Consider the following 900,892-nt stretch of genomic DNA (forward strand, 5'->3'; position numbering starts at 1 on the left):
TGACGTTTTTATCACGTATAGTAGATGAAATTCAAATTACTCTTGTGCAGAACACTCAACACCTACAGATAGTTTGAGTGGAAAAGAACAATACAGTTTAAGACTCCATTTTCTGCATCTCAGTTTAAAAAATTTCTGTCCATTTTGACTGTTGACAAAACTGTATACTTATGCTTTTATGTTTAATATATTACTGTATGACAACCATATTGTATAAACTTCGAATAGGCAATAAAATTCTGTAAAATACTGAAGTTTTGTTTGTCTTAATTGTAAGTTGCATGGATGAATTCCTCATCAGTAAGTTAATAATCAGGTATGTTATAAAAGTTTGAGAAAAAATAAAATAATGAACCGGCCTTGTATTTATTTTATGTTCTTTACTGTACATCTTGAATAAATTATGATCATCAATTTGTAGAGACTTGTAAAGAACACTTCATAGACATTATCCATTTGGAGCCATAATAATACAGATCACACATCATTTTATCTTCAGAAAAGCAATATCCATTTTCTTGTGTCATACAGTGGCATATTTACAGTTGCAGACAGCGGCATAAAATATTTTGACACATCTTGAAACCTTAAAACCTGCAATTGTCACATTTACACTGTTTTTTTTTAACTGATTTGTTTTTCTCCATATTTCAGATTTTCCTTCTTGTGGCTTAACACGTGTATCACAACTTGAAAAAAGTGAGGGGTGCTCTTTTCTGTGGGTTTTTTTGTGCGGCTTACTCTTTTAATATATCAGTTTAAACACAAAAATAATTGGAAATGATAAACCACTGCCTCTTTACAAGCCTGCAACAAAGGGATGTTTTCTTTTTTTTTTTTTTGCCTGTGCTGGCCTCATCCGCTGAAAAAGGGATGAGGAAATGTTTCAGCTTTCTGCAAGGCTGACTCCCTGATGCTAGTAGTAAAACACATTAAATTATTAAAACACAATTGTGCAGCGATGGATCATTAAGGCAAGAGGGGGACTGTAGAGTATATGTAAATAGAAAATGATTTTCTGGAAACCCCATCACATGTAAGTGGGCAATTGATCGGTGCACTTCAAGCACACATGACCCGATGATTTGTTCTGGTGCCCTGAAGAATCTGTTGGCAGAATGTGGTCAGTCATTATCTGGGTGCTGGCGGGGGCTGGACGGGCTCTTTGCAATTACTTACTTATAACAGCTAAATCCCAGGTCAGTCTGGCAGCCTGAAGGAAGTGCTGTTAAGATCTCACATGATGGCTTTTGCGCCAGGCCAGCAGCTGAAATCTGGACATCACTCACACCCCCTCACGGCTGATATAAATTCTAACGTTAAAGAGGAAAATCTATTCATACAGCACTTCGTGGTGAAACATAATAAATCCTTTATGGTCCTGTGGGGACTGTGGTTCTCTTGTCTCTGGGGACATTTAGAAATGAATTTGTAACTTCATCTGTACTCCAAGCGCTTTATCCCATTCAGGGGCACAGTGGGAGCCTTTGCAGGGCAGACACAGACACTCACCGCAGTAAATTAGTCAGCTTTTTTGTTTTTTGCTTTGTGAAACTGCAAACCAAGGAAATACATATGTGGATGCCAAAAGATTTTTTTTTTTTAATTTCAACACTTTTGTGGAAGAAATGCTCCATTTATTTGAAAAATTGTGCATGGGTGCCAATACGCGTGACCCCGGATGTACCAGGAATTGGACCCAGTGCACTCACACTGCCAGGCTCTCACACTAACCACTGCACCACTATGTTGCTCAGTTTGTAGCTTTTCAAAGTATTTTTTTTTCTTTTAGTGATGAAACCATTTAACTTGACCCATGCTGCTCCCTACACTCATAAGATTCAGAAGATTGACACTGCTGGACCCCAGACCAAATTTGTGATGCACACAATGTACAGATCCCTGTACACACAATTACAAGAATGACCTCCTGCCATGCATATTAAAACGGAATCCAAATACAGGTAGCCGCTGTCCATTTCAAACTAAATTTAAAACGGCCGATGCTACTGTATGTGTTTCATTCCAAGCAATGTGGCATGTACTGGCCCTTCAAATGAACCCATTGTGATCAGAGTTTCTCATTTCCAGTTGGGAAAACACAAACCCTCCAAAGTAACTCTAGCAGACTGGAAATAACCACAGCACCTGTCACTTTGTCTACGATCAGTGGAGGTGCATGTGAAATGCCCTGAAAAGAATAGAAATGCTGATGTGCAATACTGGATTTTTTTATAAATAGCATAACAGTATTTATAATTGTTGGATTTCCTTGAATGCCAACAGGGCAGTTAGCATTGCTAACTCACAGATCTAGGCTGGTTCCTGTTCCAGCCTGGTGCACTTTCTGTGTGGAGTGTGCGTGTTCTCACAATGTACATAAAGGTTTTGTCCAGGTCATCTGGTCTCACGGCATCATCCAGGCTGGGTTACTGTTCCTCTCTAAATTGTTTCACAAATTGTTCTGAACAATTGCATTGTGCATGAACAGTACTTACTCTGTGATGGACTGTGTCCTGTCCAGAGTGTAGCCCTACCTTGTCCCCTCTGCTTCTCAGGTAGGCACCAGCTTGCTATAAACCTTACAGAAATACACAGTTTTCCAGAAATGCTTATTTTAATAATTGGTGCTACTTTTTTCTCCTTTGTTCTTTCATTGTAACCAGTTCTTGAGATAGATACGTCAGCTACATCAGCAGAAAATCAAACTTTAATGAAAATATTTCGGGGCATATAGGCAAATGTTCTCTCATAGCCTCGTAGTGTGCACTACGGAGAACAAAGGATGATAGTCAAGCTGTGGGGATAATTTAAAACCAAATTGAATGCCATCTGTGCAGAACTAAGAGATGAAGGTGCAACATTTTCCACAAGATTAAAGACCAGCAGCATTCTTAGATGTGATTTTTTTATTTTTAAATTGATGTATTTAAATGGCCGGCTGAAAACTTTGCATTACAGGCGGCAGAAATTTAATTTGGAGTCTAATGAATTTCAATTTTTTTACTGCTTATATCGTACACTGTTCCTTATTGAAGTTATTGATAGATGTAGACCCGCATCAAAATCGATGATCATTGGAATTGTGAATGAACCCTTTCATTGTAATGGATGTATGGTGGTTTCCTTTTTATTTCAAAAGCAGCAAATAGACCATTATTGGATCACCACCTACAGTAGCTACAAAAAAACAAAACAACGGTGAGAAGACAAAGTATTAGTTCATAGTTAATGGTCTTTCAAATGTAGTATTTTTTATTTTAGTTGTCTGTATTAGTACACTGAAAATCAAAATGATATATTCTTTATTTTTTATTTTAATGGGAGAAGTACTGTAGCTTATGGCAATGTAGAGAACGGTAAATATAACTTGAGTAAAAAAAATATATATCTTTGCTGAGCAGAATGATTTGTCCATACCCCTAAACTGCAATTTAAGCTGGTCTGTATTAAGCAGTAATAGAGCACAGGTCATAAAAGTAATGGACAAAAGAATCATTTAACTGGAAAGCATGCTAAAATGCATGCTCTAGGTAGTGCACTATTGACATTTTAAGCAAAGCATTAGTTGATTTTTGTAATTTTCAATTTGCTGCCAGATTTGTATTAAACTGAACAATGATGGAGAAATAAAATACCTTGAAACCGTGGCAGGGCTCAACCATTAAGAAAGGAGATTTCAAATAGGAAGAAAAAAAAATCAATCATCGATTAATGAGACAATGGTCATCTTTCACCACACGCCTGCTGTGCTCTTTTGTTAAAGGGCTAACTATGTGATGTTTGGCTCGGGAAAACAATTGCTGGGAGATCTCCTTTATGTTATGAATGCTGCATCTATTTTAGTATGAAAATTATGCTATGAACATTCTAGGCAAAACAAATGCCCATTATGTCCATTTCATTCATTCTAATCCTCATAGACCTCTTTATCTACCTCAACAGGATCATCGTTTTGGAACATAAAATGCGCAGGGAGATGGTTTCTTTAATAGGACTGAACAAGTAAACAAACAAAAGAAGGAATATGTTTACAGTTAATGAAAGGGCTCTTTTGTGGAGGGAATCCCAGTCAAAGCCTGCAAACATGAAAAAGCAAAGTTCAAAATCTGGTGTTTACAGGGCGTGAAAATGTTTATAAATGGAATATTTAATATAAATAGTTCCGATTTAGACCTTCAATCATTTAAGGAATTAGGGATTAAAATCCACATTAAAATCCTCAGTGAAATGAAATCTTTTATTATCATTGAACTCTTGAAAATTAAATATATATATTCTTTAAAAATATAATGTATTTTTATTCTTTGTTTGTATTTTAAAAGCCAAATATTCAAGTGGCCTTGAACACAATTTCACCTGTTACACCCCTACCAAAAACTGCTACCAAAAATTACTAGCATAGATGAAAGCTTCAATTTAAAATAAATATGTTTTTCATTATTTTTATGTTAAAAAGCTTTATGTTTAAAGCTGATCTATTTTTTATTGGAATGTACCCACCTTGGATTTAAAACAACTAGCTAGATTGAGCACAATTCTCCGCCTAGGGGACACAATAAAATATTTATTTGTTCAAAGTTAATTTGTGCTCAGTAAGGGTAATTATACAATCAATATGTACTGTAAGGTGCCATGAATAAATACTTTCAATTGCCATTCAGGGAGTAAATAGGAAATTATATGTACAGATCTTAATTGGGATTATTATAAAGAAATAGACTAGGCTTTTTATTCACTGGATGTCTAATACAATTATGTTATAGAAATTTAAAAAAATTACCACTGCCTAAAAAGTGCAGCACAGAAAGCAAGAGAGATGTACTGTAAGTGTTTTGGGTTGTATTGTAGGACCCAAAGTGTTGTGAATCATTCAGCTGAACACCTGTTGCTTTGAATCTGTTAATTACTCTTCTCTCCCTGATTGAGCACCTGTGCAGGCTGAGCTTTTAGAGTTCAGAAGTTCATGCTGTTCAGCTCAGTTTGTCTTGGGTATCAGCACATCAACTCTTACCTCACTGGCAGTGATTAACCATGTGTGGCCTTCAGAGAAACTCTTGTTTACAGAAGGAAGCTGCTATTTGGATGGAAAGACAGGAAAAAGGAAGTTTGACTTTTTGAAAATGACAGAAAGGGTAAGTAACTACTGTATATGTTGCCATGTTTTTTTTCAGTTAATTTAAAATTAATAATAATAATAATAGTTATTATTACAGAGTAATACACATTTAATGATGCAGCAGAATTAAGAGATTTCACGATGGCTTTAAGCTGCAAATGTCTTCACTGCCACGTACAGTGACCTTAAGCAGAGGTCAGAGTGTCCTAGCCGTGGTCTTTGTGAAGTACAGTAATAAGACTACCAATTAGGCTTTTTGCATTGTTTTCTTCTACACATTTTCAGTCAAAGTAATATATTAATATTTGTAGGTAAATGCAACTGGAAAGCCCTGTTTTAAATTATAATGGGCAAATAACTGCGTAATGCCACCATCACAAAATGTATTGTTTTCAATGCCTTAAAGGGATAAGCTGTCTTCGTTTTAAAGGGATTTGTTTTCTCAGTGCAAGAACCCGGGAAAGGTTTTTACGCTGCTGTTTTTGAAGATACTCTAGCATCTTAAAAAAAAAGGTTTTGGGCATGGCATGATTCTGAGCCGAACATTTCATGTGCAAAACTGGCTATAAGAGGATTTAAGTGAAAGTTACATTTTGATTGCTATTTAAATTACATATATACACATACAGTACCTACAGTATATACAGTATACTGTATGTGTGGAATATTACACAGAGATAAACTGCACCAATAGAATATTTGCTTTTGCTTTGGTAAACTGCCAAAAGCACGTCCATCATATCCATTGACATGACTAAACATTGGAAGTGAAGCAAAACTGCCTGGGTATATCCAGTAGCTTTGCCTTCTGAGGATATGTCTCTCCTCAAGCTGAGTGACTGCCTGTTAACCTTACATGCAGTACAGTAGCCAACCAATAGGACTGAAAGAGTCCCTGGGGAGCTGGTTCCCATGTCTCTTGGAGGATATGTTTGGTCTTCTTTCCCAGTCAGTAAATGTCTTTCCTGAAATGTTTTCTTCTTAACTGCATTTTAAGTGTGGCTTCCAATGGAATTTTAAACTCCTGCCCTCATCCCTGCAGCTTTTCTCACTTGATGAATTCAAATGGGAGCTTGCTAAAACTGAAACCTGAAGGACGAAGGTACCCAACAGCTGGGATATTATGAGAGATTTGCATAATATGTGCGTCTCCAGTCATTTTCCACCTGATCATCAACTTGTACTGATTAGCTACAAGCCCTAGATGCTGGAAAAGGTGAAACGCTGCCTCTGTGCCAGCCAAGTCTCTTACAAACTGCTGAGCACCAGTGGGCCATATCATTGCCGAATATCTAGATTACACATCTCCGCCTGTATGCAGCCCCAGATTCCAACTGGAATCTAAGGATCTAAAGGGAGCAATTGCAATAGAAGTGCTTCTTCTGTGTGCTGCCGAAGAACATTACCTTAAGCGTAATCGCTGAAATGCATGAACCTGTTGCCACTTAGCGGGCTCTGTGAGAGTCGGGAGTCATATTGATTTTGCTGTAGGGCTGCGTTCCGAAGTCACAGCGCTCTTGTCACCCGCGTCGGCACATCTCTTCGCCTCGGACAGCCCACAAAGGGGAGGGCTCCGAATTGAGGTGTGTGCAGGCAAGTGGAAGAGAAAACCTGACTAACGTGACGGTACAATGCCACGAGTTTCCTACAGACGGAGGAACAATTCTCAACAGAGAAGCGCATGAGAACGTCAGTGGTCGAGCAGACGGTCATTCAAAATGGATTTTGGAAGGGGTCTTCTAAACTCCACTGTGCATGGAGAGTTGATTCCATTTACTTTGTGAACTTAGGCGCTCTTTAACCTTCAAGACTACTGTACTGTACCTTAAAAATCCAGCTGCGGAGTCAGTCAAGTCACTCAAATGAGGCTGTATAGACGCAGAGTAAGGGTGCAGTTCTAAGGCCTGGGCATCATTGGTTTGGGCCTGGTTAATGTCTCCGATTCCCAGGTGTGTACTAGCTGGCCAGGGTCACTCTGACGTTAAGTGAAAATGGCACCTTCTGTCACTTGTCTGGCATCTGTGGGCTGACAGTGATTCAACGAGGGACGTGCCGCTCCTCTAATCAGTCCTAACATCCCTCTAAGACAAAGAGGCACTTGAATTGTGTAAAAAATGAGTTGCTTGAACAGATGGGTATTTCAGCGGGGTTTGTCTGCGGGTCTGCATTCCCAAAGTTGGATTCATTTGTAAAAAAAAAAGAATGTCCTACCTTAGCAGTTTCAATTTCAATTTGTACAGCTCTTATACGCCTTGACCTATTTAATTAGTTTTAATTATTTGACAAGAAATTTTTCTGTTCTTCTTCCATCCAGGCCTGACAATGCTGTGTAGCTAATGTACCTCAAATCAAGTGCGTAGCTTATATCTTCAGTAAATGACTTGCCAAAAAAAATGTTCATTTGATTCCAGTTAAGCCCTCAATTAACTTGTCTAATTACAGGCTCAATTTGGGAAGAAACACACAACTTCTCCTGCAGCTGGGCTGATACCCTTGCTTACTGTACGTGTCTTAACAGCAATGAGCTTCTTTCTGGCTCAATTATAAATTTTCCCTTCTTAATCGTTCTGAGATAAAAACAATTCAAATCCCAGATTTTGAGTAAAAGTGAACAGTATAATAGTCCATCCTTTAAACATTTTACTCATTGCAAGCACTTATTTAAAAGTAACATTTTCATAACATTTTGCACCTAGAAAGAAATGCATACAATTGAAACTTTTTTTCAAGGATGAATCCATCTGTGCCATGAACATTTCATTTTATACACGTCTCTGCCTTTGATGAAAGCCAGAGAACAGTCACACAATATATGTTTTAGAGTTCTGTACTTCTTTTCTTTGTTCTTTGTTTTCTTGTGTCACCAGCGGGTGTATTTCTGCAGTGGTGATAGTCCTTTACGTGGAAAAGGTAAGACAGAGCAGTTTTGGTCTGTGATTCAGAAAGCTTAGGGTGTAAAATCTAGGAGCTACAGTATATTATGAAAGAACATATCCTTAAAGCAACATATATTTATTGTTAAAAGGTATAGGAGTTTAAAAATTTTAATATTAGAATCCAATTGAGAGAAATTAGAGTAATTTCCCTTAACTTTAAGTATATAGCATGAAGTAATCTAGTGAAATGGCCTGTCCATGATATAATTTCTATAAATGTCTGAATAATGCATGAATGCACTTTTCACAAAGTGTACAGTATGTGCAACCAGTTGGCAAAGGCTTTTGTTAAAATTTTAATTCACGCTGGAACTTGGAAAGTCAGAGGTCCAATAATAAGAGCATGTGGTGAACAACCAGATTGTCCAGACATTTGTTGCAAGATGCAAGTGAATATTTATACCTGGGTCTTAAATTACAAGAGCTTTAACATGACCAGGTGTAGCTTCTATTCAATGGTTCAAAATTGGACCTCTGTCCTACAGAGTGAAGAAATTGAATGGGAGCTCTTCAGCACAGTGGTCTATATTTGTCATTGGAATTTGAGCAAATACAGTATGCTGATGTCATTAACATTTAACTAAATTTCAATACTTTTTCTTTCTCATCAAGCTTGCATTTCTTATATACTGTACTGGTTCATGTCAAATTTAGGATGTGTACCTTTCTGCAGATTTTGATTTATTCATTGTATAAGTTATTGAAAATATTTTGTTGTTCTGTATGTGGTGCGTTTGAATATTTAAATGTGTCTTTACATTTTCATTTGGTATTCTTCAGATTTTTTTTATGTTTGTGCAAATAAAAATAATCTGAAAATAACTTCTGTATAGATTGTCATTTGAATCCAATGACCAGAATGCCTCGCATTAAATAACGTCTGTGTAATAAGAAAGTCAGTAGCATTTAAAAAAGTTCATTAAACTTTATTACACTGCACAGTTACAACCATCTCTTACTCATTCTCAAATAGAAAAGATACAACTATGCCATAACATGCACAAAATTAAGTTAGTATGTTCATTTTTGGCATTTGCCAAGAAGAGTCATGAAACATTTACAATTTATTTAAATACTCTACACAGCCTTACCAGAACAAAATACTGTATGAAATATTGTATATATTTTTTTTATGTATATAATACATTTGTAATGCATGTATCATCGAGAATGAATGTAGTCTGTTCTGAAACAAGGCATTTCTTAAGGAGAATGATATGTTATCTTTTATAGAGTCTTCTGGACAAACACCCTTTCATCAAAGTACTTTAACAGGGCACAAATGGACACCCACACAGTTGTCATTTAGATAAGAGCAGCTTTTGTTGAGTTGTGACCAACATCATGTCAGAGCTATAGGCAAAAGGACAAGACAGAATTCCGCGAGAGTGATGGAGAGTAATACTGTATGTGTGATTTACGTGCTGTAGATGATGGGGGTTTTACTTCATTCTCTGTTATAACCCAAAAGAATTAACCAATGTCAGTTCAAGAGACCTGTTTTTTTACAGAAACCATACATAACGGTGGACATTGTTATTTACAGCTTTGATAAAATTATGACTTTTTGGAACCATTTCTCATACCTGAATGGTCTGAGACAAAAGCAAAGTTTATGGAGACATTATTCACATTGGTGTGTGAACAAAACAGGATGATGGAACTCCACAATATATTTCTTGGTTTGAGGACCAAACCATACATATACTGGAACTTTTCCAAAACAAGAAATCGAGCCTTCATAATAGATTTAGAATTCACAACATGACAAAGATACATAATTTTCATACAAAACTTAGTATTCTATCTTAATGCTTATAAGTTTTACCATTGTTGTTGGCTTACTCTAGTATACATTGGCTCATTACATTGTCTTTCTGTACTACTTCATTTTAAATAAACACATGAAATTAAGGCACACTTAGCTTTGCTAGCATGATAAAGAATGTTGTATAATTTTTATAACATGGCTCCGTTGTTCATTACTGAAACTCTTGATCTAGTTCTCAATACTAAATACATAATAGAACTGATGGAATAACTATAAAAATGTTTCTGAAAAGCAAATGTACAAACTGTATTACATGCAGATTACACATCACAGATGTGTTGTCTAAATCAGTTAGATGAGCCTGTCAGTTGCAATGCAACCTAAAGGATTAATTTCAACTTTGCACATACAGTTTTTATTCTTTATGCCCAATAATAGTTAATCATGCTCCGCAACAAAAGAAACAGTCATAACTCACAACGCTGGTCTGGTTGTAGGTGAACTGGGGCCAGCAAGGAGCGAACTTCGTACTGTATCTTTGCAGTCTGGCCATTAGGACTTGTTGTATATTAAAATAAATCTGTTTTTCTCACATGCTACTGTAGATGTCTTTTCAGAACAGCAACGTATTAGTGCTGCTTGGGTTTGGGGGGAATGGGTATGTAAGGCTAGTGCCTGTATTAAAAACTCATATACTTTACAGTACTATATTAGGTAGCAGTTTTTATGTTTCTGAAAACAAATCTACATACCATGTTTTTGAGAACCATTCTGCAATATAATAACATTACACACCAAGAGTGGTGAGTCTAACTGCATAAGTTGATCTAGCAAATTCAGGAAGTCAAAAGGTCCTGCTTTGTATTGTAAACACTCTCCCTCACTATTCCATGGGTACTCATGCACCGCAATGCACAGAAACCTAACCAACCCCCTTGCTTCCAGGTTGGAATGAGTGGTAAGCAAAATGTTTGAGAGGTATTATTCTCTGTAGCATGCTAGTAAAGTCAAGCATTCCTTTAAGGGACTTTCAACCACAAGAGTCTAAGCAAAAAAATGTGGCTTCAGTAGCCAAATTCACAAATGTAGAATTTTATGACTTGATTCAAGTTGGCTGTGCAAGTACAGTATGAGAAGGTCTTGTCTGCTAGCATCGATAGGGATTGATGTTATAGCTGCTGTGGTCAGTGACATCTTACAGCAAGTGTAATCAAATATTGGATCTTCCGTGTCCTATACAGAATTTACTGTATGTAACCATGTCTTTAATTCTTTAACATCCAAATTAATTCAATCTTTAAAACATGTTGTATCAAAGATTTACACTAGAGTGGATAGGAAGATCTATTGTTTGACTAATGCTGACATACTGTACAGCATATGCTGTTGGTATATTATGACAATTACATGTAATGAAATGTTTTGTATATTGTATTTCAGAAAAGCAAGTTTTTTTAAATGGTGTTTTTATCACCCAAGGCCTTACCAAAACAGAGTCGACAACTGCTAACTTTGGGCCAATAGCTCTTGACACTTTTGAAGCATTAGCTTTTCCTGCTCAATGGAGTAGGATCTTTTCAGACGCATCCTTGGCCCAGTTGCCCTGTGCATTAGTCTTTGCTACAGTTGCCAGTGCTTACGGAGGGCAATGCACTCCCAAGATATGAAGCCTAATTCCAGTCTTCACGCTCCATAAAACGGCCTTGTCTCTTCTTTTGTGTTTGTTTGAGTGCTGCTCATGGCCATTATCAGTGCTTTCTGGAAGGAACCCAAATTCATCAGAAAGGTGTTGATTTTTATTCTAGTAAGGCTTTGTAAGGGTGATCATCTGTACCAGTGAATGATTTTGATTAATTTTATATAAATAAGAATATTAAAGGTGCAGTCTCTCATTATATGTACAGAATGGCAGCAGATACCATAGAATTATTCCAAAGAGAGCTTACTGTCGAGCAACAGATGTCCCCATTACAGTAGCGTTTGGCTGTGTGGCACTGGCGTCAGTTGTGAAACTGGGAGGTGGTGAAGTTTTGTGTGTCATGAGATAACCCCCCCGGACACAGTTCAAGCTGAGCTCAGTGACTGCTCGTTAAAGGAGACTTGTGGACTAAAATGCTAATGGCAGAAACTGCTGAAATTAAATACAAAGACACTGCACCTTCATCTTAATTTTCCATTTACTGTATATACAAAATATTAACACACAAGAAGCTACCATTAGACTTTACATTACATTCCAGACATTTTTTTTGTAATTTATTTCCATTTTTCGTTCTTACAATATTATTCAGACTATTAAGAGTGAGCACCCTAACAGAATACAATAAGTACCCACTTAATTTGCAGTTACTGTAGGAATGGAATTGTGGGTCTGAAGGGCAAACACTGACCAATACTTATTTTTTGCCTTTATATGAATAAAAAACACTTAAAACCACATATTATATCCATGTAGTACTGCCCATGTCAAAGCACTTTCTTAATGTGATCTGCTGTACATTACAGTTAAACTTTGTGCTCACACTAAAACAAATTACCAGCACAAGCACAACCATTTCTGCCACATTCTGCGTTCATTCCCTATTCGGCTTTCTAATTTTTTTTTTCCGATTTTCTTTTCACCAGCTTCCAAATTATGATCATATATTACCTCGATTAAAAGAAAATAAGATCAAGAGCCTAGAAGCAAACCACAGCCTTGCAAGCTAGGTAACACCTTGCTGTGACCTCTGTAACTCTCACTTACTGTATCTTCTGCTTCAACCTGTATTCGATAAGAGAAGAGCAGCCTTTGTCTTGAACACCTCTGTCAGCAAGTAAACTTAGCAGAGCTGACAAATGACTTTAGACAAAAGCAGTTTAAAATAACTTCTCCCATGATAACACTTTTAAATTATGGATGGATACATTATGTAGTGGATTATTATTTTTGTATATTGTTGCATTTAATTCTGAATGGTATTTGACACTGCTATTCATTTTAGAACAGTTTTTTAATGAATTGTCACAAGTTATGCATGGAATTGTTAGGTATTGATATCAGGATCATGTTAATGTTTTGCTACATACAACTGTCAAAGAAAACATTTCAAATGATGAAAATGAAGCAGATTTCATTATATGTAAGGTGTTTTTGTTGCTTATTTTATTAGGCTTTTGTGTGTTTTGATACAGTTGGTGTACAAGTTTCAGATGGGTAAAACAGATGTTTCTGCTCTAGTACTCACCCTTTTTATTATTTAAATTTGGATTATATTTACTTTATTTTACAGAGAGAAAACAGGACAGGACACATTGCTGATCTGAATAAAACTGCAATATTAAGCAAAACCATTTGACAAAATAATGAACATGAGGCTCAAGATTTGTTTCGTTTTGCTTTTCTGTTTTCCTTAAAAAATTAGATTGGAGAGCCACACATTCTATAGTTATGCCTAAAGTCAGTAACCCCTCCCACCACCCCTCAAAAAAATAAAAGAAACACTGAACCAAAACACTGCCAATTTTACTGTGGGGCTGAATACTAAAAAAATTGCAAAACATCTCTTTTTGGTGGGTTTCCACTGCTCGTTTGGAACTAAAAGTCTGTCGTACTGTAATGCTGAAGAGGCTGGATGCTGTCACTGCTGCATCAAAACTTGAGAAAGTACTGCAAAATGATAGTCAAGAGTAGGCTGAGCAAGTTGTGTGGAGAAAGTGCTGCGCTGTTCACATCATGAACTGCTCCTGGTCCTGCAGGTGTTGAAGAAAAAGAAAAGCAATTAACCTCTGAGCTATGAAATGAGAGGAGAACACAGACCACATAAATCTGCTGTATGCTGCACAATCTGTACAGCGCTCCATTTCAGCTCCCATTTCTTATTCCTTCATCTCATTCTTACTTCATTGGTGGTTGTGTAACCTCCTTCCCTTTCCCCACACCCAAATTAATTGTTATTCCTATTTCAGCCAAGAAATGCAGTGGTTTTTACCAGGAAACCTGGCAGTCAGCTCCCATCCACATCAAAGAATTAGTCAAGTGTTCGGATCTGATCACCATGCGTTTTGATCCTGTCTGAGGTCAACATTTTGAGCGTTTCTATCGCGGCCCTGAAAACTCTCTGGAACTGGCAATCTTCATGATCTCTCACCCTCTGCACACCCACATTGTGCTGTCCAAACCTGTTGGTATGTTTGTTCATTTATCTGCTGTACTTTGCCAGTTGCTCCCATCTTGTTCAGACCCGTTCTCTGGTATATTTAAAACCCGCCAGTGCTTTTCCTCCTCAACATTATGATGTCTCTTGAAAAGCTAGGTGAGAAATCCTTTGTTCACTCTCTTCTTGTTGTGCTTCTCATTGATCAGTCTGCTGTTACAATCCCTCTCTCTCAACACTGAGCTTTCCAGTGTAAAAGTTTACTTCTCAAAACCAACTTTTTCTCCCCCCACCCCCCCCCAAAACAAGAGGCACGGTCAGTGACAGTTTGAAGAATGGTCTTTAAGTGGGCAGAGCAAGGCCGTCTTCTTTCAGCTGGTCACTCCGGGGTATTGTAATTGTAACCGTCAGGTGACTCCTTCGCAAATGCCTTTCTGAGGTGCAAGGTTTTATAACCTCATTTTAGGAAAAAAAAAGTACTGTCTGGGCAATTATCCACAAAAAAGGAGCCTGTGTCACGATATTGTTTGCAGGAATGAATGCGCAGGGTTTTTGATTGACTATTTTAATCACAAGCAGTTAAGTCTGTCAGGCTTTTTCAAGGGTTCATTTTTATACTGAACGGCACCTTGACATGGCTGTGCCACAGTAAACGCTTCAGAATTCTCTGCTATTGTTTCCTTTTGAAGGCAAATTTGGGTCCAAATTGCATTCATTAGTTGCTAAGTTACTGCGTGTCACAAAATCAGTTATTTTATCCCCTTTAGTTGTTTTTTTCATGAGACACGACATGCGATGAATCATTTTACCCCTCGTGTTTAAAATTATTTGTTTAGTTTGCGTTGGTTTTGTCTTTCTGCTGTGGGCAGGACCGAGTTGTGGAGCTTAAGTTGGTGCTGCTCAGTTGTCCTCCTTTTAAAAGGGACTGCCGCTGTGGGCTTGATAACCTAAAACCTGTATTTCAGCCACGCAGGAGACCCTTTCAGAACTCTTACATTAAAAGGGGACTTTGCGTTCCAGTCAAAAATTGTTTCAGGGCGCTACCCTGCGGCCTCAGTGCGCAGATCCTGTACAGTGGTGATAATGACATTCTGGACCTCCTGCCGGTTTCCTTCTTTGAAGGGAACTGCATCTATTCCAACACACTACTCAAGGAAGACATTTCTGCCAGCCAATTAGAATGGAGTTCAGCGCTGAGTCACTGTCGAATACACGCCTTTCGTTAGCCAAATACCGCTCCCTGGGTGAAGGCCAGGCCCACGTGCTTGTCAACTGGGGGGGATTTTCAACTCAAACTTTTCATTTTTCTCCAGTTCTTAAATCCATGTTCAGAGTTGAAGATAAAAAGTGAATGTAAAAAGTGATTGATAGCGTTCTGTATGTGGGAAGAGCAGCTCCTTTCAGAGACCACAACTGATATCGGAGCTGCAACTGTAAGGGTTCCCCCCGGCACCAGTGAGCTCGACTATGACACAAGCCTGGGTCTTCAACCGTGGGAGAATTCGGTTCTACTCTGGCTCCAAGAGGGTGACATTACTATCTCTAACAGGCCTAAGTACCAACAAGCCCTGTAACATCTGTCCTGTTCTAAAATACATGTATAAGTTGTGTACAGTACAATACCCTTACCATACAAAATGATGCTTGCATTTGTGATTCCCATCATGTTCATTGCCACGCAGGTGTAGTTTCCGTAGTCTTCTTCAGACACATTGAAGAAAATTAGCATGGATTGCCTGCCCTTGTTCTCAATTTTAACCCCGTTCAGTCCGTTGGAGAGCCTGGAATAACGACACACCGTTGTAACGCCAAGGCAGTTCAGAACCAGCACCTTTTCAACACAGTAGGTTTCGGCAGGCGTGTGGTCCATTCCGGTCATCACGGCAAAACCCAGACAGAGATGGTTTATAGAATGAGGGGGGAGTGGCGTCAGTGTGCAAGAGCAGAGGTTAATTCCACACTGAAAAGCAGGTAGACAGTGTATGATGCTTTGGCAACTTTCTCTGGCACGTGGAGGTGAACGGGGCAGACTGAACAGGTGGGAAAACACAGGGAGAGATGAGAATGGGAGGGGATGGGGACAGGTGAAAATAAGAGGATAGAGATGGGAGTCCCGGAGGCAAATTCAAAAATTCCATTTCTTTATTCCCCTCATCACCTGCACCCTCAGGCCTTCTTATTGCTTTTTCTTCCTTCGACTGGAATTTGAAATTGAAGAACGTTCCACTGGTAAAACATTGTTTTGCTTACTTTTCGTTGCTGCTGTATATTAACCTCTGCCTGTCCGAACTGAAACAGCATTCATGTCAGACGCCGGGGGCATGTTGGAAAAGACAATGTATGAAAATACTAAACATGTATACTTGGAATTTCTTCACTGAGGATAAAAACAACTAGGGAATGAATAATTAAAAACAGTATGTGGAAGTGATGGTTGGTCTCAGTGCTTTACATTTTTTGGATTATTTAAATTAAATCTAATTATGTGTGATGACTGGAATTGATTAAATGTTGAGTATGCCCTGAAGTAAACCTTTTTAAATGTGTGAACATCTGTGGTGTATTTTATACTCTTTGCATTTCAAGAACTTAACAAGTTAAGTGTGATATCTGGTGCATGGTTTGTGTTCAGTGTTAATTTCCTTATTTTTGTTGGTCTTCATACTTCATCACAGCTTATTTTTGCAGTGTTATGTGTGAATTTTTGTTTTGCACCTGAAGGTGTTTTGACACACTTGTGGAAAATTAATTGGGTAATCTATTGTCTAATTGAGCTACTTTGGACATATGAAGATGCTCATGGGGAAAAAGCGGAAATATTTTTTATGGAAATATACACCTGTATTCTTTTTCTAATTGCAGTGCAGTACAAGAAGAAAATTCTTGTGCTTCTAACGTGTGAAAATGTAATTGGAATGGCTGTTTGCTCATGCTTTTTATATGGAAAGGGCAATTTTTCAAATTGGATTTTGGATGTTTCCTACAATTTAATGTTATCGATTGTCAAGCCTAGAATGAAATCTAACTTTTATTATTTTCCTTGATAATTGCAGTGCTATTCATAGTGTACTGTACTTTTAAAGTTTATGTGATGGTTTCATTTCAGAATATTTAAAATAACATTACTTAGTTTTTATGCGTAACACTTTTTTTAGCTGATGGATACAATTCAAATGCTAATACCTGTACCTGTAAATGGCCGCTTTCTGCCTTCCAAGACTTATAAACTGTCCTCACAATAAGATCCACTCTACTCTTTCTTTAAGAGGCAATGCTTGAATTTTCTTTTCACTGTTTGTGCAGCTTTACTGTAAATAGGATAGCGATTGATTTGCTGAATAAAATACATAAAGACATTTAGGGATATTTTTTACAGTCACAATATGGTGCAGAGATTACTGTATGCTGATTTGACAAATGTGCAAATGTGCAAATCAGGCTATACTTCTCTATGACTCTGTACTTGCCTTCGGTCTTCTTTATACCATTCAAAATCAGCCACAGGGACAGCTGAAGCTTCACACTCAAGAACCCCTTTCTGACCCAGAGGGGCTCCTCTGCTTCTGGCATGAAAAATGTAAGGTGGATCTGTAAGACATGTCCAATTCACATAACACACGGTGATGATGATGCTGGTGATAACTACTGCTACTACTGCAGGCAGTGTTACTGCTAGTGCTACTAGTGACCAATAATTACAGTACCCATGCTAAAGATAAATGAGAATAAGATTGAAGCCTTTAGCAACTACTGTACCAGTTAGTTTTGATTATATATTGTACACCTCCAACTTGGAACTGCTGGCTGTGTGCCCTTTACTCTTCTAAGTTCCCTGCTTCAAGTTCTGTAACCACGCACAGGCGAGAATGGGAACGGGGTGCAAGTCCCTCAACAAGAGCAAAGCAACCCTGCAACGTGCCTGGGAAGCCTTGGGGTTCACTGCATCGCTGGGTACTGAGATACCCCTAGCTGGCCAATACCCCCCCCCCCCCAGGCAGTGATTAGCCAATTGTTGTGGCTTGCTGATTCCTGGTTATAGCCACTAGTAACGTCATGCAGGTTCGATCCTAACGTTCAACCTAGCGTTGATCCAGCGCCTTGGATCCTAGTGTTCAACCTTTACCGGTTCAGCCACTCAGAAGCTGAAAGTTGGATTTAACTCCGTAATCATGGGTCATGCTTCATTTATAAGGAGCCTCATGTCAGTCAGCCTAAGACCTTCATGTACAGTAAGCTACACACTTTGCTAGACTAAGATTTTATTATTGGTACTACAGATATTTCCAAAAGAGACCGCAGGAAAGTTAGAATGTTCTTAAGCCCAGTTCCAATACTGTCCTTAACACCACCTTCTACCTTCAGACGTGCAGTAAAAGACAAACCTCATGGTACTTACAATGTGTAACTGTTACTGTATATTGGAACTGTAATTGTAAATGAGTATGACAGTTGTAGCATCACATCACCTACTGTATATGCAGGTTTTATTCAGGTGGCATAAGGCCACATTTCAATCAATTTTTAACCGAAACGTGGTCTGGATAACTGGGTTGATTATTGGAGTCTGCCAACCTATTTATTCATTGTGTACAGAAATCAGTTCACACAGGCATGCCAGGAATAATATTTGTTTTATGCTGGATGCAGGGGGATGACATAGGCAAAGTGATTATATAAACAAAGGTACTTGTTTTTAAATGAAAATATGCTACTATACTACTATGCAATTCACTAGTAAGGACTTGGTTATCATTTTGGATATCAAATTACAAAAAGAGATCGCTGCTCTAGAATCAGTCAAAAGACAATTGACTAGATGCATCCCCAGGCTCAAAGGAATGCCCTACACTGACAGACTAAATGAAGTGAGTCTTCTTTAGGTCTTAAACAGGGAAAACCTTTGAGTGGACCTGATTCACATACAGGATTTGTAATCCACAAAGGCGCTGATCAAGTCAACCTGATGGATTCTTTAGACACAACAGTGAAACATGAACCAGTAGCTGCAAATGGAAACAAATTTAGTTTAATTTAAATCTAAGACCAAGAAGCACTTCTTTACAGCCGTTTAAAGGCTGTGGATGTATGGAATACACTACTTTGTCAAAGCCAGTACCCTCACAGCTGGATAATATCCTCAGATCACTTATACTGTATTTGCATGTTATCTAATGTACCTTAATTGTTGTGTGTACAGGATAAAGTATGAATCAAGGCTTACTAAATATCTATCAAAATGCAAAAAACACTTGCTGGAGAGATTTTATTTAACTTACAGTTTACTGTCACGCGTACTGTCCTGATGTCTGGAGCTGAAACATCATTGGACGAGCTGCATTCGTATACACCAGATTGGTCTTTGGAAATTTCCGTGATCTCCAGGTATTCTCCCTCATTGACAAATCTCTGGCCTGGAACAAAAAAAGAGGAAAAGATCATTCGTGCAGAATCATAAACCTCCTCTCATCTTCCTTCAACGAAGAAACGAAGGATTTTACAGATGAATGGCTGGATAAGGTGCTCTGAACTCTGGTGTAAAACTATATTGGAATAAAATTTGAAAAGTCATAGAAAATAGATTAAAATAGGCACACTCAAAATCCCAGTCTTTTTATGAAAAAGTTAACCGCATCTCTGTTAAGGATTCCTTTCTCCTTACATATCCTTACATGGTTTGAAGACCATGGTAACTTTTGCAATAATGAGTCTAATAATGGAAAGCAGAAAGGAACGTTTGAGAGATTTTTAGGTTAAATCAATATTGTGAAAAACGCTCTGACATAAGTTGTAGAAACTAGTTGAAGTTCCTAGTAAATGAAAAGGCATTGTACTCCATTTGCCAACAAAAAGTGATGTTGATTGAACATTTGTGTATCACTAAACGAAGCATTGCCATAGCAACTCCTTCTTTCCATTGGCTTTTAATGAGGTGGAGGAATACGAACTGAGACAGGCTATAAAAATGAAACAGTGCCCAAGAAATACTAATCCCCTACCTTCAGGCAAAGGGAATATTAAAATTCAACACAACACGTCATAAAGCTCCTTAAACCTCCTAAACCGACAATAAAGCTGCTTTTTCTTGCTAACCAATGTCATATCTGACCCAGACGGAGTGACGCCTCACTGATGGGACCTTCTAAGTCTGATGAGCAACAGGGAGTTGCTTGAAGGTGCATTTTTTCGTCCCGAGATGACCGACCAGTGTGTGCCAGTTAATGCAAACTCTCCATTATTTTAATCGAGGATCGTCGAACAGCCTGGGTCATCACGCTCTAACACGCTATCATTATAGTTCTCAAACCGAGTGGTCCTCTCATTGCAGAGCTTGAATTTAAAGAGACGCACAAGATCTGAAACCTGAACTTGAAGAACAAAAAAAAAAAATATTGGAATTTGAAATCTCAACGGGCTGAATCTTAGTGAATTTATTAAGATGTTTACCAAAAACTTTGCACCAGTTGAAAAAAAGGACACATATGCTGTTGAGTATATTACTATTCTGGAAAACAATATTTTTAATGAGTTAGAATCTATAGATTCTGGAAGCTTTGGGAATTTGATACAAAATTGAAACACTGACTTTTTTTGCTGTTTTATTTTTTTCATCTTTCACATTGGGAAATGTTACACGGTAGGTATTCAAATGCCAAAAACCATAGAGAAGGACATGATCTTCTATGCCCAAGATGAACTTATTTGTGAAGCATGAAAAAACAAATGCACGTGAAAAAGTAATCTGCTAACTAAAGAGCAAACACTACTGAAGTGAAAGGTTCCCTATGATATAAAATAAACTAAAATCTATGCATTCTCATGTACTGTACCTGTGTATTTCATCTTAATTATATCTATATAGTATAAAATGCAATAGTTGTTACTTTGTTCTTTTTAAAATTTAATTGAGGGATGCACAGGTTGGATCCTGGATTTATTTGGATTGGGGAGTGTTTTTTTTATGGGTGCTATGGTTCCCTGCCACCTTTCAAAGACATGCTAGTTAGTTCTCTTAATTAAATGGTGATATAAATTGTCTTTGTCCTGCAGCAGACTGCCTTACAGTGTACTTTTGCGATAGGTCATGGGTCACAACAACTCTTACCACAAATATATGGCTTTATAATATTGTATGGAGCTCCTTGAATATTGTGATTATCGGTATGACAATTTCATCAGTTCACATTTTTAGTGGTTAATCATCTTTTGAAGATGCTTAGAGCAGAAAAAATTGGTCAGGTTAGTTCACACATTTCAAAAGAGGGCACCTTTATACTGTAGATCTTTCTCGGCTATCTAAGGTGAGAACTGCAAACTTTTACAGCCCCTGTATTCATACCTTTTAAATGTAAATGGCTGACATGTGTTTCTAATGGCAAACTGATAGAATATTGAACTGCTGTATATTTTCAAATCTTAATTCAAGAACATTGACAATTAGAGACTCCAGAAAACAAAGTGCTGTGACAGCGCAGCAGCCAAGATGTTGTTGGCCAGCGCCTGTTAAAATATATTCTTTAACAACTGCATCATGTACAAACATTGCTGAAAAGCATGATCAAAATGCATTGCAATCTATACATACTGTTCAGTATGGTGCACTTGAGTGCACTAGTATGGTTTTGATATACCGTATGATCTCTACTTCCAGGAAAGGCATTAATCGGCAGGCATTCAAACTGAAGTGTAACTTTAGAAAAAGACAGGGAAATGACAGCCGTAGCCATCCCTTAGACACAAAATTAACCTGTTGTATGTCTGTCCCTGTAAATGTAACTCATTGCAGCTGAAAAAAAATTTACTGTAGTTCAGTGCAAGATTATTGTCAATTGCATGAATAAATGAGCTGCATCTGGGAGCCTGTTATGGATTGATCTATCACACATTACTATTTCCTTTGCTAAAAGCACCCAATATTTATCATTCAAAGTAATGAATTCATTACTAGGCAGCTTTGCATTTACTGTAATAGCTCATAGAAATTCAGTATATAGGTTTCTCTAACTTTTATCTGTTCTTTTTAGGACCTACCCTACTTATTTGACAGCTCTTTTTTTTTCTGTGGTGCATGTTACACGTGCATTACCATTGGATGTGAATTCCTTATCTGTAATTTTAAATGCCTGGCCCCATTTCTCAATGCTTTTTAATGATAAATCAAAGACTCTGAATACTGTACTTCCCTTTTTATTCCCTCCTGAACTAATCCTAGCTTGGGGTCTTTTAAATTGGGTTGCAGAATATAGTATTCATCAAAAAATCAAAATCCTGCCAAGTTTGTGCATTTTGGAGCAAGACTTTCACGAACATAGAGGTTGACAACTCTGCTGCGGAACGTGGCAATGTCCAGGAGATAGTCTGTGATTGCGACTTGGCAATAGCTGAAGAGCTGCAGCACAAATGTTAATTTGCTCTAGTTAAGTAATTAGTTATATTAGACATAAGCCTTTGCCTGACAGCTGTACTATGGGTTTTAAACATGACCACATAAGGGTATCGTTATGTTGGGGGGAAAAAATAATAACTTTTGTTCATTGTTAATGCTGTAAATTGTCAGCTAAAAGCATCTGTAGTTATGTTACTTTTTTTATATTATTATAGTCGTGTTATGGATATTAGAACTTTAACTGACATTCATGGGAGTAAACTTCTAAAGCAGGAGTGCAGTCTTCAGGGTTTCCAGTTCTCTAACCTGAGTCCTAACCAAACTAAAATCATTGTTTGCTTAGCTGGACATGTCTAAGCTTGGTCTTCAGAAGCTTGAGATTTAACAAGACCCTTAAAACCTGCTGACCAGTGGCCCTTGAGGACTTAATTCTACCACAGGGCTATCCAATTTATGACTACCATAGGTCACTCTGGCCAAAGGCTGGCCAGTTCTGATCTAGCTCCACGTGGGCCTCCAGCCCTGTCCTGAAAAGTCATAGGACCTTGTGTTTTTCATTTCTGTTCCAGGACTCAATTATTTTACCTAATCAACATCATGCTTTTGATAATAGACATATCTTTGATATTGATTTCTAGCCATTGACAAAATATACTAATAACACTTGAAAGAGCAAGGCTCTGCAGGATCAGGGCTGGAGACTCGGTGTCACCTTGATGTTATTTAACAGATGTTCAGGAGCAGTTAAATTCTGATTTCACTCTTTCTCTTCCATATACCATATAAATAGTCATTGGCTGCCCACAGTTCTGCAGCCATCTTTTCTAGGCCTTCTCCTTCCAACCCAAATGCACTCTTGCAGCTGCCTCCCTGGTTCATTCCTTGTGGGTGAAGGGGGGGGGGGTGTTGACAACAGTAATCTTTGGTCAGAAATGTCATGTTTTTCAGCCAGACAAGTTAACAAGATGGTGGTCCAGCAGCTTAGAACCTATACCTACAGTATATACCTACAGTATATGTACAAAAAAGCATTCCTCAAGGCAACCCCTTTCACAGCTCCTTTTAAACACCAGGGTAAGCCTGGGGGCCAAGAGCAACATTTCCAGTGAAACAAAGTCATACTGTAGATGCTTCTATGGGGCGACTGAAAGACTGAAAAACATGGCTGGCATTGGATTTGTGTGTGGCAAGGATTAAGCCGAGAGAGCCTGTTAAGGAGACTAAAAAAACATATACTGTAAAAAGTGTGCAGACTGTTGATTACCAGCAAGCAGATGGACCCACTGTATAAGAGAAGACCTTGGCAAAAGCAAATGCAGTGCACACACGCCTTGGATGTTATGAAATGAATGAGGCCATTTTGGCCTACTTCATAGGCACATTATGCCAAGACATTTCTCTGGCTGCCAGTCGACTTTCTTTCCCTTGACCTTAATAGCCAAATTAAAACAAAAAAAATGCGAAGAGCAGATCAAAATATCTCATAGTTTTAACTAGCCAATCAAAGTTTTAGATAACATGATTTGTTTAAATCTAGCGGAACTTGGAGAAAGATGTGCATCTTTCATTTGACTTCCTACAACCTCAGATATTGACTTCCTATGGTCCGTGTTTCAGAATTTATTTCGGATGAGTGGATTCTGTTCAAATTGCTTATGCTTTAAGCCTCTAACAAAATGATGAGGCATTATTAACACCCTCTCTTTGAGCTCCGTCTTTTGCTTCCATGACTTGAATTTCAACCGAGTAGCTGGAATGAAATCTGACAACAATAGCTGGGAAAAGGGAATCTGCAATTTTACATGTAAAAAAATAGGGATTGGACTATGAATCCACTTGAGGGATTAATGTAATGGTGAGTGACAAATGAAGATCAACTGATAAGATGCTAGTACGTCTGTGATCCAGGTGTCTTGGGTTTGAGCTGGGGTTATGTCACTAGGTACACCTGTCCAGAATATCCAAAGTAGCAACTGCCTGAGCACTGACATAATAAGGTGGAAATTAGTCAGCAGGGGGTCTATGGGATCCTAGCGACACCACAAACCTTGTGACTTCCTTAGTGCCTTCAGATACAGAACCCTGTCAGCGAGAACCCAGCGGATTGGAAAGGTCTGTCGACACTTCTTTATTCTTATCTTTAAAGTGGCAACACTTGAAAATGCACAACTGCCAATTCTAAGTCTTAATAATAAAATAACTAACAAAAGTCACTTTTATAGATTTAACTGGTCTTTGTAAAGGCAGGGGGGGAAGTTCAATTGAAAGGGGTTTAGATGTATGAACAGAAGTGGGGTTAATGAAACATTATAAATGGGAGAGAATATAAGACTGAGATTAAGCCCACGAGTTAGAGTCTTATTTCTTCATCTGTGAATGATCACTCTGTTTCTGCAACATAACAGAGCTTTATCACAAGACGTATACCTGAATTACATGTGTAAATCTTACATTAAAATGGTATAAGGTATACAGAAAACCAATACAATGCTCCTTTATATTTGATGTGTTTTAATCAACATTAGGCTGCTGTTATAAAGCACTGAAATTGCTTAGCCTAACACTCATTTTAGTGTCGCACACCATGCCTAATCTCAGTGGTCGTGCAGAGTATGAATTATTAAACAGAATGACCTTGGATTCTCATCTGCTCTTTTTTTTGTATTTGAAAAATGAAAATGTTTTCATTCTTAAAGATGGATTACCACTGGTAAACAGTGAAAAAAAATTTAAATCCAGTTTTCTCCTCAAGTATTTTGTTTTATGTAGTTTGCATATTTTATAAAGGTTTAAAAATGTAATTCATTATTGTAATTCATGTCATACTGTAAAGAATTTTTTCCTTGGAAAAGTGCATTTTAAGCACTTACTTGGAGGAGGCTGATAAAAACGAATTTCATTTTGTTCATTTTTTTATTTGGTTTGCTATAGAAGAAATCTCTGGATATATTTAATAATAGCATACATATTTGTAGTAGTACATATTCTTTCATTTATAGGTTTTGGTTGAAATCTGAGGCTCTTTTGTAAGTGCTTGTGAGCTTTGTGTGTAATGCTGAACAAATTTACAGAAACCTTTATTTGGATAGTACATATTTCCTGAACAAAAATGTCTTTACTCAGAGGTATTTATCAATCCACTGTATATTTCAGTATTGCACAAAATGCTTCATTATAGTACACTTGCTATTTAATGGTATATGGTATGTTTTACCTTGCAAAACATTTGTTTTTACTTGTTAAAGTTTGTTTTTACATAATGTTGTACAAACTGTGTGAATAATATTCACACCATGAAAAAGCTTGACAGGCTATTGGGAGAAATGCAGAAGTACAGGTACATTTTCATGACATGCATAAACTTGTAAGTTGTGACAACTAAAAGACTAAAATGCGCTTTGAGAAGCCACCTTTAAAGGCGCTATATAAAATAAAGTTTATTATTATTATAAAATGCTTGATGTTGTATTTCTATTTTTTTCTTGTTTACACTCGTAGCATTTTCACTGTGTGAATTTTCAAATCTCAATGTAATGACTGATTTTTTTTTTTACTTTATTTTCCCCAAAAGACTTGATTACCTTTTTCAGATAGTCTTCCTGGAAGCACTCCAATCACAAATCTGAAGCTTACAGTTCAATATTACCACACATGCATTAATCACATGGCTGTTGAGATCACATTTTAGGTATTCCAGTATATGAGTGTCAGCAGTTTTGAATTGTTTAATACATTTGTAACAGAAAAGTCCTTCTACACATACCACACTTATGTGGTGAAGCATTTTACAATGTAACACTAGCATTTATATAAAGTGTTCTCACACAAACTGCTCCTACTCACAAACACACACACAAACACGTGCATCAATTCCAGTAATTTCTCTGAAGACCTGGGATGGAATAACACATTCGGTGAGAGATTTCCAATTTCTAATCAGTGGAAATGTCAAATGCAGGAACAACACTGTTTCATTAGCATTATCTCATTAGACTTACAAACGGTAGGTTCCTAGCTTTTGTCTGTTGCTGTCAAATGATTAATTTTAAAGGTTATGTGATGGAAATGCAGCAGCCTCTATCTTTTTGTTAATGCGAAGTTTAACTAGTAAAAAGTGTCATCCATTAAGAAATGCAAGCTTTCATTAAGCATATTTAATGGTGTAATTGGAGGTGAAATCATTGTTTGTTAAACTGGCTAGAGCATTGAAATCACACATCATTATTTCACTGTGCATTAGCTAGACAATCATATACAATTGCTGGTTACTAATATTGTAAGTTGCACAGACCTCTAAAGTGTTTTTTGTTGTTTTTCGATACAAAGCAAAAATTATACAGATAAATATTATTATTTTTCTTTAAATGACTAATTAGTACAATACTTGTTAATTAACCATATGCACATGAAAGCTACTTGAAAGAAGCATGTTAATGCTGTATCTCTGTATACATACAGTTTTAAGCTACAAATTTGATTCCTTTAAAGTTGCATCAGTGTATGACTAGAAAAATGTTAAACTCAACTGTCATCAAACCTACGTAGTATAAAAAACACCACTAAATATTTTTACTCAGTGTTGCACTTTTCATATTGTTTCAGAAAAGGACAGTTTTGCAGTGTGAATGTCTGAAGTATATACCATACGTTCACATAATGTAATGGTACTGTATAGCACCATTCAGATCAAATGAACAGATGGTTATCTATAAAATAGGTACAAAGCTCATTAATATTGAGAGTATTTGGCAAGTATGTGTGGCAATAATACTTTGTTGTAAAGGCAGGAATGTTTTCACCTGTTGTTTCACAACATTAGCAAACCTTGTTTGGTGCCTGTTCCTGGCCCTCAGTTTTCCCAAGAAAGTGTCAGTACACTTGTATACCGTGATTTCACAGGGGTTGGTTAAGAACAAACCACTCTCTTGCCACATTCTCAGCAGGGTTCAAGCATGGTGACTAGCCAGGTCAAAGCAGAATCATTCTGCTCTGAAACGTTTTCTAATCCTTCATTTTTCTTCAGCCAGTACTACAGGGCATAGGTGTAAAAGGTACCCAGATTTGTCTTTTCAGCCTTTCAGATCACCACTATTTCACGCCACAAAAGACAACACAGCACGTGTTGTCACTTGACAAGTCTGAAAATGCATAAGCTGGCTGCAGGCACATTCACATACCACTGTAATCTCAGAGATGTCAAAAACTCATTGGGTGAGGGGGGATATGACAGATCCAAGGGTGGTAGATTGATCTCTGCTACATTGCAGGTGATGACTGTGTGGAGTGAACAATAGCTTAATTCTTGCAGATTTTTCATTGTACACACTATAGATAATGCACAATAGTGCTCATGACTGCACATTTCTAGCCTTCTTAAGCCTAGTATTTACATGTTTATTGTATGACTGCCCTGTCCTCTTCAAATCCCCACAGATCTGTCTTTGTGTCAAATACTTCTCTCTTTCTACATGTCTATATCTATATACATTCTATTTTCATGCATTTAATCTAATCTGTAACACAATGAAAAGTTGTAAAGACATTTCCTAGGTAATTGCTTTTGCTGCGGTTAAGTTCTTAAAGGAAAAAACAATCCTTTTCCAAAGAGATAAGGGCAGGGAAGTGTTGAGATAGCAGAGGAATGATTGTGTGCTGTGTTTGGCAGTATGGGAAGCAGGTGGACTGGTAGGGCTGTCTTCCGAGAGATATTCCCCAAAGTAGGATTGCTCACTCAGCAGCTCCAGTAAGGGATTGTACCTCTGCACATAGGGTGATAACTCACTATGTCACCAAAATAAATGGACTGGAACAAATTCAGCCTAACAATTACACAGAACATTCGGCATCAGCATACAGCTGAAGCATTAAAAAAGACAAGAGACTTGCATGAAAAAATCCAGAATTTTCAATGTTCTGCATTATGTATGCATGCGTTTTCTCAATGTTAAGAAAACCTCGAGATGTACAGTAAGTGTCCTTTGTTTTGTAGTGGTTATAATTGCAGCAGCTGACTGAACTTCTGGAGCTAAAAGGCCTCATTGAGTCTCGTTGGCAACAGTTTATATTTCTTAGGATTCTTACAAAGAAAACTATTGAATTGGGCTTCCCTACATTATATTTTGTGACCATCTGCTTATGCACTGGAGTTAACTTGAGACCCCTATGCTGCTTCTGTACATTATGTGACATGAATCATGCTTGAACCCTGATCTTCACACTAGCTATCCAACTCCTGGACTAAAACTGAAAACGAGACTGTGTCAAGTGTAAATGCACTGTAAAAAAATCAAAACCTGCCCAGGCAATATACTGTATATTTCAGTTATGTCTCTGTCATGTGCGATGTGCACAAGATTGTTCTAACAGCAATGCAAAACTGAACCTGGTTAATACTGGGATGGAAAACCTCAGAGGAAATCAGGTTGCCATCGATTGTGCTTGTACGCGCTCTTCCCTCTGGGCCACAATTTCCAAGCGGATGCTCCTATATGGAGATCGGGAAAACTATGCTTTGGCTGAGAGGTTAATGAGAAGTCCCGAGCATTTGCTATATACAGTAATGGTCCATTAAATCCCACAGCACTGCTTATGAGAGAAGGGGTTTTAAATCCCAGTATCCCAGCAAAGTTCAGGTTTAGGCTTCTGCGATCCAGCCTAACTAAATTTCTCCCTGATCTCAACTGGCTGAGTAAATTCTCATATCATCACATGACCTGCTGGTGCACAATAAGTGCAGCACTTCAGTACGTACTGTCAAGAGGTTTTGAATCTAGTATGAGAAAGGCGATGCAAATGTAAGAAAACGATGTAATTATTAATGTCACAATGTCATAATGGGATGTACTAAACATTTCCATGGTTGCTAAGATATTTGCTTGCTAAATGAGATTAAAAATGAAAATCTGCTCAAGAGGAACATTTTCCACATGCATTTTTGTCTCTTGTCAATTTTACACCTCTAAACACAACCTCTTACATTTAGAAAAGCGGGAGCACTTTTTGCAGAGCACAATTTTCAAAGCCAGCCTGCGTCTGTATTAAAAAGCTGCGTGTCACTTGTTAGTCCCACAAATCCCTGTGCTGCACACTTCAGGCGGCAGCTTTTCAGATTTGTCTTTTTAAGTGTAGAGAAGAGAAGTGACTGGTGAACTGGGAAACACACAGCCGGCACAGGGGTTTTACTTATTATGTCATAATTTGTCAAATATTAGTGTCAGAAGAAACAAATGGACTCTGAGGCTTAGAAACATAAATAGGGAGCAGTATTAATGTGAAATTATTTGGCAACTTCTACTGTACATTTCCCAGTTATGAGCACTGAAGGGCTTTTTTTTCCTTACGTATTCAAATAGTTAGTGAAGACCTAGAGCTGAAGTATACTGCACATCAAAGGAAACTTTGATCGCTCTAGTTATGCATGTATGTTTTTAAAAAAGTAAAGTATTCAAGTTTTGGATATTTATTAACTGTGTTTGGCATCGATTTGATTTAATGCAGCTCTGTGCAAAATGAGCATCACACACTGACAGCTTGCTTTCCTTCCAGCAGTTAGCACAAAAATGAGAAGCCTGTGGCTTTAACAGCAGAACTCGTTGATCAGCTATGTTGATAAATGTTATTCCACATAAAGGCATGGATTTACCCACTGTAGGTCTGTTCAACAAAATGTCAATAGTAAAAATGATCACGATTTTCAGGAAGATTAAATTTGTGAATTACTGTTTCTTTAGCTACAGATGTTTCTTTAGTCGCATCTCTTGTACCAAGACCTTGGTAATGGATGGTAAACAATTCAGTCGGACTCTGAGACTCAGAAACCGTGTGCAAGAAAAAATAGAAATCAGAACTGCTTAATGGAAGTTGAACTGATCTATGCCTTTATTTTGTTTAAAAAAAGTTCCCTTTGCTTCATGAAATAGGACTTTCACAGTTCCTCTGAGGTATCTCCCAGATATTTGACCTGGGAACTCGAACTTGAACTTTATTGCCATATGTGACCGGTACACATGCTGGTACAATGGAATTCTTACTTACAGAAAGTCTCTCGATTGTTAAAACAAGTGTAAAAACACAAAGTGCAGACAGTGCATCAAGACAGTATACAAGTAAACAGTTTGAATGCAAACAATGCAGACGTGTAAACAATGACAGGAGATGTGCAATAAATAAATAAGAAATCATAATGAGTTAGAGGGTGTAGGTGTGGTCCGAGGGGCATGGCTAAATGTGTTCACCAATCGCACTGCTTGTGGGTAGAAGCTATTGAAGAATTTAGTGGTAAGTGTCCGTATGCTCTTGTACTGTATCTCTTGCCTGAGGGCAGTGGGGTGGAGAGCTCATGCTCGGGGTGGTGACTGTCCTCTGTGATGGCCAGAATTCTACCACAGCAGCGGTCCTCATAGAGCTGTTTAATCTCGGTGAGACCACAGCCGATGATCTTCTGGGCCATATTGACCATTCTCTGCAGTGCCTCTCTCTCTCGAGGTGTTGCCATACCTCACGGTGATCCCGTTGGTGAGGATGCTCCCGATGGTGCAGCGGTAGAAGTTCACCAACACAGGTGCTGGCATCCCCCATCGCTTGAGACACCTCTAGAAGTAAAGGCGCTGCTGAGACTTCTTCATGATAGAGTCAGTGTGCACAGTCCAGGTTAGATCTTTAGAGATGTGAACTCCCAAAGATCTAAAGCTGGTGACTGTTTCCACTTCTTTTCCATCAATACTGAGTGGGCTGGGAGTGTTTGGCCTGTGTCTCTGAAAGTCCACTATAGCATCCTTGATAGCATACTGTGAAAGCATTCTTTCCCTACTCCCAACAGCAGATTCTGATTTGGAATTGATCTTTAAGAATTTAGATTTTTAGGTTTGTATTTACTGTACATTAATATTTATTCACTTCTATATGTATGAAGGCCATCCTTTATCCAGTTACTGTATATGAAAAACCACATGTTGCTTTTGCTTGCTGAAAAAAAAAAATAGTAGTTTCATTTAACTTCTCTAATAAACTGGATTTTAGCTCAAGTTCATCACTCTTTTCAGGAACTCAGTTTAAAGCACCTATGAGTTATCTGTACATTTGAGATGAATGCATGTTTTTTTTGTTAAGAGACCACGCAGATTTTCATGGTAAACAAGTGGATCATTTTTCAATAATTTCTGCAAAACCGAGGAACAAAACAAAATAAGATAATGTCCAAATTCATTTATGCATGAATGTATTTTTTATAAAGGTAAAAACAAGCAAGGTAAAACAACCCAGTTTCATTAAAAAAAACCAAGGATTCTCGTTTTAGTGCAAGCGAACCGAAAGCTGGAGCATTAACTTGGTGTATATTACATTTTCGCTTTCCTCTAGGGAAACAACTCATATTTTAAAAAAAACTAACAAACAAAACAAAACAATTAAGCAGGAGCTATTTATTTTTTCAGCATGAGTTGAGGTGTTTTTGTCCCTAAAAGTTGAATAAAAGGAAAATGAAAGGTTTAAATGAAAAAATAAGGCTTCTTTTTCCTACTTATTGAACTTTGAGGTTGAAGGCACGTGGGATCCCTACACGTGCGCATTTGAAAATTTCTACAAACGTCGAGTTTTCTGCGACTGGAAAGTCAAACGTTTTATGCAGCGTTAACTTTGCTTTATCTCAGCGAGCCACCATTTCTAGTGAAGTACTGTACAGTATAGCGGAGCAGCAGACGTGAGTTTTTTTTTTAAAAGGAACATTTCAGTAATTAAAAATAATGACCCTGCTGAGAACAGGATACTGTAACACGCTACTTTAAAATTGTTTTCAAACATCTTTATGCAAACGTTGTTATTTAAAAAAAAATAATAAGGATGTCGATAGTCACAGTACGCTATTCTGAAACATTGTAGAACATGTTTTTCCGCTAAATTCTAAAATACGGTGTTCAAAATTCAACAATGTTTCCAGACAACGGTCTGTCGGACAACAGGCACTGCAAGGTTTTGTACTGAAATAATGTTGCAGATGTTTCTAGACTTTTTTATGTACAAGGAGATTCTATTTAACTATTAACCAAACCTGACTGACTTGTACAATATTTACAGCTCTCCGTTTGTATTTTTTAAACCAAGCTCCCGTATTCTGGTATGGGGCTGTACTGAACACAAAAGTGGCCCTTTTTTATTTTAAAGATAACATATTCAAAAACTTATTAAAAATAGCGTTAAATAAGAGACAATGGATGTTTGTTAGTCTAGGGCTGGAGAAAATAAGTTTCTTCGGTGTGCAGATATTAAGTTGGCCACCCTACTAGTGAGTTGTGGACACCCAATTGTATCTTCTCTTCTGTGTGCTCATGCACACTTTACATAAAATCCCTTGAGAAGTTTTCAGAGGCTGACAAAATGTGTTTTTTTTTTTTCATGAAGCTCATTTACCAATTTAGGAAATAAGTAGGCTGGTATTTCTTCATGCTTTAACTACTGTATATTTTTTTCCCCCAGTTTTAAATCAACCCCCTCTACAGACATGAAAGTCAGTGTTTCTATCAACTCACTGCCCTAACACACTGAAGACAACCTAGTGCATGTTACTCAGTCTGTACACTTGTTTATAGCAGTGGTTTTGTTCCCACTTGAGGTAATCTGTTTACAACAGTGAGGGAATGATCATTTCATTAGAAGGGTGAATGTGTAAATAACTATTTTCTGAGATTTGAGGAAAGGAAGTACTGTAAGCTTTAGGAGAACATATCCAGTATCTGACTGGTTATACTACAAATAATACTATTAAAACATGCATTGCCAATTGGAGGTTGAAACTCAGAAGGATGAGACATCTATTTAAAATGTTTTACTTGTCCTCTGACAGAACAGAAAGGAAGCAGTCTTCTTCGTATATGCTACTTCTAACAAGTGATAAATAATTAGTCGACCTTTTGAAAAGTGAAAAGAAATCCATAGGTTTTGCATACACATTTGCTGATCTGTTATTTTCAATATCTGGGTATTGTGTAAATAATCACTTGAACAAGGACGATTTATCACCTCCAGATTAAAGGCTACAGTAACAGACATTTAAATGTAATGCACTTTATCTATAAAGTCTTTACTTACGCTTTTCCAACATAATGAGGCCAGGAGATGGAGAAACATTGAATCGTTAAATGCGGATTTTAATAAATTATGAGAAAAGATCCATGGTTTAATGCATAATAAAGTAATTATAGTGTTGCTATACAGGCCATGGATTTAATCTTAGATTATACACTTGCTTAACATTTACTGTAAATATTTTTTTCTGTATCTTTAAAAATGTACCTAGATTTAGCAATAGACTGTTGAGATCTTAAGTCACGGTATGTGATGTTAAAAGTTGTACTTTTATTGAACAAGAATGTTCATCTGTTATGAGACAAACTACTGTACGTATCAGCATTGCTCAGTAGACTACTTGTACAATATGACTCTATGGTCACATTGTACCCTCTGTTGTCATTTTACTCATCAAGATTAAGCAACTGAAGGGCATTTTGGGGACTTCAGTGCTTGAAAACATCACTGCATGGGTATTCATTTTCTTTGAAACTTTAAAAAGATATTTTGGAAATGGGAGACAAAACATTTTGATTATATCAATGACAACACGACGATCCACACATTTTTTTTTGTGTTTTAATTAAACTTCTGAATTCTGAACAGCACATTGTTAATTAGTCAGTAGATTTAATTATGTAGAGAACTTTTTGTCTTAAATTAGAAACATGGTGTCTGCCAATCTATGGGAGAATGGCCATGACCAGCAACGTACAGCAGTTTAATTGAATGCAAATAGAAAAAAAGAACAATATAAAAGTTCTACATTACTTTATATTGAGCTCATCACAAGGTTTATGAAACAACTAGCAAACAAATCAAAAAGGATTTACAGTGTTGGCACTGTAACTAAGATGACTTGATCCTGTTGTTTCTGGGGAATGTTTGTGCAGATATTTTTAAATGCAATTTCCCTGTAGAATCTTGTCATCTTCCTTGTTTAATTAGGCTGTTGTTGAGTCTTGACTTAATTATAAAATTCTATTATTAGCAATAGGGTGTATATTACCTAAATACTAAGAATTTTCACTTGAATATCCAAAATGTGAATATTCTAAAGGAGTGATAAATCCTGAAAATGTTTGGAAGTGCCCTTCTCTAGAACTATTTGCAGACTGAAATCAATTGAGAGACCAGTACAAACGACACTATACCAGCATGCCCTGGATTTTGCCTGGAAGTGCTGCGAACTTTAAAAAATATTTATCTTCCTCTCCTCTTCCTTTTTTCTGCTTCTTACAGGACCAAGCAGCAGGTCTGTTAGAACCATAGGATGGTATATTTCAGTCGAAATACATGCTCGAATGCCTAATTCTTACAGTTAAAGAAATACTTTTTTTAATGAAAATCTAAGCATGCTGTTGTCATGCTTGCCCCCGCTGCAAAACTATAGAGCAAGTTGGCATTGCTATAGCAGCCAGCCACACCTCCTCTCACCTGTCAGCTAGTGCCAGTTACCATAGATATGTAATCAGACAGGAGACTTGTACCTGGGATCAATTTCCACCAACACCTGGCTCAGGTAGTTCAGGTTATTTAAGGTCCAGTGTGACTGTGCTCTGCGCTCTGGTTTAGTGTTGGCTTGGAGCCTCTCAAGTGTTTTTGTCTCTAGTTCCTGTGTTCCCGACCCCGTGCTTGTGTTGGATTGCTGTCTGCGCTTCGTTCTTGACTATGCTTTTCGGACTCCCTCAGGCCTTGCTACTGTATTTACTGCTGGCTACGATTTTGCTTTGTTTCCTTATGTTTGCCTGCTTGTTTACCTTGCTGGCCTCCTTGGTGCTCTGCCTCTTTCCTTGCCAGCTACTACATTTATCTCTTCAACAGCAGACCGCTGTTCCACCACAGGCAGGGGTTACAACAACTATATTACAGTATGCTTTGCTTGTATCTGTTTCTTCTCTTGCATGTTCAAAGAACTCTGTTGTTAAGCTAGTTAAGTAACATTTCTTCAGATTTAACTATCCCTGTTGCCATCCTGGTGATTCTCTAGTTTAATCTTGAAATACAATTTCTACAATTTAACATGTAATAATTCAGTTCATACTTATCCTCAAGGGGGAAGTTACATCACAGTCCTATACAACAATAAAACAAGGAAGACAAACATTGCCAACAGAGAAGACTGTACAATAGTATTTCAAGAGATAAGAGTTACTTTACATTGTTTGAAAGAGATATTGCAGTGGGGAAGAAAGATTTCCTGAGTCTTGCCTTTTCCCTGGGTACACAGAGGTGTCTTCCAGATGGGAGGAGTGGAAATTCTCAATGGAGGGAGTATACTCCATAACGCTCTTGACTTGACAACCCTTTTATTGTAGAAGATTTGTATGTTGATTTGATTTGCCACAATTGTTTCGCCAAGTATTTTCTGAACCTATTACAATTAATGGTACTGATGTTGCTGAGCCAGCCAGTACTGTATGTTGACACAGTATGTTAAAGACTTATTAAGTATGTTAATAAATGACTTACAAATCATCAAGGAACAGAAATTAGACTTAAGGAGATTTAAGTGCTTCTAGGAAAGTCATTTTTGCTCCATTTATGCTTAAATTATTTGATATAGGAAAAATCCAGCACAGTACATAAATATGTAGTTGTACTGCATAAAACACTAAATGTTATTGCATTGAATTTGCCTTGTGCTTTAGTACAAAAGGTGTTTTTTTAAGCTGATTTATTGCTTTGAAGATAAGTCAGGAATTTAAAACTTAAAGACATATTTTCTGAGGTGACTTTTATAGTGTCCTTGATATGAGCCCTTTAAAAGGAAATGAAGATTATCATTTCTTTATAATTGGTAAAATCAAGATTTCCTTCTTTTACAATGAATCACGATGACATACTGTAGAAATGGGGGGATAAAACAGGCATCAATTAAAACTTGTTTTTTAAAGCATGCAGTAATTAAATCATAAGGGGGGCAATTATTTAATGGAACAGCATGGGTCTGTGCTGTATGTCTCTTTAACGGCAAAGCTGATCCATCCAGCTACAATCTATTGATCTTTCAATATTCAATTACTGATACTCTTCTTTTAACATTGTTGTGAACTGATTTTTAAATGTTCTGTCTTGAAAGGAAAGCATAACTATAAAGGAAATATTCAAATACCCCCTGTAACAAGAGCTCCATTTAAATGCAAATTAGTGAAGAAAGAAAGTGTTTTAGCAAATTTTCTATATCAGTACAGCAAATGTCTACATTAATCCTCTAGCTGGGTGATTTGTGTTACTCTGATAAACTAGTGAAGTATATGAAACCCTCACGTTCTTTGATGTCTAAGACTAATTTGTACCTCGACTTAATAGCTTTCAGCATACTAAAATTGCACATCCATCAACGCAGCAAAATAAAAGAATCCTACAGCACAGCACTGTAATATTTACAACATAAACAGGAAAAATAAAGAAATGGAAAACTAGGTTCAGACAGGTGTCTTCATTCTTTTAGGTTATTACTACTGGAGAGACACTGATGGAACTGTGGAGACGTTTGTATGAAGATGTGGAATAGGATAAATAAACAGAAATATAAGACTCAGGCAATCACACTCCACAGTCCCTATAACAACCTAATAATCCTGGTGTCATTATACGGCTGTCTATCCATGGTTAGATCTCTTGGAAGGGTGATTGGAATGGAAGGAAAAATGACTGGAAGAATGTGAGGAGAGAAATACGTTAATAATAGTGCTATTTCCTTGCTGCAGGCCATCTGAGATAAGGTGCAGCTGGTACATTAGGCAGATTAGGATCTACACGACCAGAAACAGCAGTTTTCATTGTATCACAGAGGTGAGGGGCAGGTGTGTATCAATCATAGTTTTTTAGACATGGCAGAAAACAGGAAAAAAGCATTTTTTTTGTTTTCTTGTCTGTTGGTTTCTTTGGATTATTTGCCCATTTGGAAGGGCCAGGTACTTTACGTCTGAGAGAAGATCATTCTTTTACACTTCATTGAACTTCATAGCAGTCTTTCTCTTCTTTTAATATATTTCTTCAGCTTCTGTTTGGGTATCGTTACCTTGCTCATTAACACTTCCATATAGACTGTAAAAATCCACTCTTAGCGAAGAGAATGGCGGACCAGCATGATAAGTACCTTAAAACTCTTCCTGAAATTAAGCAGGAATCTGCTTATAATGATTTTAATGAGGTTCCTGATAATGCGACTATTTCATTTCAAATATTACATTGACCTTTACCATTAGCATTAAGACGCTTTAAATTTAAAAAATAAAAAAAGGAATAAAACACTTATGATCCTTATGATAATGACTTTTTAATTAGTATCATATAACTGAAAGATCATACAAGTCAATTAGATTTTGGAATCCTGTTCGAAAGATATTGTAGGTGTGTTGTAGCTTTTTCCAGTAGTTTAAAATGAGAATAATATTTCTTAATCTTGTAAAATAACTTGAAGGAAACTTCCCTGGTTTCAAAATTGAATGAAACATGATGTTTTGATTTTATTCAGTGTTTGTGCAGTTTTCTCATAATGGCAGGATTTTATTAAACGTTTGTTACAGTATTTGATCTTACAAAATGCATTTTGACAAGCAAGTCTTTTCAATACAATTAAAAAAAAATTATAATTTTCTATTTCATGTGTTTTGTGTTTGATGACTTGCACAGCATTGTTTTTCTAAAGCTTTTTTTTCCTTAAGCTGTTTTTGTTTTGGTTCAGGTGATCATATGTCCTAAAACAAAACTTGTAGTTATAATACAAAGAGATAAATTAGTATAATGTGGAAAAAGCAGGTGTTCAGGTGTGTTTTAGAGATGTAGTTGTTTTATCATATTTGTTTTAAAAATATTTGCTTAACATTGAATAAGGATGGGTGAAAAGACAAGATAAAATGAAATTTTACTTTGTTCTTGCACTCAGTATAATTCCCCCACATAAAACAAAATCATTTGAGTGGTTATCAGTTATGCATCCTGTGCACATCAACAACATATCAGTTATTACCTAGGCAACCTTAGAGTATGAAATCAATCTACAGTCGTCGTGTGATTTCCGTGTATTATATCCGGGTGAGTGGAAGTTCACAGCTCTTGGTTTCCTTGGAAACTGAGCGCATTCCCATGAGGATCCACATTCCACCCGGGGCTACTCGGACTCGCTTAGGCCGGGTTTCCCAGCCCTCTTTGACGAACAACCGGGTGCTCAGCCCAGCGATAGAAACCCTGTTTTGCCACTGATCCAATCCGGTGCTTTGTCATGGAGTACTTCAAAGACCACAGTAGCGCGCTTAACACTACTGACCTGCGTCACCAAAATATACTCTGTCTGAATCCGGCCCAAAAGACTCCAAGTCTATCCTGAACCTGATTCTCCTGTCAGTAACTGGTGTCCTGCCCAGCACTGGACTAGTAGCTATAAATCTCTCTGCCTCACTCCTCCCCCTTTAACTCATGCTGTTCATGATAGGCCTGAAGGCTGCGCTCGCTTTCCATCCAGTCCTGATCCCTTCCTCAGTCTCCATCACTCTCCGTCCTGCCTCGGCCATCTTCGCCAACCTCCGCACAACACCGAGCCTCACCGAGCTCTTGCACTTGGGTTCCCAGCCTGAACCTGGGATGCAGCTGTCTCTCTCAGCAAGCCACCTCATAACACAATGAGTGTGTTTCTTATAGCAATGCAGTGGAGTATTTATTTTCAGTTTCTTCATTAACAATGCACATACAGTATTATCCACATTGTTCCTGGAGGGCCTTCTGTGTGGCATTTGTATGTTCTCCCTGTGTCTGTTTGGAGTTTCACAGGGGGCTCCGAGTTCCTCTCACAGCCTAAAGACAAGTCTATAAGGACTTGTGTCTCTTCTAAAAATATCTAATTTTATAAAACATCAGAGCAAGTGAAGCCTTCACAAGGGAAGATATTTTATGACATTTATGAGACTTCTTGGGAGAAAAAAAAAGCAAACCTCCTCCTGCTTTCTTTGGCTTAAAATGCATTTTTGCAAAGTTAGTTTGTGAAAATTGGATGCATCCGGAGGACAATTTGTCTCATTGTTAGTCAATTTAACCTTTTAAAATTTGGCCTTTTTGCAGCAGCCAAGGTCATTTCCATTCACTGCTCTTTCCTCAGCACTGACCTGTAGAAGCTATAGCACTTGGTTGCTATGGAAATGCCACTAAATGTAGGTAAATGAGATAGAGGGGGCGAAGGGAACCACTAGAACGAGGTACTTGCAGGTTTCTACAGAGGAGATATGGGTACTGTTTTGATTGTCAGAACTTGTAGAACTCCATCCCTGTCCTTGTGATGTGGATAAAAAAGTCTATCTGACAAGTCAAATTATTTTCACTATGCTGTTTGCCATGTGCTGTAAAATCGTGAGTGGCAGGTTCTATTCTCCCTGAGCTTGCTAGCCATCTATCCTTCAGACACCTGAATATGAGAAATAATTTTGCTTCCTTTTGTGCTTTTGCGCTGCCTGGAGCAGTCTTGATTCCAGGGTGCTCCACCACTCTAACCACAGAATAGTGACTAATAAGATGAACTGTGACAGCCGATTCACATTATCAGTTGAGAATGCCTTGCAATACGTAGATGTCTAATAGGAATGTCACCTGTCATTTGCTGTAGGCACACATGTTGTTGGTAGTTGTTGTTAGAATTACAACTATAAAACATTCACCCATTTTCTAACTGCTTTATCTAATACAGGGATTGCATACAGGATTATACAGGAGATTAACCCAGCAAGCAACATGCACTAGGTAAGATAAACCCTGGGTGGGCCACTAGTCCACTGCAGGGCACACACAGACAAATACACTCACACTAGGGTCAGTTTTCCCAAAAGCCAGTTAACCAGAATGTCACTGGACTGTGGGAGGAAATCCACCCTTAACTCATAGAACATACAAACTCCACACAAATATCACCCCAGGAATAGAATCCAGAGCCCTACTTTGTAGGAAAATATGTTTAAATGAATGCAGGTCCATGTAAACAATGAAGTGCTTTCCTTGTAAAATAGATTGTACTTCTGGCTGGTGTGAAAGTACCATCTGTCTTAAACTGGGAAGAATTAGGGTCCATTTGGTAGCTGTAAGTAATAAGCACCTGATCTTCAATACTGTATGTTCTACCGGTAAATTGTTGGCTCATCCAATGTGGGTTACTTTAGATGTACTGTACCATGTTAGACAAATACTGTATATCCACATTGTACTGTACCTTGCCAATGGCAAATAGTACATACAGTACCTATTGCTTAGATAGGTTTTCTTTTTTTTGCTTTGACATGTACCATGAAAAATAAATTGCATTCCATTGCTAATGAGTTATAGCAAGTAATAATCTGATTTTGAAATAGACCATTGATCATTATTAATGATCATCAACACCTTTCATTTCAATATCCCGTCACAAGCACCCTGAAATGTCCTTTTCAGTTGCTTTTCTGAGTTTGATGACACCATTCTTGTGTGTTAATTAAAGCCCTTTAGAGCCACTATCCAAAACACTGCAGATAAAAGTATCCTTACTTATGGGAAAAAAATCAAGAGCAGAGCAAACTGCGCTGAAATGTTTTGTATTTGTTGAATATGAATTGCTTTTTAGAAAAGTGTTTTTTTTCCCTCAGCTCAGAAGTTACAGGTTCATATCTACCTGTCTATAACAAACATAAGAGCATAAAACAATTCCATAGAAGAGGGGCCCATTTGTTATTGGCTACAATGTGATGAACAATTAGTTTATCTCCAGTTCTATACGGCACACTGGGCCAGAATTCCTCCCAGGCGATGTGAGAGACATAACCACTGTTACAGGAAACATTTAGTTGAAGTTACTGCTGCTAAAGGTAGTGCCTCAGGCACTAAATCACTTACTTTATCACATAGTGATATTACATGCTGTTTTTTTAACAAATAATGGCAAAGTCGAATTTTGTTAAATTAGCTTTTTATATATATACTGTCAAGGTTAGGGTAGGTGACTTACTGAGGACTAGGTCAAGGTCAGATATGTCTAAACATGTTAAACCATAAAATCTTAAGGGGTGCACTTTTTTCACCACACTGTTAATTGTTCAAGGATCTCATCCAGATACTGTATTTCCTTAAAGAAGTTTCAGTACTGACTTCAATATCATACGATCTCGTTTTAAAGGAGATAAGCTTCAAAGCACAATTCATTTCATATTTAGATGACACACATAATGTAATAACAAGGTCAGCCCTGACCTTAGTTTATCCTGGGATTTACATCTAAAAAGATAGCTAAACCCGAATTAGGTGGTATTGAGATCTGAGTAATGAGCTCTTGTGGTAGAACCCTGAACTGAAAAAACTAATTTCCTTAGGGAGCTAACATGGAGTGAACAACCAGGCCTAATGATGGGAGAGAAGGCCTTATAATTACAGCGTTGAGGTGCTCGGCGTCTGTTCTGGAGGCTCACCTTATGAGGACCGCTAATATTCATGTGCCAGGTAAGGACGTGGAAACTGCACGATAACATGATAAATGAATTCCCATTAAGTGATGTAAAGTGGGGAAATAAGTTTACATAATATAATCCATGTCTTTATTTCACCTTGGGTATTCAAGGGACTGATTAACTACCAGCAGAGGCAACAAGGAAGGCTAAAGGTGTATTGTTTTACACTGGTGTGTTGACTTCTTCTTATGTCAGTGTAGTCTGATTGTTAAAGATGTGATCTCCCAAAGGTCTAACGGACTATAGAAACTGTCTTATTGGAGTTAACCTTTGAGATTTAAGGTCTGTGTTCCATATTGTGTAAATGGCTTTCATTATACAAGTATAGGCCTTCAGGGTAAAGCACTTTTTTTTTGGAAAGAAGAGACTGTGTTCTGTAACCTCTATAAGAGACAAAGGAACTGGATGTGAAGGTTATGAGAAAAAATGTGATACCCTCTAATATTCAGCATATGGAGAAGGACAGTATTACATAACTTTCAAGCCAGTGCTCATGAGCCATAAAGCTGTATCTCCCCAGAGATATTGTGCATCTTCTGAAGAGCCTTAGGACAACAAAAAAATAACTGTAATTTGCAAGGGTTGTGAAGGAAAAAAGTACAGTGACATAAATAGCCAGTAAATGCACTTTTTATCTACTTAGCCATACATAAAAAAGCAATCTCATGTGATGGGAATATGTGACTTAAATATACATGAAGAAATGCACGGAAAAAAATACAGGATATAAAAAAAGGCATCTGCTGAGAAAATTGTAATGTGCTAAACAGAGATTAAACTCCTGATTGTCCAGTGCCATTCCTGGAGGGCCTGGTGGGCCTGCAGGTTTTCTGAATCTCTTTAAAGAGACTGGCAAATGGAAAAAAAAGGAAATTGTTAAATCGGTCAAATTAATCAAATAATTAGCTCATTTACACTGTGAAAACCTAAACTGGACTAGAAACATGCAGGCATACTCTCCCTCCAGGACCAGGATTGGACATCCTGATGTACGGTAGGTTTTCTATGTTTATCTGAGCATTCTAGAGTCATTTTACTGTTTGGTTTCATTTACAAGGTTTTACACTTTTCAAAATGCCATTAGAATACCAAAACTTAGTTTAGTGGAAAATCGAACAATGTTACCGAAGTAACAAGAAAAAAAATCAACTTGGCAGCTTTTATTGATCTATTCGTCAGTAACAGTAGATCCACATCTTTGGGGCAGTTTTAGTATACTGTAACTAGCCAGTGTTTTCTTAATAAATTAAGGTTTCATAGGCCCATTTTAATTACCTTTTACACATTTGTTAATTGTTTGTAGCATTTAATTAGTTGTGCTTTCCTGGATATACTGTAATTGACCCACTTTTTATTCCTCTCAGTAGAGTATTGATACAGTACAGTACATTACAACCCCAATATAGTATACTGAATTATACAGTAGAAGCTTCACTCAACTGGCCTAAAAAAACAATTGTAAGTGCCCTAGAAAAAATAAAACCATACATACATACACAAGCATTTTATGCCATGTTACCTATGTGATCAGATCCTGCATTTTTAATGTTGTGCATGTGTTTGTACTTACAATTTATTGTGCCTTGATCTTATTCTTCATGTTCTGTCTCCTTTTGTTTTGTAAGCCATCGTTGAAGGGACCATACACAATGCTTGCTTCAGCATTTGTTCAAACTTAATTGTAGTTTTTATGATTAATTCACTTATGGTTCACAAGGGGCTAGCTTTCAGGCAATTAAATTATTCAGTGTAGAATAAGAGGAATCTCACAACAGACACTTCAAGAGAAACTGTGAACCCAAGAGTACTGCCCAGACCAGACTGTTTTGCATGAAAAATTCTTAAGTATGGAAGGTTTATTTCACTGATCAATTTATGTCTTTTTTTTGTGTGATTTTTGTTACTCTTAATAAAAGGTTGCCATAACAGGTGGTGTCTAAGTAAATACCACTTCAATAGAGGAGGACAACAGCCTTTAAAGGTTTAATAAAACTACCCTCTAATGAGAGAGCTGGTTGTCACTGAACTTCCTTAGGCAAACGTTACTTAAAAAGTACAGCTGTGCCTTTTATCCTCTATTGCTTTTAACCCCTTTAACACTTGTTACGTTAGGTGACCTTCAGACGAAAGTGCTGACCTGTGCACCTGTGGGCACATTGAGGAAATAGATTGTGAAATGTAAAGTAGAACATTCAGAATATTAAAGACTTTACATTCCACTTGGCAGGGACATTTTTTATTTTTTTGATTTTTATCTGCTGAAGCGTATCAGTCCTGACAGGGACATAAAAATATATAATGGCTGTCTTCACCTGTGACCCTTGTGGCCTACTGGGATTAGATTGTGCAAAAGTCGTCGGGTCTCCAGAGAATTACCTGTGCCACATGTAGAAAAAACGAAAGAATATTGACGTGGACTTTAGAAGATTAATCCAAAATGGCAATGGTGAGCATGGCTGAGTGTGAAATCCTATTGTTTGATGGCGGAGAGTTTCACAGCTATGTTTTAAATAGGGTTTTGAATGCCAATATAAAGTTCAAACAAAAAAAGGAAGTTATGCGCTTTTGTGCAGTAAAGGACAGAACATATCAGAGGTGCAGCTGGAATTCACAGCAAGGATCAAAATCAGAGTAATCTGAGTAAGTGTTTGTAAATTGTAGATTTATAACAGTTGCACAAGGCTTACGGTTAGCTTCAAAATTCTTATGTAGTTTTCCTGATCACTGCGTTCCCTGTGAATACTTCCTGAAGTGAACAGTATGATCAGGGCTTCTGATATTTGGGCTTTACTGATAAACTCACTGTATTAATAAATATTGTACTTCTGACTACACTGTGTAGGCCCATTTGAATGAAGGACAAATAAAATGTAAATATTGTATATTTAATTGTATTTATGTTTTATGTCTTATACCATCTGCTAATGAAGCTGAGAGAAATACACTTCAAAACTAAAAAAAAAGTGTATTACCTGTAATAAAAATATTCTTGACTCACTTATTATTACAGGTTAATATGAAAGAGAAAACATGGAAGATCTGAGACTTGAATAAACTTGAATAAAAATAAATACACAAAGCAATGTGTTTAAATATAAAAGTAGAAAAAGAGAAGATCTACAATTAGTGCAAAAAAACATAATGCTGATTATATTTTGTCACTTTTTTTTTACCTATAAACATATACAAGAATGTTGTGTTTGCAAAACACTATCACCATGTCAGAAACCGAGCACGTTTTAACAAGAAACAGAACATTTATATACTAGAAATATTATTTTACTGGTGTTATTGTATTATATACAATAACTTGAAACAAAAAATATGCTGATTTTATACAGAAAACTGAGGAGCATCTTTTCGTTAACATATGACTGAATGTCATTAGGAATTTGTAAATTGTTTAGTTACAGGTGCCAAAGTTATTATCAGTAAAAAGACATTTTTTGCAAGCGTCCTGACATTACATTGAACATGACATGACTCTAAGCTGATTAATATTTGTCATCAGCACATCAACAGGGATCTGCTGCTTAAGTCTCAGGTTAGTACAGCATATTGCCACCATTAGGGGCAATGGCTGTTATACATCTGTGACACATGGCTTTGCATGGGGTTGCAGATGCTGTCTCATGGGATTCTATCCTGTTTTTTTTTTATCGTGCCTGGATGTGCGCGTGAGTCATAGATGGCAAAACACAATCATTCCAGAAGTTTTCAGAGGGCTCAAGTCTGGTAAACGGAGCATCCAAGGCATAAAAGTCACATTCCCGTCTCACATGAAAGCTGATGATGTTGGTGTTATTAGGTTGTTTGTTGCCCTGCTGGAATCCTGCCATACACTTAGGGGGGTATGATGTCACAAAATGGGAAAGCAAAGTACCCGTGATCTCTGTAATGATTTTGATCTTCACAAAACTTGGATTCACTCATTGCCATAGAAGACTCGGGTCCGAATGTACTGTATCTGAGCTGACTTACTATAGTCTAGCCTCTGCCATTCTGACGGCATAAAGGCCTTTTGATAAGCAGATGTTGAACAAGCAGACTAGATTTCCTCTCTTCACATTCAGTAGTTTCAGTCACGTCAACACCTGTACTCTATCAATTCTCTCGCTAATGAGGTGATTTACTCAGTCATTCAAGTGTGTCGCAGTTATTAATGATCAGTTAATCACAATGATGCCAAAATATTTAATCAATATCAATATATACTTTGAGTGCTCCAATGCATGCATGCATAAGGTGATAGGATTTAAAGAAGAGCTTGTTCACAGCCTGGACTCCCATTATGGTCTTGTGGTAATGAAATTCATTTGATCCCAGACTGCAGTCCCCTCTTCTGTCTTTAGGGGCTCATTACAATTCAGTAATTTTTGGTTGAACAGCTTTATTTCCCTCTGATCACCTTGTAGCACTTTCATTTATCAAGCCATTATTCATAGCATTTTAAAACATTCTGGGAAAAACTCTCTTTAAATGTTTTGAATGCTTTTTCGCTGCACCCGAAAACTTCATTTATTTGCTGGACTGATTTACAAAATCATTTTTGTATTAAACATAACTTCAGTGTACTGTAGATCATACTGTACTGTATGTACCCCTTCTTCATTTATGCATTAGGCTATAAAATATACTAACCATCAGAATGTTTTGTATAAAATACAGTAACTTATTTCCATGAATATTTCCACTCTTTGATCTGTAATGTACAGAGTTAGACCATAATGTCTTCTTGTGCTGATATATTTTCCCTGAGCTGTTTTCTCTATTATTCTGCTCTTCTTTTAGAAGTGCAACACTCATGAAAATATACAGTACAATATAACAGCAACTCTATAGACCAAACCAGTTACAGACGTCACGGGTACTTTGCTTTCCTGTTCTGTGACATCATACCATCTCACTACACACTACACAAAAGACAATAGATTTCACATCTTCGTTCATTTCTTTTGTGTTACGCATCTCTTTTGGTGGGGTTGGGTGGTGCAAAAGCAGTCATTATAATGGACACTGTTGTGTAAATGACATGAACATGGAACAATGTGCTAATTGTTTACTATTGTACTCCACGTTTGGCTTGACGCCCTAAGGACACAAGTGAATTTCTTCTATATTGAGTATTTTATTTTTTGCCATAGAAGACGTGCTATGGAAGACTTTTGACACTCATTAAGTTATATATTCTGTGGATTTTTGCATTGTGGAGTTATTTTAATTGATTCTGGCAACACTGGTTTACTTTTAATTATGAATTATCATATAATTAAAGCTGTCTCCATATGTTTTTCCGACAAATTCAAGGTGTACAAAACATTTTAGTGTTTTTTACAGTTTTATACTATAAACATTAGTTAAGAGTTCTTTGTTTGCACAGATGGTCTCCTGTAATTTGAAATAAGTTAAAGAAAAGCAATGTTTAATATTAGACTATACAACTGGGTTTAGAATTATATCAGTTTTGAGTTGTACTGTACTTTAAGTACAGACCCAAAGGGCAAAATGCATATCTACTGTATTCTGAGTTGTTGAATTAAAAAAGATCTCAAACTAAAGATTAGTTTGCCTGATTATTTATCAATACTTGCAATTTTTGAGCTGTGCTGCTCATACCAAATTGTAAAGAATCCACTTAGTATTGAGAAAGAACAAGAGCTGATCACAGCTAGCATCAGATTGTGAAAAGATTAAGCTAGGCTTGAGTGGGAAGTTGGATCATTATGTTGGATCATTATGTTAGATGGTAAGGAAAAGTACAAATTCCAACTTGAAATGTAAAAAGAAAAAATGCAAAGTTTCAGCCGAAGATGTTTGGAAATTATGTCTACGTGTTCCTTCAGCAAAATGACACTATTTCATATGTATGCTTACTCTGCAAAGATTATTGTTAGTAGAATAAGCTGGAAGTCACAAGTCTTGTATACTGTATAGTGCCATCTAGATGTACAAAACAGTGTGTCAAAATGCATGCTGTCAGGTGATTGACTGCAGTTCTGATAAGTCAGAAGGAATCTTAGTATAATGTGCTTGCTGTACCTAGAAATCGATTTAAAGCCAAGAAAGAGTCAAATGCTTCAAGCAACCTTAAAGTTGAGTGCTAAGAATAATGCAGTGCAAAAGAAAAAAAAAGTCTAGATAAAAGATAGTGACATGCATGGAAGAGTGAGGAAACAAACAGACAACAAGGTGCTGGACACATTAAACACAAGTTGAATAGATCACTGCCATGGACATTAAAATGTTGACAAGTCGGGGGACAAAAGGGGGGATCTGTGGAACAGCTGTGGAGCATCACCAAAGGAGTACTGTCGTGGTGTTGGCGGCCTCCACTCCTAAAGGCGAAACTGAAGAGTGAAAAGGACTAGGGGTGACAGAAACAATCTGACAAAATCACAGCGCATATAGACTGTATATGTACTCCGTCTGTGTTCTCAAAGACGGTTTTCCGAACTCGTTCATCAGAAAGACCACCGAAACTAAAATTATTCTGCAGTTAGGATCACACATTCTCCCTTCCCTTAACGACAGATTACTGTTCTTTTAAATTTTCTCCATTCATTGGAAGTTTCATTTCACACCTCTCTGCACCCATTCTGACTTCACACCTCTTGATTGGCCTCTCTTCCTGTCCCCTGCTCCCGCCTCTCACTCCTTCTCCCTCCCAACCTTTGTTCTCCCGCTACTTTACCTTTGCCTACTGCCCTGTCTCTCTCACACCTGAAGAAGGCTCCACGGCCGAAACGTTGTGTTCTCTTTCTTCTTTTTTTCAGCATGGAATAAACCTATTACTATGTACGTACATACTGTGTATACTGTATATATATGAAAACTACATATATAATTCAAAAGGGAATATTTATCTCTGCCAGATGTGAAATATCCCTTTGTTTCCAGAATTCTAGAGTTCTGAGCAGTGTACAGTAGTAAGTACAGTAATTGCAAAAGGCACTTACAGAACTGGGAGCCAGAGATGTGAAAGCATGGCAACTACTTCCATAAGGCACAAATACCCTTTGTCTAATGAGCTGTAGATCAAGCTCAAGCTACAAAACTAGAAACTCAAAAGTAGTTAGTCTCCACACAAAATAAAATTGAGAACACGCAAGTAATTCACAAACTCACAGTCTAGTCTGCACAGGGAAGCAAGCTGTAGCAGCTTAGTTGCTTAATTCTCTTCGTCATATAAACCAGGGCTTCCCAATCGAAGTCCTCATAAAAGCAGGATCTGCTAGTTTTTATTCCTACTGAGACATTGATTTTTGTTAATTGATCCCTGATTAATTTAACTTGCTAAATATACATGTACAGTATTTTTTTAGCTCTGGCAGTTTAAAAATATTCAGATCCCATAAGTTATCAATCAAGAAAACACTTTTAGTGCAGAAGGCTTTACAAGGACAGGAGTTGACTGTAAAAACAGAATAATAGAATCCTGACACACTTGGAATATTGATTCTGTCTTTCTTATATTCTGAATACAGTATGTAAATATGGGTACTTCTATCTTACAGTATAAGCATAGTATATATACTGGGGTAATGTACAGTATGCATCTATTTAAAATTAAATGAAAATATAGAGTACAGTATACATCAAAGAATATTATCCTTCCACTACTGCATACTTGGCTCACTTTCACTGATTTAAAACTACTTTGATCTGCTTGTGTATGGATATTGGTGTTATTCAATGTAATCATTCCTGAGATTCATTATAGCACATAATAGCACAAACAATTAATACGTATGCTAAAGACAAGTGAGGGCCGTTTGGCTAATCTTGCGTGTTTGGTTTGTCTTGATAAGTAAAATCCATCGCGCCAGAGAATGGGCGAGTAAAAACATTTAAAAATAGCTGGCTGGTCACAGGTTCTACAGTATCTAAAATACCATTAAAATGTTTTCCCATTGTTATGATTGGGCAGATAGGGAGGAGATGCTAGAGGAGTTTGCTGCCGGCTGATATGCAAACATTTGACACTCCTTAGGTTGAAAATGCCCAAAGGTCCCCATCTGACATTTACAGAAAAAGAATTGGCACTCATGAATAGTAATTGTAGGAAAAAAAAACATCCAAGTAAAATATTGAATAGATTTTTGTACAGGTATGCTGGATGCAAAGAGCAGAAATCACTCCTGTAAACTGTATGTCTGAGGTACTGCAGCATATTCTAAAATGATAAATATCATGATCTCACATTGGCCTTTTATAACCAGAAAATGATTGATTATTATTTGTAGCATTACGTGCAAAATTACAGGGCGGGGAGGCTGTTTTTGTTTCAAGATTCTATTTTAAGTTGGAAAAATGAATATGAGTTATTGTATTTGGAAAGCTGATACCTGAAATCCTGAAATAATCTTATCAGCAATGCAAGGCCTATGGCCCTGATAATACACTGACCGTGATGACGAATAATGGAAAAATCTTTTTATGTTTTCTGCTAGACAATCCAGCCCGGATACATTAGTTTCCTTATCACTCAGTTTGTAAGAGCTTAGTTCTAGCTAATTTAGTTTAGAAAGAAATCTGCAGTAATACATAATGGTGGACCTTTTGAGCTACTTGTACTGTATGTGTGGTTTTAGATCGTACAGTAGGTGACAGGTGGGCTGCACTTAAAAAATGGGTAGGATTTCTTGTTTTGTTGCTCATTACTTTGAGTGTGATTTAGCAATACAGAAATGAATGAGTTTGGCATTTTGAGAGAACAAAGAGAATAAATGGGGTTTTGACATTAGAACACAATTACTAAACTGTACTTACCATTAACTGCATTTGTCTACAAAGAGTGTCATCCACCCTTCAGAATTATAGATTGCACCGCTAACAGGCATATTTTCTTTAGAGAAAAGAATATTCTTGAACCCAAGCGGACATCATCAACATCAAGAGATTAATGGTTTTATTGGCTGTTGAGTGGCTATCTGAGCAGCTTGTTGAAATGAGGTCGGAGCAAAGCTGTGTTGTTTTGCACTACAGTGTCTAAATGCCCCAGACTCATCTGAACTCTGATAAGTAACAAGTCACCATGGTTACCTCATTCAGCAAACTTATCATCACCAAGAGTCCTCAGCCCTTTTCTCTCTTTCCTGAACTGTAAAAGCACTGCTGAAAATAAATCAGTTAATATACTGTATATCTTCATTAGAGCAGCCTAAGTGAAGGTATCTAGAGTATAATTACAGAGTGTCTTTGATTACTGTCTGCCAATCAATTATTCTAATTTTGTCCTACTCCCCGAAGGGGCCAAAGAGTGATTATAATTTTACAAGGATGTCTATCTGGAGACATTGTCTAGGGGTTATGTCTGCAAGACAGAAAAACACACAAGGTGATGCTGCTGAATTGCAGTGACCTGTGAGAGGGGCATATCCAGGGTTTTTTTTTCTTTGCAGTGATGTATGAAAAGTGGCTGAATCAAAACTGTTGCATTGCCACAATTTGTCTATCTACAGTATCAATGCATTTATCAGCATCGTTGCTTCGGCAGCGTTCAGCCAGCCCCCTAGGGTACAAAGGCGGCTTGTCTAGGTGTCTGCTCACTGGGGTGGTGCCTCACTCACAGACCCACTGATAGCCCATGACTGTGGGCTGGGAACTGCCTCACCTGCACCCAGTGCATGGCTGTGATTGACAGGCGGGTTTCCACGGCTTGGGTTTGGTTGACGAATTGGCAGCTGGCTCCCAGGGGTGTGGAATTAATGGATTTGTGTCGCAGGGATCCCTGCGGTCAGCCTGTGCCAAGCTCAAGTAAGCTGAGCAGAGTATTACTGTGTTTCTACAGCATATTGACAGGGCGCAGAAAGTTTACACTTGTATAGCGCATTTCTGGACACTCCATTCAAACCATTATGCATTCCCAATATACAGTACAGTACATGGAATGCATAATGTTTTGTTTTGTTTTTTACTTCAGCTTTTAGTTAGCATTCTGCATGTCAAACCACCCATCAGATACATTGATATACTGTAATTCCAGTCAAAACAATAAGGTCACAGAATGTACTGTGGGAATACATAGCTCTTGTCCTTTCATGTTTTTAGTACTGTGTAGAATGAGTTTCCACCCAGTATTGTTTGGGGTATTTACTTAGTGTAGACAGCCCCTTTGGGATGAGACAAGTGTGCTTTTGATCAAGCGCCTTTTTTAAGCGCTGTTGTTATGAATAATGGAAGCCAATAATTGCTACAACTGACTGACTTTTAAAGTACAAAATCACTATCTGGCAAATACTTATCCAATTGAATTTTAAACTAAAAGATCTATTTAAAACTAAAGGGTATATGTATTTATAATAGGCCTGGTTGCTTGTTCGCATAAACATTTTTTGTAGAATACAGAATGCCTTCAGTGCAGTTAAAAGAAAAGAAAATGTGAAGAATAAATTGGACAGTAATCTGTCTTCATTTCTGTCATATATAAGTGATATCAGAGAAATGTTCTAGGGCTGCAACCTTGTGCTAGAGCTTCATTTTAGAAAATTATTAGTTGTGGGATCAGATAAGTCTCAGTCCTGGCAGTCGCACTGTAGTTTGTATGAATTCACGTCGATATCCGAGGGGATATTTTTAACTCTGAGGGCACTGGAGTTTCTCATCAATTGCCAATAAAGACCAACTACCTAAACAGGGCTCACTGAATAAATGTATTTTCCATCAAATGCAGTTTGAGCACTCTGGGTTAGAAAGATCATTCTTCATTCAGCGATATTGCATAAATCCTGTCAATGGATTATCAACTAAGGAATAAACCATATTTTTTATAGAGCACATCTGCTTCTTTACCATTTTTTTTTCAGTGCTGAGAAAATAATTTACTGTAGATTACATACCCACTTGCACATATACTGTAAGGTGAACCAGTAAACTTCAGACATGTTTATATGTATTTTGAACCTTCATAGTTACTATCCAACAGGTTTCATGGAGCCTTACTGTAAATGCCAGAGAGCTTAGCACTTTTCAATATTTGTTTCCCATTCAGAAAACATGTAATTTAGAAAATTGATAATAAGATAAGGTCAAGTGCTCTAGTTACACGTGTGCCCTGAAAAAGGTATTTTTCCTTTTCCCATATGATATGTGGGCAGTTGTTCATTTTTATTGATGTCTAGTCTTCTGTTTCTCCAATTTGAACACAGGAATTGTGGATCTGTAGAATAATGTCATTAATGTTAGAAAGCCACACATAGACACTGGGAAGATTTTCTGCAAACTTTTCCATTTAGTTCCTAGACTGAGCAGCGTTTTTTTTCTTCTTTAAAAACAATGGTGTTATGCCTCAGCTTCCCCACCTGGCATATCTGTCTCTGCCTTTGTAGCCCAGCAATGTACTAAACATGGAAGCAGCAAGTTGCTTGGGATGCACATCAGCAGGACTGTACTGTACTCTTTAACTTTTTTATTGCATCTGCTGCTTGTTCTGCATTTCCAGTGATATTGAGAGGGGATATTTTGGAACAAGGAACCTAATTTCTTAATTCCACTATATATAATGTGCAAAAATAACCCAGGTTTGCGGAGTTCAAAACTGGTGTAGTGTCCTTTGCTGTACACTCCACTTCTAAATAATAGGAACAGACCTACTGTACCTGTCAGCCACAGCCACTGGCAATGTAAATGCAGTAGGAGTCACGTGGAAATGCAAGGAGAATGCTTCCAATAGTGCATCTGAAGAACACAGTAAACCAGGACTGATTTATATCTTAATATGAAAACCTTGTGATCTGAATGACTTTGAAAGAGCTGTCATAGTAGTGGCATGACTTCCAGGATCACAAAAATAAAGACTCTGGACGTTTCATGGGAGACAGAAGGCACTGTCTCTTAGGTGTAGGCAGCATGGCTACAAACACAAGCAATGTTAGCCAACAGGGAAGCATGTGGTTGGAAGGTGCTGTTGCACAAGAGGGAGTATACTGGTTTAGCAAGTGTGAAGGAATAATCTGCCGTTTGAAAATTGGTTTAGAATTAGAGGTGGGTCTGGTCGAACTACTGTATATCCCAATTATATAACCAAGTACAGGAAACTCTGATAATTAGGGGCTGTACATAATTCTGCCAGCTAAAATTCTGCACACTGTCATATTTATATTTTGCCATGTGAAAAAAATATATAAATCAAATACTATACAGTGCGTTAGAATGAGGTTATTCCTTAGCAGTTCAACCAGAGCCATTGCCCGTCTTGAACTGAGCTAGAATACAAACACTAGAGTTCTCAGGCTAGTTGCGTACTGAAATGTCAGTCATTTTTAAAAAATGCTCCCTTTTGAGCAGGAACTTGGGAAAGACCCACCTTAAGGTAACAAATGACCTTGAATTGAAAAATTACCCCAGGCTGAACTTTAGGTGCTTGAGGTGTTAAAGGCTCTAGAGATCGTGACAGTATTTCTAAACATCATTCATCTGTTTGCCAAGATGACATTTTTGTGTCAGTTTGTTGTATTTTAAAACTGCTCCAGTGACCAGAGGGAGTACCTGGAAGCCAAAACTGCTTCTCTTATGATTCCCACAGCAAAGTTAATATTTGAGGACCTGAAAGGCTGTGTTTTGAGTTATTTTAAACACTTGACACCTGCCTTATGACTAGCAATTTAAAAAAATGAATTTGCTGCTCTTGAATTCTTTTTTTTGTTAAATGAGGTATTAAACATGATGGTAGAATCTAATTTTTCAAGGGTGATTTTCCTGATTTCCTTCTGCCAAGTCAAAGTTCAAACATTTTTTATACACAAATCTCCTGAATGTATTTCGGAGATTTCTTAAATTGGATAAATTCCTAGAAATCCCTGGTTTCATGTTTTTACTGTAACATAACTATATTTCAAAACTCATGCAATGATCAGTGGGAGGTCATTGAATAATTTAATAACGGTAAAGGTCTTAAAACTGTTGTTGGTTCTTTCCAATTTGTCACAAGATAGTGAGGAAATATTCATAGCATAGCTGTATACAGTAAATATTTTAGGTATTATTAATTCCATCCTGAGTGATGAAAACAGATGATGATAATGATTTACCTTACTGCAACTGAGCCACTTTTTAAATCATAGAGGTAGCTTGATCCTTTTAGTAGAATTCTGCTTGGGGAAATGTCAGTAAGTGTGAAAAAGCCCAAATGGAAACACATGTCACACTCTTAAGAGCAGGTAACTGAGAGATAAGGAGAGAATTATCAGCGTTGGGAATATGTGTTCTATTCAGTCTTCATCAGGGCTGCAGCTGGTTCAATAAAATGGAGAAAAGAGCGATTGTGTGTGAAACAAATAAGCAGGGATTAATAATGAAGGATTTAGGGAGAGGGAATACAGATCAGCCAAGACAGAACTGCTCTGGTGGAAAAAGTCTTATTGACATCAGTAGATTTTATTAACTGGATTTCAGCAGCGAACTGCGGTGAAGAGGGTGCAGGTTGTTCATATAATAAATCCTGTCCTTCCGGTTTTAAACTGGGTTTAAATGCAATATTTCTAAGGGATTTAGGAGATGAAAATTCCAAGGCCAGGCAATATTGAAAAAAGTAAGATGAATATTTGCCATACAAAAACGTTTTCTGTATTGTTTCAGGGAAATGGAATGAGCTAAACAGTCCTTGGAGTTTTTCTTTCTTTTTCTCATATGCCTAATTTACTGTATGTAAACTGCACTTAAAGTGCCTGAAAAAAGAATAGTGAACAAACAATGACCATGCAGCTGCAGTTTATGCACTAGGCCAAAAGACACAGGCCAGAGTTATGATTCAAGACAGAAGACTGCTCAATGGGAGGTGTGTTGCTTCCCCTCAGGCAATTTGACACCTAAACAAATGGTTTTTGTTTCACAGCTAGCATTTTAATTTTTTTGTTCAGTAATGAGTAAATTGACCTAAACTGGCAATTGGAGTTGTGGGACTACAATAACCTTTATCCAGCAGTAGTTATACTGTTGCATTAGAGCTGATTGATTCTCCTCCTTAGCACTCATCAGTTTTACAACAGTGCAATTACATGGTTCAGTTTCACTCTACAGTGCTGGCAAAATGAACCTCTGTAATAACTAACGTACGAGCCAGGCCGTCCTTGACTAAGCGAAAACCAGAGTGAGAATCCAAGTAGTTATTTTCCTTGCTAATTCTAAAGGGCAGTGCGAGATTAGACCGGCTCTATCTACACATTTTAAGCTTTCAGACAATTTGTCAGTTCGTTTATATTTTACTCTTACCAGATTGCAGTCCTTAATCCACTTTTAAACCCTAGTCTCATAAAATATAATATCCTGTGTTTCTTTCAGTTGTTTGGTAATTTTAACTCGGAATGAACATACTCTTGATTTGGAAAGTGGTCACAGTATCTTTTTACAAAATTTTAGAATGGATTAGATTCTTCTTCACACTGTTTTGTATTTTACAAAGTGCCACTGAATTCCACAAAACTAAGATTGTGTAAGAGTGCCATTCTATGATTTCATGCCCATGCTGATGAAGAATCTTTAATTTATTTTTTGCCATTTAAGATCTGCACTCTGGTGAGAGTAGCTGAAAGCTACCTTTGATGAGGATTTTGGATTTATTGTATCTGTCTTGTGTTTCAGGGCGACTATACCAAGCGTTACGTTATAAAAGTAAATTCTCCAACATACACATCTATAACGTACCCCTCTAAAACCGAGGAAAAGAAACTAAGATATAAAAGCACTTGAAAGACACGGAAGCACGTGCCAGTCTGTTTGGGAGCACCGAGAAGGTCAGGATAAAATAGTCGAAGTGCTAAGTCTAAAGTAATTAATCTGACAGCAAGTGTTAACACAGTCCCCACAGTCAGTACGGTGTCAATTAAAATGACTTGCCCTCTCTACAGTGTTCTTGTAAATGCAAAGAATAGTTGGCCTGAATTTAAGCAGCAATGCACACTAGAATGCTGATGCTTTAAAATCAGGATATTAATTGCAGTTAATAAAAGTGTTTATTAGAAAGGAAAAATTGCTTTTAAACGTAGTCAGGACAAGAATTCTGAGAAATATTAAATGAAAATAAGTATCTTTAGCAGATAAGGCCTTCACACTTTGTCAAAGTGTAGGAGTATAACAGTCTTGGTGTGAATGTAGGTTCAGTGATTTTTTTAATTTTAAATCAAGATTTTGTTCCGGGTTTTGATGAGGGGGTTATTAATGATAACATTAATTAGGGAATGAATGAAGTCCGTATCAATATGAAGGAAGGAAGAAAAAGAAAATCTTCACATGCAGAAGTTTGCATTTTTGTCACTAAAAAGTTGATGAAATCATTACAAAAGCTTGACAAAGCCCTTTACCTAGAACTTGTCTGTGGGCTGTGCGATTAAACTGTGTGCATGCTATTGATTTTGATCTTACCAGTTTAAAAATACAGCAAGTGTCCTGGGTTTTCTATTTGGAATTGTCAGTTTTTTTTTCTTTATTTTATCTCCCTCCAATATGAAATGTGCATCAGCTTGGAGGGCTTGTAGCAGTAACTTCATCTGCACATGCACAGGACTGTGTGCTATACTGTATGTTATTTTCTGATGTGTGCTTGTCGAGTGAGCTACAGTACAAACTGTTGGAATCATTAGCAGCAGTCACAGCACCTCTCTCTCAAGTCTCCTGATTTTAATGTGTTCTAAGTCGTTTTTGCTCTCTCATACAGTACATGCATGTAATGATGTTTGTAAATGGAACTGGGATTACATGGGGTTTTGTATTTTTTTTTAGTGGGGATAAAAATAGCTTTTCATCATTCCTTAATCTCTAAATTATGTCACCTGTCACACTAAATGCAATCTTTTCTGAATAAAGGAGGAAGAGGGTCCTCCCCTACATACATATCCTGAAAAAGACAGTCCCAAAATAGGACATTTTATCTGCTTTCTTGAATTCAGTACCTTCTCTGAACGATTCTCAGACATTTTTGGTACCAGTTCAGACTCTTATTTCAGAGCTTTTTTTTACAGAAAAGGTTTTTTTTGTAGCTGCAAAAACTGTTACAGTCCCAAGTAGGTACTGTAAGTGTGGATAATGCTAGCAAAGTGACAGAACTGTTTTCTGAACAGTACTTGAAACCAAGCCATTCCAACCTTTTCACATTTATGAGCTGTGGCAAATGGAAATGTTCCTTGACGGGTAAATTGTTATTCTAATGTTATTGCTGTATTTGAGAATGGATTTTACTGGTATTTTATATGCGCTTAATTAAACACATCGTATTTTTAGAGTTTAAAGAAAAACAACACCAGAACCAGAAGTTCAAGTGGGTACTGTAGCTCTGTCAGCATGCGTAGGCTGCAAAGGAACAAGTAAAGGTTGAAAAGAGATGGAACGTTTTGGCTGTGGAGCCTTCTTCAGGTGAGACACAGAAATAACACCTGAAGAAGGCATCACAGTCGAAATGCGGTCTCTGTTCTTTTCAGTATGGAATAAACCTTTACTTGTTCCTTTGCACCAGAAAATAAATCTGTGAATCCGAAATATCTGCGTTATCATTGAAATGTTTTCACATGGAAAAATACTTTACTTTTATTTTACTTTTTCACGTGTAAAAATACTTTAATATACACAGATCTACTAATGTGAAGTATTGTACATTGCTATTATTAGTTGAAAAGAAGTGCCATTTCTTAGACACTTATTCCACTTCTTATAGTTTCCAATTTGCGATATAAAATGTATGATTTTAGGTGCTGTCCTTTTTTGATTAACTTGCAGTTATTCATCCATTATCAGAAAATGGCTTTTTTGGAAATATTGCAGAATCCTATTGCAGACGCATAGAACAAATGGCAAGACTACTGTATGCCCTGGTGGGCATCAAAAAGCAAAGACGTATAAGAAAATGGGGGCGATTGAGAGGCACCAGTGAACCCAGACAGCATGTCTTTGGAAACACAAGGTCCACAGGCAATAGGCCATGCAAATGCAGAGAGAACATGCACATAGAAGACATTTGAAATAATCTCTGATTATATGACTAGTGCATAATCGGCCCAGGGCTCACAGAGCATTGCTAACTACCACACTATTAGTCATCTTACTTCAAAGTGCCTCCTGTTGCTAAAGGTCGTGTAAATTACAGTTATAGGATTTAAGAATTAGAAGAATAATGGAACATTTAACTTTTTTTTATAAAATGAGTACCTGTACCTTGTCTTTCATGAAGCATGGGGACTTTAAATTGTTAGAATATGTATGAAGTGAGCCCAATCCCAAAAGCTGCAAGTTAAAAAATATACAGAAATCCTTTGCACTCGTGACAACTTATTCCACAGCTCACTTGGATGTGTCACAAAGACCCAAGGCCAGAGCTGATCGATAGCAGCAGGGGCAAATGCAACAATTCTCCTCCTATCATGCGTATATCTATTCAATTCATATCTGCAGTCAGAAATTCATTTAGTTCTGCATTGGTTGAGGCTTTTTGCTGTACTGATGTGCAAAATTCTGGAGATACAGTAGAAATGTACACCCTCTCTGAGACAGAGGGAAACTGTGCACCAAAATGGCATTACATTTGTATTATACAACTCTTTGGACATTTCTTTCACATCCCATTCATATTCTATTTGATACTATTTTGCTTTGCTCTCAGATGTAGTTATTTACACAAGACCAGATGGAGCAACTTATTTAGATTAAATCTTCTGAGACTGTGCTCTCACAGAGCCACAGGTGCAGTGCTTAAATTGTCCAACTACAATTCACAGAAATCTTGGATGAAATAGTTTGATACATTGATTTTGTTGTGCCACTCCTGTTTCTTGTAATAATGATTCTGTAAATGACAGACAATCTCTGTTGTATAAAACCCGAATAATACACTATGAAAATGAGTTTTTTAAAGGCTTGTTTTTGTAATGTCTTGAAAATAGACATGACATTCCCTTATAAAGATTCATAGGGATTTTATGTTGTAACATCTTTGTAAGGGAATAGCAGTCAAATGGGATCAAGAAAAAATTAACTTTCTATGTGAATGAATTGATTGTAATTTTCTGAAAAAAACAAACTTCAATACTACTATTCAAACTGCAGGAAATTGGGTTTATGTTCCAAAAACTTTTGGATTGTACAGTCCATTAAACAAGTAAGTAAATGTACAGACAACTGTCTTTGTTATCATAGATAGATATCCACTGGGGGACTTCACTTTGTTTTTAAGTCCTCTAAGAATTATGGCTAAGTGATCACATAAGGAACCTGGAAGATCTCTTTTTGTCAGACCATTCTATGAGTTAGTTGCATTATAGATTTATTGTGCATTAAATCTCTTTATTAGCTAATCATATACACCAAGAATACTTGTCAACTGAATATGGTTGATGTCACAAGGATAAGGTATACTGTATTTTGTTTTAATTCTTCCAGTTAATACAGTATATGAGGTGATACATAATTATTTGTCTTCAACGGTTAAGATTTCTTTGAGTTATCATTGCTTATTTTTTCATAAAAAACCTAAACTTTTGACTTAATCGGTTTATTGTACATACAAAAGGCAACTAATTCTGATGGAGCTGTGAGGGGATAAACTCTATGACAGTATCATTGTAGTACTGTAAATTGTACGTTTTACTTGGTTGTTGATAAAATGCGTGTACTGTACATGTACTATAATAAATAGTTATAAGATACAGGGATACATATGTGCAGTTCTCTGTGTGCATAAACATACACAGGTATATCTCAATGCTTAGCTGGAACATGAAAGTCAAAAAGACATCATGTTGTGTAGGGATGGAGCACCATGCTCCATTGCTATTCAGCTTTCCAAGCTGGGCTGACTTATCTAGTCATTTGTGACAGCACAAACAATCTTTTCATTGATGACTCCTTTTTTGTACCAGACAGTTGTACAGCCCTTCAAACTTGATGGAATAACCCAGACATTGAAGATAGAAGTTAGGTGGCACTTCTGACAGCAAAATAACAAAGAAGGAATATATTTTCCTGAAAGTTTATGGACATTTTCTCTCTGCTTGGAAAATGCATTGTGACAATTCAGGCAGAAAAATGAAAGAAATAAAGAATATTTATATAACTATATGTAAATTATATTTGTGATCCTTCCATGTTGTACAGAAAATTCCTAGTTTAGATTTCTCAGAATAAACATGAATGCAGGTATTGAGGTTTTATTTTGTAGAGGGGATTCACGTATAGCAAAACAAAGAAAGCAGGTTTGCAACCTACGTGTTTTTTTGTAAATTAGTCCTAGCTATTAAATAGCATAAGATTGGCTTGATGATATTCTTTGCAGACATTTTTGATTCTTTACTGAGCGCTGTAAATAAAGCCTTTGTATTTTTTTTTAAAAAAAAACATGATTTAGGCATACAGTATCTTTTTTTCTCTTAGTTGTGAAAAAATCATATTTTGAGATTTTCTTTTAGGACGTGGTAAGATTCCTACTAGATATTCAGTAACATTTTATAATAACTTGAAATCCCACCACAGGTGCAGAGGTGAAGCTCGAAATGAAAAGTACTGTCAAACAAGTCAGCAGGAAAGTGATTAGAACCAATTAATAAATCCCTTGCATTTTGTATAGTGTTTTTTATCCCAATGGATCTCTAAGTGCTTTCCAGAGAGAAGGTTAATGTATCATTCACCACTGATACACTGCACCTACTGTACCTGGGTGACATGTGACAGCTATTCTGCAGCAGCAATCCCACTACTCAAGAGGTCAGGTGGAGAAGTGAGAAATTCACCAGATGCATTAAGGGGGAGCTGTAGGGATGCCAACTTGTACAAGTGCAGTTTAGCCAGGACACTGCGGTAAACACCAGAACTCCTACTAATACCACTAGATCCTTGATGATCAAGCAGTCGAAATGTCTTTCCTGAACAAACCTGCAAGCTGTTTCAAGAAAACCCAGACAGAACAAATAATTAATTGGTCTGGACTTCGATAAGGATGTAAAAACAGTAGACCAAATTGTATTATTTTCTAAAGTCTAAATATCTATTTTCTTCTGTGTAAAGAAAATGTTCTCGCCGGCACTTCTGTACTGTGTATAATTTCCTTGAAAGTCAAATGTCCTACCACTATCCAGGTTCAGTCTTATCTGGCATCTAAAGCATGACAGGATTAAAAGCTGTGCCAGCACAGGGATTGGTGATCATTTTTGTCTTTAATTAGTGTGAAATGCCAATCATCCCAACTGTAGACCTTAATTAAGATTTTAATCTTGGAATTATTTTAATGCGTTTTTCAACCCCAGAACGAATGAGCCCCTGCTCAGCAAGGTTTTTGAACCCGGCAACAAACTGTATGTGGTTTATGCACAATCGCAACGTGCCTTCCCATTCAATCCGTGTTAAATCGCTTCTTTCGATGTACAAAATTTAACCTTATTCGGTGTTACCTTTTCATACTGTATGTCATCAGCTGCCTCGTTGGCAGTTCTGTCACCTTTGGAAGGGCAGACACTGACACCTGCCAGAGTAGCCACATAAACTGGCCTTGATTTAGTAGGGATGCAGGGAATTGAATTCCATGGCAGGATGCTGACAACAAGTACTACAGTACTTCACATCTCAGAAAGCTCTGACAGCTGTAACAGCCAACCCTGGAGAACACATCTGAAATGAAAGGAAATGCTATCACGTAGTTTATTAATTATATAGTTTACTGCTTATCTTAATTGCCGTGGTAAACAAGGTTTGTCAAGGTAGTGCATGATACAGTATGCACCAAGTTAAGACCTCCAGGATTTCAAGGGCTGTCGTTCAGTTCAGTGATGACAAATTCCTAATATCCTGTTCCATTTGGTGTCTACATTTTCATCGACTGCCTGCTTATACTTTGACTATTTCATTGATATTTGAGAAAATGAATCCACCAATTCCAATTCCAGTATTACATTTTGATGATATATTTTATCATGGTGTGTTAGCTATTAGTTATTGTGATGTGTCACTGCTGGAGAGAGTGAAGCAGCCGCATGTTTTTATAAAATGAACCCAAGAGCAGGTAGGGAAAACAGACAGGCAAAACTCTGCACTGGTCAACTTTAAACATTATGTATCCCAGCATTTTCTCCGTCGTGGTTTCTACCGAAATTATTGAATTTCCTTTAGTTTGCCTGTAGATCCTTCTATTTTGATATAATCTGGGAACTTCACTAGATTACAGACCTTGATGTGTACTAACACATCACTCATGAATTTAAGGGAAAATAAAAACCAGATGGAACTGTAAAATGTTTAAAAACCTAGAGCATCCACCCATCTGTTTCTGAACTGCTTTATACAGTTTAGGGCCGTGGGGGAGCCAGAGTCTGTCCCAGCAAGCTAGAGGTACAAGGCAGGGTTCACCCGTAACGGGACACCAGGCCATTGCGAAGCACACAGACACAGACACATTCACACCAGGGCCAGTTTATCCAGGGGTCTTTTACCGTACCGACATGTCTTTGGATTGTAGGAAACTGGAGCACCCAGAGGAAACCAACACGTGCAATGGGAGAACATGCGAACTGCACCCCTGGTCTGGAATTGAACCAGGGGAGAACATGCGAACTGCACCCCTGGTCTGGAATTGAACCAGGGGAGAACATGCGAACTGCACCCCTGGTCTGGAATTGAACCCGGGGAGAACATGCGAACTGCACCCCTGGTCTGGAATTGAACCAGGGGAGAACATGCGAACTGCACCTCTGATCTGGAATTGAACCAGGGGAGAACATGCGAACTGCACCTCTGATCTGGAATTGAACCCGGGGCTCCAGCACTGTGAGACAGGCAATGCTAACCACTGTGCTGCCACATTATAGGATAACATAATTCAATTCATATCAAGTAACAGAAAAGCAAATTAATGGAACATATAGTGAGACACTACCACTCGTTGTCTTTTATTATTCTCTCAAACATATCACTTGCATCTTCCCCAGGCTAAATTTGTTGTCTTGTTAAGACAGACACTATTCTCCTTGTTAGCATCATTATATTCTGACTCTGTACAACAGTAAGTTGTGAATTGTATGCTCTATTGTGAAAGGCAGTATTGATCCAAACAAAAGATTTGTCAGGTTTCTGCAGCACACATTGTACTTTGTAACATCTGGGTCACCCTTTTACATTAGTGGGGTTAGTATTCACTCCTCGTGGGAGATGAAGGTTGAAATCTGCTGTCGGAATGTATACTCAGTGTTTCATTATTAAGGTGAACACTGCTTTGTCACCTCCTGTGAAAAGGCTGACTTGTAAATCTGAAGTCTGAATGCCGAAAATCAGATTTCACATCTTTCAATGCAACTCTATATTAACGTTTATAAAAATGCTCTTAGATATACACAGCGCTAAATCTATTGAAAAGACAAATCTAAAGCTATTTTTCCAAAAAATATTATTTTGTGGAGTGGAGAAAATATTGAAACGGAGTATGGAAATGGAGATGAAAAATACTTTTGCAGGTGTCATTCCATAAAAACCTAAAAATAAGTGAGACTTATCCATGACAAATGGATACATTCAATGTCATGCTTATCAAATCACTGGGCGACCACACATGTTCTGTGGATGGGGGCACTGTCATCCTGGCAGACACCCCTCCTGACAGGAAAGAAATGCTGCAAAATGGGGTGAAGATGATCACACAGTCCTGTTAAGTAGTGATTAGAAATGACCCCTTCCCTTGTAAGGAGATGAGTGCACTCAAACCATGCCAGGATAACGTGTCCCACAACATTTTGGAATCACCAGAACCCTTTGCTGTTGGAGCCAAGAACTCTGGGCTGGAGCTTCTTTAGATTTGTGTGCACTTGACCATGTTATTGACAAGCAGACAATAATGATTTCATCTGATCACTTCACAGTTCTATGCCTGTGCTTTTTGGTCTTGGCACATGGGCATTGACAGGTGTTTGTAAGCTGCAACCCAACTACAGTATACCATGGTACATGTGATTAAACTTGAACCCCAGGTTGAAATTTGCAGTCAGTCAGTTTGCTGTTGCTGTTTGTCTTGCGCTTTGAATTAATGCACCATCCTGGAGTGTGCACTGCTGCCCTTGCAACTTTTGTTCTTTCCCTCAGAGGTCTGTGCTGACATCACCTTGGACACCCAAGCTCTTGAAGCATCACATCAACAAGTTGAGCTACTGTATTGTGATCACTGAAGCTCCTGCTATACAGCATATGACCCAAAAATCTCCTCACTGAGTCAGGGAAGTCTCCTCTTGAAGCCATGATAGCCAGAATTACAGGAAGCGAGGCCAACACATATTTTTATGCATGACCCGAACAAAGCTGTGATGTTATTTGCTTAATTAATCGCACTGTAAAGGAAAGAATGCAAACATTCTGACTAGACTAACCTTAATTTAGGTTAAATAATTTAGGTCACACCCTAAGAAGGCACCTCAGCCGAAACATTGTGTTTTCTTTCTTCTCTTTTCAGCATGGCTTCAAACATTTACTTGTTCCTTTGTAACCTTAATTTTTACACTTAAGATTTTGGCAAATACTTAACTATTAATATTTCTCGGAAGGCAATTACCCTTTTGGTTTAATATGCTTATTTTGTTTAGATCTGCATGTACAATATACCGTATGAGATGATTTGTTCCTCTGTACTAATAAGTACGGCAAGACATAGTGCTAAATCAGCTATAGGCCATGGGAAAGATGGTTGATTAACTTTGCAAATCTCAGCTCATTTTATTCTCCATTTAACTCTTTTAATACAAGCAGTGTATTAAATGCTGAATGTAAAAATATGTGGCAGAAGTAAGTGAAAACAACTGCCTTGCATTTAATCAAATGTAATGCCAGATTTATTTGTCCAGGGGGTTTGTTTAATCTAACTAAATACATAGCTGTAATCAAATTTTGGGTATGGATTTGCAAAAAACAGGTGGATCACATTTTTTTAATTAATCTGTGCCTTATACTGCTTGACATTTGCTTTCATTTGGGCTAAATGCATAAGGTCGAATTAGCACAGAACAAGATTGCTTAACTAGTGACTAAATTTCATAAATTATTTTATAAAAATGTATTTTTTCTTAATTACAGGGTACATGAATATGAATGAGTACACTAAAAATAAATCACAGGTGTTATATTGTGGCATTCAGATTCTACCATTTGGCATTTTCTGTTTCAAAACAACTCAATCTTCCATCCACTCCTTATGAGACTTATTCCTCATAAGGGTCATTGCAGAAACTTCTGTTATTTCTGGCTGTTATTCTTTCATAGTTCTCGTAGCCAGTGGTGTCATTTTGTGGAAAATTCATGCCCTTAGCTTTTGGTAAGAAGGAACTTGCAGTTCAGAATGTAAAAATAACGTTTCTGTGCTTTACATCTTGAGAAGATCAAACAAAATTTTCTATTTTTTTTAAATTAAAAGTTTTTTAAAATGTCTCAAAGGAGAAAAAAATGGCTGACAAAGACAGATTTGCGTAATGCAGGGTGATTTAAAAAAACGCTACTGGCAAAACGCAAACCCTGTCATCAAACTTCAGAAGGAAGAAATTTGTTTAACAAAGACCCAAAGCAAGTATCATCACGTACTATTGCATTGGAGATTAAAATAATAGGTCAGTCTTCCCTAAATGTAAAACAGTCAACTATTTGCTGTAGGGTGATTCTGCAAATAGCACAGAAATATTTGGGTGTGGAGTGGTTATCTAATATCTCTAGAATATACTGTATTCTGATGTTTACCTGTTTAGATACTGTAAGAGTAGACTTTGAAGATACTATACTGTGGGGCACATTCTGACCCTGAAATTATTTAAATTAAACATCTGAATACAATATGATTTCACTTCCCTAAATTATTGTGACTGAGGTTTAATTTATGTATATTTTATTATTTTAATTTTAATTTCCAGTCTGAATTATGAAAAACAAATCAAATTTTATTCTGATATATGCATGGGCTGATCTTCCGGATTTGGTATTAAAGCCCAAATTAAACAGATGAAATGTTAATAAAATAGAATTTCTCAAGACATTTTGCTCTCAGGTCATGTGGTCAATTTGGAGGTCTGTCTCTATTAAAGAGATCAGTTTTCAGTAAATCTTCCGAACAGTACATACATGAAATCAAATACTGTGTGCAATACAATATTTCTTAGATTTGACTCCTTCAAAAAAGGATTAACTTGGAAATATATTTGTATGTATTGAGGCAAACAAATGATATTTTTACTAACCTTTTAACTAATGAAACTGCTTGTAAGGAGAATCTCTTAAACCATCAGGGGCAGATCCAACTGTGAATATTAATTTTGATTTGCATAAGAAATTTGAACTCCATGTGTAACTTGAGAAACCTAGCATGATTCCTGGAGATTCCTAGCGGTATGTTCCAAGACAGTTAAACAATTAGTGTGGCTTCTTTTTTAATATATAGCAAATGTCCACAAGATGTGAAATAGGAGGGCGAACTCTGCAAAGAAATGATTAATGTACAAGTATTGACCTTTGGGGTTAATCTCCTCTGTGTATAAGTCTATGACTATGGGGGTTATTCATAAAATTTACTGTTTTCAGTTTAGATTTTTCTGGTTGTACAGTAAGTAAGGTTTACTGGCACAGTCATTGCATTTTCATCATGAAAGGCAATACAATCAAAACACACAATTTCCACTCAACTGCATGAACTAAAAGTGATTCATAAAAAATCAATGATGGTAAACAGCTTTTATAGACATGGAAAATACCTCATACAGCTTATTTATGGAAAATGTTTAATGCTTTATTCCATTTTCATGTGATTAATGTGTCAGTGTCTGACATGATGATTTTATCTATGTTGTTTCAATGTTAATTTAAGGTATATAGACTTACTGTATGTGCTACTGTGTCAGTAAAATATGGTAGAGAAAACAGAGCAGTTTTCACGTCTGATTGTAATGTTGGCACAAATCACTTTGAATGAGGTAGTTAAGGTTGTTTTCAGGAGAAGGGGAATTTACTACATCTTTCATCTATTTTTCCTCTCCTGTACCTTTAAATACAGATTTAGTCTCCATGAATTGAGATGAAGTCTTCCCCGCAACAGGCAAAATAACTGTAAATCTTCTACAGGAGCTGCAGGACGAGAGAATTAAAAAAAAATAAAACCTTGTGGAACTGGGCAGTTCTTGTACTTGTAGATCCATCATGCACTTCCTTGCTAATGGATCATTACAGAGAGAGAGGAATTGCATTGTGGGATAAGGCATTTGCCTATATTTTATAAAATAATTAACAATTTGGTTACTTTTAATGACTGTGTTTGTCATTGCATCTATTCATCTATCAATGATTTAGATATTACTGCCTTTTCCATTTTATTCATTTTGTAATATTGACAACTGATTGTATTAGAGTGCTGTGTTTGTTTACCTCTCAATAGGTATAATGCAATTTTGTTTTCTAAAGAGGATTACCTATCTTTCTGGTATTTTACCTGCCTTGTTGCCTTTAGGCTCCTTTTCGGTGGCAGTGGTTTTTTTTTTTTACCTTCATGGGACTGAAAGGCATCCAGATCCTGAATAGCCATGTTTCGGTGTACTTCTTAACAGATGTTAAGACCATTAAAACCTAATGGTATAGATTTTGGCTTCTGCTCTGACTGGTTGGTTCTTCTTTACCCAAAGGGTGTCTGGAACAAGTTACCAACCCAGGTCACCAAAGCTAATACCTTTGCTTCTTTCAAGAAATGGCAGAAAGAGATCCTGGGAACAATTAGCATTCAGAAACCAATATGTTTCTAGTGGCCGCATATAGTTTTTAACCTTCCTCATGTTCTAATTTGAAATGCAGGATTTTTAGAGAATATTCTCATGTCTTTTTTCACAACATAAAACAACACATTTAAGTCTATGGTTCAAAACTAAAGTCATAATTCAAGAGATCAAAACAATATTGTAATTGTAAAGCACCCCTGTCTCTGTATTATGAAACAATAATGATCAGGGTGCAGCACTGCATTATATAATGTGCTTATTTGTGATTTTATCACACTTTTGTACCTGTGTATCCTGTAAACAGAATGTAAAAATTATTGTAATTTTGTATATGTCCTTACAGTGAAGGAGGATAATTATAGATCCTTGGTATCAAAACCGTTTCACTCACATTTTTCAAATCATGTGAATCCCTAGTTATCATCAGAACATTGATTGTGAAAGTTAGTGTAGGTTTTTCTCTTTTATAGATGTTTCAGCTAATTTGTCTTTCCCACAAGCTCCTTTCTTACAATAAAGTAGAGATTTTTTTCTCCTTTCTGTCACATTAATTTAAATTCCCCATGTCATTACCACATTATGCATTACCTTCAGCTCCATTGTCAGATTTGGACATTTTCATTTTGCACACTAACTTTTATTGGTGGCTTGACACTTGCCAGGTATATTCTGTCATTTTTAACATGCCAGTATGACATGACCATTATTTATCCTGACGATAGTTTTATGAGCGAGGTTAAAAAGTCCACGTCATATTTTAAAAGCTCAATTTGAGCCCTTATATGGCATTGTTTGAGAGAGTTATAGAAACATTAAAGATTTTTTTTAAATTAGTTCAGCACTGGCATGTATTCATTCCAACTGAAGTAACACCTTTGTTTGTACACAAATTAAACAGTTCGCAGTTCGAAAAGCTATTCGCTTTTTCTATGTGCACCTTGCATTAAGCAGCACATGAATTTCAGGACCATGGACAGCAATCAAAAGAAAATCAAATTCTCCAACAGTAGTCTTTATAGCAAAACAGGGCTCTATTTCAACACGTCAGCACAGAACTGCAGTGAAGCCGACATCTGCTGCTTTTATAGGCCAATGCCGCTTGATTAGGTAACTGCCTGCACCAAATTTGCACATGGCAAAGCCTGTTGACCCATTACAATTCTGCAGCATGCTTAATAGACTGCCTTGCTCACTCACATGACAAACCCATGAGCCCCCACTGAAAGATAAAGACATGTAGAACTTAACAATGAGGAATCAATCTCTGGTATTCACCACGTGATCCTCATCTGAGCCTGTTACATCCTTTTTCATGTGCATTTGTATTATTTCTCCTTTGCTTTGGTGCTATACTGGTGATTGGCTGACTTGTAATTAAAGTGTGTGAAATTATTGAGAGATTTAATGGTCCTTTGTTTTTATACTCTGCGTTTCAGTTGAATGATAAATCTGTCATTTTACATGCGACTGTGCAGTTTTCCTTAGTTGCATTAAGCAGGGTGACCCACATCGCTTGGGAAAAAAAACATTAGGGCTTCTTATTTAGTGGTTTCTCTTTCTTGACTTAGTTGTCTAGATATTGACAGAATGAGGGCATTTTCCTTCGATATGATAAAATTCTGCAATTGCAGCAGAGGGTAAAGAAAAAAGCTTATAAATAATTTTACAGTATACTGTAATAAATTTGGAATATAAGCATTTTATACAGTATATGAAGGTGTTTCAGTAATAAGCAATTTAGTACTGTGCTACCATTGCTTCATGAATTTAAAAGACACACCATGAATTTGGTACAAGGATGCAAGCTTTGGGTCTTTAAATGGGAATTTCACCAACTGTTAGACTTTGGGATCACTGGTAAATCCGTGACTTCAGAGACTGTTGAAATTGATGGATTTGGAAAACACTTGAGGTAGGTGGTAGGTGGTAGTGGTTCAAAGGGCGGTTTGTTCACAATGTCAGTTTTGTAGCATCAGTTGTTAATCAATCTTGACATTACAACTACTAGCTTGGCAGAGATGAGAACCGTGCACCCCTTTCCTCTGAAATATGGATTGTCTGAGCCATCTGACGTTTTTTCAGATAGAGTGGAGTTAGTACTGAGGAGTGATGCAGCTCTCCCTGACTGCCTTGAAAGCTCAGAGCCATTCAACGTGTCTTGGGGATTGTTGTTGTGATCTGAGTAAGAATCTTTACTGATTGAGCCATTAACTGTACTTTATAAATGTATCTCCTACTGTATATGTTTTTTTTTTTTAATTTGAGTGTTCTTTTTGATAAATATGAGTTTATTATTTTGCATCAAATACACAGTTTAGTTGAACAAAGTCAATATTGTGACTGTTTCTGATGAAAAGATAATACTTAAATAATTCATTAAGATTAATAGGTCTTACTCTCCTGTGATTTAGATTTGTGGTCTGTACCAAATAAAACAGGTATGCAATACCTATGCAGGGTACAAGAACACAAATTGAAAGATTCTACAGTACTGTACTTCCTCCAGCTCCTTCTGTTTATAACCTTGATGGTAAGCCCATATCAAAAGGCATCTTGTGTTGTTACATAAAATAATTCACAGAAATGAATCAATTTCTTTAATTTACTAAGGCCAATATACACAGATGGAACAAAACAAAACAAAAATCCTTGATTTATTTTCTCTACACTCTCCATGATGCCTGTTTTTAAGATGGGCTGGGAGGTTGCACAGATACAATATACTGTATAGACACATACACATACAGTCCTTGACAGTACACAGACAAATGTAATCTCAGAAGTCGTAAAATGTCAGTCTTGGGAAAAGTGGAAATCTCTTTCTCTTCACCTGAACAATTTAAATCGATTTCAATATGGTCACAGTCCATGAGCTGTCTTGGGGTTTCAAAGCATTGATTTGCCAACATGCAGACTCAGGTTCATTTTCTGTGACTGGAATCAAAGGCATCTTATTAGAATTGGATCTACCAAGCCTGAAGGTCAAAGGGAAGTAGATGCTATGCACTTACTCTGACACTAGGCTAAAAAAGCCTATCCTTTTTTTTATTAAAGTTGTTTCTTTCTGGTATTAATTTCTTGGGCTACTGCTTCTTTGTGTAGTTGTTTTTCAGCTCTATAAAATACAAATTTTAAGCAATTGAGAGTTCAGAGAACCTAATTGCAGGTCCTTCCATCAGACTTTATTATTACACTGCTGAGGATGTGGATCAGCTTTATAATAAATTCTAGTTACTTTGTTTTATGTCATTTGAGCAGAGGTTGCCCTAGCAATGACATTTCCCAGGTTTAGACTTCCAGGAATCCAGTAATCCTGTCATAAAGGTTGTTTAAATTGTAAGCCTTTCTCAAACTTATTTCCTGCTTCAGTGTGTTTAACCTTGGAACTCTTTTGTTGTTTGGTATCGTATTCTGTAAAACTGAAAATATTTGCTGGCCAAAAAAAAGGAAATTTAGAAGCTTTGGGAAATTGGCTTGTCTTGCAAAAAATCATCTTCCCCACGTTTTTCCATGATTCTATCAAAAAGGTCAGCTGTTTACAGATGCAATAGAATGTTGTCACCAAAAATCTCTTCTGAAACATCTGTCTAGATTGACAGTTTATGAATAATGATGATAATTATAATTACCATAAGTAATATTTATTCAATTCCTAATAATTACAACCTACCATGTCTTGTTTTGATTTCATCATTTTCCCATTGGCAGCGGGCTGTCAAATCTTATTTTCTTTATTTTTTCTCGTTATTTATAGGGTACTCCCTTTGGAAATCAGCATTGTTTTACTTGTGAGGTTTAATAATGTGCTGCCACATGCAGTGTCCCCAGAAGTAGCAATTAGGTAGCATATGGTGAAGAGACTTCTAACTTTCAAACAAGCTGAGCTAGAAAGTTCCATTTTCCTCCTGTTAATTCGACTTTTTTGCCTGCTGGTTTCCAGAGATATTTGCATACCAAAATCTCATTATTACTCATCGACCTCACAGTATTTGACATTCTTGACACTTCCAATATCAGCTGGGTTTGACGTTTTAGATGCCTTTATTGCCCGTCACTCTTGCCAACCAGATGCGTTTGTACAGACAGGCATTGGCAGGGCTTCTCGATTGCATGTGGCGTCTGCTGTCGACATGATAAATGCCAGGAAAAGTGATGCATATTTAGTCAGGGAAAGTACTACAGTTGCAGTGCATGACTGAAATGCCTAAGCTTACTTTTTTAAGCACCAGGTAATAGGTTAAGGCACAGCCCACACACAAGTAAATTGCATGTGGTGTGAATCATTGATATTGTTTTAAAATTGATTGGGACAATGAAGGTGTAATTAACTAATGAATGTTTTAAATTTTCCAGGGTTAACGTTTAAGTATGATATTTCAGATTAAAGTACTGTGATCATTAATGTGACATGGTTGTCTTGCCCTGCTTTATCGGCAGAGGTTTCGACTGGTTGAACAAAAAGATATCTTCAAATATTAAGTGTTTTTTTTTTCTCTGTGGCCAGCTTTAAGTAAAATTCTAAGATGTTCACCACTGTAGACTTTCCATCTGACTGTCATTTCAGTGGGAAATGACATTGCTCTTCAGTTTCTATGCTGCATGTAATATCTGTGACACTCTGCATTGTCAGTAAATATCTGGAAGTACGTCTATATTAATATTTATTTCTGCAAACTTGAGGCTGGCATTGTTCATCAAAGCATACACTACAGTGTATTCATATTCCTTTTGATTACTTTCACTAAACTCTGTGTAATTTGTTAATGAGCAAGTTCTCAGAAACTTTACGAGTTACTGCATATAAGTTTTGCAAACTATTTCTATGGGGTTAAAAGAGTGATAAAAAGAGTGATAAAAACAAATATGCATTTAATGAATTTTTATAGTATATCACAAGTATACACAGCAGTCTAATCTTTTATAATATAAGCTTTCAGTTCCTTCCTTTCCATTTCTTATAAATAGCATTCCTATAGTTCATTCTCTAATACATTGAACTCTTACACAATAAACAGTAAAGAGAGCATGCTGTGTAAATCTATACACTATATTTCTTTGTGCATTTCTTTATTTCTATTGTATTGTAAATATATCTTTATATTTTACTTCATTTTTACTGAGGCCAAATATTGCAGAACCTTGCCATACTCTTTGGTTGTTGATCTAGAAATCTCCAAATTGTACTCAAGTACTGAAAATATGACTGGAAATATATTTTTGTGGTATTTTGCACAGTCTAATTTTGGAAAGTATTACAGAAATTAGGTCCATTATTATGTCAACATCTACTTTTAGAGCTGGAAGAGTAAATCCAGGGACAGTTAATTAGAACCCCAAGTTAAAGATATGTGTTTGACTCAAGGGAATACATGATGCAGAAGAAATTTGACAATGCATATTAATGTTCAGTGCTTCAGATCTCATACAGTCTGGTTCACACTAAACAAATTGATTGTACTGTCACTCTAGTGCAAGGATCTGAAGTTACTTCAAGCCTTAATGTCATCATTTAATCTGAAAACTTTCTGGATGGCCTTGCAGCCTCATTAATTTAGACAGATGACCTTTCCAAAATCAATGGGTAATCAATGGGTGGTTTGCCCAATCAAATGGTGCACTCTGATTAGTACCTGTCCTGCATGGAGTATAAAATGCATTTTTATTATTGTCAGTGTGTAAGCTGCCTAATTATCTGTTAACTATAGATCTGGGAGCCTAGCCTAATTTCTGTTTTTCTTGATACTTTAATGGGGTGTACTGTACATAACATACTGTACATTAATCCAATACATGGTACATAAACATTAATTATTTTAGCAGCATTTTACAAAGAGGGTGGAGCGTATATTTACATATGGAGTATCCCCCGAATTCTGTAATGCACTGCTGTGCCTCAATAACACAAAAGAAATGTGTTTTTTTTCCACGAAGGCCAATAAAACTGTTCAATAAACTGCTCTGTTCAGAAATAATAGTGCTTATACAGTAGTTCATTCAAAGCCGCAGTTTAGACTTAAAAACATATGAAAATGAGAGATTTTTACATGCAAGGACATCAGAAATTTTAATGAAGGTACTAACAACATTGTTGATTCTACAACTGGATAGAGTTTCAAAGGGGGTAGGGATGGGGTTTTGCTACAGGTCCACCATTTCTATGTACAGGGCTGTACAGTAGTTGCTCAGCTTAATTTTTTTTTGTGCCTTCTATGTACTTGATACAGTAACAAGGTATTGCAATTTATATCCCGGCAAACCTAAGAATGTCTCTTTAAAAAACAATTATTGCTATAAGCTAAAAAAAAAGAACAAGTTACTTACAAAATTTTCTGGGCATATTTTGCCAGAGTTCTTTTGGATACCTGGTGTTAATCTGCCAAGTAGGACAGTAGTCTTCATGATATAGAAATTTCATCAAGAAATAATTAATTTACTGTCTCGGAGCAGGTCGTCTTTGAGCTTCTGTTCTAAAAACTTTCCACTTTTAAGATAAACAGTGATGGGCCAAGCCTAACATTTTACTGAGCCTGTGGAAGAATTTGCAGGCACTATCAGCAAAACATCAGTGAGTACAGTAAGTGGATAACCTCTTTGGCTTCACCAATAAGCCCATTTATCCAGCTAATGCATCAACATCTGCTGTGCTCACTAAGTTGGTAGAATACCTCTCACATCTTTGTATCAAAAACCACAGGAACCTACTGTGTAACTTCATGGTGCAACATCACTGCCGCTGGTGCTTCTCAGCTCTTGGCTCTAAATAGCAGTGCACTAGCCTCCTCAGCTTTGCCGAAAAGGCTCTTCAGAGTTCTTAGAAAATAGTTCTGCCCTAAATTCTATGAAGGACACTGCTTGGGAGACACTGGCGTTTATCAGACACAAGGGGATATAGGTTTTGTGACATGAGAGTATTGTGTACTGCATACTGCATATTTAGCCAAGAAAGTTTAAGGCACTAAATTTCCAGTGTAGAATAATGTTGAAATAATGGGTGTCAGTGTCTGCATATATGTACAGTATCATGTCAATTTATACAAAGGCAAACAAAGGCAAAATGTCTTTAAGTAATTTGTAATTTGTAATTAAGATATAAAAAGTGTTCACAAAGTATAACTTGTTCATTTTATATGGCTTATATGGTTGTTCAGGGATCATCTCCGGTTTGCCACTGAAAGAAAGAAAAGTTCTTAATCTGTACTTGAGTGCTGTTGAATGTACTTGTAGTTCTACTTGAGTACATGGATTATAACAGTACTCATAACTGTGCTTGTACTCACCTTTCATTGGCATTCTTGTACTTGCAATTGAGTACATTTACTTGCACATGGTTCCAGGTCTGGTAACTAATAATATATTCTCAGTTCTGATTCCATATTCTCAGGCATTGCACCAAAATGCAAGGCTGAGTGAAGTACTACTGCTGCAGCATAGAGCTTTAAAATGTTCTGACATCATTATTTAATAGTAATAGTTTGTTAATAAATGGTAAATTTTAAATTTCTACCTTCCCAGTGGATATACATCCACAGGAAGTACAGTAGTATTCCTTTAATTGGTGACGTTTTCAACTTGCTCTCATGGTGATACTGTGAAACACAATCTCCAGTCTGATACAGTAGTTCCTAAAGCTTCAGTTGTACTTCCAAAGGATGTTTATTTATTAATAGAACACTATGAATACATCTGGAGATTAAAATCTTTTGTTTTTAGTTTCTGCTGCTTCGACATAATTGATATGCCATCTAAAGTAGCAAGGACAATTAAGAAATGGAATGCAGGTACAGTAGGACAAAGTAAGGCTCATATAATCAAATGAAATCATACTGTATTCTTGGTATTCCTGCAAGCAGCTATAGGCTTCTGTTTTAGGCTGTCATTGGAAACATGAACAAAGAAATACTGTATTTTTGGACCACAGACCAGATGGAGCGCCACAGTGTATAATCGTATTCTCACAGCACTTGGAAGGTACCCAATGGTGAATTACAATATGTACACATTACTGGATTAAGGAAACTCCTAGTAAACCTACCCCCAGTGGATAAAACAGGATCTGTCATTATGTACACCCTAGGGATTTTTGTTCAGTAGGTGGAGGTATCATGTTTAGTGACATTAATATTCTTACTCATCCTCTTCTGTTCTGCAAACAGGAGGTGTCACTAGATTATAGGACACATCTTTAACTTGGCAAAGATGCAAAGAGCACACACAAGACAGTAGATTTTTCTCAAGGACTTCAGTACAGATTTAATGCTGCATGTAGCATCTGCATAAATTGGAAATAAGGCTCTCGGTCTGTTTTGTGTGACCTTAGAATTTCAAGCTTGGAAGTGACACTACTGCATAGAAAACAGGGTATTCTCTTTTTACCCAAGGCTGAAAAAATTGGTCGTTACAGGGAAAATATTTTTTATGCTTCAAGCTTCTGATTGCAAATCTTTGCCATTCTATCACCATGGAGAAAATATTTTTTTTAAAGAAATGTTAAATGTACTGTGCAATTTGTTGACTCTTTGACTACCAGATGTAATGTTTTTTAGTTGTATAATATCAATTATTGATCTGTAACATAGTAATGTAATAATACTTTCATTAAGAATTGAAAATTCCCGCTAGCATAATGTGTTCATACTTCTTAATGTGATGTGTGAATTGCATTAAGAAAGGATAACTTGATAAAACCATCAAGATTGATTCTTCTTTAAAGAGAGTAATTTAATTTTTAAAGACAAGAAAATTGTGCAGAAGTTGCTGCACATTTGATTGTTTTTCTCCTACATGGCAGAAACTATTATTTTTAAATGATCACAGTTGCACTTGCTTACAGATTGCCACTAATGAAGAAAAGGTATTTAATTTGGCATGGATCTTTTTATCATTAATCCACTGTTTCATTTTAAGTCAGATAATGCAAACGATTAAATTTAATATATACAGTACATAGTACATTATGTTGCTTGAGTTAATAGAATTCAGCTACCAACATGAATACATAAAAAAACTATTCATTATATTTTTCTGACATTTACATTTAACCATCATTGTGACATACTTGATTGCCCAAGACTGTATGTGTTACCAGCATAACCCAATTGTTTTCTCATTACATAACGGGGATATAAAACCAAAGGCTGCAGCATCATTGCAGTTATGGATTAGAAGAGACATGCATTGATAAATTGGCTACTATTAAAGATTCTTTTTGAGCTTCACTCAAAGCAATAACATCAGATGGCAGTAGCAAGTTGCAGGGAAGAACCACACTAAGTACTGACATGTTGGGCCTTCGCTTAGACTCCTATTTAAAGCATCTTTAATGTTTGCCAAGCAGAAACCTCAAGTGAACTAATCATGTCAAAAGAAATAATGCTTCTGTCCAGCACCCCCCACCAAAGCAAACAGATGCAGACAGCAGATCTCCCTATATTTTTATTATTAATGATCACAGTTCAAGTTTAATTAGCTGAGTTCTCCATGATTTATGATCACCTCCTTAGAGCTCACTTGGCAATACATTCACACCTGTCCCCAGTTAAAGAATTACATGGAAATATGGGTTTGACTTTGCTGGACATCTTTCATAAGTCAAAACGTGTTTGAACCCATTTCTTTCTGGCACCTACATTTTATTGTGAACTGATCATCCCAAACCAAGAAACAAGCAGTAAGTGGACAGTTGAGAGTAAGGAGTAACTGTAACTATACTATTCTAAGAATTATGTTCTTAACAATGAAGGCATATTTTTAACCTAAAATCTAAAATAGTGCTTGTATGAATGTTATATTACTCAAGGGAGAGTAAGAAAAAGACACTTGATGTACAATATAAAGAAATAGCTTTTAATGTATAGACAGTACATGAACTGTACGTCAGACTGTTGGGAAACAATATATTTGGGTCACTTTTTGTTTGTGTAGTTATTTGATAAAACCCTTTTTCTCTTACCTGAATAATCATAACCTGTTCGTTACGTAGCTTTCATGCAATTGCATTTCAAAATGCTTCATGGGTTTAAAAGAATCAATTATAAAAATATACACATAAAGACAAGCTAAATAATAAAAAAATAACTTTAAATGTTTTTTTGAGTTATAAATGTCCTAACAGTGTCACCATCCCTTATGTCCTTGGGAAGATCATTCCACAATCTAGGCTGAAAGCACTAGAACGCTTTTAAGTCACATGAAGTAGCAAGTCTGCATGAATATTACAAATATAGTTTTGTGCTAGACCTAGCCAGAGCTACTGCAGGATGCTGATACTGATGTAACACTGGGACAGGCCGGCCTAACAAGGGACTGCAATTACAGCAGACTGACAATCAGAGGCTGTCAAAGTGCTTCTAATTTCTGTAAATAGCCTCACCGGGTGTCAGTTATTTAATTATTAGATTTCTGGTGATTGGTAGAAATATTAGGGTTTATTAGGTATAGTTTAAAAAGGTGCTAGCTTTTATTAACAGTCAAGAAGAGGCTGCTGTAAGCCTTGAAATGAACCCTCCAAGGTCTGCAATGAGGCCACCAGAAGTCTATTTCAACTCTCATCATGAGCTTTTCGTATCTAAGAAGGGCAGGGTCTGTCAAACATGTTAATGAGATTTTGTTCTGAAGTTCAGGCTTTCGAAATCTGAATGACTTCATCTTATTAAAAGAATGTTCAAAACACCAGTGGTACAAAACAGTTAGCTTGGCCAGATAGGTTTTCAGCATGCAATCAGTGGGAGAACTAGGGAAAAAGATATACAATCTGTGTTGAAAGTTAAGTGCAGCAGGAAGTAACCAGAAACTCAATTAAGGTGAATGGCTGTCTTATTGTGAAGTGGGGAAAAAAAGAGAAGGGAAATCATTACAGAAGCCACCTGCAGGTATTCCTTCTGGAGAAATGTTCAGAGACGTTCAGAACGATGCCACAGATGTGACACTGAATTAGACATTGCATATCTTTCTTTAATTCCTCAGTGAACTCTATTCTCTCTTTGATCTAGACACTTTGAATTAGAAGACTCATTGTTACACAAAGCATTTGTGTCGAATGGAATGGTATAGAGATGAAAAGGTGGTGGTAGAGTACACTATAAAAGGAATTTTTTTAGATGTAGTTCTTTAGATGTGCCAAAGTTATTGCCTTTTTGGATGGAAAGATGCAATAAATGTAAGCTTTCGGCACACATTAAATAAATGGTACGAATTGTGGCTGTTTTCAGAAGAGCATATGTGAGTCTTTAATTGAGGTATCAGTGTTATTTTGTCTGCTCAGAGTTTAAAACTCTCCAGCTGATTTACTTCAGGTGGCTGTGTAAAAGAGGAAAACTAAAGCCTTACCTGAAACCTGTATACCTGGAAGGTTGAGTGATAGAAATGAAATAGGTATTTGTAGTGGCTAGGTCTGTTTTCCAGCATTTACAGTTTTGGTGCAGAAGCATGAGGGTCTATGGTACATGCCTTTCCTCCTTCGTATTAAAAGAAGATGTACTTGGCATTCCCAAGTCATTCTCAGCTCATTGCAGCTTATTATTTCTTTCAAGACAAGAGTTTCGAAAGTACTGGGAAAAGAGCTTCAGTTGTTGTGCAAATGAAATGTACAGTACCTCTTCTTTGCAACTACCAGTATGTTGTAGCGATTGCTTTTAAACTTGAGTAAAAAAATAAGCTTTTATAATGTTCATTTTTAATTACTGCTGCGTTTCTATTCACTGGCTGATCTTTGTAAATTTTGCAACAATTTCTGATACTTGCTCATGACTTGACATGGGATCTAAAGTCTTAGAGGTCCACTATGTATTTAAAGATTTCCTGGGCAAGAAAAAGAGGCACTTTCATGTAACTAGTTCAAAACAAGGGGACAAAATTGTTAATCCTGTGTGATTTTCTAATAATAAGACTTTACATAGCATTCACGCTGTTATCAATCCTAACAAAGACGTCTGTAAGAGATTGAAAGAGCTAAAGATAATGTACGTGTCTCCATTACCTGTGCAAATATAGCCAAATACAATCGGGTTGTTCACCCTCTTGAAATGGGTAAAAGAAAATCTTAACTTCAGAGTGCCTGATATTAGGAAATCAGATCATGTTTATGTATCTGAAAATCTGGAGATTTCTGTATTAATTTTTCCATTGCCCATCCATACAACAGCACATGCATAAATTGAGCTGTAGCCACATGGGTACAGTACATTCCCTTCAGCATTGTTCTCACAGCAAGATGGGTAAAAGCAGAGGTCACTGCTGAAATATCAGGGACATCTATCCTGTTATAAAGAACTATTTGATTGGCTTGTGGTCTTAGATAGAATTTTCTGTGGGACCTGCTTTGTTATTCTGCTGCCCTGATCATCTGCATTCCATTTTTAATACAGCCAATTAGCATGAAGGTGAAACATTGGGTTCCATTGGGTTTAATTAATATCATTTGACCTAAACTGTGAAACTGTAACTCTGTGCCTTTTCCTGTTCTTGACTATATATTACTGATATCAAACGTACAGTATGTAAATAGTGTAAAAGAAAAAAAAACATCTGAAAAATGTATAGTTCTTAAAACTTTTAAGGTAGAAAGCTTTTTTTACACAACTAGATTTATTTATTCCTCAAGCGATATGTTAATATAAACCTTCTTATACAGTAGGCATGAATAAACTCTATATTCCTTCTAACACACCTTCCAGTAATTCTCATATCATTTCTAGTCAAGGCTGATGGGTATTTTTCTTATTGTTAATCGATCATCTTAATCCTCTTAAAACTTTCCATGAACGATATCAACACCGCCCGAGCGTTACAATCTTGTTTTCTATTTTCTAAAGATAGGTGCAGCTATTTCAGTCTTGTTAAAGCAATATAGCAGCTGCATTTCAGACAAAAAGACCTAGAAAACCAGACCAAAAATCATGAATATCCCATTGACATTGCTCAGAAAGAAAGATATACAGTAGAGCATTTAAACAAGGTTAATTATTATACAAGCACCTCTCTTTTAAGATTCTCATATACAGCTTATTATATTTATATACCATACTGTATATATACTGTATATATTCATAAAAGTATATCTACATGAAAATAAATGAGTATGCATTACACTTGGAAGAATTCACAAATATAATTCTTGTTGCGTAGCAAATATCCACCTTAAAATACTAGTGGTACTTTTTAATACATTGTGATACTAAATTACCATTTTTTAAATGCAGCATGAGCTACATTTTTGCAAATGATGATTGAAAGTGTAGAACATTTGATCCATTTACAAAAATACTGTAATACACATCTAAAAAACAGACATTTTTTCAACAACTTACTGTATACAAGATGGGATGTTATTTTGCACATCTGATTATATTATATGTAATTCCTTTCCAAATTATTGCAAAAGAAAACTACAACAGGTTTTGCTCGAAGACTTGCTTTGCTCGATCATTTATCATATAATTTGTCTTATAGCAAAGTGGGCTGGATACTGATGCAAGTAAGACATGTTTTATTTTTTTCTTCATAGTTTTTGCTGACATTTAAATTAATTCAGAATGGTGGGGGCTTTCAAGTTATGATTCTAAAAAATTAACTTTAGAAAATGTGAATGCATCATTTGCATTCAATAAAATGAGACATTAGGAGAGGGGGGCAAAGATTTCACAAGGCATTGTACACACAGCATCAACTATATGTATAGTATATATAAGGATATAAGGATATGTGATAGCTGTAGGTTATATATTACGGAAAGGTGTTATGGTACAAAGTGTGAAAAAAATGTATGATAACCCTTGAAGATTTTATGAGGTACTGTAGAAGGTGCATCATTTCTGAAGGAGTACAAATAGCTTTCAAGGAAAATCTCAAAGGTGTGAAAGATCAATGATCTTTCTCAAGAAGACATTAACATTTTCACAACAAATGCAAATCCGGGAACAGCTGAAAACAATATTGTAACCTGTATAGGTCCATCTTGAGGAACACAGAAAACTACAGCTTGATGTGCTCAGGGGAGAGCTATAATTTAGCATATTTAAAAGGTCATTGGCAAAGATTCTGAAGTAAAAGTAATTATAAAAATATTGTAAATATACATGTTATATAAAACTTTTACTCGCATGGCAAAGATATTAAAGTCATATGACAGGTTTTCACCATAAGAATTCTTAGAGGTATTTCTTCTTATAGTTTTTCCAATTAGTTGTATGGCAATTTGGATTTTAGCAATCATGTTTACTTTATTGTTTTACTTGATAATTTTACTGTATTTCACTTTATTACAATATTCTGGGGTGAAAAGCCTTAAAACAACTGATTAAAAAATATTATGAAACGTTTTTTTTGTAACTATATCCTGGAGGGGAAACACTGAAGTGGGGATCTTTCCATTTTTACAACTTGTGTTTAATTAGTCAATTAGTTCCGATTCTCATTATTTTTTTCCTGCACTTAAATAAATAGGGAAAAAGAGCAAATTGGAGTAGAAGCCGACTTCTAGACTTAATTTACATAATATAATTAAAACATTGCTGGAACCCCAGCTCCCCACTGTGTTGAACTTTGCAGAAGCTGTTGAAAACTTGGGCCAGATACAGAGAAAACAGGGCCAATAGTTATAATTTATAAAGAAAGCAAGGATAAAACTAGACAATGTCATAATCTTTTATCCTGTGATCTGAGGATCCTATTCCCTATATCACTTGACAGATTCCCTAGGATTTTACAGGGTTTAATTATTTAAGTATATTAGTCATGCAGTTATTTCTGTGATGCTGATGTTTTGAAAATTAAAACAGACCAGCATCATAATGTGCAGTCAGACATTTTCTCAACAACAGAGTTGGGGTGGGGGGGATTCCTTCCTTTTTGCTGCTTATCCCACCCATGTCTTGAAAATTCATGCATGATCATGTGAAGTTGCAGTAGTATACAGTATATAGTATATATACAGTATAAAACCCCCTAGAAATCTCCAAATTCATTTAACATTACAACATTATCATTTTCATCTGTCTTAATTAGAAATCTAATTTGTGTCCATTTGTCCTAAAAAAACTGCTCTACAGTACCTCAAGAGCCTTTGTGAAATAAGAATGCTTCTGCATTCCAGTGAAAGGTTCATACTTTTCCTCTTAAAGGAATATTTGAATCTTATTAATCTTTTATTGCCTTTTTTGGGGGGGAGGGGGTTGGGGGGTAGTGCTGTTTTGTAGTATTATTTTGGACAGTGTGCTTTTGTCTCATTTAATATTGATTTAATTCATTGATTTAGTATTGATTTAATTGATTGACCACAAATGCTATGAAGCAGCTTTGTTTTTGCTGACATAAATATCTCAGCAAACACCTCATGCCATACAGTACATGTCTCTAAATAGTCTGATTGCAGCTCATCACTTGAACTGCCACCCTAAGCTTTCCCATTGTCTGCCCCGAACAAAGTGCTGCAAGATTGTCCGGCACATTATTATGGTGGTTGAATTCGCTGAAATTGGCCTCAGACTTATTGAAGGGAATTTGCTGCCTTTTTTAGAGGGGGGAAGCAAATAGCAGCAGTTTATAACTGGCATGAAACCATAGACACAAACCACAGAGTGATTACCTGTGTTGAAAACTCTTGTGTTCTCTTCCAAAGCCTAAGAAGTGAAGGATCCTTTTAACTAGGTGCCTGCAGTGCAGAAGTGTGCCACTCACAGTACAATGGGTAATTGTCCTTTTGTATTCAAAGCATTGTAATGTTATCTAAACTAGTGTAATGGGAGCACATCTACAGTACGATCTAAACTACTTTAATATCGTTAGTATTTATAAACACAAATGATCTCAAATGACTACTATGCATGTATACCATTGTCATCAAATATTAACATTAAATTTAATATTTAATTTTTGAACTGACAAATACCTTAAGAATTTAAGAATTTACTCGTCAGTTTCTCATGGTACCTCGGCTAATTATTAATTTCATTTTCCAGGTCAGGTAATTTTTTAGTGTTTTTCCCGCATCCTGCATAATAAATCATTTATTGTTTTTGTTAAGTACAATTACTGTACTTCCGCTAAATATCAGCCAGCGTGAATTTGCAAATTAAAATATATTTTCTTTGATAAGAGGAAGAGTGGTGGAGGAATAGGTGTAGCTAACCACTCCTTTTCCGATATGGATGTGTGCATTAGATCACTACTCTGCTGGAACGTCCATTTTTAGCCAGGCTTACTTTTCTTGGCAGAAAGAACCCAGCATCTCTTTCTGAGCTACACATTGGAGTTCATGTCTACCAATTTCCATAAATGCAAATCAACCCCAAAATAGTGTTTTCTCCACGTGAGCTCCATGTACTTTACACCCCCAACCCCCCCCCCAAAAAACACACAGATGATTTTCATTTCATGTGATCAAAAGGCATTATTTCAGTTGCTGTTCAGATGTCAGGTGGGTTAGAGATTCTCGTTTCTGCGATTCCCCCTCAGAAGAAGATTCTTCCTCAGAATCCGGTTACGAATACCACATTCATGCAGGCGACTTTGCATAGCAGTTTTTGACACTCCATATCGTGAAGTGTGTTGGAGATCTCCAGCTGCTGCCTTTTGATTTATGACCACACCACTTATTTCACAGCCTGAGGTGACATGATGCACTTCTTCTTCCTAGCAGGGTGATGGCTATTCCAGCAGCCTTAAATGTCTTAATAATGGACGGTGGATGGTGGAACATTCAGGGTTCTGTGGGTTTTTTTTATACCCATCTGCCACCACATGGAAGTCAACGTCCATTTGCACGCAGTCGTCAGAGAGCTCTCTGACCTCAGCCATGTTGATCCATGCTGCTGCTGCTGAACGTCTTTTCTTTGTATTCCCCGTGGGAGACAGGAAACCTCTGGGGGCACCTACTGTTTTTATTGCACTCCCGTAGAGCAGAATGTGACTCTACATTTGTTTTCCATATTATAGTTTTATTTAATTGAAATGAATCCTTGGGATTGGACAAAATGTGACCTTTTGTTTTCTGGAATTCAGTTATTTGACACATATGGCTTTGCCCCATGTGATGCTACTGTATTGTGATTACTTTATAACATTCAATTTTGTAAGTTAGATGAGTTATTCAATCATGCTACTGTATATGTTGGTTGATTTATTTTAGCTTTTTCATCAGAGATTTGGATAAATCTGGAGCACTGTATGTAGGCAATCATTTCCTTATTCCTATGAATGCATGCATTCTGTCAGGCTTTAGTTTAACATGTATCTTTAAATAAACTTTGATAAGATGGGTATTGAGACCAAATGGTCATTGAGGACTTAAAGGTTCACCTCAAACCGAAGGATAATGGAAAAGGAGATTCATGATTGTACAAAAAGATATGAGATTGTATTTAATCAAGCTCAAACTAAAATTGATTGCATGCACAAATTAAATAAGTGTAGATTCCCAGCATAAACGATTCTTACAAATTGAAAATGTTTCATCTCTTACTGTACACCTGAAATGGAAAATGTCAAGATTAATGTCTTGAACTGTAATTTATTTCATACCATGCACAGTTTTGGCTGTGTCCTGTCACATTACATCATCACACGGCCAGGCCTCTTCTATGAGAAGGCTTGCATTAATAACTGCTCTTTTCTGGCGGCCTGATATTACGGACTCATTACCCACTGACACTACATGGTGATTAATTGTCAAGATGTCACAGTCTATTTGAAGTCACAGTGTTATTTTACTTTAACCAAGGAAAACCTGAAAGTTTTTGGTAATGAAGAATAAAGGATATAATTAAATGTCATGTCATAATCAGCCGTGTACATATAAAGAAAAACTCCTGTAATTAACTGAACAAATGATGTAATATGTGATCCAGCTCTACCTTAAAATAATTCATCTTAAACACTTGCCTTTGACAACGATATGTTTGCTTTGACATGGATATTGTTTGCCTTTGTTTAAAACATTGTTAGTCCAGGTGGAAAGTGAAGAGATATTTAGAAAATGTCACAGTAGAAAGAGTCATAATGCATAACAGTAGCTGAGAGAGGTTTTTGTGAGACTCAAAGCTGCCTCCTCTGTGTTAGTGCTTTTCATTAAGGTTCACGCATAAATGTCAAGCGAGATAACACACTCACTCTAAGGCCAGCAGTATTTAACAGACAATGAAAACCCAGCTAGAGCCCACCTATTGTTTGTTTTCTCAGAAGTGCTTCTACCACTAAATGTTTGTGATTTCCATCCCTTGCTTCAAGTGAAAGGTTTGTGGTGCTGGGGCAATGTCCACATACCGTATCATGCTTGTAATTGTGACCACTGAATTATATCTGTCCCATTCCAAGTGCCTTTGATGAGCATAGCAACTCATTATTTGCACCTGCTTCACAATAGGTACAGAATGTTACAGAAACAGACTGCAGCTTCATAAGCAAACACATAAGATCTTTATACTGAAACTTATTATTACTCCTTTATAATTTACCCTGCTCTTTTTTGTTTTTATATTTAGTCTTGAAAGTACTTTTAAATGTTCCTTTACATATTCATGGATTTCTGTTTTTAATTATATTATGCTTGTTCTACATTAAAAAAAACAACACTGGTTTTCTACACTGAAACAATGATACAGTAAAGACAACAAAAATTGCTGGTTTATTATGAGTTGTTAAAACATTTATTTCTATAACAAATGAAAAGGGCAAATGTAGAATTTGTTGAATGACTCCGTAGCATTCCTACCTATGTGAGCATGTAAACTCACATTTAAAGACTAATAATAAAATGCTAATAATAAAGGACCTCTTTTCCAGCAGGGAATGACTCATACTGAAACTGAATATCAGTTCAAATTGGCTTGCAGAGAGTTTATTAGTAAGCTCTGTGTATAAACCATAGCTGTGCTGGACATTTGATATGACTGATGCTTAGGTATTTAAAAATCAAAATCTGGTGCTTGAACCTCAATTTAGATACTGTTCATAAGCTCCAGTATCTGAAATATACTATACCATATCTCCAGTTTTTCTGTAAGGTCTTTGAGGCCAGTCATCAAGCTACAACCTTTGTCACCTAAAGTCTTAATTTCAACAATCTGATGTTAATTCCTTAATTGTTCTCCTTAATTGCAAAGATATTATGTTGAACTTTTTTTCCCTCCGTTGAATCACAGTATACTGTAGGTTTCCATAAAAAACATGACAAATTATTTTAACAAACCAACACATGTTACAACCATGTATAAACCATAATTATGACAATGATATTTAAGAATTAGCATTATTACTGTACAGTATATAGTAACCCAAAAAGACTTCCAAAGCTCCCCAACACTTCTTTCTAGGAAGCCCTGTCTAAACAATCACCTGAGCAGTGTATCCTGAACACCTGTAACATTTTTAGCCATCTCTTAAATGATCTGTATTTTTTTCACCTCTGTTAAAGACCAGAGAAAAGACACACATGTCCTACCTCTCATTGAAAGATGTTTCCACATGACTGTCGGCTCCGGCCTTCCAATTGCAAGACACATGAGAGTGATGGTGCTACCTTCATTCACTGTGATGTCACTGGAAATGTTTACAATCTTCGGGGGCACTACAGGACAACAGAAAGAAACACGTGTGTTATTCCCATGGACAGAACAAAGTGATTTATTGACTATTCATGATCCATTCTTTAAGAGGGAAACATTTTGTCAAGCTTCCAGTGTTTGAACTCTGCAGATGAAAGGGTAATTTATCTATCATAAAGTCTTTGGGGAAAACATGCAAAATGTATTACACTATTTGCATTCCATACTGTGGAACCTGCAACATTTCTCTAAAGCCTTCCAGCTCCTTGGCTATAGCATTAAATTTGGCAACTTTGCTAATAATAAATAAATTGTTGCCATGGTCATTTGGGATCAAATGCAGATCGTGCTTCTCAGGGAATTACTGCCAAGTTGGAAAAGCAGCTCCCACCTTTCAAAGACCAGTTTTATTATTTCTAATTTCTGAACAGCAATATTGTACTGTACTATAGATCACATTTTTCTAAACCGCAAAAAGGGAACTCAGTCCATGTTGTTTTCCAGACACAGGAATTGAGAACTTAGAGATGTTCTTTGAAAGGATAAAGCCAAAGTGGAGGACATTAAATTAAGAAGAATTACTGGACAAAGATGCAAAATATACATATTTGAATTTAAGGTATAGCAGTGAAATTAGAACTATCCAGATTTGATCCGTTGTGCTTATTGTTTGATTCTGGGGTAACAAACTTGCATTATTAAATATAAATACTACTGAGTGTGACAGTCTGAAGGATTTTGAGTGACCTGAAAACCATGTATTTCTGTACTTCTGAACTGACTTTGATAAAGTTTAATATGTCCTGCAGCTGCTCCTTGCTGTCGGATGTCCTTGAGCTCCATATGACAATGTTGAACTTTTAAGTTACATAAAAATGACATTAGTTACATATACAGCAGTGTACTGTATATGACAAATTGTAATTTAAAGGGCTATCTGTGTAAAGTGAAATTCTACTTTTCCCGTCTTTTTTCTCAGTTATGTTACAGAAATTGTGGCTTGAAGTGGTCATTTAGAAAGATGACTGAAAAAGAGGTAGATTTAAACTGCCTACTCATCATGCAACTTTAAGTTTTGGTTATTTATACATACAGTGCAGCAATTAAATATCAGATGTCATACTGTATGTGGTGTGAACAAGCAATAGTTGCAATTCAAATTATAAATACAATAGTTACAGCTCTGCAAAGTACAGTTAAGATTAAATGGAGTAAGTGCTCTTATTAACATTATGTTTTCTTTTTTTAGTATCCTGTGGGGTATCTTTTATATTTCTTTTGGTGAATTATATGAATAATGGCACATTATGAAATGCCTTTCTTTGCCATATTTTAGAAAGTAATGAGAATTTTTGCAAACCCCGAGTAACATTTAACTCTTAACGCATATGATTTATCTTTGCAAAAGCCAAATTAAATGAGCGGGGCTGAAAGGGATCTATTGACTTTATTATTCACAGGAAAGTTAAGTGGTTCTGTGACATTGACCATTTCTTTTATGCTGGCAGCTCCTGTTGAAAAGACCATTGTGTTGATTCGGAAAAATTGAAAAAAGTCAGAGCCTGCGGAATGAGTTTTACCAGACAGCAGTTGCCTGCCTTCTTGAAATCAGAAATCAATACAGGATAGATGAACAGGGAGACTGGCAGGCCTGTGTTATTAAACACCACATCCCTGTCTTGGGCAGCTCATATAAAGACACATTTATGTTTGCAGTGTGTTTTGCAAGTGTTTGTATAAGACGTGACAAATCAACATTTCCAACACCCCAAGTGTAACAACTTATAGTTGTTTCTGTGTCTCTAGGTCTGAGACATTTTAAGCTTTCCAAATGCATAAAATAAATGGGCTTTTTTGCAATTCATTCTGCTGAGGCTGTTACTATCTGAAGGTATGTTGTAATGAGGAAGTCATTCCAAGAGCTGTTTTTCTGGTTGCTAAGTAATTTTGAGTCTCTTCCTTAAGGAGAGAGGTGACTGTGAGGGATCTACACTACCCGAGGTGCCTTTCATTAAAACAAAGCAAAGGACTGGAATTGTGAGGTGGGGGGTGGGGGGGTAGCTGTTAAAGGGAAAGAGAAGGAAAGCTTACTTCTGTGATATAGAAAGGCCCTATCTATGTGTGCATGTAAATCTGAAAGCTAAGAACATCCTGCTGTGATTTGTATATTCAAGTGGTACTGTATTTCTTTATTGGATCGTCTGCCATTAGTTGCCACCTGTTGACACCAGTAGATCACAGCTGGTGACATCTGATACTCTAAATGCTAAATTATTGAGAAAAATGAATATTATAACATTCTTCAAAAAGAGAAAAATAAGCAGGTTCTTTGGCTAGTTAAACATAGGCTCTCTGAAATAAAATCTTTGATTTTCATTTTATCAACAGTACATTGAGTTAGCTGCCACTGAATTTGGTCATCCATCTGTTTGACAGTTTTTCATTTTAATAATGTAGCATTACAGATTATTGTGCAGAAAATAAACAAGGACAAGGTGACCTTTTATTAATAGGGGCTAACTAAAGTGTGCCTTGTTTTAAGTCATTTTAAAAAGCCTATTTCATTATATGAGTGGCAGTCGAATGAACAGCACGCAATATGGGAAGCATCCATTGACAAGTTAGGCTGTTCTGTAATTCTCTATACCAACCTACGGTATCTGAATGTAAACCTTGTCTGCCAAATGCTGCCCAGTAGTTTGTTAAATTGATACAAATAAAAGTAAATGTTTCTATGCCAGTGGGAGATGTGCTGCAAATAAGAAGCACAAGGAACATGGGATGAAGGAAGTGATCTGGATTAAAGCATGCGTTGATTTGCATTTTTACTGCGTAACAAATCCTGATATCTAGCAAACAAAAAAAAAACAGTAGATGACAATTGTTTAATAAAGATGTTGATAGATTGGAGGTGATGGATGCCATATTGTTTATTTCCTGGAACACAGAAGAAATCCCAGGATCGAGTGGCTGTGCAAAGGGAATAGAGTTGTTTCCCCAATCCTGGTCCTCGAGGAGTTCTGTGTCTTCTGTGTTTTGTTCCAGCTGAGCTCTTAATTAAAATTACTGAACCCTAAATTTAAAATCCTGCTTGAATTTAAACATTTTCAGCACTGAGGTCTCATTTACAGAAATAATCTCTTACAGTATGTGTATTATTTCTGAGGACTGTAGTAAACAGACCTCTATTCCTACTTGTTTTTAAAATACAATAGCTTTCATGTACAGTAGCTTTATAATCCATTATCTTCATTTAATTGCAATCTATTGTGTTGCATATACTGTACACAGGAGGGAATGTCACTTTAACGTTTAATCAGCTTATACTATAGGAACTCTTAGTGCACAGGACACTAATACAGGATCAGTGATCATTCCAAACCCTCTCCTATAATGTACGATTGACTAGTTCAATTGAAAAAGTTTACAAATCAAAGGATTTAGAGGGAAATAACACGAGACGAACAGGGTGGAAATCTTGGACAAGGACTGTGAAACTCGAACATTTTTTGTCTTGAACATGCTGAGCTAAGGGACATGACAACGTGGCTATTTGAAGCAGTCAAATCCTCTCGTGTGAAATGAAGCCACGAACGCATCTGCAGTGCTCAGTTCAAATAACCTTTACAGGCACATTGAAGGTGTTTGTTAAGCAGTAGTGTGCAATGAACTCAAATTCTTCAGTTTTGGACCAACATATAAAAGAGTTCAGTAGCCTGAAGGCCTGTGATGGAGAGCTGGATGAACTCCTCTTCAGTCAGTCTAATGGGGCCAGTGAAGCAACATAGGTTGAAATTCAATCTATGAAGTGGACAAAAATAGAGATTTTAATGGGAGGTTATGTCTGCCCCAGAGGGAAAATATAATTTAATACACATTCCGTTGTCCTTATTCTATGGTTTTGTACTTTCTTTTAACCAAAAAAAAAATCAGCCTTCACTGGAGGACAACAAAATGTTTCTTGCTTGTGTGTTCCTATTATTTTGACGGCCTTTTCCCATTATTTTAATGGTCATTTGTGCATCCTTTACTGCAACTACACTTCAGAGGAAAGAGACATTGTACATTAACGATTCTCCTTACAATATGCTTATTTTAGTAGTTGTAAAAGACGTGCTTCCAGCTATCTGCTTTGTACAATACTGTAAATCTCTTGGAGCGGTAGGCTATTAACAATCTGGGGAAATGACTAATTGAGGATATGTGGAAAAATGCACAGAAAAAAAAATATCTTTTTTCAGAGTATTCATGAATTCTATTTCGACTGTGGATTGCTAGAGTGCAAGACTTTTGCATGATTTTATGATGTTGTTTTCCCAATTAAAAACAAATAAGTATCAAAACATTACATACCAAAAAATATAATTAAAATTAAATAGCTTCTCAAATTCTCAAATTGTTAAATGTCTACATGAAACAAACGAACACAAGACAGACAAGTTTGTTTGGTATTTGTTTGTTCATTTTGCATTTACTGTAGAGATAATTTAAACTTGCCCATGAAACTTTTTTTTTATATTTTAAAATAACTGAAATTAAATTATAGTACTGGTTTATAGTAAACAATACCATAAATAAAAAAAATATTTTATAAATGCTAAGATGATCTTTTTAACATTTTGTATGCACTGTGGTAACATTTTTAAAATGTCAAATCTAATAAAAATGATATGATTCAAGGAAAGCCCAAAGCTGGTTGCTAAAATGATAACATGATAGACGTTGTCTGCTACAAGGAGGATAAGCTGTAGCGATTTAAAAAATTCAAACAGTAAAGAGATCAGATGAAATAAAAGCTGTCCTTGCCACCACTCTTACATAAAAAGATTGCCATTAAAGCAATTTGGATTGGATGTCACTATCAATGATGGAGACATTATGTCTCCCAAAACCAAATCTGTCTTTGTTGTTAAATGGCACTGTGATGGATGAAGTAGTTGCTGAAAAAAAATGAATTCACACTATTCACATGAGTTATTCAACATTACTTTCATGCAAATGTGTTTTACATGAAGTTGATGGTCAGCAGCACATCATGGACACTATTGGTAAAAGATGTCAACACCCAGGATATGGTTGATAGTTTAGCCAAGTAGAGTAGCTTTGTGTATTGCTTTCAAATAATGATTAAGCAGGATTAGGGGGTTAGATTTAGGTTAATTAAATTGTTTGATTGTAAAGTAAAAAAAAAATACTTCTGTGGCTAAAAACATATGCTGATGCAGGGAGCTCTTCACAACTGAACAGGCAAGTCTAAGTAAACATGAACCTCAGCATATGCAGCTTGTGTGTAATGGTATGTTTTAAAAAAATCCAGCTTGGTAATAATCAGCCCGCTTTGTGTGGTTATTTTATAGTACAGTACCGTATGTGCACATCTAGGATTGATGATTTGATTAGTGTTTACAAAACTAATCTTTTAAGACCCAAAACAATATTAAAAAAAGAAGAAAGGTCAGCCAACAACAGGAATCCATTTGGTCCATCTTGCTAGTTTAGTAGTTTAGTCCTGTAGCTACAGTACAGTAAGTGAATCTGAAATATGTCTAAGTCACTTCTTAAAGGTGGCCAGTTTGGGCATCAACCTCATGGCTGGGATGCCCGTTCCAGATTATCCCCCTTTGTATGAAGAAATGGGTTCTGTTTTATGTACAAAATTAATTTCCTTTATGTTTCCTTTATGGTTTTTTTAACCAAGGGTTAAAAAAGTCCCATAATCTGCACCTATAGAAACAGAATACAAAATTGTATATTCTTGGTAATAACCTGTACTCTAGACTGAAGAGATTTACAGTAGCACCCTCAACTTGTCCATAGACAACACTCCTCTTAGAACAGCAATATTTTTTGTTGCTCTGCTTAAAATTATTAAGATTTTTTTCTCTGGCATGATGACCAAGACTGGGCACAATATTTTAAGTCTAGTGTATTGTAGAGGTTGAGCGTAACTTTACTGGATTGGATTATACACTTTTTGCTTCATGTCCAAGACTTCTGTTTGAATTTTTTTTATTTCTTCCCCATATTTTCCTGATGAAGACAGAGAATTATCATGATAATTGTCTGTCTGTGTCAGTGTGTCTCATGGAGAGCAAGTTGGGGCATGCGGAAAGACAAATTCCTAATACAAGAAATTGTATATGGCCAATAAAGTGATCTTATCTTAAATATAATTATTCAGATCCTTTTTGTGAATGACTTCCTGGAACTCATATGAAATCTTATGAAAAACTCATAAGATGTGTACTGTACAGTACTGTATAATGTATGTTCCTACTAGGAGTGTGGATCATATTGCTCATCATTTTCCAAATGCCTTCATAAATCTCTAATGACTTTGTCTTTTGGTAATTCTCCTGTCACTATTTCTGTGCTAGCCACTCCCTGTGGTACACCATCACATCAGCCTAGTTAGAGGTTAAGGCACTATAAATAGCATGCTGTTTCCTTTTTGTTACCCCGTTTTCGATCCATGCTACCTTGGATTTCCATGGCTTTGAATTTGATAATCAACCCTACTGTATATGAGGGACCTTATCGTATGAGGGACCTTATAAGCTTTCTGGAAATCTAATTACATCATATGCTTTAGTGTCACCTAATGTTCTTGTTGCTTGCTCAAAGAATGCTAGCAAGTTAAACATGATTTTTCGTGTCACCTTGCCCTTGTTTTTCTACGTTTTCTTCTAATTGAGCTCTAATTACATTAGCTAGTAATTCAGGTAGCTTAACCAGTTATCAGTACTTGTACTGTTTGTACAGGTTGATTGGTCTTTTCAATTAAAATAAAACAATCGCAAATGTTCAGTCTTGGCTTTTATTGTTACAGTGCTGTTCAAAATATCAAATTGTACAGTAGTTGTATAACAAAGATGAATGTAAATAAACAATACTATATTAAATGGCATTAATTATAGCTTATTATCGTAGCATCCAGGTTGTTGTCCATCTCCCATTCAATCTTCTGATAGTTTCAAAGCCATATCATTGACATTATTTCCAAGTCCAAAGCTTTTCATGGGAGTAATATTTTTTCATCAGTTTCTGAAATAGTTAAAAAATTTGTTAAATACAGTGTCTGATAACGTCCACTAAAACTCGTAACAGCTTTCTTCCAGATGTACAGTACCTATACTAACAGTAAATGGGAGTTTGCTGTTCCTCCTTCATAATAATCTTAATGCCTATTTAAAATTCTGCAGACTTCCTGCTAATCTTTCTTCAAGAAGCAAAATTAGATAGAAGGTTGTGAACATAAATGCTTCACACCATTAGAGTGTGGAGATTTGATGCAAGTAAATGAAAATCGAAGCCCAAAAGGCATGTCCCTACAAATCCTGGTAAATCATCACATGGGCTCTGAGACCATGTTCAGTTTGCAGTACTCGTTTTAAATACATTTCAAATATTTTCAAGCACAGTATAATACAAATGTAAACAAAGCTGCAAGTTTCTCAAAAACCTTGTGTGAAATTAGCATTTGTTTCCTCTCCCAAACAAATTGACTAGACACTCTCAACACTAACTCCCTTGTAAATCACATTTATGTTTCTCAATGTTGTCAATTGATGATGAGTGCAAAACATTTTACTTTTGTACATGCATACAGCTCTGAAAATATCCATTCTCAAATTTCTTTGTATTCCAGCATTCTTTAGAGTAACTGGGTTAACTGCTAGCCTGACCTCTACAATGATCCGTCACTAAAGGTGGAGGGGAAAAAAGATGCCAAACACCAGAATATCATAGCTAAAAATACTTAAATTATTTATCGCTTTCAGACCATTGATTTTCACTTACCTTGATCATAAATCTTCAGAGGCGTGGTAGACCACCATGGCTTTGAGATTCTCAGGGACAGTAGTGGGTCAAGGAAAGCTCACAGAGGATGATATGATTATGAAACAAGAGCCTCGGAATAAAGAGCTATTGAATGCCGGACTTTACTTTTAGGTAAATAAGTAAAGTGCTGTGGCAGGTATTTAGTTCTAAATTCCACAAGATGCCGTGAAGAAAAAAAAAGGAATTCAAAGATGAAAGGAACACCAACTGGCTCTTTCCACTTATGGAGGGGGAGAAAGACTCTTCCACACTTCCTCTCCCCAGCAACCTCAGCGGAGTTTCAGAAAAGAGCGTTTGCATAGACAGCATTGAAAATCATATAAATCAATCATAAAGTTGTGTGTCCGTTCCACTCCCTTCTAACGTATTAGTGCTTATATTTCGACATTTAAACTCAATGAGCCTTTTTAACACACGTGAGGTGTCATGCCAACCTGTCTTGATTAATTTGTAGCTGACAGAATTGGATTTATGATGTCCAGTACATGTGTGCGGTTTTGACAATTCTGAGTGACCGGTTTCATCTGCCCACATCAAAAGGGGCTGTGTAGACTGTGTTATTTAATTCATAAGAGCCATACTGGGTTACTTAAGTCATACAGTATCACACGAGTCCCGATGTGCAGAAGCCGGCTTTGGCTTTGTATTTCTCCCAGCTTCTTCATGAAACTGTCAGAACAAATCTAAGTACATCAAAAGGTTTCCAGACATGGTATACTCCAGCTCAGCCCGCTGTGCAACTTCAGTAGTGAAGCCACAACAGCTTTTAACAGTTGCATTTCTTACAGTACCTTCGATTTTTTTTTTCATTTCAGTGGAATGTGGAGTACAGTACCTAATTTTGTACAGTGGCGAGAATTCTAATTTTACTCTTCTTGTCGGCAAAGTGATGCATAATAATACAATTCATAGCTTTTAAAGACTAATTCACAAATTGCATACTTGTAAGATTCTGCCCTGTACCAGCCGCTTGCCTTCTGACTCTTACCAATGGATCAGATCTGCCTGGATGAGATCAGAAAGCTAAGCCAGTTTAAAAGACAGCAGTGAAACCATCAATCATTAATGTCCCCTGAAACCCAACATGTGCAGACATACTAATGTATTCCTGGTTCCTACATCAGACATGAATGATGAAGGAAATTTTGAGAGCAAAGGCAAAAACAGGCTGCAGGGAGCAATCCGGGAGGGCAGTTAAATCACTCAACCACTTTATGCTACTGCTGTGGAGAACCGAAAAAAAAAACAGCTTTTATTACATTCTAAAAAGAGAACGTCCTTTCTCTTTATATAGGTATTGTATACACTCCACACAGACACTTTGTGTAGATAATGTAACATATGGAGTAGGGTACAAGGTATCTTTTCAAAATGTTTATTTATTCTTGCTTTAGTAACAAGGAAGAGTTTACACTAATCAGGTCTTTAGCACTTCAGCATAGAAAAATCTAATAATAATCATTCTGTAATCAGTTATGTTTCTGTTGTTTTCAAGAGATAAGCTACCACATTTATGTAATGTAATGTTTCCATCGTGCAACTTCCAGTGCATTTTTATATAGATTCTTACATTTTAGATCTACAGGTACATCTCCTACCTTACAATCAGTAAGGGTTATTATAGGAAATGGATATATGGATACATTTATGCAGATACAACATTTAAATCAAATCGAGCTGCATGATTAATGAGACAAAATGCTCACAAATGATAACATTCACTTAAGCCCCTTTGCTTATTATTCATATGCAGGAATTTAAATCAGGGTTGCTTATCTGGTAATAGTTTGATCACCTTAGCTTTTCCAACATTACAGTACTGTAATGTATGACTTTGAAAGTGTGAAATTTCAAGATGTTTTATAATAGACTATAGAAGAGTAGAGAAGCATCTTTCCTGGAGCAAGAACATTGGCTTCTGAGACATACCTTGGGTCAGGAAACTTACAGAAACCTTTCAAAAACTGGAATGTTCCTATTACTGGCATATTATTATACACTGTGTTACTGTTACAAAGTAAAGCAATGAAAGGAATGTTAAGCCATTGTTTTTACTAGCAGGCATCTGCTTTTCTGAGGATTGAAAGTTCAATTTTGAAAACTTTGGTAGATCCTGCATAGGTTATGGAAGGAATATGAGAAGACCAGAAGGAAAGAAAAGTCACTCACATTATTCCTGCTTACTTTCTGCAAAGAGGTGCATACTTCAAAATATTGAATATTTATAATTAATAATAAAGTACACACTTATAAAATATGCAACTTTAATTATTCACACACTTTAGGAGACTACTGCCTACTCACAACTAGAGCAGTATTGTATGGAAAGAAATCAGTTTGTGTTTAGTGAACAACAAAGGAAGAATTACATCTTTATCATAAACCAGCAGTCTAAATTAATTATACTTAGATTCAAGTATCTGGGAACACCTGATTATGATCTTATGAACCTTACCAATCTGATTTGTTCTGTAATGAGCTCTTATTACACCATCAACTATTTTCAGCCATTGCAAGTTTCCATGAGCTTGGTTACTGCCCTTCCTAACCTCAAGAGCAAGTGCAAACGTTTCACTGGAAAAAAAGTGCTGTATTACCCACCATTTTCATATATGTGAGAAAATACTCAGTAGATGAATATGAAATCAAGCGTTGTAAACTAATACTGACATAGCTCATTCAGTACTTTTAGATTTCTGATATCAGAGTTTCGCTGACAGAATTTGTTTTGTATTGTAATTACGTCTGAGGTCAAGTTATAAGGTTCCTCCCATCTGTCACATAAAATCAGTGCTATAAACTTGTCAGTTGATGGGACTGTGCTTTTCATTACAGGGGCGATTTCTGATCCAGAATTGACTTTTGAATCTCTTCTGCAGAATATTGTAAATATACTTTTTTCCTGATTTAGATATTTACCCAGGCTGCATCCAATGCTGTCAGCATTTATGGTGTAAAAACTGATCATACATACATTTTCAAGGATTAAGGATTAAATTATTTTAATACCTTATTTGTGGGGGTCTCTAAAACTGTGTTTAAATCACCTTTTGAATTTTAAAATCTTTACAAATTATAGATGGCATCTGTCCAATTTGTTCACGTGTTTACTCTCTTCTGTGTGGCCTTAGCTCAGTTGAGTCTGGTTTACTACAGTGCTGTGTGTGTACGCTCTATTCATACTGTATATACTCTGTGGATGACCAGGCCTTTTGTGGCTGTAGCCCAGAGCTCTGGAACCCCTTTCCAAAAGACATCAAGAACGCAGCCTCGTTTAGTATTTTTAGATCAAATCTGAAAATCTGTTCCATTGGGCTTTTGTGATTGTTTTATTTCATGTGCTTGCTTTGTTGCATTGCATTTCTGTAATTTTTTATTACATTTTCATCGATACAGTGTGCGCTTTTGTATGTGCAGTACAAAGCTTTGGCAAGGCTTTTTACTTTTAAGAGGAAATTATTATTACTGCTGCTGTGAAAAATGGGATTGTGATGCAGAGCCCCGGCTAGGTGGACTTGTGGGAGGCAATGACAATTGGATTGCCGCTAGCACCAACAATGCTGCAGCAAAAAAAAAATGTAAACAGTATTCACTGATGGTCTACTTTCGCTTGAATGATTGGAATATTGGGTTTTCACATGGGTGTTAATTAGTGAAAAAGTACAGACAGCTAGAGTAGCCAGGTGACTACTCCTGAGTGTAAGGTGTGTCTTTGTGTCACAGTGATGGTGAGCTGGGGACTGATTAGTAGACAATGGTCAAATGGACATGATGGGTAGTAGCAGACACATCACTAGTAAAAATGGTTAATTCCCTTCCATAGTGTATGGGTATATATCAGAGTAACATCTTAGTTGCCATGACCTGCAGTGAAGATTTTCTCTGTGTTTTTAGAGCTCCAAGGGAGGGGGGTTCCTGTGTTTTCTGTAACTTAAATGTGTTTGATCCTGCACAAGCCAGGGATCTGCTTTTCACATTTTATTACATTTTGTGTCTGAATATTTCATAGGCACAGGTCCCCAGTTGCGTCCTGAAATGGGAACTCACAGTTATACAATGTCGAATGCTAAACTTAACTATTTTGAACGTGAGACATAATAATGGGGAAAAAAGGTTTTGGAAACAAACACATTTGGAAATAACAAGAAGACATTTCTCTGATCCTTTGAGATTCTGTTTAAAACAAATCTAAACCAGAAGTTCCCCTGGTTGTCAACATGTTTGTTTGAACTTGTGTGGTATAAACTCTTCCTCCCTGTCTGGTATAGAACTTGCCATCTTAAAATTCTTCTCAAGGTCAGGAGGCTTACATCACCCACCACCACAGAATCATTATACCGGCTTCTATGGCTTTCTTAGATGTATGGTATCATATTTCATTGTCTTGTACCAGTACTGAATGCTGTTCATCTTCAGTCTCATATGGTCACTGCCAGACTCCCAGCTAGGCATCGTACTTTTCAAGATTAACTCAAGCCTTGGAACTTGAGTGTGTTCATTATGCTGGTTTAGTGGACATTGCATTGATACCATTTGACCTTGGCTTTAATTAAAAGTCCCAAACCATTTGGCTTGAGACTCAGCTGTCACAACTGGTCAATTATATTGGTGATAATGCCCAATGTTTAATTATGCGCTTATTGCCTTTATGATCTTAATAAACACCTTGGGAAGACTTAAGTTTTGCAAGATACACTGTATATCTAAGTGAGGCATTTTGTTTGTCAGTTTGTAGTCTATTCACAGCTGCCACACAATTAAAAACCTAGTGCAGCTGCAGCTGTCTGTGAATTAGAAATGCTTAACCTTGACCTTAATCAAAGTATCATTGTTTTGGCCAGACTCCCCAGATTACAGATAAGGTCACTGATCCAAGTTTTCTGCAAAGAAATATTCCAGTCATTGTGTTGGTGTGAACTTTGAAATTTTGAATGATTATGATAGAAGTATCCTTTTTTATTATATACTGCAACACGCAAGAACTGTGTGAAAATGCAGACTCTGTACATCCGTTCTTCCATTCTGTTTCTATTCTTGGATAAAAGTGATGTAGTAACTGGGGGTCTTGATGGCATCTTAGTCAAGCCATTTGCACTGTATATATTGAAGGGAATACCTGTTTTAATGCAGTGCCGAAACTCGGAAAAGTATCTGAACACTAAAGAGTAAAGGCCTAGACTGGTAAAGTGATTTGGGAAGTGGAAAAATGCTAGTTATCAAGATTTACATGTGTAAAAGTCAAGCTGAATCTATGAACCAGACATTGTATGACTTCTAGCCTTGATCCTGTTACTAGTCGAATGAGAATACAATTCCCCAAGTGGTGGCGCTCAGATGGTAGAGCACTGATGAGAGTAGAGCTCTATTAATTGGTCAGAGCTCACTAGGTGAAACATTAACTCCTGTAGTAACCACTGCAGGCTTGCATTTATGTCAGTGAAGGTGGCAGTACTTCACCAATCTGCACTAGCCCCACTGTAAGCTACTTTGGGGCTTGTGGTACAGTACGTTTGAAGATTAATGAGTGAATGGGTAGATCTGTCACAGGAGCTTGTCTGAAGTTTTGTTCTCCCTGTGCGGTAAAGGCGTGCTTGCTCCATGCTGAGATGTAAAGAAACAATGGGTGATTATATAATTACATAATTGGGTTGATACATAAAAAATAATTTGCAATTCTAATTTTAAAAAAAAAATCCATACACCTTGGGAAGCAGAGGCAAAATCAGAAGAACGTTGCAGCAGGAGATCAAATTCTACTCAATAGAAAGCATAGATACAGTAAAGAGCGACATAACCTTGTTGTTGAGTCTGAAAAAGTCAGAAGAGTTAGGAAAACTTTTGCTTTTAAGGAAGCTCCAATGCTCTGGAGTGCTGGTGAATGTCAGGGAATGTCGAACTGTTCCGCAGAGACTGTGGCTACACCCCTAGGGCTTAGATTTAACCAGCCTTCCACACTGATGTATCATTATATCTTTACATATACTGTATATGGATTTATTGGTTGCATTTATTATAATTGCTTGACTGTTGCCTCCAGGGGGAAGAAGGTAAATAAGCTGTTTGTATGAAACATGCTGATAGTACAGAATATTCATTTGAATAGTATTTTTTCCTTCCCACTCCTCTAACACTATTTCACATTAAGAAGACAGTTGCATCACCTTCAAGGCCCTAGTGCATACTGAGCCAGTTTCAGCTTTTCACTGGCAGAAAAAAAAACACTACAAACAAAAGACTTGTATGTATTCTTTTAGCTAATTTCCTTCTTTTTATCATTCTCTGAGATCCACCCAACTTCTAATTGCTTTATCCAATACACTGTTGTGGGAGATTTAGAGCCTGTCCCAGCGAGCACTAGGCGCAAGACTAGGTTCACACCAGACAGGAAGCCAGTCTAACATGGGGGGCACACTGAGACACAAACACAAAACATGCACACGCTCACATCAGGGCCATTTCTTTCCCAGAAGCCAATAAAAGTACCAGTCTGTCTTTGGAGTGGGGGAGGAAGCACTGGGGGAGCACCAGGAGAAAACGCATGCAAACCCAGGCAGAACCGACAAGCTCCACACAGACAGCACCCCAGGTCCAGAATTGAACCCAGGGACCCAGCGCTGCTTGGCAGCAATATTAACTTCTGCTCCACTGTGCTGCCCCATTCGAGATCTATGTGAGACAGACTTAGATGCTTCATATTCATGGTCGTATCTTCATATTACCCCCCCCCACATCTTAGCTTCTGTTAGAAACCTTGTTTTTTCCTTTGAGAAATGCAGAGAGTTTGGATGCAAGCAGGCATCTTCTTTCTGGAAACTTGGGAAGCTTTCAAACTGTATCGATGATGCATTTGAACAAGATACATTATCTTTGACTTCCTCCTGACATGTTCTCCTTCAAAGCTTTATTATTATCCTCAGCAGGATTCATCTTTCCAAGGAGAGCAGAAGGTAAAGCAAGTGTAAACTGAACTCTGTTATTGCCAGAGAAGGTTTGATATTTTTATTAGCTTCCTTTTGAGCTTAGAGTGGTGCTTTTCCTTTTGTTGTTTGAAAATGTCACTAATAGAAAAAAAATCCTAAAGAAAAGGAATGTATGTTGTGAAAAGGGAGTGCTTACAAGGCTGTTGCAGTTTAATAGAGAGAGGAGTATGATTTACCAGAGCAAGGACAATTTGGTGAAAACAAGCTGTGAGCACATATGTTTCTTTGATGGTTGGGGAGTGTTCTTTTTTATTTCACTGTCTCTTTCTTTACTTAGAGGGACACCATTTGTATCTGAAGTTGTAATTTGTCATCTGTTAAACTTACTGTACCCTGTACTCTCATCTGTTTTGATCTTTTTATCACAAATATAGACAATGGGTTTCTCTCCTTGAGAAGAAAATAGTCTGCCGTGTTGCTGTTTACATAATATTACTATTATTAATACTACTACTAAGAATCATTTAAAAATATCAGAAAAATTAAAATGCTGTTGACAGAAGTAAAATAAAGGATGTTTAGATTCCCTAGCCACTGTCTTTATATTTATGAAAGTCCTCTGTGTCTTTTAACATCTCTTTATATTTTTCCCTGCTTCTGAATAAGACACCACTTGGTTTCTTTAGAGAATCTCACATAATCTCTTCCAAAATATTAGACTAACCTACTGTAAATGTACCATGCAAATGAATAACTTTATTCACTTATTGAATTTCATACTTGCATGCTTTCTTTTTTGACATTTTTTTTCCTGTGGAGTCTTGATTTTCCAGTTTTGTTTCAGACAGTCTAAAGACGGAGCTTAGCGAGGATGACTTGTGTACGCCTCTTCTGAGATTTCATAACAAATTTAACACGGATAAAAAAATCCATTGGTGATTGAATTTTGCATAACTTAAGAAGGCGTTTTTATATTAAAATATTTGATAATGCAATCAGGGAGAAAGGTAAAGATTATGACTCACTTTCTTCAAAGTGCTTTTCAATTAAATCTGCTGTGATTATCGTTTGTGTGATGTGACTTGGGGCTATTGTGTGTGTTAGATGGTTTACCTCGGATCTTTTCACCATGCATTAATTACAGTTTAGATTATCTGAATTGTATAGAACTCGTTCCAAGGGGATTACAGATCTTTGATCAAGCCATACAGCAACTGCTCTAAGAATGAAGGAAGCCAGGCACATTTGCTCACATGTGCTGGCACATGTTTTGGTGGGCATTCTTCTTCCTGCTGGTAAGTTCTTTAGGGTGTCCTGTGTTTGTGCTACTGATACTTACTGTGTCAGTAGCTTGCAACGTTGAATCTCATAGAAATAAAACAACTCCCTGCTCTATTCTTTAACAAATGCCCTACCCTTTTATAACTCGGAAGAAGTTCCAGATGTCCAGTAGATTAAGAACTGTTGTCATTGGAAACAAAAACTTGGCCTAAACTATGCATGAACACATTGCCAATATTAATGAAATGTAAGATACCAAATCAAAATACTATCTCAGTGTATCACCAAGGAGAACTTCTGATCTCCTCCCTGACAGACAGTACAGAACACTTACAGTATCTGGATGTACTCCTCCAGAAACAACTTCATAGTACCTCTACGCACAGCTAATGATTATAACTCAATTTCTTCCAAGATCTACTTCAATACTTAAAGGTATTTCAAATAAGCTGCACCCTATATCAATATACTGTACGCTGAAGGTGAGTCACATCCTGAGGAAATTTAACAGGGACAAAGTTGATTAAATCACAATACCTCAGGAATAAGTAACAGTACAATAAAATAAGTCCCTACTCGCCAGAAGTCCACATCAGGAAGGACTATAGTACCTACTAAATTTTCATGTAATCTTTACCTTTCACCTTTTAGGTTGTGTGAGTGCAATTGTAATGTGATGTTCAGTTCTGCCTACAAAAGAAGAAAAAAATACACTAATCAAGTGGCTTCTAACACATTCTATTTTTTTTCTGCACTCCTGCTCCTATTTCTGTACCGTTAATGCTGAATATTTCAAATGCCTCATTACTCGAACTGGGAAACAGGGGAGGAACTGTTTCATAATCTTGTAATAAGTCCCGCTGCTTGTTACTTAGGCAATTGAAAAGGGATGAATTTTTTGGACAAGTCTTGTCTGAAAAACACAGACACACATCATTACACATGAAGAATCAAAACAAGACTAATCCAAAATTCCATTTACAATAGTTTATTATGAAATTGAATTACCCCAGTTTCCCTTCACCGTGCAGTGTTCTGTATTATTTAGGTCTAATGAAGAACATCAGAGTGGCAGCATCAGGCAGCCTGAATCACAGGATCCTTCGACAGAAAATGGTGCCAAGATCAGCTTCAAGAACCACAGAGAATCCGGCTTACTGCCACAATCCTCGAGAGTGGTTGCTAGCATTAATTGCAGCTCTCAACAATGTAGTCTAAATGGATTATCCCCTGCTTTGCGTACTGAACATGTTTACAGGTGCCCGGGACTATGTTAACTATAATTTGTTCAAGAAAACAAATGCTGACATATGTGCACAATGACAAAGCATATGCAAGAAACCACTTAGTTCAATGTTCACAATCTGATTCTATTGTGATTTTAGTTTACTAAATTCCTGCAGTGTATTTTAGCCATAAGTGGTAACATAAAATCAATGTACTGTACAGTACTTCCATTTCCTTGTACAGTAGATGTGCATTTCTGCGTCACACACAGAAAAGGGATATTTGGTTTTACCACGTTGGAGGTGGCTGAAGTCTTGAGTCATAATTGTTACAGTACATGTACTGTATTGCCTCATGATTAATGCTGCTTAGTGCTTGCGTGTGATTTGCAGTCTTAACTTGACTGAGCTTTCTGACCTCATTTTGGAATGTGTGTTGGGTAGTATGCAATTTTAGAAGTCTTGCTTGTCCATCTGAAGACATCTACAGTACATACCTTTACACTGCACAGAATTCATGAAGTGCATCTCCAATTTAAGTAACACTTGTATATCTCTGGGCAACATTTCTGCTAATGTCCTCATTCTAATCCATTAACAATGCTCATTAATACTGTTCGAATTCAGACCATTAAGGACATTGTGCTTCTCCACAATAATAACCTCTCAGAAAAGGGAATGATCATGGAAAAAAATACCACTATCTTTTAAGAAAACGCTGATTGGTATTATGTGATGGGATAATAAAGAACATAAAGAACAATATATTTCACATACAGATACAAAGTAGTTTATGCAGATGTGAAATTGTTTGAATACCTACAAATGTACAGTATTCACACTACTTTACAAACTATGTAAGAAAGGGAACGTGTAGTATAATTTGGCAATATAATTCTCTGTGTATACATGTATATGGTTTGATTGCTAGATGTGCACTGTGTAGTCATACACTGTATAGTGTAAACATAGCACCTTTTTGTTATTACATATTAGTGGAGTTGGCATAGCATTTTTGGTAGTTGAAACTTCCTGCTGCAGACCCTGCAGTTGTAGCCCGAAAAAGGTACTGTGCTTTAACCTGATAACCTGATATGGTACAAATGGAGATCAGTGTTGCTTGGGTGTAATCCTTGCAATGGATTGGCGTCCAGTCTGGGGTGGAGAGACGGAGTCTATGCTCTCGTCTCTTCCTCGTCTATTTCACGCTACAGAAACCAAGATAAGCCTGGGCCTGATGAGCACATGTGGCTCAGATATTGAAATGACCTATGTATTTGTGCTTTAAAAAAATCACTACGTTTTCTCTGCAGGAATTTTTCTTTGATTAAACTTAAGTGTGTAAGTGTTGCTGTTCAAGTAAGAGCTGCTATCAAATCATTTTAGAATTGTGTTTGGTAAACTTAATTAAAGAGGTGGAGTGCTCCTTGTAGTTAGCTGTACACAGGGGTTTCACAATAAACAAAACTGCTTCCAACATTGAAACAGTAGTGGGTTATCTTATTATCTGCTTGCTGAACAGTTTAGTTGCATTGACTAAATTGTAATACTGTATCTATGGAAAGTTGTATGATTTGAGAAACTGACGGAATGACAGTCAGCCATCTCCATCAATTTTTCATAATCAGTTTGAGGGGACTGCAACATAATATTTGTGCCAAACTCGAAGTAATTGAGTGCATTGAAAAAGCAGAGTCCACATCTGGTAATTTGTTTAGGGATTAAGTGTCTGAAACTAAACAACACATGGTGGAATGCACAGGAAAGGCATCAAATGTGTTGTCCATTTTGATTTATGCAAACACATTTTAGAATTGTCCTGATGGTCAGCAGTCTCTAAATCTCCAGACATTTATGTCTTTCATTCTAATATAAATTCATGTGATCCCAGGATTCACATTTACTTTTTCAGCTACCCTTTTAAAATGTCACTGACTCTTGGGAATGAATCATCAGAGAATTATGTTATTAACACGTTAATTGCTCGTGATAGTATGCATAACATACAAATTTCTTTTTGAGAGATAGCCACAGTTTGTTACATGTAAAATACAATTTTCTTACAACAAAATAAAGACGAAGATATGACATCCTTACTGTAATTGTATTGCTATCGACTTCACCTTCATATTGTACAGCTGTACACAGTGCAGTATCTTACAAAAAGCAAAATTCCTTTGCATTTGAAATTTCAAAAGGTTTTGAAAGCCAAGGAATCAAAAACACAAAACAAACACCACCATTTCACATATAAATATATTAAGCCTTTGAAAAATGATGTGACCAATATTCCAACATTCCCTTTAAAAATCACACAGCTTCCCCTAAATACTCAAGAATGTGTGGTCCTTGTACACAACTGAGATGTGTTGTGAAATATATGTTCAAGGTGCAATTTAGAAAAATATCTATACTGTATCTGTGTATCTCAGTTCAGGTTTTGTAGATCTGTGATTTGAATTCATGTAAATGCTGGGAAAAGTTGTAGTTAAGATGAACAAGTACTATTAGAGTTGTATTTCAATTTACAGTTTAGACTGCAAGAGACATGGCAGCAGTTCTTTGGAAACCTTTTTCCTACTGGATGCACTGTAACTAAAGACCCATATGTTGAGTATTGATGATGTTTTCTGTGGTATGTACTGTATAAAGCTTTCTGTAAATTCCAGGGCAGTGTGACCATTTTGAAGCTTTTTTCTCTGTGGTCATATTATACAGGAATTTGTAGAGTCCTAGCCATTAATCCATCAATAATGTCCAACTCGTAGAAACCAAAATCTTGCAAAAAGCATCAGCGGTCCATGTAAAGAAAAAAAACACCAGTTCTATATCCATTTGTAAGGTGGTATTGTCTCCTATGTCATATAGAATTTTGAACCGTGGGCATTTTGTTTTGGTCAAAATAAATGGGCTGCAGGGGTATCGATATATAAACTCCACTCCCATTTTATATTTTTTGTGACATACAGTGTAGCAGTTACAGTATATTCTTGACCGGACTACTGCGTTTTCTTGACTGCTCTTGCAGTAAAAAAGTTCAAGATGTTCCCACATTAGCTCTTTCAAGAGATGCTCTGCACTGCATTGTCTTCCTAGACAATCCTTGAATTAGAATTCATAAAAAAAAACTTTTTGACTGTTTTTAACTCCATTGTACTTGTTGAACAAACATAAAAAAATGTATCTAGTAAGAGATTGTTTAAATGTATTCCTAAAACAACTAAATTTCTAAATAATTCAAAATGGGAAAAAATATAAACTTGACTGCTTAGATTTACAGAGACAGATGCAGTAGAATCTGAAATATTTATCCACATGCGAGATTAAAATATTTTTTTCCCTATGCACTCATGCATATTTGTTCAAACCTGAATTATCCAGCAATACATGCAGAATCTATTCTCTACGATTTTTGCAATTTTATGGTATTCATTTATTTTTGTTTTTTTTATAAGTTAAAGTGTTTCAATCTTTACAAAAAGGGCATTGCCTCCTTTAGATAGATAATGCAAATGGAGTGCTTTAAACTACAAACAATAAACTTTTTTTCACTTGGGAACTAGAACACTATATTAAAAAAAAGCTGTGCAAACTCGAGGAAATTCACTTTACAATACTCTAGGGAGACTAATGTAATACTGTTTGTACAACATTTTCTGATAATGCAACAAATGCTGTAATAACACTTCAAGAGAAATTGTGCATGTTGAGATTTGTACAGTTGAATACTGAGAGCCCATTAATGAGAAATAGTTTTTTTTACTTTGGGAGAAAAAAAAACTATTTTTTTCTCAACTTGTATTTGGAAGGCTACAAACCAATGTTATAATTACTGTATAATCACATTTCCATGTACTAAATACAGTTCCAAGAGCCCTTGAAAAGAGCTACTGTAACTGTTTAGCTTGATACTATGAAATTTAGATCATCCTGCTATACAGCTTTACATTATCTACAATATTTATAAAGTCACCACAGCGACTGGAATGGTAAAGATCCAGTCACTAAATAGTTGAGTAAGTATCAATTGAGTGGGACAGATTTTTTTTCTCACTTCATATTTTTACAAAAATATATTAAAATGTATTAACTGAAATGGTATTAGAAAGGAAAAAAATAAAAACAGTGCACATTTATTTCATAGCTGGTGTAATGAATGAAAGGTTAAACAAAATCTTCCTCCTAATCATTGTTTCTCGATGATCAATAAAGAGAATATCATGGACAGCTGTGATAGCCCACCATTGGCACCTAATGAAACCTTTTGAGTAGTTGAGGTTGCGGACAATTTGGTTGTTCCACCCAAACATTGCTGTTGGACGAGATGAGAGCACATTTTTCATCCCCTTTCCTAGAGATGAACAAGTTCCCCTAAAGGAGCTGTTTAACACATTGATGCTGCTTTATGTGAGGATGTTAACTTTCAATTGAAAGTTTTCATTTCTCATTTCAGTGAGGTTTATGAAAAATGGCTATCTGTTTGGTTGGGGGAAAAAGTAACCTTCACAGTACATCGCTTTCCATGGTGCATCTGACTCCCAGAAGATCTGGAATCTGCACCGTCTTGCAAGAGTATCCAGTGATGTGCATTCTGTGCTATTAAACCTGTTACCATGGAGCTAATGACCCTTCTCCTAACTGCAGCCCAATGTTATTAAACAGGCAGTGATGAAATGGGTTTGTTATATCCTATTGAACACAACACTGGCAGTGGCTACTTAATGGATAATGAGTTTGGTTTTGTATATTTTCCAATACATGATTAAACGGGTTTTTCCTCCAGAATGTTAAGTGTCTCCAAAGAGGACTATGAATTTATACATTTGTAAATGAGTTTGAAATGTGGCACAATATTTATGAACCAAAAACTCACTGCTTATTGCCTTAAAATACCCACAATGTCTTTGGGGTGTCACATTATTCACACGATGAATGTATTATTGAAGAGCTATTAAGTTAAATCTTTATCTTTCCGATACTTCCTATCCTAACCTGGATTGCAAACAGAACATAAAGCTCACTTACTGTATTCCATGATGAACACTTTCTGTATCATACACAATCTAATATTTCTTTTAAAAAAAGCAATTCAGCAAAAAATGTTCATGGAGCAAAAAATCATATCGCAGGGTTTTTCAGCTTTCTCTGGAAGTTTCTTATGGTGTGCTTCTGTTTCATGACTTTCAGCTGAGCATTCACTTATATGGTGGACCCAAAGCTGAAGTTTATATACTGTATCACACTAGTTCTTTTATAGAACTTTCACTTCTTATACAGTTGGGGTTTGGAGGGGGTGGGGGGGTGGAAAAAGCCTAGAAGGCCTGTTTTTTCATTCACAGATTAGACAAAATATTTATTCAGTCATAATCAGGATAGCTGGCTATGATGTTAAGTCACTGTTCTTTTCTGTATTTGAAGTAATTAAAATTTCAAACAGCACACCATAGGAGCCTAACTGAAAGCCATGTAGCATCTAATTGTCTTTAGATATCATACCCCACTGTTTTGCAAGAAGCGACTTTCTTCACCTTTGTCTGTGTGACAAAGCCATTGGCGAAAACCTGCAGTCTTTGTGACTGACTATGAGGCACTCCAGCATCGTATCCAAAATGTGGAAGGTTCCATCCCATTTAACTTTAAGGGTGATATTGTTTTCCAGGAAGGTGTTTGAAATCCAAAGATGTTCAACACACAACAACGCAGAGTACTGTGCAGTTAGAACAGCGCACTACATATACTATGAAATAAATTTAAAGATAAAAAAAGAGAAGATAATTTTGTAATATTGTTCCTGAGCCGTGGTAGCTCAGACGGCAAGGATGTCTAGCTCCTGACTGGAAGGTCCCGGGTTCAATCCCAGGTAGAGGCAAGCAATATACAGTAGCGTGCTCTAATTCCTTCCAGGCGGCTCCCAGGTCCACTCAGCCTGGTTTCCAAGTGAGTGCCAGGTTAATCCTTCCGGGGGTAAGAGGCCAGCTGGAGTGTGATGCTGACCACATCACCTCCACCTCCAGTGTCGGATGGTTGAGAAAATGGTGGCCCTTGCCCCCCATTCCCCCATGGGCCTTGATGGCCTGAAAAGGGGACCTAACCTACTGCACCTACCTAAAGTTGATTGTGTGTAGTGTGTAGATTCTGTTTGTTTTTTTTCTGTATTCACTAGTTTAATTTTTTTTATCTTTCCTTATAAAAGATAGCAATAAGGGAACATCTGGCAATATATGAAACCACCCACTATCTGACATTATCTGTAAATTATCTGTTATATTCTGCTATTTTGTCACTTTTTCATCTTGCTGAATTTGAAAGGTTTGCAGCAGTTATGATAACTTTTTAAAATACTTTTTAAGATCATGTAGTTCTTTAACCTACCCCTGTTCTTTTGGGAACTTTTGGGAAAATTATTGCAAAATGTATGTGTATTTTGTGGTTACGTGAGGTAATGAAGAGATAATACCATATAAAGTACTGTATAGGCCGTTACAATGTATACTAAATAGTACAGAGGTTAAGCAGTAATTTATTAATATTTCAGGTTCATGTAAAAATGAACCTGCTGATAGTGATTATTATGGTTGTTGTCTTTTGTACAGGCGACAAATTGACTTTTCCATCTTTCAGGGATCCTTCCATACGCTGTGCTGTGAAGAATTTCTTGCCTTTTGTGAACCACATGTTGAATTTTGCAGCAACAAAACCAATCAGGTGTAAGAGCCAGTTTATTAGCACATCATTTACACCATAAAGCCACACAGACCATGGCCTCTGCCGTTTCCCTGTTCCAGACGTAAAATTGATAATCTCCTCAAAGATTCATTCATTCTTCGGAAACACCGTGGCTAGCATGTGGCTGGAGTTATTATTTAGACAGGGGTGACAGGGAAATAATTGCTTTTGCCTTGATTTAATTACACGTTTTGTGGCAAGGACTATGGAAAGGTTTCTGTTGGATGAAATTATGTAGGTTGTCAGAAACGGTTTCTGCACTCATACTTTTTGTCACTCTTGACTGTGTGCCACCTGTTTCTTAGTGGTTCAATTAATTATTGGGCTGCCCTCTTGTGGTTATTTGGATTGTGTGTGTCATCCACAGTTTAAATGCAGTTGCTACCGCATACAATAACTTGACATCCCCCTTTAATTAAAACATATTTCGGAGTTCATAGCGTACAGAAAAATGCTTGCATGCTTTTTTTGTTATACATGCACAGTAAAATATGGTACTCTACTAGATCACTCAGGCACAGTATTATTCTTTAAAATATTGTTGCTTTAACAAAAGTGTATATTTTTTCCCTACAACTGCAAAATGAAATATATTGCTAAAAACAGATTTTGCAATCTCGAAACCAGTACAGGGTCCTATACTATACAGTACATGATGCTGGTTGACGGGATTCTCTTATTAAAGACCTCAGCTAATATAATTATAGAAATACTGTACAGTAGTTCCTTAAACCTTGGGCATTTTTTCTCTTCTTTTTGCCTAATAAAACCATTTGCCTTCATTTTTTTATTTTTCAGCCTATTGCATTCCTAAAAGAAGCATCTTTTTACCACCATTATCTGTTTATCTTTTGTATTAACTTTGTTAAAATCATTTATTCATTCCAATCTGCAATGCTTGGACAACAATTAATGACAACAAAAATATTTGTGTAATTAAATATCAATAATTGTAGCCTGTTAAACCTTTTTTTTTAAAAAAAAATCTTTCACTATCGCATTGCAAAAATCTATTAAATCTACTTTAAGTCTAAGCTTGGAAGTACAGCAGGTGTGGAGCAGAATAAAGAAAACAACTGTGAAATTTGTAAAACAATACAGTGTATGCTATAAACAGTATACAGTATACTATACATCCTGGTTGACCTGCTTTTCGTGTTATATTAGCTCAGATCTTTAGTTTTAGAAATACAGCAGTTACTTAAACCTTGGCCATATTTTCACTTCTTTTTTCTTAATATAACTGTTTGCCTTCATTTTTTTATTTTTCAAGCCTGTAACATTCCTGAAAGAAACATCTTTTTGCCACTCACAAAAATAACCGTTATCTGTTCATCTTTTGCATTAACTTTGTTAAAATCATTTTATTTATTCCAGGCTGCAATGCTTGGAAGTATAGCAGGCATGGAGCAGAATGCTGGTTTCAGGTTTCTGTCTGGGCTCCAGGTTGTATAATGCCTCTCAAATTACTAAAGATCGATCTCAGAGATTGATATTCAAGAGGATAAAGTTTGAATGGGGAGCTTATGGGAAGATATTGCCTCTCAGTTGACATCATTCTCTCCCAAAATAGATGCAAGCGTTGTGTCTCCTTATTGCATAGATCAACCTTTGTAGAGAGGGTGGCAAGAATAGAAATATACAGTATAGAGATCTATTTATTTTTATTCTGCACAGCGAATATTTTGCTCTGAATTATATACAGGAGACTTTTGATTTAAGAATGAATACATTTTATCAGTCAATAACAAATGTGACTTTTTACATATCACTAAAAATATATTCTCGTTTATTTTGTCCTGTGACACACAAATTTCATATTTAGTTCTACGAAGGGTTAAGTGTATTAGTATTAGTGTATATGTGGGAGAGGCTGGCAACGAAAACAGAGAACCAAAACATTAAGCCATTGTGGTGCACAAAAGGCATTGCTGTAAATTCAACAACACCTGCTTTGAATGCACAACAAGTTTTTTTTTAATTCACTTCAGGACTAAAGTAACAAAATAATTTCAAGCTCACCACTCCATTTGTTGTATAAATAGCTTGAGTTAAATGACCTGATCCTGCACGGTTGTAATGTACAGTATGTGTGGGCAAGAGCAATGTGTTAAAGCCTTTTGTTAAAGGTGTTTTCATTTTTCTACACAAGATGAAATATTCAGGCCTGGGAGATGGAGGGCGTGCAGGGAATGGCTGGTGATTGTACTGTAGTTTTGTAGATTTGCCCCCTCCTTTAGCTCTGGGTCAGATCGACTTTCACTGACAGAAAAGCAGCCTGCGTTTCCTTCAATTGCACTCTGCGACTCTACCTCTGGGAATGCAGTTCCATGTACTAGAAGCTACAGTCTCTATATCTGACAATAATGAGGCACAGATGAGCGGAGTAATGTTTCACAGGACCATGTAAATTGCTTCATATAATAAAGCCAGAAACAAGATGTAACATTTTTTTCCCCCTTTTTTGGCCTCAACAGCTTATTGGTTACATAGAACTCACAGTATCACAGTCTTATGTCACTGGCAGAAACATTGCCAATAAATTGCAAAGTCCAAAAACAAAGCCTACCTAGTTACTAATAATCCCATTAATGATGCAATTAATTATGAGTTTACAGCAAAGCGTAAGGTCCTCGTTTAATAATTGTTATCATCAGTATTTTCTTGAAATTCCACAAGCTAATTAACAGAAATCTAATCCAATTATTTCATATTTCTGTAATTGATGTCATGAAACAACAACAGAAAGAAAGAAAAAAACTAACAAAAGGATAATGAGCAACAAAGTGTTGATATTATTTAACTGTGGACTTATTAATCAGGCTTTACAACAAGGGTGAGGTTTGTCAATATTTTCCAAGCAAATTCAATGCTTTGATCATGATGACATGGAGAAGTCATGAAAAAATCTTAATATTTGCTGTCTAATATGCAGCAGGTTTTATCTTTATTTTTTATTTCAGGTTTTCAAGCTGCATCATGTCTTGCTTTTAAAAACAAAATTTGCCCTTAAATTTGAAATTCAATTTGAAGATTGAAGTACTGTATACAATATATTTATAGAATTGATAGTGAGCTGAATGTATTCTGACCCCATAGTAAATGTCTCATCCCTTATTTGTGACAGCCTCCTTAGGCATTTCATGGAACAAACTGAGAATACCACTAACTTATTCATTCAATGTGTAGCATTACCCAAGGCACCGATAGAGAAACATCTGTAATATACCGTACAGTAACTTACGGAAGGTGGCTTATTCCATTTGTTGTGTTAGATAGCATAAACATACCGTAACTGACAACTTAAAGAGTAGATTTAATATATTTTTGCAATGCAATGGTGAATGATTTTGAAAAAAAGGTTTAACAGGCTACAATTATTGGTATTTAATTGGTAACTATTTTTGTTGTCATTAATGGTTTGCCTGTTTACTCATGGCTGCAAAAGGAAAATAAAGGGAAAAGTGTAATTGCTATTGGAAAATAAATGCAAAAGGAATTGATTTCATTGTAAATGATAACCAAAGTCTCCCTATTGACAGCTGATTTAGCGAGGCCTTATCCTGAATGAATGCCAAGGCTTTTTTCAGCTCAGCATGTTTCCAGATCAATAACTATCAACGATTTGAAATTAAACCGAGATTAAATCCCAATTTTAGCACTCAGTGTCACGTTTGGAGAGTTTCTCACTTAATTAGATTACTCTAACCAAAGAGCATTAGGATTGTTCCATTATCTTTATCTACCTCAGAGTAACACTGAAAGTCACCCAGAAAAGTAATGCCCAGCTTGGTTGTGTTGCTCCATCTGAAAGTAGCTGGAAAATATTTTGAAACTTTAAGTACAAACTCCATAGCTAGAAAAGTTTAGGTATTCAGGTCCATACCATTAAAAAAGCAAGATTTTGTTGCATTAATAATCATTTGTTGTGGAGTGTCCTGAGCCAAACAATATCTGATTTACTGTTTATTGTCACCACAAGAATTCACTATCTTTCATATGGCTTATGGCTGTACATAATGCCAGTTGAAAAAACATTACCTGACTAGTTTACACCGATCGAACATTTTTGTTCTTCCTGTTTTTCCCCCCTTATTTATTTTCCACTGATCTTTAGTCTCTGTGATTTAATAAATTAGACAATCAAGTTCAATTAATGTACTGCATATACTGTATGCAAGCACCCAACCCTAGGTCTAACACAACTGAGATTTTCAGTGCTAGTGGTAGAAGTACTAGTGAATTACAAATAATAATGGAACAGAAACTGATTTTCTAAGACCTCAAGTGTTTAACTCGCTATGTGTTGTACGGTGAGTTAAAATGTGGGGCCATACTTGGATAAGTATGAAACATACTGGAGGGGCCCTGTAAGAAGAAGAACGGCCCGGGTGCGACTGCATGAGCTCAACCACTTGCAGGTCCGCTATTAGTCTATAAATATTTTCCTGCCCTTCCTCTACGTGTCTTTCCTTCTGATGACGGATCCGTAACGTGTACGTTAAGATTGCATGTTGTGTAGCTTAGCTCTTTGGTTCACTCGCGCTATCTGATTTGTGGCGAAAGCCTTGAGGTTCCTTCTGTGCAGGCATGGAGCTCATCACACACAGCAAAATATGTGGCCTGTACTGAATACTGAAGCGAGAGTCACGCCATGACGAGATCAAATCATCCCTTAGGACCCCTAAGCCTGCTAACACTAAGACAATGCACAAACGCATTAGTGAATATGCAGTAGTACCTTGTACGATTAGGTGGACTCTTGATGCCTTGGGTTTGTTGTTGGTCAGAATGGTGCACACGTAAGGCCCCTCGTCATACACGTCCACGTCTTTGATTTTGATGCTGTACTCGGTCAAGGTGTTGTTCAGCAGAACCACGCGGGGGTCTGTGGACCACTTGTCCACTCCTGCAAACAGTATCGTGGAGCGGTTCAGCCAAGCCACCCTTGTCACTCTGTTGTCCAGGGTACACCTGCAAGGAAAAAGGAAGGGACATGCTTGACGATGGGACAGGGGATCGTTGCTTAGTAAGCGCTGCACAGCAGTGGTTGTTGCCTTATTTAAACGACACATTTAGGGAAAACCGTTGGAGAGCTCTTGACTCGGTACCACATGGCAAACGAAAAGCGGTATTGTGGTACCAGGCGCAAGGTTCAGCACTGCCTGTCACAGTCAGCTCGTGGCATCTGGGTCATAGATCTCAGATCATAGATCTCATAGATCTCAGCCTGTGCTCGTCTGCCAGTCATTAGGCCCGTTCGAGAGCTCTTTCTTGTTGCCTCACTGTTTTGCCCTTCTGTGGGAATAAGGTCCTGCTCTGTAAGGCACATGTACAGGGGAGTGACAGGGCACATGCTGGTAAGAGTCTCTTTATTATTTGTGTTTATTTGAATGGCAGAAAAATAAGATTTGCTGGATTAAACGAATTACAGTTACTGTTGATTATTGTCCCATTTCTTGTATTTAACTGCCATTTACCATACAAGCTGTGGATTGTAACTAGATGCTTGAACTTTTTCACATCTGGCCTCGGGCTCCTTTCTCCAAGTACTGTATTTGTTTTAAGAAAGCCAGCCTCAGTTGTGTCAAACCAGCACCGCCACCGTTGCTCAGAGTGAAATATTCCTCCTAGTGACAACCCGGGTCTTGCTGACTCTTTTCAGATAAGAGCAATGCATACAATTCTTAAATTAAACAGTGGATGAATGCACTATGGTTGCCCCTAAAAACAATTTCTTCTTGAAAAGCAAAATAAAAAAGCCAGGACAACATCATTGCAATCAATCAAACCTGAAAATTCCACACAGACATCAGAACTTTAAAAAGCATGTATACCGTGATGGGAACAGTGGAGATCTCTTCCAAGTTTCTCGGGAGAGAATTTTCTAATAAACTAGTAGTGATTGATATTCTAGGCAGAACATGGATACTGACCCTGCGTCTTGCCTTCATTCGATCATGCTTCAATAAAAAAAATTATAATACAGTCAAATGTTATTACTGCAGCCTCTGTACAAATATCTGGGGCACAGAAGGCTATATATTGTATAATGCAAAATGAGATAAAATATCTAAGAATAGTTGGAAGTTTGAAAATGGTGCATTACAGTTTCATTCAATTCTCCTCTGTTTTTGTATGCGATGGAAAGAGGGTATTAACAATGCTCAAATGACTTTCAAATGTAATTCTTTAAAATTGTGCCTCAAAAGCCTCAAGGAGTATTATTTTTTTGGTTCCAAAATTATTAACTGTAAGTACAGGTCATTAAGTGTAGGCGTATATATATATAAAATAATATGACGTGTCTTGCCACTTTTATCACATAAAACTGCCACAGGAGATGGAGATCACATAAAACTGCCACAGGAGATGGAGCAACATTTGCATTCCCATTCGTTTTCTAGGCAGGAGTAGTTGTTGCTTGAGGATGACACATGTAGTGCTGGGGGAATGACCTCTGCTCTACCAAAACAAACACCACCACTCCCTTTCCTTTTGGCTTTCAGCCTTCCTGCTTACTGTTGTGGCCCACAGGACAGAGTATGATGTATAATACTAATGCTTTGCCTCCGCGGACCTCTCCCTTCAGAGCCTACCTGTTGAAATAATGCAAACAAGGCACTGCATGATAAGTTCATTGGTTGCAAGACAGGGCTCAGTGCTGGGGAATAATGGCAAGTCAATCAGACTCCTGTTTTAGTGTATATTCCTTCAGCTGAAGGGGAGAGGAAGCAATTAACATTCCTTCACAGTCTCCTGTCACAAGAAGAGATATTTTACTAAAGCATGGTCTGTCGGTGGAGACGGATATATAATTTTTATTCTCTGTGCGTGTGTAATACCTTTTGGGTGCCTTGTTAATGTGCGCTAAGTAATTTGCCTGGGTACTTAACTGCTCTCGCAATTAGGCTTACTTCACTTCTTACTGTTTTATTCTGATGCAAGTTACAAAGTCTAACTCTAATATCTGTTGCCCATGCTTTGAAGTTGTGTTCCCAAATTGAAATGGCAGGTATCTACCACACAAAGAATTTAATAAAATAAAAAAGCAGTGCTCTTCATTCCCTGTTTGAGCCTTGTTCATTATCCCTGCAGCGTACTGTATATAACTGTCTTTTTGCCCTTCCTCCGCTTATAAATTAAAATTCTTCCTTGATGGCTTCTGCTGAAGGTCCTCAGTGTTAATAGAAGACTTAGTTTTGTTCCCACAATTCTCTACACATAAAAAAAAATCCTGTAGTTCCCTTTATTTAAATGTAGAAATGAAAATCAGTTGTATGTAGAGGTTTTCAGGAGCAAGGCTGGTTTGAAGTACCATTCAAAGTATGCAGTATATTTCTGTTGTTTTTAATGGCCTGCAGAATTGGCTTCTGAAGCACATTCTTGAAGTAGTTTTCTCCAGGAAATTTTCAAACCACAAGTTCCAAAGCTGAACTCTTTGACCTGTCTGCACTATTGAAAGGTTAGCAATGCTGGAATTTAGCATGTTTGCATACACACAAACACTTAAGGTTTAACCGAAAATATTCCAAATTACAGAACATTTTGCACAGTATGGTATTATCGTGTGCAGTAAACATAATTCTCTTGCGCACAACATGCTATTATTGTTTTTTGTTAATAGACATCTGCTTGTGAAATTAGTTTTTTATTCTAAAGTACATACAGATATAAATCTACACATACAAATTCAGATTTACCAAGTCAAACAAAAAAAAAATCCTCTTTTTCAGCTCTGTGCTGCAAGGCAGAAGACAAAACACAGATACTGTTTTAATCACTGGAGGGCACTTGACAAGCACATTGCATGGTGAAAAGTAAAAGGCCAAAGCACCAAATAAAACACCAGGGAGGACTGAAAAGACATATAGCACAATGATCAAAACCATGACCCTCTCTGACACTAGAAATAAATGGTTATGATTTCTGCTGCCTGTTCTAGAGTGTCCACACAGCTGACAAAGGAGCTGCTCTGCCCATTTTCCTCTGAGGTTATGGTTTGGCAGAAAAGGGAAAGTGGAGGGTGTTTTTCCCTGGTAGGTGCCACTTAAAGACAGCAGGGTTCCCAGTGTAAACAGCTGAAGTCTGCTGAAGCCTCCTCACCATTATCACTAAAGGTACCAGAAAAGATCAAATGGATCTGTTCCCCAACTGCTGACTTATCTAAAAAAAATTTGCATTGCTGAGATATACTTTAATTAACGGCATCAGAACTGAAAGGGAGAAAGGAAATAATCTTTTCAGCTGATTAGCAAATCTTGCGTTTCAAGTATGTTGCTTTTTTGTACAGTGATATTAAATATTTAGAGGCTGAGTTCCTTATAAAAGTTTAAAAATGAACCCTTAAAAAAAGAAAGGCAAAAGCAACCTTGAAACTAGATTTATTGATGTGTAGTCATTGTTACATAACTGTAGGTGTTTAGTTGTTGAAAACAATTTTACTGCAAGATGCCATTATTTGGTGTCACAGCTTGAAGTCTGATTCTTGGTGTCTGTATGTTTAATAAATTGAATTCCCACTGCTCTAGATCTTCTGACTAAGACAGCAGCTCATTATTTGGTTTGGTCACAATAATCGCCTTGATTGTAATTTAGGAGAAAGAGAAGAATGCTTAAGGTACAGTTCACTTGTACTATTAAAGGTGATTAAGTGTTTTCAGATGACTTGCAAAAATCTTCTCCGAAAACGTAAGCCTTAGGAACACATACAAATATTTTCTTACATTTATATAACACTTTTCATCAAATTTATTCTCCAGAATACCTGTTTCAGATAAACTGTAATATTCAATGAGGCATTAACACAAGTTCTATAAAATGGAAATGCTGAAATGCTTCAAAACTGACTCACAGACCTAGATGGTTTATGTTGATACAAATAGAGGATTCTTTGGTTGGAAATCTTACTGCATTTGTAGTTTTACTGAGCGCTTGCCACTGGAGTGCTCCTCTTTCCTCTTTTCCAGATCCTTTAGTATCATGAGAACATCAGAAAGTTTAAAAGAGGAGGAGGGGACCTTTCAGTTCATCTGCCTTGTCCGCTTGTTTCATTGTTCCACGGCAGCAGTGAATTGTACTTGACATTTCAGGGAAATTAGTGGAGGAGCTGAGTCTGCTGCATAGCACCAGCATTGGCAGAATAATCCTCCAAGCTCCTCACACCTTGAAACGCTGACAATTTATTTATTAGATAAGCTACATGTTTATCTCCTGTAGATCCACACCTGCTTGTGATTTTCTCCAGATATACATGCAGGATAACTCATGGAGCTGAGTGGTTGGATTCCATGCCTGCAGCCATCTTGCACACAAGGTGTGTAAGGAAAGCGAACTGCATTATTTTATAAGCCCTCCGAAATGCCAACACATGCTGTACATGTAAACATAGGGCAAGACAGGATGCGGTCACTGCAACTCAAATTCTAGGTGGAAAGGGACGTTTGTATCATAGGCATAGGACACATCTCTTATTAACCATTATTTCCTCTTTCACCCTGAATATTTTAGTTTATATGAACCCATCTGGCCCCTTCTGGTGTTATTGCTTTTGACTGTGGCACCTTCAATCAAGAGGAGTTTGACATCCAGGTACAAGTGTTAAGGTGTCCTGGGAACAGAATAGGAATTGTTACAGATAGTGCAGCCCCAGCTGTTCTGTTTTGCCAAATCTATACTGGCTGTCTATACACTGAACAGAAAGGGTTTCAAAGATTTAATAGAAATTTTAAATGGAAAAATTATATAGCAGAAAAAAAAATCTATTTAGGCATGGGGGAACAGTGTATAAATCCAATCTGGCTGTCTGTGAAATTCAAATAATTACTATATTTATTCCTCAAATGACTGAATTCTGACCTTTCAGAAAAAAAAATGTTGTTTCATTCAGCAACAAAATCTGTTTCTGGTGCTCTGGGGTCCTATTAATGTAGCTTCCATCTACATTTACTCTATGGGTTCTTCACTGGCTCTAGCTATTAATGGTACTGTCAGACTGCTACTGTGCATACCAGTTTAATGGCAACAACATCAGCCACCTTTGTCGGGGAGCATTAATTTGAAAAATAAGTGTCTTGCCCATGCATTCCTTATCACCTTGACACAGACAGCAATCCAATTTATTTCAAATCAGTATCCACTCTATATTTTAAATAGTAATGAAATTATTAATATTGCTAATAGCAGGAACAGTTGGCCATTTTAACAGGAGAAGGAAAAAAATCTGCATAAACATTATTCTATCTTTTCAGGTCTGATATCAAAAAGCCTTCCCATATTTAATTAAAATCTCATTTATATCATAACATTTATAATTCCTCCTCCTATTAATTAAATAAAGGGTGCTATTTCTGAAGCTGTTATCTGTAGCCTCACCACAACTTAAGTATACTTTATCAAGTACTGTAAATGGCTGTTTGTCAATTCTCAGGCTAACAGCCATTTTATTTAGCTATCAAATGTTCTTCATTTTGGTTTTTAATACTTAAATTGTACTAAATACATTAAATACATGAGCTTTGTTTTAATACTTAAAGCCAATTTGATGTGAAGAATGTGACATTAAGTCAAGAACATATCAATTAAAAACTACTGATATACTGATATATCTCCTTTTTTACAAATATGAATCTTAAGTGTGCATATTTCAGTGCACGTGCTAATTGAAGAACTAAATGAGAAATTTCCCAATCATAAATATTTAAGACAACCTTAGTGACTTACAGGATGCACAATAGGATGTAGAGTGATTACGTGCTGTATCACAAGGAAATAAAAAAGCTTTTAATTTAACAGAAATGATCTAAGGTTATTACATTTCACATTCTTTTGTATGTTCCTTTGTAGACCTGTTGCGTTTACAAGTTGTTTCTTCAGATCTCAGCTCACAGCAATGACTCTTGTATTTAAAGGGGAAAATGAAGATGGGCAGGCATAGAGTATTCCTGTGATCCCCTTACGTTTTGAGCCATGCACACCCTGCAAGCACCACTGTCTCTTACGGGCGAGTTAATGCTGACTGGAACAGACATCACTGCCCTCCTACATGTCCCCAGGAACTTGCAGGAGTCTCTGTTCTGCTGAGAGCTTTGAGGTCATCTAATCCTACTGTAGCAGTGTTGCTAGCGAACCTGCTTTACCGTGTCCTTGAAAAATCCTGGTGAGAGCCAGCTACTGACAAGATCCAGCCTCAGAATCACAAATTCAGGAAGCTAGAGCTTCACCTGCTTTTCAGGTGAATTGCCTTCACTAGTCAGTGAAACTGTACCTACCTACAGTAGAGAAGTATGAAGGCAGTAAGTATATGACTCAACACCCAATACAAAACAAATGACACTATCTTCTAGCCTGAACTTGTGAACCAGGGTCTGACACAGGGTTCAGATTTGTTTTGCAAAAGTTGTATGATTTTACCATGTCTAAGGGTGTACATTTTAATCTCACAGGACTCTTCATTTATACAGTAATTCATTGGTCTCCAGCTTCTGAACATCTGAATATACCTGATAAACCGTTTCTGTTACAGAATTGGAAGGAATTAGTACTGTACTGTATACAGCAAAAGCCCATCTGCTTTTAATAATCTCCCCTTCTATGCAACAGTAGACAAGCCAAAAATAATCTGGGGCCAGCAATGTGGTGTAGTAGTTACAGTAGCATTCCTGCCTCGTAGTTCTGGGGCCCTGGGTTCAATTCCTGGGGTGCCATCTGTGTGGAGTTTATATGCTTACCCTCAGTTTGCATGGGTTCTCTGGTTTCCTCCCTGAGTCCAAGCCATACTGGTAGTTTAGTTGGTTTCTGGACCAATTATCCCTGGTGCCAGTGTGAGGTGAGTGTGTGTGTCTCTGTGTGCCCAGTGATGGACTTTTATTCTGTCCACCTTGTATCCTGCCTCGCGCCTGTGGCTTGCCAGGATAGGCTCTGGCTCTTCTAAAAACCCTGTATTGGATAAGGCAGCTAGAGAATGGATGGAAAATAGCATTTGGTGGTAAGCAGCTACTAAATGTTTCTAAAATCAACTGAAGCTTTTCCTCAACCTTTCTTTGCTTTGAGCTACCCTTGGGTCTGGAGATGCGGTGAGCTTTAAGAGAGTTATTGTCTTGATAGCCTAGAAGGTGAGAGAGCTGTTGAACATACTGTCAGCATGTAAGAAGCAGAACCTAATTCCCCAAATCTCCAATTGCCTCAATATGCTAAACCTAAGCTTCAGTCTGAGCCTCCTGAAACATATAACACATTTCATTGCCAATTAAGAAGCTCAGTGAGTGTACAGTCCCTGCACTTGACTAACATTCATTCAGTAATTTTTATATCCAGGTAATAAAAAATCTCAAGATTGATAAAGACTGCACAATAACTGTAAATGATACATCTTACTTTCAGGCTGAAAACTGTCAAAATCTATAATGTACTAGTCAGTCAAAAGATGAACACGATTTATTTTTGGTTATAAAAAGCATACGCATACACAAATAAATGAACTATTTATTTTTCATAAGTTTTGTTTAAAATCTATTGGTTCAGTTTAGTCTTCTAGTTAAAGATGTCATCCAGAAGACAGGGTGTGTTAACAGCACATCCAGATTGTGTCAATATCATCACTTAATAAAGTTGTGGATTTCTTTCTGACATATGCAATATGCATTCATAATTCATTCAGGATTAAGCTGAAACCTTCACCTGAAAGTTATCCCTCTCATCATTTTCTTTGTGTCAGATGCCTAACTTAAGTTCTTACCCTGTTCTTTTTATAGATATTGCAGTAATATTTTGAATGAATTGCGACATTAAGAGAAACTGGGGGATTTATGAAAAATCAGCCTACCACATAATGTAAATATATTTACCTTGTTAAACTCACATCTAGAAAATCTTGGCCTGTCTTGTAAAAAAACAGATGAACAGTAAATAAGTAGACATGATTACTTCTATTTCCAGAATATTTTGCTGAAATATTTATTTTGTGCTTATAATTTAATGTTTAGTTTTTATTCTCAACAAACAGTATGCTGCTTGTCACATTTTTAGTTTTAAAATAAGTTGATGATTTGTTAATAGAATACAAAAGTAATCTCAGCTACATCTACTGTATTTAGGTTAAAGTATAAATATATGAGTACGTTATTTTTATTCTGACATAGGCAGATGTACAGGTATGTTGTCTATATTTTTGAGTTACATATTTTGCACAGGAGCATGCTTAACTTTATTTTCCTCTATCATCTTATGATCAGTCTTCCTTCAAAGCCACACTGCTCAAAGTTATTTCTCCACATTTAGTTTTGGATTCTAACAGCTTTTGGTCTTTGGCAAGTATCATGAAGTTAGCTTTTTTTTTATACAGAAAACCTGTTAGGATGATTACATTTCTAATTTCCTGTTACTAGTCACTACCAGTGTTTTTTGTAATTGATCATGTTCATTTGATTAGAGATTTAATTTGCTGAAGTCACATATAAGTACAAGAAATTGCATAATCTGATCATCATAAGCGTGTGATTATTAGTATTATTATTATTTAATTTTAGGGCAGATATAATAAAAGTAATTAACCTCTCAAAGAGTGACAGAACAAATAATTGCCCTTGTTTTGTAAATGTGGCTGAAAATGGTGGCTGTTCAATTAACCTTTATGGAAACAGTGGAAACTTCCAGCCCATTATACTCTCCAATTTCATGCCTTTCTGCATGGATTTTAATTGAATTTACCCATCATTTCCAATTGCAACTGGCATACTGTTTCTTTTGTGCCCCTGTGTTAGAAATGCTAAGAAGCTCTGCTACCATGCAGCCTCCTTTCATTCTCTGCCAAGACAGGCAGCAACAAATTAAAAGTCAAAATCAAAATTAAGCAAATTTAACACCTTGCTACCTATCCTTTTATACGGGTCTCCATATTTACATTTTATGACAGTTACCGTGTTAATGGAGAAAGCTATTAATTCTGTTTCTGATTAAAAGTAGTGTCATTTGGATGACAAAGATATTCTGCAGTGTCTCCTAAAATAACAGTACATACAGTAGTTATCTTAGCTACTGTATTTTACTGCTGTATGCCAAGCAGTAAGTACTCAAAGAATTATTTTTTCTACTGTGCTTTCTTTCTTTTTGCTTTTATCAGTAACTAAGCATTCCAGATTGCATCTTTGCCTTTTACCTCAACTACTGAAACTGTCTTGCACTAGTCACTCTGTTGCTTTAACATCTAATCTGGTCCACAGAAAGCAGTGCGCCTTTATCAGATAGGAAGGAACAGTTCTGTAAGATGTAGATCTTATTTTGTAAGTGGAGCTTCCAAGCTTTTCTGACTTATTATCTGAGTTTCAGTGCCTTTTTTATTTTTAAACTGCTAAATTCCAGTTGTACATTATAGACAACAGATGTAAAGAAAACAACATATTTGTTTGATAGTAGAGACGGATTAATGACCTTTCCCACACTGCACATGAATGTATATTTTCCAAAGTACAGGTTAGGCAATCAGGAGAATTTGAGTTTTTCGGCACACAGACTAATGTAGCATGTACAGTGATGATTTAATGAAAGTATTAGACAAAAAATAATTAAGTTCAATTAAAGTGCAGTTAGGGTAATTATTTAATTCAGAATCAAAGGTTTGCCTTTAGCAGTGTTTGAGCAGTTTGTTGTGGGTCTCATGTTTCATAATGCATTCCTGACGGGAGTAAGTAAGTATAGTCTACCATACCAGTATTCTACTATTTATCAAATTACAGATATTTGTTTTTCTTCAAGATGGCTTTGAAACTTGTGGTTTCTACAACTCAATATCTGCCCTTTTGCTGGGTTTTGAGATGGGGGGTAATGCCATGTTTAGGCTGGCAAACATTCATGGTAACTCTGAAGCAGGAGCTTTTGCTATACAATGAACAATATACTGGTTTTGGAAAAGATTGGCCAGTAACACTAAGATTATGTAGGGCACTTGCATTGGCACTGCTTTCTTTATTCTTTACATCCTGTCCCCTGTCCTGGACAAATGCTCTACCTCAGAATTAGCATTGATTAATTCAAAGCCAATTTTACAATAACAGCTCTGTAGCATTTATTTTAAAAACCTAGCACAAGTAAACCAATGCATAAACGGATTATTTTTCAATGGGATCATTGGTCAAAGAATAAACACACCTGGAGCCTGTAAGCAATGCAGTGTTGTATGTATGTTTCTGCTTTATATACAGTATGTATCAGCAACCTTCCCTTCAAAGACCAAAAGAGCTGCCAAAGGTATATGTGTGGTATATGACAAGATATTTAAACATTAAAAGACTAAAGATTAAAAATGAACAGTTACCGATTTACTTTTTTTTTTTTTGACTGTCAATTAAATTGTGACAAAAGGCTTCTTCTGTCTCTGCCCATTTGGCAGTTAAGAGTCTTGATGCAATGCCAGTGTTTATTGAGGATGGCATCTGAAGCAGGGGTGTAAAATGTTCCTCAGGGCAGCTCCTTTTGAATAGAAAAGGTGGTTACCAGTCAGAAGAAGCTGCCTAAAGCTGCCGATTTAAAAATGCCTCCACCTCCACACAGCCACCCCTGGATTTCCTAAAAATAGACCTGACAAAAAGCAAAGTACAGTAAAATGCAAAACACAAGAAAGAAATGTTTTTTTACTTTCTTTTGTGCCCCAGATAGTTTATACTGTACCATCAATAAAGATTGTAACACTAAATTAATTTCAGAGGATGGTTACTACTAATCACAGGGGGAATTAATTAGTTTGGTATTCAGCAACATTTGCAACATTTAATGTTTTGCATTTACAAACACACTTGGGGAAAGTGACCTATATTTTAAGAGTAATTATTTTCCTGCCCAGCATTCAACAGCACTACAAACATAAAACAAATCAGTCAAGAGTGTCAGCCCTGTCAACAGCTAGCCACAGACCTACAGCCCTACGTTTTTAAGGACAAAACTTAGATGATTGCAGTTGTTTTTAAAAGCAGAGCATGATCACAAAATGTTTATTCGTTTCAGAGGATGGGAATGTAACCTGCTTGCACTGCCCCTTCAATGTCTCTTTTTCTGAGAAGTAATCTTCAGTTCAAAAGCAAAGGAAGTCCATAAAAAAGCTGTCATTTGTAAACTAATTTTACTGTTAGAAGATGCAAGTAGATTCTAAAACAGGACATACTGGACTTCAGCATAAAGAAATAGGCCCTGTAAGTTGAACTCCTTACATTTGCACTTTAGAAAACCGGAGCAATCAGAGTGCTTCTCAAGGATCTTAAGAATGGAACTAAAGTTAAAGCTTGAAAGAGTTGTGAACAGAGTTGTGAATATTATCTATCAGTATGAAAAACAGACTTGAATTAAAAAAGACTTCTTTAAAAAACAGAAATATATCTTGAATTTTGACAGATATTACTTTAATACGAACTGTACCATACAAAACATGGAGACCATCGCAAAACAATGCATTTTTCTTTTGGTGCAGGAAGAGTGGATAAAAGCTAGTGTAATGCAGTAAAAGTGTATTCATTAAGAATAGAATAAACAAGATCAACCCAGGTCCACTACCTACCCTTCAAGGCATTTTCCTGTACTTTAATTTGAAAAATAAATAAATTAATGAATCAGGTAAATGTAATAAATGCAAAGATAATGTTTCAGGTTCAGGAATCACTTGATAGCTTTCACAACCTGCCATAACAGTTGCACAAAGTACAATTGTATATATTTATACTGTTATATATGGGTCTCTCAAAAAAGACTGAAACAAAATATTTTAAGCATCTAGGCAGCAAGGAGAGCATTTCAAAGCATATGCAGCTCTGAATATGACAGAGGTAGATACAGTACAAATATCAAGTGGTGGTCTTTAGCTTGAAGTAGCTAAAACATAAAGATGGGTATTTTGAAGCAGATCCTTATGACAGCTATAGTGTTAAAGTATTAAAGTGCTCTGGACATGGAACAAAACAAACCAACACATCAATTTTCACCACGTCAAGAAAACAGAAAACCATTATGGTTCTTTCTGAAAATCCTTGGAGCACTTTGTACAATATATAAAAAAAAGATCTTTTGTATTAATGTTGCAGCTATATAACTATGGAAGCCTAAGAATTTACCTTTGCTACAACAGAAAGAGAAATCTCCCGAGATAATAGGACTATTGACTTTTCCTCTACAGATGTTTCAGTCAGCATTTAAACTTGAAATACTATTCACTCAGAGCATGAGATCTATAATCCTTTCATGAACATCATCAAATAATTGATTGTCATGGTCATGCCAGACTGAACTACTAATTTTGTTTTCTAAAATAGATTCCAGCAGTGTGAAAATTAAGAGAACTCTAATGCTAATTGTGGAGTGGTGATTAGTCCCGCTGACTAGCAGCTCCAGGGTTTCGGGTTCAGTTCTGGGCTGAGGAGCCTTCTGTCAGGAATTTGCACCCTCTTTCCATGTTCCCATGGGTTTTCTTCAGGCATCCGAGTCTCTCCTGCTTCCCACCGCCACACGGGTGAGATTTGATTGGCTACTTGCCATTGTTCTCCCAGTCAGCTACTGGAGGCCATTCCAGATCTCCAGTAGCTGACAGTAGCTGACCAGACATGGCTTGAGCTGCTCCATGCTGGCCCCACATTGCTGATGTGAGAGATGCAAGTGAATTGTGCAGGTTGGGGGTATTAATCATATCTACATAGAACGGTAAATAAAATCCGACAATGTGGAGAGCAACAGCTCTGTGTCTCCCGTCAGAATGTCGTAACGATCTTACAAAAAAAACTGTTTGCTTGCTGACCCCAAAGCCTACTTGTTTTCATTAGTGTCTGTGTATTGACCATACTTAGAACTGGCAAAGCCATTTTCTCTGTCACATTATATATACCTGTAGATATTAAATCTATTCGGGTCTCCACCTTTTCGAGGGATAAGTAAAGACTTTGAATGTTTTTTCCGTGCTTTACTGTAGATCACAAAGGAGCTAATGATTGAACACAGATTATAAAGGGGTTACTTAGATTTCTGGATTCTTCTTTCACCGATGCAATCCTGTTCTTTTCTCTTCTGAGCTATTTTGAAAAGAAGGCAAATTTTCTGACTGGAATAAGTTTTACTATTTCTAAATTTCTAAAGGCAAGGGTCTCCTGAGAAACAATCTTTGACCAAACATAAACAAACCAAGCTGTCTTTTGCACTGTTTGCCAACAAACTGTACAACAAAAAAAAGATGAACAAATTTACATTTTAGCCCAGGATGTGTCTGGATTACAATAAATTATCTTTTAAATAAGCGGGCTTCCATCAGATTTATCGATTTACCTGTGAGTGTACGATTAATCTTTTGTGTTGTGTAAGCTTTCAGGGGGAATTGCCTAGACTTCTAAAAGCAGGAAAAAAATGCAATCCTGGGACAGGTGTGCTGTATTCTCTCTCTACACAGCACTCGTTTTGCGAAAGCTCCCAAACCTGCCTTTGTTTTAAAGCGACACTTCACAACACAATAACTTCTTTTATTGTGTCATACTTAGAAATGAAATGGCAGTCACCTGTGGAAAATGTTGAGAGGATCTCCGTTACCAAATAATAGCACCTGTTCCATTCAGAGAACATCCATCCATTTTCAATAACCACTTAATCTGGCCACACAGCAGGATAATCTCCATCACAGGGCATACCGCACATTCAGAGTTAAATTTAAAAATGTTGGTTGTCCTAGACAGTGGGAGGATACGGGAGTATCCATGTGGAGATAACAAATGCAACCCAGGTGAACACGGGAACTTCCCGCAGAAGGAGTCCTGTACGGGAACTGAAGCCGATAAAACAAAAGCTATGAAGCAGCAGCAGAAACAGCCACATTAACCTACTGCTTGTTAGGAGAACATGAGTATGTTTCCTTTGTTTGTGCATTGTAGCTCAGACTAGATTTTTGCATACTGTACATACAATAAGAGCAGCAAGACCTTACCCCTTACCGAGACCTAAACTCCCCCGTTCTACAGTATAAGAAAAGGTCTGGGTGTAAGTAATTGAAAAAAAAAAACATTATCAGCTGTTATTCCTTTGAATTTCCACACATGGGTGCTCTTGCAGAAAAATAAATATAAGCACACAACATTATAATATATATTGTTATTATTTTGTAAGAAGAAAAGCGGTATACAGATTTGGGGTAAGTTTGGCCCCTATTGGTATTTTTTCCATTTCTGCAAGAAATGAAGAAGATATTGAAATTTGTGCAGTATTTTGAAAAGAAAAAGGGAACAGTTTGTTTCAGGTCTGGTATACTATTTGAGTTTTTTAATTCTGAGGACTATCTTTACCCACAGTACTAAAATTTGAACCAATTCATCTTTATATTTTTTGCAGAAAGCATGAATTTATTTGTCAGTTTCGGGATGTCAGCAGTTGTAAAACACAAAGCTTTCAATGAGGTTTAATTTACACACTTGCTTAATGACTGTCTGATGATTATTAGTGCAACTGTGGAAATGTATTGATAGGGATTTATTTAACCAGAAATATTATTGACTGCAGTTACTGTCTCTCAGCAGCAGTCCAGAGTCACTCAGTATTGTCATTTCTATTAAGAATTTCTATAAAGGACATGACAGGAAGATAAAAAAAATCCTTCTGTTAATCAAATGCAGAAAGCTCAATAGCCTCCCGTGTTTGTGAGTGTCTGTGTTTGTGTTTGTCAGCCCTGTGATGGACTTGTGTCCTGCCCAGGATATTTGGCAGAAGAGGCTTTGGCTTGCCTGTGACACTGAATTGGATGAAGCAGTTAGAAAATGGATGGAAGGAAAAATAAATGTGGTGATCTAGGGCCGGATTTTGGTGTTCGTAGGCCCTAGGCACTTTCACTCCAAAATGTGCAAAAAGAGGGGTAAACTCCAATTGAATGTCGATTGACATGATGTACTTTAAACTGTTCTGATGCTAAACCATGTGATTGATGGAGCGAGTCCAGCTTCTTGTTTCTAAAACAGCGGCTAGATAGCAGATGATTATTGATTTGGAGCACCTAGAGTCGATCACAAGCATGTTGTTTCAGCTCGTTTTTCATTCGTCACTAGTGTTTCCCTCCTTTGTTGGCCCTAAAAATTTTGTAAGCCCTAGGCACTGTGCCTACAGTGTCTAATGGGAAATCCGGCACTGGGAGAATCTATTAAATAGAATATAGAAATGATAGCCTCTGCTAAACAATGTTATATACAATAAATATTCTGTATGGAACAATTAACTTTCAGATTCAGTCATGTTTTTTTTTAAAGAGTACATTCATACAGCGCTGCAGTGAGAATATGAGAATATGTAAAAACTAATATTATGTAATTTGGCTCATTTCACAGATCTGTTTTCTGAAACACTCTGAGAGAGTCCACATCCATAGCAAGATATGGTTCTTTGTTCCATTCAATCCTCAGCCCAGTCCATATTCATTTCTGTGCTAGAAGTAATCATTTGCGATAACTTCATCAACCCCCTTTCAAGTTTTGGAATGCCGTCTTGTGTTTCTCCTTAACAAGACTTGAAATGAAAATGTTTTGGAATATGCACTTTGCCTCATGAAACCAAGATTTAATTATTCTCTGTATATAGCATACGGCATGCGGTGCTGGCTCAGGTGGCACGAGATTAGTACAAATGCCACACATTTCATGGGTCCTGGGCTCAAATGCAGGGAGTTCAGGTTGCAGCTAACCTTACCAGCAAGAAGCAGCTTTCTGGCTAGCTTGATTTATTGTGTTTCCTTTTGTAGAAAGAAGCAGAAGGAAAACATGCAAAAATCGAAAAAGCATAAAGTAAAGTGGCTTTATAATTCAAATCATTGGAATGTCTTTGGAAATACGATTTTAAAAAGTCTCAGGTTGAACACCGCCTAAAATAGAAAAAGAAATAATTGCGTCTCTGTTGCAGCTTTCACACAATGAAAAAATTAAGAGATCGAGTACTGTTTTAAAATCTGGCATTAAGTTTAAATAAGTCTACTGAAGAAGCTTTACAACTTCAAGTGAAGTAAAGAGACATCTGTGAACTTTTAATGCAGTATGAAACAAATGCGTTGTCTAGTTGCCTTCTGGGTCATGAAACACACAAAACAGCATAAAATACATCACCTTCTACTGTTTCCTTTTTAAAAAAACAACATTTCCTGTCATCCATAGCCAATATAGATTAGCAAAGACTGCCAGAAGGTGAGATAATGCATGTTGCCAAAATGCCTGTAATGATAAACAACATGCCTCAGTTCTCCAGCATGAAACGGCAATCTCAGTGTTTTGCCAAATTTGAAGCTGATGCAAATGGACGCTTGGCTGGTTGTCTTGTACTGTGCCACTCTGTTAAGCCTCTTGTGCTGATACAAATATAATGCTCCCTGTCAGTTTAATTGTTTGCAGGGAGAGATCCATCACTATGTGTGATCAGTGATTATTCATTTTACATCAGCGCAAGGCTGAATTATTTCTGACCTAAGTACTGTTTATTTTTTTAGGTTATGAAGGAAAGCCGTGTTTAATCGTGGGCTAAGTAGCACAATTCAATTCTTAGCCAAACACTACAACTAGTACAGTAGGTTATCCATTTTTATACTGTAACATTTTTAAATACATACTGTATTTTGACATCATTTACTTACTGTGGTTTAATGTTTGGGGCAAATTTATTTTTTTATTCAATCTGTTCAGCTGAGTACAGTAAAGATCGCCTCTTGAAGCAATTGTAGACAACAGGTCCTCCTAGTTTGATTCTTACTGTATATCTGTTTTGAGAAACGACTGTGATTTCTAACATGAACGGTATCGGCCTCTGCATAGTCTCCCCCATATTCTTGACCTAGATATTGAAAAAATATAATCTATATTTATACCAGATATTTTTTGCTCTTAAGGATAGTTTTAAACTTTGCTTATTGCTCAATGACCTTGAAATACCAGTAGTACAAAAACTTAACATTAAGTGCATCGCAATTTTTTTAATAGACTCTTTAGTTTAGATTTTATATTTTAACAACAGCAAGGTTCTTATTAGAGGGGTTAATAACAATCATACTTTCTCTCATGAAAGGATGGTGATTATTGCAGTATCATTGATATTTTCTTTGTTTTTTAGGGAAAAACAGTCTGTCTCTTAAAAACTTTCCCTTTCAAAAATTTCAGTATATGTTTAATAGCTCATAAATCATTCCATTCATAATTTGTTAGCTCTCTGCTTCCTCAGCAAGTGTGACAGGACTGAACTGCAATATGTGATCATCATAAGCTACAAGAAATGACAAAAATCTTATTCTCGACACAAAACAGTCTTTTCAACAAAGGAAGTGGCAGGGCTCTAATTACCAGTTCCACATTCATGCTTCTAAACGAAGCAGGAAAGTAAATGAACTGTTGTAGGATCTGTAAAGTATGTACAGCAGAACTTTCAGCTGGATAATTGTCTCTTATGGTGTAATGTTATCCTAAACCGGCTGGTCATGTATGTCAGATAATTACAGTACGTGCTTCTGACTCATTTATGTGTAATTTCTCAAACTGAAACAGATATACAGGTAGCAAAGATGCTTAGTACTGTAGCTCATTTGTTGCCATATTTAAACTTCTATTTTTAGATAGAAGTCTTTTCTATCAAATCATGCAGAATATAATAAGATATTAAAAAGGTGGGCTAGATTTTATTTAAATGAACTTCAAGAAGGCCATACATATCATAAATTATTGAAATACTGTAAACATAGCACTATTGATTTTGTAGCATTTTGCATTTTTGGTGTTTATTTTTAATACAAAAATACTTCTCAGTCATTGTCATTTAAAAAAAGCATTGCCCTCCAAGTATGGGTTGTTTTAAGCATTATTAATAATTTTGTCCAATAGAAGTTTGAGAGGAGGACAAATTCTAATTACTTCAGTTGCTCTCCTATGTATAGTAAATACTCTTTAGCAGCCCACAGCTCTATGCACTTCTAGCACCACAACCTGCACCCCAGCTTCATTGTTGCTGCTGCCTCCCTGGCTCATTCTTCATAGGTGAGAGGGGGGCTGTGACATTTCTTATCTTTGGCTAGGGCTGTCATTTCCTCAGCCAGGATAGTTAACGCCAAAGTATTGAGTATTATAGTCATCGTTTTGTGTCATTATTATTAGATTTGGAGTGAGCTACCAAAACCATTTTTAGAATACCCTAGTTGAGATATTTGTACACTACCTACTGCAAATCACCCGAAATCTCTGTTTTGTTGAAAACAGTATTGTTTCATTTTTGACACTTTGTTCAACAACTGGTGGAAACAAAACAGTAACTATGCATACCACTCCTCATTACACAAACGCTTGATATACTGTATATATTGATTTGTGCTAACATGAAGGATGTATTTTAATACCTCTGTTTTTTGGCTGTACAAAGCCATTTTTACTACGATGAAGTTGCCTTCTTCATAGCTGCTTCCCATGTGATCTTTTTCCAACAGCACATCGGCAAGACATGTTACTAGAACTTCAGGTGACTATGACTCTAAATTTTTAACTGATGTAAAGCATCGAATTGAACTGGCTTGAATCCAGACCAGTGGCTCTGACCACAGTTGCAAAACAAACGGACTTGGAAGGCGAGGTCAGGCTCACATATCTGAAATGTCTACCCAACAAGGTGTATATAAGGATGTTATTCTATGATATCTTCAGCAAAACCCAGGTTGAAGAGGTGGTGAACATGGACCTGCCTACTGTCCCTTAAAAGCATGTGGTGTGATATACAGTACCTGCTCTTGCCCAAGGGGAATCACAAACCTTTCACATTTCCCAGAGATCAAAGATGCCCGCCCTTCAAAAATTAAGGCAACTCCCAGTTCCTTCTCTTTGGAGAAAAAACATTTCCATGCCATCAAAGACTCCCCAGGGTCTTTGAGCCACAAATCTTTCTTACAACTCCTCCTCCTACTACTGCTAAACCTACTGCTACTCATACTGCTACTGCTAATAATTTGTAGATCACAGAGTTACCATTGATCTCCTTCCTCATTATTGTTTCAAGAAATCAATGAAAACTTTTAATCAACCAGGGAATAGGTCCTTGGTTTCGGAAAAAAAAATTGAAAACGGACATTAGTTTGCTAGAACGGTCAAGAGAGTGAAATAATGGAATAACAGCTGACTTTTTTTGAGCTGGGTTTGCAGTAAACTACGGTGTCCCATTATACTGACAAGCGAGAACGAAATCCTTTTGAAAAACTACTAAGAAGAAAGCAGCTGTGAAACCTGAATGTTTAAGTGTGATGACTGCGAAATGTGAGGGTGGCTTCTTCTTGTGACCAAACGACTTCAAGTTGAAAGCCTTGTTTTCTGAAGAATTCCAGAAGGAGAGCTAAATTACAGTTTTGCCAATGAAACTACATTTGGGGTGAGAACTGGTGAGACATAAGTGATTCCCCATGTGGATATGTGCTTTAATTTGTAAACTGAAAACATCATATATCAGGGATGGCTATTAAGGCAGCTTTCCATACTGTCAGGTACTCAATAAAGCAGTTAAGACAAATGCCTTGCTCATTGCTCTGTAGCCTATAGCATTCTTTTGCAGTCATGGAATGTGTTTGAAGGCTTGGGAACACTCTTAGCCTTTTATTGAGATGTATGTTTACAGTACAAATAATGTGGATTATAATGCAGTCTTTTAAACAGGTGTTATGAATTTAAAATTTGTTTCAGTAAGAAGCAAAGTCTGACTTACCCGTTTTTTTCAAGCCTATGTAAATGTTCATTAATTTTCACAAGATAGCAAATATCACAGAGAGAAAGAAAACAGTAGCAAAACTTTATATGACACTTCATTGCCTGATAAATGTAGTGGCAGCAGATCTCTGACTATTTCTATTATTAGCCTAAAGATATCCAATTTAATTGAATGCAGGGAAGATATGCAGGATTCCTATTCTTTTAGAAATCTGAAAGAAAAAGCTTCACTATCTGGAGAAACATATATTGATTTACTAATTTAAATGGTTTGAGAACCCCATGTATCTTACAAGCTTTGATATAATCCATCATGGCTTCTAGTGTTAATGGAAGGATGTGACAAATGCCTTCAGCAAACAGAAGAAAATTCATAACCTATTTGAAGCAGATAACATAAGGCAATACACTCTTCCCTAAGTTTAGTCTACAGACTTTGAAGGCAGTGTCTGGTAGAATGTGCAGGTATTTCGGGAAATTCCCAGAAGCAAATTGTTTGGGATTGCGCTTTGAATTGATGTTTGAAAATGAGGGGTGAAACACAGTCTGTATGATGGAATAACAAGATCATTACTCCCCTGTGTACAAATTAGCAAGTGTTCTCTTTGCTTTGGCTAGTAGAGCAAGGCCATTTGGCTGAATTTATTTATTATATATTTCTTTAGAAGGGGTTTCTTCTGGATGGAAAATAAATGGGCCACATCTAGGAGCAATACGTTATTCAGTGCTTATTCAAGGATATTTTAAATCCCATGGTAATCAAATACAAATGCACACATACTGGATTGCATTTAAACTTCCACTTGTGTAATCTTAGAACTCTATTCATTTATGCATTTATCAGAAATCCTCTTATTCCTGGTAAATGTCATCATAAAATATTGGAGTTTATGCTAGATTTGAAAGGCACAAGGAGCAACTGCAGCTTGGACATGTTGCCAGTCACTCACTGGCACCTAGCTAGCATGTTTTTGATAGCAGCAGTGCTACTTCTGTGTTGCCTGTTGTCATCAGAACTCACAAACTAAGGGAGGCTAGGCTTGGTCAGAGATGTGAGACCTCCATGAAAAACTCGATACTAGAAACAGACTGGTGCAAGTGGTGTTGGTGAGTCAATAGATGGCATTCTTTCCCCTGGAACAGTAACTCCAAAAAAAGCTATTGTCAGTGAAAATCACAGATAACTTCCGTAACACAGAGGTGCAGGTATTGAAGTTCACAGTTTGTAGAATAATGAGATAGAAGAATCACAAAGGTTATAAGTATAAGTATAAAGAACCAAAAAGACTGATTAGAATTTGCTTGGAACTAGCTGGAAGAGCATGGAGAGTTGTGGTACAATGTTTTATGGACTGATGAGACCAAGGTAAAACTTTACTGAAGTGAAAGGTTAAATTGTGAATAAAAAGGAACTGCAGGTGATTCTTGGGCTTCACTCGTCAGTGAAACATGGTAAAGGTAATGCTATTACCTTGGCAAGCATGGCCACCTCTGGATCTAGGTCATTTGTTGTTACTGATGATATAACTGATGACGAATTTCATAGAACCAGTTTGTATGTGTATTTATGAGGCAGCGCTTCACCATGCAACGTGACAGTGACCCAAACCATACAGCCAGTACAACAAAGGCATTGATCAAGAGAAAAAGAGTGGAAAATCATACACTAGCAAAGTCAGTCTCCTGATTCAAACCCACTGAGCCTTTTACTTTCTGAAGAAAAAATTGAAGTCAGAACACCTCAAGCACAGGCAAGAACACAAAGTGGCAGCAGCAAAGGCCTGGCAAAGTGTTTCAGATTATTCCATAAATCTCTGGTGAGCTCAATGGGGCACAGACTTCAAGCGGTTATTGCCCTTAAAGGGATATGCAGCCAAATACTTTCACACTCTGAAATTTGTTTATAGTGTCTCTGCACTTTTGGTGACTTAAAATCAGGTTGAATATTATGTTTTTGTAATATGATCAAGTGTGCTTATTAATATTAAATGACATGTCCAGTAATGTACAGTGCTTGATTGCATAGCTATACTAAGTTTTGACTGTGCTGTTCCAAACTTGTTGGGGAGTACTGACACTGGGGTAACTAAATACCCCAGGTATATAGTTCTAGTTATATACAGTAGTTGGTGTCTATTTTTAAAAAAAAACTGAATTTATTTTTAATAAAATAAGACACCAAATCGTCAAATCTTCTCAATTTTTAATTTTATTTTAAGAAATGGCCCAAAGCTGATACAATAAATTCACCAAGTAAAGGTTTTAAGACTCTGTTGGACATTAACAGGATGGTGATCACAGCAAAAACTATGCTTAATAGTACCACACACATATTTGAGCTTTTTTATTTAAGAAATGTGTACTTGTGAGACTAGTCTTTTGAGAGTCTGATATGAAGGAGTACTGTACAGTAGCTTTACTAGTGAGACTCTGCTGTTGTTCTTATTCAGTATATCAATACACAGATCGTTTGCAATCCACTTATGATAATTAGCCCTAACAAGCTACCCTGCACCCTTGTTGGCATTACTGTAACTCAAAGAAGCCGATTAGTGAGATGCCTGGGTACTGGCAACTGGTAAGCAAACAAGCTAGACGCACTGAAAGGCTAAAGGTTACAGATATGAGAAGGCCATTCTTATGTATTCTTATGTTCTTATGCATTGTATGAATTAATCATTGGATTAACCAGTGTAAACAGTTTCAGCTCTATAGATGATATGGAAACTCTTGGAAAATATTCTGCAGTCTGAGAAAGCAGGACTTCTTAAGCATTCCGGTCATAGCTATGAAAAAGGGCCTTACTCCAAATCTGAAAATACTGTATCACTCCTTTCAGTCATTTTTTAGCTTTTTTATCCTTTCAGCATTGACTGTACATTTGCCAGTCATGCCAAAATAATTAACCTCCTATGCCAGATTTATAAATGGCCTTAAACTTAAAATTGATTTTTCTTACACTTAAGGAAAGCTGCCAATAAAGTTATAATGATCAATTCAGAAAAACACATCCTTTCCAGTTTTATGAAATGACTAACAATACAGTATGGTCTGAGACACTTTGTATTAATTGAATAGGAACCAATATAATAAATGTGCTGTTTTGCAGCACAACAGTAGAATTGTTTGAGCTAACTAGAGTTGGGAAATTAGTTTTGCAGCATCACCACAATTCTTTTTAAATCTATTTCTTTGTTTAAAAATGCTTGTGCAATACAGTTCACAGTGGTATGGGATCTCCTTCCTTCTGGCAACCTTGACACTTTTAAAATTAGCAGTTAAAACCCAGAAATAAAACAAAGAACATGCCATGAGTGCTTGGGAGAGGTGAAACTTGGAATGAAAATAATTAAATGTAATTTGTCTTAGTCCAAAAGACTTTGCTTGCTAAATAAAAGAATCTGTGCATAACTTTTGTGATTTTAGAAATGTTGCTCAGAAGTATTTGGCCCCCAAATCCTCTTCTCGTACTTGTGCTACATATCACGTAGTAACTGGGAAATTTCACATCTCTGCATTCTGAATTCTTTGAGCCTTAAGCTTGAATAAATACTGTATCTTAAAAAATGAACATCTAAACATATCTGCTTTCGCTATCTGTGAACAATATCTGTAAGATTCCATATGACTCGCTTCTTGGTTTATTCCTTCAATTACTCTTTTCATCTATTAATTTTCTAAAATTCAAAGAAATCAACTAATGCATTCTGATCAACTGCACTGGATACAAACAAAACTCACCATGGTAATGATTCAGAATCCCATATTACATGCGCTGTGTGCTTTTCAATTTGTTACATCAGCTGCACTGCGATACTGTATTTTCAGATCCTTGTGACATCCTTGTGTTTAAGAAAGACAAAAAAAAAACTGAGCACAGTTTCCAACATACTTAGACTTAGACATACTCCTTTGAAAAGAAAAAGGATAAGGCAGTCAGTTACAAAAAAGCAAAGTAAAAATCTTTTCTCGGTTCAAGGTACAGGAACTTTGTGTTGGTAATTGGGTACGCATGCCTTGGCTGCCCACATAATAAAATAACGCAGATTCTAACTTGTGGGAATAGTTATAAATCAAATGCATTTTCCAATCCATGGAAAAGATTTTTCTGTTTCTGCAGGCATTGCTGTTTTAGGGAACAGTGCACTTCCCTATTGCCTGACTGTTCTGAGGGGCACACCAATCAGAACAAATGCTTTCCTGTGGAAAACACAGTTAAGCACAATATACTGGACTGTAGCTCCTCACCTGCTGCTCATTGCTGAGTATTTTCTCACCTTCCACCATATACAGTACTGTAGCTCTGCACTTAGGGCTGCCTGCTAACTGTACATTACAGAAAATTATGCTGGTGATGATTTTTCTTATAATGAAAAGACTAAATTGGGCTGAATATTTATACTGACATGAGGATATTATACTGTAGCCTTTATAGTTTGTAAGCAATTGTAATGAAAGCCACAATTAATAACAATGTCTGCTTCACAGTAAAATCAACCCTCAATGTGATCTGCTTGGATCATTTACCCGGTAATTATTATTCCTCCTTGCAGTGCGTTTAGTACGGCATGGAGTTGAAAACAGTCTTTGGAATTTCTTGAAAAGGGGCTGAAGAAAGGGAAAAAAATTGAGTGGCAGAAATAATTTGATAAGAGCATATATTCATTGAACCAAAAGAGAGAGGAAATGAAGCTGAAAATTTTGAACCACTGTTAGAAGTGGAGATTGACAGAGGACTCCAGAAATTGGCACTGGTTTGAGTGGAGTAGTTTGTACTCCCAGCAGGAGATATTCAGTAAAGTTAAGGCCACATTAATGTCAGACAGAGCATTAGATTGTTCTTCACTCATCTGATGCACTTTTCTTCCCCCTGGTATTTAAAAAAGGCCTATAGAAAGATCTTCTCCCATTGAAACACTTCAGTAAGGTATAGTATGCAATATTTTGAGGAAAAAAAGTAGAAAAATGACCCAAGAGAAACATGTTGAGAATACAGTGGTCTGAGAAATGATAAGAGTATCCAATTGTAACTTGGATTTTCTTTCCTAACATAATAATGGAAGTGTTACCACCTTCTAGCCTGATCTTGTCATACTGTATGTCTGAAGCTAAGCAGTGTTTTGCCAGAACAGTACTATTCGGTACTATAATACTGAATATCACACAGTAATTCCTCCAGAGAGACCAGGCTGCCGCTGCTGTGGCTAAACCAGTAGGCGGCGCTCATCCCTCTAGACCAGAATTTTCCCACATTGCCCAAGTATAGCAATTAGGAACATTATGCTATGTCAAGTATGAGATGTTTGTCCGAGGTTTTTACTGTTTTGTTAATGAAGACATTTATTGTGTAAAAGTAGGGTTGTTGATCTCTTGCTTTAAATGGATGACCAGTGTGGGGAATGCCTACCCTGAAGCAGTGAATTCCACTATGGTGGTTTTATTTTTATTTTGTCCTTAAAGATCCCCCTTAATTTCATTGGTGGAGTAATTTCTCATTTATCTACCTGAACTGCTTTGTATATAAAGTGCTTTGGAATGCTTTGGTGTGAGTATCGCTGATAATTATTGTTATTGCTAATAATAATATAGACTTAATACTCACTAGACCGAGACAAGACATCCTCACAAGACAGAGACCTTCACTTCACTTCACTTCACTGCAAGCATAGTGAGAACGAACATACTTGAGTGTGGTGGTGAAGGATGTGCTTATTACTGTGGCAAAGATTAAATTACATTATGAGTAGGTCCTCTCCTTTTTCATTTTCACTCTTAAACCAAAAGACCTGCAGTATGACCTGACACTTCCATGATATCTATCAGCTGAGTAAACTACATGACCTAGCTCCTGATCAAGTCTTCAGAACTATTCAGTAGAACTGTTAAATATTTCAGAATAATATCTCATTATGCTGCCGATCTATTTGACCTTCACAGCATTAAACAGGTGCCACTGTTGCCATTTTGTTTTTTGCTGATTGTTCAAAAACGTGAAATTATTAATAGTTAAAAGCTTTTGTTTACAGTTTTGCACCGGCAGCCGTTTACTGGTAGGAAATATTAATTAGATGTCAAATGTAAAAAGAAATAGCAGTAAAAGCTTTGATTAAATAACACAGCACAAAAAATTGAAAATAAATGTATTAGACAAATTAAAAACAGCCATGTACTGTAGGCTGAACTAAATTAGTTCAGTGGAAGAGTATTTAAATTTGGTACATATGGTCAATGTTTTCGTGAGTCTATAGATGAAAAAGTAAAAAGATGCTGCTTTGCATCTTTGCTATGGCAGCACTATGCTTTGTTTGTGAGTATCTCTAGGGCAGAAGAGCTGTGCTTTTCAGGAATAAGAGCTGGAAGATAAGTATAAGTGGCATAATGTAGTCAAGGAGACTTTTTCTAAGAGAGGAATGTTTAACCTTCATGTCATTAAGTTATTTATTGCTAATCTGCCTGTTATACAGCTTTTTACAAGTGCATGACATGCACTATGTTTCCCAACTGTCATAGATGTATTTCTATAATTCATTGTTAATATACTGTAATTGCTCCCAAATTGTATTTTTAATTATTTATACTTACATAATTGAGAGTCATAAGTCATATACAGTACTGTACGGAAGTAAGCTTATTACAGTTTTGTTCATTTTTTTAAGATTGGAAGCTAAAGGAAAGGCTTTCATTGCAGCTCTGGTCCTTTTTTTATAGAAGCCATAGCTCAAAAGCTATGAGTACAGAGGATTCAAGGAAACTGTGTAGTTTCAGCAGCATTGGTGGGTGTGACACATACTGAATCTGTAATGCTTTGCAGGCTTTACTTCAGGTGTCAGCCTGGAAGGGGATAAGATGAAACATTCTTAAAGGTTGGCAAAATCTGTAAAATTTCAGGAGAATCCCAGTTCTCTTGGCAGAGTTACAGCAATCACGCCTACAGAGTGATCGGGCATGTAAGGCATTAAATAAAAGTACTAAAACCAGTCTATAACCCTGTAAGATTTCTTCCTGTGAAGCTCCTTAAGTGCCAAAGCTTTTAGAAATTCAGCTCTGTTTTTTTTTACATTCATGTAACCTTTAATATTCAATTCACCATGACTGATTGACAGTTTGACTGCATCACTGAGAAAACAAGCTCATGCCAGAAAGAACTGACATTTTTTTTTTAAATCACCTTTTCACCAAGGTAGTTGAAGGCATTTACAGGAGAGCGGTGGCGAGTTTTCTAATATGGTAAAATAAAACAGATTTTGGAGGACTGTCATTTATCTAATCTTTTGAGCTCCAACTCTACTATTACCATGACAGAGTGGAACGTACAAGAAACTGCTGTTTTCTTTCTCTTGAACTCCACACTGAGATGTTTGGGGAAATTCTTACTGCCGGCTGTTTTCTTTTCTACTTTGTACAACCTGTACGAGCTACCTCTCATCTCCACACATTCAATCCGTCACTCAAATTTCTAATGCAAGGTACAGAGGTGCAGCCCTAGAAGATATTATCTCATGGTGATCATAGTTAACAGTGAAAATGTGATCAACTGATATTTGTACCAATTAGTGGAGAGTGTTTGTGTATGTACAGTAGGTACAGTATGTGCATAGTCATATTTAAAAAAAAAACACAAAAAACAACAAGCTGCAGAATGTAAGCTTTGTGCAGTGGTCAACGTTGGCTTTTGTTTCACCTCACAGCCTCAGTCGTTTTGTCCCCTTGCACATCCAAATCCCTACTTTTTATAATTTTTATTAAAAAAGTTCTGATGTAAGAAAAAAATTCAGCGTACCTGCCTTATGCCCACAGTCTGGAGACTGACTGCGGCAACCCTAGGCATTGGCCTGCGCTATCAGTGTGCAGCAGACATTGACAGTGTTCTTGTGTTCTTTTCCAGGACATTAATATTCTACATGGCAGTAACAAGGACATACAGTAGGAATTGCAGAGCAGGCGTCTCGCTATAAAGGTTATGTTGTGCAATAATTGTAGTCCACCATGCATTTTTTTTCCCCTTAAATTAACTGAAGTCTGTGGCGCTGTAACCTGCTGGCTACATTTTCTAGTCACAGTCTCACACAGTGTTTGACTCCCAATCAATTTTCTAGATGAAAGAAAGCTACTATGGCCAAACACAAAAAATAATGTTTTACAAAATTAATATTTTTTTTGATAACCATACTAATTATTGCATGTCGCATGCTTGACAATTCCAAATTAACCTCTTTTTGTAAGAGTCAGTCTATCTGTCCATCTAAAAACACTTCCTCTGTTTGATGTAAACATTTCATCTGGAGATGCAGTAATATTCTTTTGAATAAATCATCTGGAAATAAAGTTTATTGTGCTTCCCAACTTACAAACTTATTAGACGTACAGTAAAGATCAGAATAATTGCCCAGCATTTCTTTTACTAGGTTTCTATTGGACCACTGTTGTTAGTGTAGAAAAAATAAATGAAATGGTTAGTCTATTTCAAATAACTGACCTTTAATTAGCCTAATTATAGCAATTACCTGTTTGACTACGTCTCATGATCATTCTGCACAAGAAGATAAGTATAATTTCAGTTTAAACAGCCAGCTGGCATTACTCAGCACTAATGCATATTTATTAAATCACAGTTGCTTTCACATATTGTAGACCATTTTTTGTGAGCATCCTGCCTAAGATTGTACTTTTTTGTTTCAACAGTAAAACTTTTGCAACAAACTATGAATACAAATTTTAAAAATCCCAACAATGAATAATTAATGAAATGAAAAGCGTAATTAACAGCAAATATGTGCACAGATGGATCTCCTGCTGTTTGAATCAGTGTGAGTAACTCTATAAACATGCAGATCTCCATCTTCCACAATTAGTCATTCCCATTGTTCAGGCTAGACTTTGCCGGTGAGCTCCAACATCACTGATCATGGTTGTCAGTGATACTGTAGCTCATTATTCATTGTGTCCCTTTTGGATGGAGATAATCTTAAAACTGTAAAGATCTGAGAAAAGTAATTATTTTCTATTTAGAGGTTGTTATTGTTTTTCGAATCAGATTTTATAGAACTAGAAACTAGATAAATAGCCCACTGTTTGCTGCACATTTTCTGAACTTGCTAGAGTTCGGCAAGGTTGTAAAAAGCTGATTGAAGTCCCTATGGGATGAACCTTTCTTAGTCAACACTATCACCATAGAAATATCCCCACCATCTACAGAAGAGACAAGTGTGACAGTTGCATTTCCAATGGTATAGTACAGTATGCATTAATAACTAAGTTGGCAAGTCAAGGTAACAAGAACAGTGAGCCTTTCAAGTTGTAGAATTCAGCTGAAGGCACTGGTATCACAGCTCCCCTCAGTAAGATTCCCTTTTAATGTATATCTGTATATAATGTATGTATGTATTGTGTACACATTTGCAACAGGGTGCCTGAATTATACATGTAGTTGCTGCCTCAAGCCTTAATGCATCAAAAACACAAGGGGCTTGAATGCAAGCAGCATTTTGGTGATTTTAAATCCAAGTCTCTGTGGGTCTTATTTTAGATAAATTTGATTTTTTACCCCACTTTTTTTTACACAGCAGGGAACTTAAACAATACAGATGGCAGCTTGGAACATAAGATATGATTCTTCTAGGTGAGTTTTGCTATTAGCAGGTGATTTTTGACAGTTGTTTTCCTATGAACTTTAATACCCTCCATGCCTCTTTATTGAGGCAGTCTGTTTTAGAAAATACTATGTGTGTAATGTTTGTTTAAATGTTTGCATTCTCACCCCACCATGTGCAGAACTCTTGGAGTATTGCAGTGCTTCAGTAACTGTCTTGTTATTTGCAGAGTACCCCATTTTTCTTTTTCATAAATTCCACATAACTTTTATGTGTGTTGCATAAATAATGAAAACTTATTTAAATTCCCAAATCATTCAAAATACATTAAACATCCAAGATTCCCCCTTTCTCATTTGTATTTAGGTTCCACAGCTGCAGTTGTGCACCACCTGCAGTACCAGGGTACAAGTAATTATTATCAGGAGTGTATTCTACTGTCTTTTTAGAAGGCATTCTTGTTTTTTTATGAGTTACTGTGAGAAAAATCCCAAAGGAACACAAGCAAATGACCATAATTGAGACTTACTCAATTTATGCATTAAACAATTTCAAAGATAACTTCTTGCAAACATTTCTATAAAGCCTTCTGAATTCTGATTAGGGTAAACTGGCACTTTACCTTTGCCACTTTCCCATGATGTGCAGTGATATCGTACTGCAGTATGTACAGTACAATAGTTGATGCATTTTTACAATGAGTTGCTATGGCTTGTATTATGGTTTACGATATACTGTACCTTCACCTGAGTATATACTAATCTGAGTATATATTTCTTCCCAGTGTCACCAAATGACCCAATGTGTTGAACCCCTTACAAAATCTCTAATCGAAACTGGTATCATTTAATGTAGGTTGAAATGGAGACAGTCAGCTCTCAAAGTGAAGGTTTCAAAGTCTCGATCCAGTACAAGTGCTTTGCCTCCTCACACTGATCACTTGTCTCATTTCAATGTAATCATTAGAATGAAACTAATTTTCCTAGATTGTACACAGTATCCCTGTTTACTAACGCAATCAGCAGGGCTTTGTTTAAACTGAGTGATTCGTCTGTTTGTGATTCTCTGCATGGTGAAGATGACATTTAGCCTTCCTTATAATTTAAGAGCAGTATGTACATCACTAAGCTCATCTGTGAGCCAGATCAATAGGTCACTGCACTTTGATTGACCAAAACCCCATGAAAAAATGTCAACTCCTAAGTGTTGAGGTGAGGGTTAAAGAGCAGAAAAGGATACATACTGAATGCAATTTTTAACTAATAAATATGGAATGCATAATGTTAAAGATAATTGAATGAATTATACAGTATAGCTAAAAACACATGATTATTATTATCTGGTAAGATGTCAGAATCAGTCAGTTGTCTGTTTAGTACTAGCACTGATTCTCTGTAATCTGCGTGAACAAAATGTAGTCAAATATAAAATTCCAATATTGAAAATGTTCACATTCATGTACTGTATTCACCAGCTTTTACTTCTGTATATTTATGCAAAAAAGAAAGTGATATTACTTACGTCTGCACATACTTGTGTTTACAACTGTCCATATTTTTGTTGTTCTACATGTTGAAGAGAAAGATGACATGAGCAGATCAAAGTCTAAGGTGATACATTAAATACTCGGTCCATTAAATTGGGAACCAAACATATGATCTTATTTAACATACATTATGTTTAAAACAACACTTACATTTAAATTTAGGTAAGAAAATAAAACAATATAAAAATCAAAACAATTAAAACTATGTTTAGCATACTTGTGAAGAAGTAAGAATATATTCAGAAGCAGCTTATTCATAAGAATACCTATTCGATTACGGCAGTTTCTCTTGCACATTACACCCAGTAAATGGTGACTGTGGCAACTCACCATGCATTTTTAAGCTTAAAAGGTGCAATTTCATTGAACTAAAGTGTTAACGAAAGTGAGTGACGTAAATTAAATTTCAGAGATTCAAAATTTCACAAAAAAGTCGCAAAAATCTCATTCACAGAACACTCATTTATCATGTTGCTCTGAAGGAGAACTGTTGTTTATTTAGTTTTAGACTATGAATATATATATTAATTAAAGGCCTTTTAAGGCACCAAATGGTTTTTACTTAGTTGCATTGGACTAAAATATATGAGTCAGTGATGTTTTACTAAAGCACTGTTCTTTTCTTTATCGGAATTTGGTTGCACAGAAGTTTAGCAGTAGGTAGTCTTATTGTGTACGTTACAGTTATGTGTCGGGCTTTTGTATGATGATCTCTTAAAGAATGTTTTGTGAGAGAGAAGTGGATCTCATAGGTCTGGGCTTTAAAAAGAAATGAAAGGGGATGTATAGTCTGACCAAATCGGGTCCATACAGTATTTTATTTCTTAGCACTTAGTACCTTTCTATACTGCACAGAGTACGATGTGGTTTTTCTGCCTAGTTAACTATTGAAAGCTTTTGTGACAGGGGAAACTTACTGCATTTCCTGGCAGCACTCTAATTACTAGAGTGCTGTTTGCCTAATTGGCAGTCTGACCTGCTCAAAATGTCCTTCCTTTAATATAATTTTCTGACGCGACTACTCTTTTGTTTTGTAATAACTAACTTCAAGACTGTTAGAGAATGATGGTGGCTAGGCAGGTCAGCTCTACTGTTGTCTACTGTTGGTGTGTAACCCTTACTTACACACAGAAAAGTTAAAAAAAAGTCAATACTGTATACTTTTACTTAAATGAAAGCTCCTTTACTTGTCTATGGCTCCAGACTTCCATGGATTTACAGTCTATTCAAAGCAGACCATAATTTTTATACACCTACTAATGTAAATCTTTGTGTCTTTGACATCAGCTTTCATGCATATCAATGGTCTAGCTCTCAAAACAAACAGAACTACAGGCCAGAGTTTCAACAGCACAGAGAATATATGTAAACGCAGACAAGTAAGGTACAGTAGATACAGTATTTTAACAAGAACAGAATAATGCAACATTTACGTTTGTTACATTGTCACACTCTCATTTAAATAAATAAGGGGCAACAGAGACGCTGAAACTGTAAGTAACCTCTCACTGTTATTTTACAGTCACTAATAACAGTCATGATAATGTTTGAGTTTTTAATTTAGTTTATGAAAATATTGAAAAGCTCTTCTTGTCCCTATGTAGTATAGCAGGTAAGTATTAATTTGAATCACTGTATATACCTGCAAATACATAATTTGCACAACTTTGTTGAAACACACTGAGGCAATTAAAGCACTCCAATTTACTCCTTTTAGTATTCTTTTATTTGCAGTTAAGTGATACCATACCTTATACTGTATATATATATAGTTCACAATGGTAAAAACAAATTGCATACAAATTCTACAGTATGTCTAAATTACAGGACAACAATGTATTTCTTTATTACAATAACGTATGTAGAATATGTTTTGCATGTTTGATAAATACTGTCTAGAAAGGTTATAAAACATTAAACATGATTAAGATCATAAGATAAGATCACTTTATTGGCCATATAATGTATCATGTAAAACAACTATTCTTTATGCACTTTGACATCAATCGGAACTAGACTTGACAGTTATGATTTGGAAAAATTCCAATATGGTGATCAACAAAATAATGGTATCCTCTGATCCACTGAAGTTAGGATATGTGGGGGGCCCACAGGGAGGCCTTTGTCCAGAAGTGCACATATACACTGTGTATACTGTACTTACTGTATACTTCTGATCTTTTTAGATGTGTACTTACATTAGTGTTGTTTAAGTGCCCTTGAATGAATTTGAGACCATGGTTTTACTTTTTTCCATGGAAAAAATAATCTGTTTGCCAAAGGATTTGAGTAATACCAGTTATAGTTAATCTTCTTGTTGTACCACTGCAGCGATTGCCTTATATTTTGAACATAAACAGGCGGTCTGTTTCTTTCTGAGGTATATACTGTATACAAATGACTCTCTTTTTTCATTTATTTTAGTACACTGAAGGATTCACAATAGGGCTTTCCATCTAAACATTTATAACAGTAAGCATTTGATATTTTGTACTATTACAGCTTTGACACAGGTCAATACTTCACTGCTCCAATATAAAGGATCTCATTTTTTTACCGCAATACCCATAAAATTGGAGGCCACTTCATATATCTTAAAAGTAATAACATCCTCAAGTGTTTATTTATTTATTCTCCTGTTACCACAGTAACTAGCTTTGCACTTCATACACGGACCAGATAACATTCTTCACAGTGATGCTGAATTGGCATATCAGGCTTTGATGGTGGGAACAGGTACTGTGAGTTACATCTATAGACTGATTTCTTTTGAGAGTGCCAATGAAAATTTTCTGTTTTTCCACTACTACAGCAGCACCTATGCTGAACTAAAGCAGGGGCTTTTTTAAATACAAGAAAACATTTCAGTTTCTGCATTCAGTTTTTATTGATTTTCATAAAATGATGAAGTATGAGTGAACTGAAAGGTAATTTTACTTCAACTCTATTTGGCACATCTTTCTGCACTTTATACTCTGAGATTCTGAGTTCATAGTGTGAAGTAACAGACAGCAAATGTCATACCTTTTTATTTTTTAATACAAATGTAAGATATTATACCCATTTATAGACTGGTGTTGAATGTCACCTGTCCTCCACTAACAGCTTGTTTTGTTCAGCTACTACAGTATAATATTTCAGTAATCTCGTTTCAACAAAGGCAATAATAGGCACAAAACTGCAAAATTTTGGGGATATGGCTCCCCTTGTTGTAGATTGTCAAACAGTATAAGGGGGTTACAAGGCAACAGTAAAGAGTGCTAGTACAGTATGTCAGATTTATTCAGTGAATACTGAAGGCTTTGTACTTTTTTAGAAATGCGGTTGTCTTTTACTGTGTTCAAGGATTGTAACATGATAATTTTGTTAACAAGCAAAATTTGACCTCAAATGTAACGTAAAGAGGGCACAATTGTAAATAGAAATTTCTTATAGCATCATCATCTGTATGCACATACAGTATGCAGCTTTATAAAGTAGGGAAAAGCAAGGTCAGGTTTAATGGTGTTAACTCTTCTAAGTTCATAATTACACATACTCTGATAAAACCCAGCCACACATAGGAGCCCAGATGGAATTTGAGTTAAATTCATTCTAGGAATTACTATGAGAGTGAGTCACTTCAGTAGCTTCAAGAGGCTGAAAATCTCAAATTTAGAGAAATAAAAACAAGAAAAAAAAAGTGAAATATTTTATTAAGCATTTTCTTTATTGAAGTACCCACCTTGCAAAAAGGATCTAACAGCTATACCCTGGTTTCTTTTTCCTGAGCTCACTGCATGGGGAGATTTTGTTTACTCAGTTTTGGTCACTGTGGTTGGCAGCTGTTTTTGCTGTGTGTTTTCCTGTTGGCACCTTGGTGTTTAAGATAAAAAAAAATCAATGTTTTTCTTCAAAAAGTTTCAATAACTTAGCCTTTATTGGAGACCGATAATTATAAAGGTATAATAATAAAAGTAAAAGTAACAAAAACATAAGCCTGAAAGATGTTATTTACCCTCACTAATAATAGTGACTTTTTTGACAGCAGTCTTGTCGATGTTTTCTAGAATATTGTGGGAAATACGATTTTCAATGACGTAAAGAAGCACGTTCAGATATTTTATTTTTTTGATAATGGTTGCTTATTAATTGCAATTTTCAACAAGGATGAATATGATACAAAGAATCAATTGATGATTTTTAATGAACAACTGGATAATTATTTATTTTCAATATACAGTACTGTACATTGAATTATAAAAATCCTTTTTATCCAATTTATATGAATTTTAATCTTAATCTTTACACTTTTGATCTTAATCTTTTCACCTTATTTTTTCACCATAAAAAGAACAATCAGAATTCTGTAGTCCTGACAATAGAATTAAATCAAAACACAGTAAACACAGACATGCAGATGTTCTTTGCAACAGAGAAGTAGGTGCTCTTTTAATTTTGTGACTCTAATTTCTTAAATTTGGCCATCAGTCACAGATACATGCAGTGTATGAGATAATAATTTGGCTGTAATAGGGCTCTTAATGCTGAAAAATTTAATTCATTTGAATATTTAATTTCACCCTTGGGCTATTTTGAAGACCATCAGAATACTTCAGAAGTTGTTAACTTTGCCTGCTTCAAGAAGTAGAAAGCAAGAAAACTCCTGGGTTTCACAATTATACTACATCTCCTTCCCAAATTAAGTACCCCCTGCTGTTAACTGCATTATTGGTCTATGTTTTACCAGATATGAATCCATTGTCTCATTAAAATCATGAAAGCAGAGGTGTGCACTTCTGCATGCTCATTACAGAGCTCTTGAAACACTACAGCTGCAGATATCTTTCTTATAACTGCATTTCTTTAAGGGATTTTAAAATTTCCTTTATCCCCAGGAGGTTACTCCATTTTTTAGCGTGCTTGATAGAAAACATTTAGTGTTGTCTACATGGTGTAGCTTGAATAATTAAAAAAAAACGTGTTTCGGGACAGTTTGGACAAACATTCTTTGTCAACTGCTGCAAAAGAAATAAATTAAGTAATAGAATGGTTGTTCAAATGTCAGCACTTAATGTGATCTTGTCAGATTTCTTTAGGTCTTTACACGTACATATTGAAAGGAGCAGTTTTGGTACCTGAAAAAAATGCAACCAGCCATACATTGTAGAAGGCAAAAGACAATTAAGTCACCTCTCTGTAAAATGGCTATGAAAATTTTAAATTAATACAACAGCATTTCCAGTTGCCTGACACTTCAGTAGAGAAAATCACACTGCTGAAGACAGCACCATCTGGGGAATGAATAAGTGTTATGGAGCACATGCCTCTAGCAAATAATACAAGAAATTATTTTCGTACTGGGAACTTTGGAACTGCTTTAAATGATCCTTTTATTCTGATATCATAACAACATCATACAGAGAAGTTCTGAAGTTTACTGTTCTGTGGTTACATTTCATTTTTTTTTTCATGTCTGAGGGAGATGTCTGTCCACGAAGGTCCTGAAACAAATAGTTTAACTTTTTTGTACAACAACTTTTTTGTTGTGATTTCTCTGTGATCTGCAGTTCAACCTGAACTGAAAATATTGAGATAAATGTACTGGCAGTTACAGCAGAATCTGTTAAAATCATATTCAATTGGGCAATGAGGCCTTTTTTAACACATCATCTACAGTATGTGATTGAACTGTATATTTTACCACAGAATAATTCCCTCAGTTGAACTGAAAACTGGCATTCAAGTGGAGAAAGCCAGAGACCTCGGTGGACATATACAGTACAATACAAATACTTTTTGCTTTGTCAAGGTGATGAGAAGGTATTTGGGCGAAAAACAAACTTGTGCTGTTCTAAACAGTGATTGGCATCACAATCTACAGTAGGTGAATAACACCTTTTTTTCCTGCAATCTCATATATAGAGCTATAGCACAGCCTCAATTCATCTTTAAAACTGTTAAAAACATGTATAAGCATACGGTATTTGTAATGCAAAAGACATGGGGTTTCACTACAAATACAGAACCAAACCAATTTAGACTTTTCTCCTCACTTTTCTTTCTTATGAACAGGACCCCAAGCAGGGTTGACATGTTACAGTACCTTTTTTTGAAAATTGTACTAAAAGTACTTCGGTTTGGACAATTATTTTGTAGTCAGTATGTTGTTTTTTTTAATTACAGGCTTACAGTACATCTGTAAATCTACACAACCTACACAATAATTACATCTGCAGCTATTTTAGGATGTCATTTTTATTCTGTTTTCTACAACCATCAGAACAGATAACCTTCATTGTATATAGTTATGTCCATGATTCACAAACATTTAAATGAGAATCATTGTTTTCATCTTTCAATATCGACTATCAGCACAATAGCCATACTTGTATATATATATAGTCCTGTTTGTAGCAGAATATACAGTAGCTTAATAATGTTACATGTATGTAGATACATTAGTCCATATCAATTTAATCTGAGAAAAGAACAAAAGTGAAAGTAATGATAATAAGCAACAGGGTTCCAGGTAGCACTAAAATCTGTTCTCTGGATGTCAACAGAAAAAACAATTGTCTATAAACTCAAAAATAATAAAATGATGTGACAGGATTGAACAGACATGTTATCAGGAAAAGAACATAGCATTAAGTATGTTTCAAAGCTGTGGTTAACATTTCAGTTTGACTACAAGGTTTTATCTCTTACTATTAAAACAATGTTTTGAGTGCGGTGAAATTATGGCCTGTTAAATATCATTCATGTTAGCATTCTTCACTTTGACAGTTAATAACAAATGGCCTTTCATTTCAAATGCTGCTTTAAAAAATGTTAGCTTTTTTTCGCACACAAGTCATAAGAATATAAAAGAAATTTGAGACTAGCTTGCATTTTGAATATTAAGTAAGATGCACAAACCCTTCAATTTTATTACTTACAAATCATCTGTATCATTTTGTGCACATCATAAGTACTCATACCATTTTAGATGATTTTTTTCAACAAGTGTGGTTGTACAGATTCCACCCACTATGTAACACTCTGTTCTGAGTGGCTCCTCCAGTAAACATGCTTATTTTCAATGCTTGAACCCTGCAATCCGGACAATTCAAAAGTGGGTTGGGCTTTTTTTTTCTCAAGGGTTACACACAAGACATTGACTGCCCCTGGGGCTGGGTGGACTTGAGTACGCTAATGTGCCCTCAGTGTTCGGTGTGACATCAATCTCCGTATTTGGCGGGACACTTACCAGCATGAGCAAGATCTCTTTTGCTTCCAGTGCTTTAACAGGGTGTGAAAAATGAGTAACAGGTTTTCTGAGAAAATAAGATTAGCTGCCATTTTTGTGTGAAGGGCAATTGCATTATTTTTTTGTTTTCTAATGATGGTGAAAATGCCAGCAAACTCTTAAAATCCGAATATATCTTCAGGTCGTCTTGGAAGGCATTTTCAGAAGATAATACTGTATTCTGTAATGTCTGTTCATACCAGACTAGTTTAAAAAATGAATATTATTTATCTAATATGACCTTAATATGACATTATACCTCCTTGAGTAATTCTTGTTTTTTTTTGTCATATTCTCAAAGATCCATTATCTTTTTAGAAGTACTTGATGGATTTGTTTTCTTGTTATTATTAAATTAGTACGCTTTGTGCATTACTGTGAGCTAATCAACTGTAAAAGCTCAAAGCTTTTGATGCTGCCCACTTTAAATGGACAAATTTGTTGTTGCATTTATTTACAAAGACTGTCACTGTCAAGTCACTGTGTGACTCTCTGTAGGAAGAGAAATGTTGTGTTGTGGTGTTCACACTGTACAGATTTGGTACTTGGAAAGCATGCTTTAGTCAAAAAGCTCAGATCTCTAGTCCAACTGCTTCTGCAATGCGTTTTCTGTGGGTTAGACGTTGGTGCAGTCTTTAACAACACCTCTCAAGAGGTGAGACATTCATTATTTAAGAAACCTATTGAACTTTTTGGTCTGGTGGGGAAGTTTCTGATACAAATGCCTCATTTGCTCTGTACAATGAGCTAATATACTTTTAAGGTCTGTGCAATGAATGTACCTGTATGTGGCATCTACAAATTCACTGGTGAGCTCTGAGTCCAAGTTCATGGACTGGTAATTTTTTTATTATTACTAGATTTGTTTTAATTTAGAGAATGTTATCGTAAGCAGAGACTACTGTATATGCTGTATTCATATGTCATATAAGATATATGAAATATGTGTATATATATTCTCTGTAGGACTGTCTTTGGACCTTAAGTGGATAAGGTTTGAAAGGCTCACTTCCAAACAGTATTTTCTGTCCACCTTTTTTGTTTCCCTTTTAATTACTACTGTTCTTTAAGAGCTCAAATTGCATATTATTTGCATTATGCATTTTAATTACCTCCCTGAATTCACATTTTACAATGTGTGGCTGCTGTTACCTTCCCCATCTCAAGTGCCTTATATTTTTTATTTTCCTTGAGAACTGTGCACACAATTAACATGCAAAATAGATGGATTCTTGCCAATGGATATTACTGTTGACTGTTTTGGAATTAAATCCATTAAATTTCTTCTTAAAATGGCAAAGTGGTGCTTGCTTTTTGAGCTGCATTCTACATGATATGATTTCAATCGAAAAGTTTCAGCTTTCATTGTCTGGAACAAATGTGAACACATTGTAAACTCGAGTAGTGTAAGAATTCTGAATGCTTATATTAAGGCAAATACATTGAAGCAGAATAGCTTGATTTGTGAATAGCAGTGGAAGAGATTCTTGATATTTGCTTTGCGTGGTATATTTTAGAAATATAACAACAGGAGATTTCAGAATACTAGCCATGTACTGTAACAACATGGTTCAGACAACTGAGATGATGGTCAGAATGGAAGGTTTTGGGTGTTTTTCTGTAACTGCAGTGATAAAAAACTCAGAAGTGGTGGAGGTACACCTGAAAATTACAGTACCTGTACTTTAAAACCTCTGTTCAGTGAGGACTTTATACATGTTACACCCATTCCTCTTGCTGAAGGAGAAGTACAGCTTTTAGACAGCAGGACATAAAGGGGGGATCAATTGCTTTGTCATGGTAAAAAGTACTTTAAATACCATGTCAACCGCAGGCAGAGTGGCACTTAACTGTTACAGATTTCAATGCTAAAGATCCTGTTTGCCTAAGCTAAGCTCACGGTACTCCCCAGCCTAACAGCTGTATCAGTGAACAAATACAAGTATCAAAATAAGATATCTAACCTCTTACGAGCACAAATCTATTTTACATACAGTAGATCTATGTGTGTTAACTAACAAAACTAACTAACAAATCAGATATGCATCGTTATTATTTGACATTATTAACTCTGTAATTAGATTTTGATGGTTTACACTATGAAATACATTTACTGTACTCTACGTACAAAACATACAGTATGACCAACATTGTAAATGCATTAAGCAATTATTACTCTAGCAAATTATAATACTTTTAAGTTTAGATGTGTACACACGCAGTTGTACATAATCCTATTCCTGAACCAATAATTGCAATATAAATAAACTTTTTCACAACGTGAGTTTATATTTGAATCATGTGTACTGTATGTTAAATAATAATTATGTAATACAGTTACAGAATCCACCCATCTGACAGCCTCATCCTATTCAGGGTTGAGGGCAAACCCAAGCCTCTCTAACCCTAGGTTAAGGTTATTGCTACAGGCAGTACCCTAGAAGGCAAAGGGCACAAGGCAGGATACATGGGACGCCAGTCCATCACAAGGCACACACAGGCACCGTCACACATACACTCACTCCAGAAGCCAATTAACCTACCAGTATGTTTTTGCACTGTGGGAGGAAACCCAAGCAAACACTGAGAGAGCAATCCAAACTCCACGCAGACAACACCCCAGGTCCGGAACTGAACCCAGGGGCCCAGCACTGCTAACCACCATGCCACCCTCAGGTACAACACATGTGATTTAACGGTAAAGTAAATACACATATGTTGAAGTGTCTACAGAATCTCATTGCAGAGCAGCTGGTGCTCCAATGGTAGCAATGATCAATAGTGTGAAGTGGGGTTCTGTATAACTGGGGTATTATATTGTAAAGCTGGCAATGGGTGCTTTGTCATTCTGTCCCATAATGATAAGGTGGAGGCTGGGGATTGTTAACATGTTGTAGTAATATCCCTTCAAATGTGTCCAGGATTAACTCGCATCTTAACACTAGGAGGTCCCTGAGAGAGGTTCACTCTGCAGAAATGGGATTCCTCTCTGTCTGCATTTCATTCCCTGCTTTATGACAATTTAATGGGTTTGAATGAATTTGAGTTACTGCGATTTGTAACTGAGACTTCCAAAGCAAGCTGTCAAAATAGCTCAATATAAACCTTTCAGTGCTGACCCCTGTCACTGAAATTTGCAGAGCATTTGCATTGCACATTAGAGTTTATAAGACACCCCACTCTTCCGAACTGCTTTGTTTCATTTACCACCTCAGTGATGGGAGATGGTCCTCAAACAATTTACAAATAACATACTATAAGTTTTGTTTCAAAAGAATGACCTCAGGTCAAAGATGCTTGCTTCATAAGTCATTATCAAGTGCTTTTAATGGTAAAGCGACCAGACAAGTAAGACAGGACACCTTGAGCTCTTTTTTTGACTTTAGAGTTTTGCTTATTGAGATACAGTATCTTGGACTTTGTATGACCTTTTTTTAGGAATGCATGCTTTAATAACAATACATTAAAAAATCTGTTTGATTAAATGAGGATCTTTTTCTTGTTTTTCTGCTCTACTTTAAGATGTGGCTTTGGTTTTTATTTGCATTGCTACAGCAAGTAGACATATGACGTTTACTTTAAAATCTAATACTTTCACTATCCAGGCTTAGTGGACTGAACAAGGAATTATATGGAGGTCTCTGTCACAGTGCGGCCTATAAATTAATAGTGAAGTCTCTAAATCCCTTAGAACCAGATTTGCATACAGTACTATGACTTGGATTCAAGTTTGAACCTTTGGGGCATGTAGCAATAACCTTAACCTAAGAGTATCGTGCTTTGGGGTGCAGAAGTGTAATTAAATCTTTTAAAAGGAGATTGTTCATCAGTATTGTACCTAAATCTACTGTATGTCCCGAGGCCTCTTAACTATGAGGTTTTATCTGGAAATAATCCAACTCTTGCAAATTGCAGGTTAAAAAGGGGTTATATTTAATGAGGAATGGATTTTTTAAAAAGATGTAAAATATCTCTCTTTTTTTGTAAGATCAGACATTTACTGTAGATGAGAGTGATTTTGAGGTTTTTTTTTAAATTTCTAAATTTTCAGATAATTATTTAACTCTAATAAATCTGTTCAAAATGATATTGCTGTGTTAGATGGCAGGGGAATATGACGTCTACCTGGGACTACATTACTCCATTAAAACTATAGAAGTAATAGCACAGCCCAATAAAATAGAGGTTAACATTGAATGACATTGATGAGATTGTATTGATTGGCTCAGAAGATTAGAATAGGAAGTCACCCGTTGACAAGCAGAGTTTGCAGTTCTGTGGCTCACAGTACTGCACTAGAGATTATTCCCACAGGCAAGGGATAAAATAAGTCAATTCAGCCTGTAGACAATTCCTGTCATGTTCTGTAATGGGGTTAGGAATCCATTTGAGTATCGGTGGGATCAGGCCATGATACAAATGCAAAATCAGAGAGAACTGCAATTAGACAGCTGGGGGAATAAAAAGCAACCAGTGTTCTAAAAGAGTAATGTGAAAAACATGTCCCGTTACAGCCCAGATTTAATTTCAGCTGCAATTGTAGTTACACTCTGATATTCATATACTGTACAGCAATGGAGATATTTATAAATATATAAAGCAGTTTAATGCATGTTCAGCAATCATGCAACCAGAAGTTCAATATTATAAAAACTGTGCATGCTTCTCTACTACTGTGCAAAGGGTTATTTGTGTCTTTTTAATGTTAACTTATACAGCGATTGGCTTCATAATCCATGCTTTACAATTACAGACTGCATTCTTTTAGATTAATGCAAAATGTACCCAATATGCACTGTAACTGCCAACAATACAGAACCTTGTGCTAGAGAAAAGTTGACATGTTGAAAGATCCACAGAGCTTCATGGGGGAGACCTCTAATTCTTACTACTGTCATCAGTCGCAAAGAGCTGCTGTTTTCTGGTTCATGGAGAGTACCATGGGGCAGGAATGGTAGGGATGGGATTAGACAACTAGGGATTCTACAGCTTTCTAGCAAAGAGTGACCCATGGAGTGGAGTCTGATCCTCCTCCTCTTTCCTCAGGGAGTTCCAGATACATTCGGCAAGTATGGATAATTCTCCACACGGAGAATACAAAAGGGCTGTTTTTTCTAATGACAGTGCACAACGTCTGTACTGGGACATCAAAGTCCAAACTACTTGTTTTGCTTAACATTCAGAAAATTACTTAAAAGTGAATGTGTCCCAATACTTGTGGCCAGGGCAGGAGGGACTGATAGTATTTTGATAGCCTTTTTAAGAGCCTACCTCAGAACAAACACCTGTCCAACAAGAGAAGCCTGCCATCTGTCCCAAGCAGCTGTGCTTTGTTTTGATTCCTGACCCCCTGCTTCCATTCTCAATCAAGTTCCCAGATCCTCCTTGGCTTGTAACCCCTCCATGTTTAAATGCTTTGTGGTAGTGTACTCTGTGACCCTTTGGCCCTTGGCTTTGACCCTGCTAGTTTCTATGACACTGACTTGGAAATCCCTAGTGCCCCTTGCTACCGTGATCCCCTGGACCTGACCTTTACTGCACTCACCTCCTGGACTCCCCTTTATGCCTTGGATGAGTTTCATTTGGTTTTCTCTGGCTTTCATCTCCTGCCTTCCCGACCACGGACACTAAAACGGCGTTCCCTGCTGACTACTCCACCTGTCCACCTGAGGGCTGAGAGCACCCCTGCCTGCACACAGCCCCACTGTCCTATCAGCGCACCACCTGGAGCCCCCCTGGGACTCATCTGCCCTCCGTCCAGTCCGTGGGTTCATCATAGATCTACTGCTAGTCCCACCAGGCAACGAGGCGTTAGACTTTTCATCCTGTAGTGGACGCTTGACTTCTTTTGCTCTCCATGCCCTTCTCTGCCCTCTTTTTTTGCTTTTTATTGGAATCTTTTTTTTAAATCGTAAACAACACACAAAATAAATAAAAAAACAATAAGAAATTAACAAATAAGAAAAGGCTAGAGCAGATGACGCTCTGTATGAGTCCAGAGCTGAGCAAAATTAGAGTCAATTTGAAAAGGGTTTATGACAAACAGTACCCTTCCAACTATTGTGTCCCTGCATCCATCATGCTGTTCTCTTCAGCGCTGTCACTGCTCTTACCTGTCAAGTTTCAGGGTGGAAGCTTTCTCCTTAATATAAATGACGGCAGCTAAAATCAAGAAACACACAGAGTGCACTGCAACAAAGCATTTAATATTTATTCACATGTGTATCCTTTGAGAAACGTTTACAGTCTTTCCCCACTTCATCTGAGAATTACAGTATATGTAGCTTTCGAAAATGCGTTTAATACGTAATGTGCTGGAAGAGATAACACTCCCATTACTTTAATAAACTTGAGAAAAGCTCTGATTCTGAAAAGGCATGGGTTAGAGGAAGAACTCCTCTTACCATATATTTTGTTTTGTATGTGGCTATTGTCTTTTCTGTTTTTTTTTTAGAAATAGGTATTTACTTATTTTTTCTTGAGCAAAAACAAATTACACTTTCAGGCAAAGCAAGGAACTTACAAACCATACAATTTTCATCCCCACTGAAAACATATTGCATTAAGTGATAAGTACTGTAGTGACAGAAGCTTTTAAATTACTTTGTTTCCTGAATTTGCAATGATGCAAAAGTGCTTCTTATTGATAATTGGAAAACTGTTTAAAATGGCATTATTTTTATTCATGAGTGCAATAGGACTGGATCTGCTGTAGTAGTTTAAGTAATTTAAAAACATTCCTCTTTCGCTGTGTGTTGGCTATACTAAAACTGGAAATCTAAATGGTAAGGTGTTTTCAGTTCTCTTAACAATATGAAAAAAAACTTCCTTCAAATCTGAAAACAAATATTTTTTGTATAAGTTATGTATACATGTCTTTATTTTGAATAAGGTTTTCAAGAATTGACTCTCTTCATCCCTGGCTTGTCAGTTCCTCTGTCTGTGGAGTCTGGCGTTCTCATTATTTCATCTGCGTTTGGCACAGGCGCAGCAAGAGTTTGCTGTTTTCAACCCGCCGCCGATAATGTATTCTTGATGAGCATGACGGAGGCGGTGAAAGTGCCAGAACTGGCAGAGGAAAGGAATGAAAAAACATTTTCATGGTGAGTGGATGGCATGCAGATCAGCTGATAGAATTCTGATAGCACTTCAGATCACTCATATGCCAGTGTTTTTTCTGAGTGATATTATCATCCTATTTTTTATTCCATGGTAGTTTATTTTCACACCCAAAGCTTTTGCAGAATTCTATTTTATTTGTATTCTTTATCTTCCTATGATATTTTGTACATTGGAACACTGTATTCATCTGAACATTTCGAACCTAGAAGGGATTTGGGGTTTCCCAGTAGTTCCTTATGAACGAAAATTAATGTTGCCTAATAAAGCAGATGTTTTATTTGGACCATTTTTGTTTTCACTGCTCTATTTGTGAACTTTTTTTTTTGAAGAGACAAGCAGGAACTGCAGGTAGTATGTTATATAATCAAAGTGTAATTTTGTTGTAATGAGTGTGACTAAAATAAATTTAGTGATTACCCAGCTATTCTGCCTTGTAAAAATATTCAAACTCTTCCTATGGTGTCCTATTTTGTGGAATTACAAAATGATGAATACACTTTTTTATAAATATTTTACTTTAGACCAAATATGAATGATCAAACCAAAAAATTCTAAGGATGAGTTACAGTGAATGTCAGTCAAAAGTCAAGAGAAAAAAATTAAATATATCGATAGCATACTGTATGTATTCTGACCCATGTACTATTCGGTAGATGCTAACCAACTTACTCCTGCTTTGTGCAATTTCTGTCCATTCTTCATCACAGATTTGCTCAAGTTTTCTCAATTTTCTTGGGGATCACTTAAGACCACAGTTTTCAAGTCTTTCTAAAGATTCTCAATACGATTCAAGTCAATATTTTGACTGGGCCACTCAAGGACATTTATTTTCTTATTTTTAAGACAATTCAGTGCAGGTTTGGCCTTGTGCTTTGGGCCATTCTCCTGCCAAGGTGAATTTCCGTCCCAGTTTTAGGTCTTTAACAGACAGAAGTAGGTTTTCCTCTAAGATTTATATGTACTTTGCTCCATCCATTTTCACCTCAGTCTTGACAAGCTTCTTGTTCCCTGTTGATGTTTAGCTGCCCCATCATATAATGTTACCATGGCCATATTTTACAGCATGGATGGTGTTGACTGAGTGGTGTGCTATTTTCAGTAGGCATTTTGCATTCATACTAAAGTGTTTCTACTGTGTGACTTGTGAACAGATTTTGCCAACATGTTTGCTTAAATGCTTCGTAGCAAACACCATGCAAGATTTAAGGTGTTTTTTTTCACCAGTAATTGCTTCCTTTTTGCCATTCTGCCATGCAGACTGGCTTTGATTCCTGGACATTTTCTCCTGTCTCAGCCATTGAACTCTAGCTTTTTCAGAGTCACTGTTGACATCACAGTGGTAATTGTGTGCACCTAAATTCATTTATGTTTGCCATAGCAAGGGGTTTGAATACTTCTACAATAATGACTTTTCCATTTTTCTCTCGTATTTTTTTTCTGTTACTTTAGTTTGAATGTAATAGGTTGTTTTATATAACAAATAATGTCAAGTTTTACAGCAGCAACATCTGAAAAACGTGATTCTTCAAATACTTTTGTAGTGTTGCACATTACAGTATGTAACAATGCAAATTAAATTTTACTGTGAATCACTTTATCCTCAAACAAGGAGAACCTCAGGTAACTTGTCCTAAAATGTTGAGAACACTAAAGATCTAAAAAGGCCTCATTTATCCATAATCTGCAGCTCAAGTCTAATTGAAAAGTAATCTGCATCAGCACAGCACATGCATCTGGAAATTTTATTGTCTATCAGTAAGATTTACAGTGGACTTTTGAATGATTTTACTCACGTACTGTATAAGACACCGAATGATCTAGTTCTAGATTAGTTAAGGATTTATTTTATAAGAATAGTCCAGCATTTAATCTGAGATCTGATGAGTCAGGCCTTCTTATTCTGCTCAGGATCAGGCTCCATTCATTGGGTGATGGAGCCTTTTTTGTGTGCAGAATCACGTCTGTGGAACTTATTGCCCAAACCCATTAGAGACTTTGCGACTGTCGACTTCAAGACCTATCTTTTCACTAAAGCTTTTAATGTATAATTTATTTTTGCTCTTGGTTTCACTAAGTCAATTTACGGTGCTTTTTTTCTCTTGCCATTTTCTTTTTCTTTCTGTTGCGTTTTATATGTGTGCTGTCATACAGTCTTTAAGTTTCTTGAAATTCTCCCATAAATAAAATTGTATTATTATTACAGCTTCTACTATTGAATACTTTACATACAGTATGTATTAATGGTGCATTTAAAGACTCTTCTGCATTAGAAACACTGACGATTTTATATGAAATCAAAAGTGATAATATTTCAAGAGTGATGCACAGCAATTCAATATTATTGGAGAATTAAATTGCATTATTTCATTAGTGAACTCACACAGTTTAAATTAAAATGTAATTACTGGCTTCCAAAAAGCAGGTTGGTTACAAATTGAATAGGGTGTTGGTTTACAAAATTATTTAATGAGCGTGACTCTACACTGAAGTGTGACATCCCATCCTTATTAGAGAGCATAATTAAAAAAAAAAACATTTTGTTTCATACTATGCTAGCATTTGCACTTACACCTCTTTTGTCTGATGTAAAAGCAAAGGGAATCAGATATATATTCGTCCTGATTCTCAAAGATATTCCGAGAGAGAAAATGTTGTATTTAATTGAAAAATGAACTCCTTTAAATTTTACTTCACTAATATTTTTTCAGTTAAATGAAAATAGATTATCTGCTCATCAAAGGCATTCTGAAGACATCTCTACCATTGCTGGGGTACATCTTGTTTTTCCTCCTTCAGATTAAAAGTGGAAATTATCTTCTCTTTTGCCACTTTGACTGTCTGCTGCCATGCTTTCATGAAACAGATATTAAGCATCTGACTCTAAGAATAGTGGGGTTTACGCAGTTTCTTGATCAGACAAAAACATTTTAGGGGCATTTCTATTGAGTTAGACCTTACGAATGCAGCTGTGCAGTAATACTTATTGTTGGGCCTAAGAAAAGAATAACTCTTAATAATAATAATTTTATTTTATATAGTGTCTTTAAAAGTAGCATCTCAGTGTGCTTTACATAAAGTAATGCCAAAACCAAAAATAAATACACAAGATATGCATAATGAAAATACACCGTGAGAGGAGACAGTAGATGGTGTATTGCCACTTCAAGGCAGTTAATTGAACTAGTGTAGGTGCTATTGGTTTGACATGGGTATTAACATGATGCATTTGCTACCTTATGGGTGTCCTAAGACAATGTGCCAGAATGAGAACATTAACATGAAGTTAGGGTGTTAATAAATAATAATCTGAAAACCAGATTGCTGTATGTTTGGACTATGTTGCTTTTCCCCCGTGGAGAAGTACTCCTGGGAGAAAGACAAATCCTCCCAAAATGAAGCCCTGTTCCTTTGCAAGTCCACACAGCAGAAAGAAAGGAAAGCCCTTGCAGCCTCCTCCAAGCTAGTTTCGTGCTGTCAAAGACGCTGCTTCATTTCCATTCCTTTGCCTGACTGCTCTGACTTTCAACCAAAGCAGACTGTTTCAACAAAGATTTCCTACTCTGACAAATGTTTTCTTAGCTCTGTGCTGTCTGGACACTGTTTCCTCAGAGAACATTAAACAAATATGCAATTTACATTGCTCAGCATAATAAAATACAATGCTAACATCAGTTTGTAGCCTTTTTACTTACAAGAATAATAGCCTAGTTTAACACTATCAGTTTACAGCCCAAAATTATCTTATCGGATCGATTCACATTTAATCAGACATTTGTTTGCAAGTAAGTGAAACAAATAGGATTGATCATTAGGTACTGTATAAAGTACATTACAGGCTTTACCAAAAATATTTTTGGGGGATTGAAACACTGATTTTTTTATATTAGAATATTCTTTTTTTTTTAGTGGGAAAACACCTGTGATTTACAGTTCACATTTGATGGTCTATCAGAATTAAAACTCTTTTTACTACTGTGGTCTTTGAATCTTTGTACAGACCATGTTATAAGTCCATTACATTTCCTAAAACATTAATATTTATATAAAAAATACAGTGCTCAGTGTCAGGTTTTTCTGTTGTGATTAAGGACCTTTTGAATGGCCATGAAGGCTTCACCTGCAGCTTCTCCCTCGAAGTCCTTCAGGCAGTGTGTGCACTTTGACACAAATATTCCTCTCATCCCTTCCTCTTATTTCCCTTCATCCTTGATTGCTTCTTCTACCAACTGTAATCATTGAGCCCCTCCAATAAGCAGAATTAAATCAGTTGTTGTTGTTTTTTCATTTTACATGACTAGGTGGATTGCATGGTTAACCTAATGTGGTTTCACATGAAATAACACAGAAAGCCGTCATTCATCCAAATCACAATATACTCAGTAAATACAGTACAGTACTGCAGATCCTTATTTGTGCCCCTCTCTTCCAACATCAGGCTCTTTGAGGTTCATTCTCAAGATGACATTTTTTTTTGTTCTGCTAAATTTATTTTTGCAAGTGTTTTGATTTTCTAAAAGCTAAATCTGCAAATGAAATAATGATAATAAACCAAATTATGGCTCCTTGTAATGCTCTTTTTTCAACAGATTTTCACTAAGGTGAGACCAATGAGCAAAATTATTATACTGTCACCGTTCTGACACTGAAAAGCTATGCTTTCCCTGAATAGCCCTGTCAGTTTCTTCCCTCATCATGCTGTTTGTGCTGGGATTAGATACGAAAGGCCAAATGCTACATGACAAGTAATATGTCATATTTCCTTCCCTCACCAGGGAATGGGAAAAAAATAAAAGACAGTTGTCAAAGAAGGGAGTTTATTAAAAGGCATACAAAAGACAGATGGGAAAGCTATTTTCCTGATGAGGTAAGAGAAACATAAAAAAGTGTTGAAACAATAATACCTCACCATTTTGTCCTCAATCCTATCCCCTGTTTAATACTCAGATGGCATGTGCCATTTTGATTTAGCATGTCTTGTCATAATGATATCATGTAACTGGTTGAGAAGCATACTGTATGTCAATAATATGCGTTAAGAGCAACACAAGCACACATACAGTGTGAGGTCCAGAGTGCCCTCTGAAAAGAGGAAACAGGAGGAAAAAACACCTTCACAGTGAGGGTATGCCTTAAATCAGCATGAAACAAATTTTCTCCCATGTGTCCTCAAATTAAGCTAAGTTCCTTTGCACGTGTTGCAGTTTTAACAGAATCAAGCAGTTATCCGATAAAGCAAATATTTAATAGTGAAAAATTGAATTATATGTCATTTTAAGTAGACCATCTATGGTTTACTTTTCTTTGTTAACAAATTAAGAAAATTAACATGCCCTTTGTTTACTGGATCATTTTACACATAATTAATTTACAGATTTTTTACGAGATCTGCGTTTCATAGGGTGGCTGTGTTTTTGCCTTCATGGTGCACTTTTGCATGTATCTTTTAACTCCTGTTCAGTGTAAAATTGTGACTATAAAGCTGAATATGGTGGTGCTTTGGTGAATTTGGCCTTCCATGCATTTGTATGCTTTGGTCATGAATTACTGAGTTGACTTGTCCCAAGTGTCATGGCTCATGCCTCTTCAAGGGAGCAGGTCAGACAAAGACTCTTTTTCTTAATATGCAGTGTGTACCGTACAGCATAGCGAACATAGCGATGATGGTGATATGGTAGCATAGTTCTGAGTTCCATTGAGAGCTGGGAGAGCTGTCTGTGTGGACTATGCACGTTCTTCCAGAGTATGACGTTTTGCCCGGTCCTCTGGATTCCTCAAACACTAGTCGGATCTACGTTGCCGTTCTGCCGGCGTAGTGTTTGAACTGTGAGGCTGTTCAGAAATATGAGCAACAAGCTTGAATGGTTAAATGGCATCTCATCTGCAGCTGTTAAAGACTGTAATGGTCGTGTGTTATGCTTCTACATGGCTTGGTGGGTATTTCATTTTGACTGTGTATTTTTTCCAAGAAACTTAATATCACTTTATTGAATATAGATTCCCTAGACAGCAAATGCCATTTCCTAGACTCCAGTTCTTCCACTGAACCCATAGGTTTTTATGATGGATGAAGCACTGTCTTGGTACTCAATGATTTATTGTGAGAACTCCAGTATAATTACAAATAAGTTTAAACTAGACTTTACAAAGCAGAAAATGAAAACAGTTTACCACATATACAAATATACAGTATCTAGATACAGTCTAGTACAGTATCTTGTAACTTGCAATTTCAGTCAACAGAGACTGTAAGATTACTGTACTTACTGTACCTTTTTATTTTATGCATTAACAGTAATTTAGACAGTAACTTTAAACCAGACTATTTGTATAATTTTATGAGGGACTTTAGTAATAAATTAATACCCTGAGATGTAAAAAAAAACATTTTCTGTGAGGAGATTTAGTTAAAAAGCAATTCTCAGTCAAGAGAAAGATAACCTTGACAGGTTATTTCCTACAGGTGGAAATGCCCCCTGTCTACTCTTTACTGTTAAGTAGCAAAAACCCTTTTATACATGCTCCACTTTTATGATGTTTCACTGTGTGCTCTTGACTGTGCTTTTGCTTTTAATGTGATTCCCAAAGTAACTTGGATTAACCCTTTTTGGAGGTTTTGTCTTAAACTGACTGCAAGTCTGATGAATGCATTTTTTTTTTCAAATACAGCATTAAATAGTTGGAAAACATTAACTACTGGCACTGCAGTAAATAAATACCCAGACCTGCACAAGATAAAAATTAAGGTAGTAAGCCTGAAGAAAGAAAAGGCTTAAATTCACTATAATAAACTGGGCTGCCTCAAGTGCAGACTTCTCATTTCCTTGTGGTCATGTTTTAATCATTGCTAATTACGAATCGCTGTTATGTCCTGAAAGTGCTCTGTTTTCAAAAGGGATTGATTGCCAAAAAATAAAAACCCCAACTTGATCAACTTGATATATAGTATCTATCTACTATCAGCTTTATTTACAGTATATCTGGAATATAAATGGATCACATACATATGGCATATAGATTCAGAGACAAAAGAATCTCTGTAAATTCCATCTCTTTGATAACCAGCTTCGATACAACATTCTTAGAAGTATTTAAATCAGCAACCTCAAGATAAGATTATTGAAATGCAGTTGTACTAGAATGAGGCTGGAAGCACAGAATGTATGACTTGTGTTTCTTCTGTGATTGTTATTGTTAATATTAACATCAATATTTATTATTTATCCACCCCCCCAGTGCAATAAGGACCTTGCAGCAGCTAAAGAGACAAGTGCACAATAATTGCTACCTCCACATACTGTACCTTAAATCACCTTTCACCCCAGCACTCAAGGACATCGGATCTGGCCACATTTTCTGTAGTACCATATGGTACAAAATCGATAACAAATAGTCCCTCTCCAAATGGTCAAAAGCCTTCTCAGTATCTAAAAGAAGAGCACAAGGTAACAATATGTACAGTAGAAGATGGCATGTTACCACCCTGCCAGACAGCTCTTGGCAAGCCTTGTTTGATCAGGATAAATTAACCGACTAACACTTGTTTTACATTAGACATTGTTAATGAGATGGGGTGACACCTGGAGGAAACCATGTGATATTTGTGCCTTTTTTATAATAAGGCCAAGATGGCAATGTTGCCATCTCTAAGAAATGAATGTTGCTCAGCAGCCATCTGCAACCATGTAAATGTAGATTCCTTTCTCTAGTTTCTCATATCCTGTAACACCACCTTCAGCTCGGAGACTTTTTAATTATCTTCTGTACATGAGTACTAGTTTATGCTAGCTGTCGGGAATATACAGTAACTTGTAGTCTTTCTTATATTGGGTACAACAATAGCATGGGAAATAAATTCAAAAGTGCCTCTTGCCCTGAAAAATTCCCAATTTTATCACCGTTCCATGACAAAAAAGTTACTATTTTTACCCAGCCTGGTTCACTTTCTGTATTTGGGTTTTATTTTTTAACCGTTTTTAAATTGGGAACGTTTGCTCCCGTATGCTCTTAGTCAAACACCCCAGGAAGCCATAACTCTATCTGAGCTGCAGTCTTCTAACTGGAAGAAGGAAGGAAAAAAAAATTCTAAATCTCAGATCCTTAATCTGCTGCATGTGGGCATACGCTTCTGTATCTCTCAATCCTCGAATGTGTACATGCGCAAGCAAGCCCATCCGAAAATATTCCTTTGAGATTCCATTTGATTTTTAAAGGACATCCAGCAAGGAAGCAGAGTGGATGGCAAATGATACTTAAAACATAATCAACAATGCACTACTTGCAATCCCAAAGCTTTCAGGTGTAAAGTAGCTTTTGAAAGCTCACACTGCGAGGCTGATTTCAATAAAGCTGTCTTCCCAGGGAGTATATATCCTCGATTAACATTCCTTCCCCTGAATATTGCTATGTGAAATTGTGTGGTATATGGTATTCTAAGTTGTTATCGTCTGAAGAGAACTTTGTAACAACAGGATGCTCATACACCCACCAATCTTCGTATGTGTTAAATTTGTCTCCTTCAGCTGCAAAGCTTTTAACATCCTTGTTAAACCACAACACATTAAGAGTGACACCTCACAAGGAGTTAGATAACAGTGAAGCGGATATGAAGTGTTCTGCATTCTTAAGTCGAGAAATTGTCTTGCATTCACTTGACACTTTAGTTACTTCCTGAAACCCCATGCACAAAGCCAAGAGAGTCTGCACAATGATATGTTCAAGTAGTAGATCAGAATAACAAACACAAGCTGCTCGTATGTTTTGTAAAACATATAAAAATGAACACATTGGATTTCTGTTTGAATTTTTTTAAATTAGCTTTCTGATTGTACTTTTGTATCAGCAAAAAAGTAATCAACCTTCGACGTCTTGTTTTGCCTTCCCCTGCTTTCTAACTATCTTGCTGCATCTGGGCACTTTGGAAATTGAAGTAGTCAGAGTCACGAAGCAGAACTCATTTTACCTTAATTATAGGCCATGCCATTTTCACAGCGACAAAACAACAGCTATTTTCTGTGCCCCATGGGCTGTCCAGCCAACATATTGAAGACAGTGTTGTACTCCGAACCTGAAATTCTCCAGACACTGAACTCCAACTATCTGGTAATAGCTTATCATTGCGCAATAATAATTTTTGAACATCTACCCCCAGTTCACTATCAATCCAGTCAGGAGACCCAGCTGAAGTAGCTGTTGAAAGATTGGATTAGAATTTGAGTCCATTGTTTACCCAGTCAGTCCCTCTTGTCCAAGACAATGACATTTTTTTCTGTAAAAGTCAGATGTAAAAAGACAGTTTGACAGCATGTATTGTCAGTGCCATAATTGTGACAGCACGTTCCATCCATCTCTCACTAGTATTATCATTATTATGCATCTTGATTTTTTTACTGAGCCTTTAAAAAAAACTCCCACATACTGTGCCACGTATACATTTATATACAGTACAGTGTATTTATACCAACATATACAGTCATATCATTTTTACTTTAAATGCAAGACAGCTAACCCAAGTGAGATGTTTAGTAAAATACTACCATTGGTTCATGTAGAAAGTTGGAAACATTTCCTGTGAGACTCAGAGCTAATCTTGGACACAATATTTTTACAATAGAAATCATTCCCTTGTCATCATTGTTGTTGAACCCTGTTTTATGCAGATAAAAGGAACTCCTGTTTTAAAACAGAATTTGGCCGCATTTTAAGCCTATAGTGCCAAATGGACTGCAGTTTTTACCTTACTCTGCCTGTGAAATACAGTAGATATTTCCCTAAAATAGTGTTAATCCAGTGGTAAAATTTCCAGTTGTACTGCCTTCTAAGTGTCTTTGGGGAAGACTTCTTGGATGGACTCCTGGCTCGGAGCTGATTGGATTAACTTCGTTCTCTGTTTTTACAAAACATTACGAATTAATTTAAAGTGTTCCATTTAGCTAAAAAGAAATCCCAGTTATGTCCCTCTTTCCCAGAGAGCTTTGTGATTAATGATCAATTTATTTAGTTTCTCTACAAAGTTTATTAGCACACATTGGAAGTTAAAAATAATTGCCATATTTAAAAGCCTTATTTATGTAATAGAATCAATGTAATACAGTATGCACCAGCATCCAAATGTAAAAACTGAAGGTCCTTTGGGCTAAGAAAGGACATATACAGTATATTGACTAAACTGACAAAATAATATAAGAATCCCATTTAAATATATATATATACTGTATATACAATATTACTTTGCATGTTGTAGTTGCACACATACAGTACATGAAAAGTAACTTCTGTTCAACAGGCTGACAATATTGAGTCCAAATATTTTAAATAACCCTACTGAAGGGAATTGTTTTTCTGTTACATTTTTTTTAATTCCCGATATCATTTTAAACACATAATTATTCATTACTCACATCTGCCTTACCACTGAAACTGAAAAATGTCTTGTTAACTTTGTCATCCAATGTCTGAACTACAGTATTAAGTATGATCCTATAGGACTTACTGAATTCCCCATCTGCTGCAATAACTTAATTAACACAAGAAGTGGGCAAGAATATGTTTCCTTGGCAGTAAAATATGATGTTCATTTAAATTAAAGTGTTTTCTACATTTTTTGGGGGGTGATAAAGCCATTACGTAGCAGCTAGGGGCTAATGTTTACACTAGTAGAATTATAAATGGAAATGAATGAGATTTACTTGCTTATTTTTTGTTTTAATAAATTGTCAAATATGACTTAAGAAATAAAAAAGATTCATCAGTGAATGGATTACAATTAGACATTTGGATCAATGGAAATGTTATCTGGGGTATTTTAATTGCAATATTTCAATAATCAGGATTCTACAGTCTGCTGTAATTACTGATGGGACTTTTTGCCGTATTAAGACCAAAAAATGTTTTAATGGATATTTGAACCGCACGTTCTTTATAATAGTTCTCATTGCTGGTATACCATTTAAAAGGTATAGGAATGTCTCTCAGCCATGTAAAAACACCAAAAGGAAGGAACATATTAAAATGAGCAAAGAAAATGGTACTGTAAGAGCTTCTGTCTTCATTAGAGTTGACAACATATTTTGCACTAAAGAGATGCTGTCCAGACTGCCACCAAAACTGTTTGAGGAAACTCAACGTCATACAGGCAGATGTTACAATGCTTGAAAAAGATGGTTTCCTGTGTTCCAAAATACGTATCTGAATAAAGGTGTTTAAAACCATTCCCTGTATCAGGGGACTTAAAACATCTGCAGAACTCTCAGGTGAGATAAGTCTGCCTCGTTAGATTAAGCAGTTAAAAAATGGATTTAAGGTTTAAGGGACTGTTTTATGATAGGGGTGCCTGTCACCAGCAGGGGTTGGCAAACATGATCTCTCTCCCGCACAAGCATGATGGTACCTTTAATAAAGCCTTGCACTTGTTTCTGCTACTCTTGCATACGAAATGTTTAAGACCTACTGTATATAATTTCTTCCTCTAACATGTAGAAGCAACCATAATTAAAAGGGGAGAAGTCATGAAAACTCCTAATACACTTTGACATCTCAGACATAGGCATTTTAATAATAAAATAACACGTTTACAGATAGAGCATTGCTGAAGTGTTTAGATCACTTGTTTGTATTCTTCCGATGTCATTTGATTATTACATTGTGTTTAATTGTTGTCCTTCTTGTTTGTGTATGTTGTAACATATAACAGAGGTAACTGGATTGCATCTCATGCTTTTTGATTATTAAAAATATTAAAATATTGTATTGGGACTTTTTTCCCACAAAAACATGAATGTGTATAGTACAGTAAATGTAGAAAACAGATGCATTTTTTTACAAAATCTCTAAATTTAACTGATTCTCTCATTTCCATTTCCAAATTCCTGCAACCACTTTTTTATGGACTCCTTTTAGGCAAATACATCAAAAAAGTATATCCTCTACAACAGGCACAATACACACATACTGTACATCACCAAAACATTGTTTAAGTAGAACAGACATTTTTTTTCAGAACCTGCAAGTTTGAGTTCTTAGAAAGTTCATAGGTAAGAATGGAAGAAATCAGGATATCGGAACACAAACGATCAACAGGCAAGAAGGAATGACTATTCATTAAGAGCAATCCACTTAGGACACAAGCTGGAAAGTGTATTGATTTTTCTGGTTGTCTACAGGCAAAGAAGATGCTGGCATGGGGAAGGTGACACTCAAAACAGTTCTGAAGATGTAAGCAGTTTCCTGCTAAAGTGCTTTATAAAAAAAAACAATAGATTTCTATACAAAATTCTATATCCATGACACTTTGACATTTTATAATAGAGTCCATTGAACATTCATTGGCTCCTAGTACGCAACATTTTAATTATGTTACACCACAGCATTTCAATTAAATCATTAGAAAACAATGTACTGTACAAGGGTGGCATGGTGGCACAGTGGTTATCATTGCTGGCCCTCAGTATTGGGGCCCTGGGTTCAATTCAAGTCATGGGGTACTATCTGCGTGTTGTTTGTACGTTCCCCCCGTGTTCGCATGGGTTTCCTTTTGGTGCTCCGATTTCCTCCTTAGGTCCAAAAGCATACTGGTACTGTAGGTTAATTGTCTTCTGGGGAAATTGACACTGGTGCAAGTGTGTGCCTCTCTGTTTGTGTCTGTGTGTGCCCTGCAATGGACTGGAGTCCTGCTCAGGGCGTATCCTGCCTTGTGCCTGTTGCTTGCCAGGATAGACTCCGGCTTTCCCACGATCCTCAATTGGAAGGAGTGGTTAGAATGGGTGGATAAGTACAGCGGAATAGGAACTGAGGTACTGTTATCCATTTTGAAAAATTGTTTTCAACAGTTTCTATACCCACTCTACCTGTTACCCATTTTTCGGTTATTGAAGAAAACTAAAAGCCTTCCCTCTTTAAGTATGAGACTGGAGTCACAAAAAGTTTAATATTTCTAGAGCAATAAAAGTGATTTGTTTGTCTTCTGAAAGAGGATTTTTAAGAGCCCTGTGTAATCAGAAAGGCTTTTATTATGCATCTTTCATCTGCACGATCCCAAGACTTAGTCGATTGCAATTAAACATAATTTTACAATTTAATTGCAGTACCGTGCATCCTTTCAAATAACTTCAGCTGCTGCAAGGTGCAAGATATTAATTAAATCTTCAAAACACATTTGAAATGTTCTACTTCCCTAAACTTTGAATAAGTTATCCGTGTCTTTCCTGACAATAAGGCTTTCTGTATGTTTCTATTCGTTTACTCCTGTGACCCTATTTCCCTGAAAGAGTCTCAGAGGCAGAGAGCTGGGCATATACTGTATACCGATGCAAATGATAGGTCTGTTAGGGGTGTCCATGCCCGTTATTTAGACGATATAGGGCTAACTCTACTTTCACTTACTCTTTTGTTTCTAAATCCACAATTGGCACAGCCAAGTAACCCAGAGACCTTTGTGGCGATCTGTCTGTTTCAGAAGCGGCTACTCCTCTTTCTGAAAATGAGTGTGTAACCAGCAGCAGTGCTGTACGCTGGGTGCCACACAAAGGCAAAGGCAAAACGCCTGCATCTGCAGTGGCCAGTCATGAAGCAGGATTGTGGGTTGAGGCAGCAGCTGCCATGTATCTCCACAACCAGAGGAGACCAAGCAGCGTGGAGGTGCTGGAGTAAAAGAGAGCACAGGGGCAGCCGAGGGCATGTGGGATGGGGGTAACTCTGCTCTGCCACAGCTGGGATTTGATCCGGGTCGCTCTGGGGTTCAAAGCACACATAGTGCCATTCCATAGACAGTGGCAAACTCTGCTACCAGAAAAGAAGTCTTCTTCTGTGGAAGAAGACTTCTACGCTATGCTTGTATGTCACAATAATAGGCTCACACGCAAAAAAAAACTGTTGAGCATACAGTAGATATTTGTATCCATTGTATCCATTACTCCTGGTGCTTATTCATAGAACTATAACAAGATAGTTAAGCACTTTTACTGTCCGTTTTGACTGTCCCTTAGTATCATATTGCTATACAAATGATCCTCTAATTAATGTGTCCATTATTGTGCATGTAATAGAAGTACTTGGTTTGTCAGTGGGTATTACCCTTGTCTCAAGAGACTGTTGGAAGAGGTGTGTTAATGGCCTACAAATAACTTCTCTTGTTTCCTTAAGTACAATTGGTAGTTACTGTATTTCATGTTATACTTATTCTAATTCATCCTGTGAAGTGTTCTAGAGATTATATTGTAAAATAGGGGAAAATGCTAGCCAAATTATTTTATTAAAAGCATATTTCCAGTGAACCCTCATCTCTAGAAGTTATGATAAAGTCACAATAATTATGTTGATCAGTGATTTTCTATGAGGTTTTGCACCAGCCTCTTCTGAAATAATGTGTAGCCATTGTCAAATCATAGTTTAATGACTTGTAATCGTACAGAAAATAAGATGTTTGGTACTTATCGTACCCTTACTTAGGCACAACGTAAAGAAACACAAAACAAAACAGCAATGCTTTGCATCCGAGACAGAACATCAATGGTCTTGTTCCTGAGCGTTCACTCACAGCATGACCTTGGGGCCTTGCTGTTTCCATCAGTGAGTTGTCACCGTCAAAGTTATCAAGAGGTTCAGATGGATAAGACAACATCTGCATGCTTAGATTGATTGTGGTAACCTCTGCCAAAGAGTAAGGTGTGCGTGGGGGGGTGTTTGTGTCAAAACTTCTTTCATTACAACTTAAGCCCTTATTAGATCAAATGCCAAAAGTCATTAAATGCCAGCTGAATGCAATTGCAAGGCAGCAGTTTTATGTGTGGGGAAATATGTTAAACTACTGGAGCCGGTCAATAATAATTATGCATACCAATTTTGGTATGCTGTTGTCTTACTGAAAGAGTACAAACATAATTTGATATTCCCACACTTTAAAAGAAGTGCCTTGGGCACTCATACTGGAATAAATAACTTGTAATTAGCATTTAATATTGCAGATTACTGATTAATAAGGCACGCAGATATATAACCAATATTTTTTAATTCTGTGAAAGCAGCAACTAATTCCTTAATAGATGCAATGAATTTATTATACTGTATCAGCATTCTGCTTACATTTTTTCCATTTTGCTATAGCTAATGATCTATGTAGTGTTTAGAGCTGACAGCTGCATAATTACCTTCTATGCTGAAATTATGAGATCTCAGAAGTTAAAGAGGGTCTGGCTTGTTCAGTGCTGGGATAGGAGGCCAAGTTACTGCTTTTAGTGGACCAGTAGGTGGCACTATAACCTCCAGACCAGAATTACTAAAACCAGTTGATACAATGAGACATTAAACCAGGGTCCTGATTTCTGAGTCATTAAAGATCCCATGGTACTGCCTGTAAAGTGTAAGCTGAATGTAAGGTTAGGTGTATTAAACTTGGTGTCCTAGTCAAATTTCACTCTGGACTTTCAGTACCCAAAGTTACCCTTTCTCAAATAATTCAATTTGACAAAACAGCTGGGTACTGTGCTTGTGTGATGCTAAGTGCTGTGGGATCCATTGAGGCTGGAAACCAATACATAAATACATTATTGATTAGTATATTTGTTGCTATTAGGTGTGGCGCTTTAGTATGTACACATTTTTAGAATTTAGAATTAAAATTAAATGAATTTAGGAATTAAATCTTTGCTTAGTCAGTATGATTTTACATTCATAAAGAAATGATAGCTAGTTCTAAAATGTGTTAATTTAACTCTGTGCTTGCAAGTGCAGCTTGAATAAGCTCAGCATAATAGCTCCTGTAACTCTTAGACATAAAACAGGAACAGTACAGTAAATTAAAGATGTTAAGAGTTATCCTTCAGTAGCATGTAAGTAGGCAGGGGAACTAAGTGCACCCCTTTCTCTTTGAATTACTTTGAACCAAGTACCATTTATTGATAGAATAAAATACTGTATTTATCTCAAAGAAAAGAAAATCTATTACAGATTGCAAGCTCCCTTTTTTCTTCTTTTCTGAGACCTTTGGGTTGACAAGTAACATCTTTCATCAAGATTAAAAGGCACCTTTAGGAGAATTTGGCTCAGGTCCAGATTAAACATAGCACCTACAGGTACAGTAGATGCAAATTAACAACCCTTTACTGGTTGTCAAATTGCCACTGGGTAGACACAAGTACCCCATAGTAAACGGAAAACAATATGAAGAAGTGTTTTTTTTTGTAATTTCTGTGTTACCATTTCTATGTGTGAAATGGTTCATTTTAAATTTGGTTACGATCTGTACCGTACATGTTGAGGAAGAGAGACAGACACCTATTGTGTGGAACATTTTCAGAGGATGTGACATTTCTGAGTGACTGGATGAGAAAGAATAAGCTGTGTCAAAAATATTATGGTATTACTGAATGTACTTTTTATGGTCATTTTTACAGCATGTTGGGCCTAAATAAACTGTACGATCAAGAGCTTCTCTCTCCTAAACTCAATATTTATGATAACTTAGAAGGATGTTGTGAGGTATAGAACCTGTTTGAAAATCCTTGTGTTCAGAACACAGCAGAAGATACATTTTTTTATTCCTTTTTGATCCCTGGAAAAACCTTTAAAATTCTGATGCTCTGTGTCTTCTAGCATATCTACACTTCATATGTGCTCCTTTTACATACAGTAAATCCTCATAGCATTTGTGTTGATAGTAAGCTCCTTTAGGTCGTTTGCCAAGACTGATTGTTCAACTGTAATATAATGGGTCGCCATACGTTTCAGGATATTTTTTTAAAAGGGGGTTTTAATTGAACTTTACCAATGAACACCAAATCCCAGGAAAACTAGATACATTGTTCTGAGATGCATGGAAATCATCACATTGAATTTGTACTGTCGGAACATAAACAGTTAAAATAGCATTTAGTAAAGGCTGACTAATTACACAAAATGCTTTTTAGATTTGATTTGAAAGTAATTCTTCTCTTGCTTCAACAATTATATTTTAATGAAGGACAAAACACATATTCTAAACATGAAGATTTTACAATCAGAAAAGGACTAATGTGGCTGGAATGCATCACAATATTTGCCAACTTTAAATGTTTCAAAATCTACCTAAATGCTCTGTCAGAGCAACTTGCCTTTTTTGTTAATTTTCTTCTCTTAGAGTTGAAGAACATTTCCACTTCTGAACACCTGTGACTATTTGACTGATTTGAAAGTGATGATGCTTAGAATTCCTCTTTTTGTGCCATAGAGGCAGTCTGTAGTGTAATTGTTTTTAAAGTGGGAAAAAGTTTTTTTTCAGCTTTTATTTTTTCCTAATATGGTGTCAGATGATAACAGATGATCAGTCAGATGATGACTGCTCAGAAGCATTTATAGGGCAGATAATACTGCAGTTAACATTGTGTTATTGATCTGTTTATGTATGATATTATTTATTAATTTGTTTATCCTTGTAGTTTGCAACAGACACACTGTTTTGGGGCCTGTTCAAACTGGATTTTTTTAGACTCAGTATGGTTACTTTGGAGATTAGAATGAACATCATAGATTTTCAAACAAATTGACCAAACTCAGAGAACTGAGGGTACTTTATAAACTTGAATATAAACAAAATCAATGTAAACAGCAAATTATGATGATGATAACTCCAGAAAAAAAATTGTGATATTACTGCAAATTCATTATGCAACAATATCCAAAGGAACTAAGTAGAGAAAGGAGAAGGAAACATTTTTAGAAATATAGTCATACAATAAAATGCAGATGATGCTTGAAAAAAACTCAGAAGCTCAGAACAGCTCAGAAGATAAAAAGACAGATTACAATAAGATGTTAACAATACATTGTCAAAGTAAATACAAAAAAAACATGCTAAGAAAAACAAAATTAAAACTGTATCTGAAGATACTTCCAATACATGAACACATAATGTGATTTGTGCAAAAATTGTGTATAATCTTCAGGACTCAAATGAACTTCATTATCAACTTGATTGTTGCAGTGTGAACACAATCAAAATACCAGAGTCCCTTAATAATAGGGAAGAATACTGAGAAGATGGCATTCAGTCCATTTCCAAAATAACTCATTACAGAAAGCTAAATCGAGCCCATGAATTTAACTTGGTTGAGCTTATGTGAAATGAACCCAGTGTGAATATTTCATTTGATCCCAATGCCTTTGTGTCTTGAGTGATTTTGTAGTAGAATAGAATTATTTTAAAAATGGAAAGAAACGTGCTGTACTGTATGGGGATTATCACATTTCCCATAAAGGTATTGACTGATGTACCCAGGTAATGACAACATGCTACAAAATTTAAAAAATTAACCTTATTTATGCAAAGAAGAAAATTGATTTGATTTACAATTTCTTCAACAAGACGTTTCATAGGTATAAAAATGATGAGGTATTCATGCCTTATTGAAATTCAGTTTCTAAAGTTATGGTAGACAAGCACTGTCTTTGAAGAAGTATCACTCTTTTGAAACAGAATACAGAACATCAGGAAAGGCTCATTCGAATTAAGATATGGAATGGTTGAGAGAAATTCTGTATTGAATAACAAGAGAAATCCATTTAAATTCCACAACATCATCAATATTTTCATTAGTGTTACATTTCAAAACATAAATGATACAGATTAGTAAACTTGTACTGTTACTGTTTGCTTTCCTGTTTAATTAAGTGTAATGAAGAATATCACAAAAATATGCATAAAATAAATATAAAACTTCACATTTAAAATTCAAATTAGGTTACATATTGTACCAAATATTAACTCTACGGAGGTTTGTTGTAATTACATACATTTACATCTCTTTCGAATCAGTTACATTATGAATGTCTCCTTCTCTGTACTACATCGCTTACTTTTATGTGGCTGTTTAAATGCCTTTTTCCTGTTTTTTTTTTCCTTATTCAAAGGGAGCATGCAGATCTGTGAAAGTAGGACACAGCTGCAATGCTACAAAGCAAAAACAATCTTTATTACAGATTGTAAAAAGAAATGTGCCGGCACACGGACAAAAATGTTGCTTCCCTCAACTGTATTTCCATTAACACGCTGTTCTTGAAAATCAGTTTCATTAGTGAGAACATGGCATTGAAAATTCGACAAATTGCTTGAAAAGGCAGAAATGCAGAAACTTTCTAAACCATGTTTCATTTTTATAAAATGGATATGAATTGAGTCAAATTGACAGAATTAGTGATGTATGTGAATCAAGGAAGAGTAAGGATTTGTTCCCCATCTGTAGTACAGCTAATGTGTAAATCTTCTATGGATTGTCTCTGACTATACTCTGAAGCTTAAATATTTAAATACTGGCAACAGCTTTATTGCATTCTTGCTTCAATTCCATTGCAATTCTCTGTGCTTGTCATGACTAGCTGATCTGCCCTGTGATCCACAGAGGCAAACCTGAAGGTCATTTGAAAAGCTCTAAGCTGTATATTATATTTATTTATTGCGTTGCATGATACATCATCTCAATGCATTTTACAATAAAAAAACAATATAACAAAAAGAGGCACACATTAATATAATAAATTAAACAGAAACTGGAGTATAAAAGTGAGTTTTAGAAAGGATATAAAAGTGGAGACTAACTCACAAGATCTAATATAGGCAGATATAAATATTACACTACATATTGATATAAATATGATTATTTTCCTGCCCTGGAGCAACAGAACTGAAAACATCATTGCCCCAATGTTTTGGGCCTCATTTGGGGAACTGAATCAAGGCCAGAGTCCAAACAATGCAAATAACATCTAGGTGCATAGGGAGCTAACTGTTCACTGATGTAGCCAGAACAGGAGAAAAAAAGTAAAAGAAAAAAAAACAACGAGAAGAGTCTATTTTGTTGCTAGTAGCTAATTGATCCAAGGACCTCATCCAGTTGTTTACTGAAAGAAGCCAGGGCATGAACTGAAAAAAATAGCTGAGTAGCTTGTTCCACACTCCCACAACCCTTTGTGTCAAAATCCCTTCTCCCCCATACATAGTTCTCAGTTTTACTTGCACATCCATTTACAGTACTTTCCACTTGTGGTCTTTTTGTTCTTGGTTCACAGCTCTTTCTAAAGAATGCTGTTGAGTTATCTTTCTCAGTGCCTCCAGTGGATTTTAAATATTCAAGTTCCCTCATAGTATTCTCTGCTCGAAATTAAAAAGGTTTAGTTATTTTATCCTCTCCATCCAGAACATTCCTTTAAGCCCAGAAATATGTTTATTTATTCTTCTCTGGACTGACTCCAGGGCAGCTACTGAATATATATATATTTGTAATGTGGTGATTGAACACATTATTGCATAACAAAACATCCCTTGATTTAGATTATATGTTTTTAACTGTATATCCTAACATTGTTTTATTGTTTTTATTGATTCACCACACTGTGGGAAGCAAATAGCTTCTCTAAGTTCATTGTTTCCCACTGTGCATCTACAGTTTTGTTTTGTACCTGCATATGTGATACTTTGCATTTGTCTGTATTAAATGTCACCTGCCAGGTGTTTTAAATTCTAAATCTAAATGTCTGTGTATTTTCTTCTCTGCTTGTGCACTTTGCTAAGCCTTCTATTTTGGTCTTATCTACAGGTTTCACTAGTTTATTAACTAGTCCAGATTCATTGACATACAGTAAATGACAAGTGGTTCAGTACAGATCCCTGTGCTATGCCACTAATGACATCACTCCAGTAGGAATATTGCCAGCTTAACCCCTTAAAGGTGAGCAGCACTATTCTGAATTTTTTAATGAATCTTCAGGAAGACAATGAATATTTAAAATGTTTTAAAAGCAATCTGACATTTCTGTGTTCCTGAGTAGTTTAGAAGAAGGCTGAGGTACAATTTTAAATGTTCAGATTGATTAGTGGTACACAATCATATCAGTTTCTCTAGTTTATGTAAAGGATTAATATGTTCAAAAACAAAATTAATGAGAGAATGTTTATATGTTTTGTCTTTGCAGGAGAAGACACATATAAGCTAATAACGTATAGGGAGAAAGGTGACAGAAAATCATACAGTACTGTATATCAGAGAATAATTTTCTTAACATTAAGAAAATGTCTTTGTTAGCAGACCTGTAGATAGTTTAACTTATTGATGATTAAGATAGTGGTCATGCACTTAGATTAAGTAATGTTGCAACTTGTAAAACAATGTTGTTTTTGTAATTGCAGAAGAACAATTTTGAACAATTTAACAAATCTGTGTTTAGTGCAAAAAGGAGTACAGGTCTACTCTGAATGTTTGATGACCAATTTATACAAGTATTGATTTTTAAAGCTTAATGTAGTGTTCAATAAACTCAACAATATTCTGCTCACTTTATTAACATTTTGCACCCTTTTTCATCTTACTGATGTGCATATCAAACCTTTTGGGATCGACCAGAATAAATTGCGCTCTTTGAAGTATTGACCACTTCTGTGTTAGATATGAATGCCTGAGGCAGCACACATTGGCATCTACTGTACCAGAAAGAACAAAAGCTGTATGTAGGCAGGGTTCTTTAATAACACAAGCTCATCAGTGCAGTAACATTTTTGCATGTTTGGTCTTATGTTTAAACTACCCACAGTAGCTTCAAACAACTATCTGTATCTCAGTGGTTTCCACTGAGTATTGCTACATTAGCAGTGCTAGTCAAACAGCTCGCAGTGACAGTATAGGATATTGTCTTTTTCATTAAGAGTAGAGGCAAATGATTAGAATTGATTTAATACGTCCAAGAATACCTTGTCAAATATCATTGAATCTAACTCAGAAGAACACAATAGCTCAGTCTTCAAGCTTTATGAATCCCTGACACTGCCCCAGGGAGCCCTTTTGTGATGATGACTTGCAGTGTAAACGACGCCCATAGCACACATTTATCCTGTGATCCCCTTCATTTTCTGGTTCACGGGGAATGTTAAGATGCTAAATTGCTCTTTATTTGCACTGTTTCTAATTTCTTTTGAGTGATAAAATCTTCAAAGTCTTTATGAGTTGGGATTTGGTCGCATGTGATTTACTGCTGGCTTAAAACACCCAGGTCTCGTCCACAGGAGAAAAATAATAATGAATATTATTAATTGGTAACAATAATTGTGAACATTTATCACTTTGCGTCAAGATATGATTGATAGTTGCAATTCAAAGTAGAGTCAAATGCTTAACTGAGTCATCTTTTTTTTCTTTAAACACTAACATTCTGATTATTGGCCTCATATTAAAGAGAAAACAAATTAATTTCTATAGTTCTTAATAGAATGAATAGCTCATTGAGGTGCATGTTGTCTGAAGGGATATTAGTTTTAATTGTTGTTCTATTCAGCCATGTATGGAGGGCCAAATGGTGTCTTCCCCTGTTTGAAGTATTTAAATGATGGGAAAAAATTCCAAACTTTATTATTCCAGTCCATCTGCACTTCATTATTTCAACAGGATATTATCAATTACCTTTCCTCAAGAAAGCTAGAGCACTGTGCTGAATAATTCACTATTCGTTGAAATAATTCATTCCTGTGAATATAACTCCATTTCAAAGACTGGTCGTTTTTCGTAAATCATTGGTATGATTTGTTGGACAAAAGATCTGGAACCCACCTATCTTATTTCCTTCTTACAAGTACATTTGATAGGTTCTGTGTAGCATCTTAGTCGTCTAACATTCTTGTGGTTTGTATGTGAATATCAATACACATTTACTTCAGTTTTGTGTTAGTGATAATACCACTTAAAAATACTCTTCTGTAGAATGGAAATGAGACTACACTGGAACACAAATTTTCCACTGAGGAGGCAGTGGGAGGTGAGAGGTTAAGACTGAAGAGATCACCCAGGCGATAAGGAGCAGTGTTTGAGAAAGATTAGAGACTGGCTCTCCTGGAAGTGAACCATCTCTATCGATTGGCTAGCTTAGTACTGGCAGATGCCATGCTCAACAGAATAAGAGTTCTTCCTTTACTCTGAAAGAGGAAGACTATTTGTCTAGTGGACTAAGTCTAATGACAGTAAAAGGCGCCTGACTTACACAACTCTTGCCAATTTTGCCTCTGTAATGTTTTCTTCCATACATTAACTGTGATGGCTACAATCATTGGGGAAAACGCTCCTTCATTACCTGTTACAAAGTTGCCAGAATTTGTATTGCCCTTTCGTTAGGCAATTACATATGTTATGAATAAGGCATGCCTTTGAAATAGAAGTCCTTAATGGCACCCAACTACTATGATTATCTGTACAGCAGACATCTTGAGCTGAAGTAATTGCTATTAGTCCAATGATTTGCTCTGTTTTCTTTCACCTATTATTTTGAGTGTCGTGTTTTTCATTCTAATTTACACGCTTCACTTATAATGATTCCTGCAAGCACCCTTGCACTTCTTGGGTCTAAACACAAAAATCCAGGTGTGTGATCATAATTTCATCCCTGCTATTCAGTAGCAGCACAGTGAGAGTATGTGTATGGCTTATATGTCCATTTATTTAAAACCTAATAAGTATCTTCTCCCCCAAAGAAAATGAATGGCTTGCTTTCCTGCCTTATTACTACATTAATTTATTGTACTGAGAGCTTGTTTAATATGTTCCTTTTAATTTGCTTCTGTTGTAATGATAATAATGGTATCCCTAGTCTAATGTCTGGCATTTGCAACACATACTGTACGTGAGAGATAGGTTTCTATATCAGAGATGAAGTGAGGGAACTAAAACTGTACTTCTGAAAACCACACAGTCCCACCGATGGAACAATATGTGCTAAAAAATAGAATGTCTCAGAGGATTAAACATGTACTTGGGAAACAGCTAAGCTAAGGCAAATTCACCGGTCTGAGAATAGCAAAGCTGAACAAAATTGCTTTGAGAAACAGGGATTGAGTGAACTTACATAATGCTGCTACCTTATTCAATCTAAAATGTTCAGTGATCAAAGGCACTCATGTTGGGGTTTTTTTCTGAGCATGGAAATAATTTAATGCATGGTGAAATTTTAACTGCATATTTCAATTTTAAATGAGATTATTTTGGGTTGTGTATTGCATTGCAAATTACCAGTAACTATTCTTCTTCTTCTTCTTCTTCTTCTTCTTATTATTATTATTATTATTATTATTATTATTATTATTATTATTATTATTATTATTATTATTGAAAGAAATTGTGCTAGTAATGTTACTGATAATTAGGCACAGAATCACAGTAGTAGTGATTGTGTACACTGTGTACTTTATGATCAGAGCATAACCCAGTAGTAAAAACTTTTAATTGCCTTTTGTTAATTAAAACTTTGAAAGAAGCACCATGCAGTATGTCCAGCATCATGTATTTCTTTAAAATGTATGTAGGCCAGTATGCATACTGTTTATATAGTATATGCATTAATCCTGCAATGCATATTGGGATGATGGATGTCCGTCGTGTCCGACGATGACGGTTGTACTTTGTGCAGTTCATCAGTTTAGAAGGTGAGCTGCACGAAGACACCTGTGCAGGAGAGCTTTTGGAAGTGAGAAAGCCGTTGCAGTGGGACAGTCCCACACTCTCAACCTCAGGAGCCTGGGTCCAGCGGTACGAGAAGTCATCACGACTGTACTTCCTTGGTTGCAGTGGATGGCCGTGTTCCACATTCCACCATGTTCCTTTCTGTGCCTTATCATGCCCTTGGCTTTCCACAGAGCGTTGCAACAGTATAGTGTCCCCATCACTATACTGGGGCATTAGGACCCACACAGACCACAGGGTGACCTGCTGGCCCCACTAACACCTCTTCCAGCAGCAACCTTTTCCAGAGAGTCTCTCATCCAGGTACTGACCAGGCTCACACCTGCTTAGCTGCAGTGGGTTACCAGTTGTGAGCTGCAGGGTGATATGGCTGCTGGCCATATTGCGATACTAAGTAAATAAACAATTATATGTTGTTACCTACACTGTTTTGTAAGTTTTGAGAAATTTAAGCATCATTTCTAACATTAAGTTGAGTTCATAACTGAAATTCAAGAGCAACACCTCATTCTTGTCCAAATATAAATGCTAGTTAGGAACATTTCTTTCTCCTTTTTGATTGCTTTGCAACACTTCCATCTGGCTATTTTTAAACTCTTACAGTAGCTCCTTGGCTGATTCCAACAAGCTTTAGGGTTTCATCAGCCACACACACATAGACAGGTACTCATAATTAATCAAGCTAAAGATACTGTTTATCTGAAATTTCTCACCATCTAAGCCAATTAGACTCTCTGTAGATTTAAATCAAAATAAGAATAGAAATCAAACCCCCTCAGGAACCTTTTTTACTAGTAGGGGTTCTCTATATAAATATATAAAAAATAATAACATTGTATGTGGTCATTTCTGAATATTCATACTGTATATTACTAAAGTCATTTATGCTAAGCTTCAATATTCCAGGCTGTTACCAGCCACAGTAATTTGACGTTGCAGAACAGAAGAATGTAATCTCTAGTAACACCTTCACTAATATCTTTGTTTGAAATGAGAGGGAAATATGAATATCTAAAGATGGTGTACGTAAGTTATCATTCAGGGTGACATGGGATCTTTCTGATGTGTCACCTTAGACATGTGCTGACTTCCATTATTTTCAAAGGGATAATGACAATAAAGGGGCTAGTTGCTCCTGCTCAATCCTTAGATCTCCTAAGTGCAACCTAATGAACATGTTTCATGAAGATCAAACACTTTAACTAAATGTTTGATACAGAATCACAGATGAATAGTACAGCAATAACTCTATGTAACAAAAATGGGACTTACTCTAGTATAACACCTGATACTTTTTTAAGGTGAATGGTAATAAGCACTTCTTAAAACTGTGACTCTCGGTATTTCATAGTGACAAATGTATGAGTACTCACTGACACAAACATCATTTTAACGTATAAAGGAATCCTTTTAGAATTTATTACTTCCCTTTTGATTTCCAAATAATACAGTTTACACAATTGTTTATGTTTTAGTTCTGGATCTTAAATACTTTGTGATAATGCTTCCATCCTTACTAAGCTAATTAAATTCAAAGTTTCTGAAGGAAGTATGTTTTTCATTAAAATAGGTACAGATTATTATTGGTATTTTTGCTCCTGACAGCCAGATGAGCCAGATGAGCAGAGTACATTTGGAAATGTAGAGAATTAGTAAAAAATATCCTTGCAATGATGATGACTAATTTAAATGAATGTGTGCCAGAGAATAAATCATGCATAAATACAACCCTGTATAATAGATGTTGGCAATTCATATGTAATTAGCAACAAGGCAGCTCATTATCTATCACATTTATAATAAATAAAGTAAGCAGACACTGAATAGATATTTCTAAACTTTTACCAACAGTTCATCACAATTGGTAGCACTTGATTTAGATCCTTAAGTCTTTCTGTCTTGAAAGCACCCTTTTGTTTGCAAATGAATTGCACACTAAGAAATGAACATGCTGTACTGTATATCTGCAACATTTGCATTAGGTCAGCTTCTCAAACATGCTGTACAAATCTGTACAGTAAGTGTAACATTCTCCGTATCAGCCCTCAGAATAATTGTATTAGAACACAGTGCAATTAAATAAGCATGCCAAGTTGCAGTTTTTATCCTGAAAACATTTAATATTTGAGAATAGGAATGCCCAGCTCACATTGTGTTTTTTGTATTTAAAACATGAAGAAGTAATGCAACAATAAATATTGTCTGTGAAGCTTTCCTTAAGTGTGTGATACATAAGCAAATACTGCATGTAGGGAAACAAGCATGATATGACACAGCTCCCCACAAAACAATTATTTCTGTCTTCAAAAACACCACCATTAATTGTAAATAAACACACCGAGATAAAAATAAGATGATCTCCTTTTGATCATAAACCTGTCACTGAATAATAAATTACTGGAGGTGGCAGGTGAGAACATTTCTCGATTAGGAACTGTAAAAATGAGAACCAGGACATTCTCTTCAGCAAGAATCCTTGCTGCTTCCTTTCTGTATGTCTGTAGAAATGCCCTTCAGCGCTTATCCGGGGACAGTAACAACCTTCTCCCGTCAAGGCCAGGATGAGGAGAAACATAACTTTTCTTTACAGCTTCATGCTCTTTTTTTATTAGATAATGCTACTCAGGTGTGGGCCTGCATAATAAAGTTTATTTTCTGTAGATAACAATGCAACAGTCTGCTAACGTGAACCTCTGATAGTAACCCTCTTCATCTGTGACTGAAGTGTAATTAAACTGTAAATTGAAAAATGCTTTCACTCTTGTCCCCAAGACCTGCTAATGCGCATGAGTGTTCAAACTCAAAAACATCCCACATGGATTGCCTTTTTTCGGGCACCACTGCAAAATGATGAAGCTAGGCGATTATAGCTTAATCAAAGCATCACGAGAGAAACAAATACATAATGGAATTAAAATCAAGTGCATAACATTTTTTAATGAATTTCTGAAGCCGGTACTGCATGTCAATCTAAGTGTTCAGTCAATGCCTAATTAATTTGTTTACATATTTAATCTGACATGGCAGTTAACATACTGTATGAAGGATAGACAAAATAAATATTCTATAATGTTCAATATTGTTCTTTAACCATATTCTATCTCACAGTATTACGCTTAATTGTTTTAGAGACATGACTGATACTGCTTCTCATAGATTTTAATGGTATTTATATCATGTTTGCATTTTTTGATAAATTAAAAGGAAATATTAATTAATATAGAGTTGTACTGTATTTTACAAAAACACTTAATTTATAATGAAATATCTTTAGGATCTATACAGTAGATCTTTGCAGAATTGGTCCAGACTTCAAATACATGGGATAGCATTTGTCCAGCTTTCATTACCCACTATAAATATAATTATATGTAATTTTTTTCTGTAAGCAATGTTTCTATCAGCATTCAATGATGCTTTTAGGAAAGGGTAAGCCTAATCCCAGTAAAATGACCTGTCCTAAAATGCCTATTTTTAAGTCAAAGCTTGATACATTTGAGAGGGAGAGAAACTGCTCTTTAATGAAGGAAGTGCATAGCTGCTACCGTGACCTTTGTTTGCTGGGGTCCATGATTACTAATTCACAGACCCCACTGCATTCAAGCGTGGTGAGCGGCAGCGGAGGACAGGGATATTTCCCTTCCTAATTGTGGCTGATATTTGCTCCGGCACCAGGAGCTCTAACAGTTGAGAAGACATATGTTTCAAAAGAAGCCCCCTCGCGATTATCTCTCTTTGCAGGCTCTATGCCTGCCTTACCCAACCGGATAGCTGTCATCCCCCAGCTCTGTGGCACAGCGGAATAAATAGGTCACACAGAGACTTCAAAAGGCAGTCAAGTTATTTTTTGTGTGTATACTGTACAGTATAAAATATAAAGACACACAAGCATATAAGGTAGATCTTTGCATCATATACAGTCCTGTACCAACAGTAGTAAAATGGAAATAGCTTATTTTATATTTATATTACTGTACAATGTATGATGGCTGGATAAAAACTTGTAAAATATAAATATATTTGAATAAGAGACCAGACAGGCAAAACCCTTAGTTCATAAAAATACTAGTTGCAATTCAGTCCAATAAAGAGAATTTTACTGCTGATCAATACAGTCCTTTAAACTCTGTTTTTGACCATAACATTATATTTTCCTATACTACATATTTACTTTGATAAAAGTCCCGTTAGGGTATGATTCCAAGTGAAGAAAAAAATGGTTTGTTCTGGAACATGGGCTCAATGCGAGGACTAAACAGCACTGTAATATGCATTCGTTTTATAGGTACGTCTGACTTATCCTCCGCCTAATTTGATATATGAACGTTTCACCACAGATCTATTCAACAAGGCTCAGTATCTGTCCCTCACCTGCTGTACTTAAGGTGTTGGGAAGTTCAGTAACTACTTTCTGTTTTGCAATATTTTAAGAGATCTGATTTAAATCACATTAAAGCATTGTAATGTACTGTACCAAAATTCCACTTTCATAAACCAACTCCCTGTTCTTTATGGATTTTGTAGTTGTTTCCTAAAGTACTGTGTACACTGAGAGCAACAAATTAAGTCATGTACCTAAAAATCCAATATCACCCTAAATCATAGGATATGCATGTATAAGAGGTGGTGTAGGGAACTGTAGTTCACGCAGTTTGGGAGAGGGGTAGGGAAAAGGGCAAGGAGTTAGACTAGAGTAGAGATGCTGCAGCCAGCCCAAGAGCTCCCCGAGAGCTAGAGGAGTGAGAGATGTGCAGGAGGGATGTGATCACTTAGATAACTGTCGTACCTGTGCTGAAAGAACAGGACGTTTTCATAATAGACTCACAAAACACAAGGGACTAACTGTACTGGATAAATTGAAGAGAGTTGCTTTAGAGCTGATCCAGATGAGTCTATTTTGAACCCATGAAAGTATATGTTAGTATATGTAGAGTATATACAGTACATGATGGCACAGTTATTAAAAGCAAAAGAGTACTATTCCTAGAAGAATGTCTTGGGAGGTTGGTAGAAACAGCATCCAATTGTATCAGAGTTTAGCTGTAGGAATATTTTAGATTTTTCAGTCATTGTGGAAGTGAGACTAAATGGGGGCAAATGAAATTAAAGTCTGTACAATTAATAGACAATCAGATATATTATTTAGACATTGAAGTTTTATCTGCATTGTTTGATTTCATAAACAAATAAAATAGTTCTAGCAGTTTTTACTTCATCTCACTATCCCGAGACACAGTCTGATCATCCTCAGGTTCTAATTTTGCTACTGTTGACTTAAGACGAGAGCTCGTTAGTTTCTAATTTACTTATTACATTCTTGACAGGATCGCACTAGAGGAAGCACTGTCAAGGTTTCCCAATAGGTCTCTCCATATGGCTGTATTTTTTTTCTCTCCTTCACACTCGGAAATAAAATTAATTTTAATCACAATTTGCACCCACCAGTAGATGACTGGAATTGTGTGGTTTGAAAGCAAATTGATTATAAAAGGTTCTCCGCATGACATGAAAATTATACATTTTTATTATTGTAACTCTTATTATTGTTGTAGTAGAAGCAATCATAGATGTACAGTAGGTGCAGCAATATAATCAGCAGCACCACCTGTAATAGCAGAATTAGTAATGGTAGGTTACGTTTTATCCAGTTGTCTGCTACAACCAGCCTTGGGTAATATGTAGTGTAAGTGACATTTTCACATACTGTAGCCATACTGTTTCTGTGAATAAGTCTTTCAAACTTGACAGAAACGATCTACAAAATATGTCCTGAAAAAACATCCAAAGTACCGTACAGTATGTATTTTCAGTTAGACATCCTCTTGTCTTTAAATTAAATAGATACTAGAATTAAAACCGCAAAGCAATTCTGGATGACAGTGTCATAAACATGATTATGTAACTACAGTATATAAGAATGTTTCTGTTAAACATGCAGTGTCGTGTATAAAGGAAGGAAGAGAGAAAAACTTTGCAGTGTTCTTTCTGAATATCAGATAACACTATAGACAGATGAGACACTTTGTCGAACATTCTGGCTTCCTTTTTTCTTGTTTTCATTACCTGTCACCTATACAGCTCTCCATTTAGATGGATGAGACTTATCTACTGTTCATCAAAGTTGTGTCTGGAGCAGACTTTAAAATTTATATATACAGGGCTGCAAATCAATATGGGGAACAGGAAGACAGACACAGTCAAACCTGATGGGAACATGATGTGACTGTTAAGTTTTTTTTTGTTGTTGTTATTTATTTGAAATAGGAGCATCTGGTATACTGCACATACATCCCTTGTGGAAACAGAGTGAAAACAAAGACAATAAACAAGAAAACAAACTAGACTAATTAATTAACCAACTGCATTTATATTATGCTTTTCATCCCAAATGATTCCAAAGTGATTTACATATAGGAGGGGGTTCACTTTATCCACCCACCAGGGTGGTGAATGCAGCCCCACAGCAACGCAGACCAGGTACAGTAGAAAAGTAAGACATCACTTCACATTTGAGTTAAGGGGGGTCTTTAGTTATGCCAGATTATTCAGAGTGAAATGTAGCTATCTCTATTATGAGACCTGGGATTCATAATGACCACATAGTCAGGATGCTGGTTTAACTCTTCCAAAGGACATCACCTCCTGAAGCATGTGTCCCCCTGTCACTCTCGCTGTCCTACGGCATTAGTTTGTAAATGGTGGCCTAATTTTCATTTTAAATGAAAATCTCAAGTCCACGTCAAGAGAAAATCAGGCAGTGAGCTTCATTCCCATCTGTTGCATAACCAGTCCGATGAATGGCTGTTTGTTGTTCTACCTGTGTGATAAATTGTTCTGACATGCAGAACGACCAGCCTGTTATATTTCAATAGGAGAATGATAGCACACCAGACAACTGCAGGGACAGTACCTTAAAATACCTGTCTGATGCTATACACATCCAAGTGGACTCCATCTCCACTTCCTTCCATCGACTTTTAGATGTGTCACATTCGCTTTGTCAAGAAACATGAATGGAAAAGTTTAAAAAAGAAATTTTTACTTTTGTTCTGTAATGAAACAGTGAAGGTTTGTTTTAACAAGACAATGTTGAGGTTAATACTATTCCAAAGAAACTGTGATTAAATACACATCTGGTTTAGAAGACTTGTTAATACAATATGATGGGATTATTGGAGAATTTTGTAAAGCTCCCATGTATATTAAAGAAATTTATCAGTGCTATAACGATGGAAATAATGATTTTTATTATTTTCTGCCTGACACTTCTCACAGCTGAAACAAAATATTGAAATTAATAAGATTTTGTCTTCTTACCAGGCTTGTTCTATTCAGGTTTATTAAAAAATACAGCGGGAGCAAATTATTTCTACATTTTGAAAAGAAAGGGGAAAGTTTTTTTAATTAAAACAAAATCAATGAAACCCTTTTTCTGAAATCTGAATTTATGAAAAATCAAGAACAAAATACTAGGTGAGCAATGCAGTTAAATTAAAAAAAAAAACAATTGTGAGCTACAGAGGTTTCCAAGATATAACGGTAATGTTTGTCTGATACAGGCCTGAATCAAGACTTCTGTCTGCCCACCAACCAGAAACTGCCAAACTAACTTAGTCTCTGGAGTTTACTGTTGTAAGCATGATGAATCAGACACACAGAAAGTCACTTTCAAGTGACAGATTAAGAATGTGCCTTTTCTAGTAGGTGGACTGAAGCTTTGGTTTGTTCTTCATACTGAAATCAAATTCGGTAATGGATATTACAGTGAGATACTTTTTTAAAAATTGCTTTTTAAATAACATAATACAAAAATAGCAGCAGAAAAAGTCAAAACAGACCCATGCTACGAAACCCAAGTTGTACATAACAGGAGTGAAGCTTTTAAAGGCCATATTTTTTACACACTTAGTGGTACAGAACAAAATTCACTATTGACTTTGGGATTATCTCCCCACAATTGCTGATGATATCTTTAAGGGTCAGATGTGTATCTTTCTAAGAAACCTTTGAGGCCTCCCTTCCAGAAAGGAAAATGACCTTTCTTTGTTGGACAGAACTACACGGCGAAGCCCTTAATTAGGATGCTCGTGTTATCTTGCAATAATCTTCATTTTTGAGCAGGATTATGGTTTCAGGTTGTGTGTATTGAATCTGAAAACACACAAGTGAGCCCCATCCTCCTTATCCCTGGTGTAGTTTGGCAGGCAGAAAAAAAGAGCAATTTCACATTTTTACAAGCAGCGTTCTTTAAATAGCCAACTGAAAGTGATGTGGACTCAAGAGAATTTGATTGTTCGGGAACACCAATTTCCTCATTTAATATACTGCTGCCCCTCGGGATTGCATATTTCCTTCTCGATTGTTACAAGTAAAATCTCTGAGCTCCACAAGCAAGAACAGAAAGATAAAGCCAGTGTGAAACATGACATTTATTTAAAAATGTACTTTATTTTTTTTTGTTTCTGTAGTCATGCAACAGTTTTAGAAGTGTCACAACCCTCTGCACTTTCCCTTGTACAATATATACATGTATGTCCATTTAAATGCCTACCCTTGAAGTGTGTTTTCATGCAAAATAAATATGAATGGTAGTAAAGTTTTGTCTTAAAATCACTAACACTACTAGAATAAGATGTATGAGCTTGGCAAAATCCATCTTCTTTCCATGTTTTCTATTCCTGATCTATATATGTTTCACAAGCTTTTCTTGTATTATATCATCTGTTCCTCCTGAGAACTGGATGGGTTTGGCTACCTCTGAAGCCAGTTTTGGATGAATCTAGGGATATTATCTTGACACTTTCTGTACTGTATGTGGTTTATTTTCAGCTGGAGTAAAATAAGCACGTTTTGTTATAGTTTTAAAACCAAAAAAATGACTTGGACATCTAGATTGCCAACCTCTCAGATTTCTCTCTGAGGAGTTATTGAAGGTAAGTGAGGGTCATCTTAAGCTCTGAGCTCACTTGCTTAACAATAAACCCATTGTGAAACTCAGGGAGGTATTTGTGAAGAATATGATTGAGTAAGTAGGCTTAATCACACTTTCATTCAGAGAGGCACAGGAATTACATACCCTTCTCAAAACAGTGTTGACCCTCAACCTAGAGAAGAATAGATTCACATCCAGGTTAGGTTCTGTGCTGCAGGGTGACTGCACTTGTAACACAGCTGACTTGATTATTCATTTAACTGCTATCAATGACAATTCAGTCTTTGATTTATTTACAACATGTTTCAGACGTACTTCTGTCATTGGCTTAATTAAGAATTCATGTTGTTTAGGTTCTTAATGTACCAATATCTCTTTTAAGGTTCACCATTTTCTACTGGGAATAAAATGTCACTATAGATCCCTTGTGTTGGACAAAGTTGTGTATTTCAAAAGAATACTTAATTTGCTGTACATTGAAATGCTCCAGAACTTCTGCAGTTGAATGTCTGCAGCATATACAGTGTACTGTATTTGCCTATAGCTTAGATGTAAAAAATGCTTTGTTTCTGAGTTTCTGTACGTACAGTAGCAGTTGTTGATGGTAGAAGATCACACTTATGGAAAAGCTTTGATCATTTTTCAAAATGACATGGAGGGCTTAGGGTAGCCACTTAAGTGTATATTATCCTGGCTCTACACAGAAAAGACCTTGAGTTGTACTATGTGTAGTCTATCTTTCTGTGTCGTTTGCTATTCAGAACAGAGACCCCAAATATAAACCATATTTTATTGCTGGTCTGTGTGTAGCTTGCCTTTTTTTCTTTTTTTCTTTGAATTAGAGCTGGTCCAGAAGTATTCATTTTTACATGGGAATAATGTATTCTGACTGACATACAGTGCTTTAGAGATTCTGATTTTTCTGAAGCTGAAAATGTTTTGAATTGTCCAGAAAAAAATAGGGCTGTTGTTTTTAAATCTAAATGTCAAGTGAAGTGAGATACTAAAGGATTTTTCTGCATCATGTCTAATCATGTTAGATTCCTTGGCAAGTTTAATACACTGCAGCAGGTGTGTTCTGCAGTTTGTTTTCTGATAAAAACTAACCTTTTTGTCAGAAAATGTTTTTAGGAATTACAAAAACAAGCAAGGAGCATGAAGTGTCTTTCAGTTTAATAATATTATCTGGATGAGTCTGCTTTTAAGCTTATTAAAATTACCAGACAGAACATATTTGCCCATTAAAGTAGAAGAGGGAAAAAAATGTAGTACTAATACTGTTTTATGTTTCTGTGGCATTTAAGAATGAACAAAAAAGGTTGATTACATTTAGGATCACACCTGAAGTGCTTTCTAAACATTTTCATAAGCAATGTGCTTTTTGTGGCTTCTTTATTATTTTTACTGGAAGTTTACTGCAAAACACTCAAGATAGGGATATCCATCCATTCACTGACGATTTAAACAACTGTGCGTTGAGCGTTTTTCTTTTGCATCGCACATTTAAATTGAGAAGGGCACAAAGGGCGTATCGCTTAAAAACACATTTCAGCATTTTTGTGCAGCTAAGGAAAAAAAGGGCTGAACTATTACTGTGGTGTCCCTCTCACTGATGGCTTGAGATCAACAGACACAGCAGTGGGCTTTGTGTGGTATTGATTGCCATGGTTACCTGCTTCACTGTGGTTTCACACCACTGATGCCCCTGTGTCGAAACACCCCCCCCCACCACCACCACCAAAAAGACTTTTGTTTCTGTGGTGCTCCAAGAAAAACAGCTCACTTCTGTTGCCCTATCTGCGTAGTTGCAGTTCATGTACTGGGGGAATGTCAAACAAAAGAAGTGCAAGGAGCGGCCGTGGCTTGGAAATGCTGAAAGGCCAGTCATGCACAACTGTCTTTGTTGTTGTTATTTTTTTTTTCAATCATTCAGAAAAAAAAAATTAATTATTCCAAGAATAAAGTTCATAAAATATTTCCATGTATGGGGAGCAAGATAAGAATTACCATGCATTTAATTAATATTAAATATATTTCATTCCCTTTTCAGCCCATATTTAACCCATATAACTCATATTTAACCAATTTTTAATTTATTTCATTTCCTTTTTAACCCATATTTATTAGAAACAAAAGCTCAGTCTTTCTCCTTAATGTTTTTTTTTCTTTGTTTTCAAATTTTACGAGCTTCATACTCTCATGTCTTAGAGAGTTCCCACCAGCTTGGCCTAGCCATGAGTGTGAGGCATTGGGAACTCCTGCCCTCAGTATGACTACAGGTGAGCTGTGACTGGGAAGGCAGGAATGTACATGAAGCAGGCTAGAAAATATCAGCCTTGGGGGTGGTTCTTGTTACCTCTGTTGATTTTAAGGCGGGTGTGTGGTTGAAGAGATTGTCCACTCTCTCAAATGCGGGTTGAGATCATACCTGAAGCATGCCAAATGTTCATTCACTGCCGCTCATATTGAAAACACCCATGCAGTAACAGGAGTGAGTTATTAGTTTATGAAATTACATGTACCCTCTCTCAGTAGCACAAATTACAAAATTAGACTGGTCTGGTTTATCAGAATTTTGTCTTTTCACTTATCAGCATGTATTAGCTGTTTGTACAGTACCTACTGTAGCTGCGATCAGTTCATTTTAAGTTGTACTGAGCTGTTTAAAAAATTGTCAGTCAGTGGCGTAATTTTCAAAATGCATTTAGCCAGTATGATTTACCAATTATTTGGATCATATTACCTCACATGTCTCAAGCCTCATTTCAGACAAAAAACAAATAAAAAAACAATAAGGCACCTCTATTTCATTAATGGTTAGATTGAAATAGCCAGATTCAAATTTACCCTGTAGTGGTAGTCTGAGGTTAATTTCATGTTTTAATGTGAAGGGGATCAGAAAATGATGATGCTGGGTTTCTCCGGCTTTGGGAATTTATTCTGAGAAGACAAATGCACAGATCAATATGGATGAAAGTTTAATGAATGAATTAATAATGCAAAGAGATTAATCAACTTGATAAATGCAGAAAGGAATTATTTACTTAACAAATGCTGTTTTCAAAACAATTGATTTTTCTATGGAAAATCCATCATGGAATGACTAAATGCTCCTAAATACAGTTAAAATCATTCATTATTAACACAACATTTGGACTCATTAACGTCAGATATAAAAGTAAATGAATGTAGCATAATGTAACATATTTGTGCAACAATTTTAATTTTTCATAAATACTCTGGATTCCAGCATCCTGAAGCCATAAGGACTACTGTACTGTATATATATATGAAAAATTTGTATGATTACAAAATAGATATTTTAAAATACTGCCCCAATTATGGGAAGATTGTCATCTGAAACCACTCTGAATGCAATGTACTGCAATTTTGTATTGTATTTTTGAAGTAGAAGAAGAGGACTGATTGCTCTCTATGAAGCACTAAAATCTCGCCTTTACATTGGTGCCAGTACTTGCTGTGTGCAGGGCAGAAAATGAAGAGATCCTCAACAGCATCTGTTTCTCTGTATGCAAGCTTTGTCTTCATATAAATGACCATTTGTTAATGGTCCAGCGACGTTCGCTAATTTGAGTATGCATCCCATCCAATTACTCCAAGCCCCAAATATGTTAATAATACAACTGTTACCACAAGCTCAATTAGTACTTAACTCATCTGATGGCTGTTATCCAAGTGTTTTTTTTTCTCTTCACATTCTTAGCATGTCCTGCTCTGTCTCCTTTGCCATTACTGTCACTTCTAACGTGCAGAGCAGCACTTATCAGTTAGATCTGTCCTGCACCCCAGCACAGTGGGCAGGACTCTTACTCTTCCCTGACTGCTTCTTTAGTTCAGTTCTGCTGTGCAATGGATGGCTGTAGCACGTCTGGAATCAGTCATAGTTTGTAGTTTGACCTCTGGGAAGGGGTGTATCACCTTTCTAGAAGATAGCTATAAATTTTAATATAGAGTCAGAGGGTCATTGTCAAGATTGTATGTTTATTGCTGTCTAATAATTCTCAATGCCACAGAAGGGACACCGGCTTCTTTATGAACTAGCAAAGTATGAATTTTAACGACATGCTTTCATATTTTATCCTTACTCCTGTTCGTCACAAGACTGAGCGCTGCAAAATATTCTGGATTTGTGTTTATGACTTATCTTTCAATTCATAAAATTGGAAAGAAGTATGAATAATTTCCATTTTACTAGTGCCAGAACTGTAGCGGCATGGTTAGGCGCCATTGCTCATGTTCAGACTCTGTTTAGTTAGCCTCAGTTTTCTTTTTGTCCTGCCCCATTTCTGTGTGTCTTTTTGTGTGTGTGTGTTGTTGTTTTGTTTCTCATTTACTGAAGCATGCGAAACGCTTAAGAATGGATGGGTATTTTTATAATAAACTGTACATCTGTCACAAATACTGTACTTCCCCTGCTACAGTATGTAAAATAGGAGGATCACCAACAAAATTAAGACACACTGTCAATAAAGACACCGTGTACCTGTGTAGTGTTGTTTACACAAGCTTTCAAGAAGGTACTCTGCAGTAACATATCTGAACATACTGTATGTAGCAGATAAACACAATAAGATGTAAAAGTATCCATAAAGAGAGCTATCTATTTATTGACCTCTACCATAGTAGTGATTGTTAAGGATTGGTTAAATCCTTCAGAAACACAGTACAAATATTCCTAAAGAATTCTACAGATGTTTCTAATGCTGACTATTTAGTCATCAGCATTCTCACTTTACTCTGTCTAGATCTAAACCTATCGATGGCGGCACCGAGGGGTTTTGGCTAGGACTCCGGACTTACAGCTTGAGGTCAAGTCCTTAGTCCTTAGTTGACCTTAGCTCAAGTCCTTGAGCAAGGTCCTTCCCTCAGACTGCCTCTGTCGAAAACTCTGCCGTGCGTAGCCCGCTTTGGATAAAAACATCAGTGCGACAAATCAATAACAACACGGAGGCGGCATTCTCTGTGATGTATGTTTCTCAATCTGTGTGTGAAATGTCTCCTTCAGTGTGGCGCTAATTAATAAGTGAGCACAAAGGACAAGGCTTGACTGAATTTAAAGATGACATCCATCTCATTTTCTGTCACCGCGATGGAATCATTAGTGCTTTACCTCGGCGTAGCAGGTGTTGAATACACAAGATTTAACTCTGTGGCCCCGGCTGATGCTCGAGCCCGTGACGAGGCGGCTGCTCCTACTGCACCAGACAGCTAACTAATGCAGGTTATCATCTCACCTGCAGTGGGTGGGTACTGAGGTGAAGTCCACCTTGCGTGACTAATATTAATAATAATAATAATAATAATAATAATAATTATAATAATAATAATAATAATAATAATAATAATTGCTTACACTTATATAGCGGTTTTCTGGACACTCCACTCAAAGCGCTTACAGGGAATGGGAACTCCCCTCCACCACCACCAATGTGCAGCATCCACCATATTAATGCTTTATATTTAGAAACAGAGGTGCATGTGTTATTAATAATGATCTTTTTTTATTGCAGCTTTAGGGACACCATCCCACATTGCCTATAAGGTTTGGATTAGAAATTGTTCATATTGGATGGGGCTTCTGTTCCCTGTATTGGCCAGGGAGGTTAGAAGATGGATGGATGGAGGGATGTTAATAGACCAGTAACCAAGCTGCGGTTTCAGAAGTTCTTGAAGTGCCTGACAATAAAAAAAGGCTTGCTTGCGGTGCTGTGCAGTAATGTTTATGCAGTGTTCACAGGAGGCTGACATTTTCTAGGAATCGTGAGAAGAAATAATATAAAAATAGGTTCAGTCCAAAGTCCAAGGTGCACAGTTTTTGAGAATGAGATGGTATTGATTAGACTGGGAAACAGGGTGACATTAGAATTGAATTGGAGACCCTCTGTGTGGAATTATTAACTCCCCATGGAATTGGGGGTTATAAAACATATTAAGGATGCATTTCTTTTTTATAAACAAAACTTTTACGTAAGATTTGTGTACATTTCTTGAAAAGGGTCAAATGCAAGGCATTTTAGCGTTACCCCCCTGCCTTCTCCTGCTCCGGGTCTTCCCCGTCCCTGGCCCAGCGGGCATTCCTAAGTTTCTAGAACACTCGCAGAATTTATAGAACGGTCTCGGAAGCCTGGAGAATCCGAAACGCTGTTCAAAACCCACAAGTAGTGAATTCGGTTTGCCTTATGGTAAAAATCTGGTATAGGAGAGCTTTCTGCCATGGTTTTCTTTATCTGTGGACAGTTAAGTTTTGTATCCCCTCTGAAGGAGCATAGGGTTTTAATATAAAAATATCACCACTAAAAATAAATAAGAGGAAATGCGATAAGATGTTAATCCATCCATTTTCTAATGGCTTTATCCAATGCAGGGGAACCGGACCCTACAGTATATCGGCAAGCAAAGGGCACAAGGCAGGATACACCCTGGATGGGATGCCAGTCCATCGCAGTGCGCACACACAGACAAAAACACACACACTCACACCGGGGCCAAGCTTCCCAGAAACCCATTAGCCTGCATGCAGAGAACATACAAGCTCCACACACATAATACAGCCCCGTCCGGAACTGAACTACAGGGCCCCAGTGCTGCTAGGCAGTAAATAATGCGCCACCAGGCCCCCCATGATGGTGATATTAATAATAATTAATATTGGAAAGACTGGCACAAACAGCAGGGAAAGGAATGACAGATGGGAATAATAATTACATTAAGTGGCTTATTTTTAGACTTGTGTCTTCATTTTCAGAAAGCCTCCAAACCCAAAAGCAGAAGCCAAGGGCTTCCTATCAAAACCACTGAGCACCATTCGTTCCAACGTACTGTCAGTATAGAAACATGATCATCAAGGAAAACGGTCTTTCTCCACTGAAATAATTTGCCATACTGCAATTTATCATCCTTACGCAATGATCACTCTTTGACTAAATATGATGCTGCCCTCACACAGGCATATGCTTTGCAGGGGAAGAAGTGAAGCATGCAGATTGCAGTGACTTAACAAGCCGAAAACCGTTACTGTTAATACCACAATACTGTCTTCGCACTAGCTAACTTTGAGCCACTCGAGCACAAAACAGCGGTCAATTTTTATATTCTGAACAAATATGAATGAATTCTATTCTAAAAATGAATGCTATTATATGTCGGATACAATTTCAAGCCTTATCAGCGGCATTGCCGTTTTAGAGGTCTTAAGTTCTTTTAATGTTTCACTCCCATTTCATGACATAACATTATTGTACTGTACATGCCATATTTATATTGCTTTTTATAGCACATTACATTACGCAGTTTACTCCTTTAATTGAGCCAAAACATCATGGGGACAAAATGTGCAAATATTGTGCTGTGCATCTCACAGCTCTATATTTAGAATCATGTATTTAAAAAGAAAATTCATACATATTGGCTCACAAGAGACCTACATATTACCAGGTCTTGATTGGTTCCTTTTTTAACAAAAAAAAACAGCTGTTATCATTTTAAAACGTGGACAATAAACATGTCTCATCCAAGCACCTTCCAACATTGATTTGAGACCTAGAAAAAAACGTAAAAGCTGATAGACATACTCCAAATTGGCTGCTTCTTCAAAGGTCAGAATCACAGATGCTCATTTGTCAAACATCAGCAGTTTGTGGTCCCAACATTAGTTCACCTAATGGCCATTTCAGTCCTTGAGTGCCAGAGTTCCTCCTCATTGCATTCCATTCATTTCCTTTCTTGATTAAATACATTGTATAAGGCATAAAAGCATGAACTTGACAAAGTCTTACATAGACGTGTTTTGGATCTGAGAGAATGGTTGCGTTGTGGAATAATTTTCAAAGGGAAAGGCTCATTCCAAATAGATAAAGAACAGAAGTGGGGTTGAAATAAATGCCCTCCAATTCTTACGTAGGGAAATGGGGCGAAAATATTTTCACTTTAACCTTCTTGCTTTCCCAAGTAGAACAAGTGGCTTTTGGCTTAACTAAAATCTGCAGCAGTTCATTACACCTGACAGCCTTTTCATCTGGGAACACATGGCAGAAATGGCATATATACAGGTGTATTCTCTTCTGTTGCAATGCGGCTCTGTACAGCCTCTTTACAGTGCTAAATTAGTCTTCTGTGCCTCCTCTTCATCAGCCATGTACTGCACTAGTCATGTACAATCAGCGGCACCACGGATTGCACAAGCCCTTCAGGGGCATTTGCTTGGAGGAACCAGTAGTGTTCCATTTGTATGAAGTGGAATTTGTGAAGGCACTTTCCCTCTGTTTCACGAGCCAGCTTCATACACTTGAAGCAACACTGCCGATCTGACACTCTCAAGAGACCGCCGATTGTAAACGCTTGCTTGGCAGATGCTTCGATATCCAAAACCACAAATTAGTGACGTTTCAAAAGAAGAAGAGCCCCAAATGTGACAGTTCTGGCTCACCACATCAGCACTCAGAAAATAGCTCTGTGTCACAATGATTGCCAAGCACAACAAAGTACTGTCATACAAAATAAGAGACCTAACATCAACTGTGCGAGCAAAATGTCAAAGTGGGAGCTCAGAACATGGATTTCAGAACAAGTTCTTTTGGAGTGGCAACTACAAGCAAAGAACAAAAGACCAGGCAGTCAGGCAGTTACAAAGAAAATGTGGTATTTGGCCAGAATCTTTAAACAGGAAAGAAAATAAAAGTGAACTACATGCCAATAAAACTTTGGATGACAGATGAATCTACGATTTTTCGTATTTTCTTTTAATAGCAGGTCTTGTAAAGTAGACAGGTAATCGATGTACCAAAAAATGCCATTGAAGGTTGTGAACAAAAAACTTTGACAAGGGAAGACTAAAATCAAGTTACCTATTGTTTTTGTAAGAATCACTTATTTTGAAACAAACTGAAAATGTGTTTTTTTGGTCATATTAAGGCTATAGACCAATACAATCTGTCACATTTCAAAACGTTCACTTTAATAAGCCTTAGCACTAAAACCCTGTTAGTCTGTTAGTCACAGCACTTCTGACAAAGCTATATTTTTAACAGTAGTTTAAATCTTGCCTCAGCTATTACATTGCGTAGAAAGAGAAACTAAATAGAAACATGAAACATGGAGTTTGTTTTCAGTACGGTGTGAATTCAGAGCCATTCTTTAAATCTACCTGATTTTCCGTGAAGTTATTCAAAATTAAGAAATACAAAAAGATTTCTGTAGAAATGTATACATTGTATATTCCATAACTTCCAGTACTGTCCAGTGAAATGCACATTCTTCGCAATACCAGTTTTCTTTTCATCACAAGACCTTTTTTGTGCTTTTACTGGCAAACACATGCCACACGAGGAGCCTCCCGAATGAAAATAAATTGCCACACACAGCAGCTGGTGTTGATCGATTTCATTTTCAGTTTTGCAAAGCCACTCACACCCCGGGTTTGAGCCGCTGTTTAAATATGCTGCAGGTTTTTACTTTCTGGTTTAATGTGAACAAAGCAGCCACTTCCCTGTCATACTGTATCTGTTAAGGAGAAAAACAAACACAAAGTCTATTGAAAGTGCTTTTCTATGGCAGGGAAATGAGCACATTCTGCTTTTGGTATATTTTGATTTAAACTATGAGAGTAAATGAGGACAATCATTAAAGAATTATTTAATTCCTGCATCTTCATTATTTCCTCCACAACTACAGTTTGTGCAACACACAGTTGAAACTAGGCTTCAGAATCAAAATACCATTTTTAGTCAACAAATATTTTTTTATTAATGATGTCATACAGTACTGCCCCTCTATTGATGTTACGTTTATTAGGTTATTCATGGAAAGTCAGGAAAAGTGATTGTTGTGTAACATGAACAAAAGATAAATCTTAACAAATGAGTGAAATCTTGAATAGTCTGATTAAGACGTTGTATGAAATTGCAAATGCAATTAGTAAAAAAAAGTAAAAATAAAGTAGTACTTTGGTCATTAAAATGATACCTGTAGATCTTTAATTTCACAAGGAACAGCATTGTGACCAGTGAAATTTTAATTTAAGTTCATGGTGACCAACACCCCCAGAGCACATCATGAAGAAATAATGTCTGTGGCTGCCCCCACTTTCCTTATCCGGATATTTCCTATTTACCACTGCAGAACAAGCTGATGCCACAATATTTAGTTCACCTTAATTAACTACAAGATAATGTGCTTGAAGTAGGAATCTAATAATAGGTATTACTGCGCTTGGATAGTCAGGTTGTCAAGCATGGTACTAAATTAATCAATCACAACGAGAGAATCTGCACTCGAAAAACACAAAGTTTTGTACAGGTTTAGAAGTGCAACTATGGAAATTAAAATAAGGCAAATCAATTATGTTTATGGAGCCACAATGGTCAGTTATTTGTCTAATGTGGTTGGAAAACCTTCCCAGATAATTGAGTTCCGTTGTCATTTTCATCCATATTAATGAGGTACAAGTGTTAATCTCCTGCTGTGAGAGAATTGGACTGATTCCCTCACATTTCTTGGTTTTCTATCAAGAAATCTGGCAGAAATAATTTACTGAGACAACACATCAATATTCATGTAGTGGTGCCAGTCTTCAGTGCGCTGTGCACTCTTCAATTACATTTATTACAGAATGCAAATCAGCAGAGAAAGTGCTTGTAGTGCCTTTGACTGTCATGCCATGATGTCCTCCTTAGTAAACTCTCACCTCCCACTTATGCTCCTCTTATGCATTTTCAATTGTAGCAGGCATTCCACTCTTTTGTTAAAATGACACATGCTTCTTCATTTATGTTTCAGTCAAAAATGTTACTTCATGTGCCATTCTTCCTGATTTCCTTAATTGAAAGTAAAAGAATGACTTATCTTTGAAAACAGGGATGAACTTTAGCTGTGCCATCAAATACATAACGAGCCTATTTATTGTTAAAATGTATTTTTTTTAATTCTTTCAATTACAGTCATGTTTATGACACAGGTGTGCTTTCAAAATGGCTTTTTGTTAACAACAATGAGCTAAAAACACATAAAATACTTGAATTGGCAATTAAATTGCCCTACTTTAGCTGTAATTAATTAGGGGGATGGTCCTTGGAGGATTTCACCAATAAAAAATATGTCACTAGATAGATGTAAAAATGATAACAGCTGTCCTTTTGCTCAAACATAAAACTGGAGACACGGAGATACAGTATTGTAGCTAAACTTCAAGTAAAGAAAGTGGTGTGGCTGGCATGCTGGCACACACAGACACACTCATTTCACTCCTTTTGCTTCTATCTGCACTTTTGTAATGCATAAAATCAATTACAAATTCTGAAGATTAGGAAGAACACACAAAAGAGCATAGCATAATTAATGATGTATAGTTCATCAACAGTTCTGAAAGAAGGAGCAGCCACATGCTGTTTTTATAGTACAGAGCCTTTAATTTTATTCTGTCTAGATTAGTAAATAGCGCTGTCATGCAGTCTACACCATCCAAAACTACCTTTTAGTTTTGAAATGTTAAAACTTAAAAGTTAAGAACCCAGCCAAGGAGGTGGAAAAGCCATTCACACTAATTAATAAGTTCACTTTAATGTGAACTTATTCACATGTGTTTCCTTTGAAACTGAAACTGAGCAAAACAGAACTGTTTCTGCCTTTTCTGGTTTCTGTTTCTGGTTTGTCCATTTACAGGTCTACTACTTGGCATTCAAGAAATAGAACATACAGTAGATGATCATTGTCAGTATTTAAATGTGTTTCTTTCTGTTGTAGCTTAAAACCTTTCTGTGTAATACTGACATGTCATTATGAAAAAAAAGAATACATGGACGAATGCTTCAGATGTCCAGTAGAATGTAGGTGTAGGTCTGTGTAGATGCTTGAAACAGCTTTTGAAATCTGGACCCAGCAAAAGCAACGCCTTTTGCGTGCAAGGTATTATTATACATGTGGTGCCTTTGGTACTCAGGAAGGATGTACTGCTGTAACAGTCCACCTGGGAGTCCATCAGGGATTGGAAACATGTGCATGGACAGCTGTTCTCAAATGCTTTTCTATTGCAGCGTCAATAAAACCTATAGATCTGTCAGTAAATAACATCTGCCATGTTTTGAGAGGAAAATAAAAATGAGAAAACACAGACAGCACATGGTTAGTTTAGTAAAATTGCATTTTTCTAACTATTTTATGCAGAAAAGACTTTAACCAGTAGTTAATACTGTATATACTGTACATATTTGAATAACAGTTAATAGTTAATAAAAGCTCTTATTATCTCCAGATTTGCTGCTTTAGCTACAGTATAAACTGTGTGTCAGTCTGCCCTATACAGGAGAGTTAGCACATTTTTGGCAAAAGGTATTAACAGCATGTTGAGATGGCTTCTGGGACTTTTTGTTTAATACTATGTATTTGTAGAGGAAGCCTCTTATTCTTGTACTGTACAGTATGTGGTCTGGGTCCGGTGTGATTTTGAATTCCTGTTCAAGACTGCAGATAAGCAATAAAGGGAATTGGCAAGCTGAAACAGACAAAGCTCGTACTGTACAGAAAACAGGCTTGTCTACCTGCGGCCTGGGACAGTGCTCCCATTTAGATCATCAGGCTCTGGATGGGCCCATCTGCTGAGCCCTAAGCAGACATGAGAACAGTGACGGGCAGGCTCTAAATATTTTGTAAATGGAATAACTGGTTGGCAAGCCTCATTTAAACAGCATTAACATTTTGAGGAAATATATGCTACTCTAAGTTAATGTTCACAAAGGGAGAGGAGTTGATCGTCCTGCTTTATAAAATACAAATTAACAGATGCCTGGCAGTATGCTGGAAGGAGATATCAAGGGCACTCAGGTTAAGAGCTTCCTCTGAAATAACGGTGAACTTCACGGGACTCTGGGGACCTCCGGAGGCAATACATCTTATTTGACGGGTCTAACAATGTAACATATTGTTGTAGGACATTGGGTTGTAGTGTTATTTGCATGTTTATGATATGCTTTATCCTAACGGGCTGAAAAACACAATCTTACAGGAAATGCTCCTTGGGGGAAAATTGTGAGAAACTCAGAGTGTTGTTCTCAACTCCAACCACTTTTTTTGCAAGGATTTTTCATGCCATATTATTGTAGCCTTTCTGATCACTACACTTCGTACTTTTGTTAATCTGTATTGAGCGTTAGTCTGGAGTAAGGGAACTTTATGTCTGAAACAGCGTGTTAATGCTTAATCCTCTCTTATCAGGGTATAATCAGCACAGAGCATCAATGGACTTTCTGTTATCTTTTCTGATTCTTTTTGACATTGCAATTAGTGTAACGTTTTAACACACTCCTGAAACACATTTCTTGCCCACTGTGTATTGATATTTTGAATCTGGTGACATATTTGGGTTTCATAAGTGCATTGCAGTCAATGTGCTGATTTGAGATACTGATCGATCCAACCATTACCAGAAAATAATTAATTCCTGGCCTATTATGAGCCTATTATATAAGCTCATGGCTCAAAGCAGGATTACACAGTAGAATTGATGTCAATTTATCACAGGACATATATATATATAAGTGCGATTTTAGAAAAAAAAACCCTACAAGCATATCTTTTAGAGATGAGAGGAAACTGAAAAAAAAACCCTCACTGAAACAGGGAGAACTTGCAAACTCCAGAAAGAACACATCTGCAACTCAACCCAGCTCACAAGCAATGAGGCAGAAGTACAGTATTAGTCACCATGCTACTGTGCTGCTCTACTTGTGAAATGTCACAGCAGTAAAGGGAAGGTCAGCTTTCAAGTTAAACACAAATAAAAGGCACAGATTTTAAAAGTCAGTAGCTCTACAACTCTGGATTGTTGTTTTTTGTCAATTTAGCCAGCAAGTTACGACATAAGAAACACATATATAGTTATAGCTACTAGTAACAATACCCATCCATTATCATTAAGTGAATATCTATTTTCTAAAACCCAAAGAGTCACAATAAATAGGAGTCACATAACTCACAATAAATAAACTGCTCATAGCTGAAACCTGGAATGAAAAGGCACAGATGATTGTGTTATTTGTTAACCTTGTATGACAGGCCAGCATTTGATATTGTTAGAGAAATGACCTTGATTGCTCTCTTAAGAGGGCAGAAGCTAATGTATTTGCAGTATATCATCAGTAAACATATAAACAGTAAAGAGCATGCTGTGCATTTCAACATTTTGGGTACCATCCTAAACTAAGCGCAAGCAAAAAAGGATAAGAGGAATGATACTCTCAAATGTATAAAATAAGGTATATAAACTGCTGCATGCGGTGAAAATGAATGAAACACAAAAACATACATACAGTATCACATGCATTTGGTGATAAAAGATAAAAATAAAATTAGGAAATAACTTTAGTAACACACATCCCTCTATAAGTTAGCCTCAATTTCATATAACATGTTTTTTTTCACAAAGCATCACTTATCAGAAATGGCTGTGAAAATAAAAACTTTTGTGATCCTGAAACATTAGGAGGAAAAGTCAGTCAAACCCTTTTTTTAAGAGGTCCATGATGGTCAGAATCTAAAATCACAGATTGAAGAAAAAGTTGTTGTAACACCTCACTGATCTGAAGCTTTAAATAGCAATTCAAAAGTACAGTAACTACAATTTGGCCATTTTTCTTTTTACATTTTAAATATATTACTCTTTTTATGATCAACTGATGTACTGTAATTATTCTGTTAAATTATTTCTAAAAAAGAGAAATAATAATAATGAACAAATCACAGTAGAGCCCTTTTGCTTGTGTCTCTCTAACAGGATGTTGTGTGCACATCCATACTGTATACAGTACTGTATATACTGAATGCTTGTACCGCCCTTCAAGAGAATAAAATACAGTTTAAATGTTTATTTTCAAGACAGTCAGAGTGCAACTTCAATGGTAAATGGTAGCAAAATGGGGATGAGAAATCGGCTGCTACTGTACTGTATTATACGGTAAAAGGCCAAGCTATGTAAGATGTTACTTAACCTATATATTATTTATAGAGGAACAAAACTCCTATAGGATTTAAAGTCTAAAGAGTCTGGGATCCCTATATCTGCCAATTTATACGTAGAAAGTCCCTGCAGACTGCCTTCATCTGTGACACAGTTTCAGAGACTACATTGGCAACTGCTTTAAAAGCTGTTTAGAACTTCAAAAGACTCTTTTCTGAAATTGGGATACGTGGGCTACAAGCAACATTCTGGAAACACAATACAATAAAAGGGGGCCCTTTGTATTAACAATATGACTCAGGGAATAAAAGTGTTTTGTAGCCTAAATTATTAGCTAATTCTGATAAGGAATTTTATATCACCTCTTAAAAACAAAAAAGGAACTTAATGATTAATGGCTGTTTATTATTAGAAACACAAAAACAAACATGACCCAGAAAATTTAGGATCCTGGACTAGATAATACTTATAACACACATGAATCCTGCACTTTAGAAGTATAAAAATGAATCTGTATTATTAAATTGATGATTTATTTTCACTCTCCCCCATAGTTCTTAGGGAGAAGAATATATAAAGAAGAATATATAAAAGTAATTTATAGCATCTCAATGTTTGTATGCTTCTACGACTTACATGAATTCTGTTGCACAGGCTGGGTGGAGGAGTCTATTTTTGCTTTTTCTTTGCTTCTGTTTCATAAGAATATTATGTGCGAGCTAACTGTGCTAGAGCAAAATAGGGGATTCCATCAGTTCTAAAGTATAGAAGTATATTAAATTATAATGATGAAACATCTATCAGAGTTGAGCGATGTTTTGACCTGTGCTGGTGTAACTCTAATGTAGGTCTCCAGTTCAGATCCTCTCTTTTAGAGCTTAGAAGCCAGATTTTATTTCCATTTTTGTGTCAAACCTGGCAATCAGCTTGGAAAAGGAATTTCAATTACAAAAAGACCAAGGAGTATTGAGAAAATGTACAGCACGATGCGCAACACGTCAACAGCTATTACGCGAAACCACAGATACAGTACATGCAGTATGTGGCACTGTTCACTTCCTACTGTATACAACTGGGATATGTTGGTGAGAAAAATGGAATTTTCTGTTCCTGTTCTTCTTATACCATATTCAAAAGCCAGGATAATACTGTACATATACTTTACAGCTCCTGCTTTCCCAATGCCAGAACTGAAATCCCAGAAATGGCACACAGACCTCTGGTCATTGTGAAAACCCAATTTGACATTATAATCCTTTAAACCTCCCAAGTGAATCAAGCACTACAGAGACATCCCTGCAGAGCATATACACAATAGTTGTAATATTCTTGAGAATGAGTGAACCCAGGAATTCAGCCACTCCAAAGCCTTCCGCACTGCAGTCATAAGCTCTTCACAGAGCTAGAGTAATATGTCTATGTTAAGGGACTTGAACACGGGGATCCAGAATATGAGAAGAAAGCTTGAGGATTAGGAAAGATTTATGTGGCAACAGGAGCAATTCCCTTTATTGACAGAAGATTTGAGCTGTCTAATTTTTGAAATGATGAAGATCTGGGGCAGAACCAAAAATAAAGCATAAAAGACTTACAAAATCATTATACCCCCCCCCCCCTTCATGAACTTCCTTTTTCCTTTTTGTGCACCACTGCTTCTCCTCTTCCTTGTCCAACAAACAAGAATGACACTCACAAGAAATGGAATTCAACGGATGGATTTGCACACCTTAAGTAATGCAATTTCCTTTCTGTGGGTAAGCTTGCATTTTATCTCCAGCTTCTAATGAAGAGCTTATCAGGCTTCAAAGTGCATTTAGGGGCCTTGTCAGAATGTTTAGTTTCCTGCCTCCCTTACATTCCAAAGAAAGCTAATATTTTCACCACAGTTCATGCCCCGAGTGGCATGTAAGAAGAACATGAGTCTAGGATCCCATCATTTTCTTCCATTGTGGTTTAGTAAAGGGGATTTATATATGTATACATTCTTTTAAATCTCATTCACAGAATTGTGTGGCTCAATAAAACAGCTACAGGTATGTACAGTATGTGTACACCTTATTCCCTTAAAAAAATAATTATACTCTATCACAAAACAGGCAATAATGCAGCTCTAGTTAGAGTTAAGATAATTAAAATAAAATCACTGATGGTGGTCTTTAGAAAAAAAAAAAGATTAACCTGGATGCTGAGCAGCAGTAGTTAAGCCTCCATGCCACTGCACTACTTCAATCTAATAGGCTTTTAAGCAGTTCCTGCTCTCAACCAGTGTATTCAGCATGTTCCTCACTGCTGGCAGACCTGGAGACCAAAAGATTCCTCAGCTGGTCCAAAATTTTAGCATGCCTCAACAAGTCATTTCCTGCTTAGCGGCAGACGTCGAAATCAGATTCTTGTGTATAGACATACTGTACCGTACCTGTGCAGTATAGCGAAGAGCCACATTGCATCCAGAATTGTATCATGGGACATGGTAAGCCCACTGCACGAAACACATTTGAGTTCACACGTCCCTGGGCCCTGCAGCTGTACAAAACTGGGGTGAGGTAACTCGTTTCCTGGCACACAGTTAGTTAACGGCCTGGCTGCGCAGTCAGCTGAAGAAATAGACTTCATTTGCTCTCCGAGGGGGAAGTCATGAAGATCACATTCAGGTTCTCGCTTCTCAATGACCTTCTTCTTATGCTTAACAGGCTCTTTCACTCACCACTGAGGCTCATTTTTGCTCCGTGATGATGGGGAACAGCGAAGGAGGCTACACAGCACTGTTCTACATGCTGAACACTTTCCCTCTTCTCTGTTCTGGAATGACAAAATAGCCTTTTATGCTATCTCCCTCTTTCTGCATCTGAGGGGAAAAAAGCATGTCTTTTATTCATGGCACAAGCATTTTGAGGCTCAGAAGAGAAGGAACAAGAGACACCGTGCTGACAGAACAGAGAAAGGAAAGTTGAAGCACTAACTTCACAATACGTGAATGCCGAGTGCTACTGGAGAAAATGAAAGGTTCTTATAGTCCCTGGAAGGCCTCCCACATTTATTCATGTTGTCTAAAGAAAGAACCTTTCATTTACATTACTGCAAACTCACTTTTTTCGTTGTGAGCTGAATCTCAGGAGAGAATAAATACGAATACAGCACACTCAAAGGAAAAGCAAAAAAAAAATGATCTGAGCCAGATCTGGAAAAATAGTGCTTATAAAATCTTGAGAAATATTTTTTAAAACATACACAGCATGCCAATTAGTACATATTTAGGACAAGAGTACTTGGTACTGCACATATCTGAGAAGTAATGCCTGGTGTAGCCAGGGAACTGTTTAAGCAGCAGATCATTAAAAATATCCTGTCTTGAGGGTTTTTCCTTATTTAACTGCCTTGACTGTTTGTGTTTAAATCAAAGAATCATGCTAATTCAATTGTTTTAAACTCATCCATTCCAGCAGTGAACCGCAGGCAGAAAAACACAGGAGCTTGAGTTAAAACCCTCGGCTGGAACTGGATTAATCAAAACACTTTCAATGTTTAATCGCTGAGTGAGCCTTAGGGGAGGGAGAAACTGTGTCTTGCAGGAAATGGTACGTTAGAAGTTCTCCCACCAGCCAAAAGGAAATCTCTCTCTTGTGCTTCAGGATCTCCTACTTTAGGCCAGCTTCTCGAATGTCAACAAGCAGAGATGATGGCCCTTTAGCAGGTCAGAAATTTCCAGTCGCTTTCAGCTAATAGAGGCATAGTCGACTGACAGGGAATGGCCTCCACTCTAAATCCTCTCTTTCTTTCTTTACAACTTCTTTTTGCCCTTTGCTTTCACATGTTCAGATCCAAACTAGAGTTATGGAAAAGAGTCCGCTATAGGCCTTAGTCCCACAGATGTGATGTAATTTCAATATCCTTCATCTTCAAGTCAACAGTGACACATACTAAATGATTTTAGGGACAATATACCATATCGTGATAAGTAAATAGAGAGCTGACATGAGCTGGCATGTCTTGGATGATATGTTTTGGGGATGGAAATATTTGAAGATAAAACCGAGAACAAGTGGAATGATTGACTACTGCTGGGATTTTTATTTCTGTGTTCAATGGATGTGTAATAGCATTGAATCTTATTTTTGGTAAGGTCAGGGTCCAGCGTGAAGCTTTTCATTTGTCATCCCAAGGCAACGTTCCAACGTAGAATTCCATGCCTCCTGTTCCCTTTTCTGTTGCCTGATTTCTTATTCAAGAACTAAAAAACAAACTCAGCAATTCAGTGTTGTTTTGAGGTACTGTATACTCTATTAGTGAACACAAAAAGTCCATACTGTGTCATATTTAATAAAAAAGAGCAAACACTATGCATTAGATTGGAAGTTTTATAATGGCCAGTGGGGACTGTTTAAATATAACAGGCATCCTAATTTCGAGTTGCAAATTAACTTTCAAAAGACAAATTATACTGGTTAGTACAGTGCCATTTTCAAAACAGCTACTCAGTTTTTTTTGCTGATTTCATCCACTGCATAAGCTGTTTGTATCAAATGAGCTGACTAGCAGGGCCATGCAAAACCTGAATTTTTGGCTCCGACTACATAAGCTTAATTCTCCTGTCAGTGATTAAGACTGATACACCTCATTAAAGAAAAGCCTCTCTATTTTACAACAGCAAGCCCTTAGTTCATTTACTTTGTTGCCCACTGGTAGATCAGCATGTTTGTCTTACTTTTATGGTGTTGTACATCATGGTTTTTGTCGTGGAAAAGGAGTCACCATCATTCTTTCTCAGTTAAGAGAAATCAGTCAGTTTTTGCATTGAATCTGCATTCTGGACTAAACCACTGGAATACTGCACATTTCCTAGAGTGGTTTTGGGTTTATTTATTTTACTACACAACAAGACAGAAAAATAACTGCCACATCTAGAAATTCCTATCTATATGTTGCACCACCTGCCAGATTGGATAATGTGATATGATTGTTCTAGAAAAAAGTTGCTGAAACGTTGTTTAGAGTCAAAACATGTATAACAGATACAAAAAATTCAATATTCATGTGTAATGGACAGTCTAGAAGGCTGGTGTTACTGTAGATGTCATGGTGCTATAAATTGTAAATATGATATATTTTATAGAACATATTGTATACAGTAAGTAGGGGAGCACAGTGGTTGAAATTGCTTTGCAATTGAGTTCAATTCTCAATTTGCATTGAGCTCAGTTCTTCTCATGTTCATGTCGTTTTCCTTCTGGTGCTCTGGTTTCTTCCCACAGTCCAAAAACATACTGGCTTCTGGGAAAACTGGCCCTGGTGTGAGTGAGTGTCTGTGTCTGGCGTCCCTTCCATGGTGTACCCTGCCTTGAACCGGATAAAGAGGTTGGAAAATGTATGGATGGATTTGTACATGTACCCATTTCATTGCAGTATATATATATAAACTGTACTATATAGTACTGTATGACACTTGATAAAATGTCAGAGTCAGCTCTACAGGAATTGAGGCGAGATATTCTTGTGTACAGTATATCTTCTCTATGTATATTGGCTTCAGAAATCATTTGTACATACTGTATGCTTCACACAATATTTGCAAATTATTATTTTTGTCTATATATAATATATCTATTTCTGGCTACCACAAATGACAAAAGCTGATACGAGAGACTGATTAACAATTTCAGGAAATGTCTAGTTGAAGACATTGCTATTGAAGGAGGTACCACCATTTACTGAATAGTTATTCACATGAGGATATTTACTGTTAGATCATTTTGTTAATTAAATTTATCTTGCATCTTTGTGTTGTGCTTTTAAATGGGCATAATCTTTAATTATTGTATTTGCATTTAAGCATTTAATCTTCCTCTTTATAAACTCTTTATAAAAATCTTCCTTTTATAAACACTTTCATGTAAATCTAATTATATTTTAGGCCCAACATATACAAGAATGTGGACCATCCCAGGGAGATCAACTGCATTATAATATGAACTGAAGGCGTAGTTTTTCAAATTATATTAAAATTTTAATTACATCAAAATAATTTATGAAGGCACTGTAGAAGTTCGCTATGATCAATTTATGTATCAAAATAAATGGTGAAATGTTTGTATCTTTTTTTTAATTAGCAAGTTAATCTTTGGCTTTTCATTAAGTAATTAAACCAGATGAGTTGCTAATTATCATCTCAACATATCTAGAGATATTACCTTCTCCAAAAGGTCAGATACGAGGTGAATTTTAAATCAGAGCAAGGCTGTAGCATGCATGTGTAATTGCTGAAAAATTATTCATGTATTTACTTTTGGTAAATAGATTGCCACAATATGAAACTGGAAGAAGTCAAAGTAAAGAAATATCTATTAGCAGAGTAGCCTACCAATGTATTTGTACCCTGCTGAAATATGAACAGAACATTATATACCTGTAGCTGAATGAGTTACAGATTGGATATTGTGTCTCATTTAAAAAAGTCTAATAATATTAAACTGTAATCATAATAGCACATTAATAGTCATAATAGTCACATTTGTCATATAAATATTTTTTAATTCCATATTTTTTCACATCTAGGCATTCCTTTAAATGAAAATCAACAAAACTCAAATAAAAATGTACAGTAACATTCTGTTTTACAGTATATAAATGTCTCTGAAGGTTTCTGTTTAGCTGTGGTATGAAAGCAGGTGACACACAGAAGACATTCAGAAGTAGCACGCATCATCTTGATTGAGGTCAAAGAGCTCTTTACAGACTGTAGAGAAATGGTCAGTGACCTCCACAAATCGGGGAATGTCTATGAAAGAAAGAAAAAAAATTGAATCTGCCACTTTCCCCTGTAGTGTCCATTATTAAGACATAAGGCTAGTAGTATAGTGGCTTTTCTGCTAGGGAAAGGACTCAAGAGTATCATGCAACCTCAGGCTGTGAAACTAGTAGTTTCGGAGGCGATTGTAAAAAAGGCGAAATTTGGAGATATGCAATTCGCACTGTGGCATTTACAGCCTGGTTGCAAGGTAGAAGCCTCTATCCAAATCACTTTTCAACTGAACATTTCTGATTCTAACTCAAGATGGCAGCTCACTAAAGGGTCTGCAATGGTCTTAGAACATTTCTACATGGTAGAAATTATGATTTTATTTATGATAAATATAGCTTTGCTCTGTGCAACAGAATATGACTATAATATTTTTATAATTCTTTTAATTTATCCAATATTAGGTCTGTTAAATTATTCATTATCCAAACTGTAAATTTCTCTCTTATTTCATGTCTGTTGTTACTTTTTCACCAAGGGTTGAATACATTTGGAAGGCATTTAATATGGAGTAAAAAGGTGTTACCTGTATCCACAAAATAAATGTAGGATTGTGGGGAAGGTATTTTAGTTGTGTATTTCTATCATCATGGTTGGAATAGCCAGCCAGGTACTACAGTATGATTATTTATGAGTTCCTCATTAAGCAAGGTTCCTAACTGAGTTGACACTAAATACTTTTTTTGGAACAAGTTGCTTTTTTTGGAACAATTGGTCTTCTTAGACCAATTAAGTGGCAGTGTTGCTTATTTTGTAGAAGGCTCAGCACTGTTGTCTGGATTTTATTTTAGTTATTTATTTACCAAATTGCAAAGTCCACGGGCCAAGTGATAGCTCCAGTACTGGGCCAGCTGTGTTGAGGGAGAGCTGTCCGCCCTAGAGGCTGTGTATTGGGAGTTTGTTTGCTCCAAACCACAGGAATAAAGAGGGCTTGCACTGATTCCCCATCTACATGGTCCCTGACCGGTCCTAAAGCAATTCAGAGCGGATCACTCTTTTCAAAGCCGGAGGTCTGTGGGGTTGGGGGTTGTGATGAGGTGCTTGTTTGTCAAGCCCAGTGTTTCCCTTGTGATTCTTGAGCCAATCCCATGACCTCGTGCAGTGGCAGGTGAGGAGCGTTTTATGGGTGATCATGAGTCGTGCGGACGTGCGGAGGAGTGATGTTTGCTAGGACAGGGAGCCAGGGGTGTGGCGTGGAGCCTACGATTCCAGTGATCATGTGCTTGGTGAGCATCCAGCTTCATTTTGTCAGTATGCGAAGATCTCAACCAGACAGGAACACTGTATATTTGTGAAAAAATTCTGTATGAAATTTCTAAAAATGTATTTTGAGAAAGAGGGTGCCAGGGCTGAGGTCTGGAGGGCGGCCGAGTCCCACTTTGTACCACCTGGTTTGGACATCTGATGGTTTCCTTGATTTGTTTGGGAAAAATCAGTGTCCTGGAAAGGCAGCGTCCTGTCGAGGCTCACTCACTAGCTAGATTCATCTCACAATCCTACTCTGTTGCACCGCTAATTTGAAAGACGACGCTAACCACCTTCAGCTCGGTTCCCTCCCAGTCTGCTTTCCTTCCATCCACGCCCCTGACACCCAGACCGTTATATCCGTTCAAATCCGTGCATGTTTAACTCACAGATGTCGAGATCCTACCGTACCGTAACAAACTGACAACAAAAACTGAAAAGTAAAAGTAACCATTGCTAAAAAAGGGTACGACTGTCTTTGGGTAAGCAACAGAACATGGCAAGCCATGACATGCCCTAAGCCATTATTCGGGAGTGTTCAATTTAAGAGATTCACAGTTATGAAGTGTCATTTTTGTTTTCAGTTTAGTGTAGAGTGAGGCCGTGCACCCTCACACTTTCTGCTGCCTCTCCAGATCTCATATTTAACCACATGATGAAAATGGCCACTGTTATCTTCACTGGAGAGACATTTACTCTCTGTGTGGTAGATTTGCTGTGACACAAACTGTTCCCCCTAATAGCATAATTATACAGCTTTTATTTATTTATACTTTTATCAGGCATCTCTAACAGTGTGAGCAAGAGCAGCATCTGGATTATCAGTAGCACTCTGTTTTGTATATTCTGCCTGGTGGTGCATTATTGGAAATTAAAGTAGCTTTATCTGGTCTCTCAGTAATTATGTTAGGTTGTTTTGATGGAAGAATAGCCTCTTCTGAAACTCAGACAAACTGAGATTTGACTTTTAGGAAATGTCCTGAGCAATGTCTAAATGAGACTCACTTCTAAGAAAATTAAATTACTCTTTAAATAAAAAAGGTCTTGAGGATTATATCATAAACCAAAAGTGGGTAATGCAATTACTGAGATACAATACAGTATAAATAATATATTTTCAGTAGGCTCATAAATAAGTAGATGACTCTAAATACTTTTTCTGGCTATAAACATACTTGTAATATTCAATACTCTATTTTTTTAAAGTATCCTCATTTTCCACTATGTCAGAATGAAATTAACATCTTTGTTATTAACCTTTTCTGCCCTTTTCTATTTTTTGTGTTAGAGACTAAAGTCCCCAGAGTTTGTGTACAGAATGGAGGGTCACATTGTCACTAAACAAGGGCCAACTCCTACTCAGTGATGTAGTCTTGAGCTCCTTGTCTTATATTGTAATCCAACAGTTTCAGTAGGCACTGAGAAGCACATTCAGACAGGATAGAATTCAGAATTAAAACGGAAAGGTGGAAAAAATTATTACCTCTTACCAGAGCAAAACACAGGAGCACTATGAAAAGCAATAAAACATCTCTCAAAGAGACTCTGCCACTATGATGTGTTCTCCTACAAAAAGCAATATTTGGGTTTTTCTTTCTTGCTTTAAATTTCCTGTTGTCATAGAAAGTAAATTTGTACTTGGTTATTTATAGCTCAAGGACACTGCTTAGGTTAAATAAAAATTGTTGATTGAGGGACAGTGTTACTCAGGTGTGTGAGTCATAAAGGCTGCCTTGGAGAGATGAGGTTGGATACTGCATATTTCTAATAGAAAGAAAGGTGAGATTGTGAGGCACGTTTTTTTTTTAAATCAATACCTGTCTGGCTGGTAGCCAGGTGTAGTGTAGCAATGTCAATTACAACATACTACAGCTATATTTCTAAGTTCAATATTGATAGTGTCTCATAGATATAATCATAATTTCTAACAGCAGTATAAATTTATCTGATGTGTGCTGATTCATATTATAAGAAGACACTGTATTTTAATTTTGTGGGTTTACTAGAATTAAGACTGTGTGAAAAAATATTGTTGCAGGTACTAACTGGCTTGTCTCTGTCACTAGCAGTGGGTGTCTGTTAGAAAGATACCCACTGCCTGGAAGATAATAACAATAAATGAAATACTCCCAGATAGTCTGCCAGTGGACTTGAATTTTACTGTGAGGTGCATATGATAAACATGAAATTATTATTAAAACATTATAAGATTATTTCAATAAACAAGTATGTTCTTAAATTTTTCTACTATAAACAAATTCATTTTTCACTCAAACTAGATTATATTAGATTATAAAAGACTGTATTGAGATGTATTAAATAGAAATCCATAGCAATTATTTTGCTTGTTTTTTTTCCTTTCAAATACTTGTGTAAATGCTATCACTCAAAGACCAAGTGAAATATAAATTATGTGATCAGAAATTTAATCAGAAATGAAAGCAAGCTTTGGTCCCATTTCTTCTTCAGTGGAGACTAGTAAAGGCAAAGAAGGTTCCAGATGGTCAGTTACTGAAGTAGTATTCTGCATCGCAAAATACGTGTCAGTGATTCAGTATGCTGATAGAACTCGCCACGCTATCAGGGCTTATGGCTTTTGGATGAGATGATAAAATGAAACATCCGCAAGGTATAATGTTAAGAGCCCACGACACGGCTGAAGTCACGAGAAAATTGAAAACAAATGATAAAATATTGCCTTTCAAAGTACATCCCATTTTACTCTCCCTAGGGATCTGGCTATGTTTGCTCTGTGTCCTAATGCTGCCTGAGTTTTGTTGTCTGAGCTGAGGACGTGTCCCACAGGACTCTTGGGTACCGGTTGCACAGCCCTTTCCTTTTTTCACTGGAGGCTAACAAAAGTTCCAAGAAATGCGAAAGAGATAGAAACGGGTTTTGATGTCACGACCGTGTTGTGTAGCAAATGAAATACATGCCTCTAAAAGATCGAATGCAGAATAGACAGTTCAAAGGCAGAAAGAGAGAGAGGGGGAAAAATGTGAGGGTATGAGCAGCGAGCGGAATAAAAGAATGAGAATGCTGTCTGCACTGGATGTGAATGCCAAGTTGTATAGTGTGAGAACCGTTAGTACTGAGACACAGTGAAATCATCAGTAGGGAGCAGCAGAGGAGGAGGCACTTTGCTGATACTGTAAATAGTGGCAGAGTCTGTTGATGAGCCAGAGAATGGAGGGAAAAGTGCAGCATGACACCCAGACAGCCCCACTGGAGTAGTGAATGCTGAATGCACTTAGCTGGGGCGAAGGAGCAGGGAGAGCATTTGATGGCGAATATTAAAAATTAATGACGCTATCCGAGTGATTTACGACAACATGCAAAAGCCGAACCCTAATGTATCTAAGATGGATGCCAGTGTGAAGCAGTTCTGTGTGACAGATGTGCACCGAGGCTCTGATAGCGGGGCTGTCTGAGAGAAGTAAAAGAAAAGAAATGAATGATCAGTTTTTTTTAGTGCAATTCCAGCAAATCTGAAACAAGAAATACCTGACACGGGGGGTGTTTGACTCAGATGAAATTGCTTTCATGAGTGAAGTTTACATCTCCCAGATGGAGAACATAAATTTTACAGCTGTTGTCTATGTAAGCAATTCAAATTTGCCTTCCTATTTGCGAGAATGGAATGGGACACGAAAATTATTTACCTTTCCAGTCCTGAAGAGAGAGAGAGAACCTTCTGATTTGTTTTTTTTCTCCCTTTAGGGAAACAACCTGTGCCAATCTCAAAACTAGTATAACTAGTTTTAAAACTAGTTTTAAAATCCTTTGTATGCTAATAACCCACAGAATGTCTGTACAAACAGTATACAGGTTATTTGCTTGTTGAGCATGAGCTCCTGCACTATAACAATGACATTTCAGCTAAGGGTTGAGTATTTGTCTGTGCCTGCTCCTGCCAATGCAGCAGAACAAAGATTATTCAATTTAACAACGATTATTTTCATTTATCTAACTGAATAATGGTGGCCATAATCAGTGAGCCATCTGCCATTACCTTGGTGGTAACAGGAGAACAGGCCAAACTGGATATATCCAGGCATTTAATACCCCCCAATTTATAATTCTCATCAATCTGTTCTGTTAAAGGGATCATTTTAACAAACATCAGCTGCCGCGGTGCATCAAGGTTTATAGGATTCCGAGGTCATTTTCCAACATTGAACACATACAAAGTAATTGACCAACCACTCCATTAGATTGTATCGGTGCAGTTCATCTGAGGTTTATTGCCTCTTCAGCTCTAACATAGTGCTCGGCTCTATACAGTGTTACAGAATGAAATAACTCCATAAGGAAAATGGCTGTTGGTTTCAAAGAGGCTTAAAACATGAATGTATTTCCCCACCAGTGCCTTATATAGAAATATAATAAAATGTGTTAGCCCTTTAAAGTGTGTACTGCCTGATGTGCCGTTTCAGCAACCAAAATCCCTGACAGATAAAGCAACAAAGATGTGCTGACTAAAATATGTAGCCAGTATAGGCTTTGTATATTCAGTATATTGCTTTGAATTAAATCAGAATATTAAAAAAAGAGCAACATTCTCGTATTCTGGAGCACAAAGAAAAGAAAAAAAAAGCTTTTTCCGTGCTGTGTCACTGAGAAATTAATTAATCACAGTGTGGTGCCGATGTCCTCTGCACTCCAAATAGTGTCTTACAATAACCATTGCAGTTACTACTTTTTTCCCATTGCTTGATTCCTAAATTTGACACCCTCCACCCCCAACCCCCCCCCCCCCCCAGGGCTAAAGATCTCTATGCAAATTTAGGTGGATGGAAGTTATTTTGACAGAAAAACGCAACGCTCTAGCACAGCAGTTAATCTAGAGGAGTTTGGGGTGGCTAGAGAGCTTTCAAAAGAGCCTTCCATGAGATTACATAGATTTACCATTTTACACTGGAGTAAACGGCCTGAAGCAGCAGCTGAGTTCCTAAAAAAGGCTTTTACGGTGTGAAGCCTAGACCTTATTATCAAAGCCCATCACTTCAGTTAGTACAGTTTGTAAAGTCATTATGGTCTTAACTAAACAACAATACCACAAACCTCTTTTAACTGTTCAATCAGGTAGTTTTACAGTTTTTTTCTCAGCTGCAAATGTGGAAGAAAGCAGTTTTTAGAGTTCAACAGAAACACCCTACACAGAAACGCGTATTAGGTGGCGTCAATATGAGCGAAGAGAAATTCAATTTTTGTGAATGGCACACTCGACGGCACACTCTGCTGACAAGTTCGTTGCAGCTGTTTTACATGCAAACAAAATGTATACTGTAGATACACAAAGGAAGATGGTAACAAAAAGGAATATTCTTCATATATTTTTTCTACTGCTGCACTGTACTTTATTAATCCACTAAATCTACACTTACATAGAAAGAAACAGACCCTTACATTTGATTTATTACATAGTAATGAATTTATCCATTATACAAATTCATTAATATATACATCATATCAAGAGTTTTCTGGGAGTCTTAAAACTCATTTAAACACATACAGTAAATAAGTGCTAGAACAAAAGATTTATTGAAATGTTTTTAAATACTCATTGCCTTGCACAGCTGCTCTTGCTGTAAAAACATAACTGCATTCCTTGGTGCCATAAACTGCTTTTTATTTCTATAATTTATTCATGACTGACATTCTGTCCACCTGACACTGTCCATAAAGGTGAAATGTATTTCTGTATGTTGGGGTGGTGGGATTGCTGTTAACAAAATGTTTACTGCGACACAATCCACTGGCATGACTTTGATGATTTTGAATTCTAGTATGAATTCCCTTCCCAATCTTTTCTGTTAATGATTCAGTTCCTGTCAGTGTAAGATAATGTACATTTTTCACATACCATCGCTCAATTTTAAATTAAACTGTACATGTTTAACTAAGCTGTCTGTCCTAATGTTTTGTTTATCTTTTTAATGGCAGTCCCATGTTGTCAGGAGGTATTTCGTAAGTAGTCAGCCTTAGTGTTTCCCATTTGCATTGCTTATGTTTTTACTACCTTCATGCAAAACCCCGCTTTTCTCTACGTTAAACATCATCTGCCTGGTGTTTTTTATAAATGTGATCTATTGCTTCTACAATGTTCCTGTTTTAGTATTCTCTGCAAATTTGGTATCATATGCTAATTTGACTTTTAGAGTTTATTAACTTTACCACAGTTTAGATCATTAATATAAATTAAGAAGAGCAGTGGTCCCAATACAGAACCTTGTGGTTGTGCACTAATTACATCATGCCCATATGAGGGTTCACACCATTCACTGCATTATCTGTTGTTTTTATTTCATTAGTCATTTCTTGGTCCAAACACACATTTCCCTGAATTCTTGCTGCTCGTGTTCTGAGAATTAATCTACTGGGGAAAACTTTATCAAAAACATTCTGAAAATATGCCAGTTCATAAGCTCCTTAAAAGTTAACTTTTTCTCTCTGAAGGAGCCTTCTTATTACATTTCAAAATGTAATAAGAACTGTGCTGTGACATTTCCATTCATTCATCTTTCTAACTGCTTAATCCAGTACAGGGTTGCTGAAGCCTATCCTGGCAAGCAGTGGGCACAAGGGGGATACATCCTGGACAGGACCCCAGTCCATCCCAGGGCAGACACACAGACACCAACACACACACACTCACGCCAGAGACAGTTTTGCCAGAAGCCAAATAATCTACTAGTACGTCTAACGGATAACGCGTCTGACTTCGAATCAGAAGATTCTAAGTTCGAATCCTGGCTAGCTTGTGTGGAAAAAACGTCTCCATTCTTGTACCCTTAAGGTACACTGCTCAAGAAAAGAATGAGGTCTTGGCATCTCAATCAGAATTTGAATCTCAATTTATTTTCAAATAAAAAATGAATCCATGTCTTTGAACTATGCGAGGAAAGCAGAGCACCCAGAGGAAACCCACACAAACACCTGAGAACATACAAACTCCACACAGAGAGCACCCCAGGAATTGAACCCTGGATCCCAACTCTGCGAGAAAGCAATGCTCACCACTGCACCACCATGCCACCTACTGAATCCCTCAAAGGACAAAGGACCTCTATAAACAATCATGGTTACCATATCAGTTCATGATAAAAATCAAAAGACCCCTAAACAAACAAGACATCCTGTTTCATAACTGTAGCTCTATTTTTGCATTTTTGATTAAAAAAGGACAAGGCAAATGTCTGAACTACCCATTTGCCCATCCTCCAATTCAGCAATTAGCTTGACAACATAACACAAGTAAGCAAAACATGGTGTTGTGGGTGAAGATTCAAAGCCATTATACAAAGACTGACCATGCATTCCTTTTGAACTTCTCGTCTCATGCTAGCAGGCTCTCTAAAGACCTGAGAAGAAGTGAGGAGGCTGTACTAGGGATGATTAATAAGGTACCGTCCATGACAAAGCTTGACACACTGAAAATCTCTCGAGCTCATTCGCATAAACACTTTTACAGTATGTACAAGATACAGATGTGCCCTTCACCTGCAAATGCGCTTCTTCAAGGTCACTAAGTGCTGTTTCTCTTGGTTTTGCTTTACAAGCCTGTTCTTATTTAAAATGCACAGTAAATGTCTTTGAAGCTCAGACTGACTGCATGTATCACAAGAGCCTTGATTGTGATTGTAATCTTCTTAATAAGCACAGATAAACACCATCAGGGTTTTTCTGTTTTCCCCCCTTACACTGCTTGTGTAACTGTACATTCAGCAAACAGTAAATTCAGCTTTTCCTCCTTTGGGATGGAAAGCTGAATATACCTTTACATTTCCTCAGTATTTTCAGCAGCCTACATGCTTAAGAGGGAATAATATTACCCCCTTCATCAGCATAGTTTCTTTGGCTAACCAGGCGTTGAGTTTCGTTCTTGAGGATGCTGTAAAGGAAGAGAATACTCCCTGTACTCCGAGAATGTCAGCATAATGTATTGAATTACTCCTTGGTGACTTCACTCAAGCAGGCAGCGTTTCTTTATTCCATTAGCAATGTACTGAAATAACACATCCTCAGTCTTGAGTGATACCCTCGCGATCAACTAGAGACTAGGTTAAGCAGAATGGTTTAGGCATTTTAAGTTAAAAGTGCAACCTACTGTACAGTAATTTATTTACTCATTACCTTCTGTTTTCCATGCTGGATATTGAGAAAATTAAACCTGTGACGTGGAGAGGAATACATTTTTGTTGGTTCTTATTATTCCCAGCATGGACCTTTATCTTCTTTGTGAATTTTAAAAAGTACATACATGCAGCTTTGGTAGAACACATTAAAAAAATGCAGTGCAGGTTAGATTTTTTCAAAAAGTACATTTTAAAAATATGTTAATGTTATCGATATGCATCTTATTAAGAACTAAGTTGAAGTTGCTGTATATTGGAGCTCATAAATAATATTTTAAAAGGTTTTGAATTAGTACATAGGCCTAGGAAACTATAATAAACTCACACACATACAAGTTAATGTGTACGTAAAAACAGAGCTCTAATACAGCATTAACATAAAACAAAGCAGAGCAGACACATCAGTATATGTTAGTCTGTCTGCACATATGCCTCTGCAGAAGACAGACATTTAAAGAAATGCATACTGTACAGTAGTGTGGGAAAGTTGAAAATATCACAGTCTATGAGGTTCGTTTTCATTCCAGCTGAACATCTTCTGCAGCTGCTGTGATAACTGGCTTGATTGTGCTACGGTCCATTTTTTTTTTCAAGCAATCAGAAGGTTCAAATCCAGCATTCTGCATGCTTACCCTTTTATTAACATTCCAGTGCCCTTACCTATCCTCAGAGCATCCACTTAATGACTTGCTAAAATTATCAGACAAAATTCAACCTTTTCTACGGTCTATTTTCCAGCCCTGCTTTCCATTCAGTAAAAACTCAGGGACAGGGATGCTGAACTTAACTTTCGTCATAGAACTGAAATGTTCTAAGAGTGTTGTTTCGGATTATATGCCCTCATTTTGCACGAACTATTGCTATATGTAATGATCCCTAGTTATTAATTATGTTGTGCTATTTATTGACCTCCTGCCGTATCTTATTTGGAAAAGTTGTGACATGTCTGCAGAAACATTTTGAACTGGTTTCTCAGACTCTGATTAGCCCTCGTCCTGGATATAAGTCCAAGATTAATGCCAGGCTGTAAGAGTACCACATTCCTCTTAAGCTCCTGATTATATTAGGAAATGGCCAACTTTGTGTGCTGGTGTGAATCACACTGTGAGGACGCCTTGGTTAGGTGAATGAGATAAGGGAATGTGTTCTGGAAATGTCATGGGCAAGATCACTACACCGCTAGTCATTACTTCTGGGTCCATCTATCAGTTCACAATAGACTCCATGAGTGCTAGCGGTTTTATCAAGCTTTGACATGACCCAGACTTGATGAAGAACCTATAAGGAGCAGGTGGGAAACACGTGATGGACTGGTTATATACTGTACAACACCTACAAGTGCTGCCACAGGCTGACCCATAAACCTGATCACAGTCATCAGATGATGAGGAGCTGCATCGTGATGTCTGATTAAGCAGAGCTTCACCTGGTCTCACAACTGTAGACTGAACATCTTCTCTGAACATCTTCTCTGATGGCTCGCACTTGCCTGTGGCAATCTTTACTACAAGGTATTACTCTGACAATTTCTGTGACTCCTGATCTTTCTGCTGTTAAAACAACACCAACATCAGTATAACCTCTGAGTCACTGAGCACGACAATACTAATCCCTCAAGGAAAAGTTATTTTGATTTCAGTCTGTGATTAGCATCATGCAACTACAGTATTGCACCACGTAATTTTTAACGAATCGCAGGTGACATGCACAGTACCTTGCTATTGGCATTTGCTTTGCTATTTGAATGAGTGAACATCTCCATGATCAACATGCATCATCTCAGTCAGTCTGTCCTGGAGTTTGTATGTTCTCCCTGTGTTCACGTGGGTTTTCACTGGGTACTCTGGTTTCCAAAGACACACCGCTAGGCTAACTGACTTCTGGGAAAACCTGCCTTGTGCCCATTGTTTGCCGGGACAGACTCCAGCTTCCCCAAAACCCTTTATTGGATAAAGTAGTAGAATATGGATGTCACCACTGTACAGGAGAAAGTATGAAGTTCAAAGCATGTACTGTAATACCAAAAATGCAATTTTAATAAGGAGGGATGACAACAGCCAAGTTCAGTCAGCCTCAGCTGTCAGTAATTCGTAATCACTCCTGCCATCATTTCCTCACTTAAAACATCATCAATACCAAACCTATTCCCCTTCTCTCCCTCGCATACTCCTGCAGCCCTCCTCCCCCTCTGCAGCTGCCCCTGGGTCTCTCCTCACTCTGCAGGGTCCCAGCCGGGAGATCAGCCCCCAGCCAGGCGGGTTAAGGCCAATTTTACTGGGACTAAAACACTCCACAAACCTTTCTTGGATATTGTTATTCTTAATGAATCATATACCGTATAGTCTTTCTTAAAGAAAAAAAATATTATTTTTTTTTTGCTCAAAGTATAGCTTTTTAACTGTTGTGTAAACCTGCATGACTTAAAATGGAATTGGTTTGCCATTGTGTGGCTCAGAAATGTTGCATTGTCTGTCATATTCTCATAATGCATTAAGAGTGCCATTTATCAAAGTTGATCAGCTTGTCCCTAAAGACTACATATACAGTAATTATCAGGGATGTTGTGCATACATAGGCAGCTCAGACATGATCAGTTTGGTAAACCTTCATTGTCATGTGGCACCTGATGAGATAACTATGGAAAATCAAAGTCATTGAGACGTTACTGGTGTAGTCCACTGTGAAATGTGCCTTTTATCTCTTCAGTTGGAATTGCATCTGTATTTTCAGGCTGCCAGCTCATGTCTGACTGTTCAGAGTTTGCTCGAGCAAAAACTGCCGTCAGCACAAAACGGCCTGGTCATTCACACACATGCTGTAAAAAAACCTGTCTGGTTTTATGAAAATTCATTTGAACATACAGTACCTGCAGCATCACTTTAGCACAAATACATGAGTATTAAATATTAATGTATTGCATGTAAATTATATGATAATGCATTTATCGATCTGTGGTGTTTTGAATATTATATTCCAAAGTTTCATTTTAACATTTAATGCTAAAGGCAAGGTTAAGACTCAGTGAATGATGGCTCCTGTACGTATGTTATTTGAAGCAAAAAACTGAATTAACTGTGTTGGAAAAAGAAATATTGATTAACTACAATTTAGTAGGTAAAATAGGGCTCATTGTAATAGCAGTTAGAAGAGAATCTGTTCTGCGTTATCAAAGTATTCCTTGCAGAAGCAACTTAGAACTAAACCTGATTGTCTGCAAAAACAAACTAAATTTTGTAGCATTAGAGTATTCTGTGGTGTATAAAGAACTAAATTATATACTGTATCATAGACATAAAATCACTTTATGTCTGGTAGGTGGCAGGCAACCTTGTCTTGTTATTTGTTAGCTGGGTATCAGAAACTTCATGATCCATTGATTAAGCCAGCAGGTCTATTTCTCGGTTCTAAGGGAAATGCAATTAACCACTAGATTTAAGCTTTGTAAATAATGATCTTTTGATCTATCATTTTGTACTTCTTAAGGCCTGTACAGGAAATTGCCTCGGTGGCATTTGTTGAATGTTACAAAGCTCTTTTTAACCATTTAATTGAATCATTTAACGATACATATTTGCTTTTTGAACTGTTGTACATATATTGTTTTAAATAGTAAGTGTAATATGCAGCCCTCAAAGTCAGTGAATATCATGTATCCAAAGAGATATCTCCAAGCCCCTGTGTATGGAACCTATGAGTAACTATACTGTATTTATACTGTACATTTTTGTGTTCTTTAGCACAATATAAAATAACCTTTTTAAAGATCTATATTTACATATACCAGCTTTGTCTTAAAATGTATTAACATTCACAAATTATCGACCCCCCCTCCCCCGTATATTAATAGTAAGAAATGCCTTTTGTATTTTAATAAAGACTTCAATCATAATTAATTAATAGGCAGATTAATCCAGGACAAGACATAATCCTTATATAGTATTGTGTGTGTGTGTGTGCAATCTTAAACTCCCAAGGCAAAAGGCATTAATCCCTGCTGTAACAATAGTACGATTAAAATATTGCTTGGCTACATATACAGCAGCACCCACTGGTGTCTATGGTAAGCATGCAAGCCTGGTCCTCAACAAAACGAGCAGCCTACGGGCATCTGTTGGTTTACTGGTAGTACTGGTATAAAGGCTCATTCTTTCTACCAAATAGAATATCCATAAGAAAACTGGCTTCCATTCTCTTTCAGGGAAAAAGGTTTGCATGAAGAGCCTTTTGATGACACAGATTGCTGAAAGACTACACCTCCCCAAAGAGAAAACAACAAATTCCCTAATTCATCCATGTCACCCATCCATCCAACCTTTCCCCTGAATGTATGTCATATTATAATTTACAATTGTGCTTCAACCTTTATCCATAATAAGACAGAAATCTGAATGTGGTTTTATGATAAAAGACATGGTACTATATATCATCACAAAGGTTGATAAACACAGTTAGCAAGTTTAGTGATCCCACCTGATGTTTTAGAGCAGATGAAAAACATAGTGAAAAAAATATATTATTGCTTTTTACTTCATTACTTTCAGAGAAAAAGCATTAGCATTAATGCGATCTCCTCTGAAAAACTGCAAGTGATCTCAGACAGATAAACCCTCATAACCCTGACATTACACAATTGTGGTAGGTTCCGCGCTTGTTTCTCATAAAATAAATATTTCAGCAGTGGAATGTGATAGCTAAAATTATCCACTCTTTTTTCTCCTGATTGTGGCTTTAGGGCTCTCTCATTTGTAGCACAACCTGTTCTTATCAAGTGATTAGGATGAGTGGTACAAGGACAAAGAAGAACATCTAGGGGACACAAGTTGAAAGGAGAATTGTAAATTGTAAAAGAAACAAATGGTAGTAATAGGAATCGATTCTCTCTTGTGGTTTGTTTTAACACTTTTATTTGGAACAACTACAAAAGGCCACTGAAACAACATATGCATTGCAATAGACTTCAAATGAGTTTTTAGTTAGGTTGTAGAAAAAAAGAAGAGAAAAATAGTAGCAGATGCATAATTTTTGTGTCTGTCCACGGTCTGAAGAGTCCTCTTTGGTGGTGCTCAGAAGATGCCAAATGTAGCACCATGCTGATACAAAGCTCAGCCTGCTGTTCACAGCTTTCTTAGAAGTAGGGACTGAGCTTTTCCAATTCAAAACAAGTAAAAGAGTATTCATTTTAAAGCAAAAGCATTACTTTAATGGATGATACCCCTTTCCACCATCATTTGAGTGGAATATGATTAATTTGTTGGTATTTTTTTAAATATTAAAATGCAGCATATTTCCTGTTCTTTTTTAAATGTTGCATTATGAAAATAGGAGTTGCAAAGGAATATTTTACACCAAATGAATTCCGACATTACAAATATGAATGGTAAACAGCTGATAATATACAGTATGTTAAATTAATATTATACAATTAAATTACCTATACTGTATATAGTACAATAATACTTCAATGTCTGATGTCTCAGAAATTTCGTCTTGCGTCAAAGCAACTGTTTTACACACAGAGACATTTACAAAACATACAAACAGTACAAGTAAATATTTAATTAAAAATAAATCTAACTTTATATTACAGACATCAACCCATACATACTGTATTAATTTCATACCAATCCTCCTGGTTGAAGGCATGAGTTGATGTTCTTCATGCAGAACATGCGAGGGATCAGAGCAGATACTAACAGCCAGTCTCAACATAGTCTTAATGTAATCAGCTGTGTACCTTTCATATTTTAATGTCAGAATTCATTTTGTGTTATGAAATATTCCTTTGCTTTGAAACTGCTATTTTCATAATGTAACATTTAAAAAAGCTCAGGAGATACTGTAAAAAAGCTGCGAAAGAAATTTGATATCAAAATGAACAATTTAGTCATCATAAAATACACATACAAAACTGCTAAACAGCTCATGACCTCTTTCAAACAGAATTCTTTTTAGGTGTCCTTTACTGTAAGCCTGACTTGATTTTCTCTGGCGTTTTCTAATAGTAGTTTGAGGGAAACAGAATCCCAAGTTAGCATGGCAAAGGCCACAGGCTTACTGAACTGAACTGTCCTAGGCTGAAGCTGGACCTTGACTGAAAGATGAATGAGTCTAGTTGTGTTTTTTATGGCTAGATGATTTCAGCTAGAAGAGCTGAAACACATTTGTTATTGTGTGGTAGCAACACTAGTTTGTGCATAAAATGGAATTCCATCCCATTTCAGTGCCTTTTTGGCTTGTTTATCCTACAGCCAAACTGTTATTTTTTTCATTTTTCTTTTTGCATTTTATTTTCATTTTACACACAAGACAATATAGAAACGCCAACTGTTTCTCTTCCATCTCGGTTCACATCGACAAATCCTGTCGAAGAGCAGAATAAGGAGGGCCGGACAGGCTCCACTGACCTGCCTGACCAGTCTCCTGACATGCTGCGAGCTCCTCAGAGTATGATAGAAGACTTGGCATTGATTGTAGCAGCAGAGCATCTCTTAGCCTTCAGGGACCTGACAAGTGGCAGGACCTGCCACTGGCCAAAAAGCCAAGAGAGGTGACTTATCCTAGACCCTCCACTGTCATTTGATAGTTTTGTACTGCCATCTGGGGAATCCTGGTTGCAGACAGGTAGTGTCATGAACAAGGCTGAAACTTGCCGCATGTCTTTCTGAGCTTTGAACCAGGCAAGAACCCTTACCCTTATGTCTTACCAGGCTTAAAGAGTAAATAAACACATGCATACAGAAATAATACAAATTCAGCTTAACTTCCATATTGAAAGCTACATTAAAGCCAGTTAGTCTTTGCATTTGTGTGCAGTAGAAGTAACCCTTTGCATCCCAAAGGATATGCACATATACTGTAGGAGAGGACTCACTTAATCAACCAATGAAGTACAGCTCCCAAATGGATGATGTGAGGCAGCCATTCTGCAACAGCACCTCTGTTACATGCAGACCAGTTTAAAATGAGCTGGGTATTTAGGTAAGCCAGACGGAGGAAGCCCAAAGACACTACAGTTAACACTTCTACTAGTAGGATCTTGGTAGATTTTGATCAAGTAGTCAGGACCTTGATTTAACATCTCATGAGAAATTACAGTAGGTGACTCCTTTAGCACCCTGTCCCCTGTCACTGTACTGGGGCATCGGTTTGGAAATTCTGGACTAGAGACTAGTCCACCCACACTTCCTTTTGCAGGAACATGAAATGAAAGATGTCACCATGTCAATAACAAACTGTTTTGAAATGGATCTTTTACCTTGTGTTACCTTGAGAATTAATCTGCATAACAGTAAGCTTAATAGTTCATTTATATTAGAGGAGACATCAAGGATATCAAGGATTTTATTCACAGTTTATTTGCTTTTCAGTAGTACTCTCATAACTGACAGAGTCACTAATAGATCATAGAATTGTCAGTTACATCAGCTCAAAGGTTAGGTTGTGCTTCTTTTTGTCTGCATGACTTGAAAGCCAACAGGAACAGCATTAACCGTGCAATACAAATGTCTTTAAGTACCCATTTTACCAACCTCCTGTGTAAAGAATGCATGTGAAAAAATGAATAATTCACATCATGATGGCCCATGGTTCTTCATTACCAACTGTTCCATCTGGCCAAAATACATATCACCACATGTGCCTTCATGTCAACAATGCAGTGGGAAGAGACAACAACCTCTAAAGTCATTAACACTGTGGAAGAAAAAGCGCACAGAAAAATGGCCATTATCACACCTTTGCAATGCATCTGAGACTTACTGATTTTTTAACAAAATAATTAAAATAATCTCTGTACTTTACATTCTCCTACGAGCTTTATGTGTAATTTATCAAATAGTAAAATCAAATGTTACATATTTGTTATTTAATTCTTTCCTTGCATTTATTACAACAGGGATTATGAATAGCTAGAGGGGAAAAAAAGTTCATTCACAATTTGCTCCTTATGCTGAGTTTTTTTTGTATATGATCATCGATTGGGCAGCATGACGGTATGGTCATTACTGCTACTGTTTCACAGTTTTGGAGTCCTGGGTTTGATTCCAGACTGGAATGCCTTGCTGTGTAGCATTAGCATGCTTTTCATGTCCTCATATCCAGGTGCTCTGGTTTCTTCCCAGTTTTTAAAAAAATCAAGTCTAGGTTAATTAGTGTCTCAAATTTGTGTGTGTGTGCTCCCTTCAATGAACTACTGCACCATTCAGAGTGCAGTCCTGCCTCTGTGCTTATGGGATAGGCTCTGGGCAGTCACTCCCCTTACAAGGAACAACCAGATGTGTGATAATGAATGGTTCATCCAAGATAATAAATTAAACAACTTCTGTTGCTCCAGCTGAAATCCTAAATATTATTTCAAGCTTAGGCGCAGAAATCTTGAACCGATCAACTCAATTAGATTAGTTTTGTGTTGTCACTAAGTGAATGAAGATAGTCATTTTTGACAGGCAGTGATTTTTAAAACTACAGATATTTTACAACCGGCATAAAAAAGGGGGACTAATTCTATTGGATTCAGTTTAGTTGGACATGCTGGGCTGGTAGCCTGATCTAATTTGATTTGTGCATTTAATAATGCATGTGGAGAATCTTTTTATATTAAGCAATGTTTATGCTTTATTAAGTATATACTCCCTGTGTAAATCACCATCAAATCTCTCACAAGATTTATGAAAACATTCAGCCTTTATTTTAATAGACATTTGTGGATCCAGTACAGTGTATGTGATGTGAACACACACTAAAAAGAACCATGAACAAAATTAATAAATCGCTTAAAAATGATCCAAGATGGGCCACGGGGTTTTGCCAGTCAGGAATTAAAGGCTGTGATATTTCTGATGTGATATGTGACTGGACTCATGTTAAATAATAAACTGTATATAATAAAGTTAAAAAAAACTACAACACAGTCTTCTTATAGAACTTAGTCACTTCTAACTTTCATAATTATAATAACAATAATGATAATGCAAAATTCGGGTCTAATGGATTTAATTAAATATTTTTGTAAGAATGCAAGAAGTCACAGCATACTGTAAGTCTGTGTAGTTTTTAAATACGTTTATTATGAAGGCCCTCTGGAGAGCAAAACAGGGAAAAAATCTGTTTTCTCAAAGCTTAGCTGAAAAAAAAAACATACAGATAGCTTTGCTTTTTATATGCCTACTATGTGTAGTCCTATTCACTTTAAATAAAGACTTCTTTGCTACTAAACCACAGAACAGGAGGTATGCTTTTAAACATGCAGGAAAATTAGTCTCTTCATAGATATAAAAAACATAGGAAATGTGAAAAAACACAGAACAAAGAATCATGTTAGGTTTTCAAAATGAAACATGGTACACTGTCCACATGGTAATATTTAGTATGAGATTTGGCCTGCATTAACACTTCCCAACTGTCAATGGTGATACATACTGTAGACCTAGTTTCTGTATGGATAGACTGCTGTGGGATGGTCCTTCACTCTTCCTCTCTTGCTGCAGCTACAGCCAATGGGAAAGGGTTGCCCGGTTATGGTTGTTCCTTATTTATTGCATTTAAAGAGATCCTTGGAGTCTTATGGGCCTTCTTCTAGGTTGTAATCTTTCTTATGTTCATATGAAAGTCAATGCTCCTGGATTTCAAGACCAGGAATTGTTGGATCAAGAGCTATTTCATTGTATTTCTGAGCAGTAAGGCCGTTTTCAATATGCACCACAGGCATTTGTGTATTAAAAGAGTTTCCTCCCCATTTCATTCACATCCATTGCCCCACAAGCAGGGCTAGAATAACACAACAGCCTTTATGTTGCTTACCACAACATTTGTACACATTGTCCTCTCTCAGGAGTGTCAAGAACAAAAAGCCGTTCACTGGTGAATAAGACTCTCCAGCTCCACCTCACTTCTTCCTTGGGTCATGGCAGACAGCAATTTCATCTCTTCATTGACATTAGTTTACCCCAGCACAGCCTCCAAGCGTACGGATTTTCATGCAGATGGAAAGCATCATTCTTCTGCTTTGTGGTTATTTTTTTTAGCAATTTCTTGTGCTGAAGCCACTGCATTCTGGACAGTTTTATGCAGATGGATCACACAAATGTGATAGTAATGTGCTGGTGTGATAACCCTTTGACTTCCAGGATGTTGCCTGTCCATCACAGGTGTTTTCCTGTTTTCACTGGACTAGTTTACTAAATTCCTGGACAACGTTTCTCACAGACACAGCAGACTACCTTATGCCATGCCAATTGCACCCAGAAAATCTGTGTTATTTAAGAAGTGCATTATTATATCTTTCACTGTTCTTGGATTAATTGTATTAATTAAAATACAATATGTTGGATAGCTATTTAAATAGATTAATATATACTATATCAACTAATTTTAGCCATATTAACTCAAGTCAAATGCCAAACACTGAGAACCTCCCATTTTTATGAAATCACATAACTTAAGTGCAGTATTGTCTGCCAACTGTTTAAAATGCAAATTACATTATTTGTGCAGTCAGCCATTTTTGTAAAAGGTAAGACGGCTGTGTTTTCTTTTTGTATCACCATACATTAACTTCTTTCCATTTAAATTAAAGCGCAGTGCACCGGCCATTTGCCATGCAATGGGAAAGGCAGTTGAGTAAGGGGTAATATAAAATTGGCAGTATGGCATGCTTTGTAATTACAGTGCAAAACTAAGATTAGCCAGTGAAGAATGACAGCTCTTATGGTTCATTAGAGCTTAGTGGAAATATACACTTGTAATACAACATTAGCATTAGCAAGTTGGGCATTTGTTTGTATTTCATCTGCTGTCAAGTGAATGCTATCTGTGATGTAATCAAACACTGTGGCAGCCCTTTAGCCACTGAGTACATATTTATTCATGTCATCATTACCATATGTTACAGTGATGTTAAAGCATGTGGAACGTGAGGTTAAACCTGCTATATAACAGTTACGGAGTGAACACAGCATCATTAAAAATGCATTAATTCTAAGCGATATACATAACACTGGAAGAATTACATCAAGGGAGATTTACATTTTAAAGTTGGGCTGTTTTGTTTTGTAGTCAACAGGAGAGCCATGTGGACCTCTTCCTGTGCCAGGGCATCATTGAGGTTCTCCTAAGGGATTACATGTTTCATCCGCTCAAGCTAGATACTGTATCTACCATGTAAGAATCAACTTACCCCCTTGAGTTCTGAGTTTCTGAAGAGAAAGCTGTGATCATATAAGCCACATACAGTAAATACCACACAGATATTCTTTCTACTATTGTGAAACAAAATGTTTATGCTTTTCCTTTTACAACAAGCAGGCAGGTATGGTAAATGGCAGGTCAAAAGCTCAAAACATTCATACCCGTTTAGTTTCTGATGGATATTGGAAATGAATGCAAATGAATATGAGTTGGTGGCTGTACAAGAACACTTTGAAGGTCGATATTTTAGGTTGACAAGCGCTTCAGTTTACAAGTAGGAAATGATCATTTGTATAAGCTGTGCTTTATTGGTAATAATGTATGTATGAAGGGCTAGTTGAAACAAATTTATTATTTTGGTTATTACCACAGAGCCAATTAATGCTAATTCAGTTTTCACTAATGTGCAACGTAACACAGGTGGAATTTTTCTTTATGCATTAATAAACTGGTCTTTTAGAACTATTAATGTGCTATACAGAAATGTCCCGTGACGGTCATTTCTTGTGAAAACTGCATGATTTGTCATTGAAAGAGTAACTTCTAGTATTAATAGAAAATTGCCTCAGTAAGTCTTTATTAAAAAGAAAGTTTGTAGCATATATAGAACGCTGAACTGCCACTGATTCTGTGTGGATTATCTCCATTGTGAATTGGTTTTAATGTGACCTTCACACACTGCTTATTTTGAGAAGTACAGTAATGTTAATTTTATGAACATTATGATGAAATATGTGATTCTGAGTGTAATTATTCAAATGAAAGAAGAGCTGATAAAAATAAAAGGAAACCAATAAAACATTTAAGGGTGTGCTCTAACACATGTCCTGATCTCAATATTATGTTATGCCTGTTGTAATGATTGCAGACAAACTATTACACAGAAGGTTTGTACTGCCAGTGATCATTCATACGCTAAGCCTTGGTTACTGATATATGTCTTCTGTATGGGTATGTGTGTGTGTATACCCCATCATAACTTTGTATCATCCTTGTAAAGGTTGCAGCCAGCTAGATGTTATCCCAAAACCACATGGTATAAGGCAGTACAATGCCCTGATAAAGATGCCAGTCCACCACACGAATGATTGAAGCACCCTTTAACCTGACCAGTGTGTCTTTGGAAGGTGAGAGGAAACCAAAGCTCCCTTTTAACCCCCCCCCCCAAAAAAAAAAAAACCATGAAGGAATAATGCAATCTCACACTAGTCCAGGAGCCAGCAGTCATATCACCCTGGAAGACCACTGAAGCTCAGTAGGTGTTAACCTGGTCACTACCTGGATGAGACACCTCCTGGGAAGACTATGTTGCCGCTTGAAGAGATGTTAGTGGGGTCAGTAGGGGGTGCTCACCCTGCGGTCTAGTTCCCCAGTATAGTGACAGGGACACCATACTATAAAACAAGCACCTTCCTTTGGATGAGATGTAAAACCAAAGTCCTGACTCTCTGTGGTCATTAAATATCCCAGGGCATATAATGAGAAGAGTAAGAATGTTACCCAGGCATCCTGGCCAAATTTCCCACTGGCCTTTACCAATCATGGCCTCCTAATAATCCCCATCTATGAACTGGCTTCATCTCTCAGCTCTCCTTCCCACTGAAAGCTGGTGTGTGGGGAGAGTCCAGGTGCACTATGGCTGCTGTCGCATCATCCAGGTGGGGCTACACACTGGTGGTGGTGGAGGGGATCCCTATTACCTGTAAAGTGCTTTAAGTGGAGTATCAAGAAAAGCCCTATATACGTGTAAGCAATTATTATTATAATCTAAACTAAGAGCTATGAGGCAGCAGCGCTATCTCTAGAGTAATAAAACACATTGTTACATATTTTACTGTACCACCACAGTGTTATGTACACAGTGACCACAGATGAAACACAGGCAGAAGTCAGATTAAGAAACAGGCTTCATCTGGCTAATTATTGATACATCTGTAAAATGATCCCAAAAAAACAATCTGGAGTAGAAGCCATTGTGTAAGATATTCTGATTTGGCATACTGTAGCGTTCAATATCCTTGAAAGCAGAGGATCATGTAAATTATGCTGCTACTCGTGGCTTCATAGTATGTAGTATACTAGGCCCCAGGAGCAGGTCATTTCATCAAATGATTGCTTTCCTTATGCTTACCAAAGTCCTTGAGGAAACACTTTAAAGTTCATAAGAAAACCTATTTCAGATATTGTACGTACACAACTGGTACTAAAATATTAATGGAAATATGTGAGGAAAAGTATAAAAATAAGTTTGAGCTTCAAATTTCATTCCATTTATACACTATAAGTTGCAATGATTTTTTTTTTTACCCTGTCAATGGAGAAACAGTGATGGCTGTCTCCAGTTAACAACCACTGTACCTCTGCTGTGATGTTGTGGAACAGGCTGGATTTCAAGTCTATTTCTGACTAGGATTCTCTGTTAATAGCTTCAATAATTGGAACTCATTATATCTGATTTCTGTATGAAGCTGCCAATCATAACATATTTAAACCCATCTTTAGAATTAAAAACTTTCTTAAGGAGAAAGCAATGTAAGTGGATATTTTCAGTGACTCAGTGCTACCCTTGTTTGGTTAAAAAAAACATAAGGTTAATGTATAATAACTAACGATACATTTGTATTGTGCTGTACTATACTGTATACTGCACTGTTTTCAGTTGCATGGGTTTAGGACCAGATGGGACTGAAGTTTTTCACCTTTAAAAGCTGAAATCAGTGTTTTTTTTTCTTTTCTGAAGATTAATTGCTCATCATTCTTTTCAACTCTACCTGTCCAAAAATGGAAATTACCCTCTGTTACTGGTGCTTCAATTTCCCATTCCAATAGAGTTCACTGTTGAACAGGGGATTAATATAATAATTCAATTCATCTCTGGGAATTAAGTCAGACAAAATGTGTATAGTATATTGATACAGCTTCTTAGCAAGGGAGCCCCATTGTGTCAAACACAATCCAGAAACAATGTAAACAAGATCAGCTGAGAAATGGAAAAGCCAAAAAAACATGAATTCTTCAAAATGAAACACTAATGTAATGGACTAATGTGTGCTTACCTAATGGCTAGTACTCAACCCATAATATCCTTGTAAATCTGTCATACTGTGGCACTTTATAGCCACACGCAAAAAGCATCCACAAATTATTCACCAGTGGACATAACAGGATTTTAAGCACTTCACACATGCTAGCTTGCCATCTTTTATTACCATCACAAATTAATGTGCATGTGGCTGCAATGAGGGTATGATTATTTTAATTGTTTTTGCTGTGTCGCTTTTTGAATCCTTCCGTAGGTGTATCTTTCTGTACACTCAGGCTGTTGCATTGATGTTGTGAATACGTGTCACTTTCACAGTCCAGTATAACCTTTTTTTTACATGTAGTTGTTTCTTTGTAAGTCCTGAAGTGAATTGAGTTCTTTTCAAAAGGTTTGGAACAACTGTGATTTAAAAAAGCTGTGTAAAGGAATCACCTCTAAGTAGGCCTGATATTTTAGATATGGTTACTTCAGGTCTGATATACTATGTTTGTCTAAACTAAAATAAAGCATACGGTAGAGTTATGTCACAAAAACTGATTCATTACTGATAATTCCTCTAAAATCTTACACACCTGCCCTTCTTAGACACTCGCCAATCCAGCAGCCCTGAAACAAGCTCCAGGTTGGGTTATAATATCTGAGAAATATTGAATCATAATACAAATACCAAATACATATAACATTTTTGAGAATTCAGGCATTGATATGCCCTCTATTGGTTAAATCTCATTATTGCAAAGGCTATTTATTGATTATATTTCCACAGGTCTAAGCGCAGGATGCATGCTCTCTTGGGTGTTTGTGATCCTACAGGCACTGAGTCTGGTTACAAAACATATGACAATAAATATATATATATATCTATTCTAGTGCTCAGTTATTAAGAAACTACCATCTAAAAACATTACTTAAATGAAATGAGGGATCCAAAAATACAAAAAAACAAAAACTACTCACCTTTTTCATTCGACCAAAGATAATTCCCCTCCCCCCCTTTCCCCCCACCTGGATACAACACGATTCCCCTCACAGAATCACTGATTTGTCTTCTATTATGTAGATTTGTAGATGGCTGACACCGATGGAGACAGGAGTAGAGATTTAAGCTCGACCTCACAGCAAGTGCAGGACAGGGTGCCTGTTAACCATGTGGGTCTATCTACGAGGCTAAAGATCATAACCAAAAGATTCTGAAAAACAAATGAAGTCCTCGGCCACAGCACCCTAGCTTCTTCTGCTCTTAAACCTGAATAATAATCAACATCTGGATTCTTACGTGACATTCTTTATACAGTAATTCCTATGTGAAAGCCAGCTTTACAGCTCTTATCATAAAATGACAAATTAATTCCTAAACTTTAAATGTATTATAACAGGGTATTTTCTAATTGAAGCAGACAGCAGAATCATGAAGGAGTTTTACCCTGAATGGTTCTGTATTGCTTGACAAACCTTTGGAAAGAACTGTGGTGTTCACTTCAGCCGCCTCAACACACATCTTACTGCTATCACAGCACACATCTGCTGCTACAGTATTTATAATTCTAGGTTTCATTTAAATACGTCTAACTTTGAAAATCAAGTAATTAAATTCAGGCTACTTCTCCCATAAAACAAACATTTTATTTTTGAAAGCAAGTCCCATTGGATCGGATTAGACTGGATTGCAAGTGCTTTGTCGATCAATTGGTCCCAGGCTGTAAAATGGCAATTGTTTAGAACTGAATGGCAAGTTTTGGGAACGTCTTAGGACTCTTTCACTGGCTATGAAAAATACAAGAAATAAACAAGTAAAAAAAAGGGAGAAAAGGTAAAAAGCCACTAGGGGCACTCTGAATTCTGTTTCTTGTTGTGTCACTCCAATGCTTGGTATACAGGAGGTGCAGCTAAACAGCTGTCTTGGCAGACATTTTTAGTTTCTGTAATGCTATGTCACATACATGCTTCCCCAGACAGAAAAACTAAGGTGTGAGCAATGACCCATCATCCCACAGCCACTGCCCATAAAGCAGCCCAATCAACTAGTGATCATTTTTGTATATCAAAAGTGTAATACAAAATAATCACCTAGCATCCAGTTCTGGTACTGTATTTATTAACTGTTTATAAATTCACTTATGACCATAGAAGATATACACCTTCCTCTATATATAACAGTGGAGTGGCTGCATTACTGATTGCCTTGACTTAGTGTTAAGAGTGGTGGAGCCCTAGATTATTGTACCTTATAACCTTCTCTAAAAGCAATCGAATAGCAGTTCTATTGAAAGTGACTCTAATGCACCACTATACATAGTTCAGAACAAAACTGTCAAGAGAAAATTACAGAAGTCCATCCCCTACACATTAGCATATCTGACTAATGAAAAGGCTGTGTACTGCCTTCTAAGCAAATGTACAGTATTGGTAGGATATTTGTTACATACAGAAATGATAATTTGAGTCATGCAAAAGACACTATGCTGTCTGCCATATACTGTACAGTAAAACAGAGTGTCATGTTTAGGTCTTAATATGGAGCGGGATTCGAGGTGCATCAAGGAACACTGCTTTATTGGGTAATTTAACTGATTCTGTTTTAACAAACACATCATTAATAAAGAAGATAGTCATTATCATCACGAATACTGCACACATTACAATTGCTGGGGCAGGATCTCCAAGACTGCTGCTTATTGGTGCCTCTATGGTATAAATGCAGTATTTCCCCTCAGCAGCGAGTGCGACCAGCATGTACAGTACCAGGAGGTGCAGCCACAGGCTCCTCTTTATTTCTCTAAAAAAGGACCCTGCTGTGGCTGGTGCCAGGCTCTTGGCAAAACCAGGCTGGGATGTGACATAAGATCCACTTTCCCACTGTTGCACAAAAGGCTGAATAAAGCCTCTGTCAAACCCTCTATTATTTAGGTCTGGCAATACCATGTAGATTCAAACAGCAAAAGGATTTGCATTCATACTTGTAGGGTATGTTTCCTGATAATACAGCATGTGAAGGCAGTGTAGTAGAGAAATATACAGTACATCTTCCAAACGGGAATTTAAAAAAATCACCAACTCAGAAGACACTAGTTGCGTGATACCCATCGTAGAAAATCCTACAGTATCCAAAAAGAAAACTGTTATCATCATATTACTCGTAGAACATTGACCAGGCATGCTTGAACTTCTCAAAACTTTGCTTACTTCCATCTCAACAGTGCCCAATTTAAAACCGACTCCGGCCAAGCGCACTCCACCCAACCTGCATGCAACATCACCATTTTGCCCATTCTCGTCACGGGCTACCATGATTCGAATCCAGAAACAAACGCTGTGAATGCTCACACAATAAAGCGTGCATACGCGTGCAGTATGCTAGACGTAAAATCTGGATTTGTTTAAATAACAAAACAGCTTGACTTCAGTACAACAGCCACATCAAAGAATTGCATGGGTCTTTTATTTCCATAAAAAAACAGTTATTAATATTTATAGCACCTCCCACACGTGTTTCATACACGGTTAAGAATCCTTTGCTTAAGCAAATGGCACGTCTTCTTAATTCTTTAGTACAGGAACTCACTAAACCGTTTGTGCATTTAACAAGAGCGGAAAGCCAGCAGCTCATGCAGCGGCACAACCAATATTTCTGTGCTGTCGCGACACCAGACCAAAACGCACACCTGGAACCTGTTAAGTGCCTCACAACATTGTCACGCGCATAACTGCGCAGCCACACAATGACAGTAACATCTAGTGGTCAAATGTGAGATCTCCAAGAAGGAAGCGATATGCAATTAAAACAAATAATAATTCAATCATATTATCAAGAACCCTACCTTAGGATCGCATTATCCCCTTGTCTAACGGTGACGTTGTCCATCGGTTTGGAAAAAGACGATTCTCCGCTCCGGGCAGGCACTCCTGCAGGTACAAGAAATAGCAGTCTTAGCGCTATCACGACCAGGCATTTCCAGGATACCACAAAATAGCCACAAATACCCATCTTCAGCCACAGTTCAGCTCCCAGTTCACGCAAGGCAGACTCTTAATTGAACCTGGAATACTCCTTTTGCAGGTGAGTTTAAAGTTTATTCGAAACTTTCGGTATTTTAACTCCTGCAATAGCTGTAGCTGTGGTTCCCCTTTCTGTTGAGAGTTTTAAGACACCGCAGAAGTGCGAGGAGAAACGGAACTCCAGTTGCAGGCTTCTGGAATTCACAAGAGCGCTGTTCAGCGGCGATCAAACGGGATGCCGAGTTTTTTAAAAAAAGGAAACAGAAATCTGTGTTAGGGGTATTTGCACAATGATAAGGTGAGATCGTCTCTTCTGCCCGGCAAATCTTTTTTGTAATAGCCCCAGGAGAAATCGCCCAACACGCAGGGTAAGTCTTCTTGCACAGACTCGAAAAAGCGCATCAAATCGGTGGATCAAACAAACCAAAAAAAATCAAAGCAATCAGTAAACCAGAAGAGTCATGGAAATAAGTTGAAACGTAAATCCAGGTTGATTTTTATTTATTTATTGTTTCTAGTTATGTTTATAAATCCAAAGGAGGACCTGCAGCTCTATCACAGATTGGAAGAGTGCGTAAGAGGAGGCAAAGATGCTGTAAAATGGGTATCCTTCTCTCGTGTGCAGAGTGGCAGACTGCAGTGCTCTCTCTCTCTCTCAGGTTGTAAGACTGACCGACTCGTCTCAGCATCCCAGCTGTTCCCCTTGCTCTAAACATCTCTGAAATGCAGGCTAAGATGGTCGTCATGGCAGCAATTGACTAATATACTGTATGAGCGCACCGCATCGATACGCGGTGTTCCCAAACTTCTTTTTTTTTTCTTTTACACAAACGATTCCCATAGCATTTTTATTATCCCGATGTATTGAGGTCATGAGTTTTCTCCTACGTTTATAGTATTTGTACATTTGTTTTTAACATATTTCTTGTTTGAACTTGTTTTGGATGTGTTGATCCCCCCCACCGACACACACTGTAAGTTTGCATAACAGAAGATGTGAACTAAGGGTTTGTCTACAAGTGATAAATAGAGCTGTAAAAGGGATTTAAGGTAAGTCGAAACAGCAGTTTATGGAGTGATTAGTGAGTTATTTTATAGCCAGGGAAGGCACTTATTTATTATGTTGTAATAGTTTTCCTTCTGGCTCATAGAAAAGGAAGATTGAGGCTGCTGTGCTTAATCCATGAAGGATGCAGTTGCATTACATGCACACAAGTAAATATGCAGCCAGTAATAAGATGTTGTTTAGCACAGGTATAATGGTGAGCATTTAATTTGATCTTGTGCTTGGCAACATTTTAAAGGACTTTTTTATATCTATTTGCAGCAAATCTGATGGAATAGATGGAAAGTCACCTTCTAGTATTTAAAGGGAAAGTAAAATAAACTTTGTTAAAGAAAACGTTAAATGTGCTGCTGAAAAAGAACATTTACAAAAGAAAATTGTATCCCCATAAACTCTCCTTACACAAACTTCACATTTTATCTAACATTAATTTGTCTCAGCGTGAAAAAGATAAAGCATTGGGTAGGTCCATTTCACCTGATGGCTGTGCAGATTAAACAGCATTACCAGTACTGGTCTTGCCTTAGCCAGATTGTGTTTCAAATGAAGGGTTCGTGTAATGAAAGCTAATCAGGCCTGAAACAAGTTAAAATTTTTGTAAATAAAAGAACAAAATGGCAGAATACTACAGTATGCTGCTAATAGAATACTAATACGATACTATACACAATACTTTACTATACTGTACACGACTTGTTTAGACTTTGAAGTTATGGAACAGCTACTGCACGTTATAAATATTTCATGTATTATATAAATTTAATGTGGAAACTGGACGGTTGGTTGTGAACTAAGATGTTCAGATACCAGCATTCTTTGTTGTGCTGGTACTGTAGTAGAGTTCTAACAGTTAGGATCTTCTCTTTGGTAAAGTTTTTTTTTGCTTTTGTAATTATGAAAAAGCTCATTGCTCACGCAAATATCGTATGTACTGTTCTATACTATTTGCTAACTGCAGGCAAAATCCTTGGGGTCTCTTATTTGACTTGTTCTCAAACTTGTGTGGCTGTCTGTTACTGACTGCAGTGTAGAGAACATACAAATTAGTGCTGCCACTTTGTAAGTTATGTAAGCCTTTTCATGTTTCGGTGTGCTTATTAGTGTCATATAAGATAATCCAATTTGAAAAATGAAATGCCACTTCCTGCAAAGTGCGTAGCACGTGGAAAAGTTTTTTTTTTGTTCAGTCTTCATGTGATTTCTATTACTTTGAGATGTTGGTTAGTCTTAATTGGTCATCTTTTTGCTGTAGGAAGAGCAAAGATTCATATCTAATTTTTTTCAATTTTCATATTAAAGCTTCAAGATTTTTTTTCATTCCCTGTGCCTTTCTGTTAATCAAAGTAAATATTTGAAATGAGAGTCTGCGGTGTGCAAAAATGTCCATAAGTTCAGTGAATCACTTATTCACTCTTACAGTACCTGGTGGTGAGATGTATGTACAGTATGTTTTGTCAGCAATGTAACGAACATGCAGATACAATCATATCAGATATCTGTGTAAATTAATAAAATAACATGAACTGTGTTTTTAGAAGAGATGTAGAATTATTCCACTGAGTTGCTGATACAGGGCGTTTGGAGGAAAGTTACAGTAGGTAGAGAGTTTGACATAAAAGTTCATTATCTGGTCTTGATTTCAATTATTCATTCCTGGTGACAGTACAGTATGTGATGCTGCGATTAGTCTCAATCTTATTACTTAACATTCTTGCAAGGCTGAATCAAATTACACTTTACTGTTTTACAGATTTATTACATTTTGATGTTTATACAAATATTCCACCTTTTTTACTGTTCATTCTGCTCTTTATCTGAACTGGTGAATTGTTTTATCATTATTTGTTGTTTTATTTGGATAATAAACATGTGTGCAAAGCCTATGATATTCCAGAAAAGAGATATCTGGATATGTACAGTACAGTATTTCTCCTAATTAACAATTTGTCATAATTATTGAATTGATTATTATTTGTCATAGATGACAACCTGAAACCAGTTTTTGCAATATAATATAGACATTTTACTGAAATAGTGGTAAAAGCTGTATCCAACTGAACAACTTAGAATAACATAAAATTTAGAATTTGAAAGTTACTGTTTTATCCATCTGTTGTTATTTAATGACTAAGTAATGTATAAATGTCTTTCAGTGCCTGGATAAATCTCTAAAGCTGTTCTTGGAGTAGCAGAAAAACTGTTTGTATTGTGGCACAGCTGAATTCATCATTAGGCAGTGCACATAAACTATGTTTTCCTAATGCTGTGACTGAAAAATGTGTATGCGCTACTTTTTGGAAAGGAAGCCAATGTGAGAAACTAGCCTTGAGTTGGTGGCCAAGTATTTGTGGTGGATCGTGCTGCTACCTCACCTCACCTACCTCACTGTATGTGTAGGAACCCAGCTCCCATGTCCTGGGATAGATTCCAGCCTGGGTGAGATTTGCATGTTTTCCCAATGTCTCTCTGTAGGCCTTCTCTGGAAGTTCCTGCTTTATACTACCTCCCAGAGATATACTGGCTGGGTAACATGGAGTCTCTGAATTGTCCCTGTTCGCTTGTATGTGTGGAAGCACCTTGACGAACTGAGGTCTCAACCAGTGTGTAGTTCTGTCCTGCACCCTGTGCTGGCGTGTTTACATAACCATTAAAAGGGATAAACCACTTTCCAATTCTGGATAGATTGTGTCAGCCCAAACCACTCTATACTAATAATGGGTCCACTGTTACAAAATGCCCTTGAGATGTGTAGAAGGTAGTTATTATTTGTGAAAAGTAGTGCATATTTTTACATTTTTAATTGATATTGATATACTGTACAATAAAGTAAATGAGGGAAATAGTGTAAATTGGAAAAAAGGCTATGTAGTTCATTGCTAGTTTTAATGAGTAAAGAACTGTTTGTATAATATTATGCATGCAATGTAATAGCTTGCTTGGTACAGTAATTGAGCCATTTACACATATGCCTTTCATAATTTGGTAATCACACCACATTGACAACACCTGGGATTTTCAGTTTATTGGTGGAGTATGACTTGAATGTTTAAATGACGAGCGAAAAAAGGCATGGTCTCTCTTTGGGGTTGTGCGGAAAGATAGCTGGCTACACATGGTTCCCTTTCATGTTCAAGATCTGCCACCAGCCAAGGGAACATCAGCTGAATCTTTGTGCCGACACCAGTAAAGAACGCGATGCTCCATCCCCATCGCCCACTCTGCGGAGACATAGTACTACATGGCTCCAAGTTCTCCTCTTGCATCGATGTGCTTATCGTTCTGGGAACCGGAGTTACAGGTTTAGCATAATAACCTCTTTGATGTCTGCAATTAGATGTCAAGTTATGGGACAGTGTGACATCACCATCACATGGTTGGCCCAACAGGATATGTAAGCATTAGACAACTATTATTCAGGCTTTCCAGACTTTCACTAGGAAGGCTAGACATGGAGCTATAGTGGGAAGGCATGTAGCCGACCATGTGGCACACAAGCTCACCGACCCTTAATCGAGAACCAAAGAGGACAAGAATGGACTCCGAGACTCTCAATTCAGACCCGATGAAGTCCTCCATGAGGGGCTGAAGGAGCTGTTCCCAAGCTGGCAGACCTCTTGATTAAATGATACCCTGGCAGGCACACTGTACGCATAGAAGGAACTGCAGTGCTGTCAAGTGTAGAGCCTGAGACCCACATCAGTCATTAAGGGGCCAAGTCTCTTCAATAACTGCTGCAGGACAAATATGCAGGTATGTTTGCAGAAATGAACCCGAGGGGAAAAAAAAAGTTTTTTTGAAAAGACATTGTGATGCATTTATTCGGGTAAGAAAGTGTGATTGTACAGCCCCCCCCCACAGAAGAAGGAATCCCCACAAATTCTGTAGGGTGAAACAAACACAGTGAGACTTGCTACATCTCTGCCTTATACTGCATAGAAATAAGAGCCTTAAGCTATTAAAGACGTTTGCTTTTGAAAGAGACACAGAGATTGTGGATCAATATCGGAGAAGTGACAGAAAGGAGGAAGAGAGAGCCTTGTGGATATTGTACCTCTCCTCAGGCAGGGGTGAAGAAGCTTCTTGTTTTTTTAGTAACATGATATAAAGAAAGGCGTCCCCACCTGAGTGACAGAGTTCCATTGCTCTTTTCTTTCAGGCATAGGTTTCGATGTGTAACCTGACATTATTGTAGTAGTGTTGTGCTCAAACATCAACATTTGTTAGGACAAAACTCCTGAGCAACAGTGAGGGATGTAATCTACGAATGATATCAAAAGGACTTAAGAAGCCAAATTGTGCAAGAGTGATGACCAGCTGCTCAGAACAGGTGACTAACCAAAGACAGTTCTGAATCATAAAGAGAAACTGTAGTTTGTCCCTGGAGTCCTAAGTACTGTAAATCTCTGAAAGCTCACTTCTACTGTACTGTATGTAATGGTAATTATTAATGCAGTATTAAAGTAATTCTAAATGTTCCTCTCAGTTTCATCTTCCAATCTTCTCCAAAGTTATTCATATCTTATTATCATATCTTATCTTATCATATTCACATGAAAAATTTGTTCTTTGCCACAAGTCGTTCTCAACGCATGATGATCCAATTCATTCATACCCCGGAAATGAGTGTTTTGTGAATTGGAACATGTCTCTGTCCATGACTACCTCTCCATGAAAAGACTTTCCATCTGCTCCAGGCTGCGTAGTCTGCTCTTATCTGCTTTTGGCAGCTTATGAGCCTAAATGTTGTACTACAGTCTACTGCTGTCACCAGTTTTGTATCTAAAATATCCTGCAGCCCCAATTGGAAGATGCGCCTGGAAAAATCTATGTCTTCCCAGTCTGCTTGATTGCTGATGGGAAACCTTGCTGCCCACCCCAGTGATTGCAGACTAAAACTCTACCAGAGAGCAGCATCTCCATAGTCACCTGAGGTCAAGAGCTGAGCTCCTAACCTTTGGAGCTGAAACAATGGAGAGGGCTAAGCTTTTCACCTTCCCCGCCGGTCTTCCCTGTGCTAATCGCAACAGAGCCAGCCAGCTCCTCAGAGGATGCCTTCCAGGAAGTGTTTAAACCTTAACCCTTCTATTGCAACCAGGAGACAGAACTTAACCTTCTTCCAGGAGGACTGGCTCTCCAGAGACTGGTGCTCTGTCTGTGTGATCTTCACGTGTCTTTCTCTCCTACATGTGAAGGCGAGAGGATTTTTACAAGAAAGTGTGTTGTGCTCACACTGAAATGTATGTTGGCTGCTACTGCAGAATTTGTACTGAGTGTTAAAATGGTACTTCAATCTCTCTTTGAGGTGAAGCCATGCACTTATTTGTGCACACGTTTTTCCAGCTCATTACACTGAAAATGTCAATGTCCTCATCTTTACGGAAAACAGCAGTCACAAAAGCCTGACAATTAAAATCTAGATGTAGCACTGTTTGTTATAGACTAGATCATATTTATGTTCTGCTCTCAAAGCAGAGTGTGTAGTGTAAAGTACTGTATGTAACCTACTACTAAACAGTCACAGAAAAAATTATCTTTATGCAAACTGACTCAGTAAGGTTTTTGTTGCATCTTCTGGACCATCGAGTACTTACAGTATGCCCAACTAGCCAGAAATCAGGTTTGGTTTCTTTGTAATATATTGCTGTACCTTAAAGCTGAGTCATTATATGTGAAGAACTAAATCCTAAGAACTGTGAATTTACAGACATTTTGTTCATGTCTTAAGATACTTAAGTAGCTTGGACCAAAGGACCAAAGAATTGTTGCATTTGCATACAGTAACAGGTCTTCCAAAAGGAACTGTGAACCCCTTTACATACTGAAAGGAACCCATTTCATCCACCCATTAAGTGCAGAACCCACTGTCTGACAAGAGGCGGCCACTATGTGCCTGCAGCCCCATTACGTGGCAGGAGAGATAGAAAATATAGAAATGTCTTCGCCAATTGAATTAAGGTGGAAAGCAAGGCTAGTAGGACTATGCAGATCCAGAGTGGTTTGTAGCTAGGACATGGGGGTTAACACTCCTGGTCTTACAAACAGTGTCAAGGGGTCTTTCATGACCAAGTATTCAAGTCCTTGGCTTCACATGTCAGATAGTGTTGCCTGCCACAATACTGGGGCGTTGGGTAACAGATTCTGGTCCAGAGGAAAGAGTGCCACCTCCTGGCCTACCAACATGTACAGTACTCTGGCTTACATTATTTATCTTTCACTGCTGCAGTACTGAATGAAAGTAGAATTAGACAGACATGAATTGATCATTATTCTGCATTTTTACATATAGTTTACAAACTATAGTACATTAACAGCCTTTTCTGGAATTATGAAGATGGTAAAGAAAAAGTAAAAAAAGGAGCTACAGTATGTGTGATGGTGTTTTTCAGGGTGAAATGCTCAGTAGATATTATAAGATAACATTCAATTTTTTTTATTTATTTTTACATGTTAAAAATAAGATACATTATTGGCAAAACTATAGTTTATAGTGAAAATAGATAAAGAATTTGATGGTATGACTAAATATATTTGTCCAAGTTAAGCTCTTTTGCTTATGATGATGTCTTTAGGGTGTTAGGGAATAGCTGTTAGCTTATTCATACTGTCAAGTATTAAGTAATGAAAGTACAATAGCTTGACAAATAGTTTTCAGGGTTATTTAATGAGATTTTTGTTTGACAGAGTAGCTCCTGACTTACTGATTCATTAAGTTTCTGTATGTTGTGATTTTCTCTAGATTGGCAGCCCATGAGAGCTTCTGAACTGTGTACTTAAACCTTTTTAAAAAACAAAGAGTGCACAGGCATGGAAGAATCACCTCTCCCACAATGGTTAGGTGCATTTTAAAACCGCAGTTTTGCTTGACATTGAAGTTAACTGAATTTTCCCAATTTAAATGACAAACCTCTCAGAATTCACTGATTCATTCAATTCGTAAATTTATTCACAAGGTGTGCTCTTTAGGACAGTGAAAAAATTCAACTTGGGTACACTGTGTGGCTACTGAAAACTGCAGCATCCAAATGCAGGGCGTTACATATTTAAAATGAGTCACTGTCATGTGAGCTTTCTCAGGTGTTTTCCCTACTGTTGGTTCAGCAAAATCTGTACCGCTTGTTCATGAATACTGACCACCAAAAGAAAAGTATCAGATTTAACATGATTTATAGGTAATACTTTGCGCTGATTAAAGTTTTTCATCAGAATGGCTGATCAATGAGGTTCTGCTGTGAAAGTGTCTAGCAGCATGTGTCACCACCACTGTAATCAATAAAAGGTGTATATCTATGACAAACGCATCTCGCCAGGTTACAGATGCAGCCTTGTGGGATTCTGTTGCATTTTTCTCCCTTGCCCAGATAAGCATGTGCCTGAGCATTGGTCTCTGAGCCCCAGCTCATCCGACAAATGTTCACTGGGGCTTGAGTCTGGCAAGTGAGATATCCATGCCGTGACTGTCACTCTCCCATCTGGCAAGAGAGCCTTTGGTGCACAGGCAGCAGGAGGATGCGAGTTGCCCTGCTGGAATGTTGTCATGCTGGGATGAGCCCGCAGGAAGAGCGGCTAGTGAGGTGCCAGGCATGGGGCTGTGCAGCCCAGTTGCCCTTAATCAGTACAAATGGAGGTACAGTACAGTACCGTGTGGCATGACTAGACCAGGGTGCAGCCCTGCTCCTGCAGGGCAGCTCTGTCTGCAGGTGTCCAGGTCGATGAGCTTTATTGAGCACTAGGCAGGCCCCCGTGTGCCCATCTGGCCTGCAGATGCTACTGCCTTCTCACTGCTGTACTGCCAGTTTGCGGGTTGTGGCGACCTGCTGCAAAGAGAAGGACACGTCTCGTGGACTCCCAGATCGTGATCAATCACAGGCAAACAGACTGTGATTGGCTGTAACGTTGTGCCAGCTTGGAAACTGCTGGCTGCAAAAAGCCAAGATCAGAGGCAGCTGTGCACAGACAAACTCCTATATACCAGTGGCAAAAAGGCATTGTTGTCTTGCTAAATGGAATAGATCAGTTCCTTTTTTGTGATTTCCTCTCTTATTTCCACAAGGCTGGGCATTCAACAGATTAAAACATCTCATCACCTGTGCCTAATGAGGTGATTCATTGCTTATACAGCAGTCACTCAAGATTGTATTGCGGTCAGTCCTGAATAGCTGCTTAATTAATAGGATGTCAAAAATATACAAATTAAAATCTTTAAATTTATTTGATATTTAAATACAATTAATGTTCCAAGTCCATACACTTATTTTTAATGCATAAAGTATATACCTAAATAGAACAATCTAATCTAATAAATCTGTTGAGGATTAATGTATAGTACATGTACAGTATAGATATACTGTAGTACATTACTGGAAATAATCATGAAACCAAAAGAAGAAGTGGTTTATAAATTCCATTATGCATTATAGATACCTTGTTAAATGTTATCTAATACTGTATTATATTGATGTGCTTCACTGCCATTATAATGCCATCCTTCAGAATGTGCTTCACCAGCTCAAGGCTTGCACAGCTACAGGCGATAACAGCACATATGGCGAACGCAACTGCTTTGAAACATTCCAGCGGTATCACTTCGTATACTCGCGGCGCTGTGGCACTTTCTAATGGGCTGCCTGACACGACGATAGAATATCAGCTTGGGCAACATCTAATTTTCATCCGAAAGCTATTAATGTAGAAAGTGTAATTTGCATGATGCGCCCACCTTTTCAGTTTCTGTAAATTCTTTCCAATTCTGTGCATATGTATTTAACAAGTTACTAAGGCCGTCAATTTTGTTTTTTTTATAAGAAAGTGACAGAGGTTTTGGCTGCACTGCTAGTTGTACATGGTTTACGCATTGGGCTACTTTTATCATATGTCAACCGGAGAACTTGTCCTTTGATATTCTACTTATATTTGCTGGCAGCCATACAGTATCACCCTGCAACTCACAGCTGGCAACCCACTGAAGCTAAGCAGGTGTGAGCCTGGTCAGTACCTGGATGAGAGACCTCCTGGAAAAAACTAAGGTTGCTGCTGGAAGAGGTGTTAGTGGGGCCAGTAGGTCACCCTGTGGTCTGTGTGGCTTCTAATACTCCAGTATAGTGATGGGGACACATCCTTCGGATGAGAAGTCCTTACTCGCTTTCGTCATTAAAAATCCCAGGACATTTCTCGAAAAGAGTAGGGGTGTTATCCCGGCATCCTAGCCAAATTTCCACTGGCCTTTACCAATCTTGGCCTCCTAATAATCCCCAAATCTGAACTGGCTTCATCACTCTGCTCTCCTCCCCACTGATAGCTGGTGTGTGGTGAGCATTCTGGCGCACTATGGCTGCCGTCGCATCATCCAGGTGGGGCTGTAGGGGATCCCCATTACCTGTAAAGCGCTTTGAGTGGAATGTCCAGAAAAGCGCTATATAAGTGTAAGCAATTATTATTATTATTATTATTATGATTATTATTATTATTATTCATCAGGGCTTATTAGTTCTAAGATCACTGTGTAGAGTGTCCAACAGTCTGTGTTTATTTGGACACAGTGTTTAATGAAATTATCTTAGACTTAGCATCATTAGTGAGAATTATGATGATGAACAAGAGCAGAAAAATTGGTCTAAGATAAGACTTAATTAAAAAAATAGCTATCTGCGTGTGATACAACCTGAGCTTTCTATACGCCATGCTAATTCACTTTTTTAATTAAAATCTTCTTGAAGCTGACCGAAGCTTACATAAAGATGTCTGCTTAATTAAAGAAGTGAAGGGAAGGTCTTACAGCTTTGAGCTATCATCCAAAAAAAACTAATGTTTTTGTATTTCTTTTTTAGCTTAAAAAATAATATATATATATAATAGTACTGAATGCTTGGGTCATGTAAACCTCTGGAGAAAACATGGTAATGCCACCTGAATTAATGATGCTTCAAGGTAATTTATTTTTTAATTACAGCAGGGGCAGATTTTTAGAATCAGCTGGGAAAATGGAGGAATTTACAGGTATAACCTCAGGTTCAGGTCCTTGAAATTCTCAGGTAAACATGATAAGAATGTAATCCACAGAGCCTGTAATCTTTATCACCCCCCCCCCCCCAACCTTCATTCCTTTGAATTGTTTGCTATTCAGAGGGGACATGTTTAAAGCCATAACATTGTTTACCACCACTGTGAGAAGTGGCATTTTCTTTCACGGATGGTAATGTGCTCTATGAAATGATAAATTAGCAATGCACCGTTCTGCAGACCTGTCAATGTACACGCTTGACTGCCCAACATTGTACGACAAACAAACACCCTCCCCAGCGCCGTCCACCCACCGTCTGAAACACATTCATCCTTCAGTATTTTCTAAACACTGCCTTGGAAGCAAGCGGCTTTCTTTGTTGTGAAGAAATACATATCTTTTATGGTAATTTATGATTGGGAGAAAATGTTAATTTCAAGAGTGGCATGCCAAGGTTTTGTGCTAAATATACTTGTAGCCTGTTGGCATTTAAATTCTTTCAAGCGTAAGTGTTCAATGCTGAATAGCTTTCACGTGTTACCGCTTAGAGCTCAGTACATTGAGACGGTAATTTGTTCATGGGGAAAAGAAGACATGAAAAGCTTGTTTTTAAACAAAGCCAAATGAAGACGTACAGCACCTCGCATCAGATACAAAGTTATCTTAAAAGTAATCTTCAGTCAACAGGTTGTTACAGTGATGTAGTGATTGATTTTTCAATTACATGTAGTCAAAGTACGGGACATTGTAAAACTGTAACAGCTACTGTATTACAGCACACAGCAGTTAGAAAATGGATGGATAGACATATCATCCAACAGTGGTAGATGTAACTTTGGAATATTGCATTTACTATCCTCTACAGTTCGGATTTGCTTCTCTTTCTCTTGGCAGCAGCACCCAGCAACAAAATCTGCCATCATAGTGCAAAAACATCCTCGTAGCTGCGATGAGCAAGCTCTGTGATTATTCACTTCGTGCTCTGACATGCCCTATGATCATGTCATTTTCTAACTAGACCTAAGGGACAACAAGAATTTTATTAAGGATAAGGTACTGATATATATATATAAAATGTTAAATATTTCATATTGAAGTGCACTATTGGAATGAAGAGAAAAGGCAGTGATTCTAAGTGAATAATTTTGCTGCTTCTGGATTACATATCAAGTGACACATAGATCTAATTTATTACTTCAGATTTCCACAGGAAAAAAACAACAATAATTGCAACAAAAGCCTGATGCATTACTTATTTCAAGAAAGGGACTGCAGCACTCCATTACTCAATTTTTGCAACAACCATGCTACATGCACAGAGCTGCATATCATCTGACGAACACAAAAGCACTTTAAGAAATAGTGGATACATAGTGTAGTCACTTTAAAGTGAAAGTCTACAGACCAAGGTCATTAAAACCTGACACTTATCAGGAGACAACAGAACCATCTGGTAATCCATTCATAAAGAGGAAAGATGACATGTGAGACTCGCCGAAAAGAGGCATTTATGAGATAGAAACAAGTATAGGGAAAGAGCAGGACCTTTACATGAAAGAAATAAAAATAAAGTCAATTATTTATATTACCAGAGGGTGAAAATCTTGTGATAGTGCAGCACAGCTGAATGGTAAAGTCAAAGAGATGGCTGCGCTGCAGGGGGACAGTTCAGATAATACTATAAAAATAGGGTAACGGTAGTAAATACAGGGTATCCTTTTCTTATTGCAGACAAATATTAACTTTGGCAATAGTGTAAAGAGCAAATGTGATACTACAGCATGATCTGTATGCATGTAAGGACATTGTAAAATGCACAACAAAGAGCCCTGCAGCATTTTATGATGTATAGGTGGACAAAGATGATATACTATACGTATTGTTTTTGCTACAGTGATCAGTCTTATAGCAGCAGGTAATCTCAGGAAAGTGTGAAAGTGTACTGCAAGCTCAGTTGGAGATCATTTTCAGTGTCTGCTTTGAGATATTTTTTCAGTCACAGGCTGCTGGGTTTGTTATATAACACACAGAGGCAAAAGCTACAACCCACAAATTTATAGCTTTCACTGTTATGTTATTTCGGGTCCTCACATTTGTTACTTTTTGATTCCATCAAAACCGAGATAGAGAAATGATTTCCTGCTGCAAAGTCACAGGCTCTCCAATTGTCTTCCTCTGGCACAGTCCCCACCAGTTAAAAAACAGTAAATCATCCTCGTCCTGGCCTTCCTGCAACAAAGCAGGCAGCAGTCTGAGGAAAATGAAATGGGAGTCGCATCACTCGTGATGATCACCGTGTAGCCAAGCGCTGTTGTATGTGTGACACGGGGTTTGCTCAATTTTATCCGCCAGCACTTCAGTCGACTTTGCACAGAATAAGGTTAAATGCATGCTACCCATCATTATCACTGTGCTAGGACAATGAGCTCGCCTGAAAACAAGTGGAATCATAAACCTTGAAGTACTTAATAGAAGGATGGGTTCTTTGATTCGCTTTGGAATGGATGATCTTTCTTGAATTCAGGCAGACTTAATCTCATTGCCCGGCCTAGGCGAAGAGTGATGGCTCAGTGTTTACAAGCCCGACGAGCACTTTACAAAACCCTAAGGCCGCTATCCCTCCCGAATAGCTTATCTGAAGACACTCCATAGTGGCGAATATGCGATGTTTCATTTTCTTAACTTCAGTTAAGTGTGTCCTGTTTTCATTTCATTGAACTAGAAAGAGTAAAAATTGCTTAAGATAAAGGAAGACCTATAAATTGGAACATTCAAACGAAATAGTCGTTGATTGTTTATTGTTTTGTAGAACTGCTTAGTTAATTCAAGTTTTAAAATCGGTGGAACCTTAAGCAACATTTTGTGCATGGCTTAAAAGAACAGTGTTAGGGTATACAATTTTATTTTTCTCATCATCTGCTGTGACTTTTTGCTTCTGGCATTAACTTCTTTCTTTATTTTGATCTGAAACAGCTTTTTTACACATCATACGAACAGACCTGCACATTTGAAAATACTGAAACGGGTATATGCAGTTAATCTGCAGAGCACTACTTCTCATTTTACATCAAAACCACCCTTGTCGAAATTGTCAAAAAGCAAAAGGAAAGAAACATGCATTATACACGTCATGAAATGAAAGCTGAAAAGCCCATAAATAAATAAAACCTACCGGGATCATGGCACCATTACTGTCTTTCATTTATACTTGAGAATTATCTAGAGTGCTGCTGCATTTGTAAAAACTACAAAGGCAAGTCTTTCCTTTATTTAAAATGACACTTAAAGGCTGCATCTGATCTGTCTATCTATGCAAACTACCACAATACTGAGAGCATGCAGAAAAAGAAAGAGGATAACACATCTAACTGGCACCATCTTTAACTTAGTCTGTCAGCCAGTGAATTCAATTCTTCTAATGAAGCTGCAGTTCTGGCAATAGAAAAGAATGTATTTCACAACAGAAGGTTCTGAGAGATGGATTAGAGCATATAGAATATGCATCTTATATCATTAGATATTCGACAGGAAAGATAATTGGGATGCTGATCATAAATAGGAGACGGTTAAGCCCATGGTATATATCAGGGCGGTTATAGTTTTTGCTGCTGAGCAGTTCTGAGTGATTATACTCTGCGCATGTAGAAATGACTCTTAGGCAACCTGTTGATAGAATTGCCAATGACTCCAAAGGAAGAAGAGTAGAAAAAAAAAACTGCAGCAGGATCTTGGTATGCAGATCTGGTACTTTAAAAGAACTTCATGTGACAATGCAATTAAAATAGCATTTAGGTAATTATCTGTGAAATAGCACTCTAATAAATTAAAAAATGGACTCTAATGAAACTCTTAAGTGCCAGGTTGTACAAGAGTATCTGATTGTGTTCAAGTGCAGTGAGTAATATACCCTTATTTACAACAGTAAGTTGGATTTAGTCTGTGCGATTTTGAGAAGCATCTGCAATCTAGTCATTAAGAATAATACTCTCTTGCAAGAGTACTCTGGCAGTGACCTTTAAATTACCCCAGTCAAGCAGCTCTGGAGAGATTATCTTGATACGTACAGTATTAACACATGAACATGTTCATGTCATACTAAATATACGTTTTCTAACTATGTAGAACAAGATGCACATTTAGGGCAGCAAGGTGGCACAGTGGTCAGCATCGCTGCTTTGCAGCATTGATGCCCTGAGTTCATTTCCACAGCAGGGGTGCCGTCTGTGTGGGTTTTGTATGTTTTTGCCATGTTCATCTGGGTGAACTCCATTTCCTCTGCTTTCCTTCCACAGTCCAAAGACCTACTGCTAGCTTAATTGGCTTCGGAAAAACTGGCCCTGGTGTGAGTGTGTGCATGTCCTGCTTGTACAGTATGTCTGTGTGTGCTCTGCAGTGGACTGGCCTTGTGTCCCTTGCTTGCCGGGGTAGACTGTGGCTTCCCTGCGACCCTGAATTGGAAGAAGCAGTTAGAAAACAGATGGGTGGATGGATGTTTTTACTTCAAGCATCTTATTTAAAGAGTGTTTCCAATCTGACCTAAATTTCAGGGTTTGAACAGCCATGTGTGTTATACAAGACAGGCACATTAAGGAAACACTCACGGAAAAATCATGCCCAAGCTTCACTCAGCCAATTAATACATCGTGCCGAGGTAATTTCTCAAGTGCAGTCTGTGTTGAGAGAAAAATTCTATGATTAATCAATGATTTCTGAGGGCAACCCTTGGATGATTGAGCCCTACTTTCAAATGTTTGATGGGAATCACAAGATAAATATGTATTTGTCATTCTCCTGAGAGTTGCAGTATCTCCTGACAACTACTTGTTTGGAAGTGTGATCAAAAAATATTCAAATGGGACAGATACCTTGAGACATGAAAAAACAGCTTTGTACGTCTTATTCAAACCCCCCTTGTTGAGAGGACTTGTGTAGCTTATAAAGATGTACTGTAACATTTTATTGACATCTTAGTTTTAAAACATTTTTTTAAAAGCAACTCTCATGCATAATACACTTACAATCATGAAATTTTTAGTAAATCTAACATTAGTGTTGCAATAGCAGCTGGTTGCTGGGCTTGTTTCATAATTAATGACTCTCTTTGAATGACATTCAGCGCCCTCCAGATTTACTCATACCCCTGATGAAATAAGAACACAAAACATTGTGTAACAGAATGAGTTACAGATTGCATAATGTATCCTGACTTGAACAATTCTAAAAATCCTATACTGCAATCGTGGCAGCATTGGACGGCGCACAGTCATTTCTCATAAATAATTATTTGAACTCCAACACGTATGAGGAACACACATTCACAGTCCTCCCTGGGCAGGGAGTACATTAACAGAGGAGCCTTGCGTACTGTGCTGTGGGGCTTTGACAGGGTGTTGCTGCCATATTCCTGTCCTACAGTACCTCAGTCGGCTTCTTGCTCATGTCTTCTCCCATACCTCAGCCTGCACTCCCTATTCATCACCTCGTTTCTTTGCCTCCTGTCTCAAGTCATGCATTTAGATACACCTTTGGCTAATGATGTTCTGCACAGGATAGGACCCTATTATAAAACAGCCGTGTTAACTTAGCCTCGTGACCCGTCTGTATTAGACTCCTCTAAAATCCCATCTCGAGAGCTGGTACAGCATATTAAACTCGAATTATTTTCGACACGGTTTTGGAAAAATGTGGACTTTTTTGGAGGAGAGGGGTGGGGTGGCAGCTCAGATTAGATTGAATCCTGTGGCCAGAACTGTGGAAGCCTATCTAAACATTAGGTATTAGGAGATGGAATGGGGTGTGCTTGTTCAACTTTCCTTTATCATTTAAACTGTTGGTGACTTTGACTTAATTTAAAGTTATATTGCTCTTCGGTTAGAACAGTGATGAGTAATCATCTCTTACTCCTCAAACTTAATTTTTATTAATATTGTCTCTAGTTTTGTCACTTTTGATTAATTCATCATAATATCACCAGGCTTATGAGCTATATTATTATATTATTATGATTGCCCTTCTCTCCAATGAACGTTCTTGATCGTCACAGCTGGGTTAAGCCAACTTTTTCCACTGTGACAATTCTTTGAATAACATTTAAACCTTTGTACAACACCCATGATTAATCTTATGCTTGGATGAGCAGTCAATGAGCTGTCTGTGAACTTTCAACCAAAAATAAAAAATATACATTTAGAATGCAGGGCAGAATAATCTTGACATAGTTTAAGGTCTGAAGGAATAAAACTATAACTTGGTTTTAAAAGATTATAGTACTGTAAATTGCATTGACCATTCTTAACGAACTTGTATTTGTTATCATTATTAATGATGTAAGAATTGCACAACTTACAGAACATTGTTTATGACTATAGTGTACTTCCATGGTTGTAACTGATTATAACCTTTTTCTTACCAAACAGTAAATCCCTCTATTTGACTTGCGGCTGAATCAGTTTAGCAACAGAGGTCTTTCTGTACTTGAACTATTCCATCTTTAATAAAAAAGATTTTAAAATTAAGTGCCTTCAAGAAAGTAACCAATGCTTAGGACACAAAAGGGGGCATGCTGTACCTATGATCCCCATATGAAGAAATAGCAATGTCTATCATCCAGGTGGGTGCAGCACATTGGTGATGGTGGAGGGGAACATGTACCTGTAAAACACTTTGATTGGAGAGTCCAGAAAAGTGTTATAGAAGTGTAAGGAATTATTATATGATGGAAACGTAGTAGTATAAAAGCAACACATACAATGTAAAAGAACTTTACTTCGGAACAGACTAGTGTTTTACCAAGCATGGTTTCATATTACCAAAGAAAGTGGCTTTTCTTTGAGACTCTTATTTTTTCTTTTTGTTTTTATACCCAAATAGTATAAGCCCACTTTTTTCTCTCTTGAATTGTCTTCCTCATTTACACCTGAGTAATACTGTAACTGTATAAATGTACAATAAGATGTGATTTCTTAAAATGAAAATGTTTTTGTGCTAATTGTTTTCCATTCATGAGTTTTTACTTTTTCATCCTTTTTGCATAACAATTATTCATAAATGGATGTCTGCCTGTGCTTTTTGAAGTGTTTAAAAAAGTCCTGGCCATTGTTTTCCCAAAGAAGCAGACAGATGTGATTAAAGCAAAGATGAAAGAAGTTTTAAAATAGATGTATCCACACAATCCAAACACTAATTTTACCCTTTGCATTCTACTTAACATTCTATTAATGCAATGATGAAAATGCACCAAGCTGTAAAGGTATCGCAAGTTCAGACCTGGGTGATGTTGCCACTGACATCGATCAGGATTCCCCAAGGAGCAGCACAACTGGGGGTAGGGTTGCAATTAGTTGTCCAAGGCTCAACTTGGCTGCCAGAAAAACTACAAACCCTACAGTACAAATTCCCTGACAAAAGCAGACTTGCAGTACCCTAAAGTGAGGGATGTTCCTCTCCTTAGATAGGAGCTGAACTCCCTTTACATCTTTTCGGGCAGAGCTTGTAGCTTTTCAAAAGATGAATAACTCGGTTGGTGTGCAGGTTGCAGGAGCCTGTCAGTGCTTCCTCATGCTCCTCGTGGGGGTGTGGGGTTGTCGGTGTGGGATGAAGTCTAAAGACATAAGAGGCAGTTCCCAATTGGGAGGGTATATAATAGAAAATATATTGTTGATGCTATAGATCTCTGACATATTTAGTGCAATGCTGCATTTATTCTGTCCTTTCATGGTTTCACCTCCTGATAGAAGCGTTTTAAGAGAGCAGGAAGTCTTTCTGGAGGGCACCATTGCATATCAGCATTAAAAGAAAAATATCGCAAAGGAAAAGGCCAGTAGTGCAACTTCGGAAGAAAAATGGCAGGAGCCTGCTTCATTTGTCTTATCAGTTGGATTGTTTCGAAGGCCTATTACCTACACATCACCTTCAGAAATGACTGCAGCTTCTGTTACCCTTTCTGATAAGCAATCATACTTCAAGCTAATCGACTTTCTCCGGCTTCATTATCTTTGCTTAAACAAAGTAATCAGTTCAGGTATCATTTTGATTAATTGTTACTTATCATAACTTTTTTATCATCATTTTTTACGAATCCAGCTTAGACGTTTTGCTACATACTGTACTATATACAGTAGTATTATTAGACTTAAGAGATTTCATTTCTTTTTAAACCTAGCCGTTCATTTTTTATTTTAGTAGATGCCTGAAGGTTTGAGGTGCAGCGAATGAGAAGCATTGGTGTGTTTCATCGTATATGAAGGGCTGATTAAAGAGCACAGGCTCTTGGGGGTTTCGGAGTGCAGCAGGAGATTTATAGGAAGGCAAGTGGAAGCCTGGATGCAGGGTGTGACCTGGTGGGGTGGGGATAATCAGAAAGCTAAGACGGGTCGCTGCGTCTCAGCTGCCTGGTTCCTTCACTGTGCAGGGCCCCTGCTGCACTGTGTTGTCTTCTGCAGCTGGGTTGGTCTTTCCAGTGTTGGCTGGTTGGTTCTGTATGTGAAGTGCTAAAAGCAGGGGGTCTGTGTGCCAACATCTCCCCTGACACATTAGGGGTCTTCTTTGTGCTGTCATGTGGGATCGGTGAAGTGTAGGATTATACATCGTTGAAAATGTTCCAAATAGGGGCAAAAAGAGGGAATAAAAACATGTTGGCTTATTCATTTATTAGATGGGACAGAGTTTGAAATGTTCTTAAAGTTTTGCCATTAATGTTAATGCTTTCCTTTATACTAATATTTCTTTATATTATTTTCAAAGAAGTGTTTCAAATGCTGTCCCCTATTCAAATGCTTTCAAATGCTGAATTGATGTTCAAGTCACAGTACCTTTAAAAAATGTTTACACCCTTCTCATTTTGTGAAATTAAAGAAATGATGCACGTTTTTCTTAATAATCTACTTCCTTTAAACTTTAAATTTGTTTTATTCAGCAATTTGTGGCTCTAGTCTTTACTGATTCTGTACACAGTCTTTCCACAGAATCCCGATAGGATTCATGTCAGGATTTTGACTGAGCTCAACAAGGACACTCGCTTTCTTGTTCTTAAACCACTCCAGTATACCTTCTATACTCTGCATCATGGTCATGCTGAAATGTGAGTTTGTGTGCCAGTTTTAGGTCTGAATCAGGTTTTCATCTAAGACTTGCCAGTACTATACTCCATCTATGTTTACATTGATCTACAAAAGCTTTCCCGTCCCTGCTGATGAGAAGCACAACTAAAACCTTGCGTGACAGTAGGAATAGTGTTGACTTGTGCTTCATTTTTTCATTTAGGTAAAAAAAAGTTACCATAGAAACATTTAACACATTTGCAGTTTTGCTTATCCGATGTGAGACCTCAGATGTTTTCTTTTTCCATTTCATACACGCCTGCTTAGTAGTAACCAGGATACAATTGACCCTTCCCAGTGACTCCCATCTCCCTCGCTCACCTCTGTAACTCTTTCATCAAAATCACCAGTGGCCTATCAATGCCATCATTAACCAGCTTCCACCTGGCTGCTCAGTTTGGAGAGACAGCCAGAACTAGGCAGTGTCTGAGTGTCCTTCACTTCTTTCTCATGAATTTTGTCATAGTCACAAAGAAAATGAGAAATGTTTTTATGCTTGATCTTTCTCTTAATCAGAACCTTTATACAACTTCTCTCAGTTGTTTTGAAAGCACTTTTTCTTTATGGTTGAGTTTGTGCTTGTAATTCACTACCTGACTAAGGGACCTTCAGTGATAGGTGTATTTATTTGGAAATCATGTAAACCGTGTGAGGTAATTTTGTGCACCTAAATTATCTTAGCTTTGCAACAGGAAAATGTATAAATACATGTGCAATCATGACTTTTCCTTTTTTTCATTCATATTAATTATCTGTTTACTTCTTTTTGTTTTTTTGCTTTGAATGTTTTGAGGAGGTTGTGAATAATACATTAATTGCTACTTCAGAGTGTCATGAATACAAGTTTTAAAGCAACAAAATGTGAAAACCATGCAGGGATGTGATGCTTTTTTTTACAGTAACATTTATATTCACCCAAATTATAACCAATTTCTAGAAAAGAAACCTTATAAAAATCTGCCGTTAGGAGGGAAAAATTGCATTTTAACTTTTAAATGTTAAATTATATGTATGAAGATATTGCTGCTAGCATCATTAAAGTGATTTGTTAAACTGCGCCAAGAGATAACATAAGATTTATTGAAATGGTGATAAGACTCAGACCCTCTCTTGAGCAGCACCATCTGGCATAAACTTCTAATCAAGATGATAAAATGAATTGCTCCAGAAGTTAGCACGTTTTTGCTTTCTGGAAATAGCAGTTAGTATTTTGTTTTTTAAGGTGCAAAATAATTATGTTAAAGCATTCTTCAAGTGCTGGTATTTCCTTAATGACAGTCATTTTTTTACTATAGCATTTATTCTTATTAGAATTACAGTCATAAATTGAATATTAATTAATATTGTATGCCCCTTTCTGTATTTAAACTCCTTTTGAATTTTACTCTTGGAAAAAAAAAATTAAATTGTTGCACTAGAGACCTCAAACAGACTGAATTGAAAGCGAATCTGGTGACAGTACCTTCTTGAGTCAAGTGCTGTGCCTTTTAGGAAAACAGTGGCTTTGTGCCACTGATATGAGCAACACCCCAGGTAGACTTGCCAGCGGTGCAGGCTCTTCAGTCGCAAGTGAAGGGGCTTTGTGTTCACAGCCCTGATGGCTGTCTGTGGAGTGTGGAGCCGACAAGCAGAATGGTATGCTACAAGAGATCAATTGATCGGGAGATGACGCTCTGGGCACGGGTGCAAGATCACTGTCAAACCCAGCGGGGATTCCCCAGACTTCTAGTGATGCTTGTTGAATTGACGGCGTGGTGCTGCACCGAGCAGAACCCTCGACCTCGCTTGATGCCTTCCCCCCTGAGTCTCTCTGGATGTGAAAACGTTGCGGCAGAACAACGGGTGTCGTCATTCAACTCGCAGTAACAACGGCTTTCCTGCCCGGTGAGAGTGTAACGAGATGGGTTATGTAGCTGAGCTGGGATGATTTGTGGCGTCTAGGGCCCAGATACCAGTGAAAAGGCACATGCTCACTGCAAGAGGAATAGGCCAGAATCCCACAAAACCCCATAACAGTGGGCACAAACACTGCTGCCCTTTATCTTTTACAGTACCATGTCTGTTGAGAGCCGGTGTTAATCAGGATAATGAGTTTACTTGCCTAGCTCATGTCTTTTCAGTAAAATGTCAGTGCTCCTTGTATTAAAAAGATTGTCATTTGCCTGATGATAATCTTGCGTGTTTGTTGTAGCTGTAAGGGATCAGTTACTGTGAACAGGGGTGTCTCACAGAAATATCAGATGTGGTACAGTGAGTATTATAAGGTATATAAAATGTGTCTCGTGTGTAGATGCAATGGGTTTTTTACCAGCCAATATCTTACTTAAACCATTAAATGTATACGTTGCGCTGTGCATCCCTGGTTGGTGTAGATGATTATCAGGTTTGAAGTCAGGGTGAAGCATCAAGAGTATGGGCTCATGAACCTTTCCCCTAGAAATACATTTGATAATGGCACAAATCCTGTTAAGTGCATATTGTCACACATTATACATGCATAACAGTTACCAATAAATATAGTAGTCATTTTTAAGAGAACTGAAAAGAGCAAAACTAACATACAAAAATGGCAATCTTAATAACTTTGATAGTCAAATGATGCACCAAAGATCACAACTCATCAGGGATTTTGATGATGATGACGACACACTGACACTTTTTGCTGTGAGTAGGTGATGTTCTGTACCGTATGTTTCCTTTCTTCCATCTCTCCACAGTAACGGCTCATTCTCATCTGGGCTCAGCTGCTCTTTTCTCTGGATGTGACAGTGTTTCCCTAACATTGCTATAGATCGCAAATGACACCACGTTGTCAGCAGTTTTTCCTCTCTCTTTCATAACTGTTGAATGCTCGAAATCAGTGGTAAATGGTTTTGTAAAAGGGCATTTTTAATAGCACATGGTCTTGTTCAGACTCACGCTTCTGGGACAGGCCCCTTCCTCCTGTGCTAACCAAGCAACATCGGGTGTTGCCCTTGCTCATGCAACCAGGTTGCCAAAACCAGTCAAAACTGGGCCCTGTATTATATCAAGCGCCAGTTAGAGCTGAGGTTGGGTTTTTTCCTTTTTTTAACATCTCATTCTTGGACCGACTGAATGATTTGAAAATCCTCGCTTGAGTTTTACAATGTAGGCCTGGGGCACTAGTTAAAATTTAAAATGTTTTCTGCGTGGTGACATCGGAAGGAATTCCCTCCTTTGCATCATTCTTAAACGAGCCACCATGTTCGCCATACTTGCCGTACTTTTAAGCGAACGGCGGTGTCCCGATTGAGAAGCAGCTGGTCTTCTCGATTGAGAAGGAGACAGTCTGCGTCCCCTCTGTGGCCGAACTGTCACAGTGAAAGTGTCCACCGGGTATGGTGATCTACAGTATGAAACCTTGGGCCAACTCTCTACTGTAAGCCGAGACCCTTAAAGGTGAAAGGTGTTCAGAGGGTAAAACAACCCCGTGTCTATCGTCAGAGCTTCTGGAAGTCTTGGGACCTTGGCTACGCGGAGAACATTCAAAATGTTTGTAAGTGCCGCCACCTTTACACTGTTTACAGTGCTGAGCGCTGCCGTGAGTATGCTAGTACGTACTGCATGTGCGAAGAGAACGTGTTATTAGTGTCAGCTCAGAGAAAATGCGGACAAAGAGTGGAAAATGACTGCGTCAGAGCAGGCTGGAAAGCGTAGTCAAGGTGACAGAGTCTAAAAACATCCCTAATAGAAAAATTCTGGACTGATAAACAACGCTTTTATTTGAGGGGAAGAAACTGATGAAAACTATTCTCATTATTTGCTCAGAGTGAAATGAAACTTGGAAGAGTGAAATGCACACGGCCAGAGTCCATATTTTTAATTGTCGTGTTTAGTTTGCATGAATTTGTTTATTTTAAATTGTGGTTGTTACTGTACTGTACTGTATGTGCGCGTCGACTGCTGTTGTGCCAAGCGGCCAGCAGGTGGCGCGAGCGAGGCTGCTCTTCGCCCGAGCACGCCGGCGTCAGTTTAAAAAGCAGATATAACGGCTGAAAGGTCGCAGTGCGATGAAATGCAGCAGCTGAAATGATAAAATTAGTAAATTTACAGGTAAGCTATCCGTCTAAATGTCAAATATATTGTGGAAATATATTAGATTTACTTTGGTAAGGTTTCTTTTTTTGTTGTTTATTTATTTACTTAATTTAATTCTCTCTTTTAATTATAAACCAAAATAGGATATTTAGAAAAAACAAAGGTGAACAGAAAAATAACAAACAAAAGGGAGGATATAAAACAAACAAAGTTGAGGATATACAAAAGAAACAAAGAGGCAGTAATGGATAAACTTGTTTGAATTTGGAGTTTTTTACAAATTCTCATTTTTTGCTCATTATGAGGAAATAATGAGAATAGTTTTCATCAGTTTAAAATGTAAATAAAATGGCAAATGTCGCATTGCAGTGAAATACAACGCATTTAATTACTATTATCTTTTTAAATTTCCAGAAACCTAAATAAATGTGTTGTGCCTGCCTGGACAGGTCTGTTCATTCCTGGTGCAATTATTAATATTAAAACTCTGAAACTCCTTCACCGCGTCGTGGTGTCGGACACTGTGCTGTTATTATGTTCCACTGGACACCAGTAAAAAAAAAGACTCCTGTAGGGAGTCTTAACCCCGTGAGTAGTTTTGTCATGCTTTTCTATTAGAGCAGCACGGCACAGGGGTGGGAGCTGTGTCAGCAGGCGTGGGCTGCAGAGGAGCAAGTACAGGTTTATTCCAGCTGGAAAGAGAAGAAAAGAAACATGTGGAAGAAGGTGTGAAACCCGAAGGAGGCTCCACAGCTGAAACGCTGTGTTTCTTTTCTTCTCTTTTCAGCAGGGAATTAACCTGTACTTGCTCCTTCGCCGTGATAAGCTTTGCTGCCTCACAGCGCTGGGGCTCTTGGAGCAATTCCTGGGGGGCTGTCTGTATGGAGTTTGCATGTTCTCACCAGGTTCATGTGGGTTTTCTGCAAAGGCATACCAGTAGGTTAACTGGTCCTGGTTGGAGTGCATGTCTGTATTTGTGTCTGTGCGTGCCTGCCCTGCGATAGATGGGCGTCCTGTCCAGAGCGTGCCCTGCCTTGCACCCATTGCTTGCCAGGATAGGCTCCGGCACCACCTCAATCGGAAGAAGCTTCTAGAAAACAGATGGATGGATTTCTGTCAGAAAAAGGTTTTTAAATCTGATTAAATCTTAAATTTCAAATCTATATCAATGGTTAGGTTTCATGGTTTAACCTCAAATTTATCACAAGCTTGACGCTTTCCAATAAATGTTTACTGCAGGTATTTTCCTGTTTATTAACTTTAAATTGCTTTGCTCCTTACAATTTATCTAAGTAAATATGGGGGATTAAGGTCTTTTGTTTCTTGGCAGGGTCAAGTCATTGTTAAGGAACAAGGCCCTTATACTGTAGTCACATTTTTGAAAGTTCAAATTCACATTAGTAAACATGTTGTAACAACTAGCTGATTTGATATTTTTCATTCTGAGATAATATTTTACAGTAATTGAGTAATGCTTGAAGAGTTGTAATTATTTTTCATTACTTCTATAGACATAAAAATCATACCCCATGATGAAGTTTTTTAATAACCAAATGAATCTGTGAAAAAATACATGCATCGTATACATACACATTTCTGCTTAATATATACAGTATATAGTGTTTATATACCTTTATAAATATTCATGAATAAAACAAAAGGAATGTCAGACATTTTAATTTTTAAATTTGTATGAAGATGGCAATTTGAACATTTTGGGATGTGTTTGTTTAAGCAACTATAAGTTTTCAGTGATTGTTTCCTTTTGAATGGATTATAAACTTGGTCATATTGTGTTTTAGAAAAACAGGGAGGAGATAATCTGTATAAAACCTATCAGAAACTGTGACTAGATAAAGATTAAATGGTTTCCCTAGGTCTTAAGTGATTGTTAATTGCTCATTGACTGACACAAAGTAAGATTCAAGCAAACACCTAGAAAAATCTCCATGGGCTTTCATATGAGCCTAAGCAAATGCTTATTCAGAACATCCTGATTTCTCCCATACAGTATGCTATTGCTCAAAGAGTTATTGCTCAATAGTTTCAACATACAGTATCACACTGAACTCACAAAAAAGCCAGTGGTTTGAAGGCATGCTTGATGCTAAACACTTCCGATCGCTCCGATATAACACTGTCAGCCTAAACTGTCAGGCTTTCAATGTTTTGAAAAGGAAACGGGGTGTTCAGCCCCTGACCTCAATTCCATTCACAAACAGTGAATTACCAAGATACTTAACCCTGCCAGCTGCCAAATATTTACATGCTTCTTACCATAATAGTCTCTGAAGTAAGGAGTGCTTTGGATCTGCTTCTAGGAGAGCTCATATCTTCTGAGATATCAGCCATGTTTAAGCCCAAGGATCAAGGTTTTAGAGCAGTATACTGATTTAAAGTGGGATTAATTCTTCAAAGAATTTTGCTTTTCCTCAAAAATTAGGAAACTGTAGGTGATAGACAAGCACAGACTCCAAAGAGAAAGATTTATGATCCAAATGTCCCCCATGAGAAAATAAAAACACATAATTCCTTTCCTTTTTCCATATTAGTCAAACAACTATATAGATAGATTAATGTAAATGTACAACATGTTATTGTTTTAGATCCAAAACTGACTCCTTTACACATCATTGCTGTACCCCTATAAGGGTTTTTGTGTTTCAGTTTTTTTTTGCTTATGGGTCTAAACAAGGTTTTCAAAAGAGAGCAAGCATATTTCACTACTGTTACATTAGAATCGTAATGACTTTTATTACATAAATCGTTAACTTTTGAAGTTTTCTTTTCAACATCATCATTGTTTCACAGACAGATAGGGCTGCATGCAAAGCATGGATTTTAAATAACTTGTGAAGAGAACAGCTTTTGAATAACCAAAGAATTTACCTAATAGTGTGAAAAACTCAAACCTTTTGGGTGCTATTGCTTTTCTGTTAATTACTCTAGAGTAAAATGATCTGAGAAGTGTTTAACTGCAACACTAGGCTGCACTGTGTGTACACTATAGAAAAACACTAAAGCTAAAGCCAAAAAGGACAAAAAACGTAATCAGGTATTCTGGCAAGTCTAATTAAATAGCAGAAGGTGAGGAAGTGAGATGAAAAGGTGAAAAACTGCCCAGTAACAGTTTACCTGAGATTGCTCATGATTACATTTGCCTAATCAAGCTTTTGAACCTGTAGTTCAGTTAGGTTCAATATAATCACCTATCACACGTAAAAAAATGTTTCAGAAAGCACCTTAACATTGGTATAATTAAGAGAATCTCAAGCTTGTTGTGGAGTCATTGAGATCTCTTAAATTGTAATTACCACATGGTGAGCCTATGGGGTAAAAGTCATGAGCAATTTTGGTTGTTTTGTCTTTTCTCCATTTTAATTGGTGTTATGTTGGAAAAATTATATATACAGTATACAGCTATGTAATGAGTATTATGTTCTGAGCATCTAAAAAAGTTTCCACTCTATTCATGCATGTATGTTTTAGAATGAAAATGTTTTAATCAAAATTATTTGATTAATTGTTCGTGACTGAATGTGATATCCTACACTCATAAAGAACAGAACGTTTTCAGTCTTGAACAGAATACACAAAATCCTCACAGGAACTGTGAAAGTCAATCCAGTGGACCTGTTCAGAATCTACAGTAAAAGACAAACCAGAGGACGAAAGGGGAAACTACATGGATTAACAATTAAAACTGAGAACAGGGAGCACTTCTTTGCGAAAGGGTTGTGGGAGAATTGAACAAGGTGCACCGTGTTGTCAAAGCCCACACCCTGGCTTGTTTCAGAAAAGCATCTGCATGAGATCTTTGGGTCAAAGAGATTATTCAGTGCACCTTGCTCAATTGATTGCTCATTGATCTAAAGATTTTGTCCTGGCATTTCTTGGTTGAATCCCAGGAAATCGGTTCCAACTGCATGGCACAGCAGCTTGCTCCAGACCCCATCAAATCTTTCCATTAATAAATGCTTCTGGCTTTCAGTCTTAAATACACTCTACCTTAGTTTCTAGTTACCTTAGGTTCTAGTTTCACTTTCAGTGGATTGACTTCATCCACACCATTCAGAATTTTAAATACCTCCATAAAGTTGCATTATAATCACCTCTTCTCAAGATTACACTTGAGCAAGATCATATTCTAGGAGCCCCTGACGATTGTTCCCTGTCTACGTCTACGTTTATACGTCTACGTTACTGATTTGATAATGAGTTCCTTTACTGGCATTATCTTTGTGACCTTGATACTTTGCCTTGGTTTTAGTATGAATTCTAGATATTGTAGTGAGCATAGCCTCAGGATCTTCGTGCAGAGGAAGCGATTATTAGATTAAAATACTGTCAGGGCTTTCTGAAATTTATAGTAGTGTCTCTCTGTCCTTGCAGTTTTTGACAGTACTAAAGACCTTTCGTGACCATGAGATATACTCATGAAACACATCCAACAGTTTCTCTCAAATGCATGACCTCATCTGTGGGATTCAAATAATTTGAGGATTTCAGTGCTACAGATATGTCTTTCAAGCTGTATAGGAGGCTACCTTTGCCCTGGCAGAAAGAGAAAATAACAGATTTTTTAATTCGGTCAATTAGTTCTGTGTTGCACGGTTTTTCCTCTTTTCAGGGATTAGCCTCCTTTAAACAACACTAATGAGATAATGTTAACAATGATACCTCTCAGCATGAATATATTAATGAAGACCATCAGACTTGTGGATAAGTACCTATTTTGTTCTGTTTTTTTTCTCACTTTTCTATGTTTTAATTTATTTAGATAAGGTGTATGCTTACAAAGAATCCTATGACTAATTGCTTGGTTTATATCATTAAAAATATGATCAGTCAAAACTAACCTACAAACTCTATCGTGTCCACATAGGGCTGTGCTTTATAATCATATCTAATCACTGCATGTTTATTAGTAAGGTAGCTCTTTTTACATTTTCTTTTATCACACTAAGATGCCAAGACACTCTTAATAGATGAAAATGTTCGTGGTTATAGGCATCATTTGCCTGTGCAAGGTGAAATAAACTGATTTGACACTCTTGTACCAGGTGGCTGTCACTGATTTTAGAAATATAAAAAGCCAACGACATATTTGGCAAGTGCAAGCAGTTTAGGTTAGATAAGTGAAAGAAAATTATGTTTTAACCTAGCAATGGGTTAATAGTTATGAAAAGTTACCAAATGTCATTATAGTAGGAAGGTCTCCTGAAATATTACAGTCTAGACTATTCTGAAATCTCCGTTTTCACTGAACATACAGTATATACTGTATAGGGAATATACACAGAAATACGATATTGGTTTATTTTTCTGGCATCTACTCATTTTCAAAAATTAGTGTTATAGTTACTGTATATGTCTCCTTAATCGGAATTCCACCGATTCCAAGATTTTGAAGGCCTCATTAGACTAGTTTAATCTTTTGTCTTGTAGTAGCTCTTTGGAGATTGTCACTTGGTTATGAATCCGTCCCTTCTTGTGAGTAAGATGCTACTGATGAGCTGTGGATTTCTTGCAAAGAAGTGTTTCTTTTTTGTGGCCAGTCCAATCTCTGGGTTTTCTGCATGAAAGAGCACTGTATTCCAGACAGGTAGGATTTACTCTCACCACTCTCATTCTCGGGCCGTGTGAGCTGGACCCAGGAGCTCCTCAGGCAAATGAGATTTCGGCAAGGTTTGAATTTACTCATGCTGCTGACAGATTTACAGAATTGTGCCGGAAATAATACTGCAGGAAGGCACACAGACCTATCATTTCAAAGATAATAAACCTAGCTAGTAAAGGCCATTTATATGTTATTGTCAATAAGCTTAAAGAACGTTAGCAGAGATTCATTACTGGCATACTATATGTCTTTAGTTTTTTTGCCTGAATTTTGAACATTGCTTCTTGTGTAAAGATTTCATTTTTAATTTTGATTACACTTATTGAGAATAATAATGTTCCTAATAGACTTGTGATGTGGTCCAGTACAAAAGAGACTGGTGTCCTTGTTTCTACAGTATATCTAATAATTTTCAGTTAAGAATATAAATAGTAATATAAATTTAATATGAACATGTTAAAAATAATATTTACAGTATTTCTGAGCATATCTCATCATTTTAAACTTTGAACAAAAAGCGTAGTAATAGACTGTTTATTTAACCTAATTACAATATTTGACTTCTACAACATATTTTGCATTGCACAGATGAATCATTGTCATATTTGTTAGATCAAGGCTCCCTTTTGAAGATAATGTGACATTGAGGAGCTTTTGTGAATGAATGAAATGAAAGACTGAATAAACTTAGATGTCTGCCAAAAGAAGACATAAAAGCTCTGCACAAAAAGTAATATGCTTCATTTATAAAAGCTTAATTCTAATTTAGTTTATTAGCACATTATATAACTGGATTACTTTGAATATTCAACAGTCTTAGATAGCAGTGCAAAAGTTAAGTATTGAAAGAACTAGAATAAAGGAGTTTGCTGTCTTCTTGAATAAATTAGTGTCTTTAGTAGGATTTTTTAAAAGACTAGTATATTTGTTTTACATTTTTTATTTTTAAATGAATCCACCAAAACACAGTCCAATGGAATTGTAACAGTATCTTCTAAAAGCCACAACACTCTATAAATTCACCATGATGGGTTGAAAAAACTGTCAAATTTAATTTCCATTTTGTTATGAACTTTTTGTTATGCAGTATTTTTTGTACTGTATGTTTTCATAGGAAACCAAAGGGTATTCATCAAATAAAAACAGGCAATACATACTGATAGCTGGGTGACAGATAGGGAGAGAAATGAGTAAAACACCCAGCATGAGTCTACACCTTTATCAAATTATTAAAAAGCAAAGGCCTTACAGTGATAACCATTCTACTTTAACATAAAATATCATTCTATTTAAACACAAAGGTGAATGTTTTGTTTTCTTTGAAATCAGATTTACAGAGTTTATATTTTTAATTACTTTACAAATGTTAAGAACAGAGTGTCTGCAACTGGGTAATAAAGTTTAGTTTCTTTCTTTCATAACATTATCACACTAATATTACCATAATTTGAGCTTTAAGGGAGAAAAAAAAATCTACCTAGTTTTTCAGCCTGTGAATTCATGGATAATCCTTTAAATCTTTTGGGGACATGTAAATTGGTCAGGGAATGTGAATGAAAATGAATAAGATCCCACAAAACTGTGTTCAGCAAATTCCATAGAATATCTGGAGGGTAATGTCTCAAAATAAGTCTGTGCACCACATGAAATAACCTGTTAATCTTTTGAATACATTTACAGCTTTAAGTGCATTATTATATTCCAGAATCAAGCAATGAAACTGTAGCTCCCTAACTCTAATTTAACTTTCAATTCTAAAAGCTGTAAGCTACAACATAGTATATAAATATTAATAGATTTGCATGTTAGTGAATTCTCTGTAATTCCAAAGAACACTAAAATGCAAAAAAAAAATACTGTCTGTAGGTACTCATTCTTAAAAATAACATTCTTACTCATCTGTACCATACTCGAAGAAAAGATTTGTTGTTTTGAGTATATTTATTTTTTTAAAGGATGGTGTGAATTATTGCAGTATCTGTACAAAAGAGACAGTATCCTTATGATAGAGTGTTATTTTACAGGGCTAATAGGGTGCAAACAGCATACTGTACTGTACATCGATTCTTCAACAATATTCACTATTTTTTCTTTTTCTATGTTTTAAGAACATCGGTTGTGGGAGGCCCAAGCAGTAAACCCAGGACTTTCAAGATAAGGACAGCCATCACCTATCACCCTGAAGAACCTTTGCACCACCAACAGGAAAAATACCTTTCATGAGCTGGTGTAGCATGAATTACTACTTTATTGCAAATTAAATTATAAAAGTGGATCTTGTTTGACAAAGGTGTAGCCATCTGAGCACTTACTTTCCCAGTCAATATGAAAAGAAGAGTTTGAGCAGCTGCTGCAGACTGAACTTTCACTTGCTTGAAAATCACAAAAATTAGAAAAGTCTTTATTGTGCATTTGTTAGAAAATCTGTTCTTTGCATTTTAGTATGCTGTGGCACTATAGAATGCATTTAATTAAAAAACTGGCTAATATGATGACAAAAGGCAAAGAAAATCAGCTTATTGTAGGTATCAGCATACAAGTAATAATATATCTCATGGTTCTTGGTAACCTACGTCTAAGGCTAAATTTATTTGAATGCTACCTGGACTGAGTACAACCTCTCTGCTTTCCTTGGAAAATATCTTTCTGTTTCCTTGTAATAATCAATGGATGTCCTGCACAAACACAAACCCTTTGAGGCTACTTCAAGTTCTCCACAACACACTGGTACTGTGGATCCTCATTAAATACAGACTGGAGACTGATGTGTTTTTTATCATTTCCACGTATTGTTCCCTGTCAGCTTGGATTCTGGCTTAGGTATTTCAAAATAGAAATGACTTTGTCTCCTACATTGGCCATAATCTTATTCCTGGAAATAGCAGTAGTGAGCGCCAGTGAATGGTCTCATGATTATGGGTCCTGGACTGTTCAGACAACATCCTGCCGTTTGAAAGCCACGCTTTGGTAGTAGCTGCAAGTCTACACCGAGGTAGAAATAGACTCCACACTTCAAAAAGGAGCAGTCTGTCAGAGGCAACAAGTAGAAGGTTTAACAACCCCAAAACACCAAGAGGAAGGTAAGTTCCATCTCTTTCTTTTTCAATGGAATTGGAAAAGCATCAGTCAACTTCCTCAATAATGCCAAGGTTTTTCTCAGTATTATACAGTACATGCATTTCTGGTCTCTCCCAAACACTGCTTACATTTTATTCTTATACTTTAGATTATTAATCAAAATATGGCTTATAAGTCAGTTTTTCCTTTTTTACTTCCTGATTTGTGTGCCAATAACAGTTCCTGTTTTCACTCTTCTAACATTTATATGCCTTCCAAATGTTGCAATATCGACTATAACCTTTTTACAACATCATATTTGTTTTATTGTTCTAAAATGATTATTGCAAACCAAGTATTAAATAATGAATGGTGCTTTGCATGTAATTCTGTAAAACAGCCATATCTTTGGCATTAATGTAGCAATACATGTGCATAATATGCAATCCTTCACATACTCTACAACTGGAACATTTGTTTGTTGCATTTTATGCAGCGTGGTAAATTATTAGTTCAATATAAAACATGAACATTCATCAATTCAACAAATAGTTTTCAAAAATATATTAGAAATGTATTAATGTAGGCAATACAACTTTCCATCTGGGAAATGTCTTTATAGAACTTTTGACAGAGTCAATCTTAAATTTAATTTCTTGCTATGAGATAAAATAGTTTTTGTTTTATAACCAAGGATATTAACTAAACACTGGAAAATGCTTTTCATGTAAACTGATAGTGAATCAGAAATACCTCATGTCTACCTTTTACATTTTATTGGTTGATATTTTACCAAGGGGGCCTTTTACCAGCCTAAGTGAGAAATCAAAGTCAAAATTTGACACGTTCATACCTTAGGTCAAAGAGAACTGGAAGAAAGAAGTCTGTCTCTTTTGTTTTTTGTTTCTGGTTGACTTCAGGAATACATTCTCCTTCCTGCTGTGTTTGTTTGAAAAATGAATGAGCCTGTGTCAGTGTTGTAATTCCAAAGAGTCAACATTGTAAAGCAAAGCAAGGTATTTTGGAGGTTTTTTACACATTCAGCTCAGCTTTGAGCAGAGAGCAGGGAAATGTAAATGTTTTGGGATTTTAGATTGTTGTAAAACTGTGTTACTTAATAAGAAATGCATTATACATTTAAACAAAACTTTTCAATTGCATGTGATGTGTTTTTAACCTTATGGGAAAAACAATACACTGCATGAGATTTATTGAGACATCAAAGAATTTAATGTTTTTCTGTGCTAAAATGCCCATGCACATTGTTTCATTTAAACATTTGGATTACTATGACTTTTCATCACTTTGATGGGATATTGAAATGCACCACTTAAGGAATTCCTCTTCTTCATATGAAAGTTACCATATCTTGGCATGTTTCAGAAACCATTGTTTTATCAATGTCAGTCATGCCAGTTGTTGAGGATGTGGTCAATTATGTTAAGGTTTTAGGAAATAAATTTAGTTTAGATGTCTACAGGTTTCCAAAGTTTGAAATTAGCTGCTTTGGTGATGGTGATGTCTTTTTATACTGTAAAGATCGATAGTATAACATTATATCCTTTCAATAATATACTGTAGATACTATAGTGGTGGTTTTGCTTTTATTGCTTCTACAGTAAAAGTGCTTTCCACTAATGAAACCATTACAGTTATATGAATACAGTACAATGTTAAGATATATATAAAAAAAACATTTATAGCACGATGTTTCTATATTGCATTGGTCTGTGAAAATTGCAGACATCTCAACTTTTTATATTTAAATGTACACATGAATTGAACTCCCAGCTTCAATGCAGGTGTTGGACTATAATCAAATTTTGCTTTTTTAAACTGTTGTGTTTTTTATCCAGACTTCAGGTTACCTTCATCTGGAGGCTTATTTATGGTACTTTACTTTACACCTCAATTGTAAAATATGACAATACACACAAAAGATATACAGCAGCTTTTGTGAAAATAACTTTTTTCAAAACGTTTTTTTTTTTGCCAAATCCAATATTGAACAGCTTTGAGCTGCCTTAAGAATTTTCTATGCTCTATCAAGTGAGCAATTGACCTAGATGCGGTAAATCTTGAAAAGTGAATTAAACTTTAAGAGCAAAGAAGTGAAAAATATGTACTCCTCAAGAAGCATAGCAGATATTAGCTCATTTAGGATATGGAAGACCTATTGGGATGCAGATCTGATTGTGTCTGCACTTGCAGACCAGTATTTTGTGCTTGAGTGGACTGCATATGTAATATGAGGTATTGAGGTAATACGTTACCACAATTTTTAAAATCAGTGTTTTTCTTGTAAGTGGTTTTGAAGTTCGGGCAACCTGAAAACCGTTAAGTGGATTGGTGAAATGAGATTTGCTCATTTCAGTCTGCCTGTGGCTTTGAATATTTGAAAGAAACACAACAGGTTGAGATGAAAATCTCACTTGACCATACGGACATTTATCTTGCAAATGTCATGGAGGCAGTTTTATCCAATTTAAACATCTCATTCTTGAACAGAATTATGATTTGTTGAAGAAAGCACTGTGGCCAGAGGACTTAGAGTACATAGCGTTTGTTAACTTCTTTCCAGCTGAAACTTCTAAAATAAATACAGTACAGTACGTGCTATAAAATTTAAGAAACAGTCTTTCTTCTTCAAATTGAAATGTAGCTGGGGGTAGGAGACAAGATACTATTAAAATATAAATTCATGCTGATTTCTTTCTGAATAGTTGTAACAATTATTTTGTGAACATTACATGTCTTATGAATCTCCCCTTCATGTGCTCTTACATACAGTATATACAATACCCTGTATTCACTCACCTGATGAAATAAAAACATTTAACATCAAGTAACAGAGAGCTTTACAGACTGGATAATGTAATTTGCTTGAATTTAATTTTAAAAATGATATATAGTACAGTAATCTTAAATTAATACCAATTTAGTTGGTATGTTTTAATTACTCCTCTGGCAGGGATTCCACTCTAGTGTGCTATGCGGCTCTGGCAATTCGGAGGGGATGTTCAGTATGTGATTAGTCTGCATGTACTGTAGAATGCTCTAGGTCCTTCAGATTCTTTGGTTTTCATAAGTGAATTTCAGTCTTGAGTTAGAATCGCCAGTGTTCAATGGGCTTGAAGTCTGGAAATTGAAATGGCCAGTCGAGATAATTTATTTTCTGTGCAGTTAACCATTCCTTTGTCAGCTCTGATGTATACTTTGACTGGAATGCCCACTTCCTGACAGCGTGACCACTATGTGAGTAGCCTTAAATGTCTTAATAATGGACATAACAGCAGAAAATGATCAGTGATATGAATAAATCTGGACAGTAGTGTAAACAATTGTAATATTATTACACTAATATTGTAATAAATAGTGTAAAAAATGGCATTTTGGTCATTAAAGTATGGGTGTTAGTCTGGGTTAAATGTTGTCAAATTGGCAATGTGATTTATTGCAGGTGTGATCTTTCCAAAACATTGTTTCAGAAGAATTATCAAGTATACTAACAGATTGTTGCACTCAGGAGAATTTGTAAAAGTATTTTATTTGAAAATTTGAGGAAAAGGTATCAACAGATATAAATTATTAAATAGAATTTAATTTACAAATACTTGGCACTTAAATAACTAAATAGTAACATAGACTAACTACATGGATAATTTCATTTAATAAGTGCACTCTGGAAAAAATGTTTGAAAATACTCATGCTAACTAGATTTGAAAATTCATTCTTTGTGGTAATTAGGTTCTTATTTACTCCCCAAAAGATTAGAACAATCTGTAAAATGCCAATAAAAAGCTAACCTGCTGTTTATTTTAAGTGGCAAAATCATCAATCTCCTCTAAATAATTCAGACTAAATCAGCCTTAATTGATTACAGCCAAGAATAAAACAACACCCCATACTGTGACAAAGTACACTCAGAGTGACACTTATTTAGTCTTTTTAAAATGGGAAATGTAATATTTCAAAACAGAATAAATAAAATCAGAGACAATGCTGGTCATATTTCAAGTAAATTTTAAGTATTACGTTTAGATTTAGTAGTTTGGACAGTCGGTTTCATTTAGTACCCACATTGTTGTCGTTCTGAACTGCAAAGTAACTCCCATTCAGCCCACCGGACACAATTATAAGACATCAGTAATCACAAATGCCAAATCAAAGAGCAACATTCGCAATAATAACTAAAGTGTCCTGTGTATAAATGTCAGTCCATATTGACAGCTCCTTGTAAAAGTTTTATGGTAATCTATAGTTTTAATGGACAAGAAAGAAAAAGATCAGAATCTATTAATCTGTTGTGATTTAGGTTAAAATAACTTTTGCCAGGATTGAGTTATAAAAAACACCTAAGCAAAGAACTGCTTACTCATTCTCTGTGATTATAAAATAATAAATCCCAAAATCGAGTGCTGACCTAGAGTAGGTACCATGAAAGAATCATGTGTATGGTTTTGTCATTTTTTTATATGTTTCAGATTAAAACATTATATAATGTGAACAGTTTGATTTATGAGGTAGGTTTCTCTGCTTCCTTCCATTTCCTTTCATCCTGTAAAGTGTCACGGGGGAGCTGGAGCCTAGCCCGGTGAGCAATGGGTGCAAGGCGGGATACACCCTGGACAGGACGCCATCATGGGGCACACACAAACCCAAACACACACACTTTTCCAAGAAGCCAGTTAACCTACCAGGATGTCTTTGGATATTTGGAGGAAACTGTAGAGAGTTAAATCTATGCTATCTCTCACAGGTTTTCTTGGTCATACTGTAGCAGTTCAGTTTTATTTTGCAGATTCGTGCTGCAATTACATGAGATCACACCTCTGAAAGATGCTTCAGTAATGCAAATACCTGAGTAACAAGTGTACGCAGTGGAATGGCTGTGGTTTTCAGTACCTCTTACTCAGCAGCTGTTGGTTGTCTGTGTGTACTACAGCTAATAAATTGGAGCAAATTGTCACCTTCTCAGCCTGTTTGGGTCTTTTGGCAATGTCTATCCTTTAAATTACTGTATATTTGTATCAGAAGTTACTGTAAATATTAGACTCCTGTGGGTTTGACCTGTGGTAAAGTTCACAGGTGAGAACAGTGTACCATACTGCTTGTACGTAGTGAGGGACTCTGCTGTTAAGTGTCTAGGCTCTAAGCATTGCCTGGTCACTGCGTTCTGGTGGTGGCCTTCCATCACCAGCTCTAATGATCATGAATCCGATCATGTCTTCTTCTGGAAGCCTGTGTCCTCCACCGCCTATAGAAAGAAAACAAGTTGCCATGTTGCCAGGCAGCTCAGGCCTTTTAACAATGCGGATCGCTACTTTGTCTTGAGGTTCAGATAAACTAAAGACAGGAGCCACTACTGGGGTTTGACATTCTGCCTCTACTCTTCCAGTATTACAGTGATGCTAGTTGGATCTCCTGTATTACATAAGTTTTATACACTTTTCAATCTACGCGTCCCTTTCATTTTAAATTGAACTTCAGGTGATGCTTGAGATACAATTCAGTTCTTGACACTCCAAACTGTACTTTGTGATCTAAGCTTTAATGAGGTTCATTTGAGTACAGATTGGAGTGATATAGGAATTTCTAACTAACCTCTCCACCTGATCTGCTGTGTAGTGGGGCCACATGTCACCTGGGTGGGTTCTGAACTTCAGGGGTAGAGAGAGAGAGAATCTATTCCTCAATCTGCGAATCACTTAATTTGTATTTCGTGTTTATTTTAATGTAATAAATGCTTTGTTTTGTTTTTTGTTTTTACTAAATATATTGCTGCTTGGTCTACAGTATATCCAGTGGTATTCAGATGTTCTCTTCAAGTGTCATTTGTTTATAATCTAAGGTTACAGATTCATTCTGGAATATGCTTTTGCAGATCTTTGGCCTGGGGTTTTCAAGGCTTGCTTAAATTTCCTGTTTTTTACAGAATATTTTTGTAATTTCTCAAATTGCACATTTGCTTTACCTCTAAATATTTAAAGTTGCAGTAACTCTAGCTATAACAAATTGTTCCTCTCCTTTCTGACTGAATAAATTGGCTCTGTGTAACTCTATAACTTGACTTTTGAGCTGTGTGTTCTATTTATGTCTTGCCCATAGTGAAAGCCATTCATTTTCAATTTGTATGACAATAGCTGCTTGATGTTGATGATTACTCACCATTAGATTTCATTTTATATATAAAAATTATTCTGCATACTGTATATTTTACTTTGATTCATGTTCTTCACAATTAAAAAGAAATTATATCTGTCCACCTGTATACTGTATATTATATACAAATTACGACATCTGAGACAGTGATAAGATTGTTTGATTTGACAGCCAGGGTATGATCCCATTAATCCCATTTTTCAAGAAATACCTTCATTATAAAAATCATAATCACTGGCCAATTTAAAGAACTTCCTACTTTGTTTGGTACTGTCAAGCAGATTTCATATCTGCAGTTTGAATGACAGCAACTGTATTCTCTGCCTTGGAACTATAAGATTCAGTACCTGGCTTATGCTATGCTCCACTGATAGAGATCTGACCTCAGGAGAAGTGTACTTGATTGAGCTGCAAACATCACTTTATACACCGCTGCACCTGGTGTTATTCTAGTATCCCCTGTACAAAACCACAGGCTTGTCTATTTCATTATTTATACTGCATGCTGTGTCAAAAACAGAATGCTAGCTGATATAATATTTAACCAGTTTTTTATTCTTCTGCTTGGATAATGTTCAAATACCTAATTGAGTTGCTATTAATATCTGAAACATAAAAATCGATTATTTCAGTCTAAAAAAATGCAATCTTTGCTTTTCATCCTTGCTAGCCAGATCCAATAACATAATATCATTAAATTGCTTAATTTCCTGAAGAAAAAGATGCCAGTTTCAGGGTTAATCTAATACTTCCAGGGAAACGCTATAACATACCAAATCACAGAAAGGAGATTTTGAAATGATGTTCTTAATCTGATTGAAAATTGAAAGTGACTAACCATTATGCAATTTCACTGCTGTTGAATTCTACTTATGGTTATGTCACTGTCCACTGCTTTTCTTGTTTACATTATTGCCTGTTTTTGTTGGATAAGGACAAGTAAAATGCCTGTGTCCCATAAAGCTACAATAAATAAACTGGAGAGCATTTTCTGCCCTGGGAAGGCACCTAATATTTCTGTAGAGAGAGTCATGCCATGAAACCAAGACTCCTGCTGAGTGCAGCCCGCTGGAAAACTGGCAAGCTTCCATACCATTACTTTAGCTAAGTACTGTAGCACAGCAAGCTGGTGTACAGTAATTTTTTCTGGCAGATTTGGGATTGGCATATGATAAAACAATTACAATGCATGTGTGAAATGTATGTTTAAAGGTCTATATGCATATTCGACTTTTTATTCATACCAAACCAAATACAGTTGCAAGTTTAAATTATTGTATCGGTAATACAGTATATTATACAATTTACTTCCAGGTATTTTACCTGCATTACTTTTTTCAAAATGTTTATGTGGCATTTAGCATTTGTATGCCCTTACAGAAAGACCTTATTTTATGGAAGTGAGATATGAACCGTTTATGTGAGTTGTGCCTGGTAGCTGAGTTGACCTCTAGTCTGAATTTGGATTAGACCCTCTCAGTCCTCTGCACAATCCAAGTGATTCTTTTTTCATTAATAAGCCTTTTGATAATTATGAATGTATGAGTCTTGTAGACTCTGCACTTTGACAATAGGATTCTTTGAGCTGATCTAGTCTCTACCTTGTTAAAGGCACCAAGGTCTCAGTCTTACGAATACTATTAGAGAGGGCTTCTAGCATAACGTCCTCTGCAGTTCAAATAAAACAGTTTTTTGCTTAAAAAATGTAACAAGTTTTTTTTTGTTCTGCAATTTATGAATACTTTTTTATTTTAGTTTCTTTTTACATAGTGTTTATATTTTCATATTGTATTTGCTTTTTAAACTAAAAAAAACTTTTGGAAAAATCTGTTTTGCAGGATCAAATGACTGAATAATATTTTACTTTATCATAATACAATCACATTAACCGTTCATGCACATGTTACATATTAACGGTTTCTTCCATATCGATTCCACAAGCCACTGTCACCATGGATCTCAGATATGGATAAAAACTGTCAGAAGGTAAGTAGAAAGACTTTTTAAAAAGAAAATCTGACAATCATCATTAAGTTGTTATTGAGAAGTGATTGTTCATACATTTGAAGGCATTGCTCCTTTTTCATTTACAAAGAAGCTGAGTTTTCAAAAGTTTTTTGAAAATATTATGATATACCACCAAAATTCACATCCAGTTAGATTTTAAGCAATGTGAAATGAGAATTGTTTTACAGTACATACAGTACAGTTGACGTGAATATGTAGAAACAGTTTAGTTGCTGTTTAGTTTTTACTGATGTTGTTCTGGTGACACGTCAGTGATTTTACAAAATTTTGATTTGACACAGAATGACCACTCCCATTTTTCAGGTTCCAGGTGCCAAATCTTTGCATTAGTTCAAAAAGGTATATTGGCAAAGTGAGTTAATAAAATCATACTATGGTATATGCAGTACATTTATACGGCAACAGGCATCTTCTGACCACAATACTTATCATCAAGACAAAAGAAGCAAGTGCTGCTACAGCTGGACTGGAATGACGGTTGTATAGTTAGATATGACTGACATACATTCAGAACACAGCCGTACTGTGAAGAAAATCAGTGGAGTGTGCAGAGTATTGACAGGTGCATGTGTGCTCAGCATATGGGTGATTTTTTTATTTTTATTTGCAACTGAGGGGAAAAACTCTTGTTCAGTGTACAGCTGTCATTTTATATGGTTTGGGAGTAATTAAGATAATTTTTACATTTTAAGTATCTGATATTGTATGTAAAATTTCATCTTTTCTTGTTTTGCTATTATATAGTACCATCCATTAATATTTAGAAAAATAATTTAGCGTTTTTGGTTATCCAATGTAATGTAGGTAATTGATAAGAGACTTTATCTTTCATAACAATCCAGATCTCATAATAGCTTTATTGTAAAAAATGAAGGTCAGTATTTGTGTGTTTTTGGATAGTGACCAGTGCAGGGGACTATTATAATACCGCTGTATTCACATTCTGTACTTTTCCCAGGCATCTAAAAACCCTCTGCGTCCTTGTCACAAATCATTTCTCATGTTCCATGGCATACTGGCTCTCTGCAGTTTGTTTTATTAAAAAATAACACTTATTTATTTTTAAAAAGTAATTACTGAAAATTACTGTAATTAAAACCAACATGAAGCATTACTGAAATTAAAACAATTGCAAAGATAATACATACTGTATTGCTAATACATTTTTTTCTAGTCCTTTCTGCTACTGTATATGACCCAATTGATTATGATAACATATCAAATTATTTGTGTGAGGCAGTAAAATATAAAAATATATATATTAAACATATTAAATAAAAAAAATAAAATTAGTGCTTTGAAACTTTCTTACTGTACATGCCCACACTACAAACTTGGCCGTTTCCAGGAAAACATCAGAGCAGTGAGCATCAAAGATCTCTGCAAGCCAACGGTTCACAATTTTACCTCTCCCAGCCATGATTACACTGACCTTTCCATCTGCATCCTTTTACAGGAATTCCAGGAATCCTATTCCAGAAAGACATCAGAAACCAAGATTTTTCTGAAACCTGGATCACGCCTTCCACCAATTTTCAATGACAGATTAATTTCTTTTTAGAACCTCTCCATGCATTTTAAGATTTCAGCTTTTCATACATCTCATCAAGATTTCCATTTGTTTGGGCACTTTCTCACCTGCTGTGCTCATTATCACATGCTCTGTCCTTTGTTCTCCTTTGCACTATACATCATGTCCCGCACACCTTTTCTCTCTCCCTCATACCTGAAGAAAGCTCTAAAGCTTGAGCCTTGTGCTTTTTCTTTCTACTTTTCAGCATGAAATTAACCTATACATGTTCCTCCACACTGCATGATAATATATATCCATAACCTAATGGTCTATGTGTACAAAATAGTTTGAACTGGGCAACCTAAATAATACAGAAAACCTTAGTGACCTGATGCAGCTCCTGCATGCCTGCCCTCGGCAGGGATATTTGTTTCTGTTGTTTATAAATATCTACAGTCACTCACACCAACTCCCACAGACAACCTGAGATTAATATGCGCCCTAACCCTGAAACGATTGAACTAGAGATGATGACAAATGTCACACAGTAAAGGACACACAGTCCTCTAATCCTTCACTGTCACAAAGTTTTCCTGGAGCAGCAGTAGCATCCAAAATTGCACATGTAAGAAATATCCTTGGTGTGTACAAGATCAAGATTTGCATTCAATCACTTACAGTACTTTTCTTCTCTTTCGTGGCTTTTTTACAGCACAGCAGTAAAACCTCTTTCTAAATGTCACCAAAGGGACTGGTAAAATGTGACCTTTAAAGACATGTGGCCTTTTCATCTACATTCCCATAAATTAAAACATCCACCCTAGTCCCAGGGTCTGAGATAAAAACACTGGACAGTCTGACACAGAGAAAAAACAGAGTTTGTACCACTGAAAAAAGGAACTTCAGGTTCTTCTGAATTAAAATGTAATATGCTAATCGTAATACAACTTTAGCCACTTCAGTATTTGCTTTTATTTATATAGCTGTTCCACTCTAGGACTACATTTCTATGTATAAATAAGCACTATTAACAACAGTTGCAAGCTCCCAGTCTTGCTTTGAGCCCTATTCTTTTGGCAAAGACATCAGATTGCCATGATACTCAAGATGAACAGCTGTTTTCTGATAAAGAATAGATGATACTATATATTAAAAAGTGACAAAGCTGTGAATAAAACATAGTTTTCTAAAATGCCCAGATGACCTGTATAATAAATACAGACTGACATACTCAAACAGAGCATCTATAAAGTAAATGAGTTACTATTTGTTCATTTTAATTTCTATTTTATTTGTTTTTGAAAAAGTTTCATAATTCAGACATTTAATCAGTAATAGTTTAGTTGTTATCCCCTGTGTCAACCCTGGCCAAAATCCAGATAAAATAATTTCTGGCACTTCTAAATCCCCAATGAGGTCAAATCTTAAAGCATCCATTTACCTGTATTTTCCAATTGTTTCTTCCAGTTCAGGGTGGTGGTGAAGCCAGAACCTAACTCAGCATGCAACGGACACAATGCAGGATACACCCTGAATGGGATGCTAGTCCATCACAGGGCAGACCTACAAACACATAAACTCATACCAAGGCCAGTTTTACTAGAATCTAACTAACCTACAGTACTACAGTAGGTGCTTTGGTTTCCTCCCACAGTCCTTAGACTTGAACATAGGGAGAATTACTATCTTAAAACATCTTTGCACATATTGTCCATTTAATATTTTTATTACTTTTTTAATAACTTATATTTGTTTTGCAAGTGGATTTATCATCTCTATGAGAAGAACTCAGAGTAAGCTATTAAGACTGTCTAAAGATTTTGAAAGCTTTGGAAAACAATAAATGAATGTCTAATGTATAGGCTTGACATAGACTTCTAGCTAGAATATTTCTGTCTTAGGAAATCTTGTATATTTATTTTCCCTGATGTTTCTTTAATAAATCCATGGTCGACAGTTTAGTCACGCAGTGCAAATAATCAAGCAAAATACACAGTGCTGCTTAGTCAAAGTCTTTAAGGAGCTTGTTTGTTAAGCTCCATCAAAAACTAAGATTCGTTAATCAAATTAAACAGGCGTACACATTGCTGTTTATTGGCGAGAGTGTCGACATCCTGTGCGTTGGGGGTTTATGGTAGAAGTAGAACAGCTTAGTTGTAAGACATGTTCTAATCAATTTAACAGCAATACCTTGGTATCATTTCATTATGGATTTTATGCAGCTGCTCCTCCTTTATTTTTAAAGCCTTACAAAGGATATGGTTGAACAGCTGCACAACATTTTGAACTGTGAAGATTACCCAATTTATTTGCCTAGTTAGTTAAAAACCTTACTTCTGGGTCAGCAGTTCGTGATTTGTTACCAAGGACTCCCTTTTTATGTTCCAGCCTGACAATTTATGATATGCCGTGTGTATTTTGTTGGTCCATGGAATTCCCATGGGGTTAAACATATGAGAGTTTTGATGGAATCAGATGGCCTGTCATTCCACATCTAGGTAATTAATTTCTCCGGGCCTTCTGCTGCTTGGTGTTTACTGTTTTTCATTTTCTTTCCTATAAGGTGCTAATGATTTTTTTTAGTTGGATGAAGGCCAGGATTTGTACAATGCACAACATGCCATTGATTTTAAACCTTCTGTTTCCCTTTTCATATTTATAGTATGCTTGACTTTTAGCTATGGAATGATTTCAGATGCTGCAAAGAATATAATCATCGCACCATTGCCATACAGGTTTAAATTCCCTTATTTAAGTCTCCGGGGTGACTGTGTTAGGATTTACTTTTTTTGGTTCAGCAGGGGGTGGGCTTGCATATTTCTTGCTTTCTGGAGAAGAGGAGATTGTGTATTTTTTCTTTTTCCAGGGGCGAAGGTCTAGGAATTGTCCCCCTCACTTCCACACCATAATTGATCTGCCCTTAAGTACCCTTGAAAGATAGGCCTGGTGCTATTTAACCATTTGTACACTGCAAGGCAAGAAGAAAAAGTAAGCCTAAATATTCAAGATGAGATGCTCTATTCAACTATAATTAAGCTTTAAGCCTAAAATAAAATCAATATTTTATTGTGCATGTCAAGATATAAAAGACGATGTCTTAATGTAATTAAATTCCAAAGTAAACATTTCATCTCCTATTATCAACTTTATATAATCTAACAATATTTTGTGAGTAGTGTTACTACTCCTCTACACGTTGTGTATTAACGCCACCAAATATATGTACATCATAATGTCAAAGTTAACATTCCTTGCTTTCTTCATAAATTCAATGACTGAAAATGTGATAACATAAAAAACCTAAAAGATTAACCTCTTGAATTAACTAATACAGTTTTAGGAAACTTGCTCCATCAAGGATGATAAATATTGAAGAAAACGGTCTTCTTATAAAACTATTTCAGATTTAAAAAAAATAAAATGTATTAATATTAGAAAATACAGTACCATAATTCAGGAGGAGATTAGCAGCAGTGTTTTGTACCTCATGTAATGATTTTAAAATTCAAGTCTTTAATGAATCATAATATTAGCTCCAATATTTTTAATTACTGTTTTTACTTCAAATCGAGTCTAATAGCTCCATGTACAAACCTTTGGCTTTTTGACACTTGTTTTTCCTGAAAGCAGAATGTGCTGATTATAAAAGATTGCTGTAAGCACTTTGATGTCATTGTGTTTCTGAAGTTTTAAGCAACCTACAGTTAGCTTCAAACTCTTTTTCAAAGTCCCTGTACATGCATGCTCATAATCTGGGAATTATTGATGCCTTTCCTATAATTTCTTATGCTTTGAAGGAAATCACATCAATTCACTTCACTCCCCACTGACCCTTGATGGAAGGAGTGGTTGTAGTGTCTGTAAGGATCTCTCCTGGCTTATACCCGTCAGATTTAACTCCTGATTAGTGACTAACCAAGCAGGGAAGGACCTGGAATTATAGGGCCATTGCTTCCCTCATTATCAATCACTCAGCGCATCAGGAAGTAGAGAGGCACACTGCTGGGCCCAATACCGATTCTGAAAATTAAGTTGTTCATATGAGACAGCAAAAAGTGCTCTAGAGGTAGACAGGCAGACTGATTTGAGCCAGGCCCTCAGTGATTACGGTGCTTTCATAACCCACTACATAGCCTACTTTCCTCTGGGCTACCACTGCCCTGTTCCATTAGTAAAGTTGGTTACCTGGCTAAAATAGCACAAAAATTGGTCAGCATTTGATATAGTGACCTTAAACATTACTTAAGTAATGAGTGGAAAAAGGGGGGTCAAAATAAAATGGTGGTCTAGTTTCTGGGGGCAGAATGCTACAATACAATAGAAACCTAGAAAACTGCAATAGTGAAATACTGGTTAATGGAGATCTGAGATTAGTGATCACTTGTAACCTCTGCTTGAGGGTCTGATAAGACTATCATTGCCTGTGATAACATGCATTTCTTGAATCACCCAACACTCTGTTTTTCTTTATTTTCTTCGATAATGAAATTAGAAGGGCCTTATTACTATATTTCAAAATGGCTTTTTGAGATTCCAAATACGCCCACTAGATACAGCTTTGCTGAGACTAATGGTGATTCAGTCACTGAAGAAAGGGAATGCATAGGTTTTTCTGTGTCAGTTTCTTTCTTCACCACTTTCTTACAATGTTATGCCATGAAGAACTCCACATATACTGCAATTCATTTTTTAATCTTTACACTTTGGTTCTTGCTAGTTTCTGAGAACATATTGCTTTCCTCCATGTTTTGTATTATTACACATTGGTTTAGCTCTAAAATAATTCTGCTTGCATTGTATTGCCCTGTGTTAATTGCCCATGTGAGTAATTGAATGTCTTAAAAAAATCATTTCGTTATGCAAATGTTCTTTTTCATATATTTGGCAAATATAGTGCTTTTGTTTAGAAAATGCTACTTATTTTCAACACCTGCAATGAAAAGCTCTGTCAGGAGAAAACACAGAACCTATTGCAGTTTCAATAATAATATAAAAAAGTTTAACTTAAATACATTATGATATACTTTGAAATAACCGTTTTTGTGTTTTTGTGTTCTTTAACAGGTAACTTTATTTTATTTATTTTATGTGTATTATTTACAGTAGTGGGAAATGAGTAATACAGATTTCCAAAGATGAAGTCCTGTTGGTTGTTTATATTCACCTTATTTCAACTGTCAATTAATTTCTAAAAGAATGAACTGGCATAGGAAGAATTATTATAAATGATGTTTACACTGCACAGATAGGAAAATCAATGTTCAAAATACACCCAAAAGATTTCAAATTATCTGTGCTGTGAAAAATGTCTGATTTAATCTCACTTGGTGCCTTTTTCTTGAGACAAATTCTTTATGATTTATGTGGCTTTAAGCTCTTATCACATTTTGCAATTACTGTCCTCCAAAGCATTACTGCCTAATAGTAGGTTGGTCCCTCTCCAGCAGTGATTGTAGCTCCAACACACAGCACCGCCATCAGTCCCAGTAGCTGATGTCCAAAGATGTCTATGAAGATATACTGTAGGACCACTTAATGGTTCCTACAAGAACTCTGCCACATATCCCTTTGGTTCGGTCACTTCTTTTGGCCTAGATTGTTTCCTGATTTTTAATTCATTTACCAGGAAACTATTGTGGCTGTCTGAATTGAGACATTAGTCAGGTCTGCTGTTATCTGCAGCGGTGCATCAGAGACATGTGCAATGTCAATCATGCTTCTTTTGAGGTGACTTACATCAGCTTCCTTTCCCATGGTGCAAAGCAAAGGAAAAGGCTTGGCACGTTTCTGCTTCTGCTGTGTTCTAAGGAGTTATGGGATATGTTTGGCGATTCACATATAGAATATGTAATTCCTGTGGAACCTAGCATTCTCTAACTAACTCTGTGTTTGAGCAGTCTGCATGTTTAAATATTGTCAATGATAGGCCACAACCTGGGATACCATGAGTCACAGCACCTTGCCAAGACTAATGGGGAAGTCCAAGTGTGATGATCTGGACAGGAGTGAAACCTGACTGCACAGCACTACATTATTCAGCACAAAGTAGGGGATCTGGGGCTCATGCAAGAATAGCTTCAAGCTACATGAAAATAAGATGGATGCCGTAATGGCATAAGTCCTATTAAACGTTGTGGGATGTGATAGACTGTGGCATTCAGGACACCAGAGGAAAGCAAATACTCTGCTTGTCTTATGGCTATATAAAAAGAAACAGACAGAATACCACAGGGCAGCATCTACAACCTGTGCAAAGCATGTGTCAGAAATACAGCAGTGTCCACAGCATGCTATTTTCTGTGAATTTTTGCAGATCTGTTAATCAGCCCTATTGAAGATAAATGAACAGGTTATCAGCATATTGAATTTAACTGTATCCATCCATTTTCTAACTGCTTCATTCGGCTCAGGGTCATGGGAGAGCCAGGGGAGATACACAGGCACTCACGCCCACTAGTTTTCCCAGAAGCCAGTTAACCTACCAGCATGTCTTTGGACTATGGGAGGAAACTTGAGCACCCTTGGGAAACCTACAGGAACATTGGGAAAACAGGCAAACTCCACATAGAAAGCACCCCAGTCCTGGAATTGAACCCAGGGCCCCAGCACTGTGATGTAGCAATGCTAACCACTGCACCATCATGCCTAATTTACTTTCTCATATCTGTTAAAATTTGGCTGCTATAAGATTGTGTGATTTTCCTGACAAATTTGTGAATGACTTGCAATTCTTAATTACTTGATGCTCAGCATATGCAACATGTACATTGTTTATATGCTTACTGTTAGACACTAGCATTATACATTGCAAATATGGTCTGTTTTCACGTTGTGTTTTTGTAATTCTTAAATTCTGCACAAAACTAAGCAGTTTCAGTACTCACTCAAGGACAGTGTTCCATCTTTTCTAATAACAGCATCTAATCTGTATTGCAGACTAATTACAAGATCATAATGAGAAAATGTGATTACAGGCTTATTCTGTATTGATAGTGGGCAAAGATAATGAGTAGAAAAACATACAAACAAACCTTCCAGGGTTTCTGTGGCAACTCCACAGCCCCTCAGAGAAACTTTGAATACATTAATCCCCTCTTCTGTCACTATGAATACTTCTCCAGGATGTGGAATTCTAGTAGTTTATCTGCAAATGCTTTCGCGTCGCAACATTAGATCAACAATGCCTCAAGGCATAAAAGCTGACTGTGACTTTTTTTAATCCGATCATCATATTTGTCTCATAGTCAAATAATCTAGTAACCACTGAGATTTCTACAGCCTTTAATTTATGCTTTATTAGGTTTTGAAATGGTTTTTGTGCACTAGGGAAATCTTAATTTTTTCATATGAGAAATGAAAGGAAATAGACACAAGCTGATCTCACTTTATGCCACTGGTAAACCGAAGCCTTTTACGGGATTTATACACTAGAGAGCTGTATATAATTTTAAATGTTTTGCTGTGGTAGGTAGAGGTTTTCTGGCACTGACTGAACAAAAATATATGAAAATGTGCTTTACCACTTCATACTGCATGTATTAATCGAAAACATTACAAGTCACTTTCTATTTAATTGATTTCTTAGATGTTTAGTCTTAACATACAGTATCTTTAAAGAAATCAGTACTTAGTAGAAACAAAATTATTCAATCCTTTATCTAAAATTTTCTTGTGCAACTGTTAGTTTGAGTGTGCAAATATTGCCAGTGATAACGTAAAGGATGCACTTCATTACGAATGTTATGTGGCTATTGGTGAACATGTGATAGTGGTTAGGGCTCTGGACTCATAACTAGGAGGTTGGGAAGGTTAAAGCCCAGGTGGCTCACTGGTGTTTTATCCTTGAGCAGTGTCCTTCATTCAGATTGCTCCTTTGAAATACAAGTTCAGGTTTTTGAATACTGCAGTGGAATGGTGCCTTGTCCAGGGTGTACCCCGCTTTGCGCCTGTTGCTAGCTGGGATAGGCTCTGGCTCCCCTGCCACCCTGAATTGGAGGAAGCAGTTGGAAAATGGATGGGTTAATTGAGCATGGAGGTTCATGCTGTGGATACCCTCCTAGCCAGACGTGAACCCCACTAAACACAGTGTGCATGATACAGTATCTAGGGCTCAGAGACTGGTGAATATGCAAATGCTTGTCCAGGTCTACAAGACATAAGGGTCTATTACAGGATCTGGATCTTGTTCAAAGCATGTGTCACAAATGTAAAGGTTATATTGCTTCAATGGTGGCTGCACACTCTGCTGTTTGATCTTTTTTAACACATCGAAACAGTCAATTGTATGTTAACAATTATTCAGATATCTTTAAAATAATATATTATATATAATCCTAATTTCTAATCTGTTGTAATAAGGATTTAAACAAAACTGGAACTGCTCAATATCACTTTTCTACATTTTTAGCATTTAAAGAAGATAATCACTTTGCAATTGGTCCTGAATGCAATGACTTGAGGCATTGTTGCAGAAAAAGTCATTTTCTGTCTGGAAAATCTCATGAGGGACCTATAGGAAAGGAATATCCAGATACACGACTAATCATTGCATTGTAAACAGTTGCTTTAACTTCTTCAGTTAAAGATGAAGAGGAGTGTTTTTTCTCATCTTTTTGACTAAGCACATACTTTATTCTACAACACTTGGGTCAACCACCACATTTTCATACTGTACTGTATTATGAAATGGAAATATAAAGCTTCGACACTTTGCCCTTTTTTTGTTAGCTATTTGTATTGATTGTGACCAACCTTATAATCTGCTTACCAGAAGACATTCACATACTACAGCTATTAATACCCAGAGCAGTTTTAAATGCAAATTTCCCATTGCAACACTCAAGTTTTGGCAATAATTTCAGTGATTCATTTTGTGTGAAGTCTGAATTGCACTCTCCTTAGATTGGAACATAAAAATATTTATAACGGAATTTCATTTGCCTAAAAGTATTGTATACTATACACTACTCTTTGGTATGCTCTCTGTTCTGGCAATGTAAAATTTGACAATGAAAATTAATGAAGTTTTTAATGAAAATCGTTGAGTGAACTTACTGTAAAACTTTAAAAGGGAATGAAAAGAACATAGATTATTGCCCAAACTGGAGTTCTGTACTTATATTAGGTCATTGCAGAATAACAGCATGCATGAACACCTCACCATAATATCACAGAAGCAGTCTCTTGCAAGTCGCTAAAGCAGGGGTGTCCTACAGTAGTCCTGGAAAGCACCTGTATAGGTAATTTTATAAGTCACCTGTTTTTGCAGATTGACAACACTTGAAGATATAAAGTAAGGTGAATATGTAGGTTTTTGTCACATTTATCTCTAAATTACTGCTTAACTGAACACAATTAAATTGTTCTAAATCTTTACAGATGACCAGTGAAACCTACTGGACTGGGCATCTCCAACCAAAGTTGGAGGTCACCATACTAGAGTGTGGCAGGATTCCAAGAACACAAAGATTAACATGTACATGTAAATATCCTACTCTTGCTTGGATCCTCCTTTCTTGATTGTTAAATACTGTTTTGTTAGGATTGTCTAGCTGGTAGGTTTGCTATATCAGCCATATCTGTACACATTGCCAACTCATTCATAGCTCTAAAGGACTGAGTTCATATCTCATATCTCTCCTCACTTAATAAGCTACAGTGAGGAATGAATTTTGATATTGACAGTGTATTAAAGAGATGCTTTAGAGAATACAAGTAGTGTGCAATGATCAAATCTTCTGAACTGCATTTTAGGATAGATTATTTTTTTGCACTGTACCCTTTAGTAAATTTAATAACATTAAAGTTCACAACTCAGTTTTGCTGAATAATGAACCATTTCTTCACCAGCTGGATTCTGTTACTTGCTGTTTAATATACAGTAGGTACTTGGACATTTTAATTGATTTATGTAGAAAACAGTCTCTGGTAGTTGTTGTGGAAGGATAATAAAGTAGCTTGTGCTTATACAGGATTTGATGATGACAGGAAGTTATGACTGCAAAACAATGCAATGTATGTGAAGTTGAACTAACCACATTAAATATTATACTGTATTCAATACTAATACGGTCCATACAGATTGCTAAAAAGCAGTCTATTTGTAAGTCATAATCTTTTGGTTAGTTACAATAGGATTGTTGTATGAGGCAAAACAAAACACTTTGTTTAAAACTAAGGTACTTGGTAAATAATATGTAAGGCTTTTTTAGTATTTACTGGAGACTCCTTGTGAATAGAGACATTAAAATAGGTCATAATGAAACTAGAATTTATTGCAGCTTACGAGTGCTTGCAATGGGACTGTCTTAGTCAATAGTATACATGGTGTTAATGGTGTAAGCACACCAGGACAAGTAGCAGGGTTTGGTGACATTGTGTCCTGTGGGTTTCCTCTTTGTGATCTGGCTTACTGTAAGGCTTTGACTTTCACCTTAAAGCTATAGGAATAGGAGTCTGTGGCAAAGCAGCTGAATTTTCAACTGAATTTTCAGTCCCTCTTTTTATCTTTCAAATTGTCTCTTGGGCTGTTTAAAATCAAGTTAGTTTCTACATTACCTACATATGCATACTGTAGCTGCAATTCTTTTTTTCTGTAGGGGTCTTTATATAGTTCTGAAGGTGTGGGGTACCCACTCATAATTTTTTCACTACCCCTTGGGGAAACAGCTTAGTTTTCTTAGAAAGCTCAGTATGAAAGACAACCTTAGTGAATTTATTTTATTGCACATATTGTATGTAGGTAAGAACTAGGGCCTGTGAGTCTTCACTGAAGTTGATGCCTATTATCGTGACTATTCATTATAGAGACCAGCTCACTATAATTAAGAGTTTAGATATTTAATATGTGTAGATGTTGACTGAATAGGAGTATACCTATATCATTAGGACTAATATTAAATGCATCTTGTTTTGCTTTTGACATGAAAACTATTCTTAACGTGTGGATGGCTGAAGCCCAACCTGTACATTGAAAATTTCTTCCCACACATCCAATGAATAAATAAATATTCAAACTCTTTAACTATCTACACATCTTCCACATTTCTATTTAAAAGAAAAAAATAGCTGTTTCTAAATTTTATCATACAAATAGATGCTTGGAGAAAGAGAATGTTTTTCATGCATTTTGATGTATATAGGTGTGGCATGCAGTTCTGAATTAGTTCTGGGACTGCATTAGCTCACTTAGTTCATTCATATCCACTACCACAGTCACCTATCATGTCTCAAGTGTCAGTGAGCCCTGGGGACTATCTTATTTCTAGCCAGTTGATCACAGGGAAATGCCAGAACCCAAGGAAAGCAATAAAGAGTCATGTAATGGACTCTTTAATTAGGGCTTCCACACACTGTGAATGTTTTGATTAAAGATATCTTTCCTTTACAGAAACAACAGCACTTATATTCTAGCTTCACAAAATTTGGCATCATTGGTGGAGTATAAAATATTATTCAATACTAGAGATATCATAGTTTGTTTTGTAACATTGGTAGGTGCTAATTGGTACTAGAATCTAATCCTTAAAGAAGAAAAATATTCCTGAAAGACTCGTGTCCCCTTTAAACCTTATAGCTTTTTATGGACTCCCACAACCCTTTGTGTAAAAAGTGTTTACTGTTCTTAGTTTTAAACACACTTCTACTGTAGGTTTATGTTTTCCCTGTTGATACTGAAGATGTAAAGTGGATTGTCTTTGTCAATACCTTTGAAGATTTTGAATATTTGAAATATCTTCTTTCTCGAAGTGAAAGAAATTGAACAAGTTTTAATGAATTTAGCTTCAGTTAAAAAAAGTCTTAATTTAGCCTGTTAGCATAGAGCATTCATTTATGCCCATGAATGTACTATATCTTGATACTTTGGACTGTAATATGGTAGATCTATCTACAGTAAGAGATGTGAATGATGTGTCAACATAAAGACTTAAGTCTTTTGCATAAAGCTCTGTGTTTCCTATATTATATTTGTATTGTTTATTTTTGCTACCTGTATGTACTTTTTTTCCTTTTTTTTTGCTGCTTTTACACTGTTTGCTGAGCCTCTTATTTTGGTGCCATCTGTGAACTTCTCAAGTTTACTGACTATACCAGAATCTACATCATTTTAACAGTATATACTGTATTAGGAAGAGCAGCTGACCAGATACACGCCCCAACGTTGTCTGATGTGTCTTTCTTCATTTTTTTCAGATCATAGACTATGCATGTCTTCAGAAGAAATCTACTAATTTCTCACTAAATAAAGGCCTTAATTTGATTGTGAATTTAATCAACTGTACGGTTGCCACATGTGCTAGATGAAATGCAGTGGTGCTCAAACTGTTGAATAACCTTAAAGCATAGGCAAGAGATCTGAATAGTAATGCCTGTAATTCCATTAGGGAGTTGGAGTCAAGGTGTGCTTTATTGGTTAATTAGTTTCCCTGTATGATGTGAGAAAGTAACTGCACACAGACTAATGTAGGCAGGCACCGAAGAACAACGGAGACAATGCAAGTAACAGATGTTACTGAAGCAAGCTATTGCACCCATTTTATTATTTTAGAAACCATTTACATTCAGAGAGAATACAGTAAATGTATAATACTGTATGTCATATACATCCTCGTAGCGTAAACGGTTATTAAGTAGTAAAATGTTTTTTTTGTGTTTGTAAAAATGAATAATGTTTTGTTTTTCAAGGTTTGCATTCTTCAAAAGTGTAGAAGAATATTACTATACCTTTAGTATAAACTATAGTATTTTAATAAGTGTGCATTTAATTTTATTAAATTACATTTCTTTAAATATCTGAAATGTTAAAATATCTTTTGATCGAACTAAAATGTTTTCATATGTAATCCATATGAAAGTGACATTACTTTGAGAGACATCCTTAAAGTTTTACCGTTTTAGAATTTAACCCCTTTCAAACTAGGTGATCTCTGCTCTTATTGAGATTGACTGGGAATTATACATAAGCATTAACTACCCCCCTACCACCACCTCCACACACAAATGTATAATTTATTGAAAGATGCTAAAATATTTATCTGGCTTATTGTAAAATATATTTTTAACCATCATATTATACTTTGTGTTTGAATTCTCCCTCAAAGATTGATTACGAGTAGAAATAGAATCAATTTACTTTGTGCTTTCCTAGAAGAGAGGCACCAATGAGACTGATTAAAAATGAAATAAAAAATAGTGAAGGAGAAAAGTAAATGATGGCTCTGAATTCAAATAAACGGTCTGTGACAAAGGAATATACATATGCTTCATTAGGTATACTCTTTCTTGTATGTATCTCAGCCAATGTGACTTATTCTAGCTGCCTTAAAAGCTTGGTCCATATGCTGTTTTCTTGCTTTTTAATCAACTGTAATTATGGTCAACCCTTGTCAGGCTTTATGTTTGTCGTCTGTAGAGCCAGAAGAAAGCCATTCAAAATGAATTAGGAAAAGCAATTGAAAGTGGTGTGTTTATCAGTTAACCATCCTAGCACATCATTGGTGGTCTTTGGGGTTGAATGGCAATGTTGTTACTTGACAACTGGCTTTGCAGCCCTTTTTGGCAGAAAATTGAGGAAAAGACAATTTCATGCAGAAGAATTTTAAAATGAATATAAAACATTCTTCAAACTGCTGCGAGAATAATTTTAATATATCTGGGTCAGGATGCGACAAGAAAATCAATGTTTAATTTAACCTTGAAAACTGAGGGGGGAAATACAGAAGAATGTTCCTCTTTCACTCTCTCTCTTCTTCAATTTAAGCTTCATGCTTGAAGAGAAGCATTAGTCATGGAGTTCCCTGTCATGCTGACTTGTCAAATTAGCCCTCATTGAAGTTAATTGGGTATCGTTCTAGCCAACAGTAATTATTATTCATTTGTTTTATTGCTGTGATTTTTAGAGGCTGCTCAAGATGTATGGCATCATTTTCCCTTACAGAGATATAAAATGAATCTGAAAGCTGCCTGTACTACTGTATAGGTAGCTTCTATAGACTAAGAATATCTTTAGAGCATACACAAATAATAGGTTAAATCAGGTGTCCTTTCAATCATTCTGATTCTGACATAATATACTAAGGGGGGGGAGGCATATGACTGTTCAATCCAGTTCTTTTGTATCTCTTACTTTTCTTTCCGTTTCTTTTAGAGTAGAGTGTTTCTTTTAGAGTAGAGTGAAAGGGGAAAGTGTTTTTTTCCTCTAGCACAATTGAAACAAATCAACATAACGCTGTTACAGTTTTGCCCATCTATTTTTTTTTAATTCACTCAAACACTTGGCTTTTGGTTTTCTAAATTTCCATCTGGTGGCACTTACCAGTATAATATCCCTCTGTTTGCTTTCTTCAACTGTAAAGGACAAGATGCAGGATGCTAAAGATTGTCCTGTGCTACCAAAGTAGATGTTTCCATAGTGCTTTCCTGACATAATGGTTGGGGACAGTCTCAGATAAGCAGCTGTCATTCGGAATGTTTCTGTCTAGTGACAGGTTGCAAGATCCAGGGAAAATGGGAGCTGATGTTCTTATTATTAAACGAGGGAAAACTGATCTTCTTCCCTTATCAGTGATTAAGCACAGAAATACAACTACCTTTAAAAATATTCAGTTGGTTGGCTCTGGGGATTGATTGAAAAAACTCCAAAGTACCTACAGTTCTGTAAATGAGAAAGTAAATTCTAGTATTTTTAATAGAAAGAGAACTAGGTGTTAAATTTATAAATTAATCCTGTTGTGTGAAGAAAAATATTTGCAAACTAAATGTATTTTGATTGTTTTTTTATTTTCCTACATGATTTTCTTTGTTACTTTGTATTTCAGGACTTGCAAAGCAGACAATTCCAAAGGCAGTAGTGCATACATGTTCTCTGCTAAAAGGAAAGAAATTGTCTATCTTATTTTGTAAGGATGGCGTTGATACTATCTGTGTATAGATATGAAATATCATACTGATTGCCTTACCATAATTCAAACAATACATCGGTAGCTAATAATGAAGATTGAGAAATTATCAGCACCATTGCATGATCTTTGACAGTTTGAATATCATTTTATTGAGTTTTGTGTAGACAAAATATTTTCCTTTGGACAGCAGGCATAAATAATCCTTCAGAATAAAACAATAGTTTTGCAATTAATAATAAATAATAAACATGTCATTTGTTCTTTTACCCAAATTCTTGTCATTTAATCTAAAATAAACTTTTTTTCAGACAGCTGTGTTTAAGGAACATTTTCAAAAGAAAATAAAAGATTTAATTATATCTTTACATAAAGAAACCTTGCCCGGAAACTAAACAGATAAGAGCTCAAAATCTTTATAGAATGTAAGTAACCTGGTTTAAATTACTTTCTGTCTGAAATCTGTTAGAACAACTGCACAAACATCAAGTCATATAAAGCTACATTATTCCATGATTACTTGATATCATATAAAGGTGCCCTGGAAAACAGCTGAAATGAAACACTTTCTAAACATTTAGCTTTTGGATTTTTTTTAAGTTTGCATTTAGAATTTACCATATAACATTCCAGGGATTTTATAAGATAAGGAATCTGTTTTTTTTTTCTTCAACAGTGTAGAGACAATGTAGTGTTTTTTTACAGTGAAAGTATTATAAATGATATAGTTAAAGCCAGGTAAAGTTTAAAAAAATGCCTGGAATACAAATCATCAGTTTTGTGTCCCTAGGAATAAGGAGAAAAGGTTCTTGGCTAATAGTACAGTAGCTGTGATTTTAATGTGCATAAAAATTAATGGGTTCTATTCTAATGTAAATGCAAATTGCTTGTATAAATATTTTATGGAACATCTCTGTACAAACCTGTAGTATCTTACTGAATCCCACTAAAATAAGAGAATATCTTGAAAGAAGAAGTAAACTAGGATATAATACATGTTAAATTGTAAACCTGGGAGAAGTTTCCTTTTCAGGCATAATAGAACCAATCAAATTAAAGTAAATGTTAAGGGTAACTTTTTTTACTGCAATCATTATTATTGATAGTGTCAATAGCAATATTAAGCATGTTTTATCAAGAAATATGCACATTGCTGCCACATGAAACTGTAAATTAAGATATTTCTGTTTCTTCTTCACATACAGTATATTAAGTCAAAGTAAGCAGAGACTGAAGTTAGTTCATTGTTATTAAGGCTCATCAGTGTGGCACAGCTTTACTTAAGCTTAATATGTACAAAGTCTCTCCATGTGGTCACAGATCATATTCACATGTACCATAAGTCATCATTCATTCAACTTGTGCACGCCAGAAGGTGTTTCTTGTAAAATTCATACAAACCCCATTTCATTGCCAAAGTACTGTACCTCTATGCCAGCCCTAATGTAATATAAGAGCATAATAATGTTTACAAATGTGAAGAGACCTCTGAGTCTATCTACTGTAGCTCATTTTGGTGTCTAGTAGGGAAATGAGCTCAGGGTCTCATCCAGCCACTTCTTTGAAGAAGCCAGGGTTCTGCTTTTGACTGGATAGCTTGTGCCAGACTCCAACAACACCTTGTACAGTATAAAAACATCTTCCCAGTCTTTCTTGTAAATGCACTTCCATGTTTTCACTTTTTTTCTAAGGTTTGTGCTTCACAACAGATTCCAAGGCTGATTAATGGGTTGATTTTTTAAATACTCAAATCAACTTCCCTACAGTAGTGTCTTGTTGCTTAGGACTAAAAAGATTCAGTTCTTTTAGCTTATCAAAGTAGGACATTACTTTAAGAGTGTGAATGTATGGTATCAGGAACAGAGCAGCTATATCTTTTTTGTTGCCGTGTTGACAAAACTTTTACACAGTTTTTAAATAAAAAATAAATAGTTTTGTCCTAATACATTGTATAATTTTAAAATTGCATACTTTGATTTAAAATGCAATTTTAATTTTAACTGTTTTATAATGGTCCATCGTTTTACTGTTTCTTTCTAATATCTACAAGATAACAATTATGTCACTTTTTTCCTAGATAGCCTCTAGAAGCTCACTGTTTTACATATTGTATCCATAGTATGGTTTTGCTACCCATTTTCCTTAGAATGCATGTTTCTACATTAAATGTCATACACCGTTTCTGATTCCATTATATGGTACTTCATTATAATTAATACGATATCTAAATAAGGGTCTGTCTGTGGCAGCTTATTTTGACCTAATATATGCAAAGCAGATTTAAAAGTATTTTTAGACTGTACTGCTTTCTAGATCCGTGAAACAGAGTTAATTAGTAGTCAAATATTCCATGATTCATAGTAACTTTTGATTACTGTTAAAAACTCTATAACCCTGAAAGTTGCTCATTATTATACATACATACATATATATATATATGTCCTTTATATAATCCCTCCACACAAATATCACAGTTATTAAAGCTTGTTTAAGGAGGTTTAGTTTTGCACAAATGTACAGTAATCAAACACACATTTCAGAATCAGTTTGACATTTTTTAACGTAAGAATATCTGGCCCTGACGATAAGACATCAACACTCTGTGAGTTAAAGTTTGGAATCAAAAATTGAGGTAGTGGAAAGATTTAATGAACGTTTGCTGGTACCAACATGCTGTGTACTAAAAACAAGAAGAGCAAAATTCACATATTTTATGTCTTCCTGCATTACATGGGGATATTGTATTAGTAGTATGAAAAAACAGTGTCTGTTTGCTAGTTTTGAAACTTGATACACAATGTTCTCTATAAACATATATCCAGTATTATACAAGTCCTAACAAGTATACTTTCTTTAATGCTGCTGACAAGGGCCTTATTTGCATCCATATTTCTTTTTTTGCAAGAACTGCAGCTGCTGTCTGCCAAGCAGTGCAGTGCTGTTATTAGTCATCTCCTCTTTTCTGCTGTTCCACAATTATTTCCTACTTCTCAGCCTTTATGTTGGGTCTGTACAGTTCTACCACTTTGCTGTTCCAGTAGATGAGATATGTTTACTTCATTTTACATTAAATTACACATATGCACAAAATTAAAATAGATTTTTATAATTATGTCTACAAAACTGTTAGATCTGAAAAGTCAATAAAATGCCTACTCGTGCAGTGATTATAAATCTGCAAATAAGCAAGGTGGTACAGTATTTTTCCTTAAGTACTTGAACTTATGGCTCTTAAAACTCTTGTGTCAGGATATCATCTTGCTTTTCCTTGGTCCACTGTTTACTCAGGTATAGCTGAACTTGGGGATGTACTTAGTTGTAGCTTGAAATGTAGCTAAATACTGTACATCACATGAGTATGACCACTGAAGCTTTGAGTTTTCATTACATCTACACTTGCAGTTGCTTTTGACACATCCCAAGGTGTTCTCGGATAGATGTTTTTAACTTTCTCTGTTGGACTTTGGTGAACTCTTCAGCATTTACAGTACCCTTGACTAAGTGTGGGCAACTTCATCCTCAGCTAGGAATGCGTACCCACATGTTTAAAAAGATGTAAAAAGAAAGCAATGATTGTGTAAAACAACATTATGTGTTGTATACAGTATGCACAGTACATGAGACAGCTGTAATCAATTGCCAGTGTTGAATAGAATGATTTTTTTCGCTGTTGTATCACTGTTATTGCAATTTAGTTTTTTGACAAACTACAGAGCAGATAAGAGCCAGATTTAGCTACATCTGAAAAAATGTAATGGGAACATTTGCATTTGTTTTCAATTACACGTTGGACTGTCCAGCAAAGATATACCTGAAACCTGGACTTAATTTGTGTTTCCTATCTAATGATTTATTTTATTTTCGATTAGTTTATTAGATTTTCAGAGAAAACAAAGGAATATTATGATACCTCCTACACTAACAAACAAATGTGAACAATCATCATGGTATAGCAGGCTTGCTACCTAAACTAACTGTATAACTAACATAAATATAAAATGAAGAAGAAAGGAAACCAGAAGTGTGAAAGAGAAATCCAAAGAGAAAAGAGAAAATAAAAAGGACTGAAAGGAAAGAAGAGAGAAGCCTTGCAAATATCTGAATTGAACAATATTTTTTTTTATTTCAATATTGCAAAAGTACAATAAATTTGTCTTTGAGCTGTTCGCCATCCTGTGAGATATACTGTAACTGTTTTACTCTAAGTCATTGGATCTTCTAGCTTGCTATAATTATATACACATCCCTGGTTCACAGCCCTAGTTCAAATGAACAGTCTTATGTAATGTATATGGTTTTGTTGACTGTATCCCTGCAGATATTTGAAAAAGAAATGACTTGGTACACAGAACAGGACTACGATACTTATTCAGAGTCTGTCTGTTTCAATCAGTGTCCTATGGGAAATAAAATACACAATACTATAATGTAATCTCTCTAATAAATTTTCTCTATTTGAACTGAATTTAACAAGCTGATACGATACAACACCAAATTATATTTTAATAAACCGTTATCTTTTTTTTTCTTCACAGCAGATATTTCTTTTGCAGAGTATGCTGTCTGGTTTTACATATTAGCCACTTAATTTCATTAATAAATGTATCATATGCCTTTAGTAATTCACTGATTTTGAATATGTTAAAGATCTGTTGTTGTCCAGCATATATCATATATCTAATACCATATTGTATTATATTGAAATATACTATGGGACAGTAAGACAGTGTGAAAAGTGTGTTCTCTTCAGCTGTCTTACTTTCACAGCAGAGGGTTTTGTAAAAAGTCTAAAATTGTCTATGCTAGTAGAAAGACACTGTCACAAAAACTTCCCTCCACCTTCCCCAGTTATCATTGCATTCTTTGTATCTTAAAGCTTTCGAATTATTTGTATAGATTTCAGAATGACTGCATTATTCTCAATGTTTTCCAATGTATGAGGCATATGAGTAGTGTAAGAGAATTATGATTTCCAATGTGTTCATACATTTATTTTTGGAGTATAAAGATGATATAGAAGAAGAGTCACATTGTAGAATGAAAATGCAATTTTAAGGATTTTGTGCTTTGTATGTGATATATATTATACATGTATGTTTATATTAGAAATGAATAGTGTTAGAGTCTACAGTGCATCGTCTCTGGTATTGTTCAGTTCATTTTAAGCGATTTTATATTCAGATTGCAAATTACTAGTTTAATCCCATCACAGAACACAATCTCCACTATTTCCTACAGAAAAATAGGGACATCAGACTTTAATAGTTTGTAGTACATTTGATTTCAAAGTGGTTTCTTTGGCTAGTCAGTTCCTGATGGAAATTCTTGTCAATTTGGTGAAAAATTGCTCTGAGGTATTGCTGGGATTGAAGCAAGGTTGAAGTGGTATTGTAAATTTTGTCAGGTTTCTGAGGGTTGGAGTCTCTTCTTTTCTCATCAAAGTGTCCCTGTTCTATAACCGTAAGTCAAAAACAAGCACTTTGTTTTAGATTCCCTGGGCCTACTCTCTCACATAAAATTAAGCATTGGTCTTGGATGGAGAAGAATTGACTTGCCTTTGGTTAGAGGATAAAGTTGTTTTAAAATCTTAGGAGACAGACTATAACAATCTCTAACTTTCAACATTATGAAACTGCAGTATTAATGATGTTTCTTTGGGCAAATTCCTTTCCAGATATATTATCTGCACCATTTATCTGTCTGTGCATTTATCTACCTTTTGTATTTTAAATATATGATATATTTTTCAGTTTCTGTACCCGTTTTGCAGTATACTGTAGTTGGCCTTTTATTGTAATATTTTTACCTATTCTTGTCTTTTATGAGATGAGAACTGTTCCCTTATTGTTCAGAATTTAAAAATGTACATAATTTATATAATCTGCATATCATATGGAAATTAAAATGTTTTTTTTTACATTACTTAAATGGACAGGAGCATTACTGTATTGTAGCCTGATCTCATTAGCTCACAAAAGCCAAGCCTGCTCAACGCTAGGATGGGAGACCTCCAAAGAAATCTAGGTTGCAGTTGTAACCAGTGTTGTAGGAAGGGTAGGTGGTGCTCTTCCATCTATATCAGAGTTGTCAAGAACAGTGTGTCAGTATGGTAACTGGCATCAGATGAGACATTAGACATTACTGTATGTATTGACTACTTATTCCTTGTCATTTTTCGAAAGAGTACAGGTGTTAAACTTAGAGTCCTGGCTAAATTCCACTTTAGACTTGTATAGTCTCCTAAATGTCTCCCTTAATGCAGTCAGTGAAGCAATTTCTTTTTCCTGATGATCTGTTGTATAGAGAAGCATTATCCAGAGGTGGATCCTTTTAACTGACAATCTCTATATAAACTTATATACAGTAAATTCAAATTTTTTAAAATAAACTACTTATCCAGCTCATACTAACATGTGATTAAACTGAGCTAAACTGAGTGTTTTAATTTCACTGATCTAGTTTACGAGTTCAGCATAAATTATACAATGAAGCCCCTACAAAATAAACCCACAATTTTCTAACTTTCAATCACAACTCGATGACACATAGCCCAATATGAGAAATGTATGGCATGGGTCTCTTAGAAAAGATCAGAACACGAGCTGAAAGTATACAGAAATACTAAGACACAGTCTAGTTTGGGCTGTTACAGAATTTAAGACTGCATTGTGAATTACCATAGCTTCTAAATGGTGATTTAGGAATAAGGAAGATGTGCAGTGTGTGTAATTCTGCATTCAAGAGAGTTTTTTTTCCACTAATTCTTCGAAGCTTGTGTAATCAATCTCCAGAGTACTGCTTGATTAGATGTAAAATGGCTCACATTTTTAATTGGGTTTTAGTCATTCAGATTTCAAATATGCTTTTTTGTGTTATTCATAAAATGTAACTAGCTAAAATGTTTTCTTCTCCTGTATTTCAATTTTTTTTAATTGCTGAACAGCTGGAAAATAAAAAAAATATTTTTAACTTACACATCTGCTCTCAAACAGAAAGTAGGTAAGAACCTACAGTACTGTACATTTAAAAGTATATTTCAACGGTAAAATTGTTCTAGAAGCTTTTTACGATATAATTATATTTGCATATTTTATTTAAAAGATATGCTGTACATTGCCTTCTAAAAACTGAATCATACAAATTGTATTTCAGAAGGCAAATATGTTAGCAGTTCAGAGTCAAAACCCTGGAGTGCATTTAGCTGCTGAATGCCACAATATTCAGAGACTCCTTCTGAAGACTGAAAGACAGAGTTTTGCTAAACATTTTGCTAATGTCATGTAGCAACACCACGGTAAAACCAGCAGTATTTTGAAACACTTGAACAACAGGACTGTGTTATAAAGGAATATTTCAGTTCTAAAAACAAACAATAAACATACATGAAACTTGTTGTCATACAGAGAGTAAATTACTTCCTGCCCTTCAGAGGTACTTTTTCAGTGGTTTCCTAGCAACAATAAATATCTTGGGTCTTAAAACACAAGCAAAGCATAAAATACAATAATAAATATCTTAAAACAAAAGCATAAAATATGTACTGTAGATGCCATATTACATTAAAGAAGCATTTAATTGGTAAATATTAAGGTATTATACTTAAATGTGTTCAAATTTCAAGACAATACAAACATAGAGCCATGTACAGTTTTTTTTCTATGGTAGAAACAATCATATGATCCAGTATTGTCTCAGGTTTTTTAGTGGGTAAAAGTATGCATCATCTATAATTCTTTATTAAAAACATGGTATGTTTTAATAATAATCATATGATGTGGTTAATCATGTGGTTATCCTGTAGCTTTTCCAAAAGCTGTTGTGCTTAATACAGTACCATAATTATATACAAACAAGTATAATCTTGCTGTGCAAATAATATCACTTGATAGTTGTGATAATGATTATCCCCATACAGATTTAGATGACAAAACTTTAGAATTTAACTTTATTGCCCAGTATTGATTAAAACAACACAGTAATGGTCCCTGTTATCACAAAATATCAAAAGCTGTTTGTAATAAAATCATTACAGTTCAGAGAACTGACTAGTCTAGTTGATTACTATGCATTAGTAGTTTAACTGTACTTCTAATTCTTTTTTATACAGTATGTTATGTTCAGTCTTATAAAACTGCAATTTATCAACAGCACCATTTGTTGTCACGTTATGGCCTTCACACACTGAACTCCCACACAGGAAATAGAACATGGTGAAACACATTTTTTCATGTGACTTTCGTGTAATAAAAGTACTGTAGTGTTTTCTGTACAGAAATGAGCAAATTTAAAAAATCGTTGGATCATGTTTTTCTATGTCGGGGACAACATCTGTTGTATATACCGATTCACATTTCACATTACACATTACACAGAGTAAGATAGCGTCCTTTAAATAACATAAACACACTGAAGACTGAGGAAGATGTAATTCAACACAGCATGATGTGTAATTTAAAATGTCTGAGTAACCACAAACTCTGTTCTGTCTGTAAGTCAGGCAAGAGGACCATTGTAGTGCTGTAAGTGCTGCAAGTATTTGTTCCATTAATTTAAATGTAGTGTTACTTTCCATAAAAACTTTGAGTGAGTTACAAATAGTATACTGCACAACACTGAACTCTAGACAGGGAATTATTATTATTATTATTATTAATAAAAATCTTCATGAGGGATAGAATGTTATTAGAGGCATGTTAAAATATAAAGTTGTTTAGTTTCCGAAACATTTTAAAATGCACTGTTTACTTTTTTTTAATGTGACCTCCTGGAGCCTAGTACAGCTTATGGCCTATTGATCATAGGAGATAATAGACCCAGAATATATGACATTTTTAACTGTTTTCTATTTTAGTTCTCTGCCCCACAAACTTCATAGCATTGTTAAAAAGCCTCTTACTAATAATGCAGAGCTTGTGAATTCTTTGAGAAAATTGTAATGCACACATACAGTACAGTACAACAAAATGTAACAGTACTGTATATTGCCAGAGTACACTTCAAATAGTATTTCATTTCACAGCTAATTCTGACTCTCATAATGGAAACCATGCGAAGCTTGGGATGCAAATCTTCCAGGGATAGAAAACAACCACCATTCTCCTAGAAAATTAGTAAATGTCTCTACTAACTGTTTAAATAAATAACTGTACTGAGATAAGTGTATTCCATTCAGAGAGCTGTTAAAATAAAGCCATCCATTTGAAAGCTCTTGGAACCAAGAAGAGCCTGAGCAAAGCACAGGTCTTAAGAATGCTACCGTAGGTGTGAATGAAGAAAAAAATCAGCTATGCTAATGACAACATTGTGAAATAAAACAGTTGCTGGTCTTTTGGTTTAATGTATAAAAAAAGGTTTTTATTGCATAAGACATTGGGGGCTATAAAACAGCAGCATTTTTGTAATTGCCCACCTTAATATCTTGTCTATTCCATTAGCAGTAAAACAAATATAGCAGCAGAGTGCCGTTTCTTAAATTTACATTTTTGGACATACTCCAGAACGATCGGGTACTTACTTTCACACACTAAGGATTCATTAGCAATACCAAATTAAAATTCAATGTACTCATTGCCTCCTATTAAAAAAGGCCACCGGGAAATTGGCTACCCTGCAAAAAAATCTAAGTTAGGTCCAGACCCTGTGTTTGCTACTTGATCTCTTGGATTATTGTGATAGCGTATATAGATTTTTTTAACACTTTGACACCAGGCAAGTTCAGCACAACTTTAAAACAGGTCAGCCAGGCATTGCGTTTTCTGTTCAGCAATTCAAATAATGCATGTTTTTTTGTCACAAAGTTTACGATACAAATACCATTACAAAGTTTGAAAATGTCTTACTATTGAATGCTAAATGTAAAATAAGGAGTGAAGCACTGAGAAATAGCAAGGTAATGAGAATGTGCATTGTTAGGGGAAAATAAAAGCTAATATGCATACTGTATATGTTGGTGGGAAACTCTAATAAAATATCAATGTGTAATTATAGTTTGACTCTAATCCTTTTTAATTTCCCAAATCCCCGTTCAGGGTTTTCTGAATGTTAGTACAAGATTGAGAATGTTTGCCATTGAGGGTTCATTGCTGGCCTTTGCTTTTAATGCCTCAAGTAAATTTTAGCAGAACAGAGTGCACAAGCAAAGATGTATATATTATTATTTTCAAAGGGCTACTGAGCATTATATAATGAACCTATAAATAATAAGTAGTTCAGGTGAGTAGCTGCGTCAGCAGGCTTAGGCTGCAAAGAAATAAGTAATAGGTTTGTTCCGTGCTGAAAAGGGTGTAACCCTTACACCTGATGACGGCTCCACAGCCGAAACGTTGTGTTTCCTTTCTTCTCTTTTCAGCCTGGAATGCATGAAAGTGATTACGTGTTCATATAAATAATATAGCAGTAGCAACTCCATTGTCTTACAGATACATAAGGTATTAATTATTAACTAACAGGTTTTAATACGTTTTTAATATGTTTAATATGTTTTCTCATTATCTGATACTCAATTTATAATTATTGAAAAATAAAGTTCAGATGGGCTTTTTCTGGAGTGATTTCACACAGAGGAAACTGCAGAGCAGCAATACAACACTCCTTTCTAATGCTGCTAAAATTATTTCCTAAGTAATAATATGGTATTATTGTAATGCTGTATGCCTACATTAAAGGTAAATATTTTAGATCCTGTGTATTTGAATGGATTGTTGTTTTATTTGGAGGGGCAAATGCTGCACATTGCTCCCTAGATGGAATCATCTGAGTAGATGTAAATGAACATGAAGAATGCACACTTTCTAGGTGTATATTAATGTCTCTTTTGGACTCAAACTCAAAAATGCATTTGCATTAACTGCTTTATAGTTAATGCATTATACTGTAAATGTATGTGGATGTCTCTGTGTTGGTAAGTTGCCTACATTGTTGGTGACTCCAGTATATTTTTAAATGTGGTCCAATATATTTTGTGCAGTGCCGAAAGTATTCTGGGTGTCGAGTGCTCTGTAATTGAATCTATGGCCAAATTTGGGATCCGCATTTACATACAAGATTGAAGGAAATTTGGCAAGCAATTTCTTCATGATTGTGATTTAGAAAAATCAGCTACAGTAACATTTAAAGTTATTTTTAATAGTAATTTGTTGTATTGTATTTCACTGTAAAGTGTATGTGCAAAAATGTTTGATGGGAGTTTAATTAGTTTAATGTTTCTGTAATTTGCTACAGTATATATGCAAACAACATAGACCATTGTTTCCTACAACCTACGGTATAAGCATCAAAAGATTCTTATCAACGACAGTGACTTGACCTTCCCATTATGGCGCTGCCATTGAGCAGATGAAAAGCGTTTGAAGGCAATGCTCATGACTTCTGCTTGTTGCAAAAATGTAAATAGCAAATGTGTCACTATCTTGGGTGCATGCATGTGCGTAATTAATCTTTTTTAAAATGTATTATTAAGACCCAAACACTTCTATGTTTTATTGAGAGGTTTCATTTCCAAATTAAATGGCAGAATAAGAGGATTCACGCAATGTGGTTTGAGACATTACAGCTGATGTTAGTCGTAGCATTACATCGATTTGGTATATCCTTAAATTCTATTGAGGATTGTAATTAGGCTAATTATTTTTTCTCTCCACAAGTTAATTAGATTGACAGCCAGAGACCTCGTTAAGAAATAATTGGACATCCCAAATACCATTTTCAGTAAAAGAGCTCATTGCTCTTAATGGAACTGAGGCAATTAACCTTATTAAATTAGATTATTTTTTTTACTGTGTATTACCTTATTTTGTTTCTTATCATATAATAGCAAATTAATATTAAAGTAGGAAATAACACATCATAGTTTACTTTAGTAAAAATGAAAGTGAAAAAAACCCACATGCAGTTTGGGCCGTTGAATGTAATTGCTGAAAATTCATTTAGAGCATCTCAATGCTCATAGTAGCAGAGATGGTTAATGCACATTTGTGGGATTTATGCTGCTTCTTAAAATAGTATGCTTTGCAGAATGTGGAATCCAGCAGAGATGACGTGGAATGACACAGTCTAACCGTTCAGATTATTATGAGAGGCAAAAAAGCTTGTTTTTGAAATTGTAATTTTTGGGAGTTCTGATTCAAAGTGCTTAATATAAATTTCAAATTAACTATGCTGTAGAATGTGGATTAAAAAGGATATCTTTTCTGTTACGTAAGCAGACTAGATAAAGTCATTGCATGATCTTCACTTAACCAGTAGAGCGTGACCTGAGACCTCAGTGCTGTTTTGTGGCTGAAGCATGTAATGTGGCATGCTAGCTCATATAGTCCATGGTGTCATTTTTGTCTGCTAAGTTGTGTATTCTAGTGGTGTTTTCACACGCATGCATTTTATAAACATACCCAGATTTTTTCTTCTTAATCGTCAGGTGTAATTTATTTGTGAATTAAAGCATGACATTGCTGACATTGACATCCCCTCTTTGGTAAGCAGAAGAGTCTTCCGCCTTCCAAAGACAGCCGCGTCCAGCCCTCATCTTCTTGCACCACACATGTGCACAATCAAGAACTAATTAAGTGGTCATCATTCCTTAATTTGCTTGTTTCTGACTTTAAATTAGTCTCAATTGGGAGGGATCTGCATTACACCACCACGCTCAAGCATTCAGTAATGTTTTTGGAAGAGCAGTTGCTTTGCTCTATCCTAGTGCCCAAATCAAAAAGAAAAATCATATTTAAAAGGCTTCTGCAGTTATTCATATTGTATTGTGCATTAAGAAATCAGTTCATAGCTGAAACAACTAAAATATAAAGGTCAGTGCGGTGAACCTCAAGGGTGAATTTTACATTACACAAACTCTATCTTCCTTTGTAGCCTTTTGCAACACTGCATGTAATTTTATTAATACTGTACTTCAGAGGGTTTCATAAAGCGATTTCTCAGTGTTTGTATTTCAGAAGGACACTAAGTGATTGTGCCATTAGCCACCATTTTCACTTGGTCACAAATCGAATGCCCACTGTTAATTTCCAGCACTTGATGGCTGTGATCATACCCCCTTACCCAGCTCCCGTAACACAATGAAACTTTCCCTGTGATAATTGGACCTGGCTCCCTGACTGCAGCAGTAATCAGGCTGGAGTTGAAGTCTGGCATACTGCAGTGTAATTCAGACTGCAGACATGCTGAGTAAAACCTGCAAGACATCACTGTTTCTTTTTTTTTATCTGAAGAAATGACTCAAGTCTTACATATGACATAGAACTGTTACAAAAGTTTTATGCAGTTATTGTTACAGTATAACAATAGTTATCCATAACTTCCCGTACCAATCTCTTAACATTTTTTTCCTGCTATGCAGTGATTCATTACTGATTAGTAGAGTGCTCTGAATTTTATAATTCATTCAATTTCATTTTTTGATCTACATAGTTTGAGTGATTTGGTTGATATTGTCATCTGTTCTCCAAGAAAACATCTTTAGCAAAATGTAACTTTTTTAACTTAAAAGTTTTCCAGGTTAATATTTGCAAACCAGATCCAAGGATTTAATCCAGAATTATAACCCTCTTAATATTTTAATCTCCATTTGAATTGTTTAAGGAGCATTGAAAAGTCACCAAAATGTGACTGAAAAATGTGGGTGAAAGTGTTGAACATACTATAGAAAGAAAAACTTTAATATCAGGTGAGAAAAAACACAGCAGTAGAAAAGTTCTCTAAATGTGTGTTTTGGTCATACACTTTTTATACAGTAGACAATGGAGAAAACAAGAGGAATTTTAATGGGAATAAAATGAAAATGCCTTCATGCTACTGATGTTTATAAGCTTTATATAAAATGTATGTGAGGGAGGACTGAAAAGATACTACAGTATATCATATTATACAAATAGCCATTCACAAATGTCTCTGCAGGGACCAGACTTGCAGAATTGTGCTGGAGAGGACAGCAACACTAATTACTCAGTGTAAAGCTTGAGAGCCATCTTATCTTTAAAGAAACATTGCCTACCAGTGCTGTTAAAGGAACATCAGCCCTTTGACTTGGTTTCTATGTCCCTGTAGGCTTTCTGGTATGTATAAGCCACTGTGTCATGTCTAACAGTCTATTATATTTTAAGCAACTATTTTAAGGAAGTCTGATGTGTACAATATTTGTTTCACGAGGAATGGCAAGCCAGAGGAGATTTTTTTGTAGTATTTTTTTCCAGGGATTTTAATTACAAACATACAGTGCTAATATATGCAAGACTACAGTATATGTTAATACTATATAATAATACTATGCTATAATATACTGTATGCAAGATAGGCACAATTTTAAAAAGAGGCATAACGAGTTTAGAGTTCCACAAAATATATTCATGAGACAAAATGCCTATACTGTAGGTAACTATAGATGGACTTCTTATGAATCAGGTAACAGAGGAAATTTGGTCCAAAACAAAAATCTAACATGGAAGAGACCTAACTGTCCAATTCTAAAACAAATTTAAAACCATAATACTCATAGGAAACCTCTGATTTCTATTATGGATGGTTAAACATTTCTGTGTTCAAAGGTTTCAACCTAAATGGAAGGAATTACTATGGTTTTTATTGCTAATTTGACATCTAAATTGCTAAGGTTTCTCATCTCTGAAGTTGTCCTTTTCGATTATTAATAATCTTTAGAATGTTACTTGCAGTAACTAAACTACTTGATGTTTGTGTGTAGGCTATGCTTTATACACCACTTCTGCTCCTCCAATGCACATTAATGAAAAATAACTTTTTATGAAAAGTGTTTTCACTCTTAGATTTGAAAAAAAGTTGTTAATGCTATTTATGCTCTGATGTGTTTTTTAGTTCCCAACAATATTATGTAATGCTAATGGTATTTTGTTAATCTGGTTTATGTATTCATTGTTATGTACATTGTACCTATGTATACTGTACCTAATATACTGTATGCCTTGGATAAAGGTAGCCATACAGTTTTAACAAGGATGGGGATTAAATTGATCTTTAATGCTTAATGCTATATTTTAATCTTGTTGACACAGATTTTGCCTTGTTTTGATCACAAACCAAAGCTTTGGATGTCTCCTTGCAGACATGTAAGTGTGTCCACGGACACTGCAATAGGCTTCATGCATCAGAATGCATCTGTACTGTACCTCTCCTTGTACTAGAGGAAAATATTTTTTTTTCTGGTTGAGGGGTTAAACCGAGAGGACCTATCCTGAGATTGGCAGAGCAGCATTACAGACGTGTAGTAATAGCATGTTCAGAACAATGACGTAAACTGCAGTTTGATATGATTTGCATTTAATTTTGGGTTTTGGATTGAAATTTCCCTTTTTAGGTCTGTTATCAAGATCCATGAACCTATTGATCATTCCGAGATGAAAATATTGCCCTGACCAAAGCAGTTAACACTCTGCACTGCAGAGCTGTGTTGCATTCTCCTTGAGGAGTCAATTTAATGCAATCAAATCCATCACTCACAGATTAACATTCTCATTTGGTGTCTAAGGTGGTCCCACATTGCTGATTAAATTGGCCCGAGCAACAGAACTGGAAATACAGTATATAGTATTTCAGGGCAGTGGATGGATACAGCAGGAACCTCAGAATCTTTCCAGCTGTAAACTGAGGATTCCCTTTGACATAATATTCTCCATCTCCATCTAACTTTGAATTCGTCATTGAAAATAAACAGGATTACACTTTCTTTTCCCCTGCTTCCTAAAAGAGAAACTCTTGTATTCTAGACCAGTCTTAAAAAACATTTTTAAACATTTAAAGCATGTGACTGTTTTTATCAGTTATGTTAATGAACACAAAATACCTAATAAGAACATAGAGAGATAGTTCAGCAAACAAATATTGACACAGTGGGAGAAACCCATAACAAATAAATAAACTCACTTTGTATGCATTATAAAAATACCGTTTGTCCCTGTACAATCTATTTTTACAGTTTCAAAATGACATGATTCAGTTTTATCATTTTACTCCTTAGCTTAATATCGGTCAATATGGCTTTAAGTGCTAGACACCATTTCATTCTTCTCAGACAACTACCCTTTAGACCACTGTATAGCACCTTAATGGAGTTAACGATTTACAGGTGTTGGTCCACCCACACAGTGCCTCTTTTATTAGTGACAGCTGGCTGCTTTTGTCCTCTGGAGAGCTGGGGTGACAGTGTTTTAACCTCAGACACAAAGCTCAGTTAACAGCTCTACGTTAATATGACGCTGCTTAGCTTCAGTGGCGAGCACTGAGGGAATACAATTCCAAGGGCTGCAGACCAGAACAGGGTCTCTTGGGTGAACTTGTTGCTTGAAAGGAATAAAAAGTAAAATATCTACAAATAATCACCTGAAAGAAAATCAACACTGTACTTGCATAAAGCCAAAAGGACAATGAGAGTCAGAATGGAAATTCCTGAACACGCCATACATCAACAATATTCAACTTCATAGTTATTATTTGTAGAAGCAATGTTAGTAGCCCGAGCCAAATTTTTTATTAGTAAGCCAATGATCAATTCATATTAGGCTGTTATTCTATACTCTTTCCTGTGATATTCAAAATTAATGTTTGTTTAAATGGTGTTTTTTTATGTATTTTCTTCAAAATAACATGTACGTTTATATATTATTTTCAATGTTCTTATTGGTGTAAAAATAGCTTCTGCTTTTTACCATATCTTAAATTTCTGATTGGCAGAAAAATACATAATGCGTTCTTGGCTGAAAATGTGTTCACCAGTGAATTACAGCTTATTTTTTGTTAACTAAAATAAATGTTACACTAGGTTTCACAATATTATTATTAATTGAACCAACATGTTTTTTTCCTTTCACCAGCCTTCAGAATAGCTCTTGATCACAGTCCAGTGCACTAAACACAGATACTGTGGTCGTGCACTCAAAGATGGACACCTGGGACTGGTTTAAACAGCTTAAAGGTGATACAAAGTTGTGAATTGATGTGGGCAACAGGAGGGAAGTAGATCTCGCCAGAGACCTTGTGATATCTTCAGCCAACTATCTCTATCATTCCACTTTCTTATAAGATTATAGAGTAGATTTTTTACAAGATGTCAGGATATAACGAGGATATAAAAGTGATGCACCATGAGCTGAATAACGTATTGCTCAATATGCAGCAGTTTCATTGAGAATTTGTAAAGGAACACAAATCGTAATATATTGGATGAATAAATTGGATTAGAGGACTCATTTTATAAATAAATATCTTTATTTGTGTGCTACCTAGCTGTATAATTGGCCAAGTTTTATGACCTAAAAAGTAAACCTTGGAACAGTCCAGTTTCTTTAGGTTTATCCCATTAATAATTGTACTGTATATGCTGCTGCTTGTAAGCCAAAGGTAGGTGTTTCACAGATGAAGACATTTACTGTACAAATGTACAAATGTATATAGAGGGATTTTGTTTAATATGGGAACAATGCTAAGTAATTAGTGTTTAGGACCAGGTTCAGATGCTGTCTGTGTTGTGGGCAAAAATTGGCTTGATTTTGTAGACTCCTACAGAAGTATAAAGACTGCATAGACTTGCAAAAGAAAAGGCTACAATCCAATAAAATAAATATAATTTTAGAGTTAGCAGTGACTTCTTGTTAGTATTCACACACTAAAAACTGTGCCCACTTACAGGTTATTGCGCTAAAACAAAATTGTTCACTAGGTACTGTATGTATATTATCGGAAAACTGTTTCAGATGTACAGTATGAGGGTCGTAGGGCAGTGCAGGGAGAACAGAGCACATAGCTTTTTCCTGGACATGACAGCAGTCCATGGCAGTGTTTCAGTTATGTGCTGTACTGTAGGTGAACCTGCTGCAAGCAACCTGTTGTCACACAAGCAGAAATGGGGACTTTACACTTTCCTAATGAAATGTTGTCATGTCAGGATGAACCAGCAGGAGGAGTGGTGAGTGAGGTCCCAAGATTAAATCTATGTACCCTATGCGGTCAGGTTGCTATCAGTCACTGTAAGAACATTTCTGTAATAGCTAGACAGTCCTGTTCAGACCATCCCATCAAGCAGTCAATAATGCACAGTACAATACTGTAATTAATTGCTGTGTATCTGTGTCATTCTCTTCCTGATGCCTGTTAGGGTCTCTGCAGAGAAACTTAAGTCTTGACTAAAGGGGATAGTGCTCTGCACTGAGAACGATTGTCCCGACTTAATCTAGCTTCCAACATGGCATGAAGGCATTGTCCTTTTGACATATTGGCTCCTTTCTTGATTTTCACGAGTCTTGACTTTCAACAGGTGCTTCATGACCTGTGCCCTATTAACTCCCTTAATGAAGACATTATTTTGTGCTTATACAAAAAAGTAACTAGGGTGTATCATGGTCAGTCATAAATGATCAATTAATAAAATGAAACCAAAACCATTTAATCAATATCCCAAATCCCTATACTTAATTTCTATGAAAGTATTGAGCGATAGTTTCTTTTGTTTCTCAGTATATAACAATTAAATGAAGCAAAGCTTGAACAAACCATGCTTTGTTGACATATTTTAAATGTCAGTAGAATAGAGCGTTTTATCTTTCTGTGATCCACACATAAAATCAAACCTGCTGGTTGTTTGTGACAGTTTATTGGGCTAAGACCTAAATGTATTAGGACAGTAACTGAATTTTACAAGAAACAGAAATATTGAGTCCAACAACATAAAAAAAAACTTTGAAAGAAGATTTTCTGTTACATTAGATTTGGGGAAATTGGAAATCATTTGACATACTCTTGAAGTTCACAGACTTTCATCATAGGTTTAATACTAAATAGGAAGAATTATTTTGGTGCGTTTGTGATGTGAGTGCTAAATTAGTCATGGCTAAGAACATTGCAGGGATTGTGCATTTAAAGAACAAGGAATGGTAAACATATCAGCTAGTTGCTGTTGGTCTGCTGACATTTATTGAAGTGTATTTTGTTTCTGTTTGGTAAATCTGTGCTCACCAATTTTGCAGTGTCTGTTCTTTGCATACACCTAATTACAATTCTTTCCTAAAACATAGTTTTTATGCATAAACACCATCTTACAGTAGTTATCTTCTGTGTTTGTGCTGTGCTTGTTTGATCATATACAATCACGACACAGAATATATCATATCAAGAGTTATTGGTAATACCTCTATTTCCTACAGGGATCTTTGAGATTAGAATATTAAAAACTTTGTGAATGTATCTTACAGTAAATATGTAGTGTTCTGTACATAAAATTGTTACCCCGAGTTCAAGTGGGAATCACATCATCATAATAATTGTGCTACTCAGTTGTAAACTGACTGTACTTGAGGAGACTTGAGTCATTTTCTCTTTTCTAGCTTGTTTCCAATACAGAAACCAATTAACCTACTGTACCAGATTATCTTTGACTATGGAAGGAAACTAGAGCACCTTGAGGAAACCCACAAGGACACAAAGAGAACATACAAACTCCACACAGGTAGCACTCCATGCCTGGAATGAAGCCACGGCCCCAGTACTGCAAGACCACTGTGCCATCATGCTGTCCCACTTTTAGTCCTCTTCTTGTTGTTATCTTTTCTAGCTGTATGTCATCTACTGGCCCTGCTACAATCTAAGACTGAAATCATTAATCTGGTTTCATAGCATAGCATCCTAGGGCTCTCTCTCAGACAGCTGGCTAAGTCAAATGTTGTGTTCTTTAGCATGATTAGAAATTTGGTTTAACCATCCCTGGAGTCACAGAGTAATGACCTGTCTCTCGGTCTTCCTTAAAGTTTAACAACGACATACAGTATTAGCCAGTAATGAATGTGCACTTGCTGTACTGTATTAGACCACCTGCTCTAAACTTATTCAAAAAAGGTATAAAATATACAGTTCCAAGTAGGTAACAGTACAAGAAATAAAAGATCAAACTAGCAAAAAATTTAAAATTAAAAATTGAACCATTTAAATTAATGGTGCAGTTACATTCCAGCTGGTTACACAGGCCTGTTAGAATCTTTAAAAGCTGGCAGCCCTTAAAAAACATTTAGTTCACCGTTACGACTGAAATTCTGTACCGTTTTAGCATTGCACTAGTGTTGTCTGGTGGTTATTTACCAGTATGAAAAAAGTTGAAAACTTCATCATCTAATTACAGATTTGGATTTTAGTGTAGGGGTGTCAAACTGCATTTGCTATGGATGGAGTAACTTTTAAATGTACATCAGGCAGGTAGTACGTAAATCATCAAAATACAAGGCACCACCATAACATATTGTGGTATTATTCATTTGTAGTTTTTTTTTTGTTTTTGGTGTTTATGTTATGGTGTTTTTAGCATTTCTCTAATCCGTTGAAAATAGTATTTTCAACACATGTCATTCTACAAGGGTCAGAACTAAATGCACAACTACATGGAACCAACTCTTAAACACATTTTATTTAGTGAACTGCTGTCCTAAATTAAATGGATTGATTAACTAACATAAACATTTTATTAGGTTCTAATTTGACAATTCAGTATTTAAAGTACATAAACTGAGTAATTTTTCTAGACTTCAGGTGTGGTACGTTTTTATATATGAAGTAATGGGAATTTAATTATCTTCATACTGTACAAAATTTCACATTACAAACTGTTTTGAAGAAGAAATCCAGCCAGCCAGAAAGCCAGCAGCCATATCACCCTGCAACTCACAACTGGCAACCCACTGAAGTTAAGCAGGTGTGAGCCTGGTCAGTACCTGGATGGGAGACCTCCTGGGAAAACTAAGGTTGCTGCTGGAAGAGGTGTTAGTGGGGCCAGCAGGGGGCGCTCACCCTGTGGTCCACATGGGTCCTAATGCCCCAGTATAGTGATGGGGACACTATACTGTAAACAGGTGCCGTCCTTCGGATGGGACGTAAAACCGAGGTCCTGACTCTCTGTGGTCATTTAAAATCCCAGGGCGTTTCTAGAAAAGAGTATGAGTGTAACCCTGGCGTCCTGGCCAAATTTCCCATTGGCCCTTACCAATCATGGCCTCCTAATAATCCCCATGTATGAATTGGCTTCATTACTCTGCTCTCCTCCCCACTAATAGCTGATGTGTGGAGAGCATTCTGGCGCACTATGGCTGCCGTCGCATCATCCAGGTGGATGCTGCACATTGGTGGTGGTGGAGGGGAGTTCCTGTAAAGAGTGGAGTGTCCAGAAAAGCGCTATATAAGTGTAAGCAATTATTATTATTATTATTATTATTAAATCACATTTGTAAACTGAGAGAGAGGTGTGTATTTGAGATACTGCTGGTACAGGACTGAAATGCCACTTACACAGACTCTGGGGATTAGTGATCAGCTTCACTTGCAATCTGTGTTCAAGACTCACAAAACTAACACAGAGCTTGTGATTAATGAGAGGCAGTTGGCCTTTGCGATAGACCCTACCCTTAGCAGGGCAGTCCCAAGGGTCTGCATGCACAAAAACACAAAAGCTGACAGAAGTGAAATTCAGGTGCCTGCATTGTTTACCTTTTCAGGCCAAACAGAAAGTTAGCATCAAAAAGCCCCAACCACCATCATCAACGTGCACCGTCTTTACAAACTAAACAAAAACTTATTTTAATAACTTAATTAACTTCATCCCTACTTTGGCTATTTACAAAGATCAGAGGCCATGTAGTGGCCTCTAGTGGTGTCAGTGGCAATTACATCTCCTTCTTCAGTCTTGCTTTGGAATTATTAGAGCTTTAGTATTTTAAGTGGAAAACAGAACCAGCAAAAGATTAAAGGGATGTGTAACAGAAATAAACATGGAAAATGTCAGTAAATATCAGTAAAATAAAAAAGCAATAAATTAACTTTGGAAAGTACTGATATGTCTTGCTCATTTAAATATCTGAAGTATCTTTTTGTCAATTATTTGTTATGGTCAGACGCCTTTGTGCATGCATTAAATTCCTTTTAGGAAAATACAGTATCCCAACAATACAAAAACTGGCAATTGTGAGATGACATGTAGCTGACATGGATAAAGATCCATCATAGCATAATCAAATGCAGAAAATGCCTGTCACTATTGACAGATTTAAAGCAATATGAAGTAGCAATTGAAAGGCCAAAATGTCAGTCATATTACATGAAAAATAGGTAGAGCTGACTGGAAATATAATTTCAAAATCTTGCTTAGCAGCTTTTTAATTGATAAACTTTACCATCTAACATCCATTCTCTGGAACACAAAATTCTAGAACATATTTTACCTTAGAGAAATGTGGAACCTCAGTTTTCCACTGACCCTTTTGAGTAATGGCTTTCAAGAGTAAACAGCCCAAACATCTTTTGTCATAACCTCAAAATCTTTTGATTGCTTTTAAATATAGAGTACATCTCAAATGTTCTTTAAAGGAATATTATTTGTATAATTCCTTTGAGTGGAATACAACACCACTAATTCTCTGCTATGACTGTTTCCTCACCAAGCATAAATACAGTATTGATTGCTCAGCTAAGCTGTATTTTTCTGTCCCTTCACACTAGGCTGACAGTGGACAACAATCTTACCCACATGCAAAATCTCTAATCCCAGCCTTAGAAAAGATAGTGAATTAGCCACATGTGTGGGAAAAGAAAGAGGATCCCAAATTATAGAGCTTCCTAATGTGCTTATATATTTGGTTACAATACTACTGTATATTCAAAACATGTGGGTGCTTAAATCTCCATAAGGCCTCCATTTATACAGTGTGTGCAGAGTCTCATTCACAAACTGAGTCTGTGAAGTGCTGTCATACTCAGGAGCACTTCCCATTGCACGTTTTGACCAGTGTTTTATTTTTGTGAACCTTTTAAAATTATGAAATTGGTGGATGGCTTGCTTTGTTTTAAGGTGTGTTGCATGTAATGTCATAAACTATTTAGAATTTGCCCCAAAAATAAGACATAATATGAAGCGTCATAGCTAACAACTAAACATGGCAGTTTGTGTCCACTGCAAACACTATGAAATTTTGAACAAGCAGCATTGGACTAATACAGATAATACAAATGGTTCCATTCAGAGCAGCCTAGGTACTGTTTGGTAACTGCAGCAGGTATTATAGTACTTACTGTATAGCAACCTTTAAAGTCCTATAGATATAAACAGCTCTTACCATCTAAAAAAGAGGCAGGTAACACCTGAATATTAAATGAATAATGTACAGTTTTGAGTTAAATGGGAAATTAATATAATTATATCCAGCATGCTGTCAAAAATTGCCCAGCAAAATACCTGTTGAGCCTGTGAGAGGTTATGCATAAATCAATCCAATTTTCACATTTTCATCCCTGCTTTCAAAGGCAGGGACAGAGCTGCTGAGTGGGCAAAACGCTAATTGTATTCTTCATAAAGAAGCAGATTTTGCATCCCTAATGTATTTTGTTGTGTTTGTTTGCATTATATATCAATACAAACTATGGAATACTAGAATTTATGTTCTTTAAATAATCAATTTTTCAGTGCTTTTGCTAGAGAAGATTCAGGATTGAGAAAAAATATTGGTTTGCAGGGTAGTGAGTTGTTTTATTTGTGGTAATTATTTCAGGGGAAAAAATGTAAAAAAAATATGAATCTTTACTAAAGTAGACTGAGGAAAATGAGTAAAAATGCAGGTTTGTTTTTCAAATTTTTATTAATTCTGTTAATGTTTCATATACTAAGGTAACATTAACAGAGTGTTAATAATCTGGTAGGAACCTTTTTATTAATTTAATGTTTAATAATAAAGTCAATGTTTCATCAAAATCATTATTAGATAAACTTGAGTTAATGATTTATACACTTATAAAGTGTTGAAATCCTAAAGTAAAATATAACTAAAATCAGACTACAACTTGGTAGGTTCAAAATATCTGTCTATATTACTGAAAATATTAAAGAGAAATCAGCAAAAGTCACTAATAAAAAGCTTATTGAAATTTACTAAGTGAGGGGTGTTACAGACAGAATAAATTGCGTATTGCTTTCAATACTCATTTGTTTCATTTTTAATTAGTCCGAGTATAGATTTGGAGATTCATCTCTGTGTACTTTAGGTATGTGTCACACTCATGTTTTCTGTTTATTACTCTAGTACATATTCCTTGTTGTTAAAATGTAGTGTTATCTTAAAGGTCAATCACTTATTTTAAGGTCCTTGGACCTTTAATGTAAGTAATATGGTCTTTTCTGTGATTGTTCCTGCCCTAAATCCCAAAACAACAACTTGGTCAATAACCAATTATTATTACAGCTCCATGCCTCACTAACTCTAAATTGAGCGCCTGCAGCTTTTTACCTGATCTTAACAAACAGGAATAGTAAAATATCAGTAGAATCTGAGGGGTACATAGATTTGATTTGTTACAGTATGTTTTGAAGCTAATAGCATTTTATTAATTGAACATACAAATAATAAAGTGTGTATAATTAAAAATGTTCCCTGGAATAGCCATTTAGATAAACTGGTGCCCTTTATGCTTTGCTGAGGGTTTTGTGTCATGTCATGCTAAAGTCTCTCAGTTTTGTAGGTACATGGCTACAAAGAAACAGCAGAGGTGATCACACCATTCATCTTATTCAGAATATGTCTGGAAAGCCTACAAGCTCTTTTGGTTGTAGAAATGAAGTGTTAACATGGGAATTTAAGAATGCCTTTAACAATATTTTGACAACCTTAATTTGATTTCTGATATCCATGGCAGCCATGCATCTGCCTCTAGGAAACCCTGTACTCTTATAATGTCAACTTTTTCTATTTGCAAATTGATCTTTACTGCTTTTATTGTTTATGTTTGTGCTGATTCAGCTTGTTTCAGTACAAGAACAATACATTTAATGTTTCATAACTGGCATTGTAATATTAACACTCATGTAAAACAGAAGCATCTGCCATCATTTCAGGCTTGACTAGATTTCCGTAAAAGGGTAGTTGTTTCGGATATCATCTATTTTTCTCGGAAGATCATTAAGTCCACTTGTCAACCGTAAAAATCAAAACCACCAGTCTGTCATAACATTTAAGAGCTAGCAATATGAAGCTTTGACATTGTTTTATAACAAAACTGCTAGTGTCAATGGGGATAAATGGAACTATTTACGCTAATGCTCAGATGGTCAGGATCCAAGTGTTTTGTGTGTCTTTTTAAAGCATAAGCATCACTAAGAAAGATTAAAGAGTGTCTTGAAGGGAAGAAAAAAGACCAGTAATATGTCTAACTCTGTAGTAAATCTGAAATTAAACCATTATTTTTGCGTATCTAGTAAAATATCTAGGGTTAAGGAATATTGTCTTTTGTAGATGCTGTAATTTTGTTCAGGTGTTATTTCTTCTAATATGTTATTTTCATTTTCCCCTACTAAATCATTACAAGAAGAAAGTTTTTTGCATACTTGACAACGTCTTCTCACTAAATCTTGCATCTTTGCATAACAGCCTGAAATCTATAAGCAAGCGATACTTAAGATTGAATTTGAATTAGACACAACCAAGCCTTTCTGCTCTTAGAAAAAAAATGAATGTACTGTAGTTTTGTTGTTGTTGTTGCATACACCTTGGCAGAATAAAATAAAGCATTATGCACTTTAAGTCCACTATGCACTTTATCCATCATCTAATATTCACATTAGTTTAAATGTGTGGTGGAGGTATATTTTTATCTCCCAATTTGCTCCCCTGTTACAGTTTACTCACCTAATATCTGAGAATACTCTGAAACACAGATACTTTTTAATGGGTAAAACATATCACGCTTACATCAACATTCAAGAGAGGTGTCCTGTGTTTTATGTATGACACAGGCCCTCATTTTACTCTGCCAAGCTTCTGCGTGATGGAAATTTATAGCTTTTTGCTTGAGTATTTTTTCCTTCAAAGCAATATCTTTAAACTTTGCTGTGAAAGGAGATTTTTAACAAAAAATGCTTTCATGCATTTTGTTGTTGTCTCCAGTCCTTGATCTTTACAGACAACCAGCATTATATTGCTGTGTTTTTGGTTGTTTTCTTTTTTAAATGTCACTTTGATGCATTGAACTTTTTTCTTACTTTTTCAAGAATATCTTACAGATGTGATCTTTCAATGTTTTCTGAAGGATATCTGTCAGATGCAGCACAATCAGTGAAAGCTAGTACTGTCGCAGCTGTTTTCAGATGATGAACTGTCAAATGAGATGGAACAGGAGAGATTTTTTTTTCAGGGAGGCACAGATGGGACCGATTTGATACTGAACTTTTTCCTATCTTGTGTGCACCTCTGATGCAATGTGGACTTTGTGTTAGCTCAGATCTTTTACTTCTGCATGAAATGCAATGATCTGTAAGGAGCTAAATTTAAATATTTTTGACACCAGTGCCATTCTGCTGAACATGCCAGACAATCTAATTAAAGATAAAACATTGCAGATATTTTGGAGATAATAAGGTTCAGTAGTAGTCTAGAAAAAAAAAGATGATTTTGGCTTCAGATTATGTTAAATAATATGTGAAATAATGAAATAAATGTTCCATATATTTTGTAAAGAATTTGTTTTCACGTGTATCAGTGTTAAAATCTTATATACACTTATTCTTTTGTTCAGTGATATTAGCTGACTGATTGTGTTTTAGCAAGTGATACATTTAGCAAGTGATAAACATTGTTCTGTTTAATCAGATTTGTATTCAATTAATCTTTACTCTTTCTGTATTTTGAACTGCAGTTTCATTATCTCTGTTTAAACGGTTTTTAACTGTTTTGTTTTGTTTTTAAGGGTTTGATTCCGACAGTCAGCACATGCTGTTGCTGTATGATGAGAGCTTATTGGATTTTTTTCTTTTACCAATGTGTCTAAGATGTAGAACATTACAATCTCATTTTAAAACCATGCTGTGCTTTGTTCATTCATGTAAGCTTTCCTCAATGCATCTACACGAGGACCTTGTGACCAACAAAAATATATTGATTTCAATTTGGTCTCACTATAAACATCTATTGATCTTTTAAAGGTAATTAATTGAGCTGATTTAACCCTTGGAAATATTTGCCAGTCAAATCAATATCAATTGCAACTGACCACAAAAAATAAAATATTTCAATAATTAATTTACACAGGCCTGTTTCAGAACAATCAGTGTAATAGACACAAAAAACAGTATTTTTGTTGTCTGTTGTCTGTCCATCAAATGTAGCTGTCTATATTTGTCCTTAGTTTTCATGGAGAATTGTACTTATGTTACTGTTGGAAAAGGAATTGCTGGAGAAATGTGGAAGCTATTGCTTTTTGTGCAAATATTGTTTTCATTAAATTATTTTTTACTTTATTTTTAGACGTAGGTATAATTCTAGCATCTAATGACAAAGACAAAGACTTGTCAGAAGTTGTCAGTTTTGTATTCTATATTTAACTTTTTTATTTGCTAAAGTCAACTTGTGTTCATATCTTTCATACAATGAAATAGTGTGCTTTTGTGATGGGTTTTGGAGTGTACTATGAGCATTTTTAAAATTTAATTTGGGCATCTGTGAAACAGATACCACATAATGAGAAAATTAGGCCCACCTAATACTGGTAAACAAAAACAAATTAATGATACAGCAATCATTTTGCAGATTTTCTTCATGGTCTGACAACTTCAGCAAAGAGTATAGTAAAGGAATCAGGTTATTCAATATGTGGAATACATATTTCTGGATACATAAAATGTTTGAACTTCAGAGACTCAGCTAGGCATTCACTCATAAATTCCCCAAACCAGAATAAACAGAGCAAGAAATCCTGCTAGCAGCACAAGATCTATACAGACCTAAAGTAAAACAGAGCTCAGACTACTTCAGACATTCCTTTTTTTAATGATATTTTAAAAATGCAGATTGAAGATTTCAGATGAGGTGCAACTGATGAGTGAATTTGGAAATGAATTCAGGCAGCCTCATCCTAGTCCCCAGCATATAGTGGTATCCTTAACCAAAGAGAGTTGAGGCTTGTTGATGAGATTGAAGGCTCTTTCATTCCAGAGCACACAACCAGAATGTATTTCTCACATCTGTGATCAATCAGGCAAAACAGGGTAATGGGTGAACTTCATCTCGTACTGGAAAAAAAAGATTAATAATACAGAATCTCTTATTTTTTGCACCTAGTTTCAATCTTAGTCTTTGGCCAAAGATGTGATTGTTCTGTAAAATTATGAACCTGAATTTTGAATGTTCTTAGACTTCCACATGAGCTGGTAGATGATGCAATCTGTAGTATCTTATCTTGTACTGTATGTACTGTAGGTGCATGGCTTTCGTGTGAGTTTACTGCCAGGGGTTGATATCACTTCCATTGGTAGTTACACCAGAGTAACAGTGTGGGCCTGGAACTTGGAAGGAAATGTTGAGGTAGTTTTTTATTCTCTTCTTTTTAATAGGAGGTTTAAGTTGTTTGATTTTTTTCCCTCTGCTTGGTAGTGAAATGGAGACCTTGATTGTGTAATTTGACTAGACCCAAGAACCAGAAATGTCAGACAGTATTATGGTCATAAATAACCATCTTATTTATGTTTTGTTGTATTTTATTTAATTGGCTTTCAAATTTAATCAGAAACAAAATAAATCTCTTTAAATGTCAGTGTTGTACACTCCCGTGTAATTTATTGAAAGAAGTTCTTGGAAAGGAAATCTTTTCTGGAATTAATATCTCAGGTTGTTCATTGAATACACATCAATTAACTCAAGGGAGAATTGGTTGAGAAGCATCTAAAGTACCTTTTGGAGTGTCTGTGAAACTTGCTGTATTTTCTTTTAGAGGTCTGGTTAAGTGTTTTAAAGCAGTGTTCTTTATACATTAAAGCTCATCAGAAACAAGGCCTTCATTCTGTTTAATGGAAAATTGATTGGTCTTTAAGATCAAAGACTTGAGTGACCTTCCATTGTTTGTTATTGAAGAACAGTACAGCCTCTGTGTCTCGATAAAGAAGAAGGCACTTGCATCACATGATCAATAGAAAATCCAGCGCTTTTCTTTTCTTTCAGTTCTGTTGTTGTGGGTTTGTTTAGCTGAGCTGTGACTGCAACATGTCAAACAATTACTGTATGCTTCAGTGTTGGTTTGTTTTTTAAAAAATTGACAAAGAAATGATAATATACACATGTGACAAACATGTATACCTTAGCTATTTATTTTAAAATGGGGCCTTGACAATGGGGGGCATGACTTGTTTATTGGTGCCTATTACCTGTATCTGTCTATGTTTTCATTTTCGTTCACTTGTTATTTATCTTCCAGCAATGACTGTAAACCGCTCCAGAATATATACACCTATGCTATGAGTTACAGAGGGACATCTCTAATAACAGGAATCCACACACATGTCTTTTGCAAGTGTGTTTAAAGGCAGTTAAAGCCCAATTCCCTTTTGTCATGCAGGCTTTTAATATGAACCCTTGCACAAGATTTAATGTGAAATTTTGCAAGAACTTTCACTTACAGTTTAAGAAAAGACATTGATTTGTTTTCGGTGGGATTTAGAGCAGTCTTTCTTTTATTGATCAGGTAGAGAAAATGAAGAAATGTTAATGATCCTGATAAGACACTTCTCACATTGGAGAGCTAGTTCAACAAAACTGATTGATGTGTGGTAACCTTGTGCTCATTGGGGAGGTTGGGGGGAGTTTAGGGGCTTAGTTCAAGTCTTTAGTGAAACAAATTTCCATGAGAAATGTCAGTCCATTTCATGCAGTAAAGAAATAACATGACATTAGATCATCTGTTAATGTTTTCTTGTCTGAAACCACCACCAAAAAAGCTTTAGTACTATGATACATATGTTAATCAAGAATGCCAAGGGAAAACAGTGACATCTCATGAGAAGACATATCAATTTGACACATGTCGAAATTTGCTATTGAACTATTTTTCAGTATCTTGACATTTTTATAGATCATAGAAAAGTAATATTACACATTGCTATTTGCTTACAAAGTAGAGACTACATTAATGTCATGAAATCTCTACCTGAAGTATATTGTCTGCTTTTATTTAATATATTTATTCTTCATTTTTAAATCAATATTTAGATCTGGTGTTTATCAGATACCATTTAATTCATTGAAGGATATATAATACTAAATTCACATACAGTACACAAGCATTTGTCAGTTCACCACAATGAGACTCGGATAATAGAATGTAATCTGTAAAAATATAATAAGATCTAATTGACAACTTGAAATGTTAATATCTAAAAGAACTCCTTAACACTTTTTTTCTTGAGATCAAACTCTTACTCTGTAATCTGACTCTCACAAAACAGTTGCTTACCTTTATCTGAACCTGGTCATTTCAGTCCCTCTTTGTAGTTCTTGTCTGTCTTTTTTTACTTATCTTTGCTCTCTGAGATTCTCTGGGTGATTCAGTTGTTCTCTAGCTTAGATATATCCCTTTGCAAATGGGAAACTTTGTTACGCTCGTTAATTTAAATTAATTCTGATCCAACTGCTCAGTGTTCTAGAACCCTTTAAAGGGAAATGCAAATATTAACTAATATAGCTAGATTCCATTGCTAAACAAACATATCATTATAGCTCACCTGATTTGATACATATTGTCTTGTATGTTCACCCCTATCCGTGAGAAATAAAATGCTCACATTACCTGAACAGATCTAGCAAGAACAATAATCCATAATCCATTCATTTTCAGTCTGCTTTTCCTGATGAAGATTGCAATAAAAAATGATAATTGAAACTGGCAAAACAATTCCAAGAGTGAGCAAGTCCATAATTCTATATTGTTTTCAAATTGAGTCTGAAGATCAGTCTCTTACAGCCAGTGGCTTACTTGCAACCGGTATTGGTAACTGCACTGTCATGAAATTAAAAGTGACAGGTTGACCAGTTGCCCATGAATTAGGCGACTTCTCGCTTACAAGTTAGGCATGGCTTGACTGCCTGGGGCTCAACATCTGGTGCTTATATTAATATGTTCCAGCACAATGTGGCAGCATTTTCCAGTTTTATTGTCAGAAGAAGAGTAAAAGGAGTAACATTAAAAATCCTCCCATCCCCAATCTGCTGTGTATTATTTGAAGGCATTCAGTTGACTTTGTTCTAGGAGATGGCTAATATCGGTTTAAAGAAATGTTGCCGACAGTAATCCTTTAACTACATTAGTGTGGCTTTATTGAATGGGACCATAGTATAATTTATTCTTCTCTATAACCTTGAAGTGTTCTAAATTTTATTTTCATCTGTGTATTTGAGGGTCAGAAGCTAGAATACAACTTTGTCTGAACAATTATAATTTGGCAGGAGCGACTGCTGGCTGTTTCAGGTGTAGTGTCAATACCCGTCACTCAGCCAATATTTTACACAGCCGTGTTGCAAGTAAGATAGGTTTGGCTGGGTCTTTACTGCAATGTGCCTTTGCCAAATTGAACTCCCTCTGGGCAGTTTGAAGATGAGAGAGAAAACATTGCTTGGCATGGAAATTTCATAATAACCCTCTGAGGTTTAAAACCATAATAGTAAACTATTTTTTTCCTTGTTGTACATGGTTAATGTTTTTCCTGTGCTTTGTTTTCAACATACAATATGTCACATGAAAAATATAAAAAAATATGAATGAAAAAATATAGTATTTAGTCTCTGATTGAAAAAATATAGGTATTTCTGAAGCTCTGGAGGTGTTTCATTAAAACTGCTTTGGACATTCCTAATCAAAATGAAATACTTTTGAACTCTTTTTTGCTGATAATGATTTCATATACAGGTAGAACCTTTGAGAAACTTTATTAGAATCTTTGTATTCTCCTAGTTATTCAATTTAAAATTAAATTATTTTACAAATTAAAGAATCTGAGAGATCACAAGTTAAGTGATAAAATAGTTTAGAGTAAAGTTAACCAATTACTGTAGTGGAACATAAACATACCATTGCTCATGCTTAAAAGGGCAGAATATGTTGCTACATCAATACCAACAGACAACGGATTAAAAAAATATATATTTTACTTCTTACCAAACTGTTTCCATATCGTTTATATTAATTTAACACTATCACAGATGTACTATACAATTTCAAGATCTAACATAAGCCAATTTGAACAGCAATTTAGTCTAATCTTTAGTCTAAAAGCATTTATAAATGGCAAGGGTAGGGGTAGTTCCATGTCTTCCATCAGTAGTCGAGCCACATTTCTGGCAGCTGTTGTTATGAACCCTAAATGTTCACTATGGTAGCTAGCACTATCTCGTTATCTGCACAAAGGATGGAGGATTCTTCTCTGTTATATGCTTCAACCACACTCATCAGTTGGCTGATAGGGCATACTGAAAGTGATTCTGTGAAGTGTTTTAGGGAGCAGCCTATCAATGCAGCAGATAACATCATTGTCTCAGATGAAGCTATATTTCATTTCGACATAGTCGGGAAGATGGTTTATTTGGTTGAGGAAAAAAAGTGAATGAAGAACACACACAGTTTGATCTTTGTGTCATTGTCTAATTTGGTATCCACAGCAGTTATTAGGACTTATGGCTGCTGTTTAAGTTACTAAAGTACATCATATGTTTGTACCACTAATGTTCTTTTACTGTGAAAAGGCTTATGGCTTTCTGCATGCTGAACTCCACACATTGGTATTCTCCTCTCTTATCCCATACATATCCTTTGTGCACAGTATGTTTCAAAGAAAATTCATAAATAAAACTAAATCCTTTTTCTTCATTTTAGCACTCACCTTATTTTTTGCTCTTTTACTGTACCTTCTATTATTTATTTTTCTTTTAAATCACATGGAATTATAGTATATCCTTACAACCTACTGTACATAAACCCAGACTAAGAATCTGCAGTGAGATCTCACATTATTTAATTATGCAATGTTACATTTTTAATCAAAATTCACTGGGATGAATGCATTAATACATTATTGATACAATATGGATGTCATTATTGACCTGAATAAAAGACTCATGCTAATTAAACTGTGAGTCTCAGGTTATTGTATTATGATTATCTTTCTATTTTGTCCCTCTTGAAATGGTACAGACATTTCAGTAATGCCTATGGATGGAATTGTACCATTCAGATTGTCACCACCACATGTTTTTGTTGTACTGCTCTTTTGGGGTGAAGCAATAAAGAAGCGGGGAAAATGTGTCCAATTAAATCAGTGTTTTTTAAGTAAAACATTAGCTGGAGAAAAAGGATGTGCCACAAGAATGTGTCTGTAGAAGTGACAGCTTTAACAAGATAAATTACACTCCTATTTTCTTGATATGTAATTCTGGAGTTTTCTTCTGCAGCCTTGATGATTTCTATAATACCACTGAGTCAGAGCACAGTACACAAACTCTTTGAGAGTCGTTTTTTTCTCCCTTAGGAGCACATGCACCCTTTTAGCAGTTTGTATTTCTTCATTGTAGAACTACAAAACCTTCTGTCGTCTTTGCTTTTAATTATAATTTATGTAACAACCTATGATGGAAATTGAAATTTTGGCAACACGCTTCGGATTGCACTTTCTGTTTACCAAATATGTCACTGTATTGCCTTTTTCCCTGCTCTTTATTGGTTAAATACTGTGTAAAATTTTTACCTCTGAGCTATCTCAGACCTTTAACATCTTAATACCTCAACAGTACATCCCTTGCTCTAGGCAAAGTTTTGACATTTAACATCTTTTCTTACTTCTACCTGCAGTTAACAAGGAGTTGTAACAAACAAAACAATCAAACAAAACAATTTATTCTAATTCAAAGCAATAAAACAGAATAAAGTTGTCTTCTTCTCATTTTGTCAAAACCATCATCAAAACATGTCTTACTTTCTCTTAAATCTTTTAAATTAAATGTGTGAATGGTTGGATATGAAAATCACTCTAATGAAGCATAAGAAAATGTGCTTATAATTATGTAATCAGGGGACTGGTCCATCTCTTAAACCTGGTTCCACTTTTAGTTGCTTATTTTGTACTCAGAAAGAGGAAGCTCCTGAAATGCTGTGTGCTTTACATTGTATTCAGGAGTGAACAACAAATATGAATGATTGTGTGCAACCTGTGTATGACTTTTTATGGAGAAGCTGGCACCTAGCCTTTATTAGAGGACTGCGAAAGACCTTCCCCATGCCATCAGTGTCTAAAACATGACATTTCAGTGGTGAGGGAAATAAAGGAATAAGGAAAGCGGGTGGGGAAAGCCGCCAAGTCAAGTTTACTGTGACGTGTCCTCATTTCCTTTGAAAGACACAAACACTTCCTCAAGGCTGTGCATTGAGTCTGATCTGGGCTGTGTGTCACTTCTTAAGCCATGCGGAACAGCCTTGCCTGCTCAGTGGGTGATTGCACTTCTCTGCCTCCCTTTCCTTCCAGCTGAAGGAGCAGGCGCAGGCCTTGTCATGCAAAATTAATCTGCAAGTGGACTGGAGACAGGCTCTGAAGATGACAATGGTTTTTCAAAAAATATTCAATGCCAGATTGATACCAGGATCATGAAGGATCTTCAGTTCTAGATTGTGTCAATTACATTTTCTCCACAAATGTTAGAAAAAATAAAAAACTAGACATGCAAGTTTGTTTGCTTTGAATTCAGTTTTCCTATACTTTGTGATACATTACAATTATTCAACATTTGAATATTATTTACTTACAGTATTTCTATTTTTCTGATTCTGTATTTTTACAGGTACTTACATGACTGATCAGATAAACACACACAGACTCCACATGAATTACTCTCCTTATCCGAGTCATCATTTTTATTGTGAAAACTGCACTGCACATTGCTTCTGGTACTTTACAAGAACTATATATAGTAAGAGATTTTTTGCTTGCTCAGCTGCCTAAGCATCCAAGAAGTATCTCCTTACAGTTGAAATGACTCAATTCTAGTAATCTATGCCATGTTCACTTTCTTGTGTAGAAATCCATTGGTGATATTCGTCACAAAAGAGCAAATCAGGTTTTTAATAGGTTTTGCTGGCTTAACAGCTCAATTTTTTTCCATTGCAAAACATTACAAATCTGAAAAGTAATTTTTGTGTTTTGCAAGCAGACCTTTCATCTAAAATATTTGGATTTGTGTGATATGATTCATGGACAGTGACAAGAAACTTCACATTTCAACAATTAAACAATTGTATTGCTTTCAGGTTGTAAGACAGTCAGTAGATTTATAAAGTAACATGATTAACTTGTACTGTATTTACCTTTAAACTGCAGTTTTACACTCCTTTAATGGTTCAACATCAAAGTTAATTGGATTGTTATGTATATTGTAACATCAGTTTAAACACTGGAATCGAATAGTTTTCTCTTATACTGTACTGTATATGTTGTGGTTTTGTGTGTGAATATATAAACATAAGAAGAAGACATTTGGCCAGCCCACCCTATTTGTTTGCTAGAAAGTGAATCAAAGGTCACTGAGCTGTTTTTTCAAGGATACTAGGATATCATCATATATGATGCATGTAAAAGCTTTTGAGGTCCATTCAGATGAAACGCACCATACAGTATACTGTAAATGTACTCACATTAAAAAGATTTTACAACATGGATCAAGGATGTTAGGAATGCTAAAACGAGTTACAGTATGATCTGAAATGTATATTTTTAGAAGTATTTTATGTTTCATTTGTATTATTATCTTTTTGGAACAAAATGGGTAGATACACATGCAAATGCATTTTTATTTACATAGTTTTTTTCCCTCAAATACCAATCATACATTAAAGTTTATAAATATGTTTTTTTTAATTCAATACAACTGTAACTTTTGCTTTGAATACAATGTCCTATGTGATGCCATAGTCATCCTAATCTGATAAAAGACTGAAAAAAAGAAAATACTTGAATGAGAGGGGAAATGGTGTCTTTATATGGAGGGACAAACCAGAAAGAAACCTAATTACTTGTTCGTCTTCCACACTTGAATCCAGTTCATCCTTTCAAGGCCCTATTAATCTTTTCAGAAAGCACTGCTATATCTGTATTAATAGGTTTTTTAACTTTATTTTCCCCCTGAAAGAACTGAAGGAATGAATATCTGCACTGCTTTTTGAAGTTCGAGATAGTATCTATAGAAATTTCCTTTTCTATTCCCCACTGGTAGAGAATTGCATTCAGGTCCACTAATCCAGACTAATGATAAAATGGTCCGTCTAAACAAGTATGGATGTCACACAAAAATGCACAAATGGACCTGAATGCACAGTATTGATACATATTGGGTTGACTGGCTATAATGGAATTTGACATCAAATAATAGTTTATATGTGATTTTGAAGTTGATATTTTTTTGTATGTGGTGTGTAAGGAATTAGAAATGTGAAATTTACAGTATTTTTGTTGAAATAATGATGAAAAGCTTCATAAGTAGATGTGAAAATAGATGTGATTTAATTTGAGTCTCCATTTTATTTTTAATATCCAGTGTTATGAAAACTATAAGTGATATGTGTTCAAGTTCTTAGCAGCCATGGATGTAATTGATTGTGTTATTGTTATTGTTATTGTTATTGTTATTGTTATTGTTATTGTGGGTACATGTATCCTAAGATTAATTCTAATAGCTGATATTGTTTTATTTATTTGGTACTTTTCATAATTACAATGGATTATGTGGATATAATATGTCTTGGTAAGACAAAGGATATAATAATAATAAACTTTATTTTATATAGTGCCTTTAAAGGTTGAAAATACTCAATGAGAGGAGACAGTAGATGGGGGTACTGAATACAATAGGAGCAGAGGGTCAAACAACAGAATCAATTAAGTAAAGGACCTTCTAAAGAAAAAGGTTTTGTCTAGATTTGAAGGAGTTGAAGGAAGGTGACTCTTAGGGAGAGAGTTCCGCTTTGGGGCATAACAGGAGAAGACTGTCACCCATAGAATGTAGACGGGCTCGGGGAACAGACAGGAGACCAGAATTGGAAGAGCGAAGGCTGCAAGGTGGGTTGCAGGACAGTAGTAGCTCTGATAGGTACTGAGGTGCCAAGCCATGCAGAGCCTTGTAGGTGAGCATGAGGATTTTGAAGTTGAAACAAAACCTGACAGGAAGTCAGTGCAAGGACTCCAGGGTAGGAGTAATGTGATCACTTGCACTAGACCTGGTCTGGATTCTGGCTGCTGAATTGTGGACATACTAAAGTTCGTTCAATGTGGATTTAGAAACCCCAGCAAGTATAGCTTTACAGTAGTCAATTCGGGAAAAGAAAAATTTGTTGATCTGCTTTTCAGCAACAGTGAGTGATAACATAGGATGTAGTCTGGCGATATTTCTGAGGTGAAAGAATGAAAATGTGTTGCACATGTCAGTTGAACATTAAGCCTGTATCAATTATCACCCCAAGTTTTTCAGTTTAGACAAAAGTACAATACCATCCACAGATAGGATTATAGCACTGGCTTTACAAAGTTGATGGGGAATGCCAATAAGCATGACTTCAGTCTTGTAACAGTTAAGATGAACGAAATTTTGAGTCATCCATGTTTTTATGTCGGTAGTGCCATTAGAGAAAATAGAGACAGCCACATTAGTTTGGTATGGATATAGATTTGAGTATCATCAGCATAAAAGTGATAGTTGATTCCATGTAAAAGCTGAAAAACAGGGGGCCCAGTATCGAGACCTGAGGAACACCAGACTTACAGAGTCCAATTTTAGACCTAAATCTGACAAGAGAGACAATGTGACAGCAATCAATTTAAGAGCTGTGTCAGAAACCTCAAACACAGTCTCAAGATGAGAAAGTAAGATTTCATGGTTAAGAGTTTCAAAAGCAGCACTGAGGTCAAGACGAATGTGGATAAAGAGGGAACCAGAAGCTACAGTATTAGAAGTTAGTGACTTTGATCAGCGCAGTTTCTGTGCTGTGAAGTTGTCAGAAGCCAGATTGGAGGGGTTCGAAAAGATTATTTGCAATGAGGTGATTATTTAACTGAATTGTATCAGCACATTCTAGAATTTTTGCAAGAGAGGGAGTAAATTGGAGATGGGGTGATTTTTTAAAAATATTCCAGAGCTACTGTTTGTTTGGCTTTTTTGGCACAGGGCTAATGGCAGCAGTTTTGAGGACCGTTGGTACAATGACAGTGCTCAAGGATTCATTTAATATATTGATATAATATATTGAGAGAAGTGAAACAGGACTGAAATAAAGTGGTGGAAATGGGATCTAATAGGCAGGTGGTGAATTTCATATTCACTGATGATGTTTACTGATGGATGTCAAGAAGAGAGAAGTTGGAGAGAAGGGATCCAGTAAATGTGCCCAAGCAGGGAGGAGGTGTGGAAATGATGTGCGTTGGGGAGAGAATGTGATGCCGGATGCTTGGAGCTAAAGAAATCTAAAAATATGTTGCAAAGTTGCGATGAGGCAGGTAATGTGGTGGGGCTTTAGCAGTCTGTTGATGGTGGAGAAAACGTGTCCAGGGTTGTTATGGTTATTTTCAACGATGTGGATCTAGCAGAGTCTATCACATCCTTATATTCAGACAAGTAATCTTTCCAAGCCTGATAATGTACATTTAGGCCAGAAAGACACCACCTACGTTCACGTTTCTAGGAGACTGCCTTCAGAGTTCGTAGATGGTCGGTGTACCAGGGGCAGAGCGAGAAAAAGAGATGGCTCGAGTTTTTAGAGGAGCGAAGGTGTCTGGGGGTAGATAAAGGAGCGCTATTAACAAATGTATTTTGCCCTCTAGAGGATCAGAGGTAGAGAAACAAGATAAGGAGGACAGAAGTGAATTTGTGAACCTACAGTAGGCTGATCAACTGATGGCCTGTTAGAAACAGGTAATTCCAGATTGAAGAGATTAGCTAAGTGGTCAGAGAGGCCTATTCTGAGGGAAAAGAAGTGAGAAACAAAAGAGTCATTTGCAGTGATTAAATCAAGGGTGTCCTTTGTTATGTATTGAGCTAAGAACAAACTGGGTTAGATCGAAGCATCCCAACAGAGCTAGAAAATCCTTAGCTAAATTGGAAGACTGTGAGTCAATATGTATATTAAAGTCGAAAGGAAACGCAACATTTCAGCTGTGGAGCCTTCTTCAGGTTTGAAGATAATTACTATTACTTGTTGCTTAGCAGCCTACTGTATGCATGCTGACGCAGCTGCCCACCTGTATATTAAAGTCACCAAGAATAAAGATGCTCTTAATCCAAGGCATAAATATTAAAGTAAACCGGCAAATTCACCTAAAAAAGGCTTCAGTAGGTTTGGATGGTCTGTAGACTGTGGCATTGATGGTAGAATGTGGAACGGAGACATGTAAAACAAGACAGTCAAAAGAAGAGAGAAGAGGTATAGTAATAGGACTTTAACTGTAAAGGGGATTATAAATAACAATAATGTCCCCACCTTTGCCTGAGTGATGAGGGAGGTCAGACAACCCGTACTCTGGAGGTACTGTACTAGCTAGTTGAATAGGAGACCATCATTTTGTCTGTGCCAGGTTTTGGTTAAGCACAGAAAGTCACATATAACATATATACTGTATAGTATACATATAACATTTATACTATATAGTATACATATAACATATATACTGTAGGCTTTCGACATCTATGTACTGTAGGTTTAATAGCTGTATATGTGGAAACTGTGTAAATCCAAGACATATGAAGATTGCACAGATTCTCAAAACAGTATAAAACACTCCAGCTATTTGCTAAAAAGTTGGCAGTATTGTCTGTGCATTTTGTTTGGTAAAAAACTGACATTTTATCTAGTTTGTAAATCTGGCTATTTGCAATACTTTCATGACAGTGAGCAATTTGAACAATGAAATCATGTTTGTAATAAAATGGCACTAGAGTAGCAGCATCACAACAGGATAATTTTATGCTTTCGATATGTGTGGCATGTGTTTCGGAAACACTAAGTGGCACAGTTTCTGAGCAAATGAAATATAAGATCATGCAGAGTAATACTTAGACAATGGATTAAAGATGTAACATTTCATTTATTTAAATTGTTTCTACACCAAAAAATAGTAGTTGAAGCCATTAATATTGTCTGGCAAAAATGAGAATATATTAAAGAATGTATTGTGTGAAGGAGTAAAGCACACTCAGACTGTGTTTTCTGTGTTATTGTTTTTTTTTAGGTTCAGTATATGTGTGAAATAATTGAGCTCTGAATTGCACAAAACACAACCTACAATAATATGGAGTAACTCTGCTAGCGACCGCAGAATACAACAATCTATTTGATTTATCCAAACAAATGTGACAGCTGGAGCAGTGCACACTAAACTCATTCTTCCAGCCATCAAATGGCTGCTAGATGTCCACTGCTGAAATATCTGACATCTCCTGACTTTCCCTTCACCCTCAGCCAGAAACAGATGTCTAGGATGGCAATAATGCACGCTGACTTACATTCAGAACTAATGACTTCTTATTCTTTAAATAATATTACCGGACAAACAACATTTCTGTGACGTCCCTGCTTTTATGACAAAATGTTTTCAGTGATATTTATGCAATTGCAGTAGATCGGTATTTGGATCAAAATAAAGAATACATTTGAAAAGGGGGGCAGTTGGAAACGCAGACATCAGTATGTTGATGTTCTCAGTTTGTACAGTTTATCTGTTACCACAAACTTTGGGTCTATTTCCAGGTCTTTAACCACAAGAACATGACATCATGTTAATTGATAGGAAGCTGAAGGTCAAGAGGAAAATAACCCAGATGATATCGAGCTCCAGTAGGAAGCAGATGCTACCTACTTTGATCCCAGTCTGCAGACACAGAGCTCCAAAAGATCAAACATCATTAAAGATGGGCCAAGCCCTGCGAATTGCATGTTGTTTTTGGAACATCAATAAATAAATAATGTCACAAACTGTCCACTGCTGCGGAAATGTATTTTATATTTTTTATAGAAAAAGGAAAATAATACTTTTGTTTACTGCAGTCTCCATTAGAATGAAAGTAAAATACTAAAAATGACTAATTTATTTCACTCAATAGTTCAGTTTTTGTAAAAAAGCAATTCTAGAACTAAAGAAAAATGGTTAGGATGAACTGTATATAATTCCCTAGAAAATATTGTTTTGAAAGAAACATAGTGTATCAATCTTTAATCTTTTAAAAATTTTTATTCAGTAGCTATACTGACAATCCACTCTTCTGATGTGTGTTGAAGCAACCCAGTGCTTATATTGTTTGTTTACCTAACTGATGCCTGTCATATGTGATCCTTATCAGTGATAGGCTGTTACAAAGGTCATGAGCAACAACTGTACACGTTTCCAGATTTAGATTTAACATTGGAATATGAGGACCAGCATTAGGACAAAATAACTATTGGTTGTAACAGCATCAGGAATTTCAGAGTTTGCTGATACAGTATTGGTTCTAACTTTGTAAAATGCTGAAAAAATATATGCAGAGGATTTGTAGATTGCTATCACTTTGTATCTGTACGCATTGCCCATCATTTTGCCTTCATTGTGCTTTTGTCAGTGTTGGTCAGCAAGGAGACATGATTCATCAGCAGCTCACCGGCTTGGAAAGACAGAATCCGAAACACATCCTGCACCTGATGTTCATTTTCAGTTAGGAAAAGCTTCACTTTGCTGAAATGACACATCTCCTGCTCAGCAGTAAGCTTCTTTTAGGTTTATGGCCTAAACCACTTGCTCCAGAGTCAGAAACATGGATGTGTGTAGCAAATAATCATGTTATTCTTTGATCGTAGTGACATTCAGGACTTTTTTTGGTACTTATCAAACCTTTCTATTCTAGTAAAGACAAGCTTGTGTCAGGGTTCAAGGAAAAAACATTTTTTTTTGCTTAATTGCTTGACAATAAGCCAGTATAGCAAGAAAGTTGACATGGCAGCCTTTCTGTAGCCCTTCTGTATGTACAAGTGTGAGTCCTGTTACAAGTGTGCACTCCCAATCTACCAAGTCCAAAATCATGTATTGCCTGGCACATTCCAGGCCCTTGGAGTGAAGTCCAGGAGGAAGAATTTTTTTGTGATGCATTATTCCAGTTTGGCCCTCTACAAAAAGAGTACCACAATGCAAACACGTTCATTTCTCTGGAAACAGTCTCACAGATGTCTGCCAAGCACCAAACTAATAAGATGTAAACAGTTATACATAAGAAGTGGGTCTAGATTGACACTGATGTAACTCACCAGAGAGAGGAAAGGATTTGATATATTACCTCATAACATTTTTAGTTGTTAAGTATTTACTCTGGATATCATAATCTAATTACATACTATAGCTATGAGCACCTTTAATGTTTCTGAACAAGAGATAGAATTATAATGGCATTGTTAAAAATGCCATAAATGTTTATGAATAACTTGTGATTGTTTAGCTTTTTTATCTACCTCAACTAATCTCCAGTACGGAACCTATGGATATAAATTTGTCTCTGTATTAACTTCCCTTGAAAATCCTGTGCTCTAAACGTGAGTCCCTGTAACACAAAGGTCAGGCACAGTGGGTGCCAGCTTCCATAGTTTTTATTTACTAGCAAAGCAGGGATATTACTCATTGAGACAGCAGCTCGCCTTTTACTGAGCCCAGGAGTAAGAGGCACATTCAGAATTATCACACGAGAATTTCACATTGATAAAGTTAAATAATCTACTATAATGCATTAAAAAAATGCATGTATACCAAGACCAGCTATGAGAACCCTATACTGTGTTGCATCACAATGGAGAAATTCCATTACCAGATAAGCAATACATACTGTAGTTGTTATTTCACTTGTTGTCGCATTAATTAAATGATTAATAGTTTTAGGATAAATAATTGTTCCAGGCCATTTGCAGACATACATACCCAGCTAATAATAATAATAATAATAATAATAATAATAATAATAATAATAATAATAATAATAATAATAATTGTATAATGTTTAGATTATATAATAATAGTTCTCTATAATACTTCTTAGTACATTATGCATGAGCAGGCTTTAATGACAGTGATCAGTGATTTAATTAATGTTTTTGACCATATACAGAGATGACGATGATGATGAGAATGGGAGACCTTTCTTTACAAAAAGTGTTTTGGGGGTATGGAGCAAGCTACTCAGCTAGCCCAGTTTGTTGAAGGAGCAATACCCTAGTTTAGATCCTTAGATGAAGTTGCTAATTACAATTAGTGTTTTTTTGTGAATTTGTGAAACAGTCTATAATAATAATAATATTTTCTGAACTATGTTTATTTATTAAGTCTAAAAATCTAAAAGAGCTAGCATAAATGTAGGTACTGTAGCATACTGTACATTCATTAATAGTCTTCATGCAGCACTTTAACAGTATCAAACTGTTCTGCGTATAAAGGCTTATACTTGGTGGGTGGAAAACCTTGAATAAATTCCTTTATGAAATAACCCTTTTTATAAAAAAGGCTGCTTTGAAATACAAGAGTAGAACAGGTAGAGATCCTTGAAATTAAACAAATAAAATTAATTAATTTATATTTCTTAAAATGGATGCCATTGTGTTCTGATTCCTATAGCTCCTCTACACTAATAGAAAAATTGATTTTTCATGCATATGGAATCTGTAGGTATTGGCATGTTTGCTCATTGCCTTAGGGAATATTCATGTTTCTTAGGATATTGGAAGTGCATCATTTTACTTTACAATTAAAAGTCAAATTTAACATTTAAAGTGCAAATAAAATTAGAAGAAACCGTAAATGTGACCTCTTTCATTTTTTGTACTGTGTGTTGGTATTGAATGTTAGTGTTTTTTATGACCGAAAAATTATTTGCAGACCTTCATATCTAGTATAGATTTCTAACCACAAATAAGCTATTTAAAATTTAAATAAGGAAGATCATTTTGTATGGAAAATACTGTTTGTTGCTACTTTATCTTTTGGATCTAAGATATTAATTTGTTTGCTCTTGCTATCTCATGATTATATTTAAAATTATGCAATACCTTTTTTCAATGTGCTACAGTATGTGTTAATGTGCTGTATAGTGACAAAATTAGATTACAGTTAAGAAATTGCATCTTTACCATTTGCCTTTTGTATTTTATCGTGTAGCTCTTTTGTTTCCATCATCAGCTTCCCTACCTTCTAACTCACTTTAATCAAAAGACAGAATGACTGTTACTGTGTTGGAATTTGTCTATTTCATTGTGTCGCTGTTACACATTTAAAATGTACTTAGATAATTAAAAAACATACCTTATGGTAACATTTGTATCGACTGAAGCAGCATCCCTTTAGCTGAAACACAACTTTAAAAAAGTAAATAAACTATAAAAGTGCCAAAGAATCTGAGAAAGGTTCTACCAATTAACGAGCGACACAGAGAGCAAGTGTTTTCAGAGCCATTGATTTGTTAGTCAAGGCAAAAGAGCTGTGATGTTCTTGCTGTTGTCTCTGCCTCAACAGGGGGTCTTTGCTGGCAACAATGAGAAACTGGAGTCTCTACCGAACACTTGCGGAGTAAAGGTGAAGATAATTGTTTGAGTGTGAAGATCGTCTCAGCACACAATTGTTAATGATACTGTCTGTATCCAACTTGTCATCCTTTCTCATTAGGTTAACTGCAGAAAACTTTGTGTTATGCAAAACAATTCCTAGGCAAAGGTGATTGACATCTGAATCATTAGTGGCAAATTAACTAATATTAATTGTAGGTGAGGGGTGATCTATTTCATGTTACCTGCTTCTTTTCATTATGTATGGAAATTGCAGATTTCTACTTGTTTTTGATCCCTAAACAAATTCTAAACAATCTATCATGTTTCATGAAATTTCAGCTGAGTTTTTTTCTACTTGATTCCTGTGAAAGATTCTGTGTACTGTATAAGGAGGGGGCCCTGTGCAGATTCTCACACTTGAAGAAGGCTCCACAGCCAAAGGGCTGTGTCTGTTTTCTTTTCCTTTCAGCGTGGAACAAACCTTTATCTGTTCCAATGTGAAAGTACTACCACCTTCAATTATAGCCCCTGTTCCAAAACACACGCTAGGAAACGTAGCAAAAAAAACTCTTCTTTTGTGTGACAACACTGATTTAAAAAGCAGATGTTACGTTAATCCATGTACTGTATTCAACACATTCTGAAAATTTGTAATTTTGTAACCACTTTGGCATTTCGTTATGGCAAATGATATGTGTATTCCTGAAATATAGAGTGAGATAAACAAACTGATAATAGTTAAATAATTTTAGATTGAGCTGTCCAATTTTCATACAGTATTTTGTCTTAATCTTTAGTTAAGGACTTTTTCACTTAGAATGTAATAGCCTCCTTGCCGGCACCTATTGTAAAGCCAATAGTGAGGGATGATTAATGTTGTATTCTATTGATTTATATGATATCCAGCATGTCAATGCAGTTGCATAGCTCATATTTTTCTTTTGTTAGTTTCAGTGATGGCACCTATCCATTACACGGCGTGCAGAGCTGTGACATGTCTTTTGTTTGGAAGGGGCTGGCATTTGAACAGGTGTACTCCACGAATGAATAACAAGATGACACTAGGAAAATGAAAAGCTGACAAACGTGAATGCAGTCCAGAAGACCAGAAGACACTTTCTTAAAAACCTGACAACCTAGTATAGATGAGACACAGACAGGAGGTAACCAGAGGAACACAGAAACACCTCATTTTCATTTGCACTGGTTGTCATAAGGTGGATGTTTAAATATGGGACATTTCTGGCAGCTGACATTTTAGATATGCCATAAAATATGGTAAGCTGTGTTTGAAAGCTAAGAAATATAAGGTATGATTTCATAAAATGCCTTTCTCAAAAAACAGAAGAAAAACGTTAAATGTCTAGAGCTGCAATGAGATATTCTTGCTTTTTTAGAAGAACATTATTCTCCCCAAAAGCAATATTATGTTTAAACACATGAAAAGTTAAACCATGGACAGAGTTGGACATTTTTTTAATCATTCAAAAATTGTAACATTGTCATAGAAACGCAGGTTTTTAAAACATGAACCACCAGTAATGTAAATACATCTGTAGTATAATTTCCCAGGTTGTTAAAACTGACTCCAGCAGTAACAATATCTGCAGTAACAACAAAGGTGTACTTTATGATCTGTTAATCCAAATGTCTGTATTTGTTCCATAATGCACATTACTGTTTCTGAAGTACCAGGTTCAAACAACATCAGATTGCATGAGAAGATAATTACTGTAGCTGAGTTCTGGACATCACCTGTAGAATCATTTCATCGTGAGCCATCACTGTTATTTGGGCCATTGCACAGAGAAAACCATAAGACTATAGCTGAAGATTTACAGATTTACAGAAATAAGATGAATAATGAAGAAAAGCAAAGAGGAAAATTCATTAATTTGAACAGAAAGTGGAATTTGTGTAAACATTGGCATAGGTCGCTGCTTATTGTATGAATAAGCTTGTGAACTTTGGATTTACCTCTAGTATTTGTATTTGTTATATGTGCCATTTGAGAAACGTTCTGTGTATTGTAATGTGCTAAATCAGGAAAATTGTACAATCCTTTTTGTAGGAGCTGACATTTTATGGAACAAACATACTGTATGTAGATTCGTTATGCTGTTTAATCGTGAATAGGGATGATCAGCGGTGGTCTTAATGTGAAAGTCACAGGTTAGTAGTGAGGTTAGTAGTGAGTTTGGATTCCAGTAGAAGCAATACAAAAAATGACTTCTGCAACTCATTCATTACACCAAGTCGCAGATGCTGTCTTGTGGGATTTCATCCCATTCTTGTTGTCGAGGCTTGACAAGTTCTTGTCTGTAAAGTGGCCATTAAGTCTTAGACGCTGTACATCATCCCAAGTCAGATTTTCAATGGGGTTCAAGCCAGGTGAGTAGGGCATCCATATTGTAACTGTCAAATTCTCATTTCACAAGAAAGCCATTGTTACACAAGCAGGATAAGGAAATGGATGCCCTACAGGAAGAGAGGCAAGTCAGGCCATGATCAACATACAGACGTATATTCAAATTGCTATCAATAACTACAAGAGGAGTTCCATTACCAGCTGGATACTGCTGGCCTGAACATCACGCTTGGACCTCTCTATTGATTAGTTGGTTGTATATAACAGTTACAGTGTCTCATCCTATGTATCTGAGTCTTACTCGCAGATTTACTGTACAGTACATGATGTTGCTACACACAACATTAAATCTTAGCCTAAATGTGGTAATTTGCGTTACCAAAATATACACTAAGAATTGTATAGGTATTAGATTGGTTTAAATATAGATTGATAGGATTTCTGATCAAGTTTAGCAACCATGTCAGCTAACATTAACAGGGCAGGTGATTTCAAATATGAACACATCTCCAGAAATATCTGGTTGCAGATAGGTTGGTAATACATATGCTTCTGGTGTTGCTTTCATATTCAATATTGCATGAACATGTCCCTCAGGCTTTTTCTTGAACAAGTCCATGAATGCAATTTGAAGTCAGTTTAGACCTGAAGCTATCTTAATCTTTTTCTAGCAAAATATGTATCACCCTTGCCTATAGAAATTCGAAATTGTGCATTTCTTTTAGATGTATTGAGATAACTGCATCAAAGATTAACTATAAATCAGCATAATAAAATATTAACTCCTTTACATCTGTTTTATCTCCAAAGCAAAAATACAACAGACAGTTTAATTGTAAAGTGTATTCTTAATCACCAAGTGTGTTTTATAATTAATATTAAGAACTGTTTGCTTGTGAATGGCTCATGATATGTGGTATTGGATGAACAGTCAACTTCTGTCCTTTATTAATTTCTTACTTACAATTCAATTTATCTCCTAAACTGTAATGAAAAACTTTGAAGTGGAATAATGTTTTTTTCTCAATACACACAGAATGAGATATTCTGCTTCCATCAAAATAGTGATTAATTTGTGCATTTACTTCTGGCTTTCATTCCCCTAAGTTTAAATAGAACCTGTCCCTCAGTGCCCTTCATACCACCATGACTTCCAACCTCCAGCTAATTTCAACATGCCCCGGGTGACTTCAATTTCCTCACTCTAATCCGGCCAGCCTCTGGGTGGCCTGTGCATGCCTGACTTAATTCTAACATTCTCTTGTCTCCACGACTTGCCCATGCAGGCTTTTTGCTCTGTATTCCCAATGCAGCCTAGCAATAGATTTCAATTTGCCAACATCCTGTTGTTTTAGGCAGGATTAGTTTTCATTCCAGATACCTAATTAGCTTTACAGTTGCTTGGTCATCAACCACTGTAAAATCACTGCATTTAACACCACCCCCCCCCCCCCCCCCCCCACACACACACACGCCACCATTACCTCTTTTTTTATTTATCCTGAGAGGGAACACATTTTAAGGAAAGAATTGCTTTGACCTCATGCTTCTGGACCTGTTAATGGATTTTTTTTGTAAAAATAAATGGTTATCTTGTCTTCTTTGCTTTTATGTGAAGGAAGGCAGAGGAAGTTCCTAACATTTCTTAACATGTTTTGCTAAGTGAAACTGACTGCTTAAGTGAGCACAGATCAAGTATTACTTTAAATTTCCAAACACACACACACTCTTACAGTCATGGTTGGCAAAGGTTACGGTGTTCAAGTCAGGATTAAGACATGCTCTGAGAGAACACTGTCATGGTACCCCTTGGTATCATCGCCGACTCGCCCGATGCTTGTGGCTCTGGAATTTGATTTGTACCAATGCTCAATAATGCGTTTATGCTGTCTGCTGCAAGATACAGTCCTGAGTGCCAGAGCAGAAGCCTCTTACTGAATATGATTTGCTGCTCTAGTATTTTGTGACAATTGTTGTTGTTGGGTGGCATGGTGACATTGCAGTTAGCATTGCTGCTTTACAGCACCAGATTCCTGAGTCTAATTCTGGATTAAAGCTTTTGCCTGTGTGGAATCTGTATGTTGTTTTCACATGAGACTCTTTTAGTTTCTTCTCATCTCCAAAACATCAAGCTGGCCAAATTTGATTCATTATTTCAATATTATCCCTTTCTATGTTGCCTTGCGATGGACTGGCTTCCTGTGCAGGTGTGTGCACTCAGTCCATCCTTGAGCTTTGTGTTTCAAGATGGGCTTTACCAGAATTACCTTCAGTCCTCACCAGATAAGTGCCTTAACTATATTGAATGGAGATATTTCTGTTGCAGTATTGGTGTACCAAGAGTACAGTACCACATTTTTGAAACACAGGTAGCCATTTAATCTCAAGCAAAAACTAAATAATATCAGCCTGGCTTTCCCTGTTACTTTTGCCTCATAGACACAAAGGGAAAATTATTATTATTATTATTATTATTATTATTATTATTATTATTATTATTATTATTATCTGTTGCAAGACCATCCTTTTATTTCATTCAGTACTGCTTTAGATTTTCTCAGAAGGCTTATCAAAGTTAAAAACAATATTTGATGACAGAACAACACTTTTTATAAAACACCTCCACTAAAGCCCAAGCAGCATCCTTCTCTGATATCAAAACCTTCTTGAATTGGCTTTGACTAAAGATTGGAAGTACATTATAGTTTTCATTTTCATCTTCAATGAATGAAAATTTTACCACTTTGAATCAAATATATTTAGTGGTTGTTTGCTTTTCTTGACGTTAGTATGGTATATGCCTGTTCAACATGCAAGTGTGCTTTAAAACCAAATAGATATCACTGCACTTGAATTATGTTTAATTTTTCTGTTATTTGCAGATGTTATTGTAACTTATCTTTCACAGAATAAAACCTGCAACTCAAAATCCATTTTTTGGCACATTATGCCTTGAAAAGGCAATGTCAAATTATAAGCAAATTATATACAGTATTGCTGGAATCACAGGTGCAGATATTATCTCCTGTTGATCTCCCCAGTAGTTTTTAAAAGTACGCAATGCCAAGTTCAAAAGCTGAAGAGAAATTGTGTTTTGAAGTGTGTTTGGTGTTTGGTGAGTATTGCATTATGTATAAGATATTAATAAAATATAACATTCATTTTGTGCTTGTAGATTTGAGCTTTTGCGCAGCATATCCACCATTTCCAAGGAAGATAAATATCTTAACACCTCTTTTAAAAAAAATAGGTCACTGCAGCTTGATCAAAGTATATATAGTGCTTCTCCGCCCCCCAGTGGATTGTTTGTGTACTACAAAACCTTTTATTATTTTAATTTTGTAATAAAAAAACATTGCATTATATCAGAGATATAGATTATGTAAGTATACATACCTGCCCTTAGGGCTTATGAAATCTCCTGTTATTTGTACTGTTGTTTTTCTGTTTCCTTTTTTTCTAGTAAAAGCAGACATTTAATAATAATAATAATAATAATAATAATAATAATAATGATGGTGATGATGATGATGATGACAGACATTGCCAGGATTAAAAATCTCGTTCACAATCAGACATGAAGAATAGGTATTGTGTCTTGTTCATGAGTGATTACAAACTGTGGTACTGAATTTTTGCTACCTGTCTTTGCTTCTGAAATTCCTGGAACACATAGCTCCCCTGTAGTTTTCTGCTAAGAACTTAATACAAGAAAAAAACTGTAATCCCAGTGAAGAAAAAATGGTATATTCATGAAAGTGAGCATTAAAACATTTAGTCTTTATAATATAGGGTAGTATAATTAACATTAGGCAGGTCATGACAACTTTGATTATGATTCATACTTTCCTATGGGGAGTAAGTAAAATTAATGTAAAATATTTATGGAAAGAATGTTTGTTCATAATTAATGAGCTAAATCTATTAAGTAACATCTGTTCTGGTTATGGGGTATGTTTATTAACCAGTAGATACCCACAAAATTGCATCTGTTGAACACACAGAACAGCTTGCCAAGTGCTCTAATTCTTGAATAGATACATGAAGGTATTCAAAAAGAAGAAAATGTGGAGAAAAAGAATGGAGCTGATTAGAATCGGGCATTAGACTCCGTCCACAAGCTTTGAAGTCCTTACCATAAACTGTCTTCCTTTTTTCAGTCAAAAAATCTATTGTTCTATCACTTGAAGTCCAATTAATCACTGAAAACACATCACGAAAAGTAATGAACTCAACAGTTCTGCGCTAGTCTGAGCACGTACTGTAGCCTGCATGCTATTTGGTGTATTTTCTGATTGCAGTCAAAAGAAAATGATAGTATTTATCTGCTGTGCCATTTTTCAATAATAAACCACATTGATCAAATCTTGTTATGCTAGGTATCCTATGGTGTTTTTCAAAGGTAGCTGGTACTCAGCGAGCTTGTGGCATATAAATTAATTCTACCTACTGGTGTGATAGGTGGAAGCTCTGAGTATTGTCACAGATCTTATTAGGATTAAGCTGTTTAAACAAGCACTTATGGAAACTAAGCTGAAGTACTAAATATGTGATCATTATAGCTTTGTCAGAAATGTATGACACAAATAATATGAAATAATAATAATATATGAAACTCTAAATGACAACCATTTCTAACATTATTAATAGAGACGTGTTGTCTCAGCTGTCCAACTAGTCCAAAATGTCACTGAGATACTGGGAAAACAGTATATGTATATTAGAATTTAACCTATTTTTGGATTTTTGTTTATTCATTCTGTGTGTGAATAGTGAAGGGTACAGACCTAAGACAACTTTAAGCCATTTGTCTCATTGCTATCTATGTGATATGAAGGTAACTTACTTAACAAGTCCTCCAGTTTCAAAAGGAAGCAGCTACATTCAGACAAAAAAAGAGTATACCCAAAGGATCATTCATTTCTGGGAGAACTGAAGCTTGTAAAATATATTTCTTGTGTCCTCGCTTTTTACTGGCTCAACTATCAGTACCCTTGTTGCTGTCATTCAGTTTATGCATAAAAATGAAAGTATTTCTGTTTTTGGCTCTGCTATAGCCATTGCAATGCAGGTCTCATCTAAAGGATGTGCTTTATCATTCACTGGTGAAGAGGAATTGAGCCGGTTCTGAAATGAGCCATTGTTTGGGACAATTGAAGAGCTCTAACCTGTCATTACTAGTAGATGAAAGTGGATTTAAATGATAGGTGTAAGGATCATGTGTATTTCCTTTCCACACGAGCTAGAGAATAATCAAGCACTTCGTAATGGAAAAAGTAGCTTCGCTCTATGATTTACACGGCTTCGGCCTGCGGTGAGCTTAATCAGGTCAGAGCTGCAGGTGTTCACTTGTTCTTTTTGGTTCAGGAGAATCTAATGTGTGGTCAAAAGCTGTTTATGCTTATTTGATTTTTTAAAGTATGTAGTTCTGTATAGTCAAATCTGCAGTTTGTGTAGGTTCCATTTCAAAATTTAGTTTGTAAACCTCCTAATTATGCATGAAAGAAGACAGGTGCTATTACATATCAATACAAGTCATACTGTACATGAAAGCTACAACAGTATACTATATTATCTTAAGAAGATATTCGTTTTTCCTTTGGGGTACAGTTTGCTTACAGCAGTTGCTGAAATAACTGTTAGTGCTTATTTAAATCTTGGTTTTACACTTTCTTGTGATTCACATGGGATGCTGTATGTTTCATTTTTCATTCTGTTAGCATAGTGGGAGATACATACAGTCTCATCAAATTTAAATTGTACTGTGTTGCATATTCTTTTTGTATTAGAGGTCTGTTGTCTGTTCTTGCTGCTGGTTTAAGTAACATTAATTGAATGAGTTTTAAAATCATTTTAATAATTAAAATTATTGAATAATTCTGTAAAAGTTTGCATACAGGTTTTCTTCACTCCCCATATTTCTGAACATGGTCAAATGCAATACATGACTGGACACTGATCCATTTTCTTACTAAAAGGCACTGTAGCTGCTGAAACATACTGGAACATAACACAGGATAGTGATGATGATGCTTCCCTCTGGTAAAGAATTTGTAAAACCCCTTCAACGATGGACATTCTCCATTAGAATATAATGGGCCTCATTTTCCCTGTGGGCAGAGTGTGAGCATATTGTTCATCTAATTCATCAACTATAGTCTGGGCAGTTTGCCCATAGTTAGTTTGCCAACAGGGAAAATAAGGACCCTTGTCTATTGAATTGAAATCTTTGGCTGTGTTATCCCAGAAGATTTATGTGACATTAAACAAACTCAATGTGTTGTATTCACATGAAGAAAGAACAGGTGTAAACTGTGCATGGTCTTAAAAGTTTCACGTATTTGGTCCTGAGATTCTAAGGCTTGTTCCAAAAGCTGCAAAAAAAAATAATTTAGACAAACGTTCCCAGTTGGCAAATTTTACATCAAATATGTTTGATATGATGTGGGCAGTTTTCCCAAAGAGAAAGTAAGGACTTTTATCTATTATAGATCTTCACATAAAGTGGTTATGTATGGAAAGCCCTTTGGTTGTACTGTGTACATTGCAAGGCTTACATGTTGTCATTTAAGCTATCTAGCTACTACTAGAAATTGACATTCACATAGACTGCTGAAAGTACGCTTGTGCTGATTCAAAATTAATATTATGTTAATATTAATATGTGTATGGTCCTTCATTCATTGATTTTTAAACTATACACCTGTTATAGCCACAAGACCCCTGCTCACCTGACTCATTTTTTTGGCCAAATATTAGTTTTAAATCTAATTACAGTCTGTTGCAAAATGCAGTATGTAATAGTTTATTTGGAACAGAATCTCTTGCCCCTAAACTATCAGGTATATATTTTCATCTTTGCACTCTGAGGGTTTTTTCCCTTATTTTTGTGTCATATCCATGACTCACACCCATGATGAGTTTTTCTCACACAGCATGGCTTCATTTACTGCCACAGCTGGATTGCCTGAAGGCTATTTGAAAGCTAATGAGATTGCAGTTTCCTAATTTACTCTTCATTTATGTTTTAAGAAATATTGCACTATCATCTTTTTGGGGGTGTGGAATTAAGGGGTTTATATTCATCTCATGTCTTTTTGATCTTCTAATTATACCAAGTGCTCAGGACAGATGAATTTATAATTGCTGTGAGTGATTAAAAATATTATTTTTTTCTGCTCTAGCAGAGTATTATGAAGACTACATCAATATATTTGATTATTCCCAGAATCTCACACATTCTCATCTGCAGAAAACGTTCTCAATAGAAGGAAGCAGTGATAACCATCACTATTTTTGTCAGGACAGAAGAGGTACTGTAGGACTAACAACCCTAGTTTATTTTTTATGAAGCTTCTGCTACACTGAAGATGCTACTGTATATAGAAAAAACAACAACTGTAAAAATAATACATATATAATTACTCATTGTACCTTAATATGACTAATGTGATTAGCTACAGTAGTATATTCATTTCAAAGAAGCTTTTCCCTGTTGAATGTACAGTACAGTATTTAGTTAATCACTGCTTTCCTTCCTTTCCTTTAAGAGGTATTAATATGCTACTGTGGTTCCAAAATCTTTCTTCCATAATAAATGTTAGAGTTTAGTGGTATTAGTGTTGAGTCAGTCACCCTCTCTGTTCTGCTTGCTCTGTTAAACTTAGTTGCTGCATCAGGGCCGCAGCAGAGCTGTGCTTGGATGTGGCAAGTCCCCCTGGTGGCTTAATTATGCACATGCAGTGATGGTAATATGGCAGTTCATTATGTGATGATCGTTTGGGCTCGCTGTTAGTACAGTGCCATTTCTCTTTGTGAAGGGCTCCAAGGATACCCCAAGCTTTGTGGTTTCTTTCTAGTTTCCCTTAATGTTTACACCTTTCTTTCACAAAGTCAACCCAGTGGACTTCATCAGTCAGGCAGGAACAGTGAAACATGAATCAGAGGGCACAAGGGGAAACTACATTGAAGTGCATGTAAAACTTATTCATCCAGGTTTTACATGTTGGCTAAATAATAGTAAACTCATTTATTTTTAAAGTTTAAATACTTTACATACATAAGTAACAGGCTCTTTTTTCAATCTGCCATCAAAAACAACTAAATAGTATAAAATGTAAAATAAAGAATAAAAAGCTCCTTCTCCTGAAGCAAGGCAAGACTGATGGGAGTAGTGATTAGGGCAGTAAATTAACAAAACTATTGTGTGCTCAAATCTCAGGTGAGACACAGCTGTTTCTACAATTGAACAGGGTTTTTCAAATCCCTCCAGTAAAATGCCAAGTTGTTTAAATGGATATAAATGTAAATCATTTTTGATAAATTATTGATACAGTATATTAGTGATTAATTGAAAACTTCAAGTGTTTCTAATGCATTACCCCTCTGAGAAGCATAATGATTACTGATGCATTTGTGGTGTTTGAAAGGAGTGTGACTCGTTGAATGTAAGAACACTTTTCTTTGCATGACTTCGAGCCTCTAGTACTAACAAGTTCACATAATTTTAAAGTACAGAAATAATATTGAGTTCTGTGATAGAGAAACAGACAGATTTTTTCTTTGAGCCTTATTAGAAATCTTGTTATTTCTTCCTGGCAAAGTCTTTAAAAAGAACACAAGCTTTCTTGGAATGGTACATGGTATACTGTATACTGTAGAAAAGAACATTGAAGCAGTTCGATCTGAAAGTTTACTCTGGAATGACAATTTACAGTTTCACTTCATCATAGACAACCTGCATGATGCAGAGGACACACATTGGTCACATCCAGTAGAATGATGCAAATGTTGCAAGATACTCTATATATACACCATACACAAACACATATAACATATTTTTATATCCATCCAAATTGCTTCATTTGACTGTAGATTGAAAATGTTGCTGGAAAATATTTGTGGAGTGCAAAAATTACCTTTACAAACAAAACCTTAGAAAGTCATTCCATATGTTACGGTAACTTCATCTCACAAACTGCAAGGTAATCTGTTTGATTTCTCTTTTATCATAGTTCTAAAAGCAGCCACAGTAAAAGAATACATTGCAGTGGTACATAAGAAGCATGTTAGTTTTAAAAGCTGCACTGTGCTGCACTGTAAGAATCCTGTCTGTCGGGCGTCATTTTGTGTAGATAATAGCTCTGCTGCAGACAGTAAATGGAGTTTGTTACTATGGGTGACAGTGCTAGGTGACCTTATCAAATGGTGATAAAAAGAAAATTGGAAACAGAAATCAAAACATGAACATCGACACAGAGCTTCAGCTGCATCACTTTATGAAAAGGAAACTGTAAGACAGTCCCTACAAAGTAAATATGTACTGTTTATATCCATAGACTTTTTACTAGTATAATTGCTTTGAGTTTCTATTGCTGATACTTGGTGTGCAATCAAATAAGCAAATGAAGAGAAGGAAGAAGGGAAGAAATAATTGTTAAATAAAGGCCTGTAGAGATAATCTCAGGACTCTGCTTCTATTAATTCTCTTAATTACCATAAAAATAAAAAAGAAACATTTTGACAAGTGACCCAGCTTTAATGTGAGCTGCAGTGATAAATAAAAAGATAAGTACTTAAGGAAAATGCATTGCATGTGTCTTCAATGACGTTTCATCATAGAGATTCAGTCGAGGGTAAACACTAGAGGGCAGTGTTTAAGCACCTAATTTTCATTTAAAGTCAATCAACAACTGATGACTGTTTTGTCCTAATTTGAATATTCTTCAGCAAAATGTTAATTTAAATGATTGCACTTCATTTTATACAAAAAGCCATCAATTTGTATTGTGAATTTCTTAATTTCCTACAAAATAACGTTTTTTTCTGTAAAAATAAAATGTTGTCTTATTTAAATAAAATGTTTGCAGTGATTTTCTCTCATTTGCTTGTTAGAACACATACTGTTACATATTTTAGATTATTTCTGTGCTGTGTTTTTTGGGCAGGGATTTCAGGTTTTAACATGCGTACAAATAATATCAATCTGCAGTACATTGGCTTAGACCGTGGTAGACTGATATTTCCTTGAATGTTAGTTGACTTGCAGTTGAGATTTTAACAAAAATGTAGGAATGAGAGCAACTAAGGTCTCCCTTATCATTGCTGCTATAACTCATACTTTTCCATAATGCACTTTCGTAAAAGCTATAAATACCATAGTAAGTCTCTTTTGCTTGCATTCATCTTACTGCATCCCTCCTTCACCCCAACTCTATCTTTGCAGTTACCCCTAGGTTACCTTCTCTCTTTTTATGGGGGTCCTAACTTCCTCGTCAAAGGGTCGGGGGGTTTGCCCTCAGCCAAACAGGTAAAGTTAATGATCCGTATGCCTATCTCCTCAATACACATCCCTTAATTCATTTTGTTTTTGGCTGATGTAATTCCTTGTGAACTGTTTCTTAATCTAATTTAATTAAGAATTGTCTGTGTTTTCTATGGAGGGTGCCAATACATTGATCTGCAACTACAGTATATACTGTATATAGCTGCTTATCTGTCTCTCATAGTCTAGCAGTTTAAACTGATCAAAGGTCACACACCGTCATAACTCAGACAACTATGAAAAAAAAATAGACTGTAAATGAAATAAGAAGACATTCTGGACTGAGACAAAATTCCATTCTACTCGGGGAAAAAAGTATTTGTCTTATTACTCATCTTTACTCATGCCTGGGACTGTTCTTTTCAGACACTGACCTGTTTTTCAATCAAATAGAGCTTTATAAAATTAAACCAGTGTCAAAGGCCATCTGTTTCAAAACATCTCTACTCCATATGAAGTGTTCTTTTGCTCCATCTCTAATGTAATGCTGGATCATGCACTTTAAATTAAAAACAATTCCATGTGATTCTTGTGTCTGTGATTGAAAAGAAAACTGCTTTGTAAGAGACAGGATTGATAGATATCCTGTCTCTATGTAGGGGAAGATGTGTAACCCTCAAGAGCTCAAGTGGAGTGAAGATAGATGGCTTGATATATCAGCGGTTTTATTATGTTTTTATTATTTTTAACCATCATACTGTAATATTGTTTTGTAAATGATATCACTAAAGGACTGAAGCATGAGTCTTATGAACAATACAAAACCACTTAAATCAATCAAGATTAGAAAAAGCTTTCTATTATACTGATACCACTCAAGATTAATATTCAAACTAAACATGAGATAAAGTAAATTTAATATATTCTGCAGGTTTTGACTGTAGCATCGTTTGTGTAGACGTTTCTGACAGAATAGTTCAGAAGTCATATGAGATGTGGGTCAAATGATACAGTATATTAAAGTACCTCTACAAAAGTGATCAATACTTGGTGTGTCCACCACTAGTTGAAACACAGACATACAAAAGTGTTGGTGTAAACTGACTGTACACATAGACTACAGAGTTGTTCTTCCATTTGGTCTGTAAAACAATTGTCAGGCCAGTGATGTCATTGGCATATCAACTGATATCTGGGCATCTGCTGGCACTGACATGTACATTTACAGTACCCACAGTCTGTTCACAGACTGGTTTAGTAAAGAACATGGGAGGCTTTGATGTAGACACCTTTTTTGGGCAAGCCTTACTATGTAGAAACGTTTGAGGAATATTTTGACTTGGTATTGATGAAATAACAAAAGGGGCACAAGTCTCATAATGCTGTGCGGTGAGATTTCTTGGAGTTACTATTAAATTCCCCATCCACTTGCACACAGTTACCCTGGCTCATTAAACTGATCTTGTTCCCTTTCTTAAGACTCAGTGAACCTTACTTGCATTTCTCTTGGATATACTGTACATGCTCTGCTATCTGCAAATCAAAGTCAATACCAGGATTTATCACAAATATAATTCTCCAATATTTACATTATATCTATGTTGATATACAAACTGAAATAATGAAAATCATGATTCTGATAATCATTGGCTAGTGATGTAATTGTGTGTATACAGTAGGTGCCCAACTGAGTTGGCAGCTACAGTCGCTGATGTATGGAAACAATTACTCTCGTGGTCCCTATAAATCTGACTGTGCTGCTGTTGGGTGCAAATCACTAGATCTGGCTTCATCTGAGTTTTTTTCTGTTAGTTGGATGATCTGCTGAGGTCTTATAATGGTGGATAGGCAGACTGAGAATGTGTCATGTTGCTGCCTACAACATTCCAAAAGGGTGCTCCCAATGGCAGTTGCAGAAAAGCTAAAGTAGAAAACACGTATGCCCTTATAGGCTCATTCACATCACCTTTGCATTCACAATCTTACAAATACTAAAATCATTTCTAGCCATGAGACAATGAGAAGAGCAAAACATGAATTTTCTCTCTTAATTTATCTAACATATGGAATTGCAAAATGTCATTCTGCAACCAGGTTGTTTTGTAAGTACAGTATAGCATAAATACTACTAGAGGTGAAAATACTGTATGTTGCATTTCTAAAGTGTTTCAGTACAATAAAAAGACAATTGTATAAACATATTTCTCTAAAATAAGATTCAATTTTTATTGTCTAAACAGCATTGTCTATCCTGTTCAAGTATTAATTTTCCTTATATCTTAATACAGTATGTGGAAATTGTGATTCAACTGCTTTGCTGACTGACCAAAAATGTTATTTATGTCATTTTCAATTAGCCCATCAACATCTTTAGTAGTAGGTCTGACATGTAACAGATACGTCTAGAAAAATTCATGGTAGGTGATTAACACTTTCGTACTTATAATGATAATGCAGATTAGTGATGTCCACAACATTATCCTCTTATTAATATAACACCAAGCAGGCAAGTATATTGTATTATATGAAACCTCTGTAGCTCATACAGTTAAATTAAACATTTTCTGTAGATATGTGGTGTTCTGTGAGGCATATGATGTGTCATATCTAGTTGTCTAAAAGGAGTCTTATTACTTATTAAATGTTAATTCTAAGTGAATTGCATGTATTTTGAAATGTGTATAAAACAGAAAATTGAGATGGTCGAAAAGTAAAAAGAAGTGAATGCTCAATCATCATGATATAATTAGTGGAGTACAACAGAGATCTGCATTGGGACTTTTTAACTCAGTTAGAATCTAGAACCAAATAGAAATCAATTCCATGCTGAACACTAGAAAGCAGAAAAATAAAGAGTGATGGGAGTCTGGAACAAGGTATTCATCCATGTTGACAAAGCTGATATCCTGAATTCTTTCAGGATACTGCTGGATGAGACCTTACATCAATTAACTACAGTAGTTACGTCTAAATGAGTTTGATGAGGCAAAGAATCTCCTGTAGTTTTGAAACTTTTTGAACCTGTGCTCATTTCAAAATGCAGAACTATAAATGATAGCTAAATTATCTTAACTGCATTTTTCAGCAGAAATTATTGAGTAAAAATTTACTTTATATGTGGATTGTGTTTTGTATAAATTTGGCCCAAGGTCTGTTGGGAACATTTTCCTCAAAGGGAAGAGGCAAACGATTTTTCGCAGATTCAATTTATTTTATGCAGTTCAGAACCAAGGAATGTAACCTGGCTACAACAACTTCACATGTGAATTGCATATTATGAACTATTCTTTAATTTCTCAAAAGCTGCCTTTTAAAGTGCATCTCCTTGATGCAAATCAATACCATTTCCTACCTAGCAAAGCATGTCATACCTCAAATAACTTGCACCAGGTTGGGACCAATAATGTATATATAATTGCGAGCCTCCTTAGAGTATTTTTCAAGAGTTGGTAAAGTTTTCACAGAAAAGATACTTTAATAATTGCAGGAGCAAAGGAATCTTTCAGTTCACTTGGTGTTGATGTGTTGGCTTTAGCTGCTGTAGTTCCCTACAGGAATGAAAAGAAAGTGCCTTTTCCAAAACAGCTGCTGCTATAGAGCTTCATTGTTCTCAGAGATCCCAAGAACTCAATCTTCACTTGCAATCATTGGCTTTTGTCATGAGGCAGCAGCCCAGGAGAATAGAAATAAAAAATACAGCAGGTTTGGGAATGGAATACACAAAGATGTCGAAAGAAAAAGAACGCTAATCAAAGGGACCGAGCCTTGAGAAAGATACAAGCTTTCCCTATAATAGAAATGTTTTATTTTTTTTCCAGTCATTGAGCACGACCCTTCTTTCTTTCAAAGCAAACTATATTTATAATCAGGGTAGGACATTCACAGTAAAATGCTCCAGAAGATACATTGATGGATGGATGGATTCATTTTTTTTTTTTACTGGTCTCATATTCCTATGAAACTTCTTATATTTTGATATGTAACTGAGATACAACTGGCTTCTTATATGTTTGATCAAAATACCAATCACATACATGTACCTCATGGTTTACCATTGCATTAATATATTTCTATCAGGCTGTGAACCACTTCTTCTTAAAAGAACTAAAAATCTTAACAGATCTTAACAGTGTTTCTTCTGGGTTACCTGTTGTATGTGGACAGTACAGTATATTTGTAAAATATAACCTTTTTCTAAGCTTAGACCTTGTGTACACACTAAACGATCAAATTAATTAGCACTCACTCTTGATTCTATCAAGAGTTTTTTCTATCAAAAAGAAAAAATAACAACATTGAAAGTACACTCTACAGTAGGTGTTGATTAGTGCCATTTAACATTGATATTTCTGGAACAATTTCCAATGTTTTTAGTAATGTACATGCTTGTCTTCACTCTTTTGGGTAATTACATTTTAGTGCCTAATCCAGGAAAGGGCAGCTAAATTGTCAAAATTCTAGTGTCCTAGTTGTTTTTAAAATAATGAAAACAAACCCACATGCTCAATTAAAACGAGACCTGGAAAACAAACCCAGCTACTTTCTTGACAGATATTTCTTTGTGATTTTTTTTATGAAGGAGATGGGAAGAACCTATTTATTTAACTGTATTTAACAAGGTTATTCATCTTTACTGTGACCTTGCTGAATAGTTATTGTTATTCAGTAGTGATTATGCACAGGGATGTTTTAACATTTTTTAAATTAATTCAAACTTGCGGAATGATGGAGTTCACACTAAAGTGATCCATAATAATAATGTTGATACGTAAATTATAAACATTTTACTGTTGAAGATTGTTGTTTGTCAGAAATGATTACAACTTCCAAATGAAAGTTGGTTGGCAGTTTTTTTTATAGAAATAAAAAAGATATGGAGTAAAGCAGTTCATACATATAGCTCTGCCAATGTCCAGACATTGTCCCTGTCTATTGGTTGCTACTACAGAACAGTAGTAGAAAGTATAAAAGCTGTGTAACTACTGTTGTGTAGCCATGTAATTTCTTTACAAAATACACTAAGAATAAACCAGCTAATCTGTTTACAAAATAACCTGAGGCATTTTTGCAGTCATCTGAAAAATGTATTTTTGGCTTAATAAAATGGAAAATGGATGATGCAGTACTAAATGAGATGCCTTCACTCGACAATTTACAAATGCATTGATCACCAATGTTACATTAAGTGCTACTCAGTAGTGCACATTAACTGTGTTTGGAAGCTTCAATTGTTTTAAGCAGAGCAAATGACTCAGAAGAGCAAATTTTCTTAATTTGATAATTTGATTCCACAGGTTTAATGTAATTCTATAGATTTTATATAATGTTCCATTATATCCCCTTGTCCTCTGTTTCCTGTAATATTTATGATTTAATTGTTTTTAGAGTATGCCTTCAAATTTCGCATTACATAAAACCACTTTTGCAAAATGTCACAAATATGAGCAGCAAATGGCTGAAAACATTGCTGTAACTCCATATACTTTTCAATAATCTATCCATAATCATAAATATCTAATTATAGTTTCCACAGTTACATGAAAAAAATTAGTCATTTTGTCAGATATACTTCAATGTTTCACAGTATGTAAGAATAATAATTTGAAACGTTTTTCAGACAATCACTGTGAATCAGGACCCCTACTCTGCTCATAATAACTTTTTAAATCTTTAGGTTTTAATTAAAAATCCACATGCACTGTTAGGATATGATGTGTAAAACAAATTTTGTCTGGTGAGTCAGCAAAGAGAAATGATGAATCATTACTAGAAAACACAAGACAAATAATAAAGCTGTATGCATATCTAACAGATAAGCCAATCTTTATCTGTTTCAGTACGCTCAGTCCCCAAACAGAGATCGGTATTCTAAATGTAAGCAAACTGCAGGAACACAATTTTGATCTAAGTGGTTTCTTAATGTTTTTAAATAGCAGACTTCAACTCTTTAAAGTAGCAAAAAACATTAAGTAAACTACTTCTCTGCAAACATAAAGCAAACATTGACAGACATTTATGAAATTTAAAGACAATCAAGTACCAGTGTAGTTTAGAATAAATGAAAATATTCATAAGAGAGTTAAATAACCTTGATTCCCGTATTGGTTTAAATAAAGAAGATCATGACAGCATTTTTAAAAAAATAATAAAGTATAATAAAGTTTTTAAATACATTTGGATGCAGACCAATGGGAGACAATGACAACCTTGGTTCTTACTTACAATGAAGTACAATATCCAAAAAAGAAGAAAAAACTGTGAAACTGAGACATAAATGTAATTGAGCAAAATATATACAAGCATGCCAATGTCTGTTACATGCAGAGAAATACTCCTACATTGAGGACTGTTCACAACCAGCTGAATATTTTTACGATTTCATCTTACAGAGACAGCTGAATTACTTTGATGGGTTTTCTGAACATTATTGTGCTCTGTGTGCATCTATAGTACATGGACTCTTTCAGAGCACTCTTGAGAGGCAATAAGAAATATATAGTATTGTATTCAGTCTGACCTAAACCTTTCTGAGGTTATTCACATCATGTCATTGAATTAGATGCCTTTTCAGTTTACAATTAAAAAGACATGTATTACCCCATCTGGAAGCAGAGGCCATTGTTGACTGAATAAAACACCTCCTCCACTTCAGAGAGAATTAAATGAAAATAACCACTGTTTAAAAGGCCGGTAATAGTCTTTCTCTTACCTGCAAAGACAGAGAAAGGAACAGAAATTACACTTGAAGAATCAGTAATCATTGAATCACAAACCAAACCTGGATTGATCTTCCTGTTGTAATGTTGTCATCCTCCTATCCACCCAAATGTAAACAGGACATAATGATGCCAAGCATCAGTCTGAAAAAGGTGTGAGATAAGTTTACATTTAAAAATCAGAAGGAATTTATTGTGAAAGCTTTTAATGGAGTCGCAGGATTCAGTAAACTGTTTTTCGAAAGATACCTGTATCTGACACTTTTATTGACATAACGACACATACATCATGAAGGATCTTTTACTATGGTTGTGTTTTAAGTATGTCAAGAAGATTTTGTAGCAGAAATGGGGAATAAAGCTTTATGTGAAGACATCTAAAACAAACTTGTATGTTATTGAATAATTTAGGTCACCAAGGGTAAGATTTCCAATTGTTTAGTATTTGTCCACAGTTTTAGTATGTAATAATATAATAATCAACATTCTTTCAGGTATGGGGCTTATGAATAGTTTACACTTGGTCTTACTTTCAAGCTTTTTTGTATTCCTGCATCTTTTTCAAGTTAAAAAATAGGGTACACGCTTTAAAACACAGTGATACATTTTATGCTGTAACCTACTTTAGTGATACAAAACAGTCAAAATAGTAATAATTGACATGTATGGCAGCATTCATCTTTATATGCAGTATACAGTATGTGCATTCCACATATGCACTATTAGATAGAGTGTGGGGCATAACAGTAGGTGGTGGATATCTGTTTAACAGCTATCTAGACCATGTAGTGAAAGGGTTGATATTAATTAAATTAATACAATTATTATAATAATATAATTCAATTTAAATTATTGCCTTGCAATACTCTAGCTTTAAATATGTATTCTTATGTTTATTCGCATGTAAATTCTTCAGTGAACCACTAACAGACTTTGAGGTTTGTCGAACAGACAATTAGGGGAACTGCATAAGACATACCATGAAAATCTGCAGCCATTTCTAACAATATAGGTTATGATATATATACTGTACAGGTCCCAGCAGGTGTCAGCATTAGTCAAGGAAAAAAAACCTCCTGCGCTTATAGCTTTACAGACACTTTCAGTCAGTGAAGAAAAACGTAAAACTATTATTTATCTTTAAAACAGCCAATAAGGATCAAGACTATTTGTGTATAAAATGTCCTTAAAAGATATGATTCCTCTTCATTATGCAATAAATGTTTTGATTCTTTTCAGCTGTTTGAAAGACATTTAACAGAAAAGAACTTCCAATGTGTTGTTTATTGGAACTCTGCTTCTCAGTTCTATTTCACTATCCTTAATAAATTCAAATGTACTGTCTTGTAATTCTAAATAACCTTTTAAGAGGCCATGAATGCAATCACAGCTCTGTCAGCTACTATTCATTGACTCTGTTTGTCTTCTGTAGAGGAATGTAGAGGAGATGAAGTAGTGGGCATAGCTAAATATAAAAAATACCTTATCATTCAATAAATGATGACAGACAAAATCCTGAGGGCAAGGGCTAGGTAGTCTTGGCCTTTCAGATAATCACCTTCTTCCTGCTTAGATGGGAGGTGAGATTGGTTCTTGATTCTTATTAGATTGCAACAAAGCTGACAACAAGCACAACATTTTATTTTTTTTTGTCACTAATTAGGAATGTTGACTATGATAATTAAGTAACATAATAATGGGGAAATACTCGTATTTCCCATAAGCACTTAAAAACAAAAAATGTGAAAAGTCAGTAATCCTGCAGTGGCCTTTTGGACATTATTATATCCAGATTTGAAGGTTGACACAGTGTCAATAAAGATTGCACATTCTAATGAGTACCAGCAGGACATGATTCAACATCACACTATTAGAAAATTTGAAAGATAGAGAGGTGTGGGAATTGCAACCTCTTGATAGTTCAGCACTTTCTTTTATATGAAAAATTACTATATGAGTATTTTAACATCCTAAACTTGAGATAAATTTAGATAAATGTGTGCTGTAAATAGACAGATGTCACTCATTTGTTGTTGTAGCTGTCAGCTGCTTTCACATAGCTTTCATCAGTTTCCCTACAGGATTAATAAAGTATTATCTATCTATAGCCTAATTGATGTTATCATAGTTGATATGATTATTAATCATAATTCAGTCGTGCTTTGTGACAATGTGGTGTATCACAAAATACCAAGTTTATTATTACTATTATGAAAGCCAAATCCTGATTAATGATATTAAGATGTTGCGTGAAGATAGATGTATCAGACACAAATAAATCCTATCTGTTTCCACATGATCATGAGCATGTTTCCTTTAAGACAAAGCTATGACAATGCCTGCACATTGGAGTAATGAGAAAGTGAACATTGGTCTCCTGGGTTATGCTGTGCAGGTAGCTACTATCAGCCTTTGGAGAATGGCTGAATCATGTTGGGATATGTAGAAAAGTGAAAACCCCTTTGGAATGTACAGTATATGTTGTGATATTCAATTTGAATTATGTTGGAGTTGTATGTACTATAGAGTTCACAATATTTTGATTGATAAACATAAAAAACACTGCATTCTGGAAAAATAAATGTGAACCAACAAATACTAAGAACCCCAAAAGGATTATTCTGTTTCCATAAAAGTGTCACTCTTAAAGGCAACTGGTCAACACCTCTCTGACTTGTATAAAGTATCTTGATGTGTCTTGAGCTCATTGAACTCACTCCAAATGGCTTTTTGCAAGCTTGCTTGATGTAAAGGAATCACCATTTATAGTAAATATGATAAAATAGGGAAAGTACTTGTGTGTAATACCCCTGAGTCATTATAAACACTGTACTGGATAAATCATCTACCCTTCCAAATTTACTGAACATCTGCAGTTTTAAAAGCATCCAAATCTTAAAAACGTAAAACAGAGACAAATGTTAAATTTATATTCATAGATGTTGTATATTTTGACTGCTTTGTATGGGGATATTAGCTTAAAATAAAACATTAAATGTATTTTACATTCTTAATACAATTGGGTGATTAAATCTGTTTTTGTAAGGCAAATAGAATGATGACAAATTTAAGACTAATACAAAGAAGAAAGATCTCCAATTACAAAATAAGAAAAAAGGTCTTTAATAGAAATGAAAGTGATTCTTATATTTATTAAATAGCAAAGGATTCAAGAAATGTTGGAATCTTACTAGAAAAGGAACGTCTAAAGCAAAAGCACCAATAAAACACTGATTTTATGATGTCTGTGTAATCCAAAAGTCCTTAAAATAAATATTGATTATTTGGAAACATAAGCACCATAAAGTAAGCCTTTATTATAAGCTATTAAGTGTAGACCTTTAAAAGGTATTATTAAGGGTAGGAATGTTAGCACAGACTGTTCACAAATTGGTTGAGTAGACCTGTGTGAGAAGAAAAGTTTGAATCTTTCTATTCCTAACACCCCAACACCCTAACAATTCAGGGCACATTTAAGATGGACTAGGGAAGGTATTTACTGGGACTTGAATGATAGGGCACCAGTCCTATATGGTAAGCCAAATTAATTTATTTTGCCATAGTCCTCTCCACTAAGGAAACCTTACTGTAACTTTATTATATTGACAGATGAGACATAGTGAACACTGGTTTCTGCATTGTGTTGGAGCCTGTGGTAGATGTAAAACAGAATCAGTCACAGCATGAGCCGGAGTCATTGTAGTGGGCTTTGTAGCTTTGAGAAAGGCATATATTACTGATGGTAGATGTTTTGATGAGATCATCCATCCTACAGCAAGGTCTTAAACCAGTACAGTTACACATACGCTGTCTTGATTGATGATAACCTCCACCTACATCAAGCAGAGATTAACACTCATTGTCTCAAACTGAGACAGTAGACGACATTCCCCTCACCTGAACTCTGCTGAGCGCTCTTGGTGAAGTGCAAGGGGCTACAGCAGCCTGATCAGTGCTGTCTGTTCAATTCTTTAAAAAAATCAGGCAGCCCATCAATTACATTCATTATTCACTACTGACTGATGCTGTATTTGTATTGTATTGTGATTAGTGGGATGTACATAGATCACATTTTGATTGTCTTGTGGAGGTCTCTTATTGAAGTGAGCTTTTACAGAACATACGTTTTGCTGATTAGGACTGAGTTTTCCTTTGTTGTTTCTGTTGAATCTAATTGTCTTTGTAATTTTGCAAATGTATTATGTTTCTCATACAAAACTGAGATAATTAATGTTTTGTGAACATTGTTTTTTATGCAGAGATTTTCTAATCTGTAACTAGCATAACCAACCTTTCAATTAAAACTTCACAGAATGACAATACAAAATGCAGAGTATTTCTGAACTCAGAAAGTAGTCTGTTTTTAAAGAAGCCAGGACTTTCCAAGTGTGAATGTTATATTTTGGGCTTTTGGGGTATCACCCACAAACCAAACATTTCTTGCAGTAACCTTGGTTCTTGACATTCGAAAAGACAAATAAGGCAAAACCAGTGTTACCAACATTATAGGTATCATCCTGTTTCTTTAATGCTTTTCTTCTTAAAGTATGGTACAGTATAATTACAGATACTATAAACCAAAATAAGCTGCTGATGGTTATAAAGAGGTGGTGTTTACTTCAGGTGTTCTTACTATCAGAGTGTATTGGCTACCATTGTACATCATGTTAGTTTTGTCTCATGATTTGAAGTGCTTACAGAGATAAAAAAGCAAGGGGAAATTGCATGAACATAGGTCACTTGATGGGTTGGCACAACTGTGATCCTGCATCTTCAAGGTGCCAAAATACTGAGCAGACCCCCCAGCAAACAAAAACATCAAAAGCCTTGTATTCAAGAGATGAAACTTGACAGCTCCAGAGTTGGCCCCTGTGAAAGGAATTTTATTAGAGGGTTTTAAATGTACTCAATAAATGTGTCTGCGGCCCTTGGCAGCTAAACTTGATTGTGGAAAAGGAGCCAGCTAATTAATTTATGGAAAAGTAAATTAATGTAATTACCATCTAGGGACAAGAGTGATATATTATGAGACCATCATTAGAACAGTGTGCATGAAAGTTCTAGTATCTAGCAGTCAATTAAGACATTACTATCTCTGCCTGCAGGTATGAGAGCATGGCTGTATTTATTATACATGAAAGGAGTAAATCGGTGTTTCATTCTTTGTCAAGCGATGTGTCTCAAGTTTGCTTGCCATTAAGAGAATATCCAGCTATTCCACCTTGATAAGCGATGGGAGTTTCTGACAATATTGTTCAAGTTAAAAAATAGATTTGTTCTTTACTGTTGTGTTACTTTTGAAAAGCATGTTTAATGGTGTATATTATAAGGAAAGAGTAAGTGAGATCTGTGATTCATCAAAATATTATTCCCCGTGATTCCTTATACCATATTGTATTTGTTAGTTTCATTTTGAATTTCATTATAGGACATTGTAGGAAATTGCTAATTATTTTTATTTTAAAAATCATCCAAGGAAGAATTGAACAACAGAAGAAGTCCTTAACATCACTTTGATGTATGACAGTACCACATTTAAACAAATAAATTATTCAGTTATCTTAATTTAATTAATTCAGTAATTTATGGACCATTTTAATTTATTAAGAGATTTATTCAAAATGACTTGTGGCTATAATACCAATTACTACTTATTTTTTTAAAATAGGTTTAAATGAAGACAAACTGAGAAGTATCTCCCCATGCATTAGATGTTTATACAGTATTTTACAAAGCTATTCACCCCTTGCACAGCTTGCACATTTTGTTGCTTTAAAGCTTGCAATCATAACACCTTGAAGTCACAATTAATATTACTCCTAATCCTTGCATTCAAAGCAAAAAACAAATACAAAGATGGAAATAGATAATTAATCCATTCACCCTTTCCAGGGTTAATCACTTTATCCAATACAGGGTGGCTGAAACCTATCCCAGCAAGCAACGGGTGCAAATCGGGGTACACCCTGGAAAGGACGCCAGTCCAGCGCAGGGCACACACACATAGACACACACAAATGCCAGCTAATTAACAGTCCAGTATGTTTTAAATTAAGCATTAGACAGAAAAAGTTCTCCATAATAAATTTTTGACACTAACTCAAACCTTGTTACAGTTGAAAAATCAGCTTTGCTTTCAGATTATTTTGCTGTCATTGGGAGGAATTCTATGACAGGTGGCAACCTGCGGCATGCCATTCTGCACCACCTGTGGTGAAATATAACACAAAAACAGTTCCTTTAGGCCTAAGTAAAAATATGTTATTAGATAAATCATTTTTTACAATTCTGTGTAGGCAATAAAATTCTTTTAGACTGGCTCCTAAAAACTCCTATGTAAAGACGGCGAACACAGGAACAAGATATTTAACACTGCTGGGAAGATACTTAATGATTCCATTGAACAGGGTTTCAGTAATTGAGCTCCAATTAACTCTGTCCATCTGGTGCACTCTAAAAAAAGAGAGAAAAAAGCTGCTGCCACCTGCCTCTGAAAGCTAAGGAAAATCTGTAATGCACAAAGGTCAGACATTTAGACTTCAATTTTAAATGTAGGAAAACACAATTAGAAGTGCTCTCAAGTAGCTTGTCATTCTAAATGCAAACAGCACACACATTAAAGCAATCTTTAACCCACACTGCTATAATCTGATTTTTTTTTTCATTTTAACTAGAGTGAAAGTAATCTTGGGGAGGAAATAGCACAATTTTGATAAGATGCAGTGATTCACCTTGAGAAATTCCACACCCACTAGAATACGTTCTCCTCATTTTAAAGTTTCTTGAGACTATAATTAATCAAATATGGATGTCTACTTTGATTGTGGAGATGGTTTGACCCAATACAGACAGACATATATTACAGATTGTCTTCTACAGAGGAGGCTGATAATGAAGCCTCTTATCTGGATATAATGTGAGGTTACGGATTTTGCCTTTGACACATCCTTGAGAAAAGAAGACAAGTGTCAGTTAAAATAACAGTGATATTACACAATATCAATGTGAACAGTTTTCCATTTGCATTAATTTGTTTGCCTTATTTTATTTTACAGTACATCAACATGCTAAACGAGTCTATATTATTCCCTGCATCTTCACAGCAAAGCTTTACTTAGGGAGCAGAGCAGTGAAGTTCAAAGGCAAAAAACAAGATAAAGATTGAAGTCAATTTGAGTTTTCAAACACTGGTAAGTAATGGAATACAGAGCTGTATTATTCTGTGAAACAAGAATCATGTGTTTGTCAGGCACAATGTACAGTACTTGGCAACACAATCTGGAGAAATGACCTTGCTGTTGCAGACAGGTCCTTTGTAGTGTATTTTTCTTCTATGTATTTTAAAGCTCTGATATATAGCTGTAGTGGTGTTGGATTTACACTTTACGTGAGATGTAATGTACTTTGATTAAGTCCAAAGTCATCCCACCTACCAGTTTTGCACAGAAATCTAGTATAGGAAAAAAAATGCAACGGTTTATAGCTGCCAATAGCACTTTTAAAACTTAGATGTTAAAACCTTAATAATAAGACCAGATGTGGGGGTTAATTTATGATTATGGCAAGAAATACTACAATAATAAAAATTGACTTTCCCTGTTGTGAAATTATATGTAACTGTGATACTGCAGGTCTGTTTCACAAAATACTACGATTTTGGTTTGGGGACAAAAAATGAGAAAAAATAATTTTATTACACTTGCTTGCTTGGGCACTTTTGCACATTTTCTAGACCATTAGAGAGGACATTAGAGCTTAAGACTTATTAAAATAACTAAAGCAATGAGAAGTCATTGTTTCATGCTTAAATGTTTCCAGTGAGATTTAGAAGGAATTCCTAATTTAAGGACTAACATTATCTTTTCAGATAGGATCACATTACATTTAATTACAGATAATAATCCACCATGAAATTAGTGCTCATTTCTGACGTGAACAATACAGTACAGTGAAAAGATAATGTATCTAGTGAAATAATTTTAGAGCTTCATGAAGTCAATATTTTTTAAAGGGCATGCTGTTTGATGTTTATTTTTTAGTTTAATACATTAAACTCAAAATAATTTTGGATATATTTCAGTAATGATGTGTTTAATAACTCGTCATACATATCATGTGCGTCTGTAGAAATTTCACAGTGTATTGATTTACAAACCACTGTCCCTGGAAGTGTGCCAATTCTTCTCTGCTTTCTTAGAATTGTACTGTAGCCTAAATCTTGATTGATTCTAGATATCTGGTTTCACAGACACAGAAATTTAGTGTTCACAGATGCTGCAATGTGCTTGATGTAGCAGAATACATCAGTGCTTGTGCTGTACCTGTCTTTCTTGTACTTGAGAATCCTTTGATGTTTCGGAGACTACACTGAGAAGTCTAATTTTTTTAATTGGCAGTGTGGCATTATGGAAATATTAAAGCATGCAGTTATCATACAATGACATAACTACAGAATTGCAGTTTAATGTAGTTTATTAGATTTTCTTTTTCTTTTGGCTTTTTCATTTAAGTGTGTAGGGTTTCTGATGTTTAACTTACCTGAATATAGCAAATTAAAGACAGTTTATTTGTAAGAATGGATCTGCAATAACAACCAGCGACATTATGTTTATATTATGACTGAGCTTTGTGATCAGGATAAACACATGCTCTATATACAGTACTGTATGTAAGTATATTCATTTGAGCATTAAGCTACTGTTGAGGAATGTTCTCAAGCCATGTTAATCTGTAGACCAACAAATTGTTAATTTGCAGACAGATCAGTGGCAAAAAATAACAATGTTGTTTACAAGAGCTCAACTACTGGTTCTGATCACCCCTGGTGCAGCTGCATGCCTTAAATGTAGCACTTTAATGTAGTCTGCGTTGTGCTGCTGAACCATGCAATCTCTTAGTGGGGGGGGGGGGGTGTGTGTAACACATGATCCCTGCTGGCCAATAAGGCACGTAACATATACATATACTGTATATGAAGACAGAGACTGCAACCCCGCTATTGCAAAATTAGCTCTTTGACAGGGGGATATGTGTTCTAGTTGCATAGAGTCAGTGGTTTGGATAATCAGACTAAAAATTAATTATCCAAGGCTAGGTTGATGTGCTCAGATTATGCAGCTCAGGTTAAGATCTATTATGAGATAAATTTTAAATAAAAAAAAACATACCGTAAAGATTGTATGCATATATTTGTTTTAATTCCATTACCCCAAAATATAAGCTTAGCCACTTCAAAATATTAATTGAAAAATGGACCTCAAATGTACTAAGTACACACATACTGCTGTTCTTCATGTATTTACAGATATGGAACCAAAAGAAACTCCGATAGTATTAGACAGCAACACCAGTATTGACGCAGGTCTGATTACTGTCCTCTAATCCTGATTAGGTCAAGACACAGGGATAGTACACTTTAATGAAGGAAATTAATTTAATCTTCAACCAAGGGATTTTGAATTTCACTGTACTTGGAAATGTAGGAGTTCATCTAGAAAGCATCAGCACCATTGAGTGAATTCAAGTTTGATTTTCATTTCCATAACAGAACTGCTGTGGCCATAAATTATTAGGAAATTGTAGGTGTGCATACCGTTGCATTCCATAAGTTGTTTCAGAATTAGTCTACTTTCAAAGACAGACAGCACCATCAACTTTCACTGTTACTATTTATTGACGCAGCAAGACTCACTTTATATCATACAGCTGTCAGCCAGCATAGAATAGCTCTTGGCTCCAAGTGTAACTTCAGCCAAAACTGAAATTATGTGGCACTGAAACTATATTAAATACCCATTTCCACCTTGCCAGTGGCGCTTCTGAATGTTTTCCAAGGTAGACTTTTTAAGGTGATTTTATTATTTCCTGATGTACATTTTTAAGTAGTATAATGAAGAAAAAACAAATTTGTAATCTGAACAAGGAATAGCCATAATAAACAACAATATTAACATCAGCCTTTACAGTAGTGTATATGCAATATCTGCCAGCAGAATTGTGCTATAATTTACTTGTTTGTGGTAAACTACATACAGTACAGTTGTTCATGTATTTCCTATGTTGTTTTCTTCAACAATAATTAATGGTATTCTTAAAAGAAAAATGTAAACCTAAGCTAGACAATAAGGACAGCAATAAAAGAAAACAGATCTTATAAGAGGCATTTGTTTTTTTCAATTTTTTTTTAAACCATGGAAGACACAAGGTCAACTACAGCCACATTTGAACAGCACATCTAGTGAAACTAATTTGACCAAATAAGTACTGGTCTTTTCAAAGTAGGCAATTTTTCTTTGACAAGCAAGTGGATTGTATGTCCTTAGTGACTGGGAACATTGTGCTTTAAACAACCACAGCAGCTGACAAATTACAAGAGTGGTCATACAGTAGAAACTGTTGGTGGGCCCATGTGAATATCTGAAATATGTCTTTGTTTTGTTGGTACAGCCTTGTGACTTGACATCAAGAATAAATGTATTTAACCATAGCCTATTTTCATAGAGACCAACAAGTCTCATAAAAATGTTAAGTATACCTTATTTCAGTGAAATTTCTTGTAGTTCAGAGGTTACCAGTCTTTATCCTGGAGGGCTAAAATTCAGGTTTAATGTTCACCCTTAACTTAATTTCAGAACATCTTTTAAGATTGGTTACAGATGAGGAAGCCATCGGCCCATCTGGACCATTTGCAAGTTAATTAATTTGAGGATCTTATACAGCCAATTATTCAAGGAAACCAGTGTATTAGTTTCAACAATGTGGCTGAGTAACTTGCTTCCTACCTCTGCTATCATTCGCATAAAGACTTGACTCGTGTTCTTCTTCTTCTGTTGTGGAAGTGTAGTATTTTAGGGAAAAGAGCACTTTGTAGCTCTCAAGGACCACAGTTTGATAACTGAACCAATTAACTAAATTGATCAAAACTTGCTTTTGCTGGAATTTTTTACAGATTAGATTATATAAACGGGAATTAAGTTTTACTGGACAGAGACTCTACAAGACTTGGGAAGACTTAGGAAGACACTAGGGGATTTAGTTGGCTCCTCCTGCTGTAGAGAATGCTTGTGTTGTCTTTTGCTATTTTTCTGTATTTATTATTGACACCTAATAATAGTTGGTGGAATCTGGTTTCGGTACAGCAAGAAAACACTGATGGAGCATTAAACAGATGCAGTACTGAAAAATGAATGCAAATTGACAAAACAGCAATTACAATTTATCTTCAGTGTAGCATTAGAAATGCTGTTCATAGTCTGTTACTCAAATTTTCTCTACAGTCATTTGAGCCAGGGGTAATATCCATTGACTGGAAAATTACTAATGTAACACCTATCCATAAAAATTGTAACAAAATTGAATCAAGTAATTGTACGTAAATTAATTAGTCATACTATTATAATGTACATGTAAGAGAATGCTCAGGCAATATTCTCGATGGCTTTAGAAAAAGTTTAACTTAACTAGTTAGAGCTAAACAAGTGTTACAAATGTAATATGGTCTACTTAGATTTTCAAAAGATTTTTGGGTGATTTTCCTCATAAAAAATTAACTCCAAAATTAAAGGCAAAATACTTTAAGGAAATGAATTTCTCTGAATTAACAACAGTCTAGAGTATAGAAAACAAAGAGTAGAGGTTGAGTAGGGCTAAATACTCAGATTGAGATAATATCATTAGTGGAGTGCTACAAGGATCTTTATTAAGACTGCCACTCTTAATTTATACAGTTAATTGAGATTCTGCTTGACTTGACTTGACTATATTCAAGTTTAGAAATTATACTAAAATAGAATAGTTGGCAAACTATGCAAAAGTTGGCAAGGAAATCCAAAGATTTAGATAAAGACAGACAATAAATGTTGACAACAGTAAAAACTGAGCAAAAAACAAAAATCTGACGGATGATATTTAATGTAGACAAGTGCAAAGCATTTCTTACAGGTAGGAAAAGGAAGAGGTCCCCATTTACACAGCTGGGTGTACTGGAGCAATTAGGGTAAAGTCACTCAAAGGCACTACAGCAGGGTCTGTAGTAGGGACTTGAATGTTGAGAGTGAATTAAGATGTGTTAAAATTTAAAAATAAAAATAGTACAATGTAGTACAAAAAAAAACATTATTCTAGAATAAAGTGTATAATCTTGGTCAACACTATTACAAAATTGTATATATTGGTGCTCTTATATCAGTACAGGGAAGAATGACCAGATACATTCCTGGTCTTACTGTAAATCAAAACCAAGAGCAGAAGACATGGTTTTACACAGAGAGTTATGTGATCAACAAGCTACACAGACATGTTGTCAAAGCTACCTTTCAAGAAATGCCTGGGTGATCAATTAGCTACTAGCATCCAAATGAGCCTCTTGTTTGTAGCTATCATTTTATTATATTAACCTGTATAATTAATTCTTTGTGAGACTTTTGGCAGCAAAGACATTTGGCATACTCAAAAGAAATATCTTGTTTTTTATTTCCTTTTACAACAAATGGTCTTTATTAACCCTCACAGTCATGTGGTTGACTTAGATTAATCTTTTTCACATATGGTGGTTAGTATAGAGAGCCTAGCTATGTGTAGATCAGATGCTGACAATTACTGTGTTTTCCTAAAATCAGTTTCTGATGATTGCTAATCCATCTCATCTAATCTTGACCATTGTTGATAAGGCATTGGCATTTCTGTGCACAATATTGGACTGTGTTTATATCCAATACCAGGTAAATAAACCCATGGCAGATGGCCAAAAAGGGCAGTACTATTCTGAAGTTTATTGTGGATTTTAAATGTTTAACATTTTCTAAGAAAGTGACAGCAAGTATGTCTCACAAGTTGAAAAACTCTTGTTGTTGCTTTGCTTGAGGTCTTTATCTTATGGTAACCTTGCTGCTTCTTTGGCAGGATGCTAAGTTCAACAGGAGCTCTAAGCTACCTAAAGACAGAGCCTGACTTACACAGATCTGCTGCTAAAATGAACACTTGGTTTTCTTTGCATGGTCATACATTTTTGGCCTTTTCATAAGCTTCATTGATACCTTTGACACCTGTTCATTTGAATGACAGTAGACACCCACAAGCTACATATGGTGATGCTATACTTTAAAGTATAGTACATACAGTAGATGGTCATTCACTCTCTTGGTAATTTAGAAGATGTTAAAGTGGGCAACTGTGTTGTCTTGGAAGCAGGAGAGTAACAAGTAAAAGGTAGTACTTTGCTGAAATGCAAAAAAGTTCTTGAATGTGGAGTCTTCAGGTACAGTATGTTGAAAACACAGTCTCAACTGCTGACATGTTGTTTCTTTTTCTATGTTTCAGCACTGTTTTAACCTGTGTTTGCTAATTTATAAGAGCTCTCATACTCATATTAAGGAAATGTAATTTGATTATTGTCAGTAGGCACCATAGCACCAGCAGACAAACTGAACAGTTATTATTGTCAGTGTCCTTATGAACACTGAGCTTGAATGGATATGTTCTTTAAATTAGGCATCGCAAGGTAATTGCTGCTAGTAGGAAGCAGGGTATAGCTTCAGTCCTTTATCTCTGCACCCCCATTAGCAGAATTTCAAGTTTTGCTCATTATTCTGATAAGCAGCATCTTGATAAATGAAGGTTAGCTGTAGAAGGAGTTAGAAAATAACCTGCAGCAGAAATTCACTAATACTGCAGTATTTCTTCTGCATCATTCAATTATAAGACTTAATAGGTATCAGACCACTAGTTTACAAATGATTTAGTGGCATAGTCTGCAACCAGTTTTGTGTAAGGAATGTGAAGCTTACAGCTTTGTAATTGATGCTTTTCATCTTAAATAGTAACCATAATAGTAAGTTGTCAAAATATATTAAGTATTCTGTCTTAAATTTTGGATAGCTTCCACAGTACTTAATTATTAAAATGTATTGTGTTTTCTTATATATAAAAAAAAAATAATTAAAATATATTAAACACACAAATAAGACGAATTTACTTGAAATAAAACAGCAGATGGCCCTTTTAAAGCCCAGATTGACAGGGAAAATATTTGTTTCAAGGGAAATGACAGTTTTATTGCTCATCCATCACACATTTTAATATTATGCACATTATGATTCCACACAGAACCGAATGAGGAGGTGTCACATGCGATGTATTTGTAGGCTGCGGGGCGAAACAAAAAGCAGAGCTGTTGAAGAGTTAGTCAAATTCACTACCTCACATTGTGCCAACCCAGTACACTAATGATGACTGGGAGAAAAGGGTCTAGCAGTGTAATTTGAATGTGAAATTCATGGCTCAGAATACCGAATTCCTGCCCGCTGGCTAGCTTCTGAAGAAATAATGGATTAACAAACACGCTTGCAAGTTAGTCACTACAGTAGACTGGTGGCATATACTGTAGTTGTGATAGATGCAGAACTGAATGCCATAACCAAATATGAATTAGCAAATAACCTGCAGGGAATAAATGATGATGATATGGAGCAGTACTGTTCAGGTAGATGAAGCTGAGGACATTGAAAGGATTTTACAGATTGCAAGATTTCTTTAATAAAATAGGTAATTTATATACTATATACAGTGCCCTCCTTAAGTATTTTATTAAGCCCTTCTAATGGAAAAAAGCATGACAGATGAGAACAACTTCTAGTATTATTAAAATTAAAATGTCAATTCATTTATACCATCTTAGGTCAATTGAACAAATTAATGGTGCTGTGCCTGTTTATTTTGAAGGAACAAAGGTACTGGAATAATTGGCTGACAGGTGTCTCTTTTCGATCAGGTGCTTGTTGCTGGGTAATTAGGCACTCATAAAAGAGCTCTGAAAATCCTATCAACCTGTCTCCCTTTGGCTACAGTGTCTGAAGTCTGGAGTCGAAAGTCAAAATGAAAACCGTGGAACTTTTTTAAAAGAAAAACAGGCATTTTGGAGCAGAGAGAAAAAGAGCAACTCAATCACAACCATTGTAAAGAAATTGGACATACAATTACAGGTATAATTGCCAATCAGCCTAGGCAAGATTTGCGGAAAAAAAACATCAGCAGCTGATGACAGAAAATGCTCACAGATATTGAAAACCATAAAACAACTGTCAGAAAAAAAAATAACAACCTCCAAAGTGGAGGTATCAAAATTCAGTTTGCAGATGACTGAGACAGCAGAATTAGGAACTGGCACCAAATTATCAAAATTAACAACGGTTCTCGACTTAAAGTATTCAGTGTAAGAAACCATGTCACTGCCCTCCATTACCTTGATAAAGCATTACTATCACTGGCATGGCCACCCCTAGCACCGCCCTTCTTTTCTTATTGGATGATGGAAGTTTCATTGGTGTCAACAGAATGGTGTGCAGAAATAGTTTTTGCTTTCATAGCTGTCAGATGTTCATGGAAAATCTTAGACTTGCCAAGTCCGTCTCCAGATCAAAATGCAATTGAACTTGTAAGAACAGGAGCACCTCAAGAGAAGAAGAAGCAAGGGCTTGGCCAAACATTTCAAATGATTATACAAAGCATTTGGTGAACATACTTTGTCATGAATAACGTTATGCAATTACTGGATGCATGATACATACAGTAGCTAACGTCTGATTGTAACACTTGAGACTTATTTAAAGTGAATGTGTACCAATATTTAGGACCTCTTAAAATCTGGGCACAACCCAAAACCCAATGAGTTTGTCTGAATACTACAATAGTAATCTAAAAAAATACTGTATTGTTTATATGCATGTATAGTAATTGCCTCAAAATTAATCTGTTTTACATTGTGTTTATCATTTATATTATTGTTCTTATAATAATACAAATTGGTTGATACTGTATAAAGCAAAAATGTTTTGACTTTGGTGTCACAATTCTTTGGAGGGCACTGTGAATTCAAATACACATACTTTATAAATCAGAATGTCTGTACTGCAAAACTATTATGTATTACAGGTACTATGCCATATTTTTATGAGTATTACCTGTTTATATCATGTGGTACTTGGGGACATATTAGTCTGTCATTTGCCTTTGTTTTATTATTTTTTCTCATGCATCATGGAAAACATAGGTGACTGGCAGAATCATTGTATGCTGAATTCCTGAGACTGAGTCCAGCACAGATAATGAGTTTGCTCAAGCATCCTCTGAGAATTTATTGTATACAGCCTTCGTTTACACTTGGTTTTTGACAGCTTGGTAGATGGCAGCTTTATTGGTACTTTCCAAAAAAAAAAACGTTTGAAGATCAAGTGGTTGGCCAGGTGTGTCCTCTGTGTTCAAGCTTCCAGAGCATTAAAGTATTGCCTATAAAGTTATAACAGTGTTGTAATGTAGTTATGCATAGGTAGGAAAAACACACGTTGACCTCCTGTTAATAGGGTTCTTATATCCTGCTTGCTATAAACAGAATAATAAAACTATATGGACTTAACAGTGGTAGGTATTAGAAACTAGTGAAATTAGGTATTACTTGGTCTGGAATCTATATTGCCTATCGAGATTCCCTATTTTTTGTAAACCTTTACAATGAGAGAGCAAACCATGTTTTTCCCTTTAAGTTCAGTATGAGAGAGAGAACCACGCTTCCCCCTGCAACTGTATAGAAGATCTGTGCTTCTCCCTCCCAAACTCTTAACACTATGGGAGCGTAAACTTCGCTTCAACCTTTAATCCCATGAGAGAGTTACCAGGGCTTTAAATGTTGATTTACACCTATCAAATAAATACAATTAAATACCTTTACTTATTGCCAAATTATTTAATTTAAATTAATAACTATTCCAGAAATGTGTGCTCAGGAGAGCAATCCTTTAAAGAAAGAAAACAGAAAAGTCTTTGTTACACCCAATCCAAAAATGTATAAAGATCAGACTCTTTTTGCTTTTTGCTGTTTTTGGTATTGAGAATGTAGATTGTTTTAAAGTATTGTGTGCATATATTGATTACATCAGCTCAGTGATATACTGTATAACTTAAGAAACGAATCCCTGTGATGGAAGAGCAAGTGTGTTTTGTCTTTGAATTGATACTTTTATAAATATCTTGAGAAAATTATGAAAATCTTGAATCATTCGGGGTTCCTGACAAGTACTGTAAATACATAAATATAACAAAAACCCAAGCACCTGCTCTTTTTGAGGAGTTTCTGTGAAGTCCTAGGCAGGAATATTTTACAGTTATAAAATGGTATAGAAACATCTCTGAGGTTATGACCCATTCAGCTCTCAGAGAGGGGGGGCTTTTACTAAACACGTCACTCTATTTGAGGCATGACTTTTTTAGTAATCAATGCTTTTAGCTTCAAATCAAACCTGCACAGTGAACCAGTCTGCATGGGAAAGGCCTGGGTGAGCAATCCTTGTTGATGAAAATTGTGCTCTTAAATGTTTAAACCATCAAGGGGAATAAATATGTATCTTTTATATTAAAGAAAAGAAGTCATTCTAGGACAGGCCCCTTGAGAGAGATCATTGTTCTCTCCTGGCCTTCCTACAGGGATAGCCAGCAGGTATAAAAACCATTTAAACAGTCATCTAAATCTCCTATCAATTAAAAAACGTTACATGACTTAGTGAGAGATGCACTCCACTGTAGTATTTTTATTTTATTAAAATAAATAACACTTTAATATCACAACAATTTAAAACAATTTAATATCCTCAAAGAGACTACTTCACAAAGAAGATACTTGAAATTCCAATCTGATACCGTTTCCAAGATTTGTCATGGAAGCTGTTAACTGGATTATACATACAAAGTAATATATTTTGGTGTGACTAGTCCTGGCGCTTCAATTTCATTGCATTGTTTTGCTCCAGCTAATCCTTTATTATCAAAGTGATCTTCAGCAGTTAGGGATCAATTAAAGTAATTAATTTATTGGAAGGTTCAAAGTCTTGGAATGGATTGGCACTTTCTTGGTGTGTGATCACTGATTACTTTCAAGTGAGCTGGATTTTTTAGATCTTTTATTCCTGTTGAAGTGGAAAATATTAACTGTGGCATTATTAAAATGACCCCCTGCCCAATACTTCTATAAGTACAGATATAGACATGTGCATGTTTATGCATATCTCAGTACTGATATTTTTGACCTGTCAGATACATTGAAGGAAGGCATTTTAACAACTGCTAAATGGTGCTGCACCTCAATTCTGCATTGGTGTAGATGTCATATATTGCTTTAAAATAATTTATCATGTTTTAAAGGCCTTTCACTGCTAGTAATTTATTTTTAAGGCACATGTAACTCAGAGCTCAAATAAATGTCTGTGCTTTCTATTCTCTGTGTGACTGATGTGTGTGTCAATGCATGTGAAATGATAGCACTACAGTATGTGAGAGATGGAAGGAAGGAGGCACCTGGTGAGGAACTGAATGGAAAAGTGAGGGCAAGACCTCTTTACAAGACAAATACAGTATACAAGAGGCTGGAGGTTTAAATTAGGGTCTTACAAAAAAGAACAATAAGCTGATAAAGTGGAGAGCGTTTTAGGCTGGTACAGTACTCAGTTTAAATGACATTACATTACAGTACATTTAAATTTCCTTTGAGAAACTCTATGCAAGTCATTTCACACAACCTGCTTCGTACTAATGTTGGTTGGCCCAAGGTTTAGGAAAGCAAGTTGAGAACTAATAGTAATCAAGGTCTTTGAATCCAACTCTATATCTTGTAATTAGTCCCTAAATGCTTCTTAATGTACTGTAAGTTAGTGCAAATTAGATGCAATTAATAAAGAACAATTACATTTCTGTATTCCTTGCCTAATTATATAAAGTATTACTCTATGTTTTATGTGTGCATACAGTTGTTACACTGCATATGTAATCTCCGCAAAGGGCTGGGTTACTTATTGGATGATTGGATGATATGAAGAATGGTAGATGATTTCAATTAATTAAAATAAGGTGGAGGTACACTGCTTGAGGCATCTCCATCTCCTCCATAGTGTAAAAGCTGCTGTATCTTAAAAAAGCATAATCTTAAAGTGTTGATAAATAAAGTTTATGAACTCACACAGGGAAAAGAAACAAGAACTATCTGTACTTCATACTGTACTGTTCATTTAAAGTAAAATAGCATATGATGGTTGTACACTAATCATTCTTCAAAATCAGATTTCCAGAAGAGCATAAATTATAATTATGTATCGATAGAGGTCATATAGTACAAATGCATAGCGCATAAAGTGCCCCTAATGATTAATTGGTTACGCCTGTTGGTTATTCCTTTTATTCAACTGATTTAAAGTCTTGTAGAAATATCTTGCATAAAAGGGTTGAATACATTTTTCCATACCGTGAGAACACAGCACAGTGAGTGCATGGTGAACATGGGAAAAAACTCTGCAACATTGCTGGTATATCCAAAGCCATCAATTATAATATCTTGCAAATGAAAATTCAGTTATTAGAGGATTACAGCAGCAGGCCTTGTAAATATTGTAGCCGATTAAAATATTGGGAATTAATATTTGCACATCGTTTTATCTGCAGATTTTTTTTTCAGATTATGTAGCTCATTTTTTAAATTTGAATATCACTTGGAGTCTAATTGAGTCTCTATATATATCTGGTTTCATTTCTGAAGTAATTTGTTCTTTTTTCAGATAAATATTGAAAATGGAGAACAAAATGATAGCTGTTTAACATTGTAAACAAGATACATGTTGTACTAGTCTTTTTATAGTACAGTTTTTTAACGCTTGAACAATAAGTGGCTTATATTTTAGTTTGATACAAAGTCATTTGGAAAATAAAAAACAAAACTGTTAGCCATTCAAAATTACAAGCTGGATGTTGTACACAGTGGTGGTAAACAGACAGAAATGTATTGAACTGTTGTATAAAAGCAATTTCTTGTTGCCTAAAAATAGCGACCCATCCTAGTGCAGGGGTCTAAGACTCAATTCCTAGAGGGTCTAGGGCCTTCTGTTTTATTGTTTCACCTCATCTCTCAATTACATACTTGTTACACCTAATTATTTAACTAACTGCAGAACAGCAGTACTTTTAACCAGGCTCCAAGGTATTTAATAGGTAACTTTACGTTTAATACAGAGAATTCCTTGTATTACACTCATACTCATACTGTAAAAGGAAGCATATTTTCTGGTTAAAAATAATTGTAAATTGTAATATTGACTACGTGGCTTAGAGTGAAACTGAATAAATAGACAAGAATTCAGAACCATTGCCTAGTAGATAACAGGGTGCTGATGCAGAACAAGAAAACATGATAAAAGATAAAGTGGGGTGCTTTTTAGGCTGGTGCTCAATGGGTTGACATGGGGGTGCAAGCAAAATTCTTCAATTTATTACAAAAACAATGGTTTCTCAATTGAAGCCACAGAAGTTTGCTTTTTACAAAATTCAGTGATCCATGTTAAATGAATTATGATTAATATTTATACTTCTATGTCTAAAAGACAGCATGATTGCAATTCATCTATAATTCATAGTTAAAGTTTAGCAAAGATTGAAAACTAAAATATGTCTAGAAACTGAAATCGGAATGTTAAGTCCAGAGCAGTGTATCTCATGTGTGAAATCTATTCTGAATGTATCTGTAGATTCCTTTAAATATTTGAAGTAAGGTATTGCAGATATTCATTTATACCCACAGAAGACCACAATACAAACATCACAAGAAAATATATTTGAAAATATACATAGTTGTTCACTGAAAATATCTACCTTATTTAATGGGCAAAATAAGGCATTAGTTTGAATTATTTGTAAGAATATTTCTAGCATTTCTCTGTAGTTTTTAAGTATCTGTTTAACATGTATTTGTTCTACAGGACCTATACATGCATATCAAGAAAAATATTTTTTCTCCATTTCATTGTACTTACAGAATGAACTCACTTATTTCTTTAGCTTTTTTGCAGCTAATGGTGAACTGAATTAAGCAAAATAGTGAAATGTTGAAAATGGTCACTAAAAACATGATGAAAAAAATGTTCAATACTGAAAAAGAAAAGTATACCTGCAGGGTATAAGATCTCTGTGTATAAAGCTTTAGGACCTGTTATATAGTTATTCTGGTTTTCAGCACCTTCCACAGTCAACTAACTTCTTTCGATACTCAGTAATTAAGCCTTTGGAGTCTTTCTGAAAAACATACCACAAAACCCAGTGCCTTGTGTGTGTTCTGAGGAGTTAACAAGTGCAAGCTGTAATGTTTGCTAATTTAGGTAGTACATCTGGAGTTCTTATACATTCTGCCTAAATATTCTTGAAAGTTTTGGAGTGAGTTTATTGCTATTGTGACTTGCTTTCCACTGATTTACAGAACTCTGTGTGCATCCTTCTTTAAATTCAAGCAGTGGAGAGCCACCATACGGACGCAGCTGGCTTGGAAATGAAATGCACATTAGATCACTCACTCACTGTCACACTAATGCTTTAGCCCCCACCAATCATGTTGTCATGCCTCGTCTAATGCTCCAAAACCATTATGTTCCTCCATGGAAAAAAGTTCAAAATGTAAGCAGTGCTGTGTAATTAAATAGATAAATGGACAGACAGATAGATGGACAGTGAACTTGATACGAAGTGACTCCCAAACGACATAAGCTATTGCATTTGAATGACTACTTGAACATTCCCATTTGGGACCCTGACAGCACATGTCTGTGATGCTTCAAATTTCTGAGAGAGATTACAGCTAAAGTCCTGACCCAAATAAAATACAAAAAGGGGACCCTTTGACTAAAGAATCCATTATATTATCTGTACTGTACATTTTCTTTTCCTCCTCAAAATATTGCAAATAAATTTGAAGCAGCAGGATTTCATGCATATTTTTTTGTGAAAATGGTCAAATGTGGCATATGACTCCAGAAATGCAAGCATAGCTTATTGAAATGCTACAGGACACCGAGTATGAAAGTAAGAAAGCATACCTGTTTTCTCACTTTGTATATGCAGTGCCTGTTGATTACTGTATATTTAGATTTTAAAAATCCGTAAATAAAAGCTATTACTGTTTTGTGTTTGTTAGTATTCTAACAAGTACACTAAGAAAGTAACGTGTATAATATAATTATATCCACTGTCTAAGCAACTGAGTGGGGAATCCACAGTATTTATTAACTTTCTTTTGCATTAAAATTTTATTATAGCTTGCTAAATAGAATGTTTTTCTTTCCTTTTATGGCACCAAGTATAAGTGATTGTCATAAATCAGAGCATATCGAGGCACAAAGCTGTTTGTTGAGCATACCCACAACCTCTCAGTCCTTATTAATATTCCTCATAGAAGAGGCTCATCAGCGAATGGTAATGGTCCTGCCAGACTGCAGCTTAAATCACATACTGTACTTTGGTCATATGGTGAGAATCAGTGACAACCACTGGTACCCCCATGGAAGGGAAGCTATAATTGTATTTTTGAAAAGCATGCAGTAGTTTAAATAATAATAAACCATTAGTGAAAACAAGTTAGTAATTATCTATGAAGATGGGATAGCAAAGCGTAATTAAGTTGTGAATGTGTAATTAAAGTCATTGCATTAATCTTGTGTTTTAAGATGATAGGATTTAATGAGATTCTGTGGTATTAATTCATTAGAATAGTCTGTCACTTATTGCTTCATTCATTTCTAGGGGATGGACTCATTAGCCAGAGTTCAGTGATTAGAGAAATCTAGATTTGCTAATTTAATTTCCATAGCTCCATTAAGACTACTGTTATTGGCTAGGAATGTATGCATAAACTCTGTGAAGTAAAAAACTTAAAAAGAAAGTAGCTGTAAAGCAAAAGTACAGTACAGTATGTGTGCAAAGGTACTATTTTGATTCAAGTTCTGATGCTGCTGAATGGGTTATGAAATCATCATCAGTGCATCATCTAATAAATTTATATTTTGTAGTAGTATTAAACATTTTAACAGCTCCTTCAACTCAGTGGTCTTAAAATGCTGTACATATAGTAAAAATTATTTATCCTGAAATAGTTGTTGTGTCAAACTGGTTACCTTCAATATTACATTACAATTAAATTAAATTTGGTAAACACAAAGTGAAATAATAAAATGCATACAATCTCAAATGAAAAGTCTTCAAATACCTCAACCTGAATTTGCAGAATATGAATAGATTGCTCCAAATATCAAACTTTAATTAGTTATATTGAGGCTTAATTTGATTTTATCAACAAATGTTCAGTCATTGTCATGTACTGTACTTTGAAACAATATAGTGGCCATAGCTTATTATATTATCATATAGCTCACAGAAAGAGATTAGATTTTTGTACTAATTGGGTAATGTTTCAAAATATGTTTTTTCATATTCTATGTATCTCACTTTTTCTTAGACTCAAATTAAATTAAAGGCTATTATGTGATATAAGCTTAAATATTATGTGAGTAAATAAAACTATAGAACTCGAGTAGAGTAGTTGCTCAAAGGAAAGGAATATTTGAAATATACCCTGTAAAGTGTGGTTGTGCTCATCCTAATTTTGTGTTGTTCCTTCATAAACCATGATACCTGGTTTGGCCTTAAACTTGGCCTTAAACTGTAGTGGCTGACCAGCTTCAATTGTAAAGCAATTCTGTTTATTTTGGGATATTTAATATTAGATATGTGCAAAACTTTGATACATAAAATTTGAATAATTCAGATTTCTTGGCTTAAATCTTAAGCAAAATAGTTTTTTCACAGGATGAAAATGCAAATAGATATGAAAGGACAACAGAGCAAGAGGCTATAATAGGGAAAATAAATATCATTAGAATCGGCTTTATTAAATTGCCGTCTCGTGTCATTTTTCATTAAAATCAGGAAGGGACAGTTAAAAAAAATCTGACACTTCTGTTGACAGAAATGTGTAATGTCCATGAGTTTATTTTAAACTCTTTGCCCTGTATTTCAGTCAGTGACATTGCTGTCAGTAATCTAGGCTAACAGCTGTCAGAGAGCTCACGGAAGTGATAATTGAATCGAAATGTTACAGGAAGACAGCACATTGCGATAGAATGTCATAGGCAGCTCACCTGTTGTATTCAACACTTTATCACAGGTCTTTAAGCTTTAAAAAATTAATTAATGATTTGATCAGTTTAATAAGAATTGGGTTCATCTCTGTTTATGAAAATACATTGTGTTAAAATTTACAGTTTATAACAGTTCATAACTATATATACACATATACAGTACATATGGTTTATAACAGCATAATGTTGTAACATAATCTTTGTATTTTAGGTTAATACTAAAAAATAGTGATTTTCACAATTATACTGCATACCTGCATATTGACTTCAAATCATGTGTTGTCTTTTACATATTCACACACACTTTCTTTCCTAAATAAAAATATGTAGAAGAAAACTTTGGACTTAATAAGGAGCCAGAGGAATTGATACATGGAATTCTTGGGTGAAAACTCATTGGTGCAAAGTGAGTCCGATTAAATAAATATCAGGCTCACTTTATCTTGTTTACTTCTCAATTTGATTTCACCTTGGAGGCGATTTAGTCACTCCCAGTGGCTTTACAGAATATATCAGTGAGGGTTTTAAGCCTCCTCATTTAAAAATGGAAAATGAGAAAGGGCAAGGAGAGTATCCCATTTTGTTCTGCCATGCTAAGTGCCTGCTGTCTCTACTCTGGATCACTGCACTTCTTTAATAAGACTACATATAACTAGGCAGGTCCCCTGGCCATTCATCTGATAACAATTCTTGTGTTTTAGTTTATCCAATCCTTTTGAATTCAATCTCTGTCCCCATGATAACGGATTTCATCAGGATCATGCAGCTAGTCCGTGGAGTGAGGAAAATTTGTATTGGAAAGTTGGAATCTGATAAGTTTGTGGACTGTTGTTACTTTTTCCTCCTTGCCAGTGTGAACTGCAGTGTGCTGACAGCATTTTAAACAGAATGATTTTTAACCTTAGTAGGTTACAACCAACTCAGGTTTGGATTTTTGACTGACATAAAAAATAAGTTTCATTCTGCTGTAATGTTTGGAGTTTCACATTTAGGATATATGCTTTGTGTTTGATATACCTGAAAAATATGAAATAAAACAAGCAAAGAAAAAACATATTGCATTAATTACATGAGCATAAGCGAAAACAAAGAAAAAGTTATTATTACTATTAATACTAGTTCTTTTCCAAAAACCTTTAATTTTACAGTGTTTCAACTCAAATGAAACAACGATTATATATCATTGGCCAGTATTTTAGCACAACAAGATGAAATCAGGAATTACCAAGCAATGATAGTATACTTTATATTTATTTGAATCTTACATTAAAGAATCTTAGAATAAATTTGTAGCCCCTATAAAGTAGATGCTATTAAAACATACAAAAAGAAAAAAAAGTCTAGGTTTCACCTTGGTCTCTCCTAACATGTACAGTTTTCCTATTCTATTTTAATCTCTTGGTATTTCTGGGCACTTTCTTCTATCACATTCTAGCTTGTGTCTGTCCTTTCACAAGGATTCAAAGATTTCTATTCCTAAAAGACTTCAGAAGCCAAAATTATCTTTAAACTGGATTCTCCCTAGGTTCTCCTTCTCCGAACTCTTAAAGATAGACTAATTTTTGTTTAAACCTCACCAATCATTCACAGATTTCTGCCTTCCTCTCTCCCCCTGCAGTCCTTGTCTTTATAAATCTATTTTTTCTCACATCCCTCGGCCCATTTTCACATTCTTTCTTTTGTTCTGCATACCGTAAACTTACCATTCTCTCCTTCATGATAAGCCTATCTGTTGGGTCACTCAATTTGTATTATAATAAAGATTGTAAGAAATTTATAAGGCGTACGGTCTGTGGTTTGAAATTGATTGCATTTTTAAAACAGGTTTAATGGTTATTACTTTCTATCCTGTAATCATGTAAAAGTACTGCTGTACCTTTATGACTTATTATGATTTTTTCTGCTTTGATCTTGAGGAATCTTTTTTAAATATTACAATAGAAATAAAATGGATATTTAAATAATTATTTTAAGTAACAGTAAACTAAGATGGCTCCATTAAGTTGTTATACAATTTCTGTAGTGCAAGGATACCTATCCATCCATTTTCTAGCTGCCCTCTACAATACAGAGTCATTCTGGAGCCTGAGCCCATCCCGACAGGCAATAGGCTGGAGAGGATACACCCTGGATGGGATGCCAGTCCATTGCGGTGCAGTAATGGATACCCATTTAATTTAAAGCTTTATAGCATCAGCATAGGAAGCTGTCTGTTAAGTGTAACACATCCTTCACTGAAGGCAAATCAACTTGCTACTCTTTAAGGAAGTAACTATGTTTCTGTTTAGAGCTGAATTACATTTCAGGCTACTTGCAAAATAGTATAGATTTTTGAGAAAATTATTCAGTGTATTTAATGATACACTGTTAAAGAACACGATGAATTTGATCTCTGACCTTTGCCTAATTTCTGTTCTTGCATTTTCGGTGCTATTAAAGGTAACTAGTCTGTAATAAATTTAAATCCTACTCTTAAGCATGTCAGTTAGATATGTTGACTAACTCAGATATATGTCCCTTCTCCCCTGAGAACCACATTTTCTTTTAGATTATTAGTTATGTGATTGCTGAGGATCAGCAGCTGCTACCACAACTGCATTCACTTTATTTATTGCTGGTGCCATGCGTAACTTCTTTTCATTCTGTTTTCCAAGTGTGCTCCAGATGAACTCTCCTTCAAAATCATTGAAGCTCTTTACTACTGAATGACTGTGTTTCCTGTTGAAATTCTAATACATTGTGCTCAGCTAGGCGACACATTTATCCAGTGTTATTTTCATGTACATTGTGTTGACGTGAAATGGACAGCAGCTCTGCATATGGTGTTTTGTAACAAACAGAGTAGTAGACATGTCTTCACTGGGAAAAGAAAAGGCTGTCTAACGTTTTAATTTTCAGACATAGCAATGGGATATTGAAACGTCATCTTCAGACGCTGTGTTCCTCCTGTTGTCTGTTTTCATAACTTGAGCATTTAACCCTTTTTTTTCTACTGGCTGTACTTGTAATGGAATGTGTTTGTTGTTTCTTAAATATAATTGTTGTATTTTTATTTATTGAATTAATGATGTCTACTAGCAGTTGAATTACACATATTGTACCTAGACCTAGAGATCATTAAAACCTGTGCCAGTATAGAGGAGCAAAAACAGGGGATTTAATGTGCACAATTGTCATAACAATACCCTAGTTCCTGAGATAAACAAATTAAATATTTATAGATTTACAAACAATTTATTTCTTGAAAAACATGCTAAAATTATGTCTGGGAAAAAAAGAGACCGAAAATATCAGATCAGTGAGACTGCACAGCTTGGGTTTACAGTGGGTTATGCTCTGCCCTAAAGACAATCTGTGACTTTGAAAATATAAAGCATCTGTTGACTATGGTATTGTGCAGCCATTCTGTAACCAGCAAGCTGTTGTGCACTGTGGCTGTCTCTGGGACCTGCAGTACCTTCCATGACCTGCTGAGGCTACCCCTCCAGGAAACAGAAGGAGCCTCACTGCAATTACCCACTGACATCTGGACATGGCTTTCAGGATGCAGATTAAAATACATCACTGCCAATTGTTTGTCATTTATTTGTTGATTATTTACTGTATTAATTATGCCGGTTTCATACAATAATAAGCTGGTGATAGGTTTATTGCTTCAGTCTTGCCCTGTTGTGGAAGTCAGATAAGAAAGCAAATGCTTCGTGTATTTCTCTTTTGCTCTGAGCCACAATCCAAACAGCACAAATGTGCAGGGATGACTGCAGTACAGAGGACGTGTTTCAAAGCAAGACTGAGTGTTAGAAAGAAGCAAGGGAGCAATGTTTGCTGCAGTGCAGTACTACGGGCTATTTCATTATGGTGTGTCTGAAACATTTCAGATCCAAGCAGGCATGAGACTTTGTTAATGTGTTGACACAGTGATGTGCATAACTCAATTACATAAAATCTAGTTAATTACCAAATCTAAACATTTGCATTGAGTAGTGGACAATTACGACAACCTGAAGTAATGTGCTGTAGGTTATGAAAAAATAAGCACAACTGTTTATGTCTACACGCACATTTATACAGCTCCTTGTGTTTTTATCCAAGTATTGGCTTTGGGAATATTTTAAGGAAAATGTTTTTTGTAGGAAGAGGACTGACATTTTATTAGACAGACACAGCATTATTAGTATGCTTATTAAGATTTATCACCAATACGGCTGAATAGTTTTGGTTATACTGTGGAAGTTACAGGCAAGAAACACGTTTGGAAACAATACAGGCTTTATATCTGTTGTCTTATCAGATGCTTTGCTGTACCTTTCATTGAGCCTGAAAACAATATTTGGTTGTTCACTGGTCTCTGTGCCTTAGATGCCACCCATTGTTCCAGTTCATTCCCAGTATATTCAATTGGGTCTGGCAAAGATCCATGGATTAAGTGTTACATTCTCACCCTGCTCAAAAGACACTCACCTGTTGTTTTACTTGAAAGCTGTCACATTAAGATACGGCCACAGGAAGAATGATACGTCAAATCTCAGAAGTAGACCTCTGTACAATTAAACAAACATAACATTTGCACTTCCCTTTTGCCCTTGGTGAAAGTGTCATGGCATCTCAGTTTGTGACCTTATGTTGCCAGACTGTGTTTGGCTCTCATGTCAGGCCAGGTTAGATATTCCTGGTTATGAACACCCCACATGGCAGGCAAACACTGCTTTGACTTTGTCTGACCTTCACTGTATTAAATGCCTTGCTCTCTTCATAAGTGAGCATACCACCTCCTTTCTGTATTTTACTTTCTTAGTTTTTACAGTATTACAGTCACAGATGGTCAATAAATCAAAATTAAATGAAAAATATTTAATATATATCCAATGTCTGTTTAGTTTTTTTAAATAATGTGACGACACATAGAGTGATATTTTATATGGTAACCTGGCAGGATGTCCAGGGTCTTTCGCAGAAGTCATAAAAAACATAAAACAGGTGTAACTATGGTGCACAAATGTCTGTTTACTTAATAATCAAGGAAAAGAAAAAGACAAACATTTAATAAAAATAATAAGCTATTTTCATCACAGAATTCCCTACCAACAGTTTTAAGATACTGACTTAGTATCACGTGAGCTGCGTAAAAGCACAAAGAAACCCTCACCACTTACGACGACACTGTTGCACTATAAGTACCAGGTTAAGTAACTTTAGCCCCACCCCCATTTCCTGTTAATGTACAGGTAAGCCACCAGTTTAACCAGGCAGGATCTATAACCTCACATCAAATGGTGGAACAGACAGCTGGATCCACAACAGACATTAAAAATAGCTAACACATCAAATAAATCACCAGTATTTAGAATAATAAGCAACCATTAATGCAAAGTTCCTTGTACTCTGGTCTGATAATAAGACTGGTGTTAAAAAGTAAAACTGGTTATTAAATAATGGACAAGAAAAGTTATTGGAGAACTTAAAAGAGATCATGTGATAAGGGTGTACAACAACTCTTCATCATACTCTGTATGCCCTGTTGTACTGATTGATGGTTTCTGGTGTTCTCATTACATGAGGGAGCCTAAAAATAAAGTAGATTTTTTGTTTTATGTCACAGTATTTCTACAAAAAAAATGAAACATAGTTTTCAATATTTATATCAGACATGCACTGTATTTTAAGGGTGCAAATATCCAATTTTGCCTCACTGCTCTTAATATGTTACATTAAAGCTTCACTAATTTCAGACCCTTCCTTAATTACATATTAACTAGGTAACTCCACTTCCAATTGCATCTCTCATTTTAAGAGAGATTGCTGTCGCCTGGTAACCTGCGATTCCTGATGTCATTAATTTATTCTTTTACTGTTTGACCAAATATATTCACATAATTGCCCCAGCTACACAATTTATGTAGGTTTCCTGATGATTTCAAGTGCTGTAATTATTTTAAATTCCAACTGCAAATCTATTCATCAGAGTCTTTCTTGTCTTCTTTTAATGATTGTGTTTATATTCTGTAAAGTCTTTTTAGCATGACTCTCTTTTATGTCATCTTATGTAGTATAACCCGTATTGCATTATGCTCTATTTTTTAGAATAATGTGTTATTTCAATAGATGCAACACTGTAAAGGAGAACCATTTCTTATTGTCTGGGAAACAAAAATAGTTGGAAATAAGTGCTGCTCTTTGGGAAAATACAGATTTTAGTCAACGTGAAAAAAAAATGTCATAAAGAAAAACGATGTAATTACATCTTGTAGTATAACTGCTGTACATCGATAGTCTCGCTGTTTTTTAAATACATTGAATTTTGTCCAGTCAATTACAATAAAGAGCAGAGTCTCTCTGCTCTTGTTACCATACAAATTTAAACACAAAAGAGAATTATATTTTAGAAATGTAACAAACGTAACTGAGCTATAAGAATTTTAAAATGTCTCATAGCATAATGTTGTAATTTCTTTAGCTACAGCTAAGGCAAGGTCACAGTATTTTTTATCTTATTTTTAGAACTTCTGACAATGCACAAAGGCAAATACTGGTTTACAATTAAAGAAAAGTTTACCTCAGGTTTAAACTTGATTCTGTTCTGAAAAATTTCACTTCCTTAAGACAAATTTGCCTGTCGAGAAAATTGAGTGGATCACAATCATAATTATATAAACACTGATGTTAAGTGTCTGTCTTGCACAAACATATATGACAACTAACATGAAAATACAATATGTGGAGCACTGGGTGAATGATTGTGGAGGTTTGACATTTGACAGAATACCTGAGCCACTGCTAAATGTACATTGCTCTGTTACATCGTAGTTGCTACAAAAAAGAGAAATGGACTGGCAACTGTTCTATAACCTCTCTATAAAGATATGTTCTGATGAAAGAATATTTTGGAAAATAAGCAAAATTTACCTTATCACCATTGTAATTGTATGAATACTATGTTACAATATACATTTATTTTAGACCTACCTAAATAATACTTGGATTTTTCTAATTAAAAATATAGTGTGTGATCTACAAATATCTCATGTCAGTAGCTGAACTTTATACACAATGAAAAAAAATAACAGGTGCTTCTTAGAAATGTTGCCATGCTTGATGTCATCATTCGGAATTTGTGTAGGCAAGCTGGAGAAAGGATGTCTTTGTTTTTCACAACAATGCATGTGCAGAAATGAACATCAGTGGTACTTGGCCGCATACAGGGATGGATGAGGCATACAACACTTCTCTGGCCATGTCGCTGCAGTGAGCAAGAAGACAAATGTGATGCATATGTAACACAGTAAGAAAATAGTTACTCCAAGTGGAAGGGCAACCCTCCTAAGATGCTGAAAGAATTGTTCTGTTTAAACATAGAATGGGTTCAACTCTAAGGTGGGGCAGTTGTACCCTAGAAAAAGCACTTCACCCAGAATGATTGAGAAAATACGATAGTCTCAAGGTGAAGATTCCACCACTACCACAAGAATCAAAGAGGAGGTAGATGTGTCTATAACAAATATGGATTAAAACCATGTGCACACTACAAATAATCTTTGTGGAAACAAAACATAAGTCAGTCATCTTTTAGTGCTAAAAGTATGGTTACGAACTTGCCTTTTTCTACAATGCATACAAATTGACCCAGCTTCATTTAATTGTCGGTAATTTATCTCTGAAATTTTAAACAGTAGTGAGAAAAATTAAACATTTTTAAAACCTTTTTAGAAGCTTTACTTTAAATATCACATCTGTGAATCTTAACTGTCACATTTACAGTGTGAGGGTTATATACAGTAGACTGGTTCACTTTCGAACTTTCTTTAGTTATATAAACTCTTACAGAAAAAGTTTAAAAAGTCATACTGTATGATAGAATGCTATGGACTTGAATAAGCTGTTTTATTACCTGTTGTGGAAATGGAAAAATTGAATACTTTTAGTTTCATTACATTTTCATTATTTTTTAACATGGATAAAATCTAGTGCTTCTAGATGCTGCAGTTGTGAGTTTGTACTGGAGGAAAATAAGATTAAGCTGTATTTTTTCCTTTGTTTTAAAAGGGCAGTGTTCACAATCATGGCATAATCTACATACTGTAGCACTTATTGTTGATTGTGTTCTACTTTCAGATCAATTTCATTCATTAACAAACCCACAGCTGCATCAACTTAAGATGACCAGGTTGATCACTTGTCATTAACAGCAGCCTAATCTGCTTAAGACAGGATTCTCATTTGGCAGTCTTGCCCCGATGTCTGCAGTGGTTTATCAGTTAAAATTCAGGCACCTCACCATTGCCTGTTTATGTCAATGCTTCGTCTGAAAAGGAGTGTTTTGTTAGGTTTCTTTTCAAATCAGACTTGAAGCAAACCCTATTAAAGTTAAATTACATCTGAAACTTGTGCAGTCAATTTAGTATTTTTATGCATTAAAATTTAAAACAAGTGTTTGTGCTCATTTGCCTGCCCAATAAATACTATATAGTATCTACCTTTAAACATGAAAACATGAAAACATCCACAGAATAATGAATTGGTGAATATAGAATGTGTCTCCTTTTTTTCCTCTTTTTAATGACACTTAATTTACTGTGGACTTCTAAATATCTATAGAAAATATAAGGGCTCAAACTGTGATTTTGGTTGTTTATGGCATAAGTTGTTATTGTATGAAATGTTAGTTTTTTTGCTGAAAGAAGCAAAAGTTATTTTTAAAGAGCTGTATATATACTCATTAATATCTTTGAATACTGATGAATACAAAATGCAGTTTATTTCGCAATTTACTATGTACTTGTAAAATTAAGAACCTAACCGTTTAATGAAATCTAGATGCAGCGGTATTTTGGAAGCCTTTTCCATATACTGTTTCCCTTATAAATTGCTTTATTCCACAATACATTTTGTTTCCTAAATCTCTCCAAGAGAATACATGAAACACATGTGGTTCTAAGGAAATGCTGTTCCTTAGTATCTTTAACGTTTGTGCTTTTGTGTGTAATTTGATATGAATTGTGCCATATGAGCACTTTTACAAACCAGCTCTGCCAAAGAGATGTGTCAATGCATAGTATACAGAGCAATGAAAGCTCTTTCAATGGCAATAATACAGATTATCTTCAATTCAATTTCCAATCTTTGGCTATATGTCATATCTGTTGTATATATTATTGCCAACTTGACCTTTCCACACTTGGTGAGAAACATAATCCCAAAACATTAAGAGGCCGGTACATGTAAATTATCTTAGGACAGCGGTAGATTCAGTCAGCACTGAAGCATATGTTTTTTGCAAGCTTTTTCTGATGGAGTCCAAGTACAAACCTCACTCTTAGTGGTAGGAAAAATACTTAAAATCTGAAAAGTAAGAAATGTACATATTAAATCAAAGCATATTCCTCAATTAATAAGAGTGGATTACAAAGATCAGGTATCACTGGAATTTGTTTCAGTAGATAACATTTTTTTCTTGAAGAGAAAATTAAAGTTCCTTTTAATTTTGCTGAAATAAAAATATGTATTTGAAAGCAATTAATCAAACAATTATGTAATGCTAATGTTTTTTGTATTCATATTATGATCAATCAATTTACAAAGTGTATTACAGCATTTTAGGATGTTCACACTTTCATTATTGTCACCAAATTATAATATATGCCTTATATTATGCTATTGTAAAATTAAATAATTATAGGTCTAATGAAGAAGCTTTTTAGATATTATATGTACCTAGCAAACAGGCACATTTCCTTTAGTGTTGGTCAACAGTGTTTTTTTCTCGCGCTGAAGAAATCTACTTGAAAATCTACGTCTTCAAGGTTTTATAAGAAACATAATTGCTTCTATAGTTAGACATGCTGTATACACTGCATGTTGAGGGGCCTTTTGCTATTGATTACACACAATGTTCAGTTTATTAAAGGTTTAGTTGTGTCTAAAACACCTAGCTGTATATTGTAATTCAGATATTTAAAACCTGCAATTGAAGTAAATAATTAGAACAACTATGTAACAGAGATCTCAGATAAAACAAACACAAAAGGTATTAGGCACACCAGGAGTTTAATTTGAGACTCAAGTCTAGTGCAAGTATTCTAAATAGTCCTGGTCTTTGCCTGTGTCATAAAAACAGCAACTATACTGAATGGTAATTCCTTTTCTAGACACCATCTTTATTTGAACTCTGATTTTAGCAAATCAAGTGCCTATGCACACTCAATATATGTACAGCGCCTTACAAAAATATTCTAACCCTTCCTAAGGTGTCCCATTGTGTGAAGTTATGAAAGGATGTGTCAGCATTTTTTTAACTTAATATTTTATTCAAAACCCATAACCTCAAACAGAAGACTTAAGAGGTTAAGAGGTTAAGATAAATTAGTCAAAAAAGAAAAAAAAGTATTTCTACAGATTCTTAATAGGATGCAAGTCAGGACAGGGTCACTCGAAGACATTCACTTTTTGTTCTTAAGCCAGTGTAACTTTGGCCTTGTGCTTTGGATTATTGTCTTGCTAAAAGGTGACGTTTGTGGACCTGGTTTTAGGTCTTAAACAAGTTTTCCTCTAAGCGTTGTCGTAGTCTTGACAAGCCACACAGACCCAGTTGAGGAGAAGAAGGAAAAACAAGATGATTCTGCCATCAGCACACTTTACAGTACAGTAGGTATTGTGTTGATTAAGTGATCCACTATGTTGGGTTTGCATCCAGATGTACTGTAACAATTTGTATTTTGACCAAAAAGCTTTATGTCTTGTCAGACCATGAAATTGAAAATACCGTATCAATTAGGTGCTTTATTGTAAACCCCATGAAGGATTTGATATGTGTTTTTTTTTTTCAATTAAATAAAAGCCCCCTTTGTGGAATGACTGGGATATTGTTGACCCAGGAACTTTTTCTCTCATCTTACACAGAGAACTCTGTAAGTCTTTCAAAGTCTTTCGCTGCTGGCCTCATGGTGACATGAGTTTCATGAGTTTCCTCAGTACAGTAGTTTTCTCCTCTCTCAGCTGCTCAGTTAAGATGGACAGTCTGGTCTATCAATGTCTATATACCAGTCACTGCTTAATGATCAGCTTTACTGTCTTCAAAGAGATTTAAAGAGTTTTTGAAAGGGTTTTATACCCTTCTACTGATCTGTGCCTTTATCCCAAAGGTTTATCTCAAAGTTATTTTGAAAGCTCCTTGGTCGTCATGGTTGAATCTTTACTTGAAAGAGACTGCCTGACTGAGGTGTATTTATTTTGATTTTTTTTTGTTTGGTAATAATTATCTATTACCTTTCAGCAGCCAGAATCCTGACCAGGTCTAGTGCAAGTGTTCACATTACTCCTATCCTGGAGTCCTTGCACTGGCTTCCAGTCAAATTCCGCGTAGACTTTAAAATCCTCATGCTCACCTATAAGGCTTTATATGGCTTGACACCTCAATACCTATCTGAACTTTTATTGCCCTACTCCCCACCTCGCAACCTCCGCTCTTCAAATTCTGCCCTCCTTACTGTCCCCCAAACCCGTCTACATTGTATGGGCGACAGGGCCTTCTCCTGCTATGCCCCCAAGCTCTGGAACTCTTTGCCCAAGGATATTAGAGAGTCACCTTCTCTAAACTCCTTCAAATCTAGACTCAAAACCTTCTTCTTCAGAAAAGCCTTTCCTTAACTGGTTCCATTCTTCACCCCTCTGCTCTTCTTAATACCACCTTCCACGGTCTCCTCTATTGTTATTGTTGTATTGTTGTAATTATAATTGTGTCCTATCTTGTGAAATCTTCTTAATGATTGTTGTAGTCTTCTTATTTATTGTTATTGTCATCCTGTAAAGCGCTTTGAGAAGCCACCTTTAAAGGCGCTATATAAATTATTATTATTATTATTATTATTATTATTATTATAACTTTCTTTTTTTACTTTGAATGTGTGAAGTAGATTAGGTACACAACAAATACAGTATTGTTTGAAAACATTACTTCAAAGTCTTATAATTATAAGCTTTAAAGCAAAAAATTATGTAAGGGTCTGAATACTTTTGCAAGGTGCTGTGTATGGTTGTGTATGGATTCATTCATTGTGTACACCCATTGGTTTTGCTCCTTTTATTCAAAATTGTATATGATGTACTTACACTATGCAGATAGAGTATTGCATACAGATGGAAAAGTTAGAATTAAGGTTTTCATTCTTCTTCTCGTTATTAGCAGGCATGACAAAGAAAAACCTGTTTAAACATTAAATCAGAAGTCTGCTTTGTAAACCTGCTTAGCTGCACCACGGCACATATAACTGCTGTCTCTCAGTGCTATTACAGATGAACAATACTATGATGAATGGAAGAATAAATTAAATTTTAGTATTATGCTAAAATTCAAGTGAACAAAATCATTCTTGTCAAATTAAGGGAAAAATAATTTTGTATTGTTGTTCCATCTAGGGCTTTCAAATGAAATTTAAGTGTATCCAGCTTTTTTCTAGGTCACATCAGTTTCAGCATTAAGTACCTCAAATATCCATCAGTACTTTCTCGAGAAATCAAAACTTAGCGTAGTCAGATTTGGTTGGGATTCCCCAAGCAGCTGTGCACAAATGGCAGATAGCCACCACAGCAGGTCTGGGACTAAGATGAGTTGTCCAGGCCTTTCTTGGCCTTCAGGAAAACAGAGAATCCTTTGAATTACAAGGCACCTGCAGACATGACATAAAGTGCAACTGCTGCTCTATGGATCATGATTTTAAGATCTGTGTGTCTTATTGTCAGTGCAGGTAGGCATAATGCAGGGCCTTTCTTGTTCTCATTCTCTCCTAGCGGGTATAGGAGAAGTTGCTATAGAGATTAAATATTAAAATTGGTTTTAATTAACAGAGGAATTGTATCAATGTCATTGTTTATCTGTTGTTTTCTTTACACCTAATCTAGTCAATGTCTTATCTCAAGATTATATAAATTGTTAATTTATTTGGCTGACATGTTTATGCAATGCAACATACATTTGTACCTTTTATACAGTTTGGTATTTTACTGGAAATACTTTAATTCGGATCCCAGATGATATGCTTTGCTCAAAGGTATATCATCAATATCTTATCTGGGATTAGAATGCAAAAAATTCCAGTTACAAGTCTAGAACCCCGCCCACTGCTCTGCACTTGTGCTCAGTTAAAAAATATCCATCAGTGAACATCATGCATGCTTGGATCTAACAATAAAGGCCTAGTATAAACTACAGTACTGTACATTGATTGTCCAATTTTCTTGTTTTTTTAATTCCGTGTAAAGTATTTAACATTCATTTCTCTTTTCATTACAGTAGTTTTTGTTGTACAGATGTTTTTATCACTCTAAGTACCAGTTGATTCTTGATAAATCTCAATGAAATGGCTTTAACAACATACTTATTTAGTTTGTTGCAAACACCTACAACTCTAGTTGTAAAGAAGTTTCTCCTCTTGAGTCTAAACCCTCTTCTTCATAATTTTCACTTGGGCCCTTGGGTCCTTGTTTCATTTCTCAGCATGAAGTATTCCTCTGGGTTGTCAAGAGCAGCACGTTTCAGGATTCTGAAAATGTGTGTCAAGCCTTTTGTTCAAAATGAAGAGATTTTTTAATCTGCCTTTGTATGAATTATTCTGGTTAATTTATGCGGTAACAAATCAAATCAAAGTTTGTCAAATGCACAACAATACAGCGTGCAGCAGTAGTTGCTGGCAATGAAATATCTTTTCTGCGAGCTCACAAAAATCACAAAACTCACAAAATTAAGGTTACGAAAATAAGATTACATAATAATAGATAATAATGTAATAGAAATGGGAAAAAAACTCAATATGAATAGAGTTGCTATGTGTCCAGGGTGTATGCAATATATTAATTCCAAGTAGTGCAGTATGCCAAATACAATGACAACTGTATGTCCATGTAGCCATTACAGGTGATTCGCTAAAGGAGCTGCAGGCTGGCTGTTTGGCAGTCTTATTGGTAGAAGCTGTTCCGTAGTCTGTTGGTCTGTTGACCGAATGCTTCGGTACAGTTTACCAGACAGTAGGAGAGAAAACAGTTTGTGACTGGGATGACTGGGGTCCTTGAGAATGGTGTCCTTTATTATTATGTGAGAACCACAACTGTACCTAATGATCTAAATAAGGACTTACTAGTTCATTGTGTAATCTTAACATTTCTTACAATTATTTTCACTAGATCTACAGTACATATTTCACAATATATTTTCAATTTTTTCTAGTCTTCATTACTTCTGCAAATTTCTTAGATGGTAAAGATGAGCATAAACTCTTCAGTGTTTCATCAGATACACAGTTTGTTGCCAACTGTGATATTTATCCTTACTACAGTTACTGTACTACATCCAGTACCTTTTCAATCTGTACAATACATTGAATATTTTGCTGGGATTCTGCCTACATAAAATTTACAGTAACAAGTTCAAATTAACACACTCAGGTAGTGTGTTAATGTTCATGTAGGTTGTATAAATGTATAGTTCCTTTAACTTTTGTGCATGTTTAATGTCTGTAGTATTACAGTATGTCTGTTTTACAGTTGCATTTTTATCTTGTACTGAAGGAGCTGTCTATGTTGCTGGTTCAAATGTTATCTTTCTTTGCTACTTTCAGAACATGTAAAGTGAATTAAAATACCTCCTGCTGTTTCTGCTTTTTTGAACAAAAATTCTATATTCCATTGCAGTCTCAAGGCTGCCAGCACAACATCCTATTTGCAAAAGAATATGTAACTAGACACTACTGTACATTAACAACAACAACAACAACAACAACAACAACAACATCAACATCACTTTATTAGCCCTATACAATTTCTTGCATTAGGGATTTGTCTTTTCGCATACCCCAGGTTGCTCTCCAAGCTGAAGCTGTTCTTGCTGAATCTGGAATACTGGGAGACATTTTCGAATGTATTGCAAAGAGGCTCTGATTTTGTGTATATCACTTTTCTTGATGGAAAAAATAATATTATTTATGAACAGCCGTAGAAACACATAAGAAGCACTACAATAAGATGTCCTTGCTGAATGTCCGGGCTGTCATATCAGAAAAAAGCATCTTTGATAATATTGACTAGAGAACATTGGCTGATTACGCATATCTTTCTGATGCTTCTGGTTTGTAGATAACCACTGTTATATATGGCCATGTTAATTAGCTCTGACAGGATCATATTGAATGGCAAAATAATCATTGGATCAAATGCTCTTGTGTTTTAACCTTCCATAGCCATTAGACCATACTAAGTTAAATAATTTAGATAATTATAAGTTAGATAATTTTTAAATAACCATTAGATTAAAGTAATGAGCGCAATAAATCATTTTTTATTGCATGGACATTAATCCTACCCATAATAAAGCAGAAAATAAAAACTTGCCGGAATTTTGTTATCTAATGGGGCTGATTTCTCTAATTTCCAGGTAATCTGTTGGCTTTCTGATCTTCTCAGTGCACGACATATCCAAAGGGGAATAGAATTACTTGAAATCATGCATTGTAGATATTTAACAAACATCCTTAATAAGGATGGACTGTCATTCTCCAAAGTAATAGGTTTTACTTATTGTACCAAAAATGATGTAAGCCTGTGTTTCCTTTTAAGTAAATGCAAATGTATTCAACTACATATTGCCTTTGACAAGCTTTTAAAATAATAACAAATTATTACTTAAACGGCAGGGTCACATTTTTAGCAATATCAGAACATTATTGCACAGTTCTGCAGCTTCCAATGTATTATATTAATAGACACAAATGACAACTGACTCTATTCTGCTTTTATAGACACTGAGAAAGGTTCTTATTAGATGTGACATTTACAGTAAGTCCGTGTACAGGCCATTTTAGTCCCTGAATGCATTTACTTAGACTATAACAGCATGCCAAACAATTCTGTAGCAAATAATACCATGATCAAAAGAATCCTTTTCGCATTAAAATATACTTATATTTATGTTAAATAAAAACATGGTCACCCTTTGTCATGTGCATTTGTTTATAAAGGTACAGTAGTTGTTATTAACCTTTTGGGTTATATAAATAAGTACCAGCAGGTTTTAACATACTGATTAAATTTCTTCATATCTAATTTTATGTTAAATGTCTGGGAATCCAAGCATCACCGAAACATTTTATAGTATGCCTCAGTTGTCTTTGCTTGTAATAACAACAACTGCATGACTAATAATGCGATCTCCATTGTTATTGTTAGAATTATTCAGTTCAGAGCAAGGTTGCTGAATGTTGGCATATTCAGTTCTAGACCTCTTTCACTTTTAATTTAAGTTCAAGATGATCTTTGACCTGTATGGAATGTTCCTTAAGTATATTTTTCTAAAAAAGGGTGTCAGATGGATAATATAGCAGTTGAATATGTGAAATTGAGGATGATTAAGAATGAGGTGAAAAGCTGCCGCACTTTATCAAGAAGATGATTCACAAATTTCACTGGTGCCATTAACTTTGTAGTTTTGGCAATCCAAAGCCTCTTTGCGTAATCTCACTTAATTTCCATGAAAACACATTTGAAACCAGACACATTTCAGGGGCACTGCTTTAGTTAATATGTGTCAAGTCATTTACTAAATGCGCCTTTTATAATACAACACAAGTAGGTCCTTCTTAATAAATCTGACAAAATCCATAAAGGAAGCACATGAGGATTCACTTCCACAACAATTCTGATTCATTGCATTCATGATATTTTCTATATGACCACAGTTATGTATTTCTGCAGACCTTGCAGTTATTCACCATTTCAATGGAAAAAAATACCCGTGGCAAGCAAAATAATAAAAATACTATCAGCTATGATCAAATATTTTATAGTCCTTACAGTAAATACAGTAAACAGTAAAATACAGTTAACAGTCCTGTACAGTCAATAATGAAAAAATGAATGGTGTACAACACTGTAAAATATATGTTAGAACTATTTATCAAGAGATATGATAATCAAATGAAGACATGCATTCTATGCTTTCAGTGTCTGTGATGTTTTTTTACAATTCTGTCCATTTTGTATGTTTATAGATCATGCTAATAAAAGAAGAAATGCCACACAAAGAAAATGTATGATCTGGGGATTAGTTAGTATTAAAAATGCTAATTATTATAAATTATCCAGAGAAGGTAATTTGATAAGGATGTGTGAAAATGAAAGGCTTTTAATTCAAAAGCAATAGAGGGTTATTTCCTTAATCTTAATAAACATAGGTCATACAGGATAAATTGTGACACCAGTTTGCATTGAGCAGCTGTGTTGAAAAGTTCAGGCTTTTTGCTGATTATGGCTTCATATGTATGTGTGTTGTAAGTTTTCTGATTTTTATATTTGCAATATCTTATATACCTATATATCTCATATACTATACTGGTGTCATATCAGTATTCAAGAGCAATGGGAAAAAGGCTGTTTTTATATTTATAAAGCTGATTTACTCTCACCTTTAATAACATGGACAGATTTATCTGCAGTAGGTGGTGGAGTATCCACAGACGTAAAAATGTATTAGAACTAGAGAACCCCAGTTATATTAAGATCTCCCTTTAATTGAATGCGCTCCTCCAAGACACATAGCACATTAATATCTTAAACCCTGTACAGAACATGAACTGAATTTTACTACACTGCAGTGCCTGATTCTGTTGTGCACTCATTTATATTCCTTTACAGTTCAGCAATCCTGACTAAAGGGCCTTTTAACAGCACTGGAAGAAATGGAATGTCAGCACCGAGCAGGATTTGTTCATAACAGAAGCACTAGCCCTGTTTAGATGGCATCTCAAATTATTTCAGTCAGTACATCTACTTGTAGGACAGCCCCTATGATCTCTGTGCCTGTCATGGCACAGTCTTCAATGAAATTATCAAAAATCAATGCAGTGGACCTCTTCAGAAAAAAACTGTGAAACATGAACCAGAAGACACTATGTGGAAATGGGTATAAGACTCAGAACACGAGGTGCATTTTTATGCAAAGGGAATATTGGAACAAGCTACTCAGACAAGCAGGTGAACCCTAGTTTCCTTTAGGAAAAGCTTGATGAGGTCCTTGGATTATCTGTTAACTACAAAATGGGCTGAATGGCCTTATCTCATTTGTAACCATTCTTATGTTCTTATCTCAAGGGAATCCGAAACAAAGTTTGAGTGATACAGAGGGCAATTTATCTGAAAAAAATATTTCAGTAGAAAGGACAATATGTAATGAATAAACTTGTTAGAGAAGGTTGTGTTTCCGATTCTCCCTGACATAACTCATGTAATTGATCTGTGGGAAATGTCTGAAAGCTTTCTCCTCATTAGGGGCATACCAAAAGTTCCCCAACCCATAGTGCCCCTAACTCTGCCTTCTTGCAAAACAGTCCAAATACTCCTGAATCAATAGATTTGATGACAAGGATGAAATGTTTTGTATAATTATGATTCAAGGTCAAAACAATAAAAAGATCACTTTGAAATGTTGTTTTCAGTGATACATACTGTGGTACATTGAAACTTATTGTAGTAAAGAAGGGTCCAGATGTGTTCTGCATATTAATACAAGATTTTCACAAATTTAATAATCCTCTTATGGAAAGGTATTTTTTTCCCTTCACCCCTTCCCATTTCATTTTCTGATTAAGCTGACCATAATTTTAATTGCTTGTCTTTGCTCATGCCTTTGTCCCATTCATCACTAGGTTACTCATCCATTTTAATTAAGTCAGCTCCTTATACTATGTATATATATATCACCTGTCAATTTCAATTGCAGGCCTTTTCTCATCTTCATCAGACCTCCAACTCTCCTTAACCCACAGGTCTTGAGGTCTAGCTCCTTCACAAAACATAGCTGTGGAATTCTAATCCCTTTGTGACTTAAAAGGTCACATACTATACACAACATCCTAGACATTTGTCAGAAACTTATGATCCAACTACAGGGATGTCACTCAAAGAAATAAAAACAACTTTTAATAAAACATTTTTCAGCTGTATACTTACATGCACCCTTTTGTTTTTATTTCTACTGCAGACACTGCAGGGTACCTTTTCAGATCTGATTTAAACCTGTGAAATGTTCTCTTTTAGGAAGTATGCTTATTATGTTTAGATGACAATCAAGTGGCATTTTGCCAACTGTACAAATTAAGTTTCATTAAAACCTATTGCTTTTGTTTATAATAGTCACAGTTTGCACAATTTACTCTTTTGCAATGAAGCTGAATTAAACCCCCCTAAAATGTAATATCCTTGAAAGGGTATCATATACCCTGAAATGAAAGTTTTCTTTTAATATTGAAATTTAAACATCACTGCTCAATGTGGAATGCTTTTAGCTTTTTAATGCTTAAAAGCAACAGCTTGGGGTATGTGGGATTAATACATCTTTTTTTAGCTTTACCTACAAATATTTAAAAGTACATTCAAATATTCCCATATAAATTGCATGCAGTAATAAACATGATATTTTTTCTTATAATAATGAAGCTGGCGGCATCATGGCGCAGCGGGTTACTATTGCTGCCTCTCAGTTCTGCATGGTGTTTGTACTGTATGTTCCCCCTGTGTTCCTGTGGGTTTCCACCAATTCTTCCACTTTCCTTCTGCAGTCCGAACACAAACTGTAGGCTAATTGGCATCTTGGAAACGTGGCTGTGGTGTGAGAGTGCGTGTCTGTGTTTGCGTTTATCTGTACCCTGCGATGGGTATATACCGCCCATTACTTGCTGTGTTAGGCTCCTGCTCCCCCGTACCCCACTTATGGTAAATCAGAGTAGATGGAACAATAAATCTAACAGTAAAATTTTAAAAGAATGTAACTGATTTAGAAAATCTTTGACGACAATCATATGCTAAACATTTGTCTCATCTTTACAGCTAAGATAATTTCATCATTTGATATAACTTCTGCATTTTATTAGTTTTATATTTAAGGTGTCAGATCCTGTACTTTGGAAGCTGCAGGGTATTTAAGTGATTTGATAAGTGAAATTGGATAATGGGAAGATTTGATTTTTGACAAAAAATGTTTGTAACAATTGTGCAGATTTTTAAAATCTTTATGAATACCTTGCCGGTTATCTTTAAACATACTGACTAGAGTAGAAGGATATTATCAGTTTTCCCATGTTAGCAGGCTGTGTCATGTTATAAACATCACTGCTCTTTATTTCAGGTGAGAAAGTGAATGCACTAATAAACAATTAAAAGTAAAAAACAGCGAGGTGATCTATCATATCCATACTATACACAGTTTGGAAGGAATACATATGAAGTATGTATATATACAAACCTGTATTATATCGCAGTCCATGGATTAGGATAGTAATTCTGCTTGTCTAACAAAATCTTTATATTAGGGGATCCTTTTGGTTAAAGAGAAAAGGACTTTAAAAAGTTAGTTTTGTTTGGAATTGGGTTTGAATTAAGGATGACAAAGGGAATCAATAATGCAGAAGGAGATGTGTATTTTAATTCTGTTGATTTGCAACTACTGTGGTGTGAAAGCACACTCATTTAATAAAGTACCAAATCTAATTTAACCAATTATGAATTCTCATATTCAGAGTTTGAAATGTGTAAAATGCACAACATATGAATCTGCTCAATTGGACCGAATTTGTGTTGCTGTTCATATTCCTCTGGCTGCATCTTCTTGAGCTGAAGCATGCATTTTCCTGCCCAGCACCATGACAGGATGCACAATGCTTCATTGCTGGATGACACTGTAATTGATGCTGTTAAGCCATGTAGGTGACAGCCCTGCCTCCTTTTTAGATAGCTGCTCCCTCACATCCAGTCATGACTTATGGAAGAGATTTTGTAGTTAAACAGCACCATCTGCAATCAGAAAGATAGAATGGGTGTCCATTCATACAGCACCCTGAGAGATAACCTCTTCCCTTTCCAAATTTTTGTCGAACAAGTGTTAGTGCAGTCCTAAATGCTGTAATTGGAAAAAGAACTTCATGGCACAGTGAAACCGCTTTTCATTTCAAAGCCTTTGCTTCTAATCCAAGGAAAGGCTTTCTGGTGTTCTGCTTGTAAACTTGTGAATTACAGCTCAGCTCATCTTCAAATTACAAAGGACACAATCCACAACTAAAATAATGTTTCCACGTCCAAAATAAACTTTATCCTAAAACAGTTACAATATTTTAAGGTTATGTTTCTAGAGAAGAAAAGGAGAATGTTTTGGGATTTTGATCTTGTCTTTCTTGAATCTTTTGTAATTGGTTAATTGAAGTATACAGTACATCAAAAAAATGTTAGGGAAGTGCTACAGTACACTTTGCAGCCCTTTTTTTCAGTTTTTTAATTACACACTAAATAACTTTCACAGAATAACAAAGGTGTTCAAACAGACAGCGAGTTTGTTTGACAAGCCTTCACTGACAAAAGCAGCACTTGGATAGTATCACATTCACAAAGCACATTTCCTCTTAACAATAGCATATGTAGAAGGTAAAATAATGTCTTGAATTCTTTACTTAATTTTATGTCATTTCTAATGTCAATAGCATGAAAAATAGTACAATACGCATGGCACAGAGTTCATAATTAAATGATTTTAAGTGTTACCTAAAGCCCTGCAATACTGTAAAGGAACAAGTAATAGGTTTATTCCATGCTGAAAAATGAAGAAAGAGAACACAACGTTTCGGCCGTGGAGTTTTGTCACACCAATGTGCTATATACAGTAAGCAAACATTCTTAAAATAATATTTCAGCATGTTATTTTGTTTCTCTGATTTTTACAAACCATCACAGAAGAGAAAAATAATTAAATCAAAAATAAATGTCACATAAAACTGTCATTCTTGAGCTTAGAATACAAACTTCCCTTACTGAATTGATGTTTTTCTTTGTAATATGAGATATAGTGACATGTTTATTATTTTAAATGTAGTGTCACATACAGTTTAAATGCAAATGTCTTTGTTTTGCCTGATAATAAGACTTGAACGGTCCCTAGAAATCTTCCACAAAGGAAGTGCTAGCATCTTAAATCAAATATAATTAGCTCTGTGACCAATAACCTACAAGGTCTTTATAAACACTAAACAGCAGCCTAGGAAGTTACATTTGATAACAACTATCTCCTGGGATTTTCTCAATTTATTTGGAGCCTCCTTGTTATTTCTTATGTTTGATTACTGGGATTAAATGTTCAAACTGTAATGTTGCACAGGACAAAGAGTATTTTCAATTCATTAAAGAGGAAAAAAAAAGTTGTGCTTTATTCTAAACAGTTTCATAAATCTGTTTTAAGAAGAAGTCTTTCTTTGGCTTTCCTCATACAACTCTTCAGAAGTGAGAGATGTAGTACTACTAACTACTAATGAGGACTCTAGGAGCTTCTTTGTCAGATCTGTGGTCAGCACAGCTTGATCTAGAGTTTTTGTATGACTGATGAATGTCTTTGGCCACTTGGCATTGATGTGAGACAGCTGCAAGCTTTTCATTGGTAAACACTGCAATTTTTAAGCTACAGTATATCTGAGAACTTGACTTGATTTGTGACAATCAACATGCTTTGGCCTGTTCTCAGTGTGTCATAAAGCAGGTGGATTCTTTGGGCAGTGCTTCTTTCTTTTCTTGTCTACACTGCAATCTGTTGCATTTTAGGAGGACAAATTACTTAATTCTGTGTAGAGCAAAGCTGTCATATACCGTATGTTTATCAAGATTCCGAACAGCATCTGTGTACTACATCATTAAAGATACAAATATCTGTCTTTGCTTGTTTTTGGAAACCCTACTTTTAATCTTCAGGGGCTACGAGTTTGAAATGTTTTGCACCAAGCCCACATTCTCATTATTTTGTCATTTTTGCTGGATATGTTTAAGACTTTCCTGCAATCACTTTTTTAAGAAGAAAAGAAAATAAGTAAAATCCTCTCAGTCATAAAAAACAAAAACCGAGTTAGTTGGCTGATTAGTTATGTTGCGTTATGGATATAAGGTGGAAAAAATATGCTTTTGTGATTAGTAGGCCTGAACAGTTAAATTTAATGAGGGCTTAGCTGAGTCAATGAAACGCTGCCATGCTAAGGAATTGACACTTCAGTAATACAAAGTTCTGCTTCATTCACTGTGGGTCAGGACTTTGCGGTTGCAGTTCTTGAGACTCCTGCAACAGAGAGGTTTTGTTCCAGCTGAACTCTCAGTTGCTTAATTGACCCTTCAGTTGAGTAAGTTGGTTACTTGCAACCTGTTCAAGGTTTTCACAATAATTCAAATTAATTATTATTATTTGTCCCAATAACAAAAATTGAAAACTCATACTTTTAAAGTATCTCAGATTCATACTAATACTTTTTGGGAACTAAATAATAATATAAGGAAATTAAAAATGACATCTACATGTATCAAGTAAACCATTATCAGCATCTGCACAAGTTATTTACATGTGCTCTGACTTTCTTTCCTTTCCCTGTTTTCTTGATTATACTAGAATTAATTAATTTTCATTTTATTCTTTGAAAACTATTTTTTATTTCAGTTCTCTTGCAGACATTCATTTAGAGTCACCTAGGATCAGCCTTGTCCTATAAAAGTTGAAGTCATTTGCAGAGTCCAATGATAAAAATAAAAAATCACTGTCTACTAATGGGTCACTTCCAATTAATCTTGCTATTGTATTCACAACAGCTTTTGTATGAGTTCCAACATCACTTGAATCGTTTATAGTGAAATCAATAACGTATACTTACACAGCAAATTTGTCACATCTCACTTTTTCAGATCAATTCCTCTTACTTAGATTAAATACTTTTTGCCTAATGTCCTTCTGATTATTCTGCAGTTCAGCCATTAAACTAATCAGATTTTTATGTTAAAAACAGGGGGGGAACAATTACATGTTCCTCATATTAATAGTTGAAAGATTATGCTGTGCTTTAATTTTCCTCTTGCTGAATCTTATTTTAAGGGAAATAACATTTTTGCAAATATCTCAGAAGATATCTCAGATCTTACAACAATCTTTATATTCTTTAAACTCCAATATTTAGAAACTTCATTTTATTTTTTTAAATCTTTTTTTCAAGTATCAGTTTGTATGTGTAGGTTGACAGGCCTTCACTCCAGTATTTGTACATTTTCAAAATGTTTTGCATGCTGGTAGTCTGTTGTACAAAGTGGCATATAGTTTTAGTGTGTGCTTTTCAAAGACAGATTAGCAGTGCTCTTTGAATCCTCATGTGCCTAGCAAATGTTCCTGTCAGCCCTTGAGTAGCGAGATTTGTCTTTTTGGTATTTACATATTAATGAATAATTCAGTTTCTTTCTACCATCTGAGGATCCTCAGTTCTGTTTGTGAACTGTACCACTTTCATCTGTAGTAACATGAAATACTAAATACAGCAACCCATACCTGTAAATAATTTTCACTAAAATAGGACTCTTGTACTACATACTGTACATTTGTTATTCGTTGAGTTTTCTTAAACTTAGAACATTGTTTCTTTGCATAAACAAAATGGTGTGGATAACAACTTTAATACAGGTGTAAAGGTATTTATACAGGTATAAAGGTATTTTTAAAAACAATGTAAGTTGTGCTTTCTGATTATTGCACAACCCTTATATGGTAGCTTGAACTAGACCTATAAATCATTTTAATTAAAACTTTAGATTTAACATATTTCAGTAAAGTATGCAGTTTTTGGTAATTATAAACATGCTTCTGTTCCATGTTCTTTATAAAGCAGAATTAGTATGAGCTTGCGCGTCTGAAAGTCAAATTGGCGCACAGTTGGCAGGGTGCCACCAGGATTTGCCGGGCTTTAGTCTGCCCAGGTTTAGCTGCAGTAGTGACTCCTGGGATCTGTTGAGTGCCTGTAAGCTTGGGATATCTGTCAGAGATGTCACTTCTCTAGTCAGTGTTAACTCTCCTGTAAGGCACTGTGGAGCTCACAGCATATCAAGTGATAATTGGCTCTGAGATATGGGTATGTCAAAGGAGTGTGTCCACAGGTCCTCTTCATTCCCTGTGTGCACTACATGTGTTATAGTCCTAAGCCAAAGCTGACAAATACCGTGTAGGTATAAAATGGAAGAATAAACTATATCATTTTTTTATTGAAAATTTCAAAACTAACTTATGTTGTTTAAAACAAAATATGTTTGTCTTCTATATATTTAGATAGATTTTTAGCATAAAAAGGTTGAAGTATGAATGGGATGTGAGGCGACGCTAGCTCTCTGCCATTCTTCTTCAGATTTTCTACCTTGCTCTCTCAGAGCTCTCAGTCTCTCTCTCTTACTCTTTCCTTCCAAGTTTTGTCTCCTTTCATAGATTGATTCCCATGTCATCCCATCACAATTCCTCTTTTTCTCTCCAGATCTACCAGAAGAAGGCACTGAAATTGTCCCATTTCACTACTATTTATTCTCAGACCTAGATCTCACACACTAATTCTTAAAATAGCCCAATACCTTTCTCAGAGAATACCTCAAGCCTCCCATCTCTTACTAACTCAACCAAGATACTCTACACTCTGCAGGCATTTTGGCTTTAGACCACGATTGAGTTTTTCAGCCAAGATAGTGGCTTCCCACAGAAGCCCCTCACTCTATCACAGTACTTTATTCTTGTCTCATCTGTATCACAATCCAGGTTCATTAAAAAACAGACATAAGCAGATGTGAAATAAATGGAAGTTTTTATACCTTATCATTTATCCCAAGGTTTAAATTTGTTGAATTATATTTGTACACTAACGCACTTAAGAGTGTTTAATTATTTTAAAAAGACACATAGCATTCTGAAAGAATTAATAGTGCATGCCATCTGAGCTATTGTATTTTAAAAAATAAGTTTGTCTGTTCTAGCCCGTCAAAGTCTCAGGAGCTACTTCCTAACTTGGATTCCCATGTATAGTATAGACAATTGTTCAGAACAAGTACTAAGGCTGTAATCAAGGGCTCACAGCAGGAGCTACATAGGCTTCTAATTATTTTCATACACTGCCTGGAAAACTAACAAAAACGAATTTAGAAGGAGACCCATGTGGTTCTTGATGTCAAGAAAAATAGAAAGCCTGCCTCTAAATGTCAGTAATGTAACAGGCAGAACTTTTTAATCCCTCGCTAAACCTATTCCTTTGAGGACCTGAGTGTAGCTGGCATTGTGCTGAATTTCAGAATTCCAAGGAGTTACAAGCCATTGAAAGAAATGTGTTAAAACAGGAGGGTGCACTCCTGAATATAACTAAGAATGCTGTGGTACTGTATGTAACTGGTAACAGATATTTCAATTATTATTAACCCTAATAATAAGACAGTATTAGACATGATACTGTAATTTGAAAGAACAGACATTGCAGTAATGAGTGTAGAAACCCATGCCTATATAAGAGTATGAATCCTTCCATTACAGGATTAAATCTGATGCTTGAAGATGATGTATTTGATCTGTAAGATTTTTGTTCTTTTCAGACTGCATGAGTGATGTCACCTATGTGAACCAAACATAATTTTACATTTTAAAATATTTGACAAATATCAATTAGCATGCTTAATAACAACATTTAATTATTCTTTCATATCATTACATCTGGCCTTATAGTGAATATTGAAGTACAGCATTTCTTTGCATATGTACACAAATCCAATTATCTGATTTCTTGTGGAAGCTTCATTGTTCGCTATGATTTATTTTGGGGGTTTCGTAAAATAAAATGAGGGTTACACCTCAATGATAATGTAATTTAATAGCTTTTTTCAGAAAAACATGAAGAAAACTGATTAAACTAAAATGGAGTACATCACAGAGCAAGACACCCATTTTAAGGTAATGGGCCATGGTATTGAATTTTGGAAAAAAACAATGTAAAAAATATTCAGAATGAGAAATTATGAAAAAACTCCCCATAGTTAACTATTCTACTGTGTGAATTCAAGCACCTTCATTTCTAAACTATATTTACCAACCCTTGCTAATATAGCCTGTAGCCTGTGGCGAAAGAATGACTACTATGAGACTAGAGCTAAGGTACCAGGAATTCATTCTTCTTTGTACAGATCATTGGCTTACTAATGTGGCAGCATTTCAGAGCATGTAACTCTCTTGGTTTTTGTATGTTCCTTCTTTTAAATATTAACCCATTTTATATTGTGTGAACATTTTCATACCATAAATTAAAATAAATAATTGTTGGGAATGCGACATTTGTGCACCAGTTTCAGACTTTTAAGAGGAATGTAAAAAATAATCCCTACCAGCAGGAAAACAAATGTAACATTTATTCTAAATCTGATGTAACATTTCAAAACAAAAATTGATTTAGTTACACATAGAATTCACTTTCTAGAGGGAATATAAATTGCAATGTAAATTTGGGAAGGATCAGTGTTTTGATTCTTTATTCTTTCAATTCTTCTGATACCTCAGATGACACACAGAACTTCTTTATAAGTCTAATTGCAATTCCATAAATTTAGTACAAAGACCTGGTAATTAATGGGAACATTTTTCCTTGCCATGATGATGAAATTAAATCTATTAAATCAATTAACAATACCTGCATTAAATCCAGCTAGTATCACAAACAATTATAACCAATAATATTGAAGTACATGCTCTCCCTCATGAAAGGATATACAGGGTCTAATCAGAGTCAGTGCTGGTCTATCAAAGGTATAGCATCATGAAAGCAAAAATAGGTTAAGGCTCTTGTTTGTTTTGAGACCTTTCAAAGTATAAACTCCCACTTCTTAATCATGGCCTCCTAATAATCCCCCTCTATGAATTGGCTACATCACTCTGCTCTGCTCTCCTCTCCACTGATAGCTGATGTGTGGTGAGCGTTCTGGCGCACTATGGCTGCCGTCGCATCATCCAGGTGGATGCTGCACATCGGTGGTGGTGGAGGGGAGTCCCCATTACCTGTAAAGCGCTTTGAGTGGAATGTCCAGAAAAAGCGCTATATAAGTGTAAGCAATTATTATTATTATTATTATTATTATTATTATTATTATTATTATTATTATTATTAGTGACACACAAAACAATGGCTATGGAACCCCTTCCCTTCTTAAATTAAAATACAAGACATTCATTTGTAAGGCTTTTAATAAAGTGTGCATGAGCATGTCTTGGCAAATGAAGGGGAAATACAAAGAAATAAGTACGTGTTGTAGTAGTGCATTGCATAGAAAACTGTAGTGAAACAAATTCAATTCATGGTTGCATTGCAAAAACATGAAACAGCTTGAACGTCTGTGTAAAATTCAGTGAGGCTATGTTGTTTCTTTTTAGTTTTTGGCTTTTTCTGAAAATCATATTTTTAAATCAATACAGTATGTTCCTTTGCATAATGACCCATAATCATAGTGCTGTAGATCCCACAGAGCTCTATCGATTCTTTGCCTTCTTTCACAATACTGTCAGGGACAATGATTTTTTTCAGATCTAGTCTTACAAAGGGCAAGTTTTTTTCATTGTAATCATTTCAAATCAAACGTATATAGACCTGATGATGCTCAGTGATACTGTACTGTATATATACATACTGTATTATGCCTTACAAAAACTTTCAGACCCTTCCTGCCCTATTTTATGAAATTACAAAACATACAAATTAAAAAAAATAATATTTTATTCATAATGCAAATTTTAAAACTGAAGACTTAAGGTAAGTTACAGTACAATCTAAAAAAAAGAAATATATTGATTTTATAAATATTCAGAACCATGAAAATCAGAATCTACAGGAAGCACCTTTGCCATAAATTACAACCGCAAAGATTTGTGAGTAAGTCTCTAACAATATTGCATACCAGATCAGTACAATTTTGGCTCATTTAGGCAGCTTTGCTCAATCTCCCTCAAGTTGCTTGGGGGTCGCTTATGGTCAGCAGTTTCCAGGTACAGTAGGACTCAAGTCAGGATTTTGACTGGACCACTCAAGGGCATTGACTTTAATCATTCTTAAGCCACTACAGTGTATCTTTTACTTTGGTCATTGTTCTTCTTAAAGCTGAATTTGTGCCTCAGTTTTAAGTCTTTAGCAGACTGAAACTGGTTCCTTCTAGTATTTGCCTGTACTTTGTTTAATCATTTTGTTCTTCAGTCCTAATAAATTTTTAATCCCTTCTGAGGAGAAGCATCTACACAGCATGATGATGCCACCACCATGCTTGATTTAGTGATAACGTTGACTGGGTGATGTGCTGTGTTGGGTCTGCGCCAAATGTAACTACTGTATTGGCATTTAGACTAAAAAGTTCCAGTCTAGTTCTCATGTGAGCACGACAAGTTTTACTACATTGTTGCAGGATCATTCACAGGCTTTGTTACAAATTCCACATAAATTCCACAGGATACGAGAAGAGTTCCCTTCTGCGCCACACAGGGAGCTTTGTGAGGTGGCCAACATATTGTCAAATACTGACCCATCTTAAAAGCTAATCTTGATATTTGCTATCTAATCAAGGAAACACACAGAGACAGGTGTTTTTATTCAGAAATCACCATAACCATTACTGTACACAGACAGAGGCCACTGGTTGTTTGACTCATTAAGGTAATTTTGTGCACCAAGATTAAATAAGGTTTGCAACAGCAAAGAGTTTGAATACTTATGCAGTCATGCCTTTTGCATTTTGCATTACATTACGTACTGTACTTCATTCTTTTTTTTTATGCTTTAATTGTGTGGAGTAGGTTGTGTATATAGTGCATTAAACTGCTACTTCACAACTGCAGTCTTCAAGTACGTGCCTGTGAACCATGAAAACATTCATTTTTCATAAGCACCATTAATATGAGAAGATGAGGAGCAAGCAGTGACTTATTTGTGGATGCTGTTCTTCTGCAGCATCAGTGCATTAAAACACCTTGAAGGAGATGCGTGACTCTGTCCTTGTAAACCACTTTAGATTAGAATCCCCCAGGGGTTGCATTAATGCAGCTGCATGAGCAGCACACGGCACAGTCACTTATGTCATTAAAGAATATGTAGCATTAACCTTCTTCCTGGGTTGTGGCGAGATGTACTGCCTCATCATGGTCACTAGTTTACAAGCCCGCTGGCTGGGCGAAATACACTGCTTGTGAAGGCAGTACATCTTGCTAATATTTACAGACAAGGGTAAAGTGCGATTTAGCTTTCTGCATTTGCAGCAAATCTGAGAAGTTGAAACCTACTACGCATAAGAGTGAGGTATTGGCATTTTGCTGGTTTGGTCATCGAAGTGTAACAGAGTACAGATACATTACAACTGTTTATAAACAGTGAATGTTCAGAGACAACAGGACTGTCCTTTTGGTGGAAGTGCCGTTGTCAATGTCCTTTCTTTTACAATTACTGTCTATACTAAGTTCACAAGGCAAAGTGTAGAAATGCATGTATGCAAAGATCACAAAATTCTTGCTTAATATTGATGCAGAAAAACAGGACAAATACTATCTGGTAATTTTTGTGGGTTATTAAGGAACTGGTTTCTTTCTTTTTGCTTCTTCACTTGAATAAAGAATTTCATTGATAAAATTTGTTTAATCCAATGAATGCAGCGACTGAAACAAACTCTTCTTTATGTAATCCTTGCTCTCTAGATTATTTTGTATATTTACAGTATTGTAACATTAACATGGCAGCCAGCCACTGCTCCACACACCTGTCACTCAGTGTTGGTTGCCATGGATACCAATCTGTCAGGAGACCTGGATCACCTGATGGTAATTTACTATCTTGCCAGCTTCAGGTGGTTCAGGGATATTTAAGGGCTGCTCTCACATTGCCCAGTGTTTCTTTAGTTTTGTTCCCTAACTGTACTTTGTTTGAAATGCTGACCTGTATGTGTATGTCTCCTGGACTTGCCCTTTGCTTTGATCTGTGTTTAACCATGATCCCTGGATCTGACTTGCTGACATGCTTTTTGTTAACCACACCTCCTGGATTTCCCTTTGGACTGTGCTTAGATTCATTTTCATAGACTTTGACCCCTGGCTGCTTGACCAAGATCTTGGAGTGTGTTTCTGATATCCTATCCAGCCAAAGCATGCCGTCTGTCTTTACTTCAGCGCTTCTCTGAGTTTCCAGCTGACTAAAGCTCCATGCCGCCTGTGTGCTTAGCACAGCTGCCTGCACAGTTCCCACTTCACACTCAGCCCAGTCTCTATGTGAGCACAGCAGTGTGCAGTTTCTCGCATGTATATATACCTGTGTAGTTCCCAGTGTGTGTGCTGCCTATGCAGTCCCCTTTCTGCATGCTGCCTGTGGGTTTCCCTATCTTAGCTGACATCTCAGCCAGAACTTGGGTTCACTCTACACCTCATAGATCTGCTGCTAGTCCTACCTCTGCAGTAGGCAGGTCATCACAGGATGCTACTTTGTTTACTGTGACATTGCCTTCATATTCTTCCTGGTGATTTGCTTCTGTGCTTCCTGGGTGTGACTCACTTTGCTGGACCCTGATTATTCTCCCAGTCTTTGTGCTGTTGTTTAGCTTCCCTGTCTCACCTGCCTCTCGTCCAGCACATGCGTTTACCTCACGTCTCACAGCTGCTACTTCCTTCTACAGTAAGCAGCAAATATTGCACATACTGTTTATGTTTTGCATACATAAGAATTAGTATAATTGAGAAATAACTGTAATTGAGAAATAACTAAGGCTTCCTTCCAAATGAGTTGTTCTCTATATATATAGTACTATACCCTAGAGGAGCACTATTACTATTGAATGTGTATAGTTTCTGTAAACTAGTGTAAGTGAGTTAACACCATGAGTAAAATCTCTGAGCAATGGTAAATTAACCCTGAAAGAAGCCAGCCTCCACATTTCTTCACATAAAGAAGACATAAAGACATAAAATAATGAAATCACCATGCAAAGCTATTTGAATGCTGTAGAGTATTGTGAATTTTAATGGGATATTGTTATGGACTCTGGGTATACTTAATAAATACTGTAAATATGTATTTCTTCAGAACAGTCTCACAATCCTTGTTCTCGTTTAATTATTTAATTTAACAATATTTGTAAATAGTTTCAGATCTTCAATTGTGATTGTGGAAAGAGTCTATTGATATCTTGTGTTTAACCCACTTTGTTTGAGTAAAGACTACCTGGCTATGTGGACGAGGAAGGTAGGTGTTAACATGATGAATACTTGCTACTAGTGGTCTAGACAACCATATTTATATTCTTGGTCTTGTGATCAGAAAAAAAAGGGTCTCTCCTTTCCCAATCTACATAATGGAGGTCTTACACTTTCTGTCATTTTGGCAGTCATTTTGTCATTTCTCATTTTCCCAGTGGGATTATTTGCCTTAGTTTGAAAATCTTAACATTTGGTTTAATCTGCAATACCAGTTCAGTAAGGCATGCAGTTGAAAGCTCTGGAAAGTGTTAAACAACCTAAAAAGTCAGCCATACAAAGAGCCAACATTGTAGCCAGCCAAAAAAGGAGGAGGAGGTGAGAATATTCTCCTGAGTGTCACCCAGCTTTGTTATGAAACATTCTAGGAATCTTTTGCATACAGTACATAAGATGAGGCACGTAGTGCTATACGGCAGTTAAGGACATCTTCAATATCACCAATATCATGAGAGATGCAAGTGAAAATTAGATTTAGCGTTAAGAAAATAGAGGACACATATTTATGTAGAGGACAGTGGCTGTCTGGGCTAAGATCTTGAATCCTTTAAGAAAGAGACATTTTATAGAATTTTGAAGAATTCATACTGTATGTCATTAGGCCTTAAATGTAAAAGTTTAAACCTAATCTTAAAGTTACTTTATTTGTGTTACAGTATATATTTTATGCATTACTTATAGACCCCTTGCACACTTATTCCTGGCCCTATTCCTGTGATCTTGCCTCCCCATGCATGTTCCAGATTTAAGGAAACCAAGTGTGTTCATGTTTTTTACCAAAAATGCTTTTCAGCTTCTTTTCTGAAATATAACCATGTGATGTAAACATACTGAATTTATAATGACTACTATAAGAAGTGACAAAGTGAAAAATGTCCCTTTCCAGCAGTGTTAGCTGAATGGTAATTACAGTAGCTGTACCTTTGTCATTCCTACCTGAGTCTATTCATTAAAAAGTGATCACCTGTAAAGAACTGTTCATACTGAAAAAGTGAATCCAGAAAGAGAGTCTGATTTGATATGCCTGTGAGTGTTTTTCCTCCAATTACATAATATGTTAACTTGGAGGTTACAAAATGTGGTCATTAGCACAGTTGTGGGTTATACCAGTAGTGTACTTAATACAAATGCAATCTGGTGGGAAGCCAGCCTCTAGCCATCTTTAAACACCAGCCCTTTAAAATATCTCAACTGAACCTTTAGCATGAAAGATGGAGTTAAAGTTTTTTTTCTAAAAAGGTAATCCATGCTGCAGGCTCAGTATGTAGAGGGATTGAGCAAAGAAGACCAACAAATCTTCCAATCAAAGTGTCTTATCCTTAGGATCCGCTCTTTGTCTTTTATGCACATACAGTATTATAGAACAAGGTTAATTTTTGTTCACTTGAAACACAAAATACCCTCTCATTCAACACTACTATCGGTTCTTCTCTAAAATCTTTCAATTAATGCTGTGTTGATTTTCAGAAAGTTCTTTGTCCCCCAAAGGACAATGGCCTCACTTTAAATGCTCAATGATGTGTTTAAGTCACTACTTGATTTTTTTCTTCTACCAACCGTACTCCGATAACTAAATATTTACAGCACAACACAGTGCTGTCTTTAATTTTCAATCTTCTACAAGCTTTTCTGGTTACTTTATTCATTTATTGTGTTGTTGGTGGTAAATATTACATCAGAAGTCACCTTTGGATACCCATTTATGATGAAGAAAACATTTTGATCACTGTCAAATTAACCCCAGTAGCAAGAGAGAGACACTATCTTAATTAGCGCACCTGCAAGTGGCAGGGACCAAAAACCAATAATGTGTAGGTACTGTATTTTCATTTACTCACAAGAAACAAGCAACACATCAGGGAGGAAAAAAAACAGCTGAGCTAAATTACTCCATCGCTGATGGCATAATTTAAGTAACATCTTCCTACAAATCTATTCTTTCCAGGGCTGTACTTTGTTTTTGAAAGGATTAATATAATAAGAACATATACGTTAGTTGGTCTTCCTTCCTTTTTTTGCTGGATTGTTGCATTTTCTCCTGCACTTAGAGCATAATAAAAATATGTACTGTATATGCTCCAGTGGCTAAAGAATATTTGTTGAATAAACTGAATATAAATGAAATCTATGAACCCTATATTTATTACATACAGTACATATTTGTTCATCAAAAGAGTCATTTTTTCAAAACATATAAAGTGTTTTGTATCTTATTCTTAAAAAAAGTGGAAGTATTACATTTATAGTTTATATACATGTAAGACATACATATTTATGATATTAGTGGTCATAGCAGTTTTGGTTTAAAAGGTGACATGCAAGAAATTAGACTTTCGCTTTTACCTTCACATGTAAAAGTGATATGATATTCTGCATATCTAATCTGTTTGGGACACAGCCTGTTTTATGCAAAGCATTCTGTATCTAACTCTGGATGCTTTTACTTACTTTGTCACAGTCAAAGAAAAAACCTTTTGAAGAAAGAAGTAATCTGTTGTATATTTCCAAACCTATCCGGGCAGTCAGAACAATTCTTCTTTAATCCTTCTTTTAATATTCAGCACTATTCTTCAAGCAGTTTATACCAAATATACTGTAGAGCTAAATATGTACTCTTAACCACGAAACAGTTCGTTGGGGAACAGAAATCTGTCCTTGCATAAAAATATTAATTAAAAATCATTTATGGAGGCAAGAAAATAAAATGCATGATGGATGATAATAACTAAATAAAAATAAACTCCTTTTTGACAACCTTCAGCAAAGGGGAGTACTATACAGTACTGCCAAGTGTTTATTTAAAACATACAGTAAAACTTACTGTATGTATAATAGTACTGTAGGTCATCCCATTTTTCTAAGCATGCATTGCACTTATATTGTTCTTCATAAATCATATTAAGGATAAAAAATGTGTTAAAATCATCAGAATTTACTTTCTTGCTTATTAAATGCCTAATTGGACATTTGTGTGATTTTTTGACAATTCACCATTTGTTAAACTACTTTCTCTGAGAAATTCTCAAACGTTTATTCTACAGTACAGCACTCATGTAAATGCAACGTTTCATGAGGGATGAGTATTAAAATCCAAAATGACTTAAGTTATTGTTATGTTAGCTCCCAGCAGCATCTTTTTGCTTGTTCAGGCCTGTTGAACCTCAGTGCTAGTTAAATGTCGCATTGAGCAACACAGATGGTCTAACAATCAGGCTAACAAATGTAAAATCCTCTGCCACCTGACCTCCTTTAGCGTTTGTCATCTGTGTAGTATGGTGTAACCTTGTCAGAATTCGAGATATAATTTACTGTGGTGTATTCACAGAACCACAGCAAGTTCAGGGTTATAGCAACACAGAATGAATAATACATTGGGCCTCGTTAACTAAACATCAACAACCTGTTGTGCATGTGGCAAGCACTCTTACTACATATTGAGTACACATTGCACATTCACAAAGAGCAACACTGCACCCCTGACAAGCTGAACAGTTACCACATGGTTTATTGTGTGGGTCATTTACATATAGTGAACAATGCATGTATTCCTCATGCATACAAATTACATCACCAATCATCTTCCAAGGAGATGTGTAACATGCAAACAAAACATCCTGAACGGTGCTAAATTTATAATGTGTCTGTTGCTCTTATATTCTGGTTGCTGTTTTGTTTCTTATTTCTTCCATATTAAAATAGAGCTGCAAAGATGGGCATATTATGTATTATAGAATACATAATATAAATGGGAAACATCCATGGAGTTAAATACAAATTTACAAATAAGACAAAAATAATAAAAATGTTTGTTTATAATATTTCATATAGTGCTTGTGTATGTGCATAAGGAAAGAAAAGCTATTTAGTAAGCTATACTTACAGTGTACAAAAGGATTTAAAATTATCCTGGGTCCTATAAATACTAGAATATAGAGTATCGGAGTGTAGAGAAAACTACACGTGATCAAAAGTGAATCATACTTTATTCCTTTAAAAATGGCTATAAAAGTATTTCACAAAACATTTTGACATGTAAAAAGTGATATCACTCAAGATCTTGTGCTACAAATAATCACAGGGAAATACAACTAAAATTTATTAAAATAGTACTATAATTTATTCAGTATGTAAATATTCCATTAACAATTGGTTTCTGTACTTTATACTGTTGGAGAAAGACTTGTGTCTTTACAGTCAATATCTTCCCTTGGTCACCTTAAGACTCACCTTAATATTCACTGCACTATTTAGTACAGTAATGTTTGAAGCTTAATTAGTATATATTCCTGTATCTTATAAGTGACACTTTTGAAGCTGTAATGGTCTGAGAGTTATTGTTCCTCTAGTAGTAAAAATAAAATGGCATGTGAGGCATGGTTACCTCTGCATAAATTTTTATCATGTTCTGCAGGAGAAGTTCCTTCAACATTGCCTTCTTTGAGTTGTATTTAGATCTTTGTACATGTTTCACATTTTTTGTTGGTTTAAAGCATGCATACATACAGTGACACTTTGAAGTAGTCAACAGAGATTTTAGTGAGGAGCAGCATCAGCATGTATTGACTGTATAGGCTAATTCCACACTGAAAGGTAGAAAGATAAAACAGTATTTATTATATACATAACTACTCCTCACATTCATAAAAAAGGGTCATTTATAACTTTTAAGATAGGCCGAAACTGTAACACAAGCAGATAAATATACTTCACCATAAAACAGAAAAAAATACTATAATGCATATACATTGTTTCCTTTTTTAAAAAAAAAACATCCTTACTTTCCATTTTCTTGAAAGCAGCGATAGTGTATTTCCTTCAGGTATAACTCTTCAGTACTGTACATACCCTATCAATACTAATAATTGAAAGAAGAGATTGACATGAAGTAGACAATGGCAGACATTCCTTCTACATCTAACTTGTTGATTATTTTTACCTTATTCGCATTATTACTCCTTATTTGTGCAGACAGGAAACATTAACATCCTAATTCAATCCCAGCATCTCAAATGTGCTTAAAAATTGCCAGAAAAAATGAACTGCAAGGCAGACTGTCAAATTCCTAGGAGAATTGGTATTCTTCATGCAGCTAGGATCCTGTGTTATTTGGCATTCAGTAGTTCAACAGTTTGTATTCGTCTAGCTGTAAACATGATCTCATCAACAACATTTCACCCTGGCATTATGCTTAAATGTTTTTATGTGAGATAATGTAATTGCAGCAAAACCATTTGACAGTTCTTTGGGGTCTTAAAAGAATTTATTCGTTAACACTAAATGCAAACCCTGAGACTTACAAAAGGGTGCAAACATTATAATACGTACAGTACAGTACCATAGTTCGAATTAACATTATTGTGCAGCTGGGTTGAGGTTCCCTTTATGGCAGCAGTCTACAATTCACAACGCGTGACAGACTAATTGGGCAATTCACACCCTGGATTATTTTTAGCATGTCTGACTCTGAAAGCTACTCGTGTACACGCAGGTCTTCATCATCAGAGCAGAACTCCTTCTGAGAAAACTATGGTTGTGTTCCTTTATATGTAGCAAACAAGATGAAGGGGAAGGGCATGGTGACCTCTGAATTAACTGTGTTGATTTTAATATGGTAGCTGTAGCTGTTTCTTCTTTCCCCCCTCTTGTTTGCAAATCATTTGATTTTCCAAAAACCCTTGCAGGAAAATTATCATTACAATTACTGGAGTGTACAGAGGTTCTATTTTAAAAAGACTAGAAAGGTGCACAAGAGTGCTTTGTACATGTCGTTAAAGAGACCTCAGTGGGATTTCAATATTATGCTTTTTAACCTAAATCCTTCATGTGTAGCTCACAAAAGAAGTCACCGCTTTTTCCACAAGTTTCCATACTACTTTGTAAATGGATATTGGAAGTACATCTCTCTTTTCCATGTTTTATTGCCTATAAATGTATAAAAATTAAATCTTAACAAAGTCATGATGTACTCTATATGAATATAAACATTCATCCTATTCGTTTATTGCCATTCAGTTCTACACATAATTGGACTTGTATGTAAATACAACTGCTAAATTTACTTAAATCTGTTCAATTGAATTGACTAAATATCCAACAATGGACTTTGTATATGATGTGATCATCTAAAACATTTTACAGAATGTGTTTAATTGTTTTATATTTGTTTTATTGTTTGTGTTTTTTTTATTTGGAATTTTAGTATGTTCTGTTCATTTTCAATAAGTCTATACCTTAATTCCAGATACAGCTTTTGTTTTTTGCATCAATTTTCTAGATATTAATGGTCTAAAAATGCAAAATCGTATTTTTCTGTTTACTGTATATTGGGGACTCTTGTTGAGAATTAATATGGGATCAGATCAGTACCATTTTTACTTACAATATGAAAGCTCCATGTACATTAACTACTGTATATGCAAACATAAAGAATATATATATATATTGGATTGAATTTTAATTTGTACATGCAATGAGTAGAATTCAGTCCATTACTGTCTTTTGCTTTTAAAATGCTGTATAATAAACTGAAAATGTCAGAATCATGGTTGAGTGACCATTCAGGTTACAAGGGTGAAAGCTTCAGTGTATATGTTTTTTTGAAAACAAATCTAACAAAGCAGCTTAAAATATTAGCTTTTTGGTCTCTATTCAGTCAGCAATGACAGGCATCTTAAATCATCCCATTCATATCAGACTGGAGAGCTATGCCTCCAAAGAATGAGAAATTATTTAAACATTTTCTTTTTTAAATAATAATACAATTCCAATTTCAATTGCATTTCACAAATGCATCCTGTTTGCTTTTTTATGAGTGCTTTTTCTAACAAAAAGTGATTTAAAGCAAAACATTAATGGTTTAACAAAAAATTGAAAAGCATTCTTATCTGTGTGGAACTAAAGGCTCTTGCATGTATTAATGAGTATATGATTTATTTATCTTAGCGCTGTGGCCTTTAGACAGTTCCTTTCATTCACAGAGATTCTCCAGTACCTCCAGTATCTCTACAATGCCACCCACAAATTTTCCACTAAACTGCACACCTCCTAAGGGGCACAAAAAGGGAGCCACCCACCAGATAAACCATGGTGTGTATTTTGACAGCTTTTAAGAAGTGCAGTTTTATTTTATTTTGTATTACATTTAAATGAAATGTTATTTTCTGCTTTTAACCTGCATCCATCTAAGCTACTTATGTCAATGCTCCTTTAAACCTCTTTGTAATTAGAATTATTAAGACAACTTATAGATCTAGTTCAAGTAGGGAGCTGTATCAGCATGCGTAGGCTGGAAAAGGAACAAGAACCTTCTTGACACCCGAAGAAGGCTCCACATCTGAAACATTGTGTTTCTTTTCTTCCGTTTTCAGCATGGAATAAATCTTTACTTGTTCCATTGCAACTTACAGATCTTACTTGTTTGGTTATGAGTCCCTTGTTGCACATATAATCTCATCCAGTCATTTCTTGAGGAACCTATTTAAACAACATACTGTAACTAGGCATTTTGTTCAAGTTCTGTTTCAACGAATTATGGGCAGTATCGAATAGTGGTAATGCCTCTGGACTGCAAACTGGGGAGTTCAGGGTTCAGATTTTTGTAAGGACATTTCTGTTGTCATACCATTTGAAAATATGTCCTCACAAAGATAAACTTGAACTGAAATGAACTTTTTAAACTTCGGATACTGTATGGCTACTGTACTGTATATTCAATCTGTTTTCTGACTATAATATGGTAGAAATATAAAACATCAGCTCAATATAGTTATTTTTATATCACTTGTTGTTGTTGTTGTTGTTGTTCTTCTTCTTCTTCTTCTTCTTCTTCTTCTTCTTCTTCTTCTTCTTCTTCTTCTTCTTCTTCTTCTTCTTCTTCTTCTTCTTCTTCTTCTTCTTCTTCTTCTTCTTCTTCTTCTTCTTCTTCTTCTTCTTCTTCTTCTTCTTCTTCTTCTTCTTCTTCTTCTTCTTCACAGCCTTAGTCCCAGACTGTCCTGGGGTCAGCTGCTTTGGTTGCTCTTCTCCACTTGTCTCTGTCGAGCACTTGTTGTGCGGGTTTAATCATCTGAAATTCTATTTAAAAATAGATTTTCGGGTGGAGTTATAATCCATAATCTTAAAATCTATGTTTCTTTTTCCACTTTGAAATATTAATCATGCAAAATAATTAGTAGGAACTCATATTTCAGTAAAATATTCTAACATTTTCAATTGCCTGTCATTGCAGGATTCCAATATAACGTACTGTAGGTACAATTTGAATGCCATTTAGCACCATCTATTCTGACTTTGTAATAATAAACGAAAAGCTGAGAAATATTGCAGTATTTGATTAATCTGTTTCCAGATGTCCCTGTAATTCATTCACTGTGGAGTGGGCAATTTGCCCATGGTTTCCCGGAGGGAAAATAAGAACCAGCTTTGTTTTTGACTCTTCACCTGGGAGTTTCATCAGTTCTGTTGTTTGCTAACAAGATTACTTCTTGTTCTTTCTGTGCCTGATTACGACATTCTTTTTAATGAGGCTATGAGTGATTGTATGCATACCACAGAAATCAGTCTGCACTAAACATTTGTAGGGCTTATTCATAAAAAATGGCATGTCTATCTCAACTTGTTAAAACACTCGGCAGCTTTTTTTATCTCATTCATAAATCCACTGTCAGGATAATATCATAATGGTCATGTCATACTGGCTTGATAGTGCAGGTAAGATTCAATCAACTAATAAAAGTCAGTAGACAAATAAATATCTAAGAGTGGGGACAGAACAGACAGTAAAGTATACTTGGGTAATGACTTGTGAAATTCCAATTAATATGACAGAACAGCAATTATTCTGAGAGGAGCTAGTGGAAGAGACAGATAAATTATCTAAAGTGTCTGTAAAATAGAGAAAACAAATTTGGCACAATCATTGCTGAGATGGTCACAAATGACCATTCTCACATGATTTGAAAAATGTAAGAGAAATGGCTTTAGCATCAAGGTTCTATAATTATTCTTGTTCACAGTAGGGACAAACAGAAAATTACAGTAATCATCACATTTTGTTTATGACATAGAATAAACAAATTGTGTTCAAACAAATCCATAATACTTACAGTATAAGCTTAGTACAATAAGGAGTTGTGAACCTTGATTGTGATTGTTTCATAATACAGTATACAGTAAAGGCAGAGGATCTTTTCAGTTATACTATTGGGTCGATGTCCTGAGAAATGTTGTCTGGTGTATTTTTAACTATAGATTCAATTTGTTTTTATTTTGTGTAAAATACTGAATATGAACATTCTTGTTGTTGTCTGTGGTCTGTTACTGCTGATTACTGGTGTCTGTGGTCTGTTACTGCAGATGGCTGGAGTCTGTGGTCTGTTACTGCTGAGAACTGGGGTCTTTGAACTGTTACTGCTAGTGACAGGGGTCCGTGACTGGTACAGTAGATTTCTTTAATGATTCAGTGTCAAGTAATATGGGAAGTTAAACAATTTCCTCAGGTTTTGCTTTGTTTATCTGTCCAGCTTTCTCTGTCCAATGATTGAAAACATTTTTGTCTTTTGAGCTGAAGCTCTTATCTACTGGCATGTTCAGAAACAGAGAACTGATCATTCTATAAAAGAAATGTACTTGCAGACTAAATTAAATTGAAAGACTAAAAACAAACTTTCTCAAGCAACAACCTTAATTTTGTCATTTTTAGAATGCTACTCACATTACTGTCAGAAATTGAAATTCTTGCAGATTTCACTCCAATACTTAGCTAATGCAAAAATACATGTAAACAGAATGTTAAATTAACAATGTTAGACACACTTATCATGTCAGACACTTTCAATTGAATTACATGACAAATGGAATAAAACATTAAATGTCTCCCATTCACAAGCCTATACTGAAACCACCACCAAATGGGTATGTGGTATTTCCCTGCCGATAAAAGCCATTTACTACAATCAAAATTAATCAGAAATGCAACTGCCTTTCCAGTAAGCCCTGTTACTGTATTGGAACAAAAAGTGTTATGAGATTGAAATGGCCTTTACCGCTATGGCTTCAGAGGAAAAAAAAGGATAACAGCTTTAAAGCCTCCAAAATAAAGAAAAGATGTGTGGTAGTGAACTAATAACATTCCAGAATAATGGTCTATAAATTAAGAGATGCTCTGAAAAAAACAGAAATGAATGTTCGCTTAAAGTCATCTTTAACTGTAATAGCTTGTGTCTGTAGTACTAACAGGTATGTTTCCTCTCTTGTAAAAGTAAAGTAACGCCTTTGATTCAAAAGCATATAATTTATGTAAAATTGTTTCAATGAAAAGAGGAGGAAGGTGAGAAAAGTTATCACAGGCTGTTTTTTCATATAATTAATAAAACTGACAGAATGTGATTAATAGAATTCTGACAGATTTCATTACAAATGATCAAGGTGAGCCCTGATGATTTTGTACACCTCTTAACAGTCTACACCAAGTTCTAAAGGGTAAATGAGCACCATATTGAAACATTTTTAAATGAAAGCAAGAAGCAAATCCAACTGAAAATATAGTTTTGATTAATCAAAGTGGACTCTCTGGACTAGATCTTACAGCTTCCAAAAATGTCAGACGGGCTTTTCAACAAAGTAATAATATAAGCTCACTGCAAATTCCTTCTCCCTGCACATTCTCAGCTCTTATTGCTGTTGAGAGACATCCTTCTATTATTTTGTGAGTGTTGTGATTTTAATCATCCGTTAGAAAGTTACACTGAGTGTTCTTGGTTGTATGTCTGCAATAAAAGAGACTGGAGTGGAGTCTTGGAATTGAATTTCCAAATGGAACTGTGGAGATTACTTTTTCCATGTTTTCTTTTACTTGTGACAGATGTAATGTGGCATCTTATTTAAACATCCTCCCATGACCATGTTGTCTTCTTTGTGTCTTATTTCTGAACTCAGTAAATGGGGAAAAATAGAAAGAAAAGTACAGGAGAGAAACTTCAATTTTCTTCTCTGCAAAGGTACAGAATAATTAAATTTTAGGTAATCAGTTCAGTACAGTAGGTGTACACCCTTCCCAAACCATCTGTAGGAAGCTGAACGTTTAGATTTTAATTCTTTTTGTGCCAAAGATTTTTGGGAATGTGACAAAAACATTTTTGCTCCAAATTAAATATTTTTTTATTCAGAAACAAAATTATCAGGGAGCTCATGTTTTCATTATCATTTGTCAATTTAAACAATCATCAACCTGTTCAATGCTGTAAGTGATTTGTGTTTACTGTATACTATAGTACAGTTTATGTACAGTATGTACTCTTTCAGTACAGAGAACATATTATCTGCTAAAATACAAAATAATCATCATCCATCCATTTTCACTTCCACTTTTCCTGGTCAGCGCAAGGCAGGGTACACTCTGGACGGGACGCCAGTCCATCACAGGGCAAGTGCAAGCCAATCATACATGGGGACAATTTGGAGGCCGCGGTAAGGGCCGAGGGGGTAAATTTTGCACAGACACCGGGATAACTCCCTACTTTTATTCAGAAATGGCCGGGGATCTTTAATGACCACCGAGAGTCAGGACCTCGGTTTAATGTCTCATCTGAATGACGGCGCACACTACAGTATAGTGTCCCCGCCACTATACTGGGGCATTAGGACCCACACAGACTGCAGGGTGGGTGCCCCCCACTGGTCCCACTGACACCACTTTCACTTCCAGCAGCAACCATAGCTTTACCCAGGTCTCCAACCAGGTACTAACCAGGCTCAGCCCTGCTTAGCTTCAGTGGGTAACCAATTGAGAGCTGCAGGGTGATATAGCTGCTGGCTATAAACATCATCATCATCTAGAATTAACAATAAAGAAACGTTAATCTTTCTTTTCATTGTACAAGGCATTACTATAGTTACTGAGTCTACACATCTGGATTGTAATATTTAGATGTTTCTCAATACAAATGTGTACTAGGCCATGCAGTTCTACGAAATTGGGTAGAGGGTGCATTTTATTCTGTTGTAATGATTGATGTGAGAGGAAGTTCACACTTGAATGCAAAAAAAAAATCTTCAAGCATTTCTTCACATAGCTGCCTTTTACTCATGAGCACCCTTAGGAGACAATTATGTGATGGGTATAATTAAAATAGCCTCTCTCTAAAATAGCAATGAAAGATGTGAAGGAGCACAGTTTACTTTTTGGACCCAGGTCTTTCCTGGTTAATGGGCTTGCTTGTAGATTATAATTATGCTCTTATAAATGAATTTGTGGATCAGCTCATTTTAGTTTTCCAGGCTAAATGGAAATAACCCAGACACCCAAGAGACAGAGACTGAGTAACCTGCAAACAGGAGAAGAGTCTCAACTGAATAAACTTATAAATACACTAGACTGCACTAAATTAATCTTGAGGAATTGGTAAGAACAAACAAGGGGGGATTTTTTTCCTTTTTAATAACTAGGATGGCAGAACAGATGGTCACATTGTGATGTCTAGTCAACAGGGGAAACATTAATGTCCTCTTTACAGTCTGTTGACAGCAGGCAGGCACTAGTGATGGAAATAAAGAGGAAATCCTTGTTATGTTCCTGTTCTGTATCTTTTCTTTTTTAATAAAACTAGGCAGTTATCAATCTTAAAAAAATGTAAGATCTGGTTTGGAAACAAATAGTCTTAAAATAAAAAACAGTTGCTAGACCTTAATGAGCTTTGATAGTTCCTTTAGTTCTTTGCCCCTGTAAAGACAAGGCTAGTAGTTTTCCTTCTGGCAAATTAAAGCATTTTGTTTATATTCTATTTAACGAGTTTGTTTTATGTAATGAATTTACCCAAGTCATATTTTTTTAATTTTCCTTTTAATTTAAAAAGTTGTTTAGCAGAAGTCTTTGACTGTAGATCACTTAAATAAACTCCTCATCACAGTGAATAAGCAGAGAGATTGGGGGAAATTGTCAGTAAAGAAACAGTTTGTCTGTACCATGGGGAAAAATAGAGAGCAGAAACATTTAGAGCATCCTGTGTGTTATGATGGAAGGGGTTACAGTTTATTCGAATAGATAAGAGCGGTTTACCAATACAATAAGTCTGTTAAACACTAAAGTCTAATAAACAGGTGTAGGAAAGGAGGCCAGTGTACTTATTTGACCCACTACTGAGCTAAAGGTGCTGGAATGTTGTACACATCTGTCAGCAGGATGTGTACATCAAGGTAACATTGTGTATGCTGTTCCCTCCCAAAGTGCTCTGTAATTTTATTACTCAAGTGCAATGCTTTACCACAATAACTCCAGATCAAAATAATACAAAAGCATAAGAAAAACACAAGGCAATGCATCCACAGAACTTGTTACATGTTTTGCCATTGTCCGTAATTGGCTTTAATCAAACCTAATTGTTGGCTACAGAGATAACATGAGAAATTGGAATGAGCTACAATAAGTGTTATTAACTACAAACCCAAAATGGCTGCACCTTGGGACAAGTATGGTTCTTAGATCACAAGCAGTTGGCGCTAGCTCTCAGTTTATTCCCACATTTAGTTACAAATATACGCATCTTTAGTTTAAGGTTCATCTTCAATAAGGTCACTGTCCTTGTGGAACCATGATTTAAAGTTTTTGACATTAAGTAGGTGTTTTAAGTCTTCCATACAAAACGTGATACCCTTTGGGAGTGCAAAGTGGAGGATTCTTTTTAAAGCTGTTGTTAAAGCATTACATCTGGTGAAGACATGAGAGGTGGTGCGAAACAGCAGATGTTGATTTAACTACAAAATATAGTTAGGTACAAACAACCACATCCTGTAACCTCTGTAAAAGCCAAACCATCTGTTGTGGAGTTAAAGAATATCCAGATACTTTTTTTGAGAGCTTGGGAAATCCAGCCCAAAACACCTTTCTTGATAAAAGCTGGCTAAATTTACAAAGATAAAAAATCATACAGGGTTAAATTTGTTATTATATTAATTAATTCATAGTTTTATTTATTCTTTAATTAGAAAATGCATTTGGAAGGAAGACCTCTTATGCACATAGTTGGTTTTTTTAGCTGGGCCAAAAGTACCTTCTTATCTGGGCTACATAGAATTCACATAGCACTACACAACTAGTTGGTTGCAGTTTTTCCTGTCATTAGCTTTTGAGAAAAATGAAATCATTTCTAAAGTGCAAGCAGCTCCATGTTTTGAATCAGCCTGGGTTTTGTTTGTCCTGGCCATTACAGCTTGGACGAGTTAAAAGCTTCATATAAAGGATATTTTAACAGAAGAAAAAAAGCCTGTCACACTTGAAAACATTTTTAAAAGAATATGTTTGGCTTTAAAAAGTTATTAAATCAATCCATTAGTATTCTGCTCTCACAGTAAAAAAATAGCTCTCTCCCTGGCATTGTAGCAAACCTGAGTACGGTAAGCCCTTGGGCTGAGATATGGAAGTGTAGCGCATCAGCCTCAAAACGTACTTGCATAAGACAAACTTTACACAGATTATTTTTATATATAATGAAGACTTTTTTAATCAGATAAAATAATTCTGCCCCTGATCTGATAGAAACTGGAACACGTTATTTTCCAAATCCCTCTGTGGATATCTTCTACCTTAATTAGTATTTTTTAAACACATAACAGATTAAAACATCTTCTCAACAGGAGAAGAGTTAATCCAAAAGATAAGGGGAGGGTGATTCAGCATTGTTACTGGCAAGGCAAAATGCCAGCTGTATTTAATTCTAGCTTTCAATGCTTAACAATGCTCTTACAACTTATCAAATAATGTACAGTATATAGAGGAATATAAAAACACACAAATTGTAACCAATAACATTTGTTTGGTTTTAATGTTTCATGCAGAATAAAACGTACCCTCTAAAAGTGTCAAAAGTGTTATTTTTGCTTGATTTTACAGCCAGTCAGTTTGTATTTCTGATCATGAGATACATAGTGTACAGTATGAATGATATTAAGAGACCGAGAATATTGTGTACACAGTGTAAAAATCAGTATTGTTTGTATATCTCCATGGGGTGTTATGGATACTGAGCTAGCCAGTACAGGATTTTCCACCAGCAATAACACTAATGAACACACATAGAGAAATAACGTGGATTGTCTGTAAATACAGAGTATTACCATACATTCAGGGAGTAGGAACCTGAAATATAGATACAAAATGTGAAAAATTAGCTAAAAGAAGTTATTTATAAAAAATCTTTACAGTATTTACAGTATGTTGATATTTCCATCTTTTAGATGTGGAGAAGCAATGAACATATACTATACAGTAGTTAAATGCAAGGGGTTTAAATTAGTGGATGTTATGTTAAACTTGTATGATTTGCTAATAAGATCTAATCTAGAACATTATGTACAATGTCGATCATCTTCTTGTAAAAATAAAGATCCCCAGATTTAAAAGAATGCCCTTTACTAACAGGGTAAAATAAACAAACCTCAAAATCGTGAAAGGCAGTTGCAAATTCAAACAACTGGAGTTCTTAGGAATCAACAGGGAACAAAAGATTGTGGGGCATCTAAAGGTACCCTAGTGTCTTTCAAGACATGGCTGGATAAGGACCTTGGATCATTTATCCACTAGAAGCTAGATGGGCCATTTTTTAACCTTTCTTAAAATGTAACATACTTATGATATAATTTATTGTAAGCTTTTCCTTCATTTTAAATATTATAAATCACACTCTCCATTCTCACAAGAAGCACTATTGTAAATAAATGGAAAATAAACAAGATAAGTCACGATACAAGGCAGAATAAGAAGCTTAGCACAAGATATATACAGTAATTTGTTTCATACTATATTGAGATATTTCGTGTGACAAATAAACTGACTTGTGTCTGATAACACTGCAATTGGGGCTATGTCTTTTGAAAAGAGATTATAGTAATGTGTGTGGAGCAGCAGAGTTAACTGTTAATGAATTTCCTGCAGTTTCAGACTCCTGGGAATACCAAGTACAGTTGCTGTGTGCAATGGCACAAGTGTAATGCCAAAATCGGTTTCATCACAGACAATGAAACCTCACAGGTATGATGAAGCCTATTTCCTTTTGGCCTCCATTCTCTGCAAGGCCAGATAAGCTCTAATTTAGTCGTTATCATAATTGCATCCTACATTCGAAGCTAGGTAGTGACGAGCATACTCCAGAGATACAAAAAAACAGCGCAATGGAGAAATGACAACCTCATTACTGCATGACATTTGCTTAGTACAATGCAGATCAGGGCCTTTTACTCACTTCTACCTCTCCTATTGTAAGATCAGTAGCACAAAGTGGTCTTATAATTACAACATTTCCCCTTTACAGTCTTCTGTTTTCATTAATAACGTTAAAAAACATTGCATTACCAGAAAGGCTTATTATGATAGAGTTGCATTAAATAATTAGAATATCTTTGTGATATAAGTACAGGTGTGGATTTTCATTTTTTAAATGTTACTAAGGTAATGCCTATGTGTTTTTTCTCTATATTATCCAGCCACCATCTAAAATATCCAGTGCATTGTCAATATTTCAGCCAATGCTGAGCAGAAAAAAGCACATTAAACTAAGCATGCTTAAATGTTAAATGTAGTTAGCTTCCATCTTAAGTCTACATGAAGATTTACAGATACTGTATATGTATTGCCTTTAATTGGCCCTGGAGTCTCTGGTACCAGCAGTGTCCACAAAAACAGAATTCCTTTTCAGTAAACTCCAATACAATTACAATTAGTCCAGTACAGGGTAAGGGTGAGTCTGAGACCAACAGGGCATGCAGCAGTTGTGAGGCAGGATATACTGTACCCTGGAGGGGATGCCAATTCAATGCACAGAATACACACAGGGCTATATACCCTAGAGATGCCATTTCACAGAGTAACAATGTCTGTAGACTATATGAGGAATGTGGACCATCTGGCTAAAGCCCACACAGAACAAAGAGAACACGCAAACTCCACATAAAAAGTTTACTACGTTGAAACTGGAACCAGGACTCAGGAGAAACACTAACAGCTTTTCCACTGTACTGTCCCACTTCAATAATATGCCATATTCATAATGAACTGTTCTTATTAGACTGAAAAGATATGGTGCATAAAATTGTTAAAAGAAGCATGCCAGTACTATTGTCTATAACAGTTTGTGTATGACACTATGATCATCATTATTATAATACTTTTTGAAGATTTTCTTACAATACTAGTTGAATTATTAAGTGCAGTCAAACCATCTTTTTATCATGTGAATGCTGTTGAGTTTTTACATTTTTTCTTTTTTTTCTTTCATACAGCATGGTAAATTCCATGTTGCTATGACAACAAAAAGGTTGCCCACAAATAAAAGCATGAAAGCACTTATCAGTCAATAAGAAAATGCTCTTGGTTATCCTTCCTATATTGGTAAATCTATTAGTTTGGTTCATAGAAGGCAGCATTGCTGTAGAAGGTCAGGTAACAGCGTGGAAATAAAAAGCAAGAAATGGAGGTTGAAATAAGCAAAAATATATAATTCCATCATCTTTAAGGCTGAAGCAACACTGCATTCATATTTATATATATATAAAACATAATTACTAATAACCTGCTATAAGAAAACTAATAGTAATAGAAATAGTAGTAATTCGTTTAGCAGTGTATTTGATTAATGTAATTATACAAGTTGATAACATTTGTTCAACAGAGTGTTTAAGGGAATATTACAACAGTAATACTACAGTAACATTTAAGACACTGTACGCATCTCTGTATTTCAAAATCTATAATCCAATGCATTTGAACAGTTAAATGAGACACAATTAGAATGAGTATCATCATGGGCCTCAGAGTCCAGCCCAGGACAACACAATAAAGGGTTCACCGAAGTGTGCTTGTAAGCGATCTGTGAATGGTTCTTATTTCTGACTCACCCTGCTGTAGAAATTGTTACTCTCCAGATCCTCAGTGTAAATGAGAATTTGTTCGGCAGTGGCTTGTCTGGTTAAATAAGAAATTAAAATATTTCAAGACAAAGAGATAAATTGTCAACTGTCTGGTGATGATGGAATCATGTTGATGGTGATCATTAGTAGTACCGGCAGTGGAAAGACCAGTAGCAACATTATTTGTATGTTCCATTATAATATGTATAATGGAATTTACTTGCACTTTAAACCTGTAACAGTCTATAAGCCACAGGACTGGAAAAAAATGTTTAAAATAAGATTAATTTATATGACCTCTAATAAATCATAGTCTTTACTTAAACTGTGTTGGTAACTAATTACAGTAGACGATTTGACTCATTAATTTAGCAAAAAGAACTTCACTTAAAAAATATTAAGTGGGACATGTATGCGTGCTTTTGAATGGGCAAAATGTGGGGACAGGAAATGGAGAATATATTTATTAATTTATTTATTTTATAAATATAAATGTCACCTTATTTTGTCTGAAAGTGGAAAAGTTCTGTTTTTGTTTGACTATAAAATAGCATTTGTAAATCCAATTAATTGTAATATACACATATTCTATATCGATCTACTGTATATTGTGCAATCAAGGTGAAGAATTGTGGAATCAAGGATGTTTATCAAGGCCTGACTTTGACCTTCACATTCCACAGCACTGCAGCATTCACACTGTCAGCATGAACATTTTCTTTCATGTTCCACCACAAATCCAATCAATATTTACTTTTCTATTAGTGTACTTGCTAATCAATGAAAGCGGACAGACACAGCAATACAGCTACTGTATATTCCAAGACAAATCAGTGTAAAAAGGCACAAATATGTGTTTGATCGTTGCTTTAAGCATCATTTATTTCAAGTGATTACTTATTTTTTCTTCCTACACATTTTTGATTGGACTCAATTGTAATGCAATCTGCAGTTGTGTAGGGGAAGGACCATATATGGTATTTCTTGAGAAAAGCTTTAAGACTGCAATCAGCACCAGCTGGATTACTTAATAACAAAAAAGAGCAACAAACAGTAGACCAGAGACCACATAGCAGACCTTATTCATTTTCAAGGAGCAAGGAGAGTTGTCAAACCACAGCCGGGGTTTGGATTGGTGAACATATTTGGAAAAAAGCCTGCAGTTTATGAAGTAAATTCCTCTCTCCTCCTCGAAAGTGAAGGAAATTGAAAAATCAGGGAGGTAGACAGTGTCCTGCAGCTCTTTAGAGTTCAAACAGATGCATTCCCTTTGAGTAATAACAGTAAACTTAATCTTGCTAGCAAGACAGCAGTATCATGATACAGTAAGTCAAAATCAATCTTTATCTTGCATGCTTTGAAATCCCAAATCTATATAATTTTTAATTGACTTATTACATAAAAGTGTAACGTATAAAACACAAGCGTCCACTAAAATCTTCATATTTCAGAATCTTTATCAAATAATGCTGTACAAACTAAGCATTTTTTCATTAAAAGAACAGACTTCAAATGTTTGGAGCATTGTGGATTCTTCAACATGCCATTATACTGCCCTTTGTCTTTAATATTCAACAGATCTGTAGTTCCACCTCAGATCTACTGTATATTGCAAGAGTAGTCCTTCTTAGTGCATCCATTGCATTGCAGGGGTTCGTTCACAATTATTAAGTGATCTTTGATCTATGCTTTAGTGGAATTGAACTGAAGCGTGAAAGTTCTCCACACCTTCTAGAAAAGAATACAGAAATATGAACTAAGAAATGATGGGCATCACTAAAAGCAAGATGCTTTCCAGGGACTGGATAGTAATATACTGTATGTGGATAACTGTAGTGTGTTTTGTGATACCTAGCATTTTTTTCTGCTTTGGAAATAAATGTATTTAGAGCTCTCAAAGGGTGATGTAGCATTGAGGTTAAAATCTGTTATCATCAATGGAGTCTTGCCCCTTGAGACATGCTACAAGACATTTTGTGACAGTCAGACTATGTCAATTTATCAAGAAAACTGACTCATTTTTAATATGATAACTACAGAAGTAAATGAAGTATATTTTACCTTTCATAATTATTTGTTTTGTATATTTTCATTGTTGTTTAATATTGTATTAGAGTATTATACTGGCTATTGTTCCTATATATTATACACATTTATCTAAGTTTACATTCATAGCTGATTTACGATTTACTGTACAATTATGTATATAAGAGTACCACTGTATGCTGAATGGAACAGCAAGGGTTATAGAAATTCTGTAGGAATTAAGGTATTGTTACTCTTCTATGTTGATGTTTTTACTTGTTTAGGTGAAAATATTGATGTAACCTTTAGTTTATTTTAGGAATCCAGTAATAGCTCTTAAAAAGTGTGTCCTGCTATGGTATCATTTTGAGCTTAGTAATACTATGGAATCACATGCATCAGAAAACAGTCATGTTATCAAGCCAGAACTGAAGGACATAATTATTTTATCCTGATCTCATTGATTGTGTTTCATAGTCAACAAATGGAACTGATTGGCCAGAATTTAGTATTTCCCTGCTATATTGAACCATTTCAATTTTGTCAGCAATATTCCAGATTAAATCAAAACTTTGACCCACCCAGAAATTGTAAATTGCCCAGCTGGTGCCTGATGATAGATTTTGATTGCCAAGTCTGTAAATTATTTGTTATTTTTATTTGTTGTTAAACTAGATTTCTTACGCTTATACAGTATGTGCTTTTGAGAAGAATCCTTCGGGGTGCTGGAGTGGACTGGTGTTTTTCATTATGGTATATAAATTTCCTAGGTTAAGTGCTTTAAGACCTTTAAGATTTACATTATTAATTATTTTTCCTGTTGTAATTTGAACAGGAAAACCAAAGATTCCTGCCTTTGTAATACATAACTGGTTGAGTTACAAAACCAGGTGCGGTGACATGTACAAAACTTAAGGCAATGTGTTTTTCAGTTTGAGCATACATGTCAATTCCCTTTCGGATACTTTCACAGGTAATTTTCTCATTTCTGATTCATTGCCACAAGCATAAATCTTATAACTGGTGGCCTGTCAGTTTTAATCCTGAAGTTCTTGATTTAGGCATTTCAGACCATCTGTTAAATGTCAACTAAAATGTTCATTACCTCTCAGTAGTACAATATTACACTTCACAATCTATGTAATATATGTACAGTAAATGTGTAATACAATGTATATCACTGACTCATGCCAAATTTGCTACTTTACTACTATAACTACTCTCATTTGGGTTCGCTCCTATCTTTACTTTAAAGCAATTTGTGACACTACGACATGGGGCCTCCAATATTTTTGCTTTGGTTACTCCTGATGTTGAACACCTGTTTTCTTAAGCATCTACATGCTGCCACTTGGCCAGATCATCCACCATGATAGAGTTAATTGCTGCTGTGCTGTTTACTTTCCTTGTGCTTGCAGGCTACAGTTCTGGTTTGGGAGTCTCTATACTTAAAACATAGGTGCAATAAACAGGAAGTAAGAAGACAGAAAGCATGCTGTTGAAGGTCCAGAACAATTGCAGAACTTGAAGTCCATGATGGTTTTAGAGATAAAGGCAGCTACCCAGATGTACTGTAACATCTTTGTGTTTTTCACGATTCCAATTTAGCATTTGAAACTCACATTGGAGATATTTCAAGAGTCTCTTTTTCACCTCTTTATTTTTACCCATTCGCTATCTGTCTTATCCCAGTTCGGTGCAGTTTATCTGGTTCCTGTCTTTGTTATTATACTGTTCAAAATTCACTAGTAGTAAAATTATTTAAGCATGTTTTAGCCTACCTGCATTGACTGTATATTTTAGGTTAGAATTCATAATTCTTCTCCTCATTTATTAAGCTCTACATAATCTGGATCTTTGCTATTTCATTGGCATAGTGACATATTACACATAATTGTGACAGCTTCACTTATTGGATTCTGTATTGTGTTGTACTGTATAGACTTCAAAAATCGGACAATAGGACTTTCACAATTTATGCACTATTTATTGTGCAAAGGTTTCAATGAGGCTGCATGACACACCTGGTCTATAAAAGTTAGCCTGTTCTACTTTTAATTGTCAAATGCTTTGAGATGTCTTGACATGAAAGATTCTGTATCAAATGAATTATTACTACTATTATTATGCACAGCTAGGTTACATTTCACTGCTGAAAACTGTGACAGCATTGTCAGGCAACCTTGCTTATATTCATGACCTTTTTAATGAGTTCTTTTTTTCCCTTTTTTGCAAATTTGCACACTTCAATTTTTTGGATGTGATTTGCCGATTGAAAAACGTATAATAAATAAATGTATACAAATTCTGTCACAGGAATTGTGGGAAAAAGGCTTTTAATCAACAGGGGCCTAATCCTGGGAAGGAATTTAAAGGGCAAGTTCAGAGGGTGTTTAAAATGTGCTGAAGAGAGGTTTTTAAACTATGAAAGAATTTTATCCTAATCAGGTTTTCTGCACTGCTCACTGTTTATGACAAATATACAGTACTACTATTTCACAGGGTCACTAAGGTGCAGCGTGTTTGCTGACCAGCAGACAAATTCTCAGAAGGTAAAACTAATAAAATTTAAATCTGAACAAATACATAATGAGAGAGATTATTCCTGACACAACAGTAACTCCCATAAATAAAATTATAGAAAACCCTTTGCTATTCTAATTTCTCTTCTAAACATTGAACCCAAAGAATATACAGTAAATAGCACAGTGAGCTGAGTAAGTAGCCCTCTTTGAATTTATGCTTTGAGTTGTTGCTGTGTCTTTCCCTTTTTCATATATTTTCATTATACTGTAAGTTGAACAATATACACAACACATAAACCTACCAGTATTGTAGGGTGTATGACTAAAGTGCCTCTGTAATAAAGTATGTGACTGAAGATTTTTTTAAAATAGAAGGAACTGGTTTGCTCAAAGCATGATGATGATGATGATGATGATCTTATGGATGTGCTGCCACTTTGTAAAACTGAAATTCTTCAGTTCAGTTCTTCAGCTACACATAGTACAGTACAATAATAACCCTTGGTTATTAACGTTGCAGATAAAAACAGCTGCTAAAATGTAACATTTAAAGAACACTTTCAATACCTTTTGGCTGTAGGATCATTCTGAGACATGAGAATGCTTTTAACATATGGGTTGTGCTTAGTTTTCCTAGATACCAACGTTGCCACTTAAGTGAAAACAGTCTAAAGGTTCTAAATGTTTTAAATGTTTTAAAACATTTGTTTCAAATGTTTAAAAATTGTATTTTAATTCAAAATGTAGAAAAGAGATAGATGCTTGGCCATATTGAGAATAGTGAGTCATTTTGTAGCTATTGTCATTTTCCTAAATCAATGTTGGATGCAACTGTATATAGCAGGACTCCATTTTTCAATCTTAATATATCATATATCATTAGCAGTATTATCTTACTTGTCAGATGCAACATTTTATGAGGCTCCACAGCTGTTTTTTCCCATTATGATAGCTTTGATTATTTAATTCTACAATGCCCTACTTTCAGTAGATGCTAATGGGACATTGATAATTTATTATTCAGGGTGGTGTTAATGGCAAGCAAATTATTTTTTTATATTTTGTTGTTTCTTTTTTCAGCACTCTGTTATCCCTTAAATGCAGTGTATAATTTGGTGTAGCACTTGTACTAAAATACTAAGATGAAATGAACTTCATCCCATATGGATCCATTGCTTTTCCATTCTAGTTATTTCAGTTTCCTTTACATTGAATATTGGAGCACCATAATGTCAGAATAATTTCATCATACTGCAAATAGCCTGAATGGCAAGAGGGACCTGAATAAAGTGTTTCGCATTCAGTTTGCCTTGTAGTTTTGAATGTTCTTTCATTTTATGTCTTCAGTTACCTACTGTATAACATAAAAGGCATGAAACAGGTTACATTTCACATGCATCTACTTAAGTACAGTATACTGAGCATCAAAGGAAATGTATAACTACAACAAATTCACAACATTTTCAGAACAATGTCATTTTTTTAGGTCCTCTGAAATTTTACTTGATGATGTACTGTAGGCAAATTAATTATCTTGATAAACATTTGTCATTCAGAGGATTACATAACGGGGCAGCTATTGTGAAAGTCACAGGCATGTGTATCTATTGCACTACATTCACACGTGGAACCAATGTGGAACCAATGCTGTTTATCTGCAATACATGATTTTCACTGGTTTACTGATGCTGTTTTGTGGAATTCTGTGCTTTTCCTCTTGTAGAACCTGGACACCCATGTGCCTTTTCACTGGTTCCTGAGCAACACATCATCCCAGTTTAGCCCACAAGTGATGACGGGGTTCAAATTTGTTGAGTAGGACATCCATTGCTTACCTGTCCCATCCTTTGTCATTTTGCAAGACAGCTGTTGTTATATGTGCAATGTGAGAACAAGTATTGTCCTGCTGGAATGTTGTTACTTCAGGAAGATCTCACATGAGGGGCAACAAGTGAGATTTCAGAACTTGATTGGTAGAGCCCCAAGGCCAGGATGCCTCCAATCATGTTTAGTGGAAATCTGTGACCATTACACTTGGACCTCATTGATCTTGGAAAAATGTCTTGACAGTCTCTCAGATCATGGCCTGACATTGATGGACTGTATTTGACTATAATTTAATGCCAGGTTAAAGATTGTGGGCTGTGGAAATACCAAATGCCAAGTGACAGTGTGCTGTCTTGGTTTAGCCTCCAACATACTGATTGGAGAAAGACCATGAAGTGAGATGTACTTTATTGGTTTCTTTGTGTGTTTTTACTTCTTGATTCTCACTAAAGATGTGATTTAACAGTCACAGTCACTGAAATGCATCATGGTCAGTTATTCAGAATGACTTCAATAACAATTAATCAATATCCAAAATTCATATACATATTGTTCAATCAATAACATTGTTAATGCGTGACGTTTCCTTTGATGTTCAATATATACTGTATATGATTATGAGGCAACTCTTGAAACACTGAATATTCCCACTGTTTTATAGTTAAAAAACATGGGCAACAAACACACACACATCCTATAGTAAGATTTGCAAGATCTTACTCAAATCAGCCATTATAATCTATAATGATTTTGTATCCTGGACCTCATGGATTTGTTCTCATAATGTTTGAAAGGGTACCTCTCTAGCAGAGGCTTACTTGGTGATTGTAGATAGATGGTGCCCTGAATTTTGATACAGTGTGTTGTTGTTGTTGGCAGAGATCAACTGTTTATTGTCTGTATATTGTGTCTCTTGTTTCTGTGTATCTTGTGAAACAGTAGGGATGTGCTGTAATGTAGAATGAGATACTGAAAAAATAAAGAAATGCTGAATAGAAATGAAAGATTCTGTTATCGAAAAAGGATGTTGTTTACCCTGAAGAGTTTGTAATAAACTCTTCCAGGTGTTATTCATTCTGTAAGTGCAGTACAGTTCCTTCTGTAACAGGATAACAAACTGCTAACATTCATTTTTTCATTAAAAGCTCTCCTTCTGACTGACATGTCTCAAAGACAAATGATCTCCCAGCTCACATTTCAGTCATTGTAGCTTTGCAACAGGTATTTGTAGTATTACAATCATTACAATTACAATTCTTGGTTTCACATACTGTACTATAAGAACACTCTAGCCAGGCAGTTATATTTCTCCCACATGAGAGACTTATGTTTCTGTTAAAGTATGACACATCACCTTTAGCTTAATGTCTTAATACCTTCACTTTTAAATAATTTGGGGGAACTTTATTAAGAATAAGTCACACATTAGTGCAAAAATATTAAACATATTGCCTTCATGTACAGTAATTTCGTAAACTCCAATGCTCAGTGCCAAAACATTGTCTGAACCAAGTTAATTTTTTGTAGAGTATTTTATGTTATCTTTTATTTAACTAGATAAGTCTGTTATAAGATAAAATGTATGGAGCACAAATGTAATTTATCATAACTGTCAGGCCAATAGATGTACACTGCTTTTAAATAATTCTAAAATCCAAGGAACATGCATGAGTTTCTATCAATACTGAACACTACAGAACCTTCTCCATAGAATTCAATCCTTAAAAATAAGTGATCCACGGTATCAAAATCCTTAAGTAAATCTTTACAGCCTATTAAGCTTAACTTGTGTCATTTTCTCAAAAGCCATTATACAGTAATATACTGAAAGGCATTAAAAATACAACAAATGCTATTTGCTGGAGTACTTGTTGCATTTTAATGTCTTGTTTTATCTAAGAACGGCAGTATTAACTTCTACATATACTGTATGACTGAAAATAATTAAAGCTTGTGTAACACATCCTCACTCAGAAAGAAAAGACTGAATATCGGAACATAATATAATTTCCATAAAAAGCTGCTTTTGCTGCTTGTTAACAATTCTTTCTATGATGTTAGAAAAGTAAAAACAGGTACAGTATATTGTAAGCCAATGACAGTTAGGATCTGACTTGTGAACCCTGTGAAGATTGGCCCAATAAAGGCAGTCTGGTCTCTTTTAAAAACTTTTATAAAACTGTTTTGAAAGAGATTGAATAACTAAATCAGCAGTGTGATTAGTGAGTGAGCAGGATGTTTCTTAATTGGTCTAATACCATCATGACCAGTGGTCTTATAGTGCCAGTTTGTGCTGAAAAAGCTTCAGCAACATATTATTGAAAATCTACCAACATCAAACATGCATTTCATGAAATTAACCTTTCAGTTAATGTTACAGTATTTGTGTAACTGAAAGTGGTAAATGGTTTGTTCTCCATAAATTTAACTGATTTCCAAATATTCTTAGGGTTGTTTAAAAGCTTGGGGAATTGATGGCTGTAATGGCTCACTTTGTAGTTTCTAATGGGTTGAACATTTATTTCTAATTTGTCTGAAGGAAAGCCGATCAGTGGGATCCTTAGAGGCCCTAGCACTTTGCCAGGCTGGATTATTTTGCTTAATTAAAGGATGTAATGCTAACACAATGCCATTGTAACAACCATTTTTCAGTTTGGGATTTTGTAATATTGTGACATCTCATCGAATGTGCATAAAACATACCCAAGTAGTTTGTACACAGTGGATTTAAACAGTTCAGTTTTGTCTAAAATAACCCTGCAACAGCCTTCCAGCAACATACAAAAATATTTTACAAATTCGTATTAGTTGGAGTACGGGTTCTATCTTCAAAAGTCCATGTATTTTCAAATAATTTTTCTTTTGGGAGTAGAAGGTGAAGTCGAACCTGTTTTATAGTTGACCCAGAAGAAACAAATTTTAAATATTTAGTTTTTTTTTGTAGATATCTTTTAAAAAACTAAATAAAAAGTGTGTTAGGAACTGTGATATATTTTTACATCTATAGATTAAAATAATCCAATTAGTTACTGTATGTACTGTGTGTGTGTCTATATTTTTAAAGAAAAAAGCACTACTGGAGTATATCACTGTGTAATATATGTTTCATAATACAAAATTTGCATTTTTAATATTTTAGCCTTAGGTTCCTTTTTGATAACCAGAAATTAGCAGAGTTATCATATGAGTACTGAATTATTAATGTTAATTACTATATCTTATTAAATTAATGCATTTGTATTCAATTACAAGTTATACTATGTAGCTACTGTATACACAAATTAGTTATCAGATGTGCTATTTAAAACATGTAATTTCTGCTAAACAGATGTGCTTATTGACATATGGAATTTAGGACATAGAGTGTAGTTAACTACCCAATGCTCCAGTATACTCTAATAATTCCCCGTCCAGTGTGCCTGCCTTATAGCTACAGTTGACATCTGTTAAGCCATCTCAGTATCTTAATTAAAACACAGATGTTTCTTCATTATGAGTGCTTTTGCAATATGGTCTATCTACAGTACAAGTTAAATGTATTATTTTTGATAAACAGTGGATGTTGCCTATTTCAAGACAACAATCTATGTGGAGATGTCTTTGTGAAGTCACTGGTATGGTACTCTGCATCATTACCTTTACATTAAACAGAGTGTGAATCTATTTAGCATTATCTGGTGACAAGGGAGAATTACGTCCTGTGTAGCTGAAAGTGCTCCATTAGCCAAGAGATGGGCATGTCTGCATGAAGCTCAGCTGTAGGGAAGCTTATTAAAATAAAAATAAAGGAATCAATGTAATTGAACCAATGAAATGAATAACATTGTATAAGACAACAGTAAGCTTTTTAAAGTAATATATGCTCCCTTTGTGTACTTTATCAACAAGATAGAGAAAAGGCTATTGTTAAGTAACGTACCAAAATAAAAAATAAGACTAGATTCAAAACTAGCTTGTTCCTGAGTATAATTTTAGAAGTTCAGTGAGTCAAAAAATGTTTTAATGCAGGACCCTATTGAAAAATTGCAATATAAGTGAATCAATACACCTCAGTAGCTTCTACAGTACTTACACCACTTGTCAGTATCACCAAAGCTCAAAAGTGTTAATATTGTACCTGTTTTCTTACTCCACCCTCATGGGGTTCTGTTTTTGTCAATAGCTTACAGTACACTTGACTTACAGTAAGTTGCCTATCTTGATACTGAGGAATGAGAAATAAGATGTGAATTTAAAATGTAAATGGACATCCTCAGCATTCTTGTTATAAAAAGCAGCCAGGGGGAATTGACAGCATTAGAAATGTCATCTGTAGCACTACAGCTGAGGACTGCCGCAGATCCCTGACACAAATCTTCTCATGCATGAGCTGTATTTCAAAACTGCTGCAACATTGCCACCAGCCTTTTTTGCTGACTGACTGTGATCACTGAATGAAGGCAAAATACTGTAGAGCCATTTCTAGGAGCATCTATTGGAAAGGGAGTCATTGTCTGACAGCTTTCAAAATGACAAAGTGTGAAAATACTTTCTCCCACATATAAAACTGATGCTGTAACAAAAAGTATTACCAAAGTAATCTAAAGATACCAAATACACATTGTAAAAGTACTTTGTCAAATGATGTACAAAGAGGTCATAAACATTCATTATTTTTGTATGAATTAAAAAAGTTTAAGGACAAAATGGAGGCGTAATCTAGAACATTTGACCTGAATCAGCAAACAGAATGTTCACATTTAATTTTGTGTGTATAGCTTTCAAATCCATTTACTGTTTTCCTTGAAGGGTGTTAAATGATTTTAAAAATGTAAGAATTGTTACATTTTTTAATTATAAAATAGGGTAGCCTTTCTTAACCCATACAGTATGCTTTTAATCTTTATCACCTACCTTGGAGAGAATACTGTTGCAAAAGTATTCAGAGCCAAAATGGTGTTCCATTTTGTAAAATTATGCAAAGTCTTTTGCTAGAGGTTTGCACTATCACTTTTTTTTGCAAATCACATGATGGATTTGAGATTGTATTTTGTTCCATAAAATCCCCCTTTGTAGAGCAACTATAATATAGTTGACCCATGGACATTTTCTCCCATCTCCGCCACTGAACCCTGAAACTCTGAAATGCAGATTTTGTGTGTATAATAGATCTTCCACTTCTTAATAATCAGCTTCACCGTGTTCAAAGGGATAAGCTTTTCTTTAAATGTTTTTACCCATCTTGGTCTGTACCCTTCCACAATTTTATCTCTGAGTTATTTTGAATGCTCCTTAGTCTTATGGTTCAATCATTACTTGAAATTCACTACCTGACTTAAGGACTATACAGAGACAGATGTATTCAGAATTTGTGTGAATCATTATTATTGTTTACAGACAGAGGGCACTCAACTAAAAGTGTAGATTGCTAAGCTATTTTTGTGCACATAAATACAGGTTGAGGTACTGTGAAGTATTTGAATATATTGCAGTCCTTTCCATTTGTCTTTCATAGGTAGGTTGTGTATGTGCAGTCAAAAATATTAATTGCAACCTCAAAGTGCCATGACTGCAAACTTGAAAGCAATAAAATGTGAACAATTTGCAAATTTTGAATACTTTTGCAGGCTCTATACATAATGTTTTAGAAGTTAATAGGTTCAATTTTAGAACTGTAAAGAGATTGCAAAAGTATTTGATTAATGTTTGCCCAGGTACCCCATGTTTCTTAAATGTACAATATTGTTGCCAGAAACAAAATCCATGAGTTTGTTCTGCGTCACAAAAAAGCAGCAAAAGAGGTACTGTAGCAAGGAAGAATTGTGTACAAAATAAATCAGAGATCTGTACTGTTTCCGTGGTTCTGGAGCTCTCTTTAATCTGCACAATCAAATTTAATAAATTGGAAACACAAAGCATCTTCAACATAACAGAAAGAGCCAGGGCCCTCAGCTACCCACATTTTCCTGACAACATTTCCTGATGCCTCTAAACAAAAGTAAAAAGTGCAGGTGTCTAAGAGATGTGTGTTTTAAATAGCTTACATCTGTCTCATACAGTATGTATTTGACTTTATACATGCTAGTTCCTAGCCAAAGTTAGTAGTCTTTCTAAATACTGCAGTAAATTAGTGTAAGCTACTGAGATTAGACTTATGACCTGAGATATATTATTACAGAAATCTCTATTCAGGTGAAAAACATTATTAAATGATTAAATTATTTTTAAACTAATCACAATATAAGTTTCATGCTGTTCAAGGCAAGAGAACAGTATAGAGTCATCACCAAGCTTAATTAGTACTGGTATTGTAATTATTATGCAGCAATATTAATTAAAATTATTAATAACAAAATAACCCTAGTAACAAGCATTATGACCAGGTAGCAATCATGTTACCATTTCAATCAAGTCTTCCTTTAATTTGCTGTGTGTAATTCCTGATGCCCAAATATCTCATTATTCTAGAAGTCCACAAAGTCCCAATGATCAAGGGCAAGGTGGATATTCCATAGGAACTAAAGATTCAGGGTTTTGTCAGATATAAAAAGAATTGGGCAGTTTTCTGTTTGGATTCTCAGATATTTACAAATTCAGCGGAAGAATATATTGCTTGGCTCACAAGGCATTGACAGAAGAAAGACATTTTGATGACAATTTGGATTTTGATAATGATTTTTTCCCCAGTCATTTTGTTTAATAGTTTTGTTTCTCCAGTAATTTTGTATAACAGCCTGGCAGAAGGTATTATAGAAATTTCACTTCTGAAAATTATGTGGAGTGTGGTTGTAAATCATGAAAGTAATGTATACCTTTATCTTTATGCTGTACAATATACTGTATACCGAATGTATATAATAAACCTATTGTGATGGAAAATAATACATATTAACAATAAAGTGAAAGAAGATGATACTCAAGCTACCTTTACTGTAGAGTTCAAAGTTCATCCAAACCATTTTAAGAAAAAGCTGATGTAAGGATAAGGTATCACTTAGGAGAACCATTTATTAAATCTATATCTACGCTCCTGATTAATGTGCTGGAAGGTACATTCATGGGTTGTCAGGAAACATGTGAAATTTTTCTCATAACAGCTCTGTCTTAAAATGTCAGTCTCAAATTATTATAGCTATAAATTATACTGCATAGCACTAGAATTGCCTCTGGCAAAAATCGAAGTCTATGAAACCATTAGGCAGATAAGTCCATAGTCAAGACATCATTAACCTTGACTGGCTGTTTTCCTTTGAAGTTAAAAGTTCCAGGTTTGTTACAAAATTGTTTTAGGCAACCTATTGCTGGAGGGGAACAAATTAATTGAACTGTGCAAGAAATCTCCTGTAATTCAAATTGAAGATGCAAGAGGGAAGAGTCTTTTCAAGCTTCATTCTGTCAGAGACCAAGGTGAAAAGTGGGGTTTACTCATGTGAATTTAATCATCAGACTACACCAGAGTTGATTGCATATTTTATCACAGCAAGTAACAATGAAACTGTATACACACTGTTGTGATACATGCTGAACTACGTGTATTGCATGCTGTGGCATTACAACCAGTGACTACGAAAGGGTGACACATGTAGTTTAAGACGGATGTAGAACCCTACAGTTTTTATTAAGTGTCTTATTTCTGGGAAAGTTGATTACAGAAGCTGTCCCAGTCAGAGATACCCTTTGTAGTTCATTGTCTTCCAGTGAACAACCATACGTTACGCTCATTTGCATTAGGGTAAACGTTAAATTTCTGGCCAAATCACCGTGTGAAACCAGTTTCTTACAATAGCTCACCTATTGCTAATATTTTGAAGGAACACACAGTGAGGTTTTATCCATTGTTTGCTATTTATTTTAAATATATAATTTTCCAACTGTTTATACAATGTTATCAGTGATACAAAATATGAACATAATCTGAAATTAATATTTTAATAATTATTCATTTATTCATTATTACATTTGAGATAACTGTAATAAGGGTGAATCCTGTGTCCTGTCTTATTCTTGGTTGATAAATCAGATAAGATTATGAATCCTGCTGTCCTCGATATAAGACTTAAGCAATACAGACGAGGGGTCAAGGGAAGTAGTGTCTCAAATGGCAAAGTCATTTCTAGGTTAAGTAATGTGGTTCAGGCCTGACAGGAAGGTTAACTTTACTCTGAAGTGAAAGAATCAACTTTCTTTCCTGAAATGTGTTTATTGCTTTGCTTTGTAATATTTTGTGGAGCTTCCAGCTCAGTCACGACATATTAATTACATCTTTTTCTCACAGATACTCAGTGAAGGGCAGGAAACAATGATGTTACTATGAGCTCCCATTGCATATGATTTATAGATGCTAAAACCAATTATTTCTGCCATTACTGCTCAGCTTTTATTGATGAAAACAGATGTCTTGTGATTTGGTGTATAAAGGCTACTGCAAACATCCATGAATCTACAGCACTGTCTTTAACATTTACTGTACGTTTTTGAAAAGCAAAGTCTGGAATATTATCTATGGTACTGTATATCTGTAATGACGCTTTAAAAAATGTAGCTCTAAGAAAAAAACCCACACATGTATACTTACCACCTATATTCATTTACACTATATTTTGGTCCTGTACTGTGACTGGTATTAGTAGGCATCAGTGTGGAATAATGGTCAGGGCTCTGGCTGTATAACAGGAAGCTTGTGGGTCTACTGTACAGTTCGTTCTGGATGGAGCACTGATATTTTACCCTTGAAAGTCTCTTTTTCACAAAGCTTCTGCCAAATAAATTAATAATAGCAGCAACTAAAATAAAACTCAGTAGGTAGTAAAAAGGATATATTTTAGTAACATTATAATGTAGATTTTGTGTTTATTGTGCTTCTTTATAGTAAATTTACTTGGTGAAATAAAAACACTTCACATAAAAGGATAGACATTCAAGGATCATTTCAGATTATTGCAATGATACTCTAGACTGCCCATGCATAAAAACAATGAAATCTTAAAAAAACAATGGAAAATTCTCTTGTAAAGTTTAACAGAATTTATCAATACTTGCACTTTATACGAAAACTATTCAGTCTAGTGTAAGTTAAAATGTAATTTAACAATGGGCTACTGAAAAAATATATTTTATAGAGCTTCCTCTGACATATATTTTCATTTTGCATCATATGTTTATATCAGAACATTTCAATGTGTATGTAAGAATAGATGATGTGATTTGTATTTCAATGCCAAGTTTTGATTTGGCATATCATAATGCCAACATACCATATAAAGAACACAAGAATTTCACCACACAAGCCAATACAGTATATAAAGTGAGGTTGTTATTTATATCTGCAAAACTGAATCTCTTCTCCTGACCTAACCCCAGAGCTCTGTTCTGTCTCAGATAAAAAGCTGAACATTGTTGTTTCTTCTGAAGTCCTGAATATGCGGCATGACAATGCAATTGTGCTCAGTAACTGTAAATCTTAGACAGGCATTTATTAGGGAATCAGGCTACTGCTGGTGTCTTTACCAAAGTACACATCTAGATTTTTATCTGCAAAGCCTATTATTATTAGGGACCTGATGGGTTCTAATTAAGAACATTTTTGGATAATTGATGTGAAAATAAGAATGGAAAAACAGCTGGATAACTTTTCGTTATTGCCAATATAAATTACCACTTCACTGAACCTTCTAGAGATTAAAGCAATTAAATGAAATTAGACTGCTAATTACTTTTTGGCTTTATAACTTGAACCTTGCTTGAAAATGTAAAGTTATCTTCTGGAAACTCTTATTTCTTGTATTTTTTCCTTCATTATTTCTTTCTGCTACTCCAACAAAAAAGACCAAATGTATGAATTCTCCAATCTCTTCATCTTCATACCCTAATTATTTCTTAGCTGCTTAAAGAACCAAACGAGAGAGCTTTGTTGAGCCAAATATATAAGAAAATAAAAATGAGTCTGAACCTGACTTGCCCAATTGGCATGTATTGTCTTTCCATCCATTTTCTAACACCTTTACCCCCTTCAGGTTGTGGGGGAACTGGAGCCTAACCCAGCAAGCAGCGGGTGCAAGGCAGGAAATAGCCTGGACAGGAGCAGGTCACACCCAGATACACATTCTCACCTCCGGGCCACTTTTCACAATCCAGTGAACATACTGTACCAGCATGTCTTTAGACTGTGGGCAGAAACCAGAGCATCTGGCAGAAACCCATGGGGAAACATGCGAACACTGGGAGAACATATAAACTCCACAGAGATTGCACCCCAGGAATTGAACCCAGGGCCCAAGCGCTGCAAGGCTGATATATTATGTGGGTTGTAAATAGGAAAATATTGAAAGGAGAGCCTGTAAACATGTGAATTTTTGTTGAATGTACATCTAGATATATCAATTACTATTTTCTCCTAACATAGGGATTAACTCAAGTGTTTTTTGCAGAATACATTTAAACTCTTCAAGGGCAAAATTAAAAGGATGTGCATGTCGGCTGTTATGTCTGTGAACATACAGTATCACTACAGCTTACTTTCTTTATAGATGGGAGTTAGGGTTTCTGTGCATGTAACGCTGACACGTTTTCACAATAGCTGTAATTGATTTACAAATAACCTGGTAGTGCAGTGCACTGGTAGTGCAGTTTTAGTACCGTAGTGCAGTGAATATAGATGATATTCATGCTTTGTGCACCCCATTTCTTTCAACGTGGCACCTGTATTCCCCATTTAAACTATAACTATTTTCTGTGGGAATGGAAGAGATCGATGAATGAAAACTGTCTTGTATAAAGATGATGAAATAACCCGTGGTCATGAAAAATGTGGCACAACAGCATCCATCTGACTTAATACTGTAAATCATATAATTTCTACACACTGTGAATGATACCAGAATCATGTTCAATACATTATATTCCCCACTTTAAAAACAAGGTCTTGATTTGTCACAAAGATCTAATGAACAAGGAACTCTTTTACCCACGTTCATTATTATTTACCGCTGTAATGATTCTGACAAATTCAGAATAAATTATTTTGTATATTTTCTTTAAAATATCAACTTTTAGACCTTCTGTTTCTTTTAGACCATATATTAAAGATTTGAATACATTATTTTAGAACTCACAAGTTTAAATATTCTGAAGCCTTGTTTTTAAGTGACTATTACTTCGTTTTATTCCCTCAAATACTAAAAAGTCCAGGAAGTCAGGTGTTTCCAACAGCTTCAGAAATGCATTGCAAGACAGCTTCAGAAACAAAAATAATATCAAGCAAACAATCTGCATTTAGATTCTATTGATTGGGAAGGTCTGTGGTTTATTGCATGGGCTAAAAAGCCACAGAAGTGTATATACACAGTTCATAAGGATGAACTGTAAAATCACAGGAAAGTACAAATCTACAAATCTTGTTAAAAGCAATTTCCAACTAGTGAAGGCTGCCTTCAGGAGCTGTCAAAAACTCAGCTTCTCCTCCAGTGTGGATGAGGTGTAGAAGCAGGCATGCAATTTGAAAGCTGGCAGTCAAACTTCAGCATTCCTTTTAGTTTATTTTTTTGTTTATGAATTGGAGACTGCATGATATTAAATTAGGATGATCTGTTTTGAATAAAAAATGTTTTTTTTTTATTGTTCCAGCATAGAAAAGTATCAGTTCTTTCTGGTACTTGTTATTCTGTTTTTATTTGTTCATGGGGAGTTTTTCTTTTTTTTAAATTCTACAGTAACTGCATTTGGTGAAAAGTTGAGAATATTCTAGTTGTTTCTTTAAGACAGATTTTTCTTTTGCATATTTATGTGGCAGGGAACTGTCTCCAGTAAGTACATTCATTTCTCAGTTTTGTTTGTTTAACTTGGGCTATTAACTATTGGTTCTTCTGAAAACTCAATAGTATATTTGATGAAGAGTCAATGGAATTGTCACGGATGTCTGAAAACGGGACAAACCGTGGAGAGGCAGGAGAGCAGAAAATGACCCTATGCGTAGCGGCAGAACGGGAAAAAGGCCTGGGCTCGAAAGTTCAAAGAGTTCAGGAGTGTCGTATAGAAACCTATGCCCTCAGGTAGTGGACATGGGGCGACCTGGTGCTATGCGGGTCTCAGGACATCCGAACGTCAATGCTGAGCGAGGGCGGAGTGCAAGACCTGGAAATATATAGTCCCAGAGGGAGAGAGCAACACCGGAAGGACAGCAAAGAACAGGAAACGAAAGACAGGACAGAGAAGGAGCGCCCTCTGGCTGCAGAGGCCGTGACAGGAATGGCTAATTAGGTCAGTTTTTATTTTGTCTGCAAAAATATCTCCTGACAGTGTTTCAGTTATTACTACTACTACTTATTTATTTATTCTATCCATCCATTTTTTAATGGCTTCTTCCATTTCAGGGTCATGGGGGAGCCAGTACCTAACCTGGCAAGCAATGGGTGAAGGCAGGGTACAGTACGTCCTGGATGGGGTGCCAGTTCACCACAGGGCACTTACTCACACCTAGGGTCATTTTTCCTAACGCCATTTAACCTACCAGTATGTTATTGGACTGTGGGAGGAAACTGGAGCACCCAGAGGAAACCCACTAAAGGCTAACCACTACTGTACATCACTGTGCTGCCCATTCCAATTTAGTACAGTTTTTTGGTCAAATTCTAAGACTGATGAAACATGCCAATGAGGGATAGTTTACTTAATACTTTAGTGTTAACTTACAGCACTTGGCTGAGGAAATGACAGCTGTGGCCAAAGATCAGCGCACTCAAGTGGAATGAAGCAGGGAGGAGGCTGCAAGGGTTCAGTTGGGGTTAAGGGAGGGGAGCTACATGGAGTTGTGGTCAGAGGAGCGTGTAATTGTCTGAAGGTCAGCAGAAGTGAGGCATTAGAATTTGACCACCTCCCTGCTTGTGTTAATTAACACCATGGAAAAATACAAATAAAATAATACAAATATAGAGCTACTAAAACATTGATTGATGCCAACTGGCCTCATTTGGCAATGATGCCTGTGGTTTTGAATCAGGATAGTGGGACTCAATAACAGTCACAGATCACCGTGTGATCAGTCTGATAACTCATCATACTGTAGAACACAAACAATCCTTATAATTATGGTAAAATAGTTGGTTATAATGTTCTATTTAATATAATATAATTTGTAAATAATGAAGTGAAAAAATTGAATGTTCTCACTTGAATGCTGAAATTAGACACTCATGTAAAATATTTACTTTTGTTTCATTTAAGATCCATGAGATTTGCATATTTTACTTGATTGTTATGAAATTATTACATTGGGAGTAGTAATAAAATTACACAACCACGGAGAAAAAATATTTCCAATATGTATTTTATCTGTCCATTAATTGAGAACATACTATTTATTAATATCTAGTTAGTTTTATTTAATCTACTTCCATGGAGAAACACACATTTATTACACAGTCTCAGCTTTTGTTCCACAAATATGGGGTACCCTAATGGAGTTCAACAGTATATTTGAAAATAACTCTTTTTGCATTTTGCGTTTTTTTTTCTAATATTACATGCCTGAAGGCTCTTTGTGTGGGTGGAAAGAACAAGTGATTGATAATGTGATTGTGCTGGAAAATATCGACAAAGGCTTATAAGGGCATGGGGTCAAGTGTGGACTTATCACAGAAAGGCCCGAAGTGTGTAAACTATCAAATTATTACATCATATCAAGAGATTAGTCATCTTTGACTCAGCAGATGTCAGATGTACCAAACATTTAATCAAAGTGATTGCTCATGTAAAGTACTGTGCTGTTTTTAAGTACTAACTCAAAGTCAGTGTATTACTCTCAAACCCTGTAGAATTTAGATGCCATCTTCAGTTTCAGAAAGTACATGACAACCACTCATTATACTGTATAGCCGATGTCATTTATATCCTATATACAGTAAATCTCTATATAAAGTTTGAAGGATCAGAACAGAATTAGGGCCATAGAATAAAGACTAAATAAAGACTAGGTTAGCAATTACAACAACTCTTGAATTTTATTAGTGTCAGTGTGCAATATGAACCCATTATATCTTAATGATGTAGAAAAGTACATAGAAAAAGTTCAACAGGTGCAACTGCAAGAGGTATTTAAATATCTTTAATGCTATAGATATATACAGTACAGTGCAAATAGGCATTCACTGTATATTACAAGGTATATGTTAAAAGTAATTTACACCCTGGCTTAGTGATAACAGCAGTGACAACTAGCTAACTTTGAAATCAAGAGCAATTTTCACTTGTTTAGCTCTACTTTTAATCTTGTCAATGGTTTTTAATTTTTTTAACAGGTTACAGGCATATTCTTACATTTTGGCATTTTTATCATAAGCCTTGACTCCTTAACAGTCATTGCCATTGCAAAGTCATCTACCAACATTCATTTGTTAGGCTTATTTAGTCGAATGGTGCAACATTGAGGGATAAATTGACCTCATGTTGACCAATAGTCAACTACTATATGTTTAGACAGGTGAATTAATTAGGTTCTCTTTTGCTTTGAATTTTTGCATTGAGAATGCTTGATGGAATTTTACTATACCTGTTTTTTACAGTTTTGTTGCACAGGTGATTGTTTTTTTTTTGGTTCTTGCAATCATTACACATGGTTGCAGATGTCCCTTACATTTTAGGAGATGCATCTAATTTGCTCTTTAAAATTACATTAGGACTTATCTGGAAATATACTGTACAGTGCTGTTACTTCCCTGTAATGTGTGGCTTTGTAAATATTCAACAGGGTAAAAGATACATTTTAGGTGCAGGGTAATAAAATAGAAATTGATCAAATAAAAATAATGGGTAAAAAGAAATCCTGATTATACTCTGCCTTATTTTTCTTTACAAAAACATTGTTTCACTGAAATTGTTTATTTAAAACCAGTGGTGGTCTTGATTCTTGTACATCGGACCTCTCTGATAAAGAAAGTGTTAAAGAAGAGTATCTAGAAACTGTATGAATGAGATAGGGTGGTTTGCTTTTGCATTTTTTGAGTAGTTTCAGTTGAATTAGTTGCTGTAAACGCATCCCCAAGTACTGTACTGTACTGCATACTGTATGCTCATGTAGTAACTTTAGTAGAACAAATGTAAACAAATCATATAGCACAGACTGTTATATAGAAATACAATGTAATACACTTTTACACACTCTGATCTTGGTACAGTACATGAAGAGCAAATTATATTTACCAGAGCCTATGGGATGGGGGTGGTAAATAAGCCATTTATTCATACCAGTTTGTTTCCTTTCTCAGTTTCTTTATAAATTACCATTCTTCTTTAATATAAAACAAGGAAAAAACAAAACTGTATTTGAACTTTTATACAAGCTGAGCAAATGGATTCTGCAGTTTTACTGTCATGCATCATTTTTCTTATTGAATAGAAAAAAAGTTGTTTCAACAAAAAACACTTGGTGCCACAGGTATTGTGTTGCTATTCTCATCTGAAAGCACTTAGATGCTTTATTGATAAAACCATGGATAATGGCATTCTCAGAAACATATACTGTACATCCACATTTTGGAGAGAAGGAACTTGTAACATATTGTATCTTCTTATCATATTTTCTTTTAATTTCAAAGTAGCTGAGTTACCTTAATTCTCATAAGAGCTCTTGGTATTTTAAAGGCTGCTGAGCAATATCTGAGAATTAGGAGCCTGTGGATGTAGGTGTAAATGTGCTTTTCAGTTATGCAGAATAAAATTACATTTCCTTAGCAAAAGGTTTGTGCAAATTGTTAAGTATTTTGAGTTAAACCTTTTGAAGTGCTGTACAGTTAAAGCTTTGTTCTGGGGAATTCAGGACAATATGTCACACAGTATGACACTGACAGCATTTTCTAAATCATTCCTTTTTATAATCATTTGTCTCCTGTTTGTGAGTTACCCTAAGATACAGTATTTTATTAGATATTCTATGGCAAGTATATCCGTAGTATCTCAAAATGTCTTGAAAAGTAACAGACAAAAGCTTCAAAGATAGTTCCTTTCTCTTAACATGACACTCAAAAGAACATAACATAAAATACATTTTATAGATGAAATTTGCTTTTATATACCTTTTTGTTTCACAACTTACAGTATATGTACTTCTAAATTTTGTTCTAAAACATGCCATGAGGTGTCACAAAAAAATCCCAAATACGCACTACTTTGCGTGTAATGTTTAGGAGGCTGATTATATTCTCTGTATGTAAGATATTCATTGATTTAGTATTATAATTAATTGAGTCCTCAAATGTTCACCTGTCACATGAACCCTATTATAGTGCTCCTGTAAAGGACTATAGCACAGATTTTTTTAAAGTTTAGTTTTATTTCCTTGTATTCTGTTTATTTCCTTGTGTTGATGTGTGAAGTTAGCAGCTACATGTTAATTTGCACTTTTGGAAATTTGATTAAGAGATGTATAGGGAGGGGAATCTTGTTCTTCTGTTCACCAAGTTGTCAAGAGGCGGCAATAAATCAAAACAAGGCTTCAAACTGGAATCAGGGAAGTGAGCTAGTTAGGGATGTTACTGGATTAATACCCACGTAATTTAAGGAAGGGTTACATGATGTAGGGGTCCTTTGGGCTCAATCTACAAGTGGTTCTTTAAGGAAATCTGGACATCTTTAACAACACAGCTTGTCAACTTGTTCCAGAACCATATCAACCGAAAAAAGCCTCCAATTCTCTGTTATCATTTAGTCCTCGTTTAGTTTCCAGTTATGTCTTCTCATCCATATTTTATTGTTGGTACTGAAGAAGTATGATAGAATATATTTTGATTTCTGACATCTTATTGATGTAAAAATATTTATCATTAGCATATTTCCCTGTTGATCTTAATTTCAAGATCGGATGGTTAATTGTAAAATGTAATGTCAAAACATCAGGCTAATCATGTCTTGAAATGGCATTTTGAATAGGAAATTTGGAGAACAAAACTTTACCGAAACAAAAGAGAGAGAAATGCCTCCTCAGTAAAACCAATGCTGCAGCTGAGTATAAGTTTCATTATTCACTAACATTTCGTCACACAGTATTCTGAAGCTTTACTTCATCCCAGAATGATAGGACGGCTGTCATTGGAAAGAACATCTTTATCAATTTAAGTTAATTAAAAAGTAACCCTATGGAAATCCAGAAGACTAATTGTTTATCTTGAGTTTCATATTGTACTGTATATGCGTGTCCCTGGCATGTGTTGTACATTCTGACAGCATATTATGATACGTATATGCAAAATGTTTCTCTTAATTTATAACTCACAAGCAGATCAAGCCTGACAATTTATTTATCATTCCCACTTCATACCGTCCAATCTAATTACTACTGTGGAAGTTATTAACATTATTATGAAGTCTCTTATTCCAGTCTACTCTAATAGTTTTCGTATTCAATCTTCCTACTGTGTCATATATCCTTTTGTGTTTTCTGTGCTCACGTTTAAATGAAACAGATTCTGAAAAGAATGGTTGTTTTTTTTAAAGTTATGTTATTATGATAAGAGCTGTCACCTAAAAATGTATTAATTACTAATTGCATATAAATCATAATTCTTTGCATACACTAAAAAATCCATTAGCCTAATTATTCACAAATAATGCAGTTTCCTCTAGAGTACCTTCAGTACTCGCTGGGCTTTTTTCTTTGTTCTTGTGGATTGTTTTGAATATACAAACTATTAAGGGAAACAAAGTAACATCACCCCCACAGCTGGTGCTTTCAGTTGTCTTTTCTTTTTTAAGGATCAAAAACAAACACCATTGATGAAATTATGCAGAGCACTGGGGGAAACCTCTCCCATAACCACAAAAAAATAATTATCATGAAAATGAGAATCTTTTATTTTCTAGCAGGTGCACTGATATTGCCTTGAACAGACATGACATAAGAAATGCATTATGATGACTAAGGTTTTTCATTAACGAGATTGATCAGTGGGGGTCTACTGTGCGCGTCAAAGGTTGCTAGAGTGTGTACTAATATGTACATACTAGAAGCATGGCAAGCCATTGCTACATTGTACTGCTAGTACTGCATGTTGTCATGAAAGGATAGGCCCAAAAATGAGGCCCCAAGATTCAGTGTTGTACTATGGAATCAGGTCGCTGTCAGTCACTACAGCTGTAATTCTGTTTCTAGACACTCCAGTCCAGACCACAACTCTTGAACCTTCCCTCGATTGGTCTACTGTGCACAACAGTTAGTATATTGTCCTCCACAGCTGCATCACACACTTGCTGATGTGGCCTACACGCTGCTGACACTGCTGACACTGCTGAGGTCACTGCATCCAGCCGCCAGCAAACCTCTGGCACAAATCCATTGTTCTCTTGATAAGTGATGCACGTTGGTCTTTGTCTTTCACAGTGTTCGGCATTTCACTGTAATGAAGTAACAATCACTTGAGTTTATCACTGTCAGTCATGTGTGATCAATGAATTGATAAAACATTTAATCATGATCTAAAATCTGTGGACTGTTTTTATTTACATTAATTTGAATTTAAAATATTAATAACATACAGTTAGATTTCCTTTGACTGCTTTAGTGGGATTAAATTAAAATTACTATGAAATGGATTCTTAGACTTTCTGTTTTCATCTTGGGTTTATCTGAATAACTATAGCTTTATACTAGATTTAAAATATGCTGCAGTTTCTTGTATCCATTATGAATTTGCACTTAGATCTATACAAAAACTCAGAGATTGAAATAATTTTGAGAACAACGTTGTGTTTTCATTCATTTATTATTTTAAGGAAAGCAGTGCTGTATTAGCTGTATTAGCACCTGTAGTGAATACTAAATTGCACATAACTATTTTATTTTCACTGAGAGACAGCAATGGACAGGTAGTAACTTATAGGCAGAGAAACTTACAAATACTCTTATGCCTTATGAAGAAGATTGCCATTGCATAGTTCTCCAAATAAATTTGGTGACTATCTTACAAAATAGCTGTTTTTTTAAGACATAGTATATTTGACCTGGTTACATTAAGTTCTAATAAAGTACATTTAAAAAAAAAGTTTATTTGTATTTAACAATTGATGCACATAGGCTTACCTATGCAATAACAATGCAAAATATGCTGTTTGCTGACTGCATGCACAATCATGTCAATATGAGGAAAGCTATCTAAAAAGGTAATTTAATTTCGGTCAGTGAACATGTTACTGTATATAGATGGCATCCTGGCATCCTTAGCTTTGTCATTGTCACTTTGTAAATCAGCTATTCATTTTCCTTATTGTAGAAATCTTATCACATTTAGAGACAATTGGTGATATTAAACTTAACAGAAATTGAAGTTTTGTTTATTTCACAGTTAGTGTGTGTTTTTTAAACAAGCCATGTGCTGTATTCATCAGCAATACTTTTTGGAAACACAGGTTTTGATTTACCAGTCAAGAGCAAAGTAGGAGTTTTTTTCATATTCCACATTTGGAGTTTTTGCTTGGCAGCTTGCACATGAAACAAAAATTGAATACTTGAGAGACTGCTAAGCAAGAGATGCAAATTAAAATGTTTTTGCTGTGAAAAAGGACATAGCTATGTTAGATGTTGTTTCAGTGACTTCCAAAGGCAAATGGAATAAAACAAAAAAATAAAGTGCGTCAATTAGCATTTGAGTTTTTCAGCTAGGAACTACCTACAATTTGAAGATTGCAGTTACAGTATTTACTCTATCACCTTGGATTACAATTATATCCTTTCAGAACATCAAACTAGCAAACTGCATACTAACCAGAAGTAGGAAGTACTTCAGGCATATAGGACTTATCATCAGGATCAGTCCAGAAGATTAGATGGTGAGATGTATTTGTTTTACATTACTTACTACCTAGTGTGACACTTTGAAGTGCATGGTCACAACTGACAGTAATGCATTATATTGCAAGTTTATTTTAAATTCTGAAATTCTGGAAGGCTTGGTGATTTAACCATTTACCTACCATTTAACAAATGCAATGAAATACCTAAAACATCTGTACAATACCTCACAAACAACAGTTATAGGTAAATTTGACATTTTCCATAAAACAGCCTTCTGGAAAATGTAGCCTTTTCTGTCCTACCTTACTTGATAACATTTTTTAGTATAACATTGCCCTGGCTTTGTCACACTGGTCAACTTTGCCTTAAGAGACATTATTTTTCTTTATTGGTTTGGCTTTATTTTTTGGAGACGGTAATATGTATGTTGGTGTCTCAGTAGGTGTCACTGTTCTCTGTAGTCCAAAAATAATTATAATGTATCTACAGTAGATAGTATTAGCAGTGGTCTGTTTTTCGTTAAAGAGTAGTCAGAGAAATATCAGTAAACAGGCAAGCAGCAGCACGATCTGGCAGTGGGGTTCTTGCAGCTGGCAGTGGAGACAGACTGGCGCAGCGAAGGTGAATACAGGCAAACACAGTCCAGGGTGTAATGTAGAACAAGTAAAGTTTAGAAAACATTGATTTCCTTTCTTCTCTTTCCAGCATGGAATAAACCTTTATGTCTTCCTTTGTAGTGTGTGTATGTTGACTAATTACTTGTAACGCAGAACAGGAGAGGTTTGAGCAGGGTAAACACAGAAGCACCATCTAAATACTAGCTTGCCCGCAGTGCATGAGCTGGAGACAACATGACACTAATGCCACAGAATAGAGACTGCAGACTCCATGCAGTAGGAGGTGTTTTCCTTTGGATAAGATATTAAACTGAGGTTCAGACTTCTTGATAGTTGTTAATAATGTAATAATTACTCTCCAATTTGCCTATATCTGTGTTAAGTCCATTTTCTGATGACTCAGATACAGGATGACCATATTTAGATCAATTGGCTCCAGTGATCAATATTGTGGATTACTGTGTATCCTGAGTATTACAGGAAACTAAGACAAGGTATTAATTGACTTAATAAAATGTTTAAACATAATATGTTGTTGTTTTCAATTAGTTTAGTTCTTAATTTCCAAACCTGGTTTAGCTTGTCAGCTTTACTTGGATGGAAGTACAACTGAAATCTTGCATTACTGAAGCATCCCCTTCATTATGAACATTTCAGTTTTCATCACGATGGCTGTTAAATGTATTGTGTGATTCTGGTGATCACACTTCTGTGTGTGCTATGTGAGCATACTTCTGTGTTCAGACCTTTTTTCCCATCAGTTTGACCCATATAGCTCTATGCCTTCACTAGGCTTTCAAGCTGTCATGACCACCGCTTGCACAGTGAATTTGACCTCCTTCCATCTGGGCATCGGTTTAGACTGCCTAGATTCAAGACAGTAGAAACAAGTACTTTAATTTCCTCAGTTATTGACATGCTTAATTTGGACAATTGACTGTATATTTTAAATTATTTAAATATATATGTATTTATTTTCTTCATATCATACAGTACAGATACTGTATGTCTCTTATTTGTTCATGGGGTTCTGTTGTGTTAAAAGTATTACAGTACAGTATGTAGTGTGTTATGTCTTTTACCTGCCTGCAAGGCAAAGTTCCCATTTGGGAAAGTAAAGTAAAAGTAAGTAAGCTTTAGGAGCTACAAGTAGGTTGACATGTAGGTTTTCTTAAATATACAATTCCATTCCTCCTCCTCCTCTGTCACTCATGCCTTTCCTTAAAATATATGTTATGTATTGTATGTAAACATATCATATGCTCCTAATACAGGCATAAAAAACTTCAGGTACAGTATTTCAGATTTTATCTTCATGTGCTACTGTATGTGCCTAAGGAATGTGCCTGTGACAAAGGAATGACAACGTTTTACCTGCTCCTTCCATAAATTAATTTTGTTTTCACATAGAACCCCTGCCCTCCAGTTCCTTGAATACAGTGCTGTAGTTTGGAATTTTAAATATTCCTTAATGACAACACTACAGCACGTTGTTATTGTGTGTTCAAGATTGTTGTCAATTATGATGCCGGTGTTCTTCAAGGGACAGCTAGATGTCAGAATATGGTATATATATGGAAGTACACAGAATTCAGTTAAGCTGTTCATTTCTGAGTGATCACTGAGGGCTTTTTAACTGACATCCTCGTTTGTCTGTGGCAGCAAGCTTCCTCCCACTGCCTTCCCACAGTCTGAATTGTTCCTTATGGAACAATTCCTGAATCTGCCTTCCTGGTCTGAACTTTCCCTTAGGGGATAAGAGCCCTTGCTAGACTTTAGCCTTATTCTTTGAAACTGTATCATAAGTCTTCAGCTATACCATATCATCCAAAATGTGTAAATATTTTGTTTTCTGATCTAAAGGCCTCTGGCTACTGAACTTATAACTGGAAACAAATTTGAACCCATGTATTGTAAGATGAAATCATAGAAAGGCCAGCAACCCCATCTAAAATTTGAAATATTAGATTTGAAATTGCTTCCAAAGTCCAACATAACATAAACACAGTGAAATTGAATCACTTCAGCAACATGATAACATCCAGGCAACAAGCTCCATAGTTTTGACTGATTTATTGACTTTTGTTTTTGTTGTTTTCATTTCTTGAATGGAAGTCATATCTGTTGAATGTTTCAGTGCTATTTTGTCTGCTTGGGTTGTTGTCATTGTTGACCTGTAATACTATTTTATTGCACATCCATCATTTATCAGAACACATTTAAAATGTTTTAATTCTTGTTTATAGCCAAACAAAAGTGAAACAGATTGGGGATAAATAACCCACTGTTTTACAATGTCAGTTATATTTCAAATGAGTTATAGTTTTAATTGGATACTGCATAACTGTACAAATGAGATGTACAAATCTCCAACAGCTGTATCTAAAAAGACAGCCATCCGAGGGAAAGCACAACATTAGTGTGTTCTTAACTATGTGGTTGTCTGACTACAATTTAACATAACCTGTTGTTTTTTAAAATAAGTAACTTTTTTTAAAAGAGAAGTACCTACTGTATAACCTGTAATTCTAAGGTTCAAAATAATTCCCCTCCTTAAAAGTTTCTTCTTGCAACAAAATCTTTGTTATGACCAATATCAATATAAGTTTGATATCAAAGCTGAAAAATCAAAGGTTTTATATTCAAAATCTCCTAAATCTATTACTTTCTGAGAGGATTTAAAGTGCTGAGAGAGTTTTAACATGGGGGGGGGGGGGGCTTAAATTCACTATTGTAACAATGGTTTATTAAAATGTAATAATATAATTGAAACTTAAAGTGGAAAATCTTGGATTTTAGGTTATTTTTTGTATTTAAAGTTAAAAAACAGCTTTGAACCCATGCTCACATTTCTTTGGCCCTTTTTCATTTCAACATTTACTTTTATCACTTCTCGGAAGTTTCATGCTGTTCATTCATTCATTCACATTTCTTTACACTCAGCTTTCAGAGAGAACTTTGTTATCATTATAAATTACTGCTTTTCAAACTTATTTTGGCTGCTGTGCTCTGTTGTCATGGCAATTGTGTCACATCAGTTATCCTCTTACACACCCAGCATAGACCACCACCAGTCATTTCACAGCTTCAAGCAGTCAACAGCAGTAGAAGGCCAGCGGGCTCCCATGGCAACCTATCAGCCAATTTCTCTGTTCACACTTTGTGAGAATACATTTTAGTTCCTGGCTCACGTTTGCTGTTCACGTCACTGGGTGGTTGGGTATTTCATCTCAAGTGAGATTTTCAAGTTGGGAAGAAAATACTGTAAATATTTAAATAAATTCATATAACAAATTTGAAATGAAAATGGAGCAGAAGGCACAGAGTGTTGAACTTACACTCCCACGGAGAGAAATGCAGTGGGGCTTTTTATTATTGTTTGCTTTCTTGTGACTCTGAAGTTTCACAGCAGGCACTTTCAGTTTTATAAGAAAAAACATACTGTATTAAAAATATGTAGATACTTATTCTAGTTCCATCCTGTTTCTAATAACATTCTGTCAATCTGATTGCAGCAGGTTATCTTTAGTTGTATTAAATATGACTTTTCTATCACAGAATGTAGTTTAGTTTCAGAAATATAAGCCTAGCTCTCATGATGCAGAACCCTGTCATCCAGAACCAAATGATGATTAACAATATGTACATACTTGCACAGCAATGGGATACACATCAAAATACTAGTGATCACAGGGGCAATACTGACATTTCCTCTGACAGAACATGTCTGTCTTTGTGTAGAGCACACAAAAATAGGAATGATTAAAACTAAATATACTGTACTGTATATTTGAATAGATCTGGGCAGTGAGGTGGCTAGCATTCCTGCCTTGTAGAGCCCTGGGCTCAACTCCTTGAGGAACATGCAATCAGGAGTTTACATGTTCTCCCCATGTCGCGTTGGTTTCCTCCACATGCTTAGCTTTCCTGCACTGGTCGCTTTATAGGCTTCAGTGGAGATTCCCCCTGGGGGGACAGTGTGCACATCTGTGTGTCTGTAATGTGATGGACTGAACCTGAATTGTAATATGCAGTTTGAAAATGGATGAATGGATTATTTTGTTTACATGTATATTTCATATATCTCATTATCATTACTGCATTTTAATGTATTTTGCAAAAGCATCTGATATTTCATTTAATCAACATCTATAAAGGAATGTTTTGGGACCAAGAACAACCCCCTGAATCACACATGAATAAATATACTGTAGATACTGTACATGTAACAGGCACACACTCTCCAGCAATTAGCCTTCACCCTCCCTATCACCACGCTTGAAGCAGCTCATTCCACCTTGAGCTGGTTCCCTCAGGCAGGGGAATCAATGCCAGACCTACAGTATACCAAATAGTGCGTGTTGCCCAAGTGGGTGCTGAGCTAGAGTGGTAAATGTGGGTCTCAGTGTAAATGTGAAATGCTTTCTGATGAAAAGCGTTTAACAAATGCAAGCAATAATTTATCATTATTACCTTTTATCTTTTGAATTTAAAATTAATCATGCAGTGTTCTGTTACAATTAAGTTAGCTGAGTCTAGAGTAATTCTTAACAGTACTGTGAAGTTCATTAAACATAACTGCACTGCAAGTCCATCTGTGGGGATTATTATGACTTATTTCATTTAATTAATATTAACATTAAAGCTGTTTGTTTAAGTACCCAGAGCCTTTTCTATTATTTGGGAGACCATATGGATTTTGTTTATAGCGTATTGTTAGAAAAACCAACACAACCAATAAACAACTGTGAAGTAATGAAGAACATAATAACACTGTCGCTATTAAAGAGAAACATGGTTGTTTTAGTACAATTAACAACTGTTTAATTAGTTTCCAAGCACCATACTCTATTCTTCAGTGCACTTTTGCCTTGCTCATTAAATTGTTTATTAATGATTTGTGTCTCTTAAAAAAGCAATGCTATTTTTCTAGCTAACCTGACAACCGTAACACCTGCGGGGTGAAATTAGTAGGAATTAACCCCAGTGTCTTGGCCAGATTTCACTCTGGGCTTGTACAGTCTGGCTTTCCTAAATGTTCTCCTTAATTTAATTGTTTAAACCATTTCTCACTTCCTTTCCTGATCTGTTGTGTAGTGGGATTTGTGCTCATCAACCAGATACTGTAGATGACGCATTTCAAAGGTGGATGAAGATCCTTTGGGATGGAAAGTGCTATAAAACATAAGTTATTATTGTTTTCTTTTTCCCATTTAAAACAACATTAAGCCTAGCGTAACATGTAGCAACAACAACATTGCACATTTCTGCATTGTCTTTCATCAGGAGCAGAGATTGTACATGACAGTTTTGTCTACAGTTGTTCTAGTACAAATTACCATTTGTGTCAGTTTTAGAACCTGAATCTCAGTCAGAAACATTTTAACGTTCCAGATAACATACTTTTAGTGTGTACTTAAAAAATTATATATATATGTTATATGTTATAAAATATATATATTATAGCTACATTGATAAACCTGAGAAATAATCAATTATACACCACCCAACGGTTATTTTACTGCATAATTGCCCAAAAATTTAAGAAACATTATAAGCGAGAGATAGCCAATTATTCTCACATTCAGTTCATAATAGCTAAATGATTTGAAAAACCAGGTAATTACGTTTAACAGTGTAGCTGAGTAGCTTATTTCTTACTCCTACAACCCTTTGTGTAAAGAAGTGCTCGTGTTCTGTGTACTTTTCCTCTCACTCCCGATTTCTCTCCACTTCTTTATTTTTACTTTAAGAAGTCTGTAGTCTTGAATTTGTTAGCACCTTTGAGAATTTTGAAGACATTTTCATCAACCCTCCTTGTCTTCTCTGTTTGAGACCAAAATGATTTAGTTCTTTTAGCCTCATTGGACATTTCTTATTAAAAATGTATCAATTCGATGCTTTATGCATTCTAACAAACTGTTTTTTGAGCATTTCAGTGCTCTCGCACATTACCTAGAAGATGAAAATGATGTGTCAACATAGACACCTATTTGTTTTCATAAGCATCTTCATGTTCAGTGTTTCCTTTCTAATATTTCAAATTTGATTTTGATACCTATATGTGACACTTTACTGTTCTCTACATGAGATGTCATCTGACAGCCTGCCCAGTCTTGGATTCTGACTAAATCTGAATTTCCTTTTGCATCTCCTACACTTTCTGCTAATAATTCTTTTTTGTTATCATGTACAAATTTGGAACACTCTGCAGACTGGCAAACTAGTTTACTAGATAGCTAGTAGATTGCTGACATAAAATACAAAGAAGAATGGTTCTAATACAGAATCTTGTAGTAAAAAAATCACTAACTCCCAGATTAGTCACTTACCCGCTTTACATCCATTGTGCACTTCTTAGTCCAAATACACACATGCCTCCCACCTATAACTTAAGAATTATCAAAGGTTTTCTTAAACTCTAAATATAGCATGTAAAATGTTCTGTCTGTATCCATTACGTCTGTTTGCTTATTCATAGAGCTCCAACAAATTAGATAAGCAAGACCTACTTTTTTCCTATATCCATGCTGTCTATCTCTAATGTCCTACTGCCGTGCAAATGATCCTCTAGTTTAATTCTAATTATCATTTTCTTAACCTTAAGCATGCAAAAGTAACATTTACTGGCCTATAATTCCCTGGTTTGGTTTTGTCACCATTTTATGGATTGGCGCTACATCAGCAATTTTTCAGGTAATGAATATTACAAATGCTTTATTTTCCATCACTGAAAGATTACTGCAGGGAGTGTTTTTGCTGTTATGTTACCTGAACACCTTTTATAATAGTAACTGTAATTTGTCCAGATTTTTAAACAAGATTTGAGAAGCAGGTTTTATTATCAAGCACACTTCTATCATATAGTATGGGTTTTGCTTAAGTGCGTAGCAAAACTTTAAACTACTTTGAAAAAATGTTTGACTTTTAAAACGAAAAGTGAGACAAAAATAATTTAATTCAGGGCAGATGTTACTTGTGAATGGATGTCACCCTTTTGTTAGCCTGCTGTGTCTCTGCTGTCATTCAACCTTTGCAAGATCAATAACTGCAATTTCAAATTCCCAGTGCAGCATCAAGAATAAAAATCCTTGATGAAAACATGAAGCAAAGGGTATGCTTTTACAGGTGCTGTGCACTGAAGGGAAAGAAAACTCACTGACTCAGAATAATTTCTTATATGTTTTACTTAGAAAATGTACAGGTGTTTCATTAATTTTGAGTTTAACCCTCAAAATACTATGATTTTCATACTGTCATGTGTACGCTTGGCATTGTTATGCAGTGGTTAGCGTTGGTACCTTGCAGTGCTGGGTCCTGTTGGGGTGCTATCTGCATGGAGTTTGTATGTTCGATTCCGCCAGCTCCTCAAGATTTTTTCCAAAGTCCAATGACAAGTGGATAGGATAATTGGGATCTAGGAAAAATTAGCCCCTAATGTCAGTATACAATATTGGTTTTCTTGTTGTTCCCTGTGATGGACTGGTGTCCTCTCCAAGATATATCTGGCCTTGTGCCTGATGTATGCTGGGTTAGGTTTTGTCATTATCTGTGACCCTGTGTTTGACAAAGTGTTTAGAAAATGGTTGGATATTTGTTTAGCTGCTTTATCTATTTTAATGCAAAAGATAATAAAACAGGCATGGTATGAGATTGGTTTGTATTGCTGATATTTCAGTAGGGTTTGGTGGACTCAAATGGGAATAGAGTGGGGGATATCCCACTGGCACAATATCTCACACCTCTTGACACTTTTGCAATGTCTGCAGTGTGACACAGTATGCTGTTATCACAGGACACAGGATCCCAATACAGTGTTGTATGATCATACTGATTGCACCAAACATCTGACTGATATTATAGCAGATAGACTTGGAATGACATCAGGTCCTTTGCTTTCACAAGAGATTTCTATGTTGAAAATTATCTTTGGTAAAAAGTCTTATTCTAGCAACCTTGTTCAGTATCTTTGAGGGTGGAAAAGTGTTTTTTTTACAGTACATGTCCTTGCTTTGCATAAAGTTTAAGGACTTCTTGTTAATGTAGAATAATGACCTTTCATCCTGTTTATAATTTGAGTTTCTTGACTTGAGGTTTGATGCTTAAAGCCTTAAACAAATAACATTATTTTAAAAATAAAAGTTTGGTATTACTGTTGTGATAAAAGGGTCAAGCATGATGTAAAGCAAACATTTTTAATTCAACATTTTAAAAAAAATTAAAAAATGCTTTAAGAAAAAACAAAGGGTTAAATTTTCTCCTTTTCAGCTTTTTTATTTGTTATGAAAGTAAAGACATGTAATACAATTATTGAATATTGTTCAGTGCTTGGTCTGTTAAAATCATATGGGTTTACAGTGCTGCACTGTGGTGCCCTGACCTAAAATCTAATTGAAATTCTTCGTAGTTACAGGGAACACAGAATGAAAGACCAGAGCTGCCAAAGAGCAGAACAGCTTAAAGTTTTAATTATTGCTGTGTGGATGACTTCCCATCTGATTTGTACCTAAATCCTGTTCATTTAAGACCACAGGAGGTACTGTACCTGCAGATAGAGATACAGTACGTAAAGAGTGTTATGGTGATTCTCAGAAACATTTAATAATTTGAATATCTTGAAACACAGTGAAAGGAGAAAATTGGAATTAAGAACTGATACAAAACATGCACATACTTTTTCAATAGAGAGCAACATGATCACAGTTGCGTCTCACAAAAATAGTCATTTACTGTTTTCAGTGGGTTTGGCTAGCAATGAATGCAGGAATCTAAAAAAAGAGCAAAAGCATTTTAAAATGTGAAAATAACTTCCTTAACTGCAAGTAAGCTTCTAGTAAAAACCAAATGCACTTTCTTGTTCTAGTCTTTAAACATGACATTTGCTTACTGAAGTAAACATACACACATAAATGAGACTTATATTTTTTCTGTAGACATCTTGAGATACTTCAATTGTCTTGTTGTTGTTTTAAAAAGTCTCAGATGATTATCACATACAGTATAAACAAATGCACTGTTTGCCAAAGAAAAATCTGTTCTCTTTCTTCTTTCAAGAGTTGACTAATCAATACCGTCTTTGAGAAAATAACCTGGATGAGGCTGAATATTCCTACTGAACATCAAATACTGGACTTGATTCCCCTATGAAATAAAATATCTTTGGAGACATGCAGCATAAAGACATAACAGCTGTTCTTCAGCACAAAAGTTTGATTCAGAATGAAACTGTTGTCTTTACATTCCTCTCCACACAGGATTTGAATACTTAGTATAGGGTAATACATCACCCTATAGAAAATTACTCTCATTTGCATCTTTTTATTGTAAAATGTTAAAAATGAGTTACAGTATGGGGGATACATCTGCAGTGTTAGATGTTTCTTCCAGGTTGTGCTGTCAGTATAGTTACTACCACCTCATTGCCAATAAATGTGTTAATGCAGGCAAGAAAATCAACATACTTTACCAAAAAATGCTATTTTTATTTTGCCTGCAGTGCTTGTAAGTGAGAATTGAGCAGAGATGAGCACAACAGGGCAAGGGACAGAAATTGTGTCCTGAACCAGAGAAAAACAGCCATGAACCTGCAGCGAGGATAAAGACTGACACAACACATTATTTAATTTAAAATGGACAGACATGCATGGAGGAAACAGTCTGGTTGGTGTGAGTTACATCACATTAGTGTCTATGCATCGGTACGGACTATTTGCATACTCTGTGCCCTGCCATCACATCTCAAGAGCTAATCTTGGTTAACCCTGGAGGCCTTGCTTACAGCATGCAGCAGGATGGGATGACCTTCTCTATTGGAATTGTTCTGTACATTCCAATTTAAAACATAGTTAAGGCTGAATTATGACATTTCCCTTGAAGTGCTGCTAAAAAGATTTAAGGTGAGGCTATGGTTACCATTGCATGTTTATCTCTCAAGGTCTTACCCTTTTTAATGTTTGACAAACTGTATTCTTAACACTTAAATACTATAATTAAAATATACTTTGTGGTCAACTTAATAATCTAGCAGGGCAATGCATCTATGCAGCATGCTTAAATCATGATTTTGCATTGCCTGAAAAAATATAGATTGCAAAGTTCTTCAGGGTCAGATCACAGATGCTTTTTTAAAAACATTTAAATATGCAGAAAAAAATTAAAACAGCTACTGTATATCAGCCATTGCTTCTGCAGGTTTTAGAAAAGATGCAGTCATTTAATTTCCCTGCTGTTTAAAAAATAAAGGTGTTCATTTAATAATATTATTATAAATAGTATGCATGTATTATAATAAAAAAATAACACTGAAAAATTTTAAAGAAAAAATTTTAAAGGTTTTCATTTTATTCACTGATTTTAAACTAAGTACTGTATATGAATTGATCAGTGATTTTGTTTCAAAATCCTGTTCACCTCATCTATCCTTGAAACATCCACTTCAAAGACTGACAGATATCCAGGAAATGATCAGATTAACCTAATTTCCTAATTTGTTTAATAAGATAAATACATTCAATTGTGTTTCTATTTTTAATTTTACAGTTTTCCAAGAATGTCTTATCTCCAGTTCACTCTGTCTAAGACAACTGGTACCTTCAAAGAAATCTCAGCAATACTGTGCATATTTTTATTTTATTCAACTGGTGCTGTCTGGAATGTGACTATAACAAACAACAATTCCCTGTCTAGCATTTTTAACTAGGATGATATCTCTGTATCCTCAAATATTTTTTTCCTAGAACTACTGTGCAGTATATACTGTAGATTCAGATCATATCCACTCAGATCAGATTTACTTCTTTTCTTTAATGTAAACTCTAATTCCAACTGAAAGGTACATAAGGAATGGTGAATCGGATGCTCCTGTGTAAATATGTCATGATCGATACTGTTTGCTACAGAGTGTTGAGGTCTTTATTCATTAAAATACTACATTTCTTAGTGACAGATACAGTATTTGCTGCTTTACTTGAGTATCTGAATTACAAATAGTTCTTGTGAATGGCTTATGAAGCTTTGATTTTGACACCTTGTAAAATAATTTCCATGTTGCACACCACTGGCATGAACATCAGTCCCTAATCAAGTTACTATAGCATTGCTTTCACAAGAAAATATAAATGCCACATGTTGATTTAAAATGTATATCTTAAATTTGTATTTTTGAAATATCTTGTAAAGAAGAAATGGTATAAATGGATAAAATATGGCTGAAATTTAGGTTTCTTTTTATACACAATTTAAGTTCAAGTTCAAGTTTCAAGTTCAAGTTTATTTGTCATTCCAGCTACATGTATATACAATTATACAGTGGAACAAAATATTGTTCCTCCTCATCCACGGTGCAAATACAGGCAGGACAGACAGGACACTGACATAGACATTGTAGACAGGATACAGTACACATAGTGCAAAGTGCAGATAGTCCAAATTACAAGGTAAATACATAATGCAACATACACAACACACTGGGGGGATTTTAACTGGGCCTATGTTTTACTGTGCCTTTGTTTTAATAAAAGTGGACAACATTTGTGTACATTTCAGAGTTTAGTTTAAATATTTTATCTTTAAAAAGATCCTGTAAATTGTGTATCCTACAGTATAGTACATACCTTTGTGAGTGAAAGTCTAACATGAGTTTGAGTGATTTTTATGTAAAGCAACTAACTTCTTTATACTGTATATAATTAACATATGGTTAACGTAACAATCAATGGTTGCCTTTCTGTAAAATATTTACCATACATTCCTAAATAAAATAACCTACTGTAACTATTCTGTCGGTAGTGATGTCTTACAAATTGCTAATGATCTTAAAATTACATCTTAAAATTGATTTTAAATTACGTAATTTCATTTTTATAATCATACCATTTTGGAGGAATAATTATTTTTATTGAGATATATTCCATAATTTCCACATTTTTTGTGTATTTTTGGATTGTAAAGCTCAGTTGCTTTTGACAGTATTGAATTGTCAGAAAGAAAAAAAGTCGTCTTTGATTAATTTTGAACAGTTCTTCAAATAATCTTGATCTGTTCAAAATAACAAATGTCAGTACCCACACACCTTTGGATGAAAAGAGACTTGCATTTAGGAGAGATCCTTTTATAATGTACAGTATTAGCTACTTGCTGATTAGTCAAACTATTCCTCTAAATCGGTTTGAATTATTTAACTATATAAAATTACTAATCATTCCACTTTATGTTCATACGCTTTCACTGCTTTTTGATTGACTCGAGTCCACTTTATCAGTCTGAACAGTACTAAAATAAAAAAAGTAGTTTTTCATAATGGTAATGTGAGGTTTAATATATTTTTATTGTACTTCTGTGGGGGCTGGCCTAGACCCAGTGTTGTGACTTCCGTGACTGTGTGTGTTGAGATTTTGAGAGGAGTAAAACAGTTATTTTAATCGCCAAGGATGTGAAAATGGAGTGCAGTGATTTCATCCCTAAATGCCTGACCTACCATTGATATGCCAATTAAATGAACAGTGGCTTTTTTCCCTGGACTTGTTTAATTAACTCAGTGCGAGATGCTAATTGGAAATTGGGACTAAGCACCTATCCTGTGTGCTGTCATGGACAAATCTCAAGGTTGAACAACCTGCTCTGCTACTATATTCAATAAGATTGTTAAACCCAATAGGGAGCTCAAGGCATAATAGGCTTTAGGTGTAATAATCTTTTCCGTGGTGAAAAATACAAAACTCTTAAACACCTGTGAACCAGGAAAATTACATATCTGCAGGGGGCTGAACAAAAGCACTGGGCTCTGTACGTCACTACAGATTTTAACTGATACATGCTTGACAAACCTTTGCTTTTATGCCACATTAATCCCTTATGTTAACCCTGGAACCTAGAATAAGCCCTAGCTTAGCCTGTGAAAGACACATCTGGAAAAATGTCTTTACCAATGTATCTAGAAGAATGGAGCTACAGCAAAAGGTGCAGGAAGCTGCGCAAAATTTTGCTGTTTAGGGGGGCAGATCAATTACATCCTCCATGTCACAGCAGCTCACTCTGACACTTTGAGAACATGCATGGTGAATCAATACTGCGACACTAAAACCAACTGAGGTGGCATGTACAGTAGCATTCTGTTTTGAAACTGAATGTCACCCCTGCATTCACATGCAAACACACAAGAAGGCAACAGCTGTAGAATCAGGAACACAGCTGTGTCAGATTTAATATCAGGCTTCAGTTCATTATTGCATGCCAGCTGTCAGTCTGTTGTAATGGCTATTTAAAGTTAAACTTTTTATTAATTGTGAATTACAAGATATGTATGTTTCTGATCTTTGTTATACACTTATGCAAAATTATATCCCTTGTAATCTCTGTGTTTATTTGAAGTACAGATCTAGAAGCCCTTCCCTAAGGGCCTGGATATTGGAAGCCTGAGGGATTACAGTACATGAAACTTCTAATCACACTGACACAGCAAGCAGATGAAGTGCTAATATAAATATCTATATATACTATCACATGTATCTACTGTTTACATGCAGCTGTTGAAAACCTTTTTGGATATTTGTAAGAAACATTGGATGACTTTGATGTCTAATGGTACTGCATTGAATGAAGCATTTTGAGTTTTTTAGTAATTTAAACGCTAAATGAAAATGCTTGCATTTACCACCATATACAGTACATCACAGAACCTCATCATATCATTTTCTAATTAGAACAAACAAATGTTTGAAAAGTCTTAGAACAATTTATTATATAATATTCTTGAAAATAACATGATAACAATAACAATCACTACATGATTCTTGCTTTATGTCAAGTAGACACGAGAAGCAAAAACTACCACAGGGAACGCAAATTTGCTGGACGTGAGTCTTGTGTTGCTGGTCTCCCTGCCTTGAATCTGGAATCAATTGTCATTGAACAAAATGTTTATTTTATAATGTTAGTATACTGTATATAGCAAAAGGAACTGTTTTGTGACTAACTTGATCTTCAGTGGAAAGACCTACAGTATAAAGTCATACAGAAGACAGGACATGTTCACCTTCATAATCTTCATAATCTTAAGCTCCTTACAAACAATTCAATTTTCAAAATGAAAAACATTCTTATACAGATATTTTTAATGTGGGTGCCATTCACTGTTTCTTGAGATTACAATCACAATCCAGAATTCAGGGCACTTTCTACTTAGTTTCTGTTTCTCAATGCAATCCTCATTCCTTTAGCATCCCCTGTGGGAAAGGTTGTCTATACACCTATGCTTCTTCTCTTTGTGACTTTTTATCATAGGATTTATAGAAATCCTGAAAAGAAGTTACTACATAGAACAAGAATTTGAATGTTTTGGGACAATACAGACACATTTTGGGACAATACAGCCTGCCTCCAAAAATCCTAACTTTTGAATGATCCACTTAAAGTTTTTTCACAGAGTGTATTTGACACTTGAAGACAATATCTTGTGAAGAAAGTTCTTAGTCGCACAGATATGTTTTCGTAGAAGTGTCCTGTGGGTCTTTTGTCACATTTTGGGAGTGTACACATGTTGACACTGTAAATTCTAAAATGGTATCTTCCTGTTTGTTCATTATTCTTCATACAAAAATATTCCCTGTTCACATGTAATACTCTTGCTAGATGAAGAAACTAATCAGGGCCTCTCACAACAGCAGAAACAGATTTACAGTAGCAGCTTGGTCTAACTGCAGTCTATCTGTAGCTTTAGCTGGTGCTGCAGTGGGTACCACTGGCATCACTGGATCCTGTCCGAACAAGATAGTATTTCCATGACACAATATAACCTTGTTGCATGGATGCTCCACTGTAGCTGTTTGACCAAAGTTTAGGGGTCCTTAGTTACAAAGCTGGAGGTGAGTACCTCTGAGAGGCATGGGGAAGGGAGGTTTATTTTGTTTTGTGTTATTTTAAATAACCCTAATATATATTTTTTTGTGTTTTTGTTTCTGGGCAAATAAACTCCAAGAGTTCTTATAAAGTGTGGAAAAGGCTGTTTATAACAAAACTAAACAGAGGATGGTCTATGTAGCCCACCTTCTTTAATATTAATATATTAATAATATTTCTATGTTCAGTTCTATGTGGAGCTGAGGAGGACAGAGTTCAGTTAAATTTGCATGTTTCTGAATTGTAGTTGAGTTAAGCAGTTTGGTTGTTAGGGAACTGCAAAACCTTTCTATTTACTAATAGGGGTAACTTTTGATTTTGTATTGTATTCCCTTAATCAAACTTCAGTAGTTATTTTACCTCAAAGTCATGTCTTCCTGTACATTGGAAGTATCTTTTAAGTGTTACAGTTCCTGCAACATCACATTTATCATTATGTACATGTAAATATATCCTGGAAATGATGTATTAATAGCACACTACACTATACTATATATGACTATAGAAGTGTGTTTAATTGTAGCATCAGCAATCAGATGCACCTGAGAAGCAGTGTTTATAAATTGTAACTATTTACATTGTTCTGAGGTCCAAAAAGTGATTATTCTAGTATGCCTCCATGGTGAAATTAATTAATGCCTTTAGGGCTTAAGACTTCAGTGCCATATCTATAAAACTATAGCTTAGCTTTTTAATATTTCCCCATGCAGAAGTTCTTAGGTACTAGCAGATCTTCTAAGTACTCTGCAAAGTAAGTTGAGGTATTTTAATTAAAGAGTGCTACTAATCTTATTCCAACTGTTTAACCATCTGAAACTTTGCACTGTTTTAATTAAAAACATGCTTGTCCTTTAATTAAGACCAACAAAAACTTCAGGATTTATTTGGTGAAACTCGAGACATCTTCTAATAGGAGAGACACTTTTTTGTTTTAATAAAGGACAGTCGGAGCCATCTGAATAGCTTTATTGGCATCTAAATGTTTAAATCACACAAATCGATATCATTAACTCCTCCAAGGAACTTCAGTGTTAATAATCAATTACTCAGTTCTTACAGCATGACCCTTTTGTACTAATCTTTATCCTGGGAATAGTTGTTTTGCTGCATCATCAATCAGCTCATAGAAATACTATATGGTTATCAACTATATATTGGCAAACATAATTCAGAATATATACAGTATACAGTATATAGATTAGTGTGAACATATAAAATGGCAGTTCCGTTGCAATATCATCACCTGTATTGACTGTATCTTCCTCTAGTATACTGTAGGTAGATTTGATCGCATGTCATTTCATTATGCTAGTGTTCTTTTTTTCCAGAATAATCTTTTATATATAAAGTACATATATGGTAAATAATATTATTAATCTAGAAATACTATAATTTTGTACTTTCATGAAAACTTAGATATATATCATGAAACAGTTATTTCAAGAGAATTTAATGTTTGAGCAATGATATATATTATTATATACAGTATGTACTTCTGTATTTGATGGAAGCAAATTTCTTAAAAATGGTATTAAATGTGAAAAAAAGATTTAGTAATTGATATTTGAAAACCTGCTGTTATCCTGTAGTGAATTAACATTAGAAAGGAGGTCTCATGCAACACCCACTGGAATAAAAGCAAAGACAGTTAACTTCTACCTCGTCAGAAATTATTCCAAACTCCATGCATCTGTACGCTCCATGACTGAACTAAGCACAAACAATTTACTCCATGAGCTGGTTTGAGTTAAGATTAACTGCAGTCTAATAACTTGTTCACTTCTCCTTGAGAATTTGCTTTCAGTGCACTTAGAATTGCTTGCTCAACACAATGTAATCCACAAGGCAAGGTTATATTTAGTTCTCTTTATTCAGGAAAGCATAAAGGGTTCCATTTCAGTTTTTGGTGCTCCCTTCTCTCGCGTTGTGAGATCAGAAGTATCCTATGTAGTTGCACGGTAGACATTTTTATGTAAATACAGTATACAGTACAATATTCTTTTGCATTACAAACCATACAGTCTGCAGTAAATTCAGTGGATTAAATATTGAGGAATTACCCTTGTGGAGCTAAAGAGAAAGGAACTTCAATGACAATGGATTCTCCTCTAAATGTTTCTTATAAATATCTAGTTGTAAAGCTAAATTATAATTGTATGAAATGCTGAGGTTTGCACATGTGGTTTTATCGATATATAGGGAGAGTGTGACTGGCCTACCTCTCATCAAGTGGCTTTTGAGTTCTGAGCACATGGAAGACACATGTTGGAAAGCAAAAAACTGTGTCAGGAGATTGTATTCTAATGAAGCTATGCAATATACAGTACACAAACAAGCCTATTCTAAATAACCCACCAGTCTCTTTATATACCAAAGGTATTCTCAATGAAACTCATTTAAGAATGTGTCTTTCATCCCCTGCACAATTGATGCACCACAGGTGAATCAGATCTATGTATAAACAATAGAGCCATTAATAACCTCTAGTGGAAGGTCAACCTGAAACTCCTACCCTAATTACTGCTGTGCTGCCACAAAATATCTGTATTCTACCATGTTTTCAGCAGTGTTCAGTAGCAAGGCTAGAATAATGCTGACAGACCAGAGCTGGTAGTAGGCGATTTGTAAGTGATGCAGAACATTGTCACTTATCTGCTGTGTAGTGGAACTGTTGGAATATAATGGCTGCTTTAATGGTGAATTATGTGGTGCCATTCTATCTAGTATTAAGCCCATTGGCAGTCTTTGGGATTAAAATCACTTTCCAAATGCAAGAAAATTAAAATAAATTAATCTTTTGCATTATTTGTTTGTAGTTGTACAATTAAGCCAAGCATTGCTTTCAGACTTTGTGTTCATACTATTGAGAGGTTTATGTGAAAAGGTCCCCAAAGCCACACTAGTACAAGCAGGAAACATCCATAATGTATGTGAAACATTTTTATGTCTATAAATCATTGACCGTCCTTAAGGTGTTATGCAGCACTAAAAATTAATATATTATTTTGATCATTAAACTAAATTACTTTTTCAAAAAATGTATTTAAATAAAGACATAGTAATGTATAATTGTGAATTATATTTAGTAATGAATTTGACTACTGCTCTGGTTGCATTAAATGATGCTCTGTCAATAAATGCTCTGTCAATAAATGATATTTATTTTCACAGAACCACAGTCTGATCATACAACTATTTACATGTATTACACTAATCTAAATTGGTTATTTATACAGGGTAAAGAGAAGGAATTTAAAGCTTTACAAGTACTGTAATTATGGGAAAAAGATCAAGTATGAATTGAACCCTGACTGAGCAATGTCATTATAGAGCCAAGAAAAAGTTTGTTAATCCCTTAGGATTTACAACTATTTCTAATATTTTAAATCAAAAACTTTCTAAGATCTTAAAGTAGTTACTCTGATAAAGTAATCCTGATTCAGTGGGGTTTAGGTCCTGACTAGGCCTTTGTAAAATGCAGAATTTCTTCTTCTGCAGCTATTGTTTCATTGATCTGCTTATATGTTTAGTATTATTGTTTTGCTTCAAGACCCTATCTTGGTTAAGCTTCAGGTCACGGATTGATGATCTGCATTTTCTGTAGAATTTTCTGAGACAATGCAGAATTCATAATTGTGTCTGTGATGGCAAGCTTCCAGGTCCTGAGGCTGCACAGCTGCCCTAAATAATCACACTCCCACTACTGTGCCTGACAGCTGGGATGAGGTTCTTCTGTTCAAAAGCAGTGTTTGGTTTTCTCCAAACAACATTTCTCATTGAGTCAAAAGAGTTTTACCTTTGGCTCATCTGTGCAGAGAACATTGTTCCAGAAGCCCTGTAGATAATATATGTGCTACTTGGTGAACTTCAGATGGACAGCAATGTGATTTATGGAGAGTAGTGGTTTTCTCCTTGCTATCATTCCATAAGCACCATTCTCGTACTGCCATTTTATAACCCTTTCCAGACTGATGAACATCAATAACACTTTTTCTGAGATGCTCAGAGACTTCCTATCAGATCAAGATCATGGCATGACTTGTTTCCATATACCTGTATGGAAGACCAAGCTCAGAATGCTTCTAATCTTTATAGTGTGGGGTCTTCCAACCTCCTCCCTCAAGATCAACCTAATTGCTTAATCACCTTATTCTACTATTCCCTAAATTGATCTTATGCAACTTCAAAAGTTCACAAATGTTTTCTTGACAATGAATGTTTCTCTTTCTTCTAGGAAAATCTTTTGAAGTTAAAACTTCAGTGTTTTGATCTAAGGAAGCTTGGATTTAAAATATTGTACTTAGATGTGAAAATAATTCCTGGTAATATTTTAATTTATCGTGTTTTTAAATATCTTTTGAGTTAATTGTTTGCATAACATTTCATATTTCTAGGCTCCATTAAGATGGGTATGAGAGATCAGCAAAAGTAGCATCTAGAGAAATATTCCTGGAAATGCCTCAAAACCTCATGTTGGTGTTTAGAGCACATACTGTACTGTACTGTACTGTAGCTGTTATCCATGTGATTGTTGTTATCCGAATATACTTTCACCCTGCCAAAGACTACCTTGTGCCTTGCTTCTCAGGATAAGTATTTCTCTTCTTCGATTTTGTGACCTTAGATTTCTGATTTCTTAGATTTACTTCACTGATCTCAAAACTAGCCATCCGTGTTACTTTGAACAATTCTCTTTATTTGCATTCAGATCTGGTGCATGGAACTTCAACAAAGGAGCACAAAAACATTAAAGCATTACAAGATTTGGAATAAATAAGTATAATTTAGATAATTTCAAAGGTTTTTGAAATTACAATAATTGTTTTTTTTTATTTTTCAGTCAAAATATTTATCATAATACTTTCTTTCTGTTGCAGAATAATACTTTTTGGGAATACTTATCATTAAATATTTTCTACAGTACATCACGGTAATGGAGCTAGTACAGTACATCAGGACATAAGTAGACAATATATCAATACATATGTAATATCCTCTGTCCATTTTCTAACCACTTCATCCAGTTCACGTTTACAGGGGAGCCAGAGCCTATCAGGCGCATGTAGGGATACACCCTGGACAGAACGCCAATCCATTGGAACTCAACAGGCATAATCACAGAAACACACATACTCACACCAGGGCCAGTTTTCCCAGAAACCGATTAACCTACCAGTATGTTTTTGCACTGTGGGAGGAAACTCACACGAACACTGGGAGAACATACTGTATACATTCCGTGCAGATAGCCCAGAATTGAACCCAGGGCCCCACTACTGTGAGCCAGCAATGGTTACCACTGTGCCACCATGCCACCTTATAAGTGTTATATATATATATCATATACTGTATAAAAGACATATACAGTAGAGCCCAATGAAATAAGAATCTCATTTAATACACAGGCTTGGACATCAGATCTAGTTAAATAAAAGTTCACACAAAATATGCTTTACAGGCCAGGATTTACAATTATTTGTATATGCCTTCTAAATGATTTGTAATTTAGAATGTACTACATTCAAGGACAAGCACCGAAAAATCCATTAAAGCATTCTTACTAGTTTAAACCATAGCCAATTATTTTTTCCACATCGGCAGTTAATCTGTAGCTCTACGAGCACTTGTATTGCTTCTCCCGTGAGCAGTACTATGCAGACCTGCCTAAATTACTGAGAATACCAATTGCATTCAACAACAGAGATAAAAATAAGTTATCTATTTATCAACACATTGACGTGGGGGATCATATTGTCAAAAGCAATTTCTCTTCTCTGTTTAAGCATTTATTACAGAGCCTGAAGCACAAAGATGTTTTCTAATAGCTATCTAATGACTACTTTGATTAGTTTGAATTCCTTTATACAATTTATTTTTGTTCTGCTGTTTTCTAATTTCACACTGAACACTAAATGCAAAAGCATAGAAATTCAACTAATTAATTGGCAATATTTATTTCCACAATGAAGTGTAAATTTTAAATATGAATGTGCTTATAAACTGTATATGGCAGTGTTTTAATTTTTTTAATCAAATAATTTTTCGTTTATGTTATTGCATAGTCAGATTTCCAGGTAAAGTATTAAAATGTTGCATTCAGAGATATGCAAAATTGCAAGGATCACATATAAGGAATGTCAAAAACCCTTTCATTATTGTTAAAACACAATGACTTTTTTGCTTTTTCATTCATTTTCACCAACCTCTAGCAGTGATATTCCAATAACCATGTCACCAACCCATTAATTATTTACGATAAAGATGAGGCCCCATCTTTCAAACAGATATTAACTTGAGCACAATATGAGCTGTCCCATGCAATTCAGGTTTTCTTTTAGAGATCACAGTGTGAGAGAAACCCATTTTCTAAACTGAAAACACACGTTGAAGACTGTTTTTTCAAGCTGTTAGTTTCAGCTTAAAGAATCTTTTTTCTTCCTTTCCCAGATGCTTAATTTAAACTTTCAAACTTACTGTACTGGAAAGGCTGTGGTTTTCTCTTTGCTGTCAGACCGGTGCCACGCATCACATCCACAAAAGAAAAGGGCTCAGCAAGATAAAAAAAAACTTACCTGCAAAGACAAATAACAAAAAAAGTTACTACAAAGTTAAGTGTTATTACTAATACCTTAATGCACCTTCTGTGTTACATGACAAATTCACAGCTATCTCATCTTCTCTTTTTGTAGCTGTCATTCAAATCAAAAGTTTTCCTGCAACAGATTGGCAGGGACTGTAATCTCTAAGACTAGACTGTGTAAAAGGTGTAAAAGTTGTTTCATGTGCCAACATCATGATCCTGTGTGAGATTAACAAGAGATGATTGCCTTGTTGTTGACGCTGCTGTAGCAGTTTTAAAACTGCAGAACTGTCAGCTTCAATTTTTCAAACTTGTGTGACCTGGGTTGGAATTTAGACATGAGTTCACTTAATGCCTAATCTCTTGTTCAGCACTATATATGTCAAAATCCCAGCCAGGAGCTCAACACACTTGGCAGTCTGCTTTGACGCTAGACATCCTTTTCTGGTCCATTGTTAGGATACACAGTGTATTAATAACAGCTGCCTTTAAATCTGTATCTTTAAAGCATATTTTTAGATTTTAAAATCCAGTTTGTGAAAGATGTTTGTTTGTCAGTCCAGCCTGAGTATTCTCTACCACTGAATGGTGGTAGCTGAGTCTCTGTCTTTCCTTTAATCACTGTTCTTTGTGTACACCTGACTTCCATCACTAACCCAAGTGACCTCTCTCATCTGAAACATGTGAAAGAAAAATAACAAGGTTAATCCAGTTGTAAATCTACAATTTCAACTGCCCAGTACATCACTATTGCATTGTTTTTTTTTACATAGAGCTGCTTCTTACATGAAACATGAAATAAACTGGTATTCACTAGGCACATGCTTTCAATCAGGCAATTTTTGATTATGGGTCATATCTAATTTAACTTTAACACTTCTGTTTTAACACTTCTGTTTTAAAAATAAAACAGAAAACTAAGATACTGCGGTTTCAATAGGCAACAATGTTGTTCTGAACATCATGTATTTATGCAATGTTATTTTTTATTTTGGAAAATGCTGGATAAAATAGCTGAAAAGGGTTATTGTTCAATTCATTAGTCATTAAATTCTAATAATGACAAAACAAGACGCTATAAAGGAATAACACACTAACACACATTAATATGCCTAGGTGAGGAAATGACAGCGCAGACTGAAGGTTAGCAAACACCCTTACTTTTGAGGAATAAGTTGGGTTGTGGGGAGCCAGCGAGTATTTACATATACAGTAGGACAGCGGAAGTGTGAGATTACAGTTTGACCTCAGTTTCACTTCTTTTAAATATCGCTGTTATGTATCTTTAATCTATTCATCCATCAACCAGCAGTAAGAAACTTATCCTGATGAGGGTCACAGCAAACCCAAGCCCACCCTAGAAGCTACAGAGTGCAAGGCAGCACATGACTGCTCTCCCCCACTCCATCTCAGGGCTGCAGTGAAAAGGACAGTTTATTACACCTAATTAAACATAGCCTGTATCTCTTTGAGAGCTTGGAGCTCCTTAGGAGAACATGAAAACGGCACATACACAGTCTGTGATTGAACCCAGGACCTTGGAGTTCCAATCTCCTGAGCCACCTCTGTGTCTTTAAAAATCATATTTATTTTTCATAAAAATTTACTAGTGGATACAGTACATCATTTAGTGCCATTTATTTAAATTTATTCCTTTTTGTTGTGAGAGATGGGTTTGACAATCAGGCATACTAAATGTAAAAAAAAATTAAAAATGAAAAAGGCTAAAAGATACTGTAACAAGACTCCAGTAAATCATATGTATTTCTTATGAATAGTACCCTTTGCTTTGGAATGCATTCGTTTGTTTTCTCTTCCATAATAACCTGCTTCAAGAGACTAAACTAAACACTGACAGCTGAGTACATATTCTCCACTCCCATTGAAGTCGACTCTCACGATCTAAACAAGCAGTTCAAACCGAAAAATAATCTAACCATGATCTACCCCAAGACTTTTTTAACCTAGAGATTTCCAAAAAAAAACTAAAAAACTAAAAAAACCTAAAGGTTGTTCCACAAATATTTAAAATAACACAAACCACTTAGTGACAACTGCTATTTTACACTAATGTAAAAGAGAATGTAAAATTCTAAAATGCTATTTTGAAGATACTGTTACAAAAGTACAAGTTACCTTACTGTATAACCCACTGATTTTGTGAAGAATCCTAAATGTGAAGTCTAACTCTTAGCATGTAGAAAACTATTAAGAGTAAGAAGACGTAATGGGCACATAAAATATATTAGCCATGCACAAAATGGAACTGTTCCTTCTAGAATAAAAGCACAGTTAAGAAAAAGTTAAATCAATACATGACTGAGGATGTTAGATATAAGCAGCTAGTGTTCTTGTACTGCTTATATTTGTGTGGAAGATTACTTTCCTGCTGCTATAAAGCAGCAGCTCTGTTTACTCCTTAAATAATACTTTAGTTTTTATTGACTTTATATCATACTTTTTATGCAGTGCTCAAACTATAGGAGCTATTCTGTTCTTAATACAATAACTAGACATTGAAATATGAGAAATCAATGTGCTTTTGAGATAGTGGAACAATGAATGTGGAGAAACCTCAGCTCAGGGAGGTTCACAATATATCAGATTATTGCAGAAATATTCATCCGTTTTTGTCAACATCAACAAAAAAATAAAATTGTTATGGAAAATAAAATTCCTTTAATAATTATATGAAAAAATGAACACACTGTCTAACAGAGGACAAGCTGGCTCTATTAATTTGTAATAATCAATTTGAATAATTAATCAAATTTTGATAGGCTTTCTTAATGTTTTTTTTTCTCATGGCAACAGAAACAATATTATCACATGAAATAAGAATGTTTCTTAAATTCTGATTTTTTGAGAGGCTTACACAACTGTTGCACAGAAAAGAAATCGGTATAAAAAAGGAACAATCAATAAAATGGAAGACAGAGTGAAAGTTGGGGAAGGATGACAGTAGCCAAGTTCACTGTCACCCTGCTACTGTACCAGGGCCTCTGAGCTTCCAGCTGATCCCTGTCTTGTGTTGCTCCTCTATTCCTGTTGCCTCCTGCATGTCTCTGTTTTCTTCTTCTCATGTATAGGCCCGCTCTTCACTTTTTCCTTCCCTCATGTATCCCCCCTTTCTCGTGCCCTAGGTTTATCCCTCAATGGTACTCGATTTTATTTCCGTGTTTTCTTTAACCTGTTGTCAACATCGTACATGACCAGAAATCATCTGTTTTTGTGGTTTTGTCCCTGATTTCTTCCTTGTCTGCCCCTGCTGCTCTTGATACTGCCTCCTCAACTCCGGTCTGTCTAGTCTCCTACCCGCAGCTCAGCCTGCATACAGTATGTCCTATGATCCACTACCTCTTCTTTGCCCTCTGTTGTCCAGCATGACTCAGTTGCCCCATCCATCTATCCCAACACCTGTAAATCTCCTTAACTGCCCAAATCCTCAAGTCTACCAAATCCCCAACCCCCTGAGTCTTTGGCCCAAAGCCTTGTCTCCATTTCTATTCTAAATTTTGATGTCTCTTCCAGCTATCCTTCTACATTTGCTAGTGGCATCTTATCCAGTTCAGTTCTGTGCCTCTGGGCCTTCTGTCCCTGATGCCACTTTCCCAGCCCCATGTACAGTATATCTGGTACCTCCCTCTGGCTCAGTCAGTAGGCATCCTGCCATATCTTCCTTCTCTCCTGTCCCTGGTGTTCTACATACAGTAGTTCCTCTTTTACATTTCTCCTATATTTCCATATTCCTCCTGCCAACATCAAGCTTTAGTTCACGACTCTCTGCCCCAATCTCCTTGACACTGCCAGCAATTTCCCAGATCTCTTTCTTTGATCCTTCTTTGTCAGCTTCCCCCTCTTGCCGAGGATTTCTCATTCTTTACGGCTATTCCTCTCCTGGCTCCTTTCACTTCCTCAGTGTTTAGTCTGACTCCCATTCCTCTCTCCCTCAGGCAACAAATCTTACTCCACTGATTCTTTACAAAATAAAACTGTCGTATGCATTGCTCTTTCTGTCATACTTAAATCTTTAGTACCTCATTCTTCTTCTATTCTCTCAATATCTGATTTCTGTCTCACCTTTAGCTTTTTTTTAAATGTCATGTGACAAGTCTATGTAAATCATATTGGAATTATCTGTTCAGTTCTGGGTCTTGTGTCTTTGAATACCATAGCTAAAGCTGCAACTTGTTTGTGCCAGAGCTGCTAATTTTTCTACTGGGGAGCCCTGAATATAGATCTTTACTTCTTTCAAGGTGTGATTAATGGAGGCATTAATTGTGACTGTCTAGACAAGCAACGGGCACAAGGCAGAGCACACCCAGGACGGGACGCCAGTCACAGGCTACAGAGATACTGTACAGACAAACACAGACACTCACACTAAAGTCAGTTTTCCAAGAAACAGATTAACCTACCAGTATGTATTTGCACTGTGGGAGTAAACTGGAGCACCTTGTGGAAAACCATCCAAGCACAGGGAGAACAAACTGTACAAACTTTACACAGACGATGCAGACAGCTCCCCTGGTATGGAAACCAAGGCCCCAGTGCTGTGAGGCAGCAATGCACACGAACTTGACCGCCATTCTTTTTGGTTTTGCAAGTGGAGCAACAAGTTATGGCACTTGTTCCAACCTGCCTGAGATCCAGGCATTGCTAGTTTTGGCCTGTGGAGTCTACAGGTGTTTAAGTGGCCGATTTGATTCATCAGGCATTAGCAGCATAGGATGGGTTTGCGTTGGCCAGAGTGCTGATAGTTTGTTGTGCAGCAGTGACAGCTTGAAGTTGCCAGGTTTTGTAAGCTTCCAGTGTTCTCAGTGAGATCTACATCGGTCTGCCTAAGTGCTCCCCCTCCTGTGATGGTGTCCGACAGGTACTCAAGCAAAGTGCATTAATGATTAGGGGAGTATGAAAATGGTTGATGATTCTCAAAAAAAAAGAAACGTGCGTTTTTTCAGAATTTAATGAGCTTTCGGTGATGGTGTATGTTTGTGGTGAAGTACATACAAAGGAATCTTGGCATTCTGCACAGATCTGAGCAAGATTGTTTGCTTGATTTTTTGGAACAAAATTAAAACCAATCAATATTAGTACTGTATGTTTATCATCGTGACATTGAATTCCTAATTCTTTACCAGGCTTTTCTGCAATTGTGTATCATCTAGTGTGCATCTCTCTTACTTTACAGTAACAGCAGGAACAAAATTATCACCTAACAAACTGGCTCGAAAGTACAAGAACAGTTGTTCTGTATGTTTAGTGTATTTATACAATGGGAAGGTTGTCTTGCAGTAACATATTTTAGAATACAACTTCCTTCGAACATGGAATATAAAGAAAAAAACCTCAAAACAATCTTGAAAACTTGCAGTTGGCACATCTCTATATATAGATCAGTTCAATATTGAGAGGAGAAAGACCGTGTGAAACTTTGGTGGAAAGTATATATTAGAATGCTTTGTATGTTTTTGAGTTTTTTCTTTCTGCAGACAACAATGAGTGTAAAAGTTACATATAAACTTTTGAACACTTCTACAAAGATAACCAGATCAGAACAATCAAACACTGCTGATTTCCCTCTGTGAAACTGAGTCTGTGGACAATTAGAAATAGAGCACACTGAGTGACACAAAATCTGCACCTTCTTTATTATTTATGAAGGATGAAGTTAAAAGGGGGGAGGAGATGGTGAGGAGAGATCCATCTTTCATCTGTTAGACACAGGAGAAGAAAAAAACAGGAAAAAAAGCTTTGTAGATTACTTGACTACAGCTCAATAACAAGTTCATGGAGGAGAGTATAGCTTTTTAGAAGAGGAGTAGAGGACAAAAAAGAAAAAAAATGCTAATTTAACAGTCCTTTTCATCAATATTAATAGAAAACAGTTATATTTTTAAAAAATGGTATGTCTTGGGTTTGTTCACCAGAAAAAAAACTCCAGTGAGCTATTCATTCACACTCCCCCTCAAAATAACAATAATTATCCTGTAATACAAAAATAACTAAAAAGAAATTTCAGTTTGTTAATTAAATTACTCATGCAACTCTGTTTCAAAATATGGTGTATTAATTATTGAAAACATTGTCATTCATGGCAAACTGTGAGAATATCTACAGTACAAGGGCTTTTCATTTGCACACGGTTTACAAAATGCATCTCTCTTGACCATGTCCAGCTAGACAGACACATTGAATCAACAACGTGAGTGAGGCTGTGTATCCAGAATAATGATACATAGCAGTTAATTTACCCTGTGGCTTTTAATCAAAATATAAAGTACATTTTTGCTGCTCAATATCATTATACTCTTCACCAATTGTTTGGCTTGGCTCAGAAACTGGGTTTTCTAAGATAGAAACATGATTATGTGAATAACATTTTTGCAAAGATTCAACCTCATTAGAACTGATTAAATACCAAATCATGATGTGAAATACACTAAGTTTTATTCCTGTTTGTTTTAACATATTTTATAATCATATTGTTACGATTCATGGTGTTTGAAACAATTAATGTTCTTGTTTAAGCCTTCCAAGTGTTGATTTTCAATTTTACTGTACTGTCTCTGCTCCCAACATAAGATCTTTTATTTAATTATAGCACACAAGTTTATTTTCTTATGCAATATGTCTAAAAACAATCATATAATGGCTGCTTGTAATTAAGATTTGAATTTTATTTAGTCTCCTTATACTACTGCTTGGAAGAAAAGGGAGCTATAGCAGTCCCTTGTACAGTACAGTATGTCCTTTTTTATTGGATGCTCACAAAATTTGAAGCTGAGTCTACACTTGACCACATAATTAACAACTTGATAACACTACTCTTTAACATCATTATAGAGATAGTCACAATTAATTAAAAGAAACAATGTTGTTTCATTTAGTATATTAACAGTTAATTTTAAAAGTTTTACAAGTCAAAAAGATACTTCAGTATGTACTGTACAAAACGTATCAAAGCTCTCTGAAACACTATTTTATTTTTAAGTGTGAATAAGTTTAAACTTAAACCTTCTGCTTTACTTCAAGTCAGGAACATTGCCGTTCTTGGTTTGAAAAAAAGTATGTGCTTGAAGTTCACGTAATGCTTGGAAATCTATTTTATGATAAATATAATGTAATTTTAAAAAGTTATAGGTATCACAGAAGTAATTTTTCATTTTTTTATCCATTATATTATTTAAGGTTAACAGATAAAAATACTTATGCTTATAAAGAAATCAAACTTCAGTCTTCAGAAAAAGAGCTGCAAAGATACCCTGAATGAATGGGCTTTGTGTTGCTTAATCTATAAATACGGAAAATATTAAATAAACTGGTGTATCTTATTGGGATATTTTATTATTTTGTAGAGATAAAAACTTACAATAAACCATATTTTGTAGTCACAAAATCTAACCACACAGTCCTTCTTAAAATGTGAAAGCTCCTATTGCATGAACTGGTCAATGCTTAAGGCATGAAACCACTAAATAATTCACGAAGCTCACAGGGTGATCATGACTGAAAGACAGATACATTACTGAACTTCTGATATGTAGAATATGAAATATAGAATTTAATTTCAGAGAGTTTAGCTTCTGGCATTGAATAATTGTAGAAATATATATTTTTTTCTGACCACATTAAAAAGAATTGAAAATGTTAAATAACTATTTTTAATAATTAAAAGAATAGGCACATTACCATGTTTTGTGATATAAAGTAAAATGTATATATTTCATTTGCACTACAATAGACATTAAGTAGTTAATCCTTTAATGGGATTCATGTACTGTACTTAGAACAACTATTTTGACTTGTTTTTTTAATTCACTTGCAATTTTAGAAAACAAGAGATAAGTGCCCATATACAGTGCCTTGCGAAAGTATTCGGCCCCCTTGAACTTTTCAACCTTTTGCCACATTTCAGGCTTCAAACATAAAGATATAAATTTTTTATTTTATGTGAAGAATCACCAACAAGTGGGACACAATTGTGAAGTGGAACGAAATCTATTGGATTTTTGAAACTTTTTTAACTAATAAAAAAATGAAAAGTGGGGCGTGCAAAATTATTCGGCCCCTTTACTTTCAGTGCAGCAAACTCACTCCAGAAGTTCAGCGAGGATCTCTGAATGATCCAATGTTGTCCTAAATGACTGATGGTGATAAATAGAATCCACCTGTGTGTAATCAAGTCTCTGTATAAATGCACCTGCTCTGTGATAGTCTCAAGGTTCTGTTGAAAGCGCAGAGAGCATCATGAAGACCAAGGAACACACCAGGCAGGTCCGTAATACTGTTGTGGAGAAGTTTAAAGCCGGATTTGGATACAAAAAGATTTCCCAAGCTTCAAACATCCCAAGGAGCACTGTGCAAGCGACCATCTTGAAATGGAAGGAGTATCAGACCACTGCAAATCTACCAAGATCTGGCCGTCCCTCTAAACTTTCAGCTCAGACAAGGAGAAGACTGATCAGAGATGCAGCCAAGAGGCCCATGATCACTCTGGATGAACTGCAGAGAACTACAGCTGAGGTGGGAGAGTCTGTCCATAGGACAACAATCAGTCTTACACTGCACAAATCTGGCCTTTATGGAAGAGTGGCAAGAAGAAAGCCATCTCTCAAAGATATCCATAAAAAGTCTCGTCTAAAGTTTGCCACAAGCCACCTGGGAGACACCCCAAACATGTGGAAGAAGGTGCTCTGGTCAGATGAAACCAAAATCGAACTTTTTGGCCACAATGCAAAACGATATGTTTGGCGTAAAAGCAACACAGCTCATCACCCTCAACACACCATCCCCACTGTCAAACATGGTGGTGGCAGCATCATGGTTTGGGCCTGCTTTTCTTCAGCAGGGACAGGGAAGATGGTTAAAATTGAGGGGAAGATGGATGCAGCCAAATACAGGACCATTCTGGATGAAAACCTGTTGGAGTCTGCAAAAGACCTGAAACTGGGACGGAGATTTATCTTCCAACAAGACAATGATCCCAAACATACAGCAAAATCTACAAAGGAATGGTTCACAAATAAACGTATCCAGGTGTTTGAATGGCCAAGTCAAAGTCCAGACCTGAATCCAATCGAGAATCTGTGGAAAGAGCTGAAAACTGCTGTTCACAAACGCTCTCCATCCAACCTCACTGAGCTCGAGCTGTTTTGCAAGGAAGAATGGGCAAGAATTTCAGTCTCTCGATGTGCAAAACTGATAGAGACATACCCCAAGCGACTTGCAGCTGTAATCGCAGCAAAAGGTGGCTCTACAAAGTATTAACGCAAGGGGGCCGAATAATTTTGCACGCCCCACTTTTCATTTTTTTTATTAGTTAAAAAAGTTTCAAAAATCCAATAGATTTCGTTCCACTTCACAATTGTGTCCCACTTGTTGGTGATTCTTCACATAAAATAAAAAATTTATATCTTTATGTTTGAAGCCTGAAATGTGGCAAAAGGTTGAAAAGTTCAAGGGGGCCGAATACTTTCGCAAGGCACTGTAAAACTGATGACATTGAGGTACTTGTATTTAAAAACATATTTCTTTTAAACACTGTAGGGAGAATTCAGTTATGGGGTAAGTCATAATGTACTTAATATGTTATAATTTGTTGTGTTTTTCTTTGTAATATAAATTGTTCATTACAGATTTAGCTATAATATATAATTATATGTTATAATTTCTCATCGTAATCTTCTCTCTAAGATGACAGACTTTATGGTTTAGTTAAAAAAGCATGTCATTTAGATTGCTTCGTTTTCTGGATGAAGGTTCTATGAGGGCATATTCAAAGCATATATCCACAAATCCCTGGGTCACCTGCTTACATTTTACCCACATTACTAGCAGTTATACTGTCATTTCACTGTTGAAGAGACAATATTCCAAGAACACAAATGTGGAGATCTGTATAGGAGTTAACAGACTGTGTAATGGCACTTAACATGGACAGAATTGTTTGATTATTTTACAAATGGTCTGTTCGTTCTGACTTGCGGGATTCAGAAATCTCTGGAGAGCTGTGTTCAACAGAAGGAAAGTCTCGGGGCTAAAGTACTAGCAACTTCAGAGCAGAGCTGGCAAGGAATATTCTTAACAACCTTTCACTTCTGTAAAAAGGAAAGGTTAATCTTTACAGGGCATTACTTTACATTCCTCTGAACTCCTCATATCCCTTAGCAACTTCAAGCTCTGTCTGTATCTGTACACTGTTCAACAAATAAGGGGATTTTTTTCTTTATGTACTGTATTGCAGAGAGGGTATTTTCCCATTGAACAAAATACTAAACAAAGAAACCAATCCTATTTCTGACAGGTTCTAGACAGCCTCCTTTCAGTTAATAAGCACCAGCTTGACCCAGAAAAATGCCGTGCCATCCAAGTCCTAGGGTTTGGCAGTCTTTCCTAGACATTTTTTTTCTTTTGGTTTCTCCTGGGTGAATTGTAACTTTTTGTTTTTGCCAATGGTGATAATCCACATTATGTGAAAAAAAAAACAAAAAGAGAAAAATAAGAGAGTAGTCCGTTAAAAAAAGATTGATTGATGGTGGAGCACTGAGATCATGTTTAGTTGCCAGTATTACCAGCGATTGATTTTATGCTCAACAGTTTTAGAAAATCATTTCATTACAGACCCAGTATAGTGGAATTAGTCTGTGGTGACTGTCAGGACTAAATTCAAAAGCACAGTGGTAAGAACCCTTCTCTTGACTGTGATTTTAAATTTGCCATTTGTCAAGTGCATACAAAGGACAATAAACGGTGAAAGAAAATGCATTATCTTTGCTACAATAACCTACTGCCATTTGATTAATTAAATAATTTTGGTTGGTTTTTAAAACTTAAAAATTTAGTATGAATAATAATGATGAGAATTTATACAGGTACTGTATCTACTGTAGTTGTAAATGTTAAAATAATCAGTATTTTAGGAATGAGCATTCTTGTAATTCTTAAACTCTTATTTCAACTGCTTTGAACAGGCACAACCTAGAAAAAATTAAAGTAATACTGCTAGTGAAAATCAGTTAGAATAAGCAAGAAAATAGGCATATTGTCAGCAATCTTGACGGTGACAGTGATTTTAAATTCACGGTTAATATGTGACATACTTACAAGGTTAATAAAATAATGAAATAAATTGAATTGCAAGGTAATGCTTTTGAAAAGATGTAATGCTTTCTCTCACAAAGAGTCTCTAGCTGATTTTCCTTGGCGTGAACAAAGACATCTCCTGATTGATCCAGTCACAGTTTTCTCCATGTCAGAGGCAGGGAGACACTCAGAATACACTTTGTGTGAAAGTTCAGGAACCAATGGGCAATAGTAATGCGTGCATCTGATGAAGAAAATAAAGGTACCTGCTCAGACAAGATAACACTGGGTGATTTGTTAGTTGCAGCAGTTCCAAATACTGCCAAGACCAGCCAGGTGGGATGCAAACCAATTGATTCTGGTCTAGTCTGGGTCTATAGTTATAGATATTAGTTTACCATGTAAGTAAAGTAAAATAAGGACATACCTTTTGCCCATATACTGCATTTAAATACATCTCATAGTAATAACTATAAAAATAATAGAAAGGCTACTTCAGAGAATAAAATTACAAAAATAATTAAACCAACGGTTATTTTGAATTGTATACAGAGTGGTTTTGACACTGAGCAGTGTAAATATTCTTACTTGCCTGCTTCCAACCAATGTACTGTTTTGTTCTAATTAAGTTAAGCTTCTTGACTCAAAATCTTCCTGCATAAAACAGAAGCCAGAGTCTTTCATTTACACAAAGAACACCCTCTCTTATTTCCTGTACTTAGTGTCAAAGAGCCCTTTAAAAATATTCCAGCAATCTTTGTCCCGCCTTCTCACCATCTGCTGATCTTACCTGATTTCTCAAGAAAAACATCTTGAGAATTGCTTTTAAGAAGATAATACATACATTTCTGGCAGTTGAAGTATCAATATTTTCAACCTCTAATAAAAAAATATAAATGTTTACTTTGCTATAATAATTATTTTTATTGCGCACAAATTTCAGATATCTCAAGACAATGAAATGGAAAAAAGTGAAAAAAACTTTACCTGATTATATTTTTTATAACTAAACAATTCCACACAAAATACGATGATTTATCATATGACATAGATTTAGTTTTAAAATATAAATGTTTCCATTAACAATCAAAGTAAATTATTCTTGAATCACTGTTGTCTAGATTAAAATGCATTTTTCAGGATAACTCTTCTAATTATTGTCTGAAATCCATCTCTTACAGTATCCTGAAAGAAACCTCCCATGGAAATATAGCAGATTTGACAGATTATTTGAAGAAATGGTTGTTCCTTACTGTGTATAAAATGTTCCTTAAATTATTGCTGAAGACAAAGATATATAATGTAGACTTAGTAATGCATGTTCTACACAAGGAAATGGTGACAAAATAGTTACAGCTGTGCAGAAGTGTTAAGCTTAGCTGTGCTCCCATTATTAGCAGTGAATGTCTTCTGATGATCCCTGAAAGTCCCTGATGATTGCTTTACATGTTTTGGGACCTGTTGTCCAAAACCATAGTCTGTGATACAAGAACTTGTCTGCACGTCAGCTTTTCAGAGAAAACACATCCCTGGCAAAAATTCCATGCACATTCCTCTTAGACTAAATATTCACTGTGCAAAAACACCATAATTCTTGCAGGGCTAATAGGTACACATCACAGAGTGGAAATATAGATTATTCCCATAAAATTAAGGGTGTTATTTCTTAACCACGAAAAATAAAAATAACTCCAAGATGAGCTGCGCATAGTAGGTAATGAGAAAACCTAACCTTTATTAGTGCAGCTGAAACCCCAACCAGGGCCTCCTTGCTGTGAAGCTGAAGTTGGAGTTTTCACTAATTAATATGCATGGCCCATTCTGTTCTGTCTTTGACCTCTGACTATGTTAATTCTGGCTGTGTAAAGACTAATGAATCAGTGTGTATGCTAAATGCCAAAGAGAGTATAGAACCAGCTGGCTTATAAAGATTTAAGTTTGTACTAGTTTGGCACTTTTTTGTGGCAAAGAATTGTGAAACCAGTGTACTTCTCAACAGACTGTAAAGGGTTCTACATCTTACAAAATTGCTTTAATATATATTTTAAAAAACACATTTGTCCAGTAAAAATAAGTACTGCTGAAAACCTCAATATATTTTAATTAATAGTGAGATAACGAAAGTGAAATGGTCTGGCTGCCAGCCTCAATTTTTTCATATTATTAATGCATTGCATTGTATTATTAATGTATTTTAAGTTACAGACTAACGTTTTTGAAAATGTAAAATATACACAAGGAAAGGCAAACCAAACACTTTAAAATAAATACCACATTAATCACACATAGGGTAAATACTTTTTTAGGTAGGTCATTGCTTGCAGAAGACACAAGAACAAGACATTTCTTAAATAACAGTGACAAGAAAAGCATTACAGTTAGAGAAAGAAACTGCATCGTGAAAAAGTGCTGTTCTGACATCTACAGGCAAAACAATTCTCACTGAATTCCCTCATGAGTTATTTAAATTAAGAAAAATAATGGAATGGTAAAATACACAAAATAATGCAATTGCAAATGGGTTGTTTTTCCAAGTACTTTGACCTAGGTTTCTCATTAGAGAATCGAAAAATAATCTTAAAACCTTGGGTTATACACTAGTATAAATAGCCCATGGTGTTCCAGTTATTATTCCAAACAAGATTCTGACAACATAAGATACATAATGAATTTTGTAAGAAATTAGTTCCTGCATCGCATATTAAATGTATTACAATTAAAGCACATATGTTGTGAGCCTGTGAGAAAAATAACAGATCTAAGAAGTTCTGTTTACACTCATAGTAAATTATTATTATTATTATTATTATTATTATTATTATTATTATTATTATTATTATTATTATTACAGCTACTACTACTGGGCTTCTGCATATTGATTTTTTATTTTTGGCTGTTTGTTAATACATATATTCTTTTTTTTTCAATTTTGGACAAAATTTCATTTTTGTAATTGAGAGAATTGAAACCTACGTTCAATCAAAGCAGTATATCTTTGGCTCCAGATTTTCTTTGTTAAACATCTTGGTGTTTTCCTGAAATGCTTGTTTCGGATGCAATACAGATAATAACCATGGTGCTGTTATGACATTTTTAACTTTCTTTTTGTGTAGGCTGATGTAATGCTTCAGAAATACTGTACTTTTGGAGATTTCTGAAAGCCGGAGACTATGGAGAATTGGTTGACATCCAGTGGCTTTAGATGATTATGTTTTCTGGACATTGTGTTGTCATTGTCAACAAAGCTGTTGCTTCAAATGACCAGTCCACATCAAAAGTGAAATCCATCCATTCTCCTGTGTCTGGATTCTTTGACAGGCTCTGGAAAATACAGTAGCCATGTTTTGTAACACAGAAACTAGCAACAGAAACAGAAAAGTAAACTAAAAAACAATATAGGATAATGAAATGCCTTGGATGCGGAAATATCCCATTTACTGCATCTACTGAACTGAAGCTTGAAATTCTAACTCGTAACTCTGAGCACCTGGGGAACTTAGGCTTTAAGGACACGGGCTTTGAAGAAAGTCATTTATGACCAAGAAAATAAGGGAGGCGAACATCTGCAATACCGGATGATATGGGGATTTTTTAGCAATGCTGTTGGCTTTCTTCAGCTTGCTTCTGTAATTGCTATAGGGTTCACAATCCAGTGTTGGAAATTCACGAACAGTGCACTATTTGTCATCATTTTGAAGAGGCTGAAAACAGCATTTCCCAGCATGGTTCCATTTCAGGGCCAGGACAGTGAGTGCCATGCAGCAGATTTCTAGTTGAGGCCCTATATGGCACATGAGGCTGTTGCTTAAACTCATTAGGTCCAGAATCTTATCTCATTCTTTTATAGAAGATGGTGAGTTCCAATCCAAAAGACTTTCATCCAAAAACTGTTTCACAAATTACTGTATATTGGTCATTAAACCTCAAGTCTAATAAAAGAATAAAAGTTCTATTATAGTGTGTTATACAGAAAAAGACGAATCTTCCTAAGCAAAAAACTCCCAACATTAATTTTATAAGCATACATACATTACACATTCACTTTATTTTTGGGAAATTAATACCTCAACAGATGATGAGAACAAAGTCAGTTCTATAACAGATCATCAACATTTTACATACATTTTAACCATGTGTGCCATGTGTGTAACTTAGATACATGTTTTTGAAATGTAGTGACTCATATTTATTTTATTTTATAAAGTACCTCCCAAGAATAAAAATTATGGAACTACCATAGCTCTTGAGAGACAAATTTATTATAAACCTGTGTTCGGTGACCAGCAGTGTGATTCGAATTGTATGTATTTGACAGTAGGGCGCAGAACTTATGGACTAGAATATAGAAACCTACGGTATGTATCTATTGTAGGTATAGTAGGTCTCCATGTCATTTGGCTGTGATCAGCACTTGCAAACATAGACAATTTTGGCAGTTTTCTTTAGAAAACTTTCTTTTTTGTGGCTGTCAGGCTTTTTGATTATCTACCAGAGAAATAGTAATTCTACATTTATTTCTTCATCAGTAAAAGCACAAAATAAACCACACATCATTTAAAACCTTTTAATTCAGAACTGAAAAATTAAAAAAATAAATTGTAGAAATACCAGTGAAAAAGGTATGCAAGGTGCCTGTCGTTCCTCTTTTGTTGACAATATTTTTAAATGATCTGTTTTGAACGTGCCTTTAAAATAAGAAACTAAAAAGGCTCCTAGGAGTGTAATATTCAAGAGCGAGTTTGACTGAGGTACAGTTAATTGCAGATGGAGATTCCTATACTTTAGGTGCTCATTCTGCACAACTGCGCTATAAATCTCACACGTCTTATGTTCCAGAGGTGAATAGCAAGTTGTTGATACAGTGCCTTTGCTCCTTCTTTCCTTGTACTTTTTGAGAAACTTTTTTTTTCTGCAAATGCCTAAATTTAATTCCCTGGAGTACAGCGTGTTTTCCATCATAGCACAGTGAGGAAAGTCATGCTTTTGTGGCAGTGTGCTTTGCTCTGATGTGGGCGAGCTTGACTTGGACTCCGTATGGAAAGAGAAAACAGCACTCAATAGCAAACTTTCACTTCATTGGTTTTATAGATGTCTCATTGGGATGTGTTAAATGGGCATGAGGTGTGAAAAGCAAAAGTTAACAAGCCAGGGAAAATTTCAATAGTGCTGGCTATTTAAAAAGCTATTGGTGCTGGAATATAAATTATACGGTAGCCCACTTTCTATAATGTTATTTTCTTGTGCTTGCAGATCAGTACTTTTATTTCCGTCAGCTAAGGAAGTGAACTAAGTAAGACTGCATTCACAGCTTTTTTTATTTCTGCCTTAATAAAAAACACAAGAAAGGTTACAAACGAGAGGAAGTCATTCGGCCCATTTAGCTCCTTTGGCTGCTCACTGACTGGAGCTCATCCAGCTGCTTCCTGAAGGACGTCAGTGTATAAGCTGCAACAGCATGGATGTGTGTCTTGTTCCAGACCCCCACAACCCTTTGTGCAAAAAGAGCTTCTTGATTTCCATTTTAAAAACACTTCCCCTTAGGTTCCATTTAGTGTATATCCCCTGGTTTGTGTTTAGCTGATAATCCTGAAGAAGTCCATTGGGGTGACTTTGTTAATGACTTTTAGGATTGGGAATACCTGATTCAGATCCCCTTTTCAGTCTGTATTTGAGACAATGTGTTCAGTTGTATACGTACTCTTTCGTACAGTAAGTTATTACATTTAAGACTCTTCTTGGTTTTGTTTGTTTAAACCAGCAATAACAATTTAAACTCTCCACTGAAAAAATCCAGCATTTCAATACATTAATTATCCTGTATCCACATGTACTTGGATATAGGCAAACATTTCAAAATTGTTTTTAGATGTAAAGGCAGAAAAGATACCTCAGGTCTTAATTGGGTTCCTCTTTCTCTGGAAATAAAGATCATATACAGTATTGTTATAAATTAATAAAGTGCATACATCCTTTCTTTGTTTTATTTTTTTATATCATGTGTTTCCAATACGTGTGTTTAAGATATAATAACATTTTAAAATGCCAGAGGACAGAATACTGGGCAACTGTGATTTACAAGGTATAATAGCACTGATACTTAAAGCTTTAACTATCTGTGATGCAGTACATACAGTTCTAATAGCTTTTAATATTAGCAGGATTTATGCTATTTTTCCTGCATCTGACACTTTCCATAACTTTCAATGAAGTTTGTGTTTGAGCCAATAAATCAGGACATTTTATTGAGTACGATAGCAAGATGTTGAATGTACTGTATGCAATTTAACTGCAGTTAATATAATATACTATATTTAGAAATGGGGTTGTACAACCTAGTTTTGAAAGTGCATTTGGTAAATGCTTGAGTTTTAGGGAATGTTAGGACTATATTGTACTGTAGGTTCCATGAGACTCATACTTAAAACCACAAGAACAAATGGTAAGCATACTCTGATACAGAATCTTTCATCACAACTAAAGATCAGTTAATCAGTTAAACAGTTAATCGGAAACCAGCAACGAAACAACAGCTGTAAATAGAAACACAACCACTTCTAGGGTAGAAGGAGTTTGTCATTTATATAAAGGCAATATACAGTATGCATCAGCTAGTCGAATACAAAGCTCAGCTGTGAATAGTGAAAAAAGGTAAAATATAGTTCTCTTATTGCATTCTTTTGCTTGTTTGTAAGACAATAATTTGGGAGTATGAACTGTATTAACTTATTAGTGCCACTGAATACATCTTAACAGCAGAGTCCATTCAATTGAATACTGCAAGAAAGAATGTGAAAAGCACAAAAAGTGCATTAAAAAGCAAAGGCAACAAAGCCATCATAGTCCTAATGAGCTTTATCAACATCACCAGTGCTTTAGAAAAGTTCACAGTTCACTACATTTTTTAAAATACTAATTTCAATAATTTGCTATAAGCACACATTGAAGCATATTAAGCAGTTTGTGTTTGCATGCATTGTCATCATTTCATCTGATGTGCAGGGCTCACCAGCCAGTTTTCTGGAGGTCTCAAGTGGTTTGATATGTAGCTTGTTTATACTTCACAGTCGAATCAAAAGATCTCCATGGTGAGAGCTCTAGCTGAACTGACGAACTCTCACAATTTGCTTTTTTTCATTTTTTTTTTCGAGGCAATGGATAATTACAGTTGCTTTAAGTACAAAATGAAAACCAAAGGCTGAGGCTTCAGCTAAATCTCTAAAGAGGATAGTTTCTCTGTGAAAAAATTCATTTAATTAGGGTTAATGCAAATGAATGAATAAAACATTTAAAGAGCTGCATGCTGTTTTTTTTTCCAACTTACAGGAACTTAACTTTGTTTCTTAAAAATAAACAAAATACATTTTATTGATTGCTTGCCGTGCTTTCTGAGAAGTTCTTCCTACTGTGCATTACTTTGTCTTCTTTTTATGTGACCGAAATATATTGTCTTTGTCAACAGCATTATTACAGTAGTTTAAGGAGTTTCAACTCAGGCTTTGGACATTATTAATTATCTGCTGTAGCTCTGTTTCAACTGGTATGGTTACTAATTACTGCAGTTTTTTCAGGCTTTCTATTGTATGGAAATGTATCTTTTTGACTGTAAATCAGCAGATAAGAAACATGTTTTCACATATGAAGTGCTAAAAAAAACAGAAATTTTAATTGAATATCACATATTAATTGCTGACCAAAACTGCATGCATTATTGAAGATCACCAGGGAATTTATATTCAATGTATGTACTGTAATATTGATTACTGTTTAGGGTTTTTGATATTTAATTTCCCTTTAAAGGCAAGAATCATTAAGGGATCCATTAAATACAATGTAAATGTTTAAAGAACCTACAGGTACATAGTTTCGTTGTTAAAATAATGAAAATCCCAATGTAACTCTTTGTATTGGGCAACACTCACATCTGATGATTTGTTTTCCGTCACTGTCTCCAGTTTATGTGCATCACTGCAAAATATTCTTCAGCATCTGCTGTGATTAATTGGTTATTTTGTTAAACATAACACTGGGTCATAAATCACCCGGAGATTATAAGTAAATTATTCACTTGTATTTATGCTCTAAAGTTGGTTTAAGTTATTACAGCAGAGACCTAATAAAATAAAAATTCAAGTCTTATGTTTTTTTCAAGTTTGTGCATATGAATAAAACAGAAAACAAAAGCGGTGTCTGAAACTCCTGATATTTAGTCTGTCTGCCTTTGCTAACAACAGCTTTGGACCTTTTGGAATAATGTCTGTGTCATCATTCACAATTGTTGAAATATTGTTAAGTACCTCACAAACTCCAATCAACTGCTCTCAAAAACTGAGACTCAGTTATGTGGTAAAGATTATTTCAGTTTTTTTTATATTTATGTGAAAAAGAAAGTGCTCTTAACAGTGCAGCTGTATGGAAAAGAATCATGATTGTGTTTTATTTAGAGGTTACTGTATATTCATTATGGTAATGCACTTCTGAAAACTATAAGTGAGCTTGAGGGTCTGTCATGTGTTACCATAACAATGGAAGTCTTGTCTCTGTCAGGTGCAGTCATGTTGTTTTACAATACTTTCTTTTGTACAGTTGGTTCCCTAGTCAACCACTGAATCCACTGCCATCTGGACTTGTTCTGTGGTATTGTGATTTGAACTTCTAACCAGATCTTTCTGCCATAAATAAGTTTCAGGTATCTCAGAAATTATTTTTTGAAGAAAAACTATAACATTGTGTCATCAGTCTCGAGTCTCAATCATGTCTGAACCTATTGTACCACTGTCTCACAAATGCTAACCCTATTAGCAATTTACAACCCTGATTCACCTGAAGTCCTGTATGTAAAACTCTGAGGGGGGGAAGGGTTGTGAAACTTGCATTGATGATAATCAAAGAGGTTGAGAAAGAAAACAGAGTCTCCTAAATGAATGTCAACATAAAATCTTTGCATACACAGGTTTGAATCTGTTGAGGCCCTTGAAAATATATTTTTCTTGGAATTTTTTTCCAAGAACACTAAGAAAATGTCTCAAAATGGTCTCAGTGGAAGTGTAGCTGCTTAGAAACCATTGATTCTTTCTTTGTTTTTTCTTCCCTTTCCTCAGCAAAGGGGTGTGATTATCTACACGCTTACAGACAACATTCTATGCTGATGTGTATTTTACTGTTCTTGAAGAAACCCTGTATTTCCAGCAAACCTATTCTCAAGATCTCTGCTTGATCATAGAACTCTATCTCCACTGAAACATTTACAAAGAGGGCCTTCACATCACTTTCTTCACCATTTCTTCCTTGAATTATTTTATTGAAGATGGATCCAGTTTAAACAGTGCCAGTTGCCTATACTGGTCAAAATGCAAAGTTGAATTGCAATCTGTTGGCAAGAGTTTCCTTCATGAGCCAAAAATGTGATTTCTATGGTCATGTCATATCATTTTAAAACTATATACTGTATATCACGGCCTATACAGATTTAGGCCTTCTGCTGCCATGGGACTTTCGAATACATTACCTTACATCCAATGACATTGTTGGATGTCAGTATAATATTGTGTTAGACAACATGTAGATATACTGTACAACACAATTATACTGTACACAACAGCTTAACATTTTAGATAATTAATTTAGAGTTTCTATCCTATCTATTTGTTTGTTTCCATCATTTCTTTCAATAATTATTTTCTATTAAATAACAGTATGTACAGATAACCTAATAGAATGATAAGCTCATTACCCCCAGTGTGTTTTTGGGATATTGCTGTTTTGGCTGTAAGAACATCTTGTCTTGCTTCAAGGAGAAGAAGGATTTTGCTGTGTGCTTCCTTCATGTCTTGTCACTTTAATGGCTGCTTTTGACTTAAATGTATTTTGCTTCTAAACAATGGAATTGTGTTTTGGGCCATTTGTTAGAGCCAAAAGAGTAAAAAGGGCTCGAAAATAAGAAAAATTCATTCTTGATGCTGCTCAACAAATACATTATTTTTGAATGTCTGTAAAAGTGATTACCTCTGCTCGGTTTTATAAGCTTCTACACAAAGTTGGATGCAGCTTTTCTCTTGTGACTTTAATTACATTGTTTAATTGAGTAGAACTTTATCATCTGGAAAATAATAAACATCAAAACCTTCTAAACACAAAGTTGCCTTAGTTTTGTGAAAAGTGGCTGCTTTTTAAAGTGCTCTAGCTGTTAAGAACTTGCGCTAAATTAATTTAGCACTAGTTTAACAAAGCACAAGTCATGTGTAAATCGAATTACATAGTCTTCTGGATTTATCCCTTCCTTTTAGATAACTTTTAGTAGTTCTAACAATCTTTTAACTTGGCGGGTCCTATCGGGTCCTATAAACAAACATGAAATGTATTTTAAACATATTGCCCTAACACACAAAATGCAATAATTTTTTTTCTAAAAATTTAACGAGAGATGTGGAATGTCCTCTGGCAGTAGAAGGAAAGGCTCTGAGTAATTTCATCAAATCAGTATTCATGAGTTTTAAAAGATGAATTCAGCTCACCTTATTTGATCTTCTTTATTTTTGTCAGATATATTACAAACAGCGTTGTATCAGTTGATTTGTAGACATTTATGTTTTGATTTTCTTTTAAGTATCTTTATGTTTAGAACATTTGTTTCTTGTTTTTATTTTGCTACCTTATATTGTCTTTTCTGAATATCTGGATATCTGAGATGGATATCGATCTCAATTTGAATTTTGACCAAACCCATAGTGGATGTCTTTTGTGTGTTGGCGTGGTTTTGCTCATTCCAACTTATGACTTAAATCAACATAGGCAATTTCATACTGGATTTATTTCTTGTGATTTATTTTCTTTCTTTCAAAATGAGGTAAAATAAGGATCATTAATATTCAAACTTGGCAAGAGAAACATTCCAGTTCTCTGCTGTTGTGATGTGTTGGCCTAAAACGTCATGATTGGAAAAGAAATGAAGTCAGCTCTTATTGTGTCTTGGACTGGTGGATGGAGCTAGTTCGTTTCTGAGCCCAGTTTTGCGTAATTCATGCTGAGAACCCAAACTATGTGCTAATGCCATTCTACTGCTAATATTAAATTCAAGAGGAGAGTCTCCACTCTACATGCTAATAGTCTACTAATGCAGAATACAAACTACTTTCAGAGCAAAAAATGAAATGTGCAAGGTAGATAATTGATTTCATAAAGATTTTTAAATTAAAGCTATTTTTATGCATTATTCTCATCTGTAAAACAATCAATAAATAAGAGTAACTTACAGTAATTCTGCATGTTTTGTATTTTTTCTCCCAGAAGGTGTGTTTTCAGGAGGGTGCTGCCATATTCCATTTATTATATATAAGGACAATCTTAAATCATGTTAATTAAAAATGTCTAGAATGTGTCTGAAAATGCCGAAAACCATCTTTCATGTTGGCACAGAGGATTTTAGAGCACTCACCGAAAAATCTCAAAGAAACAGTTATTTAAGGACCAGCTTTATTCAATGATGTTAGTGGAAAATGAAAAAGAGAAAATTAAATGTCCACTTCATCCTTTACCTTTTGTTTCTTTTGGTTTATTTGTTTTGGAGATGCTTACCTCTATTTAATGAAAAAAAAAACATTGCATCTTCCTTTTCATTTGGATTTTTTTAATGATGTCCCAAGCCTCTAGACCTTCGCCCTTTTCCACCATCTATGACCCTCCGTGTGAAGACCCCAATGTTCAAGGTTCAAGCTCATACTGTAAGTCCTCCAAGCAAGGCATTGTTTGCTCTTAAATATTCAGCTTTTGTTGTTTAGATTTCTTTCTAATGCTGAATTTTAAAAAAAACACCTCAGATAAGCCCAGCTATCTTTTTGTAGATGGAATTGAATCTGTATCCTGTATTAAACAAGTAGAGGAACCAAATCGGCATAGGTGCATTTAAAAAAAAAACAGATGATTCATTCCATACTAACCTGCTGCGCAAAAATTGACCAATGACTAATGCTTGGCTGAGGGAAAAACAGACTGGCCATGAGAACAAGGTTATTGAAACTCCAGTGCTATATAAGGTGAACCGAGGAGCTTTGGTGAGTGAGAGTATGGAAGAAGAGGAGGGATTAAAAATGATAAAGTCTTGAAAAGGTTATAAGACAGACGGATAATCAGACAAGGATGGGGGATGTAGTCCACTCTTAGAATCCTTTGTTTCCTTTGTAAACATTCATTGGACCACAGACCATGAAAAGGAAATGTTGATAGTGTAAAATTAATCACTTAAAAGAGGCCATGTAGACATTTTTTATCATTTCTGTGAATAATCATAACATCATCACAATGAGTATTATTAAAAGCTGGAAATTCAACTGCTAAAAATCAAGATGGCAAGCTTCAATATAAAGTTGTAAAGTTCTCATTTTACTTTTCTGCTTTGCACATTAACACAACCTCCATATTACAATAGTTCTAATTTAAATATACTTTTTCTATAAACCATTGTCTCTAAATTAATATCATCCAGTTCTCTTAATACTCATCTTAGACAAGTGGTTATTTATACATTTTTTATTTTTTAGCTGAGACTGAATGTGAATTATGTGGACATAGAGTGCAAAAGAGGACAGTAGATTCCAGTCTTCAGATGGCTGATTCTGTGTATGATGTGCTCATTGTTTGTGATATGTACAGAAGTAGGCTATCACACTTGATTGAGTTGTTTTGTATCCTGTAGAAGAAACATCTTGATTCATTTGAAGCCATGCACCGCTCTAAACCTGTGTAAATGTCATCTCATAGCCACTCCAATAGATGCAATGAAAAAATTCATGTGCTGGTTTCTCATGCCATGAACATGTACAATACTCTGCTCACCACTGGATCAATTAAAATGGGCCCAAGGGCATCCTTTGATTGTAATCTGTTTTCCTTATCCATCATAGTTTGTGCCAAGGTACTGTACCAATGCTAAATATTCTATTCTCTGATATTCAAAAAAGCGAATGTACTGTAGGAGGTAGGGGGACTAAATCGATAAAACAGAAATAGATCTGTCCAGTTGCTGTAATACAAAAAGAAAGCTCATGGTATTCTAGCATTGAGCTGATTTTGATGTTTCATTTCTTACAATTAAGATACCCTCCTACTGAAAACATTGTGTGCCTTGTTCCTTTGTATAAGATGACTTTTGTACTCAACTCAGAGTGCAGAACAGGCCCTGTAGCCTGGAAACTGCCAGTTTACTCCCAGGTTTTTTCAGTTGCTGACTGTGGTCAGATACACAGCATGTGTGAGGGTTGTGCACAGTTGGCCATACAGTACTGAAGCTGAGTAGGAGTAGAGCTTTGGATTTGTGATTTACCATGCACAAATAGTCCCTGTTGCTAGTCAGACATGCTAATCTATGCTGCTACTGTATCAGTAAGAACTACAGTATGGCTGGCATCCCTTGAACACAAATGCCCTACTGCATTCAATGCCATCGATATGGAAAGAATGTGACAATGTACAGTATGTGCAGTTCCTTTGCCATTAGTGCAGAAATTGAAGTGATGTGCCAGATTGAATGATGATTGGCTAACCCATATTGTTAGTAGAGGAATCACCAATGCATGACTTATTCATAGAAGTAACAATATTTAATGGATTTTGTCAGCCTGCATGATATGCATCACAATGTATTACTTTGTTTTCACCTTCAGCTGGTGTCTGTTTTAGTATGAACATGGTCACTTTTCTAACCTGAAGTCTAAGGGCATCTGAATTAGCCACGTGATACGTAGACTATCCAGAGGGCAGCAACAATGACCTAATGAATGAATGTGCTCCAATAATGTTTCTCCCCACCATATATTATTTTAGAATGCAATTTCTTCTACAGTCTTTGGAGGCATGGGTTCCTAGATGTGTTTGCTGATCTAGTAAGTTGTGAATACAAAAATAATTAAAAAAAAAACATTTCAGATGAATGTGCCTCTGGGGAATGGTTGGGGATAGACATACATAACATCAGACTTCAATTAAGGCTTCACTTGAAGCTGCCATGGGACCACAGCTCAACTCAGATTGCAAGATGCAGTTTGAAGCTACAGTATGCATACTGAATGTACTTGTTGGAGAAAAGGGTAGAAAAACCACAACAACAAAATGTGACTGAAATAATCAACCATCTCATTATCTCTACCCCTTGCAGAGAGAGATAACTGATCAGTACACACTAGAGTTCATTATTATGTATCTTAAAATGCCTTTTCCCTGAAACTGTTCTGTTTACATGTTTTTATCAAGACGACTTTGATATTATAGTTAGTTCTACTTTCATGAAAACATTACATTTTAAAGAGAAGTTTTAAAACATTCACCATTCCTTTTACAGTATCTTGCCTTTTCTGTTTATAGTTAGATATTTCAAACAAATTTTGCATTATAATCTTCATATTCATCACCAAACAACAATTTTAGGAATTGAAACAAAAATGTATTTAAGGGAATATTATGCTGGAACATTCAGTACCTTACATAAAGAGACTATCTCTCTTTTTGTCTAAAACAAAATTTGCAGTGAAACATATTGTAAACCTTTACTTGTATGTCTGACTGCAAATTTTGGTCAATATCTTTCTTGCTCAATAATTCTCACTTTTTTGCATTTAAAAATTCACAGTGTTTCTCACTTTCAGAATAAAATTTTACTCTTTCACACATGTCTTGAAATCTCCTTATCTCCAAATGTTTATAACAGGTGACAACAAAAAATGTTGTAGATTTATTGCTTTATTAGTTAAATAATTGTATTACTTAAAAAACTAATGATTGAACCACATAGAGGTCTGCAATGGATATTGAGTTGGAACAATGTGTGGCTACAAGATGTATTTGCTGGATGAACAGGTTTTGACCTTATAGGTTTTTTTCTTTATGTTTTAACGTTTATACAGCACAACATCTGGATATCAAGTAGGAAAGGATGCTTCTAAAGCAAAAAGTAGGTAGTGTATTTATACTACAGTATACTATATGGATGTATAATTCTACCCACTTAAAACATGATATTGACATTAACAATGTCAGTTCCCATTTTGGGAATGAAATTCTTCTCTCTATGTCTGATCCAAATAAAGGGAACCACAGCTCAGAGGAATCAGTCTCTACGGATGAGTGCGGGCTTTGCCTCTATCCCTGAGAATCTCCAGAGTATGCTCTAAAGGACATTAAATCAACACTTGGCGTTATGACTCCTGCTTTACTATAGTAGTTATTGGTAGTAGTTATTGGTATAGTTGTTACTGGGCATTATAAAATTGCAAGTATATACTGTAAAATGCAGAAATTAATATAATTAATGTTTGTTTGCTGTGATTACATTGTACCACATGGGAAAACTGAAAAAAGTAGGCTTCAAAGAAGGCTGATGATGCTATTGATATTTATTGTTTTCTAAAATCTAAATCAGACCACATTATTTTTTAGTATTCTTCAAAAACCCAGTGTTGAAATGGACTGCCGTCTCACAATATTTCAGGAACTTAAATACTACATGTTAAAGGTTTTGCAGCTAAAAAATTGTGAACCTTTGTTTTTTTAAGAAATTGGTTTGTGTGTTATTTAAAATATGAAAAGAAACATATGGTTAAGGTTGAAATGGCTCTTTCTTCGCAAGAATGGCAAAATATACCTACTTAATGTATTTTCATGCCCGTTTCTTTGCATTGTCAGGATAACAATATACTTTCACTTTTGTCATGTTTTAGGATCATATAGTGTTATAACATATGTGATGGAGTCAGACATTTTTTCAGAAAAATATTTCAGAACAAATTTATGGCTGTTCAGGTTTTAGTTATATACAGTACAGTATATTGATGTCATACACTATTTTGAAAATGAAGAAAACTCTTACAACTCTGGAACAACTTCTGGAATTTATTTTCCAGTAAATATTTTTTCCCTTTGCCATTGTTATTCATATCATTCACTTTCCTTGCGCCAACAGTAAACGTCTAACAAATATGTATTTTTCCTTTCTCTGTTTTAACATAGGCTACTCTTTTCATCCACCTGAAGACCATGAATAAAGTCAAAACATCGGTCTTCTAATGCTGGCTCAGTGAACGCTCCCCCAAAGCTTTCTGGGAAGTATTTCTTCACACTCTGTGCTGTTTACCTTGTTTCCACAGTGGATAGGGTGTGCACAATATTTGGGCCATAGCACCTACATTCTATGACTTACAGTTTCTTACACACTGTGTCTTATTGCAGTGTCAAATAATAAGTCATTTTTACTTGAGGCTTTCAGAACACTTCTTATAGAAAGACAAAGGAAATAATAGGAAATGTGTTCAATGTATTTCCATCTTCTCAGTTGTGTTGACACCAATATTTCCAGTCCACACTGAATCCTCCACATTAGGTTATTTTAAAGCAGTAAACTTATTTCAAAGTGAAGCTTCAGTGATAAGATTTATTTTCGTGTGATCGCAGCAACATCAGTTTTACTTTCTGTACTAAAGGAAAAGTCTTCTGAGGTTCCTTGCTTGATTAGGGTTTTATTTTAATTGATAGAAGACAACAACTGTAAGTCTGATCTGAGCTATTGCATGAAGTTAGCATTCCAAGCGTCATACTGTAGGTCACACTATAGTTTAGGCTTTGCATAATTGTTTCTTATGGTATTATATGCATTTTGTTGAGTTGAGGTAAAACAGTGACTCAAGTAATGCTCCTTTTGTTTTCAATAAAGGGCACTTCATGCAGAATAATCCTGTGAGCTCCACAGATGCAATGTACAAGCAGAAATAAAAAATAATTATCATTTTGAGTTCCTTTCATTTTCTGAGCTCAGAGGTATTGTTTTATTATTGATGGCAATCTGACAGTTCTATACAGTAATTACACATTCACATTCACAATCAGAAACCAAATGAAATTCTGATTTAGCCCTTAATCAAATGACTGGCAAAAAAACTAGAAACGTTTTAGCAGTTTTATGCACAAGATGTCAAATCACTTTATAGGAAGAAAATCAAAGTTTACATTAGGATCTCCACTTGTGCAAAAACATTGAAGTTTTTAAAGCATAAATAAGTATTTTATTTATAAATAAATATACATATGTTGCTGTTTGTGTTTTTTCATAGATGTCTGCCAAAATATATATTCTGGTAGTTCGTCCTGATTAATGCAATGTAGAGGGGAAACATACAGTATTTATTTTGTATAAACAATTTTTCTTTTTAAAACTTTGTTTGAGTTGTGCATCATATGTACATTAGTTTAAAGCAAATTAAGGCAGAAAATGCTTTGGTTTTTTGGTCTGTTTATACCTTAATGGGGCTGGTTGGTTTCATAATTTTATTATATTATATAAGGTTTTTGTTTTTTTAATGAATGTTCTATAAAATACAGTACAATAATAACATCCACTTATTTGATGCTATTACAGTATATGTGTCCTGTGTTAATAACTTTGCTTGTTTAAAGAGGTGAGACACTGACATTCAAGCTGTACCATTTACATACCTGTACTGTACAGATGTTTATAAAAATCTTTTATCTAAAGTCTTCTAAACCTAAATCTAAACCTGAGATTGTAGTAATCTAAACAAGTGCAGTACAGTACATATACAGTACAGTAGATGCTATTGCATAATATATTTTGTCATGTCACTGAATGTGTTATTGGGACACTCTCCCAAGGTGTGCAAATAAATAATGGACCTCTATTCAACACATTTTTAGGGTGCTTTTGTAAAATGTTTGGTCCATGTAGTTGGGGATAATGATTCCTTGTGATATCAGAAAAAATAATCCTTGCTTTACTTTGACAATTAAGATAAATGCCATAAAAGAGTACAAAGATAGACTTACTGTATAAATCATCTGTTCACAAGTTATTAAGGTAAGTTTTAATAATGATATACAGTAGCACTTTGGTAATGCGTGACCAAATTGATTCATTTTGGTGTTGTAACATACAGGTTTTATATGTATTGTATGATGAGGTATCGAGCTCTTGCTTAGGCATGTATCTTTGACATTGACTATTGGCTGATAGCTATTCAGAAATGACATCAGCATCGCAGATTGCCCTGTAACATTTCTTCTACACAAGTCTTACTGTTCTTCTTTGCTAAAACAGCACGGCCCAGGAGCAAATTATATGAAATGCAAACTGACAGTGAAAGAAAAAATAAATGACCTGTTTTACTTCTCTGAGAGTGTATTGAAACAGTGTGTTTATTAATGCAGCTAACAGAGCAATGTTTATGATTCTGTGCCATGTTATTCAGTCAAAATGCAACATCAAGGTGCACCAGTATGCTATTATAATATATAAGCCTCAGTGAGTCATCAATAGTATACTTAAATATGGATGGGAAAATAAGCCCTCCACTGTGGCTACAATGCAAATCACTGTCAGGTTCCTCTGAAAAATAACACTAAAAGATGCAAAATGTCCCAGAATTTGCATTGACAGTGAATTTATAACTAATGCTTTGTTTACTGGAACTGTGATAATCCATTCAGAAACTTTTAAGAAATTGCTTTTAAGTATGGTGCTGAAAACATTTATATGTACTGTACTACTGTACATATCAAGGATTATAACAATAACAAATATTCCATTTTAATATTACTAAATAAGTAAACTTTAGAATTGCCATTAACATCTTAAGTTTGGTTGGACAGTATAACACAGTTTCTATTGTATGAGCAATTCTTGGTCATGAACTTTCTTGATGGGCTTATTTAATGAAGAACAGTGGCACCCAATTAGATGCATTTGAAGCTGTTTATCAAGTATTTAAGAATTTTGAGATTTTGCTTAACCTGCTTGGCTGGGAGACCGTGCAGAGTGAGGTTTAACCCAGTAGGGTAAAAGAGGTTTGAAGGAGGGGGAAGAGGGATGCATGAGACAAAATGTGCAAAGAGGAGTTTACGTATAATACAGTATACAGTACAGTACTGTATATATCCCTCCCAAACCCCAGTTAAAAACTCCATATTTAGGTAAAAAAATACTTGGATTCATGTGTTTTGATTGTTAAAAAAATAGAATTTATATTACTAATAACATTATGTCATTACAGCATGCTTAAATTCTGATATTTCTTCCTAAAGATATGATATGTTTGAACATATAGAATTATATTTTTTGTTTTATGGTGAAATGTAGGGTTTTATTTATATGCTGCTTGTCTGTTCCCCAATATTTTTGTGCATAAGGTGTTTAAAATATCATAGCAATAACCTTATGAACCTTTAAGATGTATAAAGACATTTCCCTTTGCTAGTAAGATAAGCATGCACTATCAAGGACTGACATTTACACCAAACTGGGGAAATTCATTTATCTGAACAAGCAGTGAGTGAAAAATGTACTTGAGAAAGTTTATTTTACAAGTCAAGAACATAATACTGTAACATATTGGTACTACACCATTTTTTGTGCAGAATATTTTTTTCAGTGGAGGCAAGTTAACTATAAAACTTAAATAGAACAGCATTGTTATGATTACATTAATGTTCAAAACCATTTCTTATTTTTGACATCACAGTTAAAGAACATAATGTTTCCTTAATTCAGTCAAAAATAGGAAACCCTCAAACTGTTATCCTGAAATTTTATTGACCTCTTTATACATTTCTACAAGATATAAAGAACTCCCAAAGAAAAAGGCATAAAAAGTGAGATCATAGGTTTTATTTTGATTCTGTTTGTGGATATTGCAAAAAATACAGTAGGATCACTCAGAAATTTTGCAATAATAAGCTTAACTTCCATTATTATAAATGAGTAAATCAGAAAAATCCAAATTGCACTTGTAGTTGTCTCTATTTTAAAAAAAAAGATAGAATGGCAAATAAAAAGATAAAACATATCCATTTTGATAACCTTTACAAGTGATTAAGTGTTCTAGTTTCCTAAAATCATTATTGTCAAAGCCCTCTGCATCATGCTGGTCGAGTGTCTTTGTTCTGTAGCCTTGAACTTCAGGTCTCCTTCTTTGAAGGCTCACAACAGACACATGTGGAGAATACCCAAGGTCATTGTCTAGGACTTTGTGTGGTATCTAAGTGAGGGTCAGGCAGTATTTGTTGTATTCAGTCAATTATTCTTGACAGGGAGGATTATGTTTTTATTATGTCCAACTGACATCCAGCATCATAGGGTACTGTATCTTGTTATGCAGTAAAGTAAAGTACTATAACTATAACATACATACATATAAACATAACGTTACATATGTTTTTGTTAATTGGGGGAAAATTGTGAACTTGAAAACCTTTATTTTTTCCGTTGTCAGATAAACTCACTTGCTTCATTTAGGTTGTAACATTGAACTGTAGCTTCCAATCAAGCAACAAGCCAGGATGTTTAGTGTAACTACTTCCTTGCAATATAATAAAATAAATAAGATTAAATTCTCTTGCTCCATTGTGCCTTTATGAATACTAATCTAAATTGTACTGTCTAAACGCAGTACGTTGTAGTTTCTGTGTTTATCTTAGCTGGAAGTTCAGTACTCTTTACTGTCTCAGTGTGTTTTTAGTGATATGGCAATCACACAAGGTAGATGGTGTCTTTACTTCATATATCCTTCTTCATTCATTTCCAAGTCATTATAACTTATTGTTAAATCTAATTTTAAATGTACTCTATGAATAACACAACACAAACAGCATCCCTAATACAGTAGAATTTTGAATTACTGCAATAGTCGACCTCTATACCTGGCTGTTCTTTTTATTTTATTTTATTTTCAAAAAATAAAATAAACAATCCATCTGACAGAAATTTCTATAGCTGAATTTTGATCAGACCAAGGCAATGCTGGTTGGTTCACCAGATCTGATCTGTAAATATGAAAACCTTAAATTTTTCTTTGATGGGAATGAGATTCGACCTCACACCCAAGCAAAAAATCCCAGTGTTATTGTTTTCCATTTATCTTTAAAATGAGATTTCCCTATTATTATTAAAGTAGCCTTTTCACTTACTGTACATAAAATTGCTCCTGTTAACTCTTGTGTCTCCTGGAACCATTCTGAGTAGTTAGTAAAGTACATGTTTTTTACTGCAATGCAATTCACGCTTAAAATTATCTCAGTAAATTGCAGTCTGTTTAGAATCCTACAGCTTGAATGCTAAATAAAATTAAATCTAGGATATGTATAATTCAAATGGGCTGAATTTAAAATACTACTGTACTCACTTTTTATTTCCCTGATTGGTTTAGCACCAGACTTCTGGCACATCTGTTCCAGACAGGAATCATGTTACAAAGGTTACAAAGAAAAGTGGTCATACTGTATATTTTTATATCTTGGTTATCGTTTTTTGTGTTTTCTTTCTGCTTTTTTTTTGCTCTGACATATTTATTAATAATTGCACTGTAACTTGTGATTTCTTAGTACACTATCATTTTAAACTGCTCTTTTAAACTGCTCTGATGTTTATTTTACAGGCTGTATTTCTTTCTTGAAATTCAGCAACAATAACATCACAACCAATGCCAACATGCTGTATAATTTGCTGATCTCTGAGTAATGTGCTGAATGTTTCATGTTTGAAAGCACAATGGAAAGGAATGCATGTGTTTTGTTTCTCATATTAAATGTCTACTTTGCATTCAGGACAATGGAAAGAACAGTAAAACAATATATTGCTTTCTCTTAGGTTTTTGAGATTTTGAATAGGCAACAATGCACTCTTGATTGGAACACAAGATAGTTTTCAAATCTTTCCAGAAAACACACTTTCTTTTACAAAGAATTCCACAAATCTTTTCCCACTTTGTGCCTACAAATATTGCATTTGGTATAGACATTTTTGCAAATGATAAGTCATTATTGCAACATTCATTTCTTTTTTCCTGGTTTTGTTTTTACGGTCATTCTGCCTAGAACAGTTCCCCAGTATTTCTAGAGAAATAGCAGCTATAACTTCTGCCAAATCTGCCAAATCATCACTGATGAGTCAAACAGCACCAAATTAAATTACACTATTGTTCAGGAAGCAATATGTATTATGGAAGAGGTGTAAGTTGAAGAATTAAAAAAGCAATTTAAAAGATTTGTTCTGAGTTCTGAAAATGTTAAAAATGTGCAGTATAAACAGCCATTTATTTCATAAGATACATAATTTTATGAAATACAAATAATTTTGTATTTCATAAGATACATATAATAACAAGATTGCAATAAAGAAAGAGCATTTATTGATCTCTCAGATTGGGTTGGGGGACAACGGGATAGCAATAGGGATGAGGCCTTTAAACCCTCAAAGTAACAGTATTGCCAAACCTACTGTGCACTTCAGGTTGTTGGGAATTTTTTGTAGTGAATTTTCTCCACTATCTGCCCATCAGTCACAAAAGTTTGTACTGTAATTCATTCCTTTCGTATCTGAAATCAAAGGTACCTCATTTGATAAACTTATATTGAGCTGGAGGTTGTTTTGACTCCACCAGCTCAACAAAGCAGTGACCTCCTTCCTGTACAGAGAAGTATTTTTTGTTATGAGCCCTGCCTGGGTAGTATCATCTGCAAACATGATTAATTTAACAGATTCAGTAGTAGATACACAGACATTAGTGTATAAATAGTACAAACATGGTGACAGACAGCAGCCGTTGGGGGGAAACTGTATATACAGTACTGTAAAAATGGTGGCTGTGAGAGCTACTGACTTTGACAACCTGCCTACCGATAAAAAATCTAAAATACAGAAACAAATTGATGGATTTACACCCATGTCAATTGAAAAACCTCTGGGGAACAGTTGTATTCAATTGTATTAAAGGCCAAGCTGTAATCTACAATCTGCGTCCCCAAAAGTCCTGTTAGCTCTAAACGCAAATTGGTGCAAGTCTAGCTGGATATTGGACAGATATTTACACACTAGCTTCTCGAACATTTTCAAAAAGCCTATGTGAGAGCTACTGGCCTGTAATCATTTAAACATTTTACATTTTATTTATTTGGCACTGGGATAATAACAGCAGACTTAAAACAACAGAAACCCTAGACTGTTGTAATGACACGTTAAAGACATTAGTGAGGATGGGTGCCAGCTGATCCGCATACAGTTTCACCTTAAACATGATCTGGGCTCCCGGCTTTCGTTCCATTTTATTTGGGGAGCAGATGTCTAACCTCATGTTCATTGATGATAAAGGGAGAAGAGGGTTCTAGAGGTATATTAAGGCAATCCTGTACATCAAATCTACCTTAGAACTATTTTAAATATATGTGGGAGCTCTGGGTCATCATCAAAGGCTACTTCCTTGATGAAAGAAGCAATCCAAGCAAGCTCCCTAACCTTGAATAAATTGAATCACATAAAAGCATTAACATTAAAGCATATTTGTATTAGAGAGGAATGATATTCAGTATTTACTGATGAATTCAACAGTGTCGTTGTAAAGACTGAATATGCACATACAGTACATGTGGCTAAACAGTAATTCACTGGTTTGATTGATTGCAGAGAGCACGTGGCTGTACCCAGAATGAGCAGTTGAACAGCAGCGATGGGAGGAGATGGCAAGTTCAGGATCTAGCAGTCCAAAGTCAGCTATAAGGAACCAGTGACAGGCTTAGGCAGCAGGGCAACACTAATAGAGAAGGTAAGATCAATGGAGATTTTTGAAAGTGAAAAGCAGGACTACTAGAGGTAACGTCATTGCTGCATCAGTGTTAGCGCAATGACTGTAATGAAAGATTGGTCTAAAAGTCCATGTTTATACTTGAGGAAATTTGTGATTGGCAGTTATTGGAATTTGCCCTTCCCATGAACATTAAGAATTTCAATAAGAAACAAACAGAACATGTGATGCTCCACTAAAAATAAACAAAATGCGTTATGGTTAGCTCTGATTTTTTTTTTACCTCTCCAGGATCACTACATCATTTATCACATGCTAAATTTGTGCACTGACAAATTTCAACAGAGTGTCATGCAATAGGCTGCTATACTATACTTGTATAGTATAACTATACTTGTAGTCTTGCAGTGTTAGTAATAATACATTTTTTTTCCAATGCAGCTGGAAAAGGAGGACTCCAGCTGCTTTCTTGGATAATCTCTGGGGAATAACCAGAATTTATGTCCAGATATGCAGCATCTATGAAATATATAGGTAGACGATGCTTTCTTCATGTAGAGATAGTGACAGGATTGTTGAAACAAATATATTTTTGTTTTCATGTGAGATGAGAAAGTATCTTTAGGTAAAGGTACTCATACAGTATATGTTTGGGATTCTTAAATGTAACTAACTTCATATGTTGAGTCAAGGAGATTTTGTAACTTTGGTGAGTACAAAAAAGAAATGTTACTAAAAACTATATACTGTAGCATAGCTTTAAATTGCTTCCCCCAACAATAACATCTGACAGATTGTTTTCCAATAAATAGTCACAAGGAAAGGTGTTCTAAGAGATGGGTTTTAACTGCAGATATGGCAATTTGTGGAATAAAAGAGTCACTCTTGTCTTGTAAAATACTGCAACACTCTTCGTTCTAATAGTTGGAAGCAAACCCACTGAGCTGTGGTTTGAGTGTTGCAATTTTCTCTACCAACCTTTTTAACAGTATCAATAGTGCACCATCTGTACTGATGTGTAAAAGCCACTTGGCATTGAAGATAAATCTGTCTCTCTTGGTGTGGTCTGACGTGTAGAGGCAAAGCATACAATACTTCACTTGCTTTTGCCTTTTTCAGCTTATTATTAATGGTGGTATGCTCACTTAAGGGTGCTTAGCAATTTCATGAAAATGGAAAAAACGGCTATCCCCTTTTCTGTATCTTAAAAGAAGTACAGGTGTCAGTGTTGACCTTTTCTTGATTAAATTTGCATTAGCGTCATGTGTCTATACAGTTGAGAAGTTCACAGTGCTTCCCTATTTGAGTTGATTCCCTTACCATCTTCTCTGCAGTTTCATTCCTTGAAATATTGCACTGTAATCTAAGTTCAGAAATAATTTTATCAGTGAATGCCTAAATGCAAGTCATAAATCATCTTAGGAAATTATTTGACCTTTCTTCTGTCACGTCTTACACTTCTGTGAAATTGGTATTAAGGACCCCCTGTGGAGGAGCACCATCTGGTATTCTTTCTGTACAACATTTCCCATTTTAAATCACATATACAGTAGTTGTTATTGAAACCATTTAGGCTGGATGATTCATGCAAAAAGCATTTGTTATAATTACTGTATTTAGATTGCAGCAAAAATTAAATATCATTTTGTGTATGCTTAACAAATTAATAACCTGGCGTCATGAAACAGCCCTCACAGTGTTACTGCATCTTGTTTCAGAAACAAAACACTCATGTGCAGTTCTAACACCTATTTTCACATTAAGGTGCTGATTTCGAAAGTGATTAAATTCATTTAAGATGGTAGATTTGTGGATTTCAGCAGATAGCTGTTTCTGGATAAATCCAAAATAATCTAAAGAAAACATTAAATGCATGTCTATTTTTCAGTCCTCAAGGTTGTCAAAGTATGTTATGGTTTGATATTTTGTTTTCTTTTTTGAAAGTGGTCTGGTAATTTTCAATTGAAGGCAATAGATAACTCATAAAATATAATGTGATTTTGGTATTTTTTCTGCACTGTTTTCAACATTTTACATCAGGACTGAAAATCCATATCTAAAAAGCAATTGATTAGAATTCACCAGGCAAGTCCAATAAATGACACCAAATAAACGCTGGAATTCAGGCTGCAGGTACTGCAAATTGAAGACCAGTAAGATATGAAATTTGCCCATCATTTTCTTTCTTGTAAGCTTTTAATAAAACCTCCAGTGTTTGATGACTTTTGGTACAGCAGTGTATATATGCCTAGGTTGAACCGCATGCCTGTAGTGAATTGCTGCCTGTCATTTCAATTTAATCTAGGTCTTAGCTGACTTTCACTGTGCATATGGTGTACTTCAGATGATTGACTGGAGGAGCCTTTCCCTTTGCTTATGAACTTTAATCAGAACTGCAGATGGTAAGGTAGAATTTTACTCCACTTAATCAATCAGAAAAAAGTGGACCTAGTTATTTACTATACAAAGGACTGCAGGTGCAGTTGATGTTGTCTTAATGAATTGTATTCTGACTACCTGAAGGTTTTCTGTTACTAGAGAAGTTAGGAGACAGTGAATTGTTCAGGCTTTCTTTTGGTTTATAAGGTATATTGTTATACATTCTCAACTTGATCATTCTTGAGAATGTATAAGATCATTGTGTACCTTTTCGATATAGTGGATACATGTTTATTCAACAAAAATAATCTTGCATGCTTCACTATCCAATGTCAGAGAATGTTCATAAAAATAGAGTTTTGACTGACTCAAAATAATATAAACAAAAGTTTTTTGCCATCTTTGATCATTTAAAAAATGGATAAAACAACAAATTAAAGAACCTTTTCTTAAAACTCACTTATCACTTCACAAAATTAACTATACCAGTAGATTAACAGTACTATTATATTGAATATATGAGTGAGATATTAACAAATTACACTATTGTTCAGGAAGCAATATGTATTATGGAAGAGGTGTAAGTTGAAGAATTAAAAAAGCAATTTAAAAGATTTGTGCTGAGTTCTGAAAATGTTAAAATGTGCAGTATAAACAGCCATTTATTTCCTGTCTCTGCTGTCTCTTAAAATAGCAGGAAAAAATCCCTTGAGGCTGAATTGTTTTCTGTTATGAAGTTCTGAATAAAGATAAAATAAAGAGTCTTAAAACATAAAATGTGAATGCCATGCTATGTCATAGTTTTCAGGGGTCTGATAAGAAGAATACACATAGTTGCAATTCCAAGGGACACAGCACTGTGTAACACAGAATAAAATAAGGTTTATCCTTTGATTTTGAAGTAAATAACACAAAAGAACATTATGTGAACATTATATTATATATTACAGTATAGTGTATATTGTATAATATTATATTAACAGAATAGTTGCAAGTTCATCATTTATTTGTTTAAAGGCTACTTTATTTTTTAAACTACTACACTTGCTGTGAAGACATAATGACATTTTTCCAAAAACAATCTGTTTAAATAAATACTGCACAATGGGATGTACAATGTTCAAGGCTGTTTTATTAGCTCTTACACCTTTCAGTTGAAAATAAATGTATTATTCAGAATAGGTAACAGATAACAGAATACAGGAACAAGTAAAGATTAATTCCATGCTGAAAAACAAAAAAGTAGAAACATAGTCAATACTGTGGACTGTAGAGCCTTCTTCAGGCATGTTATCATGTGGCACTTGCTTCAGACACTTGTCAAAATACTGCAAGTGGACAATACTTGCAAAGATACTCCACAAAAAAGGCTTTTGCAAGTAAGAGAAGGGTACTTTTAACTGACCTCTTGATAATTTAAGTTTACGAACTGTGCCAACATGAAAGAAACTTGAAATTGTAGTGGCAGTGGTCTAGAAAAACTGAAAATGAAACTGAAAGAAAAACTCACATAAATTGCGAAGACTGATGTCATGCTATATGGCCCTTCTCTTATTTAAAGCCAGTGCAGTAACCCTATCCGTGGATGACACTGTGCTTGAATTTCCATCCAAACTGAAGAATATAGGGGTGTTTTTTGCTCTGGGTTTGACTTTTGACCCTTGTGTGCAGAATATTGTAAAAACATTATTCTTCCATCTCAGAAATGTTGCCAGACTTCGTCCTATGTTGTCTTTGACTGTTGCAGAAAAGCTGGTGAACACATTTGTCTTTTTTGTAACTGACTTACTCACTGGGGTACCTTTTCTAAATCCACACTGAACAACACTGAACAAACTCCAGTATGTTCAGAATTCAGCAGCCTTTTATCATCTGACTATGGTCTTCTATACTTTATGTCCCCCAAGCTCGTTCACACTTTGCTGTACTTTACAGGGTAAAATGGTGGTGAAGCTGTTAGCACTACTGCCTATTGGTCTTGGGTTCAAATTTCAGCTGGGGTACCATCTCTATGGACGTCTCCCTATTTTCATATTTGTTTTTTCCAGGTGTTTTTTTCCAGCTGCTAGCCTGCCTTGCAGTCTGTTTCTCTTGGCCCTGGGTTTCCACAACCATTACCATAAATGAGCAGTTTCTAATCTTGGCTAACCAAAGGGTATTCAGCAGGCATGGCAAGTTATGTTCACCGTTGAGCGGATTTATTTACAGTAACTTTAACTTACTGTACAGGCTCCAAAGCAATATAGTGTTGACAGCTGTAACAGCTCCAGATGTTTTAACTTAGAATCATGGCCATGGGGTTTATAACTTTGAGAAAAGAATATAAAATAATTATCCTGAATGAATGAAAGTACCAGGAATAAAAGGAGAATTAATATAATCTGGTATACCATTAACCAGGTATAGTTATTGCATGTATGAGAATGATATTAGACATATGTTTAGGATACAATTCATACAATTTAATTAGTGTTAGCAAATAAAGTGGGACAATTTCCATGGGAAGTTAACACTGACAGCAATTTAAGATACAATGACACTTCTAATAAGGCATTGGCACTTGTCCTCACTTTACTATTTATTTGTGTATTAAAAGTTAAAATCATTAATTAATGAAAGCATGTGCATTGTAGAACCTACAGTATAGAAGTAACCTTGCAGAATGTGAAACCCTTTCAAAATGTATTATAGGGAGATTCCTCTTTTAAAGAACAAACAAGTGGAATTTTAAAATAGTCCTTAAGGATTGAATTGTGTACTTGTTAATAAAAGTCACTTAACAAAATACTGTAGGTAGAGTGTTAAGCTTCCTTGTTGTGTGGAAAGTAAAAATCAGATAATATTAGTAGATAATCAGTGGAATTGCAAAAAAACTGTTTTCAAACAGTACAGTAAGTATGCATCTCCTCTTTCTCTCTTATTTTGAAAATAATTTTTGTTTACATGTGCATCAGAATGCAGTCCAAAAATAACTGCTTACAAAATAGCCTGCAAGATATGGAACCAAAGAAATTCCAGCGGCTCAACAATAGGTTCTGTATATTATACAGTACACTCAGTGTACAAAAAGGTGATTTTATAATAGTGGGGTAGTCAGTTATTTGCACATAAATTAGGACGTCATGAAGAGAAATATACTGTACAAGCTGAAATTGAAATGGTTAATGATTGCTTTATAACCCACTTTATCCAGATGCTATATTTAAGCAACTAGAATAAAATTAAGTGAATACATGTGATAGAATCTATACACAGTAATTTGTCAAATACACTTGTCATTTCAAACTTTTAACTCCAAGATTATGGTTTACAATTCTATTATTAGTAGATTATTAAGGAATGAAGCAGAGCTTACATAAGGCAAACTACTGGATTCAGTCAGTAGAAGAAGGAAGGTTAATTTTTCAAAAAGATTTTTTTATTCTCAGGTGATTGTCATGTACAGACAGAATACAGGAACTGATGCTCTTCAGTCTGGAACAAAGAAGACTGAGAGCATATTTGATCCAATATAATAAATAAAACCCCAAGTGGTATAGATACTGTAGGGTCACAGTTATAAACCAAAAGGACTGTGAGTGCCTAACGAGAACTAACGAACAGGCTTCCCAGCCAGGTGGTTGAGACCAACACTCTGGGCTCCTTTAAGGAATGGCTGGATGAAAATTTAGCTACTAAACTACCAAAGTACTGTATCAAGATGTGCCTAACAGCCTCCTATTGCTTGCAGCCTTTAATGCCTTCAGATACACATTGCAAAAAAGTAGCTTACACTTCATTAAAAGATTGTCAGATTTTGCATAAGTCAAATTTATGACAAAAAATAAAAGGTGCTTGGATTGCTGTTTTTATTGTATTCTGTTTTCAAGCTGACATGAGAGAAATTGCTGATATAATCTTCTCAGCATCATAACTGATGAAGTTGAAAGATTTTTGTAATGCAATATAGGCCTGGTCGATGTAGCATCGATTAGCAATAATATTTAAGTAATTGCTGGGGCTTACTGTATATTTTGAAAGTCTGTTTAGAGTAAAAACCTGTTTCATTTTAAATTGCAAGCATGTTTTGGAAAGTAGTGGGGGAGAATAGCGAGTTCCAGATGTCCTTTGCTTGTGTGCTTGTTGTGTGAATTTTCAAGTTTCTGGTTTGTTAAATTTGTAACTTCACATTCATATGATTGAAGAGGGCTTGGAAGCGTAGCGTGCACAAGACAGGAATTAATATTGTCAAGAAACAAATTATATTTCTGTAATAATTAACAACTAGCTTGCTTGTGTAATTTCCTTCATACTGTTACTATTTCAATCACTACTGCTCCGAACAAAACTGTAATGAATACCATTTAAATTAGAATTTAACTGTTCAGATCAAAAGTTTATTTTATGCTAGAATTGGTCATTGTCACTTTGCCTTCATTTTCTTATAAAGATCTGACAAAGAGAGAGGGGTATTCAGCCCATCTTAATTGTTTGGTAGGTTAGTACCTTAGGTAATCTGAAATGTTATTCCATCCAAGGAGGCTTGTTCCAGACATTTTGTCCTAAATCAGTTTCCATAACTTTCTTTCTGTCATTATGTTTTACATTCTTTTTTTACCCTTTGGCAAAATTGTTTTCAGTTTCCATCTTGACAACTCTAATTTCATTTTCAGATGCACCTGTAGCTCTACTGTATACTGTATACTTTTTATTTCTGAATCATGAACCATTTTACACAGTCTCCATAAAACATTAAACATTTTAGGTCATGTTTTCGTGGAATAAGACTTAACAGTTTTAGGAATAAACTAGTTTGAGCTGTTGTTTTGAAGCATAACCATATTTCGTTTGACTTTTTCTTTACCATTTGAACCAAGTTGTTCAAAATCCTGATATTGAAGTTGAATCCTGAGATTTCAGGTTAACACAAACCACCTATTGAAAGCTAACATACTGTAGGCCTTAGGACAGACATGAAAACAGTGAGAATGGTTAAACACCTAAAGTAGGGTGTACTTGGAGTGGATTGTTTATAATAAGTTGGAACGGATTTTTGATCAAGAAGCAACCTTACATGCAGTATGAGAGGCCCCTAAGTTTGTGTTTTCTCCTGTGTCACTGTTAGGTGACAGTGTGCATGTTCAGGAGACAGGGAAATACGGTAGGAAGACTTTTCTTGAGTGTGTTTTACTTGTTGATTTCAAAGACATCCATTGACACAGAATAAGAGGAAAGCAAAACTGGATAGTTATATTTTTTGTAATGGCTCTAAGACTACTTCTGTGAAAACCACGCTTTCTTTGTCTGTCTATTAAAACAGCTGGTGGATTAAAACAGGCTCTTATTTTATTGAAGTCGCTAAGCCATGTGAAATCTTACAAGCAAGTGTGCTGTGACACAGAGGAATTCAAAAATCCATTTATTTCAGGAGTGTCTTTTCATCCTTTTATTTTAAGAATACCTGAGTTAAGCTCTAAAATGTTAGCACAAAGCTCCGCAGCCGAAACGTTGTCTATCTTTTCTTCTCTTTTCAGCATAAAATAAATAAACCATTACTCGTTCCTTCTTAACCTACAGTATATTATGCCGTTACACCTTGTATACTCACATTCATTAGCTCTCCACAACCTCTGGAGTACAGCAGTATCACAAACAGTCTGAGGTATAGGTGAGATTACAGAGTAATAAGGTCTGAAAAGTGTGATGGGACGATGGAGCAAAAAATATTCCTTTCGATGACTACTTTGTCAGTTTTAATTCAGTGGGGATCGCAGCACTTAGATGTCTGTAGTACACATTTGTTAATCATTTCAAAAAGAATAAAGGATTTGCAATTTCTCTTTTTTGTTTGCACTTTCCTTTGGCAGCCTTGAAAAGGTGAATGAAATGCAGAAGAACAGTGATGATTTCATTACTTTGCATGTAAACTAGTCAACATTAAATTGCACAATGAAAACATTCCTCATTTTAATTAAGAAAGCAGTTTGATAGTGCTAATGGTTTTTTAGACAAATGGGAGCAACTGATAACCAAAAATGCAGAAGCAGTATATTTCACTGAAAGAGTATATTCAAAAAGTCCCTTTAGGTACAATACCACAAATGCCTTTTTAAGAAACAAATGTCATAAATAAAAGTTATTTTGAGGGAAAGTAAACAATATTAAAATAATGTTTCAATCAACAACCTTGATTTTAATTGGTCATATATCAAGAGCTTTTTTAAATTGTATTTTAATTTGTGAATATTATTTAACCTTTTTAAATTATTTTACAGTATATGTATTTCATAAACTAAAGAATAGAAACTTTATATAGTTGAAATCAGTGTTAATGCATGAGCATTTGTGTTTCTACATAGATAGGTAACTGCAAATACAGCAGGAAACAAAAATTAAATACATGTAATAGGGATTTGAACTGGTTCTGCAGTATCTACTTGTTGAGCCCTATTGCCCAGACATTGGTAGGTCTGACTTCATCAGTCAACTGTGACTAGAATTCTCCAAGTGCTGTTGTAAAATGAGTGGATCTGAGCCCACCAGGGTATGGTTGGCATGCCCTGCAAAAGCTTCCACTCTGACTTCTAAGCTGTTTTGCAATTGTATTGCTGACAATGAGAGCACCATCTGCCTTCCATTGATCTAATCGATTCATCTCATCTGTAGGCAGTGTGGAAATTACCAAATGGCTCTAACAGTGCACATTTCAGAGTAAGGATTACTTAGGTTTGCACTGTTAATTTGATTAACAATTGTCAAATTCAAATAGAGGGGTAATTTTTAATGACAATAAGAACGCAGTTCATTACATAAATATATATACTGTATACTATAAACTACATACTGTATACAGTATATATACTGTACCACTCTCCCTGAAATTTGAATTTCTGACGATAAGAGAAATGGGTCTAAAAATAGATCAGATTCATATATAAAAATATCAGTGGTTAAGCATTTTACAATTCTTCTTACTTGGAGTTTCAGATAACTTCATAAACCACTGAGTTCTGTGTTTGATCTTTATCTAACATTGCAGCCATGAAGCAGAACGCCCTTCTTCAATATGCAAGTTAAAACAGCCCATAAATAAAAGATGAACTGTTGAGATCACATCTTTGCAGCTTCTGACACTGCTATACACAATTACAGTTTATTGTGGAACTACCTATACTGAGTATTTGAGTAGCCTTGAAGGGAAATATACTACGGTGTTTAAACAGTAAATAAAAACAATCACAGAGAAGTGGAGCTGTTGTTAACCTTATAAAGTAACGACAGGCTGTTGAATCTATTAAGCGGAAGATAAGATGAAAGTTCTTTTAATACTGTACATACACTAGACAGGGGCCCCGACTAGCTCTGTTGGTAGAGGATGAGATTCAAACTCTCAGGGTAGTGGGTTTGTTTCCTCCATGTTGGAGGTTGGGCACAAGGCTAACAGCCCTGTCCTGTAAAAAAACAGACATTATGGGCAAACATCCATCCATACACTGGACACTAGATATCTGAGAAAAGAGCAGATGAATCTATTTAGTTTTAGATTTGGGCTTTTTTCTGGAACTACAGTAGTGTGAAATGTTTAAGGGTACAGTATATGCCAGGTTTAGAGTGACAAAATCTATAAAAAACAAGATATCTGTGAAGGTTAAAAAAAGTATAAAAAGTGATCTCAGACAAATTAAACATGCAGACTTCCATGAAATTATGTCTTGCTGGAGTCAGGACAGCGGGACCAACAGGAAGAGACATGACAACACCTGTCTCTTTGTTGATAAGAAAAATACTCAAAATCTTAATAGGCCTGCCACCCCACCTCAACTGAAAGCTTTATCTCTTTAAGCAGGGAACAGAACAATCAAATTCAAAACAATTTGTGTTTGATTCTTAGTAGTATGAGTCGGCTTTTATTGGGTACCTGTCAATTGTACTTATATTATTGTCTTTATATCGAAAAAGGATAAGTGACCAGTGTCTCAGTCAATATTTTTGCCATCACCTACTATAGGTAATTTTGTAATCTTCACCTAAAAGGGATAATCATGATCCAAAAACCAATCAATGGTACATCAGAGGCTTTTTCCTCCTGGCAGATGAAATGTCAGAGCTCACTCACTTTGAACAATCATCAGTGTGCAACATATTGCTTTCAAAATGTCAAAGCCTTTCCTGTTTGTCTGTTGTCCAAATGCTGGAGGATTCTAAATAAATCAGGGATATAGTTAGCATACAATATACGAAGAAGTTATTCAGCTGGAAGCAACATGCAGCTTTTGCTTAAATGTTTTAAAAAATTGTCCTTGCTTCATATTTTACATCATTAGAATGACAACTGACATGAGGTCCCCTATGACTTCTCCTGTCAAAAAATGAAGGTTTTCTCAGTCATTTGCTTTAATATCTGCAGAACTCCACTACATATTTTCTATTTGCTTAAGGACCTAGATTTTTTCTTTTGAAGTGTTTTTTTTGCCACTGCAGGGCAAGCTAGATTTGAATTTTCCTTAAGGCAAAAGGATAAAAACAATATTGTGTTATCTGCTATATTTTTTAATATGAACCAGAGATCATAAAGACACAGGCCAATCTGACCCAAAGTACAGTGACTTGCAAAAGAATTCACCCCCTTACTGAAGCCCCCTTACTTACTTTATACAGTACATATGTTTTTAAGTGAATAGATTTACTCAGAAGTCGAATGCTTAAACTGAACTGGGTTAAATAAGTTAAATGTCAGCAAATAATGCTAAGAAAAATAAAAAAAACAGAATGTGGTGATTACATTAGTATTCACTTTTCTGAATGAATACTTGGTAACCAAGCACCTTCATCAGCAACAGTTGCAGGTCTTTTTGAATAAATGTCTGCCAGCATACTTGCTCAAGTTCTGTCAAGCTGGTTGGTCATTGAAAGACTGTAAATTTCAGGTCTTGTCATAGTTTATCTATCAGATTCAAGTCAGACCTTGAGTGGGCCCCTCAGACATTCAGGTTTTTTTCTTATTAAGCCACTCTAGCGTAGTTCTGGCCTTCAGTTTTGAGACATTCACCTGCTGTAAGGTTAACTTTCATCTCAGTTCTAGATCTTTAGAACACGTTATGTTAATATACAGTATGTCTGCTTTTACCCCATCCAGTGCTCCAGGGAAAGTAAACAATATTAAAATAATGTTTCAATCAACAACCTTGATTTTAATTGGTCATATATCAAGAGCTTTTTTAAATTGTATTTTAATTTGTGAATATTATTTAACCTTTTTAAATTATTTTACAGTATATGTATTTCATAAACTAAAGAATAGAAACTTTATATAGTTGAAATCAGTGTTAATGCATGAGCATTTGTGTTTCTACATAGATAGGTAACTGCAAATACAGCAGGAAACAAAAATTAAATACATGTAATAGGGATTTGAACACGTTATGTTAATATACAGTATGTCTGCTTTTACCCCATCCAGTGCTCAAAGGGATATTCAGTGTCTTTGAAGTTTTTATACATTTCTCATGATCAGTTTCTTTCTACAGCATTATCACTGAGTTGTTTTGAAAGCTCCTTGGGTTTCATGGTTGCAACTTTGCTAGAAATTCACCACCAGACTGCGGTATTATTTCATAGTGTTTCTAACAAATTCTGTATATTGCACTGTGGAAAAAAAAACCTGATGGTAAGTACAGGGGTGAAAACTGATGTTTTCCAAGGAAATTACTACTAGTACAGTAATTCCAAACAAACTAATAAGCTCCAAGCTTTAAAGTAGAGTACTATAGTATATAGTACTCAGAAAAGACTAACTTGCTGCACCATTAGTGCAGTTTAAAAACTCTAAACTCTATTCCCAGTTCATTTTATCGGCAGGAAAGCCTCCATTTAAACCAGGGGTGAGCCAGGCTCTGTAACCCTGACTTGACATGGCGGAACAAACAGAAAAGTAGTGGAATGTGGATCCACAACAGCTAAGACACATACAAACAGCCAATACCAATTCCCCCAGAAGGCAGTAAAACTACCAGTATGTTTTTGGACTGTGGGAGGAAAGCCATAGATCCGTTCTTTTTTCCAGGACGATAGGGACACAAGGTGAGCAAATAAGAGGTTTATGGTAGATCTCAACAGAAGCAATGAGAAATGTACAAGCAACTGCACACAGGCAGACATAATTTAACTAATTGTATGACTTGTAGACATACTGTAATTGATTTAGATTTGTCATAAAAGGGGCCAAAAACGTATGCAATCATCATGTTTAAGTTTTGTATCTTTCTTTACATTTCTTGCTGACTTATTTCACCAACTGTATGCGAACACCCAATATCCAGTTTGTGCATTCAAGGTTTAATTTAAATATATTCACTTTAAAAAACAGGTGTGCATCAATCAGCAAAATGAGTCATCATAATATATTTGGTCATAATATATTTACAAGGCACTGTACAGTACGTATCCACATACTTATGTACAGTATGCATAAACAAATCTAATACTTTAATCATTTTAATTGCATCAGTCTTGCTGTTTTTGTATCTGGCAATTGCAGCATCTCCTTGGAGAGAATTTTATGAAATAGAATCAAACAAGAAGCTCAGAGGCTCACTTTTTTCACAAGCCTTGCTAATAAAGACAATGACAAGTTAACAGTATGATGTATATCCTTCCATCTTCTATCTGCTTCATCCACTGCCTAGGATACACTCTGGACTGAATGCCGGTGTGTCGCAGGGTAAACACAGATGCAGAAACACAAACACTCACACCAGGCCAGTTTTCCCAGAAGTCAATAGAACTGCCAGCATGTTTTAGGATGGGGGAGGAAACCGGAGCGCCTGGAGGAAACCCACTCGAACAAGAGAGAACAGACAAACCGCTGTGCCACCATGCTGCCCTTCAGACATACTGTACGGTAAATTGCTACAGTACTGTATATTTAATATCACAAACTAGAAGATACAAAAAAATATTTTGTCCAATAAAAGTTGCTCAGTTTGCTGTTGGTACAAAATAGATGGGGTCAGTTCAATACAGAAATGAGTGTACTGTAGGCACATCTTAAATATTGAGGAGTTGAAAAAGATCTTTAAAAAAGCAGCAGAGCCAGAGACCCACAAGTCATGTCAGTTGTTCTGTTGCTATAATGCAGCGGATGTTTTGCAAAAATATATTAAATATTTATTTTCTTTTGCTCTTGTCATCATAGGATTCACCAAAGCCTTCCATATGGCAGTTATCTTTCAAGCATGCCAGCTCAACATTTCTGTTTTTTGTTTTGATTTCCATTCATGCAAATATGGATGAGGTGGTTTTACTATTTGTATGGCATTTTTAAACATACTGTACTTGTTTAAATAATTTTGATCAAAATAAAGCACATTATTTTCATAAGTAGTAAATCTGAGGAGTGCAGATGAATACAAACTAATTTCTGCCACGTCATAATTAAGATATCCCTAACTGAATTAATCCACTGAAGTCATTGTATGGCTAAAAACTTGTACAGCCAGGAATTCCTAGTAAATGTATAGTTTAACAGACAATTCTGGTACAGTTGTCATTGTTGTGGGATAAAACAGATTACTATATGACATTATTGTTTTTATCAACAAGTAGTTTTGGGACAAGCTAGTCATTGACATCCTTTCCAAGTACTACCTGATACTTTTTAAGGCAATACTCAGAATAAAAAATATTGAACTAGTCTTTTAATTTTTAACAACTAAATAAACTTTTCCTTTGGTGTAAGCAGTAAATAAAAATGTACTTTAGGAAACTTCCTGTTCGAAGGTTTATATTTAGCACTGTCTTGCTAATATAATATACTGTATATTTATAACAATTTTATTAATCCTATTGTTTAAGAGCACTTTTGCTATGAAGAAAAATTGTCATAATAATTCTTTAAAAGCATAAGAGACATTTTTTAGCATTACAAAACCTGAGAGTGAATTTAGAATTAGCATTTAGCATTGACATTTTCAATATTTTAAACTAAATTTAGATTATTTTATACTAAACTGAATGGACGCCAGTCTGCGATCAAGGGAGTGAGAGAAGAGAATCAGTCGGAGAGAAGACTGATTTAAGATTTTCGTTTTATAGGAGAGGCTGGGTATGGGCAGTTCTAAGCAGAGTTAGAAACTGGAACCAAAAAATGGAAAGAGAGCAGGGAGTGAGTGGCATGAGTCAATGTTTAAAAAGGAGTGGAGAACAACTTTTGTTGTAATACTGAAATACAGTATACACTATATTTATTTTAGGCTCAACTGCATTACTTGTAATGTACTTTATATACTTTTCCCTCTCTGACTTACTTATATCTCATATTATTTTGCCTGTGCGTTGTGCCTGGGACCTGTTTTTTTTAAATAATTTTATAAAGTACTCTCTCCTTACCTAGATATTAATTGAGTTATTAAATCATTTGGGTCACTACAATCCTGACTTTGATTTACTCCTTCAGGGGATAAATCTTTTCTATGCTTCAAAGACTTTAAATATCGCCGTTCTTTCTATATTGATTTCTTATACATTCTGTCTTATTTTACTTTTGGTAAGATCAGTCTGATTCTTTTGTAATCTGCTTCCCTGAAATTATAAACATTTGTTTTGAACGACCTGTACGGTTTCATACTATATTTCAAAGCATGCTGTATGATGATCACAGTTGCCTAATGGTTTTCCTTATTCAGTCTTCATACAGTAGTTTGAAAAGACTAGATCAATAAAAGCAGCAGGTGTTCTGATAAACTGAGTAAGAAATCTGTTGTTAACCATGTCTACTATTTTGGTTTCAGCTGGTAATATCTCTCTTTGATAACATCTTTCAAAATCTCCCATGATAACATCACCCTTTATACATATTTTCTATATTTTATTAAATGAAGCTGCGTTATAATTCATATCTGAAAATGTGAAGCCATCTTTTTAAAGCTCAGAAATGAGAAATCATTCAGTCAACAGCAATTTGGTAAGCTGGTTTAGAGGTTAAAGGAATCCTGGAGCTTTGGTGAAATGAAGTGCTGAGGGATTTTGCAGTTCTGGATTCTGCTTTTGAAAAACTGAGTGTTGACAGCAGATCCCAAGCAGGGATGGGAAGGACATGTTCACTGAAGTAGCGGATCCAGTGCACTGGGGCTTTGGCAGGGCAATTTTTTCCCCCGAAAGAGTTCAAAAGCTGTGCCGCTGCTTATTAAATGCACTGCAGAGGTGAGGCTTTTAAAAAGATGACAGCTTTGGGAGTGCTGCTTGAGCAGACGTAGCTGCTACTTGAAACCCAAAGTTTTCTGATTGCTTTCTGAGGCCAAGTGACTGGATACAGAATCTAGCAGTCGAACAGCAGTAGCGAGAAGGTCGTGGCATGTCCAGGATTTGGCAGTCCAAAGATAGGAATGAGGAAGTGCTAGAAAGGCAAAGCGTGGCTGAACAAGAACTTGTAGTGCAGTTGCTCAATTTTTTAAGACAAGCTGATCAAATATCTTTGAAAAGAGCTGATTGTGCAGCAATGGCAAATTGGCACATTGGTGTTAGAGCAATGAATGTTGGGAAAGATTTCAATTAAAGACCCATATTTGTATCTCTGGTATCTTAATTTTCATGGGAATTATAGTCTTTTTTCTTCCAGTTTAAAATAATTTAGCCGTCAGCAAGTAAATCTGTTCCTTTGAGTCAGACTCCACAAACTTTACCAAAACCAGAAGCAAAGGTTGCATATTAATTACTGCACTAGTTACTGCAATTATACATAAATTAATTAAGAGTGTGCAAAGAACATTTTGTCTAAATAAAATACAGGTGTTTTTGCCATTAATTGCTTATGAGGAATAGACTCTCAAAAGAATACATCAAAATGAAAAGAAACACCTTTTTATTCCCCCCAAAAGAAATGTGTGTGGATAATTTAGCATTTAGTAAAATGCTTTTAAAGAGAAAGATCAATTCTGGTGAGCATTTAGAATTATAATATATAGATGAACTTCCTGAATACATCACAAAGCATTTGCAAAACATGTTAATTGAGCATAAACATTGATAAATGCCCAATTTTTAAGTCTCTTAATAATATGAAATGCTAAAAATGAATGCACAGCATTGACTGTAAGGAGGTATTGGAGGTCATTTGTTTTATCAAGATGAACTCCACAATGTAATAACATAAAATATGCAATATTTTATTAAGGTCTTCATAGCCTAGACTATGCGATTTTTGAAATGTTCACTATCTGTGGAAATGCAAGTAAACTTTCTGAAAATACAGTATTGTATAATACTGCAACACAGTAATATATTGTGCGTCAAGAAGTCAATAAGTGTTATTTTCTTCACAATGGGTGCTCTTCTTTCTAGAATCCAAGTTCTGCTAAAAAAGAAACAACATACATTATGCATATGCATGCTGAGATAAGTAGGCCAAGATTATTTGAAAAATGCACCATAACAAACAAGGAATCTATGTATAGATAAATATCTTTATACTTTTACTACAAAAGCAGGTTCATTCTTTTTTCTAAACATCTCTATTAATGTTGAATGCAATTAAGTACTGTATATACAGTATATAGAGTACATATGCATATACAGTACATACTGTATACATACAGTATACAGAAGGTGCACTTTCAATAACACTGTCCTAGATTTGCACTGAATCTTCTGTCTTTGTGATGCAGTCTTTGTTGGAAACTGGACTAATCAAGTGTGGGACCTCCCAGAGATAGTTGAACTGTATGTAACCCAAACATATAATTGCACAAAGCTAATTATGTAAGTTTTAATGACACTTGGTTGCACCAGAGTTTACATAACTATTTATTTTCTTATGTAATAGCAAACAGGATGAACACTTATGCAATCCTTTATTTTCTGTCTTACCTATATATCTGTAATTAATTTAGGACGCATGTGTCAAACTCACGGCCACACGGGCCACATTCGGCCCACAAGCCATTTTAACCTGGCCCTTGCAAGACTTTTCCCGGTCTATTGTATGAGTCCTGCAACAGCAGGCACTCCAATTCCCATTAGCCCTTGGCTCCATTCGCATCACGGAACAGCTGAGCATTAACGGCCTCCCCTCCCCTCAGGAGTAAAACTGCTGTCATCTTCTAGTAACACGTAACTGTAGTGAAGGCAAGTTTTATCGTGGCTGAAAAAATAGATAAATCAGGGAGACCGTTCTGTCAGGGTGATTTTCTAAAGCGCTGCCTGTTAAAAGTCAGTGAAGTAGTGTGGCCAGAGACAGGGTCCGCTTTTGCAAACATCAGTTTCACTAGAAATACGATGGCTACTCGAGTGGACGAGATTGTTAACGATCTACAAGAGCAGCTTTCAGAGAAAGTGACCAAATTTATTGCATATTCACTTGCCGTTTGTTGTTGTTCAGGATTTTATGCCAAGATTAGACTTTCTTGCATCAAAGAAAAGAGCTCCGGTTTCTTGCTTGGCAAAGCAACAGTAGGCTAACAGTGTGTTATGCAGTCCTATCCTTATTTGTGTTTGTTTTTATTTATTTCAATTCACTTTGTGCAATATAGTTACATTGCCAAAAATTACCAAAAATGTTTGATCTTATTTTTATCTTGATTATATTTTATTTTATGAAATGCTCAACCATATTCTTAAAAAGAGGAATACTGAAGCAATATTTTGTTTGTATAGGCTACATTCATTTGCATATGCGGAAACATTTGTAATTAAACTCTAATCAGTATTTATCTCTGCATGTGTGGCCCACAACATGATTGAATGTTTTTAATTTGGCCCCTCTTAACAATGAGTTTGACACTCCTGATTTAGGAGGATCTGTAGAATCGTGTTTTTACTTTGACATTATAGAGTGTTTAGTATCAATGGCAAAAATCCCACTTAAATACATTATGATTCTTTTTGTAACAATAAAATGTGAAGTCCAACGAGGGTGAATACTTTTCATAGCTACTGTAGATATGGACATAGAATGAGGGTGAGGTTGACATACTGTAAACATTAACATGAATTTTCAAAAAGTGGCTTAAGTCTGTGGAAATTATTTTTGTGGATTTGTCACGTTGCAACACTGATGTGTGCACCTCCAAATAAAATTATTTGCATATACATGCAACATTGTTGACTATTGTGCTGAACAGTCATTGATCACAGGGCACACACTAATGCAAACACACAATTTTCAGAAGCCAATTAACCTACCAGCATGTCTCTGGACTGTGGGAGAAAAGCAGATCACCTAGAAGAAACCTGTGCAAACACAGGGGGAACATACAAACTCCACGCAAAGAGCACCCCAGGTTCGTAATTGAACCCCAGCACTCCAAAGAAGCAATGCCAACCACTGCGCCCCTGTGCTGACTCTAAACATTATATTAAGACTTTATATTAAAATGTACGGTATAATAAAACATTATATTAAATGTTATATTAAAAGATACTTATAATATGGACCATTTTTATAGCACATTCAGTTATGAGAGATGTTGTGTATAATCTTTAAAAGAAATTAAGAAATTGTATGCTTATACAGTATATCAAATTAATGATGCTTTGCTGCGGGGGAATATGTTTCTTTTTTAAATCTTATTGCTGCACATTACACCCAAGTCTCCTTTACATTCACTCTAAATTGTAGTTTAAGTGTTCAAAACTCTGCCAGACTTCGGGGTGGTGTAGAATTCTTCTCATTATTCACATTTATAGTAACCTGGGCAAACTGCTGTTCCTTTCCATGACTGTTTTTTAATGTGCGTTTACTTCCATGAGAACCTCTTAAGATATTAGCATTGAACAATAAGTGCTTTTGAAAGCACCCTGATTGCAACATGTATAACCATTAATCTTTTTTATTCCAGCATTGCAGACACAGAATTCTGCGTTTCCTGTCTCTACAGAGCAGGGATATTAGCAGTAAAAACCATCCATGATTGGTGGTGTGGGGTAGTGGGTTGTAAACCAGTTAAAGATGCCTTTGGGATATACTTGACTGCCAACACAATTTTCTATTACAGGTTACAGAACAAAAAAGAGGGTTGGAAAATGCAATAAACACACAAAAGAATTGAATTGATTTTGAAGCTCTGTTAGGACTTACAAGGGAAAAACTGGCAGTCATTTTCATAAGTCACATGACACACGGCTCCTGCTGGGGCCAAATCAAGTGTTCATTGTATTACCACTTATTGGAAAAGTTTAGGGTTAAAATAAGTCTCAAGTGGCTGTGTCACTGAAGAGCCCAGACTGAGCCCAGTTACCTGGACATTGCGAACTTGTCGGAGCAATGTCATTGTCCATTTGTGAGTAAGGTTCCCCAAGCAGTGGTATGCATGCAGTAAGTGGATGCTAGGGAATGTTGGGAACCCAGGAGCCTGAAGTGCCCTTGGCGAGCAACATGCTGTTCTTCCATTAGATCTTAAATATTTTGTAGAGGTCTGTGGATCGTGTCAGCTGAATAAATTAGCCTCCCCTGTGACTAAAACCCAGCTTTTGAGGGCAGAGAGGCCGATACCCTGTCTACCTCATATGACACATGGCTCCTGTTGGGGCCAAATCATGACGGATATCTCAGAAAATACATTTTTAACCAGACTAACCTCACTTTACATGAAGCGGTGGATTGCTCTCTAATAATCTTTAAGAAGCAAGCTTCAAATAGCAACCAGCTAACGAGCATTGTGGTGTTATCCTAACTGGGAAAACAGACGGAGAGACAGAAATAATCACCCTTTAGATTCATTTCCCAGTGTGAAGCAGATTAGAAAAGAAGAATTTAGAATGTAATGAGGATTTTAGTTCGCATTTTTACATTTTACTTTTACTTGTTGTTTCTTTTTTTTCAGATTATAATAGCTGTGTCCCCAGATCAACATGCTTGTGACACAAAGACATGTCTAGCTGTATGGGTTTGGAACATGTTCACCATACTACAGGCGACATAAAGGCTCAGTCCTAGGTGGCAGGTGTTTTCATATCTGGCTTTCATCACAATGGAAATCCCACATCAAGTTGCATAGCCCCAATAACAATAGATCTATACAGGCTACTTGTTGGAGGATGACTATTTTTAGGCTAACCCTAATACTCTCAAGTTAACTATCGAAAAACCCTGAACTGCTTAATTACAATATTAATTATAGTGGAGTCATTTGTGTTTCTATGAAATGTATTCTTGTCTAAAACAGAGCATGAATCATGCATTGGTTGAGCAAGAGTCATTCCAGAAATATTTCTTTCACAATAGCCTCTGAGATATAACTTTATGTCAAATAAAAGATAATATATAAAAAATTGTAAAATTTTGTAAATTAAAATTATAAGGATCTTGATATCTTATTTTTAAGAGTCAAGAGGTTCAAGCTTTTGTTTATTCATGGTGAGGGTTTCAATATGGGATATAGTATGTTGTCTATGTCGACAGAAAAGGAGTTTACGCAAAACTTTCAGCCAGTCATTTTTTTTATGCTAAAGTTCTATTTCTTTGATTATTTTCAGTATTTCTGCTGAGTAGGGATAAGAAAAATTGCTAACTATTTTTCATTCAAAGCTTCAGCTTTGACTTGTTTTGTATTTGTAATTATTGGGATATAAATAAAAATTGGGATATTTTTGTGTTTAACATAAAAAATAAAGGAAACTAATTTATTTTTATTTTTAGTTCTACCTTTGAACTCATTTAATTGTGGGAAATTACTTCTCCTGTGAGGTACTCGTGCATCATTTTGGGTGACAGTCTCCACACTATCTTTCAGGGACAGAGTCACCACTAAGAGTAGTCACGTCCTAACAAGGACTATATGCTTTACAGGATAGTTTGCATTAATCACATTTGGACCAATTATTTTATACAATGTATGCATTGGTGAGCTTAGTTACTGTTAATCTATGATTAATAGAAATCAGATTTGAGAATTACACTAAAAGTTAAATAAAGGTCAAGTGTCACCTGAAATATATTTCTTAATCTCCTGTGTTACCTTTTTGAAAAATGGTGACATTTTATTTGTATTTTTTCATCCAAACCTAATTTTGATTCACTGTTTTATGTTCTTCTATCTGAAATCTCACAGCGGAGCTTCGAGGACCTTTAGAAAGTAAAAAGTTATTTTAAGATGACCTGCAGATCAATTGAAAAGCACTCTCCTACAGTTCTTGTGATGAAAATGATTGTGCCCTATTCCTTCAGGACCTGACATAGTGCACAACCGAAGCATTTTTTAATCATCCCAGCTTCCTATTGTTTCATTTCATCCTTTTACAGACCTCTTATATGAGGATGTTTTAATAAGACATTCATCTGATTATTTCTACAACTTGTCATTGTCGCAGACAATTTCTTCTGCTTGGAGATATACTGTATTGCTACATTGGCTTTTTCAACACTTGAAGAAAACTAAAAGAGGGTGAGCAAGAAATGTCCCTGTTTAGAATATCAGACAAAGAAGAAGAAACCTGCTTTCCTCTGTTGAATGTGTTTCATATTAAAACACCCTCATATACAGGATATGTATGGTTGCCAGATGATAAATCTGCCTTTCACAGCAGAATAATGGATTGTTTGGCTGACCTAACCACAGACATTTGTTTTTTTTTCTGGGAGTTGTCCATATTGCCATCTCTGATATTTTTGGATCGCAAACATTGGTCCTTTCCAGATATCGTTTATATGGAATTTTAAAATGCACAGATCTATGGTGCTCTGGAAACCAGACAAGGTTTTAAGTACTGCAGCTGCCTTGGTCAAATTGTTAATACATAGTGCTTCTATTATAGCTGTCTTATTCTTACTAATCAATCAAGCAGTCAATCAGGCAAGCAATCTATTTTATTCTCATACTGTATAATACCTAGTGTAGAGAAAACCGGTTCAGGGATGCCAAATATGTAATCATAGTGGCTCTCTGAAGGCACCAGTTCTGTAGGGTTTGGGCGTTTACTGTGACAATTATTAATTGTAGCAGTAAATCACAAAGTTGATTCTTTTGATGGCTTTAGAATCCAACCATGCGACATAACTCAAACAACGCGCACACACAGGTACTAATACACGAGGATACATTTATTAATACATAGAATATGCATATAAACCTAACAGATCTTAGCGAGAGGGTTATCAGAATACAAAAGGTATATATTCAATCAGTTACAAAGTGTTACACATATCAAGAGGACATACGTTCAGTATATCATTCATTAAGACCGTTTCGTAAAGTGAACTTGGTTACAACTTCTACATTAGATACTCAAACAAGTACATAACTCTTAGGAATTAAATTGATATCAACTGGTTGGGATAACAATTGAATTCTCGAGCTGTAATGCATTGAAGTTGAATACTCATCCAATCTTTGGGGATTCAGATCTCCTGCGGGCACAAAGAAACAGTTGCAGGCTGTTGCTGTCCAATCCGCGCTCTCTGGCTCCGTGCCAGGCTGTGCTGTGCGGCTTGCGACGGTGCGCTGCTGATGCTCACCGTTGGCTTTAACTAGCAAAGTTTGTGCACAGGAGAAAAGATGACTGTGGCTCCCAGCAAGTCAGGAAGAGGACCGGTTCGTTCCTGATGAAGAGCTAGTTCTGAATAGTAATTCAGCTGTCCACAGTTCCGTCCTGTTCACGAGGCCTGCTGCTGGTTACTCTCTGGCAACCTCCACTCTAGACTCTTAGAACAAAGGAAAGTTCTGGCACTCGGACACACTGGCCGTTCCGTGGTTGTCCGGGCTGAGTCTCAGGATGTTCAGGAGGCGCACTGCGAGAATGTCCTGCCCTTGGGAGCCTTCTGTCCTGGGCCGTCCTGCCCTGGAATTCTCCTTTGAATTCCCTTTAGAATTGTTGAATCTGAATCTTGTCTGAATCTTGTTGAATCTGAATCTGAATCTCCCAGGCTCTCTGTGTTGCCTGTTTTTACCTGGAGGAACTTTAGCTCATTGATTGGCTGAAAGTTCCATGGGCATCAGAGTCCCACGTGGGTTACTCGGCCTTACCAGTCCCTGATTGGTTGATCAAGGTGAGATATGAGTCACTTAGTCCTGACACTTAGGAATGCAATCCAGATGTCCAACTCGCACTCCCTAGACAGATAGGCGCCAATGGATGACCATTGATCATGATAGCCAGGCTTAGCTAAGTGCATCCCCCTTTGGGAGCTGTCCTTATCAAAAGAAAACATCTTGCATGAATGAACAGAGAAATGGGGCCTCATTTGGGAAGCTCAGAAACACTTAATTCTGCATTATTATTAAGCCTCACCGCTACACTAGAATGCAATGCATTCTCCAGGCACGTAATATAACTTCTATCAAAAAGTAGATAAACTACTTTTCTGGAAGGGCAGACTCTTCATTGTCACACTGGTTACATCCTGCAGCTTTTTTTTAATCATATCAGCAGTCCATTATATTTGGAAACTGTCAGTGCCAGCATCAAGTTATGTTGTTGGGTTATAATGTTTTGGTCTTCATTTTTTTATTTTTAAGTTAATAACTAATATAAAAGCTGGTTCTCAAGTTTTTCTGATTACTTTTTTGGTTTGAAGGAAATTATATTGTACAGTATATCATAATATGTTTAATGTTTTTTCTCAATTACAGTTTTTAGCCTGTCTGTGGTTTTACTGTCTACTTCTAAAAGCTCATTACGATTGTTCAAAGAGTTTCATTCCTTTCATCCCCATCAGAGTAACCTCCATATCTGTCAAGATCAGGGTATGAAATTGTACATTTACAGTTTTTAATCAGGACTTCAAGAAATACGAGTGGAGGATTAAAGATCTATGTAAAATATTTATGAACGAGTTGGTATTGAGCACATGTTAAAGATTTTTGGAAGTGCAACTTGACTTTGTTTTATTCAGATATGCGACCACCTGCCTCCTTTAATCCCACCTTAATGACGACAGAAAGTGAAATAACAATACTGTCCTGGTAAGAAAGTCCTGATTGAACCCACAAAGCCGGTAGCTGGCGAATCGCCAGCGTTCCTGGTGAGCACTTGTTCCAGTATCTTTTAGCTAATTTAAAGAGATTGGACTTGACAAATACTGCAAATAAAAGCCACAGCCTCAATAAAAAAATAAACAATCCAATTGGTTTTAAAAGGTTAAAGCTCCAAAGGACATTTGTTTTACTGAAATAACTAAATTTTAATGGGTTTTGAGGTAAGGCAAAAAAAAAAACAGTATACGCTGATGGCCTGCTGTGCTGCAAAGCCATTGAGGGGAAAAAATAAATCAACAGTGCAGATCCCATCTTATTTATGAAATTCTAAGGAGGTACTGTACAAACGGAACAGAGTTTCCATTATTAATGTTCAGAAACAAAAAGCAGAAAAGTGATTTGTTGCTACTCAGTTACCAGACTGTAATGCTTAACCATGTTTAAGTTTGAACACAAATCAAGATGTGCAACTTCATTAAATTAAACGTTTAAGTGGGAAACATGAATACCAGACATTCTGTCAGTCCCAATAACCGCAGCTGTGCAAGCTGAGCAGTTCAAAAGTAATATTTTATCAAAATTCCAATATTATGTGCTGAAAATGAGCTGTGGCTGATAAGGTAATAGCCTTTATTGGCAAAGGAGGAAGACAACTGATTGTCTATTTCCTCGTCTCTTAGACTACAAATTGCAGATAGTTAAATTGATTTAGCATTTTCATCAACACAGCACAGTTTCCCAACAGCCATATTATTGATAGAATGCTTTTAGTTTGTAATAATGGTGAAGAATGACATGTAAGGAAAATAATATAAGTACAATTATCAGTTTATGTGAATAATAAAAAGTAGAACTACAAAAATATTTTCTTAGATTTTCTACAATATTGCATTAGGTTTTTGTGCAATGATTTAATATGTAATACTTGTATATGAGGAAAGCTAGATGTTAAGAGAGCCCTTGAAAATATATGGCTCTGAGAATTTAAGGCTTAATCTCTTAAAAAGTGTGTGATCTCAAATACGTTTTGTTGTGTTTTCAGCATCTTTGTTTATAGTTATTTCAGTGTGTTATTTCAGTGCAAATTCCCAATTTGGCATGGTTGTAGTGAAAAAGGTAAACTGACTGGAGATAATGGTCCATGATAATAGCTGTAAGATATGGTCAGGAGAACTGTGTGCAGATTCTGGGAGTGAAACTTGCTAGGAGAGAGAAAACTGTAATGTGTTGATTTTAAATCAATGAAGAAGACCTCAAATCATTGCACACCATCCTGTTATACAGCCTCAGTATCTGAAATACAATAATTTCAAAGAGGCAACAGCAAATAAATATAGAGCTAGAAAATAGGAAAAAGCTGACCTTATCTATTTAATATCTAAATCTTATTTATTTCTTCCCATATTATGTGATGGATAAATGAATGAAACCTACTGTTAGGATAGCATTTATTGCATTCAAAATTAACTTTTCCAAGGCATATTGATGCTGCTTCAGGTTGTGCCAGCATTGTAGCTTAAGTGTGTTTTTTGCAAGCCTGAGCAATTTTATGCATGAGTGCTTGGCAGACTATGGTAAGTTAAAACTTAACTACAGTTTTAAAAAGCCACCAATGTACTTAAAACATTTCCCAAAATAGTGCCAAAGACATGATTGTACAGTATTACTCTTTTACACATAATGTGTCAGGTTTTAACCATCAATGCTTATTTTTTCTTTATAAAAAGATGGCCATGCAGCATTTAGGGTAAAATGATTGATCAGTTTTTGAATTATAAAGTTTAATTAAGTTTAATTAAAGATGTTAAAGTAAGCTATTTTCAGTATTTCTTAATACCTCTATGTAATTCCTCTTACAATATACAATATTTCCTCATCTACTAACACAGTAAATCTGTTGATACTTGAAATTGTATTTTCTGAAACAATATGTGAAATATATGAAATAATAGAAATTCTGAACAACAAGCAGGAAGTGAGAGTTGTGCCATCTGGCAATTATGAATGGTGTAATTGCCATTATGACTACATGCAAATTTTGCAATACTGTCCGTCCATTTTTTTAAATCTGAATAGACCACAATATTTTTTAATCCACAAACAGAAACCTAAATGTTATGAAAAAGATGAAAGATGAGGAAAAGTACCCTGTGGTGCTATTAAATCCGTTTACATTTGGTGATGCCAAAGCCCTGTTAATGCCAAAGCCCTGTTAATGTAGGGTTTTATACCACTGATCACTTTTCATAGATGAGAAAAAAAAAACCTTATAGAAACTTCACAAGCTCAGGCTGCTGGAGACTAGATTAGCATTTCATATATGTAGTTTGTCATAGCATTCTGCTAACTCTACCAGCAGCTTGGCAGCCATCATAAAATAAATATAATCCTGGACTTACTCTTGAAAAACATACAGCAAGCTAAACTTAAGGATAAAACAGCGGATGATAATATCTACCACATTCTGGGGACAATATTGTGATATAAAACTGGCATTTATAAACTGTCTTTCATGATTCTTAAATTAGCAAAGTAGGATTTAAGGAGTATAAGGAGTCAATATATGAAATATCTATATTATATTGCTTGCATTCTGGCTTTGCAAATATTGGATTTTTATAGGAATTATGTTTTGTATTAATAGCCATCTTTCATTCTTATTATTATTATTTTAGCCATAATCCTCTGTTTACAGATTAGCCCACAGAAATATGTTGCCAATATTTCACAAACAACTTGCATGTCAAATGCAAATTCCCTGCCAGTGTCTTCCAGAAGCACAATATGTAGGGATACTACAGAGATATATCCCCAAATGTATACAGTTGTATTTTGTAACAAATGTCTTAAATTTTTTAGTTTCATTCAGCTGTAAAGCTAATAAGAAAGAAATTAACATGTGGCATATTAACATGAGTCATGAATTTAAGAAAAGCGGGAGGGAAGTGCAGTGGTTAGTATTGTAGCCTTGCAGCAGTAGGGACTTCAGTTCAATTCCAGGCCTGGGGTGCTATCTGCATGGAGTCTGTATGTTCCTCCCTGTGTTCGTGTGGGTTTCCTGCAGGTGCTCTGGTTTCTTCCTACAGTCCAGAAACACACTGGTAGATTAAGTGGCTTCTGGGAAATCTGGGCCTAGGTGAGTGTGTTTGTGCTTGTGTTTGGTATCCCATCCAGGGTGTATCTCACTTTGTGCCTGTTGCTTGCTGAAATCCCTGAATTGGAAGAAGAGGTTAGAAAATGGATGGATTAATGAATTGAGAAGTCTTGCGTTTTGATAAACTTTATCTGTAACCTTGTTCCTGCACTATGGCGCATTAATCCTAAGTGTAATCTTTCTTTACTAAGTTTTCAATTTTAGGAACAGGGATATCGCATTTTGACATTGCAAACTAGGTTATATACAAATACTTATTTAAACCTTATTTAAATTTTAATGACAGATGTATTGGAATATTCCAGTAATCCCCAGGCAGCAACTTGTACAACTACTGTGTATGTAATAAACTGTAACAAACTGCAGTATTAAACGTGCAATCTTCAGGATATTTTTTACACAGATCTACTTTCTGTAGATCACAGTTTCTTTTACTTCCAATCTTTCTTTTTTAAGATGGCAAAGAGTTTAAAAATCTAGAAGCACAAATCAGTACAGTATAAAACATATTTAGGGTTAGTGTTAAGTTGTTAAGTTATTCGGAAATCATTCCTTGAGAAAAATTGTACACTATTTGTAAGAACCCTTTTAGGGTTCACTGAATGTGAAAAGAATCAAATTAACCTTCAGCTGTCTCTAAGTCGGTACATAGTAAGCTAATAAAGCTAGTCTGTTTCTGTTTTATGTGCCTTCAGTGATTATAGCCTTCAGTTAATTTTTATATGCTGAATATTATACAGGTATTGTAGTAAAAATAAAAAACACAAAAGGTTATGTATGCCATGTAAATAGGTAACAAGGTGTAAACTATGTAAATAGATTTAAAGAAAACTACAACGATGCTTAAAAATATAAGCTTCCTAAAGAATTTGGAGTGAATGCTATAAAGCAGGGGTCAACGATAACTACACTTCTAATATCATTAACCAAGAACCATGTACTGTATCTGAAATAAAAACAAGAAAATTTTCCAGTGTACTTGTGTAAGGCAATGATTTCAAAGAGAACAACTGTCTTTTATTTCTGTTAAAGGAATATTTTTTCCACAAATATTTTCTGCTTAGTTAACATACTGTACGGATGTGTCATGTGCACCATAAATAAAAAAAAAGAAAAAACGAAAGCTGACCCATAGAAGCTTAGGAAGAAGCATGTTCAGAATAACAAGCATAGGCTGAAAAAGAAAAAAAGAGTATGTGATATCATTATATCATATATACTCAAGGGACTACCATGAATGGAAAATAGCAAGAAGAATAGAATTTCTCTGGACCACGTAAATAATGAACAGGGTCACAAGAAAAATAAAAAAAAGCAAGAAAAAGACCTCTTGTGGAATTTCTTAAAGGCATCAGGTTTGTAGGAGCAAGATGGATGAGGATGGGTGAAGACAAGCTTAAGGAGGCCTTTATCCAGCAGTGGATCAATTAAGGACGATGGTGAAGATTAGGGGTATAATTATTCCACAGCTGTGTTTACTACAGCATGAGCAAGGCAGCATATTTGGCAACTGAAATGCATCATCGTCCTGTGGAGTTCTGAAGGACTGTAATTTTTGCCAGCAACTTCCAGCTTCACAAATTCAGCTCCAGCAGGTGTAAATGTTGCCAGTTACATTTCTATTCCACAGAAATACATTTTAGTAGACCTTCACCTGAATTGTAGTCTCAGGAAGATTTGTTTCAGAAGGTTTCAGTAGAAAGCCTACTTGCCTCACAGCCAAGAACATCAAAATTTATAAGAGAAAAAGTGCATTAAATGTCTGCAATGGAGCCCACAAAGTCCCAGTATGGACACACATGGGAGTATCTAGGCAGTGAGTTAAGAGTAGTTCAATTCAGCAATTCAGAAAAAAATAATATCTCGCTTCTTTATATATGACCAAACATGGATGTTTTTCAGACACTGTGCCAAATCGCATCCAGGCTTTTGTCAATGAACTTGGTAGTGTTCAAATACTAGCACAATAATGTCTATATTAAATGTAACATTCATTTACTGTACATAAAGAAAACAATCAGTATTTATCAGTAATTTACAATTGCTTATTTATTTCTACCAGGTGTGTATGTGCATATAGACATCACAATTCTTCTTTTTTTCCAGCTGCCCTCTGGTGAAAGAGTCAGAGATGATTCAGGCACTTATTCCTTGTGCTGAAAAAAGCTTTGATGAACCCAGGCATTATGCAAGAGTTACAGCACTGACCCCAACAAACTGTTCCAGACTAACCCAGCTGCATCCCTTAGGGCTGAGGGTTCAGGATGTTTACTTATTGGAGGGCAAAATAAAAGAGAAAAATTGAATTTCCTTCGGCATACACTATAAAAAAAGAAGCCAGTCAAAATGCAATTTCCTGCAGCTATCACTAAAACTGGACCAGTAAAACTTCCTCCTCTGCATTATTGCATTGAGAAACGAAATGTCGGCTGTACAGCATAGTAAACTAAATATGGAGTTGGGTCTCGACATTTACAATGGTTCAGTGCAGAGAACCATCAAGAATAACCAAATTTATGTATAACCAAGTCCACCCCTATACTGCTACAGTATATACAGTACATAGTGTGTAAAGTTAAAAGACATAAGCAATCCTCCCTTACGTAATAATTAAAGTATTAATGCATTGACTTTACTTTAATGAAAGCATCATTGATCTACTCCAAGAAAAAACAGTAATCACAAATGTACTGTCTGTGGGATCTACAGTACTTTACAGAACATGTAGACCGCTCAGGTTGTGCCTATTGTAGTGCGTGTATTGATGTGTTGTGTGTCATAAAAAAGGTTCTAATACAGTTAATAAAACATTTACACAGCATTGGACATTCTATTACAATGAATCTCAATGTGCTTCACATAAAAAAAGCTAAAAGAAGGAATTTAAAAATTACTAAGAAGGAAAAAAGATAGGAAATCAAACAGTTTAAAGTTGATAGGCTTGCTGGTAGAGAAGGGTTTTATGATCTCTTTTAATAGTCTCAATTGAAGCTGCTTGTCTGAGATAAAGAGGGAGGCTATTCCACAAGCAAGGAGCAGACGGAGAAGTATGGGTGACAGTTTGGTTCTGGGGACCTGCAGCAGATTAAATTGACCTGATCTAATAGACTGGGGTGAAGTTTTGAGAAGACGGTTAGCCTTAAAAACCAGAAGCTCTACCTTAAAACCCCTTCTGGTGGATGGGGAGCCAATGGAGCTTTGCTAGATAGGGATCATACGGCCTGACTTCCTTGCTCTGGTGAGAACCCTGACAGTGCCCTTGTGGAGAAGTTGTGATTTAGTTAACATGCTTGAGGCCAGATCACCAAGGTGAACATCACAATAGTGCAGGTGAGAATAAATAAAGGCATGAATTAAAGTTTCATTATCTGCAAAACTTCACATCCAAAGCGCTGACCACTAAGGACAGGGGAGTAACATTTACATCAATGATAGGACTGTAGTTACTAGTGGTGGCAATATTCTTAGGTGTTCCTGTCAGCGTGGCCTCTGTTTTGGTACTATTAACCATGAGAAAATTGTGGCTCTTCCATATTCTGATCTCCTCTATATACTGTAGCTGTTTAAATTTCCCATAGCAGCGGACATGTCAGGTTTGATGTTTTTATACAGCTGTGTGTCATCTGCTCAGCCATGAAAGTTAAGTTACTTGGGCAGGGGGCAGGTGGAGGCTCACACACTAGCTAGATTTGCCTCACAATTCTACTCTGTGGTGCAGTTAAATTGAAAATTGTACATAACAGCCTTGAGCTTGGTTTCATCCTACTCTGTTATTCTACAATCCAAGACCCCGTCAACCACCCCAAATCACAAATCAGACCAAATTCACACCTGAAGAAGGCTCCACGGCCGAAACATTGTGTTTTCTTTCTTCTCTTTTCACCATGGAATAAACCTATTACTTGTTCCTTTGCAGCCTACACATGCTGACGCAGCTACCCACCTGAACCAAATCACAAATAAGCAAATTCACAAATGGTAAATTCCCAGATGGTGAAACCCTAGGGTATATATTAAACAACAGTGAAAGAAAAAGAGTAATTCAGAGTGATTTGAAAACACCAACTAAGTGCTTAGTCAGAGTTGCAGAGTGCTTTTCTCCTACAGTAAGTGTCATAAGTGGCAAGTAAGGAAGTACTGTATAGTCTTGTATGAAACCTGGCCAGGGAGTAATAAACATACAGTATGTACATTTTATAATGTATTTGAATCATTAAAAGAATACTGAACCTCTTCCTCTTAAGAACAGAAATATATAGTATTTTGTTTAGGCTATTGATTAAATCACTGAGCAAATAAGCTTATATTATGTTAGAGACAAGACATGTACACATGTTATTCACTTCCCCAATACGGGAATACAGTGCTGTTGACTTTGATTATGACTGTCAGTAAAGAAGAAAAACACATACTGTATAGTTACTTTAAAGGCAGTTGTTTGAAAGTTATTATATTTACATACTAAGCTAATGCAGTTTACATAAAGTGTAAGTATACAGGAACAATTGATATGGTTATATGCAAGTACATTAAAATTAAATTAAAAACATTAAAACTAGACTGGCACAATAAAATTGGAAATGCAATACAAATGCTACCCAAATATGAACAAAAAATGAAGCTACAGGAATCAGAAAATAATTCTGTAAAGGAGCAATTTTTCCACCTATCAAGTGCAGTAGCCAGTCCTTTAGCTGACTAATTTTAGCAACCACCTCTGCTGCAGTGTGATATGTTAATTAAAGTGACAGCCTTTAATTACTGTGTTTGATGTTAGTATATCTCTGAGATATCTTTCTTAACATACGATAAGTCTTCTTGGTGGTATTTCTCTGACGTCTGCTTGTTTTGTACTCCTTACTGCAAAGGAATTGACATTCGCCAGAGCATTCTTTAGAGAAATGGCATTCTTCTGTTCCAGGCAGATTGCAACACAGCAGTAGTGCTATTTTATCAAAGTTCATTTTAATTTCAGAGAATGTTTGAGGTTATCTTTAAGGGGAGATTAAGCTAATGAGTGTCTAATTATGAACAAGCATCACAACAGCTAAAATACCTCAAAAGTTCTTTAATGTAGCTCAAACATTTAATGCTCATGTCCAAACACAGCTTAAGCTTTCATACTGTACATTAATAGGTAATCTGCTGTCCAGGTCTGAAGAGAACGTGTTAAAGAGCATGCATTACTGAAGCAATTTGCATGCTTCTAAACTTTGCAATGTCTAGAAACTAGACTTGAGCAGATACTATAATTTATCAGTTTTAATTTAATAAGGTTCTCTGGTAGGTAGTTGGTTTCCATTTTAACTAAACATAGTAGTTAATGGACAGCAGTTTTATTTGAAATTTTATCATTATTGATTGTGCACAGTGAAGAGCATCCAAACCGTTATAGTGTATTCTCATTGATAACTAAACAGCTTTGCAAAAAACGGCAAAGCTTCTGAAGCTGATGGTTTGCCATGTGTAAGAGTCACTGAAAAGGTTGTCTATTTGAGGGTAAGATTGAATCTATAGGAAATTAAACTAAAAGCAAACTGTGTGTTATGGTTTTATTGCAGAGGGCCATTTACAGTATATATTTTTTTTATATTTACTGCAGTATGGAATAAGGCATTAATATAAATTAATAAATTTATTATAATAAATAACTTACTGTACATTCTTGAAGATGAGCTGTACATTGTTTGCAAATATATTTTTGTACAAATTCATCCATACAGTATATACAAATACAAAACACATAATTCTTTTGGAAAAAGCATAAAGTAAACTAATAGTGTAAGTAGGTGTCCTGAAACATGTTTTTCTAAGTCTATTCTTGCAATATCGTGCAATTTCACTGTCCTTGTATAATGCATTAAGCAGCAGATGACAAGTTTTCTGTTCGAACAAAATGCTGATTCCTCTACTTAAAATAATGACATTTTTCGCCACGGGAAATGAGGTCCGATTTCTTATTAGCGTCACTTGAAACGCTGTCAGTGGTAGGGCATTAGACCTCAGATCTTCTTGTTAAAGCAATCAAATTACATAAATCTGGTGTCTGCAATGTCCTTTTGTCCTTTTCAAACTGCTTATTTTTACTTATCATCCTTTATTGGAAAACAAAAAAACTACACCCCACAAACATAGTAGAATATACTGTACAAACCACTATTTTTCCACTACATAGATTTCTTAGTGTATTGGAAGGATTCCATTTTAAACAGTAACAGTGCATTGTATTAATTTCACACAATCCATTAAATCCAATAATAGTGTTTACATGGCCGCAATCCTAGCCAATTAATGGATATTTATTCAGTCGTAACATACAGTATGTTTTAAACAATGCAGATTCATCACTGTGCTGTGTCAGTGGATGCATTAATGAGTCTAAAGTGTGCTTTCTACTGTTCCATTTCTCAATGTGGAGACACATTGCAGAAGAAACAAATGATTTATAGCACAGGTCTTTCTTTCGAATGACCTATCATAATCCATTGAGCAACTCCTAGAATTCAAGAGCACTTTAAAATAGTAAATTTTGAAAGTAAAATGCTCTGTAGTTGAGCAATTTAATCCTTTAAAGAATTCAGATGAATTCTGTAGGTCAAAGGTCATGGATGGACCAAAAGAACATATGTATGGAGTATAATTATTAAGATTTACCACTGTATATTTGTGCCATGTCATACATATGAAACTGGCACATTGATTTATAAACTACTATCCAGAAACTTACATTACTTACATTTTATTATAACTTAAAACAACTTCAAAACATAAACCGGCATCCAATTAAAATCTAATAGCTTGCAAACAAGACATTCTCAGGACCAACAGATTGAAATCTCCTCTGAAGTGAAACAAAAATCAATCCACATCATACCTGGCTAAGCTTCATTAAAAGTCCATTGCTTCTGAAGGAATGAAGGCCTATTTATTCCTCTTAAGTTGCCTCAGATATGTATTATGGGATCCATGTTTTTTTTTTCTGCCACAGTACAAAATATATGTATTTTACCAAAAAATGAATTCAGAAATCCAAAAGCACGTAATTCTTTTTTTCTATTGATCCAAAGATTGCTCAACTACAGTATATTGGATACCAAGGGTTACAAACAAAAAGTAAAAATTGTTCAATAATAAAAGTCTACAAACCTTGTGGTTGAAGTGGTGGGGGGTTACTGAGCAGCAGATGATGGCTTCATGCCTAATCTATATGGAATAGTGGACAGATGGGGAGATTAGATGAGTCAGAGGCTATATGACATGCTCCCAGACTTTATTGTAAACTCCTTATAATGTATCTATTATTCATGAGATTTCAATATGATGTCAAATAGAATAATTTTCTTCTAGGAGGTAAAAAACTACTCTTGAGATACCTTTTGTTTTACACAAGCATGAAACGTGTAAGGGACATTTTTATTTAGTTAAAAAATGCCATGCTTTCTGCTGTAGAAAGCAAATTTTAATGGCTGTGTAAATTTAATTTGAATCCTTGAACTATGGTGTTTCAACAGTCAATAAAGTAATTAACTTCATGTGAGATTGATTTGATTTGTTTCCACACATACAATAAGATTATTGATTATATTGATCAACTGAAATGTGACACTGTTCAGTAAATATTAAAAACAGGATGCTTTGAACAAAAGTACTTCTTCAGCTTGTTACAAAACACCCTTTATCAAATTATTTTTTTAATTATTTGAACTTTGTGTTCAATACACAATCCTTTGTCTTTTGTGAGTCTAGATAGATATGTACAGTATAACATGCGTGCATATACAGATATTTGAATAAAAACTAAAGAAAGGAACTCCCATCCATCCATCTTTAAACTACTGTACTGTATCCAATACAGGAGCTGGAGCCGGTCCTGGTCGGCAAGGCAAGGCAGGATACACCCTGGATGGACACCAGTCCATCACAGGGCACACACAGACAAACAGGATGTATTTGGACTGTGGGAGAAAATCAGAGCACCCAGAGGAAACCCACACAAACACAAGAAGAACATACAAACTCCATGCAGATAGCACACCAGGTCCGGAATTGAACAGCGAAGCTATCTACTCTGCCACCATCAGCAAGGAGCTCCCAAAAACAATTTAATTAGTTGCTAAAATGTGAAATGTTGAGACATATCATGAACTCACAGCCAGACTATGATTAAATTTGTGCTCCAAACTCCATGGCTCTGAGGGAGGTTTCAACACCCCTGTTCATTCAAGTACAATATATGAAGTCCCAATTGGGCAAAGAAAAGGAATGGTTTCGAATTAAAATGCAGTACAGTATAATAACAAGGGGGAAAGTCTTTATCTTCTGGAACAACAGATTAATTTTATATGGTATTCTGTTTTAAATCTATTATCATGCTTTAGTTTCTATCAGAGAAGCTTTTGTTGCTTCATTGTAATATTATACTGTAAATTATAAACTTGTTATTGTTGTAGACTGACACACTAATTTTAGCTAGGATAGAAAAAAACAATTCTGAATAAAAATGTGGCCATTTAGTTTCCATCTCACTGAGTGTTGATTATATTTTTAATTGTGGTGTCTCTATCCTTTTAGCAACTTTCAAATAAGCGTAAAATAATGTCAAAGGAAATTTCTGCTAATGATACAGGAATGTTAGCATTTTAGGTTAACATTTATATTTACTATGTTTTATATTTAGTACTTCTTTAATGCCTTGTCTAGATTAGTATATTGAAGTGTCAGGACCCATGGCATTTTAAAGAAAAAGAAAACCCCCAAAGTTTAAGGGTGCTGTGCAGCAAAAATCAATAAAAGTAATAAGATGAGCTGGAGACATACAGTACTTCTGTTTTTATTAGAAGTTGTCAGCATTCCAGTGTACAGAAACCTTCATCATTCAAAAGCCATGGTAGTGTACTATACTGTACAGTACTATATCAAAATTTCAACATCTTCAATAAACAGCAGTCAAGAATATGCATCCTGTAAAATGTACTGTTACCCTCCGACAATACGCATTTTATTTTTTATTTTTGCTATTTACTTATTGTGAGAGATCTTCTTCGTTTTCCTGTGTTCTTAATACTTTCACTTTCCTTTTCGCTTCAATAAATTAGGATTATCTGGTTACACAATCTCATGAAAATGCATTTTCCTTTCATCTCCTTAAAGTACATAATTGCAAATTAAATGGAAAACTGATGTGACTGTCACACACAGCAACTAACATTTACAAGCCCATTAGGACATAAAATTAATTTGCATAGAAATGTATTGATTCCAAGAAAAGATCTGATAGACTGCTATTAATTTTACGAATTGATGTCACATTAGAATGCTGTCTTTTCTTTTCATGTTAATGACTGATACTGATACTATACAGTATATGATAATGACTGATACTGGTGCAATACAGTATATACCGTTAAGTTCACTGTAGTTCCAAGATATTGCCACCATAAGTTTTATGTTTAATTTATTAAATTTTATTAATATATATAGTTCTATGAATCATGCTAAAATGTGTGTCTAGAGCTAAGATGGATAACCTTCTTTAGCTAGTCTGTATTTAAGGCAAGTTAAAGAAAGAGGTTACATACAGAAATCCAAAAACTATTGCACTTGGCGTACCCCTACACATACAGAAGGATGAGCCGTGTTGATAGTCCATAAATGTATGTTTAAGAGCAGTTTAAGCCTCAAAAGCTGCAAAATGTATTATTAATAAATATGTTTTGTGAACCCAACCACTTTCTCTTTAAAGATTTTCAAAATACACCCAGGATACACCCTGGATGGACTGTAATTTTGTTTCATTAATAATAACTAATTGACTAGAATGGAAAAATAAACCAAGTGAGAATTTACTTTAATACTGGAAGTTACCTTGAGATACAGTGCCCTGTAACAGAACATCTGTTTCTCTGAACCATCTCAGTCAGTCTGCGGTGTGACTGTGTGGCACAGAGACCACTTCCAGAACACAGAAGTGCCAGCGAGCAGCACGGTGGTGCAGTGGTTAGCATTGCTGCCTCGCTGCACTGGTCTCCCTGTGTTCACATGGGTTTCCTCTGGACGCTCCACTTTCCTCCTCCCGTCCAAAGACATACTGCTAGTTCAATGGGCTTCTGGGAAATTGGCCCTGATGTGAGTGTGTGCTTGTCTTGTTTGTGTGTGTCCTATCCAGGGTGTATCCCACCAGGCTCCTGCTCCCCTGCCGTTATTCAGGGATACAATCCCTGAATTGGATGTAAGGGTAAGAAAATGTATGGATGAAGAAGTGCAAGCTTTCACAAGAGGTAGTGAGAGTAAAATCTGCTGTGTCTGTGGTCCATTATTTCTCTATAAATCGGTCTAATTGGATAGCTGTGAAGCCAGACTTGTTTCAGGGCTTTGGTTAGACCAGGGAAAAACTGGTTTATACTTCCCTCAGGGTTAAAAGGGATATGCAGTTGTGCTATCCCATGATGAAGAGGAGAAAGCTGGGTTCACTGGAAGTGCTTCCATCCATTCCCATAGATTCACTTGAGGTACAAAGGGATATCCAGGGAAGCAGGACCAGGTCAGGAAGGTTTTTACAGCAGGGCTGTTCATGAATACACTGGCTTTAATATCAATTACACTCTTTAAGAAATAAAGGGTTACATCAGGATACATCAGGATACATCTTGAAGAGATGGCATTGCCAGAGGGGGGTTGTAATGAAGTATCCTAACTAGCTTTTTTTAAGAAGATTTATAATTTAATTGTACTTTGCCTCCTGCAGCAAATGTACAGTATGCTAATTTATATTTACTCTAAAGACAGGGCTGATAAGTGTGATGAAATGGTAGCAATTTATTGATGATGTGAATGAAATGTTTTAAATATAATACATAATATTGTATTTTAGTAAATATTTTCAAAACATGCCCTGTTTTTTTTTAATTTTGAAGACATTACAGTATGTATTACAACAGAAAAAAAAGTATTTTTTATTTAGGGTAAATATCCACTTGTAAACTGAAAGTGTGACTACGATTGTATTTACTCTTAAAAAGAAAAGCTTTGATAAGATTGGACTTAAAAAGCATTTCTAGCAATGACAATCCTTGTGCTAAAAATGTGTTATTCGCATGTCATTGCAAAGAGGAGTCTCCCATCACTCTGTAGTAAATACGATTATTGAATGCATTGTAGTTGAGGAAATAAGAATGGTATTTGATTAATATTTTATATTCAATTTGATGCTAAAAGCTTGTACTTGGAAATGACCTGTTAGATCTACAGTTCTGGATCTAACTAGGGAAAAGAAGCAGGTGTTTCTAGGTCATTTTGACCTTCTTTGAGGATACAGAGGAATTGAGTGTTTTTATTTATTTATCTTGATTTTTGTACTGAAAGTTCAAAGTGTTTGTGTGCCAAGACCTTGAAAGGGTTTTAGTATTTATAAATCAAGTTTGTTTTTTATAAAGAAAAGCAAGGGTTTATGCGATTGGAACAATTTTTATCTATCATGATGCTTTTCACTCAACCCAAACCCAAAATAAATTCAGCAAGACCAAAAATATCGACTTTATTTGAATACAAAATTCCAGAATTCCGGTTTCATCCTTTCCACAACAGGACATTCGGCTTGCGCTTTCTAAATTTGTTCTGGAGTATTTTTCACTAAACAAATGCAATTTTAAAAGCTTGAATCAATGTAAATCTTTTAAAGACTCAACATGACATTCTGAAGATGTAAGTGGGGTTGTTGATGTATGTGAATGTATTAGCTAAATATTTCTTCATTTGCAAAAAAATGTTCCCTGGCCAATTTGTGTAAAAGGAGAATCATTTTTGTTTCTTTGTATGTCATAAATAGAATATTAGCTCAACACTTAAATGGGAGGGTTAGTGGTGCTCTGAAGTCCAGTGCTCACAAGTCCTTTATCATAATAACCTTGGAGATGGGCGTGAAATGTCACTACTTTGTATTGTAAGATGCTGGCAGGCTGATTCAGATCTATATTTATCTCCAGCACTTCATAAACCCCAGAAACTCATTAGCTCTGATTGACACCAAAAGAGAAACCTATGCTGTCAAGTTTTCAGGGGTCTAAAATACTAGCCCAAATTGTTACATCATCATGGGTTGAGTTAATTTAAATTTATAGTGCTATCATATATTACTATTAAAAGAAGTAAATCTGGTTCCATGTAAAGTACCATCACTGCTTTTAATGAAAAAAGGAACACAGCAAAAACAAATCATTAGCTTTGTGGAAATGCTACCTACTGTATGCTAATAATAGAACAGAAATATAGTAACAATATGAAATGAAGGTTTTGAAATTGTTATATATGATAATAGACCTTCCCTCTCTGGAAGCTGTAAAAGTCCTACTCTGAAGGGATCTGAACTTCAAATTAGAACAGGGAGGCTGAGTTACTTAAGGCTGATCTGTCGCTACTGATTCACGTCAAACATCTGAGCTCTGTCAGCTCTTCTCTCGTGCATGAAGATTTTTTTTTTCCCCAAAGTGTAATTCATAAGCAGCCATATCATTTCATCCCTCTGAAAAAAAGTGGGAAATATTATTCCCACTAGTCTGGCTGACACTATGCTAATAAAAGAAAATACATTTTTATTCTGTATGTTTAATGTTCTTGAATTTAAGTTTTGGTTTTCGGGGGCTGCATGAACTTTCATTTTATATATAAAAATGTGCAAGGACATTCTTCACAGCCTTAAGATGACAATGAAGTGGCACTGCCAAAGTAGCTGAAAACCGACAGTGATGTGAGGAGAGAAACAGCAGTTATACTGTGACTGATTTTAAAACCCTGTTGAGCAGAGAAATGTTTAAAATGAAGCCTCGCCTGTATCACACAAAAGACCCTTCACTTTCTCACTGAAAAGTTCCTTTCCTCCTATACAGGCCAAACAGAACAGCTTGATTCATTTTTAAAAAGCATTTAATGATTATACATTGACCTTTTTAAAAACAGTTTTTTTTATTACAAAAGGCCACATTGAGTCAACATGTAGCTAAAAAGTTACATTAACTGATAAAAGAAAAGCTGCTCTTCAAAAGTTTTCTCCAAATGTTTTTTTTATCCCGAAGCCCAGGGTAGAGTATGTCCTTCTCAGGACAGTCTCAGTTTTCTATCAAATGGTGATTCTTCTGACTATTTGCATGCCTGCAATCTCATACTGATGTCAGTGAAGGGTGGGGAACTTGTACAAACTCTCCTATAAGGTAAAGTGGAGCTTCTAGTGCATCAAAGATGAATGGCACTGACTGTTGGCCATGTCAGAGGAGGTCCTCATTCTCTACTGTACATGAGGAGTTCAGGAGCTGGCCATGTGCCACCACCAAATCCTTATACAGTGTAACTGGCAGTGCCAAATTGGGTTGGCACATATGGCCATTCCAAATTAATGAAACAAGAAGCGTATTCATGATCCCCTTTATTTTCAGATTTTTTTTAGAAATTATAAAATAATGTGAGTAGTGTTCATACAATGAGAAAAGCAAATTACAATATTCAAGATCGAAATTTGAGATCCACAAATTAAATTATGCCTAAACATATTGTTCAAAATGCAACAATTTTCAACATACAAAACTTGTGCCCAGTATTGTTTCTGTCTCTTACATTGACTGAGAATGTGACTCAATGGAACAAGTTGCAGTCCAGGAGTTATTTTCTACCACTCCTTTGTGCTGTATTTTGGGAGCTGGAGAATAGCATCATTTTTATCTGTGCTCAGGTTTTCTGCTACAAACATTGAAACGAGTCCGTTTTGCCCTGCATGTCCTATTGCAGATGAAGCCAGTAAAAGCTATTGAACAGTGAATAAAAGCCACATTAGTTCAGGGAATACAAAAACCTGATTCTTTCATCTTGCAAAAAGGCTCAAAGGGACTGTTGGTAAAATCATAAGTAGTCTAGGTCAACGTAAGCTGCTATTCCACACTCAGACCTGTGAATAACACTTGAGGAGATAAATGCAAGTTGAACAAAAGAAAACACAGAAGGTCCTTCCAACCTAGAGAATAATAAATGTCTAGAAACTCTCTACTAGCTGAGGTGATTGCAGTTAAAATGCAGCACGACTGGTGTTCTTCATGAAAAATGATGCTGCCCTAAGGGGGTCAGTACAGTAACGGGATGTTTCTTGATAGGGCAGATAATATAACTTACATTTTTACCTTCTGAACATGTGCTACAGACACTGGAGACACAGGTTTTTGCCTCTTTAAGGAATCTGACGCTAAGCCAGATACAACTGTACTGTACTTATATGCTTTCAATTTATTTTTTGGCAAGAATCATTTCAACATTCAACTATTCAACAGTTTTCCTAAAGTTTTATATTTTATATGTTTTATATAAAATATATTCTATTAGGATCATCATTGAGATACTGTAATTTTTTTCCCACCAGCATAACATTGCTCAGTTAAGACTCTACAGATACAGATCCTATGCTGAAGTTTTCTATGTCTATTTTCTGTAGAGACAGAATATCAACAGAATAGCTCCATTTTTACAAAAACTGGTCATGTAAAATTTTGTTTTAGTCTTTTTGGTCAATTTGGATGTGCTTTGCTTCTGTTTTGTAGTATACAGTAGTAGTATGTACAGTAGAGTAGGTATAATTCAGAAAGATTAAATCCTTTTTGCTACAGTAACTGAGAAGAGACACCTTGGTGTAGTATTGAAGGCTGTCCTCTTGGTGTCTTTTATAAGGTAAAAGAAGCTAGTTTTGAAATATCTAAGATGGTGCATGCATGTCTTTCTTTTCAGTGATTTGAGTTAGTTGAAAAATGCAAATACCTGTATTTTTATTAGTATTTTGCATACAGTTGCTCTGCAGTGTTTATTTACTTTGACCTGAATGATACCTGAGTAATCTGTCATTAGCTTTGCTAAGTAATTCTGAACAGCTGTGCCAAACCATGTTCAGAATTGTGCATTGATGTTTTGCAGTTTTCCACCCAAGGCAAGGTCAGAATAGCAAAATTAGTTCACATATTGTGCTTGCCTAGAACCATGGCACATAGTGATAAAAAGTCCTAAATCTTACTGAGGATAACTGATGCACTTGTTCATCACACGCTCAAAAAATCTTTGTAATTTGTAATTGCTGGGCTGATATAGAATCAATGCTAGTATGGTATCTCATCACAACACTTTCAATATCACTTATCCAATTCAGCATCACATTAGGCAGCATTAGACATTTGAACACTTTATGAATCCTGTTCAACATTTTCTAAAATTGAAATATAAAAAAATATATATTTTTCCATAAAAACAGACTAACATTGTCTTTAACCACAACAGCATTGAGCCAATTAGCCTGTTCTCTGTTGGCTTACATCTGCATAAGCATGTACAATAATCAATGTTTATCACTTGGAGATAGTATAATAGATAACCAAAGACACATTAGAGTCAACTGGTAGTTAGAAGCAAGTGTATGTAATTATAAAGTGTTTACCTGCATGTTAACATGTTACTTAATCTTTTCATAAGTATGTTTACCAAAACACGGTGCTTCAATATGCTGTATCCTGAAGCTGCTACCTGTGTGGCGCTTTTACGTTCTCCCAGAGGTTTCCTAACTTCCTTAACTGGGTTTGGGGCCAGTATGTCATTAAATGAAAGAAACTGGGTAATTAGTGTAGTAAAATCACATACAGATGGGACTGCTCCAAGCTTCCATAGGAGGACATTACACAGGGCAATACATTTATGAATACCCCTGTACTAAAAATTGATTAAGTGTATCTCCTTTTTGAATACCTAAAAAAACAGGCACACTTACCAATTTCATGTGCTTCCCACGAGACAGCTCACTTTCCATTATTACTTTTTCTTTATGTAACCAAGGACTGTAGCTGAAGATGGTTCTCATTTTCCCTTCGGGCAAGCACCTCACTCCATAATAAATGAATTAGGAACTCCATTCACCCACAGTTTTCCATAAGGGAAATATGCAATCCAGTATATATTTTTTTACCGACTGCATGTGCATAGGAAAGTATGAATTTCACTTTACAGAAAAGCTGCAACTCAAGTATGTAAAAGTCAGTAACTTTTTTCTATAAAAGGATTCATAAGTAAGGCTTGAGCTGTTGTAAAATTTTCAAATTCCAAGTTTTTGACACCATACACATACGTAGATATCGTGTTTTTTGATTGTTTGAGCCATCACTCTCCATAATTTATTCCTACAGATACTGTATGCCACATGCTTTTAAATGTAATTTTGTAATTTAATTCTCTCCCACATCCTGAGATGGACAGACTGGCTGCTAGGTAAATATATCTGGCAGCTTAAATTTCTCTTTATAAAAATGCCATTTGTTGCTTCTGTTGAGACTGTACAGCATTTTTTCACAAACAAAACATCAACAGGTTGACTCAAAACAGATATTGAAAGTTGCTGATCAATATATGTATTCATTTTTTAAATACACAACCTAGATTTATTTTTGTCCAAGCTGATAAACCTTTAGTGCCTGAAGTAGTAAATCTACTAAGCTTTTCCACTGAAATGCACAAAAAGCAAGGTCAATCATGTTTGTTACGTCTTCAGTGTTTTTCTTTGGTTTTTAAAAATAAAACATTGGACTGAGAAAACTTTGCACTATTTATTTTTACCTTTTACTGGATAATACAGTGTAGACATAGTACTGTAGACATAGAGTACTCATAATTTATGGTAACACATTTAGGGATTGAAAATGCCATTTTAAATATTTTATTTGTGGAATATATAGAGTGGTATAAATGCCATATTAACCAAAACTCTACTGTAGAAGTGCTGCATGTTATCAACAAAGACTGATTCTGACCACAGCCTGAAATCTACCCCTTGGGTCAATTGCATAAGGTACAGTAGCCTTTTCTATCATAATTTATAAACATATTAACAACTGACTTATTATCCAAAGTGTTACTTTGCAACCTGAAGTAAAGTGTGACTGAATTCACTAAGGTACTTTGCATATTCCAGGACCTCTCATCTGAGAAACTGTCAACAGATACATATTGGTGTGTGGAACTCTTGTTCTCACCCCCTTCATTCCAGACACTATCATGAGTAACACATTCACATAATCTACAAGTTACCTAAATGGCCTATTAATATTAAACTGCACCGTATTAATTCCCAGTGGCATTGCTCTACTCACAAAGAAGATGGTTTTCCTAATAAGCAGTGCAATCCATTTTAAAGTTTACATTTAACGTTAAAGTTTACATTCCAAAACCTTTGTCATCACATACTGTAGGTGTTTGGCTGTTGAATGCCCATGCTGTACATGTAAAAAAAAAGATCTATCCTTTTCCGTTTTATTGTTTGACTAGGCATTTGCGACTAAAATCACATACTGTACCTGCACTTTGTCATCAGAAGTCCTGAAAATATCCCACAAAACAACTCACAAAGAGCATTTGGATATTACTTGATAACCCCAGGCAAAAGTGACGGCTAAAATATGTTACCTCTTTTATCATATCTAGTCAATTATTTACATTATAATTATTGTTATTGATTCCTCTATATAAAATATGCAGTTTAAAGTAAAGTTTGCTTCTTTTGATATTTATGTATCTGAATGAGTGCTTCTGTAAAGTTTAGAACAGGTTATCCAGTCACAAGCCCAACCTGATGTCTAGAATGAAGCTTGGGTAGATGAGATCTAAATGAGATCTTCCAATCTATTGGGTAGTAACTATTAAAGAAGCGAGATGGATCAATTATTTCCTTTTAAAATATTAAACAGTGCAACTAATACTAATAGTAAGTAATATTTTAAAGTGGCACAGTATATATATTATATGACTTTAAGCTTAGAACTCTGTTATAACTAAATGATCATGATGTTTAAGTTAAACAGTGCTGGGAAAGACCAACTAATCCATAGTAAAGTTAATGATGCATTTGTATAAATGTTTAAAATGGTAGAATAGTATGTGTACAATGTTAAACATCTGATATGTTTGATGTATTTTGTTAAAAATGCAAAATGGCCATTTTTATACTTATTGAAAGAGGCATCATCCTCAATGCAGAGCTATTAGAGGAGGAGCTAGAGTCATTAAAAAGGGTTTTTCTAATGAGAGAAATAGAAAGTTGTAATGTGCATTGTCTTTTGTTTTTTTTGCTATTTATTAAACTAAAATAAATGTTTTTGTACTGTAGTGCTGCTGCATGCTTGCCTTTGTTAGAATTGATATTTACTTTTTTCTGTTGCCTTTTTGGCTTGTGTTACCCTCACCAAAGTACTGGTGTGAAAATTACATAATAATAATAACGGTTTGGCTCGAAAGTCTTAAACTCTGAGCGAACAGCTGTCTGTATAAACAGTAGTGTCATCATAATTAAATGATGACATTAAAATGGTTTTTAAGTCGATTCTATCAATTGGATTAACATATTTCATCATTTAACTAAAGCAAACTAATTAAAGAAGTGATTAATAATGAATTTCCTGAATCGGTCTGTGTGGAACTGTGTTCCACCAGGTCCACATGCCCCTCGTGGGATGAGAGTGTTCTGAAGTGGCACAGCACACAATCCAGTGATATATTGCCACATGAAAGGCTGTTGAAATATAGTAAGGATTTTTAGACAGTGCTTTTCCAGCCACAGCAAACCATAGCAATCCAGCATTTCTAATTAACCTTGTGTCCCATTCCATTTTATGATTCATTTTATGATCACATCATAAAACAGCCCAATAAAGCAAAGTCTGGACATAAAGGCACAAAAGCATATCCAGTTATCACATAAACAAATAAATCTCATGCTGAACACATTGGGTTCTTTGTCTAATTAAACTTATTTATTTGTTGGAATCTCAAATAAATGCTACTGTTTTAATTTGATAAACAGAGGATAAATACAAAAAAAGCAACTTTGTCTTACCCCTTACCCAGGTAACAAAGTTGTCTGTTGAGCCACTGAAATTTATTTTTCAACACTGCATAGTACAGTATGTAGTATTCTGCCCACAAAATACTAAGTTAGGATTACCTTTTTAACCCCAATTGTCTTATATTTTAGTTGAGTTGAAGATTTTGTGGGCTTTTAGTACTTATCTCAGGGTGTAGTCTCTTATAAAACTGGATTTATTCTTGCACCCTTTTTCATAGGCTAACTCAGACAAGTTGTTAACCTTTCAATAGTTCATTCCTGTCATGTATTTCATAATCATAATCATTGCTGTTGATTGTCTGTGTTTGAACCATCCCTTGTTAGCGGGAATATACCCAGTGACTGTGAAGGTCATACTTTAATTTTAACAAGAAGACCTTTCATTGCCATTCCAATGTATTGCTCTCTTGATTTAGATAAATAGTTGACATTATGAATTGACCCTTAAAGTCATAACAAAGAGATAGAAAAACCTCACTAGGAATATTATTCTACAATCAAACGGGCAAAAGGATACCTATCAAAACTTGATGTATTAATATTAATAGCACTGCGCTTTCTCATCTAGAAACTTAGTGCAGAAAATAAAGCATTAAGATTCCTAGACAAGGCACAGAATTTAGAAAGTTATTAAAAAGAGTTTTGTGAAGATAATTTAAAGGGCAAACGTATTCATTGTTCATGGAAAACTTTTGAGAGGAAATAATGAAGTCTAAAAAGAATTCATACCAGCCTAACTACAGTACACATGTATGAATATACACATACTGTATTCATACATATTAGTAACATACTGTATATATAGTGGATAAAAATAGAAATACATGGATAAAAAAGGAAACCAGATATATTGAAAATGCATTAATTAAATCATCAAATAAAATCCCAGCATGCTTAAGATTAAATGTTGAACAGGCCTGATTGCCTATGATTTTGGCTAACATGATTGCAAGAGGAGACCTCAATGACTTTGAAAGAGGACTGTTTACTGAGGCACATTAGGCAAGAACTTAAGTGACTAAGATTCACAAGCATTACTAATGTGATGTCAGCATGGCGTTCTGAGGGAAAAACATCATCAGCCAATGGCAACAATGAGTGCTCAAGGATTGTGATATCTGTGCCTTCAAACGAAATGCAAGGCAAAACAGGCAAGCAACTGCAAATAAGTTAGCTGCAAACTTCATTGTAGGACTTTTCATTGTAAGTTCTCTGTGAACTCCAAAGAGCAGGAGACCAAAGTCAATTTGCAGTACACAAACTACTCATCTCATTTGGCAGTGCAGAGTCCAGTGGTGCAAAGAGCATAAGTAGGTAATGACTACTGAGCACTGGAGAGATACTGTAAATGTGTCAAATGAAATATCTTTCTCTGTGTTCTCGACAAATGAATGAATGTATGCGTGGCATCCTAAAGTTTTCTAAAACTTCGAGTGCTTGGTTCCAACAGTGAACATTTCTGGTAGTTTCATAATGTTGTGCGGTGCATTTCCCTGGCATGGTTTAAATGTGCTCATTCCATTAGAAGTCAAGGTCTATGATGCTTAATAAAATAATCAATGCCAACTGACTAGACATGGACTGTTATCCTTATTTCACGGCCTTGCCTGTCACCATTAATGGGATATTTTGGAGAGAAGCTTGAGACAGCGTTTTCCAGGCATGAGTTGATTGACTTTCTCATGGAAACATGGTGCCACATCCCTCCTGCAAAAATTACAGATTCAAGCAGACACCCATGGCGCACACTGGCAGCATGTGCTTGCACAATGCCCTGTTAATTGACTTTTCATAGGTACTGTATTTCCATGTTTTACCAATAGCTTTTAGATTAATTGAGAGAGATGCTTTGGTTCTGTAAATGCATTGTCATAATTCTAGCTGCTCTGGAGGCAGCAACTCTGATGGTGCAAAATAAATGATCAGCAACAGACACAATTTTATTTTCACAAATTCTTCTTTGCAAACTTGGTGTCTGACATTTAGGATTGAAAAATGAGATTAATGTGCAGGTTTTATTATGTTTTTAACTACTAGATGTTGTGCACACTCTTGGAGAAATCAGTGGGGCCTTGTGCAAGGAGCATTAATGTCTCTAAAGGCAATAACCTTCACTCCGATTACATGCTGCATTCAGGAAAACTGTTTTTCATTGTTGTGCTGTCAAAATCTGAAACACTTACAAAGGCAACTGTGAATGGCAGCTGTGTTTATATTTTAATATAGAAAGGAGTGCAAAACATTGTGTTGCTGTCTATACAGACGTTAATCACCTGTGATCCAGTTCACAGTGCCAGCGTAACGAGTGCAGCTCTGCCTCTGCTGGAATTTGATCACAGATGCACATATGTTGTGCCTCTCATCATGGGAAATCCCATGATATCCAGGTTCCAAGGGGCTAATGTCACTATGTACATAGACCATGTGCAAGGGAAGCCTTGCTACACATGCTTACTCTATAGCTTTTTCACCTGCTTGTGCTATATTTTCAGGAAAACCTATTTATATAATATATATGTTTGTCAGAACATCTAACGCTTTTTTATTGATATTGTATACATCGCCTCGGCCTTCAAGAAGTGTGTTGATGCATAGCTTCCAGGCTTGGTACTAAGACGTGGGGAAACACTGTACTGCCCTCTCCCCGTCTTGCAAGTCAAAAGGGTAAGGAAGGAGGCTGAGGAGGGGGGAGAGGCTAATTTAAACATACAGCAAGACTGATTCAAAGTGTTTTCCTCTCCTTGATTGCTTGAATCCTTGAGAATTCTAGTTTCTGTTAATAAGAACCTGAATGAAAAAACACAAGGAATATATAAATATAATTCACAATGCGGAAATGATTCTTCAGCATGAACTTTCCCTTCAAACATTAGTTTTAATGCAACTTGAAGCCAAAAAGGTAAATCTGGTTAATTGCTGGCCCCGCTAGTAATTAGGCTAATTGAGGTCTAATGAAGTACTTTGGACTGCAGTGGCACCTTCTATAATTTTATGAACACCCATTCACGGTTTGTAAACAGCTGTTGAAAAATCTAGTCCTGCAGCGAGCTGTGTGTTTTAGATCTATTTTTCATGATGCATTGCTTTATGAAACCCTGCACAGCATTTGTTCCTGCTCCTTCCTGTCCAAGGGGAGAGAAGACTGATGGAATAGCAGTCTTGATCTTGGTCTAAGTCAGCACCATAAAGTGACAATGAAAACCTTTTATGACGTAAAAATGCATGTGATTTGTAAACAGTTGTGCTCTCTAATCGTACTTTGTGAAATGTATTGTATATCTTAAAGATATAAAAATGAAGTGAACTGCACTGCACTTATTTAATAATGCAATATCTTTCAATGGGCAAAGAAATATGTACTTTAATAAAGGAGCAAGCGAATCTAAAGCTCCAAATGTCTCCGAAGGCCTGGGTGGAGTGTTTCATTTTGCGATCTTCATACTTGTGATGTAGTAATGGTCTTGTTCGATGTGTGAAAGTACATCGACGGGAAATGATATTATTTGTTCTATGAGATTTCAGTGCCTTAGCTTGAAGTTCTGACAATCAGGCTGACAATCAGTTTCATACAGAAGATGCTAGATTTGCATAACTAGAGTGAAGGGAAAACATTACAATGGAGCTGTTTTAAACAACCTTGCCTTTTGTGATTAATTATAAGCTAATCTTACTTTACAGCAGCTCAAAAAATCTGTTTGAGGCAAGATATCGTGATTTTAACACGTTTAAACTTTCCGAATGCATGTCCTGTAGCTGTACAGCATATCATAATTTTCCACTGTTGCTTTGTCTCTTGCCTTGCTTACTGGTGAATTTAAAAAACCTTGTCCAATGCGTAGAACAAGCTTGGGCCCAAATAAGAATATTTATCCTCTCATACCTTCCAGAACAAGAAAAATATTTGTATTCCTGAAGTAAGTAAAACCTTAAACAGACATTAAGCAGGGTACTTAATCTCAGACTCATTAATTCAAAGACCTTCAGTTCATCTTGTGTCTGCCATTTATTCTGAGGTTTTCTGCTTCTCTTTTAAATGTTGGCAGTAACCATAAAGTTTTAAGACAAGCCATCAGTCTTATATGCTGTCCAGTGGTGAATGGAATGAACAGTATGATCAAGATACTTTTCCAGTTGCAAAAAATCTGCAGTGCTTTCTGTTTTACAGGACATAGATTTTTCTTTCATTTTGGAAGCCTTGTGACTAGTGCAATTATATTCTTCTTTAGTTCATTGTTTTTTGCTACTTTTTATAACAAACAAGGCTGGAGCATCAGATAAGCTACTGAGCATCACCTACAGAAAACAAAAGTGTGTCTCAAAGCATTTCAACCATGTAATTCATTTAAGCTGTAAGTGATGTATTTTTTGGGTCGCATCATTTCCCACAGAGCAGAGCAAAATGCAAAATAAAGATGAAAATGAAATTCTGTGCACAACAATGTTACAGTAAGCATTATACTTGTGTGTTTATCCCATGCTGTGTGTTGACAAAGCCACCTCAGATAATTGACTTTCAGAAGTTTGCCATTGCTCTTCCATGCTAGGTAAACTATTGGAAAGCTTGTCAATATCGTGTGTTTATTTAACAACTGCACAGAGCAGTAGATAAGCTGTGAAATGTTCTTGTTGTTGGACTACTTTATAGTAAATTGCTTTTGGCTCCTAATGTTTTTCACTTCCAGAACTAGGTGTCATTACAGCTCGAACAGTAAAAAAAAGCAGACAGAGATACATAGTTAGCAGCTTTAATTGCGAAATAAGCATGAAGTAGGTCTCATTGGCATATACAGTATAATATTTTTCTTTATTGTTTCACAAAAGAGCATTTCATGAAATAGGAATAGAATGCTGGACACCTGAAGAAGGCTCCACGGCCGAAACGTTGTGTTTTCTTTCTTTTTTTTCCAGCATGGAATAAACCTATTACTTGTTCCTTCTTGACTAATGGTTCTGTTATTTCAAGCTGAGAAAGTGAGTTGACATCTCCTGGATGAAACGCCTCGTAGGAGCATTACTGTACAATTTTACAAGGACTGTGTGACTTGAATTTCCTGTGGCCATCTGCTGCACACTGCCATTTGGGAACTTTCCAAAATCAAGGCAAACTGGCTTTTGCTCCATGGGGCGGAAATCACACTGTTCATTATCACCCACAGCCATTTGTAGGTATAGCGATCCTGAGCTTACTGCAAGTTAGATAACACAGATAGCTCAAGAAAGACTTACTTCATCTCAGGATTAGGATGAACAGTTATAATTCAATTTATATAAGGCTTTACATATTGTTTGCAAAGATATAATCCTTCAAGAAACTCAAAGTGTAGCAAATAAGATAATGTGGCAAAATAAAAACATGACTCAAGAACTGTATGCAAAAAAGAAAGCTGGTTACCTTTTTTTTCGAAATGATAAAAAAATATTTTATTCTTCTTCAACACAGTGCTTTGTGTTGTTTCTAACTTAAAATGTGTATCAAATGTATTACAAAAAGAAGTTTAAAATTTACGTTTTCTGTCATTTTGTCATATGAAAAGATATCGTTTGTGTATGTTTAAACATCATAACACCATTTGAAAAAAATGCAGATGTACTGTATACTGTATATTCTACTTATACTCATTTATTCTGTGGTCAGATAAATGTATGTATTGTGCCAGATTGTCCAGTACAATGGAGTGTACTGGCAGATTGGTGCATGTTTAATTATTTCCTCAAACAGACCTTTCTTTATTTCAGAAATGAGTTAGAATTTGAAAGATTCTTTACTGTGTACAAGATGACTTTGCCAAGAAAATTATAAAGATGGGTCAATCAAAAAGATATATAGCCAGGTTTGCATAAAGGGCCTAGTTGTCTCTGTCACATTGGATTCAGAAAGCTTGGTTTGCTCTTTCACATTTTCAGGCATGCCATGAGATTCATATGCTGCAGACACACTACTAGACGTTGCACGTACTGTATTTATTTCAGTAACATCAACTAGCTGCCTGTATCTCTGGATATGTTTTTATGTGAATAAAAATGAACCTTATAAATCTTTACTGAAAGTCTTTTTACATGAAAACTTATTACACCTTTTTATGGTCTGATTTTTTTTTCTTTTCTTCTTCCGCCTTCACTGCTGTCCTGATTATTTTAATAACTACAGCCTGAGATTATATTGTAATGGACTCTGCAATTACATCTCAACCTTATTATCTCATTAGGCGTACATGATGTGCTGTCCAGGAAGTGTATCATTTCCAATCAACACATAACATGAACATTTTATAAATTAATTTCTTCATTCTTATGAAGTTTCTGCACTAATCAGCTCAGACACATTTAATTGAACCACAAATAAATAAGTATAAGGCTAAAAGAAAATTAAACGTTACTCAGATTTAAACAATAGACATTTTTATTAACGAACCACTGGAAGAAACTGATTGTAATTGCTAATTGTGAGAAGCAATTTGTTGTAATTGCAATGATTTTTAAGGATTGTGAGATGCTGTTCTGAGGTTACTTAATTTCCTTTATATTCCATAGTAAAAAGGTGTCTTTTTTGGCATAATAATAAGCCCACAGTTATGTGGCATAAGATCTTTGGCTGATGATACAGTGGTTTGGGAATATGGAGCAATGTCTCTGTGAGACCTCTCAATTCGAGAACAGTGTCCTACAGTAGGATTGTTTGGTTTTTTAAAGGCCACAGTCTAAAAAGTTAAGAAAAGTTAAGATAAATCTGGATATTCCTTAATAATATATTTTCAAACCAAAAAACTTGACATTGTGTAGATGCAGCAAGCCATTGTGAAACACGAATCTGCCATCATTATTATATGTTATTTGAGAATTTGTGGTTTGAACATGATAAAAAGTTTTGCATGAGTCCAGACCCTGGTCATCTTCTTCAGGCTTGTGAAAGGGGAGTTAAATTTGTTTAAATCAGAAGACAATGAGTTCCGATAGGTTGTGTTGAGGTGGACATGAGCTGCAGAAGATCCTTTGGTTCTTGAATATGTGACTTATTTTTCATAGTGCTTGGTTCAGTGCGATACTAAAACAAATGTAATGACCTCTTATGCAAGTCATGTCACTTGCACATGTCCCCGTAAAGCAAAATGTAGTGATTATTATGTCTTGTGTAGTAGCTATGAATGGATTCCATTGCTTTCAGTTTTGTTTATGTGAGTTTAGCAATTTAGCAATAATAATAATAAGCTTTATTTTATGACATCTTAAATGGTACACCATCCAAGTACTATACAATCAAACAACTGGTGAACACATACAGTATAAAGACTAAAAAAATTGGCTACCTTATAAAAGATTTGAAAGTCCAGACTGATCCACAAGGCCTGATATGGGCAGGGTGATTATTTCACTGCTTCCAATGCAAAGCATCATAAATACGAGAACATTGATTTTTATCATTACAATGTAAATATCTAGGCAACCCAGATTATGTGTTCTCCTTCAGTATGGTTAACATTGTTTGAGGAAAATGGGTGATGTTGTGGATTACTCATAAGAGGGCATCGGTTTCCCTGTTGAAACATGTGTTATGCATTGAAATGTGCTCAAGTGAAGAGCAGTGATTCAGTTCCTAAAAATGGAGGCTGAGTAGGCAGTGAATATTCACAAAAGGATGAAAAATGTTTATGTGGGTTGAGTGTATGGCCCTGTTCACTCTGTATGAATGGAATAAAGAGGTTTAAAGAGGGACAAAGCAACTTTAATGATGCTCTCAAGTTTGGATGGCAAAGGACTGCAGTGATTGCTGCCACCCCTGACCAAGATGGCACACTTCTGATCATGATGTTATTTCCACTGGGAATTCAGCATGTTTTAATGAGCAAGATGGCAATTATACCTGCATGTCTCACCCAACCTGTCTTTGACATGCAATGACTGACTCTTACCTTTTATGTAGTAGAAGTCTGTGCGCTTTACCTACAGAGATGAAGAATCCTTAATTCATTCCAAGATTGTTATGTTTCTTTATGGTTCACTAAAGTGACTAGATCAAAAAGGTCAAAATGTTTAGACTCATCAGATGAAAGGCTTTTCATCCATATTACATCTGTATATTCATCTTCATTGACAATTATAATTAATTGACTAGAAAGGATTCTAGATATTAATTGTTTCAATAATTATTTCTATTTAAGCATCTCTAAAGAAACAATATTGAGCTTTTAATGATGGAATTAAAAAATAGTATGTCCAAGTCTGAGACAAGGACCTTTAAAGTTCAGTTGCATAGCAAAAAAAAGCTTTTTTTTTATTTTCAGTGTGTTTCAACTAAAGTACCACATTCCTTCAGCAGGATAATGTGTGTAACTGAATGAAACAATAGCAGTGTCGTGAATACCTGTATAATAATAAACTGTCACTGTTTATTCATAAAAATTAAACATCATTAGGTAGTCATGTGCTGTATGTTGAGTGTTGTGAATTGTAAAAAACAATAGACTTACGAATCACAAAAAGGTACCAGGTTATTACAGATGAAGTAATTTCTGAATCCCAGAGGGATTTTTACTTTATCACACAGACCTGCCAAAGTGATATTTACTCTGTGTCCCTGCCCATTGCATTCGAGTGTTTCAGTAAGATGTTCAGCTCTGTGGAACACTCAACACTGTGCAGCAAAGGGGCTGCTGCCCAGCCAGACTAATCAATCTAATATGCTGTTCCATGATGACATGCAAGTCTGTGTATTAGTGCTAACTCACAGGGCTATACTCTTGCCATTGCATTGCTCTCTTCTTGGATAGAAAGCTACAATTCGCTGTACAGTACCTACTACCCCTACAGGTGTCGTCCTTACAACACAATCTGATAACAAACTTCTAAACCTCTGCTGGATTAAAGCTTAAAGCAATAGCACACTGAAAGGACCTACATTATGCTAAAGATACCTCATTCATTGCACTTTTTGAGAATGACTCACAGCATTTATTGAATTCCTTTGCCCATGCACCCTTTTTGATCTCTATCTTAATGAAAAGATAACTGAAGTCCTGTACCAGAAACCTGCTGTCAGAAATCTGCCATCTCTGCCACCACTAGTAACAAAACTGAATGGCAACCAATTAAATATCTTAAATTCATTCTGATGCCCAGGAAGCACAGTTACTTATGACACTGGCATTGACAATAAGTTTTAGCATGTTTAAGGTCTGCTGCCTCAGCTTTTGATCAATATAGAAAAGGCTATCAACAAGACAGAGGGTCAAAAACGTGTCCAGAAAATGTCACATTTAGAGAGCTGGTGTGCTACATTTTGTCCTTTTGTCTCTTTTACTTTTAAGAGACCTATCCCCTTTGTTGTTTCTATACCAGAAAGGTTAACTGCCTAAAACAGAGCTACTGTACATACACAGATTAATGGGAATTGAAAAGTCTAATAAAATCTCCATCAGTGAAGTACTATAACTATATGTAGTGAATTAACTATGTCATGCATGGGCACCATGCGAGAATGGAGGCAAATGACTAGACTGGCAGTATAGAAAGCTACTGTATACAGGTATATACTGTTATACAGTATACTACATATACAGTATTACAGAAAACAGTGAACTGCATAAGAGAACTCTGTACGTGAAGGACAGAAGGAAGGTTAGTTGGGCAAAACGCAGAAGCCACACAGACTAATCTACCAGACTAGATATTAGGATTTGGGAACAGAACACATAAAAATGTTGCTTGCTTGTTTGCTCACAAATACTCTCTACTGGAAGGTAAGCAACCAAAACAAATTCTCTTACTGTTTTAGAAGTATTGCAATTTTCCTTTTCTTGACTTTTCTCACATAGATTATTTTAACTGGATCAAACTTCTTATCACAAAAATTAAGTGAGTCAATTTTGCTTTAGAATAATGGAGTAAACATGGATTGTCAGATGCACTTTAGTCCGTACTGGAAATACAGTATGTAGGCACATATGTTTGAGAATGCTTTCTGAATCTGTTTCACTATTCATGTTTAATCTATATGTTAAATTTGAACTCATATGAATATGGGGCACATCTGCAGGGTTATTTTGCTTTTCACTGCTTTTTTTAACTTTCGGATTTGTAGTACTGCTGCTTAAAACAAATGATTTGGGCTCCAGGCAAATGCATGGCAAAATTTATAAGGCTTTACTTTTAACTGCACAACAAAGAAAGCTGTCCATCTTCCCAGTCCTCCACTATCAAGAGCCATCACAGTGGAAGGCAATAAATTGACAGAATCACCTCGCAGCAACCTTCACAAGGTCAACAGAAAGAACAAAACATAGAAAAACATTGCAGCCAGAGCCTGAAACTATTAAGCATTCTGAACACATCTCTGTTTTTGTAGAAATGTAAATGTTTCCTTCACCATTGTTTTTCTCCAATTAGCATATTCAGCTATCAGTCATGGTGATGCTTGCTCACATCACATAAAGAGACACCCTTCTTGTTTGTGTTGAAGACATTTATCCTCCAACATGATTGTATCAGACAATACATGTCTATTGATGTATTAGGGGCACCTGCTTCTGGAACAGGTTTCTCAGATTATAGACAGAACCTAACATAATTTCTCAGAAAAGTATGATGGCATTTGCTGTTTTTCCAGTATGAATTAATTTGGAAGTCTGTTTGTCATCCTTAAATTACAAAAAACACTTAAATTAATAAGGTGACTCAAGAAAAGGTTATAAGAAATTGACAATATACTGTACAAGAGTTTATGCCTGGAAGAATTTGCTGTTTGAAGTAAAACATGTACAGTAGATCATGTTTGTTTATCTTTGAGGAAGTATTTAGTAAACCTTATTATACAAAGTTTGCAGGAACAAATTTCATTCCAGTAATGTGGGTGATTTTTTTTCTATCGAGTTACTTTATGTATCTTTAAAGTATTAAAACATTCAGTCTGCACAGTATGTACTGTACATTATTACCTTTCAAATGGCTTCTTCACAAGCAGCTAGCTAGGCCACAAACACAATATTAATATTTTTATTTCTTTTTTTGGAGTGCATTATTCATCTTAAGCAGCATGTTTGTACTTAAACACTACATCATGTACTTAAGAAAGTAGTAAAGCAAATGTAGTCCTCAAGGAAATCTACAGACTGTATATTATTTTATTTAAAAAAAAACTTGAATACAGATTTTTTCCAAAGAACCTTTTCACTGCAGCACTATGAACATTTTTTTCAAACCATATGCATGTATTTAAGAAGATTTATCAGTGCCATGTTACTGTACAGTATATTTATATTCTGAAAATAATAGCCAGAAACAGTAAAATTATGTTTTGTGTGTTTTCCCAAGTATTATAGAGTGCAGTCATTCTTAAAAACATATACAGTAGTACACCTTAACACTTGTGCCTAATAAGTACTCAGATACTCTAAGTGGATTTTTATTAGCTGTGCAGACAAAGTTTTAAGGAGGTTTTAAAACCTCATGACAACAGAGAACACGAGGCTAGAACCATTGAAAAATATCCCGGATATTCCTTGTTTTTAAAAACAATTGTGGATCCAGAGGCTTGCAGTCAAAAACATGTTATATGGTATTGCTTAAATATCTAAATGTCTATCTAAATAATTAAAGGTCTTGTAGAATAAGGTGCTATGATAATTCAATAACTGTAAATGTGATTGGTGTCAAGTGACCCAATACACAAAAACTGCACTTTTGCAACAGGCATATGTACTAATATATGAAAATTGATTATTTATTAATTGTTCAAATATTTAGTTCTGTATACATATTTTATATTTATATAAAAAAATAAATATTTTGTTTATTTGTCACTGAGACCTCAGCTTATTCTTTGGAGCACTTATCAACTATAGGAAGTCATGCTTATGATGTTCTAACTCATGCCTGTGTTTGTGCTATACAGTAGATGCACAGGAACATGCTGGTAAAAATAATTTTATTTAGCAGCAATGTCAGCATATCTATATCAAAAATGATAAAAATGTGCTAGGTGAATTTAATATTAATTTGAGTGACTTTAATGGGTCTTCTTGTCCATTCTGGAAAATAAAAAATAACAGTACTGTTGGTCATGCAGAACTCAATCAAGTAATAAGTATCCTTTGGTACTGTATATCACCTGTTGGAAGACTGCCAATGAAGAGATGGTACTCTGAAATACTGCAAAAAGTGAAAACAAAAGTCTTGCATTTATAAGACAAATCTTTATCCAGGAGTAAAACCAAAAGCATGTTGGGCTGAACAATATCAAGACAGTATGCAACACATTGGTGAGAAGGCTGAATGATTTATTTCAACTGGCACTGATTATAAATTACTATGAGTAATTTGAAGTAAGCCTGCTTTAAAGATATAAAGTTCTTTATTGGTTTTAAATGTGGAATTAGTACCAGACCACACAGATCTATAACTGTGCAGTAGCTTCCTGTGTAAAAACGGGGCTGGGATGAAATCATATTGCAATGTTAAATAATTTCCAGTTGTCATGACCTGAAATTTACCAGAGAGAACAGATGATTAAAGGATATACCTTCACTGTATAGATAGGGCCAGCAAGGGGTTCATGATTTAAGGCATATAAATCGGTATATGGATAAGTACAGCATGTGTAGTTAACATCTAGGTCAAACACTTTATACTGTGCTCATTGCAAGGTCATGCAGAACTGCCTCTGGGATTTGGTATGACTATGAGTACTCTTTAAAGACTACAACCAAAACTATTTGGAATATAACATATGAATAGTAAATTTCACCCATTAAATGCACAGCTGAGTTGCTGTGCATTTTTAGATCTTATATCTCTGTCTTTTCCTTTTTCTCTTTGTGTAATCTCCAGAAGTGTAAATAAAAATAATGTCATAGAAACGATCTGTGTTTCTAGTGAATAACACATGATTCATTAAATGTGACTGCATATAAAAAAGTGAAATTGGTTTACAAAGGTAGCTGGAAATAAAAATCATGGGTTGAAAAAATTGCTGTGCTGTACAAAAGCTCTTCAAAGTCTCTCCTATATATTGAGTTGCTCTATGTCAAGGTAATGAACAGCAAAGAGGATCTCTAAACCTAAAGCTACAGAAGTTTAAGTGTACAATAAAGTGATGTGCAATCATGGAAAGGTCTGAATAAATCAGTGGGGTGCACACTCACACCCAGAATTTATAACATTTAAAATACAATTAGAGTTGAGCTTCAGCTCTTCATACCACTATGGATATGTAGAAGTTCTATTTTTCAGTATAAAAGTGTTTGGAAGGAAAGATCTTAAAACTTATCAATATATGATGGTCTTGTTGAAATTAGTTCTTGATAAAATATCAGCTAATAATTTCAACTAGAGTGTTCATCGGTGTTACATATTGATGTAATATACTGTTTGTAGCTGTGGAATTCTTATTTGTGATGAAGATGTAAGTGATGTTCTCTGAACATCAAACTCTGAGTCTGCCTTTTAAGAAAACAAAAGCAATTTTATATTCAGGTCTACTGAGTATATATTTGAGCTCCTGAATTGTTGAAGGGCTTTGTTTGTTAACGGTTCTTTTGATCAAGGTCAACATTAATGTTCAGGTAAGGTCTCAGTAAACAGATCCTAATCTGTAATCTAAAAACAAAGATTATTCATAATTCTTTCAGGCTCTTTCAGTGTTCAATGCCTTCAATGTTATTAACCAACAACATAAACATAATGCAAATCTTAAGCCTACTGTATGTAAGATTTATTAACTAGCTTTACATCTTGGAGTTGTCCATTACTGACATGAAAATGTGGTTTAGATTTCAAAGTACGTAATGATGCTTTTTTCATTGTTGATGCTAGGGTTTCAAGTATTTTTGAATTAATAAAATGTTCTCAAAAGATAGTGATCCTGTTATTTAAACCAAAACATAATGAATCCACACAAGTGCCAAACATTCTGTCAACTTTAATCTTTTCAACCATTTCTTTAGTAATGATGGTAAAATATCCTGTAATGGCCATGCCACTGCTTTCATCTTAAGTCTATGGAAGGCCCTTTTGCAAAACACCACCCCCACGAAAAGTTAAACAGATTTGACCCCATGCTAAATACAGAGTTTGTGCTGCAATGTGTCAACTTGCCAAAACACATGTTGACATAAAATTCTGTCCATTTCAACAACACATCCACTGATGTTTTGAGCAACCTCAGATAACCAAATCTTACATTTCAAGCTTAAAATGGAAGAAAACCAGACTGTCACAGAAGTTGTATATCCACTCCATAGATATGAAGCATAAACTAGCAGGTTTAGAATCAAGACAAACAAGATAAAATCAATGAAACTGAGGACTGTCAATAAAAGTACTGATACTGATATTAGAAAACTAAAGAATGTATTTTGAAAGTCACAATTTTTCACTCCTAACAATTTTATTATTGTGGTTGTCTTTGTCATCTTGGTCCCAGGCAAATAACATACAGTAGCACATCCATTTAGAATACAAGAAAGTAGGGCAATTTATGACTTTATTATACTTCTGTAACCACAGATCATGATATTTACTACACTATTACAGATATAAACATGATTACGTTTTTTCTCATGTGCCTGTCGATAGTACAGTATATTGATCTGTTTTTTTGCTGAAGGGTTTTGGTGTTTTTAAACATAAATCCCAAAATTAGTACTGTATGTCATTCAAGTAAATTCAAATCCAGTCAAGTATGACTTTGTAAATGACAAAATAAAGAAGTAGAAGAACATCATATTATACATTCATCCATCCATTTCTAACCATGTTATCCAGTAAAGGGTCGCGCTCTGGGAAGCAGCAGGCACATGGCAAGACGTATCCTGGATGGGACACACACATACACACACGTGCACACACTCACACCAGGGCCAATTGTCTTAGAAGCCAGTTAATCTATCAGCATGGATTTGGACAGTTGGAGGAAATCGGAGTGTCCAGAGCACAAACTCAACGCCCATGATATTTTGGGAATTAAACGGTGGGCCTCAGGAATTCTAAATAATGCACCAATGTGCCTCCCCCCTTTGTACATACATTTATCTCATGTAGAAGACAGTAGTTTCTGTATCACTTAAATCAGTAGATGAATATATACAGTACTTTATGAATACATATACTGTATATATTAGAAGAAGATCAGTATATTTACCTACAACAATTATGTCAATATTTTTTTTTTGTCTTGGCTTTTTAGAAGGAGATAGTGCTGAAATATCATTTCAGAATTATGGCATCCCAGGCATATAATCCATTGGTCCAATTTTTTTTTTTCCGCTGCCTGTTTTTTTCTCTTTTGCTGTGTACTCCTGTTTTGGCCTTAGTATTCTTGTCAGTTAATTTAGGCTTTGGAGGAGCAATTTTTGCAAAGCTTTATTGATTCAATAAACTATCCACTTGTAATTTCTGTCAAGAAGACTTCTTCAACTCATCTGAAGGTAACAGAAAGAATCTAGTCTAAAGGGCAGTGTTTATGTTTATTAGAATCACTCACAATCATTTTTCTTTGTTGCTGTACTCTGGACATTTATTTAGAATAACTGAGATAAGCAGAGTAACCCCTTCATATCATCCCAGACATTGTATCTGATGTCACAGCTATTATAATTATGTTTTTGGAACAGTTTTTCAAAATTGACACAATTTGTGCACAACGTAATTACCCACAAATAATGTTAGCACAGGTGTTAAGACATGTTAATTCCTAATGAAGGACATTCTCATGCTAAGGTGATTCTGGTTCCTAACATTAGCAACCTATTTGCACAACTTTTATTAAGAAGGTAATAAAATACATGATTGAAATCTTAATGGTTTCTTCATCATGTTTTTTAAAATACTGTACACTCTTTCCTTGGTCATAATAGACAAGCTGTTTAGTCATGTTTTTAAAAGGAGGATGATTATTTCCAAACACATTAATGCCTGTTTACTATAAAATATGCAGTGGCTTTCAAGTGTTTACTCAGATTTTACTTAAGACATCAGTGTTTAAAAGTGTTTAGTCATTTCTTCTTTATAGCTGAATAGGTTGTTTTTAGGTTAATCAAATATTCTGTGATCTACATACAAAGAATTTTGTGCAGAACTTTTAGTTATGAAATATTTAAACTGTAAAAACAGCTTTGAAACAGTTGCTAAATTAATGAGCGTTTTGAGCTGAATAATTAATATTTTGGTAACTGATCAGTGTGAAGTAGACATCAGCGAACTGTATAGATCAGGTTAGTTCTCTGCCATCATTCATTCATCATCATCAAAACAGTCCTCAATAATCCTATCAACAATGTAGAAATTCTTAATGTAAGGATACAGCAGGGCCATGAATATCACTTCAGTTGTCAAGATTCTTCAACAGTATGAATGAGTGCCTTTTATCTCATCGAAATAAGTTTAACAGGGAACTTTAACATAACACACGCTTTTCTTTCTCTTTCTTGCAACAATTTTGGAGGTTAAAAAAGAGATTAAACATATCTTTAAAAATTATATTGTAATATAAAAATTGTACTGTAAAAAAACATCAAACTTCTACCAGTCCTGCAAAGCCCAAAAGAATGCTGAATTTGTATTTGACTGTAACTGGAGTGATTTTGTTTTGTAAAGAAGATGGTATTGTGTAGTCTGTAGAAAAACAAGTACTTCACTGACTTTGGTGTCAAATCAGTGTTCAAACGTTAATCGGGCATAATCAACAACTGACTCTGAACAGTAACGTTTGACTTTTGAGAAATGTTTTTTTTTTTCAGAATAATTCTTCCTGATATTCCAGACATCAGTATAATTGTACAGTTATGATAACTGGATTGTGGAGGAAGCGCTCGATAGATTGTGAACATGTGACTTTTTTAGGTTCTAATTTCAGAATCATTAACAAGCTAGGAGACACTAGTTTCTAGTTCGAAGAAACTAGAACTAAAACTAATTTGAACTCATACCTTGAGTCTTTATGAAATGAAATCCACTACATGTAACAGGGGATTGCAATTATACCAATAATAGCACCCACACTACAGTTCTCTGAGTATTCGAAAAAAAAACACTTCAGATAAATTGGATGCATTAAAGTGATATTGCAAACCATAGTATTATCTACAGAACATTTTTTATTCACTATTACTAATGGGTAACAGCAAAGGAGAGTCAATTATCTTATTTTCTTTTTTCTTTTTCCCTCAAGCACTTACATAACAGCAGCAGAAAATATATAATTCTAAGATTCCAAAGGTAACAGAAATTGAAGCATTCGTCCTATTGTGTAACATCTGTTTCAAAATCGCACAAAACATACAAACCTGTTTGTATGTATTTGTGTCTCTAATTATTAGATTGTTTTCTTAGTGCACTCCCTATAGAAAATAAAATGCCAAAGAGCCATACATTAATAACCAATAATTCAATTACTGTACACAACTCAAATAATGCTGCTACATCCTGAAAACCTCTGAGAAGAGCCCAATGCAAAACTACACTTCAGCTTTTCTCAGGAGCACTTCTAGATGGTACTATCTAAGCAGTGTGCCCTTCCAAGAGTCATGCCAGCTTAAAGCTTCAGATGTCAATTTTACATGCACTCTCCACTTTGGAATCTATCATTTACCATCTTATAAACTAAAAAAATAGCAATTGCTCACTGCAGACAGAATTTAGCCAATCAATAGCAATTTCTTTATTTCACAACCCACATTATTTGCATATAATAAGCACTTTGTGAATAGCTGGCAAGCTCTGTGCAAGACAACTGCATGCTTGTATAGTTTGCTTGTAGATTAAAGCATTCCCATTAAAAGCAGTTTGTGTTGAGTCTGAGAGATTACTATTACTTTTAAGGGATTTATACATCATGCCAAGAATTCAAGCACTACGCGGGTTTCAATTGCATTTTTCACTATTACCTTTGGCTTCTCAAGAGCATTGAATAGAACGTCCTCAGTACTTGTTAACTGTACTGTACAATATACTGTATTTTGAGCAGAGTATTAATTGAATCTTTCCCTTCCAAATTAAATTCTATAATATCCAATTTTGTGCTTTGACAAGTCTAGCAAGATAGGGAATGTGCATAGAGTGCCCTCTTATGGGAAGTTACAGGGTTGACCCTTTGTGAGGGGTACCATGCATACTCTTGCTGAGTTTTGGGGTATTGCCTCTAACACCTTTAACTCCTGCCTGGTCTTTATTTCAAAATATGTTTGCAGTGTCACAGAAGACAAATTACATTGGCTCTACTGATGATCTCGCAAATTAATGGAAAGTTTCCAGTGGGGAGCGAGTGTCTTTGTTCAACAAACTGTAATCAGTCAGCGGGTAGGTTTTAGAAATAAACCAGAGATTTACAGCATGGCTTTCAATACTTTTTGCATCCAGAGAGAAATTTGATTTTCTGAAAGTATCTGTAAAACTTCAGAGGATCAGACTGAGTTAAAAGATAATAGGGTACGAAGAAAGAAATAAAATACTCGACAGCTAATTTAATAAAATATATAGTGTGGGAGATATTCCTATTTTCCTTGAAAAGCTATCTTCACTTTTTTAAGTCCTAATGGCATGTTTCCTCTTCAGGCTTGGAAAGATTCAGGAGAGACTGAGCAGGCAGTTTCTATATGCATTTTATTTGCTGTGCCCAGTGACTAGACTGCTGACTACAAATCATACTCATTTCATTGTATAGCTTCAGATGGTTTCAAACCTATACCAGGATTAAATTTTAATTACAACAATGTATTTCTTATGCAAATGAGAAAGAAAAACATGATAAAAATTAATGCAGAAGTATTTTACATTCATTTCTAAATGTCCAAAATATCTCCATTACCTTCATGTTTATTTATGTTTATTTGACGTTTGTGGCTGGCTTTTTTGATAAATACATCTTAATTAAAATTTAATTCCACCACAAACACTAAATTGAATGCCTGTGCTGTTCTCATACATGCAAATCTAAAACAAAAAATGAACTTGCTTATCTGTATAAGCATTGTATTGAATAGAAGAACTTGAATTCTCTGACATGAAATGCTATGAACATTTTTAATATTTATCAAAATATCATTCTGAGATATACTGTACAGTAGGTTGCTTGCTTAAACTGCTCCACCCCTGTGAGACCATGGTCAGTTTAACAGGATGACAGGGTGCTGTATAGGAGGGTGAATGTGAGTTATGTAGATTAGTGCCACCCTTTGAAAACAACTATTCATTGTTGACAATGCTGGGAGAAACACTGAACCCTTCTTTAGGAGGTAACTCATTTTAGTTGTCCTGTTGGATTGTAAAATTACACTGGTGGGTTTTTATATGTAAAAGGTAAAACCATGTAAAATAATACAAATATTCTAAAGGCTCTATGTGTTAAACCCCTACTTCCATTCTTTTTTTAAATTGTAGAGTTTATCAGTACATCAGCATAGTTGGGATGCTGGTGCAAATACTTCTATCATTATACTAATGTTTTGTGAATTATTTTTGTTTTTCCACTAATCAGTAGCTGTTATGTAGATATCCATTTAGGTAACTAATATAAATCATGGGAAACATGTAAATCAGACATGAATTTAGATAGAAGCTTGCCAGATCAATGTTTGGGTTACTCCAAAAGCGTCCCGCTGTATTTGTCAAAATTCACATGGCACCTGTTTATGAAAGCTGTAAAAAGTTTGTGTTTGGAAATGGTTGTGCGTGTCAAAAGCAAATTCCAAAATTTTCTTTGGAAGGTTTACCCAAGTTATCATAAGAATGGATAAAGTCTGCATAAATTGTTGCACTTTTACCGATTTACCGATTACCATAATCAATCAGCAATTTTCCTTTTTTTCCATCCTGCAAGGTAGTATTCAAGATCTGACTGAAAAATGGCTTCTTTTTTAAAGTCATAGTCAATCTAAGTTATCTAAGCCTGAGGACATATTCACACAATGTCAAACATCTGTGCTACGATCAGGTCATGGAATGTTCTCCACCATCACATTCTTGAACAGAGCGACGTCGCTTTTTAGTTTACCAAGCAAGTTCAATTACATCCAAAGCTGAAAGCCACATTCAATTTTGTCATGAAATGGGAGCAGGTATGTAAAGAGAAATGACACAAGTCTGTTTTTCTCAAATACGTTATATGGAAATTAAATTAAGTGAAACTATAAAGATAGATGCAGAGCAAGAGTAAAGTGTTCTTAACCCTTTTCCCTTAATTAATTTTCAATTACCATTTAAGTATTATGTTTTGCTGTATTCATTCTGGTGCATTATCCCACCAATAATTAACATCTCACTTTGCAAAGGTATCTTATGTCATTAGGTAGAAAACTAAGTGATACTGGTAACTGAGATGCATGTCCCACATGTTAGTAGAACTTTCTGCCATGTGCACATGTACTTTACTTTGTGAACCTCCATGCTCATATCTTAACAGCATGTAGCTGCTCTGTTGGGGCAGCCAGTAGTTGAATCTACAGCAATTAAGCAGGACTACAGGGAAGCGAAGTGTCAGGCTAGCTCTGTTAGTAGAGCATGAGACCCATAATCTCAGGGTAGTGAGTTCGTGTCACACGTCGGACGCCATGTCCTCCATGTTGGAGATTGGACACAAGGCTAACAGCCCGTCCTGTAAAAAAACATGTTACAGTAACAGCAACAGGATGTTGCTACCCTACATGCCGGGAGGCATAATGGCCAAACATCCACATGGAAGCTAATTGCTGAAATTGATGTACATGTGAGGTATATGTGTATATAGTATATGTGAGGTTGGAAGAAGATTAAACTACCAGTGCATGAGTGTTACTGGAGTGTTATAGTTCAGTATGTTGGCCTTCCCACTTTGACCAGTCAACAGCAAAGTGTCTCCGCACTTCATCATGGAGAAACCTGTTCCTTTCTGTTTTCTAGATATTTTCAGTCTGGGACCCCATATTGAAAAAATAAATACGTGTGCACTTTTAAAATGAAAACTTTAAGTTTTGTTTTTTCAGGACTAGAGGCCCATGACCTAGACTTGTCAGCATACACACAATGATCCTTTTCATTGAGTCCACATCTGACATTACTGTTAGAAGATTATTATTTTTATGAATTAATATACTATACAGTGTTAACTATATTAATTAGTTGGATAATCAGTGGGTACTTTTAGTAGTAATATTAGTACAGCAATGAAATAGAATTGTGAGTGAAACAGAGAACCACAATTCAAAAGGTTATCTGAAAATTATCTGAACCTTAACAGATGAATGTTGCTTCACATGTAGCAGAAAAAAAATATTTTTTAAATTCTCTCTTCCCCCTTTGGTGACCATTAGTATGCAGTGGCAAAACTAAAATAGATTTAAACCTAATGATGTAAAATGGGTTTATTTAAGACAGCTAATTTAATTACACTTACATGATTTTGTAACACATGGCTAGCCCTTTAAAAATACTGTATTCTACTTAAGCAGCTGTTCAGTCAAGGGAGGTAAAAAAAGAATTTAAAGGAGAGATTGTAAGGCTTACATAAATTGTTTTATATTTTTTATTGCCAGTGTCTTTGACCTTGTTTTTGAGTGGCAACTAATATACTGTAGGTGTGCAGGAATGAAGTTAAATGATGGAGATGTGTCTCCCTCATAAAGAACTCACACAGTTTTAATCAGTGCGGATGAAAGCTTTTGAGACAAAATGCACACCAGCATAACAGAAAGAGTCTTGTATCCTTGACTTGTATTGTAGTTTCACAAACTCTGCTATAGAAAAATTATAAGAATCTCATCACAGAAAATAGTAATGCCGCTTGAATGTAATGATATGACTAGGACTGAATTAACTATATTTACAGAGCTTTTTTAATGGGAAATTATTTCTGACCCTCTTTGGTTATTACATATGATGCAGACCTTCCAGTATTATTTACACCAGGGAACAAAGAATTTCCCTTAAGATAAGACTACATACAATATTTACATTTAGCCTCTTCTTTTTTAAAAAAAGACCTTCACCCCAAAAACCCTCTGTAATCTTTATCTATTCATTTATGGAGACTTGGGAACTAGAACTAGGAACATAAGGTATTTTATACTTCCCCCAAAACACATGTTGCTTGAAGCAAAAAAATCTTGTGTATTTTTATTTTAAAATATTCTCCAGTAGAATGACATGAGGGGTTTAAATATGCTACAGTATGTGACATTTTGCAAAAACCATGATCAACATGATCTTTATTCTTAATTTAGAATCAAACACTAATAGTACCAAAAGAATAATACGGTATCAAAACTCAGTCTTTATTCTGTGTAAACTACATTATATATGAAATATTTTGTGCTTCCTTTTTACAACAAAGTGAAAGACTCTTCCAAAATATAAAAGTTCAAGCATCTTCAGCTCCTAATATCACCACCTGAAAATGAAATCAATAAAAACCGGTCCCATTCACCCTTGATTTAATGATTACACTGTGCGTCATGTGAGACACCAAGAAAAGCAAAGAATCAATATTCATTATAGTGAGTTAATATGCCACATGACAGCCCCCTGGCAACAAGATTTCTTATTAAAAAACATCTTCATAGTCTTTTCTTTGCAATTCCCAGGCTACACTGGCACTCACCTGCTGATCTCAAACAGAATGAGCCTAATTATCTCATTCCAGCAGTGCATCCGTTACGGCCCACTGACTTCAGTACCCAGCTGTATCGCCCCTTCACATGCTCAATATCACAATACAAACTTTCAACAAGACAAGGGACACACACATCTACAGAATAACATCTTTCGTTCCCCTTTTCTATCACTGCATATCTTTCCTTTCAATTTCAATTGTATCCCACAATCCCAGCTGAACTTCGCAAGAGCATTCCTAAGGGAAACACACGGAGGGTTTCACCTTCAAAAGCCAGCATCGCACTGAGGCTTTCTGAGATGTTAGCACTGTGTAGTTCAGGTGTCCACTTCAGGACTGAGACTTCATTAACATATAACATACAGTAGGTATATATCTGTGTCCGTTTATCCTTCTCTCCTTTATTCAATCTGCCTTACTGTATCAAAAAGCAGTTCTGCGAAGACCCAAGTGAACATTTTAAAACTGATGCTTACAATTCTTTCAGATTACTTGCAATAAGTGCAGCACAGTGTACAGCATCTCCCATTTGGATGTAGCAAAATAATTTCCTGCCTTCATAGAATACAAGCATTTCTGTCCATCACTCAGAAACAAGTTTTGTTTATTATGATTTGTTTCAACAAAGAAAGAAGTAGCATTTACATTACCTGGAAACAGGAGCAGAGCAAATACCCAGGAGATGATGAGGAAGCAGACAGAATTATACATTCTTGAAAATGTTCAGTTGTGTGGGTTTATTTACCCTTTTCCTCTTCTTTTTCTCTTGGTGTTTTATTTTTTGGGTTTTTTTTCTCTGTGAATATCTTGTTTTTCCTCCTGGTGTTATTGTGTGTGAAGGTGATTTAAATCCAATGCAAGTTGAGGCAGAAGAGAGACTGAGTTCTCATTGATTATTCTCATACTGACACTGGAACACTCAGCAATCCAGAGGAGGGAGACTGGCCCTCCTTTGCTGCCCTGTGATTGGCTGAGAGCTCTGGCTGTCAGCTGGAAACAGGCACTCTGCTGTTCAGACTAGCTGTGCTACTTTGGCAGCCTTCGATGAGATTATACTGGTTGAAGGGAAACAATTGTAATAAAGGGGAAAAAAACAGGATAAGTGGTGATTTGTTTTCATGTTAAGGATGCAAAAGAGAATATCCTTTCTGGAATGTTAGTTGTCTGTATGTTTTGTATTAAACAAACCTTCATTAGATTTCATCTGCCTGGAAGTTAAACATCTTATTTGCTGCTAGTAAAGGGAGCTAGCAATTTCAGCAGTGTACACACATTCTCTAAGGATATTAAAGACAAGCTGACTATGTCAACATGGACTCTGGTGAAATCTGGTGTTAATCCTAAAATATGCTATTATGAAATGAATTTTAGCATATAGAAATCAAACCATATGCATTCACTGTGAGAGTTATGCCTTGTATACAGTATAAGCACATTTTTGTTTTTGCTTTCTTTACAAATCCGTAAAAGTAATATACAGTAAATACATGCATGCAATACGATGGTAATCTGTGGTATAAAGAAGCTCTCTATGCTTCTTATCAGGGATCGAACATCTAATTTCCACTTCAGTGCATATACAACACTAGACAGACAACATACACACACAAGGACTGTCCAAACCTTGGGAGGTCTATGGTGTATGTAATCTAGCTGTGGTCTATGTGCCCAGCATTTTGAATGCAAAATATTTATTTGCATAACAAAAATAAACACTTTTGTATGATGTAGGTAAAATAAAATAAAGACACAGGTCTGATTATGAAAAGTAAGAATGCTTAGGGTGCACCTTAACCAGATGAAAAGAATCTGGTGTAATGAGTGCTTATAAATTCAGCTAGCAATTTAAAATATTGCTGTAATATTATTACCTTGTGATGAAAGGTAATAAAAGAGCTAATCAGACTAGACGAATGCATATAAATTGGATCTACAATATAAAATAAGGTGGGCTACATTCTATATTCTGTGTTGGGCAAACTCTGTTTTCCTGGTCATAGTCATATTGAGATAATGTCATCATCAAAATATGATGGCATGCAATACCTGATTAACATAGTGTAGTGGTCAGCTCTCCCGACCGGACGTGGGCTGCAGTGGTGAGTTCCAGAGGGGAGATGAGGGAAACAGTGGCGCAACTGCTTGTGTCCTCAGCAACCTCGTGGTGTACCCCCCTCTGGCAGATCTTGAGCTGGGAGCGGAGGAGCATTCATGCCAGAATTAATTTAGACTCTAAAAAGGTCAGCCTGCACTTCGTTTCTCAGTTCATGTGGTCTTAGCCCCCATGTACTGAAGTTAACTGCATTAAAGTTGATTCTTTGTACACCGGTTTGTTTAAGTCTTTAAAGAATAATGTCATGCTACAATAGACTGATGCACAACAAATGCAACACAGCATATGGTATATATGAAAGAAATCGTAAGCAATATCAGCAAAATAACAGTTCAAAGAATCATGACAAGTTCTTGGTATAAAATATGTTACACAGTAAAAATGTAGACTTAACAGAGTCAGTATGAGATATGTATTCCCTGAGCATGAACACAAACACAATCCTGGCTGATCGATCTGATCAGCATCAGGACAGAAGGTTTGCTGTTTTTGTTGTTGATGGCATTGGCCAGTTAGTCTAGGAAAAGTCCTGTGAGGATAAAAAGGCTTTTAAGATGTCAACATTGTTTTTCTTGACAACATTGTACTGTAACCCCACGACTATGTGGTCTTATTATTGTGGTATTATTTTTGCTAGAAAATCTAAATTGGCTTTCTGCAATAGAAAAACCATTCAGAAATCTGCTGAGCAGTAAGTCTGACCTCAGTCTGCAACAAAGGTGCTTGTGTTATTGGAGATTCTTTCCTACATCATCAGTCTTCCACTACCACACACATTGGTTTGAACAAAGCAACAGTCAGCATAATGCTCAACACAATGTCTTCCATATTCAGTGTCTTCCATTAAATCTGTCAAGGGCAAAACAACATTCATCAGTGAATAAAACACTTTATCACTCTCACTGCCACCACGTTAGATGGTCTGTGGTGCACAAAAGATGTAGATTTCATCTCTCAGCTGTCAACATGTTACACCTGAATGACCTCCAAGCTTGCAGATCATTTTCATGTAGATGGTGGGCTACAGGCTTTCTGCTGATTTATGGATTGTTTCTTTTTGGAACTTCTCATGCTTTAGTTACTGTGGTCTGAAAACAATTTCTTAGATCTGACAGATGTGATGGACTTGGACTGTTGACCCTCTGCTTCCAGTTTGTGGCCTGCCCACCAGAGAGCTGACTTTTTTAGTCTGCTCCTTGTAAAAGATAAAGATTTAATTCTCCGTTTATACAGATCAACTCAGTTTTCACTAAATTTAAATACCAAACACTGATAATCTGGTGTTTTACATTCATGGTTTTCAAGAGAATTGAAAATTAAGATTACATAAAATATGGCCAATAAGCTAAAGATGCAAGATTCTGATTGTGTTTTCATTATGCGTAAGAATACAAACAAGAGAGATTTCTTTTGTGCTATCAAGTCTCAAAGTCTTGTAAGAGACTCAAATTAGAGATACACTAAGTCCAAATACAAAATTATAATTAAAACAGAATAAAAAAACATTTAACATTTAAATGTTTTTCCTTTCCAAAATAATATACGTTAGTAGTTTTCATTTTTATCTACTATGTAATACAACTGTATTTCTTCAGAGACAGTCTTTTTTATGCTGTGGTTTACACCTTAAAAATAAATAAAATATGTGTGTAATAGGCTCATCACTGGCCTCATCTTTGTAACATCCAAAAACACAATGAAAGCTGTAAAAGAAAATGTGACTGTCTCATTGGTCTGTCTGTTCCCTAAAGAAAGTAGGTCACTATGGTAATTTCACAGTGTTTGGAATACCTTATTACTGCAGATCCTAACGCAAACTTTCAACAAACTTGGGGAAATGCTTCTGAGAATACAACCTTCATTATCCAAACAATCTCTTACCAAAGTAGGTCACATATCTAACTTGAGAAACTGAACAGACCCTCTCCCAATTAAAACGCACTCTAGGTTATATAGGAAGTTTCTGACCATTGGTCAGAAATGGAAGGGTAATTTCTTGTTACATATACTGTACTTTAGTAGTGCTTACCAATTGTGTTGTTTATGTACTCTCTACTGTTGTATAACAAGTAGAATTATAACATAGACAGATAATATATCTTTCTGATAGACTGACTTCAGGAAGACAGGTCTAGAATTTTTAAAAACCTCATAGATACAAACAATATAACAATGCTGGGGGCAATTCACCTGCAGAGATACTCTGAAATTGTCTTAAATCATCAGTTGCCTTTACTACCATGCAGGTGTAACAGAATTCCCTGGCAAAATGCCTGTTACAGAAAATGACATCACTCCCTTGGAAACTGGGGACATGACAGGAGACCTACTGTAGTAATTTGGAGCTGTGAAAATCACCTCTGTCTGGGGGTAGGTGTTCCATTCCTTTGAATGGAATGAATGGCCATGATCAAATCGAGATAGAATAGGGTTATACCAATCACTTAATTCAAAATACAGCGTAGTTATTGAGGGGTTGTTCTGATTAAAGTTGGTGGTTTAAAGCCACCTATTGGAGTGAAAATTAGACACTCCTTGCATAATTTATTATTTGACATTCAGTGGGTATGAAAATAGACAGTATGATTGGCTCTGTGAGTAACTGGACACTCTTATGGATTAAAAATCTGATGCATATTAGGAGGGCTAGAAGTCAGCGTCTAGGCTCCTATAGGAATGGAAGAGTTGAGAGCTTAAAAATTAATGTAGAGTCTAGATCCATGTAGCACAGATGGCTCCTGTCCTTTACCACCAGCAGACAGGCTTGCATTCTCTGTCATAGAGGAATAATAGGAGTGAGAGTGTGAGTGAAGAATTTGAAAGGATTGAGATTAAGGATTTGTGATGATTATTGAAAGAAAGATCCAGAGTGATCTGTAGCTCATTCACTTAAGTAAACTATTCCAGTGTTTAGTTTATAAAGCTCCAGTGTCTCATTAGGGAAGGTGATTAGTACTGATTAAAGTATAGTTGGATGACTACGTGTAAAGGGTTAAACCAAGTTAACTGCACCAGGGTGTCTCTGAGTAGAAAAGGGACACGTTTGTGTTTCATGTAAGGGAGAGAAATGGAGTGGTTGAGATGAATTCACCTGTTCCGGCCTTCCAGAGATCAACTGAGGAAGGAACAATTGATGTGCTACTGTACTTAAAAGCCCTGAAGGAAGAGCAACTGAACAGGGGACTCTGCAGGCTTCTCCAAAGGGGATTACACATACATCAGAGTGAGAGACATTTCAGATGGAAATGTATTAAGGTGACACCCTAACTTTAAACTGCATTTTGTGGTTCGTGGGCAAGCATTCACAATATATGCAGTACATTACAGAAGAGGATTTTACAAATTAAAGGTTTATTTTATTGGAAGGCAATCAGTATAAACAGGTCAGCGAAAATGTTTATTAACATTTCAGAGTATTGTCTATGATTATTGTATAATGAATACACTGACTGGTTTTATAATAAATCCTGTAAAAAGGTTGTAGTTTCACACAAAATCAAGATCCATAGCTGAAACACATTCCCCAAATTGCTGTTGATAATGAGCTGCCACCCTCAGTCACCTGACTAACTGGTAGACAATTGGTCAAGTAGCAATTTAAAAATCCAGGAAGCTGAGGCCTTTAGGTTAGTCTGATCTGCTGTTATTAGACAGAGGGCAGATCCTCTGTTTCTCAATGTCACCAGAGGGAACAAGGGAGAGGGAAGTGGCCGACCAACCATGTGACAGGTGGATATTGGAAGCTTTCACTATTGAACATGTGAGTTTCCATTAGGAGTCTCAGAGAGAGGCTGAAGTGTTTGGAAGTTGGTAAGCTGCTTAGCTGTGTAGTGAGAAAACTGAAAGAAATCTGGCTGCTAGCTCAAAGGAACTTAGGTTTCTGTTTCTGCTTGTGGTGGTTTTAATGATTTTCTTTGCACTGTAAATGAAAATAACTGTTTTGTTCCTTTTTTCTGCAATTTGGCTATGTAGACTCACCTATTTAAAAGATTGCTTGTTATGGCAGCCCAGTTCCCAGGTGTGTAAGAACCCCTAAATTGATACTTTTAAATAAATCACAGGCAGGTTTAAGTCATAATGCATCTGATTTTCATTCAATCTCAAAAAGGAACCACAAAACTGTAAAACTCTATAGAATTGAATTCCCTTAGGCCCAAAGTTATTGCAAAGAAGAAGCCTCTAAAAGTTAAAAAGGTATGAATACAAAAGCAAAGAAAATAATGAACAATGTTAGGAATGGATCCAATATAAGCATTACCTCATGTAGTCAACTGTAGTTATTAAACATTTAATGACTACCACATCTACCATGTCAGTTCCTGGGTTTTTCCCAAAGCTAAAAAACTTTAAAATGACATCATTCTTTTTCTATCTTAATTTACCATATAGTGTCGAATTATAATCAGTCAAATGTTGTATAATACAGTATCAATTATAACTAATATCAATGGTTTACAGCATACTCTCAACAATACACCTTTAGAAAAAAAAGCCAAATCCTATCCTTTAAGATTCAGGGACTCTCTATTCATTTAACTTTATTTATTAAGCCTGCATACGTTTCTGAAATATAGTGCCAAGAAAAACCTTGTGAAGCCCCAGGGTTGGTCTACTGTCTCATATATTTTAAACCAAAAATGTAAATAGATCTTCATGAAAGTCTTACTAAAGAAGATAACCTGAACAGATGTATAAGACAAATACATAAGATACTCTTTAGTTTAAATATTTCTATATTTTTTAATCCTTGTGCACATACAGCTGGTGCCCATATCTTTGAAGTGTAATTAATTTCATCTGTACAGATAGCCTTTGCCATTAAAAAGTTCCCAAATTTGCAGCTACAGTACCTAATGCATATTACAGTATGTCATCTGGACCAAACCGATTTTTTTAAACTTATTTTTGAGCCCATGTGTACATTCTTTGAAGGCAAATGAATTAGTTCACAGAGCCCCTGTTCCCTCATTCTCATATGCAAAATTCTTATCGACAGGTCACAGTGTCCTTTCTCTGAATGCCTCAAATGTTCATTAAAGCAAAAGAGAAATATTTAAAATGCTTTTCTTTGTGACTTTATGCACTGTCAGTTAAATCTCTTTGTTTTCACTTTTGTGACTGATTCAACATTGATGGGATCTTTTAGAAAGACTTTAATACAGAAGAAGATAAGACCAATAACATCCTAACTAAGCCAACCTAATCTAATTAAAATCTTACAATTTAAAGACTATTCCAGGTAGAATTGCACTTAGATCTTGAACCAGTTTGATCTCCTTAGAACATATTCTTTTGGGAAAGCAACTGCCACGTCCTTATCATTCTTTGTAAAGACTATAATACGCTAAAAATATTACCAAGCAGTCCCACTAGGGGGTTTGTTTGTAGTGCAGATGAGGACTTTTTGTTTCATTACCTTCATGAATATTAATATTTTTATTTTCCCTTTTCTTTATGTTTTCTGTCTTGGTAACATGTGTAGGGCTCATTGCAATGTGAGGTGCTATATAAATGCAAATTGTAGTTCAAACACATTCACGTCTTCTGTATGTATTTCAATTTCAACCTGTCAAATTCAGCGATTATGAAATTTCAAGTATACAAAAAATAATTTTTGTTTTAATAAAAAAGCAAGAATCTTTAAATTGTTTTGATAGAGGGGAAAAGGCCAGTGACAAGGCAGGCTGCGTGAGACTTCTTAGCCTATGTACTTTGCCTTCAGTTTTGCCTTTCTTACCTCTCAGAGAGATGGAGAAGCATCTATTTTAAATACTGCACTGCTGCAAGTGGTTGTGCAGTCTGAGGGACTAATCTACCAGACATAATCTGTGTCTAACCAATAAGATGAAAGTTACGTTAACGTAGACCTAAAACCATTTATTTCAAAATGCTCTTGAGGAAATGGGAATGCAGGGGTCATCTCCACCAGGGCAGCAGGTATGACATTGAAGTTAACATTGGTAAATATTCAAGAATGAAACATGAAACTCGTCAATATGATGAAACTTTGTGAATTCATGTTCAGGGAAAGCTCTCTGCTTCTGATAATCTGCAATGCCATACTGCCTTTGTATTTTATATAGGTTTTCAGAAACACATTGTACATTGCAGTGTTGAAAAATCTTTTAACTTTTTTTTAAATATTAGCCTTGTATCATTTTTACCACTGGCTTCTGCATTCTAAGCAGAGAACAGCAGTGTTTAAAGTAAATGGCAAGGGATACATTGATTATCTTCATACTGTCAAAAAGTACAGATAAAGCTCAAAAGGTGTCCTTTGCAATTCTGACTGGCAAGAATGTCTACCATGTTTAAATAGACAAATTCAATACAACACGATGTCCTGAGGTTTAAATCAAATTGTGTCTTCAAAAGTGGAAGCAAGCATGAGATGTCAAAGCCTTGCTCTTATAAAACATATTGGCATTTTAAATCACAGATAAAAAATAATACATACTGTACCTGCCATGCGATTAAGACTCACCAGTAAAAACAAATGAAATGTGACCATAAACGAACCTATAGATTTTGATAGAAACATTGTAGGATTACACTGTCATAGAAAAACAGAATTTTTGAAAATTTACTAACTACAATAAAGGTAAAATAGAAATTTGTATACACAAGCTTTGTTTTTGTGCCAACAACATGATGTATAAAGTGAAATCTGTGCCACCGATCTATTCTGACATACTGTAGATGACCCAACAATTAAATCCTGATTGGCTGACAGTGGAACAATACTCACATTATCAAGTATTTCATACTTTAGATATACAAACTGGTATTCATTTATGAAAATATTTTGGACACTCTCAGTGGCCTTTTCTCCTGCATTCTCATTATAATTCTTTGCATTATCGGTATTTCCATGGCTGCTTTTATAAAATGAAGCAAAAAATAGCTTTAGGGAGATACAGAGTTATGTCATGAAAATAATTTTAGGCAACTCATGAACATTCATTAAGGGCTTAGCAAAAAAAACATGCATTAATTGTCTTGCATTCTGATCCTTAAACTTTGAACTTTTAACCAGTAAGCTAAAAAGTCCATTAAACAATGGCAGTATAAAATTACAAAAGGAATTGTTCCTTGTGCATAGCAGCAATGGAAAAAAGCATTTTTCTTCAACATTTCTGTATAAAAAAATCCCTTGCTGTCCCTGAGATAAATTCTTGACCTTGGGTGCTGAGTGGTTTTTAAATGTTCTTCCCATGTTGTTATGGGTCCGAAGACTGTTAACTGTTTTTTGGGAAAACCGTGTATCTGCCTGCAATGGACTGTCACATGTATGTTTTCTTTGCTGTGAGTATTACTTGCATTGGTAGTCAAGTTCCAGCCCCAGATCATGTTTGTAGGCACTAAAAAACACTTTGCATTTTGACTACATGTATGACAATAGTTGCAGTGTACTGTTATTAAAATTCAAGATGTTGCATCTGTTTTTTGTTTTTTTGCTGTCCAAGAGGTTCAGAGAGAATTCTTTGTTGTGAATACAAATGAATTTATAACAGTAACTGAATTATTCCACAATTACTGTAGATCTTTGTTATACAAATAGGTTATTTTGAAAGGCCAGAGATGAAACTGTAGCTATGAATTTTAAAACAATCACATAAAACAAGTACTGTATACCGTTTTTAGACTCAAACTAAGCTGTTGGTCTACTTCTTTCTGAAAGTTGGTTATGACATCCATCACAAATCTCAGGAAAAAAAAACTAAATTATTAAACTGTGTTTAAGCATGTTGCTTTGGTGATCAATGTTGTAATGCCATGTGATATTTGCAGTGCAATGGCAAATGACATAAAGCTGTTGAGAAAAATATCTTTGGAATCTGATCAGAACAGTTATAACACTGGATTCCACTGTAGCACAGTTTAAAATCCATCAAAATTAGATTGTTGTGCTTTATTGCTTTTTAAGCAGTGGCTTTGATGCTTTCACAGATTGAGCCCCTACTGTTTTCTTTCTTTTAATGCAGCAATGAAAATTCCTCAGCTTCACTTTTGTTAATTGAAAAGCCAACCAACCCCTGTCTCTTTTTCCCTGAATTTGATTATGGAGATGTGTCTATAGTGTTTGCCCACTATGGCAATGTTGGCTTTGCTCCCAAAGAATAAACATGGTTGGACTACAGGTGACCAAAGGAATAGTCTCAGAACACTCTCTAAATTTACAAGGAGCTCTGACAGAAGCTTCCACAAAACTTGTCAGCTCTGCTTTATGACTATTTAATGGGCAATGCTCCACAGCTGCTTATCTGCTGTTCTTGTCAGCTCCAGCATGAACGGATGGCAAAGGTCAGTGGTGTGTTCATCCTTCTGCCTGACTAAAGTGTCTTGTTTTGTCTAGTAAAGTATAAATTCTTCTTTCAGGAATACCTGCTCTAGTTTATTTTTATAGATATTTGGGAGCTCTGAGCATTTAAAGATGTGACTTCAGAACACATGCACCTATTGAACTTGTTAAGTTCAAACACAAACAAGAACTTTCAATTAATCAACAATAATGGGAGAAATCAAAGACTATTTTGTTTACTGCTTGTGATATTGACTCATGTTCATTTCACACCAAAGTGATGTATTGTGTAGAAGTATTTTCTCTCAGGGAAAAGATGTTCTCAAGGGGCATTTACCAAATCTCATAATTACTTTGTGTTTCAATTATATTTTGATCCAGATAAATAAGTGTGGGAGTTTGTATCTTCAAGTTGTAAACAGATTAAACTTGAAATATGGGTATCAACATAAATCTTTATGTTCCCTACAGAGTTCACCAATGATTTTGTAATTTTCCAAATGTTTTGCATTCATGATTACTGTACACAGACTTAAGATAATCATTTTCAGAAAGAAGAATTCAAACCTGCTTTCTTAGTTCCAAATTCATAGACTGAGGAGATTGAACTAGAAATGAATTATGTCCATTCAGTCATCAAAATACAATTTTCCTTATTTTGTTCTCACTCCAGAACTGTTTACCTACCCCAAATATCCAAATCATTATTATTAATCAGATTAATAAATTTGACCTCTCCTAACAGACCATAGGCTGCTACAGTCTGCAAGCAAAACAAGATCAATATCTACTGTATTGTGCCATTTGTGTATGAAAAACATTGTGTATGATATTTGCTTTTTACAGAAGAATGCTGCCAGAAAAAGCTTTATCAATGCTTTACAAAATACTCATTTTAAAACCCTGGAGGGTTTTTCAGCAATACTGAACAGACAAGGAATATACAGAAATATTGCAGCATTTAATTATTTTAGTTCACATCTTTTAGTTTTTCCAGTAGTGTACTGTATATTTATCAGGCCTTTTGAATTCAGACTTCATCTCTCACCGTTCTTGTTGTATGAGTAAGATACATAAAAAAACCTTCTTTTAATTTTGTAAAATTTAGAAGATCAAATTTTCTTTTGGTTACAGTTTTACTCTTCAAAATGTTGTTTTGCCACTTACTGTACATATTCATATGCAAAAAAAGGAATGCTGAAATGTAAAGAGAAATAAGAAGAAAGACAGTGGTGTAGCTTGTTTTCAGCTCAAACCGAAGACAAATTTTTAATATCCGTAAGCGTTTTGAGTTTGTCATGTATAAGACGGTAGTGACCCAATCTTGTCAGTGATGTGCTGCTTTCTGAGAGATGAGGGGAATTGCCTAACATCCACAGATACTCATGGAGAAAATAAAAAAAATGTGGCCTTTTTAAACAATAGTTGTCAACACAAATTATAATTTTGTTTGCAAATAAGGAGTTATTTAAAACATGGCTTTTATGTCAATGTTCTTCAAATTATTATAATGATTTGTTTGTCGACTTTCATCATAATGAAATAATGAAACTATAATTTGAGATATATCCATGTATGCTTTACATGAGTCATGAGATTATATATTATAATTAGGTTGCATAATTACATTTGGAATTATATATAGTTTTAGTTGCCTGAATTCAGAATCAACAGTACTAATAAAAGCAAAATTAGAGCAGGATTTAGCTGTGATTTGGAGGTAAATTTTTATTTGTGTAATATTTTGAAAATGTTCTGTGATCAGAAGTATTTTTTCCTCCCTGTGTTAGGAGTCTTGATATAGTGAAACCCTGTCAGTTTAATACCATACAGTAAGTGAATTAAAGAAATAGTTTGCGTTTCCAAATCTTAGTAAGCTGTTTTATGTTCAAGACAAATTCTTACAAAGAAGATTACATAATGTAGTTCTTTTCTTTTGGATGGTACTTGTTAGATCTTTCTACAGGTCTAAACATGAAAGAGATTTTAAAATTCTATGAATTTATATAGTAGCAAGGTAGAAATACAAAGTTTCCTAAGTCCATCAGCCGTCTTCTTACCATGTGGTGCACGTCACAAGTTGTCAATTGACTGATTGAGCAACTAATGAAAGTGTGACACTAATCATTCAAATCCTGCTGTCTCAATCAGCCAGTTACCTGATAGCCATCACACTCAGTCAATTGGTTATGTTTTTGTTCATACATGTACCTGCAGCACTATATAGAATATGTGAAGATAAGCCTACTGCTTTTCAGCTCTTTTAATGCAAGCAAAGTTTGGTGTAATCATAAAAGACTAAACAACACTATGCCCCATCCTTCAGTCATTAATGTAAATTGTTTCACATAACAAGCAGGGCATACTGTATAACAATAAAATAATTTATCCCCGGTTCTTTTTCTGAAGCAGATGAATATTCAAGTGCTATTTTTGTTAGGTTTTTGTTCTGGTATTGGTGCCAAGGTGTTTGCTTTCTTGTGTATTTCACTTTAAGACTTTCATTCAGCCTTCCAAATCAAGAGTGTTCAATAGAAAAGAAGAAGCAAAAATTGATTTGCTAGCAGGATTAGAAAAAAATGACTTGGTGACAATGTAGCCCTGAAGCCACCCACAGAGAAACAACTATGAAAGCAAAAGGAAGATATTTTATTCCCAGCACTGCCAGAAAAGTCTGCACTTGGACAAGTAGGGGAGGTTCTGATTGCAGAGGGGCCTATCTCAGATGGCACAGTAGCTGTGTCAATACAAATAGCAACTAATTAACTAACTCTTGCAGCTGCAAATCCTTCCCATATGATTAAACAAATTAAAGCAAAACACTTGATGGAGCCTGATGTATTGTACACAGCACAAGATCTTTGCCAATAAACATTATCCCAGCAACTAGCAAAACTTAAATAATGCAGTCCATGATAATAATTATGATTAGCATTATGTAAATGATGACAGTTGCGGCATAAAATAATGACTTGGGTTATTGCCAGCAGAATAGAGATGAATTACCTGGGGATTATTTTTATCAGGGGGTTTGGAGTTTAAATAAGAAACCAGTCTGAGATAGCTACAACACTGGCTAAATCTTTGGTGAGTGCTGCCATTGTATTGTGAGGAGATTTCTAAACTATCAGCAGCAAGGCTGTTTTTTTCGCATCATAAATGGCAGTGTTCAGGCTGACAGAAACGAGCATTTAGGATTAATTGAATTTTTAGGATATTCTTCATTCTCTGTCAAAATTGGCACATTGAGGACATATTCCTTTCTTGGGCTGCATTTTTGCATTTCATTGTTCCCACGTGAAGTTCTTTTGCAGTATGTAGCTTTCATTCATTTGATAACCTATACAATAGATACACATTGATCTCATAGACACGCTTGTACACTTCCTTAATATACACCTTCACAGAGTGCTTAACAGCCCGAATTGCAGCTTGGAGCTTGATTTTGTATGACAAGGTTGACTTTTCTAATATCTAGTGTGCATGCTTGTATATACATGTATACAGTATAAGAGAGTAGGACAGAAATGTGACTGTGTTCCATCTTACGTTGAGCACATAATTCACTGGGGAATCTGCAAATCCATAAAAAAACTTCTGTATGTTTTTCATGCATCAATCTCTAATAAGAAAACTCTTATAATTAAGGCTTACAGCACCCCGGAGCCTATCCTGGAATCCTGGGGTACAAGCAGGGACTATACCCTGGATGGGATGACAGTCTGTCGCAGGGCACACACATACAGACACCATTCTCTTTAGAAGTAGTTTGACATTAGCGTCCACATCACTGTAAATTGCTCAGCCATCATCAGAAAAGCTATGTGATCCCAATAAGGGTCATGGCATCCCAGAGTCTAGAGAAGCACAAGCTGGGAATATGCAGTACAGCATGCCGGACGAGGACCCAGTTCAACATGGAGCATGCAAATACAGAGACAGACATGCTGTAGCAATTAGACTCACCAGCACATCTCTGGGAGAAACCTGAGGACCCAGTGAAGGCCCATGCATACGGAAGGGAACATGCAATGCACACAAGGTACCCCAAGTTTGAATTGAACGCAGGCCCCAAGAGCTGTGAGACTGCAGTGCTAACCAGGGCACCACCCTGTTTTTATTTTTTTATTTATTTTAATGTATAATAATCCTGAAACAAAAGTACCTACAACCACGAGAAGGGCAGTTTCAAAGAGTTTCAACCTAAGGAAAACTCTTTAGAGTCTGTCCTTAATTTCCTTTAACAGATTATCTACAGTATGCTACTACTACCTGCTTACTGGTAGTCAAACAGAAAAAACTAACAGAAAATCCTCTGTTGGTAAAACCTTTTATTTTGCATTTAGTACATCACAAACTGTAATATCAATTGATTTACCCTTCCCTGCACATTATTAATTAAAAAGCTTGCTGCTTACTTTTTTCTTGCCTTTCCGCAACATGCAGTTCATCACTGCCTGATGTAATTCTCTGACTTGCAGTATATGGCATGATTTATTTAAGGTGATGAAATAGTTTGATCTTGAATAAGGAAAGCGCACACCTGACTGACTACGTTTCTTTTTAGCACAGTAATCTTAGGATTTCTAAACCCCAATGCAAACTGTTTTGATGATTGATTTTAAAGGGGATATGTAAATGCTTTATTGTAAACTTTCTTTTTGGATAGGTAATTTCACAAGTTAAGAATTCTGAAGTGACAACTGCGTTGAAAATAAATACACTGGGAAAAAATTGAGCTGCTTCTTGTGATGCATTTCAATTTTAATATAGTTTCAGAAAAGATCCAATCACAATCAAGAGGTACAAAACTGACTATTTAACCTGAAGTAATAGTAACATAAAAAACAAAATCCAGCAAGAATGCAATACAAATTTATTCATATCCCTAATGAAATAAGAATAATAAAAATCAAATAACAGGTTTCTTGCTGAAATTCTAAAAATGACACAGCACTCTAAAATTATGCATCAAAGGTAATACCATTACGCAGAGCAAAGCCATTTTTGTAATAATTTCTGTCCAGAAAACAGGAATCTCACAATTACTGTATTCAAACCCTCGTAGTTAGTATATTGTAAATACTTCTTTAATGGGTATTTTACTGAGCACTTTGGCTCTTCAGAGAGGAAATGTATGACCATTCCTCTATGTATGTACAGTATAATGGCTGCCAAATCTTTCAGACCCTTGGTTTCCATTAGTGAACTGCCATCTTGAGTTAGAATCACCAATGTTCAATTGCATTGAGTTCTAGAGACTGAAATGGCCAGTCAAGAACTTACTTTGTGTGCTATTAAGCAATTCTTTACCACTTTGGATCTATGCTCTGGATCTTTGTCATGCTGTAATGCCCATTTTTGTCCAGGCTTGAGCTTCTTGGCAAAAGAACCAGGTTGTCCAAAATGTCCGGGCATAATGTTGGAGTTCACGATTTCCAATATCTTGACAAGGGCTCCGGGATGAATTGATGTAAAAAATAAATATATATACATACTATAATTCACCCTCCACAATATTTTATAGTGGGCATTCATGTTTTCCATTTAATCTACTGTAATTTTAAGACATTGCTTCAATTGTCATTCGTTTTGATGTTTGGCAGGTTTGAGTCACATCTTTCTGTGGGTTGAGGCTTCTTCCTTGTAACCCAGCTGTGAATGCCACATTCATGCCAGTGACTTCTTTTATTCTTGAATTCTTGAGAATTCTTAAGAAAAGAATTGTTCTTTTCTGTCCTGAAGATGCCAGTGTGTACAGATCTGTACCTAATTTCCCAATGCACTTGTTTCACAGTCCGTGGTGAGAAGACACTTTTGCGTCCCACCTGTACAGTATTCCTAGCAGGGTCACCTTTGTACCAAATTCCTTAACAGTACATTGTAAAGTAAGATATGCAGTTTTTTGTGGCTTCTATTGCACTTCCAAAGAGGAGAATGTTATTGTAGATCTGTTTTTGTTCAAATGTTATTTTAAAAGATACTTAGAGGTGTGAAGTAATATGACCCTCTTCTGGAATTCCATTACTTATTTATGATAAATGCTCTTTGCAGTTCTGTTATTACAGAATTACATATTTCAAGTTTTTAGTGAAACTATCTTATCCAGAACTCATTCTGCTGTAGGATGTTTGTTCCTGTTATATTATTAAATTATGAATACATGTGGATTACATTCATATTAAGTAGCATTATAATTGTCACAGATTTATTAACACCTTCAGGTGTTATTTAAGGAAGACAAATAAATTAGTGCAATATCATTACAGTACCTTAATTTAACCTTTAATTTACTTTATTTGTATTCTATTTGTTCCCACATTTTGCTTCAGACATTCAAAATACTCCATTAACCTGATACTAGAACAAATTGTCAGTATTAATTTATTACATTAATTGTTAGTATTATTCTTCATTTTCAGTATTGTTCTCACACACATTCTTAAAGCATTGTACAGCACACACTTTCACGTAGTACTTCACAGCCTGAAATACCACTCCGATCTTTGGTTGTATGGCAGGGATTCACTTTTATTATATCTGCAGTGGAAGTCTGACTGAGCCCATTGGTTCCCTATGGATTTTCACTCAATAGTACTAGTATCATATTTTATTTGGGACTAACAGTGCTTTTTCTGAGAATATTCCTTTTAATTGCATAGTACTCAACCTAATAGAGATTTGTTATTTAATATGCTGAAACTATGTTACTAATTAAATTGATCAAGGAACACAGAACACTAAACATGGTGACTCCCAATCTTGTTTGCTCATTAGCATTTTTGGAGGGCATGTTTTTTTTTGCCTGTAAGTTCTTGATAGATATTAAATTTACATAAAAATTAAAATCAAATACAATAGAGAACAAACATATTCTGTGGGTGTGTTATGATAAATCAATTACGAAAGAAGTAAGGATAAAGAAAAATATAAATATTTATTTTTAAGAAACAGGATATAATTAAGGAAATAATTTAATAAACTGCAGAGGTAAAAAAATATTAGACCAAAAGATAGAAAATAAGGAATAAGAAAATAATTGCATATTATAAATAAGGCTTTAATATTTTTTGTAGTATTACAGTGGCAAAAGAACACTAAAGAATAAACTAATGTGTCTAATAGATAATGGGAAAATATTAGATGAAAGAGAAATGACTGCAATAAAGAAATATTCCGCTCTGGTGTTTACCAAGGAAGAAATCTGCTTCGGGCTGAGGAAGGGCAAAGTTTGATCCATCTATACTTGAACCGCTTTATCCAGTTAAAACCACGGGGTCAGGGGGAGCTGGAGCCATCCTGGCAAGGGCAAAGTTTTGTTATATTACTATAGAAGAAATGCAAATATTACAAGTACTAGAAGCACTTAAGAGTAGCAGGGCCCAGTGTACTCTACCAATTGTACCTAAGAAAACAGGAGATGTTACTCATAGGCTATTAGCAACACATTTTCAGAAGTCACTGAAATCATAGGCTGTACCTGTTGAATTAAAAATTGCTGATGTAGCACCCATCCATAAAAAGGTTTACAAAACTGAACCTTTTAGTTTAAAATAGGCCTTATTTCTATAACTTGTAAAGTTATAGAAGCAATAACTGAAACTAAACTACTGTAGATGGTTCCTCAAGGCAGCTTACAAATTTAATAAAAATACAAAAAATAATATAAAAAACCCTCTCCAGGGTTAAATAAGACTCTGAAGGTACAGGGGTTTAGGTCAAGCCACACAGAGACACCAGAAACAGCAGAGTGGAATTGATCCACTTTATTACAGTGTCAGGAGACCACTCTTGCTTTACAGGGTGTGTACTGAATGTGCAAAGAGTGCTTAGTGAAACACTCAACAAGGAGGTACAAGGCTTTATAAGCTGTCTGTAAGTTCACCGTGAATTGTGAGTAACCTGCAGTGTAGTTGAGTCAAGGAATTACCCAGGTAATTTATTTTTACTTTTATGTACTGTGTGTTATAGTGTATTTAAATTATTGACCAGCATAGTGTGGGGCTATCAACTGCACAGTACAATAGTTATAAATTCATTAAAATGTAATTCTCCACTGTTTAATTTATGATTTACTGCATGCTACATTTGGTGTTTAATTATTCTAATGGGAGTTCAGCAACATTTTCCATTGAGCAAAATGTTTATAAATATCAAAAATGTGTAACAGTACTTACTGTAGGTGTGCAAATTTGAAAAAAACTAGCAAACACTGGAAAATGTAATGAAATATTAAGTTGAAATTCAAAACAAGACAAACATCTGCCAGATATGAAATATCAAGTGTAGAGTGTTCAGTACGTGTTGTGAAAACAAAGTTTAAATATTGAATGGGAAGAAAGAATTGAAGAAAACTTAGTAAATGTACCATTTCAGACCATTTACAAGTTCACATCAAAATGATTCTCAGGTTTTATCATAACTAACTGTATAACAATTGTTCTCGGATTGTTTCTAGTGTGTCCCAAGGAACCCCTTACTGCCAAGTATTTATGAAACTAGAAGTATACATAGTTGGTATCATGTCCTAGGCACTGTGGTTCTCCAACCTATTAAACCTTTTTTAATCTCCTTCGCCATGTTATTTTAAATACTAATTGTTTTATACCTACTGTTCATTACTGTGCTGAATTTTGTTTCAATAAAAGCTTAAAAGGGAGCTCTGAGAAAAGGAGTTTTGCATTGTCAAATCTTTAATTTCTAGCATTTCACAAACAAGCCTGTAAAATCCCTCTATGCATATTGCATGTCTAACACTTACTACAGTACATACTGTAAATCAGGTTGTGAGGGATGTAGCAGTGCAAGCAGAAGCATTAAAACAGAAGGAAGTATGCCCAAACACTTTTCAGTAATGTAAAAAAAGCTTTGACAAATAGGTTTTGGTGTCCCACAAGAACTAACTGCTAAAAAGTTACAAAACACTCTTGTCATAACAAAAAATGGTTATCAACTGAAGAAGTTTCAGATGTAGTTCAAAAGAAAAAACAGGGCTCAATCCATACCGTTGGAGGATCATGCATGTAGGAAAGCTGAAAACTATTGCTTGCCAAGATTTTTAATTTAATTACAATGAAGCTGCACAGAAGCAACAACTGTTCATCTTAGCTGTACTGTAGTTTGTACTTTGACGATTGTGTGGGATTTAGTTCCATGTTCTTCTGCTGCCATGAAGTCTCACTCACATTCCACTTTAATAACTATGCTATTAAATCCACAGTGGATTTGTAATGGGCATGAGTATACTTGCTATGTATGTAAATTAAATTCTATTTTTTCCCCACTTGATCAATTTTATGCAAGGTAGACATCCTTATGCAAATACCTTAACATTTTAGATACTGTTTTACTAAATAGTTATGCATTAGATGTACTTTTAGAAACATTGAAATGCTTTAAATTAAAAATGAAATACTAATCCACATATACAAATACTCATTTATTGATTACCTCAAAATTGAGGAAGTGTTTCAAGAGAAACATCTAAAGATGGTTGAAGTCTCCAGCTAAGATGTACAAGTACAGTATACATTTCCTCCCCAAAAACATAGTATAATACTCAGTACATTTTTATCACTACATCAGCAGTAGGGACCGTCTTAAGTGTTCAGCTGCCCCAAAACTTACTCTGCTCAAGCTCTAAAAGAAAACATACAAGATTGTAAAGTTGGCCAAGACTTATCCAAAAAGCCTCACAGATGTGAAGTGCTTCCTCCAAGTATTGCCTCACAGGGGGATGAATACTTACACAACCAACTGTAGAATATTCCCAGTTTCTGGTAGCACAGCTCAGTAGACCTTCATACGTAAAACACACAAAAAACAGCTGACTATAAGTCCAGAATACATCCTGGCCTTTATTTAAAATTCAAAATAATTCTTAACAACCTTCCAAAGTTTTTTTTATATAGTTACCATAATCCATGGCCAAGAGAGGAGTAAGCACCCCCTGCTGTTGCTGCTGCTGCTGCAAAACAAATACTAGTCCACAGTGCTCTCTAACACACCCTTTTATACAAAATAAATTAATTCAACCCTTGTGAGAATGTGCACACTCTAAATTTAAAGTCAATTATTCAATAATATAGTTAGTGACTTTAATGACAAATGTACTAATTACTTTTTCAGACCATTTCAGGGTGTCTCTCAGGCAGACCCATGGAAATAACATTCCTTTGATGGGATAATTTGCCACACAAAATACTGCATTTCAGTTTGAGCGTCTTTTTGCAGTTCGAGTTTTTGTTGACATTTATATTCTTTCTCCCATTAAAGTGAAAAGTCAATTTTATCATGCTAGTTTTATTAAACATATTCACTTTAAAGAAATATTCATACTCATTTGCAATTCAACAAAATAGTACATTATTGGAAAGTGGTGAATATGTTTTCAAGGCACTCTATTAAGTTTTTTTAATTGTTTTTTTGTTCACAACATCTGTTTTTGCTTAAAATAAAATTTGTCTCTGACCCATGATTTGCATTTTTTTGGTATATCAGTATATTTAGTCAGTCTCCTAAAGCAGAACTTCTGTGAATGGAACAATTAAAGTATATACTTGTATACTGTATAGTTGCTGAGAGATTGTGTAGCAACACTGTTTCTTCAATTGTCCTATCCTTCTGATATGTTAAATTCTTAAGATAAAGAAGTCTTCCATGTTCAATTTACTGAAGCTTTGTGACTACCTGGTACAGCAAAGCAGTAGTGTACAGTAATTATACAGAAGCCAAGAACATGAACTTCTTCCTGTGTGTCTCTGGATAGAAACAGAGAATACTGTACCAAAGCACCTTGAGTTATCATTCACTGAATGTATGACTTACAATATACTGCAGGTTTCCAAGGGTCATTTCTGGAACATGGGTAAAAAAAGCTAATCAAATGAATTCATACTAAACCGGCATCAAATATCATGACACCCCCCTTGCAGTTTATTTTTAGTCTGTCACCTCTCTCACTTGCGGTTTTATTTATACATATGATGCTATACAATTCAGAAGGCTAAACCAGTTTATGGCATGCCACCCAGGGGTTGCAGAGTGTCTTCGGTGGTGGATCATATTTTGAGATAAGGTCATGATGAGACAATTTGTGTAATCTGGTCTTTTAAGGTCAAGGCAATTTCTGAAGCTGCCTTGCTTTTACACAACTCTGCCATGAAATGTTGACATGAGTGTTCAATTTGTATGCAGTGAGTTTCTCCAGGACAGCATGAAAGATCATAGACTGTGATATATACTGTGAGCAAGGCATGAGTGAAATACAGTTCTTCAGTGATCAATTAAAGTACAGTAGTCATTTTTATTCTGTTGCTTTTTCTCCTTAACACATGAAAAGGCTATTGGCATAGTGGCATATACTATGTGGCACTGACATTTGACTTACATGCCACATTATTGGAATTGTTCTCATGGTTACATTTGTAACATTACATTAAGACAGCTACTGTAAGTCAGATGCACATAAGAGAAAAACTCATGTTAGATATTCAATTTTTTTGTGTGTTTTTCCTTTTGTAAATTATAAACATTTTACAAGAATAATCTAATTCTTACCTTAAATTAGTGTGCCTCTCATTCCTTCTGGGGAAAAAATGCTGCAAAGTTTCACATCAAAGATAACTTCAACGCAGTTCTATTTAATACATATTATGAGATCGAAACCTTTAATTAATGTATTTTTGTATCACCTAGTATTTGAATTTTAAAATTATTCTACATACAGTACATTGTATCTTTGCAATACTTTGTGGCACAGGTCTTTAATACCAACTGCTCTAGTGTAAAATAAGAATGCATAATTTAGTTAAGTATGATTTCACTGCTGCCAAAATAACTATTTAGGAAACAAAAACTTCTTCAAGGACAGGTATTGATTAGATTTCCACACTTCCCTGCAGCCATATACTACTGAAGACCAGTGGTCCCAGGTCCTGTTCCTCCTTAAAAAAGTGGACAGTATATTTGGATAGCCTTCCCTTAATCAAAGTACACTTCCCAGGCCCCCATCATTGCACCCCAGGCCAGCCTTGACTTATCTGGAGCCAAGCACTTGTATTTTCTTTTAAAACTGCAGGGCTGTTTATATCTCTTCTTCTTTTCCGCTTCCTGTTGTTGTGCTCCAGGGGTGCAGTAAGGATATTTCACTCATTTGTTTGCTCGATTATCCATAAATAACCGATGATCTCTTCCAGCTGTTTCTTGGGGGCTTGGTGTGGCTTCAACATCTTTTCAACTTGTGTTCTCTGGTTCGTGTTACTTTATTGATCCCGAAGAAGTCCTTTGGGTTGCCTTTCTTTAAGCTTGTAACTTAAAAAAATCAGCAGTTTTAAGTTCTGTAAGACATTCCTGTAAACCCAGAAGCATTTTGTAAAATGCTGACCATAATGCAATATTCTAAATGAGATTTTACTAATATATTGTACTTGTGTGACATAACCTTTTGATTTAATATTTTAATATTATTAGTAGTAGTAATAGCAATACTAACAATACTCTGTACATGCAGGATTTGGTGGGAATTAATTTATTTATCTCTTGTCATTCATCTGTGCTGAGGCTGGCAGAAGCACCAGACATCGAATTCTGTCTTTTGTATGTAGAGTTCCCATGAACGAGAAAGACACTACAAGCAATTAAAGAACAGATATAGAAACATACAGTAGGGCTGCAACTTATTTGCACATTCAATGATTATAGATCAATGAATGTCTTATATAAAAAGGGATGAGTCTGTAGGGTAGACATCCAATTTAGCTACTTTATGTTCTTTTCTGGGCAATCCCCAGTATTCTACTTTTCAGTGGTAAACTGCAAGTGTAACATCGGATGTACAGTATGCATTTGTTTGGGTAAAATGTAGGTTTCTGTCATCTATAACTTTATTTGAGAGAAATTTCAGTTTCCATGCCTAACAAAAATAAATCCCCTGGAAAACATGCAGTGATTGACACAAAAGTGAAAGTCGAGGTGTCCTGATTCCCTGGGTGTTTATTAAAAAATCAATGAAACTGTAAGCAGAACATCAGTATGACACTCAGCTGCCTTTTACACATAAAAAAGCCTTTTTGCAAAGTTTTCAGTGTTCAAAGCATGACACACATTATTGATTTAACACTTTTTTCATATCTTCATCTTACTTTTAGTGTGTTGTTAAGGTGCTAAGGTAAGATAAGGTACAAAGACCATTCTAGTGTGCTATTTAATGTTGAAATACTTAAAAACTACAAAGGACTTTTCTAAATTCTTGACTTCATTTATCATTTCAGAAGTTTTTATTTTTGACATGATTGTAGTCAAATATCCTTAATGAAGAGAAAAGAGATGCAGCGTTTTGACTATGGAGCCTGACATCAGTTCTCACAGTTACCTCAGACATTTTCAATGTGTAGTATGTAAACTAGACATCTGTTCTTAACAGTGTGAGGAATTGCACTTAAACACAATACAAATTTTTGTTCTGAAGCAGATTATGTTAAAAAATAAACATTTATAAACTGTTACATAATTTATCTTTCAAACAAAGCCAAGTGTTTTTTTACATATTGGCCTTTGGCTAAGTGTATAATATTAAGAATAACAGACATGGGCAATCTTCCAAATCTATAACACTTTCAGTAACCGTCCTAAAACAACAGTCCAAGCATGAAGTTTTTGTTGTTCAAAGCATGTTCACAGTAATTGTTGAAGTATTTGAGAATAGCAATAAGTTACTTTATTACTTAATAAATTAAACTGATTTTGAGTCTGCTTGTGCTTTCAGAGCACCATCAAGCCAGGTCTTTTATTTTAACAGAGTATAAAGAGACACAGACAAGCAAATGGCATATTTAACACAAACATCTCCAAAGACTCATGACCCCAATCTCCTGGTTAATTAGTGGACATTAAAGACCTAGCATCATTCTGTCATTGAAACAAATGCTTCTGCATTATTCTTTGTCCTTATTAGAGACAGGATTTGCAGTCCTGTTTGAATTTTTTAATATGTTGTCTTCTGTTCTGCTTTATCAGAAATATTATTTTAAAAAGGTGCAGTGCAAACCTTTGTTTTGAAAATGATTTAAATTGTCTTTCTCTATACAAAGGTAAATGCTTAAGATTTGGCTCTGCTTTCAGCTTTACTCTTATCCAACAATGGATTCCTTGAGGAGGCAAGACTGCTTATTATCCAACTAATTGGGTAGAAGCGCAGTATGACCGGTGACAATTACACAAGTGCAGTGGTAGATGTTATGCTTATCAGGCTGTTGTTTACAACATTTGGTTTAACAAGCAGTTCCAGAAGCCCTTCAATTATCTTTTAAAACTTGTTCCCTGAATCACTGATGTTTACAGACACTATACTAAGAATAGATCCAACACTAGTATAAATTTATTATCTAAAGACATTAAAGGCTATCTGAGTGCCAGCCACTGTGCTGACATATTGTATTTTAGAACGCCGTTAATTGTGCTTTATCACCAGGCTCCACACTGTGAACGAAGAAGACATTCCCTGTTTTTTGTTTCTTTTCAAAGGCAAAAAAGATGAAGAAGTGTTAGATACAGTCTCACTCTGTTAACAGAATCTCATGTTACACCTGTTTGAGGCTCGGGTTGGTGTGTCAAATACTGCAAAGATGACTCGTGTGGTGCAATGAAAGTGTCATTAATCCCTCATAGTAGTAGGTATGTACTGTATATGACATACAGAAATAAAAGTAAAAAATGTCTCTCCAAGCACTCTACCTTTCAAAAGCAGTAGATTGTACAACTTTTAACATTGAAAAAAAACATTTCCTCTGCTATTAACATTTAATATAATCGCTGTACTACCCAGATAACGTTTTCAAGACTGTGAGGCACTCTTAACTGTAACAGTCCACTGTAGTGCCTTTTATTTTTTGAGAAATATTTCTTCTGTTGTGTAAAATGGTAATCTAGTTTGTCCATTTATAATCCTTACTGTCCGTACCTTTACAATGAATGTAAATCATACAAATGTTACAAATGTAACATTTAAAAAAATATTTAGGAGTGCATACTTTTATGTCTATAGTAATGGTTAATATTCTAAAATATTCATATGTTTTCATTCCAAAGAGAGTAAAAGTAGTATTAATTGTGGTTAACGTTTAAAGGATCCCTTTATCCAAATGCATCTTTCATATTTAATAACAATTAAAATATTGTGTGGATTAGGTATAAAAATATCTAGACAATTCTAAATAAGTTACTGCAACATGTAGAGCGATAAAATACTAATGTTGTAATATAAATGTTATCGCTTGCTGAAATAAGTAACACATCAGGCCTACAATGCAAGGTGCAGAATAAATGATGCTGCAGATGAACAGTGGGGTAACATCAGTTAAAAAAAACTTAATCATGACTTAATAAGTAACAGTAAATCATAATAATGTTTCTGTAGTAGCTATCGGGTAATGCACTGCCAATTACGGGTGAGATATTGACAAACATCGATCAAGGGTGATACAGATTCCACCCCAACCATGGCAGAGAGTGGACATAGGAAGTGGAAGAGTGAAAATGACGCAGCTTTTAGCTGTTAGTTGTGGATGATCAGAGTGGAGAAGTGGAAGCACGGGGATAGACAGTGGATCTTGACTAATGCTTCACTTGCCATTCTTTGGAGATTGATGTCAAATGTTTCATTTGGACTTTATGCGGTCCATGCAGCTGGTAATTTGAACAAAACTTTAACAAAACAGAATAAAAATCTAATAAAGTGTTGCCGTGCCGTACAGCAAGATTAATCATTTAAAACTAGTCAAGAGGAGACAGTGTAAGATAAGAGGTAGAAAATGTAGTTAAATCTGCAGTCTTTCAAATGACACAATAGATGCAGCCTTTTAGGATCCCAGTGAGAACCTTGAGTCCTTTTAATACACAACAGACCAATGTGAATGCTGCCACTGACTGCAGCTGACCTTCTTATTAACCTTGGAGTTGATTCAGCCTGTCTTACTACGCACTGTTATCTTTCTAGCCAGTGGAGGTTGATATGATTTCTATAGTGCTGTTAGTTGTCTGGGGAATAGATTATAAATGGAACTGCTGCTTTCGTTATGGCTGTAGGCATATTGTAATGACAGTTGTGAAGAAGGAGTTTACATCTCTCTACTTTGTTCTGTTTAACGTACATCCAGAGGTCAGGCTGTTCATCATTAATTCACAGACTGTCCCATGGTTCAGACAGGAGCCCTGAAGAGCACACCTGGCCCCTGTGCTTTTGTCAGAATGTTTTGTGTTGCAACACACTGGCAGGGGCTCAGTGGGGGTGTGGGAGTTCCCTCTCGTTGTAGGGGTGGATCATATTAAATCTGTGTATTTCTGTAACATTTCTTTCAGCCTGGCAATGGTGTCTTATTTGTTACTGTGTTTATTACAGTATCTATGTTCCCTTGAAATAATAATTCCAGAAAACTGCCATTGTTCCAGAGGATTTAATGCGTTACTCTTCACTAGTTGGTTTCAAACTATACTGTGTTGTTAATTCACTTTCCCAACACACTTGCTTGCAATGTTCTCTAAAGCCAATTTTGCTCACGTGGTTCATATGACAATTACTTGAGAGAATGAGAGAAGAATGAGATCTGGCTTGTTTAGCTTTTAATTCGTACCCTTGTTTTTTTTAAAAAGCAATGGATTTCATTTCAACATCATGGCTGTATAGCTTATTCTAGACTCCCACAACCCTCTGTGTAGAAAAGTGTGTACTGTTCTCAGATTTAAATATAAGCTTTATCCACAAAAGTTCTGCTTGACACATGAAATGGTTTGTTAGGTCAGTAAACAATGAAACAGTGGAAACACATGTAAAGTTTAAAGAACAACCATTAAATCTCTGTTTAAGATTAGGATTGACTGGCATCAAGCACTGGACGTTACAAACAATAAATGACAACAACAAATTATCTTGTTAAGCTGCAAAAGAAAGCCTTGAACATCCACACGGTTTTGTTTATTTGTATTGCAGAAATGCTGATTTCTAGAGCCAGTGTCAATCAGGTCATCTTACTGTAGTGATAATATTCTGTAAATAATATTTTAGTGTGTATTGTAAGTTACAATATACAACATTTTTGTTATAAACCACATTAATTGTGGGGGATACTTGCTGTTTTGCTAAGGTGAAACAATGAGAAGAGATCATGTCAACCACATCATTACCTCTGTGGTATGTGTTGACGACATGATAAAAATACTCTTCTCAGCCCAGCTCTTTGAGACAGGTTAAAGGTGCGTTTCCCAAACAAATGTTTTGGAGAAATTGCTGTCATTTGTCATCATTAATAAACACATTATCTATTTGTCAGAAAAGACACAGATGAACTGGCTTGACATAAATGTTAATATAATGTTCACTGTACAAAAATATACATTTTTTTTCCTTTGTAGGCTATATATGATGGATATTAACCCACTTCCTTAATTGTAACCTGAAAGGAGGCCTGCTTTCTTTCACCTGCCCTTTCTAACCTAGCGAACTACTTTTCTTGGGGAGAGTAAGAATAAGAATAATAAATAGAAGAAGAAGACAAAGACAATTCCTTACACTTCTATAGGGCTTTTCTGGACACTCCACTCAAGGTCACAAAAATTCATACCTAACTGGAACTGTAACTAAAAGTCAAATTAGAAAAGGCAATGCATATGAATATCATCATTTTCCTAAATCATGCATTAAAAATGGGTAAAAAGTATAAATGGAGTATTGAAAACATGAGTAGCATGACAGGAAAAATAATCATATGGATTTAATGGATTTCTGAATACTGTGAAAATGTATTCACACCCTACAGTATGTTGAAAATGTTGTTTTTAGGCATTGTCAATTGCACAAAACCTTTATAAATTGCTCAAAGAGTTTATAAAAGTTTATGGAAGACACCTTAATTGCCAGTGGATATTAAAGACAGGCTGACCTTAGAAACAAAACTATCAGGATCACATTATCATGGGGAAAGTAAGAGAATCATGCAAAGACCTAAAGCAGAAGATTCTCGTTTCTCAACATTCTATGAGCAGCTGGTTAAATTCACAAAACACTCCATTTAATTGTGTGTCATCAATCATCAAGAAGTAAGAGGCTAATGGGATGGTCAATGCCCCAACATGAAGATAACATCAGGAAGTCTAACCCAAATGTGTCATCCAAAATATGATTATCTTACACCCACAGGCAACACATGGGAATCTTCTGAGAAGACTCTGCAATCATTAGGAAACAATGCCTCCAAGAATGACATAAAAAAGTAAATACAGAACATACTGTATTTGCCAAATAGATATTTGACTCCCAGATGGGGCCAGATGCTGTGACTGGATGAAAAATAAAATGAGATTTTGATCAGTCTCACCAGCAGTATGATTAATACATAAAGTATATGTGAAGCACATGTTGAAAAAGAATAGCATTCCTCCTGCACAGAAAAGAAATGAGCCTCTTCTGCTTTAGAATTGTATTGCATTATCTTCTTATTTGGTTCTGGTTAGAGGTGAGGGCAGAAATACTTTATGGTTAAAAAAGTGTATAACATCATCCTTGATTGGTTATCACAATCTCTAGTAGAACACCTATGATATGAGTTAAAGAAAGATCACAAAATGCAGTCTGTGTAATCTGAAGGAGCTGGAGAGCTTCTGCATGTACTGTGTGCTCACTATTCTTTACTAAAACTTTAAGAATGTATTTAAAAGCACTCTGTTCATGAAAGCCAAAGCATGGTTGGCTGAATGCTGATCTCTGGGGCATGAATATGTTTAAATACCAAGCATTTAGAAATACAGTACATGTAACTATGTTTGATGATTTTGTTATTTACAATACACACTGTATATAGGACAATATCAAAACTCCTGCAAGATTTACTTACAGTATGTATTTTCATGTTAAATCAACTTTATACAGTATATAGTATAAATTATAGTATATAATTAGATATACTGTAGTTCATCAAGTGTAGGCTGCATATAATACATGTGTGATGTAATGATGTGAGATTTAGAAGTAACTGGAACATTTAGGTACTGTACATTCAAAGAGCACGTTTACAGTACGTCTACTAGAAATGAATGAACAAAATTATAAGCAATACCAGCAAGCTGATTCAACATATGCAGTACACCAACGAAACTTGCATAACAAATTAACAGGAGTTAATAATACAGAATCAGTCTGCCATGAGACAAATGGCTGATTATTCACGCCAGGATTACAATGATATAAATAATATCAATGTGAAAATTCATTGATTACAACACTCGTTGTTGTCAACTTCATCAATTATGATCAGTCTCATATCATTAATCAAATTCTCAAAAACAAGTGAATATTGAGTTACTGTAATGAACTTTAATTTATTAAACTTGTTGGAGTAATGTTTTAATTCTCAAAATTTATAATGCAAATATTGACTTTATACATATCTGGCAATGTGCTGGCCAAGAGAGTTTAAAAGTCCTGCGGTGAAACGGTGCTGATTTGGGCTCATCGTAGCCGTGCCCAGTCTGCACCTGCTGCCTCAGCTCCAGAGGTGGTCCTCTCGGCATCAGGAAAAGAGAAAGAGAGAGATGCTTTGCTTGATGCTGAAGACAGCTCCTTAAAGGAGGAAAAACATAAGGTTTTTCATCTATCGTTGTTTTTACAAGGTCTGGTGCAGATCTGGCCAGGGGATTCAGAAAATTGGAGAGAAATTCAGTTCGCTCCACACTGGCTGTAGCTGCTATATCTGAATATACTTTGATTTCAGACTTACTGAAAAGTTGTATTGTATTCATTTACAATTGGTTCATAAGTTGCAAGTATTCTCTAGGTGCAGAGAAAGGCCTAGTCAGAATTTACTGTTTACTGTATGTATGGACTCTCTCTTTCCGGTACCTCAGATAGCAGTGTGGCCCCCACTTGTGTGGTTAATTATTCAGTTACAGTAGGTTGTCAAATTTCAACTGAGAGGGCATGAGCAAGTCTCCATTGTCATACAATACCTGTTAAGCCCAGTGATCACAGTTGGTGATTGGCTGTGACATCATGAGGTGCAGCGTCCATAATTGGAGCTACTAAGTGTTTGACACTCCATCAGTAGATCAAAAGGGGCCCATTCAGACACATCCCTAAGTCTTAATGTGCCAGTACTGTCCATCCACGACCATAGAAAGATTATTAGAATCTTCAGATTAACAACTACAGTGAATCCTGTGTCCATGTGTACTGTATGTGTTTGTATTGACATACAGCATCAAAGGAATGTTAGACTTACCAAATTTGGTAATTATTTTATCTTGTAGCATAACAACCTGCAATTAGGACACATCAAATCAGAGTTTATTTTACCTTTATCTACACAGTTTAATGCAAATGCTCAAACATTCTGAAAAGTAATTACTCATGAAAACCTACAAAAATGAGTTGGACAAGTGTACACACCCCTGTGTTAGTGCTTAATGGAAGCAACTGTTGCTTGAGGTCAGCCATAACTCTTTTTGGATAGTTCTGTACTAATGTAAAACACCTAGATGTGGAAATGTTGGCCCATTACTCTTTACAGAAGGAAGGTACTGTTAAATAAATTCTTGATTTCAGGCCATTATACTGTGTTACAGCTCGGAAAGAGTGTTTAGACTTTCTATAGCCACTGTAAATTCTCACATACAGTACAGTACATTTAAAAAAATACACACTCACAGGTTAAGTATTGATTTCTCCAGAACCCAGAATAACCCAGAAACTATCACAGATTTATGGCATTTCTTGGTTAAAACATTCAAGCAGTCTTTATTTCTTTCATAGCTTTCATGTCACCCCTGCTCGTTAAAATTAAGTTACAGTTGACTATCCGGTTTAATCTATTTATCCACTGTACTTAAAATAATTTAATATACAGTACATTTCACTGCATTTCACTGAAACCAGACTGGACACTTTAGGAGTCAATATAAGTGACAATAATAAACATCAGTGTAATGTTGAGAATCCCTATGTGGCAGTCCATAACATTGTGAAGTACTCTTGGTTGACTTACTGTATATCCCTAGCCTATTGTATATCAGAATCTATTTAATAGTACCATACATTTATGGAAATGGTCATTGAAATTTAGAAAGCAAAATTGACATTTGACTTATATATTTTTTTTACAAAATAAAAATTATTACAAAAATCACAAATGGAAAGTTTTGCAGGATATACTGTACAGTACAGTACCACCAAAGTGTCAAATTTACAAAGCTAGCTGATGGAACTGTTAGCAAACCAGCCTCTCATGAACTTCAACCTTGAGAAGCTATTCTGCTTCTAGATTATATACAGTGCCTTGCGAAAGTATTCGGCCCCCTTGAACTTTTCAACCTTTTGCCACATTTCAGGCTTCAAACATAAAGATATAAATTTTTTATTTTATGTGAAGAATCACCAACAAGTGGGACACAATTGTGAAGTGGAACGAAATCTATTGGATTTTTGAAACTTTTTTAACTAATAAAAAAATGAAAAGTGGGGCGTGCAAAATTATTCGGCCCCCTTGCGTTAATACTTTGTAGAGCCACCTTTTGCTGCGATTACAGCTGCAAGTCGCTTGGGGTATGTCTCTATCAGTTTTGCACATCAAGAGACTGAAATTCTTGCCCATTCTTCCTTGCAAAACAGCTCGAGCTCAGTGAGGTTGGATGGAGAGCGTTTGTGAACAGCAGTTTTCAGCTCTTTCCACAGATTCTCGATTGGATTCAGGTCTGGACTTTGACTTGGCCATTCAAACACCTGGATACGTTTATTTGTGAACCATTCCTTTGTAGATTTTGCTGTATGTTTGGGATCATTGTCTTGTTGGAAGATAAATCTCCGTCCCAGTTTCAGGTCTTTTGCAGACTCCAACAGGTTTTCATCCAGAATGGTCCTGTATTTGGCTGCATCCATCTTCCCCTCAATTTTAACCATCTTCCCTGTCCCTGCTGAAGAAAAGCAGGCCCAAACCATGATGCTGCCACCACCATGTTTGACAGTGGGGATGGTGTGTTGAGGGTGATGAGCTGTGTTGCTTTTACGCCAAACATATCGTTTTGCATTGTGGCCAAAAAGTTCGATTTTGGTTTCATCTGACCAGAGCACCTTCTTCCACATGTTTGGGGTGTCTCCCAGGTGGCTTGTGGCAAACTTTAGACAAGACTTTTTATGGTTATCTTTGAGAAATGGCTTTCTTCTTGCCACTCTTCCATAAAGGCCAGATTTGTGCAGTGTAAGACTGATTGTTGTCCTATGGACAGACTCTCCCACCTCAGCTGTAGTTCTCTGCAGTTCATCCAGAGTGATCATGGGCCTCTTGGCGGCATCTCTGATCAGTCTTCTCCTTGTCTGAGCTGAAAGTTTAGAGGGACGGCCAGGTCTTGGTAGATTTGCAGTGGTCTGATACTCCTTCCATTTCAAGATGATCGCTTGCACAGTGCTCCTTGGGATGTTTGAAGCTTGGGAAATCTTTTTGTATCCAAATCCGGCTTTAAACTTCTCCACAACAGTATTACGGACCAGCCTGGTGTGTTCCTTGGTCTTCATGATGCTCTCTGCGCTTTCAACAGAACCTTGAGACTATCACAGAGCAGGTGCATTTATACAGAGACTTGATTACACACAGGTAGATTCTATTTATCACCATCAGTCATTTAGGACAACATTGGATCATTCAGAGATCCTCGCTGAACTTCTGGAGTGAGTTTGCTGCATTGAAAGTAAAGGGGCCGAATAATTTTGCACGCCCCACTTTTCATTTTTTTATTAGTTAAAAAAGTTTCAAAAATCCAATAGATTTCGTTCCACTTCACAATTGTGTCCCACTTGTTGGTGATTCTTCACATAAAATAAAAAAAATTATATCTTTATGTTTGAAGCCTGAAATGTGGCAAAAGGTTGAAAAGTTCAAGGGGGCCGAATACTTTCGCAAGGCACTGTAGATACATATCTGACAATACAGCTAGATAAGTGGTAAGTAAAAGCATAGTATTTATCTAATGCCCCCAGAGCTACAGTATATTTGCTTTGAAAGCATCTTTTCTGGACTATAACGATAACCGTGGGTATTAATGCATTACCTCCTGTTGTGTTAGATCACCTTCTCACGGAAGGCAGGGTTATTTGTAAGACAGTGACAGGTGATTCTGTTACAAGTGGTGAGAATGAATACTAGTAATGATTTGGAAGAGATATTACAGTGTGTCAGAGCATCATGTCTTCAAAATGACCCCCATTACTGCTGTACACACATCCATTTGGCTAATGTGAAAATAAGGTTTCACCACTGCGGTGTAGCAAGTCTCCTCAAGCACAAGAACAGATGTCCAGTGAAATGTTCATGAGCTTCTAGTGAAATGTTACAGCCCATTACCACCCTTATTGTTTCTTGGAATGAAAGCCTTGATCAGAAATAATGAGAGTTAAAAAATAAAATGATTTGAAGACATATTGAAGTTCTGCAGAAAATATTTACAAAACCCAGAGCATCTGTCACCTCTTCCATTAAACCAGGTACTTTGTTACCAATAGAAGATGCTTTGCTGAAACTCTTTGTACGTTGCCCACATTGGTAAGCAGCCCTCTGAGGCTCAAGGGTGAGCGCTCCTTCGTTTGTCTGTCTGCTCACCCAAGACCGACAGTCTGTCCCACTTTCTACACCAATATGGAATCATGCTAGGCCTTTAGAGGAATTCTCAATTTCCCTTTTGGGGTGGCACAGTGAATAACCAAAATAGTTAAAATTTTGTGTTTTAGTCATCTATCCATTTAACTGCTTTGATCCTCTATGGGATCAGGATGCAAGGTGGAGCTGCTGTGCACCCACAAGGAGACTGACACCAGCTCATTGCAGGGAGTGTCAGCTGTGCATTTTCTCACACAGACACATGGCAGGAGCAGCTCAGAGCTCCAATTAGCCTGGACATCATGTATCTGGACCGTGGGAGGTGAACCAAGAGAAAACCCAGGTAGACATGGGGAGAACATGAAAACTCCCTACAGAAGGTGCCCTAGGCCAAAATCAAACCCGTAACTCAAGAGTTGCTTCACTGTTTTATATAAATGCTTTAATCAAAGGGAAAAATGAATTATGTTTTATGTATTTAATAAGAAAGACAACAAGGAAAAAAAATAGCTCACCTAGATCAAACGCCAATTACTAAAATACGGTATAAAAATAACAGTTCAGTTTATCTCTTCAGACCTCTTTCTCTCTTACTCCTTTGTTCTCACCTGCTGCTTTGTTTCTGCACATCATTAACAAAGTTGCAATGAATAAACAATTAACGCAGGCTCATATTTACCTTTGCATTAACTTAATGAAAAAACAGATCCCACATTATTGCATTGTATAGCAACTTAAAAAGGACTAAAAAAAAAACAAAAGATGTGAAAAAAACAAGACTCCATTGTAAGCCATTAAGCAAGGTAGATAAATAAAAAGAACAGTAAATTACCCTTACACTAAAGCTTATTCGTATGATGCAGGCTTGTCTCATCACCTCCCACCAACAGTTTTCTTTCCAATTTGGCAGTTATCCCTGCAGCACAGTAGATATGATGGGCTCACAAATCTTCCCAGAGTTGCTGCGCACTGCATTGCTTGTCTGATGTTTTCTCCTCAGGGGAGATGTTGGCCTGATTCTGAGCGTCAGTCCTTTGAGTCTGTTAACTTGCACTGCCACTCTGGGTTTACTGCCAGTGACCTAGGAGGACAGCACCTGTTTGTGCTCTTGGCCTCCAAGCTCCTCTGGTGGTGACCTGTCATTAGTGTCACTGGGCATACAGCATTGTGCTTCTTTTTTACAACACAGTGCCTTTGACGCAATGGAAAATATTGGATTTACAGGAAATAAGGCCTTTGATTAAATGTATAAATGCATAAAACAAGAAGTATAGTATGAATACTGTTAGTGTAACGATAGAATTATAATAATCTTAGCACAGAATGTTGTGCCACTTTTTTTTTTCAAAAACGCACCCACTGAAACCCAGTGCAACAGAGATAGGGCTACGCTGCGGTCTCTAAACTTTCCGATCTCTTTACTAACTTTGCTCATCTGCATCTGTCCAGATGGTGGCAGACACTTCAATCTGATGCTGGGTTGCAGAGGGAGATGCAGAATAGTATGATATGGGAATTGAAAGACAAGTAAAGAGAGCTGCAGTGCTTTGAGCTATTAGTTGCTCAAACATGAGGCAGAAAACTAAATTAGGACACCAAAAGATTCCCTTTCATAAGCCTTTTTTTCTGTGCAAATGTCTTACAGATGTCTTGTCAATCCATACTGTAAATCGCATACACAGCAGTGTACATATAGACATGCTGTTCTTCTGCTGGTTCTAGTATTTAAGTCTACTTCCCTATCACATCCCTGCACATCAAACCAGTTTAAGATTTGCTTCTGCTCCTTTGAAGTTCTGATGATGTTCACAAGCACCGGCCAGTCACAATGAGGACTGTTACAGTGTCATCACCTAATTGGGAAGTCTGACAGTGAAAGATTGTTGCCTGGTGTGCCACCTTTAATCCCCAAATATTTGTGACAAATTGAGTCGAAGCTCCACTTTAAAAGGCACATGTCAGATTGACAAATGTACCCTGAACTGAATGATTTATAAATCAAATATCCACAGTGTACTGAACAGCAAGAGGGCGATTCTGCTAGTATATTAGGTACATGTTCTTATCCCCTGAGATTCTAAAGCATTCTTTTTCAGAGGAGCTTATATTGTTTATCCAGATTGAAATAAAAGTGGTAGCTTAAATGGGAAGAGACAACAGGATGAGTAAACACTGATTAAGATTGACTACACTTGTTTGGACCATATCATGGACAAGAGCATAAAGCTCTTGAAGCTGAAAGCAAAGAACTGATATGTAATAGTGCTGTCCTTGTCCTAATTTTTTTTTAGTTTTACTTTGTAAGTGTTTTTAACCCATTACCTCCATTGCTTTAGCCTCAGAATTTGGTCTTTTTTAAGTTAATTCATCAGAGGTACTATACTGTTTATGCCTCTATACTGTATGCTTATACTATACCTCTTATATATCTCTGAAACACTTAAATACACTTAATAAAGATCACTTTTTCTTAAACGGAGCATGTTACAAGAATAGATTTTTTCTCAGAAATAATATATATGCGCATTTTCAAAGTATGTGTAAGAGTGTTGAAAAATCAATATCTAGATGTGTGAATGGTTAATGTTTCATTGATATGTCTTACTAGCTCAAAGTGCTTTAGTTATGTATTTGTTTTCTAGCTTAGTGCTTTGGAATTTCATACTCAGAGAGAGGGACAGTTAGCAGCCAGTAAAAAACAAGTATGTGTCTAAATCATGTCAGAAAAGTGAATTGAATTTCATTCAAGGTTAACTACTTTTTTACTATTTTTTTGGTACTTTTAAGGCACTTTTATTAATAAACAATCATCAGCTCAGGCAAAACAGCATTCAATTTGACTAGCCAGCATGACATTCGATGTTCAGTTAACTTTCTTGTGGTTTTGTACCCAGTTGTTGTTCTTTGGCAATTTGGTTCTTACAGGAAACATGACTGGTTATGGGCTTGTTTAAAAAATCATTGAACTTAACAGACCTCTGCACTCTGCATTTTTTATTTGGCGACCACATATTTGTTGTACGTACTGTTACTATTTATTATTTACTGTTTTGTAATGTAATGTCTGTTGTACTGTAAATATACTAAATAAACTCTATCTATCTAAAAGTTACTGCTATGGACACGTCCAGACCATTACAAGGGTTTGTATGCAAATCTTTTACTTTTTCAGGTGATCACAAGATACCTGGGTTGACAGAAGAAGAATGAGAAAGGCCTACAAGAGGCTGGAGTGCTGGACAGGAAGAGAATAACGCTGCCAACATAAGACTATTAGAAGATTTTGTGAGTAAAACTTAACTGCAATTACACTCATGTTTAACGTAAAGTATTGTTGAACAGTCCAGGAAGTATACAGTGCATTACTAAAGCTGCTCAGCATACTGTGTTTTTAAAAAGTGTTCATTTTTGTAGTAATAAAGAATTTAATGTAATCTTTTTATATTGTTAGGTACTGTATGTCTGGAAGTAAATCTTACAAATCTAGGTCAATTTTTATATAGTAAATGTAATTGTTACAAATTGAGTACTGGGATATCCAGGCATCCTACTGATTCAAAACAAAATTGTCTTCATGATTCGCCATGGGATCAAAGGACAGAACAAAGCGATGGAGAACAGCAAACAGGTGCTAATTAACACACTCAGGAAATTCTGATTATTTTGGTGTTAAGTCATAATTAATTAAGGGAGATGTCATTCAATGTCCCAAGTGGTTTCTCTCTCGAACTCGCATTTAATGTGAAGATTGTGTGACTGTGCAATTTTAATTTAAAATCGACATGATGGGCAATTTATTTTGGCTATTATACCCAGCCAACTAATTCATTTGACAATGCCACCGATTGAATTGCTAAATAATGAAATAACAGGGAATGTAGTTGATGCTAAAAAAAGAGCAAGCTGATTTATTTTAATACTGTTTTTATTTGTCTTTTATGTGTGACTCATTAAATACTCGTTAAGATAAGGGTACTAAAGAATTATTCCCCCCTACATTTTGATTAAAACCCTTCAGATCTGTCTTGGTAATGTGTACTAGAAGCACACATGGCATTTAATGAAATTCTATTGCTACAGAAACCAACACACTAACCAGACATAGAACTGATAAAATGGATAACCTTTACAAGAAATAACTTGCTACAGCTTATTGGAGCATCCCAGTCTTCAAACAGTTTTAATACTTTGTTCATAAAGAAATAACACTGTCCCCTGGGACAATATAAAAAGTCCAATCAATACACTAGAAAGGACAATTCAATATTTTTTTAGTATACATGCTCAGAACAAACGAATGCTTGGAAGAGAATACCTCACTAATTATTGATCAGGATAAGGTATTCTTTATCCAATTCTTCAATAAATTAGTTATGAGCAACAAATATTCATATCTTCATATAAAACTGTGAGACCTTCATGACCTACCTATGGAAAACAACTGCCATGGTTTCAGAACTCATTTACAAAAATCTAGTACTTTTTTCCTTTCTCTCTTATTACTTACTGTGAAGCATAAAAGACTCTATCTTCATTTGAAGTTCAGCCAACTCAGTGTGCTCTGATCAGTAAAACACTATGAAATTAGTGAGATCTGTGACTTCAGCATTATCATACAAAACAAACTGCAGTTTTCCATTTTATCAGTGGTATGAGTGTGTAGACAATGGAGCCTGGAAGTATTTTTCCCAACCAAGAGTAAATGCCTCCTTACATGTGAGAATTATGGATGACATTTGAGTATGCCAGACAAGAGTTTGCCACACTCATCACTGAGCTCATCAGATCTGAGCATCAAAGCTATAATACAGCACCAATCTGCATACTGTATCTCAGTTGTATTTCAATGAATAATAATACACAAGAATTGTATTGGAATTGTATTTAGTCACAGTAAATCTGACTTAACCCACTTGGCAGAGGGTCACCCTTCTGGCCATAGGATGAGGAAGTTAGGACCCCCATGCAGAGTGAGGGGTGACCAAGTGGATGCTGCAAAGGTGGAGAGCAGTTGGAGGAGGGAAGCAAAGGATGAATGTGAAGGAGAGAAGAGGAGTTACATTAATTTTATTGTTTTGACCAGGAGCCCTGCGTTCAAATCCTGGGGTGCTATCTTTGTGGAGTTGGATGTTCTTCCTGTTCTTCACTTGGGTTTCCTCTGGGTGCCCAGTTTTCATACCACGGTCCTAAGACATACTGGAAGGTTAATTGGCTTCTTGGAAAATTGGCCCTAATGTGTGTGTATTTGTGTCTGTGTGTCCTCTGCAATGGATTGGTGTCCTGTCCAGGGTGTACCCTGTACCCTTTTCTTGCTGGGACAGACTTCGGCTCCCTTGCCACTCTGTAATGGATAAAGCAGTTAGAAAATGGATGGATTGAGGAAAGAACATCAGGAATGATTATGATTTAATACAGCTAAGGCCAATTGATCTCAATGGCTCTTATCCTGTCCAAACCTTGTAAATTTCTCTACCATATCAAGCCTGGGTCATGTCACTAGCCAACAGTAGTCATGATCACCAGCCAGTGGCGCACTAAAGGCAGTGCTTATTTGGCTCAGCTTTAGGTGCTTGCTAGCTTGCAGTAATGTCAAAGAGTAACGCACAGCTAATTCTCCTGTCAGACACTGGGGTCTTGAGCAAAAACCACGATTGGCTCTCATGAGCAGATGGGGCAGCGCAGCATGTCTGTGTCTGCTCTCTTCATTCTCCCCTCTCTGTACCAGAGCCACTGCTGCCAGCCGAGGCACAAAGAAACAAATGGCATTTCAAAATCGTTTGGGTATAAAATGAAAAACATGATAAAAATATTTCAAAAACCATACAGCAGCATCTTTCAAGCTCCTCATTTGACTGTTGTTGACCCCACTAATTAAACACATTGTTTGTTTCTCTTTGGCTCATCTCATGTGACTCAGTTTGTTTCTTGTAATGCAGCATCCTGTACTTTCACTGTTTTCATTATGACTTTGGAATGTTTTAAAGCCCTTCTCTATACTGGCCTGTGTCTCATTATGATTAAAAAATATGTAAAATTGGAGACTACAGTGAGTAATTATGCTAAGGAAACTTCACGTAACCAGTGCTCTCATATTATTTGTTCATTATTTGTAATGATCTATGGAGCTCAAGCTTATTAGATTTTGCATTATTTGTACAGTAGGAGGTCTAAAGTGTAAGTGAAAATGGTCTCTTTCATATTTATGCATTTTTAGATAAAATGTCTTGCAAATAAAGCAGAATAGCTGGAGCAGATTTTCATTTTACCAGTATGGTGGCGTGTTGTGAAAGTGCTGTCCATTTTTAAAAGGATGGAAGGCACATAAAGACCAGCAAGACCACTCGTAATTGATTTAGCAAAAGCCCAAGTGGCAGAACATGCAATTCTTAATGCAGTGCTGTGGCAATAGCAGGAGAATGTTAAAGGAATTAAAATGTTACATTCCCAGAGGTAATCAAAATCCAATTCTTGCATTCATAATCCAGTTTTGTCTAGTCTTTGTGTGTTCTCTGTTGCTTCTTGGTTAATTTTAGACTTTCAAATGTGTTTTTATTTCCTTCAGGAAACACAGAATGTCTTTATGTCAGCAGTTAGTCATCTTAGATTTCATTGTTTGATAAATGGTCCTGATAATATTGTGACAAGGCACATTTATTTAATTTTGCGTTTTGAACATTCTTGTCACTTTTCTTAGAAAATCAGAAGGTTTTATGCATGAAATTTGTATAAGGATAAAATATCGAAGCAGGTGTGTTTTCATGCTGTTATTAACAGCTGTTAGAAGAGAGTGTGATGTTGGTGAGGAGCTCCAATGCAGGGTAATCTATCATTGTTGAGTGCTGTGAGAGGCTAGCTGTACTATACTGTAGAGACTTATAACCAGTACTTATAACCAATACTATGAATTGCCATTAACTTAAAATTATATGTAAAGTTGATTTACTGAAGAGTATCTTTAATTTAAATTTTCCTCACAATTATGCAGTTCAAATTATATAAAAATATAGTATATTCTTGAAACTTCATCATAACCTTTTTGTATGTGCAGTACGTTTAATAGTCATGTATTAATACCAAGTAATAATGGATTTAAATGTATTTTAGATAGAGTGGCATCTCAAGTAGTTTATTTTAAACACTGGCACTGTGTGCCTGAACTAAAGCAATACCTTTTGAATTAAAAGATAAGAAAGAAGCCAACTAAGCATTCAAAAAATGAATTGAATACAAAACAGAGGCTTTCAACATTAATCTACTTGTGTTTCACACAAAAACAAACTTTAAAACTGCATTGTCTTTGACTTAAAAGAGCTAAGAAATACAGTATGTCTACAGAAATGACCTGAGTGAAAACCGGAGAAAGTAATCACATTCATTGATGCCCAACTGGCAAGGACAAACAACGCACGCGGTATGAAGACAGGATCTTTGTGCTTGGATTGTTTTGAAGGGATGGGGTCATTTCAAAATACAAGCCAATTTTCTGTTTTGTCCTTTGTCTCCATCCATATAAGCACATTTTCTGCACAAAAGCACTCCTGAAGTCCTAAAATTGGCAGTCAAATTTAAAGTTAAAAGGGAATGTTATGACAAAATAGAGAAACTGTATGATTTTTGCTGCATCCATTAGTTTTGCTTGTAAGATGACTCAACAGGAAATGTTTATTAGAAATGTAATTAAGGATTTGTCTGTTTACAGCAAGCAATTGAGTTTAATGATGTAATCTAATCGGAAATGTGATGAATACTAAGTACCACACGAGCTACATTAATTATTGACAGCTAAATACATTCTTTGTCAGCAAGCATTATTTAACATTTAATTAATATTTAGCAGAAAATGTGTAATTGCACCCTAATTATGCACTAAATATTTATTTGAGATGGAGATGTTAATCAAAAAATGTTAAATGTGAAATGGCATTGGAGAGATTCTCTAAATGAACTATAAGGCTTATGTTCTTTCTCACAAAATGACCAAAAGGAATTTGGCACGATGATCTTGCTGTGGTCACCCATTGATCTTACAGGTCAGTGCGTGACCAACATTTGTCATACTTAAACAGTAAATATTGTAAATGAGATATTATGAAGCATAGATCTTCTGTTATGAGCAAAGATCTCTATCACCTGCAAACCTAAATCCAGCAGCACACACATACAGGTGCCTCAGGCCTTTTCAGAAGTGCACCATGCTTTCCCAATAGTTTTATTTCTTGCATTACTTGGAGAAAGTACTCTCGCATATTACAATGTTACAGGAATGTGTCAAAGCATCAGAGGCCTTCCCCACAACAACAGTTCGCCATGTGATTCTCCCAGCCGCATCCTGACTTAGAATCTGTGTTTTTACAGGAGTTCAAAGCCTCCTATGCTAGAAACACATCAGAAGTCGAAAGTTTCTTTAGTATTCTTTGATTAACTATTTTTTTTTAAATCTCTCTCTCTAAATCGTTTACGGAATTGTCCTGGAATACATCATCATTCACATCTTCATCCTTCTTACCTCACCCCATTCCCCACACTCCTGACATCTCCACAGCTAAAATATCTTGCCTTTTACTTATTATACTGTTGTGAAAACATTCATTTTTATGATACCTAAATGTCTTATTCAGATTATACTTGATCTTTGTAAATACCTGACCTTCGTACAGTGTAAATACAATCATTCACTACATCCCCTTAATACACCTCACTTTAACACAGATTGTTTGATCGTTTTCATCCACCAGGTGACAGTAGTGTAACCGGTCTTGTGGTAAGATGCAGAATATGGTGACTTCAGCCCTGGGCTCTGTAGAGATCTCCAGTTGACCCACTTTTTTGGTGTACTGAATATATCTATCGTTTATCTGTGCTATGAGGGCTTTCAATGATGACAGGAGCCTTTGAGATAGGTCTTGGATATGACGAATCTGGGATCTGACCGCACATGGCACACTGTCATTAGCGAAAACTTCACTAATGAATACAGTGGCTCATTGATGGAAAGTTTATTAATGAACAAAATTGTTTTAGAGAGATTATGTAGCAATCAGTCTTCAGATCACATTCTGTGTAGCTATCCAAGTTCCCATTGTGCTTTGTGTTTAAAAAAACAGCTGAATAAATGTATGCACAGAACCTAACACAGTCTATGCCTATTAGTTATAGCTTGTATAATCGCAGATAACCAATTCAATTTTAGAGTTCTGTGGTATTTCATAAACCACTTGAGCCATGGCTGGCATGGTTTCTGGAGTCACAAAACCCTGAAATGGAACTATTTCTAACTATTTCATAACTATTATGCCATATACCATTGTTATTGTGTCTGCTTCCACATGTGCAGTCATTCGGTCCTTATGCAACAGCCATTCACAAAGACAGCAAGGATATGACTCATTTATCTTAAACGCATGCAATCAATCTGAATTGCTGCTATTCAGGAGTAGTTAAGCTGTGAATTGCAATGGATGGACTAAAAGAAAGAGCAGTCTTTTCTCAAAAACTGGGTAATGTGGATGTACAGACCACTTGTCTGAAACCATAGTCTAAGGTTCAAAATTAATGTGATAAACCATGTTTGTCTTCCTTTTATTTTTAATGTAAAACATATTCAGAAGTAGCAAAATCTTGCTGTCTGAAAACACCAATATATTCCACATTTAGATCAATGTGAAAGGGTTAAAATATGATCAGCATCTCTCATCTCTTTTTCCTGCTCGTCTTTATTTTTAACCAATGTAGTGCTATGAAATACAGTAGATGATTGTTATCCAGTAAAATGATGTGCTTTTTTCAATTGGGGAGACCCTGATGTAAAATGTTTAATAAGATGAAGTGAGAGGGAAAATAACTGATTATTAATAAGAAAATGTGACTACATGCTTTTGTCTCTTAAGACATCAAGCAACTCAAGAGAAGAGATGTTAAAATTCTGGCTGAAAATAGGACAGTTAAGCATTCTTTCATTAAGCTTTATAAATTAGTTTACCCAAGAGCAGCAGTCTAGACTCTGAATCTCAGCCAGTCGTTTCTTCAGCATTCTTAAACATTTATCAAAACATTACATCCAAGCCCTACACATTTCTGGGTTCTTGCTTGACGGTAGTGGCTTGGTCCTCCCAGGAGGGTATGACTTATTCAGTCCACTCTCTAGGCTGGCTCTCTAATGGACTCCCACACTCTCTGTGACTGCAGCCTTCTGATCTCTTATCAAAACTCAAGCTTTCACTTCACTGAAGCTGGGCCTCCTTCAAAAACACTGTAGCTTAATTGGCGTTTATGCAGCCTGGCCGTGTTGTAGGAATGAATTTCTGCAGAACCTGAAATATTCATATGATGCTTAAATTACAGTGGTTGTGGTTAACATGCAGTAAAATGAATGAAAAAAAAATATTTCTCCTCACTTGCCTTGTATTTTAAAAAATGACATGTTTATTCTTATCCACAAGCAATTTGAAAATGCTCAAAGTTTTTGGGTGATCTCTCCCCTGAGTAATTCAGAACATATAAAATCAACTCAGCATCTGCTTAGCAGAGATTAGAAACTGGGTTTAGTTACTTAAAGTCTTTCAGACTGATTCTGTTTTATTTTCCTTGTTCTATTTTTGTTCAGGGTCAGAAGGTTCACTTCTCTCTGTCAGATTATCTTCATTGCAATTTAAGATAGTGGCAGTAATCCCTAATGCTGTGCAGTATCATCCTTGCTCTCTGTGTACATGTTATGTAATATGGTATGTTAATAGGCTGCACAATCCTAAATTGGATTGTTTACTACTTTGTTCTTGTGAAACCTGTTTAGTGTTCTCGGGCATCTTTTGCTTTAATGAAGTACAATAAGACATAAATTATGTTCTTCTTCACATTTCACAAAAACTAGAAGCATTTTTATGGGCCTTCAATAATCTCAAAAGACCAGTTTCAACATACTTAGGTCATACTCTGAGTGCAATGTGGCTATTTGTGTCTGCCATTTCTTTTGTAACTCAACAGCTCGGTAAACCTACAGTATATTCTCTGAAACTATGTCATTGCATTCAGTTAATTTATCACTTTTCTGTTTATTCCTTTTAAGCTTTTTATGATTACATTTAATATTGGCATGAAAATAGCAAACAAATTTACAGTATTGGGGTCACCGAATACTTTAGCATAGCATCTGCAGGTTTTATTAGAATATTTTAACTTAATGCCAGTTGCCCTTGGTCATCCCATGTGATACAAATGGTTTCACTGCTCTGCTCACCAAATCTTTTATTTGCTCAAGTGAGATTTATTAGCAGAAAGAGATCAGAGATTGGGATCAGCTCGAAGCAGGGATTTGTGTTTCCTTTTAAGTGGCTCCATCTTTGCCTCAGCCTTGAAAGCCCCTAACCTCTGAGCAAAATAAGTAATTTCACTGCAGGGCTCTGATCTGCATTAGACTAGAGGCCCAGGGTTCTGAGACTCTCTTAGGGCAATTCTATGTAACCAAGGCAAGAAGAATTTGTTTTATTGCAGGCAGGTCTTGAATATGAATGTACCCCTACACTTGCACTTCCAAACATTTTTGCAAAGCTCCAGGTCACGTGTCATGTCTCTAAAGAAAAATATGTCGAGGAAAAAACATAACACAATAAAGGCTATGGACAAGAAGTGGTAATTTAACCTATTTTTCTGGTTTGGTAGCAAAGAAATATTTTTATGGTCTGTGGCATCATTTGAGAAAATAAATGTTAGCTCCATTTCAATGCCTTCAATAATCTTGAAAAACTGGCCTCGACATACTATACGTAGGTCTACAGTATGTGGCAATTTGTGTCTACCATTACTTTCGTATTGAGCTGAAAGAAACCTATATTCTCTGAAACTATATAATTGCATTCAGTTCATGCCAAAATAAAACAACACACTTTCGATCCAAAATCTTTGTGTTGATTTGAGTACTTTGACCTCTTTCACAAAAACATATAAGTTACCAATATAAAACTTGTTCTTGGTCTTTTAATGATGACACAACCGCAATGAATCCCAGAATCAGATGCTCTGTGAATGTTTATTGTATAATATGTGCTTAGCCATCTTGGATAAGGGCCAGCCCCTTGACCATAGGATGAGGAGGCTCAGGCCCCCATTCAGAGAAAGGAGTTAACTAAGCTGAAAAGGTGGAAATGGAGTAGACAATGTATACATGAGACAATATATAATGTATAGATGTAATATATAGCTTATGTTGGTAATGATTATGATTTACAACGTCTGGATGTAATTGTCTTTTTTTTCCTGAACCCCTCCCAAACGTCAGAAGCAACTTTTACGGATTCTATCCTGCTTTCATTTTAGGATTAATACACAAAAATAATTTATTGATCTACAGTTATGATTGTTAACAGAGCAAGCCTCCAAACCTTTGGTGAGCCCCTTAAAGGAATGAGCAAGTGTCAAAGGTGTCTTAAAACAATCAACTTTAAAAAGATGATTGCTTGTTACAATACTGTATTTCATGTGAAGTAAAACTGTTAATGTCAAAATGGACAACCAGACAAAGAAGGATCAGAAATGTAATTATAAAAAGTGAAATTTGCAGTTTGTTTTCATTTTATCGAGATAGAAGAAAAAATTAGTTCTCAAATGTAACAAGACTTTTGTTCAATGGATTGTCAAACGTGCGTGCTGAAAGGTGTGTGATTGAATTCTCTGTATATTGCTCATAAACCTTAACCTGAATTTATCACCTTAAATGTACACCCCTCTCCTTGGGGGAAAATAGCTCCAGTGCTACTTTACTATTCTTTTATAGAGTTAGTAATGTATTGCATCAAGAAATTATTTCTGAAGGTTTCTCTATAACACAGAAACATACTATTTGTGAACAACAAGCTGGCTTGAAAAGTTATAAAAACTGAACTCAGGTGTAACATATTACAAAGTGTAAGTGAAAGACAAAAATCCAGTTATATTCTGTTTTTAAAATTACTAGTGCAGCTTGTGTGACCTCCACACAATTTACAGCATTGGCAGAAATATAATCTACAGACCTTTATTTTAAGCTTTAGCAAAATCCCAAACATAAGGCTCACACATTTTCCATGTGTTAGAACAGTGTAGCTTAATCAAGTACTTATATCTCACCAACTCATAATACTTTACCCTTTTTCACTTTTTAGCTTACTTGAAACTGATTTTTTAACACCTTTTTAGGAAGGAAAGACATCATATTTTTTTTTTCATTTGTTATCACTCCCTTGGAGACATGGGATATAAAATGAATGGTTATGTTGTGTTATTTTCCACAGATACAACTATAGATTGTAACTTTTTTCCTGCTGTGCAAGAAGTATATTTGCAGTGCAGTATGTGTTAATGAACTTGTTTCTCCACCAAAATCTTGTATCTCATTAGTAGTTCACTAAATTATGTTGTCTTTCTTAAATCTACTATGACCTGAACACTATGTGCAGCTTTTCCATTTTCCATTTATTTTTAAATCTGCAAACCTTTATTATGGCATTTTAATGTAATAAACAGAAACATGCTTAGTAGAAAATATTGCAATTTTTATTTCACTTCAATTATTGATGGAGCTGTTTAAGGGAGTCTAAGCAAAGAATGGTGGGAAGTCTGAAATTCCATATTTGTACCTCAAATGAGCTGGAGGTCTTTCTTCTGAATTGTAGTTAAAAATTCCATTCACTAATCAAAAATAACATTTCCATCGTTAGATCTATTTTACTACACTGTATATCTTTCATTCTTTGATTCTCAGTTTTAATAAGGGACTAACCAGTCTGTCTTCAGCCTTGTGGACACTTCCTGGTTTATTTGGTTGTTGTCCACAACTAGACAGGAACTCATCTTCTGTGACCTCTGTCACAAATGTGTCAATTGATAGAGTCTGCTGTTTGTAGTCGGTGAATGTCAAGGGTTTTTCAGGCAAGAGGAGTCTCTAGGGGTCTGGACAGAGACTGCTACTGCCAGCTGTCCGTCTTCATTATTTCAAGTAGATGGCCTTCGCCTTTCTCTAACCTTGTTTTGAGGTTACTAAGAGCTTCAGGAATTACAGGCATTTCCCATTTTAGTCACCCTTTTCACTCCTTATAAAAGCAATCATTCAGAAGCTACCGATTGAAGATAGTTTTGGGCTGTCCCCCAGTCTCCCAAATCTATAAAATCCCAAACGCTGTCCTCTGACCTTCTCAATCAAAACAAAAAAAGAATATTTTCAAATCTCAAGAGGAAGAAAAACAAATGACAGAAGTAATGAAAGTGTTCTACCTTGGGTATTCTGCTCTGACAAACTGACTTCAGGAAGTCAGGATTCTTATTCTGAAGCATAAAGAAATCTCATATTGAATTAAGGTGGAAATGACCATAATTACATGTTACTACTTTTTCCATGCAGACACAAGAAGTGTCAAATAATTAAACCTGGGTGGGGGGGTTGTTATCATTATCATTTACTTAAATTGGAAGTGCTTCTATTACTACTGCACATTACTGCTGTGTTTCCTTCTTTGCTTGACTATGGGAGCATGATGATGCCACCTAACCTCTGTTTAGGAGGGAGAACAAGGCTGAAATATGGTCAGAAATGCAGAAATGGAACTGTGAAACAACATGGTGCTTTAGAAACACAAATCAAAGTTTCTGTTTCTGAAACAACTAGCAACTGAAACTTACAGTATAAAGAGCCTTGCTTGAAGCCAACAGTTAAGCATGGAAGAGGTAAGATTAAGGTTTTGGGGTACATATCCTTGGGTGGTGTTGGAAATCTTCTGGAAAATGATGTAGCAAGGTTGGAATTGTAATCCTCCATGCAGTTTAAGTCTTTATGGTTTATAAATGAGCAGCATGTTGGAGCTGTGGTTAGCTTTGCTGCCACACAGGACTGCAGCCCTGGGTTCAATTGCAGACCTAGAGTGTTTGTCTATTGTGTATTGTCTGTTGTCATCTATTGTACATGGAGTTGGTATATTCTCTTTGTGTTGAGGTGGGTTTTTTCTGGGTGCTCTGGTTTCCTCCCATAGTAATCTACATACTGGTAGGTTAATTGGCTTCTCAGAAAACTGGCCCTAGTTAAAGCAAGATAATCCTATACATTGAAGGTATTTAGGATTATTTGACAAAGCAAATATAAAAAATAATTCCATCATCTTAGAAGAAGGTTAGAACAGCATTCCACAAGACTTTCTAATGAAATTTGTTAAAAATATTCCATTGGTTTTGAATGAAAGGACATACTCGCCAGTAGTTTTAAGGGATATTGAGTATAAATGTTTTACTGGAATAATTTAATCGAATTAGAAAAACGTAAATTATCTTAAACTTTTGCATGACTGTATTTACATATGAAAATGGCCTCATACATAGTTTTTCCATATCCTACAGTAATGTTTCCCAGTTTTATAAAGGAGAGAGAAAACTACCTTGCAACTCTAAAAAAACATACATTCAGTTCATTAAACATAGCCACTGAAAATAGAAAACATGAACATAATAGAATGTGACATACAGTACTTCAGTTTTGTATGACTTGAATTTGCAATTATGTTTGTCAATTTTCAACATTATTGCCTTTAAAGACAAAGCAACTTATCATAAACAGCTGAGTTTTTTTAGTGTGCAAATTTCAATTACCAAACTATTCTTCCTCACGCTGCTTCGGTAATGTAGCATGCCACCATGGAAATTCCCATGAACGCTTGCATTCATAATTGTTTTTTCTCCTTGTACTGTAAGTGTACACATTCAAGATGGTAATGACTCCATTCTGACACTTGCTCAGGGCATTAATTTTAGATGATGTTTAGCAGTAAAACCGATCACAGACAGTCTTACAGCTCCGGCTTGCATGACAGCTGAAAAAAAAGTGCACAGACAAATTGAGTCTCCTTACTAAATCATAATTAAATAACAGGTTCATTTTCTGCTTACTCCAGAAACAGGGGTTCAAGGCTTTATACAGTATACTGTATAACATGCCACCAAAGGTTTTGTGTAGAATATTGTTATGCTGTAAATAAGATGAACAGTCTGCTAGATCATTTCACTAGACCATCTTAATGAAATCCTTATTAACTATATCTAAGAATTTATTCACAGTTAATACAATTAGAAATTTAACCCTTTCCTGTCTGACACTTTTATAACATGTCTTTTTTATTTAACATCAAAATAAATTGCATTGCAGCTTAGTATTAAAATAAACTGTATTCATATGCACTGTATTCATATGCACTAGATGGACTTAGTTAAGTACACTGTATGTACAGTTTATAAAGGGTCAGATGTTATATGAAATGTAGTAATTTAGCTTGATAAAACAATTGAATATTGAACTTGAATATGCTAAGAGAATCAGAATACTTTAGTAGAAAATGGTAGTAACAATAATTGTGCATTTCCAGTAGAATGTTATATTCTCATTGTGTGTTAGCCCCATAAATTATATTCTTTGAAATACACTTAAAGAGCTCAGTCTCACCAAATTCATTACAGTTATTCAGTTTTATCATTCATTTCTCGGGAACTCATTTTTAACATAGTAAATGATCATAATCACATTTTCTTTTACATTTTCTATACTCTTTCAATGTGCTTTGTTACCTTTTGAAGAACAGCAACACTATTTCAATCACTTCTGTCTTCTAAAAGACAGTAAGATCTATTATCTACCCTCTGCAGGTTTCATCACATATAAACCTCATACACTTTGGCTTCCAATCTGTCTTTTATTATTGCATTAATTGTATGTTTGACAAACAAGTACCAAATTCAGTATTTCACATCCCATTCATTCACTAGGCTACAGCTCTAATTATAGTATATCATGATTTTAAGATTTTGCCGACTTTAAATGTGGGGTATTCAAATTTCTTTTTTTTAAAAAGAATGAATAGATTGCAGTGTGTTCTTTCTTCTTGTCTTGTGAGGACATCACTTGAAGGAAGGGAACAAATGATTGAGAGTTTATTGATGTCTCACAGCCACAAGTGACTGAAATTCTTTTGATCTCTGACCCAAATGAAAAGAGAAAGCATACGGATCCTATGACTTTAGATTTAAATTTACACTTCATACTTTTTTGTTCATATTGTATTTGCAGATGTTGATTTCAGAGAGATTATTTAAGCACTTCAGAGTTACTTTTTAAAAGTAGCATACAACATAACAGTATTATGATAACCAACATCATTAGCTGAGTACTTGAGGTATCTACAAGAATAACCAGCAAAAAAAATCTTGCTAGTGTTTTATTTTTCCAGTGGACACATAATCTCATGCAGCACAAACAGAAACAAACAGAAACAAGGAACGTCCACATAAATCAGTTTTAGATTGATGAAAGGTTTTAGTTTAAAAGGCACCTTCAGGCAGTGTATTAGCTTCCAGAGCGTAAACCTGAAACAAGATCATTAATAATCCAGACAGACATTCGGCTGAAGAGTAGTGTTTAATACAGCCAGCCATGCACATCATGACCCAGCTACTCAACATGAGCAACAACACAAGGGAAACAGGCTACACCTTACAAACTCTTCCACAGGGTAGCCTTCTTAAGCCTAGCCCTGCAGTGATTTATTACTGGATACAGCTCTCAACAAGTGAAAGGTTTGAATTGTTACTGACCAAGCCTTTCACAGGAGAGGAAAACACTACTGTGGTCAGCCTTTTAAAAGTATAGTATATCTACAGTTCATATGAGAGTGCTCTAAATTATTATTGGTAGCAGTAATATGTGTAGCAGTAAGATATGCTTTAAGGGTATAAAACCATAAACCTATGATATTTGAGAGCTACTTCAGAAAAGTAACCTTTGAGTGATAGACAAAGTGTGCATTACACAAGACATGATAATACATTTCAGCATATTTCTTATTCCCATTCCACTTTAGTTATTTAATACTAACAAAAAACCTACAGTGGCTCCTCAATGTTTCTCTCTGCTACAAAAAGAACTTCAGCCTTTTTCTGATCTGTGAGTCAACATTATTAATTTGTTATATTTGATCTATTTTTTTTTTCCAGTAAATGCCCTTTTCATTAATATACAGGGTTTTTTTAATACACACATTCCCTGTGTATTTAAGGCTTCACATTCCATAGCATATGGAGTGCAGCCATATGAAAAATGTGACTTGTGGCAGCAGTTTCCATCAATCATAGATGGGTTTGTCACATTAATTAGCCTATATGATGTTTTGCATTTTTATTACTTTTTAGACGCCTTCTAATAAATTATTTAAAAAAGTAAAACTTGCTTTGAAGCTCTTTTTAGGGCTTTACATTCACAAAGCAGTAGCTAAAAGTGTTTTTGATATTACAGGTGTCTGAAAACAAAAATGCATTTCACCTACCACTAAAACTGAGACTTTGCAGGGGTGTTTAATAAATGCAATTGCTCTTTTTATAAAGTATCCTGTAGAGCGTAAGCTACAAATAGTTGAACATTTCTGATTTTTGAAAACAGCTGGCTAGAGTTTTTAGACAGAGTGAAACCAATGGGCCTTCTGCGCCAGCAAGTGTTATACATTAATGCAAAAGTGTAATTATCTACTCTTTGAAAAAGTATGACCAAAAGGTCATTATAAGAACAGTTGTCAGTAGTGACCAAATTTGGGGCAAATCTTTTTGAAAAAGGTAGCCATTAGCAACCAGTCTAGATTTGTAAATAAAATCTAGATAATCTACTGGGAAAAGAGTGATTTATTTGTGATATGATGCAGAAAAATTGCAAGTGCATCACCTACAGTAATTGTTTATAGGTCATAGATTGAGTCTGACTCCGCACAGAAGAATGTGTACAGTATATATCTATTTTAGCAGTACAGAGCATCAGGAGTAGAAAAAATGCTTTTCTGTTGGGAAAAGAGTGATTTATGTGCTGTACATTTTGCTGAAGAGATAAATGTTTGAAAGACTATATTCTTACTTCTATTTCACACATTCCAGGGACTCTCATGTGGTTCCAAATAAGATTCATGTTAGAAAAAGAACTGAACAAGAAGTTCTTTGCACACCCTCAGAAAGTGAGGAATACGGGATGATTTTTCATGAGGACAAGTCTTGCTCCACACTGAACATGATGTGTTTCTTCTTGGAAACAACCTTCATGAACTTTGTACAGTAATTGGGGGCCATTTTTTACACTTGCTGTAAGAGTAATTTGATTTTTTTTCCTTTTTTTCTAAACAAAGTCATTAATTTGTGGATAGAAAATGGCAAAAGAAACACCTTCTTTGCTGAAGGTGACAGCAGTGACCATTGTAGTGTCAGAGCTGTGAAACTAAGTTCTGTTACTGTGAGCCCCTCTTTTATATGAAGAAATGTTGAGGGCATGACTAAATAAAAGGTTGCTTAGAGGAACCATGAGCTTCTGCTCATAGTAACTAGCTAATTAATGGTCAATAACACCTCAATTTCCATTTTAGGGATCTCTCTGGATCCTATAAAAACACAATTGTAGCTTGAGTATTAGGACTGTACTTTATGATCCAACAAATAACAGAGTGCCTAACATGTACACCAGCTTCTGTACTTAACCCCAACAATATTTGTAGTAAGTAATGTGTGTATTTTAATATTTTAATATACTGTATTTTACAGTACTAAGCATCCACATTTTTATATCTCTATAAATGTAGTGATAACTGTAATAAAAAATATAATAATATTCAAACACTCTTTATTTAATAATTCATATAGAGTATATCATATCACTTTTCAAATAATGACCTGAGGCATTCAATTTCTATACAGAATCAAAACATTGTTTTGTGTCATAAACTCATGGCCCCAACATAAATTATTAAGTAAAATTATTTATTGTATAAAATGTGATAAGGAATTTAAAAAGTAACATTTGACATCAACGGAACTCACTGGTAGAGGACAGACCTAACAATTAGTGATTTGAGTTGTATTTGAATTATATCAACCCTTTGCATATATTGTTAATGAGTATAAATATAAGAAAATATTGGAATAATGATATTTAATTAACTAGCTTCTCAGAATCTTAATCAGTTTTTTAATGCATTGAAAGAACCATAATGCACAATTATTTCAGGCTGTTTCAAGGTCATTCAACAGTGATGACTCACTAGTAGCACTGGAATGTTTGTGTAATTTTTTTTACAAGGGTGCATGCTTTGTCTCGGGATGCCACACTGACACTCAGTTGGACAGGGAGATAAACTATCCGGCTTCAGGACTTAATCCAGATGGCACGGGCAGTGAAATTGCTTTTGGGTGCCATTAGCATCTCTTGAAATGGTGACAAATGAAGATCACACTGTAAAGCTTCCAAAACCAGTAACTTTGCCTGCCATGGCAAGAATTACCCCACTCACATCAGCAACTCTGTTTTTCTCCCATCTGGAAAACGACAGGGATGAATGTGCCCATGACTGCATTCCCTAGATTGCATCCAGAAAGCTGATATTATTGCTCCATTTACTTGGAAGGGTCACAGACAAGGTTGATTCAGATTGTATAAGATCTCTCTCCAGAGTGCACCTCCAGAATGACGTTTATCAGGATGCATCTAACATGGTGATTAGTAAATGAATCTTATTACACCCATAAGGCCTCTGCAGATTATGAATTTGCCAATACCTTTGTTGGTTTTTTGTCTCCAAATAAAAACACTTTTTTTCTCACAAGGTATTCCACACATTCAGCACTTTAAAACTTTAGAAATGTTGTCAGAATGGTAATCTGCATCTAACCATAACCTGGGAGGTAATCAAAACCCAGAAAAACAACACAGATTAACCGAGAGAAGCTGAACCTAAGTAGTAAAATGAAACACATTTCAGGAAGCCATCCCAAAAAGACCAACCAACATGACTTCACTAAATTAATTTTCACTTCTTTTCACTTCTCCAGTTCTTGGAATCAAATATTCTCCAGTGACGATGTGAGCAGTGGCACTCTAGGGACAGCACTCAGCCATATTTCTGGAGCTCACATGGCTGATATCTTCCATGCAGTCGACAGACTACAGACATCTAGCTAAGGCAGCCAGTAACCTAGCTGTTGTTATTTAAGTAGGCACAAACAATATTGGTGTAAACAGTGCACTGTCCATTCTATAACAAATTCAGGCAACTTGGCATCAAACTGAAGAAAAGGACTAAATCTGTGGTTTTCTCTGGAATCATACCAGAACTGGGTAAAGGAGAACAACTACAAATTTAAATCCATCAACACAAAACATGGATAATGAAACAGTGTGCAGAATAAGGCTTCAGCTTTCCAGCCACTGGAAACCTTTCCATGGCAAAGGTCAACTCTACAGATGTGATGGATTACAACTGCTAAATAAGATATGCTCCAAATGTCTTGGCACAAAAATCCAGTAGAATGGATGAGGGAAGGGACCCAAAAAGATCTAAAAGGAGGTTACTGTACATTGGGAGCAAAGACAGGGGAAGAAACTGAAGGGAAAATCAAAACAAAGGACCAAGTAATTATCTGCTTATATACTACCTGAATGCTACAAGTATAAAAAACAAATGACATGAGATAGAAACTACCACATTAGCAGGCAATTGTGATGTTATTGGAAACATGAATAACAGCAAACAATGGAGATGAATGTAACATTGGTGGAAAAGCAATGTTCTGGAGAGACAGAAAAGACTGAAGAGGTGGAGGTGTACCGCTATATATCAAAAAGAGTAATGAGGATTAGGAACTAGAGCTAAAGGAATCAAGAGTCTCTGAATCTCTATGGGTCAGACCAGTAAAAAACATTCCGCAGTTATGGTGTTAGGAGTTTGTTATATGCCAATAAATCCAGATGTTGATTATAATTATATTTCTGTATAATTAAATAAAGTATCTTTTTGCAAAATAAGTCATTTTTATGGGGGACTTCAACTTTTTACACATATTTGTTTGAAAATGTATATTAATGTCAGCTGCAGAAACTGAAATGGCAAGCTATGGGTAATGATTGCTTTTTTAGACAGTATGATGAAGCATCCAAGTACATGAGGAAATGCTTCTGTAGCTCTTGTCTCTTGAAACAATTGAGAGTGAGGAAGACAACTTTACTTTAAAGGGAAGGAATCTTTATTTTCAATAGAAGAGAGATGGGATAAAATATATATGAAATCAGTGGGAAATGGATAGGCATTATTAGGAAAAATATAAGATAGATGTTAACTCTTAATGAAAAGGTTAAATGACAGGATTCAGTCAACAAAAAGGAGTACAATTAATTGCAAGCAAAGCTACAAAAGATGTTAGAATGACCAAGAGAGAAATTGAAAAGAATATTCCAAACGAGGCTAAAATAAATGATAAAAAATAATTTCAGTACTACAATACTTACCATTAAGGATTCAATAAAATACAATATGTTCAGGACAATAATGGAAAATTACTAGCCAATGAAAGGGACTAATGTAATCAATGAGTACAGTATGTCATTTCTCAGACATATAAAATTATGGAAAAGGAAAATATGTGGGATTTCCCTATAGAACACAAACCAGAAAGAGCAGTTTTATCAGTTTTATATGACCTAGATTAGAATGCAGCTCTCGAATTGCTGAGATATCATCCCCAGGAGTTTTTGCTGATCTTTCTATTGTCATGTCCAGACCCAACTTAAGCATGCCTTTACAATTCTGAAGTGTGTCCTGTGTGTGAAAGAGAGAGAGGATTAAAGCAGTATGCAGTAAGATGCGTCCAGCAATTTGATGCAAGAGATGCAATTTGCAAACTTTCTTCCTCTAGCCCTAGGTGAGCTCTGTGATCAAGATGTCACTAGCTCTAGCCCGGGTCATGTCACTAGCCAACTGTGAGCTGGATTCCCCAAGCACCAATGTGCAATTTGCAGGGAACCGTTGGTGTATGATTGCGATTACTCAGCCAGGGCATCTTGGCTTTACAGCAAGCAGGGACTCCTATCACTTGCCAGATACCTGCAGGTTTGTAGTGGGAGAGAAGCCACAACTACAATCAGTGCTACCTCTTGAATAAGGTGCTGCAGAGCTAGCAGTGTGTCAAAAAATGAATGTCTCTGCAGGGGGGAATCAAGCTAGATGGGCAAAAACCATAAAAATACTTTTCCTGCATTGAAGGTTTCAAGTCCAATGTGTCCTTCTTTGTTTAACTGTGCCTATCAACTTCATTGTAGTAGCATTGCTGCTGAGATTGAAAAAATGTACAGTATGTGTAAGTTATTGCCATTGTGTCATATCTGTACTGGGAATTTTTGTTAAATCCTATGCTCTGCTAATTATGTCTCTATTTCAAGTAATTGACCGATCATGCCACAAAACATGCAGGAAGCCTTACAACATTTTAACATTTATCTTATAGGATATTTTCTGGTTCTGTTACAATAAAAATATTTTGATGCAAAATAATATTTTAAAATATAGAATCCATTTTGTGTAGGCTTCAGATAATAGTCTTGAAAGTGAGCTGAAAGTTGAAATATAGATTTGTTCAATTTCACATTGAAGTGATCATTTCAGCTGCTGGTTTTATTAATAGATTTAATAAAAATGTCTTGGGCCTGGAACTTTCTAAACCCTTTGTACGAACATACTGTATTTGCTAAAGGATAAGAACAGGAGAACACCACGTCGATTTGAGTATGTGAGCATTTGCTTTTTCAGACAGATAAGTAGATTTTCATTTGTGTTGTAAAAAATGTGGTAAGATAATGAAAAAATAGCAATTAAACTAGAATGCATTTATTGAAACATTAGTAAACTTCCGAAAATGCTAATGATATATAATTGGCAAATTGGCAAATGTCTTTTGTAATTTTACTTTTGTAATTGGCCCTATGTTAGTGACAATGATAGAGACACTGTCTTTAACATATACTGTAAATGTGAAAAGGGTCTTGGCTTATTCATAGGGAGCTGAGGAATGGTGTTGTAATGAAAGCAGGTGTTTATCACGTTTTTGTCTGTAAATTAAATGTCTCATATCATGCTCAGTCCCATAGAACTCTTGCAATGCCTGAAGTGACTTCTCAGTAATAACTTTCTGAAAAAATTGATTTTGTATCCAATCAGGAACACATCAAAACAAAATTAGGCTGCAAATGTAAAGTACATGGAACTGTGTGCCAGGGTTTTTAACGTTTGAAGAAACTGAAACTACTGCTCATTTGTGGGCAGGCTAGATTCACAGTTAACAGTATCTTCTTCTTCCTTTTTACTTGTTTCGGAAGAAAGTAAACTGTAACATATTATACTAAGGCAAAAGGCATGCACATCAATGAAATGCCATTTTACTATCTGAAAGAAAGGTCAGATAGAAATGAAACCTTATACAGTGTATAAAATATTTGTGAAATGGCGGGTCCTTTTGAAGATCTTGTTTAAAAGAAATACTGGGCTCTGCATCTTGGCCTTAAAGCAAACAGCTTCAGGTAATAGAGGTATGAAGTGATTTTGCCATGTCTTATGAAATGAGCTGGATGGATGTCTCAACCTTTCTGCAAGAGTGATATACAAATCATTGCATAGCCAGGTCTATAATTAAACCAACAGCTATTACCTAAAAGATAAATGGTGCTGCATGTCACTGGGCTTTCTTTGCAAATGTAATTACTCCAGACTTGAGTCTAAAAATGAAGCTAAACAATTTAATGTTACCCTGAATGTTTCTCCTGCCAGGAGATGGTTAATGAGACAGTATGGTTCTAATGTGGACAAACTCAATGCTGAGGTCCAATGAAAATAAACACTGTAAGTAGCAGTACTGAGAACTTCAGATAAAGCAGACTAGAAACTCTGAGAGAGTTTCTTCCCAGATGCTGTTAAAATTTAAATTTTAATTATATTTTAAAATCAGGCAATTCCAGAGCATTCCACTTTCAGAGGGAGGACTGCTGCTCAAATTATATTACAGTTAAAATTAAAACAATGAGATTGAAAGATCACTGGAGTTTTGACATCGGTGCTATTTGGAAAAATGCTTGTGCACAATATGAAGATAAAAATGACTTAAACAAAACAGTGTTGTACAACAGTATTGGATAGGGTTTTTTATTGCTAAGAAGAATCACTCAGGGTAAGCTCTGTGGATCATGATAGCACATTTTCTTGTGGGACATCATCATTGTTGTGCCATGCAATGTGATGTAACATTTTCTCCACCACAGGATAATTTAACTGGTCTAAATGGCACTTAAGAAGTATACTGTAATGAAGCATCTATATGATAATATTATGGAAAGTGTCTTATAGGATCTATCAATTTACATTGTTTAAAACACAGCAACTCAGTATACTGTAGGTCTTTCAGTACCTATTCCTTACCTTTCTTATTATGAAATTGTATGGTAAATGTAAAAAGTCAGATTTCCACCTTCAATTGACCTGCAGGTGTTCATAGGTGCTGGATGGCAGAAAAAGTGGAATTACGTGGTGTAATTGAGCAGAAGGTCTTGTGAACCTTGGTGTTTCTCCTAAGATGGTATTTTTATGCATTAAATACAGTCTTGGTGGTGCATTAAAGGTCATGGCTTTTAAGCAAATTGTGAATTGTCAATACAGTTTGATTCACAGACACTGTCATTTTCTGTATTTTGTGCACCTCCATTTGATACATCTTTGAAATACACTTTGCCAAGTTGGTGTCTGGATCATCCAAATTTCTCCTTCTACACTCCTTCTACACTAAGATGCCTTCTGTGGAATCTAAAGGCTTCTTTAATATAGTCACTGTAGGGCTGTATGACCTTCAGCAAAGAACAAACATTAATATGAACTCTGCACATAAGAATGAATCAAGCCACACAGATGCCACTGACTGTATTTTATTTTGACAGAGACCATTTTCTTGAACCATACAGAAATAAATGGCATATAACTCCATGTTGTGTTTTTAATAGCTCCTTTTAAAGTAACAATAAGAACTTTACTTATCAGCAATATTCTCTTCAGAGCTGCAGTCTATTGATGTTGTCTTCATTATTTGAAGTCTGTTTTGTCTCTGTTTTGATGTGAGTCATAAAGAAAACATTATTTGTAAACTGAGCTATTAATGCCCATTTTGCTTTTTCATGTTCACGTAGAAGCCAGCCTTAGTAGGTAATGATAATCTAGGTAATCTTGTAAAAGATTCTTTGGTATACATTCTGATATGAGAAAACAAAATATCAGTCACATAACCATTGCTTAGAATAAGTTATTTCTCACTCAAATTGAAATTAATCTATGATACATTTAGAACAGTTCCATAAAATAGATCACCTTACTGTATGCATTCATTTCAAGTCAAATGCACAATTTTCCTCTATTCTGCTTGAGTTCTGCATTTGATTTCAATAAAATCCATATTTTATCTTGCATGATAAATGTTCATATGAAGAAGACATTAATCAGTCATCTTGTTGTGCAACACTTAAAAGAACTGTCACTTCAAGCTGGCCTTCACAATGTTTCTAGTATAAAACATACAGTACATATAAATTAATGTTTTAATGTATTCTGGGCCTATTATATTGTGATATGCATTCCCTTTTAAAATGTCTTTGATTTTTCATATTTCTTGTGTCAGGCACTGCACAGTATATAACACAGTTTCGGGCCTGACAGTGTATAAGCTGTGCAGTGCCTGTTACTGTGTTGAATGGATCCCTAATGTAACTGTGCTCCTCTCCCACACACACTCAATAGTAATTGCATCAGTCACAGTGGGGTTTATGAAGGTGCAATGGTGAAGTAAGTGTGCCATAGGAATATTGCTGCATTTGCAAATTACTTTTTTGCTGCTACGGAGAATGTAATGAAAAGCAAGAAGCACAAGCAGTGAATGTATAGGAGGGGCTGCAGCTCTTTTGCTCATTCCACTATGAATTTAAGGGCTGTTATTCTGCAAAGCAGGAATGAAAGTGCTGGTTTGTAACATTGCAATTTGTAGGCTGTGTTCTAGTTGGCACACAAATAGGACTGTAATCACAAATTGGGAAAGTGTTGAGTAGAGCATCTTTTTGTTTCTTTCATGAGAATTGTGCTTGATGTGTTCAAGCACTGCAGAAAAAAATGGCTTTGTTGTTGAAGATATATTGCAAGCAAAACACCATGGAATTTAATTATTTCAGTTCTGTCCCTGTGTTAGCTTTATATTGGCCTGTATACAAGACTATGCAGTGCTTAACTTTGGAGAAAAATGTGGATTTACAATCCAAGTAAAAAAAACAGACATACATGCTAAATATTATTCACAATAATCACTCCCCATTTTTTGAAACATTGGCCCCACTCTTACCATGTCTCCTAAAATAAATTTGGCCTTACACATTTGGTTGTAAAAATGTTTTTATCTTTCCCGTGAATGTGCTTTGTTATTTGTGTTTCTTATGTGGGTGAAAAAAGATGCCATCTGTGACAAGATGCAACTTTTTTGTTTTATCCTTGGTTAGGCTGAGTATATTTAATTTCAGTTAAAAATTTCGGATTTGTTAGGTACTGTAGTTTTGCTTTTCGGAAAAGAAAACAGTTTGGAATGTTTGCTATTTTTAACAAACCAGGCTGGGCGATACTGATGTTCTCCTTGCACAGGAGAGATGGGGACAGAACGCACACATCCTCGGGCCACGGCAGGGCTAAGGTACCTCTCACCGATAACCATGACAGCTTACAGGGTTCTGGCAAGTCAGGGACAGCCTGGTTAGCTGCACATGCCCAGATTCAAACACATCTTTGGGGAATTACAGGTCCACAACCTAAACTTCAAAGAACACCTACCTTTACTGATTGAGTCAGTGGGGGGGTCTTTTTCTACAGAGTGGGCTCGGTGCCTTGATTTCAAAAACAATTCTAGTTTAATTGACTTAAGCCAACATCTGCATGGAGTGGGATGAAAATATAATAAGAAAGTCAGCCTTTAAAAATCTCCAAATCTGCTTTGGTGAGCACCCCGACAAGAAGTTATAGAAACACAGTTCGGGAGTTTGAATTTTATACTGAAGCTTAAGCAGCCAAAAAGCATGATTTGCTGGCAATTTCTTTTCTGCTAAAAAATCTTTTTCCATGCATGCATGAAGAAGTGTGCAGTTTTTTTTTTTAGTTAAATAAAGATGATTCAAAGATGCATTATTCTAAAAGCTTGGAAGCATTAGGGCAGTAGTTCCCAATCCTGGTCCTGGTGACTCTCACATCTGCTGGGTTTTATTCTTTCGACCTTAATTCCATAATTGAAGCATCACTTGATCTAAGAAGTTGCTTCAATTCAATATTTGCATTCTGTTTCTTGTCACAGTTTTGGGATTGTATTTCACGTACAAAATACAATGGTTAAAGCTTCAAGATGTATAAGAGCTGAGAGCAAACAGTTCAAATTTATCTCATTATTATTAAGTCAATGAAACTGAGTCTTGGCTGGAACAAAAACAGGTGTGTGGCTCACCGGGACCTGGGTTGGGAACCACTGCATTAGGACATTGGTTGTTTGAGTGGAATGTTTGTTTGCAGTTGAGGTGACATTTTATGTAGCAACCCATTGTGAGAACTGTGGTTCTTTCAGTTATATTGTATAATAACAACTGAGAAGAATTTTTGAATTTTAGTCCATAGCCGGACTCAGTACTTCAATTTCAGAAGCTATTCTTCATGCCATTGACTTTATATTCCTTTCTGGACAGTCATCAAGTCCAGTCACTCACCTCTGTTACTTGATCCACGTTTTCCAGTCTTGAGATCACATTTCTTACACATCAGATTGCTGACACATTATGCCTTGTCTATCTAATTAATTAAATTTTGAGATTGTACTATGTTTCTTTCTTGTTATACTATAATTGCTCTTCTAAGAGACAGATTTCTTCTCTTTAACTAAAGTAAAGCATATTGTTAGAGGGTTATTGCATTTTAAGTGCCTCACTCTACAGGACATGTTGCGTTTAAAGTTCCTTTCTCCGTGGTCTGTGGCGTGCAGCTTCAAATTGCCAACACCTGCTATAGTATAACAAATAGAAATGTCTTTATTTCCCTTTAGGGGGAAGGGGACAAATTTTTAAGTAGGCAATTCTGGGCTGATATACAAGTGCAATTACATGCGTATGAAATGCTTTTATAAAAAAAATATCTGCAAATGGCTTTTGACATCAATTCGCTATAAAGAATAAAAAGGTGAAGTACTCACTAAATATATATACTGAAGGATTGAAGAAACTTGTGTTTTTTTCCAGTCTTTGCAGCCTACACAGTAATGTGCTCAAATTGCTGTCGTCACACAATGTTTCTGACTAAAATTAGTACTCATCAATCCTTGTCACAAAGCCTGGACATCGCATTATAAACTCTAATTTATTTCAAAAGCATTGAGAATACTAATGGTGAGGAAAATATGGAATTAGTACTTTGTTAAATCTTTTCATTGTGTCATTCAGTTCTAAAGTGGATTCATACTGTATATGTTGTGTGTGGGCGAGTGGGTGAGTGTATGAGTGTTTGTGTGCAATTGGAAAACAGGAAAAAGTGAGCTAGATTAGAGAGCCCAACACTGAGAGCTTACTGTGGGGTGCTTCAGTAGTAAACAACAATAGTACAGTAGTCTAATCTAGTCTTTGTACAAGGCATAAACATCCATAATTTGTAATAACCTCCAGATTTAATCATCTGAATTATTCATTTCCTTATTGTTTTCTTTGAAGAGAGGAAATAACAGCTGACAACTTAATTTTTTTAAATAATGGCAGTTTTGTATAAGACCAGGCACATTAACAGATTTGTATGTGATACTGTACATAGTCTGTGCATTTTTTCATGTGTATAACCATTGTGCTACCAATTGTGTTTTAAAATGTGTACTTTGTTCTCTGTACATGTGAGGAATCATACTGCTTTCACCTTTTCTGATTTAAAACAAATAGCAAATATCCATATTACTTTAAGCCGTGTTTTTACTTTTGCTTCATGGCTAACATGATGAAGAATTCATCTATAAATTATGTTTTTGTATAACTTGTGATGGTATTATAAGACTGAGTTGATGTATGAGCTAGTTGTGTTTATGATATGCCAGACAGAACCATTGCTATTAACGCATCTTCCACATACATTTCAAATAACATCACAAGTATGTCCTGATTTAGTGTATAACAGAATAAAATGGGTGAGAAGCTTTAAAAAACAATTAATCTTTCCATCCATCTATCCATTTTCAGTCTGTTTTTCTCTGTGAATCTTAAAAATTTAGATTGCTGCCAAGAATATCTTAATGTAAAAGGTAATTATGATAAAATGTCATGTGAAACACCTTTATGAAACGTTTATGGATCTGAGGCTGGTAAATGTTGCCAGGACAGAACTGCACAAAAAGGCCCTAGGCAGAATGCCAAGAAAGTAACAAACATATTAAAAAATAATGTTAAATAGCATGGTCTGGAAGTGGGGTATTTAGGGACAAGAATGATGCACACGGGCTGCGATTTCTAAAGAGAAGCAGCACTTTGTAGTGAGGGGCACCTTGACAATGTAAATTAGGAAGCACTTGAATTCAGACTCTCTCAGACTGCTTTTTATTCCTAATTATCCGATCAGGTGGGCCCTCACAGTAACATTAAAGTTCAAGATTCAAGATTCAAGATTTCTTTATTTGCCGTATACAACAAGTGTATTGGAATGCTTACTCGTCCAGCTGTACCCAGTAACATTAGAGAAAAAATAGGCACAAATGACAAACAGACATGGACAATAGACGTTAGAATACAGCCAACAGGACATAGTGCAAACAGTGCAGTACCTTAAAGTGCAGGTGCTAATATGTGCAGGTGCTAATTTGAGCTGTTTATGATGTGGACTGCTTGGGGAATGAAACAGTTTTTGAATCTAGTGGTCAGTGTTCTGATACTGCGATACCTCCTACCAGAACCCAGGGGTGAAAACAAGTCATGGCCAGGGTGAATTGGGTTCCAAAGTATAGCTCGAGCACGGTTGTGGCAGCTGTTGTGTCCTTCTAATTGTATACCCTTTTCCATTCATGTCCTGCATGGTGTACAATGAATAGATTTTTTTTATATACAGTACAAGTAGAAGAAATATGTTTTTTAGAAATTCTACCCATGCTCTTCTGGGAACAGAAAAGGTACGTGCTGTTGTGTGGAATTTCTGAAACTCAGGCAAGGGCTCTTTAAGTCTCATGAATACAGATTTTTTCGCAACTCTAAGAAAAAAGGAAATTACCAATGAACCACACTCCCTACCCTCTCACCCTCCCTCTCTCATTATTACATGTATTTAGCATTTGCAACCAGTCCTCTTTTATATTTCTGACTTGTAGGTGCTGCATAACAAAGCTCTTTTTAGCATCTGTGTTTTTGTGTGGTTTTAATTTGGGAATCACCTCATCAAAGGTGAATTATGATGCCAGAAAGTGGTAAATGCTAGACTGTAGTTAACAAAGCTAGCTGGTACGTGATACGGTCTTTAAAAGTGCTGCATCCCCCCACACAGTTTTTCTGTAATGAAGAGACAAATACAATCCTCCCTTTGAGCACACAGGTTCAGCACATATCAAATTTAGATAACTGATTCACACCAGCTTGTTTCATAACACACCCCACAGAGCTTATTTCTTCTTAACTGGTGAATCCATGACATCATCTGATGCGGTTTTTAATCCTATATTTTGCTACTGTGCATTACAACTTCATCTGAAGCCTTGAGAAGGTACAAGAACATTTCTTGATTGATTCATTTGGTCCTGGCCTGTCAGCCTGTCCCATTCAAAAGGTAATAAGAGTTTCCAAAGTAAGGCTGTTATAGCAGCTGCAACTGTTGTGAAGGTTTTGTAATTTGTGTTCCCTGAATGTTTTCCCAGTTGCACTGAGCACATGCCTGAGTTCACACCCACACAGAAACTAGCAAACAGCAGATCTGATTGACTTTGGAATGTAGCCTATTATGCAATATAGCTCTTGAACAAATCAACATGAATGCTGTTGACAAAATCTGCAAACAGCTGAAGATTGCAGGTCAGATCTGGGAGGCATATTTTTCTGCCTATTTTGTTTCTTACTGCATCTTGAAAGCCCATTATAATCATTCAGATTGCAATCAACTAATGATAGTTTGCTTTAGTGTAGGATTACTCTGAATGAAGACAATTGGTTGTGTTGGACAAATATATCCTACCTACCCCTGCATAATTCCTAAATAGTTAACATGTTAAATTGCACCACTGCTAACAATATTTAATTATGCTCCGTGCATGCAAGACCTTCCCCACAACAGTGCTGAACATCCCTGGTCTATCTCACTCTGATTTTATAGGTGCCTGTACCTGCCATCATCACATTTTTATGCAGTTACAGTTTAGCTTAAGTCAATTAAACTAGAATAAATTACTTATTTGTAAACAAAACAGAAGATTTTTCTGCAGGTAACGTAAAAAGCCAACTTAAAAACATAATGAATGATTAAGATTTCACTCTTTGCTATGCACACAAATATGTTGCAATTACATCTCTAGTTGTCAAATCCATAAAATTGTAAAGACACCGTACATCTCCTAGATCTAAATCAAGATTAGCTAGATTTAGGCTGAGTCCTCAATACATGTTGTACACTCCTGGTTTTGTCTTTTTTGCCTAAAGTATGTTTTTTTTCTTATAGTCTAAATCCACAGCAGGGAATTCAGTTTAGTTAACTTTTTAAAGAGAGATCTCTCTTCACAAACCATCGAATATGTGTCACTTGGGAGACTTGTTTTCTGCTGGCTGTGGCAAACAGCAGATGTTATAGCGCTCTTTTCTATGAAGACCAACACAACTCTGAAAGATAGCAGTAATTACCAACCCAACTGCACAATTAACGCAATCATTTACATTTTAATGAACAATATAATAAGGATGAACTGAATGCAACTGCATCTTAAAGTGAAGAGACATCACTTGAACTTTAACAAATGTTTATTAATTTTTGAAACAAATCAAACAGAAAATGACTTGAACTATTATTTTGCCACGCTCTGTGACATGATCAAATCATGGATCTTACACTGAGCGCTATTATGAATTTCTAATAAGAATAATCTGAATTCCCTTTTTCTCATTAGATATAATAACAACAAAAATCTATATAGTTTTTAGAATTGCTTGAAAAAGTACTTTTGAACTGCATTTACAATAGAAGATGGAAAATTAAAGAGGAAACATTTTATTTGTTCATGCTGGGGTTCCTCTTTATAAATCAGCATTGCTAATAGATTTTTCACAGTGTGTTCCGGAAAACTGTTGAAATTTCCCGCAGTGCAAGGCCTAATGTACCATAACTGACTATCTCTGCAGTCACATCGCCATATTGCCGCTTGGGAACAAACAAATTTAATTTGTTGCTAAAAAAAATATCATTAAAAGAGAGCGTTTCAGCTAACCGCAGGAATGCAACTCTTTTACGTGTATTTAATCAGCACCATGCTATCCTGTCTGCAATGGGATGTGATTAATATGTAAGGAAATGAAAGGCTTGTTAATCAGTGCAATGCATCTTCAGGCCATTTTCTATTTGTTTTTGTGATTATTTAATCTTTTAATCCTAGCATATTATATATTACAATTCACTGCATCCTGTTTGTTTTTCCTAATAATATTAATTACCGGGCACATAACAGGCAAAGTGAAGTCTCAGTTTTCGGTCTCTTACAACATACACTGTTTCTAGGCTTCTGCTTGCAAACATCTTTATTGTATCCCATAACAAAACACCTGTGATAAAGTAGACTCCGAAAAGTGTATCGTTTTGAATAGATATGAAAAGGCAACTGATAGTTGACATATCTCTCTTGGATATCAGCACTTTCAAAATTCATAAGCCGTTGTTGAGTGTTGTTTAGCAAGTTGCTTGGGGGAAAATGAAGTTCTCTGCAGCACGGTATTTGATCTCTTCACCCTTACTGCTGAAGCTAGGCTCTATAAAGTAACATTCTCCACAAATAAAAAGCTCTGATTCTTTCCAGGTGTCCAATAATTTCGTATCTAAATAAAAGTTTCCATCACTGAGGGTATTCAGTTTAATTCCAATCTCACTGTGGTCTGTTTTTGTAGCTTGACATCCGCTTCTTAATGCAGGGGCAGTTTATGATTCTTCAGACTTTTTTCACTACTGAAAACAGGTTAATGGAGCCTCAGACATAACGCACACAGGCAAAATTTAGAACTCATGAATTCTACATGTTTTGAGGACTCTCTCAAATCAAGATATAAGTACATGTTGCTTGTTTGGTAAGTGCCATTTTTATACCTTTTCAGCTGGCATGCAGTAAACACCTAGCAAAGGAAATGTGTGATAGTACAGTTGATTTGAGAAGGAGAGTTATGAATTCTGCACAAGAAATAATGGAATGAAGCAGGTTGTTACATAGTCAATACTCATGTTTAAAAGGACATACTCAGATACATTAGAACATTCATTTTTCCTTGCCAATGTTAAGAATTAGATTTATGCTATTGCAGCAATATTTCCCAAACCTTTGGTGGACTGGACACTAATGATATCTGACTCCCTTCTGCTAAAAAAGAGTATTTTTCTATAATGTCACACATATAAATAATATCTTGACTAAACAAATTAAATCAAATTCATGCATGCTTATTTTTATTATCCATCTCACTGGCATGAATGAAATGTGCCCTATAAATAGCTTAGTTTTTTTAAGAGTACATGTGTTTTAATACACTCAATAGCCTTTTTCAAGATCACAACCTTTCTTGATTCTTTGGTTTTGTCACAGAAAAGTTCTCAAAGAAGCCTCTGAGCCAGATGGCTCAAATAACTAAATGTTTCCATTTATAGACTATGCAGTACTTTAACACTAAGAATTGCCTTCTAATCTGGAAAAAAATGTCTTTCTAGCTCATTCCAGATGGTAGGAATGTAAGCAAACTAATAAAAAGAAACATTTTTTAAAAACAAAAAAGACATATAGACAGCAAAACCAAGTTTAGTAATAACTAATTAGCCATTTACAGTAGATCACAATTTTTCAATAAACTACAGCTCAAGAGCTAACAGCTGTATTAAACACATTCATGAACACATTGTGTAAAAATAAATGTTGCACGTATATATCCAGACATATTGTACTTGGCTGTTAGAAATGTAGTGCTTTTAACTAAGAGCCAAGGAAAGAGGAAGAGAGAGAATTATAGAAAGTTTCCGAAAGAAACTTATAGGATAACTGCAGGACCTGTGGAAAAAAATGTGGAGAAAAAATGCTTCAGAATGTTAGTCAATATATTTTATATTCTGCTCAAATACTCAGAATTACGTTAAGAAAGCTATTGAAATGTGGATTTAAGGATATATTGTGCGTGCATTTCAATTTAAATCGTTCTTAAATTCTACCATGTGGGATTTTATTGAATTATTCAAATTGCAGGTGGAGTGTGACTTGTGTGGGCTGGGGTTTGTGGATGATTTCTTTGAGCTAGATGATGCACATACTTGAACCTGACATTTTGGGGTTTTTTTTAGTAATTTTTTATAGTACAGATTTGACCATGATATATCAATGTGCAATGTAAATGAGACCATTTTTACTTTGTGAGATACATATGAAGACATTTCATAGCATTTGCTAAATTTACATTTTGGCATTTTTTGCAATAGTTTATTATCTCTGATACAAAATCTTTGAATCAGCTATATTCTGCCCGGCAGTGGATTTTCTTTGCCATATACTGTATAATGTCTTTCCATGTACCGGTCCAATGTCTTCCCCTCTTCTTATTCTGCCTGTCAGTGTCCCTCACCTATCAGTCCTCAGGACAGCAGTAGCCCTGAGCAAGGGAACTGTTTGGTTCACAAAGATTAGGTATTAAAGTAATAATACTGCCATTATAATGAGAACTGTTGTTTGTAACTGTACATTTTTTTTAAATTGTAGGATTCCCCCCACCTACACACCTCACATGTTTAGAAGAAAATCACACATCAAGCATCGGTGGATTTAAATGTGTATTCTTGGTTCCTGGTCTAGACTGTAATGTCGAAAAATCCCCCTAAGATATGCTGCTACGCTTTGTTTGACCCTTGAGGCTTTTACAGGATATTAAAGGGGAAAGAACTAACTCAATTCTCTGTGCTTCATGAAATATTTACAATGTAAAATTATGGATTCTTGAAATGCATTATCAAACATTTATAGGTGCTTTGAAGAAGATATGAATTTTGCCTCACGTACCTTTCTTTAAATACGTATATACTTTCATAATTACATTGGGAAATGAAAAATACATTGTACTTTATGGAAATGTTTCCAACATACCTCATACTGTTATAGGGCTGCCTCTTTTCTTTAAATCGTCAGAGTATTCTGAATCTGTGCAAGACGCAGACTCTGTAAGTCTTACAGGTGTGGTGTAATTTTATGCAGCACCAGTAATTGTGAAAAATTATTCGAAAAATTAAACAGAAAAGTTGTATTTTTGGCATTTAGAGTCAGGATGTGCATATAGAGATTAAATGTGTACATTTGACAAGGTGATGGTTTAGTATTTATGGCCAGGTGCTCTACTTTGGTACTTTGTGAAGTGTTTCTACTTTTCAAAAAGTTACTTTAACTGCCAAATCTGCTAAATCACACCTATATTTTTTTATCTTCACCATGAAGAATGAAGGTAATATAAAGAGCTTGTCACTTGAAAATGAGGAATGGCACATGCTTTAGTGGTTTATATAATGTAGAATAGGATTATGCAGTACTCAGAGTGGAGTAATGCTAATCTAACAGTAGGTGGCCAGTGAGATTAAGCAATGAGAAAGAATGGAGGATAAAAGACTTTCATTTGTTAATTTTTTTCATGGCATGTTGAATACTTGGAAATATCACAAAGCATCTTAAAGATGACAACTCTAATAGTACACGTCCATTTATCCATGTAGAAAAAGTACTGATGTGATTTAAAATTCTTGTGGAAATCTTACTGCGTGGGTGCTATATTTCTCAGGAGCCAGAATCCAGTGGATTTTTAAATCTGTCAACAACAGTAGAAGACCTTTGACAAGTGTTCAATTTGTCCAATTAAGATAATGATTATTTCGATAAGGTCATTAAGGTCAGAGGTGGAATGAATTCTGAAGATACTACACCCCTCAGGGAGTGACATTTTACACTGTTTTAGTGTGTTCGAACAGTTTCTTCATTGAGGACCTTTGTCATAGTTTGAAAAATGGGTCTGTCAACATAAACCACAAGCAAAGGAGTCACGTTGCTTTAACAGTTGCATCGACATACAGTAGCATAGTTGCTAAGACTGAAGTTGAGTGTAACTTCTATAAAGTTTGTGATTGTTTTTTGTCTTAATGAGTAAATATGTTTGTAAACAAAAAAGATTAATCATGCATTTGGCATGTAGAATATTAATTAAAATCTCATAAATCAGCATAATCGGAGCAGTCACACCTTTACCCTCCCTGGGCTGTGGTTCTTGAAAAGTAAAGAAATTAACTTACTCAGTTACAAAAGCAGTGGTAATTTCTGTAGGTCATGCTGATGGGCTATTGATTAAGATTAATGCTCCAGCTTTTTTGTACTGAACCATTAAACAATAACCTATTACTTGGGGTAATTGATCATCTGAAAAATCTATAAAACTCCTTTCCCCTGGCTAGAATTAATGACTTCATAATATTTATCACAGGTTTCGAGGGCAGTAATTTATTAACCAGTGCAGTGGTGAAAATCCACTCAGGGCACACATTGTTTTGTAAAAACTTTCATTGAATAATGCATATAATCCAAAACAAACTTATAACAGGTCTGAAAAATTGCTGCACTTCACACTTCTAAAGTCAGGCCAATCACTGAATACACTGGCTGTAGTAAATGTTAGACTAAATTATTATGTTTTAATCAGGACATTAGGGTCTGGGGGGAAATATCAACATCTGCTAAGCCAGTGACATTTGAATTACATATAATTTAGTGCCAAACCACTTTTGAATTGCTATCTGTTAATTAAACCTTATTCTTTTGAAATGAGTGACATCATACCCTAATGCCTACTCAGAATCCTGTTTTTTTAGTTGCTGTAATAAAATTCCTTCAAATGCCTGAGGTACCTTGTAATGATGAAAGAGGTGGCTTTGTTTGAAAGCCATCTTTCTGAGTGTGAATGAGACACACCTGTGTAAATTAGTTAAATGCCAGTTTGAGTGAGATTTGAGTGAGAGGAAACTTTCAAATATGATTGTAATTATGCTTGTACTGTAAGTTGTTCACACCTGGAACTTCAGTTGGCAAACTTGCTCCTCTTTCCTTTGCAATGTAAATTTGGGTTGTAAAACAATCAATGCATTAATGTTGAAGCCTGCAAGCAGCAATGCAGAACACACGGTAGCAGTGTTATCCCCTTTGTAGTCTTGTCGTATTTGGGAAGATGTCTTCTGCAAGTGGTGCTGATTAATTAATACATGGCACCTTTCTCCCAGGTCAGAATTTACAAAGCAATGCTGCAGTGTGACAATGCTGTGATTTAGTGTGTAGACCCACCCACACTGTGTAGTGGTGCTGCAGGTGCATGATGGCCATCATGGTTCACCCACAGGGGCGGATTAACATATGGGTCTATGCGCTACCTTTTACCATCTATGATACTACCAATGTCGTAAACCATACTGTATGTAGCAAGATGAAGAATGTAAATTTTCACTCGCCATTAATTGTGTAAGACAATAACCCAATATTTGTAGTTCAAGCTTTTCCTGTGATGGTATGGAATATATTTTCAGTTGTTTTAAGTGAATCTGTGGTTGCTAACGAACACATCTACAGTACCCTTTTACCAAAAGCATGCAATGAGGCTTGAATTGGTATCTAAGAGGTAAACTTAAGCAGGAGAGGGAGCAAAAAAATCCTGCATTTTTAAAATATCCCTGTGATCGCCAGTTATTCAAATAAGACAATAAGTCTGATGGCAGATGGAGAGGGAGATGAAGTGACAGACAAGAACAGTGATCTGCAGGAAAGTTAATGGTAGTCTGCGATAGAAAATGACAGGAACAATACAACAGCTGTTGAGGATGGAGTGTTCGACAATTACTTACCACATATCAATGATCCTTGACTGTGGGTTATGGTTGATGAACATTTTGGGAGTTGTTTGTTTTCAAAAACCAAAGCCAGAAGCACCCTACCTATGCCAGAGAATTGAGTGGAAAATCAAGATTAACCATTTTCCTGCCATTTGTGAGCTGCACTTGTCACACCCAGTTTGATCTGTTTCTGGTTTATTTTTCTTTCAATGATGTGAAGAATTTATTGGGTGGTAAATGCTCCGTTGCCACTGAAATGAAACATGCAAAAGACTTCTCCCTCTTTTTGCATGTTGATCAGTTGACTGTCATCTTCAGATTTGCAAAGTCTAATGAAAAAGTATTTGAACATGTCATAGGACTGGAACCGATAGAGAAACAGTTTTTGTTCTGCATCAAATTATCGGTTGAAAGGTTTTCTACAGATTGTTGGCCAGTCACTCTTGACTCTTAAAAAAATCATCAGCTGGACAGTGAAGCTGCCATGCTTACTTAACAAGAGCCTTTTGTCAGAATTTCATAACCAGAGAGGTAATGAAGAATGTACCTGAAGATGCAAATCAATCACTTGAAACAGAGGCTTCCTTACTACATGATAAAATGGAAATCCTTTTATGCATGGCTTAGCTTTGGGAAACTGTCTTGCAGAGATTCAAAATAACTTTACAGTTTTACAGAGAGGTGTCACTGACTTAAAGACAGTAGGTCAACTAATGGAATCGTTGCAATCTCTTGTGGCTTCGCTTAGAGAGCAGTTTGAGAGGTCTGCCACAAACATAAGTGGTGATTTTAAAAAATATTAACCTGAAGTGTATCACAAGAGAAACCACAAAGTGTTTGCTGATGGCTCAAAAGAAATTGAGATTCCCACTTGTGGGAATCCAGAAATTTAGAGTAGAGACATTCAGTTTGATAATTGACCTACAGTCTTGTATCTTGCCTTGATCACTGAGTACAGGCTTACAGGCTACTGAACAATTAATCTGGGGTACTGTTAAAAAAATAATCAGACCTCAGGGACATTCAGAAATAGGTAGCCCTACTGTCTGTGACTTACCCAAATTACATGCATTACAACTGAGCTATGAATTTATCATGTTCCTTTTCTTTGTCAAGGAGGAGCCTGAGAAATCACTCACACAACTCCTGCAATTTCTGATGCAAACCAGCCCACATTTCTATATTCATTCTCCATACACAAAATGATTGCCTGCACTAAAATACAGTATTTCCATACCCTGTCTTTGCCTAATTGTGAGGGGAAATGTACATTTTCAGGGCTGGCATGGATTAAATCTGAACTGTGATCAACATCACACCAGAGAAGATTCATTTAGGTATTCCTTGTGGCCATTGAATGAGACCAAGCGAAAGGGATGGACTTTGATTTAAAAAAAACTGAATTCATCAAGAGAAAATTCAGAAAGTGGTTAATCAGCTAAAATTAGAAAGCATGTTCATATTTTAGTCTGAATGGATAAGCAAAGACTTAAATTGTTGTATCATTTAAGGCTTTTACTTTTTGTGAAATCAGGAGAACATTACTTCAAAATTAATAAGCTGAGTGCAGTATATTGGAGGTGGAAGCAATGAACGTGTGGCACTTTCTGTTAAGCTTCTCCACTCCTTGTGTTTCAGTGTTGGCTTAACAGCCTTACCTGCTTTCTCAGTGTTGTGCATACATCCATGTTCCTTCTTACTTCAAGTAAGAAGAAATCAGCAGAAGTAACTTATTACAATGATTTTGGCTGTTGTTTTCAAATCATTTCAGTTTATTTCAAATAGGAACATTTTACATTTGCCTTTTTAGACTTTCTTTAATTGCTTTCTGTGTACTTCATAAGATCTACTTTCTGTCTTTATTGTAATGCAAATACATATTCCTAGTGTTCAGTTCTGGTCAGATATGGAGAACACTTTGTAACTGGTTCTTGCTGCCTTTAGATTTTGGATTCACCGCTTTAAAAAGTGAGTACTTACAGTATGAACTCTAAATGCATCTTAAGGAGCTTACTCCTTCTACTATCCATGAAAAGCCATTTGAAGGCACTGCCTTACTAGTTAGGTTCTTGTAGTCTTTATCATGTTGTTAGAATTCCTAAGGTCCTAAAAGAGATCACTGAGACTGAGTCAAATGTCAAGGCTAAAACGAACAGCCTACCCTTTGGCCCTAATCAACAGCACTATGTCTGGTAGATTTATACAGCTGAGGTATTGTAGCTGTTCTTCAATGGAGAGGGTAGAGTGGTTAGAGCACAGTCATATATCTCCCCAAACTGGTACCTTAATAAAAGGCAGAAAATTAGTGCCATCTTTGTTTTTACCAATGGCCCTACTGCCTGTGTTAGTTGCTTGTTGTATTACTACAGTCTCTGCAGAGGAATGCCTGCCTTCTTCCCTTCTGTGTGTTATACTGGTGTGATTGATGATGTGTGATAAGTATCACATTATATTTTTATATTTATTGTTTGGGGAGGAGGAACACAATAATATGTAATGGAAGTGTTATTGGAATTAATAGAAGCATTGGGAAGATTATACAAACATAAAACGTTTTTTAAAATACTTATTATTTAAGTTCCATTCTTTTGCTCCACATAAAGTAAAAGTATTACTTTTCTAAGTATGATTTCATTTGCTTCAAAAGGACCTTAGAAAGGGGGGTATGAGACAAATTTTAACTTCTGTTGAAAAAAACATGACAATGAACCAGGTGGGAAGTAGATCTAAACTTTTTGATCTTATAGTGCTGCAGTTTCTGGGGTAGGTGATATTATCTTCTTTCTTAGACAATCAATCATTGTGTCTAGCCTTTGCTTACAGGAAGTATCATTGTTTCCTCTTGTAAGTTCTACATATATGCAATTGCAATATGTAATAAAGTTTCATCAGAGAAACTTTTGTATCACAATATCTTGTTGTTTTACACATGTAAAATGTACATAAAGCTGACTCAGACGTCAGTTGGGTTTTTTAATTTTTATTTATTTTTTATCTCTGCTATTTAAAGCATGCAATTTACATTTTAAATTAATGGATATCCATGTTTAACAGAAAATGGTTTCTGGGTGACACCAAAAACATCAATATCAGATAAAATCTTGGTAGACTTTTGTCATACCCAAAAAAGATTTAAATCTTCTGATTTGCATTTTGCTTTTTAAACTCGCCATACATTTATGTAAAGGTTGAGAAGCAAATAGAATATTTTGTGAAAGGCTATGTATAATTTAAACATAGAATTTCCAAACAAATGCTTCTCTTGTTACTTAAATTACAGTATATTTAAACAGCTCAGCTGGTGATAGTATATATAGCATATATTATACCAGATGCTGGAGGGCTGCAAGCCTGTAGGTTTTGTGGGTCTCTTTGAAAGGAAAAAATGTTCAATCAAGCCATCAAGAATTTAAGTAGATGAGGATTTGCACTGTACAGAATTTGCAGCCAAGGAGAGATTTAATTGTCAATGACAACAGATTATGTAATGTAAACCAAACACCAGACCAGTATTAAACTCAGTGGTTCACTTTAATGGGCTTTTAGACAGAAAGTCTGGCATTAAGCCTCACACTGACTATGCAGACTTGCAATGCGGTATCAGCAGTACTCGGGCAAAGGGGAATGTTGGTAATGAGAGAAAGAGAGTAAAAATCCTTCGAGCTCTATCATTAATACACGTGTGTACCTAATCTGCCCTGCATCTCAACCCCTCCATCTAAGACAAGTCCTTGTTAGTGGCCTGATCATTGACTCTAAAGGATGACACAGACATCAAGGAATAGTGTATTATGCACAATGTAAATAATGTAAATAATAATAGTAATAATAATAATAATAATAATAATATTATTTAATTGTAATACTGTTGCGGAGCAGCATCTGTCACATTTAGTAACTAATTTTGTCAGTTTTGTCTTTTGAACTGTTTTCTCTTGGGTACATATACAATGGGAATGAGACTTCCAAATAATGGGCAGGACAGTTTGCTGAGTTTAGTTTGCAAGTTCTCTCTACATCTGTATAGGAGTTTCATCAGGTTAAATTTTCCTCCAACAATACAAAGAGAAGGTTAATCGACGTCTCTAAATCATCAACCATACGTACATGTACTGTACTCTGTCCTGTACACATTGTCTGCTCTTAGGCTCTTAGGTTAGGCTCTTCCTTGCTCTGACCTCATATTGGACTAAGCACTTATTCAGAATGGATAGATTGACTGACAAACCACATTACCTGTCATTTACAATATGTTCTAACTAACTATGTAAAGGTTCTTTGTAAAGAACTTTGTAAAAAAAAGTTCTTTGTGAGGGTTCGCTAATACAACAGGAATGTTTCTTTCACCTGCAGTTTGCAATAAATGAAGCTAAAAAATAACTACAACTAGTACAGGTTTACAAAGGAAAGAGAAGTAGGGCAGGCCAAGTGCCAGGTGAAGGCAGCTGGGCTGGAGAGTGAGATTCCCAGAGATGGTGACTGACTTTTTGATCAGTTTGAGAATGCAGACATATTATTCTGTTTCCATGCATAGCAAATCAGCCTGTCCTGGAATCCAGCTCCATATAAGCCAGTACATGTTAGATCGGGGTCTCAAACTCAATTCCTGGAAGGCTTACCGCTCTCAGCTCCATACATGACCTAATTATTTAATTAACTGCATAATCTCAATATTTCAAACCAGGCCTAGAGTCATTTTAGAGATTAATGTGCCTTTGTATAAAGTGAAAGGTTTGAGTAACCATTAACTGAGAAAATAAGGGAAAATGTTCATATTAACTACTCAATCTGAACAAAAACCAGAAGCCTCAAGGTCCACCAGAATTTGCATTGGAGATCCTACCTTCCTATTCCTTGACAGGATTCCTTCCTAGAGAAGGATTAAGTAAACCCACTGGACTGCTCTGTTTTCTGTTTGGATAGTTTTGGGATGCACATGAAGGGAATTGTACATCAATGTCATGTATTAAGTTGTCCTGACTGTCTTAGTTACATTTCACCATTGGACGGTGACTCAGAAATGTTTAACTTGTGGTCAAGTGGCTGAGAGAGATGTACTGTAACTTAGAGAGACTCCCATCTATCCTAGACAACATTGCATCTCCACTGCACTACAGACACCAAAGCTGGCCAGAAGAGTGTCTCTATGGTAAAAGACGCAGTAATCTAGAATTTGATGGAGAATTAAAATTGTTTGATAAGATGTTATCTCAACACACCAATTTAAAGAACTGTTTGTGTAGAAAGAATGCATTTTAACCTGACCAGCACAGAGAAGATCCATCTGACTAAACTGCTAAACTGACATGACACAATGTGACCCAAACCGCTACTTTAAACTTTATGAGCATAATAATAACATGAGAATGTCAGGTATGGCTGCTTTAACCATCAATAGCAGCTTGATATATTTTTGTAACTGAGCTTATTTTATTTTGTGAATGTTCTTCATCCCAGCATTTATTTACTCATCATTCATATTCAGTACACTAATGCTTGTGTGTAACATTCATAAAGGCAAGAAGTATATGGAGAAGAAGTAATGTCCCATAGCTCTGTACCCTAAAGAAGTATAAAAATAAGATAGCCATAGACACACATTTGGATTTGCTTTCCTATCTAAGTCAAGAAACACTGGCAACCAGTTAATTCAAGTTTAATTTTCACAGTGGTTGTACAACAATAGAGAAATAAAATAAAGGTTTAATAAAGGTGGAACATGGCAAGAATTAATCTGAAAGTACAATAAGAGTTTTACTAAAGGATAGCAGTGTATGTTTCCTTTTACAAAAATCCCATTTAAGCTAGTCACCATAATTCAAAGATAAGATGTAGCTTTGCGTATGTTCAAAAACTGAAGTTGATTCCACTTTTTTCAAGTGATATTTAATCAAATTAGTATACTTTAGTCTTTAGACTTTTAAATGTGCATTTAAATGTGCACATGAAAAAGTAAAAAAAAAACTCCTCTAACTCGCTTTTTCTTCTAGGACAAAAAAACTCATAAAAACTTTTTATTTATTACATTTTTTTCTAATAAAAAATGTAATAAATAAATTAAACGTTAATGCTACCCAGGGAAATTACAGGCTTAATTGCATTAAGGTGAGTTTCATTAGAAACTTCAATGAAAATCAATTGCACTCTGTCTTTTAAAGGAAAAAAAATATTTGATTGCAATTCCTTACACTGTTAAAATGAATTCCTGTACAACCCAGATTGTCTGAATTGAATATCTGTCCACGTGAATAAATAAGCAAACTGCAAAACACAAAGCTATGCACAACTTTCACGGTTGCACACCAGACTACAGAACTTGCTCTTTTCAGCCAAAGACACACTGGCTAGTCCTCGTCTCTAAGGCATGTACTGCACATGGCTTTAGGATGTTTCCTATTTTAAAAGAGAAACTTCTATAGTAACATCTCAGGTAGAGATTTGTAGTAAACATTCTGGCAAAGCTGCACTTCTGTAATTGTTTGGATACAAAACAGGCAGAAAAAAATTACAGCTACAACAGAACATTGCAACATCTTTAGCACTTGCCCTTTGAACAAATAATAACAGGGGTTACAGCTGGAAAATTCAGCCTAATCTCTATATGCTTCCAGTCACCATGTGTTTTTTAGTGTTGCATGTGTAGGCTCTTCACCAACAATAAATTAAAACTCTACTACTAAAGCTATTTTAGCCGGAGAATATACTATAATGTTTCAAAATCAGATATCCTTTCCGATGGCATTTATCTATAACTTATCAAAAGGCTTACCTTTAGTCAAGAATAGCTGAACAAATAAATAATATTCGTCAATAAACAACAAGAAGTCAGAAAAACGTGTTTCAATAATTCTCACCTCCCTCTCTACTCTGTGTGACTGCAGACATTTCTGGACGTCACATGAGTTATAGAATCTAGTGGTTCACTGAAAATGTGTTTCCTTTTACTGTCCGTTTACTGCAGTGCCGCCTGGAAAAAGAGGAATGAGTGAACAAGCAGGTAAATGGGAAGGCCTTCTCCATAGGACATAGAAAGTAGACTTAACTTAGAAAATGAGTGATTGTGGACACTAAGAACTTCTTTCCAGTTGGGAGTTACATGTGGGAGGTGGTATCAGAGGTGAAATAGGAACGTGAAGGTGTACAGTATATCCACTGTGGAGCTTCTGCTGACAGCTGAAGATTTTTTCTCAGTACAGACACAAATAAACCGTAGGTGAATGGGAAATGAATAATGAGAATAAGCAAAGAAAAGCTGCTATCGTTTGCCTCTTTCCAGCTGAGCTGGAATGACTTAAAATCACTTTCCCTTTTTTTTCTCAAAGGGATGATGTTCAGAATTTATGATAGATAATATGATGTTCACAATTCAGCTACGACGAACACTGTGAGGGAGGAATCATCTCTAATCAGCTTACATCAATAGAGCACCAAGGAGTGAAAAAGTAATCATGGCTGTGGAAAAGGAGACTATCTTAAAAAAACGGATCAACACTTCTTTTTTCTCTCTTTCCAAGTGGTCACTCAGAACTCACAATCATAGACTGAGGTCATAATGCTCAGGATGGCAGTCTCTTAAATAAATCTAGACAGCTACGCCCTTCCAATATTTGAGTGTGACTGGGTGGCTTATGCTACTAGAGGCCACTATTAGGTGTGCTCTACCTAATGTTCTGCGTGTGCAGTCTAGTATGTGAATGGTGCACATGGGCATTCTAGCTTTACACAGCCGGTCCCTGTTTTGTAGGAGTTTAAAAAGACTTAGAGCTTAGGTTACTTGGAATAGTTTAGTGGTGTGAGAGCAGTACTTAATCAAAATCAAAATCAAGGCTGTACAAATTCACTACCATCTACAATCTATCCATCATTTATTACATAAAACCAATGTTCAATATTTCAGCAATAATTCAAAATACTTCAAGGATTACTGCTTACCTGCAGTTCAGCAAAATTAGTGATTTTATCCAATATTCTAACATCTGTTTCATGTTCTCGGATTATGACTTCACCTTCTCAGAATATGTTACCCAAGTTGAGAAAACAGATGTCTCTTGAAAAAAGTTAAAGTCCAAAAGGTGCCAGATCTCTTTAAGGTTATATTTAACATCAAAACTGTGTGTTTTTTTTTTACCTAAAGGTCGGCATAGATTTAAAAGGGAGCCTTACTACAGTTTGAAAAGTCTGCCTTTTAGCAATGTTTAATATATTTGATACTGGAAATCAGCAAAATGTTTTTTTCTCCTACAGAGACCTCTGATGGTAACCTCTTTCATTATAATGCATAAATACTTAAAACTATTCAAATCAGAAAATTGAGGTTTCTTAAAAATATAATACCACCTATTAAGGACAGTAATAAAAAATGACAACGTACAAAAAGAAGTGTTAATGGTTAAAGATATGTTAAGGGCCATTTGTGCTTTCCATTACTTTGGAAAGGGGAATTTATGATCTGTGTATTTGACTACCTTTTGTAAAAATCTCAACAGCCATTTCATAATTCATTCTTCAAAAGCATGGAAGCTCTGCAAAGCACTCAAGTCTTTACAGTTATTTTGGGGCTCATTTATTTTTCTACTGAGACACTGTGCATTAGCTTCGAATGTACAAAAGTATCCCTTGGTAAGCATGTGGTTATGAATTTCTTCTACTGTATGCGTTTTTGAAGGTTTAATTCAAATTGTTAAATTACAGACTTCTCCACTTTGCTGGGTTCAAGTCCATTTGAACACATATTTCTTCCTTTGCATGAATGTTCATCTTCTGTTTTCAATCTTCTGTTTGTTCCTGCTGATCACACTTGTGTTCCTTTGTGCCACAAGTCAGTCCGTAAGGATTAATTTCTCAGAATTTACAAGCTCTTATTCAAAGTGTAGCTTTTGAAGCTAAAGCCAGCTTGCTATTTTTAGGTACATTGTCAGATAAAGGAAAAAAGAAGCATGAATACTTTTTCTTCACAATGTTGTAAAGAGTGGAACAGGAATTTTGTTGCGGTTAATTAACAGGCCAGATAAATGATTTGTCCACATTGTTCTCTTTTTCTCTTTTCAAGAAAAGCGGTCCCTTTGACATCCATATATGAGCTGTACGTTATGAGTGGAATCATAGGTCTCGGTATTAGTTGCCAAGCCCAAACTGTGCACTGTGATTTCTCTGCCTCCAGCTCATAAACACACTCCCACCCTTCTGTGCTTCATGGAGAGATGCACACTGCCTGATTACTTACAGACCATATATGCTGGCATACTTCCATTTTTTCATGTAGGAATGTAGGAAAATGGAGAACTAGAAGTCTCTCCAACACAATCTTCCCATCTGTTCCACTGTTGTACTACATTGAGGAGTCTGTGAAAATTGCGTTTGCTTGGCACTTTCAGGACAGCGGTAACAACTTTACACATTAAATATTCACACACACTGTGTGTATGGAAGAGTTTGCATATACTATAAATAGATATTGAAACACATAGAAAGAAGAGTGTGAGTGTGTCTGACACCCTGGGTTCACTTCCCTGGGTCCAGTTCAAGTTCATTGCTATAACAACATGTTGCATGGAATTCGGTGTTCCATGCACTTCTATTGACCCTGCAATGAAGTGTAATTGTAAAGAAGATCTTCTGTATGTCACTCTAATGTGGTCTAATCTGCCTTCACGTGTATCTTGTTTGCCTTTGCTAAACCATCTTAAAATAAGCACCTTATCCAAGGCATGTATAGGTTTGATGATGTTCAGTTTTGCTGTTCTGTGGGTTGGGTTTCTACTAGGGAGTAGTAGCATCAGAAGGAAATGATGATGCACATCAGTAATTTTCTCCACCTTATTTAATTATTGTATTTAGAGGTCAACCATGTAATTGTGTGAATATATTTTTAGATTCTATGTCTTATATTGTTAAGTTGTTCTGTTGATATCTTTTTCTTCATATTGTTGGATCTTGCTTGTCAAGAGTTGCTTATGCAGCAGGGCAACTACTTTTGTCTTTACCAGTAACCATGAGCCGGCAGCAGCCCACGCTAAATCTGCCAGAATAATGAGCAATGCTATAATTTTGCCCAGGTCACTGCAGGCAGACTCGGAGTCTAAAAACTAACTGCACAACAAGTCCTGTCTTAGAGCCATCTGCACATGACAAAGTTAACAGCAGGTGCTGATAATCATTCAAAGATTTTACAAGTTTAACTTAAATTATCTGAAAACTACCAATAAATTGCTTTTCATTCTTTCTGCAAATGCCCCTGCAGTCATAAACAGGAATCAATTTCTGTAAAATATGCATCTAAATATCTACTAATGTATTATTAATTCCCAAAGAGTCAGTTGGCCACTGTGCAGCAATTAATCAGTAATTACTGGGGAGTATCAGAGAAGCACACACAGTAAATAGTTTTCGTAAGCATAAGGGAATTGGGGAAAGCATTACTGTTCTAGTTTAGCTGCTAAGGTAAAGGTATTTTGAAGATGATACAAACATGAAAAAGAAAATTACCTCTGAAAATGGCCTCCTTAACCTCCCTTTTTTGCTGTATATCCATGCATAAAAAGACTGCTTTGCTCTGTATGCTTCCTTCACTGTCAGTACGAGCTGCATTCTTGACTGATGTAACACTACCCCATGGTGGTGAACTGCAGAAATTGCCTTCAAACTACTGTTTTATCTTGCAATTTTTTTCCTAGTTGTTGTACTCACACATCGCCAGTAAAAACCACACAGAAACCACACCACACACTACTGCAAAAAAGAAAAGACCAAAAAAAAAGTAAGAGCTTAACATTCAGAACTAAGTCTTTCCTACCAGTGAAGGCCTAGGAGTATCAGACAAATCTTGCTGAAGCATCAAATTTTAATCAGAAAGCGAGCTTGACTGCTTGCAGTTTTGTGACAGAAAAAATGTATTTTAATCATAAATAGGATTTGATTTATTGTTTTTATAACTTTTGTGACAACTAATTATACTATCAAATGTCCCGTAAAACACTTTATGATGCAGACACTATTATTTGAAAATGTACTTCAAAGTAGCATTTAAGAAGCAGTTAAGTGTGTTGGAGAACTAACAGAAGTGAGTTAGTGATTCATCATCATAATAAAAAACAATATTAAAATGATTAAAAATACACGTAGATTAAAGCTACTATAGACTGGTTTTGTTTTAGTACTTGTATCATGTCTAATATCTTTCCATACCTACTGTATATTGTAGACATATCTACAATGGTGAAGTTGGTTCTGTTAGTATTATATTCTGACAAGTTTGAGGTCTGAATATGAACCTTAAATTTTGAAAGCTAAAGAAATGATGCACTGGGAACGGACTAACTTTATCAGCAAGTCATGGGATCGTGTGATTTGACCTAGCTCATTTTTAACAAGGCAGGGATTAAAACTCTGGCCGACAAGTCCAATTTATATTTATGAAACTCTGCAGATATCTAGAAGTAAAGCTGGCTTGAAGTTACTTAATAATCACTAACATTCTGATCGGACGGAATATGTTTCAAGACATCCGCCCCAAACGAACTGCCGGGCTATCTCATGTTTTTCAAAATAGTGGTGAAATCTCGCAAACCTTACAGATAATACCATCCTGTCAATCAAAGAGGATTTAATTGTGACCGGGACACACATCACAGCACAGCAATATGAACAACAAGGGATGTGTTTTTTTATTGCTATTGTTGTGTTTTTTGCCCTTTCTTTGCGAACAGGATTGTGTCTTTATTGTAACTGTACTGTTATAATAATAATAGGGGAGATAAACCTTTGGATGATAACTACATGTAATGCATACGTGTAGCTCAATATTTTTTGTCAGCTACTGACACAATTAAACCCTTATACCAAGTTATATAAATATTGTGACATCTGGTGTGCACCAAAAATAAACGTGAAAGTAGAATGCAGGTAACACTTTACAATTAGAGGCTGTTCTTTAAGCCTTCATGATGAATGTGAACTCATGAATACTGTATGTCATGAGCATGTATATTTCATATGAGCTCTGTAGGATGTACAGTAATGTAAATAATTTCAAATAACGACACTTAGTGTGTAAGGTTTCCAGAATTCCATTTTAGAATTAACAACAACTTATTATTTAGCAGTTACACATTTACTCTTTAAATCAGTTAAATCATTCAAAAATCAGTGACTTCTGAAGATTTTAGAATGGTTTGTGATCGACTAAGAAGGTGACGTGTTTAGTGAAGTAATTTAAAGATCATTTCAAACAAAAATCAAAATAACCTTCAGCCCTCAAAGACCACAGTTGCGGGAGCTGAGCAAATTATTAGTATTTGTAATTAACTTCTGTAATCTAAATCTGTACGGTGACCTACTTAAAGGTGATACTGCTTGAAGAAAAGAGACCCCACTTGTTAAAGGACAAACTGCACTACAAAGTTGTAGGAGCACCTTTCTGTTTGAGCAAATAAACTTGCAAAAAACAGAATTGTGCAAACTGCTTTCTGTTACTTACAATCTTTATAACATGTCACTCACCTGGCTGTTTGAATTACGTTGACCTACCTTTGCCAATTTCAGAACAGCGGGAATTTCTTTCATTACAATCCAGGCCCATATAAAACTGGCTACAGACTGAGTAATGATCTTTTACTTTGGATCTTGATTATTTTTTCCTATATTGTATAGTGTATATTTAAAGTTTTTGTTGTCCTTTTCCCCCTAATGTGTTAATCAATTAAATTGAACAAACTTGGGACAGTTTTCATTTAGGCTTGCTAATACTAGGCCTTTGTTTAACAGGATGAAGGAAGGCAGTTTATCTACCAGTGTATGTGAAGCATAGACCTGTCTCAATACGGGGGAAAAAAAAACAAGAAAAATGCTTCGATTTTAATAGCAAGATGATAGCTACCTCTGAAAGGAACCTCAGGAGTAACAATAATACATCACTTAGATGAAAAATTGCAGCAGGACCAAATGTCTCTAAACAGAGATGAAATCGCTAGCTCAGTTTTAGTTAATGGGGTTTTGTGCATCTTATTAAAATTCAAGTGAATGTGTCCTTTCCAAGGGCATTTCTTTCACACCCCTCCAGTTTATGTTACAGCTTTTTTGTGTGTGTTAAAGGCCTTATATATTATATTCACATTTTGAAAGTTCCTTTGCTTTTTCTGATATATGACCTGTCCAAATCTGACTGTTCTCATAAGTAGGAAAACATTTCTAGAAATCAACGCTGTCAAATGTAAAAAAACAAAACAAATGACAACTGTTTGTTTCCTGGGCATTCTTAATCAATGCTGGATGGTTTGCTCCAGGTGATTTCAATTCAGTCTCTGCTCAGAATTCAGGGCACACCGACCTCATGACAGCTCCCTTCAAAGCTCCAAGGTATGCCACATAAAAGATATGCCTGTCACTGTTGGTCTGCTAGTAGACAAATCAAACAAGCGCCGACAGGTCCTTTAAAGATCACCGTTTATGCATGATTATAACACTACCAGCATATCTATCAAATCAAGACATTCCTCTTTTTCGCCTTTAATGTATTTTCCTGTTGCATATTAGTTGAAAAGAATAGTTCCAATAGAAACTAAAAACTACAGAACTCTGAGGTGTACAGTATATACAGTACCTAGTGTGACAGGCTGCCCTCTTGAGGGACTCGGAGACAAAGGAATGGCCACTAGAGGCCCCCAAACTGACAGCTGCAAAACCCTCTACTGTACAAAGGTTCACATGTGGGAGAGATACGACACCAATTCTAAAATTATTTAGATTCGTGTGTTTGAGTTTAAGGGTTAAGGTTCGTTGTTTTGAAAGACTTTGTGTTATTTTTATAAGATCGTATTACATTCCAGCAATCTTATGGACTGTTGTATTGAAGAGCCATGCAGCCTTTTTTTTTTCCTGTGGCATTTTGATTACAACTGTATCTGCTGTGAAATGTCATGAAGCCGAGTTTAATCAGCTTCTGGAAACAATGGACCCGTTGTGAGTGTTTGTGTGCCCTGTGATGGACTGGCATCCCATCCAGGGTGTACCCTGCCTTGTGCCCTTTGCTTGCCAGGATAGGCTCTGGCTCCCCTGTGACCCTGAATTGGATGAAGTGGTTAGAAAAATGAATGGATGGATGAACTCAGGAAATGGCCTGATTTTATATTCATCACTCTAGTCAAAATCTCACATCCCTGCCAGCAAGCACTGTGGACCTGTGATAACCTGTACAAGGTTAGCAAAATAACATTTTTATCTAAAAGCGCAAATTCCACCTAACATATAATGACAATAGAAGACATCAGTGCTAGAAACAATAAAGATGATGTACGTAAAAGTCAAAATAGCAGTGAAATATTAGCCATAAAAGTCATAATAAGAGCAGGCTTAAATTGTAATTATCAGTACTCTTATAAAGTGATATGTACCGTTATATGATGAATCAGTCAATGACCAAATAAAATGACCTTTTTTCCTCTGGCAGATGGTTGTAAGAATTGTTATGCAGCACATTTTTTTCCTTATTACAGTAATTCTCTGTCACTTTAAAGCAAGACCGTCTAAACTAATTCTCTCCACCATCCTTTCATTACCTCATAAAGCTCTAGTTTTGCATATTTGTATTGAGTGACTAACTGGAAACCACAAAACTACCACATCCAAATACATTTCTTAGGACTGCTGCATCTTAGAATTACTGTATTTGGTGTGAATACAGTAGGTTTGCTTCTGAAAAAGAATAGCTTTTAGGAGTTTTTTGCTTTAGGTATTTCTGATGGCCTGAAATTGCCTTTCACAAAATACTTTGCGGCACAATTTTGCTTTAGGTTCAAAAGCTACCTGGTGGAGCACTTCTTTAGGCCTTGGCAACATAATCTCAGAAGTGTCCCAGATGTTTAGCTGGGTGACCCTCCTCTCACTCAGCAGCTCAGAGAAATGGAAAAGCTACATCAGAACAAGTCTGGAAAGGTCTTTCAAATTGTTCCATTCAACCTCCTCATTTCTGTTTTTCAGTTCTCATATTGTGTTTGTCATCATTCAGCCCCCATTTCTTATAAACATGCAAGATCCACACTTCCTGACAATACACACAAGACAGAAGACGTGGGCAGTACCAGGGCACTGTATAAAGTACAGAAAGGAAGACATTGAACACATATGCAAATAATGTAGCCAAAACTAGTCAGCACCAAGATTCAATTAAAAAGAAAGGCTATGAAGAAAATGGTTTCTCATTTGGATTCATCACTTTTTGTCCTTAAGAAATCCCTGAATAGATTAACATCTCCTTTTAAATCAGAAGTCTGAAGTCTCTTGAAAAAAACTGCAATAGGATGTGTTATCTTAAGAGAAAATTAAATGAAATACAATGACAGATACTGTCTCTTCTGTTTGTTTACATGATTCCCATCACAAAGTACAAGCTCAATTTTTCCCTTTCTGAACAATTGACGTGCTATTGCTATACAATTAAAGACAGTCTTGCAAAGTGGGCAGACCAATTAAAGTGATTACCTGCACTTTCTATCGGGAAAAGTACACAAAAGGTCAAAGTGGGTTAAAAATAGAAGCCTCTTTTGTCAAACCTTCAAATTTGCTGTGCACTAGTGAAATTGACCTGCACCTCCAACATGTAGTTTAACATGTAGTTTAAATGGCCCTGAAACCTTCTGCATTACAAATTAAGTAGAAAGCTGCATTGTTATTTTATGGCTTGTCGATTGTGAGTATTATCGCTAAAGAATATCCAACATCTGGAATGGGCAAACAGTAATTTGGTTCTGTTCCCAGAAAGACATAGACATCCAAGTATTATGGAATAGTTTCACACTTTTAATACTTTTCTTTTGTCCTCTGAAAAGCCAATGTCACTCAGGTTAGCTATACCCTATTTGACTGTGAACAAGTGAAGCAGAGCAAATTTGCTTCCAGCATTGCTGTTTAACTTGGGTATCTGTCTTCATTTAACAACCCTGAAACACAGAACATGTGCAATGATATTGATTTGTTTTGAAGGGTGATTCTGTACAGAACTCTCTCTTTGCAATATGTGATATTGTACTGCAGTACTGCCGTGCATGACCATGGTCTGCAGAATTCAGTGCCCTCTCTTTTTCTGGGTTGGCTAACGATTACAGTTATCACTTGGGAGTGGAATCAACAATGGCCCTGCTATTTAGTTGTTGCTCAGTAGGAAGCATCTGTCGCTGTGTATTTTATTACTGCTGCCTTCCACACTGAAAAACTAAGCATTCATCTTAATTGTATATTAGAATCCTTCTTGCCCTCTCACTGAGTGTTTACAACAGGAGCAGGGGAAGCACATAGGAACAGCTTATTTTTTCAAAAAGAATAATAGGGAAACATTGCTCTTAGATGTTAGAATTCTGGTTTTGAACTTACAATCGTAGAAACAAAACATTTCTGTCTTGAGCTAAAGTCTAAGTGGTGCATGAAAATTCTTCTGCATTATTTTCCTCCACAAAGAAACATAGAAACCTCAAATAGTATATTCTATATCATTTTAGCGTGACACAAAAAAGTTGCTATTTATACATAATTACACTATCCTTGTTGGAATAGTCGATACAACAATATAGAATGGCCTCAATGGACTGCAAGGACAAGATAGGAAGGAGGAGTGTAGTCAAAGTTTATAGTTTATTAAGAAGTAGCTTTCATTCTTCCATTTCAACTCTGTAGTATTGATAAAAGTAAGATTCTCCTTTAATGCTTCAACAAGTTTAACACCAGAAATTAAAGTGATTTGCTGTTTTAAGCCTATCTTTACTTTTAAAAGTGGTTAAACTATGCCACCCGCTGGACTGTTAATGATGGTGCAGCTGTGCACATAAACATTTACCGGTGCTAAAGCATTTCCTTAAAGAAGACAGAATACAGCATGATCCACACAGCATTAGGAACCGCACATGAAGAGAATTAAGGTCAAAGAAAAGAATATACTTTTGTGCATTAAAAAAAAAAGTTTGAATCTTTTTTCCATAAAGTAATGGTTATTCTGTCAGTGCTGTATTGGAGTGGTGGCTCTGAGGCTATGCCTATGACTGGAAGGTTGCTGGTTTGAATCCTGCAGCTGGCAGAGGAATCCTACTCTGTTGGGCACCTGAGCAAGGCTCTTAACCCCACCTGCTCCAGGGGTGCTGTACAATCTCTGACCCCAAGCTTCTCTCTGTGTCTCATGGAGAGCTAGCTGGGGTATGTGAAGAGATGAATTCGTAATGTGAGAAATTGTATAGGGCTAATAAAGCAACATTATTATTAGCACTTACAGTATTGTTATCATGATTTAATTATTAGCACTTTCAAAGTGATAGGATTTCCCCAACATTGATTTTGTGCATGTGCTTGAAGAGATCATAAATACCATTACCAAGGGGTTCATATGCTGAATCGACTCAAAGCAGCTTTTATTGGCCAGGGGCGTTCACAGAGCTGAGTTAGAACCAGAAATGTATCACATTGAAATCTAACTCCACACTAACATGTATTTCTGTCTTGCTGCCATGTGATTAGTAGCTTTGAGGTGAGATCCTACTTAATCATTTCAAACAGAACAAAACTAAATCAGATCTAAATACTAAACTAACTGGTAATAGTGGGCACCATATGTATGTATGAGCAGACAGCCCAAGACTGCCAAGTGCCTCTCATACCTGTGGTGTATGTTCATATTCATGTGTACATACAGTATGTCCACGAACCAATGCGCCTGAAGCAGTATATACAGTATTGAACAACAAAAGGCAAACAAATGAAATGTATCACTTCATTCAGGTTTATATGACTTTTAGAAACATAAAATACAGTTTTTGGATACTGATTACATGATTTAAGTGCATGAATGTGATGGATGTGGTACACTTGAGTGTTGTATAAGCAGTAAATTAACTCTAAAAACTAAACTCCTCATTAGTAAAATAGTTGACAGGGCCTTGGTGATGAGTTGATTTAACCCGTTAAAAGTCAGCCTGGTGAAAGCTGAGAATGAAAATCATTGAAAGGAACCAATATGCCCTACTTATCAAAATACTATATGGGCTTCTTCCGTATCAGCAGAAGTGCAATCCTCTGAAATTTCTCTTGTTATTTTAACGTGTCTCTGTAGCAAGTGTGGTTCCCGAAGAGGTGAATTTACAAGGGCATTTTCTGCCACCTCCACGTTCCTTTTTTCTACTATGAACAACACAACACCGGTGCACTGCAAATTCACAAGCAGTTATTTGATTGAGTTAGAAAGACTGGGTTTCTTCATTAGTATTTCTTTCTCCTGTTTGCAAGAAGTAAAGGATTTATTTTCAGTGAGATAAAAGCTCTGGGAATGATTTTGAAAGTTCTGGATCCCTGGGACACACCCCAAACAACTCCTGTTACATTTCCCACCAACACTCAGGGCCAGGAGTATAATATTCTTCATATGACATTCTGGGTTTGGGGATCACCTTCTATTACACTCTGTATTGCCATCTGCCATTTAGGGGCCTCCTTCAGTGCTTGCTGGGAGGTTAGGGGTGACCTACTGTACAACCTCTGTCACCAACAATTTCAGTGCTCCTGAACATTAGGCAGTGGTGACTAAGGTCCTGGAAATATACTGGGTGCAGGGATAATGCAATCTGTAGAGCTTAAGTTGCTAGTGGTTTTCAAAATCATAGAATCATGTTTTTGTACTATAGCGAATTACCAGCACTTCCACTGCCTGATGTTTCTTTTCTCTTTCAGTTTTCAGCCTTCATGCATACACCTTTTGAAGAGGAAAACAATACACTTGTGTAAGTGTCATCAACTTCACTTGAAGAATGAAAAGTGAGTGCCCTGTGCTAATAACATACCTAGAATTATTATATTTCACCAGTTGATCGGGGGTAAGAAGTTTGGCGGTGAGCATGATTTTTAAAACAAAGTGTTCTGAGGTATAAAGACAATCCATAGTTCCCTCATGTGTCTTCTTGGTTCATGTTTCAAGTTTAACCTGAAGAAGTCCATTAGCTAATGGCCTGTAGTTCTCAAGGACCACAACTGGCCATGCCTGACATCAATGAACCGCTAAAACCTTAATGAAAAGCGACACGTGTTCAAAGCAATTTCAATAACCGCTTCACTCAATACAGGGTTACAGTTAAGCAGAGCCTATCCCAGCAGATAATGGGTCCAGGACAGGATTCACACTGGATGGGACACCAGTCCATCTCAGGGCACATTTAATAAATGTCAATCAGCCTAGTCTACATGGAGTGGGGAAGATGACTTTCAGGACATGGGAATATGGACAGTCATCATCTGTATTCTCTGCAGCTCTTGTAGAGGCACTTTAACTCTCTTCCACAACCACCCCAGGCATCACTTGGAGTGATCTTACCCAGCAAACTGCCTCCAGACTGGAAAGATACATCATGCAAGTTTTCAGCAGCTTATATACATTTCCTGTTTAGCAGCAATCCTCCTGAAGCTGCATGACCTAAGGTGGGTAAGGGGATGAGGTCATCTATCAATGTAGTGGGTCTTCATCCAGGTTCTCTGACCTGACCTCTGACAGTGTCCGGCCAGTGCTTTGACAATGTTGTCTGTCTGGGTCTCTCAGTCCTCCCCTGTCCTGTCTCTGACCGGTCACCAATTTAATGAAGTCCTGTGCCTGCTCGCAGTGTCTCTCAGCCAGGGTGCCTGCAACAAACTGTGCAGCCAGAAGAGGGAAATATGCAGACTTCACACAGAAAGACATCTCCAGGAGAGAATTGAACCCTGTACCAGGGAGCAGCAAAGCAGCAGTGCTAACTGCCCCAAGAAAGGTGACACTCTTCACAAACTACAAACACGATTTTAAAGGCCTGTTGGATTATAGCTCTCCAGCTAAAAGGTCTGCCATGTGTTTTTCATTGAAAAAAGGTACCAAGATTATTAAGCCGTGCATTGGCCCTTTCAAATCTAGGTTTTTTAATTGTGTAAAAAATGGTTTAATTGGAAGCAATCCAACTGGCATTATGAGCGGAAATATTTTGATAAATGACTAAGAATATAGCGTGCAACTTTATGAATGCAGCAGTTACCCCCGAATAAGACTGCATATAGCATCACGCTGAAAGAGTGCGATTTTCTTTTTACTATATGAGAACATGATGAAATTTATAATGTTTTTAAACGTTTAAATTTTTTCCTCAGAATAACATTTTTTCTTGCTCTGAGGTCCGCTTAAAGCCACCCAGTTTCATAAGGCATTAGATTAACAGTGATTCCAATGTTTCTATTTTTTTTTTTATTTAATAACTGTCCGCGTGTAGCTCAAATAAGATCAAATTCAGGCTGTGTTCACCGGCCAGGTGGCGTAGCGGGCAAAGTCAGTGTTGCAGCTATTGGAAACCAGGCTCTAAGCCCTGTGGCTTAGAGTAGCCTAGAGCCCCCCCGGCACCTCTTCGCTCAGAGCGGGTTCGAATCCAACCCGGGTACGGTCCGATCACGCTCCACCGGCGAAGTGCGTTTTCCAGCAGCCGGGTCTGCACCGGGCCGGTATTTTTAGGGGGGTGGCCATTCTAGGTCACACCCCTAAGAATGGGGAACATTGCACGGGATTAAAGTACTAAAAGGGGTTTACAAAACGGGGACGAATGACGTAATTGCAGATATTGGCGGCGTTTTACGTCACTGTCACTTGGCGTAAATTCCCCACGAGTGCGGCTCTCTTCCCCTTCCACGCGTGGGTCTGATTCAAGATGGCGGTGCCGGCAGTTTGCGAGGTAATGTTTCTCTTTTTAAACACTTTAAAATGTAATTTTTATTCCCCAAACTGTCTAGAATCCGTTTTTTTTTTGAGGTTTCATTCAGGTACGATACTTTTCAGAAAGGTGTCCTTTTATTGAATGAACAGTGCATTTCTGTGCTGTTTGAACGGGAGTGAAGTTTCTCTCGGCAAGGAGAGGAGTTGAAACCATTTTCTTAGCCAAACCTTGTTGAATACTAATGCATTTTTATTGGTGTTGTTTTGCAGAACTTCTGTCTCCCATCCAGTTGCTGCAACCGAGACCTGAAGGTGTTGGAACCAGTAAATGATTATTTCTTTGTCATTGTTGGACATTGTTCGGAATTGCCGGCGTGTGTTTGGTGATGGTGGGGTTTTAAGTAAAATGAAATAAAACGGTAAGAAAATATCCTTGAACTCCATTAAATATACTTCACGTGGTTAACTAACGGTTGAGGAATAAAAGTGTTAAATTGTTGTAATGTTTTTTAGTTGGGAAGGAGTTGAAACCATGTTCTGTAGCTGAACTTTGTTGAATATATTAGTCTTTTTTATTAGTGTTATTTTGCAGAACTTCTGTTTCCTATCCAGTGGCAGGAACCGAGACGTGAAGCTGTTGAAACCAGTCATTTTTAGAACTTTGAACTATTCTTCTTTTTTTCTGTTCCGAATCCAGTATAGATAGAGGTGTGGTGTTTTCCATTGGATCTATAGACGGGGTAAGTTTTGGCTTTCGATAAATCCCAAATGGTCTGTGCTAGCACTACATATAAGGACAAATCAGACTATATTTACACATTGCACAAAAATCCTTTAGAATTGTAAATAGTACTGAGCATCAAAAGAAACACTGCATAACTGTCACTTTGCTGCGGGTAGTTATCTGGAAAATGGCAATCAGTGTAGCAGGTGGACTGGGCAGACTAGACATAAGTCATTTCATTTTGGTGATGAATGTTTCTCATCAACAGGGGGTCTCCTTTGAAAGGCGCATGCTAGTGTCGTGTGTGGACACACATTCCAAGCTGCACATCTGCAGTGCCTGTCTTGCAGCGTGGTGTGGTCACTGTCTGGAGGGATTCGGTTCTCTCTCCCAGATCCCGGACAAGCACGTGCCTGTTCACTGGTCACTGAAATCTACGTGTTCAGCAGAGCTTTCGTCTGGTGAGTAGGGCCTTCGTGGCTTTGACTGTCTGGTTCTCATCCTGCACGTCAGCTGGGTTTACAAGAGCAGCAGGAGAACATGCACTGTCCTGCTGGCATGTTGTCACTTCAGGACGAGTCTGCATGAAGGCCAGGTAGTGAGGACCCAGGACATGGGCATGTAGCACCGTGCAGCCAGGGTGCCATCAAACACTACAAGAGGAGTTTGATAGCAGCTAGACTGTCACACTCGGGCCTCATGGTGTTTGTCTGTGATGTCTTGGTGGGTTAGAAAATGATGTTGAACAGAAATTACTGTAGAACAGTAGAAGACAGTGAACAATCTGGCCTCCACATACCAGTGACAGGAAGGCATTGTCTTGATGTGTAAGGCATATGGGTTAATTTGTGCTTTTCTTTCCTGATCTTCACTAGGCTTGTTATTCCACAGGACAGATCACCACGTCGTGAGCTGACCAGCGCTCTCCATGAACAGGTGAGTTAGGGCTCACATTATATTAAATCATGTATTCTGTGTCATTAGTCATTATTCATGATATTGATAGATAATTAATGAAAGTGTTTCCTTTGATGCTTAGTATAATAAACACTGAGCTAACAATTTGATCTTCATTCTTGAATGAGTGGCACTCCAGGTGTAAAGGGACTTCAGGCCAGCCACAGTAGTGCAAAGTGAAGTGCAGATGTGTTTAGGCCCCATCCATGTTATTACAGCTTCATCCAATTCAGGGTCGAGGTAGAGCTGGAGTCTGTATCTGCAAGAAATGGGCTCAAGGCAGGGTACACCCGTGACAGGACTCCAGTCCATCGCAGGGCACATTCACACTCACAGCCACATGTAGGGCATATTTCCCTAGAAGCCAGTTACCCTACCAGCATGCTTTTGGACTGTGGGAGGAACACGGAGGGAACCCAGTTGAGCACAGGGATAAGGTACAAACTCCATGCCGATAGCACCCCAGGTCCGGGTGTGCACAGGCAGTGATGATTAAATATCCTCAATATTGCACTTGGCTGTAGCCACCTGAATTGGTCTGGACTCATCTTGCCATGAACCAGTGACTTGTCTGTGCACCATTGTTTCTCTTCTTACCCGCCAAATGCATCACTTTGTGACACTGCTTCATGTCCATGTGAAATGATGTTGGTATTTTCAGAAGCAGCTCTTTAATGACACATTCTGGAGAAAAGCATCATATTTATTGGCTGTAATACAGAGCAACAGTCTCTGCATTACAGTCCATGAGAACAGTCTCCATGTGAAAACAGCTCTTGAAACGTTTTGTCTAAGACTTGCATTCTAAAGGGCATGTGTTGTCTTCTCCCTTAGACAAGGAGAGCCAGTACTTGGTGAACACGACTGCTGCAAGTCCAGTTATAGTTTTGCCATGACCTGCCTGTTGCTGAAGCCTCGCTTCAGCGGGATTCGCTCTGTTTCCACAGCCGGTAAGTGTTGTCATTGTGCTCTTTCTTGAAACCAGGCATACGTTTTGTGTTTTTGGTTTTAGAAATAGCAGGACCCCCAAAAGTTATATTGCTCTTAAGAAATAATTGAAGGTGAAGAAATGAACATTACTGCTATTACATAGAATTTTAAGGTGTATCTGTAGTGAGATGAGGTTGTGTTCTGCCATCCAGTCAGACCACAATATGCATTAATCATGGGAAATAATTGAAGAGAAACAGGCGCTTGAAGTGGTTTTGTAGCCACGTGTTTATTTCTTTTAGTGTAATGTTTTGAAGTTTTCACTTGTTTAAGAGGAAACGGTGTTTCCTTGGGTGAGGGCATGAGGACTCTTTCAGCTTGGGAACAAGCAGGTATGACATGGAGGTCGTTGGCTTCATTTTCCCTGTTTACTTTTGCCTCTCAAGGTGCAGAAAGTGTTGAGCAGCCCACCCCTGAAGCTTGATTCACCACGAAGAGAAGCAAAGTGTTTCCCAGGACCTTTTAAGCCAGGTAAGACATTAGTTTTTTGCTGTAAGTGTGTGGAATAATGTCGGTATAGTCTTCCTGGGCTGGAAGTTCTCGGTTTGGTTCTGTCGAAAAAGAAACCTGTAGCTCCTGTAGAATCCCAAAGCTCTTGCCAGGCTGATTCTTCAGTTTGTGTGGCGAAAGAGAGAGGCCTCTGTGACATCTGTCACCCCGCTGTATCGTTCACACGTGTCTGAGGGATTTCCGTGTTGAACCTGGTCAGATTAGCTGGATCTAAGAGATGCTTTCTTGATCCATAGGCGTGTCTCCAACAGCAACCCACGTAGTCTTTGTGAAACTAATTTTTCTTGTAGTAAATAAAGGGTCGCTGCAGGAATCCTACAGTACATTATTCAACTCGTACTTCAGAACATTCAGGCTCTCCGGTCATTTTACGTCGTCAGGGCTTTTTCACATCTTTCAACACCTTACAGTGGCTGTCAAAGGTATTCACCCCCCATCTGGGGCTTTTCTTCTGGCTGTCAGAATCTGCATGGCCATCCCCAGTACTGCTGTTGTATGCAAATAGGGAGTTTTTGTATAGAAGTGTGGTGCTGATTTTTTTTTTTCGCACTGAGGTTATTATTGTATTGGTTGTGCAGTTTAGACTCGTGATGGCTGGGAATTACCTGAACATTGAGGTGAGGTCGGTATTTGACCACCCAAAACTTAGAAAAAAAGCTGCCACATTGTTTTAACACAGGATGGTTCCCAACCTTCATGACGAAGTGCTCTTGGTTATGGTGGCACGTTTCTTGCCTAGTTTTTATGTGCGTTTCCAAACAGCCTGCTTGTTTACATTTGAGGACTACAGACTCATTTTAAGTATCTTAGGAAAAGAACTTTGTGCTTGCCCAGAGTTTTACCTGTGATGTGAACTGTATTTTGTTGGAAATGCATATCCAATATGTGTCACGTAATACTCTTCTAGCTTGCTCGAGTTTTTAACTGTGCTAGTAATGAATGGGGCTTTTTGAAAGTGTTGAGTTGCCTGGCGTAGCCATCTCCACTGGCAAAAAAGCCATTTGTTGACAAGTAAGCAAAATAATTTGACTAGCCAGTTTAAGATTTGTATTACTCTTCTCCCCTCCTTCTGTCAAATGTGTAGTCAACAGGCGTTTTTCACTTCAATGCCGTGTGTGAAAGCAGGAAAATGTCATTTTCTCGCACTTTGTCTTTATGAGGTGTCACTAATGTTAGTTTTTTTCCTGTCTCATTTTAGACGGTGCAGAAGACTCGAGGAGCCTTGTTGCCAGGGGAACACGCCCGAGTCTGTCTTTGCTGTTTTAATAAACAAAAGTGCTTGATTTCCTTAAGGTGTTGTGGATGCTTATTTCTGGGGCCGCCTCTCTGCTTTGTGTTCCAGGTCTGCCTGCTGGGAGTTGGTGGGTGTGGGGCTTAGGCACGGCTCCTCCCCAAACAGGGAGATAGCCAAAATTTGAGCCCGTTTCAGGGGGAAACAGGTGGGGAGTAGCTAGGAGGGCGGGAGATGGGGAAGGGCTGGCTCCTCCCCAAACAGGGAGATAGCCAAAATTTGGGCCCGTTTCAGGGGGAAACAGGTGGGGAGTAGCTAGGAGGGCAGAGGGCGGGAGATGGGGAAGGGCTGGCTCCTCCCCAAACAGGGAGATAGCCAAAATTTGGGCCCGTTCCTGGGGGAAGCCAGCCCTTCCCCATCTCCCGCCCTCTGCCTTCCTAGCTACCCCCCACCTGTTTCCCCCTGAAACGGGCCCAAATTTTGGCTATCTCCCTGTTTGGGGAGGAGCCAGCCCTTCCCCATCTCCCGCCCTCTGCCCTCCTAGCTACTCCCCACCTGTTTCCCCCTGAAACGGGCCCAAATTTTGGCTATCTCCCTGTTTGGGGAGGAGCCAGCCCTTCCCCATCTCCCGCCCTCCTAGCTACTCCCCACCTGTTTCCCCCAGGAACGGGCCCAAATTTTGGCTATCTCCCTGTTTGGGGAGGAGCTGTGCCTAACCCACCTCCTGCATATGCAAAAAAAGACCCACCTGACTTTCCTGCCCTGGTTCCTCCTCTGCACAAAGAGCAGCAAAGCCTGCAACCAATGAAGAGGCGACAAATGGAGCATACCACAGTTTATTGAGTACAGTGCAAAAGGAACACAGACAGCAACAGGAGCAGAACCATCTCTGGGACATGGGTGGATTGAGGTTCCGGCTGCGGAGCCAGGGGGGGACAGTCCTAGACGAGAAACAATAACCATGTTAACAATTGCACAAAAAAAAATCACAATGATCACATATTACTGAAAATAATCCCATCAGCTGAAACAGAATGGCTTCTCCACAGCAGCAAATGGAAACTAGGTTGAGTGGCACCAGACACAGTTGGTTAAACAGTCTCATAAAACAAATGGTTTCAAGAGGAAGGGGTGCACAGCTCTACAATTGGTCTGAAGGCCCCAGCTTAAAAATGCTCACAAATGAAAATGAAATGAGAGTGCAAATTTTGATTTGGTGCCGTTCTGCTCTGGCAGCAGCTGGTTTTTACATTGGCAAGTTAAATAAAAATCTAGAACCTGAGGCATGCAACCAAGAAGCAATGGGGTTACTGCTGTGGCCGGTTATTCTACTGGTGACGCACAGAATAAAAGCAAAAGATAAAATAGATAAAACTGCAACAGTTACATTTCAAGAAGCTGATCTACAGTTAGTGGACAAAACTGGAAACACCTGGGCAAAAGGGCTCAGGCATGAAGCAGATTGGCATGCTTGAGGTCTTGTAGAAAAAGATATTTACAACTACCAAGGCTGCAAGAAGAAACTGCAGCACATTTGAAAGTGGGGTGATGGTTAGGGCATGTTCTGCAGCAGCTGCAGTAAGCCAGCTCAATTTGCTCTTGTTTCACAATCAATGGTACCTTAAGCATGGAACTCCGTGGGAAAGACCTCATCAACAAAGGATGGAAGCACATACTCCCAGGACTATGGTATCCATGCATCAATTGTAGGTGCAAGGCAAGCAGAGCATGTGTGGTCACCCAGTAGTTTGGTGAGCATCACACTGATGTTATCCATCTGTCATGACCTTCTCGGTCACCGCATTTAGGGCCAATCGATAAATTAAGGGATATTCTGGAACAACAACCCAGACAACGTTTTCCACATCCAGCGTGAGTTGATTTGACTTTCTCACGGAAAGGTGGCGCCACACCCCTCCTGCAGAATCGCACATGCTCGGGGACTCTCTGCCACATTGCGTACAGATCATATGGACTGCACATTTTGGACAAATGCCCTCTTAAGTGACAGAACATTGGGGTTTCCAATTTTTTTTATCCACTACCTATACATTCTATAATAAACACAGACAACACTTACCGGCTGTGGAAACAGAGTGAATCCCGCTGGAGTGAGGTTTAACCGAGAGGCAGGCTTGGAAAACTGGACTTGCAGCAGTCATGCTGGCCAAGTACTGGCTCTCTGGATCTTAGGAAGAAGAAAACAAATGTCATTTCAAATACACCCCTTAGACAAAAAGTTCCCAATGTTTACACTTCAAATTGCACAGTTGAGATTTACTGTTGCTCTCCATTAGAGTCAATGGATAAAATGCTTTCTCTTCATTTCTCCATACAAGCTACTTCTAAAAATACACACGTAACTTCATATTTACTGTCCACGAAGCGGTCTCATTAAGTGACAAATTTGGCAGGTGAGAAGAGAAACAGATTCTCAGCAAGATGAGTCCATACCAATTCAGTTGGCTACCACCAAGTGCCAGGATCCATATAGATTTCACAGAACTTGGATTCAGTCCCGGAACAGAGGTGCTGTCTGCATGGACCTTGTACGTTCTCTCCATGTTCACATGGGTTTCCTATGGGTGCTCCTATTTACTCACACAGTCTGAAAACATACTGGTTGATTGCCTGGACAAAGAGTTGAGCATGTATGCGTGTGTGTGCCCTTGATGGACTGGAGTTCGTTTCAGGGTAAACCCTGAGTTGCCAATACGTGCTACAGCTCCACCTCGACCCTTAATTGGAAGAAGTGGTAAGAAAATGGGTGTCATTTAAAACACCCCCACAAATGAACTCATATGCCCTACATAATCAAGAGAACCCCTTTCTGTCATTAGTATGCAAGAGGCCTGACTGGCACAATATAAAGCACAATGTTTTCAAGAACAGGGGTGCACAGCTCCCCCAATGGTCTGAAGGCCCCAAAGTAAAAATTAAAGGTGAAACAGGTTTTGTTTTGGTGCTGTTCTGCTCAGGCACCAGGGTTTTTTTCATTAGCAAGTTAAATCAATAGTTTTAGTGGAGCACCTTTGCCCTGCTCAACCAAATCTAGAAACTGAACCATCCAGACCACATGGCAAAGCCCCACTCAACACACCGGAGGTGTGATGCAATGGGGTTACTGCCCCAGCTAGATATACTACTGGTGACGCACACAATAAAATCGAAAGCTAAAATAGCTAAAATGAAACAGCTTCATTTTAAGAAGCTAATCTACATGTAGCGGACAAAACGATGGAAACATCTGGGTAAATGAGGGACACCTAGAATATTGTAAGCAAAGGCTTCCATACAACAATGGCTCACGCATTAAACAAATAAGCATGCTCAAGATCACCAGAGAGGCCTGGTTGCCTACATTTATGGCTACCATGGCTGCAAGAAGACATTGCAATGACTTCCGGAGATTGTAGTGACTTTGAAAGCGAGATGATTGTCGGGGCATGTTCAACAGGAGCTTCAATGACTAAGACAGTTCAACTTGCTGATGTTTCACAAGCGAACCCAGAGCATGTGTGGTCGGGTCACCCAATAGTTTGCTGTAGACCACACAGTTTGTTCAAATGCCATCTTAAGTGACAGAACATTGGTATTTCCGTTTTGGGGTCCATTACCCATACATCTTACATCAAACCAAGAGCACAATGACAACACTTACCGGCTGTGGAAACAGAGTGAATCCCGCTGGAGTGAGGCTTCAGCAACAGGCAGGTTGTAGCAAAACTGGACTTGCAGCAGTTGTGTTCATCAAGTACCGTCTCTCTTTGTCTAAGGGAGAAGACAACACATGCCCTTTAGAATGCAAGTCTTACACAAAATGTTTCAAGAGCTCTTTTCCCCAGTTCACATGTACTGTTGCTCTGCATTACAGTCAAAGAACACAAAGCTTTTTCTCAGTTTTCCCTAAAGAATGCTTCAATAAAGAGCTACTACTAAAAATGACAACACGACTTTACATGCACATGTATGGAGCAGTATCACAAAGTGATGAGTCTGGCAGGTGAGAAGAGAAACAATGGTGCACGGGCAAGTCACTGATTCACAGCAAGATTATTCCATATCAGTTCAGTTGGCTACAATCAAGTGCTGCAATATACAGGATTTAATCACATCTGCCTAAACACAGGCCTGCACAGCAGCACAGTGATTAATACTACTGCCTCACCTGGGGCACTGGACTCAGTCCCAGATCTCAGGTGCTACCTGCATGGAGCTTGTGTTTTCTCCCCATGTTCTTGTGGGTTTCCTCCAGATGCTCTGGTTTCCTCCCACAGTCCAAAGACATAATGGTAGGTTAACTGGCTTCCAGTACACTGGCCCAAGGTGCGAGTGTGAATGTGCCCGGTGGAGGACTGGAGTCCTGTCCAGGGTGTACCCTGCCTTGAGCCCATTTCTTGCCGATACAGGCTCCAGCTCCCCTGCGATCCTGAATTGGAAGAACGGGTAAGAAAATGGATGGGGCCTCAACACACCTGTACCTCACTTTCCACTACTATGACTTGGCTTCACGTTCCTTTACACCTGGAGTGCTACTCACTCAAGAATGAAGTTCAAAATGTTCACATTAGTATTTGTTATACTCAGCATCAAAATAAACACCATTCATGGAGGTTTTTATGTAATGTACACAAACTTTAGATGTTGCACGAATGTCAAGGTCTAATAACATGATCATTAATGTCGGGAATGACTGGTACATAAGCCCTCACTCACCTCTTCATCCAAAGTGCTGATCAGGTCATGAGATTGTGATCTGTCGTGTTGCATATTAAGCCTGGTGAAGATCAAGAAAGAAAAACACAAGTGAACCCAAATGCCCTAGATATGAAGACAATCCCTTTGTGCATTAGTACGTTGGAGGTCTGACTGTCATAACACTATTTTCTATTGACTTGTGGACTTCAGTAATTTCTGTTAAAAAACTTACCAGTACTGCCCGATAACAAAGGATACTTACACATCTTTTTCCCTCCATCACTATTTTTATTGCAAAATCACATGCTCAAACATTTTAAAAAATGATAAAGCAATACCTGTTCACCACTGAAGTGACTCGGTCACATTTACGGGATAAAAAGCCTACTCTGTTTACGGATCAAAAGTCAGGCAGTGAACCTGGAAGAAAGGTACACAAATTAAGACTAAAAAGCATTCTGAGCAAGGTAAAGATAAAAGTGATTAAAAATGCATACATATGGAAAAGGGTACAAAAATATCCAAGAGTTTGGATATCCCAGGGATATCCTGGGTCCTCACTACCTGGCCTTCATGCAGACTCGTCCTGAAGTGACAACATGCCAGCAGGACAGTGCGTGTTCTCCTGCTGCTCTTGTAAACCCAGCTGACGTGCAGGATGAGAACCAGACAGTCAAAGCCACGAAGGCCCTACTCACCAGACGAAAGCTCCGCTGAACACGTAGATTTCAGTGACCAGCGAACAGGCACGTGCTTGTCCGGGATCTGGGAGAGAGAACCGAATCCCTCCAGACAGTGACCACGGCACGCTGTAAGACAGGCACTGCAGACGTGCAGCTTGGAATGTGTGTCCACACACGACACTAGCATGCGCCTTTCAAAGGAGACCCCCTGTTGATGAGAAACATTCATCACCAAAATGAAATGACTTATGTCTAGTCTGCCCAGTCCACCTGCTACACTGATTGCCATTTTCCAGATAACTACCCGCAGCAAAGTGACAGTTATGCAGTGTTTCTTTTGATGCTCAGTACTATTTACAACTCTAAAGGATTTTTGTGCAATGTGTAAATATAGTCGGATTTGTCCTTATATGTAGTGCTAGCACAGACCAGTTGGGATTTATCGAAAGCCAAAACTTACCCCGTCTATAGATCCAATGGAAAACACCACACCTCTATCTATACTGGATTCGGAACAGAAAAAGAGAAGAATAGTTCAAAGTTCAAAAAATGACTGGTTTCAACAGCTTCACGTCTCGGTTCCTGCCACTGGATAGGAAACAGAAGTTCTGCAAAATAACACTAATAAAAAAAGACTAATGTATTCAACAAAGTTCAGCTACAGAACATGGTTTCAACTCCTTCCCAACTAAAAAACATTACAACAATTTAACACTTTTATTCCTCAACCGTTAGTTAACCACGTGAAGTATATATAATGGAGTTCAAGGATATTTTCTTACCGTTTTATTTCATTTTACTTAAAACCCCACCATCACCAAACACACGCCGGCAATTCCGAACAATGTCCAACAATGACAAAGAAATAATCATTTACTGGTCCCAACACCTTCAGGTCTCGGTTGCAGCAACTGGATGGGAGACAGAAGTTCTGCAAAACAACACCAATAAAAATGCATTAGTATTCAACAAGGTTTGGCTAAGAAAATGGTTTCAACTCCTCTCCTTGCCGAGAGAAACTTCACTCCCATTCAAACAGCACAGAAATGCACTGTTCATTCAATAAAAGGACATCTTTCTGAAAAGTATCGTACCTGAATGAAACCTCAAAAACAAAAAAAATGGATTCTAGACAGTTTGGGGAATAAAAATTACATTTTAAAGTGTTTAAAAAGAGAAACATTACCTCGCAAACTGCCGGCGCCGCCATCTTGAATCAGACCCACTCGTGGAAGGGGGAGAGAGCCGCACTCGTGGGGAATTTACGCCAGGTGACAGTGACGTAAAACGCCGCCAATATCTGCAATTACGTCATTCGTCCCCTTTTTGTAAACCCCTTTTAGTACTTTAATCCCGTGCAATGTTCCCCATTCTTAGGGGTGTGACCTAGAATGGCCACCCCCCTAAAAATACCGGCCCGGTGCAGACCCGGCTGCTGGAAAACGCACTTCGCCGGTGGAGCGTGATCGGACCGTACCCGGGTTGGATTCGAACCCGCTCTGAGCGAAGAGGTGCCGGGGGGCTCTAGGCTACTCTAAGCCACAGGGCTTAGAGCCTGGTTTTCAATAGCTGCAACACTGACTTTGCCCGCTACGCCACCTGGCCGGTGAACACGAACTGAATTTTATCTTATTTGAACTACACGCGGACATTTGTTAAATAAAAAATAGAAACATTGGGATTAATGTTAATCTAATGCCTTATGAAACTGGGTGGCTTTAAGCGGACCCCAGAGAAAGAAAAAATGTTGTAATTCTGAGTAAAAGTTTCATCATGTTCTCATATAGTAAAAAGTAAATCGCACTCTTTCAGCGTGATGCTCTATGCAGTCTAATTCGGGGGTAACTGCTGCATTCATAAAGTTGCACGCTATATTCTTAGTCATTTATCAAAATATTTCCACTCATAATGCCAGTTGGATTGCTTCCAATTAAACCATTTTTACAGTATTAAAAAGCCTAGATTTGAAAGGGCCAATGCACGGCTTCATAATCTTGGTACCTTTTTTCAATAAAAAACAGATGGCAGACCTTTTAGCTGGAGAGCTATAATCCAACAGGCCTTTAAAAGCGTGTTTATAGTTTGTGAAGAGTGTCACTTTTCTTGGGGCAGTTAGCACTGCTGCTTTGCTGCTCCCTGGTACAGGGTTCAATTCTCTCCTGGAGATGTCTTTCTGTGTGAAGTCTACATGTTTCCCTCTTGTGGCTGCACAGTTTGTTGCAGGCACCCTGGCTGAGAGACACTGTGATTAGGCACAGGACTTCATTAAATTGGAGACCGGTCAGAGACAGGACAGAGGAGGACTGAGAGACCCAGACAGACAACATTGTCAAAGCACTGGCCGGACACTGTCAGAGGTCAGGTCAGAGAACCTGGATGAAGACCCACTACATTGATAGATGACCTCATCCCCTTACCCACCTTAGGTCATGCAGCTTCGGGAGGATTGCTGCTAAACAGGAAATGTATATAAGCTGCTGAAAACCTGCATGATGTATCTTTCTAGTCTGGAGGCAGTTTGCTGGATACGATCACTCCAAGTGAAGCCTGGGGTGGTCGTGGAAGAGAGTTAAAGTGCCTCTACAAGAGCTGCAGAGAATACAGATGATGACTGTCCATATTCCCATGTCCTGAGAGTCATCTTCCCCACTCCATGCTGACTAGGCTGACTGACATTTATTAAATGTGCCCTGAGATGGACTGGTGTCCCATCCAGTGTGAATCCTGTCCTGGACCCATTATCTGCTGGGATAGGCTCTGCTTAACTGTAACCCTGTATTGAGTGAAGCGATTATTGAAATTGCTTTGAACACGTGTCACTTTTCATTAAGGTTTAGCGGTTCATTGAAGTCAGGCATGGCAAGTTGTGGTCCTTGAGAGCTACAGGCCATTAGCTAATGGACGTCTTCAGGTTAAACGTTGAAATGTGAACCAAGAAGACACATGAGGGAACTATGGATTGTCTTTATACCTCAGAACACTTTGTTTTAAAAATCATGCTCACCGCCAAACTACTTGCCCCAGATCAACTGGTGAAAAAATAAAATTCTAGGTATGTTATTAGCACAGGGCACTCAGACTCACTGTTAATTCTTCAAGTTAAGTTAATGACACTTACACAGCTGTATTGTTTTCCTCTTCAAAAGGTGTATGCATGAAGAACTGAAAGAGAAAAGAAACATCAGGCAGTGGAAGTGCTGGTAATTCGCTATAGTACAAAAACATGATTCTATGATTTTGAAAACCACTAGCAAATTAAGCTCTACAGATTACATTATCTCTGCACCCAGTATATTTCCAGGACCTTAGTCACCACTTCCAAACGTTCAGGAGCACTGAAATTGTTGGAGACAGAGGTTGTACAGCAGGTCACCCCTAACCTCCCAGCAAGCACTAAAGGAGGCCCCTAAATGGCAGATGGCAATACAGAGTGTAATAGAAGGTGATCCCCAAACCCAGAATGTCTTATGAAGAATATTATACTCCTGGCCCTGAGCATTGGTGGGAAATGTAACAGGAGTTGTTTGGGGTGTGTCCCAGGGATCCAGAACTTTCAAAATCATTCCCAGAGCTTTTATCTCACTGAAAATAAATCCTTTACTTCATGCAAACAGGAGAAAGAAATACTAATGAAGAAACCCAGTCTTTCTAACTCAATCAAATAACTGCTTGTGAATTTGCAGTGCACCGGTGTTGTGTTGTTCATAGTAGAAAAAAGGAACGTGGAGGTGGCAGAAAATGCCCTTGTAAATTCACCTCTTCGGGAACCACACTTGCTACAGAGACACGTTAAAATAACAAGAGAAAGTTCAGAGGATTGTCCTTCTGCTGATATGGAAGAGGCCCATATAGTATTTTGATAAGTAGGGCATATTGGTTCCTTTCAATGATTTTCATTCTCAGCTTTCACCAGGCTGACTTTTAACGGGTTAAATCAACTCATCACCAAGGCCCTGTCAACTATTTTACTAATGAGGAGTTTAGTTTTTAATTTAGAGTTAATTTACTGCTTATACAACACTCAAGTGTACCACATCCATCACATTCATGCACTTAAATCACGTAATCAGTATCCAAAAACTGTATTTTATGTTTCTAAAAGTCATATAAACCTGAATGGAGTGATAAATTTCATTTGTTTGCCTTTTGTTGTTCAATACTGTATATACTGCTTCAGGCGCATTGGTTCGTGGACATACTGTATGTACACATGAATATGAACATACACCACAGGTATGAGAGGCACTTGGCAGTCTTGGGCTGTCTGCTCATACATACATATGGTGCCCACTATTACCAGTTAGTTTAGTATTTAGATCTGATTTAGTTTTGTTCTGTTTGAAATGATTAAGTAGGATCTCACCTCAAAGCTACTAATTTCATGGCAGCAAGACAGAAATACATGTTAGTGTGGAGTTAGATTTCAATGTGATACATTTCTGGTTCTAACTCAGCTCTGTGAACGCCCCTGGCCAATAAAAGCTGCTTTGAGTCGATTCAGCATATGAACCCCTTGGTAATGGTATTTATGATCTCTTCAAGCACATGCACAAAATCAATGTTGGGGAAATCCTATCACTTTGAAAGTGCTAATAATTAAATCATGATAACAATACTGTAAGTGCTAATAATAATAATGTTGCTTTATTAGCCCTATACAATTTCTCACATTACGAATTCATCTCTTCACATACCCCAGCTTGCTCTCCATGAGACACAGAGAGAAGCTTGGGGTCAGAGATTGTACAGCACCCCTGGAGCAGGTGGGGTTAAGAGCCTTGCTCAGGTGCCCAACAGAGTAGGATTCCTCTGCCAGCTGCAGGATTCAAACCAGCAACCTTCCAGTCATAGGCATAGCCACAGAACCACCACTCCAATACAGCACTGACAGAATAACCATTCGTTTATGGAAAAAAGATTCAAACTTTTTTTTTTAATGCACAAAAGTATATTCTTTTCTTTGACCTTAATTCTCTTCATGTGCGGTTCCTAATGCTGTGTGGATCATGCTGTATTCTGTCTTCTTTCAAGGAAATGCTTTAGCACCGGTAAATGTTTATGTGCACAGCTGCACCATCATTAACAGTTCAGCGGGTGGCATAGTTTAACCACTTTTAAAAGTAAAGAAAGGCTTAAAACAGCAAATCACTTTAATTTCTGGTTTTAAACTTGTTGAAACATTAAAGGAGAATCTTACTTTTATCTATACTACAGAGTTGAAATGGAAGAATGAAAGCTACTTCTTAATAAACTATAAACTTTGACTACACTCCTCCTTCCTATCTTGTCCTTGCAGTCCATTGAGGCCATTCTATATTGTTGTATCGACTATTCCAACAAGGATAGTGTAATTATGTATAAATAGCAACTTTTTTGTGTCACGCTAAAATGATATAGAATATACTATTTGAGGTTTCTATGTTTCTTTGTGGAGGAAAATAAAGCAGAAGAATTTTCATGCACCACTTAGACTTTAGCTCAAGACAGAAATGTTTTGTTTCTACGATTGTAAGTTCAAAACCAGAATTCTAACATCTAAGAGCAATGTTTCCCTATTATTCTTTTTGAAAAAATAAGCTGTTCCTATGTGCTTCCCCTGCTCCTGTTGTAAACACTCAGTGAGAGGGCAAGAAGGATTCTAATATACAATTAAGATGAATGCTTAGTTTTTCAGTGTGGAAGGCAGCAGTAATAAAATACACAGCGACAGATGCAGCCTTCCTACTGAGCAACAACTAAATAGCAGGGCCATTGTTGATTCCACTCCCAAGTGATAACTGTAATCGTTAGCCAACCCAGAAAAAGAGAGGGCACTGAATTCTGCAGACCATGGTCATGCACGGCAGTACTGCAGTAAATACACTCATAAGGTTATATAGAGGAAACAATATCACATATTGCAAAGAGAGAGTTTTGTACAGAATCACCCTTCAAAACAAATCAATATCATTGCACATGTTCTGTGTGCCAGGGTTGTTAAATGAAGACAGATACCCAAGTTAAACAGCAATGCTGGAAGCAAATTTGCTCTGCTTCACTTGTTCACAGTCAAATAGGGTATAGCTAACCTGAGTGACATTGGCTTTTCAGAGGACAAAAGAAAAGTATTAAAAGTGTGAAACTATTCCATAATACTTGGATGTCTGTGTCTTTCTGGGAACAGAACCAAATTACTGTTTGCCCATTCCAGATGTTGGATATTCTTTACAGTAGCGATAATACTCACAATCGACAAGCCATAAAATAACAATGCAGCTTTCTACTTAATTTGTAATGCAGAAGGTTTCAGGGCCATTTAAACTACATGTTAAACTACATGTTGGAGGTGCAGGTCAATTTCACTAGTGCACAGCAAATTTGAAGGTTTGACAAAAGAGGCTTCTATTTTTAACCCACTTTGACCTTTTGTGTACTTTTCCCGATAGAAAGTGCAGGTAATCACTTTAATTGGTCTGCCCACTTTGCAAGACTGTCTTTAATTGTATAGCAATAGCACGTCAATTGTTCAGAAAGGGAAAAATTGAGCTTGTACTTTGTGATGGGAATCATGTAAACAAACAGAAGAGACAGTATCTGTCATTGTATTTCATCTAATTTTCTCTTAAGATAACACATCCTATTGCAGTTTTTTTCAAGAGACTTCAGACTTCTGATTTAAAAGGAGATGTTAATCTATTCAGGGATTTCTTAATGACAAAAAGTGATGAATCCAAATGAGAAACCATTTTCTTCATAGCCTTTCTTTTTAATTGAATCTTGGTGCTGATTGGTGTTGGCTACATTATTTGCATATGTGTTCAATGTCTTCCTTTCTGTACTTTATACAGTGCCCTGGTACTGCCCACGTCTTCTGTCTTGTGTGTATTGTCAGGACGTGTGGATCTTGCATGTTTATAAGAAATGGGGGCTGAATGATGACAAACACAATGTGAGAACTGAAAAACAGAAATGAGGAGGTTGAATGGAACAATTTTAAAGACCTTTTCAGACTTGTTCTGATGTAGCTTTTCCATTTCTCTGAGCTGCTGAGTGAGAGGAGGGTCACCCAGCTAAACATCTGGGACACTTCTGAGATTGTGTTGCCAAGGCCTAAAGAAGTGCTCCACCAGGTAGCTTTTGAACCTAAAGCAAAATTGTGCCGCAAAGTATTTTGTGAAATTTTTCAGAAATACATAAAGCAAAAAACTCCTAAAAGCTATTCTTTTTCAGAAGCAAAGCTACTGTATTCACACCAAATACAGTAATTCTAAGATGCAGCAGTTCTAAGAAATGTATTTGGATGTGGTAGTTTTGTGGTTTCCAGTTAGTCACTCAATACAAATATGCAAAACTAGAGCTTTATGAGGTAATGAAAGGATGGTGGAGATAATTAGTTTAGACGGTCTTGCTTTAAAGTGACAGAGAATTACTGTAATAAGGAAAAAAATGTGCTGCATAACAATTCTTCCAACCATCTACCAGAGGAAAAAAGGCCATTTTATTTGGTCATTGACTGATTCATCATATAATGGTACATATCACTTCATAAGTGTACTGATAATTACAATTTAAGCCTGCTCTTATTATGACTTTTATGACTAATATTTCACTGCTATTTTGACTTTTACGTACATCATCTTTATTGTTGCTAGCACTGATGTCTTCTATTGTCATTATATGTTAGGTGGAATTTGCGCTTTTAGATAAAAATGTTATTTTGCTAACCTTGTACAGGTTATCACAGGTCCACAGTGCTTGCTGGCAGGGATGTGAGATTTTGACTAGAGTGATGAATATAAAATCAGGCCATTTCCTGAGTTCATCCATCCATTCATTCATTTTTCTAACCACTTCATCCAATTCAGGGTCACAGGGGAGCCAGAGCCTATCCTGGCAAGCAAAGGGCACAAGGCAGGGTACACACTGGATGGGATGCCAGTCCATCACAGGGCACACAAACACTCACAACGGGCCCATTGTTTCCAGAAGCCGATTAACCTACCAGTATGCGTTTTTATGGGACTTTGGAAGGAGACTAGAGCACCCACAGAAAACTCACATGTACTTGGGATATGCACTCACATATCCAGGCCCACGTCTACAGGTGCACTATTGAGAGCATCCTGACTGGTTGCATCACTGCCTGGTATGGGAGCTTCTCAAGGACTCCAGTCATCCCAGTCACAAACTGTTTTCTCTCCTACCGTCTGGTAAACGGTACTGGAGCATTCGGTCCAAGTCCAACAGACTAAGGAACAGCTTCTACCTCAAGGCAATAAGACTGCTAAACAGCCAGCCTGCAGCTCCTTTAGCGAATCACCTACAATGGCTACATGGACATACTGTACAGTTGTCATTGTATTCGGCATACTGCACTACTTGGACATAATATATTGCATACACCCTGGACACATCGCAGCTCTATTCATATTGAGTTTTATTCCATTTCTATGACATTATTATCTATTATTATGTAACCTTGTATTCGTAACCTTAATTTTGTGATTTTTGTGAGCTCGCAGAAAAGACATTTCATCGCCAGCAACTACTGCTGCACGCTGTATTGTTGTGCATTTGATAAATAAACTTTGATTTGAAACACATTAAGACATCCCAATTAACTGCATTATGATTCCATACTGTGACACAATAAAATGTGAAAACGTCAAAGAGGAAGTGAATACTTCTCATAGCCAACGGTATACTGTCATATGTATTTTAGGAGATCCATTTTTTAAATTTCCTTGACTCCAAAATTAATTTTAACATCTAGCAGATGTTTGAGAAGAAATGTGTGTTTGAAAATGACATCTATCCTTCCATGATCAGAAAGCTGTTTATTAAAGGTAGTGGAGACCTGGAGCCTGCCATAAGCATGAGGCACAAGGCATGTCTCTCCCTCAAAGCACACCTGTGGACAACATTGAGATACCAGTTACTCTAGACCAGGCAGGAGGAGCACTGAGTGAAAACCACACAAACTTGGGGAGAAGGGACAGGTTCTGCACAGAAGGCACCCCAGTCGGGAATTGGGACTGGACAACAGTCCATCACAGGGCCACACAAACAGAAACACACACACACTCACACTAGGGCCGGTTTTCCCAAAGGCCCATGAACCTACCAGAATGTGTTTTATTTTGGACTGTAGAAGGAAACTGGAGCACCCAGAGGAAACCCATGTGAGCTTGGGGAGAACAGCGCTCTTATGCTCCTGCACCCGACGGTTTTCTGTTTTTTATTGCTCTGGGGGATCTTAAATACACAGTTGGAATCATTATCCTTTCAAGAGGAAGAAAACAGTCTATTTGCAGGTGGATGGTGGTCATTGAGAAAGTGTGGAAAGGACAGTTTATTAAACTGTACAGAAAATGCATTTCTAAAACTATGCAAAATATGTTAAAATGAATATGTGGAGCTTGCTTTTGTGACCTTTATTACTTTCTCTGGCATCTTAAATTGAAAATTCCTGTGCAATATACTTAATTAAAGGTATATTTCTGCCAATCGGCGCCCATGTAAGTTAGAAAGTAGGCTATATTCCCTATTTTACTCACGAAGTGGAAAAATTAGGATAGAGAACATTTCACTTTTCAACTTAAAGTAAAAAACTGCAATTAATGTGTGAGTAAATTTGAGTAAAAGTTTTTTGTGAGTCTGAAGAGTGTCTAGGGGTGATAAAACTCGACAAATAACACTACTGTTTCTAAGATGAAGGTAGTTCGAATTTTATAGAAACAAATGGCAGTACATTACTATAAACTCTTAAGCTTTGCATAGGAGGATGCATTTTGGAAAGCTATTGAAAACCAGCCATGGGTATAAAAATGATCAGAAACAGTGTTTGTTGTTGATGTAATCTGCTTAGTTTTAATTTATGCAATGGTTCCAAAGAGGCAGCTCTGAGTTGTGAAATCATGGTGGTCATGCACTAATCATGAAATAAGCAGGAATAACAGGAGATCAAATGTTAATTGTAGGCACATTAAGGGATGTTCACCATGTTTAGAGCTATTTGCCTTGTTCCACTGGAGCAAGTACAGTTTACATTATGGGCCACATTTCCCTTGTGGGCCTTTGGAAGTTTAAAGACTTCTTATCAGAAAAATAGAGACTTGTAAAGAAAGAGGAACTTACTTTTTGAAGCCAGCTGACATAACAAATCATTGAGACCTGGTCTCAGGTTTTTAGGAAGAACGTTCTTTTCCAGTCCAGGTAGCAGAGTCCTGTATGAATTTGACAAAAACCTTTATTGACCTTCTGACCACAAATAACGTTTTCAAAAGAATGGAAATAAAGATTCTATGAGATAAAGATTTGGAGTTCAAGATGAGCTATCTGCAGAGCAGCTAAAGGAATATGGAAAAGGAACAGAAATCAAAGGGTTATTGTGTTAATATTTCCTGTTTTCATTCAGGTAAGGGTCAACAATATACACAATACTGCTGACAGCAGGAAAATTCCTATTCTTACCCAGCAGCTGATTAAAAACAGTGCCCATGTTCAATCCGATTTTTTACACAGAAGACTGACGCAGCTTTGCGTTGTGAATCTATTTTTCTCGTGCTTTCATTTCATGTGGCAATATGCACTGGGATAAGGGGATGCTGTTCAAAAGCATTTAAACCACAGCACCCACAATGCTGCAAGTAAGTGTTTTACACACTAAGCAGGTCCTCTGACCTTTCCAAGCCTTGCATTGGGTTGTGAAACCTTTTTAAATTTTTTAATGTTTTTTTCAATATGTGACATCACACACCAGACAGCCCCCTTCACCTTATACAACCTTGTTTGGGTTGTGAAACTTTTCTTTTTTTTATATGATTTTTTGAAGATAACACTACAGGTAATACACTGGAATAGGAGGGTCATCCTCATAACACAATAGCTTTTTAAGCATAACATTCACAATGCTGCAACAAAGTGTTTTACACACCAGACAGCCCCCCTCACCTAATACAACCTTGCTTTGGGTGGTGAAACTTTTCTTAATTGTTTTATGATTCTTTTAAGATAACACTACAGGAATAGGAGGGTCTTCCTCTTGCCTAAATAGCTTTTTAAGCATAACATTCACAATGCTGTAACTAAGTGTTTCACAAACCAGACAGCCCCTCTCACATAATACAACCTTGCTTTGGGTGGTGAAACTTTTCTTTTTTTATATATTGTGTTTTGAAGATAACACTACAGGTACTGTAATACACTGGAATAGGGAGGTCTTCCTCTTGCCTAAATAGCTTTTTAAGCATAACATTCACAATGCTGCAACCAAGTGTTTTACACACCAGACAGCCCCTCTCACATAATACAACCTTGTTTTGGGCTATGAAACCTTTCTTTTTTTTAATATGATTTTTTTAAGATAACACTACAGGTAATACACTGGAATAGAATGGGCCATCTTAATGACTCAATAGCTTTTTAAGCATAACATTCACAATGCTGCAACCAAGTGTTTTACACACCAGAAAGCCCCTCTCACATACTGTAATACAACCTTGCTTTGGGTTGTGAAACTTTTCTTTATTTTTTATATGATTTTTTTAAGATAACACTACAGGTAATACACTGGAATAGAAGTGGCCTTCTTAATGACTCAATAGCTTTGTAAGAAAAACACTCACAATGCTACAACATTCACCAGACAGCCCCTCTCACATAACACAACGTTCCTTTGGGTGGTGAAACTTTTTTTATTTTTTTATGATTTTTTTAAGATAACACTACAGGTAACACACTGGAATAGGGGGGTCTTTTTAATGACTCAATAGCTTTTTAAGCATAACATTCACAATGCTGCAACCAAGTGTTTCACAAACCAGACAGCCCCCTCACCTTATATAACCATGCTTTGAGTTGTGAAACTTTTCTTTCTTTTTTTATGATTTTTTTAAGATAACACTAGAGGTAATACACTGGAATAGGGAGGTCTTCCTCTTGCCCAAATAGCCTTTTAAGCATAACATTCACAATGCTGCAAGCAAGTGTTTTAAACACCAGACAGCCCATGAACAGCATCCCCCCATCCCATTGCATAGTGTCACATTAAATAAAAGCAAGGGGAAAAGAGATTCACAACGCAGAGCGTTGTCAGTCTTCTGTGTAAAAAAATAATGGACATCACGATTTGAACATCATGGGTGCTGTTTTTAAAGAATAGGAAATTTCCTGCTGAATGAAAACAGGAAATAAAGAAAGGGTTTCAGAAATAAAAACAAAGCTTTATTCCCATGTTTACAGTCGGGGTAATAGGAGACTGCGCAGTTCTGCTTCCTGTGGTGATATACGGGTTTTTCGTATTAAACTACTGAGCAATATTTCCCCATACAGCGGTCCCCCCGTGTTCCAGATGGTGCGTAATTGCGCATCAATCAAAACCCGAGTATCCCCGAGTGTCAGAAAAAAAATATTAGCTCACTGATACGTTTATGTAGGGGTTATGAAAATGTTCACAAGTCTTGGTCTTCATAATGCATTTGGTTTGAAGGCTTTCTGTGTTTCCCTTCCGAAGATATGGACATAAGAATATTCGTGCGTGGCGAAAATAAATGGCGTAAAAACGACAAAGTGAAGGCTGTGAAAACATTCACAATGTACTTTATACACACAGCAAGTGTTCTCGTAACTCTTGGAGGTTGAATGAAAACGATACAGGTGTAACAAAATCGTTTCAAGCCAAAACTTAAAGCTAAATTTACCGCGGTTTTTACTTCAGAGTATAACCGTTAAATTTAAATTGCAGCGCCCAGCTGCAAGAATAACGTGCAGAAAAGCTCAAGAAACGAAACTTAAACGTCAAGAGGAAACGAAACTTTGTTGGCCTCAACCAATATACAGTATGCTATTCAAGTTCATCATTCAACTTCCACCAGCAACGTTTAGATTTCAAATACTGTAATAACACCACGTGTGTGACGCCGCTGTGTGAAAAATTAAACTGTATAAAAACGTACAAAATCTCCTTTACCTTCGAATATTCCTCAAGAGCAGGTCTAATTTACAACACTTTTAGGAGGCAGGGGCTGCATATTTGTATGATGTTGGTCTTGTTATTCCTGTTCCCCTTGAAACAATGTAGTCTGTAAAATGTTTCTGATAACGTCTCATGTTAGGACTCGTGTATACTGTAGGTTTCTTTAATTGACGCACAGCGAACAACCAGGAAGTGAAGTACCGCAGCGACACTTCACATACAGTACAGGATACAACGTGTACCAGATTCTGGTGTGATCTTTTCTCATTTTTGTTGTCACATTTTTACTTAGAAATTCAATATTGCTTCACAAAAGCTACTTTAAAAATAAAACCATGGTGGTGCCGTCAAGGAAAAAAAAATACTGATTTGGAAATACATACTTTCGTGGACATACAGGCAATTTACAGTGCTATATTAAAAAACCTTTGTAGAATCACAAAATGATGCATAACTTACGTATGTAGACCCATATGTACTGTATGTGCTGCGGATGCTTTGATTTTTTGGCCAAAAACAGCTATCTTGGTCTGGGTGGTGTTATGTACAGTAACTTCTATTTCTTGATTACAGAGCCAGCAGTGCTCACTCGGATATCCAAGCACTTTGATATTTGTGTACCCTTTTCCTAAGCTATGCACTTTTAATCACTTTATCTCTAGCTCCCTTAGAATTTGCTGCTTGACCAATGATCTCTAAATAGACTCTGGGTTTTATCCAGTAAAGGTGACAGAGTCACTTCAATGGTGAACATAAAGGGGGCAATGGAAAGGGATTAGCCTAGTTAGGACAATTTCTTTCACCTGTGTGAACTCAGAGCTGCCAGAGCACAGGGGTAGAGAACACCTTATTTTGGGTTTTGACTTTCTTTAAACTGTCTGCTGACCAATAACTCATTTTATTGTGAAGAATGTGAGTTTGCAATAAAAATGCAGACTGGAAAAAGAACTGTAAGTACAACTTGTACAAGGTTTGAAAACCTTTTAATAGGTTCTGTAGATTTTTTGCAGTGACACTCCCCTACCATAGTTCATAAGGACACGCTTTGATGACTTTGTCTTAAAATATTTCATTCAGAACAGGTAAGGAGAGCAGACAGAGATACCCAAAACAATCAAGAAGACAAAAAGATCAGAGTCGATGACCCTGGTCTTGGTACATACTGGGGCTCAGAGGTTTCCTCCCATTTGCAACAAATATCGTTCAGCTGCTCCTTGCGAGAGTCTGAAAGCACACCTCACTGGGCGTCTCGCAGTGCTGGGGCTCTTTCATTGTCACCTTCAGAGCAAGAACTGCGCAGTGCAGGGGTGCAAGTCCTGCCCAGGAGGAGAAGGAGAAGACCACAACAGGATGTTACCAATGACAGAAAGAGGGGAAAAGAAAACATGTGTGTTGTGATGGGTCCCTCAGCAGAGGCTGAATGATTTTAATTTCCAGAAATAACCCCTTGTTCTTTATAAGGAATGCAGAGAGTTTGAAATTAGGATTAAAAGTAGATGTGTCAATGTTGTCTGTAGCTTCAACTTCCACCTTCATTCCATCATTAATAAAAGAATAAGAGATTGGCACGTTTCAAAAATAAATGTAATGTTAACATTTGTTTAAATTTAATTTAAAATATCCAAATACTTCATGGATTAAGAAAAAAGGTGTGTCATATGAAACTGGAGAACATACTGGCTGTATTTGTCAGTGGCGACTCCTATAAGAAACAATGGTTCACTATTAGAACTGTAAGTGCAGGAGTTACCTGAAAGATTATGATGTTACTAGACATTTCTTTAAATAAAGAAAAGCCATCCTGTAGCCTCTAGCTGAACTATTTTTCTGAGAGAGTGTCTCTCAGCTTCTGTAACTCTCACTCTCTCTTGAGTTGCAAACACTTTCATTCTCTAAAGTACTTTGATAAGCCACCTGTAAAGGCAATATATAATATAAAGTTTATTATTATTTAAAAAAGAAACACTGTTCCTGTCCTGCTGCTGTTTGTAAAAGCACTGGGGGCTGAGGACGGCGTCTGGGGGCCTCTGAGCTGATTGGGGAGCAGGCCGCCGCCGGGTAAGAGCCGGACGACCTGTCCTCTGGGCCTCCTGGATAGTCGGGGGGGACCGGGTGGGCTCTGCTGGGGAGAAGGCAGCGCGCAGGTGGTAAGTGGGGACTGTTGGAGAGCTGTTTCCTGAGCTTGGCTCCATGACTGAGCTGTGTTGGGAAACTCCTGCACCCGTGAGTAAAGTGTTTTTACATGATTAAACGTTGGGTAGCACTAGAGCACTGTGCAGTTTAAACATACCGTAACACCACTAGATTTGAATTCTTTCATTTACACAGCCTAACAATGTTTGTCATTTTATTGTATTGCTGCACGGAAGATGTAAGTGATGTGTTACCAGAAATATTCAATCTTATATGGTGAGACTTTTCAAGGCACCCAAAGAAGGCTCCACAGACGAAATGTTGTGTTTCTCTTCTTCTCTTTTCAGCATGAAGTAAACCTGTACTTGTTCCTTTGCAGCCTACGTATGCTGACGCAGCTCCCTACTTGAACTACATCATCTGATATACATTTCCTGTTTAGCAGCAATCCTCCCGAAGCTGCATGACCTAAGGTGGGTAAGGGGATGAGGTCATCTATCAATGTAGTGGGTCTTCATCCAGGTTCTCTGACCTGACCTCTGACAGTGTCTGGCCAGTGCTTTGACAATGTTGTCTGTCTGGGTCTCTCAGTCCTCCTCCTGTGTCCTGTCTCTGACCGGTCACCAATTTAATGAAGTCCTGTGCCTGCTCGCAGTGTCTCTCAGCCAGGGTGCCTGCAACAAACTCACCTGACTCCAGTGCAGCCAGAAGAGGGAAACATGCAGACTTCACACAGAAAGACATCTCCAGGAGAGAATTGAACCCTATAACAGGGAGCAGCAAAGCAGCAGTGCTAACTGCCCCAAGAAAGGTGACAGTCTTCACAAAGTATAAACACGATTTTAAAGGCTTGCTGGATTATGGCTCTCCACTTGAAACATGTTTTTTATTGAAAAAGGCACCAAAATTATGAAGCTGTGAATTTGCCCTTTCAAATCTAGGCTTTTTAATACTGTAAATCCAACTGGCATTATGAGTGGAAATATTTTGATACAAGACTAACAACCTAGCGTGCAACTTTATGAATGCAGCAGTTACCCCCGAATAAGACTGCATATAGCATCACGCTGAAAGAGTGCGATTTTCTTTTTACTATATGAGAACATGATGAAACTTTTACTCAGAATTACAACATTTTTTCTTGCTCTGGGGTCCGCTTAAAGCCACCCAGTTTCATAAGGCATTAGATTAACATTAATCCCAATGTTTCTATTTTTTATTTAACAAATGTCCGCGTGTAGTTCAAATAAGATAAAATTCAGTGCGTGTTCACCGGCCAGGTGGCGTAGCGGGCAAAGTCAGTGTTGCAGCTATTGAAAACCAGGCTCTAAGCCCTGTGGTTTAGAGTAGCCTAGAGCCCCCCCGGCACCTCTTCGCTCAGAGCGGGTTCGAATCCAACCCGGGTACGGTCCGATCACGCTCCACCGGCGAAGTGCGTTTTCCAGCAGCCGGGTCTGCACCGGGCCGGTATTTTTAGGGGGGTGGCCATTCTAGGTCACACCCCTAAGAATGGGGAACATTGCACGGGATTAAAGTACTAAAAGGGGTTTACAAAAAGGGGACGAATGACGTAATTGCAGATATTGGCGGCGTTTTACGTCACTGTCACCTGGCGTAAATTCCCCACGAGTGCGGCTCTCTCCCCCTTCCACGAGTGGGTCTGATTCAAGATGGCGGCGCCGGCAGTTTGCGAGGTAATGTTTCTCTTTTTAAACACTTTAAAATGTAATTTTTATTCCCCAAACTGTCTAGAATCCATTTTTTTTGTTTTTGAGGTTTCATTCAGGTACGATACTTTTCAGAAAGATGTCCTTTTATTGAATGAACAGTGCATTTCTGTGCTGTTTGAATGGGAGTGAAGTTTCTCTCGGCAAGGAGAGGAGTTGAAACCATTTTCTTAGCCAAACCTTGTTGAATACTAATGCATTTTTATTGGTGTTGTTTTGCAGAACTTCTGTCTCCCATCCAGTTGCTGCAACCGAGACCTGAAGGTGTTGGGACCAGTAAATGATTATTTCTTTGTCATTGTTGGACATTGTTCGGAATTGCCGGCGTGTGTTTGGTGATGGTGGGGTTTTAAGTAAAATGAAATAAAACGGTAAGAAAATATCCTTGAACTCCATTATATATACTTCACGTGGTTAACTAACGGTTGAGGAATAAAAGTGTTAAATTGTTGTAATGTTTTTTAGTTGGGAAGGAGTTGAAACCATGTTCTGTAGCTGAACTTTGTTGAATACATTAGTCTTTTTTTATTAGTGTTATTTTGCAGAACTTCTGTTTCCTATCCAGTGGCAGGAACCGAGACGTGAAGCTGTTGAAACCAGTCATTTTTTGAACTTTGAACTATTCTTCTCTTTTTCTGTTCCGAATCCAGTATAGATAGAGGTGTGGTGTTTTCCATTGGATCTATAGACGGGGTAAGTTTTGGCTTTCGATAAATCCCAACTGGTCTGTGCTAGCACTACATATAAGGACAAATCCGACTATATTTACACATTGCACAAAAATCCTTTAGAGTTGTAAATAGTACTGAGCATCAAAAGAAACACTGCATAACTGTCACTTTGCTGCGGGTAGTTATCTGGAAAATGGCAATCAGTGTAGCAGGTGGACTGGGCAGACTAGACATAAGTCATTTCATTTTGGTGATGAATGTTTCTCATCAACAGGGGGTCTCCTTTGAAAGCCACATGCTAGTGTCGTGTGTGGACACACATTCCAAGCTGCACGTCTGCAGTGCCTGTCTTACAGCGTGCCGTGGTCACTGTCTGGAGGGATTCGGTTCTCTCTCCCAGATCCCGGACAAGCACGTGCCTGTTCACTGGTCACTGAAATCTACGTGTTCAGTTGAGCTTTCGTCTGGTGAGTAGGGCCTTCGTGGCTTTGACTGTCTGGTTCTCATCCTGCACGTCAGCTGGGTTTACAAGAGCAGCAGGAGAACACGCACTGTCCTGCTGGCATGTTGTCACTTCAGGACGAGTCTGCATGAAGGCCAGGTAGTGAGGGCCCAGGATATCCCTGGGATATCCAAACTCTTGGATATTTTTGTACCCTTTTCCATATGTATGCATTTTTAATCACTTTTATCTTTACCTTGCTCAGAATGCTTTTTAGTCTTAATTTGTGTACCTTTCTTCCAGGTTCACTGCCTGACTTTTGATCCGTAAACAGAGTAGGCTTTTTATCCCGTAAATGTGACCGAGTCACTTCAGTGGTGAACAGGTATTGCTTTATCATTTTTTAAAATGTTTGAGCATGTGATTTTGCAATAAAAATAGTGATGGAGGGAAAAAGATGTGTAAGTATCCTTTGTTATCGGGCAGTACTGGTAAGTTTTTTAACAGAAATTACTGAAGTCCACAAGTCAATAGAAAATAGTGTTATGACAATCAGACCTCCAACGTACTAATGACACAAAGGGATTGTCTTCATATCTAGGGCATTTGGGTTCACTTGTGTTTTTCTTTCTTGATCTTCACCAGGCTTAATATGCAACACGACGGATCACCACCTCATGACCTGATCAGCACTTTGGATGAAGAGGTAAGTGAGGGCTTATGTACCAGTCATTCCCGACATTAATGATCATGTTATTAGACCTTGACATTCGTGCAACATCTAAAGTTTGTGTACATTACATAAAAACCTCCATGAATGGTGTTTATTTTGATGCTGAGTATAACAAATACTAATGTGAACATTTTGAACTTCATTCTTGAGTGAGTAGCACTCCAGGTGTAAAGGAACGTGAAGCCAAGTCATAGTAGTGGAAAGTGAGGTACAGGTGTGTTGAGGCCCCATCCATTTTCTTACCCGTTCTTCCAATTCAGGATCGCAGGGGAGCTGGAGCCTGTATCGGCAAGAAATGGGCTCAAGGCAGGGTACACCCTGGACAGGACTCCAGTCCTCCACCGGGCACATTCACACTCGCACCTTGGGCCAGTGTACTGGAAGCCAGTTAACCTACCATTATGTCTTTGGACTGTGGGAGGAAACCAGAGCATCTGGAGGAAACCCACAAGAACATGGGGAGAAAACACAAGCTCCATGCAGGTAGCACCTGAGATCTGGGACTGAGTCCAGTGCCCCAGGTGAGGCAGTAGTATTAATCACTGTGCTGCTGTGCAGGCCTGTGTTTAGGCAGATGTGATTAAATCCTGTATATTGCAGCACTTGATTGTAGCCAACTGAACTGATATGGAATAATCTTGCTGTGAATCAGTGACTTGCCCGTGCACCATTGTTTCTCTTCTCACCTGCCAGACTCATCACTTTGTGATACTGCTCCATACATGTGCATGTAAAGTCGTGTTGTCATTTTTAGTAGTAGCTCTTTATTGAAGCATTCTTTAGGGAAAACTGAGAAAAAGCTTTGTGTTCTTTGACTGTAATGCAGAGCAACAGTACATGTGAACTGGGGAAAAGAGCTCTTGAAACATTTTGTGTAAGACTTGCATTCTAAAGGGCATGTGTTGTCTTCTCCCTTAGACAAAGAGAGACGGTACTTGATGAACACAACTGCTGCAAGTCCAGTTTTGCTACAACCTGCCTGTTGCTGAAGCCTCACTCCAGCGGGATTCACTCTGTTTCCACAGCCGGTAAGTGTTGTCATTGTGCTCTTGGTTTGATGTAAGATGTATGGGTAATGGACCCCAAAACGGAAATACCAATGTTCTGTCACTTAAGATGGCATTTGAACAAACTGTGTGGTCTACAGCAAACTATTGGGTGACCCGACCACACATGCTCTGGGTTCGCTTGTGAAACATCAGCAAGTTGAACTGTCTTAGTCATTGAAGCTCCTGTTGAACATGCCCCGACAATCATCTCGCTTTCAAAGTCACTACAATCTCCGGAAGTCATTGCAATGTCTTCTTGCAGCCATGGTAGCCATAAATGTAGGCAACCAGGCCTCTCTGGTGATCTTGAGCATGCTTATTTGTTTAATGCGTGAGCCATTGTTGTATGGAAGCCTTTGCTTACAATATTCTAGGTGTCCCTCATTTACCCAGATGTTTCCATCGTTTTGTCCGCTACATGTAGATTAGCTTCTTAAAATGAAGCTGTTTCATTTTTAGCTATTTTAGCTTTCGATTTTATTGTGTGCGTCACCAGTAGTATATCTAGCTGTGGCAGTAACCCCATTGCATCACACCTCCGGTGTGTTGAGTGGGGCTTTGCCATGTGGTCTGGATGGTTCAGTTTCTAGATTTGGTTGAGCAGGGCAAAGGTGCTCCACTAAAACTATTGATTTAACTTGCTAATGAAAAAAACCCTGGTGTCTGAGCAGAACAGCACCAAAACAAAACCTGTTTCACCTTTAATTTTTACTTTGGGGCCTTCAGACCATTGGGGGAGCTGTGCACCCCTTTTCTTGAAAACATTGTGCTTTATATTGTGCCAGTCAGGCCTCTTGCATACTAATGACAGAAAGGGGTTCTCTTGATTATGTAGCGCATATGAGTTCATTTGTGGGGGTGTTTTAAATGACACCCATTTTCTTACCACTTCTTCCAATTAAGGGTCGAGGTGGAGCTGTAGCTGTAGCACATATTGGCAACTCAGGGTTTACCCTGAAACGAACTCCAGTCCATCAAGGGCACACACACGCATACATGCTCAACTCTTTGTCCAGGCAATCAACCAGTATGTTTTCAGACTGTGTGAGTAAATAGGAGCACCCATAGGAAACCCATGTGAACGTGGAGAGAACGTACAAGGTCCATGCAGACAGCACCTCTGTTCCGGGACTGAATCCAAGTTCTGTGAAATCTATATGGATCCTGGCACTTGGTGGTAGCCAACTGAATTGGTATGGACTCATCTTGCTGAGAATCTGTTTCTCTTCTCACCTGCCAAATTTGTCACTTAATGAGACCGCTTCGTGGACAGTAAATATGAAGTTACGTGTGTATTTTTAGAAGTAGCTTGTATGGAGAAATGAAGAGAAAGCATTTTATCCATTGACTCTAATGGAGAGCAACAGTAAATCTCAACTGTGCAATTTGAAGTGTAAACATTGGGAACTTTTTGTCTAAGGGGTGTATTTGAAATGACATTTGTTTTCTTCTTCCTAAGATCCAGAGAGCCAGTACTTGGCCAGCATGACTGCTGCAAGTCCAGTTTTCCAAGCCTGCCTCTCGGTTAAACCTCACTCCAGCGGGATTCACTCTGTTTCCACAGCCGGTAAGTGTTGTCTGTGTTTATTATAGAATGTATAGGTAGTGGATAAAAAAAATTGGAAACCCCAATGTTCTGTCACTTAAGAGGGCATTTGTCCAAAATGTGCAGTCCATATGATCTGTACGCAATGTGGCAGAGAGTCCCCGAGCATGTGCGATTCTGCAGGAGGGGTGTGGCGCCACCTTTCCGTGAGAAAGTCAAATCAACTCACGCTGGATGTGGAAAACGTTGTCTGGGTTGTTGTTCCAGAATATCCCTTAATTTATCGATTGGCCCTAAATGCGGTGACCGAGAAGGTCATGACAGATGGATAACATCAGTGTGATGCTCACCAAACTACTGGGTGACCACACATGCTCTGCTTGCCTTGCACCTACAATTGATGCATGGATACCATAGTCCTGGGAGTATGTGCTTCCATCCTTTGTTGATGAGGTCTTTCCCACGGAGTTCCATGCTTAAGGTACCATTGATTGTGAAACAAGAGCAAATTGAGCTGGCTTACTGCAGCTGCTGCAGAACATGCCCTAACCATCACCCCACTTTCAAATGTGCTGCAGTTTCTTCTTGCAGCCTTGGTAGTTGTAAATATCTTTTTCTACAAGACCTCAAGCATGCCAATCTGCTTCATGCCTGAGCCCTTTTGCCCAGGTGTTTCCAGTTTTGTCCACTAACTGTAGATCAGCTTCTTGAAATGTAACTGTTGCAGTTTTATCTATTTTATCTTTTGCTTTTATTCTGTGCGTCACCAGTAGAATAACCGGCCACAGCAGTAACCCCATTGCTTCTTGGTTGCATGCCTCAGGTTCTAGATTTTTATTTAACTTGCCAATGTAAAAACCAGCTGCTGCCAGAGCAGAACGGCACCAAATCAAAATTTGCACTCTCATTTCATTTTCATTTGTGAGCATTTTTAAGCTGGGGCCTTCAGACCAATTGTAGAGCTGTGCACCCCTTCCTCTTGAAACCATTTGTTTTATGAGACTGTTTAACCAACTGTGTCTGGTGCCACTCAACCTAGTTTCCATTTGCTGCTGTGGAGAAGCCATTCTGTTTCAGCTGATGGGATTATTTTCAGTAATATGTGATCATTGTGATTTTTTTTTGTGCAATTGTTAACATGGTTATTGTTTCTCGTCTAGGACTGTCCCCCCCTGGCTCCGCTGAAGTCTGGCTCTGCAGCCGGAACCTCAATCCACCCATGTCCCAGAGATGGTTGTGTTCCTTTTGCACTGTACTCAATAAACTGTGGTATGCTCCATTTGTCGCCTCTTCATTGGTTGCAGGCTTTGCTGCTCTTTGTGCAGAGGAGGAACCAGGGCAGGAAAGTCAGGTGGGTCTTTTTTTGCATATGCAGGAGGTGGGTTAGGCACAGCTCCTCCCCAAACAGGGAGATAGCCAAAATTTGAGCCCGTTTCAGGGGGAAACAGGTGGGGGGTAGCTAGGAGGGCAGAGGGCGGGAGATGGGGAAGGGCTGGCTCCTCCCCAAACAGGGAGATAGCCAAAATTTGGGCCCGTTTCAGGGGGACACAGGTGGAGGGCAGAGGGCGGGAGATGGGGAAGGGCTGGCTCCTCCCCAAACAGGGAGATAGCCAAAATTTGGGCCCGTTCCTGGGGGAAGCCAGCCCTTCCCCATCTCCCGCCCTCTGCCCTCCACCTGTGTCCCCCTGAAACGGGCTCAAATTTTGGCTATCTCCCTGTTTGGGGAGGAGCCGTGCCTAAGCCCCACACCCACCAACTCCCAGCAGGCAGACCTGGAACACAAAGCAGAGAGGCATCCACAACACCTTAAGGAAATCAAGCACTTTTGTTTATTAAAACAGCAAAGACAGACTCGGGCGTGTTCCCCTGGCAACAAGGCTCCTCGAGTCTTCTGCACCGTCTAAAATGAGACAGGAAAAAGACTAACATTAGTGACACCTCATAAAGACAAAGTGCGAGAAAATGACATTTTCCTGCTTTCACACACGGCATTGAAGTGAAAAACGCCTGTTGACTACACATTTGACAGAAGGAGGGGAGAAGAGTAATACAAATCTTAAACTGGCTAGTCAAATTATTTTGCTTACTTGTCAACAAATGGCTTTTTTGCCAGTGGAGATGGCTACGCCAGGCAACTCAACACTTTCAAAAAGCCCCATTCATTACTAGCACAGTTAAAAACTCGAGCAAGCTAGAAGAGTACTACGTGACACATATTGGATATGCATTTCCAACAAAATACAGTTCACATCACAGGTAAAACTCTGGGCAAGCACAAAGCTCTTTTCCTAAGATACTTAAAATGAGTCTGTAGTCCTCAAATGTAAACGCACATAAAAACTAGGCAAGAAACGTGCCACCATAACCAAGAGCACTTCGTCATGAAGGTTGGGAACCATCCTGTGTTAAAACAATGTGGCAGCTTTTTTTCTAAGTTTTGGGTGGTCAAATACCGACCTCACCTCAATGTTCAGGTAATTCCCAGCCATCACGAGTCTAAACTGCACAACCAATACAATAATAACCTCAGTGCGAAAAAAAAAAATCAGCACCACACTTCTATACAAAAACTCCCTATTTGCATACAACAGCAGTACTGGGGATGGCCATGCAGATTCTGACAGCCAGAAGAAAAGCCCCAGATGGGGGGTGAATACCTTTGACAGCCACTGTAAGGTGTTGAAAGATGTGAAAAAGCCCTGACGACGTAAAATGACCGGAGAGCCTGAATGTTCTGAAGTACGAGTTGAATAATGTACTGTAGGATTCCTGCAGCGACCCTTTATTTACTACAAGAAAAATTAGTTTCACAAAGACTACGTGGGTTGCTGTTGGAGACACGCCTATGGATCAAGAAAGCATCTCTTAGATCCAGCTAATCTGACCAGGTTCAACACGGAAATCCCTCAGACACGTGTGAACGATACAGCGGGGTGACAGATGTCACAGAGGCCTCTCTCTTTCGCCACACAAACTGAAGAATCAGCCTGGCAAGAGCTTTGGGATTCTACAGGAGCTACAGGTTTCTTTTTCGACAGAACCAAACCGAGAACTTCCAGCCCAGGAAGACTATACCGACATTATTCCACACACTTACAGCAAAAAACTAATGTCTTACCTGGCTTAAAAGGTCCTGGGAAACACTTTGCTTCTCTTCGTGGTGAATCAAGCTTCAGGGGTGGGCTGCTCAACACTTTCTGCACCTTGAGAGGCAAAAGTAAACAGGGAAAATGAAGCCAACGACCTCCATGTCATACCTGCTTGTTCCCAAGCTGAAAGAGTCCTCATGCCCTCACCCAAGGAAACACCGTTTCCTCTTAAACAAGTGAAAACTTCAAAACATTACACTAAAAGAAATAAACACGTGGCTACAAAACCACTTCAAGCGCCTGTTTCTCTTCAATTATTTCCCATGATTAATGCATATTGTGGTCTGACTGGATGGCAGAACACAACCTCATCTCACTACAGATACACCTTAAAATTCTATGTAATAGCAGTAATGTTCATTTCTTCACCTTCAATTATTTCTTAAGAGCAATATAACTTTTGGGGGTCCTGCTATTTCTAAAACCAAAAACACAAAACGTATGCCTGGTTTCAAGAAAGAGCACAATGACAACACTTACCGGCTGTGGAAACAGAGCGAATCCCGCTGAAGCGAGGCTTCAGCAACAGGCAGGTCATGGCAAAACTATAACTGGACTTGCAGCAGTCGTGTTCACCAAGTACTGGCTCTCCTTGTCTAAGGGAGAAGACAACACATGCCCTTTAGAATGCAAGTCTTAGACAAAACGTTTCAAGAGCTGTTTTCACATGGAGACTGTTCTCATGGACTGTAATGCAGAGACTGTTGCTCTGTATTACAGCCAATAAATATGATGCTTTTCTCCAGAATGTGTCATTAAAGAGCTGCTTCTGAAAATACCAACATCATTTCACATGGACATGAAGCAGTGTCACAAAGTGATGCATTTGGCGGGTAAGAAGAGAAACAATGGTGCACAGACAAGTCACTGGTTCATGGCAAGATGAGTCCAGACCAATTCAGGTGGCTACAGCCAAGTGCAATATTGAGGATATTTAATCATCACTGCCTGTGCACACCCGGACCTGGGGTGCTATCGGCATGGAGTTTGTACCTTATCCCTGTGCTCAACTGGGTTCCCTCCGTGTTCCTCCCACAGTCCAAAAGCATGCTGGTAGGGTAACTGGCTTCTAGGGAAATATGCCCTACATGTGGCTGTGAGTGTGAATGTGCCCTGCGATGGACTGGAGTCCTGTCACGGGTGTACCCTGCCTTGAGCCCATTTCTTGCAGATACAGACTCCAGCTCTACCTCGACCCTGAATTGGATGAAGCTGTAATAACATGGATGGGGCCTAAACACATCTGCACTTCACTTTGCACTACTGTGGCTGGCCTGAAGTCCCTTTACACCTGGAGTGCCACTCATTCAAGAATGAAGATCAAATTGTTAGCTCAGTGTTTATTATACTAAGCATCAAAGGAAACGCTTTCATTAATTATCTATCAATATCATGAATAATGACTAATGACACAGAATACATGATTTAATATAATGTGAGCCCTAACTCACCTGTTCATGGAGAGCGCTGGTCAGCTCACGACGTGGTGATCTGTCCTGTGGAATAACAAGCCTAGTGAAGATCAGGAAAGAAAAGCACAAATTAACCCATATGCCTTACACATCAAGACAATGCCTTCCTGTCACTGGTATGTGGAGGCCAGATTGTTCACTGTCTTCTACTGTTCTACAGTAATTTCTGTTCAACATCATTTTCTAACCCACCAAGACATCACAGACAAACACCATGAGGCCCGAGTGTGACAGTCTAGCTGCTATCAAACTCCTCTTGTAGTGTTTGATGGCACCCTGGCTGCACGGTGCTACATGCCCATGTCCTGGGTCCTCACTACCTGGCCTTCATGCAGACTCATCCTGAAGTGACAACATGCCAGCAGGACAGTGCATGTTCTCCTGCTGCTTTTGTAAACCCAGCTGACGTGCAGGATGAGAACCAGACAGTCAAAGCCACGAAGGCCCTACTCACCAGACGAAAGCTCTGCTGAACACGTAGATTTCAGTGACCAGTGAACAGGCACGTGCTTGTCCGGGATCTGGGAGAGAGAACCGAATCCCTCCAGACAGTGACCACACCACGCTGCAAGACAGGCACTGCAGATGTGCAGCTTGGAATGTGTGTCCACACACGACACTAGCATGCGCCTTTCAAAGGAGACCCCCTGTTGATGAGAAACATTCATCAGTAAGCACTAATCAGAACTGACCTATAATAAAATAAATAACAGTGCACCAGCTACACAAACTGCCATTTTCCTGACGACTAACTGCAGCAAAATGGCTGCTTTTCTTACCATTTTATATTTGAAAATCGCACCACGCCGATAATTCCGAACAATGCCCAACAATGCCAAAAAAAATTATTATTTACTGGTCCCAACACCTTCAGGTCTCGGTTGCAGCAACTGGATGGGACACAGAAGTTCTGCAAAACAACACCAATAAAAATGCATTAGTATTCAACAAGGTTTGGCTAAGAAAATGGTTTCAACTCCTCTCCTTGCCGAGAGAAACTTCACTCCCGTTCAAACAGCACAGAAATGCACTGTTCATTCAATAAAAGGACACCTTTCTGAAAAGTATCGTACCTGAATGAAACCTCAAAAACAAAAAAAAAACGGATTCTAGACAGTTTGGGGAATAAAAATTACATTTTAAAGTGTTTAAAAAGAGAAACATTACCTCGCAAACTGCCGGCGCCGCCATCTTGAATCAGACCCACGCGTGGAAGGGGGAGAGAGCCGCACTCGTGGGGAATTTACGCCAGGTGACAGTGACGTAAAACGCCGCCAATATCTGCAATTACGTCATTCGTCCCCTTTTTGTAAACCCCTTTTAGTACTTTAATCCCGTGCAATGTTCCCCATTCTTAGGGGTGTGACCTAGAATGGCCACCCCCCTAAAAATACCGGCCCGGTGCAGACCCGGCTGCTGGAAAACGCACTTCGCCGGTGGAGCGTGATCGGACCGTACCCGGGTTGGATTCGAACCCGCTCTGAGCGAAGAGGTGCCGGGGGGGCTCTAGGCTACTCTAAGCCACAGGGTTTAGAGCCTGGTTTTCAATAGCTGCAACACTGACTTTGCCCGCTGCGCCACCTGGCCGGTGAACACCACTTGAATTTGATCTTATTTGAGCTACACGCGGACAGTTATTAAATAAAAAAAATAGAAACATTGGAATCACTGTTAATATAATGCCTTATGAAACTGGGTGGCTTTAAACGTTTAAAAACATTATAAATTTTATCATGTTCTCATATAGTAAAAAGTAAATCGCACTCTTTCAGCGTGATGCTATATGCAGTCTTATTGGGGGGTAACTGCTGCATTCATAAAGTTGCACGCTATATTCTTAGTCATTTATCAAAATATTTCCACTCATAATGCCAGTTGGATTGCTTCCAATTAAACCATTTTTTACACAATTAAAAAACCTAGATTTGAAAGGGCCAATGCGCAGCTTCATAATCTTGGTACCTTTTTTCAATAAAAAACAGATGGCAGACCTTTCAGCTGGAGAGCTATAATCCAACAGGCCTTTAAAAGCGTGTTTATAGTTTGTGAAGAGTGTCACCTTTCTTGGGGCAGTTAGCACTGCTGCTTTGCTGCTCCCTGGTATAGGGTTCAATTCTCTCCTGGAGATGTCTTTCTGTGTGAAGTCTGCATGTTTCCCTCTTCTGGCTGCACAGTTTGTTGCAGGCACCCTGGCTGAGAGACACTGCGAGCAGGCACAGGACTTCATTAAATTGGTGACCGGTCAGAGACAGGACAGAGGAGGACTGAGAGACCCAGACAGACAACATTGTCAAAGCACTGGCCAGACACTGTCAGAGGTCAGGTCAGAGAACCTGGATGAAGACCCACTACATTGATAGATGACCTCATCCCCTTACCCACCTTAGGTCACGCAGCTTCGGGAGGATTGCTGCTAAACAGGAAATGTATATCAGATGATGTAGTTCAAGTAGGGAGCTGCGTCAGCATACGTAGGCTGCAAAGGAACAAGTACAGGTTTACTTCATGCTGAAAAGAGAAGAAGAGAAACACAACATTTCGTCTGTGGATCCTTCTTTGGGTGCCTTGAAAAGTCTCACCATATAAGATTGAATATTTCTGGTAACACATCACTTACATCTTCCATGCAGCAATACAATAAAATGACAAACATTGTTAGGCTGTGTAAATGAAAGAATTCAAATCTAGTGGTGTTACGGTATGTTTAAACTGCACAGTGCTCTAGTGCTACCCAACGTTTAATCATGTAAAAACACTTTACTCACGGGTGCAGGAGTTTCCCAACACAGCTCAGTCATGGAGCCAAGCTCAGGAAACAGCTCTCCAACAGTCCCCACTTACCACCTGTGCGCTGCCTTCTCCCCAGAGCCCACCCTGTCCCCCCGACTACTCTGGTGGTGCAGAAGAACCAGCATTTAATGGTGGCTGATCTGATTTCTCTGGGGTCAATGAGAACGAAAGGGACAAGTTTGGCAAGACCCCATCTTCACCTCTGTGCAGAAAATGGATATGTGAGAGTGCTGGAGGTAAACATGCATATTGGCATAGGACAGATTGAATCGTTCAGTTAAGAGGCTACAGGACGGCTTTTCTTTATTTAAAGAAAGAAAATCAAAGTATGCGTAGCACATACAGTACATGTGGGTCTCCATAAGTTAGGCATCATTTTGTAATTCTACAAAGGTTTTTTAATATTGCACTGTACAGTATATTGCCTGTATGTCCACGAAAGTACTGTATGTATTTCCAAATCAGTATTTATTTTCCTTGACGGCACTCCCATGGTTTTATTTTTAAAGTAGCTTTTGTGAAGCAATATTGAATTTCTAAGTAGAAATGTGACATCAAAAATGAGAAAAGATCACACCAGAATCTGGTACACGTTGTATCCTGTACTGTATGTGAAGTGCCGCTGCGGTACTTCACTTCCTGGTTGTTCGCTGTGCGTCAATTAAAGAAACCTACAGTATACACGAGTCCTAACATGAGACGTTATCAGAAACATTTTACAGACTACATTGTTTCAAGGGGAACAGGAATAACAAGACCAACATCATACAAATATGCAGCCCCTGCCTCCTAAAAGTGTTGTAAGTTAGAGCTGCTCTTGAGGAATATTCGAAGGTAAAGGAGATTTTGTACGTTTTTAGAAAATGTAACTTTTCGCAAAGCAGCGTCACACACGTGGTGTTAATACAGTATTTTAAATCTAAACGTTGCTGGTGGAAGGGGAATGATGGACTTGGACGCTCAATAACAAGTGCAGTTCCCCACTTGAATATCTGTGTATTGGTTGAGGCCAACAAAGTTTCGTTTCCTCTTGACGTTTAAGTTTCGTTTCTCGAGCTCTTCTGCCCGTTATTCCTGTAGCTGGTTGCTGCAATTTAAATGCAACGTTTATACACTGAATTAAAATAGAGAATTAGGTCGTTTGAAGTGGACGGAGTATTGTACAGCATGAATAAAAATACTCTTAAAACGGCAATAATTAATTGATTTAAGAAGCACACAGCGGCGAAAACGAAAGAAGGAAGATGGGCGTTTCCTTGTTGTGACGTGGGAGTAGATTTGTCTTCGGATATAAAAACCAAATGCATCAACAACTCCGAACTCAGATTTGCACAGCACAACCCAGGACGATGTGAAGCAGCATCTTCAGAGCAGTGACGGCGAATAGTAAGTGATGGAGTGAAGAATATGTCCGGGTCATATTCACAATGAGGGATGCAGTCCTCATACTTTATTAGAAACAGAAAATGAAGTTAGTTTAAAGTTGTAATAAAAAATCTTAGTACTCAGATTAAAGACTGTTCCTTTAACATTACAATCAAGCACCGATGCACAGTATTTTTACTGTTAACGATTCATTTAACTGAATTTTTTTAGACTGTTCTTTAAGAGTGCTCCAGATCTCCCTTTGCTGGCGAAAAAGTTTATTTAAAAAGAGACGTCTGTTGTTCAAGATCTCCCGGCAGCGATGCCTCGGTAAGTCTGATTTAACTTATAAATTATAATAAGAATTGTATATGGTACAGGGGTGTAGCGTAGGAATTGATTTTTGGGTGGGACTGGAAAAGTGGGGTGACCGGGCTCTAACTGACCGTCCTGCCAGCACAGGGGCACCCCTCCAATTTACAATCCAATCCTCAAGCGGTATAATCAAACAGCAGAATTAGCGGAACCTTATATACAGTATACATACTGTCTCTTTCTCACACACACACAGGTTAAGCAACAATTACCTAGGCTGCCGAAGCTACTACGCCACGGCGGACGCACACACAAAACCAAACCGTGCCTACCTCTGCGGTGAGGTTTTGGTCTTCTAGACCAGACGCAGGCGTCGGGGTTTGGAACTGAATGTGGCGATAATCTCGTCACTGTCCAGAGAGTCGGCAGATTCCCGTTCAAATTACAGTTTGCAAAGGTCTCTCAGATGAGGACTTTGTCTTTAGCTAAAGAAAAGCTGCAGGAGCTCAATTTCACTTGTTGCTTATAACAGTTCGAAGTATTTCGTATGCCTGCTTTTAGACTGTCCAGTAGTTTTACGAGTTACTCTGAAGTTAATATCGTACTGCAAAACACAATGCAAAACGCAAGATTAAAATCCGTCCGAAATACTGTATTTAAAATACCATGCATGGTTTACCTTGCCTTTAAATATTCAGCGGACTTGAGTCTTAAGTACTGTAGGTGAACTGTGCAAATGTAACTAAAGCAATGGACATAAAAATGACCAGTATTAAGAAATATTCTGCCAGCCTATACTGCCTTCATTATTGCCTTTTGCTCTGCTTTATAAAATGTTTACAGAGAGGTTTCGAGGAATTCTGCAGTGCTCAGTGCGCTGTCTCCTTATTCAGCAGGCAGTAACCTTAAATAGCTTCATACACAATAACCCTTTGATTTCTGTTCCTTTTCCATGTGCCTTCAGCTGCTCTGCAGATAGCTCATGTCCATATGATGAAAGAATAGAAATGATTGGTGGTTATAGTGTTGTCGGCCAGGCACATTATCCAAGGCAACGTGCAGTTTAACAGGAATACAAGCTCAGTCACATGGCAGGTAGTACTGCTGCTTCCCACCTGCTGGGTCCTAATCTGCGTTCCAGCCCGGGGTGCCTTCTGTGTGGAGTTCGCATGTTCTGCCTGTGGTTGCCTGTGTCCTCTCCAAGCCCTCCGGGTTCCTCCCACAGTCCAGACAGGTCAATAGGCATGTCTGAAGTGTCACCAGTATGTAAGGAAATGATGGGATGTGTCCTGTGTTGCACTGGGTTTCAGTGTGTGTTCAAATTGCAAGCACAATCACACACAAAAAGTAAAATATGTAATATCCCTTTGTATAATAATATATAATATTCCTCTAGCATCAAGAAGCTAGAGAAGGCTTACAAAGAATGACTCATCTTTAAGTGATGGAGCTTTTTACAAACAGGGTAACGTCTTTTTTTCTTTAGTGCCAAGCCACACACAATCCCAAAAATCATGTCAAGCAGGCTGATCTCAATCAGTTAACATTCAAGCACCGCCTACCGAAAAGGTAACAGGCAAAGGTATTTTTCAGAAAACACGAGCCGCTCTCATATTTCACCAGTGCTTTGTCAGCCTACAGGATCAACTCGTTTAGTTCCTTGTATACCAAAAGAAACAATGTACAGTAGGAATCAAGGACTTTTCACATGTTACAGCTAATGTCAGGTGACTATTTAGGTCACGTGAAAGGTGAAATGAATTCTGCTGAAGGCTTTTCCCTGAAATCTTTGTCTTCTTAACAGAAAGAGGACGTTCAGGGCAAGAGCCCCTCCTTTTATTGAGTACCTGAAGGATGTCCTTCGCAGGTACCCAGATGGGGGACAGATCCTTAAGGTGAGGAGGGAGACAAAAGACTGATTTAATGCCAGAGGTGCCAGAATGGATAGGTGGTCGTTGACTCATCTTGCTTGTTCATTTGTTAGTATACTGTAAAGTGCCACTGCGGTGCTTCACAGTAGCTTACTGATCCAAAGCCTCACGACAAGAACTGCCTCCCGTCACTTATCACTTATAGTGGCACTGCCTCTTACTTGGTTTTCTCTTGTCTTCATGTATCTTTACATGTTAACCTCTCATATGTCCCACATACCAGGCTGAAATGACTTGGTTTCCTTAAATTAGAATATCATTTAGTACATTTCAGATGGAAACAACAGGTGCTTCTTTTCTTAGTAATAGGGACGTGTGTTTGACACAAACTGCCTAGTTCTGTTGATTAAGATGATTTGCTCTGACCCAGGAAAGAGGAGAACTCCTACTGACTGCTACTTTACCAAGCAACACCTCTCCCCAAGTCTGCTCTGGAGCAGCAAACACTTTTGTCACTCAGCTTGTTCACCCAAGGCCTGGCAAATGACCTACAACAGTATCTGTGAAGCCCCTCAGTACAGCATCCTTTGTTATTTCTTCTCAAGAAACCACATAGCTTGTAGCAAGTTCCTCTGGATTATATTTTAGATTTACGTTAGTACTTTACTACCAAGTGAGCAAGATGGGCCAACTGATCTTCCTAGTTGCAGCCTTCCTTATGTTCTTATACACCAACACCTCATTCTCTCAGTACCTGGAAGCTCTTTTCTGGTTACAGCCTACATGTTTCTAATTAATTTCCCCCTTATACAATTTGGAAAGAAATATGTCATTTTTCTCATGGGAAATTTAAATAATTATACAGGGATTTTATATAATTTCTGCAAAACAATAATCTGTCCACGTTTAAGATGAAACATCACATCTTCTTACTCAGTAGAAATGCTTAAAAATATATCTTCATATACATACTGTATGTCTAAAACTCATATCTGTGACCGCAAATATACGTCTCCTTGTCAGAGCGTTTGCTAATTAAAATGCTGAATCATTTGGTTTTATTAATGTTTTTTTTTTTTAATAGGAGCTTATTCAAAATGCAGATGATGCAAAAGCCACAGAAGTCATTTTTGTGTATGACGAAAGGGATTACCCCTGCGAGAATCTTTGGGACAGCACACTTTGCAATTTCCAAGGTAGGAACAAAGTTCATTTTTAATAAATGCATATGATAGGCAGTAACAAATACACTGCACGCTCGCTGAAAGGCATTAAAATGCACCAAATGAGTATCAGAATCAATGGCATTTGTTGTGTTTTTAATGCCTCCCTTACTTACACACACGTATGTATCAATCTGACACTTACGTAGTGTAATTCTGCTTCAACATTAATAAAGATAATTATCTGATTTGGATGTGTCATATTTGTCCCTGGAACACGGAACCCGGCTCTTACCCAGAAGAATCATGCAAGTTGCTAGATACTGTACAATACTCTAGTCAACTTCTCCAATGCTGTTTATCTTACAGGACCTGCACTACTGGCATATAACAATGCAGTGTTCACTGAGGAAGACTGGAGTGGAATAGTAGCCGCTGGCCAAAGTGTGAAGAAAGAAGACCCACATAAGATTGGGAGATTTGGGATTGGGTTCCACTCCATCTATCACATCACAGGTAAAATGTAATAAATTAGAAAGGAGTGTTTCCCGATGACTGGCAGAGAAGTTAAAATTTCTCAACTTCAATGTTTTCAATTCGGTGTGAAAGAGAGAGGAAAGACAGAATTTTGTGCAGGTAACATTATAGGTAAGATGGTTAAAATGCGTGTAGATAAAGTAAAGAGTATGATCGATCACCAGATTGAATTCCGTTCTTCCACGACAGTAGTTTGAGTGTCCTATAACATGAACCAGAGCAAGTATACCTAACATAGTATGTAGTCGAGGAAGATTCTTCTGAAATTATCCTACAATAAATCACTTTTACTGCCACATCTGTTCTTTAGTTGTCTTTTTTCTTCCAATTTCATTAAAAAATGCTATTTAATTTTTTATCCTTGGTACGCATGCTGGTTACCCCGAAGGATTTCAGTTTCACGTTTTCCTCAGTATGTGAGGCTAACGGCATAATTTGTGGTTGTTTTAGATCTTCCCTGGATCTTCAGTGGCACCAATATTGGCGTTCTGGACCCACAGGAGGTCTATCTGGAGGAAGGAGGATGGTGGTCTTTGGAAGATGAACTAGACAGAAAACAGCTATGTGATCACCCAGATCAGTTTGAACCACTGAGGAAGGCCTTGGAAGAAATATCTAAGCAGACCTCCTGGGCTGCCCTTCTTCTTGGGGAGACCTTCAAGGGGACACTGTTCCGGTTTCCACTGAGGACTGAGGCTTCACAGATTTCTGACACCCTGTATGACCGGGAAAAGGTCTTTGATCTCTTCAAGTCATTCAAGGGAGATGCAGAGATGAGCCTCCTTTTTCTCAAAAATGTAGTCTCCATTTCCCTGATGCACATCAGCCCAGATGGCAAAGTTACAAACCACCTCAATGTCAAAGCTTCGCATGATAGAGAGGGTCAGGTGCGCATAAGAAGTGAAGAGCTCAGTCTCCTTTCAGAGGCAGAATCTTCCTGTGGATTAAAAGTCATATCGAGCCAGGACCTTAATTTAGAGGCAAACAGACGTGTGTGGCTTGTTTCCTCGTTTACGGCAAGGAATGAACAGAACAGCAGTCTGGACAGACTAGCTGAAAAATTAAAATATCGCCCCTGTATTGGGCTTGCTTTCCCTTTGACCGACACTGCTGAAAGACTTAAGGGCCGCTTGAGCTGTTTTCTGCCTCTTCCTGACAATGACACCAACACTACCGGCCTGCCAGTCCATGTCAACGCTTGCTTCGGCCTCACGGACAACAGGCGTGAAATCAAATGGCTTGAGAAAGACCAGCAGCATGATGAAGCTGCCCAGTGGAATGAAATACTTGTCAACCAGCTCCTTCCTCCAGCATATTGCCAGACCATTCTCTGCGCCATTGACTTGGCGTTGACTGGAAACACACCCATGAAGTCAAGGTTGACCTACAATCTCTGGCCTGACATGGACAGTTTGGTCACTCAGGACCGCTGGCAGAAAATAGGGACAATGGTTACCAGACTGTTATCAGAATACAAAGTTCTTTTCTCGGCCAACAGCAACACCGAAAGGCTTAGGCCAACAGAAGCTGTTTTTCCACTGTCCTGCGAAGATCACATTATAATGGGAGCTGTGGAACACCTTCTTCTTTCCCAACGGGAGCCGTTAGTCAGAGTCCCAGACCATGTCTATAACTCTCTGAAGTCTGTTTTACAGGGCCGGCTTACTCAGGGAACACCAGAGTTTCTGTGCAGACTTCTAGGATCTTGTGATCTAAGTCCTATACCTGGTGGACAAAGGATTTTACTCCTTGAATTTATTCTGAAGGGAAATTATCACCAAGGCCTGGAAGGCCTCCAACTCCTGCCTCTTAATGACGGATCTTTCACGAGATTTCTCCCCTCTGGTAGAGGTGAAAATGTTTTCATCGACAGCAAGGAGTTTCCACGGTAATTCGGAGATTAACTTTCAATTGTGTAATGTGATGTTGATAACTGGTATGGGTTTTATTTCAAAACTAGTATGAATGTATTTCATTATCTCCTCAGGTTTCCATCTGTCATCTGTCTGTGATAAGATCAGGATGTTAAGAAAACTTATTTTGCAGTAAAACCAAAAGTTTAAGGAAAGTTATAGAAGCTGTTATTACAGAAATGATTCTCAAAATCGTAACATACTAAGAGGCATCAATATTCCAATGTTGTTTTAATAGCCACCTGGTGTATCTTGGAACTCCAAATCTTTATATCATGTAGAATCTTTATTTCCATTCTTTTGATAACGTTATTTGTGGTCAGAAGGTCAATAAAGGTTTTTGTCATATTCATACAGGACTCTGCTACCTGGACTGGATAAGAACTTTCTTCCTAAAAACCTGAGACCAGGTCTCAATGATTTGTTATGTCAGCTGGCTTCAAAAAGTAAGTTCCTCTTTCTTTACATTAAGTCTCTATTTTTCTGATAAGAAGTCTTTAAGCTTCCAAAGGGCCACAAGTAAGGAAAATGTGGCCCATAATGTAAACTGTACTTGCTCAAAATTGATCCAGTGAGGTTTTGAATTTGAAAGGTGAATCCTTTTAAAGTAATTTATTTTTTATTGTCAATATGATCCATAGCACATACTCCTGCTGTTTTAGAAACAAGGCAAATAGCTCTAAACATGGTGACCACCCCTTAATGTGCCTACAATTAACATTTGATCTCCTGTCATTCCTGCTTATTTCATGATTAGTGCATGACCACCATGATTTCACAACTCAGAACTGCCTTTGTGGAACCATTGCATAAATTAAAACTAAGCAGATTACATCAACAACAAACACTGTTTCTGATCATTTTTATACCCATGGCTGGTTTTCAATAGCTTTCCAAAATGCATCCTCCTATGCAAAGCTTAAGAGTTTATAGTAATGCACTGCCATTTTTTTCTATAAAATTCAAACTACCTTCATCTTAGAAACAATAGTGTTGTTTGTCAAGTTTTATCACCCCTAGACACTCTTCAGACTCACAAAAACAGATTGAAAAGTACTTCATGTACTTCAATAACTGCCAGGTGGAAATCACTCCTTTAGTGTAGCTGCTCATTTTTAAAACCCAATTTACTGTAAACTAGGTCAGTATAATTCTACTCTCCCGTTCTTTTGCTCAGGTTTACTCACACAGTTTTTAACTTTAAGTTGAAAAGTGAAATGATCATTATCCTGATTTTTCTACTACCACTACCAAATAGGGAATATAGCCTACGTTCTAACTTACATGCGTGCTGATTGGCAGTAATACACCTTTAATTAATTTCAATAATACAGTAATACAGGTCACAAAAGCAAGCTCCACATACTCATTTTAACATATTTTGCATAGTTCTGGAAATGCGTTTCCTGTACATTTTAATAAACTGTCCCTTCCACACTTTCTCAATGACCACCATCCACCTGCAAATAGAGTGTTTTCTTCCTCTTGAAAGGATAATGATTCCAACTAATGTTCCAAATAATGTATTTAAGATCCCCCAGAGCAATAAAAAACAGAAAACCGTCCGGGTGCAGGAGGGCAAGAGCAGAGTACTCCTGTTTTAATTCTGTCAGTTTTATAGTAATGTAACAAGTGTTTGAAATACCTCGTATCACCGTACGTATTTTTTTATGACAGACATCTTCAACATCTATCATCTGAATGCCAAGGAGGTTATAAAATGCATGCGAGAGTCCCTTCCAAGGGACTGGACTGCTGGGTCTGACCACGTCATCTGGAACAAGAGAAATCCCTCACATCCTCCAGCTAAATGGCTTTCAAAGCTCTGGAATTTCATCACTAAACACTGTGGAGACCTCCAGCCCTTTGAAGGCCTGCCACTTATACCACTGGAACGCCTGTCAAATGCTGGGGACACTGTGAAACTGGTACGCCTGACGAGGTGCACAACCTTAGTTTTTCAGAGTCTAAATGATTATGTTCTGAAAGAGCAAATGGTTAAAATCATTGAGAAGCTCGGGGGCACCGTGATCAAACAGCTCAATGACTTTTTAGTCCATCAGCACCTGAATTCCTACGTCCTCTACCCCTCCGTAGGCAATTTGTTAAAAATCCTGTCCCACATTGGTGAAACGGATGTTAAAAAGAAACTTAACTGCCTGACGGTTGAAGAAAAAAACAAGCTCAGGTGCTTTCTTTCCAAAGCAACCCATCTGACAGAAAAAGAATCACAGTTCATTTCTGAGCTACCAATTTTTCAGAAAACGCCCTCCCTCACATCTTCTGGGCAAGGCTTTGTTGAAGCCAAATCTTTTGCCGCAATAAAATACGAAACCATTCCTAGGATTCCTGATGACCTAGTCTTGCGTGAGACGGTTCTCAAGTGTGTTGCGGAGTACGACCAGATACTTTTTGGGCTCCTCAAAGTCAGACTTCTGAGCTCAGCTGATGTGGCCCTGCAGATTGTGTCAGGCATTGAAAGAAAACACTATGTGGAATATCACAACATCGAAACAATGATGAAGTGGGTTTTGAAAAATTACGGCCTACTTTATAACCAAAGTAGCGTTCTCCAAAAAAAGTGCAAAACCCTGAGATTCTTGAACAAAGGGGGAACTTGGGTGGAGCCAGCAGCTCTATTTGATCCAGAAGAGGGCATACTAAAAGAGCTGTTTAGCAAAGACCTTTTCCCTCAAAAGCCTTTTGCTGAGAAATCCATTCTGAAGACGCTGCGGATTTTAGGTTTGCGGTCTACGCTTGACAGCATCCTGCCGGAAGAATTCTTGGCAGTTGCCCAAGAATTGGAGAAAGAAAATAATACTCAAGCTTTCAGAAAATCTGAATTGCTAGTTAAAATTTGCAACGAGACAGACATTCTCTCCACATTTTCAGGAAGTCAGCTGAAAACCCTCCGCTCCGTACCCTGGGTGTGTGCAGAAAAATCAGCTGGCAAGAAACCGTGCAAATGGTACAAACCACAAGAGCTGAAGCATTCAATACTGGGACATCTGGTTGAGTTAGTTATGCCACTTACTAACAAATTTAACCAAAAGGCATCTCAATATCTGGAAATCACTAAGCCACCTCCAGCAGAAAAAGTGATTGAAAACCTAAAAAAACTCGCTGAAACCTTTGAGCTGACAGACCCTGATGTAATTGAGACCAAAGTGAAAGCCATATACACTCATGTTCAGGAGAATCTCAGCGACTTCACAAGTCTCTTACAAGGCTGCCCAATTTGGAACGGAAGTGGATTTTCAAATCCCAAAGAAATTGTTCTGGACTATCCCAAAGAGCTAGATTTGAGCTACTGTATTCAGAAAGTTCCCGATGAGCTATCTAAAAAGTACAGTAGTTTGCTGATGAAGTGTGGCATCAAATCATCTTTGTCCCCAAAGGAAATAGTGGACTTACTTTCCGACCTGAAAAACAACATCGATTCTCACACTGTCAGTGCAGGCCCTGTGGAGCTCAAGTTTGCGATTTCAGTCCTTGAGTGGATGCGAACGTCACGTCAAGACTTCCGGCAGCTGGGATGTGAAAAAAATCTGCTGGTTCCAGTACACAACCACACAAAGGAAAACGGGTTCTGCTTACAGCCTTTATACAAAGCCCTGTTTCCTGACATTACGTCTGAAGCATTAGAAGACCTTTGTGAAGACGAAGGCGAGTATTATGTGGTCCACAAAGAAGTATCTCGCGCCACAGCTGACTATTTTAATGTCCCGTTTCTCAGCACAAGGGTGTTGAAGCCGGAATTTATAGGCATAGAACAGTATGGGCAAACTGAACCGATACCCCTCAGAATAAAGAACATTCTCAAAGAATACGACGAGGAAAGTGACCTCTTTAAAGAGCTCATTCAGAATGCCGAGGATGCTAAAGCCACAGTCTGCAGTTTTTTGGTAGACATGAGACAAAACAAAGAACTGGCAGAGAATCTCATCGATCCTGGCATGTCTTTCTGTCACGGCCCAGCCCTCTGGTCATACAACAATGAGGTATTTACAGAGGAAGACTTTGAAAATATAACAAGATTGGGATCAGCCTCCAAGGAAACTCAGGTTGAAAAGATTGGCAAGTTTGGATTGGGGTTTAATGCAGTATATCACATCACTGACATCCCCTCAATTTTGAGTGGAACAACTCTCATTATCTTTGACCCGAATGTCACACATCTGAAAAAGCACATTCAAAGCAAGTCTAACCCTGGTATCAAACTTGATCTTTCTAAACACAACCGTCTGCTTGCGAGATTTCCCGGTCAGTTTGAGCCATATCAGGACATATTTGGCTGCAACATAAGTGATCATCCTTTTCAATACAAGGGGACACTGATTAAACTGCCGTTCAGAACAGCAGCTGAGGCTCAGAGATCAGAGATAAGCACAAAAATCTACGACGAGGACAGAATATCGACTTTAGTCAGAACTTTCAGAGAAAACTGTGAACACATGCTTCTTTTTCTAAAGAGGGTGCAAAACGTGAGCATAAAAGTGCTATCCCCAACATCAAGCACAAAGAACCACAGTGAGACCTCTGCACTTCTCACCCTCACCAGCAGCAATGTCTGTGGCTTTGAGGTGTCTGGAGACATCCAGATGAGACAGCTGCAGCAGGCCTCTTTAAGGAGACTGGAAGAATTCAAAGTAAAATGCAGAGGCATTACAGATGTGAACATACTTGTTGTCAAGGAAATCACGCTGGACGATCCAAACGCCGTGAAAGTTTCACAGTACTGGCTGGTTTATTCCTGTTTTGGGACAGGCAGAGCTTTGAACATGGTGTGTGATCCCACACAGACGCAGCCCTTTGCCCTTCCTCTTGGTAGTGTTGCTGTTCCCCTGAGCAGAAGCCCAGAAAATGACAAGTGGAAACCCAACTCGGATGCTACTGTGGGTCAAGTATTCTGTTTTCTTCCTCTGGCTATTCATTCGGGACTCCCTGTTCACATAAATGGCTTCTTTTGTGTCACTTCAAACAGGAAGAACCTCTGGAATACTGGGATGAAAGGAGAATGGAACAGGGCCCTGCTGCAGGATACAGTTACAGCAGCTTATATAACCGTATTGCTGCAATTACAGAAGATGTCTCAGGGTCACAAGCTTGTGGACTATGACTATTTCTCATTCTGGCCCAACATGGACAAAGTTTTGGAGCCCTTCAGGGTCACTGCAGAAACATTCTACCAGGCTGTGGCAAAGGGCTTCTGCGGCAGACCTTTGAGACTTCTGAGTAATGGAGATCAGTGGTGCTCCATTGAAAACGCACGCTTCCTGGATCCTGAAATTGCAAGACACAAGAGCATCGGGAAAGGAGCTGCCGCAGAATTCTCCCACAGACTGCAGCAGCCGCTTCTGCCCATCCTTTTGCCAGAGTGGGTGAGGAAAGGATTTGCGGAAAGTGGATGCTCTGACATAATTGAGAAGCGTACCTATAACTGGAAACAGTTTTATAGTGAGGTAATATTTGGCAACCTTGAACGCATGGATGCGACAACAAGGAACAGTTTTGTTTTGCATGCAATTGATATGAGAAATCCAGACATTGATGATTTGCTAAAAACAACTGCCTGCATTCCAACAAGCAAAAGTGGAACTCTAGGACTGGAATTAATTGGTAACCTCATCCATCCCAAAGGAAAGGTTGCTAGCTTGTTTGAGAACGAAGAAGGTAGAATCCCTACTGGCTCACAGAAGGATTTTCTTCACCCAGACAGACTGGCAAGACTAGAAGCTCTTGGGATGGTCAAGGACCAAATCTCTGTATCTGAGCTAATACAGAGGGCAGAAACTATTCAATATTTGTGGCACCAGGATAAGGGTAAAGCGTGCAAGAGGATACAGAGCATCTTAACTTTCCTCAGCAATTTAAAAATTAATAATGCGGACCAAGAGAAAATTCAGAATATTGCCTTCCTTCCTGCAGTTCCTCCCTACTCTCCAGAAAACATTGTTGAAGAAAATGTGTGCCTCATGCCAGCCAAAATGGTGTACAAAACAAAACACAAATGGCTTGTCAATATGACTGAACCAATATTTGCAAAAAATCAGCTTGATTCGGATTTCAAACTGTCTTCAGAGGCCTCCAATGTTTTGGGGTTGAATAAAAAGCCACCAACTGAGAAGGTTTTGTCACAACTCAAAAAGACTTTCTTATTTCAGGACAGGATTCAGAAGACTGAAACTGAGCAGATTGCTAAAAAATGTTATAGTTACCTTTGTGAGTCTCTTAAATCACAAACAAACAATACCAAGAAAATTCTTGCAGCAAATCTGACATTTCCTTTTATTTACATTGATGGAAAATTTGTGAAGACAAATGAGGTAGCACACCTCATCCCATTTGATGCCACACCATATCTTTACAAGCTCCCTATTGAATACAAGGAATTTGATGAGCTCTGGAGCACTGTTGGTATAAAGGAGAATTTCCACTTCTCGGACTACTCCAGTATACTTCAGAGGCTGTCACAGAAGTACGGCAAAAGTGCTCTTCAGAAGCATGATTTTGAACTCTGTCTGAGAGTTATCAATACAGGCCTTGGAGGGCTTGTCGAAGAGTTGGATTTTGATTCCTATGATGTCCAGAGCCTCATGCTACCTGACCAAAAAAATGTCCTACAATCATCCGACAAGCTTCAGTTCAATGACTCAGCCTGGCTCAAGCTGGATGAGGATATAGTTCTTTGTCACAGTCGTATACCCCGTGAGATCGCTGTTAACCTTGGCATTCCCACCACAAAACACAAAGCACTGACTGGCTTAAGGGTGTGTCAGCTTTCACGCTGGGTAAAGTCATTTGGGGCACATGAAAAGCTAACCAAGAGACTTCAGAACATTATCAAGGAATACCCATCAAACAAAGACATATTAAAAGAATTAATCCAGAATGCCGATGATGCAAAGGCAACTGAAATTCATTTCATTTGGGACCAAAGGCAGCACCCTCTGGAGAAGATCTTTGGAGACGAGTGGGCTGAAGTGCAAGGGCCTTCTCTTTGTGTCTACAACAATAAAAAGTTTACAGAAGATGATGTGAAAGGAATCCAGGAACTGGGGGAAGGAGGAAAGGCCAAAAATGTGGAGAAAACTGGGAAATTCGGCTTGGGATTCAATTCTGTCTATCATCTAACTGATTGCCCATCTTTTATTTCTGGAGATAGTCGTTTGTGCGTCTTTGATCCTCACATCTCCTACTTGAAGATGGCTACAGAGAGAGATCCAGGAGGAGAATTTGCCATTAATAAGTCCTTCAAAAGCACATTTCCGGACGTGTACAACGCTTACCTCCCCTCTTTTTATGAGCTTGAGAAGGGTACCATGTTTCGGATTCCGCTACGAACTGAGGAAATGGCAAGGAATTCAGACATAAAAAAAGAGGCTGTAACTGAAGAAGACATGAGATGTCTGATTAAGACCTTGGAGGAAGACCCGGATGGGCTAATGCTGTTTTTAAACAACATAACAAAAATTACCTTTCAGACCCTTGACAGCACTACACAACAGCTGCAACCAGTTTTTTCTGTGGAAGTGAAAATGTCAGAAGACAATTTGAAAAAGAGGATAGATTTTCTGAATAAAGTGCAAGAGATTGCCGACCTTCAGACTGAAGTGACTGATATAAACCCCTTCCAGGTTTTTATGGAAGTGGAAATTCATTGCACTGGCAAGTGTCCGACAAAGTGGATACTAGCAAAACAAGTGGGATTTGAGGAGAAAGAGATTAAAGCTTCCGCGCAGCACATCTGTGAAAAACTGCGTCAAAAATTAATACCTCATGGAGCTATTGCTGCATCTGCAAATTCCCTCACAAAGGGGGTACTGTTCTGCTCTCTCCCTCTACCGGTTGAAACTGGACTCCCTGTGCATGTGAATGGGAGCTTTGCTGTCAATAGTAGCAGGAGGGATCTTTGGAAAGAAGATGGACAGAATGTAAAGACAGAATGGAATGAAAGCATAAAACTAAATCTCCTTGCGCCTTTATACAGCGATCTGCTATTGTACATAGCCAACCATTTATTTAATGACAAGGAACGCCCTCTGACATTCAGAAATGAGAAGCATTGTGAGGAGCAGCTCAAGCCATTGTTTTGCATCTTCCCCAAGGATTTTGACAGGATACAAAAAGACTGGTATGAAGTTGTGGCTAGAGTCTATCGGTCAATTCATGCAAAGAAATACAAAGTCATTCCCATATTTAGACGGGAAGAAAGAGTAGCAGGCCTTTATGGAGAGAAGTATATCTCGATTGACTGGTCTAGTGTTGGGAATGAAACAACCGATGAACCACACTTCATGACTGAAAAATACAGCTCAGATCTGATAGATGTATTGAAACAAATGAAGATGAAGTTTGTGTTACAAAGTGATGAGCTCACTGCAATATGGAATGAGTTTGTAAAAGCAGGTTCAAGGGTCACAGAACTGAATCCACAGTCTGTGAGGAAGTTTCTTATGGCTCATCCTCTGCTGAATCAGCAAGACAGACTTGCTCTTCCCTTAAACACATCTCCATTCAAAAACCAAAGGCAAATATGTACTCTTCTAGAGTACTGCCTTAGGGATATTACTGAAGAGAATGTGAAACACCTAGAGGGACTGCCACTTTTGTTAACACAAGATGACACTCTGAGACGGTTCCTGCTCGCAGAACCTAAATATCTTTCATTGTATCACAATTTGTTCCCAGGCATGGACCATTTATTTGCAAACATTAGTAACCATTTTGAAATGTCGGCACTAGAAAAAGCTGGATTTCTGAAAAAATTCACTGTTCAAGATTCTGTAAACTATATTAAGGCAAGATTGGTACACTCCGTTTCTAACGATGACTGCAAAACCTGGCCAGTTTTAAAGCAAGAGGATGAAAAATGGATACACTTGCTTTGGAAGTTTTTTGGTGTCATGTTCCCCTGTTCCTATTCTACAGATGCAGCCAAAAAAGAAGAAATGTTTATGGAACTGAAATCTCTCTTTGGTGATCTTGCTATTTTGCCTGTGTTGAATACGAAGGAAAAATGTAACATTTTGGTGTCTCTTAATGCCCTGGAAAATGTGGTGCGTGATGAAGATATTGGGAAACTACTGATCAAACTTGGTTTTGCAAAATTCGACAGTATGATTTTACCACATGACATAATGTTTCATGTTATTAGGCCAAATGTGTTAAACACCACTGACTCTTCGACAACATTGAAAAAACTCAGTGAAAGCAAAGGCTTACAGTGGACTGAATTATCCGCACTCGAGCACGACAATCTGCTTGATTTTCTACTTAATGGACTACAGAATACCACTGACAGCCAAATGTACATGACAAGGTTAAAATCACTGCCAGTTTTTCAAACTATGCAGGGTTCACACAAGAGCATTGATAAGTTCAAAAAGGTCTACATTTTGAACTCTGTGACACATTTCCCAGATTTGTATGAGATTGACAGTGAGGTCATATTTCTAAAGAATACTTCATTTAACAACAAACTGTCTGAAAATTCAGACATAAAAGTTCTAACAGACCTGCAGTTTTTTAGTGTGGTAATTCTCCAAAAAATAGAGGAGCTATCTGAATCTCAGAAACTAAGCTCTATAAACTTGTTGTTGTGCATTATCCATCATTATCCTATAGAATACGACAAAAATAAATCCAAGATCATTACAGCTCTCAAGCCTGTGAAGTTCATCAGAGATGTGCATGGCAATCTTCGAGAAGCTTCTTTCTTCTATGATAAGAATGTCCATCTTTTCAAAACCATGAACTTGAATGAGAAATTTATTCCTCAAGAGTTTTTTAAGAATTTACAGCCTGGATATTTACTTCAACAGTTGCTTGGAGATCTTGGAATGCGGCACACTCCATCCCAGGATGATATCCTCCACTTTGCGACTTTGATTGAACGCGATGCTAAGACAGGAGCTCAAGTGAAGGAGCTAAAGCCTAAAGTAGATGCTGTACTCAAGACTATTTTTCTTTTTCAGGAAGATTTAATCACTGCAGACTTTTGCGAAAAGCTCTCCACGATCAAGTTTGTCTACTCACTTGAAGTAAAAAGGGATCTGTGTGATTTGCATGCGCCATATGTCAGAAATAATCAACTCATTGCCCTGAAAGGATCGTTTGTTACACAGAAAGATGATGATGTAGAGCTGGTCTGGACAGCCATGCCTATACTGCCTTTCCAGCAAACGTCTGCGATACTGAAGAACACGGGAGCCTTGTACGTACCTCCACAGGACTTAGTCTTCCAAAATCTTAGGAATCTTGCTGGTTCAGAATGCAAAACAGAAGAACTTATTCAAACCAGAGCTAAAGTGATAGAAACAGCTTATCAGTTTCTCCAAAAATGCAGATTTGATTCTCGGTCTCTTTCAGACATTCCAATTATTCTGGTAGAAAACAACAGGCGTCTGGTGAAGCCAAACAAAGTGGTTATTTCACTAGTAAATGAAAATGATTTTAGGCCATATCTCTACCCAGTCTCACCACTGCTCGCTCCTTATAAGGACCTTTTCCAGAAGATGGGTGTTTCTGTTCAGGCTACAACATCACATTTTGCCAGGGTGCTGAGAGAAATCTTTGAGGACTCAAAGATGATGAACAGTTTGCAGCCACGCCAAATAAAAGCCTCAAAAAGGGCAGTTCAGCACTTTTTCAAAGGTTTAGAAAAAGATCACCACTTCCAGTCTACAGAAGGTCTCTACCTTCCAGCTATGGATGGCAAATTACACGAGTCAGGCAGTCTGTACTATAATGACTGTGTGAATTTTACATCCAGCAGTGATGTGGCATACTGGAAGGAAAAGTTCAAAATTATAATCAAACTCAAGGAGTGTCACCTTCAATGGGATATTTATCGGATCAGAAAATGTCTCAAGCTACTCCCAGAAGAAATGCGTCCTAAGATGCTTTCCGAGACAACCGAGGAAGCCCTTGCAAGATCAGCATTGAAACTTTGTCAGTTTGGTGAGCAATGTGAATTTAGACAGCATCTAGAAAATCTGCTGAAATCAACAAATTTCAGCGAAGGAGTGATATCTGCTTTGAAATGGCAGTATAAAGGTGATCTCCCTCAAGCCATTTCCAGGAATGGTCTGAAAGAGCTCTTCTCTGAAATTCAAATCACTTGCTGTGAGAAACTCGTAACAGGTCTGTTTTACAATTCCACCCTCCTGGAAAAGAGTACAAAGAAAAAGGAAGTCTACATCTCTAAACACAAGGATCAGTGTGATATTTTTGTGGAGCACCAAAATAACTGCCAGGGTAGGAGGATACTGAAGGTACCAAAGGCCCTTGCTCAAGAAATCAACGTCATGCTTCATGAGCTGCTGAATGATAAAACAATACCAATACTCATTGAGATGCTTTGCTGCGAAGATGCAGAAGATATTCCCAACGTTTTAATGGAAAATGACATACACATTTCCAGGAGTGAAACTGACACATTTAATCTGCCTAGTCCAGGAGAGGTCATTCCAGATGATTTTCTGAACTTTCTTGAAATGGACTTCCTCAGCACCTTTGAAATGGAAGATTTTGTTGGATACTTGGATTCTGATGGAGTATACCGATATGCAGTGATTGTTCAAAACTTAGGCATTCGAGAGGAAAGTGATGGGACAGTTGAGTGGTACATGATAGAAATAGGTGATAAAAAGGTCATCAAAGTCTCTAAAAATGATATTTATCAGTTTAAGAGGACCAAAGGCACCAGAAACAATTGCAAGGAACTCATGCTACTAACCCAAGCAGATGAAATGGGCAATATCCACGGTGGAAAGTTTTCACAGTCAATCGAAGATATCAAAAAAGAAATTGATGAGTGTTTTGAAAAGATAGCCAAGCTTCCTAAACAGGAACGAGAAAAAGCCATCCGTCGCCTTTACTTAAAATGGCACCCTGACAAGAACCCGGAAGACTCGGAGATTGCCACAGAAGTCTGCAAGTATATTCAGCAGCTGAAAGCAAATCGTAAGTCCTCCCAGAAAAGCACTGGGAGCACATATCACAGCTATGACTGGTATAGCTGGGATGCAGAAGCATCGAAACACAAAAAGGGAAAAACCAATTTCAATTTCAGATATCCGTCACATGAGTATGACTTCTTCAGTTTTCACAGCAGGTACCGGCCCAACCCAACCGAAGCTAGGAGGTGGCTGAAGCAAGCAGAACATGATCTTTCTTCCGCGGACAGAGACGCTGGCCAATCAAATACAGAGTGGGTCTTTTTTAAAGTACACCAAGCAGTGGAAAAGGCTCTGATAGCTGCACAATACAAAAGAGATGGAAGATACTCCAAGGGCCAAACCATATCTAGTATGGCTCAGAACGTTTCATTGTTTAGTGAAAGTCTCCGTGAGCTTTCAGATTTGGTGCACAGACTGACCGGGTTTGATGTGGATAACAAGAAAACACAATATCCCACCTACCACACAGCTCCCAATATTCCTAATGGGCAGTTCCCTCCAGAAAAGGAGCAGGAAGTGCTCTCCCTTGGCAGATCCGTACTTGACAAAATACAAGATTACATCTCTTCCTAAAATGCTTTCTGTATCCCAGAATGAGAATGTACAGATGCATACTTTTGTCTGAAAATGCAGTTTCAATGCAGGTTTGTACTTCTTGCTGCTCTTGTTTCTTGTTTTTTTTTTTTTACGTTTAAAATCGAGCTGCCTTTGAATCGGCCTACAGATAAAGACGACCAAGTCAAACTGAACTGTCAAAAAATGTTTGGATATTATTGGTATTGTGGTGTTTCCATTAGTATTGTGGCCACATTTTGTGAAAACAAAAGGTAAATGAGGAAGTTAAAGTTACAATAATCTAACTTAAGTTTTTTTAAGTGCTCTTAAACAGGTGTTTCCTTTTTGTCTCGGGACCATTACCAAATAAACCTTCCTCCTAAAAGGGGGCTTGAGCAAGTCTTATATATGTTTTGATTTATTTTCTGTTTTGTGCTGCATTCCTGAATTGAATTTCAATGTTACTGAAATGGTTATAACAGGCGTTTGTAAGTCCTATTTTTCCTTAATGAAATAAATCACTTAAAATGCTGTCTTTGAATGTCGTTATTTAACCAGTATTTTCCCAAAGTACTTCACAAAGACCCAGTGGCCAGCGTTTAAAATCCAGGAAAAGTGGGGTGACAGCAATCTGTGCTATTACTCTGTGCTGCAGGGCCATTTAGGAGGCTTTGAAGAAATTCTCACATCAAGAATACTGTAACTGATTGGGGTGCTGATCACTACAACCAGAGTCTGGACCGCAGGGAAATGTATCTCCAGCCCCTTCTGATGAGCTTAGTGTACAACAAAGACAAAAAGGCTCTACAGTATATGGCTGGGGTATTAGTTATTGTGCAACCTCCTGAAATACCTATCTTTTCCATTAAAGAAAACAGATCATTCCCTGTTTCACCATGGGGGTATGTCAAAGTTTAGTTGGGTTGTCCTTTAATTTTTAAATCACCATTTATAGTGGCTGTACCAGAATCTTTCTCGGTTCTGCCCAAGTCTCAGATATACAGTAAACCTGGAAAAATATCTAGAATACCGGAGCTAGCACCACACTTCTGACTCATCTCACAGCACTGGATTTACTAAACTAATATTTTTGCACTCCTGAGAAACTCCCTTCCTTCTAGCTGTTTATCTCTTATTGTCCTGAGTAAACAGATCTAAGACACTGAATGAAAATATCACTCTCAGACTCTCTTCTATGGTCTTAGCAGCTGGGATAGAGATCTACTCGTGTCATTCTTATTTTCTCACAATTTCAGTGAGTCAGGAAAATGCCAGCCCAATATTTCTGGTTCCAGAAGGAACGACATCACACCTATTTGGCAGTTCACAGTCCCAGCATGGTTTTTAATTCTACTCTACCAGGTCTAGACACTAAAGTCATCATATTACCCATGTCTAATTATGCAATAATGCAAATTCTTATTACTTGGCTCCCACATTGCGCAAACTGAAATCAAGTTTTTGGCCCTAACCCCATGTGGGAATTCACGAGATCCCTAGCCTGAGGACAATAATTATCTTTACAACCCAACCCATGGCATCTAAAACCTCGTTTTTTCCAGGCTTGTTTTTGTAACTCACGTGACTTTTAAAAAACCCTTTGCTTATCTCCAGAGCTCCCCAAGGTCTTTAGGTCTCTGAGTCTGTGGTTGTTCCTCCGGTCTTCCATCTGCGCACTCAGCCGTACCACATGTCCCTGGGGGTTCTGCTCTTCAGGCCAGACAGCTCTTGATCCCCACTTTTCATCAGCTCTCCTGTAGAAATGTACCCAGACACCAGGGAGACCGACTGCTCCATGTTTTCAGAGTCTCCATGACTGACCCATTTTCTCAAAGACAAGGGAAGACTGCAAGTTGTGGTCCAAGACAAGTTCTACAGTCCGGTTTGCTGTATGGAGTATCTGGGACATAGGTGCAAGGCTGAGGGGCACACATCAAACATAGTGGTGGTAAGCCCCCCCAAGCAAGCCAGGATCTCTGCCCTCAGTCTTATATTGGCACCAACCTGCACTAAATCAAGGCCACAGCAGACCTTCTGAGTTTCTCTACTCTGAAACAGGGCCAGCAGTCTCAGCCACTGCGCTGAAGGCTATCTTCCTGGCTCTGCAGTCTGTTCAAAAGCCTGTTCAAATAATAAATGATCCATTTTTAGGACTCAGTCCACTTCCAAGTTACACACATGTTAAACCAGTACCTGCATCTTCTACCACTCGTGACGCCCTGTGGTTCTGGCCAAGTCCTCTAGTGTGAGGAAAAGTATTCAGCTCTACTGTTAGTGCCAAGTGAAGGTTCTACGTTTTATTATGATCAAAATGTGTCAAAATGTCCAATAACGTGACACAGTTACAGCTTGAAAACAGTTTAGAACTAAAAAGTCCCCCACAAAATAGTAGATTATCTCTAATTCTTTATTGCTATACTCTTCAGCCTGTCAAGCCCTCCCTTGTTCAGGTATTTAATCACAGACCCTTCACTCCTGTTCACCTCACCTTCATATACACTGAGCACAGGCCTTCACTGACAACACCTGTGTTCAATTTACATCCTGGTAGTCACCACTAATTATCCAATAGCCCTTCTGGTAATGTAGTTCCAACCTGATGAGCTCCTTTGTGCTACTGCACAAACACAAAATAGGGAAAGTTACTGGTGGTAAAGACTGTACCATATCCTTGAGCACATAACAGATCCCTCTAGAATTGTACCCCATATCTGTTGGATGCTGCTGCATGAAAGGAAACATAAAATATTTAGTTAGTTGTCTATGATATATATATGTTGTTTGAACGCAAAGTAATCAGATGTAACTTCCAAGGTTGTACTACGCACATGGAACAAGAAACAACACACTATATTAGAAAGCTCCACAAGCTCACAAAACTGGTAGACCTAAAACGCAAGTGAAACAAAAAGACATCGCACAATGTTGGAGGCTGTCAATAGAGCAGGTAGCAACTCATTCATATATATTTGGCCCTGCTCAAATCACAGATAGAGCGATTTGGGCAATTTATGGAGGAGTCCTTCAATGAGACAGCGATGTATTGTGGCTTCTGGCTCTGGGGATCTGCATACATAAAACACCAAAGGGGATTCTCTTCTCATTATTTGAAGTGTTTCGTAAAATGCTTTAATGAAGATGCACTTAGTGGCTATTGTTACTTATACACATAGTACTCCCCCCAACACCCCCTGCATGTTCTTATTATATACTGTACTTACAGTTCTAATTATCTCCTCACTTTCATCATCATAATTAACACACACCAGATGAAAGTCTCTACAATGCTTTAAAAGGTCCTTTGGCAGCCTCTAGTGACAAGTTTTTGTTACTGAACTAGACCGGCCTGCCAGACAGTACAGATACACCATTTGAACTTATCAATCATGGATTTAGTCAACCTTCCCCTTGAACACGCTGGAGTGAAAGACAGATATATGTCAGGATTTCTTTAAGTCGCTAGTAAGAAAACCATCACATGGTAAATCACTTTCTCACAGCGCATGCTTACTTAATCGAGCTGAACTCATGACCCCCTTGAGTCCTGATGTCATCTTCAGAAATGAATGAATATAATTTGGTTCACTGCTTAATGGAACCAACAAAGTGGATAAAAAATGAAACAGCCTTCTGTTTTCCAGGTCTAAGTGAAAGATGCCTTTGAAACCTGTAGGCAATGGACACAAGGCAGGGTACACCCTGGGCAGGACGCCAGTCCATTGCAGGGTACACAGACACTAGCAGGCACACACTCGCTGCAGCATGTATTTCACTTGTGACACTGACACATTTGAAACTACCAAAACCTGACTTTATATTATGTGTATTTTTAGGATTGTGAGAATTACAGTAGAGAACACCTATAACAAGCAAGGACAGTATGTCACATCTTGTTGAAATAAAATATTAAAATAAATGATCAATCATAACTACCAGGGAAGGTGTGTGTGTAGGGAATGTAGGTGTGAGATTAGAGGAGTTAATACTGTATTTGCTGAGTTTTTCTAGCCCAGAACTAAATGTTTTTATACAATCTATCCTTATTACGGTGGCTATACTGTATTCACTTTACCAGCACAACTTACATTATATAAAAGTTTAAGAGGAATATTATAATACCAAATAACCCCGTCTTGTAAGCCAAGGTACAGAACTGTACCTTCCATCCCCTAACCGAGAAAATTGGTTTTACCACTATTTTCAGATCTTTTCGGAAGCAACAAGAAAGTACGACAAGACTAATGGGATCTCCAGACAGATGAGAAATGTCCTGAATAAATGTTATACTTTGGCGTTTAAAGAAATGCACCTACAGTATACCTTGACAAGATGTTGTCTATACAGTTAATACAGCAAAATAACTGGGCGCTCTAATTACGGTGATGTCTATGGTTCCAAGTTTTTTTTAAATAAGTCGTCCAGGGTCTCGGTTAGTGGGGTGAATTGTCATTCATCATCGAGGGCGGGACTTGGCGTGCAAACGTGTTTTTGAAGCCGTGCAAGTGTACAGTCCGGTACTTGCTGGGTTGTTAAAAGAGTCTGCGGCGCATTATCTTCATGCATGGAGTCCACTACGTTTAGTGAATCACTCAGCTGAACACCTTGCAGAAGTACTGCACACGCGTGAGAAGGGCCGTTTCATCCTTTGCTTTAACACGAGTAAGTGTACAGTAAGTGCGTCTGAACGGTTTATTCTCAAAACCTGTCTGCTCTGCCCTTACTTTTCTACCGGAAACTACCGAGGCAGTACAGCGTTTTCTCGAAATTGTTCCGTGCGGGGTCAGGCAGTGCCTGATACTGGAGGAAGAAACGCAGTTGCACAGGAGTCCAGTTTTCTAAAAGCAGTCTCTCCACATGCGATCTGCAGTGGTTTGCCTTTCCGGCAGCGCATGCATGCGATGTTGCAGACTGAATGCAGCCAGCTGCTTTTGTCTATGTATTTGCGAAACGCGTGAACTGATGCGCACAAGTTCCCTGCAGGAAGTCAGTTTGCATTCACTAGCATCTGGGACGAACGTCGCTTAATATCATAGTTAATTAATATTATCAGCATTGGCATATTTGGAACATTTTCTTGGAAACCTTGTTTTCATTTTTTTAAATGTGAAATTCGGCCTTTGTCGAATAAAATGACCGATGGTTTTGATCGGCTATGAAACGGATTTATTTGTACACTTTTTTCACCCATAACACATTAAGTGGGATGTGCATCAATTTAGCAAACGGAACTGAGGCCAGGGATGTTGTAACAGTCAGTATCAGTAGTATGCCTTTAAAAGATAACCGTTTTGAAATCTCAGTTGGACAGTACTGAGACTTTGTACTGAAAACATAAAATGCAATATATGAACACATACTGTAAGTGAAAAAAATGGAGAAAATAAACTGGGGGTCTCATCCAATAGTTTATTGTCTGTCATCACTGATGAATTTTACCAGTTTATTCTGTGACAGTGCATATACAGGTATGATTAAACTACATGTATTTTACTTAATTGGCTGCATCTGGTGTTGAGTAATATATGAACGCCTTTTCAAATACTAGGGTTAATATGGCAGAACAAGCAGAGAGCTTTGACTTACACAAAGAGAGGCAGGTGCGGGGATCTGCACCTCAAGGGGTTGAATTGGAAGATGGGAACACGGTCAAGGAGGAGCAGATGGAACTGGCCTGTGACCTGAACAGCAGCACCGAACTGGGAACCAGCACAGAAATCTCTCTGGAAGAAGATGAGCTGGAAGACGCTATTCCTGGGGAGGCAGATTCCTCTGAAGCGTCTGAAGGCACGTCCAGTTTGTGTTTATAGCTCTAGCTCTGTTGGTTTCACACAGTATTGTGCAAATATGTGTTAGTGGGGCCAGCAGGGGGTGCTCACCCTGCGGTCTGTGTGGGTCCTAATGCCCCAGTATAGTAATGGGGACTTTATACTGTAAAAAAAAAATGGCACCGTCCTTCAGATGAGACGTGAACCCGAGGTCCTGACTCTCTGTGGTCATTAAAAATCCCAGGGTGTTTCTCGAAAAGAGTAGGGGTGTTATCCCAGTGTCCTGGCCAAATTTCCCATTGGCTCTTACCAACCATGGCCTCCTAATAACCCCCATCTCTGAACTGGCTTCATCACTCTGCTCTCCTCCCCACTGAGAGCTGGTGTGTGGGGAGCGTTCTGGCGCACTATGACTGCCGTCACAGCATCCAGGTGGGGCTGCACACTGGTGGGGGGTGGAGGGGATCCCCATTACCTGTAAAGCGCTGTGAGTAGAGTGCCCAAGCGCTATATGTAAGCAATTATTTATTGGAATGTGTTTTTCTTGTAATGATTAGGCCGAAGCCACTTTTTGCGTATTTGCGTTTTACCCAGGTTCGGAAGCGGAGAACGCGAAATGGCTCGCTCTCGACCCGGCGGGGCCCCGCGGGGAGGCCTGGGGACGGGGACGGGGGACCCCGGGAATCGCGGTCCCTCCCGCAGGGAGCTGCAGACGCGCGGCGGGCCGTGTGGCGAGCGACGTCACGGAGCTGGGCTCCGTCCGCATCATTGAAGACCCCTACTTGGGGGCCCCCATTAAAGAGGAGGTAGCGGAAGAAGCCTTCCTGGGAGGGGAGGACGCGGGGGGCACATCCGGCCTGCCCCCAGGCAGCGCGGCGAAGCCCGGAGCTCCTCGCCCACCAGGGGGCGACGCGCAGGACTCAGCCTTGACCTCCGGCTCCCTGTGTAAGCGAGCCCAGTCCCGGACACAGCTGTGTTCCGAGACTCTGACAGCCTTCTTTTGTAATGCAAAACACTGGATCCGGCTTGACATCTTAGAAATGAGGTATTTGTATGAAATTCGAGAGCCTTTTAAGAATATGCTATAAGCTTTTTTTTTTTTAATGGTTAAACCTGCCTAGATTAACTATCCGATTGAGTGTACAGCATCTTTCACTTTAGCAGATTCAGTGGCCTAAGACTTCATGTTCTTGACTTTCTTCTCCAACAGTGTCAGAGCAAAAACATCCATCCCCCTGTGCACAGAGCTGGAGGCCAGCTGTTGCTGAGAACAACACGGAAAACTGTAGTGGAACCTCTGCTTTCGAGCTACTGAAGGCCCAGCTCTTGGGCGCAAAGGCCAGCGACACTGCGGATGCCACAGAGGGCACGAAGCACAGACCCATGGGTGACGGCGGGGCCTCTAATGACTGCAAAGTGTGCGGGAAGAGCTTCAGCCGTTTGGAGACCCTCCAGCTCCACCAGCTGCTGCACAAGCTCGACGCCATGTACGACTGCGCCGTGTGTGGCAGGGGCCTGGATGCGGGTCCCCGCGGCAGGGAGGGGGGTCACTCCGGGCACGGCCAGTACCAGTGTGTCGACTGCGGGAAGAACTTCAGCCACCCGCGGAGTCTGAGCAGACACCGGCGTGTCCACCGAGCAGAGGGGGTGTATGGGTGCAGCTAATGTCTGTGTGAACCTCCAGTCAGGCACAAGCATGAGAGAAATATCACTTGGAACATGAAGGAGGAAAACCAGGAAAAAAAAAACTTACCTGCTGAGGTTTGAATAGCAGGAGATGTGTCCTGAGCTAACAAGCTGTTGATTGTATTTTTCTAGTTGGTCAAACACCAAAATACCTGTAAATGTTTAGCAGCCATTAAAATTACTTAGTCTCTTCTCAACCTTTTTTTTACTGCCTGAGACTGTCCCCCCAACACTACAGTTTCTTTTAATTTTTTTGTATGCGTTGCCACTTCCCTTAAAATCACAGCAGGTTAAAGTTAAGGTTTAAAGGTTTTTTTTTTTATTTAGAATGTTACATCTGCAAAAGCTTCAGTACAGTCTTAAACTCTCTATGCGTCAGCAAATGTGCACAAATACTTTTAAACACAAACAGCGTATTAAAATCGTATGAGGGGGAAAAAAAAAACCCAACAACAACAACAAAACAAACCAGTTTTAATTCTAAGGGAGGCTTTCTCCTTGGGGAAAAAAAAATCCCTTGCACCCAACACGAATTGGGATTATGGCACCAGTGTTTAAAAATCACACAGTTTATTTTGATTTGCTTTTTGTGCGTGGGTATAAAGAAAGTTTATCAATAAAAATGGATGCTGGCACCTTTCTGAGCTTCACCTAGAAGCCCTGCTGGTTCAATCCACTGTTGGGCGCTTTAGGCATAACTACAAGATGGTGTCTCCTTCAACTCATGGTACCCCTGGTGGTTAGAGAGCTCTGTGGAGAGACGGAGAGGGGAGTTAGGGGTCTGAAGGCTAATGGTCCAAGTTGAGCCACTTACCTACTCTTTCCTTTTTAGCCTCTTTTAGAATTAAAATTTGGAACGTCAACACCCATGCAAACCCCCCCTCAACAACCTGAACCGACAATGTTCCTAGTGGAGGAAAACTTGGGTACTTCGTTACTAGGATGCAAATGTCAGGTAATTTACGGTGGCGACACGTTAAACTTGAGAAAGAAGATCCCCGTTTGTCTCAAAACATTTTTCTGCTTCTAGAAATTGGTTAGAGGTCATTAAAATAGCGTTGGTGGTTAGGAATTTTTCTAACCGTTATAGCGCCACAAATCAATGAATCGGATGGATGGGAATAAAATGTTTTACTTGATTATTTTTTGCACATCCCATATTATAATGATAAAGATGATCAGTAGTATAACGCGCTTGATCACGTAAAGAAACACTACAGTACCCAGACCCAGATGGTCATCAGGCAGAGGTTTCTGTTCTGTGCCGTTCACTTTGCCCCCTTCAGATCCTGCCAGGACACCCATGATGTCAACCAGGGTATGTTCTCCTTCCTCCCTGGCCTCCCGAGCTTCCTCTTCCCTCTCCTCTCGCTCCTCTGCCGCTTCCTCCTCCTCCTCCTTGCTTTCACCTGCCCCCTTCTTGGGCTTTTTGCCCCTCCTGGGCAACATGGGCGTCAGAGTGCCGACAGCCCGCAGGCGCCCGTAAGATCGCAGCTGGGAGACGTTGGCCCGCAGGAAGAGGAGGATGACATTGAGGTCACTGAGGGGGCAGCCCAGTTTCCGGCCGTGGAGGAGGCCCAGGGCGGGGAGAACCTCGTAGACGGACAGGAAGCTCCGGTCCCAGCAGAAGAGGCGCAGCAGGCCGAAGAGGATCATGGGGACCAGGAGGACGTACACGGCCCCGTTGGCCACGCTGACGGCCTGGAACACCAGGAGCCCCGTCAGCTTGCACTGCACCAGCTCGGGGACCCAGGGCTCGTCCCGCAAGAGGCCCGTCTTCACGAAGCAGCTGAACTCGTCCTGGAGGAAGGCTGACAGGTGGAAGTAGACGAGGTAGAGGCAGGAGGCCGAGATGAAGACCAGCAGCAGGAGGCTGCGCAGGAACAGCATGCTCACCAGGAAGCAGGAGCGCTGCTTGCACTGCAGGTAGCGCTCCAGCAGGGGATACTCAAAGTAACGTTCTCGCTTTGCCCTGTGGGAAGGGGTTCAGAAAAATCATCAGGGTCATATCGGTCCTAAGGGCACACACCATATTCAAACCGGGAAACACGAAGAGTAAGTTTTAAAGTCAGAATTACACTTAAAAAAAAAAAAAGTGATTTTCCATCTGACTAGTTTTTTTTTTGTTATGAACAAAGCAGTTTTTAACCTAAAATGTGACCAGAGGTTTAGACAAAGGAGTGTAGTTGGGTTGATCCTCTTTAATGGTCTTGATTTTTCTAACCTGGGATTAAAGATGTTCCACAAATGGCTTGTTTCATGCTACTTCCCCAAATGTGAGAACATGAGACCCGTCTTAAGGTTTTCTTCATGCGGAACAAATTCTGATAACCTGGGAACATCAGTAGGTTAATAGCCGCCTTGGTCTTTCCCTAAATACAGTTTAAATCCTCAACTCGTAGGAGATGGAGCATCATTTGAAGCTGGCACAAGAATAAACAGTTTTCACCAGGGGGACTTGCTTAACTCTTGCTTATCTTCCAGCACAGCTACACCAACAGGAACTCCTTTACCACCAAGCCACCTGCCCTTCCTTCACAAAACCATTACCTCTGCAGCTCAGCCTCGAAGTTCAGGTGATCCGGCGCGTTCTGACGCAGCTCCAGGATGCATTGGGCCAACCGCACCGAGCGGTTGTAGGACTTGTCAAGCTCGTCGATGATGAAGAGCAGGTCTGAACCCAGGCTGGGCATCACCAGGAACCTCCAGAACAGAGCAGGCAGGTACATCATCACCGCCATCACCAGAAGGGAGTAGGGGAACATCTGTGAGAGAGAGTAATGTGAGGAATTGCTATGGCCATGACATAACACCACTCCTTTACAAAGGGTGCCCTGCTTTTCCAAAAGCACATACAAGTTTTAAAGCTTATGTATCCTGTATTCTTGTTCCTAGCATAATGAAAAAAAGCTAAGCAGTTGGCAATATAGAAATATGGTGAATGCTGACTCCCTGGCCACAATATAAGACTCAGGGCATATCTGTTGTAGACTGTTCTGGCTGTCTGTCCCTTTTAAGAGGCTTTCACAGCCCCTCTGGGCTCCTAAAATATACAGATGAGGTATTAAATGAAATATCTTCTGTTCCTCTTCATCTCACACAGACCCACTTCTTCTAGTCCTCTGTAATCAACTGGAGGAGCCAGAACAGCCGGTTTCCTGACCCACTGCTTTCTCTTTCTGCTGTTTCCAACACATCCAGGGGCGCCCCTGACACTGAACTGGGCTCAGCCCCCCCAATAACTGGTCAGGCTGCCCCTTAAATAGGAACCTCTATGTTCCTACTGCTGCACCACCCTTGGCCTAACCCTTTAGGCACCCAGTTCCCAACTATCACCACCACTACTCTGCAGAGTCTATGGAGGACTCAGTTTATATCCAAGTCTACATAGAAAAACTAAATTCACTCTGTGTGAATCAATCTAGTTAAATCCACTCCAAATCAAATACTTGCCAGTTTCTTCCAGATCAGTCTCAAAACCACTGGAATTAGGACTACAGGCTGGCTTCTGATGTTAAACCACAAGAGTCCATTATCATTTCCTGTGCCATCTAGACTCCCTACAGTAAACCCAAAGTCCATCCTTCCCCTCTCTCTCTTCCCGCACTGCAGGCACTTAAGACACAGACCATTACCTACAGTCTGCACACCTGGCACTAATACAACCCAATAGTAAATCCTGTGGAATGTGGAGTTACCCCCTGGACCAATCAAATGAGCTCTTTCCCTTCCAGGGGCATTCCAGTCACACAGGACCCTAATCAGGGAACCGAGTCAGGTGTGTCCAGTTTTCACTCCCAGAGGAGACCCTGGCCAAAGGCTTGGCTTGTACCACCAGAAGAAACAATAATAATACAAAACCGTCTCAATAACACTGCTATTTTAGGTTTACCCCAAGCTGCATATCATTTATATAAAGCACAACCATGCCTCTTATTACATAGGGATTGTAAGGTTTTTGTCATTGTCCGGCTTCGTGGAGCCAGCTTTTAGCTGGTGGTGTAGCAGTGCAATTACAGTCAAGAACCGACACTAGACTGTCAGGTAGCCAGAATATCCACGCTGCTCTATAATTTATGTCTCGCAATTTGGCCTGGATTCCTCACAAAACAAAACTGCCAAGTATGAAATCTGGATGAACAACTTTGAGTGTAAAATCATAAGAAAGCTTACAAATGAGAGGAGGCACTGAGTATTAGTGAATCGATCCACAGAGTAGTGTCTTGGAAGAAGCCAGGTACTGGGCATCCAGCAATGTGGCTAGGGAACATGTTCCATACCCCCGCAGCCATTTACAGTTTATGACAAAAAATCTCTAATTGTCTAACAAAAACCAAGTTTTCTTTGTGTTGTGGAGTGTAAGGGGCGGAGCAGCGTGCGTTGACCTGGGAACGATGCGCTTACTTTGTGCACCCACAGTGAACGCTCCTCGAAATTCCCACTGCTGTCAAACTCGTGATGCATCAGGGAGTCCCAGCAGTAGGTGTCCACATAGGCCGACTGCTTCGAGGTGAAGTTGTGAGGCGGGAAACAGCTGATCTGTGGGCCTGCAAAGACAGATGTGTTAAAGGGGTGAAGTATTCCCAAACGTGGCACTTGTGAGACTGAGAACATTTTTGTCCTACCTCAAAAAGCACAGGAGCTCAGAGCATTTGCACTTTACAAACTAAACTTTCGGGATATTTTTATGGCAGTGCATGTGGTCGGGTAAACGCGTAAGTTATGGAAAAGCGGTAAGACGTGGTGGTGCCTCTGTACGTTGATTTTAAGGCATGGCTCTCTTTATGGCCTCTGTCAACTTTATGAGTTGCGAATCGTGAAACCACTGAAACAGTGGCTACACCCTACCAGAGAGCTGCTCTTGTAGTGGGGCTGCTGACTTGCAAAGAGAATCACCTTTATTTGCCAAGTACATATCATGTGCAAGGAATTGACTCTGATGTACCTGGTGCTGTAAAAACCTTCTACACAAACCGTACACAAACAAGATTAAGAGACATCATTAACACAGTGCACGTGTAACTAGGACTCCTGCTTAAGCAAAGTTTAAGCAAGGTTTGCCTCAAGGCATCTTCCTGAGGGAGGTTTATGAAACAGGTGGTAACCTGGGTGGGAGGGTGATCAGCAATCACTCCTGACTGAAGTCATCACCTTCTCACCCTCTCACCCTTTCCACAGAGTGAACAACACTCCGCAGTTCAGCCTGTGGAGAAGGCAGACTCAAAAGGAATCTTCACTCTCCCAATTTTCAGCACCAGTGATGTTAGAGCGCACGGTACACTTCAAGATGCTAAATGCAAGTTCTTTCCTTTCATGGACGTCTTAAAATTCACTGCCCTTTCCAAGAATTTCACTCAACCCATAATCTGCATACAGTAGGAGCCAAGGGACCCCACCCACAGCTATTAAAAGCATAACAGATTTTTGCTTGCGTACTGTAGCTTACAATTAAACCCACTTAATATATGTTCTAAAAATAAAACATACTGTACATGTACAAAAAGTGTCTTACTGCGGCTGAACATAGCTATTATAAGGCTTATATGAAATAGGAACTTTCTGAAACGTTTTTTTTTTGCATTCTGTTCGCAATAGACTACAATTTCAGTCCAGATTAATAACTCATTAAAAGAAGACCAAATAAGCACGCTACAGTGAAGAATTCATAAAGATGTGTGAACTGGGATAAGAGCAGCTCCAATTACGATTAGCCTCATATGAATTCAGCAATGAAAAATCCAAATGATTCTTCCATCTAGTCACCAATATTGTAAAGATAGAAGGGAGGCTTTTTCATACAGTGCAATTAACTTGCAGTGGATGTTTTGCTGATTATTTTTTACCAGTTTCTTTAAATAATTTGGTCACTGTATGAATTGAATTACTGCCTTTGGACTGGAAAAGGTCTCCTGGAAAAAAAAACAAAAAACCTTTAAGTGAAGTGGACTTAAATACAAAACAGCGTTATTCTTCTGAAGACATGCTTATGTAGCATGTTAGCATTTCCCAAAGCTGCTACCCATTAGAAAGCTCTGAAGGGAAGCTAGTGATTTCTGACCAGACGGAGCCTGTTATATATAAACAAGTACAAGGGCAGTAGACTGGGCCTTGGTTTTTGAATTGCTGAGGGTGCCACTTTAAAGGGTCAGTTTAAAGTTTTCCAATGAATTAGCCAGTACTGTTCCAGTTATGCAACATCCTAATTCGCACGGCTGCACTGTAGGTGAACGGCACACAGGCAATGAAGCTGACGGGCCCCTGTGCCACCCATGATTCCTGCCCACCGAGAACCAGCGGTAATGAACCTCCGGGTCAGCTCCGATACAAGTCAGCACAGGCTTAGCTGTCCGCCGTCCTCTGAAAGCTGCAGAAGGGGTTTCCAAAGAGAAGTATTTTTTCACGAGAGTGTTTACGAGCCGGCCGAGCGTGGTCTGACCGCCCTGAGGTCACCGCGAGCGGAGCGGCCGACACGGGAGGGCCCGCTGACCTGTGGAGATCTCGCGGGCGAAGGCCATGGACACCAGCAGGAGGGGCAGCCCCACCGACACGAACTTGATGACGCGGTCCAGGGGCAGCTCCAGGGCCAGGGCCCGTAGCCGGGAGTCCGCGCCCCCCTCCATGACCAGGGAGTCGGAGAGCATGGCCTGCGCCGCCGCGTTGGCGATGGACATCTTGGCGGCAGGTGGGATGGCCTGCGGGGAGGGAGAGGAGGGAGCCCGTGAGACCGAGAGAGGGAACCGCTTTTACGCCCCCACATGGCAGAGGCGAGCCAGGGCCAAAGTGTTGGGCTCCGTGGGGAACACGCAGACTCCACACAGATTGCATCCTCCAAAGGTGGAGTTGAACCCAGGACCTAACCCCCCTTGCTAACGCATTGCCCTGAAAGACCCGTTCAGAGAGGATTGTGTAACCCGAAATAATACCTGCAAGCAAAAGAAAAGCTTTCCTGGTTATTGACCTGTGCTGCTCTCGCCAGCCTGTCCAGACTAGTCCTCCCTTCCCAGAATGCCCATACTGCCGTGCTAGTTGGCTGTGGGTTTGGTAATGAAGGCTGCCCTGATGGTGTGAAGTCCTGCAGTGTAGTGCGATTAAAAAGGTTGCACTCATATAGTAACCTTGTTACATCACTTACTGCATGATATTCTGTTTCCTAGATAGTGATAGAGTGCTAACCTCTGTTAATTCACTCACTGACCAGCGTCAAATGAATAGACTTCTCCTGGTGGGAGATTTCCATAACCTTCCCTGGTTAGAGCGATCTCCACGACTCACGCCTACCGACCCGTGGGTCAGGGGGAATGCTCAAGCCCCTGGATGAGAGCAGTCTTACCTGAAACACAGGGCTGGTCCCAAATACTGCCGAACCTAATGGAAAACATTTCATGTTCAAACTGCTCTTGCTTCTCGTGTAATATGTTGTTTTTTTTAATGGGAGGCTCCTAAAATTGAGCTCAGTCAACAATGCGGAAAAAAAGTTTCTTGAGGGTCCCATGTCAACCTTAAAAGTCATTATTTGAAAATATCTCGACTACCAGGGTGTGGATGGAACTGGCATGCACATGGTGTGAACTAACACTGGACAAAAGGCATATTTTAATTTTTAGATTAGCTACTCCTAATAAGTAATTAAGATACCTTGTGGCTTTGTACCAAGTTTATAACTTTGTTTGAATGCAAATTAAATTGACTATTTTTGGATCTTGGCTTAATTTTCTCCTTCCTAAAATATTAAGTAAGCTACTTACTGATATTCGAAATTTCTGACTACACTTAATTTGATTTTAAAACACTTACATTTAAAGAAAATAACACAAATCATCACCCAATCTATGCTTCAACTTTATGATGACACTTACCATTGACAGTAAGGGCTAATACTGTAGAATTATGCGAGATGCATTTGTTGTGTTTGCACAGTTACAAATATAAATACATTCATACATTTAAAAGCCAATTGAAATACAAGGATTGTAAACAAAGGAGGCATTCTGTGTATTTTAGAATTTTCAGAAAACTCGTCAAACACAGATTCCATTATCATGAGTAATACATTCACATAAACTAAAAATACAGACTATATTCTCTAAAAGATACTTACACAGTATGTGAACACAAATAAAATCGGAAGCAAGAGAGTTGACCATGAGAACGAAGGATTAAAGCAAAGACGTGACCACAGATTGTATGTCTAGAAATCTCCACATCTGCCTTGGGAATCTACCGTACAACTGGAACCTTGTCAGATAAAAGCCTCTCCTGTATATACAGTAGATTCATCAGGTTCAACGCCTCATTCCCCACTTTCACTTATAATACCATGAATATCTGTTGTTTTGTTTCGCATTCACACAGTTTGAAGCAACACTGCATGCAATTGCCAACAACATGCAGCCAGCGCTGCAATCCTTTTGCAAAGAAAAAAACCTACGGTTTCTGAGAATCATCCGTTTTTATACACACGCCCGATTGAAAATGAAGCGGCTGGCTTATGAAAGGCTCATCGAAAGAGACTGTTGGCCCTGGTGCGAGTGGGTAGGATTAGTCCTGGTGTGGGCAGGGACCCCGCTGGCGTGCGACAGGTAAAGGTGTTCAAGCGCCGAAGGTACCTTGAGACGTCCTGGCTTACAGCAGCAACTGCAGAACCTCAGTCCAGTCAGCAGAGAGGCAGTGAAGACGAGAGCGCTACTGGCGAGACCTTTAAGTACCACGGGGAAGTGCCTCCGAAATGACAGGCCGTTTTGGGCAGGGACCGAGAATAATAACAGCCTGCCTGATCTGAGACAGACAGCGCAGGGACTAGGGGGACACAGGCACGCGAGTGGACCAGGGCCTGAACGCGGCTCATCAGTGTAGCAACACCCACCCACTTCAAACAGCAGGGGGGGGACCTGTGGCTTTTCTGGGGTCTGTAATCCAGGCTCCTATTTATAAACTGTGGCCCGGGCCTCGGGCAAACCTGGTGCTGAGATTTGCTTGGCCGATTACAGCAGGGCCCCGCCGCAGCTATTTCGGTGCTGCTGCGCTGCGCGTTGGTTCAAGACCCACACTACTGCCTGTCTGAGCATCTCCACCCTTTTAAAGCCTGGTGCCATTCCCTGGCCATCACCACAGCAACCCTGGAAATCAAGGGCGATACCGCTTGATTAGGGCGAGACCTCACGGACGGGGAAGAGGTGACACAATCTTCCCAAAACGCCTCGGCCTCCCAGATCGCGTAATTAGCAAAGGCGTTTTGTTAAAAGCACAGGCTCTGCGTCACTAGTTCAAGTCTGGGCACTGAATCAGTGTGTTGAGACCAGGATGCCCAAGTTTCAAGAAGCCAAATGGCAGCACAGAGCCTACAGCAGGCTGAGCAGCACTGGGCTTGAGTAGGTTTGAGCCAGCCAGGTAATCGGAGACACCTAACAGCAACTTCTGTGACTTGGGAGACAGTGAGAGTTGCACTGGCTTCTTCATTTGATGACAGTTATGCAGTCAAGGCTGTGGAACACAAGGTTTTAAAAGCAGTAGATCAGTTACTTGCTAAGAAGAGACTATCCAGCATGCAGACCTGAAGAAACCAACAGGGCTATTTAGTTTCCTTAAATCAGCAACTACTCCATATCTAGTTTGGTTGTATTTTCAAACTATTATGTAATCAAGGGATCAGCTGCAAACAACAAAAATAAGACAGACCACGGCAGTCAAAGACCAGTTTTGGATGGCCCTGACTTTGAAAATTCCACTGCGGTGCAGAATTTCTTTAGCACTGCTTGCAAAAAAGGTGACGAGGAAGAGCTCAGCACACGAAAAGACATGAATGATTAATGATGATTGTGTTAATGACTGCGCATATACAAAGACTCTTGAGGTTCCATGGACATGTCAGAGTCTGTTGTTGAATTGTGCAGTGAAGCTTAATAAGTACAGTAGTACAGAGCATGAAAGAGTACAGATCTCTGTGAAGGGGCACAGGAAGCTTTAATGAGACTTGAGGAGGTGAAGATCAGAGAGGAAGATGGGCTGCTCGTAACAGTTTCATGAGCCTGTTCTGCAATGTTAAAAACTGAAGAAAGCCACAGAGGTTAAGCTGCATCTGTAATTGTGATTTGTGGGGCGTCGACGCCAAGAAGTGGTCTCTTTGATGACCGTCTTGTTTTAATCACATCTTTTTAAAATGTCCTTCATTTTTGTCTGAACTGGGTATCTCGCCAAAGAAAACAGACAGCAAAAATGGGAAAAAATTAAATGAACATACTGAATATTCTAAAACAATATTGTACAAATATCGCTCTTAAATATTGGTATTAAAACTTTAAAATTTATTAATACATTCAATCATTACTAGTGGTGCAGATATCTAGATTCTATTTCTTATGCCAAAAATATCATTTTTAACCAATCCAACATTACTTTGCTAAGTGAATATTTCAAACATGCAAGGACTGAGGCAGCAATACAATGAATCCATAACAAGAGATAATCACATTAATGTATAATAAATATATTTTAAAAAATCACATAATCTATTAATTTATTTATTTCGAGTTTTTTTTATTTAAGAGTTTGGTGCTGGAGGACTGTTTGCAGAGACTGACTTGTGGAAAGCATGTAGTGCCCAGTCCTTCTGGTTTCTGTTCGAGACAAGCTCTCAGTTCCTGATCCAAACCCCAAGCTGACCTCAATAATAGGACTGATTTGAACTGTTTGATTGGTTTTCAGCTCTAAAACATGTTGGAGTCTACCTCTTAACAGCTGAATTTCACGAGCGATATAAAATCCCCGAAAAAGAAATGCAAATATTCCAATTCAGGCAACGTAGTTCAATTGAGTGTTCAAATAGGTGCTTGAGCTCAGCTAGAATTAAAACCAGTCAGTCTGTGGTCCTCCAGGACTAGGACTGCACTGGAGAACAGTGATCTGCATGAAAGTTCAGGTGAGATATCTGGAAAAAAGTTTTCATAGCTAGAGATTTAAAGAGCTCGTATTTGAATGTGCACTGCAGATGTATGCCTGAGTGGATAAGGACAGAGTCTGCAGTGCTGAAAGGGTAAAGTGTGTAAAACACTGCAGAGGACTCTGACATACTGGACCTGCAAGCGATTTTCCACTCAAGAGGGTGGAAGGACCAGGGCCCGTGTAAAGTGAGAGGTTTACCATTCTAGAAACGCGAAGACGGTGGTGGTGCTGTCGAGATGTTACAGATGAAGAATTGGCCGAGAAGCTAAGTGAGGGCGCAGCTGGAGCAATGACGCGCCTATCCAAGCAGGGGTCAGTGCTGGTGTTGAGAAAGACCCAGAGGTGGCGAGGAGTGTGAGAGAAGAGCCCAGACTCAGCGCAGACGGAGCTGGGGCCCACCTGGGCACAGCGCACCCTTCAGCAGCCGAGTGGGCTCCTGTGGACAGAGGATGGACGCGCGGGAGGGAACGAGGCCAGATGAGACGTCGCTGGGGTCTACGGCTAGCGGAGAGGACGCCCGGAAGCGAAGGGGAAAAGAGAAGCGGGACTTACGGCGGATTCAGCTGCTGGCGGAGCGGAGAGCAAACTAGCGTGGCTGGACAGGGAGACGGAGGTCAGCAGGAAGAACGTAGCGGCGGGGAGACTTGCCTCTCCTCATTTTCTTTCTCATTCCCAGGAACGGGTGAACGGGGAAGGGGTGGGTGCCGGCGGCAGGACCGAGGGTGGAGGCCGGGTGTGACCAGGACAGGCTGAGGAAGAAGGGGGGGCAGCTCAGCCACTCCGGCGAGGAGGCTGCTGTATCTCCAGAGGTCCAAGGAGGCCGGGCTGGAGCAGCTTGCTTGGATAAAGTCATGCACACGGACAAGTGTCCCAGGACGGAAAACAGGTGAAGGAGCAGATAGAGAAATGTGAGAATATCACCGCTTAGATTCCCATGAGCATGCAGGGGAAACCCACTGCTTAGACAGTGGCACTTCCTGATAAGATGTCAAAAGTGATTCTTTGATTCCATGGTGTCCTGAGTACTGGGATTGCTACTTGACTCCTTGAACACAGTTTAGTATGAAGAAGCCCTGCCATTGCATTATTTTAACATCTAGAAAATGAACAGTAAATGCAGTGAGGTAAAACCCTTTGACACGGGCCTTGTGCTCTCTGAATGCGCTATGTTGCCAGGCACTGTGAACAAAATGATCTCATCTCACGTAAATGTTTCTGAATGAAACATATTTATTTCTATTCAGGACAGGCTGAACATGTTTGAACACGCTCTTCACTGCCTTCATTTAGTGGCTTTACGGTTGTTTTACACATCCATATCTCTTTAAATTAAAGGCCGCACCTAGCAAGTCTGGCTAAACAAAAAGTAAAGTGAACTTCGTTCCTCGACTTGCTTTTTTTACTGGTAAAGTGAGCACAAGAACTTCCATCTGTGTGTGGTTCAACCTGAAATGAGCTATGAGCATCGCCTCACATCACCTGATGTCACCTTGATGTTTATATCTTGCCTTTTATCAAATGTTCTTTAAACTGCCAATGTGCAACAACAGGTAGTCCCCCCAAAAAACAATACCCATCACTGGAGAGTCACATTACACCACAGCAGTACTGTTAATCCTTGTTGTAGAGGTTAAGTTCCTATACTATAGTGGTTTATGAATTTGTCTTTTGTTTCACTATTTGCTTGTAATGGAGTGAAAACACTGCAGATCATGGATACTGTACTAAAGATCTACATGATTAAAGACATGCATTGTGACCCTTGACCTGTATGGATTATCCAAGAGCTGGCTAGATGAAGTTGAGGACTCAACAAGCTTCTAGGAGCCAGAAAAGGCCCTGAAATGCAAAATGACCTCTTCTTGTGTTTTTTTTTATTTCAACAGCATTATTAAATATCACAGCATCTGGTCCACAGTGCGGGCAGTGCTCAGTAACAGTCTAGTTTAAATAGATCTAGGAAGTTTCCATCCTTAATGAAGCTGCAGATATTTTGCTGCCATTAAACTGCGTTGTTGTGCCTGCACAACCGTGTTCTCCTTAACTCAGGCTGCCAGCAGGTCATACAGCAATAGAACAGAAAGCAGGACAAGCTTGAGTATTAAAGACATTTTAAGCAGGGTCCTGTGCTACTGAAGGGTTGCATGTGTAGCCACATTAAATCATTCTTCACTCTTCTATCTGTATTATGTTATGTATGTATAATACACAGTGCTTTGCTTGTACATTTACTCAGTCCTTTAAGGGCAGTAGGAGATGGCAATTTATTTCTTGGTCTGAAGCACATAAAGCAAACTAGCCATGGGGCACAACATCAGACATTTGTCATTTGGTAAAGTATAGTCTGTTTAGGTAACTTGAGAAAAAAAACTTTAAACTAATAGGTCCAACTTTGTTTTTAATTATTAAAAACATTCTATTGAAACACCATAGATTATGTCAGCAATGTGTACAAACAAAATAAAAATGGAGTTTCTCCATTTTTCGACCTGACAGAAGAAAGGGAGAGCAAGCGAAAAGATAAATAAAACAGTAATGAGAAACAGACTTCACAATGAACAGTTCCATGAACATTCAAGAACGGAGAATATTTTTTTTTATAAAAGAAAAACACAATATTTGTTCGTGTTGCACAAAAAAAGGCAAAAATGTCCTTCACAGTTTGTAAATCCTCAGTGTGAACAAGGAGAAACATTTCAATGTCTGTGACTTTCGGTTCAGATTTGTCAGTTTTCACATCCCTTGTTACAGTACTGCACGTCCGTCAATACAATCCCTTTTAAAAAAAAATCCTATTTAAATGTCTTTTTAAATGTTATCCAGCAAATTTGGATGTCCTTGTTCTGCAGGAGGAAGCAGTAGTGCTGTGTTTTCATTGTCTGTTTCTTGTTCACCGCTGCAGACAAAAGTGCAGACCAAAAGCTTCTTGTGCCGTATTCACTTTCTAATGAAGAGCTTGAAACAGGAGAAGAAGGTTGTTCAGGGGCGAGGGGAAGAAAGGGGAAAAATAACTTTTAAAAAAAAAATCTTGCTCTTGGGTTCACTTGATCTGCGTGGCTTCTTGACTTGAGATTTACTCGACGATTCGCAGGACACCAGCAGAAAAGCAGCCCGCACTCCTAGTGGCTTCTATGGGTTTTCTAGTGATGTGTGATTTGTTTGAAGAATATTTTGTTTCCCAATCCATGAGGTTTTTTTTTAAAAAAAGGGCCTTGGCCTCCGTGATTCTTCATAAAAAATAAAAGCAGTGTGAGAATATCCGTGGAGATTATGCCTCTTGAAGACCAAACCCTAACCCGAACCAGAAGCTCAAAGGGGCATGTTTTTTTTTTCTTTTTCGTTATGCATTTGAAATTCGTTGAGGATAACGCTAAAATGGTGATCAGTCGTGCCGTGAGCATAACAGCCCCTGGGATTTGTGCAATGTGTGAATCCATGTGTCTGAAATGCCCTCGAAGGATTAATACCCAAGCTCAGAAGTTAACCTGAGATTAATGAATTAATCTTGACATTATGATCCAGAGAACCGACATATATTAAAAAAAAAAACAGGTTTATCTACAGTATATCTATTTGGAAAAATGTAAACAGTGGCTCATATATGTGGTAAATTCATTAAAAAAAACATGATTTTAGGGTTCAATATCTATAATGAAGGTTATGTTTAATCGGAATATGGAATTTCTTCTGCCATAATGGCTGTTAAACTGAAAAGATGTTTATGTTCATCTTCGTGTTACCATCATCACAGAGGGCATATCAACACACGGTAAGTCTTTCTTGGGGGGGGCGTACAGAAAATGATTAGCATTCCAGACATGCATCCCTTTACACTTGCAAATGTGAGTCTCAGGTTTGCGTAGTTTCTTTTTTTGTGTTGCTGAGAAGCTGCGCCAGTCCCGAGGCTGGCCACTGGCCCGGTGCGGTTTGCTCAGTGAGACGAGAGTGCTGTGGCCGCGGGCACGGCCGCGGGGATGTGCGGAGGGGTGCTTCACTCCAGGGCCTCGCTGTGCTCCAAGCCCAGGTCTCCCACGCTGGTGGTGTGCAGCTGCCTGCCTCCCTCCCCTTCCTCCTCCTCCATCTCCTCCTCTTCCTCCTCCTCCTCCTCCTCCTCCTCCTCCTCCTCTTCCGTGCCGTCCAGGGAGTCCTCCCCGCCGCCCCCCAGCATGGCCTGCTGCATGGCCAGCGTGGCCGAGTCCGAGGACAGGGGCTGCAGGCTGTCCATGGCCAGGGAGCCTGGGGCACAGAAAAACACATGAGCTGCACTGAAATCTAGAAGAAAAGAACACACAGGTTTAGCTGTTATAGACAAGGGTTTAGGGCAGCATGGTGGCTCAAGGGTCAGCACTGATGCCCTGCAGCTCTGGGGCCCCTGTCTCAGTCCTGGCCCTGGGGTGCTGTCTGTGTGGAGTCTGCATGTTCTCCCTGGGTCCGTGTGGATTTCCTCTGGGTGCTCTGGTTTCCTCCCACGGTCCAAACACACACATTTTCTTATGGAAGGACTAGCCCTGGTGTGAGTGTGTCTGTGTCTGTGTGTTATTAAATCTTGTACGAACGAAATGAATAATACTAAATAGTATAGAAACTAAATATTGTATACTAAATTGAATACTGAATGCTTACTTTCTCGTCTTAGCATGAAAGGGAACCGTACGAGGTGCAATAACTAGAGTCAGGCCATGGGAATGCATGGGGATCATGTGGGAAGCTGGTACAGGACCATGGGAAAAACCCACAGGACTGCTCAGGCCCCGCCGCGTCCTTTACCATCGGTGCTGTTGGCGGAGTGCGCCCCGTGTGGCTGGAGGACCCCGGCCACGATGGAGTCCGGCCAGAAGCGCTGTGTGGGCCTGTGCTGGGACTTCATCTTCTTGGCCTTGGGAGCCGGGTCCGGGTTGCTGGCGTCCAGCATGGGCTGCAGGATCCGTCTCCGGGCGTTGATGAACCTGCCGGCACAGAGGACACGGGATGGGCTCGACAGGACACCCACAGAACAGACAGGGGCGCTCTCTTCGTGCGGCTTCTTTCACGCCTCTCAAGCTCACCAGCAGGAAGCCTGTTTTGTTTTTTTTTGCCTCTGTTGGTTGGAGAAATTTTGTCCCCGCTTCCCCTTAAAAAGACAGTCAGGAGTCCGTCTCAGAAGCTAAAAGTGATGGTTTTGGAAATGCTCGGGAATCACTTCTCTGTACTGGGTATAGTGCTGGGTTTGCTGTTTCTGACTGATTCTCCAAGTGCCAGTGAATCAGTGGTCTTCCTGACTGCATCAGTGCAGTGGCTAGTGCCCTACATCTGCAGTGTTTTGTGTGGTGTTTAATTTTTTTAAGACTCAGCATTTGAAGGATTGTTTTTTCATTTTTATTGACACAACAGAGGTCACGCGACCTCTGGGACGCGGCACGTGCAAAGGTCACATGACCTCTGGGGAGCCAACAGAGGTCACTTGACTTCCTCTGCTTACGGTAATCACTACCTTGATTAAAGCCAATGACTGGGTTATTGTAGTTTAAGAAAGTGTATGAGCAGTAAGCAAGGAGACACAATAATGGTCAGAAATTTAATTCACCAGCAGATGGAGCCCAAAGTCTCTGAATGGAAACAGAAAAGTTCAACTGTGCCAACACAGCTACTTGAACTGCCATTTATAGTGTTGTGAGGTACTATAATTTTTTTAAGCTATGAAAACCTTTCCATTTGTCCCACTGGCGTGCTTACAAAGAGGTTTTTCAACCTACTTATGTGATTAACATCAACACAGACTAATAACTAAATAAGAACAAACATCAACAGTACAATCAACATTACAATACCAGCATGGCCATACACTTTTATCCAGAACTCACCAAATATGAATCTATTCAATATTCACACATAATAAAACTACATGTATGTACTATTTTAGGAAACATATAATTGTAATAGTGGTAGAAATGCTTGTTTTAGGATTGATGTTTTTGGATTTGTCTTATTCTAGCTGCTGTAATACATTGCAAAACATTGTGATTCTGGCAGCCTAGCCCTGCCAAAAATGTGTCTTGGACTCTATGTGGGCTTCACCAAGGAAACTTCCATAGGTCTCTCAGACTTTTCATCCATCCAAACACATAGTGCTCGAATTTGGAAAGCCCAGTAATAAAATTATAAACTGGGGGCTGCTACACCACCCATAAACTCAGGTTGGTCTTAAGCCTAGTTCACTTTTCACTGCAAATGAATTTACAAGTGCAAATCCACCAGATTTAAATCTGCTAAAATGTTCTATTTAGGGCGACTGAAGAGAAGAGTCAGGACACTGGTTTAATTACTCAGAGGGGTGGCGCCTCCTACAGTTCAGTGTGCACGGTGACCATACTGGGGCAGCTGATTTCTGGAAACTGTGGTCCAGATGGAATAGCGCCATCCACTGGCCTGCCAATGCAGACCGCGACAACCTGGTTTAACCTGAAGGTCTCTCATCCCAGCACTGACCAGGAGTCTGGTCTTTGATAAGACTACCAGGTACCTGGCATGCAATTAAAATATCTTTATATACTGCCACAAACAGAGCAACTCCACCAGTGTTTACTGGTATTTAAAATCATACGAAACCGATTTACTTACCAGTTGTTGACCTGCAGTAAGGTTAGATTGGTTTGTGCTGCGATCTGTCGCTTCTCGTCCTCTGTGGGGTAAGGGTGCTGCAGAGGGATGAAAGAGGAATAAATCTGCTGCTTGTTCGCTCAGTGAACCTCCCAAGTAACATTGGTTCATCTTCTCCATCTTTTTGGGAAGAAACCAAAAGTTAGTCTTCCTAAATTCTCCCTCATTTCCATTGGACATTTCCCACTATGCTGTTTGTAATATTATTCTCGGCCGGCACCGATGCACTTCAGTCAGCATTGCTGCCTCGTAGTGCTGGGGCCCTGGGTTCAATTCCCAGACTACTGTCTGCGTGGAGTTTGCATGTTCTGCCCCTGTTCACGTGAGTTTCTTTCCTCCCTGTTTCCTCCAGTTTCCTCCCACAGTCCAAAAACATACCGGGAGGGTAATTGGCTTCTGGGGAGAATGGCCCTGCCATGCGTGTCTGTGTTGGTGTCTGTGTGCGCCCTGCCCTGCAGTGGTGTTCAGGGTGTTCTGTGCCTGGTGCTTGCCAGGATAGGCTCACCAGCATGGGATAAAGTGGTAAGGAAATGGATGGCTGGGATATTTCTCTCTCCCAGTTGTGCTGTTGTGAGAACCAAAAAGCAAAAGGACTTTGCGTGCCCTGTGAGGGCATATTTCCCACTCCACAGTAAATGAATGAGATGGGCAATCCGCCCAGTTTCTCCACAGGGGAGAAAACAGCCTAAACACATTTTGGAAGTTATAAAAAAAAATTAAAAATTAAAAATGACCTTTAAAAGGTCCAAAAAGCATATGTTTGTAGTAGACCATGTATGTTTTCTTTTATTAAGCACAGGAAAGGGCTACATAAAAATACCTTAAACTCTTTAGCCATGCTGACTCTAACATTAAAATGTTTAACTTAATAGTGAATAAATTCAACAGTAAACTAAACACCAAGCTTTTCTTCAATAGCTAAAGAAAAGAAAAACAGTTACAAAACTACATACTGTACTGTAGTACTTCTTTGGTGCCATTTATATCACTTACATTATCCTCCTGTAACACGCGCCAACTGTGATGTGAACTGGAAGAGACGTGGAAACGGGCACTCTTGAAACGAAGGGGTTGTGGGAGACTGAAACAAGCCTTTCAGCCACGCCGTCAAAGGCAATACCCCGGTTTCTTTCAAAGAAAAAAGGCTGCTTGAGATCCTCAGATCAACCAGCCACTACCCACCTCGTGGGTCAGGCGAGCTGAACGGCCTGCTCCTGTTTGTAAGCTCTCTGTTGTTCTTACAGCACATGGGGGTTCACTTAAGAAGCTTGTGAACAACATCGGGGCACTGTCTAATCGCCTGCCGTTGCTTCTCCCCCTCAGACTCCACCAAACCGGGGAAGGACTCTCTCAAACTCCCGCTCCCCCAGCCCCCTGCCCGCCCTCACCATGAGGTGCTGAAAGAGCCATGACCGCATGATGTTGGTGGCGTGCTTCGGAAGGACCCCTCGCTTGTTCTTCGACTTCTTATCGTCGTTGTCCAGGAGGGACGAAAGGTCCAGGTTCACCTTGGAGGGGGACACGACAAGGGGGGTGGGTGGATTGGGGGGGGTAAGTCAGCATTGCCATGGCGACAAGGACCTTCCAGCACAAAAATGAGGCGGCTTTTCTTTTCTCGGGCAACGCGGCCTTCTATCGCCATAGCAACACACCTTTCCCACTGCTGCAAGAGCTTCAAAAATAAAAACAAGAACAACTCTATGGTTTTGGAACACCTACAAAAGAAACAAACTGCATGGCGTACTGCCAGTTTCAAGCAATAACAACTTCTCTTTTTTTCCCCGTGAATCCAAGTTTGTTTGCTGTGGCTGCCTAAGAATAGCACAAACGGCTCCAAACCCTTCCGGTCTTTACTACGGTATGTATACATTCGGATTCGTCATGGTGCTGCTGGGCTTTTTTTGGGGGGGGGGAGTTGATCAACTCTGTGTCAGATCAAAGGTTAGCTAGCAGTTTTCAAATGCTTGGTTTTAATCTATTTCCGTTTCCAGACGTTCAGACTGATCTATTTTAACGAGGAATATAAAGGACTGATTTTACGAGCAGTGTACAAACCCTGCTGGGATAAGCTAGCTTGTTTTTCTTTGAGCATTATAAGGTCCCGGAGTATTCCCCAGGAATTTGTGAAGAGCCTATTTTTACCACCTTTTCCCTGGGTCTTCAAAGGTAGATGCAGGTTGCTATCCAGAGGGATTCCGCAGCACTGCAGTAATAAAATCCAGAGATGGATTATCCCAGCAGGGGACAGGTCGATCAAACCTGCCCCAATGCTTTGCCAATTACAGAGATCCTATAAGGTCCCATAAAATTCTTTTCAAAGCCTTTAGCATAACTGACTAGGGTTTTCACAAGACTGCCAGTTCATGCCCTGAAATGTACAGAACAGAGGAAAAGTGTCACAGTGTGTAGAGACAACTGTTTTTTTTTTGTTTGTTTTTTTGTGGGCAGAATATTGAATTAAAATACTGCATTCATGCATTTCTTAAAAAGCACCTATGATGTTTGATAAAATATGTAATTCACAGTGGAATTTAATTTGTGTGCGTGTGTATCAAAGCCGCTAAGACAATATTTGTATGTATTTGGCACAAGGGTCTTACTGGAATCTCAGGCCTTAATGTTTATATAAACTTTATGTTTATAGTAAATGTTTAAAGAAAAGGACAATTCACCTGGAACATTCTGGTATATCTGAAAAGCATGCACATTATGGGTATTTCCTTTATAGCTGAATATACTGCACATTAAGCACCAAAGAGACATTAATGACAACTGCAAAATAACAAGGTTCTGAACAGAAAGAAAGAAAAGGTTTCCTGTAGCAGCTGCCCTGACATTTTATGGAGCAGAGATGACCCAGGTAAATGCTTTATGCCAATAAAAAAGTGTCGCCAACAGGGCAGATTAACAGGGGCTCTGCTGTGAAAGTCCCAGGCTAAGCAGAGCGTGTGGCCAGTGCCTGAAGCAATACAAGCTGCCATTGAGCCTGGACATGCGCGGACCACTGCTAGTGGCTCTTTCGGCAATCGATGATGACACATCTCATTCTAGCTCATTCCGTTCAATGGGGCTTAAATCACATCCTAATCTTGTGAGGAAGCCCTTGTCCGGTGAGCACAATGAGGACATGCACTGTCCTGCGGGGAAGTGGACATGTCAGGATGAGCCCACAGGAAGGGCAGCAGGTGAGGTCCCAGGACCTCAGTGCTGCTTTCTAGGCAAGTCGCCACTGGACACTACTAGAGGAGTGCTGGAGAGACTAGATACTCCCGCCCAGACCATCACACTAGTGCCCCATCAACTGATCTCTCCAATACGACAATTAGCATACAATAATGCATATCTGCGGTACGCTGATGTCCATCAGTGTGGTCTACACAAACACCCAGGACATCGCTAAAGAGTTGACTCCACTGCTTCCTGTGTCCACCAGTGTTGAGGCTCACATGACCTTATTCTGTTGCATCAATCAACACTTGTTAGTACTGGACCCCTGTGTGGTCATCAAGCCTACAACTGATTACTGATCAGCTGTTCGGCTGCCTTGTCCCAATGTGCACTGGCCACAGTGTGAAAGGCTTCGAGTGTCGGTCTGAGACCTAGTCTGATGAGCTAATCATTGATGGACAGTGTCAATGATGTCATGGGTAGATATTTCTGGCTGTGGTCACCCCAGACAGTGAGAAACAGTAGAGTATGCTGATGTAGCCTCCAGCACAGGGATGGCACTGAGGTGTTGTTGTCTTGATAAGTGATTATTGGCATTTTGGTTGAGCATGTTAAATCACCTGGGTCTGGTCAGTTATTTAGTACTTATGCAACAGGCATAGTCACTCCAGTGTGCCCCAGTCAGTCACGAACGGTCAAATAGTCAAAATATCTCCAACACCATCGAATCAATCACCAGATCCTAAATCCACACATGCATAAATACAGAGACAGCTTTACAGATAGTCCTGTTCACGAATACTATTTGCCTCGCACAGGCTCTTTATATCATCTTTATGTAAACACACGTATAAGAATCTTACTGCGCCTCGGACGAATGAAGAAAAAAAACAGAAAGAAAACCTTTGAAAAAAAAAAATAAGCTCAGCAGCCACAACCAAACGTCTGCAGTTAGTGCATGAGTGCACCGCACAGGGAAATAAATAAATAAATCAACGCAAATTAATTCAATTCGGAGAACAAACAGGCGTCTTAAAAAAGAGCTCCCCGCTGAGCTGAAAATAAATAATAAAAAACTAAGTCCTCGTCACCATGGCAGCTGCGAGTCATGTGGATGCTGCTCCCCGCGCCCCAACGCGGGGATTGAGCGTTCCAGGAAGCAGGCTGAGCTAATTGGCAGTGTGAAGCAGGGGTATCATTACCAGGCCCTTGTCAGGGACAGGGCCGCGGGCACAGCCCCTATTCCCAGCCCGCTTGTATTCCGCAGCCTTGGCTGGGTCCCGGGGTACTCGCAAGGCTCAGTGCTGTCTGTCAAACGCAGGATCACCTGCCAGCTGTGCTGATTGCTTAATACAGCGTCCCTCCCACCCCCTCCCCTGCTTTCCGCCCTGAAATTGTAGGTTGAAGTGGTCAACCTTTCTGCGCCGGCACCCCTCCTCGCTGGACGTCTTCCCCAGCGAAGGCTTCAAATGTGATTACGTCTTCCCTTCCGAACGTTTAACCCCAGGGGCCAGCATGATATCTAGGCAGTTGTTTTCAGGTTTTTCAACCCCTGAACACTGAGTTTACTTTGCTTCCCTGTTGTTGGCATCGTGTTTGAAAGACAGCTTTTACAGCATGCATTATTCCTGTGCTTCACCAGTCTTTTACTATGATTTCACCGTGCTTTACGGCATTTTACTCTGCTTTCACTATGGTGGATCACAGTAAATCTATACAAGAGTTTTACTTTTGTTTTACTTTCCATTGGGTCTTTTTTTTTCTCCTTCCTAGCAGGTGAATTCACAGCCCTTTGAATTCCCTTGAAGGGAGGAGCTTAGAAGGCACCTTTCCAATTGTTTCCCAGAACGCACTAACTTGAGGGGCTGTGAAACTTCACGGGCTTGTTCTTTAAAACAGCTGGCCTTGGGCGTCATGGTCTCCACAGCGTTGGCCCGGTGCGCCAGACACTGGGAGCAGCTGGCTTGAAGATGCCCGCCCTCCCCAGCGAGGTTCATCTTCCTCTCACCTGCGCATTCTGGATTTGGATAGTTCCCTGGGGAAGAGCCTGGGTGAGCACCTGCCCTTGTGACGTCACCATGGTCACTGGCTGGTACAAGGTCCCCCCTGAAAGAAACAAAGCAGTAACGGAAGGCAGAGTCAGAAAGGAGAACGTACAGAGCCAGAGGAGAAAAAACAAACAAACAACTGGGCACAACACTGCCATACTGAAATGTGCAATGCCGTCCAGGGATATGAATAGTGTAGAAGGTGGTTTCTGTGAAGGCTGACCTTGTCTCGAGCGGTACATTACCCAGCCTGGGCTACGAGCTGAGAAACGGGTTTCGGGAATGAATGCGCTTTGCGAAGGAAGGCAGGATTAATAGGGCCACCCGAAATCCTGCAACACTCGCAGAGTTTCCAAACTGCATCTATGGCGGTTATTTACCCCTCAGGCTTTTTCTGAATAAAACGGGAAATTAGCGGCTCCTTTACTGGTTTTCGCTTGTTTCACAAAAAGTTCTGTCAATAGAATGTGATGTCCTCAAATGTGCGAAGCCTGTGGTAACTCAATTATTTGAGACTGGAGGTGCCGTAAGGATTATTTATCTCTAGGTCCACAGAAGCTGTGCAGTTACTCATGTATTGACAGTGGCAGTTTGTTATTGCATATCCCTATATACTGTACCTTTCAGTTAATGGTTTAGCACATTGATTTGTTCGATGGTACTTGCTCCAGACATCTGAAAACGATTCCACGAGGAAATGTTTTAGCACCTTGGTGGTCAAATGTGGAACAGATCTGGTTTGTACAGCCATATTCCTGGGAGCAACAGGCAACAGTGTAGCTAACATAAACGGCTTGCATCATTTATGAGGCCATTGGGGGAATATTTAAATAGTTTAGGACTCATCTATGTCTTTTAGAGAGCTCCTCTGCATTCCCTTGAGAACAACGGGCAGACAGGCAACTTAAGTCCTGCTGCCTGTGGGACAGGCCCCCCACCTGATACGACTTGTGAGTTGATGGTTGTCATGGCGACGTTGCCCTGCTGCAGAGCGCTGGCTGGGACCACAATCCCCGAGGGATTGACGGAGCTGGAGACCGTTGTCATGGAAGGGGCGGAGTTCTGCAGCAGGTCCTATGAGGAGTTGGGATATGGGAGAGAGGAAGAGAGAAACTGCGAATGAGGCGTCATCCTCAAAACCCATTTTAGTATCCGAGAGCAGAAAAGGAGCCAAAAGGTTTATAACCATTACTGTGGCTAGTGAGATACTGTGCTGGCCATAACTATGCCTTTGCCTCTTTTAGTGGTTCATTTAATTAGTCCGAAGTCAGCTTTAAAGCAGAGAGTCACTCAACACTGAAATCTTCAATATGTGTTTCTGACTTCAAAGGGTCTTTCACTCGACTGACTGGGTTTATATCTGTCCTTGAACTCCTTGTTTCAGCCCAACACATGGTTACCTAAGGTGATGATACATTCGCTTTAATAAAAATTAATTGAGAAATTTGTAACACCCAGCTGAAATAGCAGAGAAGCCCACACCCAGCACCTGGAAACCTACAATGAAACAAATGCAGGGGAAAAACAGAAAATGAAACCTGAGTGGCCAATAAATAACAACCTCACTCCAAATCACAGCTCAACACGAGGAATGCTCCCCAGGCCTCCCTGATTCAGTATTTTTGAAGAGATGCTTCAGCAGTATTACAGACTGCCTGCTGTTAAAAAGCTGGACTACATTCAGTGACTCAGACATGACAGCGTTTCAGGAGATTGAAGGACCTTGAAAAACTGAATTGCAATCCTCCAGCATGGGGCACTAATCCTACCCAGCCATTTGGGGTCGCAAACTGTTTACGACAGCCCGCCTCCTCAGCCACTCGGCCCTGGCAGTCATTAGCCTTTTCACCCGAAACTCTGAGAGAAGCCCACTAGAGGGCTCAGATCCCCTTTTTCAGACAGCCCTTGAGAAAACCCAGATGACGGTGTCAAAAGATGGCACACAAATGTTTATGAAACCCCTCCCCCCTTTCGGAAGCACTCGCTGTGGGCTCCACTTCGCCGACTGCTCGTCTGTGGATGCTCTATTAGATTCCATTCCATTTCCACAAAAGGGGGGTTTTCTTCCTTAGCAGAGGAGGCCCGGATATTTTGTGATCAAATGCATTTGTATTCTATAGAAACATGTGGTTCAGATGAAAAGCTCGGGGAACGGGAACAAGCCATTTGCCTTTTGAGTTTCCTTATTCGTTTTTATTACAGTGAAAATAAAAACTGGAATAGCATCGATAATAACAGTTCAAGGGGCCATGCTGACTGGAGCTGCAGCAGCAATGTAGCAGATCCCTGTTGCCATCCCTTCCTTGTGGAGTCTGCATGTTCTCCACAGGTCCACTTTTCCGTTATTCTGGATACTTAAGCCTCCTCCCACTGCCTGAAGACATGCTAGGCATGTAAAACTGTATCTTTATATCGTCCCCATGTGCGTGTGATGGCTGGTCCTGCCTTGTGCCCCGTGCTTGGACAGGCTCCAGCGTAGTGTGACCCTTGCCAGGAGTAAGTGGCTTTACTGCAGCAGGGTGGATGAAGGGATAGGCTTGACCTGCACGGTAATGGAAAGCAGAGAAAAGCCTCTTCTGTATCACGTTACCTCAAACATATAATAGTAGCTATTTGGGGACACATATTGAGATGCCACGCTGCTGTCTCAAGCAGCTATATATAAATACAGGGGGATCAGAAAAGAAGCAAATCGCCCAGGGAAATAAAAAAAAATTGACCACTCAGGAAAAAAAAACCCAAGTAAGTTTTTGCCCCCCATTTCACTTTTGAAGCGATCCATACGTTTCAACAATTAGCTCAATCCTCATTATCGCTTCGCATTCTAATTATCTCAGCCTTAAGAAAGATTAAAAAAAAGAAATCTTGCGGCGGGCAAGCAGGCCGGCGGCAGGCTGGATTTCCATCTCATTAACTTCCCCCTCGTTATTTTCTGGAAAATTACAGATTAAAAATAAAATGTGTATCTCAATTTGTCGGGGCATCGAGACTCATCAGCGTCTCTCCCTCTCCCTTTCCCCTTCCATCCCTCCTCTCCGTCTCCTTGGAGGCAAATTATCTATCTGGCTGTTGGTCTCTTTGTCTGTCACAAATACTTTAATTGCTCTGTTCTTTCTCCCAATTAGTTTTTCTCACTTTTCCCACTTTCACACCCTGGCTCTACCCTTCTGCACCGATGACAACAGAAAACAGCTTGGGTCTAATGGACTGAAATATCTCAAAAACAGACAGTGAAATCACAGGAACTCAGATGAACATCTCAGGGCATTCTGAGGTTTTCAGGGTGAAACGTGACTTTCTGTCAGAACGCACACATTATGCTGCTGGCAATGTGTGTGACCTCAGTGAGCGTTAACACAATACCAGCAGGACTAACGCACAGACCTGATCAGCCTCACGCCAGATTGCTGTGGGATATTCTGCCACTCCTCCTGTCCACCTGCAGGCAGCTCAGAGAAGACTGCCCCCAGTCGAAGGCACCTGGTCCCACAGACCAATCAGATCAGGAGTAAAAGCTGAGCATGGAAATCTCTTGACATTGTTTTCTTGAAGTCGTGCCATTGTAGGCCTAGAACTACGCGGTCTTGCGTTGTCTGGCCTTGCATTGAGAAGTGACACCTCTGGAGCGGCTTTCAAGAACAGAAAAAAAAAACTAAACCTGCTAGCTCAGGGACGCATCGCTCAGCAGTACATCTGCCATCAATGTGCGCAAAAATAGTGATTAAAAAGAAAATATTCATTCCAAAGAAATTCTTATTACAATTCCACCACCACATCGGCGACACAAATAAAACAGCAGTCAGTAACACTCACAATTATGTCTGCAAGCAAGTTGCGTTCCTTCAGGTCTGTCATGGCCTTCATCTGTGACAAAAAAAACAAACACTCCACTGCTCTCTGCCTCCACTTTTCCACTTTGGATATTCAGTGGCCCACAGAAGATGGCGATTTTGTTTCTTAGCTGTCAACATGCAGCCTCCAAATGGCTGCAGATCATTTTCACGTAAGTCATCATTTTCACGATCAGCTGCAGTTACCCTGATGATATAAGGATTTATTCCTGGCTTTTTTTTACGCTGAGCAGTCTAGGGGTAACACTTCAGCTCAGCAGCTGCAATCCACACTTTCTAAATGTGAAACAATCAAAGTTTCTGAATGCAGATGTATACATTAATAAACATCCTGTAATAATCACCGATGAGAACCCACTGAGTTTTGCTAAAAACGTTGGACGAAAAAAGTAACCCTTAAAAGGTTATTCACTTCGCAGCCCTACTATTTGTACTCTGTTATCACTGCGTTAATGTTCTGTCACTCCATCATATATTATAAAGGATTTAGAAATGGGCCTTGCAGCCTCTAAACCAACATTAGCCAGCCTTAAAACAAAAAACAAACTGCAGACGGATCAGACAAAGGTGACCGACCTGAGCCGGTCGTGCTGTCCCACTGCATTCGAGGACAAGGCCTGCACTCGCAGAGTCTGTGTCTGGGTTCAAGCAGCCTGTTTGATTTGCAGTGTGCATCAGCAAATTCACCCAGTGTTTGGCCTTGCCCTGGACATACGTGCCTGGTTACCTTGGAAACCTGTAAAAAGGGGAACCTGCAACACTAGATAGAGCCGGCCTGTCTAGCAATCCTGAGCTCTCTTCCTGTATGTACTGTACACGAACAGTACTCCAGCAGACCTGGGGACTGGCAGGTTGAAAAGTGATGCTGTACTTCCTGCACCTTGAGATCAAGTCTTAGGGGTCAGCGTGAAGCGCTTGGGTGGTGAAGAACTGGGGTCAGAAAGCAGATAAGAGATGGAACACGACCAGAAGAACCACATCTAAATCTGTCTCAATGTCACAGCCACCTACGTGCACTATAACATTCCCACAACAAGCTGAGTTAAAACAACAAAACTATATAACTGTATGCATCTGTGTACATAAATACAGTATATCACAATATACCGTATAATGATGTTTCGGACCCATTTAAATAGGCAGATGCTATGAATTCATACATTCATACATTGGGGTGAAAAAGGAAGTGCGCCCCTTTAAAATGTTATGGTTTAACATATTTAGACAGTAGATACAACTAACCTCATTTGTCAAAATAACACACATTCTGTTTTGAAACATTATTTGTTAAAAAAATATCAGCCAGCATTCAATATCTTCGTGTGAGTAAGTGCATCCTTAGGTCTGCCAGCTCAATTAACAGGGTCACCAAAACATGTGCCAATGATCAGTTGATCATCCGGAAGTGATTTCAACCTGTATATAAAATCAGAAACATTGGTCAGTTTGGTCTGAAGCATGAGCTATGTGGTAATACATCATACCCAGCTCAAAAGACATCTGTGAGAGTCTTAGATAAAGAATTGTTGCTGTTAATCCATCTAGGAAGGGTTACAAAGCCATTTCCAAACAGTACATGGAGTCAATCATTCCATAGTAAGAACAAGACCAATCTGCAAATGGAAAAAACTCAAGACCTTTGTTAGTTAACCCAACAGTGTCTGTCCTACCAAATTCTCTTCATTATCTGACCATACGATGCTCCTAGAAGCCTTAAAGAACCCCAAGGTGACAATCCTCAAACACCCCAGAGCTAGAATTCCTTCCGGCAGATGTGAAAGACTGATTAACTCTTACAGGAAATGTTTAATTCAAGTAATTGTTGCTGAAGGGGGTGCGACATGTTAGTAAATCACACAGTAAAGCACTTACTTTTCCACACCGAGATATTGAATGCTGGATGAGGTTTAAAATAAATATTAACAAAGTAACATTTTTGTTTCTTACAGTAGGTGTCACACGAGGTCAGTTTTAACTACTACTAGGACTTGGTAAAGACCAGGTGGTAGTCAAATTCTGTATGTCGAAATATGTTAAAACATAAAACTGCAAGGAGGTGTGCTTTTTATGACATCGTATAATTGTACTGCTGGTTTGTAGGCTAAGGTAAGAGCAGGGAGTTGGTATGTGTTTTACTGATTTATTGCTACAAACTGGAGGAAGACAGCAAGCCAAGTCCTTGAGACAATGAAACTGTTTAGAATACTGGTGAACGGATATCTCTAACCTGGATTCGTTTTCTGCTTTGTCTGTTGCTTTGCTGTGAACAGCTGACCTCCATTCTCATGTCTGAATCTATTTTCATTGGTATACTCAGGTACTTTTCTTGTGCTTACATGAAACAGTGGTGTGGATTCACACCGTTACGAGTGTGAAGTTCTGGTGTTCTGTCGGAGACCATGGAAGATTTGCATCAAAAGAAGAACTCCCTCCCGACTAGGGGTTACATAAATCTTGTGCTTTCATTTGTATGAATCTGTATTTGTATTTGTGTGGCATTTGTATGAATTGTGTTCTCCTGGCACACTAAGGAAGGGCACATACTGTACTGCGTCTGTGAAGAACACAGCTGTGTCCACATGAAAGCTGCTTAGCACTCATCTGATGAGCACTGATCCAAGATGCATGATGCAGGTTTTTTTTTTCCATTTCCTCTTCAGTGAAACAGAGCAGTTTGTGAGGGGTTTGTTTTCAGAAAGCCGACACGGCGCCCTCTCTCCGGGGGCGGGACTGACCTGCTGGAGGTTCAGGGAAGTGTGCGAGGGCGAGTAAGGTCCTCCCAAGTCGTTCCTCAGCAGGTTGTCGCTGTGCATCTTGGTCTTGAGGCAGGTGATGTAGCGGTTGCAGAAGTCCTTGCAGAGCTCGTTCACCTTCTCCAGCTCCAGCAGGTGAATCCGCAGCACCTGGATTGCTTTCACCATCTGGAGAGGAGGGCAGAAGGCTCTTTGAACACACTGCCCTTTGCTTTTGCGGTGGAAATCACATTCAGAGGGTGTCAGTCATCTTGTCATTACTTCCACAATGCACTGCTGAGAGTCACAGACAAGAGTAAACCTCCTAGTCAATACTGTAAAGCAGCCCTAATATCGTAGAAGTCTTAACCTTCCCCGACTTTGAATTTTCCTTTTTCTGGAGCGCTGTAAACATGATCTCAAAGATAAATTCACACTCCTCCATGGAAAAACAAGTGTATCACATATACAGGTACAATGCATATTTTAAATAAAACATTCACTGTCCCTTTTCCATACCTACTGTATGTCGCTAGATTTCACAGGTTGATCACAGTCATGTTAGCTGTTAGCTCCTGGACCCCATTATTTTTCAGTTCCTCCTACTTGTCCATTCCTAAGACGCATTCTCCCAAATCTGTTGCATAAGCTGCTTTGGAATCTTCTGTTTTTTTTTTCCCTTTCTTTTCCCCTCCGTACTGCGCTTTCAAAGTCAGCACTCAAGGGCACTGGAATAGGCGGAAAAGTGCTTCGCCAAGGAGGGGATAAATCTGCCAATTACCGCAGCTCATTTAATCAGGGCCTGATGCCATCTCTTTCGGCACCCAGGCGCGTAGTATAACTGTCCTGCCGAAGAATTACGGTGCGTGAGGGCTGCTCGTGACCGGCGCCTCGTAAAGCCCACAGATGCAGAGTTAATTGACTGCGTGCCACTTGCCAGCCGAGCGAGCCCATAATGATGAACGCTGACCTTTTTCCCCCCCCCCCTCCCTTATTTCTAATTACAGCCAGCTGTCACGCAGGCAGGAAGGCAGAGGGAGAGGCAGGAGGCAGAGACGGAGTCGGAGAGCGAGGTTTGCTCCTTAATAACAATTAATACCCCTGGCCTCTCAGTCCCCTTTATGCCAGACTGCCTAGCTGATGACATTAGACGGGATTAGCACACCCAGGGATCTATCAGGAAGTTTCTCATCGACTTTGCTTCACTGAGCAGCTCTGCAGCAGTGGAAACGGAAGCACAGTTCTAACAGGCGGGGGCATGTGTGTGTGTGTGTGGTGGGGGGGGGGGGGGTGTCCAGTTGGGGGGGGGGGGGCAGAACGGCCTCCTCTCGCTCTGTGTTCTTCTATCCCGGTGCAAATGGGTCCGCTACATCCGAGACGTGGCAGGAAGATACTCCTGAACCCCCCCACCCCAAGCACCACTGACAGCTCTGCGCGGGTGGAAGACGGACCAGGTTATCGAGCTCGGGGTCCTCGCTGAAGAACGGCTTGTGGTCCTGCTCTTGCTGGTGGACGAAGTTCTCGATGTCGACGTCGAAGCTGGCGGAGGTGATGCACTCGGAGCCCTGCGTGGCCTGCTCGCACTTCTCAAACAGCAGAGCCAGCAGGGGGAACAGGGGGTGTCTGCGGACAGACAAGAGGGGGCGTCAGAGATAGGGGGAGAGACAGAGGCACGTTCCACACAAGGTCTCACAGGAAGGGCTAAACTCCGAAAAACGTCCTTGTCTTGGGCACCTCATCTCTGACATCATATTTCAGCCTGGAGAATGTGTGGAAGAACGCCCTGGTCAGGAAGAAGCATGTTGCACTGTTTAAATACCTTCTGCAAGTCAAGTAAAACACTTAAAGAGGCAGAAATGAAAACTACTGGATGTGATGTGAACTTTATAACTGTGTGGGGGTGATGGGGGGGGCAGGAGATTTCATCCTTTTTTCCGCAGCACAGAAAGATGCGACCTCTACAGCCCTGCATACCATTAATAACACCTGATGCTTCTGTAAGCTCGGAACAGGCAAAAAGTCAGTGCAACCAAGGACACGCCCTACGAATTCCAGAGGAATAAATGAGTTTTGAGGAAAAGAACCTGAAAGTGAAAACCTACCACAACGATTCTCGTGGCATCTTTTTTTACCTCTTGTGGCAGTAGGGCTGTCTCTTTGGAGAAGGAAAGAAAAAACCTGCTGCCCTCAGTGGCGATACAGACACACAGAGTCAGCGAGTCAGTCAGGGCTCTGCTTGTAAGCCATCGCTCTCATTTGCAGCCTTTAATAGGCGGGTATATTAGACTCTAATCTGCCTGATCCCAATTTAATGCAGCTCCCTTTAGTCGCCGTGAGCTGAATACCAAATGGCCGAGCTCCACCGAACAGCCATCCGCAGTCCCACAGGGGCCATCCTGGGGCTGAGGAAGGCAGATTCCTCTCCGCCAGCACACGGATTAGGATATATGAACCCTCAATCCCCCTCTCTCTCACTCTCTTTTTTTCTCACTATCTCTTTCACCCGGACATCATTCCTCTGCTTCTCTTTTAACTCCTAAGAAGAGGCAGTGCGAATCCTTCCTTCTACACTGCCACACAAAAACGGGGAGATGTGCGTGATTGGAGTGCTCTCTGTGTCGTAGTGGTTTCAAAGACATTTCAGAAAAATAGATGCATCCGTAAAAGTAGAAGACAACAAATACTTGCTAAATTCTGACCAGGTTATGCCTTGTTACATCTGAAAAATGTAGCAGTCTCAGTGGTGCTAAAGCATTCATTTCACTGGATGTAAATGAATGTCTGGAGGGGGAACAAAAAGCTCACAAAATACATCTTACAAGTTTTTAAAGTGCCTTTGCAGCTACCTGATCCTGTCCCTTTCCAATGCTTGGAATTTATTTCTAAACTTTGTCTTTTTAACCTGGAAATAGAATAATTTCAGGGTTAAAAACTGTGAAACAGAGCTCAAAACCTTTTCAGACTGTACTGTTCTGACAGTTGCTTTAACAGGATCACATTTGGGAGTTACACTATGGCCCTGGGTGATTATCTGTTGCTTTTGACAGACCCTTGGCCTCAGACCCTGCTATATTTTCGCAGCAGTGCTCTACAGTTAGGGCTGGTGGGCTGACAGGACATCACAGGACCTCCGGGATTTCTGCGGATGGTGAAAAGCAAAAAAAAATGACATTGTGATTTTTTAATTTGCCTTTCTTGTTTCTGTTCTCAGCCAGGTTAACACTTTCTGCAGTCCTGTATCTTTCACTGGGGAAGCAAAGCACTGATTTACATTGAAGGCATGGGAAACCATCAAGATGTTAAATTTCTGGTGTTTCCATTACCTCCCAGATGTGGGACCTGAAACAGAAATAAAAGCAATCCAAAGATTCTCCATCTCTCCGCGAAAACTGTGGGACTAATTTAAAGTGTGATGTTTCCTAAAACGGACAACATTCACGAAGCACCTGGCACCTTTGGTGCATTGTTTACTGTATCTGTTGGCATTGTGGGCTTCAAAAAACCAAGACACTTTTTACCTTTGTAGGAATTGTGTTCACCTTTGACCTGTATCCCTTCTCCCACGTTTTCATGTCCTTTCAGGAGTTGTGATTGGGTTACAAAATTAAATAGTAGAGTCAAGTGGAAGCATGCTCTGTAATCTCTGCAATTTTCAGGACAAACACCCTCTTCTCTAGACTGCAGCTCTGTGACTGGGTGTGCGTTCTTCTCTTATCTTTTTGGGGTTACTAAATTACCAGGAACAAATAATTCCAGCAATATTTCTGTGAGGGAGGGTGTTTTGGTTCGCACCCATCCTCACATCCTGTCTCTGAGTGTGTGTCTCTCTCTCTCCCACCGTGACCTCCTCCAGCAGTTTAAATCCCTGCAATTTTTCCAGGCGGATAAGAACAAGAGTGCGGGGGCTGTGGGCGAAGCTAATCTGTTAACCTTTGAAAATTTGTGGACCAAACCGTTGAAAATTAAAAGCTTAATGCTGTTTATCCTTGACCCCCGCATATCAATTCTTGCACTGCTGTTCAGAGTTGGAGAGCTGAGAATGAAGTGGTACAGGCTAGGGCTCGTAAAAGACACAGATACGAGGAGCAGAGGAAAAATGCTCCTTCTGAATCTAAAAAGGAGGAAAAGTTACACTTTTGAATCTTTCCCAGTGTTTTCCATGGTCATTTCACAATTCTACCACACCATTATGAATGGTTTTATTAAAATAGCCAGGAGAAGGGTGAGCAAAAAAGGAAAAAAATAGACAAATTTGATCATATTTTTTTTCCTTTCCAAATTTCTGCGATGACCTTAGCATGAGCCAACACGCCAGTTCTGGATTAAATTCATGTGAGCTAACAAAGACTGTCTACCCAAAAGTTTAAGATGTGTTTTCTTTATTTCTTCCTGCCATCTTATTTATATAGGAATTCTGTGCCTTTTTAAAGTTAACAAGGAATTGTTCAACAGCACTCATTCTCCTCTTGAGGCAAAGTTGGTCTACAGGGGACGCTGTGAAGCTTCTGTGACTCAGACACATGCCAAACATCCACTTAAGTCAACTTTGAGAGTTCATTTTGAGAAAGGAAAAACATATTTGTAGTAGGCTCACACAAAAATCAAAGGGTTCTCCATTTCAGAGTGTTTTTGAAGAGGCTGACTGTGTTCCTAAATGTGGTTTGCCATTCTTGAAGCCTGTAAGTGTGATGATGGTGACACAAGTTATCTGCACTGCACTGCACTGGGACAGCTGACAGGGGGGTCATTAAAGTCGCCAAAAAAAAAGATTTACAGGAGAGAATAGGGAAGCAAGAACAGAAAGAAGGCCTTTTCATTTTCAAGAATTAAAACCTACTATTCACTACCGTTATTTAGAAATAACGCAGAAAGAAAAAGATAAGAATAAAATCAGAAGCAGGGGAAAGGTCTTCAACTTTCTTGCATTCTCTTTCAAGACAGCAAAAGTATGTGAAGGTTTAAGTTTTGTAAAATATAATAATAAATTAATAAAACAGTCTAGGGACTTGTTACATAAAGCAGCCCATAGCTACTGTATGCTGCAGACCACGATTAAGGACAAAATCTTTGGATGCCCTTGTCGGACAGACCATAATGGGTTCTTTAATTAAATAAGAATTATGTTAACTAAATACCTAGAGTAAGTCTTCACAAAACAGTCATTATTTTTCATTACGTTGTTCAATCACACAGAAGAGCATATCATTAAGATACCAGTGTGTACGGTCTAGTTCATGCAAACTTTCTGTCGTTCATATTTAACTTAATCCTTAAGAGTTTTTACTTCCTTAATACACACAGGACACAGAGCATACGATTTATTTCTGAATGCACCGAACCTTTCCTCAGTTTCTCCGCAGTTCATAATAAAGGGAATCCAAGTGCCTCCTCAGTGGATTTCACAAGATCAATGCCAGACTGTTTGTAAGCAAATACATTGGTGTAAGCGAATAAACCTGACAGACGAAAATTAAGAACAACGTAGCAAAGACTTCTTTTATTTCTTTTGAAGCCCTCCCCAATTTGCGGAAACTCACATCCCCTGCCTTCTGTTTGCTATCCTAATTAAACCCGCTGCATTCCTGTTCTCTTTATTAATACACAGTTGAAAACAATCCCCACTGTGGCGTTCCTGACATGCTTCTCCCTGCGGCTACTTGTCTGCAGCCAACCCTAAGCAAACTGCAGAGAGAGACAGAGATGTATCACAGACCGAGAATTTAATATTAAACCCATCACCGCACCACAATGAACCGCCTCAGCTGCTTATACACCTAAAGCACAGCAGGGATTCAGTCTAGTTTTGTGACAGGATCATTACGCAGCAACACATCAACTTCATTTATTAAACAGAACAGTGCGAGTTATACGCTGCAGTTACTGGGCTAGCTCTCCACAGACCTACAGTACACTACATGGAGAAGACATTCAATTTCACAGGGTTACTTGCTCAGTACCGACACTAAACACAGCTTGTTTTCTGAAAACTTTTTCTCCTTTTTTTTTTAATTTATACCTGCTTTAATGTAATGTGACAAAATATGCTGACAGCAGAAAAAAGAAATAACGAACTCCAGCCCTCTTCCCCCTTTTGGATTCTATTGTTTTGCTTTGCTTTTCATCTCACTATATCGCGCCATGTCTGTACGACGCGAAAAGTCAGCACCCTACCGGCAGCGTGTTTTTGGAATGCTGTAAATTAGTGATAAATCAAATTCCCAAACCACTTTGCCTTGAAAATTACACATCTTCAAGGGTCATTTAACTTTGCCAGTTTTGACAGGACCTTAATACATTTTCAGATGCATTTTGGAAAGCGTTTTTAAGCTAATGATGCCTTTTAAAAGTAAGGAAACTAATACTTTCGCTGAGAATGAGACGCGTGCTGTTCTTGTACACCCAGGGTGTTCAGAAAGAATTACCAAGAAGGCTTCACAGCAGTGAATGTAAACAGACTTTATGGCGCATTACAGTAGCTCCCATGATGTCTCTGCTTCTGCATACAGAGCCAAATTAAAACCACTCCTGTGGCGCATTCAATAGGTTTGTACCATCTCTGGTGAGTCTTTAAATCTATACTTTATGAGCTCCCCTGTCCTCACCCATCCTCCTGAGAATTTCTGCTGGGGCTAAACATGGCCACTGGTGTGCAATCTCACTGTCTGCGGTTTTCAAAATAACCTGAGCTACAACAGAAATATTGCAGGGCATGTTTATGGGGGACAATTTCTGGAAAGGCCCATGAATGTTCAACTCTCAAATATCTGCTTTGTTTTAAAAATAATACATATTTGATAAGAATTAATAAGTATATGAATGGGTATGTGTTGGTGCCCTCAATTTGTAATAAAATCGTATCAGAGATACACTGTAAATAGTGCATATTTTGGAAAATATGACAAAAGCACCAAAATATTAAGCTGCATTTTTCATACTGTAATTGGTACAATATTATAGGCAGTAGTTTGAAAGCTACAAGAACTATCTCAGTGTCCAGACTACTGCTGATTTGCTGTGATAATAAATAAAAGTACTATGATTCAAAACCAAATAAAATGGTTATTACAGGGAAATGTTTTAGATTTATACTACTGGTACCTGATATCACAGATGCAGCCATCATAAATCAAGAGAAAAAATGCTACATGTGTCTGTTTAGAGTGAGAGCTGATATTGCACAATTTTAGGCTCCAACTATACAGTGACCCTAAACAAACGTCTAAGAAATGTCAAACTGCAATTTTAGATTTGAGCAAATTTAATGGGAAGATTTTGAATAAATAAACTAAAATAACTTGTTTTTTGAATGAACTGGTCTTTTTGTGTCTGGTACATGCTCAAAGAAAAACCTAATAAACTCACAACACTTTTGTCTATAATAATGTATTTTCATATAATAATATGCCTGTGTACTTTTTGTGGGGGGATTCCCTCTGTCACTTGGCTACACTTTTTAGGACAATTTATAACCAACTGCCATGCTGTAATTAATGAGAAACAATATATTTACATTTTACTGAATACAGAAGTCCTTGTTGTGGTGATTAAGACATCATGCATAGCTTCAGTATGTTAAAAGTGAAATTCAGTGAATTCAGAATGTGTTTTGTCTACACTAAATTGTAATATGTATAAAATAACTGCAGTGTGCCTGAATGTACAATAAACGCACAGACTAGGTACTAAATCAATGCAGGATGCAGTGCCACAGTGCTGTTCTCATCATATTTTCCCTTAGTTGCTCTGATGTATGTCTAAATCATACTGGTATATTAATCTGACATTTATCTGGTGCAAAACTGCTTTTGTCCTATCCTCTTCGCTCCCAAGTAGTGCAGACATAATGCAACAGTGGGAGATGAAAATAATGAATACTAACCGTGTCCCCTCAAACGTTACTGCACGCTTGTTTTCACACACAAGTACAGAAAATCATGCTTTTTACGGCATGCTTTATCTTATCATAGCACGGCGTGCTGTATATTTCTTGGAGTACATCTCCTAAAAAGCTAAAAGTTTGTAGTGTGTGTAAATTATTGGTCACTCTGTTACAAGATTCATCACTTTAAAGTTTTAAATTTACCCAAAGGAACTACAACACAGTTGTCAACAGTCCCTTATTAGCCAGAAGATCCTGTATTTCATCCAACAATTATTTATTCTGTAAGAGACGACGCTCGTCCTGCATTTTCACGTATCCAGAAAGGAGCATTAACAGCCACCAACGGCTGGCTAATGTACCTTCCCCACGTATCTGTATCACTCCAAAAACCACGCACGCGATTGCCCGCACACAAACCACTGGATCGCGCTCATCCCCGAAATCATTACTGTCATTTCTGGCTAAAAATGCTTCTCTTTCTGAAAAACAATATATTCAAACACCAGTCTCCTACGAACTTTAAAATGCTGTGGAAGAACTTCTTCCCGTCTAGCAGTCTAGTTTGTGTTTAAAATCAAGTGGTTAAAACACATACAGCCTCAACTGAGGCTCTTGATTACCTAAACATAACCCCACCTCCACCACCTTTGGACAATGGGATGTATGCAACCTTTTACCACAGCAAATCAGTTCAGGTACTCATAGAAAGCCCTCTTACATGATCCTTTACATGAAATGAAAATAAACGATGCTTTGTACCATTTTCATCTTTGCTGTCAAGAGCCATCGTGCCCGGTTGGCTTCCAGAGTAAGGTCTAAAAAGTGCAGTCTTCCCTACTGCTGTGCATCTGTTGTCTTTCATAAACAGTGAACACGCTTTGGACAGAAGAGTGCTCGTGTATCTCTGCGCTTCTGAGTTTTATAGCTTTGAGGTGCTTTGCAAAAAAGTTTTAAAAAAATCTTTGAAAATTGGTTTCACAACTTCCTTCAATGTGTGCTTTTCGAGCAGATCTAGGAGGGGGAGGTATCGGCAGAGGCAGAGCTGTCTTGGCTGAGTCTGTGTTTTTCACCACCTGCAGCAACCCTCAGGCTGGCTGATCACATCAAAGAGAGTCCCGATTCTCAGAGGAGCTTATAAATTCAGCCCCAGGCCTGTTGAGGCCTTCATAGCATTCGCCTCCAGGGCTGAGCACGAGAGTCGAGGGGCTCAGACGGGAATAAGCAAAGGAGGCTGCTGATCACAGAGCACAGCACCCAAAATTCAGGGCAGCTTGGTGAGCACAGAGCACAAGAGTGTCAGTGTGACCCTTCCAGTTCAGCGCTGACAGACAAATTCAGTATTCAATCCACTGCCTTCCAGCAAGGCTAGACTTGTCAAGAGGTGTACTGTACACCAAAAAAAATTGTTACAGTAAAACATGTATGCTTTTTAGCAGGGAAGCTTCTTCTTAGTAATGTTCACCCTTCCAGCAAGCCAGTGCTATCACATCTTAACAATAATAATAATAATAATAATAATAATAATAATAATAATAATAATAATAATAATAATAATAATGTATTCTGTTCGGCTCCTCAAAAGCAGTCTCACCCCAAATCAGGAGAAGGTAAATAATAATTCTAGCAGCATATAATACTGCAATACACTGCCAAAAATCACCGGAAGCTAAAAGTGTTGCACTGCAGTGTTTATGTTAATGCCTTACTCCTGGCAAAACTTGGAGAACGTGTTACCACCATGGAAGACCCCGGAAAGGGAGACGAGCAGCACAGTCCTGGCTCAGGGGAGGTGTAAATGCTGGATATTCGGGCTGAATCTCAGATTCAAACTCCCGTCACACCTTCAAGATCGTGAGCTTCATCTCTGACTGTCTTGGGGGTTTGGAAGTGTGCCTTTGATAAGGAGCTCACATGGAGACACAGAACTCACACCGCCTAGAACTGATAATTCAGTTTTTAAAGTAACTTTTTTTAAATTTAAAGATGCATGATAAAGAACTAAGAGAGACATAATCCTAAATCTGCATTAGTCAACTGAAACTGTATTTAGAAAATAAGATAGCCAAGATCTCCATGATCTGTCTAAACACCACTTCAGAATGCACTTCACCTGCATTGCACTAACATTTCACTAACATTCATTTCACTTTATTGTACTTGAATTTCTTCCCCTTTGTAATCACGTACACTTTGTAGTGACACTAAGTCTCCCTGGGTAAGGGTGTCTGCTAAGCAAATAAGAAAAAAAGTAAATAATCAAATGAAAAAAAAAACGTGTGGACAACTGGAGTGTCCCGTTTCCCAGCATTCCAGAGATCTGAGCTGTCCCCATACCTGTACACAGCTCGCTTGTCTGACTCCAGCTGGGCTTGAGGGTCAAGAGTCACACTGACAGCAGCTGCCCCTGCTGCTGAGGATGCTGGGATGTGGACAGGCTGGGCCTTGGAGTTCTGCTGAGTTGTGCCCGTCATCTGGAAGCAAAAACATCAGCACCACTTCAATATTAAACACCAGATGGAGTGAGTCCATACTTTGCTTCGATGTATGCAACAAATCTCCGTCAGATTCTGACACATCAAAAAGCAGAGGATAATTTCGGATTAAAAAAAAAAGAAAATACAAAGATTGACATTACAAAAAGACATTCAAAAGGAAAAACATTGTTACGGTTCAATAGAGTAAATACGTTAGAGTTAACACTCACAGCAGTGAAAGATCCAAGCACTGTGGGGATAAGTCAATAGAAAGTTAGAAGATGATGTGCTTTGTGCGAGCAAACATCAGAGAGTGGCAAAGTACTGCTGCTATTAATATATTTCTTAAACATCTCATAGTAGCAGTGATACAGTGCCAGTATCCCAGTGATATAACTGCCATTAGTAGCAGTGTTTTATTTTCCATAAAGTGGAGCACCACACTGCCTCCTCTCGTCTGTCTCTCCTGCTCTCCCAGCGGTTATCAGTTATCTGATTCCTCTTGGCATCACCTCCACACTCGTAACCCATCAGCTCTATCAAGGATTAAGGCTCTTTATTGCCAATTTAGATGAGAACAGGTAATTCTCAGAATCCCAATAGCAGATTTTTGGGGAAAAGAATAAACAAGTGTTTTTTGTGTAACTTTACAATTAGGGACTAAGACTATTGGCACTTTAAAACATAATTTATATTAAAGCTACAGTTTACAATTAGCTGTCAAGATACATAGTACAAATAACAGTTATTTTTATGCAGAAAAAATGTATCCTTTCCCTAAAGATTTATTTGATTTTAGACTTCTTTCACGGAGAACCTAAGTTCTTGAAGTACTTTTGAGTATTAAGAAGATTTTTTTTAAATCTTACGTTAGAAGACATTGAATACATTGAACATTGAATGGAATGCATGTAATCTGTGTTGAAATAATTACTGCTATTCACCACAAAAAAAGGTACTTAATACATAAAAAGAAAGAAATGTATAGAATTCTTCCAGTCTGAGGTACAAAAATCAAGTTTCAATGAAATCCAGATACAATTTGTTTAAAAATAATAGGACACATCAGTGCCTTTAAATGTGTTTATGTGCTAGCAGAAATATGGCTTTTAAAAGATTCACATGTATTACTTGTTTTATTTACTACATGGGTTTTTAGCCTCCAAGTTGAGAATTATCAAACAGGAAAAACATAAAAATCTGAAACAGTGGCTTTTTAAAAACAGAAACCCCTCTATCTTTGTCTCGACATAATTTATGTCCTTCTAATTAAAATAGGATGCAATTCTTTTACTCTTGTGCTACAGGGATCTTTTGTTTTAAAGTAATTAAGCTTTCAGGCATATTCATTAGTCAAGGCACTATTGTTTTTTCTTAATGGAGCTGGAGAAGTTTATTAATAACATCCAAGATGTTGGAATACTGGGTAGTAAAATCTAACTGACAATAGCAGCAAGGCAATGCACCAGACCAGTGGTTAGGATAGAGCAGAGCTCAGGATCAGAATAAGCAAGTGTATTTTGACTTAAACAGAGGGGATGAAGAATTGATCTTGCAAACCCACAGGACAGTTGAGATCGCATGCTAAAGATCAACAAGAGACTAATAGGCACTGGTTCACTGACTAGTGCTAAGCAAACGTGGACTGAACAGCGCAGGAAGACGAAGTGCAGAAGTGATCTCGAATGTATGAGATTTTCATTAGAAGTGTGGGACACAGGGTTAAGCGGATGTCCCAGTATACCAAGCTAGGGATCTGATAGCAGATCAGACTACAGCTTGAGGTTAGGGACAGGGAGGTTTTTGAGCTTCAGACCGGAGCTCCATTTGTTAACATACATTCTTAACTCTCACTTCGGGGCTCTCCTCTCCCTGGTGATAAGCTATGTGAAACAAGCCCCCTCCTGCCTTGCCTGCGCCTCAGGAGGAAGCTTCAAGTCTTAATCCCAGCTCTAAACGGGAACTAAATTAGGTTCTTCACACTTAACTAGCTCTCATCTGCATTCCTTTGTACTCCTGTGGCCTGGGATCTTATTCCTTCCCCTGGCACTAATCCTCTAGGTGGAGAGAGATGTACACTATGAGCTGTCTGCCTGCAGACAGGGAGAGACACGCTGACAAGAGATCTCTGCTTCCTTAAACTCTGGACAGAACCCGTGTGTCCACTCTGATATACTGAAGTGACAGGCCTAGGAGGCTATACTGTATCATACTTGAATATACATTGCTGTGCCACATAACTATTTTTCAAGTCACACGTTTGTTTTTTCTTCTTTCAATCGACATAACACAAGCTGAGACCTGAGAACTGAGTAGATGACACTGCTCGAAGGTGTTTTCCCTTTAGAGAGGACTTAACAGCAACTGCTGTGTGCAAGGCTGCACCACGCTTTAGCCACTGGATCTCAGTTCGGTTTAATGGAGCTGTCCGAAGCCAAAGACCTTCGAGATCAATGACGGCTGCGAGAAAAACGAGAAAAAAGCCGTGTGGCTGTGGACTAACGAGGAGTCCATTGAGAAATATACTTTATGACTCCCTTAGAAGTTGAGGAGTTTCAATATGAGAGAGGTCATGCAGCTCAGTTACCTTGGCATCGCAGACCAGTAGTGATTCTCTGGGACCTGTATGGCCCTTATTAATCATGGCTCTGTTATTAATCACTACGGATTGCATTCTGAAGTTGGGGAGACTTACCTGTTGGCTCTCCTGGTACGAAGGTGGAGGGACACTCTGTGTGGCCATCATTGTCAGTGCTGGCACTGGAGGCACATGTTGCATCATGGGATAGCTTCACATCGAGAGTCTGCGAACAGCAAAGGAGAGCTCTGTGAGTGGTCCAATACAAGCAAGGCCTGACAGACTTTCTCGGGTAACACAACACATAAACAAATATTAAAGTAATGAAACATCTGGAAATGACATCTGTACCTAGAAACACAAGTGCCATATTTCTTACAGATCGAAGAACTCAGATGGCTGGCATAGAACCAGCCCCACAAGCAGATTTGTTTTAAATGTGATATAGAAATACAGCACATTATTTTTTCAAATATAAAAAGTACTTATTTTTAAACACGTAGCAGCCAGTCCCCCCCCGCCTCACAGTTACAGTACTACATGTATTTTATATTTGGTGTATTTTGGAATTGCAGTGCTTCTTAAGAGGACATTAGTGTAAGACCACTCTACCAGGCTGTGATCAACTCTACCACATTTTCAGAAAAAAATAAAATCAAGAATAATCTACAGGTATATAGTGTATATTATATAGACACAGAAGTACTGTGCATGTGTTTCACATATAGAGCATTTCCCTGATATTTAAAAATATGTGAAACTGGAAACTGAAAGTGCTCTTTAGACCTCTTCTTGAACAATTACACAGCTTGCCACCAGGTGCTGCTGTGATTTAACAATGCAGGAGAATGAAAGATCAACACTAAACTGGCGTTGTTATTCATCTGTCCGCCTCCCTCCACCCACCTCACAAAATAAGAAGAAATGCGGAAAAACAAAAACTAATATGTAGCGGTACCTACAAATATGTCCTAATGAAAGTAAATTCTAATCACAAACAAATGTGTTAGTTTCAGAAGGACATCTCCTGCTAAAAATGACAATCCAAACACAGCCACTCAAATACTCAATACAAACAAATACTAGAAGTTTTTATAAATCAAGCATGCTAAGGCTACTGAAAGCTCAATTCTGGACTAAAACAGCTATGGACAAGGATTCAATAAACAGGAAAACCAGGGAAGCTTAATCTGGAATGCAGAAACAAGCCTGTCCTGTGATGGACTGGTGCCCTGTCCAGAGTATAGTTTTACCTTGTGCTCTATGCTTCCAGGACAGGCTGTAAATGTCCAAGACCCTTAGCATGAGTAAGTGAATCTCTTTTAATGGATGAACGGGTGAATGCACACAACACACAGTGCGACAAGGTTCAAGTAAAACTTTGACCCTTAACGTTTTCAGAGAACAAACTAATAGGATAGGAAACAAAAAAAAAAAACCCTGATGTTGAATCTCCTAGATTCGGTGCAAGCAGACAGGGTGCAGTGTCTAAGAGCGACTGGATGATTAGAGCACAAAAGGTTTCAAATCAGCAGCTCATTAAAGTTGTTGTCATTCAGCTAATTGACATTCAGTAGTGCAGAGGGCTGTCCCTCAGGGACTGTACCACAGTTAAACCCACCAAGGGAATCAGTGGCCCAGAGCTGCTCTCAGGGGAGGCCAGGTGAAACATTCCTGGTGCTTAGCCCACTGCCTCTCCCAGTCCCTACGGACAGCTGTCTGCTGGCTCTAACCCTGCCAGTCACTCCTCTGCTCTGCCTCCTCTCTCCTTCCATTTAAAGTACCTCTTCCACAGTTTCAGCAGGATATTCAGCGTAATCGTGCTCGATCAAGAAATTACACCTCTCGTGCCTTCACACTGAAACAGACACAGTCTTATTTTATCCATTACAGGAACAAATAATGCTCCTTGTCTGCCTATGAAATAAAGGCTGAGCACATCTGCTGGAACATCGTTCTCACGTGGCTTGTTAAGCGACTATTTTTAAATCCAGAATTCAGTCGTCATAATCATTGCAAAACATTTCCCGGGACTTTTCCGAGAAACACTTCTTCACTGAGAATAGTGTAGAAACTGATATTCCTGTGCCAAAAGGAGCAGTCGAACGTCAACGGTTTTTCTCAGAATTTCCACTAGTGTTTCCTGCAAATATCACATCTTTGACTTTTATTAATACAACTCAGATTTGGTGAGATTGATCCAAGAGTGTAGAAATCTTTCACCGATTTAGATCGGAATCTTCAAAACCTTCATCACCACAAATTAAGACAAACCACGCACAATTAGCCAATATAAAGAGGTAGTTCTAATGTATCACCAATAAAATCTAATTCACTCATGGTCAGCTGCTTTTTACCATTAGCATACTGTAAGTAGTTGCTCTCTACACATCCATTAAGCTATAAGTTTATTTTTAGCTTAAAAATACTGATAGAACTGGTCAAAACAAAATGAAGTTCCTGTAGACCTTCATTATAGAATTGTGTTTCTTCATAAAGATGGAAAATCATTAAGCACTTTAAAATGCTGCAAACTGTCCAAGTTTTTGGCACAGCAGTGTACGTATTAACGTTAATATACAGTAAACACAGATTTATACATGATTTAAACATACTCTGATATTTTATTTTTCAGTCGTAATGCTTAATACTGTAATGTGCTATTCCAAAATCAGCTACAACCACCACTGGCCAAAGCAAGGTGAGAAAGTGAGCGTTTCCCTGCTGGTAATGTCTGCTCCCAGCAACAAAGACTGCAATGCTCTTGTATACAATCTCCCTTAAATGCTTGCCAGAGAAAAGTTATGGTAACATTTTCATTTAGAAATGACGGGACAAATGTAGACACATCATATTCCAGTCTGTAACTTGTAATGAGAGGCAAGATTGAAAAGAAAAACGGCCGAAATGTAACCAGTCATATAAACAGAACGTAAAAAAGAAGACATCAAATACAAGTTAATCTCATTTGAACCTCTTAGATATACAAACACCAGAGAATGTTTAATTCTTTATGTACATAAAAGCTTAAATACTGTATTTCAATGAAGAGGCTGCGTATCTCACACCATCTTAAATGTCACTTGTTCTGTGATTGGTATTATGTCATTCTTTAAATTCTGATGTTGATACTGTATGCTGTTTCTAATATAATTTATTACAGTGGATCACAATAGAGACAGAAAACTGCACAGGCTGGGAGAATGAAAGCAAGGGAACCCATGACACAGCAGAGAGAGAGGACCAGACAGATATCATTCACACAGGCTTTGCAGAACTGTAACACCATCTTCCAGCGAGCTGGCCTTTACACCGTTATATAAACCCATAGGCCGACTCTTCTGAACATGTCCTTTTTCTTCTCAGCCTTGGCTGATATGAGTTTGAAAGCTTGTCAAAGCCCTCTTCATCTTAGCTATAGACAGAAAAGTCGAACTTGGTCTTTCAATCCAACTCTCTACCCTGAATCCTCAACTATTTACACACCATTTCCTTGGACTCAGAAGTCACCATCAGGATCTGTACAGCATTCATTCATTACCAGCAGGGCAGACTTTATAAACAAATTATGAGCAGTTTCCTAGTGTCTCCATTTTAAAAGCATCCAGCCTTTTGTTTTATGCTCTGAAATAAAACAAACCAGACAGTATTTCAAAACAGATGAGTTAATACAACTGTATTAACTGTCAACATGGAATATATGTCTACACATCTATACTACTGCTTTATATACTGTAGCACCTTTATATTATTAGTATATTATTATGATTTTACTGTGTTTTTTTGCTTTGCATGGCCCTTTCAGCTTTGTTTTAATTCAAAATCAGAATAAAGGCATCATATCGGGAATGTGTCTACAAATATTCAAATATATAAATAATCACTCATACTTCAGTTCTGAGAACAGAAACCTTCATTTTATTTTGCAGTGAATCTCTGTTTTCTTTATTTGATTTTCCTTTGTACTTGCTCAAAACATAAACTTTGTAAGGTCACCTGGTATAAGGATACCAGCTAAGAAGTAAACTCATCTTGACAATTTTAACTCAGATAACCAAGACTAAGCACTGGTAATTTTATGAAATCACTCAAAATCACATAAATTAGAAATCAAAAACCTATACAATATAACATATAATATAATAACCATTAATTAACATCATGTACGTCATTGAGTAACATTAAATACATTACTATTAAGTAAGATGGGCCCAATGAGCTATTTATGTAAAACTTCAGACTGCTACATTTTTGTTATGTGTTAATATAGATCCCCTTTATTAAGAAAAGTACTGACACCATAATATACCCACCCTACAATATACAGACATTTTTTCTATTCTTCACTTGGCACAGTCCTCGTTTTGATGGTGGGCTGTCCACTTCACTGAAAATCATGTGTGCCCAGTTACTCTCCTGTACCTTCTGATATCGATGATCATTACAACACGAGAAGCTGAGGAGGATCCTGTAGGTACACCAGGATTCGATTCCTCCCAGGAATTTGATTCCTCTTTCCTGTTACCATGCCTTGTACAGCTCGAATCAATTGGCAAAAGATAACCCCAAAGTCATAAGTAACCTCAGCTGACTGTACGGTGCATAATTACAGTTTCTGCATGGGGGGTGTGCAGATCACCTTCGATAGTAATAATAATAATGCTGACAATAATAAATGCTGAATACTGTTTCAGTTACCTTGGTCTTAAGAGTAATTTTTAGTAATAAGTAATAACATGTAATAAAGTTTGGTGTTAGGTTATGTCAATATCAGAAGGCGCACATGATTTGATATCAAGAATAAGTGGATAATATTAGAAGTATAAGGATGTCTTTCCTTTTTTTAACTTTATAATAAGACTTTACAAGTAACCTTTCTAAAGGCTAAGTAAATGTACCTTCATAGACCATTATACATGAAAGGTTAGATTGCTCCCCAAAAAAATGATTTGCATGTATATTTTGTTTTACAGCACATGCTAATTATGAAATGTCTGTTAGATTCATCTTAAGACTGTATGGCTATTCTAGTCAAAATAACATAAATAACAATTGTGAAGAAGTATTAATGATATGAGGGATGTTTAAAAGACTCTTTCATACCCTTACAGAAATCGTGCTTTCTAAACTCAGTTTAGTCATTTGTGATCTCTGAAAATGTTCTATCCCACTTTTACAAATCCTTTAAAACCCGCTGATTGTGTGTTAAATGTGCATGTCTATATGTATGCACACATTATAATGTGTGTGCATTATAGGTTATTTAACTACAAATACTTCAAGGGAGTATGTGTAGTTAAATAAGGCACATACTGTATATTACCGTAGATATTCACTGCTGGTTCTGGAGGGTCACAGTCCACCAGGTGCTTATAGGAAATCTAAACATGTAAAGACCTGAAACCAGCAGTAATACAGAGCAATTAAGTGAACAACTGATTCAAATCAAGTCACCAAGAGTCAAGGGTCAAATGAAAACAAGAAGACAAAGCAGCCCTCCAGGACTAGCAGTAAGTATCAGTGAACTAGGCTGGCTTCACCTCTGGCTAGGTCACATCAACATGCTGTAATGGAAGGCAGGCAGAGGCCAGAGATTTTGTCCAGCTCAGCTGGGAGTATGTTATCTGCTGCAATGGCAACTGCAATACCTCAGCAGTGTAGCTTGATTTTCTCTTCGCCAATGAGCAGGGCCCGAGAAAGGGCTCTCTAATCTAACACCTCTCCAGAGGCAGTTCTGCCTTCCTGAGCCTAATCTCACAAACCTTCACCTTTGACTTCTCATACTCTCACTCGAAACCTGAGCACAGCAGGTCTGCAACCAGCTTCATTAGCCAGTTAAAGCGATGCCTGCTCTTATCCAAGAAGAAACAAACATGTGATATTGGGTTTCAATAAACGTTTAGGTCTAAGTAGTAGATTAATACACAAATCTTAATTTTTGTCCTTTTCTGCACTCCTTCCTTCTGTTGGGCTCCAGCTGGCTAAAATGACTTCAGGTGACTTCACAGAAAGACCTCTCTGCTCCCTTATTTACTCGTGGTTCAGATTGCAATGAAGCCTTCATCGCTTTGGGACAAAACAGTCAAAGTTCTCTGGAACATCCGCTATCTGGAGTCCTGGTTGAGATGACGCTGCTTTGTTCTTTGCACAGCTCCAACTCTGATTCTTATCCAGGGAATGGGCAGTGTTCAGTAGACCTCGGCAGGCCTGCCAGCTTTTAGAACACCCCAGCTTCCAAAGCGACAGGACGAGTGTGACCCCTGAACCCCGAGCACAGCTGGAACAGGACGGACATGCCGAGCACAGGATCTGAGACAACTGATGGCATTCCCATTCAGACCGGAGGCATTCCCCACCAATGAGCTCATCTCATACCTTGGCAAACGCACGTGGAACAGGATGGTGTCGTGTCCAAGGCAAACTAAGATCTATTTCAGGAAGATAAACAACGTGGATTATGGTGATAACACTACGACTGCAATGAACACCTGGATTTTGCAAAAGTCTTACCTTAAATATTCTTGCGTCCACAAACCATACATGATTCTAATATAGTGATTCAATATTGTAATGTACGCATACAAGCCGATCATGACCAAATCTAGTAAAAGACAGGTTTATAAAAACTTTATTAAAACCACCAGCAACTGCACTTTGCTCAAAAGCTTGCCTTCTTTCCTGTAATTAAAGAAGATGTTGTTTATCTCCATGGATATCGTTCCCATCATCCTCCACAAAGGTACTGCATTTCCAACATGTGTCTAAGTGATCTGTTCGCCATTATATTCTTTTGGGATTTACATTAGCTATTATTGTATGTTTCTTAGGTTACCTTGCATAAGGTCGTCTGCTAAGGAAATAAATAAGAATATCAGGCATCTTCAGCAGAACCTGGATTCACTTCTAATTGGAAATCTGTTAAGTTAGTGGACTGACTTGGTAATTAAATGGAAAATTACATATTAATTAATGAAACTAAAGATAAAGTGGTTCCAATTATTGCACTGTATTTTTTATGAGGCTTCTAAAGACTTGCTCCCGGGAGAAATACCATACCTATCGCTGAAGCATGCTGAGGAGACCCAAGAAAGGAAAATTCACTAGGACACACACATACACGCTATCTACAGCAGGGAGTAACAGTATGATAATGATGGTTAAAAGCTTCCTAGCTGCATCCTAGTTGCCCATAGAGAACAGAAATCTTCCTTGATAAACAAAGAGAGGAGACGTAGCATGTGCGCCAGCACTTAAAACATTCGCAGTGCTTTATAGACTAATGCATATATTCAGCTTGCATACAGTATGTGTGGTTTCTAGCTTTTAAAGGGGTTTTAATGAACCTTCTTGTTTTGCTGCACACCACAGAATAGCACACACACCTACTGTACAGGTCAACCCAATCAAGAGCAGAAGGCAAGACATGCAAATTCTGTATTTCTTTAATGTTTTGGGTCTGTCATTTTGACAATGACACAGACTAGAACGAACAGGGATTCTTCAGCATGGGTATGATAACCAGAGTTTACTACTTATTTATGTAATTTCAGTAAAGCAAAAAAATACCCAGTATAACACGCAACTAGAAGTTCTAAAAAATCCATACTTCATTGCAAACATATTCTATTACTGTTTGCAAGACCCATTGATCTTACTAAATATGTATAACATAGAATACCTACAAAAAATCATTACTTATTAAAAGCCTGGTCAATTTGCAGTTGCTTCTGTAGGGTCTAGAATCTTTTGGCTCTTGTTCCAAGCTTAGCAGTCAATTTAACAATTAACCTAATCGTTTTCTGAGCTAGATATAGGATGTTTCTTAAGGTTTTTTTTTCCTGTTGATTGCTCAAAACGCACATGTAAATGAAGGTACAGTTTCTTATAAAACACCCAGGTGCCTGGTGAGGAGTTAATTAAATAATTGGGCTCGGCTGGAACAAAAACCCGATGACACTAGGCCCTCCAGGAATTGATTTTGAAACTCCCGATCAACAGCACGCATAATTATGCATTTCAATAATACAAATAAATATTTCGTTCTCCGAGGTCAGAACAGCAGAGGAAGGCGGCACGTCTTGTCTTTGAGCCAGAGAAAGGAAAGGAAAGGCAGCAGTGTCATTAGGTTTCAGATCAGTTCCGCTCCCCCTAGGAATACTGTCCGGGCCCTTTCTCTTGAAAGGCTAAACTTGCCGTCAATAAGTGCTGACGCGACCTCTGACCACGCTCGTTACGCTGTCTGATAACGAGGGATGATTTATACAAGCGCCTTGGGGATGAGGCATATTGATGGAACAGAGAGGTAAACACTGGAGTCACTGCAGACCTCTCTCTCGCACTTTTCTCACATCAGCGAGAGAGAGAGAGAGAGATCGCGAACGCCCGGCAGGTCTCCAGCATTTGTGACAACTTTTATTCCTTTCTAAACCACCGTCTGCCACTGCTGGAGTGAGAGGGTCTCTGCCGGAGTGGACTGCCCTGCTGCAATAATTCATCTTCAATACAGTATTTTGTAAAGCCTTTCTTTATTATTGGTGCCCACGCCAGACACTGTTTAAACCAAGATGCTGACAATTTTGTTACATGGGTGAGGTGTTTCGTGTCATACAATAAAAATTCTATTGATGTGTCACTTGTCCACAGGCAGTCAAGCAACAAATAACAAATAACCCAAAAAGGGGTAGTTTTAAATTTGGTGCAGATGTGTAGGAATAGGGGATTGGCTCTGGCACTCAGACCTGAGGAAAGTATCGGTAGGCATCTTGGGAGGAATGAGGGGGAGCTTAAAGATTTCAAAGGGAAGCTTGTAGCTGCTTGGCAGACTGACGGCGTGGTTACCACCTTGCAGCCTGATCTGGTCGGAGCTCAGAAACTGAGCGAGGCCGAGCCTGGTCAGGCATGCGATGAGAGACCTCCAGGGAAAAGCGGGTGGCCTCTTACAGCACTCTAAATTGACCAGTAGGTGGCGCTCTTCTCTCTGGATCACAGCCTCTGAAAAATGATGACCAAGGAGCCCTAACCCCAGTGTCCTGGCTAAACTCCACTGAGCTGGTTTAATCGCGTATTCCGCGAGGCCTCCCTTAACTCAACGGGCGAAGCACTTTCTCACCTCTCCACTGCTACAGCATGTGGAGGGTCTGCTGGCCCGGAGCGGCCTCCTCCAGCCAGCAGGGCGCTGCTGCTGCTGCTCAGGGCGAAGTGGGAGCCCCCCTGTATGTGACGGCTCTCTGGGACCCTTCAGGATTAAAAAGCGCTAAGTATCCTGTAATAATGGCTAAATTCAGAAAAAAAAAAGTATCACTATCGCACACGCAGCTCGAGCCGAAGCACTGAGACAAAGCGGCAGAGAGGAAGTTTGTTCAGGTCTCTTTTGGCAAATGTTTGGTTTGTAATGGAAAGTTATGTACCACGTTTGCTCATTAAGTTCAAAATCTGAATATGCTTCGAAGGATGAAAACCTAACCACAGCCGTACTGAACGGGCTCTATTTTGGTAACAAATCGCAACTGTTCTAGTGAACGGGGCAGAAAGAACAAAACAATCTTTCTTTAAAAAAAAAAAAAACATATTAATATGACAAATTCATTACAATTTTTTAAAATTATTTTGTTTGACACTTTCTAGCCTTGCTCAGCCCATCCATTATCCTCACATACCCACAAACCCCTGTCTGACAAGCCCGTGTAAACCCTAGTATTTCTTATGGATTATGATTCAGAATCCGCTCACATCTAGCTAATGATATACATGCATGTGCAGAACAGGCTATTGTCACATCAAGAGAAATCATTTTTAAGACTTGACCTTCATCCACACAACATATCTAAGCGTTTCATTCCTGCTTTTAATTCAAGAAACACTCCGATTCTGTAAGAAGCAGGTGTTGTGATTGGATTTACCGGGCCGTTTATATTTCAAGTACTGAGATATAATTGAAAGATGTCCCGGCAGCATCCTGTTTTGACATTTACACTAAAAACAAGACAGTCCTCTTGCCATAATGAGCACGTATTATAAAAACGTAGTCTTTACACAAAAGCAAATCCTCGGTTTATCTGGTGAAAAAACAAAAAATTTCTCCATATATGCTGTTAATTAAAGACTCCATAGAAAAGACAAGTCATTGTGTACTTCCTAGGGAGCGAAAAGCATGGATTAGAAAAGCCACTAAAGAGCAGTTGGATTCAGGCTAGTGACAATTTATTTTTTACATAAGTAATAGCTTTTCATTGCAATTGCTACCATTTTTAAAAGCAAATCAGACAGCTCATTAGTGTATTTAACAACAGAGTTCATGGTTCCACTTAGTAAATATAATACCACACATGAGTTGTGATATTGTAAAGTATATGTTGAAAATACAGTGATTTTTATCATTACTGTACTAGTTAAGTATATACAGTATGGAAAAAGTAGAGGTTAATTCATGTTCTAAAAAGTTTCAGAATTCCAAAATTTCAGATGCGGAGTCTTCTTTAGGTGTGATATCTTATATACAGGCATATTTGATAAGTTACTGTATAAGTACTGTATATCTTACAAGGAGTTTCATCCAGGGTTGTAGTGTGACTGTAGCTGTTGTGCATTATGGGTATGCATGTGAATTGGCTGTTTTACAACACTTGAGAAGATGCTCCAGATACAGCTGTAATGATACAGCTGTAATGCTCATCACTAAAAAGGTTCTGGATTCACAGGCAAGACAGCAACACACTTGCTCAACCATCCTCAACCTTTGGGGCCTCTGTGCTACAATATATATACTGTACGTGTGTGTGCCTATTTCACCAATCAAAGTGAGCTGTCTTGTGCTCATTATCACTAATAAGGGAGAAACAACTTTTTGCAGTAGATGTCTCCCAAGCGTTCTAATATGGTAAGAGCAAATAAATATCCATAATATATATAAATACTACGGTATATACAGTGCATGTATACAGGCATTTGTGTATATTAGGTTAACAAGCTTGTGAGATTAGATTAACCATACTGCAAACATTATCAGCAAGGCCTACATTGGATTCCACTCTGGAGATCTCCGAGACGAGAGAGGCTCAGACGTGAGACAGGCATGGTGTCTGTGGGACTGTTGCCCTCTGGGCGAACAAGAGAATTCACCAGTTTGTCTAATCGCGCACACAACCACAGCTGAAGCAGGGGAAAGGATGTGGAATGCAGGCTGTGAAGTGATTGCCGGTATGGGCACTGAGACCTGGAGCGCCCCATTTACTGATATAACCCACCATGCATCTCCCATGTGCTCCAGAAGACCCAAGGACATTACCTGATCACACCTTGTAGGCAGAAGTCTGCTTACACCCACAGAAGCGCCCACTGGTTGAAGCCATGTACAGTAATTGTAATTGCTTCAAACGCCACTTCAAATATGGTCACATAATGCAACATTTGTGTCAGGTTGGATTACCACAGGGCATTTAAACTACATCAACAATTTATTCAAGAATGTATACATTTGTATCAGGTGAAACAGCTTATTAACATAAAGTGTAACTGCAAAACATCTCAGAGCAGATTTCTTTTTCTCTAAATGAGTCTTCACGAAATCGAAAGAGAGACTGTGGATGTTTCAAAATCACTAATAATTTTGTCATATATCTCACAAACATCTTGTTTCTTTACATTTTAGTGTTATAATTTGTTTTTTTATATAATTCCTCAGCATAAAGGTTTGCACAGAATATCTGAAACCCATAAGTGTAGTTAAAATAACAATTGTAAGTAGGTGGTATTTCTGGGGAACTGGCCATGAATCTGGAGAAATCTTCAAAATCCTCCTAAATTCCTGATTTGACTTTGATGTGTCTGGGCAGCCCTTAGCCTGCTTATCTTGAAACAAGCAGGCCAGAGCCAAGGTAATTTCCTAAATCGGGCTGGAAGCTGACACATTCTTGTGCTCACCACTGATATAAATCTGAATATTGAATTTACTCATTTTACTGAAATTGGAACTCCAGAGCTCCAGAGAGGAAAGTAATCTTCTAAAGTTCACCATCAAATCACTCTCACACACCCTTCCTTCTCCACTGCATCTCCCAGTCCTCAGCGATATGCTGAGAATATTGTATTCTTATCATCTTCAGTAGTTGGTTGCTTTTAAATCGGTACCTTTCATTTCCATACGAATGAGAAACTACTTTGTTGATCAGTAAAAATTGGAGAATACCCTTTCTATGCCACATGATACCTGCTTCAGGCATTAGTGTACCTCTTCTATCCTGCCATGTGACAACACAATGTAGCAGTATTCTCTTCTAAAGCAGCTTCAAAGCAAAAAATGTCATTGGAACCAGCTGCATAAAGTATATCCAGAAAAATTATAATCTTTCTTCGGCCCTGATAGTATCATTACAATAATCCATAATCGTTACATAATACATTTATGCATAATGAAATATGATGTTTCCTTTCAGTAACATAACGCTTGTAAAAGAGGAGTATGTCTTAATAATGGACAATTGATGCTGTATTTGTTATTTCTTTTATGATATATATAAATAATAAATGTCGTCAGACCCTACAAGTTCTCATAAGAGATTCAAATATAGCATATGCTGAATTAAAAGTTTACCTAAAGATATATCTCATTATTCACAAATTGCTCTGGGTAAACATTTCTTGTGTTTTCTTTCTTATAGCTTATAATGTGATGAGAACTTCTAATAAAGATCCACTGCTGTTCCTAGGGAATCTATGAAAAAATGACTTACTTTCAGAAAAGAAAAGTGCGAAAGAGTTAAAATGACCCGATACCTGGAAGAGTGGCAGACGTACTGTACTACCAAACCCAACAAACAGCTCAGTTGCTTAGGAAACATAAAATAAATGAACATATTAGATAAAAAAACAGTGCTGTATAAATCATTTTTTCACATTTCAACTGATGCTATATTTTGTACAGCCACAAATAAATCATTTTAATCATTTTTGGTACATACCGCCACAGAGAGGGCATGACCAGCAGACAAGAGGTCTGTGCAGCACAGACAGGAAGAAAGTGCCTACTGTAGTACGTCTGAGACTATGAGCATTCATGTCTGAGGGAGTTAGGAAAGGGTTACTCCGAGAGCACTGCGGCGATGCCAAAAGCAACACCCTGAGACAAGAAACCACATCACTGTGCCCGGCAGGCGTGTGGCGGGAGGATTAATAAAGCTGCAATTTGAATTCAGAGATGCTGTTTTGGTTCATCTTCGCAAACAGCAAAGTGAATATTTGAGGAACGCAGCGGGGGGTTAATGAGAAGAGGGATTAGCAATTCAGAGACGAGTGTGCAAGCTGATTGCCAGCAGATTCCTAATGAAGAGCTGGGGTTCCATTTCGGAAAGCCAGCTCGGGGGGGGGGCGGCCGTGCGGCCGTGTTTTCCGAACTGAACTGACCCTCGTGTTAGTTAGCGGGGGCGGTGTCGCACTCGGCGTCCTGTGGTCCAGCAGAGGTACTGGAAAATAAGACAAGGTGTGTAGCAGAGGAGAGGTGACCTTCCGAAACCAGTATTAGAGTGGTAGGGGGGAAGAGAAAGAGAGCCGTGGAGACTAGGTGACCACAGAAGATACGTTTTTTTTCAGAAAACAAAATGGCAGACAGCACGGTTGCTGCATTGCTCAGAGGGCACACAAAGTTTACTTAGCATAATCATAGAAAAGAAGACCAAGAAAGAATCAAATGTCCCATTAGGCACCAAAGTGGAATCAAGAAGAATTCCTTTATGGCCATAAAAACACAGCACAATCAAGAGAAATCTCAGCATTTCCTATGCAAACAAAATGCCTCCTATTCTGTTACAGGCAATGTAATACTCCAACACTAAATAAAACCAAATGAAAAGTACGTCAATTTCAACTTCAATACTTGATTGCCATAACAACTGGCTGCATGGAATCTTGTTTGGCGAACTCATACATTTGAAAACAATACAATACAACACAAATGATATGTTGGTATAATTGATGTAAGCGTACAGTACAGTATATAAGCCATACAGTCATTCAAATTGCCCAAGAAAACTTGCACAAATATCTACCATGGAGTATACTAACACCAGGTCTATGTGATTAATATTAAAATAATACGTAGTATTTCTGAATGACTGACATCATTTAGCTTCTAAATTGAGTTCCCCATTGACAAACTACAACTGAGCATTCCCCTTTTTTATTTTTTTTTCTATGCAGTTATAACTTGCTTTTTTGCGCTGAGACACACCCAGCAACAATTGAATGAATGAACCTTCACTTTTGCCTTGTAGAGGAAAACACCTTCCTGTCATACGAGACATAACAGATCAAGCACAGGCCAGATTCTGAGGGCAGTGTCATATCTCTGCAGCCAGTTCCACCAGCCGCGTGCTCTTTAACAAGATTCTGATGAGCAGTCCTGTGTGAGGTTACAGACTGTGGCCTTAATAAGCAGAGAGGCTCGGCATGGCCTAATCGAACTCAGGCAGAACAAAATCTCATTTTTATGCCGTTATGATAATATGGGGTGTTTGCTTTCTTAAAGTTCAAAGAGAACATTTCCTTAACTCGGTGAACCAGCATAATAAAATACTTGAAATATGATATAAAGATTTACAAAATATTAAAATGGGATTTGGGGAAATTAAAAACCACAACCTTTACAGGTTGGAAACAATATTCACCAAATTCAGTTTTTCCCCTAACATTGAACATTTCAATGTAGAAAACTACATTCTATTAATTCACCTAAAAGAATGTCATTTTCAAATGGAGATCAGCAGCAGTCATACACACAGAAATTCTCCTCGCCCACCTACAATATGTATTCTCCATTTTTTCAACCAAACCTATTTCTGAGCCGAAGGAGGGCCCATGCTTTCATCTGATTTCTGAACACAGGGACGTTTCCCTTTAAGCAATGAAACAGACACACAGTACAAACACACAAACAAATAAATGGATGTTCCTCGTTTCTTCCAGCACAGTCGGCCATCCCTAGTGGGCATTTTAATTACGATATCACTAGCCAAAACCCCGTCTGATTTCTTCAAACAAACAGGTAATTACGCAGCTATTATTATTATTTACTGCAGCACCAAGGCTTTGACTGTCGTAGGAAGGGAGAGGTGATGGGGGAGGCAGGAAAGCAGCAGACAACACGAAAAAGCAAGGAAAAAACGGACAGAAAAAAACCTTTAAGACCCCCAGAAATGAAAAGTAAAATAATGAGCTCGCCCTGGTGTTTGCTGTTCTTGGCTCCGGCAGCCGATGTTTGTCTTTGTGTTAAGGCGAGACTCGAGCCGAATGAAATCCTTGGAAACACCAAACAATCCAATATTAAATTTCCTCTGAAATGCCACAGGGAATGAGTGTGCATAAGAGAGCGATAAAAGCAGAGAGAGGGAGGGAGGACAACCACTGCAGTGGGCTATATTCATGGCTGTTTTTCAGCCGTTTGACTTTGGCCCTCACGTCCCTAACATTTCAAGTTGAAACCCCTCAAGCTTTGACCACTTTTTTGGACGGTGCTGCACAATAACCTGGAAAGCTTATTAGTTCAGCCAAAGAGCCCCCTCAAACACACCGCTTTGCACATTGTAGAACAGCTTGCTTCCCCGACTGCAGTATCGGGGTACACATTCCCAGCTTTCATCGCTGCAGGTGCGCAGAGACGCTTAGGGCCTCCGTTCCCAGTGCAGCACGGCACTCCCAACGGCGGTCCGCTCTGCAGAAGCCCCCCCTGTCCAGGTGGCAGTCTCGCACCTCTGTCTTCCGACGGGCCCACCAATCTCCGCTCTGTGGGAAAGCACTGCATCTTGCCCACCAAGCCACTGAACTGCTAAGCAATGTGGATTCCCTGCTTTTACAGAGTCCCGGCCCGTCCTGCGTTTTAACCCCATCCGCATGCAGCCAGCTGTACATCTGGACTATATTAGGCGGAGGGGATATCGGATCACCCCCGAGCGGCTGGCTGGATGGGTGGGCTGGCTGGAGACCATTTCAACAGTACCGTGATTGATGGGGGGCCTGCCTGGTGGAGTCCCCACACGCTTAACACTCCACATGAGCATACAGGGCAAGCAGGGCGCGCTCACACCACATACAAGGAGCGAGTGTTTACAAGACGTAAACACAAACCAACAAAGGGTGTGAGCAAACCAGCCGTTTCACATTATTGAACCCAAGAGGATGTGTTGTTTCAGGGTGAGGTATAAACACAGTTTGTTCAATGACATTAGCCGCATGTCGCCTTTTGTGATGTGGCGCCATTGGCTCATCTTTAGTGGACAAATAATGGAAATGTATCCATCACATTCGCTCAATAGGGTTCTTTTTTTAAAATGCTCGTCCATACATTTCTAAGTTTTCAACACGCTGATTTGGTAATCTAGAAGGCGGGAAATAAAATACTTTTGCAACAGCAGTAAAATATACAACACAATACCATACTTACTTACAGCTTTCCCCAATGTCGAGACATCCTAGAGCCCTGTGCATAATAATAAAAGAGGACGAAACTCACTCACTTTAAACAGGAGATTGTGGACTCCTTCCCCAATTTATTTTAATAAAACACCGTCCCCAATTTATTTTAATGACATATAGTGCTTTCATTTTGCTGATAAAAAAATAAATCCATTGTGTAGAAACATATGTCCATAGTGTCAGCATGAAAACATGAAAACCACGGTACAATGAAAAGTGGCCTAAACAGTTTTTTTAAAAAGCATGTCGAGCACAACGCAAGTACACATGGAATCAGTTCAAATATTTGCAACATTTTTGGTGCCTTGTAAGCTTGACTTGCAGTACAATGGTCAATCTTTATAGTTAATTCGCCACTGTGGTTAAGCAAAGTCACAAAAATAACAGCTACCTGTATTGACTCAGAAATTCAATCAATAGATATGAGATAATAATTGCAGCTTTAAATACAAAAAGTCTGCACTCATAATTGAACGTTTAAAAAAGAAAACTTTAACGTGGACCCTTTGACAAGATCAGGCCATTGAGAACAATTTACGTCAAGTGTCACTTTCTCAGTCTTCTACTTTAAAAAAATGAATTCAGGACTTGGGAAAGAATGATGAATCTGTGTTGTTGTGTTTTTAGTATCCCTTCCTACATAGAGCACTGTATGGCTACGAAATCCAAGCCAGTTAAGTCCAGCTAAGTCACTTCACCTGTTCTGCCACACCAGCTACAGTACATTAGGATTTGCCCACCTGTAGGAAAAAAGGAACACTTGGTACTGTATGTACCTTATGATTATTATTTCTCATATTACCTTGCTTGACTCAAGCCCTGCCAAGCTTTGCCATACTACGGCCCATACAGAACCACTGTGCTACCATCTGCTTCAACCTCAAAACACCCTTCACAATGAGTACGTCTGCAGAAAGTACTGGGAGTGACTAAATGTGAGTCTCACACTCCAAGTAAGATTGCAGGCCGCAGGCCAGAGGCACTAGGGCAGTCGGACCACTTGGGTGGTGTGAAATGGGCACAGTACGCAAGTTTGTGCTGAGAGTTGATTCTTCAGGCACAGATTCAACTCTAGCGAGAAAGGACAGGAAGGCCAAAGAATAAAGACCACATATACTTTTTGAAAATGTTCAACAACAAAGTCATTTTCAAGACAATAGATTAAATGATATGCTTCAGATAAAGCAGGGATTGAAGTATGAGATGTTCAACATTGATTGCCAAGAACAAAACACCTTATACTGAGAGTCATCTTCAATAGTTTGAACTTCGAGTACTCGTACAGTACAATAATCACGACTTGATTTTCTGTTTAGTTTCTCCTGAAGTAAACCTAACTACCCTCAAAATAAATATGCAAAAAATCTTTGAGAAGCCAGATGACCCTTTTTTTTTAATCAAATGTGACAGCTCCTATAAACAGGTCCTAATAAAGCAACAGAAAAAAGTAAGGAGATTATGAGTAGATCCAACAAGCTGATCCGTGAGTAAATATCAAAGCTGTTCATGTGCACAGTCTACCCTTATAGTAAACTGATCTTTCCTCTGAAGCCTCCAAGAGTTGTTAGAATAAGAATTTCCCCTTGAGTCTCCTGTTAGATACTTGCGGCTCGGGGAACAAAATAGCAACTTCCAAAAGCAGTGGCTGTGTGTTCCTGATTTACCTGCAATAATCTGCACCACATATCATGGAGCACCGACTCCCCAGTGGTGACTGTTGTCAGCTCTATTTGTACTGACAAGTTGACAAAATGTGATCTCAATTTGAAGGTGCAGGGAAAAAAAAGGTGTGTGTTCTCATTTTGCAAAGTAATAATGGTTTATCTCTCATCCTCGTGTACCTGCCACCTTCACATTTTTATTTTTGTCACCTTCCTGTTCCACTTGCACGCTAAGAGACAGAAAAAAAAAGTTTCGGCTTCAGGGACAGAGCGACGCCAACTGTATGTTCTTTTCCTTTTTAAAATCTGACTTCAAAACTGAGGATACTTTACATTTTGCCACTTGCCAGTTTTCTTTTCTTCTTCGCAGAGTTTCCTATCTATCTACTGTTCTCCCTGGGAGGATACGGCTAAACAGGAGGTCAATACATATTCCTCACATTAAAAAATAAGAGAGAGAGAGGAGACACGGAGAAGATGATGAGGGAGAGAAGATGGGGGGGGGGATCACAGGCGACATTTAAAGGGAAAAGGCATCCAAAACCCACTCCAATTATCTCTGGCAGCCACACTGGCGAGACTGACTTAATTAAACTGACTTGAGAGGGAGAGAAAAAAACCCGGAAACAGCAGCGATTGAAGGGGCAGACAAGTGCGTATCAGCGGCAGGCACAAAGAGGAGCGCCCGCGTGCTGGGCCACTTTCACTCTTTTCCATTTCACTTCAAAAGAGTCAAAGAAATAATAATAATAATAATAATAATAATAATAATAATAAAAAAAGTCCTCGCTGGTGCTCTCCATTTGAATCGTTATAATGTTTTCATCGCCATAACCCTCTCATCAAAATATAAAAAGAGAATAAAATGATTTCACTCCCCGCTAAATCCCCAATAATCCTCTTGTGCCTTCCTGAATCTGTTTCTGACAGTGACCTTTTCACAGGGATCCTGTTTCCATGGAAACAGCTGCGTACTCCCCTCCTACCCACCCCTCTCTGTCCCTATTTCTTTCAATGTAAGAATGAAATACCTGTGTGCAGCATTTTCTGAGCTTTTATTTTAACATTTCTTTCTTCAGGCTGCTTAAACGAAGCCATGATAAAGCTTTCCTCCTACAACATTGTACCCCTACAAATTTCCGGTCCTTTGTTCCTTTTTGAAAGTATTTTTTTTTTTCTGTGAAACATTTCATTCGGCTTGAACAGGGTTTCCAATGAGAGAGCAAGCGTTAGGATGGAATTTGTACAGTCTTGCAACGTGTACAAATGTGTGGCACTGAGGTTTTTTTTCATCAAAAAAATATGAAGTACCCCCAGCTTCAGGATGTTTATGAAGATGCTGGAGACATACCTTTGCTGACCCTCTTAATACTTCAAGGTGTTGTACAGCTTTTCCAACACAATAATAGTCATTCTTTTGTAGGATCTACTTTACGTCTTAGACAATTAGTATTCTTAGTAAAATGCAAAATGTACATGATATGCTATCCAGCATGTAGTATCTGTAGAGCACATTGAGAACAGAAGGACAGAGGATGGGGATTGTCTTGTTCATTCTTCCTGTGTTACATTCTGACTTGAAGAATTTTGGGGGGGATCTAGAGGCAGATAATGAAAATCTTTTCAGAAAACAGTTTTTGGAAAGTTCTTTAAAACATTTAGATTAGAAATCCCAAGAGACCTTTCCTTCTCTAAGCAGAACAGTGACAGTGGGGCCTGGAATTGCACGGCACAAAAAATGTAACCCGTTTAAAAAAAATGACCCTGATGGCACAATGTAGGCAGATCAGCTAGAATAAATGAAGAAATGCAGTCGGGCACATGGGTGTTTTTTTCAGTGCTTATGTTATTAAAGAGAAAAAAAACCCACTGAATTTTATCTCTTTCATTGCTGTGTTTAAGGAATCACCAATGCACAGCATTAAGTCAGAATTTCAGGCAGAAGCAATGTCAAAAGATCAGTTGGTTGAAATAGAGCGTTTAAAAACAGGACACAATAAAGGGCCAAATATGGAAGAGAAGTCTATTAAATCACTTTTACTCCCTAAAATGTGGCCAGCCAGTTCTGGAGTCTGGAGATAAGCTCAGACTCAAGAGGCCTCCCTTTGGGGAGAGGGGGTGGGAGAGTAACATGACAACCACTGTTTTGTTAGGCCCAAATCCACGTTTTACCATCTCCCCCTCTATCTCTCTCCTCTCTCTCCCCTTCCCGCTCGGAGAGTGCCACATTCCCCGGTGTTGAGCTAAGCGTGGAGAGTCCTAGTCCTGAGTAGCGGGATTGTTCTCGGAGTGCAGGCCCTCCGCCGGTTGCCATGGATACCGACATACCACAGCTCTGACCCTGGAGGGCTTTGCTACTCTCCCCCAGCAGGAGCCACTGGCAGCTGCAGTACAGCTGTTACTCCGGGACCAGGCCTCAGACCAGGCCTCCATGGCTGCCGCCGCCGCCTGGAACCTTCCTCCACAAACACATCGGAGAAGATGAGCAAATAGCAGACAGAGGAGGAGCAATAACAGGGCTTTAGGAATTCCTATTATGGTACTGCAAGAGAAAAGCAGTACTTAAAAAGATAAACAATTCTTCATTGCATTGGGCTTAATCTATTTTATTTTTTCATAAAGCTGATGGATTTTCACTCTCCTTTCCAGGCTGAAAATATACTGGCAACGAATATTTGTAAAGCTATTGAAAAGGTATTCAAATCCTCCACCCACCTTATTCATATTAATCATTATTTATTTTGAAAAAAAAAACCCAATGTTTTCTTCAGTTCATGACTGGTTTTACATTTCACAAGATGTAGTGGAGGTGTATCATGCCTGTTACGTCAAAATGAAACTGTTTCCAGGTACCACACCATGCTGACATCTGTTTGTGAGCCACATGAACCCCCTGACCCATTTTACAACAAACTACAAAAGCATAGGCACCGACTCTATGGGCAGCCTTTGAGGTCTCAGAAAATAATATACTGTATGAACAGCAGTTTTCACTGGCTGGTCCGTAATGGAGCCTTTAGATAAAATATTAGTTATTAATAGTTTCTAGGTCTTTACTAAATGGTTGGGGTGAATTTGGTTATAGCCCCCCATCCTGAAACTATCATACGTTACAATTTGTAGATAGAATTAACTCTGTAATCACCAGTGACAGTGTGGTGAACCCTGTAGAGCACTTTTTCTGTGCTAGATTTTCTTGTCTTTATTGTCTTGGGCATCTCTTGCAAATTTCACGGTGCACTTTTAAGATTTCGTTGTTGATTGACATCTGTTAATTAGCTAGAATGTTTTACTACTTTCGATGTAATTTTTATTATTTGTCCTCTGCTATTTACTATGGCACGATTTGTTAACACAGAAGTAGCCCATGGCTGCATTATTTAGTTAGGGTGACCCCTACAGATTTACAGGATTTCAGCACAGCTATTTAATTAGTTTTAGGGCACTAAGGCAAAATAAGAGCTTGAAAGCTTTCATTTTACAATTAATATAAGGATATGAATAATATGAGAAAAAAGGACTCTCTTACAAATTGTAAAAACATGTTATGTTTTAAATCCTGTGTTAAGATCTTTTCAATGAATGCCAATATCTTACCAGTCTAAATGTGATTCCAGCAAATCCTTTATATTATAAGACACACCTGTATTGTAAGCTAAAGAGGATGCTTTTAATAAGAGCCGTGTGAAAGAGCAAATATCACATCTTGAAATTTGTCTTGAGGATAATTAAGGAATGGCGTTTGTTACACGACTGCATATGTTCAGCCAAAATAAAAGCAGACTCAGTGGCAATGTTCCACTGTCTACGAAATCTGAACAGTCAGATGGTGCCAAAACATCATTTCAACTGTTTTCTTACATTGTAATCGGATACCTTCATATTGTACAGATTTAACCTTTCTGTCAGATCCACAGTTGATTCAAATTTTACAACATCTGTAACAGTCCCTTTATAATTCATCCTGTAGGTGAGCACTTAACCTCTGGCAGCACTTAATAGTCATGTTAAAGACTATTAGTTATAAGTTAGCAGAAGAACGTTATTTTACCAAACAGTCAATTCAGTTTCACTGAACTGAAAAGACAATTAAAAGACATACAAATACCAAAGTGTACAAAGGTGAGATAAAAATCTGACAGTGAAGTGGCTATAAACAACAGAGAAATGTATTGGGAGTAACTGAAATTATAACAGCACTAACATAAGCTTTCAGATAGATAAGTATATTTCAGTCAGGTACATGAGACACACACATTACTGCTAAACTGTACTGAATTTCATAGTAACAAACCCATTATTCCCCACTGTGATTATGAAGAACAGAAAGAATTCTTAAAGCAACTGGACTGTAAGCAGAAGCACATGTCTTAGGGTATGTTGCTGCACTTTGCAAGCAATCATGTATACGATCAATGCCTTCCACACCATATCGCAGAGTGTGTTTTTACGATTTCAGCAGCGTCTGAAGTAGCACTACTGCAATTTAAAAAAAAAACTTCTGCATGCCTTTGCAAGTTACAGTATGTTTTATATTTTGTAATTTGCGTCTCTCACACACAAAGCGTTATCAGTTTCCTCTCCACTGTGGTAAGCACAAGATATCAGTTCCATGAAAAATGGGATTGGAATTGAACAGACATGACTTTGAGCTGTTCCACTTCATAAAAAGAAAAGGGATGGCAACTGTCTGCTTTGTGGATAAACAAGCACTTCCCTACAGACTTTTATACTCAACATCTGCCAAAATCAGCACAGTTACAAATACGACAGAAAAGGTGAGAGCTATAGGTTCAGAAGACAAATGAAAGAAGGGCGAGAGAGAGAATGAAGGAGAGGTTACCTAGCAGGGTATGGTATTTAAGCTGCAGGCAGGGAAGAATATTCAAGTCACTTCAATTATCCTCCAACTGTGATCTCCCACATGCAGATTACCTAAAACATATATAAATATTCTAATCATCGCTGGCCTTATAAATATAAATGTAAATGATTTTATTTTGCCGGTGGAGCCTGGTCTTATCAGCCAATCAGACACGAGGCCTGTACTGTGCCCCTCTGGCCTCCTGTGGGGCTGCCCCATTTTCTCAGCATGTTGGGCACACAGCAGGGATCTTCAGTTACGGAACGTCAGGTTCTCAGTTAATACAACACTTATCAATAACCATTCTCCTTGCTAATGGGCTATTTACTCGGAGCGGGGCCAAGAGAGACCAGCAGGGATCACGTCAGAGCCAAGGATGGTCTCCCCTATATACTGTTGGCCTTCATATTCTCCCCATTTCAAACTTCTCAGAGCACACCTGTCTGCTTGTCCCTCTCTCTCTCCGACAGCAAAGCATGCTTTGTAGTATTGATACCTCATAGGGCCAAGGCTTGCCTGATATTCTCCATTGGTTATTTTGAGATAAAGAGCGCAGAGCATTTTTTAAGTCTGTGCCAACAAAGGCGACCTGTAGAATGACTCACAATCACAAGTCTGAAGTCTACATCTGGCATCATAAACCTACACAGCTGGGCACTTGGGTTTTTCACAGCTTATTCATGGAAAGAGTCAATGTCCAGAATAGAAATATACTGAATGTCCTACCAGTAGTAGGACACCAATCAGAGAACCTACAGAGAACGTATCTCAGCTACTACTTTAATTCTGTTGAGCGAACACAACCTTTTTAGGATTTTCCACAGCAGTCACTATCACTGGAAGTCAGGTAGTGTCGGGGTTTTAGTATGGAGATCAGAACAATAGATAACACTGTAAGTACACACGATACGCAGATCAGGTATGTGAAAGCAATAAAGCTATGATGGAGCTTTGCACCTCACATACAATGCCACTCAATGGTCACAGGCTGAATCAGGTCTAGTATCTGTAATGGGTGACAAAAAGTGAAAAGGTGACCGCATATCCTTTTGTGAAGGCCTCTTTCAAACTGCTGTCAAGAGAGCATTCTCTCTCTCTCGCTTTCTCCTTACTCTCTTACTTTCTGATGAGCCAGGTCCTCAGTCCCCCAATAAAATCCCATTAGCTCTTAATGAAGTCGGGCTCCCAGCCTCTCGGCCTCACCTCATTTAGCACGATTGTCTGGCGGCCATTAGCAGGAAGGCAATTACAGCCGAGCGGCGAGAGTAATTGGAAACGCCGGCAGGGACTCCTGGAAACGGGAATAAATAAAAAATTTTCAAACTAATAAGCTTCCATTGAGATTGTGTGTGTGTGTGTGGGGGGGGGGGTTCTGTGCTAAATCAACATAATTAGAATTGTGCTTGGTGAAATAAAAGTTGGAGGGGTGGGTGCAGAGAGAGACTGCGAACTGAAACTGCAGTGTACGTACAGTAAAGGTCATCGCTGTGGGCCGTTTGACTGTCTGCAGTCCCATGGACGACCGGGGTCTATAAAAAGGTGCAAGTGTAGAGCAAAAGAGCTTGAGAACAATATGAGAGCCAACAGTGCCTGCTAGTCTTCACACCTGCCGGACGGGCTCTACACACGGTGGAGTCCTGGGGGAAACGGTCAAGTTCAAACTTAACTCAAGCTTAGCAGGTGTCCTTTCAAATCGCCATGTTAAAACAAACAAACAAAAACAAAACAAATGAGGCTCTGAAATGCACCAGGATAAAAACATTTTTTTTTTATTGAAGGTATTTTCAATACCAAATCGGTGCATTTACTTTTGGAATTAACACTTTTTTTCTGACAGTGTGGCCGGAAAACCCATTAGCTATTCTATATTTAAGGAATGGAAAATACTCCATTCTCACAATATAAAATTCAGAAAAGAATTCCAGCAGGAAAGCGGAGTACCACTACAATAGAAATAGATCAGCATAATTATTACAGGCACATTTACTTAATTAACATTGACCTAATAACTGGAAATTCTGCTCTTCACACACTTAAAGGGATTATGAAGATGTGAAATGTGCGTACTCACCCATCACACTATATTGTCTTGTTCTATGTTCTGAAGGTAATATGATGTATAGGCCTGACAACCTTTGTGAAAATAACAATCTTTAACATTTCCTGAAGGTTATGGCCACAGTATGAAAAGCACTGTCCTAATAAAACCTTTAAAAAAATTATAGAGACCTCATATTCCAGCACTTCGTGGTTAAATCAGTAAAACAGTAGGGTTTTTCCATCAAAACCGACAATTAAGCTTAGATAGACTGAGCAAAGCCGAAACTTATCAATGTCTGTGAAAGGGAGAGATGAAAAGAGATAACAGCAAAAGCAATAAAATGGAATTTAGTTCTGTTGAAGCTAATTAAGGTTATATCTTGGAAACGGACACATAAAACTATGTTGTATGCTAATACCCTGCACTGCTTGAATCTGTTTGTCAAGCAAAGTCATATTCGCTGCAGAACAAACCCAAGAAGTCAAACAGCGTCTGCACTAGATATAATAAGCCCGGGACGCAGAGAACAAAAAGCGCACACATGGTCAACTGCTAACCCCGGAGGACGGAGGTTGTGTTCGAAATCTCTTTGTTCCCGGGCGAGACGAGTTTCGCTCACGCCCCCTGCCGACACGGCCCCGCTCGAACACCGCGGCTCGATTCTCTCTGGCCTTCGCTTCTTCTTGCTAGATCCCCCACTTTCCAGCTTGGGAGCAACTGTTTCCAGGACATGTGTGAAAGGAGGAATTGCTGCCCCCCCGGGGGGGCCACGCGCTTTGAAAGCCGACCCGCTTACGCCCTCCGGGACGGCGAGGGCCGGGAGAGGGATGGTGCCAGGCGGCCTGTCAGCTCCCCTCGCTCCTCGCCTCCCTAAGCCCTGCGACAGGTGGCAGAAATCTGATCGGCCGTAGCCGTGTCGGGGGGGGCGCTCGGAGACCACTGGGCGGCTTTCCCAGAGCCCCACGGGGAGGCGAAGGTCCGAGGAGTTGGGAATAGAGGGAAGAAGGAGAAAGGCAGGGGATGGGACACTGGCGGCAGGCCCGAGGCTGGCACCGCGTGTGCCCCCACAGGGGCAGTGAAACCAGAGAGAGGTCACCTCCCACAATAACACCCGGGGCTCCAGAGGGCAATAACAGGAGCAGGGCCGTCACTGCTGTCCGCACAGCGCTCACACTCAGAGTAGCGTGGCGACGCAGTGAGACGTGAACCCCGCGCACTCTTCACAGGCAACCCCATATAGACTCTGCTTACGCACGCAAGATACTGCACTTCGTTTTAGGTCATGAAAGGAATTCAGGGGTCTGTTTTGTTTTGTTTTGTTTGACACCATGTTTGAGCCTTGACAATGGCGCGCGCCTGCTCGCTTGCCCTTGAACGTGGCTTGCGATACGCAAGTCAGAGAACCTTCCCGTCGCTTTCCCCGAACGGGGGGGATCTGTGAAACTGCGTAGATTGCCACGATCTTACGGGTGTTTGTTCGGAAATGTTATAGCTTCCCCTTAGCCAGATGGTGCTCATAGAGTGCTGCACACACAAAAAAACGGGAATTTTTAGAATCTCATATAAATAAGGACAGCTGTTGTATCCATCCATTAATGATCAAAGGAACTGTACAAAAGGCTGCGTTAGGGTACAGAAATTGTGCAGTAAAAATGTTATGGTAAAATTTGCACCCACAGAATATGGCCAAAAAATACAAAGAGTCCAGATTTTCTTCCATTTGATTATGTCGGGTTGCTTTTATACATCTTTATGCAACATTTTCTTCTGAAGTTAAGACCATCTATTTTAGCATATACCTTCCTGAAATTATCATCAGCTGACAGGGACACCACTGTCCGTTTCAGTCAGATACAGAATCCCTGGGCAGAAGACGGCATGATCGGTATCAGGATTTCAGGACCTGGATAGGAACACTGTCTCACAGCTGCTGGGGAGCGGGCTTATCAGAGAGGTCACAGTTTATGTCGCCTCATCGGAAACCTTAAGGCAAACACAGAGGAGATAGGAGGAGATTCTGAGAGCCTAAACCGGTAGGAGCTCTCGCCCAAGTGTGGTCAAGCCTGGGGCTTGTCACTAGCCAACTGTGACCAGCATTCCCCATGCAGCAGTGCACAATAGGCAGGGCGTGGCCGAGGGTGGGGCAGAGAGTGAGACAGGGCTTTAAGCAAATGTAGCAGCTCTGCCCTCATTGGAGCCGATCTTCCAGTACAGGCGCGCACTGCCCGTGACGAGAGCCTTGGTGGCCGGGTGTGTCATGGAAGACTGCCTGTGCTTCATCTTCCTCATTTTCCCTCGTGCAGTCACGAAGTTCACGGCCATGAGCCGAGACATGTGAGACGTGCCACTGGAAACTCCAAAATCAGGTGGGTTTAACAAGATAAGCAACGATTCTAATGTTACAACAATGACGGGGCTGATAGGAATGGATGGCAGCAACAGAGACAACATTAGATGTACAAATCGGGGAGAGGGGAAAAGAGGAAGTGAGGGAACCGGATTGCAGACCGGTATCCAGGAAACAGAGGAGCAGGAGGCTTGAGGTGGGCTGTGCCCTCTCCTCAATCAGTCCTCCCTAAGGTTTCAGAATGAAAATGTTTATTTGTCTAAAAAGATCTACAAACAATCACTTCACTCAACAGGAGAGAGGGTCTCCAGCCGGGAGGAGATTTAATTAGCAAAAATCTCGTTAGGGCTAACGAAATTATCCGTAAAACAATACTCCGCAGGGCTCAAGGGTAAGCAGGAGGTGGCAGCGATTAAGCTAGCGAAGACATTTAGGCAGTCACTTCACCTCTGCTGGGAAGGAAATGGAATACCCAGCTGCTTCCTCACTCAATTAGGGACCCTGCTTCTCTTGTGTGTGCTGCACCCCTTGCTTTCTACCCATCAGAACCACACTATACCCCCTTACACAGCCAAACATCATCTTTCACTCATCATCTTTCTCTGCCAAGCTCTCTCCTGCTCACGCGACCCAGACGGCAGCCACACTGTCTCCTGTGCAATTCGATTCTTATGGAAAACACAAGATTAATTTCATGAGGACGAAGTGGGAGAATCAATCATGTAGGTACTGTATAATTAAAAAAAAAGCAAAGCATTATAAAAATAACAAACCATGTCTTGAAAAAAGAATATGAGAATGAACTTCATCAACGGCTCTGGGGGGGGGGGGAATATTCTCACGCTATCGCAGTCTATTTGATGATAAACCAAAACAGACAGATTCTCATATATTTAATTGTCCTGTATGTACAGTATTTTGGTTACATGGCTATGCTGTATGCTTTAATAGAGTTCCACCGTGAAGTCTCTTAAGTTATCTAGAACATCTCGCTTTGCTGCCATGCCTCCAGGGCAGTCGCTGTTGGACCAAAACACCACACAACACTTGGTGTGGTCTGCACACATCCAGAAAATCCCAAAGAAATAACCTGGGAATGCAGTAAAGGATCTCTCTTGGGTGGCAGACTGAACAAGCCAAAACCCTCGCTTGGCTTGCAAAGATTCAGCTGAGGTAGAACTGTATTGTAGCTACACTACCTACCTATCAAATGTACTGCAAGCAATGTGTGTTTTAAAAATAGATCAGAGTATAATTTCTGAAACCTGTTAGCCATGCAATAAAATCATGAAATAACGCCTTGCTGCTATTACTGCAATCAATTCCATTGTATTAGCAACAGGAGAAAAATATAATTTATATTAATTGTAATTACTTACTATATGCGCAATTATTATTTAATATAGTCATTAATAATTCCTTATAGTGCAGCACCTACCTCGGTGGCAGGCTGCGGCCTTCAGGATCAGGTAGGTGTAGGTAGCCGTAATTACTTTACCAGTTGAAATAAGGGGGGATTCTGGGAAGGCCAAACTGGACAAGCCCATAGTGGAATTAAGAAGGGACCCGTCCTCTTTCCAAATGTACCACAAAAACTTTAATGACTTTAATGACTGGTCCCGTGAAGCCAGCAATTAGCTGATTCAGATTGTTACAAACTCAGCTGGACTAAAAAAACCTGTAGACGCTCCAGATCTCCAGGACCACAATGGGGGATCCCAGACACAGTGCAATAATGTAGTTTGAAGACTTACAAATGGGTTGTCCTCAGCAACAAGGCGTTTTTCTAATGAGGTTTTCTTCTGTTCACGGTTGCCGTTTTCCCTTCTTGATAAAACAGAGCCTGCAAAAGAACAAACAGATCCAAGATAAGCTTTTTTTTTATGTTGACAGAGAAACAATGCTATTTTCACCAGGCAGTCGAATGTTATCTCATCTGTGCCTTCGAACATGCAACCGTATTTTTTTTTCATACACGAAGACACAAATATAAGCAAATAATATCGGCTATGCTGTCTCCTTTCAGCCCGCTCCTGTTAATTTTTTTTTTCCTCGAACATTTTCCATGCCTGGTTATGGGTATATTGATTCCAATGACCAAATCAAGAATTCCCACCACTCTACATAGGCATAACCTCTGTAGCAACCATTATTAATTTATTTGACTAATGTTTTGATCTAAAGCAATTTACATTACCAGTATCCAGTCATTTGCCAGGGCATGCTTACAGAAACAATCTTATGGAAGAACAGTACCTTGCTCAAGGTTACAACACCTGGGATCTGAACCAACAAACCACTGTCTAGAAGAAACTTAACAATATCACACAATCTTTTATTTAACCACATACGTCAGTTGAAAACAAACAGTTCTTTACAATGACAACCTGGAGACTAATTAATAATAAACGAATGATCTAATTAAACAGCAGGACATAACTCCTGTGGGCTTGAGGACACCCCCAGTATGATAAAGCAGGTTGCCAAGAGTAGCACAGGGGCTGGGTGCTCTCTGAGAAGGGCTACTGGGGCATCAACACCTAGTGCAGAATAACACACAGCGCCTTCATATTGCAGACTGCATGGCTCACTGAGGGTATGTAGGCGCTTTAGGGGTGTTTCTTAGGTTCCTCGCAATCATGAAAAAAAAAAAGGATTTCAACAAATCATAATCAAATCCTTCCAGCAGCCCCCCAGCTCCCTGAGACAGGCTAGTCTTCCTGTTGATGTCAAAATAAATTACGGCTGGATACATGAGGGCTGCTGCCCCCAGGGGACAGGAGGGCTAATCACTCTGCTCCTAACAAACCACAGAGGAAGCATTAGCATTCCTGAAGCACCAACCTACCACATAGCGCCGCTGAGCCCATTCGCCCGGCCTCTTCAAAAACAACAGCCTCGCTCCTCAGAAGGGAGTGAACGGCTCTTCAGAGTCCCCATAGTGACATAACCCGAGCTGGCTTTCATGTTCCCCTCACGGGTTCACAGAGGGGAACTTTCAAGCAATTAGACCGCGTTTCGCCTTCGCGTTCAGGGTTTTAACGCGAGATAACAACATCTGCATTTAGAAAAAGTCACAGACGTCAGTAGTATCTCATGTCAAAAAAAGTGTTGCGGGAGATTCGTTATGAAATCATCATTCTAAATTCTTTTTTTTTTGCTCAAGAAGTTTTAAGAATACCTTGAGCTAAAATCTGGATTGTGAAAACTGTCAGGTATTGTTCTGTGGGCCCTCGCACCTATAGCTTTCTTTGATATCTTCAATACCCACTGAAGGAAGTGTCTGATTTAAACTATGGTTAAGCTGTACAGTTTTTGTTTTAGAGTTGACATATATTCAAGCCGTGTTTCCTGTCTGTATGATTCTCCAAAGTGGGGTAGTTTAGGAGGGATCCACATGGATCCATGCTTACCTAGAGAATGTAAATTCTTCAGATTTGAACAAAAAAGCCCTGGATTGTATTGAAGGCAGAGATGTGACCTCTATGCATATGGATAGGGTTGTTGTACAATCTGACCAAGAGCTCAGTCATTATTATGTGTCATTATAGTTTAATCACTTTTTGTTGCTTTCACTTTGCTGCTGCCTTATTTACCCAGTACCATGTAAGGAACTGCACTCAACACACCCTGATCAGATTCCTGGGATTAGGTCTCTTATATGACTGTACCCTTGTGCTTGTTGCATTTTGTCTCTTCTTCCTACAGTATTGAAGTTATCAACTCCTCGATAATGTTTCTTTTTCTCTCTCTCCCAAAGAAATATGTTTTACCTAATAGCTGCAGATGTCTGTATTGTATTCAATCTCGAAGAAACCCGATCTGACACTATAGATCAAAAAATAAAGCAGGACAGTATGTCTGCTTACTGTATTAATGGCATGCTATCAAATCCTCTCTCCTCTCCAAATTGAATTTACTGCTGATAACATTTTCTGATGTTCTAGTATTGTCCTATTAAACCCAGAATAAATTCTAAATATTGAGTTTCAGACCATGCTTAAATATCCTTTTTTCACAGAGCATATATGTTAGGGAATTCCAGATTAGTAAGGGACATGGGGAAAAACACAACATATGACCAGGGAACAATTTTATTCCTGTGGAATTAATTGCCCTTTATTCTTCAGAAAACATAGTACAATAATAATAGTATATACAGTATATATAATATTACACAGGGAAGTCAATTAAAATATTACTGGCGTACATTTTGCCTCACTGTGCAGAGCAGCTACAGTAATAAAAATGGCCGTAATACTAAATGTACTATCCTTTATTTATAGCCAAAAAATAGTGACAGACTGGAAAAGTGCTATAATTGCCCGTAGGCCTTCAAAAAAATGTAAAGTCTGTTTTAATAACCTCCAAACCATATCAGTTTGTACTCCTCTAGTTTTTAGTTTGTTTCCCGTGCTTTTGTGGTCCAACGCACCACAGATTATTTTTATTACTTCACAGAGCTCAATTTTCAGCCATGCAAATCTAAATTACGAGAGGCTAATTTTAATGCAATGTGGATGACTTGACAGGGATCTTGTGCCTCAGTTTAATTAGCACCTTCTAAGTGTGAAATGAATGTCAATTCAGGTAAGGCTGCAAACTTACACGCCATGGGGATTCTCTTGAATCCTTCAATCAATAAACGTGAGATTTAGTTTATAACATTAGCAGATCGAACAGAACATGGTGGAATACATCACAATACTTACAAACCGAGCATAACTGCGCTCATTTACTGAGACCGAGGTAAAGGAGTTTGGCATGGTGAGAAAACAAAGGCAGACCCGAACTTTCAAAGCCACCGCCGTTGCTAAATATACCGCGCACAAATAAAACACAAACATCCCTCAGAGGACCAATCGGCACAAAGCTCCATTCTGCTGACGTGGGTCAAGGTCGAGAAAATAGGAGCGCTGAGACTCATTTCCCATAATCCCCTGCCAACGATAGCCCCCCTGCTGCCCAAATTCTGCCATAAAAACAGCTGCTGTGAGGTTTCAGGCTTCATGTTGCTATGACAACTGCAGGCTGATTCTTATTCATAGCCTTTCTGTTCTAATAAAGTAAGTGACATTATGCTATAATTTAATTTCCATAAAACAGAAGTACAGAGGGATAGGCTTTGGAGTCAAAATGCGAGGCTCAAAAGCGGGGTAATTAATTTCCTATTTGAGGTAAACTCTGTAACCCACACACTCCCGCATAAGAACAGGAACATACCATCCCTTAAATGGACAGAAATGTGTATTTTCTGGCAGTACAACACTTACAGTTCACATTTGCAGTTAACATCTCGGTGTAAAACAAAATATTTGCGGATATGATCAACAGCAATGAATCATAATTCCGACCACTTCAGTTTTTTCCCCAGAGGGAATTCTGCAATTTGCAATTGAAAGATAGCAGATTATTCAGAAAGGAGTGAGACACAGACCACAGGAAGAACTCTAGAGTTATTTTGGCATTATTTATTAATGAGGCTGACACGCCTATCCAAAACGACTCACAACTGCACACCTGCATGTATTTTACTGGAGAAATCTCAGTGAAGGGTCTTGCTCAAGGGTCTAACAGCACCGTCCCACCTAGGACTGGAGCTCCGTCTTCCACTTGACGTTCCAAAGCCTTCCTGCTGCCTAAAGTACAAGGGCAGATCTATTGGGCTAAAATTGATTCCACCATGTCAGAGTTACAACAACATTATTATTCTTTAGCGCAAACGTACAAAAAATGTGAATGATTCTGTTATTAAGAAGGAAAGCAGAACTATCTCGCAAACTTATTTCAGATGCTGCAGCAAACAACAAGAATTCCTCCAAGGCAACCAGGAGCCATTGAATATCACAAGGCAAGAAAATCCATCTACATGATCAACCTTTTGGCAGAGGCGTCAGGTTCGCTCTTAAATTAATCTTGCTTGTGGGAGCACAGATACGTACTGTACATCAATCTAGTGTTGTGAGACACACAAACTGCCAGACACGAAATAAAACTTTCAAGTGACAGATAAGGATTTCCAATGCTGACAGAAAATAATACTGAAGTGTGAAAATGTAAAAACTAGATATAAAAAAAATGGAAATGAACAAAAACCAAGCAATGATACTGGACATTTAGATACAGAAAATAAACAGGTTTCGACTCAAATGAAAAGAAACAATAGTTACTGTACATGAAGCAGCTGCCACTCCAGAGAGATGAACTCATGGTTGGGAGCATTAGAGTAAGAGCTGTGCAAACTGAGTACAAAATAACCACGTGACTGTTAACCAAGTGGTAAAACATGATTCTGAATTACTGCAGCGGTCCTTAAAAACGCTTTCTTCTTTAGAAGGCTTGCACCCTAATGTTTCAAAGGGTAAATGCACTCAGGAGGATAAGAAATACCCTCAAACTAAAAGGAAACAGAAAAGCTGTGGTGGATTATGAATCAAAGTGAATTGTTATAAATTCAGAGCGCTCCAGAAAACCTTGGCTACCTTTTCCCCTTTTTATTGTTTAAGAGATCGAATTGGTTTATGTCGGGGTTTTTTAGTTTAATTCAATTTGTTAAACAAATAATTATATTTTAACAATAAAAAGGACAGAAATTATTGATGAAATGTATATACAGGACTATATCTACTGTCAGTCTGACATACAGTACACTTCTATAATGCACAGTACATAATTGTGACAGAACTAACGTTAAATTGCTTCATTTGAATTAACATTTGAATTGTTGCATGTGAGTCTACCACCCCAGACTCCAAGAACAATAGCACAATGGAATTGCATCATTGTCCTAGAGAACAGAACATTCTATTACTGTAAACAGCTTCCTATTAATCACCGCCTTTGATACTACAGTTTGGGTTGTGGGAGTGTGGACAAGACTACACAGCCATGTTGCTGAAGCCGAAATCTCTGCTTCCTTCAATCCTTGGAACGATACACTACTAACTACCTTCTCCCACTTAGAACCTCTTCATGTAGTTAATCAGAAAAGAGATCTTTGATTAAAGAAACAGTCCATTGCCGTCCAGTGTGCTTTTACACAAGGTGTTTTATAAGATACTGTTATAGTAGAAGAATTACTTTCTCTGCAGTTTTCATTAAAATACAACTAAATAAATGTAGAGGCATTTTACACAATCGTTTTTGTTGAATAAAAATCAGATGAAGATCAGGAGGAGTGAATTACACAGTTCATTAAGTTATTAGTTTTATAGAACATTTTTTAAATTAACTCAGCCCGCTACAATACTGATGAAGGCAGATGTTAAAACAGCTCTTTTACTGAAAAGCACACATCTGCTCTAGTTTTGAATGTGATGTTTAAAGTACTCTCTTGTTTCCTGTACTGTAATGCAGCTCACTTCAGGATCTGAAATGCAAGGCTGACCTTTGAGTCTTGCCTCTTTCCTTTCACCCTTCAGTCTCAGTTAATCCGGAAGTTTTTTACTGCCCTGTGAGTTTGAACATGAATATTTTTCATTTATGTTTTAATAACACTAAATTGCAGCAGTAAGACTGGGAAATAACGGAAACCGCCTTTAAAAATGAAGGGGTTTGGAGTTAAGGATCTCTGCAGATTTGGAAAATTTCGCATTTTAAATATAGTATCAAACCAGAAAAAGCTTACCCTTAAGTCAAGAAATCTTTTTAAAAAACGTTTTGTGCTATTGTAAGCTTAACCAGCCCTTGTATTACTTCATAATGTACATACAGCATTCAAATTCAACATTTCTTCTTTTCTGAAGTTTTAATAGACTGCATTTTGATACACTTATTTAGAAAAGGTGTAATCGAGTTCAGGTTCAGGCTGCAATGCTACACTAAAAACAGATCTATATGTAATATGCATATGTTCAGTATATAAACAATTTAAACCCAGTACAGTTTTTGTGGCTTATGCACCATTGACAAAAATACAATGTAAAAGCTTTAAAAAATGGCAAAAAGAGAACACTGCAAACAGGGGTATCATTTAAAACAGATTTATATTTCTCCTTTATACTTCCAATAAGAAGAGATACAACAGGAAAATCCAGATTCTTTCTGCTTTTCTGAATGACAGCGGGAAGGAAAAAGGGCTTCAGGATTCCAGGAAATTAGGAGGTATTCTGCGGACAATGTAGTGTATTCTTACAGGTGTAACAGGACCCTGCCTGGCATTCTGTCTTCTGTGCTAAATTAGACAGCAATTGATCCAGACAACTGTGGCAGACACCAAAGACATGCAGTGCCCTGCACCTGTGTCACCCTCACATCCAACATTAACACTCAATATGATATTTTCCAGTCTTGCTGATACTGACTGAACTGGAAAGACAAACTGTTAAGACACAATTAGATGGTTTGTTAAACAAATAATAGTTTTAAATCTTCCCACAATTGTCCCGTTTCCTTTGGTGTCTCTACCTGTACCAAGAGATGTTAGCCTCCATCTTTCCAAACACATGGGTGTGCCAGCAACCGAAAAACAGGAAGAGGAATTTACTGACACAATGAAAAGAGAGTGAAGAGAGCAAGATAGTGAGTAGGATTTGAACTCTTCTTTCAATGCCCTGTTTTGAAGTTCTTACTCACTTTTTAAGAATGCATTCTAATCCCAGATTAATACACTTCAGAATAAAACAACACAATCGTGTTTCGCCTGAATGTGTCACAGTTTACTGATTTTCTCTGAAACCATATAACACCCATTAGTCATTTCAGTTACAACTAGAAAAGCTAAAGTTTCAGTGATCTCTCAGGAACTTTCGCAGGGAATTTCAAGCTCTGTGCGGGAAATCAATTCCTTGGAGTCTATGAGCTTCAAAAACCACACCTTTCTCTGTCTCCCAGTCTGTCATCTCTGAAACAAACACAGAAGCCCCTGGTCAAGCCACTCTGCTAGATGCTGGGATACTTTACCAAGAGTTTCCTATAAGTAGCCATGTGCCAATTGCTAAAAAGGAAAAAAGTCCAACAAACAACAGATTCATTCAGATTGAATGCGGCAATGATTTACTGCATGCCTTCGTGTATTATTCTTTCTTTGTAGTTTTCAGATTCTCATGGATATATTAGTAGACTTTTTATCCTGTTTTTGTTTCCTCCTCAGGCACAGAGCGTGAGGATAGCACCTGATGAACACAGCATTCCCCCCTCTGATATTTTGCTTCTTTTCCTCTGATTGAGACGGTATATATATAGCTCCAGCCACTGCTATAATCTCCAAGTTGTCATGGGCTGAGCTCATATGCCGTTTCGCTTAAAGCGGTGCAGGCTGGACAGCAGCCAGCTTCTAACAGAAAACACCCTGCCTCCTCCCTGCTCCAGCAGACATAACGAACCCTATGTGCTTCCTGTCTTGGGACTCCAGGAATGAGATACAGAAAGAAGTGCAGACCATCAGCTTCTGTAAAATTCCTTTCCCTGAACTATGATTCATTAACTTCAGCCCACCACAGAACTGTACGCATTAAACAAATGAAGACAGGAAAACTGTTATTTTTATTTTATATTGTTCTTGTTGTACGCCTCTCATTAATATGAGATCTTTTCACAAAAGACTATTATTTGCCTCTATTGTACAATTGTTTTGTTTTTTATAAATCGGAACTTTTTCTCAAAGCATTTACTTTGAACAGGATCATTTAGTGTATTTATCCTGCCTTGAGAATTTAATCTCGTAATGAACAGTACTGGCAGTACTCACTGTTCTCTAACGCTTGTTTTGTGCGATCAGTGCACTCCCAGGTGTTATTTGTGAAAGCAAGGAGTACCAGCCGAGACTATGTAAGTGACATTTAAAACAAAAGAAGGCTTAAAACAGAAATGCTTCTTTAAATAGCAGATTTCACAAAAGCATAACTTTAAAAACTGATCATGTTAAGGGCAAGCGAAACTCTGTTGTAAGGTAGAATAAGTTTGACTTCTGTCTCCTATTTCCAGGACATCACTCAATGGGGAGGGGTTAACTCAGACCTTGGGTAATGGCTCAGCTGTGTGCCGTGGTGGAGCCTTGGTCACTTTTATGGGGAACGTGGCATCTTTCAGAGAGCATGAAATCCGAGAGGAGAGTGGTGATCAGCTAGATTAAATGTCTATAAGAGTTTATAAATACCATCACAGCAGGACGTTCGCAGAGAGCGAGGGACGTGAGCCAGATTGTTCAACAGCTTGGTTCCAAAATAAAAATCACACGATCAGGTGCGAGGGAGCCACACAGCGATACTTTTACAAGTCACTTTTCACATCTATTATCACCAGGCCTTGGAACAGGGAACCAAGACATTTACAAGGTGCTCTTGGATTGCCTTCAGCGCCTCTTCCTATGAAGCCCCAGTCATTCTGTCCTGGTGACTGTAATGTGCCACCCCTACCCCAGCAAAACACACTTAAACACTCCGAAACCAAAGCAGCGCCAGTTTACGAAGAAGAGCTGCACCCGTAAGGCCATCACAGTGTCATAACTAAGTCCACTCAAAAGGTTAAGTCATCCAAAAATGTTTTTTCTTTTTTTCAGAATAATTATGCCTTTGTTACCTGAGGGACAGGGCAGCTGACAATCTTACAATGCTGTTAAGGGAGTGAGGTCAAGTTCCAACTTCCTGGCATTCATTTTTTCCCACCCCCCTCCTCAACTCTGTGACCAGCCTACAGGGCTGGCTCTGTCTCCCAAGCCGCTGTACAGTACATGACTTCTCATAGCAGTAACTTCGCTATTATCTCCCAGTAACTCAGATAGATTCTAATAACTCAGACTCTGATTATACATTTTACCACACAAGCGCCAAATACTTTCACCTCACATTCTCAGGCTTCCCAGTAAACAGCGCCAAACCCTTATGATGAGTTACCACAAATCCTTATAGTCCCGCTAAAAATGGATTTTTGAAACAATGGATGCCACACGTGTTCTGTACTAAAAATGGAAAAAGACAGGCCTGCAGGCCTGCCTGTTAAAAAGCAACACTGTTAAGATTAGTTGTCATGAGCACAGGATAATAATGTGCTTATAATATATTACATTTCATATAACATAATATGTATGATAATATATTCTAGGTAATCATGTCCCTCCAGTCCATGGAGGAAAAAGATGTCTGTTTTTTTTTTTTATAAACTGCGATGGAGTTAAAAAAATAATATGAAATAATGTTGCTGCAAAATAATCTCAGCTTCGTTCAGTTCAACAGCATAAGGAAGAGCCAGGAAAACAACCAGTCTATAAAATACTTTTCAGGAGAATGTTACATTGTACTTCTAGCCCTTCAGAAGTTGCGGTGACGCTCTGTTCTAGCCGCAGAACAGTCTGTGTTAGAGCTGGGGACACACAGGGGACACCTGACTGGCTGTGTGTTCCTACAGGATGGGGACAGATCATGCTGAGGGACTAGTGCAATTCCCACAGTCAATCCCCATGCGCTGGACCAGTCCACTAACAGCACAGGCTCTTCGTGCTTTCTATTTTGGTTTACAGTGGCCCGGTAATGTCAACATTAACATTGCTGGACCCCCAAGCCTGACAAACACTGAAACTTGACACCGAACGCAACATTTTCCAAGTAGTGCTGGGCCGTGCACAACCAGATTTCAAACACACAAAGTAATATTTTATGCAGGCAAGCAAGGGGCTTCAATTCATGTTGTGAAATCTGATGTGCAATATCCACCCATCCATTTTCTACCTAGCCTGATACCGGCTTGCAGAGGAGCCAGAGCCTATCCTGGCAAGGGAAAGGTGCAAGGCAGGATACACCCTGGATGGGACACAACTCCATCATGGGGCGCACATGCAGACACACTCATACCAGAAGAACATTAACCTACCAGTATGCCTCTGGACTGTGGCAGGAGACCCACACAAACACAGGGAGAATATTTGCAGATAACATCCCTGGTCCAGAATTTGACAGAGAGGTAGAGAGAGATCACTTTATTGGCCATATCCAATTTCTTGTAGTAGGAATTTGTCTTTTCACATACCCCAACTTGCTCTCCACGAGACACACAAGACAGGGAGAGAAGCTTGGGGTCAGAGTGCAGGGTCAGCCAATTACACGGTCCCCCTTGGAGCAGTTGGGGTCAAGGGCCATGCCCAGAGGCCCAACGGAGTAGGATTCCTCTGCCGGCAGTGGGATTCGAAACGGCAACCTTTCAGCCACAGGCGCAGATCCATAGCCACAGAGCCACCACATCGCCCAAATTTGAGCCCAGGTCCCAGTATTGGACTTGCAGCAGTGCACTAACCACTGTGCCACCGTGCTGCCCATGTTGGGAAATATCTCATATCTAATTTGAACCAAATGAGTAACTACCTGCCTTCATTAGCCAGCAAAATGCTGACTCACTTCAGAAAGCAGAAGCTCTGACTTACTCAGTCGAGCAATTCACAACATAAGAATGTCAGATCTGTGTGGGCGGGGGATTTCATGTGACGATGAGCATTGCAATGGTGGGGGGAGAGGAGAATTCTCCGATGACGAGCGTTTCACAATCAAAACCTGCTTGATATTTAAAAGCTCTGCGGCCACTGGCCCTCTCCCCTCTGACACACGTGGAAAGTTGGTGTCCGGTCTCCAGGCCAGCGCAGCGATGGCTGAGTTGGAAAGACGGGGGGCCCCCACGCAGCCTGTGCTGTCTGGAGCGATTATTTGGCTGAGCGCGCTCGTGTGTGGTGTCAGGCCCCTGCGGTCCAGCCAAAGCAACGGTGAAACTGATCTACATCATGAGCCCACAGAGCCAGGCTGTCAGCACCCCTGCAGGACAGCACTATAAACTAGAACAATCAGAAAGTAGATTTTAGTGTTACAGTACGTTCCGATATTAGCAATCTGCTTTGTATTTAAATCTCTAACAGATGCACGGAAATGCATTGCCGCACGCAGAATATATGTTGTAGTGTGCTTAAAATCCATTTAACTATAGTCTACATATCTTTAAAATGCAGTTCCTTACTGCTGACTAAACATGTGTTCTTTGGGCTATTATTATAATTGCAACATACAGTACAGCAGTCACGTGCGATAGATAAAATATTCTGTTTGATTTTAACGCTGGTGATATTGTTTTTGGATACGCACGATGGCACGTGGTTGGCTTTGCTGTCCCACAGCGCTGGGGCCCTGGGTTCAATTCCAGACCCGGGGTGCTGTCTTTATGGAGTTTGCATGTTCTCTCTGTGCTCACATGGGTGACATGCTGGTAGGTGAATTGGTTTCTGGGAAACTTGCCACTTGGGTGAGTGTGTGTGTCAGTATGTGCCCTGGGACACCCACTGATTGCCAGAATAGGCTCCAGCTCCCCCACGACCCTGTATGAGATGATGGATCCCTATTGCTGCTCATTGTTTTAGATGAAGTTTCTTGTCTTCTGAAAGCAGATTCTTCTGGGTACATTATCAAGAACATTTTTATAAATGTAGAGGTTCTGTAGTCTCCATAAGAGTATTTCTAATGAGTCATAATCAACATTCCTACCTGGATTATATCTGCAATTACATTATAAAGTAAGAACACTTTGGAAAATCTATAGTTTGGAGAGGCAACCATTTTTAACTTCTGTGTGCATCTGTGGAAACAGATGCCTTAAGATTATCACCATCACTAGAGCACTTGAGCATCTTAAGGACAGGAACACTTAATGTCTTCTGTTATTCAGTACAGCTTACAGCTACTGTGTGCAGAAGTCATTATTATTTGCCTTGTTTTGTTGTGTGTGTTGGTGTATGCTGGTTTAGTGAGTATGCAAGTACTGTAATAATTGTCTGTCTGGGTACTAGTCATAGCCTACCAGAAAGCTACAATGAAATATTAATTTATCCATGCAGCTCTAAGTCAATATTACATTTAAAAAAAAAAAATGGTGAATACTGTTATGTTAAGAAATAATGAACACTCTGTAGGAGCACCAATTATAGCATTCTAATTACATTTCTGGGTCTGAAACCATAAAGCTTTGTGCCAATTGAAATCAAATAATGCATACACACAATTAGATTGAAAGGCACCGATCGAGCACAAAGCAAAGAGTAACAAATAAAAGCTTGCATAAGCATTATCGTAGCCATCTAATGACTTGCAAAACTGCATATTAATGACAGAAAATACAGCTCATTGAGACAAGCTTCAGCAATCATAGAAACGTGCTACCTACATGTATATGTTGCTGCCGGTTTTGGATATTAAATATACTACCTGCAAAAGTGCTTGGAGGACACTAGTATGTGGGCAAGCAAAGTAACTGTTCCTTGTTTGATCTTGCACAATAATAATCCTTAGCTTTATTGTTTGGTTTAAGCAGTATAAACAGAAGCAACAGAAAAGTACTGTACATCTCTGTCTAAGAGGCAACATGGTTTCAGGAATAGGCTAATTTTGCTCATTCTTCCTCTTTCCTGTCTCTTGCCACCCAAGCAATGCTTCTCTTAGCACCTCTCGAGTCACTGGATCATGCCAACGGTGCCATGAATTAAAAGCTCAGACTACAGAAGGCCCTCTAATTGCAGGACGTGCAGTGTCTGAGCGCACAGCAGCCTCGTCAGGCAGTGCTCTGTGCTCCCTGCCGAATCGTCGCCTGCAGGTGGAGGGAGGGGGGCTGGATTTCTGTTCCGATAATGGAGGATGTTGGGGGGGGGGACGGTATTTCTGGAAGTTAATCCTGCACCACAATTAGTTTTCTTTGTTTGAAGGCGACTATACCAGTCATGGCAATGGAAGCTTTTGACCTGCTTTTACCAACGCAGAATGACTATTTTTTTTCAAGAAAAACACTGTACGGGACACTGGTGCAAAACAAAACACATCTGTCCAAGAAATCCACAATGGCATATGATCTTCACACGTATGTGGTGGAATACTTCATCAGTGCACGCATCACTCCGATAGACACTACAGTCCATCTGATAGGACGGCTTGCCATCACATCCATGGTCCACCACCAGCACTGCTCCTTGTGCTGCTGAAGCCCCTTCATGTGAGGGCAGACTGCACATCAATGATTTCTCAATAATCGTACATTTCTCCAAAATCCCAGAGCTGCAGATCAGCTCTTCAGCCCGAAGGCTACAGTATGTACAGTGTAACTTCCACATCTGCAGCACCATGACATACCCTTTATATTATCGAATTTCCGAGTCACATAATCCAGACCCAGTTTTAACTTGGTTTCGAAGGAGAAGATTCCTCATACTGGAACCATTTACCGCACCTTGCAAAACAAACATCGATTAAGAGAGACGCATTCGGGGAGCACTGTACAATAGTTGTGCAGACGCCACGAGAACAAAAAGAGTTTGACCGGACTTCTTTTGGGATATTCGTCGTCTGCAGCCGTTTCTGTAAACCTATGTAAAACAACGGTGTCTTGTGTCTTTGCCATATTACTATTGACAGATCTATCTAGATGCCTTGATTCCCGTCCAAAAGAACGAAACAACAACGGCAACAAGTCAAACACCCAGACGTTAATGAAAAGCAGCCGTGACATGCTGTAAGCCGAGCGAAACTAACCACAGTTTAAGTCTGTGCTGAAAAGTGGTTTACCCTACAGACCCAAGATTACAGGCCCTGCGCAAAACTCCATTCATTATGTTTGCACAGACAGTCTATGTACTATGTCTATGTCTTTGACAGTCATTCACGAGACTTCATGGGCAGCAGCCCCATATCGCCATGTAAATCTCTGATGCTTTCTCAGTTTGGGAGGCTTAGAAAAATTCCTTGGTTCTACTACCGTGACAGCACATACCAGAGCAGTAATATCTGAGGCACGACTGCCAAAACTTTGGGCCCGCCGTCTGCAGAAGTTACAAAATAAAGCATTTTTATTCTTTTTCGGTCTTGTTTTTTTATTTTGGAAACACCAATTGATTTTTTTCTAGAAGCCTAAAGGAAATCATGAATGTAAGAAAGTTTAAATTTTTTTAACAGTTTAAAACAAAACGCTAAAAAACAAGAAAATGGTCCTTGTTTTGATGTGTCAAAACAATTTAACCTAACTTCTTTAAAAAGGTAATTTCTTAAATGATTTACCACCCAGGTTATTTTTCAATTTGTTAAATTATTTATAATTACAAAATTATTTTATTACATTTTTTTAAAAGTAGTGAAATAATAGCCTGCATTTTCAGGTAGTTGATATGTATATATATGTTCCTTGCTGAATTACTAAAGCCAAATTGCATGTAAAAAAATTGTAGTATAGTTTTTGAGAAGATTGTGTTCTATGTCCATAAGAACTTAAGATATACCGACAAAATATAAATATAATTGCAAATTACCCATTGTGTCAAACATGCCATATGTGCTGGAATAAATCTGCATAAATCTTGTCAACACTGCTAAAAGGTGCTAAACGACTGCTATTTCTTTACAGATTTCTAAAGGAATTTGTGAGCTTTGCTTAGATTTCAGAATTTTGGTGACAAAAAGTAATGTAAATGTTCATACAGTGCCTAAAAACACTGAATTCCATTTGTTAGCAATCGCTAAGCATCTCCTGATAGAGTCAAACTTACTATCAGGCAGTAGGTATGTTATTAAAGGTCTTTAAAAGTACTGAATCTGTTCATGTGGTGTCAATTACAGTAAAATCCCGAGAAGGTTTAAGATAAAACCCTTAGTGCCACACTGAAATTCTTCTCTAATTATTTTTCTCAAACACAGGATGCTGAACTGGATAGGGTGTAATCATCTATTGATTATTTATGAACGTTTATGTATGGGTAAAAACAACAACGACAATAAAAAGATTATGCAGTGAGAGATCTCTCTGTGTACTTTGCAGCGTTCTGTTAAAACAGCTGGAGTCTTCTGGAGAGCAGGAACGGAGAGAGCAGATGGAGAATGTGCGTAAGACTGAGGTACGTTTTTTTTTTTCCAGAGAGCTCTCTGAAAAGGGTTCCTAAATCACACTGTATGTCCCAGGAAGAGAAAGCCGCCAGCTTTGTAATCACACTGCGGCAAAGAATATTGCAACACAGTGTAACAGGAAGAAATCAAACACCCGTCCTTGTTTTGAGGTAAGAGAATCAAATTCACGTTCCCTTATTTCCACTGACAAGAGTTTAACGCTCTTACAGTCTGGGAACTCTCAGACATTAAGAACTCATTTGTGGCGAAAAAGTAACACTACTGCAGTGCCTTACTGCTCAATTGCAATTCTCTCAATGTCAGCTGGGCACTGCTGCTTTCTCTCAGTTAATGTACTGAAAGCAACACAAAATGCTGCTCAGGGGCCTTGTGTTTCCACAGGACCAAGTACCCCCACTCTGGTTCACAGCTATTCTTTTATTAATAACATTTTGGAATAAGCAAGACAACAAGAAAATGTGTGACGCTAATGAAAGAGGTGACGTCGCTGCAAAAACCCACACAGGAGGCAAACAGCATCACACAGTCAGGGAGGAACACCAGAACAAAAATATCCCAGCATTTTACAAGACTGAAAACAATTCACTGATGTACAGTAACACAATGCGCTCCGAAATGAGCAGGAAATGGAACTGGAAAAAAGGCACTTGAATGAATAATCCCATTGAAATGGACTGAAAGAGACCGGAATCAGGAAGTGTACGAGAGGCCACTTTAGAGCCAGGATAATATTTCTGGAATGACTTCTGCTTTTGTTTCAAAGCACTCAACATCTTGGCCATCCAGTCAAGAACTAAGTATCAATTTTGCAAAATGTCTCTTTACATAAAAGCTTCCCCCCCCCGAAGTAAAGCAGGACAGCCTATCAATTAATTACAAGATCCCACAGTTCTTTTAAATATTTCAAATCTGGATCTACACTATAACTTTTACAGACGCCTAAAAGAAAAAGAGAATATTCATAAAGATGGTTTGTTATTTATTTCAACTGTTCTTTTTGTAATAAAAATAATGATGAGTTCTCTGGGTTATAGGGGTGTCTGTAAAGTATGCTGAAGACTAACGCCCATTTAATGTTTTATAGTGTGGGATACCCAACACAGGGTCAACACACTGCCACGCTAGTGACTCGTCCATATACTCTGCTTAAAATGAATTATTAGCTAGGGCAGCAAATCTGTCAGAGCTTTCCTTCGCTTCCAACACAGGGAGCAGAAAACTGAAAGGATTTTTTGGTTTTCATTTTTATGGCATACAGTATATACCTCTTTTGATCTTACACTGAATTCAAAACCAAACAGCCCTAGCCTCAGACTGCCCTGCCATTACTCAAGCTGTCCATTATAATAAATGCAAGATTTTACAGCTATGCTTCATATTTCTTTCAGTGATGCTGCATTAATTCATAGAGATCATCGGCATTTCCAAAGAGATAACTAAGAACAAAGAAGAAGGTTCTTCTGCCTTATTTAGGTCACTTGATGCTGTATAAATAACCAGACATAACACATTTTTCAAATTCTCCTTTTTTAAATCCTTCTGTATGAGCAGTTACTTTCCTGTAAAATGCTTTTTAGATTACAACTCAGAAAAATAATGTCAACAGAGTATGTTAATAAAGCACAACTTTGTTAGTCCAGCTTCTCCCAGTTTTCTTTATTGCAGAAAGTATTTCCCATTGAAGTGCCATGTTATTTTATTAGTTGGGTTTTATATGTCCTAGAAATGTTGATTTAGTACTAAGGATGTTCTATATACAATATTCTTATGTCCTGTATGATCTACTGCCTTTATAGATAGAATTAAAAATGGACATTTATCAATCGGATAATCCATTCATTTGCTCAAGTCTTCCACCATATTCTGTTTAATAATAATGTTTTTTTCTTGCATTTATACAGGACTATGTTATCTTCATCCACCACTGAGGTGCAGCATCACACCCCAGGAGGAGAAAGGAGAAAATGTTTCAGCGTTTAGAAGAATTAAGAAGGACCTTTAAGAAGGCCAGACTGTTCCAGCCCAGAGTGGAACTCAGCCAGGAAACTAGGAGTAACACAGCTACACTTTTGAGAAGTCCCACGTGATCTTAAGTGTCCAAGCAGTCAACTAGATCCAACTACAGTAGGTTTAACATCTCACCTGAAAGATGGCACCTCCTACAGGAGACATGCAATAACCTTACAAATCATTTCCAATTGACAAAGCCTACACTCCCAAAACACAGACATGGCCTGTCCCAAAAACACAAAAACGTCTTCCAAAATGTCAAGTAGGCCAATGAAGGAGACATCTTTCCACACTCTAACAATGTACTTTTCCGGAACAATCTCTGACATCCCCTGTCCTACCCCTCAGACTCCGCTTATAGAAATTTTACTATGGTAATCATTCTCAAACCTAAGACTTAGTTTCGCTGTTTTTTTTTATGACTAGTGTTCCCAGCTGCAAAGCCCAAACATTGCTTCCTTCACAGCCATAACTTCTCTAACATGACTAATCACTGTAATTGAGAATGCGTGCCATATTGCATTTGTACCTGAAATTAATTAATTATTTCGCATCGATAGGCCCTTCACTCAAAAGCACTGCGCATGTTGGTACCCTGACAAGCTTCAAAGCTCAGCGGAACTATGCATCTAGAGTTACTGCACTCAGCCATGAAGATCAAACAGGCGTTTCATTTAACTAGTGTATACTTATCTATTCTCAAATGCAAAGTTAAGAATAATATACTGAAATGTATTAAAAATGTGACAAATGAGTATTGGGACCCCAAGCAGTGTAACTGCTTATCCTATTCTTTTAATATTAAAACATATTTCATGCGTTGCAACTTCACAGTACCGTATTTCTCTGTAGACACCTCCCTGGAGGTGTCTTTGTCTAAGTAAAGGTGAACATAGTTTATACCCCCATCCTCCTTGTTATTACATTTATTTCTGTGGTAGAACTACGATTCCCTATAATCAAGTATCAAGTGCACATGTCAAAGATGGTTTCAGCCTGCAGGTGCAGGAGCCTGTGCTGTCTGAAGTCTGCTGAACTCTCAACTCCCCAAAGGGGAGCAGTAATAACCCAGCTCCATCACCTCTGTAATTACACAGAACCTGGTCATTTTGTTTACACTCAGCAATAGTCAGCATTTGTTCATTTTCACTGTGTTTGGAATAACAATGCTCTGTTTATCAATCTCCTTATTCTGCAAGATACATGTGACAAAAAAAATGAAATTGTAGTTACTTTTATCTGTATTCACTGACCTACAAATTACATGCAGAATTCAATGATGGTCAAATGAGTCTTAGTTTTCAAAGGTTTGAATACAAGAAAATAAACCTGAAGAATATATTTAATACAAAACCTCATTTTCATCATTTTGCCTTTTTATATTTACTAGATCTACTTATAAAAATGCTCTTTTGATTTCAAAAGCGTTCAAAAGTGTTGCTCCATTCTACTTCCTGTCTTTCTAAGAGTAATTTTTAACTGCTATCTGATGGGCCATATCCATCAAGAAACAACAGTGTGTTTTGCTGAGTAACAGCAGCCTGCTACTTTCCCAATCTCCATACATTTTAATGTAATATATACCATCTCTACACATTCATGAAGCACAAATTAAAGTACACACTTTGTGCACAATGTTGCTCGACTTTTAACAACACAACCCACAGTGAAGGCTTCGTTGATGCAAGGTAAAAAAATATTCAGTTCAACTAGTTCACATAGGGAGATGCGTCGGCATGCGTAGGCCACAAAGGAACAGGCAGCGGGTTTATTCCAGGCTGAAAAGAAAGGAAACTCAACGTTTCGGCTATGGAGCCTTCTTCAGGCTGTGCTGCACATCCGAAACATCGTGTCTCTTTTCTTTTCCTTTCAGCATAGCATAAACCTTCACTTGATCAATCTCAAATTAAGATTAAAGTGCACAACAAAATCATAAACTGAATTCCGTATAGAAGACCATGTTTAAATTCTACCAATCCATAAATTCTAATTATCTCTTTCATTCACCTGAAATCTTTACTACTGCAGATGAGGATGATTGAGTGTTCACAATAGCAATTAAAATATATCACAATAAAGCACAACAAAAAATATTAGCCTAAATAGTAAAAATGTTGGCTCAAAATTCCAAATTCTGACTGTATCAGCCAGTTATAATTTGAACTGAAAAATGGCAGAACTTTTCTACTATTCCGTCCATCCAGAAACACTTAAAGTTGGCTGCAATAAATATATTCATACATTCTCATTTGGGATGCACTTTTGTAGACAAAATGCCTTGCAGGATAACTCCTTTGTCCCACTTCTGCAGCTCTTAAAAAGTTCTGAACACGAACTGATGCTAACAGCAAGGCCGATCGTTAGATATGTCCAGTGCTGACCAAACTCTAGAGTCGGAGAGCTGTTCCTACTGTCCAAATCCCCGGTGAAGGTCATGCCGGACAAGACCTGCTGAATCGGCACCAGCGAGTTCACCACGGGAAGCTGTTTTTCACATGAAGACATCCAAGAGCAATCTCTTGCTTCCATTCCTCGGAGAGTAATTGGGATCAGCAAAGCTTAGCAGGCAAGGCCAATCGCATCCAGTGAGGGTGTAATGCTACTGCAGCACACAATCTTGAGATGTGCTACAAAATGAACAGGATCGCCTCCATCATAGGAGGCTGGTTCTGAAAGAGGGCCTTCAAAGACAGATCCAGCAGCCAAATAGTTTAAGTAGGGAAGGGGGAGGGGGGGTTATGAATAATTCTGGCTTGATTTTTCCCCTCTTGTAGAATATAAATGTAACAATCAGCAACTTTGCAGCAGTGCGCATTCCTCTCAGCTCACACAACAGCACATAAACTCCACAACTATGTGTGCGGGTTATTCTGCACAAAATGAATACCACAGTGAGCAGTCAGGAAGATCCAGACCAAAGGCAAAACCTGGTCAAGTATGTTTCTTGGACCTATGAGATGGAGAACAATCAGGTTTAAAGTGATAGTTTCTCTCAGAATCCTTACTCATGTAGTTTATTTCCTTCATTTTGTGAGAGGCTGAATCATTTCATTTGTGATTAAATTGAAAGCTCCAGGAATCGCAGAATTGCACCTAATAATGAAATAAAGCAAAATGGTAGATAGAGGGGAATGAGAATATGCAAATTATGCCAGGGTATTTTGTATTTGCTGTTTTGGCCCCAGGCTGGTTGTCCCACGACACAAATCATCAATTAGGATCCCAGCAGGCCTTGCATTTAAATTGGCATTATCTCTTATCTGCCTCACAAAACAACACACTTAAATCCTTACAACGCAACTCATTGGTCCTTAGCACACACACACACGAAAAATCACATACGTGTGTGTAGCAAAAGAGTTAAGGTTGCATGTTGTACATGTGCCACATATGCATGGAAAAGCGGTGGAAAAACACTGTAACACACATAGACAAGGCACCTGAGGAAGAGCCTCACTGGTCCTCCTCACTGACCCACACACAGGGAAAAGGAGGCACTGCACACACCTGTGTGTCCAAGCACACTGATGTGGTCTCCCTGTCTAGAGATGCAAGCACAGTTGGTTTTGAAAAGAAGGTGCAACACTGTCTTAACACTCACATTGATTTAGGTTGACTGGAGGGATTTTAAAATTGGAGACAATAAACCTTTATAAAGTTCTTTTGCACAGGACACCAACAAGACACTGTACCATAATATATAAATTGGGTGCATTGAATCTTAAATTACTCAAACTTATTCTCCCTTTTTAAGTTAAACTCTACAGTTCAATTGCTTATCGTCGACCAATCGAAGTTAATTATGAATAAATCTGAATGAGAGAGATGCTGTGTGCTTAAGAACATATTTTGTTGTCAGAATATTGCCTTTTTACAAACCTTTTCCAATGTGCTCACTTTATCTTCCTTTTGGCAAAATGGCAAAAATTAAAATCTCATACCAGAACTGAAAAAATATAACCCATGACCGCCCCTCGAAATGGCCGCTATTAAGAATACCCTGAAGTTCAATAGCTTTACTACAGTACAAATGTTTAGACATTTCCTTTTTATTTCTCCACGGCTATCTTATCCAACATTATTTGCAGAACATGTGTTAGAACACATAAGTACAATACCTTATTTCACAGATGTTCAACTGAAACCTTTATGAGGCTAACTCAAGGTTAACTTAAGTACTCATCTGAAAAAGCACTGTCGGTACTAAGTAGCATTTAATTACTTCAAAAACTTTTTACTTTTTAGCTAAAACCTGCAATGATTCAAATCATAATAAACAGAACAAGAAATAATGAAAGAATCAGACTAGAAATACATGACTGGTAAACTAGGACACAAGAATTATATCTCTAAAAGATATCAGAACACTTCAGGTCAAACTTATTATTAAGAAAAACGTTTTCCACCGGTGTCGCTTGTCATCTCTTTCTGTAAGCTAAGCAAGATCTTGAAATGTTATTAACGACGAATTTTAATCCCTTTTCGAGCTGCAAAATGGATAATTTCACATTTTTTTCCATTAGGTGCGCACTGTCACCTTCATTTGCTATGCTGGTGAAGCACAGAATAAGAAATTTAAAAATGACGTCCTGCAAGTGGAAAATACACATTGTTATATTTTTGCAAATTATGGCATGTTTATGAAACCAAGATAATGGGCATAAACTGCTTCTTAAACAAGAAGGAATGTAATCACAAAGCTCAAAAAAGTGCGCTGGTTTAAAAGAAATAGAAAACCGTTAAGCAACAGTATAAAAAAATGTCAAGTGCCTTATGTATTCAAAACGTTCGATCAAGAGAAAGAAACTTCCTCTGTCTTGATTCTGGGAGATTCTTTTGAGGAACATGATTCTGTTCGTTGATCTTAGTGTTATTCGACAAACTTACAAAACGGCATGTGTATATAATTTGTTTTTCTTGTACTGTCCAACAAAATACGGTTGAAGACAAAAGCAAAACCGACCACCTGATCGTCTTAGTAGTTAAAGCGGATCGGCTGCCTCAGGTTTAGAATGGCAAAGGTACTGAGCTGGAGTTATCTGTATCCCTCACTAAAAGACGGTTTGATTTCAGAGTTTTTAAAACAGAAAGAAGTCAGGACCGCAGCACAAAGAAGGGCAATGTCTGAGAGGAGAGAGCAATAGCCGTACAGGATACACATCATCCATGGAAAATAAACAGTGGGAACGACCCGTGACTGACGGCGAGAGTCACTGACAGCACACAAACGCAATCGCACTAACCTAATCAGATACAGCAATAAAGCGGAATTATATCCCGTCAAAGTGGATTTACAGTGTTTGTTTATTAAATATGCTGTTTCGGACTGAATTCTGCATGCCTGATCGAATTGAGTGAAACACGAGCGTAGTGTGTGCCTCCATCCTTCCTTGGGATATTTTAAAAACCACACTCTTAACTGGAGACATATTTGGTTAAAGGCAGAGATGAAGTCTAATAAAGCACACATGTTTAATGTAATTGTTATTTTACTCAATAGTCATGCTTGATATCAAAATCTTTCTTGCAGCTGAAAGTTAACCAAGAAAGTTAACCAGAAACATAACAAGCAGGCCGACACAACCAATTTCGACTACACTGAGCTGAATATAATTAAAACCTAGGAAATGAACATAGGAAATTAAAATCCACAACACTATTAAATAAAAAGAGGCACGTTTCTTAAAACAGTTGTAAAGTTTTAGTAGTACAGTTGCTGTCAAATTAAACGAATCAGGGAAATATGTTAAATAAGGAGTTTCTGGGAAGCTGATTTTTATATGCAGCGTCTAACACTGCGTCACATGGCAAAGATCACAATGCAGTAGTTTTACAATCAAGTGTGAAGTCAGGCCTTAATCATTAAGAGTGGGGAACATTTTAAAATGGGAGGGAGGGGGGGGGGGTGTTTTAGCAGATCTGACACTTTCAAAGGTACTGCTCAATAGGTCAGGAGAAACTGGAAAACTCACAGGGAGCAGCTTTTGTAATCTCAGTGCTGTACTCTTGAGTTACACTTGTTTTCTGTTTAATAAACAATTACACTTATCCTAAGGGAGCAGGGTCAGGCAACGTTAGCGGCCCATAACCTTTTTCCTACAGAATGTGCCGGGTAAAGTCACAGAAGTAATAACGTGTTGCTACAATAATTTGATGTTGTCTGGCAGCCCCCGCCTCACACTTTCTCGTCTTGTGATAGCCTCCTTAGGAAACATCTGAAGACCTGATTACATCGTCTGCTCAACACTTGAGGGGCAGCATTTCATACCACTTCACCAAAAGCGTACCTCCGTAAACGCGTTTTCATACGCTGGACTCCGCGACGATTAACGTAGCGGCTCAAAAATAAAATGTGAGGTTTTCGTATCAAAGTACACTCCACTGGTATCGTTCCCTGCCACCAGAGTACCAGAGCGCATATGTTATCCGATTCAATATCGCCGTTTTACAATAATGACAATGTCAGTCAATTCCAATCCGCTTCCTGCGTTCAAAAAGAAAACTAGAAAACAGTATTGTTGAATTCGTGGTATTGGTGTATTCTTAATACGGACATTTCTGACCCTTAAATACTCTGTGACCATCTTATAAGGGGGAAATAGCATCATGAATATTTAGCGAGAAATGATTAAAACTTGCAAATTGCGAAAAATCTGTCGCGGGGTGATTACAGGGTTTTTACACCCAAAACTGCAGTTTAATTGCATTATCCTAGTTTCTCGCTTGTAGTTCGCTACTTTATTGCAAAGACAGTCCAGACATCTTCAGACGACTACTATCCCGCTAACTGCACATGCAGGTTTACCTCAGCACAGCGAAATGCGTAATACTAACTGATCAAAATGGAGCGCATGATGAACTTCGTGTACCAGCTTCCTCCTGGCAATACCAGTTTTTATCTTACAGCAACCACAATTAAAGTAAGAAAAAACACGAAATGGCTGAAGTGAAATCATATTCGATTTATTGCATTAACTTGTTCTCTTAACAACTGAAAATTGTCGCACATTTGTCGCAAAATTCACGCGATTGGTTTCCAAATGTTTTCATGAGTACTGTCACAGCTTTCCAAGCACAACTGCTCCAACATTCATGAAAATGCCGTTCAGAAAATGACACGAAGACGACAAAATAAAGTCATATTTTATGAACTGTTCAAATCAGCTAAAGAGCAAAGCTGCGCTATTGTGAATAACGGGATCAGAAAACTAGTTTATCATGAGGGCTACAACATTTCCTCAAATCCCCCGGAAAAGTAAAACAATAATAAAACCTATATAAACAAATAGAAACTTTCTGTAAATTCTTTCGAGGAAAGAATGTTCCTTCTGCTTGCACAGAACACAAAACAAACAATTATTTCCTACTTGTATAAAAAAATTACCTAAATAAAGTTTATTTTCTATAAACTGTCGTCCGCACTAAACGGAATGAGTTACGCGCAATGCGGCTTAATAAAAACACATAATGACAATGTAGCTACAAATGTATCCACTACTGGTTTTGCGCAAACCATCAATAAAAAAACACGAGGTTTCGGAAAAGCGCTGGAAGCAGATTCAGAGATCTTCGAATGGCTCCACACGCGAAGGAAAAGACTGTTTTGACAATTGTGCAGTTTTACATATACATATTCTAATTCTCCAAACATAAATTAAATATCACGCATCATAAATGCCCACTGTGCACAAACCTGTGCATGCATAATTTAATTGCCCTATGCAAATAGATTTTCGCCCATGCACCACGAAAACACTGCTCCTCAAACTTAAAAAAACGCCTAGCTGAACAAAAGATAAAAGTAATCTGGACAGAGATTTTCTTTTTTTAAAAAAAAATCCAAAAATAGCGTTCAAAACAACTGAGTTATGTACGAGGCAATACCACGGTCACAATCCTATTTATTCAAATTCTAGCCTAATAATGATCCTGCGAACGCATTGGAAAAAAAAGCGCAAAATCCGACGCTCTGCCTTTTTCCTCGGCCAATGCAAATATCCATCTCTTCACAATGCGAACCTTCACTTTCCCTCCCTCCTCTCTCTCTCTCCCTCTCTCTCCCTCACTCACTCCCTCTCCCTCTCTCACTCTCACTCTCTCTCTCTTCTCTCTCCACCCTGGCCCTGTCTCTATGAATAATGTCCTGCCTTTTGTAATGAGAGCGGAGGAAAAAAAGACGCCGGGGTGTTAGGCTAGTCTGCGCTCTGACATTGAAAATGAATGACAGCTTACCTGAATGCCAATCTTCATCAGACTGACACTGGGCTGACAACACAGCCTATACTCCCCAGCACAGCCGGTGACGTCAGCCATGTAAGACCCCTCCTACCACCCCCCCACCCCCCTCCCGTCTCCCCTCGCTTCCCCCCACTGGTTCCCCCCAGCATTGCCACGCGCACCCCGAGCCCAGCCGCTCTTTCATCCGCAGAGCCTGCCGGCCCCCTGGCGGCCCGGCGCGTTACTGCCAGACGGCGGGGCCCCTTTCTCGGCTCAGCTTGAGCCGTGTGTGTGCGCGACGGGCCGGACGTTTTCGATTTAGCAGCAACAACAGCGGCAGCGGCAAAGTTGTAGGAATTGGAAAAGCCCCCCCAGCCCACCCATACAACAGCTCACCATAGGGCAATGGGTAGTCACAACGCGGGTTAGTCCCGAAAAAAGTGCAAATCCCGGCCACATTCCGTTAAGTGCAGGGTTGAATCAAGCCAAATTAATTTAAAAATAATAATAATAATAAAAGAAGACCGATTAACGATTAAGTGAGCAATAAGCATTCGCGGATTTAAAAGAATTTAACACGGCATGTATTTTGACACGACAGTGATGTCTTAAGTTTGCAGCTGCTGTATGGCATTCATTCATCTTACGACATTATTAGGGAACGTATACACTGAAAACAGTTTTTTTTTAATGGTTTGAATTGTTTTTTGCCACGGACCTCCAATATTTTACTCAGCAGCACTAGGAAAAGTAGCAAGGGAAAGGAGCGGGGCTTACTAGTGGCCCAAACAATTACTAGAAGGTACAAACTATTGAAAACTATTGCCCTGAGACAGGTCACTGTGGCTCGAGTGCTTGCCGCAGTACCTGAGACACAGCAGTCACAAATCTCAGTGATGAAGTGCAGATAAATTTGCGGAAGAGCCGATCTCGGTTGCTTTAAGGAAGCAAGGTCTTATGGTCTCAAGGGGCAGAGAGAGTGTTTGGGTGCGACGGGCAAAATATGCGGGGAAACTGACCTGGGTAAAAATGGGTTTAACGGCGATGCAGATCCGAGTATAAAAAACGGGTGCACTGTTACAGCACGTCTTGCAGCCCGACGCGTTGCAGGAAAACTACATTTCCCGACAGCCCTAGCGCTTCAGCATCGGCTTCCGAGAGTGGCTCGTCGCTTCCGCCAAGGTTTGGTTTAGGTTTGGCAGGAGCTGATGTGTAGAAGCGTTGGTTGCCAGGGGAGCCGATGAAAGCTTTGCTTGTCCTATCAAGAGGATCAGGTAACCTCATGCTGCTAGATACAAAAGAAAAAGTGTATTTCAACATACCGAGCTACATAGTCGAGCATTAGATCTGTTTTTTTTTCTTTTTAAATTTTACATCGGTGCGTAGATTTCCCCCCCCCCACTGATTGCAGAATTGCAATCGCAGCGATAAGGCTGTAACCGATTGCCTCGTCTTGGTGGTGTCAGTTCATGACATACTTCGACTACGAATAGGAGGATTAAAGACGTAGCTAACGTTACCTGATTTGCCGTTTCATGCAAGAAAATCATAATCTCCTCGCATCGCACTGTCCGACACGTAGTGCAGTAGTTTTTTTTTTTACTTTAGTTTGCAGGGAAGAAATTGACTTCGGCTGTAGTCGGCGCTGAATGCAGTGTAGGTACAGTATGCTTTTTGTCTGTGCAAAGTGGATATATCTTATTGTCTGCAGAAACAGTGTCTTGAAAGGGTTTGTAACTCTGGAATAAAAAAGAATCCTGTAGATAGCTATGTTAAATAGGCTCGATCTTTACAGGAGTTTTCAGCGCCTTACGATGGTTTTATCCAGTTCTCCTGCGTGTTTTTCTACATCTTGAATATCACTGAGCTCAAACTGCCGTCGAGACAAGGGAACGTGATTGAATTTCGCCGTAATTTATCCGGCAGACTGTTTAGTTTAGTACTTAGCTGACAGTTCTCCACTAACCGTAAGTACAAATAAATATTCACCTTGATACCTTTAATTCAGTTTACTTAATGTCCGAATTTTCCTGTTTTTGTCATCTACGTCCGTAATAAGTGGAAATTTAGTGGGGAAACTGCGACAAAACATTTTATTACTCCTTTTCCACCCAAAGTCTCGGCTCTTCCACGAGGAGTCACAATGACTGATATTGATAAAAGCATTAAAGAGGGACTGAGCACAAAAGCACGGAAGAAGAAGAAGAAAACACACTTTTATTATTTTAGAACACCCGTTACATATCGTAACACTTTCCCACCACTGTGCAATTCTCTGGCGCAAACCATGCGCTGGTGCGCGTCTCTGTCGGATAAAATTGAGGTTGCAGGTACCCCGATTTCAAAAGACGTGATCTCAGGCTTTCAAAATCATCTTGCCATCTTGCTTTTGTGTGTTTGTGTGTATATACAGCTGAATATGAGCAGCAGGATCATGGTATCATCTGGCAAGATTCCTTCACTTTGCCGCGAGTTCCTCATTTGCTGTTGTTCTGAATGGATTCTTACACTAAAGCAACAATTTTCAATAAGTTTCATAGCCGAAGACACCATCACTAATCTAACTCACACCTTTCTTCATGCTCACTCTGCATTGTCTCACAGGACACAGCCCTTGGCTGTTACCACAGTGTTCGGTTAGCTATAACACAATGGTTACTCAGTGCACATCTTTACTTACACTCCTTGCATGGTCTACCAAGTGTGTTTCTCACTACTGCTGTACAGTACATATTCATTGTCCACACAACATAGTTATTGTTCAAGTAGGGAGCTGCGTCAGCATGCGTTGGCTGCAAAGGAACAAGTATAGGTTTATTCCAGGCTGAAAAGAGAAGAATAGAAACGCAGCATTTCAGTTGTCTCCTTCGGGTGTGGAGGACCCGACACACACCTGAACCACACCTGAAGAAGGCTCCACAGCCGAAACGTTGTGTTTCTTTTCTTCTCCTTTCAGCATATTTACTGTTTGGGTAGTTACTATTCATTATGTTTGTAATGTACTGGCCGCTTTGTGTGTTGTTGTCTGTTGTGCTGTCTCATGAGAGATCAGCACAAATAAAAATCCCCATGTACCTACAGTATGGCAATAAACTCCTCTCCTGTACATGTCATTATTACCATGAAGGTGAGAGCAAAATAATGCGTACCGTTTGTCACAGTGCTGTACAATTGTAAAGGCCCGCACAAGTGTGAGACAGCTCTTTTGTGCTGCAATCACAGGATCTTCTGCCTGAGCTCATGTCCCTGTAACCCTGCTGCATGAGAGGATGGCAGGAACAGTCCTGGGAGCTGGCACTGGCGTTTTCCTCCTCGCCCTCACCTGGATTGTGGCCCTGGCGCTGTGCCTCCTGCTCTCGAGGGCATCTGGGCCTGCCAGGTACTGTAGGTGCTGCCCGAGCTGAAATCCAATCATTGCGAAGGCGCGACTGAGGTTGATTCTGAATTCTGATTCTGACGGCTTCCTTGGCGGGGTTTTGGTTTTTTTCCATTTCTACTCTCTATTTCTTTATTTCCAGTCCAGGACACCATCAAACCCAATACCACCAAACCCCAACTGAAAAGGGCGGGCCTGTATGGTTTCACACTCATGGCCTTTCGGCTTTTGTTGTGATTTTACTTGAATAACTGCCTTTGTTTAATTTTTTTAAAAAAGAAAATATTTCCAAAAAGGGATCTAGAAATATTGAGCTTCCAGTTGCCCCGTTCTTGCCATTCTAGCACAGAACTGCCTTTCAGCTGCACACAGCGTCATTGGTCTTGTTGTGAAATTTACTTTAAGACACGTTCTTAACTTCTAAACCTTTCAGCACCAGTAAGACATTGTAACTCTGCTCTGTCATACAGATCGATGAAATGCACCCAAATGCATCTGCTTTAATTAATTTATTAATTTAATTTATTTAATGCAAATTACTAACTGCCTGCATTTCTGGCATCAGATAATTGGTGTCAATGCAGTAACCTGAGCAACCCAGAGATGCAAAAATCTGGAGTCTTTAATTGTACAGGACACGCTTTGCAGTATTGTGGTTTGCAGGAAATGTCACAGCTGGCTGAAAATGACATCAGCATCCTGCTCCACCTTCTCCCCAGGCTATCTGTCGTCCCGGTGTTTCTCCTTGCCTTGATCATCACTCTCACCCTCGTCTTCTTCCCTCGAGCCTCAGAGAGCCCCTCTCCCGTCAAAGAAGTGGAGGTAAGTTTACGCAGTCATAACTCTTTTTTAAATCTTTCTGTTGCTCTGATAGCCTCCCTTTTCAAATAAAGTGCACAAAAAAAAGCCCATTTAAAGTTGTTCTCTCAACTCTGAGAGATGCACAGTTGATGGTTCTTATTGTACAAAAGAATTAGGTATGGATATATATTGAAATTTGATTGGAGAAAACAGATTTCTTTCATCATTATACATCTTATGTGTATTACTTGTGTATATAATATATACTTATGTATAATATAAGATGACAGTCTTCACTTATTTTTCATTTCATTTGGACAGGTTTAATCTAAAGCTCTTTTCCTTACTTCCCATCTCCTCCGAAGCTTTGTTTTCACTTGTTAGTGGGCAAGGTCCAGAAGCGCCTCTCAGAGCGCAGTGGTCCCCCTGCAGGAGAAACACTGACATGCCAGTAACACCTGCAGGTCGGTTTTATCTGCCCGGCACAGCAGTGCTGCACAAACACAGACATTATTCTCCTCTGTTTGTCCAGCTTCTGCCAAGAGAACAGGGCAGATTCACCACGTTTTTCTTCCAGAGGTGGGGGGAAAAAGCTTGCTACGGTTTTGATTTTCTAAACTGTGCTTTCATTATTCCCCTGAAGTTAGGGGAACAACTTTCAATTTAAAATCTCTAATCTAACTGAATTATTCCGAAATCTTATAGAGAACCGTGTGCTTTACAGTGATGTTAAAATCAGCATTGTGATTTTAATTTTCTAGCATTTGCATTTCAGAAGAATCCATTTTGTATCTAGCAACATAAAAACATACTGCATTGTAAGCTGCATGTTGAAAGAATTGACTCTGACATATGTGTAGGGTAATTGGCCTCACAGCAAAAGTCAGAACATCTTCTCTCTTTTTGTGGCTGCAGTACCATTGCAGAATGCTTCAAGATGTGCAGACAGCTTAATTAACAAAAAACACTTTATATGTAGTTTTTTGAATTCCTGGAATACAGGACAATACCACACCTTCCAAGTGAAGAAATGTTCTCAGTGATGTCATGGTGCTGAATATGGATAAAACATATTTGTTTCTGAATCAGCTGTCAGGATGAATTATGGGTTGTTTTGAGTCAGCTTGTTAAACGCGCACGTCTGGATTACAGACGAGTGGGCAAAACATCTATTCAGGTATCGGTGTTGTTTTTAGTTGAACCCGAACACGGTCACCGCAAAACAACTCTCCCAAACGCTCTGAGAGACCTTTAACAACTGTCTGCTGGAGAGCGAGCCGCAGCTAACCTCTCCCTGTTAAACAAAGGCAAAATATCACAGTGCCAATTAGTCAGGCCCCAGACCGGGGCCCTGAGCACGGCGCTCGATGCCACATTAATAATACATGGCCCCAGCTCTGTGCTTCGTTGGCCGGCTAATTGGCTAATTAAAAAGTGAGATGCGTTAAACGAGAGAACATCGCATCCACAGGAGACCCCCCCCTCCCCTTTCCTCAGTCAGCTGCGGTGTTAGATGTCTGTCTCATGGCCTCCTGGTCACGTGTTGGCCCAGGCCTTTGGGGGACCAGGTTAGCATTCTCCCCCGTTCCCTCAGCTCATTTCTTTTAACAGACAACACGGCAAAAACAACAACTGTCCAGGTTTAACCTTCGCTCGCTGCATCTTTTAAAGACTATCGGATCTGCCGCCACCCCCCTCCCTGCTGAATTCTGAGACGGTGTAGAACTGGCGCCCCCAGCTGCCTGAGCCTGGTAGCACAGGACATGCAAAATGCACATCTCGTTGCTTTTCCGATGACTGAAGAGAGCTGTGCAGCTCCGTTGTTTTTAGGTTTTGTTTTGCCTCCGGCCTCATTTATTGAGAACGTTAGAACTGGGACCATCCGAAAATGTTCATAACAAAAGGTGAAGTTAAAATTTCTAACATGCAAAATATATCTCTTTCCCGTCAGCTCCTCTGGGAAGCTGACCTCTTCCATCGGTTTCCAGCACTGTTTTGTCTTATTATGTGACATTCTATGCAAATGTATCAGTAAATAGTAGACCTAGAATTGTGGCGTGCTTAATTGTTTTGATACATACACTGCACTCTCACAGTGGTGTTTGTTGAAAGGCTAACTTCACCTCATTTAAAGCACTCACTTTAATAAGCTTATTTTCTCTATTATATTTTGTAATATTAGAATCTATCGGTTAATCCACCCACTTTCTAATTGCTTCAACCAATTCAGGGTCCTATACTGGCAATGGCTATTTATTTACATCTCTGTAGAAATTAAGTAGAAGCAGAAATTCATAGTGTAACTACTTTGAAAACCTGGTTTTCTCAGAGGTTTATGTCTGACACCTGGTGGAGTAAATCTGCAACTCCCTCAAACGAGAGGAGAAAATTGACAAGATACAGTATTGTCCCTGTAAATGCCTTAACTGGTATCTATGAAGCTGTGACACAGAGAGAAATGATTCTGGTTGGCCGAGATGAAAACCTGCATAATAACACTGTGGATGAGTCTCGGAAAACCCCAGGATTCACTGTTCAGCGCGCCTCAGGCATTTTGAAAACAAAATAAAACAAAAATGTTTCATAACTCTTCTAAATATTATTTGGTTGATTGGAAGTGTTACATAATATTCCTTCCACATAAACTCGGGATATTTTTAGATTACCAGTGCTAACTACAGTATTATTGTAGTGACTTGGCATACAGGTAGGCATTTTCAAGATTTGTGTTTTTAAAGGGCGAATTGTTTGAACAAGCGACGGCTGGTTCTTCCACTTTTGCAGATTGTGGACACCTTCTTCATCGGCCGCTATGTCCTCCTTTCGCTGGTCAGCGTCGTGTTCTTGGCCAGCCTCTTCCTGCTGCTGCCCCTGCTCCTCCTGCAGCCCGTGTACGCCAAGCCTCTGAGGACGAACTAGCGTCAGCCCCCACGCGGAGCCGGAGACAGACTCCTCCGAGAGGAAATCCCAGGGTCTATCTGCAAGCCAGATCCCTACGAGATCTCCACACTCCCTGGTGATTTCCCCACATGACGGCAGAAAATCCCAGGTGTGCTGCAGCTTTTGCTAATGAACATCGAAGCTGCAGTCTCCCCACATGGATCCAGACGCACGCTGTTATGCGCCAGTGACGCGTTGTTGTGGTTGTTGTATTTTACTGGAGAAAAATGTGTCAAGCCGGTATGCTTTCTAGAACTCTGAGTTTTTGTGTATTATGTGATTTATGATGAAAATACCAACACCTGGTGGTTTAGGTTTCCAGGGCTGGGTTTTAGACCTTCCTGACCTGACTGAACCCAAAGTTTACTAATTTGATCAGAAATGAATGTGTTCCAAGTTTTTACAAGTTGTTCTAAGGCTGACCTGCTGGTTTGAGTCCATCAATGACTAGGGCTGGCCACCCCTGGTCTACTTGATAATGACCCTCTGTTTGTAGTGTTTTGGTTAATGGGTATTCAGTACACACATGAATTTGCAACTTGTATATCGATAGTCAACATCCATTCTGTGGGCCACAAATCTTGTTTCACATGGGCATGGTATTTTAGGGGGTTTGAGTCCATTTGCATCTTTAATTGAATGCTTCTTTTATGACACTTGAATGTTACTGTTCTGGGGAACCTTTCTTTTTTACACTATGTCTGTCCGTCTTACAAGAACTTACATCACAGTTCTTCCTTGATCTGGGCAGCTGAAGTTATAAAAAGTCACTGTTTTAAAGCCGGAGCAACATTGTGTTATTGCTCACAACTACTTATATTTGTATCGATATGTATATACAAACTGAAGAGCAGTGATTTGATATGTTTTGCCTATAATTTGTCCAATCGACAAATTACGCTCAGTTTAAATTAAGAACAGAGGACTCCTATAGCTTTTGAAGCCAGGAGTTGTCATCCCTGTTCTGAGGTGGTTGTAGAAGTGGCGTTTATGCCATGCTGGTTTTGTGCAGCGCACTTCAGCATTGAAAGCAATTCTCCAAAGATCTGGTAGAGGGCAGCAATATATCTGTGCTCTTTTGTTTCTTTCCACAAGTTGCTGCTGATTAAGTTCAGCAGAAATTTTACACATTCTGCAACCCCACAATCCTTTTTGAAAACCTTGGGCTCTGCATCACTTTCTAAATAAAAACCAGCATGTTTTTGGAGAAGCTCTTAAGATGATTAATGGAAAAGAACAACTGTTACAAACTGTCTACCAACTCGTGACTTATCAGCAGCTTCTGCATTTCCTGAATTTTCTCATAGATGTCAAAAGTAAAAAAGGGTCTTGAAGTTCCTGAATAAATTGTTTTTCTACACTTGTGTTGTCTCTTACTGTTAAAAGTAAGTTAGCAGATTTAGCGCTGTAAAATGCTTCAAAATTATTTTTTCCTTTAAGAACTGTTACTAAATTTAATCGTTGATATTAGTTTCAAATTATCATGTTTTCTTTAGATTTAAAATGGATTCCCCTATAAAAAGTAACGTATTGTAAATAAATAATGAAGAAAATTAATCTTTTCACAGTAAACTCACATTCTATTAAAAAGTCTCACATAATCTCCAATGTAAGACCACTTGGTGATTTTTGCTTTAAGATAAATATTTAGTTACCACAATAAAGTCATTAAACTCACATTGATTTATAAAGGTATTGGAAACAATTTCTCATTTAAATTTTCCATACTAAAACCAAGGTCTTTTGTTATTCCAAAAAAACCCTTTCTAAACAAGAGATCAAAGAACTACTATTACTTTGTTCAGAATTTACTTTTCTCCTTCCATTAATATATCCATTATATATATCCATATCCATTAATATATGACTTTCAAAGTGTACCTTTGCAAAAATGAAAACCCCAGTGGATAGGACTTGTAACACCTGTTAGCTAAGCTGATGCTCACATGCTGGCCCAGGAAAAAAAAAAAGTTTTATACTTTTTGTTTGACGGCAACAACATGTAGTTAAAACTATCCTTTCTCAACACAGTTTGACATAAAGGTTTAAAGAGTTTCTAACCATGCTTAATTTCCTAAGAATATCACAAAGATTTGAAATTGACGCTGTTCATCTCGTGGTGCCGCTGCAGAAGGATAAATCTATGTTGCTTTTTTTCAGAATTTTGAACAACCGGTTGGCCTCGGTGGGAGAAAAAAAAGGCTATACATTGAGCCTCGCTGCCGAGGACATCTAGCCTAGTGCCCCTGATTTGTTTTTCAAAATCAGATCAAAGATGGTGGTCTGATATGCCCATTTCAGCACGAACAGAGGTGCTTCAACAGGTCACCTAAGATTGTACACAGAACACAGAAAAGTCCCGGCTCTTAGTTCAAGGGACAAAGTCAGATTAGCGTTTGTTGCCCTCGTTCAAACGCCCAAAACACCAATAGTGTCGCATTTATTATTTTATGACAAATCTGTAGCGCCGTGTTGAGGATTATTTCTGAAGCTTGTGAATGTCTGGCTGGAGACCGATCCCAGAAGGGTTTTGAGCGCTGGGAGTAATACCGTGGTATCATGGATGTGAGCGGTGCTGCTGGTCTGGCAGAGCGATGCAGCACTGTTGCAGGAGACAATGAAGAGAGGGTCCTCACAAGACACGGGGGATGAAAATGAGAGTGCAGCTGATTTACCCCAGACACAGCCTGTGCACTGCTGGGGCTGATGAGGTTGGAAACAGTTTAATTGCATCTTTACTTTGCTGCATTGAAATGTTAATTATTTCACTGAACTGAGGGCACTTCATGTGAAAGACTGCATAACTCTCCCACATACTACAAAGTTAGAGGAGATCACGAGGAGATACTATTCATCCATACATCCATTTTCTAGCCGCTTCGTCAATTCAAGGTGGTGGGGGAGCCAGAGACTAAGCTGGCAAGGGACAGACACAAAGCAGGGTACACCCTAGACAGGACGCCAGTCCAATGCAGGGAACACGCACTCATACCAGCGATGGGAACACTATACTGTAAAAAAAAATAATTGGATAAGCTGTAAAACCAAGGTCCTGGCTCTCTGTGGGCATTTCTCGAAAAGAGTAGGAATGTTACCCCAGTGTCCTGGCAAGATTTCCCCCTGGCCTTTACCAATCATGGCCTCCTAATAATCCCCATCTCTGAACTGGCTTCATCACTCTGCTCTCCTCGTCACTGAGAGCTGGTGTGTGGGGAGCAGACTGGCACAATATACTATAAATGAAAGGAATTATTATGAATTAATATAATTATGTTACAGACACTTCTTGAATCTCCATTCTTCTGTTTATAAACTCTCGGTAGGATCCTGAAAGAGAACACATGTGGGAGGAGCGCTGGGGGTTTCCTGGTGTCGAATCAACAGATAGGACAGCGAGATCTGTGTCTGTTCACACACCCCTGCTTGACTCCTGTGCGGCAGTACAGGGAGGAAGGGGAGAAGTGGACCTTAGGCGCAGAGGAATAAGCCCTTGGGGGCAAGGAGCTCCATTACAGACACTCACACCCCTCCTCCGCCTCCCTCCCCGCCCACCCTTCACCCGCCAAGCCCCCTATTAATACCGGGAAGGCTGGCAAGACGTGTGGTGAAATTCCAACCAGGAAAAATAAAGGGAAACTAATGAATCAAATCCAATCCTGTTAGTTCCGGCCCAGATCTCTACACAGAGGCCATTCTGCACTGCAGCCCACTTCAGATTGCATCTGGGCTGAAACGAGGGAGGAAGGGGTCATAGGTCATTATTTTGGGGATATACTGTACAGCCCGTTGTTGGATCATATGTTTTGATGTTTTCTTTTGGTTCCTGCACTCATCTGACATTATCTACACTCCGGGCCATGCTTAGATAATGACAGAGGAGATGCGTGGCACACAGCTTGCCAATAGCCCGGCAAGCGAAGTGTTTCAGGCTGGTGTACAGTGACATTCACACCTCCTGGCTGGAGGTGTGGGAAATCCAGCCCCGAAGGTCGTCTCTATCAGCATCGGAAGGGGCAGGGAACTTTGCGTGATTTTAAAGGACTTGGTATCCTTACGTTTCTTTAAATGCCATTTTTGAGGGAGAATTTTCTCATCTTTCTGGAGAACGTGACGGAACGACAGACAGCTGATCTCTCGCAGCAATATGGGCCACTGGGTAAAAAACGCTGCTTATCTCCACCAACACGCCAAAAAAGGACCCTCCCAGTATCTTGCCGTTCAAGATTTCACTCTTCCCAGTATCTGAGGACGTAGTTTCCCCTCTTATTTCTGGCAGATGCTACTGTATTTTTCAATGTCCTGTATTCAGGACACCATTCTCTCTCCCCGTAATTCTCATTTCGAAACTCTCTCCGGGGAGTGGGAAAATCGGTAGAACAAAGCGACTTCAGGGACAGGAGCTCATTGGTAAGCACAACTGAGGGCCTTTGTGGGGCAGCCAGCTGGGTGTACAAAGAGAAAGGGAGAGGGAGATAGAGAGGGGCGAGGGGCGAGGGAGGTGTGTGTGCGCGCACAGCGCAGGATGTGGGGGATGGTGTCTTGGGTGGGGGATTCGCTCTCCTTAAACAAGCCGACCCACCATTGAGACCTACTCAAGCAGAATCCCTGCCGTCCGTCCCCCCCATTACTCCAGTCGCTTGAGACATCACCACCAATACCATTCCCCCCAACCACCCCCAGACTCGGAGCCCTCCCCACAGAAATCCTGATCCCCCCACTCCCCTGTCTGGTTCCTGCACCCAGATACCTTCGCTCATCATCCTCCGGAGGAAAGAGACCTCCAGAAATCCCAGGAGAAACCCTACGATGGACTCGTGTAACATGGTGGCCGGATGAACTGGTTTTCAGGGTGTAAGATGTGCATGGAGGCCTTTCATGGTCCACATGCAGGCCTCATGAGGGCAGCACAGTGGCTCTTCCGCTCACTGGGATTTTCGGTGCTGCCGATACCCCAGAAGCTAATATCTATCAGTGTCAAGTTTAACCTTTAACCCTGAAGTGTTGTGCTATCAGGCAGAGGCGATAGGGGGTTTCATCATGGGATTGGAGAGCTACAGCTGAAAGCTCTAACTTTTCCCAGAAAAAAAAAATTGCTAACTCGTGCTCATTTCTTTTTTTATAAGCCGTCTGCATCACAGACTCCTCATTCATTCACTCATTCATTCATCAGTGCATCGTTTTGCTACGGAAGTTTCTGCTGCAGAAACAGGAGCACAGAAGAGCTGATCTGCAGCTATATTCGTTGAGGAGAGCAACTCTCTAACCATACGGTGCTTCTGAGAATGTTAAAGGTGTAGTTGTGAACGTGAAAGCGGACGGTTTTCTACAGCTTGTGCAGGACCCCAGAACGCCAGCTGTGGGGGGTTCTTAAAATAACTGATTTGCCCCACTACGTTGCCGGAGCTGGGAAGGCTGGTGGTGCTCAGTGGGCCTGTGGGGGTTGCCAGGGCGATACCTCTTGAATACGCGGGAGAGAAGTGTGGATTTTCTCACTGCAGACTGGTCCTGCTCCATTACCCCCTTTGTGTTGGGCCGGAGGGGGCTGTCAGTGCCTCGCTCACCCGGGAACAAATCCCAGCCCGGCAGCGCCGCGGCCTCTACCCTCCTCCCAGGAGGGGATTAGGGGAAAGCCCGTCCCCCCGCGGGGAAGATTAAGGCCCGATTTAGAGGTCAGAGCGGTCCGCAATAGCCCCTCACCGCTCGGACCTGCTGTCCCTTCGGGGAGCGAAGCGTGGCACCCTGCCTCTCCAGTGGGGTCCAATCCTCTGTCCGAACGGCTTCCACGCCTCGGCAGGGGGTACACGACCGCGCGGAAAGGCCCCGGCCCCACACTGGCAGGGGGTCTACAAATTAATAGGAACGCTGTTGCTAATTTTGTTTCCTCGATTATTTTGATGCGTGAAAGCAGGCCGCAGCGTGATCAGTCTGGCGCACTGTTCGGCTTGTGGCTCTTTCTCTGAGAAAATAGGGAAGCACCTCTCGATTTCGCATCGCTTTCTAGGCTTTTTATGCTGAGCCTCTGGTCAGTTTGACATAAAAGCTATGTTATATCTTTGGTGATTTGTATTTAGGTTATGTGCACAGCATTCATTGAAATAATAAATTTCACTGAAATAGTCAATTTCAGTAAGTGGTATGCTTCCTTTTTACTTAAATTTAGCTCAAGCATTGTACCAGGTTTCCTGTCATTCTTGCCACTTAAAAGCTACATTACACAGTGCTTGCTTTTTACTTGCTTTGTTTTTTCACCTAATTTCTAGGCAGCATGGTGGCTAGTACAGCTGCTTTGCGGCCCTGGGTTTAATTCTGGACTTGCGGTGCTGGGCGCTGTCTGCATGGAGTTAGCATGTTCCCCCTGTGTTTGTGTTTGTCCCTCAGGGGCTGGGATTTCCTCCCGCAGTCCAAAGACATACTGGTAGGTTAATTGTCTTCTGGGAAAAATGGCCTTGGAGTGAGCGTGCGCCTGTCTGCGTTTCTGCCTGTCGTCCCTGCAATGGACTGGCATCCCACCCAGGGTGTACCCAGCCCTGCACCTGTTGTTTGCCGAGATAAACTCTGGCTCCCCTGCCACCCAAAATTGGGAAAGAGGCTAGAAATGGGATGGATGGACCAAACTGCTGTCATTCCTGCAGAATAAGCTTAATTTCTGAACAAAGCGCTAATAATAATAATAATAATAATAATAATAATAATAATAATAATAATAATAATTGCTTACACTTATATAGCACTTTTCTGGACACTCCACTCAAAGCGCTTTACAGGTAATGGGGACCCCCCTCCACCACCACCAATATGCAGCATCCACCTTGCACAGAGAGGAGATTGATACACACAACAGGCTAGTCCTGGTCCTTAGAACAGTGTTTTCTGTTTTTTTAGGCCATCTGAGCTGCAGTTAACAAATAATTTGTGTTGCACCCTTGTTAAAATTATTTGCAGCTTTTCAGCAGTTAACAGCTTAACGGCTCAATTAAGCAGATTACTAGTTCAATTCAGTGTTTAGTTTGGTAATTCAGAGCTCAGCTGGAGTGAAATCTAGACGCTGAGTCCCCAGCAGTAAGATGTACAGTATAAGCCCTGCCTCAGGGTACACAGAGAGGAGACTGGGCCTCCACAAGTACTATTTACACAAATGCTTTCCCAGAGCTTTTTGAAATTTTGACTGCTTAAAAAGCCTCCAATAAAACTGTGTTTTGCACATGATGCTGTGAAGACTTGGTATGTTTGCTTCTTTACAGTTTATCTGAAAGATCCACTTTACTTCCAAAAAGACTCCTGGCAAGCAAAAGGCCCGAGCCCTTCCTACTGTATAAGAATGATGCTGTTTGATCAAGAGAGGTTTCCCTTACGTCTAGGAAAATCTGTATCTTCTTTCACAGTGTTGAGAATCCAGATTTTCTGAACAGCTGATCAAGTCCTTCCTGAAAGTCGGTTGAACAAGCTCTTTGCGTTACTAAGCACGATTGTAGGTTTAGCCCAACTAAAAATGATTGTAGCCTTTTTTTTTGTAGCCAGGCGATGTTTTGAGGAACAGACCTTGCTCTAACTCTCTACAGATCCATCTTCCGTTGGGCGATGGCCCCAGAAGGAAGTATATCTGCACCATCACTTTCACGTCATTCAGTGCAGCAACAAGAAGAGTTAGTCCTCTCGCTCTTGTTTGCGGTAAGAACAGAAGTCAGGTTGTGTCTGTAAAACCCAGCATGCTGCTTCTGTTAATCACGGTTTTACTAAAGAGCAGGACAGGGAACTTGAACACTGAGACAGAAAGTACAAGACAAGTTGTTTTTTGTTTTGTTTTGGGTTTTTTTTTATAGCCAAAGCCAAGATGATGGATGAGTCTCACACTGAGCAGGCAAGTGGCTACAAATTTCTTCAGGCTAATTGCATTTCGACCGACGCATCTGCGAGACGCCAGGCCAGGGCGGCGGGGAAATCTCACCACTAACGGAGGGGAAACTGAAAAAGGACCCTTTGTGGATGGAGGCTCTTTTCGTCTTTCTTGCGGGGCATCAAGGGGAACTGCAGTCTTGCCAGGGGATAATTGAAACGCAAGGAGCCCAATAAATGTAATTGTCACCATTAAGAATTTATTGTCTCCGCTTTGACAAATGATAATGTTTCAGTCTCACGTCTCCCCCCCCCACCACCACCACCCTCTACCAATCCCGTTTCACGACACTTTCATTCTTTTCTTCCTTTTATTTCCTTTTCTTTTTTTGTTTTTGTTTTTCCTCTCCTCAAAAGCCAGAGGCCCTTTGACAAAGAACCTGGCAGACAAGCAGTTAAAGCTATCAGGGACGGTCAATTCTGTTTGAAAACACACATCCTCTAAAGCTCTGACATCCTTTTTGTAGCAGTGCTGTTTAAAGCAGAGGCAAGGGTGGGGGGTAGTGGGAGATTTGGGTGAGGGGGAGTGATGGGGGGGCGGGAAACCCTCCTTTACATTCCCCCGCTTCTATAGGACAAGAAGGACTCCAAGTAACTTTAAAAAAAAGTACTTTCTTTCTGTTTGGATATTCTTACAGACAAACTCTCGAAAGAATGATGGATACGGCCTGAATGCGATTAAAGCAACACCCAGATAGTGGGTTAATTAAAAGGATCTGGTGGAAATCGCCCCTCGTCGGCCCTGTTTTCTCTCCGCCACGCAGAATGAGCGACACAGATGTTGCTGGAGAAGACAGGGACTCTCACTCCCCTGCCCTGTGCTGGGCTCACAGCATGGTGCCTGAAACTTGTTTTTCAATCATTGTTTCCCAACTTGGAAAAGAGAAAAGAGCGAGGGAAAGAGGAGGGAGAGGGAGAGAGAGAGAGAGGGAGAGGGAGAGCAAAAGAGAAAAAAAGGGAGGGAGGGAGAGCACAAAAGCAGTCGAATAAAAAAAAAAAACATGCCTTGTAACAATCTCCAAATAATTTAGCACAGGGAGGGACAAGAGTTGTCAGTGAACGGGCGCTTGGCGTTGCTTCTAAGGTTCGAAGTCTTTGGGAAGTTGATGGAATGCTTGCAGAAGCAGTGAAGCCCGGCAGAGCACTAGAGAGGTAGCTGAAGATGCACATTGGCGTGCTGTTGGTCTGGGTGACGTCTCTCTGTACCTGGGCAGAGAGCTCTAGGCAGTGTCAATGCCAGTGCACCTGTCTCCCCCAGCTGGCGCCGGCCAGAGGATCCAGGACGCAGGACAGGGAGCGCCTTAGACAGCGCCCGGCCCAGCCTTTTCTCCGCTCACGCCTGAGGGCTCACGGGAGGAAAGGTGAGTACAGAGCACGGCTCAGCACTTGGCCACTCGTGGATCCATCTGGGACGTCAACTGGTTGGCGGTCCTAAGAACAGGGGTGTCGCAACCCAGCAGTCACTGTGAGCATCCTTGTTCCAACATAATCGCGGGTTGTGACCACTGTTCTGGCTCAACTTGTTCCGACACCAGGAACCAAATCAGAGAAACAGATCTGATGCTTGGCTATGCGTCCTCCGTTCTTCACTTCCATCAGGTTTACAAACCGTTTGCGTTTCAAGGCTCAGACATCACTGGGGCATTTAGTAAGTGATAGCAGGCACTATCCGTTATTTTCCAAACGGACTGGTTGGTTGGTATTTCTCTGCTTTTAACTTTCTCTCAGCCCTTACCCAAATGACAAAGAACAGTCATCTATAAATCATACAAACTAATAACAGGCATAATCATTTTTTTTTTGTTTTACAGATTTGCCTTAGTTGACATTTGCCAACTTCGATCTTGAATAAAAGGAAGTTTTAGTCTCTTAGTCCTTACTTTTAACTGAAGTGGTGAATGTCCCATTCGGACTGATAGATGGTCAACTTAATGCTTTATCAAGTAGATAAATTAGATGGCTAGATGTACAAGACCCCAGAGGCATCTTCCAACTTTGCTCTAATAAAAAATATCTGTGTCACTGTAGTCATGCTCCTTAATTCAGTCTCAGAACTAAGGGTTCAAGAACGATTGTTTCATATTTTAAGATAAAGCATTTTGAATTGTCTAGAGGGAGAGAGAGAGAGAGAATCAGGTTGAAAATACAACTTCTTTCTTCATTATACTTGGCCACACTCACTAAAAGATGTAAGAATTGTTTACATCATTATTTTTATGTAGAATCAAGGTGAAGAGTGAACAATAACTCTTCTGGCACCTACTGTGATCTTTTAAAGCAGTTTACCATTTACTTCCAAATATTTTCTTGAAACATGGCAAGTACACTTGATCATCTTCCAGCAACTGCAATTAATGACCATTTAGTAAGCCACCTACAAACATGTTTGAGGATCAATATTGTTTTAGGTAGTTTGTCTGCGCACACATTAAAGTGTAGGCTACTATTTAAAAAACAAACTTGAATGACATGGGAAATATTGTTTATTTGACTGAGAAAATCTATTTCAACCTCAGAAGCACAGGAAAGAGCTGTAGTACGTACATGGTCTTGTTATATTCAAATAGAGAGCTGCATCAGGGAATGAGCCACAAAACAGCAAGCACAGAGATTAATTAATATATTTGTATTTTATGCTTATATGGTCATTTTATTTTTTGTCTTTATTTGTAGCATCTTTTGTGCATTTCCTCTATCCAGAAATCTATTTCCTCCATTTCCTTTTGAATTTACCTTCTTTTTATCCTGTCAGTCAATACCAATTGCTGTTAACGTTAATGTATAATGTTTTAAATCCAGTTAGTTTCATGGTACCTGTTGATACTGACATACAGTAATACTTGATCTGACAGTCCTCTGGTGTTTGAATTTCTGTAGATACAAGAATGAGCATTTTATAGATTGATTGAACTTTCTGATGAATCTTGACCTTAACCCTGTAGCCCATCACCCTAATCCTCAACTTTAATCCAAAGCCTCTAGTCTCAAATATCTAAATAATAGTGATCTCTAGTGCTACTGTGTTAAGGGCCTTTCTCTCGTGCAATGCAACATTTGATTGTGACTAATGTGTTTAGTGCTTTTATAACTAATTCTCAGTCGCTACATTTGTGCCCTGAAGTTTAGCAGAAGATTCTAAAGCGGATTGTAGTTTTGCCAATTTGGGAAATTATTCAACCTTGTATATTTTAATATACTGATATATTGTTTTAATCTTTCCATTTAAAATGGTGCCAAACATGGAATACAATGCTTGTACTCCAGAGCTCCCCGTCTGTTTCCTCTGCCGTCTCTTCCCCCCCCAAAAATGAAATTAATACACACACGCTCACACACACACAGACACCACATACCTATACTTAGAATAGAAGACAATCGAGCTATCCTAGAGTCCCATAGCAATGTTAGCACGAAACATCTGTGGATGTTTTAATTTCCACTTAATCTTCACCGCCCGTGGAACAATTTCAGTTTCCTACGTGTCGGATTCCCCACATGATTTTTACAATCCAACTCTGTTTGCTGGATTTTGGTTCGCCTGTGGCCGTTCCTTGCTTGCCTGGGATCTGTTTTTTTGCCCCCTTTGTCTTACTGTCCCAGCAGACGCCTGAACACCTCTACCGCACGATCCCTCACATTCCGCAGCTCTCGAGCCGCTCTTCTCCCATTGTCGCAGCCCCAAAATCAACACGTTTGCCCTCTTCCCACACACTCCCCCTTCCAAGCGCCAACTCCAGGAACTTGAAAGAAGCTGATTTTAAATTGTAATGACCCTCTCTCCCCCCCACCCCCTTCCCTCGTTCATTTTTGTGTGCTGTGTTAGGGGACCTATCCTTCAGCACCTCTGGGCCTTTTGTTGCTCACTGAAAGCTTGTCGATGTTGAAGCAATCTACCCCAAGTTGTTGGATCAATATTAGCATCCGTCACTGGGGCTGGCTCTTTCTCAGGGGCACAATAGACAGTTCACTAAACAGCACTTTATTTCTGTCCTTTTTAACAAAATGAACTACTGGCAGAGGTGCTTTATTCTCACCCTTTCTCTCTGCAAACCATGCTCCTGCAGACACAGGAATAATTAGGATGCAACACCCAGCTTCCAGTGTTTTTTTCTTCTCCCATGATTCCCTGTGTCTTCTTACAAGGTTGCTTCCTCTGTGTAATGAGTCACACTTACACACTTAGACACGGATAAGAGACGAGGGGCACGAACTGTCTGTTGTATGCTTAAATGTAGCTTTTGGAGAGCCCACTCCAAAAGGAGATTTAAAATGAGAATCCAAAAAATTGGTACAGTCATGAAGTCCTGGCTACATTTGGGGCATTGCTGGATTTTAACAGCTTCCAGGGGTCATATGATTAAAATAATCATCAGAATTTGACCAAAACAGACTCAATACTTTTTTTTCCCCTATCGTTCTTCAGAAACTTGTCATAACTGGATTACAATTCCAGAGCCCACCAGCAGGTGCAGGTAGAAAGGAGTGAAAACAAAAAGCTCTGTATTTCTACCCTTGTGTTCACAGGTCTGGTCATATTTGTATCCTTACAGCTTTCGTGCATATTGCCTTCGTGTGATAATGGTAGTAACCAGCATTGTTTTATGCCAAAATGAACAATACACTGTTTTCTTTTACCGGACATTTTGGTTGTTGGTTGCCTACTCAGGTCAGTCTCCGACAGTTTTATGCAACCCTGTGTTAACCACCATCAGTATGCTGTATTCCCTTGGGTCTACACCATCGGGGTTAATGTCCATCAGCTTCATCTTCAGCATAGAGGTCTACAGAGCAGTGGCTGACTGGACCTCTTACTGACACCTTTGTGATTTGTAGCTAATCTACTGCATGTGCGGAAAAAAAACCCTTTGGGGTTTATTTCAGTTCCCGGATGGTGACTGTTCTCATGCTACTCCGATCCTGGATGATAAAAAGCCAGAGGCTTGGAAGTGGATCCAATGGGCTTCCAGTTCCCAGGGGTCAGTGCTGACTCCAGCTCCGGGCAGTGGAACTACAGTATCCTGAATCCAGCCACAGGGATTCCCACTTTGGGGTCTACAAGCCTTCTTCTTTGGGAGCAAGCTTTCCAGATTCGCATCACTTCTTCCTTGGCTGGTCAGGCTGAAGTGTCCTGTCTCCCAGGAACTTGGGAACCTGGTAGCAGGCTGGTTGGATTGGTCTTGGTCCCCAGAATTGGGTGTCTCCCACTGTAATGTAGTTAATTATACTGGGAGAGTTGACTATCATTGCTGTACATCAAAACCGCCAGCTATTTTATTGATCTTCTCTGGTTATGCAGCTCATGATATATATACAATGAAAAGGAAAGATACGTTTAGATTTTAATGTTACAAAGCAAATGATAAACTAGAAGGAAAATACACCTTAAAAGCCAATGACACGTAAAATAGAAGAATTAGAACAGAACCATTGAGCTCCGAGAGCGGTGAATAGGTTGTTTCTCTTGAGGCTTAGAATTTATAGCTTGGATCAACAAGCTAGGTCACCCGACTGGCCCTTAATGTTTCATTGATGGACTAGGTACAACCTCAGGAGACTCTCAGAGAAGACACATCATCTTGGATGTTGGTGTTCTCTCTAAACAAAACAAATACGTTTCTTTTCCCCCGTTTTCCTGGCATTTTTGAAGAATCGGTATAGGGTACTGAAGAGGATAGGAAGAGGTCACTGTTAAAAGTTAAAATACAGTTACACTGCTTCATACAGCCACAAACTGGCGGAAAGGAAGCGCGGAGGGAGGGAGGTGGGGTGGGGAGGGTCCAGATTCTGAATGCTGCTTCTCTGAAATACTACGAGCGCTCCATAAATTAAGTGCGACTTTTTCATTATGCGAGAGGGGAGGGACTGGGCATGCGAGTCGTAGATCACCAGGCTTTAATACAGGGGGTTAAAAAAAAAAAGTTTAAAGAACATAAAAAAACAATAAACATAGCGAAGGTCAGAAATAAAGAAGTGCTGCTTTTTTCCTGCCAAGTATCCGACCTCAGTTACTCACTTGTGTGTAGAACGTCGCTCTAGTAACTTATATGAGTTATCAGGCAATAGGCATTAATTCCTTAACTCTTTGAATGGCAACAGATGAGCTCATTCCTAATGTGATCAAGTGAACTTTTGCTTTTTTATTTTGATTTTTCAAAGCTCCTAAATACAGTCTGCGAGTTGCCTCAATAATGGCAGGATACGTTATCGTACAGTTGTGTGTAATGTGGGCAATGCATGAAAACCTTCAAGGTAGGAATTTCTGTTTATTGTTCTTTCTTATTTACTGATATAATCGTCATTCTTGTTAACATTTACAAATAAGAACGTTTCTAGGGGAACAGATTGTTTTTATTCAGGGATTGTTTACCGACCTGTTGCTATAAAGTAATGTGTGAAGTTATTGTCGGCCAGTGAGTACGGTATGCATTTCCTAGCAAAGCACAGCCAGTCATTGTCATATACTGTAATTGCATATTGCACACAAAACAAATGGTTCAATTTTTACATGATAGGATTTTGTCTAGGGTTAAGATGCTTTTAAATCAGAAGTCCTAAATACATAAATCTATGCAATACAGTTATTCGTGGAGGGGGAAAAAAGTCAGTGAATCACTTTGTATGAAACAAAGTTATAAGACTCTCAGCGTTAACCGTTTCTGCTCCTGCTTTCTTCTGAAATTACATTATATTGACTCTAATTAAACAATGCCGAAACGAACGCACAGAATAATTGAGTCTTTAATGACTGTGAACTAAATTGATATACTGTACGTGGGTATACATATTTGAAAAAGCGGGAATCTGCTTAAATGTATGGGTTGTGCATGAGTATAGTATATTATGACAGTATTTTAGATATTATTTTTAACACACTAGGTTTTTAAGTGATTAAACGTTGAACCAGTCATTGATATACAGTGATGCCTATATGCAGCTGTAGTGACCTATGATTAGTACGTGTTTATGTTTAGTGCTATCATTAATGGTGTCTAAAGCGTTTCAGGCATTCATTTTCAGCGATTCATATCCTGTTATTGTTTCGGCAATGTACAACATTAGATAAAGACCTCTTCCTGCAAGCATATGGTTTTGTAGGTTTTGTGCAAGATTTCCTCTAGGGGTAACCGGAGTTTTCATATCCCTTGGGAAGCCTGGGTGTCGTACTTACTGCTAATGACTTTTAAAACCTCTTGATAAGAGAACATTTCCTTAGCATATTTGCATACCCTGAGCAGTCCAAACAATATTTAGCATTTTTCGGCGTCGATTTATCCTGCCTATAAAATTTAGTTTATCAGTTTGCAGGATACAAAACTGAGGGAAAGCTTCTCCTTTGATATATGTTGCTCTTGAAAAGATTTTGAATCGTTTTTGTGCTACTTTTCAAACTGTAGAAGTACCTCTTAAAAGTAAGACAACTCTATAGACTGTAGAGTTGTGGTAAGCTGTTTCTACTATCGGTATTACAGCTTGTATTTTCAGTGGCACTTTACTGCGACTCAGACGGAGTGCCACCTGCTGTTTAAAGTCTTGGAATGAGGTGGGGAATTAATAGATGACCTCTTGCAGGCAGATGTCAACGAAAACCATAGCAGCACCACACGACTGGAGGAGCCCCTACCCTTAACGTGGAAACAGATTTTAATGCGCTAAGATCTGCTTGGACAGGATGCGTGACAATCAGAATAGGAGTTCAAGCAGATGTAAAGTTTCATACAAACAAAAAATACCAGGATATTGTGGAAGAAACCGTTCAAATATTTAAATATGCCATATTTAAAAGAGGTTTGTTAAGGACATTTCCTATGTGCTTATTCTACACTCCTCTGAGTTCTGTATTATGCTTAATGATGCTTGTGGATGAACTTGCCTTCTGTAATTATACAAATTTCAAAGAATAGATTGGAGATTATGTGTCAATAGTGCAGATACTAATCCTCTTCAAAATAGCTGCCCAATGCTGTGCCACCTATTCAGAACAAGGCACTACTAATATAAAAGTATTCTGTTTCCCATTTAGTTTCAAGCACTGATTCTAGAAGACAGGAATATCACACAAATCTCTTTTAAAACTACATTTTCAGCATGGATATAAAATAGGCAATAAATAACTAGGTCAGAGACTGGGTTTAAGAGTTTGATTTACGTGACTAACTCGATTGAAATATATTTAAAGGTTAAGCAAGTGAATTAATGACATGTTTAATATAGAAAAACAGATCAAATGACCCAATTCAGGTTTACTAAAACAGTTTTTTTCCTAATTCCTATGTTATTTCTTTTGAAAGTTGGGAGTTTATAGGTAAAAACGGTGTCTGCACACAAAAAGCAATGTTTATTAACGTTTAAAAAAATATCCTTTAAAACGTACATAAAAAACACTATTGCAGTTTTATACAGTATACACACCAACACTTTGAGACCTTGAGTACATAAACAGAGGAAACTGCTTTTATGCCATAGCAATGACGCACCTTCAGTGAAATATTTTGTAACAGCTGCAATTTTGGAAACACTTGTAGCAGCATTGTAACAAGGACAAATCAATCAGTGTTGGTCACAGTACAATAGAGCAGAGATTATCCTGAGCTCTGAGAGAAGCTAAAATTGATTTTTTCCCCCCGGTATCGCACAGTTCTAAGCTGCATCAGTGGTGCATCCTTGTTCCACATGTATCCCAGTTATACGCATGAGTGGCGTGTTTTGACACCGGCTGACAATGAGAACATGGTGGTGGTTCCAGTCAGAGACGGGTCACTTCCCCTGCTCAGTGCACAGGTGACGGGTTTCCTGTTAGCTTCTGCTTGTGTTTGTGTAGAGGGGGTCTTTGTTCCATGTTTGTTGGAAGAAGCCTTCTTTTGCCACATATCCGGCCGCGGCAGGAAGGATAACTGCCCCACCCTTTCTCTCCCGTATGGTTCACTGTTACAATGCAAACACTGGCTTTGAATTGCAAAGAAATTGAAAGACAATTAAGAATTCCAAAGACCTGAACTGTTATTCTGCTGCCTTAATTGATGTGCAATCCTGTTCGGGCAACGTTCTGCTTTCAAAACATTATTACTTCGTGTGTATTGAGGGCTTGCCAGTGTTGCAGTTGTTCAATGTCTTTGTGCTTCTCTTTTCCTCTGTGTCGTGTTGGTAAGATGGGCAGTCTGGCAGCTTCCAACCTTGTGAAGCCGTGCTCGTTTGTCGTGAAGCCCCCCATCCCTCTTTGTCCTGTCATGAATAAGAGACTTGAATGAAACATGTTGCAGGTTGGTAAATGCCTGTAACAAAGCTGGTCTTCACGACATGACAATCAGTAAAGAATAGAATGGCCCCTTATCTGTGAAGGAGGTTCCTCCCCTTTGTCTTTGCCTCCTTCTCTTTCCTTATCTCTGTCTCCACAACTCCCCCTTGCTGACAATCAAGACCATAATGTTGGTTTGGAGAGTCGGATCAGCTCGAATGCTTCTGGTCCAGTATCTTTTCCAATACCTTTGCCACACAGCAGGTCCAGACAAAGTCCTTGGCTTCTTCGAAATGGTCATTTGACTGATTGATCTCGTCCCAAATGCTGTTTAAATGGAAACCATCAATAACCATCATGTAAATCTGAGCATTTATCCAACTGAGAACTGTTTCACTTTCGTCTCGTCGCTTATCCCTCAGGAAGCAGGACTGGTCTGTTATCTAGATAAGGATGGCTTCAAGCTTTCAGACAGCATGTGCATGATCTTAAGAATAATAAAGGACAGCATACTGTACACGTGTGGTCATTATTTCGTATTGGTGAAGGTAATTCATTTGAATGGAATATGTATTGGGCTTGATTTAATTTAACATTGTCTTACTTTTAAGAGGTACTTCATTTTAAAATCTCAATATCTATCCAATTGTCTCAATGGAACAGTAAATTTGCTAGTCAAGCATCAAATTCCTGTACACAAGACAGATTAAATGAGTCAGCCCTTTCCCTGATATCTTCTTTGTGATTACACTGCTTCTCTATATTTATAAGCTTCCCATATTGGTTATTTGTTTTGCCGTATTTTAAGTTTTAGCATGTTGAAGTGATGCTTTATAATTTTGTAACCCATTGTAAATGACAATTTCATATTGCAAAACATGTTTTAAATAAAATGTGAAAAAAAATAATCTTAGGAATTATAAACCTAAACATACCCTTACTGATATTTCCTTGGCAACACCAGAAAACATACAGGTCTAAAGAACTTCAGACAATTGACTACAGTTAGGCCTCATTTAGCCTGTCAAATCACTGTAAAAATAACGGTTTGTGTTTCTAATCAAAAGAAGTCCAGTATGTTTCAGTTTCATTAATACATCTGAATGGTTTTCGTTCTGTACATACATGTACCCCTTTAGAGTTCAATATTTGGCAATAAAATCAAAGATATTTTTATACTGAAACTAAGTATTGAAAAAAATCAACTGGAACAGCCTTCTTTGGGAGACAACCAGTTTGGGTTTGTAAGTCAAAAAAGTTCTGCATCTTTGAGAACACTGTTTAAATGCAGCTTATGATTAAATATAATTATAATAAAACCGTGATCCGACATAAATATACGCTTTCCTTAAAATGCTATAACTGAGGAAGAAGTTACTAAGTGGCTGTAGGCCCTTATACCATGTGTTTTGTTGGATTGGAAATGATGTAAAAGAATAGTGAATGCTGTAGTCTGACAGTTTGCCCATGGTGTGCTCTCTCGACAGGCTCCAGGCTACATTCTGAGGACACGGTGCCCCAGATCGTCCACCACCCCTCGGACGTGGTTGTCCAGGTGGACAGCCCAGCCTCCCTTTCCTGCCGCGCAGAGGGGCACCCAGAGCCCACCATCGAGTGGTACCGCAACGGGGTGCCGGTGGAGACCAGCAGGCCGGCTGGCCAGTCGCATCCCATCATTCTCCCAGACGGGAGCCTGTTCTTCCTGCGCGTGACACCCGGCAGGCGGGGCCACTCCGATGAGGGCGTCTACGCCTGCGTGGCCCGCAACAGCCTGGGCCTGGCCACCAGCCGCAACGCCACACTGCACATCGCAGGTGAGGTGCCACGGACTGCGGGCAAGAGGGCACCGGAGTAGAGATCAGCTCTCTTTTCCACTTCATGCGGAACACTTGTCCTTAATAGTCCTGCATGAGTGAAGGGAACCTAAAGGAATATCAACTAGGAAGAGATGACAAGATTTTGGATTCATTTCCCCCTTTTTTCACGTACTGGTTGTGAAAGGCAAAGAAGTCTCAGGCCTCACTGGTAGCTATGGTTAGGCTTTTCAAGTCCACATTAGTCCTGCTGGGAATCTCCCTGGCGATTCTACAGCTCTATCAAAATGAGCTGTGCCTTGTTTTACAGCTTTCCTAATAACTATTCAAGGACACTTTTAAATAAATAGCAGCGGGTTGGTTCTTGTAAAATTGGAAATTAAACATTGAGGGTCTTTTACAAAGGCAATGAAACAGCGGTTTCACAGGTCAGAAGTTCTGATTGTCCTGAAGACAATAAAGACCTTTAAGCTTAAGACTGGGAATTGCCGCCACTTAGAGACTCAGGTTTTGTTTGGAAGAATCCAGAGATAAAGATAAGATATCAGTGTTTGCTAACGGTTTGTTTGGCAAGCACATAAAATGATTAACATTGTGTCAGCGGTCTGGTGGACATTGGAGCTCATTAGTTTTGATTAAGAGTCCTTGAAGTGTTGTTTCTGAGATTTGGATTGCAGTGCCAGAGCCTTTGAAAGCAGAGGGAAAGCAGTGGTGTTGACAGAGCTGACACAAAAGGCAGCAGTATGATGTCATGTGTCCAGCTGGGCTTGAAAGACTCAGGATCTTGAAACATCTCCTTCCTACAACACCTAAAAACCTCGTCACTCTTTAAAAAGATATCATCAGGACCTCCATTAGATTTAATTCACAATACTTTAGGGCATTTAGTCTTTGACGCACATACCGCTCATTCTGATTAAGAAATATAATTATATTCCATGGTTAGCATGTTTCAAAATGATTAACTGGCTCTGTTGATGAAGCAGTATTGAATATTGAAAAGAGAATAAGCAAGCACACAAACATTTAAACAGAGGTCATTGTTTATTTTCCCTGTTTCCCACCCAATAAAAAACAAATCTGCCTGTACAACAATAACACATTAAACAAAAGTTTGTAATGTGTTCTGTTTCATATTTATGTAATAAATACACTTAACACTATAGGGTGCTTTTTCCTGTTCTGAGAAAATAATGATTTCTTTTTAACAATAACATTTTTTTCTATTGTGGCGTTTTCGATATTAACGACAAGTGTGACTGGAAATGGCTTGAAGTGTGTGGGACTTGCTATATTTGCTCCACTGTAGCAGCTCACCCTTCACATTATTCCAAAAGGAAGTCAGTGTTTATGGAACTCTCCTTAAAAACAGAATAGCAGGAAACGCCTCAGAACATGAAGCTGTAAGCTTCAAATAGGATTTCAGATTGGGTACACATTATTCTGTCCCTTCCTGTTTGTCTCTCGCAAATAATGGAATAACAAAGCAGGCTGTTGGCTCATTCAGTTTAAGGCCCATTAACTATCAGCAGGTTTCCAAGGATGGAGGTTTCTGAATTTTGATTAAATTTTAAATAAATAAAATATAGAAAGTTATACATACTCCTTATGCTTGTGAAAGAGAAGCATTGTTTCTTGAAAGTGATTTCTGAGATGCCCAGTGAGCAAATGAAGCATTCTGATTATAATGGATATGTAGAGTAGACAGCTCCCCATACTATCCAGAGGTCAGTGGATTTGGGTGTGGAATCAAATGCAAACTCAGCCTTCTTATCTGTGTGGCAGCCCTAAGGGAGGAGTTTCGCACCCAGCCCAGCGATGTGGAGGTGGCAGTGGGCGAGCCAGCGGTCTTGAACTGCACCCCGCCCAGAGGGCACCCTGAGCCCAATGTCACCTGGAAGAAGGATGGGACGCTCATCGACAGGATGGATGAGCGCTACAGTGTGAGTTAAAAAAATGCCCCGCATGCAGTGCCAGAACCACAGATTATCCCAAAGAAACCTCTTTCACTATGAGCCATCCCAGGTGTAAAACCCAGGCCCTGGTGTCTTGGCCAAGTTTCCCCTGGCCTTTACCAATGGCCTCTTAATAATCCAATCACTGAACTGGCTTCAATACTCTGTTCTCCTCCCCACTGATATGTGGGGAGCAGGGGGAGAGTACATTGTGCACTCTAGCTGCCGTCACATCATCCAGGTGGGGCTGCACACTGGTGGTGGTGGAGGGGATCCCCATTACCCGTAAAGCTGATATCTGCTCTTCCTCTCTCACTGCTCATCAGCAGTAGTAAACTCATTTGCGATTCCAATCTGGGTAGGTGCAAATTTAAAAAGGACTATCTAAAACAAAAACTATCCGTATGTCTTTGTGACCATTTTGATTTGTTTTCAAATCAGATTCTGAATGGGAGGCTGGTTATTCCTCATGCCCAGAAGAACGACTCGGGCGTCTATATCTGTGTGGCAACCAACACAGTTGGGGTACGAGAGAGCAGAGCTGGACGTCTGACGGTTTTGGGTAAGGAGAGTCATCCTTCAGAGAGCTGTATCGCTGATGCTAATGTGAATGACTGTGTTAAGAGAAACATTTTAGACTTTACTTGTTTGTATTTTGAATATGGCTTTTGCTTTATCTTTAAATATTTCCTGGACACGGGTCTTATCCCTGGGCAGCATGGTGGTGCACTGGTTACCATTGCTGCCTTGCAGTGCTGGGGCCCTGGGGCGCTTTCTGTATGTGTGGAGTTTGGATTTAACTGTATTGAACTCCTGATTGAATCTATAGATAAATCAGACTTGTACACATTCAGAAGATGGTAACGGAATACACATATGCTGTCTATAAAAAACAAAAAAAAACATTTTGTGGGAAGTGAAAAGCAACAGTTGTTTTGAAAATTCTGTCCGTTGCAGAGAGGCCAATATTCACCCAGAAGCCCCAGGATGTCACTGCAATGGTGGGTGGCTCAGTGCAGTTCACCTGCAGAGTGCAGGGAGACCCGATGCCTGCTGTTCATTGGAGCCGTGACCAGGGGCTGCTGCCCTACGGGAGGTATGATTTTCCTTTGAGGAGTTACGAGTGTCCTGAACATTACCGTGGGGCTTTCCCTGAGCCTGGCCAGAGGCACTAGTCTGCTGGCTTTGAGTTTGTGTTTCGTTCCTTGTTTGAGTCCATAAGGAAGTGTTACGGTTTTACTCTAGAGTGGGTCCATCAAGAGCAAAGCCTAAACGAGCCTTTAGAGAGACTAAATTTTTATTTTCTTAAACAAGCTCACATTCTTCTCATTTTAAGTTTTGAAATTATATTGTCACCCAAAAAAGCTGTTAGTGCTACTGACTGGAAATAGTTTTGAGGACGTTTATGAATTTCTAGAGGACATTGAAAAGTCCAACAGCTTTTGAATTGAAAAAAAAACATTCAAAGAGTTTAATTACCGTTCGCGGAAAAGATATTTGGTGACACTCCTGTACCATCTGGGACATCACCCGTTTAAAAAATTCGGCTCAGGTGCCAGTCGATCAAAACAGCTTCGTATCCATGAACCAGAACACAAGAATGGAGGATGAAGTGTGTATATAACTGTTGGCCTGTGCATGTTCTCAGTGTGAAGTGTACGTCTATGTTTTTGCACCAAGACACCAGATCAAATGTCTTGTATGTGCAACGTGCAGACAAATAAAGTGAGTCTGAATTCAGAATTATTGGTGGACACACTGTAGCTGATCAGCCCTGATCTTGCGCTAGTGTCTAAATCCTAGCTCAGTAGAAGACTAATGTGAGTGGGGGGCTGGTTCACCAAATGTGAAATTTGAACACGCTCCCATCACTCAACGGGTGTCAGGTGTGAACTGCAGCTAACCCCCACACCGTTCTGTCCGCAGGTATGTGGTGAATTCAGATCACAGCCTACAGATCCACTACGTCACAGCTCAGGATGCTGGGAGATACACTTGCATTGCGGCCAATGAAGTGGGCTCCTCGTCCAGCAGTGCTGTTCTCTCAGTGCAGGGTGAGCAATCATATCGGTAATAGTTGCTGCTATGCTACTGAATGTGCTACATCGCTCATACAGTTGTTTCTTATTCTTGCTACTTGCAATAAGAAGAAAATATTCTGCAAGTTTTTTAAAGCACAAAAACGAAAACATCAAGATTCATCTTAAAGAATCACTGCTGCGTGGCACAATGATTGGTTGAAATTCAAAGGGGCAAGGGTGTTGTTACAAATATGTGATTGGGCTGCCTTTTCAGCACACAGTTTCAGACTTTTTTACAGTTTAAAAGCATTTTACAGAATTGCACTTCAAGGGCACTGCTTTCTTCTCAATGACTGCTTGAACAATAAGAAATAAGAAACCAATCCATATTCCTTCCTGAAGGTACAAGGTTCTTTCATGTTCATGTTCAATATGTTTGATAGCTAATCTCATATTTTGAAATGTTTCAGGATACTTCGATTATCAGTTCAACGTTGATCATTTGTTCCGCTTTGTCTTGGACGCTCATGCCTCTTGTGCATTGCAGAAGCACTGGACACAGGGCAGAAGGAGCTGCACAGAGAGCTGTCCAGCGTGCGAGTGGATCTGGAGAGCGTCGCTGTGCAGCCCGCCTCCTCCAATATGGTGCTGCTGTACTGGAAGGTGAGGAAGCATTCGCGCCAGACAGATGAAGCGTTTGGTTTCTTTTCTGTTTGACTGCATGGTCACGCGTTCCATGAAGTATGAGCGACTCTCTTTTAGGGAAAAGAAAAATACGTCCCGGAGATTCTTGCATATCGGCAGGACCCGCGTCGTTTCCGCACAAATAGCAAGTGTTGTCTTCAGATGTGTTTTTTTCACCCAGAAGGCATCAACATCGGCAGCCTGCGGATCATCTCGATTTGGATATCCACAAACATATCCGATTTCAGTGTTGGCTCTCGTGAAAATACTCCCGAGAATGAACCGTCTCCTGGAAGCTGTTTGATCTGTGATGTCCCCATGCTTTCTGTACAGGCGCAACTAACTCCACCACAGCCTCACTACTTGGATGGCTACGGGGTCCTGTACCGCCCCCTTCTGCCGGCCAGCTCTGATTGGGTGGAGAAGAGGGTGGCTCTGGAGACCAGCGCTGTGATTGGCCCACTCAAGAGAGGTTACAAGTACGAGTTTAAGGTACGGCCCCACGGAGGGGGCCTATATGGGCGCGAGAGCAACTCCAGGCACCTCTGGATTCCAGAGGAAGGTGAGCCATCTAGTCTGCAAGCAGAGCTACGCACACGTGACAATAAAACAAGCGTGAAGACAGTTCTAGTTGTATATCAATTCAATATTCCTAGAAACTTCAATGAAGACTATAGCATCTGTGCTAATATGTTTATGCATATATTCTAAATATTGACATTCATTATATGTAGTATATAGATACATGGGTTACATAAATAATCTGCATCTGCATTTGCTCAAATTTAAGAACTCTTACATTTCTGTGAGCTCCCTCAACTATACTATATGATAGCTCATTTAAAAATTCAGTTGCAATGAGTATGAATACTTTTGGCATTGTATGGAATGGTAGATTTTATGATATGACAAAGAGGTTTTGGCAAAAAGGGATCGATTGGATTCTGTCTCAAAGAACAAACAAGAGAACAAGGAATGAACCCCGCGATTGTGTCTCCTGCTCTCTCAGTCCCCAGCGCCCCTCCTCAGCGTATCTCTGTGATGCTGGCGGTGGGCAGGAATGATACAGCTCAGGTGAGCTGGGAGCCGCCTCCCCATGAGGCTCACAATGGGATCATCAGGGGCTACCAGGTAACAGCTCCTCCGCCACAGAGCTCCCTCGCTGTTCGAGCAAACACTACGCGGGGTTTCGTTTGAAAGAAGGGTTGGAATTTCTACCCGATATTTAATTTAAGGGGCAGCTTTTCACCCTCACAATCTGGGCTCTCGTAAAACACTGACAAAATTCTTCTTTCTTCACATCTTCCCAGATAGAGAATTTCCTTTATTTTTAAATATTTTTTTAACTACTGTATTTGTAATATTAAAGGTTCGTGTTAAATGCATTTAGTGCAGACTAGCACCTAATGTTCACACGTTTGCTATTGACTGAAATGATGTTAATATTGTACCGAACCATAAATGAGCTGAAGTGAATTTCTTTCCTAATTTTATGCATCTGTTAATGACTTTAAGCAAATAACTCAAAATAATTAACCATTAATGTTATTGTTTTCATACTGAAGCACCATTCTGTGAAAACCATAGAGAAGGGTAGGCGAGGAAGGGAGAGAGGACAATTATTGCCGGGCCAAAGTGCTCGTTTGGAAAATTATTATTCAAAGAAAATGATTAACTATATCAGATATTTTAATATATCAATGTTGTTTGTTTGTTTCAGGTCTGGTGTTCCTTTTCTGTGGGTCATCAGTCCTCCAACTGGACAGTGGACAGTGGGACTCACAGCCTGGAGATGGGGTCACTAGAGCCTGGCACACAGTACTGGATCAGAGTGGCAGCTCTCAATGGAGCAGGAGTTGGGGTGCCAAGTGAACCCCATAGCCTCTTCATAGGTCAGCGTCACATCAGATCATCCTGGGTCCAGAATCATCCATACAGTGTATATACAGTGTAGCTCTCAGGACTAACAAAATGGCCATTTCTGAACCATTTCTAATGTATATATGAATTAAATTCTAGCCATGTTGTATCACTCGTGTATTATGTTCTGTCACTATTAAAAACAAACACCAGATATGAAAACGCATGAAAAATAGAGACCTTTTCTGTCCATACTGTATATATATCTGTATATGACATGGTCTTCCTAAATTAGGATTGATAAGGATAAGGTTAACGTTTTAAACTGGATTCGGAATGACAGAATACCTGTTATCTTTAAATATCCACATCTTTTATGTTTTTTACTAGTTTATGCAGATGAGAGTTACCAAGCATTTTCTTCACAATTGTTTACTTACATCCCTATATTTTTGTGAGATAGCATAATACAAAACTGATATTCTCTGGGATTCCTGTTCTTTTTCAGAACACATCTCTTTGTTTAGGATCTTGATTCTTTGTGAAGGTTCATAGACATGCTTACATACTGGACAGTGTTATTCGGCTTAAGATTTCATTAGTAGCTCTACACTGAGTATTGAAGTGAATGCATTCTGTCTCCCCCAGAGCCCCAAGAGGCCTTAACTTCAAAACCTCCCAGCCAAACTGCCATGGAGCAAGTCCTGGGGGTCGTGCGAGGCCCCATTTTCATTGGCAGTGCTGGTGCCCTTCTCTGGGTGGCCCTGATGGGTTCAGTGGTGTGTCTGTACCGTCGCCACTCGAGGAACACAGAGCTGAAACACGCCCATCGCCAAGCTGCAGGTCAGAAAGTTGGGATATACTGTATCACCCATAGCACCACAGAGTACTAAAGAAGAAGATGAGATGTAGTCTTAATGTTTAATTGGATTGTGCACTAATGTTTCTGCTAACAGTGTTGGTGCCAAACGATGCATTGTCATAAAAAGGATTTGTTTCACTGAACAGACTGGCACTAGTGTTAACACAATGGAGGTCTGACTGAATACAAACCAGACATCAAGCAGACAAAGCAAGGACACGTTGTTATTAAAACTTGCAACCTTGAACTGTAAGGTTACACTTTCAGTAGATCTCTCAACAAATGTTACTACTTTTAGGAAGCCTCTTAATTAAGAGCAGAAAATGTATGAGCTGAAACAAAGAGTTGTTTGGGGAGCGTTTCTTTCCTCATTATGTCTCTGTTTTCAGGCTTGTACAGACTGGCCAGTGAGGACCTCATCATCAAACACAGGTAACTGAGAAACTAGGGTCGAAAAACAAAAAAAAGAGATGTTGAATAATAAAAAGAATCTCTGCAACTACTTAAAAACTATTAACAAACTCTGGTACAGGACAGTGTTTCATCACCTGAGCTCGACTGCCGTTGTATACTGTAGCTTGCTTTGTTTGGATTCTTGTGAGCAAAAAAAAACCCAAAACAACTAAACCAGATCCACATTTTAGGTTCTGGACTTTCAAGACCAAATAGTCAAACCCTAATCAGCCTACTGAACCTACACATAAACACTGATACAAAATATTTTCTACTGTGACTTACTTACTTGGGCTCAGGAAAATACTTGAGTTTTAAATATAATTGAGGCGTATGAGTTATGGCAGGCACATTTGTAGCAGATCCCCCTGGGTGCTGGCTGAGCAGGGGGGAAATCTGTTTTAGTCTGGCGCTCGGACTGAAGTTGCCGTTTTTAACAGGGTTTTGACCTCAAATCAGAAGTAGTGGAAATAACTTCAAACCGGTCGATTCTGTTTAGGTCGGTCTGCTCTATTACCACCTTCTTATTTACTGGCAGTCCAACACTGAAACAGCCGAGGCTGCTAGCTTATCTGTTAGGGATTCACTCCTAACCATGGGGTCTTTGCCTAGCTCAGGTCTCGCTCGAACCTGAGGGGTCACAAGCTGGCGCCTCGCCGCAAGACGTCCGTCTTTTCTCCCTTAACTCAACATGTCTGCAGCACTTCTCCATCCCCCTGTGGGACTGGCTCTGAACCTGCCCCCTTCCGGGGTTTAGATGGATCTTATTAACTGTCCCCTTAACAGTCAGGGTCTAGCTCCCCGTGTTACTCCCTCACCAAGCCTGGCAGTGAGGGTCCGACTGCCCTGAGTCCACCCGGACTATTCACACACCAAATCCTTATACTGGGAGTCTGGCTTCACACAGGTGATGCCAGGTCCTTAATAACCTCGTGCATATGTGTTGTTAATGCATTTCTCCGTGTGTCTGGTGTATCTCACCTCACCCTCTGGTGCTTTATCCCTTTAAGTGACACTAATTTGCGTTAAATTCCAAACTCGATCCGTGCTTACCACGTTCCACTTCTACACACTAAAAACACTATTCTTATGTGAATCTTGCCTCTTCTTTGCCTTAATTACTGAATAATAATTAGTGGGAGTGCGGGAACTGGAATTTGGATGCTTTGTGCGTGCTTCCTGTGGACCTGATCGAACTGCATTCGTGCATTGTAACATTTGTGCAAACTCACACATGTGAAGTGTCTAGTGTTTCACTGTGGGCTCTTTTGCAGAATGGCAGTGCCAGACTCCCCCTGGATCTCCAGTGCATGGAAATCTGCCCCCTGCTCCGAGCGCTACCCTGGGCTGTGGGCCCAGAGCCAGGAGAACCCAGGCTTCAGGAAGACCAGTAAGTAGCAGAGGTCAAGGCTTCCTCCTGACATGCGAGAGGGATTCACTAACATTTACTCGGCCCTTAGCATCGCTCATTTGTCGGTTACAGAAATGAACAAGTAAGTGTCCCTTCAAGTGCTAATGTGTATGATGTTTATAAAATACAAAAGGTCCTCCAGACAAAACAAAACGCAGGTGATGATGCTGATTCAAATAATGCTCAAAACAGGAAACAGATGAGGAAGTGGAGACAGTCATTTATCTCTTCATGATTTCATTCTAAAGAAGAGTGTGAATTGTTCCACTTTTCTTCATGTTTTGTCTGCTGATTGAGCAATAACTTATTGTTTAGGCCATCCGGTTTAGAAACTGTAGATAACAAAAAGGTTTAAGATGTGAGACACTTACAGTTTTGGTTCATTTTATTAAAATCCCCACAAAAGCTGAACTATAAAATGCTGCATTTCTACTTAAACTGCATTGTTGGTGTTGCTCTGATGCAGGCGGTAATGATTCTTTTAGTAATGTGAAGCATAAATTCAAATGCTGTTATGGCTTGTTGTGGCTGATGTATGTTTTTGTAATCGTCCATTAGAAGTATGACTATTAACCGGTCCTAAAAATGTTTTTAGTTCTTATTGGAAAGTGGAGGAGGAGGGCAGGAGAAAGAGGCTGAATCAGTGTGCAGATTCACTGTGAAATGTACAGGTTTGGTTCTGAATGAAATAATGTGCACTTGTTAATGAGTTTCCTTCTCCTCTGTTATTGTAGCATTACCTTTAAAGGGAACAAAGAAGCCGTGTCCTCAAGAAACAGCTGTCCCTATTGTACCCGATAGCTGTGGCCTCTATGGCACCTTTTATGTAGACTTGTCTGGAGCGGGTTTGAAGACATTCAACAGCCCTGCTCGATGCACTAAGATCCCACACTGCAGTCCTAAGGTGTCGGATCCAATCCGTTTCTCTCAGCCGGTGTTTAACACAAGTGCCAGCCGAGATACACAGGTGTTACCTTGGAAACAGGCCCTTCCTGTCCAGCCCAACATGGGTGTGCTCAAAGAATCCTGGGAGAAGAACTATAAGAGAGGTAAGAGGTTGACACATCGAATAATGTAGTGACTTTTGAGATATTTATTTTCCATCTTTATTTTAACCAGTCAAATGGATGGGTCCAGGCAGGATATTTAATATCAAGCAATGGGACAGATAACATTGTTATTCTGCGTTTAAGAAGACTCAGCTCTTGTACTTGTACATGTCTAGCTGTTATCACAGCAGGCACCTGTGCTCTTGTGGTTCTACAGAACTTCATGCAGTCAACAGTGCTCCTTTGGTGTCTACAAGCCAGCAATCAGGAGCACTTAGGAGTGTGCCCACTTCAAACCTACAGAGACTGACTGATCATCCACGAGGTACAGTTTGTATGAATCTCATATCAAAGGGCCTGTGAACTTCCCACTCATCCACTGTGGATTCAGCTAACTCTAGGAATTTGGCTATGTTACCATGGAAGCAGGCACTTCCTGCCACATCAGTGAACTTCCCACACTCATCTAGCTTCCCAGATGTTCTCAGCGAGTCTTGGAGCATCATATGGAACCCCTAAAAAGAGTATTTTCTAGCAATCGTCGAGACGTCCCACTCTCGTCACAAAAGTAGTATTAAAAGGCCGAGACGGCTATTTGACAAGGCAAAGCTTTTGCTCTTCAAAAAAAAAAAGTGATTCAGTAGAAGTTCTTGATTGCAATGCAGTTTTATTACCACAAGAGGTTCGTTCTTTCCTTTAAGTTTCAGCACAGTGCTCACAAATTCATGAAAAAGATGGCCTAGATGCTTAACATACAACTTACTGGTTTCTCATGGAATCAGTTTCATTTTCATTTACAAAAAGAGAAAATGGGCACTGGGTTATGATGCTGAGGTCTTGTTTGAAGACACAAGGGGAATTAATTTGCATCTCCGGGACGCTTGTCCCCCTGTGCCTCCGTACATGACTGGTAAAGAGGTACACCTGTTGTTTTGAAGGTGCCCTTCCGGAGTGCCCCAAGCTGGCTGGTTCCCCGAGGGTCCTGCACTACTCGGCATCACTCCGTCTGATCGACATGCTGCCTGCCCTGCCCCCTCTGCCTCAGACTGACCACGACACCCACAGCCTGAGCTCCGAGGAGGAGTGCGTATGGCTCGCCTGATGTTCCTTCTGCCTACAGCGCCGTGCTTCCCCGCACAGTTATCGAGACCCTTGCCAGAAGCACTGGCATAGCAAAGTAGCCCCACTCCTCATGAAGGACTTGCTCTGAATCGAGCTCCTTGTCCTCACTAGTTATTTGGACATTAGTTAAGTTTTCCAAAGTTATTTTCCCCACCGACAGTGAAACGGTCGGTTTGAGTCATGGTAAAATATTGTGACATTTTGTGGCCTGGAGTAAGAGGCCAGGTATAAACCTCGGAAGAACATGAGCGATCAGGCAGTGCAGTTCTCCAGTATGTTGTGATTCTACTGAGCCAAGCTGCTGGGAGACAATAGGATCAGTAAGGAGGAGATATAAGTACTGAATGCATGCTGAGGCCCAGGAAATGCCTCTCACACAGTGCTCAAAGATGATGGATTAGGAAACTGCAGAACAGTGTTTAGGCTCTGTGCTATAGATTAAAAAGCGATGTGGGCACTGTGGTTAGATAAAAAGCTGAGGAAGTCATTTTGGTCTTCGAGTTAGAGGGGAAAGACGGAGGAATTGTCCCCCTGTGGTTCAATACGATAAGATCAAGGAAGTAATTTGGCTTTGTAGTTCGAGATGGGGGGTGGGGGGCAGAGAGACTTTTAGCGGCCTAGTGTGCATGGCGGAGGGTCTGAATTGCTGGTTTTCTCGCAGATCCAGCAGGTCCACCAGGCTGACGGTGGACGGGGGCTCCGTGCGGTCTATAGGAGACACTTCCCGAACCCCAGCGGCGGTGACGGCCGACTGCCCCTCACACCCCAGCCTCTCCTACAGCCGCCTCTCGACTGCCTCCTTCTGTCTGTCTGTGGACGAGGAGACTGATGGCGCCCTCACTCACCAGGAGGTGGCTCGGTACCTGGAACTGAGCCCCAAGGTCAAGAGACACAGGTACAGTACCAGCGGGGATCTGCCCGACACTTGTTTCTTCAGCTTGAAGTCATTTGTACTTTCTTTTTTTTAATTATTCTAACAACAAAAATGCATCCAGTACAAACAAGAGAACATAAAGTATATCAATAACATTGTCAGGGGTACATACTATGATACAATTACACTTTAGATAAAGATCAACCAAATTAAGTCTGCACAGCTCTTGTGTTCTTTTGATATAATCTGTAAATATGCCTTTACATCTATTGTAAACTGTTCGTCATTTGTACTTTCTGTCGTTGTTAAAACTCGGACCTGCAGATTATATATGAGACTATATGAGGTTTTTGGGGGCTACCAACTTCTAGACATACTGTAGCTCATTAACCTGAAAACTATTTGTTGCAGCAGAAGAACAAATTGACTAGAAGAAAACGAAAGACAAGATGAAATATAGCAATCACTCATTCACGTCTGAACTTAAATTCTAAACACAGTAGGCTTGATCTGTGAATCTTTTCTGTATCTGGTGGTCTGACAGAATGACATCTTTTTTTTTTTCTTGCAGAGCTTTGGCTGAAAGTCCGACTTCACCACCTCGTCCATTTTCACCCACACCGACATTTGGATACATCTGCGGCCCTTTGCCCTCTGACCTGGAAGCAGAAGATGTGAGCGAGGATCTGGACTTGGACCTGGCGGGGTCGCGCCAGCTCTGCCCTCGAGGGGGGGTGCCCAGACGCTGCCACACCCCCTCGTCCTGTGGCAGCGAATGGGAGGGCTCGCTGTGGAATGGCTGGGGCTCCGTGTCAGGGGGCAACACGCCAAGCGCCCGTGCCAGCCTGCTCAGCTCCTCGGATGGCTCCTTCATGAACGATGCCAACTTCGCCAGGGTCCTGGCTGTCGCCGCGGAAACACTGGGCGGCAGTTCTTTTTCTGGTAAGAGGTGCTTTTGGGAACTTCTTCTGGAGACCCAGAGGAGTGCGTTGACATGGGAATCATTTTAATAAATGAAGGGAGAAAAGAATTCTTTAACATGTATTAGAAATAATTAGATATGGATGTATATGTGGGAATATTATTAGCAGTCTGTGCTAACCCCATAGAAAACAAAATCAGTGAATAGTAGTGCTCTTATAATATATGTTCGAAAAGACTAAAATGAGGAAAATTAGTGCTACAAAAAGATTAGAAAGGTGCTCAAGTCAGTAAAATGTGTTCATTGCAAAGAAAAAAATAATTATAATGTATTAAAGTACAATACTTGATTCTTCTAAGGCATACTTAATACATATATAAAAAATACTTATACTTTATTACCAAACACCATAATTGTCTTGAAACCATATAAACTGTGTAGCTGAGTATTTTATTTAAATACTGTGTACAAAGCTATGGAACGACTTTTGTGGCATTTTACACTAGATGGCACACTTGTACCAGGAAAGGGGTCTCTATGTTAGTGTAGTCAGAGCACATAGAAAACTTCTCTGAAAGAGAAAAACTAATTTCACACTTACTGTAACATTTAGTACATTTTTAGAAGTTCACTTTTGACCCATTCTCTGGAAGTTTCTAAATACAGTAGTTTGGTGTTTACATTAACATTTTGTCTTGAAGCTGTCATCTTCTGGAGAATACAGGCTTTGCCTTTGCAGAAAGTTCTGTTTTGCCCTTGTCAATGACAGAAAATCAGCAGCTGACACTGACAGGCAGCACAAACATCTGAAATACTCTGACTTCTGGTTCTGTTGGATTCTTCTGTTGAATTTGATTACTCTAGGGGTGGTAAAACAGGGAGCACTGTCTACAGACGCTTTGCCGTTTTATTGAATCAAGAGAGAGATCTCCCAGTTGCTTTCGGGATAGAATAAAATGCTCTAGTTTTAGCTTTAAAATACACCAAATCTTCTAGGAGTTCCATGGAATACCACCTTGGAGAGGTTTAGTTAATGATTTAGTATCTCAACTGAAGAGCAATTAATACGAAAATGCAGTATGTCCCAAGCAAACAGTTTCTCTGAACTCTTTCTTCTGATAGTCTGTGATTTCACTCTTCAGCTCTCGTTTTAATGTTGTCTGGCTTTAATGCCAAATGTTCCTTTTCTAAAATCCCTTCTACAACCTAATATCAATGACATTCTTCACTTCGGCTTTCGTAATTTCTTTTTCCCCAATTTGATTTCTTTTCAAACAGCCCCACCACCCCCTCCTCTAGCACAAACACACAGAAGCAAACCTCTTTTTTGTCGTTTGCTGCCCTCAGTAGGGGTCTGCATATGGCCTGGGCCTCTATCTCATGCTGTGTTATCTGGCTGCAAGAGTATAAATAATCCTATTTGATTTCAGTTTTAATATTCAATCTGGAAATATGTAATGTAGGGCAGCCCATGACGGCTGCAATAGCTAAATCCTTGTGTGAGCATTAAGAGACAGAGATGAAAAAAAAAACATCTGTATAAGTGACTTTAAAAAGGGTTGCAAGAGCTCTCTGTATGGATGAATCAAATACGGATGTATTCCTTTTTCAGAGAGTCTGCACCTTTCTCTTGTTGTGTTCTTAATACAAGTCACCACCAAGGAAGTATCAATTTCAGAACGTGCTACACAAGAGCTGCCTTCCATTTTCCCCAATCAGTGCAGAAGAGTGTTCCATGTTTTCTGGAGCTCTGCTGGTCACAGTTGGTCACTGAAAAACTTCACATTGACTAAATCAATCAATTTACTGCAGACTTGAATGTTTGCGGTGCTGAAGGCTGGTATTTTTGGCCAACTGTGTACTTTCCAGACACTTTTGGGACTAACAATCATTGCTAATATAGCTAAAATGCTTCTTTCTATTTTCTGTAAAAAACAGAACACGGTTCACCGAGAGTCATAATTGCATGGCTACCTTTAATTTAAAATGAAATCTGATAGGTTATGCAATTTAACAGATAAAATCAGGAGAGGACATTGGTGAGCACCTATTAATCAATGCATTTAGAATAAGCACCTTCTCTAGATCCCCCAGTCTTTTCCAGCTCTAAACCTGTAACATGGCCTCATTTATCATCTGCTGCGTAAGCTTGCATTGTGTATGCATTTCTGAAGATCCACCAGAACTGCAGCTTTGAAAGCTGATAATTAAATAAATAATCTGACTTTATTATCTTCTGGAAAAAGGAAGGGTGTTCACTCTTGCTCCTTTTTTTATGAAGGTGGAGTTTTCTTCATCTCCACCTGTCAGGGGTGCTGTTGCTTCTTTGTCTTTGGAGAATATGTGTGATTTGAACTATGTCTTGCCCCAGAGTTGTAGAGTGACTTCATGTGATGCAGGTCTTATTACGCAGCTCACACATTCAGCCCTGAATGAACACCATCCGAGCAGCGCCCTCGAGACCAGTGGGCTAGTGTACTTAGTGCTTGTGTGGTCTGTGAAACTGACCTGCCAGGGAATGTGATCTGATTGGGGTCAAACTCTATCTTTTGCTCCGTCTTCAGCCCTGACAGGGAAGACGGTGAGCAGCTTGGAGACAAGCTGGCAAACCAGCTACAGCTCAGCGCCTCCTAATCCATCAAAGTGTCTGAACCAAAGGGATCTGCTGCCTCTTCCCGAGCTAGTTTCCATCCTGTAAAATTAACACTTCTACTGCCATTGAAACTGCTCTTCAGCTTCTGCTAAATATCCTAACAACTAGAACTATAACAATCCTAATAAACATGTGGGGTCGTGGTTCTGTCACAACAGTGACATTATGGTATGTGGTAGGTTTTGGAGCATGAAACTTAAGATAATGTTATTGCCTAATTCATTTATTCATTCCCCCCCCATTTTTTAAATATTTCCTAAAGCATTTCTTTTTTTTACTGGTGTGGGGGAGGTGGGTATATGGGCTACTAATCAGTTTCTGAAAATCGCTTTCACCTTCTCAGCTAACAGGAGAATGACTCAGGGATAGAAAGCTTCTCCTAATCCATTATAAAAAATTATACAATTATCCTTCGTGTCTTTATTTGATTTATTGCTTGTTTTTAACCCTACGCAGTTTCATCACAAGGATAAAATCGACGCAGAGAATGATTTAAAAGCTTTCATTATTTTTCTTTGAAAATGTTTTTATACTGTCATAAGAAGGCTTGTAATCGAAAATAGAAATAAAGCTCATCTAGCTTGGGCACTAGCCCAGCCAGAACAGTCATATACTCATGTAGGATGAAACAATCCCTTGTAGTTTTCAGAGCTTAATAGATTCTGTTATTTAAGCCAGTTAGTGTGATACATTCCTTCAAGCCTGACAACATACCTCAGCGCTGTGTTCTGCAGCCAAGGGTGAATACAATATTGTAACTGACCTTCTACAAATCCACTGTACAATTTCAGCAACAGGCTCGTTTCAAATTTGCTTATAACTACAGATCTGAACAGCCTGTAATATGTTTTTTTATTGCTCCCCCACATGGTCTAGAGGGGGAAACTCATCAATATCGAAAAACCTTCTTCCTCTCATGGGTGGCTTTTTGAATCCGTCTCCCGTCTTTACTCTGTAGTTTGCCACCTGCGTGTAACTCTGTGCACTTGTCTCCACGCAATTTCATCTGTCTCCGCTCCCCCCTAAAGTCTGCCTGAGTCTTTCTGCATGTGCTCCTCCGCTTGTACAGCGTGTGTGAAGTAGCCTCAGTGTGTCTGTGAATGGAACAACCGGCAGACGGATTCATTCCAACCTTTTTTTTTCCCCTCCTCCCCCAGATTTCTCCCCCCCCGCCTCGCCCTTGAGTGGGCTCCCCCCCCCCTACGAGGCCTGTTTCGGGGAGCGGGCCCCCCTGCCGGCGTGGGACTGGAGCACGGCGTGGATGGAGGAGATGGAGGCTCAGTACGGTGCCCCAAGGGGCTGGGGAGAGAGGCTGGGGGCCGCGGTTCCGGAGCCCCGAGGTCCACCCCAGGACAGCGGGAAGGAGGCAGAGGGCAAGGGGGGGTAGAGAACTCCAGAAAGTGGCATCATCTGAGCGGAACGCACTGTGACCCCCCATTTCCCAAAGCCTGCCTGCCTCAAACTGTACCAGCGCCTGCCAAGGCGCTGCGCCCCCGTCCCGAATACCTCAGCACAGACCCTCCCCCTCGCCCTCTCCAGCTGGGGCTCCTCCTTACAGACCTCCTTTCAGGAGGGCCCCCTCTGTTCCATCCCAGAATCGAAGGATGCAATTAGTGTAAATAAAGCAAATGCTAATTGGCAGATAATTGAAAGCAGAAATGTAGCAGGGCATGGGCTGATCTGCTGTTAGGGTGCATTTTCTGTGGAACCTTTGGTTTTACATACTGCTGGATTTGGGGGGGAAGTTTCCCTTTTTTTGGGGGGGAACACCCTTGTACAGAGCCCTAGATGAGAACCACTGCACTAGAGGATGCAAAAAAAGCAAAGTAGAACTGTAGATCCTTACTAAGTGTAGGGTGGTTATTTTAAAGTACTGGGAGAAAAGGTTTTGGCCTTAAATTGTCCCGGTCTGCTGATATAATATTCACCCTGCTCTTTCTGGCTGTAGTCATGACAGTTCCCATCGCCTTGGTGTTAACATCAAATTGACTGCATTTCTGCAGCGCTGTAACACATTCCCAAAAGACTCCAGAGAATATTATCTATTGATCTGATTTACATGGAATAAAACTCAAAGTGCAATCCATTTAGTTCCTAAATGCATCTTTTCCCTTCCTCTAAAGCAAGAAGAATGACAATAGTGCCTTTCATTGTGCTTCTACTTTTGCAGTTGTTTATCTTCATTTTGCTTATATTTCCAGCCTTGGTTCTAAGCTTTTTTTTTTAATCAATCAGAATTTTCTTAAAAGCATTTCCATGCCTGTTTTGGTGCTTTCAGCCACTTTAATTTTATGAGAAACGCTAAGGCACTGTAAGTATTATTTTATGACATAAAAATGGGATTCTACTGCATTATTGTTAGGACAAGGATTCAGAAACCAGTTTTAAATGTACCTTTTCTTTGCTGTCAGGGACATTTGGACAAATATAGAAATCAGTTTTAAATTTCATGCAATTTGGCATAGGATATCTGAAGAAATGTATACAAGCAAACCAATTAGTTATATATTTAAGGGATTTTTGTAGTACAGGAATAGGCAGTATTTTACTAAGATTGGACTAATATAATTGTATTAAATTAGTATGATGATCAAGAGGATTAACATATCATGCTATAGAAGAGTATCATTGTAAATAGGTTTTTCTGTATTTTGAAGAATTCTACTTAACTGTGACACTTTAAGTTCTGAAGTGACTAACACTGGCTTTACTGATGTAAATAAAATATGTTTTTAGATTTTATCTGTTGCTTGAGCAGTACATCTCCATACAAACAAAAAGTTTAGAAAGTTCCAAGAACTAGGACTAGCACATCGGTATCTCTGTCTCACCGTTGTACTTCTCTATCACCCACTGAGATTTCATTAACATACTGAAAGGTTGGGGAAAAAAAGACTTGTTTATTTAGCTTCACTGGAAAGACTAAAAAGAAGACTTTTTTTTGTTCCCTTCTGTCAAGAGAATAACTTAATTTAAACTTCCAACCACAAAAAAAAACTCACAGAAAAAAATTTCCTTCCTGAAATACACCAGAACCACTGCTATTGTTTGTTTGTCAAAGCTTCAGTTACTCTAGCAGGGCTGCCAGAGCTGCTGTGTTTGAACAGTGCCTACACCTACCCACAGCTGCGATGCGTTAGCCATTAGTCAATTAGTCAGCCACCCGATTAGAGCTTCCATGTGCATATGTGCTTTAACCACATACCTGAAGCATAGAATTGCCTTACTCAAAATACTTCAAACCCATCTATATATATATTTTTAAAGTATATATATACACTTTATATATTTTTTAAATATAAAATGTATATATATATAAATGTGTATATATATAATATATATTTTTTTTGTGTTGTTTTTTTCTGCTATGCCTGAGCTGACCTGTTAGAATATGTGCATTTAATCTTAAATAAAACTGGAATCTTTTGACACTGCAAGGGATTCCTGTTTGGCAAAATGTCACCATTTATCTATATGTCCTAGGTTGAGGGCATGTCAGGCTGTTGTAAACACCTAATCCCGTGGGAAAACCCCCCAAAAAATAACATCACAGCCTTCGAAAAAACTCCTTCTTGATCTACATATTTTGCAGGCGCCCTGATGGATTATCCTTCTCTCTCACACCATCTGAAGCCATATGTTCCTTACAGAAATCCATTAACCTCCAGCACTGGATCCTGAAACCTGTCCTGGAATCTAAACGCCACTGCATTTCAACTGCTGCCAAAATAAACATCCTTTTACTGGGTTGTTCTTAATCCACTGACCTACTTTATCAGGCTAAAGCACAGTAATTCTGCGGCCTCAAAGCCATCAGATTCAGACCTTTCAAATCCTTTCACTGCTGTGTATGTCATTTGCTAGGCACACAGGAGTAATACAAACCTCATCACAGGTATTTACAGTAGCTACTGTTCAGCTCAGTCTTTAAAATTGCTACATGATGGCCTGTTTTGTCTTAGGTCCATCTCCGACCATGTTAGATTTTACCTGACAAACCATAGTAAAATTTGTTGACTCGTCCTTCTTTGTTCATCAAACACTTGTTAGACTCCCAATGAGCAGGACTGCCCTTTCTGCTAACAACACATGCCTTCTGCCTTGGTCTAAATTAAAGCTCAACTAAAGCTCTGTCTCCATCTGCATGGCAAATGACACAAATGAATTGAATTTAAGTAAACAGTTATACAAAACTGCCACTGGACAGAAAATTGGCAAGCAAACTACAGACATGGCGGTAGTGACTCACTACAGTTCACTCACTGGTTCACTGGGCTGAGAGGAAGGGCGATTAGTGATTTTAATGGACAGAGATGCATTAACATTTTACAGCTCTCACTTCCCTTGCCAGTTTACTGTTTCAAAATAGGATTGGAGAATTGAAATGAAAAGAAAAACATGTAGTTTCAGGCCCCTGTTAGTTTATAAATTGTATGCTTGTGAGGGGGTACTTCGTTTCACACTGAAGAGGTAGTGATAAAAAGTCTTTACCTGTGAGCTACAATCCTAGAAACCTTGGTATTTCCTGAGCAGGATGTTGACATTGTGCAACATAAATGGCGACTTCTTTAGGTGCACACAGAGAGGATCTGGCCTTCTGAGGGTCTGTTATTTCCAGCTCAGGAGGTTATCTGAATTGACTGCACCATCCTGCTATACAGACAAATTGGACCAGATCATAAAGAGATAGAATTACATTAAAAGTGTCCCTGTGATTCAGACTGTAGATGACAAAGTATTGGTGAAGACGTACAGCACATTTTAAGTGGGACACAGTGTGAGGCCAATGAGATTTTAATGGAAGAAGGCTTAGATTGGTCTCTTTCTCTCGTGTGATGTGAGCAATTGTTTGTTGACCCCTTATCTTTTTGTGCAATCATCACGGTATTCCAACAGCAAAAGCATTGTACTGTACTGTATGTAGGAACTAAGCAATGTGGAAGGTCATGTCATGAGCTCCCAACTGCATGACTGTTACATGATCACCAAGATGGCAAGAATGTATCTCTTTTCAACCATCACCATGTTCAAGGCAGGATCAAAAAAGCTTTCCACTGCAGCAGATCACAAGCAGCCCTTGAGGAGAGGTGCTGCATTAGCTGCAGTGCACTCGTTTTTCCCTTACAGTGATTTTACAGCACTTCCAGGTGGGTCATGCTGGAGTGTGGCAATGGGGCTTTATGGGTTTCGCCGTCTTATTTATCACCTTTTTTCTTCAAATGAAGAGTTCCACCTAAGGCACAAATCTTGAAAAAGAAGATTTCCAATAAGATCTGTATTCCTCTACCCCTCCCTTTATCAATTTAGCCCAGCTTTGATGGTGATCAACCACAGAAACTAGAGATCTCCTTCTTGATATGTTTGCGAACACCTGCAGGTAAGAAGATTAAAGACAGTCTTTGGAAACAAAGCATTTTTTAAATTCTGAATATATCTGCCAACCCCGCCTAAATGCGACTGCAGTAAATTACAAAGTGCTGGAAATGACAGACCCTTGGAGACTGAACGTGTTAATCTACAGTACAGCATGAGGCCTGGAAATACAATACACAGAAAAAAGCCGTCTTCTTTTTTTTTTATAAAAAAAGCAGAACAGTGTGAAGACTTTTCAAGGCTAGGATGTTTGACCAATGGGACGTCTTTTGGGGGTTAATTAAATCCCTGTCCCATTAAACTTTGCTCCCCCGTGTCTCCTTCCAGATTGATAAGTCTATCTGTAGTGTAATGGAGCTTCTCCATCTGACACATAACAAATGAATTGGCCGATGATTTATAGTGGAAGGGGAGTTCTCCTTGATAGGGAAAGGGTGGCAGTCCTTTCCTGGCTGCTTAAGGGGTCAGTGGAAAGACTCCCCCCCCATCATTCCCCATAGCACATGCACAGTGTCTGTGGAGACCCCTGCATGTCACTGTATTAAAGAGCTGGGGAGAAAGCAGCGCCTGAGCCGTGAGGATACTGCTCAGTCAACTCAACTGTTACGGTTGTCTCGAACATCTGACAAGCCCCGTGCAGAGATCAGCGCCTCCGAATATTTTCAGGATTTTCTCATCTGTCCAGATGGATATCTACACATGGATATCACTCCATATTTAATCAGAAACTAGAATCAGACTGATAATAGCAGTTCTGAAGAGGTACAAGAGGTTTTGGTGATCAGATTGGTTATAATTATTGGATATTTTCCACCAGCCTTTTGGAAACAATGTATTGAACAATATACCTTTGTGGAAGTGGACTTCAATCTTCATTGGTATCCACATGTTATCACTAAAGATTTTCAAATCGTTCTGTAATCCTCTAAATAACCTCTAACAAACAGAATAATAATTCCTCACATTTATAAAGATTTAATCCAAAAGCACTTTGGATAAGTAACCTGAAATGGTGCTCAGCTGAAGGAAAGTGTGGCAGCCAGTATGCTTTGGAAATTGTTTCACTACAGTTCTAATCATTATGAGCAGAGCAATTACGTTAAATGCATTGTTCCTTTTTAAGCTTTAATGTTAAATGTGAAGCATCGCTTGCTTTGTGTCTACAGAGCAAACTACATCTGAAAAGTTATCGCACCCATTGTTTCTGATGATTTCACTTATCATTCCTTAAGAGACAGGATTGTAGATGACGTGACTTTATACAAATCAACTAAACAAGGTTCTAATTTCTAAATGCAATGAGGACAGCATCTGTCTAAATGACTGAGATTTTTATTTTATTCTCTCCCTTAAAGCCCATCCATATCCCAGAAGCACTTCCTTTAAAAAATAAACCCATGTTGACTGATGACGGAAAATTGAATTTTATTGTGAGAAAAGTTTGTCATTCTGAGGGTTTTTTCCAAATAATTTTAAAAGTAATCTAATAAAAACATGTTTATTTCATACAAGTCATAACCTTGGTCACAACACTTAGGCAATAAATGGTGTACAGACACGTTAACCCAATAAAAGATTTGCTGCTAATTATAAATATTGTATTTCGAGATCAGTGAGAAAGTTACTCATGCTACAGAAAACTGCATTGCGACCCACATTCAGAATCTGTAGACCTCTCGTCAGACAGTGACAGTGACGTCTAACGGCCTTTTCTCATTTTGCTAGGTATTTATGTATTCATTTAGTTTTTGGTTCATTTATTTTCAATCTGGGTAAGCGGTATTATGGAAAGTGTGTACAACCAAGTGGAGCACCGCTGGAATCTCTATCTGGCTTGAATATCATGTAATGCATCCCTGTTTAAATATCCACAGTATGGCCATCGCATTTCCACACCGTATAATGAGATAGGGTGGATTAAATTGTCTTAGCATGATGGGTCCTGACTAATGCAGCGGAGGAGTGTTGATACAACTGGGGGTCCTACTTTGAAGTCAGTCGCAGGTGTGGATGAGCTGGGCAATCTGTTGGCTTTTTTTTAGTGGGATGCAAAGGGTCACGCGATATTCAGCTAAAACGGTACAATGCCCCAAGAAACTAGACGATTACACACCTGGATCTGAGTCATCCATGCCCAGTCTTAGGTCAGCTTGTAAACCAGCTCAGCAACATAGCCACTAGGCTGGGCTTTGTTCTGGTCTGCATAGCACAAAGGGGACATAAAGCATGGCCTAAGGGAAATAAAAAGAACGCCGACAAAGTCGATCAGAGACTGAAGGGTCATGAACTATTTTTTAAGATTAATGGGTGCTTCCTTGGACAGGCGTAAAAGATTTAAATGGCTTTTAGTTGGTGGGGGGTTAATGAAGTCACAATGAGTTTGATGGATTTGTTTCTTGTTTTCCACCTCATCCATTGTAATATTACGTCACTTCAACACCAAAACTATTATTAACATTATTAATATTTAAAAGGTGGGATCTCATGAGAGTACATGCGAAATGAGTGGGCTACTTTGGTCTTGAAATTATCTTCGGATAATTATGCTCATTACATAAATTGGGGGAATTCACAATCTTTCACAGGATTCCCTTAGGTGATTTCCTGTCATACACTTTGCATTTAGCAATACAATAACACGGGGCCTAAAAACACAATGTTGTGCATGAAAACGTCAATGGACTATATCCGACAGGAACCGCAGACTGAAACTGTAATACCCATGCTGATACAGTAAGTCTTTTTGTTCAGATTAGTTCGGCTTAACCCTGAATCCAATTTTTGTAAAAATGGAATAATTAAACACAACTTGACATTAAAAAAAAGAAAGAAGGTTCCATAAAAGCAGACAAAACAAATCAACCAAATATGCGATTCCATTAATTTGTCAAGATTCATTTTGTTTAAACAAAACCAATCCTATCCAAAACAAATGTGTTCCGTGAATGGAAATGGCCTCTCTGTTGTTTTTTTAAATGTTAAGGTACTTGTTTCTGCTTTCACAACACAATTAAACATTCCACAGGATTCGCTTTTGAATCAGTCGAGATAAACAGAAGCCTGCAATCAGACCACTTCTTTGTTCTGATTCTGACACTACAAATGCGGCTGTGCATAGGATTCTTTCCCTCCTTCGGAAAAAATAAACACACGCGCCTCTGCAGTTTTTTAAGTGAATATTACAGGGAAGACACTGAAGGTTCCCCTTGTTAACTTCACATGCTTCAGGATTAAATACCTGAGATGACAGATAAACATTCGTGCTGCTAAGGACACCAGTACACAACGTCTATGGAATAACGTGTCCTGTGCAACTGTTAGTTGTTCCTAGAAAAGGAATGATGCACTTCTGCAGTACTACATGCAATAAATCCCAAGGTTTAAACCATTCACATGTGCTTCATGGACAAACGCATCATTCATTGATACCAGGAAACACCACGGGGCAGGTCCCATGACTGACTTCCCTTTTAAATTAATTATTGATTTATTGAGTGGCTGTTATATGAAGTTTTGTTGAAATGTAACGGTTAAAGTTGAAAAAAATGCAGAGCCTTGTGAGTGTCATGAATTCTTGGCTTGTTCTTCAGTACACCACCACACGGTAATGTTCTCCAAGGAGCAAACTTGCACACCCAGGTTTCGTTTCAGGCTGAATGTTTTGTGATTCCAGGGTTTGTTTACACATAGTAGCAGAGCCCTGGTCTGAAAAAAAAAAACTGCTCTTAAAGTGAAGTCATTTTTAACTGTGGCCCTGCCTTTTTGTCGTGTATCATTAGATGTTCCTCTCAAAACTGGAAAGCCAATTATATTTTATGAAAGTACTGGCATTAGCAAAAAAAAAATGGGGAGCTCTCTGTTCAGCCTGCAATCAAACAGCTTCAAACGTGAGCACTTCAGCTGGTTTGTTCAACTATCTGACTTTTTGCAGTTAGAAATAATCGCTTACAGAGGAAAGAAAATGGAAGGAACCTTTGTTGCATTTTACAGGCATATTCTCTTAATTAAAAAAACAGCCGATGGCTTGTTTTTGTGGGTAGTCCAAGGTAAAAGGTTGCAAATTTTCTGCAGCTCAGAAAAATATCAAAAGCATACATGAAATGTCACTTTATTGAAAGGGTAGTGTTATTTTCATTGTAATTTTAAAATGTATTCATTCCTCCCAAAACAAGAATGATCAGCAATAAGCCATGGTACATGAAACACCTCAATCATACAAGCCTCAAGTGATGTAAAAACAGCTTCCCATACAGCACATAACAATTGAGATATTGTAAGCTTTTAACAGGTCTTGTTCCATGAAATACATACTGGTAGCCCCGTAACATAAAGAGATGTTGGACAGGACAGGAGTTTTTGGGTAAAATGAAATCTCAGCTCTGTAATCTAAGGGGTCCAACCCCAGTACTCGAGCAGTTTTCATTCCAGATCAGCTCTAAATAATTTAAGTTGAAATCAGCTTCAATGGAGCAGTTTAGCATATTTTTTTCCTGTTCCTAAGATATAAAGAAACCCATAAGCTCTTCCTGGACTGGACTAGGGCACTCCTGTTTTATGATCAACTGTCTTATTAGGATTAGCCATTCTGAGTCTATTATGGACCCTATAGAAATCCTCAAAGTCCTCTACAGGTGATCAAAGTTTTATATTTGATCGCTCAGTAATGAAACAGGCAAGAATGCACGTACAGAAGTCAGGAGAAGATTAATTTTTCTTCCCTACGTTGAAATGCAAAGTATGACTTGTCTTTTCTGCTTATGTGGTCTCCACTGAGAATTCCACTGAGGTGAACCAGTTGGTGAGCTTCACTACCAGAGAAGCTAGCCAATTACTTGAGATATCTTGGCTTTGGGATTCAATGGGAAACAGGCTGAAAATTATTACTGACCTGTCACTAAAACTTAGAATCTGCAATTTGTTTTCACTTATCATAGGGGCCCCTTACAGTTTTTGGAGCTAATTTTATTCTGTTGAGGAAGAGGCATGAAATAATCCTGTTCACAGACAGGATGCAGTGGGCAGTCTTGGTGCTCGCATGCTTGCATGAGCACTCACACAACAGGATATCACTAGGGGGCAGTACTCACATACAGCATCGGTGTTTCCCTAACTGGGGGGTCGAGGTCCCCTAGGGCACTAGTGGTGGGGGGGTCTCTGGGGGCTTGCGAAGATGTGACTAATCTATTCTCTTGCCCTGCTCTCAGCAAAGCAGTCGAAAGTGATTTCACGCTTTTTAATACAGACACTGCCAGGCACCATCTGATGCAAACAATCTGAGGGGTCTGGTGAAAGCCTTACTTCACGCTGTCAGGCAAGCACCCTTCCTCAAAAAGTAAAAGGTTTTTTGTTTTTGTGCATGTGGGGTTTGGTTCTGTAACCGAAATCTCTTATCTCCTCTATTTCTTTTGATATCTACCTGCTGTAATCGCCATCTCGCTGACGCACTTTTCCAGGCGACTCAAAAGGACTAGGGTGTCAGAATCTCTATAAAAGTTTTTT

At 37.3% G+C, this 900,892-nt stretch overlaps 8 protein-coding genes and 1 long non-coding RNA gene across 18 annotated transcripts; 5 read left to right on the top strand and 4 right to left on the bottom strand.

The window, feature by feature from the left end:
- Positions 1-8,955: 8,955 nt before the first annotated feature.
- opcml (opioid binding protein/cell adhesion molecule-like) lies at positions 8,956-592,936 on the bottom strand. Of its 3 annotated transcripts, XM_015337696.2 has the most exons (9): positions 592,683-592,936; positions 244,894-244,978; positions 116,827-117,059; positions 87,988-88,113; positions 19,239-19,373; positions 17,430-17,550; positions 16,213-16,251; positions 15,592-15,743; positions 8,956-13,558 (listed from the first exon to the last, which is right to left on the bottom strand). In XM_015337696.2, exons 1-9 carry the CDS (start codon positions 592,741-592,743, stop codon positions 13,458-13,460), a joined length of 1,053 nt encoding a protein of 350 aa, XP_015193182.1. In that variant the 5' UTR covers positions 592,744-592,936; the 3' UTR covers positions 8,956-13,457. The 3 variants fall into 3 exon arrangements, with proteins under 3 accessions (XP_015193182.1, XP_015193181.1, XP_006642365.1); XM_015337695.2 differs by lacking the exon at positions 592,683-592,936 and having other exon boundaries at positions 244,894-245,735; XM_006642302.3 differs by lacking the exons at positions 16,213-16,251; positions 592,683-592,936 and having other exon boundaries at positions 244,894-245,735.
- On the top strand, positions 31,939-718,488 carry LOC107075678 (uncharacterized). The gene is made up of 16 exons (XM_069183079.1): positions 31,939-32,042; positions 41,734-41,860; positions 162,181-162,298; positions 277,020-277,991; positions 629,250-629,362; positions 683,764-683,847; positions 684,684-684,827; positions 686,021-686,169; positions 686,448-686,490; positions 686,743-686,935; positions 714,117-714,177; positions 714,465-714,687; positions 715,123-715,232; positions 716,713-716,820; positions 717,960-718,150; positions 718,351-718,488. Exons 12-16 carry the CDS (start codon positions 714,500-714,502, stop codon positions 718,486-718,488), a joined length of 735 nt encoding a protein of 244 aa, XP_069039180.1. The 5' UTR covers positions 31,939-32,042; positions 41,734-41,860; positions 162,181-162,298; positions 277,020-277,991; positions 629,250-629,362; positions 683,764-683,847; positions 684,684-684,827; positions 686,021-686,169; positions 686,448-686,490; positions 686,743-686,935; positions 714,117-714,177; positions 714,465-714,499.
- LOC138224897 (uncharacterized) lies at positions 689,835-705,599 on the bottom strand. Its single transcript, XM_069183078.1, has 11 exons — positions 704,647-705,599; positions 698,662-698,705; positions 696,326-696,474; positions 696,004-696,046; positions 695,199-695,751; positions 694,879-694,939; positions 694,369-694,591; positions 693,824-693,933; positions 692,243-692,350; positions 690,911-691,103; positions 689,835-689,916 (listed from the first exon to the last, which is right to left on the bottom strand). The coding sequence occupies exons 7-11, from the start codon at positions 694,554-694,556 to the stop codon at positions 689,835-689,837; spliced, it is 681 nt and encodes a 226-aa protein (XP_069039179.1). The 5' UTR covers positions 694,557-694,591; positions 694,879-694,939; positions 695,199-695,751; positions 696,004-696,046; positions 696,326-696,474; positions 698,662-698,705; positions 704,647-705,599.
- A 117-nt stretch (positions 718,489-718,605) lies between the features above and the next one.
- LOC107075673 (uncharacterized) lies at positions 718,606-723,947 on the bottom strand. Of its 3 annotated transcripts, none has more exons than XR_011183089.1 (7): positions 723,803-723,947; positions 722,200-722,330; positions 721,875-722,067; positions 721,400-721,460; positions 720,429-720,544; positions 719,918-720,002; positions 718,606-718,699 (listed from the first exon to the last, which is right to left on the bottom strand). It is a non-coding gene; the product is annotated as an uncharacterized lncRNA (long non-coding RNA). The 3 variants fall into 3 exon arrangements; XR_011183090.1 differs by lacking the exon at positions 723,803-723,947 and adding an exon at positions 723,480-723,787; XR_011183088.1 differs by lacking the exon at positions 723,803-723,947 and adding an exon at positions 722,588-722,984.
- Positions 723,948-724,879: 932 nt separating this feature from the next.
- LOC102686710 (sacsin-like) lies at positions 724,880-744,423 on the top strand. The gene is made up of 8 exons (XM_015337654.2): positions 724,880-725,596; positions 725,807-725,905; positions 727,695-727,785; positions 728,846-728,957; positions 729,294-729,440; positions 729,912-731,349; positions 731,732-731,820; positions 733,052-744,423. Exons 2-8 carry the CDS (start codon positions 725,898-725,900, stop codon positions 743,908-743,910), a joined length of 12,744 nt encoding a protein of 4,247 aa, XP_015193140.2. The 5' UTR covers positions 724,880-725,596; positions 725,807-725,897; the 3' UTR covers positions 743,911-744,423.
- Positions 744,424-748,361: 3,938 nt separating this feature from the next.
- LOC107075346 (zinc finger and SCAN domain-containing protein 2-like) lies at positions 748,362-751,540 on the top strand. The gene is made up of 4 exons (XM_015337697.2): positions 748,362-748,551; positions 749,438-749,676; positions 750,252-750,602; positions 750,868-751,540. Exons 2-4 carry the CDS (start codon positions 749,445-749,447, stop codon positions 751,320-751,322), a joined length of 1,038 nt encoding a protein of 345 aa, XP_015193183.2. The 5' UTR covers positions 748,362-748,551; positions 749,438-749,444; the 3' UTR covers positions 751,323-751,540.
- Positions 751,541-751,639: 99 nt separating this feature from the next.
- Positions 751,640-848,199, bottom strand: pknox2 (pbx/knotted 1 homeobox 2). Its single transcript, XM_006642271.3, has 20 exons — positions 848,114-848,199; positions 822,779-822,867; positions 793,768-793,876; positions 790,933-791,069; positions 782,168-782,339; positions 780,720-780,905; positions 775,072-775,207; positions 774,094-774,191; positions 770,306-770,425; positions 768,879-768,955; positions 767,049-767,227; positions 766,274-766,517; positions 762,930-763,030; positions 762,681-762,782; positions 759,950-760,113; positions 757,831-758,035; positions 755,748-755,890; positions 753,894-754,108; positions 752,567-753,315; positions 751,640-752,093 (listed from the first exon to the last, which is right to left on the bottom strand). The coding sequence occupies exons 3-20, from the start codon at positions 793,852-793,854 to the stop codon at positions 752,032-752,034; spliced, it is 3,177 nt and encodes a 1,058-aa protein (XP_006642334.2). The 5' UTR covers positions 793,855-793,876; positions 822,779-822,867; positions 848,114-848,199; the 3' UTR covers positions 751,640-752,031.
- A 945-nt stretch (positions 848,200-849,144) lies between these two features.
- On the top strand, positions 849,145-863,181 carry tmem218 (transmembrane protein 218). 5 transcript variants are annotated; one of them, XM_015337707.2, is made up of 6 exons: positions 849,145-849,372; positions 849,707-849,758; positions 851,321-851,477; positions 852,194-852,296; positions 862,775-862,883; positions 863,036-863,181. In XM_015337707.2, the coding sequence occupies exons 3-6, from the start codon at positions 851,368-851,370 to the stop codon at positions 863,164-863,166; spliced, it is 453 nt and encodes a 150-aa protein (XP_015193193.1). In that variant the 5' UTR covers positions 849,145-849,372; positions 849,707-849,758; positions 851,321-851,367; the 3' UTR covers positions 863,167-863,181. The 5 variants fall into 5 exon arrangements, with proteins under 5 accessions (XP_015193193.1, XP_015193191.1, XP_015193189.1 ...); XM_015337705.2 differs by having other exon boundaries at positions 849,146-849,372; positions 849,707-849,754; XM_015337703.2 differs by lacking the exon at positions 849,707-849,758 and having other exon boundaries at positions 849,149-849,372.
- A 957-nt stretch (positions 863,182-864,138) lies between these two features.
- robo4 (roundabout, axon guidance receptor, homolog 4 (Drosophila)) lies at positions 864,139-892,762 on the top strand. Of its 2 annotated transcripts, none has more exons than XM_015337680.2 (19): positions 864,139-864,469; positions 873,828-874,154; positions 875,940-876,097; positions 876,551-876,671; positions 877,067-877,205; positions 878,036-878,163; positions 878,678-878,793; positions 879,148-879,376; positions 879,824-879,945; positions 880,535-880,706; positions 881,323-881,517; positions 881,926-881,968; positions 883,264-883,379; positions 884,135-884,449; positions 884,667-884,774; positions 885,388-885,532; positions 886,233-886,466; positions 887,017-887,387; positions 891,178-892,762. In XM_015337680.2, exons 1-19 carry the CDS (start codon positions 864,271-864,273, stop codon positions 891,405-891,407), a joined length of 3,468 nt encoding a protein of 1,155 aa, XP_015193166.2. In that variant the 5' UTR covers positions 864,139-864,270; the 3' UTR covers positions 891,408-892,762. The 2 variants fall into 2 exon arrangements, with proteins under 2 accessions (XP_015193166.2, XP_015193167.2); XM_015337681.2 differs by lacking the exon at positions 864,139-864,469 and adding an exon at positions 868,939-869,357.
- The last annotated feature ends 8,130 nt before the right edge of the window (positions 892,763-900,892 follow it).

The sequence above is a fragment of the Lepisosteus oculatus genome, chromosome 23 (genome assembly GCF_040954835.1).
Source record: "Lepisosteus oculatus isolate fLepOcu1 chromosome 23, fLepOcu1.hap2, whole genome shotgun sequence".
Classification (NCBI taxonomy): domain Eukaryota; kingdom Metazoa; phylum Chordata; class Actinopteri; order Semionotiformes; family Lepisosteidae; genus Lepisosteus; species Lepisosteus oculatus.

Bases quoted from the DNA above. Each gene is read 5' to 3' on its own strand.
- opcml (XM_015337695.2), bottom strand. From the start codon at position 245,060: ATGGGTATTTGTGGCTATTTTGTGGTATCCTGGAAATGCCTGGTCGTG. The intron at 17,551-19,238 runs GTAAGTTAAATA...CATGTCTTACAG, and splicing joins AGTACGCGTGACAGTAAACT to ATCCACCTTACATTTTTCAT. The intron at 13,559-15,591 runs GTAAGGGTATTG...CAACACCTGCAG, and splicing joins TGCAAGCATCATTTTGTATG to GACCAGGAGCAGTTCATGAT.
- LOC138224897 (XM_069183078.1), bottom strand. From the start codon at position 694,556: ATGGGCTCAAGGCAGGGTACACCCTGGACAGGACTCCAGTCCTCCACC. The intron at 691,104-692,242 runs GTAAGTGTTGTC...TTTCTCGTCTAG, and splicing joins TCACTCTGTTTCCACAGCCG to GACTGTCCCCCCCTGGCTCC. The intron at 689,917-690,910 runs GTGGGTCTTTTT...CTTTTTTGCCAG, and splicing joins AACCAGGGCAGGAAAGTCAG to TGGAGATGGCTACGCCAGGC.
- LOC107075678 (XM_069183079.1), top strand. From the start codon at position 714,500: ATGGGCTCAAGGCAGGGTACACCCTGGACAGGACTCCAGTCCTCCACC. The intron at 714,688-715,122 runs GTAGCACCTGAG...CTTCTCCCTTAG, and splicing joins AAAACACAAGCTCCATGCAG to ACAAAGAGAGACGGTACTTG. The intron at 716,821-717,959 runs GTAAGTGTTGTC...TTTCTCGTCTAG, and splicing joins TCACTCTGTTTCCACAGCCG to GACTGTCCCCCCCTGGCTCC.
- LOC102686710 (XM_015337654.2), top strand. The intron at 728,958-729,293 runs GTAGGAACAAAG...TTTATCTTACAG, and splicing joins CACACTTTGCAATTTCCAAG to GACCTGCACTACTGGCATAT. The intron at 731,350-731,731 runs GTAATTCGGAGA...ATATTCATACAG, and splicing joins GACAGCAAGGAGTTTCCACG to GACTCTGCTACCTGGACTGG.
- LOC107075346 (XM_015337697.2), top strand. From the start codon at position 749,445: ATGGCAGAACAAGCAGAGAGCTTTGACTTACACAAAGAGAGGCAGGTG. The intron at 749,677-750,251 runs GCACGTCCAGTT...CGTTTTACCCAG, and splicing joins TTCCTCTGAAGCGTCTGAAG to GTTCGGAAGCGGAGAACGCG. The intron at 750,603-750,867 runs GTAAGCGAGCCC...CTTCTCCAACAG, and splicing joins CTTGACCTCCGGCTCCCTGT to TGTCAGAGCAAAAACATCCA.
- pknox2 (XM_006642271.3), bottom strand. From the start codon at position 793,854: ATGATGCAACATGTGCCTCCAGTGCCAGCACTGACAATGATGGCCACA. The intron at 768,956-770,305 runs GTGAGGGCGGGC...ATCCCTCTGCAG, and splicing joins GGCTCTTTCAGCACCTCATG to CACCCTTACCCCACAGAGGA. The intron at 763,031-766,273 runs AAGCACCCCTCC...CTTCTTCCTCAG, and splicing joins CACAGCGAGGCCCTGGAGTG to CCTGTCCTGGTCACACCCGG.
- tmem218 (XM_015337707.2), top strand. From the start codon at position 851,368: ATGGCAGGAACAGTCCTGGGAGCTGGCACTGGCGTTTTCCTCCTCGCC. The intron at 852,297-862,774 runs GTAAGTTTACGC...AACTCTCTACAG, and splicing joins CTCCCGTCAAAGAAGTGGAG to ATCCATCTTCCGTTGGGCGA. The intron at 862,884-863,035 runs GTAAGAACAGAA...TTTTTTTTATAG, and splicing joins TCCTCTCGCTCTTGTTTGCG to CCAAAGCCAAGATGATGGAT.
- robo4 (XM_015337680.2), top strand. From the start codon at position 864,271: ATGCACATTGGCGTGCTGTTGGTCTGGGTGACGTCTCTCTGTACCTGG. The intron at 877,206-878,035 runs GTATGATTTTCC...TTCTGTCCGCAG, and splicing joins GGGCTGCTGCCCTACGGGAG to GTATGTGGTGAATTCAGATC. The intron at 880,707-881,322 runs GTCAGCGTCACA...TGTCTCCCCCAG, and splicing joins ACCCCATAGCCTCTTCATAG to AGCCCCAAGAGGCCTTAACT.